Source organism: Heterodontus francisci, chromosome 25 (assembly GCF_036365525.1).
Source record: "Heterodontus francisci isolate sHetFra1 chromosome 25, sHetFra1.hap1, whole genome shotgun sequence".
NCBI lineage: Eukaryota > Metazoa > Chordata > Chondrichthyes > Heterodontiformes > Heterodontidae > Heterodontus > Heterodontus francisci.
Window position 1 is genome coordinate 13,603,601 of NC_090395.1, and position 1,153,433 is coordinate 14,757,033.

The window sequence follows — 1,153,433 nt, forward strand, 5'->3', positions numbered from 1 at the left end:
TGCACTGACTGATGATGGAATGTAGTTTACTCTGCACTGACTGATGATGGAATGGAGTTTACTCTGCACTGACCGATGATGGAATGGAGTTTACTCTGCACTGACTGATGATGGAATGGAGTTGACTCTGCACTGACTGATGATGGAATGGAGTTGACTCTGCACTGACTGATGATGGAATGGAGTTGACTCTGCACTGACTGATGATGGAATGGAGTTTACTCTGCACTGACTGATGGTGGAATGGAGTTTACTCTGCACTGACTGATGATGGAATGGAGTTGACTCTGCACTGACTGATGATGGAATGGAGTTTACTCTGCACTGACTGATGGTGGAATGGAGTTTACTCTGCACTGACTGATGGTGGAATGGAGTTTACTCTGCACTGACTGATGATGGAATGGAATTGACTCTGCACTGACTGATGATGGAATGGAGTTTACTCTGCACTGACTGATGGTGGAATGGAGTTTACTCTGCACTGACTGATGATGGAATGGAGTTGACTCTGCACTGACTGATGATGGAATGGAGTTTACTCTGCACTGACTGATGATGGAATGGAGTTTACTCTGCACTGACTGATGATGGAATGGAGTTTACTCTGCACTGACTGATGGTGGAATGGAGTTTACTCTGCACTGACTGATGATGGAATGGAGTTTACTCTGCACTGACTGATGATGGAATGGAGTTTACTCTGCACTGACTGATGATGGAATGGGGTTTACTCTGCACTGACTGATGGTGGAATGGAGTTTACTCTGCACTGACTGATGGTGGAATGGAGTTTACTCTGCACTGACTGATGATGGAATGGAGTTTACTCTGCACTGACTGATGATGGAATGTAATTTACTCTGCACTGACTGATGGAGGAATGGAGTTTACTCTGCACTGACTGATGATGGAATGGAGTTTACTCTGCACTGACTGATGATGGAATGGAGTTTACTCTGCACTGACTGATGATGGAATGCGGTTTACTCTGCACTGACTGATGGTGGAATGGAGTTTACTCTGCACTGACTGATGATGGAATGGAGTTGACTCTGCACTGACTGATGATGGAATGGAGTTTACTCTGCACTGGCTGATGATGGAATGTAGTTTACTCTGCACTGACTGATGATGGAATGGAGTTGACTCTGCACTGACTGATGAAGGAATGGAGTTTACTCTGCACTGACTGATGATGGAATGTAGTTTACTCTGCACTGACTGATGATGGAATGTAGTTTACTCTGCACTGACTGATGATGGAATGTAGTTTACTCTGCACTTACTGATGATGGAATGGAGTTTACTCTGCACTGACTGATGATGGAATGGAGTTTACTCTGCACTGACTGATGATGGAATGGAGTTGACTCTGCACTGACTGATGGTGGAATGGAGTTTACTCTGCACTGACTGATGATGGAATGGAGTTTACTCTGCACTGACTGATGATGGAATGGAGTTTACTCTGCACTGACTGATGATGGAATGGAGTTTACTCTGCACTGACTGATGATGGAATGGAGTTTACTCTGCACTGACTGATGATGGAATTTAGTTTACTCTGCACTGACTGATGATGGAATGTACTTTACTCTGCACTGACTGATGATGGAATGGAGTTTACTCTGCACTGACTGATGATGGAATGGAGTTGACTCTGCACTGACTGATGATGGAATGGAGTTTACTCTGCACTGATTGATGATGGAATGGAGTTGACTCTGCACTGACTGATGATGGAATGGAGTTTACTCTGCACTGACTGATGGTGGAATGGAGTTTACACTGCACTGACTGATGATGGAATGGAGTTGACTCTGCACTGACTGATGATGGAATGGAGTTTACTCTGCACTGACTGATGGTGGAATGGAGTTTACTCTGCACTGACTGATGATGGAATGGAGTTTACTCTGCACTTACTGATGATGGAATGGAGTTTACTCTGCACTGACTGATGATGGAATGGAGTTTACTCTGCACTGACTGATGATGGAATGGAGTTTACTCTGCACTGACTGATGGTGGAATGGAGTTTACTCTGCACTGACTGATGATGGAATGGAGTTGACTCTGCACTGACTGATGATGGAATGGAGATGACTCTGCACTGACTGATGGTGGAATGGAGTTTACTCTGCACTGACTGATGATGGAATGCAGTTTACTCTGCACTGACTGATGATGGAATGTAATTTACTCTGCACTGACTGATGATGGAATGTAATTTACTCTGCACTGACTGATGGTGGATTGGAGTTTACTCTGCACTGACTGATGATGGAATGGAGTTTACTCTGCACTGACTGATGATGGAATGGAGTTTACTCTGCACTGACTGATGATGGAATGGAGTTTACTCTGCACTGACTGATGGTGGAATGGAGTTTACTCTGCACTGACTGATGATGGAATGGAGTTGACTCTGCACTGACTGATGATGGAATGGAGTTTACTCTGCACTGACTGATGGTGGAATGGAGTTTACTCTGCAGTGACTGATGATGGAATGGAGTTGACTCTGCACTGACTGATGATGGAATGGAGTTTACTCTGCACTGACTGATGATGGAATGGAGTTTACTCTGCACTGACTGATGATGGAATGGAGTTTACTCTGCACTGACTGATGATGGAATGGAGTTTACTCTGCACTGACTGATGATGGAATGGAGTTTACTCTGCACTGACTGATGGTGGAATGGAGTTTACTCTGCACTGACTGATGATGGAATGGAGTTGACTCTGCACTGACTGATGATGGAATGGAGTTTACTCTGCACTGACTGATGGTGGAATGGATTTACTCTGCACTGACTGATGATGGAATGGAGTTTACTCTGCACTGACGGATGATGGAATGTAATTTACTCTGCACTGACTGATGATGGAATGTAATTTACTCTGCACTGACTGATGGTGGAATGGAGTTTACTCTGCACTGACTGATGATGGAATGGTGTTTACTCTGCACTGACTGATGATGGAATGGAGTTTACTCTGCACTGACTGATGATGGAATGGAGTTTACTCTGCACTGACTGATGGTGGAATGGAGTTTACTCTGCACTGAGTGATGATCGAATGGAGTTGACTCTGCACTGACTGATGATGGAATGGAGTTTACTCTGCACTGACTGATGGTGGAATGGAGTTTACTCTGCACTGACTGATGATGGAATGGAGTTGACTCTGCACTGACTGATGATGGAATGGAGTTTACTCTGCACTGACTGATGATGGAATGTAGTTTACTCTGCACCGACTGATGATGGAATGGAGTTGACTCTGCACTGACTGATGGTGGAATGGAGTTTACTCTGCACTGACTGATGATGGAATGTAGTTAACTCTGCATTGACTGATGATGGAATGTAGTTTACTCTGCACTGACTGATGATGGAATGGGGTTTACTCTGCACTGACTTATGATGGAATGTAGTTTACTCTGCTCTGACTGATGGTGGAATGTAATTTACTCTGCACTGACTGATGATGGAATGGAGTTTACTCTCCACTGACTAATGATGGAATGTAGTTTACTCTGCACTGACTGATGATGGAATGGAGTTTACTCTGCACTGACTGATGATGGAATGTAATTTACTCTGCACTGACTGATGATGGAATGTAGTTTACTCTGCACTGACTGATGATGGAATGGAGTTTACTCTGCACTGACTGATGATGGAATGTAATTTACTCTGCACTGACTGATGGTGGAATGTAGTTTACTCTGCACTGACTGATGACGGAATGGAGTTTACTCTGCACTGACTGATGATGGAATGGAGTTTACTCTGCACTGACTGATGATGGAATGTAGTTTACTCTGCACTGACTGATGATGGAATGGAGTTTACTCTGCACTGACTGATGGTGGAATGGAGTTTACTCTGCACTGACTGATGATGGAATGGAGTTGACTCTGCACTGACTGATAATGGAATGGAGTTTACTCTGCACTGACTGATGGTGAAATGTAGTTTACTCTGCACTGACTGATGATGGAATGGAGTTTACTCTGCACTGACTGATGATGGAATGTAATTTACTTTGCACTGACTGATGATGGAATGTAATTTACTCTGCACTGACTGATGGTGGAATGGAGTTTACTCTGCACTGACTGATGATGGAATGGAGTTTACTCTGCACTGACTGATGATGGAATGGAGTTTACTCTGCACTGACTGATGATGGAATGGAGTTTACTCTGCACTGACTGATGGTGGAATGGAGTTTACTCTGCACTGACTGATGATGGAATGGAGTTGACTCTGCACTGACTGATGATGGAATGGAGTTGACTCTGCACTGACTGATGATGGAATGGAGTTTACTCTGCACTGACTGATGGTGGAATGGAGTTTACTCTGCACTGACTGATGATGGAATGGAGTTGACTCTGCACTGACTGATGATGGAATGGAGTTTACTCTGCACTGACTGATGATGGAATGTAGTTTACTCTGCACTGACTGATGATGGAATGGAGTTGACTCTGCACTGACTGATGATGGAATGGAGTTTACTCTGCACTGACTGATGATGGAATGTAGTTTACTCTGCACTGACTGATGATGGAATGTAGTTTACTCAGCACTGACTGATGATGGAATGTAGTTTACTCTGCACTGACTGATGATGGAATGGAGTTTACTCTGCACTGTCTGATGGTGGAATGTAATTTACTCTGCACTGACTGATGATGGAATGGAGTTTACTCTGCACTGACTAATGATGGAATGTAGTTTACTCTGCACTGACTGATGATGGAATGGAGTTTACTCTGCACTGACTGATGATGGAATGTAGTTTACTCTGCACTGACTGATGATGGAATGGAGTTTACTCTGCACTGACTGATGATGGAATGGAGTTTACTCTGCACTGACCAATGATGGAATAGAGTTTACTCTGCACTGACTGATGATGGAATGGAGTTTACTCTGCACTGACTGATGATGAGATGGAGTTTACTCTGCACTGACTGATGATGGAATGGAGTTTACTCTGCACTGACTGATGATGGAAAAGAGTTTACTCTGCACTGACTGATGATGGAATAGAGTTTACTCTGCACTGACTGATGATGGAATGTAATTTACTCTGCACTGTCTGATGGTGGAATGTAATTTACTCTGCACTGACTGATGATGGAATGGAGTTTACTCTGCAATGACTGATGATGGAATGTAGTTTACTCTGCACTGACTGATGATGGAATGTAGTTTACTCTGCACTGACTGATGATGGAATGGAGTTTACTCTGCACTGACTGATGATGGAATGGAGTTTACTCTGCACTGACTGATGATGGAATGGAGTTTACTCTGCACTGACTGATGATGGAATGTAATTTGCTCTGCACTGTCTGATGGTGGAATGTAATTTACTCTGCACTGAGTGATGATGGAATGGAGTTTACTCTGCACTGACTGATGATGGAATGTAATTTACTCTGCACTGACTGATGATGGAATGTAGTTTACTCTGCACTGACTGATGATGGAATGGAGTTTACTCAGCACTGACAGATGATGGAATGTAGTTTACTCTGCACTGACTGATGATGGAATGGAGTTTACTCTGCACTGTCTGATGGCGGAATGTAATTTACTCTGCACTGACTGATGATGGAATGGAGTTTACTCTGCACTGACTGATGATGGAATGGAGTTGACTCTGCACTGACTGATGATGGAATGGAGTTTACTCTGCACTGACTGATGATGGAATGGAGTTTACTCTGCACTGACTGATGATGGAATGGAGTTTACTCTGCACTGACCTATGATGGAATAGAGTTTACTCTGCACTGACTGATGATGGAATGGAGTTTACTCTGCACTGACTGATGATGAGATGGAGTTTACTCTGCACTGACTGATGATGGAATGGAGTTTTCTCTGCACTGACTGATGATGGAATGTAGTTTACTCTGCACTGACTGATGATGGAATGTAGTTTACTCTGCACTGACTGATGATGGAATGTAATTTACTCTGCACTGACTGATGATGGAATGTAGTTTACTCTGCACTGACTGATGATGGAATGGAGTTTACTCTGCACTGTCTGATGGTGGAATGTAAATTACTCTGCACTGACTGATGATGGAATGTAGTTTACTCTGCACTGACTGATGGTGGAATGGAGTTTACTCTGCACTGACTGATGATGGAATGTAGTTTACTCTGCACTGGCTGATGATGGAATGTAGTTTACTCTGCACTGACTGATGATGGAATGTAGTTTACTCTGCACTGACTGATGATGGAATGGAGTTTACTCAGCACTGACTGATGATGGAATGGAGTTTACTCTGCACTGACTGATGATGGAATGTAGTTTACTCTGCACTGTCTGATGGTGGAATGTAAATTACTCTGCACTGACTGATGATGGAATGTAGTTTACTCTGCACTGACTGATGGTGGAATGGAGTTTACTCTGCACTGGCTGATGATGGAATGTAGTTTACTCTGCACTGACTGATGATGGAATGTAGTTTACTCTGCACTGACTGATGATGGAATGTAGTTTACTCTGCACTGACTGATGATGGAATGTAGTTTACTCTGCACTGGCTGATGATGGAATGTAATTTACTCTGCACTGACTGATGATGGAATGGAGTAGACTCTGCACTGACTGATGATGGAATGGAGTTGACTCTGCACTGACTGATGATGGAATGGAGTTGACTCTGCACTGACTGATGATGGAATGTAATTTACTCTGCACTGACTGATGGAATGTAGTTTACTCTGCACTGACTGATGGTGGAATGTAATTTACTCTGCACTGACTGATGATGGAATGTAGTTTACTCTGCACTGACTGATGATGGAATGGAGTTTACTCTGCACTGACTGATGATGGAATGGAGTTTACTCTGCACTGACTGATGATGGAATGGAGTTTACTCTGCACTGACTGATGATGGAATGTAGTTAACTCTGCACTGACCTATGATGGAATGTAGTTTACTCTGCACTGATTGATGATGGAATGTAGTTTACTCTGCTCTGACTGCTGGTGGAATGTAGTTTACTCTGCACTGACTGATGGTGGAATGTAATTTACTCTGCACTGACTGATGATGGAATTTAGTTTACTCTGCACTGACTGATGGTGGAATGTAGTTTACTCTGCACTGACTGATGGTGGAATGTAATTTACTCTGCACTGACTGATGATGGAATGTAGTTTACTCTGCACTGACTGATGGTGGAATGTAGTTTACTCTGCACTGACTGATGATGGAATGTAATTTACTCTGCACTGAGTGATGATGGAATGTAGTTTACTCTGCACTGACTGATGGTGGAATGTAGTTTACTCTGCACTGACTGATGGTGGAATGTAATTTACTCTGCACTGACTGATGATGGAATGTAGTTTACTCTGCACTGACTGATGATGGAATGTAGTTTACTCTGCACTGACTGATGATGGAATGTAGTTTACTCTGCACTGACTGATGATGGAATGGAGTTTACTCTGCACTGACTGATGATGGAATGGAGTTTACTCTGCACTGACTGATGATGGAATGGAGTTTACTCTGCACTGTCTGATGGTGGAATGGAGTTTACTCTGCACTGACTGATGATGGAATGGAGTTGACTCTGCACTGACTGATGATGGAATGGAGTTTACTCTGCACTGACTGATGATGGAATGTAGTTTACTCTGCACTGACTGATGATGGAATCTAGTTTACTCTGCACTGACTGATGATGGAATGTAGTTTACTCTGCACTGACTGATGATGGAATGTAGTTTACTCTGCACTGACTGATGATGGAATGTAATTTACTCTGCACTGACTGATGATGGAATGTAGTTTACTCTGCACTGACTGATGATGGAATGTAATTTACTCTGCACTGACTGATGATGGAATGTAGTTTACTCTGCACTGACTGATGATGGAATGTAATTTACTCTGCACTGACTGATGATGGAATGGAGTTGACTCTGCACTGACTGATGATGGAATGGAGTTTACTCTGCACTGACTGATGATGGAATGGAGTTGACTCTGCACTGACTGATGATGGAATGTAGTTTACTCTGCACTGACTGATGGTGGAATGTAGTTTACTCTGCACTGACTGATGGTGGAATGTAATTTACTCTGCACTGACTGATGATGGAATGTAGTTTACTCTGCACTGACTGATGATGGAATGTAGTTTACTCTGCACTGACTGATGATGGAATGTAGTTTACTCTGCACTGACTGATGATGGAATGGAGTTTACTCTGCACTGACTGATGATGGAATGGAGTTTACTCTGCACTGACTGATGGTGGAATGGAGTTTACTCTGCACTGACTGATGATGGAATGGAGTTGACTCTGCACTGACTGATGATGGAATGTAGTTTACTCTGCACTGACTGATGGTGGAATGGAGTTTACTCTGCACTGACTGATGGTGGAATGTAATTTACTCTGCACTGACTGATGATGGAATGTAGTTTACTCTGCACTGATTGATGATGGAATGTAGTTTACTCTGCACTGACTGATGATGGAATGTAGTTTACTCTGCACTGACTGATGATGGAATGGAGTTTACTGTGCACTGACTGATGATGGAATGGAGTTTACTCTGCACTGACTGATGATGGAATGGAGTTTACTCTGCACTGACTGATGGTGGAATGGAGTTTACTCTGCACTGACTGATGATGGAATGGAGTTTACTCTGCACTGACTGATGATGGAATGGAGTTTACTCTGCACTGACTGATGATGGAATGGAGTTTACTCTGCACTGACTGATGATGGAATGGAGTTTACTCTGCACTGACTGATGGTGGAATGTAATTTACTCTGCACTGACTGATGGTGGAATGTAGTTTACTCTGCACTGATTGATGATGGAATGTAGTTTACTCTGCACTGACTGATGATGGAATGTAGTTTACTCTGCACTGACTGATGATGGAATGGAGTTTACTCTGCACTGACTGATGATTGAATGGAGTTGACTCTGCACTGACTGATGATGGAATGGAGTTTACTCTGCACTGACTGATGATGGAATGGAGTTGACTCTGCACTGACTGATGATGGAATGAAGTTTACTCTGCACTGACTGATGGTGGAATGGAGTTTACTCTGCACTGACTGATGATGGAATGGAGTTGACTCTGCACTGACTGATGATGGAATGGAGTTTACTCTGCACTGACTGATGATGAAATAGAGTTTACTCTGCACTGACTGATGATGGAATGGAGTTTACTCTGCACTGACTGATGATGGAATGGAGTTTACTCTGCACTGACTGATGATGGAATAGAGTTTACTCTGCACTGACTGATGATGGAATAGAGTTTACTCTGCACTGACTGATGATGGAATAGAGTTTACTCTGCACTGACTGATGATGGAATGGAGTTTACTCTGCACTGACTGATGATGGAATGGAGTTTACTCTGCACTGACTGATGATGGAATAGAGTTTACTCTGCACTGACTGATGATGGAATGGAGTTTACTCTGCGCTGACTGATGATGGAATGTAATTTACTCTGCACTGACTGATGATGGAATGGAGTTTACTCTGCACTGACTGATGATGGAATGTAGTTTACTCTGCACTGACTGATGATGGAATGTAGTTTACTCTGCACTGACTGATGATGGAATGTAGTTTACTCTGCACTGACTGATGATGGAATGTAGTTTACTCTGCACTGTCTGATGGTGGAATGTAATTTACTCTGCACTGAGTGATGATGGAATGGAGTTTACTCTGCACTGACTGATGATGGAATGGAGTTTACTCTGCACTGACTGATGATGGAATGGAGTTTGCTCTGCACTGACTGATGATGGAATGTAGTTTACTCTGCACTGACTGATGGTGGAATGTAAATTACTCTGCACTGACTGATGATGGAATGTAGTTTACTCTGCACTGACTGATGGTGGAATGTAGTTTACTCTGCACTGGCTGATGATGGAATGTAGTTTACTCTGCACTGACTGATGATGGAATGGAGTTGACTCTGCACTGACTGATGATGGAATGGAGTTTACTCTGCACTGACTGATGATGGAATGTAGTTTACTCTGCACTGACTGATGATGGAATGTAGTTTACTCTGCACTGACTGATGGTGGAATGTAATTTACTCTGCACTGACTGATGATGGAATGTAGTTTACTCTGCACTGACTGATGATGGAATGGCGTTTACTCTGCACTGACTGATGATGGAATGGAGTTTACTCTGCACTGACTGATGATGGAATGGAGTTGACTCTGCACTGACTGATGATGGAATGGAGTTTACTCTGCACTGACTGATGGTGGAATGGAGTTTACTCTGCACTGACTGATGATGGAATGGAGTTGACTCTGCAATGACTGATGATGGAATGGAGTTTACTCTGCACTGACTGATGATGGAATGGAGTTTCCTCTGCACTGACTGATGATGGAATGGAGTTTACTCTGCACTGACTGATGATGGAATGGAGTTGACTCTGCACTGATTGATGATGGAATGGAGTTGACTCTGCACTGACTGATGATGGAATGGAGTTTACTCTGCACTGACTGATGATGGAATGGAGTTTACTCTGCACTGACTGATGATGGAATGGAGTTTACTCTGCACTGACTGATGATGGAATGGAGTTTACTCTGCACTGACTGATGATGGAATGGAGTTGACTCTGCACTGACTGATGATGGAATGTAGTTTACTCTGCACTGACTGATGGTGGAATGTAGTTTACTCTGCACTGACTGATGGTGGAATGTAATTTACTCTGCACTGACTGATGATGGAATGTAGTTTACTCTGCACTGACTGATGATGGAATGTAGTTTACTCTGCACTGACTGATGATGGAATGTAGTTTACTCTGCACTGACTGATGATGGAATGGAGTTTACTCTGCACTGACTGATGATGGAATGGAGTTTACTCTGCACTGACTGATGGTGGAATGGAGTTTACTCTGCACTGACTGATGATGGAATGGAGTTGACTCTGCACTGACTGATGATGGAATGTAGTTTACTCTGCACTGACTGATGGTGGAATGGAGTTTACTCTGCACTGACTGATGGTGGAATGTAATTTACTCTGCACTGACTGATGATGGAATGTAGTTTACTCTGCACTGATTGATGATGGAATGTAGTTTACTCTGCACTGACTGATGATGGAATGTAGTTTACTCTGCACTGACTGATGATGGAATGGAGTTTACTGTGCACTGACTGATGATGGAATGGAGTTTACTCTGCACTGACTGATGATGGAATGGAGTTTACTCTGCACTGACTGATGGTGGAATGGAGTTTACTCTGCACTGACTGATGATGGAATGGAGTTTACTCTGCACTGACTGATGATGGAATGGAGTTTACTCTGCACTGACTGATGATGGAATGGAGTTTACTCTGCACTGACTGATGATGGAATGGAGTTTACTCTGCACTGACTGATGGTGGAATGTAATTTACTCTGTACTGACTGATGGTGGAATGTAGTTTACTCTGCACTGATTGATGATGGAATGGAGTTTACTCTGCACTGACTGATGATTGAATGGAGTTGACTCTGCACTGACTGATGATGGAATGGAGTTTACTCTGCACTGACTGATGATGGAATGGAGTTGACTCTGCACTGACTGATGATGGAATGAAGTTTACTCTGCACTGACTGATGGTGGAATGGAGTTTACTCTGCACTGACTGATGATGGAATGGAGTTGACTCTGCACTGACTGATGATGGAATGGAGTTTACTCTGCACTGACTAATGATGAAATAGAGTTTACTCTGCACTGACTGATGATGGAATGGAGTTTACTCTGCACTGACTGATGATGGAATGGAGTTTACTCTGCACTGACTGATGATGGAATAGAGTTTACTCTGCACTGACTGATGATGGAATAGAGTTTACTCTGCACTGACTGATGATGGAATAGAGTTTACTCTGCACTGACTGATGATGGAATGGAGTTTACTCTGCACTGACTGATGATGGAATGGAGTTTACTCTGCACTGACTGATGATGGAATAGAGTTTACTCTGCACTGACTGATGATGGAATGGAGTTTACTCTGCACTGACTGATGATGGAATGTAATTTACTCTGCACTGACTGATGATGGAATGGAGTTTACTCTGCACTGACTGATGATGGAATGTAGTTTATTCTGCACTGACTGATGATGGAATGTAGTTTACTCTGCACTGACTGATGATGGAATGTAGTTTACTCTGCACTGACTGATGATGGAATGTAGTTTACTCTGCACTGTCTGATGGTGGAATGTAATTTACTCTGCACTGAGTGATGATGGAATGGAGTTTACTCTGCACTGACTGATGATGGAATGGAGTTTACTCTGCACAGACTGATGATGGAATGGAGTTTGCTCTGCACTGACTGATGATGGAATGTAGTTTACTCTGCACTGTCTGATGGTGGAATGTAAATTACTCTGCACTGACTGATGATGGAATGTAGTTTACTCTGCACTGACTGATGGTGGAATGTAGTTTACTCTGCACTGGCTGATGATGGAATGTAGTTTACTCTGCACTGACTGATGATGGAATGGAGTTGACTCTGCACTGACTGATGATGGAATGGAGTTTACTCTGCACTGACTGATGATGGAATGTAGTTTACTCTGCACTGACTGATGATGGAATGTAGTTTACTCTGCACTGACTGATGGTGGAATGTAATTTACTCTGCACTGACTGATGATGGAATGTAGTTTACTCTGCACTGACTGATGATGGAATGGAGTTTACTCTGCACTGACTGATGATGGAATGGAGTTTACTCTGCACTGACTGATGATGGAATGGAGTTGACTCTGCACTGACTGATGATGGAATGGAGTTTACTCTGCACTGACTGATGGTGGAATGGAGTTTACTCTGCACTGACTGATGATGGAATGGAGTTGACTCTGCACTGACTGATGATGGAATGGAGTTTACTCTGCACTGACTGATGATGGAATGGAGTTTCCTCTGCACTGACTGATGATGGAATGGAGTTTACTCTGCACTGACTGATGATGGAATGGAGTTGACTCTGCACTGATTGATGATGGAATGGAGTTGACTCTGCACTGACTGATGATGGAATGGAGTTTACTCTGCACTGACTGATGATGGAATGGAGTTTACTCTGCACTGACTGATGATGGAATGGAGTTTACTCTGCACTGACTGATGATGGAATGGAGTTTACTCTGCACTGACTGATGATGGAATGGAGTTGACTCTGCACTGATTGATGATGGAATGGAGTTTACTCTGCACTGACTGATGGTGGAATGGAGTTTACTCTGCACTGACTGATGATGGAAAGGAGTTTACTCTGCACTGACTGATGATGGAATGGAGTTTACTCTGCACTGACTGATGATGGAATGTAGTTTACTCTGCACTGACTGATGATGGAATGGAGTTTACTCTGCACTGACCTATGATGGAATGGAGTTTACTCTGCACTGACTGATGATGGAATGTAGTTTACTCTGCACTGACTGATGGTGGAATGTAATTTACTCTGCACTGACTGATGATGGAATGTAGTTTACTCTGCACTGACTGATGATGGAATGTAGTTTACTCTGCACTGACTGATGATGGAATGTAGTTTACTCTGCACTGACTGATGATGGAATGTAATTTACTCTGCACTGACTGATGGTGGAATGTAATTTATTCTGCACTGACTGATGATGGAATGTAGTTTACTCTGCACTGACTGATGATGGAATGTAATTTACTCTGCACAGACTGATGATGGAATGATGTTTACTCTGCACTGACTGATGGTGGAATGGAGTTTACTCTGCACTGACTGATGATGGAATGGAGTTGACTCTGCACTGACTGATGATGGAATGGAGTTTACTCTGCACTGACTGATGATGGAATGGAGTTTACTCTGCACTGACTGATGATGGAATGTAGTTTATTCTGCACTGACTGATGATGGAATGGAGTTGACTCTGCACTGACTGATGATGGAATGTAGTTTACTCTGCACTGACTGATGATGGAATGGAGTTTACTCTGCACTGACCAATGATGAAATAGAGTTTACTCTGCACTGACTGATGATGGAATGGAGTTTACTCTGCACTGACTGATGATGGAATGGAGTTTACTCTGCACTGACTGATGATGGAATAGAGTTTACTCTGCACTGACTGATGATGGAATAGAGTTTACTCTGCACTGACTGATGATGGAATGGAGTTTACTCTGCACTGACTGATGATGGAATGGAGTTTACTCTGCACTGACTGATGATGGAATGGAGTTTACTCTGCACTGACTGATGATGGAATAGAGTTTACTCTGCACTGACTGATGATGGAATGGAGTTTACTCTGCACTGACTGATGATGGAATGTAATTTACTCTGCACTGACTGATGATGGAATGGAGTTTACTCTGCACTGACTGATGATGGAATGTAGTTTACTCTGCACTGACTGATGATGGAATGTAGTTTACTCTGCACTGACTGATGATGGAATGGAGTTTACTCTGCACTGACTGATGATGGAATGTAGTTTACTCTGCACTGTCTGATGGTGGAATGTAATTTACTCTGCACTGAGTGATGATGGAATGGAGTTTACTCTGCACTGACTGATGATGGAATGTAATTTACTCTGCACTGACTGATGATGGAATGGAGTTTACTCTGCACTGACTGATGATGGAATGTAGTTTACTCTGCACTGACTGATGATGGAATGGAGTTTGCTCTGCACTGACTGATGATGGAATGTAGTTTACTCTGCACTGTCTGATGGTGGAATGTAAATTACTCTGCACTGACTGATGATGGAATGTAGTTTAGTCTGCACTGACTGATGGTGGAATGTAGTTTACTCTGCACTGGCTGATGATGGAATGTAGTTTACTCTGCACTGACTGATGATGGAATGGAGTTGACTCTGCACTGACTGATGATGGAATGGAGTTTACTCTGCACTGACTGATGATGGAATGTAGTTTACTCTGCACTGACTGATGATGGAATGTAGTTTACTCTGCACTGACTGATGATGTAATGGAGTTGACTCTGCACTGAGTGATGATGGAATGGAGTTTACTCTGCACTGACTGATGATGGAATGGAGTTTAATCTGCACTGACTGATGATGGAATGTAGTTTATTCTGCTCTGACTGATGATGGAATGGAGTTGACTCTGCACTGACTGATGATGGAATGTAGTTTACTCTGCACTGACTGATGATGGAATGGAGTTTACTCTGCACTGACCAATGATGAAATAGAGTTTACTCTGCACTGACTGATGATGGAATGGAGTTTACTCTGCACTGACTGATGATGGAATGGAGTTTACTCTGCACTGACTGATGATGGAATAGAGTTTACTCTGCACTGACTGATGATGGAATAGAGTTTACTCTGCACTGACTGATGATGGAATAGAGTTTACTCTGCACTGACTGATGATGGAATGGAGTTTACTCTGCACTGACCGATGATGGACTGGAGTTTACTCTGCACTGACTGATGATGGAATAGAGTTTACTCTGCACTGACTGATGATGGAATGGAGTTTACTCTGCACTGACTGATGATGGAAAGTAATTTACTCTGCACTGACTGATGATGGAATGGAGTTTACTCTGCACTGACTGATGATGGAATGTAGTTTACTCTGCACTGACAGATGATGGAATGTAGTTTACTCTGCACTGACTGATGATGGAATGGAGTTTACTCTGCACTGACTGATGATGGAATGTAGTTTACTCTGCACTGTCTGATGGTGGAATGTAATTTACTCTGCACTGAGTGATGATGGAATGGAGTTTACTCTGCACTGACTGATGATGGAATGTAATTTACTCTGCACTGACTGATGATGGAATGGAGTTTACTCTGCACTGACTGATGATGGAATGTAGTTTACTCTGCACTGACTGATGATGGAATGGAGTTTGCTCTGCACTGACTGATGATGGAATGTAGTTTACTCTGCACTGTCTGATGGTGGAATGTAAATTACTCTGCACTGACTGATGATGGAATGGAGTTTACTCTGCAGTGACTGATGGTGGAATGTAGTTTACTCTGCACTGGCTGATGATGGAATGTAGTTTACTCTGCACTGACTGATGATGGAATGGAGTTGACTCTGCACTGACTGATGATGGAATGGAGTTTACTCTGCACTGACTGATGATGGAATGTAGTTTACTCTGCACTGACTGATGATGGAATGTAGTTTACTCTGCACTGACTGATGGTGGAATGTAATTTACTCTGCACTGACTGATGATGGAATGTAGTTTACTCTGCACTGACTGATGATGGAATGGAGTTTACTCTGCACTGACTGATGATGGAATGGAGTTTACTCTGCACTGACTGATGATGGAATGGAGTTGACTCTGCACTGACTGATGATGGAATGGAGTTTACTCTGCACTGACTGATGGTGGAATGGAGTTTACTCTGCACTGACTGATGATGGAATGGAGTTGACTCTGCACTGACTGATGATGGAATGGAGTTTACTCTGCACTGACTGATGATGGTTTGTAGTTTACTCTGCACTGACTGATGATGGAATGGAGTTTACTCTGCACTGACTGATGATGGAATGGGGTTGACTCTGCACTGATTGATGATGGAATGGAGTTGACTCTGCACTGACTGATGATGGAATGGAGTTTACTCTGCACTGACTGATGATGGAATGGAGTTTACTCTGCACTGACTGATGATGGAATGGAGTTTACTCTGCACTGACTGATGATGGAATGGAGTTTACTCTGCACTGACTGATGATGGAATGGAGTTGACTCTGCACTGATTGATGATGGAATGGAGTTTACTCTGCACTGACTGATGGTGGAATGGAGTTTACTCTGCACTGACTGATGATGGAATGGAGTTTACTCTGCACTGACTGATGATGGAATAGAGTTTACTCTGCACTGACTGATGATGGAATAGAGTTTACTCTGCACTGACTGATGATGGAATAGAGTTTACTCTGCACTGACTGATGATGGAATGGAGTTTACTCTGCACTGACCGATGATGGAATGGAGTTTACTCTGCACTGACTGATGATGGAATGGAGTTTACTCTGCACTGACTGATGATGGAATGGAGTTTACTCTGCACTGACTGATGATGGAATGTAATTTACTCTGCACTGACTGATGATGGAATGGAGTTTACTCTGCACTGACTGATGATGGAATGTAGTTTACTCTGCACTGACTGATGATGGAATGTAGTTTACTCTGCACTGACTGATGATGGAATGGAGTTTACTCTGCACTGACTGATGATGGAATGTAGTTTACTCTGCACTGTCTGATGGTGGAATGTAATTTACTCTGCACTGAGTGATGATGGAATGGAGTTTACTCTGCACTGACTGATGATGGAATGTAATTTACTCTGCACTGACTGATGATGGAATGGAGTTTACTCTGCACTGACTGATGATGGAATGTAGTTTACTCTGCACTGACTGATGATGGAATGGAGTTTGCTCTGCACTGACTGATGATGGAATGTAGTTTACTCTGCACTGTCTGATGGTGGAATGTAAATTACTCTGCACTGACTGATGATGGAATGTAGTTTACTCTGCACTGACTGATGGTGGAATGTAGTTTACTCTGCACTGGCTGATGATGGAATGTAGTTTACTCTGCACTGACTGATGATGGAATGGAGTTGACTCTGCACTGACTGATGATGGAATGGAGTTTACTCTGCACTGACTGATGATGGAATGTAGTTTACTCTGCACTGACTGATGATGGAATGTAGTTTACTCTGCACTGACTGATGGTGGAATGTAATTTACTCTGCACTGACTGATGATGGAATGTAGTTTACTCTGCACTGACTGATGATGGAATGGAGTTTACTCTGCACTGACTGATGATGGAATGGAGTTTACTCTGCACTGACTGATGATGGAATGGAGTTGACTCTGCACTGACTGATGATGGAATGGAATTTACTCTGCACTGACTGATGGTGGAATGGAGGTTACTCTGCACTGACTGATGATGGAATGGAGTTTACTCTGCACTGACTGATGATGGAATGGAGTTTACTCTGCACTGACTGATGATGGTTTGGAGTTTACTCTGCACTGACTGATGATGGAATGGAGTTTACTCTGCACTGACTGATGATGGAATGGAGTTGACTCTGCACTTATTGATGATGGAATGGAGTTGACTCTGCACTGACTGATGATGGAATGGAGTTTACTCTGCACTGACTGATGATGGAATGGAGTTTACTCTGCACTGACTGATGATGGAATGGAGTTTACTCTGCACTGACTGATGATGGAATGGAGTTTACTCTGCACTGACTGATGATGGAATGGAGTTTACTCTGCACTGACTGATGATGGTTTGGAGTTTACTCTGCACTGACTGATGATGGAATGGAGTTTACTCTGCACTGACTGATGATGGAATGGAGTTGACTCTGCACTTATTGATGATGGAATGGAGTTGACTCTGCACTGACTGATGATGGAATGGAGTTTACTCTGCACTGACTGATGATGGAATGGAGTTTACTCTGCACTGACTGATGATGGAATGGAGTTTACTCTGCACTGACTGATGATGGAATGGAGTTTACTCTGCACTGACTGATGATGGAATGGAGTTGACTCTGCACTGATTGATGATGGAATGGAGTTTACTCTGCACTGACTCATGGTGGAATGGAGTTTACTCTGCACTGACTGATGATGGAATGTAGTTTACTCTGCACTGACTGATGATGGAATGTAGTTTACTCTGCACTGACTGATGATGGAATGTAGTTTACTCTGCACTGACTGATGATGGAATGTAATTTACTCTGCACTGACTGATGGTGGAATGTAATTTACTCTGCACTGACTGATGATGGAATGTAGTTTACTCTGCACTGACTGATGATGGAATGTAATTTACTCTGCACAGACTGATGATGGAATGGAGTTTACTCTGCACTGACTTATGATGGAATGTAATTTACTCTGCACTGACTGATGGTGGAATGTAATTTACTCTGCACTGACTGATGGTGGAATGTAATTTACTCTGCACTGACTGATGATGGAATGTAGTTTACTCTGCACTGACTGATGATGGAATGTAATTTACTCTGCACAGACTGATGATGGAATGGAGTTTACTCTGCACTGACTGATGATGGAATGGAGTTTACTCTGCACTGACTGATGATGGAATGTAGTTTACTCTGCACTGACTGATGGTGGAATGTAATTTACTCTGCACTGACTGATGATGGAATGTAGTTTACACTGCACTGACTGATGATGGAATGTAGTTTACTCTGCACTGACTGATGATGGAATGTAGTTTACTCTGCACTGACTGATGATGGAATGTAATTTACTCTGCACTGACTGATGGTGGAATGTAATTTACTCTGCACTGACTGATGATGGAATGTAGTTTACTCTGCACTGACTGATGATGGAATGTAATTTACTCTGCACAGACTGATGATGGAATGGAGTTTACTCTGCACTGACTTATGATGGAATGTAATTTACTCTGCACTGACTGATGGTGGAATGTAATTTACTCTGCACTGACTGATGGTGGAATGTAATTTACTCTGCACTGACTGATGATGGAATGTAGTTTACTCTGCACTGACTGATGATGGAATGTAATTTACTCTGCACAGACTGATGATGGAATGGAGTTTACTCTGCACTGACTTATGACGGGATGTTATTTACTCTGCACTGACTGATGATGGAATGTAGTTTACTCTGCACTGACTGATGATGGAATGTAGTTTACTCTGCACTGACTGATGATGGAATGTAAATTGCTCTGCACTGACTGATGATGGAATGTAGTTTACTCTGCACTGACTGATGATGGAATGTAATTTACTCTGCACTGACTGATGATGGAATGTAGTTTACTCTGCACTGACTTATGACGGGATGTTATTTACTCTGCACTGACTGATGATGGAATGGAGTTTACTCTGCACTGACTGATGATGGAATGTAATTTGCTCTGCACTGACTGATGATGGAATGTAATTTACTCTGCACTGACTGATGATGGAATGTAATTTACTCTGCACTGACTGATGATGGAATGTAGTTTACTCTGCACTGACTTATGACGGGATGTTATTTACTCTGCACTGACTGATGATGGAATGGAGTTTACTCTGCACTGACTGATGATGGAATGTAATTTACTCTGCACTGACTGATGGTGGAATGTAATTTACTCTGCACTGACTGATGTTTGGAATGTAATTTACTCTGCACTGACTGATGGTGGAATGTAATTTACTCTGCACTGACTGATGATGGAATGTAATTTACTCTGCACTGACTGATGGTGGAATGTAATTTACTCTGCACTGACTGATGATGGAATGTAATTTACTCTGCACTGACTGATGATGGAATGTAATTTACTCTGCACTGACTGATGGTGGAATGTCATTTACTCTGCACTGACTGATGGTGGAATGTAATTTACTCTGCACTGACTGATCGTGGAATGTAGTTTACTCTGCACTGACTGATGATGGAATGTAATTTACTCTGCACTGACTGATGATGGAATGTAATTTACTCTGCACTGACTGATGGTGGAATGTAATTTACTCTGCACTGACTGATGATGGAATGTAATTTACTCTGCACTGACTGATGATGGAATGTAGTTTACTCTGCACTGACTGATGGTGGAATGTAATTTACTCTGCACTGACTGATGGTGGAATGTAATTTACTCTGCACTGACTGATGATGGAATGTAATTTACTCTGCACTGACTGATGGTGGAATGTAATTTACTCTGCACTGACTGATGGTGGAATGTAGTTTACTCTGCACTGACTGATGATGGAATGTAATTTACTCTGCACTGACTGATGGTGGAATGTAGTTTACTCTGCACTGACTGATGATGGAATGTAATTTACTCTGCACTGACTGATGGTGGAATGTAGTTTACTCTGCACTGACTGATGATGGAATGTAATTTACTCTGCACTGACTGATGGTGGAATGTAGTTTACTCTGCACTGACTGATGATGGAATGTAATTTACTCTGCACTGACTGATGGTGGAATGTAATTTACTCTGCACTGACTGATGATGGAATAGAGTTTACTCTACACTGACTTATGACAGGATGTTATTTACTCTGCACTGACTGATGATGGAATAGATTTTACTCTACACTGACTTATGACGGGATGTTCTTTACTCTGCACTGTGGGAGGCAGGTGTGGAATTTATACCGAGGGATGAAAGGAGAGCTGATTTCTCTTTCCGAGCATTGAAGGGTTGATGTTTAGACTGAAGGATAAAAGGATGGTCATAAAAGCAAAATACTGCAGATGCTGGAAACCTGAAATAATACAGAAGGTGTGGGAAATATGCAGCAGGCCCTGCAGCATCTGTGGAGGGAGAAGAACAGTCACAGACCTGAAACGTTAACCCTGCTTCTCTCTCCACAGATGAAAGGATGGTGTTCACTGCATTCCAATCTATCTCGGGATGGGGCTTCAGTCTTCCCAATAGCTAATTGTGGGAAATTTCTGCTTATCCAGTACTGAATGCCAGATAAGCAGTCTGATAATTTAGCAACAGTGGAGGAGTTGAGAGGTGGTTGTGAGGTAGAGCTGAGTGTCGTCAGCATACATGTGAAAACTAAAACTGTGCTTTCAGATAATGTCACCCACCACAACATGGTTGATCTTTTAATGCGCTCTGAAATAGTCTCTCAAGACAATCAGCTGTATCACAAGGGTAATTGGGATGGGCAGTAAATGCTTGCTTTGTCAGCGATGCCCACACCCTGTGAATGGTTGTTGAACGGAGCTATCAGACAGAGATCAGTAATTTTGTTTCATTCAATGGGGAGATGCATTACAAGCAGATAATCCCAATTTGCTCATTCTACACAATAAGCAAAAGTTAGAATAACCATCAATGTTTACAGAGCAGCTCGCATTCAATCCACTCTCCCTGACCTAACATTTACAAAGTTCATCACCATTTTCAGAAGCTATCTTTTTCCAGCTGTATTTAGTTTCACTGAACCACTGACCACCTCCAGGCGCGTATCCATTGTCTCTCGAGATAAGGAGGCCCAAAAGAATTTAGTTTCAGTGAGGTAATTCACACTAATCCACATTCAGATAGAATTAACCCAGACACTGATCATCTGCCATCAGCACCTCTCAAAGGATCACATTCAGGACAGCTAACTGGCAATGCCCAGTACCGGTGGGGGCTGTGTCCAGGATAAGTGAGAGGCTGTTTCCACGACAGATGAGGAACAGCGTCCACAGCAAGCGAGAGGCTGTTTCCAGGACGGGTGACAGTCTTTGTGCACAACAGGTGAGACAACATGTTAGAGGCTGTGTCCAGTGCAGATGAGAGGCTGTGTCCATAACAAGTGAGAGATTGTGTCAAGTAGAGGTGTAGATAGTATGTGTAGAGGAAGTGCGGGACCTTGGAGTGAATGTCCACATATCCCTGAAGGTAGTAGGACAGGTCGATAAGGTGGTTAAGAAGGCATATGGAATCCTTTCCTTTATTAGCCGAGGTATAGAATATAAGAGCAGGGAGGTTATGCTGGAACTGTATAACTCATTGGTTAGGCCACAACTTGAGTACTGTGCGCAGCTCTGGTCACCTCATTACAGAAAGGATGTAATTGCACTAGAGAGGGTACAGAGGAGATTGACGAGGATGTTGTCAGGACTGGAAAAATGCAGCTCTGAGGAAAGTTTGGATAGGCTGGGGTTGTTCTCCTTGGAACAGGGAAGGCTGAGGGGAGATGTGATTGAAATGTACAAAATTGTGAGGGGCCTGGATAGAGTGGAGGTGAAGGGTGTAGTCACTTAGCAGAGAGGTCAGTGACGAAGGGGCATAGATTTAACATGATTGGTAGAAAAATTAGAGGGGAGATGAGGAAAATCTTTTCACCCAGAATGTGGTGTGGATCTGGAGCTCACTACCTGAAAGGTAGTTGAGGCATTTAAAATCATCTAAAAGGAGTTTGGATATGCCGCTCAAGTGCTATAACCTGCAGGGCTACGGACCAAATGCTGGAAGGTGGGAGTAGAATGGGTGGCTCATTTTCGGCTGGTGCAGACACAATGGGCCGAGTGGCCTCTTTCTGTGCCGTAAACATTCTATGATTCTATGATACAGTTCAGAGACTGTGTCCAGGACAGGTGATTGTGGCCTGTACAGTTCAGAGGCTGTGTCCAGGACAGGTGATTGTGGCCTGTACAGTTCAGAGACTGTGTCCAGGACAGGTGATTGTGGCCTGTACAGTTCAGAGACTGTGTCCAGGACAGGTGATTGTGGCCTGTACAGTTCAGAGACTGTGTCCAGGACAGGTGATTGTGGCCTGTACAGTTCAGAGACTGTGTCCAGGACAGGTGATTGTAGCCTGTACAGTTCAGAGACTGTGTCCAGGACAGGTGATTGTGGCCTGTACAGTTCAGAGGCTGTGTCCAGGACAGGTGATTGTGGCCTGTACAGTTCAGAGGCTGTGTCCAGGACAGGTGATTGTGGCCTGTACAGTTCAGAGGCTGTGTCCAGGACAGGTGATTGTGGCCTGTACAGTTCAGAGACTGTGTCCAGGACAGGTGATTGTGGCCTGTACAGTTCAGAGGCTGTGTCCAGGACAGGTGATTGTGGCCTGTACAGTTCAGAGGCTGTGTCCAGGACAGGTGATTGTGGCCTGTACAGTTCAGAGGCTGTGTCCAGGACAGGTGATTGTGGCCTGTACAGTTCAGAGACTGTGTCCAGGACAGGTGATTGTGGCCTGTACAGTTCAGAGACTGTGTCCAGGACAGGTGATTGTGGCCTGTACAGTTCAGAGACTGTGTCCAGGACAGGTGATTGTGGCCTGTACAGTTCAGAGACTGTGTCCAGGACAGGTGATTGTGGCCTGTACAGTTCAGAGACTGTGTCCAGGACAGGTGATTGTGGCCTGTACAGTTCAGAGGCTGTGTCCAGGACAGGTGATTGTGGCCTGTACAGTTCAGAGACTGTGTCCAGGACAGATGATTGTGGCCTGTACAGTTCAGAGACTGTGTCCAGGACAGGTGATTGTGGCCTGTACAGTTCAGAGGCTGTGTCCAGGACAGGTGATTGTGGCCTGTACAGTTCAGAGACTGTGTCCAGGACAGATGATTGTGGCCTGTACAGTTCAGAGGCTGTGTCCAGGACAGGTGATTGTGGCCTGTACAGTTCAGAGGCTGTGTCCAGGACAGGTGATTGTGGCCTGTACAGTTCAGAGACTGTGTCCAGGACAGATGATTGTGGCCTGTACAGTTCAGAGACTGTGTCCAGGACAGGTGATTGTGGCCTGTACAGTTCAGAGGCTGTGTCCAGGACAGGTGATTGTGGCCTGTACAGTTCAGAGACTGTGTCCAGGACAGATGATTGTGGCCTGTACAGTTCAGAGACTGTGTCCAGGACAGATGATTGTGGCCTGTACAGTTCAGAGACTGTGTCCAGGACAGGTGATTGTGGCCTGTACAGTTTAGAGGCTGTGTCCAGGACAGGTGATTGTGGCCTGTACAGTTCAGAGACTGTGTCCAGGACAGGTGATTGTGGCCTGTACAGTTCAGAGACTGTGTCCAGGACAGGTGATTGTGGCCTGTACAGTTCAGAGACTGTGTCCAGGACAGGTGATTGTGGCCTGTACAGTTCAGAGACTGTGTCCAGGACAGGTGATTGTGGCCTGTACAGTTCAGAGGCTGTGTCCAGGACAGGTGATTGTGGCCTGTACAGTTCAGAGGCTGTGTCCAGGACAGGTGATTGTGGCCTGTACAGTTCAGAGACTGTGTCCAGGACAGGTGATTGTGGCCTGTACAGTTCAGAGGCTGTGTCCAGGACAGGTGATTGTGGCCTGTACAGTTCAGAGACTGTGTCCAGGACAGGTGATTGTGGCCTGTACAGTTCAGAGGCTGTGTCCAGGACAGGTGATTGTGGCCTGTACAGTTCAGAGGCTGTGTCCAGGACAGGTGATTGTGGCCTGTACAGTTCAGAGACTGTGTCCAGGACAGATGATTGTGGCCTGTACAGTTCAGAGGCTGTGTCCAGGACAGGTGATTGTGGCCTGTACAGTTCAGAGGCTGTGTCCAGGACAGGTGATTGTGGCCTGTACAGTTCAGAGGCTGTGTCTTGGAGAGTTGAGGGACTGTGTCCATGATAGCTGACAGGTCTTGTGTCCACAACAGGTGAGGGAGTGCATTGGTGAGGTGTATCCAGTACAGGTGAGAGGCTCTATCCGCAAGGGGCAAGGGAGTGGTTTCTGCATAACCCAAGTTCTCACCAGTGTTTGGTTTATTTTGCCTCTTCTCATTCTGAGTGGAATGATAGAGGAACTGTCAACCATGATGTATCACTTCGCACTTTGAACATATTTATCTGCCAGGAGTCTGCTCATTTCACCTGTCTGTTCTGCTGAAGTCTCTTACTATCCTTCTCAATCTTTATTACAATTACAAATATCGAGTCATCTGCAAACTTTTATTTTTTTTTTACCAGTTCATGGGATGTGGGCGTGGCAGGCCAGGGCAGCATTTATTGCCCATCCCTAATTGTCCTTGAGAAGGTGGTGGTGAGCTGCCTTCTTGAACTGCTGCAGTCCATGTGAGGTAAGTACACCCACAGTGCTGTTAGGAAGAGAGTTCCAGGATTTTGACCCTGCGACTGTGAAGGAACGGTGATATAGTTTCAAGTCAGGACGGTGTGTGACTTGGAGGGGAACTTGCAGGTGGTGGTGTTACCATGCATCTGTTGCATTTGTTCTTCTAGTTGGTAGAGGTCGCGGACTTGGAAGGTGCTGTTGAAGGAACCTGGGTGAGTTACTGCACTGCATCTTGTAGATGGTACACACTGCTGCCACTGTGCGTCGATGATGAAGGAGTGAATGTTTATAGATGGGGAGCCAATCAAGCGGGCTGCTTTGTCCTGGATGGTATAAAAACAAGAAATGCTGGAACCACTCAGCAGGTCTGGCAGCACTGTGGAAAGAAACGCAGAGTTAACGTTTCAGGTCAGTGATCCTTCTTCAGAACTTTGTTCTGGATGGTGTTGAGTTTTTTGAGTGTTGTTGGAGCTGCACCCATCCAGGCAACTGGAGAGTATTCCATCACACTCCTGACTTGTGCCGTGGAGATGGTGGACAGGCTTTGGGAAGTCAGGAGATGAGTTACTCACCACAGAATTCCCAGCCTCTGACCTGCTCTTGTAGCCACAGCATTTATGTGGCTGGTGCCATTCAGTTTCTGGTCAATGATAACTTCCAGGATGTTGATAGTGGGGGATTCAGTGATGGTAATGCCATTGAACTAAAAGGGGAGATGGTTAGATTCTGTCTTGTTTGAATGTTACTTGCCACTTATCAGCCCAAGCCTGGATGCTGTCCAGAACTTGCTGCATCTGGACATGGGCTGCTTCATTATCTGAGGAGTCACGAATGGTGCTGAACATTGTGCAATCGTCAGTGAACATCCCCACTACTGACCTTATGATGAAAGGAAGGTCATTGATGAAGCAGCTGATGATGGTTGGGCCTAGGACACTACCCTGAGGAACTCCTGCAGTGATGTCCTGGGACTGAGATGATTGGCCTCCAGCAACCACAACCATCTTCCTTTGCGCTAGGTATGACTCCAACCAGCAGAGAGTTTTCCCCCTGATTCCCATTGACACCAGTTTTGTGAGGGCTCCTTGATGCCATACTCGGTCAAATGCTGCCTTGATATCAAGGGCATTCACTCTCACCTCACCTCTGGAGTTCAGCTCTTTTTTCCATGTTTGGACTAAGGCTGTAATGAGGTCAGGAGCTGAGTGGCCCTAGTGGAACCCAAACTGAGCATCAGTGAGTAGGTTATTGCTGAGCAAGTGACGCTTGATAACACTGTCAACCCCTTCCATCACTTTGCTGATGATCGAGAGTAGACAGATGGGGAGGTAATTGTGGTTGAATACAATTCTGCTGCTGCTGATAGCCCACAGTGCCTCATGGATGCCCAGTTTTGAGTTGCTAGATCAGTTTGCAATCTATCCCATTTAGCACGGTGGTAGTGCCACACAACACAATGGTGGGTATCTTCAATGTGAAGCTGGAACTTGGTCTCCACAAGGACTGTGTGGTGCTCACTCCTACCAATATTGTCATGGAGAGATGCATCTGTGACAGGCATAGTGGTGAGGACGAGGTCAAGTAGGTTTTTCCCTCTTATTGGTTCCTTCACCACCTGCCGCAGACCCAGTTTTTTAGGACTTGGTCAGCTCGGTCAGTAGTGGTACTACCGGGCCACTCTTGGTGATGGACATTGAAGTTCCCCCACCCAGAGTACATTCTGTGCCCTTGCTACCCTTAGTGCTTATTCCAATTGATGTTCAACATGGCGGAGTGCTGATTCATCAGCCGAGGGTGGCGGGGGACGGTAGGTATTAATCAGCAGAAGTTTTGCTTACCCATGTTTGAACTGATGCCATGAGACTTCATGGGGTCCAGAGACAATGTTGAGGACTCCCAGGGCTACTCCCTCCTGACTGTAAACCACTGTGCCGCCACCTCTGGTGGGTCTGTCCTGCTGGTGGGACAGGACATACCCGGGGATGGTGATGACAGTGTCTGGGACATTGTCTGTAAGGTATGATTCCGTGAGTATGACTATGTCAGGCTGCTGCTTGACTAGTCTGGGGACAGCTCTCCCAACTTTGACACAAGCCCCCAGAGGAGGACTTGCAGCATCAACAGGGCTCAGTTTGCCGTTGTCGTTTCCGGTACCTAGCAGTGTCCGTGTTCATTCCTTTTCTTAGACACTGTAGTGCTTTGATACAACTGAGTGTCTTGCTCGGCCATCACAGAGGGCATTTAAGCATTGCTGTGGGTCTGGAGTCACATTTAGGCCAGACCAGGTAAGGACAGCAGATTTCCTTCCCTGAAGGACATTAATGAACCAGATGGGTTTTTGCAACAATTGACAATGGTTTCGTGACCATCATTAGACTAAAGGCTGCAACCCGACCGAAACCCGACGGGACCCAATGATATGTGTCGGCTTCGGGTTGGGTCGGGTTGCACTTCCAGGTCCGGCATTCGGACTCGCGACGGGTCAGGTCAGACACACTCTATCCCAGGTAAGTGGCTCCACCGTTAATGTAATTGTTGGACTAGAAAGGTGGTTTTGTTCCAGGTATTTTAAGCTTGTGCAGATCAGCAAGAAAGTGAAAAACGGAAGGGAGGTTAACTGATGGTTGGGTCGGGTCGGCTGCGGGAGAAAATGGAACGACCCGGGCTGGGTCGGATGTGGTTTTGTCGGGCTCGGGTCAGGGGGTTTTTTGCAGACCCAAGCAGGCCTTTACATTAGACTAGCTTTTAATCCCAGATTTTTATTAATTGAATCCAAATTTCACCATCTGCCATGGTGGGATTCGAACCATGTCCCCAGAGCATTAGCCTGGGCATCTGGATTACTAGACCAGTGAGATGATTATTCTGCCCTGTCCAGATCCAGCTCATTCATTTATATGTATCAAAGGGCAGGTGGTCTTTTGGTGTCCTCTGGACTCTGTAAACCCACCTGCCTGGAAAAACAACCATTCAGCACAACTCTTCCCCTCCACCTCATCCTCCCCCTCCCTCTCTCCCCTCACACACCCTCTCTCCCCTCTCCCTCCCTCTCTACCCTCACCCTCCCTCTCTACCCTCACCCTCCCTCTCTACCCTCACCCCTCTCTCTCCTCTCACACCTCTCTATCTCTTGCTATTCCTCTGTCATACAAACGCATGAACATTTGAATTAGGAGCAGGAGCAGAAATCGATCATTCAGCCCCCCCTGAGCCTGCTCTGCCATTTGATAACATCATGGCTAAGCTGAAATAACAAGAAGAAATGCTGGAAACACTCAGCAGGTCTGGCAGCATCTGTGGAGAGAGAAGCAGAGTTAACGTTTCAGATTAGTGACCCTTCATCAGAACACTTGTTTCTTGTTTTTATTTCAGATTTCCAGCATCCGCAGTATTTTGCTTTTAATTTAATGGCTAAGCTGAATGTGGCCTTAACTCCACTTTGCAGTCTACCCCCGATAACTTTTGACTCCCATGTCTATCATGAATCTGTCTAACTCAGCCTTGAGTATATTCAGTGATCCAGCCTCTACTGCTCTCTGAGGAAGTGAATTCCACAGAATAACAACCCTCTGAGAAAAAAGGTTTCTCCTCGTCTTCGTCTTAAATGGGAGAGCCCTAATTTTTAAACTGTGTCCCCAAGTTCTAGTATCTTCCACGAGGGGGAACATCTTCTCAGCATTCACTCTGTCAATCCCCTCAGGACCTTATAGGTTTCAATAAAATCACCTCTCATTCTTCTAAACTCCAATGGATACAGGCCCAACTGTCCAACCTTTCCTCATAAGATCACCCCTTCATCCCAAGAATCAGGCAAGTGAACCTTCTCTGAACTGCTTCTAATGCAATTATATCATTTCTTAAATAAGGAAATTAAAACTGTGCACAGAACTCCAAATGTGGCCTTACTAAGGCACCCAGATCCCTCTGTTCTGCAGAGTTCTGCAATCTCTCCCCATTTAAATAATATACTGATTTTCTATTCTTCCTGCCAATGTGGGCAAGTTCACATTTTCCCACATGATACTCCATCTGCCAAATTTTTGCCCAGTCACTTAACCTATCTATATCCCTGTCCTGTTGACAACTTTCTCTCCTACCTATCTTTGTGTTATGTGCAAATTTAGCGAGCAGACATTCAGTCCCTTCATCCAAGTCATTGATATAGGTTGTAAATAGTTGAGGCCCCGGCACTGATCCCTGTGGCACTGCACTAGTTACAGCTTGTCAACCCGAAAATGCTCTATTTATCCCTACTCTCTGCTTCCTGTTAGCTAACCAACTCTCTATCCATGCTAATGTGTAACCCCCCCTACACCATGAGCTCTTATTTTGTGTAGTAATCTTTGATGTAGCAGCTTATCAAATGCCTTTTGGAAAGTCAAGTATTCCACATCTACAGGTTCCCCTTAATCGACCTTGCTTGTTACAACCTCATGAACTCTAATAAATTTGTCAAACACAATTTCCCTTTCACAAACCATGTTGGCTCTGCCTGATTGTATTATGATTTTCTAAATGTCCTGCTATAACCTCCTTAATAATGGATTGTAGCATTTTCCTTCTGTCAGATGTTAGGCTAATTGGCCTGTAGTTTTCTGTTTTCTGTCTTCCCTCCTTTCTTGAATAGAGGAGTTACATTTGTGGTTTTCCAATCTGCTGGGAACTTTCCAGAATCCAGGGTGTTTCGGAAGATCACAACTAATGCACCCATTATCTCTGCAGCTACTTCTTTTAAGATGCCAGGATGCAGGCCATCAGGTCCAGGGGACTTGTCAGCCTTTAGCTCTCAGTTTTCCCAGTCCCTTTTCCCTGGTGATTGTGATCTTTTTAAGTTCTTCCTTCCCTTTTATCTTTTGTTTTTCAAATATCTTTGTGATTTTTTTGTGTCTTCTCCAGTGAAGACAGACAGAAAATACCTGTTCAACACTTCCACCATTTCCTTGTTTCCCATTATTAATTCCCCATTCTCACCCGCTAAGGGACCAATGTTCATTTGAGTTATTCTTTTCCTTTTTAAATACTTGTAGAAACTCTTACTATCTCTTTTTATATTTCTAGCTAGCTTTCTCTCATACTCTAATTTCTCCCTTTTCTTTATCCATTCTGTGCTGGTTTTTCAAATCTTTCCCATCTTCTGACCTGCCACTAATCTTCGCAGAATTGTAAGCTTTTTCCTTCAATTTGATACTATCCTTAACTTCCTTAGTTAACCACAGATGGTGCATCCTTCTCATAGAGTCTTTCTATCTCATTGGAATATCTTTTCTGAGAGTTATGAAATATCTCCTTAAATGTCTGCCATTACTTCTCTACTGTCCTATCTTTTAACCTAATTTCCCAGTTCACTTTGGTCTTCATTCCTTTGTAATTGCCTTTATTTAAGTTTAAAACACCAGTCTTAGACCCACACTTCTCACCCTCAAACTGAATGTGAAGTTCTGTCCCACACTCTCTTCTGGGTCCCCCTCTCTCCACTCACACCCTTCCCTCTCTCTGTCTCTTCCTCTCTCTGCACTCTCCCCATTCTCTGCTCCTCCTCTCCACTCCCCCTTCTTCTAACTCTCTGTCCTCTCTCTCCCTTCACTCTTTCTCCCCTCTCTCCCACTCCCATTCCAATTCATTATTCCCTTGGTTCTTTTGCCTCCTTTCTCACGCCACACCCTCCCTGTCCCCTCACTTCCTCCCTCCTCTCACTCTCTCTGTCCCCTCGCTCCCTCCCTCTTCTCATTCCCTCTCCCCTCGCACCCTCCCTCTTTTTAATCTCATTCTCCTCACTCTTCCTTCTCACACTCTCACTATCTCTCTCCCTTCACTCTATCTCCTCACTCTATCTCCTCATTCACCTTCCTCTCACTCTCGCCCCTCCCTCCCTCCACTCTCTATCACTCAGTCCCTGTGTCCTAACCCTTTGACCATGTGTCCTGATGCTAATGTTCTTCTTATGGTTCTCCCTAGCTCCCCAAGAGTGTGTGTCGCCTCAACCCAAAGGCTCCATGACGTCCAGGCGTGAGATGGAATTAGCGCTGATGAGTTTTGAGGATGTTGGGGGTGACATGTCCCTGCAGAGTTGTGCTAAGCCCCCAGCCAGCTGTACGAGCCTGCTGTGTACATGGAGAAGCCTGCTGGAGCGGGACAGCACCCCTGATAGCTTGCTCAACCTGCTGGTCTGGGAGCAGCGACAGGAAATGGACGAGCTGTTGGAGAAGGAGGGCAATCGCAGAGTTATCATCAACGTGGCAGGATTGAGGTTTGAGACCCAGCTGAAGACCCTGGCCCAGTTCCCGGACACCCTGCTGGGGGATCCCCTCTGCCGCCTGCCCTACTTTGACCCCCTCACCAACCAGTATTTCTTTGACAGGAACCGGCCCAGTTTCGATGGAATTCTCTATTACTATCAGTCGGGGGGCAAAGTTCGAAGGCCTGCCAATGTACCCCTGGACATCTTTGCAGATGACATCATCTTCTACCAGCTGGGTTCTGATGCCATGGAGCAGTTCAGGGAGGAGGAGGGTTTCATCAAGGAGATGGAGGTACAACTCCCTATCCGGGTGGGCCTCAGGCAGCTCTGGCTACTACTCGAGTACCCCGAAAGTTCAGGAGCAGCCCGGGGGGTGGCCCTGGTCTCTCTCTTTGTCATCATCATCTCTATCATCATCTTCTGCCTGGAAACCCTGCCTGAGTTACAAGAGGATTCTGACCTGACCCCAAGGCGTTCAGCCAACTCGAGCCAAAGCACTGTCCTCAGTGCCAGTGTCTTCACTGACCCCTTCTTCCTCACTGAGTCCATGTGCATGCTTTGGTTTACCTTTGAGCTGCTGGTCAGGTCTGTGGCTTGTCCCAGCAAGCCGCATTTCTTCATGAACATAATGAATGTAATCGATGTGATTTCTGTCATTCCTTACTTTGTAACTCTCATTAGCGAGCTGGCTGAGCAGCGAGCGGGCAACGGGCAGCAGCGAGCGGGCAACGGGCAACAGCGAGCGGGCAACGGGCAGCAGCAAGGACAGCAGGCCATGTCTCTGGCCATCCTGAGGGTTATCCGGCTGGTCAGGGTCTTCAGGATCTTCAAGTTGTCCAGACACTCCAAAGGGCTGCAGATCCTCGGACAGACCCTGAAGGCCAGCATGAGGGAGCTGGGTCTCCTCATCTTCTTCCTCTTCATCGGAGTCATTCTCTTCTCCAGCGCTGTCTACTTTGCTGAGGTAGACGAGCCCCAGACCCAGTTCTCCAGCATCCCTGATGCCTTCTGGTGGGCAGTGGTCACCATGACAACAGTTGGCTATGGAGACATGTGCCCTGTAACCGTTGGGGGCAAGATGGTGGGGACTCTGTGTGCCATTGCAGGCGTGTTGACCATCGCACTCCCTGTGCCCGTTATTGTCTCCAACTTTAACTATTTCTACCACAGAGAGACGGAGAGCGAGGAGAAGCCAAACATCCCGGACACCACCGATCATCAGGATCTGCTCACGGCACCATCTGTCCCACGGGACTGCATCTCTTCCATCAATAAAACCAACACATCCTCTCCCCCCAAGAAACACTGCTAACACCAGTCTCACTCACCTCCCAGAGAGTTTAACACCCATCCCACTCACCGAGCACACCCCCTCCCAGAGAGTCTAACACCAATCCCACTCACCGAGCACACCCCCTCCCAGAGAGTCTAACACCAATTCCACTCACCGAGCACACCCCCTCCCAGAGAGTCTAACATAGTCCCACTCACCGAGCACACCCCCTCCCAGAGAGTCTAACACCGATCCCACTCACCGAGCACACCCCCTCCCAGAGAGTCTAACACCAATTCCACTCACCGAGCACACCCCCTCCCAGAGAGTCTAACACCAGTCCCACTCACCGAGCACACCCCCTCCCAGAGAGTCTAACACCGATCCCACTCACCGAGCACACCCCCTCCCAGAGAGTTTAACACCGATCCCACTCACCGAGCACACCTCCTCCCAGAGAGTTTAACACCAGTCCCACTCACCGAGCACACCCCCTCCCAGAGAGTCTAACACCGATCCCACTCACCGAGCACACCCCCTCCCAGAGAGTCTAACACCGATCCCACTCACCGAGCACACCCCCTCCCAGAGAGTTTAACACCGATCCCACTCACCGAGCACACCTCCTCCCAGAGAGTTTAACACCAGTCCCACTCACCGAGCACACCCCCTCCCAGAGAGTCTAACACCAATTCCACTCACCGAGCACACCCCCTCCCAGAGAGTCTAACACCAGTCCCACTCACCGAGCACACCCCCTCCCAGAGAGTCTAACACCAATTCCACTCACCGAGCACACCCCCTCCCAGAGAGTCTAACACCAATTCCACTCACCGAGCACACCCCCTCCCAGAGAGTCTAACACCAATCCCACTCATCGAGCACACCCCCTCCCAGAGAGTCTAACACCAGTCCCACTCACCGAGCACAACCCCTCCCAGACAGTCTAACATAGTCCCACTCATCGAGCACACCCCCTCCCAGACAGTCTAACACGAGTCCCACTCATCGAGCACACCCCCTCCCAGAGAGTCTAACACCAGTCCCACTCACCGAGCACACCCCCTCCTAGAGAGTCTAACACCAGTCCCACTCACCGAGCACACCCCCTCCCAGACAGTCTAACATAGTCCCACTCACCGAGCACACCCCCTCCCAGAGAGTCTAACACCAACCCCACTCACCGAGTACACCCCCTCCCAGAGAGTCTAACACCAATTCCACTCATCGAGCACACCCCCTCCCAGAGAGTCTAACACCAGTCCCACTCACCGAGCACACCCCCTCCCAGAGAGTCTAACATAGTCCCACTCATCGAGCACACCTCCTCCCAGAGAGTTTAACACCAGTCCCACTCACCGAGCACACCCCCTCCCAGAGAGTCTAACACCAGTCCCACTCATCGAGCACACCCCCTCCCAGACAGTCTAACATAGTCCCACTCATCGAGCACACCCCCTCCCAGACAGTCTAACACGAGTCCCACTCATCGAGCACACCCCCTCCCAGAGAGTCTAACACCAGTCCCATTCACCGAGCACACCCCCTCCCAGAGAGTCTAACACCAGTCCCACTCACCGAGCACACCCCCTCCCAGACAGTCTAACATAGTCCCACTCACCGAGCACACCCCCTCCCAGAGAGTCTAACACCGATCCCACTCACCGAGCACACCCCCTCCCAGAGAGTCTAACACCGATCCCACTCACCGAGCACACCCCCTCCCAGACAGTCTAACACCAATCCCACTCATCGAGAACACCCCCTCCCAGAGAGTCTAACACGAGTCCCACTCACCGAGCACACCCCCTCCCAGACAGTCTAACACCAATTCCACTCACCGAGCACACCCCCTCCCAGAGAGTCTAACACGAGTCCCACTCATCGAGCACACCCCCTCCCAGAGAGTCTAACACCAATCCCACTCACCGAGCACACCCCCTCCCAGAGAGTCTAACACCAGTCCCACTCACCGAGCACACTCCCTCCCAGACAGTCTAACATAGTCCCACTCACCGAGCACACCCCCTCCCAGAGAGTCTAACACCGATCCCACTCACCGAGCACACCCCCTCCCAGAGAGTCTAACACCGATCCCACTCACCGAGCACACCCCCTCCCAGAGAGTCTAACACCGATCCCACTCACCGAGCACACCCCCTCCCAGAGAGTCTAACACCGATCCCACTCACCGAGCACACCCCCTCCCAGAGAGTCTAACACCGATCCCACTCACCGAGCACACCCCCTCCCAGAGAGTCTCACACCAATCCCACTCACCGAGCACACCCCCTCCCAGAGAGTCTCACACCAATCCCACTCACCGAGCACACCCCCTCCCACAAAATCTCTACTGGCATGGTCACGTCTGTGAGTGTGTGTGAATGCATGTGTCAGTGTGTGTGTGTGTCAGTATATGTGTGTGTGTGTGTGAGTGTCAGTGCATGTGTGTGAGTGTCAATGCGTGTGTCAGTGTCTGTGTGTGTGTGAGTTAGTGTGTGTGTGTCAGTGTGTGTGTGTGTGTGTGTCAGTATGCGTGTGTGTGTGTGTCGGTGTCAGTGTGTGTGTGTCAGTGTCTGTGTGTGTCAGCACGTGTGTTAGTGCATGTCAGTGCGTGTGAGAGTGTGTGTGCCAGTGTGTGTGTGTGTCAGTGCGTGTGAGTGTGTGCGTGTCAGCACGTGTGTTAGTGCATGTCAGTGTGTGTGCGTGTCAGCACGTGCGTTAGTGCATGTCAGTGCGTGTGTGTGTGTGCGTGTCAGCACGTGTGTTAGTGCATGTCAGTGAGTGTGTCAGTGTGTGTGTGAGTGTCAGTGTCTGTGTGTGTGTGTGTGTCAGCACGTGTGTTAGTGCATGTCAGTGCGTATGTGAGTGTGTGTGTCAGTGTGTGTGTGAGAGTCAGTGTGTGTGAGAGTGTGTGTGTGTGCGTGTCAGCACGTGTGTTAGTGCATGTCAGTGTGTGTGCGTGTCAGCACGTGTGTTAGTGCATGTCAGTGCGTGTGTGTATGTGCGCGTGTCAGCATATGTGTTAGTGCATGTCAGTGTGTGTGTCAGTGTGTGTGTGAGTGTGTATGCGCGTGTGTCAGTGTCTGAGTGTGTCAGCACGTATGTCAGTGCATGTCAGTGTGTGTGAGTCAGTGTGTGTGTGTGAGTCTGTGTGTGTGTGTGTGTGTGTGTATGTCAGTGTGTGTGAGTGTCTGAGTGCGTCAGCACGTATGTCAGTGCATGTCAGTGTGTGTGAGTCAGGGTGTGTGTGTGAGTCAGTGTGTGTGTGTCAGTGTGTGTGTGCCAGTGTGTGTGTGTGAGTCAGTGCGTGTGTGTGAGTCAGTGTGTGTGTGTCTGTGTCAGTGTGTGTGTGTGAGTCAGTGTGTGTGTGTGAGTCAGTGCGTGTGTGTGAGTCAGTGTGTGTGTGTCTGTGTCAGTGTGTGTGTGAGAGTCAGTGTGTGTGTCAGTGTGTGTGTGTCAGCGTGTGTGAGTGTCAGTGTGTGTGTGAGTGTGAGTCTGTGTGTCAAAGTGTGTGTGAGTGTATGGGTGTGTGTTAGTGTGAGTGTCCGTGTGTGTGTGTCAGTGCTTGTGTATGTGCGTCAGTGCATGTGTGTGTGCGTGTCAGCACGTGTGTTAGTTCGTGTCAGTGCATGTGTCAGTGTGGGTGTGTGAGTGTCAGCGTGTGTGAGTGTCAATGTGTGTGTGTGTCAGTGCGTGTGTGTGTGAGTGTCAGTGTGTGTGTGTCAGTGCGTGTTTCAGTGTGTGTGTGTCAGTATGTGTGTGAGTGTGAGTCTGTGTGTCAATGTGTGTGTGAGTGTATGTGTGTTAGTGTGTTTGTGTGTGGTGTGTGTGAGTGTCAGTGTGAGTGTCAGTGTGGTCAGTGCGTGTGTGTCACTGTGTGTGAGTGTCAGAGTGTGTGAATGTCAGAGTGTGTGTGAGTGAGTGTGAGTGTGTCAGAGCGTGCAAGTGTGCATGTCAGTGTACTCTGAGTCTGGTCTCAATAAGAGATTCCATGGGAACATTCCAACTGTTAGCAGTGAATGCTTTAAGCATCAGTTTTATGCCAAAGGTTATTGCAAAAAGAGTGTCTTTGTTTTGAACAGGGTGGAGATGTCCTGACTGTTAATATGTTCTTTGTCCTGAATGCTGTTGAGTTTCCTGTTTAATGTGAAATAAACCGTCTGTCTGTTTCGAGCCTTAACCTTGGCTCAGTTGTCTCATTAACTTTACCTCGATATTGGGTAAAAAGTAGGACATTCTGCTTTAACTGTGTCACTGTGACAAAGGTAAACTTGCCCCCATTGTCCATCTCGACCTGTCTGCAGCCTTTGACATGGCTAACCACACCAACCTCTCGAACACCTCTCCAGTGTCTTCAAGCTGGATGAAACTGCTCTCACCTGGTTCCATTCTTACCGATCAAATCGTAGCCAAAGCATCACTTAAAATGGCTTCTCAGTCTGCTCCCACACCGTTACCTCTGGTGTCTCCCACGGATCTATCCATGGCCCCCTCCTTTTTCTCATCTACATGCTGCCCCTCGGCGACATCATCCAAAAGCAGTTAGTTTCCATACGTATGCTGACGACAGCCAGCTCTGCCTCATCACCACCTCTCTCGATGAATCCACTGTTGCTAAATTATCAGACCACTTATCCAATATCCAGTACTGGATGAGCAGAAATTTATTCCAATTAAATATTGGGAAGACTGAAGCCACTGATTTCAGTCCCAGCTCCAAACTCCTCCTACTGACTGCATTCTCTCCCTGGCAACTGTCTGACACTAAACCAGACTGTTCGCAACCTTGATGTTATATTTGATCCCAGAGGAGCTTCTGACCACATATTCACACCATCACAAAGACTGCCCATTTCCACTTCTGTAATTCACCCGACTTCACCACTGCCTCAGTTCATCTGCTGCTGAAATCCTCATGTCTTTATTACCTCTAGACTTGACAATACCAATGTGCTCCAGGCTGCTCTCCCACATTGTACCCGCTGTGAACTTGTCATCCAAACCTCTGCTGCCTGTGTCCTAACTCGCACCAAGTCCCGTTCCCCTATCACCCCGTGCTCACTGACCTACATTAACACATGCCAAGTCCAGATCCCCTATCACCCAGTGCTCACTGACCGACATTAACACACACCAAGTCCAGTTCCTCTATCACCCAGTGCTCACTCACCTACATTAAAACACGCCAAGTCCAGTTCTTCTTTCACCCCTGTACACTTTGACCTACATTGACACAGGCCAAGTCAGGTTCCCCTATCATCCCTGTGCTCACTGACCCACATTAACACATGCCAAGTCCTGTTCCCCTCTCACCCCTGTACTCACGGACCTCCATTGACACACGTCAAGTCCAGTTCCCCTATCACCCCATGCTCACTGACCTACATTAACACACACCAAGTCCAGTTCCTCCATCACCCAGTGCTCACTGACCTACATGAACACACACCAGGTCCAGATCCCCTATTACCCCTGTGCTCACTGACTTACATTAACACACCCCAAGTCCCGTTCCTCTATCACACCTGAACTCACTGACCTACATTAACACACACCAAGTCCAGTTCCTCTATTAACCCCTGCACTCACTGACCTACATTAACACACACCAAGTGCGGATCCCCGATCACCCAGTGCTCACTGACCTACATTAACTCACACCAAGTCCCGATCCCCTATCACCCAGTGCTCACTGAGCTACATTAACACACACCAAGTCCGAACCCCTATCACCCAGTGCTCATTAACCTTCATTAACGCACACCAAGTCCCATTCCCTTATCTCCCAGTGCTCACTGACCTACATTTACACACGCCAAGTCCCCGTTCCCCTGGCACCCAGTGCTCACTGACCCACATTAACGCACACCAAATCCATTTCCCCTACCACCCAGTGCACACTCACCTACATTAACACACGCCAAGTTCAGTTCCTCTATCACCCAGTGCTCACTGACCTCCATTGACACAGGCCAAGTCCAGATCCCATTTCATCCCTGTGCTCACTGACCCACATTAACACACGCCAAGTCCAGTTCCTCTATCACCCCTGTACTCACGCACCTCCATTGACACACGCCAAGTCCAGTTCCCCTATCACCCAATGCTCACTGACCTACATTAACACACACCAAGTCCGAACCCCTATCACCCAGTGCTCATTAACCTTCATTAACGCACACCAAGTCCCGTTCCCCTATCTCCCAGTGCTCACTGACCTACATTTACACACGCCAAGTCCCCGTTCCCCTGGCACCCAGTGCTCACTGACCCACATTAACGCACACCAAATCCATTTCCCCTACCACCCAGTGCACACTCACCTACATTAACACACGCCAAGTTCAGTTCCTCTATCACCCAGTGCTCACTGACCTCCATTGACACAGGCCAAGTCCAGATCCCATTTCATCCCTGTTCTCACTGACCCACATTAACACACGCCAAGTCCAGTTCCTCTATCACCCCTGTACTCACGCACCTCCATTGACACACGCCAAGTCCAGTTCCCCTATCACCCAGTGCTCACTGACCCACATTAACACACACCAAGTCCAGTTCCCCAAATACTCACTGTACTCACTGACCGACATTAACACACGCCAAGTCCCATTCCCCTATCACCCCTGTGCTCACTGACCTATATTAACACACACCATTTCCCGTTCCCCTATCACCCCTGCGCTCACTGACCTACATTTACACACACCAAGCCCCACTCCACTATCACCCCGTGCCCACTGACCTACATTAACGCACAGCAAGTCCCGTTCCTCTATCACCCGGGCTCACTAACCTACATTAACGCACACCAAGTCCCGATCCCCTATCACCCCTGTGCTCACTGACCAACATTAACGCACCAAAAGTCCCGTTCCTCTATCACTCCTGTACTCACTGACCTACATTAACACACGCCAAATCCCATTCCTATATCATCCCTGTGCTCACTGAACTACATTAACGCACGCCAAGACCCGTTCTCCTATCGCCCAGTGCACACTGACCTATATTAACACACACCAATTCCAGTTCCCCCATCACCTAGTGCTCACTGACCAACATTAACACACGCCAAGTCCAGTTCCTCTATCACCCCTGTACTCACTGACCGACAATGACACATGTCAAGTCCCGTTCACCTATCATCCCTGACCGCACTGACCTATATTAACACACACCAATTCCAGTTCCCCTTTCACCCAGTGCTCACTGAGCGACATTAACACACGCCAAGTCCAGATCCCCTATTACCCAATGTACTCACTGACCTACATTAACACACACCCAGTCCATTTCCCCTATCACCCCATGCTCACACACCTACATGAACACACACCAAGTCCAGATCCCCTATTACCCAATGTACTCACTGACCTACATTAACACGAGCCAAATCCCGTTCCCCTATCATCCCTGTGCTCACTGACCGACATTAACACACACCAAGTCCAGTTCCCCTATCACCCAGCGCTCACTGACCGACATGAACACACACCAAGTCCAGTTCCCCGATCACCCAGTGCCTACTGACCTACATGAACACACACCAGGTCCAGATCCCCTATTACCCCTGTGCTCACTGACTTACATTAACACACCCCAAGTCCCGTTCCTCTATCACTCCTGTACTCACTGACCTACATTAACACACACCAAGTCCAGTTCCTCTATTAACCCCTGCACTCACTGACCTACATTAACACACGCCAAATCCCTTTCCCCTATCACCAGGTGCTCACTGACCTACATTAACTCACACCAAGTCCCGATCCCCTATCACCCAGTGCTCACTGAGCTACATTAACGCACACCAATTCCCCATTCCCCTATTACCCAGTGCTCACTGACCTACATGAACTCACACCAAGTCCAGTTCCCCGATCACCCAGTGCTCACTGACCTACATTAACACACGCCAAGTCAAGTTACCCTATCACCCCCTGTGCTCACTGACCTACATTAACACACACCAAGTCCAATTCCTCTGTCACCCACTGTGCTCACTGATCTACATTAACACACACCATTTCCCGTTCCCCTATCACCCCTGCGCTCACTGACCTACATTTACACACACCAAGCCCCATTCCACTATCACCCAGTGCTCACTGACCCACATTAACACACACCAAGTCCAGTTCCTCTATCACTCAGGCTCACTAACCTACATTAACACACGCCATTTCCCGATCCCCTATCACCCCTGTGCTCACTGACCTACATTAACACACACCAAGTCCAGTTCCACTATTACCCATTGTACTCACTGACCTACATTAACACACACCAAGTCCAGTTCCACTATTACCCATTGTACTCACTGACCTACATTAACACACCCCAAGTCCAGTTCCCCTATCACCCCCAGTACTCACTGACCTACATTAACACACACCAAGTCCAGTTCCTCTATCACTCCTGTACTCACTGACCTACATTAACACACCCCAAGTCCAGTTCCCCTATCACCCCCAGTACTCACTGACCTACATTAACACACACCAAGTCCAGTTCCTCTATCACTCCTGTACTCACTGATCTGCATTAACACACACCAAGTCCAGTTCCTCTATCACTCCTGTACTCACTGATCTACATTAACACACACCAAGTCCAGTTCCACTATTACCCATTGTACTCACTGACCTACATTAACACACCCCAAGTCCAGTTCCCCTATCACCCCCAGTACTCACTGACCTACATTAACACACACCAAGTCCAGTTCCTCTATCACTCCTGTACTCACTGACCTACATTAACACACCCCAAGTCCAGTTCCCCTATCACCCCCAGTACTCACTGACCTACATTAACACACACCAAGTCCAGTTCCTCTATCACTCCTGTACTCACTGATCTGCATTAACACACACCAAGTCCAGTTCCTCTATCACTCCTGTACTCACTGACCTACATTAACACACAACAAGTCCAGATCCCCTATTACCCCCTGTACTCACTGACCTACATTAACACACGCCAAATCCCATTCCTATATCATCCCATGCTCACTGAACTACATTAACGCACGCCAAGACCCGTTCTCCTATCTCCCAGTGCACACTGACCTATATTAACACACACCAATTCCAGTTCCCCCATCACCTAGTGGTCACTGACCAACACTAACACACGCCAAGTCCAGTTCCTCTATCACCCCTGTGCTCACTGACCTACAATGACACACGTCAAGTCCCGTTCCCCTATCATCCCTGAGCTCACTGACCTACATTAACACACACCAATTCCAGTTCCCCTATCACCCAGTGCTCACTGACCAACATTCACACACGCCAAGTACTGTTCCTCTATCACCCCTGTGCTCACTGATCGACATTAACACACACCAGGTCCAGTTCCCCTATCACCCAGTGCTCACTGATCGACATTAACACACGCCAAGACCCGTTCCCCTATGTAACCTGTATACACTGACCTACATGAACACACACCAAGTCCAGATCCCCTATTACCCCCTGTACTCACTGACCTATATTAACACAAGCCAAATCCCGTTCCCCTATTATCCCTGTGCTCACTGACCTACATTAACGCACACCAAGTCCAGTTCCTCTATCACCCAGTGCTCACTGACCTACATGAACACACACCAGGTCCAGATCCCCTATTACCTCCTGTGCTCACTGACCTGCATTAACGCACGCCAAGTCCCGATCCCCTATTACCCAGAGCTCACTGACCTATATTAAGGCACAAAAAGACCAGTTCCCCGATCACCCAGTGCTGACTGACGTACATTAACACACACCAAGTCCCGATCCCCTATCACCTAGTGCTCACTGACCTACATTAACTCACGCCAAGTCCCGATCCCCAATCACCCAGTGCTCACTGACCTACATTAACACACACCAAGTCCATTTCCCCTATCACCCCATGCTCACTGACCTACATTAACACACACCAAGTCCAGTTCCTCTATCACCCAGTGCTCACTGACCTACATTAACACACACCCAGTCCATTTCCCCTATCACCCCATGCTCACTGACCTACATTAACACACACCAAGTCCAGTTCCTCTATCACCCAGTGCTTACTGACCTACATGAACACACACCAAGTCCAGATCCCCTATTACCCAATGTACTCACTGACCTACATTAACACGAGCCAAATCCCGTTCCCCTATCATCCCTGTGCTCACTGACCTACATTAACACACACCAAGTCCCCGTTCCCCTATCACCCAGTGCTCACTGACCAATATTAACACACACCAAGTCCCGAACCCCTATCACCCAGTGCTCACTGACCAACATTAACGCACACCAAATCCATTTCCCCTACCAGCCAGTGCACACTCACGTACATTAACACACGCCAAGTCCCGATTCCCTATCACCCAGTGCTCACTGACCTACATTAACTCACGCCAAGTCCAGATCCCCTATTACCCAATGTACTCACTGACCTACATTAACACACACCAAGTCCATTTCCCCTATCACCCCATGCTCACTGACCTACATTAACACACACCAAGTCCAGTTCCTCTATCACCCAGTGCTCACTGACCTACATTAACACACACCCAGTCCATTTCCCCTATCACCCCATGCTCACTGACCTACATTAACACACACCAAGTCCAGTTCCTCTATCACCCAGTGCTTACTGACCTACATGAACACACACCAAGTCCAGATCCCCTATTACCCAATGTGCTCACTGACCTACATTAACACGAGCCAAATCCCGTTCCCCTATCATCCCTGTGCTCACTGACCGACATTAACACACACCAAGTCCAGTTCCCCTATCACCCAGCGCTCACTGACCGACATTAACACACACCAAGTCCAGTTCCTCCATCACCCAGTGCTCACTGACCTACATGAACACACACCAGGTCCAGATCCCCTATTACCCCTGTGCTCACTGACTTACATTAACGCACCCCAAGTCCCGTTCCTCTATCACTCCTGTACTCACTGACCTACATTAACACACGCCAAATCCCTTTACCCTATCACCAGGTGCTCACTGACTACATGAACACACACCAAGTGCCGATCCTCTATCACCCCTGTGCTCACTGACCTATATTAACACACACCATTTCCCGTTCCCCTATCACCCCTGCGCTCACTGACCTACATTTACACACACCAAGCCCCATTCCACTATCACCCCGTGCCCACTGACCTACATTAACGCACAGCAAGTCCCGTTCCTCTATCACCCAGGCTCACTGACCTACATTAACACACACCAAGTCCAGTTCCACTATTACCCCCAGTACTCACTGACCTACATTAACACACGCCAAATCCCGTTCCCCTATCACCCAGTGCTCACTGACCTACATGAACACACAACAAGTCCAGATCCCCTATTACCCCCTGTACTCACTGACCTACATTAACACACGCCAAATCCCATTCCTATATCATCCCATGCTCACTGAACTACATTAACGCACGCCAAGACCCGTTCTCCTATCTCCCAGTGCACACTGACCTATATTAACACACACCAATTCCAGTTCCCCCATCACCTAGTGGTCACTGACCAACACTAACACACGCCAAGTCCAGTTCCTCTATCACCCTTGTACTCACTGACCTACAATGACACACGTCAAGTCCCGTTCACCTATCATCCCTGAGCTCACTGACCTACATTAACACACACCAATTCCAGTTCCCCTATCACCCAGTGCTCACTGACCAACATTCACACACGCCAAGTACTGTTCCTCTATCACCCCTGTGCTCACTGATCTACATTAACACACACCAGGTCCAGTTCCCCTATCACCCAGTGCTCACTGATCGACATTAACACACGCCAAGTCCCGTTCCCCTATGTAACCTGTATACACTGACCTACATGAACACACACCAAGTCCAGATCCCCTATTACCCCCTGTACTCACTGACCTATATTAACACAAGCCAAATCCCGTTCCCCTATCATCCCTGTGCTCACTGACCTACATTAACGCACACCAAGTCCAGTTCCTCTATCACCCAGTGCTCACTGACCTACATGAACACACACCAGGTCCAGATCCCCTATTACCTCCTGTGCTCACTGACCTGCATTAACGCACGCCAAGTCCCGATCCCCTATCACCCAGAGCTCACTGACCTATATTAAGGCACAAAAAGACCAGTTCCCCGATCACCCAGTGCTGACTGACGTACATTAACACACACCAAGTCCCAATCCCCTATCACCTAGTGCTCACTGACCTACATTAACACACACCAAGTCCCGATTCCCTATCACCCAGTGCTCACTGACCTACATTAACTCACACCAAGTCCCGATCCCCAATCACCCAGTGCTCACTGACCTACATTAACACACACCAAGTCCCCGTTCCCCTATCACCCAGTGCTCACTGACCTACATTAACTCACACCAAGTCCAGTTCCCCTATCACCCAGTGCTCACTGACCAATATTAACACACACCAAGTCCCGAACCCCTATCACCCAGTGCTCACTGACCTTCATTAACGCACACCAAATCCATTTCCCCTACCACCCAGTGCACACTCACGTACATTAACACACGCCAAGTCCCGATTCCCTATCACCCAGTGCTCACTGACCTACATTAACTCACGCCAAGTCCAGATCCCCTATTACCCAATGTACTCACTGACCTACATTAACACACACCAAGTCCATTTCCCCTATCACCCCATGCTCACTGACCTACATTAACACACACCAAGTCCAGTTCCTCTATCACCCAGTGCTCACTGACCTACATTAACACACACCCAGTCCATTTCCCCTATCACCCCATGCTCACTGACCTACATTAACACACACCAAGTCCAGTTCCTCTATCACCCAGTGCTCACTGACCTACATTAACACACACCAAGTCCAGTTCCTCTATCACCCAGTGCTTACTGACCTACATGAACACACACCAAGTCCAGATCCCCTATTACCCAATGTACTCACTGACCTACATTAACACGAGCCAAATCCCGTTCCCCTATCATCCCTGTGCTCACTGACCGACATTAACACACACCAAGTCCAGTTCCCCTATCACCCAGCGCTCACTGACCGACATTAACACACACCAAGTCCAGTTCCTCCATCACCCAGTGCTCACTGACCTACATTAACACACACCAAGTCCAGTTCCCCAAATACCCACTGTACTCACTGACCGACATTAACACACGCCAAGTCCCGTTCCTCTATCACCCCTGTGCTCACTGACCTATATTAACACACACCATTTCCCATTCCCCTATCACCCCTGCGCTCACTGACCGATATTTACACACACCAAGCCCCATTCCACTATCACCCCGTGCCCACTGACCTACATTAACGCACAGCAAGTCCCGTTCCACTATCACCCAGGCTCACTAACCTACATTAACACACACCAAGTCCCGATCCCCTATCACCCCTGTGCTCACTGACCTACATTAACGCACCCCAAGTCCCGTTCCTCTATCACTCCTGTACTCACTGACCTACATTAACACACACCAAGTCCAGTTCCACTATTACCCATTGTACTCACTGACCTACATTAACACACGCCAAATCCCGTTCCCCTATCACCCCCAGTGCTCACTGACCTACATGAACACACAACAAGTCCAGATCCCCTATTACCCCCTGTACTCACTGACCTACATTAACACACGCCAAATCCCATTCCTATATCATCCCATGCTCACTGAACTACATTAACGCATGCCAAGACCCGTTCTCCTATCTCCCAGTGCACACTGACCTATATTAACACACACCAATTCCAGTTCCCCCATCACCTAGTGGTCACTGACCAACACTAACACACGCCAAGTCCAGTTCCTCTATCACCCCTGTGCTCACTGACCTACAATGACACACGTCAAGTCCCGTTCCCCTATCATCCCTGAGCTCACTGACCTACATTAACACACACCAATTCCAGTTCCCCTATCACCCAGTGCTCACTGACCAACATTCACACACGCCAAGTACTGTTCCTCTATCACCCCTGTGCTCACTGATCGACATTAACACACACCAGGTCCAGTTCCCCTATCACCCAGTGCTCACTGATCGACATTAACACACGCCAAGTCCCATTCCCCTATGTAACCTGTATACACTGACCTACATGAACACACACCAAGTCCAGATCCCCTATTACCCCCTGTACTCACTGACCTATATTAACACAAGCCAAATCCCGTTCCCCTATCATCCCAGAGCTCACTGACCTATATTAAGGCAAAAAAAGACCAGTTCCTCTATCACCCAGTGCTCACTGATCTACATGAACACACACCAGGTCCAGATCCCCTATTACCTCCTGTGCTCACTGACCTGCATTAACACAAGCCAAGTCCCGATCCCCTATCACCCAGAGCTCACTGACCTATATTAAGGCAAAAAAAGACCAGTTCCCCGATCACCCAGTGCTGATTGACGTACATTAACACACACCAAGTCCCGATCCCCTATCACCTAGTGCTCACTGACCTACATTAACACACACCAAGTCCCGATTCCCTATCACCCAGTGCTCACTGACCTACATTAACTCACGCCAAGTCCCGATCCCCAATCACCCAGTGCTCACTGACCTACATTAACGCACACCAAGTCCCCGTTCCCCTATCACCCAGTGCTCACTGACCTACATTAACTCACACCAAGTCCAGTTCCCCTATCACCCAGTGCTTACTGACCTAAATTTACACACGCCAAGTCCACGTTCCCCGGGCACCCAGTGCTCACTGACCCACATTAACGCACACCAAATCCATTTCCCTACCACCCAGTGCTCACTCACCTACATTAACACACGCCAAGTTCAGTTCCTCTATCACCCAGTGCTCACTGACCTCCATTGACACAGGCCAAGTCCAGATCCCATTTCATCCCTGTGCTCACTGACCCACATTAACACACGCCAAGTTTCGTACCTCTATCATCCCTGTGCTCACTGACCTACATTAACACACGCCAAGTCCAGTTCCCCTATCACCCAGTGCTCACTGACCAATATTAACACACACCAAGTCCCGAACCCCTATCACCCAGTGCTCACTGACCTTCATTAACGCACACCAAGTCCCGTTCCCCTATCACCCAGTGCTCACTGACCTAAATTTACACACGCCAAGTCCACGTTCCCCGGGCACCCAGTGCTCACTGACCAACATTAACGCACACCAAATCCATTTCCCCTACCACCCAGTGCACACTCACGTACATTAACACACGCCAAGTCCCGATTCCCTATCACCCAGTGCTCACTGACCTACATTAACTCACGCCAAGTCCAGATCCCCTATTACCCAATGTACTCACTGACCTACATTAACACACACCAAGTCCATTTCCCCTATCACCCCATGCTCACTGACCTACATTAACACACACCAAGTCCAGTTCCTCTATCACCCAGTGCTCACTGACCTACATTAACACACACCAAGTCCAGTTCCTCTATCACCCAGTGCTTACTGACCTACATGAACACACACCAAGTCCAGATCCCCTATTACCCAATGTACTCACTGACCTACATTAACACGAGCCAAATCCCGTTCCCCTATCATCCCTGTGCTCACTGACCGACATTAACACACACCAAGTCCAGTTCCCCTATCACCCAGCGCTCACTGACCGACATTAACACACACCAAGTCCAGTTCCTCCATCACCCAGTGCTCACTGACCTACATTAACACACACCAAGTCCAGTTCCCCAAATACCCACTGTACTCACTGACCGACATTAACACACGCCAAGTCCCGTTCCTCTATCACCCCTGTGCTCACTGACCTATATTAACACACACCATTTCCCATTCCCCTATCACCCCTGCGCTCACTGACCGATATTTACACACACCAAGCCCCATTCCACTATCACCCCGTGCCCACTGACCTACATTAACGCACAGCAAGTCCCGTTCCACTATCACCCAGGCTCACTAACCTACATTAACACACACCAAGTCCCGATCCCCTATCACCCCTGTGCTCACTGACCTACATTAACGCACCCCAAGTCCCGTTCCTCTATCACTCCTGTACTCACTGACCTACATTAACACACACCAAGTCCAGTTCCACTATTACCCATTGTACTCACTGACCTACATTTACACACACCAAGCCCCATTCCACTATCACATCGTGCCCACTGACCTACATTAACGCACAGCAAGTCCCGTTCCTCTATCACCCAGGCTCACTAACCTACATTAACACACCCCAAGTCCCGTTCCTCTATCACTCCTGTACTCACTGACCTACATTAACACACACCAAGTCCCGTTCCTCTATCACTCCTGTACTCACTGACCTACATTAACACACGCCAAATCCCGTTCCCCTATCACCCAGTGCTCACTGACCTACATGAACACACAACAAGTCCAGATCCCCTATTACCCCCTGTACTCACTGACCTACATTAACACACGCCAAATCCCATTCCTATATCATCCCATGCTCACTGAACTACATTAACGCATGCCAAGACCCGTTCTCCTATCTCCCAGTGCACACTGACCTATATTAACACACACCAATTCCAGTTCCCCCATCACCTAGTGGTCACTGACCAACACTAACACACGCCAAGTCCAGTTCCTCTATCACCCCTGTGCTCACTGACCTACAATGACACACGTCAAGTCCCGTTCCCCTATCATCCCTGAGCTCACTGACCTACATTAACACACACCAATTCCAGTTCCCCTATCACCCAGTGCTCACTGACCAACATTCACACACGCCAAGTACTGTTCCTCTATCACCCCTGTGCTCACTGATCGACATTAACACACACCAGGTCCAGTTCCCCTATCACCCAGTGCTCACTGATCGACATTAACACACGCCACGTCCCGTTCCCCTATGTAACCTGTATACACTGACCTACATGAACACACACCAAGTCCAGATCCCCTATTACCCCCTGTACTCACTGACCTATATTAACACAAGCCAAATCCCGTTCCCCTATCATCCCAGAGCTCACTGACCTATATTAAGGCAAAAAAAGACCAGTTCCTCTATCACCCAGTGCTCACTGATCTACATGAACACACACCAGGTCCAGATCCCCTATTACCTCCTGTGCTCACTGACCTGCATTAACGCACGCCAAGTCCCGATCCCCTATCACCCAGAGCTCACTGACCTATATTAAGGCAAAAAAAGACCAGTTCCCCGATCACCCAGTGCTGACTGACGTACATTAACACACACCAAGTCCCGATCCCCTATCACCTAGTGCTCACTGACCTACATTAACACACACCAAGTCCCGATTCCCTATCACCCAGTGCTCACTGACCTACATTAACTCACGCCAAGTCCCGATCCCCAATCACCCAGTGCTCACTGACCTACATTAACGCACACCAAGTCCCCGTTCCCCTATCACCCAGTGCTTACTGACCTAAATTTACACACGCCAAGTCCACGTTCCCCGGGCACCCAGTGCTCACTGACCCACATTAACGCACACCAAATCCATTTCCCTACCACCCAGTGCTCACTCACCTACATTAACACACGCCAAGTTCAGTTCCTCTATCACCCAGTGCTCACTGACCTCCATTGACACAGGCCAAGTCCAGATCCCATTTCATCCCTGTGCTCACTGACCCACATTAACACACGCCAAGTTCCGTACCTCTATCACCCCCTGTGCTCACTGACCTACATTAACACACACCAAGTCCAATTCCTTTGTCACCCACTGTGCTCATTCATCTACATTACACGCGCCACGTCCAGTTCCCCTATCACCCCTGTGCTCACTGACCTACATTAACACACGCCAAGTCCAGTTCCCCTATCACCCAGTGCTCACTGACCTACATTAACACACACCAAGTCCAGTTCCCCTATCACCCTGTGCTCACTGACCTACATTAACGCACACCAAGTCCAGTTCCCCTGTCACCCAGTGCTCACTGATCTACATTAACACGCGCCTAGTCTCATTCCCCTATCACCCCTGTGCTCACTGACCGACATTAACACACACCAAGTCCAGTTCCCCTATCACCCAGTGCTCACTGACCTACATTAACACACGCCAAGTCAAGTTCCTCTATCACCCCTGTACTCATTGACCTACAATGACAAACGCCAAGTCCCGTTCCCCTATCACTCCTGTGCTTTCTGACCTACATTAACTCACACCAAATCCCGTTCCCCTATCACCCCGTGCTCACTGATCTACATTAACACACACCAAGTTCAGTTCCCCTATCACCCAGTGCTCACTGACCTACATTAACACACCCCAAGTTCAGTTCCCCTATCACCCAGTGCTCACTGACCTACATTAACACACGCCAAGCCAAGTTCCCCTATCACCCCTGTACTCACTGACCTACAATGCCACACGCCAAGTCCTGTTCCCCTATCACCCCTGTGCTTTCTGACCTACATTAACACACACCATGTCCAGTTCCTCGATCACCCAGTGCTCACTGACCTCCATTAACACACACCAAGTCCCATTCCACTATCACCCCCTGTGCTCACTGATCTACATTAACACACACCAAGTCCAGTTCCCGATTCACCCAGTGCTCACTGACTTACATTAACACACACCAAGTCCAGTTCCCCTATCACCCTGTGCTCACTGACCTCCATTAACACACACCAAGTCCAGTTCCCCTATCACCCCCTGTCCTCACTGACCACCATTAACACACACCAAGTCCTGTTCCCCTATCAACCCCTGTGCTCACTGACCTACATTAACGTACACCACGTCCCGTTCCCCTATCATCCCAGTGCTCACTGATCTACATTAACACACGCCAAGTCAAGTTACCCTATCACCCCCTGTGCTCACTGACCTACATTAACACACACCAAGTCCAATTCCTTTGTCACCCATTGTGCTCACTGATCTACATTAACACACACCAAGTCCAGTTCCCCTATCACCCCATGCTCAATGACCTACATTAACACACACCAAGTCCAGTTCCCCTATCACCCTGTGCTCACTGACCTACATTAACGCACACCAAGTCCAGTTCCCCTGTCACCCAGTGCTCACTGATCTACATTAACACGCGCCTAGTCTCATTCCCCTATCACCCCTGTGCTCACTGACCGACATTAACACACACCAAGTCCAGTTCCCCTATCACCCAGTGCTCACTGACCTACATTAACACACGCCAAGTCAAGTTCCTCTATCACCCCTGTACTCATTGACCTACAATGACAAACGCCAAGTCCCGTTCCCCTATCACTCCTGTGCTTTCTGACCTACATTAACTCACACCAAATCCCGTTCCCCTATCACCCCGTGCTCACTGATCTACATTAACACACACCAAGTTCAGTTCCCCTATCACCCAGTGCTCACTGACCTACATTAACACACCCCAAGTTCAGTTCCCCTATCACCCAGTGCTCACTGACCTACATTAACACACGCCAAGCCAAGTTCCCCTATCACCCCTGTACTCACTGACCTACAATGCCACACGCCAAGTCCTGTTCCCCTATCACCCCTGTGCTTTCTGACCTACATTAACACACACCATGTCCAGTTCCTCGATCACCCAGTGCTCACTGACCTCCATTAACACACACCAAGTCCCATTCCACTATCACCCCCTGTGCTCACTGATCTACATTAACACACACCAAGTCCAGTTCCCGATTCACCCAGTGCTCACTGACTTACATTAACACACACCAAGTCCAGTTCCCCTATCACCCTGTGCTCACTGACCTCCATTAACACACACCAAGTCCAGTTCCCCTATCACCCCCTGTCCTCACTGACCACCATTAACACACACCAAGTCCTGTTCCCCTATCAACCCCTGTGCTCACTGACCTACATTAACGTACACCACGTCCCGTTCCCCTATCATCCCAGTGCTCACTGATCTACATTAACACACGCCAAGTCAAGTTACCCTATCACCCCCTGTGCTCACTGACCTACATTAACACACACCAAGTCCAATTCCTTTGTCACCCATTGTGCTCACTGATCTACATTAACACACACCAAGTCCAGTTCCCCTATCACCCCATGCTCAATGACCTACATTAACACACACCAAGTCCAGTTCCCCTATCACCCCATGCTCACTGAACTCCATTAACGCACACCAAGTCCCGTTCCTCTATCACCCCTGTGCTCACTGATCTATATTAACACACACCATTTCCCGTTCCCCTATCACCCAGTGCTCACTGACCTACATTAACACACTCCAAGTCCAGTTCCCCTATCACCCAGTGCTTACTGACCTCCATTAACACACACCAAGTCCCGTTCCCCTATCACCCCTGTACTCACTGACCTACATTAACACGCGCCAAGTCCCGTTCCCCTATCACCCCTGTGCTCACTGACCTACATTAACACACGCCAAGTCCAGTTCCCCTATCACCCAGTGCTCACTGACCTACATTAACACACACCAAGTCCAGTTCCCCTATCACCCCATGCTCAATGACCTACATTAACACACACCAAGTCCAGTTCCCCTATCACCCAGTGCTCACTGACCTACATTAACACACACCAAGTCCAGTTCCCCTATCACCCTGTGCTCACTGACCTCCATTAACACACACCAAGTCCAGTTTCCCTATCACCCCAAGTGCTCACTGACCTCCGTTAAAACACAACAAGTCCAGTTCCCCTATCACCCAGTGCTCACTGACCTACATTAACACACTCCAAGTCCAGTTCCCCTATCACCCAGTGCTTACTGACCTCCATTAACACACACCAAGTCCCGTTCCCCTATCACCCCTGTACTCACTGACCTACATTAACACACACCAAGTCCCGTTCCCCTATCACCCCCTGTGCTCACTGACCTCCATTTACACACACCAAGTCCAGTTCCCCTATCACCCAGTGCTCACTGACCTACATTAACACACTCCAAGTCCATTTCCTCTATCACCCAGTGCTCACTGACCTCCATTAACACACACCAAGTCCAGTTCCCCTATCACCCCCTGTGCTCACTGACCTACATTAACACACACCAAGTCCAGTTCCCCTGTCACCCAGTGCTCACTGACCTACATTAACACACACCAAGTCCAGTTCCCCTAATACTCACTGTACTCACTGACCGACATTAACACACGCCAAGTCCCATTCCTCTATCACCCGGGCTCACTAACCTACATTAACACACACCAAGTCCCGATCCCCTATCACCCCTGTGCTCACTGACCTACATTAACGCACCCCAAGTCCCATTCCTCTATCACTCCTGTACTCACTGACCTACATTAAAACACACCAAGTCCAGTTCCTCTATTACCCCCTGCACTCACTGACCTGCATTAAAACACACCAAGTCCAGTTCCTCTATCACCCAGTGCTCACTGACCTACATTAACACACACCAAGTCCAGTTCCCCGATCATCCAGTGCTCACTAACCTTCATTAACGCACACCAAGTCCAGTTCCCCTATCTCCCAGTGCTCACTGACCTACATTTACACACGCCAAGTCCCCGTTCCCCTGGCACCCAGTGCTCACTGACCCACATTAACGCACACCAAATCCATTTACCCTACTACCCAGTGCACACTCACCTACATTAACACACGCCAAGTTCAGTTCCTCTATCACCCAGTGCTCACTGACCTCCATTGACACAGGCCAAGTCCAGATCCAATTTCATCCCTGTGCTCACTGACCCACATTAACACACGCCAAGTCCAGTTCCTCTATCACCCCTGTACTCACGCACCTCCATTGACACACGCCAAGTCCAGTTCCCCAATCACCCAGTGCTCACTGACCTACATTAACACACACTAAGTCCAGTTCCCCAAATACCCACTGTACTCACTGACCGACATTAACACACGCCAAGTCCCGTTCCTCTATCACCCCTGTGCTCACTGATCTATATTAACACACACCATTTCCCGTTCCCCTATCACCCCTGCGCTCACTGACCTACATTTACACACACCAAGCCCCATTCCACTATCACCCGGGCTCACTAACCTACATTAACACACACCAAGTCCCGATCCCCTATCACCCCTGTGCTCACTGACCTACATTAACACATGCCAAGTCTAGTTCCTCTATCACCCCTGTACTCACGGACCTCCATTGACACACGCCAAGTCCAGTTCCCCTATCACCCAGTGCTCACTGACCTACATTAACACACACCAAGTCCAGTTCCCCTAATACTCACTGTACTCACTGACCGACATTAACACACCCCAAGTTCCGTTCCTCTATCACTCCTGTACTCACTGATCTGCATTAACACACACCAGGTCCAGTTCCACTATTACCCCCTGTACTCACTGACCTACATGAACATACGCCAAATCCCGTTCCTCTATCACCCAGTGCTCACTGACCTACATGAACACACAACAAGTCCAGATCCCCTATTACCCCCTGTACTCACTGACCTACATTAACACACGCCAAATCCCATTCCTATATCATCCCTGTGCTCACTGAACTACATTAACGCACGCCAAGACCCGTTCTCCTATCGCCCAGTGCACACTGACCTATATTAACACACACCAATTCCAGTTCCTCGATCACCCCTGTACTCACTGACCAACACTAACACACGCCAAGTCCCGTTCCCCTATCATCCCTGAGCTCACTGACCTACATTAACACATACCAATTCCAGTTTCCCTATCACCCAGTGCTCACTGACCAACATTCACACATGCCAAGTCCAGTTCCTCTATCACCCCTGTGCTCACTGATTGACATTAACACACGCCAAGTCCCGTTCCCCTATGAACCCTGCACTCACTGACCTACATTAACACACACCAAGTCCATTTCCCCTATCACCCCATGCTCAGTGACCTACATTAACACACACCAAGTCCAGTTCCTCTTTCACCCAGTGCTCACTGACCTACATTAACACACACCAAGTCCATTTCCCCTATCACCCCATGCTCACTGACCTACTTTAACACACACCAAGTCCAGTTCCTCTATCACCCAGTGCTCACTGACCTACATGAACACACACCAAGTCCAGATCCCCTTTTACCCAATGTACTCACTGACCAACATTAACACGAGCCAAATCCCATTCCCCTATCATCCCTGTGCTCACTGACCGACATTAACACACAGCAAGTCCAGTTCCCCTATCACCCAGCGCTCACTGACCGACATTAACACACACCCAGTCCAGTTCCCCTATCACCCAGCGCTCACTGACCGACATTAACACACACCAAGTCCAGTTCCCCTATCACCCAGCGCTCACTGACCTACATTAACTCACACCAAGTCCAGTTCCCCTGTCACCCAGTGCTCACTGACCAACATTAACACACACCAAGTCCAGTTCCCCTATCACCCAGTGCTCACTGACCTTCATTAACGCACACCAAGTCCAGTTCCCCTATCACCCGGTGCTCACTGACCTCCATTAACACACACCAAGTCCAGTTCCCCTATCACCCAGTGCTCACTGACCTCCATTAACACACACCAAGTCCCGTTCCCCTATCACCCCTGTACTCACTGACCTACATTAACACACACCAAGTCACATTCCCCTATCACCCCCTGTGCTCACTGACCTACATTTACACACACCAAGTCCATTTCCTCTGTCACCCAGTGCTCACTGACCTCCATTAACCCACACCAAGTCCAGTTCCCCTATCACCCCATGCTCAATGACCTACATTAACACACACCAAGTCCAGTTCCCCTATCACCCTATGCTCACTGACCTACATTAACACACACCAAGTCCAGTTCCCCTGTCACCCAGTGCTCACTGATCTACATTAACACGCGCCAAGTCTCGTTCCCCTATCACCCCTGTGCTCACTGACCGACATTAACACACACCAAGTCCAGTTCCCCTATCACCCCATGCTCAATGACCTACATTAACACACACCAAGTCCAGTTCCCCTATCACCCCATGCTCACTGACCTACATTAACACACACCAAGTCCAGTTCCCCTATCACCCCATGCTCAATGACCTACATTAACACACACCAAGTCCAGTTCCCCTATCACCCCATGCTCAATGACCTACATTAACACACACCAAGTCCAGTTCCCCTATCACCCCATGCTCACTGACCTACATGACCTCCTGGTCAAGCAACATCTTGATTTTAAAATTCATATATCTGTTTTTAATTCTCTCCTTGGCCTCACCCCTCCCTATCACTGTATTCTCACCCAGCCTCCCAACCCTCCCAGATATCCGCGCTGTTTTAATTCTGGTCCCTTGTCCTTCCCTGATTTTAGTCAGTCCACTATCGGTGGCTGCACCTTCAGCTGCCTCAGCCCCAAGCTGTGGTTTTTCCTCCTTCAACCTCTCTGCCTCTCTACCTCACTTTCCTCCTTTAAGACACTTCTTAAACCCTACAGCTTTCACCCTGCTATTGCTCATCTGACTTAATATCTCCTTTTGTAGTTCAGTGGCATATTTCATTTTATAATGTCCCTGTGATGTGCCTTGGGATGCTCGATTACTCTAAAGGCTCTATATAAATATAAATTGTTGTTGTTTTTTGGGAAGTGAGGTCCGATTATGGAAGTGCAGAGTGAATCGGAACCAAGGGTAACTGTAGTATGAAAACCAGGTCTCACCAAACCAGTAACCAGGTCTCACCAAACCAGTAACCAGGTCTCATCAAACCGGTATCCAGGTCTCACCAAACCAGTAACCAGGTCTCATCAAACCGGTATCCAGGTCTCACCAAACCAGTAACCAGGTCTCACCAAACCGGTATCCAGGTCTCACCAAACCAGTAACCAGGTCTCACCAAACCGGCAACCAGGTCTCACCAAACCAGTAACCAGGTCTCACCAAACCGGTACCCAGGTCTCACCAAACCAGTAACCAGGTCTCATCAAACCGGTATCCAGGTCTCACCAAACCAGTAACCAGGTCTCATCAAACCGGTATCCAGGTCTCACCAGACCAGTAACCAGGTCTCACCAAACCAGTAACCAGGTCTCACCAAACCGGCAACCAGGTCTCATCAAACCAGTAACCAGGTCTCATCAAACCGGTATCCAGGTCTCACCAAACCAGTAACCAGGTATCATCAAACCGGTATCCAGGTCTCACCAAACCAGTAACCAGGTCTCACCAAACCAGTAACCAGGTCTCACCAAACCGGCAACCAGGTCTCATCAAACCAGTAACCAGGTCTCATCAAACCAGTAACCAGGTCTCACCAAACCAGTAACCAGGTCTCACCAAACCGGTAACCAGGTCTCATCAAACCGGTATCCAGGTCTCATCAAACCGGTATCCAGGTCTCACCAAACCAGTAACCAGGTCTCACCAAACTGGTCACCAGGCCTCATCAAACCGGTCACCAGGTCTCATCAAACCGGTATCCAGGTCTCACCAAACCGGTAACCAGGTCTCATCAAACCGGTAACCAGGTCTCATCAAACCAGTAACCAGGTCTCATCAAACCGGTATCCAGGTCTCACCAAACCGGTAACCAGGTCTCACCAAACCGGTAACCAGGTCTCATCAAACCGGTAACCAGGTCGCATCAAACCAGTAACCAGGTCTCATCAAACCGGTAACCAGGTCGCATCAAACCGGTAACCAGGTCTCACCAAACCGGTAACCAGGTCTCATCAAACCGGTCACCAGGTCTCATCAAACCGGTATCCAGGTCTCATCAAACCAGTAACCAGGCCTTACCAAACCAGTAACTGGGACAGTACATTGCCCTGACCCAGCAAAGTAGATTATTAGAACAGTTGCAATGAAGTTTCACAAGTTTATGTAAAATAACTGAAGCATCAGAAGAACATGAACCAGTCCAGGTTCTATAAGATACAGAAAAATAACTGGCATCTAATTAAATTAACCAACAAGCAACTAGATAGATAATGAATTGATTCCCAATTTGAAAGGTGCACAGAGCAGTGAGAGGGTTGGTTGGTGGTCCTAATGTCACATCATGTCCCGTGAATTGCGAATCGCACAGCACAGAACCATACTGAAAATCATCCCGAAAATCTGCCAAGAAACAGACAACACAATAAAGCAAATCAGCACTGGGAGCTAGAAAACACATTGCAGTGTTCAAAACCAAAAGTCAGAGCAAAGAAACTCAATGTGCTGCTGATAAACACTTTAATGGACTAAGAGTGTTATAGAGTCTTAGGAACATAGACTGTTACAGCTCAGACAAAGGCCATTCAGCCCATTGTACCTATGCCAGCTCTTTGGTAGTGTCAACAAATTTATCGCCTCATTCTCCACAGCACTTTAATTTTTTTCCAGCCAAGTTCAATAGTCTTTGCAATTTTTATAAACTACCTAGATTTGTGTGTAGGGAGCAGCATTATGAAGTTTGCAGGTGATACGAAACTTGACAAAGTAGCAGGTAGCGATGAGATTGTTATAAATTCCAGGATGACATAGTCAGGATGGTGAAATGGGTAGAAACATGACAGATGGAATTCAATGTGGAGAAGTGTGAAGTGATGCACTTTCAGAGGATGACTATAAATGGTACAACTTTGAAAAGTGTAGATGAGCAGATAGTGTCCAAATACACTAAACCTTACAGGAGGCAGGGCAAGATAAGGTGGTTAAAAAAGCATATGGGTTACTTGGGTTTATAAATAGAGGGATAGAAATAAAAGCAAGAGATCATAATAGAACTGATGAACTGGGAACGTTGATGATAAACTCACTGATCTGTAGCATCACCAATACTCCCAGTTCATTCATTAGTTGATCATAACATTCAGGACAGATTTTATGACTAACAATCCCAGGCCATTAGAGATATACTGTCTGTTCTTTAGAGAATTTATCACCAGTTTATTACCATGGATTTGTATAGGGTAGGCCATGCCTAACAAACATGATTGATTTTTTGATCAGATTCTGAAGTGGGCAGGGTAATGTCTATGGATGCTATTTGATGAACTTCCAGAAGGCATTTGATAAAGTCCCTCATAAGTCCCTTATGTCTGTTGGGGAGCACTTGGGCAAGAGTGATCATCGTATCATAAGGTTTAGATGAGTAATGCAGAAAAGGAACAAAGTAACATGAGATGAGAACCCCCTTGTATAATTGTGTTTTGTGCATTTGAGTATTAATGTCAACTGCTATTTTATACATCAAGTTTAAGTTTGTTACTTCTATCTTCTGATAGTCAAAATGGAGGAAAGAGGTCAAGTGGGACAGCAACTTGAAAACATCTAGTTTTAGGATCCAGGAAACCCCTATCCAACCTGCGTGGACTTGAAACTGCAACAGTTTGAGGGTACAGCCTGTTTTCAATCCACAGCTGCCTTTTGTCAGATTAGCCCAGCTGCCTGAAGATGCATACCTCTCTCTAAGACAATCTGCAAGAAGCCAGAAAAATTAAAGAAAACACAGACTGCAAACAGCAAAGACAATTAATGACACAGACTGCAACAAAAGCAAGAAAACCTGTCTTTTGCTAGCTTAAGAAAAAGGTGACTTCAGCAAAATTAAGCTATCTCCATTTATATCTAAGAGTGCAAAGAAACAGAAATTTGTCAAAGATTTTCTAACAGCTCCTCCCCCATTAGGTATTACTAATTGGTGAGATCCAATTTTTGGATTCTTCTTGATAAGTTAAACGGACACTAGTTTTAACTGAAATTCATGTTAGTTTATGGTTCAATTCAGTAAGTGTCCTTGCCTTTTTATGCCTTTAACCTTTCCCTGACTTTGTAGGTGCGCGTGGCGAAGTTAAACCCCTTCCCGAGTTTAAGAGTATGTAAATAAACCCTAATTTTTTGATTTAACTCTAACAACCGTGTTATTGTTGTGGTCATTTATTATTAGAGTTTAAGGAAGGGAAAGAAATTCAATCATTAATCTATTTTCCAGACAGGTAGTTGGAAAAACAGGGAAATATGTTCAAAGAAAAAAATTAACTACCTGTTCATAATAATAAGGTAGAATGTCTAGGTAGGAAGAGAGCTAATTTCAACATGATGAGCAGGGATCTAACCAGGGTACAATGGAACCAAAGACTGGCAGGAAGAGATGTATCAGAACAATGGGTGAGATTGAAGGAAGAGGTGCTTCAGGTACAGGCTAGGAACATTCCAACAAGGGCAAAAGGGAGAAGAACCAAGAACACGGCTCTTTGGATGAAGAGGGAGATAGAGATAATGATGAAACAAAAAAAGGTGTATGACGCATATTAGGTGAATTCTTCAAGTGAGAACCAGACCAAACACAATAAGTTGAGAGGAGAGGTGAAAAGGAAAATAAGACTGGCAAAGAGAGAATATGAGAATAGAATGGGAGTTAATATAAAAGGAAACCCAAAGATCTTCTACCAGCAAGTAAATAGTAAGCAGGTAGTAAAAGGAGGACTAGGGCCTATTAGGGACAGAGAGGGAGAGGGTAATATATGCATAGAGGCGCAGGGCAAGACTAATATACTTAATGAGTATTTTGTATCACCAAGCAAGAGAAATCTGGCAAACTATTAGTCGAAACAATGAGAGTAGAGGTAATGGATAGGACAAAAATTGAGAGGGTGGAGGTAATAAAAAGGCTGGCTATCCTTAGGGTAGATAAGTCACCCGGTCCGGGTGGCTTGCATCCCAGGTTGCTAAAGGAAGTGGGGATAGAGATAGTGGAAGGGCTTGCCATAATCTTTCAATCTATGTTCTATGTTCCAATCTTCCCTGGATATGGGGGAGGTGCCAGAAGATTGGAGAGTGGCAAATGTGACACCCTTATTCAAGAAAGGGTGTAAGGACAGTCCAAGCAACTACAGGCCAGTTAGTTTAACATCAGTGGTGGGTAAGGTTTTAGAAACAATAATCAGGGGGGAAATATCAACAGGCAGTTGGAAAGTTTTGAGTTAACTAAGAGCCAACGTGGATTTGTAAAAGGCAGAGATCATGCTTGACTAATCTAATTGAATTTTTTGATGAAGTAACGAAAAGTTTGATGAAGGGAATGCGGTGGATATCGTTTCCATGAATTTTAAGAAAGCTTTTGATAATTTACCACATAAAAGGCTGGTTAACAAAATTGAGGCTCATAGAATAGGAGGGTCAGTGCCCAATTGGATGAAAAAATTGGCTTAAGGACAGAAAACAGCGAGTCGTAGTAAATGGTTGCTTTTCAGACTGGAGGATGCTAGACAGTGTTGTTCCCCAGGGTCAGTGCTGGGACCACTGCTTTCCTTGCTACATATAAGTGACTTGGACCCTGGAATACAGAGTAGAATTTCAAAATTTTCCGATGACACCAAACTTGAATGATATGAACCACCTGCGACAGGACATAGATAGGCTAACAGAATGGGCAGAGAGGTGGCAGTTGGAATTTAATACTGACAAGTTTGAGGTGATGCATTTTGGCAGAAGGAATAGAGAGAGACAATATACAATTCTAAAGAGTTTGCAGGAACAGAGGGACCTGGGTGTGCATGTGCATCGGTCTTTGAAGGTGGCAGGACATATTGAGAGTTAAGCATATGGGATCTTGGGCTTTATAAATAGAGGCATTGAGTACAAAAGCTATGCTAAAAGTTATGCTAAACATTTATAAAGTTCCAGTTCTGGTCCCCACACTTCAGGAAGGATGAGGGTCCTTGAGAGGGTGCAGAGGAGATTTACCAGAATGGTTCCAGGGATGGAGGATTTTAGTTAAAAGGCTAGGTTGGAAAAGCTGGGTTTGTTCTCCTTGGAAGAAAGGAGATTATTATAGGTTTAAATAAGTTAGACACGGAAAAAGTGTTCCCATTAACAAATGGTACAAGGACTGGGGGAGACAGATTGAAAGTTTTGGGCAAAAGATGCAGGGGGAATGTGAGGAAGCACTTTTTTACACAGCGGGTGGTAATGACCTGGAACTCTCTGCCCACAAGGGTGATGGAAGCGGAGACAATCAATAACTTCAGGAGGAAGTTGGATGATCACCTGAGAGAAATAGACTTGCAGGGTTACGGAGATTGAGCTGGGAGTGGGACTGACTGGATGGCTCCATGGTGAATTCAGCAAAAGAGGACCAATGGATTGATTAAGAAGGGGAAAATAGAGTATGAGATCAAGCTTTTGGGGAACATAAAAACTGACTGTAAAAATTTCTATAGGTATGTGAAGAGAAAAAGATTGGTGAAGACAAATGTAGGTCCCTTACAGTCAGAAACAGGGGAATTTATTATGGGGAACAAAGAAATGGCTGACCAACTAAATGCACACTTTGGTTCTGTCTTCACAAAGAACACAAATATCATACCAGAAATGTTGGGGAACATTGGGCTTAGTGAGAGAAAGGAACTGAAAGAAATCAGTATTAGTAGAAAAATGGTGTCGGGAAAATTGATGGGATTGAAGGCTGATAAATCCCCAGTGCCTGACGGTAAGTATGCGAATGACACAAAGGTTGGTGGAGTTGTGGATAGTGATGAGGATAGTCAGAGGATACAGCAGGATATAGATCGGTCAGAGACTTGGGCGGAGAAATGGCAGATGGAGTTTGATCTGGACAAATGTGAGGTAATGCATTTTGGAAGGTCTAATGCAGGTGGGAAGTATACAGTAAATGGCAGAACCCTTAGGAGTATTGACAGGCAGAGAGATCTGGGCGTACAGGTCCACAGGTCACTGAAAGTGGCAACGCAGGTGGATAAGGTAGTCAAGAAGGCATACAGCATGCTTGCCTTCATCGGTCAGGGCATAGAGTATAAAAATTGGCAAGTCATGTTGCAGCTGTACAGAACTTTAGTTAGGCCACACTTAGAATATTGCATGCAATTCTGTTCGCACACGACCAGAAGGGCGTGGAGGCTTTGGAGAGGGTACAGAAGAGGTTTACCAGGATGTTGCCTGGTCTGGAGGGCATTAGCTATGAGGAGAGGTTGGATAAACTCGGATTGTTTTCACTGGAACGACGGAGGTGGAGGGGCGACATGATAGAGGTTTACAAAGTTATGAGCGGCATGGACAGAGTGGATAGTCAGAAGCTTTTTCCCAGGGTGGAAGAGTCAGTTACTAGGGGACATAGGTTTAAGGTGCGAGGGGCAAAGTTTAGAGGGGATGTGCGAGGCAAGTTCTTTACACAGAGGGTGGTGAGTGCCTGGAACTTGCTGCCGGGGGAGGTGGTGGAAGCAGGTATGATAGCGACGATTAAGAGGCATCTTGACAAATACATGAATAGGATGGGAATAGAGGGATACGGACCCCGGAAGTGCAGAAGGTTTTAGTTTAGGCAGGCATCAAGATCGGCGCAGGCTTGGAGGGCCGAATGGCCTGTTCCTGTGCTGTACTGTTATTTGTTCTTTGTTCTTTGTCTGCATCCCAGAGTACTTAAGGAAGTGGCCCTAGAAATAGTGGATGCATTGGTGGTCATCTTCCAAGATTCTATAGACTCTGGAACAGTTCCTACAGATTGGAGGGTAGCTAAAGTAAAAAGGGAGGTAGCGAGAAAGCAGGGAATTATAGACCAGTCAGCCTAACGTCGGTAGTGGGGAAAATTCTAGAGTCCATTATCAAAGATTTTACAGCACAGCACTTCGAGAACAGTGATAGAATCGGGCAGAGTCAGCATGGATTTATGAAAAGGAAATCATGCTTGACAAGTCTACTAGAATTCTTCGAGGATGTAACTAGTAGAGTTGATGAGGGGGAGCCAGTGGATGTGGTTTATTTGGACTTTCAGAAGGCTTATCTTTCAATAAGAGATTAGCATGCAAAATTAATGCGCATGGGATTGGGGGTAGTGTATTGCGATGGATAGAAAATTGGTTGACAGACAGGAAACAAAGAGTCGGGATAAATGGTCTTTTTCCGAATGGCAGGCAGTGACTAGTGGGGTACCACAGGGATTGGTGCTAGGACCCCAGCTATTCACAATATATATTAATGATTTAGGTGAGGTAACTAAATGTAATATCTCCAAATTTGCAGATGACTGTGAGTGAGGGAGGGTGAGTTGTGAGGAGGATGCAGAGAGGCTTCAGGGTGATTTAGACAAGTTGAGTGAGTGGGCAAATGCATGGCAGATGCAGTATAATGTGGATAAATGTGAGGTTATCTACTTTGGTAGCAAAAACAGGAAGGCAGATTATTATCTGAACGGCTATAAACTGAGAGAGGGGAATATGCAGTGAGACCTGGGTGTTCTCGTACACCAGTCACTGAAGGTAAGCATGCAGGTGCAACAGGTGGTAAAAAAGGCAAATGGTATGTTGGCCTTCATAGCGAGAGGATTCGAGTACAGGAGCAGGGATGTCTTGCTGCAATTATACAGGCCTTGGTGAGGCCACACCTGGAATATTGTGTGCAGTTTTGGTCTCCTTATCTGAAGAAGGATGTTCTTGCTATAGAGGGAGTGCAGCAAAGGTTTACCAGACTGATTCCTGGGATGGCGGGACTGACGTTTGAGGAGAGATTGAGTCGTTTAGAATTATATTCACTGGAGTTCAGAAGAGTGAGGGGGGATCTCATAGAAATCTATAAAATTCTAACAGGACTTGACAGGGTAGATGCAGGAAGGATGTTCCCGATGGTGGGAGAGTCCAGAACCAGGGGTCATAGTCTAAGGATATGGGGTAAACCTTTCAGGACTGAGATGAGGAGAAATTTCTTCACCCAGAGAGCGGTGAACCTGTGGAATTCATTACCACAGAAAGCAGTTGAGGCCAAAATATTGCATGTTTTCAAGAAGGAGTTAGATATAGCTCTTGGGTTTAAAGGGATCAAAGGATATGGGGGCAAAGCGGGAACAGGTTACTGAGTTGGCTGATCAGCCATGATCATAATGAATGGTGGAGCAGGCTCGAAGGGCCGAATGGCCTACTCCTGCTCCTATTTTCTATGTTTCTATGGTGAGCCCACATGGACTCGATTGGCCAACTGGCCTCCTCTGTGCTGTAAATTTCTCTCTGACTCTATCAGAGACTGTTAGTTAAATTTGAAGCTCATGGAATTGAAGGCAAATGATTGACATGGTTCGGAAATTAGCTGAGCGGAAGGTGACAGAGTCGGGATCATGGGTGTGTCCTCTAATTGGCTGGATGTGACTCATGGTATCCTGTAAGGATCTGTTAGGGCCTCAACTGTTCACAATATTTATTAATAACTTAGATGATGGGCTTGAAAGCCACCAGCTATCAGGGGCTGTAGCGACTCTGGGGATTCAGTGTATAATGCACATTGCTTGTTGGCCTGATGGTGGTCAGCCACAGTCACATAGTGTGGGGCAGGAGTCTTATGGATGCACAGTGGAGAGTGAGCAAACTCCTCTTCAATAAATCAACTGGCCTCACGTGATGAGATTTATTTGTCAGTTTGACACGGTGTCACAGTGGAATAACAGACTAGCCTGGACATCCTGTACCAGAAAGCTCAGGTACTGCAGGCCTTGGCACTATTTAAACTGAGCTGTTCTCTGTAGCACAGGATGAGTGGTTAGTAAATTGCCCTTACCATTACTCCTGCAATCGCGATTCCCACCACTCCAATCATGTAAAGCTTCGAGTTGAAAAATTCCTCTAATTTAGATGTGCAGTTCTGTGGAGACAGTTAACAGGACACAGTTCAGGGGTCAGTGACAGGGGTCAGGGGTTAGAAAAGTACAATGTTTACACAGAAACAACATGGCAAGTGACTCCTTTAATGATACAAAATCAACTCCCTAAATGCTATCATCACCACTTTCCTTCACCAGGCAATGCTTTTGTGATGTTTTTGAGGGATAGATATTAACTAGGATACGGTGGAGAACTCCCCTGCTCTTTCTGAAAATAATGCCATGGGATCTACTCAATCCAGCTGAGAGGGCAGATGAAGCCACAGTTTAATGTCTCGGCTGAGAGGCAGCACATCCAATAGTGCAGATATTCCACAAAATTTCAAAGACATATCATCCTGGATTATGGACTCAAATCTCAAGATTGGTGTTTAAAAACACAACCTTCCTTCGCAGAGACATAGAGCTACTACTGAGCCACGGTTGGCACTGATTGTGGTCAGAGTCAGTGCTGTGTGGCATCCCAGGGATTGTGCTGGGGGATGTACTGAGTGAGTGTCCCGGGGATTGTGCTGGGGGATGTACTGAGTGAATGCCCCAGGGATTTAGCTGGGGGATGTACTGAGTGAGTGTCCCAGGGATTGTGCTGGGGGATGTACTGAGCGAGTGTCCCAGGGATTGTGCTGGGGGATGTACTGAGTGAGTGTCCCGGGGATTGTGCTGGGGGATGTACTGAGTGAATGTCCCAGGCATTGTGCTGGGGGATGTACTGAGTGAGTGTCCCGGGGATTGATCTGGGGGATGTACTGAGTGAGTGTCCAAGGGATTGAGCTGGGGGATGCACTGAGTGAGTGTCCCAGGCATTGTGCTGGGGGATGTACTGAGTGAGTGTCCCAGGGATTGTGCTGGGGGATGTACTGAGTGAGTGTCCCGGGGATTTAGCTGGGGGATGTACTGAGTGAGTGTCCCAGGGATTGTGCTGGGGGATGCACTGAGTGAGCGTCCCGGGGATTGTGCTGGGGGATGTACTGAGGGAGTGTCCCGGGGATTGTGCTGGGGGATGTACTGAGCGAGTGTCCCAGGGATTGTGCTGGGGGATGTACTGAGTGAATGCCCCAGGGATTTAGCTGGGGGATGTACTGAGTGAGTGTCCCAGGGATTGTGCTGGGGGATGTACTGAGCGAGTGTCCCAGGGATTGTGCTGGGGGATGTACTGAGTGAGTGTCCCGGGGATTGTGCTGGGGGATGTACTGAGTGAATGTCCCAGGCATTGTGCTGGGGGATGTACTGAGTGAGTGTCCCGGTAATTGTGCTGGGGGATGTACTGAGTGAGTGTCCCAGGGATTGTGCTGGGGGATGCACTGAGTGAGTGTCCCAGGGATTTAGCTGGGGGATGTACTGAGTGAGTGTCCCAGGGATTGTGCTGGGGGATGTACTGAGTGAGTGCCCCGGGGATTGTGCTGGGGGATGTACTGAGTGAGTGTCCCAGGGATTGTGCTGGGGGATGTACTGAGTGAGTGTCCCAGGGATTGTGCTGGGGGATGTACTGAGTGAGTGCCCCGGGGATTGTGCTGGGGGATGTACTGAGTGAGTGTCCCAGGGATTGTGCTGGGGGATGTACTGAGTGAGTGTCCCAGGGATTGTGCAGGGGGATGTACTGAGTGAGTGTCCCAGGGATTGTGCTCGGGGATGTACTGAGTGAGTGTCCCAGGGATTGTGCTGGGGGATGCACTGAGTGAGTGTCCCGGGGATTGTGCAGGGGGATGTACTGAGTGAGTGTCCCAGGGATTGTGCTGGGGGATGTACTGAGTGAATGTCCCGGGGATTGTGCTGGGGGATGTACTGAGTGAGTGTCCCAGGGATTGTGCTGGGGGATGTACTGAGTGAGTGTCCCGGGGATTGTGCTGGGGGAGGTACTGAGTAAGTGTCCCAGGGATTGTGCTGGGGGATGTACTGAGTGAGTGTCCCGGGGATTGTGCTGGGGGATGCACTGAGTGAGTGTCCCAGGGATTGTGCTGGGGGATTTACTGAGTGAATGTCCCAGGGATTTAGCTGGGGGATGTACTGAGTGAGTGTCCCAGGGATTGTGCTGGGGGATGTACTGAGTGAGTGTCCCAGGGATTGTGCTGGGGGATGTACTGAGTCAGTGTCCAAGGGATTGTGCTGGGGGATGCACTGAGTGAGTGTCCCAGGGAGTTAGCTGGGGGATGTACTGAGTGAGTGTCCCGGGGATTGTGCTGGGGGATGTACTGAGTGAGTGTCCCGGGGATTGTGCTGGGGTATGCACTGAGTGAGTGTCCCAGTGATTGTGCTGGGGGATGTACTGAGTGAGTGTCCCGGGGATTGTGCTGGGGGATGTACTGAGTGAGTGTCCCAGGGATTGTGCTGGGGGATGTACTGAGTGAGTGTCCCGGGGATTGTGCTGGGGGATGTACTGAGTGAATGCCCCAGGGATTTAGCTGGGGGATGTACTGAGTGAGTGTCCCGGGGATTGTGCTGGGGGATGTACTGAGTGAATGCCCCAGGGATTTAGCTGGGGGATGTACTGAGTGAGTGTCCCAGGGATTGTGCTGGGGGATGTACTGAGCGAGTGTCCCAGGGATTGTGCTGGGGGATGTACAGAGTGAGTGTCCCGGGGATTGTGCTGGGGGATGTACTGAGTGAATGTCCCAGGCATTGTGCTGGGGGATGTACTGAGTGAGTGTCCCGGTAATTGTGCTGGGGGATGTACTGAGTGAGTGTGCCAGGGATTGTGCTGGGGGATGCACTGAGTGTGTGTCCCAGGGATTTAGCTGGGGGATGTAATGAGTGAGTGTCCCAGGGATTGTGCTGGGGGATGTACTGAGTGAGTGTCCCGGGGATTGTGCTGGGGGATGTACTGAGTGAGTGTCCCAGGGATTGTGCTGGGGGATGTACTGAGTAAGTGTCCCAGGGATTGTGCTGGGGGATGTACTGAGTGAGCGTCCCGGGGATTGTGCTGGGGGATGTACTGAGGGAGTGTCCCGGGGATTGTGATGGGGGATGTACTGAGTGAATGCCACAGGGATTTAGCTGGGGGATGTACTGAGTGAGTGTCCCAGGGATTGTGCTGGGGGATGTACTGAGCGAGTGTCCCAGGGATTGTGCTGGGGGATGTACTGAGTGAGTGTCCCGGGGATTGTGCTGGGGGATGTACTGAGTGAATGTCCCAGGCATTGTGCTGGGGGATGTACTGAGTGAGTGTCCCGGGGATTGTGCTGGGGGATGTACTGAGTGAGTGTCCCAGGGATTGTGCTGGGGGATGCACTGAGTGAGTGTCCCAGGCATTGTGCTGGGGGATGTACTGAGTGAGTGTCCCAGGGATTGTGCTGGGGGATGTACTGAGTGAGTGTCCCAGGGATTGTGCTGGGGGATGTACTGAGTGAGTATCCCGGGGATTTAGCTGGGGGATGTACTGAGTGAGTGTCCCAGGGATTGTGCTGGGGGATGTACTGAGTGAGCGTCCCGGGGATTGTGCTTGGGGATGTACTGAGGCAGTGCCCCGGGGATTGTGCTGGGGGATGTACTGAGCGAGTGTCCCAGGGATTGTGCTGGGGGATGTACTGAGTGAATGCCCCAGGGATTTAGCTGGGGGATGTACTGAGTGAGTGTCCCAGGGATTGTGCTGGGGGATGTACTGAGCGAGTGTCCCAGGGATTGTGCTGGGGGATGTACTGAGTGAGTGTCCCGGGGATTGTGCTGGGGGATGTACTGAGTGAATGTCCCAGGCATTGTGCTGGGGGATGTACTGAGTGAGTGTCCCGGTAATTGTGCTGGGGGATGTACTGAGTGAGTGTCACAGGGATTGTGCTGGGGGATGCACTGAGTGAGTGTCCCAGGGATTTTGCTGGGGGATGTACTGAGTGAGTGTCCCAGGGATTTTGCTGGGGGATGTACTGAGTGAGTGCCCCGGGGATTGTGCTGGGGGATGTACTGAGTGAGTGTCCCGGGGATTGTGCTGGGGGATGTACTGAGTGAGTGTCCCGGGGATTGTGCTGGGGGATGTACTGAGTGAGTGTCCCAGGGATTGTGCTGGGGGATGTACTGAGTGAGTGTCCCAGGGATTGTGCTGGGGGATGTACTGAGTGAGTGTCCCAGGGATTGTGCTGGGGGATGTACTGAGTGAGTGTCCCAGGGAATGTGCTGGGGGATGCACTGAGTGAGTGTCCCGGGGATTGTGCAGGGGGATGTACTGAGTGAGTGTCCCAGGGATTGTGCTGGGGGATGTACTGAGTGAGTGTCCCGGGGATTGTGCTGGGGGATGTACTGAGCGAGTGTCCCAGGGATTGTGCTGGGGGATGTACTGAGTGAGTGTCCCGGGGATTGTGCTGGGGGATGTACTGAGTAAGTGTCCCAGGGATTGTGCTGGGGGATCTACTGAGTGAGTGTCCCGGGGATTGTGCTGGGGGATGCACTGAGTGAGTGTCCCAGGGATTGTGATGGGGGATTTACTGAGTGAATGTCCCAGGGATTTAGCTGGGGGATGTACTGAGTGAGTGTCCCAGGGATTGTGCTGGGGGATGTACTGAGTGAGTGTCCCAGGGATTGTGCAGGGAGATGTACTGAGTGAGTGTCCCAGGGATTGTGCTGGGGGATGTACTGAGTGAGTGTCCCGGGGATTGTGCAGGGGGATGTACTGAGTGAGTGTCCCAGGGATTGTGCTGGGGGATGTACTGAGTGAGTGTCCCGGGGATTGTGCTGGGGGATGTACTGAGTGAGTGTCCCAGGGATTGTGCTGGGGGATGTACTGAGTCAGTGTCCCGGGGATTGTGCTGGGGGATGTACTGAGTGAGTGTCCCGGGGATTGTGCTGGGGGATGTACTGAGTGAATGTCCCAGGCATTGTGCTGGGGGATGTACTGAGTGAGTGTCCCGGGGATTGTGCTGGGGGATGTACTGAGTGAGTGTCCCAGGGATTGAGCTGGGGGATGCACTGAGTGAGTGTCCCAGGCATTGTGCTGGGGGATGTACTGAGTGAGTGTCCCAGGGATTGTGCTGGTGGATGTACTGAGTGAGTGTCCCGGGGATTTAGCTGGGGGATGTACTGAGTGAGTGTCCCAGGGATTGTGCTGGGGGATGCACTGAGTGAGCGTCCCGGGGATTGTGCTGGGGGATGTACTGAGGGAGTGTCCCGGGGATTGTGCTGGGGGATGTACTGAGCGAGTGTCCCAGGGATTGTGCTGGGGGATGTACTGAGTGAATGCCCCAGGGATTTAGCTGGGGGATGTACTGAGTGAGTGTCCCAGGGATTGTGCTGGGGGATGTACTGAGCGAGTGTCCCAGGGATTGTGCTGGGGGATGTACTGAGTGAGTGTCCCGGGGATTGTGCTGGGGGATGTACTGAGTGAATGTCCCAGGCATTGTGCTGGGGGATGTACTGAGTGAGTGTTCCGGTAATTGTGCTGGGGGATGTACTGAGTGAGTGTCCCAGGGATTGTGCTGGGGGATGCACTGAGTGAGTGTCCCAGGGATTTAGCTGGGGGATGTACTGAGTGAGTGTCCCAGGGATTGTGCTGGGGGATGTACTGAGTGAGTGCCCCGGGGATTGTGCTGGGAGATGTACTGAGTGAGTGTCCCAGGGATTGTGCTGGGGGATGTACTGAGTGAGTGTCCCAGGGATTGTGCTGGGGGATGTACTGAGTGAGCGCCCCGGGGATTGTGCTGGGGGATGTACTGAGTGAGTGTCCCAGGGATTGTGCTGGGGGATGTACTGAGTGAGTGTCCCAGGGATTGTGCAGGGGGATGTACTGAGTGAGCGTCCCAGGGATTGTGCTGGGGGATGTACTGAGTGAGTGTCCCAGGGATTGTGCTGGGGGATGCACTGAGTGAGTGTCCCGGGGATTGTGCAGGGGGATGTACTGAGTGAGTGTCCCAGGGATTGTGCTGGGGGATGTACTGAGTGAGTGTCCCGGGGATTGTGCTGGGGGATGTACTGAGTGAGTGTCCCAGGGATTGTGCTGGGGGATGTACTGAGTGAGTGTCCCGGGGATTGTGCTGGGGGATGTACTGAGTAAGTGTCCCAGGGATTGTGCTGGGGGATGTACTGAGTGAGTGTCCCGGGGATTGTGCTGGGGGATGCACTGAGTGAGTGTCCCAGGGATTGTGCTGGGGGATTTACTGAGTGAATGTCCCAGGGATTTAGCTGGGGGATGTACTGAGTGAGTGTCCCAGGGATTGTGCTGGGGGATGTACTGAGTGAGTGTCCCAGGGATTGTGCTGGGGGATGTACTGAGTCAGTGTCCAAGGGATTGTGCTGGGGGATGCACTGAGTGAGTGTCCCAGGGAGTTAGCTGGGGGATGTACTGAGTGAGTGTCCCGGGGATTGTGCTGGGGGATGTACTGAGTGAGTGTCCCGGGGATTGTGCTGGCGTATGCACTGAGTGAGTGTCCCAGTGATTGTGCTGGGGGATGTACTGAGTGAGTGTCCCGGGGATTGTGCTGGGGGATGTACTGAGTGAGTGTCCCAGGGATTGTGCTGGGGGATGTACTGAGTGAGTGTCCCGGGGATTGTGCTGGGGGATGTACTGAGTGAATGCCCCAGGGATTTAGCTGGGGGATGTACTGAGTGAGTGTCCCGGGGATTGTGCTGGGGGATGTACTGAGTGAATGCCCCAGGGATTTAGCTGGGGGATGTACTGAGTGAGTGTCCCAGGGATTGTGCTGGGGGATGTACTGAGCGAGTGTCCCAGGGATTGTGCTGGGGGATGTACAGAGTGAGTGTCCCGGGGATTGTGCTGGGGGATGTACTGAGTGAATGTCCCAGGCATTGTGCTGGGGGATGTACTGAGTGAGTGTCCCGGTAATTGTGCTGGGGGATGTACTGAGTGAGTGTGCCAGGGATTGTGCTGGGGGATGCACTGAGTGTGTGTCCCAGGGATTTATCTGGGGGATGTAATGAGTGAGTGTCCCAGGGATTGTGCTGGGGGATGTACTGAGTGAGTGTCCCGGGGATTGTGCTGGGGGATGTACTGAGTGAGTGTCCCAGGGATTGTGCTGGGGGATGTACTGAGTAAGTGTCCCAGGGATTGTGCTGGGGGATGTACTGAGTGAGCGTCCCGGGGATTGTGCTGGGGGATGTACTGAGGGAGTGTCCCGGGGATTGTGATGGGGGATGTACTGAGTGAATGCCACAGGGATTTAGCTGGGGGATGTACTGAGTGAGTGTCCCAGGGATTGTGCTGGGGGATGTACTGAGCGAGTGTCCCAGGGATTGTGCTGGGGGATGTACTGAGTGAGTGTCCCGGGGATTGTGCTGGGGGATGTACTGAGTGAATGTCCCAGGCATTGTGCTGGGGGATGTACTGAGTGAGAGTCCCGGGGATTGTGCTGGGGGATGTACTGAGTGAGTGTCCCAGGGATTGTGCTGGGGGATGCACTGAGTGAGTGTCCCAGGCATTGTGCTGGGGGATGTACTGAGTGAGTGTCCCAGGGATTGTGCTGGGGGATGTACTGAGTGAGTGTCCCAGGGATTGTGCTGGGGGATGTACTGAGTGAGTATCCCGGGGATTTAGCTGGGGGATGTACTGAGTGAGTGTCCCAGGGATTGTGCTGGGGGATGTACTGAGTGAGCGTCCCGGGGATTGTGCTTGGGGATGTACTGAGGCAGTGCCCCGGGGATTGTGCTGGGGGATGTACTGAGCGAGTGTCCCAGGGATTGTGCTGGGGGATGTACTGAGTGAATGCCCCAGGGATTTAGCTGGGGGATGTACTGAGTGAGTGTCCCAGGGATTGTGCTGGGGGATGTACTGAGCGAGTGTCCCAGGGATTGTGCTGGGGGATGTACTGAGTGAGTGTCCCGGGGATTGTGCTGGGGGATGTACTGAGTGAATGTCCCAGGCATTGTGCTGGGGGATGTACTGAGTGAGTGTCCCGGTAATTGTGCTGGGGGATGTAATGAGTGAGTGTCACAGGGATTGTGCTGGGGGATGCACTGAGTGAGTGTCCCAGGGATTTTGCTGGGGGATGTACTGAGTGAGTGTCCCAGGGATTGTGCTGGGGGATGTACTGAGTGAGTGCCCCGGGGATTGTGCTGGGGGATGTACTGAGTGAGTGTCCCGGGGATTGTGCTGGGGGATGTACTGAGTGAGTGTCCCGGGGATTGTGCTGGGGGATGTACTGAGTGAGTGTCCCAGGGATTGTGCTGGGGGATGTATTGAGTGAGTGTCCCAGGGATTGTGCAGGGGGATGTACTGAGTGAGTGTCCCAGGGATTGTGCTGGGGGATGTACTGAGTGAGTGTCCCAGGGATTGTGCTGGGGGATGCACTGAGTGAGTGTCCCGGGGATTGTGCAGGGGGATGTACTGAGTGAGTGTCCCAGGGATTGTGCTGGGGGATGTACTGAGTGAGTGTCCCGGGGATTGTGCTGGGGGATGTACTGAGTGAGTGTCCCAGGGATTGTGCTGGGGGATGTGCTGAGTGAGTGTCCCGGGGATTGTGCTGGGGGATGTACTGAGTAAGTGTCCCAGGGATTGTGCTGGGGGATGTACTGAGTGAGTGTCCCGGGGATTGTGCTGGGGGATGCACTGAGTGAGTGTCCCAGGGATTGTGCTGGGGGATTTACTGAGTGAATGTCAAAGGGCTTTAGCTGGGGGATGTACTGAGTGAGTGTCCCAGGGATTGTGCTGGGGGATGTACTGAGTGAGTGTCCCAGGGATTGTGCAGGGGGATGTACTGAGTGAGTGTCCCAGGGATTGTGCTGGGGGATGTACTGAGTGAGTGTCCCAGGGATTGTGCTGGGGGATGCACTGAGTGAGTGTCCCGGAGATTGTGCAGGGGGATGTACTGAGTGAGTGTCCCAGGGATTGTGCTGGGGGATGTACTGAGTGAGTGTCCCGGGGATTGTGCTGGGGATGTACTGAGTGAGTGTCCCAGGGATTGTGCTGGGGGATGTACTGAGTCAGTGTCCCGGGGATTGTGATGGGGGATGTACTGAGCAAGTGTCCCAGGGATTGTGCTGGGGGATGTACTGAGTGAGTGTCCCGGGGATTGTGCTGGGGGATTTACTGAGTGAGTGCCCCAGGGATTGTGCTGGGGGATGTACTGAGTGAGTGTCCCGGGGATTGTGCTGGGGGATGCACTGAGTGAGTGTCCCGGGGATTGTGCAGGGGGATGTACTGAGTGAGTGTCCCAGGGATTGTGCTGGGGGATGTACTGAGTGAGTGTCCCGGGGATTGTGCTGGGGGATGTACTGAGTGAGTGTCCCAGGGATTGTGCTGGGGGATGTACTGAGTGAGTGTCCCGGGGATTGTGCTGGGGGATGTACTGAGTAAGTGTCCCAGGGATTGTGCTGGGGGATGTACTGAGTGAGTGTCCCGGGGATTGTGCTGGGGGATGCACTGAGTGAGTGTCCCGGGGATTGTGCTGGGGGATGCACTGAGTGAGTGTCCCAGGGATTGTGCTGGGGGATTTACTGAGTGAATGTCCCAGGGATTTAGCTGGGGGATGTACTGAGTGAGTGTCCCAGGGATTGTGCTGGGGGATGTACTGAGTGAGTGTCCCAGGGATTGTGCTGGGGGATGTACTGAGTGAGTGTCCCAGGGATTGTGCTGGGGGATGCACTGAGTGAGTGTCCCAGGGATTTAGCTGGGGGATGTACTGAGTGAGTGTCCCGGGGATTGTGCTGGGGGATGTACTGAGTGAGTGTCCCGGGGATTGTGCTGGGGTATGTACTGAGTGAGTGTCCCAGTGATTGTGCTGGGGGATGTACTGAGTGAGTGTCCCGGGGATTGTGCTGGGGGATGTACTGAGTGAGTGTCCCAGGGATTGTGCTGGGGGATGTACTGAGTGAGTGTCCCGGGGATTGTGCTGGGGGATTTACTGAGTGAGTGCCCCAGGGATTGTGCTGGGGGATGTACTGAGTGAGTGTCCCGGGGATTGTGCTGGGGGATGTACTGAGTGAATGCCCCAGGGATTTAGCTGGGGGATGTACTGAGTGAGTGTCCCAGGGATTGTGCTGGGGGATGTACTGAGCGAGTGTCCCAGGGATTGTGCTGGGGGATGTACTGAATGAGTATCCCGGGGATTGTGCTGGGGGATGTACTGAGTGAATGTCCCAGGCATTGTGCTGGGGGATGTACTGAGTGAGTGTCCCGGTAATTGTGCTGGGGGATGTACTGAGTGAGTGTGCCAGGGATTGTGCTGGGGGATGCACTGAGTGTGTGTCCCAGGGATTTAGCTGGGGGATGTACTGAGTGAGTGTCCCAGGGATTGTGCTGGGGATGTACTGAGTGAGTGTCCCGGGGATTGTGCTGGGGGATGTACTGAGGGACTGTCCCGGGGATTGTGCTGGGGGATGTACTGAGTAAGTGTCCCAGGGATTTAGCTGGGGGATGTACTGAGTGAGTGTCCCAGGGATTGTGCTGGGGGATGTACTGAGCGAGTGTCCCAGGGATTGTGCTGGGGGATGTACTGAGTGAGTGTCCCGGGGATTGTGCTGGGAGATGTACTGAGTGAATGTCCCAGGCATTGTGCTGGGGGATGTACTGAGTGAGTGTCCCGGGGATTGTGCTGGGGGATGTACTGAGTGAGTGTCCCTGGGATTGTGCTGGGGGATGCACTGAGTGAGTGTCCCAGGCATTGTGCTGGGGGATGTACTGAGTGAGTGTCCCAGGGATTGTGCTGGGGGATGTACTGAGTGAGTGTCCCAGGGATTGTGCTGGGGGATGTACTGAGTGAGTGTCCCGGGGATTTAGCTGGGGGATGTACTGAGTGAGTGTCCCAGGGATTGTGCTGGGGGATGTACTGAGTGAGCGTCCCGGGGATTGTGCTGGGGGATGTACTGAGGGAGTGTCCCGGGGATTGTGCTGGGGGATGTACTGAGCGAGTGTCCCAGGGATTGTGCTGGGGGATGTACTGAGTGAATGCCCCAGGGATTTGGCTGGGGGATGTACTGATTGAGTGTCCCAGGGATTGTGCTGGGGGATGTACTGAGCGAGTGTCCCAGGGATTGTGCTGGGGGATGTACTGAGTGAGTGTCCCGGGGATTGTGCTGGGGGATGTACTGAGTGAATGTCCCAGGCATTGTGCTAGGGGATGTACTGAGTGAGTGTCCCGGTAATTGTGCTGGGGGATGTACTGAGTGAGTGTCCCAGGGATTGTGCTGGGGGATGCACTGAGTGAGTGTCCCAGGGATTTAGCTGGGGGATGTACTGAGTGAGTGTCCCAGGGATTGTGCTGGGGGATGTACTGAGTGAGTGCCCCGGGGATTCTGCTGGGGGATGTACTGAGTGAGTGTCCCGGGGATTGTGCTGGGGGATGTACTGAGTGTGTGTCCCGGGGATTGTGCTGGGGGATGTACTGAGTGAGTGTCCCAGGGATTGTGCTGGGGGATGTACTGAGTGAGTGTCCCAGGGATTGTGCAGGGGGATGTACTGAGTGAGTGTCCCAGGGATTGTGCTGGGGGATGTACTGAGTGAGTGTCCCAGGGATTGTGCTGGGGGATGCACTGAGTGAGTGTCCCGGGGATTGTGCAGGGGGATGTACTGAGTGAGTGTCCCAGGGATTGTGCTGGGGGATGTACTGAGTGAGTGTCCCGGGGATTGTGCTGGGGGATGTACTGAGTGAGTGTCCCGGGGATTGTGCTGGGGGATGTACTGAGTGAATGTCCCAGGCATTGTGCTGGGGGATGTACTGAGTGAGTGTCCCGGTAATTGTGCTGGGGGATGTACTGAGTGAGTGTCCCAGGGATTGTGCTGGGGGATGCACTGAGTGAGTGTCCCAGGGATTTAGCTGGGGGATGTACTGAGTGAGTGTCCCAGGGATTGTGCTGGGGGATGTACTGAGTGAGTGCCCCGGGGTTTGTGCTGGGGGATGTACTGAGTGAGTGTCCCGGGGATTGTGCTGGGGGATGTACTGAGTGAGTGTCCCGGGGATTGTGCTGGGGGATGTACTGAGTGAGTGTCCCAGGGATTGTGCTGGGGGATGTACTGAGTGAGTGTCCCAGGGATTGTGCAGGGGGATGTACTGAGTGAGTGTCCCAGGGATTGTGCTGGGGGATGTACTGAGTGAGTGTCCCAGGGATTGTGCTGGGGGATGCACTGAGTGAGTGTCCCGGGGATTGTGCAGGGGGATGTACTGAGTGAGTGTCCCAGGGATTGTGCTGGGGGATGTACTGAGTGAGTGTCCCGGGGATTGTGCTGGGGGATGTACTGAGTGAGTGTCCCAGGGATTGTGCTGGGGGATGTACTGAGTGAGTGTCCCGGGGATTGTGCTGGGGGATGTACTGAGTAAGTGTCCCAGGGATTGTGCTGGGGGATGTACTGAGTGAGTGTCCCGGGGATTGTGCTGGGGGATTTACTGAGTGAATGTCCCAGGGATTTAGCTGGGGGATGTACTGAGTGAGTGTCCCAGGGATTGTGCTGGGGTATGTACTGAGTGAGTGTCCCAGTGATTGTGCTGGGGGATGTACTGAGTGAGTGTCCCGGGGATTGTGCTGGGGGATGTACTGAGTGAGTGTCCCAGGGATTGTGCTGGGGGATGTACTGAGTGAGTGTCCCGGGGATTGTGCTGGGGGATGCACTGAGTGAGTGTCCCAGGGATTGTGCTGGGGGATTTACTGAGTGAATGTCCCAGGGATTTAGCTGGGGGATGTACTGAGTGAGTGTCCCAGGGATTGTGCTGGGGGATGTACTGAGTGAGTGTCCCGGGGATTGTGCTGGGGGATGTACTGAGTGAGTGTCCCGGGGATTGTGCTGGGGGATGTACTGAGTGAATGCCCCAGGGATTTAGCTGGGGGATGTACTGAGTGAGTGTCCCAGGGATTGTGCTGGGGGATGTACTGAGTGAGTGTCCCGGGGATTGTGCTGGGGGATGTACTGAGTGAATGTCCCAGGCATTGTGCTGGGGGATGTACTGAGTGAGTGTCCCGGTAATTGTGCTGGGGGATGTACTGAGTGAGTGTGCCAGGGATTGTGCTGGGGGATGCACTGAGTGTGTGTCCCAGGGATTTAGCTGGGGGATGTACTGAGTGAGTGTCCCAGGGATTGTGCTGGGGGATGTACTGAGTGAGTGTCCCAGGGATTGTGCTGGGGGATATACTGAGTAAGTGTCCCAGGGATTGTGCTGGGGGATGTACTGAGTGAGCGTCCCGGGGATTGTGCTGGGGGATGTACTGAGGGAGTGTCCGGGGATTGTGCTGGGGGATGTACTGAGCGAGTGTCCCAGGGATTGTGCTGGGGGATGTACTGAGTGAATGCCCCAGGGATTTAGCTGGGGGATGTACTGAGTGAGTGTTCCAGGGATTGTGCTGGGGGATGTACTGAGCGAGTGTCCCAGGGATTGTGCTGGGGGATGTACTGTGTGAGTGTCCCGGGGATTGTGCTGGGGGATGTACTGAGTGAATGTCCCAGGCATTGTGCTGGGGGATGTACTGAGCAAGTGTCCCAGGGATTGTGCTGGGGGATGTACTGAGTGAGTGTCCCGGGGATTGTGCTGGGGGATGTCCTGAGTGAATGTCCCAGACATTGTGCTGGGGGATGTACTGAGCTAGTGTCCCGGTAATTGTGCTGGGGGATGTACTGAGTGAGTGTCCCAGGGATTGTGCTGGGGGATGCACTGAGTGAGTGTCCCAGGGATTTAGCTGGGGGATGTACTGAGTGAGTGTCCCAGGGATTGTGCTGGGGGATGTACTCAGTGAGTGCCCCGGGGATTGTGCTGGGGGATGTACTGAGTGAGTGTCCCAGGGATTGTGCTGGGGGATGCACTGAGTGAGTGTCCCGGGGATTGTGCAGGGGGATGTACTGAGTGAGTGTCCCAGGGATTGTGCTGGGGGATGTACTGAGTGAGTGTCCCGGGGATTGTGCTGGGGGATGTACTGAGTGAGTGTCCCAGGGATTGTGCTGGGGGATGTACTGAGTGAGTGTCCCGGGGATTGTGCTGGGGGATATACTGAGTAAGTGTCCCAGGGATTGTGCTGGGGGATGTACTGAGTGAATGTCCTAGGGATTTAGCTGGGGGATGTACTGAGTGAGTGTCCCAGGGATTGTGCTGGGGGATGTACTGAGTGAGTGTCCCAGGGATTGTGCTGGGGGATGCACTGAGTGAGTGTCCCAGGGATTTAGCTGGGGGATGTACTTAGTGAGTGTCCCGGGGATTGTGCTGGGGGATGTACTGAGTGAGTGTCCCGGGGATTGTGCTGGCGTATGTACTGAGTGAGTGTCCCAGGGATTGTGCTGGTGGATGTACTGAGTGAGTGTCCCGGGGATTGTGCTGGGGGAAGTACTGAGTGAGTGTCCCAGGGATTGTGCTGGGGGATGTACTGAGTGAGTGTACCGGGGATTGTGCTGGGGGGTTTACTGAGTGAGTGCCCCAGGGATTGTGCTGGGGGATGTACTGAGTGAGTGTCCCGGGGATTGTGCTGGGGGATGTACTGAGTGAATGCCCCAGGGATTTAGCTGGGGGATGTACTGAGTGAGTGTCCCAGGGTTTGTGCTGGGGGATGTACTGAGCGAGTGTCCCAGGGATTGTGCTGGGGGATGTACTGAGTGAGTGTCCCGGGGATTGTGCTGGGGGATGTGCTGGGGGATGTTCTGAGTGAATGTCCCAGGCATTGTGCTGGGGGATGTACTGAGTGAGTGTCCCGGTAATTGTGCTGGGGGATGTACTGAGTGAGTGTGCCAGGGATTGTGCTGGGGGATGCACTGACTGTGTGTCCTAGGGATTTAGCTGGGGGATGTACTGAGTGAGTGTCCCAGGGATTGTGCTGGGGGATGTACTGAGTGAGTGCCCCGGGGATTGTGCTGGGGGATGTACTGAGTGAGTGTCCCGGGGATTGTGCTGGGGAATGTACTGAGTGAGTGTCCCGGGGATTGTGCTGAGTGATGTACTGAGTGAATGTCCCAGGCATTGTGCTGGGGGATGTACTGAGTGAGTGTCCCAGTAATTGTGCTGGGGGATGTACTGAGTGAGTGTCCCAGGGATTGTGCTGGGGGATGTACTGAGCGAGTGTCCCAGGGATTGTGCTGGGGGATGTACTGAGTGAGTGTCCCGGGGATTGTGCTGGGGGATGTACTGAGTGAATGTCCCAGGCATTGTACTGGGGGATGTACTGAGTGAGTGTCCCGGGGATTGTGCTGGGGGATGTACTGAGTGAGTGTCCCAGGGATTGTGCTGGGGGATGCACTGAGTGAGTGTCCCAGGCATTGCGCTGGGGGATGTACTGAGTGAGTGTCCCAGGGATTGTGCTGGGGGATGTACTGAGTGAGTGTCCCAGGGATTGTGCTGGGGGATGTACTGAGTGAGTGTCCCATGGATTGTGCTGGGGGATGTACTGAGTGAGTGTCCCGGGGATTTAGCTGGGGGATGTACTGAGTGAGTGTCCCAGGGATTGTGCTGGGGGATGTACTGAGTGAGTGTCCCGGGGATTGTGCTGGGGGATGTACTGAGGGAGTGTCCCGGGGATTGTGCTGGGGGATGTACTGAGCGAGTGTCCCAGGGATTGTGCTGGGGGATGTACTGAGTGAATGCCCCAGGGATTTAGCTGGGGGATGTACTGAGTGAGTGTCCCAGGGATTGTGCTGGGGGATGTACTGAGCGAGTGTCCCAGGGATTGTGCTGGGGGATGTACTGAGTGAGTGTCCCGGGGATTGTGCTGGGGGATGTACTGAGTGAATGTCCCAGGCATTGTACTGGGGGATGTACTGAGTGAGTGTCCCGGTAATTGTGCTGGGGGATGTACTGAGTGAGTGTCCCAGGGATTGTGCTGGGGGATGCACTGAGTGAGTGTCCCAGGGATTTAGCTGGGGGATGTACTGAGTGAGTGTCCCAGGGATTGTGCTGGGGGATGTACTGAGTGAGTGCCCCGGGGATTGTGCTGGGGGATGTACTGAGTGAGTGTCCCGGGGATTGTGCTGGGGGATGTAGTGAGTGAGTGTCCCGGGGATTGTGCTGGGGGATGTACTGAGTGAGTGTCCCAGGGATTGTGCTGGGGGATGTACTGAGTGAGTGTCCCAGGGATTGTGCTGGGGGATGCACTGAGTGAGTGTCCCGGGGATTGTGCAGGGGGATGTACTGAGTGAGTGTCCCAGGGATTGTGCTGGGGGATGTACTGAGTGAGTGTCCCGGGGATTGTGCTGGGGGATGTACTGAGTGAGTGTCCCAGGGATTGTGCTGGGGGATGTACTGAGTGAGTGTCCCGGGGATTGTGCTGGGGGATGTACTGAGTGAATGTCCCAGGGATTGTGCTGGGGGATGTACTGAGTGAGTGTCCCGGGGATTGTGCTGGGGGATGCACTGAGTGAGTGTCCCAGGGATTGTGCTGGGGGATTTACTGAGTGAATGTCCCAGGGATTTAGCTGGGGGATGTACTGAGTGAGTGTCCCAGGGATTGTGCTGGGGGATGTACTGAGTGAGTGTCCCAGGGATTGTGCTGGGGGATGTACTCAGTGAGTGTCCCAGGGATTGTGCTGGGGGATGCACTGAGTGAGTGTCCCAGGGATTTAGCTGGGGGATGTACTGAGTGAGTGTCCCAGGGATTGTGCTGGGGGATGTACTGAGTGAGTGCCCCGGGGATTGTGCTGGGGGATGTACTGAGTGAGTGTCCCGGGGATTGTGCTGGGGGATGTACTGAGTGAGTGTCCCAGGGATTGTGCTGGGGGATGTACTGAGTGAGTGTCCCAGGGATTGTGCTGGGGGATGTACTGAGTGAGTGTCCCAGGGATTGTGCAGGGGGATGTACTGAGTGAGTGTCCCAGGAATTGTGCTAGGGGATGTACTGAGTGAGTGTCCCTGGGATTGTGCTGGGGGATGTACTGAGTGAGTGTCCCAGGGATTGTGCTGGGGGATGTACTGAGTGAGTGTCCCGGGGATTGTGCTGGGGGATATACTGAGTGAGTGTCCCAGGGATTGTGCTGGGGGATGTACTGAGTGAGTGTCCCGGGGATTGTGCTGGGGGATGTACTGAGTAAGTGTCCCAGGGATTGTGCTGGGGGATGTACTGAGTGAGTGTCCCGGGGATTGTGCTGGGGGATGCACTGAGTGATTGTCCCAGGGATTGTGCTGGGGGATTTACTGAGTGAATGTCCTAGGGATTTAGCTGGGGGATGTACTGAGTGAGTGTCCCAGGGATTGTGCTGGGGGATGTATTGAGTGAGTGTCCCAGGGATTGTGCTGGGGGATGTACTGAGTGAGTGTCCCGGGGATTGTGCTGGGGGATGTACTGAGTGAATGTCCCAGGCATTGTACTGGGGGATGTACTGAGTGAGTGTCCCGGTAATTGTGCTGGGGGATGTACTGAGTGAGTGTCCCAGGGATTGTGCTGGGGGATGCACTGAGTGAGTGTCCCAGGGATTTAGCTGGGGGATGTACTGAGTGAGTGTCCCAGGGATTGTGCTGGGGGATGTACTGAGTGAGTGCCCCGGGGATTGTGCTGGGGGATGTACTGAGTGAGTGTCCCGGGGATTGTGCTGGGGGATGTAGTGAGTGAGTGTCCCGGGGATTGTGCTGGGGGATGTACTGAGTGAGTGTCCCAGGGATTGTGCTGGGGGATGTACTGAGTGAGTGTCCCAGGGATTGTGCTGGGGGATGCACTGAGTGAGTGTCCCGGGGATTGTGCAGGGGGATGTACTGAGTGAGTGTCCCAGGGATTGTGCTGGGGGATGTACTGAGTGAGTGTCCCGGGGATTGTGCTGGGGGATGTACTGAGTGAGTGTCCCAGGGATTGTGCTGGGGGATGTACTGAGTGAGTGTCCCGGGGATTGTGCTGGGGGATGTACTGAGTGAATGTCCCAGGGATTGTGCTGGGGGATGTACTGAGTGAGTGTCCCGGGGATTGTGCTGGGGGATGCACTGAGTGAGTGTCCCAGGGATTGTGCTGGGGGATTTACTGAGTGAATGTCCCAGGGATTTAGCTGGGGGATGTACTGAGTGAGTGTCCCAGGTATTGTGCTGGGGGATGTACTGAGTGAGTGTCCCAGGGATTGTGCTGGGGGATGTACTCAGTGAGTGTCCCAGGGATTGTGCTGGGGGATGCACTGAGTGAGTGTCCCAGGGATTTAGCTGGGGGATGTACTGAGTGAGTGTCCCAGGGATTGTGCTGGGGGATGTACTGAGTGAGTGCCCCGGGGATTGTGCTGGGGGATGTACTGAGTGAGTGTCCCGGGGATTGTGCTGGGGGATGTACTGAGTGAGTGTCCCAGGGATTGTGCTGGGGGATGTACTGAGTGAGTGTCCCAGGGATTGTGCTGGGGGATGTACTGAGTGAGTGTCCCAGGCATTGTGCAGGGGGATGTACTGAGAGAGTGTCCCAGGAATTGTGCTAGGGGATGTACTGAGTGAGTGTCCCTGGGATTGTGCTGGGGGATGTACTGAGTGAGTGTCCCAGGGATTGTGCTGGGGGATGTACTGAGTGAGTGTCCCGGGGATTGTGCTGGGGGATATACTGAGTGAGTGTCCCAGGGATTGTGCTGGGGGATGTACTGAGTGAGTGTCCCGGGGATTGTGCTGGGGGATGTACTGAGTAAGTGTCCCAGGGATTGTGCTGGGGGATGTACTGAGTGAGTGTCCCGGGGATTGTGCTGGGGGATGCACTGAGTGATTGTCCCAGGGATTGTGCTGGGGGATTTACTGAGTGAATGTCCTAGGGATTTAGCTGGGGGATGTACTGAGTGAGTGTCCCAGGGATTGTGCTGGGGGATGTATTGAGTGAGTGTCCCAGGGATTGTGCTGGGGGATGTACTGAGTGAGTGTCCCAGTGATTGTGCTGGGGGATGCACTGAGTGAGTGTCCCAGGGATTTAGCTGGGGGATGTACTGAGTGAGTGTCCCGGGGATTGTGCTGGGGGATGTACTGAGTGAGTGTCCCGGGGATTGTGCTGGGGTATGTACTGAGTGAGTGTCCCAGGGATTGTGCTGGGGTATGTACTGAGTGAGTGTCCCGGGGATTGTGCTGGGGGATGTACTGAGTGAGTGTCCCAGGGATTGTGCAGGGGGATGTACTGAGTGAGTGTCACGGGGATTGTGCAGGGGGATTTTCTGAGTGAGTGCCCAGGGATTGTGCTGGGGGATGTACTGAGTGAGTGTCCCGGGGATTGTGCTGGGGGATGTACTGAGTGAATGCCCCAGGGATTTAGCTGGGGGATGTACTGAGTGAGTGTCCCAGGGATTGTGCTGGGGGATGTACTGAGCGAGTGTCCCAGGGATTGTGCTGGGGGATGTACTGAGTGAGTGTCCCTGGGATTGTGCTGGGGGATGTACTGAGTGAATGTCCCAGGCATTGTGCTGGGGGATGTACTGAGTGAGTGATCCGGTAATTGTGCTGGGGGATGTACTGAGTGAGTGTGCCAGGGATTGTGCTGGGGGATGCACTGACTGTGTGTCCTCGGGATTTAGCTGGGGGATGTACTGAGTGAGTGTCCCAGGGATTGTGCTGGGGGATGTACTGAGTGAGTGTCCCAGGGATTGTGCTGGGGGATGTACTGAGTGAGTGTCCCGGGGATTGTGCTGGGGGATGTACTGAGTGAGTGTCCCGGGGATTGTGTTGGGGGATGTACTGAGTGAATGTCCCAGGCATTGTGCTGGGGGATGTACTGAGTGAGTGTCCCGGTAATTGTGCTGGGGGATGTACTGAGTGAGTGTGCCAGGGATTGTGCTGGGGGATGCACTGAGTGTGTGTCCCAGGGATTTAGCTGGGGGATGTACTGAGTGAGTGTCCCAGGGATTGTGCTGGGGGATGTACTGAGTGAGTGTCCTGGGGATTGTGCTGGGGGATGTACTGAGTGAGTGTCCCAGGGATTGTGCTGGGGGATGTACTGAGTGAGTGTCCCAGGGATTGTGCTGGGGGATGTACTGAGTGAGTGTCCCAGGGATTGTGCTGGGGGATGCACTGAGTGAGTGTCCCAGGGATTTAGCTGGGGGATGTACTTAGTGAGTGTCCCGGGGATTGTGCTGGGGGATGTACTGAGTGAGTGTCCCGGGGATTGTGCTGGCGTATGTACTGAGTGAGTGTCCCAGGGATTGTGCTGGTGGATGTACTGAGTGAGTGTCCCGGGGATTGTGCTGGGGGAAGTACTGAGTGAGTGTCCCAGGGATTGTGCTGGGGGATGTACTGAGTGAGTGTACCGGGGATTGTGCTGGGGGGTTTACTGAGTGAGTGCCCCAGGGATTGTGCTGGGGGATGTACTGAGTGAGTGTCCCGGGGATTGTGCTGGGGGATGTACTGAGTGAATGCCCCAGGGATTTAGCTGGGGGATGTACTGAGTGAGTGTCCCAGGGTTTGTGCTGGGGGATGTACTGAGCGAGTGTCCCAGGGATTGTGCTGGGGGATGTACTGAGTGAGTGTCCCGGGGATTGTGCTGGGGGATGTGCTGGGGGATGTTCTGAGTGAATGTCCCAGGCATTGTGCTGGGGGATGTACTGAGTGAGTGTCCCGGTAATTGTGCTGGGGGATGTACTGAGTGAGTGTGCCAGGGATTGTGCTGGGGGATGCACTGACTGTGTGTCCTAGGGATTTAACTGGGGGATGTACTGAGTGAGTGTCCCAGGGATTGTGCTGGGGGATGTACTGAGTGAGTGCCCCGGGGATTGTGCTGGGGGATGTACTGAGTGAGTGTCCCGGGGATTGTGCTGGGGAATGTACTGAGTGAGTGTCCCGGGGATTGTGCTGAGTGATGTACTGAGTGAATGTCCCAGGCATTGTGCTGGGGGATGTACTGAGTGAGTGTCCCAGTAATTGTGCTGGGGGATGTACTGAGTGAGTGTCCCAGGGATTGTGCTGGGGGATGTACTGAGCGAGTGTCCCAGGGATTGTGCTGGGGGATGTACTGAGTGAGTGTCCCGGGGATTGTGCTGGGGGATGTACTGAGTGAATGTCCCAGGCATTGTACTGGGGGATGTACTGAGTGAGTGTCCCGGGGATTGTGCTGGGGGATGTACTGAGTGAGTGTCCCAGGGATTGTGCTGGGGGATGCACTGAGTGAGTGTCCCAGGCATTGCGCTGGGGGATGTACTGAGTGAGTGTCCCAGGGATTGTGCTGGGGGATGTACTGAGTGAGTGTCCCAGGGATTGTGCTGGGGGATGTACTGAGTGAGTGTCCCAGGGATTGTGCTGGGGGATGTACTGAGTGAGTGTCCCGGGGATTTAGCTGGGGGATGTACTGAGTGAGTGTCCCAGGGATTGTGCTGGGGGATGTACTGAGTGAGTGTCCCGGGGATTGTGCTGGGGGATGTACTGAGGGAGTGTCCCGGGGATTGTGCTGGGGGATGTACTGAGCGAGTGTCCCAGGGATTGTGCTGGGGGATGTACTGAGTGAATGCCCCAGGGATTTAGCTGGGGGATGTACTGAGTGAGTGTCCCAGGGATTGTGCTGGGGGATGTACTGAGCGAGTGTCCCAGGGATTGTGCTGGGGGATGTACTGAGTGAGTGTCCCGGGGATTGTGCTGGGGGATGTACTGAGTGAATGTCCCAGGCATTGTACTGGGGGATATACTGAGTGAGTGTCCCGGTAATTGTGCTGGGGGATGTACTGAGTGAGTGTCCCAGGGATTGTGCTGGGGGATGCACTGAGTGAGTGTCCCAGGGATTTAGCTGGGGGATGTACTGAGTGAGTGTCCCAGGGATTGTGCTGGGGGATGTACTGAGTGAGTGCCCCGGGGATTGTGCTGGGGGATGTACTGAGTGAGTGTCCCGGGGATTGTGCTGGGGGATGTAGTGAGTGAGTGTCCCGGGGATTGTGCTGGGGGATGTACTGAGTGAGTGTCCCAGGGATTGTGCTGGGGGATGTACTGAGTGAGTGTCCCAGGGATTGTGCTGGGGGATGCACTGAGTGAGTGTCCCGGGGATTGTGCAGGGGGATGTACTGAGTGAGTGTCCCAGGGATTGTGCTGGGGGATGTACTGAGTGAGTGTCCCGGGGATTGTGCTGGGGGATGTACTGAGTGAGTGTCCCAGGGATTGTGCTGGGGGATGTACTGAGTGAGTGTCCCGGGGATTGTGCTGGGGGATGTACTGAGTGAATGTCCCAGGGATTGTGCTGGGGGATGTACTGAGTGAGTGTCCCGGGGATTGTGCTGGGGGATGCACTGAGTGAGTGTCCCAGGGATTGTGCTGGGGGATTTACTGAGTGAATGTCCCAGGGATTTAGCTGGGGGATGTACTGAGTGAGTGTCCCAGGGATTGTGCTGGGGGATGTACTGAGTGAGTGTCCCAGGGATTGTGCTGGGGGATGTACTCAGTGAGTGTCCCAGGGATTGTGCTGGGGGATGCACTGAGTGAGTGTCCCAGGGATTTAGCTGGGGGATGTACTGAGTGAGTGTCCCAGGGATTGTGCTGGGGGATGTACTGAGTGAGTGCCCCGGGGATTGTGCTGGGGGATGTACTGAGTGAGTGTCCCGGGGATTGTGCTGGGGGATGTACTGAGTGAGTGTCCCAGGGATTGTGCTGGGGGATGTACTGAGTGAGTGTCCCAGGGATTGTGCTGGGGGATGTACTGAGTGAGTGTCCCAGGGATTGTGCAGGGGGATGTACTGAGTGAGTGTCCCAGGAATTGTGCTAGGGGATGTACTGAGTGAGTGTCCCTGGGATTGTGCTGGGGGATGTACTGAGTGAGTGTCCCAGGGATTGTGCTGGGGGATGTACTGAGTGAGTGTCCCGGGGATTGTGCTGGGGGATATACTGAGTGAGTGTCCCAGGGATTGTGCTGGGGGATGTACTGAGTGAGTGTCCCGGGGATTGTGCTGGGGGATGTACTGAGTAAGTGTCCCAGGGATTGTGCTGGGGGATGTACTGAGTGAGTGTCCCGGGGATTGTGCTGGGGGATGCACTGAGTGATTGTCCCAGGGATTGTGCTGGGGGATTTACTGAGTGAATGTCCTAGGGATTTAGCTGGGGGATGTACTGAGTGAGTGTCCCAGGGATTGTGCTGGGGGATGTATTGAGTGAGTGTCCCAGGGATTGTGCTGGGGGATGTACTGAGTGAGTGTCCCGGGGATTGTGCTGGGGGATGTACTGAGTGAATGTCCCAGGCATTGTACTGGGGGATGTACTGAGTGAGTGTCCCGGTAATTGTGCTGGGGGATGTACTGAGTGAGTGTCCCAGGGATTGTGCTGGGGGATGCACTGAGTGAGTGTCCCAGGGATTTAGCTGGGGGATGTACTGAGTGAGTGTCCCAGGGATTGTGCTGGGGGATGTACTGAGTGAGTGCCCCGGGGATTGTGCTGGGGGATGTACTGAGTGAGTGTCCCGGGGATTGTGCTGGGGGATGTAGTGAGTGAGTGTCCCGGGGATTGTGCTGGGGGATGTACTGAGTGAGTGTCCCAGGGATTGTGCTGGGGGATGTACTGAGTGAGTGTCCCAGGGATTGTGCTGGGGGATGCACTGAGTGAGTGTCCCGGGGATTGTGCAGGGGGATGTACTGAGTGAGTGTCCCAGGGATTGTGCTGGGGGATGTACTGAGTGAGTGTCCCGGGGATTGTGCTGGGGGATGTACTGAGTGAGTGTCCCAGGGATTGTGCTGGGGGATGTACTGAGTGAGTGTCCCGGGGATTGTGCTGGGGGATGTACTGAGTGAATGTCCCAGGGATTGTGCTGGGGGATGTACTGAGTGAGTGTCCCGGGGATTGTGCTGGGGGATGCACTGAGTGAGTGTCCCAGGGATTGTGCTGGGGGATTTACTGAGTGAATGTCCCAGGGATTTAGCTGGGGGATGTACTGAGTGAGTGTCCCAGGTATTGTGCTGGGGGATGTACTGAGTGAGTGTCCCAGGGATTGTGCTGGGGGATGTACTCAGTGAGTGTCCCAGGGATTGTGCTGGGGGATGCACTGAGTGAGTGTCCCAGGGATTTAGCTGGGGGATGTACTGAGTGAGTGTCCCAGGGATTGTGCTGGGGGATGTACTGAGTGAGTGCCCCGGGGATTGTGCTGGGGGATGTACTGAGTGAGTGTCCCGGGGATTGTGCTGGGGGATGTACTGAGTGAGTGTCCCAGGGATTGTGCTGGGGGATGTACTGAGTGAGTGTCCCAGGGATTGTGCTGGGGGATGTACTGAGTGAGTGTCCCAGGCATTGTGCAGGGGGATGTACTGAGAGAGTGTCCCAGGAATTGTGCTAGGGGATGTACTGAGTGAGTGTCCCTGGGATTGTGCTGGGGGATGTACTGAGTGAGTGTCCCAGGGATTGTGCTGGGGGATGTACTGAGTGAGTGTCCCGGGGATTGTGCTGGGGGATATACTGAGTGAGTGTCCCAGGGATTGTGCTGGGGGATGTACTGAGTGAGTGTCCCGGGGATTGTGCTGGGGGATGTACTGAGTAAGTGTCCCAGGGATTGTGCTGGGGGATGTACTGAGTGAGTGTCCCGGGGATTGTGCTGGGGGATGCACTGAGTGATTGTCCCAGGGATTGTGCTGGGGGATTTACTGAGTGAATGTCCTAGGGATTTAGCTGGGGGATGTACTGAGTGAGTGTCCCAGGGATTGTGCTGGGGGATGTATTGAGTGAGTGTCCCAGGGATTGTGCTGGGGGATGTACTGAGTGAGTGTCCCAGTGATTGTGCTGGGGGATGCACTGAGTGAGTGTCCCAGGGATTTAGCTGGGGGATGTACTGAGTGAGTGTCCCGGGGATTGTGCTGGGGGATGTACTGAGTGAGTGTCCCGGGGATTGTGCTGGGGTATGTACTGAGTGAGTGTCCCAGGGATTGTGCTGGGGTATGTACTGAGTGAGTGTCCCGGGGATTGTGCTGGGGGATGTACTGAGTGAGTGTCCCAGGGATTGTGCAGGGGGATGTACTGAGTGAGTGTCACGGGGATTGTGCTGGGGGATTTTCTGAGTGAGTGCCCAGGGATTGTGCTGGGGGATGTACTGAGTGAGTGTCCCGGGGATTGTGCTGGGGGATGTACTGAGTGAATGCCCCAGGGATTTAGCTGGGGGATGTACTGAGTGAGTGTCCCAGGGATTGTGCTGGGGGATGTACTGAGCGAGTGTCCCAGGGATTGTGCTGGGGGATGTACTGAGTGAGTGTCCCTGGGATTGTGCTGGGGGATGTACTGAGTGAATGTCCCAGGCATTGTGCTGGGGGATGTACTGAGTGAGTGATCCGGTAATTGTGCTGGGGGATGTACTGAGTGAGTGTGCCAGGGATTGTGCTGGGGGATGCACTGACTGTGTGTCCTCGGGATTTAGCTGGGGGATGTACTGAGTGAGTGTCCCAGGGATTGTGCTGGGGGATGTACTGAGTGAGTGTCCCAGGGATTGTGCTGGGGGATGTACTGAGTGAGTGTCCCGGGGATTGTGCTGGGGGATGTACTGAGTGAGTGTCCCGGGGATTGTGTTGGGGGATGTACTGAGTGAATGTCCCAGGCATTGTGCTGGGGGATGTACTGAGTGAGTGTCCCGGTAATTGTGCTGGGGGATGTACTGAGTGAGTGTGCCAGGGATTGTGCTGGGGGATGCACTGAGTGTGTGTCCCAGGGATTTAGCTGGGGGATGTACTGAGTGAGTGTCCCAGGGATTGTGCTGGGGGATGTACTGAGTGAGTGTCCTGGGGATTGTGCTGGGGGATGTACTGAGTGAGTGTCCCAGGGATTGTGCTGGGGGATGTACTGAGTGAGTGTCCCAGGGATTGTGCTGGGGGATGTACTGAGTGAGCGTCCCGGGGATTGTGCTGGGGGATGTACTGAGGGAGTGTCCCGGGGATTGTGCTGGGGGATGTACTGAGCGAGTGTCCCAGGGATTGTGCTGGGGGATGTACTGAGTGAGTGTCCCAGGGATTGTGCTGGGGGATGTACTGAGTGAGCGTCCCGGGGATTGTGCTGGGGGATGTACTGAGGGAGTGTCCCGGGGATTGTGCTGGGGGATGTACTGAGTGAGTGCCCCGGGGATTGTGCTGGGGGATGTAATGAGTGAATGTCCCAGGCATTGTACTGGGGGATGTACTGAGTGAGTGTCCCGGTAATTGTGCTGGGGGATGTACTGAGTGAGTGTCCCAGGGATTGTGCTGGGGGATGCACTGAGTGAGTGTCCCAGGGATTTAGCTGGGGGATGTACTAAGTGAGTGTCCCAGGGATTGTGCTGGGGGATGTACTGAGTGAGTGCCCCGGGGATTGTGCTGGGGGATGTACTGAGTGAGTGTCCCGGGGATTGTGCTGGGGGATGTAGTGAGTGAGTGTCCCGGGGATTGTGCTGGGGGATGTACTGAGTGAGTGTCCCAGGGATTGTGCTGGGGGATGTACTGAGTGAGTGTTCCAGGGATTGTGCAGGGGGATGTACTGAGTGAGTGTCCCAGGGATTGTGCTGGGGGATGTACTGAGTGAGTGTCCCGGGGATTGTGCTGGGGGATGTACTGAGTGAGTGTCCCAGGGATTGTGCTGGGGGATGTACTGAGTGAGTGTCCCGGGGATTGTGCTGGGGGATGTACTGAGTAAGTGTCCCAGGGATTGTGCTGGGGGATGTACTGAGTGAGTGTCCCGGGGATTGTGCTGGGGGATGCACTGAGTGAGTGTCCCAGGGATTGTGCTGGGGGATTTACTGAGTGAATGTCCCAGGGATTTAGCTGGGGGATGTACTGAGTGAGTGTCCCAGGGATTGTGCTGGGGGATGTACTGAGTGAGTGTCCCAGGGATTGTGCTGGGGGATGTACTCAGTGAGTGTCCCAGGGATTGTGCTGGGGGATGCACTGAGTGAGTGTCCCAGGGATTTAGCTGGGGGATGTACTGAGTGAGTGTCCCAGGGATTGTGCTGGGGGATGTACTGAGTGAGTGCCCCGGGGATTGTGCTGGGGGATGTACTGAGTGAGTGTCCCGGGGATTGTGCTGGGGGATGTACTGAGTGAGTGTCCCGGGGATTGTGCTGGGGGATGTACTGAGTGAGTGTCCCAGGGATTGAGCTGGGGGATGTACTGAGTGAGTGTCCCAGGGATTGTGCAGGGGGATGTACTGAGTGAGTGTCCCAGGGATTGTGCTGGGGGATGTACTGAGTGAGTGTCCCAGGGATTGTGCTGGGGGATGTACTGAGTGAGTGTCCCAGGGATTGTGCTGGGGGATGTACTGAGTGAGTGTCCCGGGGATTGTGCTGGGGGATATACTGAGTGAGTGTCCCAGGGATTGTGCTGGGGGATGTACTGAGTGAGTGTCCCGGGGATTGTGCTGGGGGATGTACTGAGTAAGTGTCCCAGGGAATGTGCTGGGGGATGCACTGAGTGAGTGTCCCAGAGATTGTGCTGGGGGATTTACTGAGTGAATGTCCCAGGGATTTAGCTGGGGGATGTACTGAGTGAGTGTCCCAGGGATTGTGCTGGGGGATGTACTGAGTGAGTGTCCCAGGGATTGTGCTGGGGGATGTACTGAGTGAGTGTCCCAGGGATTGTGCTGGGGGATGTACTGAGTGAGTGTCCCAGGGATTTAGCTGGGGGATGTACTGAGTGAGTGTCCCGGGGATTGTGCTGGGGGATGTACTGAGTGAGTGTCCCGGGGATTGTGCTGGGGTATGTACTGAGTGAGTGTCCCAGGGATTGTGCTGGGGGATGTACTGAGTGAGTGTCCCGGGGATTGTGCTGGGGGATGTACTGAGTGAGTGTCCCAGGGATTATGCTGGGGGATGTACTGAGTGAGTGTCCCGGGGATTGTGCTGGGGGATGTACTGAGTGAGTGTCCCAGGGATTGTGCTGGGGGATGTACTGAGTGAGTGTCCCGGGGATTGTGCTGGAGGATGTACTGAGTGAGTGCCCCAGGGATTGTGCTGGGGGATGTACTGAGTGAGTGTCCCGGGGATTGTGCTGGGGGATGCACTGAGTGAGTGTCCCGGGGATTGTGCAGGGGGATGTACTGAGTGAGTGTCCCAGGGATTGTGCTGGGGGATGTACTGAGTGAGTGTCCCGGGGATTGTGCTGGGGGATGTACTGAGTGAGTGTCCCAGGGATTGTGCTGGGGGATGTACTGAGTGAGTGTCCCGGGGATTGTGCTGGGGGATGTACTGAGTAAGTGTCCCAGGGATTGTGCTGGGGGATGTACTGAGTGAGTGTCCCGGGGATTGTGCTGGGGGATGCACTGAGTGAGTGTCCCAGGGATTGTGCTGGGGGATTTACTGAGTGAATGTCCCAGGGATTTAGCTGGGGGATGTACTGAGTGAGTGTCCCAGGGATTGTGCTGGGGGATGTACTGAGTGAGTGTCCCAGGGATTGTGCTGGGGGATGTACTGAGTGAGTGTCCCAGGGATTGTGCTGGGGGATGCACTGAGTGAGTGTCCCAGGGATTTAGCTGGGGGATGTACTGAGTGAGTGTCCCGGGGATTGTGCTGGGGGATGTACTGAGTGAGTGTCCCGGGGATTGTGCTGGGGTATGTACTGAGTGAGTGTCCCAGTGATTGTGCTGGGGGATGTACTGAGTGAGTGTCCCGGGGATTGTGCTGGGGGATGTACTGAGTGAGTGTCCCAGGGATTGTGCTGGGGGATGTACTGAGTGAGTGTCCCGGGGATTGTGCTGGGGGATTTACTGAGTGAGTGCCCCAGGGATTGTGCTGGGGGATGTACTGAGTGAGTGTCCCGGGGATTGTGCTGGGGGATGTACTGAGTGAATGCCCCAGGGATTTAGCTGGGGGATGTACTGTGTGAGTGTCCCAGGGATTGTGCTGGGGGATGTACTGAGCGAGTGTCCCAGGGATTGTGCTGGGGGATGTACTGAATGAGTGTCCCGGGGATTGTGCTGGGGGATGTACTGAGTGAATGTCCCAGGCATTGTGCTGGGGGATGTACTGAGTGAGTGTCCCGGGGATTTAGCTGGGGGATGTACTGAGTGAGTGTCCCAGGGATTGTGCTGGGGGATGTACTGAGTGAGCGTCCCGGGGATTGTGCTGGGGGATGTACTGAGTGAGTGTCCCAGGGATTGTGCTGGGGGATGTACTGAGTGAGTGTCCCAGGGATTGTGCTGGGGGATGCACTGAGTGAGTGTCCCAGGGATTTAGCTGGGGGATGTACTGAGTGAGTGTCCCGGGGATTGTGCTGGGGGATGTACTGAGTGAGTGTCCCGGGGATTGTGCTGGGGTATGTACTGAGTGAGTGTCCCAGTGATTGTGCTGGGGGATGTACTGAGTGAGTGTCCCGGGGATTGTGCTGGGGGATGTACTGAGTGAGTGTCCCAGGGATTGTGCTGGGGGATGTACTGAGTGAGTGTCCCGGGGATTGTGCTGGGGGATTTACTGAGTGAGTGCCCCAGGGATTGTGCTGGGGGATGTACTGAGTGAGTGTCCCGGGGATTGTGCTGGGGGATGTACTGAGTGAATGCCCCAGGGATTTAGCTGGGGGATGTACTGTGTGAGTGTCCCAGGGATTGTGCTGGGGGATGTACTGAGCGAGTGTCCCAGGGATTGTGCTGGGGGATGTACTGAATGAGTGTCCCGGGGATTGTGCTGGGGGATGTACTGAGTGAATGTCCCAGGCATTGTGCTGGGGGATGTACTGAGTGAGTGTCCCGGTAATTGTGCTGGGGGATGTACTGAGTGAGTGTGCCAGGGATTGTGCTGGGGGATGCACTGAGTGTGTGTCCCAGGGATTTAGCTGGGGGATGTACTGAGTGAGTGTCCCAGGGATTGTGCTGGGGGATGTACTGAGTGAGTGTCCCGGGGATTGTGCTGGGGGATGTACTGAGTGAGTGTCCCAGGGATTGTGCTGGGGGATGTACTGAGTAAGTGTCCCATGGATTGTGCTGGGGGATGTACTGAGTGAGCGTCCCGGGGATTGTGCTGGGGGATGTACTGAGGGAGTGTCCCGGGGATTGTGCTGGGGGATGTACTGAGTGAATGCCCCAGGGATTTAGCTGGGGGATGTACTGAGTGAGTGTCCCAGGGATTGTGCTGGGGGATGTACTGAGCGAGTGTCCCAGGGATTGTGCTGGGGGATGTACTGAGTGAGTGTCCCGGGGATTGTGCTGGGAGATGTACTGAGTGAATGTCCCAGGCATTGTGCTGGGGGATGTACTGAGTGAGTGTCCCGGGGATTGTGCTGGGGGATGTACTGAGTGAGTGTCCCTGGGATTGTGCTGGGGGATGCACTGAGTGAGTGTCCCAGGCATTGTGCTGGGGGATGTACTGAGTGAGTGTCCCAGGGATTGTGCTGGGGGATGTACTGAGTGAGTGTCCCAGGGATTGTGCTGGGGGATGTACTGAGTGAGTGTCCCGGGGATTTAGCTGGGGGATGTACTGAGTGAGTGTCCCAGGGATTGTGCTGGGGGATGTACTGAGTGAGTGTCCCGGGGATTGTGCTGGGGGATGTACTGAGGGAGTGTCCCGGGGATTGTGCTGGGGGATGTACTGAGCGAGTGTCCCAGGGATTGTGCTGGGGGATGTACTGAGTGAATGCCCCAGGGATTTGGCTGGGGGATGTACTGAGTGAGTGTCCCAGGGATTGTGCTGGGGGATGTACTGAGCGAGTTTCCCAGGGATTGTGCTGGGGGATGTACTGAGTGAGTGTCCCGAGGATTGTGCTGGGGGATGTACTGAGTGAATGTCCCAGGCATTGTGCTGGGGGATGTACTGAGTGAGTGTCCCGGTAATTGTGCTGGGGGATGTACTGAGTGAGTGTCCCAGGGATTGTGCTGGGGGATGCACTGAGTGAGTGTCCCAGGGATTTAGCTGGGGGATGTACTGAGTGAGTGTCCCAGGGATTGTGCTGGGGGATGTACTGAGTGAGTGCCCCGGGGATTGTGCTGGGGGATGTACTGAGTGAGTGTCCCGGGGATTGTGCTGGGGGATGTACTGAGTGAGTGTCCCGGGGATTGTGCTGGGGGATGTACTGAGTGAGTGTCCCAGGGATTGTGCTGGGGGATGTACTGAGTGAGTGTCCCAGGGATTGTGCTGGGGGATGTACTGAGTGAGTGTCCCGGGGATTTAGCTGGGGGATGTACTGAGTGAGTGTCCCAGGGATTGTGCTGGGGGATGTACTGAGTGACCGTCCCGGGGATTGTGCTGGGGGATGTACTGAGGGAGTGTCCCGGGGATTGTGCTGGGGGATGTACTGAGCGAGTGTCCCAGGGATTGTGCTGGGGGATGTACTGAGTGAATGCCCCAGGGATTTGGCTGGGGGATGTACTGAGTGAGTGTCCCAGGGATTGTGCTGGGGGATGTACTGAGCGAGTTTCCCAGGGATTGTGCTGGGGGATGTACTGAGTGAGTGTCCCGGGGATTGTGCTGGGGGATGTACTGAGTGAATGTCCCAGGCATTGTGCTGGGGGATGTACTGAGTGAGTGTCCCGGTAATTGTGCTGGGGGATGTACTGAGTGAGTGTCCCAGGGATTGTGCTGGGGGATGCACTGAGTGAGTGTCCCAGGGATTTAGCTGGGGGATGTACTGAGTGAGTGTCCCAGGGATTGTGCTGGGGGATGTACTGAGTGAGTGCCCCGGGGATTGTGCTGGGGGATGTACTGAGTGAGTGTCCCGGGGATTGTGCTGGGGGATGTACTGAGTGAGTGTCCAGGGGATTGTGCTGGGGGATGTACTGAGTGAGTGTCCCAGGGATTGTGCTGGGGGATGTACTGAGTGAGTGTCCCAGGGATTGTGCAGGGGGATGTACTGAGTGAGTGTCCCAGGGATTGTGCTGGGGGATGTACTGAGTGAGTGTCCCAGGGATTGTGCTGGGGGATGCACTGAGTGAGTGTCCCGGGGATTGTGCAGGGGGATGTACTGAGTGAGTGTCCCAGGGATTGTGCTGGGGGATGTACTGAGTGAGAGTCCCGGGGATTGTGCAGGGGGATGTACTGAGTGAGTGTCCCAGGGATTGTGCTGGGGGATGTACTGAGTGAGTGTCCCGGGGATTGTGCTGGGGGATGTACTGAGTGAGTGTCCCAGGGATTGTGCTGGGGGATGTACTGAGTGAGTGTCCCAGGGATTGTGCTGGGGGATGTACTGAGTGAGTGTCCCGGGGATTGTGCTGGGGGATTTACTGAGTGAATGTCCCAGGGATTTAGCTGGGGGATATACTGAGTGAGTGTCCCAGGCATTGCGCTGGGGGATGTACTGAGTGAGTGTCCCAGGGATTGTGCTGGGGGATGTACTGAGTGAGTGTCCCGGGGATTGTGCTGGGGGATGCACTGAGTGAGTGTCCCAGGGATTGTGCTGGGGGATTTACTGAGTGAATGTCCCAGGGATTTAGCTGGGGGATGTACTGAGTGAGTGTCCCAGGGATTGTGCTGGGGGATGTACTGAGTGAGTGTCCCGGGGATTGTGCTGGGGGATGTACTGAGTGAGTGTCCCGGGGATTGTGCTGGGGGATGTACTGAGTGAATGCCCCAGGGATTTAGCTGGGGGATGTACTGAGTGAGTGTCCCAGGGATTGTGCTGGGGGATGTACTGAGCGAGTGTCCCAGGGATTGTGCTGGGGGATGTACTGAGTGAGTGTCCCGGGGATTTTGCTGGGGGATGTACTGAGTGAATGTCCCAGGCATTGTGCTGGGGGATGTACTGAGTGAGTGTCCCGGTAATTGTGCTGGGGGATGTACTGAGTGAGTGTGCCAGGGATTGTGCTGGGGGATGCACTGAGTGTGTGTCCCAGGGATTTAGCTGGGGGATGTACTGAGTGAGTGTCCCAGGGATTGTGCTGGGGGATGTACTGAGTGAGTGTCCCAGGGATTGTGCTGGGGGATATACTGAGTAAGTGTCCCAGGGATTGTGCTGGGGGATGTACTGAGTGAGCGTCCCGGGGATTGTGCTGGGGGATGTACTGAGGGAGTGTCCCGGGGATTGTGCTGGGGGATGTACTGAGCGAGTGTCCCAGGGATTGTGCTGGGGGATGTACTGAGTGAATGCCCCAGGGATTTAGCTGGGGGATGTACTGAGTGAGTGTTCCAGGGATTGTGCTGGGGGATGTACTGAGCGAGTGTCCCAGGGATTGTGCTGGGGGATGTACTGTGTGAGTGTCCCGGGGATTGTGCTGGGGGATGTACTGAGTGAATGTCCCAGGCATTGTGCTGGGGGTTGTACTGAGTGAGTGTCCCGGGGATTGTGCTGGGGGATGTACTGAGTGAGTGTCCCAGGGATTGTGCTGGGGGATGTACTGAGTGAGTGTCCCAGGGATTGTGCTGGGGGATGCACTGAGTGAGTGTCCCGGGGATTGTGCAGGGGGATGTACTGAGTGAGTGTCCCAGGGATTGTGCTGGGGATGTACTGAGTGAGTGTCCCGGGGATTGTGCAGGGGGATGTACTGAGTGAGTGTCCCAGGGATTGTGCTGGGGGATGTACTGAGTGAGTGTCCCGGGGATTGTGCTGGGGGATGTACTGAGTGAGTGTCCCAGGGATTGTGCTGGGGGATGTACTGAGTGAGTGTCCCAGGGATTGTGCTGGGGGATGTACTGAGTGAGTGTCCCGGGGATTGTGCTGGGGGATTTACTGAGTGAATGTCCCAGGGATTTAGCTGGGGGATATACTGAGTGAGTGTCCCAGGGATTGTGCTGGGGTATGTACTGAGTGAGTGTCCCAGTGATTGTGCTGGGGGATGTACTGAGTGAGTGTCCCGGGGATTGTGCTGGGGGATGTACTGAGTGAGTGTCCCAGGGATTGTGCTGGGGGATGTACTGAGTGAGTGTCCCGGGGATTGTGCTGGGGGATGCACTGAGTGAGTGTCCCAGGGATTGTGCTGGGGGATTTACTGAGTGAATGTCCCAGGGATTTAGCTGGGGGATGTACTGAGTGAGTGTCCCAGGGATTGTGCTGGGGGATGTACTGAGTGAGTGTCCCGGGGATTGTGCTGGGGGATGTACTGAGTGAGTGTCCCGGGGATTGTGCTGGGGGATGTACTGAGTGAATGCCCCAGGGATTTAGCTGGGGGATGTACTGAGTGAGTGTCCCAGGGATTGTGCTGGGGGATGTACTGAGCGAGTGTCCCAGGGATTGTGCTGGGGGATGTACTGAGTGAGTGTCCCGGGGATTGTGCTGGGGGATGTACTGAGTGAATGTCCCAGGCATTGTGCTGGGGGATGTACTGAGTGAGTGTCCCGGTAATTGTGCTGGGGGATGTACTGAGTGAGTGTGCCAGGGATTGTGCTGGGGGATGCACTGAGTGTGTGTCCCAGGGATTTAGCTGGGGGATGTACTGAGTGAGTGTCCCAGGGATTGTGCTGGGGGATGTACTGAGTGAGTGTCCCAGGGATTGTGCTGGGGGATATACTGAGTAAGTGTCCCAGGGATTGTGCTGGGGGATGTACTGAGTGAGCGTCCCGGGGATTGTGCTGGGGGATGTACTGAGGGATTGTCCCGGGGATTGTGCTGGGGGATGTACTGAGCGAGTGTCCCAGGGATTGTGCTGGGGGATGTACTGAGTGAATGCCCCAGGGATTTAGCTGGGGGATGTACTGAGTGAGTGTTCCAGGGATTGTGCTGGGGGATGTACTGAGCGAGTGTCCCAGGGATTGTGCTGGGGGATGTACTGTGTGAGTGTCCCGGGGATTGTGCTGGGGGATGTACTGAGTGAATGTCCCAGGCATTGTGCTGGGGGATGTACTGAGTGAGTGTCCCGGGGATTGTGCTGGGGGATGTACTGAGTGAGTGTCCCAGGGATTGTGCTGGGGGATGCACTGAGGGAGTGTCCCAGGCATTGTGCTGGGGGATGTACTGAGTTAGTGTCCCAGGGATTGTGCTGGGGGATGTACTGAGTGAGTGTCCCAGGGATTGTGCTGGGGGATGTACTGAGTGAGTGTCCCGGGGATTTAGCTGGGGTATGTACTGAGTGAGTGTCCCAGGGATTGTGCTGGGGGATGTACTGAGTGAGCGTCCCGGGGATTGTGCTGGGGGATGTACTGAGGGAGTGTCCCGGGGATTGTGCTGGGGGATGTACTGAGCGAGTGTCCCAGGGATTGTGCTGGGGGATGTACTGAGTGAATGCCCCAGGGATTTAGCTGGGGGATGTACTGAGTGAGTGTCCCAGGGATTGTGCTGGGGGATGTACTGAGCAAGTGTCCCAGGGATTGTGCTGGGGGATGTACTGAGTGAGTGTCCCGGGGATTGTGCTGGGGGATGTCCTGAGTGAATGTCCCAGGCATTGTGCTGGGGGATGTACTGAGTGAGTGTCCCGGTAATTGTGCTGGGGGATGTACTGAGTGAGTGTCCCAGGGATTCTGCTGGGGGATGCACTGAGTGAGTGTCCCAGGGATTTAGCTGGGGGATGTACTGAGTGAGTGTCCCAGGGATTGTGCTGGGGGATGTACTCAGTGAGTGCCCCGGGGATTGTGCTGGGGGATGTACTGAGTGAGTGTCCCAGGGATTGTGCTGGGGGATGCACTGAGTGAGTGTCCCGGGGATTGTGCAGGGGGATGTACTGAGTGAGTGTCCCAGGGATTGTGCTGGGGGATGTACTGAGTGAGTGTCCCGGGGATTGTGCTGGGGGATGTACTGAGTGAGTGTCCCAGGGATTGTGCTGGGGGATGTACTGAGTGAGTGTCCCGGGGATTGTGCTGGGGGATGTACTGAGTAAGTGTCCCAGGGATTGTGCTGGGGGATGTACTGAGTGAATGTCCTAGGGATTTAGCTGGGGGATGTACTGAGTGAGTGTCCCAGGGATTGTGCTGGGGGATGTACTGAGTGAGTGTCCCAGGGATTGTGCTGGGGGATGTACTGAGTGAGTGTCCCAGGGATTGTGCTGGGGGATGCACTGAGTGAGTGTCCCAGGGATTTAGCTGGGGGATGTACTGAGTGAGTGTCCCGGGGATTGTGCTGGGGGATGTACTGAGTGAGTGTCCCGGGGATTGTGCTGGGGTATGTACTGAGTGAGTGTCCCAGGGATTGTGCTGGTGGATGTACTGAGTGAGTGTCCCGGGGATTGTGCTGGGGGAAGTACTGAGTGAGTGTCCCAGGGATTGTGCTGGGGGATGTACTGAGTGAGTGTACCGGGGATTGTGCTGGGGGATTTACTGAGTGAGTGCCCCAGGGATTGTGCTGGGGGATGTACTGAGTGAGTGTCCCGGGGATTGTGCTGGGGGATGTACTGAGTGAATGCCCCAGGGATTTAGCTGGGGGATGTACTGAGTGAGTGTCCCAGGGTTTGTGCTGGGGGATGTACTGAGCGAGTGTCCCAGGGATTGTGCTGGGGGATGTACTGAGTGAGTGTCCCGGGGATTGTGCTGGGGGATGTACTGAGTGAATGTCCCAGGCATTGTGCTGGGGGATGTACTGAGTGAGTGTCCCGGTAATTGTGCTGGGGGATGTACTGAGTGAGTGTGCCAGGGATTGTGCTGGGGGATGCACTGACTGTGTGTCCTAGGGATTTAGCTGGGGGATGTACTGAGTGAGTGTCCCAGGGATTGTGCTGGGGGATGTACTGAGTGAGTGCCCCGGGGATTGTGCTGGGGGATGTACTGAGTGAGTGTCCCGGGGATTGTGCTGGGGAATGTACTGAGTGAGTGTCCCGGGGATTGTGCTGAGTGATGTACTGAGTGAATGTCCCAGGCATTGTGCTGGGGGATGTACTGAGTGAGTGTCCCGGTAATTGTGCTGGGGGATGTACTGAGTGAGTGTCCCAGGGATTGTGCTGGGGGATGTACTGAGCGAGTGTCCCAGGGATTGTGCTGGGGGATGTACTGAGTGAGTGTCCCGGGGATTGTGCTGGGGGATGTACTGAGTGAATGTCCCAGGCATTGTACTGGGGGATGTACTGAGTGAGTGTCCCGGGGATTGTGCTGGGGGATGTACTGAGTGAGTGTCCCAGGGATTGTGCTGGGGGATGCACTGAGTGAGTGTCCCAGGCATTGCGCTGGGGGATGTACTGAGTGAGTGTCCCAGGGATTGTGCTGGGGGATGTACTGAGTGAGTGTCCCAGGGATTGTGCTGGGGGATGTACTGAGTTAGTGTCCCAGGGATTGTGCTGGGGGATGTACTGAGTGAGTGTCCCGGGGATTTAGCTGGGGGATGTACTGAGTGAGTGTCCCAGGGATTGTGCTGGGGGATGTACTGAGTGAGCGTCCCGGGGATTGTGCTGGGGGATGTACTGAGGGAGTGTCCCGGGGATTGTGCTGGGGGATGTACTGAGCGAGTGTCCCAGGGATTGTGCTGGGGGATGTACTGAGTGAATGCCCCAGGGATTTAGCTGGGGGATGTACTGAGTGAGTGTCCCAGGGATTGTGCTGGGGGATGTACTGAGCGAGTGTCCCAGGGATTGTGCTGGGGGATGTACTGAGTGAGTGTCCCGGGGATTGTGCTGGGGGATGTACTGAGTGAATGTCCCAGGCATTGTACTGGGGGATGTACTGAGTGAGTGTCCCGGTAATTGTGCTGGGGGATGTACTGAGTGAGTGTCCCAGGGATTGTGCTGGGGGATGCACTGAGTGAGTGTCCCAGGGATTTAGCTGGGGGATGTACTGAGTGAGTGTCCCAGGGATTGTGCTGGGGGATGTACTGAGTGAGTGCCCCGGGGATTGTGCTGGGGGATGTACTGAGTGAGTGTCCCGGGGATTGTGCTGGGGGATGTAGTGAGTGAGTGTCCCGGGGATTGTGCTGGGGGATGTACTGAGTGAGTGTCCCAGGGATTGTGCTGGGGGATGTACTGAGTGAGTGTCCCAGGGATTGTGCTGGGGGATGCACTGAGTGAGTGTCCCGGGGATTGTGCAGGGGGATGTACTGAGTGAGTGTCCCAGGGATTGTGCTGGGGGATGTACTGAGTGAGTGTCCCGGGGATTGTGCTGGGGGATGTACTGAGTGAGTGTCCCAGGGATTGTGCTGGGGGATGTACTGAGTGAGTGTCCCGGGGATTGTGCTGGGGGATGTACTGAGTGAATGTCCCAGGGATTGTGCTGGGGGATGTACTGAGTGAGTGTCCCGGGGATTGTGCTGGGGGATGCACTGAGTGAGTGTCCCAGGGATTGTGCTGGGGGATTTACTGAGTGAATGTCCCAGGGATTTAGCTGGGGGATGTACTGAGTGAGTGTCCCAGGGATTGTGCTGGGGGATGTACTGAGTGAGTGTCCCAGGGATTGTGCTGGGGGATGTACTCAGTGAGTGTCCCAGGGATTGTGCTGGGGGATGCACTGAGTGAGTGTCCCAGGGATTTAGCTGGGGGATGTACTGAGTGAGTGTCCCAGGGATTGTGCTGGGGGATGTACTGAGTGAGTGCCCCGGGGATTGTGCTGGGGGATGTACTGAGTGAGTGTCCCAGGGATTGTGCTGGGGGATGTACTGAGTGAGTGTCCCAGGGATTGTGCTGGGGGATGTACTGAGTGAGTGTCCCAGGGATTGTGCAGGGGGATGTACTGAGTGAGTGTCCCAGGGATTGTGCTGGGGGATGTACTGAGTGAGTGTCCCAGGGATTGTGCTGGGGGATGTACTGAGTGAGTGTCCCAGGGATTGTGCTGGGGGATGTACTGAGTGAGTGTCCCGGGGATTGTGCTGGGGGATATACTGAGTGAGTGTCCCAGGGATTGTGCTGGGGGATGTACTGAGTGAGTGTCCCGGGGATTGTGCTGGGGGATGTGCTGAGTAAGTGTCCCAGGGATTGTGCTGGGGGATGTACTGAGTGAGTGTCCCGGGGATTGTGCTGGGGGATGCACTGAGTGAGTGTCCCAGGGATTGTGCTGGGGGATTTACTGAGTGAATGTCCCAGGGATTTAGCTGGGGGATGTACTGAGTGAGTGTCCCAGGGATTGTGCTGGGGGATGTACTGAGTGAGTGTCCCAGGGATTGTGCTGGGGGATGTACTGAGTGAGTGTCCCAGGGATTGTGCTGGGGGATGTACTGAGTGAGTGTCCCAGGGATTGTGCTGGGGGATGTACTGAGTGAGTGTCCCGGGGATTGTGCTGGGGGATGTACTGAGTGAATGCCCCAGGGATTTAGCTGGGGGATGTACTGAGTGAGTGTCCCAGGGATTGTGCTGGGGGATGTACTGAGCGAGTGTCCCAGGGATTGTGCTGGGGGATGTACTGAATGAGTGTCCCGGGGATTGTGCTGGGGGATGTACTGAGTGAATGTCCCAGGCATTGTGCTGGGGGATGTACTGAGTGAGTGTCCCGGTAATTGTGCTGGGGGATGTACTGAGTGAGTGTGCCAGGGATTGTGCTGGGGGATGCACTGAGTGTGTGTCCCAGGGATTTAGCTGGGGGATGTACTGAGTGAGTGTCCCAGGGATTGTGCTGGGGGATGTACTGAGTGAGTGTCCCGGGGATTGTGCTGGGGGATGTACTGAGTGAGTGTCCCAGGGATTGTGCTGGGGGATGTACTGAGTAAGTGTCCCATGGATTGTGCTGGGGGATGTACTGAGTGAGCGTCCCGGGGATTGTGCTGGGGGATGTACTGAGGGAGTGTCCCGGGGATTGTGCTGGGGGATGTACTGAGTGAATGCCCCAGGGATTTAGCTGGGGGATGTACTGAGTGAGTGTCCCAGGGATTGTGCTGGGGGATGTACTGAGCGAGTGTCCCAGGGATTGTGCTGGGGGATGTACTGAGTGAGTGTCCCGGGGATTGTGCTGGGAGATGTACTGAGTGAATGTCCCAGGCATTGTGCTGGGGGATGTACTGAGTGAGTGTCCCGGGGATTGTGCTGGGGGATGTACTGAGTGAGTGTCCCTGGGATTGTGCTGGGGGATGCACTGAGTGAGTGTCCCAGGCATTGTGCTGGGGGATGTACTGAGTGAGTGTCCCAGGGATTGTGCTGGGGGATGTACTGAGTGAGTGTCCCAGGGATTGTGCTGGGGGATGTACTGAGTGAGTGTCCCGGGGATTTAGCTGGGGGATGTACTGAGTGAGTGTCCCAGGGATTGTGCTGGGGGATGTACTGAGTGAGTGTCCCAGGGATTGTGCTGGGGGATGTACTGAGTGAGCGTCCCGGGGATAGTGCTGGGGGATGTACTGAGGGAGTGTCCCGGGGATTGTGCTGGGGGATGTACTGAGCGAGTGTCCCAGGGATTGTGCTGGGGGATGTACTGAGTGAATGCCCCAGGGATTTGGCTGGGGGATGTACAGAGTGAGTGTCCCAGGGATTGTGCTGGGGGATGTACTGAGCGAGTGTCCCAGGGATTGTGCTGGGGCATGTACTGAGTGAGTGTCCCGGGGATTGTGCTGGGGGATGTACTGAGTGAATGTCCCAGGCATTGTGCTGGGGGATGTACTGATTGAGTGTCCCGGTAATTGTGCTGGGGGATGTACTGAGTGAGTGTCCCAGGGATTGTGCTGGGGGATGCACTGAGTGAGTGTCCCAGGGATTTAGCTGGGGGATGTACTGAGTGAGTGTCCCAGGGATTGTGCTGGGGGATGTACTGAGTGAGTGCCCCGGGGATTGTGCTGGGGGATGTACTGAGTGAGTGTCCCGGGGATTGTGCTGGGGGATGTACTGAGTGAGTGTCCCGGGGATTGTGCTGGGGGATGTACTGAGTGAGTGTCCCAGGGATTGTGCAGGGGGATGTACTGAGTGAGTGTCCCAGGGATTGTGCAGGGGGATGTACTGAGTGAGTGTCCCAGGGATTGTGCTGGGGGATGTACTGAGTGAGTGTCCCAGGGATTGTGCTGGGGGATGCACTGAGTGAGTGTCCCGGGGATTGTGCAGGGGGATGTACTGAGTGAGTGTCCCAGGGATTGTGCTGGGGGATGTACTGAGTGAGTGTCCCGGGGATTGTGCTGGGGGATGTACTGAGTGAGTGTCCCAGGGATTGTGCTGGGGGATGTACTGAGTGAGTGTCCCGGGGATTGTGCTGGGGGATGTACTGAGTAAGTGTCCCAGGGATTGTGCTGGGGGATGTACTGAGTGAGTGTCCCGGGGATTGTGCTGGGGGATTTACTGAGTGAATGTCCCAGGGATTTAGCTGGGGGATGTACTGAGTGTGTGTCCCAGGGATAGTGCTGGGGTATGTACTGAGTGAGTGTCCCAGTGATTGTGCTGGGGGATGTACTGAGTGAGTGTCCCGGGGATTGTGCTGGGGGATGTACTGAGTGAGTGTCCCAGGGATTGTGCTGGGGGATGTACTGAGTGAGTGTCCCGGGGATTGTGCTGGGGGATGCACTGAGTGAGTGTCCCAGGGATTGTGCTGGGGGATTTACTGAGTGAATGTCCCAGGGATTTAGCTGGGGGATGTACTGAGTGAGTGTCCCAGGGATTGTGCTGGGGGATGTACTGAGTGAGTGTCCCGGGGATTGTGCTGGGGGATGTACTGAGTGAGTGTCCCGGGGATTGTGCTGGGGGATGTACTGAGTGAATGCCCCAGGGATTTAGCTGGGGGATGTACTGAGTGAGTGTCCCAGGGATTGTGCTGGGGGATGTACTGAGCGAGTGTCCCAGGGATTGTGCTGGGGGATGTACTGAGTGAGTGTCCCGGGGATTGTGCTGGGGGATGTACTGAGTGAATGTCCCAGGCATTGTGCTGGGGGATGTACTGAGTGAGTGTCCCGGTAATTGTGCTGGGGGATGTACTGAGTGAGTGTGCCAGGGATTGTGCTGGGGGATGCACTGAGTGTGTGTCCCAGGGATTTAGCTGGGGGATGTACTGAGTGAGTGTCCCAGGGATTGTGCTGGGGGATGTACTGAGTGAGTGTCCCAGGGATTGTGCTGGGGGATATACTGAGTAAGTGTCCCAGGGATTGTGCTGGGGGATGTACTGAGTGAGCGTCCCGGGGATTGTGCTGGGGGATGTACTGAGGGAGTGTCCCGGGGATTGTGCTGGGGGATGTACTGAGCGAGTGTCCCAGGGATTGTGCTGGGGGATGTACTGAGTGAATGCCCCAGGGATTTAGCTGGGGGATGTACTGAGTGAGTGTTCCAGGGATTGTGCTGGGGGATGTACTGAGCGAGTGTCCCAGGGATTGTGCTGGGAAATGTACTGTGTGAGTGTCCCAGGGATTGTGCTGGGGGATGTACTGAGTGAATGTCCCAGGCATTGTGCTGGGGGATGTACTGAGTGAGTGTCCCGGGGATTGTGCTGGGGGATGTACTGAGTGAGTGTCCCAGGGATTGTGCTGGGGGATGCACTGAGGGAGTGTCCCAGGCATTGTGCTGGGGGATGTACTGAGTTAGTGTCCCAGGGATTGTGCTGGGGGATGTACTGAGTGAGTGTCCCAGGGATTGTGCTGGGGGATGTACTGAGTGAGTGTCCCGGGGATTTAGCTGGGGTATGTACTGAGTGAGTGTCCCAGGGATTGTGCTGGGGGATGTACTGAGTGAGCGTCCCGGGGATTGTGCTGGGGGATGTACTGAGGGAGTGTCCCGGGGTTTGTGCTGGGGGATGTACTGAGCGAGTGTCCCAGGGATTGTGCTGGGGGATGTACTGAGTGAATGCCCCAGGGATTTAGCTGGGGGATGTACTGAGTGAGTGTCCCAGGGATTGTGCTGGGGGATGTACTGAGCAAATGCCCCAGGGATTTAGCTGGGGGATGTACTGAGTGAGTGTCCCAGGGATTGTGCTGGGGGATGTACTGAGCAAGTGTCCCAGGGATTGTGCTGGGGGATGTACTGAGTGAGTGTCCCAGGGATTGTGCTGGGGGATGTACTGAGCAAGTGTCCCAGGGACTGTGCTGGGGGATGTACTGAGTGAGTTTCCCAGGGATTGTGCTGGGGGATGTACTGAGTGAATGCCCCAGGGATTTAGCTGGGGGATGTACTGAGTGAGTGTCCCAGGGATTGTGCTGGGGGATGTACTGAGCAAGTGTCCCAGGGATTGTGCTGGGGGATGTACTGAGTGAGTGTCCCAGGGATTGTGCTGGGGGATGTACTGAGCAAGTGTCCCAGGGATTGTGCTGGGGGATGTACTGAGCGAGTGTCCCAGGGATTGTGCTGGGGGATGTACTGAGTGAATGCCCCAGGGATTTAGCTGGGGGATGTACTGAGTGAGTGTCCCAGGGATTGTGCTGGGGGATGTACTGAGCAAGTGTCCCAGGGATTGTGCTGGGGGATGTACTGAGTGAGTGTCCCGGTAATTGTGCTGGGGGATGTACTGAGTGAGTGTCCCAGGGATTGTGCTGGGGGATGCACTGAGTGAGTGTCCCAGTGATTTAGCTGGGGGATGTACTGAGTGAGTGTCCCAGGGATTGTGCTGGGGGATGTACTCAGTGAGTGCCCCGGGGATTGTGCTGGGGGATGTACTGAGTGAGTGTCCCAGGGATTGTGCTGGGGGATGCACTGAGTGAGTGTCCCGGGGATTGTGCAGGGGGATGTACTGAGTGAGTGTCCCAGGGATTGCGCTGGGGGATGTACTGAGTGAGTGTCCCGGGGATTGTGCTGGGGGATGTACTGAGTGAGTGTCCCAGGGATTGTGCTGGGGGATGTACTGAGTGAGTGTCCCGGGGATTGTGCTGGGGGATGTACTGAGTAAGTGTCCCAGGGATTGTGCTGGGGGATGTACTGAGTGAATGTCCTAGGGATTTAGCTGGGGGATGTACTGAGTGAGTGTCCCAGGGATTGTGCTGGGGGATGTACTGAGTGAGTGTCCCAGGGATTGTGCTGGGGGATGTACTGAGTGAGTGTCCCAGGGATTGTGCTGGGGGATGCACTGAGTGAGTGTCCCAGGGATTTAGCTGGGGGATGTACTGAGTGAGTGTCCCGGGGATTGTGCTGGGGGATGTACTGAGTGAGTGTCCCGGGGATTGTGCTGGGGTATGTACTGAGTGAGTGTCCCAGGGATTGTGCTGGTGGATGTACTGAGTGAGTGTCCCGGGGATTGTGCTGGGGGAAGTACTGAGTGAGTGTCCCAGGGATTGTGCTGGGGGATGTACTGAGTGAGTGTACCGGGGATTGTGCTGGGGGATTTACTGAGTGAGTGCCCCAGGGATTGTGCTGGGGGATGTACTGAGTGAGTGTCCCGGGGATTGTGCTGGGGGATGTACTGAGTGAATCCCCCAGGGATTTAGCTGGGGGATGTACTGAGTGAGTGTCCCAGGGTTTGTGCTGGGGGATGTACTGAGCGAGTGTCCCAGGGATTGTGCTGGGGGATGTACTGAGTGAGTGTCCCGGGGATTGTGATGGGGGATGTACTGAGTGAATGTCCCAGGCATTGTGCTGGGGGATGTACTGAGTGAGTGTCCCGGTAATTGTGCTGGGGGATGTACTGAGTGAGTGTGCCAGGGATTGTGCTGGGGGATGCACTGACTGTGTGTCCTATCGATTTAGCTGGGGGATGTACTGAGTGAGTGTCCCAGGGATTGTGCTGGGGGATGTACTGAGTGAGTGCCCCGGGGATTGTGCTGGGGGATGTACTGAGTGAGTGTCCCGGGGATTGTGCTGGGGAATGTACTGAGTGAGTGTCCCGGGGATTGTGCTGAGTGATGTACTGAGTGAATGTCCCAGGCATTGTGCTGGGGGATGTACTGAGTGAGTGTCCCGGTAATTGTGCTGGGGGATGTACTGAGTGAGTGTCCCAGGGATTGTGCTGGGGGATGTACTGAGCGAGTGTCCCAGGGATTGTGCTGGGGGATGTACTGAGTGAGTGTCCCGGGGATTGTGCTGGGGGATGTACTGAGTGAATGTCCCAGGCATTGTACTGGGGGATGTACTGAGTGAGTGTCCCGGGGATTGTGCTGGGGGATGTACTGAGTGAGTGTCCCAGGGATTGTGCTGGGGGATGCACTGAGTGAGTGTCCCAGGCATTGCGCTGGGGGATGTACTGAGTGAGTGTCCCAGGGATTGTGCTGGGGGATGTACTGAGTGAGTGTCCCAGGGATTGTGCTGGGGGATGTACTGAGTGAGTGTCCCAGGGATTGTGCTGGGGGATGTACTGAGTGAGTGTCCCGGGGATTTAGCTGGGGGATGTACTGAGTGAGTGTCCCAGGGATTGTGCTGGGGGATGTACTGAGTGAGCGTCCCGGGGATTGTGCTGGGGGATGTACTGAGGGAGTGTCCCGGGGATTGTGCTGGGGGATGTACTGAGCGAGTGTCCCAGGGATTGTGCTGGGGGATGTACTGAGTGAATGCCCCAGGGATTTAGCTGGGGGATGTACTGAGTGAGTGTCCCAGGGATTGTGCTGGGGGATGTACTGAGCGAGTGTCCCAGGGATTGTGCTGGGGGATGTACTGAGTGAGTGTCCCGGGGATTGTGCTGGGGGATGTACTGAGTGAATGTCCCAGGCATTGTACTGGGGGATGTACTGAGTGAGTGTCCCGGTAATTGTGCTGGGGGATGTACTGAGTGAGTGTCCCAGGGATTGTGCTGGGGGATGCACTGAGTGAGTGTCCCAGGGATTTAGCTGGGGGATGTACTGAGTGAGTGTCCCAGGGATTGTGCTGGGGGATGTACTGAGTGAGTGCCCCGGGGATTGTGCTGGGGGATGTACTGAGTGAGTGTCCCGGGGATTGTGCTGGGGGATGTAGTGAGTGAGTGTCCCGGGGATTGTGCTGGGGGATGTACTGAGTGAGTGTCCCAGGGATTGTGCTGGGGGATGTACTGAGTGAGTGTCCCAGGGATTGTGCTGGGGGATGCACTGAGTGAGTGTCCCGGGGATTGTGCAGGGGGATGTACTGAGTGAGTGTCCCAGGGATTGTGCTGGGGGATGTACTGAGTGAGTGTCCCGGGGATTGTGCTGGGGGATGTACTGAGTGAGTGTCCCAGGGATTGTGCTGGGGGATGTACTGAGTGAGTGTCCCGGGGATTGTGCTGGGGGATGTACTGAGTGAATGTCCCAGGGATTGTGCTGGGGGATGTACTGAGTGAGTGTCCCGGGGATTGTGCTGGGGGATGCACTGAGTGAGTGTCCTAGGGATTGTGCTGGGGGATTTACTGAGTGAATGTCCCAGGGATTTAGCTGGGGGATGTACTGAGTGAGTGTCCCAGGGATTGTGCTGGGGGATGTACTGAGTGAGTGTCCCAGGGATTGTGCTGGGGGATGCACTGAGTGAGTGTCCCAGGGATTTAGCTGGGGGATGTACTGAGTGAGTGTCCCAGGGATTGTGCTGGGGGATGTACTGAGTGAGTGCCCCGGGGATTGTGCTGGGGGATGTACTGAGTGAGTGTCCCGGGGATTGTGCTGGGGGATGTACTGAGTGAGTGTCCCAGGGATTGTGCTGGGGGATGTACTGAGTGAGTGTCCCAGGGATTGTGCTGGGGGATGTACTGAGTGAGTGTCCCAGGGATTGTGCAGGGGGATGTACTGAGTGAGTGTCCCAGGGATTGTGCTGGGGGATGCACTGAGTGAGTGTTCCAGGGATTGTGCTGGGGGATGTACTGAGTGAGTGTCCCGGGGATTGTGCTGGGGGATGTACTGAGTGAGTGTCCCGGGGATTGTGCTGGGGGATGTACTGAGTGAGTGTCCCGGGGATTGTGCTGGGGGATGTACTGAGTGAGTGTCCCAGGGATTGTGCTGGGGGATGTACTGAGTGAATGTCCCAGGGATTGTGCTGGGGGATGTACTGAGTGAATGTCCCAGGGATTTAGCTGGGGGATGTACTGAGTGAGTGTCACCGGGATTGTGCTGGGGGATGTACTGAGTGAGTGTCCCAGGGATTGTGCTGGGGGATGTACTGAGTGAATGTCCCAGGGATTTAGCTGGGGGATGTACTGAGTGAGTGTCCCAGGGATTGTGCTGGGGGATGTACTGAGTGAGTGTCCCAGGGATTGTGCTGGGGGATGTACTGAGTGAGTGTCCCAGGGATTGTGCTGGGGGATGTACTGAGTGAGTGTCCCGGGGATTGTGCTGGGGGATATACTGAGTGAGTGTCCCAGGGATTGTGCTGGGGGATGTACTGAGTGAGTGTCCCGGGGATTGTGCTGGGGGATGTACTGAGTAAGTGTCCCAGGGATTGTGCTGGGGGATGTACTGAGTGAGTGTCCCGGGGATTGTGCTGGGGGATGCACTGAGTGATTGTCCCAGGGATTGTGCTGGGGGATTTACTGAGTGAATGTCCTAGGGATTTAGCTGGGGGATGTACTGAGTGAGTGTCCCAGGGATTGTGCTGGGGGATGTATTGAGTGAGTGTCCCAGGGATTGTGCTGGGGGATGTACTGAGTGAGTGTCCCAGGGATTGTGCTGGGGGATGCACTGAGTGAGTGACCCAGGGATTTAGCTGGGGGATGTACTGAGTGAGTGTCCCGGGGATTGTGCTGGGGGATGTACTGAGTGAGTGTCCCAGGGATTGTGCTGGGGGATGTACTGAGTGAGTGTCCCGGGGATTGTGCTGGGGGATGTACTGAGTGAGTGTCCCGGGGATTGTGCTGGGGGATGTACTGAGTGAATGTCCCAGGCATTGTGCTGGGGGATGTACTGAGTGAGTGTCCCGGTAATTGTGCTGGGGGATGTACTGAGTGAGTGTACCAGGGATTGTGCTGGGGGATGCACTGAGTGTGTGTCCCAGGGATTTAGCTGGGGGATGTACTGAGTGAGTGTCCCAGGGATTGTGCTGGGGGATGTACTGAGTGAGTGTCCCGGGGATTGTGCTGGGGGATGTACTGAGTGAGTGTCCCAGGGATTGTGCTGGGGGATGTCCTGAGTGTGCGTCCCGGGGATTGTGCTGGGGGATGTACTGAGGGAGTGTCCCGGGGATTGTGCTGGGGGATGTACTGAGCGAGTGTCCAAGGGATTGTGCTGGGGGATGTACTGAGTGAATGCCCCAGGGATTTAGCTGGGGGATGTACTGAGTGAGTGTCCCAGGGATTGTGCTGGGGGATGTACTGAGCGAGTGTCCCAGGGATTGTGCTGGGGGATGTACTGAGTGAGTGTCCCGGGGATTGTGCTGGGGGATGTACTGAGTGAATGTCCCAGGCATTGTGCTGGGGGATGTACTGAGTGAGTGTCCCGGGGATTGTGCTGGGGGATGTACTGAGTGAGTGTCCCAGGGATTGTGCTGGGGGATGCACTGAGTGAGTGTCCCAGGCATTGTGCTGGGGGATGTACTGAGTGAGTGTCCCAGGGATTGTGCTGGGGGATGTACTGAGTGAGTGACCCGGGGATTGTGCTGGGGGATGTACTGAGTGAGTGTCCTGTGGATTGTGCTGGGGGATGTACTGAGTGAGTGTCCCGGGGATTGTGCTGGGTGATGTATTGAGTGAGTGTCCCAGGGATTGTGCTGGGGGATGTACTGAGTGAGTGTCCCAGGGATTGTGCAGGGGGATGTACTGAGTGAGTGTCCCAGGGATTTAGCTGGGGGATGTACTGAGTGAGTGTCCCAGGGATTGTGCTGGGGGATGCACTGAGTGAGTGTCCCGGGGATAGTGCAGGGGGATGTACTGAGTGAGTGTCCCAGGGATTGTGCTGGGGGATGTACTGAGTGAGTGTCCCGGGGATTGTGCTGGGGGATGTACTGAGTGAGTGTCCCCTGGATTGTGCTGGGGGATGTACTGAGTAAGTGTCCCAGTGATTGTGCTGGGGGATGTACTGAGTGAGTGTCCCCTGGATTGTGCTGGGGGATGTACTGAGTAAGTGTCCCAGGGATTGTGCTGGGGGATGTACTGAGTGAGTGTCCCAGGGATTGTGCTGGGGGATGCACTGAGTGAGTGTCCCAGGGATTTAGCTGGGGGATGTACTGAGTGAGTGTCCCGGGGATTGTGCTGGGGGATGTACTGAGTGAGTGTCCCGGGGATTGTGCTGGGGTATGTACTGAGTGAGTGTCCCAGGGATTGTGCTGGGGGATGTACTGAGTGAGTGTCCCGGGGATTGTGCTGGGGGATGTACTGAGTGAGTGTCCCAGGGATTGTGCTGGGGGATGTACTGAGTGAGTGTCCCGGGGATTGTGCTGTGGGATTTACTGAGTGAGTGCCCCAGGGATTGTGCTGGGGGATGTACTGAGTGAGTGTCCCGGGGATTGTGCTGGGGGATGTACTGAGTGAATGCCCCAGGGATTTAGCTGGGGGATGTACTGAGTGAGTGTCCCAGGGATTGTGCTGGGGGATGTACTGAGCGAGTGTCCCAGGGATTGTGCTGGGGGATGTACTGAGTGAGTGTCCCGGGGATTGTGCTGGGGGATGTACTGAGTGAATGTCCCAGGCACTGTGCAGGGAGATGTACTGAGTGAGTGTCCCGGTAATTGTGCTGGGGGATGTACTGAGTGAGTGTCCCAGGGATTGTGCTGGGGGATGTACTGAGTGAGTGTCCCAGGGATTGTGCTGGGGGATGTACTGAGTGAGTGCCCCGGGGATTGTGCTGGGGGATTTACTGAGTGAGTGCCCCAGGGATTGTGCTGGGGGATGTACTGAGTGAGTGTCCCGGGGATTGTGCTGGGGGATGTACTGAGTGAATGCCCCAGGGATTTAGCTGGGGGATGTACTGAGTGAGTGTCCCAGGGATTGTGCTGGGGGATGTACTGAGCGAGTGTCCCAGGGATTGTGCTGGGGGATGTACTGAGTGAGTGTCCCGGGGATTGTGCTGGGGGATGTACTGAGTGAATGTCCCAGGCATTGTGCTGGGGGATGTACTGAGTGAGTGTCCCGGTAATTGTGCTGGGGGATGTACTGAGTGAGTGTGCCAGGGATTGTGCTGGGGGATGTACTGAGTGAGTGCCCCGGGGATTGTGCTGGGGGATGTACTGAGTGAGTGTCCCGGGGATTGTGCTGGGGGATGTACTGAGTGAGTGTCCCGGGGATTGTGCTGGGGGATGTACTGAGTGAGTGTCCCAGGGATTGTGCTGGGGGATGTACTGAGTGAGTGTCCCAGGGATTGTGCAGGGGGATGTACTGAGTGAGTGTCCCAGGGATTGTGCTGGGGGATGTACTGAGTGAGTGTCCCAGGGATTGTGCTGGGGGATGCACTGAGTGAGTGTCCCAGGGATTGAGCTGGGGGATGTACTGAGTGAGTGTCTCGGGGATTGTGCTGGGGGATGTACTGAGTGAGTGTCCCGGGGATTGTGCAGGGGGATGTACTGAGTGAGTGTCCCAGGGATTGTGCTGGGGGATGTACTGAGTGAGTGTCCCGGGGATTGTGCTGGGGGATGTACTGAGTGAGTGTCCCAGGGATTGTGCTGGGGGATGTACTGAGTGAGTGTCCCGGGGATTGTGCGGGGGGATGTACTGAGTAAGTGTCCCAGGGATTGTGCTGGGGGATGTACTGAGTGAGTGTCCCGGGGATTGTGCTGGGGGATGCACTGAGTGAGTGTCCCAGGGATTGTGCTGGGGCATTTACTGAGTGAATGTCCCAGGGATTTAGCTGGGGGTTGTACTGAGTGAGTGTCCCAGGGATTGTGCTGGGGGATGTACTGAGTGAGTGACCCGGGGATTGTGCGGGGGGATGTACTGAGTAAGTGTCCCAGGGATTGTGCTGGGGGATGTACTGAGTGAGTGTCCCGGGGATTGTGCTGGGGGATGCACTGAGTGAGTGTCCCAGGGATTGTGCTGGGGGATTTACTGAGTGAATGTCCCAGGGATTTAGCTGGGGGTTGTACTGAGTGAGTGTCCCAGGGATTGTGCTGGGGGATGTACTGAGTGAGTGTCCCAGGGATTGTGCTGGGGGATGTACTGAGTGAGTGTCCCAGGGATTGTGCTGGGGGATGCACTGAGTGAGTGTCCCAGGGATTTAGCTGGGGGATGTACTGAGTGAGTGTCCCGGGGATTGTGCTGGGGGATGTACTGAGTGAGTGTCCCAGGGATTGTGCTGGGGGATGTACTGAGTGAGTGCCCCGGGGATTGTGCTGGGGGATTTACTGAGTGAGTGCCCCAGGGATTGTGCTGCAGGGATGTACTGAGTGAGTGTCCCGGGGATTGTGCTGGGGGATGTACTGAGTGAATGCCCCAGGGATTTAGCGGGGGGATGTACTGAGTGAGTGTCCCAGGGATTGTGCTGGGGGATGTACTGAGCGAGTGTCCCGGGGATTGTGCTGCGGGATGTACTGAGCGAGTGTCCCAGGGATTGTGCTGCGGGATGTACTGAGCGAGTGTCCCAGGGATTGTGCTGGGGGATGTACTGAGTGAGTGTCCCGGGGATTGTGCTGGGGGATGTACTGAGTGAATGCCCCAGGGATTTAGCGGGGGGATGTACTGAGTGAGTGTCCCGGGGATTGTGCTGCGGGATGTACTGAGTGAATGCCCCAGGGATTTAGCTGGGGGATGTACTGAGTGAGTGTCCCAGGGATTGTGCTGGGGGATGTACTGAGCGAGTGTCCCAGGGATTGTGCTGGGGGATGTACTGAGTGAGTGTCCCGGGGATTGTGCTGGGGGATGTACTGAGTGAATGTCCCAGGCATTGTGCTGGGGGATGTACTGAGTGAGTGTCCCGGTAATTGTGCTGGGGGATGTACTGAGTGAGTGTGCCAGGGATTGTGCTGGGGGATGCACTGTCTGCGTGTCCTAGGGATTGTGCTGGGGGATGTACTGAGTGAGTGTCCCAGGGATTGTGCTGGGGGATGTACTGAGTGAGTGCCCCGGGGATTGTGCTGGGGGATGTACTGAGTGAGTGTCCCGGGGATTGTGCTGGGGGATGTACTGAGTGAGTGTCCCGGGGATTGTGCTGGGGGATGTACTGAGTGAGTGTCCCAGGGATTGTGCTGGGGGATGTACTGAGTGAGTGTCCCAGGGATTGTGCAGGGGGATGTACTGAGTGAGTGTCCCAGGGATTGTGCTGGGGGATGTACTGAGTGAGTGTCCCAGGGATTGAGCTGGGGGATGTACTGAGTGAGTGTCTCGGGGATTGTGCTGGGGGATGTACTGAGTGAGTGTCCCGGGGATTGCGCAGGGGGATGTACTGAGTGAGTGTCCCAGGGATTGTGCTGGGGGATGTACTGAGTGAGTGTCCCGGGGATTGTGCTGGGGGATGTACTGAGTGAGTGTCCCAGGGATTGTGCTGGGGGACGTACTGAGTGAGTGTCCCGGGGATTGTGCGGGGGGATGTACTGAGTAAGTGTCCCAGGGATTGTGCTGGGGGATGTACTGAGTGAGTGTCCCGGGGATTGTGCTGGGGGATGCACTGAGTGAGTGTCCCAGGGATTGTGCTGGGGGATTTACTGAGTGAATGTCCCAGGGATTTAGCTGGGTGTTGTACTGAGTGAGTGTCCCAGGGATTGTGCTGGGGGATGTACTGAGTGAGTGTCCCAGGGATTGTGCTGGGGAATGTACTGAGTGAGTGTCCCAGGGATTGTGCTGGGGGATGCACTGAGTGAGTGTCCCAGGGATTTAGCTGGGGGATGTACTGAGTGAGTGTCCCGGGGATTGTGCTGGGGGATGTACTGAGTGAGTGTCCCGGGGATTGTGCTGGGGGATGCACTGAGTGAGTGTCCCAGGGATTGTGCTGGGGGATGTACTGAGTGAGTGTCCCAGGGATTGTGCTGGGGGATGTACTGAGTGAGTGTCCCGGGGATTGTGCTGGGGGATGTACTGAGTGAATGTCCCAGGGATTTAGCTGGGGGATGTACTGAGTGAGTGTCCCAGGGATTGTGCTGGGGGATGTACTGAGTGAGTGTCCCAGGGATTGTGCTGGGGGATGTACTGAGTGAGTGTCCCAGGGATTGTGCTGGGGGATGCACTGAGAGAGTGTCCCAGGGATTGTGCTGGGGGATGTACTGTGTGAGTGTCCCGGGGATTGTGCTGGGGGATGCACTGAGTGAGTGTCCCAGGGATTGTGCTGGGGGATGTACTGAGTGAATGCCCCAGGGATTTAACTGGGGGATGTACTGAGTGAGTGTCCCAGGGATTGTGCTGGGGGATGTACTGAGTGAGTGTCCCGGGGATTGTGCTGGAGGATGTACTGAGTGAGTGTCCCGGGGATTGTGCTGGGGGATGTACTGAGTGAGTGTCCCAGGGATTGTGCTGGGGGATGCACTGAGTGAGTGTCCCAGGGATTTAGCTGGGGGATGTACTGAGTGAGTGTCCCAGGCATTCTGCTGGGGGATGTACTGAGTGAGTGTCCCGGGGATTGTGCTGGGGGATGTACTGAGTGAGTGTCCCGGGGATTGTGCTGGGGGATGTACTGAGTGAGTGTCCCGGGGATTGTGCTGGGGGATGTACTGAGTGAGTGTCCCGGGGATTGTGCTGGGGGATGCACTGAGTGAGTGTCCCAGGGATTGTGCTGGGGGATGTACTGAGTGAGTGTCCCAGGGATTGTGCTGGGGGATGTACTGAGTGAGTGTCCCAGGGATTGTGCAGGGGGATGTACTGAGTGAGTGTCCCAGGGATTGTGCTGGGGGATGTACTGAGTGAGTGTCCCAGGGATTGTGCTGGGGGATGCACTGAGTGAGTGTCCCAGGGATTTAGCTGGGGGATGTACTGAGTGAGTGTCCCGGGGAATGTGCTGGGGGATGTACTGAGTGAGTGTCCCGGGGATGGTGCTGGGGGATGTACTGAGTGAGTGTCCCAGGGATTGTGCTGGGGGATGAACTGAGTGAGTGTCCCGGGGATTTAGCTGGGGGATGTACTGAGTGAGTGTCCCAGGGATTGTGCTGGGGGATGTACTGAGTGAGTGTCCCGGGGATTGTGCTGGGGTATGTACTGAGTGAGTGTCCCAGGGATTGTGCTGGGGAATGTACTGAGTGAGTGTCCCGGGGATTGTGCTGGGGGATGTACTGAGTGAGTGTCCCAGGGATTGTGCTGGGGGATGTACTGAGTGAGTGTCCCGGGGATTGTGCTGGGGGATTTACTGAGTGAGTGCCCCAGGGATTGTGCTGGGGGATGTACTGAGTGAGTGTCCCGGGGATTGTGCTGGGGGATGTACTGAGTGAATGCCCCAGGTTTTTAGCTGGGGGATGTACTGAGTGAGTGTCCCAGGGATTGTGCTGGGGGATGTACTGAGCGAGTGTCCCAGGGATTGTGCTGGGGGATGTACTGAGTGAGTGTCCCGGGGATTGCGCTGGGGGATGTACTGAGTGAATGTCCCAGGCATTGTGCTGGGGGATGTACTGAGTGAGTGTCCCGGTAATTGTGCTGGGGGATGTACTCAGTGAGTGTGCCAGGGATTGTGCTGGGGGATGCACTCAGTGTGTGTCCCAGGGATTTAGCTGGGGAATGTACTGAGTGAGTGTCCCGGGGATTGTGCTGGGGGATGTACTGAGTGAGTGTCCCAGGGATTGTGCTGGGGGATGTACTGAATGAGTGTCCCAGGGATTGTGCAGGGGGATGTACTGAGTGAGTGTCCCAGGGATTGTGCTGGGGGATGTACTGAGTGAGCGTCCCAGGGATTGTGCTGGGGGATGCAATGAGTGAGTGTCCCAGGGATTGAGCTGGGGGATTTACTGAGTTAGTGTCTCGGGGATTGTGCTGGGGGATGTACTGAGTGAGTGTCCCGGGGATTGTGCAGGGGGATGTACTGAGTGAGTGTCCCAGGGATTGTGCTGGGGGATGTACTGAGTGAGTGTCCCGGGGATTGTGCTGGGGGATGTACTCAGTGAGTGTCCCAGGGATTGTGCTGGGGGATGTACTGAGTGAGTGTCCCGGGGATTGTGCTGGGGGATGTACTGAGTAAGTGTCCCAGGGATTGTGCTGGGGGATGTACTGAGTGAGTGTCCCAGGGATTGTGCTGGGGGATTTACTGAGTGATTGTCCCAGGGATTTAGCTGGGGGTTGTACTGAGTGAGTGTCCCAGGGATTGTGCTGGGGGATGTAATGAGTGAGTGTCCCAGGGATTGTGCTGGGGGATGTACTGAGTGAGTGTCCCAGGGATTGTGCTGGGGGATGCACTGAGTGAGTGTCCCAGGGATTTAGCTGGGGGATGTACTGAGTGAGTGTCCCGGGGATTGTGCTGGGGGATGTACTGAGTGAGTGTCCCGGGGATTGTGCTGGGGGATGTACTGAGTGAGTGTCCCGGGGATTGTGCTGGGGGATGTACTCAGTGAGTGTCCCAGGGATTGTGCTGGGGGATGTACTGAGTGAGTGTCCCGGGGATTGTGCTGGGGGATGTACTGAGTAAGTGTCCCAGGGATTGTGCTGGGGGATGTACTGAGTGAGTGTCCCAGGGATTGTGCTGGGGGATTTACTGAGTGATTGTCCCAGGGATTTAGCTGGGGGTTGTACTGAGTGAGTGTCCCAGGGATTGTGCTGGGGGATGTACTGAGTGAGTGTCCCAGGGATTGTGCTGGGGGATGTACTGAGTGAGTGTCCCAGGGATTGTGCAGGGGGATGCACTGAGTGAGTGTCCCAGGGATTTAGCTGGGGGATGTACTGAGTGAGTGTCCCGGGGATTGTGCTGGGGGATGTACTGAGTGAGTGTCCCGGGGATTTAGCTGGGGGATGTACTGAGTGAGTGTCCCAGGGATTGTGCTGGGGGATGTACTGAGCGAGTGTCCCAGGGATTGTGCTGGGGGATGTACTGAGTGAGTGTCCCGGGGATTGTGCTGGGGGATGTACTGAGTGAATGTCCCAGGCATTGTGCTGGGGGATGTACTGAGTGAGTGTCCCGGTAATTGTGCTGGGGGATGTACTCAGTGAGTGTGCCAGGGATTGTGCTGGGGGATGCACTCAGTGTGTGTCCCAGGGATTTTGCTGGGGGATGTACTGAGTGAGTGTCCCAGGGATTGTGCTGGGGGATGTACTGAATGAGTGTCCCAGGGATTGTGCTGGGGGATGCACTGAGTGAGTGTCCCAGGGATTGAGCTGGGGGATTTACTGAGTTAGTGTCTCGGGGATTGTGCTGGGGGATGTACTGAGTGAGTGTCCCGGGGATTGTGCAGGGGGATGTACTGAGTGAGTGTCCCAGGGATTGTGCTGGGGGATGTACTGAGTGAGTGTCCCGGGGATTGTGCTGGGGGATGTACTCAGTGAGTGTCCCAGGGATTGTGCTGGGGGATGTACTGAGTGAGTGTCCCGGGGATTGTGCTGGGGGATGTACTGAGTACGTGTCCCAGGGATTGTGCTGGGGGATGTACTGAGTGAGTGTCCCGGGGATTGTGCTGGGGGATGCACTGAGTGAGTGTCCCAGGGATTGTGGTGGGGGATTTACTGAGTGAATGTCCCAGGGATTTAGCTGGGGGTTGTACTGAGTGAGTGTCCCAGGGATTGTGCTGGGGGATGTACTGAGTGAGTGTCCCAGGGATTGTGCTGGGGGATGTACTGAGTGAGTGTCCCAGGGATTGTGCTGGGGGATGCACTGAGTGAGTGTCCCAGGGAATTAGCTGGGGGATGTACTGAGTGAGTGTCCCGGGGATTGTGCTGGGGGATGTACTGAGTGAGTGTCCCGGGGATTGTGCTGGGGGATGTACTGAGTGAGTGTCCCGGGGATTGTGCTGGGGGATGTACTGAGTGAGTGTCCCGGGGATTGTGCTGGGGTATGTACTGAGTGAGTGTCCCAGGGATTGTGCTGGGGGATGTACTCAGTGAGTGTCCCGGGGATTGTGCTGGGGGACGTACTGAGTGAATGTCCCAGGGATTTAGCTGGGGGATGTACTGAGTGAGTGTCCCAGGGATTGTGCTGGGGGATGTACTGAGTGAGTGTCCCAGGGATTGTGCTGGGGGATGTACTGAGAGAGTGTCCCAGGGATTGTGCTGGGGGATGTACTGAGTGAGTGTCCCAGGGATTGTGCTGGGGGATGTACTGTGTGAGTGTCCCAGGGATTGTGCTGGGGGATGTACTGAGTGAGTGTCCCAGGGATTGTGCTGGGGGATGTACTGAGTGAGTGTCCCAGGGATTGTGCAGGGGGATGTACTGAGTGAGTGTCCCAGGGATTGTGCTGGGGGATGTACTGAGTGAGTGTCCCAGGGATTGTGCTGGGGGATGCACTGAGTGAGTGTCCCAGGGATTTAGCTGGGGGATGTACTGAGTGAGTGTCCCAGGCATTGTGCTGGGGGATGTACTGAGTGAGTGTCCCGGGGATTGTGCTGGGGGATGTACTGAGTGAGTGTCCCGGGGATTGTGCTGGGGGATGTACTGAGTGAGTGTCCCGGGGATTGTGCTGGGGGATGTACTGAGTGAGTGTCCCGGGGATTGTGCTGGGGGATGTACTGAGTGAGTGTCCCGGGGATTGTGCTGGGGGATGTACTGAGTGAGTGTCCCGGGGATTGTGCTGGGGGATGCACTGAGTGAGTGTCCCAGGGATTGTGCTGGGGGATGTACTGAGTGAGTGTCCCAGGGATTGTGCTGGGGGATGTACTGAGTGAGTGTCCCAGGGATTGTGCAGGGGGATGTACTGAGTGAGTGTCCCAGGGATTGTGCTGGGGGATGTACTGAGTGAGTGTCCCAGGGATTGTGCTGGGGGATGCACTGAGTGAGTGTCCCAGGGATTTAGCTGGGGGATGTACTGAGTGAGTGTCCCAGGGAATGTGCTGGGGGATGTACTGAGTGAGTGTCCCGGGGATGGTGCTGGGGGATGTACTGAGTGAGTGTCCCAGGGATTGTGCTGGGGGATGTACTGAGTGAGTGTCCCGGGCATTTAGCTGGGGGATGTACTGAGTGAGTGTCCCAGGGATTGTGCTGGGGGATGTACTGAGTGAGTGTCCCGGGGATTGTGCTGGGGTATGTACTGAGTGAGTGTCCCAGGGATTGTGCTGGGGAATGTACTGAGTGAGTGTCCCGGGGATTGTGCTGGGGGATGTACTGAGTGAGTGTCCCAGGGATTGTGCTGGGGGATGTACTGAGTGAGTGTCCCGGGGATTGTGCTGGGGGATTTACTGAGTGAGTGCCCCAGGGATTGTGCTGGGGGATGTACTGAGTGAGTGTCCCGGGGATTGTGCTGGGGGATGTACTGAGTGAGTGTCCCAGGGATTGTGCTGGGGGATGTACTGAGCGAGTGTCCCAGGGATTGTGCTGGGGGATGTACTGAGTGAGTGTCCCGGGGATTGTGCTGGGGGATGTACTGAGTGAATGTCCCAGGCATTGTGCTGGGGGATGTACTGAGTGAGTGTCCCGGTAAATGTGCTGGGGGATGTACTCAGTGAGTGTGCCAGGGATTGTGCTGGGGGATGCACTCAGTGTGTGTCCCAGGGATTTAGCTGGGGGATGTACTGAGTGAGTGTCCCAGGGATTGTGCTGGGGGATGTACTTAGTGAGTGCCCCGGGGATTGTGCTGGGGGATGTACTGAGTGAGTGTCCCGGGAATTGTGCTGGGGGATGTACTGAGTGAGTGTCCCAGGGATTGTGCTGGGGGATGTACTGAGTGAGTGTCCCAGGGATTGTGCTGGGGGATGTACTGAATGAGTGTCCCAGGGATTGTGCAGGGGGATGTACTGAGTGAGTGTCCCAGGGATTGTGCTGGGGGATGTACTGAGTGAGCGTCCCAGGGATTGTGCTGGGGGATGCACTGAGTGAGTGTCCCAGGGATTGAGCTGGGGGATTTACTGTGTTAGTGTCTCGGGGATTGTGCTGGGGGATGTACTGAGTGAGTGTCCCGGGGATTGTGCAGGGGGATGTACTGAGTGAGTGTCCCAGGGATTGTGCTGGGTGATGTACTGAGTGAGTGTCCCGGGGATTGTGCTGGGGGATGTACTCAGTGAGTGTCCCAGGGATTGTGCTGGGGGATGTACTGAGTGAGTGTCCCGGGGATTGTGCTGGGGGATGTACTGAGTAAGTGTCCCAGGGATTGTGCTGGGGGATGTACTGAGTGAGTGTCCCGGGGATTGTGCTGGGGGATGCACTGAGTGAGTGTCCCAGGGATTGTGCTGGGGGATTTACTGAGTGAATGTCCCAGGGATTTAACTGGGGGTTGTACTGAGTGAGTGTCCCAGGGATTGTGCTGGGGGATGTACTGAGTGAGTGTCCCAGGGATTGTGCTGGGGGATGTACTGAGTGAGTGTCCCAGGGATTGTGCTGGGGGATGCACTGAGTGAGTGTCCCAGGGATTTAGCTGGGGGATGTACTGAGTGAGTGTCCCGGGGATTGTGCTGGGGGATGTACTGAGTGAGTGTCCCGGGGATTGTGCTGGGGGATGTACTGAGTGAGTGTCCCGGGGATTGTGCTGGGGGATGTACTGAGTGAGTGTCCCGGGGATTGTGCTGGGGGATGTACTGAGTGAATGCCCCAGGGATTTAGCTGGGGGATGTACTGAGTGAGTGTCCCAGGGATTGTGCTGGGGGATGTACTGAGTGAGTGTCCCGGGGATTGTGCTGGGGGACGTACTGAGTGAATGTCCCAGGGATTTAGCTGGGGGATGTACTGAGTGAGTGTCCCAGGGATTGTGCTGGGGGATGTACTGAGTGAGTGTCCCAGGGATTGTGCTGGGGGATGTACTGAGTGAGTGTCCCAGGGATTGTGCTGGGGGATGTACTGAGTGAGTGTCCCAGGGATTGTGCTGGGGGATGTACTGTGTGAGTGTCCCGGGGATTGTGCTGGGGGATGCACTGAGTGAGTGTCCCAGGGATTGTGCTGGGGGATGTACTGAGTGAATGCCCCAGGGATTTAGCTGGGGGATGTACTGAGTGAGTCACCCAGGGATTGTGCTGGGGGATGTACTGAGTGAGCGTCCCAGGATTGTGCTGGGGGATGTACTGAGTGAGTGTCCCGGGGATTGTGCTGGAGGATGTACTGAGTGAGTGTCCCGGGGATTGTGCTGGGGGATGTACTGAGTGAGTGTCCCAGGGATTGTGCTGGGGGATGCACTGAGTGAGTGTCCCAGGGATTTAGCTGGGGGATGTACTGAGTGAGTGTCCCAGGCATTGTGCTGGGGGATGTACTGAGTGAGTGTCCCGGGGATTGTGCTGGGGGATGTACTGAGTGAGTGTCCCGGGGTTTGTGCTGGGGGATGTACTGAGTGAATGTCCCGGGGATTGTGCTGGGGGATGTACTGAGTGAGTGTCCCGGGGATTGTGCTGGGGGATGTACTGAGTGAGTGTCCCGGGGATTGTGCTGGGGGATGTACTGAGTGAGTGTCCCGGGGATTGTGCTGGGGGATGCACTGAGTGAGTGTCGCAGGGATTGTGCTGGGGGATGTACTGAGTGAGTGTCCCAGGGATTGTGCTGGGGGATGTACTGAGTGAGTGTCCCAGGGATTGTGCAGGGGGATGTACTGAGTGAGTGTCCCAGGGATTGTGCCGGGGGATGTACTGAGTGAGTGTCCCAGGGATTGTGCTGGGGGATGCACTGAGTGAGTGTCCCAGGGATTTAGCTGGGGGATGTACTGAGTGAGTGACCCGGGGAATGTGCTGGGGGATGTACTGAGTGAGTGTCCCGGGGATTGTGCTGGGGGATGTACTGAGTGAGTGTCCCAGGGATTGTGCTGGGGGATGTACTGAGTGAGTGTCCCGGGGATTGTGCTGGGAGATGTACTGAGTGAGTGTCCCAGGGATTGTGCTGGGGGATGTACTGAGTGAGTGTCCCGGGGATTGTGCTGGGGGATGTACTAAGTGAGTGTCCCAGGGATTGTGCTGGGGGATGTGCTGAGTGAGTGTCCCGGGGATTGTGCTGGGGGATGCACTGAGTGAGTGTCCCAGGGATTGTGCTGGGGGATGTACTGAGTGAATGTCCCAGGGATTTAGCTGGGGGATGTACTGAGTGAGTGTCCCAGGGATTGTGCTGGGGGATGTACTGAGTGAGTGTCCCAGGGATTGTGCTGGGGGATGTACTGAGTGAGTGTCCCAGGGATTGTGCTGGGGGATGCACTGAGTGAGTGTCCCAGGGATTGTGCTGGGGGATGTACTGAGTGAGTGTCCCAGGGATTGTGCTGGGGGATGTACTGAGTGAGTGTCCCAGGGATTGTGCCAGGGGAATTTACTGAGTGAGTGTCCCGGGGATTGTGCTGGGGGATGCACTGAGTGAGTGTCCCAGGGATTGTGCTGGGGGATGTACTGAGTGAGTGTCCCAGGGATTGTGCTGGTGGATGTACTGAGTGAGCGTCCCGGGGATTGTGCTGGGGGATGTACTGAGGGAGTGCCCCGGGGATTGTGCTGGGGGATGTACTGAGCGAGTGTCCCAGGGATTGTGCTGGGGGATGTACCGAGTGAATGCCCCAGGGATTTAGCTGGGGGATGTACTGAGTGAGTGTCCCAGGGATTGTGCTGGGGGATGTACTGAGCGAGTGTCCCAGGGATTGTGCTGGGGGATGTACTGAGTGAGTGTCCCAGGGATTGTGCTGGGGGATGTACTGAGTGAGTGTCCCGGGGATTGTGCTGGGGGATGTACTGAGTGAATGTCCCAGGCATTGTGCTGGGGGATGTACTGAGTGAGTGTCCCGGGGATTGTGCTGGGGGATGTACTGAGTAAATGTCCCAGGCATTGTGCTGGGGGATGTACTGAGTGAGTGTCCCGGGGATTGTGCTGGGGGATGTACTGAGTGAGTGTCCCAGGGATTGTGCTGGGGGATGCACTGAGTGAGTGTCCCAGGCATTGTGCTGGGGGATGTACTGAGTGAGTGTCCCAGGGATTGTGCTGGGGGATTTACTGAGTGAGTGTCCCGGGGATTTAGCTGGGGGATGTACTGAGTGAGTGTCCCAGGGATTGTGCTGGGGGATGTACTGAGTGAGCGTCCCGGGGATTGTGCTGGGGGATGTACTGTGGGAGTGTCCCAGGGATTGTGCTGGGGGATGTACTGAGTGAGTGTCCCGGGGATTGTGCTGGGGGATGTACTGAGTGAATGTCCCAGGCATTGTGCTGGGGGATGTACTGAGTGAGTGTCCCGGTAATTGTGCTGGGGGATGTACTGAGTGAGTGTCCCAGGGATTGTGCTGGGGGATGTACTGAGTGAGTGTCCCAGGGATTGTGCTGGGGGATGTACTGAGTGAGTGCCCCGGGGATTGTGCTGGGGGATGTACTGAGTGAGTGTCCGGGGGATTGTGCTGGGGGATGTACTGAGTGACTGTCCCGGGGATTGTGCTGGGGGATGTACTGAGTGAGTGTCCCAGGGATTGTGCTGGGGGATGTACTGAGTGAGTGTCCCAGGGATTGTGCAGGGGGATGTACTGAGTGAGTGTCCCAGGGATTGTGCTGGGGTATGTACTGAGTGAGTGTCCCAGGGATTGTGCTGGGGGATGCACTGAGTGAGTGTCCCAGGGATTGAGATGGGGGATGTACTGAGTGAGTGTCTCGGGGATTGTGCTGGGGGATGTACTGAGTGAGTGTCCCAGGGATTGTGCTGGGGGATGTACTGAGTGAGTGTCCCGGGGATTGTGCTGGGGGATGTACTGAGTGAGTGTCCCAGGGATTGTGCTGGGGGATGTACTGAGTGAGTGTCCCGGGGATTGTGCTGGGGGATGTACTGAGTGAATGTCCCAGGGATTTAGCTGGGGGATGTACTGAGTGAGTGTCCCAGGGATTGTGCTGGGGGATGTACTGAGTGAGTGTCCCAGGGATTGTGCTGGGGGATGTACTGAGTGAGTGTCCCAGGGATTGTGCTGGGGGATGCACTGAGTGAGTGTCCCAGGGATTTAGCTGGGGGATGTACTGAGTGAGTGTCCCGGGGATTGTGCTGGGGAATGTACTGAGTGAGTGTCCCGGGGATTGTGCTGGGGTCTGTACTGAGTGAGTGTCCCAGGCATTGTGCTGGGGGATGTACTGAGTGAGTGTCCCGGGGATTGTGCTGGGGGATGTACTGAGTGAGTGTCCCGGGGTTTGTGCTGGGGGATGTACTGAGTGAATGTCCCGGGGATTGTGCTGGGGGATGTACTGAGTGAGTGTCCCGGGGATTGTGCTGGGGGATGTACTGAGTGAGTGTCCCGGGGATTGTGCTGGGGGATGTACTGAGTGAGTGTCCCGGGGATTGTGCTGGGGGATGCACTGAGTGAGTGTCGCAGGGATTGTGCTGGGGGATGTACTGAGTGAGTGTCCCAGGGATTGTGCTGGGGGATGTACTGAGTGAGTGTCCCAGGGATTGTGCAGGGGGATGTACTGAGTGAGTGTCCCAGGGATTGTGCTGGGGGATGTACTGAGTGAGTGTCCCAGGGATTGTGCTGGGGGATGTACTGAGTGAGTGTCCCGGGGATTGTGCTGGGGGATGTACTGAGTGAGTGTCCCAGGGATTGTGCTGGGGGATGTACTGAGTGAGTGTCCCGGGGATTGTGCTGGGAGATGTACTGAGTGAGTGTCCCAGGGATTGTGCTGGGGGATGTACTGAGTGAGTGTCCCGGGGATTGTGCTGGGGGATGTACTAAGTGAGTGTCCCAGGGATTGTGCTGGGGGATGTGCTGAGTGAGTGTCCCGGGGATTGTGCTGGGGGATGCACTGAGTGAGTGTCCCAGGGATTGTGCTGGGGGATGTACTGAGTGAATGTCCCAGGGATTTAGCTGGGGGATGTACTGAGTGAGTGTCCCAGGGATTGTGCTGGGGGATGTACTGAGTGAGTGTCCCAGGGATTATGCTGGGGGATGTACTGAGTGAGTGTCCCAGGGATTGTGCTGGGGGATGCACTGAGTGAGTGTCCCAGGGATTGTGCTGGGGGATGTACTGAGTGAGTGTCCCAGGGATTGTGCTGGGGGATGTACTGAGTGAGTGTCCCAGGGATTGTGCCAGGGGAATTTACTGAGTGAGTGTCCCGGGGATTGTGCTGGGGGATGCACTGAGTGAGTGTCCCAGGGATTGTGCTGGGGGATGTACTGAGTGAGTGTCCCAGGGATTGTGCTGGGGGATGTACTGAGTGAGCGTCCCGGGGATTGTGCTGGGGGATGTACTGAGGGAGTGTCCCAGGGATTGTGCTGGGGGATGTACTGAGTGAGTGTCCCAGGGATTGTGCTGGGGGATGTACTGAGTGAGTGTCCCAGGGATTGTGCTGGGGGATGTACTGAGTGAATGTCCCAGGGATTGTGCTGGGGGATGTACTGAGTGAGCGTCCCGGGGATTGTGCTGGGGGATGTACTGAGCGAGTGTCCCAGGGATTGTGCTGGGGGATGTACCGAGTGAATGCCCCAGGGATTTAGCTGGGGGATGTACTGAGTGAGTGTCCCAGGGATTGTGCTGGGGGATGTACTGAGCGAGTGTCCCAGGGATTGTGCTGGGGGATGTACTGAGTGAGTGTCCCAGGGATTGTGCTGGGGGATGTACTGAGTGAGTGTCCCGGGGATTGTGCTGGGGGATGTACTGAGTGAATGTCCCAGGCATTGTGCTGGGGGATGTACTGAGTGAGTGTCCCGGGGATTGTGCTGGGGGATGTACTGAGTGAGTGTCCCAGGGATTGTGCTGGGGGATGCACTGAGTGAGTGTCCCAGGCATTGTGCTGGGGGATGTACTGAGTGAGTGTCCCAGGGATTGTGCTGGGGGATTTACTGAGTGAGTGTCCCGGGGATTTAGCTGGGGGATGTACTGAGTGAGTGTCCCAGGGATTGTGCTGGGGGATGTACTGAGTGAGCGTCCCGGGGATTGTGCTGGGGGATGTACTGTGGGAGTGTCCCAGGGATTGTGCTGGGGGATGTACTGAGTGAGTGTCCCGGCGATTGTGCTGGGGGATGTACCTAGTGAATGTCCCAGGCATTGTGCTGGGGGATGTACTGAGTGAGTGTCCCGGTAATTGTGCTGGGGGATGTACTGAGTGAGTGTCCCAGGGATTGTGCTGGAGGATGTACTGAGTGAGTGTCCCAGGGATTGTGCTGGGGGATGTACTGAGTGAGTGCCCCGGGGATTGTGCTGGGGGATGTACTGAGTGGGTGTCCGGGGGATTGTGCTGGGGGATGTACTGAGTGACTGTCCCGGGGATTGTGCTCGGGGATGTACTGAGTGAGTGTCCCAGGGATTGTGCTGGGGGATGTACTGAGTGAGTGTCCCAGGGATTGTGCAGGGGGATGTACTGAGTGAGTGTCCCAGGGATTGTGCTGGGGTATGTACTGAGTGAGTGTCCCAGGGATTGTGCTGGGGGATGCACTGAGTGAGTGTCCCAGGGATTGAGCTGGGGGATGTACTGAGTGAGTGTCTCGGGGATTGTGCTGGGGGATGTACTGAGAGAGTGTCCCGGGGATTGTGCAGGGGGATGTACTGAGTAGTGTCCCAGGGATTGTGCTGGGGGATGTACTGAGTGAGTGCCCCGGGGATTGTGCTGGGGGATGTACTGAGTGAGTGTCCCAGGGATTGTGCTGGGGGATGTACTGAGTGAGTGTCCCGGGGATTGTGCTGGGGGATGTACTGAGTGAGTGTCCCAGGGATTGTGCTGGGGGATGTACTGAGTGAGTGTCCCGGGGATTGTGCTGGGGGATGTACTGAGTGAGTGTCCCAGGGATTGTGCTGGGGGATGTACTGAGTGAATGTCCCAGGGATTTAGCTGGGGGATGTACTGAGTGAGTGTCCCAGGGATTGTGCTGGGGGATGTACTGAGTGAGTGTCCCAGGGATTGTGCTGGGGGATGTACTGAGTGAGTGTCCCAGGGATTGTGCTGGGGGATGCACTGAGTGAGTGTCCCAGGGATTTAGCTGGGGGATGTACTGAGTGAGTGTCCCGGGGATTGTGCTGGGGAATGTACTGAGTGAGTGTCCCGGGGATTGTGCTGGGGTCTGTACTGAGTGAGTGTCCCAGGAATTGTGCTGGGGGATGTACTGAGTGAGTGTCCCGGGGATTGTGCTGGGGGATGTACTGAGTGAGTGTCCCGGGGATTGTGCTGGGGGATGTACTGAGTGAGTGTCCCGGGGATTGTGCTGGGGGATTTACTGAGTGAGTGTCCCAGGGTTTGTGCTGGGGGATGTACTGAGTGAGTGTCCCGGGGATTGTGCTGGGGGATGTACTGAGTGAATGTCCCAGGGATTTAGCTGGGGGATGTACTGAGTGAGTGTCCCAGGGATTGTGCTGGGGGATGTACTGAGTGAGTGTCCCAGGGATTGTGCTGGGGGATGTACTGAGTGAGTGTCCCAGGGATTGTGCTGGGGGATGCACTGAGTGAGTGTCCCAGGGATTGTGCTGGGGGATGCACTGAGTGAGTGTCCCAGGGATTGTGCTGGGGGATGTACTGAGTGAGTGTCCCAGGGATTGTGCTGGGGGATGCACTGAGTGAGTGTCCCAGGGATTTAGCTGGGGGATGTACTGAGTGAGTGTCCCGGGGATTGTGCTGGGGGATGTACTGAGTGAGTGTCCCGGGGATTGTGCTGGGGGATGTACTGAGTGAGTGTCCCGGGGATTGTGCTGAGGGATGTACTGAGTGAGTGTCCCAGGGATTGTGCTGGGGGATGTACTGAGTGAGTGTCCCAGGGATTGTGCTGGGGGATGTACTGAGTGAATGTCCCAGGCATTGTGCTGGGGGATGTACTGAGTGAGTGTCCCGGGGATTGTGCTGGGGGATGTACTGAGTGAGTGTCCCACGGATTGTGCTGGGGGATGCACTGAGTGAGTGTCCCAGGCATTGTGCTGGGGGATGTACTGAGTGAGTGTCCCAGGGATTGTGCTGGGGGATGTACTGAGTGAGTGTCCCGGGGATTGTGCTGGGGGATGTACTGAGTGAATGTCCCAGGCATTGTGCTGGGGGATGTACTGAGTGAGTGTCCCGGGGATTGTGCTGGGGGATGTACTGAGTGAGTGTCCCAGGGATTGTGCTGGGGGATGCACTGAGTGAGTGTCCCAGGCATTGTGCTGGGGGATGTACTGAGTGAGTGTCCCAGGGATTGTGCTGGGGGATGTACTGAGTGAGTGTCCCAGGGATTGTGCTGGGGGATGTACTGAGTGAGTGTCCCGGGGATTTAGCTGGGGGATGTACTGAGTGAGTGTCCCAGGGATTGTGCTGGGGGATGTACTGAGTGAGCGTCCCGGGGATTGTGCTGGGGGATGTACTGTGGGAGTGTCCCGGGGATTGTGCTGGGGGATGTACTGAGCGAGTGTCCCAGGGATTGTGCTGGGGGATGTACTGAGGGAATGCCCCAGGGATTTAGCTGGGGGATGTACTGATTGAGTGTCCCAGGGATTGTGCTGGGGGATGTACTGAGCGAGTGTCCCAGGGATTGTGCTGGGGGATGTACTGAGTGAGTGTCCCGGGGATTGTGCTGGGGGATGTACTGAGTGAATGTCCCAGGCATTGTGCTGGGGGATGTACTGAGTGAGTGTCCCGGTAATTGTGCTGGGGGATGTACTGATTGAGTGTCCCAGGGATTGTGCTGGGGGATGTACTGAGTGAGTGTCCCAGGGATTGTGCTGGGGGATGTACTGAGTGAGTGCCCCGGGGATTGTGCTGGGGGATGTACTGAGTGAGTGTCCCGGGGATTGTGCTGGGGGATGTACTGAGTGAGTGTCCCGGGGATTGTGCTGGGGGATGTACTGAGTGAGTGTCCCAGGGATTGTGCTGGGGGATGTACTGAGTGAGTGTCCCAGGGATTGTGCAGGGGGATGTACTGAGTGAGTGTCCCAGGGATTGTGCTGGGGGATGTACTGAGTGAGTGTCCCAGGGATTGTGCTGGGGGATGCACTGAGTGAGTGTCCCAGGGATTGAGCTGGGGGATGTACTGAGTGAGTGTCCCAGGGATTGTGCTGGGGGATGTACTGAGTGAGTGTCCCAGGGATTGTGCTGGGGGATGTACTGAGTGAGTGTCCCAGGGATTGTGCTGGGGGATGCACTGAGTGAGTGTCCCAGGGATTTAGCTGGGGGATGTACTGAGTGAGTGTCCCGGGGATTGTGCTGGGGGATGTACTGAGTGAGTGTCCCGGGGATTGTGCTGGGGTATGTACTGAGTGAGTGTCCCAGGGATTGTGCTGGGGGATGTACTGAGTGAGTGTCCCGGGGATTGTGCTGGGGGATGTACTGAGTGAGTGTCCCAGGGATTGTGCTGGGGGATGTACTGAGTGAGTGTCCCAGGGATTGTGCTGGGGGATGCACTGAGTGAGTGTCCCAGGGATTGAGCTGGGGGATGTACTCAGTGAGTGTCTCGGGGATTGTGCTGGGGGATGTACTGAGTGAGTGTCCCGGGGGTTGTGCAGGGGGATGTACTGAGTGAGTGTCCCAGGGAATGTGCTGGGGGATGTACTGAGTGAGTGTCCCGGGGATTGTGCTGGGGGATGTACTGAGTGAGTGTCCCAGGGATTGTGCTGGGGGATGTACTGAGTGAGTGTCCCGGGGATTGTGCTGGGGGATGTACTGAGTGAGTGTCCCAGGGATTGTGCTGGGGGATGTACTGAGTGAGTGTCCCGGGGATTGTGCTGGGGGATGCACTGAGTGAGTGTCCCAGGGATTGTGCTGGGGGATTTACTGAGTGAATGTCCCAGGGATTTAGCTGGGGGATGTACTGAGTGAGTGTCCCAGGGATTGTGCTGGGGGATGTACTGAGTGAGTGTCCCAGGGATTGTGCTGGGGGATGTACTGAGTGACTGTCCCAGGGATTGTGCTGGGGGATGCACTGAGTGAGTGTCCCAGGGATTTAGCTGGGGGATGTACTGAGTGAGTGTCCCGGGGATTGTGCTGGGGGATGTACTGAGTGAGTGTCCCGGGGATTGTGCTGGGGTATGTACTGACTGAGTGTCCCAGGGATTGTGCTGGGGGATGTACTGAGTGAGTGTCCCGGGGATTGTGCTGGGGGATGTACTGAGTGAATGTCCCAGGCATTGTGCTGGGGGATGTACTGAGTGAGTGTCCCGGTAATTGTGCTGGGGGATGTACTGAGTGAGTGTCCCAGGGATTGTGCTGGGGGATGTACTGAGTGAGTGTCCCAGGGATTGTGCTGGGGGATGTACTGAGTGAGTGTCCCGGGGATTGTGCTGGGGGATGTACTGAGTGAGTGTCCCAGGGATTGTGCTGGGGGATGTACTGAGTGAGTGTCCCAGGGATTGTGCAGGGGGATGTACTGAGTGAGTGTCCCTGGGATTGTGCTGGGGGATGTACTGAGTGAGTGTCCCAGGGATTGTGCTGGGGGATGCACTGAGTGAGTGTCCCAGGGATTGAGCTGGGGGATGTACTGAGTGAGTGTCCCAGGGATTGTGCTGGGGGATGTACTGAGTGAGTGTCCCAGGGATTGTGCTGGGGGATGTACTGAGTGAGTGTCCCAGGGATTTAGCTGGGCGATGTACTGAGTGAGTGTCCCGGGGATTGTGCTGGGGGATGTACTGAGTGAGTGTCCCGGGGATTGTGCTGGGGTATGTACTGAGTGAGTGTCCCAGGGATTGTGCTGGGGGATGTACTGAGTGAGAGTCCCGGGGATTGTGCTGGGGGATGTACTGAGTGAGTGTCCCGGGGATTGTGCTGGGGGATGTACTGAGTGAGTGTCCCAGGGATTGTGCTGGGGGATGCACTGAGTGAGTGTCCCAGGGATTGAGCTGGGGGATGTACTGAGTGAGTGTCTCGGGGATTGTGCTGGGGGATGTACTGAGTGAGTGTCCCGGGGATTGTGCAGGGGGATGTACTGAGTGAGTGTCCCAGGGAATGTGCTGGGGGATGTACTGAGTGAGTGTCCCGGGGATTGTGCTGGGGGATGTACTGAGTGAGTGTCCCGGGGATTGTGCTGGGGGATGTACTGAGTGAGTGTCCCAGGGATTGTGCTGGGGGATGTACTGAGTGAGTGTCCCAGGGATTGTGCTGGGGGATGTACTGAGTGAGTGTCCCGGGGATTGTGCTGGGGGATGTACTGAGTGAGTGTCCCAGGGATTGTGCTGGGGGATGTACTGAGTGAGTGTCCCAGGGATTGTGCTGGGGGATGTACTGAGTGAGTGTCCCGGGGATTGTGCTGGGGGATGCACTGAGTGAGTGTCCCAGGGATTGTGCTGGGGGATTTACTGAGTGAATGTCCCAGGGATTTAGCTGGGGGATGTACTGAGTGAGTGTCCCAGGGATTGTGCTGGGGGATGTACTGAGTGAGTGTCCCAGGGATTGTGCTGGGGGATGTACTGAGTGAGTGTCCCAGGGATTGTGCTGGGGGATGCACTGAGTGAGTGTCCCAGGGATTGTGCTGGGGGATGTACTGACTGAGTGTCCCAGGGATTGTGCTGGGGGATGTACTGAGTGAGTGTCCCGGGGATTGTGCTGGGGGATGTACTGAGTGAGTGTCCCGGGGATTGTGCTGGGGGATGTACTGAGTGAGTGTCCCGGGGATTGTGCTGGGGGATGTACTGAGTGAGTGTCCCAGGGATTGTGCTGGGGGATTTACTGAGTGAGTGTCCCAGGGATTGTGCTGGGGGATGTACTGAGTGAGTGTCCCGGGGATTGTGCTGGGGGATGTACTGAGTGAATGTCCCAGGGATTCAGCTGGGGGATGTACTGAGTGAGTGTCCCAGGGATTGTGCTGGGGGATGTACTGAGTGAGTGTCCCAGGGATTGTGCTGGGGGATGTACTGAGTGAGTGTCCCAGGGATTGTGCTGGGGGATGTACTGAGTGAGTGTCCCAGGGATTGTGCTGGGGGATGCACTGAGTGAGTGTCCCAGGGATTGTGCTGGGGGATGTACTGAGTGAGTGTCCCAGGGATTGTTCTGGGGGATGCACTGAGTGAGTGTCCCAGGGATTTAGCTGGGGGATGTACTGAGTGAGTGTCCCGGGGATTGTGCTGGGGGATGTACTGAGTGAGTATCCCGGGGATTGTGCTGGGGGATGTAATGAGTGAGTGTCCCGGGGATTGTGCTGTGGGATGTACTGAGTGAGTGTCCCAGGGATTGTGCTGGGGGATGTACTGAGTGAGTGTCCCAGGGATTGTGCTGGGGGATGTACTGAGTGAGTGTCCCGGGGATTGTGCTGGGGGATGTACTGAGTGAGTGTCCCAGGGATTGTGCTGGGGGATGTACTGAGTGAGTGTCCCAGGGATTGTGCTGGGGGATGTACTGAGTGAGTGTCCCGGGGATTGTGCTGGGCGATGTACTGAGTGAGTGTCCCGGGGATTGTGCTGGGGGATGTACTGAGTGAGTGTCCCGGGGATTGTGCTGGGGGATGTACTAGGTGAGTGTCCCAGGGATTGTGCTGGGGGATGTACTGAGTGAGAGTCCCGGGGATTGTGCTGGGGGATGTACTAGGTGAGTGTCCCAGGGATTGTGCTGGGGGATGTACTGAGTGAGTGTCCCGGGGATTGTGCTGGGGGATGTACTGAGTGAGTGTCCCGGGGATTGTGCTGGGGGATGTACTAGGTGAGTGTCCCAGGGATTGTGCTGGGGGATGTACTGAGTGAGTGTCCCGGGGATTGTGCTGGGGAATGTACTGAGTGAGTGTCCGGGGGATTGTGCTGGGGGATGTACTAGGTGAGTGTCCCGGGGATTGTGCTGGGGGATGTGCAGAGTGAGTGTCCCGGGGATTGTGCTGGGGGATGCACTGAGTGAGTGTCCCAGGGATTGTGCTGGGGGATGTACTGAGTGAATATCCCAGGGATTGTGCTGGGGGATGTACTGAGTGAGTGTCCCAGGGATTGTGCTGGGGGATGTACTGAGTGAGTGTCCCAGGGATTGTGCTGGGGGATGTACTGAGTGAGTGTCCCGGGGATTGTGCTGGGGGATGTACTGAGTGAGTGTCCCAGGGATTGTGCTGGGGGATGTACTGAGTGAGTGTCCCAGGGATTGTGCTGGGGGATGCACTGAGTGAGTGTCCCACGGATTGTGCTGGGGGATGTACTGAGTGAATGTCCCAGGGATTTAGCTGGTGGATGTACTGAGTGAGTGTCCCGGGGATTGTGCTGGGGGATGTACTGAGTGAGTGTCCCAGGGATTGTGCTGGGGGATGTACTGAGTGAGTGTCCCAGGGATTGTGCTGGGGGATGCACTGAGTGAGTGTCCCGCGGATTGTGCTGGGGGATGTACTGAGTGAATGTCCCAGGGATTTAGCTGGGGGATGTACTGAGTGAATATCCCAGGGATTGTGCTGGGGGATGTACTGAGTGAGTGTCCCAGGGATTGTGCTGGGGGATGTACTGAGTGAGTGTCCCAGGGATTGTGCTGGGGGATGCACTGAGTGAGTGTCCCGGGGATTTAGCTGGGGGATGTACTGAGTGAGTGTCCCAGGGATTGTGCTGGGGGATGCACTGAGTGAGTGTCCCAGGGATTGTGCTGGGGGATGTACTGAGTGAATTTCCCAGGGATTTAGCTGGGGGATGTACTGAGTGAGTGTCCCGGGGATTGTGCTGGGGGATGTACTGAGTGAGTGTCCCGGGGATTGTGCTGGGGGATGTACTGAGTGAGTGTCCCAGGGATTGTGCTGGGGGATGTACTGAGTGAGTGTCCCGGGGATTGTGCTGGGGGATGCACTGAGTGAGTGTCCCAGGGATTGTGCTGGGGGATGTACTGAGTGAATGTCCCAGGGATTTAGCTGGGGGATGCACTGAGTGAGTGTTCCAGGGATTGTGCTGGGGGATGTACTGAGTGACTGTCCCAGGGATTGTGCTGGGGGATGTACAGAGCGAGTGTCCCAGGGATGGTGCTGGGGGATGTACTGAGTGAGTGTCCCAGGGATTGTGCTGGGGGATGTACTGAGTGAGTATCCCAGGGATTTTGCTGGGGGATGTACTGAGTGAGTGTCCCAGGCATTGTGCTGGGGGATGTACTGAGTGATTGTCCCGGGGATTGTGCTGGGGGATGTACTGAGTGAGTGTCCCGGGGATTGTGCTGGGGGATGTACTGAGTGAGTGTCCCAGGGATTGTGCTGGGGGATGTACAGAGTGAGTGTCCCAGGGATTGTGCTGGGGGATGTACTGAGTGAGTGTCCCAGGGATTGTGCTGGGGGATGTACTGAGTGAGTGTCCCAGGGATTGTGCTGGGGGATGTACAGAGCGAGTGTCCCAGGGATTGTGCTGGGGGATGTACTGAGTGAGTGTCCCTGGGATTGTGCTGGGGGATGTACTGAGTGAGTGTCCCGGGGATTGTGCTGGGGGATGTACTGAGTGAGTGTCCCGGAGATTGTGCTGGGGGATGTACTGAGTGAGTGTCCCGGGGATTGTGCTGGGGGATGTACTGAGTGAGTGTCCCGGGGATTGTGCTGGGGGATGTACTGAGTGAGTGTCCCGGGGATTGTGCTGGGGGATGTACTGAGTGAGTGTCCCGGGGATTGTGCTGGGGGATGTACTGAGTGAGTGTCCCGGGGATTGTGCTGGGGGATGCACTGAGTGAGTGTCCCAGGGATTGTGCTGGGGGATGTACTGAGTGAGTGTCCCAGGGATTGTGCTGGGGGATGTACTGAGTGAGTGTCCGGGGATTGTGCTGGGGGATGTACTGAGTGAGTGTCCCTGGGATTGTGCTGGGGGATGTACTGAGTGAGTGTCCCAGGGATTGTGCTGGGGGATGTACTGAGTGAGTGTCCCAGGGATTGTGCTGGGGGATGTACTGAGTGAGTGTCCCGGGGATTGTGCTGGGGGATGTACTGAGTGAGTGTCCCAGGGATTGTGCTGGGGGATGTACTGAGTGAGTGTCCCAGGGATTGTGCTGGGGGATGCACTGAGTGAGTGTCCCGCGGATTGTGCTGGGGGATGTACTGAGTGAATGTCCCAGGGATTTAGCTGGGGGATGTACTGAGTGAGTGTCCCAGGGATTGTGCTGGGGGATGTACTGAGTGAGTGTCCCGGGGATTGTGCTGGGGGATGTACTGAGTGAGTGTCCCAGGGATTGTGCTGGGGGATGTACTGAGTGAATGTCCCAGGGATTGTGCTGGGGGATGTACTGAGTGAGTGTCCCAGGGATTGTGCTGGGGGATGTACTGAGTGAGTGCCCCGGGGATTGTGCTGGGGGATGTACTGAGTGAGTGTCCCAGGGATTGTGCTGGGGGATGTACTGAGTGAGTGTCCCAGGCATTGTGCTGGGGGATGTACTGAGTGAGTGCCCCGGGGATTGTGCTGGGGGATGTACTGAGTGAGTGTCCCGGGGATTGTGCTGGGGGATGTACTGAGTGAGTGTCCCAGGCATTGTGCTGGGGGATGTACTGAGTGAGTGTCCCGGAGATTGTGCTGGGGGATGTACTGAGTGAGTGTCCCGGGGATTGTGCTGGGGGATGTACTGAGTGAGTGTCCCGGGGATTGTGCTGGGGGATGTACTGAGTGAGTGTCCCGGGGATTGTGCTGGGGGATGTACTGAGTGAGTGTCCCGGGGATTGTGCTGGGGGATGCACTGAGTGAGTGTCCCGCGGATTGTGCTGGGGGATGTACTGAGTGAGTGTCCCAGGGATTGTGCTGGGGGATGCACTGAGTGAGTGTCCCGCGGATTGTGCTGGGGGATGTACTGAGTGAATGTCCCAGGGATTTAGCTGGGGGATGTACTGAGTGAGTGTCCCGGGGATTGTGCTGGGGGATGTACTGAGTGAGTGTCCCAGGGATTGTGCTGGGGGATGTACTGAGTGAGTGCCCCGGGGATTGTGCTGGGGGATGTACTGAGTGAGTGTCCCGGGGATTGTGCTGGGGGATGTACTGAGTGAGTGTCCCGGGGATTGTGCTGGGGGATGTACTGAGTGAGTGTCCCAGGGATTGTGCTGGGGGATGTACTGAGTGAGTGTCCCAGGGATTGTGCAGGGGGATGTACTGAGTGAGTGTCCCAGGGATTGTGCTGGGGGATGTACTGAGTGAGTGTCCCAGGGATTGTGCTGGGGGATGCACTGAGTGAGTGTCCCAGGGATTGAGCTGGGGGATGTACTGAGTGAGTGTCCCAGGGATTGTGCTGGGGGATGTACTGAGTGAGTGTCCCAGGGATTGTGCTGGGGGATGTACTGAGTGAGTGTCCCAGGGATTGTGCTGGGGGATGCACTGAGTGAGTGTCCCAAGGATTTAGCTGGGGGATGTACTGAGTGAGTGTCCCGGGGATTGTGCTGGGGGATATACTGAGTGAGTGTCCCGGGGATTGTGCTGGGGTATGTACTGAGTGAGTGTCCCAGGGATTGTGCTGGGGGATGTACTGAGTGAGTGTCCCGGGGATTGTCCTGGGGGATGTACTGAGTAAGTGTCCCGGGGATTGTGCTGGGGGATGTACTGAGTGAGTGTCCCGGGGATTGTGCTGGGGGATGTACTGAGTGAGTGTCTCGGGGATTGTGCTGGGGGATGTACTGAGTGAGTGTCCCGGGGATTGTGCAGGGGGATGTACTGAGTGAGTGTCCCAGGGAATGTGCTGGGGGATGTACTGAGTGAGTGTCCCGGGGATTGTGCTGGGGGATGTACTGAGTGAGGGTCCCAGGGATTGTGCTGGGGGATGTACTGAGTGAGTGTCCCGGGGATTGTGCTGTGGGATGTACTGAGTGAGTGTCCCAGGGATTGTGCTGGGGGATGTACTGAGTGAGTGTCCCGGGGATTGTGCTTGGGGATGCACTGAGTGAGTGTCCCAGGGATGGTGCTGGGGGATTTACTGAGTGAGTGTCCCAGGGATTGTGCTGGGGGATGTACTGAGTGAGTGTCCCAGGGATTGTGCTGGGGGATGTACTGAGTGAGTGTCCCAGGGATTGTGCTGGGGGATGCACTGAGTGAGAGTCCCAGGGATTTAGCTGGGGGATGTACTGAGTGAGTGTCCCGGGGATTGTGCTGGGGGATGTACTGAGTGAGTGTCCCGGGGATTGTGCTGGGGTATGTACTGACTGAGTGTCCCAGGGATTGTGCTGGGGGATGTACTGAGTGAGTGTCCCGGGGATTGTGCTGGGGGATGTACTGAGTGAGTGTCCCGGGGATTGTGCTGGGGGATGTACTGAGTGAGTGTCCCGGGGATTGTGCTGGGGGATTTACTGAGTGAGTGTCCCAGGGATTGTGCTGGGGGATGTACTGAGTGAGTGTCCCGGGGATTGTGCTGGGGGATGTACTGAGTGAATGTCCCAGGGATTCAGCTGGGGGATGTACTGAGTGAGTGTCCCAGGGATTGTGCTGGGGGATGTACTGAGTGAGTGTCCCAGGGATTGTGCTGGGGGATGTACTGAGTGAGTGTCCCAGGGATTGTGCTGGGGGATGTACTGAGTGAGTGTCCCAGGGATTGTGCTGGGGGATGCACTGAGTGAGTGTCCCAGGGATTGTGCTGGGGGATGTACTGAGTGAGTGTCCCAGGGATTGTTCTGGGGGATGCACTGAGTGAGTGTCCCAGGGATTTAGCTGGGGGATGTACTGAGTGAGTGTCCCGGGGATTGTGCTGGGGGATGTACTGAGTGAGTGTCCCGGGGATTGTGCTGGGGGATGTAATGAGTGAGTGTCCCGGGGATTGTGCTGGGGGATGTACTGAGTGAGTGTCCCAGGGATTGTGCTGGGGGATGTACTGAGTGAGTGTCCCAGGGATTGTGCTGGGGGATGTACTGAGTGAGTGTCCCGGGGATTGTGCTGGGGGATGTACTGAGTGAGTGTCCCAGGGATTGAGCTGGGGGATGTACTGAGTGAGTGTCCCAGGGATTGTGCTGGGGGATGTACTGAGTGAGTGTCCCGGGGATTGTGCTGGGCGATGCACTGAGTGAGTGTCCCGGGGATTTGCTGGGGGTGTACTGAGTGAATGTCCCGGGGATTGTGCTGGGGGATGTACTAGGTGAGTGTCCCAGGGATTGTGCTGGGGGATGTACTGAGTGAGTGTCCCGGGGATTGTGCTGGGGGATGTACTAGGTGAGTGTCCCAGGGATTGTGCTGGGGGATGTACTGAGTGAGTGTCCCGGGGATTGTGCTGGGGGATGTACTGAGTGTCCCGGGGATTGTGCTGGGGGATGTACTAGGTGAGTGTCCCAGGGATTGTGCTGGGGGATGTACTGAGTGAGTGTCCCGGGGATTGTGCTGGGGGATGTACTGAGTGAGTGTCCCGGGGATTGTGCTGGGGGATGTACTAGGTGAGTGTCCCGGGGATTGTGCTGGGGGATGTGCAGAGTGAGTGTCCCGGGGATTGTGCTGGGGGATGCACTGAGTGAGTGTCCCAGGGATTGTGCTGGGGGATGTACTGAGTGAATGTCCCAGGGATTGTGCTGGGGGATGTACTGAGTGAGTGTCCCAGGGATTGTGCTGGGGGATGCACTGAGTGAGTGTCCCGGGGATTTAGCTGGGGGATGTACTGAGTGAGTGTCCCAGGGATTGTGCTGGGGGATGCACTGAGTGAGTGTCCCAGGGATTGTGCTGGGGGATGTACTGAGTGAATGTCCCAGGGATTTAGCTGGGGGATGTACTGAGTGAGTGTCCCGGGGATTGTGCTGGGGGATGTACTGAGTGAGTGTCCCAGGGATTGTGCTGGGGGATGTACTGAGTGAGTGTCCCAGGGATTGTGCTGGGGGATGTACTGAGTGAGTGTCCCGGGGATTGTGCTGGGGGATGCACTGAGTGAGTGTCCCAGGGATTGTGCTGGGGGATGTACTGAGTGAATGTCCCAGGGATTTAGCTGGGGGATGCACTGAGTGAGTGTTCCAGGGATTGTGCTGGGGGATGTACTGAGTGACTGTCCCAGGGATTGTGCCGGGGGATGTACAGAGCGAGTGTCCCAGGGATGGTGCTGGGGGATGTACTGAGTGAGTGTCCCAGGGATTGTGCTGGGGGATGTACTGAGTGAGTGTCCCAGGTATTTTGCTGGGGGATGTACTGAGTGAGTGTCCCAGGCATTGTGCTGGGGGATGTACTGAGTGATTGTCCCGGGGATTGTGCTGGGGGATGTACTGAGTGAGTGTCCCAGGAATTGTGCTGGGTGATGTACTGAGTGAGTGTCCCGGGGATTGTGCTGGAGGATGTACTGAGCGAGTGTCCCAGGGATTGTGCTGGGGGATGGACTGAGTGAGTGTCCCAGGGATTGTGCTGGGGGATGTACAGAGTGAGTGTCCCGGGGATTGTGCTGGGGGATGTACTGAGTGAGTGTCCCAGGGATTGTGCTGGGGGATGTACTGAGTGAGTGTCCCAGGGATTGTGCTGGGGGATGTACAGAGCGAGTGACCCAGGGATTGTGCTGGGGGATGTACTGAGTGAGTGTCCCAGGGATTGTGCTGGGGGATGTACTGAGTGAGTGTCCCAGGCATTGTGCTGGGGGATGTACTGAGTGAGTGTCCCGGAGATTGTGCTGGGGGATGTACTGAGTGAGTGTCCCGGGGATTGTGCTGGGGGATGTACTGAGTGAGTGTCCCGGGGATTGTGCTGGGGGATGTACTGAGTGAGTGTCCCGGGGATTGTGCTGGGGGATGCACTGAGTGAGTGTCCCAGGGATTGAGCTGGGGGATGTACTGAGTGAGTGTCCCAGGGATTGTGCTGGGGGATGCACTGAGTGAGTGTCCCAGGGATTGAGCTGGGGGATGTACTGAGTGAGTGTCCCAGGGATTGTGCTGGGGGATGTACTGAGTGAGTGTCCCAGGGATTGTGCTGGGGGATGTACTGAGTGAGTGTCCCAGGGATTGTGCTGGGGGATGCGCTGAGTGAGTGTCCCAGGGATTTAGCTGGGGGATGTACTGAGTGAGTGTCCCGGGGATTGTGCTGGGGGATGTACTGAGTGAGTGTCCCGGGGATTGTGCTGGGGTATGTACTGAGTGAGTGTCCCAGGGATTGTGCTGGGGGATGTACTGAGTGAGTGTCCCGGGGATTGTCCTGGGGGATGTACTGAGTAAGTGTCCCGGGGATTGTGCTGGGGGATGTACTGAATGAGTGTCCCAGGGATTGTGCTGGGGGATGCACTGAGTGAGTGTCCCAGGGATTGAGCTGGGGGATGTACTGAGTGAGTGTCTCGGGGATTGTGCTGGGGGATGTACTGAGTGAGTGTCCCGGGGATTGTGCAGGGGGATGTACTGAGTGAGTGTCCCAGGGAATGTGCTGGGGGATGTACTGAGTGAGTGTCCCGGGGATTGTGCTGGGGGATGTACTGAGTGAGTGTCCCGGGGATTGTGCTGGGGTATGTACTGACTGAGTGTCCCAGGGATTGTGCTGGGGGATGTACTGAGTGAGTGTCCCGGGGATTGTGCTGGGGGATGTACTGAGTGAGTGTCCCGGGGATTGTGCTGGGGGATGTACTGAGTGAGTGTCCCAGGGATTGTGCTGGGGGATGTACTGAGTGAGTGTCCCAGGGATTGTGCTGGGGGATGCACTGAGTGAGTGTCCCAGGGATTGTGCAGGGGGATGTACTGAGTGAGTGTCCCAGGGATTGTGCTGGGGGATGTACTGCGTGAGTGTCCCGGGGATTGTGCTGGGGGATGTACTGAGTGAATGTCCCAGGGATTCAGCTGGGGGATGTACTGAGTGAGTGTCCCAGGGATTGTGCTGGGGGATGTACTGAGTGAGTGTCCCAGGGATTGTGCTGGGGGATGTACTGAGTGAGTGTCCCAGGGATTGTGCTGGGGGATGTACTGAGTGAGTGTCCCAGGGATTGTGCTGGGGGATGCACTGAGTGAGTGTCACAGGGATTGTGCTGGGGGATGTACTGAGTGAGTGTCCCAGGGATTGTTCTGGGGGATGCACTGAGTGAGTGTCCCAGGGATTTAGCTGGGGGATGTACTGAGTGAGTGTCCCGGGGATTGTGCTGGGGGATGTACTGAGTGAGTGTCCCGGGGATTGTGCTGGGGGATGTAATGAGTGAGTGTCCCGGGGATTGTGCTGGGGGATGTACTGAGTGAGTGTCCCAGGGATTGTGCTGGGGGATGTACTGAGTGAGTGTCCCAGGGATTGTGCTGGGGGATGTACTGAGTGAGTGTCCCGGGGATTGTGCTGGGGGATGTACTGAGTGAGTGTCCCAGGGATTGAGCTGGGGGATGTACTGAGTGAGTGTCCCAGGGATTGTGCTGGGGGATGTACTGAGTGAGTGTCCCGGGGATTGTGCTGGGCGATGCACTGAGTGAGTGTCCCGGGGATTTGCTGGGGGTGTACTGAGTGAATGTCCCGGGGATTGTGCTGGGGGATGTACTAGGTGAGTGTCCCAGGGATTGTGCTGGGGGATGTACTGAGTGAGTGTCCCGGGGATTGTGCTGGGGGATGTACTAGGTGAGTGTCCCAGGGATTGTGCTGGGGGATGTACTGAGTGAGTGTCCCGGGGATTGTGCTGGGGGATGTACTGAGTGTCCCGGGGATTGTGCTGGGGGATGTACTAGGTGAGTGTCCCAGGGATTGTGCTGGGGGATGTACTGAGTGAGTGTCCCGGGGATTGTGCTGGGGGATGTACTGAGTGAGTGTCCCGGGGATTGTGCTGGGGGATGTGCAGAGTGAGTGTCCCGGGGATTGTGCTGGGGGATGCACTGAGTGAGTGTCCCAGGGATTGTGCTGGGGGATGTACTGAGTGAATGTCCCAGGGATTGTGCTGGGGGATGTACTGAGTGAGTGTCCCAGGGATTGTGCTGGGGGATGCACTGAGTGAGTGTCCCGGGGATTTAGCTGGGGGATGTACTGAGTGAGTGTCCCAGGGATTGTGCTGGGGGATGCACTGAGTGAGTGTCCCAGGGATTGTGCTGGGGGATGTACTGAGTGAATGTCCCAGGGATTTAGCTGGGGGATGTACTGAGTGAGTGTCCCGGGGATTGTGCTGGGGGATGTACTGAGTGAGTGTCCCAGGGATTGTGCTGGGGGATGTACTGAGTGAGTGTCCCAGGGATTGTGCTGGGGGATGTACTGAGTGAGTGTCCCGGGGATTGTGCTGGGGGATGCACTGAGTGAGTGTCCCAGGGATTGTGCTGGGGGATGTACTGAGTGAATGTCCCAGGGATTTAGCTGGGGGATGCACTGAGTGAGTGTTCCAGGGATTGTGCTGGGGGATGTACTGAGTGACTGTCCCAGGGATTGTGCCGGGGGATGTACAGAGCGAGTGTCCCAGGGATGGTGCTGGGGGATGTACTGAGTGAGTGTCCCAGGGATTGTGCTGGGGGATGTACTGAGTGAGTGTCCCAGGTATTTTGCTGGGGGATGTACTGAGTGAGTGTCCCAGGCATTGTGCTGGGGGATGTACTGAGTGATTGTCCCGGGGATTGTGCTGGGGGATGTACTGAGTGAGTGTCCCAGGAATTGTGCTGGGTGATGTACTGAGTGAGTGTCCCGGGGATTGTGCTGGAGGATGTACTGAGCGAGTGTCCCAGGGATTGTGCTGGGGGATGGACTGAGTGAGTGTCCCAGGGATTGTGCTGGGGGATGTACAGAGTGAGTGTCCCGGGGATTGTGCTGGGGGATGTACTGAGTGAGTGTCCCAGGGATTGTGCTGGGGGATGTACTGAGTGAGTGTCCCAGGGATTGTGCTGGGGGATGTACAGAGCGAGTGTCCCAGGGATTGTGCTGGGGGATGTACTGAGTGAGTGTCCCAGGGATTGTGCTGGGGGATGTACTGAGTGAGTGTCCCAGGCATTGTGCTGGGGTATGTACTGAGTGAGAGTCCCGGAGATTGTGCTGGGGGATGTACTGAGTGAGTGTCCCGGGGATTGTGCTGGGGGATGTACTGAGTGAGTGTCCCGGGGATTGTGCTGGGGGATGTACTGAGTGAGTGTCCCGGGGATTGTGCTGGGGGATGCACTGAGTGAGTGTCCCAGGGATTGAGCTGGGGGATGTACTGAGTGAGTGTCCCAGGGATTGTGCTGGGGGATGCACTGAGTGAGTGTCCCAGGGATTGAGCTGGGGGATGTACTGAGTGAGTGTCCCAGGGATTGTGCTGGGGGATGTACTGAGTGAGTGTCCCAGGGATTGTGCTGGGGGATGTACTGAGTGAGTGTCCCAGGGATTGTGCTGGGGGATGCACTGAGTGAGTGTCCCAGGGATTTAGCTGGGGGATGTACTGAGTGAGTGTCCCGGGGATTGTGCTGGGGGATGTACTGAGTGAGTGTCCCGGGGATTGTGCTGGGGTATGTACTGAGTGAGTGTCCCAGGGATTGTGCTGGGGGATGTACTGAGTGAGTGTCCCGGGGATTGTCCTGGGGGATGTACTGAGTAAGTGTCCCGGGGATTGTGCTGGGGGATGTACTGAATGAGTGTCCCAGGGATTGTGCTGGGGGATGCACTGAGTGAGTGTCCCAGGGATTGAGCTGGGGGATGTACTGAGTGAGTGTCTCGGGGATTGTGCTGGGGGATGTACTGAGTGAGTGTCCCGGGGATTGTGCAGGGGGATGTACTGAGTGAGTGTCCCAGGGAATGTGCTGGGGGATGTACTGAGTGAGTGTCCCGGGGATTGTGCTGGGGGATGTACTGAGTGAGGGTCCCAGGGATTGTGCTGGGGGATGTACTGAGTGAGTGTCCCGGGGATTGTGCTGGGGGATGTACTGAGTGAGTGTCCCAGGGATTGTGCTGGGGGATGTACTGAGTGAGTGTCCCGGGGATTGTGCTTGGGGATGCACTGAGTGAGTGTCCCAGGGATGGTGCTGGGGGATTTACTGAGTGAATGTCCCAGGGATTTAGCTGGGGGATGTACTGAGTGAGTGTCCCAGGGATTGTGCTGGGGGATGTACTGAGTGAGTGTCCCAGGGATTGTGCTGGGGGATGTACTGAGTGAGTGTCCCAGGGATTGTGCTGGGGGATGCACTGAGTGAGTGTCCCAGGGATTTAGCTGGGGGATGTACTGAGTGAGTGTCCCGGGGATTGTGCTGGGGGATGTACTGAGTGAGTGTCCCGGGGATTGAGCTGGGGTATGTACTGACTGAGTGTCCCAGGGATTGTGCTGGGGGATGTACTGAGTGAGTGTCCCGGGGATTGTGCTGGGGGATGTACTGAGTGAGTGTCCCGGGGATTGTGCTGGGGGATGTACTGAGTGAGTGTCCCGGGGATTGTGCTGGGGGATTTACTGAGTGAGTGTCCCAGGGATTGTGCTGGGGGATGTACTGAGTGAGTGTCCCGGGGATTGTGCTGGGGGATGTACTGAGTGAATGTCCCAGGGATTCAGCTGGGGGATGTACTGAGTGAGTGTCCCAGGGATTGTGCTGGGGGATGTACTGAGTGAGTGTCCCAGGGATTGTGCTGGGGGATGTACTGAGTGAGTGTCCCAGGGATTGTGCTGGGGGATGCACTGAGTGAGTGTCCCAGGGATGGTGCTGGGGGATTTACTGAGTGAATGTCCCAGGGATTTAGCTGGGGGATGTACTGAGTGAGTGTCCCAGGGATTGTGCTGGGGGATGTACTGAGTGAGTGTCCCGGGGATTGTGCTGGGGGATGTACTGAGTGAGTGTCCCAGGGATTGTGCTGGGGGATGTACTGAGTGAGTGTCCCAGGGATTGTGCTGGGGGATGCACTGAGTGAGTGTCCCAGGGATTGTGCTGGGGGATGTACTGAGTGAGTGTCCCAGGGATTGTTCTGGGGGATGCACTGAGTGAGTGTCCCAGGGATTTAGCTGGGGGATGTACTGAGTGAGTGTCCCGGGGATTGTGCTGGGGGATGTACTGAGTGAGTGTCCCGGGGATTGTGCTGGGGGATGTAATGAGTGAGTGTCCCGGGGATTGTGCTGGGGGATGTACTGAGTGAGTGTCCCAGGGATTGTGCTGGGGGATGTACTGAGTGAGTGTCCCAGGGATTGTGCTGGGGGATGTACTGAGTGAGTGTCCCGGGGATTGTGCTGGGGGATGTACTGAGTGAGTGTCCCAGGGATTGAGCTGGGAGATGTACTGAGTGAGTGTCCCAGGGATTGTGCTGGGGGATGTACTGAGTGAGTGTCCCGGGGATTGTGCTGGGCGATGCACTGAGTGAGTGTCCCGGGGATTGTGCTGGGGGTGTACTGAGTGAATGTCCCGGGGATTGTGCTGGGGGATGTACTAGGTGAGTGTCCCAGGGATTGTGCTGGGGGATGTACTGAGTGAGTGTCCCGGGGATTGTGCTGGGGGATGTACTAGGTGAGTGTCCCAGGGATTGTGCTGGGGGATGTACTGAGTGAGTGTCCCAGGGATTGTGCTGGGGGATGCACTGAGTGAGTGTCCCAGGGATTGTGCTGGGGGATGTACTGAGTGAGTGTCCCAGGGATTGTTCTGGGGGATGCACTGAGTGAGTGTCCCAGGGATTTAGCTGGGGGATGTACTGAGTGAGTGTCCCGGGGATTGTGCTGGGGGATGTACTGAGTGAGTGTCCCGGGGATTGTGCTGGGGGATGTAATGAGTGAGTGTCCCGGGGATTGTGCTGGGGGATGCACTGAGTGAGTGTCCCAGGGATTGTGCTGGGGGATGTACTGAGTGAGTGTCCCAGGGATTGTGCTGGGGGATGTACTGAGTGAGTGTCCCAGGGATTGTGCTGGGGGATGTACTGAGTGAGTGTCCCGGGGATTGTGCTGGGGGATGTACTGAGTGAGTGTCCCAGGGATTGAGCTGGGGGATGTACTGAGTGAGTGTCCCAGGGATTGTGCTGGGGGATGTACTGAGTGAGTGTCCCGGGGATTGTGCTGGGCGATGCACTGAGTGAGTGTCCCGGGGATTGTGCTGGGGGTGTACTGAGTGAATGTCCCGGGGATTGTGCTGGGGGATGTACTAGGTGAGTGTCCCAGGGATTGTGCTGGGGGATGTACTGAGTGAGTGTCCCGGGGATTGTGCTGGGGGATGTACTAGGTGAGTGTCCCAGGGATTGTGCTGGGGGATGTACTGAGTGAGTGTCCCGGGGATTGTGCTGGGGGATGTACTGAGTGTCCCGGGGATTGTGCTGGGGGATGTACTAGGTGAGTGTCCCAGGGATTGTGCTGGGGGATGTACTGAGTGAGTGTCCCGGGGATTGTGCTGGGGGATGTACTGAGTGAGTGTCCCGGGGATTCTGCTGGGGGATGTACTAGGTGAGTGTCCCGGGGATTGTGCTGGGTGATGTGCAGAGTGAGTGTCCCGGGGATTGTGCTGGGGGATGCACTGAGTGAGTGTCCCAGGGATTGTGCTGGGGGATGTACTGAGTGAATGTCCCAGGGATTGTGCTGGGGGATGTACTGAGTGAGTGTCCCAGGGATTGTGCTGGGGGATGCACTGAGTGAGTGTCCCGGGGATTTAGCTGGGGGATGTACTGAGTGAGTGTCCCAGGGATTGTGCTGGGGGATGCACTGAGTGAGTGTCCCAGGGATTGTGCTGGGGGATGTACTGAGTGAATGTCCCAGGGATTTAGCTGGGGGATGTACTGAGTGAGTGTCCCGGGGATTGTGCTGGGGGATGTACTGAGTGAGTGTCCCAGGGATTGTGCTGGGGGATGTACTGAGTGAGTGTCCCAGGGATTGTGCTGGGGGATGTACTGAGTGAGTGTCCCGGGGATTGTGCTGGGGGATGCACTGAGTGAGTGTCCCAGGGATTGTGCTGGGGGATGTACTGAGTGAATGTCCCAGGGATTTAGCTGGGGGATGCACTGAGTGAGTGTTCCAGGGATTGTGCTGGGGGATGTACTGAGTGACTGTCCCAGGGATTGTGCCGGGGGATGTACAGAGCGAGTGTCCCAGGGATGGTGCTGGGGGATGTACTGAGTGAGTGTCCCAGGGATTGTGCTGGGGGATGTACTGAGTGAGTGTCCCAGGTATTTTGCTGGGGGATGTACTGAGTGAGTGTCCCAGGCATTGTGCTGGGGGATGTACTGAGTGATTGTCCCGGGGATTGTGCTGGGGGATGTACTGAGTGAGTGTCCCGGGGATTGTGCTGGGGGATGTACTGAGTGAGTGTCCCGGGGATTGTGCTGGGGGATGTACTGAGTGAGTGTCCCAGGGATTGTGCTGGGGGATGTACTGAGTGAGTGTCCCGGGGATTGTGCTGGGGGATGCACTGAGTGAGTGTCCCAGGGATTGTGCTGGGGGATGTACTGAGTGAATGTCCCAGGGATTTAGCTGGGGGATGTACTGAGTGAGTGTCCCGGGAATTGTGCTGGGGGCTGTACTGAGTGAGTGTCCCAGGGATTGTGCTGGGGGATGTACTGAGTGAGTGTCCCAGGGATTGGGCTGGGGGATGCACTGAGTGAGTGTCCCAGGGATTTAGCTGGGGGATGTACTGAGTGAGTGTCCCGGGGATTGTGCTGGGGGATGTACTGAGTGAGTGTCCCGGGGATTGTGCTGGGGTATGTACTGAGTGAGTGTCCCAGGGATTGTGCTGGGGGATGTACTGAGTGAGTGTCCCGGGGATTGTCCTGGGGGATGTACTGAGTAAGTGTCCCGGGGATTGTGCTGGGGGATGTACTGAGTGAGTGTCCCAGGGATTGTGCTGGGGGATGCACTGAGTGAGTGTCCCAGGGATTGAGCTGGGGGATGTACTGAGTGAGTGTCTCGGGGATTGTGCTGGGGGATGTACTGAGTGAGTGTCCCGGGGATTGTGCAGGGGGATGTACTGAGTGAGTGTCCCAGGGAATGTGCTGGGGGATGTACTGAGTGAGTGTCCCGGGGATTGTGCTGGGGGATGTACTGAGTGAGGGTCCCAGGGATTGTGCTGGGGGATGTACTGAGTGAGTGTCCCGGGGATTGTGCTGGGGGATGTACTGAGTGAGTGTCCCAGGGATTGTGCTGGGGGATGTACTGAGTGAGTGTCCCGGGGATTGTGCTTGGGGATGCACTGAGTGAGTGTCCCAGGGATGGTGCTGGGGGATTTACTGAGTGAATGTCCCAGGGATTTAGCTGGGGGATGTACTGAGTGAGTGTCCCAGGGATTGTGCTGGGGGATGTAGTGAGTGAGTGTCCCAGGGATTGTGCTGGGGGATGTACTGAGTGAGTGTCCCAGGGATTGTGCTGGGGGATGCACTGAGTGAGTGTCCCAGGGATTTAGCTGGGGGATGTACTGAGTGAGTGTCCCGGGGATTGTGCTGGGGGATGTACTGAGTGAGTGTCCCGGGGATTGTGCTGGGGTATGTACTGACTGAGTGTCCCAGGGATTGTGCTGGGGGATGTACTGAGTGAGTGTCCCGGGGATTGTGCTGGGGGATGTACTGAGTGAGTGTCCCGGGGATTGTGCTGGGGGATGTACTGAGTGAGTGTCCCGGGGATTGTGCTGGGGGATTTACTGAGTGAGTGTCCCAGGGATTGTGCTGGGGGATGTACTGAGTGAGTGTCCCGGGGATTGTGCTGGGGGATGTACTGAGTGAATGTCCCAGGGATTCAGCTGGGGGATGCACTGAGTGAGTGTCCCAGGGATTGTGCTGGGGGATGTACTGAGTGAGTGTCCCAGGGATTGTGCTGGGGGATGTACTGAGTGAGTGTCCCAGGGATTGTGCTGGGGGATGTACTGAGTGAGTGTCCCAGGGATTGTGCTGGGGGATGCACTGAGTGAGTGTCCCAGGGATTGTGCTGGGGGATGTACTGAGTGAGTGTCCCAGGGATTGTTCTGGGGGATGCACTGAGTGAGTGTCCCAGGGATTTAGCTGGGGGATGTACTGAGTGAGTGTCCCGGGGATTGTGCTGGGGGATGTACTGAGTGAGTGTCCCGGGGATTGTGCTGGGGGATGTAATGAGTGAGTGTCCCGGGGATTGTGCTGGGGGATGTACTGAGTGAGTGTCCCAGGGATTGTGCTGGGGGATGTACTGAGTGAGTGTCCCAGGGATTGTGCTGGGGGATGTACTGAGTGAGTGTCCCGGGGATTGTGCTGGGGGATGTACTGAGTGAGTGTCCCAGGGATTGAGCTGGGGGATGTACTGAGTGAGTGTCCCAGGGATTGTGCTGGGGGATGTACTGAGTGAGTGTCCCGGGGATTGTGCTGGGCGATGCACTGAGTGAGTGTCCCGGGGATTGTGCTGGGGGTGTACTGAGTGAATGTCCCGGGGATTGTGCTGGGGGATGTACTAGGTGAGTGTCCCAGGGATTGTGCTGGGGGATGTACTGAGTGAGTGTCCCGGGGATTGTGCTGGGGGATGTACTAGGTGAGTGTCCCAGGGATTGTGCTGGGGGATGTACTGAGTGAGTGTCCCGGGGATTGTGCTGGGGGATGTACTGAGTGTCCCGGGGATTGTGCTGGGGGATGTACTAGGTGAGTGTCCCAGGGATTGTGCTGGGGGATGTACTGAGTGAGTGTCCCGGGGATTGTGCTGGGGGATGTACTGAGTGAGTGTCCCGGGGATTGTGCTGGGGGATGTACTAGGTGAGTGTCCCGGGGATTGTGCTGGGGGATGTGCAGAGTGAGTGTCCCGGGGATTGTGCTGGGGGATGCACTGAGTGAGTGTCCCAGGGATTGTGCTGGGGGATGTACTGAGTGAATGTCCCAGGGATTGTGCTGGGGGATGTACTGAGTGAGTGTCCCAGGGATTGTGCTGGGGGATGCACTGAGTGAGTGTCCCGGGGATTTAGCTGGGGGATGTACTGAGTGAGTGTCCCAGGGATTGTGCTGGGGTATGCACTGAGTGAGTGTCCCAGGGATTGTGCTGGGGGATGTACTGAGTGAATGTCCCAGGGATTTAGCTGGGGGACGTACTGAGTGAGTGTCCCGGGGATTGTGCTGGGGGATGTACTGAGTGAGTGTCCCAGGGATTGTGCTGGGGGATGTACTGAGTGAGTGTCCCAGGGATTGTGCTGGGGGATGTACTGAGTGAGTGTCCCGGGGATTGTGCTGGGGGATGCACTGAGTGAGTGTCCCAGGGATTGTGCTGGGGGATGTACTGAGTGAATGTCCCAGGGATTTAGCTGGGGGATGCACTGAGTGAGTGTTCCAGGGATTGTGCTGGGGGATGTACTGAGTGACTGTCCCAGGGATTGTGCCGGGGGATGTACAGAGCGAGTGTCCCAGGGATGGTGCTGGGGGATGTACTGAGTGAGTGTCCCAGGGATTGTGCTGGGGGATGTACTGAGTGAGTGTCCCAGGTATTTTGCTGGGGGATGTACTGAGTGAGTGTCCCAGGCATTGTGCTGGGGGATGTACTGAGTGATTGTCCCGGGGATTGTGCTGGGGGATGTACTGAGTGAGTGTCCCGGGGATTGTGCTGGGGGATGTACTGAGTGAGTGTCCCGGGGATTGTGCTGGGGGATGTACTGAGTGAGTGTCCCAGGGATTGTGCTGGGGGATGTACTGAGTGAGTGTCCCGGGGATTGTGCTGGGGGATGTACTGAGTGATTGTCCCGGGGATTGTGCTGGGGGATGTACTGAGTGAGTGTCCCGGGGATTGTGCTGGGGGATGTACTGAGTGAGTGTCCCGGGGATTGTGCTGGGGGATGTACTGAGTGAATGTCCCAGGGATTTAGCTGGGGGATGTACTGAGTGAGTGTCCCAGGAATTGTGCTGGGTGATGTACTGAGTGAGTGTCCCGGGGATTGTGCTGGAGGATGTACTGAGCGAGTGTCCCAGGGATTGTGCTGGGGGATGGACTGAGTGAGTGTCCCAGGGATTGTGCTGGGGGATGTACAGAGTGAGTGTCCCGGGGATTGTGCTGGGGGATGTACTGAGTGAGTGTCCCGGGGATTGTGCTGGGGGATGTACTGAGTGAGTGTCCCAGGGATTGTGCTGGGGGATGTACTGAGTGAGTGTCCCAGGGATTGTGCTGGGGGATGTACAGAGCGAGTGTCCCAGGGATTGTGCTGGGGGATGTACTGAGTGAGTGTCCCAGGGATTGTGCTGGGGGATGTACTGAGTGAGTGTCCCAGGCATTGTGCTGGGGGATGTACTGAGTGAGTGTCCCGGAGATTGTGCTGGGGGATGTACTGAGTGAGTGTCCCGGGGATTGTGCTGGGGGATGTACTGAGTGAGTGTCCCGGGGATTGTGCTGGGGGATGTACTGAGTGAGTGTCCCGGGGATTGTGCTGGGGGATGTACTGAGTGAGTGTCCCGGGGATTGTGCAGGGGGATGCACTGAGTGAGTGTCCCAGGGATTGTGCTGGGGGATGTACTGAGTGAGTGTCCCAGGGATTGTGCTGGGGGATGTACTGAGTGAGTGTCCGGGGATTGTGCTGGGGGATGTACTGAGTGAGTGTCCCTGGGATTGTGCTGGGGGATGTACTGAGTGAGTGTCCCGGGGATTGTGCTGGGGGATGTACTGAGTGAGTGTCCCATTGATTGTGCTGGGGGATGTACTGAGTGAGTGTCCCGCGGATTGTGCTGGGGGATGTACTGTGTGAGTGTCCCAGGGATTGTGCTGGGGGATGTACTGAGTGAGTGTCCCGGGGATTGTGCTGGGGGATGTACTGAGTGAGTGTCCCGGGGATTGTGCTGGGGGATGTACTGAGTGAGTGTCCCGGGGATGTGCTGGGGGATGTACTGAGTGAGTGTCCCGGGGATTGTGCCGGGGGATGTACTGAGTGAGTGTCCCAGGGATTGTGCTGGGGGATGTACTGAGTGAGTGTCCCAGGGATTGTGCTGGGGGATGTACTGAGTGAGTGTCCCGGGGATTGTGCTGGGGGATGTACTGAGTGAGTGTCCCGGGGATGTGCTGGGGGATGTACTGAGTGAGTGTCCCAGGGATTGTGCTGGGGGATGTACTGAGTGAGTGTCCCGCGGATTGTGCTGGGGGATGTACTGAGTGAATGTCCCAGGGATTTAGCTGGGGGATGTACTGAGTGAGTGTCCCAGGGATTGTGCTGGGGGATGTATTGAGTGAGTGTCCCAGGGATTGTGCTGGGGGATGTACTGAGTGAGTGTCCCAGGAATTGTGCTGGGTGATGTACTGAGTGAGTGTCCCGGGGATTGTGCTGGAGGATGTACTGAGCGAGTGTCCCAGGGATTGTGCTGGGGGATGGACTGAGTGAGTGTCCCAGGGATTGTGCTGGGGGATGTACAGAGTGAGTGTCCCGGGGATTGTGCTGGGGGATGTACTGAGTGAGTGTCCCGGGGATTGTGCTGGGGGATGTACTGAGTGAGTGTCCCAGGGATTGTGCTGGGGAATGTACTGAGTGAGTATCCCAGGGATTGTGCTGGGGGATGTACAGAGCGAGTGTCCCAGGGATTGTGCTGGGGGATGTACTGAGTGAGTGTCCCAGGGATTGTGCTGGGGGATGTACTGAGTGAGTGTCCCAGGCATTGTGCTGGGGGATGTACTGAGTGAGTGTCCCGGAGATTGTGCTGGGGGATGTACTGAGTGTGTGTCCCGGGGATTGTGCTGGGGGATGTACTGAGTGAGTGTCCCGGGGATTGTGCTGGGGGATGTACTGAGTGAGTGTCCCGGGGATTGTGCTGGGGGATGTACTGAGTGAGTGTCCCGGGGATTGTGCTGGGGGATGCACTGAGTGAGTGTCCCAGGGATTGTGCTGGGGGATGTACTGAGTGAGTGTCCCAGGGATTGTGCTGGGGGATGTACTGAGTGAGTGTCCGGGGATTGTGCTGGGGGATGTACTGAGTGAGTGTCCCTGGGATTGTGCTGGGGGATGTACTGAGTGAGTGTCCCGGGGATTGTGCTGGGGGATGTACTGAGTGAGTGTCCCAGGGATTGTGCTGGGGGATGTACTGAGTGAGTGTCCCGCGGATTGTGCTGGGGGATGTACTGTGTGAGTGTCCCAGGGATTGTGCTGGGGGATGTACTGAGTGAGTGTCCCAGGGATTGTGCTGGGGGATGTACTGAGTGAGTGTCCCGGGGATTGTGCTGGGGGATGTACTGAGTGAGTGTCCCGGGGATGTGCTGGGGGATGTACTGAGTGAGTGTCCCGCGGATTGTGCTGGGGGATGTACTGAGTGAATGTCCCAGGGATTTAGCTGGGGGATGTACTGAGTGAGTGTCCCAGGGATTGTGCTGGGGGATGTATTGAGTGAGTGTCCCAGGGATTGTGCTGGGGGATGTACTGAGTGAGTGTCCCAGGGATTGTGCTGGGGGATGTACTGAGTGAGTGTCCCGCGGATTGTGCTGGGGGATGTACTGAGTGAATGTCCCAGGGATTTAGCTGGGGGATGTACTGAGTGAGTGTCCCAGGGATTGTGCTGGGGGATGTATTGAGTGAGTGTCCCAGGGATTGTGCTGGGGGATGTACTGAGTGAGTGTCCCAGGGATTGTGCTGAGGGATGTACTGAGTGAATGTCCCAGGGATTTAGCTGGGGGATGTACTGAGTGAGTGTCCCAGGGATTGTGCTGGGGGATGTACTGAGTGAATGTCCCAGGGATTTAGCTGGGGGATGTACTGAGTGAGTGTCCCAGGGATTGTGCTGGGGGATGTACTGAGTGAGTGTCCCAGGGATTGTGCTGGGGGATGTACTGAGTGAGTGTCCCGGGGATTGTGCTGGGGGATGTACTGAGTGAGTGTCCCGGGAATTTAGCTGGGGGATGTACTGAGTGCGTGTCCCAGGGATTGTGCTGGGGGATGTACTGAGTGAGTGTCCCGGGGATTTAGCTGGGGGATGTACTGAGTGAGTGTCCCAGGGATTGTGCTGGGGGATGTACTGAGTGAGGGTCCCGGGGATTGTGCTGGGGGATGTACTGAGCGAGTGTCCCAGGGATTGTGCTGGGGGATGTACTGAGCGAGTGTCCCGGGGATTGTGCTGGGGGATGTACTGAATGAGTGTCCCAGGGATTTAGCTGGGGGATGTACTGAGTGAGTGTCCCGGGGATTATGCTGGGGGATGTACTGAGTGAGTGTCCCAGGGATTGTGCTGGGGGATGAACTGAGTGAGTGTCCCAGGGATTGTGTTGAAGGATGTACTGAGTGAGTGTCCCGGGGATTGTGCTGGGGGATGTACTGAGTGAGTGTCCCAGGGATTGTGCTGGGGGATGTACTGAGTGAGTGTCCCAGGGATTGTGCTGGGGGATGTACTGAGTGAGTGTCCCGGGGATTGTGCTGGGGGATGTACTGAGTGAGTGTCCCAGGGATTGTGCTGGGGGATGAACTGAGTGAGTGTCCCGGGGATTGTGTTCGGGGATGTACTGAGTGAGTGTCCCGGGGATTGTGCTGGGGGATGTACTGAGTGAGTGTCCCAGGGATTGTGCTGGGGGATGAACTGAGTGAGTGTCACCGGGATTGTGTTGAAGGATGTACTGAGTGAGTGTCCCGGGGATTGTGCTGGGGGATGTACTGAGTGAGTGTCCCAGGGATTGTGCTGGGGGATGTACTGAGTGAGTGTCCCGGGGATTGTGCTGGGGGATGTACTGAGTGAGTGTCCCAGGGATTGTGCTGGGGGATGAACTGAGTGAGTGTCCCGGGGATTGTGTTCGGGGATGTACTGAGTCTGTGTCCCGGGGATTGTGCTGGGGGATGTACTGAGTGATTGTCCCGGGGATTGTGCTGGGGGATGTACTGAGTGAGTGTCCCGGGGATTGTGCTGGGGGATGTACTGAGTGAGTGTCCCGGGGATTGTGCTGGGGGATGTACTGAGTGAGTGTCCCAGGGATTGTGCTGGGGGATGTACTGAGTGAGTGTCCCGGAGATTGTGCTGGGGGATGTACTGAGTGAGTGTCCCGGGGATTGTGCTGGGGGATGTACTGAGTGAGTGTCCCGGGGATTGTGCTGGGGGATGTACTGAGTGAGTGTCCCGGGGATTGTGCTGGGGGATGTACTGAGTGAGTGTCCCGGGGATTGTGCTGGGGGATGTACTGAGTGAGTGTCCCGGGGATTGTGCTGGGGGATGCACTGAGTGAGTGTCCCAGGGATTGTGCTGGGGGATGTACTGAGTGAGTGTCCCAGGGATTGTGCTGGGGGATGTACTGAGTGAGTGTCCGGGGATTGTGCTGGGGGATGTACTGAGTGAGTGTCCCTGGGATTGTGCTGGGGGATGTACTGAGTGAGTGTCCCGGGGATTGTGCTGGGGGATGTACTGAGTGAATGTCCCAGGGATTGTGCTGGGGGATGTACTGAGTGAGTGTCCCAGGGATTGTGCTGGGGGATTTACTGAGTGAGTGTCCCGCGGATTGTGCTGGGGGATGTACTGAGTGAGTGTCCCAGGGATTGTGCTGGGGGATGTACTGAGTGAGTGTCCCAGGGATTGTGCTGGGGGATGTACTGAGTGAGTGTCCCGGGGATTGTGCTGGGGGATGTACTGAGTGAGTGTCCCAGGGATTGTGCTGGGGGATGTACTGAGTGAGTGTCCCAGGGATTGTGCTGGGGGATGCACTGAGTGAGTGTCCCGCGGATAGTGCTGGGGGATGTACTGAGTGAATGTCCCAGGGATTGTGCTGGGGGATGCACTGAGTGAGTGTCCCGCGGATTGTGCTGGGGGATGTACTGAGTGAATGTCCCAGGGATTTAGCTGGGGGATGTACTGAGTGAGTGTCCCAGGGATTGTGGTGGGGGATGTACTGAGTGAGTGTCCCAGGGATTGTGCTGGGGGATGTACTGAGTGAGTGTCCGGGGATTGTGCTGGGGGATGTACTGAGTGAGTGTCCCTGGGATTGTGCTGGGGGATGTACTGAGTGAGTGTCCCGGGGATTGTGCTGGGGGATGTACTGAGTGAGTGTCCCAGGGATTGTGCTGGGGGATGTACTGAGTGAGTGTCCCAGGGATTGTGCTGGGGGATGTACTGAGTGAGTGTCCCAGGGATTGTGCTGGGGGATGTACTGAGTGAGTGTCCCGGGGATTGTGCTGGGGGATGTACTGAGTGAGTGCCCCGGGGATTGTGCTGGGGGATGTACTGAGTGAGTGTCCCAGGGATTGTGCTGGGGGATGTACTGAGTGAGTGTCCCGGGGATTGTGCTGGGGGATGTACTGAGTGAGTGTCCCAGGGATTGTGCTGGGGGATGTACTGAGTGAGTGTCCCAGGGATTGTGCTGGGGGATGCACTGAGTGAGTGTCCCGCGGATTGTGCTGGGGGATGTACTGAGTGAATGTCCCAGGGATTTAGCTGGGGGATGTACTGAGTGAGTGTCCCGGGGATTGTGCTGGGGGATGTACTGAGTGAGTGTCCCAGGGATTGTGCTGGGGGATGTACTGAGTGAGTGTCCCAGGGATTGTGCTGGGGGATGTACTGAATGAGTGCCCCGGGGATTGTGCTGGGGGATGTACTGAGTGAGTGTCCCGGGGATTGTGCTGGGGGATGTACTGAGTGAGTGTCCCGGGGATTGTGCTGGGGGATGTACTGAGTGAGTGTCCCAGGGATTGTGCTGGGGGATGTACTGAGTGAGTGTCCCAGGGATTGTGCAGGGGGATGTACTGAGTGAGTGTCCCAGGGATTGTGCTGGGGGATGTACTGAGTGAGTGTCCCAGGGATTGTGCTGGGGGATGCACTGAGTGAGTGTCCCAGGGATTGAGCTGGGGGATGTACTGAGTGAGTGTCCCAGGGATTGTGCTGGGGGATGTACTGAGTGAGTGTCCCAGGGATTGTGCTGGGGGATGTACTGAGTGAGTGTCCCAGGGATTGTGCTGGGGGATGTACTGAGTGAGTGTCTCGGGGATTGTGCTGGGGGATGTACTGAGTGAGTGTCCCGGGGATTGTGCAGGGGGATGTACTGAGTGAGTGTCCCAGGGAATGTGCTGGGGGATGTACTGAGTGAGTGTCCCAGGGATTGTGCTGGGGGATGTACTGAGTGAGTGTCCCGGGGATTGTGCTGGGGGATGTACTGAGTGAGGGTCCCAGGGATTGTGCTGGGGGATGTACTGAGTGAGTGTCCCGGGGATTGTGCTGGGGGATGTACTGAGTGAGTGTCCCGGGGATTGTGCTGGGGGATGTACTGAGTGAGGGTCCCAGGGATTGTGCTGGGGGATGTACTGAGTGAGTGTCCCGGGGATTGTGCTGGGGGATGTACTGAGTGAGTGTCCCAGGGATTGTGCTGGGGGATGTACTGAGTGAGTGTCCCGGGGATTGTGCTTGGGGATGCACTGAGTGAGTGTCCCAGGGATGGTGCTGGGGGATTTACTGAGTGAATGTCCCAGGGATTTAGCTGGGGGATGTACTGAGTGAGTGTCCCAGGGATTGTGCTGGGGGATGTACTGAGTGAGTGTCCCAGGGATTGTGCTGGGGGATGTACTGAGTGAGTGTCCCAGGGATTGTGCTGGGGGATGCACTGAGTGAGTGTCCCAGGGATTTAGCTGGGGGATGTACTGAGTGAGTGTCCCGGGGATTGTGCTGGGGGATGTACTGAGTGAGTGTCCCGGGGATTGTGCTGGGGTACGTACTGACTGAGTGTCCTAGGGATTGTGCTGGGGGATGTACTGAGTGAGTGTCCCGGGGATTGTGCTGGGGGATGTACTGAGTGAGTGTCCCGGGGATTGTGCTGGGGGATGTACTGAGTGAGTGTCCCGGGGATTGTGCTGGGGGATTTACTGAGTGAGTGTCCCAGGGATTGTGCTGGGGGATGTACTGAGTGAGTGTCCCAGGGATTGTGCTGGGGGATGCACTGAGTGAGTGTCCCAGGGATTGTGCTGGGGGATGTACTGAGTGAGTGTCCCAGGGATTGTTCTGGGGGATGCACTGAGTGAGTGTCCCAGGGATTTAGCTGGGGGATGTACTGAGTGAGTGTCCCGGGGATTGTGCTGGGGGATGTACTGAGTGAGTGTCCCGGGGATTGTGCTGGGGGATGTAATGAGTGAGTGTCCCGGGGATTGTGCTGGGGGATGTACTGAGTGAGTGTCCCAGGGATTGTGCTGGGGGATGTACTGAGTGAGTGTCCCAGGGATTGTGCTGGGGGATGTACTGAGTGAGTGTCCCGGGGATTGTGCTGGGGGATGTACTGAGTGAGTGTCCCAGGGATTGAGCTGGGGGATGTACTGAGTGAGTGTCCCAGGGATTGTGCTGGGGGATGTACTGAGTGAGTGTCCCGGGGATTGTGCTGGGCGATGCACTGAGTGAGTGTCCCGGGGATTGTGCTGGGGGTGTACTGAGTGAATGTCCCGGGGATTCTGCTGGGGGATGTACCAGGTGAGTGTCCCAGGGATTGTGCTGGGGGATGTACTGAGTGAGTGTCCCGGGGATTGTGCTGGGGGATGTACTAGGTGAGTGTCCCAGGGATTGTGCTGGGGGATGTACTGAGTGAGTGTCCCGGGGATTGTGCTGGGGGATGTACTGAGTGTCCCGGGGATTGTGCTGGGGGATGTACTAGGTGAGTGTCCCAGGGATTGTGCTGGGGGATGTACTGAGTGATTGTCCCGGGGATTGTGCTGGGGGATGTACTGAGTGAGTGTCCCGGGGATTGTGCTGGGGGATGTACTAGGTGAGTGTCCCGGGGATTGTGCTGGGGGATGTGCAGAGTGAGTGTCCCGGGGATTGTGCTGGGGGATGCACTGAGTGAGTGTCCCAGGGATTGTGCTGGGGGATGTACTGAGTGAATGTCCCAGGGATTGTGCTGGGGGATGTACTGAGTGAGTGTCCCAGGGATTGTGCTGGGGGATGCACTGAGTGAGTGTCCCGGGGATTTAGCTGGGGGATGTACTGAGTGAGTGTCCCAGGGATTGTGCTGGGGGATGCACTGAGTGAGTGTCCCAGGGATTGTGCTGGGGGATGTACTGAGTGAATGTCCCAGGGATTTAGCTGGGGGATGTACTGAGTGAGTGTCCCGGGGATTGTGCTGGGGGATGTACTGAGTGAGTGTCCCAGGGATTGTGCTGGGGGATGTACTGAGTGAGTGTCCCAGGGATTGTGCTGGGGGATGTACTGAGTGAGTGTCCCGGGGATTGTGCTGGGGGATGCACTGAGTGAGTGTCCCAGGGATTGTGCTGGGGGATGTACTGAGTGAATGTCCCAGGGATTTAGCTGGGGGATGCACTGAGTGAGTGTTCCAGGGATTGTGCTGGGGGATGTACTGAGTGACTGTCCCAGGGATTGTGCCGGGGGATGTACAGAGCGAGTGTCCCAGGGATGGTGCTGGGGGATGTACTGAGTGAGTGTCCCAGGGATTGTGCTGGGGGATGTACTGAGTGAGTGTCCCAGGGATTTTGCTGGGGGATGTACTGAGTGAGTGTCCCAGGCATTGTGCTGGGGGATATACTGAGTGAGTGTCCCAGGGATTGTGCTGGGGGATGTACTCAGTGAGTGTCCCGGGGATTGTGCTGGGGGATGTACTGAGTGAGTGTCCCAGGGATTTAGCTGGGGGATGTACTGAGTGATTGTCCCGGGGATTGTGCTGGGGGATGTACTGAGTGAGTGTCCCGGGGATTGTGCTGGGGGATGTACTGAGTGAGTGTCCCGGGGATTGTGCTGGGGGATGTACTGAGTGAGTGTCCCAGGGATTGTGCTGGGGGATGTACTGAGTGAGTGTCCCGGGGATTGTGCTGGGGGATGTACTGAGTGAGTGTCCCGGGGATTGTGCTGGGGGATGCACTGAGTGAGTGTCCCAGGGATTGTGCTGGGGGATGTACTGAGTGAGTGTCCCAGGGATTGTGCTGGGGGATGTACTGAGTGAGTGTCCCAGGGATTGTGCTGGGGGATGCACTGAGTGAGTGTCCCAGGGATTGTGCTGGGGGATGTACTGAGTGAGTGTCCCAGGAATTGTGCTGGGTGATGTACTGAGTGAGTGTCCCAGGGATTGTGCTGGGGGATGTACTGAGTGAGTGTCCCAGGAATTGTCCTGGGTGATGTACTGAGTGAGTGTCCCGGGGATTGTGCTGGAGGATGTACTGAGCGAGTGTCCCAGGGATTGTGCTGGGGGATGTACAGAGTGAGTGTCCCGGGGATTGTGCTGGGGGATGTACTGAGTGAGTGTCCCGGGGATTGTGCTGGGGGATGTACTGAGTGAGTGTCCCAGGGATTGTGCTGGGGGATGTACTGAGTGAGTGTCCCAGGGATTGTGCTGGGGGATGTACAGAGCGAGTGTCCCAGGGATTGTGCTGGGGGATGTACTGAGTGAGTGTCCCAGGGATTGTGCTGGGGGATGTACTGAGTGAGTGTCCCAGGCATTGTGCTGGGGGATGTACTGAGTGAGTGTCCCGGAGATTGTGCTGGGGGATGTACTGAGTGAGTGTCCCGGGGATTGTGCTGGGGGATGTACTGAGTGAGTGTCCCGGGGATTGTGCTGGGGGATGTACTGAGTGAGTGTCCCGGGGATTGTGCTGGGGGATGTACTGAGTGAGTGTCCCGGGGATTGTGCTGGGGGATGCACTGAGTGAGTGTCCCAGGGATTGTGCTGGAGGATGTACTGAGTGAGTGTCCCGGGGATTGTGCTGGGGGATGTACTGAGTGAGTGTCCGGGGATTGTGCTGGGGGATGTACTGAGTGAGTGTCCCTGGGATTGTGCTGGGGGATGTACTGAGTGAGTGTCCCGGGGATTGTGCTGGGGGATGTACTGAGTGAGTGTCCCAGGGATTGTGCTGGGGGATGTACTGAGTGAGTGTCCCGCGGATTGTGCTGGGGGATGTACTGTGTGAGTGTCCCAGGGATTGTGCTGGGGGATGTACTGAGTGAGTGTCCCAGGGATTGTGCTGGGGGATGTACTGAGTGAGTGTCCCGGGGATTGTGCTGGGGGATGTACTGAGTGAGTGTCCCGGGGATGTGCTGGGGGATGTACTGAGTGAGTGTCCCAGGGATTGTGCTGGGGGATGTACTGAGTGAGTGTCCCGCGGATTGTGCTGGGGGATGTACTGAGTGAATGTCCCAGGGATTTAGCTGGGGGATGTACTGAGTGAGTGTCCCAGGGATTGTGCTGGGGGATGTATTGAGTGAGTGTCCCAGGGATTGTGCTGGGGGATGTACTGAGTGAGTGTCCCAGGGATTGTGCTGGGGGATGTACTGAGTGAATGTCCCAGGGATTTAGCTGGGGGATGTACTGATTGAGTGTCCCAGGGATTGTGCTGGGGGATGTACTGAGTGAGTGTCCCAGGGATTGTGCTGGGGGATGTACTGAGTGAGTGTCCCGGGGATTGTGCTGGGGGATGTACTGAGTGAGTGTCCCGGGAATTTAGCTGGGGGATGTACTGAGTGCGTGTCCCAGGGATTGTGCTGGGGGATGTACTGAGTGAGTGTCCCGGGGATTTAGCTGGGGGATGTACTGAGTGAGTGTCCCAGGGATTGTGCTGGGGGATGTACTGAGTGAGTGTCCCGGGGATTGTGCTGGCGGATGTACTGAGCGAGTGTCCCAGGGATTGTGCTGGGGGATGTACTGAGCGAGTGTCCCGGGGATTGTGCTGGGGGATGTACTGAATGAGTGTCCCAGGGATTTAGCTGGGGGATGTACTGAGTGAGTGTCCCGGGGATTGTGCTGGGGGATGTACTGAGTGAGTGTCCCAGGGATTGTGCTGGGGGATGTACTGAGTGAGTGTCCCAGGGATTGTGCTGGGGGATGTACTGAGTGAGTGTCCCGGGGATTGTGCTGGGGGATGTACTGAGTGAGTGTCCCAGGGATTGTGCTGGGGGATGAACTGAGTGAGTGTCCCGGGGATTGTGTTCGGGGATGTACTGAGTGAGTGTCCCGGGGATTGTGCTGGGCGATGTACTGAGTGAGTGTCCCAGGGATTGTGCTGGGGGATGAACTGAGTGAGTGTCACCGGGATTGTGTTGAAGGATGTACTGAGTGAGTGTCCCGGGGATTGTGCTGGGGGATGTACTGAGTGAGTGTCCCAGGGATTGTGCTGGGGGATGTACTGAGTGAGTGTCCCGGGGATTGTGCTGGGGGATGTACTGAGTGAGTGTCCCAGGGATTGTGCTGGGGGATGAACTGAGTGAGTGTCCCGGGGATTGTGTTCGGGGATGTACTGAGTGAGTGTCCCGGGGATTGTGCTGGGGGATGTACTGAGTGAGTGTCCCAGGGATTGTGCTGGGGGATGAACTGAGTGAGTGTCACCGGGATTGTGTTGGGGGATGTACTGAGTGAGTGTCCCGGGGATTGTGCTGGGGGATGTACTGAGTGAGTGTCCCAGGGATTGTGCTGGGGGATGTACTGAGTGAGTGTCCCAGGGATTGTGCTGGGGGATGTACTGAGTGAGTGTCCCAGGGATTGTGCTGGGGGATGTACTGAGTGAGTGTCCCGGGGATTGTGCTGGGGGATGTACTGAGTGAGTGTCCCGGGGATTGTGCTGGGGGATGTACTGAGTGAGTGTCCCAGGGATTGTGCTGGTGGATGTACTGAGTGAGTGTCCCGGGGATTGTGCTGGGGGATGTACTGAGTGAGTGTCCCAGGGATTGTGCTGGGGGATGTACTGAGTGAGTGTCCCAGGGATTGTGCTGGGGGATGTACTGAGTGAGTGTCCCAGGGATTGTGCTGGGGGATGTACTGAGTGAGTGTTCCAGGGATTGTGCTGGGGGATGTACTGAGTGAGTGTCCCAGAGATTGTGCTGGGGGATGTACTGAGTGAGTGTCCCAGGGATTGTGCTGGGGGATGTACTGAGTGAGTGTCCTAGGGATTGTGCTGGGGGATGTACTGAGTGAGTGTCCCAGGGATTGTGCTGAGGGATGTACTGCGTGAGTGTCCCAGGGATTTAGCTGGGGGATGTACTGAGTGAGTGTCCCGGGGATTGTGCTGGGGGATGTACTGAGTGAGTGTCCCGGGGATTGTGCTGGGGGATGTACTGAGTGAGTGTCCCAGGGATTGTGCTGGGGGATGTACTGAGTGAGTGTCCCAGGGATTGTGCTGGGGGATGTACTGAGTGAGTGTCCCAGGGATTGTGCTGGGGGATGTACTGAGTGAGTGTTCCAGGGATTGTGCTGGGGGATGTACTGAGTGAGTGTCCCAGAGATTGTGCTGGGGGATGTACTGAGTGAGTGTCCCAGGGATTGTGCTGGGGGATGTACTGAGTGAGTGTCCTAGGGATTGTGCTGGGGGATGTACTGAGTGAGTGTCCCAGGGATTGTGCTGAGGGATGTACTGCGTGAGTGTCCCAGGGATTTAGCTGGGGGATGTACTGAGTGAGTGTCCCGGGGATTGTGCTGGGGGATGTACTGAGTGAGTGTCCCGGGGATTGTGCTGGGGGATGTACTGAGTGAGTGTCCCAGGGATTGTGCTGGGGGATGTACTGAGTGAGTTTTTCAGTCCATTAAATTCTCTCAAAGAACAAAGAACAGGACAGCACAGGATCAGGCCATTCGGCCCTCCAAGCCTGCGCCAATCTTGATGCCTGCCTAAACTAAAACCTTCTTCACTTCCGGGGTCTGTATCTCTCCATTCCCATGCTATTCATGGATTTGTCAAGATGCCTCTTAAACGTCGCTATCGTACCTGCTCCCACCACCTCCCCCGGCAGCAAGTTCCAGGCACTCACCACCGTCTGAGTAAAAAACTTGCCTCGCACATCCCCTCTAAACTTTGCACATCGCACCTTAAACCTATATCCCCGAGTAACTGACTCTTCCACCCTGGGAAAAAGCTTCTGACTATCCACTCTGTCCATGCCACTCATTACTTTGTAAACCTCTATCATGTCACCCCTCTACCTCCATTGTTCCAGTGAAAACAATCCGAGTTTATCCAACCTCTCCTCAAAGCTAATACCCTCCAGACCAGGCAACATCCTGGTAAACCTCCTCTGTACCCTCTCCAAAGCCTCCACGTCCTTCTGGTAGTGTGGCGACCAGAATTGCACGCAATATTCTAAGTGTGGCCTAACTAAGGTTCTGTACAGCTGCAGCATGACTTGCCAATTTTTATACTCTATGCCCTGACCGATGAAGGCAAGCATGCCGTATGCCTTCTTGACTACCTTATCCACCTGCGTTGCCACTTTCAGTGATCTGTGGACCTGTACGCCCAGATCTCTCTGCCTGTCAATACTCCAAAAGGGTTCTGCCATTTACTGTATACCTCCCACCTGCATTAGACCTTCCAAAATGCATTACCTCACATTTGTCCGGATTAAACTCCATCTGCCATTTCTCCGCCCAAGTCTCCAACCAATCTATATCCTGCTGTATCCTCTGACAATCTTCATCACTATCCGCAACTCCACCAACCTTTGTGTCGTCCGCAAACTTACTAATCAGACCAGCTACATTTTCCTCCAAATCATTTATATATACTACAAACAGCAAAGATCCCAGCACTGATCCCTGCGGAATACCACTAGTCACATCCCTCCATTCAGAAAAGCACCCTTCCACTGCTACCCTCTGTCATCTATGACCGAGCCAGTTCTGTATCCAACTTGCCAGCTCCCCTCTGATCCCGTGTGACATCACCTTTTGTATCAGTCTGCCATGAGGGAACTTGTCAAAGGTTTTACTGAAGCCCATGTAGACATCATCCACCGCCCTTCCTTCATCAATCATCTTCATCACTTCCTCAAAAACTCAATCAAGTTAGTGAGACACGACCTCCCCTTCACAAAACCATGCTGCCTCTCGCTAATAAGTCCATTTGTTTCCAAATGGGAATAAATCCTGTCCCGAAGAATCCTCTCCAATAATTTCCTGACCACTGACGTAAGGCTCACCGGCCTGTAATTTCCTGGATTATCCTTGCTATTCTTCTTAAACAAAGGACCAACATTAGCTATACTCCAGTCCTCTGGGACCTCACCTGTAGCCAATGAGGATACAAAAATTTCTGTCAAGGCCCCAGCAATTTCCTCCCTTGCCTCCCTCAGTATTCTGGGGTAGATCCCATCAGGCCCTCTCGTCAGACACCATCACTCAATTCAGTTTCACTCTTTAAAGGAGGGGAATGAGAGGGACATTAATGAGGTTATAAAATAAGAAGTGGAGTAGAAAGGTTTATTCTCCCAGTTTCTCCGTCTCTGACACATCTGCTCTGATGATGCTACCTTCCATGACAGTGCTTCTGATATGACCTCCTTTTTCCTCAACCGAGGATTTCCCCCCACTGTGGTTGACAGGGCCCTCAACCGTGTCCGGCCCATTCCCCGCACCTCTACCCTCACCTCTTGCCCGCCCTCCCTCCCAGAACCGTGACAGGGTTCCCCTTGTCCTCACTTTTCACCCCATCAGCCTCCATATCCAAAGGATCATCCTCCGCCATTTCCGCCACCTCCAGCGTGATGTCACTACCAGTCGCATCTTCCCCTCCCTTCCCCTGTCAGCATTCCGAAGGGATCGTTCCCTCCACGACACCCTGGTCCACTCCTCCATTACCCCCACCACCTCGTCCTCGTCCCATGGCACCTTCCCCTGCAAGCGCAGGAGGTGTAATACCTGCCCATTTACCTCCTCTCTCCTCACTATCCCAGGCCCCAAACACTCCTTTCAGGTGAAGCAGCGATTTACTTGTACTTCTTTCAATGTAGTATACTGTATTCGCTGCTCACAGTGTGGTCTCCTCTACATTGGGGAGACCAAGCGCATACTGGCTGACCGCTTTGTGGAACACCTCCGCTCAGTCCACAAGCAGGACCCTGAGCTTCCGGTTGCTTGCCATTTCAACACTCCCCCCCTGCTCTCATGCTCACATCTCTGTCCTGGTATTGCTGCAGTGTTCCAGTGAACATCAACGCATGCTCGAGGAAGAGCATCTCATTTACCGATTGGGCACACTACAGCCTGCCGGACTGAACATTGAGTTCAATAATTTCAGAGCATGACAGCCCCCCATTTTACTTTCATTTTTAGTTATTTTTTCTTCCTTTTTTTTTACATTCTTTTTTACATTTTTTACAATCTTTTTTTGCATTTATTTCATTTCATCTTAGTTTGTTCAGTTTGCTTACCCACTGTTTTTTTTTTCAGGTTTGCACTTGCTGCTGTTTAATATTCAGTGTATTAACACCTAATCTGTACTAATGCTTTGTCTTTCAACACACCATTAACATATTGTTTGCCTTTGCTCCGTCACCTTTTGGTCAGCTGTATGGCCTGGACCAATCTAGACCTCCTTTGTTATCTCTTGCCCCACCCCCACCTCACTTGCTTATAACCTGTGACTTTTCTAATACTTGTCAGTTCCGAAGAAGGGTCACTGACCCGAAACGTTAACTCTGCTTCTCTTTTCACAGATGCTGCCAGACCTGCTGAGTGGTTCCAGCATTTCTTGTTTTTATTTCAGATTTCCAGCATCTGCAGCATTTTGTTTTTATGGAAAGGTTTATTGATGTCCTTCACTTTGACAGCAGAGTCATGGGCAGAATTACCAACGATTATGTATCGAGGGAGGACTGGTGTCAGATAGGATTTGTTAATATTCAGTGATACCCGGAATGGGTAAGAGAGTGGACACAAAGTCTGTAAAATCCTGAGAGGCAATTAAATACTCTGAAAGAGTGGACTTTAGATCGATGGGCTGAAATATTTCTTTCAATAGTTCATATCGCTTCCTTACACAGTCATTCATGGGTCTAAAGCAGATCAGGGTTTGGTATCAGAGTTCAGCAATGGTTGAAGGGTCACTGTGATGCCCTTGTCGAAGTGCACAAGAGAGTAAAAGAAAAACGTGTGGAATTCAGTGCGAAAGCTGGAACTCACCACAGACACATGTAACGTAGGACAGAGCGGCTGAATGGCAGGATCTGGGAATGAGTCTCCGCAACACTGCAACTAGAGAGAGACAGAGACAAAGGTCAAAACAATATATACAGTATCTGTCACTGAGTATGAGACCCAGTGTGTAAAATGTATCAATGAGTGTGAAACTGTAACCAGTCTTTCAGCAAGAATGCATTCAACTTAAATGGAGCCACTATTTAAAGCTGCAAAAAGGCCATTTGTAACAGACAGCTGTCAGAAAATAGCCACGTTTCCTATCCCAGGAACCAACAGGACTTTTAACTGAACTCTTAATGCAGGCTAGGAATTGAAGTGAAACACAGACACAGTGGAGTGACTTCATGAATATACCAGTCAAGAGATAGCCTGGTGTAATCAGACCACACAATGATATGCATCTATCCAGATTTAAGTGGCTGATCTCGAGCATGAAACGCCGACAGTCAGACTGTAAACAGCACTTACAAGCTAACAAGGCATGGGTTCCAGTATGTCTGGGTGGATACTCACATCCCTTGGAAATGCTAATCCCAATAACTATTTCATTCATTGATCTAATGATGCTGATCAGCCAGAATCTTCCCCATTGAAACACCTTCATATGTTAATGGACTCTTCGAAAACCCAGGATGTGCAATTATTACAAGATTTAAAAAGTTACAATCAGAAGCAGAAGGGGTTTGTGTCAATCATTGTCATGGGTGTGATTTTTGTACCATAAGAATATACAGCAGAATATAGATAGATAGATCAGAGAGTTGGGCAGAGAAATGGCAGATGGAGTTCAATCAGGGCAAATGCGAGGTGATGCATTTTGGAAGATCCAATTCAAGAGTGAACTATACAATAAATGGAAAAGTCCTGGGGAAAATTGATGTCCAGAGAGATTTGGGTGTTCAGGTCCACTGTTCCCTGAAGGTGGCAACGCAGGTAAATAGAGTGGTCAAGAAGGCATACGGCATGCTTTCCTTCATCGGACGGGGTATTGAGTACAAGAGTTGGCAGGTCATGTTACAGTTGTATAGGACTTTGGTTCGGCCACATTTGGAATACTGCGTACAGTTCTGGTCGCCACATTATCAAAAGGATGTGGATGCTTTGGAGAGGGTGCAGAGGAGGTTCACCAGGATGTTGCCTGGTATGGAGGGCGCTAGCTATGAAGAGAGGTTGAGTAGATTAGGATTATTTTCATTAGAAAGACGGAGGTTGAGGGGGGACCTGATTGAGGTGTACAAAATCATGAGAGGTATAGACAGGGTGGACAGCAAGAGGCTTTTTCCCAGAGTGGGGGTTTCAATTACTAGAGGACACGAGTTCAAAGTGAAAGGGGAAATGTTTAGGGGGGATATGCGTGGAAAGTTCTTTACGCAGAGGGTGGTGGGCACCTGGAACGCGTTGCCAGCGGAGGTGGTAGACGCGGGCACGATGGAGTCTTTTAAGATGTATCTAGACAGATACATGAATGGGCAGGAAGAAAAGAGATACAGAACCTTAGAAAATAGGCGACATGCTTAGAGAGAGGATCTGGATCGGCGCAGGCTTGGAGGGCCGAAGGGCCTGTTCCTGTGCTGTAATTATCTTTGTTCTTTGTTCTTTGTTCTATGTGTTCAGTGACAAGAGCAGCAACTTGCAAAAAAACCACAGGCAGCATTGATCACCCACACAGCTGGGAACGTCCGAGTGATTGACAGGGTGAGTGCAGTTAGGAAATTAAGAGTCAGTGTTTGTGAGTATTGATTTATCTTGAAGGGAACAGGATGTTTGTAAGTTATCTGTGGTACAATAAACAGTTAAAAGAATACTGTGTGTACTGAGTTGTGAGCCTTGATTAGTTTCCCCACATGAGTTGGTTCAGGTGGTACTTTAGAGTTAAGAGTATAAGATGCAGCTTCACCTACCTACACACCTCATTGCCCAGTATCAGATCCAGCAATGTCTCCTTTCTCGTTGGACCGAGAACATACTGGTCAAGGAAGTTCTCCTGAACACATTTCCGAAATTCCTTCCCCTCCTTTCTCTTTACTCTAACATTATCCCAATCGATATTTGGGTAATTAAAGTCCCCCAATATCACCACTCTATAGTTCTTGCACATCTCTGTGATTTCCCTCAGATTTGCTCCTCTATCTCTCTCACTATTTGGAGCCCAAAGAATACCCCAGTAATGTGATCATCCTCTTTTTGCTTCTCAACTCTAACCAAATGAATAATGTCTTCTCCAGCTCCTCATCATTCTCTGGTCAGCAGGAAGGTTTAAGTGAGCCTTGAAAAGAAGGAGAAGAGGCTGACCTCCACAGCTGGGGGCTCCCCTCAGGGTGCTCCGAGTGTGGACACCGGCTCCTCAGCCCGTCCGCCAGTGAGCCCAGCTCCAGTAGCCGCGATGCCTGCAGAGAGTCCTGCACCTGTGCAGGAAACCCTCAGGCAGTCGGGGCCCTCCAGGCCTCAGGGAGCCAGAGGATGCCCGCCGAAGTCATCGTAGGTCAAGGGACAGCCTGATCAGCAACTTGCTTCCAGCCCAGCTGCTAGCGCTGGGGCCACACCTCATAGAACCACTCGTAAATGTATAAAGAATACCACCTAGAGACACTTAGGGGTTCCTGGGTGTTTGATATCTGACATGTGATGCTTCATATAAAGTTCTTTTGTTCAAGTTATTAATATTAATTGTGTAAAAGTGATTATTCTATCATGCCTTAATTGTGAGCTACTGACTTCCCCCTTAGTGGATGCCAATTTCAGCACAGCCCTTATTGAATAAACTCTCTCATTGGCCATACCGTGTAGTTCAGCTGGGCGCTTGACACAGAACACAAATAGGAAGGAAGCGACAGACTGTATGCATTGAGGTGAGTCTTTATTGTTTTTACTCTGAGTGGCTGCAATGGTGGCTGGAAGCGGGTAAGTATGACATTGTCTCTTCCTCCTTGGCCGTGGCTCAATCTGCCTGGTCTCCAGTGCAAGAGCTTCACCATCCAGTGTTACTTGCTCCTCTCCCTCCTCCGCATCCTCCTCATCAGTGGAGGAGTATCGCTCAGGCATCTCATTGTCATGCAAGGCCTCTGCCCTCTGCAGTGCTAGATTGTGCAGAGCACAGCAGACCACCACAATACACAAAACCCTCACTGGGGCATACTGCAGGGCTCCATCAGATTAATCGAGGCACCAGAATCTCAGCTTCAACAGCCTAATGGCCTGCTCGATGGTCGCTTGGGAGGAGCCATGGCAATTGTTGTACCTCTCCTCAGCTGCATTGTGAGGGTTCCTCACAGATGTCAATAGCCATGTCTTCAATGGGTAGCCCTTGTCCCCAAGAATCCACCCCGAAGGCGAGCAGGTAGGCCTGAAAAGCTGTGGCACCTGGGACTGTCCAAGTATGGAGGCATCATGGCTGTTTCCTGGGAAGCGGGCACACACCTGCAGGAAATGCTTTCAGTTTACGCAGACCAGTTGAAAATCCTGCGCCACCCACTAAATCGTGACGCATGAAATGCGAATGTATTAAAAGTAAGCGTTCAAGAATTAAAATACATTCTCATCGTGTTGGGACATCAATTCGCCTTGGTGATTAACCGCTACTAAATCTAGAATTGACGACACACCAGATTTCCAGGTGGAAACATCCGATGCAATTCTTCATCTCCCACAGCACCATTCACACTTCAAACAGCCTCACAAATTCTGCCCAGTGTGTCAGTGAGAGAGAGACTGTGTGCAGTGTGTCAGTGAGTGTGAAACTGTGTGCAGTGTGTCAGTGAGTTGGAGACTGAGTGCAGTGTGTCAGTGGGTGAGTGACTGTGTGCAGTGTGTCAGTGAGTTGGAGACAGTGTGCAGTGTGTCAGTGAGTGTGAAACTGTGTGCAGTCTGTCAGTGAGTTGGAGACTGAGTGCAGTGTGTCAGTGGGTGAGTGACTGTGTGCAGTGTGTCAGTGAGTTGGAGACAGTGTGCAGTGTGTCAGTGAGTGTGAAACTGTGTGCAGTCTGTCAGTGGGTGAGTGACTGTGTGCAGTGTGTCAGTGAGTGTGAGACTTTGTGCAGTCTGTCAGTGGGTGAGTGACTGTGTGCAATGTGTCAGTGAGTGTGAGACTTTGTGCAAAGTGTCAGTGAGTGGGAGACTGTGTGCAAAGTGTCAGTGAGTGTCAGAATTTGTGCAATGTGTCAGTGAGTGGGAGACTGTGTGCAAAGTGTCAGTGAGTGTGAGACTTTGTGCAGTGTGTCAGTGAGTGGGAGACTGTGTGCAAAGTGTCAGTGAGTGGGAGACTGTGTGCAAAGTGTCAGTGAGTGTGAGACTTTGTGCAGTGTGTCAGTGAGTGGGAGACTGTGTGCAGTATGAGTGTCTGTGAGTGGGAGACTTTGTGCAGTGTGTCAGTGAGTGGGAGACTGTGTGCAGTCTGTCAGTGGGTGAGTGACTGTGTGCAATGTGTCAGTGAGTGTGAGACTTTGTGCAAAGTGTCAGTGAGTGGGAGACTGTGTGCAGTATGAGTGTCTGTGAGTGTGAGACTTTGTGCAGTGGCAGTGAACGTGAGACTGTTCACTGTGTTATTGAGTGTGAGACTGTTTGCAGTGTCAATGCGTGAGATATTGTGTCCAGTGTGTCAGCGAGTGTGAGATTGTGTGCAGTGTGTCAGTGAGTGTGAGATTGTGTCCAGTGTGTCAGTGAGTGTGAGACTGTATGCAGTGTGACAGTGAGTGTGAGATTGTGTCCAGTGTGTCAGTGAGTGTGAGACTGTATGCAGTGTGACAGTGAGTGTGAGATTCTGTCCAGTGTGTCAGTGAGTGTGAGACTGTATGCAGTGTGACAGTGAGTGTGAGACTTTTTGCAGTGTGACAGTGTGAGACTGTGCGCAGTGTGTCAGTGAGTGAGAGATTGTGTGCAGTGTGTCAGTGAGTGTGATACTGTGTGCAGTGTGTCAGTGAGTGTGAGAAGTGTGTCAGTGTGTCTGTGAATGTGAAACTGAGCAGTGTGTGAGAGACTGTATCCAGTGTGACAGTGAGTGAGAGATTGTGTGCAGTGTGTCAGTGAGAGAGAGAGAGATTGTGTGCAGTGTGTCAGTGAGACAGAGACTGTGTCCAGTGTGTCAGTGAGTGTGAGACTGTGTGCAGCGTGTCAGTGAGACAGAGACTGTGTCCAGTGTGTCAGTGAGTGTGAGACTATGTCCAGTGTGTCAGTGAGTGTGAGACTGCGTGCAGTGTGTCAGTAAGTGTGATACTGTGAGCGGTGTGTCAGTGAGAAAGAGATTGTGTCAGTGAGACAGAGACTGTGTGCAGTGTGTCAGTAAGTGTGATACTGTGAGAAGTGTGTCAGTGAAAGTGAAACTGTGAGCAGTGTGTGTCAGTGAGTGTGAGACTGCATGCAGTGTGTCAGTCAGTGTGAGACTGTGTGCAGTGAGACAGTGAGTGTGAGATTGTGTACAGTGTGACAGTGAATGTGAAACTGTGAGCAGTGTGTGTGAGACTCTGTGCAGTGTGTCAGTGAGTGTGAGACTGTGTCCAGTGTGTCAGTGAGAGAGAGAGATTGTGTGCAGTGTGTCAGTGAGAGAGAGAGATTGTGTGCAGTGTGTCAGTGAGACAGAGACTGTGTCCAGTGTGTCAGTGAGTGTGAGACTATGTCCAGTGTGTCAGTGAGTGTGAGACTGCGTGCAGTGTGTCAGTAAGTGTGATACTGTGAGTGGTGTGTCAGTGAGAAAGAGATTGTGTGCAGTGTGTCAGTGAGACAGAGACTGTGTGCAGTGTGTCAGTAAGTGTGATACTGTGAGAAGTGTGTCAGTGAAAGTGAAACTGTGAGCAGTGTGTGTCAGTGAGTGTGAGACTGCATGCAGTGTGTCAGTCAGTGTGAGACTGTGTGCAGTGAGACAGTGAGTGTGAGATTGTGTCCAGTGTGACAGTGAATGTGAGACGGTTTGTGCAGTGTGTCAGTGAGTGAGACTAGGAGCAGTGTGACAGTGAATGTGAAACTGTGAGCAGTGTGTGTGAGACTCTGTGCAGTGTGTCAGTGAGTGAGAGTCTGTGTTCAGTGTGACAATGAGTGTGAGACTGTGTCCAGTGTGACATTGAGTGTGATACTGTGCAGTGTGTCATTGAGTGTGGGCACTATGTCCAGTGTGTCAGTGAGTGTGAGACTGCATGCAGTGTGTCAGTGAGTGTGAGACTCTATGCAGTGTGTCAGTGAGTGTGAGACTGCGTGCAGTGTGTCAGTGAGTGTGATACTTTGTGCAGTGTGTCAGTGAGTGTGAGACTGTATGCAGTGTGTCAGTAAGTGTGAGACTCTATGCAGTGTGTCAGTGAGTGTGAGACTGTGTGCAGTGAGACAGTGAGTGTGAGATTGTGTGCAGTGTGAGACTGTGTGCAGTGTGTCAGTGGGTGAGTGACTGTGTGCAGTATCAGTGAGTGTGAAATTGTCAGCAGTGTGTCAGTGAGTGAGAGAGTCTGTGCAGTGTGACAGTGAGTGTGAGACTGTGTGCAGTGTGACAGTGTGTGACTGTGTGCAGTGTGTCAGTGAGTGTGATACTGTGTGCAGTGTGTCAGTGAGTGTGAGAAGTGTGTCAGTGTGTCTGTGAATGTGAAACTGAGCAGTGTGTGAGACACTGTGTCCAGTGTGACAATGAGTGTGAGACTGTGTGCAGCGTGAGAGTGTGAGACAGTGTGCAGTGTGTCTGTGAATGTGAAACTGAGCAGTGTGTGAGAGACTGTATCCAGTGTGACAGTGAGTGAGAGATTGTGTGCAGTGTGTCAGTGAGAGAGAGAGATTGTGTGCAGTGTGTCAGTGAGACAGAGACTGTGTCCAGTGTGTCAGTGAGTGTGAGACTGTGTGCAGTGTGTCAGTGAGACAGAGACTGTGTCCAGTGTGTCAGTGAGTGTGAGACTATGTCCAGTGTGTCAGTGAGTGTGAGACTGCGTGCAGTGTGTCAGTAAGTGTTATACTGTGAGCGGTGTGTCAGTGAGAAAGAGATTGTGTCAGTGAGACAGAGACTGTGTGCAGTGTGTCAGTAAGTGTGATACTGTGAGAAGTGTGTCAGTGAAAGTGAAACTGTGAGCAGTGTGTGTCAGTGAGTGTGAGACTGCATGCAGTGTGTCAGTCAGTGTGAGACTGTGTGCAGTGAGACAGTGAGTGTGAGATTGTGTCCAGTGTGACAGTGAATGTGAAACTGTGAGCAGTGTGTGTGAGACTCTGTGCAGTGTGTCAGTGAGTGTGAGACTGTGTCCAGTGTGTCAGTGAGAGAGAGAGATTGTGTGCAGTGTGTCAGTGAGACAGAGACTGTGTCCAGTGTGTCAGTGAGTGTGAGACTATGTCCAGTGTGTCAGTGAGTGTGAGACTGCGTGCAATGTGTCAGTAAGTGTGATACTGTGAGTGGTGTGTCAGTGAGAAAGAGATTGTGTGCAGTGTGTCAGTGAGACAGAGACTGTGTGCAGTGTGTCAGTAAGTGTGAGACTGTGTGCAGTGAGACAGTGAGTGTGAGATTGCGTCCAGTGTGACAGTGAATGTGAGACGGTTTGTGCAGTGTGTCAGTGAGTGAGACTAGGAGCAGTGTGACAGTGAATGTGAAACTGTGAGCAGTGTGTGTGAGACTCTGTGCAGTGTGTCAGTGAGTGAGAGTCTGTGTTCAGTGTGACAATGAGTGTGAGACTGTGCAGTGTGTCAGTGAGTGTGAGACTGCGTGCAGTGTGACAGTGAGTGTGAGACTCTATGCAGTGTGTCAGTGAGTGTGATACTTTGTGCAGTGTGTCAGTGAGTGTGAGACTGTATGCAGTGTGTCAGTAAGTGTGAGACTCTATGCAGTGTGTCAGTGAGTGTGAGACTGTGTGCAGTGAGACAGTGAGTGTGAGATTGTGTGCAGTGTGAGACTGTGTGCAGTGTGTCAGTGGGTGAGTGACTGTCTGCAGTATCAGTGAGTGTGAAAATGTGAGCAGTGTGTCAGTGAGTGAGAGAGTCTGTGCAGTGTGACAGTGAGTGTGAGACTGTGTGCAGTGTGACAGTGAATGTGAAACTGTGAGCAGTGTGTGTGAGACTATGTGCAGTGTGTCAGTGAGTGTGAGACTGTGTCCAGTGTGTCAGTGAGAGAGAGAGATTGTGTGCAGCGTGTCAGTGAGACAGAGACTGTGTCCAGTGTGTCAGTGAGTGTGAGACTATGTCCAGTGTGTCAGTGAGTGTGAGACTGCGTGCAATGTGTCAGTAAGTGTGATACTGTGAGTGGTGTGTCAGTGAGAAAGAGATTGTGTGCAGTGTGTCAGTGAGACAGAGACTGTGTGCAGTGTGTCAGTAAGTGTGATACTGTGAGAAGTGTGTCAGTGAAAGTGAAACTGTGAGCAGTGTGTGTCAGTGAGTGTGAGACTGCATGCAGTGTGTCAGTCAGTGTGAGACTGTGTGCAGTGAGACAGTGAGTGTGAGATTGCGTCCAGTGTGACAGTGAATGTGAGACGGTTTGTGCAGTGTGTCAGTGAGTGAGACTAGGAGCAGTGTGACAGTGAATGTGAAACTGTGAGCAGTGTGTGTGAGACTCTGTGCAGTGTGTCAGTGAATGAGAGTCTGTGTTCAGTGTGACAATGAGTGTGAGACTGTGTCCAGTGTGACATTGAGTGTGATACTGTGCAGTGTGTCATTGAGTGTGGCCACTATGTCCAGTGTGTCAGTGAGTGTGAGACTGCGTGCAGTGTGACAGTGAGTGTGAGACTCTATGCAGTGTGTCAGTGAGTGTGATACTTTGTGCAGTGTGTCAGTGAGTGTGAGACTGTATGCAGTGTGTCAGTAAGTGTGAGACTCTATGCAGTGTGTCAGTGAGTGTGAGACTGTGTGCAGTGAGACAGTGAGTGTGAGATTGTGTGCAGTGTGAGACTGTGTGCAGTGTGTCAGTGGGTGAGTGACTGTCTGCAGTATCAGTGAGTGTGAAAATGTGAGCAGTGTGTCAGTGAGTGAGAGAGTCTGTGCAGTGTGACAGTGAGTGTGAGACTGTGTGCAGTGTGACAGTGTGTGACTGTGTGCAGTGTGTCAGTGAGTGTGATACTGTGTGCAGTGTGTCAGTGAGTGTGAGAAGTGTGTCAGTGTGTCTGTGAATGTGAAACTGAGCAGTGTGTGAGACACTGTGTCCAGTGTGACAATGAGTGTGAGACTGTGTGCAGCGTGAGAGTGTGAGACAGTGTGCAGTGTGTCTGTGAATGTGAAACTGAGCAGTGTGTGAGAGATTGTGTCCAGTGTGTCAGTGAGAGAGAGAGAGATTGTGTGCAGTGTGTCAGTGAGACAGAGACTGTGTCCAGTGTGTCAGTGAGTGTGAGACTGTGTGCAGTGTGTCAGTGAGTGTGAGAAGTGTGTCAGTGTGTCTGTGAATGTGAAACTGAGCAGTGTGTGAGACACTGTGTCCAGTGTGACAATGAGTGTGAGACTGTGTGCAGCGTGAGAGTGTGAGACAGTGTGCAGTGTGTCTGTGAATGTGAAACTGAGCAGTGTGTGAGAGATTGTGTCCAGTGTGTCAGTGAGAGAGAGAGAGATTGTGTGCAGTGTGTCAGTGAGACAGAGACTGTGTCCAGTGTGTCAGTGAGTGTGAGACTGTGTGCAGTGTGTCAGTGAGACAGAGACTGTGTCCAGTGTGTCAGTGAGTGTGAGACTATGTCCAGTGTGTCAGTGAGTGTGAGACTGCGTGCAGTGTGTCAGTAAGTGTGATACTGTGAGCGGAGTGTCAGTGAGAAAGAGATTGTGTGCAGTGTGTCAGTGAGACAGAGACTGTGTGCAGTGTGTCAGTGAGTGTGAGATTGTGTGCAGTGTGGGAGTGAGTGTGAGTCTGTGTCCAGTGTGGCAGTGAGTGTGAGACTGTTTGCAGTGTGTCAGTGAGTGAGAGTCTGTGTTCAGTGTGACAATGAGTGTGAGACTGTGTCCAGTTTGACATTGAGTGTGATACTGTGCAGTGTGTCATTGAGTGTGGGCACTATGTCCAGTGTGTCACTGAGTGTGAGACTGTGTGCAGTGTGTCAGTGAGTGTGAGACTCTATGCAGTGTGTGAGTGTGAGACTGAATGCAGTGTGTCAGTGAGTGTGGGACTCTATGCAGTGTGTCAGTGAGTGTGAGACTGCGTGCAGTGTGTCAGTAAGTGTGAGACTCTATGCAGTGTGTCAGTGAGTGTGAGACTGTGTGCAGTGAGACAGTGAGTGTGAGATTGTGTGCAGTGTGAGACTGTGTGCAGTGTGTCAGTGAGTGTGAGTGACTGTGTGCAGTATCAGTGAGTGTGAAATTGTCAGCAGTGTGTCAGTGAGTGAGAGAGTCTGTGCAGTGTGACAGTGAGTGTGAGACTGTGTGCAGTGTGACAGTGTGTGAATGTGTGCAGTGTGTCAGTGAGTGTGATACTGTGTGCAGTGTGTCAGTGAGTGTGAGAAGTGTTTCAGTGTGTCTGTGAATGTGAAACTGAGCAGTGTGTGAGACACTGTGTCCAGTGTGACAATGAGTGTGAGACTGTGTGCAGCGTGAGAGTGTGAGACAGTGTGCAGTGTGTCTGTGAATGTGAAACTGAGCAGTGTGTGAGAGACTGTATCCAGTGTGACAGTGAGTGAGAGATTGTGTGCAGTGTGTCAGTGAGAGAGAAAGATTGTGTGCAGTGTGTCAGTGAGACAGAGACTGTGTCCAGTGTGTCAGTGAGTGTGAGACTGTGTGCAATGTGTCAGTGAGACAGAGACTGTGTCCAGTGTGTCAGTGAGTGTGAGACTATGTCCAGTGTGTCAGTGAGTGTGAGACTGCGTGCAGTGTGTCAGTAAGTGTGATACTGTGAGTGGTGTGTCAGTGAGAAAGAGATTGTGTGCAGTGTGTCAGTGAGACAGAGACTGTGTGCAGTGTGTCAGTAAGTGTGATACTGTGAGAAGTGTGTCAGTGAAAGTGAAACTGTGAGCAGTGTGTGTCAGTGAGTGTGAGACTGCATGCAGTGTGTCAGTCAGTGTGAGACTGTGTGCAGTGAGACAGTGAGTGTGAGATTGTGTACAGTGTGACAGTGAATGTGAAACTGTGAGCAGTGTGTGTGAGACTCTGTGCAGTGTGTCAGTGAGTGTGAGACTGTGTCCAGTGTGTCAGTGAGAGAGAGAGATTGTGTGCAGTGTGTCAGTGAGACAGAGACTGTGTCCAGTGTGTCAGTGAGTGTGAGACTATGTCCAGTGTGTCAGTGAGTGTGAGACTGCGTGCAGTGTGTCAGTAAGTGTGATACTGTGAGTGGTGTGTCAGTGAGAACGAGATTGTGTGCAGTGTGTCAGTGAGACAGAGACTGTGTGCAGTGTGTCAGTAAGTGTGATACTGTGAGAAGTGTGTCAGTGAAAGTGAAACTGTGAGCAGTGTGTGTCAGTGAGTGTGAGACTGCATGCAGTGTGTCAGTCAGTGTGAGACTGTGTGCAGTGAGACAGTGAGTGTGAGATTGTGTCCAGTGTGACAGTGAATGTGAGACGGTTTGTGTAGTGTGTCAGTGAGTGAGACTAGGAGCAGTGTGACAGTGAATGTGAAACTGTGAACAGTGTGTGTGAGACTCTGTGCAGTGTGTCAGTGAGTGAGAGTCTGTGTTCAGTGTGACAATGAGTGTGAGACTGTGTCCAGTGTGACATTGAGTGTGATACTGTGCAGTGTGTCATTGAGTGTGGGCACTATGTCCAGTGTGTCAGTGAGTGTGAGACTGTGTGCAGTGTGTCAGTGAGTGTGAGACTCTATGCAGTGTGTCAGTGAGTGTGAGACTGCGTGCAGTGTGTCAGTGAGTGTGATACTTTGTGCAGTGTGTCAGTGAGTGTGAGACTGTATGCAGTGTGTCAGTAAGTGTGAGACTCTATGCAGTGTGTCAGTGAGTGTGAGACTGTGTGCAGTGAGACAGTGAGTGTGAGATTGTGTGCAGTGTGAGACTGTGTGCAGTTTGTCAGTGGGTGAGTGACTGTGTGCAGTATCAGTGAGTGTGAAATTGTGAGCAGTGTGTCAGTGAGTGAGAGAGTCTGTGCAGTGTGACAGTGAGTGTGAGACTGTGTGCAGTGTGACAGTGTGTGACTGTGTGCAGTGTGTCAGTGAGTGTGATACTGTGTGCAGTGTGTCTGTGAGTGTGAGAAGTGTGTCAGTGTGTCTGTGAATGTGAAACTGAGCAGTGTGTGAGACACTGTGTCCAGTGTGACAAATAGGTGTGAGACTGTGTGCAGCGTGAGAGTGTGAGACAGTGTGCAGTGTGTCTATGAATGTGAAACTGAGCAGTGTGTGAGAGACTGTATCCAGTGTGACAGTGAGTGAGAGATTGTGTGCAGTGTGTCAGTGAGAGAGAGAGATTGTGTGCAGTGTGTCAGTGAGACAGAGACTGTGTCCAGTGTGTCAGTGAGTGTGAGACTGTGTGCAGTGTGTCAGTGAGACAGAGACTGTGTCCAGTGTGTCAGTGAGTGTGAGACTATGTCCAGTGTGTCAGTGAGTGTGAGACTGCGTGCAGTGTGTCAGTAAGTGTGATACTGTGAGCGATGTGTCAGTGAGACAGAGACTGTGTGCAGTGTGTCAGTAAGTGTGATACTTTATGCAGTGTGTCAGTGAGTGTGAGACTGTATGCAGTGTGTCAGTGAGTGTGAGACTCTGTGCAGTGTGTCAGTGAGTGTGAGACTGTGTGCAGTGAGACAGTGAGTGTGAGATTGTGTGCAGTGTGAGACTGTGTGCAGTGTGTCAGTGGGTGAGTGACTGTGTGCAGTATCTGTGAGTGTGAAATTGTGAGCAGTGTGTCAGTGAGTGAGAGAGTCTGTGCAGTGTGACAGTGAGTGTGATACTTTATGCAGTGTGTCAGTGAGTGTGAGACTGTATGCAGTGTGCCAGTGAGTGTGGGACTCTATGCAGTGTGTCAGTGAGTGTGAGACTGAATGCAGTGTGTCAGTGAGTGTGGGACTCTATGCAGTGTGTCAGTGAGTGTGAGACTGCGTGCAGTGTGTCAGTAAGTGTGAGACTCTATGCAGTGTGTCAGTGAGTGTGAGACTGTGTGCAGTGAGACAGTGAGTGTGAGATTGTGTGCAGTGTGAGACTGTGTGCAGTGTGTCAGTGGGTGAGTGACTGTGTGGAGTATCAGTGAGTGTGAAATTGTGAGCAGTGTGTCAGTGAGTGAGAGAGTCTGTGCAGTGTGACAGTGAGTGTGAGACTGTGTGCAGTGTGACAGTGTGTGACTGTGTGCAGTGTGTCAGTGAGTGTGAAACTGAGCAGTGTGTGAGACACTGTGTCCAGTGTGACAATGAGTGTGAGACTGTGTGCAGCGTGAGAGTGTGATACAGTGTGCAGTGTGTCTGTGAATGTGAAACTGAGCAGTGTGTGAGAGACTGTATCCAGTGTGACAGTGAGTGAGAGATTGTGTGCAGTGTGTCACTGTGAGTGTGATAGCTTGTGCAGTGTGTCAGTGAGCGAGAGACTGAATCCAGTGTGACAATGAGTGTGAGACTGTATGCGGCGTGAGAGTGTGAGACAGTGTGCAGTCTGACAGTGTGAGTGTGATAGTTTGTGCAGTGTGTCAGTGAGTGTGAGACTGTGTGCAGTGAGACAGTGAGTGTGAGATTGTGTGCAGTGTGAGACTGTGTGCAGTGTGTCAGTGGGTGAGTGACTGTGTGCAGTATCAGTGAGTGTGAAATTGTGAGCAGTGTGTCAGTGAGTGAGAGAGTCTGTGCAGTGTGACAGTGAGTGTGACTGTGTGCAGTGTGTGAGTGAGTGTGAGACTCTATGCAGTGTGTCAGTGAGAGACTCTGTCCAGTGTGTCAGTGAGTGTGATACTGTGTGCCGTGTGTCAGTGAGTGGGAGACTGTGAGCAGTGTGTCAGTGATTGTGAAACTGCGCAGTGTGTGAGAAACTGTGTGCAGTGTGTCAGTGAGTGTGAGACTGTGTCCAGTGTGCCAGTGAATATGAGACTGAGCAGTGTGTGAGGTTAGTGAGAGACTGTGTGCAGTGTGTTTGTGAGCTTGAGACTGTGTCCAATGTGTCAGTGAGTGAGTGACTGTGTGCATTATCAGCGAATGTGAAACTGTGCACAGTTTGTGTGCACAAGTGGGTGCATGACTGTGTGCAGTGTGTGTCAGTGAGCGTGATACTGTGTGCCGTGGCAGTGAGTGAGAGACTGTGTAGTGGCAGTGTGTGTGAGACTGTGCTGTATGTCAGTGAGTGTGAGACTGTTTGCAGTGTGTCAGTGAGTGACAGATTGTGTCCACTGTGGCAGTGAGTGAGAGACTGTGTCCAGTGTGTCAGTGAGTGTGAGACTGTGTGAAGTGTCTATGAGAATGAGACTGTATGCAATGTGTCAGTGAGTGAGAGACTGTGTCCTGTGTGACAGTGTCACAGACTGTAAGCAGTGTGTCAGTGAGTGAGTGACTGTGTGCAGTATCAGTGAGTGTGAAACTGTGTGCAGTGTGTGTGCAAGTAGGCGCGAGACTGTGTGCGGTGTGTGTCGGTAAGTGTGATACTGTGTGCAGTGGGACATTGAGTGTGAGACTGTTTGCAGTGGGTCAGTGCGTGAGAGAGTCTGTGCAGTGTGAAAGTGAGTGTGAGACTGTGTGCAGTGTGTCCGTGAATGTGAAACTGTGAGCAGTGTGTGTCAGTGACTGAGAGACTGTGTGCAGTGTGACAGTGAGTGTGATACTTTATGCAGTGTGTCAGTGAGTGTGAGACTGTATGCAGTGTGCCAGTGAGTGTGGGACTCTATGCAGTGTGTCAGTGAGTGTGAGACTGAATGCAGTGTGTCAGTGAGTGTGGGACTCTATGCAGTGTGTCAGTGAGTGTGAGACTGCGTGCAGTGTGTCAGTAAGTGTGAGACTCTATGCAGTGTGTCAGTGAGTGTGAGACTGTGTGCAGTGAGACAGTGAGTGTGAGATTGTGTGCAGTGTGAGACTGTGTGCAGTGTGTCAGTCAGTGTGAGACTGTGTGCAGTGAGACAGTGAGTGTGAGATTGTGTACAGTGTGACAGTGAATGTGAAACTGTGAGCAGTGTGTGTGAGACTCTGTGCAGTGTGTCAGTGAGTGTGAGACTGTGTCCAGTGTGTCAGTGAGAGAGAGAGATTGTGTGCAGTGTGTCAGTGAGACAGAGACTGTGTCCAGTGTGTCAGTGAGTGTGAGACTATGTCCAGTGTGTCAGTGAGTGTGAGACTGCGTGCAGTGTGTCAGTAAGTGTGATACTGTGAGTGGTGTGTCAGTGAGAACGAGATTGTGTGCAGTGTGTCAGTGAGACAGAGACTGTGTGCAGTGTGTCAGTAAGTGTGATACTGTGAGAAGTGTGTCAGTGAAAGTGAAACTGTGAGCAGTGTGTGTCAGTGAGTGTGAGACTGCATGCAGTGTGTCAGTCAGTGTGAGACTGTGTGCAGTGAGACAGTGAGTGTGAGATTGTGTCCAGTGTGACAGTGAATGTGAGACGGTTTGTGTAGTGTGTCAGTGAGTGAGACTAGGAGCAGTGTGACAGTGAATGTGAAACTGTGAACAGTGTGTGTGAGACTCTGTGCAGTGTGTCAGTGAGTGAGAGTCTGTGTTCAGTGTGACAATGAGTGTGAGACTGTGTCCAGTGTGACATTGAGTGTGATACTGTGCAGTGTGTCATTGAGTGTGGGCACTATGTCCAGTGTGTCAGTGAGTGTGAGACTGTGTGCAGTGTGTCAGTGAGTGTGAGACTCTATGCAGTGTGTCAGTGAGTGTGAGACTGCGTGCAGTGTGTCAGTGAGTGTGATACTTTGTGCAGTGTGTCAGTGAGTGTGAGACTGTATGCAGTGTGTCAGTAAGTGTGAGACTCTATGCAGTGTGTCAGTGAGTGTGAGACTGTGTGCAGTGAGACAGTGAGTGTGAGATTGTGTGCAGTGTGAGACTGTGTGCAGTTTGTCAGTGGGTGAGTGACTGTGTGCAGTATCAGTGAGTGTGAAATTGTGAGCAGTGTGTCAGTGAGTGAGAGAGTCTGTGCAGTGTGACAGTGAGTGTGAGACTGTGTGCAGTGTGACAGTGTGTGACTGTGTGCAGTGTGTCAGTGAGTGTGATACTGTGTGCAGTGTGTCTGTGAGTGTGAGAAGTGTGTCAGTGTGTCTGTGAATGTGAAACTGAGCAGTGTGTGAGACACTGTGTCCAGTGTGACAAATAGGTGTGAGACTGTGTGCAGCGTGAGAGTGTGAGACAGTGTGCAGTGTGTCTATGAATGTGAAACTGAGCAGTGTGTGAGAGACTGTATCCAGTGTGACAGTGAGTGAGAGATTGTGTGCAGTGTGTCAGTGAGAGAGAGAGATTGTGTGCAGTGTGTCAGTGAGACAGAGACTGTGTCCAGTGTGTCAGTGAGTGTGAGACTGTGTGCAGTGTGTCAGTGAGACAGAGACTGTGTCCAGTGTGTCAGTGAGTGTGAGACTATGTCCAGTGTGTCAGTGAGTGTGAGACTGCGTGCAGTGTGTCAGTAAGTGTGATACTGTGAGCGATGTGTCAGTGAGACAGAGACTGTGTGCAGTGTGTCAGTAAGTGTGATACTTTATGCAGTGTGTCAGTGAGTGTGAGACTGTATGCAGTGTGTCAGTGAGTGTGAGACTCTGTGCAGTGTGTCAGTGAGTGTGAGACTGTGTGCAGTGAGACAGTGAGTGTGAGATTGTGTGCAGTGTGAGACTGTGTGCAGTGTGTCAGTGGGTGAGTGACTGTGTGCAGTATCTGTGAGTGTGAAATTGTGAGCAGTGTGTCAGTGAGTGAGAGAGTCTGTGCAGTGTGACAGTGAGTGTGATACTTTATGCAGTGTGTCAGTGAGTGTGAGACTGTATGCAGTGTGCCAGTGAGTGTGGGACTCTATGCAGTGTGTCAGTGAGTGTGAGACTGAATGCAGTGTGTCAGTGAGTGTGGGACTCTATGCAGTGTGTCAGTGAGTGTGAGACTGCGTGCAGTGTGTCAGTAAGTGTGAGACTCTATGCAGTGTGTCAGTGAGTGTGAGACTGTGTGCAGTGAGACAGTGAGTGTGAGATTGTGTGCAGTGTGAGACTGTGTGCAGTGTGTCAGTGGGTGAGTGACTGTGTGGAGTATCAGTGAGTGTGAAATTGTGAGCAGTGTGTCAGTGAGTGAGAGAGTCTGTGCAGTGTGACAGTGAGTGTGAGACTGTGTGCAGTGTGACAGTGTGTGACTGTGTGCAGTGTGTCAGTGAGTGTGAAACTGAGCAGTGTGTGAGACACTGTGTCCAGTGTGACAATGAGTGTGAGACTGTGTGCAGCGTGAGAGTGTGATACAGTGTGCAGTGTGTCTGTGAATGTGAAACTGAGCAGTGTGTGAGAGACTGTATCCAGTGTGACAGTGAGTGAGAGATTGTGTGCAGTGTGTCACTGTGAGTGTGATAGCTTGTGCAGTGTGTCAGTGAGCGAGAGACTGAATCCAGTGTGACAATGAGTGTGAGACTGTATGCGGCGTGAGAGTGTGAGACAGTGTGCAGTCTGACAGTGTGAGTGTGATAGTTTGTGCAGTGTGTCAGTGAGTGTGAGACTGTGTGCAGTGAGACAGTGAGTGTGAGATTGTGTGCAGTGTGAGACTGTGTGCAGTGTGTCAGTGGGTGAGTGACTGTGTGCAGTATCAGTGAGTGTGAAATTGTGAGCAGTGTGTCAGTGAGTGAGAGAGTCTGTGCAGTGTGACAGTGAGTGTGACTGTGTGCAGTGTGTGAGTGAGTGTGAGACTCTATGCAGTGTGTCAGTGAGAGACTCTGTCCAGTGTGTCAGTGAGTGTGATACTGTGTGCCGTGTGTCAGTGAGTGGGAGACTGTGAGCAGTGTGTCAGTGATTGTGAAACTGCGCAGTGTGTGAGAAACTGTGTGCAGTGTGTCAGTGAGTGTGAGACTGTGTCCAGTGTGCCAGTGAATATGAGACTGAGCAGTGTGTGAGGTTAGTGAGAGACTGTGTGCAGTGTGTTTGTGAGCTTGAGACTGTGTCCAATGTGTCAGTGAGTGAGTGACTGTGTGCATTATCAGCGAATGTGAAACTGTGCACAGTTTGTGTGCACAAGTGGGTGCATGACTGTGTGCAGTGTGTGTCAGTGAGCGTGATACTGTGTGCCGTGGCAGTGAGTGAGAGACTGTGTAGTGGCAGTGTGTGTGAGACTGTGCTGTATGTCAGTGAGTGTGAGACTGTTTGCAGTGTGTCAGTGAGTGACAGATTGTGTCCACTGTGGCAGTGAGTGAGAGACTGTGTCCAGTGTGTCAGTGAGTGTGAGACTGTGTGAAGTGTCTATGAGAATGAGACTGTATGCAATGTGTCAGTGAGTGAGAGACTGTGTCCTGTGTGACAGTGTCACAGACTGTAAGCAGTGTGTCAGTGAGTGAGTGACTGTGTGCAGTATCAGTGAGTGTGAAACTGTGTGCAGTGTGTGTGCAAGTAGGCGCGAGACTGTGTGCGGTGTGTGTCGGTAAGTGTGATACTGTGTGCAGTGGGACATTGAGTGTGAGACTGTTTGCAGTGGGTCAGTGCGTGAGAGAGTCTGTGCAGTGTGAAAGTGAGTGTGAGACTGTGTGCAGTGTGTCCGTGAATGTGAAACTGTGAGCAGTGTGTGTCAGTGACTGAGAGACTGTGTGCAGTGTGACAGTGAGTGTGATACTTTATGCAGTGTGTCAGTGAGTGTGAGACTGTATGCAGTGTGCCAGTGAGTGTGGGACTCTATGCAGTGTGTCAGTGAGTGTGAGACTGAATGCAGTGTGTCAGTGAGTGTGGGACTCTATGCAGTGTGTCAGTGAGTGTGAGACTGCGTGCAGTGTGTCAGTAAGTGTGAGACTCTATGCAGTGTGTCAGTGAGTGTGAGACTGTGTGCAGTGAGACAGTGAGTGTGAGATTGTGTGCAGTGTGAGACTGTGTGCAGTGTGTCAGTGGGTGAGTGACTGTGTGGAGTATCAGTGAGTGTGAAATTGTGAGCAGTGTGTCAGTGAGTGAGAGAGTCTGTGCAGTGTGACAGTGAGTGTGAGACTGTGTGCAGTGTGACAGTGTGTGACTGTGTGCAGTGTGTCAGTGAGTGTGAAACTGAGCAGTGTGTGAGACACTGTGTCCAGTGTGACAATGAGTGTGAGACTGTGTGCAGCGTGAGAGTGTGATACAGTGTGCAGTGTGTCTGTGAATGTGAAACTGAGCAGTGTGTGAGAGACTGTATCCAGTGTGACAGTGAGTGAGAGATTGTGTGCAGTGTGTCACTGTGAGTGTGATAGCTTGTGCAGTGTGTCAGTGAGCGAGAGACTGAATCCAGTGTGACAATGAGTGTGAGACTGTATGCGGCGTGAGAGTGTGAGACAGTGTGCAGTCTGACAGTGTGAGTGTGATAGTTTGTGCAGTGTGTCAGTGAGTGTGAGACTGTGTGCAGTGAGACAGTGAGTGTGAGATTGTGTGCAGTGTGAGACTGTGTGCAGTGTGTCAGTGGGTGAGTGACTGTGTGCAGTATCAGTGAGTGTGAAATTGTGAGCAGTGTGTCAGTGAGTGAGAGAGTCTGTGCAGTGTGACAGTGAGTGTGACTGTGTGCAGTGTGTGAGTGAGTGTGAGACTCTATGCAGTGTGTCAGTGAGAGACTCTGTCCAGTGTGTCAGTGAGTGTGATACTGTGTGCCGTGTGTCAGTGAGTGGGAGACTGTGAGCAGTGTGTCAGTGATTGTGAAACTGCGCAGTGTGTGAGAAACTGTGTGCAGTGTGTCAGTGAGTGTGAGACTGTGTCCAGTGTGCCAGTGAATATGAGACTGAGCAGTGTGTGAGGTTAGTGAGAGACTGTGTGCAGTGTGTTTGTGAGCTTGAGACTGTGTCCAATGTGTCAGTGAGTGAGTGACTGTGTGCATTATCAGCGAATGTGAAACTGTGCACAGTTTGTGTGCACAAGTGGGTGCATGACTGTGTGCAGTGTGTGTCAGTGAGCGTGATACTGTGTGCCGTGGCAGTGAGTGAGAGACTGTGTAGTGGCAGTGTGTGTGAGACTGTGCTGTATGTCAGTGAGTGTGAGACTGTTTGCAGTGTGTCAGTGAGTGACAGATTGTGTCCACTGTGGCAGTGAGTGAGAGACTGTGTCCAGTGTGTCAGTGAGTGTGAGACTGTGTGAAGTGTCTATGAGAATGAGACTGTATGCAATGTGTCAGTGAGTGAGAGACTGTGTCCTGTGTGACAGTGTCACAGACTGTAAGCAGTGTGTCAGTGAGTGAGTGACTGTGTGCAGTATCAGTGAGTGTGAAACTGTGTGCAGTGTGTGTGCAAGTAGGCGCGAGACTGTGTGCGGTGTGTGTCGGTAAGTGTGATACTGTGTGCAGTGGGACATTGAGTGTGAGACTGTTTGCAGTGGGTCAGTGCGTGAGAGAGTCTGTGCAGTGTGAAAGTGAGTGTGAGACTGTGTGCAGTGTGTCCGTGAATGTGAAACTGTGAGCAGTGTGTGTCAGTGACTGAGAGACTGTGTGCAGTGTGACAGTGAGTGTGAGACTGTGAGCAGTGTGTCAGTGAATGTGAAACTGTGAGCAGAGTGAAAGTGAGTGTGAGACTGTGTGCAGTGTGTCAGTGGGTGAGTGACTGTGTGCAGTGTGTCAGTGAGTTGGAGACTGTGCAGTGTGTCAGTGGGCGAGTGACTGTGTGCAATGTGTCAATGAGTGTGAGACTTTATGCAGTGTGTCAGTGAGTGTGAGACTTTGTGCAGTGTCAGTGACTGACAGACTGTGTGCAGTGTGTCAGTGAGTTGGAGACTGAGTGCAGTGTGTCAGTGGGTGAGTGACTGTGTGCAGTGTGTCAGTGAGTTGGAGACAGTGTGCAATGTGTCAATGAGTGTGAGACTTTATGCAGTGTGTCAGTGAGTGTGAGACTTTGTGCAGTGTCAGTGACTGACAGACTGTGTGCAGTGTGTCAGTGAGTTGGAGACTGAGTGCAGTGTGTCAGTGGGTGAGTGACTGTGTGCAGTGTGTCAGTGAGTTGGAGACAGTGTGCAGTGTGTCTGTGAATGTGAAACTGAGCAGTGTGTGAGAGACTGTATCCAGTGTGACAGTGAGTGAGAGATTGTGTGCAGTGTGTCACTGTGAGTGTGATAGCTTGTGCAGTGTGTCAGTGAGCGAGAGACTGAATCCAGTGTGACAATGAGTGTGAGACTGTATGCGGCGTGAGAGTGTGAGACAGTGTGCAGTCTGACAGTGTGAGTGTGATAGTTTGTGCAGTGTGTCAGTGAGTGTGAGACTGTGTGCAGTGAGACAGTGAGTGTGAGATTGTGTGCAGTGTGAGACTGTGTGCAGTGTGTCAGTGGGTGAGTGACTGTGTGCAGTATCAGTGAGTGTGAAATTGTGAGCAGTGTGTCAGTGAGTGAGAGAGTCTGTGCAGTGTGACAGTGAGTGTGACTGTGTGCAGTGTGTGAGTGAGTGTGAGACTCTATGCAGTGTGTCAGTGAGAGACTCTGTCCAGTGTGTCAGTGAGTGTGATACTGTGTGCCGTGTGTCAGTGAGTGGGAGACTGTGAGCAGTGTGTCAGTGATTGTGAAACTGCGCAGTGTGTGAGAAACTGTGTGCAGTGTGTCAGTGAGTGTGAGACTGTGTCCAGTGTGCCAGTGAATATGAGACTGAGCAGTGTGTGAGGTTAGTGAGAGACTGTGTGCAGTGTGTTTGTGAGCTTGAGACTGTGTCCAATGTGTCAGTGAGTGAGTGACTGTGTGCATTATCAGCGAATGTGAAACTGTGCACAGTTTGTGTGCACAAGTGGGTGCATGACTGTGTGCAGTGTGTGTCAGTGAGCGTGATACTGTGTGCCGTGGCAGTGAGTGAGAGACTGTGTAGTGGCAGTGTGTGTGAGACTGTGCTGTATGTCAGTGAGTGTGAGACTGTTTGCAGTGTGTCAGTGAGTGACAGATTGTGTCCACTGTGGCAGTGAGTGAGAGACTGTGTCCAGTGTGTCAGTGAGTGTGAGACTGTGTGAAGTGTCTATGAGAATGAGACTGTATGCAATGTGTCAGTGAGTGAGAGACTGTGTCCTGTGTGACAGTGTCACAGACTGTAAGCAGTGTGTCAGTGAGTGAGTGACTGTGTGCAGTATCAGTGAGTGTGAAACTGTGTGCAGTGTGTGTGCAAGTAGGCGCGAGACTGTGTGCGGTGTGTGTCGGTAAGTGTGATACTGTGTGCAGTGGGACATTGAGTGTGAGACTGTTTGCAGTGGGTCAGTGCGTGAGAGAGTCTGTGCAGTGTGAAAGTGAGTGTGAGACTGTGTGCAGTGTGTCCGTGAATGTGAAACTGTGAGCAGTGTGTGTCAGTGACTGAGAGACTGTGTGCAGTGTGACAGTGAGTGTGAGACTGTGAGCAGTGTGTCAGTGAATGTGAAACTGTGAGCAGAGTGAAAGTGAGTGTGAGACTGTGTGCAGTGTGTCAGTGGGTGAGTGACTGTGTGCAGTGTGTCAGTGAGTTGGAGACTGTGCAGTGTGTCAGTGGGCGAGTGACTGTGTGCAATGTGTCAATGAGTGTGAGACTTTATGCAGTGTGTCAGTGAGTGTGAGACTTTGTGCAGTGTCAGTGACTGACAGACTGTGTGCAGTGTGTCAGTGAGTTGGAGACTGAGTGCAGTGTGTCAGTGGGTGAGTGACTGTGTGCAGTGTGTCAGTGAGTTGGAGACAGTGTGCAGTGTGACAGTGAGTGTGAGACTTTGTGCAAAGTGTCAGTGAGTGGGAGACTGTGTGCAGTATGAGTGTCTGTGAGTGTGAGACTTTGTGCAGTGGCAGTGAACGTGAGACTGTGTCCAGTGTGGTCTGTGAGTGTGAGACTGTGTGCAGTGTATGTGAGAATGACACTGTATACAGTGTATCAGTGAGTGAGAGACTGTGTGCAGTGTGACCGTGAGTGTGAGACTGTGTGCAGTGTGACAGTGAGTGAGTGACTGTGTGCAGTATCAGTGAGTGTGAGTCTGTGTCCAGTGTGGCAGTGAGTGTGAGATTGTGTGCAGTGTGGGAGTGAGTGTGAGTCTGTGTCCAGTGTGTCAGTGAATGAGAGACTGTGTGCAGTGTGTAAATGAGAGTGAGACTGTTTGTGCAGTGTGTCAGTGAGTGAGAGATTTTGTGCAGTGTGTCAGTGAGTGAGAGATTTTGTGCAGTGTCAGTGAGTGTGAGACTGTGTCCAGTGCGTCAGTGAGTGTGAGATTGTGTGCAGTGTGGGAGTGAGTGTGAGTCTGTGTCCAGTGTGTCAGTGAATGAGAGACTGTTTGCAGTGTGTCACTGAGTGAGAGATTGTGTGCAGTATGTCACTGAGTGAGAGATTGTGTGCAGTGTGTCAGTGATGGTGAGACTATGTGCAGTGTCAGTGAATATGAAACTGCATGCAGCGTGTTAGTGAGTGAGAGATTTTGTGCAGTGTCAGTGAGTGAGAGACTTTGTGCAGTGCGTCAGTGAGTGAGAGACTGTGTCCAGTGTGTCAGTGAGTGAGAGACTGTGTCCAGTGTGTCAGTGAGTGTGAGACTGTGTCCAGTGTGTCAGTGAGTGTGAGATTGTGTGCAGTGTGGGAGTGAGTGTGAGTCTGTGTCCAGTGTGGCAGTGAGTGTGAGATTGTGTGCAGTGTGGGAGTGAGTGTGAGTCTGTGTCCAGTGTGTCAGTGAATGAGAGACTGTTTGCAGTGTGTCACTGAGTGAGAGATTGTGTGCAGTATGTCACTGAGTGAGAGACGGTGTCCAGTGTGTCAGTGATGGTGAGACTATGTGCAGTGTCAGTGAATATGAAACTGCATGCAGCGTGTTAGTGAGTGAGAGATTTTGTGCAGTGTCAGTGAGTGAGAGACGTTGTGCAGTGTGTCAGTGAGTGTGAGACTGTGTCCAGTGTGTCAGTGAGTGTGAGATTGTGTGCAGTGTGGGAGTGAGTGTGAGTCGGTGTCCAGTGTGGCAGTGAGTGTGAGACTGTTTGCAGTGTGTCAGTGAGTGTGAGACTGTGTCCAGTGCCCAATGAGTGTGTGACTGTGTGCAGTGTGTCAGTGAGTGTGAGAATGTGTCCAGTGTGTCAGTGAGTGAGAGACTGTGTGCAGTGTGTCAGTGAGTGTGAAACTGTGTCCAGGGTATCAGTGAGTGAGAGATTTTGTGCAGTGTGACAGTGAGTCTGAGACTGTGGCCATCGTGACAGTGAGTGAGAGACTGTGTGCAGTGTGTCAGTGAGTGTGATACTGTGTGCAGTGTGACAGTGAGTGAGAGACTGTGTGCAGTGTGTGAGTGAGTGTGAGACTCTATGCAGTGTGTCAGTGAGAGACTCTGTCCAGTGTGTCAGTGAGTGTGATACTGTGTGCCGTGTGTCAGTGAGTGGGAGACTGTGAGCAGTGTGTCAGTGATTGTGAAACTGCGCAGTGTGTGAGAGACTGTGCGCAGTGTGACAGTTAGTGTGAAACTGTGTGCAGTGTGACAGTTTGTGTGAGATTGTGTGCAGTGTGGGAGTGAGTGTGAGTCTGTGTCCAGTGTGGCAGTGAGTGTGAGATTGTGTGCAGTGTGACAGTGAGTGTGAGACTGTGTGCAGTGTGACAGTGAGTGTGAGACTGTGTGCAGTGTGACAGTGAGTCTGAGACTGTGGCCATCGTGACAGTGAGTAAGAGACTGTGTGCAGTGTGTCAGTGAGTGTGAGACTGTGAGCAGTGTGTCAGTGAGTCTGAGACTGTGTGCATTGTGACAGTGAGTGTGAGACTGTGAGCAGTGTGTCAGTGAGTCTGAGACTGTGCAGTGTGACAGTGAGTGTGAGATTGTGGCCATCGTGACAGTGAGTGAGAGACTGTGTGCAGTGTGACAGTAAGTGTGAGACTGTGGGCAGCGTGACAGTGAGTGAGAGAATGTGTACAGTGTGTCAGTGAGTGTGAGACTGTGTGCAGTGTGTGTGCAAGTGGGTGTGATACTGTGTGCAGTGGCAGTGAGTGAGGGAATGTTTAGTGTCAGTGGGTGTGAGACTGTGTCCACTGTCAGTGAGTGTGAGACTGTGTGCAGTGTGACAGTGAGTGCGAGACTGTGTGCAGTGTGACAGTAAGTGTGAGACTGTGTGCAGTGTGACAGTGAGTCTGAGATTGTGTACAGTGTGACAGTGAGTGTGAGACTGTGGGCAGCGTGACAGTGAGTGAGAGACCGTGTGCAGCGTGACAGTGAGTGTGAAACTGTGTGCAGTGTGACAGTGAGTGTGAGATTGTGGCCATCGTGACAGTGAGTGAGAGACTGTGTGCAGTGTGACAGTAAGTGAGAGACTGTGTACAGTGTGTCAGTGAGTGCCAGATTGTGTGCAGTGTTGTAGAGCATTTTTTAGATGGTACACACTGCTGCCACTGGGTGTCGGTGGTCAAGGGATTGAACGTTAAAAGTGGTGGATGGGTGACAATCAAGCGGGCTGCTTTGTCCTGGATGGTGTCGAGCTTCCTGAGTGTTGTTGGAGCTGCACCCATCCAGGCAAGTGGAGAGTATTCAGTATTCCTTCACACTCCTGACTTGTGCCTTATAGATTGTGGACAGGCTTTGGGGAGTCAGGAGGTAAGTTACTCGCCGTAGGTTTCCTAGCCTCTGACCTGCTCTTGCAGCCACAGTGTTTATATGGCTACTCCAGTTCAGTTTCTGGTCAATGGTAAACCCCAGGATGTTGAGAGTAGGGGATTCAGCGATGGTAATGCTGTTGAATGTCAAGGGGAGATGGTTAGGTTCTCTCTTGTTGGAGATGGTCATTGCCTGGCACTTGTGTGGCGCGAATGTTACTTGACACTTATCAGCCCAAGCCAGGCTGCTTCAGTATCTGAGGAGTCACGAATGGTGCTGAACATTGTGCAATCATCAGTGAACATCCCCACTTCTGACCTTATGATGGACTGAAGGTCATTGATGAAGCAGCTGAAGATGGTTGGGCCTAGGACACTACTCTGAGGAACTCCTGCAGTGATGTCCTGGAGCTCAGATGATTGACCTCCAACAACCACAACTATCTTCCTTTGTGCTAGATATGACTACAGCCAGCAGTTGGGTTTTCCCCCAAAGTCCCATTGACCTCAGTTTTGCTAGGGATCCTTGATGCCATACTCGGTCAAATGCTGCCTTGATGTCAAGGACAGTCACTCTCTCCTCACCTCACCTCCGGAGTTCAGCACTTTGTCCATGTTTGGAACAAGGCTGTAATGAAGTTAGGAGCTGAGTGGCCCTGGTGGAACCCAAACTGAGCACCATTGAGCAGATTATTTCTGAGCAAGTGCCGCTTGATAGTACTGTCAACGACCCCTTCCATCACTTTGCTGATGATCGAGAGTAGACTGATGGGGCGGTAATTGGGCGGGTTGGACTTGTCCTGTTTTTTGTGTACAGGACATACTTGGGCAATTTTCCACATTGCGGGGTAGATGCCAGTGTTGTAGCTATACTGGAACAGCTTGGCTAGGGGTGCGGCTTTTTCTGGAGCAGAAGTCTCGAGTATTATTGCCAGAATCATGTCAGTATCCAGTACCTTCAGCCGTTTCCTGATATCATGTGGAGTGAATCGGATTAGCTGAAGACTGGATTCTGCAATGGTGGGGACCTCAGGAGGAGGCCGAGAGGATTGGAAGATTATGGCCAGTGACTGCACAATTTCCACTCTTACTTCCATCAGTGTCCTCAGATGCATCTCAGCTGGTCCTGGTGACTGATCAACTTTAAGTACAACTAGCCATCCTAATACTTCCTCTTTATTAATTTGGGTCTCAACCTGGTGAAGCTACAATGGAAGGCTGTTCTTTGGCCTCCTTATCTCGAGAGACAATGGGTAAGCGCCTGGAGGTGGTCAGTGGTTTGTGAAGCAGCCCTGGAGTGGCTATAAAGGCCAATACGAGAGTGACAGACTCTTCCACAGGTGCTTCAGAAATATTTGGTTGTCGGTGGTGTTACACAGTTGGCTCTCCCCTTGCGCTTTTGTCTTTTTTCCTGCCAACTGCAAAGTCTCTTCGACCCGCCACGCTTTAGCCCCGCCTTTATGGCTGCCCGCCAGCTCTGGCGAATGCTGGCAACTGACTCCCACGACTTGTGATCAATGTCACAGGACTTCATGTCGCGTTTGCAGACGTCTTTAAAGCGGAGACATGGACAGCCGGTGGGTCTGGTACCAGTGACGAGCTCGCTGTACAATGTGTCTTTGGGGATCCTGCCATCTTCCATGCGGCTCACAAGGCCAAGCCATCTCAGGCGCCGCTGACTCAGTAGTGTGTATAAGCTGGGGATGTAGGCCGCCTCGAGGACTTCTGTGTTGGAGATACGGTCCTGCCACCTGATGCCAAGGATTCTCCGGAGGCAGCAAAGATGGAATGAATTGAGACATTGCTCTTGGCTGACATACGTTGTCCAGGCCTCGCTGCCATAGAGCAAGGTACTGAGGACACAGGCTTGATACACACGGACTTTTGTGTTCCGTGTCAGTGCGTCATTTTCCCACACTCTCTTGGCCAGTCTGGACATAGCAGTGGAAGCCTTTCCCATGCGCTTGTTAATTTCTGCATCTAGAGACAGGTTACTGGTGATAGTTGAGCCTAGGTAGGTGAACTTTTGAACCACTTCCAGAGCTTGGTCGCCAATATTGATGGATGGAGCATTTCTGACGTCCTGTCCCATGATGTTCGTTTTCTTGAGACTGATGGTTAGGCCAAATTCATTGCAGGCAGCCGCAAACCTGTCGATGACACTCTGCAGGCACTCTTCAGTGTGAGATGTTAAAGCAGCATCGTCAGCAAAGAGGAGTTCCCTGATGAGGACTTTCCGTACTTTGGACTTCGCTCTTAGACGGGCAAGGTTAAACAACCTGCCCCCTGATCTTGTGTGGAGGAAAATTCCTTCTTCTGAAGACTTGAACGCATGTGAAAGCAGCAGGGAGAAGAAAATCCCAAAAAGTGTGGGTGCGAGAACACAGCCCTGTTCAACGCCACTCAGGATAGGAAAGGGCTCTGACGAGGAGCCACCATGTTGAATTGTGCCTTTCATATTGTCATGGAATGAGGTGATGATACTTCGGAGCTTTGGTGGACATCCGATCTTTTCTAGTAGTCTGAAGAGACCACGTCTGCTGACGAGGTCAAAGGCTTTGGTGAGATCAATGAAAGCAACGTAGAGGGGCATCTGTTGTTCATGGCATTTCTCCTGTAGCTGGCGAAGGGAGAAGAGCATGTCAACGGTCGATCTCTCTGCACGAAAGCCACACTGTGCCTCAGGGGAGACGCACTCGGCCAGCTTCTGGAGCCTGTTTAGAGCGACTCGAGCAAAGACTTTCCCCACTACGCTGAGCGGGGAGATTCCACGGTAGTTTTTGCAGTCACCGCTGTCACCTTTGATTTGTAGAGGGTGATGATATTGGCATCGCGCATGTCCTGGGGTACTGCTCCCTTCTCCCAGCACAGGCATAGCAGTTCATGTAGTGCTGAGAGTATAGCAGGCTTGGCACTCTTGATTATTTCAGGGGTAATGCTGTCCTTCCCAGGGGCTTTTCCGCTGGCTAGAGAATCAATGGCATCACCGAGTTCCGATTTGGTTGGCTGTATGTCCAGCTCATCCATGACTGGTCGAGGCTGGGCATCATTGAGGGCGGTCTCAGTGACAACATTCTCCCTGGAGTACAGTTCTCGGTCATGCTCAACCCAGCGGTCCATTTGTTTGCATTGGTCAGTGATTGTGTCCCCTGATTTAGATTTGAGGGGGCCGATCTTCTTGATGGTTGGTCCAAAAGCTCTCAGTGCCATCATACATTCCTCTGATGTTTCCGGTGTCTGAGGCCAGCTGAATATGACTGCATAGGTGTTGCCAGTAGTCGTTTGCGCAGCGCCTGACTGTTCTTTGTGCAGTGCTTCTGGCAGCTTTAAGTGCTACCGATGTTAACTCGCTGGGGGCTTTCTTGTAGTTCAACAGTGCAATGCGCTTAGCGGCTATGACAGGTTCCAGCTCTTCAATATGAGATTGAAACCAGTCTGCATTTCTCTTCGCAAGTTTGCCGTAGGTGGTCAAAGCTGACTCATAGATGGCGTCTCTGATGTGGGCCCACTTGGTCTCAGCATCCCCTGTGGGAGTGTTTTGAAGGGCTGTTACAAGTGAATTTAGAAATTTTTGTAACAGCTGTGGATAAGAAATTCTGCTCGTGTTGATGCGCGGGTGGCCCTTCTGCTTGGAGTGATGCAACTTCTTTGGTCTGCGTCTCACCTTGCTGCACACCAGGGAGTGGTCGGTGTCGCAGTCCGCACTGTGGAAGCTGCGTGTGATTTGAACACTGTTTAAGGAGGCTCGCCTTGTGATGATGAGGTCCAGCTGGTGCCAACGACTCGATCTTGGGTGCCTCCATGAAACCTGGTGATAGGGTTTAGTGTGAAAGAATGAGTTGGTGATGCAGAGGTTATGATAGTTTCACAACTCAAGCAGTCTCTGTCCATTCTCGTTCATCCTTCCAACGCCATAGTGCCCAAGGCAGGAAGGCCATGAGTCATGGTCGGCCCCAACCCTGGCATTAAATTCCCCCAGCAGGAATAGGTGTTCGGTGTTGGGGATGCTGCTAATGATGTTATGGAGTTGCTCGTAGAACTGGTCTTTAGCTTCAGGTGGGGAGCAGAATGTTGGAGCATAGATGCTGAGTAGGTGTACTGGACCAGAGGTGGTGAGCAGTCGGATGGACTGTATGCGTTCCGAGCCATTTGAGTGTGGCTCTATCATGCTGAGCAAGGGGTTTCTGATGGCGAAGCCCACTCCATGCTGTCTTGGTTCCTCAGGATCCCTGCCCTGCCAGAAGAAGGTGTAGTCTTGCTCTGCTAGAGATCCACTCACAGGGAGGTGTGTCTCCTGAAGTGCTGCAATGAGTCTACTGAGCTCGTTGTTAATGATGGCGGTCTTCCGAGAATCGTTGATTTGTGTAAGGTCTTCCGACAGGCCAGGACACATAGTTCTGATGTTCCAGCTTGCAAAGCGAAGGGCTGGTACCTTCTTTCCTTTTTTCATGTTGTTTGGTGTGGTGTTGCAGTCCACTTGTCGGGCAATGACCCTGAGTTCCAAGCACCCATTGAAGCAGGTGGACTGTGGCAGGACAGAACCTTATTGACCGGGGGCTGCCCGGTTTGAGGCGGGCGGTAGCTGTCCAGTGAGGTGCGATGACCTCTCCCACCGACAAAGGCAACCCGTGGCGCCCAATCTCTATGCTAATTGAGCTGGACCTATAACCCGTAACTGCTGCCTTCCGTGTTGTTTCAGTCGCTGTGAGGCAACTATGGAGTGACCTCTCCATGGCGCATGCCTGGGCAAATTTATGGAGGTTGAGAGTTGCCCAATCGTCAAAACCCCCCTCTCGGACTGTCTGGTGGGGTCTAAAGGAGTGCAGAGCACGACGTTTGGCACCGGTATGGCTGCAGGAACTGCCGGAAACATGCCAAAGGTGACACATGACCGCCTACGGGGTTCCGCTCCGGATTTTCTGTTAGGGTTTACTCCCTTAGCCTTGGTCTCTCCCAAGACGCCCACAAGGCAGCGGGATTGTTAGGGCCCCTACACAGGTGTAGGATGATGCCGGTGGGAGGAGGGGGTGCGAGGGGGAGGGGTGGAGGGAAGGGGTGCAGGGGGAGGATGGTGCGAGGGGGGGTGCTGGGAAGGGGTTGTGAAGGGGGAGGGGGGTGCGGGGGGGCTGAGCTGAGAGAGTGGAGCTGGGAAGGGGAAGGGGGGGTGGAAGGGGGGAAGAGGAAGGAGGGGGGAAAGGGGGTGAAGGTAATAAGCCATTTCCTCAGTTCTCACCATCGACGCCTGGAAATCTCCTCCGCGTCCTTCGGGAGCTGAGCGACATCCTCGGGCGCTGGTACCAGCATTGCCGACAGTGCGCTGCAGATGCTCTCCGAGCCATCTCCCGCGGGCGCTTTGACGTTGCGGCCGAGGAGCCTTTCGTGGCTTTTTGGGTGTTCGGGGCACCTTTTCGCAAGGCTTCCCTCGGGTCCCGCTGCTCCTTCTTCTCTTCAATGGAATTCCCGCACGCCGTGGCCGCGGACACTCTGGACAGTGTAGACAGCAGGATCGGAGATCAAAGTATCACCAGCTCTACTTTTCAGTTTCATCCGGACTGTGATCAATTTCATTGAGAAAACAAAGAGCAGGTATGGCTGGGGGAGGGCAGTGGGCCCAGGTAACATAAACTAGCTTTTAACTTGTAGTTAGGGCTAAAATGAACTGCTTAAAGAGCGAGGGGTGTTTAAACAGTTTAAGAGGGTAGATTGGGGGGAGAGAACACTAAGAATGGGAGCAGATGGCCATGGATAGAGTTGAACAGCAAGGGAGCTTCCTAGGGAGCTTACAGCCCAGGAGCCATCTTGGGTATCAGGCTACAGTCATGCTACACAGCAGGAGCAGCACGCAATAGACAGAGCTAAGTGATCCCACAACCAATGGATCATATCTAAGCTCTGCAGTCCTGCCACATCCAGTCGTGGATGTTGGTGGACAATTAAGCAACTCACTGGAGGAGGTGGTTCCACAAATATCCCCATCCTCAATGATGGGGGAGCCCAGCACATCAGTGAAAAAGATAAGGCAGAAGCATTTGCAACAATCTGCAGCCAGAAGTGCCAAGTGGATGATCCAGTGCGATCTCTTCCTGAAGTCCCAGCATCATAGATGCCAGTCTTCAGACAATCCAATTCACTCCACGTGATATCAAGAAGCTGCTGCTTTCAGCAATGCTAATGCCATTGAATGTCAAGGAGAGATGGTTAGATTCTCTCTTGTTGGAGATCGTCACTGTGGATCTGAATGCACTTGTGAATGTTACTTACCACTTATCAGCCCAAGCCTGGATATTGTCCAGGTCTTGTTGCATTTCTACACGGACTGCTTCATTATCTGAGGAGTCGCGAATGGTGATGAACATTGTGCAATCATCAGCGAACATCCCCACTTCTGACCTTCTAATGGAGGGAAGGTCATTGATGAAGCAGCTGAAGATGGTTGGGCCCTGACAATATCGTGACTGTAGTTCGGAAGACTTGCTCTCCCTTAGTCACACCCTTAGCCAAGCTGTTCCAGGACAATTCCCCAACTCATTCCCGACTCCGAGGCACTTTCCAAAGTGTGGGCTGAGAACAGGATTGGTGTCTGCTCCATGGAATGCAGCCAATTACAGTGATTAAGACCCCAATTAGAGGTGATTTTGTGGCCTTGCCTGCATTTCGCTGACCACGTGCAGAGGCCAGCAGCTCAATGGAGGAGACATCGTTATTTTAGGCAGCGGATCATCAGAGCCAGAAGGTCAATGCTCCATTGATGGAGCCTCAAGCATGAAAGGCGGCAATCGCAGCCACTCCTGATCCAGGGGAAGGGCTTCCCCTCCTTCCCAATGAACCTGCCAGCCTTCATCTTGTTAATTTCTTCATTGCTGTGCCCTTGCATTCCCCAGGCAGCCTCAGCAGTGTCAAACCCTCACCCACCAATGTTATTGAGAGCCTGCCCGCTGTACTTAACAGGATGGTGAGCTCAGAGGCAGCCAAATAGAAGACTGGCTCCAGGAAGATTGCAGCATTATTCCGGCTCCTGGCAAGTGCAGTCTCAGAACCCCCATCTGGTCCCGATGTCAGGGTCCAGAATCCTGTGCGAAAATCCAGCCCATGTGTCTGTTCTCACCATTTGCCAAAATAACCCCCTGGAATATTGTGTTGGGGGGGAGGGTGCGGGTTATGTGTAAGGGAGACTCGACACTGAATGTTTGGAGAGTGGGTGTGTTATGTAGCTACTCACTGCACTGTGACTGATTCAGTGATTGGACGTGTGAGGTTTGTGGACACTGCAATGTGAATATTTGGGGGGCCTGGGCGAAGGTTGGTGTGTAAGGTGTGCAATGCTGGATCATTGAATGTGGTAAGGAATACACAGACCGTGCTCTGAACACCGATACCGCGCTCTGAATACACAGACCGCGCTCTGAACATATGGACCGCGCTCTGAACACACGGACCGCACTCTGAACACAGACCGCACTCTGAACACACAGACCGCACTCTGAATACAGAGACCGCACTCTGAACACACAGATCGCACTCTGAACACCAAGACCGCGCTCTGAACACAGACCGCACTCTGAATACAGAGACCGCACTCTGAACACACGGACTGCACTCTGAATACAGAGACCGCGCTCTGAACACACGGACCGCACTCTGAATACAGAGACCGCACTCTGAACACACAGATCGCACTCTGAACACCAAGACCGCGCTCTGAACACAGACCGCACTCTGAATACAGAGACCGCACTCTGAACACACGGACTGCACTCTGAATACAGAGACCGCGCTCTGAACACACGGACCGCACTCTGAACACAGACCGCACTCTGAACACACAGACCGCACTCTGAATACAGAGACCGCACTCTGAACACACAGATCGCACTCTGAACACCAAGACCGCGCTCTGAACACAGACCGCACTCTGAATACAGAGACCGCACTCTGAACACACGGACTGCACTCTGAATACAGAGACCGCGCTCTGAACACACGGACCGCACTCTGAACACAGACCGCACTCTGAACACACAGACCGCACTCTGAATACAGAGACCGCACTCTGAACACACAGATCACACTCTGAACACCAAGAACGCGCTCTGAACACAGACCGCACTCTGAATACAGAGACCGCACTCTGAACACACGGACTGCACTCTGAACACAGAGACCGCACTCTGAACACAGACCGCACTCTGAATACACAGACCGCACTCTGAACACACGGACTGCACTCTGAACACACGGACCGCACTCTGAACACAGACCGCACTCTGAACACACAGACCGCACTCTGAATACAGAGACCGCACTCTGAACACACTATTGCTCTCTGAACACCAAGACCGCGCTCTGAACACAGACCGCACTCTGAATACAGAGACCGCACTCTGAACACACGGACTGCACTCTGAATACAGAGACCGCGCTCTGAACACACGGACCGCACTCTGAACACAGACCGCACTCTGAACACACAGACCGCACTCTGAATACAGAGACCGCACTCTGAACACACAGATCGCACTCTGAACACCAAGACCGCGCTCTGAACACAGACCGCACTCTGAATACAGAGACCGCACTCTGAACACACGGACTGCACTCTGAACACAGAGACCGCACTCTGAACACAGACCGCACTCTGAATACACAGACCGCACTCTGAACACACGGACTGCACTCTGAACACAGACCGCGCTCTGAACACAGACCGCACTCTGAATACAGAGACCGCACTCTGAACACACGGACTGCACTCTGAACACAGACCGCACTCTGAACACAGACCGCACTCTGAACACAGATCGCACTCTGAACACACAGACCGCACTCTGAACACACGGACTGCACTCTGAACACAGACCGCACTCTGAACACAGACCGCACTCTGAACACACAGACCGCACTCTGAACACACGGACTGCACTCTGAACACAGACCGCACTCTGAACACAGACCGCACTCTGAATACACAGACCGCACTCTGAACACACGGACTGCACTCTGAACACACGGACCGCACTCTGAACACAGACCGCACTCTGAACACACAGACCGCACTCTGAATACAGAGACCGCACTCTGAACACACGATTGCTCTCTGAACACCAAGACCGCGCTCTGAACACAGACCGCACTCTGAATACAGAGACCGCACTCTGAACACACGGACTGCACTCTGAATACAGAGACCGCGCTCTGAACACACGGACCGCACTCTGAACACAGACCGCACTCTGAACACACAGACCGCACTCTGAATACAGAGACCGCACTCTGAACACACAGATCGCACTCTGAACACCAAGACCGCGCTCTGAACACAGACCGCACTCTGAATACAGAGACCGCACTCTGAACACACGGACTGCACTCTGAACACAGAGACCGCACTCTGAACACAGACCGCACTCTGAATACACAGACCGCACTCTGAACACACGGACTGCACTCTGAACACGGACCGCGCTCTGAACACAGACCGCACTCTGAATACAGAGACCGCACTCTGAACACACGGACTGCACTCTGAACACAGACCGCACTCTGAACACAGATCGCACTCTGAACACACAGACCGCACTCTGAACACACGGACTGCACTCTGAACACAGACCGCACTCTGAACACAGACCGCACTCTGAACACACAGACCGCACTCTGAACACACGGACTGCACTCTGAACACAGACCGCACTCTGAACACAGACCGCACTCTGAATACAGAGACCGCACTCTGAACACACGGACTGCACTCTGAACACAGACCGCACTCTGAACACAGACCGCACTCTGAACACAGATCGCACTCTGAACACACAGACTGCACTCTGAACACACGGACTGCACTCTGAACACAGACCGCACTCTGAACACACAGACCGCACTCTGAACACACGGACTGCACTCTGAACACAGACCGCACTCTGAACACAGACCGCACTCTGAACACACAGACCGCACTCTGAACACACGGACTGCACTCTGAACACAGACCGCACTCTGAACACAGACCGCACTCTGAATACAGAGACCGCACTCTGAACACACGGACTGCACTCTGAACACAGACCGCACTCTGAACACAGACCGCACTCTGAATACAGAGACCGCACTCTGAACACACGGACTGCACTCTGAACACAGACCGCACTCTGAACACAGATCGCACTCTGAACACAGAGACCGCACTCTGAATACAGAGACCGCACTCTGAACACAGAGACCGCGCTCTGAACACAGACCGCACTCTGAACACACAGACCGCACTCTGAACACAGACCGCACTCTGAACACAGACCGCACTCTGAATACAGAGACCGCACTCTGAACACACGGACTGCACTCTGAACACAGATCGCACTCTGAACACAGAGACCGCACTCTGAATACAGAGACCGCACTCTGAACACACGGACTGCACTCTGAACACAGATCGCACTCTGAACACAGACCGCACTCTGAATACAGAGACCGCACTCTGAACACAGACCGCACTCTGAACACACGGACTGCACTCTGAACACAGATCGCACTCTGAATACAGAGACCGCACTCTGAACACAGACCGCACTCTGAACACACGGACTGCACTCTGAACACAGATCGCACTCTGAACACAGACCGCACTCTGAATACAGAGACCGCACTCTGAACACAGACCGCACTCTGAACACACGGACTGCACTCTGAACACAGATCGCACTCTGAATACAGAGACCGCACTCTGAACACACGGACTGCACTCTGAACACAGATCGCACTCTGAACACAGACTGCACTCTGAACACAGATCGCACTCTGAACACACAGACCGCACTCTGAATACAGAGACCGCACTCTGAACACACGGACTGCACTCTGAACACAGATCGCACTCTGAACACAGACTGCACCCTGAACACAGATCGCACTCTGAACACAGACCACACTCTGAACACAGATCGCACTCTGAACACAGAGACCGCACTCTGAATACAGAGACCGCACTCTGAACACACGGACTGCACTCTGAACACAGATCGCACTCTGAACACAGACCGCACTCTGAATACAGAGATCGCACTCTGAACACACGGACTGCACTCTGAACACAGATCGCACTCTGAATACAGAGACCGCACTCTGAACACACGGACTGCACTCTGAACACAGACCGCACTCTGAACACAGACCGCACTCTGAATACAGAGACCGCACTCTGAACACACGGACTGCACTCTGAACACAGACCGCACTCTGAACACAGACCGCACTCTGAATACAGAGACCGCACTCTGAACACACGGACTGCACTCTGAACACAGACCGCACTCTGAACACAGACCGCACTCTGAACATACAGACCGCACTCTGAACACACGGACTGCACTCTGAACACAGACCGCACTCTGAACACAGACCGCACTCTGAACACACAGACCGCACTCTGAACACACGGACTGCACTCTGAACACAGACCGCACTCTGAACACAGACCGCACTCTGAACACACAGACCGCACTCTGAACACAGACCGCACTCTGAATACAGAGACCGCACTCTGAACACACAGATCGCACTCTGAACACAGAGACCGCACTCTGAACACACAGACCGCACTCTGAACACACAGATCGTGCTCTGAACACAGAGACCGCACTCTGAACACACAGACCGCACTCTGAACACAGACCGCACTCTGAACACACAGACCGCACTCTGAACACAGACCGCACTCTGAACACAGACCGCACTCTGAACACACAGATCGCACTCTGAACACAGAGACCGCACTCTGAACACACAGACCGCACTCTGAACACAGACCGCACTCTGAACACACAGACCGCACTCTGAACACAGACCGCACTCTGAACACAGACCGCACTCTGAACACCAAGACCGCGCTCTGAACACAGACCGCACTCTGAACACAGACCGCATCTGAACACAGACCGCACTCTGAACACAGAGACCGCTCTCTGAACACACAGACCGCACTCTGAACACAGACCGCATCTGAACACAGACCGCACTCTGAACACCGAGACCGCACACTGAACACAGACCGCACTCTGAACAGAGACCGCACTCTGAACACCGAGAACGCACTCTGAACACCGAGACCGCACTCTGAACACACAGACCGCACTCTGAACACAGACCGCACTCTGAACACACAGACCGCACTCTGAACACCGAGACCGCACACTGAACACAGACCGCACTCTGAACACAGACCGCACTCTGAACACCGAGACCGCACACTGAACACAGAGACCGCACTCTGAACACACAGACCGCACGCTGAACACAGACCGCACTCTGAACACCGAGACCGCACACTGAACACAGACCGCACTCTGAACACCGAGACCGCACTCTGAACACACAGACCGCAGTCTGAACACAGACCGCACTCTGAACACACAGACCGCACTCTGAACACCGAGACCGCACACTGAACACACAGACCGCACTCTGAACACAGACCGCACTCTGAACACACAGACCGCACTCTGAACACAGACCGCACTCTGAACACAGACCGCACTCTGAACACCAAGACCGCGCTCTGAACACAGACCGCACTCTGAACACAGACCGCATCTGAACACAGACCGCACTCTGAACACCGAGACCGCACACTGAACACAGACCGCACTCTGAACACAGACCGCACTCTGAACACCGAGAACGCACTCTGAACACCGAGACCGCACTCTGAACACACAGACCGCACTCTGAACACAGACCGCACTCTGAACACACAGACCGCACTCTGAACACCGAGACCGCACACTGAACACAGACCGCACTCTGAACACAGACCGCACTCTGAACACCGAGACCGCACACTGAACACAGAGACCGCACTCTGAACACAGAGACCGCACTCTGAACACACAGACCGCACGCTGAACACAGACCGCACTCTGAACACCGAGACCGCACACTGAACACAGACCGCACTCTGAACACCGAGACCGCACTCTGAACACACAGACCGCACTCTGAACACAGACCGCACTCTGAACACACAGACCGCACTCTGAACACCGAGACCGCACACTGAACACAGACCGCACTCTGAACACCGAGACCGCACACTGAACACCTCCTGTGAGTGTGTGAGCAGTGTACTTACCACATTATGAATGGCACGCAGCGTCTTGTTGCCAGTTCCAGACATTCGATAGGTGCTCAGCGAGTTGCTGTAGTACACATTCAACTCCTGCAGAATCTATCAGGAAAAACAGATAAATTACACAGGAAGATGCATAATCCAATATGGTGGAGGGGTGAGAGGGTTGGGGAATGAGCGAGAGACAGGAAGGAGGAAGAGAGAGTGTGAGAGATAGAGGAAGGAAGAGAGGGGGACAAGAGATAGGGAAACAGGTAAAGGGAGAGAGTCAGGAAGGATGAGGAAGAGAATGGGCGAGAGGGAGAGACAGAAATGGGACAGTGGGAGAGAGGAAATGAAGGAAGGAGATGCAGTAAAGGGAGAGATATAGAGAGGGTTAGATAGGAAGGGATGATTGAGACACAAGAAGTGGGACAGTGAGATGCACAGAACAAGAATAAGAGAGAGGAATGGGAAAGTGGCAGAGACAGAAAGGGGAGAGGGAGACAGGAAGTAGTTAAGGCACAGCTAGGAAGGGGCAGAGGGAGAGTCAGGAAGGAGACAGAATGGAGTTATGGAGAAATGGATGAGAGTGTGCTGCAAAATGGCGGAGTCGACAGCACCTGTTGTGTTACTGCTTTCTTCAGCAATAAGGTACGAAACCATCTTGAGTTGAATGGTTGTTAAATAATGGGTTCTTTATAGTGAACAAATTTGCAAGAGAACTCTTATCATTCACATGTGACTTGGTGACGAACACAACTCGAACCACTAAATGGCATGTTGGATGATATCACTTCCTGTGATGGTGTTTCTTCTTTGGCCTCCTTATCTCGAGAGACAATGGGTAAGCGCCTGGAGGTGGTCAGTGGTTTGTGGAGCAGCGCCTGGAGTGGCGATAAAGGACAATTCGAGAGTGACCGGCTCTTCCACAGGTGCTGCAAAAAAATTTGTTTGTTGGGGTTGTTACACAGTTGGCTCTCCCCTTGCGCCTCTGTCTTTTTTCCTGCCAACTGCTAAGTCTCTTCGACCCGCCACACGTTAGCCCTGCCTTTATGGCTGCCCGCCAGCTCTGGCGAACGCTGGCAACTGACTCCCATGACTTGTGATCAATGTTACAGGACTTCATGTTGCGTTTGCAGACGTCTTTAAAGCGAAGACATGGACGGCCGGTGGGTCTGATACCAGTGGCGAGCTCGCTGTACAGTGTGTCCTTGGGGATCCTGCCATCTTCCATGCGGCTCACATGGCCAAGCCATCTCAAGCGCCGCTGACTCAGTAGTGTGTATAAGCTGGGGATGTTGGCCGCCTCGAGGACTTCTGTGTTGGAGATACGGTCCTGCCACCTGATGCCAAGGATTCTCCGGAGGCAGCAAAGATGGAATGAATTGAGACATCGCTCTTGGCTGACATACGTTGTCCAGGCCTCGCTGCCATAGAGCAAGGTACTGAGGACACAGGCTTGATACACACGGACATTTGTGTTCCATGTCAGTGCGCCATTTTCCCATACTCTCTTGGCCAGTCTGGACATAGCAGTGGAAGCCTTTCCCATGCGCTTGTTGATATCTACATCTAGAGACAGGTTACTGGTGATATTTGAGCCTAGGTAGGTGAACTCTTGAACCACTTCCAGAGCGTGGTCTCCAATATTGATGGATGGAGCATTTCTGACATCCTGCCCCATGATGTTCGTTTTCTTGAGACTGATGGTTAGGCCAAATTCGTTGCAGGCAGCCGCAAACCTGTCGATGAGACTCTGCAGGCACTCTTCAGTGTGAGATGTTAAAGCAGCATCGTCAGCAAAGAGGAGTTCCCTGATGAGGACTTTCCGTACTTTGGACTTCGCTCTTAGACGGGCAAGGTTGAACAACCTGCCCCCTGATCATGTGTGGAGGAAAATTCCTTCTTCAGAGGACTTGAACGCATGTGAAAGCAGCATGGAGAAGAAAATCCCAAAATGTGTGGGTGCGAGAACACAGCCCTGTTTCACGCCACTCAGGATAGGAAAGGGGTCTGATGAGGAGCCACCATGTTGAATTGTGCCTTTCATATTGTCATGGAATGAGGTGATGATACTTAGTAGCTTTGGTGGACATCCAAACTTTTCTAGTAGTCTGAAGAGACCACGTCTGCTGACGAGGTCAATGAAAACAATGTAGAGGGGCATCTGTTGTTCACGGCATTTCTCCTATATCTGACGAAGGGAGAACAGCATGTCAACGGTCGATCTCTCTGCACGAAAGCCACACTGTGCCTCAGGGTAGATGTGCTCGGCCAGCTTCTGGAGCCTGTTTAGAGCGACTCGAGCAAAGACTTTCCCCACTATGCTGAGCAGGGAGATTCCACGGTAGTTGTTGCAGTCACCGCTGTCACCTTTGTTTTTATAGAGGATGATGATATTGGCATCGCGCATGTCCTGGGGTACTGCTCCCTCGTCCCAGCACAGGCATAGCAGTTCATGTAGTGCTGAGAGTATAGCAGGCTTGGCACTCTTGATTATTTCAGGGGTAATGCTGTCCTTCCCAGGGGCTTTTCCGCTGGCTAGAGAATCAATGGCATCACTGAGTTCCGATTTTGTTGGCTGTACGTCCAGCTCATCCATGACTGGTAGAGGCTGGGCTGCATTGAGGGTGGTCTCAGTGACAACATTCTCCCTGGAGTACAGTTCTAGGTAGTGCTCAACCCAGCGGTCCATTTGTTTGCGTTGGTCAGTGATTATGTCCCCTGTTTAGATTTGAGGGGGGGGCGATCTTCTTGATGGTTGGCCCAAGAGCTCTCTTAATGCCATCATACATTCCTCCGATGTTTCCTGTGTCTAAGGCCACCTGAATATGACTGCATAGGTGTTGCCAGTAGTCGTTTACGCAGCGCCTGACTGTTCTTTGTGCAGTGCCTCTGGCTGCTTTAAGTGCTACCGATGTTAACTCGCTGGGGGCTTTCTTGTAGTTCAACAGTGCAATGCGCTTAGCGGCTATGACAGGTTCCAGCTCTTCATTATGAGTTTGAAACCAGTCTGCATTTCTCTTTGCATGTTTGCCGTAGGTGGTCAAAGCTGACTCATAGATGGCATCTCTGATGTGGGCCCACTTGGTCTCAGCATCCCCTGTGGGAGTGTTTTGAAGGGCTGTTACAAGTGAATTTAGAAATTTTTGTAACAGCTGTGGGTGAGAAATTCTGTTCGTGTTGATGCGTGGGTGGCCCTTCTGCTTGGAGTGATGCAACTTCTTTGGTCTGAGTCTAACCTTGCTGCACACCAGGGAGTGGTCGGTGTCGCAGTCCACACTGTGGAAGCTGCGTGTGATTTGAACACTGTTTAAGGCAGCTCGCTTTGTGACAATGAGGCCCACAACGCGATCTTGGGTGCCTCCATGAAACCTGGTGATAGGATTTAGTGTGAAAGAACGAGTTGGTGATGCAGAGGTTGTGATAGGGACACAACTCAAGCAGTCTCTGCCCGTTCTCATTCATCCTTCCAACGCCATAGCGCGATGTTGTGATGGTGCATGGAGTACTTAAACTGTTAAAGTGATATCACAACATTCTCCTTTCTTAAAATGGAAATAGACAAAAGATAAACCATGTACATAGAAACAAGACAGTTTTGATCAATATTTACAGGTGCATTGACTCTTATGTGCTTTAGTCAAGTATCTCTGAAACATAAAGGTGCTCGACTGACTCCACCTGATCGTCTCACTGTGCAGCTTGGCTGAGAACTAGATTTGTCAATTTTTTTCGCTTGACCTGCCTGTGTGTTCTGACAGTCATCCTGCACTTGAGAATTACACCTGTCACTTTCCTTTGCTACTTTCTGTAGATTTTAATGTGGATGTATTCTCGATTAAATAAGGTTGCCAGGCACAATATAGAACATAGAACATTACAGCGCAGTACAGGCCCTTCGGCACTCGATGTTGCGCCGACCTGTGAAACCATCTGACCTGCACCATTCCATTTTCATCCATATGTCTATCCAATGACCACTTAAATGCCCTTAAAGTTGGCGAGTCTACTACTGTTGCAGGCAGGGTGTTCCACGCCCCTACTACTCTCTGAGTAAAGAAACTACCTCTGACATCTGTCCTATATCTATTACCCCTCAACTTAAAGCTATGTCCCCTCGTGTTTGCCATCATCATCCGAGGAAAAAGACGCTCACTATCCACCCTATCTAATCCTCTGATTATCTTATATGTCTCTATTAAGTCACCTCTTCTCCTCCTTCTCTCTAACTAAAACAACCTCAAGTTCCTCCTTGATCCTATCCGCCAACGACTTCTCGTGTCCTCTCCTCGCTCTTCTTAGCTCTCCCTTTAGATCCTTCCTGGCTAGCTTGTAACTCTCAAGCGCCCTAACTGAGCCTTCACGTCTCATCCTAACATAAGCCTTCTTCTTCCTCTTGACAAGCGCTTCAACTTTTTAAGTAAACCACGGCTCCCTCGCTCGACAACTTCCTCCCTGCCTGACAGGTACATACTTATCAAGGACACGCAGTAGCTGCTCCTTAAATAAGCTCCACATTTCTACTGTGCCCATCCCCTGCAGTTTCCTTCCCCATCCTACACATCCTAAATCTTGCCTAATCACATCATAATTTCCTTTCCCCCAGCTATAATTCTTGCCCTGCGGTATATACCTGTCCCTGCCCATTGCTAAGGTAAACCTAACCGAATTGTGATCACTATCACCAAAGTGCTCACCTACATCTAAATCTAACACCTGGCCGGGTTCATTACCCAGTACCAAATCTAATGTGGCATCGCCCCTGGTTGGCCTGTCTACATACTGTGTCAGAAAACCCTCCTGCACACACTGGACAAAAACAGACCCATCTAAAGTACTCGAACTATAGTATTTCCAGTCAATATTTGGAAAGTTAAAGTCCCCCATAACAACTACCCTGTTACTCTCGCTCCTGTCGAGAATCATCTTCGCTATCCTTTCCTCTATATCTCTGGAACTATTCGGAGGTCTATAGAAAACTCCCAACAGGGTGACCTCTCCTCTCCTGTTTCTAACCTCGGCCCATACTACCTCAGTAGATGAGTCCTCAAACGTCCTTTCTGCCGCCGTAATACTCTCCTTGATTAACAATGCCACACCCCCCCCCCCCCTCTTTTACCATCTTCTCTGTTCTTACTGAAACATCTAAATCCCGGAACCTGCAACATCCATAGTTGGCTAGTTCACATAGCTGACATTGGTTTCTTCTTAGCACTGCTCCATTAGGGGTGGTTCCCTGTTTGTTGCAGATTTTGGACACTTCTGCGGGGAACCATGTCTTCTCTTGTGGATGGATCACTCTGACATTCTGTCCAATCTGTAACGGTGGTAGCTCCAAACCCGTGTGCTTATCCTGCCTAGTTTCCATCTTTTCTTGTTTCACAAAGAGTCTGTCCTGTATTAATGAGGATTTCATGAAACGGTGACCTGGAAAAGTTGTCTTGACTTGCCTTCTAAATATAATTTCTGCAGGTGATGGTAATCCTTTGTCTTGGTGTCACCCTCAAGTGTAAAATGGCTACATGCAGATCCTATCACTTTCACAACATTCACAATCAGTGATTTGACTGTATGTACCATTCTTTCTGCTAGGCCATTTGACCTAGAGTATATCCTGAAATGGCTTGCTGGCGTATTGTGGGTCATTAGGCAATACTATCTCCTCCGGGGGACCAAACAAGCATGAGGAACTACAGGAAGAGACCACTAAAGATCCCATCTTGAAGGGGTTATGGCAACTCATCATTCAAGGCTGGCCTGACACCATACAAGAGGATTCTGCAGAACTCAGAAACTTCTGGCCATACTGAGATAAGTTAGGGGTATCTAGTGGTATTATCTTCAAAGGAAATCAGTTATTAAGTCCACAAATTGTTGGCAATTAATGCACTTGATGAGTCCCTCAATTGACAGATTGTTGGAAATTTGATGTACTAGTCAGTAACCAACAAATAATCCTCGCCTGTGAAGATGAAGAGGTCAGTGGTTATCTTTGATCAAAGATGTGCTGGTACTTTGTGCAGATTGAGCGGCTTTTTATCTTGGCTCAGTTGATGCTCTTGGTTTGCATCACATAACCTTGCTGCTTGCTCGATGTCCCGGCCCATAGACTGTTACACATGCAAGCCTTCTGGATTTCCCAATGCCCATATGACCTATGTACAACCGTGAAAGGATGTCAAGGCGAAGCATTTGTGGAATTAATAACTGATTTCCTTTGAAGATAATACCACTAGATACCCCCAACTTATCTCAGTATGGCCAGAAGTTTCTGAGTTCTGCAGAATCCTCTAGTATGGTGTCAGGCCAACCTTGAATGATGAGTTGCCATAACCCCTTCAAGATGGGATCTTTAGTAGTCTTTTCCTGTAGTTTCTCATGCTTCCTTTGCCTGAAACACGTCAAATCTATCTGGTACGCATCTTCCAGCTCAATGTCAACTTCGTCAACCTAGACGTCTAATGGGATACCTTCACGCTTTCAAGGATTGTGTAATCTGCCCAACGTGTCAGAAGTCACCATAAGATTCCCAGGCTTATATCTGACCTCACAGTCATATCCTTGCACTTTTATCAATAGCTGTTGTAGTTGAGGTGGCGTGCTGGTGAGTGGTTTTTGTCAGATCATCGTCAATTGTTTGTGATCCATCTCGATTCTGAAATGTTTTTCAAAAAGAGAAGTGTGAATCCTGGTGATCCTGAACAGCAGTGCCAGTGTTTCCCTTTTTATGTTGGAATAGTTGGGCTGTGTGGGTGATAACTCCTCTAGTCAAGAAAGGAGAGTGGCAGAAAGCAGGAAACTATAGGCCAGTTAGCCTAACATTTTGCATAGGGAAAATGCTACAATCCATTATGAGGGTTATAGCAGGGCACTAAGAAACTCTTAATGTGATCAGACAGAGTCAACATGGTTTTTTGAAAGGGAAATCATGTTTGACTAATTTACTAGAGTTCTTTGAGGATGTAACAAGCAGGGTGGATAAAGGGGGACCTGTGGATGTGGTGTACTTGGATTTCCAAAAGGCATTTGATAAGGTTCCACATCAAAGGTTACTACACAAAATAAGAGCCCATGGTGTTCGGTGTTATGCATTAGCATGGATAAAGGATTGGTTAGCTAACAGGAAGCAGAGAGTAGGGATAAATGGGGCATATTCAGGTTGACAAGCTGTAACTAGTGCAGTGACACAGGGATCAGTGCCGGGGCCTCAACCATTTACAATTTATATAAATGACTTGGATGAAGGGACCAAATGTATGGTCACTAAATTTGCAGATGACACAAAGATAGGTAGGAGAGAAAGTTGTAAAGAGGCCCTAAAGATTCTGCAAAGGGATATAGATAGGTTAAGTGACTGGGCAAAAATTTGGCAGATGGAGTATAATGTGGGAAAATGTGAACTTGCCCACTTTAGCAGGAAGAATAGAAAAGCAGTATATTATTTAAATGGAGGGAGATTGCAGAACTCCACAGAACAGAGGGATCTGGGTGTCCTGGTACATGTTTCACAAAACGTTTGTATGCAGGTACATTAAGTGATTAGGAACGCAAATGGAATGTTGTTATTTATTGCAAGGGGAATGGAATATAAAAGTAGGGAAGATTTGCGACAGTTGTACAGGGCCTTGGTGAGACCACATTCTGCAGTACTATGTACAGTTTTGGTCTCCTCACTTCAGAACTCCTTACTTGGGCAGCACAGTGGTGCAGTGGTTAGCACTGCAGCCTCGCAGCTCCAGCAACCCGGGTTCAGAGTTGGGTACTGCCTGTGCAGAGTTTGCAAGTTCTCCCTGTGACCGCATGGGTTTCTGTTGAATACTCCGGTTTCCTCCCACAGACAGACTTGCAGGTTGATAGGTAAATTGGCCATTGTAAATTGCCCCAAGTGTAGGTAGGTGGTAGGAGAATTGAGGGAAGGTGGGGATGTGGTATGGGATTAATGTAGGATTAGTATAAATGGGTGGTTGATGGTCGGCACAGACTTGGTGGGCCAAAGGGCCTGTTTCAGTGCTGTATCTCTCTATGACTCTATAAAGGATATAATTGCATTAGAAGCAGTTTAGAGAAGGTTCACTGGACTCATTCCAGGGATGAAGGGGTGATCTTATGAGGAAAGATTGGACAGGTTGGGTCTGTATCCATTGGAGTTTAGAAGAATAAGAGGTGATCTTACTGAAACATATTAAGATCCTGAGGGGACTTGACTGGGCGGAGACTGAAAGGATGTTCCCCTTATGGGAGAGACTAGAACTCGGGGACACAGTTTAAAAATTAGGGGTCTCCCATTTAAGATAGAGATAAGGAGAATTTTTTCTCTCACAGGATTGTTAGTCTGTCTTCCCCAGACAGCAGTTAGGACAGGGTCGTTGAATATCTTTAAGGCTGAGTTAGATAGATTCTTGATTGGCAAGGGAGTCAAAGGTTATAACGGGCAGGCAGGGATGTAGAGTTGAAGCCACAATCAGATCAGCCATGATCTTATCAAATGGCAGAGCAGGCTCGAGGGGCCGAATGGTCTACTCCTGCTCCTAATTCGCATGTTCGTACATATAAGCTTTCAAACTGAAAGCGATTGGATGGCCTTCTTGCAACTAACATGCTCTGAGACCTTTTCACGAAGCATCTACTTCAAGAATGGGTCATAATACTGTAAACATGCCGATAGTGACTACTTCAGCATATTGAGTGCAGGCTGGTGCTCCTCATGCCACAGGAATGGTATATTTCTTTTGAGGAGTTCCTGTAGAATTGAAGACTTTGCAGAAAAATTTGAGATGCAAGAGCTAAGAAATTAAAAAGACCAAGACATCTCTGTAAGTCTTTGTCTTGTGGACTAGGCATGGACTGAATATCCTCTACCTTGCTGGGATCCAGTCTTATGCCTGTATCTGAGTAAGTGGTGCTGAAGCTGTTGATGTGTCTTGCACTAATGGCACACCTCTCACTATTGAATACAAGGCCCTCTATTCTCTCTGCTTCCATCAAGATGCGAATATTCCTGTTGTGCTCTTCTTTTATTCCTGGCCTTAATTGCTATATCATCAGCAATACAGACACATCCTGGCACCTTGTCTGTAATATGATCCATACATTGCTGAAATAAATCCTAGTTTACTGGTAAACCAAAAAACTGGTAAGTGCAAAAAACAATATCGGCCAAACAGAGTCCTGAAAGTCGTTAACCCCTGCAAACCTTCCAGAGATGGACCAACCAATTATTCATGCTTTTGCATCTAGCTTGGAAAAGAATTTGGCCTTTGCAAATTTCAGGTTCAGCTCTTCCAAGGTGGGGATTTTGTAAGGACATCATTTTAATGTCCTGCTCAGCTTTCACGGGTCTAGACAGACCCAGATGGTGCTGTCTTTTTTGATCACAGTTGTTATAGAGCTGCACCAATCTGTGTACTGATGAACATGCCTAATAATTCCTTGCCTTGCCATAGTGTCCAGCTCGGCTTTCAATTTGTCCTTGAGGTGGACACTACAGCTGCAATTTTATGCTGCCGATGGGGGTCTCGACGTCCAGAAACAGTGACACCAAGAACCCCATGTCACCTCTTTTCTGGAAGGCCTGCTAATCAAGCACTTAACCTGACAGCAGCGGGCCTTCCATGGGATCAAGGACACCGGTGCTGGATGTCCAGCCCTCAAAGATTTGCCAGCCCATCAGAGACCAGCAGCATTCCCAATGAGCAGCAGCACCGCAGAGGCAGTGGCTGCTGCCAGTGAAGCACCCACCCGAGGCCCAGGAGTGTTGCTGGACCCAGGCCACAGGTAGGTCAGGGCAGGAGGGGTTTCGCTGGATGGGGGAGGGGAATGTAGGGGGTCGGTAGCAAGGGCAGGGGGATGGCCCTTCGCAAGCTCTCCCCGCACCCTTCCTGATGCTGGGTCCCTCGTTTAGGCACTAAGTTGAATGAGGGCCCCCCCCCCCAACCACCCCCCAGAGCCAGGAAGCAGTCCACACAGTTTTTTTGTGCCGTGCTTCCCATGTAGTGACTGGGCCACCTTCTGCACAGGTCACTGCTCAGATAAGGGCCTCAATTGGTGGCGGAGAAGGGCGTTCACAGGCCTTCCTGTCCCGGACTAAATTTTGGCAGAGGCGGGAAGGTGATGGGAACCCACCATGCCACCATCCCACCCGATTATATGCTCACCAAATCTGCCGCTGGGGACAGCATAAAACCACCCCCTACATTTCCTTGGTGGATGTGTCATCTATCAACCCCTTTGAAACTTCCCACTGTGTCATCTCGGTCTGGGTACATTCATTGTAAATCTTGAATGGATTTGATAGGGTGGCACCTGTTCTGGTTGGGTGCCCTTGTCACATTGTCACCATTCGAAGCTCGCTACAGGCTGGATCATTTGTGTCAACGATACAGAAGACTTCTTGTGACCATTCAGAGTTTCCATACCTGCACTCCAACATTATTGTTGATGAGGGTAAAGCAGTTGATGTGATGAACATGAGCTTTCAAAAGGCATTTCATAAAGTGCCACATAACAGGCTTGTCAGCAAAGTTTGAACTAGGGAATAAATGGGGCAGTAGCAGCATGAATACAAAATTGGCTGAGTGACAGGAAACAGCGTACTGGTGAAAGGTTATTTTTCGGACTGGAGGAAGGTATACAGTGGGATTCCCTAGGGGTCGGTGTTGGGACCCCTGCTTTTCTTGATCTATATTAATGACCTAGACTTGGGTCTACAGGGCACAATTTCAAAATTTGTGGATGCCACAAAACTTGGAAGTATTGTGAACTGTGAGGATAGTGATAGACTTCAAGAGGACTTGGACAGGCTGGTGGAATGGGCAAATTAAATTTAATGCAGAGAAACGTGAAGTGATTCACTTTGGTAGGAAGAATGGGGAGACGCAATGTAAATGAAAGAGTTCAATTCTAAAGGGGGTGAAGGAGCAGAGGGACCTGGGGGTATATGCGCACAAATCATTGAAAGTGGCAGGGCAGATTGAGAAAGTGGTTAATAAAGCATACAGGATCCTGAGCTTTATAAAGAAGGGCATAGAGTACAAAAATAAGGAAGTTTGATTAACACTGGTTTGGCCTCAACTGGAATATTGTGTCTAGTTCTGGGCAACACACTATGGGAAGGATTGGAGAGGGTGCAGAAATGGATGGATCCAGGGATGAGGAACTTCAGTAACGGATAGGTTGGAGAAGCTGGGGCTGTTCTCCTTGGAGAAGAAAGGATTGAGAGGAGATTTGATAGAGGTGTTCAAAATCATGAGGGGTCTGGACAGAGTAGATAGGGAGAAACTGTTTCCATTGGATGAAGGATCCAGAACCAAAGGACATTGATTTAAGGTGATTGGCGAAAAAAGCAACAGTGACATGAGGAAAAACTGTTTCACACAGCGAGTGGTTAGGATCTGGATCTGGAATGCACTGCCTGAGAGTGTGGTGGAGATAGATTCAATCAAGACCTTCAAAACAGAACTGGATAATTATCGGAAGAGAAGATTTGCAGGGCTATGGAGAAAAGACAGAGGAGTGGGACTCAGTGAGTTGCTCTTGCACAGCTGGCACAGACACGATGGGCCGAATGGCCTCCTTCTGTGCTGTCAGCACTCTATCATTCTATGAAGTGGCAATTGATGCAAGATTAATTGTTAATTTTTAATCTGAGGTTGATGAATTTTTGTTAACCAAAGATGTTATGGAATATGAGGTAAAGGCAGGTTTATGGAGTTAGGACAGAGGCCATGATCTCATTGAATTGCAGAACAGGCTCGAGGGACTGAATGGCCCCCTCCTGTTCCTATGAATGAGGTATTGGGGAAAGAGGAGTTGAAGAGTTGGAGAATGGGGGAGGGAAACATTTTCCCACCCTGCAGCTGAGACTAGAAAGAGCTAAAGATATGATTATAAAATTAGTGTTGCTATGGGTACCTGCATGGGTCCTAGTCATGCCTGTTTTTTTGTGGGATATGTCGAACATTCCTTGTTCCAGTCCAACTCAGGCCCACTCCCCCTCTTTTTCCAGTACATTGTTGAGTGTATCGGTGCCGTTTCCTGCTCCCGCCCGGAACTGGAAAACTTTATCAAATTTGCTTCTAATTTCCACCCTTCTCTCACCTTTACATGGTCCATCTCCGACACTTCCCTTCCCTTCCTCGACTTCTCTGTCTCCATCTCTGGAGATAGGCTGTCAACTAATATCCATTATAAACCCGCCGACTCCCACAGCTACCTTGACTACACTTCTTCACACCCTGCCTCCTGTAAGGACTCCATTCCATTCTCCCAGTTTCTCTGTCTGCGACGCATCTGATGATGCTACCTTCCACGACAGCGCTTCTGATATGTCTTCCTTTTTCCTCAACCGAGGATTCCCCCCCACTGTTGTTGACAGGGCCCTCAACCGTGTCCGGCCCATTTCCCGCACCTCTACCCTCACCCCTTCCCCTCCCTCCCAGAACCGCGACAGGGTTCCCCTTTCTTCACTGTCCACCCCATCAGCCTTCACATCCAAAGGATCATCCTCCGCCATTTCCGCCACCTCCAGCGTGATGCCACTACCAAACGCATCTTCCCCTCCCTTCCCCTGTCAGCATTCCGAAGGGATTGTTCCCTCCGCGACACCCTGGTCCACTCCTCCATTACCCCCACCACCTCGTCCCCGTCCCATGGCACCTTCCCCTGCAATTGCAGGAGGTGTAATACCTGCCCATTTACCTCCTCTCTCCTCACTATCCCAGGCCCCAAACACTCCTTTCAGGTGACGCAGCGATTTACTTGTACTTCTTTCAATGTAGTATACTGTATTCGCTGTTCACAGTGTGGTCTCCTCTACATTGAAGAGACCAAACACAGACTGGGTGACCGCTTTGTGGAACACCTCCGCTCAGTCCGAAAGCAGGACCCTGAGCTTCCGGTTGCTTGCCATTTCAACACTCCTCCCTGCTCTCATGCTCACATCTCTGTCCTGGGATTGCTGCAGTGTTCCAGTGAACATCAACGTAAGCTTGAGGAACAGCATCTCATTTACCGATTAGGCACACTACAGCCTGCCGGACTGAACATTGAGTTCAATAATTTCAGAGCATGACAGGCACCCATTTTCCTTTATTTTTAGTTATTTTTTCTTTTTCCTTTTAAAAAATTTTTTTTTGTGTTTATTTTATTTCATCTTAGTTCGTTCAGTTTGCTTACCCACTGTCTTTTTCATGTTTGTACTTGCGGCTGTTCAATTTTCAGTCCGTTAACACCCTTTCTGTACTAATAGAACATAGAACATAGAAGAGTACAGCACAGTACAGGCCCTTCGGCCCACGATGTTGTGCCGAACCTTTAACCTACTCTAAGATCAAACTAACTACCTACCCTTCATTCTACTATCATCCATGTAACTATCCAAGAGTCGCTTAAATGTCCCTAATGTATCTGCTTCTACTACCACCGCTGGTAGTGCATTCCACGCACCCACCACTCTCTGTGTAAAGAACCTACCTCTGACATCTCCCCGAAACCTTCCTGCAATCACCTTAAAATTATTCCACCCTGGGAAAAAGTCTCTGGCTAACCACTCTATCTATGCCTCTCATCATCTTGTACCCTTCTATCATCTGCTTTGTATTTCAACACATCATTAACATATCTTTGCTCCATGACCTTCTGGTCAGCTATTCTGTGACCTTGTCCTATCTACACCTTCTCCTTTGTTATCTCTTGCCCCACCCCCACTTTACTTGCTTATAACCTTTTACATTTCTAATATTTGTCAGTTCCGAAGAAGGGTCACTGCCCTGAAACGTTAACTCTGCTTCTCTCTCCACAGATGCTGCCAGACCTGCTGAGTGTTTCCAGCATTTCTTACTTTTATTTCAGATTTCCAGCATCCGCAGTATTTTGCTTTTAACTATAAAATTAGTTCTCCACGATAGGCACATTTTATACATTACCTCGTGCTTGTTCAGAAAACCCCAGACTCCAGCCGTGATCTCAGCCGCAAAAATCACCAGCAGACACGTGAAGAACTGGAGAGAGAAACCCAGCAGTGTTAGCAGGTGAACCCTGATATCTGACCCCTGGGGTACTCTGACCCCAGACACACACCCACCCTAACCCCAGGCTCACATGAAGCCCTGACCCTTGACCCCATACACACACCAATCCTAACCCCCGACACACACAGACGCCTGACCACTGACTTCAGGCACACCAAGCCCTGACCCCAAATACAACCTGACCTCTGACCCAAGACAGAAAATGTCTCCTGATCCTTGACCTGAGAAACACAAAGCTGTGATGCCGAGCCCCAGAAGCACATCGAGTCCAGGTCCCAGATGCAAAGCAACTCGAACCAAGACATACACCGAGCCCTAACCACAAATGCACACTGACACCTGACCCCGTCCCCTAGCAACACAACGACCCCTGACCCCAGACACACACTGACACCTGATCCCGTACCCTAGTTGTTTTTTCTTTCACGGGATGTGGGCATCAATGGCTAGGCCAGCATTTACTGCCAATCCCTAATTGCCCTTGAGGAGGTGGTGGTGAGCCGCCTTCTTGAACCGCTGCAATCCATGGCAGTGTAGATACACCACAGTGCTGTTAGGAAGGGAGTTCCAGGATTTTGACCCAGCAACAGTGAGGGAACGGCGATATATTTCCAAGTCAGGATGGTGTGTGACTAGGAGGGGAACTTGCAGGTGGTGGTGTTCCCATGCATCTGCTGCCCTTGTCCTTCTGGTTGATAGAGGTTGAGGGTTTGGAAGGTGCTGTTGAAGGAGCCTTGGCGTGTTGCTGCAGTGCATCTTGTAGATGGTACACACTGCTGCCACTGTGCGTCGGTGATGAAGGGAGTGAATGTTGCAGGCGGTGGATGGGGTGCCAATCAAGCAGGCTGCTTGGGTCCTGGATGGTGTTGAGCTTCTTGAGTGTTGTTGGAGCTGCACCCATCCAGGCAAGTGGAGAGTATTCCATCACATTCCTGAATTGTGCTTTGTAGATGGTGGACAGGCTTTGGGGAGACAGGAGGTGAGATACTCATCGCAGGATTCCCAGCCTCTGTCCTGCTCTTGTAGCCACAGTATTTATATGGCTGGTCCAATTCAGTTTCTGGTCAATGGTAGCCATCAGGATGTTGATAGTTCGGGATTCAAGAATTGTAATGCCATCGAATGTCAAGGGGAAATGGTTACATTCTTTCTTGTTGGAGATGGTCATTGCCTGGCACTTGTGTGGCACGAATGTAACTTGCCACTTATCAGCCCAAGTCCAGGTCTTGCTGCGGATGGACATGGACAGCCTCAGTTGCAGTTATACAGGGCATTGGTGAGACCACATCTGGAGTACCATGTACAGCATTGGTCTCCTTATTTAAGGAAGGATGTAAATGCATTGAAAGCAGTTCAGAGAAGGTTTCCTTGGAATGGGCGGGTTGTCTTATGAGGAAAGATTGGACAGGCTAGGCTTGCATCCGCTGGAGTTTAGAAGAGTAAGAGGCGACTTGATTTAAACATATAAGATTCTGAGGGGTTTTGACAGGGTGGATGTGGAAAGGATGTTTCCCCTTGTGGGAGAATCTAGAACTCGGGGTCACTGTTTAAAAATAAGGGGTCACCCATTTAAGACAGAGATGAGGAGAATTTTTTCTCTCAGAGGGTTGTGAATCTTTGGAATTCTCATCCTCAAAAGGCGGTGGAAGCAGAGTCTTTAAATATTTTTAAGGCAGAGGTAGATAGATTCTAGATAAGTAAGAGGGTAAAAGGTTATCGGGGGTAGGCAGGAATGTGGAGCTGAGGTTACAATCAGATCAGCCATGATCTTGCTGATCAGGCTTGAGGGTTTGAATGGCCTACTCCTGCTCCTAATTCGTATGTTCATATGTACAGGAACATAGGAACATAGGAGCAGGAGTAGGCCATTCAGCCCATCGAGCCTGCTCCACCATTCAATACGATCGTGGCTGATCATCCACTTCAATGCCTTTTTCCCCACACTGCATATCCCTTATGTTGTTTGTATTTAAAATCTGTCAATCTCTGCTTTAAACATACTCAATGACTGAACTTCCACTGCCCTCTGGGGTAGAGAATTCCAAAGATTCACAACCCTCTGAGTAAAGAAATTTCTCCTCATCTCCATCCTGAGTGGCTTCCCCCTTATTTTGAAATTGTGTCCCCTGATTCTGGACTCCCCAAGCAGGGGAAATATCTTCACTGAATCTACCCTGTCTATCCCTTTAAGTATTTTGTAGGTTTCAATTAGATCACCTCTCATTCTTCGAAACTCTTGAGAATACAGGCCCAGTTTCCCCAATCTCTCTTCATAGGACAGTCCCACCATCCCGGGAACAAGTCTGGTGAACCTTCGTTGCACTCCCTCTGTGGCAATAATATCCTTCCTAAGGTAAGAGGACCAAAACTACACACCGTACTCCAGGTGCAGTCTAACCAAGGTTCTATACAATTGAAGTAAGACTTCACTACTGCTGTACTCAAATCCTCTTGCGATAAAGGCTAACATACCATTAGCCTTCTTAATTGCTTGCTGCACCTGCATGTTAGCTTTCAGTGACTTATTGACAAGGATACCCAGGTCCCTTTGTACATCTACACTTTCTAATCTCTTACTATTTAAGAAATACTCTGCACATCTGTTCCTCCTACCAAAGTGGATAACCTCACATTTTTCCACGTTATGTTCCATCTGCCATATTCCTGCCCACTCACTAAGTCTGTCCAAATCCCCTTGAAGCCGCTATGCATCTTCCTCACAACACACATTCCCACCTAGTTTTGTGTCATCCGCTAACTTGGAAATACTACATTTGGACCCCACATCCAAATCATTGATATATATTGTGAATAGCTGGGGTCCTAGCACTGATCCCTGCAGTACCCCACTAGTCACAGCCTGCCAAGACGAGAATGACCCGTTTATTCCTACTCTCTGCTTTCTGCCTGTTAACCAATCCTTAATCCACGCCAGTATATTACCTCCTATCCCATGTGCTTTAATTTTGCTAACCAACCTCCTGTGGGGAACTTTATCAAAGGCCTTTTGAAATTCCAAGTGTACCATGTTGTAGGTTACAGAGGGACATAGATAGGCTGCAGAGCTGGGCTGAGAGATGGCAAATGGAGTTTAATGCGGAAAAGTGTGAGGTGATTCACTTTGGAAGGAGTAACAGGAATGCAGAGTACTGGGCTAATGGGAAGATTCTTGGTAGTGTAGATGAACAGAGAGATCTTGGTGTCCAGGTACATAAATCCCTGAAAGTTGCCACCCAGGTTAATAGGGCTGTTAAGAAGGCATATGGTGTGTTAGCTTTTATTAGTAGGGGGATCGAGCTTCGGAGCCACGAGATCATGCTGCAGCTGTACAGAACTCTGGTGCGGCCGCACCTGGAGTATTGCATGCAGTTCTGGTCACCGCATTATAGGAAGGGTGTGGAAGCTTTGGAAAGGGTGCAGAGGAGATTTACTAGGATGTTGCCTGGTATGGAGGGAAGGTCTTACGAGGAAAGGCTGAGGGACTTGAGGTTGTTTTCGTTAGAGAGAAGGAGGAGGAGAGGTGACTTAATAGAGACATATAAGATAATCAGAGGGTTAGATAGGGTGGATAGTGAGAGTCTTTTTCCTCGGATGGTGATGGCAAACACGAGGGGACATAGCTTTAAGTTGAGGGGTAATAGATATAGGACAGATGTCAGAGGTAGTTCTTTACTCAGAGAGTAGTAGGGGCGTGGAATGCCCTGCCTGCAACAGTAGTAGACTCGCCAACTTTAAGGGTATTTAAGTGGTCATTGGATAGACATATGGATGAAAATGGAATAGTGTAGGTCAGATGGTTTCACAGGTCAGCACAACATCGAGGGCCGAAGGGCCTGTACTGCGCTGTAATGTTCTATGTCCACCGATTCTGCTTTATCAATTCTGTTAGTATGTTTGTATGTTCAGTATCTGAGGAGTTGCGAATGGTGCTGAACATTGTGCAATCATCTGCGAACATCCGCACTTCTGACCTTATGATTGAAGGAAGGTCATTGATGAAGCAGCTGAAGATGGTTGGGCCTAGGACACTATCCTGAGGAACTCCTGCAGTGATGTCCTGGAGCTGAGATGATTGACCTCCAACAACCACAACCATCTTCCTTTGTGCTAGGCATGACTCCAGCGAGCGGAGGGTTTTCTCCCTGATTCCCATTTTGCTAGGGCTCCTTGATGCTATACTCGGTCAAATGCTGCATTGATGTCAAGGACAGTCACTCTCACCTCACCACTGGAGTTCAGCTCTTTTGTCCATGTTTAGACCAAGGCTGTAAAGAGGTCAGGAGCCGAGTGGCCCTGGCAGAACCCAAACTGAGCATCACTGAGCAGGTTATTGCTGTGCAAGTGCCGCTTGATAGCACCTTGAATGACCCCTCTCATCACTCTGCTGATGATTGAGAGTAGACTGATGGGGTGGTAATTGGCCAGATTGGACTTGTCCTGCTTTTTGTGTACAGGACATACCTGGGTAATTTTCCACATTGGAACAGCTTGGCTAAGGGTGCGGCTAGTTCTGGAGCACAAGTTTTCAGTACTATTGCAAGAATATTGTCCGGACATATAGGCTTTGCAGTATCCAGTGCCTTCAGTCGTTTCTTGATATCACGTGGAGTGAATCGAATTGGATGAAGTCTGGCATCTGTGATGCTGGGGTCTTCAGGAGGAGGCCGAGATGGATCATCAACTCGGCACTTCTGGCTGAAGATTGTTGCAAATGCTTCAGCCTTATCTTTCGCACTGATGTGCTGGGCTCCCCCATCTTTGAGGATGGGGATATTTATGGAGCCACCTCCTCCAGTTAGTTGTTTAATTGTCCACCACCATTCACGGCTGGATGCGGCAGGACTGCAGAGCTTAGATCTTATCTGTTGGTTATGGGATCACTTCGCTCTGTCTATCGCATGCTGCTTACGCAGTTTGGCATGCAAGTAGTCTTGGTTTGTAGCTTCACCAGGCTGATGCCTCATTTTGAGATATGCCTGGTGCTGCTCCTGGCAAGCCCTCCTGCACTCTTCATTGAACCAGGGTTGGTCTCCTGGCTTGATGGTAATGGTGGAGTGGGGGATATGCCGGGCCATGAGGTTACAGATTGTGGTGGAATATAATTCTGCTGCTGCTGATGGCCCACAGCACCTCATGGATGCCCACTTTTGTATTGCTAGATCTGTTCGAAACCGATCCCATTTCGCACGGTGGTCGTGCCACACAACCCGATGGTGGGTATCCTCAATGTGAAGACGGGACTTCGTTTCCACAAGGACTGTGCAGTGGTCACTCCAACCAATACTGTCATGGACAGATGCATCTGTGGCAGGCAGATTGATGAGGACAAGGTCAAATATGTTTTTCACTCTTGTTGGTTCCCTCACCACCTGCCGCAGACCCAGTCTAGCAGCTATGTCCTTTAGGACTCGGCCAGCTTGGTCAGTAGTGGTGCTACCAAGCCACTCTTGGTGATGGACATTGAAGTCCCCCACCCAGAGTACATTCTGCGCCCTTGCCACCCTCAGTGCTTCTTCCTATTGATGTTCAACATGGAGAAGCATGGATTGATCAGCTGAGGGAGGGCAGTAGGCGGTAATCAGCGGGAGGTTTCCTTGTCCATGTTTGACCTGATGCCATGAGACCTCATGGGGTCTGGAGTCGACGTTGAGGACTCCCAGGGCAACTCCCTCCCTACTGTATATCACTGTGCCACCACCTCTGGTGGGTCTGTCCTGCCGGTGGGACAGGACATACTCGGGGATGGTGATGACAGTGTCTGGGACATTGTCTGTAAGGTATGATTCCGTGAGTATGACTATGTCAGGCTGTTGCTTGACTAGTCTGTGGGACAGCTCTCCCAACTTTGGCACAAGCCCCCAGATGTTAGAAAGGACGACTTTGTAGGTTCAACAGGGCTGGGTTTGCTGTTGTCGTTTTCAGTGCCTTAGTCGATGCCGGGTGGTTGGTCCGGTTTCATTCCTTTTCTTAGATTTTCTAGCGGTTTGATACAACTGAGTGGCTTTCTAGGCCATTTCAGAGAGCATTTCAGAGTCAACCACATTGCTGTGCCTCTGGAGTCACATGTCGGCCAGACCGGGTAAGGACATTAGTGGACCAGATGGGCTTTTATGACATTTGACACTATTTTCATGGTCACCAATACTGAGACTAACCTTTTTTTTAAATTACAGATTTATTAATTGAATTTAAATTTAATGCCCCAGAGCACAGTGGTGCAGTGGTTAGCACCGCAGCCTCACAGCTCCAGCGACCCGGGTTCAATTCTGGGTACCGCCTGTGTGGAGTTTGCAAGTTCTCCCTGTGACTGCATGGGTTTTCGCCGGGTACTCTGGTTTCCACAGCCAAAGACTTGCAGGTGATAGGTAAATTGGCCATTGTAAATTGCCCCTAGTATAGGTAGGTGGTAGGGAATATGGGATTACTGTCGGGTTAGTATAAATGGGTGGTTATTGGTCGGCACAGACTCGGTGGGCCGAAGGGCCTGTTTCAGTGCTGTATCTCTAAATAAATAATGCCTGAGTCTCTGGATTTCTAGTCAAGTGACATTACCACTATGCCACTGCCTCCCCCTCATAACACACTGACCCCTGACGTTGTACCCTCAACACACATTGACCCCTGATCCTAGACACACACCAAACCCAGATGCAAACTGACCCCTGACACCAGCCACACACTGATCAGTGACCACTGACAGACCCTGACGCTAGACAAACACTGACCCTGAGACCCGACACACAAATACACCAGATTCACACTAACCCCTAACCCCAGATGCACATTGACCCCTGCTCCACACTGACCGCAGACTCACTCTGACCCCTGACCCAAAGACACACATTGACCACAAACACATAGAAATGCCAGGCACACATGACCCCTGACTCCAGACACACAATGAGGCCAGATTCAAACTGACCCTTGACCTCAGACACACACTGACCCTTGACCCCAGACACATACCATCCCCAAACACACGCTGACCCCTGATGCACAATGACCCTTGAACCCACGCACACACTGATCACTGACCCCAAACACACATTGACCCCTGACCCGAGACGCACACAGACTCCAGACACAAACTGACCACTAACCACAGATGCTCATCGACCACAGACACACACTGACCACTGACACAGATTGACCCCTAACCCTTGACACACCATGACCCTCAATGCACACTGACCCCTGAACCCAGACACACACTGACCCCAGTCACATGCTGACAGCAGACACACAATGTGCCCAGATTCAAACTGACCACTGATCACAAACACATATGGACCCCAAACACACACTGAAGCCGGACACACACTGAGCACAGACACACGCTGACCCCTGACCCAAGACACACACTGGCCCCAGGCACATTGAGCCAGACGCACAGTGACCCCTGACAGACACTGACCACTGGCACATACTGACCCCTGACATACACTAACCCCTGACCCCAGACACACACTGACCCCAGACTCCAGACACATTCTGACCCTAGATACACACTGACCCCTGATCCCAGACACAAACTGACCCCTGACACACAGTGACACCCGACCCCAAGAGACACACCAACGCCAAACACGCACTGACCCCAGACACACACCAACCCCAGATACAGATTGACCCCTGACTCCAGACACATGCTAACCCCAGACACACACTGGCAACTGATACACACTGACCATTGACACAGATTGACCCTGATCCACACCGACCCCTGACCCCACACACACACCAACGCCAGATGCATACTGACCACAGACACATACCGATCCCCACCCAAGCAACACCCTGACCATAGACGCACTCCGACCCCTGACCCACACACACACTGATGCACACTGACCACAGACACACATTGTCTCCGACCCAAGAAACACATTGACCACAGATACACCCTGACCCGAGAAGCACACGGACCCCAGACACACAGTGACCACAGACAACAGACACACACTGAGGCCAGACACACACCGAGCCCTGACCCCAAGACACGCAATGACCTCAAACACACACAGACCACTGAGCACAGACGCAGATTGACCCCAGACATTTACTGCCCCGAGATGCACACTGACCCCAAACACACACCGATCCCAGACACACATTGACCTCTGACCCCGACGGACACTGACCCCAGAAACACACCACCCCCAGACATGCACCAACTCCTGACACAGACTGACCCCTGATCCCAGACACACAGTGATGCCAGACACACACAGACCCCTGACCCAAAAAACACACTGACCCAGCCATACACCGACTCCTGACCCCATACATACACCAACCCAAGACGCACACCGACCCCTGACCCCAGACAAACAGTGACAGAGAAACACAGACTCCAGACACACACTGACCAAAGATACACACCACCCCCAGACATGCACCAACTCCTGACACAGACTGACCCCTGATCCCAGACACACACCGGTACAAGACACACTGACCCCTGACCCCAGACAAACAGTGATGCCAGACACACACAGATCCCTGACCCAAAAAACACTATGACCCAGACATACACCGACTCCTGACCCCATACACACACCAACCCCAGACGCACACCGACCCCTGACCCCAGACAAACAGTGACAGAGACACACACAGACTCCAGACACACACTGACCATAGATACACACAGATCCCTGACCCCAGACGCACACAGCCATCTGGAGCAGACAAACAGTGACCCCCAGACACCTACGGACCCCAGACAAACACTGACCCCATACGTACACCCACTCCGACACAGACTGAACCCTGACCCCTGAACTCAGACACACGCTGACCCTAGACGCACAATGACCCCAGATCTCAGACACACACCGACTACTGACACAGATTGACCACTGAGCGTTGACACACACCGACCCCAGATGCACACTGACCCCTGACCCCAGTCATAGACTGACCCCTGACCACAGTCACATACTGCCCACAGACATACACTGACACCAGGCACACACTGACCCCTGACCCCAGATACATACTGATGACTTCCAGTGTCCCTGACGACCATGTGTGCAGGAAGTGTATCCATCTGTAGCTACTGGCTACCCGCATAATGGAGCTGAAGCTGTGGGTGGATTCACTGTGGAGCATCCGCGATGCTGAGGACATCGTGGATAGCACGTTTAGTGAGGTGCTCACACCGCAGGTAATGGCTGCACAGGCAGAAGAGAGATGGCTGACCACCAGATGGAGTAGTAGGCACAGGCAGGTAGTGCAGGAGTCCCCTGTGGCCATCCCCCTCTCAAACAGATATACCACTTCAGATACTGTTGGGGGGGAATGACCTCCCAGGGGAAAGCAGTAATAGCCAAGTTCGTGACACCACAGAGGGCTCTGCTGCACAGCAGGGGAGGAAAAGGGTTGGAATAGCTATAGTGATAGGGGATTCTATCGTAAGGGATGCAGATAGGCGTTTCTGTGGCCACAAACAAAACTCCAGGATGGTATGTTGCCTCCCTGGTGCTAGGGTCAAGGATGTCTCGGAGCGGCTGCAGGACATTCTGAAAGGGGAGGGCGAGCAGCCAGAGGTCCATACACATGCTGACCCCAGACACACACCGGCAACTGATACACACTGACCATTGACACAGATTGACCCTGACCCACACTGACCCCTGACCCCAGACAAACACCAACACCAGATGCATGCTGACCACAGACACACACTGACCCCCACAAGAGAAACACACTGACCATAGACACACACTGACCCCTGACCCACACACACACCAATGCCTGATGCACACTGACCACAGACACACATTGACCCCAGAAACACACAGACTCCTGACCCCAGACACACACTGACCCCTGACCTGAGAAACACACTGACCACAGACCTACACAGACCCCAGACACACACGGACCCCTGACCCCAGACACACACTCGGACACCAGACACACACTGATCCCGACACACACTGACCCCTGACCCCAAGACTCGCAATGACCTCAAACACACACAGACCCCTGAGCCTAGGCGCACGCTGACCACCGACAAACACTGAGCCCAGACACACACTGACCCCTGATCCCAACGCAGACTGGCCCCAGACATTTACTGCCCTGAGATGCACACTGACCCCAGACACACACTGGCCCCAAACACACACCGATCCCAGACACACATTGACCTCTGACCCCGACACACACTGACCCCAGAAACACACCACCCCCAGACATGCACCAACTCCTGACACAGACTGACCCCTGATCCCAGACACACACCGGTTCCAGGCACACACTGACCCCAGAAACATATTGACCCCTGACCCAAGACAAACAGTGATGCCAGACACACACTGACCCCAGACGCAGACCGACCACAAGAAACACACTGACCCCTGACCCCAGACGCACGCTGACCCGAGACACACACAGACCCCTGACCCAAAAAACACACTGACCCAGACATACACCGACTCCTGACACAGATTGACTCCTGATCCCATACACACACCAACCCCAGACGCACACCGACCCCTGACGCCAGACAAACAGTGACACGAGACACACACAGACTCCAGACACACTGACCATAGATACACACAGACCCCTGACCCCAAACGCACACAGCCATCTGGAGCCAGACACACACTGACCCCAGACACACACCGACGCCAGACACCTACGGATCCCAGACAAACACTGACCCCATACGTGCACCCACCCCGACACAGACTGAACCCTGACCCCTGAACTCAGACACACACTGATCCCAGATACATACTGACCCTAGACGCATAATGACCCCAGTTCTCAGACACACACCAACCACTGACACAGATTGACCACTGAGCCTTGACACACACCGACCCCAGATGCACACTGACCCCTGACCACAGACATACACCGACACCAGATGCACACTGACCCCAGACATGCAGTGACCCCAGAAAAACGCGGACTCATTACCCCAGACACACACTGACCCCTGACCCCAGACACAGACTGACCCCTGACCACAGTCACATACTGCCCACAGACATACACTATCCCCAGGCACACACTGACCCCTGACCCCAGATACATACTGATGACTTCCAGTGTCCCTGACGACCATGTGTGCAGGAAGTGTATCCATCTGCAGCTACTGGCTACCCGCATTATGGAGCTGGAGCTGCGGGTGGATTCACTGTGGAGCATCCGCGATGCTGAGGACATTGCGGATAACACGTTTAGTGAGGTGCTCACACCGCAGGTAATGGCTGCACAGGCTGAAAAGGGATGGGTGACCACCAGACGGAGTAATAGGCGCAGGCAGGTAGTGCAGGAGACCCCTGTGGCCATCCCCTCTCAAACAGATATACCGGTTTGGATACTGTTGGGGGGGAATGACTTCCCAGGGGAAAGCAGCAACAGCCAAGTTCGTGGCACCACGGAGGGTTCTGCTGTACCGCAGGGGAGGAAAAGGGTTGGAATAGCTATAGTGATAGGGGATTCTATCGTAAGGGGTGCACATAGGCGTTTCTGTGGCCACAAACGAGACTCCAGGATGGTATGTTGCCTCCCTGATGCTAGGGTCAAGGATGTCTCGGAGCAGTTGCAGGACATTCTGATAGGGGAGGGCAGCAGAGGTCATGGTCCATATTGGTACTAACGACATAGGCAGGAAGAGAGATGAGGTCCTGTAAAGTGAATATAGGGAGTTAGGCAGAAGGTTAAAAAGCAGGACCTCTATGGTTATAATCTCAGGATTACTCCCTGTACCACGTGCTAGTGAGGGTAGGAATAGGAGGTTTGCTAGTACTACTCGGGAGGGTTTAAACTCGTCTTGCAGGGGGATGGGACCCAAAGTAGTAGTCTCTCAGATGAGATAGTTGAGGCAAATGTAGAGGCTAAAGCAAGCAAATCCAGTAGATAGGCCGAGCAGGGGCAGGACAGGGAGCGTGGAAGGTCTGGTAGGTTAAACTGCATTTACTTCAATGCAAGAAGCCTTACAGGTAAGGCAGATGAACTCAGAGCATGGATCGGTAAATGGGATTGTGATATTATAGCGACTACGGAAACGTGGTTGAGGGATGGGCAGGACTGGCAGCTCAATGTTCCGGGGTACTGATCCTTCCGGCGTGACAGAGGTGGAGGTAAGAGAGGAGAGAGAGTTGCACTATTGATTAAGGAGGACATCACGGCAGTACTTAGAGAGGATATCCCGGGGGGAATGTCCAGTGAGGCCATATGGGTAGAACTTAGCAAGAAGAAAGGGGTGCTCACTTTGATGGGATTATACTATTGGCCCCCCAATAGTCAGAGGGAATTGGAGGAGCATATATGTAGGGAAATCACAGATAGGTGTAGGAATTATAGGATTGTAATAGTGGATGATTTTAACTTCCCTAATATTGACTGGGACTGCCTGAGTGCTAAGGGATCAGATGGGGAAGAATTTGTTAAGTGTGTCCAGGATAGTTTTCTGAAGCAGTATGTGCATGGCCCTACTAGAGAAGGGGCTACACTCGACCTCCTCTTGGGAAATGAGGATGGGGAACGACTGAAGGCACTGGATACTGCAAAAGCTATGGGCCCTGACAATATTCCGGCAATAGTACTGAAGACTGGTGCTCCAGAACTTGCCGCGCCCCTAGCCAAGCTGTTCCAGTACAGCTACAACACTGGCATCTACCCGGCAATGTGGAAAATTGCCCAGGTATGTCCTGCACACAATAAGCAGGACAAGTCCAACCCGGGCAATTACCGCCCCATCAGCCTACTCTCAATCATCAGTAAAGTGATGGAAGGTGTCATCAACAGTGCCATCAAGCGGCACTTGTTTAGCAATAACCTGCTCAGTGACGCTCAGTTTGGGTTCCACCAGGGCCGCTCACCTCCTGACCTCATTACAGCCTTGGTTCAAACATGGACAAAAGAGCTGAACTCAAGAGGTGAGGTGAGAGTGACTGCCCTTGACATCAAGGCAGCATTTGACTGAGTATGTCATCAAGGAGCCCAAGCAAAACTGAGGTCAATGGGAATCAGTGGGAAAACCCCCCCGCTGGCTGGAGTCATACCTAGCACAAAGGAACATGGTTGTGGTTGTTGGAGGTCAATCATCTGAACTCCAGGACATCACTGCAGGAATTCCTCAGGGTATTTTCCTAGGCCCTACCATCTTCAGCTGTTTCATCAATGACCTACCTTCAATCATAAGGTCAGAAGTGGGGATGTTCGCTGGTGATTGCACAATGTTCAGCACCATTCGTGACTCCTCAGATACTGAAGCAGTCCGTGCAGAAATGCAGCAAGACCTGGACAATATCCAGGCTTGGGCTGATAAGTGGCAAGTAACATTCCCGCCACACAAGTGCCAGGCAATGACCATCTCCAACAAGAGAGAACCTAACCATCTCCCCTTGACATTCAATGGCATTACCATCGCTGAATCCCCCACTATCAATATCCTAGGGGCTACCATTGACCAGAAACTGAACTGGAGTAGCCATGTAAATACCGCGGCTACAAGAGCAGGTCAAAGGCTAGGAATCCTGAGGCGAGTAACTCACCTCCTGACTCCCCAAAGCCTGTCCACCATCTACAAGGCACAAGTCAGGAGTGTTGTGGAATACTCTCCACTTGCCTGGATGAGTGCAGCTCCAACAACACTCAAGAAGCTCGACACCATCCAGGACAAAGCAGCCTGCTTGATTGGCACCCCATCTACAAACGTTCACACCCTCCATCACCGATGCTCAGTGGCAGCAGTGTGTACCATCTACAAGATGCACTGCAGCAATGCACCAAGGCTCCTTGGACAGCACCTCCCAAACCCGCGACCTCTACCAACTAGAATGACAAGGGCACACTACCATCTGCAAGTTCCCCTTCAAGTCACACACCATCCTGACTTGGAACTACATTGCCATTCCTTCACTGTCGCTGGGTCAAAATCCTGGAACTCCCTTCCAAATAGCACTGTGGGGGTACCTACCCCAAATGGAATGCAGCGGTTCAAGAAGGCAGCTCACCACCACCTTCTCAAGGGCAATTAGGGATGGGCAATAAATGCTGGCATAGCCAGCAATGCCCACATCCCTGAATGAATAAAAAAAATAAGGTGGTTGATGTGTCAGTAGGGGAGCACTTTTGGACCAATGACCATAACTCTATTAGCTTCAAGATAGTTATGGAAAAGGATAGGACTGGTCCTCAGGTTGAAGTCCTAAATTGGGGGAAGGCTAATTTCAATGGCATCAGACAGAACTCTCAAAAGTTGAATGGGAGAGGCTGTTTACAGGTAAAGGGACGTCTGGCAAGTGGGAGGCTTTTAAAAGTGAGATAGGAAGAGTTCAGGGCCAGCATGTTCCTGTTAGATGGAAGGGCAAGGCTGGCAAGTTTAGGGAACCTTGGTTGATGAGGGCTATTGAGGGTCTGGTCAGGACAAAGAAGGAGGCATATGTCAGGTATAGGCAGCTGAGATCAAGCGAGTCCCTCGAGGAGTATAGGGGATGTAGGACTACACTTAAGAAGGAAATTAGGAGGGCGAAAAGGGGCCATGAGATTTCCCTGGCAGAGAAGATAAAGAAGAATCCTAAAAGATTCTATAAGTATATTAAGAGTAAAACGGTAGCTATGGAGAGAGTAGGTCCCCTTAAGGATCAGTGTGGCAATCTATGTGTGGAGCCACGGGAAATGAGCGAGGTCTTAAACGAATATTTCTCGTCCGTATTTACCGTGGAGAAGGTCATGGAAGCTAGTGAGTTCAATGGACGGAACACCGATATCAACATTACAAAGGAGGGGGTGTTGGAGGTTTTGAAGCTCATTAAGGTGGATAAATCCCCAGGGCCTGACCAGGTGTATCCTAGGATGCTATGGGAAGCCAGGGAGGAGATTGCTGGGGCCCTGGCAGAGATTTTTGTATCATCGTTAGCCACGGGTGAGGTACCGGAAGATTAGAGGATAGCTGATGTTCTGCCTTGATTTAAGAAGGGCAGCAGGGTTAAGCCAGGGAACTACAGGCCGGTGAGCCTTACATCAGTGGTGGGAAAGTTATTGGAAGGGATTCTGAGAGACAGGATTTATATGCATCTGGAAAGGCATGGTCTGATTAGGGATAGTCAGCATGGCTTTGTGCATGGAAAATCATGTCTCACGAATTTGATTGAGTTTTTCGAGGAGGTGACCAAGAGGATTGACAAGGGCAGGGCGATGGACGTTGTCTACATGGACTTTAGCAAGGCCTTTGACAAGGTCCTGCATGGTAGGCTGGTCCAGAAGGTTCGAACACATGGGATCCAGGGTGAGCTGGCAAATTGGATACAAAATTGGCTTGGTGAGAGGAGGCAGAGGGTGGTAGTGGAGGGTTGTTTTTCAGATTGGAGGCCGGTGATCAGTGGTGTGCCGCATGGATCGGTGCTGGGCTCTCTGTTGTTTGTCGTATATATTAATGACTTGGATGTGAATGTAGGGGGCATGATTAGTAAGTTTGCAGATGACACCAAAATTGGTGATATAGTGGACAGTGAAGAAGGTTGACTAAGGTTACAACAGGATATAGATCAACTGGGAAAGTGGGCAAGGGAGTGACAAATGGAATTTAATGCAGACAAGTGTGAAGTGATGCATTTTGGGAAGTTAAACCAGGGCAGGACATATACAGTGAATGGCAGGGTCCTGGGGAGTGTTCTTGAGCAGAGAGACCTTGGGGTGCAAGTACATAGTTCCCTGAAAGTGACAACACAGGTAGACAGGTTGGTGAAGAAGGCGTATGGCATGCTTGCCTTCATCGGCCGAGGCATTGAGTATAAGAGTTGGGACGTCATGTTACAGTTGTACATAACGTTGGTTAGGCTGCATTTGGAGTACTCTGTGCAGTTCTGGTCGCTGCACTACAGGAAAGATGTGATTAAGCTAGAGAGGGTGCAGAAAAGATTCACAAGGATGCTGCCTTGTTTGGAGGGCTTGAGTTATAAAGAGAGATTGGATAGGCTGGGTCTGTTTTCCCTGGAGCGAAGGAGGCTGAGAGGGGACATGAGAGAGGTATATAAAATTATGAGAGGCATAGATAGGGTAGATAGCCAGAGTCTGTTTCCCATGGTAGGGGTGACTAAAACTAGAGGGCATAGATTTAAGGTGAGAGGGAGGAGATTTAAAGGGGATCAAAGGGGTAAATTTTTCACACAAAGAATGGTGGGTATCTGGAATGAGCTGCCAGAGGAGGTAGGAGGCAGGAACAGTAGCAACATTTCAGAGGCATCTAGACTGGTACTTGAATGAGCAAGGCATAGAGGGATATGGAACTAATGTAGGCAGGTGGGATTAGTATAGATAGGCTTTATGGTCAGCATGGACGCGGTGGGCCGAAGGGCCTGTTTCTATGCTGTACGACTCTATGATTCTGATTCCAGACACACACTGAGCTCAGACACACAGTTGCCCATGACCCCAGACACACACTGACCCTGACACACACTGACCCCCGACACACACTGACTCCTGACCCCAGACACACGCTCATCTCAGACACTAACTGACTCCTGAGCCCAGACAAACACTGACCCCAGACGCACACTGATCCCAAACGCACACTGATCCCAGATGTACACCAACCCCAGACACACATTGACCTCCGACCCCTGATGCACACCAACCCCAGAAACACAGTGACCCCTGTCCCCAAGCACACACTGACACCTGACCCCAGACACACACCGACCCCAGGCACACAGTGCCATCTGAAGGCAGACACACACTGACCCGAGAAATACACTGAACCCAGACACACAATCACCCCAGTCACACACTGACCCCTGAACCCAGACACACAATCACCCCAGTCGCACACTGACCCCTGAACCCAGACACACAATGACCCCTGACCCTAGTCACAAACCGACCCCAGACATACACCGAACCCAGTCGCACACTGACCCCGACCCCAGACACACACTGACCGTTGTCCCCAGGTTGACACTGATCCTTGAACCCAGACACACACTGACCCCAGACACACATGATCCCTAACACCAGACAAACACTGACCCCAGACACATACCGACCCCAACGCAGACTGAACCCTGACCCCTGAACCCAGATACACACACACTGACCCCAGACACACACACTGACTCTAGACGCACACTGACCATAACTCATACCGACCACAAACACACACTGACCCCTGACCCCAGACAGACATCAAGCTCAGACATACCCTGACCCCAGACACATACCGATCACAGACAGACACTGACTCCTGACACAGATTTACCCTGACCCCAGATACACACTGACCCCTGACCCACACTGACCCCTGATCCCAGCCACACACTGACCCAGACATAAACTGACTCCTGACCCCAGACAAACACTGACTCCAGACACAAACCAACCCCGATGCAGACGGAATCCTGGCCCCTGAACCCAGACACACGCTGACCCCGGACATACATTGACCCCAGATGCACACTGACCATAACTCATACCGACCACAGACACACACTGACCCCTGACCCCAGACAGACATCAAGCTCAGACATACACTGACCCCAGACACACACTGACCCCTGACCCCAGACACACACCGACCCCTGACCCCAGACAGACATCAAGCCCAGACATACACTGACCCCAGACACACACTGACCCCTGACCCCAGATACACACTGACCCCTAACCCCAGACACACACTGACCCCAGACATACACTGACACCTGACACAGACTTACCTCTGACCCCAGATGCACACTGATCCCAGATACACACTGACCCCTGACCCACACCGACCCCAGACACATACCGATCACAGACAGCCACTTGACCCCTAACCCCAGACACATACTGACCCCAGACATACACTGACTCCTGTCACAGACTTACCCCTGACCCCAGATACACACTGTCCCCAAACACTGACCCCTGATCCCAGATACATACCTAGCACAGACAAACACTAACCCCTGACACCAGACACAACTGATCCCAAACTCATACAGACACCAGACACACACTGACCCCAGACACACACTGACCCTAAAATAAAAGCAAAATACTGCAGATGCTGGGAATCTGCAATGAAAACAAGAAATGCTGGAAATACTCAGCAGGTCTGGCAGCATCTGTGGAGAGAGAAGCAGAGTTAACGTTTCAGGTCAGTGACCCTTCTTCAGAACTGGCAAATGTTAGAAATGTAAAAGGTTATAGGCAAGTAAAGCGGGGGTGGGGCAAGAGATAACAAAGGAGAACGTGTAGATAGGACAAGGTCATAGAATAGCTGACCAGAAGGTCATGGAGCAAAGGCAAACAATATGTTAAAGGTGTGTTGAAAGACAAAGTGTTAGGACAGAGAGGGTGTTAATTGACAGAAAAATAAACAGCCCTGGCCCAAAGCACAAACATGGAAAAAACAGAGGGTAGGTACATGGTAAAAAAATGAATGATGAAACAAACTAATGAAAATAAACAAATAAAAATAATAGATAATGAAAAAGAAAAAAAAAATTAACAAAAAATAAAAAGTGGGGCCTGTCATGCTCTGAAATTATTGAACTCAATGTTCAGTCCGGCAGGCTGTAGTGTGCCTAATCGGTAGATGAGATGCCGTTCCTCGAGCTTGTGTTGATGTTCACTGGAACACTGCAGCAATCCCAGGACAGAGATGTGAGCATGAGAGCAGGGGGGAGTGTTGAAATGGCAAGCAACCGGAAGCTCAGGGTCCTGCTTGCGGACTGAGCGGAGGTGTTTTGCAAAGCGGTCACCCAGTCTGCGTTTCGTCTCCCCAATGTAGAGGAGACCACACTGTGAGCTGCGAATACAGTATACTACATTGAAAGAAGTACAAGTAAATCGCTGCTTCACATGAAAGGAGTGTTTGGGGCCTGGGATAGTGAGGAGAGAGGAGGTAAATGGGCAGGTATTACACCTCCTGCGATTGCAGGGGAAGGTGCCGTGGGAAGGGGACGAGGTGGTGGGGGTGATGGAGGAGTGGACCAGGGTGTCGCGGAGGGAACGATCCCTTCGGAATGCTGACAGGGGAAGGGAGGGGAAGATGCATTTGGTAGTGGCATCACGCTGGACATGACGGAAATGGTGGAGGATGATCCTTTGGATATGGAGGCTGATGGGGTGGAAAGTGAGGACAAGGGGAACCCTGTCACGGTTCTGGGAGGGAGAGGAAGGGGTGAGGGTAGAGGTGCGGGAAATAGGCCAGACACGGTTGAGGGCCTTGTCAGCCACAGTGGGGGGAAATCCTCGGTGGAGGAAAAAGGAGGTCATATCAGAAGCACTGTCATGGAAGGTAGCATCATCAGAGCAGATGCATTGGAGACGGAGAAACTGGGAGAATGGAATGGAGTCCTTACAGGAGGTAGGGTGTGAAGAAGTGTAGTCGAGGTAGCTGTGGGAGTCGGTGGGCTTATAATGGATATTAGTAGACAACCGATCTCCAGAGATGGAGACAGAGAAGTCGAGGAAGGGAAGGGAAGTGTCGGAGATGGACCATGTAAAGGTGAGAGAAGGGTGGAAGTTAGAAGCAAATTTGATAAAGTTTTCCAGTTCGGGGCAGAAGCAGGAAACGGCACCGATACAGTCATCAATGTACCGGAAAAAGAGTTAGGGGAGGGGGCCTGAGTAACTGGAACAAGGAATGTTCGACATATACCACAAAAAAACAGGCATAACTAGGACCCATGCGGGGACCCATAGCAACACCTTTGATTTGAACACTGACCCTAGATGCACACTGACCCCAAACTCATACCGACCACAGACACGCATTGACCCCTGAACCCGGACACATACCGAACGCAGACAGACAACTGGCACAGACACATACTGACTCCTGATGCCAGACACACACTGACCCCGACCTCTGACACACACTGACCCCAGACACTCACCGACCCCAGCCAAGCACTGACCCCTGACACTCACCGACCCCAGACAAGCACTGACCCCTGACACTCACCGACCCCAGACAAGCACTAACCCCTAGCCCCAAACACACTCCGACCCCTGACAGAAACTGGCCTCTGAACCCAGACACACACTGACTCAGAAACACTCCAACCCCAGACAAACACTGACCCTGGCCCCAGACACACACAGAACCCAGATACACACTCGCCCCTGACCCCAGACGCACACTGAGCCCGACACCAGACACACACTGATCCCGATCCCAGACAAACACTGACCGCAGGCTCGCACCAACCCCAGACACACACTGACCCCTGGCCCCAGATGCACACTGACCCATGAACCCAGATATAAAACCAGCCCTGAACCCAGACAGGGACTGAACACTGATCCTTGACTCCAGACAAAAAAAAACCCTGAACTCCAGACTTAGACTGAACCCTGACCCCCAACTCCCACAGACCCCTGACCCCTGATACAGACTGACCCGTGACATGAAGCAGAAGACAAGTCTTGAACCCCCAGCCACACACCAATTCCTGGTCCCAGATGCATGTCCCATCACCCCAAATGCATGCCGAGCCATGACCCCAGACCTACATAAACCCCCAACCCCAGACACAGACTGACCCCTAACCCCAGAGATGCACTAATTAATGACCGCATATGCACAATGTCCCCTGATTCCTGACACATTTTGAGACTTGACCCCCAACACACACTGACCCTTGACACCAGAAGCAGATGGAGCCCAGATCGCAGACACACACCTACCGAAACACAAAAGCACATGCAGTCCAAATCACAGATGTACACCGACCCCTGACCCCCAGAAATTCCAGATCCCAGAAACACACTGACCATTGACCCCTGACCCTGCAATACTTACTGCTCCAAGTAAACACTGAGATTCATGCACCACTCCACAGCATCCGAGAAACCCCACCAGCATCATCAAGGCCCCAGTGGCGATCAGTGTGTACACTCCTGGAAAACAGCAAAGCAGAGTGAGGAAGTGAGGTGCAAGGCTGGGCTGAGTGGGAGGCTGAGGGAGGGAGGGAGAGAGGGCCAGGATGGGAGTGAGGTGCAAGGCTGGGATTGGCTGTAAGGGACGGCTGGACTACGAGGGCTGGACGGGGCTGGGTGGAATGAATGTCCCACCTTCCTCCTCAGGGTCAGGAAGCAGTTTCACAGTCACTGCTTCAACCCATGATCCACTGTGTTAGAGAGATGGAGGGAGACCGGCCCATGGACAGGAAGTGGATGGCCTGGCTACAGAAGTGCCCCCAATCTAGAGGCTTCAATCTGCCGTCCACTTCCTCACACATGAGCAGCTCCCATTTGCTCCCAATAACTCCATCCTCTTCCTTCCCCTTGGCCCTGTTCCAGCTCCCAGAAAAACTCCTCCATTCAGAAAACTTCAAACAGTCTATGTGCTGAATGGCAGTTACTGCAACGGCTGGAAATATGGTGAACTGTGAGGAGGATGGTGACAGACTTTAAGAGAACATAGACAGTCTGGTGGAATGGATGGACATGTGGCAGATGGAATTTAATGCAGAGAATGTGAAATGATTCATTTTGTTGGGAAGAATGAGGAGATATAAAGTAAAGGATACAATTCTAAATGGGGTGCAGGAGCAGAGGGACCTGGGAGTGTCTGTGCACAAATCATTGAAGGTGGCAGAATAGGTTGAGAAAGGATGCAGAGGCTAGTGCTTTATAACTAGAGGCCTTTCTAAAGTGTGGTGTCGAGAATTGAACACAATACTCCAGTTGAGGCTGAACCAGTGTTTTAGAAAGTTTAACCATATCATCCTTGCTCTTGTATTCAATATCTCGATAAAGCCCAGGATCCCACGTGCCTGTTTAACCACTTTCTCAAACTGCTCTGCCACAGTCCTCTGGGGTAGAGAATTCCAAAGATTCACAACCCTTCCAGTGAAATAATTTCTCCTCATCTCAGTCCTAAATGATCAGCCCCTTATCTGAGACTGTACCCCTGTATCCTAGATTCCCCGGTAAGGGAAAACAACCTCTCAGTGTCTACCCTGTCAACCCCTTTCAGAATCCTGTATGTTTCACTGAAATCACCTCTCGTTGTTCTAAACTCCAGAGAGTATAGGCCCAATTTACACAGCAGAGGACGATCATCACAGCCGAGGAACCAATCAAGTGAACCCTCGCTGTACCACCTCCAGAGCAAGTACATTCTTCCTTAAATATAGAGATCAAAACTGCACACAGTATTTGAAATGTGGTCCCACCAAAACCCTGCACAATTGCAGCTCATACGTCTTTATTCCTGTACTCCAATCCCCTTGAAATAAAGGCCAACATGCTATTTGCCTTCCTAATTGCTTGCTGTACCTGCATGGCAACTTGCAGCATTACATGCAGAAGGACAACCAAGTCCCTCTGAACAGCAACACTTGCAGGTTTCATGTCTTTTAAAACTTATTCTGCTTTTCTATTCTTACTACCAAAATGCATAACTTCACAAAAAACGCAGCAGTGGGGGAGGATAAACAGGGCAGTGGGGGAGGATAAACAGAGCAGTGGGGGAGGATAAACAGAGCATTGGGGGAGGATAAACAGGGCAGTGGGGGAGGATAAACAGAGCAGTGGGGGAGGATAAACAGAGCAGTAGGGGAGGATAAACAGAGCATTGGGGGAGGATAAACAGGGCAGTGGGGGAGGATAAACAGAGCAGTGGGGGAGGATAAACAGAGCAGTGGGGGAGGATAAACAGAGCATTGGGGGAGGATAAACAGAGCAGTGGGGGAGGATAAACAGAGCAGTGGGGGAGGATAAACAGAGCTTTGGGAGAGGATAAACAGAGCATTGGGGAAGGATAAACAGAGCATTGGGGGAGGATAAACAGAGTATTGGGGAAGGATAAACAGATCACTGGGGGAGGATAAACAGAGCATTGGGGGAGGATAAACAGAGCAGTGGGGGAGGATAAACAGATCACTGGGGGAGGATAAACAGATCACTGGGGGAGGATAAACAGAGCATTGGGGGAGGATAAACAGAGCATTGGGGGAGGATAAACAGATCACTGGGGGAGGATAAACAGAGCATTGGGGGAGGATAAACAGAGCATTGGGGGAGGATAAACAGAGCATTGGGGGAGGATAAACAGATCACTGGGGGAGGATAAACAGAGCAGTGGGGGAGGATAAACAGATCACTGGGGGAGGAAAAACAGAGCATTGGGGGAGGATAACAGATCACTGGGGGAGGATAAACAGAGCATTGGGGGAGGATAAACAGAGCAGTGGGGGAGGATAAACAGATCACTGGGGGAGGAAAAACAGAGCATTGGGGGAGGATAACAGATCACTGGGGGAGGATAAACAGATCACTGGGGGAGGATAAACAGAGCATTGGGGGAGGATAAACAGAGCAGTGGGGGAGGATAAACAGATCACTGGGGGAGGATAAACAGAGCATTGGGGGAGGATAAACAGAGCATTGGGGGAGGATAAACAGAGCAGTGGGGGAGGATAAACAGAGCATTGGGGGAGGATAAACAGAGCAGTGGGGGAGGATAAACAGATCACTGGGGGAGGATAAACAGAGCATTGGGGGAGGATAAACAGAGCAGTGGGGGATGATAAACAGAGCAGTGGGGGAGGATAAACAGATCACTGGGGGAGGATAAACAGAGCATTGGGGGAGGATAAACAGAGCATTGGGGGAGGATAAACAGAGCAGTGGGGGAGGATAAACAGAGCAGTGGGGGAGGATAAACAGAGCATTGGAGGAGGATAAACAGAGCAGTGGGGGAGGATAAACAGAGCATTGGGGGAGGATAAACAGAGCATTGGGGGAGGATAAACAGAGCAGTGGGGGAGGATAAACAGAGCAGTGGGGGAGGATAAACTGAGCATTGGGGGAGGATAAACAGATCACTGGGGGAGGATAAACAGAGCAGTGGGGGAGGATAAACAGAGCATTGGGGGAGGATAAACAGAGCAGTGGGGGAGGATAAACAGAGCATTGGGGGAGGATAAACAGAGCATTGGGGGAGAATAAACAGAGCAGTGGGGGAGGATAAACAGAGTAGTGGGGGAGGATAAACTGAGCATTGGGGGAGGATAAACAGAGCATTGGGGGAGGATAAACAGAGCAGTGGGGGAGGATAAACAGAGCATTGGGGGAGGATAAACAGAGCATTGGGGGAGGATAAACAGAGTATTGGGGGAGGATAAACTGAGCATTGGGGGAGGATAAACAGATCACTGGGGAAGGATAAACAGAGCATTGGGGGAGGATAAACAGAGCATTGGGGGAGGATAAACAGAGCAGTGGGGGAGGATAAACAGAGCATTGGGGGAGGATAAACAGAGCATTGGGGGAGGATAAACAGAGCATTGGGGGAGGATAAACAGAGCAGTGGGGGAGGATAAACAGAGTATTGGGGGAGGATAAACAGAGCATTGGGGGAGGATAAACAGAGCATTGGGGGAGGATAAACAGAGCAGTGGGGGAGGATAAACAGAGCATTGGGGGAGGATAAACAGAGCAGTGGGGGAGGATAAACAGAGCATTGGCAGAGGATAAACAGAGCAGTGGGGGAGGATAAACAGAGCATTGGCGGAGGATAAACAGAGCAGTGGGGGATGATAAACAGAGCAGTGGGGGAGGATAAACTGATCACTGGGGGAGGATAAACAGAGCATTGGGGGAGGATAAACAGAGCAGAGGGGGAGGATAAACAGAGCACTGGGGGAGGATAAACTCAGCAGTGGGGGAGGATAAACAGAGCATTGGGGGAGGATAAACAGAGCAGTGGGGGAGGATAAACAGAGCATTGGGGGAGGATAAACTGAGCATTGGGGGAGGATAAACAGAGCAGTGGGGGAGGATAAACAGAGTACTGGGGGAGGATAAACTGAGCATTGGGGGAGGATAAACAGAGCAGTGGGGTAAGATAAACAGAGCATTGGGGGAGGATAAACAGAGCGCTGGTTATTTGTGGAAGGAAAGAAATATCGAAGAGTGAGATCAGAGGAAAGCTGGTAAGTGACTGATTGACAAGTAATTCTTTCCGCTCTCGAAACAAGGGCATTGCTGTAAACTAGAATCCGGGAAGTTAAAACATTTAATTTAGCAGTCTAACAGGAAGTGAATTAATAATGAGAACTAGCACAGAGCAGGTCCAGAGGCATTATTTGAATTGATAGTTTAGCAAATTACATACTAGATTCTAAACTTGGAATGGAATTTTTGAAATATCATGGATGGGCAGCTGAGACCTGTTTGTAGCAATTCCTGAGCCCTGTGGGAATTCCAGGACATTCCATGTCTAGGAAGTGTCTCCAGCTGCTTCTGCTCAGGTTGAGGATTTCTGAGCTTGAGTGGTAGCTGGAGTCATTGCAGAGCATCAGGGAGCAGGAGAGTTCCCTGGATTTTATGTTCCAAGGGGTGGTCATCCCTCTGTCAGTGAAAGTTCAGGATAGTAGGTTTGGAAGAATAGGAAGAAGCAGGAAGTGTAGGAGTCTTCGGGATGTGTGCCACTGAAACCGGTACTCTGCACTGGAGACTGCTGTGAGTGATGATACCCTGAAGGAGTGCAGTCCAGACCATGCCATCAATGGGCAGGGACAATACAGGAGGGAGCAGTAATGTGCAGAAATGCGGTTGTTATTGGAGATTCCATAGTTAGGGGGACAGACAGGCATTTGTGTAACCATTGCATGAGTCCTGCATGCTTTGTTGCCTCCCTGGTGCCAGGTTGAAGGACATTGCGGAGAGGGTGCAGAATATTCTGCAGCGGCAAGGGAGTGAGCCAGAAGTTGTGGTACACATTAGTGCAACAACATAGAGAGAGCAGGTATTGAAGACCTACAGTTAGACTTTCAGGGGCTATGGAGGAAATTAAAAAGTAGGACCTTGAAGGTATTAATCTCTAGATTCCTCCCAGTGCCGTGCGCTAGCAAGAGTAGAAATAGGAAGATAGGGAGAATCAATGTGTGGCTTGAAGCTGGTGCAGGTGGGAGGGCTTCAGGTTCTTGGGGCATTGGGACCAGTTCAGGGGCAGGAGGCATCGAATGAAAAGGGACCAGTTGCTCCTCAACAGGACTGGGACCAATGTCCTCGAGGGAGGTTCACTGGTGTAGTAGGCAAGGGTTTAAACTAAACTGGCAGTGGGATGGATAGCAGCATACAGAAGTAGTAAAGAGGAATAAGGTGCATAAAGGACTGAGCGTGTTGGACAGTACTAGAGAAGGAGGTAGTACCATCTTAGATAGAAGCAGACTGAGAAGGACTATGACGAATACAGAGACAGGGATACAATGCATGCGCGTAACGCACAAAGTTACTCTGATTGTTGCCAGTCTCAGTACTAACCGTGTATTACTCTGATTGTTGCCAGTCTCTGTACTGACTGTGTATTGCTCTGATTATTGCCAGTCTCTGTACTGACTGGGCGTTACTCTGATTATTACCAGTCCCTGTGCTGACTGTGTATTACTCTGATTATTGCCAGTCGCGGTACAGACTGTGTATTACTCTGATTATTGCCAGTCCCTGTACTGACTGTGTATAACTCTGACTATTGCCAGTCCCTGTAAATACTGTATATTACTCTGATTATTATCAGTCTCTGTACTGACTGTGTATTGCTCTGATTATTGCCAGTCCCTGTACTGACTGTGTATTACTCTGATTATTACCAGTCCCTGTACTGACTGTGTATTACTCTGATTATTACCAGTCTCTGTACTGACTGTGTATTACTCTGATTATTGCCAGTCCCTGAACTGACTATGTATTACTCTGATTGTTGCCAGTCTCTGTAATGATTGTGTATTGCTCTGATTATTGCCAGTCTCTGTACTGACTGTGCATTACTCTGATTATTGCCAGACCCTGTACTGACTGTGTATTACTCTGATTATTGCCAGTCCCTGTACTGACTGTGTATGACTCTGATTGTTGCCAGTCTCTGTAATGACTGTGTATTACTCCGATTATTGCAAGTCACTGTACTGACTGTGTATTACTCTGATTATTGCGGTTCCCTGTACTAACTGTGTATTACTCTGATCACGGGCATTCTCTGTCCTGACTGTGTATTGCTCTGATTATTGCCAGTCTCTGTACTGACTGTGCATTACTCTGATTATTGCCAGACCCTGTACTGACTGTGTATTACTCTGATTATTGCAAGTCACTGTACTGACTGTGTATTACTCTGATTATTGCGGTTCCCTGTACTAACTGCGTATTACTCTGATCACGGGCATTCTCTGTCCTGACTGTGTATTACTCTGATTATTGCCAGTCTCTGTACTAACTGTGTATTACTCTGATTATTGCCAGTCTCTGTGCTGACTGTGTATTGCTCTGATTATTGCCAGTCTTTGTACTGACTGTGTATTACTCTGATTATTACCAGTCTCTGTACTGCCTGTGTATAGCTCTGATTATTGCCAGTCCCTGTACTGACTGTGTATTACTCTGATTATTGCCAGTCCCTGTACTGACTGTGTATTACTCTGATTATTGCCAGTCCCTGCACTGACTGTGTATTACTCTGATTATTATCAGTCCCTGGACTGACTGTGTATAACTCTGATTATAAGCAGTCTCTGTACTGACTGTGTATTACTCTGATTATTACCAGTCCCTGCACTGACTGTGTATTGCTCTGATTATTGCTTTTTGCTGCATTGACTGTGTATTACTCTGATTATTACCTGTCTTTGTACTGACTGTGTATTACTCTGATTATTACCAGTCTCTGTACAGACTGTGGATTACTCTGATTATTACCAGTCTCTGTACAGACTGTGGATTACTCTGATTATTACCAGTCTCTGTACAGACTGTGGATTACTCTGATTATTACCAGTCTCTGTACAGACTGTGGATTACTCTGATTATTACCAGTCCCTGTACTAACTGCGTATTACTCTGATTATTGCCTCTGCCTGTACTGACTGTGCATTACTCTGATTGTTGCCTGTATCTGTACTAACTGTGTATTACTCTGATTATAGCAAGACTCTGTCCTGACTGTGTATTGCTCTGATTATTGCCAGTCTCTGTACTGACTGTGCATTACTTTGATTATTGCAAGTCTCTGTACTGACTGTGTATTACTCTGATTATTGCGGTTCCCTGTACTAACTGCGTATCACTCTGATCACGGGCATTCTCTGTCCTGACTGTGTATCACTCTGATTATTGCCTCTGCCTGTACTGACTGTGTATTACTCTGATTGTTGCCAGTCTCTGTACTGACTGTGTATTGCTCTGATTATTGCCAGTCTCTGTACTGACTGTGTATTGCTCTGATTATTGCCAGTCTTTGCACTGACTGTGTATTACTCTGATTATTACCAGTCTCTGTACTGACTGTGTATTGCTCTGATTATTGCCAGTCCCTGTACTGACTGTGTATTACTCTGATTATTGCCAGTCCCTGTACTGACTGTGTATTACTCTGATTATTGCCAGTCCCTGTATTGAATGTATATTAGTCAGATTATTACCAGTCTCTGTACTGACTGTGTATTACTTTGATTATTACCAGTCTCTGCACTGACTGTGTATTACTCTGATTATTGCCAGTCTCGGTACTGACTGTGTATTACTCTGATTATTACCAGTCTCTGTACAGACTGTGGTTTACTCTGATTATTACCAGTCTCTGTACTGACTGTGTATTGCTCTGATTATTGGTGGTCCCTGTACTGACTGTGTATTACTCTGATTATTACCAGTCCCTGTACTGACTGTGTATTACTCTGATTATTACCAGTCTCTGTACTGACTGTGTATTACTCTGATTATTGCCAGTCCCTGTACTGACTGTGTATTACTCTGATTGTTGCCAGTCTCTGTAATGACTGTGTATTGCTCTGATTATTGCCAGTCTCTGTACTGACTGTGCATTACTCTGATTATTGCGAGACCCTGTACTGACTGTGTATTACTCTGATTATTGCCAGTCTCTGTACTGACTGTGTATTACTCTGATTATTGCTTTTTGCTGTATTGACTGTGTATTGCTCTGATTATTGCCAGTCTCTGTACTGACTGTGCATTACTTTGATTATTGCGGTTCCCTGTACTAACTGCGTATTACTCTGATCACGGGCATTCTCTGTCCTGACTGTGTATTACTCTGATTATTGCCAGTCTCTGTACTAACTGTGTATTACTCTGATTATTGCCAGTCTCTGTGCTGACTGTGTATTGCTCTGATTATTGCCAGTCCCTGTACTGACTGTGTATTCCTCTAATTATTACCAGTCCCTGTACTGACTGTGTATTACTCTGATTATTGCCAGTCCCTGCACTGACTGTGCATGACTCTGATTATTATCAGTACCTGTACTGACTGTGTATTACTCTGATTATAAGCAGTCTCTGTACTGACTGTGTATTACTCTGATTATTACCAGTCCCTGCACTGGCTGTGTATTGCTCTGATTATTGCTTTTTGCTGTATTGACTGTGTATTACTCTGATTATTACCTGTCTTTGTACTGACTGTGTATTACTCTGATTATTACCAGTCTCTGTACAGACTGTGGATTACTCTGATTATTACCAGTCTCTGTACAGACTGTGGATTACTCTGATTATTACCAGTCTCTGTACAGACTGTGGATTACTCTGATTATTACCAGTCCCTGTACTAACTGCGCATTACTCTGATCACGGGCATTCTCTGTCCTGACTGTGTATTACTCTGATTATTGCCTCTGCCTGTACTGATTGTGTATTACTCTGATTGTTGCCAGTCTCTGTGCTGACTGTGTATTGCTCTGATTATTGCAAGCATCTGTACTGACTGTGTATTGCTCTGATTATTGCCAGTCTTTGTACTGACTGTGTATTACTCTGATTATTACCAGTCTCTGTACTGACTGTGTATTACTCTGATTATTACCAGTCCCTGTACTGACTGTGTATTGCTCTGATTATTACCAGTCTCTGTACTGACTGTGTATTACTCTGATTATTGCCAGACCCTGTACTGACTGTGCATTACTCTGATTATTGCCAGTCCCTGTACTGACTGTGTATTACTCTGATTATTATCAGTCCCTGTACTGACTGTGTATTACTCTGATTATTACCAGTCGCTGTACTGACTGTGTATTACTCTGATTATTGCCAGTCCCTGTACTGACTGTGTATTACTCTGATTATTGCCAGTCCCTGTATTGACTGTATATTAGTCAGATTATTACCAGTCTCTGTACTGAATGTGTATTACTTTGATTATTACCAGTCTCTGCACTGACTGTGTATTACTCTGATTATTGCCAGTCTCGGTACTGACTGTGTATTACTCTGATTATTACCAGTCTCTGTACAGACTGTGGTTTACTCTGATTATAACCAGTCCCTGTACTGATTGTGTATTACACTGATTATTGCAGTTCCCTGTACTAGCTGTGTATTACTCTGATCACGGGCATTCTCTGTACTGACTGTGTATTACTCTGATTATTGCCTCTGCCAGTACTGACTGTGTATTACTCTGATTATTGCCAGTCTCTGTACTGACTGTGCATTACTCTGATTGTTACCAGTCCCTGTTTTGACTGAGCATTACTCTGATTATTGCCAGTCCCTGTACTGACTGTGTATTACTCTGATTATTGCTTTTTGCTGTATTGACTGTGTATTACTCTGATTATTACCTGTCTTTGTACTGACTGTGCATTACTCTGATTATTCCCAGTCTCGGTACTGACTGTGTATTACTCTAATTATTACCAGTCTCGGTACTGACTGTGTATTTCTCTGATTATTACCAGTCTCTGTACAGACTGTGGATTACTCTGATTATTACCAGCCTCTGTACAGACTGTGGATTACTCTGATTATTACCAGTCCCTGTACTAACTGCGTATTACTCTGATCATGGGCATTCTCTGTCCTGACTGTGTATTACTCTGATTACTGCCTCTGCCTGTACTGACTGTGTATTACTCTGATTGTTGCCAGTATCTGTACTAACTGTGTATTACTCTGATTATAGCAAGTCTCTGTCCTGACTTTGTATTACTCTGATTATTGCCAGTCTCTCTACTGACTGTGCATTACTCTGATTATTGCAAGTCTCTGTACTGACTGTGGATTACTCTGATTATTACCAGTCCTGGTACTGACTGTGTATTACTCTGATTATTGCGGTTCCCTGTACTAACTGCGTATTTCTCCGATCACGGGCATTCTCTGTACTGACTGTGTATTACTCTGATTATTGCTTTTTGCTGTATTGACTGTGTATTACTCTGATTAATGCCAGTCTCGGTACTGACTGTGTATTACTCTGATTATTGCCATTCTCTGTACAGACTGTGGTTTACTCTGATTATAACCAGTCCCTGTACTGACTGTGTATTACTCTGATTATTGCAGTTCCCTGTACTAACTGTGTATTACTCTGATCACGGCCATTCTCTGTGCTGACTGTGGATGACTCTGATCACGGGCATTCTCTGTACTGACTGTGTATTACTCTGATTATTGCCTCTGCCTGTACTGACTGTGTATTACTCTGATTATTGCCAGTCTCTGTACTGACTGTGCATTACTCTGATTATTACCAGTCCATGTTCTGACTGTGCATTACTCTGATTATTACCAGTCCCTGTTCTGACTGTCTATTACTCTGATTATTGCAGTTCCCTGTACTAACTGTGTATTACTCTGATCACGGGCATTCTCTGTACTGACTGTGTATTACTCTGATTATTGCCTCTGCCTGTACAGACAGTGTATTACTCTGATTGTTGCCAGTCTCAGTACTGACTGTGTATTACTCTGATTGTTGCCATTCTCAGTACTGACTGTGCATTACTCTGATTATTGCCAGTCCCTGTACTGACTGTGTATTACTCTGATTATTGCCAGTCTCTGTACTGACTGTGTATTACTCTGATTATTGCTTTTTGCTGTATTGACTGTGTATTACTCTGATTATTACCTGTCTTTGTACAGACTGTGGATTACTCTGATTATTACCAGTCTCTGTCCAGACTGTGGATTACTCTGATTATTACCAGTCCCTGTACTAACTGCGTATTACTCTGATCACGGGCATTCTCTATACTGACTGTGTATTACTCTGATTATTGCCTCTGCCTGTACTGACTATGTATTACTCTGATTGTTGCCTGTATCTGTACGAACTGTGTAGTACTCTGATTATAGCAAGACTCTGTCCTGACTGTGTATTGCTCTGATTATTGCCAGTCTCTGTACTGACTGTGCATTACTTTGATTATTGCAAGTCTCTGTACTGACTGTGTTCTTTTTTTCTTTTGGGCCTCCTTATCTCGAGAGACAATGGATACGCGCCTGGAGGTGGTCAGTGGTTTGTGAAGCAGCGCCTGGAGTGGCTATAAAGGCCAATTCTGGAGTGACAGGCTCCTCCACAGGTGCTGCAGAGAAATTTGTTTGTTGGGGCTGTTGCACAGTTGGCTCTCCCCTTGCGCTTCTGTCTTTTTTCCTGCCAACTACTAAGTCTCTTCGACTCGCCACAATTTAGCCCTGTCTTTATGGCTGCCCGCCAGCTCTGGCGAATGCTGGCAACTGACTCCCACGACTTGTGATCAATGTCACACGATTTCATGTCACGTTTGCAGACGTCTTTATAACGGAGACATGGACGGCCGGTGGGTCTGATACCAGTGGCGAGCTCGCTGTACAATGTGTCTTTGGGGATCCTGCCATCTTCCATGTGGCTCACATGGCCAAGCCATCTCAAGCGCCGCTGACTCAGTAGTGTGTATAAGCTGGGGATGTTGGCCGCTTCAAGGACTTCTGTGTTGGAGATATAGTCCTGCCACCTGATGCCAAGTATTCTCCGAAGGCAGCGAAGATGGAATGAATTGAGTCGTCGCTCTTGGCTGGCATACGTTGTCCAGGCCTCGCTGCCGTAGAGCAAGGTACTGAGGACACAGGCCTGATACACTCGGACTTTTGTGTTCCGTGTCAGTGCGCCATTTTCCCACACTCTCTTGGCCAGTCTGAACATAGCAGTGGAAGCCTTACCCATGCGCTTGTTGATTTCTGCATCTAGAGACAGGTTACTGGTGATAGTTGAGCCTAGGTAGGTGAACTCTTGAACCACTTCCAGAGCGTGGTCTCCAATATTGATGGATGGAGCATTTCTGACATCCTGCCCCATGATGTTCGTTTTCTTGAGGCTGATGGTTAGGCCAAATTCATTGCAGGCAGACGCAAACCTGTCGATGAGACTCTGCAGGCATTCTTCAGTGTGAGATGTTAAAGCAGCATCGTCAGCAAAGAGGAGTTCTCTGATGAGGACTTTCCGTACTTTGGACTTCGCTCTTAGACGGGCAAGGTTGAACAACCTGCCCCCTGATCTTGTGTGGAGGAAAATTCCTTCTTCAGAGGATTTGAACGCATGTGAAAGCAGCAGGGAGAAGAAAATCCCAAAAAGTGTGGGTGCGAGAACACAGCCCTGTTTCACACCACTCAGGATAGGAAAGGGCTCTGATGAGGAGCCACCATGTTGAATTGTGCCTTTCATATTGTCATGGAATGAGGTGATGATACTTAGTAGCTTTGGTGGACATCCGATCTTTTCTAGTAGTCTGAAGAGACCACGTCTGCTGACGAGGTCAAAGGCTTTGGTGAGATCAATGAAAGCAATGTAGAGGGGCATCTGTTGTTCACGGCATTTCTCCTGTATCTGACGAAGGGAGAACAGCATGTCAATAGTCGATCTCTCTGCACGAAAGCCACACTGTGCCTCAGGGTAGACGCGCTCGGCCAGCTTCTGGAGCCTGTTCAGAGCGACTCGAGCAAAGACTTTCCCCACTATGCTGAGCAGGGAGATTCCACGGTAGTTGTTGCAGTCACCGCGGTCACCTTTGTTTTTATAGAGGGTGATGATGTTGGCATCGCGCATGTCCTGGGGTACTGCTCCCTCGTCCCAGCACAGGCATAGCAGTTCATGTAGTGCTGAGAGTATAGCAGGCTTGGCACTCTTGATTATTTCAGGGGTAATGCTGTCCTTCCCAGGGGCTTTTCCGCTGGCTAGGGAATCAATGGCATCACTGAGTTCCGATTTGGTTGGCTGTATGTCCAGCTCATCCATGACTGGTAGAGGCTGGGCTGCATTGAGGGCAGTCTCAGTGACAGCATTCTCCCTGGAGTACAGTTCTAGGTAGTGCTCAACCCAGCGGTCCATCTGTTTGCGTTGGTCAGTGATTATGTCCCCTGATTTAGATTTGAGGGGGGTGATCTTCTTGATGGTTGGCCCAAGAGCTCTCTTCATGCCATCATACATTCCTCTGATGTTTCCGGTGTCTGAGGCCAGCTGAATATGACTGCATAGGTGTTGCCAGTAGTCGTTTGCGCAACGCCTAGCTGTTCTTTGTGCAGTACTTCTGGCTGCTTTAAGTGCTGCGGATGTTAAATCGCTGGGGGCTTTCTTGTAGTTCAAAAGTGCAATGCGCTTAGCGGCTATGACAGGTTCCAGCTCTTCATTATGAGATTGAAACCAGTCTGCATTTCTCTTCGCACTTTTGCCGTAGGTGGTCAAAGCTGACTCATAGATGGCGTCTCTGATGTGGGCCCACTTGGTCTCAGCATCCCCTGTGGGAGTGTTTTGAAGGGCTGTTACAAGTGAATTTAGAAATTTTTGTAACAGCTGTGGGTGAGAAATTCTGCTCGTGTTGATGCGCGGGTGGCCCTTCTGCTTGGAATGATGCAACTTCTTTGGTCTGAGTCTAACCTTGCTGCACACCAGGGAGTGGTCGGTGTCGCAGTCCGCACTGTGGAAGCTGCGTGTGATTTGAACACTGTTTAAGGCGGCTCGCCTTGTGACAATGAGGTCTAGCTGGTGCCAACGACGTGATCTTGGGTGCCTCCATGAAACCTGGTGACAGGGTTTAGTGTGAAAGAACGAGTTGGTGATGCAGAGGTTATGATAGGTACACAACTCAAGCAGTCTCTGCCCGTTCTCATTCATCCTTCCAACGCCATAGCGCCCAAGGCAGGAGGGCCATGAGTCATAGTCGGCCCCAACCCTGGCATTAAAGTCCCCCAGCAGGAATAGGTGTTCGGTGTTGGGGATGCTGCTAATGATGTTATGGAGTTGTTCATAGAACTGGTCTTTAGCTTCAGGTGCGGAACAGAGTGTTGGAGCATAGATGCTGAGTAGGTGTACTGGACCAGAGGTGGTGAGCAGTCGGATGGACAGTATGCGTTCCGAGCCATTTGAGGGAGGCTCTATCATGCTGAGCAAGGAGTTTCTGATGGCGAAGCCCACTCCATGCTGTCTTGGTTCTTCAGGATCCCTGCCCTGCCAGAAGAAGGTGTAGTCTTGCTCTGCTAGAGAGCCACTCGCGGGGAGGCGAGTCTCCTGAAGTGCTGCAATGTCCACATTGAGTCTACTGAGCTCGTTGTTAATGATGGCGGTCTTCCGAGAATCGTTGATTTGTGTAAGGTCTTCCGACAGGCCAGGACACATAGTTCTGACGTTCCAGCTTGCAAAGCGAAGGGCTGGTACCTTCTTTCCTTTTTTCATGTTGTTTGGTGCGGTGTATCAGTCCACCTTTTGGGCAATGACCCTGAGCTCCAAGCACCCATTGAAGCAGGCAGACTGTGGCGGGACAGAACCTTATTGACCGGGGGCTGCCCGGTTTGAGGCGGGCGGTAGCTGTCCAGTGAGGTGCAATGACCTCTCCCACCGACAAAGGCAACCCGTGGCGCCCAGTTTCTACGCCAATTTATCTGGACTTATAACCCGTAACTGCTGCCTTCCGTGTTGTTTCAGTCGCTGTGAGGCAACTATGGAGTGACCTCTCCATGGCGCATGCCTGGGCAAATTTATGGAGGTTGAGAGTTGCCCAGTCGTCAAAACCCCCCTCTCGGCCTTTCTGGTGGGGTCCAAAGGAGTGCAGGACATGACGTTTGGCACCAGTATGGCTGCAGGAACTGCCGGAAACATGCCAAAGGTGACACTTGACCGCCTACGGGGTTCCGCTCCGGATTTTCTGTTAGGGTTTACTCCCTTAGCCTTGGTCTCTCCCGAGACACCCACAAGGCAGTGGGGTTGTTGGGGCCCCTACACAGGTGTAGGATGGTGCCGGTGGGAGGAGGGGATGCAAGGGGGAGGGGTAGAGGGAGGGGGTGGGGGGGGTGCAGGGGAAGGGGGTGCGGGGTGAAGATGGTGCGAGGGGGGGGCGGGCTGGGACGGGGTTGTGAGGGGGTGAGCTGAGAGGGTGGAGCAGGGAAGGGGACGGGGGTGGGGGGGGGTGGAAGGGGGGTAAAGGGGGGGGAGGGGGGGTGGAATCTGGTGCAGGTAGTAAGCCATTTCCTCAGTGCCCACCATCGATGTCCGGAAAGCTCATCCACGTCCTTCGGGAGGTGAAGCATCATTTGGCAGACTTAGAAGTGATTACATTTGCTAAGGGTTTTTTTTTTTGCAGTGGTTTAAATAAAGGCATGCAGCATTGCCGACAGTGCGCTGCAGATGCTCTCCGAGCCATCTCCCGCGGGCGCTTTGAAGTTGCGGCCGGGGGGGCCGTTCGTGGATGTTTTGGGTGTTCGGGGCACCTTTTCCCAGGACTTCTCTCCCATTATAAACAGTCCCTGTACTGATTGTGTATTACACTGATTATTGCAGTTCTCTGCACTAGCTGTGTATTACTCTGATTATTGCGGTTCCCTGCGCTAACTGCGTATTACTCTGATCACGGGCATTCTCTGTCCTGACTGTGTATTACTCTGATTATTGCCTCTGCCTGTACTGACTGTGTATTACGCTGATTGTTGCAGGTCTCTGTGCTGACTGTGTATTGCTCTGATTATTGCAAGTCTCTGTACTGACTGTGTATTGCTCTGATTATTGCCAGGCTTTGTACTGACTGTGTATTACTCTGATTATTACCAGTCTCTGTACTGACTGTGTATTGCTCTGATTATTGCCAGTCCCTGTACTGACTGTGTATTACTCTGATTATTACCAGTCTCTGTACTGACTGTGTATTACTCTGATTATTACCAGTCTCTGTACTGACTGTGTATTACTCTGATTATTGCCAGTCCCTGTACTGACTGTGCATTACTCTGATTATTGCCAGTCCCTGTACTGACTGTGTATTACTCCTACTATTATCAGTCCCTGTACTGACTGTGTATTACTCTGATTATTACCAGTCGCTGTACTGACTGTGTATTACTCTGATTATTGCCAGTCCCTGTACTGACTGTGTATTACTCTGATTATTGCCAGTCCCTGTACTGACTGTATATTAGTCAGATTATTACCAGTCTCTGTACTGACTGTGTATTACTTTGATTATTACCAGTCTCTGCACTGACTGTGTATTACTCTGATTATTGCCAGTCTCGGTACTGACTGTGTATTACTCTAATTATTACCAGTCTCTGTACAGACTGTGGTTTACTCTGATTATAACCAGTCCCTGTACTGATTGTGTATTACACTGATTATTGCAGTTCTCTGCACTAGCTGTGTATTACTCTGATCACGGGCATTCTCTGTACTGACTGTGTATTACTCTGATTATTGCCTCTGCCTGTACTGACTGTGTATTACTCTGATTGTTGCCAGTCTCTGTAATGACTGTGCATTACTCTGATTATTACCAGTCCCTGTTCTGACTGTGCATTACTCTGATTATTGCCAGTCCCTGTACTGACTGTGTATTACTCTGATTATTGCCAGTCTCTGTACTGACTGTGTATTACCCTGATTATTACCAGTCCCTGTTCTGACTGTGCATTACTCTGATTAGTGCCAGTCCCTGTACTGACTGTGTATTACTCTGATTATTGCCAGTCTCTGTACTGACTGTGTATTACTCTGATTATTGCTTTTTGCTGTATTGACTGTGTATTACTCTGATTATTACCAGTCTTTGTACTGACTGTGCATTTCTCTGATTATTGCCAGTCTCGGTACTGACTGTGTATTACTCTAATTATTACCAGTCTCGGTACTGACTGTGTATTTCTCTGATTATTACCAGTCTCTGTACAGACTGTGGAATACTCTGATTATTACCGGTCTCTGTACAGACTGTGGATTACTCTGATTATTACCAGTCCCTGTACTAACTGCGTATTACTCTGATCACGGGCATTCTCTGTCCTGACTGTGTATTACTCTGATTACTGCCTCTGCCTGTACTGACTGTGTATTACTCTGATTGTTGCCAGTATCTGTACTAACTGTGTATTACTCTGATTATAGCAAGTCTCTGTCCTGACTGTGTATTACTCTGATTATTGCCAGTCTCTCTACTGACTGTGCATTACTCTGATTATTGCAAGTCTCTGTACTGACTGTGGATTACTCTGATTATTACCAGTCCTGGTACTGACTGTGTATTACTCTGATTATTGCGGTTCCCTGTACTAACTGCGTATTACTCCGATCACGGGCATTCTCTGTACTGACTGTGTATTACTCTGATTATTGCAGTTCCCTGTACTAACTGTGTATTACTCTGATTATTGCCAGTCTCTGTACTGACTGTGTATTACTCTGATTATTGATTTTTGCTGTGTTGACTGTGTATTACTCTGATTAACGCCAGTCTCGGTACTGACTGTGTATTACTCTGATTATTGCCAGTCTCTGTACAGACTGTGGTTTACTTTGATTATAACCAGTCCCTGTACTGACTGTGTATTACTCTGATTATTGCAGTTCCCTGTACTAACTGTGTATTTCTCTGATCACGGCCATTCTCTGTACTGACTGTGTATTACTCTGATCACGGGCATTCTCTGTACTGACTGTGTATTACTCTGATTATTGCCTCTGCCTGTACTGACTGTGTATTACTCTGATTATTGCCAGTCTCTGTACTGACTGTGCATTACTCTGATTATTACCAGTCCCTGTTCTGACTGTGCATTACTCTGATTATTACCAGTCCCTGTTCTGACTGTGTATTACTCTGATTATTGCAGTTCCCTGTACTAACTGTGTATTACTCTGATCACGGGCATTCTCTGTACTGACTGTGTATTACTCTGGTTATTGCCTCTGCCTGTACTGACTGTGTATTACTCTGATTGTTGCCAGTCTCAGTACTGACTGTGTATTACTCTGATTGTTGCCAGTCTCAGTACTGACTGTGCATTACTCTGATTATTGCCAGTCCCTGTACTGACTGTGTATTACTCTGATTATTGCCAGTCTCTGTACTGACTGTGTATTACTCTGATTATTGCTTTTTGCTGTATTGACTGTGTATTACTCTGATTATTACCTGTCTTTGTACTGACTGTGTATTACTCTGATTATTACCAGTCTCGGTACTGACTGTGGATTACTCTGATTATTACCAGTCTCTGTACAGACTGTGGATTACTCTGATTATTACCAGTCTCTGTACAGACTGTGGATTACTCTGATTATTGCAGTTCCCTGTACTAACTGTGTATTACTCTGATCACGGGCATTCTCTGTACTGACTGTGTATTACTCTGGTTATTGCCTCTGCCTGTACTGACTGTGTATTACTCTGATTGTTGCCAGTCTCAGTACTGACTGTGTATTACTCTGATTATTGCTTTTTGCTGTATTGACTGTGTATTGCTCTGATTATTGCCAGTCTCTGTACTGACTGTGCATTACTTTGATTATTGCGGTTCCCTGTACTAACTGCGTATTACTCTGATCACGGGCATTCTCTGTCCTGACTGTGTATTACTCTGATTATTGCCAGTCTCGGTACTGACTGTGTATTACTCTGATTATGACCAGTCTCTGTACAGACTGTGGTTTACTCTGATTATAACCAGTCGCTGTACTGATTGTGTATTACACTGATTATTGCAGTTCCCTGTACTAGCTGTGTATTACTCTGATCACGGGCATTCTCTATACTGACTGTGTATTACTCTGATTATTGCCTCTGCCTGTACTGACTGTGTATTACTCTGATTGTTGCCAGTCTCTGTAATGACTGTGCATTACTCGGATTATTACCAGTCCATGTTCTGACTGTGCATTACTCTGATTATTACCAGTCCCTGTTCTGACTGTGTATTACTCTGATTATTGCAGTTCCCTGTACTAACTGTGTATTACTCTGATCACGGGCATTCTCTGTACTGACTGTGTATTACTCTGATTATTGCCTCTGCCTGTACTGACTGTGTATTACTCTGATTGTTGCCAGTCTCAGTACTGACTGTGTATTACTCTGATTGTTGCCAGTCTCAGTACTGACTGTGCATTACTCTGATTATTGCCAGTCCCTGTACTGACTGTGTATTACTCTGATTATTTCCAGTCTCTGTACTGACTGTGTATTACTCTGATTATTGCTTTTTGCTGTATTGACTGTGTATTACTCTGATTATTACCAGTCTCTGTACAGACTGTGGATTACTCTGATTATTACCAGTCTCTGTACAGACTGTGGATTACTCTGATTATTACCAGTCCCTGTACTAACTGCGTATTACTCTGATCACGGGCATTCTCTGTACTGATTGTGTATTACTCTGATTATTGCCTCTGCCTGTACTGACTATGTATTGCTCTGATTGCTGCCTGTATCTGTACTAACTGTGTATTACTCTGATTATAGCAAGTCTCTGTACTGACTGTGTATTACTCTGATTATTGCCTGTATCTGTACTAACTGTGTATTACTCTGATTATAGCAAGACTCTGTCCTGACTGTGTATTGCTCTGATTATTGCCAGTCTCTGTACTGACTGTGCATTACTTTGATTATTGCAAGTCTCTGTAATGACTGTGTATTACTCTGATTATTGCGGTTCCCTGCACTAACTGCGTATTCCTCTGATCACGGGCATTCTCTGTCCTGACTGTGTATTACTCTGATTATTGCCTCTGCCTGTACTGACTGTGTATTACGCTGATTGTTGCAGGTCTCTGTGCTGACTGTGTATTGCTCTGATTATTGCAAGTCTCTGTACTGACTGTGTATTGCTCTGATTATTACCAGTCTCTGTACTGACTGTGTATTTCTCTGATTATTGCCAGTCCCTGTACTGACTGTGTATTACTCTGATTATTACCAGTCCCTGTACTGACTGTGTATTACTCTGATTATTACCAGTCTCTGTACTGACTGTGTATTACTCTGATTATTGCCAGTCCCTGTACTGACTGTGCATTACTCTGATTATTGCCAGTCCCTGTACTGACTGTGTATTACTCTGATTATTATCAGTCCCTGTACTGACTGTGTATTACTCTGATTATTACCAGTCGCTGTACTGACTGTGTATTACTCTGATTATTGCCAGTCCCTGTACTGACTGTGTATTACTCTGATTATTGCCAGTCCCTGTACTGACTGTATATTAGTCAGATTATTACCAGTCTCTGTACTGACTGTGTATTACTTTGATTATTACCAGTCTCTGCACTGACTGTGTATTACTCTGATTATTGCCAGTCTCGGTACTGACTGTGTATTACTCTGATTATGACCAGTCTCTGTACAGACTGTGGTTTACTCTGATTATAACCAGTCGCTGTACTGATTGTGTATTACACTGATTATTGCAGTTCCCTGTACTAGCTGTGTATTACTCTGATCACGGGCATTCTCTATACTGACTGTGTATTACTCTGATTATTGCCTCTGCCTGTACTGACTGTGTATTACTCTGATTGTTGCCAGTCTCTGTAATGACTGTGCATTACTCGGATTATTACCAGTCCATGTTCTGACTGTGCATTACTCTGATTATTACCAGTCCCTGTTCTGACTGTGTATTACTCTGATTATTGCAGTTCCCTGTACTAACTGTGTATTACTCTGATCACGGGCATTCTCTGTACTGACTGTGTATTACTCTGATTATTGCCTCTGCCTGTACTGACTGTGTATTACTCTGATTGTTGCCAGTCTCAGTACTGACTGTGTATTACTCTGATTGTTGCCAGTCTCAGTACTGACTGTGCATTACTCTGATTATTGCCAGTCCCTGTACTGACTGTGTATTACTCTGATTATTTCCAGTCTCTGTACTGACTGTGTATTACTCTGATTATTGCTTTTTGCTGTATTGACTGTGTATTACTCTGATTATTACCTGTCTTTGTACAGACTGTGGATTACTCTGATTATTACCAGTCTCTGTCCAGACTGTGGATTACTCTGATTATTACCAGTCCCTGTACTAACTGCGTATTACTCTGATCACGGGCATTCTCTGTACTGATTGTTTATTACTCTGATTATTGCCTCTGCCTGTACTGACTATGTATTACTCTGATTGTTGCCTGTATCTGTACTAACTGTGTATTACTCTGATTATAGCAAGACTCTGTCCTGACTGTGTATTGCTCTGATTATTGCCAGTCTCTGTACTGACTGTGCATTACTTTGATTATTGCAAGTCTCTGTACTGACTGTGTATTACTCTGATTATTGCGGTTCCCTGCACTAACTGCGTATTACTGTGATCACGGGCATTCTCTGTCCTGACTGTGTATTACTCTGATTATTGCCTCTGCCTGTACTGACTGTGTATTACACTGATTGTTGCAGGTCTCTGTGCTGACTGTGTATTGCTCTGATTATTGCAAGTCTCTGTACTGACTGTGTATTGCTCTGACTATTGCCAGGCTTTGTACTGACTGTGTATTACTCTGATTATTACCAGTCTCTGTAATGACTGTGTATTGCTCTGATTATTGCCAGTCCCTGTACTGACTGTGTATTACTCTGATTATTACCAGTCCCTGTACTGACTGTGTATTACTCTGATTATTACCAGTCTCTGTACTGACTGTGTATTACTCTGATTATTGCCAGTCCCTGTACTGACTGTGCATTACTCTGATTATTGCCAGTCCCTGTACTGACTGTGTATTACTCTGATTATTATCAGTCCCTGTACTGACTGTGTATTACTCTGATTATTACCAGTCGCTGTACTGACTGTGTATTATCTGATTATTACCAGTCCCTGTACTGACTGTGTATTACTCTGATTATTGCCAGTCCCTGTACTGACTGTATATTAGTCAGATTATTACCAGTCTCTGTACTGACTGTGTATTACTTTGATCATTACCAGTCTCTGCACTGACTGTGTATTACTCTGATTATTGCCAGTCTCGGTACTGACTGTGTATTACTCTGATTATTACCAGTCTCTGTACAGACTGTGGTTTACTCTGATTATAACCAGTCCCTGTACTGATTGTGTATTACACTGATTATTGCAGTTCTCTGTACTAGCTGTGTATTACTCTGATCACGGGCATTCTCTGTACTGACTGTGTATTACTCTGATTATTGCCTCTGCCTGTACTGACTGTGTATTACTCTGATTGTTGCCAGTCTCTGTAATGACTGTGCATTACTCTGATTATTACCAGTCCCTGTTCTGACTGTGCATTACTCTGATTATTGCCAGTCCCTGTACTGACTGTGTATTACTCTGATTATTGCCAGTCTCTGTACTGACTGTGTATTACTCTGATTATTACCAGTCCCTGTTCTGACTGTGCATTACTCTGATTAGTGCCAGTCCCTGTACTGACTGTGTATTACTCTGATTATTGCCAGTCTCTGTACTGACTGTGTATTACTCTGATTATTGCTTTTTGCTGTATTGACTGTGTATTACTCTGATTATTACCAGTCTTTGTACTGACTGTGCATTTCTCTGATTATTGCCAGTCTCGGTACTGACTGTGTATTACTCTAATTATTACCAGTCTCGGTACTGACTGTGTATTTCTCTGATTATTACCAGTCTCTGTACAGACTGTGGATTACTCTGATTATTACCATTCTCTGTACAGGCTGTGGATTACTCTGATTATTACCAGTCCCTGTACTAACTGTGTATTACTCTGATCACGGGCATTCTCTGTCCTGACTGTGTATTACTCTGATTACTGCCTCTGCCTGTACTGACTGTGTATTACTCTGATTGTTGCCAGTATCTGTACTAACTGTGTATTAATCTGATTATAGCAAGTCTCTGTCCTGACTGTGTATTACTCTGATTATTGCCAGTCTCTCTACTGACTGTGCATTACTCTGATTATTGCAAGTCTCTGTACTGACTGTGGATTACTCTGATTATTACCAGTCCTGGTACTGACTGTGTATTACTCTGATTATTGCGGTTCCCTGTACTAACTGCATATTACTCCGATCACGGGCATTCTCTGTACTGACTGTGTATTACTCAGATTATTGCAGTTCCCTGTACTAACTGTGTATTACTCTGATTATTGCCAGTCTCTGTACTGACTGTGTATTACTCTGATTATTGATTTTTGCTGTATTGACTGTGTATTACTCTGATTAATGCCAGTCTCAGTACTGACTGTGTATTACTCTGATTATTGCCAGTCTCTGTACAGACTGTGGTTTACTCTGATTATAACCTGTCCCTGTACTGACTGTGTATTACTCTGATTATTGCAGTTCCCTGTACTAACTGTGTATTACTCTGATCACGGCCATTCTCTGTACTGACTGTGTATTACTCTGATCACGGGCACTCTCTGTACTGACTGTGTATTACTCTGATTATTGCCTCTGCCTGTACTGACTGTGTATTACTCTGATTATTGCCAGTCTCTGTACTGACTGTGCATTACTCTGATTATTACCAGTCCCTGTTCTGACTGTGCATTACTCTGATTATTAAGAGTCCCTGTTCTGACTGTGTATTACTCTGATTATTGCAGTTCCCTGTACTAACTGTGTATTACTCTGATCACGGGCATTCTCTGTACTGACTGTGTATTACTCTTATTATTGCCTCTGCCTGTACTGACTGTGTATTACTCTGATTGTTGCCAATCTCAGTACTGACTGTGTATTACTCTGATTGTTGCCAGTCTCAGTACTGACTGTGCATTACTCTGATTATTGCCAGTCCCTGTACTGACTGTGTATTACTCTGATTATTGCTTTTTGCTGTATTGACTGTGTATTACTCTGATTATTACCTGTCTTTGTACTGACTGTGTATTACTCTGATTATTACCAGTCTCGGTACTGACTGTGGATTACTCTGATTATTACCTGTCTTTGTACTGACTGTGTATTACTCTGATTATTACCAGTCTCGGTACTGACTGTGGATTACTCTGATTATTACCAGTCTCTGTACTGACTGTGTATTACTCTGATTATTACCAGTCTCTGTACAGACTGTGTATTACTCTGATTATTACCAGTCTCGGTACTGACTGTGGATTACTCTGATTATTACCAGTCTCTGTACTGACTGTGTATTACTCTGATTATTACCAGTCTCTGTACAGACTGTGGATTACTCTGATTATTACCAGTCCCTGTACTAACTGCGTATTACTCTGATCACGGGCATTCTCTGTACTGATTGTTTATTACTCTGATTATTGCCTCTGCCTGTACTGACTATGTATTACTCTGATTGTTGCCTGTATCTGTACTAACTGTGTATTACTCTGATTATAGCAAGACTCTGTCCTGACTGTGTATTGCTCTGATTATTGCCAGTCTCTGTACTGACTGTGCATTACTTTGATTATTGCAAGTCTCTGTACTGACTGTGTATTACTCTGATTATTGCGGTTCCCTGCACTAACTGCGTATTACTCTGATCACGGGCATTCTCTGTCCTGACTGTGTATTACTCTGATTATTGCCTCTGCCTGTACTGACTGTGTATTACGCTGATTGTTGCAGGTCTCTGTGCTGACTGTGTATTGCTCTGATTATTGCAAGTCTCTGTACTGACTGTGTATTGCTCTGACTATTGCCAGGCTTTGTACTGACTGTGTATTACTCTGATTATTACCAGTCTCTGTAATGACTGTGTATTGCTCTGATTATTACCAGTCCCTGTACTGACTGTGTATTACTCTGATTATTACCAGTCTCTGTACTGACTGTGTATTACTCTGATTATTGCCAGTCCCTGTACTGACTGTGCATTACTCTGATTATTGCCAGTCCCTGTACTGACTGTGTATTACTCTGATTATTATCAGTCCCTGTACTGACTGTGTATTACTCTGATTATTACCAGTCGCTGTACTGACTGTGGATTATCTGATTATTGCCAGTCCCTGTCCTGACTGTGTATTACTCTGATTATTGCCAGTCCCTGTACTGACTGTATATTAGTCAGATTATTACCAGTCTCTGTACTGACTGTGTATTACTTTGATTATTACCAGTCTCTGCACTGACTGTGTATTACTCTGATTATTGCCAGTCTCGGTACTGACTGTGTATTACTCTGATTATTACCAGTCTCTGTACAGACTGTGGTTTACTCTGATTATAACCAGTCCCTGTACTGATTGTGTATTACACTGATTATTGCAGTTCTCTGTACTAGCTGTGTATTACACTGATCACTGGCATTCTCTGTACTGACTGTGTATTACTCTGATTATTGCCTCTGCCTGTACTGACTGTGTATTACTCTGATTGTTGCCAGTCTCTGTAATGACTGTGCATTACTCTGATTATTACCAGTCCCTGTTCTGACTGTGCATTACTCTGATTATTGCCAGTCCCTGTACTGACTGTGTATTACTCTGAATATTATCAGTCCATGTACTGACTGTGTATTACTCTGATTATTACCAGTCGCTGTACTGACTGTGTATTACTCTGATTATTGCCAGTCCCTGTACTGACTGTGTATTACTCTGATTATTGCCAGTCCCTGTACTGACTGTATATTAGTCAGATTATTACCAGTCTCTGTACTGACTGTGTATTACTTTGATTATTACCAGTCTCTGCACTGACTGTGTATTACTCTGATTATTGCCAGTCTCGGTACTGACTGTGTATTACTCTGATTATTACCAGTCTCTGTACAGACTGTGGTTTACTCTGATTATAACCAGTCGCTGTACTGATTGTGTATTACACTGATTATTGCAGTTCCCTGTACTAGCTGTGTATTACTCTGATCACGGGCATTCTCTATACTGACTGTGTATTACTCTGATTATTGCCTCTGCCTGTACTGACTGTGTATTACTCTGATTGTTGCCAGTCTCTGTAATGAATGTGCATTACTCGGATTATTACCAGTCCATGTTCTGACTGTGCATTACTCTGATTATTACCAGTCCCTGTTCTGACTGTGTATTACTCTGATTGTTGCCAGTCTCAGTACTGACTGTGTATTACTCTGATTGTTGCCAGTCTCAGTACTGACTGTGCATTACTCTGATTATTGCCAGTCCCTGTACTGACTGTGTATTAATCTGATTATTTCCAGTCCCTGTACTGACTGTGTATTACTCTGATTATTGCTTTTTGCTGTATTGACTGTGTATTACTCTGATTATTACCTATCTTTGTACAGACTGTGGATTACTCTGATTATTACCAGTCTCTGTCCAGACTGTGGATTACTCTGATTATTACCAGTCCCTGTACTAACTGCGTATTACTCTGATCACGGGCATTCTCTGTACTGATTGTTTATTACTCTGATTATTGCCTCTGCCTGTACTGACTATGTATTACTCTGATTGTTGCCTGTATCTGTACTAACTGTGTATTACTCTGATTATAGCAAGACTCTGTCCTGACTGTGTATTGCTCTGATTATTGCCAGTCTCTGTACTGACTGTGCATTACTTTGATTATTGCAAGTCTCTGTACTGACTGTGTATTACTCTGATTATTGCGGTTCCCTGCACTAACTGCGTATTACTCTGATCACGGGCATTCTCTGTCCTGACTGTGTATTACTCTGATTATTGCCTCTGCCTGTACTGACTGTGTATTACGCTGATTGTTGCAGGTCTCTGTGCTGACTGTGTATTGCTCTGATTATTGCAAGTCTCTGTACTGACAGTGTATTGATCTGACTATTGCCAGGCTTTGTGCTGACTGTGTATTACTCTGATTATTACCAGTCTCTGTAATGACTGTGTATTGCTCTGATTATTGCCAGTCCCAGTACTGACTGTGTATTACTCTGATTATTACCAGTCCCTGTACTGACTGTGTATTACTCTGATTATTACCAGTCCCTGTTCTGACTGTGCATTACTCTGATTAGTGCCAGTCCCTGTACTGACTGTGTATTACTCTGATTATTGCCAGTCTCTGTACTGACTGTATATTACTCTGATTATTGCTTTTTGCTGTATTGACTGTGTATTACTCTGATTATTACCATTCTTTGTACTGACTGTGCATTTCTCTGATTATTGCCAGTCTCGGTACTGACTGTGTATTACTCTAATTATTACCAGTCTCGGTACTGACTGTGTATTTCTCTGATTATTACCAGTCTCGGTACAGACTGTGGATTACTCTGATTATTACCAGTCTCTGTACAGGCTGTGGATTACTCTGATTATTACCAGTCCCTGTACTAACTGTGTATTACTCTGATCACGGGCATTCTCTGTCCTGACTGTGTATTACTCTGATTACTGCCTCTGCCTGTACTGACTGTGTATTACTCTGATTGTTGCCAGTATCTGTACTAACTGTGTATTAATCTGATTATAGCAAGTCTCTGTCCTGACTGTGTATTACTCTGATTATTGCCAGTCTCTCTACTGACTGTGCATTACTCTGATTATTGCAAGTCTCTGTACTGACTGTGGATTACTCTGATTATTACCAGTCCTGGTACTGACTGTGTATTACTCTGATTATTGCGGTTCCCTGTACTAACTGCGTATTACTCCGATCACGGGCATTCTCTGTACTGACTGTGTATTACTCTGATTATTGCAGTTCCCTGTACTAACTGTGTATTACTCTGATTATTGCCAGTCTCTGTACTGACTGTGTATTACTCTGATTATTGATTTTTGCTGTATTGACTGTGTTTTACTCTGATTAATGCCAGTCTCGGTACTGACTGTGTATTACTCTGATTATTGCCAGTCTCTGTACAGACTGTGGTTTACTCTGATTATAACCAGTCCCTGTACTGACTGTGTATTACTCTGATTATTGCAGTTCCCTGTACTAACTGTGTATTACTCTGATCACGGCCATTCTCTGTACTGACTGTGTATTACTCTGATCACGGGCATTCTCTGTACTGACTGTGTATTACTCTGATTATTGCCTCTTTCTGTACTGACTGTGTATTACTCTGATTATTGCCAGTCTCTGTACTGACTGTGCATTACTCTGATTATTACCAGTCCCTGTTCTGACTGTGCATTACTCTGATTATTACCAGTCCCTGTTCTGACTGTGTATTACTCTGATTATTGCAGTTCCCTGTACTAACTGTGTATTACTCTGATCACGGGCATTCTCTGTACTGACTGTGTATTACTCTGATTATTGCCTCTGCCTGTACTGACTGTGTATTACTCTGATTGTTGCCAGTCTCAGTACTGACTGTGTATTACTCTGATTGTTGCCAGTCTCAGTACTGACTGTGCATTACTCTGATTATTGCCAGTCCCTGTACTGACTGTGTATTACTCTGATTATTGCCAGTCTCTGTACTGACTGTGTATTACTCTGATTATTGCTTTTTGCTGCATTGACTGTTTATTACTCTGATTATTAGCTGTCTTTGTACTGACTGTGTATTACTCTGATTATTACCAGTCTCGGTACTGACTGTGGATTACTCTGATTATTACCAGTCTCTGTACAGACTGTGGATTACTCTGATTATTACCAGTCTCTGTACAGACTGTGGATTACTCTGATTATTACCAGTCCCTGTACTAACTGCGTATTACTCTGATCACGGGCATTCTCTGTACTGATTGTGTATTACTCTGATTATTGCCTCTGCCTGTACTGACTATGTATTACTCTGATTGTTGCCTGTATCTGTACTAACTGAGTATTACTCTGATTATAGCAAGACTCTGTCCTGACTGTGTATTGCTCTGATTATTGCCAGTCTCTGTACTGACTGTGCATTACTTTGATTATTGCAAGTCTCTGTACTGACTGTGTATTACTCTGATTATTGCGGTTCCCTGCACTAACTGCGTATTCCTCTGATAACGGGCATTCTCTGTCCTGACTGTGTATTACTCTGATTATTGCCTCTGCCTGTACTGACTGTGTATTACGCTGATTGTTGCAGGTCTCTGTGCTGACTGTGTATTGCTCTGATTATTGCAAGTCTCTGTACTGACTGTGTATTGCTCTGATTATTGCCAGGCGTTGTACTGACTGTGTATTACTCTGATTATTACCAGTCTCTGTACTGACTGTGTATTGCTCTGATTATTACCAGTCCCTGTACTGACTGTGTATTACTCTGATTATTACCAGTCCCTGTACTGACTGTGTATTACTCTGATTATTACCAGTCTCTGTACTGACTGTGTATTACTCTGATTATTGCCAGTCCCTGTACTGACTGTGCATTACTCTGATCATTGCCAGTCCCTGTACTGACTGTGTATTACTCTGATTATTATCAGTCCCTGTACTGACTGTGTATTACTCTGATTATTACCAGTCGCTGTACTGACTGTGTATTACTCTGATTATTGCCAGTCCCTGTACTGACTGTGTATTACTCTGATTATTGCCAGTCCCTGTACTGACTGTATATTAGCCAGATTATTACCAGTCTCTGTACTGACTGTGTATTACTTTGATTATTACCAGTCTCTGCACTGACTGTGTATTACTCTGATTATTGCCAGTCTCGGTACTGACTGTGTGTTACTCTGATTATTACCAGTCTCTGTACAGACTGTGGTTTACTCTGATTATAACCAGTCGCTGTACTGATTGTGTATTACACTGTTTATTGCAGTTCCCTGTACTAGCTGTGTATTACTCTGATCACGGGCATTCTCTATACTGACTGTGTATTACTCTGATTATTGCCTCTGCCTGTACTGACTGTGTATTACTCTGATTGTTGCCAGTCTCTGTAATGACTGTGCATTACTCTGATTATTACCAGTCCCTGTTCTGACTGTGCATTACTCTGATTATTGCCAGTCCCTGTACTGACTGTGTATTACTCTGATTATTGCCAGTCTCTGTACTGACTGTGTATTACTCTGATTATTACCAGTCCCTGTTCTGACTGTGTATTACTCTGATTATTGCCAGTCTCTGTACTGACTGTGTATTACTCTGATTATTGCTTTTTGCTGTATTGACTGTGTATTACTCTGATTATTACCAGTCTTTGTACTGACTGTGCATTTCTCTGATTATTGCCAGTCTCGGTACTGACTGTGTATTACTCTAATTATTACCAGTCTCGGTACTGACTGTGTATTTCTCTGATTATTACCAGTCTCGGTACAGACTGTGGATTACTCTGATTATTACCAGTCTCTGTACAGGCTGTGGATTACTCTGATTATTACCAGTCCCTGTACTAACTGTGTATTACTCTGATCACGGGCATTCTCTGTCCTGACTGTGTATTACTCTGATTACTGCCTCTGCCTGTACTGACTGTGTATTACTCTGATTGTTGCCAGTATCTGTACTAACTGTGTATTAATCTGATTATAGCAAGTCTCTGTCCTGACTGTGTATTACTCTGATTATTGCCAGTCTCTCTACTGACTGAGCATTACTCTGATTATTGCAAGTCTCTGTACTGACTGTGGATTACTCTGATTATTACCAGTCCTGGTACTGACTGTGTATTACTCTGATTATTGCGGTTCCCTGTACTAACTGCGTATTACTCCAATCACGGGCATTCTCTGTACTGACTGTGTATTACTCTGATTATTGCAGTTCCCTGTACTAACTGTGTATTACTCTGATTATTGCCAGTCTCTGTACTGACTGTGTATTACTCTGATTATTGATTTTTGCTGTATTGACTGTGTTTTACTCTGATTAATGCCAGTCTCGGTACTGACTGTGTATTACTCTGATTATTGCCAGTCTCTGTACAGACTGTGGTTTACTCTGATTATAACCAGTCCCTGTACTGACTGTGTATTACTCTGATTATTGCAGTTCCCTGTACTAACTGTGTATTACTCTGATCACGGCCATTCTCTGTACTGACTGTGTATTACTCTGATCACGGGCATTCTCTGTACTGACTGTGTATTACTCTGATTATTGCCTCTTTCTGTACTGACTGTGTATTACTCTGATTATTGCCAGTCTCTGTACTGACTGTGCATTACTCTGATTATTACCAGTCCCTGTTCTGACTGTGCATTACTCTGATTATTACCAGTCCCTGTTCTGACTGTGTATTACTCTGATTATTGCAGTTCCCTGTACTAACTGTGTATTACTCTGATCACGGGCATTCTCTGTACTGACTGTGTATTACTCTGATTATTGCCTCTGCCTGTACTGACTGTGTATTACTCTGATTGTTGCCAGTCTCAGTACTGACTGTGTATTACTCTGATTGTTGCCAGTCTCAGTACTGACTGTGCATTACTCTGATTATTGCCAGTCACTGTACTGACTGTGTATTACTCTGATTATTGCCAGTCTCTGTACTGACTGTGTATTACTCTGATTATTGCTTTTTGCTGCATTGACTCTGTATTACTCTGATTATTACCTGTCTTTGTACTGACTGTGTATTACTCTGATTATTACCATTCTCGGTACTGACTGTGGATTACTCTGATTATTACCAGTCTCTGTACAGACTGTGGATTACTCTGATTATTACCAGTCTCTGTACAGACTGTGGATTACTCTGATTATTACCAGTCCCTGTACTAACTGCGTATTACTCTGATCACGGGCATTCTCTGTACTGATTGTGTATTACTCTGATTATTGCCTCTGCCTGTACTGACTATGTATTACTCTGATTGTTGCCTGTATCTGTACTAACTGTGTATTACTCTGATTATAGCAAGACTCTGTCCTGACTGTGTATTGCTCTGATTATTGCCAGTCTCTGTACTGACTGTGCATTACTTTGATTATTGCAAGTCTCTGTACTGACTGTGTATTACTCTGATTATTGCGGTTCCCTGCACTAACTGCGTATTCCTCTGATAATGGGCATTCTCTGTCCTGACTGTGTATTACTCTGATTATTGCCTCTGCCTGTACTGACTGTGTATTACGCTGATTGTTGCAGGTCTCTGTGCTGACTGTGTGTTGCTCTGATTATTGCAAGTCTCTGTACTGACTGTGTATTGCTCTGATTATTGCCAGGCGTTGTACTGACTGTGTATTACTCTGATTATTACCAGTCTCTGTACTGACTGTGTATTGCTCTGATTATTACCAGTCCCTGTACTGACTGTGTATTACTCTGATTATTACCAGTCCCTGTACTGACTGTGTATTACTCTGATTATTACCAGTCTCTGTACTGACTGTGTATTACTCTGATTATTGCCAGTCCCTGTACTGACTGTGCATTACTCTGATCATTGCCAGTCCCTGTACTGACTGTGTATTACTCTGATTATTATCAGTCCCTGTACTGACTGTGTATTACTCTGATTATTACCAGTCGCTGTACTGACTGTGTATTACTCTGATTATTGCCAGTCCCTGTACTGACTGTGTATTACTCTGATTATTGCCAGTCCCTGTACTGACTGTATATTAGCCAGATTATTACCAGTCTCTGTACTGACTGTGTATTACTTTGATTATTACCAGTCTCTGCACTGACTGTGTATTACTCTGATTATTGCCAGTCTCGGTACTGACTGTGTGTTACTCTGATTATTACCAGTCTCTGTACAGACTGTGGTTTACTCTGATTATAACCAGTCGCTGTACTGATTGTGTATTACACTGTTTATTGCAGTTCCCTGTACTAGCTGTGTATTACTCTGATCACGGGCATTCTCTATACTGACTGTGTATTACTCTGATTATTGCCTCTGCCTGTACTGACTGTGTATTACTCTGATTGTTGCCAGTCTCTGTAATGACTGTGCATTACTCTGATTATTACCAGTCCCTGTTCTGACTGTGCATTACTCTGATTATTGCCAGTCCCTGTACTGACTGTGTATTACTCTGATTATTGCCAGTCTCTGTACTGACTGTGTATTGCTCTGATTATTACCAGTCCCTGTTCTGACTGTGCCTTACTCTGATTAGTGCCAGTCCCTGTACTGACTGTGTATTACTCTGATTATTGCCAGTCTCTGTACTGACTGTGTATTACTCTGATTATTGCTTTTTGCTGTATTGACTGTGTATTACTCTGATTATTACCAGTCTTTGTACTGACTGTGCATTTCTCTGATTATTGCCAGTCTCGGTACTGACTGTGTATTACTCTGATTATTACCAGTCTCGGTACTGACTGTGTATTACTCTGATTATTACCAGTCTCTGTACAGACTGTGGATTACTCTGATTATTACCAGTCTCTGTACAGACTGTGGATTACTCTGATTATTACCAGTCCCTGTACTAACTGCGTATTACTCTGATCATGGGCATTCTCTGTACTTATTGCGTATCACTCTGATTATTGCCTCTGCCTCTCCTGACTGTGTATTACTCTGATTATTGCCAGTCTCTCTACTGACTGTGCATTACTCTGATTGTTGCAAGTCTCTGTACTGACTGTGGATTACTCTGATTATTACCAGTCCTGGTACTGACTGTGTATTACTCTGATTATTGCGGTTCCCTGTACAAACTGCGTATTACTCCGATCACGGGCATTCTCTGTACTGACTGTGTATTACTCTGATTATTGCCTCTGCCTGTACTGACTGTGTATTACTCTGATTGTTGCCAGTCTCTGTACTAACTGTGTATTACTCTGATTATTACCAGTCTCTGCACTGACAGTGTATTACTCTGATTATTGCCAGTCTCGGTACTGACTGTGTATTACTCTGATTATTACCAGTCTCTGTACAGACTGTGGTTTACTCTGATTATAACCAGTCCCTGTACTGATTGTGTATTACTCTGATTATTGCAGTTCCCTGGACAAGCTGTGTATTACTCTGATCACGGGCATTCTCTGTACTGACTGTGTATTACTCTGATTATTGCCTCTGGCTGTACTGACTGTGTATTACTCTGATTGTTGCCAGTCTCTGTAATGACAGTGTATTGCTCTGATTATTGCCAGTCTCTGTACTGACTGTGCATTTCTCTGATTACTACCAGTCCCTGTTCTGACTGTGCATTACTCTGATTATTGCCAGTCCCTGTACTGACTGTGCATTACTCGGATTATTGCCAGTCTCTGTACTGACTGTGTATTACTCTGATTATTGCTTTTTGCTGTATTGACTGTGTATTACTCTGATTATTACCAGTCTTTGTACTGACTGTGCATTACTCTGATTATTGCCAGTCTCGGTACTGACTGTGTATTACTCTGATTATTACCAGTCTCGGTACTGACTGTGTATTACTCTGATTATTACCAGTCTCTGAACAGACTGTGGATTACTCTGATTATTACCAGTCCCTGTTCTGACTGTGCATTACTCTGATTATTGCCAGTCCCTGTACTGACTGTGTATTACTCTGATTATTGCCAGTCTCTGGACTGACTGTGTATTACTCTGATTATTACCAGTCCCTGTTCTGACTGTGCATTACTCTGATTAGTGCCAGTCCCTGTACTGACTGTGTATTACTCTGATTATTGCCAGTCTCTGTACTGACTGTGTATTACTCTGATTATTGCTTTTTGCTGTATTGACTGTGTATTACTCTGATTATTACCAGTCTTTGTACTGACTGTGCATTTCTCTGATTATTGCCAGTCTCGGTACTGACTGTGTATTACTCTGATTATTACCAGTCTCGGTACTGACTGTGTATTACTCTGATTATTACCAGTCTCTGTACAGACTGTGGATTACTCTGATTATTACCAGTCTCTGTACAGACTGTGGATTACTCTGATTATTACCAGTCCCTGTACTAACTGCGTATTACTCTGATCATGGGCATTCTCTGTACTGATTGTGTATCACTCTGATTATTGCCTCTGCCTGTCCTGACTGTGTATTACTCTGATTATTGCCAGTCTCTCTACTGACTGTGCATTACTCTGATTGTTGCAAGTCTCTGTACTGACTGTGGATTACTCTGATTATTACCAGTCCTGGTACTGACTGTGTATTACTCTGATTATTGCGGTTCCCTGTACAAACTGCGTATTACTCCGATCACGGGCATTCTCTGTACTGACTGTGTATTACTCTGATTATTGCCTCTGCCTGTACTGACTGTGTATTACTCTGATTGTTGCCAGTCTCTGTACTAACTGTGTATTACTCTGATTATTACCAGTCTCTGCACTGACTGTGTATTACTCTGATTATTGCCAGTCTCGGTAATGACTGTGTATTACTCTGATTATTACCAGTCTCTGTACAGACTGTGGTTTACTCTGATTATAACCAGTCCCTGTACTGATTGTGTATTACTCTGATTATTGCAGTTCCCTGTACAAGCTGTGTATTACTCAGATCACGGGCATTCTCTGTACTGACTGTGTATTACTCTGATTATTGCCTCTGGCTGTACTGACTGTGTATTACTCTGATTGTTGCCAGTCTCTGTAATGACAGTGTATTGCTCTGATTATTGCCAGTCTCTGTACTGACTGTGTATTACTCTGATTATTGCCAGTCCCTGTACTGACTGTGCATTATTCTGATTATTGCCAGTCTCTGTACTGACTGTGTATTACTCTGATTATTGTTTTTTGCTGTATTGACTGTGTATTACTCTGATTATTACCAGTCTTTGTACTGACTGTGCATTACTCTGATTATTGCCAGTCTCGGTACTGACTGTGTATTACTCTGATTATTACCAGTCTCGGTACTGACTGTGTATTACTCTGATTATTACCAGTCTCTGTACTGACTGTGGATTACTCTGATTATTACCAGTCTCTGTACAGACTGTGGATTACTCTGATTATTACCAGTCCCTGTACTAACTGCGTATTACTCTGATCATGGGCATTCTCTGTACTGATTGTGTATTACTCTGATTATTGCCTCTGCCTGTCCTGACTGTGTATTACTCTGATTATTGCAAGTCTCTGTACTGACTGTGGATTACTCTGATTATTACCAGTCCTGGTACTGACTGTGTATTACTCTGATTATTGCGGTTCCCTGTACAAACTGCGTATTACTCCGATCACGGGCATTCTCTGTACTGACTGTGTATTACTCTGATTATTGCCTCTGCCTGTACTGACTGTGTATTACTCTGATTGTTGCCAGTCTCTGTTCTAACTGTGTGTTACTCTGATTATTGCCACTCTGTACTGACTGTGTATTGCTCTGATTATTGCACGTCTCTGTCCAGACTGTGTATTGCTCTGATTATTACCAGGCTTTGTACTGACTGTGTTTTACTCTGATTATTACCAGTCTCTGTAATGATTGTGTATTGCTCTGATTATTGCCAGTCCCTGTACTGACTGTGTATTACTCTGATTATTAGCAGTCCCTGTACTGACTGTGTATTACTCTGATTATTACCAGTCTCTGTACTGACTGTGTCTTACTCTGATTATTGCCAGTCCCTGTACTGACTGTGCATTAATCTGATTATTGCCAGTCCCTGTACTGACTGTGTATTACTCTGATTATTGCCTCTGCCTGTACTGACTGTGTATTACTCTGATTGTTGCCAGTCTCTGTTCTAACTGTGTATTACTCTGATTATTGCCAGTCTCAGTACTGACTGTGTATTGCTCTGATTATTGCAAGTCTCTGTACTGACCGTGTATAGCTCTGATTATTGCCAGTCTTTGTACTGACTGTGTATTACTCTGATTATTACCAGTCTCTGTACTGACAGTGTATTGCTCTGATTATTTCCAGTCCCTGTGCTGACTGTGTATTACTCTGATTATTACCAGTCCCTGTACTGACTGTGTATTACTCTGATTATTCCCAGTCTCTGTACTGACTGTGTATTACTCTGATTATTGCCAGTCCCTGTACTGACTGTGTATTACTCTGATTATTGCCAGTCTCTGTACTGACTGTGTATTACTCTGATTATTATCAGTCCCTGTACTGACTGTGTATTACTCTGATTATTACCAGTCTCTGTACTGACAGTGTATTGCTCTGATTATTTCCAGTCCCTGTACTGACTGTGTATTACTCTGATTATTACCAGTCCCTGTACTGACTGCGTATTACTCTGATTATTCCCAGTCTCTGTACTGACTGTGTATTACTCTGATTATTGCCATTCCCTGTACTGACTGTGTATTACTCTGATTATTGCCAGTCCCTGTACTGACTGTGTATTACTCTGATTATTATCAGTCCCTGTACTGACTGTGTATTACTCTGATTATTATCAGTCCCTGTACTGATTGTGTATTACTCTGATTATTGCCAGTCCCTGTACTGACTGTGTATTACTCTGATTATTGCCAGTCCCTGTACTGACTGTATATTAGTCAGATTATTACCAGTCTCTGTACTGACTGTGTGTTACTTTGATTATTACCAGTCTCTGCACTGTCTCTGTATTACTCTGATTATTGCCAGTCTCGGTACTGACTGTGTATTACTCTTATTGCCAGTCTCTGTACAGACTGTGGTTTACTCTGATTATAACCAGTCCCTGTACTGATTGTGTATTACTCTGATTATTGCAGTTCCCTGTACTAGCTGTGTATTTCTCTGATCACGGGCATTCTCTGTACTGACTGTATATTACTCTGATTATTGCCTCTGCGTGTACTGACTGTGTATTACTCTGATTATTACCAGTCTCTGTACAGACTGTGGATTACTCTGATTATTACCAGTCTCTGTACAGACTGTGGATTACTCTGATTATTACCAGTCCCTGTACGAACTGCGTATTACTCTGATCATGGGCATTCTCTGTACTGATTGTGTATTACTCTGATTATTGCCTCTGCCTGTCCTGATTGTGTATTACTCTGATTATTGCCAGTCTCTCTACTGACTGTGCATTACTCTGATTATTGCAAGTCTCTGTACTGACTGTGGATTACTCTGATTATTACCAGTCCTGGTACTGACTGTGTATTACTCTGATTATTGCGGTTCCCTGTACAAACTGTGTATTACTCCGATCACGGGCATTCTCTGTACTGACTGTGTATTACTCTGATTATTGCCTCTGCCTGTACTGACTGTGTATTACTCTGATTGTTGCCAGTCTCTGTTCTAACTGTGTATTACTCTGATTATTGCCAGTCTCAGTACTGACTGTGTATTGCTCTGATTATTGCAAGTCTCTGTACTGACTGTGTATAGCTCTGATTATTGCCAGTCCCTGTACTGACTGTATATTAGTCAGATTATTACCAGTCTCTGCACTGACTGTGTATTACTCTGATTATTGCCAGTCTCGGTACTGACTGTGTATTACTCTGATTATTACCAGTCTCGGTACTGACTGTGTATTACTCTGATTATTACCAGTCTCTGTACAGACTGTGGATTACTCTGATTATTACCAGTCTCTGTACAGACTGTGGATTACTCTGATTATTACCAGTCCCTGTACTAACTGCGTATTACTCTGATCATGGGCATTCTCTGTACTTATTGTGTATCACTCTGATTATTGCCTCTGCCTGTCCTGACTGTGTATTACTCTGATTATTGCCAGTCTCTCTACTGACTGTGCATTACTCTGATTGTTGCAAGTCTCTGTACTGACTGTGGATTACTCTGATTATTACCAGTCCTGGTACTGACTGTGTATTACTCTGATTATTGCGGTTCCCTGTACAAACTGCGTATTACTCCGATCACGGGCATTCTCTGTACTGACTGTGTATTACTCTGATTATTGCCTCTGCCTGTACTGACTGTGTATTACTCTGATTGTTGCCAGTCTCTGTACTAACTGTGTATTACTCTGATTATTGCCAGTCTCGGTACTGACTGTGTATTACTCTGATTATTGCCAGTCTCGGTACTGACTGTGTATTACTCTGATTATTACCTGTCTCTGTACAGACTGTGTATTACTCTGATTATTGCCAGTATCGGTACTGACTGTGTATTACTCTGATTATTACCAGTCTCTGTACAGACTGTGGTTTACTCTGATTATAAACAGTCCCTGTACTGATTGTGTATTACTCTGATTATTGCAGTTCCCTGGACAAGCTGTGTATTACTCTGATCACGGGCATTCTCTGTACTGACTGTGTATTACTCTGATTATTGCCTCTGGCTGTACTGACTGTGTATTACTCTGATTGTTGCCAGTCTCTGTAATGACAGTGTATTGCTCTGATTATTGCCAGTCTCTGTACTGACTGTGCATTACTCTGATTATTACCAGTCCCTGTTCTGACTGTGCATTACTCTGATTATTGCCAGTCCCTGTACTGACTGTGCATTACTCTGATTATTGCCAGTCTCTGTACTGTCTGTGTATTACTCTGATTATTGCTTTTTGCTGTATTGACTGTGTATTACTCTGATTATTACCAGTCTTTGTACTGACTGTGCATTACTCTGATTATTGCCAGTCTCGGTACTGACTGTGTATTACTCTGATTATTACCAGTCTCGGTACTGACTGTGTATTACTCTGATTATTACCAGTCTCTGAACAGACTGTGGATTACTCTGATTATTACCAGTCCCTGTTCTGACTGTGCATTACTCTGATTATTGCCAGTCCCTGTACTGACTGTGTATTACTCTGATTATTGCCAGTCTCTGGACTGACCTTGTTATACTCTGATTATTACCAGTCCCTGTTCTGACTGTGCATTACTCTGATTAGTGCCAGTCCCTGTACTGACTGTGTATTACTCTGATTATTGCCAGTCTCTGTACTGACTGTGTATTACTCTGATTATTGCTTTTTGTTGTATTGACTGTGTATTACTCTGATTATTACCAGTCTTTGTACTGACTGTGCATTTCTCTGATTATTGCCAGTCTCGGTACTGACTGTGTATTACTCTGATTATTACCAGTCTCGGTACTGACTGTGTATTACTCTGATTATTACCAGTCTCTGTACAGACTGTGGATTACTCTGATTATTACCAGTCTCTGTACAGACTGTGGATTACTCTGATTATTACCAGTCCCTGTACTAACTGCGTATTACTCTGATCATGGGCATTCTCTGTACTGATTGTGTATCACTCTGATTATTGCCTCTGCCTGTCCTGACTGTGTATTACTCTGATTATTGCCAGTCTCTCTACTGACTGTGCATTACTCTGATTGTTGCAAGTCTCTGTACTGACTGTGGATTACTCTGATTATTACCAGTCCTGGTACTGACTGTGTATTACTCTGATTATTGCGGTTCCCTGTACAAACTGCGTATTACTCCGATCACGGGCATTCTCTGTACTGACTGTGTATTACTCTGATTATTGCCTCTGCCTGTACTGACTGTGTATTACTCTGATTGTTGCCAGTCTCTGCACTAACTGTGTATTACTCTGATTATTACCAGTCTCTGCACTGACTGTGTATTACTCTGATTATTGCCAGTCTCGGTAATGACTGTGTATTACTCTGATTATTACCAGTCTCTGTACAGACTGTGGTTTACTCTGATTATAACCAGTCCCTGTACTGATTGTGTATTACTCTGATTATTGCAGTTCCCTGTACAAGCTGTGTATTACTCAGATCACGTGCATTCTCTGTACTGACTGTGTATTACTCTGATTATTGCCTCTGGCTGTACTGACTGTGTATTACTCTGATTGTTGCCAGTCTCTGTAATGACAGTGTATTGCTCTGATTATTGCCAGTCTCTGTACTGACTGTGCATTACTCTGATTATTACCAGTCCCTGTTCTGAATGTGCATTACTCTGATTATTGCCAGTCCCTGTACTGAATGTGCATTATTCTGATTATTGCCAGTCTCTGTACTGACTGTGTATTACTCTGATTATTGTTTTTTGCTGTATTGACTGTGTATTACTCTGATTATTACCAGTATTTGTACTGACTGTGCATTACTCTGATTATTGCCAGTCTCGGTACTGACTGTGTATTACTCTGATTATTACCAGTCTCGGTACTGACTGTGTATTACTCTGATTATTACCAGTCTCTGTACTGACTGTGGATTACTCTGATTATTACCAGTCTCTGTACAGACTGTGGATTACTCTGATTATTACCAGTCCCTGTACTAACTGCGTATTACTCTGATCATGGGCATTCTCTGTACTGATTGTGTATTACTCTGATTATTGCCTCTGCCTGTCCTGACTGTGTATTACTCTGATTATTGCAAGTCTCTGTACTGACTGTGGATTACTCTGATTATTACCATTCCTGGTACTGACTGTGTATTACTCTGATTATTGCGGTTCCCTGTACAAACTGCGTATTACTCCGATCACGGGCATTCTCTGTACTGACTGTGTATTACTCTGATTATTGCCTCTGCCTGTACTGACTGTGTATTACTCTGATCGTTGCCAGTCTCTGTTCTAACTGTGTGTTACTCTGATTATTGCCACTCTGTACTGACTGTGTATTGCTCTGATTATTGCACGTCTCTGTCCAGACTGTGTTTTACTCTGATTATTACCAGTCTCTGTAATGACTGTGTATTGCTCTGATTATTGCCAGTCCCTGTACTGACTGTGTATTACTCTGATTATTAGCAGTCCCTGTACTGACTGTGTATTACTCTGATTATTACCAGTCTCTGTACTGACTGTGTCTTACTCTGATTATTGCCAGTCCCTGTACTGACTGTGCATTAATCTGATTATTGCCAGTCCCTGTACTGACTGTCTATTACTCTGATTATTGCCTCTGCCTGTACTGACTGTGTATTACTCTGATTGTTGCCAGTCTCTGTTCTAACTGTGTATTACTCTGATTATTGCCAGTCTCAGTACTGACTGTGTATTGCTCTGATTATTGCAAGTCTCTGTACTGACCGTGTATAGCTCTGATTATTGCCAGTCTTTGTACTGACTGTGTATTACTCTGATTATTACCAGTCTCTGTACTGACAGTGTATTGCTCTGATTATTTCCAGTCCCTGTGCTGACTGTGTATTACTCTGATTATTACCAGTCCCTGTACTGACTGTGTATTACTCTGATTATTCCCAGTCTCTGTACTGACTGTGTATTACTCTGATTATTGCCAGTCCCTGTACTGACTGTGTATTACTCTGATTATTGCCAGTCCCTGTACTGACTGTGTATTACTCTGATTATTATCAGTCCCTGTACTGACTGTGTATTACTCTGATTATTACCAGTCTCTGTACTGACAGTGTATTGCTCTGATTATTTCCAGTCCCTGTACTGACTGTGTATTACTCTGATTATTACCAGTCCCTGTACTGACTGTGTATTACTCTGATTATTCCCAGTCTCTGTACTGACTGTGTATTACTCTGATTATTGCCAGTCCCTGTACTGACTGTGTATTACTCTGATTATTGCCAGTCCCTGTACTGACTGTGTATTACTCTGATTATTATCAGTCCCTGTACTGACTGTGTATTACTCTGATTATTGCCAGTCCCTGTACTGACTGTGTATTACTCTGATTATTATCAGTCCCTGTACTGATTGTGTATTACTCTGATTATTGCCAGTCCCTGTACTGACTGTGTATTACTCTGATTATTGCCAGTTCCTGTACTGACTGTATATTAGTCAGATTATTACCAGTCTCTGTACTGACTGTGTATTACTTTGATTATTACCAGTCTCTGCACTGTCTGTGTATTACTCTGATTATTGCCAGTCTCGGTACTGACTGTGTATTACTCTTATTGCCAGTCTCTGTACAGACTGTGGTTTACTCTGATTATAACCAGTCCCTGTACTGATTGTGTATTACTCTGATTATTGCAGTTCCCTGTACTAGCTGTGTATTTCTCTGATCACGGGCATTCTCTGTACTGACTGTATATTACTCTGATTATTGCCTCTGCGTGTACTGACTGTGTATTACTCTGATTATTACCAGTCTCTGTACAGACTGTGGATTACTCTGATTATTACCAGTCTCTGTACAGACTGTGGATTACTCTGATTATTACCAGTCCCTGTACGAACTGCGTATTACTCTGATCATGGGCATTCTCTGTACTGATTGTGTATTACTCTGATTATTGCCTCTGCCTGTCCTGATTGTGTATTACTCTGATTATTGCCAGTCTCTCTACTGACTGTGCATTACTCTGATTATTGCAAGTCTCTGTACTGACTGTGGATTACTCTGATTATTACCAGTCCTGGTACTGACTGTGTATTACTCTGATTATTGCGGTTCCCTGTACAAACTGTGTATTACTCCGATCACGGGCATTCTCTGTACTGACTGTGTATTACTCTGATTATTGCCTCTGCCTGTACTGACTGTGTATTACTCTGATTGTTGCCAGTCTCTGTTCTAACTGTGTATTACTCTGATTATTGCCAGTCTCAGTACTGACTGTGTATTGCTCTGATTATTGCAAGTCTCTGTACTGACTGTGTATAGCTCTGATTATTGCCAGTCCCTGTACTGACTGTATATTAGTCAGATTATTACCAGTCTCTGGACTGACTGTGTATTGCTTTGATTATTACCAGTCTCTGCACTGACTGTGTATTACTCTGATTATTGCCAGTCTCGGTACTGACTGTGTATTACTCTGATTATTGCCAGTCTCTGTACAGACTGTGGTTTACTCTGATTATAACCAGTCCCTGTACTGATTGTTTATTACACTGATTATTGCAGTTCCCTGTACTAGCTGTGTATTACTCTGATCACGGGCATTCTCTGTACTGACTGTGTATTACTCTGATTATTGCCTCTGCCTGTCCTGACTGTGTATTACTATGATTATTGCCAGTCTCTCTACTGACTGTGCATTACTCTGATTATTGCAAGTCTCTGTACTGACTGTGGATTACTCTGATTATTGCCAGTCCCTGTACTGACTGTGTATTACTCTGATTATTGCCAGTCCCTGTACTGACTGTGTATTACTCTGATTATTGTCAGTCCCTGTACTGACTGTGTATTACTCTGATTATTACCAGTCTCTGTACTGACAGTGTATTGCTCTGATTATTGCCAGTCCCTGTACTGACTGTGTATTACTCTGATTATTGCCAGTCCCTGTACTGACTGTATATTAGTCAGATTATTACCAGTCTCTGTACTGACTGTGTATTACTTTGATTATTACCAGTCTCTGCACTGTCTGTGTATTACTCTGATTATTGCCTGTCTCGGTACTGACTGTGTATTACTCTGATTATTACCAGTCTCTGTACAGACTGTGGATTACTCTGATTATTACCAGTCTCTGTACAGACTGTGGATTACTCTGATTATTACCAGTCCCTGTACGAACTGCTTATTACTCTGATCATGGGCATTCTCTGTACTGATTGTGTATTACTCTGATTATTGCCTCTGCCTGTCCTGACTGTGTATTACTCTGATTATTGCAAGTCTCTGTACTGACTGTGGATTACTCTGATTATTACCATTCCTGGTACTGACTGTGTATTACTCTGATTATTGCGGTTCCCTGTACAAACTGCGTATTACTCCGATCACGGGCATTCTCTGTACTGACTGTGTATTACTCTGATTATTGCCTCTGCCTGTACTGACTGTGTATTACTCTGATCGTTGCCAGTCTCTGTTCTAACTGTGTGTTACTCTGATTATTGCCACTCTGTACTGACTGTGTATTGCTCTGATTATTGCACGTCTCTGTCCAGACTGTGTTTTACTCTGATTATTACCAGTCTCTGTAATGACTGTGTATTGCTCTGATTATTGCCAGTCCCTGTACTGACTGTGTATTACTCTGATTATTAGCAGTCCCTGTACTGACTGTGTATTACTCTGATTATTACCAGTCTCTGTACTGACTGTGTCTTACTCTGATTATTGCCAGTCCCTGTACTGACTGTGCATTAATCTGATTATTGCCAGTCCCTGTACTGACTGTCTATTACTCTGATTATTGCCTCTGCCTGTACTGACTGTGTATTACTCTGATTGTTGCCAGTCTCTGTTCTAACTGTGTATTACTCTGATTATTGCCAGTCTCAGTACTGACTGTGTATTGCTCTGATTATTGCAAGTCTCTGTACTGACCGTGTATAGCTCTGATTATTGCCAGTCTTTGTACTGACTGTGTATTACTCTGATTATTACCAGTCTCTGTACTGACAGTGTATTGCTCTGATTATTTCCAGTCCCTGTGCTGACTGTGTATTACTCTGATTATTACCAGTCCCTGTACTGACTGTGTATTACTCTGATTATTCCCAGTCTCTGTACTGACTGTGTATTACTCTGATTATTGCCAGTCCCTGTACTGACTGTGTATTACTCTGATTATTGCCAGTCCCTGTACTGACTGTGTATTACTCTGATTATTATCAGTCCCTGTACTGACTGTGTATTACTCTGATTATTACCAGTCTCTGTACTGACAGTGTATTGCTCTGATTATTTCCAGTCCCTGTACTGACTGTGTATTACTCTGATTATTACCAGTCCCTGTACTGACTGTGTATTACTCTGATTATTCCCAGTCTCTGTACTGACTGTGTATTACTCTGATTATTGCCAGTCCCTGTACTGACTGTGTATTACTCTGATTATTGCCAGTCCCTGTACTGACTGTGTATTACTCTGATTATTATCAGTCCCTGTACTGACTGTGTATTACTCTGATTATTGCCAGTCCCTGTACTGACTGTGTATTACTCTGATTATTATCAGTCCCTGTACTGATTGTGTATTACTCTGATTATTGCCAGTCCCTGTACTGACTGTGTATTACTCTGATTATTGCCAGTTCCTGTACTGACTGTATATTAGTCAGATTATTACCAGTCTCTGTACTGACTGTGTATTACTTTGATTATTACCAGTCTCTGCACTGTCTGTGTATTACTCTGATTATTGCCAGTCTCGGTACTGACTGTGTATTACTCTTATTGCCAGTCTCTGTACAGACTGTGGTTTACTCTGATTATAACCAGTCCCTGTACTGATTGTGTATTACTCTGATTATTGCAGTTCCCTGTACTAGCTGTGTATTTCTCTGATCACGGGCATTCTCTGTACTGACTGTATATTACTCTGATTATTGCCTCTGCGTGTACTGACTGTGTATTACTCTGATTATTACCAGTCTCTGTACAGACTGTGGATTACTCTGATTATTACCAGTCTCTGTACAGACTGTGGATTACTCTGATTATTACCAGTCCCTGTACGAACTGCGTATTACTCTGATCATGGGCATTCTCTGTACTGATTGTGTATTACTCTGATTATTGCCTCTGCCTGTCCTGATTGTGTATTACTCTGATTATTGCCAGTCTCTCTACTGACTGTGCATTACTCTGATTATTGCAAGTCTCTGTACTGACTGTGGATTACTCTGATTATTACCAGTCCTGGTACTGACTGTGTATTACTCTGATTATTGCGGTTCCCTGTACAAACTGTGTATTACTCCGATCACGGGCATTCTCTGTACTGACTGTGTATTACTCTGATTATTGCCTCTGCCTGTACTGACTGTGTATTACTCTGATTGTTGCCAGTCTCTGTTCTAACTGTGTATTACTCTGATTATTGCCAGTCTCAGTACTGACTGTGTATTGCTCTGATTATTGCAAGTCTCTGTACTGACTGTGTATAGCTCTGATTATTGCCAGTCCCTGTACTGACTGTATATTAGTCAGATTATTACCAGTCTCTGGACTGACTGTGTATTGCTTTGATTATTACCAGTCTCTGCACTGACTGTGTATTACTCTGATTATTGCCAGTCTCGGTACTGACTGTGTATTACTCTGATTATTGCCAGTCTCTGTACAGACTGTGGTTTACTCTGATTATAACCAGTCCCTGTACTGATTGTTTATTACACTGATTATTGCAGTTCCCTGTACTAGCTGTGTATTACTCTGATCACGGGCATTCTCTGTACTGACTGTGTATTACTCTGATTATTGCCTCTGCCTGTCCTGACTGTGTATTACTATGATTATTGCCAGTCTCTCTACTGACTGTGCATTACTCTGATTATTGCAAGTCTCTGTACTGACTGTGGATTACTCTGATTATTGCCAGTCCCTGTACTGACTGTGTATTACTCTGATTATTGCCAGTCCCTGTACTGACTGTGTATTACTCTGATTATTGTCAGTCCCTGTACTGACTGTGTATTACTCTGATTATTACCAGTCTCTGTACTGACAGTGTATTGCTCTGATTATTGCCAGTCCCTGTACTGACTGTGTATTACTCTGATTATTGCCAGTCCCTGTACTGACTGTATATTAGTCAGATTATTACCAGTCTCTGTACTGACTGTGTATTACTTTGATTATTACCAGTCTCTGCACTGTCTGTGTATTACTCTGATTATTGCCTGTCTCGGTACTGACTGTGTATTACTCTGATTATTACCAGTCTCTGTACAGACTGTGGATTACTCTGATTATTACCAGTCTCTGTACAGACTGTGGATTACTCTGATTATTACCAGTCCCTGTACGAACTGCTTATTACTCTGATCATGGGCATTCTCTGTACTGATTGTGTATTACTCTGATTATTGCCTCTGCCTGTCCTGACTGTGTATTACTCTGATTATTGCCTGTCTCTCTACTGACTGTGCATTACTCTGATTATTGCAAGTCTCTGTACTGACTGTGGATTACTCTGATTATTACCAGTCCTGGTACTGACTGTGTATTACTCTGATTATTGCGGTTCCCTGTACAAACTGTGTATTACTCCGATCACGGGCATTCTCTGTACTGACTGTGTATTACTCTGATTATTGCCTCTGCCTGTACTGACTGTGTATTACTCTGATTGTTGCCAGTCTCTGTTCTAACTGTGTATTACTCTGATTATTGCCAGTCTCAGTACTGACTGTGTATTGCTCTGATTATTGCAAGTCTCTGTACTGACTGTGTATAGCTCTGATTATTGCCAGTCCCTGTACTGACTGTATATTAGTCAGATTATTACCAGTCTCTGTACTGACTGTGTATTGCTTTGATTATTACCAGTCTCTGCACTGACTGTGTATTACTCTGATTATTGCCAGTCTCGGTACTGACTGTGTATTACTCTGATTATTGCCAGTCTCTGTACAGACTGTGGTTTACTATGATTATAACCAGTCCCTGTACTGATTGTGTATTACACTGATTATTGCAGTTCCCTGTACTAGCTGTGTATTACTCTGATCACGGGCATTCTCTGTACTGACTGTGTATTACTCTGATTATTGCCTATGCCTGTACTGACTGTGTATTACTCTGATTGTTGCCAGTCTCTGTAATGACTGTGCATTACTCTGATTATTACCAGTCCCTGTTCTGACTGTGCATTACTCTGATTATTGCCAGTCCCTGTACTGACTGTGTATTACTCTGATTATTGCCAGTCTCTGTCCTGACTGTGTATTACTCTGATTGTTGCCAGTCTCTGTTCTGACTGTGCATTACTCTGATTATTACCAGTCCCTGTTCTGACTGTGCATTACTCTGATTATTGCCAGTCCCTGTACTGACTGTGTATTGCTCTGATTATTGCCAGTCTCTGTACTGACTGTGCATTACTCTGATTATTACCAGTCCCTGTTCTGACTGTGCATTACTCTGATTATTGCCAGTCCCTGTACTGACTGTGTATTACTCTGATTATTGCCAGTTTCTGTACTGACTGTGTATTACTCTGATTATTGCTTTTTGCTGTATTGACTGTGTATTACTCTGATTATTACCAGTCTTTGTACTGACTGTGTATTACTCTGATTATTACCAGTCTCGGTACTGACTGTGTATTACTCTGATTATTACCAGTCTCTGTACAGACTGTGGATTACTCTGATTATTACCAGTCTCTGTACAGACTGTGGATTACTCTGATTATTACCAGTCCCTGTACTAACTGCGTATTACTCTGATAATGGGCATTCTCTGTACTGATTGTGTATCACTCTGATTATTGCCTCTGCCTGTCCTGACTGTGTATTACTCTGATTATTGCCAGTCTCTCTACTGACTGTGCATTACTCTGATTATTGCAAGTCTCTGTACTGACTGTGGATTACTCTGATTATTACCAGTCCTGGTACTGACTGTGAATTACTCTGATTATTGCGGTTCCCTGTACAAACTGCGTATTACTCCAATCACGGGCATTCTATGTACTAACTGTGTATTACTCTGATTATTGCCTCTGCCTGTACTGACTGTGTATTACTCTGATTGTTGCCAGTCTCTGTACTAACTGTGTATTACTCTGATTATTACCAGTCTCTGCACTGACTGTGTATTACTCTGATTATTGCCTGTCTCGGTACTGACTGTGTATTACTCTGATTATTACCAGTCTCTGTACAGACTGTGGTTTACTCTGATTATAACCAGTCCCTGTACTGATTGTGTATTACTCTGATTATTGCAGTTCCCTGTACAAGCTGTGTATTACTCTGATCACGGGCATTCTCTGTACTGACTGTGTATTACTCTGATTATTGCCTCTGCCTGTACTGACTGTGTATTACTCTGATTGTTGCCAGTCTCTGTAATGACTGTGCATTACTCTGATTATTACCAGTCCCTGTTCTGACTGTGCATTACTCTGATTATTGCCAGTCCCTGTACTGACTGTGTATTACTCTGATTATTGCCAGTCTCTGTACTGACTGTGTATTACTCTGATTATTGACTCTGCCTGTACTGACTGTGTATTACTCTGATTATTGCCTCTGCCTGTACTGACTGTGTATTACTCTGATTGTTGCCATTCTCTGTAATGACAGTGTATTGCTCTGATTATTGCCAGTCTCTGTACTGACTGTGCATTACTCTGATTATTACTGGTCCCTGTTCTGACTGTGCATTACTCTGATTATTGCCAGTCCCTGTACTGACTGTGTATTACTCTGATTATTGCCAGTCTCTGTACTGACTGTGTATTACTCTGATTATTGCTTTTTGCTGTATTGCCTGTGTATTACTCTGATTATTACCAGTCTTTGTACTGACTGTGCATTACTCTGATTATTGCCAGTCCCGGTACTCACTGTGTATTACTCTGATTATTACCAGTCTCGGTACTGACTGTGGATTACTCTGATTATTACCAGTCTCTGTACAGACTGTGGATTACTCTGATTATTACCAGTCTCTGTACAGACTGTGGATTACTCTGATTATTACCAGTCCCTGTACTAACTGCGTATTACTCTGATCATTGGCATTCTCTGTACTGATTGTGTATTACTCTGATTATTGCCTCTGCCTGTCCTGACTGTGTATTACTCTGATTATTGCCAGTCTCTCTACTGACTGTGCATTACTCTGATTATTGCAAGACTCTGTACTGACTGTGGATTACTCTGATTATTACCAGTCCTGGTACTGACTGTGTATTACTCTGATTATTGCGGTTCCCTGTACAAACTGCGTATTACTCCGATCACGGGCATTCTCGGTACAGTCTGTGTATTACTCTGATTATTGCCTCTGCCTGCACTGACTGTGTATTACTCTGATTATTACCAGTCCCTGTACTGAGTGTGTATTACTCTGATTATTACCAGTCTCTGTACTGACTGTGTATTACACTGATTATTGCCAGTCCCTGTACTGACTGTGTATTACTCTGATTATTGCCTCTGCCTGTACTGACTGTGTATTACTCTGATTGTTGCCAGTCTCTGTTCTAACTGTGTATTACTCTGATTATTGCCAGTCTCAGTACTGACTGTGTATTGCTCTGATTATTGCAAGTCTCTGTACTGACTGTGTATAGCTCTGATTATTGCAGGTCTTTGTACTGACTGTGTATTACTCTGATTATTACCAGTCTCTGTACTGGCAGTGTATTGCTCTGATTATTTCCAGTCCCTGTACTGACTGTGTATTACTCTGATTATTCCCAGTCTCTGTACTGACTGTGTATTACTCTGATTATTGCTAGTCCCTGTACTGACTGTGTATTACTCTGATTATTGCCAGCCCCTGTACTGACTGTGTATTACTCTGATTATTATCAGTCCCTGTACTGACTGTGTATTACTCTGATTATTACCAGTCTCTGAACTGACAGTGTATTGCTCTGATTATTTCCAGTCCCTGTACTGACTGTGTATTACTCTGATTATTACCAGTCCCTGTACTGACTGTGTATTACTCTGATTATTCCCAGTCTCTCTACTGACTGTGTATTACTCTGATTATTGCCAGTCCCTGTACTGACTGTGTATTACTCTGATTATTGCCAGTCCCTGTACTGACTGTGTATTACTCTGATTATTATCAGTCCCTGTACTGACTGTGTATTACTCTGATTATTGCCAGTCCCTGTACTGACTGTGTATTACTCTGATTATTATCAGTCCCTGGACTGACTGTGTATTACTCTGATTATTGCCAGTCCCTGCACTGACTGTATATTAGTCAGATTATTACCAGTCTCTGTACTGACTGTGTATTACTTTGATTATTACCAGTCTCTGCACTGTCTGTGTATTACTCTGATTATTGCCAGTCTCGGAACTGACTTTGTATTACTCTTATTGCCAGTCTCTGTACAGACTGTGGTTTACTCTGATTATAACCAGTCCCTGTACTGATTGTGTATTACTCTGATTATTGCAGTTCCCTGTACTGGCTGTGTATTTCTCTGATCACGGGCATTCTCTGTACTGACTGTATATTACTCTGATTATTGCCTCTGCGTGTACTGACTGTGTATTACTCTGATTATTACCTGTCTCGGTATTGACTGTGTATTACTCTGATTGTTACCAGTCTCTGTACAGACTGTGGATTACTCTGATTATTACCAGTCTCTGTAAAGACTGTGGATTACTCTGATTATTACCAGTCCCTGTACGAACTGCGTATTACTCTGATCATGGGCATTCTCTGTACTGATTGTGTATTACTCTGATTATTGCCTCTGCCTGTCCTGACTGTGTATTACTCTGATTATTGCCAGTTTCAGTACTGACTGTGTATTGCTCTGATTATTGCAAGTCTCTGTACTGACTGTGTATAGCTCTGATTATTGCCAGTCCCTGTACTGACTGTATATTAGTCAGATTATTACCAGTCTCTGTACTGACTGTGTATTACTTTGATTATTACCAGTCTCTGCACTGACTGTGTATTACTCTGATTATTGCCAGTCTCGGTACTGACTGTGTATTACTCTGATTATTGCCAGTCTCTGTACAGACTGTGGTTTACTCTGATTATAACCAGTCCCTGTACTGATTGTGTATTACACTGATTAATGCAGTTCCCTGTACTAGCTGTGTATTACTCTGATCACGGGCATTCTCTGTAGTGACTGTGTATTACTCTGATTATTGCCTCTGCCTGTACTGACTGTGTATTACTCTGATTGTTGCCAGTCTCTGTAATGGCTGTGCATTACTCTGATTATTACCAGTCCCTGTTCTGACTGTGCATTACTCTGATTATTGCCAGTCCCTGTACTGACTCTGTATTACTCTGATTATTTCCTCTGCCTGTACTGACTGTTTATTACTCTGATTGTTGCCAGTCTCTGTAATGACTGTGCATTACTCTGATTATTACCAGTCCCTGTTCTGACTGTGCATTACTCTGATTATTGCCAGTCCCTGTACTGACTGTGTATTACTCTGATTATTGCCAGCCTCTGTACTGACTGTGTATTACTCTGATTATTGCCAGTTTCTGTACTGACTGTATATTACTCTGATTATTGCTTTTTGCTGTATTGACTGTGTATTACTCTGATTATTACCAGTCTTTGTACTGACTGTGTATTCCTCTGATTATTACCAGTCTCGGTACTGACTGTGTATTGCTCTGATTATTACCAGTCTCTGTACAGACTGTGGATTACTCTGATTATTACCAGTCCCTGTACAGACTGTGGATTACTCTGATTATTACCAGTCCCTGTACTAACTGCGTATTACTCTGATCATGGGCATTCTCTGCACTGATTGTGTATCACTCTGATTATTGCCTCTGCCTGTCCTGACTGTGTATTACTCTGATTATTGCCAGTCTCTCTACTGACTGTGCATTACTCTGATTATTGCAAGTCTCTGTACTGACTGTGGATTACTCTGATTATTACCAGTCCTGGTACTGACTGTGTATTACTCTGATTATTGCGGTTCCCTGTACAAACTGCGTATTACTCCGATCACCGGCATTCTCTGTACTGACTGTGTATTACTCTGATTATTGCCTCTGCCTGTACTGACTGTGTATTACTCTGATTGTTGCCAGTCTGTGTACTAACTGTGTATTACTCTGATTATTACCAGTCTCTGCACTGACTGTGTATTACTCTGATTATTGCCTGTCTCGGTACTGACTGTGTATTACTCTGATTATTACCAGTCTCTGTACAGACTGTGGTTTACTCTGATTATAACCAGTCCCTGTACTGATTGTGTATTACTCTGATTATTGCAGTTCCCTGTACAAGCTGTGTATTACTCTGATCACGGGCATTCTCTGTACTGACTGTGTATTACTCTGATTATTGCCTCTGCCTGTACTGTCTGTGTATTACTCTGATTGTTGCCAGTCTCTGTTATGACTGTGCATTACTCTGATTATTACCCGTCCCTGTTCTGACTGTGCATTACTCTGATTATTGCCAGTCCCTGTACTGACTGTATATTAGTCAGATTATTACCAGTCTCTGTACTGACTGTGTATTACTTTGATTATTACCAGTCTCTGCACTGACCGTGTATTACTCAGATTATTGCCAGTCTCGGTACTGACTGTGTATTACTCTGATTATTGCCAGTCTTTGTACAGACTGTGGTTTACTCTGATTATAACCAGTCCCTGTACTGATTGTGTATTACACTGATTATTGCAGTTCCCTGTACTAGCTGTGTATTACTCTGATCACGGGCATTCTCTGTACTGACTGTGTATTACTCTGATTATTGACTCTGCCTGTACTGACTGTGTATTACTCTGATTGTTGCCAGTCTCTGTTCTGACTGTGCATTACTCTGATTATTACCAGTCCCTGTTCTGACTGTGCATTACTCTGATTATTGCCAGTCCCTGTACTGACTGTGTATTGCTCTGATTATTGCCAGTCTCTGTACTGACTGTGCATTACTCTGATTATTACCAGTCCCTGTTCTGACTCTGCATTACTCTGATTATTGCCAGTCCCTGTACTGACTGTGTATTACTCTGATTATTGCCAGTTTCTGTACTGACTGTGTATTACTCTGATTATTGACTCTGCCTGTACTGACTGTGTATTACTCTGATTGTTTCCAGTCTCTGTTCTGACTGTGCATTACTCTGATTATTACCAGTCCCTGTTCTGACTCTGCATTACTCCTATTATTGCCAGTCCCTGTACTGACTGTGTATTACTCTGATTATTGCCAGTTTCTGTACTGACTGTGTATTACTCTGATTATTGCTTTTTGCTGTATTGACTGTGTATTACTCTGATTATTACCTGTCTTTGTACTGACTGTGTATTCCTCTGATTATTACCAGTCTCGGTACTGACTGTGTATTGCTCTGATTATTACCAGTCTCTGTACAGACTGTGGATTACTCTGATTATTACCAGTCCCTGTACAGACTGTGGATTACTCTGATTATTACCAGTCCCTGTACTAACTGCGTATTACTCTGATCATGGGCATTCTCTGCACTGATTGTGTATCACTCTGATTATTGCCTCTGCCTGTCCTGACTGTGTATTACTCTGATTATTGCCAGTTTCTCTACTGACTGTGCATTACTCTGATTATTGCAAGTCTCTGTACTGACTGTGGATTACTCTGATTATTACCAGTCCTGGTACTGACTGTGTATTACTCTGATTATTGCGGTTCCCTGTACAAACTGCGTATTACTCCGATCACCGGCATTCTCTGTACTGACTGTGTATTACTCTGATTATTGCCTCTGCCTGTACTGACTGTGTATTACTCTGATTGTTGACAGTCTGTGTACTAACTGTGTATTACTCTGATTATTACCAGTCTCTGCACTGACTGTGTATTACTCTGATTATTGCCTGTCTCGGTACTGACTGTGTATTACTCTGATTATTACCAGTCTCTGTACAGACTGTGGTTTACTCTGATTATAACCAGTCCCTGTACTGATTGTGTATTACTCTGATTATTGCAGTTCCCTGTACAAGCTGTGTATTACTCTGATCACGGGCATTCTCTGTACTGACTGTGTATTACTCTGATTATTGCCTCTGCCTGTACTGACTGTGTATTACTCTGATTGTTGCCAGTCTCTGTTATGACTGTGCATTACTCTGATTATTACCCGTCCCTGTTCTGACTGTGCATTACTCTGATTATTGCCAGTCCCTGTACTGACTGTGTATTACTCTGATTATTGCCAGTCTCTGTACTGACTGTGTATTACTCTGATTATTGACTCTGCCTGTACTGACTGTGTATTACTCTGATTATTGCCTCTGCCTGTACTGACTGTGTATTACTCTGATTGTTGCCATTCTCTGTAATGACAGTGTATTGCTCTGATTATTGCAAGTCTCTGTACTGACTGTGTATTGCTCTGATTATTGCCAGTCCCTGTACTGACTGTATATTAGTCAGATTATTACCAGTCTCTGTACTGACTGTGTATTACTTTGATTATTACCAGTCTCTGCACTGACTGTGTATTACTCAGATTATTGCCAGTCTCGTTACTGACTGTGTATTACTCTGATTATTGCCAGTCTCTGTACAGACTGTGGTTTACTCTGATTATAACCAGTCCCTGTACTGATTGTGTATTACACTGATTATTGCTGTTCCCTGTACTAGCTGTGTATTACTCTGATCACGGGCATTCTCTGTACTGACTGTGTATTACTCTGATTATTGACTCTGCCTGTACTGACTGTGTATTACTCTGATTGTTGCCAGTCTCTGTTCTGACTGTGCATTACTCTGATTATTACCAGTCCCTGTTCTGACTGTGCATTACTCTGATTATTGCCAGTCCCTGTACTGACTGTGTATTGCTCTGATTATTGCCAGTCTCTGTACTGACTGTGCATTACTCTGATTATTACCAGTCCCTGTTCTGACTCTGCATTACTCTGATTATTGCCAGTCCCTGTCCTGACTGTTTATTACTCTGATTATTGCCAGTTTCTGTACTGACTGTGTATTACTCTGATTATTGCTTTTTGCAGTATTGACTGTGTATTACTCTGATTATTACCAGTCTTTGTACTGACTGTGTATTACTCTGATTATTACCAGTCTCGGTACTGACTGTGTATTACTCTGATTATTACCAGTCTCTGTACAGACTGTGGATTACTCTGATTATTACCAGTCTCTGTACAGACTGTGGATTACTCTGATTATTACCAGTCCCTGTACTAACTGCGTATTACTCTGATCATGGGCATTCTCTGCACTGATTGTGTATCACTCTGATTATTGCCTCTGCCTGTCCTGACTGTGTATTACTCTGATTATTGCCAGTCTCTCTACTGACTGTGCATTACTCTGATTATTGCAATTCTCTGTACTGACTGTGGATTACTCTGATTATTGCGGTTCCCTGTACAAACTGCGGATTACTCCGATCACGGGCATTCTCTGTACTGACTGTGTATTACTCTGATTATTGCCTCTGCCTGTACTGACTGTGTATTACTCTGATTGTTGCCAGTCTGTGTACTAACTGTGTATTACTCTGATTATTACCAGTCTCTGCACTGACTGTGTATTACTCTGATTATTGCCTGTCTCGGTACTGACTGTGTATTACTCTGATTATTACCAGTCTCTGTACAGACTGTGGTTTACTCTGATTATAACCAGTCCCTGTACTGATTGTGTATTACTCTGATTATTGCAGTTCCCTGTACAAGCTGTGTATTACTCTGATCACGGGCATTCTCTGTACTGACTGTGTATTACTCTGATTATTGCCTCTGCCTGTACTGACTGTGTATTACTCTGATTGTTGCCAGTCTCTGTAATGACTGTGCATTACTCTGATTATTACCAGGCCCTGTTCTGACTGTGCATTACTCTGATTATTGCCAGTCCCTGTACTGACTGTGTATTACTCTGATTATTGCCAGTCTCTGTACTGACTGTGTATTACTCTGATTATTGACTCTGCCTGTACTGACTGTGTATTACTCTGATTATTGCCTCTGCCTGTACTGACTGTGTATTACTCTGATTGTTGCCAGTCTCTGTACTGACTGTGCATTACTCTGATTATTACTGGTCCCTGTTCTGACTGTGCATTACTCTGATTATTGCCAGTCCCTGTACTGACTGTATATTACTCTGATTATTGCCAGTCTCTGTACTGACTGTGTATTACTCTGATTATTGCTTTTTGCTGTATTGACAGTGTATTACTCTGATTATTACCAGTCTTTGTACTGACTGTGCATTACTCTGATTATTGCGAGTCTCGGTACTGACTGTGTATTACTCTGATTATTACCAGTCTCGGTACTGACTGTGTATTACTCTGATTAGTACCAGTCTCTGTACAGACTGTGGATTACTCTGATTATTACCAGTCTCTGTACAGACTGTGGATTACTCTGATTATTACCAGTCCCTGTACTAACTGCGTATTACTCTGATCATTGGCATTCTCTGTACTGATTGTGTATTACTCTGATTATTGCCTCTGCCTGTCCTGACTGTGTATTACTCTGATTATTGCCAGTCTCTCTACTGACTGTGCATTACTCTGATTATTGCAAGTCTCTGTACTGAATGTGGATTACTCTGATTATTACCAGTCCTGGTACTGACTGTGTATTACTCTGATTATTGCGGTTCCCTGTACAAACTGCGAATTACTCCGATCACGGGCATTCTCGGTACAGACTGTGTATTACTCTGATTATTACCAGTCCCTGTACTGACTGTGTATTACTCTGATTATTACCAGTCTCTGTACTGACTGTGTATTACTCTGATTATTGCTAGTCCCTGTACTGACTGTGTATTACTCTGATTATTGCCTCTGCCTGTACTGACTGTGTATTACTCTGATTGTTGCCAGTCTCTGTTCTAACTGTGTATTACTCTGATTATTGCCAGTCTCAGTACTGACTGTGTATTGCTCTGATTATTGCAAGACTCTGTACTGACTGTGTATAGCTCTGATTATTGCAGGTCATTGTACTGACTGTGTATTACTCTGATTATTACCAGTCTCTGTACTGACAGTGTATTGCTCTGATTATTTCCAGTCCCTGTACTGACTGTGTATTACTCTGATTATTCCCAGTCTCTGTACTGACTGTGTATTACTCTGATTATTGCCAGTCCCTGTACTGACTGTGTATTACTCTGATTATTATCAGTCCCTGTACTGACTGTGTATTACTCTGATTATTACCAGTCTCTGAACTGACAGTGTATTGCTCTGATTATTTCCAGTCCCTGTACTGACTGTGTATTACTCTGATTATTCCCAGTCTCTCTACTGACTGTGTATTACTCTGATTATTCCCAGTCTCTCTACTGACTGTGTATTACTCTGATTATTGCCAGTCCCTGTACTGACTGTGTATTACTCTGATTATTGCCAGTCCCTGTACTGACTGTGTATTACTCTGATTATTATCAGTCCCTGTACTGACTGTGTATTACTCTGATTATTGCCAGTCCCTGTACTGACTGTGTATTACTCTGATTATTATCAGTCCCTGTACTGACTGTGTATTACTCTGATTATTGCCAGTCCCTGTACTGACTGTGTATTACTCTGATTATTGCCAGTCCCTGTACTGACTGTATATTAGTCAGATTATTACCATTCTCTGTACTGACTGTGTATTACTTTGATTATTACTAGTCTCTGCACTGTCTGTGTATTACTCTGATTATTGCCAGTCTCGGTACTGACTGTGTATTACTCTTATTGCCAGTCTCTGTACAGACTGTGGTTTACTCTGATTATAACCAGTCCCTGTACTGATTGTGTATTACTCTGATTATTGCAGTTCCCTGTACTAGCTGTGTATTTCTCTGATCACGGGCATTCTCTGTACTGACTGTATATTACTCTGATTATTGCCTCTGCGTGTACTGACTGTGTATTACTCTGATTATTACATGTCTCGGTACTGACTGTGTATTACTCTGATTATAACCAGTCTCTGTACAGACTGTGTATTACTCTGATTATTGCCAGGCCCTGTACTGACTGTGTATTACTCTGATTATTGCCAGTCCCTGTACTGACTGTATATTAGTCAGATTATTACCAGTCTCTGTACTGACTGTGTATTACTTTGATTATAACCAGTCTCTGCACTGTCTGTGTATTACTCTGATTATTCCTTTTTGCTGTATTGACTGTGTATTACTCTGATTATTACCAGTCTTTGTACTGACTGTGTATTCCTCTGATTATTACCAGTCTCGGTACTGACTGTGTATTGCTCTGATTATTACCAGTCTCTGTACAGACTGTGGATTACTCTGATTATTACCAGTCTCTGTACAGACTGTGGATTACTCTGATTACTACCAGTCCCTGTACTAACTGCGTATTACTCTGATCATGGGCATTCTCTGCACTGATTGTGTATAACTCTGATTATTGCCTCTGCCTGTCCTGACTGTGTATTACTCTGATTATTGCCAGTCTCTCTACTGACTGTGCATTACTCTGATTATTGCAAGTCTCTGTACTGACTGTGGATTACTCTGATTATGGGCATTCTCTGTACTGATTGTGTATTACTCTGATTATTGCCTCTGCCTGTCCTGACTGTGTATTACTCTGATTATTGCCAGTCTCTCTGCTGACTGTGCATTACTCTGATTATTGAAAGTCCCTGTACTGACTGTGTATTACTCTGATTATTGCCAGTCCCTGTACTGACTGTGGATTACTCTGATTATTACCAGTCCTGGTACTGACTGTGTATTACTCTGATTATTGCGGTTCCCTGTACAAACTGCGTATTACTGCGATCACGGGCATTCTCGGTACAGACTGTGTATTACTCTGATTATTGCCTCTGCCTGCACTGACTGTGTATTACTCTGATTATTACCAGTCCCTGTACTGACTGTGTATTACTCTGATTATTACCAGTCTCTGTACTGACTGTGTATTACTCTGATTATTGCCAGTCCCTGTACTGACTGTGTATTACTCTGATTATTGCCTCTGCCTGTACTGACTGTGTATTACTCTGATTGTTGCCAGTCTCTGTTCTAACTGTGTATTACTCTGATTATTGCCAGTCTCAGTACTGACTGTGTATTGCTCTGATTATTGCAAGTCTCTGTACTGACTGTGTATAGCTCTGATTATTGCAGGTCATTGTACTGACTGTGTATTACTCTGATTATTACCAGTCTCTGTACTGACAGTGTATTGCTCTGATTATTTCCAGTCCCGGTACTGACTGTGTATTACTCTGATTATTGCCAGTCTCTGTACTGACTGTGTATTACTCTGATTATTGCCAGTCCCTGTACTGACTGTGTATTACTCTGATTATTGCCAGTCCCTGTACTGACTGTGTATTACTCTGATTATTATCAGTCCCTGTACTGACTGTGTATTACTCTGATTATTACCAGTCTCTGAACTGACAGTGTATTGCTCTGATTATTTCCAGTCCCTGTACTGACTGTGTATTACTCTGATTATTACCAGTCCCTGTACTGACTGTGTATTACTCTGATTATTCCCAGTCTCTCTACTGACTGTGTATTACTCTGATTATTGCCAGTCCCTGTACTGACTGTGTATTACTCTGATTATTGCCAGTCCCTGTACTGACTGTGTATTACTCTGATTATTATCAGTCCCTGTACTGACTGTGTATTACTCTGATTATTGCCAGTCCCTGTACTGACTGTGTATTACTCTGATTATTATCAGTCCCTGTACTGACTGTGTATTACTCTGATTATTGCCAGTCCCTGTACTGACTGTGTATTACTCTGATTATTGCCAGTCCCTGTACTGACCGTATATTAGACAGATTATTACCAGTCTCTGTACTGACTGTGTATTACTTTGATTATTACCAGTCTCTGCACTGTCTGTGTATTACTCTGATTATTGCCAGTCTCGGTACTGACTGTGTATTACTCTTATTGCCAGTCTCTGTACAGACTGTGGTTTACTCTGATTATAACCAGTCCCTGTACTGATTGTGTATTACTCTGATTATTGCAGTTCCCTGTACTAGCTGTGTATTTCTCTGATCACGGGCATTCTCTGTACTGACTGTATATTACTCTGATTATTGCCTCTGCGTGTACTGACTGTGTATTACTCTGATTATTACATGTCTCGGTACTGACTGTGTATTACTCTGATTATTACCAGTCTCTGTACAGACTGTGGATTACTCTGATTATTACCAGTCTCTGTACAGACTGTGTATTACTCTGATTATTGCCAGGCCCTGTACTGACTGTGTATTACTCTGATTATTGCCAGTCCCTGTACTGACTGTATATTAGTCAGATTATTACCAGTCTCTGTACTGACTGTGTATTACTTTGATTATTACCAGTCTCTGCACTGTCTGTGTATTACTCTGATTATTGCCAGTCTCGGTACTGACTGTGTATTACTCTTATTGCCAGTCTCTGTACAGACTGTGGTTTACTCTGATTATAACCAGTCCCTGTACTGATTGTGTATTACTCTGATTATTGCAGTTCCCTGTACTGACTGTGTATTACTCTGATTATTATCAGTCCCTGTACTGACTGTGTATTACTCTGATTATTGCCAGTCCCTGTACTGACTGTGTATTACTCTGATTATTATCAGTCCCTGTACTGACTGTGTATTACTCTGATTATTGCCAGTCCCTGTACTGACTGTGTATTACTCTGATTATTGCCAGTCCCTGTACTGACTGTATATTAGTCAGATTATTACCATTCTCTGTACTGACTGTGTATTACTTTGATTATTACCAGTCTCTGCACTGTCTGTGTATTACTCTGATTATTGCCAGTCTCGGTACTGACTGTGTATTACTCTTATTGCCATTCTCTGTACAGACTGTGGTTTACTCTGATTATAACCAGTCCCTGTACTGATTGTGTATTACTCTGATTATTGCAGTTCCCTGTACTGGCTGTCTATTTCTCTGATCACGGGCATTCTCTGTACTGACTGTATATTACTCTGATTATTGCCTCTGCGTGTACTGACTGTGTATTACTCTGATTATTACCTGTCTCGGTACTGACTGTGTATTACTCTGATTATTACCAGTCTCTGTACAGACTGTAGATTACTCTGATTATTACCAGTCTCTGTACAGACTGTGGATTACTCTGATTATTACCAGTCCCTGTACGAACTGCGTATTACTCTGATCATGGGCATTCTCTGTACTGATTGTGTATTACTCTGATTATTGCCTCTGCCTGTCCTGACTGTGTATTACTCTGATTGTTGCCAGTCTCTGTTCTAACTGTGTATTACTCTGATTATTGCCAGTCTCAGTACTGACTGTGTATTGCTCTGATTATTGCAAGTCTCTGTACTGACTGTGTATAGCTCTGATTATTGCCAGTCCCTGTACTGACTGTATATTAGTCAGATTATTACCAGTCTCTGTACTGACTGTGTATTACTTTGATTATTACCAGTCTCTGCACTGACTGTGTATTACTCTGATTATTGCCAGTCTCGGTACTGACTGTGTATTACTCTGATTATTGCCAGTCTCTGTACAGACTGTGGTTTACTCTGATTATAACCAGTCCCTGTACTGATTGTGTATTACACTGATTATTGCAGTTCCCTGTACTAGCTGTGTATTACTCTGATCACGGGCATTCTCTGTACTGACTGTGTATTACTCTGATTATTGCCAGTCCCTGTACTGACTGTGTATTACTCTGATTATTGCCAGTCCCTGTACTGACTGTGTATTACTCTGATTATTATCAGTCCCTGTAGTGACTGTGTATTACTCTGATTATTGCCAGTCCCTGTACTGACTGTGTATTACTCTGATTATTATCAGTCCCTGTACTGACTGTGTATTACTCTGATTATTGCCAGTCCCTGTACTGACTGTGTATTACTCTGATTATTGCCAGTCCCTGTACTGACTGTATATTAGTCAGATTATTACCAGTCTCTGTACTGACTGTGTATTACTTTGATTATTACCAGTCTCTGCACTGTCTGTGTATTACTCTGATTATTGCAGTTCCCTGTACTAGCTGTGTATTTCTCTGATCACGGGCATTCTCTGTACTGACTGTATATTACTCTGATTATTGCCTCTGCGTGTACTGACTGTGTATTACTCTGATTATTACATGTCTCGGTACTGACTGTGTATTACTCTGATTATTACCAGTATCTGTACAGACTGTGGATTACTCTGATTATTACCAGTCTCTGTACAGACTGTGTATTACTCTGATTATTGCCAGGCCCTGTACTGACTGTGTATTACTCTGATTATTGCCAGTCCCTGTACTGACTGTATATTAGTCAGATTATTACCAGTCTCTGTACTGACTGTGTATTACTTTGATTATAACCAGTCTCTGCACTGTCTGTGTATTACTCTGATTATTGCTTTTTGCTGTATTGACTGTGTATTCCTCTGATTATTACCAGTCTTTGTACTGACTGTGTATTCCTCTGATTATTACCAGTCTCGGTACTGACTGTGTATTGCTCTGATTATTACCAGTCTCTGTACAGACTGTGGATTACTCTGATTATTACCAGTCTCTGGACAGACTGTGGATTACTCTGATTATTACCAGTCCCTGTACTAACTGCGTATTACTCTGATCATGGGCATTCTCTGCACTGATTGTGTATCACTCTGATTATTGCCTCTGCCTGTCCTGACTGTGTATTACTCTGATTATTGCCAGTCTCTCTACTGACTGTGCATTACTCTGATTATTGCAAGTCTCTGTACTGACTGTGGATTACTCTGATTATTACCAGTCCTGGTACTGACTGTGTATTACTCTGATTATTGCGGTTCCCTGTACAAACTGCGTATTACTCCGATCACCGGCATTCTCTGTACTGACTGTGTATTACTCTGATTATTGCCTCTGCCTGTACTGACTGTGTATTACTCTGATTGTTGCCAGTCTGTGTACTAACTGTGTATTACTCTGATTATTACCAGTCTCTGCACTGACTGTGTATTACTCTGATTATTGCCTGTCTCGGTACTGACTGTGTATTACTCTGATTATTACCAGTCTCTGTACAGACTGTGGTTTACTCTGATTATAACCAGTCCCTGTACTGATTGTGTATTACTCTGATTATTGCAGTTCCCTGTACAAGCTGTGTATTACTCTGATCACGGGCATTCTCTGTACTGACTGTGTATTACTCTGATTATTGCCTCTGCCTGTACTGACTGTGTATTACTCTGATTATTACATGTCTCGGTACTGACTGTGTATTACTCTGATTATTACCCGTCCCTGTTCTGACTGTGCATTACTCTGATTATTGCCAGTCCCTGTACTGACTGTGTATTACTCTGATTATTGCCAGTCTCTGTACTGACTGTGTATTACTCTGATTATTGACTCTGCCTGTACTGACTGTGTATTACTCTGATTATTGCCTCTGCCTGTACTGACTGTGTATTACTCTGATTGTTGCCATTCTCTGTAATGACAGTGTATTGCTCTGATTATTGCAAGTCTCTGTACTGACTGTGTATAGCTCTGATTATTGCCAGTCCCTGTACTGACTGTATATTAGTCAGATTATTACCAGTCTCTGTACTGTCTGTGTATTACTCTGATTATTGCCAGTCTCGGTACTGACTGTGTATTACTCTTATTGCCAGTCTCTGTACAGACTGTGGTTTACTCTGATTATAACCAGTCCCTGTACTGATTGTGTATTACTCTGATTATTGCAGTTCCCTGTACTAGCTGTGTATTTCTCTGATCACGGGCATTCTCTGTACTGACTGTATATTACTCTGATTATTGCCTCTGCGTGTACTGACTGTGTATTACTCTGATTATTACATGTCTCGGTACTGACTGTGTATTACTCTGATTATTACCAGTCTCTGTACAGACTGTGGATTACTCTGATTATTACCAGTCTCTGTACAGACTGTGTATTACTCTGATTATTGCCAGGCCCTGTACTGACTGTGTATTACTCTGATTATTGCCAGTCCCTGTACTGACTGTGTATTACTCTGATTATTGCCAGTCCCTGTACTGACTGTATATTAGTCAGATTATTACCAGTCTCTGTACTGACTGTGTATTACTTTGATTATTACCAGTCTCTGCACTGTCTGTGTATTACTCTGATTATTGCCAGTCTCGGTACTGACTGTGTATTACTCTTATTGCCAGTCTCTGTACAGACTGTGGTTTACTCTGATTATAACCAGTCCCTGTACTGATTGTGTATTACTCTGATTATTGCAGTTCCCTGTACTGACTGTGTATTACTCTGATTATTATCAGTCCCTGTACTGACTGTGTATTACTCTGATTATTGCCAGTCCCTGTACTGACTGTGTATTACTCTGATTATTATCAGTCCCTGTACTGACTGTGTATTACTCTGATTATTGCCAGTCCCTGTACTGACTGTGTATTACTCTGATTATTGCCAGTCCCTGTACTGACTGTATATTAGTCAGATTATTACCATTCTCTGTACTGACTGTGTATTACTTTGATTATTACCAGTCTCTGCACTGTCTGTGTATTACTCTGATTATTGCCAGTCTCGGTACTGACTGTGTATTACTCTTATTGCCATTCTCTGTACAGACTGTGGTTTACTCTGATTATAACCAGTCCCTGTACTGATTGTGTATTACTCTGATTATTGCAGTTCCCTGTACTGGCTGTCTATTTCTCTGATCACGGGCATTCTCTGTACTGACTGTATATTACTCTGATTATTGCCTCTGCGTGTACTGACTGTGTATTACTCTGATTATTACCTGTCTCGGTACTGACTGTGCATTACTCTGATTATTGCAAGTCTCTGTACTGACTGTGGATTACTCTGATTATTACCAGTCCTGGTACTGACTGTGTATTACTCTGATTATTGCGGTTCCCTGTACAAACTGTGTATTACTCCGATCACGGGCATTCTCTGTACTGACTGTGTATTACTCTGATTATTGCCTCTGCCTGTACTGACTGTGTATTACTCTGATTGTTGCCAGTCTCTGTTCTAACTGTGTATTACTCTGATTATTGCCAGTCTCAGTACTGACTGTGTATTGCTCTGATTATTGCAAGTCTCTGTACTGACTGTGTATAGCTCTGATTATTGCCAGTCCCTGTACTGACTGTATATTAGTCAGATTATTACCAGTCTCTGTACTGACTGTGTATTGCTTTGATTATTACCAGTCTCTGCACTGACTGTGTATTACTCTGATTATTGCCAGTCTCGGTACTGACTGTGTATTACTCTGATTATTGCCAGTCTCTGTACAGACTGTGGTTTACTATGATTATAACCAGTCCCTGTACTGATTGTGTATTACACTGATTATTGCAGTTCCCTGTACTAGCTGTGTATTACTCTGATCACGGGCATTCTCTGTACTGACTGTGTATTACTCTGATTATTGCCTATGCCTGTACTGACTGTGTATTACTCTGATTGTTGCCAGTCTCTGTAATGACTGTGCATTACTCTGATTATTACCAGTCCCTGTTCTGACTGTGCATTACTCTGATTATTGCCAGTCCCTGTACTGACTGTGTATTACTCTGATTATTGCCAGTCTCTGTCCTGACTGTGTATTACTCTGATTGTTGCCAGTCTCTGTTCTGACTGTGCATTACTCTGATTATTACCAGTCCCTGTTCTGACTGTGCATTACTCTGATTATTGCCAGTCCCTGTACTGACTGTGTATTGCTCTGATTATTGCCAGTCTCTGTACTGACTGTGCATTACTCTGATTATTACCAGTCCCTGTTCTGACTGTGCATTACTCTGATTATTGCCAGTCCCTGTACTGACTGTGTATTACTCTGATTATTGCCAGTTTCTGTACTGACTGTGTATTACTCTGATTATTGCTTTTTGCTGTATTGACTGTGTATTACTCTGATTATTACCAGTCTTTGTACTGACTGTGTATTACTCTGATTATTACCAGTCTCGGTACTGACTGTGTATTACTCTGATTATTACCAGTCTCTGTACAGACTGTGGATTACTCTGATTATTACCAGTCTCTGTACAGACTGTGGATTACTCTGATTATTACCAGTCCCTGTACTAACTGCGTATTACTCTGATAATGGGCATTCTCTGTACTGATTGTGTATCACTCTGATTATTGCCTCTGCCTGTCCTGACTGTGTATTACTCTGATTATTGCCAGTCTCTCTACTGACTGTGCATTACTCTGATTATTGCAAGTCTCTGTACTGACTGTGGATTACTCTGATTATTACCAGTCCTGGTACTGACTGTGAATTACTCTGATTATTGCGGTTCCCTGTACAAACTGCGTATTACTCCAATCACGGGCATTCTATGTACTAACTGTGTATTACTCTGATTATTGCCTCTGCCTGTACTGACTGTGTATTACTCTGATTGTTGCCAGTCTCTGTACTAACTGTGTATTACTCTGATTATTACCAGTCTCTGCACTGACTGTGTATTACTCTGATTATTGCCTGTCTCGGTACTGACTGTGTATTACTCTGATTATTACCAGTCTCTGTACAGACTGTGGTTTACTCTGATTATAACCAGTCCCTGTACTGATTGTGTATTACTCTGATTATTGCAGTTCCCTGTACAAGCTGTGTATTACTCTGATCACGGGCATTCTCTGTACTGACTGTGTATTACTCTGATTATTGCCTCTGCCTGTACTGACTGTGTATTACTCTGATTGTTGCCAGTCTCTGTAATGACTGTGCATTACTCTGATTATTACCAGTCCCTGTTCTGACTGTGCATTACTCTGATTATTGCCAGTCCCTGTACTGACTGTGTATTACTCTGATTATTGCCAGTCTCTGTACTGACTGTGTATTACTCTGATTATTGACTCTGCCTGTACTGACTGTGTATTACTCTGATTATTGCCTCTGCCTGTACTGACTGTGTATTACTCTGATTGTTGCCATTCTCTGTAATGACAGTGTATTGCTCTGATTATTGCCAGTCTCTGTACTGACTGTGCATTACTCTGATTATTACTGGTCCCTGTTCTGACTGTGCATTACTCTGATTATTGCCAGTCCCTGTACTGACTGTGTATTACTCTGATTATTGCCAGTCTCTGTACTGACTGTGTATTACTCTGATTATTGCTTTTTGCTGTATTGCCTGTGTATTACTCTGATTATTACCAGTCTTTGTACTGACTGTGCATTACTCTGATTATTGCCAGTCCCGGTACTCACTGTGTATTACTCTGATTATTACCAGTCTCGGTACTGACTGTGGATTACTCTGATTATTACCAGTCTCTGTACAGACTGTGGATTACTCTGATTATTACCAGTCTCTGTACAGACTGTGGATTACTCTGATTATTACCAGTCCCTGTACTAACTGCGTATTACTCTGATCATTGGCATTCTCTGTACTGATTGTGTATTACTCTGATTATTGCCTCTGCCTGTCCTGACTGTGTATTACTCTGATTATTGCCAGTCTCTCTACTGACTGTGCATTACTCTGATTATTGCAAGACTCTGTACTGACTGTGGATTACTCTGATTATTACCAGTCCTGGTACTGACTGTGTATTACTCTGATTATTGCGGTTCCCTGTACAAACTGCGTATTACTCCGATCACGGGCATTCTCGGTACAGTCTGTGTATTACTCTGATTATTGCCTCTGCCTGCACTGACTGTGTATTACTCTGATTATTACCAGTCCCTGTACTGAGTGTGTATTACTCTGATTATTACCAGTCTCTGTACTGACTGTGTATTACTCTGATTATTGCCAGTCCCTGTACTGACTGTGTATTACTCTGATTATTGCCTCTGCCTGTACTGACTGTGTATTACTCTGATTGTTGCCAGTCTCTGTTCTAACTGTGTATTACTCTGATTATTGCCAGTCTCAGTACTGACTGTGTATTGCTCTGATTATTGCAAGTCTCTGTACTGACTGTGTATAGCTCTGATTATTGCAGGTCTTTGTACTGACTGTGTATTACTCTGATTATTACCAGTCTCTGTACTGGCAGTGTATTGCTCTGATTATTTCCAGTCCCTGTACTGACTGTGTATTACTCTGATTATTCCCAGTCTCTGTACTGACTGTGTATTACTCTGATTATTGCTAGTCCCTGTACTGACTGTGTATTACTCTGATTATTGCCAGTCCCTGTACTGACTGTGTATTACTCTGATTATTATCAGTCCCTGTACTGACTGTGTATTACTCTGATTATTACCAGTCTCTGAACTGACAGTGTATTGCTCTGATTATTTCCAGTCCCTGTACTGACTGTGTATTACTCTGATTATTACCAGTCCCTGTACTGACTGTGTATTACTCTGATTATTCCCAGTCTCTCTACTGACTGTGTATTACTCTGATTATTGCCAGTCCCTGTACTGACTGTGTATTACTCTGATTATTGCCAGTCCCTGTACTGACTGTGTATTACTCTGATTATTATCAGTCCCTGTACTGACTGTGTATTACTCTGATTATTGCCAGTCCCTGTACTGACTGTGTATTACTCTGATTATTATCAGTCCCTGGACTGACTGTGTATTACTCTGATTATTGCCAGTCCCTGCACTGACTGTATATTAGTCAGATTATTACCAGTCTCTGTACTGACTGTGTATTACTTTGATTATTACCAGTCTCTGCACTGTCTGTGTATTACTCTGATTATTGCCAGTCTCGGAACTGACTTTGTATTACTCTTATTGCCAGTCTCTGTACAGACTGTGGTTTACTCTGATTATAACCAGTCCCTGTACTGATTGTGTATTACTCTGATTATTGCAGTTCCCTGTACTGGCTGTGTATTTCTCTGATCACGGGCATTCTCTGTACTGACTGTATATTACTCTGATTATTGCCTCTGCGTGTACTGACTGTGTATTACTCTGATTATTACCTGTCTCGGTATTGACTGTGTATTACTCTGATTGTTACCAGTCTCTGTACAGACTGTGGATTACTCTGATTATTACCAGTCTCTGTAAAGACTGTGGATTACTCTGATTATTACCAGTCCCTGTACGAACTGCGTATTACTCTGATCATGGGCATTCTCTGTACTGATTGTGTATTACTCTGATTATTGCCTCTGCCTGTCCTGACTGTGTATTACTCTGATTGTTGCCAGTCTCTGTTCTAACTGTGTATTACTCTGATTATTGCCAGTTTCAGTACTGACTGTGTATTGCTCTGATTATTGCAAGTCTCTGTACTGACTGTGTATAGCTCTGATTATTGCCAGTCCCTGTACTGACTGTATATTAGTCAGATTATTACCAGTCTCTGTACTGACTGTGTATTACTTTGATTATTACCAGTCTCTGCACTGACTGTGTATTACTCTGATTATTGCCAGTCTCGGTACTGACTGTGTATTACTCTGATTATTGCCAGTCTCTGTACAGACTGTGGTTTACTCTGATTATAACCAGTCCCTGTACTGATTGTGTATTACACTGATTAATGCAGTTCCCTGTACTAGCTGTGTATTACTCTGATCACGGGCATTCTCTGTAGTGACTGTGTATTACTCTGATTATTGCCTCTGCCTGTACTGACTGTGTATTACTCTGATTGTTGCCAGTCTCTGTAATGGCTGTGCATTACTCTGATTATTACCAGTCCCTGTTCTGACTGTGCATTACTCTGATTATTGCCAGTCCCTGTACTGACTCTGTATTACTCTGATTATTTCCTCTGCCTGTACTGACTGTTTATTACTCTGATTGTTGCCAGTCTCTGTAATGACTGTGCATTACTCTGATTATTACCAGTCCCTGTTCTGACTGTGCATTACTCTGATTATTGCCAGTCCCTGTACTGACTGTGTATTACTCTGATTATTGCCAGCCTCTGTACTGACTGTGTATTACTCTGATTATTGCCAGTTTCTGTACTGACTGTATATTACTCTGATTATTGCTTTTTGCTGTATTGACTGTGTATTACTCTGATTATTACCAGTCTTTGTACTGACTGTGTATTCCTCTGATTATTACCAGTCTCGGTACTGACTGTGTATTGCTCTGATTATTACCAGTCTCTGTACAGACTGTGGATTACTCTGATTATTACCAGTCCCTGTACAGACTGTGGATTACTCTGATTATTACCAGTCCCTGTACTAACTGCGTATTACTCTGATCATGGGCATTCTCTGCACTGATTGTGTATCACTCTGATTATTGCCTCTGCCTGTCCTGACTGTGTATTACTCTGATTATTGCCAGTCTCTCTACTGACTGTGCATTACTCTGATTATTGCAAGTCTCTGTACTGACTGTGGATTACTCTGATTATTACCAGTCCTGGTACTGACTGTGTATTACTCTGATTATTGCGGTTCCCTGTACAAACTGCGTATTACTCCGATCACCGGCATTCTCTGTACTGACTGTGTATTACTCTGATTATTGCCTCTGCCTGTACTGACTGTGTATTACTCTGATTGTTGCCAGTCTGTGTACTAACTGTGTATTACTCTGATTATTACCAGTCTCTGCACTGACTGTGTATTACTCTGATTATTGCCTGTCTCGGTACTGACTGTGTATTACTCTGATTATTACCAGTCTCTGTACAGACTGTGGTTTACTCTGATTATAACCAGTCCCTGTACTGATTGTGTATTACTCTGATTATTGCAGTTCCCTGTACAAGCTGTGTATTACTCTGATCACGGGCATTCTCTGTACTGACTGTGTATTACTCTGATTATTGCCTCTGCCTGTACTGTCTGTGTATTACTCTGATTGTTGCCAGTCTCTGTTATGACTGTGCATTACTCTGATTATTACCCGTCCCTGTTCTGACTGTGCATTACTCTGATTATTGCCAGTCCCTGTACTGACTGTATATTAGTCAGATTATTACCAGTCTCTGTACTGACTGTGTATTACTTTGATTATTACCAGTCTCTGCACTGACTGTGTATTACTCAGATTATTGCCAGTCTCGGTACTGACTGTGTATTACTCTGATTATTGCCAGTCTTTGTACAGACTGTGGTTTACTCTGATTATAACCAGTCCCTGTACTGATTGTGTATTACACTGATTATTGCAGTTCCCTGTACTAGCTGTGTATTACTCTGATCACGGGCATTCTCTGTACTGACTGTGTATTACTCTGATTATTGACTCTGCCTGTACTGACTGTGTATTACACTGATTGTTGCCAGTCTCTGTTCTGACTGTGCATTACTCTGATTATTACCAGTCCCTGTTCTGACTGTGCATTACTCTGATTATTGCCAGTCCCTGTACTGACTGTGTATTGCTCTGATTATTGCCAGTCTCTGTACTGACTGTGCATTACTCTGATTATTACCAGTCCCTGTTCTGACTCTGCATTACTCTGATTATTGCCAGTCCCTGTACTGACTGTGTATTACTCTGATTATTGCCAGTTTCTGTACTGACTGTGTATTACTCTGATTATTGACTCTGCCTGTACTGACTGTGTATTACTCTGATTGTTTCCAGTCTCTGTTCTGACTGTGCATTACTCTGATTATTACCAGTCCCTGTTCTGACTCTGCATTACTCCTATTATTGCCAGTCCCTGTACTGACTGTGTATTACTCTGATTATTGCCAGTTTCTGTACTGACTGTGTATTACTCTGATTATTGCTTTTTGCTGTATTGACTGTGTATTACTCTGATTATTACCTGTCTTTGTACTGACTGTGTATTCCTCTGATTATTACCAGTCTCGGTACTGACTGTGTATTGCTCTGATTATTACCAGTCTCTGTACAGACTGTGGATTACTCTGATTATTACCAGTCCCTGTACAGACTGTGGATTACTCTGATTATTACCAGTCCCTGTACTAACTGCGTATTACTCTGATCATGGGCATTCTCTGCACTGATTGTGTATCACTCTGATTATTGCCTCTGCCTGTCCTGACTGTGTATTACTCTGATTATTGCCAGTTTCTCTACTGACTGTGCATTACTCTGATTATTGCAAGTCTCTGTACTGACTGTGGATTACTCTGATTATTACCAGTCCTGGTACTGACTGTGTATTACTCTGATTATTGCGGTTCCCTGTACAAACTGCGTATTACTCCGATCACCGGCATTCTCTGTACTGACTGTGTATTACTCTGATTATTGCCTCTGCCTGTACTGACTGTGTATTACTCTGATTGTTGACAGTCTGTGTACTAACTGTGTATTACTCTGATTATTACCAGTCTCTGCACTGACTGTGTATTACTCTGATTATTGCCTGTCTCGGTACTGACTGTGTATTACTCTGATTATTACCAGTCTCTGTACAGACTGTGGTTTACTCTGATTATAACCAGTCCCTGTACTGATTGTGTATTACTCTGATTATTGCAGTTCCCTGTACAAGCTGTGTATTACTCTGATCACGGGCATTCTCTGTACTGACTGTGTATTACTCTGATTATTGCCTCTGCCTGTACTGACTGTGTATTACTCTGATTGTTGCCAGTCTCTGTTATGACTGTGCATTACTCTGATTATTACCCGTCCCTGTTCTGACTGTGCATTACTCTGATTATTGCCAGTCCCTGTACTGACTGTGTATTACTCTGATTATTGCCAGTCTCTGTACTGACTGTGTATTACTCTGATTATTGACTCTGCCTGTACTGACTGTGTATTACTCTGATTATTGCCTCTGCCTGTACTGACTGTGTATTACTCTGATTGTTGCCATTCTCTGTAATGACAGTGTATTGCTCTGATTATTGCAAGTCTCTGTACTGACTGTGTATTGCTCTGATTATTGCCAGTCCCTGTACTGACTGTATATTAGTCAGATTATTACCAGTCTCTGTACTGACTGTGTATTACTTTGATTATTACCAGTCTCTGCACTGACTGTGTATTACTCAGATTATTGCCAGTCTCGTTACTGACTGTGTATTACTCTGATTATTGCCAGTCTCTGTACAGACTGTGGTTTACTCTGATTATAACCAGTCCCTGTACTGATTGTGTATTACACTGATTATTGCTGTTCCCTGTACTAGCTGTGTATTACTCTGATCACGGGCATTCTCTGTACTGACTGTGTATTACTCTGATTATTGACTTTGCCTGTACTGACTGTGTATTACTCTGATTGTTGCCAGTCTCTGTTCTGACTGTGCATTACTCTGATTATTACCAGTCCCTGTTCTGACTGTGCATTACTCTGATTATTGCCAGTCCCTGTACTGACTGTGTATTGCTCTGATTATTGCCAGTCTCTGTACTGACTGTGCATTACTCTGATTATTACCAGTCCCTGTTCTGACTCTGCATTACTCTGATTATTGCCAGTCCCTGTCCTGACTGTTTATTACTCTGATTATTGCCAGTTTCTGTACTGACTGTGTATTACTCTGATTATTGCTTTTTGCAGTATTGACTGTGTATTACTCTGATTATTACCAGTCTTTGTACTGACTGTGTATTACTCTGATTATTACCAGTCTCGGTACTGACTGTGTATTACTCTGATTATTACCAGTCTCTGTACAGACTGTGGATTACTCTGATTATTACCAGTCTCTGTACAGACTGTGGATTACTCTGATTATTACCAGTCCCTGTACTAACTGCGTATTACTCTGATCATGGGCATTCTCTGCACTGATTGTGTATCACTCTGATTATTGCCTCTGCCTGTCCTGACTGTGTATTACTCTGATTATTGCCAGTCTCTCTACTGACTGTGCATTACTCTGATTATTGCAATTCTCTGTACTGACTGTGGATTACTCTGATTATTGCGGTTCCCTGTACAAACTGCGGATTACTCCGATCACGGGCATTCTCTGTACTGACTGTGTATTACTCTGATTATTGCCTCTGCCTGTACTGACTGTGTATTACTCTGATTGTTGCCAGTCTGTGTACTAACTGTGTATTACTCTGATTATTACCAGTCTCTGCACTGACTGTGTATTACTCTGATTATTGCCTGTCTCGGTACTGACTGTGTATTACTCTGATTATTACCAGTCTCTGTACAGACTGTGGTTTACTCTGATTATAACCAGTCCCTGTACTGATTGTGTATTACTCTGATTATTGCAGTTCCCTGTACAAGCTGTGTATTACTCTGATCACGGGCATTCTCTGTACTGACTGTGTATTACTCTGATTATTGCCTCTGCCTGTACTGACTGTGTATTACTCTGATTGTTGCCAGTCTCTGTAATGACTGTGCATTACTCTGATTATTACCAGGCCCTGTTCTGACTGTGCATTACTCTGATTATTGCCAGTCCCTGTACTGACTGTGTATTACTCTGATTATTGCCAGTCTCTGTACTGACTGTGTATTACTCTGATTATTGACTCTGCCTGTACTGACTGTGTATTACTCTGATTATTGCCTCTGCCTGTACTGACTGTGTATTACTCTGATTGTTGCCAGTCTCTGTACTGACTGTGCATTACTCTGATTATTACTGGTCCCTGTTCTGACTGTGCATTACTCTGATTATTGCCAGTCCCTGTACTGACTGTATATTACTCTGATTATTGCCAGTCTCTGTACTGACTGTGTATTACTCTGATTATTGCTTTTTGCTGTATTGACAGTGTATTACTCTGATTATTACCAGTCTTTGTACTGACTGTGCATTACTCTGATTATTGCGAGTCTCGGTACTGACTGTGTATTACTCTGATTATTAGCAGTCTCGGTACTGACTGTGTATTACTCTGATTAGTACCAGTCTCTGTACAGACTGTGGATTACTCTGATTATTACCAGTCTCTGTACAGACTGTGGATTACTCTGATTATTACCAGTCCCTGTACTAACTGCGTATTACTCTGATCATTGGCATTCTCTGTACTGATTGTGTATTACTCTGATTATTGCCTCTGCCTGTCCTGACTGTGTATTACTCTGATTATTGCCAGTCTCTCTACTGACTGTGCATTACTCTGATTATTGCAAGTCTCTGTACTGACTGTGGATTACTCTGATTATTACCAGTCCTGGTACTGACTGTGTATTACTCTGATTATTGCGGTTCCCTGTACAAACTGCGAATTACTCCGATCACGGGCATTCTCGGTACAGACTGTGTATTACTCTGATTATTACCAGTCCCTGTACTGACTGTGTATTACTCTGATTATTACCAGTCTCTGTACTGACTGTGTATTACTCTGATTATTGCTAGTCCCTGTACTGACTGTGTATTACTCTGATTATTGCCTCTGCCTGTACTGACTGTGTATTACTCTGATTGTTGCCAGTCTCTGTTCTAACTGTGTATTACTCTGATTATTGCCAGTCTCAGTACTGACTGTGTATTGCTCTGATTATTGCAAGACTCTGTACTGACTGTGTATAGCTCTGATTATTGCAGGTCATTGTACTGACTGTGTATTACTCTGATTATTACCAGTCTCTGTACTGACAGTGTATTGCTCTGATTATTTCCAGTCCCTGTACTGACTGTGTATTACTCTGATTATTCCCAGTCTCTGTACTGACTGTGTATTACTCTGATTATTGCCAGTCCCTGTACTGACTGTGTATTACTCTGATTATTATCAGTCCCTGTACTGACTGTGTATTACTCTGATTATTACCAGTCTCTGAACTGACAGTGTATTGCTCTGATTATTTCCAGTCCCTGTACTGACTGTGTATTACTCTGATTATTCCCAGTCTCTCTACTGACTGTGTATTACTCTGATTATTCCCAGTCTCTCTACTGACTGTGTATTACTCTGATTATTGCCAGTCCCTGTACTGACTGTGTATTACTCTGATTATTGCCAGTCCCTGTACTGACTGTGTATTACTCTGATTATTATCAGTCCCTGTACTGACTGTGTATTACTCTGATTATTGCCAGTCCCTGTACTGACTGTGTATTACTCTGATTATTATCAGTCCCTGTACTGACTGTGTATTACTCTGATTATTGCCAGTCCCTGTACTGACTGTGTATTACTCTGATTATTGCCAGTCCCTGTACTGACTGTATATTAGTCAGATTATTACCATTCTCTGTACTGACTGTGTATTACTTTGATTATTACTAGTCTCTGCACTGTCTGTGTATTACTCTGATTATTGCCAGTCTCGGTACTGACTGTGTATTACTCTTATTGCCAGTCTCTGTACAGACTGTGGTTTACTCTGATTATAACCAGTCCCTGTACTGATTGTGTATTACTCTGATTATTGCAGTTCCCTGTACTAGCTGTGTATTTCTCTGATCACGGGCATTCTCTGTACTGACTGTATATTACTCTGATTATTGCCTCTGCGTGTACTGACTGTGTATTACTCTGATTATTACATGTCTCGGTACTGACTGTGTATTACTCTGATTATAACCAGTCTCTGTACAGACTGTGTATTACTCTGATTATTGCCAGGCCCTGTACTGACTGTGTATTACTCTGATTATTGCCAGTCCCTGTACTGACTGTATATTAGTCAGATTATTACCAGTCTCTGTACTGACTGTGTATTACTTTGATTATAACCAGTCTCTGCACTGTCTGTGTATTACTCTGATTATTCCTTTTTGCTGTATTGACTGTGTATTACTCTGATTATTACCAGTCTTTGTACTGACTGTGTATTCCTCTGATTATTACCAGTCTCGGTACTGACTGTGTATTGCTCTGATTATTACCAGTCTCTGTACAGACTGTGGATTACTCTGATTATTACCAGTCTCTGTACAGACTGTGGATTACTCTGATTACTACCAGTCCCTGTACTAACTGCGTATTACTCTGATCATGGGCATTCTCTGCACTGATTGTGTATAACTCTGATTATTGCCTCTGCCTGTCCTGACTGTGTATTACTCTGATTATTGCCAGTCTCTCTACTGACTGTGCATTACTCTGATTATTGCAAGTCTCTGTACTGACTGTGGATTACTCTGATTATGGGCATTCTCTGTACTGATTGTGTATTACTCTGATTATTGCCTCTGCCTGTCCTGACTGTGTATTACTCTGATTATTGCCAGTCTCTCTGCTGACTGTGCATTACTCTGATTATTGAAAGTCCCTGTACTGACTGTGTATTACTCTGATTATTGCCAGTCCCTGTACTGACTGTGGATTACTCTGATTATTACCAGTCCTGGTACTGACTGTGTATTACTCTGATTATTGCGGTTCCCTGTACAAACTGCGTATTACTGCGATCACGGGCATTCTCGGTACAGACTGTGTATTACTCTGATTATTACCAGTCCCTGTACTGACTGTGTATTACTCTGATTATTACCAGTCTCTGTACTGACTGTGTATTACTCTGATTATTGCCAGTCCCTGTACTGACTGTGTATTACTCTGATTATTGCCTCTGCCTGTACTGACTGTGTATTACTCTGATTGTTGCCAGTCTCTGTTCTAACTGTGTATTACTCTGATTATTGCCAGTCTCAGTACTGACTGTGTATTGCTCTGATTATTGCAAGTCTCTGTACTGACTGTGTATAGCTCTGATTATTGCAGGTCATTGTACTGACTGTGTATTACTCTGATTATTACCAGTCTCTGTACTGACAGTGTATTGCTCTGATTATTTCCAGTCCCTGTACTGACTGTGTATTACTCTGATTATTGCCAGTCTCTGTACTGACTGTGTATTACTCTGATTATTGCCAGTCCCTGTACTGACTGTGTATTACTCTGATTATTGCCAGTCCCTGTACTGACTGTGTATTACTCTGATTATTATCAGTCCCTGTACTGACTGTGTATTACTCTGATTATTACCAGTCTCTGAACTGACAGTGTATTGCTCCGATTATTTCCAGTCCCTGTACTGACTGTGTATTACTCTGATTATTACCAGTCCCTGTACTGACTGTGTATTACTCTGATTATTCCCAGTCTCTCTACTGACTGTGTATTACTCTGATTATTGCCAGTCCCTGTACTGACTGTGTATTACTCTGATTATTGCCAGTCCCTGTACTGACTGTGTATTACTCTGATTATTATCAGTCCCTGTACTGACTGTGTATTACTCTGATTATTGCCAGTCCCTGTACTGACTGTGTATTACTCTGATTATTATCAGTCCCTGTACTGACTGTGTATTACTCTGATTATTGCCAGTCCCTGTACTGACTGTGTATTACTCTGATTATTGCCAGTCCCTGTACTGACTGTATATTAGACAGATTATTACCAGTCTCTGTACTGACTGTGTATTACTTTGATTATTACCAGTCTCTGCACTGTCTGTGTATTACTCTGATTATTGCCAGTCTCGGTACTGACTGTGTATTACTCTTATTGCCAGTCTCTGTACAGACTGTGGTTTACTCTGATTATAACCAGTCCCTGTACTGATTGTGTATTACTCTGATTATTGCAGTTCCCTGTACTAGCTGTGTATTTCTCTGATCACGGGCATTCTCTGTACTGACTGTATATTACTCTGATTATTGCCTCTGCGTGTACTGACTGTGTATTACTCTGATTATTACATGTCTCGGTACTGACTGTGTATTACTCTGATTATTACCAGTCTCTGTACAGACCGTGGATTACTCTGATTATTACCAGTCTCTGTACAGACTGTGTATTACTCTGATTATTGCCAGGCCCTGTACTGACTGTGTATTACTCTGATTATTGCCAGTCCCTGTACTGACTGTATATTAGTCAGATTATTACCAGTCTCTGTACTGACTGTGTATTACTTTGATTATTACCAGTCTCTGCACTGTCTGTGTATTACTCTGATTATTGCCAGTCTCGGTACTGACTGTGTATTACTCTTATTGCCAGTCTCTGTACAGACTGTGGTTTACTCTGATTATAACCAGTCCCTGTACTGATTGTGTATTACTCTGATTATTGCAGTTCCCTGTACTGACTGTGTATTACTCTGATTATTATCAGTCCCTGTACTGACTGTGTATTACTCTGATTATTGCCAGTCCCTGTACTGACTGTGTATTACTCTGATTATTATCAGTCCCTGTACTGACTGTGTATTACTCTGATTATTGCCAGTCCCTGTACTGACTGTGTATTACTCTGATTATTGCCAGTCCCTGTACTGACTGTATATTAGTCAGATTATTACCATTCTCTGTACTGACTGTGTATTACTTTGATTATTACCAGTCTCTGCACTGTCTGTGTATTACTCTGATTATTGCCAGTCTCGGTACTGACTGTGTATTACTCTTATTGCCATTCTCTGTACAGACTGTGGTTTACTCTGATTATAACCAGTCCCTGTAATGATTGTGTATTACTCTGATTATTGCAGTTCCCTGTACTGGCTGTCTATTTCTCTGATCACGGGCATTCTCTGTACTGACTGTATATTACTCTGATTATTGCCTCTGCGTGTACTGACTGTGTATTACTCTGATTATTACCTGTCTCGGTACTGACTGTGTATTACTCTGATTATTACCAGTCTCTGTACAGACTGTAGATTACTCTGATTATTACCAGTCTCTGTACAGACTGTGGATTACTCTGATTATTACCAGTCCCTGTACGAACTGCGTATTACTCTGATCATGGGCATTCTCTGTACTGATTGTGTATTACTCTGATTATTGCCTCTGCCTGTCCTGACTGTGTATTACTCTGATTGTTGCCAGTCTCTGTTCTAACTGTGTATTACTCTGATTATTGCCAGTCTCAGTACTGACTGTGTATTGCTCTGATTATTGCAAGTCTCTGTACTGACTGTGTATAGCTCTGATTATTGCCAGTCCCTGTACTGACTGTATATTAGTCAGATTATTACCAGTCTCTGTACTGACTGTGTATTACATTGATTATTACCAGTCTCTGCACTGACTGTGTATTACTCTGATTATTGCCAGTCTCGGTACTGACTGTGTATTACTCTGATTATTGCCAGTCTCTGTACAGACTGTGGTTTACTCTGATTATAACCAGTCCCTGTACTGATTGTGTATTACACTGATTATTGCAGTTCCCTGTACTAGCTGTGTATTACTCTGATCACGGGCATTCTCTGTACTGACTGTGTATTACTCTGATTATTGCCAGTCCCTGTACTGACTGTGTATTACTCTGATTATTGCCAGTCCCTGTACTGACTGTGTATTACTCTGATTATTATCAGTCCCTGTAGTGACTGTGTATTACTCTGATTATTGCCAGTCCCTGTACTGACTGTGTATTACTCTGATTATTATCAGTCCCTGTACTGACTGTGTATTACTCTGATTATTGCCAGTCCCTGTACTGACTGTGTATTACTCTGATTATTGCCAGTCCCTGTACTGACTGTATATTAGTCAGATTATTACCAGTCTCTGTACTGACTGTGTATTACTTTGATTATTACCAGTCTCTGCACTGTCTGTGTATTACTCTGATTATTGCAGTTCCCTGTACTAGCTGTGTATTTCTCTGATCACGGGCATTCTCTGTACTGACTGTATATTACTCTGATTATTGCCTCTGCGTGTACTGACTGTGTATTACTCTGATTATTACATGTCTCGGTACTGACTGTGTATTACTCTGATTATTACCAGTCTCTGTACAGACTGTGGATTACTCTGATTATTACCAGTCTCTGTACAGACTGTGTATTACTCTGATTATTGCCAGGCCCTGTACTGACTGTGTATTACTCTGATTATTGCCAGTCCCTGTACTGACTGTATATTAGTCAGATTATTACCAGTCTCTGTACTGACTGTGTATTACTTTGATTATAACCAGTCTCTGCACTGTCTGTGTATTACTCTGATTATTGCTTTTTGCTGTATTGACTGTGTATTCCTCTGATTATTACCAGTCTTTGTACTGACTGTGTATTCCTCTGATTATTACCAGTCTCGGTACTGACTGTGTATTGCTCTGATTATTACCAGTCTCTGTACAGACTGTGGATTACTCTGATTATTACCAGTCTCTGGACAGACTGTGGATTACTCTGATTATTACCAGTCCCTGTACTAACTGCGTATTACTCTGATCATGGGCATTCTCTGCACTGATTGTGTATCACTCTGATTATTGCCTCTGCCTGTCCTGACTGTGTATTACTCTGATTATTGCCAGTCTCTCTACTGACTGTGCATTACTCTGATTATTGCAAGTCTCTGTACTGACTGTGGATTACTCTGATTATTACCAGTCCTGGTACTGACTGTGTATTACTCTGATTATTGCGGTTCCCTGTACAAACTGCGTATTACTCCGATCACCGGCATTCTCTGTACTGACTGTGTATTACTCTGATTATTGCCTCTGCCTGTACTGACTGTGTATTACTCTGATTGTTGCCAGTCTGTGTACTAACTGTGTATTACTCTGATTATTACCAGTCTCTGCACTGACTGTGTATTACTCTGATTATTGCCTGTCTCGGTACTGACTGTGTATTACTCTGATTATTACCAGTCTCTGTACAGACTGTGGTTTACTCTGATTATAACCAGTCCCTGTACTGATTGTGTATTACTCTGATTATTGCAGTTCCCTGTACAAGCTGTGTATTACTCTGATCACGGGCATTCTCTGTACTGACTGTGTATTACTCTGATTATTGCCTCTGCCTGTACTGACTGTGTATTACTCTGATTGTTGCCAGTCTCTGTAATGACTGTGCATTACTCTGATTATTACCCGTCCCTGTTCTGACTGTGCATTACTCTGATTATTGCCAGTCCCTGTACTGACTGTGTATTACTCTGATTATTGCCAGTCTCTGTACTGACTGTGTATTACTCTGATTATTGACTCTGCCTGTACTGACTGTGTATTACTCTGATTATTGCCTCTGCCTGTACTGACTGTGTATTACTCTGATTGTTGCCATTCTCTGTAATGACAGTGTATTGCTCTGATTATTGCAAGTCTCTGTACTGACTGTGTATAGCTCTGATTATTGCCAGTCCCTGTACTGACTGTATATTAGTCAGATTATTACCAGTCTCTGTACTGTCTGTGTATTACTCTGATTATTGCCAGTCTCGGTACTGACTGTGTATTACTCTTATTGCCAGTCTCTGTACAGACTGTGGTTTACTCTGATTATAACCAGTCCCTGTACTGATTGTGTATTACTCTGATTATTGCAGTTCCCTGTACTAGCTGTGTATTTCTCTGATCACGGGCATTCTCTGTACTGACTGTATATTACTCTGATTATTGCCTCTGCGTGTACTGACTGTGTATTACTCTGATTATTACATGTCTCGGTACTGACTGTGTATTACTCTGATTATTACCAGTCTCTGTACAGACTGTGGATTACTCTGATTATTACCAGTCTCTGTACAGACTGTGTATTACTCTGATTATTGCCAGGCCCTGTATTGACTGTGTATTACTCTGATTATTGCCAGTCCCTGTACTGACTGTATATTAGTCAGATTATTACCAGTCTCTGTACTGACTGTGTATTACTTTGATTATTACCAGTCTCTGCACTGTCTGTGTATTACTCTGATTATTGCCAGTCTCGGTACTGACTGTGTATTACTCTTATTGCCAGTCTCTGTACAGACTGTGGTTTACTCTGATTATAACCAGTCCCTGTACTGATTGTGTATTACTCTGATTATTGCAGTTCCCTGTACTGACTGTGTATTACTCTGATTATTATCAGTCCCTGTACTGACTGTGTATTACTCTGATTATTGCCAGTCCCTGTACTGACTGTGTATTACTCTGATTATTATCAGTCCCTGTACTGACTGTGTATTACTCTGATTATTGCCAGTCCCTGTACTGACTGTGTATTACTCTGATTATTGCCAGTCCCTGTACTGACTGTATATTAGTCAGATTATTACCATTCTCTGTACTGACTGTGTATTACTTTGATTATTACCAGTCTCTGCACTGTCTGTGTATTACTCTGATTATTGCCAGTCTCGGTACTGACTGTGTATTACTCTTATTGCCAGTCTCTGTACAGACTGTGGTTTACTCTGATTATAACCAGTCCCTGTACTGATTGTGTATTACTCTGATTATTGCAGTTCCCTGTACTGGCTGTGTATTTCTCTGATCACGGGCATTCTCTGTACTGACTGTATATTACTCTGATTATTGCCTCTGCGTGTACTGACTGTGTATTACTCTGATTATTACCTGTCTCGGTACTGACTGTGTATTACTCTGATTATTACCAGTCTCTGTACAGACTGTGGATTACTCTGATTATTGCCAGTCTCTGTACAGACTGTGGATTACTCTGATTATTACCAGTCCCTGTACGAACTGCGTATTACTCTGATCATGGGCATTCTCTGTACTGATTGTGTATTACTCTGATTATTGCCTCTGCCTGTCCTGACTGTGTATTACTCTGATTGTTGCCAGTCTCTGTTCTAACTGTGTATTACTCTGATTATTGCCAGTCTCAGTACTGACTGTGTATTGCTCTGATTATTGCAAGTCTCTGTACTGACTGTGTATAGCTCTGATTATTGCCAGTCCCTGTACTGACTGTATATTAGTCAGATTATTACCAGTCTCTGTACTGACTGTGTATTACTTTGATTGTTACCAGTCTCTGCACTGACTGTGTATTACTCTGATTATTGCCAGTCTCGGTACTGACTGTGTATTACTCTGATTATTGCCAGTCTCTGTACAGACTGTGGTTTACTCTGATTATAACCAGTCCCTGTACTGATTGTGTATTACACTGATTATTGCAGTTCCCTGTACTAGCTGTGTATTACTCTGATCACGGGCATTCTCTGTACTGACTGTGTATTACTCTGATTATTGCCAGTCCCTGTACTGACTGTGTATTACTCTGATTATTGCCAGTCCCTGTACTGACTGTGTATTACTCTGATTATTATCAGTCCCTGTAGTGACTGTGTATTACTCTGATTATTGCCAGTCCCTGTACTGACTGTGTATTACTCTGATTATTATCAGTCCCTGTACTGACTGTGTATTACTCTGATTATTGCCAGTCCCTGTACTGACTGTGTATTACTCTGATTATTGCCAGTCCCTGTACTGACTGTGTATTACTCTGATTATTGCCAGTCCCTGTACTGACTGTATATTAGTCAGATTATTACCAGTCTCTGTACTGACTGTGTATTACTTTGATTATTACCAGTCTCTGCACTGTCTGTGTATTACTCTGATTATTGCAGTTCCCTGTACTAGCTGTGTATTTCTCTGATCACGGGCATTCTCTGTACTGACTGTATATTACTCTGATTATTGCCTCTGCGTGTACTGACTGTGTATTACTCTGATTATTACATGTCTCGGTACTGACTGTGTATTACTCTGATTATTACCAGTCTCTGTACAGACTGTGGATTACTCTGATTATTACCAGTCTCTATACAGACTGTGTATTACTCTGATTATTGCCAGGCCCTGTACTGACTGTGCATTACTCTGATTATTGCCAGTCCCTGTACTGACTGTATATTAGTCAGATTATTACCAGTCTCTGTACTGACTGTGTATTACTTTGATTATAACCAGTCTCTGCACTGTCTGTGTATTACTCTGATTATTGCTTTTTGCTGTATTGACTGTGTATTCCTCTGATTATTACCAGTCTTTGTACTGACTGTGTATTCCTCTGATTATTACCAGTCTCGGTACTGACTGTGTATTGCTCTGATTATTACCAGTCTCTGTACAGACTGTGGATTACTCTGATTATTACCAGTCTCTGTACAGACTGTGGATTACTCTGATTATTACCAGTCCCTGTACTAACTGCGTATTACTCTGATCATGGGCGTTCTCTGCACTGATTGTGTATCACTCTGATTATTGCCTCTGCCTGTCCTGACTGTGTATTACTCTGATTATTGCCAGTCTCTCTACTGACTGTGCATTACTCTGATTATTGCAAGTCTCTGTACTGACTGTGGATTACTCTGATTATTACCAGTCCTGGTACTGACTGTGTATTACTCTGATTATTGCGGTTCCCTGTACAAACTGCGTATTACTCCGATCACCGGCATTCTCTGTACTGACTGTGTATTACTCTGATTATTGCCTCTGCCTGTACTGACTGTGTATTACTCTGATTGTTGCCAGTCTGTGTACTAACTGTGTATTACTCTGATTATTACCAGTCTCTGCACTGACTGTGTATTACTCTGATTATTGCCTGTCTCGGTACTGACTGTGTATTACTCTGATTATTACCAGTCTCTGTACAGACTGTGGTTTACTCTGATTATAACCAGTCCCTGTACTGATTGTGTATTACTCTGATTATTGCAGTTCCCTGTACAAGCTGTGTATTACTCTGATCACGGGCATTCTCTGTACTGACTGTGTATTACTCTGATTATTGCCTCTGCCTGTACTGACTGTGTATTACTCTGATTGTTGCCAGTCTCTGTAATGACTGTGCATTACTCTGATTATTACCCGTCCCTGTTCTGACTGTGCATTACTCTGATTATTGCCAGTCCCTGTACTGACTGTGTATTACTCTGATTATTGCCAGTCTCTGTACTGACTGTGTATTACTCTGATTATTGACTCTGCCTGTACTGACTGTGTATTACTCTGATTATTGCCTCTGCCTGTACTGACTGTGTATTACTCTGATTGTTGCCATTCTCTGTAATGACAGTGTATTGCTCTGATTATTGCAAGTCTCTGTACTGACTGTGTATAGCTCTGATTATTGCCAGTCCCTGTACTGACTGTATATTAGTCAGATTATTACCAGTCTCTGTACTGTCTTTGTATTACTCTGATTATTGCCAGTCTCGGTACTGACTGTGTATTACTCTTATTGCCAGTCTCTGTACAGACTGTGGTTTACTCTGATTATAACCAGTCCCTGTACTGATTGTGTATTACTCTGATTATTGCAGTTCCCTGTACTAGCTGTGTATTTCTCTGATCACGGGCATTCTCTGTACTGACTGTATATTACTCTGATTATTGCCTCTGCGTGTACTGACTGCGTATTACTCTGATTATTACATGTCTCGGTACTGACTGTGTATTACTCTGATTATTACCAGTCTCTGTACAGACTGTGGATTACTCTGATTATTACCAGTCTCTGTACAGACTGTGTATTACTCTGATTATTGCCAGGCCCTGTACTGACTGTGTATTACTCTGATTATTGCCAGTCCCTGTACTGACTGTATATTAGTCAGATTATTACCAGTCTCTGTACTGACTGTGTATTACTTTGATTATTACCAGTCTCTGCACTGTCTGTGTATTACTCTGATTATTGCCAGTCTCGGTACTGACTGTGTATTACTCTTATTGCCAGTCTCTGTACAGACTGTGGTTTACTCTGATTATAACCAGTCCCTGTACTGATTGTGTATTACTCTGATTATTGCAGTTCCCTGTACTGACTGTGTATTACTCTGATTATTATCAGTCCCTGTACTGACTGTGTATTACTCTGATTATTGCCAGTCCCTGTACTGACTGTGTATTACTCTGATTATTATCAGTCCCTGTACTGACTGTGTATTACTCTGATTATTGCCAGTCCCTGTACTGACTGTGTATTACTCTGATTATTGCCAGTCCCTGTTCTGACTGTATATTAGTCAGATTATTACCATTCTCTGTACTGACTGTGTATTACTCTGATTATTACCAGTCTCTGTACAGACTGTGGATTACTCTGATTATTACCAGTCTCTGTACAGACTGTGGATTACTCTGATTATTACCAGTCCCTGTACGAACTGCGTATTACTCTGATCATGGGCATTCTCTGTACTGACTGTGTATTACTCTGATTGTTGTCAGTCTCTGTTCTAACTGTGTATTACTCTGATTATTGCCAGTCTCAGTACTGACTGTGTATTGCTCTGATTATTGCAAGTCTCTGTACTGACTGTGTATAGCTCTGATTATTGCCAGTCCCTGTACTGACTGTGTATTACTCTGATTATTCCCAGTCTCTCTACTGACTGTGTATTACTCTGATTATTGCCAGTCCCTGTACTGACTGTGTATTACTCTGATTATTGCCAGTCCCTGTACTGACTGTGTATTACTCTGATTATTATCAGTCCCTGTACTGACTGTGTATTACTCTGATTATTGCCAGTCCCTGTACTGACTGTGTATTACTCTGATTATTATCAGTCCTTGTACTGACTGTGTATTACTCTGATTATTGCCAGTCCCTGTACTGACTGTGTATTACTCTGATTATTGCCAGTCCCTGTACTGACTGTATATTAGTCAGATTATTACCAGTCTCTGTACTGACTGTGTATTACTTTGATTATTACCAGTCTCTGCACTGTCTGTGTATTACTCTGATTATTGCCAGTCTCGGTACTGACTGTGTATTACTCTTATTGCCAGTCTCTGTACAGACTGTGGTTTACTCTGATTGTAACCAGTCCCTGTACTGATTGTGTATTACTCTGATTATTGCAGTTCCCTGTACTAGCTGTGTATTTCTCTGATCACGGGCATTCTCTGTACTGACTGTATATTACTCTGATTATTGCCTCTGCGTGTACTGACTGTGTATTACTCTGATTATTACATGTCTCGGTACTGACTGTGTATTACTCTGATTGTTACCAGTCTCTGTACAGACTGTGGATTACTCTGATTATTACCAGTCTCTGTACAGACTGTGGATTACTCTGATTATTACCAGTCCCTGTACGAACTGCGTATTACTCTGATCATGGGCATTCTCTGTACTGATTGTGTATTACTCTGATTATTGCCTCTGCCGGTCCTGACTGTGTATTACTCTGATTGCTGCCAGTCTCTGTTCTAACTGTGTATTAGTCTGATTATTGCCAGTCTCAGTACTGACTGTGTATTGCTCTGATTATTGCAAGTCTCTGTCCTGACTGTGTATAGCTCTGATTATTGCCAGTCCCTGTACTGACTGTATATTAGTCAGATTATTACCAGTCTCTGTAGTGACTGTGTATTACTTTGATTATTACCAGTCTCTGCACTGACTGTGTATTACTCTGATTATTGCCAGTCTCGGTACTGACTGTGTATTATTCTGATTATTGCCAGTCTCTGTACAGACTGTGGTTTACTCTGATTATAACCAGTCCCTGTACTGATTGTGTATTACTCTGATTATTGCAGTTCCCTGTACTGACTGTGTATTACTCTGATTATTATCAGTCCCTGTACTGACTGTGTATTACTCTGATTATTGCCAGTCCCTGTACTGACTGTGTATTACTCTGATTATTATCAGTCCCTGTACTGACTGTGTATTACTCTGATTATTGCCAGTCCCTGTACTGACTGTGTATTACTCTGATTATTGCCAGTCCCTGTACTGACTGTATATTAGTCAGATTATTACCATTCTCTGTACTGACTGTGTATTACTTTGATTATTACCAGTCTCTGCACTGTCTGTGTATTACTCTGATTATTGCCAGTCTCGGTACTGACTGTGTATTACTCTTATTGCCAGTCTCTGTACAGACTGTGGTTTACTCTGATTATAACCAGTCCCTGTACTGATTGTGTATTACTCTGATTATTGCAGTTCCCTGTACTGGCTGTGTATTTCTCTGATCACGGGCATTCTCTGTACTGACTGTATATTACTCTGATTATTGCCTCTGCGTGTACTGACTGTGTATTACTCTGATTATTACCTGTCTCGGTACTGACTGTGTATTACTCTGATTATTACCAGTCTCTGTACAGACTGTGGATTACTCTGATTATTACCAGTCTCTGTACAGACTGTGGATTACTCTGATTATTACCAGTCCCTGTACGAACTGCGTATTACTCTGATCATGGGCATTCTCTGTACTGACTGTGTATTACTCTGATTGTTGCCAGTCTCTGTTCTAACTGTGTATTACTCTGATTATTGCCAGTCTCAGTACTGACTGTGTATTGCTCTGATTATTGCAAGTCTCTGTACTGACTGTGTATAGCTCTGATTATTGCCAGTCCCTGTACTGACTGTGTATTACTCTGATTATTCCCAGTCTCTCTACTGACTGTGTATTACTCTGATTATTGCCAGTCCCTGTACTGACTGTGTATTACTCTGATTATTGCCAGTCCCTGTACTGACTGTGTATTACTCTGATTATTATCAGTCCCTGTACTGACTGTGTATTACTCTGATTATTGCCAGTCCCTGTACTGACTGTGTATTACTCTGATTATTATCAGTCCTTGTACTGACTGTGTATTACTCTGATTATTGCCAGTCCCTGTACTGACTGTGTATTACTCTGATTATTGCCAGTCCCTGTACTGACTGTATATTAGTCAGATTATTACCAGTCTCTGTACTGACTGTGTATTACTTTGATTATTACCAGTCTCTGCACTGTCTGTGTATTACTCTGATTATTGCCAGTCTCGGTACTGACTGTGTATTACTCTTATTGCCAGTCTCTGTACAGACTGTGGTTTACTCTGATTATAACCAGTCCCTGTACTGATTGTGTATTACTCTGATTATTGCAGTTCCCTGTTCTAGCTGTGTATTTCTCTGATCACGGGCATTCTCTGTACTGACTGTATATTACTCTGATTATTGCCTCTGCGTGTACTGACTGTGTATTACTCTGATTATTACCAGTCTTTGTACTGACTGTGTATTACTCTGATTATTACCAGTCTCGGTACTGACTGTGTATTACTCTGATTATTACCAGTCTCTGTACAGACTGTGGATTACTCTGATTATTACCAGTCTCTGTACAGACTGTGGATTACTCTGATTATTACCAGTCCCTGTACGAACTGCGTATTACTCTGATCATGGGCATTCTCTGTACTGATTGTGTATTACTCTGATTATTGCCTCTGCCTGTCCTGACTGTATTACTCTGATTGCTGCCAGTCTCTGTTCTAACTGTGTATTAGTCTGATTATTGCCAGTCTCAGTACTGACTGTGTATTGCTCTGATTATTGCAAGTCTCTGTCCTGACTGTGTATAGCTCTGATTATTGCCAGTCCCTGTACTGACTGTATATTAGTCAGATTATTACCACTCTCTGTAGTGACTGTGTATTACTTTGATTATTACCAGTCTCTGCACTGACTGTGTATTACTCTGATTATTGCCAGTCTCGGTACTGACTGTGTATTACTCTGATTATTGCCAGTCTCTGTACAGACTGTGGTTTACTCTGATTATAACCAGTCCCTGTACTGATTGTGTATTACACTGATTATTGCAGTTCCCTGTACTAGCTGTGTATTACTCTGATCACGGGCATTCTCTGTACTGACTGTGTATTACTCTGATTGTTGCCAGTCTCTGTAATGGCTGTGCATTACTCTGATTATTACTGGTCCCTGTTCTGACTGTGCATTACTCTGATTATTGCCAGTCCCTGTACTGACTGTGTATTACTCTGATTATTGCCAGTCTCTGTACTGACTGTGTATTACTCTGATTATTGCTTTTTGCTGTATTGACTGTGTATTACTCTGATTATTACCAGTCTTTGTACTGACTGTGCATTACTCTGATTATTGCCAGTCTCGGTACTGAATGTGTATTACTCTGATTATTACCAGTCTCGGTACTGACTGTGTATTACTCTGATTATTACCAGTCTCTGTACAGACTGTGGATTACTCTGATTATTACCAGTCCCTGTACTAACTGCGTATTACTCCGATCATTGGCATTCTCTGTACTGATTGTGTATTACTCTGATTATTGCCTCTGCCTGTCCTGACTGTGTATTACTCTGATTATTGCCAGTCTCTCTACTGACTGTGCATTACTCTGATTATTACCAGTCCTGGTACTGACTGTGTATTACTCTGATTATTGTGGTTCCCTGTACTAACTGCGTATTACTCCGATCACGGGCATTCTCGGTACAGACTGTGTATTACTCTGATTATTGCCTCTGCCTGCACTGACTGTGTATTACTCTGATTATTACCAGTCCCTGTACTGACTGTGTATTACTCTGATTATTACCAGTCTCTGTACTGACTGTGTATTACTCTGATTATTGCCAGTCCCTGTACTGACTGTGTATTACTCTGATTGTTGCCAGTCTCTGTTCTAACTGTGTATTACTCTGATTATTGCCAGTCTCAGTACTGACTGTGTATTGCTCTGATTATTGCAAGTCTCTGCACTGACTGTGTATAGCTCTGATTATTGCAGGTCATTGTACTGACTGTGTATTACTCTGATTATTACCAGTCTCTGTACTGACAGTGTATTGCTCTGATTATTTCCAGTCCCTGTACTGACTGTGTATTACTCTGATTATTACCAGTCCCTGTACTGCCTGTGTATTACTCTGATTATTCCCAGTCTCTGTACTGACTGTGTATTACACTGATTATTGCCAGTCCCTGTACTGACTGTGTATTACTCTGATTATTGCCAGTCCCTGTACTGACTGTGTATTACTCTGATTATTATCAGTCCCTGTACTGACTGTGTATTACTCTGATTATTACCAGTCTCTGAACTGACAGTGTATTGCTCTGATTATTTCCAGTCCCTGTACTGACTGTGTATTACTCTGATTATTACCAGTCCCTGTACTGACTGTGTATTACTCTGATTATTCCCAGTCTCTCTACTGACTGTGTATTACTCTGATTATTGCCAGTCCCTGTACTGACTGTGTATTACTCTGATTATTGCCAGTCCCTGTACTGACTGTGTATTACTCTGATTATTATCAGTCCCTGTACTGACTGTGTATTACTCTGATTATTGCCAGTCCCTGTACTGACTGTGTATTACTCTGATTATTATCAGTCCCTGCACTGACTGTGTATTACTCTGATTATTGCCAGTCTCGGTACTGACTGTGTATTACTCTGATTATTGCCAGTCTCTGTACAGACTGTGGTTTACTCTGATTATAACCAGTCCCTGTACTGATTGTGTATTACACTGATTATTGCAGTTCCCTGTACTAGCTGTGTATTACTCTGATCATGGGCATTCTCTGTACTGACTGTGTATTACTCTGATTATTGCCTCTGCCTGTACTGACTGTGTATTACTCTGATTGTTGCCAGTCTCTGTCATGGCTGTGCATTACTCTGATTATTACTGGTCCCTGTTCTGACTGTGCATTACTCTGATTATTGCCAGTCCCTGTACTGACTGTGTATTACTCTGATTATTGCCAGTCTCTGTACTGACTGTGTATTACTCTGATTATTGCTTTTTGCTGTATTGACTGTGTATTACTCTGATTATTACCAGTCTTTGTACTGACTGTGCATTACTCTGATTATTGCCAGTCTCGGTACTGACTGTGTATTACTCTGATTATTACCAGTCTCGGTACTGACTGTGTATTACTCTGATTATTACCAGTCTCTGTACAGACTGTGGATTACTCTGATTATTACCAGTCTCTGTACAGACTGTGGATTACTCTGACTATTACCAGTCCCTGTACTAACTGCGTATTACTCTGATTATTGCGGTTCCCTGTACTAACTGCGTATTACTCCGATCACGGGCATTCTCGGTACAGACTGTGTATTACTCTGATTATTGCCAGTCTCTGTACTGACTGTGTATTACTCTGATTATTGCTTTTTGCTGTATTGACTGTGTATTACTCTGATTAGTACCAGTCTTTGTACTGACTGTGCATTACTCTGATTATTGCCAGTCTCGGTACTGACTGTGTATTACTCTGATTATTGCCTCTGCCTGTCCTGACTGTGTATTACTCTGATTATTGCCAGTCTCTCTACTTACTGTGCATTACTCTGATTATTGCAAGTCTCTGTACTGACTGTGGATTACTCTGATTATTACCAGTCCTGGTACTGACTGTGTATTACTCTGATTATTGCGGTTCCCTGTACTAACTGCGTATTACGCCGATCACGGGCATTCTCGGTACAGACTGTGTATTACTCTGATTATTGCCTCTGCCTGCACTGACTGTGTATTACTCTGATTATTACCAGTCCCTGTACTGACTGTGTATTACTCTGATTATTACCAGTCTCTGTACTGACTGTGTATTACTCTGATTATTGCCAGTCCCTGTACTGACTGTGTATTACTCTGATTATTGCCTCTGCCTGTACTGACTGTGTATTACTCTGATTGTTGCCAGTCTCTGTTCTAACTGTGTATTACTCTGATTATTGCCAGTCTCAGTACTGACTGTGTATTGCTCTGATTATTGCAAGTCTCTCAACTGACTGTGTATAGCTCTGATTATTGCAGGTCATTGTACTGACTGTGTATTACTCTGATTATTACCAGTCTCTGTACTGACAGTGTATTGCTCTGATTATTTCCAGTCCCTGTACTGACTGTGTATTACTCTGATTATTACCAGTCCCTGTACTGACTGTGTATTACTCTGATTATTCCCAGTCTCTGTACTGACTGTGTATTACTCTGATTATTGCCAGTCCCTGTACTGACTGTGTATTACTGTACTATTGCCAGTCCCTGTACTGACTGTGTATTACTCTGATTATTATCAGTCCCTGTACTGACTGTGTATTACTCTGATTATTACCAGTCTCTGAACTGACAGTGTATTGCTCTGATTATTTCCAGTCCCTGTACTGACTGTGTATTACTCTGATTATTACCAGTCCCTGTACTGACTGTGTATTACTCTGATTATTCCCAGTCTCTCTACTGACTGTGTATTACTCTGATTATTGCCAGTCCCTGTACTGACTGTGTATTACTCTGATTATTGCCAGTCCCTGTACTGACTGTGTATTACTCTGATTATTATCAGTCCCTGTACTGACTGTGTATTACTCTGATTATTGCCAGTCCCTGTACTGACTGTGTATAACTCTGATTATTGCCAGTCCCTGTACTGACTGTGTATTACTCTGATTATTATCAGTCCCTGTACTGACTGTGTATTACTCTGATTATTGCCAGTCCCTGTACTGACTGTGTATTACTCTGATTATTATCAGTCCCTGTACTGACTGTGTATTACTTTGATTATTACCAGTCTCTGCACTGTCTGTGTATTACTCTGATTATTGCCAGTCTCGGTACTGACTGTGTATTACTCTTATTGCCAGTCTCTGTACAGACTGTGGTTTACTCTGATTATTGCTTTTTGCTGTATTGACTGTGTATTACTCTGATTATTACCAGTCTTTGTACTGACTGTGCATTACTCTGATTATTGCCAGTCTCGGTACTGACTGTGTATTACTCTGAGTATTACCAGTCTCGGTACTGACTGTGTATTACTCTGATTATTACCAGTCTCTGTACAGACTGTGGATTACTCTGATTATTACCAGTCTCTGTACAGACTGTGGATTACTCTGATTATTACCAGTCCCTGTACTAACTGCGTATTACTCTGATTATTGCGGTTCCCTGTACTAACTGCGTATTACTCCGATCACGGGCATTCTCGGTACAGACTGTGTATTACTCTGATTATTGCCAGTCTCTGTACTGACTGTGTATTACTCTGATTATTGCTTTTTGCTGTATTGACTGTGTATTACTCTGATTATTACCAGTCTTTGTACTGACTGTGCATTACTCTGATTATTGCCAGTCTCGGTACTGACTGTGTATTACTCTGATTATTGCCTCTGCCTGTCCTGACTGTGTATTACTCTGATTATTGCCAGTCTCTCTACTTACTGTGCATTACTCTGATTATTGCAAGTCTCTGTACTGACTGTGGATTACTCTGATTATTACCAGTCCTGGTACTGACTGTGTATTACTCTGATTATTGCGGTTCCCTGTACTAACTGCGTATTACTCCGATCACGGGCATTCTCGGTACAGACTGTGTATTACTCTGATTATTGCCTCTTCCTGCACTGACTGTGTATTACTCTGATTATTACCAGTCCCTGTACTGACTGTGTATTACTCTGATTATTACCAGTCTCTGTACTGACTGTGTATTACTCTGATTATTGCCAGTCCCTGTACTGACTGTGTATTACTCTGATTATTGCCTCTGCCTGTACTGACTGTGTATTACTCTGATTGTTGCCAGTCTCTGTTCTAACTGTGTATTACTCTGATTATTGCCAGTCTCAGTACTGACTGTGTATTACTCTGATTATTACCAGTCTCTGTACTGACAGTGTATTGCTCTGATTATTTCCAGTCCCTGTACTGACTGTGTATTACTCTGATTATTACCAGTCCCTGTACTGACTGTGTATTACTCTGATTATTCCCAGTCTCTGTACTGACTGTGTATTACTCTGATTATTGCCAGTCCCTGTACTGACTGTGTATTACTCTGATTATTGCCAGTCCCTGTACTGACTGTGTATTACTCTGATTATTATCAGTCCCTGTACTGACTGTGTATTACTCTGATTATTACCAGTCTCTGAACTGACAGTGTATTGCTCTGATTATTTCCAGTCCCTGTACTGACTGTGTATTACTCTGATTATTACCAGTCCCTGTACTGACTGTGTATTACTCTGATTATTATCAGTCCCTGTACTGACTGTGTATTACTCTGATTATTGCCAGTCCCTGTACTGACTGTGTATAACTCTGATTATTGCCAGTCCCTGTACTGACTGTGTATTACTCTGATTATTATCAGTCCCTGTACTGACTGTGTATTACTCTGATTATTGCCAGTCCCTGTACTGACTGTGTATTACTCTGATTATTATCAGTCCCTGTACTGACTGTGTATTACTTTGATTATTACCAGTCTCTGCACTGTCTGTGTATTACTCTGATTATTGCCAGTCTCGGTACTGACTGTGTATTACTCTTATTGCCAGTCTCTGTACAGACTGTGGTTTACTCTGATTATTGCTTTTTGCTGTATTGACTGTGTATTACTCTGATTATTACCAGTCTTTGTACTGACTGTGCATTACTCTGATTATTGCCAGTCTCGGTACTGACTGTGTATTACTCTGAGTATTACCAGTCTCGGTACTGACTGTGTATTACTCTGATTATTACCAGTCTCTGTACAGACTGTGGATTACTCTGATTATTACCAGTCTCTGTACAGACTGTGGATTACTCTGATTATTACCAGTCCCTGTACTAACTGCGTATTACTCTGATTATTGCGGTTCCCTGTACTAACTGCGTATTACTCCGATCACGGGCATTCTCGGTACAGACTGTGTATTACTCTGATTATTGCCAGTCTCTGTACTGACTGTGTATTACTCTGATTATTGCTTTTTGCTGTATTGACTGTGTATTACTCTGATTATTACCAGTCTTTGTACTGACTGTGCATTACTCTGATTATTGCCAGTCTCGGTACTGACTGTGTATTACTCTGATTATTGCCTCTGCCTGTCCTGACTGTGTATTACTCTGATTATTGCCAGTCTCTCTACTTACTGTGCATTACTCTGATTATTGCAAGTCTCTGTACTGACTGTGGATTACTCTGATTATTACCAGTCCTGGTACTGACTGTGTATTACTCTGATTATTGCGGTTCCCTGTACTAACTGCGTATTACTCCGATCACGGGCATTCTCGGTACAGACTGTGTATTACTCTGATTATTGCCTCTTCCTGCACTGACTGTGTATTACTCTGATTATTACCAGTCCCTGTACTGACTGTGTATTACTCTGATTATTACCAGTCTCTGTACTGACTGTGTATTACTCTGATTATTGCCAGTCCCTGTACTGACTGTGTATTACTCTGATTATTGCCTCTGCCTGTACTGACTGTGTATTACTCTGATTGTTGCCAGTCTCTGTTCTAACTGTGTATTACTCTGATTATTGCCAGTCTCAGTACTGACTGTGTATTACTCTGATTATTACCAGTCTCTGTACTGACAGTGTATTGCTCTGATTATTTCCAGGTCCTGTACTGACTGTGTATTACTCTGATTATTACCAGTCCCTGTACTGACTGTGTATTACTCTGATTATTCCCAGTCTCTGTACTGACTGTGTATTACTCTGATTATTGCCAGTCCCTGTACTGACTGTGTATTACTCTGATTATTGCCAGTCCCTGTACTGACTGTGTATTACTCTGATTATTATCAGTCCCTGTACTGACTGTGTATTACTCTGATTATTACCAGTCTCTGAACTGACAGTGTATTGCTCTGATTATTTCCAGTCCCTGTACTGACTGTGTATTACTCTGATTATTACAAGTCCCTGTACTGACTGTGTATTACTCTGATTATTCCCAGTCTCTCTACTGACTGTGTATTACTCTGATTATTGCCAGTCCCTGTACTGACTGTGTATTACTCTGATTATTGCCAGTCCCTGTACTGACTGTGTATTACTCTGATTATTATCAGTCCCTGTACTGACTGTGTATTACTCTGATTATTGCCAGTCCCTGTACTGACTGTGTATTACTCTGATTATTGCCAGTCCCTGTACTGACTGTGTATTACTCTGATTATTATCAGTCCCTGTACTGACTGTGTATTACTCTGATTATTGCCAGTCCCTGTACTGACTGTGTATTACTCTGATTATTATCAGTCCCTGTACTGACTGTGTATTACTTTGATTATTACCAGTCTCTGCACTGTCTGTGTATTACTCTGATTATTGCCAGTCTCGGTACTGACTGTGTATTACTCTTATTGCCAGTCTCTGTACAGACTGTGGTTTACTCTGATTATAACCAGTCCCTGTACTGATTGTGTATTACTCTGATTATTGCAGTTCCCTGTACTAGCTGTGTATTTCTCTGATCACGGGCATTCTCTGTACTGACTGTATATTACTCTGATTATTGCCTCTGCGTGTACTGACTGTGTATTACTCTGATTATTACATGTCTCGGTACTGACTGTGTATTACTCTGATTATTACCAGTCTCTGTACAGACTGTGGATTACTCTGATTATTACCAGTCTCTGTACAGACTGTGGATTACTCTGATTATTACCAGTCCCTGTACGAACTGCGTATTACTCTGATCATGGGCATTCTCTGTACTGATTGTGTATTACTCTGATTATTGCCTCTGCCTGTCCTGACTGTGTATTACTCTGATTGTTGCCAGTCTCTGTTCTAACTGTGTATTACTCTGATTATTGCCAGTCTCAGTACTGACTGTGTATTGCTCTGATTATTGCAAGTCTCTGTACTGACTGTGTATAGCTCTGATTATTGCCAGTCCCTGTACTGACTGTATATTAGTCAGATTATTACCAGTCTCTGTACTGACTGTGTATTACTTTGATTATTACCAGTCTCTGCACTGACTGTGTATTACTCTGATTATTGCCAGTCTCGGTACTGACTGTGTATTACTCTGATTATTGCCAGTCTCTGTACAGACTGTGGTTTACTCTGATTATAACCAGTCCCTGTACTGATTGTGTATTACACTGATTATTGCAGTTCCCTGTACTAGCTGTGTATTACTCTGATCACGGGCATTCTCTGTACTGACTGTGTATTACTCTGATTATTGCCTCTGCCTGTACTGACTGTGTATTACTCTGATTGTTGCCAGTCTCTGTAATGGCTGTGCATTACTCTGATTATTACCAGTCCCTGTTCTGACTGTGCATTACTCTGATTATTGCCAGTCCCTGTACTGACTGTGCATTACTCTGATTATTACCGGTCCCTGTTCTGACTGTGCATTACTCTGATTATTGCCAGTCCCTGTCCTGACTGTGTATTACTCTGATTATTACCGGTCTCTGTAATGACAGTGTATTGCTCTGATTATTGCCAGTCCCTGTACTGACTGTGCATTACTCTGATTATTACCGGTCCCTGTTCTGACTGTGCATTACTCTGATTATTGCCAGTCCCTGTACTGACTGTGTATTACTCTGATTATTGCCAGTCTCCGTACTGATTGTGTATTACTCTGATTATTGCTTTTTGCTGTATTGACTGTGTATTACTCTGATTATTACCAGTCTTTGTACTGACTGTGCATTACTCTGATTATTGCCAGTCTCGGTACTGACTGTGTATTACTCTGATTATTACCAGTCTCGGTACTGACTGTGTATTACTCTGATTATTACCAGTCTCAGTGCAGACTGTGGATTACTCTGATTATTACCAGTCTCTGTACAGACTGTGGATTACTCTGATTATTACCAGTCCCTGTACTAACTGCGTATACCTCTGATCATGGGCATTCTCTGTACTGATTGTGTATTACTCTGATTATTGCCTCTGCCTGTCCTGACTGTGTATTACTCTGATTACTGCCAGTCTCTCTACTGACTGTGCATTACTCTGATTATTGAACGTCTCTGTACTGACTGTGGATTACTCTGATTATTGCCAGTCTCGGTACTGACCGTGTATTACTCTTATTGCCAGTCTCTGTACGGACTGTGGTTTACTCTGATTATAACCAGTCCCTGTACTGATTGTGTATTACTCTGATTATTGCAGTTCCCTGTACTGACTGTGTATTACTCTGATTATTATCAGTCCCTGTACTGACTGTGTATTACTCTGATTATTGCCAATCCCTGTACTGACTGTGTATTACTCTGATTATTATCAGTCCCTGTACTGACTGTGTATTACTCTGATTATTGCCAGTCCCTGTACTGACTGTGTATTACTCTGATTATTGCCAGTCCCTGTACTGACTGTATATTAGTCAGATTATTACCATTCTCTGTACTGACTGTGTATTACTTTGATTATTACCAGTCTCTGCACTGTCTGTGTATTACTCTGATTATTGCCAGTCTCGGTACTGACTGTGTATTACTCTTATTGCCAGTCTCTGTACAGACTGTGGTTTACTCTGATTATAACCAGTCCCTGTACTGATTGTGTATTACTCTGATTATTGCAGTTCCCTGTACTGGCTGTGTATTTCTCTGATCACGGGCATTCTCTGTACTGACTGTATATTACTCTGATTATTGCCTCTGCGTGTACTGACTGTGTATTACTCTGATTATTACCTGTCTCGGTACTGACTGTGTATTACTCTGATTATTACCAGTCTCTGTACAGACTGTGGATTACTCTGATTATTACCAGTCTCTGTACAGACTGTGGATTACTCTGATTATTACCAGTCCCTGTACGAACTGCGTATTACTCTGATCATGGGCATTCTCTGTACTGATTGTGTATTACTCTGATTATTGCCTCTGCCTGTCCTGACTGTGTATTACTCTGATTGCTGCCAGTCTCTGTTCTAACTGTGTATTACTCTGATTATTGCCAGTCTCAGTACTGACTGTGTATTGCTCTGATTACTGCAAGTCTCTGTACTGACTGTGTATAGCTCTGATTATTGCCAGTCCCTGTACTGACTGTGTATTACTCTGATTATTCCCAGTCTCTCTACTGACTGTGTATTACTCTGATTATTGCCAGTCCCTGTACTGACTGTGTATTACTCTGATTATTGCCAGTCCCTGTACTGACTGTGTATTACTCTGATTATTATCAGTCCCTGTACTGACTGTGTATTACTCTGATTATTGCCAGTCCCTGTACTGACTGTGTATTACTCTGATTATTATCAGTCCCTGTACTGACTGTGTATTACTCTGATTATTGCCAGTCCCTGTACTGACTGTGTATTACTCTGATTATTGCCAGTCCCTGTACTGACTGTATATTAGTCAGATTATTACCAGTCTCTGTACTGACTGTGTATTACTTTGATTATTACCAGTCTCTGCACTGTCTGTGTATTACTCTGATTATTGCCAGTCTCGGTACTGACTGTGTATTACTCTTATTGCCAGTCTCTGTACAGACTGTGGTTTACTCTGATTATAACCAGTCCCTGTACTGATTGTGTATTACTCTGATTATTGCAGTTCCCTGTACTAGCTGTGTATTTCTCTGATCACGGGCATTCTCTGTACTGACTGTATATTACTCTGATTATTGCCTCTGCGTGTTCTGACTGTGTATTACTCTGATTATTACATGACTCGGTACTGACTGTTTATTACTTTGATTATTACCAGTCTCTGCACTGACTGTGTATTACTCTGATTATTGCCAGTCTCGGTACTGACTGTGTATTACTCTGATTATTGCCAGTCTCTGTACAGACTGTGGTTTACTCTGATTATAACCAGTCCCTGTACTGATTGTGTATTACACTGATTATTGCAGTTCCCTGTACTAGCTGTGTATTACTCTGATCACGGGCATTCTCTGTACTGACTGTGTATTACTCTGATTATTGCCTCTGCCTGTACTGACTGTGTATTACTCTGATTGTTGCCAGTCTCTGTAATGGCTGTGCATTACTCTGATTATTACTGGTCCCTGTTCTGACTGTGCATTACTCTGATTATTGCCAGTCCCTGTACTGACTGTGTATTACTCTGATTATTGCCAGTCTCTGTACTGACTGTGTATTACTCTGATTATTGCTTTTTGCTGTATTGACTGTGTATTACTCTGATTATTACCAGTCTTTGTACTGACTGTGCATTACTCTGATTATTGCCAGTCTCGGTACTGACTGTGTATTACTCTGATTATTACCAGTCTCGGTACTGACTGTGTATTACTCTGATTATTACCAGTCTCTGTACAGACTGTGGATTACTCTGATTATTACCAGTCCCTGTACTAACTGCGTATTACTCTGATCATTGGAATTCTCTGTACTGATTGTGTATTACTCTGATTATTGCCTCTGCCTGTCCTGACTGTGTATTACTCTGATTATTGCCAGTCTCTCTACTGACTGTGCATTACTCTGATTATTACCAGTCTCTGTACAGACTGTGGATTACTCTGATTATTACCAGTCCCTGTACTAACTGCGTATTACTCCGATCATTGGCATTCTCTGTACTGATTGTGTATTACTCTGATTATTGCCTCTGCCTGTCCTGACTGTGCATTACTCTGATTATTACCAGTCTCGGTACTGACTGTGTATTACTCTGATTATTACCAGTCTCTGTACAGACTGTGGATTACTCTGATTATTACCAGTCCCTGTACTAACTGCGTATTACTCCGATCATTGGCATTCTCTGTACTGATTGTGTATTACTCTGATTATTGCCTCTGCCTGTCCTGACTGTGTATTACTCTGATTATTGCCAGTCTCTCTACTGACTGTGCATTACTCTGATTATTACCAGTCCTGGTACTGACTGTGTATTACTCTGATTATTGTGGTTCCCTGTACTAACTGCGTATTACTCCGATCACGGGCATTCTCGGTACAGACTGTGTATTACTCCGATTATTGCCTCTGCCTGCACTGACTGTGTATTACTCTGATTATTACCAGTCCCTGTACTGACTGTGTATTACTCTGATTATTACCAGTCTCTGTACTGACTGTGTATTACTCTGATTATTGCCAGTCCCTGTACTGAATGTGTATTACTCTGATTATTGCCTCTGCCTGTACTGACTGTGTATTACTCTGATTGTTGCCAGTCTCTGTTCTAACTGTGTATTACTCTGATTATTGCCAGTCTCAGTACTGACTGTGTATTGCTCTGATTATTGCAAGTCTCTGTACTGACTGTGTATAGCTCTGATTATTGCAGGTCATTGTACTGACTGTGTATTACTCTGATTATTACCAGTCTCTGTACTGACAGTGTATTGCTCTGATTATTTCCAGTCCCTGTACTGACTGTGTATTACTCTGATTATTACCAGTCCCTGTACTGACTGTGTATTCCTCTGATTATTGCCAGTCCCTGTACTGACTGTGTATTACTCTGATTATTGCCAGTCCCTGTACTGACTGTGTATTACTCTGATTATTATCAGTCCCTGTACTGACTGTGTATTACTCTGATTATTACCAGTCTCTGAACTGACAGTGTATTGCTCTGATTATTTCCAGTCCCTGTACTGACTGTGTATTACTCTGATTATTACCAGTCCCTGTACTGACTGTGTATTACTCTGATTATTCCCAGTCTCTCTACTGACTGTGTATTACTCTGATTATTGCCAGTCCCTGTACTGACTGTGTATTACTCTGATTATTGCCAGTCCCTGTACTGACTGTGTATTACTCTGATTATTATCAGTCCCTGTACTGACTGTGTATTACTCTGATTATTGCCAGTCCCTGTACTGACTGTGTATTACTCTGATTATTATCAGTCCCTGCACTGACTGTGTATTACTCTGATTATTGCCAGTCTCGGTACTGACTGTGTATTACTCTGATTATTGCCAGTCTCTGTACAGACTGTGGTTTATTCTGATTATAACCAGTCCCTGTACTGATTGTGTATTACACTGATTATTGCAGTTCCCTGTACTAGCTGTGTATTACTCTGATCACGGGCATTCTCTGTACTGACTGTGTATTACTCTGATTATTGCCTCTGCCTGTACTGACTGTGTATTACTCTGATTGTTGCCAGTCTCTGTAATGGCTGTGCATTACTCTGATTATTACTGGTCCCTGTTCTGACTGTGCATTACTCTGATTATTGCCAGTCCCTGTACTGACTGTGTATTACTCTGATTATTGCCAGTCTCTGTACTGACTGTGTATTACTCTGATTATTGCTTTTTGCTGTATTGACTGTGTATTACTCTGATTATTGCCAGTCTCTGTACAGACTGTGGTTTACTAAGATTATAACCAGTCCCTGTACTGATTGTGTATTACTCTGATTATTGCAGTTCCCTGTACTAGCTGTGTATTTCTCTGATCACGGGCATTCTCTGTACTGACTGTATATTATTCTGATTATTGCCTCTGCCTGTCCTGACTGTGCATTACTCTGATTATTACCAGTCTCGGTACTGACTGTGTATTACTCTGATTATTACCAGTCTCTGTACAGACTGTGGATTACTCTGATTATTACCAGTCCCTGTACTAACTGCGTATTACTCCGATCATTGGCATTCTCTGTACTGATTGTGTATTACTCTGATTATTGCCTCTGCCTGTCCTGACTGTGTATTACTCTGATTATTGCCAGTCTCTCTACTGACTGTGCATTACTCTGATTATTACCAGTCCTGGTACTGACTGTGTATTACTCTGATTATTGTGGTTCCCTGTACTAACTGCGTATTACTCCGATCACGGGCATTCTCGGTACAGACTGTGTATTACTCCGATTATTGCCTCTGCCTGCACTGACTGTGTATTACTCTGATTATTACCAGTCCCTGTACTGACTGTGTATTACTCTGATTATTACCAGTCTCTGTACTGACTGTGTATTACTCTGATTATTGCCAGTCCCTGTACTGAATGTGTATTACTCTGATTATTGCCTCTGCCTGTACTGACTGTGTATTACTCTGATTGTTGCCAGTCTCTGTTCTAACTGTGTATTACTCTGATTATTGCCAGTCTCAGTACTGACCGTGTATTGCTCTGATTATTGCAAGTCTCTGTACTGACGGTGTATAGCTCTGATTATTGCAGGTCATTGTACTGACTGTGTATTACTCTGATTATTACCAGTCTCTGTACTGACAGTGTATTGCTCTGATTATTTCCAGTCCCTGTACTGACTGTGTATTCCTCTGATTATTGCCAGTCCCTGTACTGACTGTGTATTACTCTGATTATTGCCAGTCCCTGTACTGACTGTGTATTACTCTGATTATTATCAGTCCCTGTACTGACTGTGTATTACTCTGATTATTACCAGTCTCTGAACTGACAGTGTATTGCTCTGATTATTTCCAGTCCCTGTACTGACTGTGTATTACTCTGATTATTACCAGTCCCTGTACTGACTGTGTATTACTCTGATTATTCCCAGTCTCTCTACTGACTGTGTATTACTCTGATTATTGCCAGTCCCTGTACTGACTGTGTATTACTCTGATTATTGCCAGTCCCTGTACTGACTGTGTATTACTCTGATTATTATCAGTCCCTGTACTGACTGTGTATTACTCTGATTATTGCCAGTCCCTGTACTGACTGTGTATTACTCTGATTATTATCAGTCCCTGCACTGACTGTGTATTACTCTGATTATTGCCAGTCTCGGTACTGACTGTGTATTACTCTGATTATTGCCAGTCTCTGTACAGACTGTGGTTTATTCTGATTATAACCAGTCCCTGTACTGATTGTGTATTACACTGATTATTGCAGTTCCCTGTACTAGCTGTGTATTACTCTGATCACGGGCATTCTCTGTACTGACTGTGTATTACTCTGATTATTGCCTCTGCCTGTACTGACTGTGTATTACTCTGATTGTTGCCAGTCTCTGTAATGGCTGTGCATTACTCTGATTATTACTGGTCCCTGTTCTGACTGTGCATTACTCTGATTATTGCCAGTCCCTGTACTGACTGTGTATTACTCTGATTATTGCCAGTCTCTGTACTGACTGTGTATTACTCTGATTATTGCTTTTTGCTGTATTGACTGTGTATTACTCTGATTATTACCAGTCTTTGTACTGACTGTGCATTACTCTGATTATTGCCAGTCTCGGTACTGACTGTGTATTACTCTGATTATTACCAGTCTCGGTACTGACTGTGTATTACTCTGATTATTACCAGTCTCTGTACAGACTGTGGATTACTCTGATTATTACCAGTCTCTGTACAGACTGTGGATTACTCTGATTATTACCAGTCCCTGTACTAACTTCGTATTACTCTGATTATTGCGGTTCCCTGTACTAAATGCGTATTACTCCGATCACGGGCATTCTCGGTACAGACTGTGTATTACTCTGATTATTGCCAGTCTCTGTACTGACTGTGTATTACTCTGATTATTGCCAGTCCCTGTACTGACTGTGTATTACTCTGATTATTACCAGTCTTTGTACTGACTGTGCATTACTCTGATTATTGCCAGTCTCGGTACTGACTGTGTATTACTCTGATTTTTGCCTCTGCCTGTCCTGACTGTGTATTACTCTGATTATTGCCAGTCTCTCTACTGACTGTGCATTACTCTGATTATTGCAAGTCTCTGGACTGACTGTGGATTACTCTGATTATTACCAGTCCTGGTACTGACTGTGTATTACTCTGATTATTGCGGTTCCCTGTACTAACTGCGTATTACTCCGATCACGGGCATTCTCGGTACAGACTGTGTATTACTCTGATTATTGCCTCTGCCTGCACTGACTGTGTATTACTCTGATTATTACCAGTCCCTGTACTGACTGTGTATTACTCTGATTATTACCAGTCTCTGTACTGACTGTGTATTACTCTGATTATTGCCAGTCCCTGTACTGACTGTGTATTACTCTGATTATTGCCTCTGCCTGTACTGACTGTGTATTACTCTGATTGTTGCCAGTCTCTGTTCTAACTGTGTATTACTCTGATTATTGCCAGTCTCAGTACTGACTGTGTATTGCTCTGATTATTGCAAGTCTCTGTACTGACTGTGTATAGCTCTGATTATTGCAGGTCATTGTACTGACTGTGTATTACTCTGATTATTACCAGTCTCTGTACTGACAGTGTATTGCTCTGATTATTTCCAGTCCCTGTACTGACTGTGTATTACTCTGATTATTACCAGTCCCTGTACTGACTGTGTATTACTCTGATTATTCCCAGTCTCTGTACTGACTGTGTATTACTCTGATTATTGCCAGTCCCTGTACTGACTGTGTATTACTCTGATTATTGCCAGTCACTGTACTGACTGTGTATTACTCTGATTATTATCAGTCCCTGTACTGACTGTGTATTACTCTGATTATTGCCAGTCCCTGTACTGACTGTGTATTACTCTGATTATTATCAGTCCCTGTACTGACTGTGTATTACTCTGATTATTACCAGTCTCTGAACTGACAGTGTATTGCTCTGATTATTTCCAGTCCCTGTACTGACTGTGTATTACTCTGATTATTACCAGTCCCTGTACTGACTGTGTATTACTCTGATTATTCCCAGTCTCTCTACTGACTGTGTATTACTCTGATTATTGCCAGTCCCTGTACTGACTGTGTATTACTCTGATTCTTGCCAGTCCCTGTACTGACTGTGTATTACTCTGATTATTATCAGTCCCTGTACTGACTGTGTATTACTCTGATTATTGCCAGTCCCTGTACTGACTGTGTATTACTCTGATTATTGCCAGTCACTGTACTGACTGTGTATTACTCTGATTATTATCAGTCCCTGTACTGACTGTGTATTACTCTGATTATTGCCAGTCCCTGTACTGACTGTGTATTACTCTGATTATTATCAGTCCCTGTACTGACTGTGTATTACTTTGATTATTACCAGTCTCTGCACTGTCTGTGTATTACTCTGATTATTGCCAGTCTCGGTACTGACTGTGTATTACTCTTATTGCCAGTCTCTGTACAGACTGTGGTTTACTCTGATTATAACCAGTGCCTGTACTGATTGTGTATTACTCTGATTATTGCAGTTCCCTGTACTAGCTGTGTATTTCTCTGATCACGGGCATTCTCTGTACTGACTGTATATTACTCTGATTATTGCCTCTGCGTGTACTGACTGTGTATTACTCTGATTATGACATGTCTCGGTACTGACTGTGTATTACTCTGATTATTACCAGTCTCTGTACAGACTGTGGATTACTCTGATAATTACCAGTCTCTGTACAGACTGTGGATTACTCTGATTATTACCAGTCCCTGTACGAACTGCGTATTACTCTGATCATGGGCATTCTCTGTACTGATTGTGTATTACTCTGATTATTGCCTCTGCCTGTCCTGACTGTGTATTACTCTGATGGTTGCCAGTCTCTGTTCTAACTGTGTATTACTCTGATTATTGCCAGTCTCAGTACTGACTGTGTATTGCTCTGATTATTGCAAGTCTCTGTACTGACTGTGTATAGCTCTGATTATTGCCAGTCCCTGTACTGACTGTATATTAGTCAGATTATTACCAGTCTCTGTACTGACTGTGTATTACTTTGATTATTACCAGTCTCTGCACTGACTGTGTATTACTCTGATTATTGCCAGTCTCGGTACTGACTGTGTATTACTCTGATTATTGCCAGTCTCTGTACAGACTGTGGTTTACTCTGATTATAACCAGTCCCTGTACTGATTGTGTATTACACTGATTATTGCAGTTCCCTGTACTAGCTGTGTATTACTCTGATCACGGGCATTCTCTGTACTGACTGTGTATAACTCTGATTATTGCCTCTGCCTGTACTGACTGTGTATTACTCTGATTGTTGCCAGTCTCTGTAATGGCTGTGCATTACTCTGATTATTAACAGTCCCTGTTCTGACTGTGCATTACTCTGATTAGTGCCAGTCCCTGTACTGACTGTGCATTACTCTGATTATTACCGGTCCCTGTTCTGACTGTGCATTACTCTGATTATTGCCAGTCCCTGTACTGACTGTGTATTACTCTGATTATTACCGGTCTCTGTAATGACAGTGTATTGCTCTGATTATTGCCAGTCTCTGTACTGACTGTGCATTACTCTGATTATTACCGGTCCCTGTTCTGACTGTGCATTACTCTGATTATTGCCAGTCCCTGTACTGACTGTGTATTACTCTGATTATTGCCAGTCTCTGTACTGATTGTGTATTACTCTGATTATTGCTTTTTGCTGTATTGACTGTGTATTACTCTGATTATTACCAGTCTTTGTACTGACTGTGCATTACTCTGATTATTGCCAGTCTCGGTACTGACTGTGTATTACTCTGATTATTACCAGTCTCGGTACTGACTGTGTATTACTCTGATTATTACCAGTCTCAGTGCAGACTGTGGATTACTCTGATTATTACCAGTCTCTGTACAGACTGTGGATTACTCTGATTATTACCAGTCCCTGTACTAACTGCGTATTACTCTGATCATGGGCATTCTCTGTACTGATTGTGTATTACTCTGATTATTGCCTCTGCCTGTCCTGACTGTGTATTACTCTGATTATTGCCAGTCTCTCTACTGACTGTGCATTACTCTGATTATTGAACGTCTCTGTACTGACTGTGGATTACTCTGATTATTGCCAGTCCCTGTACTGACTGTGCATTAATCTGATTATTGCCAGTCCCTGTACTGACTGTGTATTACTCTGATTATTGCCACTGCCTGTACTGACTGTGTATTGCTCTGATTATTGCCACTGCCTGTACTGACTGTGTATTACTCTGATTATTGCGGTTCCCTGTACAAACTGCGTATTACTCCAATCACGGGCATTCTCGGTACAGACTGTGTATTACTCTGATTATTGATTCTGCCTGCACTGACTGTGTATTACTCTGATTATTACCAGTCCCTGTACTGACTGTGTATTACTCTGATTATTACCAGTCTCTGTACTGACTGTGTATTACTCTGATTATTGCCAGTCCCTGTACTGACTGTGCATTAATCTGATGATTGCCAGTCCCTGTACTGACTGTGTATTGCTCTGATTATTGCCTCTGCCTGTACTGACTGTGTATTACTCTGATTGTTGCCAGTCTCTGTTCTAACTGTGTATTACTCTGATTATTGCCAGTCTCAGTACTGACTGTGTCTTACTCTGATTAATACCAGTCTCTGTACTGACAGTGTATTGCTCTGATTATTTCCAGTCCCTGTACTGACTGTGTATTACTCTGATTATTACCAGTCCCTGTACTGACTGTGTATTACTCTGATTATTACCAGTCTCGGTACTGACTGTGTATTACTCTGATTATTACCAGTCTCTGTACAGACTGTGGATTACTCTGATTATTACCAGTCTCTGTACAGACTGTGGATTACTCTGAATATTACCAGTCCCTGTACGAACTGCGTATTACTCTGATCATGGGCATTCTCTGTACTGATTGTGTATTACTCTGATTATTGCCTCTGCCTTTCCTGACTGTGTATTACTCTGATTGTTGCCAGTCTCTGTTCTAACTGTGTATTACTCTGATTATTGCCAGTCTCAGTACTGACTGTGTATTGCTCTGATTATTGCAAGTCTCTGTACTGACTGTGTATAGCTCTGATTATTGCCAGTCCCTGTACTGACTGTATATTAGTCAGATTATTACCAGTCTCTGTACTGACTGTGTATTACTTTGATTATTACCAGTCTCTGCACTGACTGTGTATTACTCTGATTATTGCCAGTCTCGGTACTGACTGTGTATTACTCTGATTATTGCCAGTCTCTGTACAGACTGTGGTTTACTCTGATTATAACCAGTCCCTGTACTGATTGTGTATTACACTGATTATTGCAGTTCCCTGTACTGACTGTGCATTACTCTGATTATTACCAGTCCCTGTTCTGACTGTGCATTACTCTGATTATTGCCAGTCCCTGTACTGACTGTGCATTACTCTGATTATTACCGGTCCCTGTTCTGACTGTGCATTACTCTGATTATTGCCAGTCCCTGTACTGACTGTGTATTACTCTGATTATTACCGGTCTCTGTAATGACAGTGTATTGCTCTGATTATTGCCAGTCTCTGTACTGACTGTGCATTACTCTGATTATTACCGGTCCCTGTTCTGACTGTGCATTACTCTGATTATTGCCAGTCCCTGTACTGACTGTGTATTACTCTGATTATTGCCAGTCTCTGTACTGACTGTGTATTACTCTGATTATTGCTTTTTGCTGTATTGACTGTGTATTACTCTGATTATTACCAGTCTTTGTACTGACGGTGCATTACTCTGATTATTACCAGTCTCGGTACTGACTGTGTATTACTCTGATTATTACCAGTCTCGGTACTGACTGTGTATTACTCTGATTATTACCAGTCTCTGTGCAGACTGTGGATTACTCTGATTATTACCAGTCTCTGTACAGACTGTGGATTACTCTGATTATTACCAGTCCCTGTACTAACTGCGTATTACTCTGATCATGGGCATTCTCTGTACTGATTGTGTATTACTCTGATTATTGCCTCTGCCTGTCCTGACTGTGTATTACTCTGATTATTGCCAGTCTCTCTACTGACTGTGCATTACTCTGATAATTGAAAGTCTCTGTACTGACTGTGGATTACTCTGATTATTACCAGTCTCGCTACTGATTGTGTATTACTCTGATTATTGCCTCTGCCTGTCCTGACTGTGTATTACTCTGATTATTGCCAGTCTCTCTACTGACTGTGCATTAATCTGATTATTGCCAGTCCCTGTACTGACTGTGTATTACTCTGATTATTGCCACTGCCTGTACTGACTGTGTATTACTCTGATTATTGCGGTTCCCTGTACAAACTGCGTATTACTCCGATCACGGGCATTCTCGGTACAGACTGTGTATTACTCTGAATATTGCCTCTGCCTGCACTGACTGTGTATTACTCTGATTATTACCAGTCCCTGTACTGACTGTGTATTACTCTGATTATTACCAGTCTCTGTACTGACTGTGTATTACTCTGATTATTGCCAGTCCCTGTACTGACTGTGCATTAATCTGATTATTGCCAGTCCCTGTACTGACTGTGTATTACTCTGATTATTGCCTCTGCCTGTACTGACTGTGTATTACTCTGATTGTTGCCAGTCTCTGTTCTAACTGTGTATTACTCTGATTATTGCCAGTCTCAGTACTGACTGTGTATTTCTCTGATTATTACCAGTCTCTGTACTGACAGTGTATTGCTCTGATTATTTCCAGTCCCTGTACTGACTGTGTATTACTCTGATTATTACCAGTCCCTGTACTGACAGTGTATTACTCTGATTATTCCCAGTCTCAGTACTGACTGTGTATTACTCTGATTATTGCCAGTGCCTGTACTGACTGTGTATTACTCTGATTATTGCCGGTCCCTTTACTGACTGTGTATTACTCTGATTATTATCAGTCCCTGTACTGACTGTGTATTACTCTGATTATTGCCAGTCCTGTACTAACTGTGTATTACTCTGATTATTATCAGTCCCTGTACTGACTGTGTATTACTCTGATTATTGCCAGTCCCTGTACTGACTGTGTATTACTCTGATTATTGCCAGTCCCTGTACTGACTGTATATTAGTCAGATTATTACCAGTCTCTGTACTGACTGTGTATTACTTTGATTATTACCAGTCTCTGAACTGTCTGTGTATTACTCTGATTATTGCCAGTCTCGGTACTGACTGTGTATTACTCTTATTGCCAGTCTCTGTACAGACTGTGGTTTACTCTGATTATAACCAGTCCCTGTACTGATTGTGTATTACTCTGATTATTGCAGTTCCCTGTACTAGCTGTGTATTTCTCTGATCACGGGCATTCTCTGTACTGACTGTATATTACTCTGATTATTGCCTCTGCGTGTACTGACTGTGTATTACTCTGATTATTACCTGTCTCGGTACTGACTGTGTATTACTCTGATTATTACCAGTCTCTGTACAGACTGTGGATTACTCTGATTATTACCAGTCTCTGTACAGACTGTGGATTACTCTGATTATTACCAGTCCCTGTACTAACTGCGTATTGCTCTGATCATGGGCATTCTCTGTCCTGATTGTGTATTACTCTGATTATTGCCATTCTCTCTACTGACTGTGTATTGCTCTGATTATTGCAAGTCTCTGTACTGACTGTGTATAGCTCTGATTATTGCCAGTCCCTGTACTGACTGTATATTAGTCAGATTATTACCAGTCTCGGTACTGACTGTGTATTACTCTGATTATTGCCAGTCTCTGTACAGACTGTGGTTTACTCTGATTATAACCAGTCCCTGTACTGATTGTGTATTACACTGATTATTGCAGTTCCCTGTACTAGCTGTGTATTACTCTGATCACGGGCATTCTCTGTACTGACTGTGTATTACTCTGATTATTGCCTCTGCCTGTACTGACTTGTATTACTCTGATTGTTGCCAGTCTCTGTAATGGCTGTGCATTACTCTGATTATTGCCAGTCCCTGTTCTGACTGTGCATTACTCTGATTATTGCCAGTCCCTGTACTGACTGTGTATTACTCTGATTATTGCCAGTCTCTGTACTGACTGTGTATTACTCTGATTATTGACTCTGCCTGTACTGACTGTGTATTACTCTGATTGTTGCCAGTCTCTGTAATGACTGTGCATTACTCTGATTATTACCAGTCCCTGTTCTGACTGTGCCTTACTCTGATTATTGCCAGTCCCTCTACTGACTGTGTATTGCTCTGATTATTGCCAGTCTCTGTACTGACTGTGCATTACTCTGATTATTGCAAGTCTCTGTACTGACTGTGTATTACTCTGATTATTACCAGTCTCGGTACTGACTGTGTACTACTCTGATTATTACCAGTCCCTGTACTGACTGTGTATTACTCTGATTATTGCCAGTCTCTGTACTGACTGTGTATTACTCTGATTATTGCTTTTTGCTGTATTGACTGTGTATTACTCTGATTATTACCAGTCTTTGTACTGACTGTGCATGACTCTGATTATTTCCAGTCTCGGTACTGACTGTGTATTAATCTGATTATTACCAGTCTCGGTACTGACTGTGTATTACTCTGATTATTACCATTCTCTGTACAGACTGTGGATTACTCTGATTATTACCACTCTCTGTACAGACTGTGGATTACTCTGATTATTGCCAGTCCCTGTACTAACTGCATATTACACTGATCATGGGCATTCTCTGTACTGATTGTGTATTACTCTGATTATTGCCTCTGCCTGTCCTGACTGTGCATTACTCTGATTATTGCAAGTCTCTGTACTGACTGTGGATTACTCTGATTATTGCCACTCTGTACTGACTGTGTATTGCTCTGATTATTGCAAGTCTCTGGACTGACTGTGTATAGCTCTGATTATTACCAGTCCTGGTACTGACTTTGTATTACTCTGATTATTGCGGTTCCCTGTACAAACTGTGTATTATTCCGATCACGGGCATTCTCTGTACTGACTGTGTATTACACTGATTATTGCCTCTGCATGTACTGATTGTGTATTACTCTGATTGTTGCCAGTCTCTGTTCTAACTGTGTATTACTCTGATTATTGCCACTCTGTACTGACTGTGTATTGCTCTGATTATTGCAAGTCTCTGTACTGACTGTGTATAGCTCTGATTATTGCCAGTCTTTGTACTGACTGTGTATTACTCTGATTATTACCAGTCCCTGTACTGACTGTGTATTACTCTGATTATTACCAGTCTCTGTACTGACTGTGTATTACTCTGATTATTGCCAGTCCCTGTACTGACTGTGTTTTACTCTGATTATTACCAGTCCTGGTACTGATTGTGTATTACTCTGATTATTGCCTCTGCCTGTCCTGACTGTGTATTACTCTGATTATTGCCAGTCTCTCTACTGACTGTGCATTAATCTGATTATTGCCAGTCCCTGTACTGACTGTGTATTACTCTGATTATTGCCACTGCCTGTACTGACTGTGTATTACTCTGATTATTGCGGTTCCCTGTACAAACTCCGTATTACTCTGATCACGGGCATTCTCGGTACAGACTGTGTATTACTCTGATTATTGCCTCTGCCTGCACTGACTGTGTATTACTCTGATTATTACCAGTCCCTGTACTGACTGTGTATTACTCTGATTATTACCAGTCTCTGTACTGACTGTGTATTACTCTGATTATTGCCAGTCCCTGTACTGACTGTGCATTAATCTGATTATTGCCAGTCCCTGTACTGACTGTGTATTACTCTGATTATTGCCTCTGCCTGCACTGACTGTGTATTACTCTGATTGTTGCCAGTCTCTGTTCTAACTGTGTATTACTCTGATTATTGCCAGTCTCAGTACTGACTGTGTATTACTCTGATTATTACCAGTCTCTGTACTGACAGTGTATTGCTCTGATTATTTCCAGTCCCTGTACTGACTGTGTATTACTCTGATTATTCCCAGTCTCTGTACTGACTGTGTATTACTCTGATTATTGCCAGTGCCTGTACTGACTGTGTATTACTCTGATTATTGCCAGTCCCTGTACTGACTGTGTATTACTCTGATTATTGCCAGTCCCTGTACTGACTGTGTATTACTCTGATTATTATCAGTCCCTGTACTGACTGTGTATTACTCTGATTATTGCCAGTCCCTGTACTGACTGTGTATTACTCTGATTATTGCCAAACCCTGTACTGACTGTATATTAGTCAGATTATTACCAGTCTCTGTACTGACTGTGTATTACTTTGATTATTACCAGTCTCTGCACTGTCTGTGTATTACTCTGATTATTGCCAGTCTCGGTACTGACTGTGTATTACTCTTATTGCCAGTCTCTGTACAGACTGTGGTTTACTCTGATTATAACCAGTCCCTGTACTGATTGTGTATTACTCTGATTATTGCAGTTCCCTGTACTAGCTGTGTATTTCTCTGATCACGGGGATTCTCTGTACTGACTGTATATTACTCTGATTATTGCCTCTGCGTGTACTGACTGTGTATTACTCTGATTATTACCTGTCTCGGTACTGACTGTGTATTACTCTGATTATTACCAGTCTCTGTACAGACTGTGGATTACTCTGATTATTACCAGTCTCTGTACTGACTGTGTATTACTCTGATTATTACCTGTCTCGGTACTGACTATGTATTACTCTGATTATTACCAGTCTCTGTACAGACTGTGGATTACTGTGATTATTACCAGTCTCTGTACAGACTGTGGATTACTCTGATTATTACCAGTCCCTGTACTAACTGCGTATTGCTCTGATCATGGGCATTCTCTGTCCTGATTGTGTATTACTCTGATTATTGCCAGTCTCTCCACTGACTGTGTATTGCTCTGATTATTGCAAGTCTCTGTACTGACTGTGTATAGCTCTGATTTTTGCCAGTCCCTGTACTGACTGTATATTAGTCAGATTATTACCAGTCTCTGTTCTGACTGTGTATTACTTTGATTATTACCAGTCTCTGCACTGACTGTGTATTACTCTGATTATTGCCAGTCTCGGTACTGACTGTGTATTACTCTGATTATTGCCAGTCTCTGTACAGACTGTGGTTTACTCTGATTATAACCAGTCCCTGTACTGATTGTGTATTACACTGATTATTGCAGTTCCCTGTACTAGCTGTGTATTACTCTGATCACGGGCATTCTCTGTACTGACTGTGTATTACTCTGATTATTGCCTCTGCCTGTACTGACTGTGTATTACTCTGATTGTTGCCAGTCTCTGTAATGGCTGTGCATTACTCTGATTATTGCCAGTCCCTGTTCTGACTGTGCATTACTCTGATTATTGCCAGTCCCTGTACTGACTGTGTATTACTCTGATTATTGCCAGTCTCTGTACTGACTGTGTATTACTCTGATTATTGACTCTGCCTGTACTGACAGTGTATTACTCTGATTGATGCCAGTCTCTGTAATGACTGTGCATTACTCTGATTATTACCAGTCCCTGTTCTGACTGTGCCTTACTCTGATTATTGCCAGTCCCTCTACTGAATGTGTATTGCTCTGATTATTGCCAGTCTCTGTACTGACTGTGCATTACTCTGATTATTGCAAGTCTCTGTACTGACTGTGTATTACTCTGATTATTACCAGTCTCGGTACTGACTGTGTATTGCTCTGATTATTGCCAGTCCCTGTACTGACTGTGTATTACTCTGATTATTGCCAGTCTCTGTACTGACTGTGTATTACTCTGATTATTGCTTTTTGCTGTATTGACTGTGTATTACTCTGATTATTACCAGTCTTTGTACTTACTGTGCATTACTCTGATTATTACCAGTCTCGGTACTGACTGTGTATTACTCTGATTATTACCAGTCTCTGTACAGACTGTGGATTACTCTGATTATTACCACTCTCTGTACAGACTGTGGATTACTCTGATTATTCCCAGTCCCTGTACTAACTGCATATTACTCTGATCATGGGTATTCTCTGTACTGATTGTGTATTACTCTGATTATTGCCTCTGCCTGTCCTGACTGTGCATTACTCTGATTATTGCAAGTCTCTGTACTGACTGTGGATTACTCTGATTATTGCCACTCTGTACTGACTGTGTATTGCTCTGATTATTGCAAGTCTCTGGACTGACTGTGTATAGCTCTGATTATTACCAGTCCTGGTACTGACTGTGTATTACTCTGATTATTGCGGTTCCCTGTACAAACTGTGTATTATTCCGATCACGGGCATTCTCTGTACTGACTGTGTATTACACTGATTATTGCCTCTGCATGTACTGACTGTGTATTACTCTGATTGTTGCCAGTCTCTGTTCTAACTGTGTATTACTCTGATTATTGGCACTCTGTACTGACTGTGTATTGCTCTGATTATTGCCAGTCTTTGTACTGACTGTGTATTACTCTGATTATTACCAGTCCCTGTACTGACTGTGTATTACTCTGATTATTACCAGTCTCTGTACTGACTGTGTATTACTCTGATTATTGCCAGTCCCTGTACTGACTGTGTTTTACTCTGATTATTGCCAGTCCCTGTACTGACTGTGTATTACTCTGATTATAACCAGTCCCTGTACTGATTGTGTATTACTCTGATTATTGCAGTTCCCTGTACTAGCTGTGTATTTCTCTGATCACGGGCATTCTCTGTACTGACTGTGTATTACTCTGATTATTGCCTCTGCCTGTACTGACTGTGTATTACTCTCATTGTTGCCAGTCTCTGTAATGACTGTGTATAGCTCTGATTATTGCCAGTCTCTGTGCTGACTGTGCATTACTCTGATTATTGCCAGTCCCTGTTCTGACTGTGCATTACTCAGATTATTGCCAGTCCCTGTACTGACTGTGTATTACTCTGATTATTGCCAGTCTCTGTATTGACTGTGTCTTACTCTGATTATTACCAGTCTCTGTACTAACTGTGTATTACTCTGATTATTGCAGTTCCCTGTACTAGCTGTGTATTACTCTGATCACGGGCATTCTCTGTACTGACTGTGTATTACTCTGATTATTGCCTCTGCCTGAACTGACTGTGTATTCCTCTGATTGTTGCCAGTGTCTGTAATGACTGTGTATTGCTCTGATTATTGCCAGTCTCTGTACTGACTGTGCATTACTCTGATTATTACCAGTCCCTGTTCTGACTGTGCATTACTCTGATTATTGCCAGTCCCTGTACTGACTGTGTATTACTCTGATTATTGCCAGTCTCTGTACTGACTGTGTATTACGCTGATTATTGCTTTCTGCTGTATTGACTGTGTATTCCTCTGATTGTTGCCAGTGTCTGTAATGACTGTGTATTGCTCTGATTATTGCCAGTCTCTGTACTGACTGTGTATTAGTCTGATTATTACCAGTCTCTGTACAGACTGTGGATTACTCTGATTATTACCAGTCCCTGTACTGACTGTGTATTTCTCTGATTATTGCCAGTCTCGATACTGACTGTGTATTACTCTGATTATTACCAGTCTCGGTACTGACTGTGTATTACTCTGATTATTACCAGTCTCTGTACAGACTGTGGATTACTCTGAATATTACCAGTCTCTGTACAGACTGTGGATTACTCTGATTATTACCAGTCCCTGTACTAACTGCGTATTACTCTGATCATGGGCATTTTCTGTACTGATTGTGTATTACTCTGATTATTGCCTCTGCCTGTCCTGACTGTGTATTACTCTGATTATTGCCATTCTCTCTACTGACTGTGCATTACTCTGATTATTGCAAGTCTCTGTACTGACTGTGGATTACGCTGATTATTACCAGTCCTGGTACTGACTGTGTATTACTCTGATTATTGCGGTTCCCTGTACAAACTGCGTATGACTCCGATCATGGGCATTCTCTGTACTGACTGTGTATTACTCTGATTATTGCCTCTGCCTGTACTGACTTTGTATTACACTGATTGTTGCCAGTCTCTGTACTACGTGTGTATTACTTTGATTATTGCCAGTCTCTGTATTGACTGTGTATAGCTCTGATTATTGCCAGTCTTTGTACTGACTGTGTATTACTCTGATTATTACCAGTCTCTGTACTGACTGTGTATTACTCTGATTATTGCCAGTCCCTGTACTGACTGTGTATGACTCTGATTTTTACCAGTCCCTGTACTGTCTTTGTATTTCTCTGATTATTGCCAGTCCCTGTACTGACTGTGTATTACTCTGATTATTGCCAGTCCCTGTACTGACTGTGTATTACTCTGATTATTGCCAGCCCCTGTACTGACTGTATATTAGTCAGATTATTACCAGTCTCTGTACTGACTGTGTATTACTTTGATTATTACCAGTCTCTGCACTGACAGTGTATTACTCTGATTATTGCCAGTCCCTGTACTGACTGTATATTAGTCAGATTATTACCAGTCTCTGTACTGACTGTGTATTACTTTGATTATTACCAGTCTCTGCACTGTCTGTGTATTACTCTGATTATTGCCAGTCTCGGTCCTGACTGTGTATTAACTGATTATTGCCAGTCTCTGTACAGACTGTGGTTTACTCTGATTATAACCAGTCCCTGTACTGATTGTGTATTTCTCTGATTATTGCAGTTCCCTGTACTAGCTGTGTATTTCTCTGATCACGGGCATTCTCTGTGATGACTGGATGTTACTCTGATTATTGCCTCTGCCTGTACTGACTGTGTATTACTCTGATTGTTGCCAGTCTCTGTAATGACTGTGTATAGCTCTGATTATTGCCAGTCTCTGTGCTGACTGTGCATTACGCTGATTATTACCATTCCCTGTTTTGACTGTGCATTACTCTGATTATTGCCAGTCCCTGTACTGACTGTGTTTTACTCTGATTATTGCCAGTCCCTGTACTGACTGTGTATTACTCTGATTATTATCAGTCCCTGTACTGACTGTGTATTACTCTGATTATTACCAGTCTCTGTACTGACAGTGTATTACTCTGATTATTGTAAGTCCCTGTACTGACTGTGTATTACTCTGATTATTGCCAGTCCCTGTACTGACTGTGTATTACTCTGATTATTGCCAGTCCCTGTACTGACTGTGTATTACTCTGATTATTATCAGTCCCTGTACTGACTGTGTATTACTCTGATTATTACCAGTCTCTGTACTGACAGTGTATTACTCTGATTATTGTAAGTCCCTGTACTGACTGTGTATTACTCTGATTATTGCCAGTCCCTGTACTGACTGTGTATTACTCTGATTATTATCAGTCCCTGTACTGACTGTGTATTACTCTGATTATTACCAGTCTCTGTACTGACTGTGTATTACTCTGATTATTATCAGTCCCTGTACTGATTGTGTATTGCTCTGATTATTACCAGTCTTTGTACTGACAGTGTATTACTCTGATTATTGTCAGTCCCTGTACTGACTGTGTATTACTCTGATTATTGCCAGTCCCTGTACTGACTGTGGTTTACTCTGATTATAACCAGTCCCTGTACTGATTGTGTATTGCTCTGATTATTGCAGTTCCCTGTACTAGCTGTGTATTACTCTGATCACGGGCATTCTCTGTGCTGACTGTATATTACTCTGATTATTGCCTCTGCCTGTACTGACTGTGTATTACTCTGATTGTTGCCAGTCTCTGTAATGACTGTGTATTGCTCTGATTATTGACAGTCTCTGTGCTGACTGTGCATTACGCTGATTATTACCAGTCCCTGTTCTGACTGTGCATTACTCTGATTATTGCCAGTCCCTGTACTGACTGTGTATTACTCTGATTATTGCCAGTCTCTGTACTGACTGTGTCTTACTCTGATTATTGCTTTTTGCTGTACTGACTGTGTATTACTCTGATTATTACCTGTCTTTGTACTGAATGTGCATTACTCTGATTATTGCCATTCTCGGTACTGACTGTGTATTACTCAGATTATTACCAGTCTCTGTACAGACTGTGGATTACTCTGATTATTACCACTCTCTGTACAGACTGTGGATTACTCTGATTATTACCAGTCCCAGCACTAACTGCATATTACTCTGATCATGGGCATTCTCTGTACTGATTGTGTATTACTCTGATTATTGCCTCTGCCTGTTCTGACTGTGCATTACTCTGATTATTGCAAGTCTCTGTACTGACTGTGGATTACTCTGATTATTGCCACTCTGTACTGACTGTGTATTGCTCTGATTATTGCAAGTCTCTGGACTGACTGTGTATAGCTCTGATTATTACCAGTCCTGGTACTGACTGTGTATTACTCTGATTATTGCGGTTCCCTGTACAAACTGTGTATTATTCCGATCACGGGCATTCTCTGTACTGACTGTGTATTACACTGATTATTGCCTCTGCATGTACTGACTGTGTATTACTCTGATTGTTGCCAGTCTCTGTTCTAACTGTGTATTACTCTGATTATTGCCAGTCTTTGTACTGACTGTGTATTACTCTGATTATTACCAGTCCCTGTACTGACTGTGTATTACTCTGATTATTACCAGTCTCTGTACTGACTGTGTATTACTCTGATTATTGCCAGTCCCTGTACTGACTGTGTTTTACTCTGATTATTGCCAGTCCCTGTACTGACTGTATATTCGTCAGATTATTACCAGTCTCTGTACTGACTATGTATTACTTTGATTATTACCAGTCTCTGCACTGTCTGTGTATTACTCTGATTATTGCCAGTCTCGGTACTGACTGTGTGTTACTCTTATTGCCAGTCTCTGTACAGACTGTGGTTTACTCTGATTATAACCAGTCCCTGTACTGATTGTGTATTACTCTGATTATTGCAGTTCCCTGTACTAGCTGTGTATTTCTCTGATCACGGGCATTCTCTGTACTGACTGTGTATTACTCTGATTATTGCCTCTGCCTGTACTGACTGTGTATTACTCTCATTGTTGCCAGTCTCTGTAATGACTGTGTATAGCTCTGATTATTGCCAGTCTCTGTGCTGACTGTGCATTACGCTGATTATTGCCAGTCCCTGTTCTGACTGTGCATTACTCAGATTATTGCCAGTCCCTGTACTGACTGTGTATTACTCTGATTATTGCCAGTCTCTGTACTGACTGTGTCTTACTCTGATTATTACCAGTCTCTGTACTAACTGTGTATTACTCTGATTATTGCAGTTCCCTGTACTAGCTGTGTATTACTCTGATCACGGGCATTCTCTGTACTGACTGTGTATTACTCTGATTATTGCCTCTGCCTGAACTGACTGTGTACTCCTCTGATTGTTGCCAGTGTCTGTAATGACTGTGTATTGCTCTGATTATTGCCAGTCTCTGTACTGACTGTGCATTACTCTGATTATTACCAGTCCCTGTTCTGACTGTGCATTACTCTGATTATTGCCAGTCCCTGTACTGACTGTGTATTACTCTGATTATTGCCAGTCTCTGTACTGACTTTGTATTACGCTGATTATTGCTTTCTGCTGTATTGACTGTGTATTCCTCTGATTGTTGCCATTGTCTGTAATGACTGTGTATTGCTCTGATTATTGCCAGTCTCTGTACTGACTGTGTATTAGTCTGATTATTACCAGTCTCTGTACAGACTGTGGATTACTCTGATTATTACCAGTCCCTGTACTGACTGTGTATTTCTCTGATTATTGCCAGTCTCGATACTGACTGTGCATTACTCTGATTATTACCAGTCTCGGTACTGACTGTGTATTACTCTGATTATTACCAGTCTCTGTACTAACTGCGTATTACTCTGATTATTGCCAGTCTCTGTACTGACTGTGTATTACGCTGATTATTGCTTTCTGCTGTATTGACTGTGTATTCCTCTGATTGTTGCCAGTGTCTGTAATGACTGTGTATTGCTCTGATTATTGCCAGTCTCTGTACTGACTGTGGATTACTCTGAATATTACCAGTCTCTGTACAGACTGTGGATTACTCTGATTATTACCAGTCCCTGTACTAACTGCGTATTACTCTGATCATGGGCATTTTCTGTACTGATTGTGTATTACTCTGATTATTGCCTCTGCCTGTCCTGACTGTGTATTACTCTGATTATTGCCTGTCTCTCTACTGACTGTGCATTACTCTGATTATTGCAAGTCTCTGTACTGACTGTGGATTACGCTGATTATTACCAGTCCTGGTACTGACTGTGTATTACTCTGATTATTGCGGTTCCCTGTACAAACTGCGTATTACTCCGATCATGGGCATTCTCTGTACTGACTGTGTATTACTCTGATTATTGCCTCTGCCTGTACTGACTGTGTATTACTCTGATTGTTGCCAGTCTCTGTACTACGTGTGTATTACTTTGATTATTACCAGTCTCTGTATTGACTGTGTATAGCTCTGATTATTGCCAGTCTTTGTACTGACTGTGTATTACTCTGATTATTACCTGTCCCTGTACTGACTGTGTATTACTCTGATTATTACCAGTCTCTGTACTGACTGTGTATTACTCTGATTATTGCCAGTCCCTGTACTGACTGTGTTTTACTCTGATTATTGCCAGTCCCTGTACTGACTGTGTATTACTCTGATTATTACCAGTCCCTGTACTGACTGTGTATTACTCTGATTATTACCAGTCTCTGTTCTGACTGTGTATTACTCTGATTATTGCCAGTCCCTGTACTGACTGTGTTTTACTCTGATTATTGCCAGTCCCTGTACTGACTGTGTATTACTCTGATTATTGCCAATCCCTGTACTGACTGTGTATTACTCTGATTATTGCCAGTCCCTGTACTGACTGTATATTCGTCAGATTATTACCAGTCTCTGTACTGACTATGTATTACTTTGATTATTACCAGTCTCTGCACTGTCTGTGTATTACTCTGATTATTGCCAGTCTCGGTACTGACTGTGTATTACTCTTATTGCCAGTCTCTGTACAGACTGTGGTTTACTCTGATTATAACCAGTCCCTGTACTGATTGTGTATTACTCTGATTATTGCAGTTCCCTGTACTAGCTGTGTATTTCTCTGATCACGGGCATTCTCTGTACTGACTGTGTATTACTCTGATTATTGCCTCTGCCTGTACTGACTGTGTATTACTCTCATTGTTGCCAGTCTCTGTAATGACTGTGTATAGCTCTGATTATTGCCAGTCTCTGTGCTGACTGTGCATTACGCTGATTATTGCCAGTCCCTGTTCTGACTGTGCATTACTCAGATTATTGCCAGTCCCTGTACTGACTGTGTATTACTCTAATTATTGCCAGTCTCTGTACTGACTGTGTCTTACTCTGATTATTACCAGTCTCTGTACTAACTGTGTATTACTCTGATTATTGCAGTTCCCTGTACTAGCTGTGTATTACTCTGATCACGGGCATTCTCTGTACTGACTGTGTATTACTCTGATTATTGCCTCTGCCTGAACTGACTGTGTACTCCTCTGATTGTTGCCAGTGTCTGTAATGACTGTGTATTGCTCTGATTATTGCCAGTCTCTGTACTGACTGTGCATTACTCTGATTATTACCAGTCCCTGTTCTGACTGTGCATTACTCTGATTATTGCCAGTCCCTGTACTGACTGTGTATTACTCTGATTATTGCCAGTCTCTGTACTGACTGTGTATTACGCTGATTATTGCTTTCTGCTGTATAGACTGTGTATTCCTCTGATTGTTGCCAGTGTCTGTAATGACTGTGTATTGCTCTGATTATTGCCAGTCTCTGTACTGACTGTGTATTAGTCTGATTATTACCAGTCTCTGTACAGACTGTGGATTACTCTGATTATTACCAGTCCCTGTACTGACTGTGTATTTCTCTGATTATTGCCAGTCTCGATACTGACTGTGTATTACTCTGATTATTACCAATCTCGGTACTGACTGTGTATTACTCTGATTATTACCAGTCTCTGTACAGACTGTGGATTACTCTGAATATTACCAGTCACTGTACAGACTGTTGATTACTCTGATTATTACCAGTCCCTGTACTAACTGCGTATTACTCTGATCATGGGCATTTTCTGTACTGATTGTGTATTACTCTGATTATTGCCTCTGCCTGTCCTGACTGTGTATTACTCTGATTATTGCCAGTCTCTCTACTGACTGTGCATTACTCTGATTATTGCAAGTCTCTGTACTGACTGTGGATTACGCTGATTATTACCAGTCCTGGTACTGACTGTGTATTACTCTGATTATTGCGGTTCCCTGTACAAACTGCGTATTACTCCGATCATGGGCATTCTCTGTACTGACTGTGCATTACTCTGATTATTGCCTCTGCCTGTACTGACTGTGTATTACTCTGATTGTTGCCAGTCTCTGTACTACGTGTGTATTACTTTGATTATTGCCAGTCTCTGTATTGACTGTGTATAGCTCTGATTATTGCCAGTCTTTGTACTGACTGTGTATTACTCTGATTATTACCAGTCTCTGTACTGACTGTGTATTACTCTGATTATTGCCAGTCCCTGTACTGACTGTGTATGACTCTGATTTTTACCAGTCCCTGTACTGTCTTTGTATTACTCTGATTATTGCCAGTCCCTGTACTGACTGTGTATTACTCTGATTATTGCCAGTCCCTGTACTGACTGTGCATTACTCTGATTATTGCCAGCCCCTGTACTGACTGTATATTAGTCAGATTATTACCAGTCTCTGTACTGACTGTGTATTACTTTGATTATTACCAGTCTCTGCACTGACAGTGTATTACTCTGATTATTGCCAGTCCCTGTACTGACTGTATATTAGTCAGATTATTACCAGTCTCTGTACTGACTGTGTATTACTTTGATTATTACCAGTCTCTGCACTGTCTGTGTATTACTCTGATTATTGCCAGTCTCGGTCCTGACTGTGTATTAACTGATTATTGCCAGTCTCTGTACAGACTGTGGTTTACTCTGATTATAACCAGTCCCTGTACTGATTGTGTATTTCTCTGATTATTGCAGTTCCCTGTACTAGCTGTGTATTTCTCTGATCACGGGCATTCTCTGTGATGACTGGATGTTACTCTGATTATTGCCTCTGCCTGTACTGACTGTGTATTACTCTGATGGTTGCCAGTCTCTGTAATGACTGTGTATAGCTCTGATTATTGCCAGTCTCTGTGCTGACTGTGCATTACGCTGATTATTACCATTCCCTGTTTTGACTGTGCATTACTCTGATTATTGCCAGTCCCTGTACTGACTGTGTATTACTCTGATTATTGCCAGTCCCTGTACTGACTGTGTATTACTCTGATTATTATCAGTCCCTGTACTGACTGTGTATTACTCTGATTATTACCAGTCTCTGTACTGACAGTGTATTACTCTGATTATTGTAAGTCCCTGTACTGACTGTGTATTACTCTGATTATTGCCAGTCCCTGTTCTGACTGTGCATTACTCTGATTATTGCCAGTCCCTGTACTGACTGTGTATTACTCTGATTATTGCCAGTCTCTGTACTGACTGTGTATTACGCTGATTATTGCTTTCTGCTGTATAGACTGTGTATTCCTCTGATTGTTGCCAGTGTCTGTAATGACTGTGTATTGCTCTGATTATTGCCAGTCTCTGTACTGACTGTGTATTAGTCTGATTATTACCAGTCTCTGTACAGACTGTGGATTACTCTGATTATTACCAGTCCCTGTACTGACTGTGTATTTCTCTGATTATTGCCAGTCTCGATACTGACTGTGTATTACTCTGATTATTACCAATCTCGGTACTGACTGTGTATTACTCTGATTATTACCAGTCTCTGTACAGACTGTGGATTACGCTGATTATTACCAGTCCTGGTACTGACTGTGTATTACTCTGATTATTGCGGTTCCCTGTACAAACTGCGTATTACTCCGATCATGGGCATTCTCTGTACTGACTGTGCATTACTCTGATTATTGCCTCTGCCTGTACTGACTGTGTATTACTCTGATTGTTGCCAGTCTCTGTACTACGTGTGTATTACTTTGATTATTGCCAGTCTCTGTATTGACTGTGTATAGCTCTGATTATTGCCAGTCTTTGTACTGACTGTGTATTACTCTGATTATTACCAGTCTCTGTACTGACTGTGTATTACTCTGATTATTGCCAGTCCCTGTACTGACTGTGTATGACTCTGATTTTTACCAGTCCCTGTACTGTCTTTGTATTACTCTGATTATTGCCAGTCCCTGTACTGACTGTGTATTACTCTGATTATTGCCTCTGCCTGTACTGACTGTGTATTACTCTGATTGTTGCCAGTCTCTGTAATGACTGTGTATTGCTCTGATTATTGACAGTCTCTGTGCTGACTGTGCATTACGCTGATTATTACCAGTCCCTGTTCTGACTGTGCATTACTCTGATTATTGCCAGTCCCTGTACTGACTGTGTATTACTCTGATTATTGCCAGTCTCTGTACTGACTGTGTCTTACTCTGATTATTGCTTTTTGCTGTACTGACTGTGTATTACTCTGATTATTACCTGTCTTTGTACTGAATGTGCATTACTCTGATTATTGCCATTCTCGGTACTGACTGTGTATTACTCAGATTATTACCAGTCTCTGTACAGACTGTGGATTAATCTGATTATTACCAGTCTCTGAACAGACTGTAGATTACTCTGATTATTACCAGTCCCTGTACTAACTGCGTATTCCTCTGATCATGGGCATTCTCTGAACTGATTGTGTATTACTCTGATTATTGCCTCTGCCTGTACTGACTGTGTATTACTCTGATTATAGCAAGTCTCTGTCCTGACTGTGTATTACTCTGATTATTGCCAGTCTCTCTACTGACTGTGCATTACTCTGATTATTGCAAGTCTCTGTACTGACTGTGGATTACTCTGATTATTACCAGTCCTGGTACTGACTGTGTATTACTCTCATTATTGCGCTTCCCTGTACTAACTGCATATTACTCCGATCACAGGCATTCTCTGTACTGACTGTGTATTATTCTGATTATTGCCTCTGCCTGTACTGACTGCGTATTACTCTGATTATTACCAGTCTCTGTACTAACTGTGTATTACTCTGATTATTGCCAGTCCCTGTACTGACTGTGTATGACTCTGATTATTACCAGTCCCTGTACTGTCTTTGTATTACTCTGATTATTGCCAGTCCCTGTACTGACTGTGTATTACTCTGATTATTGCCAGTCCCTGTACTGACTGTGTATTACTCTGATTATTGCCAGCCCCTGTACTGACTGTATATTTGTCAGATTATTACCAGTCTCTGTACTGACTGTGTATTACTTTGATTATTACCAGTCTCTGTACTGACAGTGTATTACTCTGATTATTGCCAGTCCCTGTACTGACTGTATATTAGTCAGATTATTACCAGTCTCTGTACTGACTGTGTATTACTTTGATTATTACCAGTCTCTGCACTGTCTATGTATTACTCTGATTATTGCCAGTCTCGGTCCTGACTGTGTATTAACTGGTTATTGCCAGTCTCTGTACAGACTGTGGTTTACTCTGATTATAACCAGTCCCTGCACTGATTGTGTATTTCTCTGATTATTGCAGTTCCCTGTACTAGCTGTGTATTTCTCTGATCACGGGCATTCTCTGTGATGACTGTATGTTACTCTGATTATTGCCTCTGCCTGTACTGACTGTGTATTACTCTGATTGTTGCCAGTCTCTGTAATGACTGTGTATAGCTCTGATTATTGCCAGTCTCTGTGCTGATTGTGCATTACGCTGATTATTACCATTCCCTGTTCTGACTGTGCATTACTCTGATTATTGCCAGTCCCTGTACTGACTGTGTATTACTCTGATTATTGCCAGTCCCTGTACTGACTGTGTATTACTCTGATTATTGCCAGTCTCTGTACTGACTGTGTCTTACTCTGATTATTGCTTTTTGCTGTACTGACTGTGTATTACTCTGATTATTACCTGTCTTTGTACTGAATGTGCATTACTCTGATTATTGCCATTCTCGGTACTGACTGTGTATTACTCAGATTATTACCAGTCTCTGTACAGACTGTGGATTAATCTGATTATTACCAGTCTCTGAACAGACTGTAGATTACTCTGATTATTACCAGTCCCTGTACTAACTGCGTATTCCTCTGATCATGGGCATTCTCTGAACTGATTGTGTATTACTCTGATTATTGCCTCTGCCTGTACTGACTGTGTATTACTCTGATTATAGCAACTCTCTGTCCTGACTGTGTATTACTCTGATTATTGCCAGTCTCTCTACTGACTGTGCATTACTCTGATTATTGCAAGTCTCTGTACTGACTGTGGATTACTCTGATTATTACCAGTCCTGGTACTGACTGTGTATTACTCTCATTATTGCGCTTCCCTGTACTAACTGCATATTACTCCGATCACAGGCATTCTCTGTACTGACTGTGTATTATTCTGATTATTGCCTCTGCCTGTACTGACTGCGTATTACTCTGATTATTACCAGTCTCTGTACTAACTGTGTATTACTCTGATTATTGCCAGTCCCTGTACTGACTGTGTATGACTCTGATTATTACCAGTCCCTGTACTGTCTTTGTATTACTCTGATTATTGCCAGTCCCTGTACTGACTGTGTATTACTCTGATTATTGCCAGTCCCTGTACTGACTGTGTATTACTCTGATTATTGCCAGCCCCTGTACTGACTGTATATTTGTCAGATTATTACCAGTCTCTGTACTGACTGTGTATTACTTTGATTATTACCAGTCTCTGTACTGACAGTGTATTACTCTGATTATTGCCAGTCCCTGTACTGACTGTATATTAGTCAGATTATTACCAGTCTCTGTACTGACTGTGTATTACTTTGATTATTACCAGTCTCTGCACTGTCTATGTATTACTCTGATTATTGCCAGTCTCGGTCCTGACTGTGTATTAACTGGTTATTGCCAGTCTCTGTACAGACTGTGGTTTACTCTGATTATAACCAGTCCCTGCACTGATTGTGTATTTCTCTGATTATTGCAGTTCCCTGTACTAGCTGTGTATTTCTCTGATCACGGGCATTCTCTGTGATGACTGTATGTTACTCTGATTATTGCCTCTGCCTGTACTGACTGTGTATTACTCTGATTGTTGCTAGTCTCTGTAATGACTGTGTATAGCTCTGATTATTGCCAGTCTCTGTGCTGATTGTGCATTACGCTGATTATTACCATTCCCTGTTCTGACTGTGCATTACTCTGATTATTGCCAGTCCCTGTACTGACTGTGTATTACTCTGATTATTGCCAGTCCCTGTACTGACTGTGTATTACTCTGATTATTGCCAGTCTCTGTACTGACTGTGTCTTACTCTGATTATTGCTTTTTGCTGTACTGACTGTGTATTACTCTGATTATTACCTGTCTTTGTACTGAATGTGCATTACTCTGATTATTGCCATTCTCGGTACTGACTGTGTATTACTCAGATTATTACCAGTCTCTGTACAGACTGTGGATTAATCTGATTATTACCAGTCTCTGAACAGACTGTAGATTACTCTGATTATTACCAGTCCCTGTACTAACTGCGTATTCCTCTGATCATGGGCATTCTCTGAACTGATTGTGTATTACTCTGATTATTGCCTCTGCCTGTACTGACTGTGTATTACTCTGATTATAGCAACTCTCTGTCCTGACTGTGTATTACTCTGATTATTGCCAGTCTCTCTACTGACTGTGCATTACTCTGATTATTGCAAGTCTCTGTACTGACTGTGGATTACTCTGATTATTACCAGTCCTGGTACTGACTGTGTATTACTCTCATTATTGCGCTTCCCTGTACTAACTGCATATTACTCCGATCACAGGCATTCTCTGTACTGACTGTGTATTATTCTGATTATTGCCTCTGCCTGTACTGACTGCGTATTACTCTGATTATTACCAGTCTCTGTACTAACTGTGTATTACTCTGATTATTGCCAGTCCCTGTACTGACTGTGTATGACTCTGATTATTACCAGTCCCTGTACTGTCTTTGTATTACTCTGATTATTGCCAGTCCCTGTACTGACTGTGTATTACTCTGATTATTGCCAGTCCCTGTACTGACTGTGTATTACTCTGATTATTGCCAGCCCCTGTACTGACTGTATATTTGTCAGATTATTACCAGTCTCTGTACTGACTGTGTATTACTTTGATTATTACCAGTCTCTGTACTGACAGTGTATTACTCTGATTATTGCCAGTCCCTGTACTGACTGTATATTAGTCAGATTATTACCAGTCTCTGTACTGACTGTGTATTACTCTGATTATTATCAGTCCCTGTACTGACTGTGTATTACTCTGATTATTACCAGTCTTTGTACTGACAGTGTATTACTCTGATTATTGTCAGTCCCTGTACTGACTGTGTATTACTCTGATTATTGCCAGTCCCTGTACTGACTGTGGTTTACTCTGATTATAACCATTCCCTGTACTGATTGTGTATTGCTCTGATTATTGCAGTTCCCTGTACTAGCTGTGTATTACTCTGATCACGGGCATTCTCTGTACTGACTGTATATTACTCTGATTATTGCCTCTGCCTGTACTGACTGTGTATTACTCTGATTGTTGCCAGTCTCTGTAATGACTGTGTATTGCTCTGATTATTGACAGTCTCTGTGCTGACTGTGCATTATGCTGATTATTACCAGTCCCTGTTCTGACTGTGCATTACTCTGATTATTGCCAGTCCCTGTACTGACTGTGTATTACTCTGATTATTGCCAGTCTCTGTACTGACTGTGTCTTACTCTGATTATTGCTTTTTGCTGTACTGACTGTGTATTACTCTGATTATTACCTGTCTTTGTACTGAATGTGCATTACTCTGATTATTGCCATTCTCGGTACTGACTGTGTATTACTCAGATTATTACCAGTCTCTGTACAGACTGTGGATTAATCTGATTATTACCAGTCTCTGAACAGACTGTAGATTACTCTGATTATTACCAGTCCCTGTACTAACTGCGTATTCCTCTGATCATGGGCATTCTCTGAACTGATTGTGTATTACTCTGATTATTGCCTCTGCCTGTACTGACTGTGTATTACTCTGATTATAGCAAGTCTCTGTCCTGACTGTGTATTACTCTGATTATTGCCAGTCTCTCTACTGACTGTGCATTACTCTGATTATTGCAAGTCTCTGTACTGACTGTGGATTACTCTGATTATTACCAGTCCTGGTACTGACTGTGTATTACTCTGATTATTGCGCTTCCCTGTACTAACTGCATATTACTCCGATCACAGGCATTCTCTGTACTGACTGTGTATTATTCTGATTATTGCCTCTGCCTGTACTGACTGCGTATTACTCTGATTATTACCAGTCTCTGTACTAACTGTGTATTACTCTGATTATTGCCAGTCCCTGTACTGACTGTGTATGACTCTGATTATTACCAGTCCCTGTACTGTCTTTGTATTACTCTGATTATTGCCAGTCCCTGTACTGCCTGTGTATTACTCTGATTATTGCCAGTCCCTGTACTGACTGTGTATTACTCTGATTATTGCCAGCCCCTGTACTGACTGTATATTTGTCAGATTATTACCAGTCTCTGTACTGACTGTGTATTACTTTGATTATTACCAGTCTCTGCACTGACAGTGTATTACTCTGATTATTGCCAGTCCCTGTACTGACTGTATATTAGTCAGATTATTACCAGTCTCTGTACTGACTGTGTATTACTTTGATTATTACCAGTCTCTGCACTGTCTGTGTATTACTCTGATTATTGCCAGTCTCGGTCCTGACTGTGTATTAACTGATTATTGCCAGTCTCTGTACAGACTGTGGTTTACTCTGATTATAACCAGTCCCTGTACTGATTGTGTATTTCTCTGATTATTGCAGTTCCCTGCACTAGCTGTGTATTTCTCTGATCACGGGCATTCTCTGTGATGACTGTATGTTACTCTGATTATTGCCTCTGCCTGTACTGACTGTGTATGACTCTGATTGTCGCCAGTCTCTGTAATGACTGTGTATAGCTCTGATTATTGCCAGTCTCTGTGCTGATTGTGCATTACGCTGATTATTACCATTCCCTGTTCTGACTGTGCATTACTCTGATTATTGCCAGTCCCTGTACTGACAGTGTATTACTCCGATTATTGTAAGTCCCTGTACTGACTGTGTATTACTCTGATTATTACCAGTCTTTGTACTGACAGTGTATTACTCTGATTATTGTCAGTCCCTGTACTGACTGTGTATTACTCTGATTATTACCAGTCTCTGTACAGACTGTGGTTTACTCTGATTATAACCAGTCCCTGTACTGATTGTGTATTACTCTGATTATTTCAGTTCCCTGTAGTAGCTGTGTATTACTCTGATCATGGGCATTCTCTGTACTGACTGTATATTACTCTGATTATTGCTTCTGCCTGTACTGACTGTGTATTACTCTGATTGTTGCCAGTCTCTGTAATGACTGTGCATTACTCTGATTATTGCCAGTCCCTGTACTGACTGTGTATTACTCTGATTATTGCCAGTCTCTGTACTGACTGTGTCTTACTCTGATTATTGCTTTTTGCTGTACTGACTGTGTATTACTCTGATTATTACCTGTCTTTGTACTGACTGTGCATTACCCTGATTATTGCCATTCTCGGTACTGAATGTGTATTACTCAGATTATTACCAGTCTCTGTACAGACTGTGGATTAATCTGATTATTACCAGTCTCTGAACAGACTGTAGATTATTCTGATTATTACCAGTCCCTGTACTAACTACGTATTCCTCTGATCACGGGCATTCTCTGTACTGATTGTGTATTACTCTGATTATTGCCTCTGCCTGTACTGACTGTGTATTACTCTGATTATAGCAAGTCTCTGTCCTGACTGTGTATTACTCTGATTATTGCCTGTCTCTCTACTGACTGTGCATTACTCTGATTATTGCAAGTCTCTGTACTGACTGTGGATTACTCTGATTATTACCAGTCCTGGTACTGACTGTGAATTACTCTGATTATTGCAGTTCCCTGTACTAACTGCATATTACTCCGATCACAGGCATTCTCTGTACTGACTGTGTATTATTCTGATTATTGCCTCTGCCTGTACTGACTGCGTATTACTCTGATTGTTGCCAGTCTCTGTACTAACTGTGTATTACTCTGATTATTGCCAGTCTCTGTACTGATTGTGTATTGCTCTGATTATTGCAAATATCTGTACTGACTGTGTATCGCTCTGATTATTACAATTCTCTGGACTGACTGTTTATTACTCTGACTATTACCTGTCTTTGTACTGACTGTGCATTACTCTGATTATTGCCAGTCTCTGTACTGACTGTGTTTTAATCTGATTATTACCAGTCCCTGTACTGACTGTGTATTACTCTGATTATTGCCAGTCTCTGTACTGACAGTGTTTTAATCTGATTATTACCAGTCCCTGTACTGACTGTGCAACACTCTGATTATAGCCAGACTCTGCCCTGACTGTGTATTGCTCTTATTATTGCCAGTCTCTGTACTGACTGTGCATTACTTTGATTATTGCAAGTCTCTGTACTGACTGTGTATTACTCTGATTATTGCGGTTCCCTGTACTAACTGCGTATTACTCTGATCACGGGCATTCTCTGTCCTGACTGTGTATTACTCTGATTATTGACTCTGTCTGTACTGACTGTGTATTACTGTGATCGTCGCCAGTCTCTGTACTAACTGTGTATTACTCTGATTATTGCCTGTCTCTGTGCTGACTGTGTATTGCTCTGATTATTGCAAGTCTCTGTACTGACTGTGTATTGCTCTGATTATTGCAAGTCTTTGTACTGACAGTGTATTACTCTGATTATTACCAGTCTCTGTACTGACTGTGTATTGCTCTGATTATTGCCAGTCCCTGTACTGACTGTGTATTACTCTGATTATTACCAGTCCCTGTACTGACTGTGTATTACTCTGATTATTGCAAGTCTCTGCACTGACTGTGTATTGCTCTGATTATTGCCAGCCTTTGCACTGACTGTGTATTACTCTGATTATTACCAGTCTCTGTACTGACTGTGTATTGCTCTGCTTATTGCCAGTCCCTGTACTGACTGTATATTACTCTGATTATTACCAGTCCCTGTACTGACTGTGTATTACTCTGATTATTACCAGTCTCTGTACTGACTGTGTATTACTCTGATTATTATCAGTGCCTGCACTGACTGTGTATTACTCTGATTATTACCAGTCTCTGTACTGACTGTGTATTACTCTGATTATTGCCAGTCCCTGCACTGACTGTGTATTACTCTGATTATTGCCAGTCCCTGTACTGACTGTATATTAGTCAGATTATTACCAGTCTCTGTACTGACTGTGTATTACTTTGATTATTACCAGTCTCTGCACTGACAGTGTATTACTCTGATTATTGCCAGTCTCGGTACTGACTGTGTATTACTCTGATTATTGCCAGTCTCTGTACAGACTGTGGTTTACTCTGATTATAACCAGTCCTGGTACTGACTGTGTATTACTCTGATTATTGCGGTTCCCTGTACTAACTGCGTATTACTCCGATCACAGGCATTCTCTGTGCTGACTGTGTATTATTCTGATTATTGCCTCTGCCTGTACTGACTGCGTAATACTCTGATTGTTGCCAGTCTCTGTACTAACTGTGTATTACTCTGATTATTGCAGTTCCCTGTACTAGCTGTGTATTACTCTGATCACGGGCATTCTCTGTACTGACTGTGTATTACTCTGATTGTTGCCAGTCTCTGTAATGACTGTGTATTGCTCTGATTATTGCCAGTCCCTGTACTAACTGTGTATTACTCTGATTATTGCCAGTCTCTGTACTGATTGTGTATTACTCTGATTATTGCTTTTTGCTGTATTGACTGTGTATTACTCTGATTATTACCTGTCTTTGTACTGACTGTGCATTACTCTGATTATTGCCAGTCTCGGTACTGACTGTGTATTACTCTGATTATTACCAGTCTCTGTACAGACTGTGGATTACTCAGATTATTACCAGTCTCTGTACTGTCTGTGTATTACTCTGACTATTACCTGTCTCTCTACTTACTGTGCATTACTCTGATTGTTGCAAGTCTCTGTACTGACTGTGGATTAATCTGATTAGTACCAGTCCTGGTACTGACTGTGTATTACTCTGATTATTGCGGTTCCCTGTACTAACTGCGTATTACTCCGATCACGGGCATTCTCTGTACTGACTGTGTATTAACTGATTATTGCCAGTCTCTGTACAGACTGTGGTTTACTCTGATTATAACCAGTCCCTGCACTGATTGTGTATTTCTCTGATTATTGCAGTTCCCTGTACTAGCTGTGTATTTCTCTGATCACGGGCATTCTCTGTGATGACTGTATGTTACTCTGATTATTGCCTCTGCCTGTACTGACTGTGTATTACTCTGATTGTTGCCAGTCTCTGTAATGACTGTGTATAGCTCTGATTATTGCCAGTCTCTGTGCTGACTGTGCATTACGCTGATTATTACCATTCCCTGTTCTGACTGTGCATTACTCTGATTATTGCCAGTCCCTGTACTGACTGTGTATTACTCTGATTATTGCCAGTCCCTGTACTGACTGAGTATTACTCTGATTATTATCAGTCCCTGTACTGACTGTGTATTACTCTGATTATTACCAGTCTCTGTACTGACAGTGTATTACTCTGATTATTGTCAGTCCCTGTACTGACTGTGTATTACTCTGATTATTGTCAGTCCCTGTGCTGACTGTGTATTACTCTGATTATTATCAGTCCCTGTACTGACTGTGTATTACTCTGATTATTACCAGTCTTTGTACTGACAGTGTATTACTCTGATTATTGTCAGTCCCTGTACTGACTGTGTATTACTCTGATTATTACCAGTCTCTGTACAGACTGTGGTTTACTCTGATTATAACCAGCCCCTGTACTGATTGTGTATTACTCTGATTATTGCAGTTCCCTGTACTAGCTGTGTATTACTCTGATCACGGGCATTCTCTGTACTGACTGTATATTACTCTGATTATTGCCTCTGCCTGTACTGACTGTGTATTACTCTGATTGTTGCCAGTCTCTGTAATGACTGTGTATTGCTCTGATTATTGACAGTCTCTGTGCTGACTGTGCATTACGCTGATTATTACCAGTCCCTGTTCTGACTGTGCATTACTCTGATTATTGCCAGTCTCTGTACTGACTGTGGATTAATCTGATTATTACCAGTCCTGGTACTGACTGTGTATTACTCTGATTATTGCCAGTCTCTGTACTGATTGTGTATTGCTCTGATTATTGCAAATATCTGTACTGACTGTGTATCGCTCTGATTATTACAATTCTCTGGACTGACTGTGTATTACTCTGACTATTACCTGTCTTTGTACTGACTGTGCATTACTCTGATTATTGCCAGTCTCTGTACTGACTGTGTTTTAATCTGATTATTACCAGTCCCTGTACTGACTGTGTATTACTCTGATTATTGCCAGTCTCTGTACTGACAGTGTTTTAATCTGATTATTACCAGTCCCTGTACTGACTGTGCAACACTCTGATTATAGCCAGACTCTGCCCTGACTGTGTATTGCTCTGATTATTGCCAGTCTCTGTACTGACTGTGCATTACTTTGATTATTGCAAGTCTCTGTACTGACTGTGTATTACTCTGATTATTGCGGTTCCCTGTACTAACTGCGTATTACTCTGATCACGGGCATTCTCTGTCCTGACTGTGTATTACTCTGATTATTGACTCTGTCTGTACTGACTGTGTATTACTGTGATCGTCGCCAGTCTCTGTACTAACTGTGTATTACTCTGATTATTGCCTGTCTCTGTGCTGACTGTGTATTGCTCTGATTATTGCAAGTCTCTGTACTGACTGTGTATTGCTCTGATTATTGCAAGTCTTTGTACTGACAGTGTATTACTCTGATTATTACCAGTCTCTGTACTGACTGTGTATTGCTCTGATTATTGCCAGTCCCTGTACTGACTGTGTATTACTCTGATTATTACCAGTCCCTGTACTGACTGTGTATTACTCTGATTATTGCAAGTCTCAGCACTGACTGTGTATTGCTCTGATTATTGCCAGCCTTTGCACTGACTGTGTATTACTCTGATTATTACCAGTCTCTGTACTGACTGTGTATTGCTCTGCTTATTGCCAGTCCCTGTACTGACTGTATATTACTCTGATTATTACCAGTCCCTGTACTGACTGTGTATTACTCTGATTATTACCAGTCTCTGTACTGACTGTGTATTACTCTGATTATTATCAGTCCCTGCACTGACTGTGTATTACTCTGATTATTACCAGTCTCTGTACTGACTGTGTATTACTCTGATTATTGCCAGTCCCTGCACTGACTGTGTATTACTCTGATTATTGCCAGTCCCTGTACTGACTGTATATTAGTCAGATTATTACCAGTCTCTGTACTGACTGTGTATTACTTTGATTATTACCAGTCTCTGCACTGACAGTGTATTACTCTGATTATTGCCAGTCTCGGTACTGACTGTGTATTACTCTGATTATTGCCAGTCTCTGTACAGACTGTGGTTTACTCTGATTATAACCAGTCCTGGTACTGACTGTGTATTACTCTGATTATTGCGGTTCCCTGTACTAACTGCGTATTACTCCGATCACAGGCATTCTCTGTGCTGACTGTGTATTATTCTGATTATTGCCTCTGCCTGTACTGACTGCGTAATACTCTGATTGTTGCCAGTCTCTGTACTAACTGTGTATTACTCTGATTATTGCAGTTCCCTGTACTAGCTGTGTATTACTCTGATCACGGGCATTCTCTGTACTGACTGTGTATTACTCTGATTGTTGCCAGTCTCTGTAATGACTGTGTATTGCTCTGATTATTGCCAGTCCCTGTACTAACTGTGTATTACTCTGATTATTGCCAGTCTCTGTACTGACTGTGTATTACTCTGATTATTGCTTTTTGCTGTATTGACTGTGTATTACTCTGATTATTACCTGTCTTTGTACTGACTGTGCATTACTCTGATTATTGCCAGTCTCGGTACTGACTGTGTATTACTCTGATTATTACCAGTCTCTGTACAGACTGTGGATTACTCTGATTATTACCAGTCTCTGTACTGTCTGTGTATTACTCTGACTATTACCTGTCTCTCTACTTACTGTGCATTACTCTGATTGTTGCAAGTCTCTGTACTGACTGTGGATTAATCTGATTAGTACCAGTCCTGGTACTGACTGTGTATTACTCTGATTATTGCGGTTCCCTGTACTAACTGCGTATTACTCCGATCACGGGCATTCTCTGTACTGACTGTGTATTAACTGATTATTGCCAGTCTCTGTACAGACTGTGGTTTACTCTGATTATAACCAGTCCCTGCACTGATTGTGTATTTCTCTGATTATTGCAGTTCCCTGTACTAGCTGTGTATTTCTCTGATCACGGGCATTCTCTGTGATGACTGTATGTTACTCTGATTATTGCCTCTGCCTGTACTGACTGTGTATTACTCTGATTATTACCAGTCCCTGTACTGACTGTGTATTACTCTGATTATTACCAGTCTCTGTACTGACTGTGTATTACTCTGATTATTATCAGTCCCTGCACTGACTGTGTATTACTCTGATTATTACCAGTCTCTGTACTGACTGTGTATTACTCTGATTATTGCCAGTCCCTGCACTGACTGTGTATTACTCTGATTATTGCCAGTCCCTGTACTGACTGTATATTAGTCAGATTATTACCAGTCTCTGCACTGACAGTGTATTACTCTGATTATTGCCAGTCTCGGTACTGACTGTGTATTACTCTGATTATTGCCAGTCTCTGTACAGACTGTGGTTTACTCTGATTATAACCAGTCCTGGTACTGACTGTGTATTACTCTGATTATTGCGGTTCCCTGTACTAACTGCGTATTACTCCGATCACAGGCATTCTCTGTGCTGACTGTGTATTATTCTGATTATTGCCTCTGCCTGTACTGACTGCGTAATACTCTGATTGTTGCCAGTCTCTGTACTAACTGTGTATTACTCTGATTATTGCAGTTCCCTGTACTAGCTGTGTATTACTCTGATCACGGGCATTCTCTGTACTGACTGTGTATTACTCTGATTGTTGCCAGTCTCTGTAATGACTGTGTATTGCTCTGATTATTGCCAGTCCCTGTACTAACTGTGTATTACTCTGATTATTGCCAGTCTCTGTACTGACTGTGTATTACTCTGATTATTGCTTTTTGCTGTATTGACTGTGTATTACTCTGATTATTACCTGTCTTTGTACTGACTGTGCATTACTCTGATTATTGCCAGTCTCGGTACTGACTGTGTATTACTCTGATTATTACCAGTCTCTGTACAGACTGTGGATTACTCTGATTATTACCAGTCTCTGTACTGTCTGTGTATTACTCTGACTATTACCTGTCTCTCTACTTACTGTGCATTACTCTGATTGTTGCAAGTCTCTGTACTGACTGTGGATTAATCTGATTAGTACCAGTCCTGGTACTGACTGTGTATTACTCTGATTATTGCGGTTCCCTGTACTAACTGCGTATTACTCCGATCACGGGCATTCTCTGTACTGACTGTGTATTAACTGATTATTGCCAGTCTCTGTACAGACTGTGGTTTACTCTGATTATAACCAGTCCCTGCACTGATTGTGTATTTCTCTGATTATTGCAGTTCCCTGTACTAGCTGTGTATTTCTCTGATCACGGGCATTCTCTGTGATGACTGTATGTTACTCTGATTATTGCCTCTGCCTGTACTGACTGTGTATTACTCTGATTGTTGCCAGTCTCTGTAATGACTGTGTATAGCTCTGATTATTGCCAGTCTCTGTGCTGACTGTGCATTACGCTGATTATTACCATTCCCTGTTCTGACTGTGCATTACTCTGATTATTGCCAGTCCCTGTACTGACTGTGTATTACTCTGATTATTGCCAGTCCCTGTACTGACTGTGTATTACTCTGATTATTATCAGTCCCTGTACTGACTGTGTATTACTCTGATTATTACCAGTCTCTGTACTGACAGTGTATTACTCTGATTATTGTCAGTCCCTGTACTGACTGTGTATTACTCTGATTATTGTCAGTCCCTGTGCTGACTGTGTATTACTCTGATTATTATCAGTCCCTGTACTGACTGTGTATTACTCTGATTATTACCAGTCTCTGTACTGACAGTGTATTACTCTGATTATTATCAGTCCCTGTACTGACTGTGTATTACTCTGATTATTACCAGTCTTTGTACTGACAGTGTATTACTCTGATTATTGTCAGTCCCTGTACTGACTGTGTATTACTCTGATTATTACCAGTCTCTGTACAGACTGTGGTTTACTCTGATTATAACCAGCCCCTGTACTGATTGTGTATTACTCTGATTATTGCAGTTCCCTGTACTAGCTGTGTATTACTCTGATCACGGGCATTCTCTGTACTGACTGTATATTACTCTGATTATTGCCTCTGCCTGTACTGACAGTGTATTACTCTGATTGTTGCCAGTCTCTGTAATGACTGTGTATTGCTCTGATTATTGACAGTCTCTGTGCTGACTGTGCATTACGCTGATTATTACCAGTCCCTGTTCTGACTGTGCATTACTCTGATTATTGCCAGTCTCTGTACTGACTGTGGATTAATCTGATTATTACCAGTCCTGGTACTGACTGTGTATTACTCTGATTATTGCGGTTCCCTGTACTAACTGCGTATTACTCCGATCACGGGCATTCTCTGTACTGACTGTGTATTAACTGATTATTGCCAGTCTCTGTACAGACTGTGGTTTACTCTGATTATAACCAGTCCCTGCACTGATTGTGTATTTCTCTGATTATTGCAGTTCCCTGTACTAGCTGTGTATTTCTCTGATCACGGGCATTCTCTGTGATGACTGTATGTTACTCTGATTATTGCCTCTGCCTGTACTGACTGTGTATTACTCTGATTGTTGCCAGTCTCTGTAATGACTGTGTATAGCTCTGATTATTGCCAGTCTCTGTGCTGACTGTGCATTACGCTGATTATTACCATTCCCTGTTCTGACTGTGCATTACTCTGATTATTGCCAGTCCCTGTACTGACTGTGTATTACTCTGATTATTGCCAGTCCCTGTACTGACTGTGTATTACTCTGATTATTATCAGTCCCTGTACTGACTGTGTATTACTCTGATTATTACCAGTCTCTGTACTGACAGTGTATTACTCTGATTATTGTCAGTCCCTGTACTGACTGTGTATTACTCTGATTATTGTCAGTCCCTGTGCTGACTGTGTATTACTCTGATTATTATCAGTCCCTGTACTGACTGTGTATTACTCTGATTATTACCTGTCTCTGTACTGACAGTGTATTACTCTGATTATTATCAGTCCCTGTACTGACTGTGTATTACTCTGATTATTACCAGTCTTTGTACTGACATTGTATTACTCTGATTATTGTCAGTCCCTGTACTGACTGTGTATTACTCTGATTATTACCAGTCTCTGTACAGACTGTGGTTTACTCTGATTATAACCAGCCCCTGTACTGATTGTGTATTACTCTGATTATTGCAGTTCCCTGTACTAGCTGTGTATTACTCTGATCACGGGCATTCTCTGTACTGACTGTATATTACTCTGATTATTGCCTCTGCCTGTACTGACTGTGTATTACTCTGATTGTTGCCAGTCTCTGTAATGACTGTGTATTGCTCTGATTATTGACAGTCTCTGTGCTGACTGTGCATTACGCTGATTATTACCAGTCCCTGTTCTGACTGTGCATTACTCTGATTATTGCCAGTCCCTGTACTGACTGTGTATTACTCTGATTATTGCCAGTCTCTGTACTGACTGTGTCTTACTCTGATTATTGCTTTTTGCTGTACTGACTGTGTATTACTCTGATTATTACCTGTCTTTGTACTGACTGTGCATTACTCTGATTATTGCCATTCTCGGTACTGACTGTGTGTTACTCAGATTATTACCAGTCTCTGTACAGACTGTGGATTAATCTGATTATTACCAGTCTCTGAACAGACTGTAGATTACTCTGATTATTACCAGTCCCTGTACTAACAGCGTATTCCTCTGATCACGGGCATTCTCTGTACTGATTGTGTATTACTCTGATTATTGCCTCTGCCTGTACTGACTGTGTATTACTCTGATTATAGCAAGTCTCTGTCCTGACTGTGTATTTCTCTGATTATTGCCAGTCTCTCTACTGACTGTGCATTACTCTGATTATTGCAAGTCTCTGTACTGACTGTGGATTACTCTGATTATTACCAGTCCTGGTACTGACTGTGTATTACTCTGATTATTGTGGTTCCCTGTACTAACTGCATATTACTCCGATCACAGGCATTCTCTGTACTGACTGTGTATTATTCTGATTATTGCCTCTGCCTGTACTGACTGCGTATTACTCTGATTGTTGCCAGTCTCTGTACTAACTGTGTATTACTCTGATTATTGCCAGTCTCTGTACTGATTGTGTATTGCTCTGATTATTGCAAGTCTCTGTACTGACTGTGTATCGCTCTGATTATTACAATTCTCTGGACTGACTGTGTATTACTCTGACTATTACCTGTCTTTGTACTGACTGTGCATTACTCTGATTATTGCCAGTCTCTGTACTGACTGTGTTTTAATCTGATTATTACCAGTCCCTGTACTGACTGTGTATTACTCTGATTATTGCCAGTCTCTGTACTGACAGTGTTTTAATCTGATTATTACCAGTCCCTGTACTGACTGTGCAACACTCTGATTATAGCAAGACTCTGCCCTGACTGTGTATTGCTCTGATTATTGCCAGTCTCTGTACTGACTGTGCATTACTTTGATTATTGCAAGTCTCTGTACTGACTGTGTATTACTCTGATTATTGCGGTTCCCTGTACTAAATGCGTATTACTCTGATCACGGGCATTCTCTGTCCTGACTGTGTATTACTCTGATTATTGACTCTGTCTGTACTGACTGTGTATTACTGTGATCGTAGCCAGTCTCTGTACTGACTGTGTATTACTCTGATTATTGCCTGTCTCTGTCCTGACTGTGTATTGCTCTGATTATTGCAAGTCCCTGCACTGACTGTGTATTACTCTGATTATTGCCAGTCCCTGTACTGACTGTATATTAGTCAGATTATTACCAGTCTCTGTACTGACTGTGTATTACTTTGATTATTACCAGTCTCTGCACTGACAGTGTATTACTCTGATTATTGCCAGTCTCGGTACTGACTGTGTATTACTCTGATTATTGCCAGTCTCTGTACAGACTGTGGTTTACTCTGATTATAACCAGTCCTGGTACTGACTGTGTATTACTCTGATTATTGCGGTTCCCTGTACTAACTGCGTATTACTCCGATCACAGGCATTCTCTGTGCTGACTGTGTATTATTCTGATTATTGCCTCTGCCTGTACTGACTGCGTAATACTCTGATTGTTGCCAGTCTCTGTACTAACTGTGTATTACTCTGATTATTGCAGTTCCCTGTACTAGCTGTGTATTACTCTGATCACGGGCATTCTCTGTACTGACTGTGTATTACTCTGATTGTTGCCAGTCTCTGTAATGACTGTGTATTGCTCTGATTATTGCCAGTCCCTGTACTAACTGTGTATTACTCTGATTATTGCCAGTCTCTGTACTGACTGTGTATTACTCTGATTATTGCTTTTTGCTGTATTGACTGTGTATTACTCTGATTATTACCTGTCTTTGTACTGACTGTGCATTACTCTGATTATTGCCAGTCTCGGTACTGACTGTGTATTACTCTGATTATTACCAGTCTCTGTACAGACTGTGGATTACTCTGATTATTACCAGTCTCTGTACTGTCTGTGTATTACTCTGACTATTACCTGTCTCTCTACTTACTGTGCATTACTCTGATTGTTGCAAGTCTCTGTACTGACTGTGGATTAATCTGATTAGTACCAGTCCTGGTACTGACTGTGTATTACTCTGATTATTGCGGTTCCCTGTACTAACTGCGTATTACTCCGATCACGGGCATTCTCTGTACTGACTGTGTATTAACTGATTATTGCCAGTCTCTGTACAGACTGTGGTTTACTCTGATTATAACCAGTCCCTGCACTGATTGTGTATTTCTCTGATTATTGCAGTTCCCTGTACTAGCTGTGTATTTCTCTGATCACGGGCATTCTCTGTGATGACTGTATGTTACTCTGATTATTGCCTCTGCCTGTACTGACTGTGTATTACTCTGATTATTACCAGTCCCTGTACTGACTGTGTATTACTCTGATTATTACCAGTCTCTGTACTGACTGTGTATTACTCTGATTATTATCAGTCCCTGCACTGACTGTGTATTACTCTGATTATTACCAGTCTCTGTACTGACTGTGTATTACTCTGATTATTGCCAGTCCCTGCACTGACTGTGTATTACTCTGATTATTGCCAGTCCCTGTACTGACTGTATATTAGTCAGATTATTACCAGTCTCTGCACTGACAGTGTATTACTCTGATTATTGCCAGTCTCGGTACTGACTGTGTATTACTCTGATTATTGCCAGTCTCTGTACAGACTGTGGTTTACTCTGATTATAACCAGTCCTGGTACTGACTGTGTATTACTCTGATTATTGCGGTTCCCTGTACTAACTGCGTATTACTCCGATCACAGGCATTCTCTGTGCTGACTGTGTATTATTCTGATTATTGCCTCTGCCTGTACTGACTGCGTAATACTCTGATTGTTGCCAGTCTCTGTACTAACTGTGTATTACTCTGATTATTGCAGTTCCCTGTACTAGCTGTGTATTACTCTGATCACGGGCATTCTCTGTACTGACTGTGTATTACTCTGATTGTTGCCAGTCTCTGTAATGACTGTGTATTGCTCTGATTATTGCCAGTCCCTGTACTAACTGTGTATTACTCTGATTATTGCCAGTCTCTGTACTGACTGTGTATTACTCTGATTATTGCTTTTTGCTGTATTGACTGTGTATTACTCTGATTATTACCTGTCTTTGTACTGACTGTGCATTACTCTGATTATTGCCAGTCTCGGTACTGACTGTGTATTACTCTGATTATTACCAGTCTCTGTACAGACTGTGGATTACTCTGATTATTACCAGTCTCTGTACTGTCTGTGTATTACTCTGACTATTACCTGTCTCTCTACTTACTGTGCATTACTCTGATTGTTGCAAGTCTCTGTACTGACTGTGGATTAATCTGATTAGTACCAGTCCTGGTACTGACTGTGTATTACTCTGATTATTGCGGTTCCCTGTACTAACTGCGTATTACTCCGATCACGGGCATTCTCTGTACTGACTGTGTATTAACTGATTATTGCCAGTCTCTGTACAGACTGTGGTTTACTCTGATTATAACCAGTCCCTGCACTGATTGTGTATTTCTCTGATTATTGCAGTTCCCTGTACTAGCTGTGTATTTCTCTGATCACGGGCATTCTCTGTGATGACTGTATGTTACTCTGATTATTGCCTCTGCCTGTACTGACTGTGTATTACTCTGATTGTTGCCAGTCTCTGTAATGACTGTGTATAGCTCTGATTATTGCCAGTCTCTGTGCTGACTGTGCATTACGCTGATTATTACCATTCCCTGTTCTGACTGTGCATTACTCTGATTATTGCCAGTCCCTGTACTGACTGTGTATTACTCTGATTATTGCCAGTCCCTGTACTGACTGTGTATTACTCTGATTATTATCAGTCCCTGTACTGACTGTGTATTACTCTGATTATTACCAGTCTCTGTACTGACAGTGTATTACTCTGATTATTGTCAGTCCCTGTACTGACTGTGTATTACTCTGATTATTGTCAGTCCCTGTGCTGACTGTGTATTACTCTGATTATTATCAGTCCCTGTACTGACTGTGTATTACTCTGATTATTACCAGTCTCTGTACTGACAGTGTATTACTCTGATTATTATCAGTCCCTGTACTGACTGTGTATTACTCTGATTATTACCAGTCTTTGTACTGACAGTGTATTACTCTGATTATTGTCAGTCCCTGTACTGACTGTGTATTACTCTGATTATTACCAGTCTCTGTACAGACTGTGGTTTACTCTGATTATAACCAGCCCCTGTACTGATTGTGTATTACTCTGATTATTGCAGTTCCCTGTACTAGCTGTGTATTACTCTGATCACGGGCATTCTCTGTACTGACTGTATATTACTCTGATTATTGCCTCTGCCTGTACTGACAGTGTATTACTCTGATTGTTGCCAGTCTCTGTAATGACTGTGTATTGCTCTGATTATTGACAGTCTCTGTGCTGACTGTGCATTACGCTGATTATTACCAGTCCCTGTTCTGACTGTGCATTACTCTGATTATTGCCAGTCTCTGTACTGACTGTGGATTAATCTGATTATTACCAGTCCTGGTACTGACTGTGTATTACTCTGATTATTGCGGTTCCCTGTACTAACTGCGTATTACTCCGATCACGGGCATTCTCTGTACTGACTGTGTATTAACTGATTATTGCCAGTCTCTGTACAGACTGTGGTTTACTCTGATTATAACCAGTCCCTGCACTGATTGTGTATTTCTCTGATTATTGCAGTTCCCTGTACTAGCTGTGTATTTCTCTGATCACGGGCATTCTCTGTGATGACTGTATGTTACTCTGATTATTGCCTCTGCCTGTACTGACTGTGTATTACTCTGATTGTTGCCAGTCTCTGTAATGACTGTGTATAGCTCTGATTATTGCCAGTCTCTGTGCTGACTGTGCATTACGCTGATTATTACCATTCCCTGTTCTGACTGTGCATTACTCTGATTATTGCCAGTCCCTGTACTGACTGTGTATTACTCTGATTATTGCCAGTCCCTGTACTGACTGTGTATTACTCTGATTATTATCAGTCCCTGTACTGACTGTGTATTACTCTGATTATTACCAGTCTCTGTACTGACAGTGTATTACTCTGATTATTGTCAGTCCCTGTACTGACTGTGTATTACTCTGATTATTGTCAGTCCCTGTGCTGACTGTGTATTACTCTGATTATTATCAGTCCCTGTACTGACTGTGTATTACTCTGATTATTACCAGTCTCTGTACTGACAGTGTATTACTCTGATTATTATCAGTCCCTGTACTGACTGTGTATTACTCTGATTATTACCAGTCTTTGTACTGACATTGTATTACTCTGATTATTGTCAGTCCCTGTACTGACTGTGTATTACTCTGATTATTACCAGTCTCTGTACAGACTGTGGTTTACTCTGATTATAACCAGCCCCTGTACTGATTGTGTATTACTCTGATTATTGCAGTTCCCTGTACTAGCTGTGTATTACTCTGATCACGGGCATTCTCTGTACTGACTGTATATTACTCTGATTATTGCCTCTGCCTGTACTGACTGTGTATTACTCTGATTGTTGCCAGTCTCTGTAATGACTGTGTATTGCTCTGATTATTGACAGTCTCTGTGCTGACTGTGCATTACGCTGATTATTACCAGTCCCTGTTCTGACTGTGCATTACTCTGATTATTGCCAGTCCCTGTACTGACTGTGTATTACTCTGATTATTGCCAGTCTCTGTACTGACTGTGTCTTACTCTGATTATTGCTTTTTGCTGTACTGACTGTGTATTACTCTGATTATTACCTGTCTTTGTACTGACTGTGCATTACTCTGATTATTGCCATTCTCGGTACTGACTGTGTGTTACTCAGATTATTACCAGTCTCTGTACAGACTGTGGATTAATCTGATTATTACCAGTCTCTGAACAGACTGTAGATTACTCTGATTATTACCAGTCCCTGTACTAACAGCGTATTCCTCTGATCACGGGCATTCTCTGTACTGATTGTGTATTACTCTGATTATTGCCTCTGCCTGTACTGACTGTGTATTACTCTGATTATAGCAAGTCTCTGTCCTGACTGTGTATTTCTCTGATTATTGCCAGTCTCTCTACTGACTGTGCATTACTCTGATTATTGCAAGTCTCTGTACTGACTGTGGATTACTCTGATTATTACCAGTCCTGGTACTGACTGTGTATTACTCTGATTATTGTGGTTCCCTGTACTAACTGCATATTACTCCGATCACAGGCATTCTCTGTACTGACTGTGTATTATTCTGATTATTGCCTCTGCCTGTACTGACTGCGTATTACTCTGATTGTTGCCAGTCTCTGTACTAACTGTGTATTACTCTGATTATTGCCAGTCTCTGTACTGATTGTGTATTGCTCTGATTATTGCAAGTCTCTGTACTGACTGTGTATCGCTCTGATTATTACAATTCTCTGGACTGACTGTGTATTACTCTGACTATTACCTGTCTTTGTACTGACTGTGCATTACTCTGATTATTGCCAGTCTCTGTACTGACTGTGTTTTAATCTGATTATTACCAGTCCCTGTACTGACTGTGTATTACTCTGATTATTGCCAGTCTCTGTACTGACAGTGTTTTAATCTGATTATTACCAGTCCCTGTACTGACTGTGCAACACTCTGATTATAGCAAGACTCTGCCCTGACTGTGTATTGCTCTGATTATTGCCAGTCTCTGTACTGACTGTGCATTACTTTGATTATTGCAAGTCTCTGTACTGACTGTGTATTACTCTGATTATTGCGGTTCCCTGTACTAAATGCGTATTACTCTGATCACGGGCATTCTCTGTCCTGACTGTGTATTACTCTGATTATTGACTCTGTCTGTACTGACTGTGTATTACTGTGATCGTAGCCAGTCTCTGTACTGACTGTGTATTACTCTGATTATTGCCTGTCTCTGTCCTGACTGTGTATTGCTCTGATTATTGCAAGTCTTTGTACTGACAGTGTATTACTCTGATTATTACCAGTCTCTGTACTGACTGTGTATTGCTCTGATTATTGCCAGTCCCTGTACTGACTGTGTATTACTCTGATTATTATCAGTCCCTGTACTGACTGTGTATTACTCTGATTATTACCAGTCTCTGTACTGACAGTGTATTACTCTGATTATTGTCAGTCCCTGCACTGACTGTGTATTACTCTGATTATTGTCAGTCCCTGTGCTGACTGTGTATTACTCTGATTATTATCAGTCCCTGTACTGACTGTGTATTACTCTGATTATTACCAGTCTCTGTACTGACAGTGTATTACTCTGATTATTATCAGTCCCTGTACTGACTGTGTATTACTCTGATTATTACCAGTCTTTGTACTGACAGTGTATTACTCTGATTATTGTCAGTCCCTGTACTGACTGTGTATTACTCTGATTATTACCAGTCTCTGTACAGACTGTGGTTTACTCTGATTATAACCAGCCCCTGTACTGATTGTGTATTACTCTGATTATTGCAGTTCCCTGTACTAGCTGTGTATTACTCTGATCACGGGCATTCTCTGTACTGACTGTATATTACTCTGATTATTGCCTCTGCCTGTACTGACTGTGTATTACTCTGATTGTTGCCAGTCTCTGTAATGACTGTGTATTGCTCTGATTATTGACAGTCTCTGTGCTGACTGTGCATTACGCTGATTATTACCAGTCCCTGTAATGACTGTGCATTACTCTGATTATTGCCAGTCCCTGTACTGACTGTGTATTACTCTGATTATTGCCAGTCTCTGTACTGACTGTGTCTTACTCTGATTATTGCTTTTTGCTGTACTGACTGTGTATTACTCTGATTATTACCAGTCTTTGTACTGACTGTGCATTACTCTGATTATTGCCATTCTCGGTACTGACTGTGTATTACTCAGATTATTACCAGTCTCTGTACAGACTGTGGATTAATCTGATTATTACCAGTCTCTGAACAGACTGTAGATTACTCTGATTATTACCAGTCCCTGTACTAACAACGTATTCCTCTGATCACGGACATTCTCTGTACTGATTGTGTATTACTCTGATTATTGCCTCTGCCTGTACTGACTGTGTATTACTCTGATTATAGCAAGTCTCTGTCCTGACTGTGTATTATTCTGATTATTGCCAGTCTCTCTACTGACTGTGCATTACTCTGATTATTGCAAGTCTCTGTACTGACTGTGGATTACTCTGATTATTACCAGTCCTGGTACTGACTGTGTATTACTCTGATTATTGCGGTTCCCTGTACTAACTGCATATTACTCCGATCACAGGCATTCTCTGTACTGACTGTGTATTATTCTGATTATTGCCTCTGCCTGTACTGACTGCGTATTACTCTGATTGTTGCCAGTCTCTGTACTAACTGTGTATTACTCTGATTATTGCCAGTCTCTGTACTGATTGTGTATTGCTCTGATTATTGCAAGTCTCTGTACTGACTGTGTATCGCTCTGATTATTACAATTCTCTGGACTGACTGTGTATTACTCTGACTATTACCTGTCTTTGTACTGACTGTGCATTACTCTGATTATTGCCAGTCTCTGTACTGACTGTGTTTTAATCTGATTATTACCAGTCCCTGTACTGACTGTGTATTACTCTGATTATTGCCAGTCTCTGTACTGACAGTGTTTTAATCTGATTATTACCAGTCCCTGTACTGACTGTGCAACACTCTGATTATAGCAAGACTCTGCCCTGACTGTGTATTGCTCTGATTATTGCCAGTCTCTGTACTGACTGTGCATTACTTTGATTATTGCAAGTCTCTGTACTGACTGTGTATTACTCTGATTATTGCGGTTCCCTGTACTAACTGCGTATTACTCTGATCACGGGCATTCTCTGTCCTGACTGTGTATTACTCTGATTATTGACTCTGTCTGTACTGACTGTGTATTACTGTGATCGTAGCCAGTCTCTGTACTGACTGTGTATTACTCTGATTATTGCCTGTCTCTGTCCTGACTGTGTATTGCTCTGATTATTGCAAGTCTTTGTACTGACAGTGTATTACTCTGATTATTACCAGTCTCTGTACTGACTGTGTATTACTCTGATTATTACCAGTCCCTGTACTGACTGTGTATTACTCTGATTATTGCAAGTCTCTGCACTGACTGTGTATTGCTCTGATTATTGCCAGCCTTTGTACTGACTGTGTATTACTCTGATTATTACCAGTCTCTGTACTGACTGTGTATTGCTCTGCTTATTGCCAGTCCCTGTACTGACTGTGTATTACTCTGATTATTACCAGTCCCTGTACTGACTGTGTATTACTCTGATTATTACCAGTCTCTGTACTGACTGTGTATTACTCTGATTATTATCAGTCGCTGCACTGACTGTGTATTACTCTGATTATTACCAGTCTCTGTACTGACTGTGTATTACTCTGATTATTGCCAGTCTCTGTACTGACTGTGTATTACTCTGATTATTGCCAGTCCCTGTACTGACTCTATATTAGTCAGATTATTACCAGTCTCTGTACTGACTGTGTATTACTTTGATTATTACCAGGCTCTGCACTTACAGTGTATTACTCTGATTATTGCCAGTCTCGGTACTGACTGTGTATTACTCTGATTATTGCCAGTCTCTGTACAGACTGTGGTTTACTCTGATTATAACCAGTCCTGGTACTGACTGTGTATTACTCTGATTATTGCGGTTCCCTGTACTAACTGCGTATTACTCCGATCACAGGCATTCTCTGTGCTGACTGTGTATTATTCTGATTATTGCCTCTGCCTGTACTGACTGCGTAATACTCTGATTGTTGCCAGTCTCTGTACTAACTGTGTATTACTCTGATTATTGCAGTTCCCTGTACTAGCTGTGTATTACTCTGATCACGGGCATTGATTATTACCAGTCCCTGTTCTGACTGTGCATTACTCTGATTATTGCCAGTCCCTGTACTAACTGTGTATTACTCTGATTATTGCCAGTCTCTGTACTGACTGTGTATTACTCTGATTATTGCTTTTTGCTGTATTGACTGTGTATTACTCTGATTATTACCTGTCTTTGTACTGACTGTGCATTACTCTGATTATTGCCAGTCTCGGTACTGACTGTGTATCACTCTGATTATTACCAGTCTCGGTACTGACTGTGTATTACTCTGATTATTACCAGTCTCTGTACAGACTGTGGATTACTCTGATTATTACCAGTCTCTGTACTGACTGTGTATTACTCTGATTATTGCAGTTCCCTGTACTAACAGTGTATTACTCTGATTATTGCCAGTCCCTGTACTGACTGTGTATTACTCTGATTATTGCTTTTTGCTGTATTGACTGTGTATTACTCTGATTAATGCCAGTCTCGGTACTGACCGTGTATTACTCTGATTATTGCCAGTCTCGGTTCAGACTGTGGTTTACTCTGATTATAACCAGTCCTGGTACTAACAGTGTATTACTCTGATTATTGCCAGTCTCTGTACTGACTGTGTATTACTCTGATTATTGCTTTTTGCTGTATTGACTGTGTATTACTCTGATTAATGCCAGTCTCGGTACTGACTGTGTATTACTCTGATTATTGCAGTTCCCTGTACTAACTGTGTATTACTCTGATCACGGGCATTCTCTGTACTGACAGTGTATTACTCTGATCACGGGCATTCTCTGTATTGACTGTGTAGTACTCTGATTATTGCCTCTGCCTGTACTGACTGTGCATTACTCTGATTATTACCAGTCCCTGTTCTGACTGTGCATTACTCTGATTATTACCAGTCCCTGTTCTGACTGAGTATTACTCTGATTATTGCAGTTCCCTGTACTAACTGTGTATTACTCTGATCACGGGCATTCTCTGTACTGACTGTGTATTACTCTGATTATTGCCTCTGCCTGTACTGACTGTGTATTACTCTGATTGTTGCCAGTCTCAGTACTGACTGTGTATTACTCTGATTATTGCCAGTCCCTGTACTGACTGTGTATTACTCTGATTATTGCCAGTCTCGGTACTGACTGTGTATTACTCTGATTATTACCTGTCTTTGTACTGACTGTGTATTACTCTGATTATTACCAGTCTCGGTACTGACTGTGGATTACTCTGATTATTACCAGTCTCTGTACAGACTGTGGATTACTCTGATTATTACCAGTCTCTGTACAGACTGTGGATTACTCTGATTATTACCAGTCCCTGTACTCACTGCGTATTACTCTGATTATTGCCTCTGCCTGTACTGACTATGTATTACTCTGATTGTTGCCTGTATCTGTACTAACTGTGTATTACTCTGATTATAGCAAGACTCTGTCCTGACTGTGTATTGCTCTGATTATTGCCAGTCTCTGTACTGACTGTGCATTACTTTGATTATTGCAAGTCTCTGTACTGACTGTGTATTACTCTGATTATTGCGGTTCCCTGTACTAACTGCGTATTACTCTGATCACGGGCATTCTCTGTCCTGACTGTGTATTACTCTGATTATTGCCTCTGCCTGTACTGACTGTGTATTACGCTGATTGTTGCCAGTCTCTGTGCTGACTGTGTATTGCTCTGATTATTGCAAGTCTCTGTACTGACTGTGTATTGCTCTGATTATTGTCAGTCTTTGCACTGACTGTGTATTACTCTGATTATTACCAGTCTCTGTACTGACTGTGTATTGCTCTGATTATTGCCAGTCCCTGTACTGACTGTGTATTACTCTGATTATTAGCAGTCCCTGTACTGACTGTGTATTACTCTGATTGTTACCAGTCCCTGTACTGACTGTCCATTACTCTGATTATTGCCAGTCCCTGTACTGACTGTGTATTACTCTGATTATTATCAATCCCTGTACTGACTGTGTATTACTCTGATTATTACCAGTCGCTGTACTGACTGTGTATTACTCTGATTACTGCCTCTGCCTGTACTGACTGCGTATTACTCTGATTGTTGCCAGTCTCTGTACTGACTGTGTATTACTCTGATTATTGCCTCTGCCTCTACTGACTGTGTATTACACTGATTGTTGCCAGTCTCAGTACTGACTGTGTATTACACTGATTGTTGCCAGTCTCAGTACTGACTGTGCATTACTCTGATTATTGCCAGTCTCTGTACTGACTGTGTATTACTCTGATTATTGCTTTTTGCTGTATTGACTGTGTATTACTCTGATTATTACCTGTCTTTGTACTGACTGTGTATTACTCTGATTATTACCAGTCTCGGTACTGACTGTGGATTACTCTGATTATTACCAGTCTCTGTACAGACTGTGGATTACTCTGATTATTACCAGTCTCTGTACAGACTGTGGATTACTCTGATTATTACCAGTCCCTGTACTCACTGCGTATTACTCTGATTATTGCCTCTGCCTGTACTGACTATGTATTACTCTGATTGTTGCCTGTATCTGTACTAACTGTGTATTACTCTGATTATAGCAAGACTCTGTCCTGACTGTGTATTGCTCTGATTATTGCCAGTCTCTGTACTGACTGTGCATTACTTTGATTATTGCAAGTCTCTGTACTGACTGTGTATTACTCTGATTATTGCGGTTCCCTGTACTAACTGCGTATTACTCTGATCACGGGCATTCTCTGTCCTGACTGTGTATTACTCTGATTATTGCCTCTGCCTGTACTGACTGTGTATTACGCTGATTGTTGCCAGTCTCTGTGCTGACTGTGTATTGCTCTGATTATTGCAAGTCTCTGTACTGACTGTGTATTGCTCTGATTATTGTCAGTCTTTGCACTGACTGTGTATTACTCTGATTATTACCAGTCTCTGTACTGACTGTGTATTGCTCTGATTATTGCCAGTCCCTGTACTGACTGTGTATTACTCTGATTATTAGCAGTCCCTGTACTGACTGTGTATTACTCTGATTGTTACCAGTCCCTGTACTGACTGTCCATTACTCTGATTATTGCCAGTCCCTGTACTGACTGTGTATTACTCTGATTATTATCAATCCCTGTACTGACTGTGTATTACTCTGATTATTACCAGTCGCTGTACTGACTGTGTATTACTCTGATTACTGCCTCTGCCTGTACTGACTGCGTATTACTCTGATTGTTGCCAGTCTCTGTACTGACTGTGTATTACTCTGATTATTGCCAGTCCCTGTACTGTCTGTATATTAGTCAGATTATTACCAGTCTCTGTACTGACTGTGTATTACTTTGATTATTACCATTCTCTGCACTGACTGTGTATTACTCTGATTATTGCCAGTCTCTGTACAGACTGTGGTTTACTCTGATTATAACCAGTCCCTGTACTGATTGTGTATTACACTGATTGTTGCCAGTCTCTGTAATGACAGTGTATTACTCTGATTATTGCCAGTCTCTGTACAGACTGTGGTTTACTCTGATTATAACCAGTCCCTGTACTGATTGTGTATTACACTGATTATTGCAGTTCCCTGTACTAGCTGTGTATTACTCTGATCACGGGCATTCTCTGTACTGACTGTGTATTACTCTGATTATTGCCTCTGCCTGTACTGACTGTGTATTACTCTGATTGTTGCCAGTCTCTGTAATGACTGTGTATTGCTCTGATTATTACCAGTCCCTGTTCTGACTGTGCATTACTCTGATTATTGCCAGTCCCTGTACTGACTGTGTATTACTCTGATTATTGCTAGTCTCTGTACTGACTGTGGTTTACTCTGATTATAACCAGTCCCTGTACTGATTGTGTATTACTCTGATTATTGCCAGTCTCTGTACTGATTGTGTATTGCACTGATTATTGCAAGTCTCTGTACTGACTGTGTATCGCTCTGATTATTACAAGTCTCTGGACTGACTGTGTATTACTCTGACTATTACCTGTCTTTGTACTGACTGTGCATTACTCTGATTATTGCCAGTCTCTGTACTGACTGTGCTTTAATCTGATTATTACCAGTCCCTGTACTGACTGTGTATTACTCTGATTATTGCCAGTCTCTGTACTGACAGTGTTTTAATCTGATTATTACCAGTCCCTGTACTGACTGTGCAACACTCTGATTATAGCAAGACTCTGCCCTGACTGTGTATTGCTCTGATTATTGCCAGTCTCTGTACTGACTGTGCATTACTTTGATTATTGCAAGTCTCTGCACTGACTGTGTATTACTCTGATTATTGCGGTTCCCTGTACTAACTGCGTATTACTCTGATCACGGGCATTCTCTGTCCTGACTGTGTATTACTCTGATTATTGACTCTGTCTGTACTGACTGTGTATTATTGTGATCGTAGCCAGTCTCTGTACTAACTGTGTATTACTCTGATTATTGCCTGTCTCTGTGCTGACTGTGTATTGCTCTGATTATTGCAAGTCTCTGTACTGACTGTGTATTGCTCTGATTATTGCAAGTCTTTGTACTGACAGTGTATTACTCTGATTATTACCAGTCTCTGTACTGACTGTGCATTGCTCTGATTATTGCCAGCCCCTGTACTGACTGTGTATTACTCTGATTATTACCAGTCCCTGTACTGACTGTGTATTACTCTGATTATTGCAAGTCTCTGCACTGACTGTGTATTGCTCTGATTATTGCCAGCCTTTGTACTGACTGTGTATTACTCTGATTATTACCAGTCTCTGTACTGACTGTGTATTGCTCTGCTTATTGCCAGTCCCTGTACTGACTGTGTATTTCTCTGATTATTACCAGTCCCTGTACTGACTGTGTATTACTCTGATTATTACCAGTCTCTGTACTGACTGTGTATTACTCTGATTATTATCAGTCGCTGCACTGACTGTGTATTACTCTGATTATTACCAGTCTCTGTACTGACTGTGTATTACTCTGATTATTGCCAGTCCCTGTACTGACTGTGTATTACTCTGATTATTGCCAGTCCCTGTACTGACTGTATATTAGTCAGATTATTACCAGTCTCTGTACTGACTGTGTATTACTTTGATTATTACCAGTCTCTGCACTGACAGTGTATTACTCTGATTATTGCCAGTCTCGGTACTGACTGTGTATTACTCTGATTATTGCCAGTCTCTGTCCAGACTGTGGTTTACTCTGATTATAACCAGTCCTGGTACTGACTGTGTATTACTCTGATTATTGCGGTTCCCTGTACTAACTGCGTATTACTCCGATCACAGGCATTCTCTGAGCTGACTGTGTATTATTCTGATTATTGCCTCTGCCTGTACTGACTGCGTAATACTCTGATTGTTGCCAGTCTCTGTACTAACTGTGTATTACTCTGATTATTGCAGTTCCCTGTACTAGCTGTGTATTACTCTGATCACGGGCATTCTCTGTACTGACTGTGTATTACTCTGATTGTTGCCAGTCTCTGTAATGACTGTGTATTGCTCTGATTATTACCAGTCCCTGTTCTGACTGTGCATTACTCTGATTATTGCCAGTCCCTGTACTAACTGTGTATTACTCTGATTATTGCCAGTCTCTGTAGTGACTGTGTATTACTCTGATTATTGCTTTTTGCTGTATTGACTGTGTATTACTCTGATTATTACCTGTCTTTGTACTGACTGTGCATTACTCTGATTATTGCCAGTCTCGGTACTGACTGTGTATTACTCTGATTATTGCCAATCTCTGTCCAGACTGTGGTTTACTCTGATTATAACCAGTCCTGGTACTGACTGTGTATTACTCTGATTATTGCGGTTCCCTGTACTAACTGCGTATTACTCCGAGCACAGGCATTCTCTGTGCTGACTGTGTATTACTCTGATTATTACCAGTCCCTGTACTGACTGTGTATTACTCTGATTATTACCAGTCTCTGTACTGACTGTGTATTACTCTGATTATTATCAGTCGCTGCACTGACTGTGTATTACTCTGATTATTACCAGTCTCTGTACTGACTGTGTATTACTCTGATTATTGCCAGTCTCTGTACTGACAGTGTATTACTCTGATTATTGCCAGTCCCTGTACTGACTCTATATTAGTCGGATTATTACCAGTCTCTGTACTGACTGTGTATTACTTTGATTATTACCAGGCTCTGCACTTACAGTGTATTACTCTGATTTTTGCCAGTCTCGGTACTGACTGTGTATTACTCTGATTATTGCCAGTCTCTGTACAGACTGTGGTTTACTCTGATTATAACCAGTCCTGGTACTGACTGTGTATTACTCTGATTATTGCGGTTCCCTGTACTAACTGCGTATTACTCCGATCACAGGCATTCTCTGTGCTGACTGTGCATTATTCTGATTATTGCCTCTGCCTGTACTGACTGCGTAATACTCTGATTGTTGCCAGTCTCTGTACTAACTGTGTATTACTCTGATTATTGCAGTTCCCTGTACTAGCTGTGTATTACTCTGATCACGGGCATTGATTATTACCAGTCCCTGTTCTGACTGTGCATTACTCTGATTATTGCCAGTCCCTGTACTAACTGTGTATTACTCTGATTATTGCCAGTCTCTGTACTGACTGTGTATTACTCTGATTATTGCTTTTTGCTGTATTGACTGTGTATTACTCTGATTATTACCTGTCTTTGTACTGACTGTGCATTACTCTGATTATTGCCAGTCTCGGTACTGACTGTGTATCACTCTGATTATTACCAGTCTCGGTACTGACTGTGTATTACTCTGATTATTACCAGTCTCTGTACAGACTGTGGATTACTCTGATTATTACCAGTCTCTGTACTGACTGTGTATTACTCTGATTATTGCAGTTCCCTGTACTAACAGTGTATTACTCTGATTATTGCCAGTCCCTGTACTGACTGTGTATTACTCTGATTATTGCTTTTTGCTGTATTGACTGTGTATTACTCTGATTAATGCCAGTCTCGGTACTGACCGTGTATTACTCTGATTATTGCCAGTCTCGGTTCAGACTGTGGTTTACTCTGATTATAACCAGTCCTGGTACTAACAGTGTATTACTCTGATTATTGCCAGTCTCTGTACTGACTGTGTATTACTCTGATTATTGCTTTTTGCTGTATTGACTGTGTATTACTCTGATTAATGCCAGTCTCGGTACTGACTGTGTATTACTCTGATTATTGCAGTTCCCTGTACTAACTGTGTATTACTCTGATCACGGGCATTCTCTGTACTGACTGTGTATTACTCTGATCACGGGCATTCTCTGTATTGACTGTGTAGTACTCTGATTATTGCCTCTGCCTGTACTGACTGTGCATTACTCTGATTATTACCAGTCCCTGTTCTGACTGTGCATTACTCTGATTATTACCAGTCCCTGTTCTGACTGTGTATTACTCTGATTATTGCAGTTCCCTGTACTAACTGTGTATTACTCTGATCAAGGGCATTCTCTGTACTGACTGTGTATTACTCTGATTATTGCCTCTGCCTGTACTGACTGTGTATTACTCTGATTGTTGCCAGTCTCGGTACTGACTGTGTATTACTCTGATTATTGCCAGTCTCTGTACAGACTGTGGTTTACTCTGATTATAACCAGTCCTGGTACTGACTGTGTATTACTCTGATTATTGCGGTTCCCTGTACTAACTGCGTATTACTCCGATCACAGGCATTCTCTGTGCTGACTGTGTATTATTCTGATTATTGCCTCTGCCTGTACTGACTGCGTAATACTCTGATTGTTGCCAGTCTCTGTACTAACTGTGTATTACTCTGATTATTGCAGTTCCCTGTACTAGCTGTGTATTACTCTGATCACGGGCATTGATTATTACCAGTCCCTGTTCTGACTGTGCATTACTCTGATTATTGCCAGTCCCTGTACTAACTGTGTATTACTCTGATTATTGCCAGTCTCTGTACTGACTGTGTATTACTCTGATTATTGCTTTTTGCTGTATTGACTGTGTATTACTCTGATTATTACCTGTCTTTGTACTGACTGTGCATTACTCTGATTATTGCCAGTCTCGGTACTGACTGTGTATCACTCTGATTATTACCAGTCTCGGTACTGACTGTGTATTACTCTGATTATTACCAGTCTCTGTACAGACTGTGGATTACTCTGATTATTACCAGTCTCTGTACTGACTGTGTATTACTCTGATTATTGCAGTTCCCTGTACTAACAGTGTATTACTCTGATTATTGCCAGTCCCTGTACTGACTGTGTATTACTCTGATTATTGCTTTTTGCTGTATTGACTGTGTATTACTCTGATTAATGCCAGTCTCGGTACTGACCGTGTATTACTCTGATTATTGCCAGTCTCGGTTCAGACTGTGGTTTACTCTGATTATAACCAGTCCTGGTACTAACAGTGTATTACTCTGATTATTGCCAGTCTCTGTACTGACTGTGTATTACTCTGATTATTGCTTTTTGCTGTATTGACTGTGTATTACTCTGATTAATGCCAGTCTCGGTACTGACTGTGTATTACTCTGATTATTGCAGTTCCCTGTACTAACTGTGTATTACTCTGATCACGGGCATTCTCTGTACTGACAGTGTATTACTCTGATCACGGGCATTCTCTGTATTGACTGTGTAGTACTCTGATTATTGCCTCTGCCTGTACTGACTGTGCATTACTCTGATTATTACCAGTCCCTGTTCTGACTGTGCATTACTCTGATTATTACCAGTCCCTGTTCTGACTGAGTATTACTCTGATTATTGCAGTTCCCTGTACTAACTGTGTATTACTCTGATCACGGGCATTCTCTGTACTGACTGTGTATTACTCTGATTATTGCCTCTGCCTGTACTGACTGTGTATTACTCTGATTGTTGCCAGTCTCAGTACTGACTGTGTATTACTCTGATTATTGCCAGTCCCTGTACTGACTGTGTATTACTCTGATTATTGCCAGTCTCGGTACTGACTGTGTATTACTCTGATTATTACCTGTCTTTGTACTGACTGTGTATTACTCTGATTATTACCAGTCTCGGTACTGACTGTGGATTACTCTGATTATTACCAGTCTCTGTACAGACTGTGGATTACTCTGATTATTACCAGTCTCTGTACAGACTGTGGATTACTCTGATTATTACCAGTCCCTGTACTCACTGCGTATTACTCTGATTATTGCCTCTGCCTGTACTGACTATGTATTACTCTGATTGTTGCCTGTATCTGTACTAACTGTGTATTACTCTGATTATAGCAAGACTCTGTCCTGACTGTGTATTGCTCTGATTATTGCCAGTCTCTGTACTGACTGTGCATTACTTTGATTATTGCAAGTCTCTGTACTGACTGTGTATTACTCTGATTATTGCGGTTCCCTGTACTAACTGCGTATTACTCTGATCACGGGCATTCTCTGTCCTGACTGTGTATTACTCTGATTATTGCCTCTGCCTGTACTGACTGTGTATTACGCTGATTGTTGCCAGTCTCTGTGCTGACTGTGTATTGCTCTGATTATTGCAAGTCTCTGTACTGACTGTGTATTGCTCTGATTATTGTCAGTCTTTGCACTGACTGTGTATTACTCTGATTATTACCAGTCTCTGTACTGACTGTGTATTGCTCTGATTATTGCCAGTCCCTGTACTGACTGTGTATTACTCTGATTATTAGCAGTCCCTGTACTGACTGTGTATTACTCTGATTGTTACCAGTCCCTGTACTGACTGTCCATTACTCTGATTATTGCCAGTCCCTGTACTGACTGTGTATTACTCTGATTATTATCAATCCCTGTACTGACTGTGTATTACTCTGATTATTACCAGTCGCTGTACTGACTGTGTATTACTCTGATTACTGCCTCTGCCTGTACTGACTGCGTATTACTCTGATTGTTGCCAGTCTCTGTACTGACTGTGTATTACTCTGATTATTGCCTCTGCCTCTACTGACTGTGTATTACACTGATTGTTGCCAGTCTCAGTACTGACTGTGTATTACACTGATTGTTGCCAGTCTCAGTACTGACTGTGCATTACTCTGATTATTGCCAGTCTCTGTACTGACTGTGTATTACTCTGATTATTGCTTTTTGCTGTATTGACTGTGTATTACTCTGATTATTAGCTGTCTTTGTACTGACTGTGTATTACTCTGATTATTACCAGTCTCGGTACTGACTGTGGATTACTCTGATTATTACCAGTCTCTGTACAGACTGTGGATTACTCTGATTATTACCAGTCTCTGTACAGACTGTGGATTACTCTGATTATTACCAGTCCCTGTACTCACTGCGTATTACTCTGATTATTGCCTCTGCCTGTACTGACTATGTATTACTCTGATTGTTGCCTGTATCTGTACTAACTGTGTATTACTCTGATTATAGCAAGACTCTGTCCTGACTGTGTATTGCTCTGATTATTGCCAGTCTCTGTACTGACTGTGCATTACTTTGATTATTGCAAGTCTCTGTACTGACTGTGTATTACTCTGATTATTGCGGTTCCCTGTACTAACTGCGTATTACTCTGATCACGGGCATTCTCTGTCCTGACTGTGTATTACTCTGATTATTGCCTCTGCCTGTACTGACTGTGTATTACGCTGATTGTTGCCAGTCTCTGTGCTGACTGTGTATTGCTCTGATTATTGCAAGTCTCTGTACTGACTGTGTATTGCTCTGATTATTGTCAGTCTTTGCACTGACTGTGTATTACTCTGATTATTACCAGTCTCTGTACTGACTGTGTATTGCTCTGATTATTGCCAGTCCCTGTACTGACTGTGTATTACTCTGATTATTAGCAGTCCCTGTACTGACTGTGTATTACTCTGATTGTTACCAGTCCCTGTACTGACTGTCCATTACTCTGATTATTGCCAGTCCCTGTACTGACTGTGTATTACTCTGATTATTATCAATCCCTGTACTGACTGTGTATTACTCTGATTATTACCAGTCGCTGTACTGACTGTGTATTACTCTGATTACTGCCTCTGCCTGTACTGACTGCGTATTACTCTGATTGTTGCCAGTCTCTGTACTGACTGTGTATTACTCTGATTATTGCCAGTCCCTGCACTGACTGTGTATTACTCTGATTATTGCCAGTCCCTGTACTGTCTGTATATTAGTCAGATTATTACCAGTCTCTGTACTGACTGTGTATTACTTTGATTATTACCATTCTCTGCACTGACTGTGTATTACTCTGATTATTGCCAGTCTCTGTACAGACTGTGGTTTACTCTGATTATAACCAGTCCCTGTACTGATTGTGTATTACACTGATTGTTGCCAGTCTCTGTAATGACAGTGTATTACTCTGATTATTGCCAGTCTCTGTACAGACTGTGGTTTACTCTGATTATAACCAGTCCCTGTACTGATTGTGTATTACACTGATTATTGCAGTTCCCTGTACTAGCTGTGTATTACTCTGATCACGGGCATTCTCTGTACTGACTGTGTATTACTCTGATTATTGCCTCTGCCTGTACTGACTGTGTATTACTCTGATTGTTGCCAGTCTCTGTAATGACTGTGTATTGCTCTGATTATTACCAGTCCCTGTTCTGACTGTGCATTACTCTGATTATTGCCAGTCCCTGTACTGACTGTGTATTACTCTGATTATTGCTAGTCTCTGTACTGACTGTGGTTTACTCTGATTATAACCAGTCCCTGTACTGATTGTGTATTACTCTGATTATTGCCAGTCTCTGTACTGATTGTGTATTGCACTGATTATTGCAAGTCTCTGTACTGACTGTGTATCGCTCTGATTATTACAAGTCTCTGGACTGACTGTGTATTACTCTGACTATTACCTGTCTTTGTACTGACTGTGCATTACTCTGATTATTGCCAGTCTCTGTACTGACTGTGCTTTAATCTGATTATTACCAGTCCCTGTACTGACTGTGTATTACTCTGATTATTGCCAGTCTCTGTACTGACAGTGTTTTAATCTGATTATTACCAGTCCCTGTACTGACTGTGCAACACTCTGATTATAGCAAGACTCTGCCCTGACTGTGTATTGCTCTGATTATTGCCAGTCTCTGTACTGACTGTGCATTACTTTGATTATTGCAAGTCTCTGCACTGACTGTGTATTACTCTGATTATTGCGGTTCCCTGTACTAACTGCGTATTACTCTGATCACGGGCATTCTCTGTCCTGACTGTGTATTACTCTGATTATTGACTCTGTCTGTACTGACTGTGTATTATTGTGATCGTAGCCAGTCTCTGTACTAACTGTGTATTACTCTGATTATTGCCTGTCTCTGTGCTGACTGTGTATTGCTCTGATTATTGCAAGTCTCTGTACTGACTGTGTATTGCTCTGATTATTGCAAGTCTTTGTACTGACAGTGTATTACTCTGATTATTACCAGTCTCTGTACTGACTGTGCATTGCTCTGATTATTGCCAGCCCCTGTACTGACTGTGTATTACTCTGATTATTACCAGTCCCTGTACTGACTGTGTATTACTCTGATTATTGCAAGTCTCTGCACTGACTGTGTATTGCTCTGATTATTGCCAGCCTTTGTACTGACTGTGTATTACTCTGATTATTACCAGTCTCTGTACTGACTGTGTATTGCTCTGCTTATTGCCAGTCCCTGTACTGACTGTGTATTTCTCTGATTATTACCAGTCCCTGTACTGACTGTGTATTACTCTGATTATTACCAGTCTCTGTACTGACTGTGTATTACTCTGATTATTATCAGTCGCTGCACTGACTGTGTATTACTCTGATTATTACCAGTCTCTGTACTGACTGTGTATTACTCTGATTATTGCCAGTCCCTGTACTGACTGTGTATTACTCTGATTATTGCCAGTCCCTGTACTGACTGTATATTAGTCAGATTATTACCAGTCTCTGTACTGACTGTGTATTACTTTGATTATTACCAGTCTCTGCACTGACAGTGTATTACTCTGATTATTGCCAGTCTCGGTACTGACTGTGTATTACTCTGATTATTGCCAGTCTCTGTCCAGACTGTGGTTTACTCTGATTATAACCAGTCCTGGTACTGACTGTGTATTACTCTGATTATTGCGGTTCCCTGTACTAACTGCGTATTACTCCGATCACAGGCATTCTCTGAGCTGACTGTGTATTATTCTGATTATTGCCTCTGCCTGTACTGACTGCGTAATACTCTGATTGTTGCCAGTCTCTGTACTAACTGTGTATTACTCTGATTATTGCAGTTCCCTGTACTAGCTGTGTATTACTCTGATCACGGGCATTCTCTGTACTGACTGTGTATTACTCTGATTGTTGCCAGTCTCTGTAATGACTGTGTATTGCTCTGATTATTACCAGTCCCTGTTCTGACTGTGCATTACTCTGATTATTGCCAGTCCCTGTACTAACTGTGTATTACTCTGATTATTGCCAGTCTCTGTAGTGACTGTGTATTACTCTGATTATTGCTTTTTGCTGTATTGACTGTGTATTACTCTGATTATTACCTGTCTTTGTACTGACTGTGCATTACTCTGATTATTGCCAGTCTCGGTACTGACTGTGTATTACTCTGATTATTGCCAATCTCTGTCCAGACTGTGGTTTACTCTGATTATAACCAGTCCTGGTACTGACTGTGTATTACTCTGATTATTGCGGTTCCCTGTACTAACTGCGTATTACTCCGAGCACAGGCATTCTCTGTGCTGACTGTGTATTACTCTGATTATTACCAGTCTCTGTACAGACTGTGGATTACTCTGATTATTACCAGTCTCTGTACTGTCTGTGTATTACTCTGACTATTACCTGTCTCTCTACTTACTGTGCATTACTCTGATTATTGCAAGTCTCTGTACTGACTGTGGATTACTCTGATTATTACCAGTCCTGGTACTGACTGTGTATTACTCTGATTATTGCGGTTCCCTGTACTAACTGCGTATTACTCTGATCACGGGCATTCTCTGTACTGACTGTGTATTACTCTGATTATTGCTTTTTGCTGTATTGACTGTGTATTACTCTGATTAATGCCAGTCTCGGTACTGACTGTGTATTACTCTGATTATTGCAGTTCCCTGTACTAACTGTGTATTACTCTGATCACGGGCATTCTCTGTATTGACTGTGTAGTACTCTGATTATTGCCTCTGCCTGTACTGACTGTGCATTACTCTGATTATTACCAGTCCCTGTTCTGACTGTGCATTACTCTGATTATTACCAGTCCCTGTTCTGACTGTGTATTACTCTGATTATTGCAGTTCCCTGTACTAACTGTGTATTACTCTGATCACGGGCATTCTCTGTACTGACTGTGTATTGCTCTGATTATTGCCTCTGCCTCTACTGACTGTGTATTACACTGATTGTTGCCAGTCTCAGTACTGACTGTGTATTACACTGATTGTTGCCAGTCTCAGTACTGACTGTGCATTACTCTGATTATTGCCAGTCTCTGTACTGACTGTGTATTACTCTGATTATTGCTTTTTGCTGTATTGACTGTGTATTACTCTGATTATTACCTGTCTTTGTACTGACTGTGTATTACTCTGATTATTACCAGTCTCGGTACTGACTGTGGATTACTCTGATTATTACCAGTCTCTGTACAGACTGTGGATTACTCTGATTATTACCAGTCTCTGTACAGACTGTGGATTACTCTGATTATTACCAGTCCCTGTACTCACTGCGTATTACTCTGATTATTGCCTCTGCCTGTACTGACTATGTATTACTCTGATTGTTGCCTGTATCTGTACTAACTGTGTATTACTCTGATTATAGCAAGACTCTGTCCTGACTGTGTATTGCTCTGATTATTGCCAGTCTCTGTACTGACTGTGCATTACTTTGATTATTGCAAGTCTCTGTACTGACTGTGTATTACTCTGATTATTGCGGTTCCCTGTACTAACTGCGTATTACTCTGATCACGGGCATTCTCTGTCCTGACTGTGTATTACTCTGATTATTGCCTCTGCCTGTACTGACTGTGTATTACGCTGATTGTTGCCAGTCTCTGTGCTGACTGTGTATTGCTCTGATTATTGCAAGTCTCTGTACTGACTGTGTATTGCTCTGATTATTGTCAGTCTTTGCACTGACTGTGTATTACTCTGATTATTACCAGTCTCTGTACTGACTGTGTATTGCTCTGATTATTGCCAGTCCCTGTACTGACTGTGTATTACTCTGATTATTAGCAGTCCCTGTACTGACTGTGTATTACTCTGATTATTACCAGTCCCTGTACTGACTGTCCATTACTCTGATTATTGCCAGTCCCTGTACTGACTGTGTATTACTCTGATTATTATCAATCCCTGTACTGACTGTGTATTACTCTGATTATTACCAGTCGCTGTACTGACTGTGTATTACTCTGATTACTGCCTCTGCCTGTACTGACTGCGTATTACTCTGATTGTTGCCAGTCTCTGTACTGACTGTGTATTACTCTGATTATTGCCAGTCCCTGCACTGACTGTGTATTACTCTGATTATTGCCAGTCCCTGTACTGTCTGTATATTAGTCAGATTATTACCAGTCTCTGTACTGACTGTGTATTATTTTGATTATTACCATTCTCTGCACTGACTGTGTATTACTCTGATTATTGCCAGTCTCTGTACAGACTGTGGTTTACTCTGATTATAACCAGTCCCTGTACTGATTGTGTATTACACTGATTGTTGCCAGTCTCTGTAATGACAGTGTATTACTCTGATTATTGCCAGTCTCTGTACAGACTGTGGTTTACTCTGATTATAACCAGTCCCTGTACTGATTGTGTATTACACTGATTATTGCAGTTCCCTGTACTAGCTGTGTATTACTCTGATCACGGGCATTCTCTGTACTGACTGTGTATTACTCTGATTATTGCCTCTGCCTGTACTGACTGTGTATTACTCTGATTGTTGCCAGTCTCTGTAATGACTGTGTATTGCTCTGATTATTACCAGTCCCTGTTCTGACTGTGCATTACTCTGATTATTGCCAGTCCCTGTACTGACTGTGTATTACTCTGATTATTGCTAGTCTCTGTACTGACTGTGGTTTACTCTGATTATAACCAGTCCCTGTACTGATTGTGTATTACTCTGATTATTGCCAGTCTCTGTACTGATTGTGTATTGCACTGATTATTGCAAGTCTCTGTACTGACTGTGTATCGCTCTGATTATTACAAGTCTCTGGACTGACTGTGTATTACTCTGACTATTACCTGTCTTTGTACTGACTGTGCATTACTCTGATTATTGCCAGTCTCTGTACTGACTGTGCTTTAATCTGATTATTACCAGTCCCTGTACTGACTGTGTATTACTCTGATTATTGCCAGTCTCTGTACTGACAGTGTTTTAATCTGATTATTACCAGTCCCTGTACTGACTGTGCAACACTCTGATTATAGCAAGACTCTGCCCTGACTGTGTATTGCTCTGATTATTGCCTCTGCCTCTACTGACTGTGTATTACACTGATTGTTGCCAGTCTCAGTACTGACTGTGTATTACACTGATTGTTGCCAGTCTCAGTACTGACTGTGCATTACTCTGATTATTGCCAGTCTCTGTACTGACTGTGTATTACTCTGATTATTGCTTTTTGCTGTATTGACTGTGTATTACTCTGATTATTACCTGTCTTTGTACTGACTGTGTATTACTCTGATTATTACCAGTCTCGGTACTGACTGTGGATTACTCTGATTATTACCAGTCTCTGTACAGACTGTGGATTACTCTGATTATTACCAGTCTCTGTACAGACTGTGGATTACTCTGATTATTACCAGTCCCTGTACTCACTGCGTATTACTCTGATTATTGCCTCTGCCTGTACTGACTATGTATTACTCTGATTGTTGCCTGTATCTGTACTAACTGTGTATTACTCTCATTATAGCAAGACTCTGTCCTGACTGTGTATTGCTCTGATTATTGCCAGTCTCTGTACTGACTGTGCATTACTTTGATTATTGCAAGTCTCTGTACTGACTGTGTATTACTCTGATTATTGCGGTTCCCTGTACTAACTGCGTATTACTCTGATCACGGGCATTCTCTGTCCTGACTGTGTATTACTCTGATTATTGCCTCTGCCTGTACTGACTGTGTATTACGCTGATTGTTGCCAGTCTCTGTGCTGACTGTGTATTGCTCTGATTATTGCAAGTCTCTGTACTGACTGTGTATTGCTCTGATTATTGTCAGTCTTTGCACTGACTGTGTATTACTCTGATTATTACCAGTCTCTGTACTGACTGTGTATTGCTCTGATTATTGCCAGTCCCTGTACTGACTGTGTATTACTCTGATTATTAGCAGTCCCTGTACTGACTGTGTATTACTCTGATTATTACCAGTCCCTGTACTGACTGTCCATTACTCTGATTATTGCCAGTCCCTGTACTGACTGTGTATTACTCTGATTATTATCAATCCCTGTACTGACTGTGTATTACTCTGATTATTACCAGTCGCTGTACTGACTGTGTATTACTCTGATTACTGCCTCTGCCTGTACTGACTGCGTATTACTCTGATTGTTGCCAGTCTCTGTACTGACTGTGTATTACTCTGATTATTGCCAGTCCCTGCACTGACTGTGTATTACTCTGATTATTGCCAGTCCCTGTACTGTCTGTATATTAGTCAGATTATTACCAGTCTCTGTACTGACTGTGTATTACTTTGATTATTACCATTCTCTGCACTGACTGTGTATTACTCTGATTATTGCCAGTCTCTGTACAGACTGTGGTTTACTCTGATTATAACCAGTCCCTGTACTGATTGTGTATTACACTGATTGTTGCCAGTCTCTGTAATGACAGTGTATTACTCTGATTATTGCCAGTCTCTGTACAGACTGTGGTTTACTCTGATTATAACCAGTCCCTGTACTGATTGTGTATTACACTGATTATTGCAGTTCCCTGTACTAGCTGTGTATTACTCTGATCACGGGCATTCTCTGTACTGACTGTGTATTACTCTGATTATTGCCTCTGCCTGTACTGACTGTGTATTACTCTGATTGTTGCCAGTCTCTGTAATGACTGTGTATTGCTCTGATTATTACCAGTCCCTGTTCTGACTGTGCATTACTCTGATTATTGCCAGTCCCTGTACTGACTGTGTATTACTCTGATTATTGCTAGTCTCTGTACTGACTGTGGTTTACTCTGATTATAACCAGTCCCTGTACTGATTGTGTATTACTCTGATTATTGCCAGTCTCTGTACTGATTGTGTATTGCACTGATTATTGCAAGTCTCTGTACTGACTGTGTATCGCTCTGATTATTACAAGTCTCTGGACTGACTGTGTATTACTCTGACTATTACCTGTCTTTGTACTGACTGTGCATTACTCTGATTATTGCCAGTCTCTGTACTGACTGTGCTTTAATCTGATTATTACCAGTCCCTGTACTGACTGTGTATTACTCTGATTATTGCCAGTCTCTGTACTGACAGTGTTTTAATCTGATTATTACCAGTCCCTGTACTGACTGTGCAACACTCTGATTATAGCAAGACTCTGCCCTGACTGTGTATTGCTCTGATTATTGCCAGTCTCTGTACTGACTGTGCATTACTTTGATTATTGCAAGTCTCTGCACTGACTGTGTATTACTCTGATTATTGCGGTTCCCTGTACTAACTGCGTATTACTCTGATCACGGGCATTCTCTGTCCTGACTGTGTATTACTCTGATTATTGACTCTGTCTGTACTGATTGTGTATTATTGTGATCGTAGCCAGTCTCTGTACTAACTGTGTATTACTCTGATTATTGCCTGTCTCTGTGCTGACTGTGTATTGCTCTGATTATTGCAAGTCTCTGTACTGACTGTGTATTGCTCTGATTATTGCAAGTCTTTGTACTGACAGTGTATTACTCTGATTATTACCAGTCTCTGTACTGACTGTGCATTGCTCTGATTATTGCCAGCCCCTGTACTGACTGTGTATTACTCTGATTATTACCAGTCCCTGTACTGACTGTGTATTACTCTGATTATTGCAAGTCTCTGCACTGACTGTGTATTGCTCTGATTATTGCCAGCCTTTGTACTGACTGTGTATTACTCTGATTATTACCAGTCTCTGTACTGACTGTGTATTGCTCTGCTTATTGCCAGTCCCTGTACTGACTGTGTATTTCTCTGATTATTACCAGTCCCTGTACTGACTGTGTATTACTCTGATTATTACCAGTCTCTGTACTGACTGTGTATTACTCTGATTATTATCAGTCCCTGCACTGACTGTGTATTACTCTGATTATTACCAGTCTCTGTACTGACTGTGTATTACTCTGATTATTGCCAGTCCCTGTACTGACTGTGTATTACTCTGATTATTGCCAGTCCCTGTACTGACTGTATATTAGTCAGATTATTACCAGTCTCTGTACTGACTGTGTATTACTTTGATTATTACCAGTCTCTGCACTGACAGTGTATTACTCTGATTATTGCCAGTCTCGGTACTGACTGTGTATTACTCTGATTATTGCCAGTCTCTGTCCAGACTGTGGTTTACTCTGATTATAACCAGTCCTGGTACTGACTGTGTATTACTCTGATTATTGCGGTTCCCTGTACTAACTGCGTATTACTCCGATCACAGGCATTCTCTGAGCTGACTGTGTATTATTCTGATTATTGCCTCTGCCTGTACTGACTGCGTAATACTCTGATTGTTGCCAGTCTCTGTACTAACTGTGTATTACTCTGATTATTGCAGTTCCCTGTACTAGCTGTGTATTACTCTGATCACGGGCATTCTCTGTACTGACTGTGTATTACTCTGATTGTTGCCTGTCTCTGTAATGACTGTGTATTGCTCTGATTATTACCAGTCCCTGTTCTGACTGTGCATTACTCTGATTATTGCCAGTCCCTGTACTAACTGTGTATTACTCTGATTATTGCCAGTCTCTGTACTGACTGTGTATTACTCTGATTATTGCTTTTTGCTGTATTGACTGTGTATTACTCTGATTATTACCTGTCTTTGTACTGACTGTGCATTACTCTGATTATTGCCAGTCTCGGTACTGACTGTGTATCACTCTGATTATTACCAGTCTCGGTACTGACTGTGTATTACTCTGATTATTACCAGTCTCTGTACAGACTGTGGATTACTCTGATTATTACCAGTCTCTGTACTGTCTGTGTATTACTCTGACTATTACCTGTCTCTCTACTTACTGTGCATTACTCTGATTATTGCAAGTCTCTGTACTGACTGTGGATTACTCTGATTATTACCAGTCCTGGTACTGACTGTGTATTACTCTGATTATTGCGGTTCCCTGTACTAACTGCGTATTACTCTGATCACGGGCATTCTCTGTACTGACTGTGTATTACTCTGATTATTGCAGTTCCCTGTACTAACAGTGTATTACTCTGATTATTGCCAGTCTCTGTACTGACTGTGTATTACTCTGATTATTGCTTTTTGCTGTATTGACTGTGTATTACTCTGATTAATGCCAGTCTCGGTACTGACTGTGTATTACTCTGATTATTGCAGTTCCCTGTACTAACTGTGTATTACTCTGATCACGGGCATTCTCTGTACTGACTGTGTATTACTCTGATCACGGGCATTCTCTATATTGACTGTGTAGTACTCTGATTATTGCCTCTGCCTGTACTGACTGTGCATTTCTCTGATTATTACCAGTCCCTGTTCTGACTGTGCATTACTCTGATTATTACCAGTCCCTGTTCTGACTGTGTATTACTCTGATTATTGCAGTTCCCTGTACTAACTGTGTATTACTCTGATCACGGGCATTCTCTGTACTGACTGTGTATTACTCTGATTATTGCCAGTCTCTGTACTGACTGTGCTTTAATCTGATTATTACCAGTCCCTGTACTGACTGTGTATTACTCTGATTATTGCCAGTCTCTGTACTGACAGTGTTTTAATCTGATTATTACCAGTCCCTGTACTGACTGTGCAACACTCTGATTATAGCAAGACTCTGCCCTGACTGTGTATTGCTCTGATTATTGCCAGTCTCTGTACTGACTGTGCATTACTTTGATTATTGCAAGTCTCTGCACTGACTGTGTATTACTCTGATTATTGCGGTTCCCTGTACTAACTGCGTATTACTCTGATCACGGGCATTCTCTGTCCTGACTGTGTATTACTCTGATTATTGACTCTGTCTGTACTGATTGTGTATTATTGTGATCGTAGCCAGTCTCTGTACTAACTGTGTATTACTCTGATTATTGCTTGTCTCTGTGCTGACTGTGTATTGCTCTGATTATTGCAAGTCTCTGTACTGACTGTGTATTGCTCTGATTATTGCAAGTCTTTGTACTGACAGTGTATTACTCTGATTATTACCAGTCTCTGTACTGACTGTGCATTGCTCTGATTATTGCCAGCCCCTGTACTGACTGTGTATTACTCTGATTATTACCAGTCCCTGTACTGACTGTGTATTACTCTGATTATTGCAAGTCTCTGCACTGACTGTGTATTGCTCTGATTATTGCCAGCCTTTGTACTGACTGTGTATTACTCTGATTATTACCAGTCTCTGTACTGACTGTGTATTGCTCTGCTTATTGCCAGTCCCTGTACTGACTGTGTATTTCTCTGATTATTACCAGTCCCTGTACTGACTGTGTATTACTCTGATTATTACCAGTCTCTGTACTGACTGTGTATTACTCTGATTATTATCAGTCCCTGCACTGACTGTGTATTACTCTGATTATTACCAGTCTCTGTACTGACTGTGTATTACTCTGATTATTGCCAGTCCCTGTACTGACTGTGTATTACTCTGATTATTGCCAGTCCCTGTACTGACTGTATATTAGTCAGATTATTACCAGTCTCTGTACTGACTGTGTATTACTTTGATTATTACCAGTCTCTGCACTGACAGTGTATTACTCTGATTATTGCCAGTCTCGGTACTGACTGTGTATTACTCTGATTATTGCCAGTCTCTGTCCAGACTGTGGTTTACTCTGATTATAACCAGTCCTGGTACTGACTGTGTATTACTCTGATTATTGCGGTTCCCTGTACTAACTGCGTATTACTCCGATCACAGGCATTCTCTGAGCTGACTGTGTATTATTCTGATTATTGCCTCTGCCTGTACTGACTGCGTAATACTCTGATTGTTGCCAGTCTCTGTACTAACTGTGTATTACTCTGATTATTGCAGTTCCCTGTACTAGCTGTGTATTACTCTGATCACGGGCATTCTCTGTACTGACTGTGTATTACTCTGATTGTTGCCAGTCTCTGTAATGACTGTGTATTGCTCTGATTATTACCAGTCCCTGTTCTGACTGTGCATTACTCTGATTATTGCCAGTCCCTGTACTAACTGTGTATTACTCTGATTATTGCCAGTCTCTGTACTGACTGTGTATTACTCTGATTATTGCTTTTTGCTGTATTGACTGTGTATTACTCTGATTATTACCTGTCTTTGTACTGACTGTGCATTACTCTGATTATTGCCAGTCTCGGTACTGACTGTGTATCACTCTGATTATTACCAGTCTCGGTACTGACTGTGTATTACTCTGATTATTACCAGTCTCTGTACAGACTGTGGATTACTCTGATTATTACCAGTCTCTGTACTGTCTGTGTATTACTCTGACTATTACCTGTCTCTCTACTTACTGTGCATTACTCTGATTATTGCAAGTCTCTGTACTGACTGTGGATTACTCTGATTATTACCAGTCCTGGTACTGACTGTGTATTACTCTGATTATTGCGGTTCCCTGTACTAACTGCGTATTACTCTGATCACGGGCATTCTCTGTACTGACTGTGTATTACTCTGATTATTGCAGTTCCCTGTACTAACAGTGTATTACTCTGATTAATGCCAGTCTCGGTACTGACTGTGTATTACTCTGATTATTGCAGTTCCCTGTACTAACTGTGTATTACTCTGATCACGGGCATTCTCTGTACTGACTGTGTATTACTCTGATCACGGGCATTCTCTGTATTGACTGTGTAGTACTCTGATTATTGCCTCTGCCTGTACTGACTGTGCATTACTCTGATTATTACCAGTCCCTGTTCTGACTGTGCATTACTCTGACTATTACCAGTCCCTGTTCTGACTGTGTATTACTCTGATTATTGCAGTTCCCTGTACTAACTGTGTATTACTCTGATCACGGGCATTCTCTGTACTGACTGTGTATTACTCTGATTATTGCCTCTGCCTGTACTGACTGTGTATTACTCTGATTGTTGCCAGTCTCAGTACTGACTGTGTATTACACTGATTGTTGCCAGTCTCAGTACTGACTGTGCATTACTCTGATTATTGCCAGTCCCTGTACTGACTGTGTATTACTCTGATTATTGCCAGTCTCTGTACTGACTGTGTCTTACTCTGATTATTGCTTTTTGCTGTATTGACTGTGTATTACTCTGATTATTACCTGTCTTTGTACTGACTGTGTATTACTCTGATTATTACCAGTCTCGGTACTGACTGTGGATTACTCTGATTATTACCAGTCTCTGTACAGACTGTGGATTACTCTGATTATTACCAGTCTCTGTACAGACTGTGGATTACTCTGATTATTACCAGTCCCTGTACTAACTGCGTATTACTCTGATTATTGCCTCTGCCTGTACTGACTATGTATTACTCTGATTGTTGCCTGTATCTGTACTAACTGTGTATTACTCTGATTATAGCAAGACTCTGTCCTGACTGTGTATTGCTCTGATTATTGCCAGTCTCTGTACTGACTGTGCATTACTTTCATTATTGCAAGTCTCTGTACTGACTGTGTATTACTCTGATTATTGCGGTTCCCTGTACTAACTGCGTATTACTCTGATCACGGGCATTCTCTGTCCTGACTGTGTATTACTCTGATTATTGCCTCTGCCTGTACTGACTGTGTATTACGCTGATTGTTGCCAGTCTCTGTGCTGACTGTGTATTGCTCTGATTATTGCAAGTCTCTGTACTGACTGTGTATTGCTCTGATTATTGTCAGTCTTTGCACTGACTGTGTATTACTCTGATTATTACCAGTCTCTGTACTGACTGTGTATTGCTCTGATTATTGCCAGTCCCTGTACTGACTGTGTATTACTCTGATTATTAGCAGTCCCTGTACTGACTGTGTATTACTCTGATTGTTACCAGTCCCTGTACTGACTGTCCATTACTCTGATTATTGCCAGTCCCTGTACTGACTGTGTATTACTCTGATTATTATCAATCCCTGTACTGACTGTGTATTACTCTGATTATTACCAGTCGCCGTACTGACTGTGTATTACTCTGATTACTGCCTCTGCCTGTACTGACTGCGTATTACTCTGATTGTTGCCAGTCTCTGTACTGACTGTGTATTACTCTGATTATTGCCAGTCCCTGCACTGACTGTGTATTACTCTGATTATTGCCAGTCCCTGTACTGTCTGTATATTAGTCAGATTATTACCAGTCTCTGTACTGACTGTGTATTACTTTGATTATTACCATTCTCTGCACTGACTGTGTATTACTCTGATTATTGCCAGTCTCTGTACAGACTGTGGTTTACTCTGATTATAACCAGTCCCTGCACTGATTGTGTATTACACTGATTGTTGCCAGTCTCTGTAATGACAGTGTATTGTTCTGATTATTGCCAGTCTCTGTACTGACTGTGTATTACTCTGATTATTGCCTCTGCCTGTACTGACTGTGTATTACTCTGATTGTTGCCAGTCTCTGTAATGACTGTGTATTGCTCTGATTATTGCCACTCTCTGTACTGACTGTGCATTACTCTGATTATTACCAGTCCCTGTTCTGACTGTGCATTACTCTGATTATTGCCAGTCCCTGTACTGACTGTGTATTACTCTGATTATTGCCAGTCTCTGTACTGACTGTGGTTTACTCTGATTATAACCAGTCCCTGTACTGATTGTGTATTACTCTGATTATTGCCAGTCTCTGTACTGATTGTGTATTGCACTGATTATTGCAAGTCTCTGTACTGACTGTGTATCGCTCTGATTATTACAAGTCTCTGGACTGACTGTGTATTACTCTGACTATTACCTGTCTTTGTACTGACTGTGCATTACTCTGATTATTGCCAGTCTCTGTACTGACTGTGTTTTAATCTGATTATTACCAGTCCCTGTACTGACTGTGTATTACTCTGATTATTGCCAGTCTCTGTACTGACAGTGTTTTAATCTGATTATTACCAGTCCCTGTACTGACTGTGCAACACTCTGATTATAGCAAGACTCTGCCCTGACTGTGTATTGCTCTGATTATTGCCAGTCTCTGTACTGACTGTGCATTACTTTGATTATTGCAAGTCTCTGCACTGACTGTGTATTACTCTGATTATTGCGGTTCCCTGTACTAACTGCGTATTACTCTGATCACGGGCATTCTCTGTCCTGACTGTGTATTACTCTGATTATTGACTCTGTCTGTACTGACTGTGTATTATTGTGATCGTAGCCAGTCTCTGTACTAACTGTGTATTACTCTGATTATTGCCTGTCTCTGTGCTGACTGTGTATTGCTCTGATTATTGCAAGTCTCTGTACTGACTGTGTATTGCTCTGATTATTGCAAGTCTTTGTACTGACAGTGTATTACTCTGATTATTACCAGTCTCTGTACTGACTGTGCATTGCTCTGATTATTGCCAGCCCCTGTACTGACTGTGTATTACTCTGATTATTACCAGTCCCTGTACTGACTGTGTATTACTCTGATTATTGCAAGTCTCTGCACTGACTGTGTATTGCTCTGATTATTGCCAGCCTTTGTACTGACTGTGTATTACTCTGATTATTACCAGTCTCTGTACTGACTGTGTATTGCTGTGCTTATTGCCAGGCCCTGTACTGACTGTGTATTACTCTGATTATTACCAGTCCCTGTACTGACTGTGTATTACTCTGATTATTACCAGTCTCTGTACTGACTGTGTATTACTCTGATTATTATCAGTCCCTGCACTGACTGTGTATTACTCTGATTATTACCAGTCTCTGTACTGACTGTGTATTACTCTGATTATTGCCAGTCCCTGTACTGACTGTGTATTACTCTGATTATTGCAAGTCCCTGTACTGACTGTATATTAGTCAGATTATTACCAGTCTCTGGACTGACTGTGTATTACTTTGATTATTACCAGTCTCTGCACTGACAGTGTATTACTCTGACTATTACCTGTCTCTCTACTTACTGTGCATTACTCTGATTATTGCAAGTCTCTGTACTGACTGTGGATTACTCTGATTATTACCAGTCCTGGTACTGACTGTGTATTACTCTGATTATTGCGGTTCCCTGTACTAACTGCGTATTACTCTGATCACGGGCATTCTCTGTACTGACTGTGTATTACTCTGATTATTGCAGTTCCCTGTACTAACAGTGTATTACTCTGATTATTGCCAGTCTCTGTACTGACTGTGTATTACTCTGATTATTGCTTTTTGCTGTATTGACTGTGTATTACTCTGATTAATGCCAGTCTCGGTACTGACTGTGTATTACTCTGATTATTGCAGTTCCCTGTACTAACTGTGTATTACTCTGATCACGGGCATTCTCTGTACTGACTGTGTATTACTCTGATCACGGGCATTCTCTGTATTGACTGTGTAGTACTCTGATTATTGCCTCTGCCTGTACTGACTGTGCATTTCTCTGATTATTACCAGTCCCTGTTCTGACTGTGCATTACTCTGATTATTACCAGTCCCTGTTCTGACTGTGTATTACTCTGATTATTGCAGTTCCCTGTACTAACTGTGTATTACTCTGATCACGGGCATTCTCTGTACTGACTGTGTATTACTCTGATTATTGCCAGTCTCTGTACTGACTGTGCTTTAATCTGATTATTACCAGTCCCTGTACTGACTGTGTATTACTCTGATTATTGCCAGTCTCTGTACTGACAGTGTTTTAATCTGATTATTACCAGTCCCTGTACTGACTGTGCAACACTCTGATTATAGCAAGACTCTGCCCTGACTGTGTATTGCTCTGATTATTGCCAGTCTCTGTACTGACTGTGCATTACTTTGATTATTGCAAGTCTCTGCACTGACTGTGTATTACTCTGATTATTGCGGTTCCCTGTACTAACTGCGTATTACTCTGATCACGGGCATTCTCTGTCCTGACTGTGTATTACTCTGATTATTGACTCTGTCTGTACTGACTGTGTATTATTGTGATCGTAGCCAGTCTCTGTACTAACTGTGTATTACTCTGATTATTGCCTGTCTCTGTGCTGACTGTGTATTGCTCTGATTATTGCAAGTCTCTGTACTGACTGTGTATTGCTCTGATTATTGCAAGTCTTTGTACTGACAGTGTATTACTCTGATTATTACCAGTCTCTGTACTGACTGTGCATTGCTCTGATTATTGCCAGCCCCTGTACTGACTGTGTATTACTCTGATTATTACCAGTCCCTGTACTGACTGTGTATTACTCTGATTATTGCAAGTCTCTGCACTGACTGTGTATTGCTCTGATTATTGCCAGCCTTTGTACTGACTGTGTATTACTCTGATTATTACCAGTCTCTGTACTGACTGTGTATTGCTCTGCTTATTGCCAGTCCCTGTACTGACTGTGTATTTCTCTGATTATTACCAGTCCCTGTACTGACTGTGTATTACTCTGATTATTACCAGTCTCTGTACTGACTGTGTATTACTCTGATTATTATCAGTCCCTGCACTGACTGTGTATTACTCTGATTATTACCAGTCTCTGTACTGACTGTGTATTACTCTGATTATTGCCAGTCCCTGTACTGACTGTGTATTACTCTGATTATTGCCAGTCCCTGTACTGACTGTATATTAGTCAGATTATTACCAGTCTCTGTACTGACTGTGTATTACTTTGATTATTACCAGTCTCTGCACTGACAGTGTATTACTCTGATTATTGCCAGTCTCGGTACTGACTGTGTATTACTCTGATTATTGCCAGTCTCTGTCCAGACTGTGGTTTACTCTGATTATAACCAGTCCTGGTACTGACTGTGTATTACTCTGATTATTGCGGTTCCCTGTACTAACTGCGTATTACTCCGATCACAGGCATTCTCTGAGCTGACTGTGTATTATTCTGATTATTGCCTCTGCCTGTACTGACTGCGTAATACTCTGATTGTTGCCAGTCTCTGTACTAACTGTGTATTACTCTGATTATTGCAGTTCCCTGTACTAGCTGTGTATTACTCTGATCACGGGCATTCTCTGTACTGACTGTGTATTACTCTGATTGTTGCCAGTCTCTGTAATGACTGTGTATTGCTCTGATTATTACCAGTCCCTGTTCTGACTGTGCATTACTCTGATTATTGCCAGCCCCTGTACTAACTGTGTATTACTCTGATTATTGCCAGTCTCTGTACTGACTGTGTATTACTCTGATTATTGCTTTTTGCTGTATTGACTGTGTATTACTCTGATTATTACCTGTCTTTGTACTGACAGTGCATTACTCTGATTATTGCCAGTCTCGGTACTGACTGTGTATCACTCTGATTATTACCAGTCTCGGTACTGACTGTGTATTACTCTGATTATTACCAGTCTCTGTACAGACTGTGGATTACTCTGATTATTACCAGTCTCTGTACTGTCTGTGTATTACTCTGACTATTACCTGTCTCTCTACTTACTGTGCATTACTCTGATTATTGCAAGTCTCTGTACTGACTGTGGATTACTCTGATTATTACCAGTCCTGGTACTGACTGTGTATTACTCTGATTATTGCGGTTCCCTGTACTAACTGCGTATTACTCTGATCACGGGCATTCTCTGTACTGACTGTGTATTACTCTGATTATTGCAGTTCCCTGTACTAACAGTGTATTACTCTGATTATTGCCAGTCTCTGTACTGACTGTGTATTACTCTGATTATTGCTTTTTGCTGTATTGACTGTGTATTACTCTGATTAATGCCAGTCTCGGTACTGACTGTGTATTACTCTGATTATTGCAGTTCCCTGTACTAACTGTGTATTACTCTGATCACGGGCATTCTCTGTACTGACTGTGTATTACTCTGATCACGGGCATTCTCTGTATTGACTGTGTAGTACTCTGATTATTGCCTCTGCCTGTACTGACTGTGCATTACTCTGATTATTACCAGTCCCTGTTCTGACTGTGCATTACTCTGATTATTACCAGTCCCTGTTCTGACTGTGTATTACTCTGATTATTGCAGTTCCCTGTACTAACTGTGTATTACTCTGATCACGGGCATTCTCTGTACTGACTGTGTATTACTCTGATTATTGCCTCTGCCTGTACTGACTGTGTATTACTCTGATTGTTGCCAGTCTCAGTACTGACTGTGTATTACACTGATTGTTGCCAGTCTCAGTACTGACTGTGCATTACTCTGATTATTGCCAGTCCCTGTACTGACTGTGTATTACTCTGATTATTGCCAGTCTCTGTACTGACTGTGTCTTACTCTGATTATTGCTTTTTGCTGTATTGACTGTGTATTACTCTGATTATTACCTGTCTTTGTACTGACTGTGTATTACTCTGATTATTACCAGTCTCGGTACTGACTGTGGATTACTCTGATTATTACCAGTCTCTGTACAGACTGTGGATTACTCTGATTATTACCAGTCTCTGTACAGACTGTGGATTACTCTGATTATTACCAGTCCCTGTACTAACTGCGTATTACTCTGATTATTGCCTCTGCCTGTACTGACTATGTATTACTCTGATTGTTGCCTGTATCTGTACTAACTGTGTATTACTCTGATTATAGCAAGACTCTGTCCTGACTGTGTATTGCTCTGATTATTGCCAGTCTCTGTACTGACTGTGCATTACTTTGATTATTGCAAGTCTCTGTACTGACTGTGTATTACTCTGATTATTGCGGTTCCCTGTACTAACTGCGTATTACTCTGATCACGGGCATTCTCTGTCCTGACTGTGTATTACTCTGATTATTGCCTCTGCCTGTACTGACTGTGTATTACGCTGATTGTTGCCAGTCTCTGTGCTGACTGTGTATTGCTCTGATTATTGCAAGTCTCTGTACTGACTGTGTATTGCTCTGATTATTGTCAGTCTTTGCACTGACTGTGTATTACTCTGATTATTACCAGTCTCTGTACTGACTGTGTATTGCTCTGATTATTGCCAGTCCCTGTACTGACTGTGTATTACTCTGATTATTAGCAGTCCCTGTACTGACTGTGTATTACTCTGATTGTTACCAGTCCCTGTACTGACTGTCCATTACTCTGATTATTGCCAGTCCCTGTACTGACTGTGTATTACTCTGATTATTATCAATCCCTGTACTGACTGTGTATTACTCTGATTATTACCAGTCGCTGTACTGACTGTGTATTACTCTGATTACTGCCTCTGCCTGTACTGACTGCGTATTACTCTGATTGTTGCCAGTCTCTGTACTGACTGTGTATTACTCTGATTATTGCCAGTCCCTGCACTGACTGTGTATTACTCTGATTATTGCCAGTCCCTGTACTGTCTGTATATTAGTCAGATTATTACCAGTCTCTGTACTGACTGTGTATTACTTTGATTATTACCATTCTCTGCACTGACTGTGTATTACTCTGATTATTGCCAGTCTCTGTACAGACTGTGGTTTACTCTGATTATAACCAGTCCCTGCACTGATTGTGTATTACACTGATTGTTGCCAGTCTCTGTAATGACAGTGTATTGTTCTGATTATTGCCAGTCTCTGTACTGACTGTGTATTACTCTGATTATTGCCTCTGCCTGTACTGACTGTGTATTACTCTGATTGTTGCCAGTCTCTGTAATGACTGTGTATTGCTCTGATTATTGCCACTCTCTGTACTGACTGTGCATTACTCTGATTATTACCAGTCCCTGTTCTGACTGTGCATTACTCTGATTATTGCCAGTCCCTGTACTGACTGTGTATTACTCTGATTATTGCCAGTCTCTGTACTGACTGTGGTTTACTCTGATTATAACCAGTCCCTGTACTGATTGTGTATTACTCTGATTATTGCCAGTCTCTGTACTGATTGTGTATTGCACTGATTATTGCAAGTCTCTGTACTGACTGTGTATCGCTCTGATTATTACAAGTCTCTGGACTGACTGTGTATTACTCTGACTATTACCTGTCTTTGTACTGACTGTGCATTACTCTGATTATTGCCAGTCTCTGTACTGACTGTGTTTTAATCTGATTATTACCAGTCCCTGTACTGACTGTGTATTACTCTGATTATTGCCAGTCTCTGTACTGACAGTGTTTTAATCTGATTATTACCAGTCCCTGTACTGACTGTGCAACACTCTGATTATAGCAAGACTCTGCCCTGACTGTGTATTGCTCTGATTATTGCCAGTCTCTGTACTGACTGTGCATTACTTTGATTATTGCAAGTCTCTGCACTGACTGTGTATTACTCTGATTATTGCGGTTCCCTGTACTAACTGCGTATTACTCTGATCACGGGCATTCTCTGTCCTGACTGTGTATTACTCTGATTATTGACTCTGTCTGTACTGACTGTGTATTATTGTGATCGTAGCCAGTCTCTGTACTAACTGTGTATTACTCTGATTATTGCCTGTCTCTGTGCTGACTGTGTATTGCTCTGATTATTGCAAGTCTCTGTACTGACTGTGTATTGCTCTGATTATTGCAAGTCTTTGTACTGACAGTGTATTACTCTGATTATTACCAGTCTCTGTACTGACTGTGCATTGCTCTGATTATTGCCAGCCCCTGTACTGACTGTGTATTACTCTGATTATTACCAGTCCCTGTACTGACTGTGTATTACTCTGATTATTGCAAGTCTCTGCACTGACTGTGTATTGCTCTGATTATTGCCAGCCTTTGTACTGACTGTGTATTACTCTGATTATTACCAGTCTCTGTACTGACTGTGTATTGCTGTGCTTATTGCCAGGCCCTGTACTGACTGTGTATTACTCTGATTATTACCAGTCCCTGTACTGACTGTGTATTACTCTGATTATTACCAGTCTCTGTACTGACTGTGTATTACTCTGATTATTATCAGTCCCTGCACTGACTGTGTATTACTCTGATTATTACCAGTCTCTGTACTGACTGTGTATTACTCTGATTATTGCCAGTCCCTGTACTGACTGTGTATTACTCTGATTATTGCAAGTCCCTGTACTGACTGTATATTAGTCAGATTATTACCAGTCTCTGGACTGACTGTGTATTACTTTGATTATTACCAGTCTCTGCACTGACAGTGTATTACTCTGATTATTGCCAGTCTCGGTACTGACTGTGTATTACTCTGATTATTGCCAGTCTCTGTCCAGACTGTGGTTTACTCTGATTATAACCAGTCCTGGTACTGACTGTGTATTACTCTGATTATTGCGGTTCCCTGTACTAACTGCGTATTACTCCGATCACAGGCATTCTCTGTGCTGACTGTGTATTATTCTGATTATTGCCTCTGCCTGTACTGACTGCGTAATACTCTGATTGTTGCCAGTCTCTGTACTAACTGTGTATTACTCTGATTATTGCAGTTCCCTGTACTAGCTGTGTATTACTCTGATCACGGGCATTCTCTGTACTGACTGTGTATTACTCTGATTGTTGCCAGTCTCTGTAATGACTGTGTATTGCTCTGATTATTACCATTCCCTGTTCTGACTGTGCATTACTCTGATTATTGCCAGTCCCTGTACTAACTGTGTATTACTCTGATTATTGCCAGTCTCTGTACTGACTGTGTATTACTCTGATTATTGCTTTTTGCTGTATTGACTGTGTATTACTCTGATTATTACCTGTCTTTGTACTGACTGTGCATTACTCTGATTATTGCCAGTCTCGGTACTGACTGTGTATCACTCTGATTATTACCAGTCTCGGTACTGACTGTGTATTACTCTGATTATTACCAGTCTCTGTACAGACTGTGGATTACTCTGATTATTACCAGTCTCTGTACTGTCTGTGTATTACTCTGACTATTACCTGTCTCTCTACTTACTGTGCATTACTCTGATTATTGCAAGTCTCTGTACTGACTGTGGATTACTCTGATTATTACCAGTCCTGGTACTGACTGTGTATTACTCTGATTATTGCGGTTCCCTGTACTAACTGCGTATTACTCTGATCACGGGCATTCTCTGTACTGACTGTGTATTACTCTGATTATTGCAGTTCCCTGTACTAACAGTGTATTACTCTGATTATTGCCAGTCTCTGTATTGACTGTGCATTACTCTGATTAATGCCAGTCTCGGTACTGACTGTGTATTACTCTGATTATTGCAGTTCCCTGTACTAACTGTGTATTACTCTGATCACGGGCATTCTCTGTACTGACTGTGTATTACTCTGATCACGGGCATTCTCTGTATTGACTGTGTAGTACTCTGATTATTGCCTCTGCCTGTACTGACTGTGCATTACTCTGATTATTACCAGTCCCTGTTCTGACTGTGCATTACTCTGATTATTACCAGTCCCTGTTCTGACTGTGTATTACTCTGATTATTGCAGTTCCCTGTACTAACTGTGTATTACTCTGATCACGGGCATTCTCTGTACTGACTGTGTATTACTCTGATTATTGCCTCTGCCTGTACTGACTGTGTATTACTCTGATTGTTGCCAGTCTCAGTACTGACTGTGTATTACACTGATTGTTGCCAGTCTCAGTACTGACTGTGCATTACTCTGATTATTGCCAGTCCCTGTACTGACTGTGTATTACTCTGATTATTGCCAGTCTCTGTACTGACTGTGTATTACTCTGATTATTGCTTTTTGCTGTATTGACTGTGTATTACTCTGATTATTACCTGTCTTTGTACTGACTGTGTATTACTCTGATTATTACCAGTCTCGGTACTGACTGTGGATTACTCTGATTATTACCAGTCTCTGTACAGACTGTGGATTACTCTGATTATTACCAGTCTCTGTACAGACTGTGGATTACTCTGATTATTACCAGTCCCTGTACTAACTGCGTATTACTCTGATTATTGCCTCTGCCTGTACTGACTATGTATTACTCTGATTGTTGCCTGTATCTGTACTAACTGTGTATTACTCTGATTATAGCAAGACTCTGTCCTGACTGTGTATTGCTCTGATTATTGCCAGTCTCTGTACTGACTGTGCATTACTTTGATTATTGCAAGTCTCTGTACTGACTGTGTATTACTCTGATTATTGCGGTTCCCTGTACTAACTGCGTATTACTCTGATCACGGGCATTCTCTGTCCTGACTGTGTATTACTCTGATTATTGCCTCTGCCTGTACTGACTGTGTATTACGCTGATTGTTGCCAGTCTCTGTGCTGACTGTGTATTGCTCTGATTATTGCAAGTCTCTGTACTGACTGTGTATTGCTCTGATTATTGTCAGTCTTTGCACTGACTGTGTATTACTCTGATTATTACCAGTCTCTGTACTGACTGTGTATTGCTCTGATTCTTGCCAGTCCCTGTACTGACTGTGTATTACTCTGATTATTAGCAGTCCCTGTACTGACTGTCCATTACTCAGATTATTGCCAGTCCCTGTACTGACTGTGTATTACTCTGATTATTATCAATCCCTGTACTGACTGTGTATTACTCTGATTATTACCAGTCGCTGTACTGACTGTGTATTACTCTGATTACTGCCTCTGCCTGTACTGACTGCGTATTACTCTGATTGTTGCCAGTCTCTGTACTGACTGTGTATTACTCTGATTATTGCCAGTCCCTGCACTGACTGTGTATTACTCTGATTATTGCCAGTCTCTGTACTGACTGTATATTAGTCAGATTATTACCAGTCTCTGTACTGACTGTGTATTACTTTGATTATTACCATTCTCTGCACTGACTGTGTATTACTCTGATTATTGCCAGTCTTGGTACTGACTGTGTATTACTCTGATTATTACCAGTCTCTGTACAGACTGTGGTTTACTCTGATTATAACCAGTCCCTGTACTGATTGTGTATTACACTGATTGTTGCCAGTCTCTGTAATGACTGTGTATTACTCTGATTATTGCCTCTGCCTGTACTGACTGTGTATTACTCTGATTGTTGCCAGTCTCTGTAATGACTGTGTATTGCTCTGATTATTGCCACTCTCTGTACTGACTGTGCATTACTCTGATTATTACCAGTCCCGGTTCTGACTGTGCATTACTCTGATTATTGCCAGTCCCTGTACTGACTGTGTATTACTCTGATCATGGGCAGTCTCTGTACTGACTGTGGTTTACTCTGATTATAACCAGTCCCTGTACTGATTGTGTATTACACTGATTGTTGCCAGTCTCTGTAATGACAGTGTATTACTCTGATTATTACCAGTCTCTGCACTGACTGTGTATTACTCTGATTATTGCCAGTCTCGGTACTGACTGTGTATTACTCTGATTATTGCCAGTCTCGGTACTGACTGTGTATTACTCTGATTATTACCAGTCTCTGTACGGACTGTGGTTTACTCTGATTATAACCAGTCCCTGTACTGATTGTGTATTACTCTGATTATTGCAGTTCCCTGTACTAGCTGTGTATTACTCTGATCATGGGCATTCTCTGTACTGACTGTGTATTACTCTGATTATTGCCTCTGCCTGTACTGACTGTGTATTACTCTGATTGTTGCCAGTCTCTGTAATGACATTGTAATGCTCTGATTATTGCCAGTCTCTGTACTGACTGTGTATTACTCTGATTATTACCAGTCTCGGTACTGACTGTGTATTGCTCTGATTATTGCCAGTCCCTGTACTGACTGTGTATTACTCTGATTATTGCCAGTCTCTGTACTGACTGTGTATTACTCTGATTATTGCTTTTTGCTGTATTGACTGTGTATTACTCTGATTATTACCAGTCTTTGTACTGACTGTGCATGACTCTGATTATTGCCAGTCTCGGTACTGACTGTGTATTAATCTGATTATTACCAGTCTCGGTACTGACTGTTTATTACTCTGATTATTACCAGTCTCTGTACAGACTGTGGATTACTCTGATTATTACCACTCTCTGTACAGACTGTGGATTACTCTGATTATTACCAGTCCCTGTACTAACTGCATATTACTCTGATCATGGGCATTCTCTGTAATGATTGTGTATTACTCTGATTATTGCCTCTGCCTGTCCTGACTGTGCATTACTCTGATTATTGCAAGTCTCTGTACTGACTGTGGATTACTCTGATTATTGCTACTCTGTACTGACTGTGTATTGCTCTGATTATTGCAAGTCTCTGTACTGACTGTGTATAGCTCAGATTATTACCAGTCCTGGTACTGACTGTGTATTACTCTGATTATTGCGGTTCCCTGTACAAACTGCGTATTATTCCGATCACGGGCATTCTCTGTACTGACTGTGGATTACTCTGATTATTGCCACTCTGTACTGACTGTGTATTGCTCTGATTATTGCAAGTCTCTGTACTGACTGTGTATAGCTCTGATTATTACCAGTCCTGGTACTGACTGTGTATTACTCTGATTATTGCGGTTCCCTGTACAAACTGCGTATTATTCCAATCACGGGCATTCTCTGTAATGATTGTGTATTACTCTGATTGTTGCCAGTCTCTGTTCTAACTGTGTATTACTCTGATTATTGCCACTCTGTATTGACTGTGTATTGCTCTGATTATTGCAAGTCTCTGTACTGACTGTGTATAGCTCTGATTATTGCCAGTCTTTGTACTGACTGTGTATTACTCTGATTATTACCAGTCTCTGTACTGACAGTGTATTGCTCTGATTATTGCCAGTCCCTGTACTGACTGTGTATTACTCTGATTATTACCAGTCCCTGTACTGACTGTGTATTACTCTGATTATTACCAGTCTCTGTACTGACTGTGTATTACTCTGATTATTGCCAGTCCCTGTACTGACTGTGTATTACTCTGATTATTGCCAGTCCCTGTACTGACTGTGTATTACTCTGATTATTGCCAATCCGTGTACTGACTGTGTATTACTCTGATTATTGCCAGTCCCTGTACTGACTGTATATTCGTCAGATTATTACCAGTCTCTGTACTGACTATGTATTACTTTGATTATTACCAGTCTCTGCACTGTCTGTGTATTACTCTGATTATTGCCAGTCTCTGTCCAGACTGTGGTTTACTCTGATTATAACCAGTCCCTGTACTGATTGTGTATTACTCTGATTATTGCAGTTCCCTGTACTAGCTGTGTATTTCTCTGATCACGGGCATTCTCTGTACTGACTGTGTAGTACTCTAATTATTGCCTCTGCCTGTACTGACGGTGTATTACACTCATTGTTGCCAGTCTCTGTAATGACTGTGTATAGCTCTGATTATTGCCAGTCTCTGTGCTGACTGTGCATTACTCAGATTATTGCCAGTCCCTGTACTGACTGTGTATAGCTCTGATTATTACCAGTCCCTGTTCTGACTGTGCATTACTCAGATTATTGCCAGTCCCTGTACTGGCTGTGTATTACTCTGATTATTGCCAGTCTCTGTACTGACTGTGTCTTCCTCTGATTATTACCAGTCTCTGTACTGACTGTGTATTACTCTGATTATTGCCAGTCCCTGTACTGACTGTGCATTACTCTGATTATTACCAGTCTCTGTACAGACTGTGGTTTACTCTGATTATAACCAGTCCCTGTACTGATTGTGTATTACACTGATTATTGCAGTTCCCTGTACTAGCTGTGTATTACTCTGATCACGGGCATTCTCTGTACTGACTGTGTATTACTCTGATTATTGCCTCTGCCTGAACTGACTGTGTATTAGTCTGATTGTTGCTAGTGTCAGTAATGACTGTGTATTGCTCTGATTATTGCCAGTCTCTGTACTGACTGTGCATTACTCTGATTATTACCAGTCCCTGTTCTGACTGTGCATTACTCTGATTATTGCCAGTCCTTGTACTGACTGTGTATTACTCTGATTATTGCCAGTCTCTGTACTGACTGTGTATTACGCTGATGATTGCTTTCTGCTGTATTGACTGTGTCTTACTCTGATTATTACCAGTCTTTGTACTGACTGTGCATTACTCTGATTATTGCCAGTCTCGATACTGACTGTGTATTACTCTGATTATTACCAGTCTCGGTACTGACTGTGTATTACTCTGATTATTACCAGTCTCTGTGCAGACTGTGGATTACTCTGAATATTACCAGTCTCTGTACAGACTGTGGATTACTCTGATTATTACCAGTCCCTGTACTAACTGCGTATTACTCTGATCATGGGCATTCTCTGTACTGATTGTGTATTACTCTGATTATTGCCTCTGCCTGTCCTGACTGTGTATTACTCTGATTATTGCAAGTCTCTGTACTGACTGTGGATTACTCTGATTATTACCAGTCCTGGTACTGACTGTGTATTACTCTGATTATTGCGGTTCCCTGTACAAACTGCGTATTACTCCGATCACGGGCATTCTCTGTACTGACTGTGTATTACTCTGATTATTGCCTCTGCCTGTACTGACTGTGTATTACTCTGATTGTTGCCAGTCTTTGTACTACTTGTGTATTACTCTGATTATTGCCAGTCTCAGTACTGACTGTGTATTGCTCTGATTATTGCAAGTCTCTGTATTGACTGTGTATAGCTCTGATTATTGCCAGTCCCTGTACTGACTGTGTATTACTCTGATTATTGCCAGTCCCTGTACTGACTGTGTATGACTCTGATTATTACCAGTCCCTGTACTGTCTTTGTATTACTCTGATTATTGCCAGTCCCTGTACTGACTGTGTATTACTCTGATTATTGCCAGTCCCTGTACTGACTGTGTATTACTCTGATTATTGCCAGTCCCTGTACTGACTGTATATTAGTCAGATTATTACCAGTCTCTGTACTGACTGTGTATTACTTTGATTATTACCAGTCTCTGCACTGTCTGTGTATTACTCTGATTGTTGCCAGTCTCGGTACTGACTGTGTATTAACTGATTATTGCCAGTCTCTGTACAGACTGTGGTTTACTCTGATTATTGCCAGTCTCGGTACTGACTGTGTATTAACTGATTATTGCCAGTCTCTGTACAGACTGTGTATTACTCTGATTATTGCCAGTCTCGGTACTGACTGTGTATTAACTGATTATTGCCAGTCTCTGTACAGACTGTGGTTTACTCTGATTATAACCAGTCCCTGTACTGATTGTGTATTTCTCTGATTATTGCAGTTCCCTGTACTAGCTGTGTATTTCTCTGATCACGGGCATTCTCTGTGATGACTGTATGTTACTCTGATTATTGCCTCTGCCTGTACTGACTGTGTATTACTCTGATTGTTGCCAGTCTCTGTAATGACTGTGTATAGCTCTGATTATTGCCAGTCTCTGTGCTGACTATGCATTACGCTGATTATTACCAGTCCCTGTTCTGACTGTGCATTACTCTGATTATTGCCAGTCCCTGTACTGACTGTGTATTACTCTGATTATTGCCAGTCCCTGTACTGACTGTGTATTACTCTGATTATTATCAGTCCCTGTACTGACTGTGTATTACTCTGATTATTACCAGTCTCTGTACTGACAGTGTATTACTCTGATTATTGTCAGTCCCTGTACTGACTGTGTATTACTCTGATTATTGCCAGTCCCTGTACTGACTGTGTATTACTCTGATTATTATCAGTCCCTGTACTGACTGTGTATTACTCTGATTATTACCAGTCTCTGTACTGACAGTGTATTACTCTGATTATTATCAGTCCCTGTACTGACTGTGTATTACTCTGATTATTACCAGTCTCTGTACTGACAGTGTATTACTCTGATTATTGTCAGTCCCTGTACTGACTGTGTATTACTCTGATTATTACCAGTCTCTGTACTGACTGTGTATTACTCTGATTATTACCACTGCCTGTACAGACTGTGGTTTACTCTGATTATAACCAGTCCCTGTACTGATTGTGTATTACTCTGATTATTGCAGTTCCCTGTCCTAGCTGTGTATTACTCTGATCATGGGCATTCTCTGTACTGACTGTATATTACTCTGATTATTGCCTCTGCCTGTACTGACTGTGTATTACTCTGATTGTTGCCAGTCTTTGTACTGACTGTGCATTACTCTGATTATTGCCATTCTCGGTACTGACTGTGTATTACTCAGATTATTACCAGTCTCTGGACAGACTGTGGATTAATCTGATTATTACAAGTCTCTGAACAGACTGTAGATTACTCTGATTATTACCAGTCCCTGTACTAACTGCATATTACTCTGATCACGGGCATTCTCTGTACTGATTGTGTATTAATCTGATTATTGCCTCTGCCTGTACTGAATGTGTATTACTCTGATTATAGCAAGTCTCTGTCCTGACTCTGTATTACTCTGATTATTGCCAGTCTCTCTACTGACTGTGCATTACTCTGATTATTGCAAGTCTCTGTACTGACTGTGGATTACTCTGATTATTACCAGTCCTGGTACTGACTGTGTATTACTCTGATTATCGCGGTTCCCTGTACTAACTGCGTATTACTCCGATCACAGGCATTCTCTGTACTGACCGTGTATTATTCTGATTATTGCCTCTGCCTGTACTGACTGCATGTTACGCTGATTGTTGCCAGTCTCTGTACTAGCTGTGTATTACTCTGATTATTGCCAGTCTCTGTACTGATTGTGCATTGCACTGATTATTGCAAGTCTCTGTACTGACTGTGTATCGCTCTGATTATTACAAGTCTCTGGACTGACTGTGTATTACTCTGACTATTACCTGTCTTTGTACTGACTGTGCATTACTCTGATTATTGCCAGTCTCTGTACTGACTGTGTTTTAATCTGATTATCACCAGTCCCTGTACTGACTGTGTATTACTCTGATTATTGCCAGTCTCTGTACTGACAGTGTTTTAATCTGATTATTACCAGTCCCTGTACTGACTGTGCATTACTCTGATTTTTGCAAGACTCTGCCCTGACTGTGTATTGCTCTGATTATTGCCAGTCTCTGTACTGACTGTGCATTACTTTGATTATTGCAAGTCTCTGTACTGACTGTGTATTACTCTGATTATTGCGGCTCTGTACTGACTGTGTATTGCTCTGATTATTGCAAGTCTCTGTACTGACTGTGTATAGCTCAGATTATTACCAGTCCTGGTACTGACTGTGTATTACTCTGATTATTGCGGTTCCCTGTACAAACTGCGTATTATTCCGATCACGGGCATTCTCTGTACTGACTGTGGATTACTCTGATTATTGCCACTCTGTACTGACTGTGTATTGCTCTGATTATTGCAAGTCTCTGTACTGACTGTGTATAGCTCTGATTATTACCAGTCCTGGTACTGACTGTGTATTACTCTGATTATTGCGGTTCCCTGTACAAACTGCGTATTATTCCAATCACGGGCATTCTCTGTAATGATTGTGTATTACTCTGATTGTTGCCAGTCTCTGTTCTAACTGTGTATTACTCTGATTATTGCCACTCTGTATTGACTGTGTATTGCTCTGATTATTGCAAGTCTCTGTACTGACTGTGTATAGCTCTGATTATTGCCAGTCTTTGTACTGACTGTGTATTACTCTGATTATTACCAGTCTCTGTACTGACAGTGTATTGCTCTGATTATTGCCAGTCCCTGTACTGACTGTGTATTACTCTGATTATTACCAGTCCCTGTACTGACTGTGTATTACTCTGATTATTACCAGTCTCTGTACTGACTGTGTATTACTCTGATTATTGCCAGTCCCTGTACTGACTGTGTATTACTCTGATTATTGCCAGTCCCTGTACTGACTGTGTATTACTCTGATTATTGCCAATCCGTGTACTGACTGTGTATTACTCTGATTATTGCCAGTCCCTGTACTGACTGTATATTCGTCAGATTATTACCAGTCTCTGTACTGACTATGTATTACTTTGATTATTACCAGTCTCTGCACTGTCTGTGTATTACTCTGATTATTGCCAGTCTCTGTCCAGACTGTGGTTTACTCTGATTATAACCAGTCCCTGTACTGATTGTATATTACTCTGATTATTGCAGTTCCCTGTACTAGCTGTGTATTTCTCTGATCACGGGCATTCTCTGTACTGACTGTGTAGTACTCTAATTATTGCCTCTGCCTGTACTGACGGTGTATTACACTCATTGTTGCCAGTCTCTGTAATGACTGTGTATAGCTCTGATTATTGCCAGTCTCTGTGCTGACTGTGCATTACTCAGATTATTGCCAGTCCCTGTACTGACTGTGTATAGCTCTGATTATTACCAGTCCCTGTTCTGACTGTGCATTACTCAGATTATTGCCAGTCCCTGTACTGGCTGTGTATTACTCTGATTATTGCCAGTCTCTGTACTGACTGTGTCTTCCTCTGATTATTACCAGTCTCTGTACTGACTGTGTATTACTCTGATTATTGCCAGTCCCTGTACTGACTGTGCATTACTCTGATTATTACCAGTCTCTGTACAGACTGTGGTTTACTCTGATTATAACCAGTCCCTGTACTGATTGTGTATTACACTGATTATTGCAGTTCCCTGTACTAGCTGTGTATTACTCTGATCACGGGCATTCTCTGTACTGACTGTGTATTACTCTGATTATTGCCTCTGCCTGAACTGACTGTGTATTAGTCTGATTGTTGCTAGTGTCAGTAATGACTGTGTATTGCTCTGATTATTGCCAGTCTCTGTACTGACTGTGCATTACTCTGATTATTACCAGTCCCTGTTCTGACTGTGCATTACTCTGATTATTGCCAGTCCTTGTACTGACTGTGTATTACTCTGATTATTGCCAGTCTCTGTACTGACTGTGTATTACGCTGATGATTGCTTTCTGCTGTATTGACTGTGTCTTACTCTGATTATTACCAGTCTTTGTACTGACTGTGCATTACTCTGATTATTGCCAGTCTCGATACTGACTGTGTATTACTCTGATTATTACCAGTCTCGGTACTGACTGTGTATTACTCTGATTATTACCAGTCTCTGTGCAGACTGTGGATTACTCTGAATATTACCAGTCTCTGTACAGACTGTGGATTACTCTGATTATTACCAGTCCCTGTACTAACTGCGTATTACTCTGATCATGGGCATTCTCTGTACTGATTGTGTATTACTCTGATTATTGCCTCTGCCTGTCCTGACTGTGTATTACTCTGATTATTGCAAGTCTCTGTACTGACTGTGGATTACTCTGATTATTACCAGTCCTGGTACTGACTGTGTATTACTCTGATTATTGCGGTTCCCTGTACAAACTGCGTATTACTCCGATCACGGGCATTCTCTGTACTGACTGTGTATTACTCTGATTATTGCCTCTGCCTGTACTGACTGTGTATTACTCTGATTGTTGCCAGTCTTTGTACTACTTGTGTATTACTCTGATTATTGCCAGTCTCAGTACTGACTGTGTATTGCTCTGATTATTGCAAGTCTCTGTATTGACTGTGTATAGCTCTGATTATTGCCAGTCCCTGTACTGACTGTGTATTACTCTGATTATTGCCAGTCCCTGTACTGACTGTGTATGACTCTGATTATTACCAGTCCCTGTACTGTCTTTGTATTACTCTGATTATTGCCAGTCCCTGTACTGACTGTGTATTACTCTGATTATTGCCAGTCCCTGTACTGACTGTGTATTACTCTGATTATTGCCAGTCCCTGTACTGACTGTATATTAGTCAGATTATTACCAGTCTCTGTACTGACTGTGTATTACTTTGATTATTACCAGTCTCTGCACTGTCTGTGTATTACTCTGATTGTTGCCAGTCTCGGTACTGACTGTGTATTAACTGATTATTGCCAGTCTCTGTACAGACTGTGGTTTACTCTGATTATTGCCAGTCTCGGTACTGACTGTGTATTAACTGATTATTGCCAGTCTCTGTACAGACTGTGTATTACTCTGATTATTGCCAGTCTCGGTACTGACTGTGTATTAACTGATTATTGCCAGTCTCTGTACAGACTGTGGTTTACTCTGATTATAACCAGTCCCTGTACTGATTGTGTATTTCTCTGATTATTGCAGTTCCCTGTACTAGCTGTGTATTTCTCTGATCACGGGCATTCTCTGTGATGACTGTATGTTACTCTGATTATTGCCTCTGCCTGTACTGACTGTGTATTACTCTGATTGTTGCCAGTCTCTGTAATGACTGTGTATAGCTCTGATTATTGCCAGTCTCTGTGCTGACTGTGCATTACACTGATTATTACCAGTCCCTGTTCTGACTGTGCATTACTCTGATTATTGCCAGTCCCTGTACTGACTGTGTATAGCTCTGATTATTACCAGTCCCTGTTCTGACTGTGCATTACTCAGATTATTGCCAGTCCCTGTACTGGCTGTGTATTACTCTGATTATTGCCAGTCTCAGTACTGACTGTGTATTGCTCTGATTATTGCAAGTCTCTGTATTGACTGTGTATAGCTCTGATTATTGCCAGTCCCTGTACTGACTGTGTATTACTCTGATTATTGCCAGTCCCTGTACTGACTGTGTATGACTCTGATTATTACCAGTCCCTGTACTGTCTTTGTATTACTCTGATTATTGCCAGTCCCTGTACTGACTGTGTATTACTCTGATTATTGCCAGTCCCTGTACTGACTGTGTATTACTCTGATTATTGCCAGTCCCTGTACTGACTGTATATTAGTCAGATTATTACCAGTCTCTGTACTGACTGTGTATTACTTTGATTATTACCAGTCTCTGCACTGTCTGTGTATTACTCTGATTGTTGCCAGTCTCGGTACTGACTGTGTATTAACTGATTATTGCCAGTCTCTGTACAGACTGTGGTTTACTCTGATTATTGCCAGTCTCGGTACTGACTGTGTATTAACTGATTATTGCCAGTCTCTGTACAGACTGTGTATTACTCTGATTATTGCCAGTCTCGGTACTGACTGTGTATTAACTGATTATTGCCAGTCTCTGTACAGACTGTGGTTTACTCTGATTATAACCAGTCCCTGTACTGATTGTGTATTTCTCTGATTATTGCAGTTCCCTGTACTAGCTGTGTATTTCTCTGATCACGGGCATTCTCTGTGATGACTGTATGTTACTCTGATTATTGCCTCTGCCTGTACTGACTGTGTATTACTCTGATTGTTGCCAGTCTCTGTAATGACTGTGTATAGCTCTGATTATTGCCAGTCTCTGTGCTGACTGTGCATTACACTGATTATTACCAGTCCCTGTTCTGACTGTGCATTACTCTGATTATTGCCAGTCCCTGTACTGACTGTGTATAGCTCTGATTATTACCAGTCCCTGTTCTGACTGTGCATTACTCAGATTATTGCCAGTCCCTGTACTGGCTGTGTATTACTCTGATTATTGCCAGTCTCTGTACTGACTGTGTCTTCCTCTGATTATTACCAGTCTCTGTACTGACTGTGTATTACTCTGATTATTGCCAGTCCCTGTACTGACTGTGCATTACTCTGATTATTACCAGTCTCTGTACAGACTGTGGTTTACTCTGATTATAACCAGTCCCTGTACTGATTGTGTATTACACTGATTATTGCAGTTCCCTGTACTAGCTGTGTATTACTCTGATCACGGGCATTCTCTGTACTGACTGTGTATTACTCTGATTATTGCCTCTGCCTGAACTGACTGTGTATTAGTCTGATTGTTGCTAGTGTCAGTAATGACTGTGTATTGCTCTGATTATTGCCAGTCTCTGTACTGACTGTGCATTACTCTGATTATTACCAGTCCCTGTTCTGACTGTGCATTACTCTGATTATTGCCAGTCCTTGTACTGACTGTGTATTACTCTGATTATTGCCAGTCTCTGTACTGACTGTGTATTACGCTGATGATTGCTTTCTGCTGTATTGACTGTGTCTTACTCTGATTATTACCAGTCTTTGTACTGACTGTGCATTACTCTGATTATTGCCAGTCTCGATACTGACTGTGTATTACTCTGATTATTACCAGTCTCGGTACTGACTGTGTATTACTCTGATTATTACCAGTCTCTGTGCAGACTGTGGATTACTCTGAATATTACCAGTCTCTGTACAGACTGTGGATTACTCTGATTATTACCAGTCCCTGTACTAACTGCGTATTACTCTGATCATGGGCATTCTCTGTACTGATTGTGTATTACTCTGATTATTGCCTCTGCCTGTCCTGACTGTGTATTACTCTGATTATTGCAAGTCTCTGTACTGACTGTGGATTACTCTGATTATTACCAGTCCTGGTACTGACTGTGTATTACTCTGATTATTGCGGTTCCCTGTACAAACTGCGTATTACTCCGATCACGGGCATTCTCTGTACTGACTGTGTATTACTCTGATTATTGCCTCTGCCTGTACTGACTGTGTATTACTCTGATTGTTGCCAGTCTTTGTACTACTTGTGTATTACTCTGATTATTGCCAGTCTCAGTACTGACTGTGTATTGCTCTGATTATTGCAAGTCTCTGTATTGACTGTGTATAGCTCTGATTATTGCCAGTCCCTGTACTGACTGTGTATTACTCTGATTATTGCCAGTCCCTGTACTGACTGTGTATGACTCTGATTATTACCAGTCCCTGTACTGTCTTTGTATTACTCTGATTATTGCCAGTCCCTGTACTGACTGTGTATTACTCTGATTATTGCCAGTCCCTGTACTGACTGTGTATTACTCTGATTATTGCCAGTCCCTGTACTGACTGTATATTAGTCAGATTATTACCAGTCTCTGTACTGACTGTGTATTACTTTGATTATTACCAGTCTCTGCACTGTCTGTGTATTACTCTGATTGTTGCCAGTCTCGGTACTGACTGTGTATTAACTGATTATTGCCAGTCTCTGTACAGACTGTGGTTTACTCTGATTATTGCCAGTCTCGGTACTGACTGTGTATTAACTGATTATTGCCAGTCTCTGTACAGACTGTGTATTACTCTGATTATTGCCAGTCTCGGTACTGACTGTGTATTAACTGATTATTGCCAGTCTCTGTACAGACTGTGGTTTACTCTGATTATAACCAGTCCCTGTACTGATTGTGTATTTCTCTGATTATTGCAGTTCCCTGTACTAGCTGTGTATTTCTCTGATCACGGGCATTCTCTGTGATGACTGTATGTTACTCTGATTATTGCCTCTGCCTGTACTGACTGTGTATTACTCTGATTGTTGCCAGTCTCTGTAATGACTGTGTATAGCTCTGATTATTGCCAGTCTCTGTGCTGACTGTGCATTACACTGATTATTACCAGTCCCTGTTCTGACTGTGCATTACTCTGATTATTGCCAGTCCCTGTACTGACTGTGTATTACTCTGATTATTGCCAGTCCCTGTACTGACTGTGTATTACTCTGATTATTATCAGTCCCTGTACTGACTGTGTATTACTCTGATTATTACCAGTCTCTGTACTGACAGTGTATTACTCTGATTATTGTCAGTCCCTGTACTGACTGTGTATTACTCTGATTATTGCCAGTCCCTGTACTGACTGTGTATTACTCTGATTATTATCAGTCCCTGTACTGACTGTGTATTACTCTGATTATTACCAGTCTCTGTACTGACAGTGTATTACTCTGATTATTATCAGTCCCTGTACTGACTGTGTATTACTCTGATTATTACCAGTCTCTGTACTGACAGTGTATTACTCTGATTATTGTCAGTCCCTGTACTGACTGTGTATTACTCTGATTATTACCAGTCTCTGTACTGACTGTGTATTACTCTGATTATTACCACTGCCTGTACAGACTGTGGTTTACTCTGATTATAACCAGTCCCTGTACTGATTGTGTATTACTCTGATTATTGCAGTTCCCTGTCCTAGCTGTGTATTACTCTGATCATGGGCATTCTCTGTACTGACTGTATATTACTCTGATTATTGCCTCTGCCTGTACTGACTGTGTATTACTCTGATTGTTGCCAGTCTTTGTACTGACTGTGCATTACTCTGATTATTGCCATTCTCGGTACTGACTGTGTATTACTCAGATTATTACCAGTCTCTGGACAGACTGTGGATTAATCTGATTATTACAAGTCTCTGAACAGACTGTAGATTACTCTGATTATTACCAGTCCCTGTACTAACTGCATATTACTCTGATCACGGGCATTCTCTGTACTGATTGTGTATTAATCTGATTATTGCCTCTGCCTGTACTGAATGTGTATTACTCTGATTATAGCAAGTCTCTGTCCTGACTCTGTATTACTCTGATTATTGCCAGTCTCTCTACTGACTGTGCATTACTCTGATTATTGCAAGTCTCTGTACTGACTGTGGATTACTCTGATTATTACCAGTCCTGGTACTGACTGTGTATTACTCTGATTATCGCGGTTCCCTGTACTAACTGCGTATTACTCCGATCACAGGCATTCTCTGTACTGACCGTGTATTATTCTGATTATTGCCTCTGCCTGTACTGACTGCATGTTACGCTGATTGTTGCCAGTCTCTGTACTAGCTGTGTATTACTCTGATTATTGCCAGTCTCTGTACTGATTGTGCATTGCACTGATTATTGCAAGTCTCTGTACTGACTGTGTATCGCTCTGATTATTACAAGTCTCTGGACTGACTGTGTATTACTCTGACTATTACCTGTCTTTGTACTGACTGTGCATTACTCTGATTATTGCCAGTCTCTGTACTGACTGTGTTTTAATCTGATTATCACCAGTCCCTGTACTGACTGTGTATTACTCTGATTATTGCCAGTCTCTGTACTGACAGTGTTTTAATCTGATTATTACCAGTCCCTGTACTGACTGTGCATTACTCTGATTTTTGCAAGACTCTGCCCTGACTGTGTATTGCTCTGATTATTGCCAGTCTCTGTACTGACTGTGCATTACTTTGATTATTGCAAGTCTCTGTACTGACTGTGTATTACTCTGATTATTGCGGTTCCCTGTACTAACGGCGTATTACTCTGATCACGGGCATTCTCTGTCCTGACTGTGTATTACTCTGATTATTGACTCTGTCTGTACTGACTGTGTATTACTGTGATCGTTGCCAGTCTCTGTACTAACTGTGTATTACTCTGATTATTGCCTGTCTCTGTGCTGACTGTGTATTGCTCTGATTATTGCAAGTCTCTGTACTGACTGTGTATTGCTCTGATTATTGCAAGTCTTTGTACGGACAGTGTATTACTCTGATTATTACCAGTCTCTGTCCTGACTGTGTATTGCTCTGATTATTGCCAGTCCCTGTACTGACTGTGTATTACTCTGATTATTACCAGTCCCTGTACTGACTGTGTATTACTCTGATTATTGCAAGTCTCTGTACTGACTGTGTATTGCTCTGATTATTGCCAGCCTTTGTACTGACTGTGTATTACTCTGCTTATTGCCAGTCCCTGTACTGACTGTGTATTACTCTGATTATTACCAGTCCCTGTAATGACTGTGTATTACTCCGATTATTACCAGTCTCTGTACTGACTGTGTATTACTCTGATTATTACCAGTCTCTGTACTGACTGTGTATTACTCTGATTATTATCAGTCCCTGCACTGACTGTGTATTACTCTGATTATTACCAGTCTCTGGACTGACTGTGTATTACTCTGATTATTGCCAGTCCCTGTACTGACTGTGTATTACTCTGATTATTGCCAGTCCCTGTACTGACTGTATATTAGTCAGATTATTACCAGTCTCTGTACTGACTGTGTATTACTTTGATTATTACCAGTCTCTGCACTGACAGTGTATTACTCTGATTATTGCCAGTCTCGGTACTGACTGTGTATTACTCTGATTATTGCCAGTCTCTGTACAGACTGTGGTTTACTCTGATTATAACCAGTCCTGGTACTGACAGTGTATTACTCTGATTATTGCGGTTCCCTGTGCTAACTGCGTATTACTCCGATCACAGGCATTCTCTGTGCTGACTGTGTATTATTCTGATTATTGCCTCTGCCTGTACTGACTGCGTAATACTCTGATTGCTGCCAGTCTCTGTACTAACTGTGTATTACTCTGATTATTGCAGTTCCCTGTACTAGCTGTGTATTACTCTGATCACGGGCATTCTCTGCACTGACTGTGTATTACTCTGATTATTGCCTCTGCCTGTACTGACTGTGTATTACTCTGATTGTTGCCAGTCTCTGTAATGACTGTGTTTTGCTCTGATTATTACCAGTCCCTGTTCTGACTGTGCATTACTCTGATTATTGCCAATCCCTGTACTAACTGTGTATTACTCTGATTATTGCCAGTCTCTGTACTGACTGTGTATTACTCTGATTATTGCTTTTTGCTGTATTGACTGTGTATTACTCTGATTATTACCTGTCTTTGTAATGACTGTGCATTACTCTGATTATTGCCAGTCTCGGTACTGACTGTGTATCACTCTGATTATTACCAGTCTCGGTACTGACTGTGTATTACTCTGATTATTACCAGTCTCTGTACAGACTGTGGATTACTCTGATTATTACCAGTCTCTGTACTGTCTGTGTATTACTCTGATTATTGCCAGTCTCAGTACTGACTGTGTATTGCTCTGATTATTGCAAGTCTCTGTATTGACTGTGTATAGCTCTGATTATTGCCAGTCCCTGTACTGACTGTGTATTACTCTGATTATTGCCAGTCACTGTACTGACTGTGTATGACTCTGATTATTACCAGTCCCTGTACTGTCTTTGTATTACTCTGATTATTGCCAGTCCCTGTACTGACTGTGTATTACTCTGATTATTACCAGTCTCTGACCTGACTGTGTATTGCTCTGATTATTGCCAGTCCCTGTACTGACTGTGTATTACTCTGATTATTACCAGTCCCTGTACTGACTGTGTATTACTCTGATTATTGCAAGTCTCTGTACTGACTGTGTATTGCTCTGATTATTGCCAGCCTTTGTACTGACTGTGTATTACTCTGCTTATTGCCAGTCCCTGTACTGACTGTGTATTACTCTGATTATTACCAGTCCCTGTAATGACTGTGTATTACTCCGATTATTACCAGTCTCTGTACTGACTGTGTATTACTCTGATTATTACCAGTCTCTGTACTGACTGTGTATTACACTGATTATTATCAGTCCCTGCACTGACTGTGTATTACTCTGATTATTACCAAGCTCTGGACTGACTGTGTATTACTCTGATTATTGCCAGTCCCTGTACTGACTGTGTATTACTCTGATTATTGCCAGTCCCTGTACTGACTGTATATTAGTCAGATTATTACCAGTCTCTGTACTGACTGTGTATTACTTTGATTATTACCAGTCTCTGCACTGACAGTGTATTACTCTGATTATTGCCAGTCTCGGTACTGACTGTGTATTACTCTGATTATTGCCAGTCTCTGTACAGACTGTGGTTTACTCTGATTATAACCAGTCCTGGTACTGACTGTGTATTACTCTGATTATTGCGGTTCCCTGTGCCAACTGCGTATTACTCCGATCACAGGCATTCTCTGTGCTGACTGTGTATTATTCTGATTATTGCCTCTGCCTGTACTGACTGCGTAATACTCTGATTGCTGCCAGTCTCTGTACTAACTGTGTATTACTCTGATTATTGCAGTTCCCTGTACTAGCTGTGTATTACTCTGATCACGGGCATTCTCTGCACTGACTGTGTATTACTCTGATTATTGCCTCTGCCTGTACTGACTGTGTATTACTCTGATTGTTGCCAGTCTCTGTAATGACTGTGTTTTGCTCTGATTATTACCAGTCCCTGTTCTGACTGTGCATTACTCTGATTATTGCCAGTCCCTGTACTAACTGTGTATTACTCTGATTATTGCCAGTCTCTGTACTGACTGTGTATTACTCTGATTATTGCTTTTTGCTGTATTGACTGTGTATTACTCTGATTATTACCTGTCTTTGTAATGACTGTGCATTACTCTGATTATTGCCAGTCTCGGTACTGACTGTGTATCACTCTGATTATTACCAGTCTCGGTACTGACTGTGTATTACTCTGATTATTACCAGTCTCTGTACAGACTGTGGATTACTCTGATTATTACCAGTCTCTGTACTGTCTGTGTATTACTCTGATTATTGCCAGTCTCAGTACTGACTGTGTATTGCTCTGATTATTGCAAGTCTCTGTATTGACTGTGTATAGCTCTGATTATTGCCAGTCCCTGTACTGACTGTGTATTACTCTGATTATTGCCAGTCCCTGTACTGACTGTGTATGACTCTGATTATTACCAGTCCCTGTACTGTCTTTGTATTACTCTGATTATTGCCAGTCCCTGTACTGACTGTGTATTACTCTGATTATTGCCAGTCCCTGTACTGACTGTGTCTTACTCTGATTATTGCCAGTCCCTGTACTGACTGTATATTAGTCAGATTATTACCAGTCTCTGTACTGACTGTGTATTACTTTGATTATTACCAGTCTCTGCACTGTCTGTGTATTACTCTGATTATTGCCAGTCTCGGTACTGACTGTGTATTAACTGATTATTGCCAGTCTCTGTACAGACTGTGGTTTACTCTGATTATAACCAGTCCCTGTACTGATTGTGTATTTCTCTGATTATTGCAGTTCCCTGTACTAGCTGTGTATTTCTCTGATCACGGGCATTCTCTGTGATGACTGTATGTTACTCTGATTATTGCCTCTGCCTGTACTGACTGTGTATTACTCTGATTGTTGCCAGTCTCTGTAATGACTGTGTATAGCTCTGATTATTGCCAGTCTCTGTGCTGACTATGCATTACGCTGATTATTACCAGTCCCTGTTCTGACTGTGCATTACTCTGATTATTGCTAGTCCCTGTACTGACTGTGTATTACTCTGATTATTGCCAGTCCCTGTACTGACTGTGTATTACTCTGATTATTGCAAGTCCCTGTACTGACTGTGTATTACTCTGATTATTACCAGTCTCTGTACTGACAGTGTATTACTCTGATTATTGTCAGTCCCTGTACTGACTGTGTATTACTCTGATTATTGCCAGTCCCTGTACTGACTGTGTATTACTCTGATTATTATCAGTCCCTGTACTGACTGTGTATTACTCTGATTATTACCAGTCTCTGTACTGACAGTGTATTACTCTGATTATTATCAGTCCCTGTACTGACTGTGTATTACTCTGATTATTACCAGTCTCTGTACTGACAGTGTATTACTCTGATTATTGTCAGTCCCTGTACTGACTGTGTATTACTCTGATTATTACCAGTCTCTGTACTGACTGTGTATTACTCTGATTATTACCACTCTCTGTACAGACTGTGGTTTACTCTGATTATAACCAGTCCCTGTACTGATTGTGTATTACTCTGATTATTGCAGTTCCCTGTACTAGCTGTGTATTACTCTGATCACGGGCATTCTCTGTACTGACTGTATATTACTCTGATTATTGCCTCTGCCTGTACTGACTGTGTATTACTCTGATTGTTGCCAGTCTTTGCACTGACTGTGCATTACTCTGATTATTGCCATTCTCGGTACTGACTGTGTATTACTCAGATTATTACCAGTCTCTGGACAGACTGTGGATTAATCTGATTATTACAAGTCTCTGAACAGACTGTAGATTACTCTGAGTATTACCAGTCCCTGTACTAACTGCGTATTACTCTGATCACGGGCATTCTCTGTACTGATTGTGTATTACTCTGATTATTGCCTCTGCCTGTACTGAATGTGTATTACTCTGATTATAGCAAGTCTCTGTCCTGACTCTGTATTACTCTGATTATTGCCAATCTCTCTACTGACTGTGCATTACTCTGATTATTGCAAGTCTCTGTACTGACTGTGGATTACTCTGATTATTACCAGTCCTGGTACTGACTGTGTATTACTCTGATTATTGCGGTTCCCTGTACTAACTGCGTATTACTCCGATCACAGGCATTCTCTGTAATGACCGTGTATTATTCTGATTATTGCCTCTGCCTGTACTGACTGCGTGTTACGCTGATTGTTGCCAGTCTCTGTACTAACTGTGTATTACTCTGATTATTGCCAGTCTCTGTACTGATTGTGTATTGCACTGATTATTGCAAGTCTCTGTACTGACTGTGTATCGCTCTGATTATTACAAGTCTCTGGACTGACTGTGTATTACTCTGACTATTACCTGTCTTTGTACTGACTGTGCATTACTCTGATTATTGCCAGTCTCTGTCCTGACTGTGTTTTAATCTGATTATCACCAGTCCCTGTACTGACTGTGTATTACTCTGATTATTGCCAGTCTCTGTACTGACAGTGTTTTAATCTGATTATTACCAGTCCCTGTACTGACTGTGCATTACTCTGATTTTTGCAAGACTCTGCCCTGACTGTGTATTGCTCTGATTATTGCCAGTCTCTGTACTGACTGTGCATTACTTTGATTATTGCAAGTCTCTGTACTGACTGTGTATTACTCTGATTATTGCGGTTCCCTGTACTAACTGCGTATTACTCTGATCACGGGCATTCTCTGTCCTGACTGTGTATTACTCTGATTATTGACTCTGTCTGTACTGACTGTGTATTACTGTGATCGTTGCCAGTCTCTGAACTAACTGTGTATTACTCTGATTATTGCCTGTCTCTGTGCTGACTGTGTATTGCTCTGATTATTGCAAGTCTCTGTACTGACTGTGTATTGCTCTGATTATTGCAAGTCTTTGTACGGACAGTGTATTACTCTGATTATTACCAGTCTCTGTCCTGACTGTGTATTGCTCTGATTATTGCCAGTCCCTGTACTGACTGTGTATTACTCTGATTATTACCAGTCCCTGTACTGACTGTGTATTACTCTGATTATTGCAAGTCTCTGTACTGACTGTGTATTGCTCTGATTATTGCCAGCCTTTGTACTGACTGTGTATTACTCTGCTTATTGCCAGTCCCTGTACTGACTGTGTATTACTCTGATTATTACCAGTCCCTCTAATGACTGTGTATTACTCCGATTATTACCAGTCTCTGTACTGACTGTGTATTACTCTGATTATTACCAGTCTCTGTACTGACTGTGTATTACTCTGATTATTATCAGTCCCTGCACTGACTGTGTATTACTCTGATTATTACCAGTCTCTGGACTGACTGTGTATTACTCTGATTATTGCCAGTCCCTGTACTGACTGTGTATTACTCTGATTATTGCCAGTCCCTGTACTGACTGTATATTAGTCAGATTATTACCAGTCTCTGTACTGACTGTGTATTACTTTGATTATTACCAGTCTCTGCACTGACAGTGTATTACTCTGATTATTGCCAGTCTCGGTACTGACTGTGTATTACTCTGATTATTGCCAGTCTCTGTGCAGACTGTGGTTTACTCTGATTATAACCAGTCCTGGTACTGACTGTGTATTACTCTGATTATTGCGGTTCCCTGTGCTAACTGCGTATTACTCCGATCACAGGCATTCTCTGTGCTGACTGTGCATTATTCTGATTATTGCCACTGCCTGTACTGACTGCGTAATACTCTGATTGCTGCCAGTCTCTGTACTAAGTGTGTATTACTCTGATTATTGCAGTTCCCTGTACTAGCTGTGTATTACTCTGATCACGGGCATTCTCTGTACTGACTGTGTATTACTCTGATTATTGCCTCTGCCTGTACTGACTGTGTATTACTCTGATTGTTGCCAGTCTCTGTAATGACTGTGTTTTGCTCTGATTATTACCAGTCCCTGTTCTGACTGTGCATTACTCTGATTATTGCCAGTCCCTGTACTAACTGTGTATTACTCTGATTATTGCCAGTCTCTGTACTGACTGTGTATTACTCTGATTATTGCTTTTTGCTGTATTGACTGTGTATTACTCTGATTATTACCTGTCTTTGTAATGACTGTGCATTACTCTGATTATTGCCAGTCTCGGTACTGACTGTGTATCACTCTGATTATTACCAGTCTCGGTACTGACTGTGTATTACTCTGATTATTACCAGTCTCTGTACAGACTGTGGATTACTCTGATTATTACCAGTCTCTGTACTGTCTGTGTATTACTCTGACTATTACCTGTCTCTCTACTTACTGTGCATTACTCTGATTATTGCAAGTCTCTGTACTGACTGTGGATTACTCTGATTATTACCAGTCCTGCTACTGACTGTGTATTACTCTGATTATTGCGGTTCCCTGTACTAACTGCGTATTACTCCAATCACGGGCATTCTCTGTACTGACTGTGTATTACTCTGATTATTGCAGTTCCCTGTACTAACAGTGTATTACTCTGATTATTGCCAGTCCCTGTACTGACTGTGTATTACTCTGATTATTGCTTTTTGCTGTATTGACTGTGTATTACTCTGATTAATGCCAGTCTCGGTACTGACCGTGTATTACTCTGATTATTGCCAGTCTCGGTACAGACTGTGGTTTACTCTGATTATAACCAGTCCTGGTACTGACTGTGTATTACTCTGATTATTGCGGTTCCCTGTACTAACTGCGTATTACTCCGATCATGGGCATTCTCTGTACTGACTGTGTATTACTCTGATTATTGCAGTTCCCTGTACTAACAGTGTATTACTCTGATTATTGCCAGTCCCTGTACTGACTGTGTATTACTCTGATTATTGCCTTTTGCTGTATTGACTGTGTATTACTCTGATTAATGCCAGTCTCGGTACTGATTGTGTATTACTCTGATTATTGCAGTTCCCTGTACTAACTGTGTATTACTCTGATCACGGGCATTCTCTGTACTGACTGTGTATTACTCTGATCACGGGCATTCTCTTTATTGACTGTGTAGTACTCTGAGTATTGCCTCCGCCTGTACTGACTGTGCATTACTCTGATTATTACCAGTCCCTGTTCTGACTGTGCATTACTCTGATTATTACCAGTCCCTGTTCTGACTGTGTATTACTCTGATTATTGCAGTTCCCTGTACTAACTGTGTATTACTCTGATCACGGGCATTCTCTGTACTGACTGTGTATTACTCTGATTATTGCCAGTCTCTGTACTGACTGTGTATTAATCTGATTATTGCTTTTTGCTGTATTGACTGTGTATTACTCTGATTATTACCTGTCTTTGTACTGACTGTGTATTACTCTGATTATTACCAGTCTCGGTACTGACTGTGGATTACTCTGATTATTACCAGTCTCTGTACAGACTGTGGATTACTCTGATTATTACCAGTCTCTGCACAGACTGTGGATTACTCTGATTATTACCAGTCCCTGTACTAACTGCGTATTACTCTGATCACGGGCATTCTCTGTACTGATTGCGTATTACTCTGATTATTGCCTCTGCCTGTACTGACTATGTATTACTCTGATTGTTGCCTGTATCTGTACTAACTGTGTATTACTCTGATTATAGCAAGACTCTGCCCTGATTGTGTATTGCTCTGATTATTGCCAGTCTCTGTACTGACTGTGCATTACTTTGATTATTGCAAGTCTCTGTACTGACTGTGTATTACTCTGATTATTGCGGTTCCCTATACTAACTGCGTATTACTCTGATCACGGGCATTCTCTGACCTGACTGTGTTTAACTCTGATTATTGCCTCTGCCTGTACTGACTGTGTATTACGCTGATTGTTGCCAGTCTCTGTGCTGACTGTGTATTGCTCTGATTATTGCAAGTCTCTGTACTGACTGTGTATTGCTCTGATTATTGTCAGTCTTTGCACTGACTGTGTATTACTCTGATTATTACCAGTCTCTGTACTGACTGTGTATTGCTCTGATTATTGCAAGTCTCTGTACTGACTGTGTATTGCTCTGATTATTGTCAGTCTTTGCACTGACTGTGTATTGCTCTGATTATTGTCAGTCTTTGCACTGACTGTGTATTACTCTGATTATTACCAGTCTCTGTACTGACAGTGTATTGCTCTGATTATTGCCAGTCCCTGTACTGACTGTGTATTACTCTGATTATTAGCAGTCCCTGTACTGACTGTGTATTACTCTGATTATTACCAGTCCCTGTACTGACTGTGCATTACTCTGATTATTGCCAGTCCCTGTACTGACTGTGTATTACTCTGATTATTATCAATCCCTGTACTTACTGTGTATTACTCTGATTATTACCAGTCGCTGTACTGACTGTGTACTACTCTGATTACTGCCTCTGCCTGTACTGACTGTGTATTACTCTGATTGTTGCCAGTCTCTGTACAGACTGTGTATTACTCTGATTATTGCCAGTCCCTGTACTGACTGTGTATTACTCTGATTATTGCCAGTCCCTGTACTGACTGTATATTAGTCAGATTATTCCCAGTCTCTGTACTGACTGTGTATTACTTTGATTATTACCATTCTCTGCACTGACTGTGTATTACTCTGATTATTGCCAGTCTCGGTACTGACTGTGTATTACTCTGATTATTACCAGTCTCTGTACAGACTGTGGTTTACTCTGATTATAACCAGTCCCTGTACTGATTGTGTATTACACTGATTATTGCAGTTCCCTGTACTAGCTGTGTATTACTCTGATCACGGGCATTCTCTGTACTGACTGTGTATTACTCTGATTATTGCCTCTGCCTGTACTGACTGTGTATTACTCTGATTGTTGCCAGTCTCTGTAATGACTGTGTATTGCTCTGATTATTGCCAGTCTCTGTACTGACTGTGCATTACTCTGATTATTACCAGTCCCTGTTCTGACTGTGCATTACTCTGATTATTGCCAGTCCCTGTACTGACTGTGTATTACTCTGATTATTGCTTTTTGCTGTATTGACTGTGTATTACTCTGATTATTACAAGTCTTTGTACTGACTGTGCATTACTCTGATTATTGCCAGCCTCGGTACTGACTGTGTATTACTCTGATTATTGCCAGTCTCTGTACTGACTGTGTATTACTCTGATTATTGCTTTTTGCTGTATTGACTGTGTATTACTCTGATTATTTACCAGTCTCGGTACTGACTGTGTATTACTCTGATAATTACCAGTCTCTGTACAGACTGTGGATTACTCTGATTATTACCAGTCTCTGTACAGACTGTGGATTACTCTGATTATTACCAGTCCCTGTAAAAACTGCATATTACTCTGAACATGGGCATTCTCTGTACTGATTGTGTATTACCCTGATTATTGCCAGTCTCTGTAGTGACTGTGTATTACTCTGATTATTGCTTTTTGCTGTATTGACTGTGTATTACTCTGATTATTACAAGTCTTTGTACTGACTGTGCATTACTCTGATTATTGCCAGCCTCGGTACTGACTGTGTATTACTCTGATTATTTACCAGTCTCGGTACTGACTGTGTATTACTCTGATTATTACCAGTCTCTGTACAGACTGTGGATTACTCTGATTATTACCAGTCTCTGTACAGACTGTGGATTACTCTGATTATTACCAGTCCCTGTACTAACTGCGTATTACTCTGAACATGGGCATTCTCTGTACTGATTGTGTATTACTCTGATTATTGCCAGTCTCTCTACTGACTGTGCATTACTCTGATTATTGCCAGTCTCTGTGCTGACTGTGGATTACTCTGATTATTACCAGTCCTGGTACTGACTGTGTATTACTCTGATTATTGCGGTTCCCTGTACAAACTGCGTATTACTCCGATCACGGGCATTCTCTGTACTGACTCTGTATTACTCTGATTATTGCCTCTGCCTGTACTGACTGTGTATTACTCTGATTGTTGCCTGTCTCTGTACTAACTGTGTATTACTCTGATTATTGCCAGTCTCAGTACTGACTGTGTATTGCTCTGATTATTGCAAGTCTCTGTACTGACTGTGTATAGCTCTGATTATTGCCAGTCTTTGTACTGACTGTGTATTACTCTGATTATTACCAGTCTCTGTAATGACAGTGTATTGCTCTGATTATTGCCAGTCCCTGTACTGACTGTGTATTACTCTGATTATTACCAGTCCCTGTACTGACTGTGTATTACTCTGATTATTACCCCTCTCTGTACTGACTGTGTATTAATCTGATTATTGCCAGTCCCTGTACAGACTGTGTATTACTCTGATTATTGCCAGTCCCTGTACTGACTGTGTATTACTCTGATTATTATCAGTCCCTCTACTGACTGTGTATTACTCTGATTATTACCAGTCTCTGTACTGACAGTGTATTACTCTGATTATTGCCAGTCCCTGTACTGACTGTGTATTACTCTGATTATTGCCAGTCCCTGTACTGACTGTATATTCGTCAGATTATTACCAGTCTCTGCACTGACAGTGTATTACTTTGATTATTACCAGTCTCTGCACTGTCTGTGTATTACTCTGATTATTGCCAGTCTCGGTACTGACTGTGTATTACTCTGATTATTCCCAGTCTCTGTACAGACTGTGGTTTACTCTGATTATAACTAGTCCCTGTACTGATTGTGTATTACTCTGATTATTGCAGTTCCCTGTACTAGCTGTGTATTTCTCTGATCACGGGCATTCTCTGTACTGACTGTATATTACTCTGATTATTGCCTCTGCCTGTACTGACTGTGTATTACTCTGATTGTTGCCAGTCTCTGTAATGACTGTGTATAGCTCTGATTATTGCCAGTCTCTGTGCTGACTGTGCATTACGCTGATTATTACCAGTCCCTGTTCTGACTGTGCATTACTCAGATTATTGCCAGTCCCTGTACTGACTGTGTATTACTCTGATTATTACCAGTCTCTGTACTGACTGTGTAACACTCTGATTATTGCCAGTCCCTGTACTGACTGTGTATTACTCTGATTATTGCCAGTCTCTGTACTGACTGTGTCTTACTCTGATTATTACCAGTCTCTGTACTGACTGTGTAACACTCTGATTATTGCCAGTCCCTGTACTGACTGTGTATTACTCTGATTATTGACTCTGTCTGTACTGACTGTGTATTACTGTGATCGTTGCCAGTCTCTGAACTAACTGTGTATTACTCTGATTATTGCCTGTCTCTGTGCTGACTGTGTATTGCTCTGATTATTGCAAGTCTCTGTACTGACTGTGTATTGCTCTGATTATTGCAAGTCTTTGTACGGACAGTGTATTACTCTGATTATTACCAGTCTCTGTCCTGACTGTGTATTGCTCTGATTATTGCCAGTCCCTGTACTGACTGTGTATTACTCTGATTATTACCAGTCCCTGTACTGACTGTGTATTACTCTGATTATTGCAAGTCTCTGTACTGACTGTGTATTGCTCTGATTATTGCCAGCCTTTGTACTGACTGTGTATTACTCTGCTTATTGCCAGTCCCTGTACTGACTGTGTATTACTCTGATTATTACCAGTCCCTCTAATGACTGTGTATTACTCCGATTATTACCAGTCTCTGTACTGACTGTGTATTACTCTGATTATTACCAGTCTCTGTACTGACTGTGTATTACTCTGATTATTATCAGTCCCTGCACTGACTGTGTATTACTCTGATTATTACCAGTCTCTGGACTGACTGTGTATTACTCTGATTATTGCCAGTCCCTGTACTGACTGTGTATTACTCTGATTATTGCCAGTCCCTGTACTGACTGTATATTAGTCAGATTATTACCAGTCTCTGTACTGACTGTGTATTACTTTGATTATTACCAGTCTCTGCACTGACAGTGTATTACTCTGATTATTGCCAGTCTCGGTACTGACTGTGTATTACTCTGATTATTGCCAGTCTCTGTGCAGACTGTGGTTTACTCTGATTATAACCAGTCCTGGTACTGACTGTGTATTACTCTGATTATTGCGGTTCCCTGTGCTAACTGCGTATTACTCCGATCACAGGCATTCTCTGTGCTGACTGTGCATTATTCTGATTATTGCCACTGCCTGTACTGACTGCGTAATACTCTGATTGCTGCCAGTCTCTGTACTAAGTGTGTATTACTCTGATTATTGCAGTTCCCTGTACTAGCTGTGTATTACTCTGATCACGGGCATTCTCTGTACTGACTGTGTATTACTCTGATTATTGCCTCTGCCTGTACTGACTGTGTATTACTCTGATTGTTGCCAGTCTCTGTAATGACTGTGTTTTGCTCTGATTATTACCAGTCCCTGTTCTGACTGTGCATTACTCTGATTATTGCCAGTCCCTGTACTAACTGTGTATTACTCTGATTATTGCCAGTCTCTGTACTGACTGTGTATTACTCTGATTATTGCTTTTTGCTGTATTGACTGTGTATTACTCTGATTATTACCTGTCTTTGTAATGACTGTGCATTACTCTGATTATTGCCAGTCTCGGTACTGACTGTGTATCACTCTGATTATTACCAGTCTCGGTACTGACTGTGTATTACTCTGATTATTACCAGTCTCTGTACAGACTGTGGATTACTCTGATTATTACCAGTCTCTGTACTGTCTGTGTATTACTCTGACTATTACCTGTCTCTCTACTTACTGTGCATTACTCTGATTATTGCAAGTCTCTGTACTGACTGTGGATTACTCTGATTATTACCAGTCCTGCTACTGACTGTGTATTACTCTGATTATTGCGGTTCCCTGTACTAACTGCGTATTACTCCAATCACGGGCATTCTCTGTACTGACTGTGTATTACTCTGATTATTGCAGTTCCCTGTACTAACAGTGTATTACTCTGATTATTGCCAGTCCCTGTACTGACTGTGTATTACTCTGATTATTGCTTTTTGCTGTATTGACTGTGTATTACTCTGATTAATGCCAGTCTCGGTACTGACCGTGTATTACTCTGATTATTGCCAGTCTCGGTACAGACTGTGGTTTACTCTGATTATAACCAGTCCTGGTACTGACTGTGTATTACTCTGATTATTGCGGTTCCCTGTACTAACTGCGTATTACTCCGATCATGGGCATTCTCTGTACTGACTGTGTATTACTCTGATTATTGCAGTTCCCTGTACTAACAGTGTATTACTCTGATTATTGCCAGTCCCTGTACTGACTGTGTATTACTCTGATTATTGCCTTTTGCTGTATTGACTGTGTATTACTCTGATTAATGCCAGTCTCGGTACTGATTGTGTATTACTCTGATTATTGCAGTTCCCTGTACTAACTGTGTATTACTCTGATCACGGGCATTCTCTGTACTGACTGTGTATTACTCTGATCACGGGCATTCTCTTTATTGACTGTGTAGTACTCTGAGTATTGCCTCCGCCTGTACTGACTGTGCATTACTCTGATTATTACCAGTCCCTGTTCTGACTGTGCATTACTCTGATTATTACCAGTCCCTGTTCTGACTGTGTATTACTCTGATTATTGCAGTTCCCTGTACTAACTGTGTATTACTCTGATCACGGGCATTCTCTGTACTGACTGTGTATTACTCTGATTATTGCCAGTCTCTGTACTGACTGTGTATTAATCTGATTATTGCTTTTTGCTGTATTGACTGTGTATTACTCTGATTATTACCTGTCTTTGTACTGACTGTGTATTACTCTGATTATTACCAGTCTCGGTACTGACTGTGGATTACTCTGATTATTACCAGTCTCTGTACAGACTGTGGATTACTCTGATTATTACCAGTCTCTGCACAGACTGTGGATTACTCTGATTATTACCAGTCCCTGTACTAACTGCGTATTACTCTGATCACGGGCATTCTCTGTACTGATTGCGTATTACTCTGATTATTGCCTCTGCCTGTACTGACTATGTATTACTCTGATTGTTGCCTGTATCTGTACTAACTGTGTATTACTCTGATTATAGCAAGACTCTGCCCTGATTGTGTATTGCTCTGATTATTGCCAGTCTCTGTACTGACTGTGCATTACTTTGATTATTGCAAGTCTCTGTACTGACTGTGTATTACTCTGATTATTGCGGTTCCCTATACTAACTGCGTATTACTCTGATCACGGGCATTCTCTGACCTGACTGTGTTTAACTCTGATTATTGCCTCTGCCTGTACTGACTGTGTATTACGCTGATTGTTGCCAGTCTCTGTGCTGACTGTGTATTGCTCTGATTATTGCAAGTCTCTGTACTGACTGTGTATTGCTCTGATTATTGTCAGTCTTTGCACTGACTGTGTATTACTCTGATTATTACCAGTCTCTGTACTGACTGTGTATTGCTCTGATTATTGCAAGTCTCTGTACTGACTGTGTATTGCTCTGATTATTGTCAGTCTTTGCACTGACTGTGTATTGCTCTGATTATTGTCAGTCTTTGCACTGACTGTGTATTACTCTGATTATTACCAGTCTCTGTACTGACAGTGTATTGCTCTGATTATTGCCAGTCCCTGTACTGACTGTGTATTACTCTGATTATTAGCAGTCCCTGTACTGACTGTGTATTACTCTGATTATTACCAGTCCCTGTACTGACTGTGCATTACTCTGATTATTGCCAGTCCCTGTACTGACTGTGTATTACTCTGATTATTATCAATCCCTGTACTTACTGTGTATTACTCTGATTATTACCAGTCGCTGTACTGACTGTGTACTACTCTGATTACTGCCTCTGCCTGTACTGACTGTGTATTACTCTGATTGTTGCCAGTCTCTGTACAGACTGTGTATTACTCTGATTATTGCCAGTCCCTGTACTGACTGTGTATTACTCTGATTATTGCCAGTCCCTGTACTGACTGTATATTAGTCAGATTATTCCCAGTCTCTGTACTGACTGTGTATTACTTTGATTATTACCATTCTCTGCACTGACTGTGTATTACTCTGATTATTGCCAGTCTCGGTACTGACTGTGTATTACTCTGATTATTACCAGTCTCTGTACAGACTGTGGTTTACTCTGATTATAACCAGTCCCTGTACTGATTGTGTATTACACTGATTATTGCAGTTCCCTGTACTAGCTGTGTATTACTCTGATCACGGGCATTCTCTGTACTGACTGTGTATTACTCTGATTATTGCCTCTGCCTGTACTGACTGTGTATTACTCTGATTGTTGCCAGTCTCTGTAATGACTGTGTATTGCTCTGATTATTGCCAGTCTCTGTACTGACTGTGCATTACTCTGATTATTACCAGTCCCTGTTCTGACTGTGCATTACTCTGATTATTGCCAGTCCCTGTACTGACTGTGTATTACTCTGATTATTGCTTTTTGCTGTATTGACTGTGTATTACTCTGATTATTACAAGTCTTTGTACTGACTGTGCATTACTCTGATTATTGCCAGCCTCGGTACTGACTGTGTATTACTCTGATTATTGCCAGTCTCTGTACTGACTGTGTATTACTCTGATTATTGCTTTTTGCTGTATTGACTGTGTATTACTCTGATTATTTACCAGTCTCGGTACTGACTGTGTATTACTCTGATAATTACCAGTCTCTGTACAGACTGTGGATTACTCTGATTATTACCAGTCTCTGTACAGACTGTGGATTACTCTGATTATTACCAGTCCCTGTAAAAACTGCATATTACTCTGAACATGGGCATTCTCTGTACTGATTGTGTATTACCCTGATTATTGCCAGTCTCTGTAGTGACTGTGTATTACTCTGATTATTGCTTTTTGCTGTATTGACTGTGTATTACTCTGATTATTACAAGTCTTTGTACTGACTGTGCATTACTCTGATTATTGCCAGCCTCGGTACTGACTGTGTATTACTCTGATTATTTACCAGTCTCGGTACTGACTGTGTATTACTCTGATTATTACCAGTCTCTGTACAGACTGTGGATTACTCTGATTATTACCAGTCTCTGTACAGACTGTGGATTACTCTGATTATTACCAGTCCCTGTACTAACTGCGTATTACTCTGAACATGGGCATTCTCTGTACTGATTGTGTATTACTCTGATTATTGCCAGTCTCTCTACTGACTGTGCATTACTCTGATTATTGCCAGTCTCTGTGCTGACTGTGGATTACTCTGATTATTACCAGTCCTGGTACTGACTGTGTATTACTCTGATTATTGCGGTTCCCTGTACAAACTGCGTATTACTCCGATCACGGGCATTCTCTGTACTGACTCTGTATTACTCTGATTATTGCCTCTGCCTGTACTGACTGTGTATTACTCTGATTGTTGCCTGTCTCTGTACTAACTGTGTATTACTCTGATTATTGCCAGTCTCAGTACTGACTGTGTATTGCTCTGATTATTGCAAGTCTCTGTACTGACTGTGTATAGCTCTGATTATTGCCAGTCTTTGTACTGACTGTGTATTACTCTGATTATTACCAGTCTCTGTAATGACAGTGTATTGCTCTGATTATTGCCAGTCCCTGTACTGACTGTGTATTACTCTGATTATTATCAATCCCTGTACTTACTGTGTATTACTCTGATTAATACCAGTCGCTGTACTGACTGTGTATTACTCTGATTATTACCAGTCCCTGTACTGACTGTGTATTACTCTGATTATTACCCCTCTCTGTACTGACTGTGTATTAATCTGATTATTGCCAGTCCCTGTACAGACTGTGTATTACTCTGACTATTGCCAGTCCCTGTACTGACTGTGTATTACTCTGATTATTATCAGTCCCTCTACTGACTGTGTATTACTCTGATTATTACCAGTCTCTGTACTGACAGTGTATTACTCTGATTATTGCCAGTCCCTGTACTGACTGTGTATTACTCTGATTATTGCCAGTCCCTGTACTGACTGTATATTCGTCAGATTATTACCAGTCTCTGCACTGACAGTGTATTACTTTGATTATTACCAGTCTCTGCACTGTCTGTGTATTACTCTGATTATTGCCAGTCTCGGTACTGACTGTGTATTACTCTGATTATTGCCAGTCTCTGTACAGACTGTGGTTTACTCTGATTATAACTAGTCCCTGTACTGATTGTGTATTACTCTGATTATTGCAGTTCCCTGTACTAGCTGTGTATTTCTCTGATCACGGGCATTCTCTGTACTGACTGTATATTACTCTGATTATTGCCTCTGCCTGTACTGACTGTGTATTACTCTGATTGTTGCCAGTCTCTGTAATGACTGTGTATAGCTCTGATTATTGCCAGTCTCTGTGCTGACTGTGCATTACGCTGATTATTACCAGTCCCTGTTCTGACTGTGCATTACTCTGATTATTGCCAGTCCCTGTACTGACTGTGTATTACTCTGATTATTGCCAGTCTCTGTACTGACTGTGTCTTACTCTGATTATTACCAGTCTCTGTACTGACTGTGTAACACTCTGATTATTGCCAGTCCCTCTACTGACTGTGTATTACTCTGATTATTGCCAGTCTCAGTACTGACTGTGTATTGCTCTGATTATTACCAGTCTCTGTACAGACTGTGGTTTACTCTGATTATAACCAGTCCCTGTACTGATTGTGTATTACACTGATTATTGCAGTTCCCTGTACTAGCTGTGTATTACTCTGATCACGGGCATTCTCTGCACTGACTGTGTATTACTCAGATTATTGCCTCTGCCTGTACTGACAGTGTATTACTCTCATTGTTGCCAGTCTCTGTAATGACTGTGTATTGCTCTGATTATTGCCAGTCTCTGTACTGACTGTGTATTACTCTGATTATTGCTTTTTGCTGCATTGACTGTGTATTACTCTGATTATTACCAGTCTTTGTACTGACTGTGCATTACACTGATTATTGCCAGCCTCGGTACTGACTGTGTATTACTCTGATTATTACCAGTCTCGGGACTGACTGTGTATTACTCTGATTATTCCCAGTCTCTGTACAGACTGTGGATTACTCTGATTATTACCAGTCTCTGTACAGACTGTGGATTACTCTGATTATTACCAGTCCCTGTACTAACTGCGTATTACTCTGATCATGGGCATTCTTTGTACTGATTGTGTACTACTCTGATTATTGCCAGTCTCTCTACTGACTGTGCATTACTCTGATTATTGCAAGTCTCTGTCCTGAATGTGTATTGCTCTGATTATTGCCAGTCTTTGTACTGACTGTGTATTACTCATATTATTACCAGTCTCTGTACTGACTGTGTATTGCTCTGATTATTGCCAGTCCCTGTACTGACTGTATATTAGTCAGATTATTACCAGTCTCTGTACTGACTGTGTATTACTTTGATTATTACCATTCTCTGCACTGACTGTGTATTACTCTGATTATTGCCAGTCTCGGTACTGACTGTGTATTACTCTGATTATTACCAGTCTCTGTACAGACTGTGGTTTCCACTGATTATAACCAGTCCCTGTACTGATTGTGTATCACATTGATTATTGCAGTTCCCTGTACTAGCTGTGTATTACTCTGATCACGGGCATTCTCTGTACTGACTGTGTATTACTCAGATTATTGCCTCTGCCTGTACTGACTGTGTATTACTCTGATTGTTGCCAGTCTCTGGACAGACTGTGTATTACTCTGATTATTTACCAGTCTCGGTACTGACTGTGTATTACTCTGATTATTACCAGTCTCTGTACAGACTGTGGATTACTCTGATTATTACCAGTCTCTGTACAGACTGTGGATTAATCTGATTATTACCAGTCCCTGTACTAACTGCGTATTACTCTGAACATGGGCATTCTCTGTACTGATTGTGTATTACTCTGATTATTGCCAGTCTCTCTACTGACTGTGCATTACTCTGATTATTGCCAGTCTCTGTGCTGACTGTGGATTACTCTGATTATTACCAGTCCTGGTACTGACTGTGTATTACTCTGATTATTGCGGTTCCCTGTACAAACTACGTATTACTCCGATCACGGGCATTCTCTGTACTGACTCTGTATTACTCTGATTATTGCCTCTGCCTGTACTGACTGTGTATTACTCTGATTGTTGCCTGTCTCTGTACTAACTGTGTATTACTCTGATTATTGCCAGTCTCAGTACTGACTGTGTATTGCTCTGATTATTGCAAGTCTCTGTACTGACTGTGTATAGCTCTGATTATTGCCAGTCTTTGTACTGACTGTGTATTGCTCTGATTATTGCCAGTCCCTGTACTGACTGTGTATTACTCTGATTATTACCAGTCCCTGTACTGACTGTGTATTACTCTGATTATTACCCTCTCTGTACTGACTGTGTATTAATCTGATTATTGCCAGTCCCTGTACTGACTGTGTATTACTCTGATTATTGCCAGTCCCTGTACTGACTGTGTATGACTCTGATTATTATCAGTCCCTCTACTGACTGTGTATTACTCTGATTATTACCAGTCTCTGTACAGATTGTGGATTACTCTGATTATTACCAGTCTCTGTACAGATTGTGGATTACTCTGATTATTACCAGTCCCTGTACTAACTGCGTATTACTCTGATCATGGGCATTCTTTGTACTGATTGTGTATTACTCTGATTATTACCAGTCCCTGTACTGACTGTGTATTGCTCTGATTATTGCCAGTCCCTGTACTGACTGTATATTAGTCAGATTATTACCAGTCTCTGTACTGACTGTGTATTACTTTGATTATTACCATTCTCTGCACTGACTGTGTATTACTCTGATTATTGCCAGTCTCGGTACTGACTGTGTATTACTCTGATTATTGCCAGTCTTTATACTGACTGTGTATTACTCTGATTATTACCAGTCTCTGTACTGACTGTGTATTGCTCTGATTATTGCCAGTCCCTGTACTGACTGTATATTAGTCAGATTATTACCAGTCTCTGTACTGACTGTGTATTACTTTGATTATTACCATTCTCGGCACTGACTGTGTATTACTCTGATTATTGCCAGTCTCGGTACTGACTGTGTATTACTCTGATTATTACCAGTCTCTGTACAGACTCTGGTTTACTCTGATTATAACCAGTCCCTGTACTGATTGTGTATCACACTGATTATTGCAGTTCCCTGTACTAGCTGTGTATTACTCTGATCACGGGCATTCTCTGTACTGACTGTGTATTACTCAGATTATTGCCTCTGCCTGTACTGACAGTGTATTACTCTCATTGTTGCCAGTCTCTGTAATGACTGTGTATTGCTCTGATTATTGCCAGTCTCTGTACTGACTGTGTATTACTCTGATTATTGCTTTTTGCTGCATTGACTGTGTATTACTCTGATTATTACCAGTCTTTGTACTGACTGTGCATTACTCTGATTATTGCCAGCCTCGGTACTGACTGTGTATTACTCTGATTATTACCAGTCTCGGGACTGACTGTGTATTACTCTGATTATTCCCAGTCTCTGTACAGACTGTGGATTACTCTGATTATTACCAGTCCCTGTACTAACTGCGTATTACTCTGATCATGGGCATTCTTTGTACTGATTGTGTATTACTCTGATTATTGCCAGTCTCTCTACTGACTGTGCATTACTCTGATTATTGCAAGTCTCTGTCCTGACTGTGTATTGCTCTGATTATTGCCAGTCTTTGTACTGACTGTGTATTACTCATATTATTACCAGTCTCTGTACTGACTGTGTATTGCTCTGATTATTGCCAGTCCCTGTACTGACTGTATATTAGTCAGATTATTACCAGTCTCTGTACTGACTGTGTATTACTTTGATTATTACCATTCTCTGCACTGACTGTGTATTACTCTGATTATTGCCAGTCTCGGTACTGACTCTGTATTACTCTGATTATTACCAGTCTCTGTACAGACTGTGGTTTCCACTGATTATAACCAGTCCCTGTACTGATTGTGTATCACACTGATTATTGCAGTTCCCTGTACTAGCTGTGTATTACTCTGATCACGGGCATTCTCTGTACTGACTGTGTATTACTCAGATTATTGCCTCTGCCTGTACTGACTGTGTATTACTCTGATTGTTGCCAGTCTCTGGACTGACTGTGTATTACTCTGATTATTTACCAGTCTCGGTACTGACTGTGTATTACTCTGATTATTACCAGTCTCTGTACAGACTGTGGATTACTCTGATTATTACCAGTCTCTGTACAGACTGTGGATTACTCTGATTATTACCAGTCCCTGTACTAACTGCGTATTACTCTGAACATGGGCATTCTCTGTACTGATTGTGTATTACTCTGATTATTGCCAGTCTCCCTACTGACTGTGCATTACTCTGATTATTCCAAGTCTCTGTGCTGACTGTGGATTACTCTGATTATTACCAGTCCTGGTACTGACTGTGTATTACTCTGATTATTGCGGTTCCCTGTACAAACTGCGTATTACTCCGATCACGGGCATTCTCTGTACTGACTCTGTATTACTCTGATTATTGCCTCTGCCTGTACTGACTGTGTATTACTCTGATTGTTGCCTGTCTCTGTACTAACTGTGTATTACTCTGATTATTGCCAGTCTCAGTACTGACTGTGTATTGCTCTGATTATTGCAAGTCTCTGTACTGACTGTGTATAGCTCTGATTATTGCCAGTCTTTGTACTGACTGTGTATTACTCTGATTATTGCCAGTCTCAGTACTGACTGTGTATTGCTCTGATTATTACCAGTCTCTGTACAGACTGTGGTTTACTCTGATTATAACCAGTCCCTGTACTGATTGTGTATCACACTGATTATTGCAGTTCCCTGTACTAGCTGTGTATTACTCTGATCACGGGCATTCTCTGTACTGACTGTGTATTACTCAGATTATTGCCTCTGCCTGTACTGACAGTGTATTACTCTCATTGTTGCCAGTCTCTGTAATGACTGTGTATTGCTCTGATTATTGCCAGTCTCTGTACTGACTGTGTATTACTCTGATTATTGCTTTTTGCTGCATTGACTGTGTATTACTCTGATTATTACCAGTCTTTGTACTGACTGTGCATTACTCTGATTATTGCCAGCCTCGGTACTGACTGTGTATTACTCTGATTATTACCAGTCTCGGGACTGACTGTGTATTACTCTGATTATTCCCAGTCTCTGTACAGACTGTGGATTACTCTGATTATTACCAGTCTCTGTACAGACTGTGGATTACTCTGATTATTACCAGTCCCTGTACTAACTGCGTATTACTCTGATCATGGGCATTCTTTGTACTGATTGTGTATTACTCTGATTATTGCCAGTCTCTCTACTGACTGTGCATTACTCTGATTATTGCAAGTCTCTGTCCTGACTGTGTATTGCTCTGATTATTGCCAGTCTTTGTACTGACTGTGTATTACTCATATTATTACCAGTCTCTGTACTGACTGTGTATTGCTCTGATTATTGCCAGTCCCTGTACTGACTGTATATTAGTCAGATTATTACCAGTCTCTGTACTGACTGTGTATTACTTTGATTATTACCATTCTCTGCACTGACTGTGTATTACTCTGATTATTGCCAGTCTCGGTACTGACTGTGTATTACTCTGATTATTACCAGTCTCTGTACAGACTGTGGTTTCCACTGATTATAACCAGTCCCTGTACTGATTGTGTATCACATTGATTATTGCAGTTCCCTGTACTAGCTGTGTATTACTCTGATCACGGGCATTCTCTGTACTGACTGTGTATTACTCAGATTATTGCCTCTGCCTGTACTGACTGTGTATTACTCTGATTGTTGCCAGTCTCTGGACAGACTGTGTATTACTCTGATTATTTACCAGTCTCGGTACTGACTGTGTATTACTCTGATTATTACCAGTCTCTGTACAGACTGTGGATTACTCTGATTATTACCAGTCTCTGTACAGACTGTGGATTACTCTGATTATTACCAGTCCCTGTACTAACTGCGTATTACTCTGAACATGGGCATTCTCTGTACTGATTGTGTATTACTCTGATTATTGCCAGTCTCTCTACTGACTGTGCATTACTCTGATTATTGCCAGTCTCTGTGCTGACTGTGGATTACTCTGATTATTACCAGTCCTGGTACTGACTGTGTATTACTCTGATTATTGCGGTTCCCTGTACAAACTGCGTATTACTCCGATCACGGGCATTCTCTGTACTGACTCTGTATTACTCTGATTATGGCCTCTCCCTGTACTGACTGTGTATTACTCTGATTGTTGCCTGTCTCTGTACTAACTGTGTATTACTCTGATTATTGCCAGTCTCAGTACTGACTGTGTATTGCTCTGATTATTGCAAGTCTCTGTACTGACTGTGTATAGCTCTGATTATTGCCAGTCTTTGTACTGACTGTGTATTGCTCTGATTATTGCCAGTCCCTGTACTGACTGTGTATTACTCTGATTATTACCAGTCCCTGTACTGACTGTGTATTACTCTGATTATTACCCCTCTCTGTACTGACTGTGTATTAATCTGATTATTGCCAGTCCCTGTACTGACTGTGTATGACTCTGATTATTATCAGTCCCTCTACTGACTGTGTATTACTCTGATTATTACCAGTCTCTGTACAGATTGTGGATTACTCTGATTATTACCAGTCTCTGTACAGATTGTGGATTACTCTGATTATTACCAGTCCCTGTACTAACTGCGTATTACTCTGATCATGGGCATTCTTTGTACTGATTGTGTATTACTCTGATTATTACCAGTCCCTGTACTGACTGTGTATTGCTCTGATTATTGCCAGTCCCTGTACTGACTGTATATTAGTCAGATTATTACCAGTCTCTGTACTGACTGTGTATTACTTTGATTATTACCATTCTCTGCACTGACTGTGTATTACTCTGATTATTGCCAGTCTCGGTACTGACTGTGTATTACTCTGATTATTGCCAGTCTTTATACTGACTGTGTATTACTCTGATTATTACCAGTCTCTGTACTGACTGTGTATTGCTCTGATTATTGCCAGTCCCTGTACTGACTGTATATTAGTCAGATTATTACCAGTCTCTGTACTGACTGTGTATTCCTTTGATTATTACCATTCTCTGCACTGACTGTGTATTACTCTGATTATTGCCAGTCTCGGTACTGACTGTGTATTACTCTGATTATTACCAGTCTCTGTACAGACTGTGGTTTACTCTGATTATAACCAGTCCCTGTACTGATTGTGTATCACACTGATTATTGCAGTTCCCTGTACTAGCTGTGTATTACTCTGATCACGGGCATTCTCTGTACTGACTGTGTATTACTCAGATTATTGCCTCTGCCTGTACTGACAGTGTATTACTCTCATTGTTGCCAGTCTCTGTAATGACTGTGTATTGCTCTGATTATTGCCAGTCTCTGTCCTGACTGTGTATTACTCTGATTATTGCTTTTTGCTGCATTGACTGTGTATTACTCTGATTATTACCAGTCTTTGTACTGACTGTGCATTACTCTGATTATTGCCAGCCTCGGTACTGACTGTGTATTACTCTGATTATTACCAGTCTCGGGACTGACTGTGTATTACTCTGATTATTCCCAGTCTCTGTACAGACTGTGGATTACTCTGATTATTACCAGTCCCTGTACTAACTGCGTATTACTCTGATCATGGGCATTCTTTGTACTGATTGTGTATTACTCTGATTATTGCCAGTCTCTCTACTGACTGTGCATTACTCTGATTATTGCCAGTCTCTGTGCTGACTGTGGATTACTCTGATTATTACCAGTCCTGTTACTGACTGTGTATTACTCTGATTATTGCGGTTCCCTGTACAAACTGCGTATTACTCCGATCACGGGCATTCTCTGTACTGACTCTGTATTACTCTGATTATGGCCTCTCCCTGTACTGACTGTGTATTACTCTGATTGTTGCCTGTCTCTGTACTAACTGTGTATTACTCTGATTATTGCCAGTCTCAGTACTGACTGTGTATTGCTCTGATTATTGCAAGTCTCTGTACTGACTGTGTATAGCTCTGATTATTGCCAGTCTTTGTACTGACTGTGTATTGCTCTGATTATTGCCAGTCCCTGTACTGACTGTGTATTACTCTGATTATTACCAGTCCCTGTACTGACTGTGTATTACTCTGATTATTACCCCTCTCTGTACTGACTGTGTATTAATCTGATTATTGCCAGTCCCTGTACTGACTGTGTATGACTCTGATTATTATCAGTCCCTCTACTGACTGTGTATTACTCTGATTATTACCAGTCTCTGTACAGATTGTGGATTACTCTGATTATTACCAGTCTCTGTACAGATTGTGGATTACTCTGATTATTACCAGTCCCTGTACTAACTGCGTATTACTCTGATCATGGGCATTCTTTGTACTGATTGTGTATTACTCTGATTATTACCAGTCCCTGTACTGACTGTGTATTGCTCTGATTATTGCCAGTCCCTGTACTGACTGTATATTAGTCAGATTATTACCAGTCTCTGTACTGACTGTGTATTACTTTGATTATTACCATTCTCTGCACTGACTGTGTATTACTCTGATTATTGCCAGTCTCGGTACTGACTGTGTATTACTCTGATTATTGCCAGTCTTTATACTGACTGTGTATTACTCTGATTATTACCAGTCTCTGTACTGACTGTGTATTGCTCTGATTATCGCCAGTCCCTGTACTGACTGTATATTAGTCAGATTATTACCAGTCTCTGTACTGACTGTGTATTCCTTTGATTATTACCATTCTCTGCACTGACTGTGTATTACTCTGATTATTGCCAGTCTCGGTACTGACTGTGTATTACTCTGATTATTACCAGTCTCTGTACAGACTGTGGTTTACTCTGATTATAACCAGTCCCTGTACTGATTGTGTATCACACTGATTATTGCAGTTCCCTGTACTAGCTGTGTATTACTCTGATCACGGGCATTCTCTGTACTGACTGTGTATTACTCAGATTATTGCCTCTGCCTGTACTGACAGTGTATTACTCTCATTGTTGCCAGTCTCTGTAATGACTGTGTATTGCTCTGATTATTGCCAGTCTCTGTCCTGACTGTGTATTACTCTGATTATTGCTTTTTGCTGCATTGACTGTGTATTACTCTGATTATTACCAGTCTTTGTACTGACTGTGCATTACTCTGATTATTGCCAGCCTCGGTACTGACTGTGTATTACTCTGATTATTACCAGTCTCGGGACTGACTGTGTATTACTCTGATTATTCCCAGTCTCTGTACAGACTGTGGATTACTCTGATTATTACCAGTCCCTGTACTAACTGCGTATTACTCTGATCATGGGCATTCTTTGTACTGATTGTGTATTACTCTGATTATTGCCAGTCTCTCTACTGACTGTGCATTACTCTGATTATTGCAAGTCTCTGTCCTGACTGTGTATTGCTCTGATTATTGCCAGTCTTTGTACTGACTGTGTATTACTCATATTATTACCAGTCTCTGTACTGACTGTGTATTGCTCTGATTATTGCCAGTCCCTGTACTGACTGTATATTAGTCAGATTATTACCAGTCTCTGTACTGACTGTGTATTACTTTGATTATTACCATTCTCTGCACTGACTGTGTATTACTCTGATTATTGCCAGTCTCGGTACTGACTCTGTATTACTCAGATTATTACCAGTCTCTGTACAGACTGTGGTTTCCACTGATTATAACCAGTCCCTGTACTGATTGTGTATCACACTGATTATTGCAGTTCCCTGTACTAGCTGTGTATTACTCTGATCACGGGCATTCTCTGTACTGACTGTGTATTACTCAGATTATTGCCTCTGCCTGTACTGACTGTGTATTACTCTGATTGTTGCCAGTCTCTGGACTGACTGTGTATTACTCTGATTATTTACCAGTCTCGGTACTGACTGTGTATTACTCTGATTATTACCAGTCTCTGTACAGACTGTGGATTACTCTGATTATTACCAGTCTCTGTACAGACTGTGGATTACTCTGATTATTACCAGTCCCTGTACTAACTGCGTATTACTCTGAACATGGGCATTCTCTGTACTGATTGTGTATTACTCTGATTATTGCCAGTCTCTCTACTGACTGTGCATTACTCTGATTATTCCAAGTCTCTGTGCTGACTGTGGATTACTCTGATTATTACCAGTCCTGGTACTGACTGTGTATTACTCTGATTATTGCGGTTCCCTGTACAAACTGCGTATTACTCCGATCACGGGCATTCTCTGTACTGACTCTGTATTACTCTGATTATTGCCTCTGCCTGTACTGACTGTGTATTACTTTGATTGTTGCCTGTCTCTGTACTAACTGTGTATTACGCTGATTATTGCCAGTCTCAGTACTGACTGTGTATTGCTCTGATTATTGCAAGTCTCTGTACTGACTGTGCATAGCTCTGATTATTGCCAGTCTTTGTACTGACTGTGTATTACTCTGATTATTACCAGTCTCTGTACTGACAGTGTATTGCTCTGATTATTGCCAGTCCCTGTACTGACTGTGTATTACTCTGATTATTACCAGTCCCTGTACTGACTGTGTATTACTCTGATTATTACCCCTCTCTGTACTGACTGTGTATTAATCTGATTATTGCCAGTCCCTGTACTGACTGTGTATTACTCTGATTATTGCCAGTCCCTGTACTGACTGTGTATGACTCTGATTATTATCAGTCCCTCTACTGACTGTGTATTCGTCAGATTATTACCAGTCTCTGCACTGACAGTGTATTACTTTGATTATTACCAGTCTCTGCACTGTCTGTGTATTACTCTGATTATTGCCAGTCTCGGTACTGACTGTGTATTACTCTGATTATTGCCAGTCTCTGTACAGACTGTGGTTTACTCTGATTATAACTAGTCCCTGTACTGATTGTGTATTACTCTGATTATTGCAGTTCCCTGTACTAGCTGTGTATTTCTCTGATCACGGGCATTCTCTGTACTGACTGTATATTACTCTGATTATTGCCTCTGCCTGTACTGACTGTGTATTACTCTGATTGTTGCCAGTCTCTGTAATGACTGTGTATAGCTCTGATTATTGCCAGTCTCTGTGCTGACTGTGTAACACTCTGATTATTACCAGTCCCTGTTCTGACTGTGCATTACTCTGATTATTGCCAGTCCCTGTACTGACTGTGTATTACTCTGATTATTGCCAGTCTCTGTACTGACTGTGTCTTACTCTGATTATTACCAGTCTCTGTACTGACTGTGTAACACTCTGATTATTGCCAGTCCCTGTACTGACTGTGTATTACTCTCATTATTGCCAGTCTCTGTACAGATTGTGGATTACTCTGATTATTATCAGTCCCTGTACTGACTGTGTATTACTCTGATTATTACCAGTCTCTGTACTGACAGTGTATTACTCTGATTATTGCCAGTCCCTGTACTGACTGCGTCTTACTCTGATTATTGCCAGACCCTGTACAGACTGTATATTAGTCAGATTATTACCAGTCTCTGTACTGACTGTGTATTACTTTGATTATTACCAGTCTCTGCACTGTCTGTGTATTACTCTGATTATTGCCAGTCTCGATACTGACTGTGTATTACTCTGATTATTGAAAGTCTCGGTACAGACTGTGGTTCACTCTGATTATAACCAGTCCCTGTAATGATTGTGTATTTCTCTGATTGTTGCAGTTCCCTGTACTAGCAGTGTATTATTCTGATCACAGGCATTCTCTGTACTGACTGTATATTACTCTGATTATTGCCTCTGCCTGTACTGACTGTGTATTACTCTGATTGTTGCCAGTTCTGTAATGACTGTGTATTGCTCTGATTACTGCCAGTCTCTGTGCTGACTGTGCATTACGCTGATTATTACCAGTCCCTGTTCTGACAGTGCATTACTCTGATTATTGCCAGTACCTGTACTGACTGTGTCTTCCTCTGATTATTGCTTTTTGCTGTATTGACTGTGTATTACTCTGATTATTACCAGTCTCGGTACTGACTGTGTATTACTCTGATTATTGCCAGTCTCTGTACAGACTGTAGATTACTCTGATTATTACCAGTCCCTGTACTAACTGCGTATTACTCTGATCACGGGCATTCTCTGCACTGATTTTGTATTACTCTGATTATTGCCTCTGCCTGTACTGACTATGTATTACTCTGATTGTTGCCAGTATCTGTACTAACTGTGTATTACTCTGATTATAGCAAGTCTCTGTCCTGACTGTGTATTATTCTGATTATTGCCAGTCTCTCTACAGACTGTGCATTACTCTGATTATTGCAAGTCTCTGTACTGACTGTGGATTACTCTGATTATTACCAGTCCTGGTACTGACTGTGTATTACTCTGATTACTGCGGTTCCCTGTACTAACTGCGTATTACTCCGATCACGGGCATTCTCTGTACTGACTGTGTATTATTCTGATTATTGCCTCTGCCTGTACTGACTGCGTATTACTCTGATTGTTGCCAGTCTCTGTACTAACTGTGTATTACTCTGATTATTGCCAGTCTGTGTACTGACTGTGTATTGCTCTGATTATTGCAAGTCTCTGTACTGACTGTGTATAGCTCTGATTATTGCCAGTCTCTGTACTAACTGTGTATTACTCTGATTATTACAAGTCTCTGGACTGACTGTGTATTACTCTGACTATTACCTGTCTTTGTACTGATTGTGTATTACTCTGATTATTGCCAGTCTCTGTACTGACAGTGTTTTAATCTGATTATTACCAGTCCCTGTACTGACTGTGGATTACTCTGATTATTACCAGTCTCTGTACAGACTGTGGATTACTCTGATTATTACCAGTCCCTGTACTAACTGCGTATTACTCTGATCATGGGCATTCTTTGTACTGATTGTGTATTACTCTGATTATTGCCAGTCTCTCTACTGACTGTGCATTACTCTGATTATAGCAAGACTCTGTCCTGACTGTGCATTGCTCTGATTATTGCCAGTCTCTGTACTGACTGTGCATTACTTTGATTATTGCAAGTCTCTGTACTGACTGTGTATTACTCTGATTATTGCGGTTCCCTGTACTAACTGCGTATTACTCTGATCACGGGCATTCTCTGTCCTGACTGTGCATTACTCTGATTATTGCCTCTGCCTGTACTGACTGTGTATTACTCTGAAAGTTGCCAGTCTCTGTACTAACTGTGTATTACTCTGATTATTGCCTGTCTCTGTGCTGACTGTGTTTTGCTCTGATTATTGCAAGTCTCTGTACTGACTGTGTATTGCTCTGATTATTGCAAGTCTTTGGACTGACTGTGTATTACTCTGATTATTACCAGTCTCTGTATTGACTGTGTATTGCTCTGATTATTACCAGTCCCTGTACTGACTGTGTATTACTCTGATTATTACCAGTCCCTGTACTTACTGTGTATTACTCTGATTATTGCAAGTCTCTGTCCTGACTGTGTATTGCTCTGATTATTGCCAGTCTTTGTACTGACTGTGTATTACTCTGATTATTACCAGTCTCTGTACTGACTGTGTATTGCTCTGATTATTGCCAGTCCCTGTATTGACTGTATATTAGTCAGATTATTACCAGTCTCTGTACTGACTGTGTATTACTTTGATTATTACCATTCTCTGCACTGACTGTGTATTACTCTGATTATTGCCAGTCTCGGTACTGACTATGGTTTACTCTGATTATAACCAGTCCCTGCACTGATTGTGTATCACACTGATTATTGCAGTTCCCTGTACTAGCTGTGTATTACTCTGATCACGGGCATTCTCTGTACTGACTGTGTATTACTCAGATTATTGCCTCTGCCTGTACTGACAGTGTATTACTCTCATTGTTGCCAGTCTCTGTAATAACTGCGTATTGCTCTGATTATTGCCAGTCTCTGTACTGACTGTGCATTACTCTGATTATTGCCAGTCCCTGTACTGACTGTGTATTACTCTGATTATTGCCAGTCTCTGTACTGACTGTGTATTACTCTGATTATTGCTTTTTGCTGCATTGACTGTGTATTACTCTGATTATTACCAGTCTTTGTACTGACTGTGCATTACTCTGATTATTGCCAGCCTCGGTACTGACTGTGTATTACTCTGATTATTACCAGTCTCGGTACTGACTGTGTATTACTCTGATTATTACCAGTCTCTGTACAGATTGTGGATTACTCTGATTATTACCAGTCTCTGTACAGATTGTGGATTACTCTGATTATTACCAGTCCCTGTACTAACTGCGTATTACTCTGATCATGGGCATTCTTTGTACTGATTGTGTATTACTCTGATTATTGCCAGTCTCTCTACTGACTGTGCATTACTCTGATTATTGCAAGTCTCTGTCCTGACTGTGTATTGCTCTGATTATTGCCAGTCTTTGTACTGACTGTGTATTACTCTGATTATTACCAGTCTCTGTACTGACTGTGTATTGCTCTGATTATTGCCAGTCCCTGTACTGACTGTATATTAGTCAGATTATTACCAGTCTCTGTACTGACTGTGTATTACTTTGATTATTACCATTCTCTGCACTGACTGTGTATGACTCTGATTATTGCCAGTCTCGGTACTGACTGTGTATTACTCTGATTATTACCAGTCTCTGTACAGACTGTGGTTACCACTGATTATAACCAGTCCCTGTACTGATTGTGTATCACACTGATTATTGCAGTTCCCTGTACTAGCTGTGTATTACTCTGATCACGGGCATTCTCTGTACTGACTGTGTATTACTCAGATTATTGCCTCTGCCTGTACTGACTGTGTATTACTCTGATTGTTGCCAGTCTCTGTAATGACTGTGTATTGCTCTGATTATTGCCAGTCTCTGGACTGACTGTGCATTACTCTGATTATTACCAGTCCCTGTTCTGACTGTGCATTACTCTGATTATTGCCAGTCCCTGTACTGACTGTGTATTACTCTGATTATTGCCAGTCTCTGTACTGACTGTGTATTACTCTGATTATTGCTATTGCTGTATTGACTGTGTATTACTCTGATTATTACCAGTCTTTGTACTGACTGTGCATTACTCTGATTATTGCCAGCCTCGGTACTGACTGTGTATTACTCTGATTATTGCCAGTCTCGGTACTGACTGTGTATTACTCAGATTATTACCAGTCTCTGTACAGACTGTGGATTACTCTGATTATTACCAGTCTCTGTACAGACTGTGGATTACTCTGATCATTACCAGTCCCTGTACTAACTGCGTATTACTCTGATCATGGGCATTCTTTGTACTGATTGTGTATTACTCTGATAATTGCCAGTCTCTCTACTGACTGTGCATTACTCTGATTATTGCAAATCTCTGTACTGACTGTGGATTACTCTGATTATTACCAGTCCTGGTACTGACTGTGTATTACTCTGATTATTGCGGTTCCCTGTACAAACTGCGTATTACTCCGATCACGGGCATTCTCTGTACTGACTGTGTATTACTCTGATTATTGCCTCTGCCTGTACTGACTGTGTATTACTCTGATTATTGCCAGTCTCAGTACTGACTGTGTATTGCTCAGATTATTGCAAGTCTCTGTACTGACTGTGTATTACTCTGATTATTACCGTCTCTGTACTGACAGTGTTTTGCTCTGATTATTGCCAGTCCCTGGTCTGACTGTGTATTACTCTGATTATTACCAGTCCCTGTACTGACTGTGTATTACTCTGATTATTACCCCTCTCTGTACTGACTGTGTATTACTCTGATTATTGCCAGTCCCTGTACTGACTGTGTATTACTCTGATTATTGCCAGTCCCTGTACTGACTGTGTATTACTCTGATTATTATCAGTCCCTGTACTGACTGTGTATTACTCTGATTATTACCATTCTCTGTACTGACAGTGTATTACTCTGATTATTGCCAGTCCCTGTACTGACTGTGTATTACTCTGATTATTGCCAGTCCCTGTACTGACTGTATATTAGTCAGATTATTACCAGTCTCTGGACTGACTGTGTATTACTTTGATTATTACCAGTCTCTGCACTGACTGTGTATTACTCTGATTATTGCCTGTCTCGGTACTGACTGTGTATTACTCTGATTATTGCCAGTCTCTGTACAGACTGTGGTTTCCACTGATTATAACCAGTCCCTGTACTGATTGTGTATCACACTGATTATTGCAGTTCCCTGTACTAGCTGTGTATTACTCTGATCACGGGCATTCTCTGTACTGACTGTGTATTACTCAGATTATTGCCTCTGCCTGTACTGACTGTGTATTACTCTGATTGTTGCCATTCTCTGTAATGACTGTGTATTGCTCTGATTATAACCAGTCCCTGTACTGATTGTGTATTACTCTGATTATTGCAGTTCCCTGTACTAGCTGTGTATTTCTCTGATCACGGGCATTCTCTGTACTGACTGTATATTACTCTGATTATTGCCTCTGCCTGTACTGACTGTGTATTACTCTGATTGTTGCCAGTCTCTGTAATGACTGTGTATAGCTCTGATTATTGCCAGCCTCTGTGCTGACTGTGCATTACGCTGATTGTTACCAGTCCCTGTTCTGACTGTGCATTACTCTGATTATTGCCAGTCCCTGTACTGACTGTGTATTACTCTGATTATTACCAGTCTCTGTACTGACTGTGTATTGCTCTGATTATTGCCAGTCCCTGTACTGACTGTATATTAGTCAGATTATTACCAGTCTCTGAACTGACTGTGTATTACTTTGATTATTACCATTCTCTGCACTGACTGTGTATTACTCTGATTATTGCCAGTCTCGGTACTGACTGTGTATTACTCTGATTATTACCAGTCTCTGTACAGACTGTGGTTTCCACTGATTATAACCAGTCCCTGTACTGATTGTGTATCACACTGATTATTGCAGTTCCCTGTACTAGCTGTGTATTACTCTGATCACGGGCATTCTCTGTACTGACTGTGTATTACTCAGATTATTGCCTCTGCCTGTACTGACTGTGTATTACTCTGATTGTTGCCAGTCTCTGTAATGACTGTGTATTGCTCTGATTATTGCCAGTCTCTGGACTGACTGTGCATTACTCTGATTATTACCAGTCCCTGTTCTGACTGTGCATTACTCTGATTATTGCCAGTCCCTGTACTGACTGTGTATTACTCTGATTATTGCCAGTCTCTGTACTGACTGTGTATTACTCTGATTATTGCTTTTTGCTGTATTGACTGTGTATTACTCTGATTATTGCCAGTCTCTGTACTGACTGTGCATTACTCTGATTATTGCCAGTCCCTGTACTGACTGTGTATTACTCTGATTATTACCAGTCTTTGTACTGACTGTGCATTACTCTGATTATTGCCAGCCTCGGTACTGACTGTGTATTACTCTGATTATTGCCAGTCTCGGTACTGACTGTGTATTACTCAGATTATTACCAGTCTCTGTACAGACTGTGGATTACTCTGATTATTACCAGTCTCTGTACAGACTGTGGATTACTCTGATCATTACCAGTCCCTGTACTAACTGCGTATTACTCTGATCATGGGCATTCTTTGTACTGATTGTGTATTACTCTGATTATTGCCAGTCTCTCTACTGACTGTGCATTACTCTGATTATTGCAAATCTCTGTACTGACTGTGGATTACTCTGATTATTGCCAGTCCCTGTACTGACTGTGTATTACTCTGATTATTATCAGTCCCTGTACTGACTGTGTATTACTCTGATTATTACCATTCTCTGTACTGACAGTGTATTACTCTGATTATTGCCAGTCCCTGTACTGACTGTGCATTACTCTGATTATTGCGGTTCCCTGTACAAACTGCGTATTACTCCGATCACGGGCATTCTCTGTTCTGACTGTGTATTACTCTGATTATTGCCTCTGCCTGTACTGACTGTGTATTACTCTGATTGTTGCCAGTCTCTGTACTAACTGTGTATTACTCTGATTGTTGCCAGTCTCAGTACTGACTGTGTATTGCTCGGATTATTGCAAGTCTCTGTACTGACTGTGTATTACTCTGATTATTCCCAGTCTCTGTGCTGACAGTGTTTTGCTCTGATTATTGCCAGTCCCTTGTCTGACTGTGTATTACTCTGATTATTACCAGTCCCTGTACTGACTGTGTATTACTCTGATTATTACCCCTCTCTGTACTGACTGTGTATTACTCCGATTATTGCCAGTCCCTGTACTGACTGTGTATTACTCTGATTATTGCCAGTCCCTGTACTGACTGTGTATTACTCTGATTATTATCAGTCCCTGTACTGACTGTGTATTACTCTGATTATTACCATTCTCTGTACTGACTGTGTATTACTCTGATTATTGCCAGTCCCTGTACTGACTGTATATTAGTCAGATTATTACCAGTCTCTGGACTGACTGTGTATTACTTTGATTATTACCAGTCTCTGCACTGTCTGTGTATTACTCTGATTATTGCCTGTCTCGGTACTGACTGTGTATTACTCTGATTATTGCCAGTCTCTGTACAGACTGTGGATTACTAAGATTATAACCAGTCCCTGTACTTATTGTGTATTACTCTGATTATTGCAGTTCCCTGTACTAGCTGTGTATTTCTCTGATCACGGGCATTCTCTGTACTGACTGTATATTACTCTAATTATTGCCTCTGCCTGTACTGACTGTGTATTACTCTGATTGTTGCCAGTCTCTGTAATGACTGTGTATAGCTCTGATTATTGCCAGTCTCTGTGCTGACTGTGCATTACGCTGATTGTTACCAGTCCCTGTTCTGACTGTGCATTACTCTGATTATTGCCAGTCCCTGTACTGACTGTGTATTACTCTGATTATTGCCAGTCTCTGTACTGACTGTGTCCTACTCTCATTATTGCCAGTCTCTGTATTGACTGTGTAACACTCTGATTTTTGCCAGTCCCTGTACTGACTGTGTATTACTCTGATTATTATCAGTCCCTGTACTGACTGTGTATTACTCTGATTATTACCAGTCTCTGTACAGACTGTGGATTACTCTGATTATTACCAGTCTCTGTACAGACTGTGGATTACTCTGATTATTACCAGTCCCTGTACTAACTGCGTATTACTCTGATCATGGGCATTCTTTGTACTGATTGTGTATTACTCTGATTATTGCCAGTCTCTCTACTGACTGTGCATTACTCTGATTATTGCAAGTCTCTGCACTGACTGTGTATTGCTCTGATTATTACCAGTCCCTGTACTGACTGTGTATTACTCTGATTATTACCAGTCCCTGTACTTACTGTGTATTAATCTGATTATTGCAAGTCTCTGTCCTGACTGTGTATTGCTCTGATTATTGCCAGTCTTTGTACTGACTGTGTATTACTCTGATTATTACCAGTCTCTGTACTGACTGTGTATTGCTCTGATTATTGCCAGTCCCTGTACTGACTGTGTATTACTCTGATTATTGCCAGTCCCTGTACTGACTGTGTATTACTCTGATTATTATCAGTCCCTGTACTGACTGTGTATTACTCTGATTATTACCATTCTCTGTACTGACTGTGTATTACTCTGATTATTGCCAGTCCCTGTACTGACTGTATATTAGTCAGATTATTACCAGTCTCTGGACTGACTGTGTATTACTTTGATTATTACCAGTCTCTGCACTGTCTGTGTATTACTCTGATTATTGCCTGTCTCGGTACTGACTGTGTATTACTCTGATTATTGCCAGTCTCTGTACAGACTGTGGATTACTAAGATTATAACCAGTCCCTGTACTTATTGTGTATTACTCTGATTATTGCAGTTCCCTGTACTAGCTGTGTATTTCTCTGATCACGGGCATTCTCTGTACTGACTGTATATTACTCTAATTATTGCCTCTGCCTGTACTGACTGTGTATTACTCTGATTGTTGCCAGTCTCTGTAATGACTGTGTATAGCTCTGATTATTGCCAGTCTCTGTGCTGACTGTGCATTACGCTGATTGTTACCAGTCCCTGTTCTGACTGTGCATTACTCTGATTATTGCCAGTCCCTGTACTGACTGTGTATTACTCTGATTATTGCCAGTCTCTGTACTGACTGTGTCCTACTCTCATTATTGCCAGTCTCTGTATTGACTGTGTAACACTCTGATTTTTGCCAGTCCCTGTACTGACTGTGTATTACTCTGATTATTATCAGTCCCTGTACTGACTGTGTATTACTCTGATTATTACCAGTCTCTGTACAGACTGTGGATTACTCTGATTATTACCAGTCTCTGTACAGACTGTGGATTACTCTGATTATTACCAGTCCCTGTACTAACTGTGTATTACTCTGATCATGGGCATTCTTTGTACTGATTGTGTATTACTCTGATTATTGCCAGTCTCTCTACTGACTGTGCATTACTCTGATTATTGCAAGTCTCTGCACTGACTGTGTATTGCTCTGATTATTACCAGTCCCTGTACTGACTGTGTATTACTCTGATTATTACCAGTCCCTGTACTTACTGTGTATTAATCTGATTATTGCAAGTCTCTGTCCTGACTGTGTATTGCTCTGATTATTGCCAGTCTTTGTACTGACTGTGTATTACTCTGATTATTACCAGTCTCTGTACTGACTGTGTATTGCTCTGATTATTGCCAGTCCCTGTACTGACTGTATATTAGTCAGATTATTACCAGTCTCTGTACTGACTGTGTATTACTCTGATTATTACCAGTCCCTGTACTTACTGTGTATTAATCTGATTATTGCAAGTCTCTGTCCTGACTGTGTATTGCTCTGATTATTGCCAGTCTTTGTACTGACTGTGTATTACTCTGATTATTACCAGTCTCTGTACTGACTGTGTATTGCTCTGATTATTGCCAGTCCCTGTACTGACTGTATATTAGTCAGATTATTACCAGTCCCTGTACTGACTGTATATTAGTCAGATTATTACCAGTCTCTGTACTGACTGTGTATTACTTTGATTATTACCATTCTCTGCACTGACTGTGTATTACTCTGATTATTGCCAGTCTCGGTACTGACTGTGTATTACTCTGATTATTACCAGTCTCTGTACAGACTGTGGTTTCCACTGATTATAACCAGTCCCTGTACTGATTGTGTATCACACTGATTATTGCAGTTCCCTGTACTAGCTGTGTATTACTCTGATCACGGGCATTCTCTGTACTGACTGTGTATTACTCAGATTATTGCCTCTGCCTGTACTGACTGTGTATTACTCTGATTGTTGCCAGTCTCTGTAATGACTGTGTATTGCTCTGATTATTGCCAGTCTCTGGACTGACTGTGCATTACTCTGATTATTACCAGTCCCTGTTCTGACTGTGCATTACTCTGATTATTGCCAGACCCTGTACTGACTGTGTATTACTCTGATTATTGCCAGTCTCTGTACTGACTGTGTATTACTCTGATTATTGCTTTTTGCTGTATTGACTGTGTATTACTCTGATTATTACCAGTCTTTGTACTGACTGTGCATTACTCTGATTATTGCCAGCCTCGGTACTGACTGTGTATTAATCTGATTATTGCCAGTCTCGGTACTGACTGTGTATTACTCAGATTATTACCAGTCTCTATACAGACTCTGGATTACTCTGATTATTACCAGTCTCTGTACAGACTGTGGATTACTCTGATCATTACCAGTCCCTGTACTAACTGCGTATTACTCTGATCATGGGCATTCTTTGTACTGATTGTGTATTACTCTGATTATTGCCAGTCTCTCTACTGACTGTGCATTACTCTGATTATTGCAAGTCTCTGTACTGACTGTGGATTACTCTGATTATTACCAGTCCTGGTACTGACTGTGTATTACTCTGATTATTGCGGTTCCCTGTACAAACTGTGTATTACTCCGATCATGGGCATACTCTGTACTGACTGTGTATTACTCTGATTATTGCCTCTGCCTGTACTGACTGTGTATTACTCTGATTGTTGCCAGTCTCTGTACTAACTGTGTATTACTCAGATTATTGCCAGTCTCAGTACTGACTGTGTATTGCTCGGATTATTGCAAGTCTCTGTACTGACTGTGTATTACTCTGATTATTACCAGTCTCTGTACTGACAGTGTTTTGCTCTGATTATTGCCAGTCCCTGTACTGACTGTGTATTACTCTGATTATTACCAGTCCCTGTACTGACTGTGTATTACTCTGATTATTACCCCTCTCTGTTCTGACTGTGTATTACTCTGATTATTGCCAGTCCCTGTACTGACTGTGTATTACTCTGATTATTGCCAGTCCCTGTACTGACTGTGTATTACTCTGATTATTATCAGTCCCTGTACTGACTGTGTATTACTCTGATTATTACCATTCTCTGTACAGACAGTGTATTACTCTGATTATTGCCAGTCCCTGTACTGACTGTGTATTACTCTGATTATTATCAGTCCCTGTACTGACTGTGTATTACTCTGATTATTACCATTCTCTGTACTGACAGTGTATTACTCTGATTATTGCCAGTCCCTGTACTGACTGTGTATTACTCTGATTATTGCCAGTCCCTGTACTGACTGTATATTAGTCAGATTATTACCAGTCTCTGGACTGACTGTGTATTACTTTGATTATTACCAGTCTCTGCACTGTCTGTGTATTACTCTGATTATTGCCTGTCTCGGTACTGACTGTGTATTACTCTGATAATTGCCAGTCTCTGTACAGACTGTGGTTTACTAAGATTATAACCAGTCCCTGTACTTATTGTGTATTACTCTTATTATTGCAGTTCCCTGTACTAGCTGTGTATTTCTCTGATCACGGGCATTCTCTGTACTGACTGTATATTACTCTGATTATTGCCTCTGCCTGTACTGACTGTGTATTACTCTGATTGTTGCCAGTCTCTGTAATGACTGTGTATAGCTCTGATTATTGCCAGTCTCTGTGCTGACTGTGCATTACGCTGATTGTTACCAGTCCCTGTTCTGACTGTGCATTACTCTGATTATTGCCAGTCCCTGTACTGACTGTGTATTACTCTGATTATTGCCAGTCTCTGGACTGACTGTGTCTTACTCTGATTATTACCAGTCTCTGTATTGACTGTGTAACACTCTGATTTTTGCCAGTCCCTGTACAGACTGTGGATTACTCTGATTATTGCCAGTCCCTGTACTAACTGCGTATTACTCTGATCATGGGCATTCTTTGTACTGATTGTGTATTACTCTGATTATTGCCAGTCTCTCTACTGACTGTGCATTACTCTGATTATTGCAAGTCTCTGTACTGACTGTGTATTGCTCTGATTATTACCAGTCCCTGTACTGACTGTGTATTACTCTGATTATTACCAGTCCCTGTACTTACTGTGTATTAATCTGATTATTGCAAGTCTCTGTCCTGACTGTGTATTGCTCTGATTATTGCCAGTCTTTGTACTGACTGTGTATTACTCTGATTATTACCAGTCTCTGTACTGACTGTGTATTGCTCTGATTATTGCCAGTCCCTGTACTGACTGTATATTAGTCAGATTATTACCAGTCTCTGTACTGACTGTGTATTACTTTGATTATTACCATTCTCTGCACTGACTGTGTATTACTCTGATTATTGCCAGTCTCGGTACTGACTGTGTATTACTCTGATTATTACCAGTCTCTGTACAGACTGTGGTTTCCACTGATTATAACCAGTCCCTGTACTGATTGTGTATCACACTGATTATTGCAGTTCCCTGTACTAGCTGTGTATTACTCTGTTCGCGGGCATTCTCTGTACTGACTGTGTATTACTCAGATTATTGCCTTTGCCTGTACTGACTGTGTATTACTCTGATTGTTGCCAGTCTCTGTAATGACTGTGTATTGCTCTGATTATTGCCAGTCTCTGGACTGACTGTGCATTACTCTGATTATTACCAGTCCCTGTTCTGACTGTGCATTACTCTGATTATTGCCAGTCCCTGTACTGACTGTGTATTACTCTGATTATTGCCAGTCTCTGTACTGACTGTGTATTACTCTGATTATTGCTTTTTGCTGTATTGACTGTGTATTACTCTGATTATTACCAGTCTTTGTACTGACTGTGCATTACTCTGATTATTGCCAGCCTCAGTACTGACTGTGTATTACTCTGATTATTGCCAGTCTCGGTACTGACTGTGTATTACTCAGATTATTACCAGTCTCTATACAGGCTGTGGATTACTCTGATTATTACCAGTTTCAGTACTGACTGTGTATTGCTCGGATTATTGCAAGTCTCTGTACTGACTGTGTATTACTCTGATTATTACCAGTCTCTGTACTGACAGTGTTTTGCTCTGATTATTGCCAGTCCCTGTACTGACTGTGTATTACTCTGATTATTACCAGTCCCTGTACTGACTGTGTATTACTCTGATTATTACCCCTCTCTGTACTGACTGTGTATTACTCTGATTATTGCCAGTCCCTGTACTGACTGTGTATTACTCTGATTATTGCCAGTCCCTGTACTGACTGTGTATTACTCTGATTATTATCAGTCCCTGTACTGACTGTGTATTACTCTGATTATTACAATTCTCTGTACAGACAGTGTATTACTCTGATTATTGCTAGTCCCTGTACTGACTGTGTATTACTCTGATTATTGCCAGTCCCTGTACTGACTGTATATTCGTCAGATTATTACCAGTCTCTGTACTGACTGTGTATTACTTTGATTATTACCAGTCTCTGCACTGTCTGTGTATTACTCTGATTATTGCCTGTCTCGGTACTGACTGTGTATTACTCTGATTATTGCCAGTCTCTGTACAGACTGTGGTTTACTAAGATTATAACCAGTCCCTGTACTGATTGTGTATTACTCTGATTATTGCAGTTCCCTGTACTAGCTGTGTATTTCTCTGATCACGGGCATTCTCTGTACTGACTGTATATTACTCTGATTATTGCCTCTGCCTGTACTGACTGTGTATTACTCTGATTGTTGCCAGTCTCTGTAATGACTGTGTGTAGCTTGATTATTGCCAGTCTCTGTGCTGACTGTGCATTACGCTGATTGTTACCAGTCCCTGTTCTGACTGTGCATTACTCTGATTATTGCCAGTCCCTGTACTGACTGTGTATTACTCTGATTATTGCCAGTCTCTGTACTGACTGTGTCTTACTCTGATTATTACCAGTCTCTGTACTGACTGTGTAACACTCTGATTTTTGCCAGTCCCTGTACTGACTGTGTATTACTCTGATTATTGCCAGTCCCTGTACTGACTGTGTATTACTCTGATTATTACCAGTCTCTGTACTGACAGTGTATTACTCTGATTATTGCCTGTCCCTGTACTGACTGTGTATTACTCTGATTATTGCCAGTCCCTGTACAGACTGTATATTACTCTGATTATTGCCAGTCTCTGTACAGACTGTGGTTTACTCTGATTATAACCAGTCCCTGTACTGATTGTGTATTACTCTGATTATTGCAGTTCCCTGTACTAGCAGTGTATTACTCTGATCACGGGCATTCTCTGTACTGACTGTATATTACTCTGATTATTGCCTCTGCCTGTACTGACTGTGTATTACTCTGATTGTTGCCAGTCTCTGTAATGACTGTGTATAGCTCTGATTATTGCCAGTCTCTGTACTGACTGTGCATTACTCTGATTATTACCAGTCCCTGTTCTGACAGTGCATTACTCTGATTATTGCCAGTCCCTGTACTGACTGTGTATTACTCTGATTATCGCTTTTTGCTGCATTGACTGTGTATTACTCTGATTATTACCAGTCTCGGTACTGACTGTGTATTACTCAGATTATTACCAGTCTCTGTACAGACTGTGGATTACTCTGATTATTACCAGTCTCTGTACAGACTGTAGATTACTCTGATTATTACCAGTCCCTGTACTAACTGCGTATTACTCTGATCACGGGCATTCTCTGTACTGACTGTGTATTACTCTGATTGTTGCCAGTATCTGTACTGACTGTGTATTACTCTGATTATAGCAAGTCTCTGTCCTGACTGTGTATTACTCTGATTATTGCCAGTCTCTCAACTGACTGTGTATTACTCTGATTATTATAAGTCTCTGGACTGACTGTGTATTACTCTGACTATTACCAGTCCTGGTACTGACTGTGTATTACTCTGATTATTGCGGTTCCCTGTACTAACTGCGTATTACTCCGATCACGGGCATTCCCTGTACTGACTGTGTATTATTCTGATTATTGCCTCTGCCTGTACTGACTGTGCATTACTCTGATTATTGCCAGTCTCTGTACTGACAGTGTTTTAATCTGATTATTACCAGTCCCTGTACTGACTGTGCATTACTCTGATTATAGCAAGACACTGTCCTGACTGTGTATTGCTCTGATTGTTGCCAGTCTCTGTACTGACTGTGCATTACTTTGATTATTGCAAGTCTCTGTACTGACTGTGTATTACTCTGATTATTGCGGTTCCCTGTACTAACTGCGTATTACTCTGATCACGGGCATTCTCTGCCCTGACTGTGTATTACTCTGATTATTGCCTCTGCCTGTACTGACTGTGTATTACTCTGATTGTTGCCAGTCTCTGTACTAACTGTGTATTACTCTGATTATTGCCTCTGCCTGTACTGACTGTGTATTACTCTGATTGTTGCCAGTCTCTGTAATGACTGTGTATTGCTCTGATTATTGCCAGTCTCTGGACTGACTGTGCATTACTCTGATTATTACCAGTCCCTGTTCTGACTGTGCATTACTCTGATTATTGCCAGTCCCTGTACTGACTGTGTATTACTCTGATTATTGCCAGTCTCTGTACTGACTGTGTATTACTCTGATTATTGCTTTTTGCTGTATTGACTGTGTATTACTCTGATTATTACCAGTCTTTGTACTGACTGTGCATTACTCTGATTATTGCCAGCCTCAGTACTGACTGTGTATTACTCTGATTATTGCCAGTCTCGGTACTGACTGTGTATTACTCAGATTATTACCAGTCTCAGTACTGACTGTGTATTGCTCGGATTATTGCAAGTCTCTGTACTGACTGTGTATTACTCTGATTATTACCAGTCTCTGTACTGACAGTGTTTTGCTCTGATTATTGCCAGTCCCTGTACTGACTGTGTATTACTCTGATTATTACCAGTCCCTGTACTGACTGTGTATTACTCTGATTATTACCCCTCTCTGTACTGACTGTGTATTACTCTGATTATTGCCAGTCCCTGTACTGACTGTGTATTACTCTGATTATTATCAGTCCCTGTACTGACTGTGTATTACTCTGATTATTACCATTCTCTGTACAGACAGTGTATTACTCTGATTATTGCTAGTCCCTGTACTGACTGTGTATTACTCTGATTATTGCCAGTCCCTGTACTGACTGTATATTCGTCAGATTATTACCAGTCTCTGTACTGACTGTGTATTACTTTGATTATTACCAGTCTCTGCACTGTCTGTGTATTACTCTGATTATTGCCTGTCTCGGTACTGACTGTGTATTACTCTGATTATTGCCAGTCTCTGTACAGACTGTGGTTTACTAAGATTATAACCAGTCCCTGTACTGATTGTGTATTACTCTGATTATTGCAGTTCCCTATACTAGCTGTGTATTTCTCTGATCACGGGCATTCTCTGTACTGACTGTATATTACTCTGATTATTGCCTCTGCCTGTACTGACTGTGTATTACTCTGATTGTTGCCAGTCTCTGTAATGACTGTGTATAGCTCTGATTATTGCCAGTCTCTGTACTGACTGTGCATTACGCTGATTATTACCAGTCCCTGTTCTGACAGTGCATTACTCTGATTATTGCCAGTCCCTGTACTGACTGTGTATTACTCTGATTATCGCTTTTTGCTGCATTGACTGTGTATTACTCTGATTATTACCAGTCTCGGTACTGACTGTGTATTACTCAGATTATTACCAGTCTCTGTACAGACTGTGGATTACTCTGCTTATTACCAGTCTCTGTACAGACTGTAGATTACTCTGATTATTACCAGTCCCTGTACTAACTGCGTATTACTCTGATCACGGGCATTCTCTGTACTGACTGTGTATTACTCTGATTATTGCCTGTCTCTGTGCTGACTGTGTTTTGCTCTGATTATTGCAAGTCTCTGTACTGACTGTGTATTGCTCTGATTATTGCAAGTCTTTGTACTGACTGTGTATTACTCTGATTATTACCAGTCTCTGTACTGACTGTGTATTGCTCTGATTATTACCAGTCCCTGTACTGACTGTGTATTACTCTGATTATAACCAGTCCCTGTACTGACTGTGTATTACTCTGATTATTGCAAGTCTCTGTACTGACTGGGTATTGCTCTGATTATTGCCAGTCTTTGTACTGACTGTGTATTGCTCTGATTATTACCAGTCCCTGTACTGACTGTGTATTACTTTGATTATTACCATTCTCTGTACTGACTGTGTATTACTCTGATGATTGCAAGTCTCTGTACTGACTGTGTATTACTCTGATTATTGCCAGTCTCTCTACTGACTGTGCATTACTCTGATTATTGCAAGTCTCTGTACTGACTGTGTATTACTCTGATTATTACCAGTCCCTGTACTGACTGTGTATTACTCTGATTATAGCAAGTCTCTGTACTGACTGTGTATTGCTCTGATTATTGCCAGTCTTTGTACTGACTGTGTATTACTCTGATTATTACCAGTCCCTGTACTGACTGTGTATTACTTTGATTATTACCATTCTCTGCACTGACTGTGTATTACTCTGATTATTGCAAGTCTCTGTACTGACTGTGTATTACTCTGATTATTGCCAGTCTCTCTACTGACTGTGCATTACTCCGATTATTGCAAGTCTCTGTACTGACTGTGGATTACTCTGATTATTACCAGTCCTGGTATTGACTGTGTATTACTCTGATTATTGCGGTTCCCTGTACTAACTGCGTATTACTCCGATCACGGGCATTCCCTGTACTGACTGTGTATTATTCTGATTGTTGCCTCTATCTGTACTGACTGCGTATTACTCTGATTGTTGCCAGTCCCTGTACTGACTGTGTATTACTCTGATTATTACCCCTCTCTGTACTGACTGTGTATTACTCTGATTATTGCCAGTCCCTGTACTGACTGTGTATTACTCTGATTATTGCCAGTCCCTGTACTGACTGTGTATTACTCTGATTATTATCAGTCCCTGTACTGACTGTGTATTACTCTGATTATTACCATTCTCTGTACTGACAGTGTATTACTCTGATTATTGCCAGTCCCTGTACTGACTGTGTATTACTCTGATTATTGGCAGTCCCTGTACTGACTGTATATTCGTCAGATTATTACCAGTCTCTGTACTGACTGTGTATTACTTTGATTATTACCAGTCTCTGCACTGTCTGTGTATTACTCTGATTATTGCCTGTCTCGGTACTGACTGTGTATTACTCTGATTATTGCCAGTCTCTGTACAGACTGTGGTTTACTAAGATTATAACCAGTCCCTGTACTGATTGTGTATTACTCTGATTATTGCAGTTCCCTGTACTAGCTGTGTATTTCTCTGATCACGGGCATTCTCTGTACTGACTGTATATTATTCTGATTATTGCCTCTGCCTGTACTGACTGTGCATTACTCTGATTATTGCCAGTCTCTGTACTGACAGTGTTTTAATCTGATTATTACCAGTCCCTGTACTGACTGTGCATTACTCTGATTATAGCAAGACTCTGTCCTGACTGTGTATTGCTCTGATTGTTGCCAGTCTCTGTACTGACTGTGCATTACTTTGATTATTGCAAGTCTCTGTACTGACTGTGTATTACTCTGATTATTGTGGTTCCCTGTACTAACTGCGTATTACTCTGATCACGGGCATTCTCTGCCCTGACTGTGTATTACTCTGATTATTGCCTCTGCCTGTACTGACTGTGTATTACTCTGATTGTTGCCAGTCTCTGTACTAACTGTGTATTACTCTGATAATTGCCTGTCTCTGTGCTGACTGTGTTTTGCTCTGATTATTGCAAGTCTCTGTACTGACTGTGTATTGCTCTGATTATTGCAAGTCTTTGTACTGACTGTGTATTACTCTGATTATTACCAGTCTCTGTACTGACTGTGTATTGCTCTGATTATTACCAGTCCCTGTACTGACTGTGTATTACTCTGATTATAACCAGTCCCTGTACTGACTGTGTATTACTCTGATTATTGCAAGTCTCTGTACTGACTGTGTATTGCTCTGATTATTGCCAGTCTTTGTACTGACTGTGTATTGCACTGATAAATACCAGTCCCTGTACTGACTGTGTATTACTTTGATTATTACCATTCTCTGTACTGACTGTGTATTACTCTGATTATTGCAAGTCTCTGTACTGACTGTGTATTACTCTGATTATTGCCAGTCTCTCTACTGACTGTGCATTACTCTGATTATTGCAAGTCTCTGTACTGACTGTGTATTACTCTGATTATTGCAAGTCTCTGTACTGACTGTGTATTGCTCTGATTATTGCCAGTCTTTGTACTGACTGTGTATTACTCTGATTATTACCAGTCCCTGTACTGACTGTGTATTACTCTGATTATTGCCAGTCTCTCTACTGACTGTGCATTACTCTGATTATTGCAAGTCTCTGTACTGACTGTGTATTACTCTGATTATTGCCAGTCTCTCTACTGACTGTGCATTACTCTGATTATTGCAAGTCTCTGTACTGACTGTGTATTACTCTGATTATTGCAAGTCTCTGTACTGACTGTGTATTACTCTGATTATTGCAAGTCTCTGTACTGACTGTGTATTGCTCTGATTATTGCCAGTCTTTGTACTGACTGTGTATTAATCTGATTATTACCAGTCCCTGTACTGACTGTGTATTACTCTGATTATTGCAAGTCTCTGTACTGACTGTGTATTGCTCTGATTATTGCCAGTCTTTGTACTGACTGTGTATTACTCTGATTATTACCAGTCCCTGTACTGACTGTGTATTACTTTGATTATTACCATTCTCTGCACTGACTGTGTATTACTCTGATTATTGCAAGTCTCTGTACTGACTGTGTATTACTCTGATTATTGCCAGTCTCTCTACTGACTGTGCATTGCTCTGATTATTGCAAGTCTCTGTACTGACTGTGGATTACTCTGATTATTACCAGTCGTGGTATTGACTGTGTATTACTCTGATTATTGCGGTTCCCTGTACTAACTGCGTATTACTCCGATCACGGGCATTCCCTGTACTGACTGTGTATTATTCTGATTGTTGCCTCTGCCTGTACTGACTGCGTATTACTCTGATTGTTGCCAGTCCCTGTACTGACTGTGTATTACTCTGATTATTACCCCTCTCTGTACTGACTGTGTATTACTCTGATTATTGCCAGTCCCTGTACTGACTGTGTATTACTCTGATTATTGCCAGTCCCTGTACTGACTGTGTATTACTCTGATTATTATCAGTCCCTGTACTGACTGTGTATTACTCTGATTATTACCATTCTCTGTACTGACAGTGTATTACTCTGATTATTGCCAGTCCCTGTACTGACTGTGTATTACTCTGATTATTGCCAGTCCCTGTACTGACTGTATATTCGTCAGATTATTACCAGTCTCTGTACTGACTGTGTATTACTTTGATTATTACCAGTCTCTGCACTGTCTGTGTATTACTCTGATTATTGCCTGTCTCGGTACTGACTGTGTATTACTCTGATTATTGCCAGTCTCTGTACAGACTGTGGTTTACTAAGATTATAACCAGTCCCTGTACTGATTGTGTATTACTCTGATTATTGCAGTTCCCTGTACTAGCTGTGTATTTCTCTGATCACGGGCATTCTCTGTACTGACTGTATATTACTCTGATTATTGCCTCTGCCTGTACTGACTGTGTATTACTCTGATTGTTGCCAGTCTCTGTAATGACTGTGTATAGCTCTGATTATTGCCAGTCTCTGTGCTGACTGTGCATTACGCTGATTGTTACCGGTCCCTGTTCTGACTGTGCATTACTCTGATTATTGCCAGTCCCTGTACTGACTGTGTATTACTCTGATTATTGCCAGTCTCTGTACTGACTGTGTCTTACTCTGATTATTACCAGTCTCTGTACTGACTGTGTAACACTCTGATTTTTGCCAGTCCCTGTACTGACTGTGTATTACTCTGATTATTGCCAGTCCCTGTACTGACTGTGTTCTTTTGGGCCTCCTTATCTCGAGAGACAATGGATACGCGCCTGGAGGTGGTCAGTGGTTTGTGAAGCAGCGCCTGGAGTGGCTATAAAGGCCAATTCTGGAGTGACAGGCTCTTCCACAGGTGCTGCAGAGAAATTTGTTTGTTGGGGCTGTTGCACAGTTGGCTCTCCCCTTGCGCCTCTGTCTTTTTTCCTGCCAACTACTCAGTCTCTTCGACTCGCCACAATTTAGCCCTGTCTTTATGGCTGCCCGCCAGCTCTGGCGAATGCTGGCAACTGACTCCCACGACTTGTGATCAATGTCACACGATTTCATGTCGCGTTTGCAGACGTCTTTATAACGGAGACATGGACGGCCGGTGGGTCTGATACCAGTGGCGAGCTCGCTGTACAATGTGTCTTTGGGGATCCTGCCATCTTCCATGCGGCTCACATGGCCAAGCCATCTCAAGCGCCGCTGACTCAGTAGTGTGTATAAGCTGGGGATGTTGGCCGCTTCAAGGACTTCTGTGTTGGAGATATAGTCCTGCCACCTGATGCCAAGTATTCTCCGAAGGCAGCGAAGATGGAATGAATTGAGACGTCGCTCTTGGCTGGCATACGTTGTCCAGGCCTCGCTGCCATAGAGCAAGGTACTGAGGACACAGGCCTGATACACTCGGACTTTTGTGTTCCGTGTCAGTGCGCCATTTTCCCACACTCTCTTGGCCAGTCTGAACATAGCAGTGGAAGCCTTACCCATGCGCTTGTTGATTTCTGCATCTAGAGACAGGTTACTGGTGATAGTTGAGCCTAGGTAGGTGAACTCTTGAACCACTTCCAGAGCGTGGTCGCCAATATTGATGGATGGAGCATTTCTGACATCCTGCCCCATGATGTTCGTTTTCTTGAGGCTGATGGTTAGGCCAAATTCATTTGACTGACTGTGTATTACTCTGATTATTATCAGTCCCTGTACTGACTGTGTATTACTCTGATTATTACCAGTCTCTGTACTGACAGTGTATTACTCTGATTATTGCCTGTCCCTGTACTGACTGTGTATTACTCTGATTATTGCCAGTCCCTGTACAGACTGTATATTAGTCAGATTATTACCAGTCTCTGTACTGACTGTGTATTACTTTGATTATTACCAGTCTCTGCACTGTCTGTGTATTACTCTGATTATCGCCAGTCTCTGTACAGACTGTGGATTACTCTGATTATTACCAGTCTCTGTACTGATTGTGTATTACTCTGATTATTGCAGTTCCCTGTACTAGCAGTGTATTACTCTGATCACGGGCATTCTCTGTACTGACTGTATATTACTCTGATTATTGCCTCTGCCTGTACTGACTGTGTATTACTCTGATTGTTGCCAGTCTCTGTAATGACTGTGTATTGCTCTGATTATTGCCAGTCTCTGTGCTGACTGTGCATTACGCTGATTATTACCAGTCCCTGTTCTGACAGTGCATTACTCTGATTATTGCCAGTCCCTGTACTGACTGTGTATTACTCTGATTATTGCCAGTCTCTGTACTGACTGTGTCTTACTCTGATTATCGCTTTTTGCTGCATTGACTGTGTATTACTCTGATTATTACCAGTCTCGGTACTGACTGTGTATTACTCAGATTATTACCAGTCTCTGTACAGACTGTGGATTACTCTGATTATTACCAGTCTCTGTACAGACTGTAGATTACTCTGATTATTACCAGTCCCTGTACTAACTGCGTATTACTCTGATCACGGGCATTCTCTGTACTGACTGTGTATTACTCTGATTGTTGCCAGTATCTGTACTGACTGTGTATTACTCTGATTATAGCAAGTCTCTGTCCTGACTGTGTATTACTCTGATTATTGCCAGTCTCTCAACTGACTGTGCATTACTCTGATTATTGCAAGTCTCTGTACTGACTGTGGATTACTCTGATTATTACCAGTCCTGGTACTGACTGTGTATTACTCTAATTATTGCGGTTCCCTGTACTAACTGCGTATTACTCCGATCACAGGCATTCCCTGTACTGACTGTGTATTTTTCTGATTATTGACTCTGCCTGTACTGACTGTGTATTTTTCTGATTATTGCCTCTGCCTGTACTGACTGTGTATTACTCTGATTATTGCCAGTCTCTGTACTGACTGTGTATTGCTCTGATTATTGCAAGTCTCTGTACTGATTGTGTATAGCTCTGATTATTGCCAGTCTCTGTACTAACTGTGTATTACTCTGATTATTATAAGTCTCTGGACTGACTGTGTATTGCTCTGACTATTACCAGTCCTGGTACTGACTGTGTATTCCTCTGATTATTGCGGTTCCCTGTACTATCTGCGTATTACTCCGATCACGGGCATTCCCTGTACTGACTGTGTATTATTCTGATTATTGCCTCTGCCTGTACTGACTGTGCATTACTCTGATTATTGCCAGTCTCTGTACTGACAGTGTTTTAATCTGATTATTACCAGTCCCTGTACTGACTGTGCATTACTCTGATTATAGCAAGACTCTGTCCTGACTGTGTATTGCTCTGATTGTTGCCAGTCTATGTACTGACTGTGCATTACTTTGATTATTGCAAGTCTCTGTACTGACTGTGTATTACTCTGATTATTGCGGTTCCCTGTACTAACTGCGTATTACTCTGATCACGGGCATTCTCTGCCCTGACTGTGTATTACTCTGATTATTGCCTCTGCCTGTACTGACTGTGTATTACTCTGATTGTTGCCAGTCTCTGTACTAACTGTGTATTACTCTGATTATTGCCTGTCTCTGTGCTGACTGTGTTTTGCTCTGATTATTGCAAGTCTCTGCACTGACTGTGTATTGCTCTGATTATTGCAAGTCTTTGTACTGACTGTGTATTACTCTGATTATTACCAGTCTCTGTACTGACTGTGTATTGCTCTGATTATTACCAGTCCCTGTACTGACTGTGTATTACTCTGATTATTACCAGTCCCTGTACTGACTGTGTATTACTCTGATTATTGCAAGTCTCTGTACTGACTGTGTATTGCTCTGATTATTGCCAGTCTTTGTACTGACTGTGTATTGCTCTGATTATTACCAGTCCCTGTACTGACTGTGTATTACTTTGATTATTACCATTCTCTGTACTGACTGTGTATTACTCTGATTATTGCAAGTCTCTGTACTGACTGTGTATTACTCTGATTATTGCCAGTCTCTCTACTGACTGTGCATTACTCTGTTTATTGCAAGTCTCTGTACTGACTGTGTATTACTCTGATTATTACCAGTCCCTGTACTGACTGTGTATTACTCTGATTATTGCAAGTCTCTGTACTGACTGTGTATTGCTCTGATTATTGCCAGTCTTTGTACTGACTGTGTATTACTCTGATTATTACCAGTCCCTGTACTGACTGTGTATTACTTTGATTATTACCATTCTCTGCACTGACTGTGTATTACTCTGATTATTGCAAGTCTCTGTACTGACTGTGTATTACTCTGATTATTGCCAGTCTCTCTACTGACTGTGCATTACTCTGATTATTGCAAGTCTCTGTACTGACTGTGGATTACTCTGATTATTACCAGTCCTGGTATTGACTGTGTATTACTCTGATTATTGCGGTTCCCTGTACTAACTGCGTATTACTCCGATCACGGGCATTCCCTGTACTGACTGCGTATTATTCTGATTGTTGCCTCTGCCTGTACTGACTGCGTATTACTCTGATTGTTGCCAGTCTCTGTACTAACTGTGTATTATTCTGATTATTGCCAGTCTGTGTACTGACTGTGTATTGCTCTGATTATTGCAAGTCTCTGTACTGACTGTGTATAGCTCTGATTATTGCCAGTCTCTGTACTAACTGTGTATTACTCTGATTATTTTAAGTCTCTGGACTGACTGTGTATTACTCTGATTATTACCAGTCCTGGTACTGACTGTGTATTACTCTGATTATTGCGGTTCCCTGCACTAACTGCGTATTACTCCGATCACGTGCATTCCCTGTACTGACTGTGTATTATTCTGATTCTTGCCTCTGCCTGTACTGACTGTGCATTACTCTGATTATTGCCAGTCTCTGTACTGACAGTGTTTTAATCTGATTATTACCAGTCCCTGTACTAACTGTGTATTACTCTGATTATAGCAAGACTCTGTCCTGACTGTGTATTGCTCTGATTATTGCCAGTCTCTGTACTGACAGTGTTTTAATCTGATTATTACCAGTCACTGTACTGACTGTGCATTACTCTGATTATAGCAAGACTCTGTCCTGACTGTGTATTGCTCTGATTATTGCCAGTCTCTGTACTGACTGTGCATTACTTTGATTATTGCAAGTCTCTGTACTGACTGTGTATTACTCTGACTATTACCTGTCTTTGTACTGACTGTGTATTGCTCTGATTATTGCCAGTCTTTGTACTGACTGTGTATTACTCTGATTATTACCAGTCCCTGTACTGACTGTGTATTACTTTGATTATTACCATTCTCTGCACTGACTGTGTATTACTCTGATTATTGCAAGTCTCTGTACTGACTGTGTATTACTCTGATTATTGCCAGTCTCTCTACTGACTGTGCATTACTCTGATTATTGCAAGTCTCTGTACTGACTGTGGATTACTCTGATTATTACCAGTCCTGGTATTGACTGTGTATTACTCTGATTATTGCGGTTCCCTGTACTAACTGCGTATTACTCCGATCACGGGCATTCCCTGTACTGACTGTGTATTATTCTGATTGTTGCCTCTGCCTGTACTGACTGCGTATTACTCTGATTGTTGCCAGTCTCTGTACTAACTGTGTATTACTCTGATTATTGCCAGTCTGTGTACTGACTGTGTATTGCTCTGATTATTGCAAGTCTCTGTACTGACTGTGTATAGCTCTGATTATTGCCAGTCTCTGTACTAACTGTGTATTACTCTGATTATTTTAAGTCTCTGGACTGACTGTGTATTACTCTGATTATTACAAGTTCTGGTACTGACTGTGTATTACTCTGATTATTGCGGTTCCCTGCACTAACTGCGTATTACTCCGATCACGTGCATTCCCTGTACTGACTGTGTATTATTCTGATTCTTGCCTCTGCCTGTACTGACTGTGCATTACTCTGATTATTGCCAGTCTCTGTACTGACAGTGTTTTAATCTGATTATTGCCAGTCCCTGTACTAACTGTGTATTACTCTGATTATAGCAAGACTCTGTCCTGACTGTGTATTGCTCTGATTATTGCCAGTCTCTGTACTGACAGTGTTTTAATCTGATTATTACCAGTCACTGTACTGACTGTGCATTACTCTGATTATAGCAAGACTCTGTCCTGACTGTGTATTGCTCTGATTATTGCCAGTCTCTGTACTGACTGTGCATTACTTTGATTATTGCAAGTCTCTGTACTGACTGTGTATTACTCTGACTATTACCTGTCTTTGTACTGACTGTGCATTACTCTGATTATTGCCAGTCTCTGTACTGACAGTGTTTTAATCTGATTATTCCCAGTCCCTGTACTGACTGTGCATTACTCTGATTATAGCAAGACTCTGTCCTGACTGTGTATTGCTCTGATTATTGCCAGTCTCTGTACTGACTGTGCATTACTTTGATTATTGCAAGTCTCTGTACTGACTGTGTATTACTCTGACTATTACCTGTCTTTGTACTGACTGTGCATTACTCTGATTATTGCCAGTCTCTGAACTGACAGTGTTTTAATCTGATTATTCCCAGTCCCTGTACTGACTGTGCATTACTCTGATTATAGCAAGACTCTGTCCTGACTGTGTATTGCTCTGATTATTGCCAGTCTCTCTACTGACTGTGCATTACTTTGATTATTGCAAGTCTCTGTACTGACTGTGTATTACTCTGATTATTGCTGTTCCCTGTACTAACTGCGTATTACTCTGATCACGGGCATTCTCTGTCCTGACTGTGTATTACTCTGATTATTGCCTCTGCCTGTACTGACTGTGTATTACTCTGATTGTTGCCAGTCTCTGTACTAACTTTGTATTACTCTGATTATTGCCTGTCTCTGTGCTGACTGTGTTTTGCTCTGATTATTGCAAGTCTCTGTACTGACTGTGTATTTCTCTGATTATTGCAAGTCTTTGTACTGACTGTGTATTACTCTGATTATTACCAGTCTCTGTACGGACTGTGTATTGCTCTGATTATTACCAGTCCCTGTACTGACTGTGTATTACTCTGATTATTACCAGTCCCTGTACTGACTGTGTATTACTCTGATCACGGGCATTCTCTGTACTGACTGTATATTACTCTGATTATTGCCAGTCTCTGTAATGACTGTGTATTACTCTGATTATTGCCTCTGCCTGCACTGACTGTGTATTACTCTGATTGTTGCCAGTCTCTGTAATGACTGTGTATTACTCTGATTATTACCAGTCCCTGTACTGACTGTGTATTACTCTGATTATTGCCAGTCCCTGTACTGACTGTGTATTACTCTGATTATTATCAGTCCCTGTACTGACTGTGTATTACTCTGATTATTACCAGTCTCTGTACTGACAGTGTATTACTCTGATTATTGCCAGTCCCTGTACTGACTGTGTATTACTCTGATTATTGCCAGTCCCTGTACTGACTGTATATTAGTCAGATTATTACCAGTCTCTGTACTGACTGTGTATTACTTTGATTATTACCAGTCTCTGCACTGTCTGTGTATTACTCTGATTATTGCCAGTCTCGGTACTGACTGTGTATTACTCTGATTATTGCCAGTCTCTGTACAGACTGTGGTTTACTAAGATTATAACCAGTCCCTGTACTGATTGTGTATTACTCTGATTATTGCAGTTCCCTGTACTAGCTATGTATTTCTCTGATCATGGGCATTCTCTGTACTGACTGTATATTACTCTGATTATTGCCTCTGCCTGTACTGACTGTGTATTACTCTGATTGTTGCCAGTCTCTGTAATGACTGTGTATAGCTCTGATTATTGCCAGTCTCTGTGCTGACTGTGCATTACGCTGATTATTACCAGTCCCTGTTCTGACTGTGCATTACTCTGATTATTGCCAGTCCCTGTACTGACTGTGTATTACTCTGATTATTACCCCTCTCTGTACTGACTGTGTAACACTCTGATTTTTGCCAGTCCCTGTACTGACTGTGTATTACTCTGATTATTGCCAGTCCCTGTACTGACTGTGTATTACTCTGATTATTACCAGTCTTTGTACTGACTGTGTATTACTCTGATTATTACCAGTCTCTGTACTGACAGTGTATTACTCTGATTATTGCCTGTCCCTGTCCTGACTGTGTATTACTCTGATTATTGCTTGTTCCTGTTTTGACTGTTTATTACTCTGATTATTGCCAGTCTATGTACTGACTGTGTATTACTCTGATTATTACCAGTCTTTGTGCTGACTGTGTATTAGTCTTATTATTTCTTGTCCCTGTATTGACTGTGTGTTACTCATGTTATTGCCAGTCTCTGTACTGACTCTAACTGACTTGGTGCTCCTGTAATTACCGTCAATCTTAGCATGACTAGGATTTTTTTTGACTGTTGCTAAACCCCCTAATGACCTGGAGTTGCTGTCACTAGTGTCAGTCTCTGTACTGACAGGGATTTACTCTGTCTATTGCCAGTCCCTGCGCTGATGGAGATTTACTGTGCCTGATGCCACTTTCTGTGCTGACAGAGTTAATATTGCCAGTTGCTGTTCTAACCCAGAGCTACTGTAATTATTATCAGACTCTGTACTGACTGGCAGTAACTTTAATTTTGCCAGTTCAGAGTCAGCATGTGGGTTTGCAAAGTCTATCCTAGTGGGTACAACCTGCTTGCAGTCAGGAATCCACCACTTCCTGCACACAAGCTATTTCTAGAGAAAAGTGCACACAAACGAGGCAAACATCACCCCACCCCCACACACGTTCTTCAACACCCTGTCTCCTATACACTGTGACTCAGCTCAGTACAGCTCTCAATCTAAAAGCAGGAGCACTGTGCAGTCTCTGCTCATGCTGAGAGGAAGACAGAAAGGGGTACAAAAAGAAATAGAGTGTGAGTGAGGTGGGATAGAACAGAGAAAGACAGAGTCAGGAAAGCATGAGGAGAGGATGAACGAGAGGGAGAGGGAGACAGAGTGATCGTGACATAGAGAGAGGCAGAGCAAAACAGATAATAACATAAAAATGGAAGAAAAGATAGTAAATCAAAGAGGAAGGGACAGAGAAATAAAGATATAGAGAGAAGCAAATAGAGTATGGGAGACACAGAGTGAGGCAGAGAAAAAAGAAAGACTTGCTTTTATATAGCATTTATCATAACCACCGGACATCTCAGACACTTTACAGCCAATGAAGTAATTTTGAAGTATAGTCACTGTTGTAATGCAGGAAACACAGCAACCAATCTGCACATAGTAATTGATCATGACCAGATAATCTGTTTTTGTGATGTTGATTGAGGGATAAACAAACATTGGCCAGGACACCAAGGTAACTGCCCTGCTCTCTGAAATAGCACCATGGAATCTTTCACATCCACCCGGGCAGGCAGACGGGGACTTGGTTTAACATCTCATCCAAAAGACAGCACAGCACAGCACTCCCTCAATTACTGCACTAGATTTTTCTGCTCAAGTCCTTGAGTGGGTCTTGAACCTGAAACCTTGTATCTCAGTGACAAGAGTGCTCCCCACTGAGCCATGACCAATACAAGAGCAGGAGGAACAGAGAGAAAGAGAGGGAGAGACATAGAGAATTGGTGAGGGGGAGGAGAGTAAAGTCAGACAGAAAAAGAGAGAGACAGTGACACAGCGAGACACAGAGGCATAGACACAGAGATGGAGGCAGAGTGACAGTGAGAGAGAGATACACACACAGAGAAAAGGAGACAGATTGACATACAGGTGAAAGAAAGAGACAGACAGAGGATCTTAGAGAGAGATGGACAGAGAGAGAGGATCTTAGAGAGAGAGAGAGAGAACGTGACAAGGAGAGTTGGCCTTGATGACAGAAAAAGAGACAGAGAATGACACACACACAGAGGGAGTCAGAGATAGAGAGAGAGAGCGGGGAAGATGAGACATAAAAAATGAAACAGAGATAGAGAGGTGCTAGGAATAGCGAGAGATTGAGAGAGAGAGAGAGGGAGGACAATAAGAGTGACAGAGGGTGAAACACTGAGTGAGAGAGGCTGAGAGACAGAGGGGGATAGACAATGGCCCATAAAAATAGGGAGTCAGAGGCAGGGAGAAAGAAAGAGAGTCAGAAAATGAAAGAGAGAGAGGGAGACAGACAGATTCAGGAACAGAGAGAGAAAGTAGCCAGGAATTTACAAGGAGGCAATGGCCCCACCCACTAGCCAGGGATGAGTCCGCCTCCACCAGCCCTGGAAGCCATGACCGTATTTTATGGTTGTCAGGCAGTTAATTGCCTGAGGTCATAGCTTCTGCCCTTCTGAGGCAGGATGTCCTGTCTCCAAGAGCTTCCAGCCAATAAGAGGGCCAGCAACTCTTCAGGCCCAGCAGTACCATTGGGAGTGATGGCCACTGCTAGGGCACCATGGACGCCAGCCTCAGAAGCAAGTAAGTGGGGTCGGGGCTTGACGGGGCCAATCAGCCAGGCCCCGGCGAGGGGTTAGGAGAGTCTATCACAAGAGTGGGGGGAGGCGTTGCTGGAGGGCTTCTATAAAATTCCTAGATCCCTCAGTTCTATGGTCATGCTTCCTTTTACTTCTCCACTCCCAGGTACTCTGCCTTTCCAGTTCCCTGCCCTAAGCCTTCAGTATTCCTCGATCTTTCTGCTGTGCTGTTACCGTCCCAGACTTGATTCTCTCTTAGACAAGGATCCCCACCCCCCCATGCCTCTCTTGCTATCCTCCAACAGGCTAATCAAGGCACTCCCTGCTGGCTCATTATAACCAGCAATCCCTATTTCCCCATCCCACTCTCTTGTTGACCTTCCTGCCAGTGCACTCGCTAGGGGCAAATCTTGCCAATCTTCTTCCAGTACAATTCACCATGCCCACTGCTGACCCTGTGCACTATGTCAATGGATCAGCTCTCACCACCCCTCTATGCATCTCCCTCCAGAATATCCGTTCACTTGTGAACAAGGCCTTTGCCATCCATGATCTTATTATGGATGATTGCATCGACATCATAGTCTTAACGGAAACCCTGCCTCTTAATGAAGCCTCCCTGCCTGGTTACATCTTTCACCACTTGCCCGGCCAAGACCATCGTGGTGGCAGTGTGGTGATTATCACCAGATCACAGCTTGGGCTAACCCCCTACTCATAGAGTCATAGAGAGATACAGCACTGAAACAGGCCCTTCAGCCCACTGAGTCTGCCCACCCATTTATACTTATTCTACATTAATCCCATATTCCCTACCACATCCCCACCATTCTCCCACCACCTACCTACACTAGGGGCAATTTACAATGGCCAATTTACCTACCAACCTGCAAGTCTTTTGGCTGTGGGAGGAAACTGGAGCACCCGGCGGAAACCCACGCGGTCACAGGGAGAATTTGCAAACTCCGCTTAGGCAGTGCCCAGAACTGAACGCGAGTCGCTGGAGCTGTGAGGCTGCGGTGCTAACCACTGTGCCACTGTACCGCTCCTCTGGTAGTTGCTGCTCCTTCAAGCATCTCGCCTTGTTCCACCCTCTCACTTCTCTTTTAAAATCATCCTCTACCATCCACCCAAACATGATAAAAATTCACCAAGATATCTTCACTGCTTTCCTCCGTCAGCCTCTGCACCGAGCAACTTCTCATCTTCGGTAATTTCAACCTCCATCTCAACTCATCATGTTCTCTCTCCTCTGAGTTCACTGCCCTCTTATCCTCCCTAAATCTGTCCCTCCACATAAACTCCCCGACCCATATTCATGGCCACCCCCTTGCTACTCTCATTGTATCAATCAGAAGAGCGTTTCTGATCACTTCCGTGTATCACTCTCATAGAATCATAGAACCATACAAATTTACAGCACGGAAGGAGGCCATTCGGCCCATCATGTTCACACCAGTTGACAAGGAGCCATCCAGCCTATTACTACTTTCCAGCTGTTGGTCTGTAACCTTGTAGCTTACAGCACTTCAAGTGCATCTCAAGTTCTTTTGAAACTTTATGAGTGTTTCTGCCTCTATCACCCTCTCACACAGTGAGTTCCAGATCCCCACCACCTTCTGGGTGAAAAAATATCCCCTCGAATCCCCTCTGAACCTCCTACCTCTTACCGTAAATCTATGTCCCCTGGTTATGAACCCGTCACCCAAGAGGAATAAGTCCTTCCTATCCACTCTATCTAGACCCCTCACAATTTTAGACACTTCAATTAAATCTCCCCTCAGCCTCCTCTGTTCCAAAGAGAACACCCCAGCCTATCCAATCATTCCGCAGAACTAAAATTCTCCAGTCCAGGCAACATCCTCTCTCGTGGAATCATAACTTTCTATAGTACGGGTGACCAGAGCTGCACAGTACTCCAGGTGTGGCCTAACTAATGTTTTATACAGATACAGCATAACCTCCCAGCTCTTATATTCTGTGCCTCGGCGAATAAAGGCAAGTATCCTGCATGCTTTCTTGACCACCTTATCTACCTTATTCTAAATTCGAACAGGACTACTCAGGCTAGATGCAGGGAGGATGTTCCCGATGGCTGGGGAGTCCAGGACCAGGGGTCACAGTCTCAGGAGACGGGATATGTCATTTAGAACCGAGATAAGGAGAAATTTCTTCACTCAGAGGATGGTGAATCCGTGGAATTCTCTACCACAGAAGACGGTGAAGGCCAAGTCATTAAATATATTCAAGAAGGAGATAGATATATTTCTTAATGCCAAGGGGATCAAGGGATATGGGGAGAAAATGGGAACGGGGTACTGAATTAGACGATCAGTCATGATCTTTTTTGAATGGCAGAGCAGGCTCGAAGGGCCGAATGGCCTACTCCTGCTCTGATTTTCTATGTTTCTACCTGTCCAGCCACCTTAGAGATCTGTGGACATGCAGTCCAAGGTTCCTCTGTTCCTTTACATTTCTCAGTATACCATTTATTGTGTATTCCCTTGCTGCTTTGTTAGCCTTCCCCAAATGCATTACCTCACACATCTCCATTCATTCTCTCAAACTTTGCCCGGTACCAGCCCCTCTCTTGTTGGGCTTGCTTCGTGCTGGCTAAAAAGGTTCTCCTGAATGCATTTTAAGAATTTAGTTCCCTCTGTGCCTTTCACATTAATTCTATCCCAGTCAATATTAGGGTTGTTGAAATCCCCACTATTACTGCCCTATTGTTTTTGCACTTCAGATTTGCCTACATGTTTGCTCTTCTATCTCCCTCTGACTGTACACTCCCAATAGTGTGATTGCCTCTTTTTTTTTGTTTTTCAGTTCAACCCAAAGGAACTTATTTGATGATCTTTCTACCATATCCTCCCTCCTCACTGCTATCTTCTTCTTTGGCCCCCTTCTCTCGGGAGACAATGGGTAAGCGCCTGGAGGTGGTCAGTGGTTTGTGAAACAGCGCCTGGAGTGGCTATAAAGGCTAATTCTAGAGTGACAGAATCTTCCACAGGTGCTGCAGATAAAATTGGTTGTCGGGGCTGTTACACAGTTGGCTCTCCCCTTGCGCTTCTGTCTCTTTTCCTGCCAACTACTAAGTCTCTTTAACTCGCCACACTTTAGCCCCGCCTTTATGGCTGCCCGCCAGCTCTGACGATCGCTGGCAACTGACTCCCACGACTTGTGATCAATGTCACAGGACTTCATGTCGCGTTTGCAGATGTCTTTAAAGCGGAGACATGGACGGCCGGTAGGTCTGATACCAGTGACGAGCTCGCTGTACAATGTGTCCTTGGGGATCCTGCCATCTTCCATGCGGCTCACATGGCCAAGCCATCTCAAGCACCGCTGGCTCAGTAGGATGTATATGCTGGGGATGTTGGCCGCCTCGAGGACTTCTGTGTTGGAGATACGGTCCTGCCACCTGATGCCAAGGATTCTCCGGAGGCAGCGAAGATGGAATGAATTGAGTCGTCGCTCTTGGCTGACATACGTTGCCCAGGCCTCGCTGCCGTAGAGCAAGGTACTGAGGACACAGGCTTGATCCACTCAGACATTTGTGTTCCGTGTCAGTGCGCCATTTTCCCACACTCTCTTGGCCAGTCTGGACATAGCAGTGGAAGCCTTTCCCACGCGCTTGTTGATTTCTGCATCGAGAGACAGGTTACTGGTGATAATAAAAGCAAAATACTGCGGATGCTGGAAATATGAAATAAAAACAAGAAATGCTGGAATCACTCAGCAGGTCTGGCAGTATCTGTGGAAAGAGAAGCAGAGTTAACATTTCGGGTCAGTGACCCTTCTTCGGAACTGACAAATATTAGAAAAGTCACAGATTATAAGCAAGTGAGGTGGGGGTGGGGCAAGAGATAACAAAGGAGAAGGTGCCGATTGGACAAGGCCACATAGCTGTTGTTGTATGGCGTACCGACCTCTACCTTGCAGAAGCTCAACGCCAACTCACAGACACCTCTTCCTACCTCCCTCTGGACCATGACCCCACCACCGAACATCAAGCCACCATCCAAAGGACTGTCACTGACCTCATCTCCTCTGGAGATCTTCCCTCTACAGCTTCCAACCTCATAGTCCCACAACCCCGGACAGCCCGCTTCTACCTCCTTCCCAAAATCCACAAACGGGACTGTCCCGGCAGACCCATTGTGTCAGCCTGCTCCTGCCCCACTGAACTTATTTCTTCCAATCTTGACTCTATCTTTTCTCCGCTGGTCCAGTCTCTTCCCACCTACATCCGTGACTCTTCTGACGCCCTACGTCATTTTGACAATTTCCAGTTTCCTGGTCCCAACCGCCTCCTCTTCACTATGGACGTCCAATCGCTCTACACCTCCATCCCCCACCAGGATGGTTTGAGGGCTCTCCGCTTCTTCCTGGAACAGAGGCCCAACCAGTTCCCATCCACCACCACCCTCCTCCGCCTGGCTGAACTTGTTCTCACATTGAACAACTTCTCCTTCAACTCCACGCACTTCCTTCAAGTAAAAGGTGTCGCTATGGGTACCCGCATGGGTCCTAGTTATGCCTGTCTTTTTGTGGGATATGTCGAGCATTCTTTGTTCCAGTCCTACTCAGGCCCCCTCCCCCAACTCTTTTTCCGGTACATTGATGACTGTATCGGTGCCGTTTCCTGCTCCCGCCCCGAACTAGAAAACTTTATCAACTTTGCTTCCAATTTCCACCCTTCTCTCACCTTTACATGGTCCATCTCTGACACTTCCCTTCCCTTCCTCGACTTCTCTGTCTCCATCTCTGGGGATAGGTTGTCTACCAACATCCATTATAAGCCCACCGACTCCGACAGCTACCTCGACTACACTTCTTCACACTCTACCTCCTGTAAGGACTCCATTCCATTCTCCCAGTTTCTCCGTCTCCGACGCATCTGCTCTGATGATGCTACCTTCCATGACGGTGCTTCTGATATGACCTCCTTTTTCCTCAACCGAGGATTTCCCCCCACTGTGGTTGACAGGGCCCTCAACCGTGTCCGATCCATTCCCCGCACCTCTACCCTCACCCCTTCCCCTCCCTCCCAGAACCGTGACAGGGTTGCCCTTGTCCTCACTTTTCATCCCACCAGCCTCCATATCCAAAGGATCATCCTCCGCCATTTTCGCCACCTCCAGCATGATGCCACTACCAGTCGCATCTTCCCCTCCCTTCCCCTGTCAGCATTCCGAAGGGATCATTCCCTCCGCGACACCCTGGTCCACTCCTCCATTACTCCCACCACCTCGTCCCCGTCCCAGGGCACCTTCCCCTGCAATCGCAGGAGGTGTAATACCTGCCCATTTACCCCCTCTCTCCTCACTATCCCAGGCCCCAAACACTCCTTTCAGGTGAAGCAGCGATTTACTTGTACTTCTTTCAATGTAGTATACTGTATTCGCTGCTCACAGTGTGGTCTCCTCTACATTGGGGAGACCAAGCGCAGACTGGGTGACCACTTTGCGGAACATCTCCGCTCAGTCCGCAAGCAGGACCCTGAGCTTCCGGTTGCTTGCCATTTCAACACTCCCCCCTGCTCTCATGCTCACATCTCTGTCCTGGGATTGCAGCAGTGTTCCAGTGAACATCAACGCAAGCTCGAGGAACAGCATCTCATCTACCGATTAGGCACACTACAGCCTGCCGGACTGAACATTGAGTTCAATAATTTCAGAGCATGACAGCCCCCTATTTTACTTTCATTTTTAGTTATTTTTTCTTCCTTGTTTTTACATTCTTTTTTACAATTTTTTTTTGCATTTATTTCATTTCATCTTAGTTTGTTCAGTTTGCTTACCCACTGTTTTTTTTCAGGTTTGCACTTGCTGCTGTTCAATATTCAGTGTATTTACACCTAATCTGTACTAATGCTTTGTCTTTCAACACACCATTAACATATTGTTTGCCTTTGCTCCATGACCTTTTGGTCAGCTATGTGGCCTTGTCCAATCTGCACCTTCTCCTTTGTTATCTCTTGCCCCACCCCCACCTCACTTGCTTATAATCTGTGACTTTTCTAATATTTGTCAGTTCCGAAGAAGGGTCACTGACCCGAAACGTTAACTCTGCTTCTCTTTCAACTTATGCTGCCAGACCTGCTGAGTGATTCCAGGTTACAGGTGATAGTTGAGCCTAGGTAGGTGAACTCTTGAACCACTTCCAGAGCGTGGTCGCCAATATTGATGGATGGAGCATTTCTGACATCCTGTCCCATGATGTTCGTTTTCTTGAGGCTAATGGTTAGGCCAAATTCGTTGCAGGCAGCCGCAAACCTGTCGATGAGTCTCTGCGGACACTCTTCAGTGTGAGATGTTAATGCAGCATCGTCAGCAAAGAGGAGTTCCCTGATGAGAACTTTCCGTACTTTGGTCTTCGCTCTTAGACAGGCAAGGTTGAACAACCTGCCACCTGATCTTGTGTGGAGGAAAAATCCTTCTTCTGAAGACTTGAACGCATGTGAGAGCAGCAGGGAGAAGAAGATCCCAAACAGTGTAGGTGTGAGATCACAGCCCTGTTTCACGCCACTCAGGATTGGAAAGGGGTCTGATGAGGCGCCGCTATGCTGAATTGTGCCTTTCATATTGGCATGGAATGAGGTGATGATACTTCGTAGCTTTGGTGGGCATCCAATCTTTTCTAGTCGTCTGAAAAGACCACGTCTGCTGATGAGGTCAAAGGCTTTGGTGAGATCAATGAAAGCAACGTAGAGGGGCATCTGTTGTTCACGGCATTTCTCCTGTAGCTGGCGAAGGGAGAACAGCATGTCAATGGTGGATCTCTCTGCTCGAAAGCCACACTGTGCCTCAGGGTAGACACGCTCAGCCAGCTTCTGGAGCCTGTTTAAAGCGACTCAAGCGAAGACTTTCCCCACTATGCTGAGCAGGGAGATTCCACAGTAGTTGTTGCAGTCCCCGCGGTCACCCTTGTTCTTATAGAGGGTGATGATATTGGCATCGCGCATGTCCTGTGGTACTGCTCCCTCGTCCCAGCACAGGCAAAGCAGCTCGGAGAGTGCTGAAAGTATCGCAGGCTTGGCACTCTTGATTATTTCAGGGGTAATGCCGTCCTTCCCAGGGGCTTTTCCGCTGGCTACAGAATCAATGGCATCACTGAGTTCCAATTTTGTTGGCTGTATGTCCAGCTCATCCATGACTGGCATAGGCTGGGCTGCATTGAGGGCAGTCTCAGTGACAACATTCTCCCTGGAGTACAGTTCTAGGTTGTGCTCCACCCAGCGGTCCATTTGCTTGCGTTGGTCAGTGATTGTGTCCCCTGATTTAGATTTGTTTAGACTGTTTCTTTAATCAATATTGCAATCCCTTCCCCTCCTTTTTTATCCCCCTCTCTGTTTTGTCTGAAAACCTACAACCAGGAATGTTGAGCTGACATTCCTGCCCTTCTTTCAGCCATGTCTCAATAATAGCTATATCATACTCCCATGCATCAATCTGTGCTCTCAGCTCATCTGCCTTATTCCCTAGATTTCTTGCATTGAAGTGTATATCATTGAGCACTGCCAAACTTCCTTGTTGTCGATTTTCTAGCCTTTGTTTCCTCCGCCTTCCAAACACGCTTACTAAATTTCAGCCTTCCATTTCCATCTTTTTTCACCCATATCCCCTTCCCCACCCAACCCGACCTTCTTCTGTATCTGCCCTGGAAAAAAACTATCCCCCAATTCACTCACAACTGCACTTTCAAAATATCAACTATCTAGCCTTGATCCTCCAGTCACAATATTTCTGCAGCTACTGATTTGTTCAATCAAAGCCTCATCTTCACCTTTGATGCCCTAATCCCCAATAAAAACACTCCTCTCTCTCGCCCTGGCTATTCCCTCTGGTACAGCCCTCATCTCTGCTCCCTTAGTACCGAGGACACAGAGTTAAAAGGATATGGCGGACACCTGGTTTAGTGATTCACTCCCAGATCTGGCTGTACCACTTAAATACTATTGAATCCTGTTCTCATCTGTTGAATCTGCTCACTATTCCAGGATCATCCTGGAATGCAAAGATAACCCCTGGCTTCATTTCTCTACTGCAAACAATCTGCTTAAACCCTTCCCCGCTGTCTCTTTCACCTCCAACAATAAGTGCGAGGAGTTCATGAACTTCTTTGTCACGAAGATTGAGACCATCTGCCCAGCTGCCTCTGTCACTTCCCTCCCTTCCCCTAACCCACATTGCCAAACTTCCTCTGAAGATCCCCCGTGCCCTGGCCCTGAACTCACCTCTTTCTCCAGTTTCTCTCCTATCTCCCCTCATGCGTTCTCTGAGCTCACCATGTCTGTGAGATCCACCTCCTGTTCCCTCAGTCCTATTCCCACTAAACTGCTGATCACCCAACTTCCCATCCTGGTCCCCAGGTTAGTCGATATTGTGAACTGTTCTCCATCTTTAGGTGTTGTCCCTCTCTCCTTTAAATCTGCTGTCATCACCCCTCTCATCAAAAAGCCAACCGTTGACCCCACCATCCTTGCAAACTACCATCCCATCTCCAACCTCCCTTTCCTCTCCAAAGTCCTTGAATGTCCAAATCCATTCCCGTCTTTCCTGGAACCCCATGTTTGAATCTCTCCAATCAGGTTTCCGTCCCTGCCACAGTACTGAAACAACTCTTATCAAAGTCACAAATGACATCCTTTGTGACTGTGACAAAGGTAAACTTTCCCTCCTCATCCTTCTCAACCTATCTGCAGCCTTTGACACGTTGACCACACCCTCCTCCTCCAACATCTCTCCACTGTTATCCAGCTGGATGGGACTGCACTCACCTGGTTCCATTCTTACCTATCTAATCATAGCCAGAGAATCACTTATAATGGCTTCTCTTCCTGCATGCTGCCCCTCGGTGACATCATCTTAAAACACAGTGTTAGTTTCCATATGTACATTGATGACACCCAGCTCTACTTCACCACCATCTCTCTCGACTCCTCCACTGTCATGAAATTATCAAACTGCTTATCTGACATCCAGTCCTGGATAAGCAGACACATCCATCAATTAAACATTGGGAAGTCTGGCACAGGCACAATGGGTCAAGTGGCCTCTTTCTGTGCCTTAAACTTTCTATGATTCTATTCCATGAACTGTTTTCAGTCCCTGCTCCAAACTCTGTTCTCTAGCTACTGACTCCATCCTTCTCCCTTGCAACAGTCTGAGGCTGAACCAGTCTGTTTTCAACCTTGATGTCATAATTGTGCCATCATTTGTTTGTTCGTTGGTGTCATCCTCTTCCTGGAAGTTGCCTGTCATGGATCTCCACCTCTGTCTGTCCTGTGCTGTCCTTACACATTCTGCATAGGTCACCTACATCCAGACCATTATATCTGTCATCCATTTTCTTCTCTGCTTCCCTCTCCTACGTTTTCCGTCGACCTTTCCTTCCAATAATTGTCTCAGTTTACTTTCTGCTCTAATGATGTTATGCACTAATTTCCTCTTTTTGCCAGCCATTTCCAGCAATTCCTCAGTTGTCTTTCTGTCTGTGCAGGGTACACAGAACATCCTCCAATATCTCAAATGCCAACATTCAGACCGCCTATGTCCACCTCTGTAACATTGCTCAATTTCACCTCGTCTCAGCTCATCCGCAGCTGAAACCTTCATTCATGCCTTTGTTACCTCTCGACTTGACTGTTCCAACGCACTCCATGCACATCCCACATCCTACCCTCTGTAAACTTGAGGTCATCCAAAACTTTGCTACCTGTGTCTCAACTCGCACCAAGTCTCATTTCCCTATCACTCCTGTGCTCGCTGACCCACATTGACTCGTCAAAAAATGCCTTGATTTTAAAATTCTCATCCTTGTTTTCAAATCCCTCCATGGCCTCACTCCTCCCTATCTCTGTAATCTCCCCCAACCTCCAAGATATCTGTGCTCTTGAGCATCCTCGATTTTAATTGCTCCACCATTGGTGGCTGCGCCTTCAGTTGCCTGGGCCCTAAGCTCTGGAATTCACTCCCTAAACCTCTTCACCTCGTGTGAACATAAGAAATAAGAGCAGGAGTAGACCATAGGGCACCTCAATCCTGCTCTGCCATTCAATATGATCATGGCTGATCTTCGGCTTCAACTTCACTTCCCCACCCACTCCCCATATCCCTTGATTCCTGAGAAACCTAAGATCTGTCTTTCTCAACCTTAAATATATTCAGCGATGGAGCATCCACAGCCCTCTGGAGTAGAGAATTCCAAAGATTCACATTCTTTGAGTGAAGAAATTTCTCCTCATCTTAGTCCCTTACCCTGAGACTGCACTCCCATGTTTTAGATACCCCAGCCAGGGGAAACAACCTCTCAGTGTCTACCCTATCAAGCCCCTAAAGAATCTTGCGCATTTTCCTTCTTTAAGACACTCCTTAAAACCTACCTCTTTGACCAAACTTTTGGTCGCCTGACCTAATATCTTCTTTTGTGGCTCAGTGTCATACAGTTTTATAATGCTCCTGTAAAGCCCTCATTACATTAAAGGCGCCATATAAATATATGTTGTTGTTGTTGATGACAGGCTGAAAAGCCTTTAAATAGTGAGACTGCATAGCTGCTGCCCTGCCTATGGGAAAGGCTTGTGCTTACAGTCTGATTTCACAGCTTCACAGGTCATTTCACCTACCTTGGGCTTTCCTCACCTTGAACTGATCTTCCCTGCTGTCAGTGTCACTGCAACATGACAGCAGTTTATACAGCTCTACCAGGGTCTGATCAGGAACATTAACACCAACAGCACCAGCTGCCTTCTCCTCAGCCACATGGTAGAGGGGGTGGACCCTGAGATCCAGCTGGAAGGAGACGAGACCCCCAATACAGGGTCTACAGGCAGAGGATCAGCTCTGTCAACACGTGTGAGCACCTGTGCCTCAGGAGGCTCAATTGTCACAGCAGGTCATTGCTTACATCGACAGCTCCTGGAACAAGACCTCTTTCCTAGTGGGGCAGGTGGGCACACATTCACAGTGGCCGAGAAGGTGGACATCTTTGTCTCTCCCTGGAGTTCTGCACTCTCTTCTCCTGCAAGGAGAGAAAGCAGAGTTGTGAGTATGAGAAATGGATTGTGCAGACAGGAGGGAAGGATAACATTTGTGGCGGGTAACTGCGAAGCATGGGTGTGAGAAGGCACAAAGATGTGGTTAAGTGTGAGTACTAGCTGTTCGGATGGGGATGTGAGATGCCTGCAGAGAGAGTGGAATGAGTGCAGCTGGTCTGAAGAGTGTTGTGCAGGAGAATGCTGGAAAAGTCAGTGGGTGAGACTGGGCACCTGAAAGTGGCCTGCCACTCTCCTGTCATACCCTCCTGAGGTTCTGGAGCCTCTTGGGGCCCTGAGTCCAGGTTCGAGGGACCACGCTCCTGCTGCTCACTTCCTCGCCTACTTAGTTTGAGAGGCTCGCCTCTTCCTCTGGTCTGTGGGAAACATCATCTCCCTGAAGTCCCTCAGATCCTGCAGCAGGATCTCCAGGGAAGAGTCAGAGACTGTGGTGATGAGGCGGTGGGGAGGGGGTGGGGGGGGCGTGCGGGAAAGGAGGGGCAGCCTTCCCAGGTCTCCTTTCCATTTCCGTGCTTGTTGAAGCATCAGGAAGGAATGTAGAATTCAGTTGCTCTGACCCAACTCAGGTTCCTTTTAACTAGAAATCCTTCCTTCGACTGATGCGGGTTGTCATTACAGCCATCCTCTGATTGGTCAGGAAACTGGAAGTGGAATATTAATGCCATGGCTGAGTTAAACATCCACAGCAAAGCTTGTTTCTCTGACAAACGGGTTCCCGACTCACTACCTGGTCTCCCCGCTGTGAGCGGGTCCATTGTATGAAAATTCTGCCCATTGTCTCTCATTGTCTCCCTCTCTCTGTCTATCTGCCTCTCATTATCTCGCTGTCTCTCCCTGTGTCTCCCTCTCTGACTGCTCTCTCTCCCTCTGTCTTTCCCTCTCTCTGTCTCTGATTCTCTGCCTCTGTACCTTTGCTCTCTATCCCTCTGTCTGTCACTCTCCCTCTGTCACCCTCCTTCTGTCCAGGTAGCTGAAAGCCCAACTGCCAATGACGATTCATTTCGAGGATGTTCAAGAGGCCACAACCAGAGGAATGCAGAGGGTTGTGGAAAAACCATTCCCTCTGAGCATCATGGGTGTGTGGCCATGCAGTAATCAGAAATGTGCTGTGCCGAGAACAGGCCACGCACAAGCAACGTTCCCTTTAAGATGTGTGCATGCATGGCCGTGTGCCAATCTTAAAGGGACCCTGCAGTTCAACAAGTCAGCAATGCACTGCAAAGACAAGTTAGTGGGAGCATTGGTTGTGGGGCTGGAGGAAATTACAGAGCTAGGGATGGGCAGAGCAATGGAGAGATTTGAAAACAAGGATGAGAATCTTAAAATCAAGACATGCTTGACCAGGAGCTGATGCCAATCACAAAAAACTGAATACTTTAGAAAGCCTAGAGGAGTATAGAAAGTGCAGGGGTGAAGTAAAAAAGGAAATTAGGAAAGCAAAGAGAGGACACGAAAAATTATTGGCAGGTAAAATCAAGGAAAACCTGCAGATGTTTTATCAGTACATTAAGAGCAAGAGGATAACTAAGGAAAGAGTAGGGCCTATCAGAGATGTACAAGGGAACTTATACGTGGATGCAGAAGATGTGGGCTGGGTTCTTAATGAGTTTTTTGTCTCTGTGTTCACAAAGGAGAGGGTTGATGTAGACATTGTAGTTAAAGAGGAGGAATGTGAAATATTAGATATGATAAACATAATGAGAGAGGAAGTACTAGAGGGTCTGGCATCCTTGAAAGTGGATGAATCACCACGGCCGGATGGATTGCATCCCAGGTCATTAAAGGAAGCCAGGGAGGAAATAGTGGATGTGCTAAGAATCATCTTCAAATCCTCACGAGATACAGGAGCAGTACCAGACGATTGGAGGTCTACGAACGTTGTACCATTGTTTAAAAATGGTGCCAGGAATAGAACAAAGAACAAAGAACAGGACAGCACAGGAACAGGCCATTCGGCCCTCCAAGCCTGCGCCGATCTTGAGGCCTGCCTAAACTAACACCTTCTGCACATCCGGGGCCCATATCCCTCTATTCCCTTCCTATTCATATATTTGTCAAGATGTCTCTTAAACGTCGCTATCGTATCTGCTTCCACCACCTCCCCCGGCAGCATGTTCCAGGCACTCACCACCCTCTGTGTAAAAACACTTGCCTCGCACATCCCCTCTAAACTTTGCCCCTCGCACCTCAAACCTATGTCCCCTAGTAACTGACTCTTCCACCCTGGGAAAAAGCTTCTGACTATCCACTCTGTCCATGCCGCTCATAACTTTGTAAACCTCTATCATGTCACCCCTCCACCTCCGTCATTCCAGTGAAAACAATCCGAGTTTATCCAACCTCTCCTCATAGCTAATGCCCTCCAGACCAGGCAACATCCTGGTAAACCTCCTCTGTACCCTCTCCAAAGCCTCCACGTCCTTCTGGTAGTGTGGCGACCAGAATTGCACGCAATATTCTAAGTGTGGCCTAACTAAGGTTCTGTACAGCTGCAACATGACTTGCCAATTTTTATACTCTATGCCCCGACCGATGAAGGCAAGCATGCCGTATGCCTTCTTGACTACCTTATCCACCTGCGTTGCCACTTTCAGTGACCTGTGGACCTGTATGCCCAGATCTCTCTGCCTGTCAATACCCCCAAGGGTTCTGCCATTTACTGTATACTTCCCACCTGCATTAGACCTTCCAAAATGCATTACCTCACATTTGTCTGGATTAAACTCCATCTGCCATTTCTCCACCCAAGTCTCCAACCGATCTATATCCTGCTGTATCCTCTGACAATCCTCATCAATATCCGCAACTCCACCAACCTTTGTGTCGTCCGCAAACTTACTAATCAGACCAGCTACATTTTCCTCCAAATCATTTATATATACTACAAACAGCAAAGGTCCCAGCACTGATCCCTGCGGAACACCACTAGTCACAGCCCTCCATTCAGAAAAACACCAATCCACTGATACTCTCTGTCTTCTATGACCAATAGGCCAAATAATTATAGACCTCGGTGGTGGACAAATTATTGGAATCAATTCTGAGAGATTTCAAATTGCGGATCGGAACCAAGACTTTGCAATGACTTCTGGTTCCCGATCCTGTGCTGACGTGGAAATCGCACGTGTCGCAATTTTTAATCAGCAAGGGCTTAATTGGCTTAAAATCACGTTTGCTGCCCAATTAGTGGCAGTGACACAGGAAGGAGGCACAACTGAGGCAGCAGCAGCAGGCCCGATTTAAAGGGAGGGTGGCAGCCATTGCTGAGACTGGCATTCGTCCAAATAATGGCAGCTTAACCTGAGCAGAGGGCAGACGGCAGGGAGGGCCCCCCAATGCAGGGCAGTCCCTGCCTCCCCCCACCTCATTTTGCTGATGACTTGCTGGAGCTGCTGCTGGAGGCAATGAGTGCATGCAGGAACACTCTCCTCCCTGCAAGCAGCAACAGAAGAACCACAAGACTCACCAAGAGGGCATGGCTCATGAGGTCAGCAGCAGGGAAGTGGTGAGGAAGAACTTGATACAGTGACAGAAATGCTTCAATGACCTTCTAAGGTCTGGAGAGGTGGGTGCCAAGGGAGTCTCAGATGGTATACCTCCCAGGCAGCAGTCACCAGAGTGCAAAAGAGAGGGGCATCTGAGGGTGTATAGAGTTCTCCTCAACATGGGACAGGGGTGTGCTCTGGTGCCCTGCTGACCCATAAGCACATGTCTGAACCCTAGTGTTGCTGGACAGGAGGCTGAAATACAGATGCAATATCGTCTGCGAATGAGAAGCTGAAAGTAGAGAGGGAGGGAAGCATTGTCTTAATGGCATCGACCTCCGCCTTGCAGGACAAAAGGGAGCTGAACGCTCGGGAGAACAAGAGGACACGTCTGGATGGTGGAGTGCCCCAGCTCGCGATTCGAGGAACAGGCCCTTGATGTGTCCAGAGTGTCCAGTCACAGGGATGATGGGAATGGTGAAATGAGGGTTGGGCACAGACAGGGTGAAGACATCTAACCATCTCCGGGTTCCGGGGATGTAAGGCAATGCTCCCTGTGCCATGAGCTATCAATGCATAAGCTGTCATCTTATTATTTTAAGCAGAGGGATCTGTTGACTGTCCCAATCTCTCATCACCATCTTCTTTAATGTCTCTCACAGGGCCAGCTGCAGGGCAGCAGCGGTCCACACCCAGAGGACAGGCTCCTGAGGAGTCAGAGGAGGAAGAGACACCGGAGCCTCACATCTTACCAGCGCACCCTCCACCAGCAAAGACATTCGCACCTCAGTGGGTCCTCGTGCGTTATTAGACAAGGCACAGGGTGAAGCACACATCACATCAGAGCAGGAGGATAGGGAGAGGAAGAGTCGGCTGTGGCCAGTGCCCTCCCCCACCCCAGAGGATGGAAGACAGACACAGCCCTGCTCAGCAGGGTGGAGAGGCAGAGTCTCAGGAGTCACAAAACAGGCGGCTCTTCCTGGAGAAGCAGCATGAGATGTGTGCCCACATGTAGGAGTTACCTGAGGCACTGCGGAGTCACGGGATGAGGATGGAGGAGTCCATTCATCTCATGTTCTCCACACTGTCTCAGCGCTTTAAGCACATGAGCTCCTCCATTGAGAGAGCGAACAACCTAATGGAGAGCCACATGCTGCTTCATTCTGAGTGGATGCTGGAGCAGTGAATGACACGCCCAGGATGCATGTCAGATTCAGCAGCATTGACCAGTTGGTGGCACAAATGTCATAGAGAAGCATGGAACGGATGCCAGCTGTGCCCCAGCTGGTGGGTACCCTGTCGCGATCAAGGGTGCCATGAAAGGGCTGAAAGACTGTGCTGTAAATGATGGGGTTCCAGCAACATCATCTGCCTCCGTGGCCCCTGAGATGGATGAAGCATCTATGGAGTCACGCCCCGTGACAGAGGCTGCCCCCATAACGCTGCCGCTGCAGCAGCCTTTGGAGGTGCCCCCACCCCTCTAGCACCTCCACGACCAAGCCGACTGGCGCTAGCACTAGTGAGCAATCTGCCTCCACCTCATCTTCAGCCACAGGGGAGCACCTTGCAGGAGTGGCCATGAGAGCAGGCCACCACATTGGTAATGTCACTTTGTGGGTCACTTGTCTGTTTCTGATGTAAATAATAGGGAAATGTTAAGTGATAAAGCACTGGGAAAGTTGTTGCACTAAGGCTGACTTGTGTGCTTCTATATTATGCTGGCAAGACTCCGGAGAATGGGAAGTGAGGGTTATCAGAGCGATGGAGTGTGCTGGTGAAGATTGTGTGAGGTGTAGACTCTGGAGCTTTCCTGCCCCTCCTTCCTCACCCCTATGCCCCTGCTGCCCAGGGGTCTGTCCCTGCTCCGGCAGATGCTGCTCCTCATCATTGGTCAGGGAAAGCTCAGAGAAGCTCAATCCCATTTCCTCTTATGCTCTTCCTTCATTGGCTTTGGACTGTGGAGTCTTCCTGAAACACCAACCTTCCCCCCACCCCCCCGCCCCCCCACCCCCTCAGTCCCCCCAATCCCGGCCCCCTAGACCCCCAAAAAGCCCTTGTCAACAGTTATGCAGGATATTTCTCATCACTGAACACAACTGCTTGCCTGTGAGTGAGGGCCACATGGACCTGGAACTATCTGCATACGAGGATGGCAGAAGCAGAGACAATCAATGATTTCTAAAGGAAATTGGATGGGCAAATAAAATTACAGTGCTATGGAGCTAGAGTGGGGGAATAGGACTGAGTGGATTGCTCTACAGAGAGCTGGCATAGATCTGATGGGCTGAATGGCCTCCTTCTGTGCTGTAAATGACTCTATGACTATGGCTCTCTGTTTTCTGTCTTGCAGCCAGCAGCAATCCATTACAATAACTGTGTCCCGACACTGCATCTTCTGACCATATTCATTAGTCTATTATATAGCACCTTAACAAAGGCCGTTTGAAAAGCTAGATAAATGACATCGGCTGCATTATCCTTTTCCCTTCTGAAATCCATGCTAACGATTCTTTACTATATTTTTGGTTTCTAAATGTTCTTCTGTTCTCTCCTTTGGTAGGGATTCCATTATTTTTCCTAACACTGAAGTTAAGTTAACTGCTCTATAATTCCCTGGGCATCTTCTTCAATATAGGTATAATGTTAGCTATCTGCCAGTCTTCTGGCACTACGAGCTGGGCCCCATGAAGTGAGGTCGGAGGTGGGGGAGGTGGGAGGACCCAAAGAATCACGACGGGTGGTGTGGGGCGGACAGCCCATCATCACCCCATTGCCAAGCAATCTTGTCGGGGGCTGGATAGGCTGACGAAGGCCTTCCCGTCCAGAGGCCAATTGAGGCCCTTTAGTAGCCTATTAACAGCCACTTAAGGGCCTCTTCCCACCACCGCTAGGATCTTACCAGTGGTGGTGGGAGGAGGCCTCTGCCACACGGGGAGGGCACCTTATAAAATGAGACGCCCTCCCTGCGGGCTTGGTGGGTGGGAGGGTCCTTCCTCCATGGGCAATTTGTGGCCCAAGGAGGGACCCGACTGGGAAACTAACCTCCCAGGACACCCCCTCCCCCTAGTCTTTACTAACACCCCCAACCCTCCCCTCAACAGGGCCTTCCGGACTGGCCCCAGTGACCCCACCTCACTTACCTGAACTCCGAGGTGCTGGGCCGGGGTCTGAGGCCTCTGCAGTCCCAGCAATGGCCACTGCTCCCAGTGGTGCTGCCAATACTGCTGAGCTGCTAGTCCTGTGATTGGCCGGCAGCTCTTGGAGGCGGGATCCCCATCTTTAAAGGGACAGGGATCCCGGCAGTGGTCATGTAGGCTTCAAAACACTGGGGGATCACTCCGGCGGGGGTGGGGGGGGATAATAAAGCTGAGGCGGGACACCTCCCGTTGTTTCAGCCCGGCACTAGGAGCCCTGCCTCCTCCACAAAATACAACCCTACATCTTTTTGAACTTTAAATATGTGGATAACGCCTCTGCTATCTTTTCCCTAGATTATTTTAAAATGCACAGCTGCAATTTGTCTACATTAAGTTTTATCCTCTTTGTTTGATTAGTTTATTTAATATCTCTTCTCCATTAATTGTAAATGTGATTAACTCATTTCTAAACTTATTTTCCAGTGTCATGTCTACCTGATCTGTCCCCTGATAAATGCTGAAGCACAGTAATGCTTTAATAACACTGCCATTTCACTATTGGTGCCTGTGATTTTATTCTGTCCATCACCTAGTATTATCAACGCAACTTTCCTTGTTTTATTGTTGCACCTGTAGAATATTTTACTATTTTGTTTGTTTCTTGATAATTTAATTTCAAAGTTCCTCTTTGCCTTCCTAATTATTTTTTTTGTCTTCTCTCCCAATGTCTTTGTGTACTCCCTTGTCTTGCTCTCCCCTGCGGTCTATGTACTTTGTGTATGCCTCTTTCTTTACCGTCAATTTTCTACTTGTGTCTTTATTCATCCATGGTGTCTCATTAGTGTTTATTTCTTCTTAATTTTTAGTGGAATATATTTTTCCTGGAATCTATTGAACATTTTTTCCATTGTTGTTTTACATCATTGTTTGTCAATATTGTTGTCTGTTTTATTCACATTAATATCCCATCGAATTTCAACCCATTTATCCACTCACTCTCTATATCATTTATATCATCCATTTGGGTCCCACCTTCCTGCTCAGTCCACATTCGTCGCAACATCCCACCCAGTCTAATCTCACTCTCCTGCTCAATGTCCCACCCAGTCTAATTTTATTTTATTTATTTAGAGATACAGCACTGAAACGGGCCCTTCGGCCCACCGAGTCTGTGCCGACCAACAACCACCCATTTATAATAATCCTACATTAATCCCATATTCCCTACCACATCCCCACCATTCTCCTACCACCTACCTACACTACGGGCAATTTACAATGGTCAATTTACCTATCAACCTGCAAGTCCTTGGCTGTGGGAGGAAACCGGAGCACCCGGCGGAAACCCACATGGTCACAGGGAGAACTTGTAAACTCCACACAGGCAGTACCCAGAACTGAACCCGGGTCACTGCAGCTGTGAGGCTACAGTGCTACCCACTGCGCCACTGTCACTCTCCTGCTCATTCCCCACTTAAGAACATGAGAAATAGGAGCAGATGTAGGCCATTCAGCCTCTCGAGCCTGTTCTGACACTGGATAAGATCATGACTGATCTGACCTTGGCCTTAACTACACTTTTCTGCATTGTCCCCATAACCCTTTACTCCTTGAAGAGCAAAAATCTGTCCTACTCAGCCTTGAATATATTCAATGACCCAGCCTCCACTGCTCTCTGGGGTAGAGAATTACAATGATTAAAAACCCTCTGAGATAAGAAATTCTTCCTCAACTCCACCTTAAATGGGAGACCCCTTACTCTGACACTAGAGTTTTAGACTCCCCCATGAGGGGAAACATCCTCTCAGCATTTACCCTGACAAGCCCCCCCGAGAATTTATATGTTTCAACAAGATCACGTCCCAGTCTTCTAAACTCAATGAGTATTGGCCCAATCTGCTCAACCTTCCTCCCTAAGACAGCCCCTTCATCCCAGGAGTCAGCCTGGTGAATCTTCTCTGAACAGCTTCCAGTGCAAATTTATCCCTCTTTAAATAAGGAGACCAAAACTGTACACAATACTCTAGGTGCGGTCTCACCAATGTCCTGTAGAGTTGCATCAAGACTTCCCTACTTTTATACTCCACCCCCCTTGCAATAAATGCCAACATTCCATTTGCTTTCCTAATTACTTGCTGTATCTGCACGCTAACGTTTTTGTGATTCATGTACAAGGATAGCCAGATCCCTCTACACTGCAACATTCTGCAGTCTCTCTCCATTTAAATAATATTCTACTTTTCTATTCAAACTACCAAAGTGGACAACCTCACATTTTCCTACATTATACTCCATCCGTCAATTTTTGCCCACTCACTTGACCTACCAAATCGCTTTGCTGATTCTGTGTCTTCCTCACAATTTGCTTTCCCACCAATCTTTATATCGTCACCCAGTCTAATCCCACTCACCTGCTTACTCCTTATACCATTTAATATCCCACCCAGTCGAAATTACTCTCTCCCTCACTCCCCATTCCCTTTATGATAACTGTTGATTATCCTAAAATACTCAGGTTCACTACTGCTCCAGTGAACTGACCACTTCCACTCTTTCATTGCACTTTCTGTAATGGATGGCGCCTCAACTGACACACCAGAGTTTATCTGTGGCAGAACTGCTGAAACAGTGGAGGCTCAATCTAACTTCCAGATATGAAGCCACAGGTTCCATTGCACTGAGCTCTGCCCCAGCCCTCCAGCTCATTATCACCACGGCTCTGTACATCCGTTTTATTATTTATACTGCACTGCTGCTGCCTCCGGACAATTCTTCCTGCTTATGTTCACTCGACTTACATAATTATCACTGTTTACAAACTGTCCAGAGTGGTGGCGAGACTACAGCACCTCCCCAGACTATGCTTCACTTACCAATGTAGAAGGATGTGGGGCAATCGTCACCACTGAATATGGTGGTGGTCTCAGAGTCAAAGCGAAGCCACACACCAAGTGAGAGGACAGCAGTCCCGGTCAGCTGAGAACAAAAAGAGAATCACAGTTAGTGATGGGCAGTGAGAGTAATGGGGCGTAGTAGTACTGGGCCGTGGCAGGACTGGAGCATGGCAAGACTGGGGAGTGGCAGGACTGGGAAGTGGCAGGACTGGGAAGTGGCAGGACTGGGCCGTGGCAGGAATGGGACATGGCAGGACTGGGGACTGGCAGGACTGGGGACTGGCAGGATTGGGGACTGGCCGTAATGGGGAGTGGCAGTACTGGGGAGTGGAAGTACTGGGGAGTGGCAGTATTGGGGAGTGGCAGTATTGGGGAGTGGCAGTATTGGGGAGTGGCAGTAATGGGGAGTGGCAGTAATGGGGAGTGGCAGTAATGGGGAGTGGCAGGATTGGGGAGTGGCAGGATTGGGGAATAGTAGTACTGGGGAATGGCAGTACTGGGGAGTGTCAGGATTGGGTAGTGACAGTATTGGGGAGTAGTAGTACTGGGGAGTGGCAGGATTGGGCAGTGACAGGATTGGAGAATAGTAGTACTGGGGAGTGGCAGGATTAGGAAGTGGCAGGATTGCAGTCATAGAGTCATAGAGTTATACAGCACAGAAACAGGCCCTTCAGCCCATTGTGTCCATGCTGGCCACCCATCATCTATCTATTCTAATCCCATTTTCCAGCACTTGGCCCATAGCCTTGTATGCTATGGCATTTCAAGTGCTCATCTAAATACTTCTTAAAGGTTGTGAGAGTTCCTGCCTCTACCACCCCTTCAGGCAGTGTGTTCCAGATTCCAACCACCCTCTGGGTGAAAATTCTTTTCCTCAAATCCCCTCTAAACCTCCTGCCCCTTACCTTTTTTCTATGCCCCATGGTTAGTGACCCCTCTGCTAACATAAAAAGTTTCTTCCTATCAATGCCCCTCATAATTTTGTAAACCTCAATCAGGTCCCATCTCAGCCTTCTCTGCTCTAAGGAAAACAACCCGAGCCTATCCAGTCTCTCTTCATAGCTGAAATTCTCCAGCCCAGGCAACATCCTGGTGAATCTCCTCTGCACCCTCTCCAGTGCAATCACATCCTTCCTATAGTGTGGTGACCAGAACTGTACACAGTAACTCCAGCTGTGGCCTAACTAGTGTTTTATACAGCTCCATCATAACCTCTCTGCTCTAATATTCTATGACTCGGCTAATAAAGGCAAGTATCCCATATGCCTTCCTAACCACCTTATCTACCTGTGCTGCTGCCTTCAGTGATCTATGGACAAGTATACCAAGGTCCCTCTGACCCTCTGTACTTCCTAGGGTCCTACCACCCATTGTATATTCCCTTGTCTTGTTAGTCCTCCCAAAATGCATCACCTCACACTTCTCAGGATTAAATTCCATTTGCCACTGCTCTGCCCATCTTACCAGCCCATCTATATCGTCCTGTAATCTAAGACTTTCCTCCTCACTATTTACGACACCACCAATTTTCGTGTCATCAGCCAGCTTACTGATCATACCTCCTATATTCACGTTTAAATCATTAATGTACACTACAAACAGCAAGGGTCCCAGCACCGATCCCTGTGGTACACCACTGGTCACAGGCTTCCAATTGCAAAAACAACCCTCGACCATTACCCTCTGCCTCCTGCCACTAAGCCAATTTTGGATCCAATTTGCCAAATTGCCCTGGATCCCATGGGCTCTTACCTTCTTGACCAATCTCCCATATGGGACCTTATCAAAAGCCTTACTGAAGTCCATGTAGACTACATCAACTGCTTTACCCTCATCTACACATCTAGTCACCTCCTTGAAAAATTCAATCAAATTTGTTTGACACGATCTCCCGCTGACAAAGCCATGCTGACTATCCCTGATTAATCCCTGCCTTTCCAAGTGGAGATTAATCCTGTCCATCAGAATGTTTTCCAATTGTTTCTCTACCACTGATGTTGGGCTCACCGGCCCCTGTACAGGCCCCTCACCTGGTTTTTCCCTGCTACCCTTCTTAAATAATGGTACCACATTTGCTGTCCTCCAATCCTCTGGTACCTCTCCTGTGGCCAGAGAGGATTTGAAAATATGTGTCAGAGCCCCTGCTATCTCCTCCCTTACCTCACATAACAACCTGGGATACATCTCATCTGGGCCTGGGGATTTATCCACTTTTAAGCCCACTAAAACCGCTACTACCTCCTCCCTTTCAATGTTAATTTGTTCAAGTATATCACAATCCCCCTCCCTGATCTCTACACCTACATCGTTATTCTCCATAGAGAGTGGCAGGGTTAGGGGGGGAGGGAGGTGACGGTACTGGGGGGAGGGTGTGACGGTACTGGGGGGAGGGTGTGACGGTATCAAGGGGTGATGATATTGAGGAGTGACAGTAATTATTTAATAAATCATTTAATAAAACTAATTAATTTTATTCAGGCTATCATTAAGCAAGTAAATTAAAAAGACGAGAGATATCAGGACAGGTTTTGCGTTGGGACTGCAGTATGTGGGAGTTTCTGACAGAGACACTTTCCCAGATCCCACACTTACAGGAAGTATCTCTGTCTTCAGTCACTCCAGCTCAGAGTCAGTGAGCTGCAGTGTGAGTTAGAGACACTCCAAGACGTAAGGAACAGGGAGAGATTTGCAGTTTTATCCAGTCACTCCCCAGAGGAAATCATATGTGTAGGAAGGGGAGAGTGTGAACGTCAGGGAACTGGGTAGCAGGGTCTTAGGAGAGGTTAAGAAGGAGGTCCCACAGGCACTGGTCCTGCCCAACAGGTACAATGTACTCACTACCTGTGAGGATAAGTAGAAAGCCTACAGGGAGGCCAGTCACAACGCAGACCAAGGCACCATATATCAAAGACTGCCCCAAGGTGGGGAAGAGCAAAATACAAATGTAGTCAGGATTCTATAATTATGGCGATAGATAATGGCCTCTGCAGCCATGAATGAGAATCCCATCAGTGGTGTTGCCGACCAGTGCAGGGACAGCATGGATACTGGAGAGGAATGTGGAGAGGGAAGAGGATAACCCAGTTGTCATAGTCCATGTCGGAACAAACGACACAGGTTGAATAATAACCATGGGGGATTTCAACTATCCTGATATTAATTGGACAGAAGAAGCAGTTAAAAGGGATGAGAGAATGGAGTTCCTACAATGTGTACAGGACAGCTTTCTCGCACAATAAATAAAAAGCCCAACAAGGGAAGAATCACTATTGGATCTATTAATGGGGAATAAACCAGAGCAGAGAAAATAAAAGTAGAGAAACATCTTGGCAATAGTGACCATCATATAATACTTTCTAAGATAATAATTGAGAAGGACATCAGTATGATGGAAACTAGGTTAATAGATTGGAGAAAAGATGATTTTTGAGGGGCTCAGAATAGAACTTGGGAAATAAAACGGGCAGCAATATTGGCAAACAACAATGTAGAACAACATTGGGAAGCATTTAAAACAGTGCTCAACAGAGTGCGGGAAAAATATATTCCACGGACACCACGAGGATCAGTGCTGGGACCACTGCTGTTCACAATTTACGTTAACAATGTAGACTTTACAATTAAAAACACAATTCCTAAATTTGCGATGCCACTTAGCTGTGGGGGTATAGGCAACACAGAGGAAGACTGTAACAAATTACAGGAGGATATTAATAAACTTGCAGAATGGACATATAATTAGCAAATCAATTTCAATATAGGTGTTTCCCCTTGATAAAAGCAAAATAATGCAGATGCTGGAAATCTGAACTAAAACAGAAAGTGCTGGAAATACTCAGCAGGTCAGGCAGCAACAGTGGAGAGAGAAACAGAGTTAACGTTTCAGGTCTGTGACCTTTCATCAGAACTCTCTCCAGTGCCTCTATTGTGTTTTAATATGCCAATCAGAATTACACACAGTGCTCCAGGTGTGAATGATGAAACAACTGCAGCAATTCAAGAAGGCAGTTCACCACCACCTTCTTAAGGGCAATTAGGGATGGCAATAAATACTGGCCTAGCCAGCAATGCCCACATCCCACAAACAAATTTTAAAAAAGTGTGAGGTGTTTCATTTTGGTAAGAAAAATAAGGAGGTCGCATATTACTTGGAATATAAAGAAGTAAATGATATAGTGAAGCAAAGGGATCTGGGAGCGCAAATGCACCGATCACTAAAAGTAGCAACACAGGTTAATAAGGTCATTAAAAAGCAAACCAAATGCTAGGGCTTTTTTCTAGAGGAATAGAATTGAAAAGTAGAGAATTTATGCTAAACCTATGTCAAACATTGGACAGACCACACCTGGAGCACTGTGTATAATTCTGATCACCATTAAAACAAAATAGAGGCACTGGAGAGGGTGCAAAAAGGATTTACAAGGATGATATCAGAAATTCAGGGCATGTACCTATCATGAGAGGACCAACATTCTGGGGCTCTTTTCTCCTGTAAAGTGAAGGGTGTGGGTGACCGAATGGAGGTCTTTAAAATGATGAAAGGTTTTGATAGATTGGATACAGAGACAATGTTTTCACCTGTGTGGGGAAGAGATGACTAGAGGCATCAATATCAGACCAAGAAATCCAATAGAGAATTCAGGAGAAACTTCTTTACCCAGAGAGTGGTGAGAATGTGGAACTCACTATCACAGGGAGTGGTCGAAATGAATCGTAGAGATACATTTAAGGGGAAGCTAGACAAGCACATGAGCGAGAAGGGAATAGAGGGTTACAATGATAGATTTGGATGAGGAAAGATGGGAAGAGGCTCAAGTGGAGCACAAACACTGGCATGGACGGGTTGGGCCGAATGGCCTATTTCTGTGACATATATCCTATGTAATTCTATTATATGAGGAGTGAGCAGGGGAGTGGGATTAAAATACATGGTATATTAAAGGGTATGGGAAACGTAAGGACGTAAGAAATCAGAGCTGGAATAGGCCCCTTGAGCCTACTCTGCCAGTCAGTACCATCATAGCTGGCCTCCAACATCAACTCCATTTTCCCACTCTCTCCCCATAACCCTTGATTCCCTTAGTTCCCAGAATCTACAGAGCTCAGTCTTTTATAGTTGACCCCTTATGCTGAGACTATGACCCCTGGTTCAGCCAGGTGAAACAGCCTCTTAGCTTCTATTCTGTGAAACCCTCGAAAAATGTTATATGTTTCACTGAGATCACCTCTCATTCTTTTAAACTCCAGAGAATGTAGGTCCAATCTACTCAAACTCTCCTCACAGGATAACCCTCTCATCCCAGGAATTAGTCTAGCGAACCTTCATTTCACCACATCTGAGGCAAATATATCCTTCCTTAGTAAGGAGATCAAAACTGTACAAAGTATTTCAGGTATGGTCTAACCAAAGCCCTGTATCATTGCAGAAAGACTTCCTTATTCTTAAACTCCAACTTCTTTGCAATACAGGCCAACATACTATTCCCCTTCCTCATCACTTGCTGTACCTGCATGCTAACCTTCTGTGATTTGTGCCCAAGTCCTTCTGGACACCAATATTTATGCGTCTCTCACCTTTTAAAAAATATTCTGCTTTTCTATTCTTCCTACAAAAGTGGATTATTTCATGCTGCATATGAGCATTACTGACAAGGCCAGCATTTAGTGCCCATTCCGAACTGCCTTGAGAAAGTGAGCTGCCTTACCATGTGCTGAAGGGATTCCCACAGTGCTGTTAGGTTGGGAGTTCCAGGATTTTGATCCACATTATATGCCACCTGTATTGTCAGCAAACTTAGATATATTGCATTTGGCCCCCTCATCTAAGTCACTAATATAGGTTATAAATCGCTGAGGCCCAAGCACTAATTCTTGTGGCATTCTACTAGTTACACCCTGCTGCCCCAAAAATGACCCATTGACTCTTACTCTCTGTTTTGTGCCCGTTAGCTAATCCTTCATACTTGCTAATCTATTACCCCAATCCCAGCAGCCCTAATCTTGGATAACAATATCTTATTTGGCACTTTATCAAATACCTTCTGAAAATCCAAATACACTGCATCCACCCGACTAGTTACACCCTCAAAAGATTCCTAACAGATTTGTCAAATACGATTACCCTTTCATAAAACCGCGTTGACTTGGCTTAATCATATTAGGGAATTCTGGAAGATCTAAACCAATGCATCTTTCCAGTGGAGTTTTTATTCCTCAAGGGAATGTATATTCATTGAGAATTGTGAATTATTTCTTTGAAGGTTTTCCATTGCTTATCTATCATCATGTCTTTTAGCTAATTTCCCACTCTACCTTAGCTAACTCTCCCCTCATGCCTCCATAATGGGGAGCAATGAAGACAGTCAGATTATACTGGGTGAGATATTAAAGGGTACTGGGAGTGAGCAGGAAACTGGGAATAGATTGGATAGGAAATTAAAGGTGTGGGGAGTGAAGAGAAAATGGGTTTAGATAGTTCTGGCAGGAAATTAAAGTGTAGGTGGAGAAAAGTGAGTGGGATTAGACTGGGAGGGATAATAAAGGGTATGGGAAGAGAGGAATGAGTGGGTTTCGACTTGTTGGGATAATAAAGTATATTGGGAGAGAGCAGGAGAGTGGGGTTACACTGGGTGGAATATTAAATGTTCTGGGAGTGAGCAGGTTAATGGGAATAGCCTGACTGGGATTTTAAAGGATATGGAATGATGAGCAAGAGAATGGAATTAGAATAGATGAAACATTTGATGATATGGGGAGTCAGTGATTCGAAATAGACATGGTGGGATATTTAAATGAGCAGGAAACTGGGATTACACTCGGAGAGATATTAAAGGTTTTGAGGAATAAACAAGAGAGTGGAAATGGGAGATACTCTATCTCCTGTTTCTCTCTGCCTTTCGTTCTCTAACTCCCCCTCACTATCTCTCTATCTAACTGTATTAACTCATTGGTTAGGCTACAACTTGAGTACTGTGTGCAGTTCTGGTCACATCATTACAGAAAGGATGTAATTGCACTAAAGAGGGTACAGAGGAGATTTACAAGGATGTTGCCAGGACTGGAAAAATGCAGCTATGAGGAAAGATTAGATAGGCTGGGGTTGTTCTCCTTGGAACAGAAAAGACTGAGGGGAGATCTGATTGAAATGTACAAAATTTTGAGGGGCCTGGATAGAGTGGTGGTGAAGGGTCTATTCACCTTAACAGAGAGGTCAGTGACGAGGGGGCATAGATTTAAAGCGATTGGTAGAAAAATTAGAGGGGAGATGAGGAAAAACGTTTTCACCCAGAAAGTGGTGGAGGTCTGGAACTCACTGCCTGAAAGGGCAGCTGAGGCAAAAAACCTCAACTCGTTCGAAAGGAGTCTGGTTATGCATCTCAAGTGTCTCAGTCATCTGCAGGGCTATGGAGCAAATGCTGGAAGGTGGGATTAGAATAGGTGGATCGTTTTTCAGTGGGCACAAACACGATGGGCCAAGTGGCCTCTTTCTGTAACTTAAACTTTCCATGAATCTATCCCTCTGTCCCTATCTCTCCTCCTTTATGATTCACTCTGTCTCTTTCTTTCTCTATTTCTTAATCTCCTTGATGCTGTCTCTCTCTCTCTTCCCATGTGAGTGCTTCTGTGTGTGTGTCCTAGCCTGTCTCTCTCTCCCACTCTGTGTTTTTCTTTTGCCTCTTTGTCTTTGTCTGTCCATCTCTCACTCTCTCTGTCTCTATCACCCTCTCTGGGTGTTTCTCTCTATGTATCTCCATCTTGCTCTCTCTCTTTCTGTCTCCTTCACAGAATCATAACAGCACAGAGGGAGGCCATTCGGCCCATCCAGTCCATGCCAGCTCTCTGTAGAGAAATCCAGTCAGTCCCATTCCCTAGCTCTATCCCTATATCTCTATCGTGCAAAACGTTATTTGCCTCAACTGTCCATCCAATTTCCTTCTAAATCATTAATCGTCACCACTTCCACCACCCTTGTAGACACTAGCTACATAAATACGGGGTGGCACAGTGGCGCAGTGGTTAGCACTGCAGCCTCACAGCTCCAGCGACCCGGGTTCAATTCCGGGTACTGCCTGTGTGGAGTTTGCAAGTTCTCACTGTGTCTGCGTGGGTTTTCTCCGGGTGCTCCGGTTTCCTCCCACAGCCAAAGACTTGCAGGTTGTTAGGTAAATTGGCCATTATAAATAACCGCTAGGATAGGTAGGTGGTAGGGAAATATAGGGACAAGTGGGGATGTGGTAGGAATATGGAATTAGTATAGGATTAGTATAAATGGATGGTTGATGGTCGGTACAGACTCGGTGGGCCGAAGAGCCTGTTTCAGTGCTGTATCTCTAAAAAAAAAAATTCTTCCTCACATCTCCCCTACATCTCTTTCCCAAAACCTTGAATCTGTGTCCCATAGTCCTTGTATCATCAGCTAATGAAAAGAGCTTTTCTTTGTCTACCTAATCTAAACTTGTCATCATCTTGTACACGAATGTACGTTAATGATTTAAACGTGATATAGAGGTATGATCGGTAAGTTCGCAGATGACATGAAAATTGGTGGTGTTGTAAATTCTTTCTTTTTTCTTTTGGGCCTCCTTATCTCGAGAGACAATGGATACGCGCCTGGAGGTGGTCAGTGGTTTGTGAAGCAGCGCCTGGAGTGGCTATAAAGGCCAATTCTGGAGTGACAGGCTCTTCCACAGGTGCTGCAGAGAAATTTGTTTGTTGGGGCTGTTGCACAGTTGGCTCTCCCCTTGCGCCTCTGTCTTTTTTCCTGCCAACTACTAAGTCTCTTCGACTCGCCACAATTTAGCCCTGTCTTTATGGCTGCCCGCCAGCTCTGGCGAATGCTGGCAACTGACTCCCACGACTTGTGATCAATGTCACACGATTTCATGTCGCGTTTGCAGACGTCTTTATAACGGAGACATGGACGGCCGGTGGGTCTGATACCAGTGGCGAGCTCGCTGTACAATGTGTCTTTGGGGATCCTGCCATCTTCCATGCGGCTCACATGGCCAAGCCATCTCAAGCGCCGCTGACTCAGTAGTGTGTATAAGCTGGGGGTGTTGGCCGCTTCAAGGACTTCTGTGTTGGAGATATAGTCCTGCCACCTGATGCCAAGTATTCTCCGAAGGCAGCGAAGATGGAATGAATTGAGACGTCGCTCTTGGCTGGCATACGTTGTCCAGGCCTCGCTGCCGTAAAGCAAGGTACTGAGGACACAGGCCTGATACACTCGGACTTTTGTGTTGTAAATAGTGAGGAGGAAAGCCTTAGATTACAGGACGATATAGATGGGCTGGTAAGATGGGTGGAGCAGTGGCAAATGGAATTTAATCCTGAGAAGTGTGAGGTGATGCATTTTGGGAGGACTAACAAGGCAAGGGAATATACAATGGATGGTAGGACCCTAGGAAGTACAGAGGGTCAGAGGGACCTTAGTGTACTTGTCCATAGATCACTGAAGGCAGCAACACAGGTAGATAAGGTGGTTAGGAAGGGATATGGGATTTTTGCCTTTATTAGCCGAGGCATAGACTATAAGAGCAGGGAGGTTATGATGGATCTGTATAAAACACTAGTTAGACCACAGCTGGAGTACTGAGTACAGTTCCGGGCACCACATTATAGGAAGGATGTGATTGCACTGGAGAGGGTGCAGAGGAGATTCACCAGGATGTTGCCTGGGCTGGAGCATTTCAGCTATGAAGAGAGACTGAAAAGGCTAGGGTTGTTTTCCTTAGAGCAGAGAATGCTGAGGGGGGACCTGATTGAGGTATACAAAATTATGAGGGGCATTGACAGGATAGATAGGAAGAAATATTTTCCCTTAGCAGAGGGGTCAATAACCAGGGGGCATAGATTTAAGGTGAGAGGCAGGAGGTTTAGAGGGGATTTGAGGGAACGACTTTTCACCCAGAGGGTGGTTGGAATCTGGAATGCACTGCCTGAAGAGGTGGTAAAGGCAGGAACCATCACAACATTTAAGAAGTATTTAGATGAGCACTTCAAACACCAGAGCAGACAAGGCTACGGGCCAAGTGCTGGAAAATGGGATTAGAATAGTTAGGTGCTTGATAGCTGGCACAGACATGATGGGCCGAAGGGCCTGTTTCTGTGCTGTGTAACTCTATGTCCTTGATCAAATCTCTCCTCAATCTCCTTCGTTCCAAGAAGAACAACCTCAGCTTCTCCAACCAAACCTTATAGCTAAAATCCCTCATCCCTGGAACCATTCTGATAAATCTCCTCTGCACTTTCTCAAGGACCCTCACATCCTTCCTAAAGTGTCGTGATCAGAACTGGATGCAATACTCTAGTTGTGTCTAATCTGAGCTTTATAAAGGTTCAGCATAACTTCCCTGCTTTTGTACTCAATACCTCTATTTATGAAGCCCAAGATCCCATATGCTTTGCTAACTACTCTCTCAATATGTCCTGCCTCCTTCAAAGATCTAGGCACATGAATCCCCAGGTCCCTCTGCTCCTGCACACTGTACCATTTAGTCTATATTGCCTCTCCCTATCCCTTTCTGCCAAAATGCATCATCTCACACCTCTCTATATTAAATTCTATCTGCCACTTGTCTGCCTTTTCTGCTAGCCTATCTGTGTCCTATTACAGTTTATTTATTTATTTATTTGGAGAAACAGGCCCTTCGGCCCACCGAGTCTGTGCTGACCATCAACCACCCATTTATACTAATCCGACATTAATCCCATATTCCTACCACATCCCCACCTTCCCTCAATTCCCCTACCACCTACCTGCACTAGGGGCAATTTATAATGGCCAATTTACCTATCAACCTGCAAGTCTTTGGCTGTGGGAGGAAACCGGAGCACCCGGAGGAAACCCACGCGGTCACAGGGAGAATTTGCAAACTCCACACAGGCAGTACCCAGAATTGAACCCGGGTCTGCCCTTTGACAGATATTTGATTGATATCGTCCTCAATGTTTGCCACAACTCCAAGTTTGGTATCATCGGCATATTTTGATATTTTACTCTCTATTCCAATATCCAAGTCATTTATATGTATGAAAAAAAAGTAGTCGTCCTAGCACTGAACTTTGGGGAACAGCACTATCACCCATCCTCCAGTCTGAAAAACAACCAATTACCACAAAAAAGATCAGGAGAAGGACCCAGAGACAGGTAGCAATGGGAAGCTGTCCAGTCTAGACCAGCCTGTGGCTCCCGTCCAGTCCAGTCTAGACCAGCCTGTGGCTCCCGTCCAGTCCAATACAGTCCAAGCTGTGGCTCCGGTCCAGTCCAGTCTAGACCAGCCTGTGGCTCCGGTCCAGTCCAGTCTAGACCAGCCTGTGGCTCCCGTCCAGTCCAGTCGAGACCAGCCTGTGGCTCCGGTCCAGTCCAATACAGTCCATGGCTCCAGTCCAGTCTATTCCAGTCCAGTCCATGGCTCAGGTCCAGTTAAGTTCAGTCAGCCCAGTCCAGTCTGTGGCTCCAGCCCAGTCCAGTCTGTGGCTCCAGTCCAGTCCAGTCTGTGGCTCCAGCCCAGTCCAGTCTGTGGCTCCAGTGCAGTCCAGTCCAGTCTGTGGCTCCAGTCCAGTCCAGTCCAGTCTGTGGCTCCAGTCCAGTCCAGTCTGTGGCTCCAGTCCAGTCAGGTCTGTGGCTCCAGTCCAGTCAGGTCTGTGACTCCAGTCCAGTCCAGTCCATGGCTCAGGTCCAGTTAAGTTCAGTCAGCCCAGTCCAGTCTGTGGCTCCAGCCCAGTCCAGTCTGTGGCTCCAGTCCAGTCCAGTCTGTGGCTCCAGCCCAGTCCAGTCTGTGGCTCCAGTGCAGTCCAATCCAGTCTGTGGCTCCAGTCCAGTCCAGTCCAGTCTGTGGCTCCAGTCCAGTCCAGTCTGTGGCTCCAGTCCAGTCAGGTCTGTGGCTCCAGTCCAGTCAGGTCTGTGACTCCAGTCCAGTCCAGTCTGTGGCTCCAGTCCAGTCAGGTCTGTGACTCCAGTCCAGTCCAGTCTGTGGCTCCAGTCCAGTCAGGTCTGTGGCTCCAGTCCAGTCAGGTCTGTGACTCCAGTCCAGTCAGGTCTGTGACTCCAGTCCAGTCCAGTCTGTGGCTCCAGTCCAGTCAGGTCTGTGGCTCCAGTCCAGTCCAGTCTGTGGCTCCAGTCGAGTCAGGTCTGTGACTCCAGTCCAGTCCAGTCTGTGGCTCCAGTCCAGTCCAGTCTGTGGCTCCAGTCCAGTCTGTGGCTCCAGCCCAGTCCAGTCTGTGGCTCCAGTCCAGTCCAGTCCAGTCTGTGGCTCCAGTCCAGTCAGGTCTGTGGCTCCAGTCCAGTCAGGTCTGTGACTCCAGTCCAGTCCAGTCTGTGGCTCCAGTCGAGTCAGGTCTGTGACTCCAGTCCAGTCCAGTCTGTGGCTCCAGTCGAGTCAGGTCTGTGACTCCAGTCCAGTCCAGTCTGTGGCTCCAGTCCAGTCAGGTCTGTGGCTCCAGTCCAGTCAGGTCTGTGGCTCCAGTCCAGTCAGGTCTGTGGCTCCAGTCCAGTCAGGTCTGTGGCTCCAGTCCAGTCCAGTCTGTGGCTCCAGTCCAGTCAGGTCTGTGACTCCAGTCCAGTCCAGTCTGTGGCTCCAGTCCAGTCCAGTCTGTGGCTCCAGTCCAGTCAGGTCTGTGGCTCCAGTCCAGTCAGGTCTGTGGCTCCAGTCCAGTCCAGTCTGTGGCTCCAGTCCAGTCCAGTCTGTGGCTCCAGTCCAGTCAGGTCTGTGACTCCAGTCCAGTCAGGTCTGTGACTCCAGTCCAGTCCAGTCTGTGGCTCCAGTCCAGTCAGGTCTGTGACTCCAGTCCAGTCCAGTCTGTGGCTCCAGTCCAGTCAGGTCTGTGACTCCAGTCCAGTCCAGTCTGTGGCTGCAGTCCAGTCCAGTCTGTGGCTCCAGTCCAGTCCAGTCCAGTCTGTGGCTCCAGTCCAGTCAGGTCTGAGGCTCCAGTCGAGTCAGGTCTGTGACTCCAGTCCAGTCCAGTCTGTGGCTCCAGTCCAGTCAGGTCTGTGGCTCCAGTCCAGTCAGGTCTGTGACTCCAGTCCAGTCAGGTCTGTGACTCCAGTCCAGTCCAGTCTGTGGCTCCAGTCCAGTCCAGTCTGTGGCTCCAGTCCAGTCAGGTCTGTGGCTCCAGTCCAGTCCAGTCTGTGGCTCCAGTCCTGTCCGGTCTGTGGCTCCAGTCCAGTCAGGTCTGTGACTCCAGTCCAGTCCAGTCTGTGGCTCCAGTCCAGTCAGGTCTGTGACTCCTGTCCAGTCCAGTCTGTGGCTCCAGTCCAGTCAGGTCTGTGACTCCAGTCCAGTCAGGTCTGTGACTCCAGTCCAGTCCAGTCTGTGGCTCCAGTCCAGTCAGGTCTGAGGCTCCAGTCGAGTCAGGTCTGTGACTCCAGTCCAGTCCAGTCTGTGGCTCCAGTCCAGTCAGGTCTGTGGCTCCAGTCCAGTCAGGTCTGTGGCTCCAGTCCAGTCAGGTCTGTGGCTCCAGTCCTGTCCAGTCAGTGGCTCTACTCTACTTTGATGCTGCCTGGACTGGAGGGCATGTCTTACGAAGAAAGGTTGAGGGAGCCAGGGCCTTTTTCATTGGAGCGAAGAAGGATGAGAGGTGACTTGATACAGGTGTACAAGATGATGAGAGGCATAGAGTGGACAGCCAGAGACTTTTTCCCAGGGCGGAAAGGGCTATCACCAGGGAGCATAATTTTAAGGTGATTGGAGGAAGGTTTCAGGGAGATGTCAGAGGTAGGTTCTTTACACAGAGAGTGGTGGGTGTGTGGAATGCACTACCAGCGGTGGTAGTAGAAGCAGATAGATTAGGGATATTTAAGCGACTCTTGGTTAGGTACATGGATGATAGTAGAATGAAGGGTATGTAGGTAGTTTGATCTTAGAGTAGGTTAAAGGTTCGGCACAACATCATGGGCCGAAGGGCCTGCACTGTGCTGTACTGTTCTATGTTCCAGTCCAGTCAGTGGCTCCAGTCCAGTCGAGTCCGTGACTCCAGTCCAGTCCAGTCAGTGACTCCACTCCAGTCCAGTCCAGTGTGTGACACCAGTCCAGCCCGGTCAGTGACTCCAGTCCAGTCAGTGACTCCACTCCAGTCCAGTCCAGTGTGTGACTCCAGTCCAGTCCAGTCCAGTCAGTGACTCCACTCCAGTCCAGTCCAGTGTGTGACTCCAGTCCAGTCCAGTCAGTGACCCCACTCCAGTCCAGTCCAGTCAGAGACTCCACTCCAGTCCAGTCCAGTGTGTGACTCCAGTCCAGTCCAGTCAGTGACTCCACTCCAGTCCAGTCCAGTGTGTGACTCCAGTCCAGCCCGGTCAGTGACTCCAGTCCAGTCAGTGACTCCACTCCAGTCCAGTCCAGTGTGTGACTCCAGTCCAGTCCAGTCCAGTCAGTGACTCCACTCCAGTCCAGTCCAGTGTGTGACTCCAGTCCAGTCCAGTCAGTGACCCCACTCCAGTCCAGTCCAGTCAGAGACTCCACTCCAGTCCAGTCCAGTGTGTGACTCCAGTCCAGTCCAGTCAGTGACTCCACTCCAGTCCAGTCCAGTGTGTGACTCCAGTCCAGTCCAGTCAGTGACTCCACTCCAGTCCAGTCCAGTGTGTGACTCCACTCCAGTCCAGTCCAGTGTGTGACTCCAGTCCAGTCCAGTCAGTGACTCCAGTCCAATCCAGTCAGTGACTCCAGTCCAGTCCAGTCAGTGACTCCAGTCCAGTCCAGTCAGTGACTCCAGTCCAGTCCAGTCAGTGACTCCAGTCCACTCCAATCCAGTCAGTGGCTCCACTCCAGTCCAGTCAGTGACTCCAGACAAGCCCAGTCAGTGACTCCAGTCCAGTCCAGTCAGTGACTCCAGTCCAGTCCAGCACAGTCAGTGACTCCAGTCCAATCCAGTCAGTGGCTCCAGTCCAGTCCAGTCCAGTCAGTGGCTCCAGTCCAGCCAAGTCAGTGACTCCAGTCCAGTCCAGTCAGAGGCTCCAGTCCAGCCCAGTCAGTGACTCCAGTCCAATCCAGTCAATGGCTCCAGTCCAGCCCAGTCAGTGACTCCAGTCCAATCCAGTCAGTGGCTCCAGTCCAGTCCAGTCAGTGGCTCCTGTCCAGTCCAGTCAGAGACTCCAGTCCAGTCAGTGACTCCAGTCCAGCCCAGTCAGTGACTCCAGTCCAGTCCAGTCAGTGGCTCCAGTCCAGCCCAGTCAGTGACTCCAGTCCAATCCAGTCAGTGACTCCAGTCCAGTCCAGTCAGTGGCTCCAGTCCAGCCCAGTCAGTGACTCCAGTCCAGTCCACTCTGTGGCTCCAGTCCAGTCCACTCTCTGGCTCCACTCCAGTCCAATCCAGTAAGTGACTCCAGTCCAATCCAGTCAGTGGATCCAGTCCAGTCCAGTCAGTGGCTCCTGTCCAGTCCAGTCAGAGACTCCAGTCCAGTCAGTGACTCCGGTCCAGCCCAGTCAGTGACTCCAGTCCAGTCCAGTCAGTGGCTCCAGTCCAGCCCAGTCAGTGACTCCAGTCCAGTCCAGTCAGTGGCTCCAGTCCAGCCCAGTCAGTGACTCCAGTCCAATCCAGTCAGTGACTCCAGTCCAGTCCAGTCAGTGACTCCAGTCCAGTCCAGTCAGTGGCTCCAGTCCAGCCCAGTCAGTGACTCCAGTCCAGTCCACTCTGTGGCTCCACTCCAGTCCAATCCAGTCAGTGGCTCCAGTCCTGTCCAGTCTGTGGCTCCACTCCACTCCAGTCCAGTCAGTGGCTCCAATCCAATCCAGTCAGTGGCTCCAGTCCAATCCAGTCAGTGGCTCCAGTCCAATCCAGTCAGTGGCTCCAGTCCAGCCCAGTCAGTGACTCCAGTCCAGTCCAGCCCAGTCAGTGACTCCAGTCCAGTCCAATCCAGTCAGTGGCTCCAGTTCAGTCCAGTCAGTGGCTCCAGTCCAGTCCAATCCAGTCAGTGGCTCCAGTCCAGCCCAGTCAGTGACTCCAGTCCAGTCCAGTCATTGACTCCAGTCCAGTCCAATCCAGTCAGAGGCTCCAGTCCAGCCCAGTCAGTGACTCCAGTCCAGTCCAGTCAGTGACTCCAGTCCAGTCCAATCCAGTCAGTGGCTCTAGTCCAGTCCAATCCAGTCAGTGGCTCCAGTCCAGCCCAGTCAGTGACTCCAGTCCAGTCCAGTCAGTGACTCCAGTCCAGTCCAATCCAGTCAGTGGCTCTAGTCCAGACCAATCCAGTCAGTGGCTCTAGTCCAGTCCAGTCAGTGACTCCAGTCCAGCCCAGTCAGTGGCTCCTGTCCAATCCAGTCAGTGGCTCCAGTCCAGTCCAGTCAGAGGCTCCAGTCCAGCCCAGTCAGTGACTCCAGTCCAATCCAGTCAGTGGCTCCAGTCCAGCCCAGTCAGTGACTCCAGTCCAATCCAGTCAGTGGCTCCAGTCCAGTCCAGTCAGTGGCTCCTGTCCAGTCCAGTCAGTGACTCCAGTTCAGCCCAGTCAGTGACTCCAGTCCAGCCCAGTCAGTGACTCCAGTCCAGTCCAGTCAGTGGCTCCAGTCCAGCCCAGTCAGTGACTCCAGTCCAATCCAGTCAGTGACTCCAGTCCAGTCCAGTCAGTGGCTCCAGTCCAGCCCAGTCAGTGACTCCAGTCCAGTCCACTCTGTGGCTCCAGTCCAGTCCACTCTGTGGCTCCACTCCAGTCCAATCCAGTAAGTGGCTCCAGTCCAGTCCAGTCAGTGACTCCACTCCAGCCCAGTCAGTGACTCCAGTCCAGTCCAGTCAGTGGCTCCAGTCCAGCCCAGTCAGTGACTCCAGTCCAATCCAGTCAGTGACTCTAGTCCAGTCCAGTCAGTGGCTCCAGTCCAGCCCAGTCAGTGACTCCAGTCCAGTCCACTCTGTGGCTCCAGTCCAGTCCACTCTGTGGCTCCACTCCAGTCCAATCCAGTAAGTGACACCAGTCCAATCCAGTCAGTGGCTCCAGTCCAGTCCAGTCAGTGGCTCCTGTCCAGTCCAGTCAGAGACTCCAGTCCAGTCAGTGACTCCAGTCCAGCCCAGTCAGTGACTCCAGTCCAGTCCAGTCAGTGGCTCCAGTCCAGCCCAGTCAGTGACTCCAGTCCAGTCCAGTCAGTGGCTCCAGTCCAGCCCAGTCAGTGACTCCAGTCCAATCCAGTCAGTGACTCCAGTCCAGTCCAGTCAGTGGCTCCAGTCCAGCCCAGTCAGTGACTCCAGTCCAGTCCACTCTGTGGCTCCACTCCAGTCCAATCCAGTAAGTGGCTCCAGTCCAGTCCAGTCAGTGACTCCAGTCCAGTCCAATCCAGTCAGTGGCTCCGGTCCTGTCCAGTCTGTGGCTCCACTCCACTCCAGTCCAGTCAGTGGCTCCAGTCCAATCCAGTCAGTGGCTCCAGTCCAATCCAGTCAGTGGCTCCAGTCCAATCCAGTCAGTGGCTCCAGTCCAGCCCAGTCAGTGACTCCAGTCCAGTCCAGCCCAGTCAGTGACTCCAGTCCAGTCCAATCCAGTCAGTGGCTCCAGTTCAGTCCAGTCAGTGGCTCCAGTCCAGTCCAATCCAGTCAGTGGCTCCAGTCCAGCCCAGTCAGTGACTCCAGTCCAGTCCAGTCATTGACTCCAGTCCAGTCCAATCCAGTCAGTGGCTCCAGTCCAGCCCAGTCAGTGACTCCAGTCCAGTCCAGTCAGTGACTCCAGTCCAGTCCAATCCAGTCAGTGGCTCTAGTCCAGTCCAATCCAGTCAGTGGCTCTAGTCCAGTCCAGTCAGTGACTCCAGTCCAGCCCAGTCAGTGGCTCCTGTCCAATCCAGTCAGTGGCTCCAGTCCAGTCCAGTCAGAGGCTCCAGTCCAGCCCAGTCAGTGACTCCAGTCCAATCCAGTCAGTGGCTCCAGTCCAGCCCAGTCAGTGACTCCAGTCCAATCCAGTCAGTGGCTCCAGTCCAGTCCAGTCAGTGGCTCCTGTCCAGTCCAGTCAGAGACTCCAGTCCAGTCAGTGACTCCAGTCCAGCCCAGTCAGTGACTCCAGTCCAGTCCAGTCAGTGGCTCCATTCCAGCCCAGTCAGTGACTCCAGTCCAATCCAGTCAGTGACTCCAGTCCAGTCCAGTCAGTGGCTCCAGTCCAGCCCAGTCAGTGACTCCAGTCCAGTCCACTCTGTGGCTCCAGTCCAGTCCACTCTGTGGCTCCACTCCAGTCCAATCCAGTAAGTGGCTCCAGTCCAGTCCAGTCAGTGACTCCAGTCCAGCCCAGTCAGTGACTCCAGTCCAGTCCAGTCAGTGGCTCCAGTCCAGCCCAGTCAGTGACTCCAGTCCAATCCAGTCAGTGACTCTAGTCCAGTCCAGTCAGTGGCTCCAGTCCAGCCCAGTCAGTGACTCCAGTCCAGTCCACTCTGTGGCTCCAGTCCAGTCCACTCTGTGGCTCCACTCCAGTCCAATCCAGTAAGTGACTCCAGTCCAATCCAGTCAGTGGCTCTAGTCCAGTCCAGTCAGTGGCTCCTGTCCAGTCCAGTCAGAGACTCCAGTCCAGTCAGTGACTCCAGTCCAGCCCAGTCAGTGACTCAAGTCCAGTCCAGTCAGTGGCTCCAGTCCAGCCCAGTCAGTGACTCCAGTCCAGTCCAGTCAGTGGCTCCAGTCCAGCCCAGTCAGTGACTCCAGTCCAATCCAGTCAGTGACTCCAGTCCAGTCCAGTCAGTGGCTCCAGTCCAGCCCAGTCAGTGACTCCAGTCCAGTCCACTCTGTGGCTCCACTCCAGTCCAATCCAGTAAGTGGCTCCAGTCCAGTCCAGTCAGTGACTCCAGTCCAGTCCAATCCAATCAGTGGCTCCAGTCCTGTCCAGTCTGTGGCTCCACTCCACTCCAGTCCAGTCAGTGACTCCAGTCCAGTCCAATCCAGTCAGTGGCTCCAGTCCAGTCCAGTCAGTGACTCCAGTCCAGTCCAATCCAGTCAGTGACTTCAGTCCAGTCCAGTCAGTGGCTCCATTCCAGTCCAATCCAGTAAGTGGATCCAGTCCAGTCCAGTCAGTGACTCCAGTCCAGTCCAGTCTGTGGCTCCACTCCAGTCCAATCCAGTCAGTGGCTTCAGTCCAGTCTGTGGCTCCACTCCAGTCCAATCCAGTAAGTGGCTCCAGTCCAGTCCAGTCAGTGACTCCAGTCCAGTCCAATCCAGTCAGTGGCTCCACTCCAGTCCAGTCATTGACTCCACTCCAGACCAGTCAGTGTGTGACTCCACTCCAGTCCAGTCCAGTCTGTGGCTCCAGTCCAGTCCTATCCAGTCTGTGGCTCCACTCCAGTCCTGTCCAGTCTGTGGCTCTACTCCAGTCCTGTCCAGTCCAGTCAGTGACTCCAGTCCAGTCCTGTCCAGTCAGTGGCTCCATTCCAGTCCAGTCAGTGACTCCAGTCCAGTCCAATCCAGTCAGTGGCTCCAGTCCAGTCCAGTTAGTGACTCCAGTCCAATCCAGTCAGTGGCTCCACTCCAGTCCAATCCAGTCAGTGGCTTCAGTCCAGTCCAGTCAGTGACTCCAGTCCAATCCAGTCAGTGGCTCCAGTCCAGTCCAGTCAGTGACTCCAGTTCAGTCCATTCAGTGACTCCAGTCCAGTCCAGTCAGTGGCTCCAGTCCAGTCAGTGACTCCAGTCCAGTCCAATCCAGTCAGTGACTCCACTCCAGTCCAGTCCAGTGTGTGACTCCAGTCCAGTCCAGTCAGTGACTCCACTCCAGTCCAGTCCAGTGTGTGACTCCAGTCCAGTCCAGTCAGTGACTCCACTCCAGTCCAGTCCAGTGAGTGACTCCAGTCCAGTCCAGTCAGTGACTCCACTCCAGTCCAGTCGAGTGTGTGACTCCAGTCCAGTCCAGTCAGTGACTCCACTCCAGTCCAGTCAGTGACTCCACTCCAGTCCAGTCCAGTGTGTGACTCCAGTCCAGTCCAGTCAATGACTCCAGTCCAGCCCAGTCAGTGGCTCCAGTCAGTGAATCCACTCCAGTCCAGCCCAGTCAGTGGCTCCAGTCCAGTCCAGTCAGTGACTCGACTCCAGTCCAGTCAGTGACTCCACTCCAGTCCAGTCAGTGACTCCACTCCAGTCCAGTCAGTGACTCCAGTCCAGCCCAGTCAGTGACTCCAGTCCAGCCCAGTCAGTGACTCCCGTCCAGCCCAGTCAGTGACTCCCGTCCAGCCCAGTCAGTGACTCCAGTCCAGCCCAGTCAGTGACTCCAGTCCAGCCCAGTCAGTGACTCCAGTCCAGTCCAGTCAGTGGCTCCAGTCCAGTCCAATCCAGTCAGTGGCTCCAGTCCAGTCCAGTCAACGACTCCACTCCAGTCCAGTCAGTGACTCCAGTCCAGTCCAATCCAGTCAGTGGCTCCAGTCCAGTCCAGTCAGTGACTCCAGTCCAGTCCAGTCAGTGACTCCAGTCCAGTCCAATCCAGTCAGTGGCTCCAGTCCAGTCCAGTCAGTGACTCCAGTCCAGTCCTGTCAGTGACTCCAGTCCAGTCCAGTCAGTGACTCCAGTCCAGTCCAGTCAGTGACTCCAGTCCAGTCCAATCCAGTCAGTGACTCCTGTCCACTCCAATCCAGTCAGTGGCTCCACTCCAGTCCAGTCAGTGACTCCAGACAAGCCCAGTCAGTGACTCCAGTCCAGTCCAGTCAGTGACTCCAGTCCAGTCCAGCCCAGTCAGTGACTCCAGTCCAATCCAGTCAGTGGCTCCAGTCCAGTCCAGTCCAGTCAGTGGCTCCAGTCCAGCCCAGTCAGTGACTCCAGTCCAGTCCAGTCAGTGGCTCCAGTCCAGTCCAGTCAGTGGCTCCAGTCCAGTCCAGTCAGTGACTCCTGTCCAGCCCAGTCAGTGACTCCAGTCCAGCCCAGTCAGTGACTCCAGTCCAGTCCAACCCAGTCAGTGGCTCCAGTCCAGTCCAGTCAGTGGCTCCAGTCCAGTCCAGTCAGTGACTCCAGTCCAGCCCAGTCAGTGACTCCAGTCCAATCCAGTCAGTGGCTCCAGTCCAGTCCAGTCAGTGGCTCCCGTCCAGCCCAGTCAGTGACTCCAGTCCAGTCCAGCCCAGTCAGTGACTCCAGTCCAGTCCAATCCAGTCAGTGGCTCCAGTTCAGTCCAGTCAGTGGCTCCAGTCCAGTCCAATCCAGTAAGTGGCTCCAGTCCAGCCCAGTCAGTGACTCCAGTCCAGTCCAGTCATTGACTCCAGTCCAATCCAGTCAGTGACTCTAGTCCAGTCCAGTCAGTGGCTCCAGTCCAGCCCAGTCAGTGACTCCAGTCCAGTCCACTCTGTGGCTCCAGTCCAGTCCACTCTGTGGCTCCACTCCAGTCCAATCCAGTAAGTGACACCAGTCCAATCCAGTCAGTGGCTCCAGTCCAGTCCAGTCAGTGGCTCCTGTCCAGTCCAGTCAGAGACTCCAGTCCAGTCAGTGACTCCAGTCCAGCCCAGTCAGTGACTCCAGTCCAGTCCAGTCAGTGGCTCCAGTCCAGCCCAGTCAGTGACTCCAGTCCAGTCCAGTCAGTGGCTCCAGTCCAATCCAGTCAGTGGCTCCAGTCCAGTTCAGTCATTGACTCCAGTCCAATCCAGTCAGTGACTCTAGTCCAGTCCAGTCAGTGACTCCACTCCAGCCCAGTCAGTGACTCCAGTCCAGTCCAGTCAGTGGCTCCAGTCCAGCCCAGTCAGTGACTCCAGTCCAATCCAGTCAGTGACTCTAGTCCAGTCCAGTCAGTGACTCCACTCCAGCCCAGTCAGTGACTCCAGTCCAGTCCAGTCAGTGGCTCCAGTCCAGTCCAGTCAGTGGCTCCAGTCCAGTCCAGTCAGTGACTCCTGTCCAGCCCAGTCAGTGACTCCAGTCCAGCCCAGTCAGTGACTCCAGTCCAGTCCAACCCAGTCAGTGGCTCCAGTCCAGTCCAGTCAGTGGCTCCAGTCCAGTCCAGTCAGTGACTCCAGTCCAGCCCAGTCAGTGACTCCAGTCCAATCCAGTCAGTGGCTCCAGTCCAGTCCAGTCAGTGGCTCCCGTCCAGCCCAGTCAGTGACTCCAGTCCAGTCCAGCCCAGTCAGTGACTCCAGTCCAGTCCAATCCAGTCAGTGGCTCCAGTTCAGTCCAGTCAGTGGCTCCAGTCCAGTCCAATCCAGTAAGTGGCTCCAGTCCAGCCCAGTCAGTGACTCCAGTCCAGTCCAGTCAGTGGCTCCAGTCCAGCCCAGTCAGTGACTCCAGTCCAGTCCACTCTGTGGCTCCAGTCCAGTCCACTCTGTGGCTCCACTCCAGTCCAATCCAGTAAGTGACACCAGTCCAATCCAGTCAGTGGCTCCAGTCCAGTCCAGTCAGTGGCTCCTGTCCAGTCCAGTCAGAGACTCCAGTCCAGTCAGTGACTCCAGTCCAGCCCAGTCAGTGACTCCAGTCCAGTCCAGTCAGTGGCTCCAGTCCAGCCCAGTCAGTGACTCCAGTCCAGTCCAGTCAGTGGCTCCAGTCCAATCCAGTCAGTGGCTCCAGTCCAGCCCAGTCAGTGACTCCAGTCCAATCCAATCAGTGACTCTAGTCCAGTCCAGTCAGTGACTCCACTCCAGCCCAGTCAGTGACTCCAGTCCAGTCCAGTCAGTGGCTCCAGTCCAGCCCAGTCAGTGACTCCAGTCCAATCCAGTCAGTGACTCTAGTCCAGTCCAGTCAGTGGCTCCAGTCCAGCCCAGTCAGTGACTCCAGTCCAGTCCACTCTGTGGCTCCACTCCAGTCCAATCCAGTAAGTGACACCAGTCCAATCCAGTCAGTGGCTCCAGTCCAGTCCAGTCAGTGGCTCCTGTCCAGTCCAGTCAGAGACTCCAGTCCAGTCAGTGACTCCAGTCCAGCCCAGTCAGTGACTCCAGTCCAGTCCAGTCAGTGGCTCCAGTCCAGCCCAGTCAGTGACTCCAGTCCAGTCCAGTCAGTGGCTCCAGTCCAGCCCAGTCAGTGACTCCAGTCCAATCCAGTCAGTGACTCCAGTCCAGTCCAGTCAGTGGCTCCAGTCCAGCCCAGTCAGTGACTCCAGTCCAGTCCACTCTGTGGCTCCACTCCAGTCCAATCCAGTAAGTGGCTCCAGTCCAGTCCAGTCAGTGACTCCAGTCCAGTCCAATCCAGTCAGTGGCTCCGGTCCTGTCCAGTCTGTGGCTCCACTCCACTCCAGTCCAGTCAGTGGCTCCAGTCCAATCCAGTCAGTGGCTCCAGTCCAATCCAGTCAGTGGCTCCAGTCCAATCCAGTCAGTGGCTCCAGTCCAGCCCAGTCAGTGACTCCAGTCCAGTCCAGCCCAGTCAGTGACTCCAGTCCAGTCCAATCCAGTCAGTGGCTCCAGTTCAGTCCAGTCAGTGGCTCCAGTCCAGTCCAATCCAGTCAGTGGCTCCAGTCCAGCCCAGTCAGTGACTCCAATCCAGTCCAGTCATTGACTCCAGTCCAGTCCAATCCAGTCAGTGGCTCCAGTCCAGCCCAGTCAGTGACTCCAGTCCAGTCCAGTCAGTGACTCCAGTCCAGTCCAATCCAGTCAGTGGCTCTAGTCCAGTCCAGTCAGTGACTCCAGTCCAGCCCAGTCAGTGGCTCCTGTCCAATCCAGTCAGTGGCTCCAGTCCAGTCCAGTCAGAGGCTCCAGTCCAGCCCAGTCAGTGACTCCAGTCCAATCCAGTCAGTGGCTCCAGTCCAGCCCAGTCAGTGACTCCAGTCCAATCCAGTCAGTGGCTCCAGTCCAGTCCAGTCAGTGGCTCCTGTCCAGTCCAGTCAGAGACTCCAGTCCAGTCAGTGACTCCAGTCCAGCCCAGTCAGTGACTCCAGTCCAGTCCAGTCAGTGGCTCCAGTCCAGCCCAGTCAGTGACTCCAGTCCAATCCAGTCAGTGACTCCAGTCCAGTCCGGTCAGTGGCTCCAGTCCAGCCCAGTCAGTGACTCCAGTCCAGTCCACTCTGTGGCTCCAGTCCAGTCCACTCTGTGGCTCCACTCCAGTCCAATCCAGTAAGTGGCTCCAGTCCAGTCCAGTCAGTGACTCCAGTCCAGCCCAGTCAGTGACTCCAGTCCAGTCCAGTCAGTGGCTCCAGTCCAGCCCAGTCAGTGACTCCAGTCCAATCCAGTCAGTGACTCTAGTCCAGTCCAGTCAGTGGCTCCAGTCCAGCCCAGTCAGTGACTCCAGTCCAGTCCACTCTGTGGCTCCAGTCCAGTCCACTCTGTGGCTCCACTCCAGTCCAATCCAGTAAGTGACTCCAGTCCAATCCAGTCAGTGGCTCCAGTCCAGTCCAGTCAGTGGCTCCTGTCCAGTCCAGTCAGAGACTCCAGTCCAGTCAGTGACTCCAGTCCAGCCCAGTCAGTGACTCAAGTCCAGTCCAGTCAGTGGCTCCAGTCCAGCCCAGTCAGTGACTCCAGTCCAGTCCAGTCAGTGGCTCCAGTCCAGCCCAGTCAGTGACTCCAGTCCAATCCAGTCAGTGACTCCAGTCCAGTCCAGTCAGTGGCTCCAGTCCAGCCCAGTCAGTGACTCCTGTCCAGTCCACTCTGTGGCTCCACTCCAGTCCAATCCAGTAAGTGGCTCCAGTCCAGTCCAGTCAGTGACTCCAGTCCAGTCCAATCCAATCAGTGGCTCCAGTCCTGTCCAGTCTGTGGCTCCACTCCACTCCAGTCCAGTCAGTGACTCCAGTCCAGTCCAATCCAGTCAGTGGCTCCAGTCCAGTCCAGTCAGTGACTCCAGTCCAGTCCAATCCAGTCAGTGACTTCAGTCCAGTCCAGTCAGTGGCTCCATTCCAGTCCAATCCAGTAAGTGGATCCAGTCCAGTCCAGTCAGTGACTCCAGTCCAGTCCAGTCTGTGGCTCCACTCCAGTCCAATCCAGTCAGTGGCTTCAGTCCAGTCCAGTCTGTGGCTCCACTCCAGTCCAATCCAGTAAGTGGCTCCAGTCCAGTCCAGTCAGTGACTCCAGTCCAGTCCAATCCAGTCAGTGGCTCCACTCCAGTCCAGTCATTGACTCCACTCCAGACCAGTCAGTGTGTGACTCCACTCCAGTCCAGTCCAGTCTGTGGCTCCAGTCCAGTCCTATCCAGTCTGTGGCTCCACTCCAGTCCTGTCCAGTCTGTGGCTCTACTCCAGTCCTGTCCAGTCCAGTCAGTGACTCCAGTCCAGTCCTGTCCAGTCAGTGGCTCCATTCCAGTCCAGTCAGTGACTCCAGTCCAGTCCAATCCAGTCAGTGGCTCCAGTCCAGTCCAGTTAGTGACTCCAGTCCAATCCAGTCAGTGGCTCCACTCCAGTCCAATCCAGTCAGTGGCTTCAGTCCAGTCCAGTCAGTGACTCCAGTCCAATCCAGTCAGTGGCTCCAGTCCAGTCCAGTCAGTGACTCCAGTTCAGTCCATTCAGTGACTCCAGTCCAGTCCAGTCAGTGGCTCCAGTCCAGTCAGTGACTCCAGTCCAGTCCAATCCAGTCAGTGACTCCACTCCAGTCCAGTCCAGTGTGTGACTCCAGTCCAGTCCAGTCAGTGACTCCACTCCAGTCCAGTCCAGTGTGTGACTCCAGTCCAGTCCAGTCAGTGACTCCACTCCAGTCGAGTCCAGTGAGTGACTCCAGTCCAGTCCAGTCAGTGACTCCACTCCAGTCCAGTCGAGTGTGTGACTCCAGTCCAGTCCAGTCAGTGACTCCACTCCAGTCCAGTCAGTGACTCCACTCCAGTCCAGTCCAGTGTGTGACTCCAGTCCAGTCCAGTCAATGACTCCAGTCCAGCCCAGTCAGTGGCTCCAGTCAGTGAATCCACTCCAGTCCAGCCCAGTCAGTGGCTCCAGTCCAGTCCAGTCAGTGACTCGACTCCAGTCCAGTCAGTGACTCCACTCCAGTCCAGTCAGTGACTCCACTCCAGTCCAGTCAGTGACTCCAGTCCAGCCCAGTCAGTGACTCCAGTCCAGCCCAGTCAGTGACTCCCGTCCAGCCCAGTCAGTGACTCCCGTCCAGCCCAGTCAGTGACTCCAGTCCAGCCCAGTCAGTGACTCCAGTCCAGCCCAGTCAGTGACTCCAGTCCAGTCCAGTCAGTGGCTCCAGTCCAGTCCAATCCAGTCAGTGGCTCCAGTCCAGTCCAGTCAACGACTCCACTCCAGTCCAGTCAGTGACTCCAGTCCAGTCCAATCCAGTCAGTGGCTCCAGTCCAGTCCAGTCAGTGACTCCAGTCCAGTCCAGTCAGTGACTCCAGTCCAGTCCAATCCAGTCAGTGGCTCCAGTCCAGTCCAGTCAGTGACTCCAGTCCAGTCCTGTCAGTGACTCCAGTCCAGTCCAGTCAGTGACTCCAGTCCAGTCCAGTCAGTGACTCCAGTCCAGTCCAATCCAGTCAGTGACTCCTGTCCACTCCAATCCAGTCAGTGGCTCCACTCCAGTCCAGTCAGTGACTCCAGACAAGCCCAGTCAGTGACTCCAGTCCAGTCCAGTCAGTGACTCCAGTCCAGTCCAGCCCAGTCAGTGACTCCAGTCCAATCCAGTCAGTGGCTCCAGTCCAGTCCAGTCCAGTCAGTGGCTCCAGTCCAGCCCAGTCAGTGACTCCAGTCCAGTCCAGTCAGTGGCTCCAGTCCAGTCCAGTCAGTGGCTCCAGTCCAGTCCAGTCAGTGACTCCTGTCCAGACCAGTCAGTGACTCCAGTCCAGCCCAGTCAGTGACTCCAGTCCAGTCCAACCCAGTCAGTGGCTCCAGTCCAGTCCAGTCAGTGGCTCCAGTCCAGTCCAGTCAGTGACTCCAGTCCAGCCCAGTCAGTGACTCCAGTCCAATCCAGTCAGTGGCTCCAGTCCAGTCCAGTCAGTGGCTCCCGTCCAGCCCAGTCAGTGACTCCAGTCCAGTCCAGCCCAGTCAGTGACTCCAGTCCAGTCCAATCCAGTCAGTGGCTCCAGTTCAGTCCAGTCAGTGGCTCCAGTCCAGTCCAATCCAGTAAGTGGCTCCAGTCCAGCCCAGTCAGTGACTCCAGTCCAGTCCAGTCATTGACTCCAGTCCAATCCAGTCAGTGACTCTAGTCCAGTCCAGTCAGTGGCTCCAGTCCAGCCCAGTCAGTGACTCCAGTCCAGTCCACTCTGTGGCTCCAGTCCAGTCCACTCTGTGGCTCCACTCCAGTCCAATCCAGTAAGTGACACCAGTCCAATCCAGTCAGTGGCTCCAGTCCAGTCCAGTCAGTGGCTCCTGTCCAGTCCAGTCAGAGACTCCAGTCCAGTCAGTGACTCCAGTCCAGCCCAGTCAGTGACTCCAGTCCAGTCCAGTCAGTGGCTCCAGTCCAGCCCAGTCAGTGACTCCAGTCCAGTCCAGTCAGTGGCTCCAGTCCAATCCAGTCAGTGGCTCCAGTCCAGCCCAGTCAGTGACTCCAGTCCAGTCCAGTCATTGACTCCAGTCCAATCCAGTCAGTGACTCTAGTCCAGTCCAGTCAGTGACTCCACTCCAGCCCAGTCAGTGACTCCAGTCCAGTCCAGTCAGTGGCTCCAGTCCAGCCCAGTCAGTGACTCCAGTCCAATCCAGTCAGTGACTCTAGTCCAGTCCAGTCAGTGGCTCCAGTCCAGCCCAGTCAGTGACTCCAGTCCAGTCCACTCTGTGGCTCCAGTCCAGTCCACTCTGTGGCTCCACTCCAGTCCAATCCAGTAAGTGACACCAGTCCAATCCAGTCAGTGGCTCCAGTCCAGTCCAGTCAGTGGCTCCTGTCCAGTCCAGTCAGAGACTCCAGTCCAGTCAGTGACTCCAGTCCAGCCCAGTCAGTGACTCCAGTCCAGTCCAGTCAGTGGCTCCAGTCCAGCCCAGTCAGTGACTCCAGTCCAGTCCAGTCAGTGGCTCCAGTCCAGCCCAGTCAGTGACTCCAGTCCAATCCAGTCAGTGACTCCAGTCCAGTCCAGTCAGTGGCTCCAGTCCAGCCCAGTCAGTGACTCCAGTCCAGTCCACTCTGTGGCTCCACTCCAGTCAAATCCAGTAAGTGGCTCCAGTCCAGTCCAGTCAGTGACTCCAGTCCAGTCCAATCCAGTCAGTGGCTCCGGTCCTGTCCAGTCTGTGGCTCCACTCCACTCCAGTCCAGTCAGTGGCTCCAGTCCAATCCAGTCAGTAGCTCCAGTCCAATCCAGTCAGTGGCTCCAGTCCAGCCCAGTCAGTGACTCCAGTCCAGTCCAGCCCAGTCAGTGACTCCAGTCCAGTCCAATCCAGTCAGTGGCTCCAGTTCAGTCCAGTCAGTGGCTCCAGTCCAGTCCAATCCAGTCAGTGGCTCCAGTCCAGCCCAGTCAGTGACTCCAGTCCAGTCCAGTCATTGACTCCAGTCCAGTCCAATCCAGTCAGTGGCTCCAGTCCAGCCCAGTCAGTGACTCCAGTCCAGTCCAGTCAGTGACTCCAGTCCAGTCCAATCCAGTCAGTGGCTCTAGTCCAGTCCAATCCAGTCAGTGGCTCTAGTCCAGTCCAGTCAGTGACTCCAGTCCAGCCCAGTCAGTGGCTCCTGTCCAATCCAGTCAGTGGCTCCAGTCCAGTCCAGTCAGAGGCTCCAGTCCAGCCCAGTCAGTGACTCCAGTCCAATCCAGTCAGTGGCTCCAGTCCAGCCCAGTCAGTGACTCCAGTCCAATCCAGTCAGTGGCTACAGTCCAGTCCAGTCAGTGGCTCCTGTCCAGTCCAGTCAGAGACTCCAGTCCAGTCAGTGACTGCAGTCCAGCCCAGTCAGTGACTCCAGTCCAGTCCAGTCAGTGGCTCCAGTCCAGCCCAGTCAGTGACTCCAGTCCAATCCAGTCAGTGACTCCAGTCCAGTCCGGTCAGTGGCTCCAGTCCAGCCCAGTCAGTGACTCCAGTCCAGTCCACTCTGTGGCTCCAGTCCAGTCCACTCTGTGGCTCCACTCCAGTCCAATCCAGTAAGTGGCTCCAGTCCAGTCCAGTCAGTGACTCCAGTCCAGCCCAGTCAGTGACTCCAGTCCAGTCCAGTCAGTGGCTCCAGTCCAGCCCAGTCAGTGACTCCAGTCCAATCCAGTCAGTGACTCTAGTCCAGTCCAGTCAGTGGCTCCAGTCCAGCCCAGTCAGTGACTCCAGTCCAGTCCACTCTGTGGCTCCAGTCCAGTCCACTCTGTGGCTCCACTCCAGTCCAATCCAGTAAGTGACTCCAGTCCAATCCAGTCAGTGGCTCCAGTCCAGTCCAGTCAGTGGCTCCTGTCCAGTCCAGTCAGAGACTCCAGTCCAGTCAGTGACTCCAGTCCAGCCCAGTCAGTGACTCAAGTCCAGTCCAGTCAGTGGCTCCAGTCCAGCCCAGTCAGTGACTCCAGTCCAGTCCAGTCAGTGGCTCCAGTCCAGCCCAGTCAGTGACTCCAGTCCAATCCAGTCAGTGACTCCAGTCCAGTCCAGTCAGTGGCTCCAGTCCAGCCCAGTCAGTGACTCCTGTCCAGTCCACTCTGTGGCTCCACTCCAGTCCAATCCAGTAAGTGGCTCCAGTCCAGTCCAGTCAGTGACTCCAGTCCAGTCCAATCCAATCAGTGGCTCCAGTCCTGTCCAGTCTGTGGCTCCACTCCACTCCAGTCCAGTCAGTGACTCCAGTCCAGTCCAATCCAGTCAGTGGCTCCAGTCCAGTCCAGTCAGTGACTCCAGTCCAGTCCAATCCAGTCAGTGACTTCAGTCCAGTCCAGTCAGTGGCTCCATTCCAGTCCAATCCAGTAAGTGGATCCAGTCCAGTCCAGTCAGTGACTCCAGTCCAGTCCAGTCTGTGGCTCCACTCCAGTCCAATCCAGTCAGTGGCTTCAGTCCAGTCCAGTCTGTGGCTCCACTCCAGTCCAATCCAGTAAGTGGCTCCAGTCCAGTCCAGTCAGTGACTCCAGTCCAGTCCAATCCAGTCAGTGGCTCCACTCCAGTCCAGTCATTGACTCCACTCCAGACCAGTCAGTGTGTGACTCCACTCCAGTCCAGTCCAGTCTGTGGCTCCAGTCCAGTCCTATCCAGTCTGTGGCTCCACTCCAGTCCTGTCCAGTCTGTGGCTCTACTCCAGTCCTGTCCAGTCCAGTCAGTGACTCCAGTCCAGTCCTGTCCAGTCAGTGGCTCCATTCCAGTCCAGTCAGTGACTCCAGTCCAGTCCAATCCAGTCAGTGGCTCCAGTCCAGTCCAGTTAGTGACTCCAGTCCAATCCAGTCAGTGGCTCCACTCCAGTCCAATCCAGTCAGTGGCTTCAGTCCAGTCCAGTCAGTGACTCCAGTCCAATCCAGTCAGTGGCTCCAGTCCAGTCCAGTCAGTGACTCCAGTTCAGTCCATTCAGTGACTCCAGTCCAGTCCAGTCAGTGGCTCCAGTCCAGTCAGTGACTCCAGTCCAGTCCAATCCAGTCAGTGACTCCACTCCAGTCCAGTCCAGTGTGTGACTCCAGTCCAGTCCAGTCAGTGACTCCACTCCAGTCCAGTCCAGTGTGTGACTCCAGTCCAGTCCAGTCAGTGACTCCACTCCAGTCCAGTCCAGTGAGTGACTCCAGTCCAGTCCAGTCAGTGACTCCACTCCAGTCCAGTCCAGTGTGTGACTCCAGTCCAGTCCAGTCAGTGACTCCACTCCAGTCCAGTCAGTGACTCCACTCCAGTCCAGTCCAGTGTGTGACTCCAGTCCAGTCCAGTCAATGACTCCAGTCCAGCCCAGTCAGTGGCTCCAGTCAGTGAATCCACTCCAGTCCAGCCCAGTCAGTGGCTCCAGTCCAGTCCAGTCAGTGACTCGACTCCAGTCCAGTCAGTGACTCCACTCCAGTCCAGTCAGTGACTCCACTCCAGTCCAGTCAGTGACTCCAGTCCAGCCCAGTCAGTGACTCCAGTCCAGCCCAGTCAGTGACTCCCGTCCAGCCCAGTCAGTGACTCCCGTCCAGCCCAGTCAGTGACTCCAGTCCAGCCCAGTCAGTGACTCCAGTCCAGCCCAGTCAGTGACTCCAGTCCAGTCCAGTCAGTGGCTCCAGTCCAGTCCAATCCAGTCAGTGGCTCCAGTCCAGTCCAGTCAACGACTCCACTCCAGTCCAGTCAGTGACTCCAGTCCAGTCCAATCCAGTCAGTGGCTCCAGTCCAGTCCAGTCAGTGACTCCAGTCCAGTCCAGTCAGTGACTCCAGTCCAGTCCAATCCAGTCAGTGGCTCCAGTCCAGTCCAGTCAGTGACTCCAGTCCAGTCCTGTCAGTGACTCCAGTCCAGTCCAGTCAGTGACTCCAGTCCAGTCCAGTCAGTGACTCCAGTCCAGTCCAATCCAGTCAGTGACTCCTGTCCACTCCAATCCAGTCAGTGGCTCCACTCCAGTCCAGTCAGTGACTCCAGACAAGCCCAGTCAGTGACTCCAGTCCAGTCCAGTCAGTGACTCCAGTCCAGTCCAGCCCAGTCAGTGACTCCAGTCCAATCCAGTCAGTGGCTCCAGTCCAGTCCAGTCCAGTCAGTGGCTCCAGTCCAGCCCAGTCAGTGACTCCAGTCCAGTCCAGTCAGTGGCTCCAGTCCAGTCCAGTCAGTGGCTCCAGTCCAGTCCAGTCAGTGACTCCTGTTCAGCCCAGTCAGTGACTCCAGTCCAGCCCAGTCAGTGACTCCAGTCCAGTCCAACCCAGTCAGTGGCTCCAGTCCAGTCCAGTCAGTGGCTCCAGTCCAGTCCAGTCAGTGACTCCAGTCCAGCCCAGTCAGTGACTCCAGTCCAATCCAGTCAGTGGCTCCAGTCCAGTCCAGTCAGTGGCTCCCGTCCAGCCCAGTCAGTGACTCCAGTCCAGTCCAGCCCAGTCAGTGGCTCCAGTTCAGTCCAGTCAGTGGCTCCAGTCCAGTCCAATCCAGTCAGTGGCTCCAGTCCAGCCCAGTCAGTGACTCCAGTCCAGTCCAGTCATTGACTCCAGTCCAGTCCAATCCAGTCAGTGGCTCCAGTCCAGCCCAGTCAGTGACTCCAGTCCAGTCCAGTCAGTGACTCCAGTCCAGTCCAATCCAGTCAGTGGCTCTAGTCCAGTCCAATCCAGTCAGTGGCTCTAGTCCAGTCCAGTCAGTGACTCCAGTCCAGCCCAGCCAGTGGCTCCTGTCCAATCCAGTCAGTGGCTCCAGTCCAGTCCAGTCAGTGGCTCCAGTCCAGCCCAGTCAGTGACTCCAGTCCAGCCCAGTCAGTGACTCCAGTCCAATCCACTCAGTGGCTCCAGTCCAGCCCAGTCAGTGACTCCAGTCCAATCCAGTCAGTGGCTCCAGTCCAGTCCAGTCAGTGGCTCCTGTCCAGTCCAGTCAGAGACTCCAGTCCAGTCAGTGACTCCAGTCCAGCCCAGTCAGTGACTCCAGTCCAGTCCAGTCAGTGGCTCCAGTCCAGCCCAGTCAGTGACTCCAGTCCAGTCCAGTCAGTGGCTCCAGTCCAGCCCAGTCAGTGACTCCAGTCCAATCCAGTCAGTGACTCCAGTCCAGTCCAGTCAGTGGCTCCAGTCCAGCCCAGTCAGTGACTCCAGTCCAGTCCACTCTGTGGCTCCAGTCCAGTCCACTCTGTGGCTCCACTCCAGTCCAATCCAGTAAGTGGCTCCAGTCCAGTCCAGTCAGTGACTCCAGTCCAGTTCAATCCAGTCAGTGGCTCCAGTCCTGTCCAGTCTGTGGCTCCACTCCACTCCAGTCCAGTCAGTGACTCCAGTCCAGTCCAATCCAGTCAGTGGCTCCAGTCCAGTCCAGTCAGTGACTCCAGTCCAGTCCAATCCAGTCAGTGGCTGCAGTCCAGTCCAGTCAGTGGCTCCATTCCAGTCCAATCCAGTAAGTGGCTAGAGTCCAGTCCAGTCAGTGACTCCAGTCCAGTCCAGTCTGTGGCTCCACTCCAGTCCAGTCTGTGGCTCCACTCCAGTCCAATCCAGTAAGTGGCTCCAGTCCAGTCCAGTCAGTGACTCCAGTCCAGTCCAATCCAGTCAGTGGCTCCAGTCCAGTCCAGTCAGTGACTCCAGTTCAGTCCATTCAGTGACTCCACTCCAGTCCAATCCAGTCAGTGACTCCAGTCCAGTCCAATCCAGTCTGCGGCTCCACTCCAGTCCAGTCCAGTCAGTGGCTCCAGTCGAGTCCAGTCAGTGACTCCAGTCCAGTCCAGTCAGTGGCTCCAGTCCAGTCCAGTCAGTGACTCCAGTTCAGTCCATTCAGTGACTCCACTCCAGTCCAATCCAGTCAGTGACTCCAGTCCAGTCCAGTCAGTGACTCCAGTCCAGTCCAGTCAGTGGCTCCAATCCAGTCCAGTCAGTGGCTCCAGTCCAGTCCAGTCAGTGACTCCAGTCCAGCCCAGTCAGTGACTCCAGTCCAGCCCAGTCAGTGGCTCCAGTCCAGTCCAATCCAGTCAGTGGCTCCAGTCCAGCCCAGTCAGTGACTCCAGTCCAGTCCAGTCATTGACTCCAGTCCAGTCCAATCCAGTCAGTGGCTCCAGTCCAGCCCAGTCAGTGACTCCAGTCCAGTCCAGTCAGTGACTCCAGTCCAGTCCAATCCAGTCAGTGGCTCTAGTCCAGTCCAATCCAGTCAGTGGCTCTAGTCCAGTCCAGTCAGTGACTCCAGTCCAGCCCAGCCAGTGGCTCCTGTCCAATCCAGTCAGTGGCTCCAGTCCAGTCCAGTCAGTGGCTCCAGTCCAGTCCAGTCAGTGGCTCCAGTCCAGTCCAATCCAGTCAGTGGCTCCAGTCCAGTCCAGTCAACGACTCCACTCCAGTCCAGTCAGTGACTCCAGTCCAGTCCAATCCAGTCAGTGGCTCCAGTCCTGTCCAGTCAGTGACTCCAGTCCAGTCCAGTCAGTGACTCCAGTCCAGTCCAATCCAGTCAGTGGCTCCAGTCCAGTCCAGTCAGTGACTCCAGTCCAGTCCTGTCAGTGACTCCAGTCCAGTCCAGTCAGTGACTCCAGTCCAGTCCAGTCAGTGACTCCAGTCCAGTCCAATCCAGTCAGTGACTCCTGTCCACTCCAATCCAGTCAGTGGCTCCACTCCAGTCCAGTCAGTGACTCCAGACAAGCCCAGTCAGTGACTCCAGTCCAGTCCAGTCAGTGACTCCAGTCCAGTCCAGCCCAGTCAGTGACTCCAGTCCAATCCAGTCAGTGGCTCCAGTCCAGTCCAGTCCAGTCAGTGGCTCCAGTCCAGCCCAGTCAGTGACTCCAGTCCAGTCCAGTCAGTGGCTCCAGTCCAGTCCAGTCAGTGGCTCCAGTCCAGTCCAGTCAGTGACTCCTGTTCAGCCCAGTCAGTGACTCCAGTCCAGCCCAGTCAGTGACTCCAGTCCAGTCCAACCCAGTCAGTGGCTCCAGTCCAGTCCAGTCAGTGGCTCCAGTCCAGTCCAGTCAGTGACTCCAGTCCAGCCCAGTCAGTGACTCCAGTCCAATCCAGTCAGTGGCTCCAGTCCAGTCCAGTCAGTGGCTCCCGTCCAGCCCAGTCAGTGACTCCAGTCCAGTCCAGCCCAGTCAGTGGCTCCAGTTCAGTCCAGTCAGTGGCTCCAGTCCAGTCCAATCCAGTCAGTGGCTCCAGTCCAGCCCAGTCAGTGACTCCAGTCCAGTCCAGTCATTGACTCCAGTCCAGTCCAATCCAGTCAGTGGCTCCAGTCCAGCCCAGTCAGTGACTCTAGTCCAGTCCAGTCAGTGACTCCAGTCCAGTCCAATCCAGTCAGTGGCTCTAGTCCAGTCCAATCCAGTCAGTGGCTCTAGTCCAGTCCAGTCAGTGACTCCAGTCCAGCCCAGCCAGTGGCTCCTGTCCAATCCAGTCAGTGGCTCCAGTCCAGTCCAGTCAGTGGCTCCAGTCCAGCCCAGTCAGTGACTCCAGTCCAGCCCAGTCAGTGACTCCAGTCCAATCCACTCAGTGGCTCCAGTCCAGCCCAGTCAGTGACTCCAGTCCAATCCAGTCAGTGGCTCCAGTCCAGTCCAGTCAGTGGCTCCTGTCCAGTCCAGTCAGAGACTCCAGTCCAGTCAGTGACTCCAGTCCAGCCCAGTCAGTGACTCCAGTCCAGTCCAGTCAGTGGCTCCAGTCCAGCCCAGTCAGTGACTCCAGTCCAGTCCAGTCAGTGGCTCCAGTCCAGCCCAGTCAGTGACTCCAGTCCAATCCAGTCAGTGACTCCAGTCCAGTCCAGTCAGTGGCTCCAGTCCAGCCCAGTCAGTGACTCCAGTCCAGTCCACTCTGTGGCTCCAGTCCAGTCCACTCTGTGGCTCCACTCCAGTCCAATCCAGTAAGTGGCTCCAGTCCAGTCCAGTCAGTGACTCCAGTCCAGTCCAATCCAGTCAGTGGCTCCAGTCCTGTCCAGTCTGTGGCTCCACTCCACTCCAGTCCAGTCAGTGACTCCAGTCCAGTCCAATCCAGTCAGTGGCTCCAGTCCAGTCCAGTCAGTGACTCCAGTCCAGTCCAATCCAGTCAGTGGCTGCAGTCCAGTCCAGTCAGTGGCTCCATTCCAGTCCAATCCAGTAAGTGGCTCCAGTCCAGTCCAGTCAGTGACTCCAGTCCAGTCCAGTCTGTGGCTCCACTCCAGTCCAGTCTGTGGCTCCACTCCAGTCCAATCCAGTAAGTGGCTCCAGTCCAGTCCAGTCAGTGACTCCAGTCCAGTCCAATCCAGTCAGTGGCTCCAGTCCAGTCCAGTCAGTGACTCCAGTTCCGTCCATTCAGTGACTCCACTCCAGTCCAATCCAGTCAGTGACTCCAGTCCAGTCCAATCCAGTCTGTGGCTCCACTCCAGTCCAGTCCAGTCAGTGGCTCCAGTCGAGTCCAGTCAGTGACTCCAGTCCAGTCCAGTCAGTGGCTCCAGTCCAGTCCAGTCAGTGACTCCAGTTCAGTCCATTCAGTGACTCCACTCCAGTCCAATCCAGTCAGTGACTCCAGTCCAGTCCAGTCAGTGACTCCAGTCCAGTCCAGTCAGTGGCTCCAATCCAGTCCAGTCAGTGGCTCCAGTCCAGTCCAGTCAGTGACTCCAGTCCAGCCCAGTCAGTGACTCCAGTCCAGCCCAGTCAGTGGCTCCAGTCCAGTCCAATCCAGTCAGTGGCTCCAGTCCAGCCCAGTCAGTGACTCCAGTCCAGTCCAGTCATTGACTCCAGTCCAGTCCAATCCAGTCAGTGGCTCCAGTCCAGCCCAGTCAGTGACTCCAGTCCAGTCCAGTCAGTGACTCCAGTCCAGTCCAATCCAGTCAGTGGCTCTAGTCCAGTCCAATCCAGTCAGTGGCTCTAGTCCAGTCCAGTCAGTGACTCCAGTCCAGCCCAGCCAGTGGCTCCTGTCCAATCCAGTCAGTGGCTCCAGTCCAGTCCAGTCAGTGGCTCCAGTCCAGCCCAGTCAGTGACTCCAGTCCAGCCCAGTCAGTGACTCCAGTCCAATCCACTCAGTGGCTCCAGTCCAGCCCAGTCAGTGACTCCAGTCCAATCCAGTCAGTGGCTCCAGTCCAGTCCAGTCAGTGGCTCCTGTCCAGTCCAGTCAGAGACTCCAGTCCAGTCAGTGACTCCAGTCCAGCCCAGTCAGTGGCTCCAGTCCAGTCCAGTCAGTGACTCCAGTCCAGCCCAGTCAGTGACTCCAGACCAGCCCAGTCAGTGGCTCCAGTCCAGTCCAGTCAGTGACTCCAGTCCAGTCAGTGACTCCAGTCCAGCCCAGTCAGTGACTCCAGTCCAGTCAGTGACTCCAGTCCAGCCCAGTCAGTGACTCCAGTCCAGGCCAGTCAGTGACTCCAGTCCAGTCAGTGACTCCAGTCCAGTCAGTGACTCCAGTCCAGCCCAGTCAGTGACTCCAGTCCAGTCCAGTCAGTGACTCCAGTCCAGTCAGTGGCTCCAGTCCAGTCCAGTCAGTGACTCCAGTCCAGCCCAGTCAGTGACTCCAGTCCAGCCCAGTCAGTGACTCCAGTCCAGCCCAGTCAGTGACTCCACTCCAGTCCTGTCCAGTGTGTGACTCCAGTCCAGTCCAGTCAGTGGCTCCAGTCCAATCCAGTCATTGACTCCACTCCAGACCAGTCAGTGTGTGACTCCACTCCAGTCCAGTCCAGTCTGTGGCTCCAGTCCAGTCCTGTCCAGTCTGTGGCTCCACTCCAGTCCTGTCCAGTCCAGTCAGTGACTCCACTCCAGTCCAGTCATTGACTCCACTCCAGACCAGTCAGTGTGTGACTCCACTCCAGTCCAGTCCAGTCTGTGGCTCCAGTCCAGTCCTGTCCAGTCTGTGGCTCCACTCCAGTCCTGTCCAGTCTGTGGCTCTACTCCAGTCCTGTCCAGTCCAGTCAGTGACTCCAGTCCAGTCCTGTCCAGTCAGTGGCTCCATTGCAGTCCAGTCAGTGACTCCAGTCCAGTCCAATCCAGTCAGTGGCTCCAGTCCAGTCCAGTTAGTGACTCCAGTCCAATCCAGTCAGTGGCTCCACTCCAGTCCAATCCAGTCAGTGGCTTCAGTTCTGTCCAGTCAGTGACTCCAGTCCAATCCAGTCAGTGGCTCCAGTCCAGTCCAGTCAGTGACTCCAGTTCAATCCATTCAGTGACTCCAGTCCAGTCCAGTCAGTGGCTCCAGTCCAGTCAGTGACTCCAGTCCAGTCCAATCCAGTCAGTGACTCCACTCCAGTCCAGTCCAGTGTGTGACTCCAGTCCAGTCCAGTCAGTGACTCCACTCCAGTCCAGTCCAGTGTGTGACTCCAGTCCAGTCCAGTCAGTGACTCCACTCCAGTCCAGTCCAGTGAGTGACTCCAGTCCAGTCCAGTCAGTGACTCCACTCCAGTCCAGTCCAGTGTGTGACTCCAGTCCAGTCCAGTCAGTGACTCCAGTCCAGTCCAGTCAGTGACTCCACTCCAGTCCAGTCCAGTGTGTGACTCCAGTCCAGTCCAGTCAATGACTCCAGTCCAGCCCAGTCAGTGGCTCCAGTCAGTGAATCCACTCCAGTCCAGCCCAGTCAGTGGCTCCAGTCCAGTCCAGTCAGTGACTCGACTCCAGTCCAGTCAGTGACTCCACTCCAGTCCAGTCAGTGACTCCACTCCAGTCCAGTCAGTGACTCCAGTCCAGCCCAGTCAGTGACTCCAGTCCAGCCCAGTCAGTGACTCCCGTCCAGCCCAGTCAGTGACTCCCGTCCAGCCCAGTCAGTGACTCCAGTCCAGCCCAGTCAGTGACTCCAGTCCAGCCCAGTCAGTGACTCCAGTCCAGTCCAGTCAGTGGCTCCAGTCCAGTCCAATCCAGTCAGTGGCTCCAGTCCAGTCCAGTCAATGACTCCACTCCAGTCCAGTCAGTGACTCCAGTCCAGTCCAATCCAGTCAGTGGCTCCAGTCCAGTCCAGTCAGTGACTCCAGTCCAGTCCAGTCAGTGACTCCAGTCCAGTCCAATCCAGTCAGTGGCTCCAGTCCAGTCCAGTCAGTGACTCCAGTCCAGTCCTGTCAGTGACTCCAGTCCAGTCCAGTCAGTGACTCCAGTCCAGTCCAATCCAGTCAGTGGCTCCAGTCCAGTCCAGTCAGTGACTCCAGTTCAGTCCATTCAGTGACTCCACTCCAGTCCAATCCAGTCAGTGACTCCAGTCCAGTCCAATCCAGTCTGTGGCTCCACTCCAGTCCAGTCCAGTCAGTGGCTCCAGTCCAGTCCAGTCAGTGACTCCAGTCCAGTCCAGTCAGTGGCTCCAGTCCAGTCCAGTCAGTGACTCCAGTTCAGTCCATTCAGTGACTCCACTCCAGTCCAATCCAGTCAGTGACTCCAGTCCAGTCCAGTCAGTGACTCCAGTCCAGTCCAGTCAGTGGCTCCAGTCCAGTCCAATCAGTGGCTCCAGTCCAGTCCAGTCAGTGACTCCAGTCCAGCCCAGTCAGTGACTCCAGTCCAGCCCAGTCAGTGGCTCCAGTCCAGTCCAGTCAGTGACTCCAGTCCAGCCCAGTCAGTGACTCCAGTCCAGCCCAGTCAGTGGCTCCAGTCCAGTCCAGTCAGTGACTCCAGTCCAGTCCAGCCCAGTCAGTGACTCCAGTCCAATCCAGTCAGTGGCTCCAGTCCAGTCCAGTCCAGTCAGTGGCTCCAGTCCAGCCCAGTCAGTGACTCCAGTCCAGTCCAGTCAGTGGCTCCAGTCCAGTCCAGTGAGTGGCTCCAGTCCAGTCCAGTCAGTGACTCCTGTCCAGCCCAGTCAGTGACTCCAGTCCAGCCCAGTCAATGACTCCAGTCCAGTCCAACCCAGTCAGTGGCTCCAGTCCAGTCCAGTCAGTGGCTCCAGTCCAGTCCAGTCAGTGACTCCAGTCCAGCCCAGTCAGTGACTCCAGTCCAATCCAGTCAGTGGCTCCAGTCCAGTCCAGTCAGTGGCTCCAGTCCAGCCCAGTCAGTGACTCCAGTCCAGTCCAGCCCAGTCAGTGACTCCAGTCCAGTCCAATCCAGTCAGTGGCTCCAGTTCAGTCCAGTCAGTGGCTCCAGTCCAGTCCAATCCAGTCAGTGGCTCCAGTCCAGCCCAGTCAGTGACTCCAGTCCAGTCCAGTCATTGACTCCAGTCCAGTCCAATCCAGTCAGTGGCTCCAGTCCAGCCCAGTCAGTGACTCCAGTCCAGTCCAGTCAGTGACTCCAGTCCAGTCCAATCCAGTCAGTGGCTCTAGTCCAGTCCAATCCAGTCAGTGGCTCTAGTCCAGTCCAGTCAGTGACTCCAGTCCAGCCCAGTCAGTGGCTCCTGTCCAATCCAGTCAGTGGCTCCAGTCCAGTCCAGTCAGTGGCTCCAGTCCAGCCCAGTCAGTGACTCCAGTCCAGCCCAGTCAGTGACTCCAGTCCAATCCACTCAGTGGCTCCAGTCCAGCCCAGTCAGTGACTCCAGTCCAATCCAGTCAGTGGCTCCAGTCCAGTCCAGTCAGTGGCTCCTGTCCAGTCCAGTCAGAGACTCCAGTCCAGTCAGTGACTCCAGTCCAGCCCAGTCAGTGGCTCCAGTCCAGCCCAGTCAGTGACTCCAGTCCAGTCCAGTCAGTGGCTCCAGTCCAGCCCAGTCAGTGACTCCAGTCCAATCCAGTCAGTGACTCCAGTCCAGTCCAGTCAGTGGCTCCAGTCCAGCCCAGTCAGTGACTCCAGTCCAGTCCACTCTGTGGCTCCAGTCCAGTCCACTCTGTGGCTCCACTCCAGTCCAATCCAGTAAGTGGCTCCAGTCCAGCCCAGTCAGTGACTCCCGTCCAGCCCAGTCAGTGACTCCCGTCCAGCCCAGTCAGTGACTCCAGTCCAGCCCAGTCAGTGACTCCAGTCCAGCCCAGTCAGTGACTCCAGTCCAGTCCAGTCAGTGGCTCCAGTCCAGTCCAATCCAGTCAGTGGCTCCAGTCCAGTCCAGTCAATGACTCCACTCCAGTCCAGTCAGTGACTCCAGTCCAGTCCAATCCAGTCAGTGGCTCCAGTCCAGTCCAGTCAGTGACTCCAGTCCAGTCCAGTCAGTGACTCCAGTCCAGTCCAATCCAGTCAGTGGCTCCAGTCCAGTCCAGTCAGTGACTCCAGTCCAGTCCTGTCAGTGACTCCAGTCCAGTCCAGTCAGTGACTCCAGTCCAGTCCAATCCAGTCAGTGGCTCCAGTCCAGTCCAGTCAGTGACTCCAGTTCAGTCCATTCAGTGACTCCACTCCAGTCCAATCCAGTCAGTGACTCCAGTCCAGTCCAATCCAGTCTGTGGCTCCACTCCAGTCCAGTCCAGTCAGTGGCTCCAGTCCAGTCCAGTCAGTGACTCCAGTCCAGTCCAGTCAGTGGCTCCAGTCCAGTCCAGTCAGTGACTCCAGTTCAGTCCATTCAGTGACTCCACTCCAGTCCAATCCAGTCAGTGACTCCAGTCCAGTCCAGTCAGTGACTCCAGTCCAGTCCAGTCAGTGGCTCCAGTCCAGTCCAATCAGTGGCTCCAGTCCAGTCCAGTCAGTGACTCCAGTCCAGCCCAGTCAGTGACTCCAGTCCAGCCCAGTCAGTGGCTCCAGTCCAGTCCAGTCAGTGACTCCAGTCCAGCCCAGTCAGTGACTCCAGTCCAGCCCAGTCAGTGGCTCCAGTCCAGTCCAGTCAGTGACTCCAGTCCAGTCCAGCCCAGTCAGTGACTCCAGTCCAATCCAGTCAGTGGCTCCAGTCCAGTCCAGTCCAGTCAGTGGCTCCAGTCCAGCCCAGTCAGTGACTCCAGTCCAGTCCAGTCAGTGGCTCCAGTCCAGTCCAGTGAGTGGCTCCAGTCCAGTCCAGTCAGTGACTCCTGTCCAGCCCAGTCAGTGACTCCAGTCCAGCCCAGTCAATGACTCCAGTCCAGTCCAACCCAGTCAGTGGCTCCAGTCCAGTCCAGTCAGTGGCTCCAGTCCAGTCCAGTCAGTGACTCCAGTCCAGCCCAGTCAGTGACTCCAGTCCAATCCAGTCAGTGGCTCCAGTCCAGTCCAGTCAGTGGCTCCAGTCCAGCCCAGTCAGTGACTCCAGTCCAGTCCAGCCCAGTCAGTGACTCCAGTCCAGTCCAATCCAGTCAGTGGCTCCAGTTCAGTCCAGTCAGTGGCTCCAGTCCAGTCCAATCCAGTCAGTGGCTCCAGTCCAGCCCAGTCAGTGACTCCAGTCCAGTCCAGTCATTGACTCCAGTCCAGTCCAATCCAGTCAGTGGCTCCAGTCCAGCCCAGTCAGTGACTCCAGTCCAGTCCAGTCAGTGACTCCAGTCCAGTCCAATCCAGTCAGTGGCTCTAGTCCAGTCCAATCCAGTCAGTGGCTCTAGTCCAGTCCAGTCAGTGACTCCAGTCCAGCCCAGTCAGTGGCTCCTGTCCAATCCAGTCAGTGGCTCCAGTCCAGTCCAGTCAGTGGCTCCAGTCCAGCCCAGTCAGTGACTCCAGTCCAGCCCAGTCAGTGACTCCAGTCCAATCCACTCAGTGGCTCCAGTCCAGCCCAGTCAGTGACTCCAGTCCAATCCAGTCAGTGGCTCCAGTCCAGTCCAGTCAGTGGCTCCTGTCCAGTCCAGTCAGAGACTCCAGTCCAGTCAGTGACTCCAGTCCAGCCCAGTCAGTGGCTCCAGTCCAGCCCAGTCAGTGACTCCAGTCCAGTCCAGTCAGTGGCTCCAGTCCAGCCCAGTCAGTGACTCCAGTCCAATCCAGTCAGTGACTCCAGTCCAGTCCAGTCAGTGGCTCCAGTCCAGCCCAGTCAGTGACTCCAGTCCAGTCCACTCTGTGGCTCCAGTCCAGTCCACTCTGTGGCTCCACTCCAGTCCAATCCAGTAAGTGGCTCCAGTCCAGTCCAGTCAGTGACTCCAGTCCAGTCCAATCCAGTCAGTGGCTCCAGTCCTGTCCAGTCTGTGGCTCCACTCCACTCCAGTCCAGTCAGTGACTCCAGTCCAGTCCAATCCAGTCAGTGGCTCCAGTCCAGTCCAGTCAGTGACTCCAGTCCAGTCCAATCCAGTCAGTGGCTTCAATCCAGTCCAGTCAGTGGCTCCATTCCAGTCCAATCCAGTAAGTGGCTCCAGTCCAGTCCAGTCAGTGACTCCAGTCCAGTCCAGTCTGTGGCTCTACTCCAGTCCAGTCGGTGGCTCCACTCCAGTCCAATCCAGTAAGTGGCTCCAGTCCAGTCCAGTCAGTGACTCCAGTCCAGTCCAATCCAGTCAGTGGCTCCAGTCCAGTCCAGTCAGTGACTCCAGTTCAGTCCATTCAGTGACTCCACTCCAGTCCAATCCAGTCAGTGACTCCAGTCCAGTCCAATCCAGTCTGTGGCTCCACTCCAGTCCAGTCCAGTCAGTGGCTCCAGTCGAGTCCAGTCAGTGACTCCAGTCCAGTCCAGTCAGTGGCTCCAGTCCAGTCCAGTCAGTGACTCCAGTTCAGTCCATTCAGTGACTCCACTCCAGTCCAATCCAGTCAGTGACTCCAGTCCAGTCCAGTCAGTGACTCCAGTCCAGTCCAGTCAGTGGCTCCAGTCCAGTCCAGTCAGTGACTCCAGTCCAGCCCAGTCAGTGACTCCAGTCCAGCCCAGTCAGTGGCTCCAGTCCAGTCCAGTCAGTGACTCCAGTCCAGCCCAGTCAGTGACTCCAGTCCAGTCCAGTCAGTGGCTCCACTCCAGTCCAGTCAGTGGCTCCAGTCCAGTCCAGTCAGTGACTCCAGTCCAGCCCAGTCAGTGACTCCAGTCCAGCCCAGTCAGTGACTCCAGTCCAGCCCAGTCAGTGACTCCACTCCAGACCTGTCCAGTGTGTGACTCCAGTCCAGTCCAGTCAGTGGCTCCAGTCCAGTCCAGTCATTGACTCCACTCCAGACCAATCAGTGTGTGACTCCACTCCAGTCCAGTCCAGTCTGTGGCTCCAGTCCAGTACTGTCCAGTCTGTGGCTCCACTCCAGTCTAGTCCAGTCCAGTCAGTGACTCCACTCCAGTCCAGTCATTGACTCCACTCCAGACCAGTCAGTGAGTGACTCCACTCCAGTCCTGTCCAGTCTGTGGCTCCACTCCAGTCCTGTCCAGTCTGTGGCTCCAATCCAGTCCTGTCCAGTCCAGTCAGTGACTCCAGTCCAGTCCAGTCCAGTCAGTGGCTCCAGTCCTGCCCAGTCAGTGACTCCAGTCCAGTCCACTCTGTGGCTCCAGTCCAGTTCACTCTGTGGCTCCACTCCAGTCCAATCCAGTAAGTGGCTCCAGTCCAGTCCAGTCAGTGACTCCAGTCCAGTCCAATCCAGTCAGTGGCTCCAGTCCTGTCCAGTCTGTGGCTCCACTCCACTCCAGTCCAGTCAGTGACTCCAGTCCAGTCCAATCCAGTCAGTGGCTCCAGTCCAGTCCAGTCAGTGACTCCAGTCCAGTCCAATCCAGTCAGTGGCTGCAGTCCAGTCCAGTCAGTGGCTCCATTCCAGTCCAATCCAGTAAGTGGCTCCAGTCCAGTCCAGTCAGTGACTCCAGTCCAGTCCAGTCTGTGGCTCCACTCCAGTCCAGTCTGTGGCTCCACTCCAGTCCAATCCAGTAAGTGGCTCCAGTCCAGTCCAGTCAGTGACTCCAGTCCAGTCCAATCCAGTCAGTGGCTCCAGTCCAGTCCAGTCAGTGACTCCAGTTCAGTCCATTCAGTGACTCCACTCCAGTACAATCCAGTCAGTGACTCCAGTCCAGTCCAATCCAGTCTGTGGCTCCACTCCAGTCCAGTCCAGTCAGTGGCTCCAGTCGAGTCCAGTCAGTGACTCCAGTCCAGTCTAGTCAGTGGCTCCAGTCCAGTCCAGTCAGTGACTCCAGTTCAGTCCATTCAGTGACTCCACTCCAGTCCAATCCAGTCAGTGACTCCAAGCCAGTCCAGTCAGTGGCTCCAGTCCAGTCCAGTCAGTGGCTCCAGTCCAGTCCAGTCAGTGACTCCAGTCCAGCCCAGTCAGTGACTCCAGTCCAGCCCAGTCAGTGGCTCCAGTCCAGTCCAGTCAGTGACTCCAGTCCAGCCCAGTCAGTGACTCCAGTCCAGCCCAGTCAGTGGCTCCAGTCCAGTCCAGTCAGTGACTCCAGTCCAGTCCAGCCCAGTCAGTGACTCCAGTCCAATCCAGTCAGTGGCTCCAGTCCAGTCCAGTCCAGTCAGTGGCTCCAGTCCAGCCCAGTCAGTGACTCCAGTCCAGTCCAGTCAGTGGCTCCAGTCCAGTCCAGTCAGTGGCTCCAGTCCAGTCCAGTCAGTGACTCCTGTCCAGCCCAGTCAGTGACTCCAGTCCAGCCCAGTCAGTGACTCCAGTCCAGTCCAACCCAGTCAGTGGCTCCAGTCCAGTCCAGTCAGTGGCTCCAGTCCAGTCCAGTCAGTGACTCCAGTCCAGCCCAGTCAGTGACTCCAGTCCAATCCAGTCAGTGGCTCCAGTCCAGTCCAGTCAGTGGCTCCAGTCCAGCCCAGTCAGTGACTCCAGTCCAGTCCAGCCCAGTCAGTGACTCCAGTCCAGTCCAATCCAGTCAGTGGCTCCAGTTCAGTCCAGTCAGTGGCTCCAGTCCAGTCCAATCCAGTCAGTGGCTCCAGTCCAGCCCAGTCAGTGACTCCAGTCCAGTCCAGTCATTGACTCCAGTCCAGTCCAATCCAGTCAGTGGCTCCAGTCCAGCCCAGTCAGTGACTCCAGTCCAGTCTAGTCAGTGACTCCAGTCCAGTCCAATCCAGTCAGTGGCTCTAGTCCAGTCCAATCCAGTCAGTGGCTCTAGTCCAGTCCAGTCAGTGACTCCAGTCCAGCCCAGTCAGTGGCTCCTGTCCAATCCAGTCAGTGGCTCCAGTCCAGTCCAGTCAGTGGCTCCAGTCCAGCCCAGTCAGTGGCTCCAGTCCAGCCCAGTCAGTGACTCCAGCCAGTCCACTCTGTGGCTCCAGTCCAGTCCACTCTGTGGCTCCACTCCAGTCCAATCCAGTAAGTGGCTCCAGTCCAGTCCAGTCAGTGACTCCAGTCCAGTCAGTGACTCCAGTCCAGTCCAATCCAGTCAGTGGCTCCAGTCCTGTCCAGTCTGTGGCTCCACTCCACTCCAGTCCAGTCAGTGACTCCAGTCCAGTCCAATCCAGTCAGTGGCTCCAGTCCAGTCCAGTCAGTGACTCCAGTCCAGTCCAATCCAGTCAGTGGCTTCAATCCAGTCCAGTCAGTGGCTCCATTCCAGTCCAATCCAGTAAGTGGCTCCAGTCCAGTCCAGTCAGTGACTCCAGTCCAGTCCAGTCTGTGGCTCCACTCCAGTCCAGTCTGTGGCTCCACTCCAGTCCAATCCAGTAAGTGGCTCCAGTCCAGTCCAGTCAGTGACTCCAGTCCAGTCCAATCCAGTCAGTGGCTCCAGTCCAGTCCAGTCAGTGACTCCAGTTCAGTCCATTCAGTGACTCCACTCCAGTCCAATCCAGTCAGTGACTCCAGTCCAGTCCAATCCAGTCTGTGGCTCCACTCCAGTCCAGTCCAGTCAGTGGCTCCAGTCGAGTCCAGTCAGTGACTCCAGTCCAGTCCAGTCAGTGGCTCCAGTCCAGTCCAGTCAGTGACTCCAGTTCAGTCCATTCAGTGACTCCACTCCAGTCCAATCCAGTCAGTGACTCCAGTCCAGTCCAGTCAGTGACTCCAGTCCAGTCCAGTCAGTGGCTCCAGTCCAGTCCAGTCAGTGACTCCAGTCCAGCCCAGTCAGTGACTCCAGTCCAGCCCAGTCAGTGGCTCCAGTCCAGTCCAGTCAGTGACTCCAGTCAAGCCCAGTCAGTGACTCCAGTCCAGCCCAGTCAGTGGCTCCAGTCCAGTCCAGTCAGTGACTCCAGTCCAGTCAGTGACTCGAGTCCAGCCCAGTCAGTGACTCCAGTCCAGTCCAGTCAGTGACTCCAGTCCAGTCAGTGGCTCCAGTCCAGTCCAGTCAGTGGCTCCAGTCCAGTCCAGTCAGTGACTCCAGTCCAGCCCAGTCAGTGACTCCAGTCCAGCCCAGTCAGTGACTCCAGTCCAGCCCAGTCAGTGACTCCACTCCAGTCCTGTCCAGTGTGTGACTCCAGTCCAGTCCAGTCAGTGGCTCCAGTCCAGTCCAGTCATTGACTCCACTCCAGACCAGTCAGTGTGTGACTCCACTCCAGTCCAGTCCAGTCTGTGGCTCCAGTCCAGTACTGTCCAGTCTGTGGCTCCACTCCAGTCCTGTCCAGTCCAGTCAGTGACTCCACTCCAGTCCAGTCATTGACTCCACTCCAGACCAGTCAGTGTGTGACTCCACTCCAGTCCTGTCCAGTCTGTGGCTCCACTCCAGTCCTGTCCAGTCTGTGGCTCCAATCCAGTCCTGTCCAGTCCAGTCAGTGACTCCAGTCCAGTCCTGTCCAGTCAGTGGCTCCATTCCAGTCCAGTCAGTGACTCCAGTCCAGTCCAATCCAGTCAGTGGCTCTAGTCCAGTCCAGTCAGTGACTCCAGTCCAATCCAGTCAGTGGCTCCACTCCAGTCCAATCCAGTCAGTGGCTTCAGTCCAGTCCAGTCAGTGACTCCAGTCCAATCCAGTCAGTGGCTCCAGTCCAGTCCAGTCAGTGACTCCAGTTCAGTCCATTCAGTGACTCCAGTCCAGTCCAGTCAGTGGCTCCAGTCCAGTCAGTGACTCCAGTCCAGTCCAATCCAGTCAGTGACTCCAGTCCAGTCCAATCCAGTCAGTGGCTCCAGTCCAGTCCAGTCGATGGTTCCAGTCAAGTCCAGTCCAGTCCAGTCGGTGGTTCCAGTCCAGTCCGTGGCTCCAGTCGAGTCAGGTCTGTGATTCCAGTCCAGTCCAGTCTGTGGCTCCAGTCCAGTCAGGTCTGTGGCTCCAGTCCAGTCCAGTCCTGTCCAGTCAGTGGCTCTACTCTACTATGATGCTGCCTGGACTGGAGGGCATGTCTTAAGAAGAAAGGTTGAGGGAGCTAGGGCTTTTCTCATTGGAGCGAAGAAGGATGAGAGGTGACTTGATAGAGGTGTACAAGATGATGAGAGGCATAGAGTGGACAGCCAGAGACTTTTTCCCAGGGCGGAAAGGGCTATCACCAGGGGGCATAATTTTAAGGTGATTGGAGGAAGGTTTCAGGGAGATGTCAGAGGTAGGTTCTTTACACAGAGAGTGGTGGGTGTGTGGAATGCACTACCAGCGGTGGTAGTAGAAGCAGATAGATTAGGGATATTTAAGCGACTCTTGGATAGGTACTTGGATGATAGTAGAATGAAGGGTATGTAGGTAGTTTGATCTTTGAGTAGGTTAAAGGTTCGGCACAACATCATGGGCCGAAGGGCCTGTACTGTGCTGTACTGTTCTATGTTCTATGTTCCAGTCCAATCAGTGACACCAGTCCAGCCCAGTCAGTGGCTCCAGTCCAGTCCAGTCAGTGACTCCAGTCCAGCCCAGACAGTGGCTCCAGTCCAGTCCAGTCAGTGACTCCAGTCCAGCCCAGTCAGTGACTCCAGTCCAGCCCAGTCAGTGGCTCCAATCCAGTCCAGTCAGTGACTCCAGTCCAGCCCAGTCAGTGGCTCCAGTCCAGTCCAGTCAGTGACTCCAGTCCAGCCCAGTCAGTGACTCCACTCCAGTTCCGTCCAGTGTGTGACTCCAGTCCAGCCCAGTCAGTGGCTCTAGTCCAGTCCAGTCATTGACTCCACTCCAGACCAGTCAGTGTGTGACTCCACTCCAGTCCAGTCCAGTCCGTGGCTCCAGTCGAGTCAGGTCTGTGACTCCAGTCCAGTCCAGTCTGTGGCTCCAGTCCAGTCCAGTCCTGTCCAGTCAGTGGCTCTACTCTACTATGATGCTGCCTGGACTGGAGGGCATGTCTTATGAAGAAAGGTTGAGGGAGCTAGGGCTTTTCTCATTGGAGCGAAGAAGGATGAGAGGTGACTTGATACAGGTGTACAAGATGATGAGAGGCATAGAGTGGACAGCCAGAGACTTTTTCCCAGGGCGGAAAGGGCTATCACCAGGGGGCATAATTTTAAGGTGATTGGAGCAAGGTTTCAGGGAGATGTCAGAGGTAGGTTCTTTACACAGAGAGTGGTGGGTGCATGGAATGCACTACCAGCGGTGGTAGTAGAAGCAGATAGATTAGGGATATTTAAGCGACTCTTGGTTAGGTACATGGATGATAGTAGAATGAAGGGTAGGTAGGCAGTTTGATCTTTGAGTAGGTTAAAGGTTCGGCACAACATCATGGGCCGAAGGGCCTGTACTGTGCTGTACTGTTCTATGTTCTATGTTCCAGTCCAGTCAGTGGCTCCAGTCCAGTCCAGTCCGTGACTCCAGTCCAGTACAGGTTGTGATTCCAGTCCAGTCCAGGCCAGTGCAGTCAGTGACTCCAGTCCAGCCCAGTCAGTGGCTCCAGTCCAGCCCAGTCAGTGGCTCCAGTCCAGTCCAGTCCAGTCAGTGACTCCACTCCAGTCCAGTCCAGTGTGTGACTCTAGTCCAGTCCAGTCCAGTCAGTGGCTCCAGTCCAGTCCAGTCAGTGACTCCAGTCCAGCCCAGTCAGTGACTCCAGTCCAGTCCAGTCCAGTGTGTGACTCCAGTCAGTGACTCCAGTCCAGTCCAGTCAGTGGCTCCAGTCCAGCCCAGTCAGTGGCTCCAGTCCAGCCCAGTCAGTGGCTCCAGTCCAGTCCAGTCAGTGACTCCAGTCCAGCCCAGTCAGTGACTCCAGTCCAGCCCAGTCAGTGGCTCCAGTCCAGTCCAGTCAGTGACTCCAGTCCAGCCCAGTCAGTGACTCCAGTCCAGCCCAGTCAGTGACTCCACTCCAGTCCTGTCCAGTGTGTGACTCCAGTCCAGCCCAGTCAGTGACTCCAGTCCAGCCCAGTCAGTGACTCCAGTCCAGCCCAGTCAGTGACTCCACTCCAGTCCTGTCCAGTGTGTGACTCCAGTCCAGCCCAGTCAGTGGCTCCAGTCCGGTCCAGTCCAGTCAGTGACTCCACTCCAGACCAGTCAGTGTGTGACTCCACTCCAGTCCAGTCCAGTCAGTGACTCCACTCCAGACCAGTCAGTGTGTGACTCCACTCCAGTCCAGTCCAGTCAGTGACTCCAGTCCAGCCCAGTCAGTGGCTCCAGTCCAGTCCAGTCAGTGTCTCCACTCCAGACCAGTCAGTGTGTGACTCCACTCCAGTCCAGTCCAGTCAGTGAATCCAGCCCAGTCAAGTCCGTGACTCCAGTCCAGTCCAGTCTGTGATTCCAGTCCAGTGTGTGACACCAGTCCAGCCCAGTCAGTGACTCCACTCCAGTCCAGTCCAGTGTGTGACTCCTGTCCAGCCCGGTCAGTGCCTCCAGCCCAGCCCAGTCAGTGACTCCAGTCCAGCCCAGTCAGTGACTCCAGTCCAGTCCAGTCAGTGGCTCCACTCCAGTCCAATCCAGTCAGTGGCTCCAGTCCAGTCCAGTCAGTGACTCCAGTCCAGTCTAGTCAGTGGCTCCAGTCAAGTCCAATCCAGTCAGTGGCTCCACTCCAGTCCAATCCAGTCCGTGGCTCCAGTCCAGTCCAGTCAGTGACTCCAGTCCAGTCCAGTCAGTGACTCCAGTTCAGTCTATTCAGTGACTCCAGTCCAGTCCAATCCAGTCAGTGGCTCCAGTCCTGTCCAGTCCGTGACTCCAGTTCAGTCCATTCAGTGACTCCAGTCCAGTCCAGTCAGTGACTCCAGTTCAGTCCATTCAGTGACTCCAGTCCAGTCCAGTCAGTGACTCCAGTCCAGCCCAGTCAGTGACTCCAGTCTAGTCCAGTCCAGTGTGTGACTCGAGTCCAGCCCAGTCAGTGGCTCCAGTCCAGTCCAGTCAGTGACTCCAGTCAGTGACTCCAGTCCAGTCCAGTCAGTGGCTCCAGTCCAGCCCAGTCAGTGGCTCCAGTCCAGCCCAGTCAGTGGCTCCAGTCCAGTCCAGTCAGTGACTCCAGTCCAGCCCAGTCAGTGACTCCAGTCCAGCCCAGTCAGTGGCTCCAGTCCAGTCCAGTCAGTGACTCCAGTCCAGCCCAGTCAGTGACTCCAGTCCAGCCCAGTCAGTGACTCCACTCCAGTCCTGTCCAGTGTGTGACTCCAGTCCAGCCCAGTCAGTGACTCCAGTCCAGCCCAGTCAGTGACTCCAGTCCAGTCCAGTCAGTGACTCCAGTCCAGCCCAGTCAGTGACTCCACTCCAGTCCTGTCCAGTGTGTGACTCCAGTCCAGCCCAGTCAGTGGCTCCAGTCCGGTCCAGTCCAGTCAGTGACTCCACTCCAGACCAGTCAGTGTGTGACTCCACTCCAGTCCAGTCCAGTCAGTGACTCCACTCCAGACCAGTCAGTGTGTGACTCCACTCCAGTCCAGTCTAGTCAGTGACTCCAGTCCAGCCCAGTCAGTGGCTCCAGTCCAGTCCAGTCAGTGTCTCCACTCCAGACCAGTCAGTGTGTGACTCCGCTCCAGTCCAGTCCAGTCAGTGAATTCAGTCCAGTCAGGTCCGTGACTCCAGTCCAGTCCAGTCTGTGATTCCAGTCCAGTGTGTGACACCAGTCCAGCCCAGTCAGTGACTCCACTCCAGTCCAGTCCAGTGTGTGACTCCTGTCCAGCCCGGTCAGTGCCTCCAGCCCAGCCCAGTCAGTGACTCCAGTCCAGCCCAGTCAGTGACTCCAGTCCAGTCCAGTCAGTGGCTCCACTCCAGTCCAATCCAGTCAGTGGCTCCAGTCCAGTCCAGTCAGTGACTCCAGTCCAGTCTAGTCAGTGGCTCCAGTCAAGTCCAATCCAGTCAGTGGCTCCACTCCAGTCCAATCCAGTCAGTGGCTCCAGTCCAGTCCAGTCAGTGACTCCAGTCCAGTCCAGTCAGTGACTCCAGTTCAGTCTATTCAGTGACTCCAGTCCAGTCCAATCCAGTCAGTGGCTCCAGTCCTGTCCAGTCCGTGACTCCAGTTCAGTCCATTCAGTGACTCCAGTCCAGTCCAGTCAGTGACTCCAGTTCAGTCCATTCAGTGACTCCAGTCCAGTCCAATCCAGTCAGTAGCTCCCATCCAGTCCAGTCAGTGACTCCAGTCCAGCCCAGTCAGTGACTCCAGTCCAGTCCGTGGCTCCACTACAGCCCAGTGCCGTCCTTGGCTCCACTCCAGCCCAGTGCAGTCCTTGGCTCCACTCCAGCCCAGTCCAGTCCGTGGCTCCACTCCAGCCCAGTCCAGTCCGTGGCTCCACTCCAGCCCAGTCCAGTCCGTGGCTCCACTCCAGCCCAGTCCAGTCCGTGGCTCCACTCCAGCCCAGTCCAGTCCGTGGCTCCACTCCAGCCCAGTCCAGTCCGTGGCTCCACTCCAGCCCAGTCCAGTCCAGGGCTCCACTCCAGTCCAGTCAGGTCCAGTCCGTGGCTTCACTCCAGTCTTGTCCGTGCCTCCACTCCACTCCAGTGTAGTCCAGTCCGTGGCTTCACTCCAGTGCTGTCCAGTCCGTGGCTTCACTCCAGCCCAGTCCAGTCCGTGGCTCCAGTCGAGTCCAGTCCGTGGCTGCAATCCAGACCTGTCTGTGGCTCCAATCAAGTTCAGTTCATTCAGGCCCCATCCAGACTGTGGCTCCAGTCCTGTCCAGTCCAGACTGTGGCTCCGGTCCTGTCCAGTCCAGACTGTGGCTCCAACGCAGTCCAGTTCACTCAGATCCAGTCCAGATCGTGGCTCCAGTTCAGTCCAAATCCAGTCCGTGGCTCCAATTCAGTTAGGTCAAGTCCAGTCCAATCGAGTCCAGTCCACGGCTTCACTCCGGTCCAGTCCTGTCCGTGGCTCCAGTCCAGTCTAGTTGTCAGCTCCAGTCCAGTCTGTGGCTCCACTCCACTCGAGTACAGTCCATGGCTTCACTCCACTCCAGTCCAGTCAAGTCCACTCCTTGATCTAGTCCAGTCCGTGGCTTCACTCCTGCCCAGCTCAGCCCAGTCCGTGGCTTCACTCCAGCACCGTCCTGTCTAGTCCAGCTCACTCCAGTGTAGTCAGAGGCTCCAGTCCAGTTAATGGTCCCAGTCCAGTCAAGTCTGTGGCTCCAGTCCAGTCTGGTCTCTGGCTCTAGTCCAGTCCAGTCCAGTTACATTCAGTCCAGTCTGTGGCTTCAGTCAAATCGAGTCCAGTGTGTGGCTCCCGCCCATTGCAGAATGTGGCTCCAGTCCAGTCCAATCCATACTGTGGATCATGTCCAGCAAAGTCCGTGGCTCCAATCAAGTCCAGTCCAGTCTGGCTCCAGACTATTCCAGCCCAGTCTGTGGCTCCAGTCCAGTCAAGTCTTGGACTCAAGTCCAGTCAAGTCCGTGGCTCCACTGTAGTCGGGTCCAGTCCGTGGCATCACTCCACTCCAGCCCAGTCCAGTCCAGTCTGTGGCTCCACTCCAGTCCAGTGACGTCTGTGGCTCCACGCCAGTGAAGTCCAGTCCGTGGCTTCACTCCAGTCCAGTCCGTGGCTCCAGTCCAGTCCTGTCCATGGCTCCACTCCAGTCCAGTCCAGTCCGTGGCTCCACTCCAGTCAAGTACAGTCCGTGTCTCCACTCCAGTCAAGTCCGTGTCTCCACTCCAGTCCAGTCCGTGGCTTCACTCCAGCACAGTCCAGTCCGTGGCTCCAGTCCAGAGCAGTCCAGTCCAGTCCGTGGCTCCACTCCAGTGTAATCCAGTCCGTGGCTTCACTCCAGCCCCATCTAGTCCAGTCCATAACTTCACTCCAGTGTAGTCCGTGACTCCAGTCCAGTCCAGTCTGTGGCTGCAGTCCAGTCCAGTCTCTGGCGCCAATCCAGTCCAGTCACAGGCTCCAGTCCAGTCACAGGCTCTAGTCCAGTCCAGTCTCTGGCTCCAGTCCAGTCTCTGGCTCCAGTCCAGTCCAGACCAGTCTCCTGCTCCAGTCCAGTCCGTGGCTCCAGTCCAGTCCTGTCCATGGCTCCACTCCAGTCCAGTCCGTGGCTCCACTCCAGTCCAGTCCGTGGCTCCACTCCAGTTCAGTACAGTCCGTGTCTCCACTCTAGTCCAGTCCGTGGCTCCACTCCAGTCAAGTCCGTGTCTCCACTCCAGTCCAGTCCGTGGCTTCACTCCAGCACAGTCCAGTCCGTGGCTCCAGTCCAGAGCAGTCCAGTCCAGTCCGTGGCTCCACTCCAGTGTAATCCAGTCCGTGGCTTCACTCCAGCCCCATCTAGTCCAGTCCATAGCTTCACTCCAGTGTAGTCCGTGACTCCAGTCCAGTCCAGTCTGTGGCTGCAGTCCAGTCCAGTCTCTGGCGCCAATCCAGTCCAGTCACAGGCTCCAGTCCAGTCACAGGCTCTAGTCCAGTCCAGTCTCTGGCTCCAGTCCAGTCTCTGGCTCCAGTCCAGTCCAGACCAGTCTCCTGCTCCAGTCCAGTCCGTGGCTCCAGTCCAGTCCTGTCCATGGCTCCACTCCAGTCCAGTCCGTGGCTCCACTCCAGTCCAGTCCGTGGCTCCACTCCAGTTCAGTACAGTCCGTGTCTCCACTCTAGTCCAGTCCGTGGCTCCACTCCAGCGCAGTCCAGTTCAATCTGTGGCTTCACTCCAGCCCAGTCCAGTCCATGGCTCCAGTCCAGTCCAGCCCGTGGCTCCACTCCAATTGAATCCAGTCCGTGGCTTACTCCAGTGTAGTCCGTGGCTCCAGTCCAGTCCAGTCGGTGGCTCCAATCCAGTCAATTGTCCAAGTCCAGTCAAGTCTGTGTCTCCAGTCCAGTCAAGTCTCTGGCTCCAGTCCAGTCAAGTCCTATCAAGTCCAGTCTGTGGCTCCAGCCCAGTCTGGTCTCTGGCTCCAGTCCAGTCCAGTCACAGGCTCCAGTCCAGTCTGTGGCTCCCATCCAATTTAGTGCAGTCCAGTCTCTGGCTCCAGTCCAGTCTCTGGCTCCAGTCCAGTCCTGTCCAGTCTCTGGCTCCAGTCCAGTCCAGTCCGTGCCTCCACTCCACTCCACTCCAGTGTAGTCCAGTCCGTGGCTTCACTCCAGTTTAGTCCAGTCCGTGGCTTCACTCCAGCCCAGTCCAGTCCATGGCTCCAGTCTAGTCCAGTCCGTGGCTGCAATCCAGTCCTGTCTGTGGCTCCAATCCAGTTCAGTTCATTCAGGCCCTGTCCAGTCTGTGGCTCCGGTCCTGTCCAGTCCAGACTGTGGCTCCAACTCAGTCCAGTTCACTCAGGTCCAGTCCAGATCGTGGCTCCAGTTCATTCCAAATCCAGTCCGTGGCTCCAGTTCAGTTAGCTCTAGTCCAGTCCAATCTAGTCCAGTCCATGGCATCACTCCACTCCAGCCCAGTCCAGTCCATGGCTCCAGTCCAGTCCAGCCCTTGGCTCCACTCCAATGTAATCCATTCCGTGGCTTCACTCCAGCCCAGCTGAGTCCAGTCCGTGGCTTACTCCAGTGTAGTCCGTGGCTCCAGTCCAGTCCAGTCGGTGGCTCCAATCCAGTCAATTGTCCAAGTCCAGTCAAGTCTGTGTCTCCAGTCCAGTCAAGTCTCTGGCTCCAGTCCAGTCAAGTCCTATCAAGTCCAGTCTGTGGCTCCAGCCCAGTCCAGTCCGGTCTCTGGCTCCAGTCCAGTCCAGTCTCAGGCTCCACTCCAGTCCAGTCTCTGGCTCCCATCCAATTTAGTCCAGTCCAGTCTCTGGCTCCAGTCCAGTCCAGTCCAGTCTCTGGCTCCAGTCCAGTCCAGTCCGTGCCTCCACTCCACTCCACTCCAGTGTAGTCCAGTCCGTGGCTTCACTCCAGTGCAGTCCAGTCCGTGGCTTCACTCCAGCCCAGTCCAGTCCATGGCTCCAGTCTAGTCCAGTCCGTGGCTGCAATCCAGTCCTGTCTGTGGCTCCAATCCAGTTCAGTTCATTCAGGCCCCGTCCAGTCTGTGGCTCCGGTCCTGTCCAGTCCAGACTGTGGCTCCAACTCAGTCCAGTTCACTCAGGTCCAGTCCAGATCGTGGCTCCAGATCATTCCAAATCCAGTCTGTGGCTCCAGTTCAGTTAGCTCTAGTCCAGTCCAATCTAGTCCAGTCCAGGGCTTCACTCCAGTCCAGTCCAGTCCGTGGCTCCAGTCCAGTCTAGTTGTCAGCTCCAGGCCAGTCTGTGGCTCCACTCGAGTACAGTCCATGGCTCCACTCCACTCCAGTCCAGTCAAGTCCAATCTGTGACTCCAGTCAAGCCCACTCCTTGATCTAGTCCTGTCCGTGGCTTCACTCCAGCTCAGCTCAGACCAGTCCGTGGCTTCACTCCAGCACCGTCCAGTCCAGTTCACTCCAGTTAATGGTCCCAGTCCAGTCAAGTCTGTGGCTCCAGTTAAGACTGTGGCTCCATCCAGTCCAATCCATACTGTGGATCATGTCCAGCAAAGTCCGTGGCTCCAATCAAGTCCAGTCCAGTCTGGCTCCAGACTATTCCAGCCCAGTCTGTGTCTCCAGTCCAGTCAAGTCTGTGTCTCCAGTCCAGTCAAGTCTGTGACTCAAGTCCAGTCAAGTCCGTGGCTCCACTGTAGTCGAGTCCAGTCCATGGCATCACTCCACTCCAGCCCAGTCCAGTCCATGGCTCCAGTCCAGTCCAGCCCTTGGCTCCACTCCAATGTAATCCATTCCGTGACTTCACTCCAGCCCAGCTGAGTCCAGTCCGTGGCTTACTCCAGTGTAGTCCATGGCTCCAGTCCAGTCCAGTCGGTGGCTCCAATCCAGTCAATTGTCCAAGTCCAGTCAAGTCTGTGTCTCCAGTCCAGTCAAGTCTGTGACTCCAATCCAGTCCCGTCTGTGGCTCCAGCCCAGTCCAGCCCAGTCTCTGGCTCCAGTCCAGTCCGGTCTCTGGCTCCAGTCCAGTCCAGTCACAGGCTCCAATCCAGTCCAGTCTCTGGCTCCCATCCAATTTAGTCCAGTCCAGTCTCTGGCTCCAGTCCAGTCTCTGGCTCCAGTCCAGTCTCTGGCTCCAGTCCAGTCCAGCCCAGTCTCTGGCTCCAGTCCAGTCTCTGGCTCCAGTCCAGTCCATTCCGTGGCTCCACGCCAGCCCAGTCCTGTCCGTGCCTCCACTCCACTCCGCTCCAGTGCAGTCCAGTCCAGTCCGTGGCTTCACTCCAGCCCAGTCCAGTCCATGGCTCCAGTCTAGTCCAGTCCGTGGCTGCAATCCAGTCCTGTCTGTGGCTCCAATCCAGTTCAGTTCATTCAGGCCCCGTCCAGTCTGTGGCTCCAGTCCTGTCCAGTCCAGACTGTGGTTCCGGTCCTGTCCAGTCCAGACTGTGGCTCCAACCCAGTCCAGTTCACTCAGGTCCAGTCCAGATCGTGGCTCCAGTTCAGTCCAAATCCAGTCCGTGGCTCCAGTTCAGTTAGCTCTAGTCCAGTCCAATCTAGTCCAGTCCAGGGCTTCACTCCAGTCCAGTCCGTGGCTCCAGTCCAGTCTAGTTGTCAGCTCCAGGCCAGTCTGTGGCTCCACTCGAGTACAGTCCATGGCTCCACTCCACTCCAGTCCAGTCCAGTCCAATCTGTGACTCCAGTCATGCCCACCCCTTGATCTAGTCCAGTCCGTGGCTTCACTCCAGCTCAGCTCAGACCAGTCCGTGGCTTCACTCCAGCACCGTCCAGTCCAGTCCAGTCCAGTTCACTCCAGTTAATGGTCCCAGTCCAGTCAAGTCTGTGGCTCAAGTCCAGTTAAGTCTGTGGCTGCATCCAGTCCAATCCATACTGTGGATCATGTCCAGCAAAGTCCGTGGCTCTACTCCAGTCCAGTGAAGTCCGTGGCTTCACTGCAGTCCAGTACGTGCTTCCAGGCCAGTCCAGCCCGTGTCTCCACTCCAGTCCAGTCCGTGGCTCCATTCCAGTCCAGTCCAGTCCGTGTCTCCACTCCAGTCCAGTCCGTGGCTCCATTCCAGTCCAGTCCAGTCCGTGGCTCCACTCCAGTGTAATCCAGTCCGTGGCTTCACTCCAGCCCCATCTAGTCCAGTCCATGGCTTCACTCCAGTGTAGTCCGTGGCTCCAGTCCAATCAATGGTCCAAGTCCAGTCAAGTCTGTGTCTCCAGTCCAGTCCAGTCTCTGGCTCCAATCCAGTCAAGTCCCATCCAGTCCAGTCTGTGGCTCGAGTCCAGTCCAATCTCTGGCTCCAGTCCAGTCCCGTCTCTGGCTCCACTCCAGCCAAGTCTAGTCCAGTCCGTGGCTCCACTCCAGTCCAGTTAAGTCCGTGGCTCCACGCCATTCCAGTCCGTGACTCCAGTCCAGTCCGTGACTCCACTCCAGTCCAGTCCGTGACTCCAGTCCAGTCCAGTCCCTGGCTCCACACCAGTCCAGTCCAGTCTCTGGCTGCACTCCAGTCCAGTCCAGTCTCTGGCTCCACACCAGTCCAGTCCAGTCCCTGGCTCCACACCAGTCTCTGGTTCCAGTCCAGTCCAGACCAGTTTCTGGCTTCAGTCCAGTCCAGTCCAGTCTCTGGCTCCAATCCAGTCCAGTCCGTGACTCCGCTCCACTCCAGTCCAGTCCGTGGCTCCACTCCAGTCCAGTCCCTGGCTCCACTCCAGTCCAGTCCCTGGCTCCACTCCAGTCCAGCCCCTGGTTCCACTCCAGTCCAGCCCCTGGTTCCACTCCAGTCCAGTCCCTGGCTCCACTCCAGTCCAGTCCCTGGCTCCAGTCCTGTCCAGTCCCTGGCTCCAGTCCTGTCCAGTCCCTGGCTCCAGTCCAGTCCAGTCCCTGGCTCCACTCCAGTCCAGTCCGTGGCTCCAGTCCTGTCCAGTCCCTGGCTCCAGTCCCTGGCTCCAGTCCTGTCCAGTCCCTGGCTCCAGTCCTGTCCAGTCCCTGGCTCCAGTCCAGTCCAGTCCCTGGCTCCACTCCAGTCCAGTCCGTGGTACCAGTCCAGTCCAGTCCCTGGCTCCACTCCAGTCCAGTCCGTTGTTCCAGTCCAGTCCAGTCCCTGGCTCCGCTCCAGTCCAGTCCGTGACTCCACTCCACTCCAGTCCAGGGCTCCGCTCCACTCCAGTCCAGTCCGTGGCTCCGGTCCACTCCAGTCCAGTGGCTCCACTCCACTCCAGTCCAGTCCAGTGGCTCCACTCCACTCCAGTCCAGTGGCTCCGCTCCACTGCAGTCCAGTCCGTGGCTCCGCTCCAGTCCAAACTAGTCCGTGGCTCCGCTCCACTCCAGTCCAGTCCGTGGCTCCGCTCCAGTCCAGTCCAGTCCGTGGCTCCGCTCCAGTCCAGTCCAGTCCGTGGCTCCGCTCCAGTCCAGTCCAGTCCGTGGCTCCGCTCCACTCCAGTCCAGTCCGTGGCTCCACTCCACTGCAGTCCAGTCCAGCCCGTGGCTCCGCTCCACTCCAGTCCAGTCCAGTCCGTGGCTCCGCTCCACTGCAATCCAGTCCAGTCTGTGCCTCTGCTCCACTCAAGTCCAGTCCGTGGCTCCGCTCCACTCCAGTCCAGTCCAATCTCTGGCTCCAGTCCAGTCTCTGGCTCCAGTCCAGGTCCGGTCCCTGGCTCCAGTCCAGTCTCTGGCTCCAGTCCAGTCCAGTCTCTGCTCTGGCTCCAGTCCAGTCTCTGGCTCAAGTCCAGTCCAGTCCAGTCTCTGGCTCCAGTCCAGTCTCTGGCTCTAGTCTAGTCCAGTCTCTGGCTCCAGTCCAGTCTCTGGCTCTAGTCTAGTCCAGTCCCTGGCTCCAGTCCAGTCTCTGGCTCTAGTCTAGTCCAGTCTCTGGCTCCAGTCCAGTCTCTGGCTCTAGTCTAGTCCAGTCTCTGGCTCCAGTCCAGTCTCTGGCTCTAGTCTAGTCCAGTCTCTCGTTCCAGTCCAGTCCAGTCCAGTCTCTGGTTCCAGTCCAGTCCAGACCAGTCTCTGGTTCCAGTCCAGTCCAGTCCAGTCTCTGGCTCCAGTCCAGTCCAGTCCAGTCTCTGGCTCCAGTCCAGTCCAGTCTGTGGCTTCAGTCCAGTCCAGTCCAGTCCAGTTTCTGGCTCCAGTGCTGTCAAGTCCAGTCCAGCCTGTGGCTCCAATCCAGTCCCGTCTATCGCTCCTTTCGGGTCTGTGGCTCCATTCCAGTCTAGTCAAACCACATAAGTCTGTAGCTCGTCCAGTCCAGTCTGTGGCTCCAGTCCAATCAAGTCCAGTCCAGTCTGTGGCTCCAGTCCAATCAAGTCCAATCCAGTCCCTGGCTCCAGTCCAGTCCGTGTCTCCACTCCAGTACAGTCCCTGGCTCCATTCCAGTCCAGTCCGTGGCTCCGCTCCAGACCAGTCCAGTGCGTGGTTCCACTCCACTCCAGTCCAGTCCGTGTCTCCGCTCCACTCCACTCCACTCCACTCCAGTCCGTTCGTCCTCTCCACTCCACTCCAGTCCAGTCCAGTCCGTGGCTCCGTTCCACTCCAGTCCAGTCCAGTCCGTGGCTACACTCCACTCCACTCCAGTCCAGTCCAGTCCGTGGCTCCGCACCAGTCCAGTCCAGTCCGTGGCTCCACTTTACTCCAGTCCGTGGCTCCGTTCCAGTCCAGTCCGTGGCTCCGTTCCAGTCCAGTCCGTGGCTCCGCTCCAGTCCAGTCCGTGGCTCCGCTCCAGTCCAGTCCGTGGCTCCGCTCCAGTCCAGTCCGAGGCTCCGCTTCAGTCCAGTCCGTGGCTCCGCTCCAGTCCAGTCCGTGGCTCCGCTCCAGTCCAGTCCGTGGCTCCGCTCCAGTCCAGTCCGTGGCTCCGTTCCAGTCCAGTCCGTGGCTCCGTTCCAGTCCAGTCCGTGGCTCCGCTCCAGTCCAGTCCGTGGTTCCGCTCCAGTCCAGCCCAGTCCGTGGCTCCGCTCCAGTCCAGTTCAGTCCGTGGCTCCGCTCCAGTCGAGTCCGTGACTCCGCTGAGGTCCAGTCCGTGGCTCCGCTAAAGTCCAGTCCAGTCCGTGACTCCGCTTAAGTCCAGTCTGTGGCTCCGCTCCAGTCCAGCCCAGTCCGTGGCTCCGCTCCACTCCAGTCCAGTCCGTGGCTCCGCTCCACTCCAAACCAGTCCAGTCTCTGGCTCCAGTCCAGGTCCGGTCCCTGGCTCCAGTCCAGTCTCTGGCTCCAGTCCAGTCCAGTCTCTGCTCTGGCTCCAGTCCAGTCTCTGGCTCAAATCCAGTCCAGTCTCTGGCTCCAGTCCAGTCTCTGGCTCTAGTCTAGTCCAGTCTCTGGCTCCAGTCCAGTCTCTGGCTCTAGTCTAGTCCAGTCTCTGGCTCCAGTCCAGTCTAGTCCAGTCTCTCGTTCCAGTCCAGTCCAGTCTCTGGTTCCAGTCCAGTCCAGACCAGTCTCTGGTTCCAGTCCAGTCCAGACCAGTTTCTGGCTTCAGTCCAGTCCAGTCCAGTCTCTGGCTCCGCTCCAGTCCAGTCCAGTCCGTGGCTCCATTTCAGACCAGTCCGTGGCTCCGTTCCAGTCCAGTCCGTGGCTCCGCTCCAGTCCAGTCCGTGGTTCCGCTCCAGTCCAGCCCAGTCCGTGGCTCCGCTCCAGTCCAGTCCGTGACTCCGCTGAAGTCCAGTCCGTGGCTCCGCTAAAGTCCAGTCCAGTCCGTGACTCCGCTTAAGTCCAGTCTGTGGCTCCGCTTAAGTCCAGTCTGTGGCTCCGCTCCAGTCCAGCCCAGTCCGCGGCTCCGCTCCACTCCAGCCCAGTCCAGTCTCTGGCTCCAGTCCAGGTCCGGTCCCTGGCTCCAGTCCAGTCTCTGGCTCTAGTCCAGTCCAGTCTCTGCTCTGGCTCCAGTCCAGTCTCTGGCTCAAGTCCAGTCCGGTCTCTGGCTCCAGTCCAGTCTCTGGCTCTAGTCTAGTCCAGTCTCTGGCTCCAGTCCAGTCTCTGGCTCTAGTCTAGTCCAGTCCAGTCTCTGGTTCCAGTCCAGTCCAGTCCAGTCTCTGGTTCCAGTCCAGTCCAGACCAGTCTCTGGTTCCAGTCCAGTCCAGACCAGTTTCTGGCTTCAGTCCAGTCCAGTCCAGTCTCTGGCTCCAGTCCAGTCCAGTCCAGTCTCTGGCTCCAGTCCAGTCCAGTCCAGTCTCTGGCTCTAGTCCAGTCCAGCCTGTGGCTCCAGTCCAGTCCCGTCTATCGCTCCTTTCGGGTCTGTAGCTCGTCCAGTCCAGTCTGTGGTTTCAGTTCAGTCCAGTTCAGTCCAGTCTGTGGCTCCAGTCCAATCAAGTCCAGTTCAGTCTGTGGCTCCAGTCCAAGCCAGTCCCTGGCTCCAGTCCAGTCCGTGTCTCCACTCCAGTACAGTACCTGGCTCCAATCCAGTCCAGTCCGTGGCTCCAGTCAGGTCCAGTGCTGTCAAGTCCAGTCCAGCCTGTTGCTCCAATCCAGACCCGTCTATCGCTCCTGTCGGGTCTGTGGCTCCGCTCCAGACCAGTCCAGTCCATGGCTCCGCGCCAGACCAGTCCAGTCCGTGGCTCCGCGCCAGACCAGTCCAGTCCGTGGCTCCGCTCCACTCCAGTCCAGTCCCTGGCTCCGCTCCAGTCCAGTCCAGTCCCTGGCTCCATTTCAGACCAGTCCGTGGCTCCGCTCCAGTCCAGTCCGTGGTTCCGCTCCAGTCCAGTCCGTGGTTCCGCTCCAGTCCAGCCCAGTCTGTGGCTCCGCTCCAGTCCAGTCCGTGACTCCGCTGAAGTCCAGTCCGTGGCTCCGCTAAAGTCCAGTCCAGTCCGTGACTCCGCTTAAGTCCAGTCTGTGGCTCCGCTTAAGTCCAGTCTGTGGCTCCGCTCCAGTCCAGCCCAGTCCGTGGCTCCGCTCCACTCCAGTCCAGTCCAGTCTCTGGCTCCAGTCCAGGTCCGGTCCCTGGCTCCAGTCCAGTCTCTGGCTCTAGTCCAGTCCAGTCTCTGCTCTGGCTCCAGTCCAGTCTCTGGCTCAAGTCCAGTCCGGTCTCTGGCTCCAGTCCAGTCTCTGGCTCTAGTCTAGTCCAGTCTCTGGCTCCAGTCCAGTCTCTGGCTCTAGTCTAGTCCAGTCTCTCGTTCCAGTCCAGTCCAGTCCAGTCTCTGGTTCCAGTCCAGTCCAGACCAGTCTCTGGTTCCAGTCCAGTCCAGTCCAGTCTCTGGCTCCAGTCCAGTCCAGTCCAGTCTCTGGCTCCAGTCCAGTCCAGTCTGTGGCTTCAGTCCAGTCCAGTCCAGTCCAGTTTCTGGCTCCAGTGCTGTCAAGTCCAGTCCAGCCTGTGGCTCCAATCCAGTCCCGTCTATCGCTCCTTTCGGGTCTGTGGCTCCATTCCAGTCTAGTCAAACCACACAAGTCTGTAGCTCGTCCAGTCCAGTCTGTGGCTCCAGTCCAATCAAGTCCAGTCCAGTCTGTGGCTCCAGTCCAATCAAGTCCAATCCAGTCCCTGGCTCCAGTCCAGTCCGTGTCTCCACTCCAGTACAGTCCCTGGCTCCATTCCAGTCCAGTCCGTGACTCCACTCCACTCCAATCCAGTCCGTGGCTCCAGTCAGGTCCAGTGCTGTCAAGTCCAGTCCAGCCTGTTGCTCCAATCCAGACCTGTCTATCGCTCCTGTCGGGTCTGTGGCTCCGCTCCAGACCAGTCCAGTCCGTGGCTCCGCTCCAGACCAGTCCAGTGCGTGGTTCCACTCCACTCCAGTCCAGTCCGTGTCTCCGCTCCACTCCACTCCACTCCACTCCAGTCCGTTCGTCCTCTCCACTCCACTCCAGTCCAGTCCAGTCCGTGGCTCCGTTCCACTCCAGTCCAGTCCAGTCCGTGGCTACACTCCACTCCACTCCAGTCCAGTCCAGTCCGTGGCTCCGCACCAGTCCAGTCCAGTCCGTGGCTCCACTTTACTCCAGTCCGTGGCTCCGTTCCAGTCCAGTCCGTGGCTCCGTTCCAGTCCAGTCCGTGGCTCCGTTCCAGTCCAGTCCGTGGCTCCGCTCCAGTCCAGTCCGTGGCTCCGCTCCAGTCCAGTCCGAGGCTCCGCTCCAGTCCAGTCCGTGGCTCCGCTCCAGTCCAGTCCGTGGCTCCGCTCCAGTCCAGTCCGTGGCTCCGTTCCAGTCCAGTCCGTGGCTCCGTTCCAGTCCAGTCCGTGGCTCCGTTCCAGTCCAGTCCGTGGCTCCGCTCCAGTCCAGTCCGTGGTTCCGCTCCAGTCCAGCCCAGTCCGTGGCTCCGCTCCAGTCCAGTTCAGTCCGTGGCTCCGCTCCAGTCGAGTCCGTGACTCCGCTGAGGTCCAGTCCGTGGCTCCGCTAAAGTCCAGTCCAGTCCGTGACTCCGCTTAAGTCCAGTCTGTGGCTCCGCTCCAGTCCAGCCCAGTCCGTGGCTCCGCTCCACTCCAGTCCAGTCCGTGGCTCCGCTCCACTCCAAACCAGTCCAGTCTCTGGCTCCAGTCCAGGTCCGGTCCCTGGCTCCAGTCCAGTCTCTGGCTCCAGTCCAGTCCAGTCTCTGCTCCGGCTCCAGTCCAGTCTCTGGCTCAAATCCAGTCCAGTCTCTGGCTCCAGTCCAGTCTCTGGCTCTAGTCTAGTCCAGTCTCTGGCTCCAGTCCAGTCTCTGGCTCTAGTCTAGTCCAGTCTCTGGCTCCAGTCCAGTCTAGTCCAGTCTCTCGTTCCAGTCCAGTCCAGTCCAGTCTCTGGTTCCAGTCCAGTCCAGACCAGTCTCTGGTTCCAGTCCAGTCCAGACCAGTTTCTGGCTTCAGTCCAGTCCAGTCCAGTCTCTGGCTCCGCTCCAGTCCAGTCCAGTCCGTGGCTCCATTTCAGACCAGTCCGTGGCTCCGTTCCAGTCCAGTCCGTGGCTCCGCTCCAGTCAAGTCCGTGGTTCCGCTCCAGTCCAGCCCAGTCCGTGGCTCCGCTCCAGTCCAGTCCGTGACTCCGCTGAACTCCAGTCCGTGGCTCCGCTAAAGTCCAGTCCAGTCCGTGACTCCGCTTAAGTCCAGTCTGTGGCTCCGCTTAAGTCCAGTCTGTGGCTCCGCTCCAGTCCAGCCCAGTCCGCGGCTCCGCTCCACTCCAGCCCAGTCCAGTCTCTGGCTCCAGTCCAGGTCCGGTCCCTGGCTCCAGTCCAGTCTCTGGCTCTAGTCCAGTCCAGTCTCTGCTCTGGCTCCAGTCCAGTCTCTGGCTCAAGTCCAGTCCGGTCTCTGGCTCCAGTCCAGTCTCTGGCTCTAGTCTAGTCCAGTCTCTGGCTCCAGTCCAGTCTCTGGCTCTAGTCTAGTCCAGTCCAGTCTCTGGTTCCAGTCCAGTCCAGTCCAGTCTCTGGTTCCAGTCCAGTCCAGACCAGTCTCTGGTTCCAGTCCAGTCCAGACCAGTTTCTGGCTTCAGTCCAGTCCAGTCCAGTCTCTGGCTCCAGTCCAGTCCAGTCCAGTCTCTGGCTCCAGTCCAGTCCAGTCCAGTCTCTGGCTCTAGTCCAGTCCAGCCTGTGGCTCCAGTCCAGTCCCGTCTATCGCTCCTTTCGGGTCTGTAGCTCGTCCAGTCCAGTCTGTGGTTTCAGTTCAGTCCAGTTCAGTCCAGTCTGTGGCTCCAGTCCAATCAAGTCCAGTTCAGTCTGTGGCTCCAGTCCAAGCCAGTCCCTGGCTCCAGTCCAGTCCGTGTCTCCACTCCAGTACAGTACCTGGCTCCATTCCAGTCCAGTCCGTGCCTCCACTCCACTCCAATCCAGTCCAGTCCGTGGCTCCAGTCAGGTCCAGTGCTGTCAAGTCCAGTCCAGCCTGTTGCTCCAATCCAGACCCGTCTATCGCTCCTGTCGGGTCTGTGGCTCCGCTCCAGACCAGTCCAGTCCGTGGCTCCGCGCCAGACCAGTCCAGTCCGTGGCTCCGCGCCAGACCAGTCCAGTCCGTGGCTCCGCTCCACTCCAGTCCAGTCCCTGGCTCCGCTCCAGTCCAGTCCAGTCCCTGGCTCCATTTCAGACCAGTCCGTGGCTCCGCTCCAGTCCAGTCCGTGGTTCCGCTCCAGTCCAGTCCGTGGTTCCGCTCCAGTCCAGCCCAGTCTGTGGCTCCGCTCCAGTCCAGTCCGTGACTCCGCTGAAGTCCAGTCCGTGGCTCCGCTAAAGTCCAGTCCAGTCCGTGACTCCGCTTAAGTCCAGTCTGTGGCTCCGCTTAAGTCCAGTCTGTGGCTCCGCTCCAGTCCAGCCCAGTCCGTGGCTCCGCTCCACTCCAGTCCAGTCCAGTCTCTGGCTCCAGTCCAGATCCGGTCCCTGGCTCCAGTCCAGTCTCTGGCTCTAGTCCAGTCCAGTCTCTGCTCTGGCTCCAGTCCAGTCTCTGGCTCAAGTCCAGTCCGGTCTCTGGCTCCAATCCAGTCTCTGGCTCTAGTCTAGTTCAGTCTCTGGCTCCAGTCCAGTCTCTGGCTCTAGTCTAGTCCAGTCCAGTCTCTGGTTCCAGTCCAGTCCAGACCAGTCTCTGGTTCCAGTCCAGTCCAGACCAGTCTCTGGTTCCAGTCCAGTCCAGACCAGTTTCTGGCTTCAGTCCAGTCCAGTCCAGTCTCTGGCTCCAGTCCAGTCCAGTCCAGTCTCTGGCTCTAGTCCAGTCCAGTCTGTGGCTCCAGTCCAGTCCCGTCTATCGCTCCTTTCGGGTCTGTAGCTCGTCCAGTCCAGTCTGTGGTTTCAGTTCAGTCCAGTTCAGTCCAGTCTGTGGCTCCAGTCCAATCAGGTCCAGTTCAGTCTGTGGCTCCAGTCCAAGCCAGTCCCTGGCTCCAGTCCAGTCCGTGTCTCCACTCCAGTACAGTCCCTGGCTCCATTCCAGTCCAGTCCGTGACTCCACTCCACTCCAATCCAGTCCAGTCCGTGGCTCCAGTCAGGTCCAGTGCTGTCAAGTCCAGTCCAGCCTGTTGCTCCAATCCAGACCCGTCTATCGCTCCTGTCGGGTCTGTGGCTCCGCTCCAGACCAGTCCAGTCCGTGGCTCCGCTCCAGACCAGTCCAGTCCGTGGCTCCGCTCCACTCCAGTCCAGTCCCTGGCTCCGCTCCAGTCCAGTCCAGTCCCTGGCTGCGCTCCAGTCCAGTCCAGTCCCTGGCTCCATTCCAGTCCAGTCCGTGGCTCCACTCCACTCCAATCCAGTCCAGTCCGTGGCTCCAGTCAGGTCCAGTGCTGTCAAGTCCAGTCCAGCCTGTTGCTCCAATCCAGACCCGTCTATCGCTCCTGTCGGGTCTGTGGCTCCGCTCCAGACCAGTCCAGTCCGTGGCTCCGCGCCAGACCAGTCCAGTCCGTGGCTCCGCGCCAGACCAGTCCAGTCCGTGGCTCCGCTCCACTCCAGTCCAGTCCCTGGCTCCGCTCCAGTCCAGTCCAGTCCCTGGCTCCATTTCAGACCAGTCCGTGGCTCCGTTCCAGTCCAGTCCGTGGCTCCGCTCTAGTCCAGTCCGTGGTTCCGCTCCAGTCCAGTCCGTGGTTCCGCTCCAGTCCAGTCCGTGGTTCCGCTCCAGTCCAGCCCAGTCCGTGGCTCCGCTCCAGTCCAGTCCGTGACTCCGCTGAAGTCCAGTCCGTGGCTCCGCTCCAGTCCAGCCCAGTCCGTGGCTCCGCTCCACTCTAGTCCAGTCCAGTCTCTGGCTCCAGTCCAGGTCCGGTCCCTGGCTCCAGTCCAGTCTCTGGCTCTAGTCCAGTCCAGTCTCTGCTCTGGCTCCAGTCCAGTCTCTGGCTCAAGTCCAGTCCGGTCTCTGGCTCCAGTCCAGTCTCTGGCTCTAGTCTAGTCCAGTCTCTGGCTCCAGTCCAGTCTCTGGCTCTAGTCTAGTCCAGTCTCTGGCTCCAGTCCAGTCTCTGGCTCTAGTCTAGTCCAGTCTCTCGTTCCAGTCCAGTCCAGTCCAGTCTCTGGTTCCAGTCCAGTCCAGACCAGTCTCTGGTTCCAGTCCAGTCCAGTCCAGTCTCTGGCTCCAGTCCAGTCCAGTCCAGTCTCTGGCTCCAGTCCAGTCCAGTCTGTGGCTTCAGTCCAGTCCAGTCCAGTCCAGTTTCTGGCTCCAGTGCTGTCAAGTCCAGTCCAGCCTGTGGCTCCAATCCAGTCCCGTCTATCGCTCCTTTCGGGTCTGTGGCTCCATTCCAGTCTAGTCAAACCACACAAGTCTGTAGCTCGTCCAGTCCAGTCTGTGGCTCCAGTCCAATCAAGTCCAGTCCAGTCTGTGGCTCCAGTCCAATCAAGTCCAATCCAGTCCCTGGCTCCAGTCCAGTCCGTGTCTCCACTCCAGTACAGTCCCTGGCTCCATTCCAGTCCAGTCCGTGACTCCACTCCACTCCAATCCAGTCCGTGGCTCCAGTCAGGTCCAGTGCTGTCAAGTCCAGTCCAGCCTGTTGCTCCAATCCAGACCTGTCTATCGCTCCTGTCGGGTCTGTGGCTCCGCTCCAGACCAGTCCAGTCCGTGGCTCCGCTCCAGACCAGTCCAGTGCGTGGTTCCACTCCACTCCAGTCCAGTCCGTGTCTCCGCTCCACTCCACTCCACTCCACTCCAGTCCGTTCGTCCTCTCCACTCCACTCCAGTCCAGTCCAGTCCGTGGCTCCGTTCCACTCCAGTCCAGTCCAGTCCGTGGCTACACTCCACTCCACTCCAGTCCAGTCCAGTCCGTGGCTCCGCACCAGTCCAGTCCAGTCCGTGGCTCCACTTTACTCCAGTCCGTGGCTCCGTTCCAGTCCAGTCCGTGGCTCCGTTCCAGTCCAGTCCGTGGCTCCGTTCCAGTCCAGTCCGTGGCTCCGTTCCAGTCCAGTCCGTGGCTCCGCTCCAGTCCAGTCCGTGGTTCCGCTCCAGTCCAGCCCAGTCCGTGGCTCCGCTCCAGTCCAGTTCAGTCCGTGGCTCCGCTCCAGTCGAGTCCGTGACTCCGCTGAGGTCCAGTCCGTGGCTCCGCTAAAGTCCAGTTCAGTCCGTGACTCCGCTTAAGTCCAGTCTGTGGCTCCGCTCCAGTCCAGCCCAGTCCGTGGCTCCGCTCCACTCCAGTCCAGTCCGTGGCTCCGCTCCACTCCAAACCAGTCCAGTCTCTGGCTCCAGTCCAGGTCCGGTCCCTGGCTCCAGTCCAGTCTCTGGCTCCAGTCCAGTCCAGTCTCTGCTCTGGCTCCAGTCCAGTCTCTGGCTCAAATCCAGTCCAGTCTCTGGCTCCAGTCCAGTCTCTGGCTCTAGTCTAGTCCAGTCTCTGGCTCCAGTCCAGTCTCTGGCTCTAGTCTAGTCCAGTCTCTGGCTCCAGTCCAGTCTAGTCCAGTCTCTCGTTCCAGTCCAGTCCAGTCCAGTCTCTGGTTCCAGTCCAGTCCAGACCAGTCTCTGGTTCCAGTCCAGTCCAGACCAGTTTCTGGCTTCAGTCCAGTCCAGTCCAGTCTCTGGCTCCGCTCCAGTTCAGTCCAGTCCGTGGCTCCATTTCAGACCAGTCCGTGGCTCCGTTCCAGTCCAGTCCGTGGCTCCGCTCCAGTCCAGTCCGTGGTTCCGCTCCAGTCCAGCCCAGTCCGTGGCTCCGCTCCAGTCCAGTCCGTGACTCCGCTGAAGTCCAGTCCGTGGCTCCGCTAAAGTCCAGTCCAGTCCGTGACTCCGCTTAAGTCCAGTCTGTGGCTCCGCTTAAGTCCAGTCTGTGGCTCCGCTCCAGTCCAGCCCAGTCCGCGGCTCCGCTCCACTCCAGCCCAGTCCAGTCTCTGGCTCCAGTCCAGGTCCGGTCCCTGGCTCCAGTCCAGTCTCTGGCTCTAGTCCAGTCCAGTCTCTGCTCTGGCTCCAGTCCAGTCTCTGGCTCAAGTCCAGTCCGGTCTCTGGCTCCAGTCCAGTCTCTGGCTCTAGTCTAGTCCAGTCTCTGGCTCCAGTCCAGTCTCTGGCTCTAGTCTAGTCCAGTCCAGTCTCTGGTTCCAGTCCAGTCCAGTCCAGTCTCTGGTTCCAGTCCAGTCCAGACCAGTCTCTGGTTCCAGTCCAGTCCAGACCAGTTTCTGGCTTCAGTCCAGTCCAGTCCAGTCTCTGGCTCCAGTCCAGTCCAGTCCAGTCTCTGGCTCCAGTCCAGTCCAGTCCAGTCTCTGGCTCTAGTCCAGTCCAGCCTGTGGCTCCAGTCCAGTCCCGTCTATCGCTCCTTTCGGGTCTGTAGCTCGTCCAGTCCAGTCTGTGGTTTCAGTTCAGTCCAGTTCAGTCCAGTCTGTGGCTCCAGTCCAATCAAGTCCAGTCCAGTCTGTGGCTCCAGTCCAATCAAGTCCAATCCAGTCCCTGGCTCCAGTCCAGTCCGTGTCTCCACTCCAGTACAGTCCCTGGCTCCATTCCAGTCCAGTCCGTGACTCCACTCCACTCCAATCCAGTCCGTGGCTCCAGTCAGGTCCAGTGCTGTCAAGTCCAGTCCAGCCTGTTGCTCCAATCCAGACCTGTCTATCGCTCCTGTCGGGTCTGTGGCTCCGCTCCAGACCAGTCCAGTCCGTGGCTCCGCTCCAGACCAGTCCAGTGCGTGGTTCCACTCCACTCCAGTCCAGTCCGTGTCTCCGCTCCACTCCACTCCACTCCACTCCAGTCCGTTCGTCCTCTCCACTCCACTCCAGTCCAGTCCAGTCCGTGGCTCCGTTCCACTCCAGTCCAGTCCAGTCCGTGGCTACACTCCACTCCACTCCAGTCCAGTCCAGTCCGTGGCTCCGCACCAGTCCAGTCCAGTCCGTGGCTCCACTTTACTCCAGTCCGTGGCTCCGTTCCAGTCCAGTCCGTGGCTCCGTTCCAGTCCAGTCCGTGGCTCCGTTCCAGTCCAGTCCGTGGCTCCGCTCCAGTCCAGTCCGTGGCTCCGCTCCAGTCCAGTCCGTGGCTCCGCTCCAGTCCAGTCCGAGGCTCCGCTCCAGTCCAGTCCGTGGCTCCGCTCCAGTCCAGTCCGTGGCTCCGCTCCAGTCCAGTCCGTGGCTCCGCTCCAGTCCAGTCCGTGGCTCCGTTCCAGTCCAGTCCGTGGCTCCGTTCCAGTCCAGTCCGTGGCTCCGTTCCAGTCCAGTCCGTGGCTCCGCTCCAGTCCAGTCCGTGGTTCCGCTCCAGTCCAGCCCAGTCCGTGGCTCCGCTCCAGTCCAGTTCAGTCCGTGGCTCCGCTCCAGTCGAGTCCGTGACTCCGCTGAGGTCCAGTCCGTGGCTCCGCTAAAGTCCAGTCCAGTCCGTGACTCCGCTTAAGTCCAGTCTGTGGCTCCGCTCCAGTCCAGCCCAGTCCGTGGCTCCGCTCCACTCCAGTCCAGTCCGTGGCTCCGCTCCACTCCAGTCCAGTCCGTGGCTCCGCTCCACTCCAAACCAGTCCAGTCTCTGGCTCCAGTCCAGGTCCGGTCCCTGGCTCCAGTCCAGTCTCTGGCTCCAGTCCAGTCCAGTCTCTTCTCTGGCTCCAGTCCAGTCTCTGGCTCAAATCCAGTCCAGTCTCTGGCTCCAGTCCAGTCTCTGGCTCTAGTCTAGTCCAGTCTCTGGCTCCAGTCCAGTCTCTGGCTCTAGTCTAGTCCAGTCTCTGGCTCCAGTCCAGTCTAGTCCAGTCTCTCGTTCCAGTCCAGTCCAGTCCAGTCTCTGGTTCCAGTCCAGTCCAGACCAGTCTCTGGTTCCAGTCCAGTCCAGACCAGTTTCTGGCTTCAGTCCAGTCCAGTCCAGTCTCTGGCTCCGCTCCAGTCCAGTCCAGTCCGTGGCTCCATTTCAGACCAGTCCGTGGCTCCGTTCCAGTCCAGTCCGTGGCTCCGCTCCAGTCCAGTCCGTGGTTCCGCTCCAGTCCAGCCCAGTCCGTGGCTCCGCTCCAGTCCAGTCCGTGACTCCGCTGAAGTCCAGTCCGTGGCTCCGCTAAAGTCCAGTCCAGTCCGTGACTCCGCTTAAGTCCAGTCTGTGGCTCCGCTTAAGTCCAGTCTGTGGCTCCGCTCCAGTCCAGCCCAGTCCGCGGCTCCGCTCCACTCCAGCCCAGTCCAGTCTCTGGCTCCAGTCCAGGTCCGGTCCCTGGCTCCAGTCCAGTCTCTGGCTCTAGTCCAGTCCAGTCTCTGCTCTGGCTCCAGTCCAGTCTCTGGCTCAAGTCCAGTCCGGTCTCTGGCTCCAGTCCAGTCTCTGGCTCTAGTCTAGTCCAGTCTCTGGCTCCAGTCCAGTCTCTGGCTCTAGTCTAGTCCAGTCCAGTCTCTGGTTCCAGTCCAGTCCAGTCCAGTCTCTGGTTCCAGTCCAGTCCAGACCAGTCTCTGGTTCCAGTCCAGTCCAGACCAGTTTCTGGCTTCAGTCCAGTCCAGTCCAGTCTCTGGCTCCAGTCCAGTCCAGTCCAGTCTCTGGCTCCAGTCCAGTCCAGTCCAGTCTCTGGCTCTAGTCCAGTCCAGCCTGTGGCTCCAGTCCAGTCCCGTCTATCGCTCCTTTCGGGTCTGTAGCTCGTCCAGTCCAGTCTGTGGTTTCAGTTCAGTCCAGTTCAGTCCAGTCTGTGGCTCCAGTCCAATCAAGTCCAGTTCAGTCTGTGGCTCCAGTCCAAGCCAGTCCCTGGCTCCAGTCCAGTCCGTGTCTCCACTCCAGTACAGTACCTGGCTCCATTCCAGTCCAGTCCGTGCCTCCACTCCACTCCAATCCAGTCCAGTCCGTGGCTCCAGTCAGGTCCAGTGCTGTCAAGTCCAGTCCAGCCTGTTGCTCCAATCCAGACCCGTCTATCGCTCCTGTCGGGTCTGTGGCTCCGCTCCAGACCAGTCCAGTCCGTGGCTCCGCGCCAGACCAGTCCAGTCCGTGGCTCCGCGCCAGACCAGTCCAGTCCGTGGCTCCGCTCCACTCCAGTCCAGTCCCTGGCTCCGCTCCAGTCCAGTCCAGTCCCTGGCTCCATTTCAGACCAGTCCGTGGCTCCGCTCCAGTCCAGTCCGTGGTTCCGCTCCAGTCCAGTCCGTGGTTCCGCTCCAGTCCAGCCCAGTCTGTGGCTCCGCTCCAGTCCAGTCCGTGACTCCGCTGAAGTCCAGTCCGTGGCTCCGCTAAAGTCCAGTCCAGTCCGCGACTCCGCTTAAGTCCAGTCTGTGGCTCCGCTTAAGTCCAGTCTGTGGCTCCGCTCCAGTCCAGCCCAGTCCGTGGCTCCGCTCCACTCCAGTCCAGTCCAGTCTCTGGCTCCAGTCCAGGTCCGGTCCCTGGCTCCAGTCCAGTCTCTGGCTCTAGTCCAGTCCAGTCTCTGCTCTGGCTCCAGTCCAGTCTCTGGCTCAAGTCCAGTCTGGTCTCTGGCTCCAGTCCAGTCTCTGGCTCTAGTCTAGTTCAGTCTCTGGCTCCAGTCCAGTCTCTGGCTCTAGTCTAGTCCAGTCCAGTCTCTGGTTCCAGTCCAGTCCAGACCAGTCTCTGGTTCCAGTCCAGTCCAGACCAGTCTCTGGTTCCAGTCCAGTCCAGACCAGTTTCTGGCTTCAGTCCAGTCCAGTCCAGTCTCTGGCTCCAGTCCAGTCCAGTCCAGTCTCTGGCTCTAGTCCAGTCCAGTCTGTGGCTCCAGTCCAGTCCCGTCTATCGCTCCTTTCGGGTCTGTAGCTCGTCCAGTCCAGTCTGTGGTTTCAGTTCAGTCCAGTTCAGTCCAGTCTGTGGCTCCAGTCCAATCAAGTCCAGTTCAGTCTGTGGCTCCAGTCCAAGCCAGTCCCTGGCTCCAGTCCAGTCCGTGTCTCCACTCCAGTACAGTCCCTGGCTCCATTCCAGTCCAGTCCGTGACTCCACTCCACTCCAATCCAGTCCAGTCCGTGGCTCCAGTCAGGTCCAGTGCTGTCAAGTCCAGTCCAGCCTGTTGCTCCAATCCAGACCCGTCTATCGCTCCTGTCGGGTCTGTGGCTCCGCTCCAGACCAGTCCAGTCCGTGGCTCCGCTCCAGACCAGTCCAGTCCGTGGCTCCGCTCCACTCCAGTCCAGTCCCTGGCTCCGCTCCAGTCCAGTCCAGTCCCTGGCTGCGCTCCAGTCCAGTCCAGTCCCTGGCTCCATTCCAGTCCAGTCCGTGGCTCCACTCCACTCCAATCCAGTCCAGTCCGTGGCTCCAGTCAGGTCCAGTGCTGTCAAGTCCAGTCCAGCCTGTTGCTCCAATCCAGACCCGTCTATCGCTCCTGTCGGGTCTGTGGCTCCGCTCCAGACCAGTCCAGTCCGTGGCTCCGCGCCAGACCAGTCCAGTCCGTGGCTCCGCGCCAGACCAGTCCAGTCCGTGGCTCCGCTCCACTCCAGTCCAGTCCCTGGCTCCGCTCCAGTCCAGTCCAGTCCCTGGCTCCATTTCAGACCAGTCCGTGGCTCCGTTCCAGTCCAGTCCGTGGCTCCGCTCCACTCCAGTCCAGTCCCTGGCTCCGCTCCAGTCCAGTCCAGTCCCTGGCTCCATTTCAGACCAGTCCGTGGCTCCGTTCCAGTCCAGTCCGTGGCTCCGCTCTAGTCCAGTCCGTGGTTCCGCTCCAGTCCAGTCCGTGGTTCCGCTCCAGTCCAGTCCGTGGTTCCGCTCCAGTCCAGCCCAGTCCGTGGCTCCGCTCCAGTCCAGTCCGTGACTCCGCTGAAGTCCAGTCCGTGGCTCCGCTCCAGTCCAGCCCAGTCCGTGGCTCCGCTCCACTCCAGTCCAGTCCAGTCTCTGGCTCCAGTCCAGGTCCGGTCCCTGGCTCCAGTCCAGTCTCTGGCTCCAGTCCAGTCCAGTCTCTGCTCTGGCTCCAGTCCAGTCTCTGGCTCAAGTCCAGTCCGGTCTCTGGCTCCAGTCCAGTCTCTGGCTCTAGTCTAGTTCAGTCTCTGGCTCCAGTCCAGTCTCTGGCTCTAGTCTAGTCCAGTCCAGTCTCTGGTTCCAGTCCAGTCCAGTCCAGTCTCTGGTTCCAGTCCAGTCCAGACCAGTCTCTGGTTCCAGTCCAGTCCAGACCAGTTTCTGGCTTCAGTCCAGTCCAGTCCAGTCTCTGGCTCCAGTCCAGTCCAGTCCAGTCTCTGGCTCCAGTCCAGTCCAGTCCAGTCTCTGGCTCTAGTCCAGTCCAGTCTGTAGCTCGTCCAGTCCAGTCTGTGGTTTCAGTTCAGTCCAGTTCAGTCCAGTCTGTGGCTCCAGTCCAATCAAGTCCAGTTCAGTCTGTGGCTCCAGTCCAAGCCAGTCCCTGGCTCCAGTCCAGTCCGTGTCTCCACTCCAGTACAGTCCCTGGCTCCATTCCAGTCCAGTCCGTGGCTCCACTCCACTCCAATCCAGTCCAGTCCGTGGCTCCAGTCAGGTCCAGTGCTGTCAAGTCCAGTCCAGCCTGTTGCTCCAATCCAGACCCGTCTATCGCTCCTGTCGGGTCTGTGGCTCCGCTCCAGACCAGTCCAGTCCGTGGCTCCGCTCCAGACCAGTCCAGTCCGTGGCTCCGCTCCACTCCAGTCCAGTCCCTGGCTCCGCTCCAGTCCAGTCCAGTCCCTGGCTCCGCTCCAGTCCAGTCCAGTCCGTGGCTCCATTTCAGACCAGTCCGTGGCTCCATTTCAGACCAGTCAGTGGCTCCGCTCCAGTCCAGCCCAGTCCATGGCTCCGCTCCAGTCCAGTCCATGGCTCCGCTCCAGTCCAGCCCAGTCCTGGGCTCCGCTTAAGTCCAGTCCGTGGCTCTGCTCTTGTCCAGTCCATGGCTCCGCTCCAGTCCAGCCCATGGCTCCGCTCAAGTCCAGTCCGTGGCTCCACTCCAGTCCAGCCCAGTCCATGACTCCGCTCCAGTCCAGTCCGTGGCTCCGCTCCAGTCCAGTCCAGTCCGTGGCTCCACTTTACTCCAGTCCGTGGCTCCGTTCCAGTCCAGTCCGTGGCTCCGTTCCAGTCCAGTCCGTGGCTCCGCTCCAGTCCAGTCCGTGGCTCCGCTCCAGTCCAGTCCGTGGCTCCGCTCCAGTCCAGTCCGTGGCTCCGTTCCAGTCCAGTCCGTGGCTCCGCTGCAGTCCAGTCCGTGGTTCCGCTCCAGTCCAGCCCAGTCCGTGGCTCCGCTCCAGTCCAGTCCGTGGCTCCGCTCAAGTCCAGTCCGTGACTCCGCTGAAGTCCAGTCCGTGGCTCCGCTAAAGTCCAGTCCAGTCCGTGACTCCGCTTAAGTCCAGTCTGTGGCTCCGCTCCAGTCCAGCCCAGTCCGTGGCTCCGCTCCACTCCAGTCCAGTCCGTGGCTCCGCTCCACTCCAGTCCAGTCCGTGGCTCCGCTCCACTCCAAACCAGTCCAGTCTCTGGCTCCAGTCCAGGTCCGGTCCCTGGCTCCAGTCCAGTCTCTGGCTCCAGTCCAGTCCAGTCTCTGCTCTGGCTCCAGTCCAGTCTCTGGCTCAAGTCCAGTCCAGTCTCTGGCTCCAGTCCAGTCTCTGGCTCTAATCTAGTCCTGTCTCTGGCTCCAGTCCAGTCTCTGGCTCTAGTCTAGTCCAGTCTCTGGCTCCAGTCCAGTCTAGTCCAGTCTCTGGTTCCAGTCCAGTCCAGTCCAGTCTCTGGTTCCAGTCCAGTCCAGACCAGTTTCTGGCTTCAGTCCAGTCCAGTCCAGTCTCTGGCTCCAGTCCAGTCCAGTCCAGTCTCTGGCTCCAGTCCAGTCCAGTCCAGTCTCTGGCTCCAGTCCAGTCCAGTCCAGTCTCTGGCTCTAGTCCAGTCCAGTCTGTGGCTCCAGTCCAGTCCCGTCTATCGCTCCTTTCGGGTCTGTGGCTCCATTCCAGTCTAGTCAAACCACACAAGTCTGTAGCTCGTCCAGTCCAGTCTGTGGTTTCAGTTCAGTCCAGTTCAGTCCAGTCTGTGGCTCCAGTCCAATCAAGTCTAGTTCAGTCTGTGGCTCCAGTCCAAGCCAGTCCCTGGCTCCAGTCCAGTCCGTGTCTCCACTCCAGTACAGTCCCTGGCTCCATTCCATCCAGTCCGTAGCTCCACTCCACTCCAATCCAGTCCAGTCCGTGGCTCCAGTCAGGTCCAGTGCTGTCAAGTCCAGTCCAGCCTGTTGCTCCAATCCAGACCCGTCTATCGCTCCTGTCGGGTCTGTGGCTCCGCTCCAGACCAGTCCAGTCCGTGGCTCCGCGCCAGACCAGTCCAGTCCGTGGCTCCGCGCCAGACCAGTCCAGTCCGTGGCTCCGCTCCACTCCAGTCCAGTCCCTGGCTCCGCTCCAGTCCAGTCCAGTCCCTGGCTCCGCTCCAGTCCAGTCCAGTCCGTGGCTCCATTTAAGACCAGTCCGTGGCTCCGTTCCAGTCCAGTCCGTGGCTCCGCTCCAGTCCAGTCCGTGGTTCCGCTCCAGTCCAGCCCAGTCCGTGGCTCCGCTCCAGTCCAGTCCGTGACTCCGCTGAAGTCCAGTCCGTGGCTCCGCTAAAGTCCAGTCCAGTCCGTGACTCCGCTTAAGTCCAGTCTGTGGCTCCGCTTAAGTCCAGTCTGTGGCTCCGCTCCAGTCCAGCCCAGTCCGTGGCTCCGCTCCACTCCAGTCCAGTCCAGTCTCTGGCTCCAGTCCAGGTCCGGTCCCTGGCTCCAGTCCAGTCTCTGGCTCCAGTCCAGTCCAGTCTCTGCTCTGGCTCCAGTCCAGTCTCTGGCTCAAGTCCAGTCCAGTCTTTGGCTCCAGTCCAGTCTCTGGCTCTAGTCTAGTCCAGTCTCTGGCTCCAGTCCAGTCTCTGGCTCTAGTCTAGTCCAGTCCAGTCTCTGGTTCCAGTCCAGTCCAGTCCAGTCTCTGGTTCCAGTCCAGTCCAGACCAGTCTCTGGTTCCAGTCCAGTCCAGACCAGTTTCTGGCTTCAGTCCAGTCCAGTCCAGTCTCTGGCTCCAGTCCAGTCCAGTCCAGTCTCTGGCTCCAGTACAGTCCAGTCCAGTCTCTGGCTCTAGTCCAGTCCAGTCTGTGGCTCCAGTCCAGTCCCGTCTATCGCTCCTTTCGGGTCTGTAGCTCGTCCAGTCCAGTCTGTGGTTTCAGTTCAGTCCAGTTCAGTCCAGTCTGTGGCTCCAGTCCAATCAAGTCCAGTTCAGTCTGTGGCTCCAGTCCAAGCCAGTCCCTGGCTCCAGTCCAGTCCGTGTCTCCACTCCAGTACAGTCCCTGGCTCCATTCCAGTCCAGTCCGTGGCTCCAATCCACTCCAATCCAGTCCAGTCCGTGGCTCCAGTCAGGTCCAGTGCTGTCAAGTCCAGTCCAGCCTGTTGCTCCAATCCAGACCCGTCTATCGCTCCTGTCGGGTCTGTGGCTCCGCTCCAGACCAGTCCAGTCCGTGGCTCCGCTCCAGACCAGTCCAGTCCGTGGCTCCGCTCCACTCCAGTCCAGTCCCTGGCTCCGCTCCAGTCCAGTCCAGTCCCTGGCTCCGCTCTAGTCCAGTCCAGTCCGTGGCTCCATTTCAGACCAGTCCGTGGCTCCATTTCAGACCAGACCGTGGCTCCGCTCCAGTCCAGCCCAGTCCGTGGCTCCGCTCCAGTCCAGTCCATGGCTCCGCTCCAGTCCAGCCCAGTCCTTGGCTCCGCTTAAGTCCAGTCCGTGGCTCTGCTCCAGTCCAGTCCATGGCTCCGCTCCAGTCCAGCCCGTGGCTCCGCTCAAGTCCAGTCCGTGGCTCCACTCCAGTCCAGTCCGTGGCTCCACTCCACTCCAATCCAGTCCAGTCTGTGGCTCCAGTCAGGTCCAGTGCTGTCAAGTCCAGTCCAGCCTGTTGCTCCAATCCAGACCCGTCTATCGCTCCTGTCGGGTCTGTGGCTCCGCTCCAGACCAGTCCAGTCCGTGGCTCCGCTCCAGACCAGTCCAGTCCGTGGCTCCGCTCCACTCCAGTCCAGTCCCTGGCTCCGCTCCAGTCCAGTCCAGTCCCTGGCTCCGCTCCAGTCCAGTCCAGTCCGTGGCTCCATTTCAGACCAGTCCGTGGCTCCATTTCAGACCAGTCCGTGGCTCCGCTCCAGTCCAGCCCAGTCCGTGGCTCCGCTCCAGTCCAGTCCATGGCTCCGCTCCAGTCCAGCCCAGTCCTTGGCTCCGCTTAAGTCCAGTCCGTGGCTCTGCTCTAGTCCAGTCCATGGCTCCGCTCCAGTCCAGCCCGTGGCTCCGCTCAAGTCCAGTCCGTGGCTCCACTCCAGTCCAGCCCAGTCCATGACTCCGCTCCAGTCCAGTCCGTGGCTCCGCTCCAGTCCAGTCCAGTCCGTGGCTCCACTTTACTCCAGTCCGTGGCTCCGTTCCAGTCCAGTCCGTGGCTCCGTTCCAGTCCAGTCCGTGGCTCCGCTCCAGTCCAGTCCGTGGCTCCGCTCCAGTCCAGTCCGTGGCTCCGCTCCAGTCCAGTCCGTGGCTCCGCTCCAGTCCAGTCCGTGACTCCGTTCCAGTCCAGTCCGTCGCTCCGTTCCAGTCCAGTCCGTGGCTCCGCTCCAGTCCAGTCCGTGGTTCCGCTCCAGTCCAGCCCAGTCCGTGGCTCCGCTCCAGTCCAGTCCAGTCCGTGGCTCCGCTCAAGTCCAGTCCGTGACTCCGCTGAAGTCCAGTCCGTGGCTCCGCTAAATTCCAGTCCAGTCCGTGACTCCGCTTAAGTCCAGTCTGTGGCTCCGCTCCAATCCAGCCCAGTCCGTGGCTCCGCTCCACTCCAGTCCAGACCGTGGCTCCGCTCCACTCCAGTCCAGTCCGTGGCTCCGCTCCACTCCAGTCCAGTCCGTGGCTCTGCTCCACTCCAAACCAGTCCAGTCTCTGGCTCCAGTCCAGGTCCGGTCCCTGGCTCCAGTCCAGTCTCTGGCTCCAGTCCAGTCCAGTCTCTGCTCTGGCTCCAGTCCAGTCTCTGGCTCAAGTCCAGTCCAGTCTCTGGCTCCAGTCCAGTCTCTGGCTCTAGTCTAGTCCAGTCCCTGGCTCCAGTCCAGTCCAGTCCAGTCTCTGGTTCCAGTCCAGTCCAGTCCAGTCTCTGGTTCCAGTCCAGTCCAGATCAGTTTCTGGCTTCAGTCCAGTCCAGTCCAGTCTCTGGCTTCAGTCCAGTCCAGTCCAGTCTCTGGCTCCATTCCAGTCCAGTCCAGTCTCTGGCTCCAGTCCAGTCCAGTCCAGTCTCTGGCTCCAGTCCAGTCCAGTCCAGTCTCTGGCTCTAGTCCAGTCTCTGGCTCTAGTCCAGTCCAGTCTGTGGCTCCAGTCCAGTCCCGTCTATCGCTCCTTTCGGGTCTGTGGCTCCATTCCAGTCTAGTCAAACCACACAAGTCTGTAGCTCGTCCAGTCCAGTCTGTGGTTTCAGTTCAGTCCAGTTCAGTCCAGTCTGTGGCTCCAGTCCAATCAAGTCCAGTTCAGTCTGTGGCTCCAGTCCAAGCCAGTCCCTGGCTCCAGTCCAGTCCGTGTCTCCACTCCAGTACAGTCCCTGGCTCCATTCCAGTCCAGTCCGTGGCTCCACTCCACTCCAATCCAGTCCAGTCCGTGGCTCCAGTCAGGTCCAGTGCTGTCAAGTCCAGTCCAGCCTGTTGCTCCAATCCAGACCCGTCTATCGCTCCTGTCGGGTCTGTGGCTCCGCTCCAGACCAGTCCAGTCCGTGGCTCCGCGCCAGACCAGTCCAGTCCGTGGCTCCGCTCCACTCCAGTCCAGTCCCTGGCTCCGCTCCAGTCCAGTCCAGTCCCTGGCTCCGCTCCAGTCCAGTCCAGTCCGTGGCTCCATTTCAGACCAGTCCGTGGCTCCGTTCCAGTCCAGTCCGTGGCTCCGCTCTAGTCCAGTCCGTGGTTCCGCTCCAGTCCAGCCCAGTCCGTGGCTCCGCTCCAGTCCAGTCCGTGACTCCGCTGAAGTCCAGTCCGTGGCTCCGCTAAAGTCCAGTCCAGTCCGTGACTCCGCTTAAGTCCAGTCTGTGGCTCCGCTTAAGTCCAGTCTGTGGCTCTGCTCCAGTCCAGCCCAGTCCGTGGCTCCGCTCCACTCCAGTCCAGTCCAGTCTCTGGCTCTAGTCCAGGTCCGGTCCCTGGCTCCAGTCCAGTCTCTGGCTCCAGTCCAGTCCAGTCTCTGCTCTGGCTCCAGTCCAGTCTCTGGCTCAAGTCCAGTCCGGTCTCTGGCTCCAGTCCAGTCTCTGGCTCTAGTCTAGTCCAGTCCAGTCTCTGGTTCCAGTCCAGTCCAGTCCAGTCTCTGGTTCCAGTCCAGTCTCTGGCTCTAGTCTAGTCCAGTCCAGTCTCTGGTTCCAGTCCAGTCCAGTCCAGTCTCTGGTTCCAGTCCAGTCCAGACCAGTCTCTGGTTCCAGTCCAGTCCAGACCAGTTTCTGGCTTCAGTCCAGTCCAGTCCAGTCTCTGGCTCCAGTCCAGTCCAGTCCAGTCTCTGGCTCCAGTCCAGTCCAGTCCAGTCTCTGGCTCCAGTCCAGTCCAGTCCAGTCTCTGGCTCCAGTCCAGTCCAGTCCAGTCTCTGGCTCTAGTCCAGTCCAGTCTGTGGCTCCAGTCCAGTCCCGTCTATCGCTCCTTTCGGGTCTGTGGCTCCATTCCAGTCTAGTCAAACCACACAAGTCTGTAGCTCGTCCAGTCCAGTCTGTGGTTTCAGTTCAGTCCAGTTCAGTCCAGTCTGTGGCTCCAGTCCAATCAAGTCCAGTTCAGTCTGTGGCTCCAGTCCAAGCCAGTCCCTGGCTCCAGTCCAGTCCGTGTCTCCACTCCAGTACAGTCCCTGGCTCCATTCCAGTCCAGTCCGTGGCTCCACTCCACTCCAATCCAGTCCAGTCCGTGGCTCCAGTCAGGTCCAGTGCTGTCAAGCCCAGTCCAGCCTGTTGCTCCAATCCAGACCCGTCTATCGCTCCTGTCGGGTCTGTGGCTCCGCTCCAGACCAGTCCAGTCCGTGGCTCCGCTCCAGACCAGTCCAGTCCGTGGCTCCGCTCCACTCCAGTCCAGTCCCTGGCTCCGCTCCAGTCCAGTCCAGTCCCTGGCTCCGCTCCAGTCCAGTCCAGTCCGTGGCTCCATTTCAGACCAGTCCGTGGCTCCATTTCAGACCAGTCCGTGGCTCCGCTCCAGTCCAGCCCAGTCCGTGGCTCCATTTCATACCAGTCCGTGGCTCTGCTCCAGTCCAGCCCAGTCCGTGGCTCCGCTCCAGTCCAGTCCATGGCTCCGCTCCAGTCCAGCCCAGTCCTTGGCTCCGCTTAAGTCCAGTCCGTGGCTCTGCTCCAGTCCAGTCCATGGCTCCGCTCCAGTCCAGCCCATGGCTCCGCTCAAGTCCAGTCCGTGGCTCCACTCCAGTCCAGCCCAGTCCATGACTCCGCTCCAGTCCAGTCCGTGGCTCCGCTCCAGTCCAGTCCAGTCCGTGGCTCCACTTTACTCCAGTCCGTGGCTCCGTTCCAGTCCAGTCCGTGGCTCCGCTCCAGTCCAGTCCGTGGCTCCGCTCCAGTCCAGTCCGTGGCTCCGCTCCAGTCCAGTCCGTGGCTCCGTTCCAGTCCAGTCCGTGGCTCCGTTCCAGTCCAGTCCGTGGCTCCGTTCCAGTCCAGTCCGTGGTTCCGCTCCAGTCCAGCCCAGTCCGTGGCTCCGCTCCAGTCCAGTCCAGTCCGTGGCTCCGCTCCAGTCCAGTCCGTGACTCCGCTGAAGTCCAGTCCGTGGCTCCGCTAAAGTCCAGTCCAGTCCGTGACTCCGCTTAAGTCCAGTCTGTGGCTCCGCTCCAGTCCAGCCCAGTCCGTGGCTCCGCTCTACTCCAGTCCAGTCCGTGGCTCCGCTCCACTCCAAACCAGTCCAGTCTCTGGCTCCAGTCCAGGTCCGGTCCCTGGCTCCAGTCCAGTCTCTGGCTCCAGTCCAGTCCAGTCTCTGCTCTGGCTCCAGTCCAGTCTCTGGCTCAAGTCCAGTCCAGTCTCTGGCTCCAGTCCAGTCTCTGGCTCTAGTCTAGTCCAGTCTCTGGCTCCAGTCCAGTCTCTGGCTCTAGTCTAGTCCAGTCTCTGGCTCCAGTCCAGTCTAGTCCAGTCTCTGGTTCCAGTCCAGTCCAGTCCAGTCTCTGGTTCCAGTCCAGTCCAGACCAGTCTCTGGTTCCAGTCCAGTCCAGACCAGTTTCTGGCTTCAGTCCAGTCCAGACCAGTTTCTGGCTTCAGTCCAGTCCAGTCCAGTCTCTGGCTCCAGTCCAGTCCAGTCCAGTCTCTGGCTCCAGTCCAGTCCAGTCCAGTCTCTGGCTCCAGTCCAGTCCAGTCCAGTCTCTGGCTCTAGTCCAGTCCAGTCTGTGGCTCCAGTCCAGTCCCGTCTATCGCTCCTTTCGGGTCTGTGGCTCCATTCCAGTCTAGTCAAACCACACAAGTCTGTAGCTCGTCCAGTCCAGTCTGTGGTTTCAGTTCAGTCCAGTTCAGTCCAGTCTGTGGCTCCAGTCCAATCAAGTCCAGTTCAGTCTGTGGCTCCAGTCCAAGCCAGTCCCTGGCTCCAGTCCAGTCCGTGTCTCCACTCCAGTACAGTCCCTGGCTCCATTCCAGTCCAGTCCGTGGCTCCACTCCACTCCAATCCAGTCCAGTCCGTGGCTCCAGTCAGGTCCAGTGCTGTCAAGCCCAGTCCAGCCTGTTGCTCCAATCCAGACCCGTCTATCGCTCCTGTCGGGTCTGTGGCTCCGCTCCAGACCAGTCCAGTCCGTGGCTCCGCTCCAGACCAGTCCAGTCCGTGGCTCCGCTCCACTCCAGTCCAGTCCCTGGCTCCGCTCCAGTCCAGTCCAGTCCCTGGCTCCGCTCCAGTCCAGTCCAGTCCGTGGCTCCATTTCAGACCAGTCCGTGGCTCCATTTCAGACCAGTCCGTGGCTCCGCTCCAGTCCAGCCCAGTCCGTGGCTCCATTTCATACCAGTCCGTGGCTCTGCTCCAGTCCAGCCCAGTCCGTGGCTCCGCTCCAGTCCAGTCCATGGCTCCGCTCCAGTCCAGCCCAGTCCTTGGCTCCGCTTAAGTCCAGTCCGTGGCTCTGCTCCAGTCCAGTCCATGGCTCCGCTCCAGTCCAGCCCATGGCTCCGCTCAAGTCCAGTCCGTGGCTCCACTCCAGTCCAGCCCAGTCCATGACTCCGCTCCAGTCCAGTCCGTGGCTCCGCTCCAGTCCAGTCCAGTCCGTGGCTCCACTTTACTCCAGTCCGTGGCTCCGTTCCAGTCCAGTCCGTGGCTCCGCTCCAGTCCAGTCCGTGGCTCCGCTCCAGTCCAGTCCGTGGCTCCGTTCCAGTCCAGTCCGTGGCTCCGTTCCAGTCCAGTCCGTGGCTCCGTTCCAGTCCAGTCCGTGGTTCCGCTCCAGTCCAGCCCAGTCCGTGGCTCCGCTCCAGTCCAGTCCAGTCCGTGGCTCCGCTCCAGTCCAGTCCGTGACTCCGCTGAAGTCCAGTCCGTGGCTCCGCTAAAGTCCAGTCCAGTCCGTGACTCCGCTTAAGTCCAGTCTGTGGCTCCGCTCCAGTCCAGCCCAGTCCGTGGCTCCGCTCTACTCCAGTCCAGTCCGTGGCTCCGCTCCACTCCAAACCAGTCCAGTCTCTGGCTCCAGTCCAGGTCCGGTCCCTGGCTCCAGTCCAGTCTCTGGCTCCAGTCCAGTCCAGTCTCTGCTCTGGCTCCAGTCCAGTCTCTGGCTCAAGTCCAGTCCAGTCTCTGGCTCCAGTCCAGTCTCTGGCTCTAGTCTAGTCCAGTCTCTGGCTCCAGTCCAGTCTCTGGCTCTAGTCTAGTCCAGTCTCTGGCTCCAGTCCAGTCTAGTCCAGTCTCTGGTTCCAGTCCAGTCCAGTCCAGTCTCTGGTTCCAGTCCAGTCCAGACCAGTCTCTGGTTCCAGTCCAGTCCAGACCAGTTTCTGGCTTCAGTCCAGTCCAGTCCAGTCTCTGGCTGCAGTCCAGTCCAGTCCAGTCTCTGGCTTCAGTCCAGTCCAGTCCAGTCCCTGGCTCCGCTCCAGTCCAGTCCAGTCCGTAGCTCCATTTCAGACCAGTCCGTGGCTCCATTTCAGACCAGTCCGTGGCTCCGCTCCAGTCCAGCCCAGTCCATGGCTCCATTTCAGACCAGTCCGTGGCTCCGCTCCAGTCCAGCCCAGTCCATGGCTCCGCTCCAGTCTAGTCCGTGGCTCCGCTTAAGTCCAGTCCGTGGCTCTGCTCCAGTCCAGTCCGTGGCTCCGCTCAAGTCCAGTCCGTGGCTCCGCTCAAGTCCAGTCCGTGGCTCCACTCCAGTCCAGCCCAGTCCATGACTCCGCTCCAGTCCAGTCCGTGGCTCCGCTCCAGTCCAGTCCGTGGCTCCGCTCCAGTCCAGTCCGTGGCTCCGCTCCAGTCCAGTCCGTGGCTCCGCTCCAGTCCAGTCCGTGGTTCCGCTCCAGTCCAGTCCGTAGCTCCGCTCCAGTCCAGCCCAGTCCTTGGCTCCGCTCCAGTCCAGTCGGTGACTCCGCTTAAGTCCAGTCCGTGGTTCTGCTCCAGTCCAGTCCAGTCCAGTCCGTGGCTCCGCCCCAGTCTGCGGCTCTGCTCCAGTCCAGTCCAGTCCGTTGCTCCGCTCCAGTGCAGTCCCTGGCTCCAGTCCAGTCCGTGGCTCCGCTCCAGTCCAGTCCAGTCCGTGGCTCCGCCCCAGTCCGTGGCTCTGCTCTGGTCCATTCCAGTCCAGTTTAGTCCGCGGCTCCGCTCCAATCCAGTACTGGCCGTGACTCCGCTCCAGTGCAGTCCCTGGCTCCAGTCCAGTCCAGTCCGTGGCTCCGCTCCAGTCCAGCCCAGTCCGTGGCTCCGCTCCAGTGCAGTCCCTGGCTCCGCTCCAGTGCAGTCCAGTCTGTGACTCCGCTTAAGTCCAGTCCGTGGCTCCGCTCAAGTCCAGTCCAGTCCGTGACTCCACTTAATCCATTCCATGGCTTCGCTCCACTGCAGTCCAGTGCGTGGTTCCGCTCCACTCCAGTCCAGTCCGTGACTCCACTTAATCCATTCCATGGCTTCGCTCCACTGCAGTCCAGTGCGTGGTTCCGCTTCACTCCACTCCAGTCCGTTCGTCCGCTCCAGTCCAGTCCAGTCCAGTCCGTGGCTCCGCTCCACTCCACTCCAGTCCAGTCCGTGACTCCGCTCCACTCCAGTCCAGTCCCTGGCTCCGCTCCAGTCCAGTCCAGTCCGTGGCTCCACTTTACTCCAGTCCGTGGCTCCGCTCCAGTCCAGTCCGTGGCTCCGCTCCAGTCCAGTCCGTGGCTCCACTCCAGTCCAGTCCGTGGCTCCGCTCCAGTCCAGTCCGTGGCTCCGCTCCAGTCCAGTCCGTGGCTCCGCTCCAGTCCAGTCCGTGGCTCCGCTCCAGTCCAGTCCAGCCCAGTCCGTGGCTCCGCTCCAGTCCAGTCCGTGGCTCCGCTCCAGTCCAGCCCAGTCCGTGGCTCCGCTCCAGTCCAGTCCGTGGCTCCACTCCAGTCCAGCCCAGTCCGTGGCTCCACTCCAGTCCAGCTTAGTCCGTGACTCCGCTTACGTCCAGTCCGTGGCTCCGCTCCAGTCCAGCCCAGTCAGTGGCTCTGCTCCAGTCCAGTCCGTGGCTCCACTCCAGTCCAGTCCGTGTCTCCGCTCCAGTCCAGCCCAGTCCGTGGCTCCGCTCCAGTCCAGTCCGTGGCTCCGCTCCAGTCCAGTCCAGTCCATGGCTCCGCTCCAGTCCAGCCCAGTCTACTCCAGTCCAGCCCAGTCTAGTCCAGTCCAGCCCAGTCTAGTCCAGTCCGTAGCTTCGCTCCAGTCCAGTCCAGTCCGTGGCTCCACTCCAGCTTAGTCCAGTCCGTGGCTTCGCTCCAGTCCAGTCCAGTCCGTGGCTCCGCTCCAGTCCAGTCCAGTCCGTGGCTTCGCTCCAGTCCACTTCAGTCCATTCCGTGGCTCCGCTCCAGTCCAGTCCAGTCCGTGGCTCAACTTTAGTCCGGTCCGTGGCTCCGTTCCAGTCCAGTCCGTGGCTCCGCTCCAGTGCACTCCAGTCCGTGGCTTCACTCCAGTCCAGTCCGTGGCTCCACTCCAGTCCAGTCCAGTCCGTGGCTCCACTCCAGTCCAGTCCAGTCCGTGGCTCCGCTGCAGTCCAGTCCAGTCCGTGGTTCCGCTCCAGTTCAGTCCAGTCTCTGGCTCCAGTCCAGTCTCTGGCTCCAGTCCAGTCTCTGGCTCCAGTCCAGTCTCTGGCTTCAGTCCAGTCTCTGGCTTCAGTCCAGTCTCTGGCTTCAGTCCAGTCCAGTCTCTGGCTCCAGTCCAGTCCAGTCTCTGGCTCCAGTCCAGTCCAGTCTCTGGCTCCAGTCCAGTCCAGTCTCTGGCTCTAGTCTAGTCCAGTCTCTGGCTCCAGTCCAGTCCAGTCCAGTCTCTGGTTCCAGTCTAGTCCAGTCTCTGGTTCCAGTCTAGTCCAGACCAGTCTCTGGTTCCAGTCCAGTCCAGACCAGTCTCTGGTTCCAGTCCAGTCCAGTCCAGTCTCTGGCTCCAATCCAGTCCAGTCTGTGGCATCAGTCCAGTCCAGTCCAGACCAGTTTCTGGCTCCAGTGCTGTCAAGTCCAGTCCAGCCTGTGGCTCCAATCCAGTCCCGTCTATCGCTCCTTTCGGGTCTGTGGCTCCGCTCCAGTCTAGTCAAACCACACAAGTCTGTAGCTCGTCCAGTCCAGTCTGTGGTTTCAGTCCAATCAAGTCCAGTCCAGTCTGTGGCTCCAGTCCAATCAAGTCCAGTTCAGTCCCTGGCTCCAGTCCAAGCCAGTACCTGGCTCCAGTCCAGTCCATGGCTCCACTCCAGTCCAGTCCGTGACTCCGCTCCACTCCAGTCCAGTCTGTGACTCCGCTCCACTCCAGTCCTGTCCATGGCTCCACTCCAGTCCAGTCCGTGACTCCGCTCCACTCCAGTCCAGTCCGTGACTCCGCTCCACTCCAGTCCAGTCCAGTCCGTGACTCCGCTCCACTCCAGTCCAGTCCGTGACTCCGCTCCACTGCAGTCCTGTCCGTGGCTCTAGTCAGATCCAGTGCAGTCCAATCCAGTCCAGTCTGTGGCTCCAGTGCTGTCAAGTCCAGTCCAGCCTGATGCTCCAATCCAGTCCCGTCTATCGCTCCTGTCGGGTCTGTGTCTCCGCTCCAGACCAGTCCAGACAAGTCCGTGGCTCCACTCCACTCCAGTCCAGACAAGTCCGTGACTCCGCTCCAGTCTAGTCCAGTCCGTTCGTCCGCTCCACTCCAGTCCAGTCCAGTCCGTGGCTCCGCTCCAGTCCAGTCCGTGACTCCGCTCCAGTCCAGTCCAGTCCGTTCGTCCGCTCCACTCCAGTCCAGTCCAGTCCAGTCCCTGGCTCCGCTCCACTCCAGTCCAGTCCGTGACTCCGCTCCACTCCAGTCCAGTCCGTGGCTCCGCTCCACTCCAGTCCAGTCCGTGTCTCCGCTCCACTCCAGTCCAGTCCCTGGCTCCGCTCCACTCCAGTCCAGTCCGTGGCTCCGCTCCACTCCAGTCCAGTCCGTGGCTCCGCTCCACTCCAGTCCAGTCCGTGACTCAGCTCCACTCCAGTCCAGTCCGTGACTCCGCTCCACTCCAGTCCAGTCCGTGACTCCGCTCCACTCCAGTCCAGTCCGTGACTCCGCTCCACTCCAGTCCAGTCCGTGACTCCGCTCCACTCCAGTCCAGTCCGTGACTCCGCTCCACTCCAGTCCAGTCCGTGACTCCGCTCCACTCCAGTCCAGTCCGTGACTCCGCTCCACTCCAGTCCAGTCCGTGACTCCGCTCCACTCCAGTCCAGTCCGTGGCTCCGCTCCAGTCCAGTCCGTGGCTCCACTCCAGTCCAGTCCGTGGCTCCGCTCCAGTCCAGTCCGTGGCTCCGCTCCAGTTCAGTCCAGTCCGTGGCTCAACTTAGTCCAGTCCGTGGCTCCGCTCCAGTGCACTCCAGTCCGTGGCTTCGCTCCAGTCCAGTCCGTGGCTCCACTCCTGTCCAGTCCAGTCCGTGGCTCCGCTCCAGTTCAGTCCAGTCCAGTCCGTGGCTCCGCTCCGGTCCAGTCCAGTCCCTGGCTCCGCTCCGGTCCAGTCCAGTCCCTGGCTCCGCTCCGGTCCAGTCCAGTCCAGTCCCTGGCTCCGCTCCGGTCCAGTCCAGTCCAGTCCCTGGCTCCGCTCCGGTCCAGTCCAGTCCAGTCCCTGGCTCCGCTCCGGTCCAGTCCAGTCCAGTCCCTGGCTCCGCTCCGGTCCAGTCCAGTCCCTGGCTCCGCTCCGGTCCAGTCCAGTCCCTGGCTCCGTTCCGGTCCAGTCCAGTCCCTGGCTCCGCTCAAGTCCAGTCTAGTCCGTGGCTCCACTCAAGTCCAGTCCAGTGTAGTCCAGTCTGTGGCTCCGCTCCTGTCCAGTCCAGTCCCTGGCTCCGCTCCAGTGCAGTCCAGTCCAGTCCCTGGCTCCACTCAAGTCCAGTCCAGTGTCGTCCAGTCCAGTGTAGTCCAGTCCGTGGCTCCACTCCACTCCACTCCACTCCAGTCCACTCCAGTCCAGTTCAGTCCTGTCCGCGGCTCAGCTCAGATTTTTAATTTTTATTTATTTTTAATTTTTATTTAGAGATACAGCACTGAAACAGGCCCTTCGGCCCACCGTGTCTGTGCCGACCATCAACCACCCATTTTATACTAATCCTACATTAATTCCATATTCCCTACCACATCCTCACAATTCTCCTACCACCTACCTACACCAGGGGCAATTTACAATGGCCAATTTACCTATCAACCTGCAAGTCTTTGGCTGTGGGAGGAAACCGGAGCACCCGGAGGAAACCCACGCAGACACAGGGAGAACTTGCAAACTCCACACAGGCAGTACCCAGAATCGAACCCGGGTCGCTGGAGCTGTGAGGCTTCGGTGCTAACCACTGCACCGCCCATTTACTCTTAATATACTTATAGAATCTTTTAGAATTTGTCCTTTATCTTATCTGCCAGGGAAATCTCATAAGAATTTGTTAAGTGTGTCCAGGATAGTTTTCTGAAGCAGTATGTGGATGGCCCTACTAGAGAAGGGGCTACACTCGACCTCCTCTTAGGAAATGAGGATGGGCAGGTGGTTGATGTGTCAGTGGGGGAGCACTTTGGGACCAGTGACCATAACTCTATCAGCTTCAAGATTTTTTGATTTTTGATTTAGAGATACAGCACTGAAACAGGCCCTTCGGCCCACCGAGTCTGTGCCGACCATTAACCACCCATTTATACTAATCCTACACTAATTCCACATTCCTACCACATCCTCACCTGTCCCTATATTCCCCTACCACCTACCTATACTAGGGGCAATTTATAATGGCCAATTTACCTATCAACCTGTAAGTCTTTTGGCTGTGGGAGGAAACCGGAGCACCCGGAGGAAACCCACGCAGACACAGATAGTTATGGAAAAGGATAGGACTGGTCCTCAGGTTGAAGTCCTAAATTGGGGGAAGGCTAATTTCGATGGCATCAGACAGGAACTCTCAAAAGTTGAATGGGAGAGGCTGTTTACAGGTATAGGGACATCTGGCAAGTGGGAGGCTTTTAAAAGTGGGATAGGAAAAGTTCAGGGCCGGCATGTTCCTGTTAGATGGAAGGGCAAGGCTGGTAAGTTTGACGCCAGTCAAGTCCAGTCCAGTCCGTGACACCAGTCAAGTCCAGTTTCGTCCGTGGCGCAAGTCAAGTCCCGTCCAGTCCGTGGCGCCAGTCAAGTCCAGTCCAGTCCAGTCCGTGGCGCAAGTCAACTCCCGTCCAGTCTGTGGCACCAGTCAAGTCCAGTCCAGTCCGTGGCGCCAGTCTCAAGTCCAGTCAAGTCCAGTCCAGTCCGTGGCGCCAGTCCAGTCCAGTCCAGTCCGTGGCGCCAGTCTCAAGTCCAGTCAAGTCCAGTCCAGTCCGTGGCGCCAGTCAAGTCCGGGGCTCCAGAGCCGACCAATCGCGTGTCGAGAGGAACAATATCAAAGTGTGACATCACAGGAAAACTTGTTGTTGATTGGTTGGGGAGTATTTACTCATCGATCTTCATCAGGTTTGAGTAGCAGTAAGGATTAGTAAGAGTAAAGGTTATTAGATTTCTCTTAACTCAGGAATTTAAATCAGGGCAAGTAGAATATTTATTGAAATAAGAATCTAAACAGGAATAGAGACATTAATTAAAATGTAATCTATAAAATAATTAATTCATTGAACACTACAAAGGTGACAGGGCAGGTGATGTGTGGCAGCTGCAGAATGTGTGAACTCGTGGATACCTGTATGATTCAAGTCATCTGCAGTAAGTGTCTATGGCTGCGGATACTTCGGCTCAGAGTCATTGAGCTGGAGGTCCAGCTGTAGACTCTGCAACACATCAGGGAGGGGGAAAGTTGTCTGGACACTTTGTACCAGGAGGCAGTCACACCCCTTTTTTTTTCTTTTTTTTTAGAGATACAGCACTGAAACAGGCCCTTCGGCCCACCGAGTCTGTGCCGACCAACAACCACCCATTTATACTAACCCTACAGTAATCCTATATTCCCTATCACCTCCCTACACTAGGGGCAATTTACAATGGCCAATTTACCTATCAACCTGCAAGTCTTTGGCTGTGGGAGGAAACCGGAGCACCCGGCGAAAACCCACGCAGACACAGGGAGAACTTACAAACTCCACCCCTTAGGATAGGGTCTTCTGATTTGGTCAGTGGTCAGGGACAGGAGGGTGTGTGTGTGACTGAGGCAGGAAAGGAGATTCAGAAGGTAGAAGTAGAGGAGCCTCATCCCTTGCAATTGTCCAACAGGTTTGATGTTCTTGCAGCTTGTATGGATGAGAGTGAGGGCTGCAGGGTGGATGAGTAAACTGACCATGATACCATGGTATAGAAAGCCAGTCAAGTGGGGAAGTTCATAGGAATGTAGTGGTAGTAGGGCACAGCATAGTCAGGGGGATAGACATAGTTCTCCGCAGCCGAGAGTGAGAGTCCAGACGGCTGTGTTGCCTGCCCGATGCCAGAGTTCGGGACATCCGCTCTGGGCTGGAGAGCAACTTGCAGTGGGAGGGAGAGGATTCCGTTGTCGTGGTCCTAGTGGGTCAGATAGGATGAGTAAAGAGGTTCTGCTTAGAGAGTAATGAGCAGCTAGGGGCTAAATTAAAAAGCAGAACCTCAAAGGTAATAGTCTCTGGATTATAACCTGAGCCACAAGCAAATTGGAGTAGGGTAAATAAGATTAGAGAGTTAAATGCGTGGCTCAAAGTTTGGTGTGGGAGAAAAGCGTTTTGATTCATGGGGCACTGGCACCAGTACTAGGGAAAGTGGGAGCTGTACTGTTCGGACAGTCTTCACATGAAACGTGCTGGGACCAGTGTTCTGGCAAGTCGTATAAATAAGGCAGTGGAGAGGGCTTTGAATTAAATAGTGGGGGTGAGGGATCAAGTGAGGGAAGATGTGATAATTTTGAGAGGACAAGGGAAGAGGGCAATGTAGCAAGAAGGGAATTGATCATCTGAGTTGCAAAAAGTAATAAAAAGAAAGCAGTAAAAAGGCACTCTATCTGAATGCACATAGCATTCGAAACAAGGTAGATGAATTGACAGCACAAATAGAAGTAAACAGGTATAATCTGATTTCCATTACGGAAACATGGCTGCAGGGTGACCAAGGCTGGGAACTGAATGTCCAAGGGTATTTGAAATTTAAGGATAGGCAAAAAGGAAAAAGGTGGGGTAGTACTTTTAATAAAGGATGAGATCAGTACATTCGTGAGAGAGGATCTTAGATCAGAAGATCAAGATGTAGAATCAGTTTGGGTGGAGCTAAGGAACAGCAAGGGGCAGTAGATATTGGTAGGAGTTGTCTATAGGCCACCAAACAATAGTGGTAATGTGAGCCATGGTATAAATCAGGAAATTAGAGGTGCATGTGACAAGGGTAATACAGTAATCATGGGGGACTTCAATCTATATATAGACTGGGTAAATCTAATTAGCACTAATGCTGTGGAGGCTGAATTCCTGGAATGTATACAAGATGGTTTTCTAGAACAGTAGATTGAGGAACCAACTAGAGAATGGGCTATTTTAGATCTAGTAATATACAAGAGAAAATGTAATTATCTTGTTGTAAAGGAGCCCCGAGGGAAGAGTGACCATAATGTCATAGAATTTTACATTAAACTTGAAAGTGATGTAGTTCAATCTGAGCCAAGGGTCTTAAATCTAAACAAATGAAACTATGAAGGTATGAGGGGCAAATTGGCTATGGTAGATTGAGAAACTATATTAAAATATATGATGGTAGATAGGCAATGGCTAGCATTTAAAGAATTAACACATGGTTAACAAGTTTACATTCCTTTAATGCACAAAAACCCAGCAGGAAAGGTGATACAACCGTGGCCAACAAGAGAAGTTAAAGATTGTATTAAATTAAAGGAAGAGGCTTATAAAGTTGCCAAAAAAAAGTAGCAAGCCTGAGGATTGGGAGCATTTTAGAATTCAGCAAAGCAGGACCAAGAAACTGAAAAAGAAATGTAAAATAGAATATGAAAATAAACTAGTGCGAAACATAACTAACAGCTTCTGTAGGTATGTAAGAAGGAAAAGATTAGCAAAGACCCACAACAAGCAGAGACAGGAGAATTTATAATGGGGAATAAGGAAATGGCAGAGAAACTAAACAAATACTTTCAGTCTTCACGGTGGAAGATAAAAAGACCTCCCAGGAATGATAGAGAACCAAGGGGCTAGCAGGAATGAGGAACTGGAAGAAATTAGTATTTATAAAAAAAAAGTAGTACTGGAGAATTAATGGGACTGAAAGTTGATAAATCCCCTGATGATCTACATCCCAGAGTGTTGAAAGAGGTGGCTGTCGAGATAGTGGATGCATTGGTGATTATCTTCCAAAATTCTATAGATTCTGGAATGGTTCCTGCAGATTGGAAGGTAGCAAATGTAACCATGCTATTTAAGAAAGGAGGGAGAGACAAAACGGGAAATACAGACCTGTTAGCCTGACATCAGTAGTAAGGAAAATCTAGAATCTATTATAAAGGATGTGATAACTGGACACTTAGAAAATAATGGTAGGATTGGGCAGAGTCAACATGGATTTATGAAAGGGAAATCATAGAACATAGAACAGTACAGCACAGTACAGGCCCTTCGGCCCACGATGTTGTGCAGAACCTTTAACCTACTCTAGGATCAAACTACCTACATACCCTTCATACTACTATCATCCATGTACCTATCCAAGAGTCGCTTAAATGTCCCTAATGTATCTGCTTCTACCACCACCGCTGGCAGTGCATTCCACGCACCCATCACTCTGTGTGTAAAGAACCTACCTCTGACATCTCCCCTAAACCTTCCTCCAATCACCTTAAAATTATGCCCCCTGGTGATAGCCCTTTCCACCCTGGGAAAAAGTCTCTGGCTAACCACTCTATCTATGCCTCTCATCAGCTTGTACACCTCTATCAAGTCACCTCTCATCCTTCTACGCTCCAATGAGAAAAGCCCTAGCTCCCTCAACCTTTCTTCGTAAGACATGCCCTCCAGTCCAGGCAGCATCTTGGTAAATCTCCTCTGCACCCTCTCTAAAGCTTCCACATCCTTCCTATAATAAGGCGACCAGAAGTGAACACAATATTCCAAGTGTGGTCTAACCAGAGCTTTATAGAGCTGCAGCATAACCTCGCGGCTCTTAAACTCAATCCCCCTGTTAATAAAAGCCAACACACCATATGCTTTCTTAACAACCCTATCAACTTGGGTGGCAACTTTGAGCGATCTATGGACATGGACCCCAAGATCCCTCTGTTCCTCCACACGACCAAGAATCCTGTCTTTAATCCTGTATTCTGCATTCAAATTCGACCTTCCAAAATGAATCACTTCACACTTGTCCAGGTTGAACTCCATCTGCCACTTCTCAGCCCAGCTCTGCATCCTGTCAATGTCCCGTTGCAACCTACAACAGCCACACTATCCACAACTCCGGCAACCTTCGTGTCATCACAAACTTACTAACCCAGCCTTCCACTTCCTCATCCAAGTCATTTATAAAAATCACAAAGAGCAGAGGTCCCAGAACAGATCCCTGCGGAACACCACTGGTCACCGAGCTCCATGCTGAATACTTTCCATCTACTACCACCCTCTGTCTTCTATGGGCCAGCCAATTCTGTATCCAGACAGCCATCTTTCCCTGTATCCCATGCCTCCTTACTTTCTGAATGAGCCTACCATGGGGAACCTTATCAAACGTCTTGCTAAAATCCATATACACCACATCCACTGCTCTTCCTTCATCAATGTGTTTTGTCACATCTTCAAAGAATTCAATAAGGCTTGTGAGGCATGACCTGCCCCTCACAAAGCTATGCTGACTGTCTCTAATCAAACTATGCTTTTCCAAATAATCATAAATCCTGTCTCTCAGAATCCTCTCCAATAATTTGCCCACATAAGACTGACTGGTCTATAATTCCCAGGGTTATCCCTATTCCCTTTCTTGAACAAAGGAATAACATTTGCCACCCTCCAATCATCTGGTACTACTCCAGTGGACAGTGAGGACGCAAAGATCATCGCCAAAGGCGCGGCAATCTCTTCCCTCGCTTCCCGTAATATCCTTGGGTATATCCTGTCTGGCCCCGGGGACTTATCTGCCCTCATGTCTTTCAAAATTTGCAGCACATCCTCCCTCTTAACATCAACCTGTTCGAGCATATCAGCCTGTTCCATGCTGTCCTCACAAACGACCAGGTCCCTCTCACTAGTGAATACTGAAGCAAAGTATTCATTTAGGACCTCCCCTACCTCCTCCGACTCCAGGCACAAGTTCCCTCCACTATCCCTGATCGGCCCTACCCTCACTCTGGCCATCCTCTTGTTCCTCACATAAGTGTAGAACGCCTTGGGATTTTCCTTAATCCTACCCGCCAAGACTTTTTCATGTCCCCTTCTAGCTCTCCTAAGTCCATTCTTCAGTTCCTTCCTGGCCATCTTGTAACCCTCTAGAGCCCTGTCTGATCCTTGCTTCCTCAACCTTAAGTAAGCTTCCTTCTTCCTCTTGACTAGCTGTTCCACATCTCTTGTCATCCAAGGTTCCTTCACCCTACCATCCCTTCCTTGCCTCATCGGGACAAACCTATCCAGCAGTCACAGCAAGTGCTCCCTAAACAACCTCCACATTTCTGTCGTGCATTTCCCTGAGAACATCTGTTCCCAATTTATGCTCCCCAGTTCCTGCCTAATGGCATTGTAATTTCCCCTCCCCCAATTAAATATTTTCCCATCCCGTCTGCTCCTGTCCCTCTCCATGACTATAGTAAAGGTCAGGGAGTTGTGATCACCATCACCGAAATGCTCTCCCACCGAGAGATCTGCCACCTGGCCTGGTTCGTTGCCAAGCACCAAGTCCAACATAACCTCCCCTCTAGCCGGCCTATCTACATATTGAGTCAGGAAACCTTCCTGGACACCTGACAAAAACTGCTCCATCCAAACTATTTGCACTAAGAATGTTGAACAAACTTGTTGGAGTTTTTTGAGGATGTAACCAGCAGAATAGATAAGAGGGAACCAGTGGATGTGGTGCATTTGGATTTTCAGAATGCTTTCGATAAGGTCCCACACAGGAGGTTAGTAAGCAAAATTGGGGATTGGGAGTAATATACTGGCATGGATTGAGAATTGGTTAATGGACAGAAAACAGGGTAGGAATAAACAGGTCATTCTCAGGTTGTCAGGCTGTGACTAGTGGGGTACCGCAAGGATCAGTGCTTAGGCCTCAGCTGTTCACAATCTAGATCAGTGATTTGAATGTGAGGACCAAGTGTAATATTTCCAAGTTTGCTGATGACACAAAACTGAGTTGTGAGGAGGATGCAAAAAGCTTCGACAGGCTGAATGAGTGACAGGAACATGGCATAATGTGGAAAAATGTGAAATTATCCACTTTGGTAGGAAAAACAGAAATGTAGATTATTTCTTAAATGGTGAGAGATTGGGACGTGTAGATGTCCAAAAGGACCTGGGTGTCCTTGTTCATAAGTCACTGAAAGCTAACATGCAGCTGCAGCAAGCAATTAGGAAGCAAATAGTATGTTGGCCTTTATTGCAAGAGGATTTGAATACAGGAGTAAAGATGTCTTGCTGCAATTGTATAAAGCCTTCGTGAGACCACAGCTGGAGTATTGTGTACAGTTCAAGTCTCCTTACCTAAGGAAGGATATACTTGTCATAGAAGGAGTGCAATGAAGGTTCACCAGAATGATCCCTGGGATGGCCGGATTGTGCTATGAGGAGAAATTGAGGAGACTGGGCCTATATTCTCGAGAGTTTAGAAGAATGAGAGGTGATCTCATTGAAACATAGAAAATTCTTACAGGGCTCGACAGGGTGGATACAGGAAGGATATTTTCCCTGGCTGGGGGAGTCTAGAACCAGGGGACACAGTCTCACTATAAGGGGTAGGCCATTTAGGACTGAGATGAGGAGGAATTTCTTCACTCAGAGGGTGGTGAATCTGTGGAATTCTCTGCCCCAGAGGGCTGTGGAGACTCAGTCATTGAGTATGTTCAGGACAGAGATCGATAGATTTCTACATATTTAAAATATCAAGGAACACGGGGATAGTACGGGAAAATGGTCTGAGGTAGGTCAGCCATGATCTTGTTGAATGGTGGAGCAGAATCGAGGGGCCGAATGGCCTACTCCTGCTTCTATTTCCTTTGTTCCTGTGACTCGCTGTTTTCTGTCCTTAAGCCAATGTTTTATCCAGGCTATCCATCCCTCCACTTCCATGAGCCTTAATTTTGTTACCCAGCCTTGTACTTTGTCAAAGGCTTTCTTAATAGCCAGATAGACAACATCCATTGCTTTCCCTTCATTAACTTCCTCTGTTACTTCATCAAAACATTCAATTAGATTAGTCATGTATGATCTGCCTTTTATAAATCCGTGTTGGCTCTCCTTAATTAACTGAAACCTCTGTTGTCTGTTGGTTTTCTTCCCTGATTATTGTTTCTAAAACCTACCCACCACTGATGTTAAATGACTGGCCTATAGTTACTAAGACTGCCCTTATACACTTTCTTGAATAAGGGTTTCACATTTGCCACTCTCCAATCCTCTGGCACCTCCCTCATATCCAGGAAAGATTATGACAAGCCCTTCCGCTATCTCTATCCCCACTTCCTTTAGCAACCTGGGATGCAAGCCATCTGGACCAGGTGACTTATCCACTCTAAGCATAGCCAGCCTTTCCACCAGTTTTCACCCCACCATTACCTCTACCATCTCCAATTCCAGCGATATTTTGACAGCATCCACTTCCTTCGTAAACACCGATATAAAGTACTCATTAAGTATTCCAGCTCTGCCCTGCACCTCTAAGCATATATCACTGTTTTTGTCCTTAAGGAACCCATCCCGCCTCTTACTACCTGCTTACTATTTGCATGAGCCTTACGTCAGTGGTAGGAAAGCTATGAGAGAGGATTATTCGGGACAGGATTTACTCCCATTTGGAAACAAATGAACTTATTAGCGAGAGACAGCATGGTTTTGTGAAGGGGAGGTCGTGTCTTACTAATTTGATTGAGTTTTTTGAGGAAGTGACGAAGATGATTGATGAGAGAAGGGCGGTGGATGTTGTCTATATGGACTTTAGTAAAGCCTTTGACAAGGTCCCGCATGGCAGACTGGTACAAAAGGTGAAGTCACACGGGATCAGAGGTGAGCTGGCAAGATGGATACAGAACTGGCTCGGTCATAGAAGACAGAGGGTATCAGTGGATGGGTCTTTTTCTGAATGGAGGGATGTGACTAGTGGTGTTCCGCAGGGATCAGTGTTGGGACCTTTGCTGTTTGTAGTATATATAAATGATTTGGAGGAAAATGTAGCTGGTCTGATTAGTAGGTTTGCGGACGACACAAAGGTTGGTGGAGTTGCGGATAGTGATGAGGATTGTCAGAGGATACAGCAGGATATAGATCGGTTGGAGACTTGGGCGGAGAAATGGCAGATGGAGTTTAATCCGGACAAATGTGAGGTAATGCATTTTAGAAGGTCTAATGCAGGTGGGAGGTATACAGTAAATGGCAGAACCCTTAGGAGTATTGACAGGCAGAGAGATCTGGGCGCGCAGGTCCACAGGTCACTGAAAGTGGCAACGCAGGTGGATAAGGTAGTCAAGAAGGCATACGGCATGCTTGCCTTCATCGGTCGGGGCATAGAGTATAAAAATTGGCAAGTCATGTTGCAGCTGTACAGAACCTTAGTTCGGCCACACTTAGAATATTGCGTGCAATTCTGGTCGCCACACTACCAGAAGGACGTGGAGGCTTTGGAGAGGGTACAGAGGAGGTTTACCAGGATGTTGCCTGGCCTGGAGGGCATTAGCTATGAGGAGAGGTTGGAAAAACACCGGATTGTTTTCACTGGAACGACGGAGGTGGAGGGGCGACATGATAGAGGTTTACAAAGTTATGAGCGGCATGGACAGAGTGGATAGTCAGAAGCTTTTTCCCAGGGTGGAAGAGTCAGTAACTAGGGGACATAGGTTTAAGGTGCGAGGGGAAAAGTTTAGAGGGGATGTGCGAGGCAAGTTTTTTACACAGAGGGTGGTGAGTGACTGGAACTTGCTGTCGGGGGAGGTGGTGGAAGCAGATACGATAGCAACGTTTAAGAGACATCTTGACAAATACATGAATAGGATTGGAATAGAGGGATATGGGCCCCGGAAGTGCAGAAAGTGTTAGTTTAGGCAGGCATCAAGATTGGCGCAGGCTTGGAGGGCCGAATGGCCTGTTCCTGTGCTGTCCTGTTCTTTGTTCTTATGACAGTGGAGGTTTCTTGAGTTTCCTTTTATATTAATTCCCATTCTACTCTCATTGTCTCTCTTTGCCAGTCTTATTTCCCTCTTCACTCCCCACCCCCCCCCCTCAACTTATTGTATTTGGCCTGGTTCTCACTTGAAAAATTCACCCGACATGCATCATACACCCTCTTTTTTTTGTTTCATCATCTTCTCCATATCCATCAGCCAAGGAGCCCCTGGTTTTGCCCTTGTTGGAATGTTCCTAGCCTGTACCTGAAACATCTCCTCCTTAACGATTAGCTGTTGCATTATAAGATTGAGGGGTGATTTGATAAAGGTGTACAAGATTATGACAAGTTTAGATAAAATAGGCAAAGAAAAACAGTTCCCATTAGCTGATGGTACAAGGACTGGGCGACACAAATTTAAAGTTTTGGACAAGAGATGTAGGAGGAAGTGAGGAAGCACTTTTTTTTTTACACAGTGGGTGGTAATGACCTGGAACACTCTGCCTGCAAGGATGGTGGAAGAAAGATGATGAATGACTTCAAAAAGAAATTGGATGGGCACTTGAGGGAAATAAACTTGCAGAGCTTCAGGGATAAAGCTGGGGAATGGGACTGATTGGATTACTCTGCAGAGAGCCAGCGTGGACTCGATGGGCTGAAAGGCCTCCTTCAATGCTGTAATGACAACCCTGATGCCAGTGTCCCATGAAATGGAACCCCACTTTCCCACACCACACCTTCAGCCATGTATTCACTTTCCTAATCTACTTATCCCTCTGCCAATGTGCACATGGCTCAGGTAATAATCCGGAGAATATCACCCTTGAGGTGCACTTCTTTAATTTAGCTCCGGCTTCCCAGTATTCTCCAAACAGGAGATCTTGTCTACTCCTCCCTATGTTGTTGGTCCCAACATGGACCACAACGACTGCACCCTCCCCTTCCCTCTCCAAAATCTTTTCAGGCAGGCAACATACTCTCGATCCTGTTTACAAAGGATGCTGTCTGTCCCATTAATTATTGAACCTTTGCAACTATCACTTTAAGTTGTCCCTCCTCCACCTCCACCCTTTGGACAGCTTCCTGCTGATTGCTGCCTGCTGCCAAGAAGCCTTTTCCTGATGCCCAAACTGCTGTCCGGGAGCTGAACAGAAGCCTGCAGGCAGAATGGCAGAAGGAAGACTCCTGGTGGTCCCATGGTTCAACGATGCCTCCCTCCAGACTCTCTTCCAGACTGTAAGGGTGAGGTGGGAGGACCTCTTCCCCAGTGATGGGAGGAGGAGACCAGCCTGACTGACCATGCAAGCCTGGACAGAGATAGCAGAGGTGGTCAGCAGCCGTGGGGTCACCCCCAGGACCTGGATGCAGTGCTGAAAGTGGGTCAATGACCTGACCTGGTCTGCTAAGGTGAGTACTGCATACACTTTACACCCTTGCATATGGCAGAGTGAGACAGTGTGTTTGGGGGAGAGAGAGTGACCAGACAGTCATGGGCAATGGGGTAAGGCAATGGGAAATGCTGCCTCAGGCATGGCTGCATCTCAGAGGTGCTCAACTGCCAGTGCATTCCCCTGCATTGTCCTTGAGAATGGCTGCATGCAGGAGGCAGTCGTGTGCCCCCATCATAGGCCACTGGACTACCACTGGCACTGTTGCTGTGTCTGTCCCAGTCGATAGAATAACAGTGCACCTCTTTGCATTTCCAGGGGAAGACAGTACACAAGAGAAAGGAGTGGGCCAAGACCGCTGGTGGTGGTGTGCCTTATCTGCACATTCTGAGCCTAATGGAAGAGGAGGCCATGGAACTGGTAGGGTAGCAAGGCAGCCATTCCAGAGTGGATAGCAAGACAGGGGCACCCACCCAAGGGAGTGAGTGTGGATGTCCTGGGGCAGAAGGGTGTATGTGGCACAAACAAGCAATGGTGCTGATGTGTCCACCACAGGATACATGGAGCTGCACAGTATGGGTGGTTAGAATGTCACAACGGGAAACCCAAAACCCTTCAATCTATCTGTTCACTCAGACCAGGCTCATCAACAAGAACAAAGAGCTGGAGGGACTGGGGGAAAGCGGCCGCCTCGGAGGAGGAGGAAGGAGCCTCAGAGGGTGCATCATCACATAATTTCCCCACCCTCCATCAGCGCAGATACTATCACATCGGTAGGTATCTAGTTGCAGTTAGATTCAGGCACACAACTTGGTGAACACAGCACAGACGCGCCTGGGCAACTGATGGAGGCTGTGACAGCCAAGGCCACTGATACGTGGAGGACTGTAGGAGGCCAGGCCCATGATGATCCCCAGGCTGATGACGTGCCTCTGGAGTCATCGGCAACATGGGAGATGCTGCAGCTGCAGAGAGAGGGAAGACAACATCTGGCACAGATGACAGAGGCTATGTACACCCAAGGGCAATGATGGAGGAGTCCATCCAGGCCTTGGGTGCGGAGAACGTCATGGATAGCACGTTTAGTGAGGTGGTCACACCGCAGGTGATGGCTGCACAGGCAGAAAAGGGATGGGTGACCAACAGGGGGAGTAGTTGGTGCAGGCAGGTAGTGCAGGAGTCCCCTGGCCATCCCCCTCTCAAACAGATATACCGCTTTGGATACTGTTGGGGGGGGAAATAACCTCCCAGGGGAAAGCAGCAACAGCCAAGTTCGTGGCACCACGGATGGCTCTGCTGCACAGCAGGGTAGGAAAAAGACTGGGAGAGCCAGAGTGATAGGAGATTCAATTGTAAGAGGGGTGGGAGAAAACAGACAGGTGTTTCTGTGGCAGTAAATGAGACCCCAGGATGGTAGGTTGCTTCCCTGGTGCTAGGGTCAAGGATGTTTCGAAGTGGCTGCAGGACACTCTGAAGGGAAAGGGTGAACAGCCAATGGTCGTGGTACATGTCGGTACCAATGACATAGGTAGAAAAAGGGATGAGGTCCTGCAAGATGATGTTGGCCAGGGGCTGTAAGAAACACAGAATCAGTTACAAACTGCTGGGATTGTTTGACCTGTAGTAACCTGGAGCTCGGACACTGGCCTGTGCTGGTAAAAACCAGTTTGAACTAATTACTTTATGAGACAAGACAAAGGATCGATCACAGGAAAAGGGCCTTATTTGGACACGGTGTGATACCGGGGTCTTTGGGCCTGGGCCAATTAAGAGATGTGAACGAGGTGAGCAAGCTTAAGCCAACCAGAAAGACACAGCTCAGATTTGGAGAGATAAGCAACAGGATAAGAATGGAGCTTTTTGGACATAGAGCCAGTGAAAACTCCGGAGATCAACCATCGAGGAAGCGGAAGACCCTGCGTGAGCAACGCGGCGACGACGTAGAAGAGAGAGAGAATGGAACGCCTGGCCAGCGCTAAGTCTCCCTTTTTCGGGTAATATCCTTAAGTATTCTGTGACTAGGTCAGGGAAAGGTCAGAGGAACCTAGTGGGTGTGCTTATGAATTCTAGCTAGTTTTGTTATTAACTGTATAACTCAGTTGGAGTTGTATGCTTTTGTCTAAGTGTATAAGCCTTATTCTTACATTGTACAACAATATGAATAAAGTAAATTGATAGTTAAAGAAAGGACTGAGGTTCCTCCTCTTTGTACTAAGCCAGTAACTGTAGCTGTGGATTAAGCTGGAGGGTGGCTCTCTTGAAATCCGATATCCCGAACACCCAGCCTGAGCCTGAATTAAGAGGACTTCAATCCCACGTGACGGCCAGGATCAACTGGGTGCAGGGAATAAAGGGGACAAGGGGGGAGTTGACTCCGTGCCACGGTTTACATAATTGGCATCCCTGGGTGGGCTCGAGGATAAATCTCTCCGTTGAATCAGCAGGAGACTCGAGCCGAACCGAATCGGCAAAGTACAAAGAGAACAGGAACTTAGGGGTTAATTTGTAGCTACTAACATAAGATGACGAGTAAAAGGGAATCTCCAAGCCTTGGAGACTCAGATTGTTTTGATTGGAAAGGACTCCTCCAAAAATACGTAATAGCGAAGTGGCCACAATACAGAGAATATGCCGGTCACACTAGCGACAAGGGAAAACCTGTAGGAGAAGCCCTTTGGAAGATTGCACAAGCAAAGATGTCAGCTAGGAAATTTAAAAAGATACAGAAGTCAGTCGCTATTGGCTGTTTCCTTGAGGAATGGATAGAATGCCAACAGCAGGCTATAAATGAGCAGAACAGACTGGAGGAAGAGAATAAAAAACTCCGTGAGGAGGCAGCCCGCCTTAATGAAAAAGTAACTAATTTGCAGGGACAGAGAAGTGAGGATTTGATGCATATGAACCAATATCAGTTACAGTGTGAGAAACTAGTTACGGAAAAAAGTAGGTGAGAGAGAGAAGCCCAAGCAGCTAAAGCTGAGGTGGAAGAATGGAAGCAACAATGTAGTGATTTAAAAACTGACATGAATGTGATTCAGAGAGCAGCTCAGGAAAAGAGAAGTAATTCAGGTGATCACACAAAGTGTCAAAAATACATAGCGAGACTGCAAGAGCAGTTAGCCATGTAGAGAGGGATAATCTGTGATTTTACACCCGAAGGAAGTGAGGAGAACGGTGAAGGGGGCATAGATTGGAATGAGTTAGCAGACGAAGCGGCTAGATACGGCTATGAAGATGGAGACCCTCTACTCGAGGATCCTCCGCCAGCATATGAGCCAGAGCCAATGGAGCCATCGTCCCCCATGGCCCCCCTTGTGACCACTAGGACAGCGATAGGGGCAGATGGCCAGGTGACAGCTGGCCCACGTATGACATATTCCACTCCAATGGGGGTACAGCAATTGAGGGATATTGTGAAAGATATTGGGACGTGCGCACCCGGGGATGATCCTAGGGAGCTGTTCAAAGCAGTCAGTCAACAGAGGAATACACGGCTTAGATGATGCTGAAGAAAGAAAATTAATTATAATGTGCCTACACCCACACATACACTCCGCCCTACCGGAGGAGCAAAAACTCGGTAGAGGCACAAATGAGGATTCAAAAGAACAAGTATTAAATGTCATGGCCGCTAACAGAGGGGACCCAGTGGAGGCGCTAACGAAATGCTATCAAAGAACAGGTGAACACCCTGTCACATTTGCGGCTCGCATCTGGACGGTGTTTCAAGGGGTATATGGCGCGAACCTAGATAGAGCCAATCCAACGCCAGAGATTAGAAACCGATGGCTGAGAACGCTGGTGTCGCATGGCACTGAGGAGTCAAGAAGGGCACTAGATCAATTTGATCCCTCTGATGACACGCACACAGAGGCTTGGGTACTCAGGAGGATGGTTAGAGCATGGGAGAAGGAAACAACAAAATTCTCCAAGGCCCCGGGGGAAAGGTGATGCATGTAAAAGATCAGACAATAACCTGGAAAAATGAAGGGAGGGGAACTGCACAAGGGGCACCCCACCCAGCCTTTCAGACAGGAGGAAGGGGTAGAGGCATCGGGAGAGGATCTGTCCTAGGAACAGGGAGAATTCCGGGCAGGCTGACCCACTGCTATAACTGTGGCCAGGAGGGACATTTCAAAAGAGAATGCCCAAACCTGAGGCGAGAAAATGCAGGTCGGGGAGGAGGCCAGAACAAACGCCAGAGCCTACCCGTGGAACGACCGAATAGGTCAAATCCTCAATGTGATATATTAGAGATAGCACCGTCTTCGGGGTTGTACCCTGAACTACAATGACGGTCGCAGGCCTCTCCATTATGGGTGTGTGACACGCGGTGGGATAACACAGGCAGACCCCTAGTGAATGGTAGGGTTGGAGGCCGCCCTGTCACGTTCCTTTGGGACACTGGAGGATCCCGAACCATTGTAAAACACCAATGTTAGTCAAGTAGATTGGGAAATTCAAAGTAAATTTGTTTTACATGGACATTCACAAGTGGAATATGTGAGCGTACCGTTGGAAGTCAGTGTGGGGGACGTAGCAATAGAGCACTCAGTGGTTCTCATTGAGTTACCCAGAGAACAAGAACATATATTAGAGTGTGATTATATAGTTAAAGTGGGACTCTGTTTTGACCCTGTTAATTGCGCGATTTGGCAAATGCCCTTGGGCAGGGGTAGTATAGATCACACATCCGTCCCGGTGGGGGAATACCAGGATAGGATATGCACGTTCGGGGAATTGTGGACAAGACCTGAAGAAATGAATAGCAATAGTGAAGTTATCACACGGAATTCAGTAGTATTTGCTCGACATAAACATGATTGTGGGAAAATGACCAGGAGTGTGTGTATACAGGGTCCAGACCCCAAACTACAAAAGCAGTACCGGACGGTAGCTGGCGACTAACGATAGACTATCGAGAATTAAATAAGGTAACCCCGTTAACGGCCCCTACCGTAGCAACTAGCCCAGAGACGGTAGTTAAACAAAATGAGGACGCACAGTGGTTCACGGTTTTCGACATAAGTCACGGTTTTTGGTCTATTCCACTGGAGAAAGAATGCCAATATAAATTTGCGTTTACCTTTCAAGGACAACAATTACATGGACCGCCCTGCCACAGGGATTTCATAATTTCCCGTCTATATTTCACCAACGTCTGAGGGAAGGGTTAAAATGGTTCTCAAAGCCTGAATGTCTGGTGCAGTATGTAGATGACTTACTGCTACAAACTGAAACGGAACAGGAACATTAACAGTTATTAAGTGAATTACTACAATTTTTACATGAATTGGGACTAAAAGTAAACCCTAAAAAAGCGCAGGTTATGAAACAGAAGGTTACTTACTTGGGAATGATCTTGACACCGAGAAGGAGAGAAATTGACTAACGAAGGGCAGTAGCAGTTGCCGGGACTCCCTGTCCCGAGGGATGTAAAAGGGTTGAGATCCTTCCTGGGTTTGGTGGGATATTGCAGGGACCACATTGACGGATTCGCTACAAAAGCGGCCCCATTAATGGAACTATTGAAAAAGAATGTGGCGTGGGAGTGGAAAACTGAACACACACAGGCCATTTCAGATTTAAAGCAGGGACTAGCTGCTGCGCCTGCTCTGGAAACCCCAAATCCAACTGAGCCGTTTTCATTGGAGGTAGTTACCACAGACACCGCCCTCTCAGCAGTTCTGTTACAGGAGACACACGGGAAATTGAGACCAGTAGCGTATGCCTCGCGTATGCTTTCACGGTAGGGCAGGGGTATATGACGTGCGAGAAACATTTGTTAGCAGTTTTTTGGGCAGTACAGTATTTTACTTACATAGTGGGACTGAATCCACTTACAATATTGACAGAACATACCCCTGTACAGTTACTATTAGACGGTAGGATCAAAGACAGGTCAGTAAGTCAGAACCAAATTGCTAGGTGGACACTGTTGTTGCAGGGAAGAAACATAAGCGTGAAAGGGGTAAAAACTACCACTATGTTGGCAGACAACCTGGTGTATCAAGGAGAGAAACAGGAGTGTCAAGTCATGATAGCAAATGATCCCAAGGGACCATTTTTATCAAAACAAAAAGGAGGGGTTAGGAGTGGATTGGAGAAAGCAACAGGGACAGAAAGTAAAGATGAAAAGGAACAAGAACCCAACTTAAAAAATTCTGTGGATGGTTTCTCATCAGTACAGGATGGCGAGAGGAAAACTGGGTGCGGGATATATGTAGAAGACGAACACGGTCAGGAAAAGTTTAGCGCAGCCTTAAAATTGCCTAAAACAATGAGCGCGCAGGCGGCAGAATGAGCAGCCATCGCATATGTAGTTGGCCACCCGGAATACCTCCCACCCGGATCGGATATATATTCTGATAGCATGTATGTATGTATAGCCTCATGGAACACTTGCCCTTATGGGAGGCGAGGGGTTTTGTCTCAGCGGATGGGAAGCCCCTTCCATCGGCCCCATTATTAAGATACATCTTTGAAGGAGCACAGGGGAAAGGATATGGGATCACGAAGGTAAAAGCTCATTCAAAACTTACTCCAGAAGGGAACAGGAAAGCGGATGAGCTAGCCAAACAAGGTGCTGTTAGTGGGCAGGAATGGCAGCCACCGATTGAGGACATTGGGGAACAGAAAGGAAAACAGGTTAAGGTAATGGATTTAACAGAGGAGCAGAAGAAAGATGGAGAATTGAAAAAAACTGATAGAAGGAGTAGAGTCAGATACATACAAAGAGTACAAGGGGATATATATTCAGGATGGAGTGGTTTTATGTGAAGGAGGATTCGTTGTGCCAGAGGGGGGACGAAACCAAATAATCTGGTACCATGACTGGTACCATGACTTATGGGGACATAAAGGGACAGAGAATACCCTGGAAAGGATAAAGGAGGTGTGCTGGTGGCCTGGAATGAAAGGTGACGTGGAACACTATGTCAAGAATTGTTTGATTTGTGCACAACACAACCCCGATAGAAATGTCAAGGGGCCCTCCGACATACTAGACCGGTAGAAGGGCCTTGGACTATGTAGGACCCTTACCCCCCACTCCAGGAGGGTTTAAATACTTTCTAGTAATAGTAGATACGTTTACCAAATGGGTGGAAGCATTCCCAACCAGAACAAATACAACCAAAATTACCACGAAAATTCTGTTAGAAAGGGTATTCACTCGGTGGGGTTTACCCCGAAGCACAGAATCAGATCAGGGAACACATTTTACAGCCCAAGTAATGCAAAATGTAATGACCCTCTTTGGGATTAAACAGAAATTCCACATACCCTATAGACCACAGTCTAGTGGAATTGTGGAAAGGATGAATCGGACATTGAAAAACATGGTAGCTAAAATGGTACAGCAGCACAAGGCAACCTGGCAGGTTGTTCTGCCCTATGTGTTGATGGTAATCAGGAATACCGCAGCTTCATCAACAGGTTATACTCCCTATAAACTCATGACAGGAAGGGACATGAGAGGAATGGAGGGGTTGGTAAGTTTGGACTTGTCCGAACCCGAGGTGGACAGTATTATATCAGAAAAATGGGTACAACAATTAGTAGAAACAGTGAGGGAAGCAAATTACGTGGCAGCTCACCAACAGGGAAAGAAGAGACAGCAAAGTAAGGCTTATTTCGATGCGAAAGCCAGCCCGATAGAGTTGAGCCCCAGACAAAGGGTAATGATCAGAATATATGAGCCCACCTCATTCTTTAGTCCGAAGTTCAGCGGTCCCTATGAGATAGTAGATAAAGCTAGTCCATCTGTATACAAAGTATTGACGGCACCAGATAAATGTGGCTGGTATCACATTAATCAGTTAAAGTTAGTAGGAGAAAAACAAGATAATCACAGTTGGCATGTGATGCTTGATGCTACCGATGTTTCGACTGAAGGTCAGGCAGATCAAGAGCAGGATCAACTGCGGATCCAAGTGGAAGCGTTTGAAAGACAACCTGATGTTGTTCATCCGCATACAGAGAGAAATCGAGGGATAAAACGAAAGAAAAATAAACAGGGAAAGTAAGTGGGCTAGGAGAAATGGACGGTTAGAATCAGTAACAAATTGGGAACAAGATATAGACAGTCTGGCTCAGTGTATGGAGAGACTGGACTTAAAATGAGATAAGAAAGAAACTGTAAATAACAGCAGAAATTACACTTGTATATTACAGGTCCAGCCCACAATTAAGAGGGAGATACATTGCATTGCAATTGGATTGACCATATTTGGGACGATAGGTGAACCCGCATTGGAGCTATCGCGACGAATCAATGCGGGAAGACTATCCCGTGGCCAGAAACAACTTTGTTCGGCAGATCAAGATAGTTCGAACCAACAAAGGACAGTGAGAGGATTTAAATTTATATTATACGCGACTGGATGGGTTGGAATGCGCGGGAAAAACATTGGGTATACTGGAGGGAACGGGAGTTTGACCTTAACTAACAGAGTGTTAGGTACCTGTGATGAGGATAGAGGAAGATATTATGTTGGGGCACTGTTTCATATTCCCCGACATGGGAGTAATTTGACCTACCCATTAAAGAGAGTCCATAACGTGGGCAAGTACCAGGAGGGTATTTGGATATCTTTAAGTAACCCACAATTCCATGCTATTGTAATGGATGGTGTTGAGAAAGGGGTCGATTTGTCAAAATGTCATCAAGGGGGGGGATCACTGGGCCTGTCCGGAAGAGACAATGAGACAGAAACTTACAAATTGCGGGCTCAGCACCAATGAAAATTGTTCATTGTCCATTCTGCCTGTTAATAACCAGACCTTTTTACAATATGCCCTTGTGGGGCAAACGTATTACATAGCCACGGCTGCTATGAATTACAACAAGGGATGAAAACAGTGCCCTCTGGAGGGACACAATGTAGCCATTCACAATGTAACCTCGGACTTGGTTGTTGGTGGACAAGTCCTGCCTAAGCCAATAACGAGGATAGTGATAAAGGAAAATCTTACAGTCCAACGTACTGATACAGATCAAGAGGTACGGGAATATATTGCCACCGAATTACCACCCATCCCACACCTGACAGCGGAAGAGGCAAAAGAGATAATTCATCAATGGAATAAACACACTAAAACAATTAGAACTCATGCCGACAAGGCAAATGAACTGTTGCGGGACCCAGGGTTTTGGAGTAAGTTTTGGAATTGGGGATCGAATGTTCAAATACATCCATGGGTCAGAATTGTATCACATATTGCTGTCATAGTGATTCTATTTGCGTTAATAATTGTTGTGTTCAATGTATATCAGCTTAGAAGGTGGAAAAATGAACTTTTGCGAAGATTGGATGACGGGACGAAAATGAAACAGAAGGAACGGTTATCAATATAAACAAAAACTGAAAAAAACAACTGTATATACTAAGTTTTATAACGTATCTTTTTATGTGTAACAGTATTGCACACCCATTGGGGGACAATGATGTTCTCAGGAATGGTTCACGGAGAAGGGAAACTTGATGATCCCAAGATAAGTATCTTTGGATCATGAGGGGGGAGATGTTGGCCAGGGGCTGTAAGAAACACAGAATCAGTTACAAACTGCTGGAATTGTTTGACCTGTAGTAACCTGGAGCTCGGACACTGGCCTGTGCTGGTAAAAACCAGTTTGAACTAATTACTTTATGAGACAAGACAAAGGATCAATCATAGGAAAAGGGCCTTATTTGGACATGGTGTGGTACCGGGGTCTTTGGGCCTGGGCCAATTAAGAGAAGCTGTGAACGAGGTGAGCAAGCTTAAGCCAACAGTAAAGAGACAGCTCAGATTTGGAGAGATAAGCAACAGGATAAGAATGGAGCTTTTTGGGCATAGAGCCAGTGAAAACTCCGGAGATCAACCATCAAGGAAGCGAAAGACCCTGCGTGAGCGACATGGCGACGACCTAGGAGAGAGAACGGAACGCCTGGCCAGCATTAACTCTCCCTTTTTCAGGTAATATCCTTAAGTATTCTGTGACTAGGTCAGGGAAAGGTCAGAGGAACCTAGTGGGTGTGCTTATGAATTCTAGCTAGTTTTGTTATTAACTGTATAACTCAGTTGGAGTTGTATGCTTTTGTCTAAGTGGATAGGCCTTATTCTTACATTGTACAACAATGTGAATAAATTAAATTGATAGTTAAAGAAAGGACTGAGTTTCCTCCTCTTTGTACTAAGCTATTAACTGTAGCTGTGGATTAAGCTGGAGGGTGGCTCTCTTGAAATCCGATATCCCAAACACCCAGCCTGAGCCTGAATTAAGAGGACTTCAGTCCCACGTGACGGCCAGGATCAACTGGGTGCAGGGAATAAAGGGACAAGGGGGAGTTGACTCCGCGCCACAGTTTACAATGAATTTAAGGAATTAGGAACTAAATTAAAAAGCAGGACCTCAAAGGTAGTAATCTCAGGATTACTTCCTGTGCCACATGTTAGTGAGTATAGGAACAGGAGAATAGACCAGTTGAATGTGTGGCTGGAGAAATGGTGCAGGAGGGAGGGATTTAGATTCCAGGGACATTGGGACTGATTCTGGGGAAGTTAGGACCTGCACAAGCGGAGCGTGTTACACTCAGGCAGGATCGGAACCAATGTCCTCGCCGAGGCGTTTGCTAGTGCTGTTGAGGAGGATTTAAACGAGATTGGCAGGAGGATGGGTGATTAGATTAGATTAGAGATACAGCACTGAAACAGGCCCTTCGGCCCACCGAGTCTGTGCCGAACATCAACCACCCATTTATACTAATCCTACACTAATCCCATATTCCTACCAAACATCCCCACCTATTCCTACCAAACATCCCCACCTATTCCTATATTTCCCTACCACCTACCTATACTAGTGACAATTTATAATGGCCAATTTACCTATCAACCTGCAAGTCTTTTGGCTTGTGGGAGGAAACCGGAGCACCCGGAGAAAACCCACGCAGACACAGGGAGAACTTGCAAACTCCACACAGGCAGTACCCGGAATCGAACCCGGGTCCCTGGAGCTGTGAGGCTGCGGTGCTAACCACTGCGCCACTGTGCCGCCCTAAAAATCAAGGGCAAGAAACAAATGGGGCCATAGTGCGAAACATGCTAAGATGACGAACAATGTTAAAAAGACAAGCCTAAAGGCATTGTGTCTCAATGCGCGGAGTATTTGCAATAAGGTAAGCGAATTAACTGCGCAAATAGATGTAAATGGATCCGATATAGTTGCGATTACGGAGACAGGGCTTCAGGGTGACCAAGGATGGGAACTGAACATCCAAGGGTTTTCAAAATATAGGAAGGACAGGCAAAAAGGGAAAGGAGGTGGAGTAGTGTTAGTAAAAGAGGAAATCAATACAATAGTGAGGAGGGATATTAGCTCAGAGAATCCTGATGTGGAATCTGTATGGGTGGAGCTAAGAAACACCAAGGGGCAGAAAACATTGGTGGGGGTTGTATATAGACCCCCAAACAGCAGTGGTGATGTAGAGGATGGCATTAAACAGGAAATTAGAGATGCACGCATTAAGGGTGTAACTATAATTATGGGTGACGTTAATCGACATATAGATTGGGCAAACCAAATTAGCAATAATACTGTAGAGGAGGAATTCCTGGAGTGTGTACTTGATGGTTTTTTGGACCAATACGTTCAGGGGCCAACTAGAGAACAGGCCATCATCGACTGGGTATTGTGTAATAAGAAAGGATTAGTTAACAATCTTGTTGTGTGGGAACCCTTGGGGACGAGCGACCATAACGATAAAATTGGAACATGATAGCAGTGGTTAGCACCGCAGCCTCACAGCTCCAGTGACCCGGGTTCAATTCTGGGTACTGCCTGTGCGGAGTTTGCAAGTTCTCCCTGTGACCGCATGGGTTTTCGCCGGGTGCTCCGGTTTCTTCCCACAGCCAAAGACTTGCAGGTGATAGGTAAATTGGCCATTGTAAATTGCCCCGAGTGTAGGTAGGTGGTAGGGAAAATGGGATTACTGTAGGGTTAGTATAAATGGGTGGTTCTTGGTCGGCACAGACTCGGTGGGCCGAAGGGCCTGTTTCAGTGCTGTGTCTCTAATAAAAAATAAATTCTTCATTAAGATGGGGAGTGAGAGAGTTGATTCCGAGACTAGGGTCCTGAATCTAAATAAAGAAAACTACGAAGGTATGAGGAGCGAGTTGGCTATGGTAGATTGAGGAACATTACTTGAAGGGTTGACAGTGGATAGGCAATGGCAATGGCATTTAAAGAACAAAGAACAGTACAGCACAGGAACAGGCCATTCGGCCCTCCAAGCCTGCACCGATCTTGATGCCTGCCTAAACTAAAACCTTCTGCACTTCCGGGGTCCGTATCCCTCTATTCCCATCTGATTCATGTATCTGTCAAGATGTCTCTTAAACGTCGCTATCGTATCTGCTTCCATCACCTCCCCTGGCAGCAAGTTCCAGTCACTCACCACCCTCTGTGTAAAAAAAAAAAACTTGCCTCGCACATCCCCTCTAAACTTTGCCCCTCGCACCTTAAACCTATGTCCCCTAGTTACTGACTCTTCCACCCTGGGAAAAAGCTTCTGACTATCCACTCTGTCCATGCCGCTCATAACTTTGTAAACCTCTATCATGTCGCCCCTCCACCTCCGTCATTCCAGTGAAAACAATCCGAGTTTTTCCAACCTCTCCTCATAGCTAATGCCCTCCAGACCAGGCAACATCCTGGTAAACCTCCTCTGTCCCCTCTCCAAAGCCTTCACGTCCTTCTGGTAGTGTGGCGACCAGAATTGCACGCAATATTCGAAGTGTGGCCTAACTAAGGTTCTGTACAGCTGCAACATGACTTGCCAATTTTTATACTCTATGCCCCGACTGATGAAGGCAAGCATGCTGTATGCCTTCTTGACTACCTTATCCACCTGCGTTGCCACTTTCAGTGACCTGTGGACCTCTACGCCCAGATCTCTCTGCCTGTCAATACTCCTAAGGGTTCTGCCATTTACTGTATACCTCCCGCCTGCATTAGACTTTCCAAAATGCATTACCTCACATTTGTCCGGATTAAACTCCATCTGCCATTTCTCCGCCCAAGTCTCTGACCGATCTATATCCTGCTGTATCCTCTGACAATCCTCATCATTATCCGCAACTCCACCAACCTTTGTGTCGTCCGCAAACTTACTAATCAGACCAGCTACATTTTCCTCCAAATCGTTTATATATACTACAAACAGCAAAGGTCCCAGCACTGATCCCTGCGGAACACCACTAGTCACCTCCCTCCATTCAGAAAAACATCCATCCACTGATACCCTCTGTCTTCTTTGACCAAGCCAGTTCTGTATCCATCTTGCCAGCTCACCTCTGATCCTGTGTGACTTCACCTTTTGTACCAGTCTGCCATGAGGGACCTTGTCAAAGGCTTTACTGAGGTCCATGTAGATAACATCCACTGCCCTTCCTTCATCAATCATCTTCGTCACTTCCTCAAAAAACTCAATCAAATTAGTAAGACACGACCTCCCCTTCACAAAACCATGCTGCCTCTCGCTAATAAGTTTGTTTGTTTTACAAATGGGAGTAAATCCTATCCCGAATAATCCTCTCTAATAGTGTAATAATCCTCTAAGAGCGCATGGATGAATTACAATAGTTGTTCATTGCTGTCTGGCAATGGAAAACCAGAGGATGTGGTGTATTTGGACTTTCAGAAGGCTTTCGATAAGGTCCCACATAAGAGATTAGTGTGTAAAATTAAAGCACATGGGATTGTGGGTAAGGTACTGACATGGATAGAGAACTAGTTGGCAGACAGGAAACAAAGAGTAGGAATAAATGGGTCTTTTTCCGAGTGGCAGGCAGTGACTAGTGGGGTACCACAGGGATCAGTGCTGGGACCCCAGCTATTCACAATATATATTAATGATATAGATGAGGGAATTAAATGTAATATATCCAAGTTTACAGACGACACAAAGCTGGGTGGGAGTGTGAGCTGTGAGGAGGATGCAGAGAAGCTCCAGTGTTTTTTGGACAGGTTGAGTGAGTGGGCAAATGCATGGCAGATTCAGTATAAAGTGGAAAAATGTGAGCTTATCCACTTCGGTGGTAAAAACAGAAAGGCAGATTATCTGAACGGCAACAGATTGGGAAAGGGGGAGGTGCATCGAGACCTGGGTGTCCTTGTGCACCAGTGGCTGAAAGTAAGCATGCAGGTGCAGCAGGCAGTTAAGAAGTCAAATGGTATGTTGGCCTTCATAGCGAGAGGATTTGAGAATGGGAGCAAGGATGTCTTGCTGCAATTGTACAAGGCCCTGATGAGACCACATCTGGAGTATTGTGTGCAGTTTGGTATCCTTATCTGAGGAAGAATGTTTTTGCTATGGAGGGAGTGCAGTGAAGGTTCACCAGACTGATCCCTGGGATGGCAGGACTGATGTATGAAGAGAGATTGGGTCAATTAGGCTTGTATTCGCTAGAGTTTAGAAGAATGAGAGGGGATCTCATAGAAACCTACAAAATTCTAACAGGACTGGACAGACTAGATGCAGGAAGGATGTTCCTGATGGCGGGGAGTCCAGGACCAGGGGTCACAGTCTAAGGATATGGGGTAAGCCATTTAGGACTGAGATGAGGAGAGATTTCTTCACCCAGAGAGTGGGGAACCTGTGGAATTCTCTACCACAGAAAGCAGTTGAGGCCAAATCATTAAATATATTTAAGAAAGAGATATAGTTCTTAGGGCTAATGGGATCAAGGGATACAGGGAGAAAGCGGGAACAGGTTACTGAGTTTGGATGATCAGCCATTATCGTATTGAATGGCGGAGGAGGCTCGAAGGGCCGAATGGCCTACTCCTGCTCCCATTTTTCGATGTTTCTATGTGTGGCTTCCTCCATCGAGAGATTAGCCACTTTCATGGACAGCCTACTCCAGCAGACCATTCCGTGACTGTCAGAGATGCGTGCAGACATCTATCCCCTCGACTTGTCCATGAGCTCAATGCAGCAAAAGCAAGACGAGAGGGAGATGAGGCTCCTGGACTATCCACCAACTCCTCGTCCCGACAGTAAAATGCACAAAGAACATCACAACAGTCTGATGTCTTCCGTCTCTATTTTGTGTACCCACCGGGAGCTGGACCTCCTAGGGGCCCCAAGGATGCTGATGTCCTGCTGTTGGTGCCTGGACCTCCCTCCTCAACAGGGGCCTTGAAACCAGGGTGAATGATGTTCATGACAGATTGGCTCTCCCTGAGTGAAAGATCTTCACATCAAAACTTGTCATCTCCAATGAAGTGGCACAGCGCCGATGCCACCCTGGTGTAGCTCCCCCTGCAGTGCTGGCACCTTTACTCCCACACCAGGCAGTGTTTCCCAATGCACTCCCTCCTTCACCCTCGCTGCCAAGCGACACTGCCTCACCCAATGGCTTCCCAGTGAAGAGAGGTTTTGTACAATTGCAGCAAGACTTGTTTACTCCTGCCTCCTTGTCACCTCCTTTAACCAGGCAAGGCTCGGAACCCCGTGGTTCCCACGTGCCACTTGTTAAATCCAACCAACTGAATAAAGTTGCTGTCAATTACCTTAAATACCTGAACTGCCCTCCTGTCACGTCGCCTGCTAACAGTAAAATGTGCAAGGAAGATCTCAACACTACGACCGATGTCTTCTATTCATGTTTTCTATCCCCCCAAAGCCTCTGTTCCCAACTGTAATAGTCCCTCAAAATTCATCCCAGTAAATCTCTCAGTACAGAGACTGGCAATAGTCACATAACTCACACAGTGCACAGACTGGCAATAGTCACATAACTCACACAGTGCACAGACTGGCAATAGTCACATAACTCACAGCACAGAGACTGGCAATAGTCACATAACTCACACAGTGCACAGACTGGCAATAGTCACATAACTCACACAGTGCACAGACTGGCAATAGTCACATAACTCACACAGTGCACAGACTGGCAATAGTCACATAACTCACACAGTGCACAGACTGGCAATAGTCACATAACTCACACAGTGCACAGACTGGCAATAGTCACATAACTCACACAGTGCACAGACTGGCAATAGTCACATAACTCACACAGTGCACAGACTGGCAATAGTCACATAACTCACAGCACAGAGACTGGCAATAGTCACAGTAACTCACACAGTGCACAGACTGGCAATATTCACAGTAACTCACACAGTACAGAGACTGGCAATAGTCACAGTAACTCACACAGTACAGAGACTGGCAATAGTCACAGTAACTCACACAGTACAGAGACTGGCAATGGTCACAGTAACTCACACAGTACAGAGACTGGCAATATTCACAGTAACTCACACAGTACAGAGACTAGCAATAGTCACAGTAACTCACACAGTACAGAGACTGGCAATATTCACAGTAACTCACACAGTAGAGTGACTGGCAATAGTCACAGTAACTCACACAGTACAGAGACTAGCAATAGTCACAGTAACTCACACAGTACAGAGACTAGCAATAGTCACAGTAACTCACACAGTACAGAGACTGGCAATATTCACAGTAACTCACACAGTACAGAGACTGGCAATAGTCACAGTAACTCACACAGTACAGAGACTAGCAATAGTCGCAGTAACTCACACAGTACAGAGACTGGGAATAGTCGCAGTAACTCACACAGTACTGTCTTGCAGGCCCCCGCCTGCCAAGCATGAGGCATATTAATTTTGCCACATAGACATTAAAGTTCAAACTGTTGTTGAAGTGAAGAAAGAACTTGCTTAAAAAATTGCCAGATCTTGTCTGGAAAGACATTTGCATATTCACAGAGAGTTTTTTGAAGGGCAAAGCAGCCATTTCCTGACACATTTAACCCACAATGGACTTTTGATCACCAGACGTTGAAGGTGGGGGAGATCGCATTGCAGGTTGACTGCTAAGATAGTCGATTACACAAATGAACATGGTCAAACCTGCTAGTCACATGCTAACCTGCTGGGAAACTAGTTTTTAGAACTTGTAGAAACAGTTTGGGCAGAAGGTTCTTTTGCTCCTGGACCGAGAAGATCTCTCCTGTCTGCTCCCATCTCTTTCTCACAGGCCTCTGAATCCACTGAAAACACATGAATCCCAAGAGAGAAAAGTCTCCTACAGGGAACAAGGTTTAAGAATAATACCGGGCTCCAACGAAAAGCAAGATCTACCAACAATCAAGGTCTCTACAGTGATCTCAAAAAACCATAACAACTACTCTTCAGATATTGCCTCAAACTTTTCCACTTTATTTTTCTTCTGCTTTTTTCTGTCTCTATTTGCATGTGTTTATCGCATATGCATTGCTAGATTGGGGTGTGGCGTGTATCCATAGGCGTTGTCTGAATTAGAATTTATGTTTAGGTTCAATAAGTTTCAACTTTTCTTCTTTAAACCTAAGAAAACCTGTTTGTGTTGATTTCTTTGCCTTATAATTGGAAAGCAGTGAACAAGGATTCACCAAGGGAGAGCTAAAAACACGGTGTGTTTAAAATTAAAGCCTATTACACTACGACCAGGTGAAAGCTGAGAGAGACCTCTAGACCCCTTTCTCACCTGGTCATAACAGAAATTTGGGTGCTCGCATCGGGGTTTGACCTACAGACAAACGAGAGAAATTGGAAGTGGGAAGCCAAATTGTTCCCAGTCAAAAAAGAGCACGATTTTAATACAGGTTTTCTTGTGGTTGTGTGTAATTGAATACTAACATGTCTGCAACTGAAGCTAGTAGCTCTCCAAGCCAGGGTGAAGTAACTTGGGATAAGTTAAAAACACTGTCTATGGAGGAGTTGAGGAAAATGGCTGAGCAGTGTGGGATCACTGTGTGTGGCAAGGCTAGGAAGTCTGAACTCCTAAGGCTAGTGGCCAACCATTTTTCCCTTGAATCTGAAGAAGCAGAAACAGGGTTAGAAGCAGACCCAGACAGGGTATTGTTAGAAAAGATACAATTGGAACAGAGGAAACTTGAATTAGAAGACAGGGAAAGAGAAAGAAAGGGAGAAAAAGAGAGCCTTCCAGAAGGAACGTGAAGAAAATGAAAGACAGGAGAAGGAACGAGAGAGAGAGAAAGAATATTCCAGAAAGAATGTGAAGAAAGCGAGCTGAAGCGGCTTCATTTAACTAGGGGACGCCAGAGTAACACCAGTGAAAGCATGGCCAATATGGAGAAGCAAATTCAGGGCTGGGTACAGGGTTGTTTAAACTCGCTCGACTAATTCCAAGATTCAATGAGGAGGGTGTAGAAGCATTTTTTGTGTCCTTTGAGAAACTAGCAAGGCAACTAAAATGGCCAGCTGAGACCTGGCCTCTCTTACTGCAAAGCAAGCTAACTGGAAAAGCCCACGAGGTTTATTCCCTGTTGTCAAATGAGAGTTCATTAAATTATGAATTGACAAAAAATGCTTTCCTCAGGGCATATGAATTAGTACCAGAAGCCTATCGCCAAAAGTTTAGAACCTTTAGAAGCAAGCTACTCAAACTTATCTGGAGTTTGAAAGAAGTAAGCAGCTGGCTTTTGACCAGTGGCTGAGGGCTCTTAAAGTACAGCTCAGCTATGAGAATCTCAGAGAAGTAATTCTGTTAGAAAAATTTAAACACTCTCTCCCACTCTCCATAAAGACCCATGTAGAGGAGTAATGGGTTCAGAGAGCCCGGCAAGCAGCCATGCTGGCCAATGAGTTTGCTTTAATTTATAAGTCGGTTTCCCAGGGGACAACTTTTCCCAATCACCCCCACAAATCCGAAAGGGACAAAGGGTGGGAAGGTGATTGGAGCCCAGGCAGTCCTGGGAGAGAAAAGAAAGCAGGAGACACAGGGGGTCCTCCTCCAGCCATAAAGGAAGGAGCGGTGAACAGGAGTGAGACCTGGAGACCTGTGTGCTTCCATTGTAATAAAGCAAGGCATTTAAAAGCTGACTGTTGGAAATGAAAGGGAAAACCTGTAGGGTTAATCAGGGCACACCTGCTCATTGAAGACAGGACCCTGATGGAAAGCACAGCAGAACAAGCTATGGCTTTAACTGCAGTAAGAGTGAGACCCAGGAAGCTTACAGCTGCAGGTACAGGAAAATTTAATAGGATTCCTGAAGGTTATCAAGGTTTTGTGTCTGAAGGGAAAGAAACCCCATATCCCTCGAGTGGGGCAAGCAAGCCCAGAGTGATTCCCAGAGACACAGGGGCCAATTTTTGCGAGGAAAAGGCCTGACCTTTGCCCCAGAGAGTGCAGTGAACACCAGAATGGTGGTGAATGGTATTGGAGGGCAGTGTATGCCTGTACCTATACACCGGGTGCACCTGGAGTGCGACCTAGTTTCAGGACAGGTGACTGTAGGGATTGTCTCTGGTTTGCCTGTGGACAGGGTTGACCTGCTCCTAGGTAATGACCTGGAGGGGGTGAAGGTGGTAGCCCCCTCAAGTAGTGAAAGAAAGAGAGACAGGGCAGTGGCAGGAGACGGACCCTGCAGTTTCCCTGAATGTGTAGTGGATCAGGCCATGATCAAACCAGCTCCCCCAGAAGAGACTGCATTGGCACTGCAGGTAAATGACCAGGTCTGTCTGAGACTTGCTTTGAAAAGTTAGAAGGCCCAGGGAATGAATTAAACGGATTTTCCCCAGCTGAGGCTCAGCGAGTAAACCCAGTATTGAGAGAGTTAGCACAGGCTGCCCAGTCTGAAAGTGAAGCAGAGGGACTCCCTGATTGCTACTATTTAAACAATGAGGTAAACATAGAAGCATAGAAAATAGGAGCAGGAGTAGGCCATTCGGCCCTTCGAGCCTGCTCCACCATTCATTATGATCATGGCTGATCATCCAACTCAGTAACCTGTTCCCGCTTTCGTCCCATATCCTTTGATCCCTTTAAACCCAAGAGCGACATCTAACTCCTTCTTGAAAACATTCAATGTTTTGGCCTCAACTGCTTTCTGTGGTAGTGAATTCCAGAGGCTCACCACTCTCTGGGTGAAGAAATTTCTCCTCATCTCAGTCCTGAAAGGTTTACCCCGTATCTTTAGACTATGACCCCTGGTTCTGGACTCCCCCACCATCGGGAACATCCTTCCTGCATCTACCCTGTCAAGTCCTATTAGAATTTTATAGGTTTCTATGAGATCCCCCCTCACTCTTCTGAACTCCTGCGAATATAAGCCCAACCGACTCAATCTCTCCTCATACGTCAGTCCCGCCATCCCAGGAATCAGTCTGGTAAACCTTCTCTGCACTCCCTCTATAGCAAGAACATCCTTCCTCAGATAAGGAAACCAAAACTGCACACAATATTCCAGGTGTGGCCTCACCAAGGCCCTGTATAATTGCAGCAAGACATCCCTGCTTCTGTACTTGAATCCTCTCGCTATGAAGGCCAACATACCATTTGCCTTTTTTACCGCCTCTTGCACCTGCATGCTTACCTTCAGCGACTGGTGGACGAGAACACCCAGGTCTCGCTGCATATCCCCCTCTCTCAGTTTATAGCCATTCAGATAATAATCTGCCTTCCTGTTTTTACTACCAAAGTGGATAACCTCACATTTATCCACATTATACTGCACCTGCCATGCATTAGCCCACTCACCCAACTTGTCCAAATCACCCTGAATCCTCTCTGCATCCTCCTCACAACTCACCCTCCCACCCAGTTTTGTCTCATCTGCAAATTTGGAGAAATTACATTTAGTTCCCTCACCTAAATCATTAATATATATCGTGAATAGCTGGGGTCCTAGCACCGACCCCTGCGGTACCCCACATGTCACTGCCTGCCATTCGGAAAAAGACCCATTTATCCCTACTCTTTGCTTCCTGTCTGGCAACCAATTTTCTATCCATTGCAATACACTACCCCTAATCCCATCCGCTTTAATTTTACATGTCTCTGTCATCCCGACTATATCATACCCGTGTACATCTATTTGCGCGATTAATTCATCCACTTTATTGCGAATACTCCGCGCGTTAAGGCACAAAGCCTTAAGGCTTGTCTTTTTAACATTGCTTGGCCCCTTCCCACTATTTTTCACTGTGGCCCTGTTTGATTCTGGCCCTTGATTTCTCTGCCTATCACTTTTCTTATTTCCCTTACTTGTCTTTTGTTCTTGTCTTTGATCCCACCTCCTCTGACTCCTTGCAAAGGTTCCCATCCCCCTGCCATTTTAAATTAAACCCTCCCCAGCCACTCTAGCAAATACTCCCCCAGAACATCAGTCCCCGTCCAGTTTGTTCTGGTTCCACCTCCCCCAGAACCGGTCCCAATGTCCCAGGAATCTAAAACCCTCCCCCTTACACTAGCACGTGGCACTGGCAGTAATCCTGAGATCACTACCTTTGAGGTCCTACTTTTCAACTTACTACCTAACTCCCTATATTCTGCTTTTAGGACCTCATCCTGTTTTTTAAACCTACATCGTTTGTACCAATGTGTACCACGACCATTGGCTGTTCACCCTCCCCCTTCAGAATGCCCTGTAACCACTCTGTATCCTTGACCCCAGCACTAGGGGGGGCAACATACCATCCTGGAGTCTCATTTGCGGCCACAGAAACGTCTATTCCCCTTACAATTGAATCCCCTATAACTATTGCATTCCCACACCTTTTACTCCTCCCCTGTGCAGCAGAGACAACCGTGGTGCAACAAATTGGGCTGTTGCTGCTTTCCCCTGAGAGGCCATTCCCCCAACAATATCCAAAGCAGTATAGCTGTTTTGCAGGGGAATCGTCACAGGAGATTCCTGCACTGCCTGCCTCGACCTCTTGCTCTGCCTGTTGGTCACCCATTCCCCTCCTGCCTGTGGGGTCTGAGCCTGCAGTGTGACCACCTCTCTATACGTGCTATCCACGATACTCTCTGCCTCCCGGATGCTCCACTGTGTCCTCAGCTGCCGCTCCAGCTCCGAAACCTGGGCTTCCAGGAGCTGCAGCTGGACACACTTCCCGCACACATGCTGGAATTGTTCCCGGCTTCCCACATAGAACACGAGGAGCACACCACGGCTTTGAGCTCTCCTGCCATGACTTAACCCTTTAAATTAAACCTTTTGGAAGATTTTAATATCAAATATTATCAATTACTCTAGGGCCCTTCTTCCCTGGCCCTCGTTACTACAGAACTCCCTAAAAACCACTACTTACTATATTTGAAAATAAACTGTAAACCTTTCTTACCTTAGATACTGACCCAGCTATTTAGAGCTATTCCCTAACAGCAGTGACTCACCAGCCAGTCACCTTGCAGCTTTCCTGTGACATCAATGTTGGCTTTTTCCTTCCTTTTTTCAAAACTCCGGCGTGCTTGAAGAGGTGCGACTGCTCTCCGCTCCTGAAGGTACTGATGAGGAAATGGAGTTCTCCTCACAGACCTGAGGGCAAGGAGTGGACAGTAGTTCACCAGTTAGTGCTGCCGCAGATGTACCAGAGAGAAATATTAGGAAGGGCCCACGGGACTACAGTGGCTGTACATGCCGGTATATGAAAGACCAAAGCCCGTATAAGACGGCAGTTTGACTGGCCAAAACTCCACAAAGATGTGGTGGAGTACTGCAGGAGTTGTTACAAATGCCAGGTTGAGGGGAAACCCCAACCTACAGTGAAACCTGCAGCCCTAAGTCCTGTACTGGTGTTAGGAGGACCCTCCAGCAGAGGGCTGGTGAACTGTAAGGGACCCCTGCCGAGAACGTAAAGGGACAGGCAGGCACAAGACTGGCAAAGGTTTAGAAAAAGGGGAAAAAGTGACCAAGAGGGCAGGTTAAAGGAAGTCCAGAAGGAATCCCGGATGAAAACCCTGAATGTCTGGTCAACCAACCCCGATCCACCTACATAAATGCAGACACTCGAAGGACCCGACCAGAGTTGCTAACAGCATTTACAGGAACCTACAGAGACAAAGAAAGACCTCTAGGGGGCAGGGAAACAGTGAGGGTGATACCTCACCTAGTCAACGTGCCACATGGGAGTGCAGTAGAGTCTGCATAAATACCTGCAGGCAGGAGTGTCCCAGAAGACAAAGGGGAGATCAGCAAAGAATCCTCCCCCACAATCAGAAAAAAAGCGAACCACCCATCCCCTGAAGTCAAAAGCCTTTGCATTATTTAGCAAAGCACTGAAAGAGTCTGTTCAGGACAGACCCACCCACTACAGAGTCTCGGAAAGAAAAATTACCTCAGCGGCAACAAAGACCCTAGGCAGCCATGGAAATGGGCAAACGGAAGTGAAACTTCCCCAAAACAGAACCACATGTTTACTGGGATACCAAAATGGGGGCAATTAAAGCAGCATTGGCAACAAGAGAAGACAGGCTGTAATAAGTTTTAGGATTTATGAATGAATGGGAATGAATGAGAGAAATGAATGGGAATGAATGAGAGAAATGCATGGTTTTTTCTATATCTTGCATTTTTTTCTCAACCCTTTTAATGAAATGCGCTTTTCTCAAATCATATTTCATTACGCTGGGTGAGGTGGTGTCATGCTGGCCCCCACCTGCCAAGCATGAAGCATATTAATTGCGCCACAGACATTAAATTTCAAACTGTTGTTGAAGTGAAGAAAGGACTGGCTTTAAAAAATTGCCAGATCTTGGCTGGAAAGACATTTGCAAATTAACAGACAGTGTTTGGAAGGACAAAGCAGCCATTCCCTGACACATTCAACCCATAATGATCACCAGACGTTGAAGGTGGGGGAGCTTGCATTCCAGGTTGACTGCTAAGATGGCCGAATACACAAATAGACATGGTCAAACAGCTAGTTACATGACTAACCTGCTGGGAAACCTGAGTTTGTTGAATTTCTACAAATAGATTGGGCAGAAAGCTGTTTACTCCTGGACTGAAGATCTCTGTCCTGTCTGCTCCCATCTCTTTCTCACAAGCCTCTGAATCCACTGAAGACATATGAACCCCAAGAGGGAAAAGTCTCCTACAGCGAACAAGGTTTAAGAATAATACTGGATCCCAACAAAAAGCAAGATCTACCTACATTTAAAGGTCTCTACAGTGAGCTCGATGAACCATAACAAAAACTCTTCAGATATTGCCTCAAACTTTTCCACTTCATTTTTCTTCTGCTCTTTTTTGTCTCTATTTGCATGTGTGTATCATATATGCATGCCAGCGTGGGCGCATCATGTATCCGTAAACATTAACCGAATTAAAATTTTATAAATTTCAACTTTTCTTCTTTAAACCTAAGAAAGCCTGTTTGTGCTGATTTCTTTGCATTATAATTGGAAAGCGGTGAACGAGGATTCGCCAAGGGGGAGCTAAAAACATGGTTTAAAAATTAAACCCTGTTATGGTAAGACCAAGTGAAGGCTGAGAGGGAACCGTAGACAGCTTTCTCATCTGGTCATAACAGTACAGAGACTAGCAATAGTCACAGTAATTTACACAGTACAGAGACTGGCAATAGTCACAGTAACTCACACAGTACAGAGACTGGCAATAGTCACAGTAACTTACACAGTACAGAGACTAGCAATAGTCACAGTAACTCACACAGTACAGAGACTGGCAATAGTCACAGTAACTCACACAGTACAGAGACTAGCAATAGTCACAGTAACTCACACAGTACAGAGACTGGCAATAGTCACAGTAACTTACACAGTACAGAGACTGGCAATAGTCACAGTAACTTACACAGTACAGAGACTGGCAATAGTCACAGTAACTCACACAGTACAGAGACTGGCAATAGTCACAGTAACTTACACAGTACAGAGACTGGCAATAGTCACAGTAACTTACACAGTACAGAGACTGGCAATAGTCACAGTAACTTACACAGTACAGAGACTGGCAATAGTCACAGTAACTCACACAGTACAGAGACTGGCAATAGTCACAGTAACTTACACAGTACAGAGACTGGCAATAGTCACAGTAACTTACACAGTACAGAGACTGGCAATATTCACAGTAACTCACACAGTACAGAGACTGGCAATAGTCACAGTAACTCACACAGTACAGAGACTGGCAATAGTCACAGTAACTCACACAGTACAGAGACTGGCAATAGTCACAGTAACTTACACAGTACAGAGACTGGCAATAGTCACAGTAACTTACACAGTACAGAGACTGGCAATAGTCACAGTAACTTACACAGTACAGAGACTGGCAATAGTCACAGTAACTTACACAGTACAGAGACTGGCAATAGTCACAGTACAGAGACTAGCAATAGTCACAGTAACTCACAGTACAGAGACTAGCAATAGTCACAGTAACTCACACAGTACAGAGACTAGCAATAGTCACAGTAATTCCCAATCACTGCAGATACCAACAAATACAGCAAGAATGCACACTCTGAACAGCGAGCCTCAGAACAGTCACTGTAACTTGCAGTCAGTACAGAGGTTGGTACAGTAAGTCCCAGTCGCTGTGGACTCGGACGAAGACAAGACTAAATTGGAAAGAGTAGGGCAGTGGGATTAGTTTTGCATTGATACAAAGTTACGGGGAGAGAGTGAGAACGTGTGATTAGTTTTGTTAGTCCAGGGCTAGGGGGACAGAGTGCAGCAGTGCGATTAGTTTGGAATTACACAGGGAATTTATTTAGGATAGATACATGACTATGGAGTGTGAATGGGACAGTAGGGTAAATTTAGGATTGATACAGGGCTATTGAGAGACAGCAGGACAGTGCTATTATTTTGGGATTGACACAGGACTCTGAGGAGATAGCAGAGCAGTGGAATTAGTTTGGGATTATTAGAGGGCTATGATATAAAAGTGGGGCAGTGGGATTAGTTTGGTATTGACACAGGGCTACGGGGAGAGAGTGGTGCAGTGGGATTAGTTTGGTATTGACACAGGGCTATGGAGAGAACATGGGACAGCGGGATTAGTGGGGACCAAACTGGACAGGTTACACCTGGGCAGGACCGGGACTGATGTCCTGGGGGAGTATTTGCTAGAGTGGCTGGGGAGGGTTTAAACTAAAATGGAAGGGGGATGGGGAACCTTTGCAAGGAGTCAGAGGAGGAGGGAATCAAAGACAAGAACAAAAGACAGTAAGGGGAATAAGAAAAGTGATAGGCAGAGAAATCAAGGGCCAGAATCAAACAGGCCACAGTGAAAAATAGTGGGAAGGGGACAAGTAATGTTAAAAACACAAGCCTTAGGCTTTGTGCCTTAATGCGCGGAGCATTTGCAATAAAGTGGATGAATTAATCGTGCAAATAGATGTAAACGGGTATGATATAGTCGGGATTACAGAGACATGGCTGCAAGGTGACCAGGGATGGGAAATGAACATCCAGGAGTATTCAGTATTTAGGAAGGACAGACAAAAAGCAAAAGGCAGTGGAGTTACATTGCTGGTTAAAGAGGAAATTAACGCAATCGTGAAGAAAGATATTAGCTCTGATGATGTGGAATCTGTATGGGTAGAGCTGAGAAACACTAAGGGGCAAAAAACGTTAGTGAGGGTTGTATATAGACCCCCAAACTGTAGTGGTGATGTTGGGAATGGCATTAAACAGGAAATTAGAGATGCATGCGATAAAGGAACATCTGTAATTATGGGTAAATTTAATCTGAATATAGATTGGGCAAATCAAATTAGTCACAATACCGTAGAGAAGGAATTCATGGAGTGTATACGGGATGGTTTTCTGGACCAATACGTTGAGGAACCAACTGGAGAACAGGCCATCCTAGACTGAGTATTGTGTAATGAGAGGAATAATTGACAATCTAGTGGTGTGAGACTCCTTGGGGATGAGCGACCATAATATGACAGAAGTCTTCATCAAGATGGAGAGTGACATAGTTGATTGTGAGACTAGGGTCCTGAATCTTAGTAAAGGAAACTACGAAGGTATAAGGCGCGAGTTGGCCATGACGGATTGGGAAACGTTATTGAAAGGGATGACAGTGGAAAGGCAATTGCAAACATTTAAAGAGCACATGGATGAACTGCAACAATTGTTTATACCTGTCTGCCGCTAAAGTAAAATGGGAAAGGTAGCCAAACCATGGCTTACAAGGGAAATTAGAGATAGCATTAGATCCAAGGAAGAAGCATATACATTCGCCAGAAGAAACAACAGACCTGAGGATTGGGAGCAGTTTAGAATTCAGCAAAGGAGGACCAAGGGATTGATTAAGAAGGGAAAAATAGAGTACGAGAGCAAGCTTGCAGACAACATAAAAACTGACTGTAAAAGTTTCTATAGGTGTGTGAAGAGAAAAAGACTGGTGAAGACAAATGTAGGTCCCTTACATTCAGAAACAGGGGAATTTATTATGGGGAACAAAGAAATGGCTGACCAACTAAATGCATACTTTGGTTCTGTCTTCACAAAGGAGGACACAAATATCATACCAGAAATGTTGGGGAACACAGGGTTTAGTGAGAGACAGGAACTGAAGGAAATCAGTATTAGTAGAGAAATGGTGTTGGGGAAATTGATGGGATTGAAGGCCGATAAATCCCCAGGGCCTGATGGTCTGCATCCCAGAGTACTTAAGGAAATGGCCCTAGAAATAGTGGATGCATTGGTGGTCATCGTCCAAGATTCTATAGACTCTGGAACAGTTCCTACAGATTGGAGGGTAGCTAATGTAATCCCACTACTTAAAAAGGGAGGTAGAGAGAAAGCAGGGAATTATAGACCAGTCAGTCTGATGTTGGTAGTGGGGAAAATTCTAAAGTTCATTATCAAAGATTTTATAGCAGAGCAGTTGGAGAACAGTGGTAGAATCGGGCAGAGTCAGCATGGATTTACGAAAGGGAAATCATGCTTGACAAATCTACTAGAATTCTTCGAGGATGTAACTAGTAGAGTTGATGAGGAGGAGCCAGTGGATGTGGTTTATTTGCACTTTCAGAAGGCTTTTGACAAAGTCCCACATAAGAGATTAGCCTGTAAAATTAAAGCGCATGGGACTGGGGGTAGTGTATTGCGATGGATAGAAAATTGGTTGGCAGACAGGAAACAAAGAGTAGGGATAAATGGGTCTTTTTCTAAATAGCAGGCAGTGACATGTGGGGTACCACAGGGATTGGTGCTAAGACCCCAGCTATTCACAATATACATTAATGATTTAGATGAGGGAACTAATTGTAATATCGCCAAATTTGCAGATGACACAAAACTGGGTGGGAGGGTGAGTTTTGAGGAGGATGCAGAGAGGCTTCAGGGTGATTTGGACGAGTTGAGTAAGTGGGCAAATGCCTGGCAGATGCAGTATTTATTTTATTTTTATTTATTTAGAGATACAGCACTGAAACAGGCCCTTCGGCCCACCGAGTCTGTGCCGACCATCAACCACCCATTTATACTAATCCTACACTAATCCCATATTCATAACACATCCCCACCTGTATAATGTGGATAAATGTGAGGTTATCCACTTTGGTAGCAAAAACAGGCAGGCAGATTATCTGAATGGCTATATACTGAGAGAAGGGAATACACGACAAGACCTGGGTGTTCTCGTACACCATAGAGTCAAACAGCATAGAAACAGGCCCTTCGGCCCACCGCATCCATGCTGACCATAATGCCTATCTATACTAATCCCAACTGCCTGCATTAATTCCATATCCCTCTATGCCTTGCTCATTCAAGTACCTGTCCAGATGCCTCTTAAATGTCGCTACTGTTCCTGCCTCCACCACCTCCTCAGGCAGCTCATTCCAGATATCCACTATTCTTTGTGTGAAAAATTTACCCCTTTGATCCCCTTTAAACCTCCTCCCTCTCACCTTAAATCTATGCCCTCTAGTTTTAGTCACCCGGACCATGGGAAACAGAATCTGGCTATCTACCCAATCTATGCCTCTCATAATTTTATATACCTCTATCATGTCCCCTCTCAACCTCCTTCGCTCCAGGGAAAACAGACCCAGCTTATCCAATCTCTCTTTATAACTCAAGCTCTCCAAACCAGGCAACATCCTTGTGAATCTTTTCTGCACCCTCTCTAGCTTAATCACATCTTTCCTGTAGTGCGGCGACCAGAACTGCACACAGTACTCCAAATGCGGCCTAACCAACGTCATGTACAACTGTAACATGACATCCCAACTCTTGTACTCAATGCCTCGGCCGATGAAGGCAAGCATGCCATCTGCCTTCTTCACCACCCTGTCTACCTGTGTTGCCACTTTCAGGGAACTATGTACTTGCACCTCAAGGCCTCTCTGCTCAACAACACTCCCCAGGGCCCTGCCATTCACTGTATATGTCCTGCCCTGGTTGAACTTCCCAAAATGAGGATCAATCCAGTTAGTCCCCCTCCCCCGCTCTTTTCCCATTTCCCTGCATTATTTTTCTTTCAAGTATCCAACTTCCTTTTCAAGGCTACTATTGAATCTGTTTTTATTTGCATTCCAGATCCAAAACACTCATTGTGTAAAAGCGTTTTTCCTCATGTCACTTCTCTTTCTTTTGCCAATCACCTTAAATCTGTGTCCTTTGGTTATCGCCCCTTCAGCCATTGGAAACAGTTTCTCTTTATTTACTCAATCTAAACACTTCACGATTTCTATCAAATCTCATTCTACTCTTCACTGCTCCAAGAACAACCTCCACTCCGTGGGATGAGTTTGGGATTTTTTTTTATTCATTCATGGGATGTGGGCGTCATTGGCCAGGCCAGCATTTATTGCCCATCCCTAATTGTCCTTGAGAAGGTGGTGGTGAGCTGCCTTCTTGAATCGCTGCAGTCCATGTGAGGTAGGTACACCCACAGTGCTGTTAGGAAGGGAGTTCCAGGATTTTGCCCCAGTGACAGTGAAGGAACGGCGATATAGTTCCAAGTCAGGATGGTGTGTGACTTGGAGAGGAACTTGCAGGTGGTGGTGTTCCCATGCATCTGCTGCTCTTGTCCTTCGAGGTGGTAGAGGTCACGGGTTTGGAAGGTGCTGTCTAAGGAGCCTTGGTGCATTGCTGCAGTGCATCTTTTAGATGGTACACACTGCTGCCACTATGCGCCGGTGGTGGAGGGAGTGAATGTTTGTGGATGGTGTGCCAATCAAGCGGGGACATAGGTTTAAGGTGCGAGGGGCAAAGTTTAGAGGAGATGTGCGAGGCAAGTTTTTTTACACAGAGGGTGGTGAGTGCTTGGAACTTGCTGCCTGGGGAGGTGGTGGAAGCAGGTACGATAGCGACGTTTAAGAGGCATCTTGACAAATACATGAATAGGATGGGAATAGAGGAATACGGACCCCGGAAGTGCAGAAGGTTTTAGTTTAGGCAGGCATCAAGATCGGCGCAGGCTTGGAGGGCCGAATGGCCTATTACTGTGCTGTACTGTTCTTTGTTCTTTGCTCTTATTGTTATACTATCTGTAAAATGTTGGGAACTGGCTGGCTGGGAACTGGTTGTTGTGTGTAAGTGTTCCAGTGGGGGGTCTCATTCACGGCTGCAGTGGGGAGTCTTGTTATATGTAACACAATAACCAGTTCAACCAGGTCCTACAGCATAAGCTTGGTGTTGAATTAAACCAGACTGATTCCAGCCTTTTCGAAGTTTGAAAGAGTGATTCTTTCCAACATCTGGGAACCAGAAACAACATAAAGATGAAACATGGTGGCAGTCTGTGAGTAAACATTTTTAAAAGCATCAGATTGAGAAAAGTGACACAAATTAGTGCCAGAGAGAGAGAGAGACTAAGTGACTCGTGTGAAAACATTTTAAAAAAACGAACTGTCAGTGGGGACAGGAATGAATGCACTGCTACATCCCATCATGAATTGGGAAGCTGATGATGTCGTAGAGGCATTTGAGAAGTTTAAACAAAAGTGCAATTTGGCATTCGGTAATTTCCTAAAAGGCGCTTGTACAGAGGAGAGGGTCAGCTATATCCTTCTGTGGGCTGGAGATAAAGGATTAAATTTATTTAACAGCTGGGACCTAAGCAAAGAGGACAGCAGAAACCCAGACAAAATTTTTGAAAGATTCAGCACCATCTCCAGCCAAAATCAAATCATAGGATATACCGATATAGGTTTCAAGGCCTCAGACTGGAACACTTGGGCATGGCGACTGGTTCCTAGCTCGTTGGTTCCTAGCACTTTACAGATAGTATAACAATATATACATATAGAACACGTATCAACAAAGATTTATTTGGGCAATAATAGTTGGGAATTTCAACTACCCCATTATCAACTGGGATACAAACAGTGTGAAGGGCACAGAGGGAACAAAATTCTTGAACTGCATTCAAGAGAACGTTTTTAGCCAGCATGTAACAAGCCCAACGAGAAGGGGCGCAATTTCAGATTTAGTCTTTGGTAATAGAGCATGGCTACCTGACCCGAACCCGACGGGACCCGACGACATGTCTCGGGTTCGGGTCGGGTTGTACTGCCGGGTTGGACACACGCTATCACCACCTCTGGTAAGTGGCTCCAATGGTTATGTACTTTTTGGACTCGAAAGGTTGTTTAGTTATAGTTTTTTTAAGCTTATGCAGATAAGTAACAAAGTGAAAAACGGAAGGTAGGTCAACTGATGGTCGGGTTGGGCACGGAAAAAAATGGAAGGACTCGGGCCAGGTCGGGCTTGGGTCAGATGTGGTTCTGTCGGGCTCGGGTTGGGTTTCATTTGCAGACCGGAGCCGGCCTTTATTTGGTAATAAATAATAATAATAAATAATAACGACCAGAAGGACGTGGAGGCTTTGGAGAGGGTATCGAAGAGGTTTACCAGGATGTTGCCTGGTCTGGAGGGTATTAGCTATGAGGAGAGGTTGGATAAACTCAGATTGTTTTCACTGGAACGACGGAGGTGGTGGGGCGACATGATAGAGGTTTATAAAGTTATGAGCGGCATGGACAGAGTGGATAGTCAGAAGCTTTTTCCCAGGGTGGAAGAGTCAGTTACTAGGGGACATAGGTTTAAGGTGCGAGGGGCAAAGTTTAGAGGAGATGTGCGAGGCAAGTTCTTTACACAGAGGGTGGTGAGTGCCTGGAACTTGCTGCCGGGGGAGGTGGTGGAAGCAGGTACGATAGCGATGTTTAAGAGGCATCTTGACAAATACATGAATAGGATGGGAATAGAGGGATACGGGCCCCGGAAGTGCAGAAGGTTTTAGTTTAGACAGGCATCAAGATCGGCGTAGGCTTGGAGGACCGAATGGCCTGTTCCTGTGTTGTACTATTCTTTGTTCTTTTTTGTAATGAAGCTGGGCAAGTAGAGGAAGTAACAGTGGGTGACCATTTTGGAGATATTGACCATAATACAGTAAGTTTTAGCATAATCATGGAAAAGTATAAAGATAAAACAGGAGTAAGAGTTCGATATTGGGGGAAAGCAAATTTTACAAAACTGAGAGGTGACCAGGTGAAAGTGGACTGGATACAGCTACTTGAAGGAAAATCAGTGACAAACCAGTGGGAGACATTCAAATGTGAGATTCTACAGGCACAATCTAGATATATCCCCACAAATATAAAGGGTGGTACTGCCCACTGGTTATCTAGAAACTTACAGGGTAAGTTAAATCAGAAAAAGAAAGCTTATGACTTTCACAAAAAACTTAATACTTTAGAAAGCTTGGAGGAGTATAGAACGTGCAGGGGTGAAGTAAAAGAAGGAAATTAGGAAAGCAAAGAGAGGACATGAAAATGATTGACAGGTACATTCAAGGAAAACCCAAAGATGTTTTAGCAGTACATTAATAGGTTAATTGGCCATTATAAATTGCCCCTAGTATAGGTAGATGGTAGGGGAGTATAGGGACAGGTGGGGATGTGGTAGGAATATGGGATTAGTGTAGGATTAGTATAAAATGGGTGGTTGATGGTCGGCACAGACTCGGTGGGCCGAAGGGTCTGTTTCAGTGCTGTATCTCTGAACTAAACTAAACCTGGTGAAGCTACAACCCAGGACTACTTGCATGCCAAACTGCATAAGCAGCATGCAATAGACAGAGCGAAGCGATCCCATAACCAACAGATCAGATCTAAGATCTGCAGTCCTGCCACATCCAGCCGTGAATGGTGGTGGACAATTAAACAACTAACTGGAGGCGGTGGCTCCACAAATATCTCCATCCTCAATGATGGGGGAGCCCAGCACATCAGTGTGAAAGATAAGGCAGAAGCACTTGCAACAATCTTCTGCCAGAAGTGCCGAGTTGATCATCCATCTCGGCCTCCTCCTGAATTCCCCAACATTACAGATGCCAGACTTCAGCCAATTTGATTCACTCCACGTGATATCAAGAATCAACTGAAGGCACTGGATACTGCAAAGGCTATGGGCCCTGAAAATATTCCAGCAATAGTACTGAAGACCTGTGCTCCAGAACTTGCTGCACCCCTAGCCAAGCTGTTCCAGTATAGCTACAACACTGGCATCTACCCGGCAATGTGGAAAATTGCCCAGGTATGTCCTGTACACAAAAAACAGGACAGGTCCAACCCGGCCAATTACCACCCCATCAGTCTATTCTCCTCTTCTTTCTTCTTCTTCTTTGGCCTCCTTGTCTCGGGAGAAAATGGGTAAGCACCTGGAGGTGGTCAGTGGTTTGTGGAGCAGCGCCCGGAGTGGCTATAAAGGCCAATACTAGAGTGACAGACTCTTCCACAGGTGCTGCAGAAAAAATTGGTTGTCAGGGCTGTTACACAGTTGGCTCTCCCCTTGCACCTCTGTCTTTTTTCCTGCCAACTGCTAAGTCTCTTCGACTCGCCACACTTTAGCCCCGCCTTTATGGCTGTCCGCCAGCTCTGGCGATCGCTGGCAACTGACTCCCACAACTTGTGATCAATGTTACAGGACTTCATGTCGCGTTTGCAGACGTCTTTAAAGCAGAGACATGGACGGCCGGTAGGTCTGGTACCAGTGGTGAGCTCGTTGTACAATGTGTCCTTGGGGATCCTGCCATCTTCCATGCGGCTCACATGGCCAAGCCATCTCAAGCGCCGCTGACTCAGTAGTGTGTATAAGCTGGGGATGTTGGCTGCCTCGAGGACTACTGTGTTGGAGATGCGGTCCTGCCACCTGATGCCAAGGATTCTCCGGAGGCAGCGAAGATGGAATGAATTGAAAAGTCGCTCTTGCTGACATACGTTGTCCAGGCCTCGCTGCCGTAGAGCAAGGTACTGATACACAGGCTTGATACACTCGGACTTCTGTGTTCCGTGTCAGTGTGCGATTTTCCCACACTCTCGTGGCCAGTCTGGACATAGCAGTGGAAGCCTTTCCCATGCGCTTGTTGATTTCTGCATCTCGAGACAGGTTACTGGTGACAGTTGAGCCTCGGTAGGTGATCTCTTGAACCACTTCCAGAGCGTGGTCGCCAATATTGATGGATGGAGCATTTCTGACGTCCTGTCCCATGATGTTCGTTTCCTTGAGGCTAATGGTTAGGCCAAATTCGTTGCAGGCAGCCGCAATCCTGTCGATGAGTCTCTGCGGACACTCTTCAGTGTGAGATGTTAATGCAGCACCGTCAGCAAAGAGGAGTTCCCTGATGAGGACTTTCCGTACTTTTGTCTTCGCTCTTAGACAGGCAAGGTTGAACAACCTGCCACCTGATCTTGTGTGGAGGAAAAATCCTTCTTCTGAAGACTTGAACGCATGTGAGAGCAGCAGGGAGAAGAAAATCCCAAACAGTGTGGGTGTGAGAACACAGCCCTGTTTCACGCCACTCAGGATAGGAAAGGGGTCTGATGAGGCGCCGCTATGCTGAATTGTGCCTTTCATATTGTCATGGAATGAGGTGATGATACTTAGTAGCTTTGGTGGACATCCGATCTTTTCTAGTAGTCTGAAGAGACCACGTCTGCTGACGAGGTCAAAGGCTTGGGTGAGATCAATGAAAGCAACGTAGAGGGGCATCTGTTGTTCACGGCATTTCTCCTGTAGCTGGCAAAGGGAGATCGAATGGTCGATCTCTCTGCTCGAAAGCCACACTGTGCCTCAGGGTAGACTCAATCATCAGTAAAGTGATGGAAGGTGTCATCAACATTGATGCAGGGCTATGAGGAGAGTGGGTGATTCTCCAGTTCATCCACATTAACTGACTGTAATGCTTCATCCCTGGAAGCATTCTAATAAATCTCTTCTGTATCCTCTCCAAAGCCTTCACATCCCGCTAAAGTGTGGTGCCCAGAATTGGATACAATACTCCAGTCCGAACTTCTATTTTATATACATTTTGAATAAATTCCTGGTTTTTGTACTTTATATCTCTATTTATAAAGCCCAGAATCCCTTATGCTACATTAACTATTGTTAACCTATCCTGTCACCTTCAAAGATTTGTGCACAAACACCCCCTTTAAAATTGTCCCATTTACCAGGTATGACTCATTCTTCCAAAACATATATCAATTCACTGTATTCTCCATTAAGTTTCATCTGGCATGTGCCCACCCATTCCATCAGCCTGTCTTTGTCCACTTGAGGTTTGTGCCCTCTTCAGGTTTTGAAATTGTGCCTGTATCCCTATGTCCAAGTCATTAAAATATATCAAAAACAGCAGTGGTCCAAGTTCCTTGGGGAACTCCACTATATACCTTCTTCTGTCAGAAACAACCATTCACCACAAATCTCCATTTTCTATCCCTTACCAATTTTGTATCCATGCTACAACCATCCCTTTTATCTATGTGCTTCAATTTGGCTGACAAGCCTAATGTGGTTATCAAACACCTTTTGAAGTCCATAAACACATCAACTGCACTTCCTTCATCAACCGTCACTTCAAAAATATTCAATCAAGTTAGTCAAACACAATTTCCCTTCACCAGTGGCAGCACAGTGGCGCAGTGGTTAGCACTGCAGCCTCACAGCTCCAGGGACCCGGGTTCAATTCTGGGTACTGCCTGTGTGGAGTTTGCAAGTTCTCCCTGTGTCTGTGTGGGTTTTCTCCGGGTGCTCTGGTTTCCTCCCACAAGCCAAAAGACTTACATGTTGGTAGGTAAATTGGTCATTCTCAATTGCCCCTAGTATAGGTAGGTGGTAGGGAAATATAGGGACAGGTGGGGATGTGGTAAGAATATAGGATTAGTATAAATGGGTGGTTGATGGTCGGCACAGACTGAGTGGGCCGAAGGGCCTGTTTCAGTGCTGTATCTTTAAACTAAACTAAAATAATCCATACTGGCTCTCCTTTATTAAGCCACACTTGACCAAATGACTGTTTATTTTCTCCCAAATTTATACTTTCTAAAAGCTTTCCCACCACCAAGGTTAAACTGACTGGCCTGTAGTTGCTGGGATTATCCTTACACCCTTTTTGAACAATATTTGCAGTTCTCCCTGTATCTAAGGAGGATTGGAAGATTATGGCCTGTGCCTCTGCAATTTCCAGCCTTACTTTCCTGATCAACCTTGGATGCATCTCATCAAGACTGGGCAACCTACAATCATAAAATCATAGAATCACAGAAGGAGACCATTCACCCATCGTGCCTCTGCTGGTTCCTAGAAAGTGCAGTCGTGCGTAGTCCCACGTTCCGCTTTTTGTCCATAACCCTGTAAATTCCTCATCCTCAAGAATCTGTCCAGCTCTCTTTAAAATTATCCATGGAATCAACTTCCACCACCTTCTCAGGTCAAGTTTTAACTAATAACTCCTGTTTATCCATTTTCATCTCAAAGAACAAAGAACAAAGAAAATTGCAGCACAGGAACAGGCCCTTCGGCCCTCCAAGCCTACGCCGATCCAGATCCTCTATCTAAACCTGTCGCCTATTTTCGAAGGGTCTGTATCTCTTTACTTCCTGCCCATTCATGTATCTGTCCAGATACATCTGAAAAGACGCTATCGTGCCCGCGTCTACCAGCTCCGCTGGCAACACGTTCCAGGCACCCACCACCCTCTGCCTAAAGACCTTTCCACGCATATCCCCCCTAAACTTTTCCCCTCTCACTTTGAACTCATGACCCCTAGTAATTGAATCCCCCACTCTGGGAAAAAGCTTCTTGCAATCCACCCTGTCTACACCTCTCATGCTTTTGTACACCTCAATCAGGTCCCCCCTCAACCTCTGTCTTTCTAATGAAAATAATCCTAATCTACTCAACCTCTCTTCATAGCTAGCGCCCCCCATTCCAGGCAACATCCTGGTGAACCTCCTCTGCACGCTCTCCAAAGCATCTACATCCTTTTGGTAATGTGGCGACCAGAACTGCACGCAGTATTCCAAATGTGGCCGAACCAAAGTCTTATACAACTGTAACATGACCTGCCAACCCTTGTACTCAATACCCAGTCCGATGAAGGAAAGCATGCCGTATGCCTTCTTGACCATTTTATTTACCTGCGTTGCCACCTTCAGGGAACAATGGACCTGAACACCCAAATCTCTCTGTACATCAATTTTTCCCAGGACTTTTCCATTTACTGTATAGTTCACTCTTGAATTGGATCTTCCAAAATGCATCACCTCGCATTTGCCCTGATTGAACTCCATCTGCCATTTCTCTGCCCAACTCTCCAATCTCTCTATATTCTGCTGTATTCTCTGACAGTCCCCTTCACTATCTGCTACTCCACCAATCTTAGTGTCGTCTGCAAACTTGCTAATCAGACCACGTATACTTTCCTCCAAATCATTTATGTATATCACAAACAACAGTGGTCCCAGCACGGATCCCTGTGGAACACCACTGGTCACACGTCTCCATTTTGAGAAACTCCCTTCCACTGCTACTCTGTCTCCTGTTGCCCAGCCAGTTCTTTATCCATCTAGCTAGTACACCCTGGACCCCATGCGACTTCACTTTCTCCATCAGCCTACCATGGGGAACCTTATCAAACGCCTTACTGAAGTCCATGTATATGACATCTACAGCCCTTCCCTCATCAATCAACTTTGTCACTTCCTCAAAGAATTCTATTAAGTTGGTAAGACATGACCTTCCCTGCACAAAACCATGTTGCCTATCACTGATAAGCCCATTTTCTTCCAAATGGGAATAGATCCTATCCCTCAGTATCTTCTCCAGCAGCTTCCCTACCACTGACATCAGGCTCACCGGTCTATAATTACCTGGATTATCCGTGCTACCCTTCTTAAACAAGGGGACAACATTAGCAATTCTCCAGTCCTCCGGGACCTCACCCGTGTTTAAGGATGCTGCAAAGATATCTGTTAAGGCCCCAGCTATTTCCTCTCTCGCTTCCCTCAGTAACCTGGGATAGATCCCATCCGGACCTGGGGACTTGTCCACCTTAATGCCTTTTAGAATACCCAACACTTCCTCCCTCCTTATGCCGACTTGACGTAGAGTAATCAAACATCTATCCCTAACCTCAACATCCGTCATGTCCCTCTCCTCGGTGAATACCGATGCAAAGTACTCGTTTAGAATCTCACCCATTTTCTCTGACTCCACGCATAACTTTCCTCCTTTGTCCTTGAGTGGGCCAATCCTTTCTCTAGTTACCCTCTTGCTCCTTATATATGAAGAAAAGGCTTTGGGATTTTCCTTAACCCTGTTTGCTAAAGATATTTCATGACCCCTTTTAGCCCTCTTAATTCCTCGTTTCAGATTGATCCTACATTCCCGATATTCTTTCAAAGCTTCGTCTTTCTTCAGCCTCCTAGACCTTATATATGCTTCCTTTTTCCTCTTAGCTAGTCTCACAATTTCACCTGTCATCCATGGTTCTCTAATCTTGCCATTTCTATCCCTCATTTTCACAGGAACATGTCTCTCCTGCACACTAATCAACCTCTCTTTAAAAGCCTCCCACATATCAAATGTGGATTTACCTTCAAACAGCTGCTCCCAATCTACATTCCCCAGCTCCTACCGAATTTTGGTATAGTTGGCCTTCCCCCAATTTAGCACTCTTCCTTTAGGACCACTCTCGTCTTTGTCCATGAGTATTCTAAAACTTACGGAATTGTGATCACTTGTGATCACAGCTCTAGAAAACCCTCCTGGATGCTCCTTACAAATTCTGCTCCATCTAGACCTCTAACACTAAGTGAATCCTAGTCAATGTTGGGAAAATTAAAATCTCCTATCACCACCACCCTGTTGCTCCTACATCTTTCCATAATCTGTTTACATATTTGTACCTCTATCTCACGCTCGCTGTTGGGAGGCCTGTAGTCCAGCCCCAACATTGTTACCGCACCCTTCCTATTTCTGAGTTCTGCCCATATTGCCTCACTGCTCGAGTCCTCCATAGTGCCCTCCTTCAGCACAGCTGTGATATCCTTTGACCAGTAATGCAACTCCTCCACCCCTTTTACCTCCCTCTCTATCCCGCCTGAAGCATCGCTATCCTGGGATATTTAGTTGCCAATCATTCCCTTCCCTCAACCAAGTCTCAGTAATAGCAATAACATCATACTCCCAGGTACTAATCCAGGCCCTAAGTTCATCTGCCTTACCTACTACACTTCTTGCATTAAAACAAATGCACCTCAGACCACCAGTCCCTTTGCTTTCATCATCTGCTCCCTGTCTACTCTTTCCCTTAGTCACGCTGACTTCATTATCTAGTTCCTTACAGGCTTTAGTTACTACCTCCTTACTGTCCACTGACCTCCTCATTTGGTTCCCATCCCCCTGCCACATTAGTTTAAACCCTCCCCAACAGCGTTAGCAAAAGCACCCCCAAGGACATTGGTTCCAGTCCGGCCCAGGTGTAGACCATCCAATTTGTAATAGTCCCACCTCCCCCAGAACCGGTCCCAATGTCCCAAAAATCTGAACCCCTCCCTCCTGCACCATCTCTCAAGCCACGCATTCATCCTGACTATTCTTTCATTTCTACTCTATCACGTGGCACTGGTAGCAATCCGGAGATTACTACCTCTGAGGTCCTACTTTTTAACTTGGCTCCTAACTCCCTAAATTCTGCTTGTAGGACCTCATCCCGTTGTTTTACCTATATCATTGGTGCCTATGTGCACAACGACAACTGGTTGTTCACCCTCCCCTTTCAGAATGTTCTGCAGCCGATCTGAGACATCCCTGACCCGTGCACCTGGGAGGCAACATACCATTCGGGAGTCTCGTTTTCGACCACAGAACCACCTATCTACTCCCCTTACAATCGAATCCCCTATGACTATAGCCCTTCCACTCTTTCTCCCGCCCTTCCGAACAGCAGAGCCAGCCACGGTGCCATGATCCTGGCTACTGCTGCCTTCCCCTGGTGAGCCATCTCCCTCAACAGTATCCAAAACGGTATACCTGTTTTGGAGGGAGATGACCGCAGGGGACACCTGCGCTGCCTTCCTGCTCTTTCTCTGCCTTTTGGTCACCCATTCCCTTTCTCCCTTAGCAATCCTAATCTGCGGTGTGACCAATTCGCTAAACGTGCTATCCATGACCTCCTCAGCATCGCGGATGCTCCCAAGTGAGTCTATCCGCAGCTCCAGAGCCGTCATGCGGTCTAACAAGAGCTGCAGCTGGACACACTTCCAGCACGTGAAGGAGTCAGGGACATCAGAACAGGAACAGGCCATTCGGCCCTCCAAGCCTTGATGCCTGCCAAAACTAAAACCTTCTGCACTTCCGGGGTCCGTATCCCTCTATTCCCATCTTATTCATGTATTTGTCAAGATGCCTCTTAAATGTCGCTATCGTACCTGTTTCCACCACCTCCCCCGGCAGCAAGCTCCAGGCACTCACCACCCTCTGTGTAAAGAACTTGCCTCGCACATCCCCTCTAAACTTTGCCCCTCGCACCTTAAACCTATGTCCCCTAGTAACTGACTCTTCCACCCTGGGAAAAAGCTTCTGACTATCCACTCTGTCCATGTCGCTCACAACTTTGTAAACCTCTATCATGTCGCCCCTCCACCTCCATCGTTCCAGTGAAAATAATCCGAGTTTATCCAACCTCTCCTCATAGCTAATACCCTCCAGACCAGGCAACATCCTGGTAAACCTCTTCTGTACCCTCTCCAAAGCCTCCACGTCCTTCTGGTAGTGTGTCTTATCCAGTATCCTGGCAACCTCCTTGATTACTATTGATTTAGCAATCCTTGGTAACCACCACTCTAATGTACTTTTATTTATTTTTATTTAGAGATACAGCACTGAAACAGGCCCTTCGGCCCACCGATTCTGTGCCGACCATCAGCCACCCATTTATACTAATCCTACATTAATCCCATATTCCTACCACATCCCCACCTATACGAGGGGCAATTTATAATGGCCAATTTACCTATCAACCCGCAAATCTTTGGCTGTGGGAGGAAACCGGAGCACCCAGCGAAAACCCACGCGGTCACAGGGAGAACTTGCAAACTCCGCACAGGCAGTAAACAGAATTGAACCCGGGTCGCTGGAGCTGTGAGGCTGCGGTGCTAACCACTGCGCCACGGTTTCATAAAATACTGTCTGATCTGCTAAGTACTCCTACAATTTTCTGTTTTTATTTCAGGTTTCCAGCATCTGCAGTATTTTGTTTTTCTACATGTGTAACAGTGGAGTGTATATATAGATAGACACAGAGAGAGGGAGAAAGAGGAAAGGGTACGCTCAGTTTCCACGTGTGCGCTGACGACAACCAGTTCCACCTCACTACCACCTTTCTCTCGACTCCTCCACTATTGCTAAGTTATCCAACTGCTTATCCAACATCTAGTACTGGATGAGCAGAAATTTCCTTCAATTAAATATTGGAAAGACTGAAGCCAATGTTTTCAGACCCTGCTCCAAACTCCATTCCCTAGCTTTTAACTCCGTCCCTCTCCCAGCAACTGTCTGAGGCTGAAGCAGTTTGTTAGAAATCTGTCTCACATTTGACCCCAGCTCAGCTTCTGACCTCAGTTGTGCCATCACTAACACCGCCTATTTCCACCTCCATAACATCGCCCAACTTGCCACAGCTCTCCCCCCACCACCACACACCCCCCCCCTGCCCCTTCCACCTCATCTCATCTGCTGTTGAAACCCTCATCTACGTCTTTGTTACTTCTTAGATCTTAGACCAGAGCGGCGACGGACCTGGGAGGAGGCGAATCCGGAGCAGGACCTGGAGAAATAAAGAGCGGGGCTCGAGGCCCTCACCTACCTCAGACCAGAGCAGCGGCAGTCGGCAGCTCTCTCACTGTGTCAGCGTGCACTAGGTTTCAAAACAGGGAAAAAACTACCAGTGATATCACGGGAAATCTGTAAGCTGATTGGTTCGGTAAGTAACAGCTGTTATTACCTGTAAATAGCTTTTAACAAGGGAAAAAAGTTTTTTTTTTAAAAACCCTCAAATAGCCACCTTGTAAGTGATAAGGTTAGTATTACTAAGGTTTTTTAATGAGTGTAATTTATTAATAATTACTAATTAGAATAGTGCTATTTGGACAGAGTCAGGCTGTGAATTGTGTGTGAGGGATTTTACTTGTCTTTCTTTTCCTTTCTGCCTTTTCAGCCTCCACCATAAAGGGGAAGAAGCTGATTGGTAAGTAACTGGTAAGTTATTCCACTTATTACATTTGCAATAGTAAGTTTGTAAAGCGAAGTAATGTCAGGGCAGTTTGGCCGAGTGGAATGTGCCTCCTGTGGTATGTGGGAAGTCGTCCTTGTGTCCTTGATGAACACATCTGCAGCAAGTGTCACCGGCTGCAGAAGCTTGAGCTCCGGGTTTCAGAACGCGAGCGGTGGCTGGAGTCACTGTGGCACATCTGTGAGGCAGAGAACTACGTGGATAGCACGTTTCAGGAGGTAGTCACCCCGGAGCTTAAGAGAGCAGGCAGAGAGGGACTGGGTGGCTGCCAGACATACAAGAAGGTCGAGGCAGGTAGTGCAGGAGTCCCCGGAGAGCGTCCCACTTTCTAACCGGTATTCAGTTCTGAGTACCGATGGGAGAAAGCGTTCCTCAGGAGAGTGCAGCAAGAGTCATGACCAGAGCACCATGGGTGGCTCAGCTGTGCAACGAGGGAGGAGAAATGATAGGAAATAGTGATAGAGGATTCTAGGGTTAGGGGAACAAATAGGCGTTGCTGTGGTCGCAGACGTGATTCCAGGATAGTATGTTGCCTTCCTGGTGCAAGGGTCATGGATATCACCAAGTGGCTACAGAGCATTCTGGAGGGGGAGGGTGCACAGCCAGAGGTTGTGGTCCATATTGGCACCAACGATATAGGAAGAAAGAGGGATGAGGTCCTGCAGGCTGCGTTTAGGGAGTTAGGAATGAGATTAGCAAGCAGGACCTCAAAGGTAGTAATCTCCAGATTATTCCCAAGGCCACATGTTAGTGAGTAAAGAAATAAGAAAATACACTGATGAATGCGTGGCTGGAGAGATGGTGCAGGAGGGAGGGCTTCTTATTTCTGGAGCATTGGGACCGGTTCTGGGGAAGGTGGGAATTATACAAGCCGGACATTCTGCACCTGAACAGGACTGGGACAAATATCCTTGCAGGAAGATTTGCTAGTGCTGTTGGGGATGATTTAAACTAGCTTGGCAGGGGGATGGGAACCTGAGCGCAGTCTTAGATAAGACAATTTCAGGGCAGGGAACAGGAGGCAGAAAGTTAGCGAGTGACTCTGAAAGTCAGAAGAAGCAAAGGTTAAAAAGTGTGCAGCACAGGAATTTGGCAGTGTTAAAGGGTATTTATTTAAATGCAAGGAGGATAGTAAATAAAGCCGATGAGCTGAGGGCACAGATAAACACATGACATCATGATATCATTGCTGTAACGGAAACCTGGCTTAGGGAGGGGCAAGAATGGCAGCTCAACATCCCTGGATATAGAGTTTTCAGGCAGGATAGAGAGGGAGATAAAAAAAGAAGGGGTGTAGCATTATTAGTTAAGGAATCAATAACAGCTTTGAGGAGGGATGATACGCTAAATGAATCAAATGAGGTCATTTGGGTTGAGCTCAGAAATAAAATAAAAAAAGGGGCAGCCACACCACTAGGAGTGTATTCTAGACCCCCAAATAGTGAGAGGGAGATAGAAGAACAAATATGTAAGCAAATTTCTGAGTGCAAAATCTATAGGGTAATAATAGTTGGGGATTTCAACTACCCCAAATCAACTGGGATACAAACAGTGTGAAGGGCACAGAGGGGACAAAATTCTTGAACTATTTTCAAGAGAACTTTTTTAGCCAGCACGTAACAAGTCCAATGAGAGGGGCACAATTCTAGATTTAGTCTTCGGTAATGAAGCTGGGCAAGTGGAGGAAGTAACAGTGTGTGACCATTTTAGAGATAGTGACCATAATACAGTTAGTTTAATATAATCATGGAAAAGGACAAAGATAAAACAGGAGTAAAAGTTCTAAATTGAAAGAAGGCCGATTTTAAGAAACTGAGAGGTGACCTGCTGAAAGTGGACTGGATACAGCTACTTGAAGGAAAATCAATGGCAAACCAGTGGGAGGCATTCAAAAGCGAGATACCTCAGACACAATATAGGCATGTCCCCATAAAGATAAAGGGTGGTACAGCCAAATCTAGAGGCCCCTGGTTATCTAGAAGCTTACAGGGTAAGTTAAAGCAGAAAAAGAAAGCTTATGATCACAAAAAACTGAATACTTTAGAAAGCCTAGAGGAGTTTAGAAAGTGCAGGGGTGAAGTAAAAAAGGAAATTAGAAAAGCAAAGAGAGGACATGAAAAATCATTGGCTGGTAAAATCAAGGAAAACCCAAAGATGTTTTATCAGTACATTAAGAGCAAGAGGATAACTAAGGAAAGGGTAGGGCCTATCAGAGATGTACAAGGAAACTTATGCTTGGATGCAGAAGATGTGGGCTGGGTTCTTAATGAGTTTTTTGGCTCTGTCTTCACAAAGGAGAGGGTTGATGTAGACTTTGTAGTTAACGAGAAGGAGTGTGAAATATTAAATATGATAAGCATAATGAGAGAGGAAGTATGAGAGGGTCTGACATCCTTGAGAGTGGATAAATCACCAGGGCCGGATAGATTGCATTCCAGATTGTTAAAGGAAGCCAGGGAGGAAATAGCAGATGTGCTGAGAATCATCTTCAAATCCTCACTAGATACAGGAGAGGTACCAGACAATTGGAGGTCTGCGAACGTTGTACCATTGTTTAAAAAGGGTGCAAAGGATAGGCAAAATAATTATAGGCCAGTCAGTCTGACCTTGGTGATGGGTAAATTGTTAGAATCTATTCTGAAGGACAGGATAAACTGCCACATAGAAAGGCACGGATTAATCAGGGATAGTCAGCATGGATTTGTTAAGTGAAGGTCATGTCTTACTAACTTAATTGAGTTTTTCAGGAAGTAACAAGGAGGATTGATGAGGGTAGTGCAGTGGATGTGGTCTACATGGATTTTCATAAGGCATTTGACAATGTCCCACATGGCAGACTGGTCAGTAAAATGAAAGCCCATGGAATACAGGGGAATATGGCAGGTTGGATCCAGAATTGGCTCAGGGCCAGGAAACAAAGGGTAGTAATTGACAGATGTTTTTGTGTTGGAAAGCTGTTTACAGTGGCATTCCACAGGGCTCAGTGTTGTGTCCCTTGCTGCTTGTGGTATATATTAATGATTTGGACTTAAATGTGGGAGGCATGATTGGGAAATTTGCTGATGACACAAAAATTGGCCGTGTAGTTAATAGTGAAGAGGATAGCCATAGACTCCAGAATGATATCAATGGTTTGGTTGAGTGGGCGGAAAAGTGGCAAATGGAATTCAATCCAGAAAAGTGTGAGGTAATGCATTTGGGGAGGGGCAAATAAAGTGAGGGAATACACAATAAACGGGAGGATATTGAGAGGGGTAGAAGAAGTGAGACCTTGGAGTGCATGTCCACAGGTCCCTGAAGGTGGCAGGACAGGTAGATAGAGTGGTGAAGAAGGCATATGGAATGCTTTCCTTTATTGGCCTAGGTATAGAATTCAAAAGCAAGGATGTAATGCTGGTACTGTATAAAACACTGGTTAGGTCACAGCTGGAGTATTGTGTACAATTCTGGTCACCACATTACAGGAAGGACATAATTGCTCTGGAGAGAGTACAGAGGAGATTTACAAGAATTTTGCCAGGGCTTGAAAGTTGCAGCTATCAGGAAAGATTGAATAGGCTAGGGTTGTTTTCCTTAGAACAGAGGAGACTCAGGGATGACTTAATTAAGGTGTACAAAATTATGAGGGACCTAGATAGAGTAGTCAGGAAGGACCTGTTTCCCCTAGCAAAGAGGTCAATTACCAGGGGGCACAGATTTAAAGTGACTGCTGGAAGGATTAGAGGGGACATGAGGAAAAACATTTTCACCCAGAAACCCTCCAAGATATCTGTGCTCCTCTAATTCTGGCCTCTTCTGCATCCCTGATTTTACTCGCTCCATCATTGGTGACTATGCCTTCAGTTGTCTAGGCCCCAAGCTCTGGAATTCCCTCCCTACACCTCTCCACCTCTCTTTCCACCTTCAAGATAGTCCTTAAAACCTTTGATCAAGTTTATGGTCAGTGGCCTGAATACTTCTTTATGTCGTTCAATGTTAAAGTTTGTTTTAAAATGTTCCTGTGAAGCACCTTGACACGTTTTATGAGATTAAAGACGCTGAATGAACGGACAGAGAGTAAAGGTAAGAGTGTAAATGACTAGAGAAAGAGAGATGCAGTAAATTGATGCAGAGAGAAGAATAGAGGGTAAATGGATAAAGAAAGATTGAAGGAACGGCCGTAAATGGATAGAAAGTGTAGCGCAGAGTAAATAAATAAATCAAATGAGCGGGAATGGTAGAGTGGAAATGAAGAGAGACAAGAAGAGCAAAGAGAGAGGGAGAGACTGATCGGATATGATTTGAGATAGAGAGTGAGAGCGTAAGTTTGGGGTTAAATGGATGGACAGGATAAAGAAGGGTTGGAGTTAAATGGATCCCAGGCAATAACCATCTCCAACAAGAGAAAATCCAACCATCTCTATAGACATTCAACATATTATTATCGCTGAATACCCCACCATCAACATCCTAGGGGTTACCATTGACCAGAAACTGAACTGGACCAGCCACATAAAAGTTGAAGCTCGAAGAACAGATCAGAGGCTGGTAATTCCTGTCTCCCTAATGCCTGTCCACCATTCACAAGGCACAAGTCAGGAGTGTAATGGAATAGTCTCCACTTGCCTGGATGGGTGCAGCTCTAACAACACTCAAGAAGCCTGAGACCATCTAGGACAAGGCAGCTCGCTTGATCGACACCTCATCCACTACCTTCAACATTTACTCCCTCCACCATCATCGCACAGTGGCAGCAGTGTGTACCATCTACAAGACGCACTGCAGCAATTCATCAAGGCTCCTTCGACAGCACCTTCCAAACCTGCGACCTCTACCAACTAGAAGGACAAGGGCAGTAGATGCATGGGAACACCAGGACCTGCACGTTCCATTGAAACATAGAAAATAGGAGGAGCAAGCCATTCGGCCCTGCTCAGCTATTCAAAAAAGATCATGGCCGATTGTCTAATTCAGTACCTGTTCCCACTTTTTCCCCATATCCCTTGATCCGTTTGGCATTAAGAAATATATCTATCTACCTCCTTAAATATATTTAATTATTTGGCCTCCACTGCCTTCTGCGGTAGAGAATTCCACAGGTTCACCACCCTCTGAGTGAAGAAATTTCTCCTCATCTCGGTTCTAAATGGCATACCCCGTATCCTGAGACTGTGACCCCTGGTCCTGGACTCCCCAGCCATCGGGAACATCCTCCCTGCATCTAGTCTGTCCAGTCCTGTTAGAATTTTATAGGTTTCTATGAGATCCCCTCTCATTCTTCTCAACTCTGGTGAATATAGGCCTAGTCGACCCAATCTCACCTCATACCTCAATCCTGCCATCCCAGGAAATCAGCCTAGTAAATCTTCTTTGAACTCCCTCCATAGCAAGAACATCCTTCCTCAGATAAGGAGACCAAAACTGCACACAATACTCCAGATGTGGGCTCACCAAGGCCCTGTATAACTGCAGTAAGACATCCTTGCTCCTGTACTCAAATCCTCTTGCAATGAAGGCCAACATACCATTCTCTTTCCTAACTGCTTGCTGCACCTGAATGCTTGCTTTCAGCGACTGGTGTACAAGGACACTCAGGTCTCGTTGCAGCTCCCCCTTTCCCAATCTATCACCATTCAGATAATAATCTGCCTTTCTGTTTTTACAACCAAAGTGGATAACCTCACATTTATCCGTGTTATACTGCATCCGCCATGCATTTGCCCACTCACCCAACTTGTCCAAGTCACATTGGAGCCTCTTTGCATCCTCCTCACAGCTCACATTCCCCCCCAACTTTGTCTCGTCTGCAAACTTGGAAATGTTACATTTGGTTCCCTCACCCAAGTCATTAATAAATATTGTGACTAGCTGGGGCCCAAGCACTGATCCCTGCAATACCCCACTAGTCACTGCCTGCCACGCGGAAAAAGACCCATTTATTCCTACTCTCTGCTTCCTGTCTGTCAGCCAATTCTCAATCCATGCCAGTATATTATCCCCAATCCCATGTGCTTTAGTTTTGCACACTAACCCCTTACGTGGGACCTTATCAAAAGCCTTCTGAAAATCCAAATACATCACATCCACTGGTTCTCCCTTATCTATTCTACTGGTTACATCCTCAAAAAACTCCAGTATTGTTAAGCATGATTTCCCTTTCGTAAACCCATGCTGACTTTGTCCAATCCTGTTTATGCTTTCCAGGTGTTCTGCTATCACATCCTTTATCATAGACTCCTGCATTTTCCCCACTGCTAATTTAAGGCTAACTGGTCTGTAATTCCTTGTTTTTCCTCTCCCTCCTTTTTAAAATAAATTTACCCTCCAAGTCACACACCATCCTGACTTGGAAATATATCACTGTTCCTTCATTGTCAGTGGGTCAAAATCCTGGAACTCCCTTCCTAACAGTACTGTTGGTGTAGCAAGGACAGCAGCAGTTCAAGAAGGCAGCTCACCACCACCTTCCCAAGGCCAATTAGTGATGGGCAACAACATTCACATCCCATGAATAAAAAAAAGGAGAGAGTGAGAAAGTTCGGGGTTAAATAGTGATCCTTATATTGGTGGGATGGAGTTCGAGGTGTGTGCACAGTGTTAGACACTCACTTCCTTGATTCAGCCACAAAGTGTGAGGTAATGGACAATCAGTGTCATCTGTGGAAATCTGGGCAGCACTCCTGCACTTTGCTGCTCTAAGTGAAAACAAGTCTTTTAATATCACTGTTAGCAGTTATGCTGGTCCCAGTGCCCACAGCTCTCCTTCCTATTCCTGTAATAATACAGCTTGAGGCTAGAATTGGAAATCAGCCACCAATGGGATTGTTATATTAGCAGCAGGATGAGTGGGCTCAGTTAAGACTACTGACACACTGACAGAGGTTCAACCATGCATTGAGGCCAGCTCAGTGTGAGCCTGAACTGAAGGCTCCTGGAGGAGCAGTGAAAGCAGCAAAGGGTAATGAAAATGAGGTGGAGGGTAGAGGTTTGCTCAGGCATGCAGCAAACAAGCTAAATACAGCTTCACAAATTCAGAACATCTGGCAAACACATTCTGTGGCACTGGGCATTTAAAATTAGGCACATCACCAGGATGTGCGAGTAAACAGCATCCCCACAGACATGGCGTAGAACTCTAGTGGAAAGTACATAGTGAAACAGAGGGGCCTGGGCTGTCCCAGCTTCCAGCTATACTGATACTCTCAGAATGTTTCACTCTGAGTGGGACGTTAAGGTCCCAGGACAGGGAGGTGTCTGTCTGTGTGCATCTATGTGTGTGCATCTGTGTATCTCCAGGATAGGGGTGTGTGTGTGTGTGTGTGTATGGGGGTTGGGGGAATGTGTGGATGTATGTAGGCCCAGGCCACAGGGACAGATGAGTTGGACGGCAGCGGCAGGGGGGGGCGGGGGTGCAGATTTAGGCCCAGGACAGCAAACCAGTCAATACCATCATTCCTCTATGAGGTTCACACTCCGTAACACAGGAAGTTTCAAGACTCTGAAACAGAAATGCAGCAAAAGGAGAATTTGAGATATGGGTTCGAAGGAAGGGTTCGTCTCTCAGAGAGAAGAGTTCAATAGAAGGGTAGGGGTGCTAGAGGGAGGGGTCAATAGAATGGTTACGATGCTCAAGAGAGGCCTTTGATTGGTGGGTTAGAGTCTTGGGGCACGGTTCAATAAGGTTAAAGGCATTTACGGAAGGGGATCTATGGAAGGTTTAAAGTCATGAAGGGAGGGGCTCGATGGTTGTGTTACAGCCCTAGAGACTGCGGCTCCTATGGAAGGGTTCAAATCCAAGTGGGAGGAGATTGATGGAAATGTTAGGCTGCTAGAGGAGAGCTTTATTGGAAGTGAGACAGTCCAAACAGAGCAAGTTCGATTGCAGGGATAAGGTCCTCGATAGCAGGGAATGATGGAAGCGTTAGAGGGCTAGGGGGAGAACATCGGAACATAAGAAATAGGAGCAGGAGTAGACCATTTAGCCCCTTGAGCCTGCTCCACCATTCAATATGATCACGGCTGATTTTCTGCCCCAACTCCACTTTCCCGCCCATTCGCCATCTGCCTTGATTCCCTGAGACACCAAAAATCAGTCTACGTCAGCCTTAAATATATTCAACAATGGAGCATTCACAAACTCTGGGATAGAGAATTCCAAAGATTCACAACTCTCTGACTGAAGTAATTTCTCCTCATCTCAGTCCTGAATGATTGACCATTTATCCTGACACTGTGCCTCAGTGTCTAGATTCCCCAGCCAGGGAAACAACCTCTGTGTCTACCCTGTCAAGCCCCTTCAGAATCTTGTATGTTTCAATGAGATCACTTCCCATTCTTCTAAACTCCAGAGAGTATAGGCCCAGTTTACTCAGCCTTTCATCACAGGACAACCCTGTCATCCAAAGAACCAATCTAGAAGGGATTGATGGAAAAGTTAGACGGTCAGGGTTCAGGTTCGATGGAAGCATGAGGAACTTGGGAGGTGTTCAACGGAAGGGTCAGAGTATGCCCTGGACAGCTGTTTAGAAGAGTTGGCACTCTAGAGGGAGGGAGGGCCTTCGATGGGAGGATCAGAGTCCTAGAGGAAGGGATTCAATTGAAGGGTTAGGGTCCCAGAGGATGGGGTTTGACAGAAGTGTTAAAGTGCTAGAGAAAGGGACTCATCCATGGAAGTGTAAGGGTGCTACACTGAGGGATTCATTGGAAGGGTTAGGGTCCTGGACAGAGGTGTTCAGTGGATGGGTTAGTGTCCCAGAGGGAGGGTTAGGGTTATGGCTGGGGTTAGGGTTAGAGTTATGGTCATGGTTAGGATTAGCAGTTAGGGTTAGGGAAGGGTATTCAGGCAGCATGGTGGGGGAGAGGGTGGAATCCTCCCCTCTTCTGTTACATACCTATTTCTGATTTTCATAAGGGGTTAGAGTTTGATGGTTGCAATGCCCTTTCCTCAGCAGTATTATTCTCAATCCACAAGTGTACCAGTGCATTTCTGTATTTCTTTATGCTGATCAGAGACTAAAATTGAAAGCTTTTGATATTCTGACACCTCCACTCTGACTTAGTGGTAGTCATCAAGAAAACCCCAACCATTGCCTATTTGATCGGCATCCAGGATGTGGCTGGCAAGGCCACATTTATTGCCCCTCCCAGGTAACTCAGAGTGTAGCAATGAGACACTACAACAAAGAGTTTTCTTACACACCACAGATGGCACCAAGTGTCAGTTATATAGGCTGAGACTGGAGTCACCTATAGGCCAGACCAGATAAAGATGGCAAATCCCCTGAACAACATTAGCAAACGACTCGGGTTTTTACAAGAATCCAGCAAAATTTTATGGTCACTGTCCACTATCAGCCACAAACAAGCAGATTATTAATTTAACTCCACACCTTCTCACACTTGGAGAGAAACTCCTGAACCTACCCCCACCGTGCCTCTGCACCCCCTCCCTCCTCCCCGCCACCTCTTGTCCCTGTCCCAGCACCAAAACTATTCCACGCCACTACAGCCAGTTAGCTCCAGCTCACTGTTAGCTTCCCGCCCGTGGGACACTGTCTCAGATGCTGGCCCCAGCTGGAGTTCCTCACTCCCTTTCCCATCCTGAGACCACTTTTCCAGGGGAAGGATCTCAGGACATCTGGACTCAGACCTGAACACAGTTTGTACTAAAGGTACTGCACACAATGAAAACAGTACAAAGTTTTAGACAGCCATTCTAGGTCAAAGTACTTACTTCACTCTCTCCCAGTTCTTTCTCTCTATCTCTGTTTGCGTCTTTCTCTGTCTCCCACAACTCTCTCTCTTCATTTCATTTTTTATCTCAATCCATTCTCTTTTCCCTCTCTCTCTATCCATTACCCTCTCTCTTCATTCTCGTCTGTTTCACTATCCATTCCTCTCTCCCTCTCTATCCATTCCTCTCTTTCTCTATCCATTTCCCCATGTCTGTTTTTCTATCTATTCCTCTCTCACTAGCTGTTCCTCTCTCTCTATCCATTCTTCCCTCTCTCGATTGGCTCTCCTCTCCCTATCTGTTTCTCTCTAACCATTCCTCTCTGTCTATCCATTTCCCTGTCTCTCTCGCTCTGTCTATCCATTCCCTTGTTTTTCTCTGTCTGTCTATCCATTCCCCAATGTCTCTGTTTCTCTATCCATTCCCCTCTCCCTTTCTGTCCATTCCCTGGTCTCTCTCTCTTTCAATCTATATCAATGTCTTGGATGAAGGAACCAAATGTATGGTTGCTAAATTTGTTGATGACACAAAGGTAGGTAGGAAAGCTGTCAACCGGACATAAAAAGTCTATAAAGGGATTTAGATAGATTAAGTGAGTGGACAAAAAATTGGCAAATGGAATATAATGTGGGAAAATGGAACTTGTTCAATTTGACAGGAAGAATAGAAAAGCAGAATGTTATTTAAATGGAGAGAGACTGCAGAACTTGGTGGTGCAGAGGGATCTGGGTGTCCTGGCACAGGAATCACAAAAAGTTGGTATGCAGGTGCAGCAAAACAAACCTTCCAAACCCGCGACCTCTACCAACTAGAAGGACAAGAGCAGCAGATGCGTGGGAACACCACCACCTGCAATTTCCTCTCCAAATCACACACCATCCTGACTTGGAACTATATCGCCGTTCCTTCACTGCCGCTGGGTCAAAATCCTGGAACTCCCTTCCTAACAACATTGTGGGTGTACCTACCTCACTTGGACTGCAGCGGTTCAAGAAGGCAGCTCACCACCACCTTCTCAAGGGCAATTAGGGATGGGCAATTAGGACTGGACAATAAATGCTGGCCTAGCCAGTGATGCACTCATCCCCATAAATGAATTTTTAAAAATGATTAGAAGTGAGAGTGACTGCCCTTGACAATGAAGGCAGCATTTGACCGAGTATGGCATCAAGGAGCCCTTGCAAAACTGGGGTCAAAAGGAATCAGGGGGAAAACTCTGTCCTGTCGGAGTCATACCTAATGCAAAGGAAGATGGTTGCGGTCGTCATCTCAGTCTCAGGCCATCACTGCTGCAGGTCCTCAGGGTAGTGTCCTAGGCCCAACCATATTCAGCTGCTTCATCAATGGCCTTCCCTCAATCATAAAGTCAGAAGTGGGGATGTTCACTGATGATTGCACAATGTTCAGCACCATTCATGACTCCTCAGATACTGAAGCAGCCCATGTCCAGATGCAGCAAGACCTGAACAATATCCAGGCTTGGGTTGATAAGTGGCAAGTAACATACCCACTACACAAGCACCAGGCAATGGCCATCTCAAACAAGAGAGAATCTAACCATCTCCCCTTGACGTTCAATGGCATTACCATCGCTAAATCCCCCATTATCAACATCCTGGGGATTACCATTGAACATAAACTGAACAGGACCAGCCACATAAATACTGTGGCTACAAAAGCTGGTCAGAGGCTGCGAATTCTGTGGCAAATAACTCACCTCCTGTTTCCCCAGTGCCTTTCCACCATTTACAGGGCACAAGTCCGGAGAGTGATGGAATACTCTCCACATGCCTGGATGGCAACCAACAACACTCAGGAAGCTTATCATCCAGAACAAGGCAGCCCACTTGACTGGCACCCCATCCACTTCCTCTATGCCATAATTTTTTTGATCATATTATTGCCCATCAGAAGGTGGTGGTGAGCTGCCTTCTTGAACCGCTGCAGTCCACGTGGGGTAGGTACACCCACAGTGCTGTTAGGAAGGGAGTTCCAGGATTTTGACCCAGCGACAGTGAAGGAACAGCGATATAGTTCCAAGTCAGGATGGTGTGTGACTTGGAGGGGAACTTGCAGGTGGTGGTGTTCCCATGCATTTGCTGCCCTCGTCCTTCTAGGTGATAGAGGTCACGCGTTTGGAAGGTGCTGTCAAAGGAGGCTTGGCGAGTTGCTGCAGTGAATCTTTACATGGTACACACTGCTGCCACTGTGCATCAGTGATGGAGGTTTTTTTTTTCCCATTTGTTTCATGGCATGGGGGCATTACTGGCAAGGCCAGCATTTGTTGCCCATCCCAAATTTCCCTTGAGAATGAATGTATAAGGTGATGGATGGGGCACCAATCAAGCAGACTGCTTTGGCCTGGATGGTGTCGAGCTTCTTGAATGTTGTTAGAGCTGCATCCATCCAGGCAAGTGGAGAGTATTCTATCACACTCCTGACTTGTGTCAGGTAGATGGTGGACAGGCTTTGGTGATTCAGGAGGTGAGTTACTCACCACAGGATTTCCAACCTCTGACCTGCTCTTGTAGCCACAGTATTTATATGGCTACTCCAGTTCAGTTTCTGGTCAATGGTAGCCACCAGGGTGTTGATGGTGTGGGATTCAGCAATGGTAATACTGTTGCTAGGACCACTGCTTTTTTGACATATATAAATGACTTGGATTTTGGAATACAGAGTCAAATTTCAAAATTTGATACTAAACTTGGAAGTGTGGCAAACAATCAACTGCAACAGGAGATAGATAGGCTCACAGAATGGGCAGACAAGTGGCAGATGGAATTTAATGCAGAAAAGAGAGAGATGATGTATTCTGGCAGAAGGGATAGGATGAGGCAATGTGGCCTAAACAGCATGTTCTAAAGAGTGTGCAGGGACAGAGGGATCTGGATGTTCATGTGCATAAGCAGGGAAGTTATGCTGAACCTTTACAAAGCTCTGGTTAGGCCACAACTAGAGCCCAGTTCTGGTCACCACATTTTGTGAACAATGTGAGGGCCATTGAGAGGGTGCAGAGGAGATTTACCAGAATGGTTCCAGGGATGAGGGGCTTAATTTTATGGGCCCCACTGAGACAGGTTTGGAGTCAGTGGGGTCAGGGGTAGGGTGGGGTGGGGAGGGGAGGGGGAGTCGCCCATAGGATTGTGACAGAAGGTGGGGGCAGAGAGCCCATCAGCTCCCCGTCACAACATAATTTTGCCAGGGGCAAGATAGGCTAACGGCAGCCTTAGCACCCAGAGGTATATTGAGGCCTTTAAGTGGCCTATTAGCAGTCTCTTCCTACTGCCTCTGGAGAAAACCTCCACCACACAGGGAGGTCATCCAGTAAAACAAGGCAACTTCCCTAATGGCTTGCAGGGGGCGGCCTGCTCCGTGGCCACAGAGCACCCCCACCAAGAAAACCTGCAACTCACTGAACCCTCCCACCCCTACTTACCGGGGGCTGTCGGCCTGACCCCAGCAACCCCACTGTTAAGCAGGCAGATGTCCAGTCACCAAAATAAGGACCAATGACAGTCTCTGATCCACAACTGTTTTATCGTTTCGTTTCGCCTCGCCTCGCCTCGCCTCCCAGCATTTTAAATATTGTCACCGCCTCACTTACCTGAGGTCTGGGTTTCCAGCACCGGGCCTGGGTTCAAGGCCTTTGCATTACCGGCAGTAGCCATCGCTCCCAGTGGCACTGGCGATACTGTGAGCTGACAGCCTGTGATTGGCTGGCATCTTTTGGAGGTGAAATCCCCATCTCTAAAGGGACGGGGAACGGCCTGGCACTACAGTATCGCTCTGAGGTGGCTCCAGCAGGCTGAGGCAGGATTCCCCACGACATTTTGGCCCTGCACTGGGAGCTCCGCCGTGGGCACAAGATCCAGCCTGAGAGATTTTAGCTTCAAGGTTGGGTTGGAGAAGCTGGGGTTGTTCTCCTTGGAGCAAAGGAGATTGAGGGGAAATTTGGTAGAGGTGTACAAGATTATGACAGGCTTAGATTGAGGTAGACAAAGAAAAGCTGTTCCCGTTAACTAATGGTACAAAGACTAGGGGACACCGATTTAAGGTTTTGGGCAAGAGATGCGGGGGAAACATGAGGAAGAACATTTTTATGCAGCAAGTGGTAATGACCTGGAACTTGCTGCCTACGAGGGTGGTGGAAACAGAGACAATCAATGATTTCAAAAGGAAATTGGATGGGCACTTGAGATAAACTTGCAAGGCTCCAGGAGAGGGGGAAATGGGACTGTTTAGATTTCTCTACAGAGAGCTGGCATGGACTGATGGGCCGAATGGCTTTCTTCTATGATGTAATGACTCTATCGGCTGGATTTAATGGGCCCTCTGGAGATGGGCTAGGAGGCGGGGTGGGGGCCATAGAATTGTGATGGGATTGGGGGGGACCGAAGGGCCCGTCGCACTGCAATTTAGTCAGGGGTGGGATAGGCCGAAGACGGCCTTCCGCCCAGAGGCCAATTGAAGCCCTTAAGTGACTGATGCCCCAGCGACCCCGCGTCACTTAACTTGGATCCGGGTATCCAGCACTGGGCCTGACTCTGAGGTCTCTGCAGTATCGGCAGTGGCCACCGCTCCCAGTGGCGTTGCTGATACTGTGGAGCTGCCGGCCTTCTGAATGGCTGACAGCTCTTGGAGGCGGGATCCCCATCTTTAAAGGGACTGAGATCCCAGCGCCCGGGCTGCTAAGTACCTGGACGCTGTTAAATAGAGCCGGGGGTGGGAATGAGCTGCGAACGACCACGGGGGGGGGGGGGGGGGGGGGGGTGGTGGGGGTGTTCCCACCGCCTTTTCAGCCCGGAACCAGCTCCACTAAGTTCAGCCCTATGACTCTATGAATGTCAAGATGAAGCTCGATCCAAGTGATCGTGGCAGCAAATAAAAACCTGAACAAAGAGTTTCCACTTTGGGTGCGTTTGGTGCACTGAGCATAAACTGCATTCGTTTTAAGAACTATGTTTTTTGCTGGGGTTCTCACTCAACCTCATTTGCATATCGCCAAACAAAAAATCTGCCAAGCAATCAGCCAGCATTCTAAAATGTTTTTTTTTTTAATTGTATTAATAAACATTCTTTGATATATTTAAAAGTGGTAACTCAGTGCTGTTTTATTATTTAACTGAAATTTGATTTGTGAAAATCTTTTTGATCAGTGTCTAGTCCACCACCTGTGAGTAACCCAATTTTAAATAACAGAAAGTAATTAAAAAAGCTGTACAGAACCACATGAGTTACACTGGGGTACAGCGATCAGTATCTTAGTAAATTAAAAAGATTAAAAGTTTTTAAAAGGTGTCCCTGCACCCCAAAAAAGCTTGGTTTTTGGAGACTCCTTGAAGGCCTGTACACAGGTAAGTTAAAAGAGGTTAATGTGTAGATGGTGCAGGGAGGACCTCAGATCCCTGGGGCATTGGCACCAGTTCCACAGCAGGAGGGACATTCAAGTTTACACTTCAAAAGAACTGGGACCAATATCCTCTTGAGAATAACTAGCATACTGTGGGGAGGGTCTAAGTTAACCTGTCAGCGTGAGGGCCACCAGTATGAAGCATGAGGAAGGAAAAACAAGGTGCACAAAGGCACCAGACAGAGGAATAATGCAAGGCTGACTATGATGGGTTTGGAGTACATGTGCATAAATGCCCAGAACATGGGGAGTAAGGTTGGTGAGCAGCAGACACATGGGACTATAATGTGGTGGCAATATTGGAGATTTGGCTCAAACAAGAGGGGGAATGGGAACTTAATATTCCTGGCTGCAATGTATTCAGGAAAAATAGGGAAGAAAAAAAGGAGGGGGTGACAGTATTGACTGAATATCCCATTACAGTCTTGGTGAGGGATGATGTAGTTGAGGGTTCAAAAACAGAATCTATTTGGTTAGAATTGAGGAAGAATAGAGGTGGTTACACCAGTGTCTATCAAATAGTGGAAAAAAGCTCAAGGAGTAAACTGACAGGCAATTTATAAAAAGATACAAGAACTATAGAGAAGTGGGAGACTTCAGTTCTCCTAATATAGACCAGAGTAAAGAGGGGGAGAAACTCCTGTAACGTTACAGGAGAACTTACTTCATTGTGTTTCCAACCCAATGAGGAAGGGGGCAATACTAGGACTAGTTCTGGGGAATGAAGTGGGGCAAGTGGAGCACATTTCATTGGGAGATCATTTGGAAATAGTCATCACAATTCATTTGATTTAGAGTCGTTATAGAAAAGGACAAGGTTCAATCAAATGTGAAAAGATCGACTGGATTTGGGTTAATTTCAGTGAGTTGAAAAGGGATCTGGCCCAGGTGGATTGGAATCAAAGATTGGCCGGTAAAAGAAGAAATGAGCAATGGAAGGGTGTTCAAAGTGGAGATACTTCTAGCACGGAGTAGACATGTTCCCACAAGGGGGAAAGGAAGGATATCCAAAACTAAAGCTTTCTCGATGAATAATGATATAGAGATTAAAATGAAACAAGAAAAGGAGCCTCATGATACTTGTCAGGTTCAGTAGAGAACCAAGCAAAATACAAAAGGTATTGGGGAAATCTGAAAAAGGATAATGTCGGGGCAGAGAGTTAATGAGAATAGACTAGTCGGTAATATAAAGGGAACCCAACAGTTACTTTATAAATAAACAGTTAGTAAAAGGGTAGTCAAAGGAAGGGTGGGGTCGATTAGAGACTTAAGGAGGATGCTCTTGTGGAATGAAGCCATAGTTGAGGTACTTACTAATTGAGTACTTTGCATCTGTTTTCACTGAAGGACAGGATGCTGCCAATTTCATAGCAAAGGAGGAGGTGGTAGTTATATAGGATAGGATAAAAATAGATAAATAGGAGCCACTCGCTCAGCTGATGAGTCAGTACTCCTCCATGTTGAACACCACTTGCAGGAAGCACTGAGGGTGGCAAGTGCACAGAATGTACTCTGGGTGGGGGACTTCAATGTCCATCACCAAGAGTGGCTCGGTAGCACCACTACTGACCGAGCTGGCCGAGTCCTAAAGGACATAGCTGCTAGACTGGGTACGCGGCAGGTAATGAGGGAGCCAAGAAGAAGGATAAATCTACTTGACCTCATCCTCACGAATCTATCTGTCATAGATCCATCTGTCCATGACAATATTGGTAGGAGTGACCACCACACAATCCTTGTGAAAACAAAGTCCCAACTTCAAATTGAGGATGCCGACCATCGTGTTGTGTGCCACTACCACTGTGCTAAATGAGATAGATTTCGAATACAGCTAGCAACTCAAGACTGAGCACTCATGAGGCACTGTGGGCCATCAGCAGCAGCAGAATTGTATTCAACCACAAACTGTAACCTCATGCCCTGGCATATCCCCCACTCTACCATTACTATCAAGCCAGTCTGTGTCCATATGCAGCAAGACCTGGACAACATCCAGGCTTGGGCTGATAAGTGACAAGTAACATTTGTGCCTTACAAGTACCATCATTTACAATGACCATCTCCAACAAGAGATAATCTAACCATCTCCCCTTGACATTCAACATGATTACCATTGCTGATTCCCCCACTATCAACATCCTGGGGTTACCATTGAACTGAACCAGCCATATAAACACTGTGACTACAAGAGCAGGTCAGAGGTTGGGAATTCGGTGGTGAGTAACTCACCTCCTGACTCTCCAAATCCTGTCCACCATCTACAGGGTACAAGTCAGGAGTGTGATGGAATACTCTCCACTTGCCTGGATGGGTGCAGTTCCAACAACACTCAAGAAGTTAGACATCATCCAGGACAAAACAGCCCGCCTGATTGGCACCTCATCCACCACCTTCAACATTCACTCCCTTCACCACCGACGCACAGTGGCAGCAGTGTGTACCATCTAAAAGATGCACTGCAGCAACTCACCAAGGCTCCTTCAACAGCACCTTCCAAACCTGAGACCTCTACCACCTAGAAGGTCAAGGGCAGTAGATGCATGGGAACACCACCACCTGCAGGTACCCCTCCAAGTCACACACCATCCTGACTTGGAACTATATCGCCGTTCCTTCACTGTCACTGGGTCAAAATCCTGGAACTCCCTTCCTAACAGCACTGTGGGTGTACCTACCTCACATGGACTGCAGCAGTTCAAGAATGCAGATCACCACCACCTTCTCAAGGGCAATTAGGGATGGGCAATAAATGCTGCCCTGGCCAGCAACACCCACATCCCATGAATGAATTAAAAAACTTAAAAGATTGGTAGCTCTCAAAGTAGAAAAGTGACTCGGTCCAGCTACACTTCTGAGGGAAGTAAGAATGGAGATTGTGAAGATTCTACCATGATGTTCCAATCCTGCTTCGATATGGGAGTGGTGCCAGAGGACTGGAGGATTGTAAATGTTACAGCTCTGCTCAGAAAAGTAGGAGAGGGATAAATGCAGCAACTGCAGGCCAGTCAGCCTAATGTCAGTATTGGGGAAACTTTAAGAGGCATTAATCAGGGCAAAATGAATTAGCATTTGGAAAACTGTGTTAATAAATGACAGCCAGCATGGATTTGTTAAAGACAAACCGTGTTTGACTAACTCGATTGAACTCTTTGATGAAATAATGGATGTTGATGAGGGAGGGCAGTTAATATTGTGTATATGGACTTTCAAAAGGCGTTTGACAAAGTACTATACAATAGATTTGTTGGCAAAAATTAAACCCATGGGAATAAAGAATCAGCAGCAATATGGATAGTAAATTCGCTAAGAGACAGAGAGTAGAGAGTAGTAATGAAGAGGTGTTCAGATTGGAGAGAAATGTGCAGTGGTGTGTTAAACATTGATGAGGATAGTAACAGACGTCAGGAGAAAATAAAAGAGCAAAATAGTATGGATGTTGGAAATGTGAAATGAAAGCAGAGAATGCTGGAAATACTCATCAGGGCTGTGCTCTGTTTATATTTCAGCAGGACTTAGACAGGCTGGTGAAATGAACAGATACATGGCAGATTAAATTTAATGCAGAGAATGTGGAATGAAACATTCTTGATGGTAGAATGAGGAGAGGCAATATGAACTAAATGTACAATTTTAAGGAGCTGCAGGAACAGGGAGGTCTGTGAGTACATGTAAATAAAGCTTTGAAAACAATAGGACAAGTTGAGAAGGATATTCAAACACTGATGGGATCCTTGTTTTATTAGTAAGATGAAAGTACAAAAGAAAGGAAGTTATCTATAAAACACTGGTTAGACCTCTGCTCTCCATTTGTGTCCATTTCTAGGCACCCAGGAAGGATGTGAAGACCTTGGAGAGGCTGCAGAGGAGATTTACTGGAATGATACCAGGATGAGGGACTTCAGTTACATGGAGATAATGGAGAAACTGGGGTTGTTCTCCTTAGAGCAGAGAAGATTAAGAGGAGTTTTGATAGAGGTGTTCCAAATCAGGAAGAGTTTTAAGAGAGTAAATAAGGAGAATCTGTTTTCAGTAGCAAGACGGTTTGGTAACCATATACACTAGCATGGACATGTTGGGCCGAATGGTCTGTTTTTACCGCTGTAAATACTACTATGTAAGCAGGGAACAGATTTAAGGTAAGAGGAAACATGAGGGAAAAATAATGTAGAGAGTGGGTGGTTCTGAACTGGGGTGTGCTGCCTGAAAGGGCGGTGGAAGCAGATTCAGTAATAACTTTCAAAGAGAACTAGATAAAGAGTTCAAAAGGAAGTACCTGCCGAAAGAGCAGGGGGGTGGGTCTAATTGGATAGCTCTTACAGAGAGTTGGCACAGGCACGAGGGGCCGAATGGCCTCCCCCTGTGCTTCATCATTCTAGTATTCATTCCCCTATCCCTGTCTCTCTCTCTCTCTCCGTTCCCCTCTGTCCATTTCTCTTTCCGCTCCTCTATTCATTCTCTCTCTATCCCTTTCTCTTTCTCTCTCCCTCCGTTCCCCTCTCCGCTCTCACTCGGTCACTCACCCAGAAGAAGAGGTTGAATGTGAACACCAGGTACTTCATGCACTTCATTCCACCCGAGATGCTCCCCATGGTGAGCACGGAACAGCGAGTGAGCGCTGCCCCACTCGGCAGTAACTTAGTGGAACAGAGCGGAGTCCGCCCAGAGAGGAGGAGCGCTCAGAGAGGGAGGAACAGAGGGACAGGGGAGAGAGAGAGAGTGAGGGAGGGGGAGGAGGAGAGAGAGAGGGAAAGGGGCAGGTCAGGGAGAGAGAAGGAGATGGATGGAGCGGTGGAGGGAGAAAGCAGGTTGACGGAGTGGTAGAGGGAGATGGAGATACCGGGAAAGCAGAGGGAGGGAAGCTGGGGGAAAAGTAAGGAAACATCTTGTGAACAGTGATCACAATATGATCGATTTAGGTTGAAAGATGAAAGATCCCACACTAACCAAATTTTTTCAGTTAAGTAAGGCTGGCATGGGAGGAATGAGACAGAGGCAGAGCAGGTTAAACTGGGCTGAACAGGTAAAACTACACGAAAAAGTGGGAGGTATTGAAAGAAATATTGAATACAAGGCCAATACATACCCTAATGAGTAAAAGCTCCCCTTGTACAGTTCAGGCACTGTGGTAAATAGATGAGGAAAGGCTCAATACAGAACTAAAAGAAGGAACTGATATAAATGCCAAACAAAATAGAAATCCAGAGGACTGGGGGAAACAACAAGACTGAAAGAAAATATTATGAGCTGCAAAATAGAATGATAGAATAATACAGCACAGAAGGCCTTAAGCCTGGCTCAGGTATAAAATTAATAACCGACCCAGGCCCGACCGAATCCTTTCATTTTTTTAAATGCCCAACCCAACCCAAACCCGACACACATTTGGTCGGGTAGCCAGTGATCGACTACAGGTGCCAGTTGTTGATGTACCCATGTTCAATTAACATCATAAAGTTTAAAAAAAAAACAACAAACACTGATTTCAGATTTCAAACAGGCGAAGGTGCCCCAACCCTGAGCACTCGCAGGAAAAAACTTATCCACTTCAGGAAATCATGCAATGTAATAAACATGCTTCCGAACTGTATCAAGTTCCGATGTCATTAACAAACAAAAATCTCCGTGGAGAATTCAGGTTACGAAGTTTAATCTCCCTATTTCCAGATAATTTTAAATCCTTGGGACAAGTACAGATTAAGTAAGAGCTCAGTTGATGTTTCTGTACTTACTGCAGTTACTGGTATCTTTCCCGGGCTGGTCAGTTTCCCCCGGACTTGATAGATTTCAGAGTGTAAGGGGTTGGGTTAATTTCACTCGGGTGCTTTATGTCGGAACTTGAAGCTGTTTCTTTCCCCTCCTTTCCCCCCCCCCCCCCCCCCCCACTCTTCTCATCTCTGATTTCTGTTTGTCCTGATCTCTGTCCACGTCCGGCCCGGCCCGAGCCAAGCCCGAATTTTGGACCTGGAAGAGAGACTCGTCGTCGGGTCCTGTCAGATTCGGGTCAGGTAGTCATGCTCTACTTTGGCCCATCATTTTGCTGCTAGTTCTTTGAAGAGAGCTATCTAATTAATCCCACTCCCAGTTCTACCTCCCCATAGTCTGCAATTTGTTCTCCTTCGAGTACTTATCCAATTCCCTTTTGAAAATTACTATTGAATCTACTTTCACCTCCTGGTCAGGCAGTGCATTCCAGATCATTTTCGTTTGTCTCTTTTACCTTGTTCACCTTCATTGCTTTCTATTTCCCTCCTGGTGTTTGATAAAGTTTCTACCAAAGCTCACTTTCACAGCTACATCTCCTTCCTCAGTGACTGTCTCCAGCTCTGACTTTTTCTACATGGATTCCAACTGCAGTTTCACCCATCATGCTTTGAATCCACCCAGGACTACAGGTATCTCCGAGAAATACAACATCCCTCGGTCTGCTACTCTCGCTGCATCCTGAGATCTACACTCAGTGCTATGCGCCGCCACATGTACACACTGGACCTCTCTCTCCAGCAGCACCGCCTCACCTTATCTCAAAGCTGTTCTACTCTGCAGTTTCATTTCATCTTTTGTCTCATCCGACGCATTGACAAAAAACTTTTTTTCTTCCTTTCAGGTGTCAAGGAACGCAAGCTCCAGCAGCTGATGGGGACGAATGCTCCTCCAGATCCTCCTTCCCCTTCATTTCCCTCTGACCCCACCCCTTCTGATCTGACCCCTTGCCGTGTATTCACTATACCCTCGGACCTTCCCCTCTCTGATGCTGAACGTTCTGTACTCAGCAAAGGTCTCAGTTTCATCCCCTTACGCCCCCACCTTAATGAATTTCGCGCTCGGCATGACGTTGAACTCTTCTTCCGTCTCCTCCGCCTCCGGGCTCACTTCTTTGACCAGGAGTCCTCCTCCCAACCAGCAGACCCATTCACCCGCCTCCAGCATTCTCCCTCTACCTGGACCCCTCCCCCTGGCCATTTACCCGCTCTTGATCTCTTCATTGAAAACTGTCGGCAAGACATTGGTCATCTCAATTTCTCTGCCCCCCTCACTCACTCTAACCTGTCCCACTCTGAACTTGCTGCACTCCATTCTCTCAGGTCTAACCCCGACATGGTCATCAAACCTGCAGACAAGGGTGGTGCTGTTGTTGTATGGCGTACCGACCTCTACCTTGCAGAAGCTCAGCGCCAACTCTCAGACACTTCTTCCTACCTCCCTCTGGACCATGACCCCACCACCGAACATCAAGCCACCGTCCGAAGGACTGTCACTGACCTCATCTCCTCTGGAGATCTTCCCCCTACAGCTTCCAACCTCATAGTCCCGCAACCCCGGACAGCCCACTTCTACCTCCTTCCCAAAATCCACAAACGGGACTGTCCCGGCAGACCCATTGTGTCAGCCTGCTCCTGCCCCACTGAACCTATTTCTTCCAATCTTGACTCTATCTTTTCTCCGCTGGTCCAGTCTCTTCCCACCTACATCCGTGACTCTTCTGACGCCCTACGTCATTTTGACAATTTCCAGTTTCCTGGTCCCAACCGCCTCCTCTTCACTATGGACGTCCAATCGCTCTACACCTCCATCCCCCATCAGGATGGTTTGAGGGTTCTCCGCTTCTTCCTGGAACAGAGGCCCAACCAGTCCCCATCCACCACCACCCTCCTCCGCCTGGCTGAACTTGTTCTCACATTGAACAACTTCTCCTTCAACTCCACGCACTTCCTTCAAGTAAAAGGTGTCGCTATGGGTACCTGCATGGGTCCTAGTTATGCCTGTCTTTTTGTGGGATATGTCGAGCATTCTTTGTTCCAGTCCTACTCAGGCCCCCTCCCCCAACTCTTTTTCCGGTACATTGATGACTGTATCGGTGCCGTTTCCTGCTCCCGCCCTGAACTGGAAAACTTTATCAACTTTGCTTCCAATTTCCACCCTTCTCTCACCTTTACATGGTCCATCTCTGACACTTCCCTTCCCTTCCTCGACTTCTCTGTCTCCATCTCTGGGGATAGGTTGTCTACTAATATCCATTATAAGCCCACCGACTCCCACACCTACCTCGACTACACTTCATCACACCCTGCCTCCTGTAAGGACTCCATTCCATTCTCCCAGTTTCTCCGTCTTCAATGCATCTGCTCTGATGATGCTACCTTCCATGACGGTGCTTCTGGTATGACCTCCTTTTTCCTCAACCGAGGATTCCCCCCCACTGTTGTTGACAAGGCCCTCAACCGTGTCCGGCCCATTTCCCGTACCTCTGCCCTCAACCCTTCCCCTCCCTCCCAGAACCGTGACAGGGTTCCCCTTGTCCTCACTTTCCACCCCATCATCCTCCATATCCAAAGGATCATCCTCCGCCATTTCCGCCACCTCCAGCGTGATGCCACTACCAAACGCATCTTCCCCTCCCTTCCCCTGTCAGCATTCCGAAGGGATCGTTCCCTGCGCGACACCCTGGTCCACTCCTCCATTACCCCCACCACCTCGTCCCCATCCCATGGCACCTTCCCCTGCAATCGCAGGAGGTGTAATACCTGCCCATTTACCTCCTCTCTCCTCACTATCCCAGGCCCCAAACACTCCTTTCAGGTGAAGCAGCGATTTACTTGTACTTCTTTCAATGTAGTATACTGTATTCGCTGCTCACAGTGTGGTCTCCTCTACATTGGGGAGATCAAGCCCAGACTGGGTGGCCGTTTTGCGGAACACCTCCGCTCAGTCCGCAAGCAGGACCCTGAGCTTCCGGTTGCTTGCCATTTCAACACACCCCCAGCTCTCATGCTCACATCTCTGTCCTGGGATTGCTGCAGTGTTCCAGTGAACATCAACGCAAGCTTGAGGAACAGCATCTCATTTACCGATTAGGCACACTACAGCCTGCCGGACTGAACATTGAGTTCAATAATTTCAGAGCATGACAGCCCCCCATTTTACTTTCATTTTTAGTTATTTTTTCATTTTTCTTCTTTTTTTCTTTTTTTATAACCTTTTTTTTGCATTTATTTCATTTCATCTTAGTTTGTTCAGTTTGCTTACCCACTGTTTTTTTTCATGTTTGCACTTGCTGCTGTTCAATATTCAGTCCGTTAACACCTATTCTGTACTAATGCTTTGTCTTTCAACACACCATTAACATATTGTTTGCCTTTGTTCCATGACCTTTTGGTCAGCTATGTGGCCTTGTCCAAGCTACACCTTCTCCTTTGTTATCTCTTGCCCCACCCCAACCTCACTTGCTTATAACCTGTGACATTTTTTATATTTGTCAGTTCCGAAGAAGGATCACTGACCTGAAATGTTAACTCTGCTTTCCACAGATGCTGCCAGACCTGCTGAGTGGTTCCAGCATTTCTTGTTTTTATTTCAGCTTTCCAGCATCCGCAGTATTTTGCTTTTATTCCAGATCATAACTTGGTGTAAAAAAAATACTCCTGATGTCACCTCTGGTTCATTTGCCAATTGCCTTAAATCTGTGCTGTCTGGTTACAGACCCTCCAGACACTGGAAACAGTTTCTCCTTATTTATCCCTCATGATTTTGGACATCTCAATTAAATCTGTTCTTCACCTTCTCCTCTCTGAGGAGAACAACCCCAGTGCCTCAAATCTATCCACATAAACTCGCTACCACAGGGAGTGGTCGAAATGAATCGTATAGATACATTTAAGGGGAGGCTAGACAAGCACACGTGGGAGAAGGGAATAGAGGATTACACTGATAGATTTAAATGAGGAAAGATAGGAGGAGGCTCGAGTGGAGAATAAATACTGGCATGGACTGCTTGGGTCGAATGGCCTGTTCCTGTGACATATATCCTATGTAAGTCCCTCATCTCTGGAAGCCTTTTAGTAAATCTCTTCTGCACCCTTAAAACCTATCCTTTCGGAAGTGTGGTGCCCAGAATTCAACACAATACTCCAGGTCAGGCCTAGTCAGTGTTTTCGAATGGTTTCTCATAGCGTTCATGTTTTTATACACTATGCCACTATTTCTGGAGCCCAGGATGCCATACACTTTATTAAACACTTTCTCAACCTGCTCTGCCACCTTCAATGATTTGTGCACATATACTCCCAGCTCCCTCTGTCCCTGCACCCACTATAAAATTGCTATTACATTTTACTTTGGCTCTCCTCAATCTTTCTATCAAAATGCATCACTTCACACTTTTCTGGCCATTCGACCCAACCAGTCCATGCCAGTGTTTATTCTCCACTCGAGCCTCCTCCTATCTTTCCTCATTTAAATCTATCAGTGTAATCCTCTATTCCCTTCTCCCACGTGTGCTTGTCTAGCCTCCCCTTAAATGTATCTATACGATTCATTTCGACCACTCCCTGTGGTAGTGAGTTCCACATTCTCACCACTCTTTAAGTAAAGAAGTTTCTTCTGAATTGCCTATTGGATTTCTTGGTGACATAAGAACATACAAACTAGGAGCAGGAGTAGACCTCTCAAGCCTGCTCCACCATTCAACAAGATCATGGCTGATCTGATTGTAACTTCAACTCCACATTCCCGCCTACCCCCAATAACCTTTCACCCCCTTGCTTATCAAGAACCTATCTACCTCTGCCATCAAAATGTTCAACAACTCTGCTTCCACTGCCTTCTGAGGAAGAGAGTTCCAAAGACTCACGACCCTCTGAGAGGAAAAATTCTCCTCATCTCTGTCTGAAATGGGCAACTCCTTATTTTTAAACAGTGACCCCTAGTTCTAGATTCTCTCACAAGGGGAAACATCCTTTCCACATCAAGACCCCTCAGAATCAATCAAGTTACCTCTTACTCTTCTAAACTCCAGCAGGTACAAATCTAGCCTGTCCAATCTATCCTCATAAAACAACCCACCCATTCCAGCTATTAGTCTAGTAAACTTTCTCTTTTTTTTATTTTTTTGTAGTATATATGAATGATTTGGAGGTAAATGTAGCTGGTCTGATTAGTAGGTTTGAGGACGAAAAAAAAGATTGATGGAGTTGCGGATAGTGATGAGGATTGTCAGAGGATACAGCAGGATATAGATCGGTTGGAGACTTGGGCAGAGAAATGGCAGATGGAGTTTAATCCGGACAAGTGTGAGGTAATGCATTTTGGAAGGTCTAATACAGGTGGGAAGTATACAGTAAATGGCAGAACCCTTAGGAGTATTGACAGGCAGAGAGATCTGGGCGTACAGGTCCACAGGTCACTGAAAGTGGCAACACAGGTGGATAAGGCAGTCAAGAAGGCATACGGCATGCTTGCCTTCATTGGTCGAGGCACAGAGTATAAAAATTGGCAAGTCATGCTGCAGCTGTACAGAACCTTAGTTAGGCCATACTTGGAAAAATTCCGTGCAATTCTGGTCACCACACTACCAGAAGGATGTGGAGGCTTTGGAGAGGGTATCGAAGAGGTTTACCAGGATGTTGCCTGGTCTGGAAGGTATTAGCTATGAGGAGAGGTTGGATAAACTCAGATTGTTTTCACTGGAACGACGGAAGTGGAGGGGCGACATGATAGAGGTTTACGAAGTTATGAGTGGCATGGACAGAGTGGATAGTCAGAAGCTTTTTCCCAGGGTGGAAGAGTCAGTTACTAGGGGACATAGGTTTAAGGTGCGAGGGGCAAAGTTTAGAGGGGATGTGCGAGGCAAGTCTTTTACACAGAGGGTGGTGAGTGCCTGGAACTTGCTGCCAGGGGAGATGGTGGAAGCAGGTACGATAGCAACGTTTAAGAGGCCTCTTGACAAATACATGAATAGGATGGGAATAGAGGGATACAGTCCCCGGAAGTGCAGAAGGTTTTAGTTTAGACTGGCATCTAGATCGGCGCTGGCTTGGAGGGTCGAATGGCCTGTCCTGTGCTGTACTGTTCTTTGTTCTTTGTTCTTTATTCATGGGATGTGGGCGTCGCAGGCCAGGCCAGCATTTATTGCCCATCCCTAATTGCCCTTGAGAAGGTGGTGGTGAGTTGCCTGCTTGAACCGCTGCAGTCCATGTGGGGTAGGTATTCTATTCTATAGCCCAATTTATTCTCTAGCCCTTACTTTATTCTTTCCTATGCTCTCCTTCCCTGTTTTGTTTACGTTTTGGCTGCTTATGCTTCTTGTAGATTGCTCCCACCACCTTACCAGTTTAAAGCCTTTGCACCCTCCCTATTTACCCTTTCCGCTAGGACACGGGTACCATCCTGGTTCAAGTGCAGCCCATCCCATCGGTACAGCTCCTTCCTGTCCCAGAACTGATGCCAGTGTCCCATGAAAAGGAATCCCTCTTTCCCACATCAGCCCTTTAGCCACGTGTTAATTCTCCTGATCTGTCTGCTTCTATGTCAATCTGCACGAGGCTCAGGCAATAACCCAGCAAATTATTACCCCTGTGGTCTTGCTTTTTAATTTACAGCCTAACTCCTGAGACTCTTTCAGCAGGACCTCCTCCCTGTTCGTTTCAACCCGGCTCACGACAACTGGATTTTCCCCTCCTTTTCCAAGTTTCTCTCCAGCTGTTGTGAGCTATCCCTTACCCTGGCACTGGGTAGGCATCACAGCTTCCGGTGAAAAGAGTACTGATCCGAATACTGATCCCTGGGGAACACCACTTTATATTTCCCTCCAGCCTCAGAAGCATCCGTTCACCACTACTCTCCACTTTCTGTCACTTAGCTAAATTTGTACGCACACTGCCCTGCACCTTTAATCCCATGGCCTTTATCAAGCGCCTTTTGAAAGTTCATATACACAATATCAACTGCACGACCCTCATTAATGTATCAAAGAACTCGATCAAGTTCATCAAACGCAATCAGGTTAGTCAAACATAATTTGCCTTTAGCAAATGTTGGTTGCCATTTATTAACCCACATTTTTCCAAGTGTCATTTCATTTTCTCCTGTATTATTGTCTCTATAATTCCTTCACTGTCACTGGGTCAAAATCCTGAAACTCTCTTCCTAACAGCATTGTGGGTGTACCTACCCAACATCGACTGCAGCGGTTCAAGAAGGTGCTCACCGCCATTGCAAACAAAAGTAGTGCCAGAGGACTGGAGGGTCACTTCGTGTTATACCTCTGTTCAAGAAAGGGGAGTGGGATAAGCCAGGAAACGAATGGCCAGTCAACCTAACATTGGTAGTGGAGAAGTTATTAGAAACTATTATCAGGGACAAAATAAACTTTCATTTGGAAAGGCTTGGGTTACTGAAGGAGAGCTAGCAGGATTTGTTGAAGGAAACTCATGGCTGACTTATTGATCAAATTTCTTGATGAGGTAACAGAGAAGGCTGATCAAGGTGTTGTAGTAGATGTTGTATATCTGGACTTTCGGAAGACAAGGGTAATAAATGCTAGCCTTGCCAGCGATGTTCATATCCCATGAGTGAATAAAAAAAATTCCTACCACTGACGTTAGTCTGGCTGACCTGTAACGTCTGGGTTTATCCATCTCCCTTTTTGAACAGGATTGTAACATTTACAATCCTCCAGTCCTCTGGCCTTACTCTCACAGATAAGATAGATTGGAAGATTGTGGCTAGAATCCTCGCAATTTTCACCCTTACTTCCCTCCGTAACCTAGGATGCATCTGATCCAAACTGGAATAAAATAAAGTTGCAAGTAACATAAAGGCTAATAGTTAAAATATATACTTACATTGAGTAAGAAAGCCAGAAAAACTTGCATTTATACAGTGTCATTCATACCTTCAGTGTGTCTCAATGTGCTTTACATCCAATGACATACTTTTGAAGCATAGTCACTATCGTAAGGTTTGAAATACGGCAGCCAATTTTCACACAGTAAGCTCCCACAAACAGTAATGAGATAATGGTCAGATAATCTGTTTTTCAGTGTTAGTTGCAGGACAAATATTGGCCAGGACATCAAGGACAACTCTCCTGCTCTTGTTCCAATAGTGCTGAGGGATCTTTTACATCCACCTTCGAGGGCAGAGGGCTGAGAGTTAGTCATAATCTTTCAAAGCTCTTTTGATTTGGAATTGCACTGTTAGATTCAAAAATTGCTAATGTCACTCCATTATTTAAGAAGCTTGGAAGAGAGAAAGCAAGTAACTACAGGCCTATCAGTTTAATATCAGTTGTGGGTAAGCATTTATGGGAAGTTAATACAGGGGGCCGAATGGCCTACTCCTGCTCCTATTTTCTATGTTTCTGTGGGAACAGGTTACTGAGTTGGATGATCAGCCATGATCATAGTGAATGGCGGAGCAGGCTCGAAGGGCCGAATGGCCTACTCCTGCTCCTATTTTCTATGTTTCTATGAGGGATTATGAGAAATGATTGGCGGACAACATTAAATTGAACCCTAAAACATTTTATAAACATATGGGGGGGGGGGGGGGGTGGGAGGTAAATTGGTTCCCTCCAAAAACAGGCACCGGGATGGTGATGCATTATTAACTTGCACTCACTCAGGCAAAATGTAAGTGGTTCGCTAGGGACAAAGTTGGGCCCATTAAGGACCCAAGCGGAAATTTTACTGTCGAGGCAGAGGACATGGCAAAAGTATTAAATAAGTAAAGAGGAGAGGGATAAATGAGGAAACCACTGGCCAGTTAACCTAACATCAGTGGTGGGGAAGTTATTGGAAAATATTATTAAGGACAAAATAAACTTTCATTTGGAAAGGCTTGGGTTACTGAAGGAGAGCCAGCAGGGATTTGTTAAAGGAAAATCAAGGCTGACTAACCTGATCAAATTCCTTGATGAGGTAACAGAGAAGGCCGATCAAGGTAGTATAGTAGATGTTGTATATCTGGACTTTTGGAAGACATTCGACTAAGTGTCATACCGGAGGCTTGTTAAAAGATGAGAGCCAATGGAGTTAAAGGGAAATAGTGGTATGGATATGGAATTGGCTCAGTGATAGGGAGCAAAGAGTAGCAATGGATGGATGTTTTTCAGTCTGGGAGGTGGTTTACAGTTGTATTCTCAAAGGGTCAGTTTTGGGTGCATTATAGAGTCATAGGGTCATTTATGACATCGAAGGAGGCCATTCAGCCCATCAAGTTCATGCCAGCTTTCCACAGAGCTATGTAGTCAGTCCCATTCCCCTGGCTCAATCTCCGTAGCCCTGCAAGTCTATTTCTTGCAGGTGGCCATCCAACTTCCTCCTGAAGTCATTGTCTCTGCTTCCACCACCCTTGTGGGCGGCGAGTTCCAGGTCATTACCGCCCACGGCGTAAAAAGGTGCTTCCTCATATTCCCCCTGCAGCATTTGCCCAAAACTTTCAATGTGTGTCCCCTAGTCCTTGTACCATTTGTCACTCTTTTCAATTTTTATAAACTACCTAGACTTGTATGTAGGGAGCAGCATTATGAAGTTTGCAGGTGATACGAAACTTGACAAAGTAGCAGGTAGCGATGAGATTGTTACAGATTCCAGGATGACATAGTCAGGATGGTGAAATGTTGCTCACTTCCAGAAGGCATTTGATAAGGTTCCACAAAAGGGATTATCAGTAAAAATGAGAGCACTTAGAATTTGAGATAACCTTAAAACTTGGGTTGGGAATCGGTTCATGTTATATGTTGGTTTGCTACACTGCCACCTTACTTAGTCTAGCAGATTGAGCTACTTTAGACTGGGTTAGTTAGAACATTGATATTTATTATATTAGAACTATATACATCTTCACACGAGTCTGTGTGACTCCACCAAAAGCCTCACTGCATCCAGCTCTGAGTCTGTCTCTCACATGATCTCTTACATCATCATGGTAGGAGGTATTCTTTACACACTCTCAAAATTAACCCTAACTGTGGAGGAGCAAAGAGATTTGAATGACAAATCATGGACAGATACAAAAAGTAATCAAAAGGCTGATGGGATGTTTGACTTTATCTCAAAGGGACTGGAATACAAAGTGGTAGCAGTGAAGCTTCAGTTATCCAATCCTTGGTCAGGCCTCATCTGCAGTACTCTGTTCCGTCCTGGGCACCACAACCTTGGAGATGGTGCAGTGCAGATTCACCAGCGTGTTCCCAGGGCTAAAAGGGTTCAATTATGAGGAGAGGACAGGTTGCATTGAGTTGGCTAATATTCCTTTGAGTATAGATGATTAAGGAGTGATCTGATCGAGGTGTTTAAAATATTAAAAGAATTTGCTAGAGTGGAGAGAGAGAAACTATTCCCTTTGATAGAAAAGTCCAGAAAAAGGGGCAGAGCCTTAACATCAGAGCTCGAGTATTCAGGAGTGAAATCAGAAAGCACGTTTAAACACACTGAGTCCAAGAAATTGCCAATTATCGGCCATGCAAGGCAGTGGATGCTGGGAACTATTTTAGCTTTTAAGACTGTGGATTGGTAGATTTTTGTTGGGTAAGTAGTGAGGGATATGGAACAAAGGAATGTGAATGGAGTTAGGACACACATCAGCCGTGATCTAACTGAATGGCAGAGCAGGTTCGAGGGGCTGAATGGCCTCCTCCTGTTCCTAATGTCCCCATCCCCCACCCTGCCCTCCAGCCTCTGTTGTACATTCACTTTTGTTGCTTTGCTGAATGATTGTGTTCTCTGGTGTAGACAATGGTGCAGCTGTTAGATTGCATATCACCCTGAGAGGGTTGTGAAAGGTACACTCCTATCAATCAGTGTTTCTCAACTTCCTGTAACAAGACCACAGCTGTTGAGTAATGGACCCATTGAACATCAACAAGTATCAACACTGAGAGCTCAGATCATTACCAACAAGTCCTGCCACCTCAAACAGTGTCAGCACCAACAACAAGAGACAAGGAAACCAGCACTCTGATGCAGGCTGAGTGGGTGGGTGTAGGGGAACGGCCTTAGTTGGGGAAGCAACATATTAAACACTAAAATAAAAGCAAAATACTGCGGATGCTGGAAATCTGAAACAAAAACAAGAAATGCTGGATTCACTCAGCAGGTCTGGCAGCATCTGTGGAAAGAGAAGCAGAGTTAACGTTTCGGGTCAGTGACCCTTCTTCGGAACTGACAAATATTAGAAAAGTCACAGATTATAAACAAGTGAGGTTGGGGTTGGGCAAGAGATAACAAAGGAGAAGGTGCAGATTGGACCAGGCCACAAAGCTGACCAAAAGGTCACGGAGCAAAGGCAAACAATATGTTAATGGTGTGTTGAAAGACAAAGCATTAGTACAGATTAGGTGTGAATATACTGAATATTGAACATCAGCAAGTGCAAACCTGAAGAAAAACAACCTGAAAAAAACAGTGGGTAAGCAAACTGAACAAACTAAGATGAAATGAAATAAATGCAAAAAAAGATTGTAAAAAATGTAAAAAGGAATGCATAAAAAAGGAAGAAAAAATTACTAAAAATGACTAAAAATGAAAGTAAAGTGGGGGGCTGTCATGCTCTGAAATTATTGAACTCAATGTTCAGTCCGGCAGGCTGTAGTGTGCCTAATCGGTAGATGAGATGCTGTTCCTCGAGCTTGCGTTGATGTTCACTGGAACACTGCAGCAATCCCAGGACAGAGATGTGAGCATGAGAGCAGGGGGGAGTGTTGAAATGGCAAGCAACCGGAAGCTCAGGGTCCTGCTTGCGGACTGAGCGGAGATGTTCCGCAAAGCGGTCACCCAGTCTGCGCTTGGTCTCCCCAATGTAGAGGAGACCACACTGTGAGCAGCGAATACAGTATACTACATTGAAAGAAGTACAAGTAAATCGCTGCTTCACCTGAAAGGAGTGTTTGGGGCCTGGGATAGTGAGGAGAGAGGAGGTAAATGGGCTGGTATTACACCTCCTGCGATTGCAAGGGAAGGTGCCCTGGGATGGGGACGAGGTGGTGGGGGTAATGGAGGAGTGGACCAGGGTGTCGCGGAGGGAACGATCCCTTCGGAATGCTGACAGGGGAAGGGAGGGGAAGATGCGACTGGTAGTGGCATCACGCTGGAGGTGGCGAAAATGGCGGAGGATGATCCTTTGGATATGGAGGCTGGTGGGATGAAAAGTGAGGACAAGGGGAACCCTGTCACGGTTCTGGGAGGGAGGGGAAGGGGTGAGGGTAGAGGTGCGGGGAATGGGTCGGACACGGTTGAGGGCCCTGTCAACCACAGTGGGGGGAAATCTTCGGTTGAGGAAAAAGGAGGTGACACTCTAAACACTCTAATCAGGCAATTTAAGCAGTTTAAACAGAAGATGCCACATATTAAAGATTTTAAAGGGCAGCATCATACATTAGCCAGTTTAAAGATCCAGACACATACATTGTGGTTAAAGTGGCAGTATCACCCATTAAGGGGTTGTTTTCCACTCCAGCTTGTAATGATTTTAAAGGGTTAATCCTGCACTTTAAGGTGTTTGAAGGTGCTGACGCACATAAAGGGCTGGATTTTGTGCTGGAAGCAGGGCTCCTGCTGACAGGCCAAACAGGCAGAGGGAACCCCACCTCTGCCTTTTTGTGCCTCTCCAGAAGGCTCCTCTTTAATGGGACAGGGATCCTGTCTTCAAGAGCTGCTGGCCAATCAGAAGGCCGGCAGCACAGCAGTAACAGCAGCTCCACTGGGAGCGGGTGGCCACTGCCGGTACTGCAAAGGCCTCGGACCCAGGCCCAGCGCTGGAAACCTGGACCATAGGTAGGTGAGGCGGGGTCGCCAGGGCCAGTCCGGAAGGCCCCGATGACAGGGGGTGGGGGATGGTCTTGCAGTTCAGGAGGATGGGTGGTCCCTGGAGGAAAGTTGTTCCCGATGGGGGTCCTCCATGGTAAAGGCCTGCTCAGGTATGAAATTGAAACCCGACCCGACCACATCCAACCCAAACCCGACCCGAGCCCAAGTCCTTTGATTTTTTTCCAGGCCCTACCCGACCCAACCCAACTACCGTAATAAAGTTAATTATATCAAACAGGTTACTGTGCTCTACCTTGTCCAAATGTTGTGATCCTCCATTCCTGCAGCACGTTTCCCGCATTGACATCCCAGCTGAATGTTCAAATTTTGAAGATTACTTCCCTCCCTGAGCAAGGCAGCACTGTGTCCACGTCCAGTCCAACCCGACCCAAGCCCAAATGCTGTGGAGCCGGAAGAGAGACCCGACCCAACCCAAACCCGACACCTGGTCGGGTCTGGTCGGGTAGCCATGCTTTACTCCATGGGCCACAAGTTGCCCACGATGACGAAGACCCCCGGCCCCCTCAAGCACACAGGGAAAGCACCTTATTTTACAAGGTATCTGCCCTGCAGGGCGAAGGACCCCCCACCCCCACCCCACCAGATGCCAGCGGCAGCGGGAAGAGGACCTGAATTGGCCATTAATAAGCCACTTAAAGGCCCCACTTGGCCTCTGGCTGGGAAGGCCGTTGTCAGCCTATCCCACTCCCCGGGAAGATCACTGGGTGAGAGGGGGGGTGAAGGGCCCTCTTCCCCCACCACCCATCACGATATTCCATGCCCCCCACACACCACCCCACCCCAGCCTCCGACCACGCCGCAGGGGGACTCACAAAATCCCAGCCTATGAGTTTAAAGTGGCAGTACCACACAGTTTAGATTCATATAGAGTCATAACAGCACAGAATAAGGCCATTCGGCCCATCAAGTCCATGCTGTATAAAGGTGTGTTCTCACTCTTAGAAGATTTTTAACAAGTAGTGACAAGCATTAAGACAGTTAATGGGTCGATGCCAAACAATGAGAAGCTGAAATGGGGAATTTTGCATATTAATGTGCTTAAAGGGGCAGTACCACCCACACAGATGTTTAATGGGGTGGGCTTATCTATTAAAGATTTTAATGTGTCGGTGCCTCACATTAAGATGCTTAAAAAGGTGGTCTCAAACAATATAAGGAAATTGAAGGAGTGGTGTCACACATAATGGAGAGTAAAGGGCAGCACCTTAAGGAGTTGTTAAAGGGGCAGTTTAAAGAGGTAGTACCAAATAATAAGGATGCTTCAGCCTTGTCTTTCGCACTGATGTGCTGGGCTCCTCCCTCATTGAGGATGGGGATATTTGTGGAGCCTCCTCCTCCGCCTGCTAGTTGTTTAATTGTCCACCACCATTCACGACTGGATGTGGCAGGACTGCAGACCTTTGATCTGATCCGTTGGTTGTGGGATCGCTTAGCTCTACCACGTGCTGCTTCTGCTGTTTAGCATGCATGTAGTCCTGTGTTGTAGCTTCACCAGGTTGGCACCTCATTATTAGGTATGCCTGGTGCTGCTCCTCTCATGCTCTCCTACACTTCTCATTGGCAGATCTGTCCTTCAGGACTCAGCCAATTCTGTCAGTGGTGATGCTACCGAGACACTCTTGGTGATGGACATTTAAGTCCCCCACCTGGAGTACATTATGTGCACTTGTTACCCTGAGAGTTTCTTCCAAGTGGTGTTCAATGTGGAGAAGCACTGATTCATCAGCCAAAGGGGGCGGTAGGTGGTAATCAGCAGGAGGCTCCCTTCTCCATGATTAACCTGATGCCATGAGACTTCATGGGGTCCGGAGTCAATGTCGAGGAGTCCCAGGGCAATTCCCTCCCTACTGTATACCACTGTGCCACCACCTCTGGAACGGGACATACCCGGGGATGGTGATGGTGGTGTCTGGGACATTGTCTGTAAGGTATGATTCTATGAGTATGACTTTGTCAGGCTGTTGCTTGACTAGTCTGTGGGACAGCTCTCCCAACTTTGGCACAAGCCCCCAGATGTTAGTGATGAGGACTTTGCAGGGTCGACTGGGCTGGATATCCCATTGTCGTTTCAGTGCCTAGGTCGATGCCAAGTGATCTGTCCAGATTTATTCTTATTCAACTTTTCTGTAGTGGTTTGATACAATTTGCTAGGTCACTTAAGAGGGCAGTTAAGAGTCACCCAGTATTGATGAGTTAATCGTAACAGTGCAACACATTAAGGGGTTTAAAGGGTTGGCCTCACATATTTATTTATTTTTATTTAGAGATACAGCACTGAAACAGGCCCTTCGGCCTACCGAGTCTGTGCCGACCAACAACCACCCATTTATACTAACCCTACACTACCCCACATTTTCTACCACATCCCCACCATTCTCCTACCACCTACCTACACTAGGGGCAATTTACAATGGCCAATTTACCGATCAACCTGCAAGTCTTTTGGCTATGGGAGGAAACCGGAGCACCCGGCGGAAACCCCCGCGGTCACAGGGAGAACTTGCAAACTCCACACAGGCAGTACCCAGAATCGAACCTGGGTCACTGGAGCTGTGAGGCTGCGGTGCTAACCACTGTGCCACTGTGCCGCCCACATGTTAAGGATTTTTACAGGGTAATGCCCCACATAAAGGAGTTTAAAGGGAAGATACTAAACATTAAGAAGGGAATAGAGGGTTTTTGTTTAGTACATGGATGGACAGCTGAGACCTGTTGCTTGCAATTCCTGTGCTGTGCGGGAACTTCAGGTCACCTCATGTGCCTTGGGCGACCACGTGTGTAGGACGTGTCTCCAGCTGCTTCAGCTCAAGCTCAGGATTTCCAAGCTTGAGGGGTTGCTGGAGTCACTGTAGAGCATCAGGGAGCAGGAGAGTTTCCTGAATCATACATTCCTGGAGATGGTCATCCAACAGGCAGTGAGAGTTTAGGATTGTAGATGGGTAGCCATTCGAAAGAGTAGGAAGAGGCAGGAAGTGTAGGAATCTTTGGGGTATGTGCCACTCTCAAACCAGTACTCAGCATTGGAGACTGCTGAAAGTGATGACACCCTGAAGGAGTGCAATCCCAACCATGGCATCAATGGGCAGGGACAATACAGGAGGGAGCAGTAACGTGTAGAAATGCAGTTGTTTTAGGAGATTCCATAGTTAGGGGGACAGACAGGCATTTCTGTAACTGTTATCATGAATCCCGCTCTGGTGCCAAGGTTAAGGACATCATGAAGAGGGTACAGGATATTCTGCAGGGCGAAGGGAGTGAGCCAGAAGTTCTGGTATACTTGATACCAACGGCATAGCAAGGGCAGGCATCGAGGTCCTATGGTCAGATTTTCAGGAGCTAGGGAAGAAATTAAAGAGTAGGATCTGGAGGGTAGTAATCTCTGGATTACTCCCAGTGCCATGTGCTAGCAAGAGTAGAAATAGGAAGATAGGGTGAATCAAGCTGTGGTTTAAGTCATGGTGTGGGAGGGAGGGCTTCAGATTCTTGAGGCACGGGGACCAGTTCTGGGGCAGGAGATCTATCCAAAAGGAACAGGTTGCACCTCAATAGGACAAGGACCAATGTCCTCACGGGGAGGTTCACTACTGTGATTGGGGCGGGTTTAAACTAAATGGGAAGGGAGATGGGCACCAACATATAGAAGTAGAAAGGAGAGATAAAGTGTGTAAGTTGAGTGAGTTAGACAGGACTATCAGGGTGCACAGAATACTGGGAGAGGTAGATAGCACTAGAGTAGGGAATAGTAAGTTAGTAGGTGGGGGCAGAGTAAGGGAGAAAGTAATAAAGTCTAAATCAGGTTTGAAGGAAACCGCAACTGCCAAATGGAAACATATTAATTTTGTCATATGGGACACTACTTGAACCTTTTTTTTTACTGGACATTGCACATAACTTGTTTTAAAAAACCAAGAGCTGAACAGCTGAAGACATGGTTGCACATTTGCATTCTGATAGACAGTTGAATATAGAGACAATGGGAATGCTCCCTGATTCAATTAGCCAGATGAGTTTTGTCAATAGTGATGATCAAAAGACATTGAGGGCCATTGACTTTGTAAGAGACAGCACTCTGAAGTCAAGCAACCCTCTGAGAAGTTGCTATTTCAAAGAACAAAGAACAGTACCGCATAGGAACAGGCCATTCGGCCCTCCAAGCCTGCGCCAATCTTGATGCCTGTCTAAACTAAAACCTTCTGCACTTCCTGGGTCTGTATCCCTCTATTCCCATCCTATTCATGTATTTGTCAAGATGCAGAGATAGTTATATGATTTACTGGCCAGCCAGACTGGGGACTGTTCGAATTGTGCCTCACAGAAAGGTAACAGACTGCAAGTTGAGAACCAAGGAGAAAGGTCTCCCTCGCGCTGTATCTCTCTCAAGCAAAGTCCCAGGGACTCATTGTAGCAGCTGAAGCCTCAAGATAGAGCACCTCTTCAGTCTTCTGGTACCAGAGAAGCAATTTTGAAAGTGTGCACTGGGCCCCAGCGAGAACACCAAGACCTCAATTTCAACCAAGGACCTTACATCAAAACTGAAAGACAGTAACTGAATTATTTGTTGCCAACCCGACTTAACCCCACCCCCCCGAATTCTTTCTTCCCCTCTGTATCTATTTGTGTGTGTGTTTATCTTGTATGCATGCTAGTGTGTTTGTGTTGCGTATTTGAGTAATTTTAACCGAGTTAGAGTGATAAGGCTAATAAACTTGCATCTTTCTTGTTTAAACCTAAGAAAACCAGTCTGATTGGTTCATTTGCAATTACAATTAGAGTGCAGTGAGCAAAGGACTCACTGAGGGGTTAAGCTAAAATCACTGTGTTTTAAAAGTTAAACCCTGTTAACAGCCAAACCAGGAAAGGGGCAAGAGGGGACCCTGAGATCCCCGTCCTCACCCGGTCGTAACACGGGGTTAATGTGCATGTATGTGAATACACAGAGTGTGGTTAATAAGACTGGTGAGGTATAGGCGCAGATTGTCATGTGGAAATATGATGTTGTGGCTAGAACAGAGACCTGGCTCAAAGCAGGGCAGAACTGGGTGTTAAATATTCCCGGATACAAGGTGTTCAGGAAAGAAGGAAAGGAAGAAAAGGGGGAGGAGTGGCAGCATTGATTAATGAGAGCATTACAGTGCTGGAGAGAAAGGATATCCTAGAGGGGTCAAGAACAGAATCTATTTGGCTAGAGCTCAGGAACAAAAAAGGTGCAGTTACATTCCTCAGTGTTCTCTATAGGCCACCAGCTAGTGCGAAGGATGTAGAGGAACAAACTTGCAAGGAAATTACAGAGAGGTGCAAGAATTATAGGGTGGTTATAATAAGAGTTCCTAGAATGTGTTCAGGAAAATTTTCTACAACAGTATGCTTCCAGTCCAATGAGAAAGGAGGCACTACTAGACCTGGTTCTTGGGAATGAGCTGGGCCGAGAGTTCCCTGGATGACAAAAGAGATAGAGATGAAGATGAAGAAGAAAAAGTACTTGTGACAGACGTCAGGTAGATAATACAATGGAGAGCCTGGCTGAATATAGAAGGTTCAGAGAGGAAGTGAAAAGCAAATAAGAGAAGCAAAGAGAGTATGAAAATAGACTGGCAGCTAACATAAAAGTAAAATTGTAGTAGGGCCGATTAGGGGCCAAAAGGAAGATTTACACATGGAGGCGGGGGAATAGCTGAGGTATTAAAGTAATACTCTGCATCTATCTTTACCAAGGAAGAAGATGTTACCCAGGCCACAGTGAACGAGGAGGTAATTAATAAGGAGGAGGTATTAGATAGGCTGCCTATGCTTAAAGTTGATAAAGCACCAGGACCGGATGAGATGCATCCAAAGATACTGAGGGAAGTGAGAGTGGAAATTGCAAAGGCACTGGCCATAATTTTCCAGTCTTCCTTAGAGCTAGGGACGGTGCCAGAAGACTGGGGAATTGCTAACATTACACCCTTGTTCAAAAAAGAATAAAAAGGTTAAAGATAAGCCCCACAACTACAGGCCAGTCAGTTTAACCTCAATGGTGGGGAAGCTTCTAGAAACAGTAATTTGGGACCAAATTAATAGTCACATGGACAAATGCGAATTAATTAAGAAAAGGCAGCATGGATTTGTTAAGGGAAAACTTGTGTTTAATTAACTTGCTGGAGTTTTTTGCATGGGTAACTGAGAGGGCTGATGAAGGCAATGCAGTTGATGTGTTGTACATGAACTTTAAAAAGGCATTTGATACAGTGCCACACAACAGACTTGTGAGCAAAATTATATTCCATGGAATAAAAGGGACAGTAGCAACATGGATACGAAATTGTCTGAGTGACAGGAAACAGAGAGTAGTGATTAATGGATGTTTTTCAGGCTGGAGGAATGTTTGTGGTGGAGTTACTCAGGGCTCGGCGTTGTGACCCTTACTGTTCCTGATATATATTAATGACCTAGACCTTGGTGTACATGGCATAATTTCAAAGTTTGCAGATGATACAAAACTTGGAAGCATTGAGAACTGTGGGAGGATAATGTAGAACTTCAAAAGGACATAGACAAGTTGGTGGAATGGGCAGACAGGTGGCAGATGAAATTCAATGTGGAGAAATGTGAAGTGAATAATTTTGGCAGGAAGAACACGGACAGACAATATAAGATAAAGGGAACAATTCTAACAGGGGTGCAGGAGCAGAGGGACCTGGGTGTGTATGTACATAAGTCGTTGAAGGTGTCAGGACAGGTTGAGAGTGTGGTTAATAAAGTATACAGTATCCTGGGCTTTATTAACAGGGGCATAGAGAACAAAAGCAAGGAGGTTATGTTGAACTTGTATAAGACACTAGTTCAGCCTCAACTGGAGTATTGTATCCAGTTCAGAATCACAGAATCACAGAATAATAAAGTGCAGAAGAGGCCCTTCAGCCCATCGAGTCTGCACCGATGCATTAAACACACCTGACCTGTCTACCTAATCCCATTTGCCAGCACTTGGCCCATAGCCTTGAATGTTATGACGTGCCAAGTGCTCATCCAGGTACATTTGAAAGGATGTGAGGTAACTCGCCTCTACCACCCTCCCAGGCAATGCATTGCAGACCGTCAGCACCCTCTGGTAAAAAGGTTCTTCCTCAAATCCCCCTTAAACCTCCTGCCCCTCACCTTAAACTTGTGTCCCCTCGTAACTGACCCTTCAACTAAGGGGAACAGCTGCTCCCTATCCACCCTGTCCATGCCCCTCATAATCTTGTACACCTCGATCAGGTCACCCCTCAGTCTTCTCTGCTCCAGCGAAAACAACCCAAGCCTATCCAACCTCTCTTCATAGCTTAAATGTTCCATCCCAGGCAAAATCCTGATGAATCGCCTCTGCACCCCCTCCAATGCAATCACATCCTTCTGATAATGTGGCAACCAGAATTGCACACAGTACTCCAGATGTGGCCTTACCAAAGTTCTGTACAACTCCAACATGACCTCCCTGCTTTTGTAATCTATGCCTTGATTGATAAAGGCAAGTGTCCCATATGCCTTTTTCACCACCCTATTAACCTGCCCTTCTGCCTTCAGAGATCTATGGACAAACACGCCAAGGTCCCTTTGTTCCTCGGAACTTCCCAGTGTCAGGCCATTCATTGAATACTTCCGTGTCACATTACCCCTTCCAAAGTGTATCACCTCACACTTTTCAGCGTTAAATTCCATCTGCCACTTTTCTGCCCATTTGACCATCCCGTCTATATCTTCCTGTAACACAAGACACTCAACCTCACTGTTAACCACTCGGCCAATCTTTGTGTCATCCGCAAACTTACTGATCCTTCCCCCCACATAGTTATCTATGTCAATAAAAGCAAAATACTGCGGATGCTGGAAATCTGAAATAAAAACAAGAAATGCTGGAACCACTCAGCAGGTCTGGCAGCATCTGTGAAAAGAGAAGCAGAGTTAACGTTTCGGGTCAGTGACCCTTCTTCGTTTATATAAATGACAAACAATAGGGGACCCAGCACAGATCCCTGTGGTCGCCACTGGACACTGGCTTCCAGTCATTAAAACTGCCATCTGTCATCACTCTCTGTCTCCTACAGCTAAGCCAATTTTGAATCCACCTTATCAAGTTACCTTGTATCCCATGTGCATTTGCTTTCTTGATAAGTCTCCCATGTGGGACCTTGTCAAAGGCTTTGCTGAAATCCATGTAAACTACATCAACTGCACTACCCTCATCTACACACATGGTCACATGCTCAAAAAATTCAATCAAATTTGTTAGGCATGACCTCCCTCTGCCAAAGCCATGCTGACTATTCCTAATCAAATTTTGCCTCTCCAAGTGGAGGTAGATTCTCTCCTTCAGAATTTTCTCCAATAGTTTCCCTACCACTGACGTGAGACTCACTGGTCTGTAGTTCCCTGGCTTATCTCTGCAACCTTTCTTAAATAGTGGGACCACATTAACTGTTCTCCAGTCCTCTGGCACCTCCCCTGTGGCCAGGGAAGAATTAAAAATTAGGGTCAGAGCCCCTGCAATCTCCACCCTCGCCTCCCACAGCATCCTGGGACCCAAATCGTCTGGACCTGGAGATTTGTCCACTTTTAAGCTTGCCAAAACCTCCAATACCTTGTCACTCCCTATGACAATTTGCTTAAGAACCTCACAGTCTCTCTCTCTGAGTTCCATATCTACATCCTCTTTCTCTTGGGTGAAGACAAATGTGAAGTATTTGTTCAACACCCAACCAATGTCCTCTGGCTCCACCCACAGATTTCCCCCTTGGTCCCTAATGGGTCCTACGCTTTCCCTGGTTATCCTCTTCCCATTGATATACTTATCGAATATCTTGGGATTTTCCCTACTTTTACCAGCCAGAGCTTTCTCATATCCCCTTTGCTCTCTTAATTGCTTTCTTAAGCTCCATCCTACACTTTCTGTACTCCACTCATGCTTCCATTGATTTGCTCTCCTTGTATTTGCTAAAAGCCTCTCTTTTCCTTCTCATCGTACCCTGAATGTTTCTGGTCATTCAAGGTTCTCTGGGCTTGTTGCTCCTACCTGTTACCCTAGAGGGAACATGTTGCATCATACTCTAGGAAAGACGTGAGGGCATTGGAGAAAGTACAGAAAAGATTCACAAGAATGGTTCCAAGGATGAGGAACTTCATTTATAAAGATAGATTGGAGAAATTGGGACTGTTTTGCTTGGTGAAGAGAAGGCTGAGAGGAGATTTGATAGAGGAATTCAAAATCATGAGGGATCTGGACAGAGTAGATTGAGAGAAACTGCTCCCACTCGTGAAAGGATAAAGAATGAGAGGGCACAGATTTAAGGTAATTGGCAAAAGAAGCAATGGTGAGGAAAAACATTTTCATGCAGTGAGTGGTTAGGGTCTGGAATGCACTGCATGTGGTGGAGACAGGTTCAATCATAGAATCAGAGAATCGTTACACCACACAATAAGACCATTCGACCCATCATGTCTGTACCGGCCCTCCTAAGGAGCAATTCACGTATTGCCACACCCCTGCCCTCTCCCCACATCCTGCACATTTCTCCTCTTCAGATATTTAGAATATTTACAAAACGTAGAAAAATGTACAGTACAAAAGCAGGCCATTCTGCCCATCATGTCTGCTTCTATAAAAAAGAACAACCAGTCTAATCCCATTTTCCAGCACTTGGTCTATATCCCTGGTGCTTGCAGGACTTCAGGTGCATATCCAGACACCTTTTAAATTAGTTGAGGGTTTCTGCCTCCACTACCCTTTCAGGCACGTAGTTTCAGACCCTGACCACTGTGGGTGAAAAAATGTTTCCTCATCTCCCCACTGATCCTTCTAATCGAAGCATTCAAAAGGGAATGAGATAGTTACTTGAAAAGGAAGAATGTGCAGGGTTATGGGGAGTTGGTGGGTTTCTGTCAAGATGCAGAGCCACACAATGAATTTAAAGGGGAATAAAGGGGAATTTATAGGGACGATTCCACACATTTAAGAGTTGGAACACAACAAGGACTTTAAAACATAATTACTGTACTTTAAAACGTTTAAAGTGGAAGTGCTACACATGAAGGAGTTTAAAGGGGCAGTTCAACCCATTAAAATGTTTAAAGGGGCAATACCACATATTGAGGAATTTAAAGATGCAGAACCACACAATGAGTTTAAAGGGACAGTGTCATACATTAAAGAGTTTAACAGGGTGGTTTGACACATTAAACAGTTTAAGGGGCAGTACCAAACAATAAGGAATGTAAAGGACACAAAAAGCGAAAATGCTGGAAATCTCAGCAGGTCTGGCCACATGAGTACAGTCATCACCACTTGCACTGTAGGGAACCCAGTGATTGTGCAAAAGACTGCAGATCTTGCTGACTGGCTGTCCTCATCTACTGGTAAGTAGATGAAATCATTGGCACGTCGAAAAAGGGCATTGGTCACGTCTTTGATGTACCTGTGGGCCACAGACTGTGAGATGTTACATATGTCACCTGTGCATCCCTGGATGGAGCTGCTGGAGAAAAACTTGTTGCCAGTGAGCTGAAACATCAAGGTAATGAACAGCTCCCTTATAACTAACTTCAAACTGCAGCCAAGTAGAAGACATACCCACTGTCATTTGCCTCCTCCCACTCTCCTGGCAATCCTTCAGTGTCCACGTGGTTTCCATTATCGTTCGAAAAAATGGTGCGTGTGAAATTCAGGCCAAGTCTCCTCATTTTCCAACCTCCTCCTGCAACCTTCCAGCTTGAACCACCTAGTGTTACCATCACCCTTCCCTCCGTTACCATTGAGCCTCCCCCCATTACCAAGCACAGTGTAATCATCAATTTATTCATGCCATCCCTCTCCCCTGTTCCTACTCCTGTTGCTATCAACATGCCGACTCTTACCATTGACCCTCCTCACATCAAACTGACCATTGTTGTTGAGTCCCGTTCCCCTCCATATGAAGTTATTGATTTCCCACACATTAGTCTTAACCTTTTTCTCCCATACAGAATCCATTTGCCCCCATTGACTGTGATCGTTCCCTCTGCTAGCCAGTATCCTCAGTTTGCCCCACAGCTCCCCGACGTTGACAGCACTCATCCTCCCTTTAGGCCCTTGCCAAATATATTTACACTGTATTGATCTAATCCACCCACTACTCCTGCAGCCGACAACCTGCAGCGTCAGCATCAACTATTCAACACCCTGGACACACCACTCCACCCTGCCCTGCTCCTCCATACACCCGATCAGCCCCACCCTTCCCCCCACTCCACCCAGCCCTGCTCCTCCTTGCACCCGATCAGCCCCACCCTTCCCCCCACTCTACCCACCTCTGCTCCTCCATGCACCCGATCAGTCCCACCCTTCCCCCCACTCCACCCTCCTCTGCTCCTCCATGCACCCGATCAGCCCCACCCTTCCCCCCACTCCACCCTGCCCTGCTCCTCCATGCACCCGATCAGTCCCACCCTTCCCCCCACTCTACCCACCTCTGCTCCTCCATGCACCCGATCAGCCCCACCCTTCCCCCCACTCCACCCTGCCCTGCTCCTCCATGCACCCGATCAGTCCCACCCTTCCCCCCACTCCACCCTGCCCTGCTCCTCCATGCACCCGATCAGTCCCACCCTTCCCCCCACTCCACCCTCCTCTGCTCCTCCATGCACCCGATCAGCCCCACCCTTCCCCCCACTCCACCCTCCTCTGCTCCTCCATGCACCGGATCAGCCTCACCCTTCCCCCCACTCCACCCTGCCCTGCTCCTCCATGCACCCGATCAGCCCCACCCTTCCCCCCGCTCCACCCTCCTCTGCTCCTCCATGCACCCGATCAGCCCCACCCTTCCCCCCGCTCCACCCTGCCCTGCTCCTCCATGCACCCGATCAGCCCCACCCTTCCCCCCACTCCACCCTCCTCTGCTCCTCCATGCACCCGATCAGCCCCACCCTTCCCCCCACTCCACCCACCTCTGCTCCTCCATGCACCCGATCAGCCCCACCCTTCCCCCCACTCCACCCTCCTCTGCTCCTCCATGCACCCAATCATTCCCACCCTTCCCCCCACTCCACCCTCCTCTGCTCTTCCATGCACCCGATCAGCCCCACCCTTACCCCCACTCCACCCTGCCCTGCTCCTCCATGCACTCAATCAGCCCCACCCTTCCCCCCACTCCACCCTCCTCTGCTCTTCCATGCTCCCGATCAGCCCCACCCTTCCCCCCACTCCACCCTGCCCTGCTCCTCCATGCACCCGATCAGTCCCACCCTTACCCCCACTCCACCCTGCCCTGCTCTTCCATGCTCCTGATCAGCCGCACCCTTCCCCCCACTCCACCCTCCTCTGCTCCTCCATGCACCCGATCAGTCCCACCCTTACCCCCACTCCACCCTGCCCTGCTCTTCCATGCTCCTGATCAGCCGCACCCTTCCCCCCACTCCACCCTCCTCTGCTCTTCCTTGCACCCGATCAGTCCCACCCTTCCCTCCCCGAGTAGCCTGCCTCTTCCATGTAGCCCCCCCCACCCACCGCATGCCTTTGCCACCATCCCCTGAGAAGATTCACCCTTACTGGTGCCGGGCCTGGATGGAAACATCCATTCCAATGCTGGTATTAGTTTTGCAGATGAGTTATAGAGAGAACAACACCGACCTGAGACTCAGCTGTACAAATCCAACTGTTGCACACCACGGTAAACCAAGTGGAACAGGAATAACACTTGCCGTTCACTTAATCTGGCAGGTCGGACTAAATTGTAACTATGCAGAGGGTAATGTGTATTCACAGCATGTAAATGAATGCAAAGCCACAAACCACCACCGCACTGGGGGGAGGAGCCCCAGAATGCCACAAACCCACCGACGACTTAATTTCTCTAAAATATCCCGCCAAAAATTTTAAAAACCCACCTCCCACCTAATTACATCACCCCGCACTCCACCAAACCCCCTCTTGCACAGCCCAGAACACTCCAGACAAGTTCCTCACTCATGAGATGTCAGTATTGCTGGGTTTTTTTGTGTCTTCCACTGTGAAGACAGACACAAAGGGAGGAATTTTATGCTCGCAGCGGGGGTCTCAATGTCAGGGGAAAGCGACGCTGAGATTACCGTGTCCCTTCTTCTGTGGAAGGCCCACTGAATTTAATGTCAATTAAGCACTTAACCTGTCAGCAGTGGGCTTTCCATCGGATTTAGAACCCTGGCCTTGCAGAGCTGCTGGCCAATCAGAGGCTGGCAGCTGCAGCGCCACCGCGGAGGCAGTGGCTGTTGCTGTAGCTGCAACCGCCAGACACCGAGCAGTGGCGTTGGAACCGGGTTTAAGGTAGGTTGGGGCAGCTGTGGTCTGGGGGTGGGGGTTGCAGGGGAGGGGAGTGGTCAGCAGCAAGCGCGGGCAGGGTGGCCCTCAGCAAGCACCCCACTTCCCGAAGCCAGTTCCCTCGTTCAGGCATGAGGGTCCCCCGCCCCCCTGGAGCTGGGAAGCAGCCCACACAGGTTTCCGTGCCATACTTCCCATGTGTCGGGACACCCCCTGCATAGGTAATTGCAGCTGTGGCGGGAAGAGGCTCTTAATTGGTGGTTAATTACCCAGTTAAGGGCCTCACAGGAAGGCCTGTGAATGGCCTTCCCCCTCCCACAGACTAAATTTTGGTCTGCCCATGCCACCGTCCTCACTGATTTTATGCTTTCTTCAACTCCATATCTGCTGCAGGGGAGAGCATAAAATTCCACCCAAAATCTTTAACTTCACTGCCATTTCCTGTGTCTCAGCCTTTAAGGGACCCATAGGATAACAGGAAATAGCAGCAGGGGTAGGCCATTCAGCCCTTCGAGACTGCTCCACCATTCAACTAGATCATGGCTGATCTTCTACCTCCAAATTTCCAATGATTCACCACCCTCTGAGTGAAGAAATTCCTCCTCATCTCAGTCCTAAATGGCCTGCCCCTTATAGTGAGACTGTGTCCCCTGGTTCTAGACTCCCTAGCCGGGGGATACGTCCTTCCTGCATCTACCCTGTTGAGCCCTGTAAGAATTTTGTATGTTTCAATGAGATCATATCTCATTCTTCTAAACTCTCGAAAATATTTATTTATTTAGAGATACAGCACTGAAACAGGCCCTTCAGCCCACCGAGTCTGTGCCGACCAACAACCACCCATTTATACTAATCCTTCATTAATCCCATATTCCCTACCACTCTCCTACCTACACTTGGGGCAATTTACAATGGCCAATTTACCTATCAACCTGCAAGTCTTTGGCAGTGGGAGGAAACCATGGCAGCCGGCAGAAACCCACACGGTCACAGGGAAAAAACTCCACACAGACAGTACCCAGAACTGAAACCGGGTTACTGGAGCTGTGAGGCTGAGGTGCTAACCATTGCGCCACTGTTCCTTCCCCAGGAAAGGGGACCAAAACTGTACATAATACTCCCACATTAATTTTTGCTAATCTCTTCCTTTAAACATACTTGTAGAAACTGGCGGAATCTGTTTTTATATTTTTAGCTAGTTTACTTTCATATTCTATAAATTTTTTGTCATCCTTTGGTGGGATCTATAACTCTGCCAATCGTCAGAATTACTAATATTGGCAATAGTATCAGGCTCTTTTAACCTTACACAATCCTTAACTTCTAATTAGCCACAGATGAATTTCTTTTCCCCTGGACTCTGCATCTCTCAATGGATTGTAGAATGATGAAATATTTCTTTAAATCTTCACCATTGTTTTACCATCATTCCTTGTAATTTAATTTCCCGATCTACTTTAGCCAACTTGGCCCTCACACCAATGCAGTTGACTTTATTCAGACTCTCATTTGCAACTTGATGTTGCAACTTTCCAATTCAGTTTTGAATTGATTTAATTTAGAGATACAGCACTGAAACAGGCCCTTCGGCCCACCGAGTCTGTGCCGACCTCTAACCACCCATTTATACTAATCCTACACTCAACCCATATTCCTACCACATCCTCACCTGTCCCTATATTTCCCTACCACCTACCTATACCAGGGGCAATTTATAATGGCCAATTCACCTATCAACCTGCAAGTCTTTTGGTTGTGGGAGGAAACCGGAGCACCTGGAGGAAACCCACGCAGACACAGGGAGAACTTGCAAACTCCACACAGGCAGTACCCAGAATTGAACCCGGGTCGCTGGAGCTGTGAGGCTGCGGTGCTAACCACTGCACCACTGTGGGGGCAATGCATACACAAGGCCCAATTACCACATAAAGGAACTTGAAGGGGTAGAGCTACACAATAAGGAATTTGACGAGTACTAACCAGACATTAAGAAATGGAAGGATTGACATTACAAATGAAGGATTATATTGGATCAGTGTCACATAGAGAGCTAAATAATCAACGCACATGAACCTTTCAAAACTGTTTAATAAATTAAAGGTATGTTGTCAGCTATAAATATCACATGCAGTTTGTATAAGTTAAGGAAATAATTTACACTGAGGTAGGGTGGAGTCGGGTGCTGCTGTGTCATGGGTTCCATGTTTTCCTGGTAAGAACACAGACACAGGCGGTCCTGATCCTAATGAAGTTCCACCTGACGTGATTGTTGTCCAGCACCAGTGCATGGACATGGCTGTCAGTGGTGTCGCAGTGAGACTTCCAGTGCCGGCTATCAATGCCCCGACATCCATGGCTGGTGGGTTTTCTCTTCCTGCAGGTGGTCTCGTAAAACATCTGTCGAACCAGTGTCCCATTTATGTAGAAGTGAGACACCACTTCCACCTCTTGGCCCCGAATGTCCAGAGCCTCTTTCTTGTCCAGGACCCAGTGGTGCTCCTTGTCGCAGACTGAGAATTGGCCCCGGTGGTGCATTCCCTTGTCATGACGCTTCAGGCGAGGGCTTCGCTTGAAGGATGGCTGCCATGCGCTGGTATCATCGGCTGAAAGTCCACCAAGGTATTGACTGTGGAACCGAACTCGAGACGATTGGAAAGGTCGGCTTCGGAACAAGTCAGGTTCAACAGTGAAAGGCTGGAGATCATTCATTCTCACACTCACCCTTCCTGCCAGACGGTGAGTACCTGGGACACTGCAAGGGGGTGTCCCATGCCCACAGCCCCCTGGGGTGGAGTGCAGCACCAATGCGGCATTATTAATCCTTGGTGATGCCCGAATGGCACTGAGGTAAATAATGAGAAAACAGCAAAAGATGGACATCACTCATTCACCTGAGAATGGAAAGGAACTCATGTCAGACACTCAAAGAATGTGAAACCCAATCCCTGGAACTGTGTGCACACTACACCCACCCCCCCCCCCCCCCCCCCCACCCCCCTCCATGTGTACGCTGCCCCTACTGTGTGTATACTGGCCCCACTGTGTGTACACTCCCTCCCACTGTGTGTACAGTGCTCCCACTGTGTGTACACTGCCCCTACTGTGTGTACACTGCCCCTACTGTGTGTATACTGGCCCCACTGTGTGTCCACTGCTCCCACTGTGTGTACTCTGCCCCTACTGTGTGTATACTGGCCCCACTGTGTGTACACTGCTCCCACTGTGTGTACACTGCCCCTACTGTGTATACTGGCCCCACTGTGTGTACACTGCTCCCACTGTGTGTACACTGCCCCTACTGTGTGTATACCGGCCCCACTGTGTGTACACTGCTCCCACTGTGTGTACACTGCTCCCACTGTGTGTACACTGCCCCTTATGTGTGTACACTAGCCCCACTGTGTGTACACTCCCTCCCACTGTGTGTACACTCCCTTCCATTGTGTGTACACTGCTCCCACTGTGTGTATACTGCCACCACTGTGTGTACACTGGCCCCTCTGTGTGTACACTGCCCCCACTGTACGTACACTGCCCCCACTGTACGTACACCTCCTCCCTCTACTGTGTGTACACTCCGTTCCATTGCATGTACACTTCCTCCTACAGTGTGACCTGTTCCCTCCCACTGGGCTAGATTTTACCGGCCCCCCGAAGTTGGGGGTCTTGGCAGAGTGGCGTGGAAAATGGTTCCGGGAGAGGTCCGTCACGGGCCTCGACTCCGGGAAGACCCCACCCTATATTGCCGGTGGCAGCGAGACCTCGTGGTGGCACACTGCCGCTCGGTGGTTGCATCACAATTTGAATATGGTAATGTATTTAAACTATTGAATTAAATACTTACCTGCTCTCGATGTCAGTCCAGATTCTATATTGGTGGTGGTGGCCAGCACTCCCGTTCTTTCGGATCTCCGTTCGGAGATCCAAGGTGGAACACTGATTGGGAAGGGTGAGCAGGTAAGTTGTCAGGGTGGGGTGGGGGGGGAAGTGGGGTTAAGGGAGTGGTGGGAAGGGGTAAAGTTCATAGTTCATTAACTTTGGCGGGAGTAAAGGTCGGGAGCACAAGGTAAATTTTTTTGGGGGGGGATGTAATATATTTGATGGTAAATGGGGGGGGGTGGGAGAGGGAAGGGATAACTTAATTTAATTTTTAACAGTCATGTATCTTTAAAAATGTAAATTACATTGCGGCTCTGAAAGCTCTTTAAAACTGGCCTTGGCACCTGTGTAATGGTGCCTGACGCTATTGCTGGGGATGGACCACCCGCCTCCTCCAACATCATCAGGGCGGGGGTGAGGTCTGCCCCGGCCCTGTAAATGAGCCGCCAGCTTTAATATCGCAGCGGCTCCGTGGAGTAAACCCCGAGCGTGCGTGCTGCCACCTTTGAGGCTCGTCACCAGGATTGGTGAGATGCTGGTAAAGTTTAGCCCACTGTGTCTCCACTTCCCCCATTGGGTTGAATTTTATGCTGCTGTTGAAGGAGGAATTGTTAATGTGAGGGCTGGAGAATCACCACAGAACCTGGCGCGGCAACACGCTTCTCCAATTTTGTTGGAGGTGGGGATGTACCGTGATGGCACTGACACTGCAACACGACGGCATCATCATTGAAATGTTTTACATCGTGATTTAAATGCATTTCAATGTCATTCACTGCGATCCAATGAAGGTTTCTCAATTTTGTGTCTGGTTTGGTGAATTTGAAGAGCTGACGCCACTGAGGCAAAAGTCCTCCGTGCCTCAAGAGGGAAGGTAACATCAGAGGTAATGGGTTACAGTGGACATTGTTACAATGCTGAATCGGCAAGGGGTCTGTGTGTGAATGGGGGGGGGGGGCTCTGTGAGGGGTTTGTGTGAATGGGGGGGGGCTCTGTGAGGGGTTTATGTGAATGGGGGGGGGCTCTGTGAGGGGTTTGGGTGAAGGGGGGCTCTGTGAGGGGTTTGTGTGAATGGGGGGGGCTCTGTGAGGGGTTTGTGTGAATGGGGGGGCTCTGTGAGGGGTTTGTGTGAATGGGGGGGCTCTGTGAGGGGTTTGTGTGAATGGGGGGGGCTCTGTGAGGGGTTTGTGTGAATGGGGGGGGCTCTGTGAGGGGTTTGTGTGAATGGGGGGGCTCTGTGAGGGGTTTGTGTGAATGGGGGGGGGGCTCTGTGAGTGGTTTGTGTGAATGGAGGGGGCTCTGTGAGGGGTCTGTGTGTGAATGGGGGGGCTCTGTGAGGGGTTTGTGTGAATGGGGGGGCTCTGTGAGGGGTTTGTGTGAATGGGGGGGGCTCTGTGAGGGGTTTGTGTGAATGGGGGGGGCTCTGTGAGGGGTTTGTGTGAATGGGGGGGGCTCTGTGAGGGGTTTGTGTGAATGGGGGGGCTCTGTGAGGGGTTTGTGTGAATGGGGGGGGCTCTGTGAGTGGTTTGTGTGAATGGAGGGGGCTCTGTGAGGGGTCTGTGTGTGAATGGGGGGGCTCCGTGAGGGGTTTGTGTGAATGGGGGGGGGGCTCTGTGAGGGGGTTTGTGTGAATGGGGGGGGGCTCTGTGAGGGGTTTGTGTGTGAAGGGGGGGCTCTGTGAGGGGTTTGTGTGAATGGGGGGGGCTCTGTGAGGGGTTTGTGTGAATGGGGGGGCTCTGTGAGGGGTTTGTGTGAATGGGGGGGGCTCTGTGAGTGGTTTGTGTGAATGGAGGGGGCTCTGTGAGGGGTCTGTGTGTGAATGGGGGGGCTCTGTGAGGGGTTTGTGTGAATGGGGGGGGGCTCTGTGAGGGGGTTTGTGTGAATGGGGGGGGGCTCTGTGAGGGGTTTGTGTGTGAAGGGGGGGCTCTGTGAGGGGTTTGTGTGAATGGGGGGGGGCTCTGTGAGGGGGTTTGTGTGAATGGAGGGGGCTCTGTGAGGGGTCTGTGTGTGAATGGGGGGGCTCCGTGAGGGGTTTGTGTGAATGGGGGGGGGGCTCTGTGAGGGGGTTTGTGTGAATGGGGGGGGGCTCTGTGAGGGGTTTGTGTGTGAAGGGGGGGCTCTGTGAGGGGTTTGTGTGAATGGGGGGGGCTCTGTGAGGGGTTTGTGTGAATGGGGGGGCTCTGTGAGGGGTTTGTGTGAATGGGGGGGCTCTGTGAGTGGTTTGTGTGAATGGAGGGGGCTCTGTGAGGGGTCTGTGTGTGAATGGGGGGGCTCTGTGAGGGGTTTGTGTGAATGGGGGGGGGCTCTGTGAGGGGGTTTGTGTGAATGGGGGGGGGCTCTGTGAGGGGTTTGTGTGTGAAGGGGGGGCTCTGTGAGGGGTTTGTGTGAATGGGGGGGGGCTCTGTGAGGGGGTTTGTGTGAATGGGGGGGGGCTCTGTGAGGGGTTTGTGTGAATGGGGGGGGGCTCTGTGAGGGGTTTGTGTGAATGGGGGGGGCTCTGTGAGGGGTTTGTGTGAATGGGGGGGCTCTGTGAGGGGTTTGTGTGAATGGGGGGGGCTCTGTGAGGGGTCTGTGTGTGAATGGGGGGGGGCTCTGTGAGGGGTTTGTGGGTACGGAGAGAGTAAGTGCAGGGATGGCAGGTTTTTAAAGATGGTTCCAGCACCTGCTCCAACATCAGGTGATGATGTGAAAGGCGTTTCCATTGCTGCCCCCGCCACGTGATTGGGGGGGGGGGGGGGGAAACGGCTGCTGCCATTTTGTAAAATAACAATCCGCATAATTGTGGATGGTGCAGCCGCTGATTAGATTAGATTAGATTAGAGATACAGCACTGAAACAGGCCCTTCGGCCCACCGAGTCTGTGCCGACCATCAACCACCCATTTATACTAATCCTACACTAATCCCATATTCCTACCAAACATCCCCACCTGCCCCTGTATTTCCCTACCACCTACCTATACTAGTGACAATTTATAATGGCCAATTTACCTACCAACCTGCAAGTCTTTTGGCTTGTGGGAGGAAACCGGAGCACCCGGAGAAAACCCACGCAGACACAGGGAGAACTTGCAAACTCCACACAGGCAGTACCCAGAATCGAACCCGGGTCCCTGGAGCTGTGAGGCTGCGGTGCTAACCACTGCGCCACTGTGCCGCCCTGGACCTGCTGGACCTCTGCCATTTTTCACACTCGCCACCACTCCCAGTGGTCGGATCATAAAATCCAGCCCACTGTGTGTCCCTCTCCCACCCCCCCCAATAACAATTAAATTCATTACTTGCCCTCTCCCCCACACCACCAAAGCACTCACCTTGTCCACCTGACCTTCCCCACCCACCAAAGTGAATAAACTTTAACCTAAAACCAGCGGCAGGAAGATCGCAGCCGGACTGAACGCTTCAGCTTAAGTATGATTAATGCATTCATTTTAATTTATCTGAATATGTAAATGGGGGCTCCGTCGCCGAGCTGCCGGGGTTAGCCACGAGGCCTCATTGCCTCCAGCATTATTGGACCGGGCCCTCCTGGCATCAGGGTGCGTGGCGGCCCTCTCCCGGAGGTATTTTCCGCGCCCCCCCCCCCTCCGCCACGAACCCTGGTGTCGGAGGTCTGTAAAATTCAGTCCACTGTGTGTACACTTCCCTCACTGTGCGACATTCCCCCCTTTATATACACTGCCCCCACTTGTGTGCACTCATGTACGCTCTGAACAGCAACAACAACTTTTATTTATATAGCACCTTTAACAAAATAAAACGTCCCAAGGCACTTCACAGGAGCATTATAAACAAAGTTTGACACAGAGTCACAAAAGGAGATATTAGGTCAGATGACCAAAATCTTGGTCAAAGAGGTAGGTTTTAAGGAGTGTCTTAAAGGAGGAAAGCGAGGTGGAGAGGCGGAGAGCTGTAGGGAGGGTATTCCAGAGCTTGTGGAGTGATTAAAATCAGAGATGGACAGGAGGCCAGAATTAGAGGAGCGCAGATATCTGGGGGGTTGGAGGAGATTACAGAGATAGGGAGGGCCAATGTCATGGAGGGATTTAAAAACAAGAATGAGAATTTTTAAATTGAGGCATTGCTTGACCAGGAGCCAATGTAGGTCAGCAAGCACAGGGGTGATACGTGAATGAGACATGGTGCGAATCAAGACATGGGCAGCAGAGTTTTGAATGACCTCAAGTTGATCATGGGTAGAATGTGGGAGACCAGCCAGGAGCGTGTTGGAATAGTCAAGTCTAGAGGTAACAAAAGCATGGATGAGGGTTTCAGCAGCAGATGAACTGAGGCAGGAGAGGAGTCGGGTGATGCTTTGGAGGTGGAAATAGGCGGTCTTATTGATGGCAAAGGTGGGTTGTTGGAAGCTCATCTCTGGGACTGAAAACAATAGCTTTGAACTTCCCAAGAATAATTGGGAGAAATTTCTGCTCATCCAGTACTGGATGACAAAAATCTGATATTGCTATTGTGGTTGTTGGGGGGCCAATTATCTCAGTCCCAGGACATCACTGCAGGAGTTCCTCAGGGTAGTGCCCTAGGCCCAACCATCTTCAGCTGCTTCATCAATGACCTTCCTTCAATCATAAGATCAGAAGTGGGAATGTTCACTCATGATTGCACAATGTTCAGTATCATTTGCAACACCTCAGATACTGAAGCAAACTATGCCCACATGCAGCTGGACAACATCCAGGCTTGGGCTGATAAATGTGTCAGGCAATGATCATCTTCAACAAGAAAGAATCAAACCATCACCCCTTGATGTTCAATCACTGAATCCCGAACTATCAACATCCTGGGGGTTACCATTGACAAGAAAGTGAATGGACCAGCCACATAAATAGTGTGGCTACAAGAGCAGGTCAGAGGCTGGGAATTCTGTGGCAAGTAGCTCACTTCCTGACTCCCCAATGCCTGTCCACCATCTACAAGGCACAAATCAGGAGTGTGATGGAATACTCTCCACTTCCTGGATGGGTGCAGCTCCAACAACAGTCAGGAAGCTTGACACCATCCAGGACAAAGCAACCCGCTTGATTGGCACACCATTTACCACCTTAAACACTCAATCCCTCCACCACCCATGTACAGTGGCAGCAGTGTGTACCATTCACAAGATGCACTGCAGCAACTCACCAAAGCTGCTTCGACAGCACCTTCCAAACCTGCAACCTCTACCACCTCGAAGGACAAGGGCAGCAGATACATGGGAACACCACCACCTGCAAGTTCCCCTCCAAGCCACACACCATCCTGACTTGGAAAAATATTGCTGTTTCTCTGTGCGTCCCCTTCCCCAACCCACTCTATGTCTCCCCCTGGCTCTTTGTCTCCCCCTCGGTCTGTGTCATCTCCTCGCCACCCACTTCTCCCCGTTCCACTCTCTGTTACCTGGACATGAGTTGGTGGTGGAGGATATAGTAAACAATAGGCAGCATGGATTTTTAAAATTATGTTTTACTGACCTTATTAAATTGTTTGAAGGTTATCAAATAGGATAGATGATGCCAATACAGTGGATGTTGTATACATTGACTTTCAGAAGGCCTTCGATTAACGTGCCTTACTGGAGACCCATGGCAAAGGTCAGGTTGCAAAATGAGTTGAAAGATGGCTGTAAAACAGAAAGAGAGTGCAGGAGTTAAGTGAAGTTTTGGAACTGGTGGGATGTGGTGCCCTGCTGGGATCTCTGCTTGGACCAAGTATCTCAGGAAGAGCACTTGGGGAAGAGTGATCATCATATCATAAGGTTTAGATTAGTTATGGAGAAGAGCAAGGAATAATCTAAAATAGAACGTCTAAATTGGAAGAGGGCGAACTTCTAAATTGGAAGAGGGCGAACTTCTAAATTGGAAGAGGGCTAACTTCAATGGGATGAGAGAGGATCTAACCAGAGGAATGGATCCAAAGTCTGACAGGAAAAACTGTAACAGAACAATGGGTGATCTTTATGGAAGAGATGCTTCAGGTACAGGATAGGTACATTCAAACAAGGGCGAGAAGTAGGGGAATCAAAGCTAGGGCTTCTTGGATGACAAGGGATAGAGAATATTATGAAACAAAACAAGAGGATGTACAATGCATGTCAGGTGACTTCTTCAAGTGAGAACCAGGCCAAATACAATAAGTTGAGAGAAGAAATGAAGAGGGAAACACAGCAAACAGAGAATATGAGAATAGAATGGCAGTTAACACAAAAGGGAACCCAAACATCTTCTATCGGCATTTAAATAGTAAGTGGGTACGACAAGGCGGAGTGGGCCCTATAAGAGACTAAGAAGGTGATATATGCTTACAGGCACAGGGCAAGTTTGGAATACTTAATGAGTATTTTGTATCAGTGTTAACTAGGGAAATGGAGGCTGACAAAATATCAGTAGAAGTATTGGATGGTGTGAAAATTGATGTGGAGGATGTACTGGAAAGGCTGGCTATGCTTAGAGTGGATAAGTCACCTGGTCTGGATGGCTTACATCCCAGGTTGCAAAGGGAAGTGGGGGTGGAGACAGCGGAAGGGCTTGGCATAATTTTCCAATCTTCCCTCGATGGGGAAGGTGCCAGAAAATTGGAGAGTGGCAAAAGTACAAGAAAGGGTGTAAGGACAGTCCTAGCAACTACAGGCCAGTTAGTTTAACATCAGTGGTGGTAAAATTTTAGAAACAATAATCAGGGGAAAAAATCAACATACAATTGGAAAGGTTTGGGTTAATTAAGGAGAGTCAGCATGGATTTGTAAAAGGCAGACCATGCTTGACTAATCTATTTGATTTTTTTGATGAAAGGAATGCTGTGGATGCTGTCTTTATGAATTTTATGGAAGTGTTTGACAAAGTACCACATAAAAAACTGGTTACCAATATTGAGGCTCATGGAATGGGAGGGTCAGTGTCAGCTTGGATAGAAAATTGGCTTCAGGACAAAAAACAGCAAGTCATGGTAAATGGTTGTTATTCAGACTGGAGGATGGTAGACAGTGGTGTTCCTCAAGGGTCAGTGCTGGACCACTGCTTTTTTAACATAAATAAATGACTTGAATCTTGGAATACAGAGTAAAATTTCAAAATTGGCTGAGGTCGCCAAACTTGGAGGTGTGGGGAAGAGTGAGGATGATATCGATCAGCTACAAGAGGACATAGATAGGCTAACATAGGCTATTACAAGAGGATTTGAGTACAGGAGTTCTGAAATCTTGCTTCAATTGTATAGAACCTTGGTACTGTGAGCAGTTTTGGTCCCCTTACCGTAGGAAGGATATTATTGCCATAGAGGGAGTGCAACGAAGGTTCACCAGACTTGTTCCCGGGAAGGTGGGACTGTCATATGAAGAGAGATTGGGGAAACTGGGCCTGTATTCTCTAGAGTTTTGAAGAATGAGAGGTGATCTCATTGAAACCTACAAAATACTTAAAGGGATAGACAGGGTAGATTCAGCTAAGATGTTTCCCCTGCTTGGGGAGTCTAAAACCAGGGAACACCATTTCAAAATAAGGGGGAAGCCACTTAGGACAGAGATGAGGAGAAATTTCTTTATTCAGAGGGTTGTGAATCTTTGGAATTCTCTACCCCAGAGGGCTGTGGAAGCTCAGTCATTGATAATGCTTAAAGCAGAGATTGACAGATTTCTAAATACAAATGACACAAGGGATATGAGGATAGCGTGGGGAAAAAGGCATTGACCACATTGAAGGGTGGGGCAGCCTCGATGGGCTGAATGGTCTACTACTGTTTCTATGTTCCTAGCAGAATGGGCAGAGAAGTGGCAGATGGAATTTAATACAGAGATGTGCAAGATGATGCATTTGGCAGAGGGGGATAGTGGCAGGCAATATGGACTAAATGGCACAGTTTTATCGAGCGTACATGGACAGAGGGACCTGAGGGTTCATGTACATAAATCTTGGAATGTGGCAGGACATATTGAGAGGGTGGTTAGCAAAGCATATGGGATCTTTGGCTTCAAAAATAGAGGTATTGAATACAAAAGCTGAACAAAGAACAAAGAACAGTATAGCACAGGAACAGGCCATTCGGCCCTCCAAGCCTGCGTCGATCAGGATGCCTGTCTAAACTAAAACCTTCTGCACTTCCCGTCCCATTCATGTATTTGTCAAGATGCCTCTTAAACGTCACTATGGTATCTGCTTCCATCACCTCCCCCGGCATTAAGTTCCATGCACTCACCATCCTCTGTGTAAAAAGCTTGCCTCGCACATCCCCTCTAAACTTTGCCCCTCTCACCTTAAACCTATGTCCCCTAGTAACTGACTCTTCCACCCTGGGAAAAAGCTTCTGACTATCCACTCTGTCCATGCCACTCATAACTTTGTAAACCTCTATCATGTCGCCCCTCCACCTCCGTCGTTCCAGTGAAAACAATCCGAGTTTATCCAACCTCTCCTCATAGTTAATGCCCTCCAGACCAGGCAACATCCTGGTAAACCTCTTCTGTACCCTCTCCAAAGCCTCCACGTCCTTCTGGTAGTGTGGTGACCAGAATTGCACGCAATATTCTAAGTGTGGCCTAACTAAGGTTCTATACAGCTGCAGCATGACTTGCCAATTTTTATACTCTGTGCCCCGACCAATGAAGGCAAGCATGCCGTATGCCTTCTTGACTACCTTATCCACCTGCGTTGCCACTTTCAGTGACCTGTGGACCTGTACGCTCAGATCTCTCTGCCTGTCAATACTCCTAAGGGTTCTGCCATTTACTGTATACTTCACACCTGTATTAGACCTTCCAAAATGCATTACCTCACATTTGTCCAGATTAAAGTCCATCTGCCATTTCTCCGTCCAAGTCTCCAACCGATCTATGTCCTGCTGTATCCTCTGACAATTCTCATCACTATCCGCAACTCCACCAACCTTTGTGTCGCCCGCAAACTTACTAATCAGACCAGCTACATTTTCTTCCAAATCATTTATATATACTACAAACAGCAAAGGTCCCAGCACTGATCCCTGCGGAACACCACTAGTCACATCCCTCCATTCAGAAAAGCACCCTTCCACTGCTACCCTCTGTCTTCTATGACTGAGCCAGTTCTGTATCCATCTTGCCAGCTCACCTCTGATCCCGTGTGACTTCACGTTTTGCACCAGTCTGCCATGAGGGACCTTGTCAAAGGCTTTACTGAAGTCCATGTAGACAACATCCACTGCCCTTCCTTTCATCAATCATCTTCATCACTTCCTCAAAAAACTCAATCAAGTTAGTAAGACATGACCTCCCCTTCACGAAACCATGCTGCCTCTCGCTAATAAATCCATTTGTTTCCAAATGGGAGTAAATCCTGTCACAAAGAATCCTCCATAAGAACCTTTATAAAGCTCTGGTTAGGCCACAACGAGAGTATTGTATCCAGTTCTGGTCACCACACTATAGGAAGGATGTGAGGGCCCTTGAGAGGGTGTGGAGGAGATTTACCAGAATGGTTCCATACATAAATAATTTTAGCTACAAGGTTCAGTTGGAGAAGCTGGGGTTTTTCTCCTTGGAGCAAAGGAGATTGAGGGGAGATTTGATCAAGGTGTACAAGATTATGACAGCTTTAGATAAGGTAGACAAATAAAAATTGTTCCCATTAACTGATGGCACAAGGACTAGAGGGACATAGGTTTAGGTTTTGGGCAAGCAATTCAGGGGGAATGAGAGGAAGAACTTTTTAATGCAGTGAGTGGTAATGACCTGGAACTCGCTGCCTATGAGGATGGTGTAAGTGGAGATGATCAATGATTTCACAAAGAAATTGGATGAGCACTTGCGGGAAATAAATTTGCAAGTCTGTGGGGACAGAGCCAGGAAATCCTGACTGGATTGCTCTACAGAGAGCCAGCATGGACTTGATGTGCTGAATGGCCTCCGTCTATGCCATAATGACTCCATAACTCTACAGGATGCATTTTATTCTGTATTTGGGGGTCCTGGTGGTAGACCAGAAGACAGAGTGGGGGGAAACCCCATCTCTGTCCTCCAGTTGACCCCCAAAGCCATTCCATGGTGGGCAGACAATTAACTGTCCACCGTTGGAGACGCCATTCCTTTAAGGGACAAACTCCGGCCTGCAGTGCTGCCAGCCAGTTGGAAGATCAGCAGCTGTGCAGTACCGGCAGTGCCACTGGGAGCTGTGGCCCCTGCTGGTACTGCAGGAGGCCCTGCAGAGGAGAAGAGCCTGGAGACCCCGGGGGAGGTGAGTGGGTTGGGGTTTTCAGGCCATTCAGACAGGCCCCGGCAATGGTAGGGAGGGTGCTGGTGGTTGCTGAGGGTGAGGGGTAGTTTTCTCGGGGGGTGTGGTCAGCGCTCGTCATGGTGGGGGGGGGCCTCTGGGGGCCCAGGATTTCTGCCAAAGGAGAGATCCCCCAACCCCAGCGAGGAGGCTGCCAGGATTCATCTGGCAGTGTCTCCCTGCAGGGGCAGGCTCCACTGCCTTCCACTAACGTGAGGTGGAAGCAGGAAGGGGCCCTTAAGTGGCTATCAATTGGCCATTTAATTAAGAGCCTCAATTGTCTTGCGGGGGAAAGGCAGTCCTTGGCCTTCGCCACCCTGGATAAAATGGCAAGGGCCCTGGGGAACGTTGGGAATGGCGCCCCTTGCCATTTTGATCACCGTCTCCCCTCACCCCCAACCACTGCCAGCCTCCATTCCCACCACCAAGGGCAACACAAAACTCTGCCCTGCATGTTGCTGTTCCCTTTGTATGAACTACCCCAGAGCAGTCACTATTGATAAGGATTTACTGCTGAGGGTTGTGTGATAGAACAGTGCAGCTTCAACAACCGGTCTCAGTTACACCTCGATTAGAATTCATTGTGTTAAAATCCATTTGGGGAAGTTGGGTGATGGTGAAATGTTGAATATATTGATTCCACATGATGGCAGTGTGGCTCAACGAGAGCCTGTTTTTCTTCTCACTCTTTCTCTCTCTCTCTCTTGTCTCCCTTTGTTACTTTCTGTCTGTTTGTCTCTGTCTGTCTCTGTCTCCCACTTTATGGGCTGGATTTTGCCGATTGACTTGAGAATCCGATGCTGGAGTCATTTCCAGGTCATGTGCTGTTGAAGGCAGTGAGTAGGGTGATGGCTGGGGTGTGAGGAAGGGTCCCTCCATGGTTCTGACAGTGAGACCTCTGTAGGTATGTTGCGCGATATGGCCAATGATAGGTAGGGCTGCAGGGGAGCTGGTAGCAGGTGGGAATTACTGCCCTCAGTGAACTTGAGGGCACCATCTTTAAAGGCCAGTCTGCAGCTTTCAGACTGGCTGTACACAGGGAAGGCTGCAGAGAGGGTGCTGTCGAAGGCAATGAGCAGGGTGATGACTGGAGTGTGAGAAAGGGCCCTGGAGGTGCCGCTACATCCAGTGCAGGAGAGGAGAGAGGTACTGTTCCCAGAGGATGGGAGGAGCAGGCGAGTCAGCCTCACGATGAATGGCACTGTGTGCTTATAGAGTCATAGAGTCATACAGCACAGAAACAGGCCCTTCGGCCCATCGTGTCCATGCCGGCCATCAAGCACCTAACTATTCCAATCCCATTTTCCAGCACTTGGCCCGTAGCCTTGTATGCTCTGGTGTTTCAAGTGCTCATCTAAATACTTCTTAAATGTTGTGAGGGTTCCTGCCTCTATCACCCCTTCAGGCAGTGCGTTCCAGATTCCAACCACCCTCTGGGTGAAAAAGGTTTTCCTCAAATCCCCTCTAAATTTCCTGCCCTTTAACTTAAATCTATGCTCCCTGGTTATTGACCCCTCCGCTAAGGGAAAAAGTTTCTTCCTATCTACGCTATCTATGCCCCTCATAATTTTATATACCTCAATCAGGTGCCCCCTCAGCCTTCTCTGCTCTAAGGAAAACAACCCTAGCCTATCCAGTCTCTCTTCATAGCTGAAATTCTCCAGCCCAGGCAACATCCTGGTGAATCTCCTCTGTACGCTCTCCAGTGCAATCACATCCTTCCTATAGTGTGGTGCCCAGAACTGTACTCAGTACTCCAGCTGTGGCCTAACTAGCATTTTATACAGCTCCATCATAACCTCCCAGCTCTTATATTCTATGCCTCGGCTAATAAAGGCAAGTATCCCGTATGCCTTCCTGACCACCTTATCTACCTGTGCTGCTGCCTTCAGTGATCTATGGACAATTACACTAAGGTCCCACTGACCCTCTGTACTTCCTAGGGTCCTACCAGCCATTGTATACTCCCTTGCTTTGTTAGTCCTCCCAAAATGCATCACCTCACACTTCTCAGAATTAAATTCCATTTGCCACTGCTCTGCCCATCTTACCAGCCCATTTATGTCGTCCTGTAATCTAAGGCTTTCCTCCTCACTATTTACGACACCACCAGTTTACATGTCAACTGCGAACTTACTGATCATACCTCTTATATTCACGTCTAAATCATTAATGTACACTACAAACAGCAAAAGTCCCAGCACCGATCCCTGTGGTACACCACTGGTCACAGGCTTCCACTCGCAGAAACAACCCTTGACCATCACCCTTTGTCTCCTGTCACTAAGCCAATTTTGAATCCAATTTTCCAAATTGCCCTGAATCCCATGGGCCCTTACCTTCTTAACCAATCTCCCATGCGGGACCTTATCAAAAGCCTTACTGAAGTCCATGTAGACTACATCAACTGCTTTATCCTCATCGACACATCTAGTCACCGCCTTGAAAAATTCAATCACGTTTGTTAAACATGATCTCCCCCTGACAAAGCCATGCTGACTATCCCTGATTAATCGCTGCCTCTCCAAGTGGAGAATAATCCAGTCCCTCAGAATTTTTTCCAACATTTTCCCAACCACTGATGTTAGACTCACCAGGCTGTAATTACCTGGTTTATCCCTACTACCCTTCTTGAATAATGGTACCACGTTCGCAGTCCTCCAGTCCTCCTGTGGCCAGAGAGGATTTGAAAATTTGTGTCAGAGCCACTGCCTCACATAACAGCCTGGGATACATCTCATCTGGGCCTGGGGATTTATCGATTTTTAAGCCCGCCAAAACAGCTAATACTTCCTGCCTTTCAATGCTAATATGTTCAAGTATATCACAACCCCTCTCCCTGATTGTGCTCCTACATCGTCCTTCTCCATAGTGAACACAGATGAAATCATTTAAAACCTCACCTTTGTCCACCAGCTCCACACACAGATTGCCACTTTGCTCCCTAATGGGGCCCTACTCTTTCCTTGTTATCCTCTGGCGCTTAATATACTTCTAAAATGCCTTGAGATTTTCCTTAATCTTGCCCGCCAGTTGATTTATTGATTTATTTATAATATTTATTTATTTACATATAATATATATATAAATTTATTTATAATCCCTTGCTTGATTTATTCAGCTCAATATCTGTCTTATTTCAATGTCTTGTATGATTCTTATCCCCCAGGGGGCCATGACCAGATGTAGGGGGTTGGAGGTGGAGCCCATGAAAGGGGCGTCGTTGACTAACGGGCAAGGATGGATGATGGATGTGGGATGAGCTCCTCATGGGGCTTGTGACATTGTCATGGCCTGGCACTACAGGCCACCAGGGCATCCACATGGAGGCAGTTAGCTCTGGTCCAGTGGCAGAATGGGGAGTCTCAGATGAATCTCGTGTGGATGAGGGAGTCGTGGGTTTCCCTTGTAGCATGCAATTGGTTGCAGCCTTCAGCACCTCCTGTGTATGGCCATTGTCTGCCAGCTGTATCTCCGCTTCCCCATTATCCTCCTTGACGTGCTTGGGAATCACCCAGCACCAGCCCAACTCCTCTCTGTCATGCCAGGTTGTGCAGAGCTCAGCAGACCACCACAATATGGGAAATCCTTGCAGGGCCGTGTTGGAGGCTCCCCCAGAATAGTGTAAACACCTGAAGCACAATTTCAGAAGGGCAATGGCCTGCTCAATGGTCACCCTTCCATAGTCATGTGAGCAGCCGTGTCCTCAGTGATTACTCCGAGCAGCCGTGTCCTCAGTGGTTACTCCTTGTCACCACAAAGGCATTCCAGTGCAGTGAACAATTGAGGCACCTGGGACTGTCTCAGAATGAAGGAGTCATGGCAGCTTCCCGGGAACTTAGCACACACTTGCAGGATCCTTTTGCACTGGTCGCACATGATCTGCACATTGAGGGAGTGGAACCCTTTCCTATTGATGGCCACATGTGTGCGGTCGACCAGCCCCTGGACCTGAGGTAGAAACATAGAAACATAGAAAATAGGAGCAGGAGTAGGCCATTCGGCCCTTCGAGCCTGCTCCGCCATTCATTATGATCATGGCTGATCATCCAACTCATTAACCTGTTCCCGCTTTCTCCCCATGTCCTTTGATCCCTTTAAACCCATGAGCTATATCTAACTCCTTCTTGAAAATATACAATGTTTTGGCCTCAACTGCTTTCTGTGGTAGTGAATTCCACAGGCTCACCACTCTCTGGGTGAAGACATTTCGCTTCATCTCAGTCCTGAAAGGTTTATCCTGTATCCTTAGACAATGACCCCTGGTTCTGGACTCCCCCACCATCGGGAACATCCTTCCCGCATCTACCCTGTCAAGTCCTGTTAGAATTTTATAGGTTTCTATGAGATCCCCCCTCACTCTTCTGAACTCCAGCGAATATAATCCTAACTGACTCAATCTCTCCTCATACGTCAGTCCCACCATCCCAGGAATCAGTCTGGTAAACCTTCGCTGCACTCCCCCTATAGCAAGAACATCCTTCCTCAGATAAGGAGACCAAAACTGCACACAATATTCCAGGTGTGGCCTCACCCAGGCCCTGTATAATTGCAGCAAGACATCCCTGCTCCTGTACTCGAATCCTCTCGCTATGAAGGCCAACATACCATTTGCCTTTTTTACCACCTGTTGCACCTGCATGCTTACCTTCAGTGACTGGTGTACGAGAACACCCAGGTCTTGCTGCATCTCTTGCTGCAATCCCCTCTCTCAGTTTATAGCCGTTCAGATAATCCGCCTTCCTGTTTTTGCTATCAAAGTGGTTAACCTCACATTTATCCACATTATACTGCATCTGCCATGCATTTGCCCACTCACTCAACTTGTCCAAATCACCCTGAAGCCTCTCTGCATCCTCCTCACAACTCACCCTCCCACCTAGTTTTGTGTTATCTGCAAATTTGGAGAGATTACATTTAGTTCTCTCATCTAAATCATTAATATATATTGTGAATAGCTGGGGTCTTAGCACCGATCCCTGTGGTACCCCACATGTCACTGCCTGCTATTTAGAAAAAGACCCATTTATCCCTACTCTTTGTTTCCTGTCTGCCAACCAATTTTCTATCCATCGCAATACACTACCCCCAGTCCCATGCGCTTTAATTTTACAGGCTAATCTCTTATGTGGGACTTTGTCAAAAGCCTTCTGAAAGTGCAAATAAACCACATCCACTGGCTCCTCCTCATCAACTCTACTGGTTACATCCTCGAAGAATTCTAGTAGATTTGTCAAGCATGATTTCCCTTTTGTAAATCCATGCTGCTTCTGCCTGATTCTACCACTGTTCTCTAAGTGCTCTGCTATAAAATCGTTGATAATGGACTCTAGAATTTTCCCCACTACCGACGTCAGGCTGACTCCTCTATAATTCCCTGCTTTCTCTCTACCTCCCTTTTTAAATAGTGGGATTACATTAGCTACCCTCCAATCTGTAGGAACTGTTCCAGAGTCTATAGAATCTTGGACGATGACCACCAATGCATCCACTATTTCTAGGGCCATTTCCTTAAGTACTCTGGTATGCAGACCATCAGGCCCTGGGGATTTATCGGCCTTCAATCCCATCAATTTTCCCAACACCATTTCTCTACTAATACTGATTTCCTTCAGTTTCTCCCTCTCACTAAACCTTGTGTTGCCCAACATTTCTGTTATGATATTTGTGTCCTCCTTTGTGAAAACAGAACCAAAGTATGCATTTAGTTGGTCAGCCATTTCTTTGTTCCCCATAATAAATTCCCCTGTTTCTGACTGTCAGGAACCTACATTTGTCTTCACCAATCTTTTTCTCTTCACATACCAATAGAAACTTTTACTGTCAATTTTTATGTTCTCCGCAAGCTTGCTCCCGTACTCTAATTTCCCCTTCTTAATCAATCCCTTGGTCCTCCTTTGCTGAATTCTAAACTGCTCCCAATCCTCGGGTCTGTTGTTTTTTCTGGCAAATTTATATGCCTCTTCCTTGGATCTAATACTATCTGTACTTTCCCTTGTAAGCCATGGGTTGGCTACCTTTCCCATTTTACTTTTGCGCCAGACAGGGATAAACAACTTTTGCGACAGACAGGGTAATCCTGCCAAGGCTCTGAAGCCAATGGTCTTCTAGGCCTTAGTGCATTAGTTGCTCCCCTGCCCTAGCAAACAAGGTATCCGTCACCTGCCTTATGCAATGATGGGCTGCAGATTGCAAAATCCTACAAATGTACCCATTCGATCCCTGGAATGACCATGTAGCGAAAAAGTTGAGCACCATGGTCACCTTCACCGCCACCACATTCCAGTGGCCTTCAGCTCCTCGTCCAGCATACCACATAGGTCAGCGACAACCTGTCTTGATAAATACAGTGTTCAGAGACACTGCTTCTTCAACAGGTCCATGAAGCTGAGCCATTCTGTAGATCCTGTACGCTGAGTGGTGCCTTCATTGAGCATCCGACTGCCTTGTTGCCCCTATGCACCCTCCACGTGTGCGTGCCAGTACAGCAATATGCTGCTGGTAGCTCTCTGCCCACTGCTGCCAGTTCTCGTGTGGCTGCTGAATTTCCCTTCTCTCACGCTCCTCCTGACTGGAGGCAGTGATCTCTGAGTGTTGGGTACCCACCCATCTCCATTTGCAGCCTTCAACCCTCAAAAGGTGTCACCCCCTTGCCTTGCCTGGGACTGCTGCAGGGGTTCTGGGCAAAAACTTCCAGTTACTGGCCTCCTCAGCAGTCCTTCCACATACTGGCAGCCCTGAGCCTTCCTGCTCGGAATCTCGGCACAACTTAATGCCTGTCAGTTACAAGCAACAATCACCTCCCACTGTACCTTCACCTCATTACAGCTGGCAACCCATGCGTCTTCTATAAAATTCAAATTGCTGTGCAAAATCATTGTTAATGACCCCCTTAACAGCCTCAATTGGATGCCCATCACTGGCCAGTAGGTTCCGATCCCACTCCCTGATCACCCCTGGGAAATTTGCCTGACAGCAAGAAGACATCAAGGAGCAGTCACGAATTGGTCTCCCACTATTTTCCCGATTCCCCCCCACCCTGCCTCCAACTCCATCTCCACAGGGCTGAGAAGATTTAGCTCAGTGTATCTATTTCTGTCTCTCTCTCTCTCTGTCACTGTCACTTTCTCTCTCTCTCTGACTCCTCAGTCTGTCTATCTCGCGTTCAATGTAAGTAGCGTGAATCCCAGCTCGACGGAGTACTGCTTCGACAGAGTTCTTAAGTCAGGGAATTTGGTGAGGGAGGGAATTTGGCACCGTGAGGGAGGAGATCCTGCTCTGGTCTTTTGCAAGACAAGGAAGGGTCTGAATGACGGAGCAGGAGACAGTGAGACCTGGTGAGTAGCTGATAAGTGTTTCTAGATAATAGTTTGAAAGTAAAGGCATGGTAGGGTACATCAGCCCCGTGGAATGCACATCCTGTGCCATGTGGGAAATCCTGGATGACCAGGAAGTGTCACCAGCTACAGCAGCTTGAGCACCAGCTTTCAGAGCTTGAGCTGCAGCTAGAGTCACTACGGAGCTTCCGCAAGGCTGAGAACCTTGTGGATAGCACATTTCTGGAAGTGGTAACCCACCATCTTAAAAATGTGCAGGCAGAGAGGGAATGGGTGACTGCCAGAAGGAAAAGGAGGACCAGGCAGGCAGGGTAGAGATCTCCTGAGTGCATCTTGCTGTTCAATCGGTCACTGGTGAGTACGATGGTTCCTCTGGGAGTGCGAGCAGAGCAAGTCCACAGCCCGATGGATGACTGAGCTGCACGTGTGGATGGGAAGAAGACTGGAAGAGCAATAATGGTAGAGGATTCGTTAATGAGGGGTACCGGCAGATACTTTTGTGGCTGCAGACGTGACTCCACGATGGTATGTTGCCTCCCTGGTGCCAGGGTCAAAGATATCACTGAGCGGCGACAGGACATTCTGAGGGGGAAGGGTGAACAGCCAGAGTCCGTGGTCCATATCGGCACAAGTGACATAGGCAGAAAGAGGTATGAGGTCCTGCAGGCAGAGTCTAGGGAGTGAGGAGAGAGATTGAAAAGCAGCAGCTCAAAGATAGTAATCCCTGAATTATTCCCGATGCCACATGCTAGTGACTACAGAAAAAGAAAGATAAAGCTGGTGAATACGTGGCTGGAGAGATGATGCATGGGGGAGAGCTTTAGATTCCTGAGGCTTTGGGACTGCTTCTGGGGGAGGTGGGACCTGTGCAGGCTGGACAGTTTGCATCTCAACAGGGTTGGGACCAATATCCTCACAGGAGGTTTTGCTAGTGCTGTTGGGGAGGGTTTAAACTAGTTTGGCAGGGGGATGGGACCCTGAGAGATTCAGAAGAGAGAGAAGAAAAGTTAAAAATGGAAGGCTGAAACTTAGTAAGCGTGTTTGGAAAGCAGAGGAAACAAAGGCTCGAAAATCGACAACAAGGAAGTTTGGCAGTGCTCAATGATATACACTTCAATGCAAGAAATCTAGGGAATAAGGCAAATGAGCTGAGAGCACAGATTGATGCATGGGAGTATGATATAGCTATTACTGAGACATGGCTGAAAGGAGGGCAGGAATGGCAGCTCAACATTCCTGGTTGTAGGGTTTTCAGACAAAACAGAGAGGGGGATAAAAAAGGAGGTTAGGCTGACTGGCCTGTAACTACTCAGTCTCTCCCTTTCTCCCTTCTTAAGCAATGGTACAACATTACCAGTCCTCCAGTTTAATATCTTTGAAAGTGAATAAATCCCCAGCCCGGATGAAATGTATCCGCCACTGTTAAGGGAAGCAAGAGAAAAAAAAGCAGAGACTTTGACCATCATTTTCCAATCCTCTCTAGCTACAGGCATGGTGACAGAGGGAGAAAGGGATGTCAGCCTAACTTCAGTTGTAGGAATATTATTGGAAAAAGTTCCGAGGGGACTGGATAAACTTTCATTTAGAAAGACACGGATTAATCAAGTGCAGGCAGCACGGATTTGTTCAGGGAAGGTCGTGTCTGACTAATGTGATTGAATTTTTTGAGGAAGTAACAAGGAGGGTCAATGAGAGTAGCACATTTGATGTAGTTTATATGGATTTTAGTAAGGCTTTTCACAAGGTCCCACATGGCAGACTAGTCACAAAAGGAAAAGCCCATGGGTAATAAGGCAAAGTGGCAAGTTAGATCCAAAACTTGTTCAGCACCAAGAAGAAAAATATAACAGTCGATGGGTGTTTACTGGAAGACTGTTTTCAGTGGGGTTCCGCAGGGCTCAGTACTTGGTCCCTTGCTTTTTGTGGTATATATCAAAGACTTGGACTTGAATGTAGGCGGTGTGATTAAGTTTGCAGGCAATACAAAAATTGGCTGTGTGGTTGGTAATAAAGAAAACTGTAGACTGCAGGAAGCTATAGAAACATGGAAACATAGAAAATAGGAGCTGCAGTAGGCCATTCGGCCCTTCGGGCCTGCTCCGCCATTCAAAAAAGATCATGGCTGATCGTCTAATTCAGTACCCTGTTCCTGCTTTTTCCCCATATCCCTTGATCCCTTTGGCATTAAGAAATATATCTATCTCCTTCTTGAATATATTTAATGATTTGGCCTCCACTGCCTTTTGTGGTTGAGAATTTCACAGGTTCACCACCCTCTGAGTGAAGAAATCTCTCCTCATTTCAGTTCTAAATGGCATACCCCGTATCCTGAGACTGTGACCCTGAATTCTGAACACCCGAGCCATCGGGAACATCCTCCCGACATCTAGCCTGTCTAGTCCTGTTAGAATTCTGTAGGTTTCTATGAGATCCCCTCTCATTCTTCTCAACTCTAGTGAATATAGGCCTAGTCGACCCAATCTCACCTCAAATGTCAATCCTGCCATCCCAGGAATCAGCCCAGTAAATCTTCTTTGCACTCCCTCCATTGCAAGAACATTCTTCCTCAGATAAGGAGACCAAAACTGCACACAATACTCCAGATGTGGGCTCACCAAGGCCCAGTATAATTGCAGTAAGACATCCTTGCTCCTGTACTCAAATCCCCTTGCATTGAAGGCCAACATACCATTCGCCTTCCTAATTGCTTGCTGCACCTGAATGCTTGCTTTCAGCGACTGGTGTACAAGGACACCCAGGTCTCGTTTCACCTCCCCCTTTCCCAATCTATCACCATTCAGATAATAATCTGCCTTTCTGTTTTCACAACCAAAGTGGATAACCTCACATTTATCCGTGTTATACTGCATCCGCCATGCATTTGCCCACTCACCCAGCTTGTCCAAATCACATTGGAGCCTCTTTGCATCCTCCTCACAGCTCACATTCCCCCCCAGACTTGTGTTGTCTGCAGACTTGGAGATGTTATATTTAGCTCCCTCACCCAAGTCATTAAGGTATATTATGAATAGCTGGGGCCCAAGCACTGATCCCTGTGGTACCCCATTAGTCACTGCCTGCCACCCGGGAAAAGACCCATTTATTCCTACTCTCTGTTTCCTGTCTGTCAACCAATTCTCAATCCATGCCAGTATATTACCCCCAATCCTATGTGCTTTAATTTTGCACACTAACCTCTTATGTGGGACCTTATCAAAAGCCTTCTGAAAATCCAATTACACCACATCAACTGGTTCTCCCTTATCCTCAAAAAACTCCAGTAGATTTGTTAAGCGCGATTTCCCTTTCGTAAACCCATGCTGACTTTGTCCAATCCCGTTTATACTTTCCAGGTGTTCTGCTATCACATCCTTTATAATAGACTCTAGCATTTTCCCCACGACTGATGTAAGGCTAACTGGTCTGTAATTCCCTGTTTTTTGTCTCCCTCCTTTTTTAAATAGTGGGATTACATTTGCCACCGTCCAATCTGTAGAATTTTGGAAAATGAGCACCAATGCATCCACTATTTCCAGGGCCACTTCCTTAAGTACTCTGGGATGTAGATTATCAGGCCCTGGGGCTTTGTCAGCCTTTAACCCCATTAATTTCCCTAGCTCTATTTTTTTACTAATACTGATTTCCTTCAGTTCCTCCCTTTCATTAGACCCTTGGTTCCCTAACATTTCTGGGCGGTTATTTGTGTCCTCCTTTGTGAAGACAGAACCAAAGCATATGTTTAATTGTTTTGCCATTTCTTTGTTCCCCATTATAATTTCCCCTGTTTCTGACTGTAAGGGACGTAATCTTTTTCTCTTCACATATTTATAGAAGCTTTTGCAGTCAGTTTTTATGTTCCCTGCAAGTTTAGTCTCGTACTCTATTCTCCCCTGCTTAATCAACCTCTTTGTCCTTCTTTGCTGAATTCTAAACTACTCCCAATCCTCAGACTTGCTGCTTTTTCTGGCAATTTGATATGCCTCCGCTTTGGATCTAATACTATCCCTAATTTCTTTTGTAAGCCACAGTTGAACCACCTTTCCAGTTTTATTTTTGTGCAAGACAGGAATTCATGCACATGTTCTTTAAATATTATCCATTGCCTATCCACCATCAACCCTTTAAGTAAAGTTCCCCAATCTACCATAGCCAACTCATGCCTCATGCCTCATACCTTTTTAGTTTCCTTTATTTAGATTCAGGACCCTAGTGTCGGATTCAACTACTTCACTCTCCATCTTAATGAAGAATTCTATCATGTTATGGTCGCTCCTCCCCAAGGGACCCCGCACAACAAGATTGTTAATTAATCCTATCTCATTACACAATATCCAGTCTAGGATAGCCTGTTCTCTAATATAATATTAGTGTCGGAATTAGTGTAGGATTAGTATAAATGGGTGGTTGATGGTCGGCACAGACTCGGTGGGCCGAAGGGCCTGTTTCAGTGCTGTATCTCTAAATAATATAATATATAAAAGCAAAATACTGCAGATGCTGGAAATCTGAAATAAAAACAAGAAATGCTGGAAATACTCAGCAGGTCAGGCAGCATCTGTGGAGGGTGAAACAGTTAACGTTTCAGGTCAGAGACCCTTCTTCAGAACTGACAAATATTAGAAATGTAAAAGGTTTTAAGCAAGTAAAATGGGGAGTGGGGCAAGAGATAACAAAGGAGAAGGTGTTGATAGGTCAGGGTCATAGAGAATAACTGACCAGAAGATCATGGAACAAAAGCAAATGGTATGTTAGTTAGTTAGTTAGAGATACAGCACTGAAACAGGCCCTTCGGCCCACCGAGTCTGTGCCGATCATCAACCACCCATTTATACTAATCCTACACTAATTCCATATTCCTACCACATCCCCACCTGTCCCTATAGTTCCCTACCACCTACCTATACTAGGGGCAATTTATAATGGCCAATTTACCTATCAACCTGCAAGTCTTTGGCATGTGGGAGGAAACCGGAGCACCCGGAGGAAACCCACGCAGACACAGGGAAAACTTGCAAACTCCACACAGGCAGTACCCAGAATTGAACCCGGGTCGCTGGAGCTGTGAGGCTGCGGTGCTAACCACTGCGCCACTGTGCCGCCCCATGTTAATGGTGTGTTGAAAGACAAAGCGTTAGTAAAGAGCCTGTTCTCTAGTTGGTTCCTCAGCACATTGGTCTAAAAAACCATCACGTACACACTCCAGGAAATCCTCCTCTGCAGTATTATTGCTAATTTGGTTTGACCAATCTATATGTAGATTAAAGTCACCCTTGATTACAGTTGTATCCTTATTGCATGCGTCTCTAATTTCCTGTTTAATGCCATCCTTTACATCTCCACTACTGTTTGGGGGCCTATAGACAACCCCCACCAACGTTTTCTGCCCCTTGGTGTTTCTTAGCTCCACCCATACAGATTCCACATCATGATTTTCTGAGCCAATATCCTTCCTCATTATTGTATTGATTTCCTCCTTTACTAACAACACTACTCCACCTCCTTTCCCTTTTTGCCTGTCCTTCCTACATATTGAACACTCCTGGATGTTCAATTCCCATCCTTGGTCACCCTGCAGCCATGTCTCTGTAATCACAACTATATCATAACCGTTTATATCTATTTGCAGGTTAATTCATCTACCTTATTGCGAATGCTCCACGCATTAAGACACAATGCCTTTAGACATGTCTTTTTAACATTGTCAGTCATCTTAGCTTTATTTTGCACTATGGCCCCATTTGTTTCTCGCCCTTGTTTTCTCTTCCTTCCACTTTTGCTTCTTACCTTTCTGTCTTTCATTTCTATCTTTATTTCCCCCTCCTCTGTCTCCCTGCTCAGATTCCCATCCCCTTCCATTCTAGTTGAAACCCTCCCTGACAAAACTAGCAAACATCACCCCGAGGAAATTGGTCCCGCTCCTGCCCAGATGCAACCCATCCAGCTTGTACCGGTCTCACCTTCCCCGGAATCGGTCCCAATGTCACAGGAATCTGAATCCCTCCCCCCTACACCATTTCTCCAGCCACGTATTCTTCTGATATATCCTGCTATTTCTGCTCTCGCTAGCACATGGCACAGGTAGTAATCATGAGATTATTACCTTTGAGGTCCTACTTTTTAATTTATAGGAAGTCCTAACTCCCTATATTCAGCTTGTAGGACCTCATCCCTTTTTTTGCCTATGTTGTTGGTATCGATATGTACCACAACAACTGGCTGCTCGCCCTCTCCCCTCAGAATGCCCTGCAGCCGCTCAGAGACATCCTTGACCCTTGCACCAGGGAGGCAACCTACCATCCTGGAGTCTCTTTTGCGGCCGCAGAAACGCCTGCCTGTTCCCCTTACGATTGAATCCCCTATCACTACAGCCCTTCCACTCTTCTTCCTCCCCTCCTGTGCAGCAGAGCCACCCATAGTACCATTAACTTGTCTCTTGCTGCTTTCCCCTGAGTCATCTCCCCCAACAATATCCAAACAGTATATCTGTTAGAGAGGGGAATGGCCAGAGGGGACTCCTGCACTACCTGCCTTTCTCTACTCTGCCTGGTGGTCACCCATTCCCTTTCTGCCTTTGCAACATTTGCCTGCGTTGTGATTACCTCGCTAAAGGTGCTATCCACGACGATCTCAGCATCACGGATGCTCCACAGTGAATCCACCTGCAGCTCCAGCTCCATAATGTGGGTAGCCAGTAGCTGCAGATGGATACACTTCCTGCACACATGGTCGTCAGGGACACTAGAAGCGTCCGTGAATTCTCACATAGCGCAGGAGGAGCAGATCACGGGGCTGAGCTCTCCTGCCATGACTTACCTTTAGATTACTTAGTTACTCCCTTTAATTAAAAAATGCTATTTATACTAGGGGCCTTGTTCTACTCCAAACATTACCACTACAATCATAAATCTCCTCTGTTCCCCCTCTCGTGCAATCACTTCTTTCCTATAGTATGGTGAAGCTAATGGACTGCAGTAGTATAAATTGTAGAAAAAGTAGAAAAACTCACCTGAACCTACTTACCAATCAGCTGTTTCCCTGAGCCCTGCTTCCCTTCGTCAGTAAAATCCCTCACACACAATTCACATTCTCACTCTGTCCAAACATGACTATTCTAATTGGCAATTATTAATATATTACATTAATTAAAACAAAACCGGAGTAGTACTAACCTTATCACTTACAATGTAGCTATTTGAGGGTTTCAAAAAAGAACATTTTCCCCCCCGATTTTTAAGCTATTTACAGGTAATAACAGCTGTTACTTACCAGCCAATCAGCTCTCAGATCTCCCGTGATGTCGCTTGTAGTTTTTTTCCTCTTTTGAAACTCAGCGCACGCCGAAACAGTGAGAGAGCCGCCGACTACCGCTGCTCTGGTCCAAGGTGGGTAAGGGCCTCGAACCCCGCTCTTTATTTCCTCAGGTTCGGATCCACCTTCTCCCAGGTCCGCTGCCAACTGTGCTGCTCTGCTCTATCAATGGAATAGTCAGGTGGATGGAAGAGTGGCAAATGGATTTTAATCTGGAGAAGTGTGAGGTAATGCATTTGGGGAAAGTTAACAAGGCGGCAAGGGAATACACAATAAATGGTAGAATACTGAGCAGTGTAGAGGAACAGAGCGACCTTGGAGTGCGTGTCCACAGATTCCTGTCAGTGGCTGGACAGATGGATAAGGTGATCAAAAAGGCATACAGGATACTTGCCTCTATTAGCTGAGACATAGAATATAAGAGCTGGGAGGTTATGCTGGATCTGTATAGTTAGGCACAGCTGGAGTACTGTGGGCAGTTCTGGTCACCACACTATTGGAAAGATGTCATTTCATGAAAGAGGGTACAGAAGAGATTTACGAGGATGTTGCCTGGACTGGAGAATTTTAGTTCTGCGGAATGATTGGATAGGCTGGGGTGTTCTCTTTGGAGCAGAGGAGGCTGAGGGGAGATTTAATTGAAGTGTATAAAATTATGAGGGGTCTAGATAGAGTGGATAGGAAGGACTTATTCCTCTTGGGTGAGGGGTCCTTAACCAGGGGACGTAGATTTAGGGAAATCGGTAGGAGGTTTAGAGGGGATATTGGGGGATATTTTTTTCACCAAGTGGGTGGTGGGATCTGGAACTCACTGTGTGAAATGGTGATAGAGGCAGAAACACTCATAACATTTTAAAAGTACTTGGATATGCACTTGAAGTGCCGTAAGCTACAAGGTTACAGACCAAGATCTAGAAAGGGGGATTAGGTGGATGGCTACTTGTCGGCTGGCGTGGACTTGATGGGCTAAATGGCCTACTTCTGGATTCTGTGATGTGTCTGTCTCTTCCTGTCTATGTCTCCATCTCTGTGTCTCTGTCACTCCATCTCTCTCTCACTCTATCTGTCTGTCTGTCTCAGTCTGTCTCCCTCTCTATGTGTGGAATCTTGCTGCCTTTAAAGATTTTCTGCATTTGGGGCCAAAAGTGGGTCCCGACTCCACTGGTGATGCCTGGCTGCCCGCCTGTGTGATCTTATCAGAGGTGGCCAATTAAGAGGCTGCATCTAGGAGCACTGCCCAGCGAAGGACAATGGGTGGGACAGGAACTCAGCTGATCCAGTGGGAGAGCTCGCAGTGACATCCAGCCAGCAGTCTCACTGGGAGAGGTGGGCGTTGCTGCGGCAGGCAGGAGAACACAAGATTGCCTCAAGATCTCTGAAGACCTGCAAATATTTAGAATTATTTGTGGATGCAGTTGCCAGGCCATCATTGCAGAGATGGACCTCCTCAACAGGATGGCCTGCAGCTGTGACCTTGTGGCAGAGGCAGCTCCAGGGGAGTTAAATAAAGGAGGCCTCGTTGGATCTTGTTCTGGTACCGGGAGGCCTCATTGGATCTTGGCCTGGTACCGGGAGGACTCGCAGGACCTTGACCTGGTATCGGGAGGACACGCAGGACCTTGGCCTGGTACCGGGAGGACACGTAGGACCTTGGTCTGGTACCGGGAGGACTCGCAGGACCTTGGCCTGGTACCGGGAGGCCTCGCAGGACCTTGGCCTGGTACTGGGAGGACACACAGGACCTTGGCCTGGTACCGGGAGGCCTCGTTGGATCTTGATCTTGTACCGGGAGGACTCGCAGGAACTTGGCCTGGTACCGGGAGGACACGCAGGACCTTGGCCTGGTATCGGGAGGACTCGCAGGACCTTGGCCTGGTACCGGGAGGCCTCGTTGGACCTTGATCTTGTACCAGGAGGACTCACAGGACCTTGGCCTGGTACCGGGAGGACTCGCAGGACCTTGGCCTGGTACCGGGAGGACACGCAGGACCTTGGTCTGGTACCGGGAGGACTCGCAGGACCTTGGCCTGGTACCGGGAGGCCTCGTTGGATCTTGATCTTGTACCGGGAGGACTCGCAGGACCTTGGCCTGGTACTGGGAGGACACGCAGGACCTTGGCCTGGTACCGGGAGGACACGCAGGACCTTGGTCTGGTACCGGGAGGCCTTGTTGGACCTTGATCTTGTACCGGGAGGACTCGCAAGACCTTGGCCTGGTACCGGGAGGCCTGTTGGACCTTGCTCTTGTACCAGGAGGACTCGCAGGACCTTGGCCTGGTACCGGGAGGCCTCGTTGGACCTTGGCCTGGTACCAGGAGGCCTCGTTGGACCTTGGCCTGGTACCGGGAGGCCTTGTTGGACCTTGGCCTGTACCAGGAGGCCTCGTTGGACCTTGGCCTGTACCAGGAGGCCCCGCTGGATCCTGGCCTGGTACCGGGAGGCTGCCACCAGAGACCTGCCGGACTTCACCCACAGCCTGGGGCTTGTCCTTTGCTGATAAGATCCCATGACATCCCCAATCTACCCCATGTGGCCAGCTAATTAGCACTAATTAGTTAATTACCACTGCTGGGCGAATAACCACTTCCATTGGTCACCGGCAAATTCAGAACTCCCCCTACCTCCCCACCCAGCACCAAACCCATCACCGCGGGGGGTATGTGCCTATGTCCATCTCTCACTCTCTATCTCTCCATGTAACCATCTGTCTCTGTGTCTCTCTTTTTCTCTCTCTGTCGCTCTGTCTGTCTTCTCCCTCTGTCTCTTCTTCCTCCCTTTATCCCTCTTTGTCAGTTTATCTGTCTGTTCGTTTTCTCTGTCTCTTTCTCCCTCTGTCCATGTCTCTCTCCTCCCTCTCTCTCTGTCATTGTCTGTCTCACTCTGTCTGTAGGTCTCCCTTTCTCTGTCTGTCTCTCTCTGTCTCTGTCAGTCTGTCACTGCTTCTTCTCACATTCTGTTTCTTTGTCTCAGTCTTTCTCTCATCGGGCTGGATTTTCCGACACGTGACAGGATCCTGATGTTGGGCCCGCCTGTCATGTCAGCGTGACCCCCGGCACAACCTTCTGGGAGGCAGCCTCGTAATTGACAGGCAGGCTCCTGATGCTGCAGGTACTATTAGAGGGCCCACAGTGATGTCAGGCTGGCAACTCCACCAGGAAAGGTGGGCACTGCTAAAGCTAGCAGGCAGTCGCGGGGGCACTTCAATATCAAGGTGCCCTCGGCTTCCTGTGTAGGAGTGATTAATTAAAGCGGCCTGAAACCGGTAGAGCCATCTGGTTGGAGGGGGAACCCCTTCGCTGGACTATTCACAGATGGTGCTGTGGCTTTTCATCCCCACGGCCTAGCCTTTTGAGCATAGAGCCTCCAGCACTGACAGCCCCCTGACTTGCTGCAGGGAGGCCACCTTGATCGAGCTGGCAGCCTCCACACACGGCAGGCAGGGCTGCTCGGACGTCGGGAAATATCACAGCTGGCCTCCAGGGAGCAGGCAGCAGACCGTGTTCCCACCCCACCCTGGGAAAGAGCCCTGGAGACGGGAATGTGTCAGGGAGCCACCCCAACACGGTTCCCCATTATTTTCCTGGCCTCCCATCTGCCTCCAACTCCATCTCCACCGGGTTGGGAAAATCCAGCCCATTCTGTCTGTTTCTCTGTCTGTCTACCTCCCAATTTATGTGTCTCTCTGTCTGTATCTTTCTCTCTATGTTTGTCTGACTCTCTCCCGTTGACTCGATCTCTCTCTCTCACACTAGGTGTCTCTCTCTGTGTCTCTGTCTCTCTTTCTCTGTCTCTTTGTCCCTATCTCTCTGTCTGTCTCTCTTTTACTACCATTCTCTGTTTTGCTGCATCTCTCCCTCCATCTGCCTCAGTATATCTCCCTTTCTTTGTGTCTTGTCTCTCTTTCTCTATCTATCCATTTCTCTGCCTGTCTCTCCTGGCTCTCTCTTTGTCTCTTTGACTTTGTTTGTCTGTCTGTCTTCTCTTTCTCCCTCACACTCCCTATCTCTGTCTGTCTTCTCCATCTGTCTCTCACTCTATCTCTCTATCCCTCTAATTTTCTTCCTGTCTCCTTCCATCTCCTTTATCTTCCTGTCTCACTCTCTTTCTTTGTCTCTTTCTACGTCTAACTATCTACTTCTCTCTCTTTTCTTTCTCTGGAAGTATATCTCTGTTTGTCTCTCTCTCTCTGCTTGTCCCTCTGTCTGTCTCTTTCTCTATCGTTCTCCGTCTCTCTTCTCTCTCTCTGCTTGTCTCTATCAGCCTCCATCTCTCTCTGTCTGTCTCTCTGTCTCTCCATCTCTCTTCATTTATGTCTCTTCTCTCTATCTGTCTCTCTTTTCTTTTGTCTCTGTCTTTCTTCTCTCTCTGTCTATTTCTCCATCTCTCTGTCCCTCTGTCTCTCGCTTCTGTCTTACTTTACCTGTCTGTCTCCCTGAAGCCAGTCTCTCTCTCCTCTTCTCTCAGTCTCTGCCTATCTCGTTCTGTCTCTCTCTCTCTCTCCTCTGTTCACCTTCTCTCTCTCTCTCTCCCCTTCTTTTCCCCCTTGTCCCCCTGTCTCCTCATTCCACGTCTCCCCATTGACCCCCATCTCCCCCTTTGTCACTCATCTCGCCCTTGACAACCCTCCACAGCCTCGTGCCCCATCTCTCCATTGTACCACCTTCATGCCCCTTTTACATCTTAGCACCCACCTTGTTGGTATGTGTTCCTCACTCTCGCTCTGTGTGGGGCCTTGCTCTCTCTCTGTTTCTCTCCCTGTCAGTTGTTCACAGGCAGCTTGTTCACGTGCTCAGTCTACAAGTGCTGATTGCGTGCCGGAGATATTTTAAACAGTTTAAAAATGTAAGTCTCTTTCAAATAAACAACTCCAGCCACGGATTCTTTCTTTGATTTGTTTTGCAGTTGTGACGGTGGCCTCTAACAGGCCCACCCAGGTCCCACCCCCTCAGTGTCTCCATCATCCCCTGAAGCACTTCCCGGGGACCGACTGTCAGGGCATGGAGGGGCTGTCAGGATGGGATGCACACAGGAGCAGTGGCCTATCTGGACCATGGTGCTGTGGGCCTGGCCCAGCTCTCAGGCAGGGTGGAGTCAGCTCATACGCCTGTTTCCATGACGCTGATGCAGTTACTGGAAGTGCTGCTTTGTTCCCAATGTGAATCTCACCCTCCAGCAAGATTCAGGAGCCAGAGCAACAAGTTTTGAGAATAAATTATTCACTGGGACTACACTCAGCAGAACATAAAACAAATAAGAAAGTCTCACCCTGCCTGAGCAAGAACCTGGGCAGGCCCCTCAGTGGGCCTCAGCCTGGCAACCCACATGAAATCCAGCCCCAGTCCCAGGCCTGACCCAGGCCCTGCCCGAGGCCAAAACCAAATGACTGAGGTGAAATCTGAGTTTTGCCGCAGGGCAGAGTGACCAAACATCCAGGATTGTCCTGGACTTTCCAGGAATTGAAGCTCAATCACCTGGAAACTGTTATGAACAAACACATGAGAAAAATCACAGGTCAATTCTTGTGGATGTTCCGTTTTTTTATAGTTGATCCTTTATAAGAATATCAGTAACGGGGAAAAGTCTGTTTGACTGACAATTGGTTAAAGAACAGTATACTCCTATTGGCTGAGGATGGTGGTGCAGAGAGAGGACAGACATGTCAGCAAACAAATGGTGGGGGAGAAAGGGGCAAAGCCATTACCAATGGGAGTTCATATGATTAGACCTCCCAGATGATGCGTTATTATATAATAGGTAGCATGTGATAACCAGCAACGTATGATGTGTTATATAATATATACGGCATTACACCCAATATTGCATGATTTATTACATAATATTTACAGTGTTACATCCAGTAATGGTGTGTAATTATATAATATATAGTGTTACCCCCCAGTAACACATGGTGTGTTATTATATAATATATACAGTGTTACATCCTGTAATAAATGGTGTGTTTGTTCGTGGGAGTCAGTTGCCAGCGATCGCCAGAGCTGGTGGACATCCATAAAGGCGGGGCTAAAGCATGGCGAGTCGAAGAGACTTAGCTGTTGGCAGGGAAAAAGACAGAGGCACAAGGAAAGAGCCAACTGTGTAATAGCCCCAACAACCAATTTTATCTGCAGCAACTGTGGAAGAGTCTGTCACTCTAGAATTGGCCTTTATAGCCACTCCAGGTGCTGCTCCACAAACCACTGACCACCTCCACGCGCTTACCCATTGTCTCTGGAGACAAGGAGGTCAAAGAAGATGCCTAGTAATGAATGGTGTGTTATTATATAATATATAGTGTTGCACACATTAACACATGGTGTGTTATTATATAATATATACAGTGTTAGAAAGAAACATAGAAAATAGGAGCAGGAGTAGGCCATTCGGCCCTTCGAGCCTGCACCGCCATTCAATACGATCATGGCTGATCGTCCAAACTCAGTACCCGCTTTCTCCCCGTATCCCTTGATCCCTTTAGCCCTAAGAACTATATCTAACTCTTTCTCGAATATATTTGATGATTTGACCTCAACTGCTTTCTGTGATAGAGAATTCCACAGGTTCACCACTCTCTGGGTGAAGAAATCTCTCCTCATCTCAGTCCTATATGGCTTACCCCTTATCCTTAGACTGCGACCCCTGGTCCTGGACTCCTTCGCCATCAGGAACATCCTTCCTGCATCTAGTCTGTCCAGGCCTGTTAGAATTTTGTAGGTTTCTATGAGATCCCCTCTCATTCTTCTAAACTCTAGCGAGTACAAGCCTAATCGACCCAATCTCTCTTCATATGTCAGTCCTGCCATCCCAGGAATCAGTCTGGTGAACCTTCGCTGCACTCCCTCCATAGCAAAAACATCCTTCCTCAGCCAAGGTGACCAAAACTTCACACAATACTCCAGATGTGATCTCACCAAGGCCTTGCTGTATAATTGCAGCAAGACATCCTTGCTCCTGTACTCGAATCCTCTCACTATGAAGGGCAACCTACCATTTGCCTTCTTAACTGCCTGCTGCACCTGCATACTTACTTTCAGCGACTGATGTACCCAGTAATGAATGGTATATTATTGTATAATATATACAGAAGATTATACCCAGCAACACACGGGTTGTTATTGTATAATAGATACAATTTTATAGCCAGTAATACTCAGCATGTTATTACACCCAGTAACACAAGTTGTGTCATTATACAACATAAAATCAAAGAATGGTTACAGCACAGAAAGAGGCCATTTGGCCCATTGCTTCCGTGTTGGCTCTCTGCCAAAGTAACTCACCTAGTCCCATTCACCTGCCCTTTCAATAGCCTTGCAATTTTTTCTGTTCAAATAATTGTCCATTTCTCTTTTGAAAGCCCCATTCAAATCTGCATCCATCACACACTCAGGCGGTGCATTCCAGATCCTAACCATTCGCTGCATGAAAAGGTTTTTCCTCATGTCATTGTTGCTTCTTTTGCCAGTCACCTTACATCGATGTCCTCAGGTTCTGGATCCTTCTCCCAATGGGAACCGTTTATCTCGATCTACTCTTCCCAGACCCCTCATGATTTTGAAAAACTCTGTCAAATCTCTTCTCTAAGGAGAACAGTCCCATCTTCTCCAATCTATCCACGCAACTGAAATTCTTCATCCCTGGACTCATTCTCCTGAATCTTTTCTGCACCCTCTCTAATACCTTCAGATCCTTCCTAACATGTGGTGCTCAGAACAAGACACAATACTACAGTTGAGGCCAAATCAGTGTCTTATACAAGTTTATCACAACTTCCTTGCATTTGTACTCCATGGGTGGAATTTTATGCTCTCTCTCGTGGGTTTGGAGGCAGAGAGAGCATAAAATCGAGCAGGATGGTGATGGTGGGGGGGTGGGGGGTGGTTCCTGTGAACGACGTTCCCGCCCTGCCGCTTATTGAGGCCCTTAACTGGGTAATTAACCCCCAATTAAAGGCCTCTTCCCAACGCAGCTGCAATTACCCATGCATCAGGCGACCTGCTGCCACACGGGATACACGGCATGAGAAACCGTGCGGGCTGCTTCTTGTCCCGGGGGGAGATCCCTCATTCAAAAGCACTTAGTGCCTGAACGAGGGGCCTGGCATCGGGAAGGGGTTGCTCACTGATGGCCACCCGCATGCCCTTGCTTCCGACTCTCCCTCCCCTCTCCCCCCTCTTCCATGTCCCTACCCTGCAGGACCCCTCCCACCCTTACCTACCTTAGGCATGGTTCCAATGTCGCTCTTTGGTGTCTGGTCGTTGCAGCTACAGCATTTGTCACCACCTCCACTGTGGTGCTGCAGCTGCCGGCCTCTAACTGGCCAGCAGATCTGCAAGGCTGCCACTGGTGATGGGGTCCCAAATCCTATGGAAGGCCCACTACTATCCAGTTAAGGGCCTGATTAGCACCAAATTGGCCTTCCATAGAAGAGGGGGAATGGGGATCTGCGTTGGTTTCCCCCGATGTGCACAGTGTGTTATTACATAATATATACAGTGTTATACACCATAAAGTATGGTGCATTATTATATAATACATAGTGTTACACTCATTAACATATGGTGTCTTATATAATATATACAGTGTTACACCTGCTAACGCATGGTGTCTTATAATATAATATATAGTGTTACACACAGTTACATATGGTGTGTTATATATAATATATACAGTCCTACATCCAGTAACGCACGGTGTGTTATATAATTTATATAGTGTTACACCCGCTAACACACTTATTATATAACATGTACAGTTTTACACACAGTAAAGCACGGTGCATTATCATACAGTGTATACAGTGCTTCCCCCAGTAATTTACGGTGCTTTATTCTATAATTTATGCAGTGTCACACCTATTAATGCACAGTGCATTATGATATAACATGTACAGGGCTGTTACACCCAATAATGCATGGTGTGTTATATAATGTCCAATGTGTTACACTCAGTAAACGCAAGGTGTTGTTATAGAATATATATGATGTTACACCAGGGTGCAAGGTTGTAACACCTAAAGGACGATAGGTTTCGTTCTCTCAGACTCACAGATTGTAAACAGGGAGCCACGGGCTCCAAAATGCAGATTTGAGTTGCAATAAATGAAGGCCCAGGTGGTTTTGCTATGGTCAGACTTATGGGGGGGAATTTTATCCTGGTGGCAGGGGTCTTGACCTCCAGAGGAACCGATGCCACCTCTTCTCCAGAAAACCTGCCAATCAGGCACTTAAATGGACAGTGGCAGGCCTTCCAGTGGATCAAGGACCCTGGCGCTGGAAGTCCTGCCCTTGCAGAGCTGCCAGCCAATCGGAAGCCGCTGGCTGCTGCTGCTGCAGCTGCATCTATTCGAGGCCGAGGTGCGCCGCTGGAACCAGGCCTCAGGTAGGTCAGGGTGGGAGGGGTCTCGCGGTGTGGGGATCGCGGGGGAGGGGGAGACCCAATGCCAGGTTCCTCGTTCAAGTACTGTGTCTTTTAATGAGGTTAATTGTGGCTGCAGCCAGAAGAGGCCCTTAATTGGGGGTTAATTGCCCAGAATCCCCCCCCCCGCCTCTAAACCCACCATGGAGGAGAGTATAAAATTCCCCCCATGGTATCTGAGAACTGTCCCGCCCATTGTTATTGCTGGACCTCACCACACCTGGCCCCCTCCACCCCCCGCATCCCCCCCACCACTGCGCACAGCTGCTGTTACTGCTGGACACTCCCCTCCCCAAGGTGGCTAGTGTGTGAGGCATCAGCACATCCTATCAGATACATAGTTGCATCTCAGCAACAAGCTGCTTTCTTTCACAGCTCAGCCCCATTTCGCCCCCTGAGAGTGGATGTGAAGAGGGGCCATTTGGGAGACCCCATCAGGGGAAGATGGGCTGCTACTAGCATTAGTGTCCTGATGTTCTAACTGTGTCCCTCTTTCGGCTTGCAGGAGAACCGGGCCCATAACACCAGGGAGAGTCATAGAGTCATAGAGTTATACAGCACAGAAACAGGCCCTTCGGCCCATTGTGTCTGAGCCGGCCATCAAGCACCTAACTTAAGGGGAGGCGGTGGCATAGTGGTATTGTCACTGGACTAGTAACCCAGAGACCCAGAGTATTGCTCTGAGGACATTGGTTCAAATCCCACCACAGCAGAAGGTGGAATTTGAATTCAATTAATAATAAATCTGGAATTAAAAGCTAGTCTAATGATGGCCATGAAACCATTGTCGATTGTTGTAAAAACCCATCTGGTTCACTAATGTCCTTAAGGGAAGGAAATCTGCTGTCCTTACCTGGTCTGGCCTACATGTGACTCCAGACCCACAGCAATGTTGACTCTTACATGCCCTCTGAAATGGCCTAGCAAGCCACTCAGTTGTAGTACCACCTTCTCAAGGGCAATTAGGGATGGGAAATAAATGCTGGCCTGGCCAGCAACGTCCACATCCCATGAACGAGTAAAAAAAAAACTATCCTAATCCCATTTTCCAGCACTTGGCCCGTAGCCTTGTATGCTATGGTGTTTCAAGTGCTCATCTAAATACTTCTTAAATGTTGTGAGGGTTCCTGCCTCTACCACTTCTTCAGGCAGTGCATTCCAGATTCCAACCACCCTCTGGGTGAAATTTTATTTCCTCAAATCCCCTCTAAACCTCCTGCACCTGACCGTAAATCTATGCCGCCTGGTCACTGACCCCTCCGCTAAGGGAAAAAGTTTCTTCCTATCTATGCCCCTTATAATTTTATATACCTCAATCAGATCCCCCCTCAGCCTTCTCTGCTCTAAGGAAAACAACCCTAGCCTTTTCAGTCTCTCTTCTTAGCTGAAATGCTCCAGCCCAGGCAACATCCTGGTGAATCTCCTCTGCACCTTCTCTGGTGCAATCACATCCTTCCTATAGTGTGGTGACCAGACCTGTACACAGTACTCCAGCTGTGGCCTAACTAATGTTTTATATAGCTCTAACATAACCTCCCTGCTCTTATATTCTATGCCTCGGCTAATAAAGGCAAGCAAACCTGTGCTGCTGCCTTCAGTGATCCATGGGCAAGTACACAAAGGTCCCTCTGACCCTCTGTACTTCCTAGGGTCCTACCATCCATTGTATATTCCCTTGCTTTGTTAGTCCTCCCAAAATGCATCACCTCACACTTCTCAGAATTAAATTCCATTTGCCACTGCTCTGCCCATCTTACCAGCCCATCTATATCGTCCTGTAATCTAAGGCTTTCCTCCTCACTATTTACGACACCACCAATTTTCATGTCATCCGCAAACTTGCTGATCATACCTCCTATATTCACGTCTAAATCATTAATGTACACTATAAACAGCAAGGGTCCCAGCAGCGATCCGTGTGGTACACCACCGGTCACAGGCTTCCACTCGCAAAAACAACCCTCGACCATCACCCTCTGCCTCCTGCCACGAAGCCAATTTTGGATCCAATTTGCCAAATTGCCCTGTATCCCATGGGCTCTTAGCTTCTTAACCAATCTCCCACGCAGGACCTTGTCAAAAGCCTTACTGAAGTCCATGTAGACTACATCGACTGCTTTACCCTCATCTACACATCTCGTCACCACCTCGAAAAATTCAATCAAGTTAGTTAGACACGATCTCCCCCTGACAAAGCCATGCAGGCTATCCCTGATTAATCCCTGCCTCTCCAAGTGGAGATTAACCCTGTCCCTCAGAATATTTTCCAATAGTTTCCCAACCACTGATGTTAGACTCACCGGCCTGTAATTACCTGGTTTATCCCTGCTACCCTTCTTAAATAATGGTACCACATTTGCTGTCCTCTGATACTTCTCCTATGGCCAGAGAGGATTTGAAAATTTGTGTCAGAGCCCCTGCTATCTCCTCCCTTGCCTCACATAACAGAATGCGAGGACTGGTAGAGTGATTCCTGATCTGCGTGCTCTGGCCAGTAGAGGAGGAGACTGTGGAGCTAGCGGGGGCCCAGAGTGGCCGAGCAATCGCAGACGGTGAGACAGGAGTGTCCGCACAAGAGACAAGGAGACATTGTGTTCATGTGTTCTCCACCACACGTCTGGAGATCCACATCACATATGGTTGGCAGGAGAAGATCTGAACAACCAAACCGACAAATGTTTGTGTTCTGTCATACAGGTCATGGCACATTGGAGGCAAGCTCCAACACTGGGGCTGGGGGCCTGTTACCGACCTCTGTGGAGGAGGAGCAGCAGTCAGAGGATGCACCATCTCATTATTTGCCTGCACCCTCCACCAGCGCGGATACATTCACCTCGGCGGGTATGTTAAGGCTTAGATTCAGGGTCACAAGCTGTTGAGAGCACCAAACATGCACGCCCAAGCAGCTGGCTGAGGCTGAGATAGGCAAGATCACTGACAGTCAGAGCACTGTGGGTGGCCAGGCCCATGCTGAGCCTCCGGCTGATGGCAAGCCTCTGGTGTCGACTGTTGTGTTTGTTATGCTGCCACCTTAGTTAGTCTAGTTTAGAGAGATTCTTTAGTCTGGAGTAATTAGAGCATTAACCTTTATTACATTATAATTATGTACATCATCACACTACCATCATCACATCACTCAGTACCTTGCTCTATGGCAGCGAGGCCTGGACAACGTATGTCAGCCAAGAGCGACGTCTCAATTCATTCCATCTTCGCTGCCTCCGGAGAATCCTTGGCATCAGGTGGCAGGACCGTACTGCCAACACAGAAGTCCTCGAGGCGACCAACATCCCCAGCATATACACCCTACTGAGCCAGCGGCGCCTGAGATGGCTTGGCCATGTGATCTGCATGGAAGATGGCAGGATCCCCAAAGACACATTGTACAGCGAGCTCGTCACTGGTATCAGACCCATCGGCCGTCCATGGATCCGCTTTAAAGACGTCTGCAAATGCGACATGAAGTCCTGTGACATTGATCACAAGTCGTGGGAGTCAGTTGCCAGCGTTCGCCAGAGCTGGCGGGCAGCCATAAAGGCGGGGCTAAAGCGTGGCGAGTCGAAGAGACTTAGCAGTTGGCAGGAAAAAGGACAGAAGCGCAAGGGGAGAGCCAACTGTGTAACAGCCCCGACAACCAATTTTATCTGCAGCACCTGTGGAAGAGTCTGTCACTCTAGAATTGGCACTCCAGGTGCTACTGCACAAACCACTGACCACCTCCAAGCGCTTACCCATTGTTTCTCGAGACAAGGAGGCCAAAGAAGAAGTAGTTCTGTAGGTCAGAAGTGCTGATTGGAATTCTTGATTTTTCAGTAACACTGCTTTAATATTTCTGACTGCTCGCTCATCTTCTCCATTAGATTGTCAATACCTCGGGGAATTTGTTATATGCACAAATCCAATGATTTCTAGAAAGTTTTTGAAGTAATCATTTGCAAATTGTGATCCATTATCAGATACTATCTGATCAGGTATACCATATGTTTCAAAGATTTGTTGTAACACTCGAATGACTGCTTCAGTTATTGTTGTGTATATACATTTAACCTCGATCCACCTCGAAAAGTAATCTACTACAATTAGATAGGATTTTCCATTAAAAATGAATAGATCCATCACCAAACAACCCATGGTCTGGTTGGGAATTGAATCGAAATAAGAGGTTCTCTCTGATCTTGTTTGTGAATTGCACACATGTGACAATTTGAAATCATTTCTTCAATATCCTTCTATATTCGTGGCCACCACACAGACCCCTGAGCCCGTGCTCTACATTTGGTTATGTTCCTATGACCCTGGTGTCTTTTCTCCAAGTTATCTACCCGGAGTGACTCTGGAATCACCAGTCTCTCGTCATATACCAGCAAATCATCCACTCTGGTAAAGTGTCTTCTGTGTTCAAAGAAGATTTTCATCCTCTTACTGCTGGGATTCTATTGCGGCCAACCTTGCTCGTAATATTCTGATGAAGGGTCACTGACCTGAAACGTTAACTCTGCTTCTCTCTTCACAAATGCTGCCAGACCTGCTGGGTATTTTCAGCATTTCTTGTTTTTATTTCAGATTTCCAGCATCTGCAGTATTTTGCTTTTATTTGCTTGCAATATTGGTGGACATAGATATGTTTTTCATCTTGCATCTGCTGACGAATTTGTTGGACCGAAGTTGGAAGTGGAAATTTGCTAATGGCTCTCGTCTTTTTTGGGTCCGCTGACAATGTGTCCTAAAAAATGAATGGACATTTTTGAAAACTTGCACTTCTCATTGAGTGTTAGACCTTCGTCCTGCAGACAATTCAAAACGACTCTAACTCTTAGGTTATCTTCTCCAACAGACTCTCCATGAACGAAGATGTCGTCCATATGACATATTACAGCTTCAAGGTCCTTCTGACAACTTCAGTAGGTTCTTTGTACAGTATTTTCTGTTATAATTATTGGCTTGTTTCTTCAGTAAGACTTTTCTCTGTCTTGAACTCTCTGATAATCCTGGATTTGTAGCCTTGGTAGTAATTTGCGTCCTTAGTTTTCTTCCCATTAACATTTTGGATGGTGCTAATCCACATAACAATGGAGTAGTTCTGTAGGTCCGAAGTGCTAATTGGAATTCTTGATTTCTCTGTAACGGTGTTTCAATAGTTCTGACTGCTCGCTCAGTTTCTCCATTAGATTGTGGATACCTAGGGGAAATTATATGCACAAATCCACTGATTTCCGCAAAGTGCTTGAAGTAATCGTTTGCAAATGGCTGCGTTTGCTGACAAATGCAACCACTAGGTGGCGCAGTACTTGCACATGCACAAATGCCGGCTCTTCAAATGGAATGTCAGAGTCTGCCATGTTCAGGCATTTATCACAGGAAACCTTACATTAAGTTGGATGAAAGCCCAGTAACATGCTACTATGTAGTTATAGGATACTAACTGTAATCCTCAGATCCATTTAACATTCCAGTAATCCTATTAAATACAAAAGGAATTTTATGATTGAATTTCCATTGGAAGATAGTGAATTGGCACCCTGATAGATGGAAAAGAAAATCGGGCAGAGTATAATATGTGTTGCTAATTCATTATTGTGATTTGTTTATATGACTGACCTGGACTGATTTCACCCGAACGCAGTTACTAGCTCCCGCCCCACTGGCTGCTCTACCCCCTCAACAACTCGCTTTCTCCCCCTCCTCCCTACCGGCGGCACCCCGCTCTCTGGCCACTCACTCTCCACACCCACCCCCCCACTGCCCCACCTGCTAGTTCTGGCCACGCCACTTGCTCCCACATTTCATCAGTCACCAGGCGCTGTCTGTAGAAGCAGAAGGGCCGCAAGGAGTGACGGGGCGACGTAGGAGTGAGTGGCTGAGAGGAGGGAAGCGGTGCGGCCTGTTGCGAGCAGCTGGGGTGGCGGGGAGCGAGCGGCCAGCGAGCAGGGTGGTGCGAAGCGAGGAACAACCAGCCAGGGGGGAGCAGCGAGGTCTGGAGCGAGCGGCTGAGGTGAGGAAGCGTCGAGGCCTGGAGTGAGTTGCCAAGGGGGGAGAGCTACAGCCCCAAAGTCTCCCATTCAGCCGCTTCCTCCAGCCGAGGGTGGGGGGGGGAGGCTAGATACCCGATCGCACATGCGCGAAGATGGACTTGGTGTGGAAATGCGATGACTTTGGCGCTGCGAAATGACAACATCCCGTGCATGTGCCACTAACTCCTGGCAAGATGTCAGCGGGCCGGTGCATTGTCAGGAATCACCGTGTTTGCAAATTGTGGTCCATTATCGGACACTATCTGGTCATGAACACCAAGTGGTGAAAAGATTTCTTGTAAAACTCTGATGACTGCTTTAGTTGTTGTTGTATACATCCGTTTAACCTCGATCCATCTTGGGAAGTAATCGACTACAATTATATAGGATTTTCCGTTAAAGAAGAATAGATTCACTGCCAAATGTTCCCACAGTCTAGTTGGGAATTGGGTTGAAATTAGAGGTTCTGTCTGATCCTGTCTGTGAACTGTACATATGAGACAATTTGAAACCATTTCTTCGATATCCTTCTATATTCTTGGTCACCACACGGCTGCCAGAGCCCGTGCTCTACATTTAATTATGCCCATATAACCCTGGTATATTTTGTCCAAGATATCTACACAGAGTGACTCTGGAATCACTAGTCTCTCATCATACACCAGCAAATCATTTACTATGGTAAATTGTCTTCTGTGTTCAAAGAAAATTTTCATCCTCTTACTACTGGGATTCTGTTATGGCCAACCTTGCTCGTAATATTGGTGGACATCGATGCATTCTTCATCTTGCATCTGCACCTGACAAATTTGTTGGAGTCTAATTGAACTTGCTGCCATTGTGATACAGTGACCTGCGAATATGACTCAATTTCATTCATAAAGTTATCATCCTGTTGAGTAGGCTGATCAACCGTAGCTCAAGACAATGCATCTGCTGTTGTTTGTTGCTTGCCCTGTACATATACTATTTTACAGGTGAACTGCAAGAGCCTCAATCAGTGGAGTCCTAGCAAGTTCCTCTTCGTTAAGTAAGGAAACTATGGGTTTGTGGTCTGTCTCTATGATAACCTTTAAGCTAATAATATAGTCTGAAAACTTCTCACAAACCCAGATGACTGGGAGAGCTTCTTTCTCTTTCATGGCATACCTCATCTCTGTATCATATCGTGCTCATGGCACATCTTCAATTTCCATCGGGCTGTTCTTGGAAAAGGACTGCCTTATCCCTGTGGACAAAGCATCAGCTGCAGTTGTAGTTGCAAGTCAAGACATCTGGTGAAATCAGCATCTCCTTGACCCTTTGGAATGCTTGTTTCTGATGTGCATCCCAGCACGATGCTTGAGCTTTCCTTAACAGTTGTAAAGGTTCGGTAACTTGGGCTAAATTAGGTCGGAAGTTTGACAACTGATTGACCATGCCAAGAAACCATTGGAGATCGTGGACAGAAGTAGGAAGTAGAAATTCGCTAATGTCTGTTGTCTTTTGCGGGTCTGCCATTATGCTGCCAGTACTGACAATGTGTCCTCAAAAATGAATGGACGTTTTTGAAAACTCACACTTCTCATTGAGTGTTAGGCCTTTGTCCGGCAGATGATTCAAAACTGCTCTAACCCTTAGGTTATCTTCTCCAATAGACTCTCCATGAACTAAAATGTCACCCATATGGTATATTACACCTTCAAGATCCTGTAGAATATTCAACATACTTCTCTGGAATATTTCCAGTGCTGATGTCATACTGAATTAAAACAAAATCTTCCAAAGGGAGTAATGAAAGTCATCAATAACCTTGACTTCTTATCCAATGGAACTTGCCATGTAAAGTTTCATGAACACGGTACTTTTAGATGACTTTGCCAATTTTGACCACTGAGGACATCAGATGGACTTCTCATGCCACAGCCTTATTCAGTTGAGTTAAGTTTATCCAAATGTGAAGATCCCTGTTAGGTTTAGGAACTGGAACCACTCCCGAGCATCACTCTATAGGTTCAATAACAGGAGAAATAACTTCCATCCTGGTCACGTCTTCTATTTGATGTTGGACTTGCTTCATTCGTGGGTGTGGAATCTTCCTAGGTATGAAAAGACCAACTGGTTTAGTATCTTTTCGCAATGTAATACTATATTCGGTCTTCAGTCTGCCTAGACCAATAAACAATTTCAGGAATTCCTCTTGGAAGTGACTCCTGGATTCTTGTTGCTTAACATCTTCCACTTTCTTTATCAGATAAAGAGAGAGAATTCCTGATTCTTTAGAACATACAGTGTTTCTAATATTTGCTTTCCCTTGTACTGGAGTGTTGCCTGTACCTTCCCCTTTACTTCGAGTTCAACCCTTCCTGGGCCATATAACTGAGTTTCTGTTGGTTACAGAAAGTGTGTGGAAAGCCATGGCTCATTGTCTGATAAGACAGTTACACTCACTCTGGTGCCGAGTTTAAAATTAGCGATATGCCGGTTGACATATATTTCTGCAGACCAAAATGCCTGATTAGGGTCATTGATCTCACCAAGGAAGTGTTTTGGTTGCTCTTATGAAGAAGATTGTTTAACTTCATTGATCACTCTATTCTTGAATGCTTTTTCTTTTGACCTTGTGGGAGTACAGATTTTAGTTTGGCACATTTTACCAAAATGCCCTATTTTCTTTCAGTGGAAGAATTCTGCTTTGTTTGCAGGATGCTGTTTGCACCTTTGCGTACTTTTGGTGCCACATTACTGACAGGTTTTAATGGCATCTTTCGCTTTCACTGCCCCACCCGCCAGTATACCTGTTTTTCTGGTGCCATGCTATGGTGTCTTCCATAGCCCTCTGGTTAAGGAACTGTACAGTTGCTGGAGGTTTCCTGAACAAAGGTATTTTTTTCACATCTCAGGATTGCTCTGTTGTTCTTCCAGACTTCAGCTTGCCTCACCACTGAATAGTTTTGTCCAGGGTGAGATCTTCTCTACACTGCAACAAATCTGATAGGGATTCATCAGCAATATCTACTACAATGCGGTCTCTTATTAATTCAGCTTTAAGGTCTCCATATTCACAGATTTTTTATTCTCTTTAAGGGTTGCTCACCAGATCCTCGAACTTTGATTTGCTCTCCGACTTGAAGCCTGTGATTGCTGGACTGGATTTCTATCGCCAATTCCCCGATTCTCTGTGTCTAGAGCTCTGGAGCTTTAATACAACCTCTTCTCGAGTCCTGCAGTTTTGGCGCTTTTTTCAGGTTAGCCCTCTTTAAATTGCTTCAAATTCCTCTCTGGGGTAGCATGGTAAGCACCCCCATTGTTCTGGATCTCACTGCAGATTACAATACTGTAGTAATAATATAAAAGCAAAATACTGCGGATGCTGGAAATCTGAAATAAAAACAAGAAATGCTGGAAATACTCAGCAGGTCTGGCAACATCTGTGGAAAGAGAAGCAGAGTTAACGTTTCGGGTCAGTGACCCTTCTTCAGAACTGGCAAATATTAGAAATGTAAAAGGTTATAAGCAAGTAAAGCAGGGGTGGGGCAAGAGATAACAAAGGAGAAGGTGTAGATAGGACAAGGTCACAGAATAGCTGACTAGAAGGTTGTGGAGCAAAGGCTACAATACTGTAGGTTTGTTTGGAACTCTGCCACCTTAATTAGTCGAGCTTAGAGTGATTCTTTATTCTGGAGTAATTATTACATTATAACTATGTACAGTTTCACACCAGTCTGTGTGACTCCTCCGAAGCCATGCTGCATCTATCTTCAAGTCTTTCCCATGTGATCTTTGACATCATCATGGTAGGAGGTATTATTTACACTCTTTCAAGATTAACCCTTTCAGACCCTTATACTACATTGACAGCACAAAGCATGCTGGAGTTGCAGAGAGAGGTAAGACAACATCTGGCGGAGCTGCCAGAGGCCATTGCGCAGCCATGAGTGGACGGTGGGGGAGTCCATCCATGCCATGAGTGCTGCCATGTCTCAGTTGTGTGAGTGCATGGCTTCTCCACCAAGAGGTTGGCAACCTTGATGTGCGCAGACCTGCACACCATCACCTTGGACATGAGTTGGACACAGCAGTGGCCAGGTGAGCGAAGGACGAGGCCCCTGGGCTCTTCTCCAGGTCCTCGTCTTTCTCTGGTCAGCAGGGAGGTGCAATTGAGCCTTGAAAGGGAGGAGGAGCGGCTGACCTCCCCTCAGGGCACTCTGAGTGTGGACGGCGGCTCCTCAGCCCCTCCACCAGTGAGCCCAGCTCCAGTAGCCACCACAACTGAGGAGGCTCCTGCACTTGTACAGGAAGCCTTCAGGCAGCTGGCGCACTCCAGGCCTCAGGCAGCACAACACAGGCCAACGGACAGCCTGATCAGAAGCCTGCCTCCAGCTCAGCTGCCAGTGCAAGGGTCACACTGCATTGGAACAGTTGACAGCGTATAAAGAAGAGCATCTAGATGCACCTGGAGCTTCAGGTGTGTATTAATTCTGGCCTTTGTATTGGTGGCTACAATTGTGGTAATAAGTAGACGTCCGAATCATTGCTGTAAATGGCTCATGCTTTCGTTGCTCACTTGTGCGATGCGAGGTTCACCCTTGCTCCCTCAATGGGCAGCCAGTGTAGGCACAGGCTGTGTTTGGCCAGCATCTCAGATGTGTCAGAGTGCATGGTGATCTGGGCGCTGGGCACTGGAGAGCGATAAGGAGGAGGCGACAGGCGGAATAGAGTGAGGGGAGTTTTTATTGAGCTCACTTTGACGGGCCATCATGGTGGCAGGAAGTAGGTAAGTATGCAAAACAACAAAGAATGACTAAAAGATTGATAAGGAAGGTAAAATTAGAGGACGAGAGAAAGCTAGCTGGAAATATAAAGACAGATAGTAAGAGTTTCTATAGATATTTAAAAAAGAAAAGAGTTAACAAAGTGAGTGTTGGTCCTATAGAAAGTGAGTCTGGGAATTAATAATGGATAATAAGGAGATGGCAGATGAATTGAACAGATATTTTGCATCTGTCTTCACTACTGAGGATACAAGTAACATCCCAGTATTAGCTGTAAGTCAGGAAATGGAAGGGAGGGAGGAACTCAAGAAAATTACAATCACCAGGGAAGTGGTACTGAACAAATTGTTGGAGTTGTGGGCTGACAAGTCCCCGGGTTCTGATGGACTTCATCCTAGGGTGTTAAAAGAAGTGGCTAGTGAGTTGGCTGATGCGTTAGTTTTAATTTTCCAAAATTTCCGAGATTCGGAGAAGGTTCCATGAGATTGGAAAATAGCGAAAATAACTCCTTTATTCAAAAAGGGAGGGAGACAGAAAGCAGGAAACTACAGGCCAGTTAGTTTAACATGTGACTTAGGGAAAATGTTAGAAGCTATTTTAAAGATGTTATAGCAGGGCATTTAGAAAAATTCAAGGTAATCAGGCAAAGTCAATGTGGTTTTGTGAAAGAAATCATGCTTAACTAATTTATTGGAGTTCTTTGAGGGAGTTACATGTGCTGTGGATAAAGGGGGACTGGTGGATGTATTATACTTAGATTTCCAGAAGGCATTTGATAAGGTGCCACATCAAAGGTTATTGCAGAAAATAAAAGTTCATGGTGTAGAGGGTAACCAGTTAGCATGGATAGAGGATTGGCTAGCTAATAGGAAACAGAAAGTAGGCATAAATGGGTAATTTTCTCATTGGCAAGATGTAACGAGTGGTGTGCCACAGGGATCTGTGCTGGGGCCTCAACCTTTTAAAATTTATAGAAATGACTTAGAAGAAGGGACCGAAGGTATGGTTGCTAAATTTGCTGATGACATAAAGATAAGTAGGAAAGGAACTTGTGAAGCGGACATAAGGGGGCTACAAAGGGATATAGATAGGTTAAGTGAGTGGGCAATGATCTGGCAAAAGGAGTATAATGTGGGAAAGTGTCAAATTGTCCACTTTGGCAGCAAGAATAAAAAAGAGGCATTTTATCAAAATGGTGAGAGATTGCAGAGCTCTGACATGAAGAGGGATCTGGGTGTCCGAGTGCATGAATCGCAAAATGTATGTTAGTATACAGGCACAGCCTGTAATTTGGAAAGCTAATAGAATGTTATTGTTTATTGCGAGGGGAATTGAATACAAAAGTAGGGAGGTTATGCCTTAGCTACAGAGGGCATTGGTGAGATCACATCTGGAATACTGTAAATGCGTTGGATGCAGCACAGAGAAGACTAATACCTGGAATGGGTGGGCAGTCTTCCTGCAGGACAATCACGATATGCGAAACCCTCGCTGGGCCATACCGCAGGACCACCACTAAACACGAGTCCCTCACTGGGCCATACTGCAGGACCACCACAATACACGAGACTCTCACTGGGCCATACGGCAGGACCACCACAATACACGAGACCCTCGCTGGGCCATACGGCAGGACCACCACAATACACGAGACCCTCGCTGGGCCATACGGCAGGACCACCACAATACACGAGACCCTCGCTGGGCCATACGGCAGGACCACCACAATACACGAGACCCTCGCTGGGCCATACGGCAGGACCACCACAATACACGAGACCCTCGCTGGGCCATACCGCAGGACTACCACAATACACGAGACTCTCACTGGGCCATACTGCAGGACGACCACAATACACGAGTCCCTCACTGGGCCATACTTCAGGACCACCACAATACACGAGACCCTCGCTATGCCATACTGCAGGACTACCATAATACACAAGACCCTCGCTGGGCCATACTGCAGGACCACCACAATACACGAGACCCTCACTGAGCCATACTGCAGGACTACCACAATACACGAGACCCTCACTGGGCCATACTGCAGGACCACCACAATACACGAGACCCTCACTGGGCCATACTGCAGGACTACCACAATACACGAGACCCTCACTGGGCCATACTTCAGGACCACCACAATACACGAGACCCTCGCTATGCCATACTGCAGGACTACCATAATACACGAGACCCTCGCTGGGCCATACTGCAGGACCACCACAATACACGAGACCCTCACTGGGCCATACTGCAGGACTACCACAATACACGAGACCCACACTGGGCCATACTGCAGGGCCATCACAATACACGAGACCCTCGCTATGCCATACTGCAGGACTACCATAATACACGAGACCCTCGCTGGGCCATACTGCAGGACCACCACAATACACGAGACCCTCACTGGGCCATACTGCAGGACTACCACAATACACGAGACCCTCACTGGGCCATACTGCAGGACCACCACAATACACGAGACCCTCACTGGGCCATACTGCAGGACCACCACAATACACGAGACCCTCACTGGGCCATACTGCAGGACCAACACAATACACGAGACCCTCGCTGGGCCATACTGCAGGACCACCACAATACACGAGACCCTCGCTGGGCCATACTGCAGGACTACCACAATACACGAGACCCTCACTGGGCCATACTGCAGGACCATCACAATACACGAGACCCTCATTGGGCCATACTGCAGGGCCACCACGATACACGAGATCCTCACTGGGCCATACTGCAGGACTACCACAATACACGAGACCCTCACTGGGCCATACTGCAGGACTACCACAATACACGAGACCCTCACTGGGCCATACTGCAGGACCATCACAATACACGAGACCCTCATTGGGCCATACTGCAGGGCCACCACGATACACGAGATCCTCACTGGGCCATACTGCAGGACCACCACAATACACGAGACCCTCGCTGGGCCATACTGCAGGACCGCCACAATACACAGACCCTCACTGAGCCATTCTGCAGGACCACCACTATACAAAGACCTTTGCTGGGCCATACTGCAGGAATACAACGTACACAAGACCCTCGCTGGGCCATACTGCAGGACCACCACAATACATTAGACCCTCACTGGGCCATACTGCAGGAATACAACGTACACACGACCCTCGCTGGGCCATACTGCAGGACCACCACAATACACGAGACCCTCACTGGGCCATACTGCAGGACCATCACAATACACGAGACTCTCACTGGGCCATACTGCAGGACCATCACAATACACAGACCCTCACTGAGCCATTCTGCAGGACCACCACAATACATTAGACCCTCACTGTGCCATACTGCAGGACCACAAAGTACACAAGACCCTCGCTGTGCCATACTGCAGGACCACCACGATAAGTGAGACCCTCGCTGGGCCATACTGCAGGACCATAACGTACATGAGACCCTCGCTGGGCCATACTGCAGAACCACCACGATACACGAGACTCTCACCGGGCCATACTGCAGGACCATCACAATACACGAGACCCTCACTGCGTCGTACTGCAGGGCCACCACGATACACAAGACTCTCACTGGGCCATTGTGCAGGAACATCACAATACACGAGACCCTCATTGGGCCATACTTCAGGACCAGCATGATACACGAGACTCTCACTGGGCCAAACTGCAGGACAATCACAATACACGAGACCCTCACTGGGCCATACTGCAGGACCACCACAATACACGAGACCCTCGCTGGGCCATACTGCAGGACCATCACAATACACGAGACCCTCACTGGGCCATACTGCAGGACCACCACAATACACGAGACCCTTGCTGAGCCATACTGCAGGACCACCACAAAACATGAGACTCTCGCTGGGCCATACTGCAGGGCCATCACAATACACGAAACGCTAACTGGGCCATAATGCAGTACCACCACAATACATGAGACCCTCACTGGGCCATACTGCAGGACCACCGCAATACACAAAACCCTCACTGGGCCATACTGCAGGACCATCACAATACACAAGACCCTCGCTGGGCCATACTGCAGGACCACCACAATACACAAAACCCTCACTGGGCCATACTGCAGGACCACCACAATACACAAAACCCTCACTGGGCCATACTGCAGGACCATCACGATACACAAGACCCTCGCTGGGCCATATTGCAGGACCATCACAATACACGAGACCCTCACTGGGCCATACTGCAGGACCAACACAATACACGAGACCCTCACTGGGCCATACTGCAGGACCACCACAATACACGAGACCCTCACTGGGCCATACTGCAGGACCAACACAATACACGAGACCCTCGCTGGGCCATACTGCAGGACCACCACAATACACGAGACCCTCGCTGGGCCATACTGCAGGGCCACCACAATACATGAGACTCTCGCTGGGCCATACTGCAGGGCCATCACAATACACGAAACGCTAACTGGGCCATATTGCAGGACCATCACAATACACGAGACCCTCGCTGGGCCATACTGCAGGACCACCACAATACACAAAACCCTCACTGGGCCATACTGCAGGACCACCACAATACACAAAACCCTCACTGGGCCATACTGCAGGACCATCACGATACACAAGACCCTCGCTGGGCCATATTGCAGGACCATCACAATACACGAGACCCTCACTGGGCCATACTGCAGGACCAACACAATACACGAGACCCTCACTGGGCCATACTGCAGGACCACCACAATACACGAGACCCTCACTGGGCCATACTGCAGGACCAACACAATACACGAGACCCTCGCTGGGCCATACTGCAGGACCACCACAATACACGAGACCCTCGCTGGGCCATACTGCAGGGCCGCCACGATACACGAGACTCTCACTGGGCCATACTGCAGGACCACCACAATACACGAGACCCTCATTGGGCCATACTGCAGGGCCACCACAATACACAAGATCCTCACTGGGCCATACTGCAGGACCACCACAATACACGAGACCCTCGCTGGGCCATACTGCAGGACCGCCACAATACACAGACCCTCACTGAGCCATACTGCAGGACCATCACAATGCACAAGACCCTCGCTGGGCCATATTGCAGGACCATGAAAATACACGGGACCCTCGCTGGGCCATACTGCAGGGCCATCACGATACACGAGACTCTCGCTGTGCCATACTGCAGGACCACCAAAATACATGAGACCCTCACTGGGCCATACTGCAGGACCACCAAAATGCACGAGACCCTCCCTGGGTCATAATGCAGGACCACCTAAATACACAAGACCATCACCGGGCCATACTGCAGGGCCACCACGATACACGAGATTCTCACTGGGCCATACTGCAGGACCACCACAATACACGAGACCCTTGCTGAGCCATACTGCAGGACCACCACAATACACGAGACTCTCGCTGGGCCATACTGCAGGACCTTCACAATGCACGAGACCCTAACTGGGCCATACTGCAGGACCTTCACAATACACGAGACCCTAACTGGACCAAACTGCAGGGCCATCACAATGCACGAGACCCTCGCTGGGCCATATTGTAGGACCACCACAATACACGAGACCCTCGTTGGGCCATACTGCAAGACCACCACAATACAAAAGACCCTCGCCGGGCCATACTGCAGGACCATCACAATACACGAGACCCTCGTTGGGCCATACTGCAGGACCACCACAATACAAAAGACCCTCGCCGGGCCATACTGCAGGACCACCACAATACATGAGACCCTCACTGGGCCATACTGCAGGACCACCATGATACGTGAGAGCCTCGCTGGGCCATACTGCAGGACCACCACAATACATGAGACCCTCACTGGGCCATACTGCAGGACCACCATGATAAGTGAGACCCTCGCTGGGCCATACTGCAATACCACAATGTACATGAGACCCTCGCTGGGCCACACTGCAGAACCACCACGATACACGAGACTCTCACTGGGCTATACTGCAGGACCACCACATTTCACGAGACCATCGCTGAGCCATACTGCAGGACCACCACAATACACGAGACCCTCGCCGGGCCATACTGCAGGACCATCACAATACATGAGACCCTCGTTGGGCCATACTGCAGGACCACCACAATACAAAAGACCCTTGCCGGGCCATACTGCAGGACCACCACAATAAATGAGACCCTCACTGGGCCATACTGCAGGACCACCACAATACAAAAGACCCTTGCTGGGCCATACTGCAGGACCACCACAATAAATGAGACCCTCACTGGGCCATACTGCAGGACCACCATGATACATGAGACCCTCGCTGGGCAATACTGCAGGACCACCGCAATACACGAGACCCTCGCTGGGCCATACTGCAGGACCACCACAATACATTAGACCCTCATTCTATATCTGTGCAATATTTCCCTTGTTTCTATATCAGTGCAGTATTTCCCTTGTTTATTTATCTGTGCAGTATTTCCCTTGATTCTGTATCTCCGCAATATATAATGGATTTGTATATCGGTGCAGTATTTACTCTTTCTATATCTGTGCAGTACTTCTTTTGTTTCCATGTCTGTGCAATATTTCCCTTGTTTCAATATCTGTACAGTATTTCCCTTGTTTCTATTTCCGTGCAGTATTTCCCTTGTGTCTATATCTATATAGTATTTCCCTTGTTTCTATATCTGTGCAGTATTTCCCTTGTTTCTCTATCTGTGCAGTATTTCCCTTGTTTCTATATCTGTGTGGTATTTTCCTTGATTCTGTATCTCAGCAATATTTAACGGATTTGTATATTGGTGCAGTATTTACTCTTTCTATATCTGTGCAGTACTTCTCTTGTTTCTATGTCTGTGCAATATTTCCCTTGTTTCAATATCTGTGTGGTATTTCCCTTGTTTCTATATCTGTGTGGTATTTCCCTTGTTTCTGCATCTGTGTGGTATTTCCCTTGTTTCTATATCTATGCGGTATTTCTCTTGTTTCTAAATATGTGCAGTATTTCCCTTGTTTCTATATCTGTGCAGCATTTCTCTTGTTTCTATATCTGTGCAAAAATTTCCCTTGTTTCTATATCTGTGCAGTATTTCCCTTGTTTCTATTTCTGTGCAAAATTGCCCTTGTTTCTATAACTGTGCGGTATTTCCTTTGTTTCTGTATCTGTGCAGTATATCGCCTGTTTCTATATCTGTGCAGTATTTCTCTTGTTTCTATATCTGTGCGGTATTTACCTTGTTTCTATATCAATGCAGTATTTCCCTTGTTTCTATATATGTGCGGTATTTCCCTTGTTTCTATATCTGTGCAGTATTTACCTTGTTTCTATATCAATGCATTTTTCGCCTTGTTTCTGTATCTGTGCGGTATTTCCATTGTTTGTATATCTATGCAGTATTTCCCTTGTTTCTATATCTGTGCGGTATTTACCTTGTTTCTATATCTGTGCGGTATTTACCTTGTTTCTATATCAATGCAGTATTTCACTTGTTTCTATATCTGTGCGGTATTTACCTTGTTTCCATATCTGTGCGGTATTTACCTTGTTTCTATATCAATGCAGTATTTCCCTTGTTTCTATATCTGTGCGGTATTTACCTTGTTTCTATATCAATGCAGTATTTCTCTTGTTCCTATATCTGTGCAGTATTTCCATTGTTTCCATATCTGTGCAGTATTTCCCTTGTATCTATATCTGTGCAGTATTTCTCTTGTTTCTATATCTGTGCAGTATTTACCTTGGTTCTATATCAATGCAGTATTTCCCTTGTTTCTATATCTGTGCAGAATTTCCCTTGTTTCTATATCTGTGCAGTATTTCTCTTGTTTCTATATCTGTGCAGTATTTCCCTTGTTTCTATATCTGTGCGGTATTTCTCTTGTTTCTATATCTGTGCAGTATTTCCCTTTTTTCTATATCTGTGCAGTATTTCTCTTGTTTCTACATCTGTGCAGTATTTATCTTGTTTCTATATCTGTGCAATATTTCCCTTGTTTCTATATCTATGCAGTATTTCCCTTGTTTCTGTATCTATGCAGTATTTCCCTTGTTTCTATATCTAAGCAGTATTTCCCTTGTTTCTATATCTGTGCAGTATTTCTCTTGTTTCTATATCTGTGCAGTATTTCCATTGTTTCTATATCTATGCAGTATTTACCTTGTTTCTATATCTATGCAGTATTTCCCTTGTTTCTATATCTATGCAGTATTTCCCTTTTTTCTATATCTATGCAGTATTTCCCTTGTTTCTATATCTATGCAGTATTTCCCTTGGTTCTATATCTATGCAGTATTTCCCTTGTTTCTATATCTATGCAGTATTTACCTTGTTTCTATATCTGTGCAGTATTTACCTTGTTTCTATATCTATGCAGTATTTCCCTTGTTTCTATATCTATGCAGTATTTCCCTTGTTTCTATATCTATGCAGTATTTACCTTGGTTCTATATCTATGCAGTATTTCCCTTGTATCTATATCTATGCAGTATTTACCTTGTTTCTATATCTGTGCAGTATTTACCTTGTTTCTATATCTATGTAGTATTTCCCTTGTTTCTATATCTATGCAGTATTTCCCTTGTTTCTATATCTATGCAGTATTTACCTTGTTTCTATATCTATGTAGTATTTCCCTTGTTTCTATATCTATGCAGTATTTCCCTTGTTTCTATATCTGTGCAGTATTTCCCTTGTTTCTATATCTGTGCAGTATTTCCCTTGTTTCCATATCTATGCAGTATTTACCTTGTTTCTATATCGGTGCAGTATTTACCTTGTTTCTATATCTATGCAGTATTTCCCTTGTTTCTATATCTGTGCAGTATTTCCCTTGTTTCTATATCTATGCAGTATTTCCCTTGTTTCTATATCTATGCAGTATTTACCTTGGTTCTATATCTATGCAGTATTTACCTTGTTTCTATATCTGTGCAGTATTTACCTTGTTTCTGTATCTGTGCAGTATTTACCTTGTTTCTATATCTATGCAGTATTTCCCTTGTTTCTATATCGATGCAGTATTTACCTTGTTTCTATATCTGTGCAGTATTTACCTTGTTTCTATATCTATGCAGTATTTCCCTTGTTTCTATATCTATGCAGTGTTTCCCTTGTTTCTACATCTATGCAGTATTTCCCTTGTTTCTATATCTATGCAGTGTTTCCCTTGTTTCTACATCTATGCAGTATTTCCCTTGTTTCTTTATCTATGCAGTATTTCCCTTGTTTCTATATCTATGCAGTATTTCCCTTGTTTCTGTATCTATGCAGTATTTCCCTTGTTTCTATATCTATGCAGTATTTACCTTGTTTCTATATCTATGCAGTATTTCCCTTGTTTCTATATCTATGCAGTATTTCCCTTGTTTCTCTTTCTGTGCAGTATTTCCCTTGTTTCTATATCTATGCGGTATTTCTCTTGTTTCAATACCTGTGCGGTATTTCAATTGTTTCTATATCTGTTCAGTATTTCCCTTGTTTCTATATCTGTGCAGCATTTCCCTTTTTTCTATATTGATGCAGTATTTACCTTGTTTCTATATCTGTGCAGTATTTACCTTGTTTCTTTATCTATGCAGTATTTCCCTTGTTTCTATATCGATGCAGTATTTCCCTTGTTTCTATATCTATGCAGTATTTACCTTGTTTCTATACCTATGCAGTATTTCCCTTGTTTCTAAATCTGTGCAGTATTTACCTTGTTTCTATATCTGTGCAGTATTTCCCTTGTTTCTATATCTGTGCAGTATTTCCCTTGTTTCTATACCTGTGCAGTATTTACCTTGTTTCTATATCTATGCAGTATTTCCCTTGTTTCGATATTTATGCAGTATTTCCCTTGTTTCTATATCTATGCAGTATTTCCCTGGTTTCTATATCTATGCAGTATTTCCCTTGTTTGTATATTTATGCATTATTTCCCTTGTTTCTATATCTATGCAGAATTTCCCTTGTTTCAATATCTGTGTGGTATTTCCCTTGTTTCTATATCTGTGTGGTATTTCCCTTGTTTCTGCATCTGTGTGGTATTTCCCTTGTTTCTATATCTATGCGGTATTTCTCTTGTTTCTAAATATGTGCAGTATTTCCCTTGTTTCTATATCTGTGCAGCATTTCTCTTGTTTCTATATCTGTGCAAAAATTTCCCTTGTTTCTATATCTGTGCAGTATTTCCCTTGTTTCTATTTCTGTGCAAAATTGCCCTTGTTTCTATAACTGTGCGGTATTTCCTTTGTTTCTGTATCTGTGCAGTATATCGCCTGTTTCTATATCTGTGCAGTATTTCTCTTGTTTCTATATCTGTGCGGTATTTACCTTGTTTCTATATCAATGCAGTATTTCCCTTGTTTCTATATATGTGCGGTATTTCCCTTGTTTCTATATCTGTGCAGTATTTACCTTGTTTCTATATCAATGCATTTTTCGCCTTGTTTCTGTATCTGTGCGGTATTTCCATTGTTTGTATATCTATGCAGTATTTCCCTTGTTTCTATATCTGTGCGGTATTTACCTTGTTTCCATATCTGTGCGGTATTTACCTTGTTTCTATATCAATGCAGTATTTCCCTTGTTTCTATATCTGTGCGGTATTTACCTTGTTTCTATATCAATGCAGTATTTCTCTTGTTCCTATATCTGTGCAGTATTTCCATTGTTTCCATATCTGTGCAGTATTTCCCTTGTATCTATATCTGTGCAGTATTTCTCTTGTTTCTATATCTGTGCAGTATTTACCTTGGTTCTATATCAATGCAGTATTTCCCTTGTTTCTATATCTGTGCAGTATTTCCCTTGTTTCTATATCTGTGCAGTATTTCTCTTGTTTCTATATCTGTGCAGTATTTCCCTTGTTTCTATATCTGTGCGGTATTTCTCTTGTTTCTATATCTGTGCAGTATTTCCCTTTTTTCTATATCTGTGCAGTATTTCTCTTGTTTCTACATCTGTGCAGTATTTATCTTGTTTCTATATCTGTGCAATATTTCCCTTGTTTCTATATCTATGCAGTATTTCCCTTGTTTCTGTATCTATGCAGTATTTCCCTTGTTTCTATATCTAAGCAGTATTTCCCTTGTTTCTATATCTGTGCAGTATTTCTCTTGTTTCTATATCTATGCAGTATTTCCATTGTTTCTATATCTATGCAGTATTTACCTTGTTTCTATATCTATGCAGTATTTCCCTTGTTTCTATATCTATGCAGTATTTCCCTTTTTTCTATATCTATGCAGTATTTCCCTTGTTTCTATATCTATGCAGTATTTCCCTTGGTTCTATATCTATGCAGTATTTCCCTTGTTTCTATATCTATGCAGTATTTACCTTGTTTCTATATCTGTGCAGTATTTACCTTGTTTCTATATCTATGCAGTATTTCCCTTGTTTCTATATCTATGCAGTATTTACCTTGGTTCTATATCTATGCAGTATTTCCCTTGTTTCTATATCTATGCAGTATTTACCTTGTTTCTATATCTGTGCAGTATTTACCTTGTTTCTATATCTATGTAGTATTTCCCTTGTTTCTATATCTATGCAGTATTTCCCTTGTTTCTATATCTATGCAGTATTTACCTTGGTTCTATATCTATGCAGTATTTCCCTTGTTTCCATATCTATGCAGTATTTACCTTGTTTCTATATCTGTGCAGTATTTACCTTGTTTCTATATCTATGCAGTATTTCCCTTGTTTCTATATCTATGCAGTATTTCCCTTGTTTCTATATCTATGCAGTATTTACCTTGGTTCTATATCTATGCAGTATTTCCCTTGTTTCTATATCTATGCAGTATTTACCTTGGTTCTATATCTATGCAGTATTTCCCTTGTTTCTATATCTGTGCAGTATTTACCTTGTTTCTATATCTGTGCAGTATTTACCTTGTTTCTATATCTATGCAGTATTTCCCTTGTTTCTATATCTATGCAGTATTTCCCTTGTTTCTATATCTATGCAGTATTTACCTTGGTTCTATATCTATGCAGTATTTCCCTTGTTTCTATATCTATGCAGTATTTACCTTGGTTCTATATCTATGCAGTATTTACCTTGTTTCTATATCTGTGCAGTATTTACCTTGTTTCTATATCTGTGCAGTATTTACCTTGTTTCTATATCTATGCAGTATTTACCTTGTTTCTATATCTGTGCAGTATTTACCTTGTTTCTATATCTGTGCAGTATTTACCTTGTTTCTATATCTGTGCAGTATTTACCTTGTTTCTATATCTATGCAGTATTTCCCTTGTTTCTATATCGATGCAGTATTTACCTTGTTTCTATATCTGTGCAGTATTTACCTTGTTTCTATATCTATGCAGTATTTCCCTTGTTTCTATATCTATGCAGTGTTTCCCTTGTTTCTACATCTATGCAGTATTTCCCTTGTTTCTATATCTATGCAGTATTTCCCTTGTTTCTGTATCTATGCAGTATTTCCCTTTTTTCTATATCTATGCAGTATTTACCTTGTTTCTATATCTATGCAGTATTTCCCTTGTTTCTATATCTATGCAGTATTTCCCTTGTTTCTCTTTCTGTGCAGTATTTCCCTTGTTTCTATATCTATGCGGTATTTCTCTTGTTTCAATACCTGTGCGGTATTTCAATTGTTTCTATATCTGTTCAGTATTTCCCTTGTTTCTATATCTGTGCAGCATTTCCCTTTTTTCTATATTGATGCAGTATTTACCTTGTTTCTATATCTGTGCAGTATTTACCTTGTTTCTTTATCTATGCAGTATTTCCCTTGTTTCTATATCGATGCAGTATTTCCCTTGTTTCTATATCTATGCAGTATTTACCTTGTTTCTATACCTATGCAGTATTTCCCTTGTTTCTAAATCTGTGCAGTATTTACCTTGTTTCTATATCTGTGCAGTATTTCCCTTGTTTCTATATCTGTGCAGTATTTCCCTTGTTTCTATACCTGTGCAGTATTTACCTTGTTTCTATACCTATGCAGCATTTCCCTTGTTTCGATATTTATGCAGTATTTCCCTAGTTTCTATATCTATGCAGTATTTCCCTGGTTTCCATATCTATGCAGTATTTCCCTTGTTTGTATATTTATACATTATTTCCCTTGTTTCTATATCTATGCAGAATTTCCCTTGTTTCTATATCTATGCAGTATTTCCCTTGTTTCTATATCTATGCAGTATTTCCCTTGTTTCTATATCTATGCAGTATTTCCCTTGTTTCTATATCTATGCTGTATTTCCCTTGTTTCTATATCTATGCAGTATTTCCATTGTTTCTATATCTGTGCAGTATTTACCTTGTTTCTATATCTATGCAGTATTTCCCTTGGTTCTATATCAATGCAGTATTTCCCTTGTTTCTATATCTGTGCAGTATTTCCCTTGTTTCTATATCTGTGCAGTATTTCTCTTGTTTCTATATCTGTGCAGTATTTCCCTTGTTTCTATATCTGTGCGGTATTTCTCTTGTTTCTATATCTGTGCAGTATTTCCCTTGTTTCTATATCTGTGCAGAATTTCTCTTGTTTCTACATCTGTGCAGTATTTATCTTGTTTCTATATCTGTGCAATATTTCCCTTGTTTCTATATCTATGCAGTATTTCCCTTGTTTCTATATCTATGCAGTATTTCCCTTGTTTCTATATCTAAGCAGTATTTCCCTTGTTTCTATATCTGTGCAGTATTTCTCTTGTTTCTATATCTATGCACTATTTCCATTGTTTCTATATCTATGCAGTATTTACCTTGTTTCTATATCTATGCAGTATTTCCCTTGTTTCTATATCTATGCAGTATTTCCCTTTTTTCTATATCTATGCAGTATTTCCCTTGTTTCTATATCTATGCAGTATTTCCCTTGGTTCTATATCTATGCAGTATTTCCCTTGTTTCTATATCTATGCAGTATTTACCTTGTTTCTATATCTGTGCAGTATTTACCTTGTTTCTATATCTATGCAGTATTTCCCTTGTTTCTATATCTATGCAGTATTTCCCTTGTTTCTATATCTATGCAGTATTTACCTTGGTTCTATATCTATGCAGTATTTCCCTTGTTTCTATATCTATGCAGTATTTACCTTGTTTCTATATCTGTGCAGTATTTACCTTGTTTCTATATCTATGTAGTATTTCCCTTGTTTCTATATCTATGCAGTATTTCCCTTGTTTCTATATCTATGCAGTATTTACCTTGGTTCTATATCTATGCAGTATTTCCCTTGTTTCCATATCTATGCAGTATTTACCTTGTTTCTATATCTGTGCAGTATTTACCTTGTTTCTATATCTATGCAGTATTTCCCTTGTTTCTATATCTATGCAGTATTTCCCTTGTTTCTATATCTATGCAGTATTTACCTTGGTTCTATATCTATGCAGTATTTCCCTTGTTTCTATATCTATGCAGTATTTACCTTGGTTCTATATCTATGCAGTATTTACCTTGTTTCTATATCTGTGCAGTATTTACCTTGTTTCTATATCTGTGCAGTATTTACCTTGTTTCTATATCTATGCAGTATTTCCCTTGTTTCTATATCGATGCAGTATTTACCTTGTTTCTATATCTGTGCAGTATTTACCTTGTTTCTATATCTATGCAGTATTTCCCTTGTTTCTATATCTATGCAGTGTTTCCCTTGTTTCTACATCTATGCAGTATTTCCCTTGTTTCTATATCTATGCAGTATTTCCCTTGTTTCTGTATCTATGCAGTATTTCCCTTTTTTCTATATCTATGCAGTATTTACCTTGTTTCTATATCTATGCAGTATTTCCCTTGTTTCTATATCTATGCAGTATTTCCCTTGTTTCTCTTTCTGTGCAGTATTTCCCTTGTTTCTGTATCTATGCAGTATTTCCCTTTTTTCTATATCTATGCAGTATTTACCTTGTTTCTATATCTATGCAGTATTTCCCTTGTTTCTATATCTATGCGGTATTTCTCTTGTTTCTATACCTGTGCGGTATTTCAATTGTTTCTATATCTGTTCAGTATTTCCCTTGTTTCTATATCTGTGCAGCATTTCCCTTTTTTCTATATTGATGCAGTATTTACCTTGTTTCTATATCTGTGCAGTATTTACCTTGTTTCTTTATCTATGCAGTATTTCCCTTGTTTCTATATCGATGCAGTATTTCCCTTGTTTCTATATCTATGCAGTATTTACCTTGTTTCTATACCTATGCAGTATTTCCCTTGTTTCTAAATCTGTGCAGTATTTACCTTGTTTCTATATCTGTGCAGTATTTCCCTTGTTTCTATATCTATGCAGTATTTCCCTTGTTTCTATACCTGTGCAGTATTTACCTTGTTTCTATATCTATGCAGTATTTCCCTTGTTTCGATATTTATGCAGTATTTCCCTTGTTTCTATATCTATGCAGTATTTCCCTGGTTTCTATATCTATGCAGTATTTCCCTTGTTTGTATATTTATGCATTATTTCCCTTGTTTCTATATCTATGCAGAATTTCCCTTGTTTCTATATCTATGCAGTATTTCCCTTGTTTCTATATCTATGCAGTATTTCCCTTGTTTCTATATCTATGCAGTATTTCCCTTGTTTCTATTTCTATGCTGTATTTCCCTTGTTTCTATATGTATGCAGTATTTCCCTTGTTTCTATATCGATGCAGTATTTCCCTTGTTTCTATATCTGTGCAGTATTTCTCTTGTTTCTACATCTGTGCAGTATTTATCTTGTTTCTATATCTGTGCAATATTTCCCTTGTTTCTATATCTATGCAGTATTTCCCTTGTTTCTATATCTATGCAGTATTTCCCTTGTTTCTATATCTAAGCAGTATTTCCCTTGTTTCTATATCTGTGCAGTATTTCTCTTGTTTCTATATCTATGCAGTATTTCCATTGTTTCTATATCTATGCAGTATTTACCTTGTTTCTATATCTATGCAGTATTTCCCTTGTTTCTATATCTATGCAGTATTTCCCTTTTTTCTATATCTATGCAGTATTTCCCTTGTTTCTATATCTATGCAGTATTTCCCTTGGTTCTATATCTATGCAGTATTTCACTTGTTTCTATATCTATGCAGTATTTACCTTGTTTCTATATCTGTGCAGTATTTACCTTGTTTCTATATCTATGCAGTATTTCCCTTGTTTCTATATCTATGCAGTATTTCCCTTGTTTCTATATCTATGCAGTATTTACATTGGTTCTATATCTATGCAGTATTTCCCTTGTTTCTATATCTATGCAGTATTTACCTTGTTTCTATATCTGTGCAGTATTTACCTTGTTTCTATATCTATGTAGTATTTCCCTTGTTTCTATATCTATGCAGTATTTCCCTTGTTTCTATATCTATGCAGTATTTACCTTGGTTCTATATCTATGCAGTATTTCCCTTGTTTCCATATCTATGCAGTATTTACCTTGTTTCTGTATCTGTGCAGTATTTACCTTGTTTCTATATCTATGCAGTATTTCCCTTGTTTCTATATCTATGCAGTATTTCCCTTGTTTCTATATCTATGCAGTATTTACCTTGGTTCTATATCTATGCAGTATTTCCCTTGTTTCTATATCTATGCAGTATTTACCTTGGTTCTATATCTATGCAGTATTTACCTTGTTTCTATATCTGTGCAGTATTTACCTTGTTTCTATATCTGTGCAGTATTTACCTTGTTTCTATATCTATGCAGTATTTCCCTTGTTTCTATATCGATGCAGTATTTACCTTGTTTCTATATCTGTGCAGTATTTACCTTGTTTCTATATCTATGCAGTATTTCCCTTGTTTCTATATCTATGCAGTGTTTCCCTTGTTTCTACATCTATGCAGTATTTCCCTTGTTTCTATATCTATGCAGTATTTCCCTTGTTTCTGTATCTATGCAGTATTTCCCTTTTTTCTATATCTATGCAGTATTTACCTTGTTTCTATATCTATGCAGTATTTCCCTTGTTTCTATATCTATGCAGTATTTCCCTTGTTTCTATATCTATGCGGTATTTCTCTTGTTTCAATACCTGTGCGGTATTTCAATTGTTTCTATATCTGTTCAGTATTTCCCTTGTTTCTATATCTGTGCAGCATTTCCCTTTTTTCTATATTGATGCAGTATTTACCTTGTTTCTATATCTGTGCAGTATTTACCTTGTTTCTTTATCTATGCAGTATTTCCCTTGTTTCTATATCGATGCAGTATTTCCCTTGTTTCTATATCTATGCAGTATTTACCTTGTTTCTATACCTATGCAGTATTTCCCTTGTTTCTAAATCTGTGCAGTATTTACCTTGTTTCTATATCTGTGCAGTATTTCCCTTGTTTCTATATCTGTGCAGTATTTCCCTTGTTTCTATACCTGTGCAGTATTTACCTTGTTTCTATATCTATGCAGTATTTCCCTTGTTTCGATATTTATGCAGTATTTCCCTTGTTTCTATATCTATGCAGTATTTCCCTGGTTTCTATATCTATGCAGTATTTCCCTTGTTTGTATATTTATGCATTATTTCCCTTGTTTCTATATCTATGCAGAATTTCCCTTGTTTCTATATCTATGCAGTATTTCCCTTGTTTCTATATCTATGCAGTATTTCCCTTGTTTCTATATCTATGCAGTATTTCCCTTGTTTCTATATCTATGCTGTATTTCCCTTGTTTCTATATGTATGCAGTATTTCCCTTGTTTCTATATCGATGCAGTATTTCCCTTGTTTCTATATCTGTGCAGTATTTACCTTGTTTCTATATCTGTGCAGTATTTCCCTTGTTTCTATATCTGTGCAGTATTTCCCTTGTTTCTATATCTATGCATTATTTACCTTGTTTCTATATCTATGCACTATTTCCCTTGTTTCTATATCTATGCAATATTTCCCTTGTTTCTATATCTGTGCAGTATTTCTCTTGTTTCTATACCTGTGCGGTATTTCAATTGTTTCTATATCTGTGCAGTATTTCCCTTGTTTCTATATCTGTGCAGTATTTCCCTTTTTTCTATATCGATGCAGCATTTCCCTTTTTTCTATACCTGTGCAGTATTTCCCTTGTTTCTGTATCTATGCAGTATTTACCTTGTTTCTATATCTGTGCAGTATTTACCTTGTTTCTATATCTATGCAGTATTTCCCTTGTTTCTATATCGATGCAGTATTTCCCTTGTTTCTATATCTCTGCAGTATTTACCTTGTTTCTATATCTTTGCAGTATTTCCCTTGTTTCTGTCTCTGTGCAGTATTTACCTTGTTTCTATATCTGTGCAGTATTTCCCTTGTTTCTATAACTGTGCAGTATTTCCCTTGTTTCTATATCTGTGCAGTATTTCCCTTGTTTCTATATCTATGCAGTATTTCCCTGATTTCGATATCTATGCAGTATTTCCCTTGTTTCTATATCTATGCAGTATTTCCCTAGTTTCTCTATCGATGCAGTATTTCCCTTGTTTCGAAATCTATGCAGTTTTTCCCTTGTTTCTATATCTATGCAGTATTTCCCTTGTTTCTATATCTATGCAGTTTTTCCCTTGTTTCTATATCTATGCAGTATTTCCCTTGTTTCTATATCTATGCAGTATTTCCCTAGTTTCTCTATCGATGCAGTATTTCCCTTGTTTCGAAATCTATGCAGTTTTTCCCTTGTTTCTATATCTGTGCAGTATTTACCTTGTTTCTATATCTATGCAGTATTTCCCTTGTTTCTATATCTATGCAGTATTTCCCTTGTTTCTATATCTATGCAGTATTTCCCTTGTTTCTATATCTATGCAGTATTTCCCTTGTTTCTATATCTATGCAGTATTTCCCTGGTTTCTATATCTATGCAGTATTTCCCTTGTTTCTATATCTATGCAGTATTTCCCTTGTTTCTATATCTGTGCAGTATTTGCATTGTTTCTATATCTATGCATTATTTACCTTGTTTCTATATCTATGCAGCATTTCCCTTCTTTCTATATCTCTGCAGTATTTCCCTGTTTCTATATCTATGCAGCATTTCCCTTGTTTCTATAGCTGTGCTGCATTTCTCTTGTTTCTATTTCTGAGCAGTATTTCTCTTGTTTCTATATCTGTGCAGTATTGCCCTTGTTACTATATCTGTGCAGTATTTCTCTAGTTTCTATATCTCTGCAGTATTTCCCTTGTTTCAATATCTGTGCGGTATTACTCTTGTTTCTATATCTGTGCAGTATTTCTGTTGTTTCTATATCTGTGCATTATTTGTCTTGTTTCTATTTCTGTGCAGTATTTTCCTCGTTTCTATATATATGCAGTATTTCCCTTGTTTCTATATCTATGCAGTATTTCCCTTGTTTCTATATCTATGCAGTATTTACCTTGTTTCTACATCTGTGCAGTATTTCACTTGTTTCTATATCTATGCAGTATTTACCTTGTTTCTATATCTGTGCAGTATTTCCCTTGTTTCTATATCTATGCAGTATTGACATTGTTTCTATATCGATGCAGTATTTACCTTGTTTCTATATCTATGCAGTATTTCCCTTGTTTCTATATCGATGCAGTATTTCCCTTGTTTCTATATCTATGCAGTATTTCCCTTGTTTCTATATCTATGCAGTATTTCCCTTGTTTCTATATCGGTGCAGTATTTACCTTGTTTCTATATCTATGCAGTATTTACCTTGTTTCTATATCTATGCAGTATTTCCCTTGTTTCTTTATGTATGCAGTATTTCCCTTGTTTCTATATCTATGCAGTATTTACCTTGTTTCTATATCTATGCAGTATTTACCTTGTTTCTATATCTATGCAGTATTTCCCTTGTTTCTATATCGATGCAGTATTTCCCTTGTTTCTATATCTATGCAGTATTTCCCTTGTTTCTATATCTATGCAGTATTTCCCTTGTTTCTATATCTGTGCGGTATTTACCTTGTTTCCATATCTGTGCGGTATTTACCTTGTTTCTATATCAATGCAGTATTTCCCTTGTTTCTCTATCTGTGCGGTATTTACCTTGTTTCTATATCAATGCAGTATTTCTCTTGTTCCTATATCTGTGCAGTATTTCCCTTGTTTCTATATCTGTGCAGTATTTCTCTTGTTTCTATATCTGTGCAGTATTTCCCTTGTTTCTATATCTGTGCGGTATTTCTCTTGTTTCTATATCTGTGCAGTATTTCCCTTGTTTCTATATCTGTGCAGTATTTCTCTTGTTTCTATATCTGTGCAGTATTTATCTTGTTTCTATATCTGTGCAGTATTTCCCTTGTTTCTATATCTATGCAGTATTTCTCTTGTTTCTATATCTGTGCAGTATTTATCTTGTTTCTATATCTGTGCAGTATTTCCCTTGTTTCTATATCTGTGCAGTATTTCTCTTGTTTCTATATCTGTGCAGTATTTATCTTGTTTCTATATCTATGCAGTATTTCTCTTGTTTCTATATCTGTGCAGTATTTATCTTGTTGCTATATCTGTGCAGTATTTCCCTTGTTTGTATATCTATGCAGTATTTCTCTTGTTTCTATATCTGTGCAGTATTTATCTTGTTTCTATATCTGTGCAGTATTTCCCTTGTTTCTATATCTATGCAGTATTTCTCTTGTTTCTATATCGGTGCAGTATTTCCCTTGTTTCTATATCTGTGCAGTATTTCCCTTGTTTCGATATCTGTGCAGTATTTATCTTGTTTCTATATCTATGCAGTATTTCCCTTGTTTCTATATCTATGCAGTATTTCCCTTGTTTCTATATCTATGCAGTATTTCCCTTTTTTCTATATCTAAGCAGTATTTCCCTTGTTTCTATATCTATGCAGTATTTACCTTGTTTCTATATCTGTGCTGTATTTCCCTTGTTTCTATATCTATGCGGTATTGACATTGTTTCTATATCTATGCAGTATTTCCCTTGTTTCCATATCTATGCAGTATTTACCATGTTTCTATATCTATGCAGTATTTACCTTGTTTCTATATCTATGCAGTATTTCCCTTGTTTCTATATCTGTGCAGTATTTACCTTGTTTCTATATCTGTGCAGTATTTCCCTTGTTTCTATATCGATGCAGTATTTCCCTTGTTTCTATATCTATGCAGTATTTCCCTTGTTTCTATATCTATGCAGTATTTCCCTTGTTTCTATATCGGTGCAGTATTTACCTTGTTTCTATATCGATGCAGTATTTACCTTGTTTCTATATCTATGCAGTATTTCCCTTGTTTCTATATCTATGCAGTATTTCCCTTGTTTCTTTATCTATGCAGTATTTCCCTTGTTTCTATATCTATGCAGTATTTCCCTTGTTTCTATATCTATGCAGTATTTCCCTTGTTTCTTTATCTATGCAGTATTTCCCTTGTTTCTACATCTATGCAGTATTTCCCTTGTTTCTATATCTATGCAGTATTTCCCTTGTTTCTGTATCGATGCAGTATTTCCCTTTTTTCGATATTGATGCAGTGTTTACCTTGTTTCTATATCTATGCAGTATTTACCTTGTTTCTATATCTGTGCAGTATTTACCTTGTTTCTATATCTATGCAGTATTTCCCTTGTTTCTATATCGATGCAGTATTTCCCTTGTTTCTATATCTATGCAGTATTTACCTTGTTTCTATATCTATGCAGTATTTCCCTTGTTTCTAAATCTGTGCAGTATTTCCCTTGTTTCTATATCTGTGCAGTATTTCCCTTGTTTCTATATCTGTGCAGTATTTACCTTGTTTCTATATCTATGCAGTATTTCCCTTGTTTCGATATTTATGCAGTATTTCCCTTGTTTCTATATCTATGCAGTATTTCCCTGGTTTCTATATCTATGCAGTATTTCCCTTGTTTGTATATTTATGCATTATTTCCCTTGTTTCTATATCTATGCAGTATTTCCCTTGTTTCTATATCTATGCAGTATTTCCCTTGTTTATATATATGTGCAGTATTTACCTTGTTTCTATATCGATGCAGTATTTCCCTTGTTTCTATATCTATGCAGTATTTACCTTGTTTCTATATCTATGCAGTATTTCCCTTGTTTCTAAATCTGTGCAGTATTTCCCTTGTTTCTATATCTGTGCAGTATTTACCTTGTTTCTATATCTGTGCAGTATTTCCCTTGTTTCTATATCTGTGCAGTATTTCCCTTGTTTCTCTATCTATGCAGTATTTACCTGGTTTCTGTATCTGTGCAGTATTTACCTTGTTTCTATATCTGTGCAGTATTTCCCTTGTTTCTATATCTGTGCAGTATTTACCTTGTTTCTATATCTGTGCAGTATTTCCCTTGTTTCTATATCTATGCAGTATTTACCTTGTTTCTATATCTATGCAGTATTTCCCTTGTTTCTAAATCTGTGCAGTATTTCCCTTGTTTCTATATCTGTGCAGTATTTACCTTGTTTCTATATCTGTGCAGTATTTCCCTTGTTTCTATATCTGTGCAGTATTTACCTTGTTTCTATATCTGTGCAGTATTTCCCTTGTTTCTATATCTGTGCAGTATTTCCCTTGTTTCTATATCTATGCAGTATTTACCTGGTTTCTGTATCTGTGCAGTATTTACCTTGTTTCTATATCTGTGCAGTATTTCCCTTGTTTCTATATCTGTGCAGTATTTCCCTTGTTTCTATATCTGTGCAGTATTTCCCTTGTTTCTATATCTATGCAGTATTTACCTGGTTTCGATATCTATGCAGTATTTCCCTTGTTTCTATATCTATGCAGTATTTCCCTAGTTTCTCTATCTATGCAGTATTTCCCTTGTTTCGATATCTATGCAGTTTTTCCCTTGTTTCTATATCTATGCAGTATTTCCCTTGTTTCTATATCTATGCAGTATTTCCCTTGTTTCTATATCTATGCAGTATTTCCCTTGTTTGTATATCTATGCAGTATTTCCCTTGTTTCTACATCTGTGCAGTATTTTCCTTGTTTCTATATCGATGCTGTATTTCCCTTGTTTCTTTCTCTATGCAGTATTTCCCTTGTTTCTATATCTGTGCAGTATTTACCTTGTTTCTATATCGATGCAGTATTTCCCTTGTTTCTATATCTATGCAGTATTTACCTTGTTTCTATATCTATGCAGTATTTCCCTTGTTTCTAAATCTGTGCAGTATTTCCCTTGTTTCTATATCTGTGCAGTATTTACCTTGTTTCTATATCGATGCAGTATTTCCCTTGTTTCTATATCTATGCAGTATTTACCTTGTTTCTATATCTATGCAGTATTTCCCTTGTTTCTATATCTGTGCAGTATTTACCTTGTTTCTATATCTATGCAGTATTTCCCTTGTTTCGATATTTATGCAGTATTTCCCTTGTTTCTATATCTATGCAGTATTTCCCTTGTTTCTATATCTATGCAGTATTTCCCTTGTTTGTATATTTATGCATTATTTCCCTTGTTTCTATATCTATGCAGTATTTCCCTTGTTTCTATATCTATGCAGTATTTCCCTTGTTTCTATATCTGTGCAGTATTACCCTTGTTTCTATATCTATGCAGTATTTCCCTTGTTTCTATATCTATGCTGTATTTCCCTTGTTTCTATATGTATGCAGTATTTCCCTTGTTTCTATATCGATGCAGTATTTCCCTTGTTTCTATATCTGTGCAGTATTTCCCTTGTTTCTATATCTGTGCAGTATTTCCCTTGTTTCTATATCTGTGCAGTATTTCCCTTGTTTCTATATCTATGCATTATTTACCTTGTTTCTACATCTATGCACTATTTCCCTTGTTTCTATATCTATGCAGTATTTCCCTTGTTTCTATATCTGTGCAGTATTTCTCTTGTTTCTATACCTGTGCGGTATTTCAATTGTTTCTATATCTATGCAGTATTTACCTTGTTTCTATATCTGTGCAGTATTTACCTTGTTTCTATATCTATGCAGTATTTCCCTTGTTTCTATATCTATGCAGTATTTCTCTTGTTTCTATATCAGTGCAGTATTTATCTTGTTTCTATATCTGTGCAGTATTTCCCTTGTTTCTATATCTATGCAGTATTTCCCTTGTTTCTATATGTATGCAGTATTTCCCTTGTTTCTATATCGATGCAGTATTTCCCTTGTTTCTATATCTGTGCAGTATTTACCTTGTTTCTATATCTGTGCAGTATTTCCCTTGTTTCTATATCTGTGCAGTATTTCCCTTGTTTCTATATCTATGCATTATTTACCTTGTTTCTATATCTATGCAGTATTTCCCTTGTTTCTATATCTATGCAGTATTTCCCTTTTTTCTATATCTAAGCAGTATTTCCCTTGTTTCTATATCTATGCAGTATTTACCTTGTTTCTATATCTGTGCTGTATTTCCCTTGTTTCTATATCTATGCGGTATTGACAATGTTTCTATATCTATGCAGTATTTCCCTTGTTTCCATATCTATGCAGTATTTACCATGTTTCTATATCTATGCAGTATTTACCTTGTTTCTATATCTATGCAGTATTTCCCTTGTTTCTATATCTGTGCAGTATTTACCTTGTTTCTATATCTGTGCAGTATTTCCCTTGTTTCTATATCGATGCAGTATTTCCCTTGTTTCTATATCTATGCAGTATTTCCCTTGTTTCTATATCTATGCAGTATTTCCCTTGTTTCTATATCGGTGCAGTATTTACCTTGTTTCTATATCGATGCAGTATTTACCTTGTTTCTATATCTATGCAGTATTTCCCTTGTTTCTATATCTATGCAGTATTTCCCTTGTTTCTTTATCTATGCAGTATTTCCCTTGTTTCTATATCTATGCAGTATTTCCCTTGTTTCTATATCTATGCAGTATTTCCCTTGTTTCTTTATCTATGCAGTATTTCCCTTGTTTCTACATCTATGCAGTATTTCCCTTGTTTCTATATCTATGCAGTATTTCCCTTGTTTCTGTATCGATGCAGTATTTCCCTTTTTTCGATATTGATGCAGTGTTTACCTTGTTTCTATATCTATGCAGTATTTACCTTGTTTCTATATCTGTGCAGTATTTACCTTGTTTCTATATCTATGCAGTATTTCCCTTGTTTCTATATCGATGCAGTATTTCCCTTGTTTCTATATCTATGCAGTATTTACCTTGTTTCTATATCTATGCAGTATTTCCCTTGTTTCTAAATCTGTGCAGTATTTCCCTTGTTTCTATATCTGTGCAGTATTTCCCTTGTTTCTATATCTGTGCAGTATTTACCTTGTTTCTATATCTATGCAGTATTTCCCTTGTTTCGATATTTATGCAGTATTTCCCTTGTTTCTATATCTATGCAGTATTTCCCTGGTTTCTATATCTATGCAGTATTTCCCTTGTTTGTATATTTATGCATTATTTCCCTTGTTTCTATATCTATGCAGTATTTCCCTTGTTTCTATATCTATGCAGTATTTCCCTTGTTTATATATCTGTGCAGTATTTACCTTGTTTCTATATCGATGCAGTATTTCCCTTGTTTCTATATCTATGCAGTATTTACCTTGTTTCTATATCTATGCAGTATTTCCCTTGTTTCTAAATCTGTGCAGTATTTCCCTTGTTTCTATATCTGTGCAGTATTTACCTTGTTTCTATATCTGTGCAGTATTTCCCTTGTTTCTATATCTGTGCAGTATTTCCCTTGTTTCTCTATCTATGCAGTATTTACCTGGTTTCTGTATCTGTGCAGTATTTACCTTGTTTCTATATCTGTGCAGTATTTCCCTTGTTTCTATATCTGTGCAGTATTTACCTTGTTTCTATATCTGTGCAGTATTTCCCTTGTTTCTATATCTATGCAGTATTTACCTTGTTTCTATATCTATGCAGTATTTCCCTTGTTTCTAAATCTGTGCAGTATTTCCCTTGTTTCTATATCTGTGCAGTATTTACCTTGTTTCTATATCTGTGCAGTATTTCCCTTGTTTCTATATCTGTGCAGTATTTACCTTGTTTCTATATCTGTGCAGTATTTCCCTTGTTTCTATATCTGTGCAGTATTTCCCTTGTTTCTATATCTATGCAGTATTTACCTGGTTTCTGTATCTGTGCAGTATTTACCTTGTTTCTATATCTGTGCAGTATTTCCCTTGTTTCTATATCTGTGCAGTATTTCCCTTGTTTCTATATCTGTGCAGTATTTCCCTTGTTTCTATATCTATGCAGTATTTACCTGGTTTCGATATCTATGCAGTATTTCCCTTGTTTCTATATCTATGCAGTATTTCCCTAGTTTCTCTATCTATGCAGTATTTCCCTTGTTTCGATATCTATGCAGTTTTTCCCTTGTTTCTATATCTATGCAGTATTTCCCTTGTTTCTATATCTATGCAGTATTTCCCTTGTTTCTATATCTATGCAGTATTTCCCTTGTTTGTATATCTATGCAGTATTTCCCTTGTTTCTACATCTGTGCAGTATTTTCCTTGTTTCTATATCGATGCTGTATTTCCCTTGTTTCTTTCTCTATGCAGTATTTCCCTTGTTTCTATATCTGTGCAGTATTTACCTTGTTTCTATATCGATGCAGTATTTCCCTTGTTTCTATATCTATGCAGTATTTACCTTGTTTCTATATCTATGCAGTATTTCCCTTGTTTCTAAATCTGTAGAGTATTTCCCTTGTTTCTATATCTGTGCAGTATTTACCTTGTTTCTATATCGATGCAGTATTTCCCTTGTTTCTATATCTATGCAGTATTTACCTTGTTTCTATATCAATGCAGTATTTCCCTTGTTTCTATATCTGTGCAGTATTTACCTTGTTTCTATATCTATGCAGTATTTCCCTTGTTTCGATATTTATGCAGTATTTCCCTTGTTTCTATATTTATGCAGTATTTCCCTTGTTTCTATATCTATGCAGTATTTCCCTTGTTTGTATATTTATGCATTATTTCCCTTGTTTCTATATCTATGCAGTATTTCCCTTGTTTCTATATCTATGCAGTATTTCCCTTGTTTCTATATCTGTGCAGTATTACCCTTGTTTCTATATCTATGCAGTATTTCCCTTGTTTCTATATCTATGCTGTATTTCCCTTGTTTCTATATGTATGCAGTATTTCCCTTGTTTCTATATCGATGCAGTATTTCCCTTGTTTCTATATCTGTGCAGTATTTCCCTTGTTTCTATATCTGTGCAGTATTTCCCTTGTTTCTATATCTGTGCAGTATTTCCCTTGTTTCTATATCTATGCATTATTTACCTTGTTTCTACATCTATGCACTATTTCCCTTGTTTCTATATCTATGCAGTATTTCCCTTGTTTCTATATCTGTGCAGTATTTCTCTTGTTTCTATACCTGTGCGGTATTTCAATTGTTTCTATATCTATGCAGTATTTACCTTGTTTCTATATCTGTGCAGTATTTACCTTGTTTCTATATCTATGCAGTATTTCCCTTGTTTCTATATCTATGCAGTATTTCTCTTGTTTCTATATCTGTGCAGTATTTATCTTGTTTCTATATCTGTGCAGTATTTCCCTTGTTTCTATATCTATGCAGTATTTCCCTTGTTTCTATATGTATGCAGTATTTCCCTTGTTTCTATATCGATGCAGTATTTCCCTTGTTTCTATATCTGTGCAGTATTTACCTTGTTTCTATATCTGTGCAGTATTTCCCTTGTTTCTATATCTGTGCAGTATTTCCCTTGTTTCTATATCTATGCATTATTTACCTTGTTTCTATATCTATGCACTATTTCCCTTGTTTCTATATCTATGCAATATTTCCCTTGTTTCTATATCTGTGCAGTATTTCTCTTGTTTCTATACCTGTGCGGTATTTCAATTGTTTCTATATCTGTGCAGTATTTCCCTTGTTTCTATATCTGTGCAGTATTTCCCTTTTTTCTATATCGATGCAGCATTTCCCTTGTTTCTATACCTGTGCAGTATTTCCCTTGTTTCTGTATCTATGCAGTATTTACCTTGTTTCTATATCTGTGCAGTATTTACCTTGTTTCTATATCTATGCAGTATTTCCCTTGTTTCTATATCGATGCAGTATTTCCCTTGTTTCTATATCTCTGCAGTATTTACCTTGTTTCTATATCTTTGCAGTATTTCCCTTGTTTCTGTCTCTGTGCAGTATTTACCTTGTTTCTATATCTGTGCAGTATTTCCCTTGTTTCTATAACTGTGCAGTATTTCCCTTGTTTCTATATCTGTGCAGTATTTCCCTTGTTTCTATATCTATGCAGTATTTCCCTGATTTCGATATCTATGCAGTATTTCCCTTGTTTCTATATCTATGCAGTATTTCCCTAGTTTCTCTATCGATGCAGTATTTCCCTTGTTTCGAAATCTATGCAGTTTTTCCCTTGTTTCTATATCTATGCAGTATTTCCCTTGTTTCTATATCTATGCAGTATTTCCCTAGTTTCTCTATCGATGCAGTATTTCCCTTGTTTCGAAATCTATGCAGTTTTTCCCTTGTTTCTATATCTGTGCAGTATTTACCTTGTTTCTATATCTATGCAGTATTTCCCTTGTTTCTATATCTATGCAGTATTTCCCTTGTTTCTATATCTATGCAGTATTTCCCTTGTTTCTATATCTATGCAGTATTTCCCTTGTTTCTATATCTATGCAGTATTTCCCTGGTTTCTATATCTATGCAGTATTTCCCTTGTTTCTATATCTATGCAGTATTTCCCTTGTTTCTATATCTGTGCAGTATTTGCATTGTTTCTATATCTATGCATTATTTACCTTGTTTCTATATCTATGCAGCATTTCCCTTCTTTCTATATCTCTGCAGTATTTCCCTGTTTCTATATCTATGCAGCATTTCCCTTGTTTCTATAGCTGTGCTGCATTTCTCTTGTTTCTATTTCTGAGCAGTATTTCTCTTGTTTCTATATCTGTGCAGTATTGCCCTTGTTACTATATCTGTGCAGTATTTCTCTAGTTTCTATATCTCTGCAGTATTTCCCTTGTTTCAATATCTGTGCGGTATTACTCTTGTTTCTATATCTGTGCAGTATTTCTGTTGTTTCTATATCTGTGCAGTATTTGTCTTGTTTCTATTTCTGTGCAGTATTTTCCTCGTTTCTATATATATGCAGTATTTCCCTTGTTTCTATATCTATGCAGTATTTCCCTTGTTTCTATATCTATGCAGTATTTACCTTGTTTCTACATCTGTGCAGTATTTCACTTGTTTCTTTTTCTATGCAGTATTTACCTTGTTTCTATATCTGTGCAGTATTTCCCTTGTTTCTATATCTATGCAGTATTGACATTGTTTCTATATCGATGCAGTATTTACCTTGTTTCGATATCTATGCAGTATTTCCCTTGTTTCTATATCGATGCAGTATTTCCCTTGTTTCTATATCTATGCAGTATTTCCCTTGTTTCTATATCTATGCAGTATTTCCCTTGTTTCTATATCGGTGCAGTATTTACCTTGTTTCTATATCTATGCAGTATTTACCTTGTTTCTATATCTATGCAGTATTTCCCTTGTTTCTTTATGTATGCAGTATTTCCCTTGTTTCTATATCTATGCAGTATTTCCCTTGTTTCTATATCGATGCAGTATTTCCCTTGTTTCTATATCTATGCAGTATTTCCCTTGTTTCTATATCTATGCAGTATTTACCTTGTTTCTATATCTATGCAGTATTTCCCTTGTTTCTATATCGATGCAGTATTTCCCTTGTTTCTATATCTATGCAGTATTTCCCTTGTTTCTATATCGATGCAGTATTTCCCTTGTTTCTATATCTATGCAGTATTTCCCTTGTTTCTATATCTATGCAGTATTTACCTTGTTTCTATATCTATGCAGTATTTCCCTTGTTTCTATATCGATGCAGTATTTCCCTTGTTTCTATATCTATGCAGTATTTCCCTTGTTTCTATATCTATGCAGTATTTCCCTTGTTTCTATATCTGTGCGGTATTTACCTTGTTTCCATATCTGTGCGGTATTTACCTTGTTTCTATATCAATGCAGTATTTCCCTTGTTTCTATATCTGTGCGGTATTTACCTTGTTTCTATATCAATGCAGTATTTCTCTTGTTCCTATATCTGTGCAGTATTTCCCTTGTTTCTATATCTGTGCAGTATTTCTCTTGTTTCTATATCTGTGCAGTATTTCCCTTGTTTCTATATCTGTGCGGTATTTCTCTTGTTTCTATATCTGTGCAGTATTTCCCTTGTTTCTATATCTGTGCAGTATTTCTCTTGTTTCTATATCTGTGCAGTATTTATCTTGTTTCTATATCTGTGCAGTATTTCCCTTGTTTCTATATCTATGCAGTATTTCTCTTGTTTCTATATCTGTGCAGTATTTATCTTGTTTCTATATCTGTGCAGTATTTCCCTTGTTTCTATATCTGTGCAGTATTTCTCTTGTTTCTATATCTGTGCAGTATTTATCTTGTTTCTATATCTATGCAGTATTTCTCTTGTTTCTATATCTGTGCAGTATTTATCTTGTTGCTATATCTGTGCAGTATTTCCCTTGTTTGTATATCTATGCAGTATTTCTCTTGTTTCTATATCTGTGCAGTATTTATCTTGTTTCTATATCTGTGCAGTATTTCCCTTGTTTCTATATCTATGCAGTATTTCTCTTGTTTCTATATCGGTGCAGTATTTCCCTTGTTTCTATATCTGTGCAGTATTTCCCTTGTTTCGATATCTGTGCAGTATTTATCTTGTTTCTATATCTATGCAGTATTTCCCTTGTTTCTATATCTATGCAGTATTTCCCTTGTTTCTATATCTATGCAGTATTTCCCTTTTTTCTATATCTAAGCAGTATTTCCCTTGTTTCTATATCTATGCAGTATTTACCTTGTTTCTATATCTGTGCTGTATTTCCCTTGTTTCTATATCTATGCAGTATTGACATTGTTTCTATATCTATGCAGTATTTCCCTTGTTTCCATATCTATGCAGTATTTACCATGTTTCTATATCTATGCAGTATTTACCTTGTTTCTATATCTATGCAGTATTTCCCTTGTTTCTATATCTGTGCAGTATTTACCTTGTTTCTATATCTGTGCAGTATTTCCCTTGTTTCTATATCGATGCAGTATTTCCCTTGTTTCTATATCTATGCAGTATTTCCCTTGTTTCTATATCTATGCAGTATTTCCCTTGTTTCTATATCGGTGCAGTATTTACCTTGTTTCTATATCGATGCAGTATTTACCTTGTTTCTATATCTATGCAGTATTTCCCTTGTTTCTATATCTATGCAGTATTTCCCTTGTTTCTTTATCTATGCAGTATTTCCCTTGTTTCTATATCTATGCAGTATTTCCCTTGTTTCTATATCTATGCAGTATTTCCCTTGTTTCTTTATCTATGCAGTATTTCCCTTGTTTCTACATCTATGCAGTATTTCCCTTGTTTCTATATCTATGCAGTATTTCCCTTGTTTCTGTATCGATGCAGTATTTCCCTTTTTTCGATATTGATGCAGTGTTTACCTTGTTTCTATATCTATGCAGTATTTACCTTGTTTCTATATCTGTGCAGTATTTACCTTGTTTCTATATCTATGCAGTATTTTCCTTGTTTCCATATCGATGCAGTATTTCCCTTGTTTCTATATCTATGCAGTATTTACCTTGTTTCTATATCTATGCAGTATTTCCCTGGTTTCTATATCTATGCAGTATTTCCCTTGTTTGTATATTTATGCATTATTTCCCTTGTTTCTATATCTATGCAGTATTTCCCTTGTTTCTATATCTATGCAGTATTTCCCTTGTTTATATATCTGTGCAGTATTTACCTTGTTTCTATATCGATGCAGTATTTCCCTTGTTTCTATATCTATGCAGTATTTACCTTGTTTCTATATCTATGCAGTATTTCCCTTGTTTCTAAATCTGTGCAGTATTTCCCTTGTTTCTATATCTGTGCAGTATTTACCTTGTTTCTATATCTGTGCAGTATTTCCCTTGTTTCTATATCTGTGCAGTATTTCCCTTGTTTCTATATCTATGCAGTATTTACCTGGTTTCTGTATCTGTGCAGTATTTACCTTGTTTCTATATCTGTGCAGTATTTCCCTTGTTTCTATATCTGTGCAGTATTTACCTTGTTTCTATATCTGTGCAGTATTTCCCTTGTTTCTATATCTATGCAGTATTTAACTTGTTTCTATATCTATGCAGTATTTCCCTTGTTTCTAAATCTGTGCAGTATTTCCCTTGTTTCTATATCTGTGCAGTATTTACCTTGTTTCTATATCTGTGCAGTATTTCCCTTGTTTCTATATCTGTGCAGTATTTACCTTGTTTCTATATCTGTGCAGTATTTCCCTTGTTTCTATATCTGTGCAGTATTTCCCTTGTTTCTATATCTATGCAGTATTTACCTGGTTTCTGTATCTGTGCAGTATTTACCTTGTTTCTATATCTGTGCAGTATTTCCCTTGTTTCTATATCTGTGCAGTATTTCCCTTGTTTCTATATCTGTGCAGTATTTCCCTTGTTTCTATATCTATGCAGTATTTACCTGGTTTCGATATCTATGCAGTATTTCCCTTGTTTCTATATCTATGCAGTATTTCCCTAGTTTCTCTATCTATGCAGTATTTCCCTTGTTTCGATATCTATGCAGTTTTTCCCTTGTTTCTATATCTATGCAGTATTTCCCTTGTTTCTATATCTATGCAGTATTTCCCTTGTTTCTATATCTATGCAGTATTTCCCTTGTTTGTATATCTATGCAGTATTTCCCTTGTTTCTACATCTGTGCAGTATTTTCCTTATTTCTATATCGATGCTGTATTTCCCTTGTTTCTTTCTCTATGCAGTATTTCCCTTGTTTCTATATCTGTGCAGTATTTACCTTGTTTCTATATCGATGCAGTATTTCCCTTGTTTCTATATCTATGCAGTATTTACCTTGTTTCTATATCTATGCAGTATTTCCCTTGTTTCTAAATCTGTGCAGTATTTCCCTTGTTTCTATATCTGTGCAGTATTTACCTTGTTTCTATATCGATGCAGTATTTCCCTTGTTTCTATATCTATGCAGTATTTACCTTGTTTCTATATCTATGCAGTATTTCCCTTGTTTCTATATCTGTGCAGTATTTACCTTGTTTCTATATCTATGCAGTATTTCCCTTGTTTCTATATCGGTGCAGTATTTACCTTGTTTCTATATCTATGCAGTATTTACCTTGTTTCTATATCTATGCAGTATTTCCCTTGTTTCTTTATGTATGCAGTATTTCCCTTGTTTCTATATCTATGCAGTATTTACCTTGTTTCTATATCTATGCAGTATTTACCTTGTTTCTATATCTATGCAGTATTTCCCTTGTTTCTATATCGATGCAGTATTTCCCTTGTTTCTATATCTATGCAGTATTTCCCTTGTTTCTATATCTATGCAGTATTTCCCTTGTTTCTATATCTGTGCGGTATTTACCTTGTTTCCATATCTGTGCGGTATTTACCTTGTTTCTATATCAATGCAGTATTTCCCTTGTTTCTATATCTGTGCGGTATTTACCTTGTTTCTATATCAATGCAGTATTTCTCTTGTTCCTATATCTGTGCAGTATTTCCCTTGTTTCTATATCTGTGCAGTATTTCTCTTGTTTCTATATCTGTGCAGTATTTCCCTTGTTTCTATATCTGTGCGGTATTTCTCTTGTTTCTATATCTGTGCAGTATTTCCCTTGTTTCTATATCTGTGCAGTATTTCTCTTGTTTCTATATCTGTGCAGTATTTATCTTGTTTCTATATCTGTGCAGTATTTCCCTTGTTTCTATATCTATGCAGTATTTCTCTTGTTTCTATATCTGTGCAGTATTTATCTTGTTTCTATATCTGTGCAGTATTTCCCTTGTTTCTATATCTGTGCAGTATTTCTCTTGTTTCTATATCTGTGCAGTATTTATCTTGTTTCTATATCTATGCAGTATTTCTCTTGTTTCTATATCTGTGCAGTATTTATCTTGTTGCTATATCTGTGCAGTATTTCCCTTGTTTGTATATCTATGCAGTATTTCTCTTGTTTCTATATCTGTGCAGTATTTATCTTGTTTCTATATCTGTGCAGTATTTCCCTTGTTTCTATATCTATGCAGTATTTCTCTTGTTTCTATATCGGTGCAGTATTTCCCTTGTTTCTATATCTGTGCAGTATTTCCCTTGTTTCGATATCTGTGCAGTATTTATCTTGTTTCTATATCTATGCAGTATTTCCCTTGTTTCTATATCTATGCAGTATTTCCCTTGTTTCTATATCTATGCAGTATTTCCCTTTTTTCTATATCTAAGCAGTATTTCCCTTGTTTCTATATCTATGCAGTATTTACCTTGTTTCTATATCTGTGCTGTATTTCCCTTGTTTCTATATCTATGCAGTATTGACATTGTTTCTATATCTATGCAGTATTTCCCTTGTTTCCATATCTATGCAGTATTTACCATGTTTCTATATCTATGCAGTATTTACCTTGTTTCTATATCTATGCAGTATTTCCCTTGTTTCTATATCTGTGCAGTATTTACCTTGTTTCTATATCTGTGCAGTATTTCCCTTGTTTCTATATCGATGCAGTATTTCCCTTGTTTCTATATCTATGCAGTATTTCCCTTGTTTCTATATCTATGCAGTATTTCCCTTGTTTCTATATCGGTGCAGTATTTACCTTGTTTCTATATCGATGCAGTATTTACCTTGTTTCTATATCTATGCAGTATTTCCCTTGTTTCTATATCTATGCAGTATTTCCCTTGTTTCTTTATCTATGCAGTATTTCCCTTGTTTCTATATCTATGCAGTATTTCCCTTGTTTCTATATCTATGCAGTATTTCCCTTGTTTCTTTATCTATGCAGTATTTCCCTTGTTTCTACATCTATGCAGTATTTCCCTTGTTTCTATATCTATGCAGTATTTCCCTTGTTTCTGTATCGATGCAGTATTTCCCTTTTTTCGATATTGATGCAGTGTTTACCTTGTTTCTATATCTATGCAGTATTTACCTTGTTTCTATATCTGTGCAGTATTTACCTTGTTTCTATATCTATGCAGTATTTTCCTTGTTTCCATATCTATGCAGTATTTCCCTTGTTTCTATATCTATGCAGTATTTACCTTGTTTCTATATCTATGCAGTATTTCCCTGGTTTCTATATCTATGCAGTATTTCCCTTGTTTGTATATTAATGCATTATTTCCCTTGTTTCTATATCTATGCAGTATTTCCCTTGTTTCTATATCTGTGCGGTATTTACCTTGTTTCCATATCTGTGCGGTATTTACCTTGTTTCTATATCAATGCAGTATTTCCCTTGTTTCTATATCTGTGCGGTATTTACCTTGTTTCTATATCAATGCAGTATTTCTCTTGTTCCTATATCTGTGCAGTATTTCCCTTGTTTCTATATCTGTGCAGTATTTCTCTTGTTTCTATATCTGTGCAGTATTTCCCTTGTTTCTATATCTGTGCGGTATTTCTCTTGTTTCTATATCTGTGCAGTATTTCCCTTGTTTCTATATCTGTGCAGTATTTCTCTTGTTTCTATATCTGTGCAGTATTTATCTTGTTTCTATATCTGTGCAGTATTTCCCTTGTTTCTATATCTATGCAGTATTTCTCTTGTTTCTATATCTGTGCAGTATTTATCTTGTTTCTATATCTGTGCAGTATTTCCCTTGTTTCTATATCTGTGCAGTATTTCTCTTGTTTCTATATCTGTGCAGTATTTATCTTGTTTCTATATCTATGCAGTATTTCTCTTGTTTCTATATCTGTGCAGTATTTATCTTGTTGCTATATCTGTGCAGTATTTCCCTTGTTTGTATATCTATGCAGTATTTCTCTTGTTTCTATATCTGTGCAGTATTTATCTTGTTTCTATATCTGTGCAGTATTTCCCTTGTTTCTATATCTATGCAGTATTTCTCTTGTTTCTATATCGGTGCAGTATTTCCCTTGTTTCTATATCTGTGCAGTATTTCCCTTGTTTCGATATCTGTGCAGTATTTATCTTGTTTCTATATCTATGCAGTATTTCCCTTGTTTCTATATCTATGCAGTATTTCCCTTGTTTCTATATCTATGCAGTATTTCCCTTTTTTCTATATCTAAGCAGTATTTCCCTTGTTTCTATATCTATGCAGTATTTACCTTGTTTCTATATCTGTGCTGTATTTCCCTTGTTTCTATATCTATGCAGTATTGACATTGTTTCTATATCTATGCAGTATTTCCCTTGTTTCCATATCTATGCAGTATTTACCATGTTTCTATATCTATGCAGTATTTACCTTGTTTCTATATCTATGCAGTATTTCCCTTGTTTCTATATCTGTGCAGTATTTACCTTGTTTCTATATCTGTGCAGTATTTCCCTTGTTTCTATATCGATGCAGTATTTCCCTTGTTTCTATATCTATGCAGTATTTCCCTTGTTTCTATATCTATGCAGTATTTCCCTTGTTTCTATATCGGTGCAGTATTTACCTTGTTTCTATATCGATGCAGTATTTACCTTGTTTCTATATCTATGCAGTATTTCCCTTGTTTCTATATCTATGCAGTATTTCCCTTGTTTCTTTATCTATGCAGTATTTCCCTTGTTTCTATATCTATGCAGTATTTCCCTTGTTTCTATATCTATGCAGTATTTCCCTTGTTTCTTTATCTATGCAGTATTTCCCTTGTTTCTACATCTATGCAGTATTTCCCTTGTTTCTATATCTATGCAGTATTTCCCTTGTTTCTGTATCGATGCAGTATTTCCCTTTTTTCGATATTGATGCAGTGTTTACCTTGTTTCTATATCTATGCAGTATTTACCTTGTTTCTATATCTGTGCAGTATTTACCTTGTTTCTATATCTATGCAGTATTTTCCTTGTTTCCATATCTATGCAGTATTTCCCTTGTTTCTATATCTATGCAGTATTTACCTTGTTTCTATATCTATGCAGTATTTCCCTGGTTTCTATATCTATGCAGTATTTCCCTTGTTTGTATATTTATGCATTATTTCCCTTGTTTCTATATCTATGCAGTATTTCCCTTGTTTCTATATCTATGCAGTATTTCCCTTGTTTATATATCTGTGCAGTATTTACCTTGTTTCTATATCGATGCAGTATTTCCCTTGTTTCTATATCTATGCAGTATTTACCTTGTTTCTATATCTATGCAGTATTTCCCTTGTTTCTAAATCTGTGCAGTATTTCCCTTGTTTCTATATCTGTGCAGTATTTACCTTGTTTCTATATCTGTGCAGTATTTCCCTTGTTTCTATATCTGTGCAGTATTTCCCTTGTTTCTATATCTATGCAGTATTTACCTGGTTTCTGTATCTGTGCAGTATTTACCTTGTTTCTATATCTGTGCAGTATTTCCCTTGTTTCTATATCTGTGCAGTATTTACCTTGTTTCTATATCTGTGCAGTATTTCCCTTGTTTCTATATCTATGCAGTATTTAACTTGTTTCTATATCTATGCAGTATTTCCCTTGTTTCTAAATCTGTGCAGTATTTCCCTTGTTTCTATATCTGTGCAGTATTTACCTTGTTTCTATATCTGTGCAGTATTTCCCTTGTTTCTATATCTGTGCAGTATTTACCTTGTTTCTATATCTGTGCAGTATTTCCCTTGTTTCTATATCTGTGCAGTATTTCCCTTGTTTCTATATCTATGCAGTATTTACCTGGTTTCTGTATCTGTGCAGTATTTACCTTGTTTCTATATCTGTGCAGTATTTCCCTTGTTTCTATATCTGTGCAGTATTTCCCTTGTTTCTATATCTGTGCAGTATTTCCCTTGTTTCTATATCTATGCAGTATTTACCTGGTTTCGATATCTATGCAGTATTTCCCTTGTTTCTATATCTATGCAGTATTTCCCTAGTTTCTCTATCTATGCAGTATTTCCCTTGTTTCGATATCTATGCAGTTTTTCCCTTGTTTCTATATCTATGCAGTATTTCCCTTGTTTCTATATCTATGCAGTATTTCCCTTGTTTCTATATCTATGCAGTATTTCCCTTGTTTGTATATCTATGCAGTATTTCCCTTGTTTCTACATCTGTGCAGTATTTTCCTTATTTCTATATCGATGCTGTATTTCCCTTGTTTCTTTCTCTATGCAGTATTTCCCTTGTTTCTATATCTGTGCAGTATTTACCTTGTTTCTATATCGATGCAGTATTTCCCTTGTTTCTATATCTATGCAGTATTTACCTTGTTTCTATATCTATGCAGTATTTCCCTTGTTTCTAAATCTGTGCAGTATTTCCCTTGTTTCTATATCTGTGCAGTATTTACCTTGTTTCTATATCGATGCAGTATTTCCCTTGTTTCTATATCTATGCAGTATTTACCTTGTTTCTATATCTATGCAGTATTTCCCTTGTTTCTATATCTGTGCAGTATTTACCTTGTTTCTATATCTATGCAGTATTTCCCTTGTTTCGATATTTATGCAGTATTTCCCTTGTTTCTATATCTATGCAGTATTTCCCTTGTTTCTATATCTATGCAGTATTTCCCTTGTTTGTATATTTATGCATTATTTCCCTTGTTTCTATATCTATGCAGTATTTCCCTTGTTTCTATATCTATGCAGTATTTCCCTTGTTTCTATATCTGTGCAGTATTACCCTTGTTTCTATATCTATGCAGTATTTCCCTTGTTTCTATATCTATGCTGTATTTCCCTTGTTTCTATATGTATGCAGTATTTCCCTTGTTTCTATATCGATGCAGTATTTCCCTTGTTTCTATATCTGTGCAGTATTTCCCTTGTTTCTATATCTGTGCAGTATTTCCCTTGTTTCTATATCTGTGCAGTATTTCCCTTGTTTCTATATCTATGCATTATTTACCTTGTTTCTACATCTATGCACTATTTCCCTTGTTTCTATATCTATGCAGTATTTCCCTTGTTTCTATATCTGTGCAGTATTTCTCTTGTTTCTATACCTGTGCGGTATTTCAATTGTTTCTATATCTATGCAGTATTTACCTTGTTTCTATATCTGTGCAGTATTTACCTTGTTTCTATATCTATGCAGTATTTCCCTTGTTTCTATATCTATGCAGTATTTCTCTTGTTTCTATATCTGTGCAGTATTTATCTTGTTTCTATATCTGTGCAGTATTTCCCTTGTTTCTATATCTATGCAGTATTTCTCTTGTTTCTATATCTGTGCAGTATTTCCCTTGTTTCTATATCTGTGCAGTATTTCTCTTGTTTCGATATCTGTGCAGTATTTATCTTGTTTCTATATCTATGCAGTATTTCCCTTGTTTCTATATCTATGCAGTATTTCCCTTGTTTCTATATCTATGCAGTATTTCCCTTTTTTCTATATCTATGCAGTATTTCCCTTGTTTCTATATCTATGCAGTATTTCCCTTGTTTCTATATCTATGCAGTATTTCCCTTGTTTCTATATCTATGCAGTATTTCCCTTGTTTCTATATCTATGCAGTATTTCCCTTGTTTCTATATCTATGCAGTATTTCCCTTGTTTCTATATCTATGCAGTATTTCCCTTGTTTCTATATCTATGCAGTATTTCCCTTGTTTCTATATCTATGCAGTATTTCCCTTGTTTCTATATCTGTGCAGTATTTCCCTTGTTTCTATATCTATGCAGTATTTCTCTTGTTTCTATATCTGTGCAGTATTTATCTTGTTTCTATATCTGTGCAGTATTTCCCTTGTTTCTATATCTATGCAGTATTTCTTTTGTTTCTATATCTGTGCAGTATTTCCCTTGTTTCTATATCTGTGCAGTATTTCTCTTGTTTCGATATCTGTGCAGTATTTATCTTGTTTCTATATCTATGCAGTATTTCCCTTGTTTCTATATCTATGCAGTATTTCCCTTGTTTCTATATCTATGCAGTATTTCCCTTGTTTCTATATCTATGCAGTATTTCCCTTGTTTCTATATCTATGCAGTATTTACCTTGTTTCTATATCTGTGCAGTATTTCCCTTGTTTCTATATCTATGCAGTATTGACATTGTTTCTATATCTATGCAGTATTTCCCTTGTTTCCATATCTATGCAGTATTTACCATGTTTCTATATCTATGCAGTATTTACCTTGTTTCTATATCTATGCAGTATTTCCCTTGTTTCTATATCGATGCAGTATTTCCCTTGTTTCTATATCTATGCAGTATTTCCCTTGTTTCTATATCTATGCAGTATTTCCCTTGTTTCTATATCAGTGCAGTATTTACCTTGTTTCTATATCTATGCAGTATTTACCTTGTTTCTATATCTATGCAGTATATCCCTTGTTTCTATATCTTTGCAGTATTTCCCTTGTTTCTTTATCTATGCAGTATTTCCCTTGTTTCTATATCTATGCAGTATTTACCTTGTTTCTATATCTATGCAGTATTTACCTTGTTTCTATATCTATGCAGTATTTACCTTGTTTCTATATCTATGCAGTATTTCCCTTGTTTCTATATCTATGCAGTATTTCCCTTGTTTCTATATCTATGCAGTATTTCCCTTGTTTCTATATCTATGCAGTATTTCCCTTGTTTCTACATCTATGCAGTATTTCCCTTGTTTCTATATCTATGCAGTATTTCCCTTGTTTCTGTATCTATGCAGTATTTCCCTTTTTTCGATATTGATGCAGTGTTTACCTTGTTTCTATATCTATGCAGTATTTACCTTGTTTCTATATCTGTGCAGTATTTACCTTGTTTCTATATCGATGCAGTATTTCCCTTGTTTCTATATCTATGCAGTATTTACCTTGTTTCTATATCTATGCAGTATTTCCCTTGTTTCTAAATCTGTGCAGTATTTCCCTTGTTTCTATATCTGTGCAGTATTTACCTTGTTTCTATATCGATGCAGTATTTCCCTTGTTTCTATATCTATGCAGTATTTACCTTGTTTCTATATCTATGCAGTATTTCCCTTGTTTCTATATCTGTGCAGTATTTACCTTGTTTCTATATCTATGCAGTATTTCCCTTGTTTCGATATTTATGCAGTATTTCCCTTGTTTCTATATCTATGCAGTATTTCCCTTGTTTCTATATCTATGCAGTATTTCCCTTGTTTGTATATTTATGCATTATTTCCCTTGTTTCTATATCTATGCAGTATTTCCCTTGTTTCTATATCTATGCAGTATTTCCCTTGTTTCTATATCTGTGCAGTATTACCCTTGTTTCTATATCTATGCAGTATTTCCCTTGTTTCTATATCTATGCTGTATTTCCCTTGTTTCTATATGTATGCAGTATTTCCCTTGTTTCTATATCGATGCAGTATTTCCCTTGTTTCTATATCTGTGCAGTATTTCCCTTGTTTCTATATCTGTGCAGTATTTCCCTTGTTTCTATATCTGTGCAGTATTTCCCTTGTTTCTATATCTATGCATTATTTACCTTGTTTCTACATCTATGCACTATTTCCCTTGTTTCTATATCTATGCAGTATTTCCCTTGTTTCTATATCTGTGCAGTATTTCTCTTGTTTCTATACCTGTGCGGTATTTCAATTGTTTCTATATCTATGCAGTATTTACCTTGTTTCTATATCTGTGCAGTATTTACCTTGTTTCTATATCTATGCAGTATTTCCCTTGTTTCTATATCTATGCAGTATTTCTCTTGTTTCTATATCTGTGCAGTATTTATCTTGTTTCTATATCTGTGCAGTATTTCCCTTGTTTCTATATCTATGCAGTATTTCTCTTGTTTCTATATCTGTGCAGTATTTCCCTTGTTTCTATATCTGTGCAGTATTTCTCTTGTTTCGATATCTGTGCAGTATTTATCTTGTTTCTATATCTATGCAGTATTTCCCTTGTTTCTATATCTATGCAGTATTTCCCTTGTTTCTATATCTATGCAGTATTTCCCTTTTTTCTATATCTATGCAGTATTTCCCTTGTTTCTATATCTATGCAGTATTTCCCTTGTTTCTATATCTATGCAGTATTTCCCTTGTTTCTATATCTATGCAGTATTTCCCTTGTTTCTATATCTATGCAGTATTTCCCTTGTTTCTATATCTATGCAGTATTTCCCTTGTTTCTATATCTATGCAGTATTTCCCTTGTTTCTATATCTATGCAGTATTTCCCTTGTTTCTATATCTATGCAGTATTTCCCTTGTTTCTATATCTATGCAGTATTTCCCTTGTTTCTATATCTGTGCAGTATTTCCCTTGTTTCTATATCTATGCAGTATTTCTCTTGTTTCTATATCTGTGCAGTATTTATCTTGTTTCTATATCTGTGCAGTATTTCCCTTGTTTCTATATCTATGCAGTATTTCTTTTGTTTCTATATCTGTGCAGTATTTCCCTTGTTTCTATATCTGTGCAGTATTTCTCTTGTTTCGATATCTGTGCAGTATTTATCTTGTTTCTTTATCTATGCAGTATTTCCCTTGTTTCTATATCTATGCAGTATTTCCCTTGTTTCTATATCTATGCAGTATTTCCCTTGTTTCTATATCTATGCAGTATTTCCCTTGTTTCTATATCTATGCAGTATTTACCTTGTTTCTATATCTGTGCAGTATTTCCCTTGTTTCTATATCTATGCAGTATTGACATTGTTTCTATATCTATGCAGTATTTCCCTTGTTTCCATATCTATGCAGTATTTACCATGTTTCTATATCTATGCAGTATTTACCTTGTTTCTATATCTATGCAGTATTTCCCTTGTTTCTATATCGATGCAGTATTTCCCTTGTTTCTATATCTATGCAGTATTTCCCTTGTTTCTATATCTATGCAGTATTTCCCTTGTTTCTATATCAGTGCAGTATTTACCTTGTTTCTATATCTATGCAGTATTTACCTTGTTTCTATATCTATGCAGTATATCCCTTGTTTCTATATCTTTGCAGTATTTCCCTTGTTTCTTTATCTATGCAGTATTTCCCTTGTTTCTATATCTATGCAGTATTTACCTTGTTTCTATATCTATGCAGTATTTACCTTGTTTCTATATCTATGCAGTATTTACCTTGTTTCTATATCTATGCAGTATTTCCCTTGTTTCTATATCTATGCAGTATTTCCCTTGTTTCTATATCTATGCAGTATTTCCCTTGTTTCTATATCTATGCAGTATTTCCCTTGTTTCTACATCTATGCAGTATTTCCCTTGTTTCTATATCTATGCAGTATTTCCCTTGTTTCTGTATCTATGCAGTATTTCCCTTTTTTCGATATTGATGCAGTGTTTACCTTGTTTCTATATCTATGCAGTATTTACCTTGTTTCTATATCTGTGCAGTATTTCCCTTGTTTCTATATCTATGCAGTATTTCCCTTGTTTCTATATCGATGCAGTATTTCCCTTGTTTCTATATCTATGCAGTATTTACCTTGTTTCTATATCTATGCAGTATTTCCCTTGTTTCTAAATCTGTGCAGTATTTACCTTGTTTCTATATCTGTGCAGTATTTCCCTTGTTTGTATATCTGTGCAGTATTCCATTGTTTCTAGATCTATGCAGTATTTCCCTTTTTTCAATATCTAAGCAGTATTTCCCTTGTTTCTATATCTATGCAGTATTTACCTTGTTTCTATATCTGTGCAGTATTTCCCTTGTTTCTATATCTATGCAGTATTGACATTGTTTCTATATCTATGCAGTATTTCCCTTGTTTCCATATCTATGCAGTATTTACCATGTTTCTATATCTATGCAGTATTTACCTTGTTTCTATATCTATGCAGTATTTCCCTTGTTTCTATATCGATGCAGTATTTCCCTTGTTTCTATATCTATGCAGTATTTCCCTTGTTTCTATATCTATGCAGTATTTCCCTTGTTTCTATATCAGTGCAGTATTTACCTTGTTTCTATATCTATGCAGTATTTACCTTGTTTCTATATCTATGCAGTATTTCCCTTGTTTCTATATCTTTGCAGTATTTCCCTTGTTTCTTTATCTATGCAGTATTTCCCTTGTTTCTATATCTATGCAGTATTTACCTTGTTTCTATATCTATGCAGTATTTCCCTTGTTTCTATATCTATGCAGTATTTTCCTTGTTTCTACATCTATGCAGTATTTCCCTTGTTTCTATATCTATGCAGTATTTACCTTGTTTCTATATCTATGCAGTATTTACCTTGTTTCTATATCTGTGCAGTATTTACCTTGTTTCTATATCTATGCAGTATTTCCCTTGTTTCAATATCTATGCAGTATTTCCCTTGTTTCTATATCTATGCAGTATTTCCCTTGTTTCTATATCTATGCAGTATTTCCCTTGTTTCTATATCTATGCAGTATTTCCCTTGTTTCTGTATCTATGCAGTTATTCCCTTTTTTCGATATTGATGCAGTGTTTACCTTGTTTCTATATCTATGCAGTATTTCCCTTGTTTCTATATCTATGCAGTATTTCCCTTGTTTCTATATCTATGCAGTATTTCCCTTGTTTCTACATCTATGCAGTATTTCCCTTGTTTCTATATCTATGCAGTATTTCCCTTGTTTCTGTATCTATGCAGTATTTCCCTTTTTTCGATATTGATGCAGTGTTTACCTTGTTTCTATATCTATGCAGTATTTACCTTGTTTCTATATCTGTGCAGTATTTACCTTGTTTCTATATCTATGCAGTATTTCCCTTGTTTCTATATCGATGCAGTATTTCCCTTGTTTCTATATCTATGCAGTATTTACCTTGTTTCTATATCTGTGCAGTATTTCCCTTGTTTCTATATCTGTGCAGTATTTCCCTTGTTTCTATATCTGTGCAGTATTTACCTTGTTTCTATATCTATGCAGTATTTCCCTTGTTTCGATATTTATGCAGTATTTCCCTTGTTTCTATATCTATGCAGTATTTCCCTGGTTTCTATATCTATGCAGTATTTCCCTTGTTTGTATATTTATGCATTATTTCCCTTGTTTCTATATCTATGCAGTATTTCCCTTGTTTCTATATCTATGCAGTATTTCCCTTGTTTATATATCTGTGCAGTATTTCCCTTGTTTCTATATCTATGCAGTATTTCCCTTGTTTCTATATCTATGCAGTATTTCCCTTGTTTCTGTATCTGTGCAGTATTTACCTTGTTTCTATATCTATGCTGTATTTCCCTTGTTTCTATATCTATGCAGTATTTCCCTTGTTTCTGTATCTGTGCAGTATTTACCTTGTTTCTATATCTGTGCAGTATTTCCCTTGTTTCTATATCTGTGCAGTATTTCCCTTGTTTCTATATCTATGCAGTATTTACCTGGTTTCTGTATCTGTGCAGTATTTACCTTGTTTCTATATCTGTGCAGTATTTCCCTTGTTTCTATATCTGTGCAGTATTTCCCTTGTTTCTATATCTGTGCAGTATTTCCCTTGTTTCTATATCTATGCAGTATTTACCTGGTTTCGATATCTATGCAGTATTTCCCTTGTTTCTATATCTATGCAGTATTTCCCTAGTTTCTCTATCTATGCAGTATTTCCCTTGTTTCGATATCTATGCAGTTTTTCCCTTTTTTCTATATCTATGCAGTATTTCCCTTGTTTCTATATCTATGCAGTATTTCCCTTGTTTCTATATCTATGCAGTATTTCCCTTGTTTGTATATCTATGCAGTATTTCCCTTGTTTCTACATCTGTGCAGTATTTTCCTTGTTTCTATATCGATGCTGTATTTCCCTTGTTTCTATCTCTATGCAGTATTTCCCTTGTTTCTATATCTGTGCAGTATTTACCTTGTTTCTATATCGATGCAGTATTTCCCTTGTTTCTATATCTATGCAGTATTTACCTTGTTTCTATATCTATGCAGTATTTCCCTTGTTTCTAAATCTGTGCAGTATTTCCCTTGTTTCTATATCTGTGCAGTATTTCCCTTGTTTCTATATCTGTGCAGTATTTACCTTATTTCTATATCTATGCAGTATTTCCCTTGTTTCTATATCTATGCAGTATTTCCCTTGTTTCTATATCTATGCAGTATTTCCCTTGTTTGTATATTTATGCATTATTTCCCTTGTTTCTATATCTATGCAGTATTTCCCTTGTTTCTATATCTATGCAGTATTTCCCTTGTTTCTATATCTGTGCAGTATTACCCTTGTTTCTATATCTATGCAGTATTTCCCTTGTTTCTAAATCTATGCTGTATTTCCCTTGTTTCTATATGTATGCAGTATTTCCCTTGTTTCTATATCGATGCAGTATTTCCCTTGTTTCTATATCTGTGCAGTATTTACCTTGTTTCTATATCTGTGCAGTATTTCCCTTGTTTCTATATCTATGCATTATTTACCTTGTTTCTACATCTATGCACTATTTCCCTTGTTTCGATATCAATGCAGTATTTCCCTTGTTTCTATATCTGTGCAGTATTTCTCTTGTTTCTATACCTGTGCGGTATTTCAATTGTTTCTATATCTGTGCTGTATTTCCCTTGTTTCTATATCTGTGCAGTATTTCCCTTTTTTCTATATCAATGCAGTATTTACCTTGTTTCTATATCTATGCAGTATTTACCTTGTTTCTATATCTGTGCAGTATTTACCTTGTTTCTATATCTATGCAGTATTTCCCTTGTTTCTATATCTATGCAGTATTTAGCTTGTTTCTATATCTGTGCAGTATTTCCCTTGTTTCTATATCTGTGCAGTATTTCCCTTGTTTCTATATCTGTGCAGTATTTCCCTTGTTTCTATATCTATGCAGTACTTACCTTGTTTCTATATCTGTGCAGTATTTACCTTGTTTCTATATCTGTGCAGTATTTCCCTTGTTTCTATATCTGTGCAGTATTTACCTTGTTTCTATATCTGTGCAGATTTCCCTTGTTTCCATATCTGTGCAGTATTTCCCTTGTTTCTATATCTATGCAGTATTTACCTTGTTTCTATATCTGTGCAGTATTTCCCTTGTTTCTATATCTGTGCAGTATTTCCCTTGTTTCTATATCTGTGCAGTATTTCCCTTGTTTCTATCTCTATGCAGTATTTCCCTTGTTTCTGTATCTGTGCAGTATTTCACTTGTTTCTATATCTGTGCAGTATTTCCCTTGTTTCTATATCTGTGCAGTATTTCCCTTGTTTACAAATCTGTGCAGTATTTCCCTTGTTTCTATATCTATGCAGCATTTCCCTGGTTTCGATATCTATGCAGTATTTCCCTTGTTTCTATATCTATGCAGTATTTCCCTAGTTTCTCTATCTCTGCAGTATTTCCCTTGTTTCGATATCTATGCAGTTTTTGCCTTGTTTCTATATCTATGCAGTATTTCCCTTCTTTCTATATCTATGCAGTATTTCCCTTGTTTCTATATCTATGCAGTATTTCCCTTGTTTCTATATCTGTGCAGTATTTCCCTTGTTTACAAATCTGTGCAGTATTTCCCTTGTTTCTATATCTGTGCAGTATTTCCCTTGTTTACAAATCTGTGCAGTATTTCCCTTGTTTCTATATCTATGCAGCATTTCCCTGGTTTCGATATCTATGCAGTATTTCCCTTGTTTCTATATCTATGCAGTATTTCCCTAGTTTCTCTATCTCTGCAGTATTTCCCTTGTTTCGATATCTATGCAGTTTTTGCCTTGTTTCTATATCTATGCAGTATTTCCCTTCTTTCTATATCTATGCAGTATTTCCCTTGTTTCTATATCTGTGCAGTATTTCCCTTGTTTGTATATCTATGCAGTATTTCCCTTGTTTCTATATCTATGCTGTATTTCCCTTGTTTCTATCTCTATGCAGTATTTCCCTTGTTTCTATATCTGTGCAGTATTTACCTTGTTTCGATATCTATGCATTATTTCCCTTGTTTCTATATCGATGCAGTATTTCCCTTGTTTCTATATATATGCAGTATTTACCTTGTTTCTATATCTATGCAGTATTTCCCTTGTTTCTATATCTGTGCAGTATTTCCCTTGTTTCTCTATCCATGCAGTATTTACCTTGTTTCTATATCTATGCAGTATTTCCCTTGTTTCTATATCTGTGCAGTATTTCCCTTGTTTTTATATCTGTGCAGTATTTGCATTGTTTCTATATCTATGCATTATTTACCTTGTTTCTATATCTATGCAGTATTTCCCTTCTTTCTATATCTATGCAGTATTTCTCTTGTTTCTATATCTCTGCAGTATTTCCCTGTTTCTATATCTATGCAGTATTTCTCTTGTTTCGATATCTGTGCAGTATTTCCCTTGTATCTATATCTGTGCAGTATTTACCTTGTTTCTATATATGTGCAGTATTTCTCTTGTTTCTATATCGGTGCAGTATTTCTCTTGTTTCTATATCAATGCAGTATTTCCCTTGTTTCTATATCTGTGCAGTAATTCCCTTGTTTCAATATCTGTGCAGCATTTCCCTTGTTTCTATAGCTGTGCTGCATTTCTCTTGTTTCTATTTCTGTGCAGTATTTCACTTGTTTCTATATCTGTGCAGTATTGCCCTTGTTTCTATATCTGTGCAGTATTTCCCTTGTTACTATATCTGTGCAGTTTTTCTCTAGTTTCTATATCTGTGCAGTATTTCCCTTGTTTCAATATCTGTGCGGTATTACTCTTGTTTCTATATCTGTGCAGTATTTCCCTTGTTTCTATATCTGTGCATTATTTTCCTTGTTTCTATATCGATGCTGTATTTCCCTTGTTTCTATCTCTATGCAGTATTTCCCTTGTTTCTATATCTGTGCAGTATTTACCTTGTTTCTATATCGATGCAGTATTTCCCTTGTTTCTATATCTATGCAGTATTTACCTTGTTTCTATATCTATGCAGTATTTCCCTTGTTTCTAAATCTGTGCAGTATTTCCCTTGTTTCTATATCTGTGCAGTATTTCCCTTGTTTCTATATCTGTGCAGTATTTACCTTGTTTCTATATCTATGCAGTATTTCCCTTGTTTCGATATTTGTGCAGTATTTCCCTTGTTTCTATATCTATGCAGTATTTCCCTTGTTTGTATATTTATGCATTATTTCCCTTGTTTCTATATCTATGCAGTATTTCCCTTGTTTGTATATCTGTGCAGTATTTCCCTTGTTTCTCTATCCATGCAGTATTTACCTTGTTTCTATATCTATGCAGTATTTCCCTTGTTTCTATATCTGTGCAGTATTTCCCTTGTTTTTATATCTGTGCAGTATTTGCATTGTTTCTATATCTATGCATTATTTACCTTGTTTCTATATCTATGCAGTATTTCCCTTCTTTCTATATCTATGCAGTATTTCTCTTGTTTCTATATCTCTGCAGTATTTCCCTGTTTCTATATCTATGCAGTATTTCTCTTGTTTCGATATCTGTGCAGTATTTCCCTTGTATCTATATCTGTGCAGTATTTACCTTGTTTCTATATATGTGCAGTATTTCTCTTGTTTCTATATCGGTGCAGTATTTCTCTTGTTTCTATATCAATGCAGTATTTCCCTTGTTTCTATATCTGTGCAGTAATTCCCTTGTTTCAATATCTGTGCAGCATTTCCCTTGTTTCTATAGCTGTGCTGCATTTCTCTTGTTTCTATTTCTGTGCAGTATTTCACTTGTTTCTATATCTGTGCAGTATTGCCCTTGTTTCTATATCTGTGCAGTATTTCCCTTGTTACTATATCTGTGCAGTTTTTCTCTAGTTTCTAATCTGCGCAGTATTTCCCTTGTTTCAATATCTGTGCGGTATTACTCTTGTTTCTATATCTGTGCAGTATTTCTCTTGTTTCTATATCTGTGCAGTATTTGTCTTGTTTCTATATCTGTGCAGTATTTTCCTCGTTTCTATATATATGCAGTATTTCCCTTGTTTCTATATCTATGCAATATTGACATTGTTTCTATATCTATGCAGTATTTCCCTTGTTTCCATGTCTATGCAGTATTTACCATGTTTCTATATCCATGCAGTATTTACCTTGTTTCTATATCTATGCAGTATTTCCCTTGTTTCTATATCTATGCAGTATTTCCCTTGTTTCTATATCTATGCAGTATTTGCCTTGTTTCTATATCGGTGCAGTATTTACCTTGTTTCTATATCTATGCAGTATTTCCCTTGTTTCTATATCTATGCAGTATTTCCCTTGTTTCTATATCTATGCAGTATTTCCCTTGTTTCTTTATCTATGCAGTATTTCCCTTGTTTCTATATCTATGCAGTATTGACCTTGTTTCTTTATCTGTGCAGTGTTTCCCTTGTTTCTATATCAGTGCATTATTTACCTTGTTTTGATAACTCTGCAGTATTTCCCTTGTTTCTATATCTATGCAGTATTTCCCTTGTTTCTATGCCTATGCAGTATTTACCTTTTTTCTACATCTATTCAGTATTTACCTTGTTAATATTTCGAGGCAGTATTTACCTTGTTTCTACATCTGTGCAGTATTTACATTGTTTCTATATCTGTGCAGTATTTCTCTTTTTTCTATATCTTTGCAGTATTTCTCTTATTTCTATATCTGTGCAGTATTTCCATTGTTTCTATATCTGTGCAGCATTTCTCTTGTTTCTATATCTGTGCAGTATTTCTCTTGTTTCTATATCTGCGCAGCATTTCTCTTGTTTCTATAACTGTGCTGTATTTCTCTTGTTTCTATATCTGTGCAGTATTTCCCTTGTTTCTATATCTGTGCTGTATTTCCCTTGTTTCTATATCTGTGCAGTATTTCTCTTGCTTCTATATCGGTGCAGTATTTCTCTTGTTTCCATATCAATGCAGTATTTCCCTTGTTTCTATATCTGTGCAGTTTTTCCCTTGTTTCAATATCTGTGCAGCATTTCCCTTGTTTCTATAGCTGTGCAGCATTTTCCTTGTTTCTATATCTGTGCGGTATTTATCTTGTTTCTATATCTGTGCAGTATTCCTCTTGTTTCTGTATCTGAGCAGTATTTCTCTTGTTTCTATATCTGTGCAGTATTTCTCTTGTTTCTATATCTGTGCAGTATTTCCCTTGTTTCTATATCTGTGCAGTATTTACTGTTTCTATGTCTGTGAAGTATTTCCCTTGTTTCTATATCTGTGCAGTATTTCTCTTGTTTCTATATCTGTGCAGTATTTCTCTTGTTTCTATGTCTGTGAAGTATTTCCCTTGTTTCTATATCTGTGCAGTATTTCTCATGATTCTATATCTGTGCAGTATTTCCCTTGTTTCTATATCTGTGCAGTATTTACTGTTTCTATGTCTGTGAAGTATTTCCCTTGTTTCTATATCTGTGCAGTATTTCTCATGATTCTATATCTGTGCAGTATTTCCCTTGTTTCTATATCTGTGCGGTATTTACTGTTTCTATGTCTGTGAAGTATTTCCCTTGTTTCTATATCTGTGCAGTATTTACTGTTTCTGTGTTTGTGAAGTATTTCCCTTGTTTCTATATCTATGCAGTATTTCCCTTGTTTGTATATTTATGCATTATTTCCCTTGTTTCTTTATCTATGCAGTATTTCCCTTGTTTCTATATCTATGCAGTATTTCCCTTGTTTCTATATCTGTGCAGTATTACCCTTGTTTCTATATCTATGCAGTATTTCCCTTGTTTCTATATCTATGCTGTATTTCCCTTGTTTCTATATGTATGCAGTATTTCCCTTGTTTCTATATCGATGCAGTATTTCCCTTGTTTCTATATCTGTGCAGTATTTACCTTGTTTCTATATCTGTGCAGTATTTCCCTTGTTTCTATATCTGTGCAGTATTTCCCTTGTTTCTATATCTATGCATTATTTACCTTGTTTCTACATCTATGCACTATTTCCCTTGTTTCGATATCTATGCAGTATTTCCCTTGTTTGTATATTTATGCATTATTTCCCTTGTTTCTATATCTATGCAGTATTTCCCTTGTTTCTATATCTATGCAGTATTTCCCTTGTTTCTATATCTATGCAGTATTTCCCTTGTTTCGATATTTGTGCAGTATTTCCCTTGTTTCTATATCTATGCAGTATTTCCCTTGTTTGTATATTTATGCATTATTTCCCTTGTTTCTATATCTATGCAGTATTTCCCTTGTTTGTATATTTATGCATTATTTCCCTTGTTTCTATATCTATGCAGTATTTCCCTTGTTTCTATATCTATGCAGTATTTCCCTTGTTTCTATATCTGTGCAGTATTACCCTTGTTTCTATATCTATGCAGTATTTCCCTTGTTTCTAAATCTATGCTGTATTTCCCTTGTTTCTATATGTATGCAGTATTTCCCTTGTTTCTATATCGATGCAGTATTCCCCTTGTTTCTATATCTGTGCAGTATTTACCTTGTTTCTATATCTGTGCAGTATTTCCCTTGTTTCTGTATCTATGCATTATTTACCTTGTTTCTACATCTATGCACTATTTCCCTTGTTTCGATATCTATGCAGTATTTCCCTTGTTTCTATATCTGTGCAGTATTTCTCTTGTTTCTATACCTGTGCGGTATTTCAATTGTTTCTATATCTGTGCTGTATTTCCCTTGTTTCTATATCTGTGCAGTATTTCCCTTTTTTCTATATCTATGCAGTATTTACCTTGTTTCTATATCTGCGCAGTATTTACCTTGTTTCTATATCTATGCAGTATTTCCCTTGTTTCTATATCTATGCAGTATTTACCTTGTTTCTATATCTGTGCAGTATTTCCCTTGTTTCTATATCTGTGCAGTATTTCCCTTGTTTCTATATCTGTGCAGTATTTCCCTTGTTTTTATATCTGTGCAGTATTTGCATTGTTTCTATATCTATGCATTATTTACCTTGTTTCTATATCTATGCAGTATTATCCTTCTTTCTATATCTATGCAGTATTTCTCTTGTTTCTATATCTCTGCAGTATTTCCCTGTTTCTATATCTATGCAGTATTTCTCTTGTTTCGATATCTGTGCAGTATTTCCCTTGTATCTATATCTGTGCAGTATTTACCTTGTTTCTATATCTATGCAGTATTTCCCTTGGTTCTATATCAATGCAGTATTTCCCTTGTTTCTATATCTGTGCAGTATTTCCCTTGTTTCAATATCTGTGCGGTATTACTCTTGTTTCTATATCTGTGCAGTATTTCCCTTGTTTCTACATCTGTGCAGTATTTTCCTTGTTTCTATATCGATGCTGTATTTCCCTTGTTTCTATCTCTATGCAGTATTTCCCTTGTTTCTATATCTGTGCAGTATTTACCTTGTTTCTATATCGATGCAGTATTTCCCTTGTTTCTATATCTATGCAGTATTTACCTTGTTTCTATATCTATGCAGTATTTCCCTTGTTTCTAAATCTGTGCAGTATTTCCCTTGTTTCTATATCTGTGCAGTATTTCCCTTGTTTCTATATCTGTGCAGTATTTACCTTGTTTCTATATCTATGCAGTATTTCCCTTGTTTCGATATTTGTGCAGTATTTCCCTTGTTTCTATATCTATGCAGTATTTCCCTTGTTTGTATATTTATGCATTATTTCCCTTGTTTCTATATCTATGCAGTATTTCCCTTGTTTGTATATTTATGCATTATTTCCCTTGTTTCTATATCTATGCAGTATTTCCCTTGTTTCTATATCTATGCAGTATTACCCTTGTTTCTATATCTATGCAGTATTTCCCTTGTTTCTAAATCTATGCTGTATTTCCCTTGTTTCTATATGTATGCAGTATTTCCCTTGTTTCTATATCGATGCAGTATTTCCCTTGTTTCTATATCTGTGCAGTATTTACCTTGTTTCTATATCTGTGCAGTATTTCCCTTGTTTCTATATCTATGCATTATTTACCTTGTTTCTACATCTATGCACTATTTCCCTTGTTTCGATATCTATGCAGTATTTCCCTTGTTTCTATATCTGTGCAGTATTTCTCTTGTTTCTATACCTGTGCGGTATTTCAATTGTTTCTATATCTGTGCTGTATTTCCCTTGTTTCTATATCTGTGCAGTATTTCCCTTTTTTCTATATCAATGCAGTATTTACCTTGTTTCTATATCTATGCAGTATTTACCTTGTTTCTATATCTGCGCAGTATTTACCTTGTTTCTATATCTATGCAGTATTTCCCTTGTTTCTATATCTATGCAGTATTTACCTTGTTTCTATATCTGTGCAGTATTTCCCTTGTTTCTATATCTGTGCAGTATTTCCCTTGTTTCTATATCTGTGCAGTATTTCCCTTGTTTTTATATCTGTGCAGTATTTGCATTGTTTCTATATCTATGCATTATTTACCTTGTTTCTATATCTATGCAGTATTTCCCTTCTTTCTATATCTATGCAGTATTTCTCTTGTTTCTATATCTCTGCAGTATTTCCCTGTTTCTATATCTATGCAGTATTTCTCTTGTTTCGATATCTGTGCAGTATTTCCCTTGTATCTATATCTGTGCAGTATTTACCTTGTTTCTATATATGTGCAGTATTTCTCTTGTTTCTATATCGGTGCAGTATTTCTCTTGTTTCTATATCAATGCAGTATTTCCCTTGTTTCTATATCTGTGCAGTAATTCCCTTGTTTCAATATCTGTGCAGCATTTCCCTTGTTTCTATAGCTGTGCTGCATTTCTCTTGTTTCTATTTCTGTGCAGTATTTCACTTGTTTCTATATCTGTGCAGTATTGCCCTTGTTTCTATATCTGTGCAGTATTTCCCTTGTTACTATATCTGTGCAGTTTTTCTCTAGTTTCTAATCTGCGCAGTATTTCCCTTGTTTCAATATCTGTGCGGTATTACTCTTGTTTCTATATCTGTGCAGTATTTCTCTTGTTTCTATATCTGTGCAGTATTTGTCTTGTTTCTATATCTGTGCAGTATTTTCCTCGTTTCTATATATATGCAGTATTTCCCTTGTTTCTATATCTATGCAATATTGACATTGTTTCTATATCTATGCAGTATTTCCCTTGTTTCCATGTCTATGCAGTATTTACCATGTTTCTATATCCATGCAGTATTTACCTTGTTTCTATATCTATGCAGTATTTCCCTTGTTTCTATATCTATGCAGTATTTCCCTTGTTTCTATATCTATGCAGTATTTGCCTTGTTTCTATATCGGTGCAGTATTTACCTTGTTTCTATATCTATGCAGTATTTCCCTTGTTTCTATATCTATGCAGTATTTCCCTTGTTTCTATATCTATGCAGTATTTCCCTTGTTTCTTTATCTATGCAGTATTTCCCTTGTTTCTATATCTATGCAGTATTGACCTTGTTTCTTTATCTGTGCAGTGTTTCCCTTGTTTCTATATCAGTGCATTATTTACCTTGTTTTGATAACTCTGCAGTATTTCCCTTGTTTCTATATCTATGCAGTATTTCCCTTGTTTCTATGCCTATGCAGTATTTACCTTTTTTCTACATCTATTCAGTATTTACCTTGTTAATATTTCGAGGCAGTATTTACCTTGTTTCTACATCTGTGCAGTATTTCCATTGTTTCTATATCTGTGCAGCATTTCTCTTGTTTCTATATCTGTGCAGTATTTCTCTTGTTTCTATATCTGCGCAGCATTTCTCTTGTTTCTATAACTGTGCTGTATTTCTCTTGTTTCTATATCTGTGCAGTATTTCCCTTGTTTCTATATCTGTGCTGTATTTCCCTTGTTTCTATATCTGTGCAGTATTTCTCTTGCTTCTATATCGGTGCAGTATTTCTCTTGTTTCCATATCAATGCAGTATTTCCCTTGTTTCTATATCTGTGCAGTTTTTCCCTTGTTTCAATATCTGTGCAGCATTTCCCTTGTTTCTATAGCTGTGCAGCATTTTCCTTGTTTCTATATCTGTGCGGTATTTATCTTGTTTCTATATCTGTGCAGTATTCCTCTTGTTTCTGTATCTGAGCAGTATTTCTCTTGTTTCTATATCTGTGCAGTATTTCTCTTGTTTCTATATCTGTGCAGTATTTCCCTTGTTTCTATATCTGTGCAGTATTTACTGTTTCTATGTCTGTGAAGTATTTCCCTTGTTTCTATATCTGTGCAGTATTTCTCTTGTTTCTATATCTGTGCAGTATTTCTCTTGTTTCTATGTCTGTGAAGTATTTCCCTTGTTTCTATATCTGTGCAGTATTTCTCATGATTCTATATCTGTGCAGTATTTCCCTTGTTTCTATATCTGTGCAGTATTTACTGTTTCTATGTCTGTGAAGTATTTCCCTTGTTTCTATATCTGTGCAGTATTTCTCATGATTCTATATCTGTGCAGTATTTCCCTTGTTTCTATATCTGTGCGGTATTTACTGTTTCTATGTCTGTGAAGTATTTCCCTTGTTTCTATATCTGTGCAGTATTTACTGTTTCTGTGTTTGTGAAGTATTTCCCTTGTTTCTATATCTATGCAGTATTTCCCTTGTTTGTATATTTATGCATTATTTCCCTTGTTTCTTTATCTATGCAGTATTTCCCTTGTTTCTATATCTATGCAGTATTTCCCTTGTTTCTATATCTGTGCAGTATTACCCTTGTTTCTATATCTATGCAGGATTTCCCTTGTTTCTATATCTATGCTGTATTTCCCTTGTTTCTATATGTATGCAGTATTTCCCTTGTTTCTATATCGATGCAGTATTTCCCTTGTTTCTATATCTGTGCAGTATTTACCTTGTTTCTATATCTGTGCAGTATTTCCCTTGTTTCTATATCTGTGCAGTATTTCCCTTGTTTCTATATCTATGCATTATTTACCTTGTTTCTACATCTATGCACTATTTCCCTTGTTTCGATATCTATGCAGTATTTCCCTTGTTTCTATATCTGTGCAGTATTTCTCTTGTTTCTATACCTGTGCGGTATTTCAATTGTTTCTATATCTGTGCTGTATTTCCCTTGTTTCTATATCTGTGCAGTATTTCCCTTTTTTCTATATCAATGCAGTATTTACCTTGTTTCTATATCTATGCAGTATTTCCATTGTTTCTATATCTGTGCAGCATTTCTCTTGTTTCTATATCTGTGCAGTATTTCTCTTGTTTCTATATCTGCGCAGCATTTCTCTTGTTTCTATAACTGTGCTGTATTTCTCTTGTTTCTATATCTGTGCAGTATTTCCCTTGTTTCTATATCTGTGCTGTATTTCCCTTGTTTCTATATCTGTGCAGTATTTCTCTTGCTTCTATATCGGTGCAGTATTTCTCTTGTTTCCATATCAATGCAGTATTTCCCTTGTTTCTATATCTGTGCAGTTTTTCCCTTGTTTCAATATCTGTGCAGCATTTCCCTTGTTTCTATAGCTGTGCAGCATTTTCCTTGTTTCTATATCTGTGCGGTATTTATCTTGTTTCTATATCTGTGCAGTATTCCTCTTGTTTCTGTATCTGAGCAGTATTTCTCTTGTTTCTATATCTGTGCAGTATTTCTCTTGTTTCTATATCTGTGCAGTATTTCCCTTGTTTCTATATCTGTGCAGTATTTACTGTTTCTATGTCTGTGAAGTATTTCCCTTGTTTCTATATCTGTGCAGTATTTCTCTTGTTTCTATATCTGTGCAGTATTTCTCTTGTTTCTATGTCTGTGAAGTATTTCCCTTGTTTCTATATCTGTGCAGTATTTCTCATGATTCTATATCTGTGCAGTATTTCCCTTGTTTCTATATCTGTGCAGTATTTACTGTTTCTATGTCTGTGAAGTATTTCCCTTGTTTCTATATCTGTGCAGTATTTCTCATGATTCTATATCTGTGCAGTATTTCCCTTGTTTCTATATCTGTGCGGTATTTACTGTTTCTATGTCTGTGAAGTATTTCCCTTGTTTCTATATCTGTGCAGTATTTACTGTTTCTGTGTTTGTGAAGTATTTCCCTTGTTTCTATATCTATGCAGTATTTCCCTTGTTTGTATATTTATGCATTATTTCCCTTGTTTCTTTATCTATGCAGTATTTCCCTTGTTTCTATATCTATGCAGTATTTCCCTTGTTTCTATATCTGTGCAGTATTACCCTTGTTTCTATATCTATGCAGGATTTCCCTTGTTTCTATATCTATGCTGTATTTCCCTTGTTTCTATATGTATGCAGTATTTCCCTTGTTTCTATATCGATGCAGTATTTCCCTTGTTTCTATATCTGTGCAGTATTTACCTTGTTTCTATATCTGTGCAGTATTTCCCTTGTTTCTATATCTGTGCAGTATTTCCCTTGTTTCTATATCTATGCATTATTTACCTTGTTTCTACATCTATGCACTATTTCCCTTGTTTCGATATCTATGCAGTATTTCCCTTGTTTCTATATCTGTGCAGTATTTCTCTTGTTTCTATACCTGTGCGGTATTTCAATTGTTTCTATATCTGTGCTGTATTTCCCTTGTTTCTATATCTGTGCAGTATTTCCCTTTTTTCTATATCAATGCAGTATTTACCTTGTTTCTATATCTATGCAGTATTTACCTTGTTTCTATATCTGTGCAGTATTTACCTTGTTTCTATATCTGTGCAGTATTTACCTTGTTTCTATATCTATGCAGTATTTCCCTTGTTTCTATATCTATGCAGTATTTACCTTGTTTCTATATCTATGCAGTATTTCCCTTGTTTCTATATCTATGCAGTATTTCCCTTGTTTCTATATCTATGCAGTATTTCCCTTGTTTCTTTATCTATGCAGTATTTCCCTTGTTTCTATATCTATGCAGTATTTACCTTGTTTCTTTATCTGTGCAGTGTTTCCCTTGTTTCTATATCAGTGCATTATTTACCTTGTTTTGATAACTCTGCAGTATTTCCCTTGTTTCTATATCTATGCAGTATTTCCCTTGTTTCTATGCCTATGCAGTATTTACCTTTTTTCTACATCTATTCAGTATTTACCTTGTTAATATTTCGAGGCAGTATTTACCTTGTTTCTACATCTGTGCAGTATTTACATTGTTTCTATATCTGTGCAGTATTTCTCTTTTTTCTATATCTGTGCAGTATTTCTCTTATTTCTATATCTGTGCAGTATTTCCATTGTTTCTATATCTGTGCAGCATTTCTCTTGTTTCTATATCTGTGCAGTATTTCTCTTGTTTCTATATCTGCGCAGCATTTCTCTTGTTTCTATAACTGTGCTGTATTTCTCTTGTTTCTATATCTGTGCAGTATTTCCCTTGTTTCTATATCTGTGCTGCATTTCCCTTGTTTCTATATCTGTGCAGTATTTCTCTTGCTTCTATATCGGTGCAGTATTTCTCTTGTTTCCATATCAATGCAGTATTTCCCTTGTTTCTATATCTGTGCAGTTTTTCCCTTGTTTCAATATCTGTGCAGCATTTCCCTTGTTTCTATAGCTGTGCAGCATTTTCCTTGTTTCTATATCTGTGCGGTATTTATCTTGTTTCTATATCTGTGCAGTATTCCTCTTGTTTCTGTATCTGAGCAGTATTTCTCTTGTTTCTATATCTGTGCAGTATTTCTCTTGTTTCTATATCTGTGCAGTATTTCCCTTGTTTCTATATCTGTGCAGTATTTACTGTTTCTATGTCTGTGAAGTATTTCCCTTGTTTCTATATCTGTGCAGTATTTCTCTTGTTTCTATATCTGTGCAGTATTTCTCTTGTTTCTATGTCTGTGAAGTATTTCCCTTGTTTCTATATCTGTGCAGTATTTCTCATGATTCTATATCTGTGCAGTATTTCCCTTGTTTCTATATCTGTGCAGTATTTACTGTTTCTATGTCTGTGAAGTATTTCCCTTGTTTCTATATCTGTGCAGTATTTCTCATGATTCTATATCTGTGCAGTATTTCCCTTGTTTCTATATCTGTGCGGTATTTACTGTTTCTATGTCTGTGAAGTATTTCCCTTGTTTCTATATCTGTGCAGTATTTACTGTTTCTGTGTTTGTGAAGTATTTCCCTTGTTTCTATATCTATGCAGTATTTCCCTTGTTTGTATATTTATGCATTATTTCCCTTGTTTCTATATCTATGCAGTATTTCCCTTGTTTCTATATCTATGCAGTATTTCCCTTGTTTCTATATCTGTGCAGTATTACCCTTGTTTCTATATCTATGCAGTATTTCCCTTGTTTCTATATCTATGCTGTATTTCCCTTGTTTCTATATGTATGCAGTATTTCCCTTGTTTCTATATCGATGCAGTATTTCCCTTGTTTCTATATCTGTGCAGTATTTACCTTGTTTCTATATCTGTGCAGTATTTCCCTTGTTTCTATATCTGTGCAGTATTTCCCTTGTTTCTATATCTATGCATTATTTACCTTGTTTCTACATCTATGCACTATTTCCCTTGTTTCGATATCTATGCAGTATTTCCCTTGTTTCTATATCTGTGCAGTATTTCTCTTGTTTCTATACCTGTGCGGTATTTCAATTGTTTCTATATCTGTGCTGTATTTCCCTTGTTTCTATATCTGTGCAGTATTTCCCTTTTTTCTATATCAATGCAGTATTTACCTTGTTTCTATATCTGCGCAGTATTTACCTTGTTTCTATATCTATGCAGTATTTCCCTTGTTTCTATATCTATGCAGTATTTACCTTGTTTCTATATCTGTGCAGTATTTCCCTTGTTTCTATATCTGTGCAGTATTTCCCTTGTTTCTATATCTGAGCAGTATTTCCCTTGTTTTTATATCTGTGCAGTATTTGCATTGTTTCTATATCTATGCATTATTTACCTTGTTTCTATATCTATGCAGTATTTCCCTTCTTTCTATATCTGTGCAGTATTTCTCTTGTTTCTATATCTCTGCAGTATTTCCCTGTTTCTATATCTATGCAGTATTTCTCTTGTTTCGATATCTGTGCAGTATTTCCCTTGTATCTATATCTGTGCAGTATTTACCTTGTTTCTATATATGTGCAGTATTTCTCTTGTTTCTATATCGGTGCAGTATTTCTCTTGTTTCTATATCAATGCAGTATTTCCCTTGTTTCTATATCTGTGCAGTAATTCCCTTGTTTCAATATCTGTGCAGCATTTCCCTTGTTTCTATAGCTGTGCTGCATTTCTCTTGTTTCTATTTCTGTGCAGTATTTCACTTGTTTCTATATCTGTGCAGTATTGCCCTTGTTTCTATATCTATGCAGTATTTCCCTTGTTTCTATATCTATGCAGTATTTCCCTTGTTTCTATATCTATGCAGTATTTCCCTTGTTTCTTTATCTATGCAGTATTTCCCTTGTTTCTATATCTATGCAGTATTTACCTTGTTTCTTTATCTGTGCAGTGTTTCCCTTGTTTCTATATCAGTGCATTATTTACCTTGTTTTGATAACTCTGCAGTATTTCCCTTGTTTCTATATCTATGCAGTATTTCCCTTGTTTCTATGCCTATGCAGTATTTACCTTTTTTCTACATCTATTCAGTATTTACCTTGTTAATATTTCGAGGCAGTATTTACCTTGTTTCTACATCTGTGCAGTATTTACATTGTTTCTATATCTGTGCAGTATTTCTCTTTTTTCTATATCTGTGCAGTATTTCTCTTATTTCTATATCTGTGCAGTATTTCCATTGTTTCTATATCTGTGCAGCATTTCTCTTGTTTCTATATCTGTGCAGTATTTCTCTTGTTTCTATATCTGCGCAGCATTTCTCTTGTTTCTATAACTGTGCTGTATTTCTCTTGTTTCTATATCTGTGCAGTATTTCCCTTGTTTCTATATCTGTGCTGCATTTCCCTTGTTTCTATATCTGTGCAGTATTTCTCTTGCTTCTATATCGGTGCAGTATTTCTCTTGTTTCCATATCAATGCAGTATTTCCCTTGTTTCTATATCTGTGCAGTTTTTCCCTTGTTTCAATATCTGTGCAGCATTTCCCTTGTTTCTATAGCTGTGCAGCATTTTCCTTGTTTCTATATCTGTGCGGTATTTATCTTGTTTCTATATCTGTGCAGTATTCCTCTTGTTTCTGTATCTGAGCAGTATTTCTCTTGTTTCTATATCTGTGCAGTATTTCTCTTGTTTCTATATCTGTGCAGTATTTCCCTTGTTTCTATATCTGTGCAGTATTTACTGTTTCTATGTCTGTGAAGTATTTCCCTTGTTTCTATATCTGTGCAGTATTTCTCTTGTTTCTATATCTGTGCAGTATTTCTCTTGTTTCTATGTCTGTGAAGTATTTCCCTTGTTTCTATATCTGTGCAGTATTTCTCATGATTCTATATCTGTGCAGTATTTCCCTTGTTTCTATATCTGTGCAGTATTTACTGTTTCTATGTCTGTGAAGTATTTCCCTTGTTTCTATATCTGTGCAGTATTTCTCATGATTCTATATCTGTGCAGTATTTCCCTTGTTTCTATATCTGTGCGGTATTTACTGTTTCTATGTCTGTGAAGTATTTCCCTTGTTTCTATATCTGTGCAGTATTTACTGTTTCTGTGTTTGTGAAGTATTTCCCTTGTTTCTATATCTATGCAGTATTTCCCTTGTTTGTATATTTATGCATTATTTCCCTTGTTTCTATATCTATGCAGTATTTCCCTTGTTTCTATATCTATGCAGTATTTCCCTTGTTTCTATATCTGTGCAGTATTACCCTTGTTTCTATATCTATGCAGTATTTCCCTTGTTTCTATATCTATGCTGTATTTCCCTTGTTTCTATATGTATGCAGTATTTCCCTTGTTTCTATATCGATGCAGTATTTCCCTTGTTTCTATATCTGTGCAGTATTTACCTTGTTTCTATATCTGTGCAGTATTTCCCTTGTTTCTATATCTGTGCAGTATTTCCCTTGTTTCTATATCTATGCATTATTTACCTTGTTTCTACATCTATGCACTATTTCCCTTGTTTCGATATCTATGCAGTATTTCCCTTGTTTCTATATCTGTGCAGTATTTCTCTTGTTTCTATACCTGTGCGGTATTTCAATTGTTTCTATATCTGTGCTGTATTTCCCTTGTTTCTATATCTGTGCAGTATTTCCCTTTTTTCTATATCAATGCAGTATTTACCTTGTTTCTATATCTGCGCAGTATTTACCTTGTTTCTATATCTATGCAGTATTTCCCTTGTTTCTATATCTATGCAGTATTTACCTTGTTTCTATATCTGTGCAGTATTTCCCTTGTTTCTATATCTGTGCAGTATTTCCCTTGTTTCTATATCTGTGCAGTATTTCCCTTGTTTTTATATCTGTGCAGTATTTGCATTGTTTCTATATCTATGCATTATTTACCTTGTTTCTATATCTATGCAGTATTTCCCTTCTTTCTATATCTATGCAGTATTTCTCTTGTTTCTATGTCTCTGCAGTATTTCCCTGTTTCTATATCTATGCAGTATTTCTCTTGTTTCGATATCTGTGCAGTATTTCCCTTGTATCTATATCTGTGCAGTATTTACCTTGTTTCTATATATGTGCAGTATTTCTCTTGTTTCTATATCGGTGCAGTATTTCTCTTGTTTCTATATCAATGCAGTATTTCCCTTGTTTCTATATCTGTGCAGTAATTCCCTTGTTTCAATATCTGTGCAGCATTTCCCTTGTTTCTATAGCTGTGCTGCATTTCTCTTGTTTCTATTTCTGTGCAGTATTTCACTTGTTTCTATATCTGTGCAGTATTGCCCTTGTTTCTATATCTGTGCAGTATTTCCCTTGTTACTATATCTGTGCAGTTTTTCTCTAGTTTCTAATCTGCGCAGTATTTCCCTTGTTTCAATATCTGTGCGGTATTACTCTTGTTTCTATATCTGTGCAGTATTTCTCTTGTTTCTATATCTGTGCAGTATTTGTCTTGTTTCTATATCTGTGCAGTATTTTCCTCGTTTCTATATATATGCAGTATTTCCCTTGTTTCTATATCTATGCAATATTGACATTGTTTCTATATCTATGCAGTATTTCCCCTGTTTCCATGTCTATGCAGTATTTACCATGTTTCTATATCCATGCAGTATTTACCTTGTTTCTACATCTATGCAGTATTTCCCTTGTTTCTATATCTATGCAGTATTTCCCTTGTTTCTATATCTATGCAGTATTTGCCTTGTTTCTATATCTGTGCAGTATTACCCTTGTTTCTATATCTATGCAGTATTTCCCTTGTTTCTATATCTATGCTGTATTTCCCTTGTTTCTATATGTATGCAGTATTTCCCTTGTTTCTATATCGATGCAGTATTTCCCTTGTTTCTATATCTGTGCAGTATTTACCTTGTTTCTATATCTGTGCAGTATTTCCCTTGTTTCTATATCTGTGCAGTATTTCCGTTGTTTCTATATCTATGCATTATTTACCTTGTTTCTACATCTATGCACTATTTCCCTTGTTTCGATATCTATGCAGTATTTCCCTTGTTTCTATATCTGTGCAGTATTTCTCTTGTTTCTATACCTGTGCGGTATTTCAATTGTTTCTATATCTGTGCTGTATTTCCCTTGTTTCTATATCTGTGCAGTATTTCCCTTTTTTCTATATCAATGCAGTATTTACCTTGTTTCTATATCTGCGCAGTATTTACCTTGTTTCTATATCTATGCAGTATTTCCCTTGTTTCTATATCTATGCAGTATTTACCTTGTTTCTATATCTGTGCAGTATTTCCCTTGTTTCTATATCTGTGCAGTATTTCCCTTGTTTCTATATCTGTGCAGTATTTCCCTTGTTTTTATATCTGTGCAGTATTTGCATTGTTTCTATATCTATGCATTATTTACCTTGTTTCTATATCTATGCAGTATTTCCCTTCTTTCTATATCTATGCAGTATTTCTCTTGTTTCTATATCTCTGCAGTATTTCCCTGTTTCTATATCTATGCAGTATTTCTCTTGTTTCGATATCTGTGCAGTATTTCCCTTGTATCTATATCTGTGCAGTATTTACCTTGTTTCTATATATGTGCAGTATTTCTCTTGTTTCTATATCGGTGCAGTATTTCTCTTGTTTCTATATCAATGCAGTATTTCCCTTGTTTCTATATCTGTGCAGTAATTCCCTTGTTTCAATATCTGTGCAGCATTTCCCTTGTTTCTATAGCTGTGCTGCATTTCTCTTGTTTCTATTTCTGTGCAGTATTTCACTTGTTTCTATATCTGTGCAGTATTGCCCTTGTTTCTATATCTGTGCAGTATTTCCCTTGTTACTATATCTGTGCAGTTTTTCTCTAGTTTCTAATCTGAGCAGTATTTCCCTTGTTTCAATATCTGTGCGGTATTACTCTTGTTTCTATATCTGTGCAGTATTTCTCTTGTTTCTATATCTGTGCAGTATTTGTCTTGTTTCTATATCTGTGCAGTATTTTCCTCGTTTCTATATATATGCAGTATTTCCCTTGTTTCTATATCTATGCAATATTGACATTGTTTCTATATCTATGCAGTATTTCCCCTGTTTCCATGTCTATGCAGTATTTACCATGTTTCTATATCCATGCAGTATTTACCTTGTTTCTACATCTATGCAGTATTTCCCTTGTTTCTATATCTATGCAGTATTTCCCTTGTTTCTATATCTATGCAGTATTTGCCTTGTTTCTATATCGGTGCAGTATTTCCCTTGTTTCTATATCTATGCAGTATTTCCCTTGTTTCTTTATCTATGCAGTATTTCCCTTGTTTCTATATCTATGCAGTATTTACCTTGTTTCTTTATCTGTGCAGTGTTTCCCTTGTTTCTATATCAGTGCATTATTTACCTTGTTTTGATAACTCTGCAGTATTTCCCTTGTTTCTATATCTATGCAGTATTTCCCTTGTTTCTATGCCTATGCAGTATTTACCTTTTTTCTACATCTATTCAGTATTTACCTTGTTAATATTTCGAGGCAGTATTTACCTTATTTCTACATCTGTGCAGTATTTACATTGTTTCTATATCTGTGCAGTATTTCTCTTTTTTCTATATCTGTGCAGTATTTCTCTTATTTCTATATCTGTGCAGTATTTCCATTGTTTCTATATCTGTGCAGCATTTCTCTTGTTTCTATATCTGTGCAGTATTTCTCTTGTTTCTATATCTGCGCAGCATTTCTCTTGTTTCTATATCTGTGCAGTATTTGTCTTGTTTCTATATCTGTGCAGTATTTTCCTCGTTTCTATATATATGCAGTATTTCCCTTGTTTCTATATCTATGCAATATTGACATTGTTTCTATATCTATGCAGTATTTCCCCTGTTTCCATGTCTATGCAGTATTTACCATGTTTCTATATCTGTGCAGTATTTACCTTGTTTCTACATCTATGCAGTATTTCCCTTGTTTCTATATCTATGCAGTATTTCCCTTGTTTCTATATCTATGCAGTATTTGCCTTGTTTCTATATCTGTGCAGTATTACCCTTGTTTCTATATCTATGCAGTATTTCCCTTGTTTCTATATCTATGCTGTATTTCCCTTGTTTCTATATGTATGCAGTATTTCCCTTGTTTCTATATCGATGCAGTATTTCCCTTGTTTCTATATCTGTGCAGTATTTACCTTGTTTCTATATCTGTGCAGTATTTCCCTTGTTTCTATATCTGTGCAGTATTTCCCTTGTTTCTATATCTATGCATTATTTACCTTGTTTCTACATCTATGCACTATTTCCCTTGTTTCGATATCTATGCAGTATTTCCCTTGTTTCTATATCTGTGCAGTATTTCTCTTGTTTCTATACCTGTGCGGTATTTCAATTGTTTCTATATCTGTGCTGTATTTCCCTTGTTTCTATATCTGTGCAGTATTTCCCTTTTTTCTATATCAATGCAGTATTTACCTTGTTTCTATATCTGCGCAGTATTTACCTTGTTTCTATATCTATGCAGTATTTCCCTTGTTTCTATATCTATGCAGTATTTACCTTGTTTCTATATCTGTGCAGTATTTCCCTTGTTTCTATATCTGTGCAGTATTTCCCTTGTTTCTATATCTGTGCAGTATTTCCCTTGTTTTTATATCTGTGCAGTATTTGCATTGTTTCTATATCTATGCATTATTTACCTTGTTTCTATATCTATGCAGTATTTCCCTTCTTTCTATATCTATGCAGTATTTCTCTTGTTTCTATATCTCTGCAGTATTTCCCTGTTTCTATATCTATGCAGTATTTCTCTTGTTTCGATATCTGTGCAGTATTTCCCTTGTATCTATATCTGTGCAGTATTTACCTTGTTTCTATATATGTGCAGTATTTCTCTTGTTTCTATATCGGTGCAGTATTTCTCTTGTTTCTATATCAATGCAGTATTTCCCTTGTTTCTATATCTGTGCAGTAATTCCCTTGTTTCAATATCTGTGCAGCATTTCCCTTGTTTCTATAGCTGTGCTGCATTTCTCTTGTTTCTATTTCTGTGCAGTATTTCACTTGTTTCTATATCTGTGCAGTATTGCCCTTGTTTCTATATCTGTGCAGTATTTCCCTTGTTACTATATCTGTGCAGTTTTTCTCTAGTTTCTAATCTGAGCAGTATTTCCCTTGTTTCAATATCTGTGCGGTATTACTCTTGTTTCTATATCTGTGCAGTATTTCTCTTGTTTCTATATCTGTGCAGTATTTGTCTTGTTTCTATATCTGTGCAGTATTTTCCTCGTTTCTATATATATGCAGTATTTCCCTTGTTTCTATATCTATGCAATATTGACATTGTTTCTATATCTATGCAGTATTTCCCCTGTTTCCATGTCTATGCAGTATTTACCATGTTTCTATATCCATGCAGTATTTACCTTGTTTCTACATCTATGCAGTATTTCCCTTGTTTCTATATCTATGCAGTATTTCCCTTGTTTCTATATCTATGCAGTATTTGCCTTGTTTCTATATCGGTGCAGTATTTCCCTTGTTTCTATATCTATGCAGTATTTCCCTTGTTTCTTTATCTATGCAGTATTTCCCTTGTTTCTATATCTATGCAGTATTTACCTTGTTTCTTTATCTGTGCAGTGTTTCCCTTGTTTCTATATCAGTGCATTATTTACCTTGTTTTGATAACTCTGCAGTATTTCCCTTGTTTCTATATCTATGCAGTATTTCCCTTGTTTCTATGCCTATGCAGTATTTACCTTTTTTCTACATCTATTCAGTATTTACCTTGTTAATATTTCGAGGCAGTATTTACCTTATTTCTACATCTGTGCAGTATTTACATTGTTTCTATATCTGTGCAGTATTTCTCTTTTTTCTATATCTGTGCAGTATTTCTCTTATTTCTATATCTGTGCAGTATTTCCATTGTTTCTATATCTGTGCAGCATTTCTCTTGTTTCTATATCTGTGCAGTATTTCTCTTGTTTCTATATCTGCGCAGCATTTCTCTTGTTTCTATAACTGTGCTGTATTTCTCTTGTTTCTATATCTGTGCAGTATTTCCCTTGTTTCTATATCTGTGCTGTATTTCCCTTGTTTCTATATCTGTGCAGTATTTCTCTTGCTTCTATATCGGTGCAGTATTTCTCTTGTTTCCATATCAATGCAGTATTTCCCTTGTTTCTATATCTGTGCAGTTTTTCCCTTGTTTCAATATCTGTGCAGCATTTCCCTTGTTTCTATAGCTGTGCAGCATTTACTGTTTCTATGTCTGTGAAGTATTTCCCTTGTTTCTATATCTGTGCAGTATTTCTCTTGTTTCTATATCTGTGCAGTATTTCTCTTGTTTCTATGTCTGTGAAGTATTTCCCTTGTTTCTATATCTGTGCAGTATTTCTCATGATTCTATATCTGTGCAGTATTTCCCTTGTTTCTATATCTGTGCAGTATTTACTGTTTCTATGTCTGTGAAGTATTTCCCTTGTTTCTATATCTGTGCAGTATTTCTCATGATTCTATATCTGTGCAGTATTTCCCTTGTTTCTATATCTGTGCGGTATTTACTGTTTCTATGTCTGTGAAGTATTTCCCTTGTTTCTATATCTGTGCAGTATTTACTGTTTCTGTGTTTGTGAAGTATTTCCCTTGTTTCTATATCTATGCAGTATTTCCCTTGTTTGTATATTTATGCATTATTTCCCTTGTTTCTATATCTATGCAGTATTTCCCTTGTTTCTATATCTATGCAGTATTTCCCTTGTTTCTATATCTGTGCAGTATTACCCTTGTTTCTATATCTATGCAGTATTTCCCTTGTTTCTATATCTATGCTGTATTTCCCTTGTTTCTATATGTATGCAGTATTTCCCTTGTTTCGATATCGATGCAGTATTTCCCTTGTTTCTATATCTGTGCAGTATTTACCTTGTTTCCATATCTGTGCAGTATTTCCCTTGTTTCTATATCTGTGCAGTATTTCCCTTGTTTCTATATCTATGCATTATTTACCTTGTTTGTACATCTATGCACTATTTCCCTTGTTTCGATATCTATGCGGTATTTCCCTTGTTTCTATATCTGTGCAGTATTTCTCTTGTTTCTATACCTGTGCGGTATTTCAATTGTTTCTATATCTATGCAGTATTTACCTTGTTTCTATATCAATGCAGTATTTACCTTGTTTCTATATCTATGCAGTATTTACCTTGTTTCTATATCTGTGCAGTATTTACCTTGTTTCTATATCTGTGCAGTATTTACCTTGTTTCTATATCTATGCAGTATTTCCCTTGTTTCTATATCTATGCAGTATTTACCTTGTTTCTATATCTATGCAGTATTTCCCTTGTTCCTATATCTATGCAGTATTTCCCTTGTTTCTATATCTATGCAGTATTTCCCTTGTTTCTTTATCTATGCAGTATTTCCCTTGTTTCTATATCTATGCAGTATTTACCTTGTTTCTTTATCTGTGCAGTGTTTCCCTTGTTTCTATATCAGTGCATTATTTACCTTGTTTTGATAACTCTGCAGTATTTCCCTTGTTTCTATATCTATGCAGTATTTCCCTTGTTTCTATGCCTATGCAGTATTTACCTTTTTTCTACATCTATTCAGTATTTACCTTGTTAATATTTCGAGGCAGTATTTACCTTGTTTCTACATCTGTGCAGTATTTACATTGTTTCTATATCTGTGCAGTATTTCTCTTTTTTCTATATCTGTGCAGTATTTCTCTTATTTCTATATCTGTGCAGTATTTCCATTGTTTCTATATCTGTGCAGCATTTCTCTTGTTTCTATATCTGTGCAGTATTTCTCTTGTTTCTATATCTGCGCAGCATTTCTCTTGTTTCTATAACTGTGCTGTATTTCTCTTGTTTCTATATCTGTGCAGTATTTCCCTTGTTTCTATATCTGTGCTGTATTTCCCTTGTTTCTATATCTGTGCAGTATTTCTCTTGCTTCTATATCGGTGCAGTATTTCTCTTGTTTCCATATCAATGCAGTATTTCCCTTGTTTCTATATCTGTGCAGTTTTTCCCTTGTTTCAATATCTGTGCAGCATTTCCCTTGTTTCTATAGCTGTGCAGCATTTTCCTTGTTTCTATATCTGTGCGGTATTTATCTTGTTTCTATATCTGTGCAGTATTCCTCTTGTTTCTGTATCTGAGCAGTATTTCTCTTGTTTCTATATCTGTGCAGTATTTCTCTTGTTTCTATATCTGTGCAGTATTTCCCTTGTTTCTATATCTGTGCAGTATTTACTGTTTCTATGTCTGTGAAGTATTTCCCTTGTTTCTATATCTGTGCAGTATTTCTCTTGTTTCTATATCTGTGCAGTATTTCTCTTGTTTCTATGTCTGTGAAGTATTTCCCTTGTTTCTATATCTGTGCAGTATTTCTCATGATTCTATATCTGTGCATTATTTCCCTTGTTTCTATATCTGTGCAGTATTTACTGTTTCTATGTCTGTGAAGTATTTCCCTTGTTTCTATATCTGTGCAGTATTTCTCTTGTTTCTATATCTGTGCAGTATTTCTCTTGTTTCTATGTCTGTGAAGTATTTCCCTTGTTTCTATATCTGTGCAGTATTTCTCATGATTCCATATCTGTGCAGTATTTCTCTTGTTTCTATATCTGTGCAGTATTTCCCTTGTTTCTATATCTGTGCAGTATTTACTGTTTCTATGTCTGTGAAGTATTTCCCTTGTTTCTATATCTGTGCAGTATTTCTCTTGTTTCTATATCTGTGCAGTATTTCTCTTGTTTCTATGTCTGTGAAGTATTTCCCTTGTTTCTATATCTGTGCAGCATTTCCCTTGTTTCTATAGCTGTGCAGCATTTTCCTTGTTTCTATATCTGTGCGGTATTTATCTTGTTTCTATATCTGTGCAGTATTCCTCTTGTTTCTGTATCTGAGCAGTATTTCTCTTGTTTCTATATCTGTGCAGTATTTCTCTTGTTTCTATATCTGTGCAGTATTTCCCTTGTTTCTATATCTATGCATTATTTACCTTGTTTCTACATCTATGCACTATTTCCCTTGTTTCGATATCTATGCAGTATTTCCCTTGTTTCTATATCTGTGCAGTATTTCTCTTGTTTCTATACCTGTGCGGTATTTCAATTGTTTCTATATCTGTGCTGTATTTCCCTTGTTTCTATATCTGTGCAGTATTTCCCTTTTTTCTATATCAATGCAGTATTTACCTTGTTTCTATATCTATGCAGTATTTACCTTGTTTCTATATCTGTGCAGTATTTACCTTGTTTCTATATCTATGCAGTATTTCCCTTGTTTCTATATCTATGCAGTATTTACCTTGTTTCTATATCTGTGCAGTATTTCCCTTGTTTCTATATCTGTGCAGTATTTCCCTTGTTTCTATATCTGTGCAGTATTTCCCTTGTTTCTATATCTATGCAGTATTTACCTTGTTTCTATATCTGTGCAGTTTTTCTCTAGTTTCTATATCTGTGCAGTATTTCCCTTGTTTCAATATCTGTGCGGTATTACTCTTGTTTCTATATCTGTGCAGTATTTCTCTTGTTTCTATATCTGTGCAGTATTTGTCTTGTTTCTATATCTGTGCAGTATTTTCCTCGTTTCTATATATATGCAGTATTTCCCTTGTTTCTATATCTATGCAGTATTGACATTGTTTCTATATCTATGCAGTATTTCCCTTGTTTCCATATCTATGCAGTATTTACCATGTTTCTATATCCATGCAGTATTTACCTTGTTTCTATATCTATGCAGTATTTCCCTTGTTTCTATATCTATGCAGTATTTCCCTTGTTTCTATATCTATGCAGTATTTCCCTTGTTTCTATATCGGTGCAGTATTTACCTTGTTTCTATATCTATGCAGTATTTACCTTGTTTGTATATCTATGCAGTATTTCCCTTGTTTCTATATCTATGCAGTATTTCCCTTGTTTCTTTATCTATGCAGTATTTCCCTTGTTTCTATATCTATGCAGTATTTACCTTGTTTCTATATCTGTGCAGTGTTTCCCTTGTTTCTATATCAGTGCATTATTTACCTTGTTTTGATATCTCTGCAGTATTTCCCTTGTTTCTATATCTATGCAGTATTTCCCTTGTTTCTATGCTATGCAGTATTTACCTTTTTTCTATATCTATTCAGTATTTACCTTGTTTATATTTCGAGGCAGTATTTACCTTGTTTCTACATCTGTGCAGTATTTACATTGTTTCTATATCTGTGCAGTATTTCTCTTTTTTCTATATCTGTGCAGTATTTCTCTTATTTCTATATCTGTGCAGTATTTCCATTGTTTCTATATCTGTGCAGCATTTCTCTTGTTTCTATATCTGTGCAGTATTTCTCTTGTTTCTATATCTGCGCAGCATTTCTCTTGTTTCTATAACTGTGCTGTATTTCTCTTGTTTCTATATCTGTGCAGTATTTCCCTTGTATCTATATCTGTGCTGTATTTCCCTTGTTTCTATATCTGTGCAGTATTTCTCTTGCTTCTATATCGGTGCAGTATTTCTCTTGTTTCCATATCAATGCAGTATTTCCCTTGTTTCTATATCTGTGCAGTTTTTCCCTTGTTTCAATATCTGTGCAGCATTTCCCTTGTTTCTATCGCTGTGCAGCATTTTCCTTGTTTCTATATCTGTGCGGTATTTATCTTGTTTCTATATCTGTGCAGTATTCCTCTTGCTTCTGTATCTGAGCAGTATTTCTCTTGTTTCTATATCTGTGCAGTATTTCTCTTGTTTCTATATCTGTGCAGTATTTCCCTTGTTTCTATATCTGTGCAATATTTACTGTTTCTATGTCTGTGAAGTATTTCCCTTGTTTCTATTTCTGTGCAGTATTTCTCTTGTTTCTATATCTGTGCAGTATTTCTCTTGTTTCTATGTCTGTGAAGTATTTCCCTTGTTTCTATATCTGTGCAGTATTTCTCATGATTCTATATCTGTGCAGTATTTCCCTTGTTTCTATATCTGTGCAGTATTTACTGTTTCTATGTCTGTGAAGTATTTCCCTTGTTTCTACATCTGTGCAGTATTTTTCATGATTCTATATCTGTGCAGTATTTCCCTTGTTTCTATATCTGTGCGGTATTTACTGTTTCTATGTCTGTGAAGTTTTTCCCTTGTTTCTATATCTGTGCAGTATTTACTGTTTCTGTGTTTGTGAAGTATTTCCCTTGTTTCTATATCTGTGCAGTATTTCTCTTGTTTCTATATCGGTGCAGTATTTCTCTTGTTTCGATATCTATGCAGTATTTCCCTTGTTTCGATATCTGTGCAGTATTTCCCTTGTTTCTATATCTGTGCAGCATTTCTCTTGTTTCTATATCTGAGCAGTATTTCCCTTGTTTCTATATCTGTGCAGTATTTCTCTTGTTTCTTTATCTGTGCAGTATTTCTCTTGTTTCTATATCTGTGCAGTATTTCTCTTGTTTCTATATCTGTGCAGTATTTCTCTTGTTTCTATATCTGTGCAGTATTTCTCTTGTTTCTATATCTGTGCAGTATTTCCCTTGTATCTATATCTGTGCAGTATTTCCCTTGTTTCTATATCTATGCAATATTTCCCTTGTTTCTATATCTGTGCAGTATTTCCCTTGTTTCTATATCTGTGCAGCATTTCTCTTGTTCCTATATCTGTGCGGTATTTCTCTTGTTTCTATATCTGTGCGGTATTTCCCTTGTTTCTATATCTGTGCAGTATTTCTCTTGTTTCTATATCGTTGCAGTATGTCTCTTGTTTCTATATCTGTGCAGTATTTCCCTTGATTCTATATCTGTGCAGTATTTCCCTTGTTTCTAGATCTGTGCAGTATTTCTCTTGTTTCTATATCTGTTCACTATTTGCCTTGTTTCTATATCTGTGCAGCATTTCCCTTGTTTCTATATCGTTGCAGTATGTCTCTTGTTTCTATATCTGTGCAGTATTTCCCTTGATTCTATATCTGTGTAGTATTTCTCTTGTTTCTATATCTGTTCACTATTTGCCTTGTTTCTATATCTGTGCAGTATTTCCCTTGATTCTATATCTGTGCAGTATTTCCCTTGTTTCTATATCTATGCAGTATTTCCCTTGTTTCTTTATCTGTGCAGTATTTCCCTTGTTTCTATATCTATGCAGTATTTACCTTGTTTCTATATCTGTGCAGTGTTTCCCTTGTTTCTATATCAGTGCATTATTTACCTTGTTTCGATATCTATGCAGTATTTCCCTTGTTTCTATATCTATGCAGTATTTCCCTTGTTTCTATGTCTATGCAGTAATTACCTTTTTTCTATATCTATTCAGTGTTTACCTTGTTTATATTTCGAGGCAGTATTTACCTTGTTTCTACATCTGTGCAGTATTTACATTGTTTCTATATCTATGCAGTATGTCTCTTGTTTCTATATCTGTGCTGTATTTCCCTTGATTCTATATCTGTGCAGTATGTCCCTTGTTTCTATAACTGTGCATTATTTCTCTTGTTTCTATATCTGTGCAGTATTTGTCGTGTTTCTATATCTGTGCAGTATTTCCCTTGTTTCTATATCTGTGCAGTATTTATCTTGTTTCTATATCTGTGCAGTATTTCTCTTGTTTCTATATCTGTGCAGTATTTCTCTTTTTTCTATATCTGTGCAGTATTTCTCTTATTTCGATATCTGTGCAGTATTTCCATTGTTTGTATATCTGTGCAGCATTTCTCTTGTTTCTATATCTGCGAAGCATTTCTCTTGTTTCTATATCTGTGCTGTATTTCCATTGTTTCTATATCTGTGCAGTATTTCTCTTGCTTCTATATCGGTGCAGTATTTCTCTTGTTTCCATATCAATGCAGTATTTCCCTTGTTTCTATATCTGTGCAGCTTTTCCCTTGTTTCAATATCAGTGCAGCATTTCCCTTGTTTCTATAGCTGTGCAGCATTTTCCTTGTTTCTATATCTGTGCGGTATTTATCTTGTTTCTATATCTGTGCAGTATTTCTCTTGTTTCTGTATATGAGCAGTATTTCTCTTGTTTCTATATCTGTGCAGTATTTCCCTTGTTTCTATATCTGTGCAGTATTTACTGTTTCTATGTCTGTGAAGTATTTCCCTTGTTTCTATATCTGTGCAGTATTTCCCTTGTTTCTATATCTGTGCAGTATTTCTCTTGTTTCTATATCTGTGCAGTATTTACTGTTTCTATGTCTGTGCAGTATTTCTCTTGTTTCTATGTCTGTGAAGTATTTCCCTTGTTTCTATATCTGTGCAGTATTTACCGTTTCTATGTCTGTGAAGTATTTCCCTTGTTTCTATATCTGTGCAGTATTTCTCTTGTTTCTATGTCTGTGAAGTATTTCCCTTGTTTCTATATCTGTGCAGTATTTCTCTTGTTTCTATATCTGTGCAGTATTTCCCTTGTTTCTATATCTGTGCAGTATTTCCCTTGTTTCTATATCTGTGCAGTATTTCCCTTGTTTCTATATCTGTGCGGTATTTACTGTTTCTATGTCTGTGAAGTATTTCCCTTGTTTCTATATCTGTGCAGTATTTCTCTTGTTTCTATATCTGTGCAGTATTTCCCTTGTTTCTATATCTGTGCAGTATTTACTGTTTCTATGTCTGTGAAGTATTTCCCTTGTTTCTATACCTGTGCCGTATTTCCCTTGTTTCTATATCTGTGCAGTATTTCCCTTGTTTCTATATCTGTGCAGTATTTCCCTTGTTTCTATACCTGTGCAGTATTTCCCTTGTTTCTATATCTGTGCAGTATTTCCCTTGTTTCTATACCTGTGCAGTATTTCCCTTGTTTCTATATCTGTGCAGTATTTCCCTTGTTTCTATACCTGTGCAGTATTTCCCTTGTTTCTATATCTGTGCAGTGTTTCCCTTGTTTCTATACCTGTGCAGTATTTCCCTTGTTTCTATATCTGTGCAGTATTTCACTTGTTTCTATACCTGTGTAGTATTTCCCTTGTTTCTATACCTGTGCAGTATATCCCTTGTTTCTATATCTGTGAAGTATTACCCTTGTTTCTATATCTATGCAGTATTTCCCTTGTTTCTATACCTGTGCAGTATTTCCCTTGTTTCTATCTCTGTGCAGTATTTCCCTTGTTTGTATATCTGTGCAGTATTCCATTGTTTCTAGATCTGCGCATTATTTCCCTTGTTTCTAGATCTGTGCAGTATTTCCCTTGTTTCGAGATATGTGCAGTATTTCCCTTGTTTCTATATCTGTGCAGTATTTCACCTGTTTCTAGATCTGTGCTGTATTTCCCTTGTTTCTATACCTGTGCAGTATTTCCCTTGTTTCTATATCTGTGAAGTATTTCCCTTGTTTCTATATCTGTGCAGTATTTCCCTTGTTTCTATATCTGTGTAGTATTTCCCTTGTTTCTATACCTGTGCAGTATTTCCCTTGTTTCCATACCTGTGCAGTATTTCCCTTGTTTCTATATCTGTGCAGTATTTCCCTCGTTTCTATATCTGTGCAGTATTTCCCTTGTTTCTATACCTGTGCCGTATTTCCCTTGTTTCTATAATTGTGCAGTATTTCCCTTGTTTCTATACCTGTGCAGTATTTCCCTTGTTTCTATATCTGTGCAGTATTTCCCTTGTTTCTAGATCTGTGCAGTATTTCCCTAGTTTCTAGCTCTGTGCAGTATTTCCCTTGTTTCTGGATCTGTGCAGTATTTCCGTTGTTTCTAGATATGTGCAGTATTTCCCTTGTTTCTAGATCTGTGCAGTAGTTCCCTTGTTTCGAGATCTGTGCAGTATTTCAATTGTTTCTATACCTGTGCAGTATTTCCATTGTGTCTATATCTGTGCAGTATTTCCCTTGTTTCTAGATCTGCGCAGTATTTCCCTTGTTTCCATACCTGTGCAGTATTTCCCATGTTTCTATACCTGTGCAGTATTTCCCTTGTTTCTATATCTGTGCAGTATTTCCCTTGTTTCTATTCCTGTGCAGTATTTCTCTTGTTTCTATATCTTTGCAATATTTCCCTTGTTTCCATATCTGTGCAGTATTTCCCTTGTTTCTAGATCTGTGCAGTATTTCCCTTGTTTCTACATCTATGCAGTATTTCCCTTGTTTCTATATCTATGCAGTATTTCCCTTGTTTCTATACCTGTGCAGTATTTCCCTTGTTTCTATATCTATGCAGTATTTCCGTTGTTTCTATATCTGTGCAGTATTTCCCTTGTTTCTATACCTGTGCAGTATTTCCCTTGTTTCTATATCTGTGCAGCATTACCCTTGTTTCTATATCTATGCAGTATTTCCCTTGTTTCTATACCTGTGCAGTATTTCCCTTGTTTCTATATCTGTGCAGTATTTCCCTTGTTTCTATATCTGTGCAGTATTTCCCTTGTTTCCATATCTGTGCAGTATTTCTATTGCTTCTATATCGGTGCAGTATTTCTCTTGTTTCAATATCTGTGCAGTATTTCCCTTGTTTCTATACCTGTGCAGTATTTCCCTTGTTTCTATACCATGCAGTATTTCCCATGTTTCTATGCCTGTGCAGTATTTCCCTTGTTTCTATATCTGTGCAGTATTTCCCTTGTTTCTATACGTGTGCAGTATTTCTCTTGTTTCTATATCAGTGCAATATTTCCCTTGTTTCTATATCTGTGCAGCATTTCCCTTGTTTCTATATCTGTGCAGTATTTCCATTGTTTCCATATCTGTGCAGTATTTCTCTTGCTTCTATCTCGGTGCAGTATTTCTCTTGTTTCAATATCTGTGCAGTATTTCCCTTGTTTCTATACCTGTGCAGTATTTCCCTTGTTTCTATACCATGCAGTATTTCCCATGTTTCTATACCTGTGCAGTATTTCCCTTGTTTCTATATCTGTGCAGTATTTCCCTTGTTTCTAGACCTGTGCAGTATTTCTCTTGTTTCTATATCAGTGCAATATTTCCCTTGTTTCTATATCTGTGCAGTATTTCCCTTGTTTCTATATCTGTGCAGTATTTCCCTTGTTTCTATATCTGTGCAGTATTTCCCTTGCTTCTAGTTCTGTGCAGTATTTCCCTTGTTTCTATACCTGTGCAGTATTTCCCTTGTTTCTATAACTATGCAGTATTTCCCTTGTTTCTAGATCTGTGCAGTATTTCCCTTGTTTCTGTACCTGTGCAGTATTTCCCTTGTTTCTATATCTGTGCAGTATTACCCTTGTTTCTATATCTATGCAGTATTTCCCTTGTTTCTATACCTGTGCAGTATTTCCCTTGTTTCTATATCTATGCAGTATTTCCCTTGTTTCTAGATCAGTGCAGTATTTCCCTTGTTTCTATATCTGTGCATTATTTCCCTTGTTTCTAGATCTGTACAGTATTTCCCTTGTTTCGAGATATGTGCAGTATTTCCCTTGTTTCTAGATCTGTGCAGTATTTCACCTGTTTCTAGATCTGTGCAGTATTTCCCTTGTTTCTTCATCTGTGCAGTATTTCCCTTGTTTCTATATCTGTGAAGTATTTCCCTTGTTTCTATATCTGTGCAGTATTTCCCTTGTTTCTATATCTGTGTAGTATTTCCCTTGTTTCTATACCTGTGCAGTATTTCCCTTGTTTCTATACATGTGCATTATTTCCCTTGTTTCTATACCTGTGCAGTATTTCCCTTGTTTCTATATCTGTGCAGTATTACTCTTGTTTCTATATCTCTGCATTATTTCCCTTGTTTCTATATCTGTGCAATATTTCCCTTGTTTCTAGATCTGTGCAGTATTTCCCTTGTTTCTAGATCTGTGCAGTATTTCCCTTGTTTCTAGAGCTGTGCAGTATTTCCCTTGTTTCTATATCTGTGCAGTATTTCCCTTGTTTCTAGATCTGTGCAGTATTTCCCTTGTTTCTGTATCCGTGCAGTATTTCCCTTGTTTCTATATCTGTGCAGTATTTCCCTTGTTTCCATATCTGTGCAGTATTTCCCTTGTTTTTAGATCTGTGCAGTATTTCGCTAGTTTCTATACCTGTGCAGTATTTCCCTTGTTTCTATACATTTGCAGTACTTCCCTTGTTTCTATACCTGTGCAGTATTTCCCTTGTTTCTATACCTGTGCAGTATTTCCCTTGTTTCTATATCTATGCAGTATTTCCGTTGTTTCTATATCTGTGCAGTATTTCCCTTGTTTCTATACCTGTGCAGTATTTCCCTTGTTTCTATATCTGTGCAGCATTACCCTTGTTTCTATATCTATGCAGTATTTCCCTTGTTTCTATACCTGTGCAGTATTTCCCTTGTTTCTATATCTGTGCAGTATTTCCCTTGTTTCTATATCTGTGCAGTATTTCCCTTGTTTCCATATCTGTGCAGTATTTCTATTGCTTCTATATCGGTGCAGTATTTCTCTTGTTTCAATATCTGTGCAGTATTTCCCTTGTTTCTATACCTGTGCAGTATTTCCCTTGTTTCTATACCATGCAGTATTTCCCATGTTTCTATGCCTGTGCAGTATTTCCCTTGTTTCTATATCTGTGCAGTATTTCCCTTGTTTCTATACGTGTGCAGTATTTCTCTTGTTTCTATATCAGTGCAATATTTCCCTTGTTTCTATATCTGTGCAGCATTTCCCTTGTTTCTATATCTGTGCAGTATTTCCATTGTTTCCATATCTGTGCAGTATTTCTCTTGCTTCTATCTCGGTGCAGTATTTCTCTTGTTTCAATATCTGTGCAGTATTTCCCTTGTTTCTATACCTGTGCAGTATTTCCCTTGTTTCTATACCATGCAGTATTTCCCATGTTTCTATACCTGTGCAGTATTTCCCTTGTTTCTATATCTGTGCAGTATTTCCCTTGTTTCTAGACCTGTGCAGTATTTCTCTTGTTTCTATATCAGTGCAATATTTCCCTTGTTTCTATATCTGTGCAGTATTTCCCTTGTTTCTATATCTGTGCAGTATTTCCCTTGTTTCTATATCTGTGCAGTATTTCCCTTGCTTCTAGTTCTGTGCAGTATTTCCCTTGTTTCTATACCTGTGCAGTATTTCCCTTGTTTCTATAACTATGCAGTATTTCCCTTGTTTCTAGATCTGTGCAGTATTTCCCTTGTTTCTGTACCTGTGCAGTATTTCCCTTGTTTCTATATCTGTGCAGTATTACCCTTGTTTCTATATCTATGCAGTATTTCCCTTGTTTCTATACCTGTGCAGTATTTCCCTTGTTTCTATATCTATGCAGTATTTCCCTTGTTTCTAGATCAGTGCAGTATTTCCCTTGTTTCTATATCTGTGCATTATTTCCCTTGTTTCTAGATCTGTACAGTATTTCCCTTGTTTCGAGATATGTGCAGTATTTCCCTTGTTTCTAGATCTGTGCAGTATTTCACCTGTTTCTAGATCTGTGCAGTATTTCCCTTGTTTCTTCATCTGTGCAGTATTTCCCTTGTTTCTATATCTGTGAAGTATTTCCCTTGTTTCTATATCTGTGCAGTATTTCCCTTGTTTCTATATCTGTGTAGTATTTCCCTTGTTTCTATACCTGTGCAGTATTTCCCTTGTTTCTATACATGTGCATTATTTCCCTTGTTTCTATACCTGTGCAGTATTTCCCTTGTTTCTATATCTGTGCAGTATTACTCTTGTTTCTATATCTCTGCATTATTTCCCTTGTTTCTATATCTGTGCAATATTTCCCTTGTTTCTAGATCTGTGCAGTATTTCCCTTGTTTCTAGATCTGTGCAGTATTTCCCTTGTTTCTAGATCTGTGCAGTATTTCCCTTGTTTCTATATCTGTGCAGTATTTCCCTTGTTTCTAGATCTGTGCAGTATTTCCCTTGTTTCTGTATCCGTGCAGTATTTCCCTTGTTTCTATATCTGTGCAGTATTTCCCTTGTTTCCATATCTGTGCAGTATTTCCCTTGTTTTTAGATCTGTGCAGTATTTCGCTAGTTTCTATACCTGTGCAGTATTTCCCTTGTTTCTATACATTTGCAGTACTTCCCTTGTTTCTATACCTGTGCAGTATTTCCCTTGTTTCTCTACCTGTGCAGTATTTCCCTTGTTTCTATATCTGTGCAGTATCTCCCTTGTTTCTATACCTGTGCAGTATTTCCCTTGTTTCTATGCCTGAGCAGTATTTCCTTTTCTATACCTGTGCAGTATTTCCCTTGTTTCTATATCTGTGCAGTATTTCCCTTGTTTCTATATCTGTGAAGTATTTCCCTTGTTTCTATATCTGTGCAGTATTTCCCTTGTTTATATATCTATGCAGTATTTCCCTTGTTTCTGTACCTGTGCAGTATTTCCCTTGGTTCTATATCTGTGCAGTATTTCCCTTGTTTCTATACCTGTGCAGTATTTCCCTTGTTTGTACACCTGTGCAGTATTTCCGTTGTTTCTATATGTGTGCAGTATTACCCTTGTTTCTATATCTGTGCAGTATTTCACTTGTTTCTATATCTGTGCAGTATTTCCCTTGTTCCTATACCTTTGCAGTATTTCACTTGTTTCTATACTTGTGCAGTATTTCCCTTGTTTCTATACCTGTGCAGTATTACCCTTGTTTCTATATCTATGCAGTATTTCCCTTGTTTCTATACCTGTGCAGTATTTCCCTTGTTTCTATCTCTGTGCAGTATTTCCCTTGTTTGTATATCTGTGCAGTATTCCATTGTTTCTAGATCTGCGCATTATTTCCCTTGTTTCTAGATCTGTGCAGTATTTCCCTTGTTTCGAGATATGTGCAGTATTTCCCTTGTTTCTATATCTGTGCAGTATTTCACCTGTTTCTAGATCTGTGCAGTATTTCCCTTGTTTCTGTACCTGTGCAGTATTTCCCTTGTTTCTATATCTGTGAAGTATTTCCCTTGTTTCTATATCTGTGCAGTATTTCCCTTGTTTCTATATCTGTGTAGTATTTCCCTTGTTTCTATACCTGTGCAGTATTTCCCTTGTTTCTATATCTGTGCAGTATTTCCCTTGTTTCTATACCTGTGCAGTATTTCCCTTGTTTCTATATCTGTGCAGCATTACCCTTGTTTCTATATCTATGCAGTATTTCCCTTGTTTCTATACCTGTGCAGTATTTCCCTTGTTTCTATATCTGTGCAGTATTTCCCTTGTTTCTATATCTGTGCAGTATTTCCCTTGTTTCCATATCTGTGCAGTATTTCTATTGCTTCTATATCGGTGCAGTATTTCTCTTGTTTCAATATCTGTGCAGTATTTCCCTTGTTTCTATACCTGTGCAGTATTTCCCTTGTTTCTATACCATGCAGTATTTCCCATGTTTCTATGCCTGTGCAGTATTTCCCTTGTTTCTATATCTGTGCAGTATTTCCCTTGTTTCTATACGTGTGCAGTATTTCTCTTGTTTCTATATCAGTGCAATATTTCCCTTGTTTCTATATCTGTGCAGCATTTCCCTTGTTTCTATATCTGTGCAGTATTTCCATTGTTTCCATATCTGTGCAGTATTTCTCTTGCTTCTATCTCGGTGCAGTATTTCTCTTGTTTCAATATCTGTGCAGTATTTCCCTTGTTTCTATACCTGTGCAGTATTTCCCTTGTTTCTATACCATGCAGTATTTCCCATGTTTCTATACCTGTGCAGTATTTCCCTTGTTTCTATATCTGTGCAGTATTTCCCTTGTTTCTAGACCTGTGCAGTATTTCTCTTGTTTCTATATCAGTGCAATATTTCCCTTGTTTCTATATCTGTGCAGTATTTCCCTTGTTTCTATATCTGTGCAGTATTTCCCTTGTTTCTATATCTGTGCAGTATTTCCCTTGCTTCTAGTTCTGTGCAGTATTTCCCTTGTTTCTATACCTGTGCAGTATTTCCCTTGTTTCTATAACTATGCAGTATTTCCCTTGTTTCTAGATCTGTGCAGTATTTCCCTTGTTTCTGTACCTGTGCAGTATTTCCCTTGTTTCTATATCTGTGCAGTATTACCCTTGTTTCTATATCTATGCAGTATTTCCCTTGTTTCTATACCTGTGCAGTATTTCCCTTGTTTCTATATCTATGCAGTATTTCCCTTGTTTCTAGATCAGTGCAGTATTTCCCTTGTTTCTATATCTGTGCATTATTTCCCTTGTTTCTAGATCTGTACAGTATTTCCCTTGTTTCGAGATATGTGCAGTATTTCCCTTGTTTCTAGATCTGTGCAGTATTTCACCTGTTTCTAGATCTGTGCAGTATTTCCCTTGTTTCTTCATCTGTGCAGTATTTCCCTTGTTTCTATATCTGTGAAGTATTTCCCTTGTTTCTATATCTGTGCAGTATTTCCCTTGTTTCTATATCTGTGTAGTATTTCCCTTGTTTCTATACCTGTGCAGTATTTCCCTTGTTTCTATACATGTGCATTATTTCCCTTGTTTCTATACCTGTGCAGTATTTCCCTTGTTTCTATATCTGTGCAGTATTACTCTTGTTTCTATATCTCTGCATTATTTCCCTTGTTTCTATATCTGTGCAATATTTCCCTTGTTTCTAGATCTGTGCAGTATTTCCCTTGTTTCTAGATCTGTGCAGTATTTCCCTTGTTTCTAGATCTGTGCAGTATTTCCCTTGTTTCTATATCTGTGCAGTATTTCCCTTGTTTCTAGATCTGTGCAGTATTTCCCTTGTTTCTGTATCCGTGCAGTATTTCCCTTGTTTCTATATCTGTGCAGTATTTCCCTTGTTTCCATATCTGTGCAGTATTTCCCTTGTTTTTAGATCTGTGCAGTATTTCGCTAGTTTCTATACCTGTGCAGTATTTCCCTTGTTTCTATACATTTGCAGTACTTCCCTTGTTTCTATACCTGTGCAGTATTTCCCTTGTTTCTCTACCTGTGCAGTATTTCCCTTGTTTCTATATCTGTGCAGTATCTCCCTTGTTTCTATACCTGTGCAGTATTTCCCTTGTTTCTATGCCTGAGCAGTATTTCCTTTTCTATACCTGTGCAGTATTTCCCTTGTTTCTATATCTGTGCAGTATTTCCCTTGTTTCTATATCTGTGAAGTATTTCCCTTGTTTCTATATCTGTGCAGTATTTCCCTTGTTTATATATCTATGCAGTATTTCCCTTGTTTCTGTACCTGTGCAGTATTTCCCTTGGTTCTATATCTGTGCAGTATTTCCCTTGTTTCTATACCTGTGCAGTATTTCCCTTGTTTGTACACCTGTGCAGTATTTCCGTTGTTTCTATATGTGTGCAGTATTACCCTTGTTTCTATATCTGTGCAGTATTTCACTTGTTTCTATATCTGTGCAGTATTTCCCTTGTTCCTATACCTTTGCAGTATTTCACTTGTTTCTATACTTGTGCAGTATTTCCCTTGTTTCTATACCTGTGCAGTATTACCCTTGTTTCTATATCTATGCAGTATTTCCCTTGTTTCTATACCTGTGCAGTATTTCCCTTGTTTCTATCTCTGTGCAGTATTTCCCTTGTTTGTATATCTGTGCAGTATTCCATTGTTTCTAGATCTGCGCATTATTTCCCTTGTTTCTAGATCTGTGCAGTATTTCCCTTGTTTCGAGATATGTGCAGTATTTCCCTTGTTTCTATATCTGTGCAGTATTTCACCTGTTTCTAGATCTGTGCAGTATTTCCCTTGTTTCTGTACCTGTGCAGTATTTCCCTTGTTTCTATATCTGTGAAGTATTTCCCTTGTTTCTATATCTGTGCAGTATTTCCCTTGTTTCTATATCTGTGTAGTATTTCCCTTGTTTCTATACCTGTGCAGTATTTCCCTTGTTTCTATACATGTGCAGTATTTCCCTTGTTTCTATATCTGTGCAGTATTTCCCTTGTTTCTATATCTGCGCAGTATTTCCCTTGTTCCCATACATGTGCAGTATTTCCCTTGTTTCTATATCTGTGCAGTATTTCCCTTGTTTCTATATCTGTGCAGTATTTCCCTTGTTTCTATATCTGCGCAGTATTTCCCTTGTTTCTATACCTGTGCAGTATTTCCCTTGTTTCTATATCTATGCCATATTTCCCTTGTTTCTAGATCTGTGCATTATTTCCCTTGTTTCTAGATCTGTGCAGTAGTTCCCTTGTTTCTATATCTGTGCAGTATTTCCCTTGTTTCTAGATATGTGCAGTATTTCCCTTGTTTCCATATCTGTGAAGTATTTCCCTTCTTTCTATATCTGTGCAGTATTTCCCTTGTTTCTATATCTGTGTAGTATTTCCCTTGTTTCTATACCTGTGCAGTATTTCCCTTGTTTCTATACATGTGCAGTATTTCCTTTGTTTCTATATCTGTGCAGTATTTGACTTGTTTCTATATCTGTGCAGTATTTCTCTTGTTTCTATATCTCTGCAGTATTTCCCTTGTTTCTATATTTGTGCAGTATTTCCCTTGTTTCGATATCTGTGCAGTATTTCCCTTGTTTCTATATCTGCGCAGTATTTCCCTTGTTTCTATACCTGTGCAGTATTTCCCTTGTTTCTATATCTATGCAGTATTTCCCTTGTTTCTAGATCTATGCAGTATTTCCCTTGTTTCTATATCTGTGCAGTATTTCCCTTGTTTCTAGATCTGTGCATTATTTCCCTTGTTTCTAGATCTGTACAGTATTTCCCTTGTTTCGAGATATGTGCAGTATTTCCCTTGTTTCCATATCTGTGAAGTATTTCCCTTCTTTCTATATCTGTGCAGTATTTCCCTTGTTTCTATATCTGTGTAGTATTTCCCTTGTTTCTATACCTGTGCAGTATTTCCCTTGTTTCTATAGATGTGCAGTATTTCCTTTGTTTCTATATCTGTGCAGTATTTGACTTGTTTCTATATCTGCGCAGTATTTCTCTTGTTTCTATATCTCTGCAGTATTTCCCTTGTTTCTATATTTGTGCAATATTTCCCTTGTTTCTATGTCTGTGCAGTATTTCCCTTGTTTCTAGATCTGTGCAGTATTTCCCTTGTTTCTATACCCGTGCAGTATTTCCCTAGTTTCTATATCTGTGCAGTATTTCCCTTGTTTCTATATCTGTGCAGTATTTCCCTTGTTTCTATATCAGTGCAGTATTTCCCTTGTTTCTATATCTGTGCAGTAAATCCCTTGTTTCTATTCCTGTGCAGTATTTCCCTTGTTTCTATATCTGTGCAGTATTTCCCTTGTTTCTATATCTGACAGTATTTCCCTTTTTTCTATATCTGTGCCGTATTTCCCTTGTTTCTATACCTGTGCAGTATTTCCCTTGTTTCCATACATGTGCAGTATTTCCCTTGTTCTATACCTGTGCAGTGCTTCCCTTGTTTCCATCATTGTGCAGTATTTCCCTTGTTTCTATACCTGTGCAGGTTTTCCCTTGTGTCTATATCTGTGCAGTATTTCCCTTGTTTCTATATCTGTGCAGTATTTCTCTTGTTTCTATATCTCTGCAGTATTTCCCTTGTTTCTATATCTGACAGTATTTCCCTTTTTTCTATATCTGTGCAGTATTTCCCTTGTTTCTATACCTGTGCAGTATTTCCCTTGTTTCCATACCTGTGCAGTATTTCCCTTGTTCTATACCTGTGCAGTGCTTCCCTTGTTTCTATAATTGTGCAGTATTTCCCTTGTTTCTATATCTGTGCAGTATTTCTCTTGTTTCTATATCTCTGCAGTATTTCCCTTGTTTCTATATCTGTGCAGTATTTCCCTTGTTTCTAGATCTGTGCAGTATTTCCCTTGTTTCTAGGTCTGTGCAGTATGTCCCTTGTTTCTAGATCTGTGCAGTATTTCCCTTGTTTCCATATCTATGCATTATTTCGCTTCTTTCTATACCTGTGCAGTATTTCCCTTGTTTCTATATCTGTGCAGTATTTCCCTTGTTTCTATACCTGTGCAGTATTTCCCTTGTTTCTATGCCTGAGCAGTATTTCCTTTTCTATACCTGTGCAGTATTTCTCTTGTTTCTATATCTGTGCAGTATTACCCTTGTTTCTATATCTGTGCAGTATTTCCCTTGTTTCTATACCTGTGCAGTATTTCCCTTGTTTCTATATCTGTGTAGTATTTCCCTTGTTTCTATACCTGTGCAGTATTTCCCTTGTTTCTATATCTGTGCAGTATTTCCCTTGTTTCTATACATCTGCAGCATTTTTGTTGTTTCTATATCTGTGCAGTATTTCCCTTGTTTCTATACCTGTGCAGTATTTCCCTTGTTTCTATATCTATGCAGTATTTCCCTTGTTTCTATATCTGTGCAGTATTTCCCTTGTTTCTATATCTGTGCAGTATTTCCCTTGTTTCTATATCTGTGCACTATTTCCCTTGTTTCTATATCTGTGCAGTATTTCCCTTGTTTCTATACCTGTGCAGTATTTCCCTTGTTTCTATATCTGTGCAGTATTTCCCTTGTTTCTTTACCTGTGCAGTATTTCTCTTGTTTCTATATCTGTGCAGTATTTCCCTTGTTTCTATATCTGTGCAGTATTTCCCTTGTTTCTATATCTGTGCAGTATTTCCCTTGTTTCTATACCTGTGCAGTATTTCCCTTGCTTCTATATCTATGCAGTATTTCCCTTGTTTCTAGATCAGTGCAGTATTTCCCTTGTTTCTATATCTGTGCATTATTTCCCTTGTTTCTAGATCTGTACAGTATTTCCCTTGTTTCGAGACCTGTGCAGTATTTCACCTGTTTCTAGATCTGTGCAGTATTTCCCTTGTTTCTTGATCTGTGCAGTATTTCCCTTGTTTCTATATCTGTGAAGTATTTCCCTTGTTTCTATATCTGTGCAGTATTTCCCTTGTTTCTATATCTGTGCAGTATTTCCCTTGTTTCTATACCTGTGCAGTATTTCCCTTGTTTCTATACATGTGCAGTATTTCCCTTGTTTCTATACCTGTGCAGTATTTCCCTTGTTTCTATATCTGTGCAGTATTACTCTTGTTTCTATATCTCTGCATTATTTCCCTTGTTTCTATATCTGTGCAATATTTCCCTTGTTTCTAGATCTGTGCAGTATTTCCCTTGTTTCTAGATCTGTGCAGTATTTCCCTTGTTTCTAGATCTGTGCAGTATTTCCCTTGTTTCTGGATCTGTGCAGTATTTCCCTTGTTTCTAGATCTGTGCAGTATTTCCCTTGTTTCTGTATCCGTGCAGTATTTCCCTTGTTTCTATATCTGTGCAGTATTTCCCTTGTTTCCATATCTGTGCAGTATTTCCCTTGTTTTTAGATCTGTGCAGTATTTCGCTAGTTTCTATACCTGTGCAGTATTTCCCTTGTTTCTATACCTTTGCAGTACTTCCCTTGTTTCTATATCTGTGCAGTATTTCCCTTGTTTCTCTACCTGTGCAGTATTTCCCTTGTTTCCATATCTGTGCAGTATCTCCCTTGTTTCTATACCTGTGCAGTATTTCCCTTGTTTCTATGCCTGAGCAGTATTTCCTTTTCTATACCTGTGCAGTATTTCCCTTGTTTCTATATCTGTGCAGTATTTCCCTTGTTTCTATATCTGTGCAGTATTTCCCTTGTTTCTATATCTGTGCAGTATTTCCCTTGTTTCTATATCTATGCAGTATTTCCCTTGTTTCTGTACCTGTGCAGTATTTCCCTTGGTTCTATATCTGTGCAGTATTTCCCTTGTTTCTATACCTGTGCAGTATTTCCCTTGTTTGTACACCTGTGCAGTATTTCCCTTGTTTCCATATGTGTGCAGTATTACCCTTGTTTCTATATCTGTGCTGTATTTCCCTTGTTTCTATATCTGTGCAGTATTTCACTTGTTTCTATATCTGTGCAGTTTTTCCCTTGTTCCTATACCTTTGCAGTATTTCACTTGTTTCTATACCTGTGCAGTATTTCCCTTGTTTCTATACCTGTGCAGTATTACCCTTGTTTCTATATCTATGCAGTATTTCCCTTGTTTCTATACCTGTGCAGTATTTCCCTTGTTTCTATCTCTGTGCAGTATTTCCCTTGTTTGTATATCTGTGCAGTATTCCATTGTTTCTAGATCTGCGCATTATTTCCCTTGTTTCTAGATCTGTGCAGTATTTCCCTTGTTTCTAGATCTGTGCAGTATTTCCCTTGTCTCGAGATATGTGCAGTATTTCCCTTGTTTCTATATCTGTGAAGTATTTCCCTTGTTTCTATATCTGTGCAGTATTTCCCTTGTTTCTATATCTGTGTAGTATTTCCCTTGTTTCTATACCTGTGCAGTATTTCCCTTGTTTCTATACATGTGCAGTATTTCCCTTGTTTCTATACCTGTGCAGTATTTCCCTTGTTTCTATATCTGCGCAGTATTTCCCTTTTTTCCATACATGTGCAGTATTTCCCTTGTTTCTATATCTGTGCAGTATTTCCCTTGTTTCTATATCTGTGCAGTATTTCCCTTGTTTCTATATCTGCGCAGTATTTCCCTTGTTTCTATACCTGTGCAGTATTTCCCTTGTTTCTATATCTATGCAGTATTTCCCTTGTTTCTAGATCTGTGCAGTATTTCCCTTGTTTCTATATCTGTGCAGTATTTCCCTTGTTTCTAGATCTGTGCATTATTTCCCTTGTTTCTAGATCTGTACAGTATTTCCCTTGTTTCGAGATATGTGCAGTCTTTCCCTTGTTTCTATATCTGTGCAGTATTTCACCTGTTTCTAGATCTGTGCAGTATTTCCCTTGTTTCTAGATCTCTGCAGTATTTCCCTTGTTTCCATATCTGTGAAGTATTTCCCTTCTTTCTATATCTGTGCAGTATTTCCCTTGTTTCTATATCTGTGTAGTATTTCCCTTGTTTCTATACCTGTGCAGTATTTCCCTTTTTTCTATACATGTGCAGTATTTCCTTTGTTTCTATATCTGTGCAGTATTTGACTTGTTTCTATATCTGTGCAGTATTTCTCTTGTTTCTATATCTCTGCAGTATTTCCCTTGTTTCTATGTTTGTGCAATATTTCCCTTGTTTCTATGTCTGTGCAATATTTCCCTTGTTTCTAGATCTGTGCAGTATTTCCCTTGTTTCTATACCCGTGCAGTATTTCCCTAGTTTCTATATCTGTGCAGTATTTCCCTTGTTTCTATATCTGTGCAGTATTTCCCTTGTTTCTAGATCTGTGCAGTATTTCCCTTGTTTTTAGATCTGTGCAGTATTTCCCTTGTTTCTATATCTGTGCAGTATTTCCCTTGTTTCTATATCTGTGCAGTATTTCCCTTGTTTCTATATCTGTGCAGTAAATCCCTTGTTTCTATTCCTGTGCAGCATTTCCCTTGTTTCTATATCTGTGCAGTATTTCCCTTGTTTCTATATCTGACAGTATTTCCCTTTTTTCTATATCTGTGCAGTATTTCCCTGGTTTCTATACCGGTGCAGTATTTCCCTTGTTTCCATACCTGTGCAGTATTTCCCTTGTTCTATACCTGTGCAGTGCTTCCCTTGTTTCTATAATTGTGCAGTATTTCCCTTGTTTCTATACCTGTGCAGTATTTCCCTTGTGTCTATATCTGTGCAGTATTTCCCTTGTTTCTATATCTGTGCAGTATTTCCCTTGTTTCTATATCTGACAGTATTTCCCTTTTTTCTATATCTGTGCAGTATTTCCCTGGTTTCTATACCGGTGCAGTATTTCCCTTATTTCCATACCTGTGCAGTATTTCCCTTGTTCTATACCTGTGCAGTGCTTCCCTTGTTTCCATAATTGTGCAGTATTTCCCTTGTTTCTATACCTGTGCAGTATTTCCCTTGTGTCTATATCTGTGCAGTATTTCCCTTGTTTCCAGATCTGTGCAGTATTTCCCTTGTTTCTATTTCTGTGCAGTATTTCTCTTGTTTCTATATCTCTGCAGTATTTCCCTTGTTTCTATATCTGTGCAGTATTTCCATTGTTTCAATATCTGTGCAGTATTTCCCTTGTTTCTAGATCTGTGCAGTATTTCCCTTGTTTCTATATCTGTGCAGTATTTCCCTTGTTTCTATATCTGTGCAGTATTTCCCTTGTTTCTAGATCTGTGCAGTATTTCCCTTGTTTCTAGGTCTGTGCAGTATGTCCCTTGTTTCTAGATCTGTGCAGAATTTCCCTTGTTTCCATATCTATGCAGTATTTCGCTTCTTTCTATACCTGTGCAGTATTTCCCTTGTTTCTATATCTGTGCAGTATTTCCCTTGTTTCTATACCTGTGCAGTATTTCCCTTGTTTCTATGCCTGAGCAGTATTTCCTTTTCTATACCTGTGAAGTATTTCTCTTGTTTCTATATCTGTGCAGTATTTCCCTTGTTTCTATATCTGTGCAGTATTTCCCTTGTTTCTATACCTGTGCAGTATTTCCCTTGTTTCTATATCTGTGTAGTATTTCCCTTGTTTCTATACCTGTGCAGTATTTCCCTTGTTTCTATATCTGTGCAGTATTTCCCTTGTTTCTATACATCTGCAGCATTTTTATTGTTTCTATATCTGTGCAGTATTTCCCTTGTTTCTATACCTGTGCAGTATTTCCCTTGTTTCTATATCTGTGCAGATATTCCCCTTGTTTCTATATCTGTGCAGTATTTCCCTTGTTTCTATATCTGTGCAGTATTTCCCTTGTTTCTATATCTGTGCACTATTTCCCTTGTTTCTATATCTGTGCAGTATTTCCCTTGTTTCTATACCTGTGCAGTATTTCCCTTGTTTCCATATCTGTGCAGTATTTCCCTTGTTTCTTTACCTGTGCAGTATTTCTCTTGTTTCTATATCTGTGCAGTATTTCCCTTGTTTCTATATCTGTGCAGTATTTCCCTTGTTTCTATATCTGTGCTGTATTTCCCTTGTTTCTATATCTGTGCAGTATTTACCTTGTTTCTATATCTGTGCAGTATTTCCCTTGTTTCTATATCTGACAGTATTTCCCTTGTTTCTATATCTGTGCAGTATTTCCCTTGTTTCTATACCTGTGCAGTATTTCCCTTGTTTCCACACCTGTGCAGTATTTCCCTTGTTCTATACCTGTGCAGTATTTCCCTTGTTTCTATAATTGTGCAGTATTTCCCTTGTTTCTATCCCTGTGCAGTATTTCCCTTGTTTCTATATCTGTGCAGTATTTCCCTTGTTTCTAGATCTGTGCAGTATTTCGCTTGTTTCTATACCTGTGCAGTATTTCCCTTGTGTCTATATCTCTGCAGTATTTCCCTTGTTTCTATATCTGTGCAGTATTTCCCTTGTTTCAATATCTGTGCAGTATTTCCCTTGTTTCTAGATCTGTGCAGTATTTCCCTTGTTTCTATATCTGTGCAGTATTTCCCTTGTTTCTATATCTGTGCAGTATTTCCCTTGTTTCTAGATCTGTGCAGTATTTCCCTTGTTTCTAGGTCTGTGCAGTATTTCCCTTGTCTCGAGATATGTGCAGTATTTCCCTTGTTTCTATATCTGTGAAGTATTTCCCTTGTTTCTATATCTGTGCAGTATTTCCCTTGTTTCTATATCTGTGTAGTATTTCCCTTGTTTCTATACCTGTGCAGTATTTCCCTTGTTTCTATACATGTGCAGTATTTCCCTTGTTTCTATACCTGTGCAGTATTTCCCTTGTTTCTATATCTGCGCAGTATTTCCCTTTTTTCCATACATGTGCAGTATTTCCCTTGTTTCTATATCTGTGCAGTATTTCCCTTGTTTCTATATCTGTGCAGTATTTCCCTTGTTTCTATATCTGCGCAGTATTTCCCTTGTTTCTATACCTGTGCAGTATTTCCCTTGTTTCTATATCTATGCAGTATTTCCCTTGTTTCTAGATCTGTGCAGTATTTCCCTTGTTTCTATATCTGTGCAGTATTTCCCTTGTTTCTAGATCTGTGCATTATTTCCCTTGTTTCTAGATCTGTACAGTATTTCCCTTGTTTCGAGATATGTGCAGTCTTTCCCTTGTTTCTATATCTGTGCAGTATTTCACCTGTTTCTAGATCTGTGCAGTATTTCCCTTGTTTCTAGATCTCTGCAGTATTTCCCTTGTTTCCATATCTGTGAAGTATTTCCCTTCTTTCTATATCTGTGCAGTATTTCCCTTGTTTCTATATCTGTGTAGTATTTCCCTTGTTTCTATACCTGTGCAGTATTTCCCTTGTTTCTATACATGTGCAGTATTTCCTTTGTTTCTATATCTGTGCAGTATTTGACTTGTTTCTATATCTGTGCAGTATTTCTCTTGTTTCTATATCTCTGCAGTATTTCCCTTGTTTCTATGTTTGTGCAATATTTCCCTTGTTTCTATGTCTGTGCAATATTTCCCTTGTTTCTAGATCTGTGCAGTATTTCCCTTGTTTCTATACCCGTGCAGTATTTCCCTAGTTTCTATATCTGTGCAGTATTTCCCTTGTTTCTATATCTGTGCAGTATTTCCCTTGTTTCTAGATCTGTGCAGTATTTCCCTTGTTTTTAGATCTGTGCAGTATTTCCCTTGTTTCTATATCTGTGCAGTATTTCCCTTGTTTCTATATCTGTGCAGTATTTCCCTTGTTTCTATATCTGTGCAGTAAATCCCTTGTTTCTATTCCTGTGCAGCATTTCCCTTGTTTCTATATCTGTGCAGTATTTCCCTTGTTTCTATATCTGACAGTATTTCCCTTTTTTCTATATCTGTGCAGTATTTCCCTGGTTTCTATACCGGTGCAGTATTTCCCTTGTTTCCATACCTGTGCAGTATTTCCCTTGTTCTATACCTGTGCAGTGCTTCCCTTGTTTCTATAATTGTGCAGTATTTCCCTTGTTTCTATACCTGTGCAGTATTTCCCTTGTGTCTATATCTGTGCAGTATTTCCCTTGTTTCTATATCTGTGCAGTATTTCCCTTGTTTCTATATCTGACAGTATTTCCCTTTTTTCTATATCTGTGCAGTATTTCCCTGGTTTCTATACCGGTGCAGTATTTCCCTTATTTCCATACCTGTGCAGTATTTCCCTTGTTCTATACCTGTGCAGTGCTTCCCTTGTTTCCATAATTGTGCAGTATTTCCCTTGTTTCTATACCTGTGCAGTATTTCCCTTGTGTCTATACCGGTGCAGTATTTCCCTTGTTTCCATACCTGTGCAGTATTTCCCTTGTTCTATACCTGTGCAGTGCTTCCCTTGTTTCTATAATTGTGCAGTATTTCCCTTGTTTCTATACCTGTGCAGTATTTCCCTTGTGTCTATATCTGTGCAGTATTTCCCTTGTTTCTATATCTGTGCAGTATTTCCCTTGTTTCTATATCTGACAGTATTTCCCTTTTTTCTATATCTGTGCAGTATTTCCCTGGTTTCTATACCGGTGCAGTATTTCCCTTATTTCCATACCTGTGCAGTATTTCCCTTGTTCTATACCTGTGCAGTGCTTCCCTTGTTTCCATAATTGTGCAGTATTTCCCTTGTTTCTATACCTGTGCAGTATTTCCCTTGTGTCTATATCTGTGCAGTATTTCCCTTGTTTCCAGATCTGTGCAGTATTTCCCTTGTTTCTATTTCTGTGCAGTATTTCTCTTGTTTCTATATCTCTGCAGTATTTCCCTTGTTTCTATATCTGTGCAGTATTTCCATTGTTTCAATATCTGTGCAGTATTTCCCTTGTTTCTAGATCTGTGCAGTATTTCCCTTGTTTCTATATCTGTGCAGTATTTCCCTTGTTTCTATATCTGTGCAGTATTTCCCTTGTTTCTAGATCTGTGCAGTATTTCCCTTGTTTCTAGGTCTGTGCAGTATGTCCCTTGTTTCTAGATCTGTGCAGAATTTCCCTTGTTTCCATATCTATGCAGTATTTCGCTTCTTTCTATACCTGTGCAGTATTTCCCTTGTTTCTATATCTGTGCAGTATTTCCCTTGTTTCTATACCTGTGCAGTATTTCCCTTGTTTCTATAATTGTGCAGTATTTCCCTTGTTTCTATCCCTGTGCAGTATTTCCCTTGTTTCTATATCTGTGCAGTATTTCCCTTGTTTCTAGATCTGTGCAGTATTTCGCTTGTTTCTCTACCTGTGCAGTATTTCTCTTGTTTCTATATCTCTGCAGTATTTCCCTTGTTTCAATATCTGTGCAGTATTTCCCTTGTTTCTAGATCTGTGCAGTATTTCCCTTGTTTCTATATCTGTGCAGTATTTCCCTTGTTTCTATATCTGTGCAGTATTTCCCTTGTTTCTATATCTGTGCACTATTTCCCTTGTTTCTATATCTGTGCAGTATTTCCCTTGTTTCTATACCTGTGCAGTATTTCCCTTGTTTCTATATCTGTGCAGTATTTCCCTTGTTTCTATATCTGTGCACTATTTCCCTTGTTTCTATATCTGTGCAGTATTTCCCTTGTTTCTATATCTGTGCAGTATTTCCCTTGTTTCTATATCTGTGCAGTAAATCCCTTGTTTCTATTCCTGTGCAGTATTTCCCTTGTTTCTATATCTGTGCAGTATTTCCCTTGTTTCTATATCTGACAGTATTTCCCTTTTTTCTATATCTGTGCAGTATTTCCCTTGTTTCTATACCTGTGCAGTATTTCCCTTGTTTCCATACCTGTGCAGTATTTCCCTTGTTCTATACCTGTGCAGTGCTTCCCTTGTTTCTATAATTGTGCAGTATTTCCCTTGTTTCTATACCTGTGCAGTATTTCCCTTGTGTCTATATCTGTGCAGTATTTCCCTTGTTTCCAGATCTGTGCAGTATTTCCCTTCTTTCTATATCTGTGCAGTATTTCTCTTGTTTCTATATCTCTGCAGTATTACCCTTGTTTCTATATCTGTGCAGTATTTCCCTTGTTTCAATATCTGTGCAGTATTTCCCTTGTTTCTAGATCTGTGCAGTATTTCCCTTGTTTCTATATCTGTGCAGTATTTCCCTTGTTTCTATATCTGTGCAGTATTTCCCTTGTTTCTAGATCTGTGCAGTATTTCCCTTGTTTCTAGGTCTGTGCAGTATGTCCCTTGTTTCTAGATCTGTGCAGTATTTCCCTTGTTTCCATATCTATGCAGTATTTCGCTTCTTTCTATACCTGTGCAGTATTTCCCTTTTTTCTATATCTGTGCAGTATTTCCCTTGTTTCTATACCTGTGCAGTATTTCCCTTGTTTCTATGCCTGAGCAGTATTTCCTTTTCTATACCTGTGCAGTATTTCTCTTGTTTCTATATCTGTGCAGTATTTCCCTTGTTTCTATATCTGTGCAGTATTTCCCTTGTTTCTATATCTGTGCAGTATTTCCCTTGTTTCTATATCTGTGCACTATTTCCCTTGTTTCTATATCTGTGCAGTATTTCCCTTGTTTCTATACCTGTGCAGTATTTCCCTTGTTTCTATATCTGTGCAGTATTTCCCTTGTTTCTTTACCTGTGCAGTATTTCCCTTGTTTCTATATCTGTGCAGTATTTCCCTTGTTTCTATATCTGTGCAGTATTTCCCTTGTTTCTATATCTGTGCAGTAAATCCCTTGTTTCTATTCCTGTGCAGTATTTCCCTTGTTTCTATATCTGTGCAGTATTTCCCTTGTTTCTATATCTGACAGTATTTCCCTTTTTTCTATATCTGTGCAGTATTTCCCTTGTTTCTATACCTGTGCAGTATTTCCCTTGTTTCCATACCTGTGCAGTATTTCCCTTGTTCTATACCTGTGCAGTGCTTCCCTTGTTTCTATAATTGTCCAGTATTTCCCTTGTTTCTATACCTGTGCAGTATTTCCCTTGTGTCTATATCTGTGCAGTATTTCCCTTGTTTCCAGATCTGTGCAGTATTTCCCTTCTTTCTATATCTGTGCAGTATTTCTCTTGTTTCTATATCTCTGCAGTATTACCCTTGTTTCTATATCTGTGCAGTATTTCCCTTGTTTCAATATCTGTGCAGTATTTCCCTTGTTTCTAGATCTGTGCAGTATTTCCCTTGTTTCTATATCTGTGCAGTATTTCCCTTGTTTCTATATCTGTGCAGTATTTCCCTTGTTTCTAGATCTGTGCAGTATTTCCCTTGTTTCTAGGTCTGTGCAGTATGTCCCTTGTTTCTAGATCTGTGCAGTATTTCCCTTGTTTCCATATCTATGCAGTATTTCGCTTCTTTCTATACCTGTGCAGTATTTCCCTTTTTTCGATATCTGTGCAGTATTTCCCTTGTTTCTATACCTGTGCAGTATTTCCCTTGTTTCTATGCCTGAGCAGTATTTCCTTTTCTATACCTGTGCAGTATTTCTCTTGTTTCTATATCTGTGCAGTATTTCCCTTGTTTCTATATCTGTGCAGTATTCCCCTTGTTTCTATACCTGTGCAGTATTTCCCTTGTTTCTATATCTGTGTAGTATTTCCCTTGTTTCTATACCTGTGCAGTATTTCCCTTGTTTCTATATCTGTGCAGTATTTCCCTTGTTTCTATACATCTGCAGCATTTTTATTGTTTCTATATCTGTGCAGTATTTCCCTTGTTTCTATACCTGTGCAGTATTTCCCTTGTTTCTATATCTGTGCAGTATTTCCCTTGTTTCTATATCTGTGCAGTATTTCCCTTGTTTCTTTATCTGTGCAGTATTTCCCTTGTTTCTATATCTGTGCAGTATTTCCCTTGTTTCTATACCTGTGCTGTATTTCCCTTGTTTGTACACCTGTGCAGTATTTCCCTTGTTTCTATATGTGTGCAGTATTACCCTTGTTTCTATATCTGTGCTGTATTTCCCTTGTTTCTATATCTGTGCAGTATTTCCCTTGTTTCTATATCTGTGCAGTATTTCGCTTGTTCCTATACCTTTGCAGTATTTCCCTTGTTTCTCTACCTGTGCAGTATTTCCTTTTCTATACCTGTGCAGTATTTCCCTTGTTTCTATATCTGTGCAGTATTTCCCTTGTTTCTATACCTGTGCAGTATTTCCCTTGTTTCTATATCTGTGCAGTATTTCCCTTGTTTCTATACCTGTGCATTATTTCCCTTGTTTCTATATCTGTGCAGTATTTCTCTTGTTTCTATATCTGACAGTATTTCCCTTGTTTCTATATCTGTGCAGTATTTCCCTTGTTTCTGTACATGTGCAGTATTTCCCTTGTTTCCATACCTGTGCAGTATTTCCCTTGTTCTATACCTGTGCAGTGTTTCCCTTGTTTCTATAATTGTGCAGTATTTCCCTTGTTTCTATACCTGTGCAGTATTTCCCTTGTTTCTATATCTGTGCAGTATTTCCCTTGTTTCTAGATCTGTGCAGTATTTCCCTTGTTTCTATATCAGTGCAGTATTTCCCTTGTTTCTAGATCTGTGCAGTATTTCCCTTGTTTCTAGGTCTGTGCAGTATTTCCCTTGTTTCTATATCTGTGCAGTATTTCCCTTGTTTCTATATCTGTGTAGTATTTCGCTTGTTTCTATACCTGTGCAGTATTTCCCTTGTTTCTATACCTGTGCAGTATTTCCCTTGTTTCTATATCTATGCATTATTTCCCTTGTTTCTATACCTGTGCAGTATTTCCCTTGTTTCTATATCTGTGCAGTATTTCCCTTGTTTCTATACCTGTGCAGTATTTCCCTTGTTTCTATGCCTGAGCAGTATTTCCTTTTATGTACCTGTGCAGTATTTGCCTTGTTTCTATATCTGTGCAGTATTTCCCTTGTTTCTATACCTGTGCAGTATTTCCCTTGTTTCTATATCTGTGCAGTATTTCCCTTGTTTCTATATCTGTGCAGTATTTCCCTTGTTTCTATACCTGTGCAGTATTTCCCTTGTTTCTATATCTGTGCAGTATTTCCCTTGTTTCTATACCTGTGCAGTATTTCCCTTGTTTCTATACCTGTGCAGTATTTCCCTTGTTTCTATATCTGTGCAGTATTTCCCTTGTTTCTATATCTGACAGTATTTCCCTTGTTTCTATACCTGTGCAGTATTTCTGTTGTTTCTATATCTCTGCAGTATTTCCCTTGTTTCTATATCTGTGCAGTATTTCCCTTGTTTCAATATCTGTGCAGTATTTCCCTTGTTTCTAGATCTGTGCAGTATTTCCCTTGTTTCTATATCTGTGCAGTATTTCCCTTGTTTCTATATCTGACAGTATTTCCCTTGTTTCTATATCTGTGCAGTATTTCCCTTGTTTCTATACATGTGCAGTATTTCCCTTGTTTCCATACCTGTGCAGTATTTCCCTTGTTCTATACCTGTGCAGTGTTTCCCTTGTTTCTATAATTGTGCAGTATTTCCCTTGTTTCTATACCTGTGCAGTATTTCCCTTGTTTCTATATCTGTGCAGTATTTCCCTTGTTTCTAGATCTGTGCAGTATTTCCCTTGTTTCTATATCAGTGCAGTATTTCCCTTGTTTCTAGATCTGTGCAGTATTTCCCTTGTTTCTAGGTCTGTGCAGTATTTCCCTTGTTTCTAGATCTGTGCAGTATTTCCCTTGTTTCTATATCTGTGTAGTATTTCGCTTGTTTCTATACCTGTGCAGTATTTCCCTTGTTTCTATACCTGTGCAGTATTTCCCTTGTTTCTATATCTGTGCATTATTTCCCTTGTTTCTATACCTGTGCAGTATTTCCCTTGTTTCTATATCTGTGCAGTATTTCCCTTGTTTCTATACCTGTGCAGTATTTCCCTTGTTTCTATGCATGAGCAGTATTTCTTTTTATGTACCTGTGCAGTATTTGCCTTGTTTCTATATCTGTGCAGTATTTCCCTTGTTTCTATACCTGTGCAGTATTTCCCTTGTTTCTATATCTGTGCAGTATTTCCCTTGTTTCTATATCTGTGCAGTATTTCCCTTGTTTCTATACCTGTGCAGTATTTCCCTTGTTTCTATATCTGTGCAGTATTTCCCTTGTTTCCATATCTGTGCATTATTTCCCTTGTTTCTATACCTGTGCAGTATTTCCCTTGTTTCTATATCTGTGCAGTATTTCCCTTGTTTCTATACCTGTGCAGTATTTCCCTTGTTTCTATGCCTGAGCAGTATTTCCTTTTATGTACCTGTGCAGTATTTGCCTTGTTTCTATATCTGTGCAGTATTTCCCTTGTTTCTAGATCTGTGCAGTATTTCCCTTGTTTCTATATCAGTGCAGTATTTCCCTTGTTTCTAGATCTGTGCAGTATTTCCCTTGTTTCTAGGTCTGTGCAGTATTTCCCTTGTTTCTAGATCTGTGCAGTATTTCCCTTGTTTCTATATCTGTGTAGTATTTCGCTTGTTTCTATACCTGTGCAGTATTTCCCTTGTTTCTATACCTGTGCAGTATTTCCCTTGTTTCTATATCTATGCATTATTTCCCTTGTTTCTATACCTGTGCAGTATTTCCCTTGTTTCTATATCTGTGCAGTATTTCCCTTGTTTCTATACCTGTGCAGTATTTCCCTTGTTTCTATGCCTGAGCAGTATTTCCTTTTATGTACCTGTGCAGTATTTGCCTTGTTTCTATATCTGTGCAGTATTTCCCTTGTTTCTATACCTGTGCAGTATTTCCCTTGTTTCTATATCTGTGCAGTATTTCCCTTGTTTCTATATCTGTGCAGTATTTCCCTTGTTTCTATACCTGTGCAGTATTTCCCTTGTTTCTATATCTGTGCAGTATTTCCCTTGTTTCTATACCTGTGCAGTATTTCCCTTGTTTCTATACCTGTGCAGTATTTCCCTTGTTTCTATATCTGTGCAGTATTTCCCTTGTTTCTATATCTGACAGTATTTCCCTTGTTTCTTTATCTGTGCAGTATTTCCCTTGTTTCTATACATGTGCAGTATTTCCCTTGTTTCCATACCTGTGCAGTATTTCCCTTGTTCTATACATGTGCAGTGTTTCCCTTGTTTCTATAATTGTGCAGTATTTCCCTTTTTTCTATACCTGTGCAGTATTTCCCTTGTTTCTATATCTGTGCAGTATTTCGCTTGTTTCCAGATCTGTGCAGTATTTCCCTTGTTTCTATATCTGTGCAGTATTTCTCTTGTTTCTATATCTGTGCAGTATTACCCTTGTTTCTATATCTGTGCAGTATTTCCCTTGTTTCAATATCTGTGCAGTATTTCCCTTGTTTCTTGATCTGTGCAGTATTTCCCTTGTTTCTATATCTGTGCAGTATTTCCCTTGTTTCTATATCTGTGCAGTATTTCCCTTGTTTCTAGATCTGTGCAGTATTTCCCTTGTTTCTAGGTCTGTGCAGTATTTCCCTTGTTTCTAGATCTGTGCAGTATTTCCCTTGTTTCTATATCTGTGTAGTATTTCGCTTGTTTCTATACCTGTGCAGTATTTCCCTTGTTTCTATACCTGTGCAGTATTTCCCTTGTATCTATATCTGTGCAGTATTTCCATTGTTTCTATATCTGACAGTATTTCCCTTGTTTCTATATCTGTGCAGTATTTCCCTTGTTTCTATACCTGTGCAGTATTTCCCTTGTTTCCATACCTGTGCAGTATTTCCCTTGTTCTATACCTGTGCAGTATTTCCCTTGTTTCTATATCAGTGCAGTATTTCCCTTGTTTCTATATCTGTGCAGTATTTCCCTTGCTTCTATATCTGTGCAGTATTTCCCTTGTTTCTATATCTGTGCAGTATTTCCCTTGTTTCTATATCTGTGCAGTATTTCCCTTGTTTCTATATCTATGCAGTATTTCCCTTGTTTCTGTACCTGTGCAGTATTTCCCTTGTTTCTATATCTGTGCAGTATTTCCCTTGTTTCTATAACTGTGCAGTATTTCCCTTGTTTGTACACCTGTGCAGTATTTCCCTTGTTTCTATATGTGTGCAGTATTACCCTTGTTTCTATATCTGTGCTGTATTTCCCTTGTTTCTATATCTGTGCAGTATTTCCCTTGTTTCTATATCTGTGCACTATTTCCCTTGTTCCTATTCCTTTGCAGTATTTCCCTTGTTTCTATACCTGTGCAGTATTTCCTTTTCTATACCTGTGCAGTATTTCCCTTGTTTCTATATCTGTGCAGTATTTCCCTTGTTTCTATACCTGTGCAGTATTTCCCTTGTTTCTATATCTGTGCATTATTTCCCTTGTTTCTATATCTGTGTAGTATTTCGCTTGTTTCTATACCTGTCCAGTATTTCCCTTGTTTCTATACCTGTGCAGTATTTCCCTTGTTTCTATATCTGTGCATTATTTCCCTTGTTTCTATACCTGTGCAGTATTTCCCTTGTTTCTATATCTGTGCAGTATTTCCCTTGTTTCTATACCTGTGCAGTATTTCCCTTGTTTCTATGCCTGAGCAGTATTTCCTTTTCTGTACCTGTGCAGTATTTGCCTTGTTTCTATATCTGTGCAGTATTTGCCTTGTTTCTATACCTGTGCAGTATTTCCCTTGTTTCTATATCTGTGCAGTATTTCCCTTGTTTCTATATCTGTGCAGTATTTCCCTTGTTTCTATACCTGTGCAGTATTTCCCTTGTTTCTATATCTGTGCAGTATTTCCCTTGTTTCTATACCTGTGCAGCATTTCCCTTGTTTCTATACCTGTGCAGTATTTCCCTTGTTTCTATATCTGTGCAGTATTTCCCTTGTTTCTATACCTCTGCAGCATTTTTATTGTTTCTATATCTGTGCAGTATTTCCCTTGTTTCTATACCTGTGCAGTATTTCTCTTGTTTCAATATCTGTGCAGTATTTCCCTTGTTTCTATATCTGTGCAGTATTTCCCTTGTTTCTATATCTGTGCAGTATTTCCCTTGTTTCTATATCTGTGCAGTATTTCCCTTGTTTCTATATCTGTGCAGTATTTCCCTTGTTTCTATACCTGTGCAGTATTTCTCTTGTTTCTATATCTGTGCAGTATTTCCCTTGTTTCTATATCTGTGCAGTATTTCCCTTGTTTCTATATCTGTGCTGTATTTCCCTTGTTTCTATATCTGTGCAGTATTTCCCTTGTTTCTATATCTGTGCAGTATTTCCCTTGTTCCTATACATTTGCAGTATTTCCCTTGTTTCTATACCTGTGCAGTATTTCCCTTGTTTCTATATCTATGCAGTATTTCCCTTGTTTCTAGATCTGTGCAGTATTTCCCTTGTTTCTATACCTGTGCAGTATTTCTCTTGTTTCTATATCTCTGCAGTATTTCCCTTGTTTCCATACCTGTGCAGTATTTCCCTTGTTTCTATATCAGTGCAGTATTTCCCTTGTTTCTCTATCTATGCAGTATTTCCCTTGTTTCTAGATCTGTGCAGTATTTCCCTTGTTTCTATACCTGTGCAGTATTTCTCTTGTTTCTATATCTCTGCAGTATTTCCCTTGTTTCTATATCTGTGCAGTATTTCCCTTGTTTCAATATCTGTGCAGTATTTCCCTTGTTTCTATACCTGTGCAGTATTTCCCTTGTTTCTATACCTGTGCAGTATTTCCCTTGTTTCTATACCTGTGCAGTATTTCCCTTGTTTCTATACCTGTGCAGTATTTCCCTTGTTTCTATATCTGTGCTGTATTTCCCTTGTTTCTATATCTGTGCAGTATTTCCCTTGTTTCTATATCTGTGCAGTATTTCCCTTGTTCCTATACATTTGCAGTATTTCCCTTGTTTCTATACCTGTGCAGTATTTCCCTTGTTTCTATATCTATGCAGTATTTCCCTTGTTTCTAGATCTGTGCAGTATTTCCCTTGTTTCTATACCTGTGCAGTATTTCTCTTGTTTCTATATCTCTGCAGTATTTCCCTTGTTTCCATACCTGTGCAGTATTTCCCTTGTTTCTATATCAGTGCAGTATTTCCCTTGTTTCTATATCTATGCAGTATTTCCCTTGTTTCTAGATCTGTGCAGTATTTCCCTTGTTTCTATACCTGTGCAGTATTTCTCTTGTTTCTATATCTCTGCAGTATTTCCCTTGTTTCTATATCTGTGCAGTATTTCCCTTGTTTCAATATCTGTGCAGTATTTCCCTTGTTTCTATACCTGTGCAGTATTTCCCTTGTTTCTATACCTGTGCAGTATTTCCCTTGTTTCTATATCTGTGCAGTATTTCCCTTTTTTCTATATCTGACAGTATTTCCCTTGTTTCTTTATCTGTGCATTATTTCCCTTGTTCTATACCTGTGCAGTGTTTCCCTTGTTTCTATAATTGTGCAGTATTTCCCTTGTTTCTATACCTGTGCAGTATTTCCCTTGTTTCTATATCTGTTCAGTATTTCCCTTGTTTCTATATCTGTGTAGTATTTCGCTTGTTTCTATACCTGTCCAGTATTTCCCTTGTTTCTATACCTGTGCAGTATTTCCCTTGTTTCTATATCTGTGCATTATTTCCCTTGTTTCTATACCTGTGCAGTATTTCCCTTGTTTCTATATCTGTGCAGTATTTCCCTTGTTTCTATACCTGTGCAGTATTTCCCTTGTTTCTATGCCTGAGCAGTATTTCCTTTTCTGTACCTGTGCAGTATTTGCCTTGTTTCTATATCTGTGCAGTATTTGCCTTGTTTCTATACCTGTGCAGTATTTCCCTTGTTTCTATATCTGTGCAGTATTTCCCTTGTTTCTATATCTGTGCAGTATTTCCCTTGTTTCTATACCTGTGCAGTATTTCCCTTGTTTCTATATCTGTGCAGTATTTCCCTTGTTTCTATACCTGTGCAGCATTTCCCTTGTTTCTATACCTGTGCAGTATTTCCCTTGTTTCTATATCTGTGCAGTATTTCCCTTGTTTCTATACCTCTGCAGCATTTTTATTGTTTCTATATCTGTGCAGTATTTCCCTTGTTTCTATACCTGTGCAGTATTTCTCTTGTTTCAATATCTGTGCAGTATTTCCCTTGTTTCTATATCTGTGCAGTATTTCCCTTGTTTCTATATCTGTGCAGTATTTCCCTTGTTTCTATATCTGTGCAGTATTTCCCTTGTTTCTATATCTGTGCAGTATTTCCCTTGTTTCTATACCTGTGCAGTATTTCTCTTGTTTCTATATCTGTGCAGTATTTCCCTTGTTTCTATATCTGTGCAGTATTTCCCTTGTTTCTATATCTGTGCTGTATTTCCCTTGTTTCTATATCTGTGCAGTATTTCCCTTGTTTCTATATCTGTGCAGTATTTCCCTTGTTCCTATACATTTGCAGTATTTCCCTTGTTTCTATACCTGTGCAGTATTTCCCTTGTTTCTATATCTATGCAGTATTTCCCTTGTTTCTAGATCTGTGCAGTATTTCCCTTGTTTCTATACCTGTGCAGTATTTCTCTTGTTTCTATATCTCTGCAGTATTTCCCTTGTTTCCATACCTGTGCAGTATTTCCCTTGTTTCTATATCAGTGCAGTATTTCCCTTGTTTCTCTATCTATGCAGTATTTCCCTTGTTTCTAGATCTGTGCAGTATTTCCCTTGTTTCTATACCTGTGCAGTATTTCTCTTGTTTCTATATCTCTGCAGTATTTCCCTTGTTTCTATATCTGTGCAGTATTTCCCTTGTTTCAATATCTGTGCAGTATTTCCCTTGTTTCTATACCTGTGCAGTATTTCCCTTGTTTCTATACCTGTGCAGTATTTCCCTTGTTTCTATACCTGTGCAGTATTTCCCTTGTTTCTATACCTGTGCAGTATTTCCCTTGTTTCTATATCTGTGCTGTATTTCCCTTGTTTCTATATCTGTGCAGTATTTCCCTTGTTTCTATATCTGTGCAGTATTTCCCTTGTTCCTATACATTTGCAGTATTTCCCTTGTTTCTATACCTGTGCAGTATTTCCCTTGTTTCTATATCTATGCAGTATTTCCCTTGTTTCTAGATCTGTGCAGTATTTCCCTTGTTTCTATACCTGTGCAGTATTTCTCTTGTTTCTATATCTCTGCAGTATTTCCCTTGTTTCCATACCTGTGCAGTATTTCCCTTGTTTCTATATCAGTGCAGTATTTCCCTTGTTTCTATATCTATGCAGTATTTCCCTTGTTTCTAGATCTGTGCAGTATTTCCCTTGTTTCTATACCTGTGCAGTATTTCTCTTGTTTCTATATCTCTGCAGTATTTCCCTTGTTTCTATATCTGTGCAGTATTTCCCTTGTTTCAATATCTGTGCAGTATTTCCCTTGTTTCTATACCTGTGCAGTATTTCCCTTGTTTCTATACCTGTGCAGTATTTCCCTTGTTTCTATATCTGTGCAGTATTTCCCTTTTTTCTATATCTGACAGTATTTCCCTTGTTTCTTTATCTGTGCATTATTTCCCTTGTTCTATACCTGTGCAGTGTTTCCCTTGTTTCTATAATTGTGCAGTATTTCCCTTGTTTCTATACCTGTGCAGTATTTCCCTTGTTTCTATATCTGTTCAGTATTTCGCTTGTTTCCAGATCTGTGCAGTATTTCCCTTGTTTCTATATCTGTGCAGTATTTCTCTTGTTTCTATATCTGTGCAGTATTACCCTTGTTTCTATATCTGTGCAGTATTTCCCTTGTTTCAATATCTGTGCAGTATTTCCCTTGTTTCTTGATCTGTGCAGTATTTCCCTTGTTTCTATATCTGTGCAGTATTTCCCTTGTTTCTATATCTGTGCAGTATTTCCCTTGTTTCTAGATCTGTGCAGTATTTCCCTTGTTTCTAGGTCTGTGCAGTATTTCCCTTGTTTCTAGATCTGTGCAGTATTTCCCTTGTTTCTATATCTGTGTAGTATTTCGCTTGTTTCTATACCTGTGCAGTATTTCCCTTGTTTCTATACCTGTGCAGTATTTCCCTTGTTTCTATATCTATGCAGTATTTCCCTTGTTTCTATATCTGACAGTATTTCCCTTGTTTCTATATCTGTGCAGTATTTCCCTTGTTTCTATACCTGTGCAGTATTTCCCTTGTTTCCATACCTGTGCAGTATTTCCCTTGTTCTATACCTGTGCAGTATTTCCCTTGTTTCTATGTCAGTGCAGTATTTCCCTTGTTTCTATATCTGTGCAGTATTTCCCTTGTTTCTATATCTGTGCAGTATTTCCCTTGTTTCTATATCTATGCAGTATTTCCCTTGTTTCTAGATCTGTGCAGTATTTCCCTTGTTTCTATACCTGTGCAGTATTTCTCTTGTTTCTATATCTCTGCAGTATTTCCCTTGTTTCTATATCTGTGCAGTATTTCCCTTGTTTCAATATCTGTGCAGTATTTCCCTTGTTTCTAGATCTGTGCAGTATTTCCCTTGTTTCTATATCTGTGCAGTATTTCCCTTGTTTCTATATCTGTGCAGTATTTCCCTTGTTTCTATATCTGTGCAGTATTTCTCTTGTTTCTAGGTCTGTGCAGTATTTCCCTTGTTTCTCGATCTGTGCAGTATTTCCCTTGTTTCTATATCTATGCAGTATTTCGCTAGTTTCTATACCTGTGCAGTATTTCCCTTGTTTCTATACCTTTGCAGTACTTCCCTTGTTTCTATCTCTGTGCAGTATTTCCCTTGTTTCTCTACCTGTGCAGTATTTCCCTTGTTTCTATACCTGTGCAGTATTTCCCTTGTTTCTATACCTGTGCAGTATTTCCCTTGTTTCTATGCCTGAGCAGTATTTCCTTTTCTATACCTGTGCAGTATTTCCCTTGTTTCTATATCTGTGCAGTATTTCCCTTGTTTCTATATCTGTGCAGTATTTCCCTTGTTTCTATATCTGTGCAGTATTTCCCTTGTTTCTATATCTGTGCAGTATTTCCCTTGTTTCTATATCTGTGCAGTATTTCCCTTGTTTCTATATCTGTGCAGTATTTCTCTTGTTTCTAGGTCTGTGCAGTATTTCCCTTGTTTCTCGATCTGTGCAGTATTTCCCTTGTTTCTATATCTATGCAGTATTTCGCTAGTTTCTATACCTGTGCAGTATTTCCCTTGTTTCTATACCTTTGCAGTACTTCCCTTGTTTCTATCTCTGTGCAGTATTTCCCTTGTTTCTCTACCTGTGCAGTATTTCCCTTGTTTCTATACCTGTGCAGTATTTCCCTTGTTTCTATACCTGTGCAGTATTTCCCTTGTTTCTATGCCTGAGCAGTATTTCCTTTTCTATACCTGTGCAGTATTTCCCTTGTTTCTATATCTGTGCAGTATTTCCCTTGTTTCTATACCTGTGCAGTATTTCCCTTGTTTCTATACCTGTGCAGTATTTCCCTTGTTTCTATATCTGTGCAGTATTTCCCTTTTTTCTATATCTGACAGTATTTCCCTTGTTTCTTTATCTGTGCATTATTTCCCTTGTTCTATACCTGTGCAGTGTTTCCCTTGTTTCTATAATTGTGCAGTATTTCCCTTGTTTCTATACCTGTGCAGTATTTCCCTTGTTTCTATATCTGTTCAGTATTTCGCTTGTTTCCAGATCTGTGCAGTATTTCCCTTGTTTCTATATCTGTGCAGTATTTCTCTTGTTTCTATATCTGTGCAGTATTACCCTTGTTTCTATATCTGTGCAGTATTTCCCTTGTTTCAATATCTGTGCAGTATTTCCCTTGTTTCTTGATCTGTGCAGTATTTCCCTTGTTTCTATATCTGTGCAGTATTTCCCTTGTTTCTATATCTGTGCAGTATTTCCCTTGTTTCTAGATCTGTGCAGTATTTCCCTTGTTTCTAGGTCTGTGCAGTATTTCCCTTGTTTCTAGATCTGTGCAGTATTTCCCTTGTTTCTATATCTGTGTAGTATTTCGCTTGTTTCTATACCTGTGCAGTATTTCCCTTGTTTCTATACCTGTGCAGTATTTCCCTTGTTTCTATATCTATGCAGTATTTCCCTTGTTTCTATATCTGACAGTATTTCCCTTGTTTCTATATCTGTGCAGTATTTCCCTTGTTTCTATACCTGTGCAGTATTTCCCTTGTTTCCATACCTGTGCAGTATTTCCCTTGTTCTATACCTGTGCAGTATTTCCCTTGTTTCTATGTCAGTGCAGTATTTCCCTTGTTTCTATATCTGTGCAGTATTTCCCTTGTTTCTATATCTGTGCAGTATTTCCCTTGTTTCTATATCTATGCAGTATTTCCCTTGTTTCTAGATCTGTGCAGTATTTCCCTTGTTTCTATACCTGTGCAGTATTTCTCTTGTTTCTATATCTCTGCAGTATTTCCCTTGTTTCTATATCTGTGCAGTATTTCCCTTGTTTCAATATCTGTGCAGTATTTCCCTTGTTTCTAGATCTGTGCAGTATTTCCCTTGTTTCTATATCTGTGCAGTATTTCCCTTGTTTCTATATCTGTGCAGTATTTCCCTTGTTTCTATATCTGTGCAGTATTTCTCTTGTTTCTAGGTCTGTGCAGTATTTCCCTTGTTTCTCGATCTGTGCAGTATTTCCCTTGTTTCTATATCTATGCAGTATTTCGCTAGTTTCTATACCTGTGCAGTATTTCCCTTGTTTCTATACCTTTGCAGTACTTCCCTTGTTTCTATCTCTGTGCAGTATTTCCCTTGTTTCTCTACCTGTGCAGTATTTCCCTTGTTTCTATACCTGTGCAGTATTTCCCTTGTTTCTATACCTGTGCAGTATTTCCCTTGTTTCTATGCCTGAGCAGTATTTCCTTTTCTATACCTGTGCAGTATTTCCCTTGTTTCTATATCTGTGCAGTATTTCCCTTGTTTCTATATCTGTGCAGTATTTCCCTTGTTTCTATATCTGTGCAGTATTTCCCTTGTTTCTGTACCTGTGCAGTATTTCCCTTGTTTCTATATCTGTGCAGTATTTCCCTTGTTTCTATAACTGTGCAGTATTTCCCTTGTTTGTACACCTGTGCAGTATTTCCCTTGTTTCTATATGTGTGCAGTATTACCCTTGTTTCTATATCTGTGCTGTATTTCCCTTGTTTCTATATCTGTGCAGTATTTCCCTTGTTTCTATATCTGTGCAGTATTTCCCTTGTTCCTATACCTTTGCAGTATTTTCCTTGTTTCTATACCTGTGCAGTATTTCCTTTTCTATACCTGTGCAGTATTTCCCTTGTTTCTATATCTGTGCAGTATTTCCCTTGTTTCTATACCTGTGCAGTATTTCCCTTGTTTCTATATCTGTGCAGTATTTCCCTTGTTTCTATACCTGTGCAGTATTTCCCTTGTTTCTATATCTGTGCAGTATTTCCCTTGTTTCTATATCTGACAGTATTTCCCTTGTTTCTATATCTGTGCAGTATTTCCCTTGTTTCTATACATGTGCAGTATTTCCCTTGTTTCCATACCTGTGCAGTATTTCCCTTGTTCTATACCTGTGCAGTGTTTCCCTTGTTTCTATAATTGTGCAGTATTTCCCTTGTTTCTATACCTGTGCAGTATTTCCCTTGTTTCTATATCTGTGCAGTATTTCCCTTGTTTCCAGATCTGTGCAGTATTTCCCTTGTTTCTATATCTGTGCATTATTTCTCTTGTTTCTATATCTGTGCAGTATTACCCTTGTTTCTATATCTGTGCAGTATTTCCCTTGTTTCAATATCTGTGCAGTATTTCCATTGTTTCTAGATCTGTGCAGTATTTCCCTTGTTTCTATTTCTGTGCAGTATTTCCCTTGTTTCTATATCTGTGCAGTATTTCCCTTGTTTCTAGATCTGTGCAGTATTTCCCTTGTTTCTAGGTCTGTGCAGTATTTCCCTTGTTTCTAGATCTGTGCAGTATTTCCCTTGTTTCTATATCTGTGTTGTATTTCGCTTGTTTCTATACCTGTGCAGTATTTCCCTTGTTTCTATACCTGTGCAGTATTTCCCTTGTTTCTATATCTGTGCATTATTTCCCTTGTTTCTATACCTGTGCAGTATTTCCCTTGTTTCTATATCTGTGCAGTATTTCCCTTGTTTCTATACCTGTGCAGTATTTCCCTTGTTTCTATATCTGTGCAGTATTTCCCTTGTTTCTATACCTGTGCAGTATTTCCCTTGTTTCTATACCTCTGCAGTATTTCCCTTGTTTCTATATCTGTGCAGTATTTCCCTTGTTTCTACACCTCTGCAGCATTTTTATTGTTTCTATATCTGTGCAGTATTTCCCTTGTTTCTATACCTGTGCAGTATTTCTCTTGTTTCTATATCTGTGCAGTATTTCCCTTGTTTCTATATCTGTGCAGTATTTCCCTTGTTTCTATATCTGTGCAGTATTTCCCTTGTTTCTATATCTGTGCAGTATTTCCCTTGTTTCTATATCTGTGCAGTATTTCCCTTGTTTCTATACCTGTGCAGTATGTCTCTTGTTTCTATATCTGTGCAGTATTTCCCTTGTTTCTATATCTGTGCAGTATTTCCCTTGTTTCTATATCTGTGCTGTATTTCCCTTGTTTCTATATCTGTGCAGTATTTCCCTTGTTTCTATATCTGTGCAGTATTTCCCTTGTTCCTATACATTTGCAGTATTTCCCTTGTTTCTATACCTGTGCAGTATTTCCCTTGTTTCTATATCTATGCAGTATTTCCCTTGTTTCTAGATCTGTGCAGTATTTCCCTTGTTTCTATACCTGTGCAGTATTTCTCTTGTTTCTATATCTCTGCAGTATTTCCCTTGTTTCCATACCTGTGCAGTATTTCCCTTGTTCTATACGTGTGCAGTATTTCCCTTGTTTCTATATCAGTGCAGTATTTCCCTTGTTTCTATATCTGTGCAGTATTTCCCTTGTTTCTATACCTGTGCAGTATTTCCCTTGTTTCTATATCTATGCAGTATTTCCCTTGTTTCTAGATCTGTGCAGTATTTCCCTTGTTTCTATACCTGTGCAGTATTTCTCTTGTTTCTATATCTCTGCAGTATTTCCCTTGTTTCTATATCTGTGCAGTATTTCCCTTGATTCAATATCTGTGCAGTATTTCCCTTGTTTCTAGATCTGTGCAGTATTTCCCTTGTTTCTATATCTGTGCAGTATTTCCCTTGTTTCTATATCTGTGCAGTATTTCCCTTGTTTCTAGATCTGTGCAGTATTTCCCTTGTTTCTAGGTCTGTGCAGTATTGCCCTTGTTTCTCGATCTATGCAGTATTTCCCTTGTTTCTATATCTATGCAGTATTTCGCTAGTTTCTATACCTGTGCAGTATTTCCCTTGTTTCTATACCTTTGCAGTACTTCCCTTGTTTCTATATCTGTGCAGTATTTCCCTTGTTTCTCTACCTGTGCAGTATTTCCCTTGTTTCTATACCTGTGCAGTATTTCCCTTGTTTCTATACCTGTGCAGTATTTCCCTTGTTTCTATGCCTGAGCAGTATTTCCTTTTCTATACCTGTGCAGTATTTCCCTTGTTTCTATATCTGTGCAGTATTTCCCTTGTTTCTATATCTGTGCAGTATTTCCCTTGTTTCTATATCTGTGCAGTATTTCCCTTGTTTCTATATCTATGCAGTATTTCCCTTGTTTCTGTACCTTTGCAGTATTTCCCTTGTTTCTATATCTGTGCAGTATTTCCCTTGTTTCTATATCTGTGCAGTATTTCCCTTGTTTCTAGATCTGTGCAGTATTTCCCTTGTTTCTAGGTCTGTGCAGTATTTCCCTTGTTTCTAGATCTGTGCAGTATTTCCCTTGTTTCTATATCTGTGTTGTATTTCGCTTGTTTCTATACCTGTGCAGTATTTCCCTTGTTTCTATACCTGTGCAGTATTTCCCTTGTTTCTATATCTGTGCATTATTTCCCTTGTTTCTATACCTGTGCAGTATTTCCCTTGTTTCTATATCTGTGCAGTATTTCCCTTGTTTCTATACCTGTGCAGTATTTCCCTTGTTTCTATATCTGTGCAGTATTTCCCTTGTTTCTATACCTGTGCAGTATTTCCCTTGTTTCTATACCTCTGCAGTATTTCCCTTGTTTCTATATCTGTGCAGTATTTCCCTTGTTTCTACACCTCTGCAGCATTTTTATTGTTTCTATATCTGTGCAGTATTTCCCTTGTTTCTATACCTGTGCAGTATTTCTCTTGTTTCTATATCTGTGCAGTATTTCCCTTGTTTCTATATCTGTGCAGTATTTCCCTTGTTTCTATATCTGTGCAGTATTTCCCTTGTTTCTATATCTGTGCAGTATTTCCCTTGTTTCTATATCTGTGCAGTATTTCCCTTGTTTCTATACCTGTGCAGTATGTCTCTTGTTTCTATATCTGTGCAGTATTTCCCTTGTTTCTATATCTGTGCAGTATTTCCCTTGTTTCTATATCTGTGCTGTATTTCCCTTGTTTCTATATCTGTGCAGTATTTCCCTTGTTTCTATATCTGTGCAGTATTTCCCTTGTTCCTATACATTTGCAGTATTTCCCTTGTTTCTATACCTGTGCAGTATTTCCCTTGTTTCTATATCTATGCAGTATTTCCCTTGTTTCTAGATCTGTGCAGTATTTCCCTTGTTTCTATACCTGTGCAGTATTTCTCTTGTTTCTATATCTCTGCAGTATTTCCCTTGGTTCCATACCTGTGCAGTATTTCCCTTGTTCTATACGTGTGCAGTATTTCCCTTGTTTCTATATCAGTGCAGTATTTCCCTTGTTTCTATATCTGTGCAGTATTTCCCTTGTTTCTATACCTGTGCAGTATTTCCCTTGTTTCTATATCTATGCAGTATTTCCCTTGTTTCTAGATCTGTGCAGTATTTCCCTTGTTTCTATACCTGTGCAGTATTTCTCTTGTTTCTATATCTCTGCAGTATTTCCCTTGTTTCTATATCTGTGCAGTATTTCCCTTGTTTCAATATCTGTGCAGTATTTCCCTTGTTTCTAGATCTGTGCAGTATTTCCCTTGTTTCTATATCTGTGCAGTATTTCCCTTGTTTCTATATCTGTGCAGTATTTCCCTTGTTTCTAGATCTGTGCAGTATTTCCCTTGTTTCTAGGTCTGTGCAGTATTGCCCTTGTTTCTCGATCTATGCAGTATTTCCCTTGTTTCTATATCTATGCAGTATTTCGCTAGTTTCTATACCTGTGCAGTATTTCCCTTGTTTCTATACCTTTGCAGTACTTCCCTTGTTTCTATATCTGTGCAGTATTTCCCTTGTTTCTCTACCTGTGCAGTATTTCCCATGTTTCTATACCTGTGCAGTATTTCCCTTGTTTCTATACCTGTGCAGTATTTCCCTTGTTTCTATGCCTGAGCAGTATTTCCTTTTCTATACCTGTGCAGTATTTCCCTTGTTTCTATATCTGTGCAGTATTTCCCTTGTTTCTATATCTGTGCAGTATTTCCCTTGTTTCTATATCTGTGCAGTATTTCCCTTGTTTCTATATCTATGCAGTATTTCCCTTGTTTCTGTACCTTTGCAGTATTTCCCTTGTTTCTATATCTGTGCAGTATTTCCCTTGTTTCTATAACTGTGCAGTATTTCCCTTGTTTGTACACCTGTGCAGTATTTCCCTTGTTTCTATATGTGTGCAGTATTACCCTTGTTTCTATATCTGTGCTGTATTTCCCTTGTTTCTATATCTGTGCAGTATTTCCCTTGTTTCTATATCTGTGCAGTATTTCCCTTGTTCTTATACCTTTGCAGTATTTCCCTTGTTTCGATACCTGTGCAGTATTTCCTTTTCTATACCTGTGCAGTATTTCCCTTGTTTCTAGATCTGTGCAGTATTTCCCTTGTTCCTATACCTGTGCAGTATTTCCCTTGTTTCCTATATCTGTGCAGTATTTCCCTTGTTTCTATACCTGTGCAGTATTTCCCTTCTTTCTATATCTGTGCAGTATTTCCCTTGTTTCTATATCTGACAGTATTTCCCTTGTTTCTATATCTGACAGTATTTCCCTTGTTCTATACCTGTGCAGTGTTTCCCTTGTTTCTATAATTGTGCAGTATTTCCCTTGTTTCTATACCTGTGCAGTATTTCCCTTGTTTCTATATCTGTGCAGTATTTCCCTTGTTTCTATATCTGTGCGGTATTTCCCTTGTTTCTATATCTGTGCATTATTTCTCTTGTTTCTATATTTGTGCAGTATTACCCTTGTTTCTATATCTGTGCAGTATTTCCCTTGTTTCAATATCTGTGCAGTATTTCCCTTGTTTCTATATCTGTGCAGTATTTCCCTTGTTTCTATATCTGTGCAGTATTTCCCTTGTTTCTAGATCTGTGCAGTATTTCCCTTGTTTCTAGGTCTGTGCAGTATTTCCCTTGTTTCTAGATCTGTGCAGTATTTCCCTTGTTTCTATATCTGTGTAGTATTTCGCTTGTTTCTATACCTGTGCAGTATTTCCCTTGTTTCTATACCTGTGCAGTATTTCCCTTGTTTCTATATCTGTGCATTATTTCCCTTGTTTCTATACCTGTGCAGTATTTCCCTTGTTTCTATATCTGTGCAGTATTTCCCTTGTTTCTATACCTGTGCAGTATTTCCCTTGTTTCTATGCCTGAGCAGTATTTCCTTTTATGTACCTGTGCAGTATTTCCCTTGTTTCTATACCTGTGCAGTATTTCCCTTGTTTCTATATCTGTGCAGTATTTCCCTTGTTTCAATATCTGTGCAGTATTTCCCTTGTTTCTAGATCTGTGCAGTATTTCCCTTGTTTCTATTTCTGTGCAGTATTTCCCTTGTTTCTATATCTGTGCAGTATTTCCCTTGTTTCTAGATCTGTGCAGTATTTCCCTTGTTTCTAGGTCTGTGCAGTATTTCCCTTGTTTCTAGATCTGTGCAGTATTTCCCTTGTTTCTATATCTGTGTTGTATTTCGCTTGTTTCTATACCTGTGCAGTATTTCCCTTGTTTCTATACCTGTGCAGTATTTCCCTTGTTTCTATATCTGTGCATTATTTCCCTTGTTTCTATACCTGTGCAGTATTTCCCTTGTTTCTATATCTGTGCAGTATTTCCCTTGTTTCTATACCTGTGCAGTATTTCCCTTGTTTCTATATCTGTGCAGTATTTCCCTTGTTTCTATACCTGTGCAGTATTTCCCTTGTTTCTATACCTCTGCAGTATTTCCCTTGTTTCTATATCTGTGCAGTATTTCCCTTGTTTCTACACCTCTGCAGCATTTTTATTGTTTCTATATCTGTGCAGTATTTCCCTTGTTTCTATACCTGTGCAGTATTTCTCTTGTTTCTATATCTGTGCAGTATTTCCCTTGTTTCTATATCTGTGCAGTATTTCCCTTGTTTCTATATCTGTGCAGTATTTCCCTTGTTTCTATATCTGTGCAGTATTTCCCTTGTTTCTATATCTGTGCAGTATTTCCCTTGTTTCTATACCTGTGCAGTATTTCTCTTGTTTCTATATCTGTGCAGTATTTCCCTTGTTTCTATATCTGTGCAGTATTTCCCTTGTTTCTATATCTGTGCTGTATTTCCCTTGTTTCTATATCTGTGCAGTATTTCCCTTGTTTCTATATCTGTGCAGTATTTCCCTTGTTCCTATACATTTGCAGTATTTCCCTTGTTTCTATACCTGTGCAGTATTTCCCTTGTTTCTATATCTATGCAGTATTTCCCTTGTTTCTAGATCTGTGCAGTATTTCCCTTGTTTCTATACCTGTGCAGTATTTCTCTTGTTTCTATATCTCTGCAGTATTTCCCTTGTTTCCATACCTGTGCAGTATTTCCCTTGTTCTATACGTGTGCAGTATTTCCCTTGTTTCTATATCAGTGCAGTATTTCCCTTGTTTCTATATCTGTGCAGTATTTCCCTTGTTTCTATACCTGTGCAGTATTTCCCTTGTTTCTATATCTATGCAGTATTTCCCTTGTTTCTAGATCTGTGCAGTATTTCCCTTGTTTCTATACCTGTGCAGTATTTCTCTTGTTTCTATATCTCTGCAGTATTTCCCTTGTTTCTATATCTGTGCAGTATTTCCCTTGTTTCAATATCTGTGCAGTATTTCCCTTGTTTCTAGATCTGTGCAGTATTTCCCTTGTTTCTATATCTGTGCAGTATTTCCCTTGTTTCTATATCTGTGCAGTATTTCCCTTGTTTCTAGATCTGTGCAGTATTTCCCTTGTTTCTAGGTCTGTGCAGTATTGCCCTTGTTTCTCGATCTATGCAGTATTTCCCTTGTTTCTATATCTATGCAGTATTTCGCTAGTTTCTATACCTGTGCAGTATTTCCCTTGTTTCTATACCTTTGCAGTACTTCCCTTGTTTCTATATCTGTGCAGTATTTCCCTTGTTTCTCTACCTGTGCAGTATTTCCCTTGTTTCTATACCTGTGCAGTATTTCCCTTGTTTCTATACCTGTGCAGTATTTCCCTTGTTTCTATGCCTGAGCAGTATTTCCTTTTCTATACCTGTGCAGTATTTCCCTTGTTTCTATATCTGTGCAGTATTTCCCTTGTTTCTATATCTGTGCAGTATTTCCCTTGTTTCTATATCTGTGCAGTATTTCCCTTGTTTCTATATCTATGCAGTATTTCCCTTGTTTCTGTACCTTTGCAGTATTTCCCTTGTTTCTATATCTGTGCAGTATTTCCCTTGTTTCTATAACTGTGCAGTATTTCCCTTGTTTGTACACCTGTGCAGTATTTCCCTTGTTTCTATATGTGTGCAGTATTACCCTTGTTTCTATATCTGTGCTGTATTTCCCTTGTTTCTATATCTGTGCAGTATTTCCCTTGTTTCTATATCTGTGCAGTATTTCCCTTGTTCTTATACCTTTGCAGTATTTCCCTTGTTTCGATACCTGTGCAGTATTTCCTTTTCTATACCTGTGCAGTATTTCCCTTGTTTCTAGATCTGTGCAGTATTTCCCTTGTTCCTATACCTGTGCAGTATTTCCCTTGTTTCTATATCTGTGCAGTATTTCCCTTGTTTCTATACCTGTGCAGTATTTCCCTTGTTTCTATATCTGTGCAGTATTTCCCTTGTTTCTATATCTGACAGTATTTCCCTTGTTTCTATATCTGTGCAGTATTTCCCTTGTTTCTATACATGTGCAGTATTTCCCTTGTTTCCATACCTGTGCAGTATTTCCCTTGTTCTATACCTGTGCAGTGTTTCCCTTGTTTCTATAATTGTGCAGTATTTCCCTTGTTTCTATACCTGTGCAGTATTTCCCTTGTTTCTATATCTGTGCAGTATTTCCCTTGTTTCTATATCTGTGCGGTATTTCCCTTGTTTCTATATCTGTGCATTATTTCTCTTGTTTCTATATTTGTGCAGTATTACCCTTGTTTCTATATCTGTGCAGTATTTCCCTTGTTTCAATATCTGTGCAGTATTTCCCTTGTTTCTATATCTGTGCAGTATTTCCCTTGTTTCTATATCTGTGCAGTATTTCCCTTGTTTCTAGATCTGTGCAGTATTTCCCTTGTTTCTAGGTCTGTGCAGTATTTCCCTTGTTTCTAGATCTGTGCAGTATTTCCCTTGTTTCTATATCTGTGTAGTATTTCGCTTGTTTCTATACCTGTGCAGTATTTCCCTTGTTTCTATACCTGTGCAGTATTTCCCTTGTTTCTATATCTGTGCATTATTCCCCTTGTTTCTATACCTGTGCAGTATTTCCCTTGTTTCTATATCTGTGCAGTATTTCCCTTGTTTCTATACCTGTGCAGTATTTCCCTTGTTTCTATGCCTGAGCAGTATTTCCTTTTATGTACCTGTGCAGTATTTCCCTTGTTTCTATACCTGTGCAGTATTTCCCTTGTTTCTATATATGTGCAGTATTTCCCTTGTTTCTATATCTGTGCAGTATTTCCCTTGTTTCTATATCTGTGCTGTATTTCCCTTGTTTCTATATCTGTGCAGTATTTCCCTTGTTTCTATATCTGTGCAGTATTTCCCTTGTTCCTATACCTTTGCAGTATTTCCCTTGTTTCGATACCTGTGCAGTATTTCCTTTTCTATACCTGTGCAGTATTTCCCTTGTTTCTAGATCTGTGCAGTATTTCCCTTGTTTCTATACCTGTGCAGTATTTCCCTTGTTTCTATATCTGTGCACTATTTCCCTTGTTTCTATACCTGTGCAGTATTTCCCTTGTTTCTATATCTGTGCAGTATTTCCCTTGTTTCTATATCTGACAGTATTTCCCTTGTTTCTATATCTGTGCAGTATTTCCCTTGTTTCTATACATGTGCAGTATTTCCCTTGTTTCCATACCTGTGCAGTATTTCCCTTGTTCTATACCTGTGCAGTGTTTCCCTTGTTTCTATAATTGTGCAGTATTTCCCTTGTTTCTATACCTGTGCAGTATTTCCCTTGTTTCTATATCTGTGCAGTATTTCCCTTGTTTCTATATCTGTGCAGTATTTCCCTTGTTTCTATATCTGTGCATTATTTCTCTTGTTTCTATATTTGTGCAGTATTACCCTTGTTTCTATATCTGTGCAGTATTTCCCTTGTTTCAATATCTGTGCAGTATTTCCCTTGTTTCTATATCTGTGCAGTATTTCCCTTGTTTCTATATCTGTGCAGTATTTTCCTTGTTTCTAGATCTGTGCAGTATTTCCCTTGTTTCTAGGTCTGTGCAGTATTTCCCTTGTTTCTAGATCTGTGCAGTATTTCCCTTGTTTCTATATCTGTGTAGTATTTCGCTTGTTTCTATACCTGTGCAGTATTTCCCTTGTTTCTATATCTGTGCATTATTTCCCTTGTTTCTATACCTGTGCAGTATTTCCCTTGTTTCTATATCTGTGCAGTATTTCCCTTGTTTCTATACCTGTGCAGTATTTCCCTTGTTTCTATGCCTGAGCAGTATTTCCTTTTATGTACCTGTGCAGTATTTCCCTTGTTTCTATACCTGTGCAGTATTTCCCTTGTTTCTATCTATGTGCAGTATTTCCCTTGTTTCTATATCTGTGCAGTATTTCCCTTGTTTCTATACCTGTGCAGTATTTCCCTTGTTTCTATATCTGTGCAGTATTTCCCTTGTTTCTATACCTGTGCAGTATTTCCCTTGTTTCTATACCTGTGCAGTATTTCCCTTGTTTCTATATCTGTGCAGTATTTCCCTTGTTTCTATACCTCTGCACCATTTTTATTGTTTCTATATCTGTGCAGTATTTCCCTTGTTTCTATACCTGTGCAGTATTTCTCTTGTTTCTATATCTGTGCAGTATTTCCCTTGTTTCTATATCTGTGCAGTATTTCCCTTGTTTCTATATCTGTGCAGTATTTCCCTTGTTTCTATATCTGTGCAGTATTTCCCTTGTTTCTATACCTGTGCAGTATTTCTATTGTTTCTATATCTGTGCAGTATTTCCCTTGTTTCTATATCTGTGCAGTATTTCCCTTGTTTCTATATCTGTGCTGTATTTCCCTTGTTTCTATATCTGTGCAGTATTTCCCTTGTTTCTATATCTGTGCAGTATTTCCCTTGTTCCTATACATTTGCAGTATTTCCCTTGTTTCTATACCTGTGCAGTATTTCCTTTTCTATACCTGTGCAGTATTTCCCTTGTTTCTATATCTGTGCAGTATTTCCCTTGTTTCCATACCTGTGCAGTATTTCCCTTGTTTCTATATCTGTGCAGTAAATCCCTTGTTTCTATACCTGTGCAGTATTTCCCTTGTTTCTATATCTGTGCAGTATTTCCCTTGTTTCTATACCTGTGCAGTATTTCCCTTGTTTCCATACCTGTGCATTATTTCCCTTGTTCTATACCTGTGCAGTATTTCCCTTGTTTCTATAATTGTGCAGTATTTCCCTTGTTTCTATCCCTGTGCAGTATTTCCCTTGTTTCTATATCTGTGCAGTATTTCCCTTGTTTCTAGATCTGTGCAGTAATTCCCTTGTTTCTATATCTGTGCAGTATTTCTCTTGTTTCTATATCTCTGCAGTATTTCCCTTGTTTCCATATCTGTGCAGTATTTCCCTTGTTTCAATATCTGTGCAGTATTTCCCTTGTTTCTAGATCTGTGCAGTATTTCCCTTGTTTCTATACCTGTGCAGTATTTCCCTTGTTTCTATATCTGTGCAGTATTTCCCTTGTTTCTATACCTCTGCAGCATTTTTATTGTTTCTATATCTGTGCAGTATTTCCCTTGTTTCTATATCTGTGCAGTATTTCCCTTGTTTCTATATCTGTGCAGTATTTCCCTTGTTTCTATATCTGTGCAGTATTTCCCTTGTTTCTATATCTGTGCAGTATTTCCCTTGTTTCTATACCTGTGCAGTATTTCTCTTGTTTCTATATCTGTGCAGTATTTCCCTTGTTTCTATATCTGTGCAGTATTTCCCTTGTTTCTATATCTGTGCTGTATTTCCCTTGTTTCTATATCTGTGCAGTATTTCCCTTGTTTCTATATCTGTGCAGTATTTCCCTTGTTCCTATACATTTGCAGTATTTCCCTTGTTTCTATACCTGTGCAGTATTTCCCTTGTTTCTATATCTATGCAGTATTTCCCTTGTTTCTAGATCTGTGCAGTATTTCCCTTGTTTCTATACCTGTGCAGTATTTCTCTTGTTTCTATATCTCTGCAGTATTTCCCTTGTTTCCATACCTGTGCAGTATTTCCCTTGTTCTATACCTGTGCAGTATTTCCCTTGTTTCTATATCAGTGCAGTATTTCCCTTGTTTCTATATCTGTGCAGTATTTCCCTTGTTTCTATATCTGTGCAGTATTTCCCTTGTTTCTATATCTATGCAGTATTTCCCTTGTTTCTAGATCTGTGCAGTATTTCCCTTGTTTCTATACCTGTGCAGTATTTCTCTTGTTTCTATATCTCTGCAGTATTTCCCTTGTTTCTATATCTGTGCAGTATTTCCCTTGTTTCAATATCTGTGCAGTATTTCCCTTGTTTCTAGATCTGTGCAGTATTTCCCTTGTTTCTATATCTGTGCAGTATTTCCCTTGTTTCTATATCTGTGCAGTATTTCCCTTGTTTCTATATCTGTGCAGTATTTCCCTTGTTTCTATATCTGTGCAGTATTTCCCTTGTTTCTATATCTGTGCAGTATTTCCCTTGTTTCTATACCTGTGCAGTATTTCTCTTGTTTCTATATCTGTGCAGTATTTCCCTTGTTTCTATATCTGTGCAGTATTTCCCTTGTTTCTATATCTGTGCTGTATTTCCCTTGTTTCTATATCTGTGCAGTATTTCCCTTGTTTCTATATCTGTGCAGTATTTCCCTTGTTCCTATACATTTGCAGTATTTCCCTTGTTTCTATACCTGTGCAGTATTTCCCTTGTTTCTATATCTATGCAGTATTTCCCTTGTTTCTAGATCTGTGCAGTATTTCCCTTGTTTCGATACCTGTGCAGTATTTCTCTTGTTTCTATATCTCTGCAGTATTTCCCTTGTTTCGATACCTGTGCAGTATTTCCCTTGTTCTATACCTGTGCAGTGTTTCCCTTGTTTCTATATCAGTGCAGTATTTCCCTTGTTTCTATATCTGTGCAGTATTTCCCTTGTTTCTATATCTGTGCAGTATTTCCCTTGTTTCTATATCTATGCAGTATTTCCCTTGTTTCTAGATCTGTGCAGTATTTCCCTTGTTTCTATACCTGTGCAGTATTTCTCTTGTTTCTATATCTCTGCAGTATTTCCCTTGTTTCTATATCTGTGCAGTATTTCCCTTGTTTCAATATCTGTGCAGTATTTCCCTTGTTTCTAGATCTGTGCAGTATTTCCCTTGTTTCTATATCTGTGCAGTATTTCCCTTGTTTCTATATCTGTGCAGTATTTCCCTTGTTTCTAGATCTGTGCAGTATTTCCCTTGTTTCTAGGTCTGTGCAGTATTTCCCTTGTTTCTCGATCTATGCAGTATTTCCCTTGTTTCTATATCTATGCAGTATGTCGCTAGTTTCTATACCTGTGCAGTATTTCCCTTGTTTCTATACCTTTGCAGTACTTCCCTTGTTTCTATATCTGTGCAGTATTTCCCTTGTTTCTCTACCTGTGCAGTATTTCCCTTGTTTCTATACCTGTGCAGTATTTCCCTTGTTTCTATACCTGTGCAGTATTTCCCTTGTTTCTATGCCTGAGCAGTATTTCTTTTTCTATACCTGTGCAGTATTTCCCTTGTTTCTATATCTGTGCAGTTTTTCCCTTGTTTCTATATCTGTGCAGTATTTCCCTTGTTTCTATATCTGTGCAGTATTTCCCTTGTTTCTATATCTATGCAGTATTTCCCTTGTTTCTGTGGCTGTGCAGTATTTCCCTTGTTTCTATATCTGTGCAGTATTTCCCTTGTTTCTATAACTGTGCAGTATTTCCCTTGTTTGTACACCTGTGCAGTATTTCCCTTGTTTCTATATGTGTGCAGTATTACCCTTGTTTCTATATCTGTGCTGTATTTCCCTTGTTTCTATATCTGTGCAGTATTTCCCTTGTTTCTATATCTGTGCAGTATTTCCCTTGTTCCTATACCTTTGCAGTATTTCCCTTGTTTCGATACCTGTGCAGTATTTCCTTTTCTATACCTGTGCAGTCTTTCCCTTGTTTCTATATCTGTGCAGTATTTCCCTTGTTTCTATACCTGTGCAGTATTTCCCTTGTTTCTATATCTGTGCAGTATTTCCCTTGTTTCTATACCTGTGCAGTATTTCCCTTGTTTCTATATCTGTGCAGTATTTCCCTTGTTTCTATATCTGACAGTATTTCCCTTGTTTCTATATCTGTGCAGTATTTCCCTTGTTTCTATACATGTGCAGTATTTCCCTTGTTTCCATACCTGTGCAGTATTTCCCTTATTCTATACCTGTGCAGTGTTTCCCTTGTTTCTATAATTGTGCAGTATTTCCCTTGTTTCTATACCTGTGCAGTATTTCCCTTGTTTCTATATCTGTGCAGTATTTCCCTTGTTTCTATATCTGTGCAGTATTTCCCTTGTTTCTATATCAGTGCATTATTTCTCTTGTTTCTATATTTGTGCAGTATTACCCTTGTTTCTATATCTGTGCAGTATTTCCCTTGTTTCAATATCTGTGCAGTATTTCCCTTGTTTCTAGATCTGTGCAGTATTTCCCTTGTTTCTATATCTGTGCAGTATTTCCCTTGTTTCTATATCTGTGCAGTATTTCCCTTGTTTCTAGATCTGTGCAGTATTTCCCTTGTTTCTAGGTCTGTGCAGTATTTCCCTTGTTTCTAGATCTGTGCAGTATTTCCCTTGTTTCTATATCTGTGTAGTATTTCGCTTGTTTCTATACCTGTGCAGTATTTCCCTTGTTTCTATACCTGTGCAGTATTTCCCTTGTTTCTATATCTGTGCATTATTTCCCTTGTTTCTATACCTGTGCAGTATTTCCCTTGTTTCTATATCTGTGCAGTATTTCCCTTGTTTCTATACCTGTGCAGTATTTCCCTTGTTTCTATGCCTGAGCAGTATTTCCTTTTCTGTACCTGTGCAGTATTTGCCTTGTTTCTATATCTGTGCAGTATTTCCCTTGTTTCTATACCTGTGCAGTATTTCCCTTGTTTCTATATCTGTGCAGTATTTCCCTTGTTTCTATATCTGTGCAGTATTTCCCTTGTTTCTATACCTGTGCAGTATTTCCCTTGTTTCTATATCTGTGCAGTATTTCCCTTGTTTCTATACCTGTGCAGTATTTCCCTTGTTTCTATACATTTGCAGTATTTCCCTTGTTTCTATATCTGTGCAGTATTTCCCTTGTTTCTATACCTCTGCAGCATTTTTATTGTTTCTATATCTGTGCAGTATTTCCCTTGTTTCTATACCGGTGCAGTATTTCTCTTGTTTCTATATCTGTGCAGTATTTCCCTTGTTTCTATATCTGTGCAGTATTTCCCTTGTTTCTATATCTGTGCAGTATTTCCCTTGTTTCTATATCTGTGCAGTATTTCCCTTGTTTCTATATCTGTGCAGTATTTCCCTAGTTTCTATACCTGTGCAGTATTTCTCTTGTTTCTATATCTGTGCAGTATTTCCCTTGTTTCTATATCTGTGCAGTATTTCCCTTGTTTCTATATCTGTGCTGTATTTCCCTTGTTTCTATATCTGTGCAGTATTTCCCTTGTTTCTATATCTGTGCAGTATTTCCCTTGTTCCTATACATTTGCAGTATTTCCCTTGTTTCTATACCTGTGCAGTATTTCCTTTTCTATACCTGTGCAGTATTTCCCTTGTTTCTATATCTGTGCAGTATTTCCCTTGTTTCCATACCTGTGCAGTATTTCCCTTGTTTCTATATCTGTGCAGTAAATCCCTTGTTTCTATACCTGTGCAGTATTTCCCTTGTTTCTATATCTGTGCAGTATTTCCCTTGTTTCTATATCTGACAGTATTTCCCTTGTTTCTATATCTGTGCAGTATTTCCCTTGTTTCTATACCTGTGCAGTATTTCCCTTGTTTCCATACCTGTGCAGTATTTCCCTTGTTCTATACCTGTGCAGTATTTCCCTTGTTTCTATAATTGTGCAGTATTTCCCTTGTTTCTATCCCTGTGCAGTATTTCCCTTGTTTCTATATCTGTGCAGTATTTCCCTTGTTTCTAGATCTGTGCAGTATTTCCCTTGTTTCTATATCTGTGCAGTATTTCTCTTGTTTCTATATCTCTGCAGTATTTCCCTTGTTTCTATATCTGTGCAGTATTTCCCTTGTTTCAATATCTGTGCAGTATTTCCCTTGTTTCTAGATCTGTGCAGTATTTCCCTTGTTTCTATACCTGTGCAGTATTTCCCTTGTTTCTATATCTGTGCAGTATTTCCCTTGTTTCTATACCTCTGCAGCATTTTTATTGTTTCTATATCTGTGCAGTATTTCCCTTGTTTCTATACCTGTGCAGTATTTCTCTTGTTTCTATATCTGTGCAGTATTTCCCTTGTTTCTATATCTGTGCAGTATTTCCCTTGTTTCTAAATCTGTGCAGTATTTCCCTTGTTTCTATATCTGTGCAGTATTTCCCTTGTTTCTATATCTGTGCAGTATTTCCCTTGTTTCTATACCTGTGCAGTATTTCTCTTGTTTCTATATCTGTGCAGTATTTCCCTTGTTTCTATATCTGTGCAGTATTTCCCTTGTTTCTATATCTGACAGTATTTCCCTTGTTTCTATATCTGTGCAGTATTTCCCTTGTTTCTATACATGTGCAGTATTTCCCTTGTTTCCATACCTGTGCAGTATTTCCCTTGTTCTATACCTGTGCAGTGTTTCCCTTGTTTCTATAATTGTGCAGTATTTCCCTTGTTTCTATACCTGTGCAGTATTTCCCTTGTTTCTATATCTGTGCAGTATTTCCCTTGTTTCTATATCTGTGCAGTGTTTCCCTTGTTTCTATATCTGTGCATTATTTCTCTTGTTTCTATATTTGTGCAGTATTACCCTTGTTTCTATATCTGTGCAGTATTTCCCTTGTTTCAATATCTGTGCAGTATTTCCCTTGTTTCTAGATCTGTGCAGTATTTCCCTTGTTTCTATATCTGTGCAGTATTTCCCTTGTTTCTATATCTGTGCAGTATTTCCCTTGTTTCTAGATCTGTGCAGTATTTCCCTTGTTTCTAGGTCTGTGCAGTATTTCCCTTGTTTCTAGATCTGTGCAGTATTTCCCTTGTTTCTATATCTGTGTAGTATTTCGCTTGTTTCTATACCTGTGCAGTATTTCCCTTGTTTCTATACCTGTGCAGTATTTCCCTTGTTTCTATATCTGTGCATTATTTCCCTTGTTTCTATACCTGTGCAGTATTTCCCTTGTTTCTATATCTGTGCAGTATTTCCCTTGTTTCTATACCTGTGCAGTATTTCCCTTGTTTCTATGCCTGAGCAGTATTTCCTTTTCTGTACCTGTGCAGTATTTGCCTTGTTTCTATATCTGTGCAGTATTTCCCTTGTTTCTATACCTGTGCAGTATTTCCCTTGTTTCTATATCTGTGCAGTATTTCCCTTGTTTCTATATCTGTGCAGTATTTCCCTTGTTTCTATACCTGTGCAGTATTTCCCTTGTTTCTATATCTGTGCAGTATTTCCCTTGTTTCTATACCTGTGCAGTATTTCCCTTGTTTCTATACCTGTGCAGTATTTCCCTTGTTTCTATATCTGTGCAGTATTTCCCTTGTTTCTATACCTCTGCAGCATTTTTATTGTTTCTATATCTGTGCAGTATTTCCCTTGTTTCTATACCTGTGCAGTATTTCTCTTGTTTCTATATCTGTGCAGTATTTCCCTTGTTTCTATATCTGTGCAGTATTTCCCTTGTTTCTATATCTGTGCAGTATTTCCCTTGTTTCTATATCTGTGCAGTATTTCCCTTGTTTCTATATCTGTGCAGTATTTCCCTAGTTTCTATACCTGTGCAGTATTTCTCTTGTTTCTATATCTGTGCAGTATTTCCCTTGTTTCTATATCTGTGCAGTATTTCCCTTGTTTCTATATCTGTGCTGTATTTCCCTTGTTTCTATATCTGTGCAGTATTTCCCTTGTTTCTATATCTGTGCAGTATTTCCCTTGTTCCTATACATTTGCAGTATTTCCCTTGTTTCTATATCTGTGCAGTATTTCCTTTTCTATACCTGTGCAGTATTTCCCTTGTTTCTATATCTGTGCAGTATTTCCCTTGTTTCCATACCTGTGCAGTATTTCCCTTGTTTCTATATCTGTGCAGTAAATCCCTTGTTTCTATACCTGTGCAGTATTTCCCTTGTTTCTATATCTGTGCAGTATTTCCCTTGTTTCTATATCTGACAGTATTTCCCTTGTTTCTATATCTGTGCAGTATTTCCCTTGTTTCTATACCTGTGCAGTATTTCCCTTGTTTCCATACCTGTGCAGTATTTCCCTTGTTCTATACCTGTGCAGTATTTCCCTTGTTTCTATAATTGTGCAGTATTTCCCTTGTTTCTATCCCTGTGCAGTATTTCCCTTGTTTCTATATCTGTGCAGTATTTCCCTTGTTTCTAGATCTGTGCAGTATTTCCCTTGTTTCTATATCTGTGCAGTATTTCTCTTGTTTCTATATCTCTGCAGTATTTCCCTTGTTTCTATATCTGTGCAGTATTTCCCTTGTTTCAATATCTGTGCAGTATTTCCCTTGTTTCTAGATCTGTGCAGTACTTCCCTTGTTTCTATACCTGTGCAGTATTTCCCTTGTTTCTATATCTGTGCAGTATTTCCCTTGTTTCTATACCTCTGCAGCATTTTTATTGTTTCTATATCTGTGCAGTATTTCCCTTGTTTCTATACCTGTGCAGTATTTCTCTTGTTTCTATATCTGTGCAGTATTTCCCTTGTTTCTATATCTGTGCAGTATTTCCCTTGTTTCTAAATCTGTGCAGTATTTCCCTTGTTTCTATATCTGTGCAGTATTTCCCTTGTTTCTATATCTGTGCAGTATTTCCCTTGTTTCTATACCTGTGCAGTATTTCTCTTGTTTCTATATCTGTGCAGTATTTCCCTTGTTTCTATATCTGTGCAGTATTTCCCTTGTTTCTATATCTGTGCTGTATTTCCCTTGTTTCTATATCTGTGCAGTATTTCCCTTGTTTCTATATCTGTGCAGTATTTCCCTTGTTCCTATACATTTGCAGTATTTCCCTTGTTTCTATACCTGTGCAGTATTTCCCTTGTTTCTATATCTATGCAGTATTTCCCTTGTTTCTAGATCTGTGCAGTATTTCCCTTGTTTCTATACCTGTGCAGTATTTCTCTTGTTTCTATATCTCTGCAGTATTTCCCTTGTTTCCATACCTGTGCAGTATTTCCCTTGTTCTATACCTGTGCAGTATTTCCCTTGTTTCTATATCAGTGCAGTATTTCCCTTGTTTCTATATCTGTGCAGTATTTCCCTTGTTTCTATATCTGTGCAGTATTTCCCTTGTTTCTATATCTATGCAGTATTTCCCTTGCTTCTAGATCTGTGCAGTATTTCCCTTGTTTCTATACCTGTGCAGTATTTCTCTTGTTTCTATATCTCTGCAGTATTTCCCTTGTTTCTATATCTGTGCAGTATTTCCCTTGTTTCAATATCTGTGCAGTTATTCCCTTGTTTCTAGATCTGTGCAGTATTTCCCTTGTTTCTATATCTGTGCAGTATTTCCCTTGTTTCTATATCTGTGCAGTATTTCCCTTGTTTCTAGATCTGTGCAGTATTTCCCTTGTTTCTAGGTCTGTGCAGTATTTCCCTTGTTTCTCGATCTATGCAGTATTTCCCTTGTTTCTATATCTATGCAGTATTTCGCTAGTTTCTATACCTGTGCAGTATTTCCCTTGTTTCTATACCTTTGCAGTACTTCCCTTGTTTCTATATCTGTGCTGCATTTCCCTTGTTTCTCTACCTGTGCAGTATTTCCCTTGTTTCTATACCTGTGCAGTATTTCCCTTGTTTCTATACCTGTGCAGTATTTCCCTTGTTTCTATGCCTGAGCAGTATTTCCTTTTCTATACCTCTGCAGTATTTCCCTTGTTTCTATATCTGTGCAGTATTTCCCTTGTTTCTATATCTGTGCCGTATTTCCCTTGTTTCTATATCTGTGCAGTATTTCCCTTGTTTCTATATCTATGCAGTATTTCCCTTGTTTCTGTACCTGTGCACTATTTCCCTTGTTTCTATATCTGTGCAGTATTTCCCTTGTTTCTATAAATGTGCAGTATTTCCCTTGTTTGTACACCTGTGCAGTATTTCCATTGTTTCTATATGTGTGCAGTATTACCCTTGTTTCTATATCTGTGCTGTATTTCCCTTGTTTCTATATCTGTGCAGTATTTCCCTTGTTTCTATATCTGTGCAGTATTTCCCTTGTTCCTATACCTTTGCAGTATTTCCCTTGTTTCGATACCTGTGCAGTATTTCCTTTTCTATACCTGTGCAGTATTTCCCTTGTTTCTATATCTGTGCAGTATTTCCCTTGTTTCTATACCTGTGCAGTATTTCCCTTGTTTCTATATCTGTGCAGTATTTCCCTTGTTTCCATACCTGTGCAGTATTTCCCTTGTTTCTATATCTGTGCAGTAAATCTCTTGTTTCTATACCTGTGCAGTATTTCCCTTGTTTCTATATCTGTGCAGTATTTCCCTTGTTTCTATATCTGACAGTATTTCCCTTGTTTCTATATCTGTGCAGTATTTCCCTTGTTTCTATACCTGTGCAGTATTTCCCTTGTTTCCATACCTGTGCAGTATTTCCCTTGTTCTATACCTGTGCAGTATTTCCCTTGTTTCTATAATTGTGCAGTATTTCCCTTGTTTCTATCCCTGTGCAGTATTTCCCTTGTTTCTATATCTGTGCAGTATTTCCCTTGTTTCTAGATCTGTGCAGTATTTCCCTTGTTTCTATATCTGTGCAGTATTTCTCTTGTTTCTATATCTCTGCAGTATTTCCCTTGTTTCTATATCTGTGCAGTATTTCCCTTGTTTCAATATCTGTGCAGTATTTCCCTTGTTTCTAGATCTGTGCAGTATTTCCCTTGTTTCTATACCTGTGCAGTATTTCCCTTGTTTCTATATCTGTGCAGTATTTCCCTTGTTTCTATACCTCTGCAGCATTTTTATTGTTTCTATATCTGTGCAGTATTTCCCTTGTTTCTATACCTGTGCAGTATTTCTCTTGTTTCTATATCTGTGCAGTATTTCCCTTGTTTCTATATCTGTGCAGTATTTCCGTTGTTTCTAAATCTGTGCAGTATTTCCCTTGTTTCTATATCTGTGCAGTATTTCCCTTGTTTCTATATCTGTGCAGTATTTCCCTTGTTTCTATACCTGTGCAGTATTTCTCTTGTTTCTATATCTGTGCAGTATTTCCCTTGTTTCTATATCTGTGCAGTATTTCCCTTCTTTCTATATCTGTGCTGTATTTCCCTTGTTTCTATATCTGTGCAGTATTTCCCTTGTTTCTATATCTGTGCAGTATTTCCCTTGTTCCTATACATTTGCAGTATTTCCCTTGTTTCTATACCTGTGCAGTATTTCCCTTGTTTCTATATCTATGCAGTATTTCCCTTGTTTCTAGATCTGTGCAGTATTTCCCTTGTTTCTATACCTGTGCAGTATTTCTCTTGTTTCTATATCTCTGCAGTATTTCCCTTGTTTCCATACCTGTGCAGTATTTCCCTTGTTCTATACCTGTGCAGTATTTCCCTTGTTTCTATATCAGTGCAGTATTTCCCTTGTTTCTATATCTGTGCAGTATTTCCCTTGTTTCTATATCTGTGCAGTATTTCCCTTGTTTCTATATCTATGCAGTATTTCCCTTGCTTCTAGATCTGTGCAGTATTTCCCTTGTTTCTATACCTGTGCAGTATTTCTCTTGTTTCTATATCTCTGCAGTATTTCCCTTGTTTCTATATCTGTGCAGTATTTCCCTTGTTTCAATATCTGTGCAGTTATTCCCTTGTTTCTAGATCTGTGCAGTATTTCCCTTGTTTCTATATCTGTGCAGTATTTCCCTTGTTTCTATATCTGTGCAGTATTTCCCTTGTTTCTAGATCTGTGCAGTATTTCCCTTGTTTCTAGGTCTGTGCAGTATTTCCCTTGTTTCTCGATCTATGCAGTATTTCCCTTGTTTCTATATCTATGCAGTATTTCGCTGGTTTCTATACCTGTGCAGTATTTCCCTTGTTTCTATACCTTTGCAGTACTTCCCTTGTTTCTATATCTGTGCTGCATTTCCCTTGTTTCTCTACCTGTGCAGTATTTCCCTTGTTTCTATACCTGTGCAGTATTTCCCTTGTTTCTATACCTGTGCAGTATTTCCCTTGTTTCTATGCCTGAGCAGTATTTCCTTTTCTATACCTCTGCAGTATTTCCCTTGTTTCTATATCTGTGCAGTATTTCCCTTGTTTCTATATCTGTGCAGTATTTCCCTTGTTTCTATATCTGTGCAGTATTTCCCTTGTTTCTATATCTATGCAGTATTTCCCTTGTTTCTGTACCTGTGCAGTATTTCCCATGTTTCTATATCTGTGCAGTATTTCCCTTGTTTCTATAACTGTGCAGTATTTCCCTTGTTTGTACACCTGTGCAGTATTTCCCTTGTTTCTATATGTGTGCAGTATTACCCTTGTTTCTATATCTGTGCTGTATTTCCCTTGTTTCTATATCTGTGCAGTATTTCCCTTGTTTCTATATCTGTGCAGTATTTCCCTTGTTCCTATACCTTTGCAGTATTTCCCTTGTTTCGATACCTGTGCAGTATTTCCTTTTCTATACCTGTGCAGTATTTCCCTTGTTTCTATATCTGTGCAGTATTTCCCTTGTTTCTATACCTGTGCAGTATTTCCCTTGTTTCTATATCTGTGCAGTATTTCCCTTGTTTCTATACCTGTGCAGTATTTCCCTTGTTTCTATATCTGTGCAGTATTTCCCTTGTTTCTATATCTGACAGTATTTCCCTTGTTTCTAGACCTGTGCAGTATTTCCCTTGTTTCTATACATGTGCAGTATTTCCCTTGTTTCCATACCTGTGCAGTATTTCCCTTGTTCTATACCTGTGCAGTATTTCCCTTGTTTCTATATCTGTGCAGTATTTCCCTTGTTTCTATACCTCTGCAGCATTTTTATTGTTTCTATATCTGTGCAGTATTTCCCTTGTTTCTATACCTGTGCAGTATTTCTCTTGTTTCTATATCTGTGCAGTATTTCCATTGTTTCTATATCTGTGCAGTATTTCCCTTGTTTCTATATCTGTGCAGTATTTCCCTTGTTTCTATATCTGTGCAGTATTTCCCTTGTTTCTATATCTGTGCAGTATTTCCCTTGTTTCTATACCTGTGCAGTATTTCTCTTGTTTCTATATCTGTGCAGTATTTCCCTTGTTTCTATATCTGTGCAGTATTTCCCTTGTTTCTATATCTGTGCTGTATATCCCTTGTTTCTATATCTGTGCAGTATTTCCCTTGTTTCTATATCTGTGCAGTATTTCCCTTGTTCCTATACATTTGCAGTATTTCCCTTGTTTCTATACCTGTGCAGTATTTCCCTTGTTTCTATATCTATGCAGTATTTCCCTTGTTTCTAGATCTGTGCAGTATTTCCCTTGTTTCTCTACCTGTGCAGTATTTCTCTTGTTTCTATATCTCTGCAGTATTTCCCTTGTTTCCATACCTGTGCAGTATTTCCCTTGTTCTATACCTGTGCAGTATTTCCCTTGTTTCTATATCAGTGCAGTATTTCCCTTGTTTCTATATCTGTGCAGTATTTCCCTTGTTTCTATATCTGTGCAGTATTTCCCTTGTTTCTATATCTATGCAGTATTTCCCTTGCTTCTAGATCTGTGCAGTATTTCCCTTGTTTCTATACCTGTGCAGTATTTCTCTTGTTTCTATATCTCTGCAGTATTTCCCTTGTTTCTATATCTGTGCAGTATTTCCCTTGTTTCAATATCTGTGCAGTTTTTCCCTTTTTTCTAGATCTGTGCAGTATTTCCCTTGTTTCTATATCTGTGCAGTATTTCGCTTGTTTCTATATCTGTGCAGTATTTCCCTTGTTTCTAGATCTGTGCAGTATTTCCCTTGTTTCTAGGTCTGTGCAGTACTTCCCTTGTTTCTCGATCTATGCAGTATTTCCCTTGTTTCTATATCTATGCAGTATTTCGCTAGTTTCTATACCTGTGCAGTATTTCCCTTGTTTCTATACCTTTGCAGTACTTCCCTTGTTTCTATATCTGTGCTGCATTTCCCTTGTTTCTCTAGCTGTGCAGTATTTCCCTTGTTTCTATACCTGTGCAGTATTTCCCTTGTTTCTATACCTGTGCAGTATTTCCCTTGTTTCTATGCCTGAGCAGTATTTCCTTTTCTATACCTCTGCAGTATTTCCCTTGTTTCTATATCTGTGCAGTATTTCCCTTGTTTCTATATCTGTGCAGTATTTCCCTTGTTTCCATATCTGTGCAGTATTTCCCTTGTTTCTATATCTGTGCAGTATTTCCCTTGTTTCTGTACCTGTGCAGTATTTCCCTTGTTTCTATATCTGTGCAGTATTTCCCTTGTTTCTATAACTGTGCAGTATTTCCCTTGTTTGTACACCTGTGCAGTATTTCCCTTGTTTCTATATGTGTGCAGTATTACCCTTGTTTCTATATCTGTGCTGTATTTCCCTTGTTTCTATATCTGTGCAGTATTTCCCTTGTTTCTATATCTGTGCAGTATTTCCCTTGTTCCTATACCTTTGCAGTATTTCCCTTGTTTCGATACCTGTGCAGTATTTCCTTTTCTATACCTGTGCAGTATTTCCCTTGTTTCTATATCTGTGCAGTATTTCCCTTGTTTCTATACCTGTGCAGTATTTCCCTTGTTTCTATATCTGTGCAGTATTTCCCTTGTTTCTATACCTGTGCAGTATTTCCCTTGTTTCTATATCTGTGCAGTATTTCCCTTGTTTCTATATCTGACAGTATTTCCCTTGTTTCTATATCTGTGCAGTATTTCCCTTGTTTCTATACATGTGCAGTATTTCCCTTGTTTCCATACCTGTGCAGTATTTCCCTTGTTCTATACCTGTGCAGTATTTCCCTTGTTTCTATAATTGTGCAGTATTTCCCTTGTTTCTATACCTGTGCAGTATTTCCCTTGTTTCTATATCTGTGCAGTATTTCCCTTGTTTCTATATCTGTGCAGTATTTCCCCTGTTTCTATATCTGTGCATTATTTCTCTTGTTTCTATATCTGTGCAGTATTACCCTTGTTTCTATATCTGTGCAGTATTTCCCTTGTTTCAATATCTGTGCAGTATTTCCCTTGTTTCTAGATCTGTGCAGTATTTCCCTTGTTTCTATATCTGTGCAGTATTTCCCTTGTTTCTATATCTGTGCAGTATTTCCCTTGTTTCTAGATCTGTGCAGTATTTCCATTGTTTCTAGGTCTGTGCAGTATTTCCCTTGTTTCTAGATCTGTGCAGTATTTCCCTTGTTTCTATATCTGTGTAGTATTTCGCTTGTTTCTATACCTGTGCAGTATTTCCCTTCTTTCTATACCTGTGCAGTATTTCCCTTGTTTCTATATCTGTGCATTATTTCCCTTGTTTCTATACCTGTGCAGTATTTCCCTTGTTTCTATATCTGTGCAGTATTTCCCTTGTTTCTATACCTGTGCAGTATTTCCCTTGTTTCTGTGCCTGAGCAGTATTTCCTTTTCTGCACCTGTGCAGTATTTGCCTTGTTTCTATATCTGTGCAGTATTTCCCTTGTTTCTATACCTGTGCAGTATTTCCCTTGTTTCTATATCTGTGCAGTATTTCCCTTGTTTCTATATCTGTGCAGTATTTCCCTTGTTTCTATACCTGTGCAGTATTTCCCTTGTTTCTATATCTGTGCAGTATTTCCCTTGTTTCTGTACCTGTGCAGTATTTCCCTTGTTTCTATACCTGTGCAGTATTTCCCTTGTTTCTATATCTGTGCAGTATTTCCCTTGTTTCTATACCTCTGCAGCATTTTTATTGTTTCTATATCTGTGCAGTATTTCCCTTGTTTCTATACCTGTGCAGTATTTCTCTTGTTTCTATATCTGTGCAGTATTTCCCTTGTTTCTATATCTGTGTAGTATTTCCCTTGTTTCTATATCTGTGCAGTATTTCCCTTGTTTCTATATCTGTGCAGTATTTCCCTTGTTTCTATATCTGTGCAGTATTTCCCTTGTTTCTATACCTGTGCAGTATTTCTCTTGTTTCTATATCTGTGCAGTATTTCCCTTGTTTCTATATCTGTGCAGTATTTCCCTTGTTTCTATATCTGTGCTGTATTTCCCTTGTTTCTATATCTGTGCAGTATTTCCCTTGTTTCTATATCTGTGCAGTATTTCCCTTGTTCCTATACATTTGCAGTATTTCCCTTGTTTCTATACCTGTGCAGTATTTCCTTTTCTATACCTGTGCAGTATTTCCCTTGTTTCTATATCTGTGCAGTATTTCCCTTGTTTCCATACCTGTGCAGTATTTCCCTTGTTTCTATATCTGTGCAGTAGATCCCTTGTTTCTATACCTGTGCAGTATTTGCCTTGTTTCTATATCTGTGCAGTATTTCCCTTGTTTCTATATCTGACAGTATTTCCCTTGTTTCTATATCTGTGCAGTATTTCCCTTGTTTCTATACCTGTGCAATATTTCCCTTGTTTCCATACCTGTGCAGTATTTCCCTTGTTCTATACCTGTGCAGTATTTCCCTTGTTTCTATAATTGTGCAGTATTTCCCTTGTTTCTATCCCTGTGCAGTATTTCCCTTGTTTCTATATCTGTGCAGTATTTCCCTTGTTTCTAGATCTGTGCAGTATTTCCCTTGTTTCTATATCTGTGCAGTATTTCTCTTGTTTCTATATCTCTGCAGTATTTCCCTTGTTTCTATATCTGTGCAGTATTTCCCTTGTTTCAATATCTGTGCAGTATTTCCCTTGTTTCCAGATCTGTGCAGTATTTCCCTTGTTTCTATACCTGTGCAGTATTTCCCTTGTTTCTATATCTGTGCATTATTTCCCTTGTTTCTATACCTCTGCAGCATTTTTATTGTTTCTATATCTGTGCAGTATTTCCCTTGTTTCTATACCTGTGCAGTATTTCTCTTGTTTCTATATCTGTGCAGTATTTCCCTTGTTTCTATATCTGTGCAGTATTTCCCTTGTTTCTATATCTGTGCAGTATTTCCCTTGTTTCTATATCTGTGCAGTATTTCCCTTGTTTCTATATCTGTGCAGTATTTCCCTTGTTTCTATACCTGTGCAGTATTTCTCTTGTTTCTATATCTGTGCAGTATTTCCCTTGTTTCTATATCTGTGCAGTATTTCCCTTGTTTCTATATCTGTGCTGTATTTCCCTTGTTTCTATATCTGTGCAGTATTTCCCTTGTTTCTATATCTGTGCAGTATTTCCCTTGTTCCTATACATTTGCAGTATTTCCCTTGTTTCTATACCTGTGCAGTATTTCCCTTGTTTCTATATCTATGCAGTATTTCCCTTGTTTCTAGATCTGTGCAGTATTTCCCTTGTTTCTATACCTGTGCAGTATTTCTCTTGTTTCTATATCTCTGCAGTATTTCCCTTGTTTCCATACCTGTGCAGTATTTCCCTTGTTCTATACCTGTGCAGTATTTCCCTTGTTTCTATATCAGTGCAGTATTTCCCTTGTTTCTATATCTGTGCAGTATTTCCCTTGTTTCTATATCTGTGCCGTATTTCTCTTGTTTCTATATCTCTGCAGTATTTCCCTTGTTTCTATATCTGTGCAGTATTTCCCTTGTTTCAATATCTGTGCAGTATTTCCCTTGTTTCTAGATCTGTGCAGTATTTCCCTTGTTTCTATATCTGTGCAGTATTTCCCTTGTTTCTAAAACTGTGCAGTATTTCCCTTGTTTCTATATCTGTGCAGTATTTCCCTTGTTTCTATATCTGTGCAGTATTTCCCTTGTTTCTATATCTGTGCAGTATTTCCCTTGTTTCTATACCTGTGCAGTATTTCTCTTGTTTCTATATCTGTGCAGTATTTCCCTTGTTTCTATATCTGTGCAGTATTTCCCTTGTTTCTATATCTGTGCTGTATTTCCCTTGTTTCTATATCTGTGCAGTATTTCCCTTGTTTCTATATCTGTGCAGTATTTCCCTTGTTCCTATACATTTGCAGTATTTCCCTTGTTTCTATACCTGTGCAGTATTTCCCTTGTTTCTATATCTATGCAGTATTTCCCTTGTTTCTAGATCTGTGCAGTATTTCCCTTGTTTCTATACCTGTGCAGTATTTCTCTTGTTTCTATATCTCTGCAGTATTTCCCTTGTTTCCATACCTGTGCAGTATTTCCCTTGTTCTATACCTGTGCAGTATTTCCCTTGTTTCTATATCAGTGCAGTATTTCCCTTGTTTCTATATCTGTGCAGTATTTCCCTTGTTTCTATATCTGTGCAGTATTTCCCTTGTTTCTATATCTATGCAGTATTTCCCTTGTTTCTAGATCTGTGCAGTATTTCCCTTGTTTCTATACCTGTGCAGTATTTCTCTTGTTTCTATATCTCTGCAGTATTTCCCTTGTTTCTATATCTGTGCAGTATTTCCCTTGTTTCAATATCTGTGCAGTATTTCCCTTGTTTCTAGATCTGTGCAGTATTTCCCTTGTTTCTATATCTGTGCAGTATTTCCCTTGTTTCTATATCTGTGCAGTATTTCCCTTGTTTCTAGATCTGTGCAGTATTTCCCTTGTTTCTAGGTCTGTGCAGTATTTCCCTTGTTTCTCGATCTATGCAGTATTTCCCTTGTTTCTATATCTATGCAGTATTTCGCTAGTTTCTATACCTGTGCAGTATTTCCCTTGTTTCTATACCTTTGCAGTACTTCCCTTGTTTCTATATCTGTGCAGTATTTCCCTTGTTTCTCTACCTGTGCAGTATTTCCCTTGTTTCTATACCTGTGCAGTATTTCCCTTGTTTCTATACCTGTGCAGTATTTCCCTTGTTTCTATGCCTGAGCAGTATTTCTTTTTCTATACCTGTGCAGTATTTCCCTTGTTTCTATATCTGTGCAGTTTTTCCCTTGTTTCTATATCTGTGCAGTATTTCCCTTGTTTCTATATCTGTGCAGTATTTCCCTTGTTTCTATATCTATGCAGTATTTCCCTTGTTTCTGTACCTGTGCAGTATTTCCCTTGTTTCTATATCTGTGCAGTATTTCCCTTGTTTCTATAACTGTGCAGTATTTCCCTTGTTTGTACACCTGTGCAGTATTTCCCTTGTTTCTATATGTGTGCAGTATTACCCTTGTTTCTATATCTGTGCTGTATTTCCCTTGTTTCTATATCTGTGCAGTATTTCCCTTGTTTCTATATCTGTGCAGTATTTCACTTGTTCCTATACCTTTGCAGTATTTCCCTTGTTTCGATACCTGTGCAGTATTTCCTTTTCTATACCTGTGCAGTATTTCCCTTGTTTCTATATCTGTGCAGTATTTCCCTTGTTTCTATACCTGTGCAGTATTTCCCTTGTTTCTATATCTGTGCAGTATTTCCCTTGTTTCTATACCTGTGCAGTATTTCCCTTGTTTCTATATCTGTGCAGTATTTCCCTTGTTTCTATATCTGACAGTATTTCCCTTGTTTCTATATCTGTGCAGTATTTCCCTTGTTTCTATACATGTGCAGTATTTCCCTTGTTTCCATACCTGTGCAGTATTTCCCTTGTTCTATACCTGTGCAGTGTTTCCCTTGTTTCTATTATTGTGCAGTATTTCCCTTGTTTCTATACCTGTGCAGTATTTCCCTTGTTTCTATATCTGTGCAGTATTTCCCTTGTTTCTATATCTGTGCAGTATTTCCCTTGTTTCTATATCTGTGCAGTATTTCCCTTGTTTCTATATCTGTGCATTATTTCTCTTGTTTCTATATTTGTGCAGTATTACCCTTGTTTCTATATCTGTGCAGTATTTCCCTTGTTTCAATATCTGTGCAGTATTTCCCTTGTTTCTAGATCTGTGCAGTATTTCCCTTGTTTCTATATCTGTGCAGTATTTCCCTTGTTTCTATATCTGTGCAGTATTTCCCTTGTTTCTAGATCTGTGCAGTATTTCCCTTGTTTCTAGGTCTGTGCAGTATTTCCCTTGTTTCTAGATCTGTGCAGTATTTCCCTTGTTTCTATATCTGTGTAGTATTTCGTTTGTTTCTATACCTGTGCAGTATTTCCCTTGTTTCTATACCTGTGCAGTATTTCCCTTGTTTCTATATCTGTGCATTATTTCCCTTGTTTCTATACCTGTGCAGTATTTCCCTTGTTTCTATATTTGTGCAGTATTTCCCTTGTTTCTATACCTGTGCAGTATTTCCCTTGTTTCTATGCCTGAGCAGTATTTCCTTTTCTGTACCTGTGCAGTATTTGCCTTGTTTCTATATCTGTGCAGTATTTCCCTTGTTTCTATACCTGTGCAGTATTTCCCTTGTTTCTATATCTGTGCAGTATTTCCCTTGTTTCTATATCTGTGCAGTATTTCCCTTGTTTCTATACCTGTGCAGTATTTCCCTTGTTTCTATATCTGTGCAGTATTTCCCTTGTTTCTATATCTGTGCAGTATTTCCCTTGTTTCTATACCTGTGCAGTATTTCCCTTGTTTCTATGCCTGAGCAGTATTTCTTTTTCTATACCTGTGCAGTATTTCCCTTGTTTCTATATCTGTGCAGTTTTTCCCTTGTTTCTATATCTGTGCAGTATTTCCCTTGTTTCTATATCTGTGCAGTATTTCCCTTGTTTCTATATCTATGCAGTATTTCCCTTGTTTCTGTACCTGTGCAGTATTTCCCTTGTTTCTATATCTGTGCAGTATTTCCCTTGTTTCTATAACTGTGCAGTATTTCCCTTGTTTGTACACCTGTGCAGTATTTCCCTTATTTCTATATGTGTGCAGTATTACCCTTGTTTCTATATCTGTGCTGTATTTCCCTTGTTTCTATATCTGTGCAGTATTTCCCTTGTTTCTATATCTGTGCAGTATTTCCCTTGTTCCTATACCTTTGCAGTATTTCCCTTGTTTCGATACCTGTGCAGTATTTCCTTTTCTATACCTGTGCAGTATTTCCCTTGTTTCTATATCTGTGCAGTATTTCCCTTGTTTCTATACCTGTGCAGTATTTCCCTTGTTTCTATATCTGTGCAGTATTTCCCTTGTTTCTATACCTGTGCAGTATTTCCCTTGTTTCTATATCTTTGCAGTATTTCCCTTGTTTCTATATCTGACAGTATTTCCCTTGTTTCTATATCTGTGCAGTATTTCCCTTGTTTCTATACATGTGCAGTATTTCCCTTGTTTCCATACCTGTGCAGTATTTCCCTTGTTCTATACCTGTGCAGTGTTTCCCTTGTTTCTATTATTGTGCAGTATTTCCCTTGTTTCTATACCTGTGCAGTATTTCCCTTGTTTCTATATCTGTGCAGTATTTCCCTTGTTTCTATATCTGTGCAGTATTTCCCTTGTTTCTATATCTGTGCAGTATTTCCCTTGTTTCTATATCTGTGCATTATTTCTCTTGTTTCTATATTTGTGCAGTATTACCCTTGTTTCTATATCTGTGCAGTATTTCCCTTGTTTCAATATCTGTGCAGTATTTCCCTTGTTTCTAGATCTGTGCAGTATTTCCCTTGTTTCTATATCTGTGCAGTATTTCCCTTGTTTCTATATCTGTGCAGTATTTCCCTTGTTTCTAGATCTGTGCAGTATTTCCCTTGTTTCTAGGTCTGTGCAGTATTTCCCTTGTTTCTAGATCTGTGCAGTATTTCCCTTGTTTCTATATCTGTGTAGTATTTCGCTTGCTTCTATACCTGTGCAGTATTTCCCTTGTTTCTATACCTGTGCAGTATTTCCCTTGTTTCTATATCTGTGCATTATTTCCCTTGTTTCTATACCTGTGCAGTATTTCCCTTGTTTCTATATTTGTGCAGTATTTCCCTTGTTTCTATACCTGTGCAGTATTTCCCTTGTTTCTATGCCTGAGCAGTATTTCCTTTTCTGTACCTGTGCAGTATTTGCCTTGTTTCTATATCTGTGCAGTATTTCCCTTGTCTCTATACCTGTGCAGTATTTCCCTTGTTTCTATATCTGTGCAGTATTTCCCTTGTTTCTATATCTGTGCAGTATTTCCCTTGTTTCTATACCTGTGCAGTATTTCCCTTGTTTCTATATCTGTGCAGTATTTCCCTTGTTTCTATACCTGTGCAGTATTTCCCTTGTTTCTATACCTGTGCAGTATTTCCCTTGTTTCTATATCTGTGCAGTATTTCCCTTGTTTCTATACCTCTGCAGCATTTTTATTGTTTCTATATCTGTGCAGTATTTCCCTTGTTTCTATACCTGTGCAGTATTTCTCTTGTTTCTATATCTGTGCAGTATTTCCCTTGTTTCTATATCTGTGCAGTATTTCCCTTGTTTCTATATCTGTGCAGTATTTCCCTTGTTTCTATATCTGTGCAGTATTTCCCTTGTTTCTATATCTGTGCAGTATTTCCCTTGTTTCTATACCTGTGCAGTATTTCTCTTGTTTCTATATCTGTGCAGTATTTCCCTTGTTTCTATAACTGTGCAGTATTTCCCTTGTTTCTATATCTTTGCTGTATTTCCCTTGTTTCTATATCTGTGCAGTATTACCCTTGTTTCTATATCTGTGCAGTATTTCCCTTGTTCCTATACATTTGCAGTATTTCCCTTGTTTCTATACCTGTGCAGTATTTCCTTTTCTATACCTGTGCAGTATTTCCCTTGTTTCTATATCTGTGCAGTATTTCCCTTGTTTCCATACCTGTGCAGTATTTCCCTTGTTTCTATATCTGTGCAGTAAATCCCTTGTTTCTATACCTGTGCAGTATTTCCCTTGTTTCTATATCTGTGCAGTATTTCCCTTGTTTCTATATCTGACAGTATTTCCCTTGTTTCTATATCTGTGCAGTATTTCCCTTGTTTCTATACCTGTGCAGTATTTCCCTTGTTTCCATACCTGTGCAGTATTTCCCTTGTTCTATACCTGTGCAGTATTTCCCTTGTTTCTATAATTGTGCAGTATTTCCCTTGTTTCTATCCCTGTGCAGTATTTCCCTTGTTTCTATATCTGTGCAGTATTTCCCTTGTTTCTAGATCTGTGCAGTATTTCCCTTGTTTCTATATCTGTGCAGTATTTCTCTTGTTTCTATATCTCTGCAGTATTTCCCTTGTTTCTATATCTGTGCAGTATTTCCCTTGTTTCAATATCTGTGCAGTATTTCCCTTGTTTCTAGATCTGTGCATTATTTCCCTTGTTTCTATACCTGTGCAGTATTTCCCTTGTTTCTATATCTGTGCAGTATTTCCCTTGTTTCTATACCTCTGCAGCATTTTTATTGTTTCTATATCTGTGCAGTATTTCCCTTGTTTCTATACCTGTGCAGTATTTCTCTTGTTTCTATATCTGTGCAGTATTTCCCTTGTTTCTATATCTGTGCAGTATTTCCCTTGTTTCTATATCTGTGCAGTATTTCCCTTGTTTCTATATCTGTGCAGTATTTCCCTTGTTTCTATATCTGTGCAGTATTTCCCTTGTTTCTATACCTGTGCAGTATTTCTCTTGTTTCTATATCTGTGCAGTATTTCCCTTGTTTCTATATCTGTGCAGTATTTCCCTTGTTTCTATATCTGTGCTGTATTTCCCTTGTTTCTATATCTGTGCAGTATTTCCCTTGTTTCTATATATGTGCAGTATTTCCCTTGTTCCTATACATTTGCAGTATTTCCCTTGTTTCTATACCTGTGCAGTATTTCCCTTGTTTCTATATCTATGCAGTATTTCCCTTGTTTCTAGATCTGTGCAGTATTTCCCTTGTTTCTATACATGTGCAGTATTTCTCTTGTTTCTATATCTCTGCAGTATTTCCCTTGTTTCCATACCTGTGCAGTATTTCCCTTGTTCTATACCTGTGCAGTATTTCCCTTGTTTCTATATCAGTGCAGTATTTCCCTTGTTTCTATATCTGTGCAGTATTTCCCTTGTTTCTATATCTGTGCAGTATTTCCCTTGTTTCTATATCTATGCAGTATTTCCCTTGCTTCTAGATCTGTGCAGTATTTCCCTTGTTTCTATACCTTTGCAGTATTTCTCTTGTTTCTATATCTCTGCAGTATTTCCCTTGTTTCTATATCTGTGCAGTATTTCCCTTGTTTCAATATCTGTGCAGTTTTTCCCTTGTTTCTAGATCTGTGCAGTATTTCCCTTGTTTCTATATCTGTGCAGTATTTCCCTTGTTTCTATATCTGTGCAGTATTTCCCTTGTTTCTAGATCTGTGCAGTATTTCCCTTGTTTCTAGGTCTGTGCAGTATTTCCCTTGTTTCTTGATCTATGCAGTATTTCCCTTGTTTCTATATCTATGCAGTATTTCGCTAGTTTCTATACCTGTGCAGTATTTCCCTTGTTTCTATACCTTTGCAGTACTTCCCTTGTTTCTATATCTGTGCTGTATTTCCCTTGTTTCTCTACCTGTGCAGTATTTCCCTTGTTTCTATACCTGTGCAGTATTTCCCTTGTTTCTATGCCTGTGCAGTATTTCCCTTGTTTCTATGCCTGAGCAGTATTTCCTTTTCTATACCTCTGCAGTATTTCCCTTGTTTCTATATCTGTGCAGTATTTCCCTTGTTTCTATATCTGTGCAGTATTTCCCTTGTTTCTATATCTGTGCAGTATTTCCCTTGTTTCTATATCTATGCAGTATTTCCCTTGTTTCTGCACCTGTGCAGTATTTCCCTTGTTTCTATATCTGTGCAGTATTTCCCTTGTTTCTATAACTGTGCAGTATTTCCCTTGTTTGTACACCTGTGCAGTATTTCCCTTGTTTCTATATGTGTGCAGTATTACCCTTGTTTCTATATCTGTGCTGTATTTCCCTTGTTTCTATATCTGTGCAGTATTTCCCTTGTTTCTATATCTGTGCAGTATTTCCCTTGTTCCTATACCTTTGCAGTATTTCCCTTGTTTCGATACCTGTGCAGTATTTCCTTTTCTATACCTGTGCAGTATTTCCCTTGTTTCTATATCTGTGCAGTATTTCCCTTGTTTCTATACCTGTGCAGTATTTCCCTTGTTTCTATATCTGTGCAGTATTTCCCTTGTTTCTATACCTGTGCAGTATTTCCCTTGTTTCTATATCTGTGCAGTATTTCCCTTGTTTCTATATCTGACAGTATTTCCCTTGTTTCTATATCTGTGCAGTATTTCCCTTGTTTCTATACATGTGCAGTATTTCCCTTGTTTCCATACCTGTGCAGTATTTCCCTTGTTCTATACCTGTGCAGTATTTCCCTTGTTTCTATAATTGTGCAGTATTTCCCTTGTTTCTATACCTGTGCAGTATTTCCCTTGTTTCTATATCTGTGCAGTATTTCCCTTGTTTCTATATCTGTGCAGTATTTCCCTTGTTTCTATATCTGTGCATTATTTCTCTTGTTTCTATATCTGTGCAGTATTACCCTTGTTTCTATATCTGTGCAGTATTTCCCTTGTTTCAATATCTGTGCAGTATTTCCCTTGTTTCTAGATCTGTGCAGTATTTCCCTTGTTTCTATATCTGTGCAGTATTTCCCTTGTTTCTATATCTGTGCAGTATTTCCCTTGTTTCTAGATCTGTGCAGTATTTCCATTGTTTCTAGGTCTGTGCAGTATTTCCCTTGTTTCTAGATCTGTGCAGTATTTCCCTTGTTTCTATATCTGTGTAGTATTTCGCTTGTTTCTATACCTGTGCAGTATTTCCCTTGTTTCTATACCTGTGCAGTATTTCCCTTGTTTCTATATCTGTGCATTATTTCCCTTGTTTCTATACCTGTGCAGTATTTCCCTTGTTTCTATATCTGTGCAGTATTTCCCTTGTTTCTATACCTGTGCAGTATTTCCCTTGTTTCTATGCCTGAGCAGTATTTCCTTTTCTGTACCTGTGCAGTATTTGCCTTGTTTCTATATCTGTGCAGTATTTCCCTTGTTTCTATACCTGTGCAGTATTTCCCTTGTTTCTATATCTGTGCAGTATTTCCCTTGTTTCTATATCTGTGCAGTATTTCCCTTGTTTCTATACCTGTGCAGTATTTCCCTTGTTTCTATATCTGTGCAGTATTTCCCTTGTTTCTATACCTGTGCAGTATTTCCCTTGTTTCTATACCTGTGCAGTATTTACCTTGTTTCTACATCTGTGCAGTATTTCACTTGTTTCTATACCTCTGCAGCATTTTTATTGTTTCTATATCTGTGCAGTATTTCCCTTGTTTCTATACCTGTGCAGTATTTCTCTTGTTTCTATATCTGTGCAGTATTTCCCTTGTTTCTATATCTGAGTAGTATTTCCCTTGTTTCTATATCTGTGCAGTATTTCCCTTGTTTCTATATCTGTGCAGTATTTCCCTTGTTTCTATATCTGTGCAGTATTTCCCTTGTTTCTATACCTGTGCAGTATTTCTCTTGTTTCTATATCTGTGCAGTATTTCCCTTGTTTCTATATCTGTGCAGTATTTCCCTTGTTTCTATATCTGTGCTGTATTTCCCTTGTTTCTATATCTGTGCAGTATTTCCCTTGTTTCTATATCTGTGCAGTCTTTCCCTTGTTCCTATACATTTGCAGTATTTCCCTTGTTTCTATACCTGTGCAGTATTTCCTTTTCTATACCTGTGCAGTATTTCCCTTGTTTCTATATCTGTGCAGTATTTCACTTGTTTCCATACCTGTGCAGTATTTCCCTTGTTTCTATATCTGTGAAGTAAATCCCTTGTTTCTATACCTGTGCAGTATTTCCCTTGTTTCTATATCTGTGCAGTATTTCCCTTGTTTCTATATCTGACAGTATTTCCCTTGTTTCTATATCTGTGCAGTATTTCCCTTGTTTCTATACCTGTGCAGTATTTCCCTTGTTTCCATACCTGTGCAGTATTTCCCTTGTTCTATACCTGTGCAGTATTTCCCTTGTTTCTATAATTGTGCAGTATTTCCCTTGTTTCTATCCCTGTGCAGTATTTCCCTTGTTTCTATATCTGTGCAGTATTTCCCTTGTTTCTAGATCTGTGCAGTATTTCCCTTGTTTCTATATCTCTGCAGTATTTCTCTTGTTTCTATATCTCTGCAGTATTTCCCTTGTTTCTATATCTGTGCAGTATTTCCCTTGTTTCAATATCTGTGCAGTATTTCCCTTGTTTCTAGATCTGTGCAGTATTTCCCTTGTTTCTATATCTGTGCAGTATTTCCCTTGTTTCTATATCTGTGCAGTATTTCCCTTGTTTCTAGATCTGTGCAGTATTTTCCTTGTTTCTAGGTCTGTGCAGTATTTCCCTTGTTTCTCGATCTGTGCAGTATTTCCCTTGTTTATATATCTATGCAGTATTTCGCATGTTTCTATACCTGTGCAGTATTTCCCTTGTTTCTGTACCTTTGCAGTATTTCCCTTGTTTCTATATCAGTGCAGTATTTCCCTTGTTTCTATACCTGTGCAGTATTTCCCTTGTTTCTATGCCTGAGCAGTATTTCCTTTTCTATACCTGTGCAGTATTTCCCTTGTTTCTATATCTGTGCAGTATTTCCCTTGTTTCTATACCTGTGCAGTATTTCCCTTGGTACTATATCTGTGCAGTATTTCCCTTGTTTCCATATCTGTGCAGTTTTTCCCTTGTTTCCATACCTGTGCAGTATTTCCCTTGTTTCTATATCTGTTCAGTATTTCCCTTGTTTCCATACCTGTGCAGTATTTCCCTTGTTTCTATATCTGTGAAGTAAATCCCTTGTTTCTATACCTTTGCAGTATTTCCCTTGTTTCTATATCTGTGCAGTATTTCCCTTGTTTCTATATCTGACAGTATTTCCCTTGTTTCTATATCTGTGCAGTATTTCCCTTGTTTCTATACCTGTGCAGTATTTCCCTTGTTTCCATACCTGTGCAGTATTTCCCTTGTTCTATACCTGTGCAGTATTTCCCTTGTTTCTATAATTGTGCAGTATTTCCCTTGTTTCTATCCCTGTGCAGTATTTCCCTTGTTTCTATATCTGTGCAGTATTTCCCTTGTTTCTAGATCTGTGCAGTATTTCCCATGTTTCTATATCTCTGCAGTATTTCTCTTGTTTCTATATCTCTGCAGTATTTCCCTTGTTTCTATATCTGTGCAGTATTTCCCTTGTTTCAATATCTGTGCAGTATTTCCCTTGTTTCTAGATCTGTGCAGAATTTCCCTTGTTTCTATATCTGTGCAGTATTTCCCTTGTTTCTATATCTGTGCAGTGTTTCCCTTGTTTCTAGATCTGTGCAGTATTTCCCTTGTTTCTAGGTCTGTGCAGTATTTCCCTTGTTTCTCGATCTGTGCAGTATTTCCCTTGTTTATATATCTATGCAGTATTTCGCATGTTTCTATACCTGTGCAGTATTTCCCTTGTTTCTGTACCTTTGCAGTATTTCCCTTGTTTCTATATCAGTGCAGTATTTCCCTTGTTTCTATACCTGTGCAGTATTTCCCTTGTTTCTATGCCTGAGCAGTATTTCCTTTTCTATACCTGTGCAGTATTTCCCTTGTTTCTATATCTGTGCAGTATTTCCCTTGTTTCTATACCTGTGCAGTATTTCCCTTGGTACTATATCTGTGCAGTATTTCCCTTGTTTCCATATCTGTGCAGTTTTTCCCTTGTTTCCATACCTGTGCAGTATTTCCCTTGTTTCTATATCTGTTCAGTATTTCCCTTGTTTCTATACCTGTGCAGTATTTTCCTTGTTTCTATATCTGTGCAGTATTTCCCTTGTTTCTATATCTGTTCAGTATTTCCCTTGTTTCTATATCTGTGCAGTATTTCCCTTGTTTCTATACCTGTGCAGTATTTCCCTTGTTTCTATACCTGTGCAGTATTTCCCTTGTTTCTATATCTGTGCAGTATTTCCCTTGTTTCTAGACCTGTGCAGTATTTTCCTTGTTTCTATATCTGTGCAGTATTTCCCTTGTTTCTATACCTCTGCAGCATTTTTATTGTTTCTATGTCTGTGGCAGTATTTCCCTTGTTTCTATACCTGTGCAGTATTTCTCTTGTTTCTATATCTGTGCAGTATTTCCCTTGTTTCTATACCTCTGCAGTATTTCCCTTGTTTCTATTTCTGTGCAGTATTTCCCTTGTTTCTATACCTGTGCAGTATTTCCCTTGTTTCTATACCTGTGCAGTATTTCCCTTGTTTCTATATCTGTGCAGTATTTCCCTTGTTTCTATACCTCTGCAGCATTTTTATTGTTTCTATATCTGTGCAGTATTTCCCTTGTTTCTATACCTGTGCAGTATTTCTCTTGTTTCTATATCTGTGCAGTATTTCCCTTGTTTCTTTATCTGTGCAGTATTTCCCTTGTTTCTATATCTGTGCAGTCTTTCCCTTGTTTCTATATCTGTGCAGTATTTCCCTTGTTTCTATATCTATGCAGCATTTCCCTTGTTTCTATACCTGTGCAGTATTTCCCTTGTTTCTATATCTGTGCAGTATTTCCCTTGTTTCTATACCTGTGCAGTATTTCTCTTGTTTCTTTATCTGTGCAGTATTTCCCTTGTTTCTATATCTGTGCAGTATTTCCCTTGTTTCTATATCTGTGCTGTATTTCACTTGTTTCTATATCTGTGCAGTATTTCCCTTGTTTCTATGTCTGTGCAGTATTTCCCTTGTTCCTATACCTTTGCAGTATTTCCCTTGTTTCTATACCTGTGCAGTATTTCCTTTTCTATACCTGTGCAGTATTTCCCTTGTTTCTATATCTGTGCAGTATTTCCCTTGTTTCCATACCTGTGCAGTATTTCCCTTGTTTCTATATCTATGCAGTATTTCCCTTGTTTCTATATCTGACAGTATTTCCCTTGTTTCTATATCTGTGCAGTATTTTCCTTGTTTCTATACCTGTGCAGTATTTCCCTTGTTTCCATACCTGTGCAGTATTTCCCTTGTTCTATACCTGTGCAGTATTTCCCTTGTTTCTATAATTGTGCAGTATTTCCCTTGTTTCTATCCCTGTGCAGTATTTCCCTTGTTTCTATATCTGTGCAGTATTTCCCTTGTTTCTAGATCTGTGCAGTATTTCCCTTGTTTCTATATCTGTGCAGTATTTCTCTTGTTTCTATATCTCTGCAGTATTTCCCTTGTTACTATATCTGTGCAGTATTTCCCTTGTTTCAATATCTGTGCAGTATTTCCCTTGTTTCTGGATCTGTGCAGTATTTCCCTTGTTTCTATATCTGTGCAGTATTTCCCTTGTTTCTATATCTGTGCAGTATTTCCCTTGTTTCTATATCTGTGCAGTATTTCCCTTGTTTCTCGATCTGTGCAGTATTTCCCTTGTATATATATATCTATGCAGTATTTCGCTTGTTTCTATACCTGTGCAGTATTTCCCTTGTTTCTATACTTTTGCAGTATTTCCCTTGTTTCTATATCTGTGCAGTATTTCCCTTGTTTCTATACCTGTGCAATATTTCCCTTGTTTCTATGCCTGAGCAGTATTTCCTTTTCTATACCTGTGCAGTATTTCCCTTGTTTCTATATCTGTGCAGTATTTCCCTTGTTTCTAGATCTGTGCAGTATTTCCCTTGTTTCTAGGTCTGTGCAGTATTTCCCTTGTTTCTCGATCTGTGCAGTATTTCCCTTGTTTATATATCTATGCAGTATTTCGCTTGTTTCTATACCTGTGCAGTATTTCCCTTGTTTCTATACTTTTGCATTATTTCCCTTGTTTCTATATCTGTGCAGTATTTCCCTTGTTTCTATGCCTGAGCAGTATTTCCTTTTCTATACCTGTGCAGTATTTCCCTTGTTTCTATATCTGTGCAGTATTTCCCTTGTTTCTATACCTGTTCAGTATTTCCCTTGTTTCTATATCTGTGCAGTATTTCCCTTGTTTCCATACCTGTGCAGTATTTCCCTTGTTTCATATCTGTTCAGTATTTCCCTTGTTTCTATATCTGTGCAGTATTTCCCTTGTTTCTATACCTGTGCAGTATTTCCCTTGTATCCATACCTGTGCAGTATTTCCCTTGTTTCTATATCTGTGCAGTATTTCTCTTGTTTCTATATCTGTGCAGAATTTCCCTTGTTTCTATATCTGTGCAGTATTTCCCTTCTTTCTATATCTGTGCCGTATTTCCCTTGTTTCTGGACCTGTGCAGTATTTCCCTTGTTTCTATATCTGTGCAGTATTTCCCTTGTTTCTATATCTGTGCAGTATTTCCCTTGTTTCCATATCTGTGCAGTTTTTCCCTTGTTTCTAGATCTGTGCAGTATTTCCCTTGTTTCTAGATCTGTGCAGCATTTCCCTTGTTTCTATATCTGTGCAGTATTTCCCTTGTTTCTATACCTGTGCAGTATATCCCTTGTTTCTATATCTGTGCAGTATTTCCCTTGTTTCGATTTCTGTGCAGTATTTCCCTTGTTTCTATATCTCTGCAGTATTTCCCTTGTTCCTATATCTGTGCAGTATTTCCCTTGTTTCAATATCTGTGCAGTATTTCCCTTGTTTCTAGATCTGTGCAGTATTTCCCTTGTTTCTATATCTGTGCAGTATGTCCCTTGTTTCTATATCTGTGCAGTATTTGCCTTGTTTCTAGATCTGTGCCGTATTTCCCTTGTTTCTAGGTCTGTGCAGTATTTCCCTTGTTTCTCGATCTGTGCAGTATTTCCCTTGTTTATATATCTATGCAGTATTTCGCTTGTTTCTGTACCTGTGCAGTATTTCCCTTGTTTCTATACCTGTGCAGTATTTCCCTTGTTTCTATATCTGTGCAGTATTTCCCTTGTTTCTATATCTGTGCAGTATTTCCCTTGTTTCTAGGTCTGTGCAGTATTTCCCTTGTTTCTCGATCTGTGCAGTATTTCCCTTGTTTATATATCTATGCAGTATTTCGCTTGTTTCTATACCTGTGCAGTATTTCCCTTGTTTCTATACTTTTGCAGTATTTCCCTTGTTTCTATATCTGTGCAGTATTTCCCTTGTTTCTATATCTGTGCAGTATTTCCCTTGTTTCTATACCTGTGCAATATTTCCCTTGTTTCTATGCCTGTGCAGTATTTCCTTTTCTATACCTGTGCAGTATTTCTCTTCTTTCTATATCTGTGCAGTATTTCCCTTGTTTCTAGATCTGTGCAGTATTTCCCTTGTTTCTAGGTCTGTGCAGTATTTCCCTTGTTTCTCGATCTCTGCAGTATTTCCCTTGTTTATATATCTATGCAGTATTTCGCTTGTTTCTATACCTGTGCAGTATTTCCCTTGTTTCTATACGTTTGCAGTATTTCCCTTGTTTCTATATCTGTGCAGTATTTCCCTTGTTTCTATGCCTGAGCAGTATTTCCTTTTCTATACCTGTGCAGTATTTCCCTTGTTTCTATATCTGTGCAGTATTTCCCTTGTTTCTATACCTGTGCAGTATTTCCCTTGTTTCTATATCTGTGCAGTATTTCCCTTGTTTCCATACCTGTGCAGTATTTCCCTTGTTTCTATATCTGTTCAGTATTTCCCTTGTTTCTATATCTGTGCAGTATTTCCCTTGTTTCTATACCTGTGCAGTATTTGCCTTGTATCTATACCTGTGCAGTATTTCCCTTGTTTCTATATCTGTGCAGTATTTCTCTTGTTTCTATATCTGTGCAGTATTTCCCTTGTTTCTATATCTGTGCAGTATTTCCCTTGTTTCTATATCTATGCAGTATTTCTCTTGTTTCTAGACCTGTGCAGTATTTCCCTTGTTTCTATATCTGTGCAGTATTTCCCTTCTTTCTATATCTGTGCAGAATTTCCCTTGTTTCTATATCTGTGCAGTTTTTCCCTTGTTTCTAGATCTGTGCAGTATTTCCCTTGTTTCTAGATCTGTGCAGCATTTCCCTTGTTTCTATATCTGTGCAGTATTTCCCTTGTTTCAATATCTCTGCAGTGATTCCCTTGTTTCTAGATCTGTGCAGTATTTCCCTTGTTTCTATATCTGTGCAGTATTTCCCTTGTTTCTATATCTGTGCAGTATTTCCCTTGTTTCTAGATCTGTGCCGTATTTCCCTTGTTTCTAGGTCAGTGCAGTATTTCCCTTGTTTCTCGATCTGTGCAGTATTTCACTTGTTTATATATCTATGCAGTATATCGCTTGTTTCGATACCTGTGCAGTATTTCCCTTGTTTCTATACCTTTGCAGTATTTTCCTTGTTTCTATATCTGTGCAGTATTTCCCTTGTTTCTATATCTGTGCAGTATTTCCCTTGTTTCTAGGTCTGTGCAGTATTTCCCTTGTTTCTCGATCTGTGCAGTATTTCCCTTGTTTATATATCTATGCAGTATTTCGCTTGTTTCTATACCTGTGAAGTATTTCCCTTGTTTCTATACCTTTGCAGTATTTCCCTTGTTTCTATATCTGTGCAGTATTTCCCTTGTTTCTATATCTGTGCAGTATTTCCCTTGTTTCTATATCTGTGCAGTATTTCCCTTGTTTCTATACCTGTGCAGTATTTCCCTTGTTTCTATATCTGTGCAGTATTTCCCTTGTTTCTATATCTGTGCAGTTTTTCCCTTGTTTCCATACCTGTGCAGTATTTCCCTTGTTTCTATATCTGTACAGTATTTCCCTTGTTTCTATATCTGTGCAGTATTTCCCTTGTTTCTATACCTCTGCAGCATTTTTATTGTTTCTATATCTGTGCAGTATTTCCCTTGTTTCTATACCTGTGCAGTATTTCTCTTGTTTCTATATCTGTGCAGTATTTCCCTTGTTTCTATATCTGTGCAGTATTTCCCTTGTTTCTATATCTGTGCAGTATTTCCCTTGCTTCTATATCTGTGCAGTATTTCCCTTGTTTCTATATCTATGCAGTATTTCCCTTGTTTCTATACCTGTGCAGTAATTCCCTTGTTTCTATATCTGTGCAGTATTTCCCTTGTTTCTATACCTGTGCAGTATTTCTCTTGTTTCTATATCTGTGCAGTATTTCCCTTGTTTCTATATCTGTGCAGTATTTCCCTTGTTTCTATATCTGTGCTGTATTTCCCTTGTTTCTATATCTGTGCAGTATTTGCCTTGTTTCTATATCTGTGCAGTATTTCCCTTGTTCCTATACCTTTGCAGTATTTCCCTTGTTTCTGTACCTGTGCAGTATTTCCTTTTCTATACCTGTGCAGTATTTCCCTTGTTTCTATATCTGTGCAGTATTTCCCTTGTTTCTATATCTGTGCAGTATTTCCCTTGTTTCCATACCTGTGCAGTATTTCCCTTGTTTCTATATCTGTGCAGTATTTCCCTTGTTTCTATATCTGTGCAGTATTTCCCTTGTTTTTATATCTGTGCAGTATTTCCCTTGTTTCCATACCTGTGCAGTATTTCCCTTGTTTCTATATCTGAGCAGTAAATCCCTTGTTTCTATACCTGTGCAGTATTTCCCTTGCTTCTATATCTATGCAGTATTTCCCTTGTTTCTATATCTGACAGTATTTCCCTTGTTTCTATATCTGTGCAGTATTTTCCTTGTTTCTATACCTGTGCAGTATTTCCCTTGTTTCCATACCTGTGCAGTATTTCCCTTGTTCTATACCTGTGCAGTATTTCCCTTGGTTCTATAATTGTGCAGTATTTCCCTTGTTTCTATCCCTGTGCAGTATTTCCCTTGTTTCTATATCTGTGCAGTATTTCACTTGTTACTATATCTGTGCAGTATTTCCCTTGTTTCAATATCTGTGCAGTATTTCCCTTGTTTCTGGATCTGTGCAGTATTCCCTTGTTTCTATATCTGTGCAGTATTTCCCTTGTTTCTATATCTGTGCAGTATTTTGCTGGTTTCTAGATCTGTGCAGTATTTCCCTTGTTTCTTGGTCTGTGCAGTATTTCCCTTGTTTCTCGATCTGTGCAGTATTTCCCCTGTTTATATGTCTATGCAGTATTTCGCTTGTTTCTATAACTGTGCAATATTTCCCTTGTTTCTATACTTTTGCAGTATTTCCCTTGTTTCTATATCTGTGCAGTATTTCCCTTGTTTCTATATCTGTGCAGTATTTCCCTTGTTTCTATACCTGTGCATTATTTCCCTTTTTTCTATGCCTGAGCAGTATTTCCTTTTCTATACCTGTGCAGTATTTCCCTTGTTTATATATCTGTGCAGTATTTCCCTTGTTTCTAGATCTGTGCCGTATTTCCCTTGTTTATATATCTATGCAGTATTTCGCTTGTTTCTATACCTGTGCAGTATTTCCCTTGTTTCTATACTTTTGCAGTATTTCCCTTGTTTCTATATCTGTGCAGTATTTCCCTTGTTTCTATATCTGTGCAGTATTTCCCTTGTTTCTATACCTGTGCAGTATTTCCCTTGTTTCTATGCCTGAGCAGTATTTCCTTTTCTATACCTGTGCAGTATTTCCCTTGTTTCTATATCTGTGCAGTATTTCCCTTGTTTCTATACCTGTGCAGTATTTCCCTTGTTTCTATATCTGTGCAGTATTTCTCTTGTTTCTATGTCTGTGCAGTATTTCCCTTGTTTCTATATCTGTGCAGTATTTCCCTTGTTTCTATATCTGTGCAGTATTTCCCTTGTTTCTAGACCTGTGCAGTATTTCCCTTGTTTCTATATCTGTGCAGTATTTCCCTTGTTTCTATATCTGTGCAGTATTTCCCTTGTTTCTATATCTGTGCAGTTTTTCCCTTGTTTCTAGATCTGTGCAGTACTTCCCTTTTTTCTAGATCTGTGCAGCATTTCCCTTGTTTCTATATCTGTGCAGTATTTCCCCTGTTTATATGTCTATGCAGTATTTCGCTTGTTTCTATAACTGTGCAATATTTCCCTTGTTTCTATACTTTTGCAGTATTTCCCTTGTATCTATATCTGTGCAGTATTTCCCTTGTTTCTATATCTGTGCAGTATTTCCCTTGTTTCTATACCTGTGCATTATTTCCCTTTTTTCTATGCCTGAGCAGTATTTCCTTTTCTATACCTGTGCAGTATTTCCCTTGTTTATATATCTGTGCAGTATTTCCCTTGTTTCTAGATCTGTGCCGTATTTCCCTTGTTTATATATCTATGCAGTATTTCGCTTGTTTCTATACCTGTGCAGTATTTCCCTTGTTTCTATACTTTTGCAGTATTTCCCTTGTTTCTATATCTGTGCAGTATTTCCCTTGTTTCTATATCTGTGCAGTATTTCCCTTGTTTCTATACCTGTGCAGTATTTCCCTTGTTTCTATGCCTGAGCAGTATTTCCTTTTCTATACCTGTGCAGTATTTCCCTTGTTTCTATATCTGTGCAGTATTCCCCTTGTTTCTATACCTGTGCAGTATTTCCCTTGTTTCTATATCTGTGCAGTATTTCTCTTGTTTCTATGTCTGTGCAGTATTTCCCTTGTTTCTATATCTGTGCAGTATTTCCCTTGTTTCTATATCTGTGCAGTATTTCCCTTGTTTCTAGACCTGTGCAGTATTTCCCTTGTTTCTATATCTGTGCAGTATTTCCCTTGTTTCTATATCTGTGCAGTATTTCCCTTGTTTCTATATCTGTGCAGTTTTTCCCTTGTTTCTAGATCTGTGCAGTACTTCCCTTTTTTCTAGATCTGTGCAGCATTTCCCTTGTTTCTATATCTGTGCAGTATTTCCCTTGTTTCTATATCTGCGCAGTATTTCCCTTGTTTCTATACCTGTGCAGTATTTCCCTTGTTTCTATATCTGTGCAGTATTTCCCTTGTTTCGATTTCTGTGCATTATTTCCCTTGTTTCTATATCTCTGCAGTATTTCCCTTGTTACTATATCTGTGCAGTATTTCCCTTGTTTCTATATCTGTGCAGTATTTCCCTTGTTTCTATATCTGTGCAGTATTTCCCTTGTTTCTAGATCTGTGCAGTATTTACCTTGTTTCTAGATCTGTGCAGTATTTCCCTTGTTTCTATATCTGTGCAGTATTTCCCTTGTTTATATATCTATGCAGTATTTCCCCTGTTTCTATATCTGTGCAGTATTTCCCTTGTTTCGATTTCTGTGCAGTATTTCCCTTGTTTCTAAATCTCTGCAGTATTTCCCTTGTTTCTATACCTGTGCAGTATTTCCCTTGTTTCTATATCTGTGCAGTATTTCCCTTGTTTCTAGGTCTGTGCAGTATTTCCCTTGTTTCTCGATCTGTGCAGTATTTCCCTTGTTTATATATCTATGCAGTATTTCGCTTGTTTCTATACCTGTGCAGTATTTCCCTTGTTTCTATATCTGTGCAGTATATCCCTTGTTTCTATACCTGTGCAGTATTTCCCTTGTTTCTATATCTGTGCAGTATATCCCTTGTTTCTATACCTGTGCAGTATTTCCCTTGTTTCTATATCTGTGCAGTATTTCTCTTGTTTCTATATCTGTGCAGTATTTCCCTTGTTTCTATATCTGTGCAGTATTTCCCTTGTTTCTATATCTGTGCAGTATTTCCCTTGTTTCTAGACCTGTGCAGTATTTCCCTTGTTTCTATATCTGTGCAGTATTTCCCTTGTTTCTATACCTGTGCAGTATTTCCCTTGTTTCTATATCTGTGCAGTATTTCCCTTGTTTCTATATCTGTGCAGTTTTTCCCTTGTTTCCATACCTGTGCAGTATTTCCCTTGTTTCTACATCTGTTCAGTATTTCCCTTGTTTCTATATCTGTGCAGTATTTCCCTTGTTTCTATACCTGTGCAGTATTTCCCTTGTTTCGATACCTGTGCAGTATTTCCCTTGTTTCTATATCTGTGCAGTATTTCCCTTGTTTCTATACCTGTGCAGTATTTCCCTTGTTTCAATACCTGTGCAGTATTTCCCTTGTTTCTATATCTGTGCAGTATTTCCCTTGTTTCTATATCTGTGCAGTATTTCCCTTGTTTCTATATCTGTGCAGTATTTCCCTTGTTTCTAGGTCTGTGCAGTATTTCCCTTGTTTCTCGATCTGTGCAGTATTTCCCTTGTTTATATATCTATGCAGTATTTCGCTTGTTTCTATACCTGTGCAGTATTTCCCTTGTTTCTATACCTTTGCAGTATTTCCCTTGTTTCTATATCTGTGCAGTATTTCCCTTGTTTCTATATCTGTGCAGTATTTCCCTTGTTTCCATATCTGTGCAGTATTTCCCTTGTTTCTATACCTGTGCAGTATTTCCCTTGTTTCTATATCTGTGCAGTATTTCCCTTGTTTCTATATCTGTGCAGTTTTTCCCTTGTTTCCATACCTGTGCAGTATTTCCCTTGTTTCTATATCTGTTCAGTATTTCCCTTGTTTCCATATCTGTGCAATATTTCCCTTGTTTCTATACCTCTGCAGCATTTTTATTGTTTCTATATCTGTGCAGTATTTCCCTTGTTTCTATACCTGTGCAGTATTTCTCTTGTTTCTATATCTGTGCAGTATTTCCATTGTTTCTATATCTGTGCAGTATTTCCCTTGTTTCTATATCTGTGCAGTATTTCCCTTGTTTCTATATCTGTGCAGTATTTCCCTTGTTTCTATATCTATGCAGTATTTCCCTTGTTTCTATACCTGTGCAGTATTTCCCTTGTTTCTATATCTGTGCAGTATTTCCCTTGTTTCTATACCTGTGCAGTATTTCTCTTGTTTCTATATCTGTGCAGTATTTCCCTTGTTTCTATATCTGTGCAGTATTTCCCTTGTTTCTATATCTGTGCTGTATTTCCCTTGTTTCTATATCTGTGCAGTATTTCCCTTGTTTCTATATCTGTGCAGTATTTGCCTTGTTCCTATACCTTTGCAGTATTTCCCTTGTTTCTATATCTGTGCAGTATTTCCCTTGTTTCTATATCTGTGCAGTATTTCCCTTGTTTCCATACCTGTGCAGTATTTCCCTTGTTTCTGTATCTGTGCAGTAAATCCCTTGTTTCTATACCTGTGCAGTATTTCCCTTGTTTCTATATCTATGCAGTATTTCCCTTGTTTCTATATCTGACAGTATTTCCCTTGTTTCTATATCTGTGCAGTATTTTCCTTGTTTCTATATCTGTGCAGTATTTCCCTTGTTTCCATACCTGTGCAGTATTTCCCTTGTTCTATACCTGTGCACTATTTCCCTTGGTTCAATAATTGTGCAGTATTTCCCTTGTTACTATCCCTGTGCAGTATTTCCCTTGTTTCTATATCTGTGCAGTATTTCCCTTATTTCTAGATCTGTGCAGTATTTCCCTTGTTTCTATATCTGTGCAGTATTTCTCTTGTTTCTATATCTCTGCAGTATTTCCCTTGTTACTATATCTGTGCAGTATTTCCCTTGTTTCAATATCTGTGCAGTATTTCCCTTGTTTCTGGATCTGTGCAGTATTTCCCTTGTTTCTATATCTGTGCAGTATTTCCCTTGTTTCTATATCTGTGCAGTATTTCCCTTGTTTCTAGATCTGTGCAGTATTTCCCTTGTTTCTAGGTCTGTGCAGTATTTCCCTTGTTTCTCGATCTGTGCAGTATTTCCCCTGTTCATATATCTATGCAGTATTTCGCTTGTTTCTATACCTGTGCAGTATTTCCCTTGTTTCTATACTTTTGCAGTATTTCCCTTGTTTCTATATCTGTGCAGTATTTCCCTTGTTTCTATATCTGTGCAGTATTTCCCTTGTTTCTATACCTGTGCATTATTTCCCTTGTTTCTATGCCTGAGCAGTATTTCCTTTTATATACCTGTGCAGTATTTCCCTTGTTTCTATATCTGTGCAGTATTTCCCTTGTTTCTAGATCTGTGCCGTATTTCCCTTGTTTCTAGGTCTGTGCAGTATTTCCCTTGTTTCTCGATCTGTGCAGTATTTCCCTTGTTTATATATCTATGCAGTATTTCGCTTGTTTCTATACCTGTGCAGTATTTCCCTTGTTTCTATACTTTTGCAGTATTTCCCTTGTTTCTATATCTGTGCAGTATTTCCCTTGTTTCTATATCTGGCAGTATTTCCCTTGTTTCTATACCTGTGCAGTATTTCCCTTGTTTCTATGCCTGAGCAGTATTTCCTTTTCTATACCTGTGCAGTATTTCCCTTGTTTCTATATCTGTGCAGTATTTCCCTTGTTTCTATACCTGTGCAGTATTTCCCTTGTTTCTATATCTGTGCAGTATTTCCCTTGTTTCTATATCTGTGCAGTATTTCCCTTGTTTCTATACCTGTGCAGTATTTCCCTTGTTTCTATGCCTGAGCAGTATTTCCTTTTCTATACCTGTGCAGTATTTCCCTTGTTTCTATATCTGTGCAGTATTTCCCTTGTTTCTATACCTGTGCAGTATTTCCCTTGTTTCTATATCTGTGCAGTATTTCTCTTGTTTCTATGTCTGTGCAGTATTTCCCTTGTTTCTATATCTGTGCAGTATTTCCCTTGTTTCTATATCTGTGCAGTATTTCCCTTGTTTCTAGACCTGTGCAGTATTTCCCTTGTTTCTATATCTGTGCAGTATTTCCCTTGTTTCTATATCTGTGCAGTATTTCCCTTGTTTCTATATCTGTGCAGTTTTTCCCTTGTTTCTAGATCTGTGCAGTACTTCCCTTTTTTCTAGATCTGTGCAGCATTTCCCTTGTTTCTATATCTGTGCAGTATTTCCCCTGTTTATATGTCTATGCAGTATTTCGCTTGTTTCTATAACTGTGCAATATTTCCCTTGTTTCTATACTTTTGCAGTATTTCCCTTGTATCTATATCTGTGCAGTATTTCCCTTGTTTCTATATCTGTGCAGTATTTCCCTTGTTTCTATACCTGTGCATTATTTCCCTTTTTTCTATGCCTGAGCAGTATTTCCTTTTCTATACCTGTGCAGTATTTCCCTTGTTTATATATCTGTGCAGTATTTCCCTTGTTTCTCGATCTGTGCAGTATTTCCCTTGTTTATATATCTATGCAGTATTTCGCTTGTTTCTATACCTGTGCAGTATTTCCCTTGTTTCTATACTTTTGCAGTATTTCCCTTGTTTCTATATCTGTGCAGTATTTCCCTTGTTTCTATATCTGGCAGTATTTCCCTTGTTTCTATACCTGTGCAGTATTTCCCTTGTTTCTATGCCTGAGCAGTATTTCCTTTTCTATACCTGTGCAGTATTTCCCTTGTTTCTATATCTGTGCAGTATTTCCCTTGTTTCTATACCTGTGCAGTATTTCCCTTGTTTCTATATCTGTGCAGTATTTCCCTTGTTTCTATATCTGTGCAGTATTTCCCTTGTTTCTATACCTGTGCAGTATTTCCCTTGTTTCTATGCCTGAGCAGTATTTCCTTTTCTATACCTGTGCAGTATTTCCCTTGTTTCTATATCTGTGCAGTATTTCCCTTGTTTCTATACCTGTGCAGTATTTCCCTTGTTTCTATATCTGTGCAGTATTTCTCTTGTTTCTATGTCTGTGCAGTATTTCCCTTGTTTCTATATCTGTGCAGTATTTCCCTTGTTTCTATATCTGTGCAGTATTTCCCTTGTTTCTAGACCTGTGCAGTATTTCCCTTGTTTCTATATCTGTGCAGTATTTCCCTTGTTTCTATATCTGTGCAGTATTTCCCTTGTTTCTATATCTGTGCAGTTTTTCCCTTGTTTCTAGATCTGTGCAGTACTTCCCTTTTTTCTAGATCTGTGCAGCATTTCCCTTGTTTCTATATCTGTGCAGTATTTCCCCTGTTTATATGTCTATGCAGTATTTCGCTTGTTTCTATAACTGTGCAATATTTCCCTTGTTTCTATACTTTTGCAGTATTTCCCTTGTATCTATATCTGTGCAGTATTTCCCTTGTTTCTATATCTGTGCAGTATTTCCCTTGTTTCTATACCTGTGCATTATTTCCCTTTTTTCTATGCCTGAGCAGTATTTCCTTTTCTATACCTGTGCAGTATTTCCCTTGTTTATATATCTGTGCAGTATTTCCCTTGTTTCTAGATCTGTGCCGTATTTCCCTTGTTTATATATCTATGCAGTATTTCGCTTGTTTCTATACCTGTGCAGTATTTCCCTTGTTTCTATACTTTTGCAGTATTTCCCTTGTTTCTATATCTGTGCAGTATTTCCCTTGTTTCTATATCTGTGCAGTATTTCCCTTGTTTCTATACCTGTGCAGTATTTCCCTTGTTTCTATGCCTGAGCAGTATTTCCTTTTCTATACCTGTGCAGTATTTCCCTTGTTTCTATATCTGTGCAGTATTCCCCTTGTTTCTATACCTGTGCAGTATTTCCCTTGTTTCTATATCTGTGCAGTATTTCTCTTGTTTCTATGTCTGTGCAGTATTTCCCTTGTTTCTATATCTGTGCAGTATTTCCCTTGTTTCTATATCTGTGCAGTATTTCCCTTGTTTCTAGACCTGTGCAGTATTTCCCTTGTTTCTATATCTGTGCAGTATTTCCCTTGTTTCTATATCTGTGCAGTATTTCCCTTGTTTCTATATCTGTGCAGTTTTTCCCTTGTTTCTAGATCTGTGCAGTACTTCCCTTTTTTCTAGATCTGTGCAGCATTTCCCTTGTTTCTATATCTGTGCAGTATTTCCCTTGTTTCTATATCTGCGCAGTATTTCCCTTGTTTCTATACCTGTGCAGTATTTCCCTTGTTTCTATATCTGTGCAGTATTTCCCTTGTTTCGATTTCTGTGCATTATTTCCCTTGTTTCTATATCTCTGCAGTATTTCCCTTGTTACTATATCTGTGCAGTATTTCCCTTGTTTCTATATCTGTGCAGTATTTCCCTTGTTTCTATATCTGTGCAGTATTTCCCTTGTTTCTAGATCTGTGCAGTATTTACCTTGTTTCTAGATCTGTGCAGTATTTCCCTTGTTTCTATATCTGTGCAGTATTTCCCTTGTTTATATATCTATGCAGTATTTCCCCTGTTTCTATATCTGTGCAGTATTTCCCTTGTTTCGATTTCTGTGCAGTATTTCCCTTGTTTCTAAATCTCTGCAGTATTTCCCTTGTTTCTATACCTGTGCAGTATTTCCCTTGTTTCTATATCTGTGCAGTATTTCCCTTGTTTCTAGGTCTGTGCAGTATTTCCCTTGTTTCTCGATCTGTGCAGTATTTCCCTTGTTTATATATCTATGCAGTATTTCGCTTGTTTCTATACCTGTGCAGTATTTCCCTTGTTTCTATATCTGTGCAGTATATCCCTTGTTTCTATACCTGTGCAGTATTTCCCTTGTTTCTATATCTGTGCAGTATATCCCTTGTTTCTATACCTGTGCAGTATTTCCCTTGTTTCTATATCTGTGCAGTATTTCTCTTGTTTCTATATCTGTGCAGTATTTCCCTTGTTTCTATATCTGTGCAGTATTTCCCTTGTTTCTATATCTGTGCAGTATTTCCCTTGTTTCTAGACCTGTGCAGTATTTCCCTTGTTTCTATATCTGTGCAGTATTTCCCTTGTTTCTATACCTGTGCAGTATTTCCCTTGTTTCTATATCTGTGCAGTATTTCCCTTGTTTCTATATCTGTGCAGTTTTTCCCTTGTTTCCATACCTGTGCAGTATTTCCCTTGTTTCTACATCTGTTCAGTATTTCCCTTGTTTCTATATCTGTGCAGTATTTCCCTTGTTTCTATACCTGTGCAGTATTTCCCTTGTTTCGATACCTGTGCAGTATTTCCCTTGTTTCTATATCTGTGCAGTATTTCCCTTGTTTCTATACCTGTGCAGTATTTCCCTTGTTTCAATACCTGTGCAGTATTTCCCTTGTTTCTATATCTGTGCAGTATTTCCCTTGTTTCTATATCTGTGCAGTATTTCCCTTGTTTCTATATCTGTGCAGTATTTCCCTTGTTTCTAGGTCTGTGCAGTATTTCCCTTGTTTCTCGATCTGTGCAGTATTTCCCTTGTTTATATATCTATGCAGTATTTCGCTTGTTTCTATACCTGTGCAGTATTTCCCTTGTTTCTATACCTTTGCAGTATTTCCCTTGTTTCTATATCTGTGCAGTATTTCCCTTGTTTCTATATCTGTGCAGTATTTCCCTTGTTTCCATATCTGTGCAGTATTTCCCTTGTTTCTATACCTGTGCAGTATTTCCCTTGTTTCTATATCTGTGCAGTATTTCCCTTGTTTCTATATCTGTGCAGTTTTTCCCTTGTTTCCATACCTGTGCAGTATTTCCCTTGTTTCTATATCTGTTCAGTATTTCCCTTGTTTCCATATCTGTGCAATATTTCCCTTGTTTCTATACCTCTGCAGCATTTTTATTGTTTCTATATCTGTGCAGTATTTCCCTTGTTTCTATACCTGTGCAGTATTTCTCTTGTTTCTATATCTGTGCAGTATTTCCATTGTTTCTATATCTGTGCAGTATTTCCCTTGTTTCTATATCTGTGCAGTATTTCCCTTGTTTCTATATCTGTGCAGTATTTCCCTTGTTTCTATATCTATGCAGTATTTCCCTTGTTTCTATACCTGTGCAGTATTTCCCTTGTTTCTATATCTGTGCAGTATTTCCCTTGTTTCTATACCTGTGCAGTATTTCTCTTGTTTCTATATCTGTGCAGTATTTCCCTTGTTTCTATATCTGTGCAGTATTTCCCTTGTTTCTATATCTGTGCTGTATTTCCCTTGTTTCTATATCTGTGCAGTATTTCCCTTGTTTCTATATCTGTGCAGTATTTGCCTTGTTCCTATACCTTTGCAGTATTTCCCTTGTTTCTATACCTGTGCAGTACTTCCTTTTCTATACCTGTGCAGTATTTCCCTTGTTTCTATATCTGTGCAGTATTTCCCTTGTTTCCATACCTGTGCAGTATTTCCCTTGTTTCTGTATCTGTGCAGTAAATCCCTTGTTTCTATACCTGTGCAGTATTTCCCTTGTTTCTATATCTATGCAGTATTTCCCTTGTTTCTATATCTGACAGTATTTCCCTTGTTTCTATATCTGTGCAGTATTTTCCTTGTTTCTATATCTGTGCAGTATTTCCCTTGTTTCCATACCTGTGCAGTATTTCCCTTGTTCTATACCTGTGCACTATTTCCCTTGGTTCAATAATTGTGCAGTATTTCCCTTGTTACTATCCCTGTGCAGTATTTCCCTTGTTTCTATATCTGTGCAGTATTTCCCTTATTTCTAGATCTGTGCAGTATTTCCCTTGTTTCTATATCTGTGCAGTATTTCTCTTGTTTCTATATCTCTGCAGTATTTCCCTTGTTACTATATCTGTGCAGTATTTCCCTTGTTTCAATATCTGTGCAGTATTTCCCTTGTTTCTGGATCTGTGCAGTATTTCCCTTGTTTCTATATCTGTGCAGTATTTCCCTTGTTTCTATATCTGTGCAGTATTTCCCTTGTTTCTAGATCTGTGCAGTATTTCCCTTGTTTCTAGGTCTGTGCAGTATTTCCCTTGTTTCTCGATCTGTGCAGTATTTCCCCTGTTCATATATCTATGCAGTATTTCGCTTGTTTCTATACCTGTGCAGTATTTCCCTTGTTTCTATACTTTTGCAGTATTTCCCTTGTTTCTATATCTGTGCAGTATTTCCCTTGTTTCTATATCTGTGCAGTATTTCCCTTGTTTCTATACCTGTGCATTATTTCCCTTGTTTCTATGCCTGAGCAGTATTTCCTTTTATATACCTGTGCAGTATTTCCCTTGTTTCTATATCTGTGCAGTATTTCCCTTGTTTCTAGATCTGTGCCGTATTTCCCTTGTTTCTAGGTCTGTGCAGTATTTCCCTTGTTTCTCGATCTGTGCAGTATTTCCCTTGTTTATATATCTATGCAGTATTTCGCTTGTTTCTATACCTGTGCAGTATTTCCCTTGTTTCTATACTTTTGCAGTATTTCCCTTGTTTCTATATCTGTGCAGTATTTCCCTTGTTTCTATATCTGGCAGTATTTCACTTGTTTCTATACCTGTGCAGTATTTCCCTTGTTTCTATGCCTGAGCAGTATTTCCTTTTCTATACCTGTGCAGTATTTCCCTTGTTTCTATATCTGTGCAGTATTTCCCTTGTTTCTATACCTGTGCAGTATTTCCCTTGTTTCTATATCTGTGCAGTATTTCTCTTGTTTCTATATCTGTGCAGTATTTCCCTTGTTTCTATATCTGTGCAGTATTTCCCTTGTTTCTATATCTGTGCAGTATTTCCCTTGTTTCTAGACCTGTGCAGTATTTCCCTTGTTTCTATATCTGTGCAGTGTTTCCCTTGTTTCTATATCTGTGCAGTATTTCCCTTGTTTCTATATCTGTGCAGTTTTTCCCTTGTTTCTAGATCTGTGCAGTATTTCCCTTGTTTCTAGATCTGTGCAGCATTTCCCTTGTTTCTATATCTGTGCAGTATTTCCCTTGTTTTTATATCTGCGCAGTATTTCCCTTGTTTCGATACCTGTGCAGTATTTCCCTTGTTTCTATATCTGTGCAGTATTTCCCTTGTTTCGATTTCTGTGCAGTATTTCCCTTGTTTCGATATCTCTGCAGTATTTCCCTTGTTACTATATCTGTGCAGTATTTCCCTTGTTTCAATATCTGTGCAGTATTTCCCTTGTTTCTAGATCTGTGCAGTATTTCCCTTGTTTCTATATCTGTGCAGTATTTCCCTTGTTTCTATATCTGTGCAGTATTTCCCTTGTTTCTATATCTGTGCTGTATTTCCCTTGTTTCTATATCTGTGCAGTATTTCCCTTGTTTCTATATCTGTGCAGTATTTGCCTTGTTCCTATACCTTTGCAGTATTTCCCTTGTTTCTATATCTGTGCAGTATTTCCCTTGTTTCCATACCTGTGCAGTATTTCCCTTGTTTCTATATCTGTGCAGTAAATCCCTTGTTTCTATACCTGTGCAGTATTTCCCTTGTTTCTATATCTATGCAGTATTTCCCTTGTTTCTATATCTGACAGTATTTCCCTTGTTTCTATATCTGTGCAGTATTTTCCTTGTTTCTATATCTGTGCAGTATTTCCCTTGTTTCCATACCTGTGCAGTATTTCCCTTGTTCTATACCTGTGCACTATTTCCCTTGGTTCTATAATTGTGCAGTATTTCCCTTGTTTCTATCCCTGTGCAGTATTTCCCTTGTTTCTATATCTGTGCAGTATTTCCCTTGTTTCTAGATCTGTGCAGTATTTCCCTTGTTTCTATATCTGTGCAGTATTTCTCTTGTTTCTATATCTCTGCAGTATTTCCCTTGTTTCTATCCCTGTGCAGTATTTCCCTTGTTTCAATATCTGTGCAGTATTTCCCTTGTCTCTGGATCTGTGCAGTATTTCCCTTGTTTCTATATCTGTGCAGTATTTCCCTTGTTTCTATATCTGTGCAGTATTTCCCTTGTTTCTAGATCTGTGCAGTATTTCCCTTGTTTCTAGGTCTGTGCAGTATTTCCCTTGTTTCTCGATCTGTGCAGTATTTCCCCTGTTCATATATCTATGCAGTATTTCGCTTGTTTCTATACCTGTGCAGTATTTCCCTTGTTTCTATACTTTTGCAGTATTTCCCTTGTTTCTATATCTGTGCAGTATTTCCCTTGTTTCTATATCTGTGCAGTATTTCCCTTGTTTCTATACCTGTGCATTATTTCCCTTGTTTCTATGCCTGAGCAGTATTTCCTTTTCTATACCTGTGCAGTATTTCCCTTGTTTCTATATCTGTGCAGTATTTCCCTTGTTTCTAGATCTGTGCCGTATTTCCCTTGTTTCTAGGTCTGTGCAGTATTTCCCTTGTTTCTCGATCTGTGCAGTATTTCCCTTGTTTATATATCTATGCAGTATTTCGCTTGTTTCTATACCTGTGCAGTATTTCCCTTGTTTCTATACTTTTGCAGTATTTCCCTTGTTTCTATATCTGTGCAGTATTTCCCTTGTTTCTATATCTGTGCAGTATTTCCCTTGTTTCTATACCTGTGCAGTTTTTCCCTTGTTTCTATGCCTGAGCAGTATTTCCTTTTCTATACCTGTGCAGTATTTCCCTTGTTTCTATATCTGTGCAGTATTTCCCTTGTTTCTATACCTGTGCAGTATTTCCCTTGTTTCTATATCTGTGCAGTATTTCTCTTGTTTCTATATCTGTGCAGTATTTCCCTTGTTTCTATATCTGTGCAGTATTTCCCTTGTTTCTATATCTGTGCAGTATTTCCCTTGTTTCTAGACCTGTGCAGTATTTCCCTTGTTTCTATACCTGTGCAGTATTTCCCTTGTTTCTATATCTGTGCAGTATTTCCCTTGTTTCTATATCTGTGCAGTTTTTCCCTTGTTTCAAGATCCGTGCAGTATTTCCCTTGTTTCTAGATCTGTGCAGCATTTCCCTTGTTTCTATATCTGTGCAGTATTTCCCTTGTTTCTATATCTGCGCAGTATTTCCCTTGTTTCCATACCTGTGCAGTATTTCCCTTGCTTCTATATCTGTGCAGTATTTCCCTTGTTTCGATTTCTGTGCAGTATTTCCCTTGTTTCTATATCTCTGAAGTATTTCCCTTGTTACTATATCTGTGCAGTATTTCCCTTGTTTCAATATCTGTGCAGTATTTCCCTTGTTTCTATATCTGTGCAGTATTTCCCTTGTTTCAATATCTGTGCAGTATTTCCCTTGTTTCTAGATCTGTGCAGTATTTCCCTTGTTTCTATATCTGTGCAGTATTTCCCTTGTTTCTATATCTGTGCAGTATTTCCCTTGTTTCTAGATCTGTGCAGTATTTCCCTTGTTTCTAGGTCTGTGCAGTATTTCCCTTGTTTCTCGATCTGTGCAGTATTTCCCTTGTTTATATATCTATGCAGTATTTCGCTTGTTTCTATACCTGTGCAGTATTTCCCTTGTTTCTATACCTTTGCAGTATTTCCCTTGTTTCTATGCCTGAGCAGTATTTCCCTTGTTTCTATATCTGTGCAGTATTTCCCTTGTTTCTACGTCTGTGCAGTATTTCCCTTGTTTCTCGATCTGTGCAGTATTTCCCTTGTTTATATATCTATGCAGTATTTCGCTTGTTTCTATACCTGTGCAGTATTTCCCTTGTTTCTATACCTTTGCAGAATTTCCCTTGTTTCTATATCTGTGCAGTATTTCCCTTGTTTCTACACCTGTGCAGTATTTCCCTTGTTTCTATATCTGTGCAGTATTTCTCTTGTTTCTATATCTGTGCAGTATTTCCCTTGTTTCTATATCTGTGCAGTATTTCCCTTGTTTCTATATCTGTGCAGTATTTCCCTTGTTTCTAGACCTGTGCAGTATTTCCCTTGTTTCTATATCTGTGCAGTATTTCCCTTGTTTCTATATCTGTGCAGTATTTAACTTGTTTCTATATCTGTGCAGTTTTTCCCTTGTTTCAAGATCTGTGCAGTATTTCCCTTGTTTCTAGATCTGTGCAGCATTTCCCTTGTTTCTATATCTGTGCAGTATTTCCCTTGTTTCTATATCTGCGCAGTATTTCCCTTGTTTCTATACCTGTGCAGTATTTCCCGTGTTTCTATATCTGTGCAGTATTTCCCTTGTTTCGATTTCTGTGCAGTATTTCCCTTGTTTCTATATCTCTGCAGTATTTCCCTTGTTACTATATCTGTGCAGTATTTCCCTTGTTTCAATATCTGTGCAGTATTTCCCTTGTTTCTAGATCTGTGCAGTATTTCCCTTGTTTCTATATCTGTGCAGTATTTCCCTTGTTTCTATATCTGTGCAGTATTTCCCTTGTTTCTAGATCTGTGCAGTATTTCCCTTGTTTCTAGGTCTGTGCAGTATTTCCCTTGTTTCTCGATCTGTGCAGTATTTCCCTTGTTTATATATCTATGCAGTATTTCGCTTGTTTCTATACCTGTGCAGTATTTCCCTTGTTTCTATACCTTTGCAGTATTTCCCTTGTTTCTATGCCTGAGCAGTATTTCCCTTGTTTCTATATCTGTGCAGTATTTCCCTTGTTTCTAGGTCTGTGCAGTATTTCCCTTGTTTCTCGATCTGTGCAGTATTTCCCTTGTTTATATATCTATGCAGTATTTCGCTTGTTTCTATACCTGTGCAGTATTTCCCTTGTTTCTATCCCTTTGCAGTATTTCCCTTGTTTCTATATCTGTGCAGTATTTCCCTTGTTTCTATATCTGTGCAGTATTTCCCTTGTTTCTATATCTGTGCAGTATTTCCCTTGTTTCTATACCTGTGCAGTATTTCCCTTGTTTCTATATCTGTGCAGTATTTCCCTTGTTTCTATATCTGTGCCGTTTTTCCCTTGTTTCCATACCTGTGCAGTATTTCCCTTGTTTCTATATCTGTTCAGTATTTCCCTTGTTTCTATATCTGTGCAGTATTTCCCTTGTTTCTATACCTGTGCAGTATTTCCCTTGTATCTATACCTGTGCAGTATTTCCCTTGTTTCTATATCTGTGCAGTATTTCCCTTGTTTCTATACCTGTGCAGTATTTCCCTTGTTTCATTATCTGTGCAGTTTTTCCCTTGTTTCTAGATCTGTGCAGTATTTTCCTTGTTTCTATATCTGTGCAGTATTTCTCTTGTTTCTACATCTGTGCCGTATTTCCCTTGTTTCTATATCTGTGCAGTATTTCCCTTGTTTCTATATCTGTGCAGTATTTCCCTTGTTTCTAGATCTGTGCAGTATTTCACTTGTTTCTAGATCTGTGCAGCATTTCCCTTGTTTCTATATCTGTGCAGTATTTCCCTTGTTTCTATATCTGCGCAGTATTTCCCTTGTTTCTATCTTTTTTTTCTTTTGGGCCTCCTTATCTCGAGTGACAATGGATACGCGCCTGGAGGTGGTCAGTGGTTTGTGAAGCAGCGCCTGGAGTGGCTATAAAGGCCAATTCTGGAGTGACATGCTCTTCCACAGGTGCTTGTTTCTATACCTGTGCAGTATTTCCCTTGTTTCTATATCTGTGCAGTATTTCCCTTGTTTCTATATCTGTGCAGTATTTCCCTTGTTTCTATATCTGTGCAGTATTTCCCTTGTTTCTATACCTGTGCATTATTTCCCTTGTTTCTATATCTGTGCAGTATTTCCCTTGTTTCTATATCTGTGCAGTATTTCCCTTGTTTCTAGATCTGTGCAGTATTTCCCTTGTTTCTAGATCTGTGCAGCATTTCCCTTGTTTCTATATCTGTGCAGTATTTCCCTTGTTTCTATATCTGCGCAGTATTTCCCTTGTTTCTAGATCTGTGCAGTATTTCCCTTGTTTCTATACCTGTGCAGTATTTCCCTTGTTTCTATACCTATGCAGTATTTCCCTTGTTTCTATATCTGGCAGTATTTCTCTTGTTTCTATACCTGTGCAGTATTTCCCTTGTTTCTATATCTGTGCAGTATTTCCCTTGTTTCTATACCTGTGCAGTATTTCTCTTGTTTCTATATCTGTGCAGTATTTCCCTTGTTTCTATATCTGTGCAGTCTTTCCCTTGTTTCTATATCTGTGCAGTATTTCCCTTGTTTCTATATCTGTGCAGTATTTCCCTTGTTTCTATATCTGTGCAGTATTTCCCTAGTTTCGACATCTGTGCAGTATTTACTGTTTCTATATCTGTGCAGTGTATCCTCCCTTTCTATATCTTTGCAGTATTTAGTTCTTGTTTATCTGTGCTTAATTTTTGTTTCTATCTCTCTGCAGTATTTTCCTTGTTTCTATATCTGTGCAGTATTTCCATTGTTTCTGTATCTGTGCAGTATTTCCCTAGTTTCTACATCTGTAAAGTATTACCCTTGTTTCCATATCTGTGCAGTATTTCCCTAGTTTCTACATCTGTGCAGTATTTCCCTTGTTTCTATGCCTGAGCAGCATTTCCCTTGTTTCTATATCTGTGCAGTATTTCCCTTGTTTCTAGGTCTGTGCAGTATTTCCCTTGTTTCTCGATCTGTGCAGTATTTCCCTTGTTTATATATCTATGCAGTATTTCGCTTGTTTCTATACCTGTGCAGTATTTCCCTTGTTTCTATACCTTTGCAGTATTTCCCTTGTTTCTATGCCTGAGCAGTATTTCCCTTGTTTCTATATCTGTGCAGTGTTTCCCTTGTTTCTAGGTCTGTGCAGTATTTCCCTTGTTTCTCGATCTGTGCAGTATTTCCCTTGTTTATATATCTACGCAGTATTTCGCTTGTTTCTATACCTGTGCAGTATTTCCCTTGTTTCTATACCTTTGCAGTATTTCCCTTGTTTCTATATCTGTGCAGTATTTCCCTTGTTTCTATATCTGTGCAGTATTTCCCTTGTTTCTATATCTGTGCAGTATTTCCCTTGTTTCTATACCTGTGCAGTATTTCCCTTGTTTCTATATCTGTGCAGTATTTCCCTTGTTTCTATATCTGTGCAGTTTTTCCCTTGTTTCCATACCTGTGCAGTATTTCCCTTGTTTCTATATCTGTTCAGTATTTCCCTTGTTTCTATATCTGTGCAGTATTTCCCTTGTTTCTATACCTGTGCAGTATTTCCCTTGTATCTATACCTGTGCAGTATTTCCCTTGTTTCTATATCTGTGCAGTATTTCCCTTGTTTCTATACCTGTGCAGTATTTCCCTTGTTTCATTATCTGTGCAGTTTTTCCCTTGTTTCTAGATCTGTGCAGTATTTTCCTTGTTTCTATATCTGTGCAGTATTTCTCTTGTTTCTATATCTGTGCAGTATTTCCCTTGTTTCTATATCTGTGCAGTATTTCCCTTGTTTCTATATCTGTGCAGTATTTCCCTTGTTTCTAGATCTGTGCAGCATTTCCCTTGTTTCTATATCTGTGCAGTATTTCCCTTGTTTCTATATCTGCGCAGTATTTCCCTTGTTTCTATCTTTTTTTTCTTTTGGGCCTCCTTATCTCGAGAGACAATGGATACGCGCCTGGAGGTGGTCAGTGGTTTGTGAAGCAGCGCCTGGAGTGGCTATAAAGGCCAATTCTGGAGTGACAGGCTCTTCCACAGGTGCTTGTTTCTATACCTGTGCAGTATTTCCCTTGTTTCTATATCTGTGCAGTATTTCCCTTTTTTCTATATCTGTGCAGTATTTCCCTTGTTTCTATATCTGTGCAGTATTTCCCTTGTTTCTATACCTGTGCAGTATTTCCCTTGTTTCTATATCTGTGCAGTATTTCCCTTGTTTCTATATCTGTGCAGTATTTCCCTTGTTTCTAGATCTGTGCAGTATTTCCCTTGTTTCTAGATCTGTGCAGCATTTCCCTTGTTTCTATATCTGTGCAGTATTTCCCTTGTTTCTATATCTGCGCAGTATTTCCCTTGTTTCTAGATCTGTGCAGTATTTCCCTTGTTTCTATATCTGTGCAGTATTTCCCTTGTTTCTATACCTATGCAGTATTTCCCTTGTTTCTATATCTGTGCAGTATTTCTCTTGTTTCTATACCTGTGCAGTATTTCCCTTGTTTCTATATCTGTGCAGTATTTCCCTTGTTTCTATACCTGTGCAGTATTTCTCTTGTTTCTATATCTGTGCAGTATTTCCCTTGTTTCTATATCTGTGCAGTCTTTCCCTTGTTTCTATATCTGTGCAGTATTTCCCTTGTTTCTATATCTGTGCAGTATTTCCCTTGTTTCTATATCTGTGCAGTATTTCCCTAGTTTCTACATCTGTGCAGTATTTACTGTTTCTATATCTGTGCAGTGTATCCTCCCTTTCTATATCTTTGCAGTATTTAGTTCTTGTTTATCTGTGCATTAATTTTTGTTTCTATCTCTCTGCAGTATTTTCCTTGTTTCTATATCTGTGCAGTATTTCCATTGTTTCTGTATCTGTGCAGTATTTCCCTAGTTTCTACATCTGTAAAGTATTACCCTTGTTTCCATATCTGTGCAGTATTTCCCTAGTTTCTACATCTGTGCAGTATTTCCTGTTTCTGTATCTGTGCAGTGTATCCTCCCTTTCTATATCTTTGCAGTATTTTGTTCTTGTTTATCTGTGCATTCATTTTTGTTTCTATCTCTCTGCAGTATTTCCCTTGTTTCCATATCTGTGCAGTATTTACTGTTTCTATATCTGTGCAGTATTTCCCTTGTTTCTATACCTGTGCAGTATTTCCCTTGTTTCTATATCTGTGCAGTATTTCCCTTGTTTCTATATCTGTGCAGTATTTCCCTTGTTTCTAGATCTGTGCAGTATTTCCCTTGTTTCTAGGTCTGTGCAGTATTTCCCTTGTTTCTCGATCTGTGCAGTATTTCCCTATTTATATATCTATGCAGTATTTCGCTTGTTTCTATACCTGTGCAGTATTTCCCTTGTTTCTATAACTTTGCAGTATTTCCCTTGTTTCTATATCTGTGCAGTATTTCCCTTGTTTCTATATCTGTGCAGTGTTTCCCTTGTTTCCATATCTGTGCAGTATTTCCCTAGTTTCCACATCTGTGCAGTATTTACTCTTTCTAAATCTGTGCAGTATATCCTCTCTTTCTATATCTTTGCAGTATTTATTTCTTCTTTATCTGTATATTAATTTTTGTTTCTATCTCGCTGCAGTATTTCCCTTGTTTCCATATCTGTGCAGTATTTACTGTTTCAATATCTGTGCAGTATTTACTGTTTCAATATCTGTGCAGTATTTCCCTTGTTTATATATCTGTGCAGTATTTCCCTTGTTTCTATATCTGTGCAGTATTTCCCTTGTTTCTAGACCTGTGCAGTATTTCCCTTGTTTCTATATCTGTGCAGTATTTCCCTTGTTTCTACATCTGTGCAGTATTTCCCTTGTTTCTATATCTGTGCAGTATTTCCCTTGTTTCTAGATCTGTGCAGTATTTCCCTTGTTTCTAGATCTGTGCAGCATTTCCCTTGTTTCTATATCTGTGCAGTATTTCCCTTGTTTCTATATATGCGCAGTATTTCCCTTGTTTCTATACCTGTGCAGTATTTCCCTTGTTTCTATATCTGTGCAGTATTTCCCTTGTTTCGATATCTGTGCAGTATTTCCCTTGTTTCTATATCTGTGCAGTATTTCCCTTGTTTCTATACCTGTGCAGTATTTCCCTTGTTTCTATATCTGTGCAGTATTTCCCTTGTTTCTATACCTGTGCAGTATTTCCCTTGTTTCTATATCTGTGCAGTATTTCCCTTGTTTCTATACCTGTGCAGTTTTTCCCTTGTTTCTATATCTGTGCAGTATTTCCCTTGTTTCTAGATCTGTGCAGTATTTCCCTTGTTTCTATACCTGTGCAGTATTTCCCTTGTTTCTATACCTATGCAGTACTTCCCTTGTTTCTATATCTGTGCAGTATTTCTCTTGTTTCTATACCTGTGCAGTATTTCCCTTGTTTCTCTATCTGTGCAGTATTTCCCTTGTTTCTATACCTGTGCAGTATTTCTCTTGTTTCTATATCTGTGCAGTATTTCCCTTGTTTCTATATCTGTGCAGTCTTTCCCTTGTTTCTATATCTGTGCAGTATTTCCCTTGTTTCTATATCTGTGCAGTATTTCCCTTGTTTCTATATCTGTGCAGTATTTCCCTAGTTTCTACATCTGTGCAGTATTTACTGTTTCTATATCTGTGCAGTGTATCCTCCCTTTCTATATCTTTGCAGTATTTTGTTCTTGTTTATCTGTGCATTAATTTTTGTTTCTATCTCTCTGCAGTATTTTCCTTGTTTCTCTAGCTGTGCAGTATTTCCATTGTTTCTGTATCTGTGCAGTATTTCCCTAGTTTCTACATCTGTAAAGTATTACCCTTGTTTCCATATCTGTGCAGTATTTCCCTAGTTTCTACATCTGTGCAGTATTTACTGCTTTCTGTATCTGTGCAGTGTATGCTCCCTTTCTATATCTTTGCAGTGTTTTGTTCTTGTTTATCTGTGCATTAATTTTTGTTTCTATCTCTCTGCAGTATTTCCCTTGTTTCTGTATCTGTGCAGTATTTCCCTAGTTTCTACATCTGTACAGTATTTCCCTTGTTTCCATAACTGTGCAGTATTTACTGTTTCAATATCTTTGCAGTATATCCTCTCTTTCTATATCTTTGCAGTATTTAGTTCTTCTTTATCTGTGTATTGATTTTTGTTTCTATCTCTCTGCAGTATTTCCCTTGTTTCTGTATCTGTGCAGTATTTCCCTCGTTTCTACATCTGTACAGTATTACCCTTGTTTCTATATCTGTGCAGTATTTCCCTAGTTTCTACATCTGTGCAGTATTTACTGTTTCTATATCTGTGCAGTATATCCTCTCTTTCTATATCTTTGCAGTGTATTGTTCTTGTTTATCTGTGCATTAATTTTTGTTTCTATCTCTCTGCAGTATTTCCCTTGTTTCCATATCTGTGCAGTATTTACTGTTTCAATGTCTGTGCAGTATTTACTGTTTCAATATCTGTGCAGTATATCCTCCCTTTCTATATCTTTGCAGTATTTAGTTCTTCTTTATCTGGGTATTAATTTTTGTTTCTATCTTGCTGCAGTATTTCCCTTGTTTCCATATCTGTGCAGTATTTACTGTTTCAATATCTGTGCAGTATATCCTCTCTTTCTATATCTGTGCAGTATTTACTGTTTCTATATCTGTGCAGTATATCCTCCCTTTCTATATCTTTGCAGTATTTAGTTCTTCTTTATCTGTGTATTAATTTTTGTTTCTATATCTCTGCAGTATTTCCCTTGTTTCTGTATCTGTGCAGTATTTCCCTAGTTTCTACAACTGTACAGTATTTCCCTTGTTTCCATAACTGTGCAGTATTTACTGTTTCAATATCTGTGCAGTATATCCTCTCTTTCTATATCTGTGCAGTATTTACTGTTTCTATATCTGTGCAGTATATCCTCCCTTTCTATATCTTTGCAGTATTTAGTTCTTCTTTATCTGTGTATTAATTTTTGTTTCTATCTCTCTGCAGTATTTCCCTTGTTTCTGTATCTGTGCAGTATTTCCCTCGTTTCTACATCTGTACAGTATTTCCCTTGTTTCCATAACTGTGCAGTATTTACTGTTTCAATATCTGTGCAGTATATCCTCTCTTTCTATATCTGTGCAGTATTTACTGTTTCTATATCTGTGCAGTATATCCTCCCTTTCTATATCTTTGCAGTATTTAGTTCTTCTTTATCTGTGTATTAATTTTTGTTTCTATCTCTCTGCAGTATTTCCCTTGTTTCTATATCTGTGCAGTATTTACTGTTTCTATATCTGTGCAGTATATCCTCTCTTTCTATATCTTTGCAGTATATTGTTCTTGTTTATCTGTGCATTAATTTTTGTTTCCATCTCTCTGCAGTATTTCCCTTGTTTCTATATCTGTGTAGTATTTACTGTTTCAATATCTGTGCAATATTTCCCTTGTTTCTATATCTGTGCAGTATTTCCCTTGTTTCTATATCTGTGCAGTATTTACTGTTTCAATATCTGTGCAGTATTTCCCTTGTTTCTATATCTGTGCAGTATTTACTGTTTCTATATCTGTGCAGTATTTCCCTTGTTTCTATATCTGTACAGTATTTCCCTTGTTTCCATATCTGTGCTGTATTTACTGTTTCAATATCTGTGCAATATTTCCCTTGTTTCTATATCTGTGCAGTATTTCCCTTGTTTCTATATCTGTGCAGTATTTACTGTTTCAATATCTGTGCAGTATTTCCCTTGTTTCTATATCTGTACAGTATTTCCCTTGTTTCCATATCTGTGCAGTATTTACTGTTTCAATATCTGTGCAGTATTTACTGTTTCTATATCTGTGCAGTATTTCCCTCGTTTCTACATCTGTACAGTATTACCCTTGTTTCTATATCTGTGCAGTATTTCCCTTGTTTCTATATCTGTGCAGTATTTACTGTTTCTATATCTGAGCAGTATATCCTCTCTTTCTATATCTTTGCAGTATATTGTTCTTGTTTATCTGTGCATTAATTTTTGTTTCTATCTCTCTGCAGTATTTCCCTTGTTTCTATATCTGTGCAGTATTTCCCTAGTTTCTACATCTGTGCAGTATTTACTGCTTTCTGTATCTGTGCAGTGTATGCTCCCTTTCTATATCTTTGCAGTGTTTTGTTCTTGTTTATCTGTGCATTAATTTTTGTTTCTATCTCTCTGCAGTATTTCCCTTGTTTCTGTATCTGTGCAGTATTTCCCTAGTTTCTACATCTGTACAGTATTTCCCTTGTTTCCATAACTGTGCAGTATTTACTGTTTCAATATCTTTCCAGTATATCCTCTCTTTCTATATCTTTGCAGTATTTAGTTCTTCTTTATCTGTGTATTGATTTTTGTTTCTATCTCTCTGCAGTATTTCCCTTGTTTCTGTATCTGTGCAGTATTTCCCTCGTTTCTACATCTGTACAGTATTACCCTTGTTTCTATATCTGTGCAGTATTTCCCTAGTTTCTACATCTGTGCAGTATTTACTGTTTCTATATCTGTGCAGTATATCCTCTCTTTCTATATCTTTGCAGTGTATTGTTCTTGTTTATCTGTGCATTAATTTTTGTTTCTATCTCTCTGCAGTATTTCCCTTGTTTCCATATCTGTGCAGTATTTACTGTTTCAATGTCTGTGCAGTATTTACTGTTTCAATATCTGTGCAGTATATCCTCCCTTTCTATATCTTTGCAGTATTTAGTTCTTCTTTATCTGGGTATTAATTTTTGTTTCTATCTTGCTGCAGTATTTCCCTTGTTTCCATATCTGTGCAGTATTTACTGTTTCAATATCTGTGCAGTATATCCTCTCTTTCTATATCTGTGCAGTATTTACTGTTTCTATATCTGTGCAGTATATCCTCCCTTTCTATATCTTTGCAGTATTTAGTTCTTCTTTATCTGTGTATTAATTTTTGTTTCTATATCTCTGCAGTATTTCCCTTGTTTCTGTATCTGTGCAGTATTTCCCTAGTTTCTACAACTGTACAGTATTTCCCTTGTTTCCATAACTGTGCAGTATTTACTGTTTCAATATCTGTGCAGTATATCCTCTCTTTCTATATCTGTGCAGTATTTACTGTTTCTATATCTGTGCAGTATATCCTCCCTTTCTATATCTTTGCAGTATTTAGTTCTTCTTTATCTGTGTATTAATTTTTGTTTCTATCTCTCTGCAGTATTTCCCTTGTTTCTGTATCTGTGCAGTATTTCCCTCGTTTCTACATCTGTACAGTATTTCCCTTGTTTCCATAACTGTGCAGTATTTACTGTTTCAATATCTGTGCAGTATATCCTCTCTTTCTATATCTGTGCAGTATTTACTGTTTCTATATCTGTGCAGTATATCCTCCCTTTCTATATCTTTGCAGTATTTAGTTCTTCTTTATCTGTGTATTAATTTTTGTTTCTATCTCTCTGCAGTATTTCCCTTGTTTCTATATCTGTGCAGTATTTACTGTTTCTATATCTGTGCAGTATATCCTCTCTTTCTATATCTTTGCAGTATATTGTTCTTGTTTATCTGTGCATTAATTTTTGTTTCCATCTCTCTGCAGTATTTCCCTTGTTTCTATATCTGTGTAGTATTTACTGTTTCAATATCTGTGCAATATTTCCCTTGTTTCTATATCTGTGCAGTATTTCCCTTGTTTCTATATCTGTGCAGTATTTACTGTTTCAATATCTGTGCAGTATTTCCCTTGTTTCTATATCTGTGCAGTATTTACTGTTTCTATATCTGTGCAGTATTTCCCTTGTTTCTATATCTGTACAGTATTTCCCTTGTTTCCATATCTGTGCTGTATTTACTGTTTCAATATCTGTGCAATATTTCCCTTGTTTCTATATCTGTGCAGTATTTCCCTTGTTTCTATATCTGTGCAGTATTTACTGTTTCAATATCTGTGCAGTATTTCCCTTGTTTCTATATCTGTACAGTATTTCCCTTGTTTCCATATCTGTGCAGTATTTACTGTTTCAATATCTGTGCAGTATTTACTGTTTCTATATCTGTGCAGTATTTCCCTCGTTTCTACATCTGTACAGTATTACCCTTGTTTCTATATCTGTGCAGTATTTCCCTTGTTTCTATATCTGTGCAGTATTTACTGTTTCTATATCTGTGCAGTATATCCTCTCTTTCTATATCTTTGCAGTATATTGTTCTTGTTTATCTGTGCATTAATTTTTGTTTCTATCTCTCTGCAGTATTTCCCTTGTTTCCATATCTGTGCAGTATTTCCCTTGTTTCTATATCTGTGCAGTATTTACTGTTTCAATATCTGTGCAATATTTCCCTTGTTTCTATATCTGTGCAGTATTTCCCTTGTTTCTATATCTGTGCAGTATTTCCCTTGTTTCTATATCTGTGCAGTATTTACCTTGTTTCAATATCTGTGCAATATTTCCCTTGTTTCTATATCTGTGCAGTATTTCTCTTGTTTCTATATCTGTGCAGAATTTACTATTTCAATATCTGTGCAATATTTCCCTTGTTTCTATATCTGTGCAGTATTTCCCTTGTTTCTATATCTGTGCAGTATTTACTGTTTCAATATCTGTGCAATATTTCCCTTGTTTCTATATCTGTGCAGTATTTCCCTTGTTTCTATATCTGTGCAGTATTTCCCTTGTTTCTATATCTGTGCAGTATTTACTGTTTCAATATCTGTGCAGTATTTCCCTTGTTTCTATATCTGTGCAGTATTTCCCTTGTTTCTATATCTGTGCAGTATTTCCCTTGTTTCTATACCTGTGCAGTATTTCCCTTGTTTCTATATCTGTGCAGTATTTACTGTTTCAATATCTGTGCAATATTTCCCTTGTTTCTATATCTGTGCAGTATTTCCCTTGTTTCTATATCTGTGCAGTATTTACTGTTTCAATATCTGTGCAATATTTCCCTTGTTTCTATATCTGTGCAGTATTTCCCTTGTTTCTATATCTGTGCAGTATTTACTGTTTCAATATCTGTGCAATATTTCCCTTGTTTCTATATCTGTGCAGTATTTCCCTTGTTTCTATACCTGTGCAGTATTTCCCTTGTTTCTATATCTGTGCAGTATTTACTGTTTCAATATCTGTGCAATATTTCCCTTGTTTCTATATCTGTGCAGTATTTACTGTTTCAATATCTGTGCAGTATTTACTGTTTCTATATCTGTGCAGTATTTCCCTAGTTTCTACATCTGTGCAGTATTTACTGTTTCTATATCTGTGCAGTATATCCTCTCTTTCTATATCTTTGCAGTATTTTGTTCTTGTTTATCTGTGCATTAATTTTTGTTTCTATCTCTCTGCAGTATTTCCCTTGTTTCCATATCTGTGCAGTATTTACTGTTTCAATGTCTGTGCAATATTTCCCTAGTTTCTACATCTGTGCAGTATTTACTGTTTCTATATCTGTGCAGTATATCCTCTCTTTCTATATCTTTGCAGTATTTATTTCTTCTTTATCTGTGTATTAATTTTTGTTTCTATCTCGCTGCAGTATTTCCCTTGTTTCCATAACTGTGCAGTATTTACTGTTTCAATATCTGTGCAGTATATCCTCTCTTTCTATATCTTTGCAGTATTTATTTCTTCTTTATCTGTGTATTAATTTTTGTTTCTATCTCGCTGCAGTATTTCCCTTGTTTCCATATCTGTGCAGTATTTACTGTTTCAATATCTGTGCAGTATTTACTGTTTCTATATCTGTGCAGTATATCCTCTCTTTCTATATCTTTGCAGTATTTATTTCTTCTTTATCTGTGTATTAATTTTTGTTTCTATCTCGCTGCAGTATTTCCCTTGTTTCTATATCTGTGCAGTATTTACTGTTTCAATATCTGTGCAGTATTTCCCTTGTTTCTATATCTGTGCAGTATTTCCTGTTTCAATATCTGTGCAGTATTTACTGTTTCTATATCTGTGCAGTATTTCCCTAGTTTCTACATCTGTGCAGTATTTACTGTTTCTATATCTGTGCAGTATATCCTCTCTTTCTATATCTTTGCAGTATATTGTTCTTGTTTATCTGTGCATTAATTTTTGTTTCCATCTCTCTGCAGTATTTCCCTTGTTTCCATATCTGTGCAGTATTTACTGTTTCAATATCTGTGCAGTATTTACTGTTTCTATATCTGTGCAGTATTTCCCTAGTTTCTACATCTGTGCAGTATTTACTGTTTCTATATCTGTGCAGTATATCCTCTCTTTCTATATCTTTGCAGTATTTATTTCTTCTTTATCTGTGTATTAATTTTTGTTTCTATCTCGCTGCAGTATTTCCCTTGTTTCCATATCTGTGCAGTATATACTGTTTCAATATCTGTGCAGTATTTACTGTTTCTATATCTGTGCAGTATATCCTCTCTTTCTATATCTTTGCAGTATTTATTTCTTCTTTATCTGTGTATTAATTTTTGTTTCTATCTCTCTGCAGTATTTCCCTTGTTTCAATATCTGTGCAGTATTTACTGTTTCAATATCTGTGCAGTATTTACTGTTTCTATATCTGTGCAGAATATCCTCTCTTTCTATATCTTTGCAGTATTTATTTCTTCTTTATCTGTGTATTAATTTTTGTTTCTATCTCTCTGCAGTATTTCCCTTGTTTCAATATCTGTGCAGTATTTACTGTTTCAATATCTGTACAGTATTTCCCTAGTTTCTATATCTGTACAGTATTTACTGTTTCTATATCTGTGCAGTATTTACTGTTTCTATATCTGTGCAGAATATCCTCTCTTTCTATATCTTTGCAGTATTTATTTCTTCTTTATCTGTGTATTAATTTTTGTTTCTATCTCTCTGCAGTATTTCCCTTGTTTCAATATCTGTGCAGTATTTACTGTTTCAATATCTGTGCAGTATTTACTGTTTCTATATCTGTGCAGAATATCCTCTCTTTCTATATCTTTGCAGTATTTAGTTCTTCTTTATCTGTGTATTAATTTTTGTTTCTATCTCGCTGCAGTATTTCCCTTGTTTCCATAACTGTGCAGTATTTACTGTTTCAATATCTGTGCAGTATATCCTCCCTTTCTATATCTTTGCAGTATTTATTTCTTCTTTATCTGTGTATTAATTTTTGTTTCTATCTCGCTGCAGTATTTCCCTTGTTTCCATATCTGTGCAGTATTTACTGTTTCAATATCTGTGCAGTATTTACTGTTTCTATATCTGTGCAGTATATCCTCTCTTTCTATATCTTTGCAGTATTTATTTCTTCTTTATCTGTGCATTAATTTTTGTTTCTATCTCGCTGCAGTATTTCCCTTGTTTCTATATCTGTGCAGTATTTACTGTTTCAATATCTGTGCAGTATTTCCCTTGTTTCTATATCTGTGCAGTATTTAATGTTTCAATATCTGTGCAGTATTTACTGTTTCTATATCTGTGCAGTATTTCCCTAGTTTCTACATCTGTGCAGTATTTACTGTTTCTATATCTGTGCAGTATATCCTCTCTTTCTATATCTTTGCAGTATTTAGTTCTTCTTTATCTGTGTATTGATTTTTGTTTCTATCTCTCTGCAGTATTTCCCTTGTTTCTGTATCTGTGCAGTATTTCCCTCGTTTCTACATCTGTACAGTATTACCCTTGTTTCTATATCTGTGCAGTATTTCCCTAGTTTCTACATCTGTGCAGTATTTACTGTTTCTATATCTGTGCAGTATATCCTCTCTTTCTATATCTTTGCAGTGTATTGTTCTTGTTTATCTGTGCATTAATTTTTGTTTCTATCTCTCTGCAGTATTTCCCTTGTTTCCATATCTGTGCAGTATTTACTGTTTCAATGTCTGTGCAGTATTTACTGTTTCAATATCTGTGCAGTATATCCTCCCTTTCTATATCTTTGCAGTATTTAGTTCTTCTTTATCTGGGTATTAATTTTTGTTTCTATCTTGCTGCAGTATTTCCCTTGTTTCCATATCTGTGCAGTATTTACTGTTTCAATATCTGTGCAGTATATCCTCTCTTTCTATATCTGTGCAGTATTTACTGTTTCTATATCTGTGCAGTATATCCTCCCTTTCTATATCTTTGCAGTATTTAGTTCTTCTTTATCTGTGTATTAATTTTTGTTTCTATATCTCTGCAGTATTTCCCTTGTTTCTGTATCTGTGCAGTATTTCCCTAGTTTCTACAACTGTACAGTATTTCCCTTGTTTCCATAACTGTGCAGTATTTACTGTTTCAATATCTGTGCAGTATATCCTCTCTTTCTATATCTGTGCAGTATTTACTGTTTCTATATCTGTGCAGTATATCCTCCCTTTCTATATCTTTGCAGTATTTAGTTCTTCTTTATCTGTGTATTAATTTTTGTTTCTATCTCTCTGCAGTATTTCCCTTGTTTCTATATCTGTGCAGTATTTACTGTTTCTATATCTGTGCAGTATATCCTCTCTTTCTATATCTTTGCAGTATATTGTTCTTGTTTATCTGTGCATTAATTTTTGTTTCCATCTCTCTGCAGTATTTCCCTTGTTTCTATATCTGTGTAGTATTTACTGTTTCAATATCTGTGCAATATTTCCCTTGTTTCTATATCTGTGCAGTATTTCCCTTGTTTCTATATCTGTGCAGTATTTACTTTTTCAATATCTGTGCAGTATTTCCCTTGTTTCTATATCTGTGCAGTATTTACTGTTTCTATATCTGTGCAGTATTTCCCTTGTTTCTATATCTGTACAGTATTTCCCTTGTTTCCATATCTGTGCTGTATTTACTGTTTCAATATCTGTGCAATATTTCCCTTGTTTCTATATCTGTGCAGTATTTCCCTTGTTTCTATATCTGTGCAGTATTTACTGTTTCAATATCTGTGCAGTATTTCCCTTGTTTCTATATCTGTACAGTATTTCCCTTGTTTCCATATCTGTGCAGTATTTACTGTTTCAATATCTGTGCAGTATTTACTGTTTCTATATCTGTGCAGTATTTCCCTCGTTTCTACATCTGTACAGTATTACCCTTGTTTCTATATCTGTGCAGTATTTCCCTTGTTTCTATATCTGTGCAGTATTTACTGTTTCTATATCTGTGCAGTATATCCTCTCTTTCTATATCTTTGCAGTATATTGTTCTTGTTTATCTGTGCATTAATTTTTGTTTCTATCTCTCTGCAGTATTTCCCTTGTTTCCATATCTGTGCAGTATTTCCCTTGTTTCTATATCTGTGCAGTATTTACTGTTTCAATATCTGTGCAATATTTCCCTTGTTTCTATATCTGTGCAGTATTTCCCTTGTTTCTATATCTGTGCAGTATTTCCCTTGTTTCTATATCTGTGCAGTATTTACCTTGTTTCAATATCTGTGCAATATTTCCCTTGTTTCTATATCTGTGCAGTATTTCTCTTGTTTCTATATCTGTGCAGAATTTACTATTTCAATATCTGTGCAATATTTCCCTTGTTTCTATATCTGTGCAGTATTTCCCTTGTTTCTATATCTGTGCAGTATTTACTGTTTCAATATCTGTGCAATATTTCCCTTGTTTCTATATCTGTGCAGTATTTCCCTTGTTTCTATATCTGTGCAGTATTTCCCTTGTTTCTATATCTGTGCAGTATTTACTGTTTCAATATCTGTGCAGTATTTCCCTTGTTTCTATATCTGTGCAGTATTTCCCTTGTTTCTATATCTGTGCAGTATTTCCCTTGTTTCTATACCTGTGCAGTATTTCCCTTGTTTCTATATCTGTGCAGTATTTACTGTTTCAATATCTGTGCAATATTTCCCTTGTTTCTATATCTGTGCAGTATTTCCCTTGTTTCTATATCTGTGCAGTATTTACTGTTTCAATATCTGTGCAATATTTCCCTTGTTTCTATATCTGTGCAGTATTTCCCTTGTTTCTATATCTGTGCAGTATTTACTGTTTCAATATCTGTGCAATATTTCCCTTGTTTCTATATCTGTGCAGTATTTCCCTTGTTTCTATACCTGTGCAGTATTTCCCTTGTTTCTATATCTGTGCAGTATTTACTGTTTCAATATCTGTGCAATATTTCCCTTGTTTCTATATCTGTGCAGTATTTACTGTTTCAATATCTGTGCAGTATTTACTGTTTCTATATCTGTGCAGTATTTCCCTAGTTTCTACATCTGTGCAGTATTTACTGTTTCTATATCTGTGCAGTATTTCCTCTCTTTCTATATCTTTGCAGTATTTTGTTCTTGTTTATCTGTGCATTAATTTTTGTTTCTATCTCTCTGCAGTATTTCCCTTGTTTCCATATCTGTGCAGTATTTACTGTTTCAATGTCTGTGCAATATTTCCCTAGTTTCTACATCTGTGCAGTATTTACTGTTTCTATATCTGTGCAGTATATCCTCTCTTTCTATATCTTTGCAGTATTTATTTCTTCTTTATCTGTGTATTAATTTTTGTTTCTATCTCGCTGCAGTATTTCCCTTGTTTCCATAACTGTGCAGTATTTACTGTTTCAATATCTGTGCAGTATATCCTCTCTTTCTATATCTTTGCAGTATTTATTTCTTCTTTATCTGTGTATTAATTTTTGTTTCTATCTCGCTGCAGTATTTCCCTTGTTTCCATATCTGTGCAGTATTTACTGTTTCAATATCTGTGCAGTATTTACTGTTTCTATATCTGTGCAGTATATCCTCTCTTTCTATATCTTTGCAGTATTTATTTCTTCTTTATCTGTGTATTAATTTTTGTTTCTATCTCGCTGCAGTATTTCCCTTGTTTCTATATCTGTGCAGTATTTACTGTTTCAATATCTGTGCAGTATTTCCCTTGTTTCTATATCTGTGCAGTATTTACTGTTTCAATATCTGTGCATTATTTACTGTTTCTATATCTGTGCAGTATTTCCCTAGTTTCTACATCTGTGCAGTATTTACTGTTTCTATATCTGTGCAGTATATCCTCTCTTTCTATATCTTTGCAGTATATTGTTCTTGTTTATCTGTGCATTAATTTTTGTTTCCATCTCTCTGCAGTATTTCCCTTGTTTCCATATCTGTGCAGTATTTACTGTTTCAATATCTGTGCAGTATTTACTGTTTCTATATCTGTGCAGTATTTCCCTAGTTTCTACATCTGTGCAGTATTTACTGTTTCTATATCTGTGCAGTATATCCTCTCTTTCTATATCTTTGCAGTATTTATTTCTTCTTTATCTGTGTATTAATTTTTGTTTCTATCTCGCTGCAGTATTTCCCTTGTTTCCATATCTGTGCAGTATTTACTGTTTCAATATCTGTGCAGTATTTACTGTTTCTATATCTGTGCAGTATATCCTCTCTTTCTATATCTTTGCAGTATTTATTTCTTCTTTATCTGTGTATTAATTTTTGTTTCTATCTCTCTGCAGTATTTCCCTTGTTTCAATATCTGTGCAGTATTTACTGTTTCAATATCTGTGCAGTATTTACTGTTTCTATATCTGTGCAGAATATCCTCTCTTTCTATATCTTTGCAGTATTTATTTCTTCTTTATCTGTGTATTAATTTTTGTTTCTATCTCTCTGCAGTATTTCCCTTGTTTCAATATCTGTGCAGTATTTACTGTTTCAATATCTGTACAGTATTTCCCTAGTTTCTATATCTGTACAGTATTTACTGTTTCTATATCTGTGCAGTATTTACTGTTTCTATATCTGTGCAGAATATCCTCTCTTTCTATATCTTTGCAGTATTTATTTCTTCTTTATCTGTGTATTAATTTTTGTTTCTATCTCTCTGCAGTATTTCCCTTGTTTCAATATCTGTGCAGTATTTACTGTTTCAATATCTGTGCAGTATTTACTGTTTCTATATCTGTGCAGAATATCCTCTCTTTCTATATCTTTGCAGTATTTAGTTCTTCTTTATCTGTGTATTAATTTTTGTTTCTATCTCGCTGCAGTATTTCCCTTGTTTCCATAACTGTGCAGTATTTACTGTTTCAATATCTGTGCAGTATATCCTCTCTTTCTATATCTTTGCAGTATTTATTTCTTCTTTATCTGTGTATTAATTTTTGTTTCTATCTCGCTGCAGTATTTCCCTTGTTTCCATATCTGTGCAGTATTTACTGTTTCAATATCTGTGCAGTATTTACTGTTTCTATATCTGTGCAGTATATCCTCTCTTTCTATATCTTTGCAGTATTTATTTCTTCTTTATCTGTGTATTAATTTTTGTTTCTATCTCGCTGCAGTATTTCCCTTGTTTCTATATCTGTGCAGTATTTACTGTTTCAATATCTGTGCAGTATTTCCCTTGTTTCTATATCTGTGCAGTATTTACTGTTTCAATATCTGTGCAGTATTTACTGTTTCTATATCTGTGCAGTATTTCCCTAGTTTCTACATCTGTGCAGTATTTACTGTTTCTATATCTGTGCAGTATATCCTCTCTTTCTATATCTTTGCAGTATATTGTTCTTGTTTATCTGTGCATTAATTTTTGTTTCCATCTCTCTGCAGTATTTCCCTTGTTTCCATATCTGTGCAGTATTTACTGTTTCAATATCTGTGCAGCATTTACTGTTTCTATATCTGTGCAGTATTTCCCTAGTTTCTACATCTGTGCAGTATTTACTGTTTCTATATCTGTGCAGTATATCCTCTCTTTCTATATCTTTGCAGTATTTATTTCTTCTTTATCTGTGTATTAATTTTTGTTTCTATCTCTCTGCAGTATTTCCCTTGTTTCAATATCTGTGCAGTATTTACTGTTTCAATATCTGTACAGTATTTCCCTAGTTTCTATATCTGTACAGTATTTACTGTTTCTATATCTGTGCAGTATTTACTGTTTCTATATCTGTGCAGAATATCCTCTCTTTCTATATCTTTGCAGTATTTATTTCTTCTTTATCTGTGTATTAATTTTTGTTTCTATCTCTCTGCAGTATTTCCCTTGTTTCAATATCTGTGCAGTATTTACTGTTTCAATATCTGTGCAGTATTTACTGTTTCTATATCTGTGCAGAATATCCTCTCTTTCTATATCTTTGCAGTATTTAGTTCTTCTTTATCTGTGTATTAATTTTTGTTTCTATCTCTCTGCAGTATTTCCCTTGTTTCTGTATCTGTGCAGTATTTCCCTCGTTTCTACATCTGTACAGTATTACCCTTGTTTCTATATCTGTGCAGTATTTCCCTAGTTTCTACATCTGTGCAGTATTTACTGTTTCTATATCTGTGCAGTATATCCTCTCTTTCTATATCTTTGCAGTATATTGTTCTTGTTTATCTGTGCATTAATTTTTGTTTCTATCTCTCTGCAGTATTTCCCTTGTTTCCATATCTGTGCAGTATTTACTGTTTCTATATCTGTGCAATATTTCCCTTGTTTCTATATCTGTGCAGTATTTCCCTTGTTTCTATATCTGTGCAGTATTTACTGTTTCAATATCTGTGCAGTATTTACTGTTTCAATATCTGTGCAGTATATCCTCCCTTTCTATATCTTTGCAGTATTTAGTTCTTCTTTATCTGGGTATTAATTTTTGTTTCTATCTTGCTGCAGTATTTCCCTTGTTTCCATATCTGTGCAGTATTTACTGTTTCAATGTCTGTGCAGTATTTACTGTTTCAATATCTGTGCAGTATATCCTCCCTTTCTATATCTTTGCAGTATTTAGTTCTTCTTTATCTGGGTATTAATTTTTGTTTCTATCTCTCTGCAGTATTTCCCTTGTTTCCATATCTGTGCAGTATTTACTGTTTCAATATCTGTGCAGTATTTCCCTAGTTTCTACATCTGTGCAGTATTTACTGTTTCTACATCTGTGCAGTATATCCTCCCTTTCTATATCTTTGCAGTATTTAGTTCTTCTTTATCTGGGTATTAATTTTTGTTTCTAACTTGCTGCAGTATTTCCCTTGTTTCCATATCTGTGCAGTATTTACTGTTTCAATATCTGTACAGTATTACCCTTGTTTCTATATCTGTGCAGTATTTACTGTTTCTATATCTGTGCAGTATATCCTCCCTTTCTATATCTTTGCAGTATTTAGTTCTTCTTTATCTGTGTATTAATTTTTGTTTCTATATCTCTGCAGTATTTCCCTTGTTTCTGTATCTGTGCAGTATTTCCCTAGTTTCTACATCTGTACAGTATTTCCCTTGTTTCCATAACTGTGCAGTATTTACTGTTTCAATATCTGTGCAGTATATCCTCTCTTTCTATATCTTTGCAGTATTTAGTTCTTCTTTATCTGTGTATTAATTTTTGTTTCTATCTCTCTGCAGTATTTCCCTTGTTTCTATATCTGTGCAGTATTTACTGTTTCTATATCTGTGCAGTATATCCTCTCTTTCTATATCTTTGCAGTATATTGTTCTTGTTTATCTGTGCATTAATTTTTGTTTCTATCTCTCTGCAGTATTTCCCTTGTTTCCATATCTGTGCAGTATTTACTGTTTCTATATCCGTGCAATATTTCCCTTGTTTCTATATCTGTGCAGTATTTCCCTTGTTTCTATATCTGTGCAGTATTTCCCTTGTTTCTATATCTGTACAGTATTTCCCTTGTTTCCATATCTGTGCAGTATTTACTGTTTCAATATCTGTGCAGTATTTACTGTTTCAATATCTGTGCAGTATATCCTCTCTTTCTATATCTTTGCAGTATTTAGTTCTTCTTTATCTGTGTATTAATTTTTGTTTCTATCTCTCTGCAGTATTTCCCTTGTTTCCATATCTGTGCAGTATTTCCCTGGTTTCTACATCTGTACAGTATTACCCTTGTTTCCATATCTGTGCAGTATTTACTGTTTCAATATCTGTGCAGTATTTACTGTTTCTATATCTGTGCAGTATTTCCCTAGTTTCTACATCTGTGCAGTATTTACTGTTTCTATATCTGTGCAGTATATCCTCTCTTTATATATCTTTGCAGTATTTATTTCTTCTTTATCTGTGTATTAATTTTTGTTTCTATCTCGCTGCAGTATTTCCCTTGTTTCCATATCTGTGCAGTATTTACTGTTTCAATATCTGTGCAGTATTTACTGTTTCTATATCTGTGCAGTATATCCTCTCTTTCTATATCTTTGCAGTATTTATTTCTTCTTTATCTGTGTATTAATTTTTGTTTCTATCTCTCTGCAGTATTTCCCTTGTTTCAATATCTGTGCAGTATTTACTGTTTCAATATCTGTGCAGTATTTACTGTTTCTATATCTGTGCAGAATATCCTCTCTTTCTATATCTTTGCAGTATTTATTTCTTCTTTATCTGTGTATTAATTTTTGTTTCTATCTCTCTGCAGTATTTCCCTTGTTTCAATATCTGTGCAGTATTTACTGTTTCAATATCTGTACAGTATTTCCCTAGTTTCTATATCTGTACAGTATTTACTGTTTCTATATCTGTGCAGTATTTACTGTTTCTATATCTGTGCAGAATATCCTCTCTTTCTATATCTTTGCAGTATTTATTTCTTCTTTATCTGTGTATTAATTTTTGTTTCTATCTCTCTGCAGTATTTCCCTTGTTTCAATATCTGTGCAGTATTTACTGTTTCAATATCTGTGCAGTATTTACTATTTCTATATCTGTGCAGAATATCCTCTCTTTCTATATCTTTGCAGTATTTAGTTCTTCTTTATCTGTGTATTAATTTTTGTTTCTATCTCTCTGCAGTATTTCCCTTGTTTCTGTATCTGTGCAGTATTTCCCTCGTTTCTACATCTGTACAGTATTACCCTTGTTTCTATATCTGTGCAGTATTTCCCTAGTTTCTACATCTGTGCAGTATTTACTGTTTCTATATCTGTGCAGTATATCCTCTCTTTCTATATCTTTGCAGTATATTGTTCTTGTTTATCTGTGCATTAATTTTTGTTTCTATCTCTCTGCAGTATTTCCCTTGTTTCCATATCTGTGCAGTATTTACTGTTTCTATATCTGTGCAATATTTCCCTTGTTTCTATATCTGTGCAGTATTTCCCTTGTTTCTATATCTGTGCAGTATTTACTGTTTCAATATCTGTGCAGTATTTACTGTTTCAATATCTGTGCAGTATATCCTCCCTTTCTATATCTTTGCAGTATTTAGTTCTTCTTTATCTGGGTATTAATTTTTGTTTCTATCTTGCTGCAGTATTTCCCTTGTTTCCATATCTGTGCAGTATTTACTGTTTCAATGTCTGTGCAGTATTTACTGTTTCAATATCTGTGCAGTATATCCTCCCTTTCTATATCTTTGCAGTATTTAGTTCTTCTTTATCTGGGTATTAATTTTTGTTTCTATCTCTCTGCAGTATTTCCCTTGTTTCCATATCTGTGCAGTATTTACTGTTTCAATATCTGTGCAGTATTTCCCTAGTTTCTACATCTGTGCAGTATTTACTGTTTCTACATCTGTGCAGTATATCCTCCCTTTCTATATCTTTGCAGTATTTAGTTCTTCTTTATCTGGGTATTAATTTTTGTTTCTAACTTGCTGCAGTATTTCCCTTGTTTCCATATCTGTGCAGTATTTACTGTTTCAATATCTGTGCAGTATTTCCCTAGTTTCTACATCTGTGCAGTATTTACTGTTTCTACATCTGTGCAGTATATCCTCCCTTTCTATATCTTTGCAGTATTTAGTTCTTCTTTATCTGGGTATTAATTTTTGTTTCTATCTTGCTGCAGTATTTCCCTTGTTTCCATATCTGTGCAGTATTTCCCTTGTTTCTATACCTGTGCAGTATTTCCCTTGTTTCTATACCTGTGCAGTATTTCCCTTGTTTCTATATCTGTGCAGTATTTCCCTTGTTTCTATACCTGTGCAGTATTTCCCTTGTTTCTATATCTGTGCAGTATTTCCCTTGTTTCTATATCTGACAGTATTTCCCTTGTTTCTAGACCTGTGCAGTATTTCCCTTGTTTCTATACATGTGCAGTATTTCCCTTGTTTCCATACCTGTGCAGTATTTCCCTTGTTCTATACCTGTGCAGTATTTCCCTTGTTTCTATATCTGTGCAGTATTTCCCTTGTTTCTATACCTCTGCAGCATTTTTATTGTTTCTATATCTGTGCAGTATTTCCCTTGTTTCTATACCTGTGCAGTATTTCTCTTGTTTCTATATCTGTGCAGTATTTCCCTTGTTTCTATATCTGTGCAGTATTTCCCTTGTTTCTATATCTGTGCAGTATTTCCCTTGTTTCTATATCTGTGCAGTATTTCCCTTGTTTCTATATCTGTGCAGTATTTCCCTTGTTTCTATACCTGTGCAGTATTTCTCTTGTTTCTATATCTGTGCAGTATTTCCCTTGTTTCTATATCTGTGCAGTATTTCCCTTGTTTCTATATCTGTGCTGTATATCCCTTGTTTCTATATCTGTGCAGTATTTCCCTTGTTTCTATATCTGTGCAGTATTTCCCTTGTTCCTATACATTTGCAGTATTTCCCTTGTTTCTATACCTGTGCAGTATTTCCCTTGTTTCTATATCTATGCAGTATTTCCCTTGTTTCTAGATCTGTGCAGTATTTCCCTTGTTTCTCTTCCTGTGCAGTATTTCTCTTGTTTCTATATCTCTGCAGTATTTCCCTTGTTTCCATACCTGTGCAGTATTTCCCTTGTTCTATACCTGTGCAGTATTTCCCTTGTTTCTATATCAGTGCAGTATTTCCCTTGTTTCTATATCTGTGCAGTATTTCCCTTGTTTCTATATCTGTGCAGTATTTCCCTTGTTTCTATATCTATGCAGTATTTCCCTTGCTTCTAGATCTGTGCAGTATTTCCCTTGTTTCTATACCTGTGCAGTATTTCTCTTGTTTCTATATCTCTGCAGTATTTCCCTTGTTTCTATATCTGTGCAGTATTTCCCTTGTTTCAATATCTGTGCAGTTTTTCCCTTGTTTCTAGATCTGTGCAGTATTTCCCTTGTTTCTATATCTGTGCAGTATTTCCCTTGTTTCTATATCTGTGCAGTATTTCCCTTGTTTCTAGATCTGTGCAGTATTTCCCTTGTTTCTAGGTCTGTGCAGTACTTCCCTTGTTTCTCGATCTATGCAGTATTTCCCTTGTTTCTATATCTATGCAGTATTTCGCTAGTTTCTATACCTGTGCAGTATTTCCCTTGTTTCTATACCTTTGCAGTACTTCCCTTGTTTCTATATCTGTGCTGCATTTCCCTTGTTTCTCTACCTGTGCAGTATTTCCCTTGTTTCGATACCTGTGCAGTATTTCCCTTGTTTCTATACCTGTGCAGTATTTCCCTTGTTTCTATGCCTGAGCAGTATTTCCTTTTCTATACCTCTGCAGTATTTCCCTTGTTTCTATATCTGTGCAGTATTTCCCTTGTTTCTATATCTGTGCAGTATTTCCCTTGTTTCCATATCTGTGCAGTATTTCCCTTGTTTCTATATCTATGCAGTATTTCCCTTGTTTCTGTACCTGTGCAGTATTTCCCTTGTTTCTATATCTGTGCAGTATTTCCCTTGTTTCTATAACTGTGCAGTATTTCCCTTGTTTGTACACCTGTGCAGTATTTCCCTTGTTTCTATATGTGTGCAGTATTACCCTTGTTTCTATATCTGTGCTGTATTTCCCTTGTTTCTATATCTGTGCAGTATTTCCCTTGTTTCTATATCTGTGCAGTATTTCCCTTGTTCCTATACCTTTGCAGTATTTCCCTTGTTTCGATACCTGTGCAGTATTTCCTTTTCTATACCTGTGCAGTATTTCCCTTGTTTCTATATCTGTGCAGTATTTCCCTTGTTTCTATACCTGTGCAGTATTTCCCTTGTTTCTATATCTGTGCAGTATTTCCCTTGTTTCTATACCTGTGCAGTATTTCCCTTGTTTCTATATCTGTGCAGTATTTCCCTTGTTTCTATATCTGACAGTATTTCCCTTGTTTCTATATCTGTGCAGTATTTCCCTTGTTTCTATACATGTGCAGTATTTCCCTTGTTTCCATACCTGTGCAGTATTTCCCTTGTTCTATACCTGTGCAGTATTTCCCTTGTTTCTATAATTGTGCAGTATTTCCCTTGTTTCTATACCTGTGCAGTATTTCCCTTGTTTCTATATCTGTGCAGTATTTCCCTTGTTTCTATATCTGTGCAGTATTTCCCTTGTTTCTATATCTGTGCATTATTTCTCTTGTTTCTATATCTGTGCAGTATTACCCTTGTTTCTATATCTGTGCAGTATTTCCCTTGTTTCAATATCTGTGCAGTATTTCCCTTGTTTCTAGATCTGTGCAGTATTTCCCTTGTTTCTATATCTGTGCAGTATTTCCCTTGTTTCTATATCTGTGCAGTATTTCCCTTGTTTCTAGATCTGTGCAGTATTTCCATTGTTTCTAGGTCTGTGCAGTATTTCCCTTGTTTCTAGATCTGTGCAGTATTTCCCTTGTTTCTATATCTGTGTAGTATTTCGCTTGTTTCTATACCTGTGCAGTATTTCCCTTGTTTCTATACCTGTGCAGTATTTCCCTTGTTTCTATATCTGTGCATTATTTCCCTTGTTTCTATACCTGTGCAGTATTTCCCTTGTTTCTATATCTGTGCAGTATTTCCCTTGTTTCTATATCTGTGCAGTATTTCCCTTGTTTCTGTGCCTGAGCAGTATTTCCTTTTCTGTACCTGTGCAGTATTTGCCTTGTTTCTATATCTGTGCAGTATTTCCCTTGTTTCTATACCTGTGCAGTATTTCCCTTGTTTCTATATCTGTGCAGTATTTCCCTTGTTTCTATATCTGTGCAGTATTTCCCTTGTTTCTATACCTGTGCAGTATTTCCCTTGTTTCTATATCTGTGCAGTATTTCCCTTGTTTCTGTACCTGTGCAGTATTTCCCTTGTTTCTATACCTGTGCAGTATTTCCCTTGTTTCTATATCTGTGCAGTATTTCCCTTGTTTCTATACCTCTGCAGCATTTTTATTGTTTCTATATCTGTACAGTATTTCCCTTGTTTCTATACCTGTGCAGTATTTCTCTTGTTTCTATATCTGTGCATTATTTCCCTTGTTTCTATATCTGTGTAGTATTTCCCTTGTTTCTATATCTGTGCAGTATTTCCCTTGTTTCTATATCTGTGCAGTATTTCCCTTGTTTCTATATCTGTGCAGTATTTCCCTTGTTTCTATACCTGTGCAGTATTTCTCTTGTTCCTATATCTGTGCAGTATTTCCCTTGTTTCTATATCTGTGCAGTATTTCCCTTGTTTCTATATCTGTGCTGTATTTCCCTTGTTTCTATATCTGTGCAGTATTTCCCTTGTTTCTATATCTGTGCAGTATTTCCCTTGTTCCTGTACATTTGCTGTATTTCCCTTGTTTCTATACCTGTGCAGTATTTCCTTTTCTATACCTGTGCAGTATTTCCCTTGTTTCTATATCTGTGCAGTATTTCCCTTGTTTCCATACCTGTGCAGTATTTCCCTTGTTTCTATATCTGTGCAGTAGATCCCTTGTTTCTATACCTGTGCAGTATTTCCCTTGTTCCTATATCTGTGCAGTATTTCCCTTGTTTCTATATCTGACAGTATTTCCCTTGTTTCTATATCTGTGCAGTATTTCCCTTGTTTCTATACCTGTGCAGTATTTCCCTTGTTTCCATACCTGTGCAGTATTTCCCTTGTTCTATACCTGTGCAGTATTTCCCTTGTTTCTACAATTGTGCAGTATTTCCCTTGTTTCTATCCCTGTGCAGTATTTCCCTTGTTTCTATATCTGTGCAGTATTTCCCTTGTTTCTAGATCTGTGCAGTATTTCCCTTGTTTCTATATCTGTGCAGTATTTCTCTTGTTTCTATATCTCTGCAGTATTTCCCTTGTTTCTATATCTGTGCAGTATTTCCCTTGTTTCAATATCTGTGCAGTATTTCCCTTGTTTCCAGATCTGTGCAGTATTTCCCTTGTTTCTATACCTGTGCAGTATTTCCCTTGTTTCTATATCTGTGCATTATTTCCCTTGTTTCTATACCTCTGCAGCATTTTTATTGTTTCTATATCTGTGCAGTATTTCCCTTGTTTCTATACCTGTGCAGTATTTCTCTTGTTTCTATATCTGTGCAGTATTTCCCTTGTTTCTATATCTGTGCAGTATTTCCCTTGTTTCTATATCTGTGCAGTATTTCCCTTGTTTCTATATCTGTGCAGTATTTCCCTTGTTTCTATATCTGTGCAGTATTTCCCTTGTTTCTATACCTGTGCAGTATTTCTCTTGTTTCTATATCTGTGCAGTATTTCCCTTGTTTCTATATCTGTGCAGTATTTCCCTTGTTTCTATATCTGTGCTGTATTTCCCTTGTTTCTATATCTGTGCAGTATTTCCCTTGTTTCTATATCTGTGCAGTATTTCCCTTGTTCCTATACATTTGCAGTATTTCCCTTGTTTCTATACCTGTGCAGTATTTCCCTTGTTTCTATATCTATGCAGTATTTCCCTTGTTTCTAGATCTGTGCAGTATTTCCCTTGTTTCTATACCTGTGCAGTATTTCTCTTGTTTCTATATCTCTGCAGTATTTCCCTTGTTTCCATACCTGTGCAGTATTTCCCTTGTTCTATACCTGTGCAGTATTTCCCTTCTTTCTATATCAGTGCAGTATTTCCCTTGTTTCTATATCTGTGCAGTATTTCCCTTGTTTCTATATCTGTGCCGTATTTCTCTTGTTTCTATATCTCTGCAGTATTTCCCTTGTTTCTATATCTGTGCAGTATTTCCCTTGTTTCAATATCTGTGCAGTATTTCCCTTGTTTCTAGATCTGTGCAGTATTTCCCTTGTTTCTATATCTGTGCAGTATTTGCCTTGTTTCTAAAACTGTGCAGTATTTCCCTTGTTTCTATATCTGTGCAGTATTTCCCTTGTTTCTATATCTGTGCAGTATTTCCCTTGTTTCTATATCTGTGCAGTATTTCCCTTGTTTCTATACCTGTGCAGTATTTCTCTTGTTTCTATATCTGTGCAGTATTTCCCTTGTTTCTATATCTGTGCAGTATTTCCCTTGTTTCTATATCTGTGCTGTATTTCCCTTGTTTCTATATCTGTGCAGTATTTCCCTTGTTTCTATATCTGTGCAGTATTTCCCTTGTTCCTATACATTTGCAGTATTTCCCTTGTTTCTATACCTGTGCAGTATTTCCCTTGTTTCTATATCTATGCAGTATTTCCCTTGTTTCTAGATCTGTGCAGTATTTCCCTTGTTTCTATACCTGTGCAGTATTTCTCTTGTTTCTATATCTCTGCAGTATTTCCCTTGTTTCCATACCTGTGCAGTATTTCCCTTGTTCTATACCTGTGCAGTATTTCCCTTGTTTCTATATCAGTGCAGTATTTCCCTTGTTTCTATATCTGTGCAGTATTTCCCTTGTTTCTATATCTGTGCAGTATTTCCCTTGTTTCTATATCTATGCAGTATTTCCCTTGTTTCTAGATCTGTGCAGTATTTCCCTTGTTTCTATACCTGTGCAGTATTTCTCTTGTTTCTATATCTCTGCAGTATTTCCCTTGTTTCTATATCTGTGCAGTATTTCCCTTGTTTCAATATCTGTGCAGTATTTCCCTTGTTTCTAGATCTGTGCAGTATTTCCCTTGTTTCTATATCTGTGCAGTATTTCCCTTGTTTCTATATCTGTGCAGTATTTCCCTTGTTTCTAGATCTGTGCAGTATTTCCCTTGTTTCTAGGTCTGTGCAGTATTTCCCTTGTTTCTCGATCTATGCAGTATTTCCCTTGTTTCTATATCTATGCAGTATTTCGCTAGTTTCTATACCTGTGCAGTATTTCCCTTGTTTCTATACCTTTGCAGTACTTCCCTTGTTTCTATATCTGTGCAGTATTTCCCTTGTTTCTCTACCTGTGCAGTATTTCCCTTGTTTCTATACCTGTGCAGTATTTCCCTTGTTTCTATACCTGTGCAGTATTTCCCTTGTTTCTATGCCTGAGCAGTATTTCTTTTTCTATACCTGTGCAGTATTTCCCTTGTTTCTATATCTGTGCAGTTTTTCCCTTGTTTCTATATCTGTGCAGTATTTCCCTTGTTTCTATATCTGTGCAGTATTTCCCTTGTTTCTATATCTATGCAGTATTTCCCTTGTTTCTGTACCTGTGCAGTATTTCCCTTGTTTCTATATCTGTGCAGTATTTCCCTTGTTTCTATAACTGTGCAGTATTTCCCTTGTTTGTACACCTGTGCAGTATTTCCCATGTTTCTATATGTGTGCAGTATTACCCTTGTTTCTATATCTGTGCTGTATTTCCCTTGTTTCTATATCTGTGCAGTATTTCCCTTGTTTCTATATCTGTGCAGTATTTCCCTTGTTCCTATACCTTTGCAGTATTTCCCTTGTTTCGATACCTGTGCAGTATTTCCTTTTCTATACCTGTGCAGTATTTCCCTTGTTTCTATATCTGTGCAGTATTTCCCTTGTTTCTATACCTGTGCAGTATTTCCCTTGTTTCTATATCTGTGCAGTATTTCCCTTGTTTCTATACCTGTGCAGTATTTCCCTTGTTTCTATATCTGTGCAGTATTTCCCTTGTTTCTATATCTGACAGTATTTCCCTTGTTTCTATATCTGTGCAGTATTTCCCTTGTTTCTATACATGTGCAGTATTTCCCTTGTTTCCATACCTGTGCAGTATTTCCCTTGTTCTATACCTGTGCAGTGTTTCCCTTGTTTCTATTATTGTGCAGTATTTCCCTTGTTTCTATACCTGTGCAGTATTTCCCTTGTTTCTATATCTGTGCAGTATTTCCCTTGTTTCTATATCTGTGCAGTATTTCCCTTGTTTCTATATCTGTGCAGTATTTCCCTTGTTTCTATATCTGTGCATTATTTCTCTTGTTTCTATATTTGTGCAGTATTACCCTTGTTTCTATATCTGTGCAGTATTTCCCTTGTTTCAATATCTGTGCAGTATTTCCCTTGTTTCTAGATCTGTGCAGTATTTCCCTTGTTTCTATATCTGTGCAGTATTTCCCTTGTTTCTATATCTGTGCAGTATTTCCCTTGTTTCTAGATCTGTGCAGTATTTCCCTTGTTTCTAGGTCTGTGCAGTAGTTCCCTTGTTTCTAGATCTGTGCAGTATTTCCCTTGTTTCTATATCTGTGTAGTATTTCGCTTGTTTCTATACCTGTGCAGTATTTCCCTTGTTTCTATACCTGTGCAGTATTTCCCTTGTTTCTATATCTGTGCATTATTTCCCTTGTTTCTATACCTGTGCAGTATTTCCCTTGTTTCTATATTTGTGCAGTATTTCCCTTGTTTCTATACCTGTGCAGTATTTCCCTTGTTTCTATGCCTGAGCAGTATTTCCTTTTCTGTACCTGTGCAGTATTTGCCTTGTTTCTATATCTGTGCAGTATTTCCCTTGTTTCTATACCTGTGCAGTATTTCCCTTGTTTCTATATCTGTGCAGTATTTCCCTTGTTTCTATATCTGTGCAGTATTTCCCTTGTTTCTATACCTGTGCAGTATTTCCCTTGTTTCTATATCTGTGCAGTATTTCCCTTGTTTCTATACCTGTGCAGTATTTCCCTTGTTTCTATACCTGTGCAGTATTTCCCTTGTTTCTATGCCTGAGCAGTATTTCTTTTTCTATACCTGTGCAGTATTTCCCTTGTTTCTATATCTGTGCAGTATTTCCCTTGTTTCTATAACTGTGCAGTATTTCCCTTGTTTGTACACCTGTGCAGTATTTCCCTTGTTTCTATACCTGTGCAGTATTTCCCTTGTTTCTATATCTGTGCAGTATTTCCCTTGTTTCTATATCTGTGCAGTATTTCCCTTGTTTCTATACCTGTGCAGTATTTCCCTTGTTTCTATATCTGTGCAATTTTTCCCTTGTTTCTATATCTGTGCAGTATTTCCCTTGTTTCTATATCTGTGCAGTATTTCCCTTGTTTCTATATCTATGCAGTATTTCCCTTGTTTCTGTACCTGTGCAGTATTTCCCTTGTTTCTATATCTGTGCAGTATTTCCCTTGTTTCTATAACTGTGCAGTATTTCCCTTGTTTGTACACCTGTGCAGTATTTCCCTTGTTTCTATATGTGTGCAGTATTACCCTTGTTTCTATATCTGTGCTGTATTTCCCTTGTTTCTATATCTGTGCAGTATTTCCCTTGTTTCTATATCTGTGCAGTATTTCCCTTGTTCCTATACCTTTGCAGTATTTCCCTTGTTTCGATACCTGTGCAGTATTTCCTTTTCTATACCTGTGCAGTATTTCCCTTGTTTCTATATCTGTGCAGTATTTCCCTTGTTTCTATACCTGTGCAGTATTTCCCTTGTTTCTATATCTGTGCAGTATTTCCTTTGTTTCTATACCTGTGCAGTATTTCCCTTGTTTCTATATCTGTGCAGTATTTCCCTTGTTTCTATATCTGACAGTATTTCCCTTGTTTCTATATCTGTGCAGTATTTCCCTTGTTTCTATACATGTGCAGTATTTCCCTTGTTTCCATACCTGTGCAGTATTTCCCTTGTTCTATACCTGTGCAGTGTTTCCCTTGTTTCTATTATTGTGCAGTATTTCCCTTGTTTCTATACCTGTGCAGTATTTCCCTTGTTTCTATATCTGTGCAGTATTTCCCTTGTTTCTATATCTGTGCAGTATTTCCCTTGTTTCTATATCTGTGCAGTATTTCCCTTGTTTCTATATCTGTGCATTATTTCTCTTGTTTCTATATTTGTGCAGTATTACCCTTGTTTCTATATCTGTGCAGTATTTCCCTTGTTTCAATATCTGTGCAGTATTTCCCTTGTTTCTAGATCTGTGCAGTATTTCCCTTGTTTCTATATCTGTGCAGTATTTCCCTTGTTTCTATATCTGTGCAGTATTTCCCTTGTTTCTAGATCTGTGCAGTATTTCCCTTGTTTCTAGGTCTGTGCAGTATTTCCCTTGTTTCTAGATCTGTGCAGTATTTCCCTTGTTTCTATATCTGTGTAGTATTTCGCTTGTTTCTATACATGTGCAGTATTTCCCTTGTTTCTATACCTGTGCAGTATTTCCCTTGTTTCTATATCTGTGCATTATTTCCCTTGTTTCTATACCTGTGCAGTATTTCCCTTGTTTCTATATTTGTGCAGTATTTCCCTTGTTTCTATACCTGTGCAGTATTTCCCTTGTTTCTATGCCTGAGCAGTATTTCCTTTTCTGTACCTGTGCAGTATTTGCCTTGTTTCTATATCTGTGCAGTATTTCCCTTGTTTCTATACCTGTGCAGTATTTCCCTTGTTTCTATATCTGTGCAGTATTTCCCTTGTTTCTATATCTGTGCAGTATTTCCCTTGTTTCTATACCTGTGCAGTATTTCCCTTGTTTCTATATCTGTGCAGTATTTCCCTTGTTTCTATACCTGTGCAGTATTTCCCTTGTTTCTATACCTGTGCAGTATTTCCCTTGTTTCTATATCTGTGCAGTATTTCCCTTGTTTCTATACCTCTGCAGCATTTTTATTGTTTCTATATCTGTGCAGTATTTCCCTTGTTTCTATATCTGTGCAGTATTTCTCTTGTTTCTATATCTGTGCAGTATTTCCCTTGTTTCTATATCTGTGCAGTATTTCCCTTGTTTCTATATCTGTGCAGTATTTCCCTTGTTTCTATATCTGTGCAGTATTTCCCTTGTTTCTATATCTGTGCAGTATTTCCCTTGTTTCTATACCTGTGCAGTATTTCTCTTGTTTCTATATCTCTGCAGTATTTCCCTTGTTTCCATACCTGTGCAGTATTTCCCTTGTTCTATACCTGTGCAGTATTTCCCTTGTTTCTATATCAGTGCAGTATTTCCCTTGTTTCTATATCTGTGCAGTATTTCCCTTGTTTCTATATCTGTGCAGTATTTCCCTTGTTTCTATATCTATGCAGTATTTCCCTTGTTTCTAGATCTGTGCAGTATTTCCCTTGTTTCTATACCTGTGCAGTATTTCTCTTGTTTCTATATCTCTGCAGTATTTCCCTTGTTTCTATATCTGTGCAGTATTTCCCTTGTTTCAATATCTGTGCAGTATTTCCCTTGTTTCTAGATCTGTGCAGTATTTCCCTTGTTTCTATATCTGTGCAGTATTTCCCTTGTTTCTATATCTGTGCAGTATTTCCCTTGTTTCTAGATCTGTGCAGTATTTCCCTTGTTTCTAGGTCTGTGCAGTATTTCCCTTGTTTCTCGATCTATGCAGTATTTCCCTTGTTTCTATATCTATGCAGTATTTCGCTAGTTTCTATACCTGTGCAGTATTTCCCTTGTTTCTATACCTTTGCAGTACTTCCCTTGTTTCTATATCTGTGCAGTATTTCCCTTGTTTCTCTACCTGTGCAGTATTTCCCTTGTTTCTATACCTGTGCAGTATTTCCCTTGTTTCTATACCTGTGCAGTATTTCCCTTGTTTCTATGCCTGAGCAGTATTTCTTTTTCTATACCTGTGCAGTATTTCCCTTGTTTCTATATCTGTGCAGTTTTTCCCTTGTTTCTATATCTGTGCAGTATTTCCCTTGTTTCTATATCTGTGCAGTATTTCCCTTGTTTCTATATCTATGCAGTATTTCCCTTGTTTCTGTACCTGTGCAGTATTTCCCTTGTTTCTATATCTGTGCAGTATTTCCCTTGTTTCTATAACTGTGCAGTATTTCCCTTGTTTGTACACCTGTGCAGTATTTCCCATGTTTCTATATGTGTGCAGTATTACCCTTGTTTCTATATCTGTGCTGTATTTCCCTTGTTTCTATATCTGTGCAGTATTTCCCTTGTTTCTATATCTGTGCAGTATTTCCCTTGTTCCTATACCTTTGCAGTATTTCCCTTGTTTCGATACCTGTGCAGTATTTCCTTTTCTATACCTGTGCAGTATTTCCCTTGTTTCTATATCTGTGCAGTATTTCCCTTGTTTCTATACCTGTGCAGTATTTCCCTTGTTTCTATATCTGTGCAGTATTTCCCTTGTTTCTATACCTGTGCAGTATTTCCCTTGTTTCTATATCTGTGCAGTATTTCCCTTGTTTCTATATCTGACAGTATTTCCCTTGTTTCTATATCTGTGCAGTATTTCCCTTGTTTCTATACATGTGCAGTATTTCCCTTGTTTCCATACCTGTGCAGTATTTCCCTTGTTCTATACCTGTGCAGTGTTTCCCTTGTTTCTATTATTGTGCAGTATTTCCCTTGTTTCTATACCTGTGCAGTATTTCCCTTGTTTCTATATCTGTGCAGTATTTCCCTTGTTTCTATATCTGTGCAGTATTTCCCTTGTTTCTATATCTGTGCAGTATTTCCCTTGTTTCTATATCTGTGCATTATTTCTCTTGTTTCTATATTTGTGCAGTATTACCCTTGTTTCTATATCTGTGCAGTATTTCCCTTGTTTCAATATCTGTGCAGTATTTCCCTTGTTTCTAGATCTGTGCAGTATTTCCCTTGTTTCTATATCTGTGCAGTATTTCCCTTGTTTCTATATCTGTGCAGTATTTCCCTTGTTTCTAGATCTGTGCAGTATTTCCCTTGTTTCTAGGTCTGTGCAGTAGTTCCCTTGTTTCTAGATCTGTGCAGTATTTCCCTTGTTTCTATATCTGTGTAGTATTTCGCTTGTTTCTATACCTGTGCAGTATTTCCCTTGTTTCTATACCTGTGCAGTATTTCCCTTGTTTCTATATCTGTGCATTATTTCCCTTGTTTCTATACCTGTGCAGTATTTCCCTTGTTTCTATATTTGTGCAGTATTTCCCTTGTTTCTATACCTGTGCAGTATTTCCCTTGTTTCTATGCCTGAGCAGTATTTCCTTTTCTGTACCTGTGCAGTATTTGCCTTGTTTCTATATCTGTGCAGTATTTCCCTTGTTTCTATACCTGTGCAGTATTTCCCTTGTTTCTATATCTGTGCAGTATTTCCCTTGTTTCTATATCTGTGCAGTATTTCCCTTGTTTCTATACCTGTGCAGTATTTCCCTTGTTTCTATATCTGTGCAGTATTTCCCTTGTTTCTATACCTGTGCAGTATTTCCCTTGTTTCTATACCTGTGCAGTATTTCCCTTGTTTCTATGCCTGAGCAGTATTTCTTTTTCTATACCTGTGCAGTATTTCCCTTGTTTCTATATCTGTGCAGTATTTCCCTTGTTTCTATAACTGTGCAGTATTTCCCTTGTTTGTACACCTGTGCAGTATTTCCCTTGTTTCTATACCTGTGCAGTATTTCCCTTGTTTCTATATCTGTGCAGTATTTCCCTTGTTTCTATATCTGTGCAGTATTTCCCTTGTTTCTATACCTGTGCAGTATTTCCCTTGTTTCTATATCTGTGCAATTTTTCCCTTGTTTCTATATCTGTGCAGTATTTCCCTTGTTTCTATATCTGTGCAGTATTTCCCTTGTTTCTATATCTATGCAGTATTTCCCTTGTTTCTGTACCTGTGCAGTATTTCCCTTGTTTCTATATCTGTGCAGTATTTCCCTTGTTTCTATAACTGTGCAGTATTTCCCTTGTTTGTACACCTGTGCAGTATTTCCCTTGTTTCTATATGTGTGCAGTATTACCCTTGTTTCTATATCTGTGCTGTATTTCCCTTGTTTCTATATCTGTGCAGTATTTCCCTTGTTTCTATATCTGTGCAGTATTTCCCTTGTTCCTATACCTTTGCAGTATTTCCCTTGTTTCGATACCTGTGCAGTATTTCCTTTTCTATACCTGTGCAGTATTTCCCTTGTTTCTATATCTGTGCAGTATTTCCCTTGTTTCTATACCTGTGCAGTATTTCCCTTGTTTCTATATCTGTGCAGTATTTCCTTTGTTTCTATACCTGTGCAGTATTTCCCTTGTTTCTATATCTGTGCAGTATTTCCCTTGTTTCTATATCTGACAGTATTTCCCTTGTTTCTATATCTGTGCAGTATTTCCCTTGTTTCTATACATGTGCAGTATTTCCCTTGTTTCCATACCTGTGCAGTATTTCCCTTGTTCTATACCTGTGCAGTGTTTCCCTTGTTTCTATTATTGTGCAGTATTTCCCTTGTTTCTATACCTGTGCAGTATTTCCCTTGTTTCTATATCTGTGCAGTATTTCCCTTGTTTCTATATCTGTGCAGTATTTCCCTTGTTTCTATATCTGTGCAGTATTTCCCTTGTTTCTATATCTGTGCATTATTTCTCTTGTTTCTATATTTGTGCAGTATTACCCTTGTTTCTATATCTGTGCAGTATTTCCCTTGTTTCAATATCTGTGCAGTATTTCCCTTGTTTCTAGATCTGTGCAGTATTTCCCTTGTTTCTATATCTGTGCAGTATTTCCCTTGTTTCTATATCTGTGCAGTATTTCCCTTGTTTCTAGATCTGTGCAGTATTTCCCTTGTTTCTAGGTCTGTGCAGTATTTCCCTTGTTTCTAGATCTGTGCAGTATTTCCCTTGTTTCTATATCTGTGTAGTATTTCGCTTGTTTCTATACATGTGCAGTATTTCCCTTGTTTCTATACCTGTGCAGTATTTCCCTTGTTTCTATATCTGTGCATTATTTCCCTTGTTTCTATACCTGTGCAGTATTTCCCTTGTTTCTATATTTGTGCAGTATTTCCCTTGTTTCTATACCTGTGCAGTATTTCCCTTGTTTCTATGCCTGAGCAGTATTTCCTTTTCTGTACCTGTGCAGTATTTGCCTTGTTTCTATATCTGTGCAGTATTTCCCTTGTTTCTATACCTGTGCAGTATTTCCCTTGTTTCTATATCTGTGCAGTATTTCCCTTGTTTCTATATCTGTGCAGTATTTCCCTTGTTTCTATACCTGTGCAGTATTTCCCTTGTTTCTATATCTGTGCAGTATTTCCCTTGTTTCTATACCTGTGCAGTATTTCCCTTGTTTCTATACCTGTGCAGTATTTCCCTTGTTTCTATATCTGTGCAGTATTTCCCTTGTTTCTATACCTCTGCAGCATTTTTATTGTTTCTATATCTGTGCAGTATTTCCCTTGTTTCTATATCTGTGCAGTATTTCTCTTGTTTCTATATCTGTGCAGTATTTCCCTTGTTTCTATATCTGTGCAGTATTTCCCTTGTTTCTATATCTGTGCAGTATTTCCCTTGTTTCTATATCTGTGCAGTATTTCCCTTGTTTCTATATCTGTGCAGTATTTCCCTTGTTTCTATACCTGTGCAGTATTTCTCTTGTTTCTATATCTGTGCAGTATTTCCCTTGTTTCTATATCTGTGCAGTATTTCCCTTGTTTCTATATCTTTGCTGTATTTCCCTTGTTTCTATATCTGTGCAGTATTACCCTTGTTTCTATATCTGTGCAGTATTTCCCTTGTTCCTATACATTTGCAGTATTTCCCTTGTTTCTATACCTGTGCAGTATTTCCTTTTCTATACCTGTGCAGTATTTCCCTTGTTTCTGTATCTGTGCAGTATTTCCCTTGTTTCCATACCCGTGCAGTATTTCCCTTGTTTCTATATCTGTGCAGTAAATCCCTTGTTTCTATACCTGTGCAGTATTTCCCTTGTTTCTATATCTGTGCAGTATTTCCCTTGTTTCTATATCTGACAGTATTTCCCTTGTTTCTATATCTGTGCAGTATTTCCCTTGTTCTATACCTGTGCAGTATTTCCCTTGTTTCTATAATTGTGCAGTATTTCCCTTGTTTCTATCCCTGTGCAGTATTTCCCTTGTTTCTATATCTGTGCAGTATTTCCCTTGTTTCTAGATCTGTGCAGTATTTCCCTTGTTTCTATATCTGTGCAGTATTTCTCTTGTTTCTATATCTCTGCAGTATTTCCCTTGTTTCTATATCTGTGCAGTATTTCCCTTGTTTCAATATCTGTGCAGTATTTCCCTTGTTTCTAGATCTGTGCATTATTTCCCTTGTTTCTATACCTGTGCAGTATTTCCCTTGTTTCTATATCTGTGCAGTATTTCCCTTGTTTCTATACCTCTGCAGCATTTTTATTGTTTCTATATCTGTGCAGTATTTCCCTTGTTTCTATACCTGTGCAGTATTTCTCTTGTTTCTATATCTGTGCAGTATTTCCCTTGTTTCTATATCTGTGCAGTATTTCCCTTGTTTCTATATCTGTGCAGTATTTCCCTTGTTTCTATATCTGTGCAGTATTTCCCTTGTTTCTATATCTGTGCAGTATTTCCCTTGTTTCTATACCTGTGCAGTATTTCTCTTGTTTCTATATCTGTGCAGTATTTCCCTTGTTTCTATATCTGTGCAGTATTTCCCTTGTTTCTATATCTGTGCTGTATTTCCCTTGTTTCTATATCTGTGCAGTATTTCCCTTGTTTCTATATATGTGCAGTATTTCCCTTGTTCCTATACATTTGCAGTATTTCCCTTGTTTCTATACCTGTGCAGTATTTCCCTTGTTTCTATATCTATGCAGTATTTCCCTTGTTTCTAGATCTGTGCAGTATTTCCCTTGTTTCTAGATCTGTGTAGTATTTCCCTTGTTTCTATATCTGTGCAGTATTTCCCTTGTTTCTATATCTGTGCAGTATTTCCCTTGTTTCTAGATCTGTGCAGTATTTCCCTTGTTTCTAGGTCTGTGCAGTATTTCCCTTGTTTCTAGATCTGTGCAGTATTTCCCTTGTTTCTATATCTGTGTAGTATTTCGCTTGTTTCTATACCTGTGCAGTATTTCCCTTGTTTCTATACCTGTGCAGTATTTCCCTTGTTTCTATATCTGTGCATTATTTCCCTTGTTTCTATACCTGTGCAGTATTTCCCTTGTTTCTATATTTGTGCAGTATTTCCCTTGTTTCTATACCTGTGCAGTATTTCCCTTGTTTCTATGCCTGAGCAGTATTTCCTTTTCTGTACCTGTGCAGTATTTGCCTTGTTTCTATATCTGTGCAGTATTTCCCTTGTTTCTATACCTGTGCAGTATTTCCCTTGTTTCTATATCTGTGCAGTATTTCCCTTGTTTCTATATCTGTGCAGTATTTCCCTTGTTTCTATACCTGTGCAGTATTTCCCTTGTTTCTATATCTGTGCAGTATTTCCCTTGTTTCTATACCTGTGCAGTATTTCCCTTGTTTCTATACCTGTGCAGTATTTCCCTTGTTTCTATATCTGTGCAGTATTTCCCTTGTTTCTATACCTCTGCAGCATTTTTATTGTTTCTATATCTGTGCAGTATTTCCCTTGTTTCTATACCTGTGCAGTATTTCTCTTGTTTCTATATCTGTGCAGTATTTCCCTTGTTTCTATATCTGTGCAGTATTTCCCTTGTTTCTATATCTGTGCAGTATTTCCCTTGTTTCTATATCTGTGCAGTATTTCCCTTGTTTCTATATCTGTGCAGTATTTCCCTTGTTTCTATACCTGTGCAGTATTTCTCTTGTTTCTATATCTGTGCAGTATTTCCCTTGTTTCTATATCTGTGCAGTATTTCCCTTGTTTCTATATCTTTGCTGTATTTCCCTTGTTTCTATATCTGTGCAGTATTACCCTTGTTTCTATATCTGTGCAGTATTTCCCTTGTTCCTATACATTTGCAGTATTTCCCTTGTTTCTATACCTGTGCAGTATTTCCTTTTCTATACCTGTGCAGTATTTCCCTTGTTTCTATATCTGTGCAGTATTTCCCTTGTTTCCATACCTGTGCAGTATTTCCCTTGTTTCTATATCTGTGCAGTAAATCCCTTGTTTCTATACCTGTGCAGTATTTCCCTTGTTTCTATATCTGTGCAGTATTTCCCTTGTTTCTATATCTGACAGTATTTCCCTTGTTTCTATATCTGTGCAGTATTTCCCTTGTTTCTATACCTGTGCAGTATTTCCCTTGTTTCCATACCTGTGCAGTATTTCCCTTGTTCTATACCTGTGCAGTATTTCCCTTGTTTCTATAATTGTGCAGTATTTCCCTTGTTTCTATCCCTGTGCAGTATTTCCCTTGTTTCTATATCTGTGCAGTATTTCCCTTGTTTCTAGATCTGTGCAGTATTTCCCTTGTTTCTATATCTGTGCAGTATTTCTCTTGTTTCTATATCTCTGCAGTATTTCCCTTGTTTCTATATCTGTGCAGTATTTCCCTTGTTTCAATATCTGTGCAGTATTTCCCTTGTTTCTAGATCTGTGCATTATTTCCCTTGTTTCTATACCTGTGCAGTATTTCCCTTGTTTCTATATCTGTGCAGTATTTCCCTTGTTTCTATACCTCTGCAGCATTTTTATTGTTTCTATATCTGTGCAGTATTTCCCTTGTTTCTATACCTGTGCAGTATTTCTCTTGTTTCTATATCTGTGCAGTATTTCCCTTGTTTCTATATCTGTGCAGTATTTCCCTTGTTTCTATATCTGTGCAGTATTTCCCTTGTTTCTATATCTGTGCAGTATTTCCCTTGTTTCTATATCTGTGCAGTATTTCCCTTGTTTCTATACCTGTGCAGTATTTCTCTTGTTTCTATATCTGTGCAGTATTTCCCTTGTTTCTATATCTGTGCAGTATTTCCCTTGTTTCTATATCTGTGCTGTATTTCCCTTGTTTCTATATCTGTGCAGTATTTCCCTTGTTTCTATATATGTGCAGTATTTCCCTTGTTCCTATACATTTGCAGTATTTCCCTTGTTTCTATACCTGTGCAGTATTTCCCTTGTTTCTATATCTATGCAGTATTTCCCTTGTTTCTAGATCTGTGCAGTATTTCCCTTGTTTCTATATCTGTGCAGTATTTCTCTTGTTTCTATATCTCTGCAGTATTTCCCTTGTTTCCATACCTGTGCAGTATTTCCCTTGTTCTATACCTGTGCAGTATTTCCCTTGTTTCTATATCAGTGCAGTATTTCCCTTGTTTCTATATCTGTGCAGTATTTCCCTTGTTTCTATATCTGTGCAGTAATTCCCTTGTTTCTATATCTATGCAGTATTTCCCTTGCTTCTAGATCTGTGCAGTATTTCCCTTGTTTCTATACCTTTGCAGTATTTCTCTTGTTTCTATATCTCTGCAGTATTTCCCTTGTTTCTATATCTGTGCAGTATTTCCCTTGTTTCAATATCTGTGCAGTTTTTCCCTTGTTTCTAGATCTGTGCAGTATTTCCCTTGTTTCTATATCTGTGCAGTATTTCCCTTGTTTCTATATCTGTGCAGTATTTCCCTTGTTTCTAGATCTGTGCAGTATTTCCCTTGTTTCTAGGTCTGTGCAGTATTTCCCTTGTTTCTTGATCTATGCAGTATTTCCCTTGTTTCTATATCTATGCAGTATTTCGCTAGTTTCTATACCTGTGCAGTATTTCCCTTGTTTCTATACCTTTGCAGTACTTCCCTTGTTTCTATATCTGTGCTGTATTTCCCTTGTTTCTCTACCTGTGCAGTATTTCCCTTGTTTCTATACCTGTGCAGTATTTCCCTTGTTTCTATGCCTGTGCAGTATTTCCCTTGTTTCTATGCCTGAGCAGTATTTCCTTTTCTATACCTCTGCAGTATTTCCCTTGTTTCTATATCTGTGCAGTATTTCCCTTGTTTCTATATCTGTGCAGTATTTCCCTTGTTTCTATATCTGTGCAGTATTTCCCTTGTTTCTATATCTATGCAGTATTTCCCTTGTTTCTGCACCTGTGCAGTATTTCCCTTGTTTCTATATCTGTGCAGTATTTCCCTTGTTTCTATAACTGTGCAGTATTTCCCTTGTTTGTACACCTGTGCAGTATTTCCCTTGTTTCTATATGTGTGCAGTATTACCCTTGTTTCTATATCTGTGCTGTATTTCCCTTGTTTCTATATCTGTGCAGTATTTCCCTTGTTTCTATATCTGTGCAGTATTTCCCTTGTTCCTATACCTTTGCAGTATTTCCCTTGTTTCGATACCTGTGCAGTATTTCCTTTTCTATACCTGTGCAGTATTTCCCTTGTTTCTATATCTGTGCAGTATTTCCCTTGTTTCTATACCTGTGCAGTATTTCCCTTGTTTCTATATCTGTGCAGTATTTCCCTTGTTTCTATACCTGTGCAGTATTTCCCTTGTTTCTATATCTGTGCAGTATTTCCCTTGTTTCTATATCTGACAGTATTTCCCTTGTTTCTATATCTGTGCAGTATTTCCCTTGTTTCTATACATGTGCAGTATTTCCCTTGTTTCCATACCTGTGCAGTATTTCCCTTGTTCTATACCTGTGCAGTATTTTCCTTGTTTCTATAATTGTGCAGTATTTCCCTTGTTTCTATACCTGTGCAGTATTTCCCTTGTTTCTATATCTGTGCAGTATTTCCCTTGTTTCTATATCTGTGCAGTATTTCCCTTGTTTCTATATCTGTGCATTATTTCTCTTGTTTCTATATCTGTGCAGTATTACCCTTGTTTCTATATCTGTGCAGTATTTCCCTTGTTTCAATATCTGTGCAGTATTTCCCTTGTTTCTAGATCTGTGCAGTATTTCCCTTGTTTCTATATCTGTGCAGTATTTCCCTTGTTTCTATATCTGTGCAGTATTTCCCTTGTTTCTAGATCTGTGCAGTATTTCCATTGTTTCTAGGTCTGTGCAGTATTTCCCTTGTTTCTAGATCTGTGCAGTATTTCCCTTGTTTCTATATCTGTGTAGTATTTCGCTTGTTTCTATACCTGTGCAGTATTTCCCTTGTTTCTATACCTGTGCAGTATTTCCCTTGTTTCTATATCTGTGCATTATTTCCCTTGTTTCTATACCTGTGCAGTATTTCCCTTGTTTCTATATCTGTGCAGTATTTCCCTTGTTTCTATACCTGTGCAGTATTTCCCTTGTTTCTATGCCTGAGCAGTATTTCCTTTTCTGTACCTGTGCAGTATTTGCCTTGTTTCTATATCTGTGCAGTATTTCCCTTGTTTCTATACCTGTGCAGTATTTCCCTTGTTTCTATATCTGTGCAGTATTTCCCTTGTTTCTATATCTGTGCAGTATTTCCCTTGTTTCTATACCTGTGCAGTATTTCCCTTGTTTCTATATCTGTTCAGTATTACCCTTGTTTCTATACCTGTGCAGTATTTCCCTTGTTTCTATACCTGTGCAGTATTTCCCTTGTTTCTATATCTGTGCAGTATTTCACTTGTTTCTATACCTCTGCAGCATTTTTATTGTTTCTATATCTGTGCAGTATTTCCCTTGTTTCTATACCTGTGCAGTATTTCTCTTGTTTCTATATCTGTGCAGTATTTCCCTTGTTTCTATATCTGAGTAGTATTTCCCTTGTTTCTATATCTGTGCAGTATTTCCCTTGTTTCTATATCTGTGCAGTATTTCCCTTGTTTCTATATCTGTGCAGTATTTCCCTTGTTTCTATACCTGTGCAGTATTTCTCTTGTTTCTATATCTGTGCAGTATTTCCCTTGTTTCTATATCTGTGCAGTATTTCCCTTGTTTCTATATCTGTGCTGTATTTCCCTTGTTTCTATACCTGTGCAGTATTTCCCTTGTTTCTATATCTGTGCAGTATTTCCCTTGTTCCTATACATTTGCAGTATTTCCCTTGTTTCTATACCTGTGCAGTATTTCCTTTTCTATACCGGTGCAGTATTTCCCTTGTTTCTATATCTGTGCAGTATTTCACTTGTTTCCATACCTGTGCAGTATTTCCCTTGTTTCTATATCTGTGAAGTAAATCCCTTGTTTCTATACCTGTGCAGTATTTCCCTTGTTTCTATATCTGTGCAGTATTTCCCTTGTTTCTATATCTGACAGTATTTCCCTTGTTTCTATATCTGTGCAGTATTTCCCTTGTTTCTATACCTGTGCAGTATTTCCCTTGTTTCCATACCTGTGCAGTATTTCCCTTGTTCTATACCTGTGCAGTATTTCCCTTGTTTCTATAATTGTGCAGTATTTCCCTTGTTTCTATCCCTGTGCAGTATTTCCCTTGTTTCTATATCTGTGCAGTATTTCCCTTGTTTCTAGATCTGTGCAGTATTTCCCTTGTTTCTATATCTCTGCAGTATTTCTCTTGTTTCTATATCTCTGCAGTATTTCCCTTGTTTCTATATCTGTGCAGTATTTCCCTTGTTTCAATATCTGTGCAGTATTTCCCTTGTTTCTAGATCTGTGCAGTATTTCCCTTGTTTCTATATCTGTGCAGTATTTCCCTTGTTTCTATATCTGTGCAGTGTTTCCCTTGTTTCTAGATCTGTGCAGTATTTTCCTTGTTTCTAGGTCTGTGCAGTATTTCCCTTGTTTCTCGATCTGTGCAGTATTTCCCTTGTTTATATATCTATGCAGTATTTCGCATGTTTCTATAACTGTGCAGTATTTCCCTTGTTTCTGTACCTTTGCAGTATTTCCCTTGTTTCTATATCAGTGCAGTATTTCCCTTGTTTCTATACCTGTGCAGTATTTCCCTTGTTTCTATGCCTGAGCAGTATTTCCTTTTCTATACCTGTGCAGTATTTCCCTTGTTTCTATATCTGTGCAGTATTTCCCTTGTTTCTATACCTGTGCAGTATTTCCCTTGGTACTATATCTGTGCAGTATTTCCCTTGTTTCCATATCTGTGCAGTTTTTCCCTTGTTTCCATACCTGTGCAGTATTTCCCTTGTTTCTATATCTGTTCAGTATTTCCCTTGTTTCCATACCTGTGCAGTATTTCCCTTGTTTCTATATCTGTGAAGTAAATCCCTTGTTTCTATACCTGTGCTGTATTTCCCTTGTTTCTATATCTGTGCAGTATTTCCCTTGTTTCTATATCTGACAGTATTTCCCTTGTTTCTATATCTGTGCAGTATTTCCCTAGTTTCTATACCTGTGCAGTATTTCCCTTGTTTCCATACCTGTGCAGTATTTCCCTTGTTCTATACCTGTGCAGTATTTCCCTTGTTTCTATAATTGTGCAGTATTTCCCTTGTTTCTATCCCTGTGCAGTATTTCCCTTGTTTCTATATCTGTGCAGTATTTCCCTTGTTTCTAGATCTGTGCAGTATTTCCCTTGTTTCTATATCTGTGCAGTATTTCCCTTGTTTCCATATCTGTGCAGTTTTTCCCTTGTTTCCATACCTGTGCAGTATTTCCCTTGTTTCTATATCTGTTCAGTATTTCCCTTGTTTCTATACCTGTGCAGTATTTTCCTTGTTTCTATATCTGTGCAGTATTTCCCTTGTTTCTATATCTGTTCAGTATTTCCCTTGTTTCTATATCTGTGCAGTATTTCCCTTGTTTCTATACCTGTGCAGTATTTCCCTTGTTTCTATACCTGTGCAGTATTTCCCTTGTTTCTATATCTGTGCAGTATTTCCCTTGTTTCTAGACCTGTGCAGTATTTTCCTTGTTTCTATATCTGTGCAGTATTTCCCTTGTTTCTATACCGCTGCAGCATTTTTATTGTTTCTATGTCTGTGGCAGTATTTCCCTTGTTTCTATACCTGTGCAGTATTTCTCTTGTTTCTATATCTGTGCAGTATTTCCCTTGTTTCTATACCTCTGCAGTATTTCCCTTGTTTCTATTTCTGTGCAGTATTTCCCTTGTTTCTATACCTGTGCAGTATTTCCCTTGTTTCTATACCTGTGCAGTATTTCCCTTGTTTCTATATCTGTGTAGTATTTCGCTTGTTTCTATACCTGTGCAGTATTTCCCTTGTTTCTATACCTGTGCAGTATTTCCCTTGTTTCTATATCTGTGCATTATTTCCCTTGTTTCTATACCTGTGCAGTATTTCCCTTGTTTCTATATCTGTGCAGTATTTCCCTTGTTTCTATACCTTTGCAGTATTTCCCTTGTTTCTATGCCTGAGCAGTATTTCCTTTTCTGTACCTGTGCAGTATTTGCCTTGTTTCTATATCTGTGCAGTATTTCCCTTGTTTCTATACCTGTGCAGTATTTCCCTTGTTTCTATATCTGTGCAGTATTTCCCTTGTTTCTATATCTGTGCAGTATTTCCCTTGTTTCTATACCTGTGCAGTATTTCCCTTGTTTCTATATCTGTGCAGTATTACCCTTGTTTCTATACCTGTGCAGTATTTCCCTTGTTTCTATACCTGTGCAGTATTTCCCTTGTTTCTATATCTGTGCAGTATTTCACTTGTTTCTATACCTCTGCAGCATTTTTATTGTTTCTATATCTGTGCAGTATTTCCCTTGTTTCTATACCTGTGCAGTATTTCTCTTGTTTCTATATCTGTGCAGTATTTCCCTTGTTTCTATATCTGAGTAGTATTTCCCTTGTTTCTATATCTGTGCAGTATTTCCCTTGTTTCTATATCTGTGCAGTATTTCCCTTGTTTCTATATCTGTGCAGTATTTCCCTTGTTTCTATACCTGTGCAGTATTTCTCTTGTTTCTATATCTGTGCAGTATTTCCCTTGTTTCTATATCTGTGCAGTATTTCCCTTGTTTCTATATCTGTGCTGTATTTCCCTTGTTTCTATATCTGTGCAGTATTTCCCTTGTTTCTATATCTGTGCAGTATTTCCCTTGTTCCTATACATTTGCAGTATTTCCCTTGTTTCTATACCTGTGCAGTATTTCCTTTTCTATACCTGTGCAGTATTTCCCTTGTTTCTATATCTGTGCAGTATTTCACTTGTTTCCATACCTGTGCAGTATTTCCCTTGTTTCTATATCTGTGAAGTAAATCCCTTGTTTCTATACCTGTGCAGTATTTCCCTTGTTTCTATATCTGTGCAGTATTTCCCTTGTTTCTATATCTGACAGTATTTCCCTTGTTTCTATATCTGTGCAGTATTTCCCTTGTTTCTATACCTGTGCAGTATTTCCCTTGTTTCCATACCTGTGCAGTATTTCCCTTGTTCTATACCTGTGCAGTATTTCCCTTGTTTCTATAATTGTGCAGTATTTCCCTTGTTTCTATCCCTGTGCAGTATTTCCCTTGTTTCTATATCTGTGCAGTATTTCCCTTGTTTCTAGATCTGTGCAGTATTTCCCTTGTTTCTATATCTCTGCAGTATTTCCCTTGTTTCTATATCTGTGCAGTGTTTCCCTTGTTTCTAGATCTGTGCAGTATTTTCCTTGTTTCTAGGTCTGTGCAGTATTTCCCTTGTTTCTCGATCTGTGCAGTATTTCCCTTGTTTATATATCTATGCAGTATTTCGCATGTTTCTATACCTGTGCAGTATTTCCCTTGTTTCTGTACCTTTGCAGTATTTTCCTTGTTTCTATATCAGTGCAGTATTTCCCTTGTTTCTATACCTGTGCAGTATTTCCCTTGTTTCTATGCCTGAGCAGTATTTCCTTTTCTATACCTGTGCAGTATTTCCCTTGTTTCTATACCTGTGCAGTATTTCCCTTGGTACTATATCTGTGCAGTATTTCCCTTGTTTCCATATCTGTGCAGTTTTTCCCTTGTTTCCATACCTGTGCAGTATTTCCCTTGTTTCTATATCTGTGAAGTAAATCCCTTGTTTCTATACCTGTGCAGTATTTCCCTTGTTTCTATATCTGTGCAGTATTTCCCTTGTTTCTATATCTGACAGTATTTCCCTTGTTTCTATATCTGTGCAGTATTTCCCTTGTTTCTATACCTGTGCAGTATTTCCCTTGTTTCCATACCTGTGCAGTATTTCCCTTGTTCTATACCTGTGCAGTATTTCCCTTGTTTCTATAATTGTGCAGTATTTCCCTTGTTTCTATCCCTGTGCAGTATTTCCCTTGTTTCTATATCTGTGCAGTATTTCCCTTGTTTCTAGATCTGTGCAGTATTTCCCTTGTTTCTATATCTCTGCAGTATTTCTCTTGTTTCTATATCTCTGCAGTATTTCCCTTGTTTCTATATCTGTGCAGTATTTCCCTTGTTTCAATATCTGTGCAGTATTTCCCTTGTTTCTAGATCTGTGCAGTATTTCCCTTGTTTCTATATCTGTGCAGTATTTCCCTTGTTTCTATATCTGTGCAGTGTTTCCCTTGTTTCTAGATCTGTGCAGTATTTCCCTTGTTTCTAGGTCTGTGCAGTATTTCCCTTGTTTCTCGATCTGTGCAGTATTTCCCTTGTTTATATATCTATGCAGTATTTCGCATGTTTCTATACCTGTGCAGTATTTCCCTTGTTTCTGTACCTTTGCAGTATTTCCCTTGTTTCTATATCAGTGCAGTATTTCCCTTGTTTCTATACCTGTGCAGTATTTCCCTTGTTTCTATGCCTGAGCAGTATTTCCTTTTCTATACCTGTGCAGTATTTCCCTTGTTTCTATATCTGTGCAGTATTTCCCTTGTTTCTATACCTGTGCAGTATTTCCCTTGGTACTATATCTGTGCAGTATTTCCCTTGTTTCCATATCTGTGCAGTCTTTCCCTTGTTTCCATACCTGTGCAGTATTTCCCTTGTTTCTATATCTGTTCAGTATTTCCCTTGTTTCTATACCTGTGCAGTATTTTCCTTGTTTCTATATCTGTGCAGTATTTCCCTTGTTTCTATATCTGTTCAGTATTTCCCTTGTTTCTATATCTGTGCAGTATTTCCCTTGTTTCTATACCTGTGCAGTATTTCCCTTGTTTCTATACCTGTGCAGTATTTCCCTTGTTTCTATATCTGTGCAGTATTTCCCTTGTTTCTAGACCTGTGCAGTATTTTCCTTGTTTCTATATCTGTGCAGTATTTCCCTTGTTTCTATACCTCTGCAGCATTTTTATTGTTTCTATGTCTGTGGCAGTATTTCCCTTGTTTCTATACCTGTGCAGTATTTCTCTTGTTTCTATATCTGTGCAGTATTTCCCTTGTTTCTATACCTCTGCAGTATTTCCCTTGTTTCTATTTCTGTGCAGTATTTCCCTTGTTTCTATACCTGTGCAGTATTTCCCTTGTTTCTATACCTGTGCAGTATTTCCCTTGTTTCTATATCTATGCAGCATTTCCCTTGTTTCTATACCTGTGCAGTATTTCCCTTGTTTCTATATCTGTGCAGTATTTCCCTTGTTTCTATACCTGTGCAGTATTTCTCTTGTTTCTTTATCTGTGCAGTATTTCCCTTGTTTCTATATCTGTGCAGTATTTCCCTTGTTTCTATATCTGTGCTGTATTTCACTTGTTTCTATATCTGTGCAGTATTTCCCTTGTTTCTATGTCTGTGCAGTATTTCCCTTGTTCCTATAGCTTTGCAGTATTTCCCTTGTTTCTATACCTGTGCAGTATTTCCTTTTCTATACCTGTGCAGTATTTCCCTTGTTTCTATATCTGTGCAGTATTTCCCTTGTTTCCATACCTGTGCAGTATTTCCCTTGTTTCTATATCTATGCAGTATTTCCCTTGTTTCTATATCTGACAGTATTTCCCTTGTTTCTATATCTGTGCAGTATTTTCCTTGTTTCTATACCTGTGCAGTATTTCCCTTGTTTCCATACCTGTGCAGTATTTCCCTTGTTTCTATAATTGTGCAGTATTTCCCTTGTTTCTATCCCTGTGCAGTATTTCCCTTGTTTCTATATCTGTGCAGTATTTCCCTTGTTTCTAGATCTGTGCAGTATTTCCCTTGTTTCTATATCTGTGCAGTATTTCTCTTGTTTCTATATCTCTGCAGTATTTCCCTTGTTACTATATCTGTGCAGTATTTCCCTTGTTTCAATATCTGTGCAGTATTTCCCTTGTTTCTGGATCTGTGCAGTATTTCCCTTGTTTCTATATCTGTGCAGTATTTCCCTTGTTTCTATATCTGTGCAGTATTTCCCTTGTTTCTATATCTGTGCAGTATTTCCCTTGTTTCTCGATCTGTGCAGTATTTCCCTTGTATATATATATCTATGCAGTATTTCGCTTGTTTCTATACCTGTACAGTATTTCCCTTGTTTCTATACTTTTGCAGTATTTCCCTTGTTTCTATATCTGTGCAGTATTTCCCTTGTTTCTATACCTGTGCAATATTTCCCTTGTTTCTATGCCTGAGCAGTATTTCCTTTTCTATACCTGTGCAGTATTTCCCTTGTTTCTATATCTGTGCAGTATTTCCCTTGTTTCTAGATCTGTGCAGTATTTCCCTTGTTTCTAGGTCTGTGCAGTATTTCCCTTGTTTCTCGATCTGTGCAGTATTTCCCTTGTTTATATATCTATGCAGTATTTCGCTTGTTTCTATACCTGTGCAGTATTTCCCTTGTTTCTATACTTTTGCATTATTTCCCTTGTTTCTATATCTGTGCAGTATTTCCCTTGTTTCTATGCCTGAGCAGTATTTCCTTTTCTATACCTGTGCAGTATTTCCCTTGTTTCTATATCTGTGCAGTATTTCCCTTGTTTCTATACCTGTTCAGTATTTCCCTTGTTTCTATATCTGTGCAGTATTTCCCTTGTTTCCATACCTGTGCAGTATTTCCCTTGTTTCATATCTGTTCAGTATTTCCCTTGTTTCTATATCTGTGCAGTATTTCCCTTGTTTCTATACCTGTGCAGTATTTCCCTTGTATCCATACCTGTGCAGTATTTCCCTTGTTTCTATATCTGTGCAGTATTTCTCTTGTTTCTATATCTGTGCAGAATTTCCCTTGTTTCTATATCTGTGCAGTATTTCCCTTGTTTCTATATCTGTGCCGTATTTCCCTTGTTTCTGGACCTGTGCAGTATTTCCCTTGTTTCTATATCTGTGCAGTATTTCCCTTGTTTCTATATCTGTGCAGTATTTCCCTTGTTTCTATATCTGTGCAGTTTTTCCCTTGTTTCTAGATCTGTGCAGTATTTCCCTTGTTTCTAGATCTGTGCAGCATTTCCCTTGTTTCTATATCTGTGCAGTATTTCCCTTGTTTCTATACCTGTGCAGTATTTCCCTTGTTTCTATATCTGTGCAGTATTTCCCTTGTTTCGATTTCTGTGCAGTATTTCCCTTGTTTGTATATCTCTGCAGTATTTCCCTTGTTCCTATATCTGTGCAGTATTTCCCTTGTTTCAATATCTGTGCAGTATTTCCCTTGTTTCTAGATCTGTGCAGTATTTCCCTTGTTTCTATATCTGTGCAGTATGTCCCTTGTTTCTATATCTGTGCAGTATTTGCCTTGTTTCTAGATCTGTGCCGTATTTCCCTTGTTTCTAGGTCTGTGCAGTATTTCCCTTGTTTCTCGATCTGTGCAGTATTTCCCTTGTTTATATATCTATGCAGTATTTCGCTTGTTTCTGTACCTGTGCAGTATTTCCCTTGTTTCTATACCTTTGCAGTATTTCCCTTGTTTCTATATCTGTGCAGTATTTCCCTTGTTTCTATATCTGTGCAGTATTTCCCTTGTTTCTAGGTCTGTGCAGTATTTCCCTTGTTTCTCGATCTGTGCAGTATTTCCCTTGTTTATATATCTATGCAGTATTTCGCTTGTTTCTATACCTGTGCAGTATTTCCCTTGTTTCTATACTTTTGCAGTATTTCCCTTGTTTCTATATCTGTGCAGTATTTCCCTTGTTTCTATATCTGTGCAGTATTTCCCTTGTTTCTATACCTGTGCAATATTTCCCTTGTTTCTATGCCTGTGCAGTATTTCCTTTTCTATACCTGTGCAGTATTTCTCTTCTTTCTATATCTGTGCAGTATTTCCCTTGTTTCTAGATCTGTGCAGTATTTCCCTTGTTTCTAGGTCTGTGCAGTATTTCCCTTGTTTCTCGATCTCTGCAGTATTTCCCTTGTTTATATATCTATGCAGTATTTCGCTTGTTTCTATACCTGTGCAGTATTTCCCTTGTTTCTATACTTTTGCAGTATTTCCCTTGTTTCTATATCTGTGCAGTATTTCCCTTGTTTCTATGCCTGAGCAGTATTTCCTTTTCTATACCTGTGCAGTATTTCCCTTGTTTCTATATCTGTGCAGTATTTCCCTTGTTTCTATACCTGTGCAGTATTTCCCTTGTTTCTATATCTGTGCAGTATTTCCCTTGTTTCCATACCTGTGCAGTATTTCCCTTGTTTCTATATCTGTTCAGTATTTCCCTTGTTTCTATATCTGTGCAGTATTTCCCTTGTTTCTATACCTGTGCAGTATTTGCCTTGTATCTATACCTGTGCAGTATTTCCCTTGTTTCTATATCTGTGCAGTATTTCTCTTGTTTCTATATCTGTGCAGTATTTCCCTTGTTTCTATATCTGTGCAGTATTTCCCTTGTTTCTATATCTATGCAGTATTTCTCTTGTTTCTAGACCTGTGCAGTATTTCCCTTGTTTCTATATCTGTGCAGTATTTCCCTTGTTTCTATATCTGTGCAGTATTTCCCTTGTTTCTATATCTGTGCAGTTTTTCCCTTGTTTCTAGATCTGTGCAGTATTTCCCTTGTTTCTAGATCTGTGCAGCATTTCCCTTGTTTCCATATCTGTGCAGTATTTCCCTTGTTTCTATACCTGTGCAGTATTTCCCTTGTTTCTATATCTGTGCAGTATTTCCCTTGTTTCGATTTCTGTGCAGTATTTCCCTTGTTTCTATATCTCTGCAGTATTTCCCTTGTTCCTATATCTGTGCAGTATTTCCCTTGTTTCAATATCTGTGCAGTATTTCCCTTGTTTCTAGATCTGTGCAGTATTTCCCTTGTTTCTATATCTGTGCAGTATTTCCCTTGTTTCTATATCTGTGCAGTATTTCCCTTGTTTCTAGATCTGTGCCGTATTTCCCTTGTTTCTAGGTCTGTGCAGTATTTCCCTTGTTTCTCGATCTGTGCAGTATTTCACTTGTTTATATATCTATGCAGTATTTCGCTTGTTTCGATACCTGTGCAGTATTTCCCTTGTTTCTATACCTTTGCAGTATTTCCCTTGTTTCTATATCTGTGCAGTATTTCCCTTGTTTCTATATCTGTGCAGTATTTCCCTTGTTTCTAGGTCTGTGCAGTATTTCCCTTGTTTCTCGATCTGTGCAGTATTTCCCTTGTTTATATATCTATGCAGTATTTCGCTTGTTTCTATACCTGTGCAGTATTTCCCTTGTTTCTATACTTTTGCATTATTTCCCTTGTTTCTATATCTGTGCAGTATTTCCCTTGTTTCTATGCCTGAGCAGTATTTCCTTTTCTATACCTGTGCAGTATTTCCCTTGTTTCTATATCTGTGCAGTATTTCCCTTGTTTCTATACCTGTTCAGTATTTCCCTTGTTTCTATATCTGTGCAGTATTTCCCTTGTTTCCATACCTGTGCAGTATTTCCCTTGTTTCATATCTGTTCAGTATTTCCCTTGTTTCTATATCTGTGCAGTATTTCCCTTGTTTCTATACCTGTGCAGTATTTCCCTTGTATCCATACCTGTGCAGTATTTCCCTTGTTTCTATATCTGTGCAGTATTTCTCTTGTTTCTATATCTGTGCAGAATTTCCCTTGTTTCTATATCTGTGCAGTATTTCCCTTGTTTCTATATCTGTGCCGTATTTCCCTTGTTTCTGGACCTGTGCAGTATTTCCCTTGTTTCTATATCTGTGCAGTATTTCCCTTGTTTCTATATCTGTGCAGTATTTCCCTTGTTTCTATATCTGTGCAGTTTTTCCCTTGTTTCTAGATCTGTGCAGTATTTCCCTTGTTTCTAGATCTGTGCAGCATTTCCCTTGTTTCTATATCTGTGCAGTATTTCCCTTGTTTCTATACCTGTGCAGTATTTCCCTTGTTTCTATATCTGTGCAGTATTTCCCTTGTTTCGATTTCTGTGCAGTATTTCCCTTGTTTCTATATCTCTGCAGTATTTCCCTTGTTCCTATATCTGTGCAGTATTTCCCTTGTTTCAATATCTGTGCAGTATTTCCCTTGTTTCTAGATCTGTGCAGTATTTCCCTTGTTTCTATATCTGTGCAGTATGTCCCTTGTTTCTATATCTGTGCAGTATTTGCCTTGTTTCTAGATCTGTGCCGTATTTCCCTTGTTTCTAGGTCTGTGCAGTATTTCCCTTGTTTCTCGATCTGTGCAGTATTTCCCTTGTTTATATATCTATGCAGTATTTCGCTTGTTTCTGTACCTGTGCAGTATTTCCCTTGTTTCTATACCTTTGCAGTATTTCCCTTGTTTCTATATCTGTGCAGTATTTCCCTTGTTTCTATATCTGTGCAGTATTTCCCTTGTTTCTAGGTCTGTGCAGTATTTCCCTTGTTTCTCGATCTGTGCAGTATTTCCCTTGTTTATATATCTATGCAGTATTTCGCTTGTTTCTATACCTGTGCAGTATTTCCCTTGTTTCTATACTTTTGCAGTATTTCCCTTGTTTCTATATCTGTGCAGTATTTCCCTTGTTTCTATATCTGTGCAGTATTTCCCTTGTTTCTATACCTGTGCAATATTTCCCTTGTTTCTATGCCTGTGCAGTATTTCCTTTTCTATACCTGTGCAGTATTTCTCTTCTTTCTATATCTGTGCAGTATTTCCCTTGTTTCTAGATCTGTGCAGTATTTCCCTTGTTTCTAGGTCTGTGCAGTATTTCCCTTGTTTCTCGATCTCTGCAGTATTTCCCTTGTTTATATATCTATGCAGTATTTCGCTTGTTTCTATACCTGTGCAGTATTTCCCTTGTTTCTATACGTTTGCAGTATTTCCCTTGTTTCTATATCTGTGCAGTATTTCCCTTGTTTCTATGCCTGAGCAGTATTTCCTTTTCTATACCTGTGCAGTATTTCCCTTGTTTCTATATCTGTGCAGTATTTCCCTTGTTTCTATACCTGTGCAGTATTTCCCTTGTTTCTATATCTGTGCAGTATTTCCCTTGTTTCCATACCTGTGCAGTATTTCCCTTGTTTCTATATCTGTTCAGTATTTCCCTTGTTTCTATATCTGTGCAGTATTTCCCTTGTTTCTATACCTGTGCAGTATTTGCCTTGTATCTATACCTGTGCAGTATTTCCCTTGTTTCTATATCTGTGCAGTATTTCTCTTGTTTCTATATCTGTGCAGTATTTCCCTTGTTTCTATATCTGTGCAGTATTTCCCTTGTTTCTATATCTATGCAGTATTTCTCTTGTTTCTAGACCTGTGCAGTATTTCCCTTGTTTCTATATCTGTGCAGTATTTCCATTGTTTCTATATCTGTGCAGTATTTCCCTTGTTTCTATATCTGTGCAGTTTTTCCCTTGTTTCTAGATCTGTGCAGTATTTCCCTTGTTTCTAGATCTGTGCAGCATTTCCCTTGTTTCCATATCTGTGCAGTATTTCCCTTGTTTCTATACCTGTGCAGTATTTCCCTTGTTTCTATATCTGTGCAGTATTTCCCTTGTTTCGATTTCTGTGCAGTATTTCCCTTGTTTCTATATCTCTGCAGTATTTCCCTTGTTCCTATATCTGTGCAGTATTTCCCTTGTTTCAATATCTGTGCAGTATTTCCCTTGTTTCTAGATCTGTGCAGTATTTCCCTTGTTTCTATATCTGTGCAGTATTTCCCTTGTTTCTATATCTGTGCAGTATTTCCCTTGTTTCTAGATCTGTGCCGTATTTCCCTTGTTTCTAGGTCTGTGCAGTATTTCCCTTGTTTCTCGATCTGTGCAGTATTTCACTTGTTTATATATCTATGCAGTATTTCGCTTGTTTCGATACCTGTGCAGTATTTCCCTTGTTTCTATACCTTTGCAGTATTTCCCTTGTTTCTATATCTGTGCAGTATTTCCCTTGTTTCTATATCTGTGCAGTATTTCCCTTGTTTCTAGGTCTGTGCAGTATTTCCCTTGTTTCTCGATCTGTGCAGTATTTCCCTTGTTTATATATCTATGCAGTATTTCGCTTGTTTCTATACCTGTGCAGTATTTCCCTTGTTTCTATACCTTTGCAGTATTTCCCTTGTTTCTATATCTGTGCAGTATTTCCCTTGTTTCTATATCTGTGCAGTATTTGCCTTGTTTCTATATCTGTGCAGTATTTCCCTTGTTTCTATACCTGTGCAGTATTTCCCTTGTTTCTATATCTGTGCAGTATTTCCCTTGTTTCTATATCTGTGCAGTTTTTCCCTTGTTTCCATACCTGTGCAGTATTTCCCTTGTTTCTATATCTGTACAGTATTTCCCTTGTTTCTATATCTGTGCAGTATTTCCCTTGTTTCTATACCTCTGCAGCATTTTTATTCTTTCTATATCTGTGCAGTATTTCCCTTGTTTCTATACCTGTGCAGTATTTCTCTTGTTTCTATATCTGTGCAGTATTTCCCTTGTTTCTATATCTGTGCAGTATTTCCCTTGTTTCTATATCTGTGCAGTATTTCCCTTGCTTCTATATCTGTGCAGTATTTCCCTTGTTTCTATATCTATGCAGTATTTCCCTTGTTTCTATACCTGTGCAGTATTTCCCTTGTTTCTATATCTGTGCAGTATTTCCCTTGTTTCTATACCTGTGCAGTATTTCTCTTGTTTCTATATCTGTGCAGTATTTCCCTTGTTTCTATATCTGTGCAGTATTTCCCTTGTTTCTATATCTGTGCTGTATTTCCCTTGTTTCTATATCTGTGCAGTATTTGCCTTGTTTCTATATCTGTGCAGTATTTCCCTTGTTCCTATACCTTTGCAGTATTTCCCTTGTTTCTGTACCTGTGCAGTATTTCCTTTTCTATACCTGTGCAGTATTTCCCTTGTTTCTATACCTGTGCAGTATTTCCCTTGTTTCTATATCTGTGCAGTATTTCCCTTGTTTCCATACCTGTGCAGTATTTCCCTTGTTTCTATATCTGTGCAGTATTTCCCTTGCTTCTATATCTGTGCAGTATTTCCCTTGTTTTTATATCTGTGCAGTATTTCCCTTGTTTCCATACCTGTGCAGTATTTCCCTTGTTTCTATATCTGTGCAGTAAATCCCTTGTTTCTTTACCTGTGCAGTATTTCCCTTGCTTCTATATCTATGCAGTATTTCCCTTGTTTCTATATCTGACAGTATTTCCCTTGTTTCTATATCTGTGCAGTATTTCCCTTGTTTCTATGCCTGAGCAGTATTTCCTTTTCTATACCTGTGCAGTATTTCCCTTGTTTCTATATCTGTGCAGTATTTCCCTTGTTTCTATACCTGTGCAGTATTTCCCTTGTTTCTATATCTGTGCAGTATTTCCCTTGTTTCCATACCTGTGCAGTATTTCCCTTGTTTCTATATCTGTTCAGTATTTCCCTTGTTTCTATATCTGTGCAGTATTTCCCTTGTTTCTATACCTGTGCAGTATTTGCCTTGTATCTATACCTGTGCAGTATTTCCCTTGTTTCTATATCTGTGCAGTATTTCTCTTGTTTCTATATCTGTGCAGTATTTCCCTTGTTTCTATATCTGTGCAGTATTTCCCTTGTTTCTATATCTATGCAGTATTTCTCTTGTTTCTAGACCTGTGCAGTATTTCCCTTGTTTCTATATCTGTGCAGTATTTCCCTTGTTTCTATATCTGTGCAGTATTTCCCTTGTTTCTATATCTGTGCAGTTTTTCCCTTGTTTCTAGATCTGTGCAGTATTTCCCTTGTTTCTAGATCTGTGCAGCATTTCCCTTGTTTCCATATCTGTGCAGTATTTCCCTTGTTTCTATACCTGTGCAGTATTTCCCTTGTTTCTATATCTGTGCAGTATTTCCCTTGTTTCGATTTCTGTGCAGTATTTCCCTTGTTTCTATATCTCTGCAGTATTTCCCTTGTTCCTATATCTGTGCAGTATTTCCCTTGTTTCAATATCTGTGCAGTATTTCCCTTGTTTCTAGATCTGTGCAGTATTTCCCTTGTTTCTATATCTGTGCAGTATTTCCCTTGTTTCTATATCTGTGCAGTATTTCCCTTGTTTCTAGATCTGTGCCGTATTTCCCTTGTTTCTAGGTCTGTGCAGTATTTCCCTTGTTTCTCGATCTGTGCAGTATTTCACTTGTTTATATATCTATGCAGTATTTCGCTTGTTTCGATACCTGTGCAGTATTTCCCTTGTTTCTATGCCTTTGCAGTATTTCCCTTGTTTCTATATCTGTGCAGTATTTCCCTTGTTTCTATATCTGTGCAGTATTTCCCTTGTTTCTAGGTCTGTGCAGTATTTCCCTTGTTTCTCGATCTGTGCAGTATTTCCCTTGTTTATATATCTATGCAGTATTTCGCTTGTTTCTATACCTGTGCAGTATTTCCCTTGTTTCTATACCTTTGCAGTATTTCCCTTGTTTCTATATCTGTGCAGTATTTCCCTTGTTTCTATATCTGTGCAGTATTTGCCTTGTTTCTATATCTGTGCAGTATTTCCCTTGTTTCTATACCTGTGCAGTATTTCCCTTGTTTCTATATCTGTGCAGTATTTCCCTTGTTTCTATATCTGTGCAGTTTTTCCCTTGTTTCCATACCTGTGCAGTATTTCCCTTGTTTCTATATCTATACAGTATTTCCCTTGTTTCTATATCTGTGCAGTATTTCCCTTGTTTCTATACCTCTGCAGCCTTTTTATTCTTTCTATATCTGTGCAGTATTTCCCTTGTTTCTATACCTGTGCAGTATTTCTCTTGTTTCTATATCTGTGCAGTATTTCCCTTGTTTCTATATCTGTGCAGTATTTCCCTTGTTTCTATATCTGTGCAGTATTTCCCTTGCTTCTATATCTGTGCAGTATTTCCCTTGTTTCTATATCTATGCAGTATTTCCCTTGTTTCTATACCTGTGCAGTATTTCCCTTGTTTCTATATCTGTGCAGTATTTCCCTTGTTTCTATACCTGTGCAGTATTTCTCTTGTTTCTATATCTGTGCAGTATTTCCCTTGTTTCTATATCTGTGCAGTATTTCCCTTGTTTCTATATCTGTGCTGTATTTCCCTTGTTTCTATATCTGTGCAGTATTTGCCTTGTTTCTATATCTGTGCAGTATTTCCCTTGTTCCTATACCTTTGCAGTATTTCCCTTGTTTCTGTACCTGTGCAGTATTTCCTTTTCTATACCTGTGCAGTATTTCCCTTGTTTCTATATCTGTGCAGTATTTCCCTTGTTTCTATATCTGTGCAGTATTTCCCTTGTTTCCATACCTGTGCAGTATTTCCCTTGTTTCTATATCTGTGCAGTATTTCCCTTGTTTCTATATCTGTGCAGTATTTCCCTTGTTTTTATATCTGTGCAGTATTTCCCTTGTTTCCATACCTGTGCAGTATTTCCCTTGTTTCTATATCTGTGCAGTAAATCCCTTGTTTCTATACCTGTGCAGTATTTCCCTTGCTTCTATATCTATGCAGTATTTCCCTTGTTTCTATATCTGACAGTATTTCCCTTGTTTCTATATCTGTGCAGTATTTTCCTTGTTTCTATACCTGTGCAGTATTTCCCTTGTTTCCATACCTGTGCAGTATTTCCCTTGTTCTATACCTGTGCAGTATTTCCCTTGGTTCTATAATTGTGCAGTATTTCCCTTGTTTCTATCCCTGTGCAGTATTTCCCTTGTTTCTATATCTGTGCAGTATTTCACTTGTTACTATATCTGTGCAGTATTTCCCTTGTTTCAATATCTGTGCAGTATTTCCCTTGTTTCTGGATCTGTGCAGTATTCCCTTGTTTCTATATCTGTGCAGTATTTCCCTTGTTTCTATATCTGTGCAGTATTTCCCTTGTTTCTAGATCTGTGCAGTATTTCCCTTGTTTCTTGGTCTGTGCAGTATTTCCCTTGTTTCTCGATCTGTGCAGTATTTCCCCTGTTTATATGTCTATGCAGTATTTCGCTTGTTTCTATAACTGTGCAGTATTTCCCTTGTTTCTATACTTTTGCAGTATTTCCCTTGTTTCTATATCTGTGCAGTATTTCCCTTGTTTCTATATCTGTGCAGTATTTCCCTTGTTTCTATACCTGTGCATTATTTCCCTTGTTTCTATGCCTGAGCAGTATTTCCTTTTCTATACCTGTGCAGTATTTCCCTTGTTTATATATCTGTGCAGTATTTCCCTTGTTTCTAGATCTGTGCCGTATTTCCCTTGTTTATATATCTATGCAGTATTTCGCTTGTTTCTATACCTGTGCAGTATTTCCCTTGTTTCTATACTTTTGCAGTATTTCCCTTGTTTCTATATCTGTGCAGTATTTCCCTTGTTTCTATATCTGTGCAGTATTTCCCTTGTTTCTATACCTGTGCAGTATTTCCCTTGTTTCTATGCCTGAGCAGTATTTCCTTTTCTATACCTGTGCAGTATTTCCCTTGTTTCTATATCTGTGCAGTATTTCCCTTGTTTCTATACCTGTGCAGTATTTCCCTTGTTTCTATATCTGTGCAGTATTTCTCTTGTTTCTATATCTGTGCAGTATTTCCCTTGTTTCTATATCTGTGCAGTATTTCCCTTGTTTCTAGACCTGTGCAGTATTTCCCTTGTTTCTATATCTGTGCAGTATTTCCCTTGTTTCTATATCTGTGCAGTATTTCCCTTGTTTCTATATCTGTGCAGTTTTTCCCTTGTTTCTAGATCTGTGCAGTATTTCCCTTTTTTCTAGATCTGTGCAGCATTTCCCTTGTTTCTATATCTGTGCAGTATTTCCCTTGTTTCTATATCTGCGCAGTATTTCCCTTGTTTCTATACCTGTGCAGTATTTCCCTTGTTTCTATATCTGTGCAGTATTTCCCTTGTTTCGATTTCTGTGCATTATTTCCCTTGTTTCTATATCTCTGCAGTATTTCCCTTGTTACTATATCTGTGCAGTATTTCCCTTGTTTCTAGATCTGTGCAGTATTTCCCTTGTTTCTATATCAGTGCAGTATTTCCCTTGTTTCGATTTCTGTGCAGTATTTCCCTTGTTTCTAAATCTCTGCAGTATTTCCCTTGTTTCTATATCTGTGCAGTATTTCCCTTGTTTCTATATCTGTGCAGTATTTCCCTTGTTTCTAGACCTGTGCAGTATTTCCCTTGTTTCTATATCTGTGCAGTGTTTCCCTTGTTTCTATACCTGTGCAGTATTTCCCTTGTTTCTATATCTGTGCAGTATTTCCCTTGTTTCTATATCTGTGCAGTTTTTCCCTTGTTTCCATACCTGTGCAGTATTTCCCTTGTTTCTACATCTGTTCAGTATTTCCCTTGTTTCTATATCTGTGCAGTATTTCCCTTGTTTCTATACCTGTGCAGTATTTCCCTTGTTTCGATACCTGTGCAGTATTTCCCTTGTTTCTATATCTGTGCAGTATTTCCCTTGTTTCTATACCTGTGCAGTATTTCCCTTGTTTCAATACCTGTGCAGTATTTCCCTTGTTTCTATATCTGTGCAGTATTTCCCTTGTTTCTATATCTGTGCAGTATTTCCCTTGTTTCTATATCTGTGCAGTATTTCCCTTGTTTCTAGGTCTGTGCAGTATTTCCCTTGTTTCTCGATCTGTGCAGTATTTCCCTTGTTTATATATCTATGCAGTATTTCGCTTGTTTCTATACCTGTGCAGTATTTCCCTTGTTTCTATACCTTTGCAGTATTTCCCTTGTTTCTATATCTGTGCAGTATTTCCCTTGTTTCTATATCTGTGCAGTATTTCCCTTGTTTCCATATCTGTGCAGTATTTCCCTTGTTTCTATACCTGTGCAGTATTTCCCTTGTTTCTATATCTGTGCAGTATTTCCCTTGTTTCTATATCTGTGCAGTTTTTCCCTTGTTTCCATACCTGTGCAGTATTTCCCTTGTTTCTATATCTGTTCAGTATTTCCCTTGTTTCTATATCTGTGCAATATTTCCCTTGTTTCTATACCTCTGCAGCATTTTTATTGTTTCTATATCTGTGCAGTATTTCCCTTGTTTCTATACCTGTGCAGTATTTCTCTTGTTTCTATATCTGTGCAGTATTTCCATTGTTTCTATATCTGTGCAGTATTTCCCTTGTTTCTATATCTGTGCAGTATTTCCCTTGTTTCTATATCTGTGCAGTATTTCCCTTGTTTCTATATCTATGCAGTATTTCCCTTGTTTCTATACCTGTGCAGTATTTCCCTTGTTTCTATATCTGTGCAGTATTTCCCTTGTTTCTATACCTGTGCAGTATTTCTCTTGTTTCTATATCTGTGCAGTATTTCCCTTGTTTCTATATCTGTGCAGTATTTCCCTTGTTTCTATATCTGTGCTGTATTTCCCTTGTTTCTATATCTGTGCAGTATTTCCCTTGTTTCTATATCTGTGCAGTATTTGCCTTGTTCCTATACCTTTGCAGTATTTCCCTTGTTTCTATACCTGTGCAGTATTTCCTTTTCTATACCTGTGCAGTATTTCCCTTGTTTCTATATCTGTGCAAGTATTTCCCTTGTTTCCATACCTGTGCAGTATTTCCCTTGTTTCTGTATCTGTGCAGTAAATCCCTTGTTTCTATACCTGTGCAGTATTTCCCTTGTTTCTATATCTATGCAGTATTTCCCTTGTTTCTATATCTGACAGTATTTCCCTTGTTTCTATATCTGTGCAGTATTTTCCTTGTTTCTATATCTGTGCAGTATTTCCCTTGTTTCCATACCTGTGCAGTATTTCCCTTGTTCTATACCTGTGCACTATTTCCCTTGGTTCAATAATTGTGCAGTATTTCCCTTGTTACTATCCCTGTGCAGTATTTCCCTTGTTTCTATATCTGTGCAGTATTTCCCTTGTTTCTAGATCTGTGCAGTATTTCCCTTGTTTCTATATCTGTGCAGTATTTCTCTTGTTTCTATATCTCTGCAGTATTTCCCTTGTTACTATATCTGTGCAGTATTTCCCTTGTTTCAATATCTGTGCAGTATTTCCCTTGTTTCTGGATCTGTGCAGTATTTCCCTTGTTTCTATATCTGTGCAGTATTTCCCTTGTTTCTATATCTGTGCAGTATTTCCCTTGTTTCTAGATCTGTGCAGTATTTCCCTTGTTTCTAGGTCTGTGCAGTATTTCCCTTGTTTCTCGATCTGTGCAGTATTTCCCCTGTTCATATATCTATGCAGTATTTCGCTTGTTTCTATACCTGTGCAGTATTTCCCTTGTTTCTATACTTTTGCAGTATTTCCCTTGTTTCTATATCTGTGCAGTATTTCCCTTGTTTCTATATCTGTGCAGTATTTCCCTTGTTTCTATACCTGTGCATTATTTCCCTTGTTTCTATGCCTGAGCAGTATTTCCTTTTATATACCTGTGCAGTATTTCCCTTGTTTCTATATCTGTGCAGTATTTCCCTTGTTTCTAGATCTGTGCCGTATTTCCCTTGTTTCTAGGTCTGTGCAGTATTTCCCTTGTTTCTCGATCTGTGCAGTATTTCCCTTGTTTATATATCTATGCAGTATTTCGCTTGTTTCTATACCTGTGCAGTATTTCCCTTGTTTCTATACTTTTGCAGTATTTCCCTTGTTTCTATATCTGTGCAGTATTTCCCTTGTTTCTATATCTGTGCAGTATTTCCCTTGTTTCTATACCTGTGCAGTATTTCCCTTGTTTCTATGCCTGAGCAGTATTTCCTTTTCTATACCTGTGCAGTATTTCCCTTGTTTCTATATCTGTGCAGTATTTCCCTTGTTTCTATACCTGTGCAGTATTTCCCTTGTTTCTATATCTGTGCAGTATTTCTCTTGTTTCTATATCTGTGCAGTATTTCCCTTGTTTCTATATCTGTGCAGTATTTCCCTTGTTTCTATATCTGTGCAGTATTTCCCTTGTTTATAGACCTGTGCAGTATTTCCCTTGTTTCTATATCTGTGCAGTGTTTCCCTTGTTTCTATATCTGTGCAGTATTTCCCTTGTTTCTATATCTGTGCAGTTTTTCCCTTGTTTCTAGATCTGTGCAGTATTTCCCTTGTTTCTAGATCTGTGCAGCATTTCCCTTGTTTCTATATCTGTGCAGTATTTCCCTTGTTTTTATATCTGCGCAGTATTTCCCTTGTTTCGATACCTGTGCAGTATTTCCCTTGTTTCTATATCTGTGCAGTATTTCCCTTGTTTCGATTTCTGTGCAGTATTTCCCTTGTTTCGATATCTCTGCAGTATTTCCCTTGTTACTATATCTGTGCAGTATTTCCCTTGTTTCAATATCTGTGCAGTATTTCCCTTGTTTCTAGATCTGTGCAGTATTTCCCTTGTTTCTATATCTGTGCAGTATTTCCCTTGTTTCTATATCTGTGCAGTATTTCCCTTGTTTCTATATCTGTGCTGTATTTCCCTTGTTTCTATATCTGTGCAGTATTTCCCTTGTTTCTATATCTGTGCAGTATTTGCCTTGTTCCTATACCTTTGCAGTATTTCCCTTGTTTCTATATCTGTGCAGTATTTCCCTTGTTTCCATACCTGTGCAGTATTTCCCTTGTTTCTATATCTGTGCAGTAAATCCCTTGTTTCTATACCTGTGCAGTATTTCCCTTGTTTCTATATCTATGCAGTATTTCCCTTGTTTCTATATCTGACAGTATTTCCCTTGTTTCTATATCTGTGCAGTATTTTCCTTGTTTCTATATCTGTGCAGTATTTCCCTTGTTTCCATACCTGTGCAGTATTTCCCTTGTTCTATACCTGTGCACTATTTCCCTTGGTTCTATAATTGTGCAGTATTTCCCTTGTTTCTATCCCTGTGCAGTATTTCCCTTGCTTCTATATCTGTGCAGTATTTCCCTTGTTTCTAGATCTGTGCAGTATTTCCCTTGTTTCTATATCTGTGCAGTATTTCTCTTGTTTCTATATCTCTGCAGTATTTCCCTTGTTTCTATCCCTGTGCAGTATTTCCCTTGTTTCAATATCTGTGCAGTATTTCCCTTGTCTCTGGATCTGTGCAGTATTTCCCTTGTTTCTATATCTGTGCAGTATTTCCCTTGTTTCTATATCTGTGCAGTATTTCCCTTGTTTCTAGATCTGTGCAGTATTTCCCTTGTTTCTAGGTCTGTGCAGTATTTCCCTTGTTTCTCGATCTGTGCAGTATTTCCCCTGTTCATATATCTATGCAGTATTTCGCTTGTTTCTATCCCTGTGCAGTATTTCCCTTGTTTCTATACTTTTGCAGTATTTCCCTTGTTTCTATATCTGTGCAGTATTTCCCTTGTTTCTATATCTGTGCAGTATTTCCCTTGTTTCTATACCTGTGCATTATTTCCCTTGTTTCTATGCCTGAGCAGTATTTCCTTTTCTATACCTGTGCAGTATTTCCCTTGTTTCTATATCTGTGCAGTATTTCCCTTGTTTCTAGATCTGTGCCGTATTTCCCTTGTTTCTAGGTCTGTGCAGTATTTCCCTTGTTTCTCGATCTGTGCAGTATTTCCCTTGTTTATATATCTATGCAGTATTTCGCTTGTTTCTATACCTGTGCAGTATTTCCCTTGTTTCTATACTTTTGCAGTATTTCCCTTGTTTCTATATCTGTGCAGTATTTCCCTTGTTTCTATATCTGTGCAGTATTTCCCTTGTTTCTATACCTGTGCAGTATTTCCCTTGTTTCTATGCCTGAGCAGTATTTCCTTTTCTATACCTGTGCAGTATTTCCCTTGTTTCTATATCTGTGCAGTATTTCCCTTGTTTCTATACCTGTGCAGTATTTCCCTTGTTTCTATATCTGTGCAGTATTTCTCTTGTTTCTATATCTGTGCAGTATTTCCCTTGTTTCTATATCTGTGCAGTATTTCCCTTGTTTCTAGACCTGTGCAGTATTTCCCTTGTTTCTATACCTGTGCAGTATTTCCCTTGTTTCTATATCTGTGCAGTATTTCCCTTGTTTCTATATCTGTGCAGTTTTTCCCTTGTTTCAAGATCCGTGCAGTATTTCCCTTGTTTCTAGATCTGTGCAGCATTTCCCTTGTTTCTATATCTGTGCAGTATTTCCCTTGTTTCTATATCTGCGCAGTATTTCCCTTGTTTCCATACCTGTGCAGTATTTCCCTTGCTTCTATATCTGTGCAGTATTTCCCTTGTTTCGATTTCTGTGCAGTATTTCCCTTGTTTCTATATCTCTGCAGTATTTCCCTTGTTACTATATCTGTGCAGTATTTCCCTTGTTTCAATATCTGTGCAGTATTTCCCTTGTTTCTATATCTGTGCAGTATTTCCCTTGTTTCAATATCTGTGCAGTATTTCCCTTGTTTCTAGATCTGTGCAGTATTTCCCTTGTTTCTATATCTGTGCAGTATTTCCCTTGTTTCTATATCTGTGCAGTATTTCCCTTGTTTCTAGATCTGTGCAGTATTTCCCTTGTTTCTAGGTCTGTGCAGTATTTCCCTTGTTTCTCGATCTGTGCAGTATTTCCCTTGTTTATATATCTATGCAGTATTTCGCTTGTTTCTATACCTGTGCAGTATTTCCCTTGTTTCTATACCTCTGCAGTATTTCCCTTGTTTCTATGCCTGAGCAGTATTTCCCTTGTTTCTATATCTGTGCAGTATTTCCCTTGTTTCTACGTCTGTGCAGTATTTCCCTTGTTTCTCGATCTGTGCAGTATTACCCTTGTTTATATATCTATGCAGTATTTCGCTTGTTTCTATACCTGTGCAGTATTTCCCTTGTTTCTATACCTTTGCAGAATTTCCCTTGTTTCTATATCTGTGCAGTATTTCCCTTGTTTCTATACCTGTGCAGTATTTCCCTTGTTTCTATATCTGTGCAGTATTTCTCTTGTTTCTGTATCTGTGCAGTATTTCCCTTGTTTCTATATCTGTGCAGTATTTCCCTTGTTTCTATATCTGTGCAGTATTTCCCTTGTTTCTAGACCTGTGCAGTATTTCCCTTGTTTCTATATCTGTGCAGTATTTCCCTTGTTTCTATATCTGTGCAGTATTTAACTTGTTTCTATATCTGTGCAGTTTTTCCCTTGTTTCAAGATCTGTGCAGTATTTCCCTTGTTTCTAGATCTGTGCAGCATTTCCCTTGTTTCTATATCTGTGCAGTATTTCCCTTGTTTCTATATCTGCGCAGTATTTCCCTTGTTTCTATACCTGTGCTGTATTTCCCGTGTTTCTATATCTGTGCAGTATTTCCCTTGTTTCGATTTCTGTGCAGTATTTCCCTTGTTTCTATATCTCTGCAGTATTTCCCTTGTTACTATATCTGTGCAGTATTTCCCTTGTTTCAATATCTGTGCAGTATTTCCCTTGTTTCTAGATCTGTGCAGTATTTCCCTTGTTTCTATATCTGTGCAGTATTTCCCTTGTTTCTATATCTGTGCAGTATTTCCCTTGTTTCTAGATCTGTGCAGTATTTCCCTTGTTTCTAGGTCTGTGCAGTATTTCCCTTGTTTCTCGATCTGTGCAGTATTTCCCTTGTTTATATATCTATGCAGTATTTCGCTTGTTTCTATACCTGTTCAGTATTTCCCTTGTTTCTATACCTTTGCAGTATTTCCCTTGTTTCTATGCCTGAGCAGTATTTCCCTTGTTTCTATATCTGTGCAGTATTTCCCTTGTTTCTAGGTCTGTGCAGTATTTCCCTTGTTTCTCGATCTGTGCAGTATTTCCCTTGTTTATATATCTATGCAGTATTTCGCTTGTTTCTATACCTGTGCAGTATTTCCCTTGTTTCTATCCCTTTGCAGTATTTCCCTTGTTTCTATATCTGTGCAGTATTTCCCTTGTTTCTATATCTGTGCAGTATTTCCCTTGTTTCTATATCTGTGCAGTATTTCCCTTGTTTCTATACCTGTGCAGTATTTCCCTTGTTTCTATATCTGTGCAGTATTTCCCTTGTTTCTATATCTGTGCAGTTTTTCCCTTGTTTCCATACCTGTGCAGTATTTCCCTTGTTTCTATATCTGTTCAGTATTTCCCTTGTTTCTATATCTGTGCAGTATTTCCCTTGTTTCTATACCTGTGCAGTATTTCCCTTGTATCTATACCTGTGCAGTATTTCCCTTGTTTCTATATCTGTGCAGTATTTCCCTTGTTTCTATACCTGTGCAGTATTTCCCTTGTTTCATTATCTGTGCAGTTTTTCCCTTGTTTCTAGATCTGTGCAGTATTTTCCTTGTTTCTATATCTGTGCAGTATTTCTCTTGTTTCTACATCTGTGCAGTATTTCCCTTGTTTCTATATCTGTGCAGTATTTCCCTTGTTTCTATATCTGTGCAGTATTTCCCTTGTTTCTAGATCTGTGCAGTATTTCACTTGTTTCTAGATCTGTGCAGCATTTCCCTTGTTTCTATATCTGTGCAGTATTTCCCTTGTTTCTATATCTGCGCAGTATTTCCCTTGTTTCTATCTTTTTTTTCTTTTGGGCCTCCTTATCTCGAGTGACAATGGATACGCGCCTGGAGGTGGTCAGTGGTTTGTGAAGCAGCGCCTGGAGTGGCTATAAAGGCCAATTCTGGAGTGACATGCTCTTCCACAGGTGCTTGTTTCTATACCTGTGCAGTATTTCCCTTGTTTCTATATCTGTGCAGTATTTCCCTTGTTTCTATATCTGTGCAGTATTTCCCTTGTTTCTATATCTGTGCAGTATTTCCCTTGTTTCTATACCTGTGCAGTATTTCCCTTGTTTCTATATCTGTGCAGTATTTCCCTTGTTTCTATATCTGTGCAGTATTTCCCTTGTTTCTAGATCTGTGCAGTATTTCCCTTGTTTCTAGATCTGTGCAGCATTTCCCTTGTTTCTATATCTGTGCAGTATTTCCCTTGTTTCTATATCTGCGCAGTATTTCCCTTGTTTCTAGATCTGTGCAGTATTTCCCTTGTTTCTATACCTGTGCAGTATTTCCCTTGTTTCTATACCTATGCAGTATTTCCCTTGTTTCTATATCTGGCAGTATTTCTCTTGTTTCTATACCTGTGCAGTATTTCCCTTGTTTCTATATCTGTGCAGTATTTCCCTTGTTTCTATACCTGTGCAGTATTTCTCTTGTTTCTATATCTGTGCAGTATTTCCCTTGTTTCTATATCTGTGCAGTCTTTCCCTTGTTTCTATATCTGTGCAGTATTTCCCTTGTTTCTATATCTGTGCAGTATTTCCCTTGTTTCTATATCTGTGCAGTATTTCCCTAGTTTCGACATCTGTGCAGTATTTACTGTTTCTATATCTGTGCAGTGTATCCTCCCTTTCTATATCTTTGCAGTATTTAGTTCTTGTTTATCTGTGCATTAATTTTTGTTTCTATCTCTCTGCAGTATTTTCCTTGTTTCTATATCTGTGCAGTATTTCCATTGTTTCTGTATCTGTGCAGTATTTCCCTAGTTTCTACATCTGTAAAGTATTACCCTTGTTTCCATATCTGTGCAGTATTTCCCTAGTTTCTACATCTGTGCAGTATTTCCCTTGTTTCTATGCCTGAGCAGTATTTCCCTTGTTTCTATATCTGTGCAGTATTTCCCTTGTTTCTAGGTCTGTGCAGTATTTCCCTTGTTTCTCGATCTGTGCAGTATTTCCCTTGTTTATATATCTATGCAGTATTTCGCTTGTTTCTATACCTGTGCAGTATTTCCCTTGTTTCTATACCTTTGCAGTATTTCCCTTGTTTCTATGCCTGAGCAGTATTTCCCTTGTTTCTATATCTGTGCAGTATTTCCCTTGTTTCTAGGTCTGTGCAGTATTTCCCTTGTTTCTCGATCTGTGCAGTATTTCCCTTGTTTATATATCTATGCAGTATTTCGCTTGTTTCTATACCTGTGCAGTATTTCCCTTGTTTCTATACCTTTGCAGTATTTCCCTTGTTTCTATATCTGTGCAGTATTTCCCTTGTTTCTATATCTGTGCAGTTTTTCCCTTGTTTCCATACCTGTGCAGTATTTCCCTTGTTTCTATATCTGTTCAGTATTTCCCTTGTTTCTATATCTGTGCAGTATTTCCCTTGTTTCTATACCTGTGCAGTATTTCCCTTGTATCTATACCTGTGCAGTATTTCCCTTGTTTCTATATCTGTGCAGTATTTCCCTTGTTTCTATACCTGTGCAGTATTTCCCTTGTTTCATTATCTGTGCAGTTTTTCCCTTGTTTCTAGATCTGTGCAGTATTTTCCTTGTTTCTATATCTGTGCAGTATTTCTCTTGTTTCTATATCTGTGCAGTATTTCCCTTGTTTCTATATCTGTGCAGTATTTCCCTTGTTTCTATATCTGTGCAGTATTTCCCTTGTTTCTAGATCTGTGCAGTATTTCACTTGTTTCTAGATCTGTGCAGCATTTCCCTTGTTTCTATATCTGTGCAGTATTTCCCTTGTTTCTATATCTGCGCAGTATTTCCCTTGTTTCTATCTTTTTTTTCTTTTGGGCCTCCTTATCTCGAGAGACAATGGATACGCGCCTGGAGGTGGTCAGTGGTTTGTGAAGCAGCGCCTGGAGTGGCTATAAAGGCCAATTCTGGAGTGACAGGCTCTTCCACAGGTGCTTGTTTCTATACCTGTGCAGTATTTCCCTTGTTTCTATATCTGTGCAGTATTTCCCTTTTTTCTATATCTGTGCAGTATTTCCCTTGTTTCTATATCTGTGCAGTATTTCCCTTGTTTCTATACCTGTGCAGTATTTCCCTTGTTTCTATATCTGTGCAGTATTTCCCTTGTTTCTATATCTGTGCAGTATTTCCCTTGTTTCTAGATCTGTGCAGTATTTCCCTTGTTTCTAGATCTGTGCAGCATTTCCCTTGTTTCTATATCTGTGCAGTATTTCCCTTGTTTCTATATCTGCGCAGTATTTCCCTTGTTTCTAGATCTGTGCAGTATTTCCCTTGTTTCTATATCTGTGCAGTATTTCCCTTGTTTCTATACCTATGCAGTATTTCCCTTGTTTCTATATCTGTGCAGTATTTCTCTTGTTTCTATACCTGTGCAGTATTTCCCTTGTTTCTATATCTGTGCAGTATTTCCCTTGTTTCTATACCTGTGCAGTATTTCTCTTGTTTCTATATCTGTGCAGTATTTCCCTTGTTTCTATATCTGTGCAGTCTTTCCCTTGTTTCTATATCTGTGCAGTATTTCCCTTGTTTCTATATCTGTGCAGTTTTTCCCTTGTTTCTATATCTGTGCAGTATTTCCCTAGTTTCTACATCTGTGCAGTATTTACTGTTTCTATATCTGTGCAGTGTATCCTCCCTTTCTATATCTTTGCAGTATTTAGTTCTTGTTTATCTGTGCATTAATTTTTGTTTCTATCTCTCTGCAGTATTTTCCTTGTTTCTATATCTGTGCAGTATTTCCATTGTTTCTGTATCTGTGCAGTATTTCCCTAGTTTCTACATCTGTAAAGTATTACCCTTGTTTCCATATCTGTGCAGTATTTCCCTAGTTTCTACATCTGTGCAGTATTTCCTGTTTCTGTATCTGTGCAGTGTATCCTCCCTTTCTATATCTTTGCAGTATTTTGTTCTTGTTTATCTGTGCATTAATTTTTGTTTCTATCTCTCTGCAGTATTTCCCTTGTTTCCATATCTGTGCAGTATTTACTGTTTCTATATCTGTGCAGTATTTCCCTTGTTTCTATACCTGTGCAGTATTTCCCTTGTTTCTATATCTGTGCAGTATTTCCCTTGTTTCTAATTCTGTGCAGTATTTCCCTTGTTTCTATATCTGTGCAGTATTTCCCTTGTTTCTAGATCTGTGCAGTATTTCCCTTGTTTCTAGGTCTGTGCATTATTTCCCTTGTTTCTCGATCTGTGCAGTATTTCCCTATTTATATATCTATGCAGTATTTCGCTTGTTTCTATACCTGTGCAGTATTTCCCTTGTTTCTATAACTTTGCAGTATTTCCCTTGTTTCTATATCTGTGCAGTATTTCCCTTGTTTCTATATCTGTGCAGTGTTTCCCTTGTTTCCATATCTGTGCAGTATTTCCCTAGTTTCCACATCTGTGCAGTATTTACTCTTTCTAAATCTGTGCAGTATATCCTCTCTTTCTATATCTTTGCAGTATTTATTTCTTCTTTATCTGTATATTAATTTTTGTTTCTATCTCGCTGCAGTATTTCCCTTGTTTCCATATCTGTGCAGTATTTACTGTTTCAATATCTGTGCAGTATTTACTGATTCAATATCTGTGCAGTATTTCCCTTGTTTATATATCTGTGCAGTATTTCCCTTGTTTCTATATCTGTGCAGTATTTCCCTTGTTTCTAGACCTGTGCAGTATTTCCCTTGTTTCTATATCTGTGCAGTATTTCCCTTGTTTCTACATCTGTGCAGTATTTCCCTTGTTTCTATATCTGTGCAGTATTTCCCTTGTTTCTAGATCTGTGCAGTATTTCCCTTGTTTCTAGATCTGTGCAGCATTTCCCTTGTTTCTATATCTGTGCAGTATTTCCCTTGTTTCTATATCTGCGCAGTATTTCCCTTGTTTCTATACCTGTGCAGTATTTCCCTTGTTTCTATATCTGTGCAGTATTTCCCTTGTTTCGATATCTGTGCAGTATTTCCCTTGTTTCTATATCTGTGCAGTATTTCCCTTGTTTCTATACCTGTGCAGTATTTCCCTTGTTTCTATATCTGTGCAGTATTTCCCTTGTTTCTATACCTGTGCAGTATTTCCCTTGTTTCTATATCTGTGCAGTATTTCCCTTGTTTCTATACCTGTGCAGTTTTTCCCTTGTTTCTATATCTGTGCAGTATTTCCCTTGTTTCTAGATCTGTGCAGTATTTCCCTTGTTTCTATACCTTTGCAGTATTTCCCTTGTTTCTATACCTATGCAGTATTTCCCTTGTTTCTATATCTGTGCAGTATTTCTCTTGTTTCTGTACCTGTGCAGTATTTCCCTTGTTTCTATATCTGTGCAGTATTTCCCTTGTTTCTATACCTGTGCAGTATTTCTCTTGTTTCTATATCTGTGCAGTATTTCCCTTGTTTCTATATCTGTGCAGTCTTTCCCTTGTTTCTATATCTGTGCAGTATTTCCCTTGTTTCTATATCTGTGCAGTATTTCCCTTGTTTCTATATCTGTGCAGTATTTCCCTAGTTTCTACATCTGTGCAGTATTTACTGTTTCTATATCTGTGCAGTGTATCCTCCCTTTCTATATCTTTGCAGTATTTTGTTCTTGTTTATCTGTGCATTAATTTTTGTTTCTATCTCTCTGCAGTATTTTCCTTGTTTCTCTAGCTGTGCAGTATTTCCATTGTTTCTGTATCTGTGCAGTATTTCCCTAGTTTCTACATCTGTAAAGTATTACCCTTGTTTCCATATCTGTGCAGTATTTCCCTAGTTTCTACATCTGTGCAGTATTTACTGCTTTCTGTATCTGTGCAGTGTATGCTCCCTTTCTATATCTTTGCAGTGTTTTGTTCTTGTTTATCTGTGCATTAATTTTTGTTTCTATCTCTCTGCAGTATTTCCCTTGTTTCTGTATCTGTGCAGTATTTCCCTAGTTTCTACATCTGTACAGTATTTCCCTTGTTTCCATAACTGTGCAGTATTTACTGTTTCAATATCTTTGCAGTATATCCTCTCTTTCTATATCTTTGCAGTATGTAGTTCTTCTTTATCTGTGTATTGATTTTTGTTTCTATCTCTCTGCAGTATTTCCCTTGTTTCTGTATCTGTGCAGTATTTCCCTCGTTTCTACATCTGTACAGTATTACCCTTGTTTCTATATCTGTGCAGTATTTCCCTAGTTTCTACATCTGTGCAGTATTTACTGTTTCCATATCTGTGCAGTATATCCTCTCTTTCTATATCTTTGCAGTGTATTGTTCTTGTTTATCTGTGCATTAATTTTTGTTTCTATCTCTCTGCAGTATTTCCCTTGTTTCCATATCTGTGCAGTATTTACTGTTTCAATGTCTGTGCAGTATTTACTGTTTCAATATCTGTGCAGTATATCCTCCCTTTCTATATCTTTGCAGTATTTAGTTCTTCTTTATCTGTGTATTAATTTTTGTTTCTATATCTCTGCAGTATTTCCCTTGTTTCTGTATCTGTGCAGTATTTCCCTAGTTTCTACAACTGTACAGTATTTCCCTTGTTTCCATAACTGTGCAGTATTTACTGTTTCAATATCTGTGCAGTATATCCTCTCTTTCTATATCTGTGCAGTATTTACTGTTTCTATATCTGTGCAGTATATCCTCCCTTTCTATATCTTTGCAGTATTTAGTTCTTCTTTATCTGTGTATTAATTTTTGTTTCTATCTCTCTGCAGTATTTCCCTTGTTTCTGTATCTGTGCAGTATTTCCCTCGTTTCTACATCTGTACAGTATTTCCCTTGTTTCCATAACTGTGCAGTATTTACTGTTTCAATATCTGTGCAGTATATCCTCTCTTTCTATATCTGTGCAGTATTTACTGTTTCTATATCTGTGCAGTATATCCTCCCTTTCTATATCTTTGCAGTATTTAGTTCTTCTTTATCTGTGTATTAATTTTTATTTCTATCTCTCTGCAGTATTTCCCTTGTTTCTATATCTGTGCAGTATTTACTGTTTCTATATCTGTGCAGTATATCCTCTCTTTCTATATCTTTGCAGTATATTGTTCTTGTTTATCTGTGCATTAATTTTTGTTTCCATCTCTCTGCAGTATTTCCCTTGTTTCTATATCTGTGTAGTATTTACTGTTTCAATATCTGTGCAATATTTCCCTTGTTTCTATATCTGTGCAGTATTTCCCTTGTTTCTATATCTGTGCAGTATTTACTGTTTCAATATCTGTGCAGTATTTCCCTTGTTTCTATATCTGTGCAGTATTTACTGTTTCTATATCTGTGCAGTATTTCCCTTGTTTCTATATCTGTACAGTATTTCCCTTGTTTCCATATCTGTGCTGTATTTACTGTTTCAATATCTGTGCAATATTTCCCTTGTTTCTATATCAGTGCAGTATTTCCCTTGTTTCTATATCTGTGCAGTATTTACTGTTTCAATATCTGTGCAGTATTTCCCTTGTTTCTATATCTGTACAGTATTTCCCTTGTTTCCATATCTGTGCAGTATTTACTGTTTCAATATCTGTGCAGTATTTACTGTTTCTATATCTGTGCAGTATTTCCCTCGTTTCTACATCTGTACAGTATTACCCTTGTTTCTATATCTGTGCAGTATTTCCCTTGTTTCTATATCTGTGCAGTATTTACTGTTTCTATATCTGTGCAGTATATCCTCTCCTTCTATATCTTTGCAGTATATTGTTCTTGTTTATCTGTGCATTAATTTTTGTTTCTATCTCTCTGCAGTATTTCCCTTGTTTCCATATCTGTGCAGTATTTCCCTTGTTTCTATATCTGTGCAGTATTTACTGTTTCAATATCTGTGCAATATTTCCCTTGTTTCTATATCTGTGCAGTATTTCCCTTGTTTCTATATCTGTGCAGTATTTCCCTTGTTTCTATATCTGTGCAGTATTTACCTTGTTTCAATATCTGTGCAATATTTCCCTTGTTTCTATATCTGTGCAGTATTTCTCTTGTTTCTATATCTGTGCAGAATTTACTATTTCAATATCTGTGCAATATTTCCCTTGTTTCTATATCTGTGCAGTATTTCCCTTGTTTCTATATCTGTGCAGTATTTACTGTTTCAATATCTGTGCAATATTTCCCTTGTTTCTATATCTGTGCAGTATTTCCCTTGTTTCTATATCTGTGCAGTATTTCCCTTGTTTCTATATCTGTGCAGTATTTACTGTTTCAATATCTGTGCAGTATTTCCCTTGTTTCTATATCTGTGCAGTATTTCCCTTGTTTCTATATCTGTGCAGTATTTCCCTTGTTTCTATACCTGTGCAGTATTTCCCTTGTTTCTATATCTGTGCAGTATTTACTGTTTCAATATCTGTGCAATATTTCCCTTGTTTCTATATCTGTGCAGTATTTCCCTTGTTTCTATATCTGTGCAGTATTTACTGTTTCAATATCTGTGCAATATTTCCCTTGTTTCTATATCTGTGCAGTATTTCCCTTGTTTCTATATCTGTGCAGTATTTACTGTTTCAATATCTGTGCAATATTTCCCTTGTTTCTATATCTGTGCAGTATTTCCCTTGTTTCTATACCTGTGCAGTATTTCCCTTGTTTCTATATCTGTGCAGTATTTACTGTTTCAATATCTGTGCAATATTTCCCTTGTTTCTATATCTGTGCAGTATTTACTGTTTCAATATCTGTGCAGTATTTACTGTTTCTATATCTGTGCAGTATTTCCCTAGTTTCTACATCTGTGCAGTATTTACTGTTTCTATATCTGTGCAGTATATCCTCTCTTTCTATATCTTTGCAGTATTTTGTTCTTGTTTATCTGTGCATTAATTTTTGTTTCTATCTCTCTGCAGTATTTCCCTTGTTTCCATATCTGTGCAGTATTTACTGTTTCAATGTCTGTGCAATATTTCCCTAGTTTCTACATCTGTGCAGTATTTACTGTTTCTATATCTGTGCAGTATATCCTCTCTTTCTATATCTTTGCAGTATTTATTTCTTCTTTATCTGTGTATTAATTTTTGTTTCTATCTCGCTGCAGTATTTCCCTTGTTTCCATAACTGTGCAGTATTTACTGTTTCAATATCTGTGCAGTATATCCTCTCTTTCTATATCTTTGCAGTATTTATTTCTTCTTTATCTGTGTATTAATTTTTGTTTCTATCTCGCTGCAGTATTTCCCTTGTTTCCATATCTGTGCAGTATTTACTGTTTCAATATCTGTGCAGTATTTACTGTTTCTATATCTGTGCAGTATATCCTCTCTTTCTATATCTTTGCAGTATTTATTTCTTCTTTATCTGTGTATTAATTTTTGTTTCTATCTCGCTGCAGTATTTCCCTTGTTTCTATATCTGTGCAGTATTTACTGTTTCAATATCTGTGCAGTATTTCCCTTGTTTCTATATCTGTGCAGTATTTACTGTTTCAATATCTGTGCAGTATTTACTGTTTCTATATCTGTGCAGTATTTCCCTAGTTTCTACATCTGTGCAGTATTTACTGTTTCTATATCTGTGCAGTATATCCTCTCTTTCTATATCTTTGCAGTATATTGTTCTTGTTTATCTGTGCATTAATTTTTGTTTCCATCTCTCTGCAGTATTTCCCTTGTTTCCATATCTGTGCAGTATTTACTGTTTCAATATCTGTGCAGTATTTACTGTTTCTATATCTGTGCAGTATTTCCCTAGTTTCTACATCTGTGCAGTATTTACTGTTTCTATATCTGTGCAGTATATCCTCTCTTTCTATATCTTTGCAGTATTTATTTCTTCTTTATCTGTGTATTAATTTTTGTTTCTATCTCGCTGCAGTATTTCCCTTGTTTCCATATCTGTGCAGTATTTACTGTTTCAATATCTGTGCAGTATTTACTGTTTCTATATCTGTGCAGTATATCCTCTCTTTCTATATCTTTGCAGTATTTATTTCTTCTTTATCTGTGTATTAATTTTTGTTTCTATCTCTCTGCAGTATTTCCCTTGTTTCAATATCTGTGCAGTATTTACTGTTTCAATATCTGTGCAGTATTTACTGTTTCTATATCTGTGCAGAATATCCTCTCTTTCTATATCTTTGCAGTATTTATTTCTTCTTTATCTGTGTATTAATTTTTGTTTCTATCTCTCTGCAGTATTTCCCTTGTTTCAATATCTGTGCAGTATTTACTGTTTCAATATCTGTACAGTATTTCCCTAGTTTCTATATCTGTACAGTATTTACTGTTTCTATATCTGTGCAGTATTTACTGTTTCTATATCTGTGCAGAATATCCTCTCTTTCTATATCTTTGCAGTATTTATTTCTTCTTTATCTGTGTATTAATTTTTGTTTCTATCTCTCTGCAGTATTTCCCTTGTTTCAATATCTGTGCAGTATTTACTGTTTCAATATCTGTGCAGTATTTACTGTTTCTATATCTGTGCAGAATATCCTCTCTTTCTATATCTTTGCAGTATTTAGTTCTTCTTTATCTGTGTATTAATTTTTGTTTCTATCTCGCTGCAGTATTTCCCTTGTTTCCATAACTGTGCAGTATTTACTGTTTCAATATCTGTGCAGTATATCCTCTCTTTCTATATCTTTGCAGTATTTATTTCTTCTTTATCTGTGTATTAATTTTTGTTTCTATCTCGCTGCAGTATTTCCCTTGTTTCCATATCTGTGCAGTATTTACTGTTTCAATATCTGTGCAGTATTTACTGTTTCTATATCTGTGCAGTATATCCTCTCTTTCTATATCTTTGCAGTATTTATTTCTTCTTTATCTGTGTATTAATTTTTGTTTCTATCTCGCTGCAGTATTTCCCTTGTTTCTATATCTGTGCAGTATTTACTGTTTCAATATCTGTGCAGTATTTCCCTTGTTTCTATATCTGTGCAGTATTTACTGTTTCAATATCTGTGCAGTATTTACTGTTTCTATATCTGTGCAGTATTTCCCTAGTTTCTACATCTGTGCAGTATTTACTGTTTCTATATCTGTGCAGTATATCCTCTCTTTCTATATCTTTGCAGTATATTGTTCTTGTTTATCTGTGCATTAATTTTTGTTTCCATCTCTCTGCAGTATTTCCCTTGTTTCCATATCTGTGCAGTATTTACTGTTTCAATATCTGTGCAGTATTTACTGTTTCTATATCTGTGCAGTATTTCCCTAGTTTCTACATCTGTGCAGTATTTACTGTTTCTATATCTGTGCAGTATATCCTCTCTTTCTATATCTTTGCAGTATTTATTTCTTCTTTATCTGTGTATTAATTTTTGTTTCTATCTCGCTGCAGTATTTCCCTTGTTTCCATATCTGTGCAGTATTTACTGTTTCAATATCTGTGCAGTATTTACTGTTTCTATATCTGTGCAGTATATCCTCTCTTTCTATATCTTTGCAGTATTTATTTCTTCTTTATCTGTGTATTAATTTTTGTTTCTATCTCTCTGCAGTATTTCCCTTGTTTCAATATCTGTGCAGTATTTACTGTTTCAATATCTGTGCAGTATTTACTGTTTCTATATCTGTGCAGAATATCCTCTCTTTCTATATCTTTGCAGTATTTATTTCTTCTTTATCTGTGTATTAATTTTTGTTTCTATCTCTCTGCAGTATTTCCCTTGTTTCAATATCTGTGCAGTATTTACTGTTTCAATATCTGTACAGTATTTCCCTAGTTTCTATATCTGTACAGTATTTACTGTTTCTATATCTGTGCAGTATTTACTGTTTCTATATCTGTGCAGAATATCCTCTCTTTCTATATCTTTGCAGTATTTATTTCTTCTTTATCTGTGTATTAATTTTTGTTTCTATCTCTCTGCAGTATTTCCCTTGTTTCAATATCTGTGCAGTATTTACTGTTTCAATATCTGTGCAGTATTTACTGTTTCTATATCTGTGCAGAATATCCTCTCTTTCTATATCTTTGCAGTATTTAGTTCTTCTTTATCTGTGTATTAATTTTTGTTTCTATCTCTCTGCAGTATTTCCCTTGTTTCTGTATCTGTGCAGTATTTCCCTCGTTTCTACATCTGTACAGTATTACCCTTGTTTCTATATCTGTGCAGTATTTCCCTAGTTTCTACATCTGTGCAGTATTTACTGTTTCTATATCTGTGCAGTATATCCTCTCTTTCTATATCTTTGCAGTATATTCTTCTTGTTTATCTGTGCATTAATTTTTGTTTCTATCTCTCTGCAGTATTTCCCTTGTTTCCATATCTGTGCAGTATTTACTGTTTCTATATCTGTGCAATATTTCCCTTGTTTCTATATCTGTGCAGTATTTCCCTTGTTTCTATATCTGTGCAGTATTTACTGTTTCAATATCTGTGCAGTATTTACTGTTTCAATATCTGTGCAGTATATCCTCCCTTTCTATATCTTTGCAGTATTTAGTTCTTCTTTATCTGGGTATTAATTTTTGTTTCTATCTTGCTGCAGTATTTCCCTTGTTTCCATATCTGTGCAGTATTTACTGTTTCAATGTCTGTGCAGTATTTACTGTTTCAATATCTGTGCAGTATATCCTCCCTTTCTATATCTTTGCAGTATTTAGTTCTTCTTTATCTGGGTATTAATTTTTGTTTCTATCTCTCTGCAGTATTTCCCTTGTTTCCATATCTGTGCAGTATTTACTGTTTCAATATCTGTGCAGTATTTCCCTAGTTTCTACATCTGTGCAGTATTTACTGTTTCTACATCTGTGCAGTATATCCTCCCTTTCTATATCTTTGCAGTATTTAGTTCTTCTTTATCTGGGTATTAATTTTTGTTTCTATCTTGCTGCAGTATTTCCCTTGTTTCCATATCTGTGCAGTATTTACTGTTTCAATATCTGTACAGTATTACCCTTGTTTCTATATCTGTGCAGTATTTACTGTTTCTATATCTGTGCAGTATATCCTCCCTTTCTATATCTTTGCAGTATTTAGTTCTTCTTTATCTGTGTATTAATTTTTGTTTCTATATCTCTGCAGTATTTCCCTTGTTTCTGTATCTGTGCAGTATTTCCCTAGTTTCTACATCTGTACAGTATTTCCCTTGTTTCCATAACTGTGCAGTATTTACTGTTTCAATATCTGTGCAGTATATCCTCTCTTTCTATATCTTTGCAGTATTTAGTTCTTCTTTATCTGTGTATTAATTTTTGTTTCTATCTCTCTGCAGTATTTCCCTTGTTTCTATATCTGTGCAGTATTTACTGTTTCTATATCTGTGCAGTATATCCTCTCTTTCTATATCTTTGCAGTATATTGTTCTTGTTTATCTGTGCATTAATTTTTGTTTCTATCTCTCTGCAGTATTTCCCTTGTTTCCATATCTGTGCAGTATTTACTGTTTCTATATCTGTGCAATATTTCCCTTGTTTCTATATCTGTGCAGTATTTCCCTTGTTTCTATATCTGTGCAGTATTTCCCTTGTTTCTATATCTGTACAGTATTTCCCTTGTTTCCATATCTGTGCAGTATTTACTGTTTCAATATCTGTGCAGTATTTACTGTTTCAATATCTGTGCAGTATATCCTCTCTTTCTATATCTTTGCAGTATTTAGTTCTTCTTTATCTGTGTATTAATTTTTGTTTCTATCTCTCTGCAGTATTTCCCTTGTTTCCATATCTGTGCAGTATTTCCCTGGTTTCTACATCTGTACAGTATTACCCTTGTTTCCATATCTGTGCAGTATTTACTGTTTCAATATCTGTGCAGTATTTACTGTTTCTATATCTGTGCAGTATTTCCCTAGTTTCTACATCTGTGCAGTATTTACTGTTTCTATATCTGTGCAGTATATCCTCTCTTTCTATATCTTTGCAGTATTTATTTCTTCTTTATCTGTGTATTAATTTTTGTTTCTATCTCGCTGCAGTATTTCCCTTGTTTCCATATCTGTGCAGTATTTACTGTTTCAATATCTGTGCAGTATTTACTGTTTCTATATCTGTGCAGTATATCCTCTCTTTCTATATCTTTGCAGTATTTATTTCTTCTTTATCTGTGTATTAATTTTTGTTTCTATCTCTCTGCAGTATTTCCCTTGTTTCAATATCTGTGCAGTATTTACTGTTTCAATATCTGTGCAGTATTTACTGTTTCTATATCTGTGCAGAATATCCTCTCTTTCTATATCTTTGCAGTATTTATTTCTTCTTTATCTGTGTATTAATTTTTGTTTCTATCTCTCTGCAGTATTTCCCTTGTTTCAATATCTGTGCAGTATTTACTGTTTCAATATCTGTACAGTATTTCCCTAGTTTCTATATCTGTACAGTATTTACTGTTTCTATATCTGTGCAGTATTTACTGTTTCTATATCTGTGCAGAATATCCTCTCTTTCTATATCTTTGCAGTATTTATTTCTTCTTTATCTGTGTATTAATTTTTGTTTCTATCTCTCTGCAGTATTTCCCTTGTTTCAATATCTGTGCAGTATTTACTGTTTCAATATCTGTGCAGTATTTACTGTTTCTATATCTGTGCAGAATATCCTCTCTTTCTATATCTTTGCAGTATTTAGTTCTTCTTTATCTGTGTATTAATTTTTGTTTCTATCTCTCTGCAGTATTTCCCTTGTTTCTGTATCTGTGCAGTATTTCCCTCGTTTCTACATCTGTACAGTATTACCCTTGTTTCTATATCTGTGCAGTATTTCCCTAGTTTCTACATCTGTGCAGTATTTACTGTTTCTATATCTGTGCAGTATATCCTCTCTTTCTATATCTTTGCAGTATATTCTTCTTGTTTATCTGTGCATTAATTTTTGTTTCTATCTCTCTGCAGTATTTCCCTTGTTTCCATATCTGTGCAGTATTTACTGTTTCTATATCTGTGCAATATTTCCCTTGTTTCTATATCTGTGCAGTATTTCCCTTGTTTCTATATCTGTGCAGTATTTACTGTTTCAATATCTGTGCAGTATTTACTGTTTCAATATCTGTGCAGTATATCCTCCCTTTCTATATCTTTGCAGTATTTAGTTCTTCTTTATCTGGGTATTAATTTTTGTTTCTATCTTGCTGCAGTATTTCCCTTGTTTCCATATCTGTGCAGTATTTACTGTTTCAATGTCTGTGCAGTATTTACTGTTTCAATATCTGTGCAGTATATCCTCCCTTTCTATATCTTTGCAGTATTTAGTTCTTCTTTATCTGGGTATTAATTTTTGTTTCTATCTCTCTGCAGTATTTCCCTTGTTTCCATATCTGTGCAGTATTTACTGTTTCAATATCTGTGCAGTATTTCCCTAGTTTCTACATCTGTGCAGTATTTACTGTTTCTACATCTGTGCAGTATATCCTCCCTTTCTATATCTTTGCAGTATTTAGTTCTTCTTTATCTGGGTATTAATTTTTGTTTCTATCTTGCTGCAGTATTTCCCTTGTTTCCATATCTGTGCAGTATTTACTGTTTCAATATCTGTACAGTATTACCCTTGTTTCTATATCTGTGCAGTATTTACTGTTTCTATATCTGTGCAGTATATCCTCCCTTTCTATATCTTTGCAGTATTTAGTTCTTCTTTATCTGTGTATTAATTTTTGTTTCTATATCTCTGCAGTATTTCCCTTGTTTCTGTATCTGTGCAGTATTTCCCTAGTTTCTACATCTGTACAGTATTTCCCTTGTTTCCATAACTGTGCAGTATTTACTGTTTCAATATCTGTGCAGTATATCCTCTCTTTCTATATCTTTGCAGTATTTAGTTCTTCTTTATCTGTGTATTAATTTTTGTTTCTATCTCTCTGCAGTATTTCCCTTGTTTCTATATCTGTGCAGTATTTACTGTTTCTATATCTGTGCAGTATATCCTCTCTTTCTATATCTTTGCAGTATATTGTTCTTGTTTATCTGTGCATTAATTTTTGTTTCTATCTCTCTGCAGTATTTCCCTTGTTTCCATATCTGTGCAGTATTTACTGTTTCTATATCTGTGCAATATTTCCCTTGTTTCTATATCTGTGCAGTATTTCCCTTGTTTCTATATCTGTGCAGTATTTCCCTTGTTTCTATATCTGTACAGTATTTCCCTTGTTTCCATATCTGTGCAGTATTTACTGTTTCAATATCTGTGCAGTATTTACTGTTTCAATATCTGTGCAGTATATCCTCTCTTTCTATATCTTTGCAGTATTTAGTTCTTTTTTATCTGTGTATTAATTTTTGTTTCTATCTCTCTGCAGTATTTCCCTTGTTTCCATATCTGTGCAGTATTTCCCTGGTTTCTACATCTGTACAGTATTACCCTTGTTTCTATATCTGTGCAGTATTTACTGTTTCTATATCTGTGCAGTATATCCTCTCTTTCTATATCTTTGCAGTATTTAGTTCTTGTTTATCTGCATTAATTTTTGTTTCTATCTCGCTGCAGTATTTCCCTTGTTTCCATATCTGTGCAGTATTTCCCTTGTTTCTATATCTGTGCAGTATTTCCCTTGTTTCTATATCTGTGCAGTATTTACTGTTTCAATATCTGTGCAGTATTTCCCTTGTTTCTATATCTGTGCAGTATTTCCCTTGTTTCTATATCTGTGCAGTATTTACTGTTTCAATATCTGTGCAGTATTTCCCTTGTTTCTATATCTGTACAGTATTTCCCTTGTTTCCATATCTGTGCAGTATTTACTGTTTCAATATCTGTGCAGTATTTACTGTTTCAATATCTGTGCAGTATATCCTCTCTTTCTATATCTTTGCAGTATTTAGTTCTTCTTTATCTGTGTATTAATTTTTGTTTCTATCTCGCTGCAGTATTTTCCTTGTTTCTGTATCTGTGTAGTATTCCCTTGTTTATATATCTGTGCAGTATATACCCTGTTTCTATGTCTGTGCTGTATTTACTGTTTCTATATCTGCGCTATATTTACCCTGTTTCTATATCTGTGCAGCATTGCCCCTGTTTCTATGTCTGTGCTGTATTTACTGTTTCTATTTCTGTGCAGTATTTCTCCTGTTTCTGTATCTGTGTAGTATTTCCCTTGTGTCTATATCAGGTTTAGGGAGAAGGAGGAACTGTATGAAATCAGTATTAGTAGGGAAATGTTGTTGGGGAAATTGATGGGATTGAAGGCTGATAAATCCCCAGGGCCTGATAATCTACATCCCAGAGTACTTAAGGAAGTGGCCCCAGAAATAGTAGATGCATTGCTGTCATTTTTCAAAATTCTATAGACTCTGGAACAGTTCCAACGGATTGGAGGGTAGCTAATGTAACCCCACTATTTAAAAAAGGAGGTAGAGAGTAAACAGGGAATTATAGACCGGTTAGCCTGATGTCAGTAGTGGGGAAACTGCGAGAGTCCATTATAAAAGATGTAATAGCAGAGCACTTCGAAAACAATGACCACATCGGACAAAGTCAACATGGATTTACGAAAGGGAAATCATGCTTGACAAATCTACTGGAATATTTTGAAGCTGTAACCAGTAGAATAGATAAGGGAGAACCAGTGGATGTGGTGTATTTGGACTTTCAGAAGGTTTTCGATAAGGTCCCACATAAGAGATTAGTGTGTAAAATTAAAGCACATGGGATTGGGGGTCAGTTACTGACATGGATAGAGAACTGGTTGGCAGACAGGAAACAAAGAGTAGGAATAAACGGGACTTTTTCCGAGTGTTAGGCAGTGACTAGTGGGGTACCGCAGGGATCAGTGCTAGGAGCCCAGCTATTCACAATATATATTAATGATATAGATGAGGGAATTAAATGTAATATATCCAGGTTTGCAGACGACACAAAGCTGGTTGGGAGTCTGAGCTGTGAGGAGGATGCAGAGAAGCTTCAGTGTGATTTGGACAGGTTGAGTGAGTGGGCAAATCCATGGCAGATGCAGTATAATGTGGATAAATGTGAGGTTATCCACTTTGGTAGCAAAAACAGAAGGCAGATTATCTGAACGGTGATAGATTGGGAAAGGGGGAGGTGCAGTGAGACCTGTGTGTCCTTGTACACCAGTCACTGAAAGTAAGCATGCAGGTCCAGCAGGCAGTTAAGAAGGCAAATGGTATGCTGGCCTTCATAGTGAGAGGATTCGACTACAGGAGCAAGGATGTCTTGCTACAATTATACAAGGCCTTGGTGAGACCACATCTGGAGTATTGTGTGCAGTTTTGGTCCCTGTATCTGAGGAAGGATGTTCTTGCTATGGAGGGAGTGCAGCGAAGATTCACCAGACTGATTCCTGGGATGGCAGGACTGACGTATGAAGAGAGATTGGGTCGATTAGGCTTGTATTCGCTAGAGCTTGGAAGAATGAGAGGGGATCTCATAGAAACCTACAAAATTCTGACAGGACTGGACTGACTAGATGCAGGAAGGATGTTCCCGATGGTGGGAGAGTCCAGGACCAGGGGTCACAGTCTAAGGATAAGAGGTAAGCCAGTTAGGACTGAGATGAGGGATTTCTTCACCCAGAGAGTGGTGAACCTATGAAATTCTCTACCACAGAAAGCAGTTGAAGCCAAATCATTAAATATATTCAAGAAAGCGTTAGATATCGTTCTTAGAGCTAAAGGGATCAAGGAATACGGGGAGAAAACGGTACTGAGTTTGGATAATCTGCATGATCGTACTGAATGGCGGAGCAGGTTTGAAGGGCCGAATGGCCTACTCCTTTTCCTATTTTTCTATGTTTCCAATGGAAGCAGAGGTGAAGGGAGTTCCGGAAGGCTACTATATTAAAAATAGGATTCTGATGAGGAAGTGGAGACCTCCTCACAGATCTACAGATGAAGAATGGATAGTTGTTCATCAGATAGTGGTACCGCCCAAGTATCACCGGGAAATATTAGGGATAGCACATGAAATTCCTATAGCAAGACATTTGGGGATCCGGAAGACACAATCACGTATAAGGTGACATTTTTACTGGCCAGGTCTTTACAAGGACGTGGTCCAGTTTTGTAAAATGTGCCATTCGTGCCAGATTGTGGGAAATCCGCAACCTGCCATAAAACCGGCACCTCGAATTCCCATACCAGTTATTGGGGAACCCTTGAGTAGGGTGTTGGCCAACTGTGTAGGATCTTTACCAAAACAAAAGCGGGACACAAATACATACTCACTAACATAGATATGGCTACTCGGTTCCCAGAGGCCATTCCTTTGAGAACAATTTCTGCTAAGGTTGTGGCAGAAAAGTTAACCCAGTTCTTCACTAGATATGGATTACCAATTGAGATTCGGTTGGATCAAGGCTCCAATTTCATGCGTAAAATTTCTCAGGAAGTTATGAATAATTTGGTTATAACACAGTTAAAGTCTTCAGCATATCACTCACAGACACAAGGGGCTTTAGAATGGTACCATCAGACCCTCAAAATGATGATCAGGGTATAGTGTCATAAATATCTCCATGATTGGGATAAAGGGTTGGAATTTCTTTTGTTTGCCACTAGGGATTCACCTAATAAGTCTACCAGTTTTAGTCCTTTTGAATTAGTTTACGGACATGAGATAAGAGGTCCTCTAAATCTAATCAAAGAGAAGTTTTTGGAACAGAGGGACAAATCTTCCATGTTAAATTATGTATCCGTGTTCCAGGAGCAGCTCACAAGAGCCTGCAAAGTGGCTCAGGAACACCTGAAAGCTTTCCAAACAACCATGAAGAATTGGGCAGACAAGAATGTCAAGAGCCAAACATTTCAAGCTGGATGAGATATTAATATTGTTGCCTTTACAGGGTGAACCACTGAAAGCACGGTTCAGTGGTCCATATAAAGTGGTCAAAAGAATTGATAAAGTAAATTATTTGATTGACATCCCAGATTGCTGGAAAAATAATTGGCTGTGTCATATCAATATGATGAAACAATATCATTGCCGGTGGAAGATAAGCAATAACAGGTTGTCAGGTAGTAGGGACAGTTAAGGATGAAAGGGATAGTGAGGATGAGGCAGTGGAAGCCTAGATAATTGTCAAATTGAATCTCCTACTATCCAGTTAGCTAATACTGAACTGTTAGGGAGATTGGAAATTACGCTTTCATATTTAGATGCAGAACCATGAGAAGACCTAACAGGGCTATTCACAGCATTTAAAGGAGTCTATAGGGACAAACTTGGATGTACAACTTTAGCCACACATGATGTGGATGTAGGGGAATCTGTTCCTATAAAACAGCATCCTTATCGCTTAAGTCCAAGGAAACAGGCCCAGGTGAAAGCAGAAATCCATTACATGTTGTAAAACCACCTAATTGAACCCAGTCAAAACAGCTGGAGTTTCAGAGTGATGTTAGTGCCTAAACCTGATGGTTCAATTAGATTCTGCATATACTACAGAAAAGCTTAAGCAGTAACAAAGGCCAACTCCTATCCAATACATTGCTTGGAAGACTGTATTGACAGAGTGGGCAATGCCACGTTTCTTACAAAAATAGATTTGTTAAAGGGATACTAGCAGTATCCATCAACACCCCGAGCTAAAGAAATATTGGCCTTTGTCACACCACACAGTCTTTTCCAATGCTGAGTGATCATTCAGGCTAGGGATGCCCCAATCACTTTTCAGAGACTAAGGAACCATGTGGTAGCCAGTGTTCCCAACTCTGTGGTTTACCTTGATGTGCTGGTATACAGTGACACTTGGAAGGACCACTTGAAACAACTTGAAGCTCTGTTTTGAAAATTACAATCAGCTGATTTAGTGATAAACCTTGCCAAAAGTGAATTTGCAAAAGCCAGAGTATCCTACTTCAGGCATATAGTAGGGCAAGGACAGGTGTCGCCAATAGCAGCAAAAATACAAACATTGGTGGAGTTCCTTGCCCCAAGAGAGAAATCATGAAGTTTTTGGGAATGTGTGGTTGCTACTGCAGGTTTGTACCAAATTTTAGTACTGTAGCTGCTCCACTGACAGATTTGCTACAGTAAAAGAAAAGCAAGGTAGTGTGGCCAGGAGAGTGCCAAGCATCTTTTGAGAGGTTGAAAGCCATTTTGACTAATGAACCAGTGTTGGCTGCTTCAAATTTCTCTCAGCCCTCCTGTTACAAGATGATGAGTCAGGCAGAGAAAGGCCAGTGGAATACTTTTCCAAAAAGCTAAATCGACACCAAAAAATATATTCAACGGTGAAAAAAGAAACCCTAGACTTATTCCTAGCTCCTAAACATTTTTGAAGTCTATGTCCACCAGGACTACAGAGAGACACTGGTATATACTGAACATTACCGCCTAGCCTTTGTGGAAAAATTCAAAAACTGGAAAGCCAGACTATTTTGATGGAATTTACTGTTACAGTCTTATCACTTAAAGATTATTCACCTTGTGGGAAAAGAATAATGTAATTGCAGATACTTTGTCTAGAATATAACTTTGCTTTGAGTTATCTGAATGTAAAGAAGATACAAAGCTGAACTGTATTAGTTACAGGTAAAGAGTGAATGGGAATGAGTGCGTAAATGTGTTTTTCTTCTTTGGCCTCCTTATCTCGAGAGACAATGGATAAGCGCCTGGAGGTGGTCAATGTGTTTTAATAACATCTAATCTTCTGTTTTTTCACTCTTTGTAATGAAAAGCATTTAAAAATGGCATTTTATTCCTCCAAGGATGAAGGTGTGACAAAAATGCTTCCATTTTTAAAGATTATTTTTCAAGACTTGTGTAAAAACTGAAAAAAATCCATGGATGTGTTTTTTTTTACCAAGTTCACTGACAGGACAAGATGTTGGATTGGATTTACAAACTCCTGCCCCACCTCCCCAACATCAGGGGATCGTGGTGGGGGGGCGGGGAGGGTGGAAAATGCCTCCAGCAGAAGCCTGCCACGGTCCTCGATGCCAGGAAGGCCCGGCCTGATATTGCCTTCGGCGGCGAGGCCTCGTGGCAGCCACCCCGCCGCTGGGTGATGGAAGCAAAATTTAAATATGTTAATTTATTAAAATAAATGAATTATTTACCCACTCCCGCCATCCGTTCAGGGGCAATATTGGTGCTGGTGGCCAGCACTCCCATGACTTCGGATACGTGTCTAGCTGTCCGAGGCAGAACACTGGTGGGGAGGGGGAGCAGGTAGGTTTTTCAGTGCGGGGTGTGGGGGAGCGGGGTCAAAATAATTTCATTGGTCTAGGGGATGGTGGGAAAGGGCAAAGATTAAAGTTGATGAACTTTGGGGAGGGGATAGGTTGGGAGCACAAGGTAAGTATTTTGTTGGGGAGGACAGGGCAGGTTTTTTTATTTGTTTTGTGGAATGTGGGCGTTGCTGGCTATGCCAGCATTTGTTGCCCATCCCTAATTGCCCTTGGACTGAATGGCTTGCTAGGCCATTTCAGAGAGCATTTTATGAGTCAACACATTGCAGTGGGTCTGGAGTCACAAGTAGGCCAGACCAGGTAAGGACAGCAGATTTCCTTCCCTAAAGGACATTAGTAAATTAGTAAACCAATAATTACTTCTATGCTTAATGGGGATGCGGGAGGGGGGGTGGGCGGGGGTGTTGGGAGAGGGTCAGGATCATTTTATTTCATTTTGCAGAATTGTTACTCCTTTAAAATTTTAAATTGTAATGTAGGGCTCGAAGTCCTTTAAAAATGGCATCGGCACTTGCGCAGTGGGGCCTGACACATTGCTGGGGACAGACCACCCGCCCCCTTACACATCATCAGTGCGGGCCATTGAAATGAGCTGGAGCAATTAATATCACTGTGGCTCTGCGACTTGTGGTCTGCACGGGCGGACCACCATTTTTGAAGCTCACCACTGAGATTGGCGGTGAGCTTACAAAATCCAGCCCGTTGTTTGAAAGTCACCTGTGCGGGAGGCCACCTGTGATTTGGGCTCTGAAAATAGCAGAACCATTGGTGACTTGGAGAAAAATGGTTACAGTGAAACCACATGTCAAGGTTGATGGAGGTCAGGAGGTTGACTCACTTTTTGGGGTTTGAACATTGTTTTCAGTCATTAGTTGAGGTGGTAACTGTTTGAAAACAGTTGGTGTTTTCCTGCCAAGAAAAGAAACCACCCACCTCACCTCTTTCTCTACCTTTTTTGAAGAAATCCTGCCAACATTCAGTGTGGAACAGCAAAAAAAATCCCTGGTGCTGCATAGCTCCTGAGGAGCTGAAAAAATTCCTGCGATTCAAGTGTGTGCTGCTGAAAGCTTTGATGCCACATTTCTCCTAGAAAGGCTACTAGAATAATTCTTGACATCTCCAGAATGGACTGCTTCTGAAATGATCTGGATGACCCATCTCCATATACCCGGATGCCAGACCAAAAAAAAAGGGACAACTGACTTCCTTCCATATCTTCTTTCCTTTTCATCAAAAATTGGCAAGCATTTGGCCAATGTAGTTTTTTGTCTTTTGTTTTGTAACAGACCTCTGCAGAGTGAGTGTGAGTGTGTGTGTGTGTGTATAGTTGGTGAATTTTAAAGAGGGAACTTTCATATTTCAATCTGTGTGTTAATGCTTTGCTTCATGACTGGTTAAGTTTTGTTTTATAATAAACCGATAATTTTGTTGTTTACTCAAGAAACCTGGTTGGTGTATTTTATTCTGGGATAAAGAGTAGAGTGTATGATTGACCATATACGTAACTGGGTAAACATTTTTAAATAGATGTTGTGACCTGTGGAGAAGTGAAACGCGAAGACAGTGCACTCCTCCCACCTCGGTCATAACAATATCTGTGCAGTATTTCCCCTGTTTCGACCGACTACTCCTGTCAAAGCCCCCAATCAAAATATACGATTCTGATTGTGGTGGGACCAATGCACTGTTAATTCAATCCCGTCGTTCCATAGATCGGCTAACATACCATTTAAAACTTTCCAAATTAAAGACCCAGCCAAATTGTACCATCTACTAACCCCCAAATGAGGCTAACCAAACCAGGTGTCTTCCAATCAATAAATTAACTGTTTAATTAGAAGGACTACATTTTTTAACACTATGAAGATATAAACAACATTTAAATAGAAAAAAATTAGAGTCCTTGCAAATTTACAGTCCAAGGTTGCTCGAAGTCCTCACAGGGCGTTGTTCAAAGTCCTCACAGAATGTTACTTTCCTTCTCCAGCGAATTTCAACAATTAACGACTTGCAAACACTTTCAATCTGACTTTAGAGTTTTTGAGGAATAAAAGATTGTTACAGTCTAACTTCCTTTTCTTCAATTTAAATTACCAGAGATCTCTGTTTTGGCTTGACCTTTTTTTTTAGAATTTTGAGAGATAATAAGCAGACTAAAATCCTCTTTTTTCAGTTTAAATGGTTGAGAGCTATTTTTCAGGTGTGTTTGTCACAGCTGTCTGTGTCTGCTATGTCAGTCTGTGTTTGTTAGAACAAACTGTCTCACTAAAAGCCAGTCCAAGCTGAATTGAAACAAATGTATCGCATCAGGCTCACTCCCAGTGGCTATATCTATGGTTAAGAGAATGCACCCTTTGAATTGCAGTCTCCAAATGGCTGTTTCTAAGGCAATGAAAATGCACCTTCCTATAACTCCTAAGGCTTGCCGGCTCTTAAAGCAATACTGATATCTCGCAAGCCTTAAAGGCAAACCGCATATTCAAAAAAAAACACTACAGGACCATGACAATATATATATTTTTGCAGTATTTCCTGTTTGTGTATTTGGGCAATATTGCCCCTGCTTCTGCATCGTCGTCGTCATCGTCCTCCTCTTCCTCTTCCTCCTCCTCTTCCTCCTCCTCTTCCTCTTCCTCCTCATGGGTAAGCACCTGGAGATGGTCAGTGCTTTGTGAAGCAGCGACTGGAGTGGCTATAAAGGCCAATTCTAGAGTGAAACTTCTTCACAGGCGCTGCAGATAAAATTGGTTGTCGGGGCTGTTACACAGTTGGCTCTCCCCTTGCGCTTCTGTCTTTTTTCCTGCCAACTGCTAAGTCTGTTCAACTCACCACACTTTTGCCCCGCCTTTATGGCTGCCCGCCAGCTCTGGAGATCACTGGCAACTGACTCCCACGACTTGTGATCAATGTCACAGGACTTCATGTCGTGTTGGCAGACGTCTTTAAAGCGGAGACGTGGATGGCTGGTACCAGTCTGATACCAGTGACGAGCTTGCTGTACAATGTGTCCTTGGGGATCCTGCCATCTTCCATGCGGCTCACATGGCCAAGCCATCTCAAGCGCCGCTGGCTCAGTAGGATGTATAAGCTGGGGATGTTGGCCGCCTCAAGGATTTCTGCGTTGGAGATACGGTCCTGCCACCTGACGCCAAATATTCTCCGGAGGCAGAGAAGATGGAATGAATTGAGACGTCGCTCTTGCTGACATACGTTGTCCAGGCCTCGCTGCCATAGAGCAAGGTATTGAGGACACAGGCTTGATACACTCAGACTTTTGTGTTCCGTGTCAGTGCGCCATTTTCCCACACTCTCTTGGCCAGTCTGGACATAGCAGTGGAAGCCTTTCCCATGAGCTTGTTGATTTCTGCATCGAGAGCCAGGTTACTGGTGATAGTTGAGCCTAGGTAGGTGAACTCTTGAACCACTTCCAGAGCGTGGGCGCCGATATTGATGGATGGAGCATTTCTTACGTCCTGTCCCATGATGTTCGTTTTTTATATTTGTGCAGTATTTCCCATTTCTATATCTGTGCACTTTTTCCAGTTTTTATATCTGTACAGTATTTCCAGTTTCTATAACTGCAGTATTTCCTGTTTCTGTATCTGTGCATTACTTTCCCAGTATAATAATCCAGAGGACGTGAGTGCAAATATTACCACGTAAAAGTAAAAAAGCTGCCATTTATAAAGCTGTTGGATTGTTGTAAAAATCCAGCTAGTTCAATCCTTTGCGAAAACTGCTGTCTCTGTATTCCGGATCATCCTGGATAGCAAAAGTTACCTTGGCTTCTTTTCTGTTTCCTGTACTGCAAGCCTTCTTCTAAATCCACTCTCCTGTCTGCTCCACTCTCTTGTACAAGGGGTTTTATGGCTTCTGGACTTCTCTGCCACTAAGATTGGCCAATAGGTTGCCTCTGCCATTTCCTTCCCTTCCACTAGCCCATCGGGTTAAACTTCCTCCAAAGCTCTCTTGCCCTTAATTAGCATCTTTCTCTGGTTTCTGTCCCATTTCCCCTCATGCCTTCTTGCGGTCAGTTTACCCATGAGACTCACCTCCTGCTCCCTCAACCGTATTCCCATCAAACTGCTGACCATCCAAAATCCATTCCTGGCGCCCAGGTTAACTGATATTTTTAATGCTTCTCGCTCTTCAGTTGCTACCTCTCTCCTTCAAATCTCCATCAGTACCCCTCAAAAGAAAACTTTTGACCAATGTTCCCTCCAACATTTGTTTGTTGTGTGTAGCCAGCTTGTGGCGCTGCACAGTACCTTTAAGACTGGCACACAGCCGTGCATGCGAGCATCTTAAAAGGAACGTTGCTTGTGCACAGCCTGTTTGTTCCCTGCTTAGCACAATCCCAACTGCTGGGTGGTGCTTCAAGGACACAATGTGCTTGACCCCTCCATCTCTGCAATCACGCAATCTCCCTTTCCATTCCAGTTTTTGAAGATGCTGTCAACTCCCAAACCCATGCCCATGTTTCCCGGAACTCCATGTTTGAATCCCTCATGTTTGAATTCAGTACAGGTTTCTGTACTGAAATAGCTCTTATCAAAGCAAAAACTTACATCCTATGTGATTGTGACAAAAGTAAACTATCCTTCCCCGTTCTCCTTGACCTGTATGCAGCCTTTGACATTGTTGACCACACTACTCACCTCAATACCTCTCCACCACCATCCATTTGGGTGGGATTGCATTTGCTTGGTTCTCTTCCTATCTATCTAATCGTAGCGAGAATCAACTGCAATGTCTTCTCTTCCTGTTCCCGCACTGTTAAACCTCTGGTTCCCCCCAAGGATCGATCCTTGGACCCCCTCCTATTTTTCATTTACATGCTGCCCCTTGGGAACATCAAATGAAAACACATTGGTTTCCATATGTACACTGATGACACCCAGCTCTACCTCACCACAACCTATCACTCCCTCCACTCTGTATTGTTATGAAAGTGCTTCTATTTTTAAAAATATTTTTTGAGGACTCATGGTGGAAGATTGTGGAGATGGACTCATTTGGGACTGAAGTGATTCCATAGATGCTGGACTTGGTTGTTTTCTAAAAAAAAAGGTCATTGGAAGGACTTGAGCTTTCTGTTAAAAAAAAAACTGGATGTCACTTGTCTTCAGCTAAGTAAACAGCAGGTGCCTTCTGACTATGGGAGTTGTTTACAGAGAAGTGACATGCCAAGATTTATGGTGGTCAAGAGTGGGTTTCATTTTTGAATACTGTTTTGAGTCAGTTGGAGGTCAGCCTGCTAAAAGAGAAGACCAGTTCATCTTTTCTCCACCTCTTTGAGAAACCCTGAAAGTCAAGTGTAAGAAATAGAGAAACTGAAGCAGCATTGCTCCTGAGAAACTTTTGGAAGACTTCCTCTTGACATCTCCTGCACGAACTGCTTCTGAAAAGATCCCAGTGACCCATCTATGTGTCCTCAGATGCCAGATTTTATGTCGTCTAGAACATAACATATCTTATCCTTCTTCATTTTTTTTTATTCATTCATGGGACGTGGACGTCGCAGGCCAGGCCAGGCCAGCATTTATTGCCCATCCTTAATTGCCCTTGAACTGAGTGGCTTGCTAGGCTATTTCGAGGGCATGTAAGAGTCAACCACATTGCTGTGGATCTGGAGTCAGCAAGAATTAATAAGTACTTTGGCCAAAGCATCATTATTTTTCCTTTAACCGGTGTGTGTGTGTGTTGGGTATTTAGAAGGGTATATATATATTTCCTGTCATATTTCAAACTGAGTCAATAAAGATGCAAAGCTTTTACAAAGTCTTAATTTATTATAAAACAATACTTTTGTTGTGAATTAAAGAAACCTGGTTGGTGCATTTTATTCTGAAATAAAAAATAGCATTTACAATTGGCCATATTGCTAACTGGGTACACATATATTTACATTTTTTTTTTGAGATACAGCACTGAAACAGGCCCTTTAGCCCACTGAGCCTGTGCCGAACAACCACCCATTTATACTAATCCTACATTAATCCTGAGACATGCTGTTCTCCCTTTGTCAGATACAGGAGAAATGCCGCGGACAACAGATGCCCCTCTACGTTGCTTTCATTGATCTCACCAAAGCCTTTGACCTCGTCAGCAGGCGTGGTCTCTTCAGACTACGAGAAAAGATTGGATGTCCACCAAAGCTACTAAGTATCATCACCTCATTCCATGACAATATGAAAGGCACAATTCAACATGGTGGCTCCTCATCAGACCCCTTTCCTATCCTGAGTGGCGTGAAACAGGGCTGTGTTCTCGCACCCACACTTTTTGGGATTTTCTTCTCCCTGCTGCTTTCACATGCGTTCAAGTCCTCTGAAGAAGGAACTTTCCTCCATACAAGATCAGGGGGCAGGTTGGTCAACCTTGCCATTCTAAGAGCGAAGTTCAAAGTACGGAAAGCCCTCATTAGGGAACTCCTCTTTGCTGACGATGCTGCTTTAACATCTCACACTGAAGAGTGCCTGCAGAGTCTCATCGACAGGTTTGCGGCTGCCTGCAATGAATTTGGCCTAACCATCAGCCTCAAGAAAACGAACATCATGGGGCAGGACGTCAGAAATGCTCCATCCATCAATATTGGCGACCACGCTCTGGAAGTGGTTCAAGAGTTCACCTACCTAGGCTCAACTATCACCAGTAACCTGTCTCTCGATGCAGAAATCAACAAGCGCATGGGAAAGGCTTCCACTGCTATGTCCAGACTGGCCAAGAGAGTGTGGGAAAATGGTGCACTGACACGGAACACAAAAGTCCGAGTGTATCAAGCCTGTGTCCTCAGTACCTTGCTCTCCGGCAGCGAGGCCTGGACAACGTATGTCAGCCAAGAGCGACGTCTCAATTCATTCCATCTTCGCTGCCTCCGGAGAATACTTGGCGTCAGGTGGCAGGACCGTATCTCCAACGCAGAAATCCTTGAGGCGGCCAACATCCCCAGCATATACATCCTACTGAGCCAGCGGCGCTTGAGATGGCTTGGCCATGTGAGCCGCATGGAAGATGGCAGGATCCACAAAGACACATTGTACAGCGAGCTCGCCACTGGTATCAGACCCACCGGCCGTCCATGTCTCCGCTATAAAGACGTCTGCAAACGCGACATGACGTCCTGTGACATTGATCACAAGTCGTGGGAGTCAGTTGCCAGCATTCGCCAGAGCTGGCGGGCAGCCATAAAGGCGGGGCTAAAGTGTGGCGAGTCGAAGAGACTTAGCAGTTGGCAGGAAAAAAGACAGAGGCGCAAGGGGAGAGCCAACTGTGTAACAGCACCGACAAACACATTTTTCTACAGCACCTGTGGAAGAGCCTGTCACTCTAGAATTGGCCTTTATAGCCACTCCAGGCGCTGCTCCAAACACCACTGACCACCTCCAGGCGCTTACCCATTGTCTCTCGAGATAAGGAGGCCAAAGAAACATTAATCCCATATTCCCTCCCACATCCCCACCATTCTCCTACCACCTACCTACACTAGGGGTACTTTACAATGGCCAATTTACCTATCGACCTGCAAGTCTTTTGCTGTGGGAGGAAACCGGAGCACCCGGCAGAAAGCCACGCGGTCACAGGGAGAACTTGCAAACTCCGCATAGGCAGTACCCAGAACTGCATCTGGGTCACTGGAGCTGTGAGGCTGCGGTGTTAACCACTGTGCCGCCCCAAAATGTTGTGACCTGTGGGGAAGTGGAACTAGAGAGAGATAGTGCACTCCTCCCATCTCGGTTGTAATACTATATATTGTCATAAACTTGACTGGTATCCAGTACTGGATGAGTAGAAATTTCCTCCAACACATATTGGAAAGACTGTAGTCATTGTCTCTGGTCCCTGCCACAAACTCTGTTCCTAGACACTGACTCTATCCCTCTCCCTGTCTGATGCAGACCGGATTAATCAAAGCCTTCGTGTTTATTTGACCCAGAGCTGAGCTTCCGACCACATATCCACAAATTTCTAGGACTGCCTATTTCTACCTCAGTAGCATCGCCCAACTCCACCCCTGTCTCAGCTCATCTGCTGCTGAAACCATCATCCATGCCTTTGTGCCTCTAGACTTAACTATTCCAATGCACTCCTGGCTGGCCTCCCACATTCTACCCTCCACAAACTTGAGTTCATCCAAAACTCTGCTGCCTATGCCCTTACTTGCACCAAGTCCTGTTCACCCACCACTCAGTTAGGCCACACTTAGAATATTGCGTGCAATTCTGGTCGCCACACTACCAGAAGGATGTGGAGGCTTTGGAGAGGCTACAGAGGAGGTTTACCAGGATGTTGCCTGGTCTGGAGGGCATTAGCTATGAGGAGAGGTTGGAAAAACTCGATTGTTTTCACTGGAACGACGGAGGTGGAGGGGCGACATGATAGAGATTTACAAAGTTATGAGCGGCATGGACAGAGTGGATAGTCAGAAGCTTTTTCCCAGGGTGGAAGAGTCAGTTATTAGGGGACATAGGTTTAAGGTGCGAGGGGCAAAGTTTAGAGGGGATGTGCGAGGCAAGTTTTTTACACAGAGGGTGGTGAGTGCCTGGAACTTGCTGCCAGGGGAGGTGGTGGAAGCAGGTGCGATAGCGACGTTTAAGAGACATCTTGACAAATATAATAGGAAGGGAATAGAGGGATATGGGCCCCGGAAGTGCAGAAGGTGTTAGTTTCGGCAGGCATCAAGATCGGCGCAGGCTTGGAGGGCCGAATGGCCTGTTCCTGTGCTGTACTGTTCTTTGTTCACTCCTGTTCTCGCTGACCTACATTGGCTCCCGTGTGAGCAATGCCTCAGTTTTAAAATTCTCGTCCTTTTTTCAAATCCCTCCATGGCCGTATCCTCCCTATTTCTGTAATATCCTCCAGCAGCAAAGCCCTCCGAGTTATCTGTGCTCCTCTAATTCTATTCTCGAGCATCCCCGATTTTAATGATGGCAGACTGAAAGTGAATTAAAAGAAGTGACATTTGAGAGGCTGGAGTTTTGGTATTCTCAAAGTAGCAACTATAGATCATATCCTGTCTCAGTTACTTACTGTGTTTAGAAGCCTGCTGAAAAGAAGACAAAAACAATTCTTGTGAATCAAAAAGAAATTACATTGATTTTTTTATTGCAAATCTTCAACCAAGTGTTAGGGATTTACTCAATATTTCTTCTGAAGCTCATGAAAAATGTACAAAACATCACAAAACATCAGCACAGACCAGGTTACAAGTATGTTACTGAAAGTTAATTTTAAAAAAAGCCATCTGCAAAATTCCTATAACATTCCTGCTCTTTGTTAAGGTACAATAGTTTCACTTGTGTTGGCTGTAGATATTATCAGCCCAACCAAATCACAAAGGCAATCAGAGAGCAGTTCCTTCACTCAGCTCTTAGCTCTCTTTCTCCAGGGCTGCCCACACAATGGACACAATCCATTCTGGAGATTCATTTTATTACTAACACTATCTCCATTAACAATAGGTTGCACCAGTAATCCTGTGAAAGGAGTTAATCTCAGGCCCAGGTCACACAGATAGACACACATCCCCACTGCTCACACACACACACAACCCTCAGTCACACAAATCTGGCCTCCGCCACCTGGTCTCTCTCTCAAATATACACACATCCCCCCTCCGTCACAAAAACACACCGTCATCCCCCCCCCCCGATCTCTCTCTCACACATACTCCCATCCCCCGCGCTGGTCTGACACACACATCCCCCCCGGTCTCTCACACATACACAAACCCCTAGTATCCCCCCAGTCTTTCACTCTCTCTCTCTCTCACACCACACTCACACCTGCCCCCCCACCCCCAACTCCACCCTGGTGTCTCACACGCACTCACTTTCAGGCCAGTCTCTCTCTCACTCACATATACACATCAGCCCTGGTCTCACTCTCCAATCATTCAGTCACATTACACTTCTGATGAATCTTGTTGCACCATTTTTCACATCAATTACAGCTTTCCATCAAATATCCTGAACACTTTGTTAATAAAATTGTACTGCCATTACACCCGAAATTGACATTATACAACAGACTGCGTGAAACTGCAGAACTAATTACAACACTTTCAATATTTCCACATATTATACTTCAACCAGAACAGTGCAATGGCACAGGGTGAAACGGCAATAAATAAAGCATTTATACAAAGATGCGTAAGTAATCTTTGAGCTTATTAAGGGTGAGGAATAATGATGGGTATAATCTGAATTTCTAAATTAAACTTCCACAAACAAGGAATCTAAGGCAGTCAAATGTGAAATCTAAGGCAGTCATGCAAAGTGGCATATACCAGCTAACAGGCCTGTCAGACAAGACTGTGTGTGTCAGCTTACTACATAGCCCAGAGACTGGTGATGGGGGTTATATAGACAGTGTGTGGCAGCTCCTCTTCATACCAGCTACGATGAGGTGTATGGGGGAGCAGCTGTAAAAGCAAACAAATCAGACACCTTAGATTAGACTTGAACTTAGTATTGTTGACAAACACCATCTATAGATCAGAAATCACCTAACATTGTAATGATGCAGGCTGTGTGAGTTAGGCATTCCAGATACAAGCTTGATTCATGTTTAATTTTGAGCGCCAGCCTTGGCGCAGTTGGTAGCACTCTCACCTCTGAGTGAGATGGTTGTGGGGATTCAGAGTCCCACTCCAGAACTTGAGCATGTAATCCAGGCACATCCACACTCACAAGTCGAGATTGACTCCCAGACAGGTCTACACTGACTTCCCGACACATCTACATTGGCAAGTCTAGACTATCTCTGACTCTGTGACACTGAAGACATTGGCTTCCGACATTATCTGGAATTGACTGTGAGAAGCCCGACCCCCAGTTACAGGTCCCATTAATAAATTGCATTGTCTGCTAAATCATTAATGCTGCTCCAGACATCCCAAATCCCTTCTTGCCCATCGCCACGCCAATTAAAAGGGCCCTTACCCTACGTTACTTATCCAATATGTGTTTCATCTTACGGTCCTGAAAACAGCTCATTGCTTGCATTAATTAGAACTTACTTGCAGCACTGTAGGCTGGAGCTGATGGGTAAGGAGCATATACTCCAGGAGGCATGTTGGGTGGAGAGCTTGGCTGCATTGGGTAGCTGTAAATCTCCTGTCTCGCACCTAAAACAAAACACACAATATAAGCCTTAAAAAAAACTTGCATTTCTATAGCGCCTTTCACAACCTCAGGATGTCCCAAAGCACTTTACAGCCAATGTGTACTTTTGAAGTGTAGTCACTGTTGTAATGTAGGAAACACAGCAGCCAATTTGTACACAGCAAGCTCCCACAAACAGAAATGTGATAATGAGCAGATCATCTGTTTTTGTGATGTTGATTGAGGAATAAACATTGGCCAGGACACCAGGAGAACTCCACTACTCTTCTTCAGAACAGTTCCATGGGATCGAGTCTGTGCCGACCAGCAACCACCCATTTATACGAATCCTACATTAACCCCATATTCTCTACCACATCCCCACCATTCTCCTACCACCTACCTACACTAGGGGTACATTACAATGGCCAATTTACCTATCAACCTGCAAGTCTTTGGCTGTGGGAGGAAACCAGAGCACCTGGAGAAAACCCACACAGACACAGGGAGAACTTGCAAACTCCGCACAGGCAGTACCCAGAACTGAACCTGGGTCATTGGAGCTGTGAGGCTGCGGTGCTAACCACTGCGCCGCCCAGCGAGATAGCTGACAGGGCCTCGGTTTAACATCTCATCCAAAAGACAGCACCTCTGACAGTGCAGCTTTCCCTCAGTACTGAAGCGTCAGCCTGGATTACATGCTCAAGTTCTGGAGTGGGACTCTGAATCCACAACCTTCTCACTCAGAGGTGAGAATGCTACCAACTGCGCCAATGTTACATTTTACAGTGTTAGGTGATTTCTGATGAACTCGATATTAGGTTTGAGAGGGCGAAGGGCGAGTCACAAACAGAGGGTTTAAATTTACATAAAGCTAACTTTGAAGGGATGAGAAAGGATAGCCACAATAGGCTGGGTAGAACTATTAATGAATAGTTCCCCACGGTAAGCTATTGCAGAAAATATGGAAGTATGGGGTTGAAGGTGATTTAGAGCTTTGGATCAGAAATTGGCTAGCTGAAAGAAGACAGAGGGTGGTGGTTGATGGCAAATGTTCATCCTGGAGTTTAGTTTCTAGTGGTGTACCGCAAGGTTCTGTTTTGGGGCCACTGCTGTTTGCCATTTTTATAAATGACCTGGAAGAGGGTGTAGAAGGGTGGGTTAGTAAATTTGCAGATGACACTAAGGTCGGTGGAGTTGTGGATAGTGCCGAAGGATGTTGTAGGTTACAGAGGGACATAGATAGGCTGCAGAGCTGGGCTGAGAGATGGCAAATGGAGTTTAATGCGGAAAAGTGTGAGGTGATTCACTTTGGAAGGAGTAACAGGAATGCAGAATACTGGGCTAATGGGAAGATTCTTGGTAGTGTAGATGAACAGAGAGATCTTGGTGTCCAGGTACATAAATCCCTGAAAGTTGCTACCCAGGTTAATAGGGCTGTTAAGAAGGCATATGGTGTGTTAGCTTTTATTAGTAGGGGGATCGAGTTTCGGAGCCACGAGGTCATGCTGCAGCTGTACAGAACTCTGGTGAGACCGCACCTGGAGTATTGCGTGCAGTTCTGGTCACCGCATTATAGGAAGGATGTGGAAGCTTTGGAAAGGGTGCAGAGGAGATTTACTAGGATGTTGCCTGGTATGGAGGGAAGGTCTTACGAGGAAAGGCTGAGGGACTTGAGGTTGTTTTCGTTGGAGAGGAGGAGGAGGAGAGGTGACTTAATAGAGACATATAAGATAATCAGAGGGTTAGATAGGGTGGATAGTGAGAGTCATTTTCCTCGGATGGTGATGGCAAACACGAGGGGACATAGCTTTAAGTTGAGGGGTGATAGATATAGGACAGATGTCAGAGGTAGTTTCTTTACTCAGAGAGTAGTAAGGGCGTGGAACGCCCTGCCTGCAGCAGTAGTAGATTCGCCAACTTTAAGGGCATTTAAGTGGTCATTGGATAAACATATGGATGAAAACGGAATAGTGTAGGTCAGATGGTTTCACAGGTCGGCGCAAGATCGAGGGCCGAACGGCCTGTACTGCGCTGTAATGTTCTAATTCTAATTCTAATAAAACTACTGATGAACTGGTGTTGAAATAAGTATTTGTGCTCAATGGACCGTTCCCAGGGATACACATCAAGACAAACACCAAATGCTGTTGGAAGGCCATCAGCTCGGTGAAAGACACTCTTTGGTCTGCCTGAAACTTGTTGGCCTACCAGTGCCAGGACTGGTCCATGATCACAGAATCTTAGTTAGGCCACACTTGGAATGTTGGGTACAATTCTGGTCGCCACACTACCAGAAGGACGTGGAGGCTTTGGAGAGGGTACAGAAGAGGTTTACTAGGATGTTGCCTGGTCTGGAAGGTATTAGTTATGAAGGGAGGTTGGATAAACTTGGATTGTTTTCACTGGAACGACGGAGGTGGAGGGGCGACATGATAGAGATTTACAAAGTTATGACAGAGTGGATAGTCAGAAGCTTTTTCCCAGGGTGGAAAAGTCGGTTACTAGGGGACATAGGTTTAAGGTGCGAGGGGCAAAGTTTAGAGGGGATGTGCGAGGCAAGTTCTTTACACAGAGGGTGGTGAGTGCCTGGAACTTGCTGCCGGGGGAGGTGGTGGAAGCAGGTAGGATAGCTACGTTTCAGAGGCATCTTGACAAATACCTGAATAGAATTAGAATTAGAATTAGAATTAGAATTAGAATATTACAGCGCAGTACAGGCCCTTCGGCCCTCGATGTTGCGCCGATCATCAATAGGATGGGAATCGAGGGATACGGACCCCAGAAGTGCAGAAGATTTTAGTTTAGACAGGCATCAAGATCGGCGCAGGCTTGGAGGGCCGAACGGCCTGTTTCTGTGCTGTATTGTTCTTTGTTCTTTTGAGTATTGCAGACTGGCACCTTCCAAGATCCAGGACTACATGCTGAGGGATACACTGAAGCTTGGGGCAGCCACTGCAAAGGCTCAATGGAGAATGGAGACACACCTGCTCTCATCCCTATCTTCCCTCCCAGGGTAACGTTCCCCTTGTCCTCACCTTCCAGCTCACCAGCCTCTGTATTCAGATAAATAATCCTCTGCCACCTCCAGTGTGATGCCACCACCAAACACATCTTCCCCTCCCCTTTCACCTTTTGCAAAGGGACCGTTCCCTCCACGACACCCTGATCCACTTCTCAATCACCCTCAACACCCACTCCCCTTCCCATGGCCTTTCCATGCAAGTACATTTGCCATTTTACCTCCTCCCTTCTCACCATCCAGCATCCCAAACACCCCTTCCAGGTGAAACTGCTTCTTTCAATTTAGTATACTGTATTTGCTACTCATGTGACCACTTTGGGGAACACCACAAGCATGACCCTGAGCTTCCAGTTGCCTGTCATTTTAATTCTCCACCTTGCTCTCGCGCTGACCTTTCTGTCCCCGGCCTCCTGCAGTGTTCCAATGAAGCTCAATGCAAGCTCGAGGAACAGCACCTCATCATTTGATTAGGCACTTTACAGCCTTTTGGACTCAACATTGAGTTCAACAATTTAAGACCGTAATCTCTGCTCCCATTTTGTTTCCCCTTTCTCTACTGGTTTTAGTTTTTCTGTCTTGTTTTTCTTTTTTTTCACTTTTGGACAGCAATTGTTCATCATTCTGGCATCCACACCTCCTCTAGACACATCTTTTTGTTTCTTTACTTGTCCCATTACCACTCCTTTTGACCTTGAACCAAGTTGAATTTTAACATTGCAGAAATATTAAATAAAAATCAGCTCAGGAAATCCAGGCAAAATGAAAATTATCACAGCACTTTTCACACAACTCAACATGTCAAATGTTCCACCCCTGCATTCACACCTATATTTTGCTTGTCAGGGTTGTAAGTGCAGTGAAGGTTCAATATTGTACCATTGCAGGGAGACAGCCACAGCGTAACTCTGTCCATTTCTGAGACTATAAAACTGTCAGCTCCCGTCTCATTCCCGGTCCTACCAAGAACTCATTGTCTATATTAATTAGAACTAACCTGCAACACCATAGGCAGGAGCTGTTGGATATGGAGGGTATGCTCCAGGAGGCATGTTGGGTGGATAGGCTGGCTGCATTGGGTAGCTGTGAATCACCTCCCTTGCACCTAGAACAAACGATCACACATTAACACACATGTACATTAAGAACCACACATTAATATTAACACACATGCGCATTAATACACACTTCCATTAACAACCAGACATTAACAGGTATATTAATACACTAGTGCATTAACACGTGTACATTAACACACACAATAACACATGTTCATTAACTCACACATAAGTTAACATAAACAGGTACATTAACACTTCATTGCCCACAGTCAGATTGGCTCACTGGCTTGTGAATGGTATGTTCTCATTGGCTCATTGACCTGTGCGAGTTACTTTGGATCTACCGCAAAGAAACAGGCCAACTGGTCCAGGCTGGTGTTTATTCAACATACAAGCCTCCTCCCACCCCTCTTCATTGTACCGTATCAGCATATCCTTCTATTCCTTTCTCCCTCATGTATGACTAAAGGAAATGAAGTTTATTATCAAGAAGGGTACATGTACACATGAGTTTTAATAGGTTGTTCCTGAAGAAATGGCTTTTCTATGGGATATGCTCTCATTGGTAACTGTCTGAGCCTGAACCACTATTCACAGCTTTGGTGTCATATTTGATCCCGAGATGAGCTTCTCACCACAATTTCAAGCCACCACTTAAACCACCTATTTCCACTGCTGTAACATTGCCCAACTGTGTCCCACCTCAGCTCATCTGCTGCTGAAACTCTCATCCATGCCTTTCATACCTCTAGACTTGACTATCCCAGCACACACCTGGCCGGCCACCCATGGTCTACCTTCCGTAAACTTGAGATTATCCAAAACTCTCCTGCTTCACTGGCATCAAGTCCCGTTCACCCAACATCCACTGTGCTCACTGACCTACACTGGGTTCTGGTAAGCAATGCCACAATTTTAAAATTCTCATCTTTGTGTTCCAATCTCTCCATGGCATCACCCCTCCCTAACTCTGAAATGTCCTACAGCCTTACAACCCTCCAAGATATCTGCATTCATCTAATTCTGGTCTCTTCAGCATCCCCGATTTTAATCACTCCACCACTGGTGGTCATGCCTTCAATTGCCTGGGCCCTAAGCTCTAGCATTTCCCCCTAAACCTCTCCGCCTCTTTATCTCAATTTCCTCCTTTATGACATTCCTTAAAACCTACCTCTTAGAATTAACTTTTAGTCACCTGCTCTAATGTCTTCTTATGTGGTTCAGTGTTGTATTTTGTTTTATAATGCTCCTGCGAAGCACCTTGGGACATTTTATTACATTAAGGATGCTATATAAATTCAAGTTGTTGTTGGCTCACTAGTCTGTGAAGGGCTGGTTATGATTGGTCGTGTGGTTGATCTTCTTCTTCTTCTCTGGCCTCCTTGTCTCAAGAGACAATGGGTAAGCGCCTGGAGGTGATCAGTGGTTTGTGGAGCAGCGCCTGGAGTGACTATAAAGGCCAATTCTAGAGTGACAGACTCTTCCACAGGTGCTGCAGATAAAATTGGTTGTCAGGGCTGTTACACAGTTGGCTCTCCCCTTGCGCTTCAGTCTTTTTTCCTGCCAACTGCTAAGTCTCTTCGACTCGCCACTCTTTGATAGTGAGGAAGAAAGCTGTCGACTGCAGGAAGATATCAGTGGACTGGTCAGGTGGGCGCAACAATGGCAGATAGAATTCAATCGGAGAAGTTGAGGTAATGGATTTAGGGAGGATGAAAAATGCAATACATGGTAGGCTAATAATTGGTAATTCTGAGCAGTGCAAAGGCCTTGGGGTGAATATCCACAGATCTCTGAAGGTAGCAGGACAGGTAGATAAGGTGGTTAAGAAGGCTTATGGGATACTACTTACCTTTATTAGCCAAGGTATAGAATAGAAAAGCAGGTAGGTTATGCTAGAAACTGTTTAAAACACTAGTTAGGCCACAGCAGAAGACTGCATACAGTTCTGGTCACTGCATTACAGGAAGGATGTGATCACACTAGAGAGCAGATTTATGAGGATGTTGCCAAGAATGTAGAATTTTAGCTACAAGGAAAGATTGGATAGGCCGGGGTTGTCTAGAAACATGGAAGATTTAAGGCACAGAAAGAGTCCATTTCGCTCCAGCATGTCTCTGCCAGCCAAATAAAAGCTATCCATCTAATCCCACTTTCCAGCTAATACAGGAGCAAAATACTGTGGATGCTGGAAATCTGAAAGAAAAACAGAAAATGCTGGAAATACTCGCAGGTCTGGCAGCATCTGTGGAGAGAGAAACAGAGTTAACATTTCAGGTCAGAAAGATGAAAGGTCATCAATCTGAAATGTTAACTCTGTTTCTCTCTCCACAGATGCTGCCTGACTTGCTGTGTATTTTCAGCCTTGTCTGTTTTTATTTCACTTTCCAGGTTTTGGTCCGTAGCCCTGTAGGTTAAGGCAATTCAAGTACATATCCAAAAAAAATTTGAATGCAGTGAGAATTTCTGCCTCTACCACCCTTTCAGGCAGTGAGTTCCTGACCCCATCACTCTCTGGATGAAAAAAAATTCAACTCCCCTCTAATCCTTCCATCAATTATTTTAAATCTCTGCCCCCTGCTTATGGACCTCTCTGCAAAGAGAAATATGTCCTTCCTATCCACTTGATCTAGGTCCCTCATAATTTTATTAATTAAATCTACCTTCATCTTCCTCTGTTCCAAGGCAAACAACCCCGGCCTATCCAATCTTTCCTTGTAGCTAAAACTCTACATTCTTGGCAACATCCTCATAAATCTCCTCTCTTCTAGTGTGATCACATCCTTCCTGTAATGCAGTGACCAGAACTGTATGCAGTCTTCTTGTGGCCTAACTAGTGTTTTAAACAGTTTCTAGCATAACCTACCTGCTCTTCTATTCTATACCTTGGCTAATAAAGGTAAGTATCCCATAAGCCTTCTTAACCACCTCATCTACCTGTCCTGCTACTTTCAGAGATCTGTGGACATTAACCCCATCTGTTCCTCTACACTTCTCAGAATTCTACCAATTATTATCCTACCATGTATTGCATTGTTTATCCTCCCTAAATCCATTACCTCACACTTCTCCAGATTGAATTCCATTTGCCACTGTTCCGCCCACCTGACCAGTCCACTGATATCTTCCTGCAGTCTTCAGCTTTCTTCCTCAATAGCAGCCACATGACCAATTTTTCTATCATCAACAAAATTCTTAATCATGCTCCCTACATTTAAGTCTAAATCATTGATATATACCATTAACAGCATGTGACCCAGCCGTTAGCCTTGTGGAACATTCATCGTCCATTACCCTTTGCTTACTGCCTCTGAGTCAATTTTGGATCCAACTTGCACTTTTCCCTTGGATCCCATGGGCTTTTACTTTTCTGATCAGTTCACCATGAGGGACCTTGAAAAACGCCTTGCTTTGAAAAAATCCATGTAGATTACATCAAATGCGTTACCCTTACTGACCCTCCTTGTTACCTCCTCAAAAAAATTCAATCAAGTTAATCTAATATGGCTTTCCCTTAAAAAATGCATGCTGACTATCCTTGATTAATCCATGCCTTTCTAAATGACAATTTATATTGTTCCTCACAAATTTTTCCAATAATTTGCCCACTACTGAGGTTAGACTGACTAGCCTGTAATTACTCAGTCTATCCCATCCTCCCTTTATAAACAATAGTACAACATTAGCAGTGCTCTGGCACCACACCTGTAGCCAGACAGGATTGGAAAATGATGGTCACAATCTCCGCTAATTCTTCCCTTGCTTTTCTTAGCAGCCTGGAATGCCTTTCATCCAGGCCTGGCAGTTATCCACTTTCAAAGATGCTAAACCCCTTAATATTTCATAGAATCACAGAACGTTTACAGCACAGAAAGAGGCCCCTTGGACCATCACAGCACAGTGGCGCAGTGGTTAGCACCGCAGCCTCACAGCTCCAGTGACCCGGGTTTGATTCTGGGTTCTGCCTGTGCAGAGTTTGCAAGTTCTCCCTGTGACCGCGTGGGTTTTTGCCGGGTGCTCCGGTTTCCTCCCACAGCCAAAGACTTGCAGGTTGATAGGTAAATTGGCCATTATAAATTACCCCTAGTATGCGTAGGTGGAAGGGGAATTGTGGGGATGTGGTAGGAATATGGGATTAATGTGGGATTAGTATAAATGGGTGGTTGATGGTCGGCACAGACTCGGTGGGCCGAAGGGCCTGTTTCAGTGCTGTATCTCTAAATAAATAATAAACGTCTGTGCCTGCCAAGAAGAAAAAAAGCCACATAGCCTATGCCCAGTTTCCAGCATTTCATCCATAGCCCTGCAGGTTATGGCACTTCAGGCACACATCCAGGCACCTTTTAAATTAGATGAGTTTTTCTGCCTCTACCACCCTTTCAGGCAGTGAGTTCCCGACCCCCACAACCCAGGTGAAAATATTTTCCTCATCTCCTCTCTAATCCTTCTACCAATCACTTTAAATCTATGCCCCCTAGTCACTGACTCTCCGCTAAGGTAAATAGGCCCTTCCCATACACTCTATCCAGGCTCCTCATAATTTTGTACACCTCAATCAAATATCCCCTCAGCCTCTTCTGTTCCAAGGCGAACAGCCTATCAAATCTTTCCTCATAGCTGCAACATCCTCATAAATCCCCTCTGTACCCTCTCTAATGTAATTGCATCCTTTCTGTAATGAGGCGACCAGAACTGCAAACAGTACTCAAGTTGTGGCCTAACCAATGTTTTATACAGTTCCAGCACAACCTCCCTACATTTATATTCTATACCTTGGCTAATAAAGGAAAGAATTCCATATGCCTTCTTAACCACCTTATTGACCTGTCTTGCTACCTTCTGGAATCTGTGGACATACACTCCAAGGTCCCTCACTTCCTCTACATCTCTCAGTATTATTTATTATGTATTCCCTTGCATTGTCTGACCTCCCCACATGCATCACCTCACACTTCTCTGGGTTAAATTCCATTTGCCACTTTTCTGCCCAACTGACCAGTCCATTGATATCTTCCTGCAGTCTACAGCTATCTTCCTCACTATCAACCACACAACTAATTTCGGTGTTGTCTGCAAACTTCTTGATCATGCCCCCTACATTTATGTCCAAATCATTAATATATACCTCAAAAAGCAGAGGACCCAGTACTGAGCCCTGTGGAACCCCAATGGAAACAGCCCTCCAGTCGCAAAAACATCCATCAACAATTACCCTTTGTTTCCTGCCACGGAGCCAATTTTGTAACCACCTTGCTGCATTTCCCTGGATCCCATGGGCTTTTTTTTTAACCAGTCTGCCATGCGGGACCTTGTCAAAAACCTTGCTAAAATCCATGCAGATCACATCAACTGCACTACCCTCATCAATCCTCCTCGTTACCTCCTCAAAAAATTCAATCAAATTAGTCAGACATGACCTTCCCTGAACAAATCTATGCTGACTATACTTGATTAATCCGTGCCCTTCTAAGTGACAGTTTATCCTGTCTCAGAATTGATTCCAATAATTTGTCCACTACTGAGGTTAGACTGACTGGCCTGTATTTATTCGGTCTATCCCTCACTCCCTTTTTAAACAAAGGTACAATGTTAGCAATTCTCCAATCCTCCGGCACCGCACCTGTATCCAGTGAGGACTGGAAAATAATGTTCAGACCTTCTTTTTTTTCACAGCCTGGGGTACATTTCGTCTGGCCCTGGTGATTTATCCACTTTCAAGGATGCTAATCCCCATAATACTTCCTTTCTCCCTACGTTTATCACATTCAATATTTCACACTCCTCCTCCTTAACTACAATGCCTGCTTTGCCCCCCCTTTTGTCAAGACAGACGTGAAGTATTCATTATGAACCATACCCGCATCTTCCGCCTGCACACAAAGGTTACCTTTTTGGTCTTTTATGGGCCTGACTCTTTCCTTAGTTATCCTCTTACTCTTAATGTATTGATTTCCCCTCTCACAATGTTTATTACATCCAATATTTCACACTCCTCCTCCACCTTTGTGAAAACAGATGCAAAGTATTCAGTAAGAACCACGCCCTATACCTTCTGCCTCTACACACAAGTTAGCATTTTGGTTTCTAATCAGTCAGATTCTTTCCTTAGTTATCATCTTGCTCTTTATGGATTTATAAAATATATTTGGATTTTCCTTGACTTTACTTGCCAGTTTTTAAAAATTCTCTCTTCTTGCCTTCCTAATTTCCTTTTTAATTTCACCCCTGTCTACACTCCTCTAGGCTATCTGCAGTATTGAGGTCTTGGAATCTGACATAAATGTTCTTTTTCTGCCTTACCCTACTCTGTTTGCTCTTTCAAATCCAGGGGCTCTAGGTTTGGGATTTCCATTTCACTCTTTATAGGAACTTATTTATTCTGAACCCTCTTTACCTGCTCCTTGAACGTCTCCCATTGCTCTGACACTTATTTACCTTCAAGCAGCTGTTTCCAGTCCACTTTTGTCAAATCGCATCTCAGCTTCGTAAAATTGGCCTTTCCCCAGTTTAAAACTTTTACTCTTGATCTATCTTAATCCTTTTCCCTATCCACTATAAATCTAACTGAATTATGATCACTACCACTAAAATGCTCTCCCACTGATACCCCTTCCACCTGCCCAGCTTCATTCCATAAAACTAAGTCCAGTACCGTCCCCTTTCTTGTTGGGCTTGCTACGTACTGGTTAAAAAAAGTCTCCTGAATACATTGTTAAGGCCACGTGGTGTTACATGCATGATTCCCACTGTTCAACTCCCCACCTGACTGCAGCAAGTGTATTTGCATTAGAGTTTAGCCCCTTGGTGTTTTATTTCTCAAATAAACAGACAGTGGTAGGTTTTAAAAACAGCAAGTCAATTGTTTATTGGTCAATACGCCTTATCCGGAAATTGGCACAACTGTATCTACTCACGCATTTGCTCGTACACAAACACAAAAGAAGAGACAGATAGAGAAGGGAAAAAGGAAGGTGGTTTTCAGTGGGGAGAAAGGTTATGATAAACCTTTTGAATTCTCTTGAGAATCAAGCTCTAGATGGATGCAGGCCTGAGATGGTTGTAGATTTCTATCTTGATTGAAGGTTCTGTTGAAGATGGTGGGTAACTTCTAGCTCTCACAGTTGTATACTGTAGATGTAGTTTTTTTTTAAGCAGAGCACTGTGCTTCCTGGCTTGGCTGGAACTCAAGTTGTTACATATAGCTTCACCTTCTGGGTCGGTCTCTCTCTCTCTCTCTGGCTGTCTTTTTTTAAGGTAAAGCTGCGCCACCTCTCACCTCCTGGTAGGAGACGTTCTCCTCTCTTCCCCATGGTGATCGCACAATGGTCCAGGATGTGGCTAATTCACTCCTCCTTTGTTTCAGAAGACATTCAATTCTGGAATGTTTTTAGGATGGGTGTAAGATGGGTTCCATTAACATCTTTTGACTTTGAAGATGTTGTTTGTCTTCACCAGACAGTTTGAATATGCAAAAGACCAATCCCTTCCTCTTCGGTGGCAATTTTGGACCTTGTTCACTTTTTAAAATAAAGGTTCATTTTTTTTAAAGACAAAGTCCATTTTTCATAATTCTTCAGAGTTACTCTGTGAATGTTGTATCATCGCACTTCCGGTGTGTGTGACACCTCCCCCAAAAGGGAAAAAATTAAATTCCTTGGATTTCATTTTTATGTTTTTTATTTTTTGGGTTTAGCAAGATGGAAAAAAGAAACAGTAAGACAGTTTAGGGTCACACCACTGTACACATTCATTTCATTCACTCCTCCATTTTACAACTGTTACGGCTGGCATTGTTTGTTTTGAGGTTCAAGTTTACATTTTTTTTTATCATCCTTCCTTTGGTTGAAGTACCATCAAAAAATTGCATTTCTTTTGGTTACATGTTGTCAAATGGAGTCGTAGCTTCCCTCACATCAGTTTGTATTACTTTAGGAATGTTAATCTCCAGGACCATGTGATTGTTGGTGAAGCTTTTAGTATGCAAATTTCTGTTACTGCCTGTGGCAAGGTTCCCTGTTTGTACAAGCTTTAATCCTTTGGCTACTGTTTCCACAATACATGGTGTTAAACATTCAGGTTCTGGCACATTGATGTTCTTATTTCTGAAGTGATAGTGGGTGATACATTGTTTTGTTCGCACCTGTGAGGCATCTGGGATTTCTTTCTGCTCCTTATTCTTGCTGAGTTCTGGCTCTAAAGAGTTGGGTTTGACTAGTTTTGGATTTGGAACCTGATCATGTGATTCTTCAGTGGGATCCATGCTGACCTCACTTTTAGTTTTCACAAGTGTGGTTCACTTTTGAGTATGTTACCTTCCCTTTTTCTTCTACTTCAGAGATAGGTGTTTCCCTAATCTGTCCCGTGTCCTCTGGGACACTACTGCTCGCAGGTGGTTGTTCAGCTTCCACTGCACACCCCTGTGGCACTTCGACTAGGTGAAGCATCACCCTCACTCTTGGCATTTCTGTTTGGGAACTTTCGTCGTCCCTATTTAAATCTTGAAAGAAGGTTTCAGCTAACAATATCTCGGTTGCTTTGCTTTCAGCTTTTCTGGCTTTTATCTTAGCTTCTTTAAAAGTTTTTAGCTCGACTTGGGCCCTTTTAAATTCTTCTGGCTCTATTGCCCCCTGTGGGATTTTTGGGACTTCCACAGCCCTTTGCAGCTGTACAGAGTTTTGTTTTCTCCCCTCAGTTTCCACAGTCTCCGTGGACTGTTCTGGACCCTCTGGGTACAATACTCTGCTTGCTGCCAAGTCATTGCCCAGCAATAGGTCTACTCCCTGCATGGGTAAGTTCAGAATGATTCCCACTGTCACTATCCCAGTGACTAACTTACTCTGTAGGTAAATTTTAACTCAGGGAACCATCAAGCATTTGTCAGTTTGCCCTTTTACCAATACTGTGGTATTTGTTCTGTTTTCCAGTGACATTTCTGTCAGTTTGGCTGCAAGTAGGGTCTGAAAACTCTGGTATCCCTGGGGATGGTTATCTCCTTGTCTGGTCCCTGGGACATAAAAGGAGTCAATCTCCTTTGTGCAAAAAGTTCTGATATGTGCTATCCTCTTGCATTATATTAGAGCACAGACTTATCACTTTCAAAGCCACAGTCACAGGCTTGACTGCAGCGCCTCCTGCTAGTTTTTTGGCAAACCATAAATTGGCCTGGACATGCCCAGATTTGCCACACTGGAACCATGTTGGCGGACCCATACTGGTTTATCCCTTGGGTTCCTTCTTTTAAAGTTTAGACTGGTCGGGATTTCCTTCCCTGCTCTCCTTTTCTCTCAAGCCCATTTCTGCTTCCTCTACATCCCCGCTATCTCTCCCTAGCTGGTATGTGTTACTAGACCCAAAATTATTTAGAGTTAGGGATTTAATGTATTAATTCATGGTCGTCTGCCATTTTAGCTGCTTCCCTGACTCCTTGTTCTTCGATGTGGGTTTTTATACTACTTGGGATGCTATTTTTGAACTCTTCCAGCAACATCACTTCTCTTAAATTTTCACGTGAGGGTTCTAGCTTGAGAGATTGTATCCATCGATCAAAAACCATGTTTGATTCTTTCGAATTTGATGCAAGTCTGTGTGGGTCTTTTCCTGGTGTGATGGAATCTCTGTCTATGTGCTTCCCGTACCAGCTCATAAGCATTTACAATTGCAGTTTTAGTTTGTTCATAATCAGAGCAACTTTCTTCTGATATCAGGGAAAAGGCTTCACGAGCCCGACTCATGAACTTACCTGGTAAGAGGAGAATCCAGAAGTCTTTCAGCCATCTTAGCCTGGTTGCTATTTTCTCAAATTAGATAAAAATGACTCAACCTCCTCCTCATTAAATGTTGGTACTAGTCTTGAGTGTCTCAGCACATCAAAGGTTTGCTTTGAATTGGGGATAAGGGGCTGAAATTTATACTTTCGCCGCCGTAATCAGCAACGGAGGTAAACAATGGCGGCTCGCACTTTGTGGAGCCGCCGCAATATTATACTCGGTTGATCAGTTAAATAGCTGGGGCGGACTGCCCACCCCGGTCAGTCCCCAGTAATGGTGTTAGAAGCCTCTGCGCAGCGCTGACGCCATTTTTAAAGGGCTTTGAGCCCTAACATTCAATTTAATTATTTAACGATACTGTGTTAAAAAATAAAATAAATTGATCCTGACCCTCTTCCACACCCCCCCCAATAACCATAGAATTGATTACCTGCCCTCTCCCTCCCCAAAAACACTTAGCTTGTGCACCTGACCTTCCCCCCACATAGTTCATAAACTTTAAACTTTACCCCTAGACCAATGAAATGAGTCCCCCTCCCGCACTGAAAAACCTACCTGCTCCCCACTCCCCACTAGTGTACTGCCTCGGATCCCCAGATGGGGATCCGAAGGCCGGGGAGTGCCAGACACCAGCACCAATATCGCTCCCGGACAGACAGCGAGAATGGAAAGGTAACTTATTTATGTAAATAAATTTAAATATTTAAATAGGGCTCCCGTCGCTGAGTGGCAGTGGGGGGCCGCCAAGGGGCTGCACCACCACCAGCAATATCAGGCTGGGCATTTTCCGGCCCACCTCCCCCCACCACGACCCCCAATGTTGGGGGGTCTGTAAAATTCAGCCCAAGGTTTGAGTGACTAGCAACATTTACAATTTGGGTTTGCAATCTCTGTAACTGAACCTTCTTGCTGCTTCCTCTCTTTGCATCTTCCTTTCCTCTTTTTTCTTTTGAAACTCCATTTCTTTCTTTTTCATCTGTAACTGGATTCTAGCTGGAATTATTATTTTCACTGGACTCCTAGTTTTTGTTTCATCTGTTTCCACACTCACTTACTAATTTCCTGCCTTCTATTTCCAGCTTTGCTTCTCTTCCTTCTGAATCTACACTCAGGCTTCCATCCCCCTGCCAAGTTAGTTTAAACCCTCCCTAACTGCACTAACAAACCTCCATCTGGCAAACCCCCGCCACCTGCCACATGAACATTAAAACTTAAAATTGTAAGCCCCTGGTTGGAAGGAAATTTGCATAGTACCAAATGGTGTTGAAACAAAGGAACCAGTCCCCGCCCCAATACATTGAAGAGACCTGGTCAAACCAGTCGGTCACGTGATCACCAGCTGGCCAACTAGGGGAGTTTTAAACTGGAAAAGCAGAATTTGAACTCAGAACGTCGTGTGCTCCTGGAACTGAAGCAAGAATTACCTCCACTCCTGTCTGCTCTCATCTCGCTCTCACCAGCTTGAGAAACCACTGAAGGCACATAAACTCAAAGAGAGAAATGTTTCGTACATGAACAAAGTTTAAGAAGAATACTGGGCCCAACGAAACACAAGACCATATCTTCAATCAAGGACTACAGCAAGCTCGAAGCACAGTAACAAGATATTGCCTCAAACTGTTCCATTTTATCTTTTCTTTTCTTTTTTTGTCCCTATCTGCATGTGCATATCACGTGTGCATGTTAGCATGGGCACATTGTATATCCTAGGCGTCAACCGTATTAGAGTTTAAGTAAGTTTAATAAATTTCACTTTTCTTCTTTAAACCAAAGAAAGCCTGTTTGTGCTCATTTATTTGCCTTATAGTTGGAAAGTTGTGAACAAGAATTCACAAAGGGGGAGCTCAAAACACAGTGTGTTTAAAATTAAACCCTGTTAAAATAAGATCAGGTAAAGACAGCAAAAGACCCCTCGACACATTTCTCACCTGGTTGTAACAGTCCCCACCACAATATTGATCTTGACCCTGTTGAGGTGCAACCCATCCGGCTTGTACAGATCCCACCTCCCCTAAAACCGGTTCCAATACCTCAGGAATCTAAAGCCCTCCCTCCTGCATCATCTCTCCAGCCATGCATTCATCTGCCCTATCTGCCTATTCTGCACTCACTAGACTGGCAAATGATATATTCTGATTGGCTCGCTGACCTGTAAAGGGTACATTCTGATTGGTTCATTGACCTGTGAAGGGTATATTCTGATTGGTTCACTGACTTGTGAAGGCTACGTTGTGATTGGTTCACTGACCTGTAAAGGGTACATTCTCATTGGCTCACTGACCTGTGAAGGGTACGTTCTGATTGGCTCACTGACTCATGAAGGGTACGTTCTGATTGGCTCACTGACCTGTGAAGGGTAGCCTCATCTGATGTCGTCGTCGGTACAGGTAGCAGCAGGAACACAAGAAACAACAAACGAGAATCCCAACGATAACAATAAATAGAAGGATAGCAGAGGCGATTCCAGCAACAGTGGTAGGACTAATTAAAAAGAAATTAAAGAATTAAAAAGAAAAGCAGGAATTCTGACGTTAAGCACTGATAGCAGATAAACACATATAACCAGTTACATTACCCTTGTTCCTAAGTTTTGCTAATTATTTTCTTAGCACATTCTTCGCCAAGCAATGAGGTGGGAGGGTCATCTATCACAAAACCAATGCCAGTTGCACCGGAAAACATAAGAAATAGGAGCAGGAGTAGGCCATTCAGCCCCTCAAGCCTGCTCCGCCATTCAATAAGATCATGGCTGATCTTCTACCTCAACACCATTTTCCCACCCACTTCCCTTAAGAGTCCAAACATCTATCAATCTGAACCTTGACTATACTCAATGACTGAGCATCTACAGCCCTCTGGGGTAGAGAAGTCCAAAGATTCACAACTCTCTGAGTGAAGAAATTTCTCATATCAGTCCTAAATGACTCATTATCCTGACACTATTCCCCCTAGTTCTAAACTCTCCAGCCAAGGGCAACAGTCCCTCAGCTTTTACACTGTCAAGCCCTCTCAGAACCTTATATGTTTCACCTCTCATTCTTCTAAACTCCAAAGAGTATAGGCCCATTCTGCTCAATCACTCCTCATACGACAGCCCTCTCATCCCAGACAGCAATCTAGCAAACCTTCAATGCATCCCCCTCTAAGGCAAGTAGATCCTTCCTTAGGTTAGAATACTAAAACTGTACACAGTATTCCAGGTGTGGTCTCTCAATTACAGCAAGCAATCCTTACTCTTGTAATCCAATCCCCTTACAATGAAGTTCAACATACCATTTACCTTCCTAATTGTTTACCATACCTGCATGTTAACTTTTTGTATTTCATGAACACAGGACACCCAAATTCCTCTGAACACAAACATTTAATAATTTTTCACAATGTAAAAAATATTATGTTTTTCTATTCTTCCTACCAAATTGAATAACCTCACACTTCCCCACATTAATCCCCATCTACCACCTTATTGCCTACTCACTCAACCTGTCTACAGCCCTTTGCAGACTCTTTGTGTCCACCTCAGCTTACTCTCTCACCTATCTTTGTATCATCAGCAAACTTGGATACATTACACTAAGTCCGTTCATCTAAGTCACTGATATAGTTTATAAATAGCTGAGGCCCCAGCACTGATCCTTGTGATACCCCAACTGGTTACAGCCTGCCAACCTGAAAATGACCTGCTTATCCCCACTCTCTATTTTCTGTCCTTTAATCAATCCTCTATCCATGCTAATATATTACTCCCAACCCCAGAGGCCTCACCTTGTGCAACAACCTTTCATGTTTCACCTTATCGAATGCCTTTTTAAAATCCCAATATGTTACATCCACTGGTTCCCCTTTATCTATCCTGCTAGTTACATCCTCAAAAACTCTTAATAGACTTGTCAAACATGATTTCCCTTTCATAAAACCATTTTGACTCTGCCTAATTATATTATGTTTTTTTAAGTACCCTGTCACCACTTTCTTAATTAAAAGCAAAATACTGCGGATGCTGGAAATCTGAAATAAAAACAAGAAATGCTGGAACCACTCAGCAGGTCTGGCAGCATCTGTGAAAAGAGAAGCAGAGTTAAAGGGTCACTGACCCGAAACGTTAACTCTGCTTCTCTTTTCACAGATGCTGCCAGACATGCTGAGTGGTTCCAGCATTTCTTGTTTTTATACCACTTTCTTAATAATGGATTCTCGCATTTTCCCAATGACTGATGTCAGGCTAACTGACCTATTTTTCTCTCTCCCTCCTTTCTTAGAAAGCAGTGTTACATTTGATACCTTCCAATCCACTGGAACCATTCCAGAATCTAGGGAATTTTGGAAGATCAAACCAATGCATCCACTATCTGTGCAGCCACCAATTTAGAACCCGAGTAAGTAAGCTATCCGGTCCAGAGGGTTTGTCAGCTGGGTAAGTCGGAGTCTCACCAATGCTCAGGGCTTCTTGCTCTGTAGTTGTTAACTGGACAATCTGTGGTGGTCCAGTTCTGCTCCTCTCCCTTTGTTTATATTTTCTGTTCTTTACTCCTGCCAGGGGCATTATAGATCTATAGGTTTCTGTAAGGTATATGTGTATCTGATGAATGCATGTCTTGGATGAGGGTGACAATCAGGCAATGTAACTGGCATGCATTTGAGGAACATGTTAAGAATTGAGGGAGCTGTCTGAGGTGTTATACCAGATTACATAAGGATTGGGGTGAGTAGCAGTGGTGAATGAAGAGGTGAGGATTTGCATTGAAACAGAATGAAGGGTACTGCTGAAACTTAAGTGGCTGTGAGGAGTGATGTGATGGAATACACTTGATAAGGCAGAGCGAGCGGATGGGTTGTGCACTACAGGATGTAGGTGTATCCGCAATTGTGTTCACCTTTCCTGACCTGGTTAGGTCATTAATTTGCTTCCTGCACTTAATCCAGGTATGGAACACTATACTCCTCTTCAATCACCTCCAGCTAGGTCTTTTTTGTTATAACATTAGATTTTATTTGTTTCATTAGCAGGGATAGGGCCACCTTCCTTTCCCTCACTGCACCCAGCAGTACATCATTAAAGCAGGGAGCAGCCTTTAGCCTCCCTGATTCTATTTCTACTTCTAATTCACAAGTACATTTCACCCAACTCCCCCAAATTTCATTTCTGCATTGGGCCTTTAAATAGCTGAGGTGAAATCATATTGTGCGAGTGTGCATTGCGCCCACTCATGCACATAGCAGACTTGAAATTCAAAATTAAAATGATAATTAGGTATCCTTGCTGAAATCAGACATTCCTATGCATCTCACAATCTCATGTTACATCCCCTCCATTCAGTTCCTGCCTCTACAGTAATGTCGGGCCCAAGTGTCTGCCCACCAACACAAACAGTCTGGACCATAATCTTAAAGAAATCATGGACTTTTTACCACAGGTTCAATGCTTGGGGACTTGAAGACATGGGAAACTTGGCTCATGACACAATTAAACAACCACTATAGTGCTAAGTATAAAGTGTAAACATCATCAGGCAGATATCTGAGCTGTAAAACAGCTGTTCATAAAAGCAAAATACTGCAGATGCTGAAACATTAACTCTGCTTCTCTCTCCACAGATGCTGCCAAACCTGCTGAGTATTTCCAGCACTTTCTGTTTTTATTTCAGATTTCCAGCAGCTGTTCATGTTTGCTGTCCACCTGCCCAGGAAGAGCTGGTACATTGATACTGCTGAGCTGTATGGCACTCACTACAGCTATGGAAAGAGGGGCATGTTTGTCTGTGAATGGGGAACTGCCACAAACCTAACCAGGAGGAAACAAAGGTGATGAAACTACTGGAAACAGTAAAGGAAGGGCAAAATGTATGGCTTTATCTGGCTGTCAATGATCAGGTCTGATATTGAAGCCTGCCAAGCAACTAGCAGGCAAAAAAATCCACAAAGCCTTAAGCCTTTCCATTTAATTTCCTGTGCTCACTTTTTCTAACTATTTTTATATTTATAGATGGTCAAAAATAAACCAATGCTTTCAAGGTTTCAGTTCCATGCTTTTATTTGTTAGCGGTGTTTACCCTGGAAATATCACAGTCTGGGTTGGGGGGTAAGAGTAATGGGGTCCGTAGTCCATGACAGGGGATTGGGGTCTTCCGGCTTGGGGAAGAATTTCCTGTCGCTTACCCATAGGCCTATAATTCCAAGGAACTGGTGGCAACTTGAGAAACACCAACTGTTGCTGTGCTTCTGCACATATCCCACTGCTGGATGTCCATTCTCTAGAAACAGAATCAGCTTCAATTCCACAAAATCTCTTAGCCAACCTCTGATGGCTCTCCTGTTTTCAACAGAGTCAAAGTTTTTCTTGGATCTCACTGCTGAGAACATATTCTTGATAGACACTCCAACTGTGCTACCTGTGGCCCTGAAGATGTGACAGATTTGTGTGACATCGTGTTTAACTAACTTGCTGGAGTTTTTTGAGGAGCTAACGTTGATTCCGGCAATGCAGTTGATGTGGTGTAGATGGACTTCCAAAAGGCATTTGGTACAGTGCCACACAACAGACCTGTAAGCAAAGTTATAGCTCATGGAATAAAAGGGATGGTAACAACATGGCGATGGAATTGGCTGAGTGACAGAACAGAGAGCAGTAGTTAGTGGATGTTTTTTACGCTGAAAGAAGGTTTGTAGTGGAGTTCCCCAGGGGTCAGTGTTGGGACCTTTGCTCTTCCTAATATATATTAATGACCTTAGACCTTGGTGTACAGGACATAATTCCAAAATTTGTAGATGATACAAAACTTGGAAACATTGCGAACTGTGAGGAGGATAGTGCAGAACTTCAAAAGGACATAGTGGAATGAGCGGACAGGTAGCAGATGAAGTTCAATGTGGAGAAACATGAAGTGATTCATTTTGGTAGGAAGAATGTGGACAGTATAAAAGGTACAATTCTAAGGGGGTTGCAGGAACAGGGGGACCTGAGGGTCTATGTGCATAAGTCATTGAAGGTGGCAGGACAAGTTGAGAAAGAAGTTAATAAAGCATACAGTATCCTGGGCTTTATTAATAGGGGCATAGAGTACAAGAGCAAGGAGGTTATGTTGCACATGTATAAGACACTAGTTCAGCCTCAGCTGGAGTTGTGTGTCCATTTATGGGTGCCACACCTTAAGAAAGATGTGAAGGCATTAGAGACAGAATGCAGAAAAGATTCACAAGAATGGTTCCAGGGATAAGGAACTTAAGTTATGAAGACAAGGTGCAGAAGTTGGGATGGTCTTCCTTGGAGAAGAGAAGGCCGAGAGCAGATTTGATAGAGGCATTCAAACTCATGAGGGGTCTGGATAGAGTTGATATGGAGAAACTGTTCCCACTCGTGAAAAGATCGGGAATGAGAGATTTAAATTAATTGGCAAAAGAAACAAAAGCGACATGAGAAGAAATTTTTCACACAGCGAGTGGTTAAGGTCTGGAAAGCACTGCCTGAGAGTGTGGTGGAGGCAGGTTCAATCGAGGCATTTAAAAGGGAATTGGATTGTTATCTGAAAAGGAAGAATGTGCAGGGTTACAGGGATAGGCGGGGAATGGCACTGAGTGAATTGCTCAGAGTGTCGGTGCAGACACGATGAGCCAAATGGCCTCCTTTTGTGCTGTGAAATTCAGTGATTACGTAATATTTGCTGCTAACCAGAGCACTGCAAAATACACAGCTCTATCTACGACGGTTTGGATCATGGTCTGCAAGGTGACAGGCACCCATTCATGCTCAGAAAGCTGCTTTGTGTTCATTCCAGTGCCTGTGGAGCTGAAATCACGAAGCAAAGCTCGCGCAAGGATTTTGCTCAGGGGAATGGGACCTTCTTCAGCCTCATGCTCTGTCCCTTACACACCTGTGAGAACTCACACACCCCATGTTCCCTCCTCCACGTGACTCACACCATCCTGATAGAGTAGACAGAGAAAAACTATTTCCTCTGGCGAGTAGGTCAATAACCATAGGTCACAGATTTAAAATCATTGGCAAAAGATGTAGAGGGGCGATGAAGATAAATTGTTTCGCTCAGATAGTTGTCAGGATCTGGAACGCTCGACCTGAAAAGGTGGTGGAAGCTGATGCGATAAATACATTGAAAAGGGAGTTGGACAGGTACTTGAGGATGAGGAACCTACAGGGTTATTGACAAAAAGCAGAGATGTAGCAGATGTCTAAGGGACAGAGTGTGTGGCTTTTCACGTGTGTAAGCAACTAATGTTCCTTCTAATTTCCCTATGCTGTAAGCAGTCCTCTTCCTGCACTGTGCCATCCCTTTAAGATTGTCGTGCTGCCGCACATCTTAAAGGGAGCAAGCGCTGCTTGTCCACGATCCATTTCTCCTGTGTGCCACATTCCTGAGTGCTGCTCGCCCGCACATCCACACAACCTAGAGCGAATGTTTACTATGACTGCTCTTTCAAAGAGCCTGCCCAAGCACAATGGGCCGAATGGCTTCCTTCTATGCTGCAGTTGTTATGATTCTATGTATCAGGGAGGCAGTGGCATAGGGGTATTGCCACTGGACTAATAACCCAGCGACCCAGGTATTGCTCTGGAGACATGGGTTCGAATCCCACCATGGCAGAAGATGGAATGTGAATTCAATTAATAAATTTGGAATTTAAAACTAGTCTAATGATGGCCATGAAACCATTGTTGATTGTTGTAAAAACCCATCTGGTTCACTAATGCCTTTTAGGGAAGGAAATCTGCTGTTCTTACCTGGTCTGGCCTACATGTGACTCCAGACCCACAGCAATGTGGTTAACTCTTACATGCCCTCTGAAATGGCCCAGCAAGCCACTCAGTTGTACCTAACTGCTACGAAGTCAATAAAAAAGAATGAAACTGGACAGACCACCCGGCATCAACCTAGGCATCAGAAACGACAACGGCAAACCCAGCCCTGTCGACCCTGCAAAGTCCTCCTTACTAACGTCTGAAGGCTTGTGCCAAAGTTGGGAGAGCTGTCCCACAGATTAGTCAAGCAACAGTCTGACATAGTCATACTCACGGAATCATATCTTACAGACAATGTCCCAGACACTGCCATCACCATCCCTGGGTATGTCCTGTCCCACTGGCAGGACAGACCCACCAGAGGTGGTGGCACAGTGGTCGACAGTAGGGAGGGAGTTGCCCTGGGAGTCCTCAACATCGATTCTGGACGCCACGAAGTCTCATGGCATCAGGTCAAACATGGACAAGGAAACCTCCTGCCGATTACCACCTACCACCCTCCCTCAGCTGATGACTCAGTACTCCTCCATGTTGAACAACACTTGGACAAAGCACTGAGGGTGGCAAGGGCACAGAATGTACTCTGGGTGGGGGACTTCAATGTTCATCACCAAGAGTGGCTCAGTAGCACCACCACTGACCGAGCTGGCTGAGTCCGAAAGGACATAGCTGCTAGACTGGGTATGCGGCAGGTGGTGAGGGAACCAACACGAGGGTAAGTTTGTAAATTAGTAAAATTAAATTAAAATTAAATTAGTAAGTTTGCGGATGACACAAAGGTTGGTGGATTTGCGGACAATGATGAGGATTGTCAGAGGATACAGCAGGATATAGATCGGTTGGAGACTTGGGCGGAGAAATGGCAGATGGAGTTTAATCCGGAAAAATGTGAGGTAAAGCATTTTGGAAGGTCTAATTCAGGTGGGAGGTATACAGTAAATGGCAGAACCCTTAGGAGTATTGACAGGCAGAGAGATCTGGGCGTACAGGTCCACAGGTCACTGAAAGTGGCAACGCAGGTGGATAAGGTAGTCAAGAAGGCATACGGCATGCTTGCCTTCATCGGTCGGGGCATAGAGTATAAAAATTGGCAAGTCATGTTGCAGCTGTACAGAACCTTAGTTGGGCCACACTTAGAATATTGCATGCAATTCTGGTCGCCACAATACAAAGGACGTGGAGGTTTTGGAGAGGGTACAGAGGAGGTTTACCAGGATGTTGCCTGGTCTGGAGGGCATTAGCTATGAGGAGAGGTTGGAAAAACTCGGATTGTTTTCACTGGAACGATGGAGGGGGAGGGGCGACATGATAGAAGTTTACAAGGTTATGAGTGGCATGGACAGAGTGGATAGTCAGAAGCTTTTTCCCAGGGTGGAAGAGTCAGTTACTAGGGGACATAGGTTTAAGGTGCGAGGGACAAAGTTTAGAGGGGATGTGCGAGGCAAGTTTTTTACACAGAGGGTGGTGAGTGCCTGGAACTTGCTGCCAGGGGAGGTGGTGGAAGCAGATACGATAGCGACGTTTAAGAGACATCTTGACAAATACATGAATAGTAAGGGAATAGAGGGATATGGACCCCGGAAGTGCAGAAGGTGTTAGTTTAGGCAGACATCAAGATCGGCGCAGGCTTGGAGGGCCGAATGGCCTGTTCCTGTGCTGTACTGTTCTTTGTTCTTTGAGGGAAAAACATACTTGACCTCGTCCTCACCAATCTGCCTGCCACAGATGCATCTGTCCATGACAGTATTGGTAGGAGTGACCACCGCACAGTCCTTGTTGAGACGAATCCCGCCTTCACATTGAGGATACCCTCCATCGTGTTGTGTGGCACTACCACCATGCTAAATGGGATAGATTTCGAACAGATCTAGCAATGCAAAACTGGGCATCCATGAGGTGCTGTGGGCCATCAGCAGCAGCAGAATTGTACTCAACCACAATCTGTAAACTCATGGCCTGGCATATCCCCCACTCTACCACTGCCAGGAGAGCAGCCCTGGTTTAATGAAGAGTGCAGGAGGGCATGCCAGAAGCAGCACCAGGCATACCTCAAAATGAGGTGTCATCCTGGTGAAGCTACAACACAGGACTATCTGTGTGCCAAACTGCATAAGCAGCATGTGATAGACAGAGATAAGTGATCCCACAACCAATGGATCAGATCTAAGCTCTGCAGTCCTACCACTTCCAGCTGTGAATGGTGGTGGACAATTAAACAACTAACTGTTTGAGGTGGCTCCATAAATATCCCCATCTTCAATGATGGGGGAGCCCAGCACATCAGTGCAAAAGATAAGGCTGAAGCATTTGCAACAATCTTCAGCCAGAAGTGCCGAGTTGATGATCCATCTCGGCCTCCTCCTGAAGTCCCCAGCATTACAGATGCCAGAATTCAGCCAATTCGATTCACTCCACGTGATATCACGAAACGACTGAAGGCACTGGATACTGCAAAGGCTATGGGCTCTGACAATCTTCCGGCAACAGTACTGAAGACCTGTGCTCCAGAACTTGCTGCGCCCTTAGTCAAGCTGTTCCAGTACAGCTACAACACTGGCATCTACCCTGCAATGTAGAAAATGTATGTCCTGTACAAAAAAAGCAGAACAAGTCCAACCCAGCCAATTACCGCCCCATCAGCCTGCTCTCAATCATTAGCAATAACCTGCTCACTGACGCTCAGTTTGTGTTCCGCCAGGGCCACTCAGCTCCTGACCTCATTACAGCCTTGGTTCAAACATGCACAAAAGAGCTGAACTCAAGAGGTGAGGTGAGAGTGACTGCCCTTGACATCAAGACAGCATTTGACCGAGTATGGCATCAAGGAGCCCGATCAAAGCTGGAGTCAACGGGAATCGGGGGAAAACTCTCCGCTGGTTGGAGTCATACCTAGCACAAAGAAAGATGGTTGTGGTTGTTGAAGGTCAATCATCTGAGCTCCAGGACATCACTGCAGGAGTTCCTCAGGGTAGTGTCCTGGGCCCAACCATCTTCAGTTGCTTCATCAATGACCTTCCTTCAATCTTAAGCTCAGAAGTGGGGATGTTTGCTGATGATTGCACAATGTTCAGCACCATTCGCAACTCCTCAGATACTGAAGCAGTCAGTGTAGAAATGCAGCAAGACTTGTATAATATCCAGGCTTGCACTGACAAGTGACAAGTAACATTCGTGCCACACAAGTGCCAGGCAATGACCACCTCCAATAAGAGAGAATCTAACCATCTCCCCTTGATATTCAATCGCAGTACCATCGCAGAATCCCCCACTATCAACATCCTAAGTGCTACAATTGACCAGAAACTGAACTGGAGTAGCCATATAAAGACCGTGGCTATAAGAGCAGGTCAGAGACTAGGAATTCTGCGATGAGTAACTCACCTCCTGACTCTCCAAAGCCTATCCATCATCTACAAAGCACAAGTCAGGAGTGTGATGGAATACTCTCCACTTGCCTGGATGGGTGCAGCTCCAACAACACTCAAGAAGCTCAACACCATCGTGGGCGGCACAGTGGCGCACTGGTTAGCACTGCAGCCTCACAGCTCCAGCGACCTGGGTTCGGTTCTGGTTACTGCCTGTGCAGAGTTTGCAAGTTCTCCCTGTGACTGCGTGGGTTTCTGCCGGGAGCTCCGGTTTCCTCCCACAGCCAAAGACTTGCAAGTTGATAGGTAAATTGGCCATTGTAAATTGTCCCGAGTGTAGGTAGGAGAACGGTAGTAAATATGGGATTAATGTAGGATTAGTATAAATGGGTGGTTGTTGGTTGGCACAGACTTGGTGGTGTTTCAGTGCTGTATCTCTCTATGACCATCCAGGACAAAGCAGCCTGCTTGATTGGCACCCCATCCACAAATATTCACTCCCTCCACCATCGATGCACAGTGGCAGCACTGTGTACCAGCTATAAGATGCACTGCAGCAACACACCAAGGTTCCTTTGACAGCACCTTCCAAACCCTTGACCTCTACCAAATAGAGGGACAAGGGCAGCAGATGCATGGGAACAGCACCATCTGCAAGTTCCCCTCCAAACCACACACCATCCTGACTTGCAACTATATCGCCGTCCCTTCACTGTCGCTGGGTCAAACTCCTGGAACTCTCTTCCTAACAGCACTGTGGGTGTACTTACCTCACATGGACTGCAGCGGTTCAAGAAGGCAGCTCACCACCACCTTCTCAAGGGCAATTAGGGGTGGGCAATAAATGCTGGCCTGGCCAACAATGCCCTCATCCCATGAATGCATTAAAAAATATGGAAGTACTGGGTAGAACTTCAGGGAGTGCAGGCAGAATGTAGTGCTGGGGTTCAGGTGTAGCTGTGTAAAGAGACTGCATGATTGGCACAGTCACTGTTTTATACCCAGCACAGCTCATATGCATTGGACAATTAAGCTACGGTTTGCAATTGTACAAAACAAGAGCAGCGAGTACACTGCCCCCAGTTTAAGCATCACCCAGACCCTCTTGAGTTCGACAGATTTTGATCTACAAGAGAGTTCAGACTTATGGAGGGCAGGCAGGAAAGTGGAGCAGAGTCACAATCATATCGGTCATGACCTTATTGAATGGTGGAACAGGCTCAAGGAGCCGAATGGCCTACTCCTGCTCCTATTTCTTATGCTCTTATACAGTCTTGGCCTGTGACTGCCATTGCTGTCTCCTTCAAATAGTAGTGGTGCTTCTGTTGTGTGCCACCATTTCATTTGAGATGTTGGCCTGCATTTTCCTCTCATAGAGCCCCCATGATCAGGCTGTTCAGAAAATGGGATGGAGACCTCCCACTAAATTCCTGCAAATCTTGCTCTGCCCACTCTGTATGTAAACGAGAAGGTGAAGGTGGGGCTTCATCAGCAACTCCTTTGCCTTAACCACTACCCTAGCTCCACCACCCGGGAACACCAGCTGCATTGAAGCTACGTTCTGAGTTTATTGACAGTCAGGGTCAAGTGGTGGGAGTTTGTGCTGCTTCCTGTCTCTCCCATTAACTATTATTTTCAGCAGGGCAATGCTTAGTTGGAGTCAGTTTTCCCTATTATTTGGCCTGCATCTTTAAGCCAGTACAATAGGTGAAAGGATGAAACTGCAACCCCACCGCCTCCCCCCCCAGACCTACACACACAGAGTCAGGCTCCCATTGGAAGACCCACACAGAGTCAGGCTCCCAGTGGAAGACCCACACAGAGTCAGGCTCCCAGTGGAAGATCCACACAGAGTCAGGCTCCCATTGGAAGACCCACACAGAGTCAGGCTCCCAGTGGAAGACCCACACAGAGTCAGGCTCCCAGTGGAAGAACCACACAGAGTCAGGCTCCCAGTGGAAGATCCACACACGGTCAGGTTCCCATTGGAAGGTCTATACACAGAGTCATTGAAACATATAAGATTCTGAGAGGGCTTGACAGAATCGGTGCTGAGAGGATGTGTCCCTTGGCTGGAAAGTCTAGAACTTGGGGTGCATTGTGTCAGGGGTCAATCATTTAAGACTGAGATGAAAGAATTCCTTCACTCAGAATGTTGTGAATCTTTGGAATTCTCTACCCCAGGGAGCTGTGGATGCTCAGTCATTGAGAATATTCAAGGCTGAGATCGATAAACTTTTGAACTCTAAGGCAATCAAAGGGATATGGGGATCCGGTAGCAAAGTGGAGTTTTTTTTAATTCATTCATGGGATGTGGGCGTCACTGGCCAGGCCAGCATTTATTGCCCATCCCTAATTGCCCTTGAGAAGGTGGTGGTGAGCTGCCTTCTTGAATCGCTGCAACCATTTGGGGTAGGTATACCCACAGTGCTGTTAGGAAGGGAGTTCCAGGATTTTGACCTAGCGACAGTGAAGGAACGGCGATATAGTTCCAAGTCAGGATGGTGTGTGACTTGGAGGGGAACTTGCAGGTGGTGCTGTTCCCATGTATTTGCTGCCCTTGTCCTTCTAGTTGGTAGACATCGCGGGTTTGGAAGGTGCTGTCTAAGGAGGTCAGCCATGATCTTATTGAATGCCACAGCAGGCTCGCGGGGACTGTATAGTCAGATCCTGCTCCTATTTCTTACATTTTTATGTACATGCAGACCGAACGTGATGCTGTACATGCAGACTGAACGAGATGCTGTACATGCAGACCGAATGAAATGCTGTACATGCAGACCGAACGAGATGCTGTACGTGCAGACCGAACGTGATGCTGTGTATGCAGACCGAACGTGATGCTGTACATGCAGACTGAACGAGATGCTGTACATGCAGACCGAATGAAATGCTGTACATGCAGACCGAACGAGATGCTGTACGTGCAGACCGAACGTGATGCTGTGTATGCAGACCGAACGTGATGCTGTACATGCAGACTGAACGTGATGCTGTACATGCAGACTGAACGTGATGCTGTGTACGCAGACCGAACGTGATGCTGTGTACGCAGACCGAACGTGATGCTGTACATGCAGACCGAACGTGATGCTGTACATGCAGACCGAACGAGATGCTGTACATGCAGACCAAACGTGATGCTGTGTATGCAGACCGAACGTGATGCTGTACATGCAGACCGAACGTGATGCTGTACATGCAGACTGAACGTGATGCTGTGTACGCAGACCGAACGTGATGCTGTGTACGCAGACTGAACGTGATGCTGTGTACGCAGACTGAACATGATGCTGTCCATGCAGACTTCTGCTGTCCATCTTTGATTCCCAATGGGAAGAGCCCCCTCTAAATTCTGAGGCTTGAGACAACAAAGAGAGAGGGAGGGAAGTAGGAATCCTCCCTCGAGCTCACGGCTCATCCATTCTTTGTTCTTATTCTTCATTTTCCTACCCATTCCCATATAGGCATACAGTGAGATGCTGCAGCATGATATAATTTTACATTATGTTTGAAAGTGAGGTAGTTCAATCTGAAGCCAGGGTGTTAAATTTGAATAAAGGAAACTATGACGGTATGAGGGGCAAATTGGCTGAGGTGGACAGGGAAAATACCTAAAAAGGTAGACAGTACATAGGCAATGGATAGTCTTGAAGAAATATTACATAGTTTACAGCAACTATACATTACTTCAAGGTAAAAAACCCCAAAAGTAAAGGCAGACAACTGTGGATAACAAAGGAAGCTAAGGATTGTATAAGATTTTTAAAAAAGCCTCTAAAGTTGCCAGAAATAGTAGTAAACCTGAAAACTGGGAGGATTTTAGAATACAGCAAAAGAGGACGAAGAAACTGATAAAGAAAGGGAGAATAAATATGAATGTAAACTAGCAAAAAATATAAAAACAGACTGTAAAAGCTTCTACAGGTACGTAAAAAGGAAACATTTGGCTAAGACAAATGTGGGTCCATTACAGGCACTCAGGAGAATTTATAATGGGGATTAGAGAAATGGCAGAGAAGCTAAATGATTACTTTGTGTCTGTCTTCACTGAAGAAGATACAAGAAATCTCCCAGAATTAGAGATCCAAGGGATTCGGGGGAATGAGGAATTGAAGGAAATTATTATTAGTAAGAAGGTTGTATTGGAGAAATTAATGGGGCTGTAGGTTGATAAGTTCCCAGGACCTGATATTATACATCCCAGAGTGTTGAAAGAGGTAGCTATGGATATAGTGGATGCATTGGTGACCATATTCCAAAATTCTACAGATTCTGGAGCGATTTCTGCAGATTGGAAGGTAGCAAATGTCACCCCACTATTTAAGAAGGGAGAGAGAGAAAACAGAGAATTACAGACCTGTTAGACTTACATCAATCATTGAGAAAATGCTGGAATCAATTCTAAAGGATGTGATAAATGGACACTTGGATAATAATGATCTGATTGGGCATAGTCAACATGGAAAATCATGTTAGACGAACCTGTTGGAGTTTTTTGAGGATGTTACTAACAGAATTGATAAAGGGGAATCGGTGGACATAGCATACTTGGATTTTCAGCAGGCTTTTGATAAAGTCCCCCACAGAAGGTTGGTTAGCAAAATTGAAGCACATGGGATAGGAGGTAATATACTGCATGGATTAAGGACTAGTTAACAGGCAGAAAGCAGACAGTAGGAATAAATGGGTCATTCTCGTCTTGGCAGGCTGTGACTAGTGGGGTACTGCAGGGATCAGTGCTAGGACCCCAGCTATTCACAATATATATCAATGATTTGGATGTGGGGACCAAATGTAGTATTTCCAAGTTCGCACATGACACAAAACTAGGTGAGAACGTGTGTTGTGAGGAAGATGTAACGCGGCTTCAAGGGGATTTGGACAGACTTAGTGAGTGGGCAAGAACGTGGCAGATGGAATATAATGTGGAAAAATGTGAATTTATCCACTTTGGTAGGAGGAACAGATGTGCAGAGTATTTCTTAAATGGTAAGAGATTATAAAGTGTAGATGTACAAAGGGATCTGGGTATCCTTGTCAATAAGTCACTGAAAGCTAACATGCAGATGCAGCAAGCAATTAGGAAGGCTAATTGTATGTTAGACTTTATTGCAAGAGGATTTGAGTACAGGAATAGTGAAGTCTTGTTTCAATTGTATACAACCCTGGTTAAGACCACACTTGGAGTACTGTGTGCAGTTTTGGTCCCCTTACCTTAGGAAGGTTATACTTGCCATAGAGGGAGTGCAACAAAGACTTGTTCCCGGGATGGCGGGACTGTCCTATGAAGAGAGATTGGGGAAACTCAGCCTGTATTCTCTAGAGTTTCGAAGAATGAGAGGTGATCTCATTGAAACCTACAAAATACTTTAAGGGATAGACAGGGTAGATTCAGCTAAGATGTTTCCCCTGCTTGGAGAGTCTAAAACCAGGGAACACAATTTCAAAATAAGGGGGAAGCCACTTAGGACAGAGATGAGGAGAAATTTCTTTACTCAGAGGGTTGTGAATCTTTGGAATTCTCTACCCCAGAGGGCTGTGTAAGTTCAGTCATTGAGTATGTTTAAAGCAGAGATAGACAGATTTTAAATACAAATGACATAAGGGGATATGAGGATAGTGTGGGGAAAAGGCATTGAAGTGGATGATCAGCCATGATCGTATTGAATGGCAGGCAGGTTCGATGGGCTGAATGGCCTACTCCTGCTCCTATGTTCCTATGTTACAATAATTTACCATATAAACTGTTTCAAGGCATCTCTTCACCACCTGCACTCACAGATATGTCCTTCTTTCACTCTCTTGGTATCTGAGTGCAGCAGATAGCACAGATAGGCTAATGTCCAGCATCAATCAAACAGCTTCCAGCAGCATCCAGCACTCACTGCAAGGACCAGCACTGACACATGCCAGAGTGTTGGCGAGTTGAAGAATCACTGAGCGTGAGGAGGGAGGAGTGAGAGCTGTGGCATTGGAGGAGTTTATGGGCCAACTCAAGGGCTCCTTCAATTCCAGAGCCCAGGAGTTCAGACCTCACAGGGCCTGTCGAGAAATAGAATTTAATGGCTGAATATCAGCAGCTCATGTAGCACGCCAAAATACCTGCAGCTTGGACCATCTCAGTAAAGAAAGAGCTTCCATTTATAGGGCATCTCATCTCATCCTCAGCTCATGCCATTGCCCTTCATAGCCAATGAATCATATTATGGTTTAAATATTGTTACAGTTGTTATGTAGGCAAACACTGCAGCTAATGTTCACTAAGCAAGATCCCACAAACAGCAAATGAGATGAATGGTCAGTTAATCAGTGCGACAGCGTCCCCTCTATTATAGGAGCTGCACAGATAAGAGTCATATAGTCATTAGGGCATAGAAAGAAGCCATTCAGCCCATAATGTCCAAGCTGGCTCTCTGTAGAGCAATCCTATCAGTCCCATGCCCTGATCTATCCCCATAGCCCTACAAGTTTATTTTCCTCAAGTGCCCATCCAACTGGCTTTTGAAATCATTGATCATCTCTGCTTCTACCACCCTCGTAGGCAGCAAGTTCCAGGTCATTACCACTCTGCATAAAAAAAAGTTCTTTCTCATATTCACCCTGCATCTCTTGTCCAAATCTTTAAATCTGTATCCCCTAGTCTTGTACCTTCAGCTAATGGGAATAGGCTTTCTTTATCTAAGCCTGCCACAATCTTGTACACCTCTATCAAATCTCCCCTCAACCTCCTTTGTTCCAAGGAGAACAATAACAGCTTCTCCAATCTAAGTTTGTAGCTAAAATCCCTCATCCCTGGAACCATTATGGCAATTGTCCTCTGCATCCTCTCACATCCTTCCTAAAGTGTGATGACCAGAACTGGGCACAATACTCTAGTTGTGGCCTGACCAGAGCTTTATAAAGGTTCTGCACAACATCCCTGCTTTGTATTCAATACTTCTATTTATGAAGTCCAAGATCCCATATGCTTTGCTAACCACTCTCTCAATATGACCTGCCACCTTGAAAGATCTATGCACATAAACACACAGGTCCCTCTGTCATGTACACACTTTAGAACTGTGACAGTTAGCCTATATTGCCTCTGCCTATCCCTCCTCCCAAAATACAACACCTCACACTTGTCTGTGTAAAGTCCAACCTGCCACTTGTCTGCCCAATCTGCTAACCTATCAATGTCCTAGAACCGGAGAAAAACTACAGCACAGAAGGAAGCCATTCAGCCCATCGTGTCCGTGCCGGCCGAAAAAACTAGCCGCCCAATCTAATCCCACCTTCCAGCACCTGGTCTATAGCTTTGCCGGTTACAGCATTTCAGGTACATGTCCAGGTACCTTTTAAAAGAATTGAGGGTTTCTGCCTCCACCACCATTCCTGGCAGTGAATTCCAGAAACCCACCACCCCCTGGGTGAAAAAGTTTTTCTTCATGTCCCCTCTATTCCTTCTACCAATCACTTTAAATCTGTGCCCCCAGGTAATTGATCTCTCCCCCACTAGGGGAAACAGGTCCTTCCTGTCTACTCTATCTAGGCCTCTCATAATTTTGTACACCTCAATTAAGTCACCCCTCAGCCTCCTCTGTTCTAAGGAAAACCCTAGCCTATCCAATCTTTCCTCATAGCTGCAACTTTCGAACCCTGGCAATATTCTTGTAAATCTCCTCTGTACTCTCTCCAGAGCAATTTTGTGCTTTCTGTAATGTGGTGACCAGAATTGTATGCAATACTCCAATTATGGCCAGCCAGCATTTTATACAGTTCCAGCATTACATCCCTGCTTTTGAATTCTATACCTCAGCCAATAAAGGAAAGCATTCCATATGCCTTCTTCACCACTCTATCTACCTGTCCTGCCACCTTCAGGACATGCACTCCAAGGAACTCACTTGTTCGACCCCTCTCAATATCTTCCCGTTTATTGTTTATTGCCTTGCTTTATTTGCCCTTCCCAAATGCACTACCTCACACTTATCTGGATTGAATTCCATTTGCCACTTTTCCACCCACTCAACCAAACCATTGATATCATTCTGGAGTCTATGGCTATCCTCTTCACTATTAACTACACGGCCAATTTTTGTGTCATCAGCAAATTTCCCAATCATGCCTCCCACGTTTAAGTCCAAATCATTAATATATACCACAAACAGCAAGGGACCCAATACTGAGCCCTGTGGAACACCACTGGAAACAGCTTTCCAACGCAAAAACATCCGTCGATTACTACCCTTTGTTTCCTGGCCCTGAGCCAATTCTGCATCCAACCTGCCACATTGCCCTGTATCCCATGGGCTTTCATTTTACTGACCAGTCTGCCATGTGGGACATTGTCAAATGCCTTACTAAAATCCATGTTGACCACATCCACTGCATTACCCTCATCAATCCTTCTTGTTACTTCCTGAAAAAACTCAATTAAGTTAGTAAGACATAACCTTCCCTTAACAAATCCATACTGACTATCCCTGATTAATCCGTGCCTTTCTATGTGGCAGTTTATCCTGTCCCTCAGAATGTCCTGTTACAGTTGATTAGTATCATCCTTACAGATTGTCACACCTCCAATTTGGCATCACTGGCAAATTTTGAAATTTAATCTGTATTCCAATATTTAAAACATTTATATATGTCACAAAAGCAGTGGTCCTAGCACTGAACCTTGGGGAACACCTTTGTTTACCATCCTCCAGTCTGAAAAACAACCATTTACCAGGACTCACTGTTTTCTGACCTTAAGCCAATTTTTTTATTCAAATTCACCCTCCTATTCCATGAGCCTCAATTTTGTTAACCAGCCTTTTATGTGGTACTTTGTCACAGGCTTACTTAAATCCATAGAGACAACATCCATTGCTTTCCCTTCATCAACCTTCTCCATTACTTCATCAAATAATTCAATTGGATTCAAGCACAATCTGCCTTTTACAAATCTATGTTGGCGCTTCTTAATTAATTCAAACCTTTCAAGTGCCTGCTGATTTTTCCCTGATTATTGTTTTTAAAACCTAACCCAGCACTTCTGATAAACTGACCAGATTGTAATTACTAGGAATATCCTTACACCCTTTCTTGAATAAAGGTGTCACATTTGTCACTTTCCAATCCTCTGGTACCTCCCCCCATATTTAGGGAAGATTGGAAGATTATGACAAGCCATTCTGCTATCTCTATTCCCACTTCCCTTAGCATCCTGGGATGCAAGCCATCCGGACAATCCATTCTAAGCATAGCCAGCCTTTCCATTACATCCTTATCAATTTTCACCCCATCCATTACCTCTACTATCTCCACACCTACCGATATTTTTGCATCTTCTTCCTTAGTAAATAACAACACAAAATACTCATTAAGTATTCTAGCCTTGCCCTGTGCCTCTAGGCATGCATCACTCTCTTTGCCCCAGTAGAACCCATCCCGCCTCTTACTATTTACATGCTGGTAGTAGATTTTTGAGTTTCCTTTTATTTTGACTGCCATTCTATTCTCATATTCTCCTCTTTTTAAATTTTTTTTTTATTGAGATACAGCACTGTAACAGGCCCTTCGGCCCACCGAGTCTGTGTCGCCCTTCAACCACCCATTTATACTAATCCTACATTAATCCCATTACCCTCTCATATCCCCACCTTCCCTCAATTCCCCTACCACCTCCCTATACTAGGGGCAATTTATAATGGCCAATTTACCTATCAACCTGCAAGTCTTTGGCTGTGGGAGGAAACCAAACTTTGCCAGTCTTATTTTCCTCTTCATCTCTCAACTTATTGTATTTGGCCTGGTTCTCACTTGAAGTTATCACCTGACTTGCATCATATATCCTCATTTTTCTTTCATCATATTCTCTATCTCCCTCTATCATCCAAGGAGCCCTGGCTTTGATTCCCTTATCTTTCACCCTTATTGGAATGTGCCAAGCCTGTAACTGAAACATCTTCTTAACGATCACCCATTGTTCTGTTACAGATTTTCCCATCATTCTTTGGTTTCATTTTGCTCCAGCTCAATCCCCTTTCACCCCATTGAAGTTAGCCCTTTTCCAATTTAGAAGTTCTATTTTAGATTGTTTCTTGCTCTTCTCCAGTACTATTCTAGCCTTATGATATGCTGATCCATCTTACCTAAGTGCTCCCCCATAGACACTTGGTCCACCTCATTCCTCAGCACCAGGTACAGCAATGTCTCCTTCCTAGTTGGACCAAGAACATACTGGCCAGGGAAATTCTCCTGAATACATTTCAGAAATTCCACGCTCTCCTTATCCACTTAAACATTATCCCAATCGATATTTGGATAAGTAAAGTCCCCCAATATCACCACGTTATAATTCTTACACATCTCTGTGATTTCACTGCAGATTTGCTCCTCTCTCTCTCTCACTATTTGGAGGTCTATAGAATACCCTCAGTAGCATGATCATCGCCTTTTTGCTTCTCAACTCTAACCAAATGGATTTTGTCTTTGCCCCCTGTAGGGCATTCTATCTTTCCAACACAACAATGTCTTCCCTTCCCACGTCTACTCTACCCCACGTCCCTATCTATTCTGAACACTTTGTACCCTTGAATATTAAGTGCCCAGTGCTCACCATTTTCAAGTCACCTTTTCATTATTGCCACTACATCATATTCCTCAGATTCATACCATCTAGCTCTCCCACTCAATGAATTAAAAGTGGCATACAGCATAAAATTCCAGATCAACCTTGATCAAACTGAATGGTAGGACAGGCTTGAAGGGCTGGATGGCCCACTCCTGTTCCTATGGACCAGGAGCAATGCAAAACAGTCATCTGCACATGCACCCAATACCCTACTGAAAAACAAGACCCCAGGCCCCCTGGCGTTGGCCCAAGCCTTACAGCAAGACCCATGATTGCTACAGCATCTCTCTGCAGCTACCTTATTCTTCCCCATCACCAATGCATTGGGGCTTTTGTTACAACCCTTTGCGTGCGGAGCAACTATACACTGCCCTGATGTGCCCCATTATACTTTCCAAACTGTGTGCTCCTTTTAGTGTTTTGCAGTGGAGGAGGAGGGGAGATGTATGGATAGTGGTTGTTCCTCTCTGTTTGTAATAACAGATGGACGGAGTTTGTAAAATTTTTTAAAATTAATTTGCAGCATATATTGTGTCAGCATATATTGTGTGTCCCCATTTGTCCTGAGAAGGTGGTGGTGAGCCTTCTTTTTGAACTTTTTGTGTGGTGAAGGTGCTGATATATGCCCAAGTTGGGACATTGGGTGGGTTGGAGGGGAAGTGGTTTTGGAGTTGGGATCTATGTGTGCCTTCAAAAACGTCCTGCACTTTTGAGGAGTGCAGACAGAGAGTTAAAGTGCTTTAGCTTTTTTAGGTTTTTTTATAATGGAATACTTAGCTTGGGAAAACACTGCATCTGTCACCTCCTTGATGCAACTAAGCACTGATTGGCACATGCGACACACATCACCCTCAGCAGCTTGGAAAGAAACTGATGGCAGCATTCACCTTGACAGTCACCACTGTCCTCAAAATCTTTTGAAGTTCTAGCTCCAGGACCCAGCACAGGCTTTGTCAAGGCCTCCATTTCTGTGACCAAATACTACAGTTGGACTGGCCCACAGTGCCAAACTGGTCAAGTGCCTCGCTCCAGAGACTTGAGCCCATAATCCAGGCTGACACTCTCAGTACAGTACTGAGGCAGTGCTGCACTGTTGGAGGGATCATCTTTCAGACAAGATGTTAAACTGTGGCTCCATCTGCCCTCTCAGCGGGACGTAAAAGTTTCCACCGCACTGTTTTGAAGAAGAGCAGGGAGTTCTCCCAGTGTCCTGGTCAATATTTATCCCTCAATCAACATCACTAAAATAGATCATCTGATCATTATTCCATGCTGGAGCTTGCTGTGCACAAACTGGCTTCTACATTTCCTTCATTACAACAGTGGTGACATTTCAAAAATACTTCATTAGCTGTAAAATGTTTTGGAACAGCCTAAGGTGTTGAAAGGCGCTATGGAAATGTAAGTGTTTTTTTGTCTACTGCAGATAAGTCTGACTGGCTCATCATTTGAATGTTAGCTGTAACGTACCACATCCGGTTTCACCCAGAGCACACAGAATAGACAGTGCACAGAGTGATTCACCCCACTTCTCTCGGCACCACCCCTTGACGTAGGGGGAAGGCTTGTGAGCTCCTGTGAGTTAACTACTGGGAGTATAATTCCTGGTAGGGCAACCCAAGCCAGACAGGTAGACAGGCAGGCCCAGACTAAAGGCGGTGCATCGCCCTCCTGGCAGGGGCAGTGAGTCCGGCTAATGACCTGTCGATGCAAAATTGCATTTTGTTATGGAAACAACCCAGAGACAAGACCAGTCTGTTACAGATCAGGAAATATAAACATCAACTGTGGGGAACAGTGACCTGCTGGATGTGAGGGGAGATGACATCAGTGGCGCAGTGGTTAGCACCGCAGCCTCACAGCTCCAGCGATCCGGGTTCGGTTCTGGGTACTGCCTGTGCGGAGTTTGCAAGTTCTCCCTGTGACCGCGTGGGTTTCTGCCGGGTGCTCCGGTTTCCTCCCACAGCTAAAGACTTGCAGGTTGATAGGTAAATTGGCCATTGTAAATTGCCCCTAGTGTAGGTAGGTGGTAGGAGAATGGTGGGGATGTGGTAGGGAATATGGGATTAATGTAGGATTAGTATAAAAATGGGTGGTTGTTGGTTGGCACAGACTCGGTGGGCCGAAGGGCCTGTTTCAGTGCTGTATCTCTCTATGACACCCTGATCAGAGTCTGATATCCTGCTCTATACAGACAAGAAATGGGATGCCTCATGTGCTGCTCTGCACAGGACACTCTAATTAATTAAGCTCTGAACACTAGAAATAACACATATTGGAGATTGAGTCTAGCTGCTACCAGCCTGCAGTATGACTCCGAAAGTCACATCGGCCTCTCCAAACTGTATTCCATCTGAACAAGGCATCAATATGTGTAAAGGATTATGTAAAAACAAAAACTAGAATATTCTATAGCTTTCTCCCAGCTATCTTCTCTTGCCTACATCTGAACTTTACGGTTATACACCCCTTCTGTATAACTGGGAGCGCTGATACCATAGACTGACCTGAGGTTCACGGACCTACAATACTTCTGTTGTTTTTCACTGATTAGCTGCAACGGATCCAGACAGCAATAGCGATATGTACAGTTTCCACAGCAGACCTGAAAGAATGTGCAGTCAAAGCCATGGTGCCAGTTTCCCTGTTTATCTGTGTACCACAAACAGTCATTGTCTGCAGACACTGCATGAGAAAGCAGAAGACAACATAACAGGGAACTAGAAAGAGAAAAGGATCAAAAATTTCAGCATTCTTCATAACAGACAAAATTCAGCAACAGGCATGAAGGTAACATAATCTAAAAAAAACCCACAGCTTTCTTTACTTAGAGTTGATTCTTGTCTATTAAGTGAAAGTAAAGGAGGGACAATAAATACCTCTTAATTTCCAGAAAATATTTAATAAGGTCCCTCACAGACAAATTGTGATTAAATTAAAAACTTGTGAGATCCAAAATGAACAGATTAGATAACAAGATACAGGATAGTAGTCATAATGCTGTGGTTCTAATTGGGCAGCGATGACCACATAGGTGCAGCAATTCCTGATGTTTAGGATACATTAACAATCTCGGTAAAGTTATTGCAACTGGAATGTTCCAGCCAGTGAATGAAAAAAGTCTGCAAAGGAAAGATGAATAATACAAAAAGTCTGCTATCATTCAAAAACGTTTCACAAAAACACACGGGAGTTACATGTGCTGTGGATAAAAGGGAACTGGTGGATGTACTGTACTTAGATTTCCAGAAGGCATTTGATAAGGTGCCACATCAAAGGTCATTGCAGAAAATAAAAGTTCATGGTGTAAAGGGTAACATTTTGGCATGGATAGAGGATTGGCTGGCTAAGAGGAAACAGAGAGTAGGCATAAATGGGTCATTTTCTGGTTAGCAAGATGCAACGAGTAGTGTAACTGCCACAAGGATCAGTGCTGGGGCCTCAACATTTTACAATATAATAAATACTTAGATGAAGGGACCGAAGGTATAGTTGCTAAATTTGCTGTAGGTAGTAAAGTAACTTGTGAAGAGGACATAAGGAGGCTACAAAGGGATATAGATAGGTTAAGTGAGTGGGAAAAGACGTGGCAAATGCAGTATAATGTGGGAAAGTGGGAAATTGTCCACTTTGGCAGGAAGAATAAAAAAGGAGCATATTATCTAAATGGTGAGAGATTGGAGAGCTTTGAGATGCAGAGGGATCGGGTGTCCGAGTGCATGAATCGCAAAAGGTTAATATGCAGGTACAGCATGTAATTAGGAAAGCTAATAGAATTATTGATTATCGTGAGCGGAATTGAATACAAAAGTAGGGAGGTTATGCTTCAACTATACAGGGCATTGGTCAGACCACATCTGGAATACAGTGTACAGTTTTTGTCTCCTTATTTAAGGAAGAATGTAAATACGTTGGAAGCAGTACAGAGAAGGTTTACGAGACTAATACCTGGAATGGGCAGGCTGGCTTACGAGGAAAGATTGGACAGGCTAGGCTTATATCCGTTGGAATTTAGAAGAATAAGAAGCGACTTAATTGAAATATATAAGATTCTGAGGGGTCTTGACAGGGTGGATGTGGAAAGAATGTTTCCCCTTGAGGGAGAATCTAGAACTAGCGGTCACTGTTTAAAAATAAGGGGTCGCCCAAGACAGAGATGAGGAGAAATGTTTTTCTCTCAGAGGGTCGTGAGTCTTTGGAATTCTCTTCCTCAAAAGGTGGTGGAAGCAGAGTCTTTGAATATTTTTAAGGCAGAGGTAGATAGATTCTTGATAAACAAGGGGGTGGAAGGTTATTGGGGGTAGGTGGAAATGTGGAGTAATCAGTTAAGCCATGATCTTATTGAATGGCGGAGCAGGCTCGAAGGGCCGAGTGGCCTACTCCTGCTCCTAGTTCATATGTAACTGCCATTCATTAAGAAATAGCAATGCACATTGATCTAAACTAGTAGTGATTCTAAGGAGGAACAAGGTGTTGAGCTAATAACATCTATCTATCTATGTATTTATCATTCGAAATCTTGTCGATGGTGTGACCATCATATCCACAATTTACTTCTTGTAACACTTTTAAGTCAAAATTTATAATTGAAAAACTATATGTAAACATTTCATAATGAATTTAAAAAATGTAAACAGTTGCCAGTCATAGTTTGTTGAACAGGTATGGTAGCATCAAAGGCCTTGACAAATGATTTGGAGACATAAGGAAATCTGCCTGTCCTTACCTGGTCTGGCCGATATATGACTCCAGACTCACAACAATATGGGTGACTCTTAACTGCCCTCTGAAATAGCCTAGCAAGTCATTCAGTTGTACGAAACTGCTACAAAAGTCTAATAAGAATAAAACCAACAGATGACCAGACGTCAATCTAGACACATGACACAACAAAGGCACAATCAGCTCAGTCAACCCTGCAAAGTCCTTTTCACTAACATCTGGGGACTTGTACCAAAGTTGGGAGAGCTGTCCCACAGACTAGTCAAGCAACAGCCTGACAAAGTCATACTCACCAAATCATACCTTACAACCAATAAAGAACAAAGAACAGTACAGCACAGGAACAGGCCATTCGGCCCCCCAAGCCTGCGCCAATCTTGATGCCTGCCTAAACTAAAACCTTCTGCACTTCCGGGGTCCATATCCCTCTATTCCCATCTTATTCATGTATTTGTCAAGATGCCTCTTAAACGTTGCTATCGTACCTGCTTCCACCACCTCCCCCAGCAGCAAGTTCCAGGCACTCACCACCCTCTGTGTAAAAAAACCTGCCTCGCACATCCCCTCTAAACTTTGCCCCTCGCATCTTAAACCCATGTCCCCTAGTAACTAACTCTTCCACCCTGGGAAAAAGCTTCTGACTATCCACTCTTTCCATGCCACTCATAACTTTGTAAACCTCTATCAGGTTGCCCCTCCACCTCCGTCGTTCCAGTGAATACAGTCCGAGTTTATCCAACTTCTCCTCATAGCTAATACACTCCAGACCAGGCAACATCCCAGTTTTTGTTTTTGTTTTTGTTTTTGTCCCAGTAAACTTCTTCTGTACCCTCTCCAAAGCCTCCACATCCTTCTGGTAGTGTGGCGACAAGAATTGTACCCAATATTCCAAGTGTGGCCTAACTAAGGTTCTGTACAGTTGCAGCATGACTTGCCAATTATTATACTCTATGCCCCGACCGATGAAGGCAAGCATGCCGTATGCCTTCTTGACTACCTTATCCACCTGCATTGTCACTTTCAGTGATCTGTGGACCTGTACGCCCAGATCTCTCTGCCTGTCAATACTCATAAGGGTTCTGCCATTTACTGTATAATTCCCATCTGTATTAGACCTTCCAAAATACATTACCTCACATTTGTCCGGATTAAACTCCATCTGCCATTTCTCCGCCCAAGTCGCCAACCGATCTATATCCTGCTGTATCCTCTGACAATCCTCATCACTATCCGCAACTCCACCAACCCTTTGTATCGTCCGCAAACTTACCAATCAGACCAGCTACATTTTCCTCCAAATCATTTATATATACTACAAACAGCAAAGGTCCCAGCACTGATCCCTGCAGAACACCACTAGTCACTTCCCTCCATTCAGAAAAGCACCCTTCCACTGCTACCCTCTGTCTTCTAATAACGAGCCAGTTCTGTATCCATCTTGCCAGCTCACCTCTGATCCCGTGTGCCTTCACCTTTTGTACCAGTCTGCCATGAGGGACCTTGTCAAAGGCTTTACTGTAGTCCATGTAGACAACATCCACTGCCCTTCCTTCACCAATCATCTTCGTTACTTACTCAAAAAACCCGATCAAGTTAGTGAGACACAATGTCCCAAACTGTTCCATCGCCATCCCTGGGTATGCTCTGTCCCACCGACAGAACAGACCCATCAAAGGTGGCAGCACAGCGGTATACAGGAGGGAAGGAGTGGGCCTGGGAGGCCTGAACATTGACTCAGGTCCCATGAAGTCTCATGGCATCAGGTCAAACATGGGCATGGAAACCTCCCGCTGATTATCACCTACTGCCCTCCTTCAGCTGGTGAATCATGTTAAACAGCACTTGGAAGAAGCACTGAGGGTAGCAAGGGCACAGAATGTACTCTGGGTGGGGTACTTCAATGTCCATCACCAAGTGTGGCTCGGTAGCACCACTACTGACCGAGCTGGCTGAGTCCTGAAGGACATATCTGCCAGACTGGGCCTGTGGCAGGTGACCTCACCCTCACCAATCTACCTGGCGCAGGTGCATTTGTCCGTGACTGTATTCGTTTCCAAAGTTCTGCAAGCTTCCCTATATGCAGATTTTGGAGTCTTGGACTAGTCTGGAGGTACACAGCATGTTGTAAGTTTAAGGTGATGTCTTGCTGCCTGGTCACGTTGGACCGGAGCGGTGGCGGCAGTCGACAGGTAGACCTGGGAGGAGGTGGATCCAGAGTGGGATCTGTATAAGCAAGAGCGGGGCTCGAGGCCTACACTTACCTTGGACTGGAGCAGCGGTGGCAGTTGGCAGGCGGACCTGGGAGGAGGCAGATCCGGAGCGGGACCTGTATAAGCAAGAGCGGGGCTCGAGGCCTACACCTACCTAAAGACCAGAACGGCGGCAAGGTCTCCCTCTGTTCCGGCGCACGCTGAGTTTCGAAGGAGGGGAAAAAAAACTTACTAACATCGCGGGAAATCTGTAAGCTGATTGATTGGGTAAGTAACAGCTGTTAGAGTCTGTAAATAGCTTAGAAAATCAGGTTAGTACTACTAAAGTGTGCTTTTTGTTTTTAATTAGTGTAATTTATTAATAATTACTAGTAATTATTACTAATTTTTTTTATATAGTAAGTAGCGGTTTTCAGGGAATCAAAGTGTCTAGTGTAAATGATCTCAAATTTTTTGAGTAAATTAAGGGTAAGTCATGGCAGGGTAGCTTGGCAGTGCGGAGTGCTCCTCCTGTACAATGTGGGAAGTCAGGGACACTTCCAGCGTCCAGGGCGAACACGTGTGCAGGAAGTGTCTCCAGCTACAGCTACTCAAAATCCGCATTTCAGATCTGGAGCGGCGGCTGGAGACACTGTGGAGCATCCGCGAGGTTGAGGTCATCGTGCAATGCACATACAAGGAGGTGGTCACGCCTCAGGTAAAGACTGTTCAGGCAGAAAGGGAATGTGTGACCGCCAGGCAGAGTAGAAGAACTAGGCAGGTAGTGCAGGAGTCCCCTGGGTCCATCTCCCTATCTAACAGATATTCCGCTTTGCATACTGTGGGGGGATAGCTTCTCAGGAATGCAGCAAGAGCCAAGTCTATGGCACCACGAGTGGCTCAGCTGCACAGACAGGGAGGAAAAGGAGTGGGAGAGCTATAGTGATAGGGGATTCTATCGTAAGGGGTACAGATAGGCGTCTCTGTGGCCACAAACGTGACTCCAGGATGGTATGTTGCCTCGCTGGGGGGGCTCGGGTCAAGGATGTCACGGAGCAGCTGCAGGACATTCTGAAGGGGGAGGTTGAACAGTCAGAGGTTGTGGTTCACGTTGGTACCAACGACATAGGTAGAAAGAGGGATGAGATCCTGCAACAAGAATTTAGGGAGCTAGGTAGCAGATTAAAAAGCAAGGCCTCAAAGGTTGTAATCTCTGGATTACTCCCGGTGCCATGTGGTGGCCAGTATAGGAATAGGAGGATAGAGCAGATGAATGCGTGGCTGAAGAGATGGTGCAGGAGGGAGGGCTTTAATTTCCTGGATCACTGGGTCTGTTTCTGGCGAAAGTGGGACCTGTACAAGTTGAACGGGTTGCACCTGAAATGCAACGGGACCAACATCCTTGCTGGGAGGTTTGCTAGTGCTGTTGTGGGTGGTGGTTTAAAATAATTTGGCAGGGGGATGGGATACAGAGTGGAGGTACTGTAGAAGGTGATGCACAGCCAAATATGGAAGAGAAATTAAGTCAGTCTGGAAGGCTGTTAAGGCACAAGCAAATAATGCAAGACTGGACTGCATTTATTTTAATGCAAGGAGTCTGACAAGTAAGGCAGATGAATTGAGGGTGTTGATTAACACAAGGAAATATGATATTATTGCTATCACAGAGACATGGTTGAGGAAGGGGCAGGACTGGCAGCTCAATATTCCAGAATATAGAATCTTCAGGTGTGACAGGGAAGGGTGTAAAAGAGCAAGTGGCATTGCACTATTGATTACGGAGTCAATTCCTGCAGTAAGGAGGGATGAAATCTTAAAAGGGTCATCAAATGAGGCCATATGGGTAGAATTTAAAAACAAAAAGGAGGTAATCACTTGGCTGGGAGTGTACTACAGGCCTCCAAACAGTCAGGGAGAAATAGAGGAGCAGATATGTAGACAAATCTCAGAGAGGTGTAAAAATAATAGCGTAATAACAGTAGGGGATTTCAACTTCCCCAATATTAACTGGGATAGTCTTAGTGCAAAAGGCTTAAAGGGGGTGGAATTCTTAAAGTGCATCCAGGAGAGCTTTTTGAGCCAGTACGTAGAAAGTCCGACAAGAGAAGGGGCGGTACTGGACCTAATCCTAGGAAATGAAGCCGGACAAGTGGTAGAAGTGTCAGTGGGGGAGCATTTCAGGGATAGTGACCATAACTCTAAAGATTTAACGTGGTTATGGAAAAGGACATAGATGGACCGGAAATAAAGGTACTGAATTGAGGGAAGGCCGATTTCAATATGATAAAGCAGGATCTGGCCAAAGTGGACTAGGAGCAGCTACTTGTAGGAAAGTCTACATCAGACCAGTGGGAGTCATTCAAAGAGGAAATAGTGAGGGTTCAGAGCAAACATGTTTCTGTAAAGGTGAAGGGTAGGACCAACAGGTCCAGGGAACCCTGGATGTCAAGGGATATAGAGGATTGGAGAAGGGGAAAAAAAGGTTTATGGCAGATTCAGAGCGCTGAAAACAGCGGAGGCCCTAGAGGAGTATAGAAAATGTACGGGGTACTTTAAAAAGTAATTAGGAGAGTGAAGAGGGGACATGAAATAGCACTGGCGGGCAAGATTAAGGAAAATCCCAAGGCATTTTATAAGTTTATTAAGGGCAAGAGGATAACCAAGGAAAGAGTAGGCCCATTAGGGACCAAAGTGGCAATGTGTGTGTGGAGCCAGAGGATGTAGGTGAGGTCTTAAATGATTACTTATCTGTATTCACTATGGAGAAGGACGATGTAGGTGTAGAGATCAGGGAGAGGGATTGTGATATACTCGAACAAATTAGCATTGAAAGGGAGGAAGTATTAGCAGTTTTAGCGGGCTTAAAAGTGGATAAGTCCCTCGGCCGAGATGAGATGTATCCCAGGCTGTTATGTGAGGCAAGGGAGGAGATAGCAGGGGCTCTGACACAAGTTTTCAAATCCTCTCTGGCCATAGGAGAGGTGCCAGAGGATTGGAGGACAGCAAGTGTGGTACCATTATTCAAGAAGGGTAGCAGGGATAAACCAGGTAATTACAGGCCGGTGAGTCTAACATCAGTGGTTGGGAAACTATTGGAAAACATTCTGAGGGACAGGATTAATCTCCACTTGGAGAGGCAGGGATTAATCAAGGATAGTCAGCATGGCTTTGTCAGGGGGAGAGCATGTCTAACAAACTTGATTGAATTTTTCGAGGAGGTGACTAGATGTGTAGATGAGGGTAAAGCAGTTGATGTAGTCTACATGGACTTCAGTAAGGCTTTTGACAAGGTCTCGCATGGGAGATCGGTTAAGAAGGTAAGAGCCCATGGGATCCAGAGCAATTTGGCTCCAAAATTGACTTAGTGGCAGGAGGCAGAGGGTGATGGTCGAGGGTTGTTTTTGCGATTGGAAGCCTGTGGCCAGTGGTGTACCAAAGGGATCGGTGCTGGGACCCTTGCTGTTTGTCGTGCACATTAATGATTTAGATGTGAATATAGGAGGTATGATCAGTAAGTTCACAGATGACACGGAAATTGGTGGTGTCGTAAATAGTGAGGAGGAAAGCCTTAGATTATGGGATGATAATTTAGGGCGGCACAGTGGCGCAGTGGTTAGCACCGCAGCCTCACAGCTCCAGGGACCCGGGTTCGATTCCGGGTACTGCCTGTGTGGAGTTTGCAAGTTCTCCCTGTGTCTGCGTGGGTTTTCTCTGGGTGCTCCGGTTTCCTCCCACAAGCCAAAAGACTTGTAGGTTGATAGGTAAATTGGCCATTATAAATTGTCACTAGTATAGGTAGGTGGTAGGGAAATATAAAAACAGGTGGGGATGTTTGGTAGGAATATGGGATTAGTGTAGGATTAGTATAAATGGGTAGTTGATGTTCGGCACAGACTCGGTGGGCCGAAGGGCCTGTTTCAGTGCTGTATCTCTAATCTAATCTAATCTAATCATACAGATGGGCTGGTAAGATGGGCAGAGCAGTGGCAAATGGAATTTAATCCTGAGAAGTGTAAGGTGATGCATTTTGGGAGTACGAACAAGACAAGGGAATATACAATGGGTGGTAGGAACCTAGAAAGTACAGAAGGTCAGAGGGACCTTGGTGTACTTGTCCATCGATCACTGAAGGCAGCAGCACAGGTAGATAAGGTGGTTATGAAGGCATATGGGATACTTGCCTTTATTAGCCGAGGCATAGAATATAAGAGTAGGGAGGTTATGATGGAGCTGTATAAAACGCTAGTTCGGCCATCGCTGGAGTATTGTGTACAGTTCTGGTCACCACATTATAGGAAGGATGTGATTGTACTGGAGAGGGTGCAGAGGAGATTCACCAGGATGTTGCCTGGGCTGGAGCATTTCAGCTATGAAGAGAGACTGGATAGGCTAGCATTCTTTTCCTGAGAGCAGAGAAGGCTGAGGGGGGACCTGATTGAGGTATACAAAATTGAGGGGCATAGAGAGTGTAGATAGGAAGAAACATTTTCCCTTCCTGGAGGTGTCAATAACCAGGGGGCATAGATTGAAGGTAAGGGGTAGGAGGTTTAGAGGGGATGTGAGGAAAAAAATGTGTGGTTGGAATCTGGAACACACTTGCTGAAGGGGTAGTAGAGGCAGGAACCCTCACAACATTTAAGAAGTATCTGGATAAGCACTTGAAACGCCATAGCTTACAAGGCTATGGGCCCAGTGCTGGAAAACTGGATTAGGATAGGTGCTTGATGGCCGACACAGACACGATGGGCCGAAGGGACTGTTTCTCTGCTGTATAACTCTATGACTCTAGGACTCAATAGCTTCATGAGTTATCATAGTATAGGTCCCACGTGCAAGTGGGGAATGATTTATGGGTGTCATTGTCAAACATCACACTAAGGGTAGCCAGACATTGCAGTGAGAAGGCAGCACACCTATCTCACTGATCATGTCAAAAATACCTACTTTCTCAAAAGTATTCTTAAAACACTCTTTGCAATATGTTTTATATTACCGTCTGGGTATTTTATAGTACTACAATTTAGAGGGGGGAATCTGTGATTACTAATCCATTTGAAAAGGGGTCCTTCAACCAAAAAACTTTGAGAACCACTGCTTTAATCCCTTTGTACAAACATACGAATTAGGAGCAGAAGTAGGCCATTCGGCCCCTCGAGCCTGCTCCGCCATTGAATAAGATCAAGGCTGAGCTGTTTGTGTCTCGAATTCTATACTCCCATCTACCCCTGATAATCTTTCATTCCCTTGCCTAACAAGAATCTATCAACCTCTGCCTTAAACAATATTCAATAACCCCGCCTCCACCGCCTTCTGAGGCAGAGAGTTCCAAAGTCGCACAACCCTCTGAGAAATAAATTCTCTTCATCTTTGTCCTAAAAGGGTGACCCATAATTTTAAAATAGTTCTGAACTCATCCACAAGAGGAAATATCCTTTCCACATCCACCTTGTCAAGACCATTCAGAATCTATAAACTTCAATCAAGTCTCCCCTCACCCTTCTAAACTCCAGTGAAAGTAAGCCCAGTCTGTCCAACCTTTCCTCATAAGACACCCAGCTCATTCTAGGTCTCAATCTAGTAAACTTCCTCTGAACCACCTCCAACACATTCACATCCTTCCTTAAATAAGGAGACCAAAACTGCTCACAGTATTCGAGATGTGGTCTGACCAATGCCCTGTATAACTGAAGCATAACATCCTTACTTTTATTTTCAGTTCCTCTCTTAATAAAGGATAGCATTCCATTAACCTTCTTTATTACTTGCTGTACTTGCATACTTATTTTTTGTGGCTCATGCACTAGAACACTTCGATCCCTCTGCACCCCGGAATCCTGCAGTCGTTTTCCGTTTAAGTAATACTCTGCTTTTTTATTCTTCCTGCCAAAGTGAACAACTTCACATTTTCCCACATTATACTCCATCTGCCAGATTTTTGCCCACTCACTCAACCTATCTATATCAGTCTGCAACCTCCTTAAGTCCTCTTCACAACATACTTTCCTACCCATTTTTGTGTCATCTGCAAATTTAGCTACCATGCCATCGCTCCCTTCATCTAAGTCATTGATATAAATTGTAAAAAGTTGAGGCCCCGGCACAGACCCCTGCAGGACTCCACTCGTCACATCCTGCCAATCAGAAAAGGACCCAATTATGCATACTCTCTGTTTTCTGCCAGCCAGACAATTTTCTATCCATGCTAATATGTTACCCCCTACACCATGAGCTCCAACTTTGCACAATAACCTTTTATGTGGCACCTTGTCAAATGCCTTCTGGAAATCCAATTACAGTACATCAACTGTCTCCCCCTTTATCCACAGCGCATGTTACTCCTTCAAAAAACTCCAATAAATTGATTAAACATGATTCCCCTTTCACAAAACCAGGCTGACTATTCCTGATTACATAAGAACATAAGAAATAGGAGCTGGAGTAGGCCTTTCGGCCCCTCAAGCCTGCCCTGCCATTCAATAAGATCATAGCTGATCTGTCCCAGATCTCAACTCCTCTTTCGTGCCAGCTCCTCATAGCGCTCAACTCCCCGATATTTCAAAAATCTATCTACCTCCTCTTTAAATCCTTTCAGTGATCTAGCCTCCACAACTCTCTGGGGCAGAGAATTCCAGACACTCACTATCCTCTGAGAGAAGAAATTCCTTCGCATCTCAGTTTTAAATGAGTGCCCCTTATTCTGTAACTATGTCCCCTAGTTCAAGATTCCCCCACGAGTGGAAACATCCTCTCAACATCTAACCTGTCAAGCCCACTTAGAATCAGGTCCTGGTGACTTGTCTGCCTTTAGTCCCATTAGACATGTCAAATACTTTGTCCCCCGTGAGAGACTATTACAAGATCTTTCCTCCCAGTACCTCCTTGCTTATCTGATATCTGTGGTAGAGGCCTGCTACCCAACCCGAACCCGACGGTCGGGTCAGGCCAAGTCCGGGTCGAGCCGGGCCGGACACACACACAGTAGGTGCTCTGCTGGTAAGTATTAAAATTAAAAAACTTACTTGAGCTGGGAGTCTGGGACAAAACTGAGTCTGCGCAGTGAGCGAGTGATGTCACTATGACATCATCAGGCATGCGCTGCAGCTTCCTGGAGGTTCCGAGTCGGTAGGATGGCCGGGTTGGGCTCGGGTCGGGTCGAGTTGGGGCGGGTTCGGGTCGGGCTTGGGCAAAATAGGAGGGACTCGGGCCGGCTCAGGTCCGCTGTGATTCGGTCGGGTTCCTTTCTCCTGACCAGAGCAGGCCTCTAATCTGTGGGATGTTTATAGTGTCCTCCATCGTGAAGACCGATGCAAAATATTGGTTTAAGTTATCTGCCATTTCCCTGTTCACCGTTATCAATTCTCCAGTCGCATACTCCAAGGGTCCCATGCACACTTTAGCTACTCTCTTTTTATATATCCGTAGAAGCTCTTGCTGTTTGTTTTTATATTTCTTGCCAATTTACTTTCATAATCAATTTTCTCCCTCTTTATTAGCTTTTTAGTCATCCGCTGCTAGTTCCTAAAACATTCCCAATCCTCTGGCCTACCACTATTTTTAGCCACTTTGCATGCCTTAGTTTTTGATTGGATACTCTCCTTGACTGCCCTTGTCAACCACAGGTGGTTCATCCTTCTCATCGAATCCTTCTTTTTGAGCAGGATAAATTTTTGCTGAGCATTATGAAATATCTGCTTAAATGTCTGGCATTGCTCATCCCCTTGGTCTATTTCCCCGCCCGCTTTAGACAACTCTTTCTTCATACCTCTGTAATTAGAAACATAGGGCTGAGTTTTACACCGCCCCAGCGGGTCGGATGGTGGAGTGGGGGCGGCGTAAAATTGAGTGGGAGGCTCCAGGAGGTCTACCTGCCCCGCTTCCGCCTCCGGCCACGTTTACGGCATCGGGCCACTTAAAGGCCCTTGCCTGTCTCCACGGGTATTTGACCCATGGCAAGCGGGCGTTCTGGGGATGTGAAAGGCCACTCAGTGATAGCAGCCGGCCTTTCTGCGCCCCTTGGGGGGGGGGGGGGTGGGGGCATGGCAGTCAGGCACAGGGTGCCCGATTGAAGGCCACCCCCACCTCTCAACCCACCCCCAGGACCCAAGATGCCTCCCCTCCCCCCAAATGACCACTCCAGCCTCACCAAGGAAGGACCGATCCTCCTGGTGAGGCTACCCCTACTTACCTTCACTCATGGATCCATGGCGTCGGCTGGGCTGCAGTCCCAGCAGTGGCCACCGCTCCCGGTGGCACAGCTGGGACTAAGAGCTGCTGGCCCACTGATTGGCCGGCAGCTCACTGAGGCGAGACCTCCTCCCTCAAGCGGATGGAAGACCCTCCTCGGGACATTTAAAGCCCGGGGGCCTGTAAAATGCGTGACGGGAACCCGTAAAATGCGGCACGGATCCCCGGGCTAGGCGGAAGCGGGTTCGCCACTGACTTTCACGTCGGTGGCGAATTCCCACCCGACTAAGGTAAAATCCAACACATGGAAACATAGAAAAATAGGAGTGAGAGGCGCCATTCGGCCCTTCGAGCCTGTTCCACCATTCAATAAGATCATGGCTGATCACCCAAACTCAGTACCCAGTTCCCGCGTTCTCCCTGTATCCCTTGGTCCCATTAGCCCTAAGAACGATATCTAACTCTTTCTTGAATATATTTCATGATTTGGCCTCAACTGCTTTCTGTGGTAGAGAATTCCACAGGTTCACCACTCTCTGGGTGAAGAAATTTCTCCTCATCTCAGTCCTAAATGACTTACCTCTTATCCTTAGACTGTGACCCCTGGTCCTGGACTCCCCTGCCGTCGTGAACATCCTTCCTGCATCTAGTCTGTCCACTCCTGTTAGAATTTTGTAGGTTTCTATGAGATCCCCTCTCATTCTTCTAAATTCCAGCAAATACAAGCCTAATCGACACAATCTCTCTTCATACGTCAGTCCTGCCATCCCAGGAATCAATTTGGTGAACCTTTGTTGCACTCCCTCCATAGCAAGAACATCCTTCCTCAGATACGGAGACCAAAACTGCACACAATACTCCAGATGTGGTCTCACCAAGGCCTTGTATAATTGTAGCAAGACATCCTTGCTCCTGTACTCGAATCCTCTCGCTGTGAAGGCCAACATACCATTTGCCTTCTTAACTGCCTGCTGCACCTGCATGCTTACCTTCAGTGACTGGTGTACGAGAACACCCAGGTCTCGCTGCACCTCCCCCTTTCCCAATCTAACGCCATTCAGATAATAATCTGCCTTTCTGTTTTTGCTACTAAAGTGGATAACCTCACATTTATCCAAATTATACTGCATCTGCCATGTATTTGCCCACTCACTCAACCTGTCCAAATCACACTGAAGCTTCTCTGCATCCTCCTCACAGCTCAGACTCCCAACCAGCTTTGTGTCGTCTGCAAATCTGGATATATTACATTTAATTCCCTCATCTATATCATTAATATATATTGTGAATAGCTGGGCTCCTAGCACTGATCCCTGCGGTACCCCACTAGTCACTGCCTAACACTCGGAAAAAGACCCGTCTATTCCTACTCTTTGTTTCCTGTCTGCCAACCAGTTCTCGATCCATGTCAGTACCTTACCCACAATCCCATGTGCTTTAATTTTACACGCTAATCTCTTATGTGGGACCTTATCAAAATACACCACATCCACTGGTTCTCCCTTTTTTTTTTACATCCTCAAAAATTCCAGTAGATTTGTCAAGCATGATTTCCCTTTTGTAAATCCATGTTGACTTTGTCTGATCCTGTCACTGTTTTCCAAGTGCTCTGCTATTCCATCTTTTATCATGGACTCTAGCATTTTCCCCACTACTGATATCAGGCTAACCGGTCTACAATTCCCTGTTTTTTCTCTACCTCCTTTTTTAAATAGTAGGGTTACATTAGCTACCCTCCAATCCTTTGGAACTGTTCCAGAGACTATAGAATCTGTGTCCTCTGGTTGCCAACTCTCCTGCCAATGGAAACAGTTTCTCCCCATCTACTCTATCAAAACCCGTCATAATTTTAACACTTCTATCAAATATCCCCTCAACCTTCTCTGCTCTAAGGACAATAAGCCCTGTATCAAACACTGACATAGACCAGTTGTGCTCAATGAACTGTTTCTGAGCTGTGCATTCTATCTAATTCTATGTATGTAATTAGCTCCTTTAAAGAGCCTGCACATATAAAATGGGCCAAATGGTATGATTCTATACATACGATAAACAGCACAGAAACAGACCATTCAGCCCAACAAGTCCATGCCGGCATTTACGTTCCACTGGAGTCTAAAAATAGACCTCTGGCACAGATAAGGACTGAGCCATGATCTTTGGTTTACGAGACCGACGCCTTGCATCTTGACCACTGTATACAGGCAAATAAATAAATTGGACTTGAAAGCTTGTGGATCAGACTATCATTGCATGCAGTGTGGACTGGGTTTGAATATTCCAGACTGCTGACTCATCAGGGGTACAAAGATAAGGTCCTGAGACTGAGGTTGAAGGACAAAGGATATCATAGCTATTACTGAAATGTGGTTTAAAGAAGGGCAAGAATGGCAGCTCAATATTCCAGGTTACAGGGTTTTCAGACAAGACAGAGAGGGATTAAACAGGAAGGGGGTTTGCAATATTGGTTAAAGAAACAATCACAGCTGTGAGGACGGATGATATGCTAGAAGGAGCATCAAATGAGGCCAGATGGGTTGAACAAGAGAACAAAAAGGGGCAATCATGCTGCTGGGAGTATACTATAAACCCCCAAACAGTCAGAGGGAGATAGAAGAACAAATGTGTAGGCAAGTTACTGAGAAGTGCAGAAACAATAGGGCAGTAATATTGGGGGATTTCAACTACCCTAATATTAACTGTGATAATTTCAGTGTAAAAGGTAGAGGGCGAAAAATTCTTAAAATGCATTCAGGAGAACTTTTTTACCAGTACGTAGCAAGCCCAGCAAGTGAAGAGCCTGTTCTGGATTTAGTGTCAGGGAAAAAGCTGGGCAGGTGGAAGCGGTAGCAGTGGAAGAGCATTTTTGTGGTAATGATCAAAATTCAGTTAAATTTAGAGTAGTGTTACGACCAGCTGAGGAACGGGTCTCAGGCTCCCTTTTCGTCCCTTCTCTAGTTTGACCGCAATAGGGTTTATCCTTTTAAACACAGTGATTTAACTTACCATCTCAGTGAGCACTTGCTCCTGTTCCTCTAATATAACTGCAAATGAATCAATTAGACAGCTTTTCTTGAGTTTAAACAAGAAAGATGCAGGTTTATTATCCTTATCACTCTAAACTGGTTAAAATTACTAAAATACGCTATACATCCACACCCACGTTCACACAAGAGCCACACACACACATACATACACAAGTAGATTACAGAGGGAAAAACAGAGTTGGGAGGTTGAAGTAGAGTCTGTAATAAATGGAATTTAAATACTGAAGCTTAGTCCCAGAGTCCTTTGTTGAAGTTGTAGTCCTGAAGTCCTCACTGGACCATGTGCACGGGTCAGTCTTGCTTCTCAGGTTCTGGAAGACAGAAGAGGAGTTTTATCTTCGTCCCCTAGTTGCTGACTGTAAGGATCTGTAGATTTGGCTTCCACCAGCTGCAGCTTGAGGCTTCTCTGGATCGCTACTGGAGATAGGAGGGAGGGAGAGAGAGATGGTCCCTTGCTGGATCTCAGTTACCATCTGCCTTCTGAATCACTACTCACAAATCTCCAGAGTGGCCCAAGCGGTCATGTGATATCACCACATCTTTGTGTTTGAATCAGAATCTTCTGGAAGGGTCTTTGAAATTCAATTCAGACATACTTGGTGGGGGGCAGTTGGCTCTTTTAAAGTCAATGGGCTTCGATGGCTTTTGACAACCACATTGATAAGGCTATCCCAGATAAGTGAATCAGAGAGCACCCCATTGTTCAGGCTACGATGAGTTAATCACATCTGTCTCCAGCCTGATCCTTTGGGTTTTTCATATGCAAACCGTATGTAGCCATTTTGGCTGCTAGCTGTTTTAAAAGTTATGTGTAACAATTTCCAGCAGGTCTCAGGCAAAGTTCCACGCAACGAAAATAATATTTCCATTTGGCATGTGGGGATTTTGTCACAGTAGATATGGAAAAGGATAAAGACAGATCAAGAGTAAACATTTTAAATTGGAGGAAGGCCAATTTTACTAAGCTGAGATTGATTTGGCAAAAGTGGACTGGAAACAATTACTTGAAGGTGTCACGCACATCGGAAGTGCGATGATACAACATTCACGGAGTAACTCTAAAGAGTTATGAAAAATGGACTTTGTCTTTAAAAAATGAACCCTTTCTTTAAAAAAGTGAACAATTGTTCAAAATGGCCACTGAAGATCAGGGGATTAACCTTTTGTATATTCAAATGGTCTGACAAAGGTGATAATGAAATCAATCTCACACCTATCATAGAAACATTCCAGAATTTAACGTCTTCTTCTAAAACAAAGGAGGTCTGAAGTAACCAGATCCTGGGCCATTGTGTGATCACCATGGGGGCGAAACCAGAGTGTCTCCTAACAGGAGGTGAGAAGTGACAGTTTTACCTTAGAAAGAAACAGCCAAAGAGAAACTGACCCAGAAGGTGAAGCAACTTGTAACTGCTGGCATTCCAGAAAGCACATGCCCTGCTGGAAAAACTAAGGCAGCAACACCATGTAACAAAGAGAGAGAGAGCTAGAAGTGACCCACCATCTTCCATAGAACCTTCAATCAACAGAGAAATATACAATAACCACAGGCCTGCAATTATCTGGACTTTGAGTCTCAAGAGAATTCAACAGGTTTATCGCAACCCTTCTCCCCCACAAAAACCCACCTATTCTTCATGTGCAAGCGAATGTGTGAGTGAATGAGGTTGCACAATTTTGAGATAAGACGTATTGATCAATAAACAATTGACTTTCTGTTTTTAAAAACCTGCAAGAAAACCTGTCGCTGTCCGTTTATTTGAAAAATAAACCACCAAGGGGCTAAATTCTTAATACAAATACACTTACTGCAGTCAGGTGGGGAGTTGAACAGTGGGAAGCACCCATGTCACACCATGTGGCCACAACAAACTAGGGACTAGAAGCCAGGATCTGAACTGCCAGACAAACGAGAGATTTGGAAAACGGGAGGAAAATCGACCTCTAAAACTGTGGCAAAATAAACAAACAGGCTTTCTTGCATTCTTCTGTTTTTTTCCTCTACGGTGCTAGAAACAAAAGAGATGGCCACATTTAATGCTGAGGAGTTTGTGGAGCAGGGAGAGATATCCCATGAGTTAAACAAATTAAGTGCAGAAGATTTAAAAAAGCTTAGCTACAGAGGTAGGAATCATTTTCAGACAAAAAGCAAAGAAATGTGAACTGGAGAAAAGTCTAGCCAACCATTTTGAACTTACCCCTGAATTGGAAGGAGAAAGACTAGAATCCGAGTCTGAAAAAATAACTTTAGCCAGAATACAGTTGTAGATGAAGAGGGAAGAAATACAGTTTCAGCTTCAAAAGGAAAAAGAGGAAAGAGAATTTCAGAAGGAAAAAGAGGAAAGAGAGATGCAGTTTCAGAAGGAGAGAGAGGCAAGAGAGATGCAAAGAGAGGAAGCAGCAAGAAGGTTTGAGTTACAGAGACTGCAAACCCAAAACAAGCAAGCTGCTAGTCACTCAAACATTATCCCCAATTCAGAGCAAAACTTTGAGGTGCTGAGACACTCAAGACTAGTGCCAAAATTTAACGACGAGGAGGTTGAGTCATATTTTATCTCATTTGAGAAGATAGCTATGAGGCTAAAATGGCCAAAAAAAATCTGGGTTCTCCTCTGACAAGGCAAATTTGTGGGTGGAGCTTGTGAAGCAGAAAGTTCCTCTGATTATGAACAAATTAAAACTGTAATTATAAATGCATATGAGCTGGTACCGGAAGCGTACAGACAAAGATTCCATCACACCCGGACTTACATCGAATTAAAAAGAATCAAACATATGGCTTTTGATCACTGGATACAATCTTTCAAGCGAGAACTCTCATATGAAAATTTGAGAGAAGTGATGTTGCTGGAAGAGTTTAAAAATAGCATTCCAAGTAGGATAAGAACTCACATCGAAGAAAAACAATTTTATAAGGAGAGAGAAGATGCCACCATGGCAGATAACTTTGAAGTCATACATAAACCCTTTACTCAGGGCCTTCCGTGATCATTCCCAGAGGTTCAGAAAGGGCAGAAAGTGGGAGAGTGATAAAAGATGGAGTGTTAGCGACAGGGAAACAAAAGGTGAGCAAACAAGAAGCCCTCCATCATTAAGGAAAGAAAATGCAGAGGGTAAGAATGTAAATCACAGCCCTGTGTGTTCCCATTGCAGAAAAACAGGGCATATCAAAGATGATTGATGGTAGTTAAAGGGAAAGCCCATTAATCTTGTAGGGTGCACAAGATTAACAAAGGAGATGTAGAGAAAATTCCTGAAGGCTACTAGATTTTGTTTTAAAGGAACAGTGTCTCCACACCCCTCTAGTGAGGCAAGACACCAGGACCATTCAATCCCTTATTCTGGGTAAAGGAATCACCTTCCCACCAGACAGCTCGCTAAAAGTGAAGGTTTGGTAAAAGGAATTGAGGAAGGATACATGTCTGTACCCCTGTAATGGGTCCACTTGCAGTGCGACCTTGTTTCTATGCCAGTTACTGTAGGAACTGTCTCCAGTCTACCTGTGGCCAACATAGACTTGATACTCGGCAATGATTCGGCTTGAGGTAAGGTGGTCGCATTCCCAGTGATATTAGACCAGCAAATGAGGCCAAGGAGACAGAGCAAATACAGGAGGAAGTCCCTGGAATTTTTCAAAGGGCCATGTCCAAGCAAGCTCCCCCAAAGAGAGCTGAACCAGAAAATCAGCCCATTGACTCAGAGAGCTGGCTGAAACTTTTTTTTTTAAGAAGATTTAGGGGAAGGATATGACAGACAGACCCTCCATAACTGAATCCCAAAAAGCAGACCCTAATTTTAAAAAGATAGCACAGACAGCCTATTCTGAGGCAGGTGCAGAGAAAATGCCTGAGTGTTACTACTGAAAAAATGAAATTTTAATGAGGAAATGGAGACCCCCCACAGCGACCCGCAGAGGAGGAGTGGACAGTAGTTCACCAAATTGTGATTTCCCCCCTAAATATCACAGATTCTGCGAATCACCCATGAAGTTCCTATGGCTGGGCATGTGGGTATCCAAAAGACGCAAGCCCGAATTTGCAGACACTTTTACTGGCCACAACTGCACAAGGATGTGGTTAAATTCTGCCAGACCTGCCATACTGCCAGATAATTGGGAAAATCCAACCTACCATTAAACCTTGCCACGGATCCCCATTCCTGCCTTCGAAGAACGTTTCATTAGAGTTCTAATCGAATGTTTGGGACCCCTACCCAAAACCAAGACAGGTCATCAGTACCTGTTAACTATCATGGATATGGCACCAGATTCGCAGAAGCCATACCCTTGAGGAAAATTACTACCAAAGCCATTGTACAGGGGTTAACCCAGTTCTTCACCTGGATGGTGTTGAGCTTCTTGAGTGTTGTTGGAGCTGCACCCATCCAGGCAAGTGGAGAGTATTCAATCACACTCCTGATTTGTGCCTTGTAGATGGCGGACAGGCATTGGGGAGTCAGGAGGCGAGTTACTCGTGACAGAATTCCCAGCCTCTGACCTGCTCTTGCAACCACAATATTCATGTGCCTGGTCCAGTTCAGTTTCTGGTCAATGGTAACCCCCTCATGTTGATTTTCGGGGATTCAGTGATGGTAATACCATTGAACATCAAGGGGAGATGGTTAGATTCTCTCTTGTTTGAGATGATCATTACCTGGCACTTGCGTAGCATGAATGTTACTTGCCACTTATTAGCCCAAGCCTAGATGTTGTCCAGGTCTTGCAGCATCTCGACACGGGCTGCTTCAGTTTCTGAGGAGTCATGAATGTTACTGAACATTGTGCAATCATCAGTGAACATCCCCACTTCTGACCTTATGATGGAAGGAAGGTCATTGATGAAGCAGCTGAAGATGATTGGGCCTAGGACACTACCCTGAGGAACTCCTGCAGCCATGTCCTGGGACTGACATGATTGACCTCCAACAACTACAACCATCTTCCTTTGTGCTAGGTATGACTCTAATCAGCAGAGAGCTTTCCCTCTGATTCCCATTGACTCCAGTTTTGCTAGGGTTTCTTGATGCCATATTTGGTCAAATGGTGCCTTGATGTCAACGGCAGTCATTCTCACCTCATCTCTGGAGTTCAGCTCTTTTGTCCATGTTTGGAACAAAGCTATAATGATGTCAGGAGCTGAGTGGCCCTGGCAGAACCCAAACTGAGCGTCAGTGAGCAGGTTATTGCTGAGCAAGTGCCATTTAATAGCATTGCCGACAACCCCTTCCATCACTTTGCTGTTGATCGAGAATAGACTGATAGGGTTGTAATTGGCTGGATTGGATTTGTCCAGCTTTTTGTGTACAGGACATACTTGGGCAATTTTCCACATTGCTCGGTAGATGCCAGTGTTGTAGCTGTACTGGAACAGCTTGGCTAGGGGTGCGGCAAGTTCTGTAGTACAAGTCTTCAGTACTATTGCCGGAATGTTGTCAGGGCCAATAGCCTTTGCAGTATCCAATGCCTTCAGCCGTTTCTTGATATCACGTGCAGTGAATCAGATTAGCTGAAGACTGGCAACTGTGATGCTCAGGACCTCAGGAGGAGGCCGAGATGGATCATCCACTTGGCACTTCTGGCTGAACATGGATGCAAATGCTTCAACCTTGTCTTTTGCACTAATGTGCTGAGCTCTCCCATCGTTGGGGATGGGAATATTTGTGGAGCCTCCTCCTCCTGTTAGTTGTTTAATTGTCCACCACCATTCACGACTGGATGTGGCACTGTTTAGATCTGATCCATTGGTAAGTAGTCCTGTGTTGTAGCTTCACCAGGCTGGCATCTCATTTTTAGCTATGCCTGGTGCTGATCCTGGCATTCCCTCCTACTCTTTTCATTGAACCAGGGCTGGTCCCCCAGCTTGATGGTATTGGTAGAGTGGGGGATATGCCAGGCCATGAGGTTACAGTGTCAGAGCAATGGAAGGCATTCAAGGAGTAGATAGAGAGGGTTCAGAACAAATATGTTCCCACAAAGAAAGAGTGGGCCTACCAAATCTAGAGCCTCCCCCACCCGCCCCCGCAGATGTCTAAGTGCATACTGGATAGGATAAGTGAAAAAGAAAAGCTTATGTCAGATAGTGAGAGCTCAATACTGCAGAAAGCCTAGAGGAGCGTAGAAAGTGCAGGGGTGAAGTTATCAAGGGAATTAGGAAAGCAAAAGGAGAGCATAAAAAATCTGTCAAGTAAAACCAAGGTAAACCCAAAGATGTTTTATAAATACATAAAGAACAAGATAACTAAGGAAAACCTCAGGCCGATTAGAGACCAAAATGGTAACTGTGTGGAGACGGGAGACGTGGACATGATTCTTCATGAAAACTTTGTATCTGTTTTACAAAAGAGAGGGAAGAAACAAACGTGGTAGTTAAGGAGCGGGAGTGTGAAATATTGGAAGGGAGAAACAAAGTGAAGGAGGAAATATTAAGGGGTTTAGCATCTTTGAAAGAGGATTAATTATCAGGCTGAGATGAAATGTATCCCAGGCTGCTAAGAGAAGCAAGGGAGGAAATAGCAGAGGCTTCTGACAACTCAATGAAAAATTTCTTCTCATCTCCCTTGTAAATCTTTTACCAATAATTTTGAAATTCTGACCAACTCACCAGAGGGAATATTTTTTTCCAATTTACTCTGTCAGAATCTCTCATCATCTTGAAAACTTCTATTCGGCCACCTCTCAACCTTCTCTGTTCCAAGGAGAACAGTCCTAATGTTTCCAACCTCTCCTCATAACTGAAGCTCTCATCCTGGTAACATCCAGATAAACCTCTTTGTACCCTACAGCCTTTATATCTTTCCTGAAGTGTGGTGCTCAGCTGAGGCTGAGCCAGTAACTTATAAAGTTGTAGCATGATCTTTTTATTTTATATTTTATACATCTATTTATAAACCCAAGGAACACGCATGCTTTTTGAACCACTTTTAAATTTGTACTTCCACCCTTAAGGATTTGTGTTCATGGACATCATGCGTTCATGCAGATGGGCAGGAAAGTGAAAAATGGAATTCAATCCAAAGAAGTGTGATGTAATGCATTTGGAGAAGGCAAACAAGGCAAGGGGATACACAATAAATGGTTGAAATCTGAGAAATGTAGAGGAACAGAGGGATCTTAGAGTGCATGTCCACAGATTCCAAAAGGTTGGAGGTCAGGTTGATAAGGTAGTCAAGAAGGCATACAGGATACTTTCCTTTACTGGCCAAGGCATCGATAAGAATAGGGAGGTTAAGCTAGAACTGTATAAAACACTAGTTAGACCGCAGCTAGCGTACTGTGTAGTGTTCCGGTTACTGCATTACAGGAAGGATACAATTGCAAGAGAAATGGTACAGAGGAGATTAATGAGGATGTTGCCAGAAATGGTGAAATGTAGCTACAAGGAAAGATTGGACAGGCTGGGGTTGTTTTCTTTGGAACAGAGGAGGCTGAGGGCAGATTTAATTGAGGTATATAAAATTATGAGGAGCCTAGATAGAGTGCATAGGAAGGACATATTTCCATTAGCAGAGAGGTCAATAACCCGGGGGCAGATTAGAGGGGAGTTGAGGAGTAAATGTTTGCACCCAGAGGGTGGTGGAGATCTGGAACTCACTGCCTGAAAGGGTGGTAGAGACAGAAACCCTCATCACATTTAAAACATACTTGGATATGCACTTAAAGTGCTGTAACCAACAGGGCTATGCACCAAGAGCTGGAAGGTGGGATTAGGTTGGATAGCTCTTTTTCGGCTGCCATGGGCACAACTGGCCTCCTTTTGTGCTGTAAATTTTTCTATGTCATATTTCTAAGAAAATGGTATCAGTGGGATGGCCCAAAAATCTAAATAACTGGTGAATCACATAATTTGACTGGCTCCTTCTTGTTGGTATCTATTAGTCCATCAGCATTTTATAAAAGATCTGTTGAAATAATTACCAAGGGCTGAAGAGCTTTGTCTGAGTGCATTCATTGAACTATCTGATATGCAGTATTCCTACAGGATTCACTCTAACAATGCAAAATGAATGAGCTAATAGTACAAAGTATTAGCAGGATAACTGACATGAAAAGCAGGCAATTAAATGGGTGTTCAGGCTGTAATGTACCCAATGGTCATGGAAAGGATACAATAATATAAAAGGAAGTATGTTTTCACCATATTCAACCATATCCTTCATTTTGTTTGCACGCTGGCACTTAAGACGTCTTGTGCCAATAGATGGAAATGAAGGAACAGAGAGCAGCCATTCAGACACAGTGTCGTTTATGTTTCCAATATTTGTCCTCTTTACCTAATCTCATCATTTTACACTTGTCAACTTTGAATTTTGTTTGCCATTTCTCAGTCCAAGTTCCCAGCCTATCTCAATCCCTCTGCACCAGATCAGCCTGGTCCTGGTGCAACCTGATATTGCTGGAAAAACTGCAGAAGCTAAATGTGTCAAAATGGGAGAGAAGAGTGGGCAGATCAGATAGAACTACTGCACGGAAGATGGGGAACATTTGGAATGGACTGCCCAAGAAGGCAATCAAGACTGACAACATCAATCATTATACGAACAAGCATTTGATGAGAAAATCAAGGAGGGATGGTGATGGTGAGCTGTTATTAGCTACTTGGCTTCAAATTCCTGGACTTCTCCCGATAGCAAGATATTTCTGCACTGGACTAAATTGGAAAAAACATAAGATGCTGCTTCTGTCTATAATCTGCTGCTCTTCTTTGATCTGTGAGCTATGGAAAAGATCTAAGAAAATCCAGATCGAGATCTCTCAAACTTGGCTTCAAATTCCTGGACTTCTCTCATCATCAAAAAGATGCTTCTGCTGTGGTCTACACCAGCTATACCATAAGATCCAACTGCTGTCACTGATCTTCTGCTCTTTTGTTATATTTAAAATAACATTGATCAGTTTACTGCCCTTTCCCCACCACTGCTGTGAATGAGAGGATTGAGAGACTTCAATCAGCTGCTGAGCCTGAGACTAGCCACTGGTTAGACAGGTCTTTCAGCCTCAGTCTGTTCCAGGCCAGAAACTCAGTCGCCTGGGCTTAAGAACAAACCTCTGCTGCTTCTGGATTTTATGGTGACATCCAACGTCGCCAACATCTTTCTATCCTGCAACTGATTCCATATACCTCCAACAAAAATACCTCTGTCAGTCCGTCCTCCGATACTATACCCTCAAACAGCTTTTGGACTTCACTCGCTTCATTTGTCTCTTCCAAACTCGATGCTGCATTCTGACCTGCACCCTATCTACATTTGTTTATTCGTCCTCGGGATGTCAGCATTGCTAGTGAGCATTTATTGCCCAATCCTAATTAACCTTGAGAAGGGGGTGGTGGCCCGCCTTCTTGAATCACTGCAGTTCATCTGGTGTACGTACATCCACTGTGCTGTGAGGCAGGATTTTGACCCAGCGACAGTGAAGGGATGGTGATATATTTCCAAGTCAGGATGATGTGTGGCTTCAAGGGGAACTTGCAGGTGGTAGTGTTCCCATGTGTCCACTGCCCTTGACCTTCTAGATGCTAGAGGTTACTGGTTTGGAAGGTGCTGTCATAGGAGGCTTGGCAAGTTGCTACAGTGCATCTTTTGTTGATGGTACACATTGCTGCCACTGTGCGTCAGTGGTGGAGGAAGTGAATGTTTAAGACAGTCGACAGGATGCTGATCAAGCAGGTTGCTTTGTCTTGGATGCGGTCCAGCTTCTTGAGTGTTGTTGAAGCTGCACTCATCGAAGCAAATAGAGAGTATTCCATCAAATTCCTGATTTGCGCCTTGTAGATTCTGGACACACTTTGGGGAGACAGGAGGTGAGTTACTCACCACAGAATTCCCACCCTCTGACCTGCTTTTGTAGCCACAGTATTTATGTGGCTGGTCCGGTTCAGTTTCTGGTCAATGGCAACCCCCAGGATGTTGATTTTCGGGGATTTATTGATGGTAATGCCATTGAATGTCAAGGGGAGACAGTTAGATTCTCTCTTGTTCGTCATTGCCTGGCTCTTGTGTGGCCCGAATGTTAGTTGCCACTTAATCAGCCCACGCCTGAATGTTGTCCAGGTCATGCTGCATGTGGGCACAGACTTCTTCAGTATCTGAGGATTTGTGAATGGTGCTGAACATTGTGCCATCATCAGCAAACATCCCCACTTCTGCCCTTATGTTGGAGGGAAGGTCATTGATGAAGCAGCTGAAGATGGTCGAGCCTAGGGCACTAGGTTGAGGAACTCCCACAGCAATGTCCTGGGGCTTAGATGATTGGCCTCCAACAACGACAAACATCTTCCTTTGTGCCAGGTATATCTCTAACCATAGAGTCATAGAATCATTTATGGCATAGGAGGAGGCAATTCGGCTCATCAAGTCCATGCTGGCCCTCCGCAGAGCAATCCAGTCAGTCCACGCCCCCGCTCTATCCCTGCAGCCCTGCAAGTTTATTTCCTTCAAAATAATTGATTGTCTCCACTTCCACAGCCCCTGTCGGCAGCGAGTTCCAGGTCAATACCACTTGCTGCGTAAAAAGGTTCCTACACATTCCCCCACATCCCTTGCCCAAAACCTTCAATCTGTGTCCCTTAGTCCTTGTACCATGTTAATAGGAACAGTTTTTCCTTGTCTAACTTATCTAAGCCTGTCATAATGTTGTACAGCTCTATTAAATCTCCCCTCAATCTTCTTTACCCCAAGGATAACAACCCTAGCCTCTCCAACCTAACCTTGCAACTAAAATCAAACATCCCTGGGACCATTCTGGTAAATTTCCTCTGCACCTTCTCAAGGACCCTCACATCCTTCTTGAAGCGTGGTGACCAGAACTGGATGTTGGGGCCTAACCAGAGCTCTATAAAGATTCAGCATAACTTCCCTGCTTTTGTACTGTATACCCCTATTTATGAAAGCCAAGATCTCATATGCTTTACTAACCACGCCCTCAATATGTCCTGCCATCTTCAAATATCAATGCACATGCACACCCAGGTCCCTCTGTTCCTGCACACTCTTTAGAACTGTGCCATTAAATCTATATTGCCTCACCTTTTCTCTTCTGCCAAAATGCATCACTTCACATTTCTCTGTATTGAATTCCATTTGCAACTTGCCCGCCCACTCTGCTAGCCTATCTATGTCTTGTTGCAGGCGGTTCATATCATCCTCACTGTTTGCCGCACTTCCAAGTTGGGTATCATCAGCAAATTTTGAGATTCTACTCTGTATTCCAAGATCCAAGTCATTTATACATAGCAAAAAAAAGGATGTGGTTAAAGCACTGACCCTTGGGGAACACCACTGTCTACCATCCTCCAGTCTGAAAAATAACCATTTACCACGACTCACTGCTTTCTGTCCTTCAGCCAATTTTCTTTTATCCAATTGGACACTGACCCTCCTATTCCATGAGTCTCAATTTTGTTAACCAGCCTTTTATGTGGTACTTTACCAAACGCTTTCTTAAAATCCATATAGACAACAACCAGTGTATTCCCTTTATCAACCTTCTCCTTTACTTGATCAAAAAATTTAATTAGATTAGTCAAGCATGATCTGCCCTTTTCGGATCTGTGCTGGCTATTCTTAATTAACTCAAACGACTCCAAGTGCCTGCAGATTTTTTTCCTGGTTATTGTTTCTAAAACTTTACCCACCATTGATGTTAAACTAACCAGCCTGTAGTTACGAGGAATGACCTTACACCCTTTCTTGAATAAGGGTGTCACATTTGCCACTCTCCAATCCTCTGGCACCTCCCCCATATCCAGGGAAGATTGGAAGATTATGGCAAGCCCTTCTGCTATCTCCACCCCCCACTTCCTTTAGCAGCCTGGGATGCAAGCCATCTGGTTTTTTGGCATCCTTCCATCTACGAAAGATGATGGACGTGCAGCAAACAATCCATTTAGGTGGGGTGTCTTCTCTTTGTGCACCTTTGCTGATGGCTGTGAAGGCCAATCCTCGAGAGACAGGTTCTGCCATAAGTGCTGCACCTAAAGCTTCCAAGTGATGCTGTGAGTTGTTTTTGATATTGGCGCCTGTTGCCAAGCTGCTGTAGCAACTGGTCATCATGGTAGTGCACACCAGTCCACAGGTTGTGTCGCCATTTCCCTCTTTCAACGGCTAGTGACTCCCAAGTGCAACAGTCGACATTTAGGGCCTTCATGTCACACTTGCAAGCATCCTTGAAGCGGAGCTTTGAGCGCCCTACTGGTCATCTGGCCCCGGCTACCTCACCATAAGTGGCGCAGTGGTTAGCACTGCAGCCTCACAGCTCCAGGGACCCAGGTTCGATTCTGGGTACTGCCTGTGCGGAGTTTGCAAGTTCTCCCTGTGTCTGCGTGGGTTTTCGCCGGGTGCTCCGGTTTCCTCCCACATCCAAAGACTTGCAGGTGATAGGTAAATTGGCTGTTGTAAATTGCCCCTAGTGTAGGGAGGGTTAATGGGATTACTGTAGGGTTGTTGGTCGGCACAGACTCGGTGGGCCGAAGGGCCTGTTTCAGTGCTGTACCTCTAAATACAGAAGGTCCTTGGGTATATGACCGTCTTCCATCCTGTGGACCTGTCCGATCCAGCGAAGCCGCCTCTGTTTGATTAGTGCCATCACACTTGGGAGCTCTGCCTTTGAAAGGACTGCCACATTTGAGATTTTGTCCTGCAAGGAAATACCCATAATGTGCTGCAGACAGTGAAGATGGAAATTATTGAGCTGCTTCTCCTGGTAGCTGTAGGTTGTCCAGGTTTCACAGCCATTCAGCAAGGTGCTGAAAACATAGGCCTTATAAACCATTAACTTGGTCCTAAGAGTCAGCTTGGTGTTATTCCACATGCAATTCGCAAGTGGGACAAAGGTGGTAACTGCTTTACCTATGTGTGTATCAAGCTCTGCATCAAGGGGCAGATTGTCTGTCACTGTGGACCCAAGGTAGCAGAATAACTTCCAGTGGGGTGTTATTTAGTGTGATCAGGGCGGAGATGCAACACCTTGTCCCATGACCACGGTTTTCTTGATGCTTATAGTCAAGGTGAACAAGTCACAGGCACGGGAGAGACAGTCCATGAGTCTTTGTAGTTGAGTTTCCGTGTGAGTGACTAGCGCAGCATCATCAGCATAGAGGAGTTCTCTGATCAGGATGGGATTTGTTTTTGTCTTCGCTTTCGGCCTTGATAGATTGTAGAGCTTACCATCTGACCTAGTGTGCAAGTAGACTTCTTCCATATCTGCAAGGAAGGTGAAGGTCAGGAGCATGGAGAAGAAGATGCCAAACAGAGTGGGAGCTAGGACATAACCCTGTTTCACTCCATTCTTCACTCCGAAACTGTCAGAAGTGGAGCCATCAAACTGTACAGTGCCGTGCATGTTGTCATGTAGGAGTGGATGAGACTGAGGAGCTTCAGTGGGCAGCCAATTTTTCCCAAAATCTGTAGAGCCCTGCTCTGCTGACGGTGTCGAATGCCTTAGTGAGACCTACAAAAGTAAGGTAAAGGGGTATACTCTGTTCCCTACATTTCTCTTGTAGCTGGCATATGGAGAAGATCGTGTCTACATTAGATCTACCAGCATGGAAACCACACTGTGCTTAAGGGTACACTCGGTCTGCAAGTAGGAACATAGGAAGATAGGAACAGGAGTAGGCCATTCAGGCCCTCGAGCCTGTCCCGCCATTCAATGAGATCATGGCTGATCCGTGGCCTAACTCCATATACCTGTCTTTGGCCCATATCCCTTAATATCTTTGCTTAACAAAAATCTATCTCTCTCAGATTTAAAATTAACAACTGTTCTAGCTTCAACTGCTGTTTGTGGGAGGGAGTTCCAAACCTCTACCACCCTTTGTGTGAAGAAGTGCTTCCTAACATCTCTCCTGAACGGTCTGGTCCTAATTTTTAGACTATGCCCCCTAGTTTTAGAATCTCCAACCAGTGGAAATAGTTTATCTTTATCTAGCCTGTCTTTTCCTGTTAATATCTTGAAGACTTTGATCAGATCACCCCTTAACCTTCTAAATTCTAGCGAAAACAGGCCTAATTTGTGTAATCTCTCCAGTAACATAACCCCTGTAGTCCAGGTATCATTCTTGTAAACCTACGTTGCACTCCCTCCAAGGCCAATATATCCTTCCTAAGGTGTGGTGCCCAGAACTGCTCACAGTACTCCAGGTGGGGTCTAACCAGGGTTTTGTACAGCTGCAGTATAACCTCTGTGTCTTTATACTCCAGTCCTCTAGATATAAAGTCTAGCATTCCTTTAGCCTTTATGATTATCTTCTGCATTTGCTCTTGGCATTTTAAAGATCTATGCACCTGAACTCCACAAGTCTCTTTGCATATCTACTGTACTTAACCTCTTCCCATTTAGAAAGTACCCTGCTCTATCCTTTTTTGGTCCAAAATGGATAATCTCACACTTGCCCGCATTGAAATCTATCTGCCACAGTTTTGCCCACTCACCTAGTCTATCACTATCTCTTTGCAATTTTATGCTATCATCTAGACTGTCTACAATGCCGCCTAACTTTGTATCATCAGCAAATTTGGATATATGACTTACTAAGCCATCATCCAAGTCGTTCATGAATAATGTGAATAATTGAGGCCCCAACACAGATCCCTGCGGGACACCACTAGTTACATCCTGCCAATCAGAGTAGATTAGATTAGATTAGAGATACAGCACTGAAACAGGCCCTTCGGCCCACCGAGTCTGTGCCGAACATCAACCACCCATTTATACTAATCCTACACTAATCCCATATTCCTACCAAACATCCCCACCTGTCCCTATATTTCCCTACCACCTACCTATACTAGTGACAATTTATAATGGCCAATTTACCTATCAACCTGCAAGTCTTTTGGCTTGTGGGAGGAAACCGGAGCACCCGGAGAAAACCCACGCAGACACAGGGAGAACTTGCAAACTCCACACAGGCAGTACCCGGAATCGAACCCGGGTCCCTGGAGCTGTGAGGCTGCGGTGCTAACCACTGCGCCACTGTGCTGCCCAGACTTACCTATTAACTCCACTCTCTGTCGTCTACCACTCAACCAACTTTCTAACCATGTCAATAACTTGCCCTCAACTCCATGGGCTTCTACCTTAGTTAACAGTATCTTAGGTGGGACTTTATCAAATGCCTTCTGGAAGTCCATATAAATAACATCCATGGACATTCCCCTGTCCACTACCTTAGTCACCTCTTCAAAATATTCAATGAGATTTGACAGGCATGACCTTCCCGTCATGAATCCATGCTGGCTGTCCCTGATTAGCTGAAATTTTTCTAGGTCTTCAGTCACCCTATCCTTGATTATAGACTCCAGCAACTTGCCCACCACAGATGTCAGGCTAACTGGTCTGTAATTTACTTGGTTCCCCCTTTCACCCTTCTTAAAAAGTGGAGTGACATGTGCAACTTTCCAATCCAGAGGGACCACTACTAAATCTAAGGAACTCTGAAAGACTATAGTTAGGGCATCTACAATGTGCTCCCCTACTTCCTTTAACACCCTCAAAACGTCAGGTCCTGGGGATTTCTCACTCTTTAGTTCCATTAATTTCCTTGTTACTGATGTTTTACTTACGTTAATTGTATTAAGTCCCAGTCCCCTATCGGCTATTAATTTTTTCGGGACTTCCGGCAAGTTATCCTCCTTTTCAACTGTTAATACTGAGGCAAAGTAATTGTTCAACATGTCTGCCATTTCCCCATTATCAATGACAATATCTCCAGTTTCAGCTTTTAGTGGGCCTATATTGCTCTTGACCACCCGCTTTCCCTTTACGTAAGTATAAAATTTCTTCTTATTTAAGTAAATGGAGTCTTTTAAGTATGAAGTATTAAGCAAAGGCCTTCCCAGTGACGCTAAGGAGTGAGCTGCCCCCGTAGTTGTTGCAGTCTCCTCGGTCACCTTTGTTTTTGTATAGTGTGATGGTTTTGGCATCACACATCTCCTGGAGAACACAGCCTACTTTCCAGCAGATAAGGAGAAGGTTATAAAGGCATGGCAATAGATGGGACTACCTAGGAAAGATTAGAAGATTATGACAAGCCTTTCCACTAACTCCACCCCCAATTCATTTAGCAACTTGGGATGCAAGCCATATGGACCAGGTGACTAATCTGCCCAAAGCATAGCCAGCCTTTCCAGTACTTCTCCCTCTCAATTTTTATCCTATCCATTGTCTTGACTCTCTCCGCTTCTACAGATATTTTATCAGATTCCTCTTCCTTATGGAAGTTCTTATTAAGTATTCTAACAAGTGGGGAATTTTCCCCCTAATTCCCATTGACTTCAGTTTTGCTAGGGCTCCTTGATACTACACCTCGGTCAAATGCTGCCTTGATGTCAAGGGCAGTCACTCTCACCTCACCTCTGGAATTCAGCTTTTTTGCCCACGTTTGGGCCAAGGCTGTAATGAGGTCTGGAGCCGAGTGGCCCTGGCAGAACCCAAACTGAGCATCGGCGAGCAGGTTATTGCTGAGTAAGTGCCACTTTATAGCACTGTCGACAACACATCTCATCACTTTGCTGATGATCAAGAGTAGACTGATAGGGCAGTAATTCACCGGGTTGGATTTATCCTGCTTTTTGTGGACAGGACATGCCTGGGCAATTTATCACAGTGTTGGGTAGATGCCACTGTTGTAGCCGTACTGGAACAGCTTGGCTAGGAACGCGGCTAGTTCTGGAGCACAAATCTTCAGTACTACAGCTGGGATGTTGTCAGATCCCATAGCCTTTGCTGTATCCAGTGCCTTCAGCCGTTTCTTAATATCACGTGGAGTGAATCAAATTGGCTGAAGATGGCATCTGTGATGCTGAGGTCCTCGGGAGGAGGCCGCAATGGATCATCCACTTGGCACTTTTGCCTGAAGATGGTTAAAAATGCTTCAGCCTTATCATTTGCACTGATGTGCTGGGCTCCCCATCATTAAGGATGGGGATATTTTTGGAGCCTCCTCCTCCTGTTAGTTGTTTAATTGTCCACCACTATTCACGAGTGGTGAGCTTAGATCTGATCCGTTGGTTGTGGGATGCTCAGCCCTATCTATCGCACGCTGCTTCTGCTGTTTAGCATGCATGTAGCTCTGTGTTGTCGCTTCACCAGTTTGACATCTCTTTTTAAATATGCCTGGTGCTGCTCCTGGCATTCCCTCCTACACACCTCATTGAACCAAGGTTGGTCATCTGGCTTGATGGTAATGGTAGAGTGAGGGATGTAACAGTCCATGAGGTTACAGATTGTGGCTGAATACAATTCTGCTGCTGCTGATGGCCCACAGTGCCTCATGGGTGCCCAGTTTTGAGCTGCTAGATCTGTTCTGAATCTATCCCATTTAGCATTGTGGTAATGCCACAAAAGATGGAGGATGTTTTCAATATGAAGAAGGGACTTTGTCTCCACAAGGGGACTTTGCGGTGATAACTCCTACCAATACTGTCATGGGAAGGTGCATTTGCGACAGGTAAATTGGTGGGGTCGAGGTTAAGTAAGTTTTCCCGCTTGTTGGTTCTCTCACCACCTGCCGTAGACCCAGTCTGGCTGATATGTCCTTCAGGACTGGACCAGCTCTGTCAATAGTAGTGCTACCAAGCCACTGGCAGAGGCTAGAAATGCAATAGGTCATTTTACATTTCTAGCCTATTACATCTCTAGCCTCTGCCAGTTCTGATGAAGGGTCACTGACCTGAAACGTCAACTCTGCTTCTCTCTCCACAGATGCTGCCAGACCTGCTATTTCCAGCATTTCTTGTTTTTATTTCAGATTTCCAGCATCTCCAGTATTTTGCTTTTATTATTATGGTTATGAAGGAGTCTAGGTCATTGGATGTAAGGCATGATTCAGTGAGTCTGACTATGTCAGGCTGTTGCTTGATGAGGCTGTGGGACAGCTCTCAATTTTGGCACAAGTCCCACCGACGCACAGTGGCAGCAGTGTGTACCTTCTACAAGATGCAATGCAGCAACGCACCAAAGCTCCTTAGACAGCACCTTCCAAACCCGCAACCTCTATCAACTAGAAGGACCAGGGTAGCAAATGCATGGGAACACCACCACCTGCAAGTTCCCCTCCAAGTCACACACCATCCTGACTTGGAACCATATCGCCGTTCCTTCACTGTCACGGTGTCAAAATCCTGGAACTCCCTTCCTAACAGCACTGTGGGTATACCTATCTCACGTGGACTGCAGCAGTTCAAGAAGGCAGCTCACCACCACCTTCTCAAGGGCCAGCTCTCTCCTCTTACCTAAGTAATTGGCTTTGTTTAAGTTTAAGTTGCAGGTTTGGGACTGAAGTATGTAACTTTCAAACTTAATGTAGAATTCTATTGTATAATGAGCACTTTATCTCAGCAGATCTTTCACTGTGAGATTACTAATTAACTCTGCCTTATCGCACAATACTAGATCTAAAAAAGCTTTATCCCTAATTGGTTCCACAACTTATTATTCCAGGAAACTGTTATTCTACAATCTCATCTTCCAGAACACCTTTGCCAATTAGATTGGTCCTGGGGAGATGGTGGTGTAGTGGTAACATCACTAGACTAGTAATGCAGAAGCCCAGGCTAATGCTCTGGGGACACTGGTTGAAATCTACCATGGCAGATGGTGGAACTTAAACTCAATTAATTTTTAAAAATCTGGAATTGAAAGTTAGTTTCAGTAAAGGTGCCATGAGACTAACATTGATTGTCATAAAACCCATTTTGTTCACTTATGTCCTCTGGGAAGGAAATCTGCCATCCTTACCTGGTCTGGCCTAAATGTGACTCCAGACCCACAGCAATGTGGTTGACTCATAACTGTCCTCTGAAATGGCCCAGCAAGCCATTCAGTTCAAGGGCAATTAGGGATGGGAATCAAAGGCTGCCCTGCCAGCGACGCCCACATCCCATGAAAGAATTTAATAAAAGTCTCTGTGAAGATTAAAGTACCCACAATTATTACAATGCCTTTGATACAAGCTGCAATAATTTCTTGCTTAATGCTCTAACAGTGTAACTACTGTTAGACGCCTATAAACTACTTCCACCAGCGTTTTCTGACACAAGGTATTCTTAATATCCACCCATACCGATTCTACTTACTGATTTTCTAAGCCAAATTCCTTTCTCACTACTGCCCTTGACATTCTTTACTCTCAGGGCTACTCCTCCTTCTCCATTCTGCCTGTCTTTTCAAAATGTATATGCTGGAATACTTATTAGTTCAGTAACATTACCATCATCATAGGACCTCTGACTTTAACTCCATCTATTTCCTATTAACTGTCAGGTTTTTGAGCATTCTAATTTTTATCTAATCGGCCTATGTTATTTGAGCTTTCCCTGAATCCATTCCGTGTGCACATTTTGGCTGTCCGTCCGGACCCGAGCCCATCAATCTATTTCCACTTTTGTTCTTTTTATTAAACTTCTTTTCTCTTTACCCCTTCCTAGACCCATCTCTTCTATCGTCATGCCTCCTTTCACTTCTCCGCGCTCAGTTACTCTGCTCTCCCAATTCCCTACCACAACCCTTCCGTACTCCTTCACCTTCCTGATCTGTTGCCACCGTCCCAGGCTTGACTCATATTATTATTAGATATTAGAACATTACAGCGCAGTACAGGCCCTTCGGCCCTCGATGTTGCGCCGACCTGTGAAACCATCTGACCTACACTATTCCATTTTCATCCATATGTTTATCCAATGACCACTTAAATGCCCTTAAAGTTGGCGAGTCTACTACTGCTGCAGGCAGGGCGTTCCACGCCCCTTCTACTCTCTGAGTAAAGAAACTACCTCTGACATCTGTCCTATATCTATCACCCCTCAACTTAAAGCTATGTCCCCTCATGTTTGCCATCACCATCCGAGGAGAAAGACTCTCACTATCCACCCTATCTAACCCTCTGATTATCTTATATGTCTCTATTAAGTCACCTCTCCTCCTCCTTCTCTCCAACGAAAACAACCTCAAGTCCCTCAGCCTTTCCTCGTAAGACCTTCCCTCCATACCAGGCAACATCCTAGTAAATCTCCTCTGCACCCTTTCCAAAGCTTCCACATCCTTCCTATAATGCGGTGACCAGAACTGCACGCAATACTCCAGGTGCGGCCTCACCAGAGTTTTGTACAGCTGCAGCATGACCTCGTGGCTCCGAAACTCGATCCCCCAACTAATAAAAGTTAACACACCATATGCCTTCTTAACAGCTCTATTAACCTGGGTGGCAACTTTCAGGGATTTATGTACCTGGACACCAAGATCTCTCTGTTCACCTACACTACCAAGAATCTTCCCATTAGCCCAGTACCCTGCATTCCTGTTACTCCTTCCAAAGTGAATCACCTCACACTTTTCCGCATTAAACTCCATTTGTCATCTCTCAGCCCAGCTCTGCAGCCTATCTATGTCCCTCTGTACCCTACAACATCCTTCGGCACTATCCACAACTCCACCGACCTTCGTGTCATCCGCAAATTTACTAACCCACCCTTCTACACCCTCTTCCAGGTCATTTATAAAAATGACAAACAGCAGTGGCCCCAAAACAGATCCTTGCGGTACACCACTAGTAACTAAACTCCAGGATGAACATTTGCCATCAACCACCACCTTCTGTCTTCTTTCAGCTAGCCAATTTCTGATCCAAAGCTCTAAATCACCTTCAACCCCATACTTCCGTATTTTCTGCAATAGCCTACCGTGGGGAACCTTATCAAACGCCTTACTGAAATCCATATACACCACATCCACTGCTTTACCCTCATCCACCTGTTTGGTCACCTTCTCGAAAAACTCAATAAGGTTTGTGAGGCACGACCTACCCTTCACAAAACCGTGCTGACTATCGCTAATGAACTTATTCTTTTCATTTTGATTATAAATCCTGTCTCTTATAACCTTTTCCAACATTTTACCCACAACCGAAGTAAGGCTCACAGGTCTATAATTACCAGGGCTGTCTCTACTCCCCTTCTTGAACAAGGGGACAACATTTGCTATCCTCCAGTCTTCCGGCACTATTCCTGTCGACAATGACGACATAAAGATCAAGGACAAAGGCTCTGCAATCTCCTCCCTGGTTTCCCAGAGAATCCTAGGATAAATCCCATCTGGCCCAGGGGACTTATCTATTTTCACACTTTCCAAAATTGCTGACACCTCCTCCTTGTGAACCTCAATCCCATCTAGCCTAGTAGTCTGAATCTCAGTATTCTCCTCGACAACATTTTCTTTCTCTACTGTAAATACTGACGAAAAATATTCATTTAACGCTTCCCCTATCTCCTCTGATTCCACACACAACTTCCCACTACTATCCTTGATTGGCCCTAATCTAACTCTAGTCATTCTTTTATTCCTGATATACCTATAGAAAGCCTGAGGCTTTTCCTTGATCCTATCCGCCAATGACTTCTCGTGTCCTCTCCTTGCTCTTCTTAGCTCTCCCTTTAGATCCTTCCTGGCTAGCTTGTAACTCTCAACCGCCCTAACTGAGCCTTCACGTCTCATCCTAACATAAGCCTTCTTCTTCCTCTTGACAAGCGCTTCAACTTCTTTAGTAAACCACGGCTCCCTCGCTCGACAACTTCCTCCCTGCCTGACAGGTACATACTTATCAAGGACACACAGTAGCTGCTCCTTGAATAAGCTCCACATTTCGATTGTGCCCATCCCCTGCAGTTTCCTTCCCCATCCTACGCATCCTAAATCTTGCCTAATCGCATCATAATTTCCTTTCCCCCAGCTATAATTCTTGCCCTGCGGTATATACCTGTCCCTGCCCATCGCTAAGGTAAACCTAACCGAATTGTGATCACTATCACCAAAGTGCTCAACTACATCTAAATCTGACACCTGGCCGGGTTCATTACCCAGTACCAAATCCAATGTGGCATCGCCCCTGGTTGGCCTGTCTACATACTGTGTCAGAAAACCCTCCTGCACACACTGGACAAAAACTGACCCATCTAAAGTACTCGAACTATAGTATTTCCAGTCAATATTTGGAAAGTTAAAGTCCCCCATAACAACTACCCTGTTACTCTCGCTCCTGTCGAGAATCATCTTCGCTATCCTTTCCTCTACATCTCTGGAACTATTCGGAGGTCTATAGAAGACTCCCAAACAGGGTGACCTCTCCTCTCCTGTTTCTAACCTCGGCCCATACTACCTCAGTAGACGAGTCCTCAAACGTCCTTTCTGCCGCTGTAATACTCTCCTTGATTAACAATGCCACACCCCCCCCTCTTTTACCATCTTCTCTGTTCTTACTGAAACATCTAAATCCTGGAACCTGCAACATCCATTCCTGCCCCTGCTCTACCCATGTCTCCGAAATGGCCACAACATCGAGATCCCAGGTACCAACCCATGCTGCAAGCTCACCCACCTTATTCCGGATGCTCCTGGCGTTGAAGTAGACACACTTTAAACCAAGTTCTTGCTTGCCAGTGCCCTCTTGCGTCCTTGTAACCTTATCCTTGACCTCACTACTCTCAACATCCTGTACACTGGAACTACAATTTAGGTTCCCATTCCCCTGCTGAATTAGTTTAAACCCCCCCCCGAAGAGCACTAGCAAATCTCCCCCCCAGGATATTGGTACCCCTCTGGTTCAGGTGAAGACCATCCTGTTTGTAGAGGTCCCACCTACCCCAGAAAGAGCCCCAATTATCCAGGAAACCAAAACCCTCCCTCCTCCACCATCCCTGCAGCCACGTGTTCAACTCCTCTCTCTCCCTATTCCTCGTTTCGCTATCACGTGGCACGGGCAACAACCCAGAGATAACAACTCTGTTTGTTCTCGCTCTAAGCTTCCACCCTAGCTCCCTGAATTTCTGCCTTAAATCCCCATCTCTCTTCCTACCTATGTCGTTGGTGCCTATGTGGACCACGACTTGGGGCTGCTCCCCCTCCCCCTTAAGGATCCCAAAAACACGATCCGAGACATCACGAACCCTGGCGCCTGGGAGGCAACACACCAACCGTGAGTCTCTCTCGTTCCCACAGAACCTCCTATCTGTTCCCCTAACTATGGAGTCCCCAATGACTAATGCTCTGCTCCTCTTCCCCCTTCCCTTCTGAGCAACAGGGACAGACTCTGTGCCAGAGACCTGTACCCCATTGCTTACCCCTGGTAAGTCGTCCCCCGCAACAGTATCCAAAACGGTATACCTGTTGTTGAGGGAAATGGCCACAGGGGATCCCTGCACTGCCTGCTGGTTCCCTCTCCTTCCCCTGACGGTAACCCATCTACCTACTTCTTTTACCTGAGGTGTGACTACCTCCCCATAACTCCTCTCAATAACCCCCTCCGCCTCCCGAATGATCCGAAGTTCATCCAGCTCCAGTTCCCTAACGCGGTTCTCCTTATTATCCTTAATCATTACTGCCACCCCTCCTCCAATCTTCACATTCCTATCTTTCCTGAACACCTTGAATCCAGGAATATTTAGCAGCCAGTCATAGAGTACTACAGCATTACGGGACAAAAGGAGGCTATTCGGCCCATCAAGTCATACCAGCTCTCTGCAGAGAAATCCAGTCATTCCCATTCACAGAATAATACAGTGCAGAAGATGCCCTTCAGCCCGTCGAGTCTGCACCGATGCATTAAAGACACCTGCCAGCACTTGGCCCATAGCCTTGAATGTTATGACGTGCCAAGTGCTCATCCAGGTACTTTTTAAAGGATGTGAGGCAACCCGCCTCTACCACCCTCCCAGGCAGGGCATTCCAGACCGTCAGCACCCTCTGGGTAAAAAAGTTCTTCCTCAAATCCCCCTTAAACCTCCCGCCCCTCACCTTAAACTTGTGACACCTCGTAACTGACCCTTCAACTAAGGGGAACAGCTGCTTCCTATCCACCCTGTCCATGCCCCTCATAATCTTGTACACCTCGATCAGGTCACCCCTCAATCTTCTCTGCTCCAGCAAAAACAACCCAAGCCTATCCAACCTCACTTCATAGCTTGAATATTCCATCCCAGGCAACATCCTGGTGAATCGCCTCTGCACCCCCTCCAGTGCAATCATATCCTTCCTAAACTGTGGCGACCAGAATTGCACACAGTATTCCAGCTGTGGCCTTACCAAAGTTCTGTACAACTCCAACATGACCTCCCTGCTTTTGTAATCTATGCCTTGGTTGATAAAGGCAAGTGTCCCATATGCCTTTTTCACCACCCTATTAACCTGCCCTTCTGCCTTCAAAGAACAAAGAACAGTACAGCACAGGAACAGGCCATTCGGCCATCCAAGCCTGCGCCGATCTTGATGCCTGCCTAAACTAACACCTTCTGCACTTCCAGGGCCCATATCCCTCTATTCCCTTCCTATTCATATATCTGTCAAGATGTCTCTTAAACGTCGCTATCGTATCTGCTTCCACCACCTCCCCTGGCAGCAAGTTCCAGGCACTCACCACCCTCTGTGTAAAAATCTTGCCTCGCACATCCCCTCTAAACTTTGCCCCTCGCACCTTAAACCTATGTCCCCTAGTAACTGACTCTTCCACCCTGGGAAAAAGCTTCTGACTATCCACTCTGTCCATGCCGCTCATAACTTTGTAAACCTCTATCATGTCGCCCCTCCACCTCCGTCGTTCCAGTGAAAACAATCCGAGTTTTTCCAACCTCTCCTCATAGCTAATGCCCTCCAGACCAGGCAACATCCTGGTAAACCTCTTCTGTGCCCTCTCCAAAGCCTCCACGTCCTTCTGGTAGTGAGGCGACCAGAATTGCATGCAATATTCTAAGTGTGGCCTAACTAAGGTTCTGTACAGCTGCAACATGACTTGCCTATTTTTATACTCTGTGCCCCGACCGATGAAGGCAAGCATGCCGTATGCCTTCTTGATTACCTTATCCACCTGCGTTGCCACTTTCAGTGACCTGTGGACCTGTACGCCCAGATCTCTCTGCCTGTCAATACTCCTAAGGGTTCTGCCATTTACTGTATACCTCCCACCTGCATTAGACCTTCCAAAATTCATTACCTCACATTTGTCCGGATTAAACTCCATCTACCATTTCTCCGCCCAAGTCTCGAACCGATCTATATCCTGCTGTATCCTCTGACAATCCTCATCACTATCCGCAACTCAATCAACCTTTGTGTCGTCTGCAAACTTACTAATCAGACCAGCTACATTTTCCTCCAAATCATTTATATATACTGCAAACAGCAAAGGTCCCAGCACTGATCCCTGCGGAACATCACTAGTCACATCCCTCCATTCAGAAAAACACCCATCCACTGTTACCCTCTGTCTTCTATGACCGAGCCAGTTCTGTATCCATCTTGCCAGCTCACCTCTGATCCCGTGTGACTTCACCTTTTGCACCAGTCTGCCATGCGGGACCTTGTCAAAGGCTTTACTAAAGTCCATATAGACAACATCCACCGCCCTTCCCTCATCAATCATCTTCGTCACTTCCTCAAAAAACTCAATCAAATTAGTAAGACACGACCTCCCCTTCACAAAACCATGCTGTCTCTCAGAGATCTATGGACAAACACGCCAAGGTCCCTATGTTCCTCAGAACTTCCCAGTGTCAGGCCATTCATTGAATACTTCCGTGTCACATTACTCCTTCCAAAGTGTATCATCTCACACTTTTCAGCGTTAAATTCCATCTGCCACTTTTCTGCCCATTTGACCATCCCATCTATATCTTCCTGGAACACAAGACACTCAGCCTCACTGTTAACCACTCGGCCAATCTTTGTGTCATCCGCAAACTTACTGATCCTACCCCCCACATAGTCATCTATGTCGTTTATATAAATGACAAACAATAGGGGACCCAGCACAGATCCCTGTGGTACACCACTGAACACTGGCTTCCAGTCACTAAAACAGCCGTCTGTCATCACTCTCTGTCGCCGACAGCTAAGTCAATTTTGAATCCACCTTATCAAGTTGTCCTGTATCCCATGTGCATTTGCTTTCTTGATAAGTCTCCCATGTGGGACCTTGTCAAAGGCTTTGCTATAATCCATGTAAACGGGCGGCGCAGTGGTTAGCACCGCAGCCTCACAGCTCCAGGGACCCAGGTTCGATTCTGGGTACTGCCTGTGCGGAGTTTGCAAGTTCTCCCTGTGACCGTGTGGGTTTTCGCTGGGTGCTCCGGTTTCCTCCCACAGCCAAAGACTTGCAGGTGATAGGTAAATTGGCCATTGTAAATTGCCCCTAGTGTAGGTAGGTGGTACGGAATATGGGATTACTGTAGGGTTAGTATAAATGGGTGGTTGTTGGTCGGCACAGACTCGGTGGGCCGAAGGGCCTGTTTCAGTGCTGTATCTCTAAATAAAAAATACAAAACTACATCAACTGCACTCCCCTCATCAACACACCTGGTCACATGCTCAAAAAATTCAATCAAATTTGTTAGGCATGACCTGACAAAGATATGCTGACTATTCCTAATCAAATTTTGATTCCCCTGCTCCATCCCCATAGCCTTGAAAGTTTATGTCCCTCAAGTGCCCATGCAACTTCCCTTTGAATCATTAATCGTTTACGCTTCTACCACCCTCAGAGACAATGAGTCATTACCACTCACTGTGTAAAAAAATTCTTCCTCACATCCCCCCTTGAATCTCTTGCCCAAAACCTTAAATCTGTGCCCCCTAGTCCTTGTTATCTCAGAAAATGGGAACAGTTTTTCTTTGTCAACCTTATCTATAATCAATTCTGGTCGCCACACTACCAGAAGGACGTGGAGGCTTTGGAGAGGGTACAGAAGAGGTTTACCAGGATGTTGCCTGGTCTGGAGGGCATTAGCTATGAGGAGAGGTTGGAAAAACTCAGATTGTTTTCACTGGAACGACGGAGGTGGAGGGGCGACATGATAGAGGTTTACAAAGTTATGAGCGGCATGGACAGAGTGGATAGTCAGAAGCTTTTTCCCAGGGTGGAAGAGTCAGTTACTAGGGGACATAGGTTTAAGGTGTGAGGGGCAAAGTTTAGAGGGGATGTGCGAGGCAAGTTCTTTACACAGAGGGTGGTGAGTGCCTGGAACTTGCTGCCAGGGGAGGTGGTGGAAGCAGGTACGATAGCGACGTTTAAGAGACATCTTGACAAATACATGAATAGGAAGGGAATAGAGGGATATGGACCCCGGAAGTGCAGAAGGTGTTAGTTTAGGCAGGCATCAAGATCGACGCAGGCTTGGATGGCCGAATGGCCTGTTCCTGTGCTGTACTGTTCTTTGTTTGTTCTATACCTGCCATAATTTTGTACACCTCTATCAAATCTCCTTTGCTCCAAGGAGAACAACCCCAGCTTCTCCAACCTAACCTTGTAAATAAAATCCCTCATCCCTGGAACCATTCTGGTTAATTTCCTCCGCACCCTCTCAAGGACCCTCACATCCTTCCTAAAGTGAGATGACCTAACCAGAGCTTAAAAAGGTTCAGCATAACTTCCCTGCTTTTGTACTCAATACCTCTATTTATGATGCCCAAGATTCCATATGCTTTACTAACCGCTCTCTCAATATGTCCTGCCACCTTCAAAGATCGTGCACATGAACCCCAGTTTAGAACTGTGCCACTTAGTCTGTACTGCCTCACCCTATCCCTTCTGCCAAATGCATCACCTCACACATCTCTGTATCAAATTCCATCTGCCCAATCTGCTAGCCTATATCCTGTTGGAGTCGATTGGTATAATTCTTACTGTCTGCCACAGTTCCAGGTTTGGTATCATGGACAAATTTTGAAATTTTATTCTAATATCCAAGTATATGTATATGTCAAAAAAAAGCAGTAATCCTAGCACTGAACCTTGGGCAACACCACTATCTACCATCCTCCAGTCTGAAAAACAACCATTTACCACAACTCGCTGTTTTGTGCCCTTAAGCCAATTTTGTTTATCCAATTGGACACTTACCCTGCGATTTTATGAGCCTCAATTTTGCTAACCAGCCTTCAATTAGATTAGTCAAGCCTTTCACAAATCCATACTGGCTCTCCTTAATCAACCCAAACCTCTCCTTTTAATTATTATCCTGACTAAAACCTTACCCACCACTGACGTTAAACTAACTGGCCAGTTGTTGCTAGGACTGTCCTTACACCCTTGCTTGAATAAGGGCGTCACATTTGCCACTCTCCAATCCTCTGGCACCTGCTCCATATATAGGAAGACTGGAAGATTATGGCAAGCCCTTCCGCTAACTCCACCCTACCTTCCCTTAGTAACCCGGGCTGCAAGCCATCCGGACCAGGCAACTTATCCATTCTAAGCATAGCCAGCCTTTCCAGTACATCCTGCCTATCAATTTTCACCCCATTACCTCTACCATCTCCGCTTCTCCTGATATTTTGGCAGCATCCTCTTCCTTAGTAAACACCAATACACAATAGTCATTAAATATTCTAGCCTTGCCCTGTGCCTCTAAGCATATATCACCCTCTTTATTCCGACTGGACTGACCCCACCTCTTACTACCCACTTACTATTTACATGCCGGGAAAAGATTTTTGGGTTCCCTTTTATGTTCACTGCCATTCTATTCTCATACTCTCTCTTTGCCAGTCTTACTTTCCTCTTCACTTCCCCTCTTAACTTATTATATTTGGCCTGTTTTTTGCTTGAAGAATTCACCTGACATGCATCATACACTCTCTTTATTTTTGTTTCATCACATTTTCTATCTCCCTCATCATCCAAGGCTTTGGTTCTCTTCCCTTTCACCCTTGTAGGAATGTACCTCACCTGCACCTGAAACATCTCTTCCCTAAAGTTTACCGATTGTTCGATTACAGTTTTTCCTGTCTTTGGTGCCACTTTGCTCTGGCTAGATCCCCTCTCATCCCATTGAAGTTAGCCCTCTTCCAATTTAGAAGTTCTACTTCAGATTGTTCCTTGCTCTTCTCCATTGCTAACCTAAACCTTATCATACGATGATCACTCTTCCCAAGTGCACCCCATAAACACTTGGTCCACCTCATTCCCCAGCACCAGATCCAGCAATGTCTCCTCTCTAAAATAAAAACAAGAAATGCTGGAACCACTCAGCAGGTCTGGCAGCATCTGTGGAAAGAGAAGCAGAGATAACGTTTCGGGTCAGTGACCCTTCATCGGAACTCGATCATCAGTTCCAATGAAGGGTCACTGACCCGAAACGTTAACTCTGCTTCTCTTTCCACAGATGCTGCCAGACCTGCTGAGTGGTTCCAGCATTTCTTGTTTTCACTTGTATCCCTCTTTTTCTGCTCAGTCTGCTCCCATCTAATATGGTACTACTTCCTTCTCTAGTACTATTCAATATGCTCAGTTTATGCACCTTATTCCTCTTTCTACTTCCATATGTTGGTGCTCACTCCCTGCCAGATTAGTTTAAATCTTCCCAACGACACCAATGACTCTGTTCACAGGGACCAGAGTTGGGAACAGGATCAGATTGCAGGGAGAGGGGTTGGGTTAGGTTAATTTGGCGAGAGGGGTTTAGGAGTGGGGGAGCGGGTTTGGATTTGATTTGGCGTGTGGGTTTAGAGTGTTTGGGTTTTGGGGCAGTGGGAAGGGAATGGGGGTTTTGTGGAGGGGGTTGGGTTGTCTGGGGAGGTGGGGATTTTTGGAGAATTTTGGGATGTTGGAGGTATATTTGGGGGGATTTTTTGGGTGTTGGAATTGGGGAATTTTTAGGATTTCGTTTAGTTTAGTTTAGTTTAGAGACACAGCACTGAAACAGGCCCTTCGGCCCACCGAGTCTGTGCCGACCATCAACCACCCATTTATACTAATCCCACACTAATTCCATATTCCTCCCACATCCCCACCTGTCCCTATATTTCCCTAGGGGCAATTTATAATGGCCAATTAACCTATCACCCTGCAAGTCTTTTGGCATGTGGGAGGAAACCGGAGCGCCCGGAGGAAACCCACGCAGACACAGGGAGAACTTGCAAACTCCACACAGGCAGTACCCAGAATTGAACCCGGGTCGCTGGAGCTGTGAGGCTGCGGTGCTAACCACTGCGCCACTGTTGGTGGAGTGGGGGATTATTGGGGTGTTGGGGAGCTTTGGGGGATTATTAAGGTGTTGGGGAATTTTTGGGAACTTTTGGCATATTGGGGAATATTTGGGGTATTGGGGGATTTTTCAGGGCTTATTAGGGTTTGGGGGGTTATTCAGTTGTTGGGGGATTTTGATGGTAATGAAGATATTTTGGGGAATTATTAAGGTGTTGGGGGATTTTTTGGAATTGGGGGTATTATTAGGGTTGGGGGACCTTTGGTATATTGGGGATTTTTAAAGATTATTATGGTTTGGCATTTTGGGGGATTATTTAGGTTTGGGGTTCTGGGGGATTATTAGGGTGTTGGGGGGATACTTGGGGGATTATTAGGGTGTTGGGGGACTTTTGGGATTTTGAGGGTATTGGGGGATTTTTGGAGATTATTAGGGTTTGGGGGGTTTGCAGGATTATTAGGGTTTGGTTTTTATGGGATTTTGGGGATTATTTTTCGGATTTTCTAGCGAGTGTCTTTCAGAGAGAAGCCGAACTCGGTGCTTACCTGTTCCGAGGATGAAGAGAGCGGCGAGCAGCGGCCCCGCTCCCCGAGCCGAGCCCATGGTGTCCGGAGAAGCGGCAGCGGAGCCGGGGAGGCCGCAAAGCCCGGAAGCGCGGTCACGGAGACCGCGAGAACCCGCGCTGAGGATCAGAGCGCGGGCACGGCGTCCGCGAGAACCCGCGCTGAGGATCAGAGCGCGGGCACGGCGACCACGAGAACCCGCACTGAGAATCAGAGCGCGGGCACGGCGACTGCGAGAACCCGCACCAGGGACCTGAGCGCGGGCACGGCGACCACGAGAACCCGCGCTGAGAAGCAGAGCGCGGGCACGGCGACTGCGAGAACCCGCACCAGGGACCTGAGCGCGGGCACGGCGACCACGAGAACCCGCACTGAGAATCAGAGCGCGGGCACTGCGACCACGAGAACCCGCACTGAGAATCAGAGCGCGGGCACGGCGACCGCGAGAACCCGCACTGAGAATCAGAGCGCGGGCACGGCGACCACGAGAACCCGCACCTGAGGGCGGGCGCGCAGCGCTTCACTGGGAGTCAGCGACTTGTCTGTTGGTCAGAATAACCCCGAGGGCCAGACCGTGGGTCACACTGTGTGGGTCAGAATGTCCGTGTGTGGATCATGACCCCATAAACGATCAAGCTCCTGTCCACAGGACTGTCACTGACCTCATCTCCTCTGGAGATCTTCCCCCTACAACTTCCAACCTCATAGTCCCACAACCCCGGACAGCCCACTTCTACCTCCTTCGCAAAATCCACAAACAGGACTGTCCCGGCAGACCCATTGTGTCAGCCTGATCCTGCCCCACTGAACTTATTTCTTCCTATCTTGACTCTATCTTTTCTCCGCTGGTCCAGTCTCTTCCCACCTACATCCGTGACTCTTCTGACGCCCTACGTCATTTTGACAATTTCCAGTTTCCTGGTCCCAACCGCCTCCTCCTCACTATGGACGTCCAATCGCTCTGCACCTCCATCCCCCACCAGGACGATTTGAGGGCTTTGCGCTTCTTCCTTGAACAGAGGCCCAACCAGTCCCCATCCACCACCACCCTCCTCCGCCTGGCTGAACTTGTTCTCACATTGAACAACTTCTCCTTCAACTACTCACTTCCTTCAAGTAAAAGGTGTCGCTATGGGTAGCCGCATGGGTCCTAGTTATGCCTGTCTTTTTGTGGGATATGTCAAACATTCCTTGTTCCAGTCCTACTCAAGCCCCCTCCCCCAACTCTTTTTCTGGTACATTGATGACTGTATCGGTACCATTTCCTGCTCCTGCCCCGAACTGGAAAACTTTATCAACTTTGCTTCCAATTTCCACCCTTCTCTCACCTTTACATGGTCCATCTCTGACATTTCCCTTCCCTTCCTCGACTTCTCTGTCTCCATCTCTGGGGATAGGCTGTCTACTAATTTCCATTATAAACCCACCGACTCCCACAGCTACCTCGACTACACTTCATCACACCCTGCCTCCTGTATGGACTCCATTCCATTCTCCCAGTTGCTCCGTCTCCGACCCATCTGCTCTTCCACGACAGTGCTTCTAATATGTCTTCCTTTTTCCTCAACCGAGGATTCCCCTCCCCCACACTGTGGTTGACAGGGCCCTCAATTGTGTCCGACCCATTTCCCTTCCCCTCCCTTCCAGAACTGCGACAGGGTTCCCCTTGTCCTCACTTCCACTACATCAGTCTCCAGATCCAAAGGATCATCCTCCGCCATTTCCACCACCTCCAGTGTGATGCCACGACCAAATGCATCTTCCTCTCCCTTCCCCTGTCAGCCTTCCGAAGGGATCGTTCCCTCCATGACACCCTGGTCCACTCCTCCATTACCCCACCACCTCGTCTCCTTCCCACGGCACTTCCCCTGCAATCGCAGGAGGTGTAATACCTGCCCATTTACCTCCTCTCTCCTCACTATCCAAGGCCCCAAACACTCCTTTCAGGTGAAGCAGCGATTTACTTGTACTTCTTTCAATGTAGTATACTGTATTCGCTGCTCACCTCTACATTGGGGAGACCAAACGCAGACTGGGTGACTGCTTTGCTCCGCTCAGTCCGAAAGCATGACCCCGAGCTTCCGGTTGTTTGCCATTTCAACACCCCCCCCCCCCCCCCCCCTCTGCTCTCATGCTCACATCTCTGTCCTAGGAATTGCTGCAGTGTTCCAGTGAACATCAACACAAGCTCAAGGAACAGCACCTCATTTACTCAAAAAATTTCTGTAGATTTGTACTGCTTTTTGGGCAATTTTCTATGTTCCGAGGAAGGGTCACTGACCCGAAACGTTAACTCTGCTTCTCTTTCCACAGATGCTGCCAGACCTGCTGAGTGGTTCCAGCATTTCTTGTTTTTATTTCAGATTTCCAGCATCCGCAGTATTTTGCTTTCAATTTTCTATGTTGTTGGGTATGTGCCAATGTTGTAGCTGTACTGGAACAGCTTGGCTAGGGGCGCAGCTAGTTCTCGAGCACAGATCTTCAGTACAACTGGGCAGTTGTCAAGGCCCATAGCCTTTGCTGTATTCAGTGTGCTCAGCCATTTCCTGACACCACATGGAGTGAATCGAATTGGCTGAAAATTGGCTTCTGTGATGGTGGGGAAGTTAAGAGGAGGTCAAGATGGATCATCCACTTGTAATTTCTGGCAGATGGTTGTGAAAGTGTCAGCCTTGTCTTTTTCACTCACGTGCTGGACCCCATCATTCTTGAGGATGAGGATGAGGATGTTCATGGAGCCACCTCCTCCTCCTCTGGTTAGGCGCTTAATTGTTCATCACTGTTCACAGCTGGATGTAGCAGGACTGCAGAGCTTTGATCTGATCCCACCAACAGTGGGATTGCTTAGCTTCATTTATTGCATGCTGTTTCCACTGTAGCGCTCTGTTGTAGCTTAAGAACATAGGAACAGCGGTCAGCTATTTAACCTCTTTTAAGAAATGGTGGTCCAATGTCCTTATAAAATACCAAATTTAGCATTATAAAAAATATTGTTCTCTGTCTCTGGTTAAAAGTCACCCCCAGAATCTGCTTCAGCTGACACACGGCCATGTTAGTCATGATCAATAGAGTTTTTGCAATAAGGGCCGTTATCTGGTCAAGGACATAACATAGAAACAGATCTTTGAGTAAGTCTGATAAGAGGGTGAGAGAAGGACTCAATCCACAAATCTAAACAAGCTGTCTGGATGAAGGTTACAGGATGTCCTTACAAGAGATAAGCAAAGATGATTTCCCCACCCTTTACAAATCCATGCTGGCTGTCTTAGATCATCTGAAGATTTTTAAGGTATTCAGTCACCCTATCCTTAATTATAGACTCTAGTAATTTCCTGACAACTGATGTTAGGCTAACTGGTCTATAATGCCCTGGTTTCCCCCTCACCTTTTTTAAATAGTGGAGTGATGTGTGCAATTTTCCAATCGAAAGGAATGGTTCCTGAATCAAGAGAACTTTGGAAGATGTTAAGGCATCTGCAATGTTCTCACTTACTTCCTTTAAACCATCTGGTCCTGGGGATTTGTCACTCTTTAGTGCCATTATTTTCTTCATTCATGTTATTTTGCTTACTTTAATTTTGGTGACTTCCTGTCCCTGATTCAATATTAGCTTTGTTGAGATTACTGCCATACTGACCTCGTCCTCGACTGCAAATATTGCTGTAAGATAATTAGTCAACATGTCCACCATTTCCATATTTTCATTGATATCATTATCAGTTTTCAAGGGGGCCACATTGCTTCTGACCAACCTCTTTTTTTCCCAATTGTAAAAGTTGTTAATTTTGATATCCCTTGCAAGTTTCTTTTCATATTCCATTTTTGTAACTCTATTTGGTCACCTTTGCTGTTCTTTGTATTTTACCATTCTCCAGGATCTCTGCTATTTTTTGCATTTTTGTATGTCTTTTCTTCAACTTTTATTTTGTCTCTTACCTCTTCAGTTTACCATGACTATCTTTTTTTGGCAAATTGAGTTCTTGCCCCTTTGGGGTATAAACTGGCTCTGTATCACATTAAATTTTTTTATATATTCTTAGAAGATATCTTAAAAGATTCCTCAAATGAGGCCATATGGGTAGAACCTAAAAATAAAAAGGGGGCAATCACTACATCAAACTTGATCACATGATTGCTATTAGATGAACGTTCACACACCATTAGACAGTTAACTAAATCTAATATGGCATGGCCTCTTGTTAGTTTGTGGACAGTTTGCTACAGAAAACTATAAGAACATAAGAATTAGGAGCAGGAGTAGGCCATTCAGCCCCTCAACACTGCTCCGCCATTTAATAAGATCATGGCTGATCTTCAGCTTCAACTCCGCTTTCCCATCTAATCCTCATAGCCCTTGAGGTCCAAAAATCTATTGATCATAGCCTCGATATACTCAATGACTGAGCATCCACAGCCCTCTGGGCTGTCCAAAGAAGTCCAAAGATTCACAACTCTGGAGTGAAGGAATTTCTCATTTGAGTCCTAAATAACCCATTATCCTGACACCATTCCCCCTAATTTTAGACTCTCCAGCCAGGGACAACAGCCCCTCAGTTTTTACACTGTCAAGCCCTCTCAGAATTGTGTGTTTTACCTCTCATTCATCTAAACTCCAAAGAGTATCGGCTCATAATTCCCAGTGTCCCCACAATGCAGTCAAGTGATAGGATGAGTATAACTAATATATATAATATCCAAATTTTCTGACAATATTGTCATGATCCTGTCCTTCCTTTCGGGAAGACTGCAGTGTGCCTTTAAGGCTGAGAAAAGGAGCCATACTGCTTTAAGGCAGCAGGCTCCAGAAGCTGAGTCAAAGAATGTATTTTCATTGGCCCGGGATACAGCCATTCAGAGACTGTGATTCAAACGGTGCATTCTCGTTGCCTTGGATACAGCCACTTGGACTGAGCATCGAGAGATACATTTGTTACAATTTAATTTTGAACTGGCTTATAGTGGAAAAAGCAGCCTGTTCTAACAGAGGAAACAGACAGACAGCTGTGTGTTAGCACCTGAAAAGGAACGCTCTCAGACTATTTAAACTGAAGGAAGAGGCTTTCGTCTGTTTATTTATTATTCTCTCTCAAAGTTCTAAACCGTCAAGCCAAAACAGAGATCGCTGATAATTTAAACTGAAGGAAGGGAAGTAAGACTGTGACAATCTTTTATCCCTCAAAAATTCTAAAGCCAAATCGATTCATTAAAAAGTGTTTGCAAGTTGTTAATTGTAGAAATTAATCGCTGGAGAAGGAAAGCAACAATTTCGACTTCTGGATCAGACTACGGACTGTTCTACTGTTGAAGAACCTTGTTTCCCCATTGGACAGCTGTGAGGACTTCAAGCAACCTTGGACTGTTTCACATCCGGCAGGAACGTAAATTTGCAAGGACCCTAATTTTTTCTATTTTAAATGTTGTTTATATCTTCACAGTGTTTAAGAATTTAGTTTTCCTAATGAGTTAATTTGTTGATTTAAAGACACCTGGTTTGGTTAGCCTCATTCGGGGGTTAATAGATAGTACAATTTGGCTGCGTCTTTCTTTAATTTGGAAAGTTTAAAATGATATGTTATGCGATCTGTGAAGGGACGGGATTGAATTAACAGTGTGTTTCTCCCACCACAATCAGAATCGTACATTTTGACTGGGAGCTTTGACTGGAGCGGTTGGTCGTAACAATATAAAGCTAGGTAGGCAAGAAAGCTGTGAGAAGTCTGCAATAGGGATAAGCAACATAGGTAAGTTGAGTGATTGGCTGAGAAGATGGGATGGAGCATAATGTGGGTCAGTGTGAAATTAGCCACTTTGATAGGAAGGAAGGAAAAGCAAGCAAAATAATTTTTTTTAAAGTGAGATACTAGTACATGTTGGTATTCAGAGTAATACGGGGGTCCTTGTACACAAATCACAAAGTTAACATGTACGTACTGCAAGCAATTAGGAAGCCTTTAATGCAAGGTGATTTGAGTGCAAGAGTAAGGAATGGTGAGAATATCTGTAGTAGTGTACAGTTTCAGTCCCCATACACAAGAATATACTTGCCCTAGGTGCAAGGATTTCACTAGTTTTATTCCTGAGATGAGTGCTGTCCTGAGTAGTAGAGTAAAATAGGTCTATACTCTGTTGAGTTTAGAAGAATGAGAGGTGATCTCATTGAAACATCTAAGATACCGAAAGGGCTTGACAGGGTAGATATCGACTGGCTGTTTCCCCTGGCTTGAGAGTCCAGAATTAGGGGTTATGCTCTCAGGATAAAGGATTGGACATTTACGACTGAAATGAGGAGAAATTTCTACACTCAGAGGTAATCTGGGCATGCTCAGTTTCTGAGTATATTTAATACTGAGATTGACAGGTCTTTGAACACTAAAAGCAATGAAGGGATGTGGGGATAGGGCAGGAAAGTGGAGTTGATGTTAAAGTTCAATCATGTATTTATTGGATGGCAGAGCAGGTTGGAGGGGCCACATGACCGACTCCTGCTCCTATTTTGTATCTTCTTAAAATATTAATGAGTCAAGTGATAATTTTCTACAGACTGCAAGTAAGAACTAATTTGTTAAGTCTGTCAACCTATTAAAGTCTTATGTTCTTATGCATTTGGTTATCTCTAGTTCCTTTTGGTCATAACAATAAGATTATAAAAAACAGACCGAGCCTCAGGCAGTCATTTGGGTTTTTAATGTAGCCAGTCCCAACAAAGGCTGCAACATAATTAAAATGCAGGGGAGCAGTTAGAAGTCAAGTAAGACATCCCACTAATGTGGGCTAGAGTAACGTGTTCATTATTTTGTACTAATACATAACAAATTATACTGACTGAACCTGTTACACTGTACAATCATGTACAGTGAAGATATAGCATTTTTAACAACTTGTATCTGGCCTCACCTCATCAAGTGTTTGCTCACTTCATCTTTAGAGGAAATGAAGCAACATACATGCAAATGACAACAGTAAGGGAATGTTATTGGTACATACTGTATAGTTAGATATTGGGCAGTACTGGCAAAGCCCTAAATACTCAAAGCACTTAAGGGACTGGCTAGGTGGCAGTCTCTCAGATACTGAGCTACTGGTTGTGAGTGATCAGATGTTTAAAAATTAAACTGAACAGAAGCTTGAAATTTTAAAATTACCCAAATCAAAATAAAGTGGTACTTGAGTTGCCAAGATTAGCAATCGAAGCAAAAGTGAAAGGGTTTTAACTCGAGCTGGAGCAACAAGAACAGGAAGAGCAGTGCAAATGAAGAAGAATGACAGATCACAGAGAGAGAGGGAACAAAGCTCAAACTCATTACAGGAGTGAGCAGCAACGATATCAAACTTCAAAGACACTGCCCGCTGCACTGGCAATGGCACTCCTGCCATTTTTTATTTTCCACAGCAGGCATTCTTGTGACTTTTAGTAACCGAGACTGCTCCAGCACTCAGATGGGAATATTTGTCTTCAGACTTACATAAGGCTGGAAAAAAAACTCAGAGCAAACTTGCAACCAAATGAAATCCCAGTCTTTTGCAAGTTACTTCCACCTCCTAAAAGGATGCTGGAGCAAAAACAAAGCACATTTAAAAGGTTAGCTTTTTAAAAATGTAAAGAATTAAATAAATATTTAGTTATAACTAGAGGAAACAGAAAATAACTGAATAGAAGATAAAAGGGCAGTAATTCCAAAGAAGGGTCACTGACCCAAAAGGTTAACTCTGCTTCTCTTTCCACAGATGCTGCCAGACCTGCTGAGTGGTTCCAGCATTTCTTGTTTTTATTTCAGAATTAATGTTTGAATTGTTTTAATTAAAATTATTTATTTAGAGATCCAGCACTGAAACAGGCCCTTCGGCCCACCGAGTCTGTGCCGACCAACAACCACCCATTTATACTAATCCTACAGTAATCCCATATTCCCTACCACCTACCTACATTAGGGGCAATTTACAACGGCCAATTTACCTATCACCTGCAAGTCTTTGGCTGTGGGAGGAAACCGGAGCACCCGGCGAAAACCCACACAGTCACAGGGAGAACTTGCAAACTCCGCACAGGCCGTATCCAGAATCAAACCCGTGTCCCTGGAGCTGTGAGGCTGCGGTGCTAACCACTGCGCCACTGTGCAATGTTCAATATCACAGTAATAAAAGCAACTCCTGATTTCTAAAGAACTTCATTTGTGTAACATTAGTGGCTGGAATCTTAAAAATCACTTGTGTCAGGGAGACTCTGTCTCCTGAACTGCTGATAGCCTTGCACTTGCAGTGTCTAATCACATCCCTCCAAAATGTCTCCAACACGCTGCATACAGTGACGTGTACAATTGCATGGAGGTAAAGTTCAACATTACTTGTAGAGGGGTGGGAAGAAAATAGTCTACAGGGATCACCGAGGAGAACACTTCTTCCAAGACTACCTCAACAGCTGAAACACTGCTTTCCAATTGAACCTCATGTGATGCAACTTCAGGTATTGGATAAGTTTATGAAATGTACTGAAATCACCAGTCGCAATACAGCCCCCATTACTCAGGAGCTGGGAGCCAGATACTCATGTCATACCTGTCAGTGGGCGGCACGGTTACATAATAGAGAATTCTAACACATCCACTGACCCCCCACCCCTCACACCACATAAGAATTGTGAAATCTCGCAGATCGCTCATACAAAAAGTTGATATACAAAAGTTACACGGTATGCAGAAAAGGCCAGACACAAAAATTCAAGCCCTCCCCTTCTTCCTACTGTCCTCACTCATCCTCCCCCTTCCATACTCCTTTCCCATTCCTCACTCCCTCCGCCCTGTCCCCACTCCTCCTCACTCCCTCCCTCATCCTCACTCCTTTCTCTTCCCTGTCCCTCCCCTCCTGAAACTTGGACACTGATGAGCTTCAGGCTTAACTCTAAATCTCCCAAGTCAGGTTGGTGATAAAGATTGTTCCGCACTTGATTGAATTCAATCAGCAAGCAGCCCTTTCTACTGCTCCAAGCAGGGGCTTAAAGGACAGAAACCACTGAATCGGTCTTCACTTCTCATATTATGAACAGAAAGTCAATTTCAACTATAGCTCCCAAAGAAACAAACAGTTATCTGTGCTTAATACGAGAAGCTTGGCCCAGCTCGCTCATCAGATAGTTTATTCTGAAGTCTAAAGTTCCACATTCCTCTTACAAAATGGATTGATTGTCAGTTCTGTTCCTAACGCAGGAGAAATACCACCTTGCGTGGAAAGAATGTTTCCAACCCCAGACAATATGGTGCCAAGAATTCTTCAACCTCAAAACCCACTCTGCAGCGTCCTGGAACAACGAGATCACAAAGCAAAAGTCCTTTTACTGTATTTTATTTTGTTTCTCCTTCCCTGAATGGAAACAGAACAGACAAGTGTCCTGGAACACCAGCACATCTCACCCCAAAGAACAAACCCAGCTTCTACCAGCTCAGGACTTGCTCAGAATTACCTCTGGCACAGCTCATTTTACTCCCTCTTTCATCACCTCAGTGATGGACCAACTCTCAGTCAGAACAGTTCAGACCAAATACAAGGGCAACTGCAAAACAAAATGTTTCACAAAGTTTCAATCTTCATTCCACTTCTTTAAGTGCATCATGTAACTTAATGTTTGTGTTCTGTAGCAAAAAGAGAGCTTCACCAGGGCTGCTCCTATGCATCCTGCAGGCTCCAAAATGATAGTACTGTCTTGTGGCAGAACCTACTTCACTGCACAGACTTCCTCCAGGCCCCAACAGCACAGCTGCAGAAACTCTGATGAGCGTGTGTGCTTCCTTGAATTAAACCATTCATCCTCAGTCAGGCCTCTGCAGTTATTGTTTGGAGTCATGATGAAAAAAAGACTACAATGAAATCTGATTTCTCTCCCCAGAAAATGAGCAGCTGGCACAGAAGGAGGCCGTATTATACAGTGACTGACCTCAGTGTCAGTCAATGACCCAGTAAAGGTGGGGGAACCATGTCTCTTCCAGGTTATCTTAAATGCCTATCGAGCGTAAAACTCTCTTCTCTTTTTCATTGAGGTGATCAAAAAATGGCGTGTAGCAGGGCTGCTGAGCAAACTGACGGAGATAATCTGTTAGATATGCCTGTAATTAAAACACAGGATCAGTATACACGCACAAGAAATATTAACTGCAACCCTTTCACATTGGCACTTATACTTTCTACTTTACAATGTGCTCCCACAACGAGCTGTGTAGTCCAGCTGTCAGTCTCAGACATTTAGGGGGAGTTTATTTTATAAGCATAGTGGGGTTCTGTGCAAGAGATCACTTTTCCAAGTGGGCTGAAGTACTCGGATTCAGCAAAGGGGGTGTCACAATCTGCTGGAGTTTGTCGCCCGAGAGCAATCTCATCCTGCCAGCTGCCCCACATCTAGATTTTTAAAAAATATGAGTGCAGGGCTTTGGCCTAATTCCTGACAATCCATTCCAGCTGTGTATAAAGAAATATTTTCTGATGACTGCCCTAAACATGTCCTTCACCCCCAACATCCTCACCCTGCTGCTCCAACATATCCAGAAATACAGTGGAGAGTTTAGACTCTCTGATGTCACTCTGAAATCACTTCCAGGCTGAGGAACATCAAGTCATCACATCTCACCCACTAACACTGGGCATCAACATCTTTTCTGCACCATCTCCAGGACTTGGAATATCCTCTTAACTGTACCCAATACAGTAAGGTGCAGGAGCAGAACTACTGCCAGGGAGGTGAGCCAGCAGCCTGTTCACCTTTATCACCATCACACAATGGATATGCTAAGATGAATAAACCAACCCCCACCCCATTGCCACCCCAACTCCTTTTCAATCTCCCACATCACAACTTCCATACCATGAATGTGCCCTCAATTTATAATCCAGTGTTTTCAACACCGTGGATCTAGAAGCATTGAATTGCATTTTACACACATCAATACAGAGTGGACACTGTTGAGCTCGCCAAAATCTTAGATGGCTCAGTCTCCCCCACCCACCTCAGGCTGCCATCTCTACCCCCAACTCCCCCAGCCTGCAGACTCTCTCTTCCTCCTCCCCAGCCTGCACTCTCTCTCCCCACCTCCCCAGCCTGAAGTCTCCCATTCCCCCCTCCCCCAGCCTGCAGTCTCTCTCTCCGCCCCCTCCCCCAGCCTGCTGTCTCTCTCCCCCCCCTCCCCCAGCCTGCAGTCTCTCTCTCCCCCCCTCCCCCAGCCTGCAGTCTCTCTCTCCCCCCCCTCCCCCAGCCTGCAGTCTCTCTCTCTGCCCCCTCCCCCAGCCTGCAGTCTCTCTCTCTGCCCCCTCCCCCAGCCTGCAGTCTCTGTCTCCCCCCCCCCCCCTCCCCACCCGCAATCTCTCTTTCCCTCACCCCCAGCCTGCAGTCGCGCTCCCCCTTCCATTTGCCTGTTGCCTTCCCCAGTCAGCAATTGCCCACTTCCACAGCCTCTCAGCACCTGCAACCCAGAGCCTCTTGCACCCCTCCCAGCCACTGACATCAGCCCACTGGCTGTGTCATTGGATGATCTGGCTGTGCTCCATATATTTGCCCGATCCTAGTCCACTGGAAGCTCCCCGGTGTTCACCGACTCCCTCAAGATGAGCACATATGCATCACAAATTCCTTCCCTTGTCTCCCTAAGTCCCATGCAGTATAATTTATCTAAAATCTCTGCTGCACTGATGGCAAAATTAAACTCCTATCTCACCCCATTTAATGATGACTCCTAATTACCTGTAAATCAACTTGATACAAGGGATCCTTCAGAGTGTCTGGGTCATCTTCATCATCCTCATCGTAATAATCATCATCTATTACAAACAGCACACCATTATTAATATGTTACGACCTCAAGACAAAGCCCCCAATCAAAATATACGATTCTGATTGCGGTGGGCGAAACGCACTGTTGATTCAGTCCCGTCCCTCCACAGATCGCATAACATACCACCTTAAACTATCCAAATTTAAAAAAAACATCTATTAACCCCCGAATGAGGCAAACCAAACCAGGAGTCTTTAGATAAACAAAGTAACTGTTTAATTAGAAAATTAGTTAGACATTCTAAAAGGGGAGGCTGAGCAGCCAGAGGTCGTGGTCCATATTGGTACTAACGACATAGGCAGCAACAGAGATGAGGTCCTGCGAAGTGAATATAGGGAGTTAGGCAGAAGGTTAAAAAGCAGGACCTCTAGGGTTGTAATCTCAGGATGTGCTAGTGAGGGTAGGAATAGGAGGAGAACACAAATGAATGCTTGGCTGAAGAGCTGGTGTAGGCGGGAGGGCTTCAGCTACTTGGATCATTGGGATCTCTTCTGGCTCAGAGGTGACCTGTACAAGAGAGATGGGTTGCATCTAAACTGGAGGGGGACCAGTACCCTTGCAGGGAGGTTTGCTAGTACTACTCTGGAGGGTTTAAACTAGTCTTGCAGGGGGGTGGGACCCAAAGTAGTAGTCTCTCAGATGAGATAGTTGAGGCAAACGTAGAGGTTAAAGCAAGCAAGTCCAGGAGGTAGGCCGGGCAGGGGCAGGACAGGGAGCATGGAAGGTCTGGTAGGCTAAACTGCATTTACTTTAATGCAAGAAGCCTTGCAGGTAAGGCAGATGAGCTCAAGAGCATGGAACTGTACATGATACTGTAATATTATAGCTATTATGGAAACGTGGTTGAGGGATGGGCAGGACTGGCAGCTCAATGTTCCGGGTACCGATGCTTCCGGCGTGACAGAGGTGGTGGTAAGAGAGGAGGGGGAATTGCACTATTGATTAGGGAGGACATCACGGCAGTACTTAGAGAGGATATCCCGGGGGGAATGTCCAGTGAGGCCATATGGGTAGAACTTAGAAATAAGAAATGGGTGATCACTTTGATGGGATTATACTATTGGCCCCCCAATAGTCAGAGGGAAGTGGAGGAGCATATATGTAGGGAAATCACAGATAGGTGTAGGAATTACAGGATTGTAATAGTAGATGATTTTAACTTCCCTAATATTGACTGGGACTGCCTTAGTGCTAAGGGATCAGATGGGGAAGAATTTGTTAAGTGTGTCCAGGATAGTTTTCTGAAGCAGTATGTGGATGGCCCTACTAGAGAAGGGGCTACACTCAACCTCCTCTTAGGAAATGTGGCTGGGCAGGTGGTTGATGTGTCAGCGGGGGAGCACTTTGTGACCAGTGACCATAATTAGCTTCAAAATAGTTATGGAAAAGGATAGGACTGGTCCTCAGGTTGAAGCCCTAATTTCGATGGCATCAGACAGGAACTCTCAAAAGTTGAATGGGAGAGGCTGTTTACAGGTAAAGGGATATCTGGCAACTGGGAGGCTTTTAAAAGTGAGATAGGAAGAGTTCAGGGCCGGCATGTTCCTGTTAGATGGAAGGGTAAGGCTGGCAAGTTTAGGGAACCTTGGTTAACGAGGGATATTGAGGGTCTGGTCAGGACAAAGGAGGCGGCATATGTCAGGTATAGGCAGCTGAGATCAAGCGAGTCCCTCGAGGAGTATAGGGGATGTAGGAGTACACTTAAGAAAGAAATTAGGAGGGCGAAAAGGGGCCAGGAGATTTCCCTGGCAGATAAGATAAAGGAGAATCCTAAAAGATTCTGCAAGTATATTAAGAGTAAAAGGGTAGCTAGGGAGAGAGTAGGTCCCCTTAAGGATCAGTGTGGTAATCTAAGTGTGGATCCATGGGAAATGGGCAAGGTCTTAAATGAATACTTCTCGTCTGTATTTACCGTGGAGGTGGTCAGGGAAGCTAGTGAGTTCAAGGGAGGGAACAGCAATATCCTGGAGCATATCAACATTACAAAGGAGGAGGTGTTGGATGTTTTGAAGCGCATTAAGGTGGATAAATCCCTAGGGCCTGACCAGGTGTATCCGAGGATGCTATGGGAAGCAAAGGAGGAGATTGCTGGGGCCCTGGCAGAGATTTTTGTATCGTTAGCCATGGGTGAGGTACCAAAAGACTGGAGGATAGCTAATGTTGTGCCTTTATTTAAGAAGGGCAGCAGGGATAAGCCAGGGAACTACAGGCCGGTGAGCCTTACATCAGTGGTGGGAAAGTTATTGGAAGGGATTCTGAGACAGGATTTATATGCGTTTCGTGGTATAGTGGATAGTGAAGAAGGTTGTCTAAGGTTACAACAGGATACAGATAAACTGGGAAAGCGGGCAAGGGATTGGCAAATAGAAATTAACGCAGACAAGTGCGAAGTGATGCATTTTGGGAAGTTCAACCAGGGTAGGACAGATACAGTGAATGACAGGGCCCTGGGTAGCGTTCTTGAGCAGAGAGACCTTGGGGTGCAAGTACATAGTTCCCTGAAAGTGGCAACACAGGTAGACAGGGTGGTGAAGAAGGCATATGGCATGCTTGCCTTCATCGGCCGAGGCATCGAGTACAAGAGTTGGGACGTCATGTTCCAGTTGTACATAATGTTGGTTAGGCCGCATTTGCAGTACTGTGTGCAGTTCTGGTCGCCGCACTACAGGAAAGATGTGATCAAGCTAGAGAGGGTGCAGAAAAGATTCACAAGGATGTTGCCTGGTTTGGAGGGCTTGAGTTATAAAGAGAGATTGGATAGGCTGGGTCTGTTTTCCCTGGAGCGAAGGAGGCTGAAAGGGGACATGATAGAGGTATATAAAATTATGAGAGGCATAGATATGGTAGATAGCCAGAGTCTGTTTCCCATGGTAGGGGTGACTAAAACTAGAGGGCATAGATTTAAGGTGAGGGGGAGGAGGTTTAAAGGGGATCAAAGGGGTAAATGTTTCACAAAGGAATAGTGGGTATCTGGAATGAGCTGCCAGAGGAGGTGGTGGAGACAGGAACAGCAGCAACATTTAAGAGGCATCTGTACAGGTACTTGAATGAGAAAGGCATAGAGGGATATGGAATTAATGCAGGCAGGTGGGATCAGTATAGATAGGCATTATGGTCGGCATGGACGCGGTGGGCCAAAGGGTCCGTTTCTCTGCTGTACGACTCTATGACTTTGAAAGCTAATTTTTTAAACACTACGAAGATATAAACAACATTTAAAATAGAAAAATTAGTGTCCTTGCAGATTTACGCTCCTGCCGAAGTGGAATCTTCCAATGTGGAACATTCCAAGCTTGCTTCAAGTCCTCGCAGCCATCCGATGGGGATAAGAAAAATGTCCAGCATACAAAACTTAAACTTCTCTTTCATCCAGCAATGACCTCAGCTGATCAACAACTCGCAAACATTTCAATGAATCAATTTGGCTTTAGAATTTTGAGGGGTGAAAAAGTGATCAGTCTAAAATTCACCTTCCTTCAGTTTAAATTATCAGAGATCTCTGTTCCGTTCATGCTGGTCCAGCTGTCGGTCTCTGTCTGTTAACTGTGTCTCAAAAGCCAGTTTTTCAGTGAGTTTCAAACATCAATCAGCAACAATGCATCTCTCGATCCTCAGTCTGAGTGGCTGTATCCCGGGGCAACTAGAATGCACTCTTTGAATCAAAGTCCCTGGAGCTTGCTGCCTTAAAGCAGTACTGATCCTTTTCCAACCTCAAAGGCACACCACATACTTCCCAGAACAAAAAAAAACTACAGGATCATAACACTAACCCCTAACCAGAATGAGCTTCAAACAGGTGCAGTACATCACATCAAAAACCTTAGAAATCACCACTCATTATTTAACCATTCAATAAAGTCCAAAGGCGATGTAGACACTGAAATGTTAGTGCCCTGCCCCTCTGCGTAACTGATCCTTTTAATCCAATAGGCAGGTTGAAGATTTCATCCACTGCCTTGCAAATCAGGCCTTTAATTTTACAACTCAAAGCTTCTGGAGAATAGATCAGAAAAAAGTGAAGGTGACGAGCATCATGCCTCCTACCTACTGATACTTTGGATTTTGTGGAGGAGGTGGGGGGAACCCCATCTCAGTTTTTTTGTGCCCCCTGGAGCGAATCTCCAGTGTTTTGAAGCCTGAGTGCCTGCCACCGGGATCTCTGTTCCTTTAAAGACGGGGATTCTGCCTCCAAGAACTGCCGGCCAATCACAGGGCCAACAGCTCAGCAGCGCCAATGGGAGTGGTGGCCACTGCCATGCTGCAGAGGTCTCAGACCCAGGTCCAGCACTAGACCCCAGACCTCAGGTAAGTAAGATGAGGTTTCCGGGGCCTGTCCAGAAGGCTCCAGTGAGGGGGCTGGGAGGGTAGTCGTGAAATCCAGGGGAGGGGGAGCCATGGAGTTGTAGGTTTTGCTGGTGGGGGTCCTCCATGGGCCACAGATTGCCTACAAAGGAGCGATACTCCACACCCCCAACTCAAGCCCGCAGGGAGTGCACCTCGTTTTACAAGGCACCCTCTGCACATGGCGGAGGCCCCCCTCCCCCGGCCACAGGTTAGATCCCAGCAGCGGCAGGAAGAAGCCCTTAAGCGACCATTAACAGGCCACTTAAGGGCCTCAATGGGCCTCTGGGTGAGAAGGCTGATGTCAGCCTATCCAACCCCCAGCAAAATTGTTGGGGACGGACCGTCTACCCCCGTCACAATTCTATGGGTTCCCCTGCCTCCAACCCCACCTCGGGGTGGTGGGGGAGGTGGAGACATAAAATCCAGCACGGAGTTCCATTTGTACACATCATTCATCTGCAGAGCCTGGCCTGGGTGTGATGAACTCACTGCAGCGCTGTAGATACTCGGAACCCAGAAAGAGAGAGATTAAAGGTCTGTACGGATTGTTCCATTTTTAAATTCTCAGCCCTGCTTACAATTGAACTTTTTCTCTTCACTCTGTTTTGTCTGCTGTGCCTCGACCATCTGTTTCAGATCCAGAATGAAGTGATCTTGTGCCTTACTTGTGTTTGATGTTTTTCGAAACCTACATTTTTGTGCATATTTTAAGTAATCATCACCTAATTAACTCCAGACACAGCCTTCCTCAAATCACTCTACATTTACCAATCAATAGATAAAAGGTAGCAAGTTCCAGAACAATCCTTCATCTTTTCCAGGCACAAGCTGGATGCTATTTCTTACTTGTAGAGCTTGACAGTTTAGATGATGCAACATGACCTTTGCTCCTAGCTTGGTCTATGCAACCACAGGTTGGAAATTGAGACTATTTTGAGCCTGTGACAAGTATAAAATATAAAGCTGACTGCTGTGGGTAGAAACTGCAGGGATCTCCACAGGATATATGGGTACGAAAGCCACTGCCGATAGCCAGTCAGCTTCAAACAGTCGTCTTCTTCTTTGGCCTCCTTGTCTCCAGATACAATGGGTAAGCACCTGGAGGTGGTCAGTGGTTTGTGTAGCAGCGCCTGGAGTGGCTATAAAGGCCAATTCTAGAGTGACAGATTGTTCCACAGGTGCTGCAGATAAAATTGGTTGTCGGGGCTGTTACACAGTTGGCTCTCTCCTTGCGCTTCTGCCTTTTTTCCTGCCAACTGCTAAGTCTCTTCGACTCGCCACGCTTTAACCCCGCCTTGATGGTTGCACGCCAGCTCTGGCGATCGCTGGCAACTGACTCCCACGACTTGTGATCAATGTCACAGGACTTCATGTTGCATTTGCAGATGTCTTTAAAGCGGAGACACGGACGGCCGGTGGGTCTGATACCGGTGGCGAGCTCGCTGTACAATGTGTCCTTGGGGATCCTGGCATCGCGCATGTCCTGTGGTACTGCTCCCTCATCCCAGCACAGGCAAAGCAGTTCGTGCAGAGCTGAAAGTATAGCAGGCTTGGCACTCTTGATGATTTCAGGGGTAATGCCGTCCTTCCCAGGGGCTTTTCCGCTGGCTGGAGAATCAATGGCATCACCAAGTTCCGATTTTGTTGGCTGTACGCCCAGCTCATCCATGACTGGTAGAGACAGGGTTGCCTTGAGGGCGGTATCAGTGACAACATTCTCCCTGGAGTACAGTCCTAGGTAGCGCTCAACCCAGCGGTCCATTTGCTTGCGTTGGTCAGTGATTGTGTCCCCCGATTTAGATTTGAGGGGGGCATCTTCTTGATGGTTGGCCCAAAAGCTCTCTTAATGCCATCATACATTCCTCTGATGTTTCCTGTGTCAGAGGCCAACTGAATATGACTGCATAGGTGTTGCCAGTAGTCATTTGCGCAGCGCCTGGCTGTTCTTTGTGGAGCGCTTCTGGCAGCTTTAAGTGCTACGGATGTTAACTCGCTGGGGGCTTTCTTGTAGTTCAACAGTGCAATGCGCTTAGCAGCTATGACAGGTTCCAGCTCTTCAATGTGAGATTGAAACCAGTCTGCATTCTGCTTCACACAATTGCCATAGGTGGTCGTTACTGAGTCATAGATGGCGTCTCTGATGTGGGCCCACTTGGTCCCTGCATCCCCTGTGGGAGTGTTTTGGAGGGCTTTTTCAAGTGAATTTAGAAACTTGCGTAACAGCTGTGGATGAGAAATTCTGCTAGTGTTGTTGCGCGGGCAGCCCTTCTGCTTGGAGTGATGCAGCCTCTTTGGTTTGAGGCTAACCTTGCTGCACACTAGGGAGTGGTCGGTGTCGCAGTCCGCACTGTGGAAGCTGCGTGTGATTTGAACACTGTTTAAAGAGGCTCGCCTTGTGACAATGAGGTCCAGCTGGTGCCAACGACGTGATCTTGGATGCCTCCAGAAAACCTGGTGACAGGGTTTAGTGTGAAAGAATGAGTTGGTGATGCAGAGGTTATGATAGGTACACAACTCAAGCAGTCTCTGTCCATTCTCTTTCATCCTTCCAACGCCATAGCGCCCAAGGCAGGAAGGCCATGAGTCATGGTCGGCCCCAACCCTGGCATTAAAGTCCCCCAGCAGGAATAGGTGTTCGGTGTTGGGGATGCTACTAATGATATTATGGAGTTCCTCATAGAACTGGTCTTCAGCTTCAGGTGGGGAGCAGAGTGTTGGAGCATAGATGCTGAGTAGGTGTATTAGACCAGAGGCGGTGAACAGTTGGATGGACTGTATGCGTTCCGAGCCATTTGAGGGTGGCTCTATCATGCTGAGCAAAGAGTTTCTGATGGCGAAGCCCACTCCATGCTGTCTTGGTTCTTCAGGATCCCTACCCTGCCAGAAGGTGTAGTCTTGCTCTCTTAGAGATCCGCTTGCAGGGAGCGTGTCTCCTGAATTGCTACAATGTCCACATTGAGTCTACTGAGCTCGTTGTTGATGATGGCGGTCTTCCGAGAATCGTTGATTTGTGTAAAGTCTTCCAACAGGCCAGGACACATAGTTCTGACGTTCCAGCTTGCAAAACGAAGGGCTTCTTTCCTTTTTTGGTCGTGCTGTTTGGTGCGGTGTTACAGTCCACTAGGGCAATGACCCTGAGCTCCAAGCACCCATTGAAGCAGGTGGACTGTGGCGGGACAGAACCTTACTGACCGGGGGCTGCCCGGTTTGAGGCGGGCGGTAGCTGTCCAGTGACATGCGATGACGTCTCCCACCGACAAAGGCAACCCGTAGCGCCCAATCTCTACGCCAATTGAACTGGACTTATAACCCGTAACTGCCGCCTTCCGTGTTGATTTGGTCGCTGGGAGGCGACTATGGAGTGGCCTCTCCATGGCGCATGCCTGGGTAGATGTATGGTGGTTGTGAGTTGCTCAAGCGTCAAAACCCCCCTCTCGGCCTTCCTGGTGGGGTCCAAAGGAGTGCAGAGCACGACGTTTGGCACAAGTATGGCTGCAGGAACTGCCAGAAACATGCCAAAGGTGACACATGACCGTCTTCGGGGTTCTGCTCCGGATTTTCTGATAGGGTTTACTCCCTTAGCCTTGGTCTCTCCCGAGACGCCCACAAGGCAGTGGGGTTGTTGGGGCCCCTACACAGGGGTAGGTGGATGTCGGCGGAAGGAGGTGGAGGGAAGGGGGTGCAGGGGGTGCGAGAAGGAGGAGTGTGGTGGGAAGGGGTGGAGGGAAGGGGGTGGAGGGGGAGCTGAGAGGGGTGCAGGGGAAGGGGGTGTGAGGGGAAGATGGTGCAAGGGGGGAGCTGGGAAGGGGGTGCGAGGGGTTTGGGGGGGAAGGGGGTGCGAGGGGTTTGGGGGTGCGAGCTGGGAGCGGGGGGGGCAGAGGGGGTGCAGGTAATAAAACATTGCATCAGCTCCCACCATTGTCCCTTTTACAATGGTGTACTACTACTGGGATCGGGATCAGAGTCGGAGTTGTGGGGAAAGTTTGTGTGTAAAGAGCGCGGAATCGCCAGGTGAGCAGGAGCCGCTGCCGGGACCATGTGGCCGCTCTTCCTCCTGATCGTCGCCGTGGACGGGCTCCCCGAACACAGCCAAGTGGCCTTTCAAGCTTGGCCACAACTGGCAGGGTCTTCATCAGCAGTCCTTGCCCGGATTGCCAGCTGTTCACCCTCTCTCTGCGGTGAATATGGTTGACTCTTACATGCCCTCTGAAATGGCCTAGCAAGCCACTCAGTTGGCAGCTCACTGCTACCTTCTCAAGGGCAATTAGGGATGGGCAATAAATGCTGGCCTGGCCAGCGACGCTCACATCCCATGAGTGAACAAAAAAAAAATTCCTCTCCCAGCCTTATTCTGAAGTCCCAAAGGACAGTTAAGCTCTTTGAGCTGGCTCCAAACAGTAATTGAAGCTAAACAATATGGTCATAGTAAAGGAACAAAGTGGTTCCTGCCCTGGTCCTCTCACTCCACTGAAACTGAGATTAGACAGGCTCGTGGACATACGTTGAGCATGTGTCAGAATACAGAACCATTAAACCACAATGCAGTAAACAGCTACAGTAATGCACGTTTCCAAGCTGCACTGTATGCATGTTTAACATGGGACACGGAGGGGACCCCCAGTCAGAAGATGGTGCTGTGAGGGTGGTTTGCCAGTTGTTGATGCATCCCTGTCACCTTCGTTCTTCTCACATGCACTGTGTCTCACTTTTTTTTTTATTTCTTTGATATCTGTCATTCTCCATTCTTTTCTGTCCTGCACATATCACTTCTGTCATCCGGTTCTCCACTAGGCACTTCATAGGTCATCAATTTCTTCCCCTGTGTTTGTGTTTTGTTTTTCTCTTTCTCTTGTTGGGTTCTATTTGAAATGCTGTTGATCTGAATATCTCCTTGTTGAGGAAGGATCCTGGATCACAGGGATGTCGTCTTTTCTCTCAACAGATGCTGAGTGCCCACAGCGTTTTGTTTTGTTTCCCATTCATAACTAGTTACTCATTTAAAATTCAACAGCAGTCTTTTAATACACAAATAATGGTTCCAATTACTACTCATATCAAAGAGAAAAGTCCAACAGACTTTTGATGAATTATAAAACATGGCAGTCTCCAGCTGCAACAAAGAACCGCAGTGATCCTGACAGTAAAGCAGCACATGATGCACATACAAAAACCAGGATCATTAAAAATATTGACAATAGTTAATGGAGCTTCTTACCATATCTAACTCCTGCCCCTGGATTGAGCAGATCTGATAACAGCTGTCCCGCTAGACCCTCGTCATCATCCTCCTCATCATCATCAACCTGGTCCTCCCACATGTCATTAACTTCATCTGAATACATGAGAAACAGAAACATCAGCTCCACAAAGCTGTGCACTTAACAGTAAAGAGGTACATATTGCACACCATGGGAAAGGGGTGACGGTACAAACACTGCACACCACGAGAATGGGGCGAGGGTACACACACTGCGCACCAGTGGAATGGGGCGAGGGTACACGCACTGCGCACCAGTGGAATGGGGCGAGGGTACACGCACTGCGCACCAGTGGAATGGGGTGAGGGTACACGCACTGCACACCACGGGAATGGGGCGAGGGTACACACACTGCGCACCAGGGGAATGGGGCGAGGGTACGTGCACTGCACACCACGGGAATGGGGCCAGGGTACACGCACTGCACACCACGGGAATGGGGCGAGGGTACACGCACTGCGCACCAGGGGAATGGGGCGAGGGTACACGCACTGCGCACCAGGGGAAAGGGGCGAGGGTACACGCACTGCGCACCAGGGGAATGGGGCGAGGGTACAAACACTGCACACCACGGGAAAGGGGCGAGGGTACTAACACTGCACACCATGGGAATGGGGCGAGGGTACACGCACTGCACACCACGGGAATGGGGCGAGGGTACACACACTGCACACCACGGGAATGGGGCGAGGGTACACACACTGCGTACCATGGGAATGGGGAGAGGGTACACACGCTGCACACCAAGGAAATGGGGCAAGGGTACACACACTGCACACCATGGGAATGGGGCGAGGGTACAAACACTGCACACCAAGGAAAAGAGGCGAAGAGTACACACACTGCACAACAAGGGAATGGGGCAAGGGTACACATATTGCACACCAAAGAAAAGGGGCAAAGAGTACACACACTGCACACCAAGGGAAAGGGGCGAGGGTAGACACACTGCACACCAAGGGAAAGGGGCGAGGGTACACACACTGCATACCAAGGGAATGGGGCAAGGGTACACAGACTGCACACCATGGGAATGGGGTGAGGATACAAACACTGCGCACCATGGGAAAGGGGCGAGGGTATGTGCGCTGCACACCAAGGGAAAGGGGCGAGGGTACACACACTGCACATAAGGGAAAGGGGCGCGGGTACACGCACTGCACACCAAGGGAAAGGGGCTAGGGTATGTGCACTGCACACCAAGGGAAAGGGGCCAGGGTACACACACTGCACACCAAGGGAAAGGGGCGAGGGTACACAGACTGCACACCAAGGGAATGGGGCGAGGGTACACACACTGCACACCAAGGGAAAGGGGCGAGGATACCCAGACTGCACACCAAGGGAAAGGGGTGAGGGTACCCAGACTGCACACCAAGGGAAAGGGGTGAGGGTACCCAGACTGCACACCAAGGGAAAGGGGTGAGGGTACACAGACTGCACACCAAGGGAAAGGGGCAAGGGTATGTGCACTGCACACCAAGGGAAAGGGGCGAGGGTACACAGACTGCACACCAAGGGAAAGGGGCGAGGGTACACAGACTGCACATCAAGGGAAAGGAGCGAGGGTATGTGCACTGCACACCAAGAAAAAGGGGCGAGGGTACACAGACTGCACACCAAGGGAAAGGGGCGAGGGTACACAGACTGCACACCAAGGGAAAGGGGCGAGTGTACACAGACTGCACACCAAGGGAAAGGGGCGAGTGTACACAGACTGCACACCAAGGGAAAGGGGCGAGTGTACACAGACTGCACACCAAGGGAAAGGGGCGAGGGTATATGCATTTAAGCCTGGCTACCCGACCCAAACCTGACTACATGGGTCGGGATCGGGTCGGGCCGGGTCTATGTTCTGTGTCCAGCATTCAGGATTGGGTTGGGTTCGGGTTGGCTGTGGTTGGCTTTTGCTTCATATTGTTTTCTTTTTAATCTACATTTTGACACTTTGTTTTCCTTTACTAATAACGTTTGATATTTTCGGGTCGCGTCGGGCATGAAAAAAAAATTCAAGGACTCGGGCCTGGGTTTTAATTTTATAACTGAGGCAGTTTTTAACGTACATTGCACATCACGGGAATGGGATGAGGGTACACACACTGCACAACACAGGAATGGGATGAGGGTACACACATTACACATCACGGGAATGGGATGAGGGTACACACACTGCACAACACGGGAATGGGATGAGGGTACACACACTACACATCACGGGAATGGGATGAGGGTACACACACTGCACAACACGGGAATGGGATGAGGGTACACACACTGCACATCACGGGAATGGGATGAGGGTACACACACTGCACAACACGGGAATGGGATGAGGGTACACACATTACACATCACGGGAATGGGATGGGGGTACACTCACGGCACATCACGGGAATGGGATGAGGGTACACACATTACACATCACGGGAATGGGATGAGGGTACACACACTGCACAACACGGGAATGGGATGAGGGTACACTCACTGCACATCACGGGAATGGGATGAAGGTACGCGCATTACACAACACGGGAATGGGATGAGGGTACACTCACTGCACATCACGGGAATGGGATGAGGGTACGCGCATTACACAACACGGGAATGGGATGAGGGTACACTCACTGCACATCACGGAAATGGGATGAGGGTACGCGCATTACACAACACGGGAATGGGATGAGGGTACACTCACTGCACATCACGGAAATGGGATGAGGGTACGTGCATTACACAACACGGGAATGGGATGAGGGTACACTCACTGCACAACACGGGAATGGGATGAGGGTACGCGCACTGCACATCACGGGAATGGGATGAGGGTACACTCACTGCACATCACGGGAATGGGATGAGGGTACACTCACTGCACATCACGGGAATGGGATGAGGGTACGCGCACTGCACATCACGGGAATGGGATGAGGGTACGCGCACTGCACATCACGGGAATGGGATGAGGGTACGCGCACTACACAACACGGGAATGGGATGAGGGTACGCGCACTACACAACACGGGAATGGGATGAGGGTACACACTCTGTACACCATGGGAATGGGGCGAGGGTACACTCACTGCACATCACGGGAATGGGATGAGGGTACGCGCACTGCACATCACGGGAATGGGATGAGGGTATGCGCATTACACAACACGGGAATGGGGCGAGGGTACACACTCTGTACACCATGGGAATGGGGCGAGGGTACACACTCTGTACACCATGGGAATGGGGCGAGGGTACACACTCTGTACACCATGGGAATGGGGCGAGGGTACACACTCTGTACACCATGGGAATGGGGCGAGGGTACACACTCTGTACACCATGGGAATGGGGCGAGGGTACACACTCTGTACACCATGGGAATGGGGCGAGGGTACACACTCTGTACACCATGGGAATGGGAGTGTGTACTGCTTCATTGGAATTTTGTCTTTATTACTATCACAATTTAATTTCCCAGCAACTCCCCCACCACTCATCTGGACTGTGGCTGGGGCAGGGTGGGTTGTATTGTGTGCAGGATGCATATCACTGGATGAACAAAGGCACCCCTACAGGGAAGGCCATCTTATGTGTTCTCTGCTCACATTTTCATTAGGATGGGCTGAGCCTATACAAGAGTCATAAAGGCTCTGCTAAAAGAACTGCTGTGTGCTATAGCTCAGCCTGGCCAGAATCTTGCAAATGGCAGCCTTTATATGCAATCGATTGGAAGCTGACAGATGTGTTCCCTTGTGGAATGTGCCCTCCTGGGTCTCTTCCTTCAAACTATTCAAAGAGCCAGTCAACTCGCTGGTGCGACTTGTTCAGAATATATCACTTTGAGACTCAGCCACAAGCTACTGCAAACAGGGTTTCAGTCCTGTTCTGTAGGCCAGCAAATAAAATGACAAGACAACAATGTTGGCCCAAAAGAGACTGGAAACCAACCTCAGCTACAAACTTCAGTAGATCGTCAACAAGGGCTTAATGTTCACCAATTTCTACGCCAACACTAATAACAGTGCAGCTTCCTATCAATCATACATGTGGTTTGAATAGTGGACACATGAAGCAAAACAGTAAAGGTCTAACTGGGTATAATTTCCAAACAGACTGCAGAAAACTTAATGCTTCAAACATATAACAGCTGCAACATGAACTTAAAAGGAATTCAATTTAAAACAGTGTTGCAGATACTTGGTGGGAGGTGGGTGGGATATCCCCTCCCGGTTCACTGACAAAGTGCCCAATGTCTACAATGTGTTGTCCCGTGAAGGAGTGTGACTCCCACTCTCAATATGCTCAAATCTTTTGATTTACTCTGGGTTCAGAGTAACGGAAAAAATAATCGGAAAACCGTCCAAGAAAAGGATATCTTTCAGTATGCAAATGGCCATAACCTCTGACCTCGAGTAGGAACATGAGCTGATGGCTGTCTCGAGTTACAAACAGATGTCTCCCGCTGGGTGACTCAAACACATGAAAATATGTGGAGACACCTCTTGTTTTTAAATATATTCACGGTCTGTGGGCATCACTGACAATGCCAGCATTTATTGGCCATCCCTAATTGCCCTCAAGAAGGTGGTGGTGAGCCAGCTTCTGAAATACAATTGCTAGGCCATTTCAGAAGGTGGTTAAGAATCAACCACATTGCTGTGGGTCTGGAGTCACATACAGGCCAGACTAGGTAAGGACAGCAGATTTTCTTCCCTGAACCAGTTGGGTTTTTATGACAATCCAGTAGTTTTGTGGGCACCATTACCGAGACAAGCTTTTTATTCCAAATTTACATTCCCCCAGCGGCCGTGGCGCGATTTGAACTCATCTCTGGATCATCAATTCAGTAGCAGATACACTTTGCTGGTGGATCCTCTGCATGAAGGTGAACTGTGCAGCACATGCAGAGTACTTGCCACTTCATATCTGGAGTGCCCATGCTGATCACTGTGAACCTTTCCTCCCACCTTCATGTTAATACTTTTTCTCATCTTAGCCTATAATATTGCCACAAGGAAGTGAGTGAGGCACTTAAATTTACACTGAGCCTGATTACAATATCTCCTACTGCTTCACATGCAATGAATTACTTTAAAGTGCAGTTAGTGTTATGGTGGACTGCACTGGTTTCAGAAAGGTAGCTCACCATAACCTTCTAAAGGGCAATTAGGGATGGTCAACAGCAACGCCCACATCCCATGAAAGAATAAAGAAAAAATGTAGGTAAGTGTGGCAAGCATTTTTCACGTACTAAAATGCCCTAAACAGTAGCAAGATGGACGACCAGTTAATTTGTTTTTTGAGGGAGGAAGATGAGGTACAAACATCCACCTGAACAAGCAGCAGGAGTTTAAAATCTCTGTGAAGGACAGCACTTTGCCCTACATGGCAGTGAGGCTCAAACCCACAACCTCCCAGGCCCTGGAACACAACTCCAACTTATTTCAGTAGCACCTGCTCTTTCTGCTGTTGACAGATTATCTTCAAAATGGTTTTGTGCTTGCAAGGATAACCTAAAAGAGTTGTTTGACCTGTTCAGTCTAAACTTAAATGTTAACTCTCCAGACTAGCTGGAAAACCTGCCTTTGGAGCCAAGCTTACAAGATGTTGGTGCCAAGTGCAGAATGGGGCACAGATAAAAAGGTAACATTTAGATTAAGACAGATAGCATGACACGGAGCCTCAGTGCTCATGTATAATTTTTTTCCAACACCACAGAATTGAAATTTAAACCACAAAAGAAGTAGCCTGATAGAGTTCCTGTCAGCTGCTTTCAGCTGCTATTAAGACTGTGAATGAATGAATGCATTGTCTAAGTGAGGTGAAATGACTATTCAGAAATCTGTAGTGTGACTCCAGACACCTGTTACAACTGTGTAGAGAGATTATCCTGTAAAACAATGGCTGATATCCCACAGGGTGCAGGAGCTGCACAGCGTAACACCACCATCTAGTGGTTTAGTGTCAGTACTACAAAATATTACCTCAAATGATAAAAGGTGCCAGTAACTCTCCCTCTATAAAAACAAAGGTGACCGCGGTGACTGCAACAACTACCGTGGAATCTCCCTGCTCAGCATAGTGGGGAAAGTCTTTGCTCGAGTCGCTCTGAACAGGCTCCAGAAGCTGGCCGAGCGCGTCTACCCTGAGGCACAGTGTGGCTTTCGTGCAGAGAGATCGACTATTGACATGCTGTTCTCCCTTCGTCAGATACAGGAGAAATGCCGTGAACAACAGATGCCCCTCTACATTGCTTTCATTGATCTCACCAAAGCCTTTGACCTCGTCAGCAGACGTGGTCTCTTCAGACTACTAGAAAAGATCGGATGTCCACCAAAGCTTCTAAGTATCATCACCTCATTCCATGACAATATGAAAGGCACAATTCAACATGGTGGCTCCTCATCAGAGCCCTTTCCTATCCTGAGTGGTGTGAAACAGGGCTGTGTTCTCGCACCCACACTTTTTGGGATTTTCTTCTCCCTGCTGCTTTCACATGCGTTCAAATCCTCTGAAGAAGGAATTTTCCTCCACACAAGATCAGGGGGCAGGTTGTTCAACCTTGCCCGTCTAAGAGCGAAGTCCAAAGTACGGAAAGTCCTCATCAGAGAACTCCTCTTTGCTGACGATGCTGCTTTAACATCTCACACTGAAGAATGCCTGCAGAGTCTCATCGACAGGTTTGCGTCTGCCTGCAATGAATTTGGCCTAACCATCAGCCTCAAGAAAACGAACATCATGGGGCAGGATGTCAGAAATGCTCCATCCATCAATATTGGCGACCACGCTCTGGAAGTGGTTCAAGAGTTCACCTACCTAGGCTCAACTATCACCAGTAACCTGTCTCTAGATGCAGAAATCAACAAGCGCATGGGTAAGGCTTCCACTGCTATGTCCAGACTGGCCAAGAGAGTGTGGGAAAATGGCGCACTGACACGGAACACAAAAGTCCGAGTGTATCAGGCCTGTGTCCTCAGTACCTTGCTCTACGGCAGCGAGGCCTGGACAATGTATGCCAGCCAAGAGCGACGTCTCAATTCATTCCATCTTCGCTGCCTTCGGAGAATACTTGGCATTAGGTGGCAGGACTATATCTCCAACACAGAAGTCCTTGAAGCGGCCAACACCCCCAGCTTATACACACTACTGAGTCAGCGGCGCTTGAGATGGCTTGGCCATGTGAGCCGCATGGAAGATGGCAGGATCCTCAAAGACACATTGTACAGCGAGCTCGCCACTGGTATCAGACCCACCGGCCGTCCATGTCTCCGTTATAAAGACGTCTGCAAACGCGACATGAAATCGTGTGACATTGATCACAAGTCGTGGGAGTCAGTTGCCAGCATTCGCCAGAGCTGGCGGGCAGCCATAAAGACAGGGCTAAATTGTGGCGAGTCGAAGAGACTTAGTAGTTGGCAGGAAAAAAGACAGAGGCGCAAGGGGAGAGCCAACTGTGCAACAGCCCCAACAAACAAATTTCTCTGCAGCACCTGTGGAAGAGCCTGTCACTCCAGAATTGGCCTTTATAGCCACTCCAGGCGCTGCTTCACAAACCACTGACCACCTCCAGGCGCGTATCCATTGTCTCTCGAGATAAGGAGGCCCAAAAGAAGAACTTAGAATCATACAAAGTTTAAGGCACAGAAAGAGGCCACTTGACCCATCGGGTCTGTGCCAACTGAAAAACGATCCACCTAGTCTAATCCCACCTTCCAGCATTTGGTCCATAGCCCTGCAGATTACGGCACTTAAGGTGCATATCCAGACTCCTTTTGAATGAGTTGAGGGTTTCTGCCTCAACTACCCTTTCAGGCAGTGAGTTCCAGACCCCACCACCCTCTGGGTGAAAAGGTTTTTCCTCATCTTCCCTTTAATCTTTCTATCATTCACTTTAAATCTATGCCCCCTCATCACTGACCTCTCTGTTAAGGTGAATAGGCTCTTCATCTCCACTCTATCTAGGCCCCTCACAATTTTGTACATTTCAATCAGATCTCCCCTCAGCCTTCTCTGTTCCAAGGAGAACAACCCCAGCCTAGCCAAACTTTTCTCATAGCTGCATTTTTCCAGTCCTGGCAACATCCTCCTAAATCTCCTCTGTACCTTCTTTAGTGCAATTACATCCTTTCTGTAATGAGATGACCAGAACTGCACACAGTACTCAAATTGTGGCCTAACCAATGTGTTATACAGTTCCAGCATAACCTCCCTGCTCTTATATTCTCTACCTTGGATAATAAAGGAAAGGATACCATGTGCCGTCTTAACCACCTTATCGACCTGTCCTGCTACCTTCGAGATCTGTGGACATTCACTCCAAGGTCCCTCACTTCCTCTACACTTCTCAGTATTTGCCCATTAATCGTGTATTCCTTTGCCTTGTTTGACCTCCCTAAATGCATCACCTCACATTGCTCCAGGTTGAATTCCATTTGCCACTTTTCTGCCCATCTGACCAGACCATCAATATCTTCCTGCAGCCTACAGTTATCCTCCTCACTATCTACCTCGCTATCTATTGAGGTAAGAGATCATCTTTCTCTAGTTACAAACCGAAAGGAGCTAATGGAGTTAGATTTTGAAGAGCCAGCTTTATATTGAGTGCTGTAAATACAGAATCTGAAAACGAGTCGGCAGTTTCAAAGAAAAATGCTTCAACTTCAGTTATTTTAAGAATCAAACAATAAACAAAAATATGTCTTAGATAATTGGGATCACCTCGGATACATGAAGCTTTGTGAGGTGGAGAGAGGGAGTGGGAGTGGGCGAGAGGGAGAAAGCATTGACACTAGCTAGGACTGTACCTTGGTTCCACTCTGCTGCTGTGGATTGCCGGGAGATGTTTGCTTCCATGACACTGGAGAGTTCACCAATGAGCAGCTTGAAGAGTTTTACCAGCAGAGGAATGTTGGTCCAACGTTCTGGATCTGCTCAAACAAACCAGGTAACATCAAGACCAGAACATTAACCCCAGACCAAGGAGGATTGGGATCACAAATCAGACACAGCACAGTGCAGGGGTAACAGTTCACATATATTAGGGCTACCAAGTTAGTTGCACTTTTTGTAGTGCTGAGTGGAGTTTAAAACTTCCACCTTATGGGTCTTACCATAGGATATGAAAAAGCCCAGACACAACCAGAATATTTACCAAATAGTAAGTTGCCCCAATAACCCCATTGCTTAACCACAGAACCATACAGCAGAGGAGCCTGCCATTCAGCTCATTGTGTCTGCTGGCTCTTTGAAAGAGCTACCAATTAGTCCCACTGCCTTGCTCTTTCCCCAAAGCCCAGCAAATTTCTCCCCTTGAAGTATTTATCCAATTCCATTTCAAAAGTTACTACTGAATCTGCTTAGAAACATAGAAAATCGGAGCAGGAGTAGGCCATTCGGCCCTTCGGGCCTGCTCCGCCATTCAAAAAAGATCATGGCTGATTGTCTAATTCAGTACCCTGTTCCTGCTTTTTCCCCCATATCCCTTGATCCCTTTGGCATTAAGAAATATATCTATCTCCTTCTTGAATATATTTAATGACTTGGCCTCCACCGTCTTCTGCGGTAGAGAATTTCACAGGTTCACCACCCTCTGAGTGAAGAAATTTCTCCTCATCTTGGTTCTAAGTGGCATACCCCGTATCCTGAGACTGTGACCCCTGGTCCTGAGACTGTGACCCCAGCCATCGGGAACATCCTCCCTGCATCTAGTCTGTCCAGTCCTGTTAGAATTTTATAGGTTTCTATGAGATCCCCTCTCATTCTTCTGAACTCTAGTGAATATAGGCCTAGTCGACCCAATCTCTCCTCATACGTCAATCCTGCCATCCCAGGAAATCAGCCTAGTAAATCTTCTTTGCACTCCCTCCATTGCAAGAAGATCCTTCCTCAGATAAGGAGACCAAAACTGCACACAATACTCTAGATGTGGGCTCACCAAGGCCCTGTATAACAGCAGTAAGACATCCTTGCTCCTGTACTCAAATCCTATTGCAATGAAGGCCAACAGACCATTCGCTTTCCTAACTGCTTACTGCACCTGAATGCTTGCTTTCAGCGACTGGTGTACAAGGACACCCAGGTCTCGTTGCACCTCCCCCTTTCCCAATCTATCACCCAATAATAATCTGCCTTTCTGTTTTTACTACCAAAGTGGATAACCTCACATTTATCCACATTATACTGCATCTGCCTTGCATTTGCCCACTCACCCAACTTGTCCAAATCACATTGCAGCCTCTTTGCATCCTCCTCACAGCTCACATCCCCCCCTAGCTTTGTGTTGTCTGCATACTTGGAAATGTTACATTTAGTTCCCTCACCCAAGTCATTAATATATACTGTGAATAGCTGGGGCCCAAGCACTGATCCCTGCAGTACCCCACTAGTCACTGCCTGCCACCTGGAAAAGACCCATTTATTCTTACTCTCTGTTTCCTGTTGGTCAACCAATTCTCAATCCATGCCAGTATATGATCCCCAATCCCATGTGCTTTAATTTTGCACACTAACCTCTTATGTGGGACCTTATCAAAAGCCTTCTGAAAATCCAAATACTCCACATCCACTGGTTCTCCCTTATCTAATCTACTAGTTACATCCTCAAAAAACTCCAGTATTGTTAAGCATGATTTCCCTTTCGTAAACCCATGCTGACTTTGTCCAATCCAGTTTATGCTTTCCAGCTGTTATCACATCCTTTATAATAGACTCTAGCATTTTCCCCACTACTGATGTAAGGCTCACTGGTCTGTAATTCCCTGTTTTTTGTCTCCCTCATTTTTGAAATAGTGGGGTTACATTTGCCACCCTCCAATCTGTAGGAACTGCTCCAGAGTCTAAAGAATTTTGGAAATTGGCCATCATTGCATCTACTTCCTTTAGTACTCTGGGATGTAGATTATCAGGCCCTGGGGATTTTTCAGCCTTTAACCCCATTAATTTCCCTAGCACTATTTTTTTCTTTTACTAATACTGATTTCCTTCAGTTCCTCTCTCTCATTAGACCCTTGGTTCCCTAACATTTCTGGGAGGTTAGTTGCGTCCTCCTTTGTGAAAACATAACCAAGTATGTGATTAATTGTTCTGCCATTTCTTTGTTCCCCATTATAATTTCCCCCGTTTGACTGTAGATTGTCTTCACTAATCTTTTTCTCTTCACATTTTTTTGAAGCTTTTACAGTCAGGTTTTATGTTCCCCGCAAGTTTACTCTCGTACTCTATTTTCCCCCGCTTAATCAACCTCTTTGCCCTCCTTTGCTGAATTCTAAATGCTCCTAATCCTCAGACTTGCTGCTTTTTCTGGCAATTTTAGATGCCTCCTCTTTGGATCTAATACTATCCCTAATTTCTTTTGTAAGCCACGGTTGAGCCACCTTTCCAGTTTTATTTTTGTGCAAGACAGGAATTAATAATTGTTGTAATTCATGCACACGTTCGTTAAATATTATCCATTTCCTATCCACCGTCAACCTTTTTAGTAAAGTTCCCCAATCTACCATAGCCAACTCGCGCCTCGTACCTTCGTAGTTTCCTTTATTTAGATTCAGGACCCTAATTTCAGATTCAACTACTTCACTCTCCACCTTAATGAAGAATTCTATCATGCTCCTCCCCAAGGGACCCCACACAAGATTGTTAATTAATCCTTTCTCATTGCACAATGCCCAGTCTAGGATAGCCTGTTCTCTAATTGGTTCAACGTATTGGTCTAAAAAACCGTCACGTACACATTCCAAGAAATAATCCTCCACAGTATTATTGCTAATTTGATTTGACCAATCTATATGTAGATTAAAGTCTCTAATTTCCTGTTTACTGCCATCCCTTACATCCCTACTACTGTTTGGGGGCCTACAGACAACCCCTACCGATGTTTTCTGCCCCTTGGTGTTTCTTAGCTCCACCCATACAGATTCCACATGATTTTCTGAGCCAATATCCTTCCTCACTATTGCATTGATTTCCTCTTTTACTAACACTGCTAGCCCTCCTACTTTCCCTTTTTGCCTGTCCTTCCTAAATATTGAATACCCCTGGATGTTCAGTTCCCATCCATGGTCACCCTGCAACCATGTAATGTTTCCGTAATCGCAACTACATCATAATTGTTTATATCTATTTGCGCTGATAATTCATCTACCTTATTGCGAATGCTCCACGCATTAAGACACAATGTCTTTAGACTTGTCTTTTTAACATTGTCAGTCATCTTAGCTTAATTTTGCACTATGGGCCCCATTTGTTTCTCGCCCTTGTTTTCTCTGTCTTCCACTTTTGCTTCTGACCTTTGTCTTTCTTTTCTATCCTTGTTTCCCCCTCCTCTGTCGCCCTGCACAGATTCCCATCCCCCTTCCATTCTAGTTTAAACCCTCCCCGATCCTGAGATTACCACCTTTGAGGTCCTACTTTTTAATTTACATCCTAACTTCCTGCATTCAGCTTGTCGGACCTCATCCTTTTTTTTTTAAACCTATGTCGTTGGTACCGATATGTACCACGACAACTGGCTGCTCGCCCGCCCTCCCTCCCTCAGAATGCTTCTACCATCCCATCAGACAGCACATTACAGATCACAGCAACTCAGTAATCTTCTTTCCTCATGTCACCTCTTTTGCGAATTACCTTAAATCTGTTCCCTGGTTACACAGTAGTATTCACATCATAAAAACAAACCATTCGGCCCAACATGTCCATGCCAGTGTATATGGTTACCAAACCATCTTGCTACTGAAAACAAATTCTCCTTATTTACTCTGTTGTAACCCAAGATTTTGAACACCTCTTACCAAATCTGCTCTTAATCTTCTCTGCTCCTAGCAGAACAATCCCATTTTCTCTGTCCTCCTCGTGGTTTACTACATTTGAGTTTCATGTCATCTACAAACTTTGAAATTATGTCCTATATACCCAGGTCCAGGTTATTAGTTATATATCGAAAAGAGCAGTGGTCCCAATACCGACCTCTGGGGAACACTACTGTACACTTCCCTCCGGTCTGAAAGACAATCGTCACCTCTACTCTTGGCTTTCGGTCCCTTAGCCAATTTTAGAACCACACTGCCACTGTTCCTTTAATTCCATGGGCTTCAATTTTGATAACAAGTCTTATATATATTAATTTTTATATAAATAGTCATAAAATTTATGATATTTTATCATATGCCTTTTAAAAGTGCATATGCACAACATCAATCACCCTGTCCTCATCAACCCTC

General features: G+C 44.8%; 4 protein-coding genes across 5 annotated transcripts in view; all 4 read right to left on the reverse strand.

Annotated features, from left to right (window-relative positions):
• Positions 1 to 59,053: 59,053 nt before the first annotated feature.
• LOC137384052 (CD9 antigen-like) lies at positions 59,054 to 688,886 on the reverse strand. The gene is made up of 8 exons (XM_068057616.1): positions 688,759 to 688,886; positions 527,228 to 527,330; positions 244,350 to 244,447; positions 223,481 to 223,555; positions 209,577 to 209,672; positions 171,068 to 171,139; positions 66,722 to 66,805; positions 59,054 to 59,296 (listed from the first exon to the last, which is right to left on the reverse strand). The coding sequence occupies exons 1-8, from the start codon at positions 688,825 to 688,827 to the stop codon at positions 59,231 to 59,233; spliced, it is 663 nt and encodes a 220-aa protein (XP_067913717.1). The 5' UTR covers positions 688,828 to 688,886; the 3' UTR covers positions 59,054 to 59,230.
• A 29,429-nt stretch (positions 688,887 to 718,315) lies between these two features.
• Positions 718,316 to 719,005, reverse strand: LOC137384053 (nerve growth factor-like). The gene has a single exon (XM_068057617.1). It carries the CDS (start codon positions 719,003 to 719,005, stop codon positions 718,316 to 718,318), a length of 690 nt encoding a protein of 229 aa, XP_067913718.1.
• A 313,236-nt stretch (positions 719,006 to 1,032,241) lies between these two features.
• On the reverse strand, positions 1,032,242 to 1,122,633 carry shisa4 (shisa family member 4). The gene is made up of 8 exons (XM_068056905.1): positions 1,122,451 to 1,122,633; positions 1,121,741 to 1,121,906; positions 1,118,796 to 1,119,311; positions 1,072,652 to 1,072,829; positions 1,049,772 to 1,049,905; positions 1,037,594 to 1,037,701; positions 1,033,490 to 1,033,597; positions 1,032,242 to 1,032,892 (listed from the first exon to the last, which is right to left on the reverse strand). Exons 1-8 carry the CDS (start codon positions 1,122,631 to 1,122,633, stop codon positions 1,032,867 to 1,032,869), a joined length of 1,419 nt encoding a protein of 472 aa, XP_067913006.1. The 3' UTR covers positions 1,032,242 to 1,032,866.
• A 5,500-nt stretch (positions 1,122,634 to 1,128,133) lies between these two features.
• The window catches only part of ipo9 (importin 9), a 123,751-nt gene continuing 98,451 nt past the window's right edge, over positions 1,128,134 to 1,153,433 (reverse strand). For both annotated transcript variants that reach the window (XM_068056910.1, XM_068056911.1), the window contains exons 21-24: positions 1,149,024 to 1,149,146; positions 1,140,183 to 1,140,299; positions 1,130,533 to 1,130,609; positions 1,128,134 to 1,128,907 (exon numbers count right to left, since the gene is read on the reverse strand). In XM_068056910.1, the coding sequence (XP_067913011.1) occupies positions 1,128,797 to 1,128,907; positions 1,130,533 to 1,130,609; positions 1,140,183 to 1,140,299; positions 1,149,024 to 1,149,146 (428 nt within the window). In that variant the 3' untranslated portion in view covers positions 1,128,134 to 1,128,796. The remainder of the gene's footprint in view (positions 1,128,908 to 1,130,532; positions 1,130,610 to 1,140,182; positions 1,140,300 to 1,149,023; positions 1,149,147 to 1,153,433) is intronic.

Excerpts from the sequence above, each read along its gene's own strand:
- LOC137384053 (XM_068057617.1), bottom strand. The coding sequence starts at position 719,005 with ATGTCCATCTTTTGCTGTTTTCTCATTATTTACCTCAGTGCCATTCGG.
- LOC137384052 (XM_068057616.1), bottom strand. The coding sequence starts at position 688,827 with ATGGGGAGCATCTCGGGTGGAATGAAGTGCATGAAGTACCTGGTGTTC. Across the intron at positions 527,331-688,758 it reads CATTCAACCTCTTCTTCTGG|CTGACCGGGACTGCTGTCCT; the intron begins GTGAGTGACCGA and ends TTTTGTTCTCAG. Across the intron at positions 171,140-209,576 it reads TGCGTGCCATTCATAATGTG|TTGCAGTGTTGCGGAGACTC; the intron begins GTAAGTACACTG and ends GTCTCTCTCTAG.
- shisa4 (XM_068056905.1), bottom strand. The coding sequence starts at position 1,122,633 with ATGGAATATGAAAAGAAACTTGCAAGGGATATCAAAATTAACAACTTT. Across the intron at positions 1,119,312-1,121,740 it reads ACCACCATTTCTTAAAAGAG|GTGCGGGTTCTCGTGGTCGC; the intron begins GTTAAATAGCTG and ends GCCCGCCCTCAG. Across the intron at positions 1,037,702-1,049,771 it reads GATGAGGCTACCCTTCACAG|GTGCAAGGGAGGTGATTCAC; the intron begins GTCAGTGAGCCA and ends CGTTTGTTCTAG.